Source organism: Stenella coeruleoalba (genome assembly GCF_951394435.1).
Source record: "Stenella coeruleoalba genome assembly, chromosome: 17".
NCBI lineage: Eukaryota > Metazoa > Chordata > Mammalia > Artiodactyla > Delphinidae > Stenella > Stenella coeruleoalba.
Genome location: NC_137163.1, coordinates 22,792,705 through 23,946,137, shown reverse-complemented (window position 1 = coordinate 23,946,137; position 1,153,433 = coordinate 22,792,705). Strand labels below are relative to the sequence as shown.

The window sequence follows — 1,153,433 nt, the reverse complement described above, 5'->3', positions numbered from 1 at the left end:
AAACATTAATCCATACTGTGGTATTTATATGTCAAAGTTTCAGGTTTTCAAAATGTTTTGCTGATATACATACATAGTTTTAAGAAAACCCTGGCTGTATGCCTAAGGAGTACTTTTGTAAAAAAGTACACTGCAGCAAGCATTAGGAGATCTTAATTTTCATCTTGAATTTTCAACAGACACAATGAGCCTCAAGATTCATTTCCCTCAAAGGGGAACACTGAGCAGTCGGATCCTTAAAATTCCTCTGGCTCTCATCATTTTATGACTACTCTGTTTGTCTAAAGAGAGGCAACCATGGATAAAGAAAATGTAGCATATACCTATAAAGAAATAATATTCAGCCTTAGAAAAGAAGGAAATCCTGCCATATTCAACAACATGGATGAACCTTGAGAACATTACGCTAAGTGAAATAAGCCAGCCACAGAAGGACAAATACTTCATGATTACACTTACATGAGATAGCTAAAACAGTTAAACTCATAGAAACAGAAAGCGTAATGGTATTTGCCAGTGGATGGACGAAGGGGAAATGGGGAGTTGCTATTTAAAGTTTCAGTTATACAAGATGGATAAGCTCTAGAGATCTGCTGTAACCATATTGTGCCTATAGCTAACAACAATGTATTGTACACTTAAAATTTTGTTAAGAAGGTAGATCTCATGTTAAGTGCTCTCATCACAACAACAAGAAGGTTAATTCAAAATTATGGAATCGTAATAGATATTTAACCAAATTACTGTTATGCATAAGCAATAATATGCATGAACCATAGCTTCATTGCATGTTTTAGTCTAATAACTGTCAGAAATAAGGTAGTAAACAGGAACACCTGTTTGATAGGATTAGTATCTACAATATTTACTTTGTAGAATGAATATTATAGCCAGTTACCTCTAATTAATTTATCTTATTTAGTTGGACAATTGTTGATTCACTAGCACAGTCTTTGTGCTATCCATTACATAAATCCATACCATATACATATGTGTATGCATCATAGAATTAGTTTAATTAGCTTGATATATCATGTTAATTAGACCTTCAGCTTTTTGAGTACTAAGAAATATTTCAGCTCTTGTGGGATAGCTTAGAGGACAGTTATATGACAGAGTTGCAATACTGATAAAACCAAACTTACTGCTTTATTTGCTATAGCAATGGACTGGAATCATCTAGTTTGCAGAGTTACTAATTTCATGCCTATAGAATGTAAATGAATACATTTGTGTGGGAGCTCAGAAATCCACACTTTAAGAAATGCTACAGGCAATTCTGATGTAGATATTACAAGAACACCATTTGAGAAATACTGCTAAATTTGGAACTATTAGCATATATAATAATATATATATTCCATATATATGAATGATAATATACCACATATATGTATATCTGATTTATGTATTTGTATATAACATATACGTACCTATCTGTATCAATACATATCAATACGGACCCACACATAGTTGTATTATATGTAAAATACTAATGAATATATATTTTCTCTGGAGGGACTGCATCAGTAAAAACAATGTGGAAGTTTTTTAGTTATATCCTAATATTTCTCCTTTTCTTTCATTAACAGGTTTTTAGCTGAGCAAAGGCCACCTAGAAGAAGAGTCATACTTCCTTGTGTCTCTTTCAGCCAAGTGGCCATGTAAGAAAATTTTGGCCAATGAGTACAAGCAGAAATAGTAGAAAATGCAGGGTAGCAACTAGAACCTTGTTTAAGAGACAGTTGAATGATGAATACCCTTTGGCCCTTCCCCTCCCCTTTCCTTCTTCCTACTGTCTAGACTGTAAACTAAATGGATGTAGTCTGGACATGATATGATCTTTGGAATGAAGGCCACCTACAAATAGAATAGTAATATAAAAGGATCCTGAGTATTTGATATCAGGGGTTTCCACAACTGTCTTGTACACCTACATCCAGACTTTAAATTTAAAAAACAAAACAAAAACTTGCATCTCATTCAAGCCTGTTGGTGTTTTTTTACTTTAATTTTCTTTTACAGTTGAACCTAATCCAAACTAATGCATATGGCTTTCTTAAATCAAGTGTAATCACTGGGTAAAAGAGGTAAAAACAGATGGTCAACTGATGTCCTTTTTATAAAGGGCAAAAATCATTTATTCATTTCACGAATATATTCGAAATACCTAAGGTGTACAATGTAAAGTTCTAGATATTATGTATAACTTGAGATCCAAGCTGTCCTTAAGATTCTGTTATTTTTGTAACAGTATGTATACAACTAGAAACAAAGTACGACAACCAATAATCATGAACATCAGGAGAACTGCAAGTTCTTAAGATCACTGAAGCCATGGAGATTTATGCAAATTACAAAGTAGAGTGAACAGAAAAAAAAAAAAAAAGAGAGAGAGAGAGAGAGAGAAACAGACAAACGTTGGACAAATGCGGGAACACACAGAAAGGATAAAGAAAGAAAATCCACTCAAAAAGATTCTGGAAGATACAGTCAGTAAGGAATAAGAAAGGGTAAAAGACAGGACTTCATAGTAACAAGGGAGATGGATGTTCTTGAAGAAATGATCATTCAAATGTTGCAAATAAATCAAGTAAGATAAGTATTAAAGTAGGAATTCAGATATCATTGGTCATTTTGGAAAAGGCAGTTCTAAAGAAATGATGGGACAAACCAAGTTACATCTAGTTAAAGAGTGATTAATCAGGGAGCAAAAATTGATGGTGTAGAAGAGAATTAAAATTGTGGGCATAACACTCCTCAGTGAGAAAGGATAGGTTCTAGTGTACACATGGAGGAACTAGCTTTCAATGGGAGTTAGCCTATGATGGAAAAATTTATCAGCTCAAATCTAAATATTAGGTAGTTAGCATTATTTAAACTACCTAATAAATATAAATAAATGTGCATATATAGTTTAAATAAAATACACTATATACTTTCTTTTATTCTTAATTTGAATACAATTAATTTAAACAGGTCTTCCTATGTTATATGATCTGAGTATGTTTTTGCTAATATTCTGATTTTGATAACTGTGTTAATTCCCTTGATTTTATCCAATACTCCATTTTTTTAGATACTGTAGAGATTTTTAACTATAGGAGAGTAGGAATAACTATGCCAAATAATTATTCCTACCTCAATCTCTGTCAGAATTATGTTACATATTACCAGTTTCTGGGGGGAACATGCTCTGTGGAAATTCTGCTGAAGCCTCAACCTTATACCTTACAAAATGAACTCATTTCCCTTCTGTTTAAAATATATTAATGGGTCTTCCTGATCTTTCTATTATTGTTCACATGTGTACTGTCATCCAACCTGAAAAATTACAATTATTATACAATTCTTTATTACTGTCTGTGATAATAACTCATTCCTTGTGGTCTTTGATTGCAAGCCTTTGGTCTTTTATTTCTATGTACAGGGCTTCCAAATTGGTTAAATTCCTTATAACCTCTGCCATGGAATCATCCCTCACTTGACCTTTTAATCTTCATTTTCATGGTCTACCTCACTCTCTAGTTACTGCTGCTTTTTCCTCCTTCCTTCCTTTCACAAACAGATTTTTAAAAGGAAAGATTAGTTTCACTATCTCCACTTCTTCACTTTATTACAGCAAGTCTCCCCACTCTCTCCATCACCAATTTTTTGCACTTTAGCAGATCATTCCCACCAGTGTGAACACAGGGTTTTACCTATCCTAGTTTAACAAACAAACCAAAAATTAAAAAAAAAAAAAAAAACCCTCTTGACTCTACTTCTTCCTTCAGCAATTGCCCTATTTCTTTGTTCACCTTTGGTTACAAATGTCCCTGAAAGGCTTATGTATACTAATGGCCTACAATTTTTACTTTCCAATTCTCTCTTAAAACCACTCCAGTAAGACTGTCACCGACAAAACTCCTTTCATCACAGTAATCAATAACCTCCATATTACTAAATCCAATGATCAATTTCAGAGTTCATCTTACTGGCTTATCATCAGTATTTGACATAGTTCATCAGTTCCTTCTCCTTGATATACTTTCATTTGGCTTTTAGGAAACCACACTCTTGGTTTTCCTCCTATCTTATTAATTATCCTTTTGAAACTCTTACCAGTTCCTCCTAGCTTTGTTGTGTTTTTAGTGTTGGAGTGTCCAGGATTCAGTTCTTAGTCTTTTTCTCTCTCTCTTTTTTTTAATTTAATAATCACTTCCCCTTCTAGACTTCCAAATTTAGATCTTTATCCCACAACTTTAATTCTGCACTAAGACTTGTATAGCCAACTGCCTCCTTGAAATCTTCATCAGAATGTTTATTAGCCATCTCAAACTGCACATGTCCAAAATTAAGCTCTGGAGCATCTCTCCAAAAATGTTTCATCAACAGCCTTCTCAATATTAATTAATGGCTATTTCATGTCCTCAGTTCTTCAGGCCAAAAGCCTTAGAGCTGTCCTTGCTCCTTCTTTTCCTTGAGCTTCACCATCAGTTAGGAAATTCTCTTAACTTTATCTTGAAAACCTAACAATTTCTCATCACCTCCACTGTTATTTCCTCATCCTAATAATTATAACATCTTACCTAGATTACTGCAAGTAATATCCATTTTTCTACCTTTCCTCTCTATAGTTTCTTCCACAGAGTGATTCTTTAAAAACTAAGACCAGGGCTTCCCTGGCCGCGCAGTGGTTGAGGGTCCGCCTGCCGATGCAGGGGACATGGGTTCGTGCCCCGGTCCGGGAAGATCCCACATGCCGCAGAGCGGCTGGGCCTGTGAGCCATGGCCACTGAGCCTGAGCGTCTGGAGCCTGTGCTCCGCAACGGGACAGGCCAAAACAGTGAGAGGCCCGTGTACCGCAAAAAATAATAATAATAATAATTAAAAATAAAATAAAATAAAAAAATACTAAGTCCAATCACTTTAATGACTTCATATTTCACCTAAAAGCCAAATATAGGTCTTTATCTGGGCTCCATTAATTCTCTTTTGCTTCTACTATTTTCACCCATGTCAATACTTTTGTAGTCACAATCACCTCCTAGATGTTCCTTAAACACAATGAGGCACACTCAAGATTATATATTTTGTTCTAGACATCATTTCTGCCTGGAATGCTCATTGTTTAGCTATCTTACTTGTGTCCAGACTTTGCTCAAATCTCAACTTATCAATTAAGTAACCTACACACCCATCACCCTACTACTGCTCTCCTGACCTCTCTTACCCTACTCCACCTGTTCTTTCTTATCACTCTCTGAACAGAGTGTGTTATTACTTTATTTATATTGATTGCTTTTTAGAGCCTTTTTCCCGTCATAGGGCATAAGTTCTACAGGAGCAAGCCTCTCTGCCACTTTGGTCACTGATGCATTTAGGACAATAGCTGCCATGTAGTAGGTATCTAATAACTAATTGCTGAATGAACACTGAATGAATAGAATTCTAGTAACAACCCGAAAAGATTAAGTTTGGAAACAATTTTAAAGGGTATCTAATCTAACTCTCCATCCAATGCTTTGTAAATAAGGCAGCACCTAGTTACTTTCTACCTCCTTGACCCTGCCATAGCACCTAAGCAGATAATGCCAAACAATATTAGAGTTGAGAGAAGCCTTAGATATTACAGACAAAGAACCTGAGATCTAGGGAGGTGACATAACTTACCCAGTTTCATCTATCCACAAAGAGTCAAAGCTAAAACTAGAACTCGAGCTTCTTTATGCTATGTTATTTTTCATTTCACTGCAATGGAATTAGCTAATATTCAACAGGCCTCATAAAATTCTGCCATCCAGTAATGACTGAGTAGATCTTCCATCCCTGTTGGATCATGCAACGGTGCTGCTGACTGTTGTTTAATAAACAAGAACTTAATGAGTTAGCATATATAGCTTATAAGAGAGGCATTGGCTAACTTAATATTCTCCGTGCAGCACAATTACTGGGCTGATTTATTCCCTGTTGCCAAAGTCAAAGGCAGGTTACAGTAAGCCCTGCTTCACTGCCTGAACTTCCAGAACAGAATAAAATGCATAGTGGCCAGTGGCAAGTTCCCAGTTCCTCAATGAAGGGCCTGTAATCAAGGAATCATCTGTAATTTTAATCAAAATAATGTAAATGGGTCCCCTGTTCTCATTTATCTTTTCAGTTCTATTAAGGATTGAAAATATTATATGAGCAATGCATACTCATAAGAAAGAACCAATGTAATGCCACCTGAAATAAAATGTCTCATTCTGATGACTATATGTTTAAAAAGATATGAGAACATTAAAAAATGTAAAGGGATTAGAGGGCCAGGATTAGATTTAAAGTTTTAATTATTCACAGATCATTTTATACATCAATTCTGTAACTAATACAATTAAAAGGAATGTTGTTTTATTACATTTAAGTGACTACAGACAATATTATTTACTGATACTGTATCTTTCAATTGCCATTTATAAAAATATAACATAGTTTTGGTATTTGTATCATTTTCTTGAAAAGTGCCAAATGACCTTGGTGTTTATATTTTACAACAAGGAATTTAACAAGTCTATCTAAATATTCATGGTAACATTAATTTAAAAGGACAGTAAAACAATTAATTTCTTGCTATTTTCTTCCTGAGGAAGGGGGAAATAAATAAAGTGGTCCAGTGTCATTTAATGAGAAAATGGAGAGAAAAGAAATTTGTAGATCTGATACTATTATTGAATAAGCTGTATTTATTCCAGAAACTTGGAAACATACGAAGGGTGTTCATTTAGATGATAAACAAATTATTACTAAGAATGCTTAATCTGAAAAGAGAAAGTAACTATTATGAACATAAATGGGTATGTTATGATCCCTAAAGTAAATGTGTTAGATTTGGTTTCTAGAATGCAGTGGTAACAAAGGAACAGGTGCCAAGAAACAGTGTTTTCTAATTTCCTTCTAGTAATCAAATATGTTGCAAGTTTAAAATTTTTCATTTTTAATGGGACCTCTTCTACACCAAGAGATAAAATTATTGGAAAATCCAAGGCATTATCATCTACCTTGATATGACTCAAATATGTAACACTGTAGAAGTAGCAATTTATGAAACAATAGTTTTTGAATTCTCTAACATTTTTAAACCAGGATTCTGCTGAGTTTCATTGTACCCAGGCACAAAATTATCATGGGAAGAGTTAAAGTTATATAAACTTGGGTATCGAGGGACTGAAAGATAGAGGAAAACACAAAGAAACAAAAAAACAAAGTTGGTAGAGCTAAGTGTGTTATTTTCATCTTACCTAAAAAGGTATGACTAAGCTGATAGAAACACGGTACTTTTGCTGACGTCTAGCCAACTATGAATGTATTAAAACACATACACACACACACACAAACACACACATTTACCTAATGTCCTTTCAACAGCAATCTGCAATGTTGTCTTATTCTTTCTTCTTCACATTTGTCTTGCCTGTGTGACAGCTTATTCCCCTAGATTTCCTCCTGTCTCTCTGTCTTAGTCTCCTTTGCTGGATCATCCTCCTAAGCCTGGGCCTTATATGCTGTTGATGCTCCAACTCAATCCTAGTGCCCTCTTATCTTCTCATTCCATCCTGTCTCTGTCTAGCCAATGTTATTGATGCCTTTTGGTTCTATTACCATCAATATCAACTACACTATCAGTGATGCTTCTCCTCACAGCTCCTGAATCATATAGATAGATATTATTGTCTATTAGATGGCTTTAACAGCATGTCTCAAAGAGACTTCAAACTAAATATATGTAAAACATCTCTCAATAACCATAGCATTCCCATCCCAAACGTGACCTTCCTTCAACATTTTCCAATTCAGTGAGTATCTCTCCTGCCTTTACCCATTTACGCAAGCCAGAAATGATGTTTTATTTGAACACCACCTTCTTTATCACTCTTCAATTCACTACAGAGGTCTTTATCATTATACCTCCTAAAAATCTCTCAACTCATTCTACTTCTTTATCTCCATCAGTACCATCTTAATACAAGCTACCATGATTTTTTTTCTTGGATTACAGCAGACATCTCTTAAGAAATTTTCTTACAGCTAATCGAGCCCCACTTCAAATCAATCTCTATACTTCAGCAAGAATCATCATTTGAAAACACAAACCTCTTCGTGTAATTGCTTTTGATAAAAATCCTTTAATAAGTTCCTGCTATTCTTATGAAATATTTTACCTGGTTTAAAAGGCCCTTTTACTCTAGAGTTTACCTATGTCTTCATTTCACTAATCCCACCATTCTTCAATTACTAAGTCTACATTACACTTCAATGATATCAGTGCATTTAAATTTTTAAAACAGCATAAAGAAATATTTTCTTTTTACAAATACTATATCCTAAAAGTATGTTCTGAAAACTCTAATTTTCATGAGACCATGCCTTGAGTCTCTAAAGAAACAGACCACATTCACCCAGATCACAGTGTTTAATTTTTGCCTTCAGATAACAGGATACATAAAAGAGCTATCTACAAAAACAAAGGCAAATTACTTCCAAGACTATTCAATTAATCTGAAAGGAACCAGATTATGAACCAGAGTATGAACTGGCACACTAAGGAACACAATTGTAGGAACAACTCTTATTTCCTTATACAAGTTTTGATAAAAATCACATTATTTTTCATTGATTGAGTGATAAAGAAATACTGATGGAAAGCTTCATCTTTCAAAATTCCATTCTATATATTAGTACCCAATCTCCAAAATCTTCCTCAGCTCTGACAGCTACGCCTTACAATTTTCCTGTAACTGTTAGTTCTTTTAAATATTTAATCCTTTAAAGGCCCACATACAGTTTTTCTCTGATTCCCAACTGGCCTCAGGCAATGACATCAAAGCTAGATTGATAGAAACTACTTACCATATTGTAGGTGGCTCAGAACCTTCTATTTCTAAGTAATCATACTTTTCTTCCATTTGGAAATCAGTAAATATGAGTGAAATTGTGTCCCCAGGCTCTGCTACAATGGTCCAAGTGCAATCAGCATTATTATGATACTCATTAGGAAAACTAGGGCTTGATATGACGCCACTAGATCCTCTCATTGTTCCTCCACATGCATCTTCAGCTGTTGAAAACAAAGATGAGATGTTCAGATATAAATCATTAAGAGAAATGCGATTAAATCAACTCTGTTAACATTATTGGATAAAAATAACAGGACAAATGTTGTGATACCAAGTGCATATTATAATAATAGAGATTAAATGAGAAGTCCATGAAAAATTTAAGCACATATATAAATACAAATGCTATCTTGACTATTTTATAACCATTGATTGAAACAGCAATGAAAGTAAGTAAAAATCTATACTCCAATTAGATCTCAGGATAACAGAATTAAGATTTCCTTTTCATTGATTAGGTGATGAAGCAAGTAAAACAAATGAAACATCATTCTTAAGGTCTATAATAGGAAATCTTTAGTCACTTTGTGCATGTTCATGGTAGGTCTGAGCTTTGTTTTTATTTCCTTAATGTAGGTATATACCAAATAAATGATGTAAGAGAGAATATAATATAGTTTCTGTCATTGGCATTTTTCAAAAGCTACTGAAAACATTTGTGGAAATGCAGTTTAAATAGAATACATCATCACATATCTACAAAACTTTAATTAGAAAGAAATAATATAGTAACTTCAATAATATATTCAGTAACATATCTTTAGTAACACATTCCTATGACTCTATCAAACAATGTAAACATATTTTGCTAGGTATTCATACGATTATGTATACACAACATTATAAATGCAATGGCATCAATGCTAGGTTAAATAGAAACTATCTACTTATGATATTGTAGGTGGCTCAGAACCTTCTATTTCTAAGTAATCATACTTTTCTTCCATTTGGAAAGTTTCTACTAATTTTACATTTGGACCTGTGGTTCTCATTTCCCAAATAAGGGTCATAGATTATCCATGAGTCTACTTTTGGCCAATGTTGTATGTAACCCCAACAGAGGGGTTACATGACCACCTGTGTTTAGTGTTAAAACATAAGATAAAGCTCCTTGCTTTATAAAGAAACTGAAGCTATAAAATTTGTCTTGTCATAACACTGTTTAGGCCAGTCAATAGGCTACTAGATTATTTGTGCAATCAAATTTCTCAAGATTTATGCTGTTATCTTGAGCTACTCAGGGAATTCCTTCCATTCAAATCAAATGTCTGAGGAAATATCTAGCTCTATAAAGACCAATTATTATTTGATGTAATAGTTAACAATCTGTAACTTTAATAAATAGAGATGGCAGCATCCTGTTTAACTCCACAATGGGCATGGAATGGCAACATGCTTTGGTACTGGGAACAACTTTCTTACCATATTGTATGCATTAAATAACATTAGCTTCTTTCTGTCCCACTCTTTACCCACCTAGCTCCATAATTCATAAATTGAAAGCATAAATAATATTGTTCTTAAAAGATACTTAATTTTCATCATACACTACTGTGTATATGATATTTATTTTCATGATGCCCTCTCTATTTTTTTAAGTCTGTTGAGTAATTAGAATGAACTAGTAGTGGTCCAGTCTAGACTATGAGATATATTACTACAATTTTCTCATCAGAACATACAATGCCTTCCCTCAATACCTTAACTTTAACCTCTGGTGAAAATGTCCTGCTGCCCCCAATCCCCAACCACAAATTATTTCTACTTTTTGTCTTCTCAGTACTAACACCAACGCTGAGTACTGCTTCAGAAATAAAACGTTACATTATTATATATTTGTAGTGTAGCTGGCATACAACATATTCAAACCAGCTCTGTGAGCTATTTACTTCCCTGTCTCTAGATAAAATCTCAGGCAGAAACATTTCAGTTCACACTCAGATTAAGAAAAAATTCCTCCACTTTTTTTAATTCAAAAATATCAATTTATCAATTAATTTGTCTAGTCCTGGATACTCACAAAAAATTGTGACTTCATTTAGGTTAAGGTTCTTTGCTCCCCTGGGCTTGTGGCAGATGGGGCAGAGGTGAGGCAGTGAAGTGGGCTCTTCTTCCCTGTTTCCCCTCCTAGAATTTCTTTTCATCCACCCCTGCTCACTGAGCTCTCTATGATTCATCCTAGATTTGGAAGTAGAAAGGATCAGGGGAGATGAATCTTATTTGCTTGGCACTGATTTGGTACTGGTTTCCAAGGGCTTTGGCAGATGATTAAAGAAAGATGGTTCATTTTGTTCATGAACCTTTTCATGGGACCCTCAGAAGTAACCCAATCAGTTCCCTTGTTGTGGGTGAATGTGTTTCTCTAGCTGGCTGCTTATTTTCTCCCTCATACCATGGGTATAGAATGGTATCCTTCCACCCTCTTTCCAACTATGTCTCCTTATCCTTCTAGGTGGGCCTCTTGGGCAGGATCTAGGACAATTCCAGGCCAGAACTCCCTCACAAAAGTCCTGCATATGGTTAAGAAAACATGCCCCATTTATTTATCCTCTGTGGACATGCAATTTCTTCCCAAATGTAGCCTTCTGGGTTTACAACAGCAGACATTTAAATATTTCAGCCATGGTCTTAATGATAATACACTGTGTCCCCCAAGCTCCAGGGCAAACAAATCAATTTCTCTGCATGGTCTCCTTTAAGAAGTAATCTAGGCTCACAAAAGAGAGAAATCACCCCAAACTCCTGACACATGAGATGGAGAGCAACTAACAGCATAGTTCACTCGAGGGAAAGTCTTCAACCCAAAAGCATGACTGACTTGCAGTTGAAAACAGGATGGGAACTGAGATCTTCCAGCATTCAAACCAATGCTCTTGCCAATTCCTGTATCAAGTTCTTTGTTCAGCACTCCTGTTTGATCTCTTTATTACTACAGAGACTATCATAGAATCAGTATCTGACAAAATTGTGAAATAAATAAAGTTTGCTTTTAGTACACGTTAGATATACAACATTTTGGCTAGGTAATCTACCTGAATGCTAGAACCTTTGTATTGCAATTCAGACTGGATTTACTATAATATTTATAAAAAAACAATACATTTTCTGTAATCATAGACTCTTATAGTAAAATGTATTATCTAAATTAAAATTTTTACTTTATACCAGAGTTAGAACAAGTGAAAGGCAGAATTAGGACAAACCATGAAACCCTTAAATCTAGTGCTGTGCTCTCTCTGCTAAGTAATATTGCCTGGTCTCTGGGCAAAGTGAGTTGGTACAAATCCTGTCAATGATAGAACTTTTATTCTTTCAGCATCACTCTGTCCTGGCCACCAGGCTTGCCCGTTTGATTAGTGTTGTCTGTAGTATCTTCTGTCCCACATGTCACAGAAAGGGCAGGGTTCACAGGCTATTAAATAGAACCATTTTTTAACATACTCAAGATACACATGGGGTCATGTTGGTTACTTGTATACACTTTCTGTGAATTTTAAAGTTTATTAATTTGGTTATCTATTCAAAAAAATATTCATTGAGATCTACTAAGTACCAGGAGGAACTGCGTTAGTCTCTCATGCTACAGTGGTATCAAAAGTCAGCACAATACCTGCCCTCATTAAGTATCCTGTCTAGAAGAGAGTAAGGCTCTAAACAAATGACAAGATAAACATATAAAATTACATTTCTGTCAGGTACTTTGCAGAAGGAGCATTTAGTACCGACATTGTATGTTTGGGGCTTTGCAGTAGTTAGAGAATTCAGAAACAAGGATTCTTTGAGGAAGCAATGATGGACTAGAAACCTGAAGGGTGAATAGTTAATGAGGAAAAGGAAAATTGTTCTGAGTAGGTACACTTATGCTTTCACCAGAGGAAATGGGCATTCTCCAAAATTTTCCAAACTGAAAGAAAATCTGTGTGCAACTGCCAAGTGGTACCAAATGAGGTGGAAAGGCAACTAGGTGCTAGACCTTGCAGGATCTTTCTGACAAAACTATTCAGAGCAGTGGAAAGTTACTGATGGGTTTTCAGCAAAGAGATGACATGATTAGTTTTGAGTTTTGAAAACATTCTGGCTGCTCTATGAAGAGGAGAGGGAAAGAAGATAATGGAGGATACAGATTAGGGGGCTGAATCAAGAATCCAAGCAATTTTTGGCATGCTTTATTGTTTCCTAAAGATAAACCACCTCTCGTTTATTCAGTAGTTTAGCATATTATTATCTCAATATCTTCAAAAGATTAATTTGGTCTTTGTAGGCACTTTGGAATAAATAGTATCACTGCACAATAAATCAGAATAATTCTCTTAGGCCCATTTTTAAGAACAGTATTTTTTCACCTAAAGAGTAAAGCAACGTGATTAAATATCTTACACTTCTCTTGAGGTTAACTAGAAGTTATGATTGCTTCAAAATGTAGTTATTTAACATACAGGGAATATAAAAAAGGTTGGTAGTTTCTCTACTCTTGTCCTAAAATCTGTATAGGTTGTAAGATTTTAGGTGTGCTTTTTTTTTTTTAATGCAATACATAGGCTGAATGATGGCAAGTTGCATGTTAAGAAGTTTGAAGACTCAGTCTGTTGTAAAACATGAAGGAAACAACCAGTTCAGCCAATAGAATCAATGAAGGCAATGTAGTCTTTTGAGAATAAGAATTTTTTAAAACGTGATCATTTGATTTGGGATTTATTCCAATCACCTGGAGGAAATACTAACAACTCCCTCTTAAATTCTTAGTGTACTCAAATCTACTGATAAAAAAATATAGCTATTAAATTTAAAATATTAAACCTAATTTTGTTTATAATATTATAAATCTATCATCGAATACTCCTATTTCTACACTTTAAAATAACTAAATTTATACAAACTTGATAAACAATGTCCTTTAATCTCTTACAACATATAGAGCAGGGAAAAAAGTGACAAAATAAAATCAAAATTATTTGTACTTGTTTATCCCATTTGTAAAATTTATCCCATTTGTTTATCTTTGTTTTTATTTCCATTACTCTGGAAGACAGATCAAAAAATATATTGCTTTGATTTATGTCAGAGAGTGTTCTGCCTATGCTTCCCTCTGAGAGTTTTATAGTGTCCAAGCTCACATTTAAGTCTTTAATCCATTTTGAGTTTTTCTGTACGGTGTTAAAGAATGTTCTAATTTCATTTTTTTTACATGCAGCTGTCCAGTTTTCCCAGCACTTTACTGAAGAGACTGTCTTTCCTCCATTGTATACTCTTGCCTCCGTTGTCATAGATCAATTGACCATAGGTGCATGGGTTTATTTCTGGGATTTCTATCTTGTTCCATTGCTCTGTATTTCTATTTTTGTGCCAGTACCATACTGTTTTGATGACTATAACTTTGTAGTATAGTCTGAAGTCAGGGATCTTGATTCCTCCAGCTTCGTTTTTCTTTCTCAAGACTGCTTTGGTATTCAGGGTCTTTTGTGTCTCCATACAAATTTTAAGGTATTTTGTTCTAGTTCTGCAAAAAATTCCATTGGTAATTTGATAGGGATTGCATTGAATCTGTTGATTGCCTTGGACAGTATAGTCATTTTGACAATATTGATTCTTCCAATCCAAGAACACAATATATCTTTCCATCTGTTTGTGCTGTCTTCGATTCCTTTCATCAGCATCTTATAGTTTACATAGTACAGGTCTTTTGTCTCCTTAGGCAGGTTTATTCTTAGGTATTTTATTCTTTTTGGTGCAATGGTAAATGGTATTGTGTCTTGAATTTCTCTTTCTGATATTTCATTGTTAGTGTATAGAAATGCAACAGATTTCTGTGTATTAATTTTGTTTCCTGCAATTTTACCGAACCTCATTAATGAGCTCTAGTAGTTCTCTGGTAGCGTCTTCAGGATTTTTTATGTATTGTATCATGTCACCTCCAAACAATGGCAGCTTAACTTCTTTTCCAATTTGTATTCCTTTTATTTCTTTTTCTTCTCTGACTGCCATAGCTAGGACTTCCAAAACTATGTTGAATAAAAGTGGCAAGAGTTGACATCCTTGTCTTAGAGGACATCCTGATCTTAGAGGAAATGCTTTCAGCTTTTCACCACTGAGTATGATGTTAGCTATAGGTCTGTCATATATGGCCTTTATTATATTGAGGTATGTTCCCTTTATGCCCACTTTGTGGAGAGTTTTTATTATAAATGGGTGTTGAATTTTGTCCAAAGCTTTTTCTGCATGTATTGAGATGATAATATGGTTTTTATTCTTCAATTTGTTGATGTGGTGTATCAATCTGTTGGTGTGTTGTTTGATCTGTGGATATTGAAAATTCTTTGCATCACTGGGATAAATCCCACTTGATTATGTTGTATGATCCTTTTAATATATTGTTGGATTCATATTGCTAGTATTTTGTTGAGGGTTTTTGTGTCTATATTCATCAGTGATATTGGCCTGTAATTTTCTTTTTTTGTGGTATCTTTGTCTGGTTTTGGTATCAGGGTGATGGTGGCCTCACAGAATGAGTTTGGGAGTGTTCCTCTCTCTGCTATATTTTGGAAAAGTTTGAGGAGGATAGGTGTTATCTCTTCTCTAAGTGTTTGATAGAATTCGCGTATAAAGCCATCTAGTCCTGGACTTCTGTCTGTTGGGATTTTTTAATAACAGTTCCAATTTCAGTACTTATGATTGGTCTGTTCGTATTTTCTGTTTCTTCCTGGTTCAGTCTTAGGAGGTTGCACCTTTCTAAGAATTTGTCAATTTCTTCCAGGTTGTCCATTTATTGCCATACAGTTGCTTGCAGTAGTTTCTTATGATCCTTTGTATTTCTGTGGTGTCAGTTGTAACTTCTCCTTTTTCATTTCTAATTTTATTGATTTGAGTCCTCTCCCTTTCTTTCTTGATGAGTCTGGCTAAAGGTTTCTCAATTTTGTTTATCTTTTCAAAGAACTTTTAGTTTTGTTGATCTTTGCTATTGTTTTCATCTCTATTTCACTTATTTCTTCATTTCTATTTCATTTATTTCTGCTCTAATCTTTATGATTTCTTTCCTTCCACTAACTTTAGGTTTTGCTTCTTTTTCTTTCTCTAGTTGCTTTAGGTGTAAAGCTAGGTTGTTTATTTGAGATTTTTCTTGTTTCCTGAGGTAATACTGTATTGCTATAAAATTCCCTCGTAGGATTGTTTTTGCTGCATCCCATAGGTTCTGGATCATTGTGCTTCCATTTTCATTTGTCTCTGTATTTTTTAATTTCCTCTTTGATTTCTTCAGTGATCCACTGGCTGTTTAGTAGCATATTGTTTAGCCTCCATATGTTTGTGTTTTATACAGTTTTCTCTTTCTTGTCATTTATTTCTAATCTCATAGTGTTGTGGTCAGAAAAAAGGCTTGATATGATTTCAGTCTTCTTAAATTTACTGACGCTCTCTTTGTGGCCCAGCATGTGGTCAGTCCTGGAGAATGATCCATGTGTATGAGGGAAAGATGTGTATTCTGTTGCTTTTGGATGAAATGCTCTATAAATATCAATTAAGTCTACCTGGTCTAATGTGTCATTTAAGGCCTGTGTTTCCTTATACATATCGATAATTACTTTAAATATAAATGGATTAAATGATCCCACCAAAAGACACAGACTGTCTGAATGGATACAAAAACAAAACCCACATATATGCTATCTACAAGAGACCCACTTCAGACCTAGGGACACATACAGACTGAAAGTGAGCAGATGGAAAAAGGTATTCCATGCAAATGGAAATCAAATGGAGTAGCAATACTCATATCAGACAAAATAGACTTTAAAATAAAGACTGTTACAAGAGACAAAGAAGGACACTACATAATGATCAAGGGATCAATCCAAGAAGAAGATATAACACTTGGAAACATACAGGCACCCAACATAGGAACACTGCAATATACAAGGCAAATACTAACAGTCATAAAAGGAGAAACCAACAGTAACACAATAATAGTGGGGGACCTTAACACCCCACTTTCAACAATGGACAGATCATGCATCTATTTTTGTTCACATCATATCTGTTTTATTAAAAGAAAGACTGACATATAGTAGAGGTTTATAGGAATTTACTGAATTAAATATGAAATAAACAAATGAGTAAATATAACCATTTAAGCTCATCATCAAATTAAATTCTGATGTCTGAGCCATCTATGGGGTAGAATAAAAAGAAAACACAAGTAATATGTCACTATTACAAAAGAGATTAATTGATAGTTGGAACAAAATGTCAAAACAAAATAGAAGAATGAGAAGGACTGCCAAATAAATTTTAAGAACAAAATGTATGTTGCAGGTCAAAAGCTGTATAATAAAAAGGTGAGCATAAACAGAAACTGATTATTGCTATTCAGTACCAAGCAAGTGGGAGTTAACTAATTTTTAGATTTTTCTCCATATTTAACTTCAATAAAGTACAACTTCTTTAATTACAGATAGCAGAATTATGTATGGGGAGTATTCAAGAGACTCACCAGATAAAATACATGACTTAATCTGTGAATTAAGCAAGGTTACTGAATACAAGGGCAATATACAAAAATATATCAGCACTGAACAATTACAAACTGAAATTTTTTTAAATATTATTGCTAATAGGATAAAATTTCAAAAATTTAGGAATAAAAATAGAGAAGGAAAGCCTGAGTAAAGCTCTAATTATATTTTTGAGAGAAAATATAGACCTATGTAACTAAATAGATCTATGTAAATAAATAGATATTCCACGTAATCTAAAAATGTCAGTTCTCCCCAGATTAATCTAGAGACAAGCCCAGAAATTTGCAATTTGAAACTATGGTTTCAGTAAAGATAGTAGCTACCAGCTCAGTTCTTTCTATTTTATAAAAGCCCTGTCCTTGTTTATACCTTATTTTTAACCTCCATTGCTCTCCTTGAGGCCCCACTCCATGTGCTGATTACTACTCTCAGAAGGCAAACTTTAATGCTACTTCATTTAAAAAAGAATGTTCAGGGTATGATTTCTCTCAGAATTTCCAAAGTCTTATCACTTCTGTTTCAACACAGACTGAACTATCAGAAATCTGTGTAGAGCATTTTAAAACACCTATACATCAACCCCAACCCCAAGATTCTTATTTACTTGCTTGATAGTGGGGTCAATAGTAGGGCAATCTTTTTTTACATTCCCTAGGTGATTCTACTGCATAGTTAGAATCAACAATCACTGTAGTAACTCATGTAAAATAGCTAATCCATTCATTTGGGTACTTGACCCTATCTTCTACCTAACTCCAGGTCTTTACTTGGGATCACTTAAGCTGATAAGTACCTCTCTAATACCATCCTAAAAGTCCATATAAGATGGAAGCCAACCCCATCCACCTCCAAATAGCAAGACAAACTAAATTTATCTTGGTCTATTAACCTCCTTTTCCTCTTCCCTTTCAAAATTCCTCTGAAAATGTACCTTTGCTTAATGTTTCTACTTATTTACCTCCTAGTGATCCCTCAATTAACTGCATTCTTGTTTCTCTTCATACTTTCTATTGAACCCCTTCTCCTAAGCTCAACATTGACTTCCTAACGGACACATACTTGTTAGTATTTTTTAAATGGGTCTCTCAGTGACAGCTGGCATTGTTATTAACTCATTACTCTCCTATTCTTCGGCTTCCATGTGAAATATTTTACTGGTTACCCTTGTAGCTGTCTAACGCTTCTTATCCATCTACCTCACTGCCTCCTCTTTCTCTACCAGTTACTTTAATATCAGAGCTCCCTAGGCTTCTACTCTTCTTTTAATATACTTTCTCCCAAGGTGATATTATCCACTCTCTTTAATTCAACTATCCTCCAGGTAAACTGACAATTCTGTTATCTATGTCATTTAGCTCAGTCTTTTTCACTGTCCATTCAATTGTCTAGGGGGAATCTTCAATGTTAATAAAACATATTAACCAGTTTGGGTAGCGATTAGCCTTTCCAAAATCTTTGTCCATTTCATAGTGATGGACTGCATAAATTTCAGTAGGAAGGGTTACTAATTCTCACCTGGAGACAGAACTCTCAAACACTGTAGGAGTTTGAAGCAGTAGCTGGGAATAAGTAAAAGAGAAGAAATAATTATCATTTAGACATGAGGAACTTTTGCTTCCAAGATTCTGATAGCAAATGTTGTGAAGCAGAAACAATATTATGTGTTTACTGCTCCATTTTCTCAGTAAGACTGCATATCACCACCACCCAGGAAGCTAGAATGGTGCCCTGAAGCTAAGGGCTGTCAGATGGGAATTGGGCAAAAGCGACTTAAGTCACATCCAAGCCTAGTTCTTAAGAATATTCTTTGACATCCTTTCTGCTTAGGAATGATACAGACCATGACTTCAATCCCATCTCCTTCTCTTGTACCTTTATAATTTATTTTCTAAAGGGGAGCCTAGAATATCTTTTGAAAGTGGAAATCAGATCATTTTATGCACACTCTCCTGTTTGTAACATTTTAATGGCTTTCCTTGAATTTAGAGTAAGACCACTGTCCTTACTTTGGCCTTAACTGATCTTAATTCACAGACTTCTCAAGATAACAGCTATCACAGATGGCAAAAACTACAAGATCAAGATGGGTCACCAAAGCTACATTAGATATTGCATGGGTGAGAAATAAATATTTGCTGAATTAGACAATTGTAATGTCAAGATCTGTTTACTTTTGCAACATGGACTATTAGTTATATAGACAATAAAAATCCATTCCACTGGAACTCATTTTGTCAAATAATTTACTTTAATTAAGGAATTCTCAAATTCATATTTAAATCTGATGTATTTTTGAGGATTCTTCTCCCTGTTCTACTTCATAGACCAGATCACTGAACAGTCATTTATGTCTTGTGTTTAGTTTTATAAATAACTTGGAGTACTTCACCATATCTAAAATTATAGAACTTGAGCCCCATTTACTTGAAAATGGAAATTTTAAAATTTGAGTGAATCTGTTAATTTAGTTTAAAAAAGACAAGGCTTATTTAAACAGCAAGAATTTAACCCTGCAGGGACAGAAACAATTTATGTCTTTTTCATCCCTGTATTTTCAGTGCTTAGAAATATGCCTGACACTTAATGGGGAACCAAAATATCTATCTTAAATGACATTGAATAGAACGGCTTTGGAGGATATATTACTGACTTTTATATGAACTTTGAATGATTTTTTTCATAAAATTAGAGTATTTCCCTCATCCAATTCAAGCTTGCTGAACTTAGGAGTATGTTTATTTCTCAAATCTTTCCAGATAGGTACTGAGTTCTTTGAAGATAGGAATCATGTTTAATACAACTAATAGTAGTTATATATTTGAGTATTAATTTTATGCCAGTCTCTGTGCTATCAATTTTAAATATATATAAATATTTATCTATTTCCCTATATATTTTTGGTTGATTTACTTATCCATGTTCTACCATTTCTCAGTGTGACCAAATTAATATCCTTCTAATGAGAGCCTACTGTATAGCACAGGGAACTCTACTCAGTGCTCTGTGGTGACCTAAGTGAGAAGGAAATCCAAAAAAGAGGGGATATTTTTACACGTATAGTTGATTCACTTTGCTGTACAGTATGAACTAACAGAATATCATAAAGCAACTATACTCCAACAAAATTTTTTTTAAATATCCTACCAACATCAATTCCTCTTTCCTCTCTTCTGCCATTAAAATTTATTTGCTACAAGGAAGTAAAGAGTGCCTTTTTAAAGTGGAAATGAAATGATGTCAATCATACTTTCCTATTTGTAACATTCTACTAGCTTTTCTTGAATTTAGAATAAAACCAGTGTCCTTACCATGACCTTAATGATTGCAACCACAGACTTCTCAGTAAACTCAATCCACAGTGCTCATTTTCCATTTCCTTAAATTTAACAAAGCTCCCTCCACCTTTAGGACCTTTGTTCTAAACTATTATCTAAGCTGGTGGCTTCTTCCTCAAGATCTTCCCAAGGCGTCTCAATGATGCCATTCAAACTAGTGAGGTCTTGCTTCACTAATGATTCTAGGTAAAACAGTCCCCCATCAGTCTCTGTCACAACATCTGCTACAGTCTCTTCATTCAACTTATCACTATCCAGTAGTTTTTGTTGTTTTCTTATTTATCTCTAGAATATAAATGTCGTGCAATCTTGACTGCATTACTAATACACTAGTCACAGAATTATCCCAAGTACTCAGAATGGGGCTGGCTTATAGTAGGTACCTAAATAATACTTTATCTGGTTAAATATATTTTTTGCTCCCCAGTATGTCCATGAAATTTCTTGGACAATTATTTGACAGTTTTATGGTGAGCTTAGAAATGGGGGCTCTAAAATCACAGAGACCCAGGCACAAATGCAACACTAATAAATTGGGTGACCTAAATCAATTTACTTAAATTTCTTCTAAGCTAGATTCTTATTTGTAAAATTATCATTATTTTGAGAGTGCACATTTATTGATTTAAATGTTGCCAACAATCTCTCAGTTACATATTTTCTATATTCCTTATCAGTGTCCTGGAAGCTTTATTTTTGTAGGTAGGAAGCTTCCTACAAGGTGATGGCACAATTGACTTGTTACTCCCTCTGGCAAAATTGCCACAGCAGGGAGACAAGAAGGCACTCTCAGTCCCATATAGTTCATTTCACTCTTGCCATCTCTACTGATTAAGTGAGTGCTGCTCCTTGTTTCTCATTTTCTGCTACAAAATAGAGTAGTAAGAAAAGAAAAGAAAAGAAAGTGAGAAAAAAAGTAGCAAATCCTTGTCCATGAGGAGCCCTGAAAAAACGCAATTAATTGAAGTATTTTACTGTAATTTGAAGAGTTCCACAGAACCTGATTGCTTAAAAACTGGCTCTCTCTCAATCTGCTCCTGAATTTACTATATTTTAAATATGTTTGCTTTGAAATCTATTTCTAACCAATGATATTCAGAAGAAAGTAGATATTTAATGAAACAGTTAATTTCAGTTAATAATGGCTAATATTCATTGTGTACATGAAGGTACTGTTCTAAGCTTTTAAAATAGTGTTTTTAATGGGATTAGGCAATATTGACATAACGCTCTTGTGCAAAGTCATGATTACAGTTGACCCCTGAACAACATGGGTTGGAACTGGGCAGGTCCACTTATACGTGGATTTTTTTCAATAAATATCTACTACAGTACTATATTACCTATGTTTGGTTGAATCCATGGTTGCAGAATTCAACTAAGCTATGGATGGCTCACTATAAAGTTATATGCAAATATCAACTGTGCTGGGGTCCATGCCCCTAACCCCCACATTGTTCAAGGGTCAGCTGTATATTATAGCAATGCTGACAAAATTTACAACACATTGAAATATTTCCACTTAATTAACAATCACAGGCCTTTTATGTGCATCAAGAAATTCATTCTTATTTAAATTAACTGAACAAATCTGATCCCTTAATGATATTTTTCTTTTTTTATTATTTATTCTAAACTAAATGAGTATTCATATTTTTTGTATCTCAAATGTACATTCTTAGCAATAATGCTCAGGATGTATTTTCAGGTTGGTTTAATATGATTGTTGCTTCCTTTTCTTTTTTATTCTTTTCCTTTTCTTTTTGGGAGGGGCGGAATGGTGTAGTCTACAACTATCTGGTGACATGAGATGGAATGAAATGGAAAATTATGCAGATCATTATTGTATATTTTTTTGTTGATGACTGTTCTTTAGCTGTAATACAACTTCCTATTTCAAAACAAAGTGTTTTTTATATACATGTGAATGTGTTGATCAAAATTAGATTTTCATCTGATCAATTTTAAAATTCAAAGTTAAGAATGAATAAAATGAAAACCTTAATACCTCTTAGTTAATAAGTATTTACAATAGTAGCATTTACTTTTACATGTAAAAGTAAACAGTGTTTTCATTTATTCAATTGATAATCTGAGCACCAATTTTGTGCAAGGCATTACTATAAGAAATATGTATCAGATTCTACTACAACAGAAGTTGCTACAGCAAACATGCACTGATCAAAAATTATAGGTGATCCACAGTTCAAGTGTAAATTTTTAGCTGTGTGCTGTTCATCCAAAATCTTGCCACCTACTACTTATCTGGGTCACCTTTTCGGGATGTCAGTTGCCATGTGGTTAGAAAAAACAAAATAATTTTTATAGAGTCCAAAACCAATTATAACTGGGAAGGTAAGTCCAAAGCCAAATGTAAATGAGTTTTGGATACTCTGCTCTTTTGAATAATTTATCTCTTGGCACAATAAATGAAAACTTGGCTGCACAGTCATACCAAGGGTGAACAGAGGTATAGAACATGCACATTTTCATGCAGGGCCCCAGGAACAGCAAAGCTTATCTGTTTCTAAATGGTTAATTTTACCATCCATCCAAAGTGTCAGTGAGCCAGTTAGTGAGGTGAAGCTGCACTTTAAATGATGTCCAAGTGTTTTTTTTATACAGTGTTATTTAATATTTGCATAAAACCAGCTTTTTTGTGCCTTATGTTTCCAAATCAATTTAGCTTTGTGTGCTAATATTTTACTACAGCCCTGGAGATAAAGAAGCATGCAGGTCAGCCATGTGTGTTGCTAAATCCCCAAAGGAAACCTTCACTAAAAACCAAAAGATTGACACCAGACAAGATTAGCAAAAGAATTAGTCATGCATAATCAACTGTGTTAAATACTTGGGGAAAAAACATCTGCTTCTCTTGTCCTTCAGGAAAAGGCCATCAGGGTAGAGTGTTAATGCTTCTGGCGTATATTTTTACGTGCTTCTGAGTGTGCCATTGTTTTACAAAGATGGATTTGTTAGAACCAACTACCACAGCTACTTTAAATGCTACTAATGAGGAAGGCAAGTAAAAGCTTCCATGCCCTGTACTATTTAATTCCCAGACCTAACTAGACCCAGAGACCTCCCTAAGGAATACAACAATTAAGTCTCTTTCTCAATCTGGAAATGAATAGGTTTGGGCTCTATCTTCAAAAATGCTGTACAATGGCTGAAATTTTCCAAACCAACAAACCAACAAACAAAAATATTCAAGCAAGTCCTTTCCCTAAAGGGCTTATTATCTAAAATTGCTGATTAAAACAAAGGAAGAAAATCCTACCAAATAGCTAAAAATCATTCAAGCTCAATTTCTGGGAAAACTGGGGATTTGTGCAGTTTTTCTTTGTTTTTTAATATGCTAAATTTTAAGATCTCAAAGAATTATAACTAAAATAGGATGATTTTTAAAAAAAATATTTATTCAAATACCTCTCATACCATCTAATAATATTTAAAATCTGGATTATTTGGGAGGATTATTTTATTGTTACTATTAAGAAATAAACCAGAGAATAGAAAAGTAAATGATGCATAAAAAGAGATATTCTATACTTTAGTTCTTATATGTTCAGTCCATCTCTTTCCCTTCTTAGGTCCACATCAAGAAAATAAATCATTTTAGCAGAAGTGCTTTAGCCAATTAGGTGGTTACTTCTTTTTTTTTTTTTTTTTCCAGTACGCGGGCCTCTCATTGTTGTGGCCTCTCCCGTTGCGGAGCACAGGCTCCGAATGCACAGGCTCAGCAGCCATGGCTCATGGGCCTAGCCGCTCCGCAGCATGTGGAATCTTCCCGGACTGGGGCACGAACCCGTATCCCCTGCATCGGCAGGCGGACTCTCAACCACTGCGCCACCAGGGAAGCCCGGTGGTTACTTCTTGAGACATCATCTTTCTTTCTACCTGAAATCTACAGGGACATAGCGAATTGTGAGGTACACTGGATTCGGTGGCTTCATTGATTAAGCATATATATTATGCAAATCCTCTGGTTTACACTTTACTTGTGTTGTTAATTAAGCCTTATTCACAGGCTTATTTTAAAGATGAGGAAATAAGCTCAGAGAGGGTAATGACTTTATCCTCCATTACACAGCTACTAAGCATGTGGATTTAGAAAAATTGTGTGAACACTGTGTGCTAGGCAAAGTAATACCTCCCCTCATAGATGTCATCCCTGGTAACCTATGACTATGTTACTTTACATGGCCAAAAATAATTAAATGTTGCAGATGCAATTAAGGTTGCTAATCCGCTGACTTTGAAATGATGGCAAGATCACCCTGAATTATCCCAGCAGGAGACAAATTGAAAGAATGATTAAATTCATACACACATACACACTATAAGTATATACATATGTGTGTGAAAATATAATAATGTGTGCAAAATTATACATTTGAAAATATGTAAAGTATAACTATATTTGAAAAAATATATTAATAAATATAAATATTATATAAGGTTAATACCAAAAAACTTTTAAAAATTAATAATTTGGTTGGAATTAATAAATGCAATTTTGATGAGAGTGAGATTTGAGACAGATTGTTAAGGGAATGGTAACACAGATTGGCAGAAGAATAAATAAGGAGGAAGAAGAGCAAAGGGAGGAGAATATACAACTCTTTTTACATAGTTGTTGACTGTTTGACAAATTTAGGCATTTTTATCTTTCATAAGAAACAGCAGAAGACTCCGTTTACTTTCCCGACTTCAGTTCTTTCCACACCTCCCCTCCACGCTTCCTCTCCTCCCAACTAACAAGCAAGCGCTCCCACCACCAGCATGAGTCCCACTTTTTTCCCTTCTCCTCTTAGATAATCCCTTCCCCTCGTCTCCTTCACTAACTAGATAACTCTTAACTTTTGCTTTCAGCATAATCTCAGTTATTATTTCTCTTAATCCTTTTCTGACTTTTCCAGGCCAGGCAATGGTTTCCATCTAAGTGTTTACATTAGCACCATATAGCACTACATTACAGTAATATGATTTATTTGTGTCTTCAGGATACCATAAACTCTTTGAGGTCAGGGCTGTGTCTTACCTCTCAATTCCCTTTTGTCTAGCAGAGTTCCTTGCTTCTGGGAAGTGTTTAACATTTGTGGCAAGGAGATTACTGAATGAACAATGATTCAGAAATTAGAAACTGGAGTTCTAAAATCGCATGTTAACAATCACCTGTCAGTGTCCACTTGGATATCTCGCAAGCATCTCAACGTTACATCAATAAAATGAGGTCACAATTGCTTTCATACTTACCACCTTTTCTTGTGTTTTCATATATTCAATCAGCCATTCAGGCATGATACAACATTTATTGATTACTGACTGTGTACCAGAATGTATTTAATGCTTTGGGGACCATCAGCATCACCACCTACTCTGTGGCTCGCACAGGAACTCTATGTATTTCCTCCTTTCCCTCATCCCAGTCCCCCATATCTAAGTCACCAGCAAGTCCTATTCATTCTATCTCCAATAAATACTGAATATACCAACTTCTCCATATCTCTAGGTTTAATCCTTTGATCCAAGCTGTCATCTGCGTCCTCCTCCTGACTTGTCTCCTCATTTAAAGTCTAATCTCCTTTAATTTCCTATGCAGCAGCACAACTGATATTCTGAGAATGTAAATCAGAACATGTTCCTCCCCTCCTACAATGCTTCAGTGGTTTTGATTACATTTAAACCAAAAGCGGAATTCTTTCCTGTAAGTCCCAAGGACCTGCATGACCTGGTCCCCCAATTTTGCCTTTCCTATTGTGTTGCCAGCTCCAAAGCAACCACTAAGGTCTTCTTTCATTCCACTGAATACTCCAACCAAGTTCTAACTTCAAGGCATTGTATGACCTTTCTTCTGCCTAGAATATTCTTTACTCCACTCCTCACTGGAAAATATCTCTATCAGCTTTTAGAGTTCAGATTAAATATCACCCACAGAGAGAGGTCTTTTCTGACCATTTTACCTTAAAAAGTTATCCATTATTCTTCATTTCTGCCCCCTGTTTCTTCATTTCAGCCTCTTGGTTTTTTTCTCTCATAACCTATTACTATATTTTACAATTTTGTAATTACTTTGGTTTGCTTTGTTTTGTTTTTCTGTCCTGTACCATGAAGGAACTAAGAATGCTGAGTTTCCTACTGAATATTTAGTTCCTAGCAGAGTGCTTGGCATTTACTACACGCTTCATAAAATTTGAAAATGATGAATGAAGAGAACAAGAAAAAAAAAGATAGGAAGGTAGGTAGACAAGAAGCAATACAGAATTATAACTTGTTGCTTATCTATTAAAACAAAATCCGTAAAAACAGTCTTTTCCCCCCATGGGTAAAATTCAATGACTAGCTCACTGTAGAAAAGATTTTACACTTAAAAAATAGAGTTAGGAAACAAAATTTGCATGTAGAATTTTTATTCTATTAATCAATGACTATGTCAATTTAAAGTTTTAAAAAATACTCCATTATATAAATCATATTAAGTAAAAATGTGTTAAAACTGTATTAAAGAGGAAGACCTAGATGCATTGATTTAAATAATAAATCATAAATATAATTAAAATGCATTTCCAAATATAAAAAATAAGTTAATTTGTTTAAAAACTATAAAAGATACAGTTAATACATGCACAGAGCCTTATTAAAATTCTAAACATAATTTAATATATAAATCAATTCCAATCACTTTTTCTCATTTCAAGAACAATTTCAAAATATTGCTCTTCATCGTCTATGCTTTCTTACTTTCAAATTAATCTATAGCTACAGATTGAATGCTTACAAGCAATGTGTGGTGCTAAGTGAATACAGTTCCTCAGGCATAGTGAAAATGTCAACTTTATGGTATAATTTTTTTATGTCAATGGATAATACAATATTTTATAAAACCTAAAAAATGCATTTCTGCTTAAATATTCTGTTTACTGATAAACTGTCTTCCATTGGAAGTAATCAGTACTTTCATATTTTCTTAGCAATGATGACTGCATATATGAACTGTTGCATACAGAAAATATTAAAATGCATAATGAAGACTGGATTTTCACATACACAGAGTTCAATTTTACACACATTTTTATATTTGTCTTTTCATAGTGTAAGCATAAACTTGGCCCACAGAAACTCAATGACTACAATTCACTGACACATATTTTCTCAGGGTACTCCCACCTTTTGAAGATATAGGCGGCAAAAGAGTGGGAAACAGGTCATAGAAGGCATGGAAAGGAAAGCTTCATCCATTTTTTTCCAGACCTCAGAGAAATATTCTCTATTTTCTTTCAGCATTCCAATGATAAGGAAGAGACCTAGCCAAAGGATTCAACAGCAGGCCACTCAGCGCCCCCAACTGATCAGAGTTAAGGATGAAAAAGGAAATCTATCCCATCTTATTAATATGGGCAACTAGATAGAGGCTTGTGATGAAATTCCCATTAACTGAACAAATATTTATTGACAACCTGTTAAGACCTACCACTGTGCCAAGCATTAAGGATAGAAAGATGAAGTATTATAGCCTCAAGAAACTTCACGTCCAGTAGGAAATTATAAATTACATGTAAAAAAGCATTTTGGAAATACTGAGGAGTAACAGCTACCCCAAAGAGGCTTCATGGTAAAGTATACACAATTGTATATTTTCTTGTATAGTCATTAAAACATGACTATGAAATTAGCCAAAAAAAAGAAGGAAGGGAGAGTGGAAGACATTTCATGCTAAGAAGGTAACCAGAACAAAGAAAAGGAAGTGAAAACAGAAGGATCTGAGTGGGGAAATCCAACCTATAGTTAGAAATAAAAATTTCACATTGGGCTTGCTTTTCCTACATGAAAAGATGTCTCAGGAGTGACTATGGCAACATGATGGATGGAGCCTGGAATCTTGTACTTGGCCATGAATTTGTTCTCTCAGAGACAGGAAGATGGATGCAGCCAGTAATTTTGCAGAGAACTTTTAGTTTATACATGTTTTGACTTTATGATATTTTGAAAATCTGACATATTAATAAATTTATAACAGTAATGTGGATATAATTAATACTATTATCATACTATCATTACCAGCATTATTAATCATTAAGGTTAAAAATAATAGCATCTTATATGTCATTGAGCACTTTGTGGCATGCACTGTACTAAATGCTTTGCATGCATTATAATTATAATCCTTTAAGGGAAGTAAAATAAGATTAATCTGCATAAGATATTGGGTTGGCCAAAAAGTTCGTTCGGTTTTTTCTGTACGACGGCTCTAGCAGGACTTAGTTGTCATTAACTTCTTTTGAAACAATTTTGTTAGCTTGTATTGTGACAGCTGTCGTATCAGCGTGCATTTTAAAAAAACTATCAAAATTGGTGAATTTTTGTGTAGCCATTTTAATATTGGAAATGGAAGAAAAAAAGAAACATTTTCAGCATATTATGCTTTATTATTTCAAGAAAGCTAAAAACGCAACCAAAACACAAGAGAAAGATTTGTGAAGTGTATGGAGAAGGTGCTGTGACTGATCAAACATGTCAAAAGTGGTTTGTGAAGCTTCGTGCTGGAAATTTCTCGCTGGACTATGCTCCACGGTTGGGTAGACCAGTTGAAGTTGATAGTTATAAAATTGAGACATTAATTGAGAACAATCAATGTTATACCACATGGCAGATAGCCGATATACTCAAAATATCCAAATCAAGCCTTGAAAATCATTTACACCAGCCTGGTTATGTTAAATCGCTTTAATGTTTGGATTCCACATAAGTTAAGTGAAAAAACCTTCTTGACCGTATTTCTGCATGTGATTCTCTACTGAAACATAATAAAAACGTTCCGTTTTTAAAACAAATTGTGATGGGTGATGAAAAGTGCATACTGTACAATAATGTGGAACAGAAGAGATTGTGGGACAAGCGAAATGAACCACCACGAACCACACAAAAGCCGATCTTCATCCAAACAAGGTGATGTGTATATGGTGGGATCAGAAGGGAATCCTCTATTTATGAGCTCCCTCTGGAAAATCAAACGATTAATTCCGATAAGTACTGCTCCCAATTAGACCAACTGAAAGCAGCACTCGACAAAAAGCTTCCGTAATTAGTCAACAGAAAACGCATACTCTTCTATCAGGATAACGCAAGACCGCATGTTTCTTTGATGACCAGGCAAAAACTTACAGCTTGGCTGGAAAGTTATGATTCATCTGCCGTAATCACCAGACATTGCACCTTCAGATTTCCATTTATTTCAGTCTTTACAAAATTCTCTTAATGGAAAAAAATTCAATTCCCTGGAAGGCACCTGGAACAGTTCTTTGTTCAAAAACATAAAACGTTTTGGGAAGAAGGAATTACCAAGATGCCTGAAAAATGGCAGAAGATAGTGGAACAAAACAGTGAATATGTTGTTCAATAAATTTCGTGGTGAAAATGAAAAATATGTCTTTTATTTTTACTTAAAAACCGAAAGAATGTTTTGGCCAACCCAATAGCAATCATCAGAGAGAGAAGTAGTTAGGAAAAAGAAGTGAAGTCACCACAGGATGAGTAAGAGTTTTCCAAATAGAAGGAGAAAGCATTTTCCAAAGAGACAACACATGAGAATTCACAAGAATATTCAAGACATATTCTGGAAACAGAAAGACCCTTGTGCGGCTGTGCATTGGGAGTAGGGAAGGGGACTTATGTGTAATGAAATTGAAAATTCATGCTGAGTCCAAATTAGCAAGTCATTTGCCTTAGTTAAGAAGTGTGAAGTTTATCTTGTAGCTTCCAGTTTTGTTTTGTTTTTTTCAGCTAGTGAGTAACAGGATTCCATAAAGAAAACATAAAGATCAGTCCAAGGTTTCTAGCTTAAGACAGCATCTTGATAGTAGATAACGTTTCCCCCAGTATGTTCTTGGAATAAACATAAAGCCAAGGACACAGGCTTGTAAAATAAAATAAAAGCAAAAAATAAATAGACAAAAACAGGACTACATCAAACTTAAAAACTTTTGTGCATCAAAGGACACAATCAACAGAGTGAAAAGGCATCCTACGGAATGGGAGGAAATATGTGCAACTCATATATCTGATAAGGGGTTAATGCCCAGAACATATAAAGAACTCCTACAACTCACTGACCAAAAGAATCAAATAACCCAAATAAAAATGGGCAAGAAGCTTGAATAAACATTTCTCCAAAGATGATATACAAATAATCTACATGCATATGAAAAGTTGTTCAACATCATTAATCAACAGAGAAATGAAAATCAAAACCACAAGGTATCACCTTGTGGGATCGTCACACCCATCAAGATGACTACCGTCAAAAAATAACAAGAAAATAGCAAGTGTTGGCAAGGATGTGGAGCAACTGAAACCCTTGTATACTGTTGGGAGAATTGTAGAATGATGCAACCTCTACAGAAATCAGTATGGAGGTTCCTCAAAAATTAATAATAGAACTACCATATGATCCAGGAATCCCACTCTGAGTATAAATCAAAAAGAACTGAAAGTAGGGTCTTAAACAGATATCTGCACATCCATGTTCATAGTAGCACTATTCACAATAATTACAGAGTGGATGAATGGATAATCAAAATATTGTACACACATACAAATGAACATTATCCAGCCTAAAAACAGAAGGAAATACTGTCACATGGTACGAGTCAAATAACCCAGTCACTAAAAGACGAATATTATATGGCTCCACTAAGCTATCTAAAATACAACTGACCCCCAAACAGCACAGGTTTGAACTGTGCACGTCCACTTATACACGGATTTCTTCCACTAAATATTCACTACAGTACTACATGATCTGTGATCTGTGGGTGCAGAACTGTCTATACAGAGGGCTGACTGCAAAGTTATATGCAGATTTTCAACTGCACAGGGTAGGCGCCCCTAACCTCCATGTTGTCCAAGAGTCAACTGTAGTCAAATTCATAGAAACAAAATAGAATGGTAGTTACCAGAGGCTGGGAGGAAGAAGAAAAAGGGGAGTAGTTGTTTAATAGGTATAGTTTTATAGTTTTGGATTTGCAACATGAAAACAATGTGAATATACTTCACTCTACTGAACTTCACACCACTTAGAAGTGGTGAAGATAATAAATTTTAAGTTTCATGGTTTTTACCACACACACACAAAAAAGCTAATGAGCAATACCAGCATTTAAGAATTACAGACTGCAGCAGTTTGCAGAGTTAAGCAATACCAGCATTTAAGAATTAAAGACTGCAGCAGTTTGCAGAGTTAATAAACTCATATATGATCAAATATCAAAATGCTTTTCTTGTTCTGGGCTAAATTGTAGAGTAGGTAAAGTCTTTCTATCTTATTGTCATTCTTCTACTTTACCTCCTTATACTACTTTTTTCATTACAACCTCAGCTCTTAGAAGGAATGCCTCATATAGGTTTAATCCTTTTTCTTCATCAGGATAAAAAAAAAAAATGAAGAATCTTCTTTGGTGTTCTATGTGCTATGTGTCCTAGGTACATTTATTTCAGTTTCAATAGCATGCTTTCAGTTGAGGTCAGTGCTCATTCCATTCTATCTCATAGTATTCATGAATACTATTCATATGAATAGTATTCATAGAATACTATTCTATCTCATAGTATTCAGTTGTTGACACAGACAGTCCACTTGTTACAGGACAACAGTCAAAGAAATCAAAGGGTTTGGTTTAGAAAGGGTGTTAGAACATGGCTAGCCATTTATAGGGTGTAAACTAAAAGTAACAACTGTAATCTTATTAGAGGGGTATTGTATCTACACTATACATATACATATACATATACCTACCTATGCATGACACATGCCTGTACACATGCACACATACATACATATACATTTGTGTCTACATATATTTATATATATTTTTTAGGCCTTTATAACTTTTTAAGATAATCTCAGTGCAGGGGATGTGTGTGCTGCCATGCCATTTATATTTACATATACATATACTCAAAGAGGGACTCCAGCTGTGTTTTTTAATGCGAATGTTGATGTATACCTGACACATATTAGGCTATAGATGATCACTTCCACACTAATTTGGCTATATGTAGACCGAAACCCAATATAAACACCATTTTCAAATTACTGATAAATATGAATAATTAAATGAGTGATAAAAATGATAATTCCAGCATATAGGCACATAGTAAAAATATAATTTAAATGACTACAAGCTCAGTCATACATCCAGTTCTTTGGCCCTTGTTATGTTTCTTTAGATTGAATAATTTTCTTGATTTTTGATATCAAGTAATATGTATTGTGTTCCTACTGGGGAGGTGACTCTGTATGAAAAATGGCTTTGTGAAACTCAAAAGAATACTTGAGTAGACTGTATTTCTAATCACTATATAATTTAGCTCAGTTTAAGGAGAGTTGGATTCTATATTCTAATCAGAATATGTGAGTTGCTTCTTATTGCATAAAGTCTGTATTATTTAAACATTAGGAATTCCCAAATGCTTAGAAAAAATATATTTAAGTCCTGAGGGCAATTAATTTCACTTTCATTTATGTATTTTGCAGGCAAGTCATTATTTTCTTAGAAGCCAATCATTGTTTTCTTGATTTGAAATGATCCAAATCAATGACTCTTAAAGAACCACCCAAGGAAACTGATCCTTTCCCCCACAGGCCACTACTGGGTTGACCTCTGCAGAAATATGTGCTAATAAATTTGAATTAAGCCCTAAAATATGAAGAAATTTTAAAATATGAAAAATGTATTTTATGTCTGAATTTAGCTGAAAAATGCTTAATATGTCTGATTAGTATTTCATTAATTGTTTCATGTAAAAATATTTTGAATGTCTATTATATATCAAGCACTGTGTTAGATACTGAGAATGCAAACATGCACAATGTAGCCCTTGAGAAACTTACAAGAAGTATGGGGGAAAGACCCATGACCATAATAAAATAAATTATCGTAAGTACTGTGAGAACAAATTAAGTATGAGAATAGCTAGAAAATGAAGGAGGGGATGGTCAAGTGTCTCTGGTATTGGGAAGCAGTGCTGATAACTGAATATTTAAAGATGTAGAAAAGTGTTCTGAGACACAGGAGACAAGTAAGTATTTGCTACTAACTGCTTTGCCCACTATGATAACCACTAGACATCTGAAGCTCCTGAGCATTTAAAATGAGACTACTATGACTGATGAAGAGAATTTTTAATTATAGCTAATTAATATTTAAATTTAAATAGTTATCTTCAGGAAGTGGCTACCATATTAGGCAGCAGATCTCTACAAAACTGTGAATAATTTGGTATGGCTGGGACATAAATCATATCGTTTAAAGATCATGGTAATAGATGGAGCTGAAGAGAAAAACAAAGGCAAGAACTAAGAAAGCCTTCTTTGCCACAGGTAAGTCAGATAAGTAGGATGACAACACAAAAGACCCTATCAAGTTTATTAAATGATCATAAGTGACAGAAGCAAAGGTAGTTTTTCTTGGAGTTTTGGAAGCAGAAGGCTGGTTTTAGTGGATTAAAGAAGTTAGTGAGAAGTGAGGAAGTGAAAACAGTAAGAATTTATTATTTTTCAGATATGTTGAGTATAAAAAGAAAGATCTACAGGAAGGTGGGGTTGAGAAAACATGGGTGTAAGGAAGGATTGTAAATTGGGAAACTAGAGCATGTTCACAGGTAGTGGAGGAAGTCAGAAATACGGATCATTTTATAGACAGTAGTTTGAACTAATAAATTCAGTAAAGCTGCAGGATACAAAGTCAATATACAAAAATTCGTTGGGTTTCTTTACACTAACAATGGATCATCAGAAATATAAATTAAGAAAACAATCCATTTATAATGTATCAAAAAATACCTAGGAATAAATTTAACCAAGGAGATAAAAGGCTTATATATTGAAAACTATACGACATCAATGAAAGAAATTGAAGAAGACACAAATAAATGGAAAGATATTCCATGCTCACAGACTGCAAGAACTAATATTGTTAAAATGTCCATATTACCCAAAGCAATATACAATTCAATGCAATCTATATCAAAATTCCAATGATATTTTTCACAGAAATAGAGTAAACAACCCCAAAATTTGTACAGGACCACACAAGACAATCAGAGAAGAAAAAGAAATAAAAGGAATCCAACTCGGAAGAAGTAAAACTCTCACTGCTTGCAGATGACATGATACTACATAGAGAATCCTAAAGATGCTACCAGAAAACTATAGCTAATCGATGAATATAGTGAAGTAACAGGATACAAAATTAATGCAAAGAAATATCTTGCATTCCTATACACTAACAAAAAAATATCTGTAAGAGAAATTAAGGAAACACTCCCATTTACCACTGCAACAAAAAGAATAATATATCTAGGAATAAAGCTACCTAAGGAGACAAAAGACCTGTATGCAGAAAACTATAAGACACTGATGAAAGAAATCAAAGATGATACAAACAGATGGAGAGATATACCATGTTCTTGGATTGGAAGAATCAACATTATGAAAATGACCCTACTTACCGAAGCAATCTACAGATTCAATGAAATTGCTATCAATCGACCAAGGACATTTTTCACAGAACTAGAACAAAAAATTTCACAATTTGTATGGAAAATCAAAAGACCCTGAGTAGCCAAAGCAATCTTGAGAAAGAAAAATGGAGCTGGAGGAATCAGGCTCCCTGACTTCAGACTATACTGCAAAGCTACAGTAATCAAGACAGTATGGTACTGCCACAAAAACAGAAATATAGATCAATGGAACAGGATAGAAAGCTCAGAGATAAACCCACCCACATATGGTCACCTTATCTCTGATAAACGATGCAAGAATATACAATGGAGAAAAGACAGCCTCTTCAATAAGTGGTGCTGGGAAAACTGGACAGCTACACGTAAAAGAATGAAATTAGAACACTCCATAACACCGTACACAATAATAAACTCAAAATGGATTAAAGACATAAATGTAAGGCCACACACTATCAAACTCTTAGAGGAACACATAGGCAGAACACTCTATGACATAAATCACAGCAAGATCCTTTTGGACCCACCTCCTAGAATAATGGAAATAAAAACAAAAATAAACAAATGGAACCTAATGAAACTTAAAAGCTTTTGCACAGCAAAGGAAACCATAAACAAGATGAAAGGACAACCCACAGAATGGGAGAAATCATTTGCAAATGAAGCAACTGACAAAGCATTAATCTCCAAAGTATAGAAGCAGCTCATGAAGCTCAATAACAAAAAAAACAAACAACCCAATCCAAAACTGGGCAGAAGATCTAAATAGACATTTCTCCAAAGAAGATATACAGACTACCAACAAACACATGAAAGAATGCTCAACATCACTAATCATTAGAGAAATGCAAATCAAAACCACAATGGTATGAGGTATCACCTCATACCAGTCAGAATGGCCATGATGAAAAAATCTGTAAACAATAAATGCTGGAGAGGGTGTGGAGAAAAGGGAACCCTCTTGTACTGTTGGTGGGAATGTCAATTGTCACAGACACTGTGAAGAACAGTATGGAGGTTCCTTAAAAACTAAAACTAGAACTATCATACGACCTAGCAATCCCACTACTGTGCATATACCCTGAGAAAACCATAATTCAAAAGGACTCATGTACCACAATGTTCATTGCAGCTCTATTTACAATAGCCAGGACATGGAAGCAACCCAAGTGTCCATCAACAGATGAATGGATAAAGAAGATGTGGCACATATATACAATGAAATATTACCCAGCCATAAAAAGAAACGAAATTGACTTATTTGTAGTGAGGTGGCTGGACCTAGAGTATGTCATACAGAGTGAAGTAAGTCAGAAAGAGAAAAACAAATACCATATGCTAACACATATATATGGAATCTAAAAAAAACCAACAACAACAAAATGGCCATGAAGAACCTAGGGGCACGACAGGAATAAAGATGCAGACCTACTAGAGAATGGACTTGAGGACATGGGGAGGGGGAAGGGTAAGCTGGGACAAAGTGAGAGAGTGTCATGGACACATATACACTACCAAATGTAAAACAGGTAGCTAGTGGGAAGCAGCTGCATAGCACAGGGAGATCAGCTTGGTGCTTTGTGACCACCTAGAGGGGTGGGATAGGGAGAGTGGGAGGGAGGGAGACACAAGAGGGAAGAGATATGGGGATATATGTATATGTATAACTGATTCACTTTGTTATATAGCAGAAACTAACACACCATTGTAAAGCAATTATACTCCAATAAAGATGTTAAAAATTTAAAAAAAAAGAATGGGTTGAAGACCTAAATAGACATTTCTCCAAAGAAGACATACAGAAGACCAACAGGCACACGAAAAGATGCTCAACATTGCTAATTATTAGAGAAATGCATATCAAAACTACCATGAGGTATCACCTCACATCAGTTAGAATGGTCATTGTTAAAAAGTCTACAAATAATAAATACTGGAGAGGATGTGGAGAAAAGGGAATCCTCTTACATTGTTGATAGGAGTGTAAATTAGTGCAGCCACTATGGATGACAGTATGGAGGTTCCTCAAAACACTAAAAATAGAGTTGCCATATGATCCAGCAGTCCTACTCCTGGGCATATATCTGGAGAAAACTCTTATTCAGAAAGATACATGCACCCAATGTTCATAGCAGCACTTGTTATAATAGCCAAGAAATGAAAGCAACCTAAATGTCCATTGGCAGATGAATGGATAAAGAAGATGTACTATATACATACAGTGGAATACAACTCAGCCATAAACAAAGAATGAAATAATACTATTTTCAGCAACTTGGATGGACCTAGAGATTATCATGCTAAGTGAAGTAAGTCAGACAAAGACAAATATCATATGATATCATTTATATGTGAAATCTAAAATATGATACAAATGAACTTATTTACAAAACAAACTCACAGACATAGAAAACAAATTTATGGTTACCAAAGAGGAAAGGGGGAAGGAGAGGGATAGTTTGGCAGTAGCAGATACAAAGCACTATATATAAAATAGATAAACAACAAGGTCCTACTGTATAGCACAGGGAACTATATTCAATATCCTGTAATGAACCATAATGGGAAAAAAAAAAAAAAGAGCCTAACTGATTAAGTCTTTGAAAAAAAGTATCAAAATACTTAGGTGTAAATCTAACAAAATATATTCAGGTACTGTATCTTGAAAATTATAAAATGTTGATGAAAGAACACCTAAAAAACAGAGACTCATTCTGTGTTCAATATAGTAAAAATTCAACATAGTATAGATGTTATTTTTTATTAATTTGATCTATATGTTTAATGTGATTCCTATCAAAATCTCAGCATACTTTTTGTAGACCCAGACAAAAATATTATAAAATTTATATGGAAAGGTAAGTGGACTATAAGAGCTAAAATGATTTGGGAAAAGTAGAATGAAAAGGAATGAACTGGTCTATCTATCTAATTTCAAGCCTTACATAGCTAGAGTAGTCATGACTGCATGCTTTTGTTGGGGAGAAGACACACAGATCAATGGAACAGAGTGAAGAACCCAAAAATAGACACACACAAATATGCCCAACTGATTTTTGACAAAGGTGCAAAAGCAGTTCAATGGAAAAAAGAGAGCCCTTTCAACAAATGATGCTGAAGCAACTGGAAACCTACAGAAAAGCAAGATGAAGTCGGAGAAAACCTTTAGGATCTAGGACTATGTAAAATTTTCTTAGACATGACACCACAGGCAGGATTTATAAAATGAAAATTTGATAAATCGGATTTAATGAATTTATTTTTAAAGAATGTTTTGCAAAAGACCAATTAGGAGGATGAAAGAAAAGTTACAAACTGGGAAATAACATTTGCATACCATATACCCAACAAAGACTGGTATCATAAATACATAAAAAACTCTAAAAAATCAGTTTAAACCATTTTGAAAAGGGGCAAAAGACATGAAGAGACATTTCACTGAATAGGATATATAAATGGCAAATGAATACCTGAAAAGATATATATTATTGTACAGTATTGAAGACCTAAACATGTTCTGAGTTCAGAGACTACAGTGAGTATATGTAACTTTGTCTGATCACTATTCTCCACCCATCCCATTCTTTCTGGTAGCAGCTTGCTTCCTTTGAGGATTTGCCCTTTCATCATTCTAGGCAGTTCCACTGGGACCAACCAATCACAGTATTCCCACTCTCATCCCCATTACACCTTGACCTTAGGGCAAGAGGCATTTCAGTTTTGTTCAATCAAATTATCTCTCTTGAGAACCTGTATTTTGACTAAAGATGCACAGATTTAAAGGCACTGAATATGAATTTGTCATTCACAAACTATCTTGTCTCTGACAGTCCCAGAGATAGTCTCACTCTTTCCAAGAGTTGAATGCTTAGCTCTTCCCTTAACATGACTGTGATCCAACATCCTTCAAATATTTTTTTTTCTTATTTGAATTATTCAGAATTGTTTTCTGTTGCTTATCTGCCCCTCCCATGGCTCCAAAAGCAACAAAAAATTCACTAAGACCAATTTACTTGGTTGTCTAAAAGACTATATTTTAGTCTTTAGGTACCTGTATTTCAAAATAATTTTAGCTACTCTAGTCCTCTTGCCTTTGCATATAAATTTTAGAATACTTTTGTCTATGTCCATAGAATAAAATACTTAGAAAATACCAACTGAGGTCTATTATGCGTAAGGCTCTGGTCTAGATGCTAGAACCAGGAGGACAATCAATAAAACAGACCAAGTCTCTTAATCTTAGAGGTTACATTCTAATGGGTGAGAAGGAAAAGAAACAAATGAAAGTATATTACTGTTATTAAAAATATAATAAAGACTATGAAAAACAATTAATTTGAATATTCAGAAAGAGAGTATGTGATAATGCTGGGTACTGTTTTATATAGGGTGGTCTGACAAGGCCTATCTGACGAAGTGATACTTAAAAGAGACCAGATGGGAATGGGGGAGTGAGCTATCATATGTCCGAGGAAGGGTCTTCCAGACAGACAGAATAGCAAGCACCCAGGTGCTGAAGTCAAGAGTATACTGGCAGGGTAGAAGAATCCCAAAACAGTGGTTGGGATGGCCTGGATGGAATGGGTGATGGGAAAGTGGTAGGAGATGGACCAGAGAAATAACAGGACCATGTGAAAATCTGAAGGTCAAATTTAAGACCCAAGGCAAAGACTTGGGCCTTAACCAAGTGTGGTGGAATATAATCGGAGGGTTTTAAGATCTGGTGGCCTTACAAAATTTACTATGGGAATTTACTATGGGAATATTGGACTTATGGTTGATTAATAAATCCTTTTGAAATGGATGAGGGAAGTCCAAAATATTGTATTTTGATTTATTAACTGCCAGTTTTTCTTCTGACTAGAATGTAAATCTCAGGAAAGCATCTACTTAGCTTGTTTTGTTCACTTTAGTTGTCCAGTTTCTAGACTAGTTCATGGCCCAGAGTAGGTATTTAAAAATTTGTTAAATGAGTAAATGAATATCCTAATTTTACTGATGATAAAGCTGAGTCCAAAAAATATAAAGTAAATTGCTTTTGGTCACACACGCACAGTTAGCAGGGCAGAATTCAGCTACACCAGATCTATAATATGCTGTCTTTCTACTACAATAATTAATTTAGTCATTCTTTCAACCAGCAATTATTGAGTACAAGGTAGGTGCTTAATACCATAACATTATTCTACAAGGAGACATGCTGCTTTTATTTCTCAGTGAAAGAATCTGAGAAATAGCATAGAATGTAAAGACATTATGGTATTCATACTTCGGTTCATTCAAAGTAAAATAAAAGTTGACTAACATAAATCAAAAATATATTAATGCATAGAAAATGAAGGGCCAAAAATCAATACCGTGAAAGTTGATTTTATTTTTACAGTCAAGTATTCAAGAATATAAAAATGAGTATACACAGTATTTACTAACTTCAATACAACTACTTGTTACATTGGCAATAGGAGGTAGTATAGTACTAGGACACCCTGTTCACATTATAATGTGAATTGTACCCTCTGGAGCCTTGCATCTCAGCAGTGCTGAAGAAGTAAGAGTATCAATACATACATTCTAATTTACCAGTAAGTCATCTGATTTACTTTACAACTCAATGTATCAGAAAGAAAATTTTAAAAAACCTAACGTGAGTACATAAACAGTGAAAGAATTAATGTCAGGATTAAGGACCTAATTTGAATAATTCCTAAGATCAGATACATTTTATTCAACATGTAGAAGGTGGCAAAGAATACAGATTAGCAAAGGGGAAAATAGAAGCTCTTACAGAGAAGGAATGCACGTCAGAATGAACAAATTAGGGTGGGCAAAATAATAATAATAATAGTAATAATAATTGTAGCTGTAAAAGAAGATCTAGACATTTTAAAAATGTTACAGCGGGACTTCCCTGGTGGTCCAGTGGTTAAGACTCTGTGCTTCCACTGCAGGTGGTGCGGGTTTGTTCCCTGGTCAGGGAAGACCCATATGCTGCAGGGTGCAGTCAAAAAATAAAAAATAAAAAATTTTACAAAGCATTAGTTATGATTATTCAAAAGGCTATTAAAATATAGTTTGCAATTCTTCAGAAGTACTGAGTTATAGGGAATCAAAAGTGTTCCCTGCTTGACGGCAAAAGAAATTCATGTATAATAAAAACCGGCCAGGGTCAGAATCACTATGAATTTAAGTGAGAACTAAACTGGGCTGACTGTATTTAAAAGATAATATGCATAATTGAGCACTTTCACTGTGTACTACTGGAGTGTTTAATTACATCATAGAATAGAAATGTAACATTAAACATTATAGATCTTATGGCCTGATTGTTAACTGTGAATATTTTAGCATGATTGACATCACTCGCTAATAAATAAATAAACTAAAAGGTAGCATATGCTAGTACTTTTCCTTACATAGAAATAAAAGAGAGATGATTTGAGGAGAAGCTTTCTGATTATAAACTGTTTTTACAGTTTAGTCTAATAACCATTTATCGAGCTCTAAAATAAGTGATGGGAATAAAGAAAAATAACACTTAGACTCTGCACTCAAAAACTGTATACTGCATGAAATTCTTCCTGGCCTCATTCTTCTAATTATAAAATTTAACCTTAACAATTGACAGTTGGCACAACTTTTTCTCAAAACATTCACTTCTTTTTATTTTCATGATATCACACTCCGCCAGTCTTTCTCTTACATCTCTGGGAGGTTTTTCTATTTCTCACTTCTTGGATCTCCCGACCATCGTAGGTCTTATACTCTTCAGTGCCTCTGGACATATTCTTGGACGTGCTTCTCTTCCCATTCCATACTTTCCAACATTTACATTCCAAAGATCTCCAAGATTATAACCCCAGCTCACACTTCTCTATTCTGAGCTCCAGATCCATATATCTTACTCTTTGTTTTGTTTTTGTTTTTAACTTTGTCACTTAGATATCTTTAAAGTACCTCAATATTAAAATATACAAAACTAATATTTCCTGGTTTAAATATATTTCTCTTCCATCATTCTTCATTTCAATGAATGGGGTGTTTTCCCTCACCTCTGTTCTCTTGACTGATAACTCTTCATCATTCAACCACACATCCACTGATTTAAAAATCTCTAAATTCTGTTAATTCTCCTCCCAAATATATATCAGATGCATCATGTCACTACCTCTCCTCTCTGACCACCCTTGGCTAAGTCACCAGTACCTCTTCCCTGGACCACTACAATAACTTCCTCTCAGTCACCACTCCCATGTATTCTTGGTCACTAGAATCTTTGAAAATGCAGGTTTGATTCTGTCACACAACACCAACACACTGTCTCTTTCTCAAACTATTTAGTTGCTTCCCATTGCTCATAGGACAAAGTTAAAAACTTTTAACATAACTTACAATGTCCCACAGCAAAGTCTTATTTCTAAATTGTTGCATATCCACATTTTTCACTCCACTTTCTCTCACTATTTTCCCAATGCACCAGAATTTTTTATTTAGTTCCTCAAAAGTACCAAATTCATCTTGTCTTCGACCACGTTGTTCCAACTGCTAAAAATACTCTCTTTATCACCGTTCTTATGCTTCTCACAGCCTTTTGCAATGCTGGCTTGCTTTATTCTTCACACTGAGCCTGATTGTCATTCCCTTGGGTTGCTTTCTCTAACCCTAAGCATCACTTATATCCTCTCATAGAACACAGAACACTACATCATTTCCTCATAGTCCTTACAACAATTGGAACTGTATCGTCTGTATAATTATTTTAATTTTATATTTATCTGCCTCTTTACCCCTCAGTAATGATGTGTAAAACAAACCAAAAGTCAGCGTTTTACTGGTTTCTTCATGTATGTTATAAAGTAACAAACTTTAACTTTATTAAAACAATCCAAATAGTAGCATTTTTTAAAAGAGAATTAAAGCTAAGTAGACACTAATTTCTCATATGATGCATTAGCTTTTACATTAATTACAGTTCTCTGAAGATTTATATAGGTATTATCAATGGCTTCATGTATATAATATTTAAAATAAATAAATCATGTCTGGCGATGCATGGTACAAATCTTGAATATGTGTATTTTGTGAAGTCAAAATCTTCTGAGGGGGAAAAAAAAATCTTCTGAGGAGCAGGTTGCCATTTCAGAGTTTGAGTGATGAAACTTAAAGTCTAAAATTTTAAGCTCAATATAATCTCTTACAGTTTCATTTACATTATGCCCAATATCTGGAACTTGAAAGATGCTTACCACAATTTTGTATCCTCTAACTGTTGCTTGCTTCTTCACTATCACATCAGCCAAATTCCTAATACAGGATACGTGGACTGCATCCTCATCTTTCAAGTTTCACTGCCTTCCCACACTGTTTCATTGCTATGTATTAAGACAGCTCTTTTATAATCAATTATTTTCCACTTCTAAAATCACACTGCTTGTAGAAAAATCCAAAAGTCACTGCTCAAGCTAGTGCTAATCAAATTCTATTCCTTTATTTAAGTTAAAGAGCACTTTTTGCTTCCTTGAATTCTATGCAATTCCTTATACCTCCAAAGTCTAAAAATATATTTTCCCAGAGAAAAGATTTAAATGTTTTCCAAAGTTTCATTGTGCAACATCAACCTAGCCCAAGTCCTGTGACTATTCATGGTGTAATCCTAGGCTCTACTTTTAGCTAAAGAATGGAAATGGTATATTTCCCTAAGATCTAATTAAACAATTTATGAAAGAGGAAACTCCTTTGAAAATAACATGAGCTTTCACATATGCTATTCCTCAAAGGGTCCTAGAGTCTCCAAAGTGTATCAGCTGTGGTGCCATCTGTGATCTGAATCAATAGCAAATGCCATCAATATAGAATTTAGGCCAAAAAGTTAGGATTCTGTCAGAACTTATTAATAGATTAGTAGAACACTGCTACCTCCTAACAAATTTAATACTCTGCATTTAATACTCTAAATGCACCGTGTGAAGATGAAAATTTTTTGAGCAACAAATACTTTCCTACGTAGTTGCAAAATTACCCAGGTTCTTTGATTCATTCACCTGGAAAATATTCAGTGATGGTATCATGATAGGCCATGATCCTATGGCTACAATAACAAACAAAATAGAAAAGTGTATCCCACTCTCTAAGAATATTCTACATGGGTTGTACACTTTCTGTATAATCTCCTCTGCTTGAGCAAAGGCTGAGCCGGTGAATATGAAAGTATATCACTTCTGTGATTATTCTGTGTTCTGTTGCAAAAAGAAAGGGCTTTGCAGATGTGATTACAGTTCCCAGGTAGTTGACTTTGAACTAATCACAAGGAAGCATATCCTTGGTGTGCCTTATCTAATTAGCTGAGCTCTTAGAAGAGATGAAGAGTGTAAGTGCAGCAAGTACTCTCCTACTGACCATGAAGAAGCAAGCTGCCATGTTAAGGAGAGTGCCACATGACAGAGAATGGTGAGAATCCCCTGGGATTTGAGAACCTCAGTCCTAAACTACAAGGAACTGAATAATAACAACAACCAGTGAGCTTGGAAGATGAAACTGCAGCCCTAAGCAGCAATTATTTCAGCATGATGTGACCCTGAGCAGAGGATACAGCTAAGCCATGTCCAGATTCCTGACCCACAGACATTGTGAGAAAAAAATTTTGTTGTTGTTTTAAGCCATTGTTTGTGGTGTTTTGTTATGCAGCAATAGAAAACTAATATGGAGGGGGAAAGTCTTGTACTTTTCACCTCTTTAACTATTGAAGGATCATATTTAGTTCCTCATGATCACTACTGGACTTAGATATATAGATACATGAAGCATCCTATGAAAGAGTCACAGTAATATATTAATAATATAAAATAACAGAATATATAATTTGAAATATACCACAAATTTCCTTGATTTTTATTAACAGAAATTTCTGATAAGTTCAGGGGAATTTAGTTAGTTTTATAACTGACATTTTATTTCAACAGAAGCTCAACGACAGAATCAAACCAAAAAAACTGTATTATTTTACAGATACTTTGATATGGTAAAAGAAAATCTGTGGTTTACAGTCAAGAATATTTAAACTCAAATTTTATTTCTGCCATTATCTTACTGTATGATCTTGGGAAATGCTTAGCTTCTCTGGAAAATATTAGAAATTTTGATTATGCCATAATTTGGCAAAATATAACAGTAATTTCAATACATTATTAGTGGGACTATAACAAGGTGTGTCTATTTTGGAGAACAGGTTAGAAATAATTGGTCAAACAAAGAATACATGTGTACCAATGACCCAGCATCACATTTCTGAGTACATGGAGACCTTAAAGTTACATGGGTGAAATGTTCATCACAGGGTTATTTGTGGTAGCAGGGTGTCAGAGACAATCCAGGTATCCTTCAGTGGTACTAGAATGGCTTAACACTATGTGAAACCATACAATACGGCATTAGAACCACCTGAAGAGCTTTCTAAAAAGAAATATTGATATTCTGGCCTTACCCTCAGAGTATCCAGTTGGTCTGCAATGGCCTGGGATACTAGATGTTTCATGGAAGGTTGTGCAGCCAAGGTTGAAAATTTTGGACAAAGCTTAAAATCAGGGTGCTGAGTAAAGGGTAAGGAATAGTAAGAAATCTACAGCACAATACGATTTATGTCAATACCACTTATGTAAAAGCATATAAACACAAAATATCACTCCATATTTTATAAGGACACAAAAATAAAAGATGTAACTGACACATTTGAGCAGTTCCTTACGTGGGAAGATGCATGGGAGTACAGAATGAGGATAAAAGGTAGTTCAATATACACATATTCACACATAACTACCTGCATCCAGACAGGAAAGAGGTCTGACAAAGAATTCTGATAACAGCATTCCAGGAATAAGAAATGTGATTAACTCATTACTCTGTAACTGAGCTATAAATAATAACAATGACAACATAAAATTGCAGGATGAGACAATCTTTAAAGACCTATTTTATACTGTGCATTTCTTTTTTTCCTCCAGAGAGTACTTTTTAATGTATATTTCCATCTAGTAAGATGAAAAGTTCTCTTTACTCACTCATTGCCTTTTCAGCTTGAGACACTTTTTCTTTGGCTGAGTCTCACCTACTGAGAATCCAACAGATACAAAGGAATATGCCAAGACTTATGATTATTTTAAGAGGAATAATTAAGAGAACAAACAATGATTGCTCTGCAGAAGGAAAGACTTGGTAATAGGCACTGAGACTATGAGAAATGTTTTCTAATATTTGAAAGGTCTTCATCTGTCATATGCAAAAAAGATGACACTGATTTTGTTTGGCATCAAATGGAACAATGGGAATCACTAGATGGAAGTTACAAGAACTTCACATTTCAACATAACGTGGCTTCTATTTAGAGTTGTCCAGATAGGGAAAGATATGCCATTGAAGATTGTGAGCTCACAATCATTAGAGCACTCAGTTACTTTATTAACCTTATAAGAAATCTAAGTGTATTGATAATCTCCACATTCAGGTTCCCAGAGTGCCAAATAGAAATATATTGTAAGTAAAACTGGATATAATTTCAATATATCTGAGTAAGCTATGATCATATGAAGCAACTTAAAATTTCCATTCCAAACAGCAGATAGTTTTTAATGGTACCTCACCTTTTTTATAGACTTTTCCCTTTACAGCACCCACCCACAGCACCCAGAATGTAATTATATAATTTGGTGGTGATTATTTGTAAATATCTATCTTCTTCACTAGGCTATTCTCTTCATGATGGTAGGACTATGATTTTGTTGTTGTTGTTGTTGTTTTTATACAGTAGTATCTCCAGTGTCTAGTGTATTTTTTAAAAATGAATAAATTGTCAGCTGCTCCAATCAATCATTTCTCTAATCCTTAGTTTCATAATATCTGGCCTTAAAAAAGGGTTACCATATTCTAAATAATGTTAGAAAGAGAATAGTGGTTTGATTATATTGAATTTTGGTCTTTTAAAAATAGGGTTGGGGGTCACCTCACACTCATTAGAATAGTTACTATTAAAAACAAAGCAAAACAAACAAACAAATAAAAAACAGAAAATAACAAGTGCTGGTGATGATGTAGAGATACTGGAACCCTTGTGTACTCGGTGGGAATGACAAATGGTACAGCTGCTGTGGAAGAGGGTATGGTGGCTCCTAAGAAAATTAAACATAGAATTACCAAATGATCCAACAATTCAACTTCTGGGTATATACCCAAAAGAACTGAAAACAGGGTCTCAAGACATATCTATACACCCATATTCACAGTAGCTAAAACATACAAGCAACCCACATGTCCATCCGTAGATGAATGGATAAACAAAATGTGTTATACAGACACAATGGGATATTATTCAACCATAAAAAAGAAGGAAATTCTGACATATGCTACAACATGGATGAATCTTGAGGACATTATGCTAAGTGAAATAAGCCTGTCAAAAAGAAACAAATCTTGTATGATTCTATTCACATGAGGTAGCTAAAGCAGTCAAAATCAAAGGGAGGAAGGAAGAATGGTGCTTGCCAGTAGCTTGGGTGGGAGGAAAGAATGTAGAGTTACTGTTTAATAGTTATAAAGTTTCAGTTTTGCAAGACGAAAGAGTTCTGAAGATGGAAGGTGGTAACGACTGCACAAAAAAATGAATGTACTTAAACTGAACTGCATGCTTAAAGTTGTTTAGCCAGTAAATTTTTTGCTTTGTGTATTTACTACAATAGGAAATAGGGCTAAGAGAAAAAAGATTTTGTTACTATAAAACAAGAAAATTCACTAAGAATGTTCAGCTCTGTCATGTCTACTGCTTACCTTTTAAAATAATTTAAAACTCAAAGGCATATACTTAACTCCCAAGTGTAAGGACGTCTTAGGCCACTATTAAAAGGGCTTTGGGAAAATATCAAACTGTATTACTGAGGCAAAAGAATGCTCATAATTCCTAAAGTACATCAAAAGGCTTAGTCCAGACTCTCTCAAAAGAGTGAGGTATTTGTGTCCCACTTATATTTTACCCACTAAAAGTACTGGAAACATCTGAGAACCATCTAAATCAGCTAGATTTTATCATATTTCTTAGAATCCCTGATATGAATTTTGATTTATAATGTGATATATCTAGAAAATGATCTTTTGGAAGTATTTTAAGATGTATTTTTCAGCATCATAAGCTTATTAAATATGACAAGTAACAGAATACACAATTACTGCATAAAACAGTATATTATATTTCTATGGGGACATACGTGATTATAGTATTTAGGCAAACACCAAAATATTTAACTTCAATATTGAAAAGAAAAAGAAAATAGTATACCTTGGGAAGAATGTATTTGGATCTTAGTACAAAGAAGCCTTTTGTACAGAATTTAACATTATCTGTTAGATGCATTTTGAAGCAAAAAAAACAGCAAGAAATTTAGTTTGTGCTTATTAGATGACAAGGCACTTCTGAATTTTATATCAGCATTAACAGGGCCAGAAGTAAAGTTAAGTGAGGCACTAATCTCAGGTGCAAAAAATTCAGTAATTAAGATAAATTATAATTAAAATTTTTATAAAAATTAATACAAAAATTCTATAATGAGCAAGTTATCAAAGTCTTAAATAAAGACAAGATCAATACTCTTTTTTTTTACCCCCCTTTTATCTCCTTTGACTCCAATATGACTGGGCACAATATCATAATAAGGATGTTTGTATAACAAAGAGTATTGGAAGACAAAGACAGTATCACCCTCTGGAGCAGAGGGGAAATTTTCTTACATAAATAATAAAAAAGAGTGTTTCCCTTTGGGGCAAATGTTGAACATGTTTGCTAGAAGTCTGCATTTGAAATACTGGGGTTTCCTAAGTTTGTGGCTCCTCAACTCTGACACAAACTCACTGCATATACAGTATCCACTAGTGGCATTTTACTTTGTCTTGTGGTATGTGGAGGGCAACTTCTGCAATAAGAACTGATTTAACTATGAAGCTCATGGTATTTACTGTGCTTTAATTAATAAAGTCCTTTGTCTCTGACCCAGGAGTCTCATGTCTTTGCTAATATATATGACACTGTGGCAAGTTAACTTCTTAGCTTCCGAGTAAGGCAAAATGTTACAACTTTCATAGCTGTAGCATTTTGTTTTGTTTTCCAATTTCTTCAAAGGCAAATAAAATCTTGGAACTTTCTGCATGCTACAATACTGGTGTTTTCATCTGATACAGTTTACTTAAGCCCCGCAAAATTTTAAATAGCTTTATATATAATTAATATTTAAAGGTCTTTAAATATATTTTCTTCAAAAAAATTTACATTAAATTAGATATTGATGGAGTTGAAGAAAACAGTGGTGCATTTCATATACTTTCTATGTTTGCATTCAGCATTTCAGAAATAGATGCTCAAAATGCAGAGGGAGTTGAATTTTCAGAGGATGCCATATGTATTATAAGCATAGCTCTCTGTGAATACATAACTGCCCTATGCTGAATTTAAATCTAATTTTGTGACAGCTGTAAAAATGGTTATCTCATAAAGAAAAGCAAAGAAATCAAATTTGTTATTCTCTGAAAAGTTACAATGCTAAATAAAGCATTGTTCTGAATTTTAAACCATAACATTTCCGCCTCTAGTGCAGTTCCTGGGAAAATGTAATCTTTAGAAAATATTTATAAATCACCTTTCATGATGAAGAATTTTGAAATAATTTCCAAACATAAGTAGAAGGAAAAGTAGAGTGGAACTTCTCACAGAAAGTATTTGTTCATAAACATCTGGGCAGAAAAAGAATACTGCAACCACAACCAAGGGTGCTGAAAATTATGATTGAATAAATCAGGTATGTACTAAACCTACAAGATGCCAACACTTCCTGACAAAAAAATGAAAAAGAGGAAAAAAAAAAAAGAGATGTCAACATAGAGAAAGGCTGACAACACTGATTCTACGAGCATAGGAGTAGGAACAAGAAAAATATTCGTGAATCACATGTATGGCAAGGAAGGTCCCCCCGTAGATTATTTTCAGCTTTTTAATTTTACTTTTATCAAATGATGAATGAGAACATAATAAAATAAAGTTGAATATCATCACTTGAGTTGACTCTAAGCTCATAGTTTTCAAGCGCAAGTTACCCAATTTCATCCTTGAAGCAAACTGAAACAGGTAGTGATATTTTCTTTTATCCTTTCAAAGGTCAAAGAGTCTATCCCTGAGTACAACTGCAAACCTAAGCTTAAAGTCATTATAACCATCCACTTGGGACACAGCATATAAAATATTATACTATGAAAAGATATATGATCAGAAAACATTTGGGTTATAAATATGTATAAACATATATAGATGTGTATGCATATGTATAAAATTTTTAATGGGCACACAATAAGAAACTAATGATAGGGAAAATGTTTCTTAAATTTGAAGTAATAATCTTTCTTTCACCACATTTAGGAGGGAAAAGAATGGTGGAAGAAAATAAAGATGGTGCCAGATGATATCTTAAAATCAGCAAAATCTTCTAAGGAGTCCCAGTACTCAAGTGTCTTTGAGATCCCTTAGCCCGTTAGCCACTATTGATGGTTTTTTACCTAAGAAAAGGGGGTGCCCTCGTTAGAAACTCCAGATGTAATATCTGTTCCTAAAAGCCATGTTGGAAGTATTATGAATATTTATAAATATTCTGCTACTTCTATGCTTGTGTAGGATGCAATTCTATACCATTTGGAGTCACGTGGCTTGTTTTAGCCAATGAAATAAAAAATAGATATATCCTGTCTCACCTCCTGACCAAAGTTTTAAGAAACACTATCTAGTTGCCATTTGTCCTTTTTTGCCCCTACATTAGAAGTTATGGGAAAATGTCCTGAGATGGGGCCTCTATAACCCTGAGTTAGCCAATGACTATGGTAAGCACAGCCCCTCTGCTGCTTGCATTCTATAGGTAGACTGAGAAAATATTTAACTTTCATTATATGAAGGTACTGAGATTATAGGGTTATTTGTTGTTGCCGCATGACCTAGCCTAATCTAACCGATACAAGCCACACATTAGTCAATTTTGATGTATTAAATAAAATGAAAAGACATTTTTTTCTTACTTTTTTTTCTTCCTGAACTGCAGTCACTTTATCTCAAACATCTCCACAGATGTTCATTATAATATCTCTCTTGAGCTGAATTACTCATGAGGGCAGAGGAATTAACCTAAATTTAATTAAGAAAAATTGATGAGGGCTTCCCTGGTGGCGCAGTGGTCGAGAGTCCGCCTGCTGATGCAGGGGACATGGGTTCGTGCCCCGGTCCCGGAAGATCCTACATGCCACGGAGCAGCTAGGCCCGTGAGCCACTGCCACTGAGCCTGAGCATCCGGAGCCTGTGCTCTGCAGCAGGAGAGGCCACAACAGTGAGAGGCCTGCGTACCACAAAAAAAAAAAAAAAAAAGAAGAAAAAAGAAAAATCGATGAAACTGACTGAGGTTCTCATTAAATGATTAAATTACTCCTCACTAATAATTTGTTCCTACAAAATAATAGAAAATACACTTAAAGTTCACTTGATTAACACTGTGGGATATAAATTGATTGCATTATTGTTCAAATGACGGAAAATAATGAAAGTGGCCTCTGCTCACTACTCCTGCTAACTGAAGTCAGAGTATTATAGAATGAAAGCTTCATCTCTTATAAGCTAATCAAAACACTGGTGCTCAGGAAAAACAACACTAAAAAAGCCATATACCAAAGAGTAGAGAAATGATGGTCATTGACCCTTTGGTAAATAACTGTAGGTGAGAATGATATCTTGATTTTACTGAAAACACAAGTTGATAGAATAAATGTTTTTTGAATTTATGGAGTCAAGTACTTTCAATTGCTTATCTATATAACTTGTTAACAAGTTTTACTGGGAAATAATTTGGAAAATCATAATTTATACTAATATGAGAAATAACCTTACTAAATTTTCCTTCTATAATCATCTGGGAAAGACTCTGCAAGGTTGTTTAACATATTCCTCAATAATAAATTACTTAAAATGGAAGGCTCATTGATGCATATTAGACTATTTCCACTGATTCAAGTGAATGTGTGGAAATGATGATAATATTTTTTTAATATTGAATCCACTAAATATCAATGGCTAAGGTACACAAAATATTTGGTCATATAGCAATATTTTAAACATTTTCACATTCTCTCTTTTCTACTTTTTCTTTATTCCTTTTCTATCTTTAATTTTATTTTTAACTCTGGATTATATGTTGAAAGTAACTCAAAATAGTAAGAATTCTAAATTTTGAGTGTCAGTTGTAAAAATGCTATGATATGAAACAAACTAATTTTCCCAAGACCTTGTGTATTCATAGCATATAAAGAAAAATGGACCATAACTTGTAATATTTACTTTGTTAATTTAAATTAAATTTAGTTAAACTTTAGAAGGTTTCACAGAGACAAATTATTCTCATACAACTAGACACTTTCCTGTTGAGATTACTGGGGATTGCTAAGGAAGAAAATCATTAAAATGCCCTCATTGAATAATCTACTTCCACATGCCACATAACATCCTTTAATCTCTGACCATTACCTAGAAATTCTCTCCTTATCCTCAAAGAAATCACCAGCAATATGATCCAGGAACAATATCTTTTGTTCAGGGGACAGATGTTAAATCAAAACAGATCATGCACTAAATATGCTAAAACATGTAGGAGAGATAGTCCTACAAGGAATTTAAATATGACCTTTCTGAAAATGTTACAGGGCTAACAGCAGCATGTTCCTAACTAAGCTTTAACTAGTTACACTAAGGTAGATATCAACAGCCACTCAAATTTTTCATTGCTAATGAAAATTTTAGTCTATCTTCTGTGCATTTACAGATGTCCTGGGGGATGAACCTTGATTTGTCTAAATCAGTTGATGGGGAATTCATCCCCCACTGACAAGTGATTGGGGTAGTCTTGCTTTCAATGAATTCAGAGTAATGCACATAGGAAGAATTATCATCATTGGAAAGTTACAGGTTCTAAAATCTTACTAAGATTTTACAGATAATGGTTTTTAGTTTACTTGGTTCTAACTCCTATTCCAGTGTGAACTTTGGCAGGGTTTTAACCTCTACCTGCCTCAGTGGATACTTGTAGTGAGAAAATCATAATACCTTATTGGTAAGTTTTTATAAAGGTAAAATGAGAATTCTTAGAACTATCCTTAGAACATGATAAGGACTTAAAAAATATTAGGTGTGTTATTATTATTGTTGAGATGGTGCTATAGACTAAATGTATGGGTTTCCACAAAATTCATGTTTGAAACTTACCAGTGCCTTAATCTTAGACTTCCCCACCACCAGAACTGTGAGAAATAAATTTCTGTTGTTTATAAGTCACCCAGTCTATGTTATTTTGTTACAGAAACCTGAATAGATAAGCTGGATGATAAATAGAAACATCCTTCGACTATCATCCAACTCTGTGCAAACTGTATGTGCGTGTGTGCACGCAAGTGCAAAATGGAGGACACAAACCTTCTGCCTATTGCCGATGCTCTCTCATTTACAATGGATACATTTACATAAATGCCATATTGCCAAAAAAACAAGCTTACCATCTCAAAAATGTTCAAATACACTTACTTAATGGCTTACACCCGCCTAGAGGATAAATCTGAGCTTTAAAACTCTCCTAAAGATGATTTCAAATGATCTTCTCAGTTGAAATTATAACCTTTCCTCTCTACATTTGTCTCCACCAGCAAAAGTCAATTCACTTTTAGTTTCCCCAGGTGATGTGTTACAGTACCACAGCTATAAACATTTACAACTGTACACATTATATATTACTAAATACATTTGTTCCCTAACCCTAGAAAGGTTGAAACATCTTGAGAGTTTGAAAAAGGGTTTGGTGAAGAGCAAAGAAACAACGAAAGACTAATAATTGATTATTAAAATTAAAATCTTTTAATTATTAAAAGATTAATAATTGATTATTAATCAATTTTGAGTTGAAATAAACTGGAAGAACAAGACAGTAACTCAAGACAGCAGGTTGTTATAATCTTAAAACCTTTTGTTTACAAGGTTGGTTGGATTTAATTTAAGAGAAAATGTTAAGCATTTTCAAAGACTAAGACTAAAGGAAAAATGGAAAGAGTAAGTTTTATAATCAAGACAATGGGAAAGAGAGTATAACACGAAGGTTAAGAATGTGGTATTGGAGCCAGACTGCTTAAATCCAAATCCTCACACTACCTTTCACTAGCTATGTGACCTTGGGAAATATTAACCTCATTGTGCTTCAGTTTCCCCATCTATAAAATGGGGATCGAGATATTATCTACTCCGTATAGCATGAGTATGAAGATTAAATGGGTAATTGCAAACTGTCTCTGACCCAAAGAAAATGCTCAATAAATGATATGAGATAAAAAGAAGGCAATACAATATGAACATCTGAGTTATTTTTCAAATCTCCATCAAGATTAATCTCCCTCTCACCAAGACAAGATTCACAGCTGCCTCTGATTTTCCATGACATTTTATTTGTACCTTTCTTGAGGGATGCAGTAGAAGGGGCTGTTTATACTTTACTACAGTATATATTTATGTATGTGTTTTCCATATGTCATAGGCTCCTTAAAATCAGCAACTGTTGTGCATCTCTTCTCCATCATTGTCAATCAACAGATATTTATTTATTTATTTATTTTTGCAGTACGCGGGCCTCTCACTGCTGTGGCCTCTCCCATTGTGGAGCACAGGCTCCGGACGCGCAGGCCCAGCGGCCATGGCTCACGGGCCCAGCCGCTCCGCGGCATGTGGGATCCTCCCAGATCGGGGCACGAACCCCTGTCCCCTGCATCGGCAGGCAGGCTCCCAACCACCGCACCACCAGGGAAGCCCTCAACAGATATTTAATTGAATATAAATACAAAAATATTATCCCTCCTTTATTTGAAAATATTTTTTGTAATTTTCACATATTTATTATTAGCACTTCAACCATCAAATTCTGTTTTTTGAATAAAAATTAGAGCAATAAAATGCCCGATATTTTTACTGACTCATTATACTTTGTACTGTGATGATTTTCTAAATATGCAGTGGCATTGACAATGACCTCATCTTAGTTGTTTAGAATCATTTTCTTCATTGTAGATATAAAGATTCAGGAACAACAGCCATTTAAGAAAGAGCTATGATAAATGCAATCATATAACATTTTCAAAAAATTTGGAATAATCATTAATATATTTACAATAAGCAGTTAAAGATTCATGCTAAATATAAAGTTTTGTTAACTATATTCACACTGAATTTCCTGTATAAGATGTCTAAATATAAAAAAACTAACTTATTTTTGAAATTAATTACACATCTTAAATGACAAAATGTAAAAGACAATTAAGATCATATTAATGCAGAAACATTATGCCCTTGGTTCTGTTCTCAGATGATGAATTTTCACATCGAATTTCACATGTACAAACTAACAAAGAGATTCATATTTCGAAAATATACAAAAATTGGGTCAGAACTAAATCTAGATAGTTGGGTTTGTATGTCACTGATAACAGCCAATGACATTAGGCATGTGTGGTTTGATTATATTGATTCTATGAATACGATCCTCCATCTTTTCAATAACAAGGCCTCATTTACACATCAGTAAGAAGATGTGATGCAACCCTGGGAAGCTCATTCTCTGAGTTCATATTTACTAATATAGGACATAGACATTAGAGTATACTGTGCCTTCTTCATGTTGTATTGCATAAGAAATTTTGCACTCTGCTTAGTAAGTGTGGTCTTCCCTCACAAATTGTTTGCTTTGTGAGACTATGAATAATGCTCTCCAGATTTGTTTAGGTTCCCAGGTGGATTAAAGCCAAATTTAATGTTGATTTTAACAAGTATATAAGAATACAGAACATGACTTTTGTATATTAACTTTGCTCTTGGTTTCAACTTGCTCTTCCATTATTTTCTCTTAACACAGTTATCCTTATTCTCATTTATTTTATTTACTGTGTAAATCATGTTTTTATGCTACATCATCTGCCTTTTTTACATTAGCTATAAGTCAAATACAAATATGTAATAAGTGACCTTAAAATTGTAACTTAGTTTGAATGCTATGGTAACCTCAAACATAAGGAGCAATAAATGAAGGGAAAACTGTCTTACTCAAAAGTACAAGGAATTAGTGACATAAATATGGAACCATTAAAAACTATAGATAAAATACTTATTTTTCAAGACTCCTTCAATATTTAAGATACTTAGCACCAGTTTTACATACATAACAATTATATAGTAAAAAAGCAAATTATTTGTTTTGTTGAGTCAGATCTGCACTTGGGAAAATCCTAAGAAAAGTGACTGTAGAAAGATTTTAGACTTCAAGCACACTGAGCAATAGACCAAAAAAGTAGAATTTCTGAAGGCATTCAAATTTCAACATTTAAATTTTGTCTTCTAGTATTAACTGCACGAAAGATCTTTCATCACTGAATGGCTCAAACACACACACACACTTAACATAACTTACTAAGATGACCAATAATACTGCATAGGAGAGAAAGAGCCCAAGCCAAAAATGTATGAAGTGTCTTTCTAGAATGATTCCTATAAAAATTTTGTTTACTGTGCTTTCTTAGCACACAAAAAAAGGACTTTTCACATGAAGCTAGTCCACATAGCTAGCCATGTGTCACATGACATTACTCAATGTCATTTTCCTAAATTATTTTGCCTTATCTTTGGAGTGATGGCTTTACAAAGAGCAATAGAATACCAGATGGTCATTGGTGTGGTTCACTGAGTTTATATCCTAGTAGGAAGTTAGGTGATTGCTCTTCAAGGTTCTTATCATGCATTAAACAATCTATTTCACCACAGGGAATTCTGAAGCTGTCAATATATTTTTGGCTAAGCATGTTCCATCATCTTTTCTGTAAGTCATGGTCCCAAATAATCATGTGAATTCTTTGTGAGCACTGAGACAGTATAATTTTTCTTTCTTTTTACAAGATTTGAAATGTAGGTAAGTGTTAGAAATGAGTATTGCTTAATATTTATAAAATTCTGTTTTTATTTTGGGTATAACATTATCAAACTATTTTGTTATTCTTCAAAAATATAAACTTTCCTCAAGCAATATGAATCTTTCATTTAGAACAAATACTTTAAATTCTTACACATCAAAACAAATAAACAAAAAACTCCAAATAAACAAAAGTCTCCACAGAAATACATGGCTTAAAGTTACACAGAATAGGCATAAACAATTGAAGACTCAGTTGCCTCAAAAAGAAACTGATTTTTGTGTTTGATTTTCAAAATACACATTTGTCAGCATCTTTCTAGGAATTGTAGAGAAAGAGAAAGAAGTGGAAATCATTCCATTAAGGAAAAAAAACACAAACATCTATAAATTAACAATACATTATAATAACATATAATACCAAAAAAATACAGACTTAATGACCATTTCTTTATTGTCAAACAAAATGGATTAATTCAAAATGAGAATGACATATGAAGGAACAAAAAACTTGGACAATAGAGTAAGGCAACAGAAACGTTTGAGTTTTTATATACAGGATGGAAAAGGAAAAAATAATAAACAGCTTCCTGAGCGGAGGAAGATGTAACTCACAAACACCTAGTGGGGAAAATAATGTGTGAGTTGAATGTTAAAGAGAATGCTGACTGCTAATTGCAGCAGCAGACAATTATATGGTAAAAATATAGAAATCCGACTTTCTTTTCTAAATATCAGAAATACACAGAAGGCCAGCACCTATTTCTTATACAAGAATGCCACTCTATCTTTTTGCATGGAATTAAAGTACACACATTTGGACAATAACCCAGGTCACCAAATAGATCATCTTCCAAATAAAAGTTCCCATATTCAGTAGACTATGAGTTTCATGAGGCCTGGGGCTGTTTCAATTACCATGGCTCTTAGCTGTATGGCATGTGCATAGTGACTTCTTAGTAGATACCAGTTTAATTACTGAATATATTTCAAATGTGAGAACTTCCAGAAATTAATGACTCAGAAATGCTGTTACCCATGGGAAACATATTTTCACCACTGATGTTTATTACTTGATGATCCCAACCTAATGTGTTAGGCTAATGTGGGGTTTAAAGTTCCCCTTAACTACTACAAGTCTGAGAAAAATTCATTCCTCTGCCTGTATGGTCATAGAATGGATATATCTAGACCAGTTTTCAAATACCTGTTTTGATGATGACTACCATCAAGTAAGAAGTAAGGCAGTAATCACTACTTGTTGAATATTATGGAGTCTGTATTTTATATATATTAACTAATATAATCCTCATTATAGTAACTATCAAGTAGTAAGGACTCCCCTATCATACAGATGAGAAAACTGAGACCTGAAACACTAAATATCCACATAAAGATTCTATATCTTCTGAGTGGCAGACATGTAAAGGAAACCAAAGCTTTTATTAGACCAAAGTCCACTCTTCGCAGACTTTTTTACTCTCTTGTTTTAAAGAAAATATCTTGGAGCTATAGGCATATGTTTAACTGGCAATGGATATTTTAAAATATTCTAAACACATATATAACACAAGTGATAGCTATTACTTCTATATTATTTTTTTAATTATTTTTTCATGTATTTGAAACTATTTGTAATTTTTGAGTACCTTCTATGTGCTAAGCATTATAGAAACATTTTTAAAATGTTATCTCATTTAATCCAGTCTCTCTAAATTTACAATCTCCTGAGATAAGTAAAAATATTCAATTTTTGACAAAAGAAACAACATTCCAGTAATATGTGGCAGGAAGGCAAATCAGCTCATGGATCTTATACCCTTAAAGACAAGTCTTGCAATCTTTGCTCCATCATACTGGACACTACTAAGACAACTTAATCAGGACATTTTCATCCTTTTAATCACACAAATGAACTTTTCAGAACAAGGTTAGGGTACATGAGAAGGTGGTTGAGTGTTGGCCTGATTGTTGATAGAACAGCCTACATTTTCCTGGGAGAGATGAAGAAACAGCAAGTGACCTGAGACACTTGTCAATTTTTCCTTGTAGCCTGACATCACTAGGATTTTGGTAGTCTTTGAGGTGATAAAATAACCCCATTATCAAATGATTTACGCTTCTCTTGCATGTTTATTAAAAGGCATGCAGAAAATGTTTTCCTCATTACTATTAAATACAGCCGTTCACATAAAGAGACCAGATCCCTTTATGTGAAACGATAAGGCTAATGAATGATTTTGTGCCCAGATAACGTTGTCAAGATAGTAATGGAAAGTGTGGTAGAAAAATTCAAAGTTACACTTAATTTATGTGTAACTTTCACATGCACTTTTATTAGTTTGCCCCAGGTTGTATATACCAAAATGCCATTCTGAATATAGAATATCATTATGAATTTTAGAATGGTTAATCTAGGACTAGCAAATCCATTTCACCTTGTCTGCCAACTGCTCTTAATTTGTAAGAAGTGTTGGGAGCACAGAGTTGAGGACTCTGAGGCCACATTAAAGCTCAGTGAAATAAATGGCATGGAATGTCTATCAAAGGGAGAAGTGCAGAACAGGTATGTATGCCAGGTATTTTCATTCCAGACTTAGTGCACAGGAATTTGGTTTCACTTTTTATGGAATATTGTTTAGCCCAGCATCAAGCAGTTAAATGCCTTTACAAATACTAGGAGATGGTGTTGATAAAATTCATCGTGCTTGTGAACACAAAAACCCTTGCACCATACTCTCTAGGTTGATGAGGCATTCATTTTTTCTTAAACTATCATGGTTAGGGATCACCAAAACAACTCTCTAAAAGCAAAGGTTTCATCAAGGAGAGAATATGTAAACTCCAGGGAAAGCAATAAGCAGATCATTACAATGTTATCAGCCCCCTGCAAAGTTATAAATTAAAGAATCAGTGTGCTATCAAGTGGCAAAGAGTAGAGGAGGGAAGCCATGGACTGAATAGTCTTTTTTTTTTTTTTTTTCAAAAATGGCAAACACAAAATCCAAACTCACTATCCCTCTACTCTTTTAAGTTTTAATTAAAAAAAAATGGCTAGTGGTAAATTGCTCCTTAGAAAACTAGATCATACACTCTATGAAGTATGACTTCATAGACTCCACCTTTAGCCAGTGAATATTAGTAATACATGAGAACTACTTTTGAGGCTAGAAAGGAAAATTATTGCCTCATTGAAAAAGTTCTTGCTCTATACAGTTTGTATTTTTAGCAAGTCCTCTGTGAAATTTTCTCTTAAAGCACTGTTCCAACCTCAACTCCCTTCCACTCAACTGGGAGAAATTAACGTCTTCCTTATCAAGGTGCCTAAAATTCCATACATTCTGTTATTAAAGCAATTATCACACATTACTGTAACTACTTGATTACATTACGATCAGTCCCACTAGAACTGGGTTCTTAAAGGCAAGATGTGTTTCTTAATCATATTTTGATCCTCATCACATGAAATAATGCTTTGCACAGAGCAGGCCCTTAATAAATATATTTGAATGAGTAAATGTATTCATCAGTATTATTGATAAAGAGAAAAAAAGGTGAGCTTGGAAAAATGAAATTGAGGAGACAGAATTTCAAAAAAAAATTGGGCGCCATTTTTTGATAGATAAAAGCCATAGAGGTTAGAATAGGAGTCAAAGAAAATATGCCTGAAGGGACTTGAAGACGACGAGTAGGGAAGTAGAGTATATGCCCTGGCAAAAACAAACAAAATGGCAACAAAATCTACAACAAAAACAGAAGTGCTGGTTGGAAGTTTAGACTTGGATATAAGTATAAATGATATTATCCATCAAGATTTTATTGACTGTAATTATTTTTTTTAAAGAGAAGATGGTAACAAGTGCTAAGGAAAAGTGGAAAGATAGAGCTACATAAATAACTTTGTATGTAACTGACACTTTACATATGCTATCATATTAAACTCCAACAGTACTGTGATTTTGGTATTTCTATCTATTAATTCTATTATAGCTAAAGAAATAGTTTCTAAAATAATGTAATTTTTGCTCAAAGGCCCTAGTAGGTAAGTGGAAGAATGAGTATTTAGATTCAGATCTTCCTGACCCCATAGGCTCTTAGCTGAAGGGAAAAAAGGAGCCCCACAAAGGAAATTAACTCTAGGATAGTGTTGGGAATACTCCACTGAAACCTCTTAAAACACTTCTTGGTTTTAAGTACCTTAAAAAGTCCTTTTGATTAAGGGAGTTTTATGCATTTAAAAAATTGACTAAACATTTTTGGACTGATTCACATATAAAACCCCATTTACTCTCTTGTTATTAAACATTTTTGAAGAGAGATGCAAATAATTTTGGTGAAGTATCAAAGGGATAACGAGCTAAGGCTCTGGAACCTGACAGAATGGGTTCAAATCTGGCATCCCCCCCACCACACCCCAAATCAGGAAAAATTTCTTCATCAGACTCTAATGTTTCTGTACATCTTGCAAGCAGAGATTCCAACTGTCCTTCTTCTCTTTGTACCAAACTATCTTTTCAAAGGTATTTGTCCTGAAGCTCATGATTCCTCTCCTGTAACAACACATACTACATATGCAGATATCTCATACTCTTCATACATTCTATGGGAACTGGGCTTGGAGAACTGGCACAAACGCTGATGCTCTGTCTCCTGACACTTCTGTGAATAATAAACTCTCCTTTGTTTCTGACCCAAGAGTCTTGTGTCTTCTATCACCATCCAAGAAACTATGGCAGAGAAATCATTAATTCCAAGTCAAGTAAAATCTCAAACTCTTCATGGTTCTTGACATTTATTGAGTAACCTTGAACAATTTTTTTCATTTCTTTAGTTTCAGTTTCATACTGTGAAATTTAAAAGTGAGCATGCTTATAAATTTCCTAATATGCTATAAATACTTAAGCAAACGATACTTAATTAGCAGTCATAGAAGTAGATAGGGGTGCCATCAGCATCACTGTGGAACGAGAGATGCTCTCTGTCTCTCCTCTTCAAACTACAACCAGTAAAAATCCGTAACTCAACAAATATGACTTGGCCCAGCACACCAGGGTGCTGGAGAATTCCACACATTTGTACATGTAAAGGTGGGTGGACTGGAATACATAGAGAAGGCAGAATCAGAAGAAAAGCAGAGACAGTGCCTGAGATCCTGAACCCCCAACCACAGCAGCTGAGCGCACAGTCCCAGAGAACCTGGTAGCAGCAGGGAAGGAGGCATACATAACTCCAGCCTCCCAGCCACAGTGGCTCACAGGGAACCAGGCAGCAGTGGCAGTTGAGCCTGCAACTGGTCTCTCCATCCATGAAGGTGCCTACCACTGCAGCCCTGCCCATCCACAGCAGTAGCACATGCAAACCTAATAACCCCAGATGCAGTAGAGGCAACCGAGACTCCAGCTGACTCCCTACTCTCCTACTCCCTCCACTGTAGCAGAGCCTGAGACTCAGGAGATCCTGGGCACAGAGTAGGTTCTTGCCATCCCAGTGCCCCAGGTAATGATGCCAGCTACAACAGCATCATTAGCAGCAGCGAGGCACAAGCAGCTACAATGATGGTACAAGGCAATACCTCTAGCAAAGGTGGTAGAGGATGGAAACTGCTGATTCTCAAATATAACTACAGGCAGCTCAAGTAAGAGAAACCAAAAACAGTGCTATAGCACAAGCTGCTGAAAAACAAAAGAAAGGCCACTGACTACTAATCTGTTAAATCATTAGAATCAAGGAAATAAAGAACATTTATCTAAAGAAGAAATGTATCCACTACTTCAAATGTGCCGGCATAAGAACAGCTCATCAAGCCCCATGAAAAACCATGGTAACACAGCATCACAAAAAAGAAAATTCTCCAGAAACCAAACTTAAAGTCACACTTATGGAGAATTATCCAGAATCCAACAGCACACTAAAAGGATCATACAACATGATCAAGTGGGATTTATCCCAGGGATGCAAGGAGTTTTCAATATCCACAAATCAATCAGTTTGATATACCTCATTAACAAACTGAATAAAAACCATATGATCATCTCAATAGATGCAGCAAAAACTTTTGATAAAATTCAACATACATTTATAAGAACTATCCAGAAAGTGAACATACAGGGAAAAACCCTCAACATAATAAAGGCCATATATGACAAACACACAGCTAACATCATACTCAATGGTGAAAAGCTGAATACATTCCCGCTAAGATCAGGAACAAGACAAGAATGCCCACTCTTGCCACTTTTATTCCACATAATTTTGGAAGTCCTAGCCACAGCAATCAGAGAAGAAAAGAAAGAAAAGGAATCCAAATTGGAAAGGAAGCTGTAAAACTGTCACTGTTTGCAAATAACATAATACTATACATAGAAAATCCTAAAGATGCTACCAGATAACTACTAGAGATCAATGAATTCAGTAAAGTTGCAGGATACAAAATCAATATACAGAAATCTGTTGCATTTCTATACGCTAACAACAAAATAGCAGAAAGAGAAATTAAGAAAAGAATCCCATTTACCATCACATCAAGAAGAATAAAACACCTACAAATAAACCTACATAAGGAGGCAAAAGACCTGTACTCCAAAAACCATAAGATGCTGATGAAAGAAACTGAAGACCACACAAGCAGATGGAAAGATATACCATGTTCTTGGATTGGAAGAATCAATATAGTTAAAATGATCATATTACCCAAGGCAATCTACAGATTAAATGCAATACCTATCAAATTACCAATGGCATGTGTCACAGAACTGGAACAAAATATTTTAAAATCTGTATGGAAACACGAAAGACCCCAAATAGCCAAAACAATCGTGAGAAAGAAGAATGGAGCTGTAGGAATCATGCTCCCTGACTTCAGACTATACTGCAAACCACAGTTATCAAAATAGTATGGCACATGCACAAAAACAGACACATAAAAATGACAGAAAGTCCAGAAATATTCCCACACATTTATAGTCAATCTACAACAAAGGAGGCAAGAATACACAATGGAGAAAAGACACTCTCTTCAGTAAGTGGTGCTGGGAAAACTGGACAGCTACATGTAAATGAATGAAATTAGAACATTCTCTAATACCACATAGAGAAATAAACTCAAAATTGATTAAAGACCCAAATGTAAGACTGGATACTATAAAACTCCTAGAGAAAAACATAGGCAAAACACTCTTTGACATAAAACACAGCAATATTTTATTGGATCTGTCCCCAAGGATAATGGAAACAAATGCAAAACTAAACAAATAGTATCTAGTTAAACTTAAAAGCCTTTACACAGCAAAGGAAACTATAAACAAAATAAAAAGACAACCTATGGACTGGGAGAGAATATTTGCAAACAATGCAACCAACAAGGGGTTAATTTCTAAAATATACAAACAGCTTATACAACTCAATATCAAAAAAACAAACAACCCAGTCAAAAAATGCACAGAAGACTTAAATAGACATTTCTCCAAAGAAGACATACAGATGGCCAACAGGCACATGAAAAGGTGCTCTACCTCACTAATTATTAGAGAAATACATGTCAAAACTACAATGAGGTACCACCTCACACCAGTCAAAATGGCCATCATCAAAAAGTCAACAAATAATAAACGCTGGAGAGGATGTGGAGAAAAGGGTATCCTCCCACACTGTTGGTGGGAATGTAAATTAGTGCAGCCACTGTGGAGAACAGTATGGAGGTTCCATAAGAAACTGAAAATGGATCTACCATATGATCCATCAATCCCACTCCTGGGCATATATCCAGAAAAGATTAAAACTCTAATTTGAAAAGATATATGCACCCTAATGTTCATAGCAGCACTATTTACAAGAGCCAAGACATGAAAGCAACCTTAATGTCCATCAACAGATGAATGGATAAAGCAGACACAGCACACATATATACATATATATACACACACACACATATATATATATATACATACACACACATATATTTATAAAATATTCCATTACACGTATAATGGAATGTTACTCAGCCATAAAAAGGAATGACATAATACCATTTCCAGAAACATGGATAGACCTAGAAATTATCATACTAAGTGAAGTAAGTCAGACAGAGAAAGACAAATATCATACGATATAACTTATACGTGGAATTTTTTAAAAATCATACAAATGAACTTATTTACAAAACAGAATTAGACTCAGAGACAGAATACAAACTTATGATTACCAAAGGGGAAGGGGGGGAGGGATAACTTGGGAAATTGTGAATAACAGGTATATAAAATAGATAAACACCAAGGACCTACCGTATAACACAGGGAACTACATTCACTATCTTGCAATAACATATAATGGAAAAGAATATGAAAAAGAATAGACAAGATATAACTGAATCACTTTGCTGTACACCTGAAACACTGTAAATCAACTATACTTCAATAAAAGAAGACTATTTTATTTATGAGATGTTTTATATAAACCTCATGGTAACCATAATACATAAATCTAGAGCAGAGACACAATAAGGAAAGAAAAAAGAAACTGAGAACTATATCATAGAAAATCACCGAAATAAAATGGCAGAAACAATAGAAAAAAAGAAATAACAGAGATATAAAGCAACCAGAAAAAAAAATGGAAGTACGAATGTAAATGGATTGAATTCACCAATTGAAACACAGAGTGGGTAGACAGAATACAACACAACAGCCAACTATATGCTCTCCAGGAGACTCAGCTCAGCTCTAAAGACAAGGACAGACTCAAAGGGAAGGGATGGAAGATGACACTCTAAGCAAATGGCAGCCAAACGAAAGTGGATGTAGCCATATTCATATGAGACAAAAGAGAATTCAAACCAAAAAATGATAAGGAGACAGATATGGAAATACTATAATGATAAAAGGTACAATTCATCAAGAAGACACAACAGTTATTAATACATATGCCCCTAAAATAGGAGCACCAACATATATAAAATAATTATTAACAGAACTAAGTGAGAAACTGAGAGCAACACAATAATAGTAGGGGATTTTAACATCCCACTTACATCAGTGAATGATGATCCATAGAGAAAGTCAACAAGGAAACAGTGGCCTTAAATGAAACACTAGATAAAATGGACTTAATAAATTTATAGAACATTACATCCAAATGTGGAACACACAACCTTTTCAAGTGCACATGGAACATCTCAAGGATAGAGCATTTCTTGGAACATACAAAAAAAAGTCTCAGTAATTTAAGAAGACTGAAATCATATCAAACAACTTTTCTGATCACAATAGTATGAAACTAGATATCAATTACAAGAAGAAAGCTAAAAAATTCACAAATATGTGAAACGTAAACAGCATGCTACTGAACAACTATTGGATCAATGATGAAATCAAAGGAAGATTAAAAAATACACCTGAAGACAAATGAAAATGAAAATACAACATACCAAAACTTATCAGATGCAGCAAACATGGTACCAAGAGGGCAGTTTATAGCCAAACAGCCCTACCTCAAGAAATAAGAAAAATATCAAATATACAATCTAACCTAAAAGAACTAGGGAAAAAAAGAACAAATCCCAAACTGAGTAGAAGAAGGGAAGTCATACAGATCAGAGTAGAAATAAATGAAAAGAGACTAAATAGACAATAGAAAAGATCAATGAAATTAAGAGCTGGTTCTTTGAAAAGATAAACCTTTAGCTACAATCACTAAGGAAAAAAAAAGAAGAAAGAAGGTGCATATAAATAAAATCTGAAAAGAAAGGGAAGAAGCAACAAAAGATATCACAGAAGTACAAAGGATTATAAAAGAATACTACAAACAGCTATACACTAACAAATTGGACAATCAAGAAGAAACGGATATTCTTCGAGTCATACAATGTTCCAAGACTAAATCATAAAGAAATAAAAAATTTGAATAGACAGACAACTGATAAGGTAATTAAAACAATGATCAAAAACCTCACAAAAGACAAAATTCCAGATCCAAAACAGCTTTTCAGGTGAATTCTACCAAATATTCAAAGAATATTTAACACCCATTCTTCTCAAATTTTTCCAAAAAATTGAAAAGGAGGAATGCTTCCTAACTCATTTTATGAGGCCAACATTACCTTGATACTAAAACCAGACAAGTACACACAAGAAAAGAAAATTACAGGCCAACATCTGATGAACATATATGCAAAAATTATGTTACTATTAATGTTACTATTTATGTTACTATTAAAATTATGTTACAACAAATATTACTAAACTGAATAACAACAATGCATTTTAAGAAAGCATACATCATGATCAAGTGGGATTTATTCCTAGAATTAAAGGATGGTTCAACATCTGCAAATCAAGCAATGTGAGATATATATATATATATATATACACACACACACACACACGTATCTGTGTGTGTATATATACGTACACACACACACATATATCACATTAACAAAATGAAAAATAAATATATGTTCCACTCAATAGATACAGACAAAGCATCTGACAAGATTCAACACACGTTTATGACAACTCTCAATAAAATAGGTATAGAAAAGAGTATTTCAATGTAATAAATGCCTAGAAGACACAAAGAAATGGAAAGATATTCCATGCTCAGCTCATGGATTAACACTGTTAAAATGTTAGAAGAATTAACATTGGAAGAATTAACACTGTTGAAGCATCCATACTACCTAGAGCAATCTACAGATTCAATGAAATCCCTATCAAAATTCCGGCAACATTTTTCACAGAAACTGAACAAAAAGCCCTAAAAATTATATGGAACCACAAAAGACACCAAGTGGCTGAAGCAATTCCAAGGAAAAAGGACAAAACTGGAGATATCACACTGATTTCAAATTACATTACAAAGCTATAATAATCAAAACAGCATGATATTGGCAGAAAAACATACATAGAGCTCAAATGGAGTAGAATTGAGAGCCCAGAAATAAAACTACATATATATGGAAAATTAATTTATGACAAAGCAGCAAAGAACACACAATTGACAAAGGATAGTCTCTGCGGTGAAAGGTACTGTGAAAACTGGACAGCCACGTGCAAAAGAATGAAATTAGACCGCTATTTTATGCCATATACAAAAATCAGCTCAAAATGGATTAAAGACTTGAATTTAAGACCCAAAACCATAAAACTCCTAGAAGAAAGCATAGACAGTACATTGTTTGTCATCGATCTTAGCAATATCTTTCTGGATATGTCTCCTAAGGAAAAGGAAACAAAAGCAAAAATAAACAAATGGGGCTACATCGAACTAAAAAGCTTCTGAACGGCAAAGCAAAGGACCAACAAAATGAAAACACAATCTAATGAATGGGAGAAAATATCTGCAAATCCTATAATAAATAAGGGGTTAATAACCAAAATAGAAAAAGAACTCATAAAACTCAACAACAACAACAAAACCTGATCAAAAAATGGGCAGATGACTTGAGATCATGATTTCTCCAGAGAATTTTTGTGGGCAAGATTCATGCATGAATTCAGCTAATGTTGAACATGTTCTGTCTTCCAGGCTATGTACTTTGTCTACATTAGTATATTACTATGTTTTCTCCATAATACAAGTGATCCTTATTAGTATCAATAATAAATTATACAGCATTCTTAATTTCACGAATTCCCATGCTAAACTCACAAACATCAAGACACATATATACACAATGTATGTATAAATATGTATAGAAATATAAAAATATAATCCATTGTCTCATTTCACAAGTAATGTTGTCCTAAGTATTTTTCTTAATCTTTCATGTACTGTATGTGCTTTTTCTAAGCTTCAGATTTTATAAAAGAAACAAGCACCAAATATGTTTTGCAAATATACTGTCTGATTATCACTCTTATTTTTAAAATATTTTCATTATGTCAAACCAATATTCAGTCAACATAAACATTATTTTTTTCTTTACCTCTACAGATGGGAACAGGAAAATCCCATGAGGCTGTATTAACTGAACTGGCTATACAGGTGAGTTGAGGGTGGCCGTCAAGGATATATCCAGTTACACAGCTGTAGCGGATCTTGTCCCCAACATCGAACCTTGTACCATATAGCACACCTTTGGGTGGAATTCCTGGGTTTCCACAAGAGCTACTCTGCAATTCTATAGAAGGGAGGGAAAAGAAGAGTTTACAGTTATTTTAATATATATTTTAACATTTTATATTTATAAAATTATATGTAGATACAGGTGTCTTTTTTTTTCCTTTTAAGAAGATTTACAGAGAAATGGAAATGTCTGCTATTTCAATTACATAAACAGAGAAGTATGGGAAAGGAATGAAATTTTACTGAATAGATATTAGGTGTCATTCTTCATGCCAGCAAAATTTAGATACTTTATATTGTTTAAGTTTGTGGCTATTTTTTAAATTAGTATTTATTACTCATATTTTACAGATGAAAAGATCAATACCATTTATGTGGCTTCTTCAAAGTTACATTCTACTAACATAATAATATGCAAATCAAGTTTCATCAGTATGCTCTCCATTACTCTGATGCTTCTACTTAACCCTCAACCATGAATATTTATCTGAAAAAAAATATAGTCTGGGTGGAAACTTTTTTTCACTTAAATAAGAAAAATATAGTGCAGCAAAAAATGGACATATTTTTGAAGCTGGAGAGATTGGAATAGAATTCCAGCTCTAATATGTGTTTAACCTGGAGAATACAATGAGAATTATCATAGTAAGTGCATACATTTGTGAAGTTTTAATTAGATCAATACGCAAAATATCTGGAAATTGTCTGATATTCACCTATTGCCCTGTTATTTTATTAGTTGATGCTTAAAAGTATACAAGTATACAAACATAAGAGATTTTTTAAATAATAGTCATCTCAGAGAAAAATACATTTTCACTTTAAGTGAAAAAAATAGAAAAAATATAAAGAAATAGCAGAAGTTGGGGAGAATTATTTTTTTCTTATAGTATATTCTAAATTTTCTGTTATATTACCTTTACATTATATTACTTTTATACTACAAATAATAATCAATAGAAATACAAACAGTAAGGAATGAATGGACTAAAAGGTATTCCAGTTTGAGTAAAGTCTATGGCTTACTTAATAGTATTATACAAATGTTAATTTCCTAGTTTTGATAACTGTGCTATGGTTACATAAGCAGTTAATATTAAGGAAAGCTGGATAAGAATATGTATATGGGAACTCTGTACTATTTTCACAATTTACCTAAAAGTCTGAAATTACTGCAAAATAAAAAGGTAAAAAAGACATCGCAATGCAAAAAAAAAGTATGTTTCCAATTAGTCTTGATATTCATCCTATTTCAGTTAGTATTCCATGCAATATCATTTTACATTAAATCAAATAATTATAAACTACTAATATTGAAAATATCAATAACAATAGTAAGTAAAAATACAATACCAAAATAAAACACACTTCATAAAATGTAGATATAACTGTACAAAAGCAATCATAATTTATTGATAATTGGTACAGTAAACAAAGCTGAAATTTTATATTTTTACCCATAATATGCTTATAGTACTTTTGAGAGTGTTTCTTACGTGAATTTTTTTTTCTGTTTAATTTTTCAAGAGTATTGAAAAGAAAAAAATCAATGATGAATTTCCAATGAGATCAGTGAGAAGTGTATTGAGGATTCATAGAACTTGCTCTATATACATTAGAAATGAAGTATATACTTTTAGTTTAAAGCAATTATTTTAGGTTCTCAATCCTAGAAAAGAACTTGACGAATATTAATTAAATATCAATGGTTTCTATAAATAACAGGCAATTTCCTTAAGCTTCCTCACCATTTAATTATACATTATAAACTGATATCTGTAAAATATTTTAAAATATCTGTAACCAAGATTAATGATTTCTAATATCTCACTTTACTATTTCTCAAAGGCATATTTTATAGATTCATTTTCAGTAAAATTTAAAACATATTTATTGTCTATAAATTTTCAGCCATTCTTTACAAAATACTTTTGAAATGAACAGTTTATTTTGAGATAGTTAATTTTTTAGAAAATTCAATTGATTAATAGATGAGATGTTTGCTGTAAGAGATGGTGATTAATAGATGAGATGTTTGCTGTAAGAGATGGTAAGGTTAATAAGTTTTGATGAAATGAGTAAGAATTCAATCCCTTGAATATAGTAATAAAAAAGGAAATACTTTTAATGAAACTACCACTTGTGTCCTTAGCTTCAATCCACTCCTTTCCCTCTCACCCCTAAGAAATAATTAAGGTCAGGACTTCAATTATCATGAAGTTATATATCTAGGGGAAAAAGCAGTTTCCAAATTATTTTACAAGAAGTGGTTAGGTGTAGGAATGAAAGGAAGAAAGAAGCAAGCTCTAAATAGTTGCTATACTCAAACTTAACTTTTATTTAAATGAACAAACATGCATTAGCCAGAAAAAAGTACCTAAAGCAAAAGGAAAACATGAAGTCAATCAGTGAATTAATAATAACACTGGTTGGAATTTTAATAGATTACCTAATCTAGCCCTTGCCTTGTGGCTGAATTATTTCTAAACCAGAAAACAGATAAGAATTTAGCCTGTTTTGAAATGAAACTCAAAGAAGATAATTCCAAAATATATCTGGTTCTCACCTTCAGAAATTCCTGCTTTCATTTGCCCTTGTTCTTTAACCTTCAAAAACAACCACCTACCCATCATTCTCTGTACATTGAGTAACCCAAGAAGACAATTATTAGGATGCTTCACATTCAGGTTTAATAGGTCCCAATTCTATAGTCATTGATCATGGATTCTATTTTTTGTGCCCTCCCAACTCTTTAATTTGGGACTTCTCTCTAAGCTGTTTATATCCATTTTAAAACGCAGAGCCAAGAAAGATGTTTTATTAACTGGAAGAATTATATAACCCACCATTAAAAAACCTGCTATATTCTGATTGAACATTCACTTTTTTTAATTTTTTTTTTTCTTTGCGGTACACGGGCCTCTCACCGTTGTGGCCTCTCCCGTTGCAGAGCATGGGCTCCGGACGCGCAGGCTCAGCGGCCATGGCTCACGGGCCCAGCCGCTCCGCTGCATGTGGGATCTTCCCGGACCAGGGCACGAACCCGTGTCCCCTGCATCGGCAGGCGGACTCTCAACCACTGCACCACCAGGGAAGCCCGAACATTCACTTTTTATTCTTGATTTTTTTAAATAAATAGTGCTGCACATTTGAACTTTTAAATAAAATTAGCTTTTTCATTACTATAAGAATTTTGGAACTAGCTTTAGATTAATTTTTTAAACACTGTTTCTACCAGCTATCAAGAGTTTGAATTTCGGAAAAAAATGAAGATATACGTGGTAGGTCACGTTCAGTAATACAGATTACAAACTAATCATTAATACACATGGTATTTACAAAGTAATATTGTTTATTATGAAATCATTCTTAAAGAAAATAGAGATTTAAGCATAAAATAAGAATTTTCATGTAATTCATTAAATGTACATGCAAGATAACCACATCGTGCTTGTCACTTCAATGTGTTTCTGAAGCAGATGATTACATCTAAAAGCAGAATTGCTGAACAGACTACAGCTATCTTTCTTCACCAACAGATGACACATATATCAATCAAAAGGTTTAGGTGATTAAAATAAAACTACAGAACCTGATAAATCTCATTTGATATTCCATAATGCAAAGTTTAAAATGGGACTGGAGTGTGTTGGTGGGGTACTATCAAGTTATAGTCACCATACTGTTGGTTGAGAATTGATCAAATTTTTTAATGCAAAGATTACTAAATAAAAGAAACTCCCAGGGCTTCCCTGGTGGCGCAGTGGCTGAGAGTCCGCCTGCCGATGCAGGGGACACAGGTTCGTGCCCCAGTCTGGAAAGATCCCACATGCCACGGAGCGGCTGGGCCCGTGAGCCATGGCCGCTGAGCCTGCGCGTCCGGAGCCTGTGCTCCGCAATGGGAGAGGCCACAAGAGTGAGAGGCCCGCGTACCGCAAAAAAAAAAAAAGAAACTCCCTATGTACTAAAGATTTATTTGAATTTACTCTTGGAATTATGCCACGAGATCATGTTTGTAAGACAAAACTGAAATACTTAGGGTGGACAGTTTAGTGAATTGAAAAGAAAACTGGAAAACATGTCTGAAGACTTTACACTCAAAATACGTCTCTAAAAATGTCAGAGACCCTTTATTTAAATTTACTGCTCTATCCACAATAAATTATTGTGCATTTGTTGGAAAGATGTATATTTTATTTATCTTCTCTCTTCTCACAGATATTGAAATTATCAGCAACATGAAGGAATTTGGTAACATAAACTATTCTAAAGTGTAAAGGATTGTTGATACAGCAAACAATTACTTGGGAGAGATCCAAGATAAACAAAAATCTAATTGAGTTATAGAGGTTAGAGTTTAGTGACATTCATCTATATTAGTTAAAAGGAAACAGAACAATAAATTACTTGGTAAATGACACAATTTATTCATCAGAGGCTCTTGAGGATTGCCATTAACATTGCTCTGTGATGTGTAACAGGTAGAGCAACACCACCTTCCTTGCTTTCTAAAAATTTACAATTTGAGAATGCTAATAGCCTTAATTGTTGAAATCAGCTCTGAGCCACACTTTGTTTTAAACATTCATTTTCCCACCTTACATCTCACAATATACCCAACACCATATATGATTTCCCTCATTGTACAGAAAGGGAAACTGGGAATCAGCTTAAGAAACTTTCCCATGGCCACCCAACTAATGAATTGTAGACTTGTGGTTCAAGCCTGTGTCTCTAACTTAAAAGTCTTAGATCATTTCAAAATTGCATGCTGTTACACATGAAAAGTAGATATTCATTCCACAAATGTTTATTAACAGCTATCATGGGCAATATTTTGGGGATATAGTTTTGCAACTGATAGACATGGCCCTTCCTTCATAGAGTTCATAACTTGATGTTAACCAAGGAAAGAAATGACTACAGAATATTAATTATAATGTAGTAATTGGGATAAAGGAAACATATAGGCTAAAATGAAAGTATATAATTGAGAAATCTTAGTCTACATTAAAAGGAGGTCTGGAAAGAATTTCCTGATGATGTAAGGTTTAAAAACAGGATAAAGAGTTAGTTAGAAGAACAACAAAAAAGGAGAATTATCAAGCATATTCACAATTTTAAAATATAAGACTCAAAGTACTATATTAGTTATTAGACTTGAAAATACAGTGAAGACAGGTCTTACGGATGTGGTAGGGTAGAAACTAAACTGGAAAAAAAGTATTCCAAAAGGGTTGACCAAAAATATATAGGTTCATGTAGTGAATATATATCCTATGCATAAGTCGTGAATAGAAAGGAGAGCTATTCTGTCATTAAATGTTACTTTGAGAGAGATACCTTATATAAACTCTTCAGAGGAGAAAAACTGAGAGCAAATAATTGGAATCCCTAAATGTATTGTGTTGGCCAAAAGTGCCTTCAGTTTTTAAGTAAAAATAAAAGACACATTTTTCATTTTCACCAAGAACTTTATCGAACAACGTTCACCCTTTTGTTCCACTACCTTCTGCCAGTTTTCAGGCAACTTCATAATTCCATTTCCCAAAATTTATCTTTTTAAGCAAAGAACTGTTCCAGGTGCCTTTTACAGTCTTCCAAGGAATTGAATTTTTTTCCATTAAGAGAATTTTGTAAAGACCAAAATAAATGGAAATCTGAAGTTGCAATGTCTGGTGAATGCGGCGGATGAATCATAACTTTCCAGCCAAGCTGTAACAGTTTTTGCCTGGTCATCAAAGAAACATGCAGTCTTGCATTATCCTGATGGAAGAGTATGCGTTTTCTGTTGACTAACTCTGGATGCTTTTCGTCGACTACTGCTTTCAGTTGGTCTACTTGAGAGCAGTATTTATTGGAATTAATCGTTTGTTTTTCTGGAAGGAGCTCATAATAGAGGACTCCCTTCCAATGCCACCATATACACATCACCTTCTCTGGATGAAGACTGGCCTTTGGTGTGCTTGGTGGTGGTTCCTTTTGCTTGCCCCATGATCTCTTCCATTCCACATTGTTGTACAGTATCCACTTTTCATCGCCCATCAGTTTGTTTTAGAAACGGAACATTTTCATTATGTTTCAGTAGAGAATCACATGAGGAAGTATGGTCAAGAAGGTTTTTTTGGCATAACTTATGTGGAACCCAAACATCAAAGTGATGAATATAACCAAGCTGGTACAAATGATTTTCAATGCTTGACTTGGCTACTTTGAGTATGCTGGCTATCTCCTGCATGGTAATGTTGATTGTTCTCAATTATGTCTCGATTTGATCGTTATCAACCTCAACTGGTCTACTCAACCGTGGAGATCATTCAGTGAAAAACCTCCAGCACAAAACTTCACAAACCACTTTTCACACGTTCGATTAGTCATAGCACCTTCTCCATACACTGCACAAACCTTTTATTTTGCGTTTCAGTTGTATTTTTACCTTTCTTGAAATAATATAGCATAATATGCTGAAAATGTTGCTTTTTTCCTTCCATCTTCAGTATTAGAATGGTTACACAAAAATTCACCAATTTTGAGGTCTTTTATAAATGCACACTGATATGATGGCTGTCACATACAATCTAACAAAATTATTTTGAATGAAGTTAAAGACAACTAAGTGCTACTAGAGCCATCTTACGGAAAAAAACAAAAAACACTTTTGGCCAACCCAATACATATAAGCAGAGATTTTCATAGTATGTATGATATGTACTATGTGAGTTTATTAATTGAATACGAATTCAATTTAATATGAATAAGTGCATTAAATAGGATCACCAAAATTAAATTTGAAAAAGGCAAACAGCCAAAATAATGTATGCATACTATTTGGATATGAGAATATCGACTTTACAAGGCTGTTGATATGATTATATAAAACAATATATATAAGTAATTTATATGCTGAGCAAACACTCACTACATGGCAGGCATTATTATTAGCTCAACAAATTGCAACTTTATTATTATTACAATCAACTTTCCATTTGAGACATCTAAATTAGGTGTGATTAAGTTATGATCTACTAAAGATTGGGTCATACCTTCACTGTGGACAAAAATGTCACCTGCTATATCAGGAAACAAAGGATGTTGCAGCCATCAAGCCATCAGCCACTGCAACCACCCCCAGCTGTGTACCCAGAAGGGACTGAGGATGGAGAAAACAGGAGATTGGCCCTAGATAGTTAAGGTGCAAATTAAAGGAATGATTTCAATGAGCCTAGATCCTTGCATCTTCCCATACACAAAAAAGTGCTAAATTCATTAACTTGAGATGTCTGTTTTTTCTTTAGTTAACAGTAATCTTTTGACGTTCTGACTACCTGTTGTTGTGGGGTTTTTATTTGTTTTTGTGGGTTTTTTCTTTTGCAAAAACTCCTATATATCCTGGCTCTTCCCTTACCTCGTCAGAACAGTCCCTCAGAACTATCTGAGAGGCTCTCTCCCAGGTTTAGGTCCTCAGTATGTCTGCCAAAAAAATATAATTCTCAACTTTCAGGTTATGCATTTTTTTAAGTCAACATCATTAAATGCTAATTATTCAAGGTGTAATCTCAACTCCTGGTAGAAGATTTGTATAACCAAATTCGCAAAGTGTCACTGATTCATTCATTCTTTCATCTCCTGGTTGGTATCATATCAAGCATCATACCAGGCACAGTGATTATAAAAAGATCTTTGATGTATTGCAGCCTAACAAAACCCCAATAAGTTAAAGAATAAAAAGTTAAAAATACAATTTAAATCCTGAAAGAGTATATATTATAAAGGACTCTAGGAGAAGAGTCATGTTTTCCTTGAAGAAATTCAATAAAACTCTACCAAGTAATTTAGAAAAAGATGAGTGATTTATACTAATAAACACATTAAAACAAACTTGGTTCTAAAAAAAATTCCAATTTCTTAGGAACACATGGATAATTATGAAAGGCAAGATACTTAACAAAATATCAAGAGGAAAACCTGATCTTGAACACTGGAATGAAAATCAAATGAAAGAATAATGGATACCATGACTATAGAATTGCATAATTATTCAGTCATATAGATGAAGCATGATCCTGCTGAGATCAATTAACAATGCTTTAAAACATTGTAAAATTATATCTACTATGGGAAGTAAAACCATGTTGTTTGTACTTCTTACAGAAAATTAATCTCAGGGTTTTATTTTTCCAGATGATTAAAAATAATTTAGGAGAGCATAACATCAAGTTGAACCACCTAGCACCTCTCATCCTGAGACTTCAAAGCACTTAACTAATACATTTTCCAACTCTTTTTGTGCTACGAAATGTTCTTTTATTACAGATGCTGAATCATTTCATTCACACAGGACATCAATGGTGTTTGAGAATTCATTTGGAGACTGTGGCTTGACTAAACATTTTGTGAATATTTTGAATCAGTTATTCTATCTATCATGTCCCCATTGACTTTAATTTCAGTATATATAGCCAAATGGAATTTATTTCTTTGAACATTTGCTTTCTCACTAGCCTATGAGCATCTTGAAACGGGCTCTAATTCATCTTTGTGTATCACGGACTTAGTATTGATACATTGTGTAGTATTTTGTTGGCAAGCAAAAAAGGATTGCTCAGTTAATTGAGTTATCTCTAATAGAAAAATATAAAAGATGATCATCACACAGACTTTGTAGGAGTAAATGTTCAGACACAAAATAGAAGAGTGTAACTGGTACATAGAAAAGAGTCATAGGCATATCATGTGTTAAATCTGCGTATAATAAGCACTGGAACACATTGGCAACATCTTGTATGGGTCAAATTACATAGTTGCATCATTCAAAATTGTTTTCTTATGAAAACGCATTAACTTCTATAAGCCAATTCCTAAACATGAGAATAATTCCTAAACTGCTGGTCATGCCACAGTCCTCACTGGGACGCTGAAGATGGAGCGAACATTAGGCCTCATTTGCGATTTTGAAAGACATCCTGAAGCTTCAAATAGGTTCAGATTTGGCAATCAAAAGGATAAATGCCCATTATTTTTTTTTTTATTTCTTTAACCTAATGAAAGGGAAGTCAAACAAACTACTGGCTGATAAAGAAGAAATGAAAGCAAACCAGCACTGTTCTAACTAATTTACCTAAGTGGAGAATAGATTACTAGATTGATGGTGTGGGTGTGAGGAGAAGTATGCACATAAATTACAATGTATTTCAAGCAGGAGAAGGAGAAAAGACTACTGTCCCTTTTTTTTTTTTTAATTAAGATAAATCTTCTGGTGGGCTGATAATATTTCCAAAGGAACTTAGTGTGAACTAGTGGAAGAGTTAGTGTAAAACCAAACATAAAAATGTGTAACATCATTCTGTTCTGATATTGGGGTGTAGGAAGGGCCCATAGGCAATAGAGGTAAGTTCTGAGAGTCAGATCAAGAGTAATGGTTAAATATAATATAGAAAACCCACTGCACAATATCCAGGCAGTCATTTACTGGATATGTACTTTTGATCTGTGAATAAGAGACACTTAACACCTTTCAATTTCACATAGCAGTGCCCCTTTTTTGGCAAAATAAATTTTACCACCTAAAATGAACTTATGAAGAACAATATTGTATTTGCTTTGTAAACTAACTACCACTGTATTAGAAGAGATGGGTGGAAAGCTAATGAAATATAAAAAATGTTACGATTATTTAAAGCTAACTATATCCTGTATGGTTACCAGAATATTAACAAAGCAAAAGAAAAATATAGAATGGAGGCATATTAGCAGCATCGTCACTATGAAGTTTCTATAAATGGAATAATGCTGCATCTGGCAGGGGTAGCATTTGATAGCGTGATTCAGAATAACAGAAAAATATGAATAGACTTTCCTCTCTGTATGACAGAATTGGGACAAGTATCGGTATTAAGACTTTTTGGATAAAAGTAAATTAATTCTTTAAAATGATGTGTTACACTGATTACAGATAATTTACTAGATTATATATTCATTGAATATGAGTGAGAGATACCACTATATTTCAACAATTAATCAATTATCAAATAATTATTGAATCCTGAGGTATAAATATCAATGGGGTATAAAAATCATTTTCTCTTCTTTTAGACCTTATAACTCAATTGGGAAAGTAAGACATGCGTAATACAATCTTCTGGCAATTAAATAATAAAACTAATTCCAAAACCTGAAAAATTTTTAAGTTATATATTTATATAAAAGGAATAGTAGTATATGAAATGAGATGAGTAGTATTTTAGCTGGGGAGGACTCAAGAGAAGTCAAATAAATCACATGAATAAAGGCCCAGAGACAGAAATGTATAAGATGTGGTCAGGGCAATATACAAAACCAATGGCTTAAGCAGAATACCATATGTATGAGAAAACACTTCAGAAAAGAATGGTCACACTTCGCAGAGCTTTTAAATTACCTCTCTTAGGGTCAATGCTATGCTAATGCTGCCAAAAGGCCCCCAAATGAAATGACTTAAATAGATAGTAGTTGTTCCCTCTATGTGACTCTCTGACCAGTCTAGGCTAGGATGCAACAAACGGCCCGCAGGGCAGGTAATCCGATTCCCAATTGTTTTCTAACCTGTTGCTCTGTCATCCCCTTAGGCACTGTTGTACACTTGCTGAAGCTGGATTGCCAAAAAGGTTAAATTCCAGGCTACTGGGAGTTTAATCAGAGGATGTTCAGAGAAATTCTCCCTTCCTTCCCTTTACTCTTGACACAACCCTTTGTCTTTTCTACACCCTTTGCAAATTCCAAGGTTACTGGGAGATGGACAGCCATTTTATGTTTGTTTTGTTTTTCCATTAAGGCCAACTCTAGTTCCTCATGGATCACTGACCTGTTAAGGGAAGAAAATGAATGGTCAAATTAAATCTCCCCATGTGGATAAGGGAAGAAAGAAGAATATTCCACAATCAATGGTCATGGAAATAAATAGATCCTGTTGAACAGGAATTATGAAGACCCTCATACCCTTGAAGACCCTGCTTCTGCTCTTGAGAAGGTGCTCCTTTGTCTTGTGTTCTCTGTTGTCTCTTGGTGTTTCCTGTTGAATAGTTCTTCCTCGTCCATATTCTCTGTGGCAAAATTTGAAGTGGGTGTGGGAGAGTAGACTATCCTTGGGGCACACAGTTCTTATGTCCTACAACTGTTAATGCAGGTTTGGTGCCTGAAAATTGCCTTAAGGACTGAACAACCAAAGAGTTTTGCAGATGAGTTCTAGGGTTTATTTGGCTAAAATTTCCTTTAAAAACTTAATAGGAACTGGTTTATTTGCTTCCAGTTATTTTCATGTGCCAGTGAACACTCTCCACCCACTCCAACTTGCTTTAACCACTTTTTTAAATTGAGACTACCTTGCATCGATCAGAAGCAATAAGCCTGGGCAGGAATGCAACATTCTTTATCCAATCCTTGCCCCAGGGCTGCCCTATAAGAAACTTAATAGGAGACTTTGATAAACCTTATCCCCTGCTGTACAGAAGCAGTTGGCTTTTCCAACCCATAAATCACCAGAATTTTAGACTCTACTTTCTTCAATCTCTTCTTGAAAACTGGCCAATATCAGGCTGAGCTCTTGTCTTTGTTGTAAACTCTTGTCAAAGGCAGCCAGGAACAGGCCACACACCTTAACAAAGTTTTTTTTTTTTTTAACTTCACCCTTTCAAGCTAAAGCTTCAGTGGTCTGTATTCCAGATTGTCATAACCATTACTTCACCACAGTTGCCATAACTCAGAAAAGCCACCAGCCTTCCAGCTCATAATACGTTTCCTCACTACTACTCCTGACCACAAAACAGTAACACATATTTTAGGGGTTTTTTTTGTTTTTTAATATTTTATCTTTGGCTGTGTTGGGTCTTCGTTGACGCAAGTGGGCTTTCTCTAGTTGCGGCGAGCAGGGGCTACTCTTCGTTGGGGTGCGTGGGCTTCTCATTGTGGTGGCTTCTCTTGCTGCGGAGCACAGGCTCTAGGCACACGGGCTTCAGTACTTGCAGCACGCAGGCTCAGTAGTTGCAGCACGTGGGCTCTAGGGCATGCAGGCTTCAGCAGCAGTTGTGGCTTGCGGGCTCTAGAGCGCAGGCTCAGTAGTCGTGGCGCACAGGCTTAGTTGCTCCGCGGCATGTGGGATCTTTCCTGACCAAGCCTCGAACCCGTGTTCCCTGCATTGGCAGGCAGATTCTCAACCACTGTGCCACGAGGGAAGTCCCTAGGTTTTTATTTTAATGCACCACTTCTAGTACAAATATTTCATCAATGCCAGAAATAAAAAACACTTTTTCAAGCAAAAGGGATTTAATACTGTTTCTAGGAACAAGTTCTAGGATGGACCTCTTGATTACTACAGAATCAGCCCAGTAAGGGAACTACTACCTTTAGGTCACTAATGGAATTAAGTTTACCTAGAATCATTGCCACCTCTCTACCAACCTCTGAACAGGAGAAGGAAACTGGAGAAGAGTCACTGCAATTATAATTCAAGGATCCACTATAAGAAAGTTTCAGAAATGTGGTTTTTCTTGTTTCTTTTCTAACATTTTCATATAGAAAAAGAGTGAAATGGAGATCAAAATGTGTATCTGATCATACCACCTAATATTTAGGTATCTCCCCCCTTCATCCTGTTTCAGAGTTTACAGGTTAATCCTTTCAAAGTACCCTCATACAATCCTTCCAACTCTGCTTACAGAAGCAAATCCAATCTCCCACTTGTTCAAGATCCTCCATAACCACACCCCTTTATACTTCTCCTAAATCTCCCTACGCTTGCCTAGTCACATGTTCTGTTTCAAATAATCAGTGCCCCTCAATATGATCTACTCACACTATTATGAAATATCTCCTTTCTTCTCTATCCAAATGTTTCTATCCTTCAAGACCATAATCAAGTCAGATATTATATTTTTCATGTGCATCATTAAAACTGCAAACTCTTTAATTTGGACATACTGGGCTCTCAATATTTTTTATGGTTAAAGAATTAGCTTAATTCAAAGATGAACTGGGAAGTTAGGAAAATATGAGAAATCCAAATTATTTCAAATCTCTTTGTGAATTTAACTTCCTTGAGGAAAAAAATTTTGAACCCTATACTGACAAAAAATACAAGACAATAATCTTTGTTGGAGGCAGGATTGGTGGGGAAGTGAAAACCAGGGCCTTCAGAGTTTCCTAGATGACAAGCAGTGAAATGAATCTTGACTATTTTACTATTCCAGAGTAATGTTCATCCTTTTCTCCCTATAGGAATAGCTCTGCAAGTGTGGAGGAAAACTAAAAACAAATAGGGAGCTTGTTCCAGTTGATTTGCGTTCTTGCAGTTGACCTTATCATTGGAAAAGGAAATACAGTAAAAGAAAGCTCCAATAATGAAATCAAATAAAACTGTCTTGGAATCCTATCTCTGCCATTCACTAGTGTGTGGCCAAGGAGGCTTTCAATACTTCAGTTTCTTCTTTAGTACCATAGGCATTACCAAAATTTATTTGGGCTACTTAAGCAAATTAATAGGAATTATGATTTTAACTATGTTGTGAGTTTCTTGATATCACCACATTCTAACGTTCATTTACTGGTCACTTGTTTCATACTGAAAAGATGGCTGTTTGTACATGAACTCATTTTCCTCAGAAAATATGTATTTATGACACTTGAGTTCATTGAATATGTCTGATCTCATTCCATTCAAACCACATCACATTTAACAAAGGCAATGGTTTCTCAACAATGCATTTACATTGCTATTCAGTTCATTTACCTTCACTGAGATCTTAATATTTAGAATGTATTTTACCTTTATAAGCATTGACACCTATTAATCATGCTAACTAGTTCTGTTACTGGTTATAGCTAATGGTATAATACAATAGAAACTGCTTCACCAGAGCTATGAAAAACTAATTGAAACCAATTATGACAATTATCTCTCTGTTCAGTTGCCTGCACTGGACTGTTCCTTCATTCCATACTGTCAGTCTGCAGAGAATTTTCCTTGATGTAACCTATCCAATTGCATTTCAGGCTTTATTCAGTGAGCATGCATACTTCTGATTCAAATTAATAGGAGCTATGCATGGATTGAGTGAGGACTGGAGTTATTAGAATTGCAATATGAATATAAGTGAGAATTAAGTATCATTGGACTTTCTTATTTTAATTAAGTACCCAAACACTCTTAATCAAGCATATAATTAAATTTAAGAGGAAGTGCATTGTGTGCTAATTGCCATTAATAATATACTTATTTATACATGCAAACTCTATAATGGAATATATCTCCAAACTATTTCTGAATGACAATAACTTACTTCTGCATAATGAAACTATTAATGAAATGAAACTATTAATGAAATGTATGAACTCACACAGGAGAACATCAATAATTATGCTTCTTTTTCCCAACCTTTTTTTTTTCTTATACAATGTATGTTTAGGGGATATTTGATTAAAACATAAGGAATTCATGTGCACTAAAGAATCTTTATTTTAGCTTTTTTTAAATTTTTCTTTTATTTTGCCATTATGTACATTCACAAATGACTTTTAAACATAGGTTATAAATTCTTTGTGCATTTATTAATTCATTAATATTTTCTAATTGTCGCTTGCTTATTAAGCACCTACTGCATGCCACACATTGGCCTAGGCACTGGGGATACAACAGTGAGCAACATATTACCCCTTCTCTCAGGGAGCTTGTGAGCTAAACTTGCCAGCAGATGATGGAGAGGGGACACAGGTCATAAATAAGGTAATATTTAGGGTACTATTAGATAATAAATGTTAAAGAGAAATACAAAGCAAAGAAGGAAAATAAAAAGTTTAATGGGGGAGATAGAAGCTTATTATGTTAGCTAGGGAAGGGCTCACTGACATGGTGACATGTAAGATCTGACTAAAGGAGGCAAAGGAGCTAGCCATAAGGACATCTTGGGGGAATGTATTCCAGGAAAGTGAACAGCAAATGCAAAGACCTTGAAGCACAGAATGCCTCGAGCATTCCTGGAATAGTAAGAATCCATATTAGTTCCAGTGGACTGACTGAGGGGGAGACTGGGAGAAAATTAGGTCAGAGAGTTAAAACAAGGTCAAATGGTATATGACTTTGAAGCCATTGTAAATATATCTTCAACTAATTCATTTGATATCTACCTCTGTCTCTCATATAACTATTTCCTGATTTTTGTTTTTTTAAGGCATATGAATTATTTCCTCATAATTTATTCTCTTTCACCACCCTAAACTAACCCCCTCCTAACACTGCTCCCATAAAATTGTGTTTGAAATATTCAGTGTTAACACTATAACTATGTAAATGCTATTCTTAGCATTCTTAGCAAAGCCATACATTATACATAAACTTTTGTTTTCTGCTTCAGTTTCTATTTTCTGTGAAGTTAATAATTTCCCTTTTTTATTTATTTCATGTTGAATAAAAACTCAACTTCAAACTCTCTGCCAGTTCTCTGAATCATTTCCCAATAAATTTAGATATATCAAGCCTTCAAATTCAATTGAAGAAAAATTTTCAGAACATTCTACTCCATCTGAACAAGTTAATGTCTATTTTATGTTTCTGTTACCAGGAATTATTCTATATATGCCATTAAACTATCTTCTTAGTTGGATCCTCTCTTTCTTACATCCCACAACGTTCACTTTCTTTGTTATAATGAAGCACCTGTAGCTTCTTAAGAATGTGTGCTTAAGAGATCAATAATGCCTCATACTATGCCTCAAACAACGTGATAGTTTGGATAGGTACAGAATTCTAGTAAGGAAGCCAGTTACATTAGGATTTGGAAAGCAAGGCTCTGTGACAGTGCTGATCTTGTGAAGGCCAAAGCCATTCTGAATATTAGCACTTTGAATTTGCTCTTACTTTTCCCTATTTCTCTTGCTAAAAAATATGTATATAATCTCACAGCTTATGCTTTTTTTTTTGACAAAGAAGAAATTATTTCCATCAGATGTTCTGGATAGTTGTTGGTCCTTTCAATATGGAACTTCATGTCCCCTGCTTTAGAAAAAAATTTCAGATAATCTTCTCCCCTTCATTTTATCAATGATCTTTTTAAGAATGATTATTATTTGAAGGCCCTATTGGACTGCTCCTGTAATTATTGATACTATTGCTACCAATATTACTTTGTCTTTTCTTTCTTACTTCCTATATCTGTCTTTTCCCCCTTTTTTCTGGAAATTTTCCTCAAATTTGCCTTTAAACTCTTCTAACGACTTTTTCATTTTTATTTCATTTTTTTATTTCTAAGAATATTTGGTTGTTCTTTCTCCATTGCATCATGTTTTATATCTTTTTGAGAACATTCATATTAGTCTTTTTGGCCATTTTTGAATTTTTCTTCTACGCATATACAACTTGTTTCCTCAAAATTGTTATATTCTGTTTGTTTTAGACCTTAGATTTTATGCTAGAGAACTTCTTCAGAAGTTAGGTTATTTTTGTTTGCTAATACTTACAAGTAGTTAAGTAAAAGCTGAATGGATGCTCTGAGTATAGAGTTGGTACTTGATACCTGTAGACTTCATTATAGTCTATTTTCCTTGATTGTTTCGTTGAGAGATCCATTATGTCAGTATCTTTAAATATTTCCTATTGGACTGCTTAGATTCTGCATAAAAGAGTCTTTAATCATTTGCTTGGAGAGTACTGAACTGGTTGACAGGTTTCTGTGATTTAAGAGGTGAATGATGTGTGGGTATGTGAAGAAGGGGGTGTCAAAATTTTGTATGGAAACATTAATCTGCTTGATTTTTGTACTGTACCTCTCTTTCCAATTGTATCTCAGACTCACCATCCAAAGACTCTTCTACCTCCTCCAGAGAATAAACTTCCAATATTCAGTTGGAGTAGGGAACGGGAAGTTGCCTAGTTGCATGTTTTTGCTCTCTCACCACTTCTTAATTGGATTTTCAACTAATCTTCCTCATTTAAGCATGACTTTCACTGCCTCTTTTATAGGTTTCTGGTGCCACCAATTCATGAGACCTTCTGGACATTCTGAGGTATAAACTGGATTGTCTCTTAGTTTTTCCCACTAGTGACTTAAGATTCAACCTTCCGGTGACTTCTAAGTCTGTTATCACTGGCTCATCTAATTACTACCTCTCAAATTTTGTTTGGTTTTAATCCTCCTCTACTATCTATATTCTTGTGAGTTTTTGTCATTTAAAAACTCTTTTACTTTAGATGGATTTCAGGAGAGAAAAATAATCAATGTGTTTAATTTTTCGTCTTCACACAGAACTCAATACCCAGCCTTTACATATCAAATGGAAAATGATGAATAAACTATATAGTGGACATCACTTGTTAAGCATAAGGTACATCAGGTTACAGGTGGATAAAATCCCTGTATAATCCTAAACCCAAGAGATCTAGTTCTAGTAAGATATTTCTAAATATACGTAATGATGTTTATGAATAAGGGTAAACATATTTGTAAATGAGTATGTAGTGTTCTAGAGGATCTGGAGTCATTAAATTAGCAAATATGTTGGATTTACCTGCATACAAGTCTCATTTTAATGCAAATTAACTTGAATGTACATACTGTTTTACCTTCTGAGTCTAGGAAAACAACATAAAACAACCTTAGAATTGTAGAACAGAATGCCTGTTAATTTCAATAAAGTGAAAAAACATGAAATTTCATTGGATCAAGTACCAACTGTCTTTGAAAAAAAACTACACCAAAATAGCACATTATTTTAAACTTACTCATAACTGCACATGAGAGTGTTTAATATGATGAAAAAGCAAAGGATACTGCCATACTGCCTTGAGTTATCATACTCAAAAGTTAATACTATAATCATGCATAAAGGTGCATGTTAAAATATGTAAAATATTTTACCATAATTTTAAACTAAATATAATTTTTAACAATGCCATATATTTCTGAAACTATAAGACCAATTATTTTTGTTCCAGTTGTTTGTAGAATACACTGTTATACACAAAATATGTACTCAAAAATATGTAAATTAAAAAAAAGAAAAAAAACATTGGCAGGGGAGTGATGAACAGGCAGAGAACAGAGGATTTTGAGGTCAGTGAACTACTCTGTATGATACTATAATGATGGGCACATGTCATTACACATTTATCAAAACCCATAGAATGTACAACACCAAGAGTGAACTATAATGTAAACTGTGGACTTTGGGTGATGATTTACTACTGTAAGTTCTTGGATTGTAACAGGTGTACCACTCTGGTGTGGTTCTTAGACAGATGCTCAAGAAAATACAGGTTATAAACATTTTAAATCTCGTTGTTTCCAATTAGCAATATCATACCTACTAAGCTGTTCACTGTAATAAAATTCAATCAAAAAAGACAGCTAGGTTAGAAGGAAACATTCCACTATTAGGGTTCATAATATTCACTATATGCTTGAGGAAAAACTTGCTCAAATTCCTCCTAAATTCTGTGCCTGAGAACCACTGATGCATATATATAATTTTGTATTGAACTGTTATTTGCAGTTTTAAAAGCATATATGAAATGTATAAATCTAAGATGTATAATTAGATTCACTGTTGAATCTCAGAAAAATAGGGCACGCTGTGAGTATGTGACATCAAAGGGTATATGGGGACTCTGTACCTTCAGCTCAATTTTGCTGTGAACCTAAAACTGCCCTAAAAATACAGTCTATTAAAAATAAAAATGATACAATTGATAATAGTTTACACTGACGCCATAAATTTCAGTGGGCATCCATAATCCAACACTTGCTATGGCTTATACATAGTGTGCAATCAAACAGATTTACTATATAAGATAGTGTTATTAAATTGTAAGTATAGGTTACAGAAATTTCCTCCATCTTCAACTGCCCCCACTCTCACTTCTCTACTGCTGTAGTCCCATTCACTTAATTACAGGTCATTGTGCCTCTACTTCATTGACATCAAGAGATTAAGAGCATTAAAATATTGTTTTTATATTGTCATATATTATCCCTGTAAAAGCAAGTCACTGATATATTGTTTTGTTCTGTTTTTCTTACTTATTAAGAAACCATCAGTACTGAAAACTATTTCCCATGACACTGACAGTTCTGCACATCACTACCCATTCCCCCACTCCAAGCATCCTTAATATCTTCTGTTTTTCAAGCTTCAGGTGCTTGTTAACAACTTTTATATTTTTTAAAAAATCATGAGATTGTCAAGTATCTGGAACAGAAGCAGACTATTGAGATGGCTTTACTCTAAACAACTTGCTCTTAGAAGTCAAAAAGAAAGAACTTTGGAACTGAGCCTTCAAATGGAATCTGTAGGTGAGAAAAAATAAGCATCTCAGTGATGATTGCAGTTTTCTTTTTTGAATAAGATTGCCAGATGAATTACAGGAAGTCTAGTTAAATTAGAATTTCATAAAAACAATGAATAATAAGTATAAACATGTCTTAAGTATTACACAGGTACGCTGTATTTTTTTGTTGTTGTTAAATTTAGCAACCCTATTTTTTTTTGCAGGGGGAAGAGGGAATCATTTAAGGACTCCTAGAGGTAAACGGAAGAGGAAGGCTCACTAAATCACAACAGACTGCATTTCCTACCACCATTGTGAGAAGAGACTTACAGCTAGATTTAACTGATTAAATGTTAAAGAATATAGTCTGTTGCACAATGGTAAGTATATTTTGGAATAAATCCATATCCACCAAAACTAATTTTTTTAAAAAAATTTAGCTTCTTTTCCTTCACTTCTATTCAAAGGAAGAGTTATATATCTCTCTTCTACAAATACTCAAGGAAAACGTATACCATGAGAAAATTTGTCTTTCTCTCCAAATCCTTTCAGTCCATGTATTAGGAAATGCCACCCTCTCATAAGTTTTGGGGAGAACTTTCAGTCCCTTTCTCACTCCATGGGAAACTTATCTAATTGTTGACCTGCAGGATAGCCTCTTCTGTCTCTTTTTCCCTTAAGCTATTTCTCTGCAAACTTTTTCCGTTTTCCTTTTTTTCCCCCTACAGATTAAACTCAATGGGGAGGCTCTGGGCCTAAAGGAGAGCCCTTCCATTTTTCCATCTGTTCATTTTGTGAATGAGTATAGGTATGTTTGTGAGGGACATATGGAAAGCTTTCACAAAAGTTAAATGGCACAATCAGTATTATATTTTTAAATATAACTATGGCAACAGAATCAAAGCTAAGTTGAAACAGCAAAAGGATACTAAAGACAACAGAATAAGCTTGCAAGTTTCCTCAACTATAGAAAAGAAGGTCTTACATCAATGGTAACATCAATGGTAAACTAATTTCCTATTAGTCAGTTAAAGTCACTCCTGTGCTCAGGGATCTATCCTTACTTCCCACTGTAGAAAGCCTTACATCTTCCTAGCATTAATAACACCCACAATTTAAGCTCACTATTCTTATATAACCATTTCCTACTCTACTTGTTTATTTACGAGTTCTCATAAAACGTATAGTAAAGTGATTTAAAGAAGATCTGAAATCTAGCTCTGGTCCTGCCACACTGTATGACCTCAGATAAATATTTTAACCCCTCTGTGGGACAATTTTCCTTACCCATAAATTCCATGAAGACATGAACCGTAGCTATCTTGTCCATTATTACATTTTTGTAATCGAACATCAGTTTGATTATTACTTGGCTATATATATGATCTGCTTACGAAATAATGCATACTTACTGTAGAAAAACTTTATAATAAATCATACCAAAAGTAACAACAAGCATTATGATGCTATGCAGACATAATGAGCAAGATGAGCTTACACCCAGGCTTTTTCTATGGAAATATACACCTCTTAAAAAACAAAAGACCATATTGCACTGAATATTTTATACTCTATTTTTCTATCAATAATAGATTGTAAAAATTATGAATATCATTAAATGTTTTTACAACATAGCCTTAATAGTTGTAAATTATTTATTATGTGCATATTCAATAATTTATTTAATTATCTGATTTATCAGATAATACCATTTCTGTTCTTTGTGGAAAGAATTAAGTGGAGAGATTGTTTTTATATAAAAATCAATTTACTGAACAAAAAGGCAGACTCAGCATTGGTGTTACATACCTATATTTCATAAGCATACAGAATCTTAGTAAATATAGTTGTTCCAATCATATTAAAATAGTATAAATGAATGAATTAATGCTTTAATAACCAATACATGAATACTTATTTACTATTAAATATGTCTAAGAAGATCAACACATCCTGCAGTCCATTACTGTGTAGTGATTACCATGTGGACCTGGAGTTGAGCCAACATGGATTCCCATTTTAGCTCTGCCGTGCATTAGCTGAGTGACCTTGAGCAAGTCCCAGTCTCCATGAGCCCCAATTTCCTTATATGTAAACTAAATATAATAATAATCACTACACATGGTCGTTATGAGAATTACATGGTATTGTGCTGATAAAATGCTTACCACATCACCTGACACATTATAAACTCTAAGTATAAGCTATTGCTACTTATTATCACAATTACTCTGCACATATGCCATCATTCTTTTAAATCCCAACACTCTGAAGAGAGATCTTCAAAATCATCTCTAACTCTTACCTCTCCCCAAAATAAATTGTATAAGTTATTATACATAAATCATTTCTGGTCAAATTTTACAATGGAATAAACTCATTAGGTGTAGAAAACATTTGGAATTTATTGTGCAGGGATATAGAGTTCTTACATTTATAAATGGAGAAACAATAAAATAGATTAGGTTTGTTTTGTATTTTGTTTTATATTCTATCATGACTATCCTGAGAAAATATACAAAAATCTAAATTTAAAATATTTATCATAATAAAACACACATTTTGTTATTCAAACTTAATTCCACCCTTCAGAAAACAGTACAAATTCTATTCCGAAATTGGTCTTAATTTCATAATAGAAGGAAAGATTGTATACATATAGCTTTTTCAGTGCTTCACTGCAAAAAAAGAAAAGAAAGTATTTATCTTGGGGAATATGTTGAATTTCCTACTTTATATTCCACATACAAAATTGGCAAAAAGGTCCCTGACCAATATTTAAAATATCCCTTTCTTTCCTTCCTTCCACTTCATACACTAATTCAGGACATGTTTTGTTTGTTTTTTTTTCCCCATGAATAAAGCACATTACTACATCTCAACTCAGTATTAAGCACCTTTTGGGGACAAACTAAATAGCTGTTTCAATTATTTTGCAATTTTGGTTATTACTATGTAATCATTACTCCCTTACAGAAGCTGAGGAAATGTAAACACAGTAGCCTTACTGAGGCTCTCTGCTGACCATTTCAGAAACTGCAGTATATTCCCTGATTCTGCACTCAACCTAGTTAATATCTTGTTTTCATTTGGAGAAATACACAGGATTATCAAAATCCCCACAATCATCAAATAGAGCCAATATTAAAGATATTGTAATATGAAGTTACTTAACTCTAAAGAGGTAAATCAACCATTTAATTTTCTGACTGTAATAAATATTTCTTTCTAATTTTCAAATTCCAATAGACGTTGAGTATCATTTATGACTCATCATGCTAATCAGAAATAAATGTACTTTCACAATAATATCAGTAATATAGTATAGTATATTTCTAGTACACAAATGTAATCTGAGTAGGATAACCTTTTAAATCATAGTCAGGTATTGGGACTTCCCTGGTGGTGCAGTGGTTAAGAATCCACCTGCCAATGCAGGGGACACAGGTTTGATTCCTGGTCCGGGAAGATCCCACATGCCGCAGAGCAACTAAGCCAGTGCACCACAACCACTGAGCCTGCGCTCTAGAGCCCGTGAGTCACAACTACTGAACCTGCACACTGCAACTACTGAGCCCACGTGCTGCAACTACTGAAGCCTGGGCGCCTAGAGCCCGTGCTCCGCAATAAGAGAAGCTACCACAATGAGAAGCCCGCACAGCACAACAAAGAGTAGCCCCTGCTTGCTGCAACTAGAGAAAGCCCACGCGCAGCAACAAAGACCCAACACAGCCAAAAAAAAAAAAATCATAGTCGGGTATTAATGACTTAGATCTCTTTAGTAACCCCTTAAGTTAAAAACTGCTTTAACATTTTTTTTTTTTTTACTGTGACATATTTTAGGTTAGATTCCCCAAGATAAAATATGTACCTACCTCCTCTATTGGTACAGAAGGTATTTTTAGTCCCCTATTTTCATGGAGAGTGAGTAAGCAGAGGCTCAAAGACATTAAGCAGCCCATCCAAAGCCACACCATTAATAAATGGTAAATGTAAGTTTTGATCTGAGGCAAATGATTGTTTTCCACTACACCATGTTGGATCTCATCACTATAGAAATTATAATAATTTCCATAACATTACAAAGCTCTGAGAAAATGCACAACACAATAAAATGACTTATTAGAGGTTAGAAAAACAGAAAGAAATTCTGGAGTTGAAAATGCTTCTTCCTATTGTGGGAACTGCTCTCTCAGGTCGAGGGTCTTGGTTATCAGAATATGAGTAATGAGAACAGTGCTGATTCCATGCTGACAACTCTCACAATTATCTCTAACCCAAACCTCGTATCTGTGCTTCTGATTTATATACCCAACTGCCTATTTAACATCTCCATTTAGATGCTTCATGAGCATCTCAAATTTAACATGTCCAAAATGGATTTCATGCTTTCTCTTCAGACTGCCATCTTTAGTGACCAGCATCCCCATTTCCCCAGTTGGAGGAAATCAGGAGTTGTCCTTATATCTGGCTCCCCTCACTCCTTTTCTTCATCTACAAATGTTACCATATTTACCCCCCCCCCAAAATATATCTCTTAGCTGCTCACTTCTTTCCATCTCCACTGCTATCACCTTATTTCAAACCACCAAATCTCTCTCCTGGATGCTGTGATATGCTCCTACTTGGGCTGCCTATTTCCACTTTTGCCTCTCTGCAATTTATTTCTCTATACAGCAAGAGTGATCAGCTTAAAAGATAAATCAGATCATGGCACTCCCAATTTAAACCTTTTAATGGCTCTCATTTCGTTTATAATACCACCGATGGCCTAAAATGCCTATGTGCTCCAGAATACACTGTACTACAGCTAAACAGGACTCCTTTCAGTTCTTCTGAAACAAAGCAAATCCATTCCTTCCAGTCTCACCTTAACTGTCGCTGACTCAAAAAGGGGTTTTGTTTATTTTAATCTCCAGTCTTTAACAGCATTACTTAAAAAATAATTACTGAACTTGATTTACTCATTTACTATTTATGGAGAACATAAATCTCTTCAGGGTAGAGGCTATACTTCTTTCGTTCATCAATGGCTCCCAGCGCATTGTACAATCCTTGGCATCTAGAAAGTCTTAACCGCCAGCTGAATTAATTAATTAGGTTAAAGTATAAATTTCACAAAGAAGCAAGATCTACTGTCAGGTTGAAGGGGGTCTTCCAAACCATTTTTCTCTCTCTCAGAACTCTTTCTACAAATAGCTACATATTAAAGATCTTCTTATATTATCTCTTTCTAGATGGCATTGCATGGGGCTTATTTATGGATTCAAATCATTTCCTATGGTCACAGTTCTGATAGAAGGATTCTGAACTGCTGATAAATGTCCTTATTTCAAAGCTGAGTTTTGCAGTTTTTTATTTTTTGAACCTCTGCTGGCATCATTTCAAGAATGCAGTGAAGTGCATTAAGAATACAGTCGCTTGCATTTTATAACAGTTGTCTTCCTGTATTGCACAATTTCAAAATCCTCCAGTAGCTGACTATCAAAGGTTAACTGAAAGTGGAAACAAGTTTCAAAATTGTGATCAGAGCTCTCTTCAATCTACCCTACTCATATGTATCCCAGAATGATCTAAATTAAACATTAACTATATCTTGAGCTAAAAAATAGTTTGACAGCCTGTTTCTGTTTTGTTTTGTTTTTGTTTGTTGTTTGCTTATTTGATAAGAATACTGTATACTACCAGGGAATGCATCATTAAAAAGACCTGTGCATTCCTCACACATTCTGTGCTTAAAATGGAGTTTCACCAGTTATATAATGTCATAATGTTTTCAAGGTGGCCCTTGCCTTTCAACTTTGGTTATTACTACAACCTGAGCTTTATGCAAAGAGACATGTGACTTTTTGAAACAAAAATTATGTTAATTAAAAAAAAATTTATAGTAGGAAGTTTAGTTTTTATTTTATCCCATGTAAATCAAATCATTCCATGATTAGTTCACTTTACAAATGCACTTAATTAATTGCATAAAAGAAAGGGGAAAAGTTAAATATGCAAATTTTTATGTACTTCCCCCCCCCCCCAGTTGAGTGGGATTGTTTTTATTTTATAACTGGAATTTCAACATAGATTTCTTGGTATTACACACTTTAGAGCTATAGCCCAAACTGCTACAACCAATATGCCACATGTTTTGCTGCTAAAACAGAGCCACAAAGCTGGAGAAAAGCAAAGTAAAGCAAAAACAATGCTCTATTGATGGCACTTTCACGAAATTGTAAATTTACTGGAATTGTGCCAAATTGTAACACTCGCCATCATACCCACTCTGCTACTATAAACCAGGGCTAGTATAAAGCAACTTTCCACAGCATAATAGCTGCAGTTTTTGCTTAAAATTAATTGCACATGTGTTTAATTATATAGCCGCTCTTAAAAGTAATTATATAAAATGTTATTTCTTCTTGGTCTTGCTTGGATCTCTCAAATTATAGTTCTCTAACTCTGAAAGCAACAATGAATTTTAAAGGGCAGGGTTTGCAAATTACTGTTGCTGGTTCCTGCGGGTAACTGAAAACCCTCTTTTAGAAACTGAATGAAATTCTATTGTCTTTGTTCACTTGCAAGTGAGCTCAAGCTCAAGCTCAAGCTAGTTGAGCAAGAATTGCTCAACTAGGCCACCAGAGGGTACTCTGATGATGACCAGAAGATACTCCTCTTGCAAGGCCACTACCTTGGAACTGCCTTTGTCATTCAATTGCTCTTAAAGACCTTCCTTGATGTAGCCTTTCATTCTGAAAGATTTCCATCTCTAAAACTCCAAAAGTAATATTATAAGTAATCCTCAAAGAACAATGAGCATAACTGGTTAGTACCTAAGTCAAGGTTGCCTGGTTTTCCATTATTCTCAGAACCGAGGTGATTCAGGCACGCTTTTACATAGACTGATTTAGACTGATTTATCTTTGGTTCAAGCTGCCAAATCTAGTTGTATTTAATTTGGAAGCAACAGGAGACAGTATAATGATTCAGTAACCCATTTATAGGTGTAGACTTTATATTAACAAGTAATATAGAGGCTAAATATGTAGCTCTACAATGAAGCTTGAAGAAGAAAGTGCACTTGGGATCGATATACTTTCACCAGAGCAATCATACAGATATTGCCATTTTGTTAGACCCAATCTAGTTTTGGACAATTTATGAAATTACAAATTGTCACTGGTGATCCAATTTATAAGGAAATCCATGTTTTTAACTGGTTTAATGTGCTTTTATAAGGCTCTCTACGCTAAATCCATGCTTTTTAATTTTATGTAACTTTCATTCAGTGCAAATAATTAAAATATCAAATACCACTGAAAAGGTTATAATGAAACTTTACAGTCTTTAATCTCAAACCTTTCTACCTCTTCATGCCCACACATCAGTCTTGCTCCCTGGTAGCAAAAGCTTTTAATATTTTTAGATTTTTTTATCCCAAAGGTAGTTAATTACAAACTTTAAATACTATGTATAAACTGCTCTTCCTTGTTTTACCTATTTTTAGACTTCAACTACTTTCTATTATATAAATGAGGGTTTCACTCTCTTATAGCTTACCACCTCCTCTCCCTCTATACTCTTAATATAGGTGCATGCCAATTTTTAGTTAAATCGGTGATAGGTATTTATTGATATGGCTAGGCTCGTAGGAATATTATTCACTGCAGATTCAATTAGCAAATTATATTTTCCATTCCTGAGTAAACATTTGTCCCTCAGAAGCCTGGACCAGACTTTCTGGATGAGTTTAGGCTCGACCAGTTACCAGCGGTATGGCCTGAGGCAAGTCCCTTCATCTCACTCCCTCTTCTATATAATATGGGAAAATATAATATCTACTTTGTAGATTTGAGGTACGAAGTAAATGAGATAAACCATGTGAAAGTCCTTTGTACAGTATCTGATACATAGTAATCAGCCAATAAGTGTTAGAAGTGTCTCCATAATAACAAACATATATTCCTACAATGTATATTTTTGTCCATATTATAAAATTATGATATGTAAAGGATATTATTATTTGCTTTGATCCACTTTCCATATGTAGTTTTAAAATCTGTCAGCACAATTTATAGAGTACTTATTAAGGTAAATAAAACATGAAGAAAAAAATGAAAAAACAGGAAGGAAAATTTCACTAATCTGACTTTTCCATATAGAAACATCAATTTGTATGCATATACATATTTTACATACACTTCATATATATACATATATGTAGTGTATAAATATATATATAGTATATATATATGTGTGTATATACCTATTTCTGTATTTATATGATTTCCCTCTCTTTTAATAAACTTAGATATTGAAAATATCAATGAAAACAAAATATTTTTTAACTTTCTAAATTGCAGCACGCCTTTTAAAACATCTTTCTAAAGATCAATTTTAATTTCTGTTCTTTTATAATGTTGTAATAGATCACGCAGTAAGCGTATACCTTAAAAGAAACCTTGTACTGATTCCTTATTAAGAAAAACAGCATTGTTTCAGAGAATCGACAAACAATAGTGGTTGATGTTATTTTAAAAAGCTTAAAAGAACAAAGGTTTAAAGGAATTTTCAGAAACTCATAATGTGTAACAGTGTTTTATTCACTCTTTCCATAAATGTGGCACCTACCCAGTAGCAGGTATGTGCTTGTCACATGGGATACAGTGTGAACACATACCAGTGGTCTCTAGATTCTCAAAGGTTATAACCTGCAGGGGGATATGTACAAGTAAGTTAGTAATTATACTACAATGCAATACTTATTTTAAAGGTATGAATTGTTCTGTTATATTCAAGGTGCAGGATTTTTCTATAATTCATCTACTATAACTTTGAGGAGAGGATAACAAGTGTTGCTATCACCATACTTAAGAAAAACACCTTACCCAGACTTGGGAATTCAAGGAAGCCTCACACTGTTAATGTGAGATTTACAAAAGAGGCATGAATTGTTCTGAAAGGTCGTTTTACAAAATAAATAGAACTTATATGAAAGTTATGCTAATCTAATCTAAGCTATAGGTAAAGAGGAGGAATGACAAACAGGAGGGATAAATGAGATTTCCAGAATTTCACATTTATGCCTCCTTGTTGATGAGACAGAAAACAAAAGGGAAATAAATGCTTAAGAGAAGTTAATTTTCTCTTATTTTATTTACTTATTATAAGAGCCAAACAAAGGTAATGTTATAAAGAACAACTTTTATCAAAATGATTGTATGTGTCCAGAACAATCATACTTTAGCTAATCTATACTATATACGTATTTTTCTTTGTTTACTTGCATTGATTTTTTTTAACATTAAAAATATTTTTTTATTTTCTCTCTTCCCCTTACTTTTGTAAAACAATTGACCCTGTTTATGAAACTAGCCACAATTTTACTTTCCACAAAAGAGGTGGTAAATACACACACACACACACACACACACACACACACACACACATTTTGTCCCATGTTGTTTTCCAGTTTTAAACAAGTTATTTACAATCTTGGATTTGCAAAGGTCCAGCTACTGGAAGTATCATGTTTTGCTTTTCACAGTTAATCACCATGTCAAAATCATAAATTATAACACTGATATCTATAAATAACCATCTCATTTTCACATCTGAGTTTCTTAATCAGAAATTTCAGCTTGACCTTTAATTCTTCAATGAAATTGCATGGATTCATAAAGTATGGATAAGAAATATTATGATTTCTATTACACAACTTCATATCAGAAGCTTCAAATCAGAAGAGTTAAAGGGATTGCTTCTGATTTTATTAAAATAATTCTCTTCACCAAATGAACAAAATATATATAATCTATTTCTCATTTCTAGAACATAACCAAATATGAAAAAATATCATAATAACCATAAAGACCATTTAAGCTAATAAAAATGTTAATATTTACATATTTTAATCAAATCATCAGAGCATCCAAAACAAAAATTACTATTTTTATTATATACAGGAGAAAATGTTGAATAACTTGAATAACATGCAAGGGGTCAAAGGCAGACACCAGATTTAAACTCATGTGTCTCTGCCTTCCAAGTTTATGTTCTCTCCCATCTGCCACCCTTCTGAACTAAAATATGGCAATACTAGAATACCCTAGTGATGCACTATGTTAACGCATAAATAGAATTTTACTTTTTTAAATAGAAGGAAAGATTATCTTCCTTGGTTAAAAAGAGTCTTTCCTTTAGGCTTTTTGAAAATAATATTAGAACTTCTTAGATATTATGCTACACTTTTTGCAAATTTAGTAAAACAGTTCTGAGTCCTAAGCCTCTTCTAGAAGTCCCTAACAATGACCAAAGTGGCTTAGTCATAGATTCTTAGTAATAGATTAGTAATAGTCTTAGTAAGAGATTCAAAATGAAAAAGGCATGAACTTATTTGTAAGTTCTTATCAAGAAAATCATTTAAATACAGAATAGAGGATATTTTTTCCCTTCTAAGAATGTTAGAATCTATAGTATGCTTCCCTTTTCTTCCACAATTTCTAACTAAATAATGCTCATTTCAATTTCCCTTTAAGCATCAGAGAGAACCAAGTTTAAATCTAGCAAAATACTAAAATTCACTAAATATTCTCTTTGTAAGATAAGTACAATAATGCTTAATTCATAGATCTTAGTGAGAAATAAATGAAATAAGTAATATAAAGCAGTTAACCTGTTCCTAGAAAGTATTTAATAAATGTTACATTATTTTTGCCCTTTATTTGCTTTTCAAGAGGAAATTTTATGTTAAAATATAAAAAATTATTCAGAATATGAAATATTTAGGTCAATAATGTATAGTTTCAGAATGGTATATCATATTATTTTGCTGATTTTTAGAAATACTGCCTGATATATGCCACTAAAATGTCTTACATGTGGCAGTAAAACTTTTACATCAGAAGCGACAAAATGAAGGCAATGTGATGATGTGGAAAACACATAAAAATATGGAGGTGGATTTGAAGGCAAAATATTCACAAATAACTTAAATGATTCCAGGTTTCATATATTAAATGCCTGGAGATTTTAAAATATTTGTGGTTACTGCAAGTATAGGAAATTCAAAAGATAGCATTCAAAGAATTTATAATGCTAGGTAGATGATAGTTATCTAAGATTACTAAGATAATAAAATACAAATAATTTTGCGAATTTTTTTAAATACTAATAAAGAATTTAGCCTTCAGTGAACTACATGCATCACAGGAGATTTAAATAGGAAAATGCACATTAACCTCTGTTATCTACTTTCAAGCTAAAATTTAAGATGTCTCAAAGGTAACCTACTGGCAAAAGTGAGATGACCTTCTAGCTCTTACATGTCTTATTTACTTTAAAAAAATTTTTTTCTAAAAAAAAGTAGGATGCAGAATCATTTAGAGGAAATGTAAGTGAACTTTAATATTGTTTCTGGGTATTTAATCCTAACTGCCTACTCATGCTCTCAAGACTTACATTTATCAAGAACATACCATGTTCAATACATTTTGGCTTGGGTTTATGGTGCTATATACTTGCCACTATATCCAATATCCATTCCAATAAAAACAGAGACTGAAATAGAAAAAGCTTACTATATGCAAAATCATTTGTTAAATGTTTTACCTGCATATTTACTTAATTTTTTCAACTATCAGAAAGTTACCTATTATTTGATAATTGTATGCATATTATGACACATAGATTTAAAAGCTTGTGAAGGTCTTAGGTTAAATGAACCAAAGCTCGAGTTGCTTGATCTCAGACTCAGCTCTGAACTGCCATGGTATGCTGTCTTAGTAGAGGATTACACACTTTACTTCTCCAAACTAAATAAAATCTGGGAAAACTTAATATTTTAGATTTGATACTACCAACTGATAACTCTTCTGTTTTCACAAAACAGTGTCATGTATACAAAAGGTGTTTGAATGTTGTCTATTAAAAAATTTTACTGGGCGAATATTCTAATTTATAGCAAGAATAAAGTAGGAATTGATTTGTCTTACCAAATGTCAAAAAAATCTAGGCATTACTACTTCAGATATTTTGAAGCTAGACGATTAGAGCTCAATATATTTGATATTATAAGACTACATCAAAGGAGATCCAATGTTTCAAGTTTATGGGGTGCTAAAATATGATGAATATCGTATATGCAGAATTCATTCTATTCATGACAAGAAGCAGAAAAGATCACTATAGACTGACTGGATCAAATCTAGTTATCAAAGACAACAGAATGATGAAATTTTTAATAAAGACAATAAGCAAATCTACCGTGATCAAAAAAAAAATAAGAAAACCAACTGACAGGAGACCTTCAAGACGGCGGAGGACCAAGACGTGAAGATCACCTTCCTCCCCACAAATACATCAGAAATACATCTACACGTGGAACAGCTCCTACAGAACACCTACTGAATGATGGCAGAAGACCTCAGACTTCCCAAAAGGCAAAAAACTCCCCACATACCTGGGAAAGGCACAAGAAAATACAGAGACAAAAGAATAGAAACGGGACCTGCACCTCTGGGAGGGAGCTGTGAAGGAGGAAAAGTTTCTACACACTAGGAAGCCCCTTCACTGGCGGATATGGGGGTGGCGGGGGGAAGCTTCACAGCCACAGAGGAGAGCACAGCAACAGTGGTGCAGAGGGCAAAGTGGAGAGATTCCCACACAGAGGATAGGTGGCAACCAGCACTCACCAAGCTGAGAGGCTTGTCTGTTCACCTGCCGGGGTGGGTTGGGGCTGGGAGATAAGGCTCCAGCTTTGGAGGTCAGATTCCACAGAGGGGACTGGGGTTGGCTGCGTGAACACAGCCTGAAGGGGGCTAGTGTGCCACAGCTAGCAGAGAGGGAGTCGGGCAAAACTCTGGACCTGGCTAAGAGGCAAGAGACCATTGTTTTGGGGTGTGCAAAGAGACAGGATTCAGAACACCGCCTAAATGAGCTCCAGAGATGGGTGTGAGCCGCGGCTATCAGCACGGACCCCAGAGACAGGCGTGAAACACTAAAACTGCTATTGCAGCCACCAAGAAGCCTATATGCAAGCACAGGTCACTATCCACACCTCCACTCCCAGGAGCCTGTGCAGCCCACCACTGCCAGGGTCCCGTGATCCAGGGACAACTTCCCCGGCAGAACATATGGCGCGCCTCTGCTGACGCAGGCTCACCCTGCATTCCGTACCCCTCCCTCCCCCCGGGCTGAGTGAGCCAGGAGCCTCCTAACCAGCTGCTACTTTAACCCCATTCTGTCTGGGTGAGAACAGATGCCATCAGGCAACCTACAAGCAAAGGCAGGGCCAGATCCAAAGCTGAACCCCAGGAGCTGTGCGAACAAAGAAGAGAAAGGGAAATCTCTCCGTACAGCCAGAGAAGCAGTGGATTATATCTCCCCGATCAAGTTGATGTACCCTGCATCTCTGGAATACGTGAATAGACAACAGATCAACCCAAAATTGAGGCGGTGGACTTTGGGAGCAAATGTAGACTTCAGGTTTGCTTTCTGCATCTAATTTGTTTCTGGTTTTATGTTTATCATAGTTTAGTATTTACAGGTTATTATCATTGGTAGATTTCTTTATTGATTTGGTTGCTCTCTTCTTTTTTTTATATATAATTTTTTTTTCGTTTTTCTCTTTTTGTCATTGTGTATGTGTATGCTTCTTTGTGTCATTTTTCTGTAGAATTCTGCTTTTACCATTTGCCCTAGGGTTCTGTCTTTCCATTTTTTTTGTTTCTTTCTTTGTTGTATATATATATTTTTTTTGTATAGTTTTTACCACTTGTTATCACTGGTGGATCTATTTATTGTTTGGTTGCTCTCATTTTTTTTTATAACTTTACAATGTTTTTATTTTTAATAATATCTTCTTTTTATTTTAATAACTTTCTTTTATTATTTATTTATTTCTGTTTTCACCCTTTTCTTCTGAGCCATGTAGCTGACAGGGTCTTGGTGCTCCGGCTGGGTGTCAGGACTGTGCCTCTGACGTGGGAAAAACGAGTTCTGGACATTGGTCCACAAGACACCTGCCGGCTCCACGTAATATCAAACAACGAAAGCTCTCCAAGAGATCTCCATCTCAACGCTAAGACCCAGCTCCACTCAACAAGCAGCAAGCTACAGTGCTGGCCACCCTATGCCAAACAACTAGCAAGACAGGAACACAACCCCACCCATTAGCAGAGAGGCTGCCTAAAATCAAAATAAGGTCAGAGACACCCTGAAACACACCACTGGACACCACATAATGATCAAGGGTCAATCAAAGAAGAAGAAATAACAACTGTAAATATTTATGCACTCAACATAGGAGCACCTCAATACACATGGCAAATGCTAACAACTATGAAAGAGAAAATCAACAGTAACACAATCATAGTAGGATAATTTAACACCACACTTTCATCAATGGACAGATCATCCAGAATGAAAGTAAATAAGGAAACACAAGCTTTAAATGATACATTAAACAATATGGACTTAACTGATATTTATAGGACATTCCATCCAAAAAAACACAATACACTTTCTTCTCAAGTGCTCATGGAACATTCTCAAGGACAGATTATATCTTGGGTCACAAATCAAGCCTTGGTAAATTTAAGAAAATTCAAACCGTATCAAGTACCTTTTCTGAACACAACACTATGTGATTACATATCAATTACACTAAAAATATCTGTAAAAAATACAAACACATGGAGGCTAAAAAAAACACTACTAAATAAACAAGAGATCACTGAAGGAATCAAAGAGGAAATAAAAAAATACCTAGAAACAAATTACAATGAAAACACGATGACCCAAAACCTATGGAATGAAGGAAAAGTATTTCTAAGACAGAAGTTTATAGCAATACAATCCTACCTCAAAAAACAAGAAACACCTGAAATAAACAACCAAAACTTACACCTAAAGCAATTAGAGAAAGAAGAACAAAAAAAACCCCAAGTTAGCAGAAGGAAAGAAATCATAAAGATCAGATCAGAAATAAATGAAAAAGAAAGGAAGGAAACAATACCAAAGATCAATAAAACTAAAAGCTGGTTCTTTGAGAAGATGAACAAATTGATAAACAATTAGGCAGACTCATCAAGAAGAAAAGGGAGAAGACTCAAATCAATAGAATTAGAAATGAAAAAGGAGAAGAAACAACTGACACTGCCGAAATACAAAGGACCATGAGCAATTACTACAAGCAACTCTATGCCAATAAAATGGACAACTTGGAAGAAATGGACAAACTCTTAGAAAAGCACAGTCTCCTGAGACTGAACCAGGGAGAAACGGAAAATATAAATGGACCAAAGACAAGCACTGAAATTGAGATGGTGATTAAAAATCTTCCAACAAACAAAAGCCCAGAACAGATGGCTTCACAGCCAAATTTTATCAAACATTTAGAGACGAGCTAACACCTATCCTTCGCAAACTCTTCCAAAATATAGCAGAGGGAGGAACACTCCCAAACTCATTCTATGAGTCCACCATCGCCCTGATACCAAAAGCAGACAAAGATGTCACAAAGAAAGAAAACCACAGGCCAGTATCACTGATGAACATAGATGCAAAAATCCTCAACAAAATATTAGCAAACAGAATCCAACAGCACACTGAAAGGACCATACACCATGATCAAGAGGGTTTTATCCCAGGAAGGCGAGGATTCCTCAATATACGCAAATCAGTCAATGTGATACACCATATTAACAAACTGAACAATAAAAAACATATGATCATCTCAATAGATGCAGAAAAAGCTTTTGACAAAATTCAACACCGATTTATGATAAAAATCCTCCAGAAAGTAGGCATAGAGGAAACTTACCTCAATATAATAAAGACCATATATGACAAAACCACAGCCAACATCATTCTCAATGGTGAAAAACTGAAACCATTTTCTCTAAGATGAGGAACAAGACAAGGTTGTCCACTCTCACAATTACGATTCAACATAGTTTTGGAAATTTTAGCCACAGCAATCAGAGAAGAAAAAGAAATAAAAGGGATCCAAAATGGAAAGGAGGAAAACTGTCATTGTTTGCAGATGACATGTTACTATACATAGAGAATCCTAAAGATGCTATCAGAAAACTACTAGAGCTAATCAATGAATTTGGTAAAGTAGCAGGACACAAAATTTATGCACAGAAATCTCTTGCATTCCTATACACTAATGATGAAAAATCTGAAAGAGAAATTAAGGAAACACTCCCATTTATCACTGCAACATAAAGAACAGAATACCTAGGAATAAACCTACCTAAGGAAACAAAAGAACTGTATGCAGAAAACTATAAGACACTGATGAAAGAAATTAAAGATGATACAAACAGATGGATAGACAGACCATGTTTTTTGATTGGAAGAATCAACACGGTGAAAATGAATATACTACCCAAAGCAATCTAAAGATTCAATGCAGTCCCTATCAAACTACCAATGGCACTTTTTGCAAAACTAGAGCAAAAAATTTCACAATATGTATGGAAACACAAAAGACCCCGAAGAGCCAAAGCAACCTGAAGAAAGAAAAACGCAGCTGGAGGAATCAGGCTCCTGGACTTTAGACTATACTACAAAGCTACAGTAATCAAGACAGTGTGATACTAGCTCAAAAACAGTAATACAGATCCATGGAACAGGACAGAAAGCTCAGAGATAAACTCCCACACATATGGTTACCTTATTTTTCATAAAGGAGGCAAGAATATACAACAGAGAAAAGACAGCCTCTTTAATAAGTAGTGCTGGGAAAACTGGAAAGCTTCATGTAGAAGAATGAACTTAGAACACTCCCTGACACCATACACAAAAATAAACTCAAAATGGATTAAAGACCTAAATGTAAGGCCAGACACTATAAAACTCTTACAGGAAAACACAGGCAGAACACTCTATGACATAAATCACAGCAAGATCCTTTTGGACCCACCTCCTAGAGAAATGGAAATAAAAACAAAAATAAACAAATGGGATCTAATGAAACTTAAAAGCTTTTGCACAGCAAAGGAAAACATAAGCAAGATGAAAAGACAACCCTCAGAATGGGAGAAAATATTTGAAAATGAAGCAACTGACAAAGGATTAATCTGCAAAATTTACAAGCAGCTCATGCAGCTCAATAACAAAAACAAACGAACAACCCAATCCAAACGTGGGCAGAAGACCTAAATAGACATTTCTTTGTATATCAAAGAAGATATACAGATTGCCAACAAACACATGAAAGGATGCTCAACATCACTAATCATTAGAGAAATGCAAATCAAAACTACAATGAGGACTTCCCTGGTGGCACAGTGGTTGAGAGTCTGCCTGCTGATGCAGGGGACACGGGTTCGTGCCCTGGTCTGGGAAGATCCCACATGCCACAGAGCGGCTGGGCCCATGAGCCATGGCCGCTGAGCCTGTGCATCCGGAGCCTGTGCTCCACAACAGGAGAGGCCGCAACAGTGAGAGGCCCGCGTACTGCAAAAAATAAAAATAAAAAATAAAAAAATACAATGAGGTATCACCTCACACCAGTCAGAACGGCCATCATGAAAAAAATCTGTAAACAATAAATGCTGAAGAGGGTGTGGAGAAAAGGGAACCCTCTTGCACTCTTGGTGGGAATGTAAATTGTTACAGCCACTATGGAGAACAGTATGGAGGTTCCTTAAAGAATTAAAAATAGAACTACCATAGCACCCAGCAATCCCACTACTGGGCATGTACCCTAAAAAATACATAATTCAAAAAGAGTCATGCACCACAATGTTCATTGCAGTGCTATTTACAATAGCCAGGACATGGAAACAACCTAAGTGTCCATCAGCAGATGAATGGATAAAGAAGATGTGGCACATATATACAGTGGAATATTACTTAGCCATAAGAAGAAATGGAACTGAGTTATTTGTAGTGAGGTGGATGGACCTAGAGTCTGTGATATAGAGTGAAGTAAGTCAGAAAGAGAAAAACAAATACTGTATGATAATACATATATATGCAATCTAAAAAAAAAATGGTTCTGAAGAACTTAGGGTCAGGACAGGAATAAAGACGCAGACATAGAGAATGGACTTGAGGACACAGTGAGTGGGAAGAGTAAGCTGGGACGAAGAGAGCAGCATGGACATATATACACTACCAAATGTAAAACAGATAGCTAGTGGGAAGCAGCCGCATAGCACAGGGAGATCAGCTCAGTGCTTCGTGATCACCTAGAGGGGTGCAATAGGGGGTGTGGGAAGGAGACGCAAGAGGGAGGAGATATGGGGATATATGTATATGTATAGCTGATTTACTTCGTTATAAAGCAGAAACAGACACACCATTGTAAGGCAATTATACTCCAATAAAGATGTTTAAAAAAAAAGTAAAAATAAATAATAGTGAGACTATAAAATTTGAGTAATTATGGTTATTGTTTTTGGTCCTGACTCAAGTGCCCCAGGTAGCATGACTTATCTAAAGAAGGGAATGGCAAGAGTATAATTCAAAAGAAAAAAAATTTGCCTTCAGAAAAAAAAAAATCAACTGTCATCAGAAGACAGTAAGATAATCTACTGCCACAAAGAGGAAAATGTATACTAATACCTGTTCAGTAGCAAACAAAAACACTAATAGAAGATATAGAAGAAATATAGTTAAAATTTGTAAATTACCCATCCCTTCCAATCTTCTGTTATTTCTATTGATATCTTATTGCCCAAATAAATTCTGTGAATTACTTTACTTTTGCCATGGACGAAACAGTAGACACACATTGAACTACAGTTTTCCTTCACAGTATATCAGTTACTGATCTAAATCAAACTAGACAAACCTAACTTGGAAAGAGACTATTAAAAATTTCTCAATACATTTGTTAACTACAGACTTTAGTACAACCTGCAGACTTTTAATCCGTAGAATGCTTTACAAACGGAATCTAAACTTTTACCTCTGCTTTTTAGAATATGGGACTTAACATGCATTTTCCCTCAAAAGACTTAAAAAATACCAGGTATTCTGGAGTTATGTCAAACTCATCCATGAATCAGCTGTAGGCATGGTATGAGAAATCCTTGAGAAGACCCTAAATTTGGATGTCATGGCAGCATGAAACAGTTTAATTTGCACCTCGATTCACGGAAAATTGGAAATGATGGGCATACCACACCAACGTGATCTTTGGCTTTGATCAGCAGATCAAAGTGAACTCTTATTATTGTTCCTTTGCCCTGTAAGACAACAATAGCAAAAATTTTTTTTTCATGTAAATATGTCTTGTCTTTTGTGTTATTTTTTACTGTCCAGATTGCAATGTTTAAGTTATCATATATAATCTAAATATGTCTTTAATTTATGATCAAATAAAAAGTTATTCTTTACACATTTAGATTCAATACAATCATTTTCTTTGACCATGATCTGAAGACTGACTTCAAGTAGAAACTTGTGATGTCAGTGTTGCACCCCTGGAGATAACATACAATGACTTTATAATAAAAAAGCCTTAGAAAGAGAAAACTTCTTTGAGTAAATGAAAGATAGTTTCCAAGATTTTAGGTTAAAAAACAAAGAAATCAACAAATAAGCATATAAAAACTTAAGAAACTGACTAGTTGCCTGATTGGCAGTTTAACTAGTTAAGCTAAACCCTTTATTTAGAGTTATTTCAATATGTCACCGGAGTGTTCGTACTGGAATCAATGATTGTATGGTCGGTCCATGTGCAATCTAATTTTGTTTTCCATAACTGTGAATCATTCAACAGCAATGGGGATTTTGCAGAGCAGATGTCTGAGATGACAGAAGACTGGAAAAAACAGTCCACTCAGGATGCAGAGGTGAGGTGATGGCAACCAGTTCCGTGATTAACCAAGTAAAATTTTTATTGATTGAGAACATCTGCTTTGAATTTTATTTTATTTTTTTATACAGCAGGTTCTTATTAGTTATCTACTTTATACCTATTAGTGTATATATGTCAATCCCAATCTCCCAATTCATACCACCACCACCACCACCCACCCCTTCGCTTTCCCCCCTTGGTGTCCATACGTTTGTTCTCTATATCTGTGTCTCTATTTCTGCCTTGCAAACCGGTTCATCTATACCATTTTTCTAGATTCCATATATATGCGTTAATATACGATATTTGTTTTTCTCTTTCTGACTTACTTCACTCTGTATGACAGTCTCTAGGTCCGTCCATGTCTTTACAGATGATCCGATTTCGTTCCTTTTTATGGCTGAGTAATATTCCATTGTATATATGTACCACATCTTTTTCCATTCATCTAGCGATGGGCATTTAGGTTGCTTCCATGACCTGGCTACTGTAAACAGTGCTGCAATGAACATTGGGGTGCATGTGTCTTTTTGAATTATGGTTTTCTCGGGGTATATGCCCAGTCGTGGGATTTCTAGGTCATATGTTAATTCTATTTTTAGTTTTTAAGGAACCTCCATACTGTTCTCCATAGTGTCTGTATCAATTTACATTCCCATCAACAGTGCAAGAGGGTTCCCTTTTCTCCACACCCTCTCCAGCATTTGTTATTTGTAGATTTTCTGATGATGCCCATTCTAACTGGTGTGAGGTGATACCTAATTGCAGTTTTGATTTGCATTTCTCTAATAATTAGTGATGCTGAGCAGCTTTTCATGTGCCTCTTGGCCATCCGTATGTCTTCTTTGGAGAAATGTTTATTTAGGCCTTCTGTCCATTTTTTGATTGGGTTGTTTGTTTTTTAATATTGACCTGTATGAGCTGTTTATATACTTTGGAGATTAATCCTTTGTCTGTTGATTTGTTTGCAAATATTTTCTCCCACTCTAAGAGTTGCCTTTTCGTCTTGTTTATAGTTCCCTTTGCTGTGCAAAAGCTTTTAAGTTTCATTAGGTCCCATTTGTTTATTTTTGTTTTTATTTCCATTACTCTAGGAGGTTGGTCAAAAAAGATCTTGCTGTGATTTATGTCAGAGTGAGAACATCTGTTTTAAGATCACTCATTCTGGTTTTGAGTTACGATATAAGCATGAACAAACTAATTTTTTCAAACCTCACTGCAATAACGTAGATTTTGTGTATCTCTTTTCTCTCTTTTTGGCGTTGGCTCTGTAGAGAGTTTTATCCAAATTAGGAATTACACAACATCGCATACATTGTAACTAGCAAAATACATATAACGTATAAATACAATAAATTATGTTTCTTAAAAAATAGAGAAAAATCCAGAGAATAATGTGACAAACATCTGGTTATCCACCAACCAAATCTTGTGATTTTTTTTTAAATAAAGGATAAAGAATCATTATATGCGTAGTTTAATCTAAATTCCTCTCCCAGGTACACACCTAACTCTTGCTCATCCCAAGGAAACAATCCCATTAATTTGGGCTGTAACCACTTATGTACATACTAAATGATATTGAGCATTTTATTTTTAACTTAAAGTACTGTCATATTCACATATATACACACATACACACACACACACACACACATATGTAATTTTGCAGTTTGCTTTTTTCACCTAGTTGTTTTCAGAACATACATGTATTTTTTTAATTGGAATATAATTGCTTTACAATGTTGTGTTAGTTTCTGCTGTACAATGACGTGAATAAGCTATATGTATATACAAATCTCCTCCCTCTTGGACCCCCCTGCCCCCATCCCACCCATCTAGGTCATTACAGAGCAACGAGCTGAGCTCCCTGTGATATACAGCAGATTCCCACTAGCTATCTATTTTATACATGGTAGTATTTATATCAAACCTCATCTCCCAATTCATCCCACCCTCCTCTTCCCCACCGGGTCCACACATCCACAGAACTTACAAATTTTTATACATTATGTCAGTCTACTCTATTCATCTTTGTCTCTTTATTCATATGTGCAAGACTTTTTTTTTCTACAAATTAAAAGTGAAATTACTGGACCTTAGAGTTTGTATATGTTTTTTAGATAGAACCAAATTGCTCTCCAAAGATTTTGGAATAAAATATATTTTCTAAACAGTTTGAGGGTTTCTATTCCCCTACTATTATTCCAAATATTTAGTATTTTTAAACTTTTCTAATCTGATGGGGGTGAAATAATTTTTTGAGGGTTTGAGGGTTTGTTTGAGGGTTTCTATTCCCCTACTATTATTCCAAATATTTAGTATTTTTAAACTTTTCTAATCTGATGGGGGTGAAATAATTTTTTGGATGTCACTTTAATCTTCAGTTCTCTTATGTTAAATGAGGCTGCATATAGTCACCTTCGTTTACGGGGCATTTAGTGTCCCTGTTTTATTAATTTTCTGCCTGTATCTATTCCTTCATTTTTAAATAGTTTGTTTTATCTTTTAATGATTTGGAGAAGCTATTTATACAATATGGATATGAATTCTTTGACTGCTGTATATTGCTATCTTCTCCCATAAACAAATCTTTATTCAGCATGTACTATGAATGAGACACTCACACAAATTATGGAAGTACAGTGACAATAAAAATCCCCGCCCTCAAAAGCATATACATAAAATCTACATAATGAACATAAATTAGTAATAAAAGTTATGAAGCTAAATGGTTATAGAGCATTGTGTTACACTATAGAAATGGCAACTTTAAAAGTCTTTGAGTGGCTTACACTTCAGCAGAAACCAGAATAAAGTGAGCCTTCTGCTCCTTACTATTCCTGTGGGGTTCTTTCAAGTTCTAGTTGATAGGAAAGTTTATTTTGTTTTCCACTGTATCTACGTTTCCTTTTATATTTACTTTTAATCTTAACTGTCTACTGCCATGTGTTTGCATACAGTAAGTTGTGTCTGTGGCATGTATAATGGGGAAGAAGATGTAGGTTATTTTGTATATTGATAGTAGCTCCCTGACCCAAACCCCTAGTAAATTGTTAATACATGTTTAGTGATTTTAGTATTGTACTGGCATCAACATCACACATTTATGGAGAATCTACAAGGGACATGATTTTTGTTCTGAGTACAGTGTATAAAAAAAGCAAAACTTCTGATCTTCTGCATCATCCACTTTCTAATCAAGAAAACATTTCCCAGGACCATTATTGTCTCTTTGCCTCATTATCTTCAAACTTTTATATTCAATAATTCTTTCTACCAAAATAAACTACAATATCATAATTTCACTTTTTAAGCCCTAGGATACAACTTGGTTTGAAAAATTTGTAGGAATGGCTTGGAAATTCTATGGTGAATGGATGGCTTAATAAAGATATCATCACACTAATTTTGTTGTTTTGTATATGATGTGGGTAGCACAAATAATTAACCAATTGTTATTCTTTAAAGCAAAATCTTAAGATATATCTCTAGTCTAAAATACAGAGTAGATTATATAGTTTTTCAGTCATATTAGACTGAAATAACAAATTTCTGAGTATCTGCAGCTTAAGTAAAATTGCAGAATTCTATGTTAACAAGGTAATTTAAACATGATAAGAAACTAAGAGGAAATTCCATGAATCAGATAGTTTAGACTACTATAGTATGAAAACATTCTTCAATCTTTCAAACATGCTATGGTATACAGAACCATAGGATAAATCAGATGCTCTTAATACAATATCATTGTTATGGTTTTAGAGAGGTGTGTGAGAAGTTCACTGATCTGCACTTGTTAACAGATTGTCTTTGCTTGTGATTTCAACAACAAAATTTAATGACCTCTGTTTTGAGCTTCAAGGAAAAGGCAAAACTCTGACATGGTTTGACTGATCAGCTTCAAAATTAAACCAAAGAAGTAGTCAACGTTGCTTTCAAAAGTTTCTATTTAATATTTTTGTCTTATATAGAAAGACAAAGGAAAGCTAAACATTAATAAAACAGACTCAAGTTGTTCCTCAGAACTTAACAGATTTGTAGATTTAACCTTTCTCAGGCTCATGGACCATTTGTTATTAATGATGTCAGTGAAACTGCTAATCAAAATGGAAGGGCCTTCAAATTAATTGCTACTGACCTTGGGAAAAATCATTATCTTCTAAATGGACATTCAACTGAAGGTAAAATAATTTCAGTCAGACTTTGGGTCATTAACTCATGACTGCAAATCTTCTTTTCTGAAAGTTGTTTGCTCTCAAGTAAATATGCTAATAAATTTCACACTAAAATTACATTTCCAACATTAAATAGGATAATGCAAGCACATGCAGAACAAAAAAGAAAGCCTTGATAAATCTTATTATGTTCACTTTCGTTTTCTGTATTACATGTTTTTATGATTTCAGTCTCTATTGACTAGTCTATGTAACTTTTCAAATGTTCTCATTCATCTCTGGGATTTTATATACATGTATCTTACTTTTAACAATTTACCATACTCAAAACAGCTTTTTATTCTACCTCAGTCAAGCTCAGTAGTTTTCTGTAGTTGTCAAAAGAAATTTGATAGGAAAGAGACATATTCAACTTCCAAATGTAGCTTGCCAAGGAGGCAGGGAAACTAGCATTCTCATACACTGCTGGTGGAAGACAATTGCTTAGATGTTTTCAGAAAGTAACCTCAAAGTATATTAAAATGTGTTTTAGCCTTTGACGCAGCAATCCCATGAAGGAATCTAGTATACAGAGAAAAGGTAACAAGAACAAGATGTTTACTGAATATATTTTGTAGTGACAATAACCTAAAATTCCTATCCACAAAGAAATAGCTGAATTAATTATGATTTGCTCATAGAATTATTGATAAATGGATCTATCATTACTAACCAAGAGTGATGCACATGATATACTGATTGGTGATAAAAAAAAAAAATACCTACTAACTTATATGTTCCTTAAGCTTACATATGAAAAAAATAAAATAAATTCTTATCTAATTGTTTTTATGTCTACAAGGGCAATGAGATATAGTAAGGAAAGTTTTATACCACGACATTAACATTGGTGAGCTCGAACAGCAGTGAATTAATGGGAGATGATAGCAAGAGTTCTAACAACTCTGTATTTTTTCAATTGTGACAATAAACACATACTTTTTTTTTTTAACTTCAAAGACTGAGCAAGTTCCAAAAAAATTAAGAACATAAAAGTGTAAACGTGGGCCTCCCTGCTGGCGCAGTGGTTGAGAGTCCGCCTGCCTGCCGATGCAGGGGACACGGGTTCGTGCCCTGGTCGGGAAGATCCCACATGCCGCGGAGCGGCTGGGCCCGTGAGCCATGGCCGCTGAGCCTGCGCGTTCGGAAACTGTGCTCCGCAACAGGAGAGGCCACGGCAGTGAGAGGCCCGCGTACCGCAAAAAAAAAAAAAAAAAAAAGTGTAAACGTTACCAGACTTGCCCTCCCACCATAAACAATTATAAAAGTGAACAAAATATATGTGGCAATGTTTTCAGGCACTGAATGACAAGATGTGAAAGACTACAATCCTTGAAGGAAGAAAAACATATGAGGTAAGACCTTTTGCCAGAACTTTCTTTAGCACATGGAGTTTGAGTCCTAGCAGAGCACCTGGCACTTGATGAACTGAAAAGCCGGAGATTGGAATATGGATTAGAGGGTATGGCTAGAATTGTGAACGGACTACTGAAAAGGAGAGAGATGCTGGAAAAGCAAGGTGGTTTGAGAAGGGAGTGCCAAATGTCTGTGTGGGGATTTCCCTGGGAAATTGGTCAAGGCCTAGGATTCACATGTGCAGGGCAAGAGTCCACAAAGCTTCACAGAGTATGGTTAATGAGGGACTAAGAAATGTACCAACAGATCAGAGACCATGAAATTGTTAAGAGTTTAAGTTCAACAACAGTGAAGAGACCACTGAGACCTTCAGGAAATTAGACCCAAGGAAGGCCAAGACTTAAAAATAAGAACCAGTTATAACATAAGGTGATTCCCTAGAAATAAGGAGAAAACAAAAATAGAAACACCCTGAAAACAAAACAAAACCTGAAAGAATCTAAATTTAGTCATTTGTTTGGCAGACCAAAACTTAATAATGTTTTTTAAAAGACAACATAATGTAGACCCATAATATTTATTATGGATAGTAAGTATATTAGCCATAAAACTTATGGTATTTTTTTAAGCTAGATGTACAAAGAAGTAGAAAAATGTAGCTCGTAATCGAACAAAATAACATTCAGCAGAAACAAACCAAAGAATGGTACAGTACTGGAATTAGCAGAATAAAAATTTCAAAATGTAACACATTTACAAATAATTAAATGACCTAAGAATTATATGAGGAGAAGTAACTATTACTTGTCATCACCACATAGATAAGAATTGCACATGGTTACTTCATATGCTTGAATTATTTTTACTGTAAAATATATATTATAAATTAAAATGCTAAATGTACCCTCTATATTAGCACTTCTAAATTAGTGTTGCTTTGATATCATTTTCCCTGAAACATTTCAAAGCAACTCACATTGAAATAATTCACTTGACCATTTTTTATTAATCAAACATATAACTTAGTTACAATTTCATTTTTAAAACTATTCCACGGTTTTACAATGTGACATGCTTTGAAAGAAATAGGAAGGATCACTTAATGTTATTGCTCTTGTGGCTTTGGATTTTCACGTAGTTTCTCTTTATTTTTTTTTGTAGGTATGTGCAATATTGCTTTAAGAGGAGCTTAATTTTGGGTAGTTATTACAGAAATGAACTGTTGTTTTTTTTTTTTAAAGACACTAATTGTACTTGAACATTTGTTACTTTGTTTTTTTTTTTAATTATTTATTTATTTTTGGCTGTGTTGGGTCTTCGTTTCTGTGCGAGGGCTTTCTCTAGTTGTGGCTCATGGGCCTAGTTGCTCCGCGGCATGTGGGATCTTCCCAGACCAGGGCTCAAACCCGTGTCCCGTGCATTAGCAGGCAGATTCTCAACCACTGTGCCACCAGGGAAGCCCTGAACTGTTTTTCAGATCATGCTCTTCCTGCTTACTACTTCCTGACATATACTTCAATTAAAAAGGGTTTTTAATATTAATCTTTTTAATTTTTCTAATAACTTCCTTTACTAAATAGGTCATTTTAATATATATTCAAGACTGCACTAAGTGCCAATTTTTTTAAAAAAAGCAGAAGATTTTATTGCTACCTTTATGAAGTTTATCATAACTTAATTTTAGTCTACCATAATTTTTAAGTCTTGAGCTCTGGAACCTAACAATGTCAACAAATGCAAGCTCCACAACTTCCTAGTTTTGTGACCCTGGAAAATTACAAAATTCCCTGTGTCCTAGTTTATTTATTTGTAAAATGGAGATGGCAGTAGTTTCTGCCTAATATGGGTGTAATGAATATTAAAAGGATTAATGATTATAAAACACTCGAAGAAAAAATGGCACATGGCAAAAATAAAATTAGCCTTTATTTTTACATTACTCATTTGGTTTTTATAACATATGCTAGTATGGAGATGTGTTAAAATATTTCAGTAGTATTAGAATTATAAAATGTATTTTTACATACTTATTTCAAAATTATTAAATATTTAATGTCTATTATTTTATTCTTTCATTCATTTATCAAATATATATTAGGCACTTTCTTAGATAAAACATTACTCTAAGCCATGTGGGTGAATAACCATGTGTAGTTTGTATGTTGGTATAAAACAGAAAATACAAAGGTAAACAAGACGTTTTTCTACCACTAAATAGTAGTAATACTACTAATAGGCAATATTATTGCCTGCTGTTAATTAGTGATGGCAGGCAAGTATACAAATAATCCCAAGGAAACTCAGGGAAAGAGTGAAAATCCTGAATATGGGCTGAAAATGAAAATAATCATCCCCATGTTCTCTAGCTGGTTATCACCATTTAACCTCTGATCAAGTCAAATGAGTGACACCATGCTTTCACAGACCTACCTGGAATTTTCACAGGAAATCCAGGAGCTTTTACTTTTGGACAAAATATGTTTTCTCTGGATTCTGTGGTTTATATTCTTGTAGCTTCTGCTTATTTTTAAACCTCAAATATTTAATGTAATTTTGAGTCACACTAATCCCGCTTTGACTTATTTTCTTATTTTGTACTAACCCATTGCTGAAACTGGTCATTCTATCTCTATTTTGTTTCAATAACCCACTCAGTCAACAAGCAAGAACCAGCTAACATTTCCACGTATTAACATCTACAATCAAGGCTTTATACTTCCTGACAACACATATATTTCTTTCTCTTCTCATATACATAGAGAAGTATTAAATTTGCTGTGTACAATGACAAAATTTTAGCTCCACTGTAGAGTTTGTTCCTTTAAATTCTGGTTTTCATTATTCAACTCATTTACTTTTGATTTTTTTACCTAAGAGGAATGGATTGCTTTGTGATATTAAGGTTTATTTGATTGTTGAAATGGAATCTCAATATCTACATGCAATTACGTAAAATCCAGCCTTACAGGTAAGGTTTTTCTATCTTAGAAATATGGAGCTTACTAGATATATTACTGTTTATTTTTTCTTTTTTTTTCTTATTATGAATCTGTTTAATATAAGGACTATGAAAGTGATAAGTTCAGATGAGCCTGGTCTTAGAAACCATGCTCCTTCCCAACACTGGGCTAAACCTGTATATTAATCCCAAAGAAGGCATAGAAAATCATTGCTGTTACCCCAAAATTACCTAAATGAATCACTGAAGCAGGTAAAAGGGATTGGAGAGAGTAAAGGGAAAACTGTTCATGATGTACTTACCTAAAAACATCTAGGAAGAACATTCAGAAAAAATTTCATTTTGTGGGTATGGGTGCTTCTCTTGTCCATAATATCTTAGCTCTTATTTTAATTCATTGTTTTTGCCCTCTTTTCCACTAGTCAGATTCCTAATCTCTTCTAACACATAGGTAAAGTTTAATCTAAATATGCTCTGGAGTCAGAGCAGTTTGCTTTTCAAGAGGCATCGTCTACTCATGTTTACTTCTGATATACTAAGCAAATGTGCTATATTAAAAATATACTATTAATTACAAAGAAACATTTCTTTGAGAGCATGCTACTGAAACCAGTTGGTAGAGTTGTCAGAAAAGTAAACACACAATTCAGAAAAATAAACTTAGAGAATGAAAGGCAATTCTGAGTTGGTGCCTGGGAATCTGCAAACAAAATTTACTTTATCGGTTAGTGTTACATTATTACAGTTTTCTTTTTATTTCAATTCTTAGCAGTAAATATGTAATATTATGCTCATTAGAGTGGAATATGGACCTAATGTAAATAAACTCTTACATTAAAAACACTTCATGGATACCAACTAATATCTCTGCCCCTATCAATGTTAAAATCCACAGGAATTAATAGCACCACAATATGATTTAAAATATAGTTTCTGACTTTAGATAAACATATATTACTTTACACTGCATATACACATTGTAATCTTATCCTTGCAATTCAAAAAGCAATTCCACAGATGGTGTTTATGAATCTGCCTGAAAGCAGATGTTTGACCTGGAGTCATTACCATCACACATGTGGTCCATCTGTAGGTTAGTTTCTCTGGCCATTGTTGGTTGGTTTTTCCAGATAGTGTTCTATAAAGCCTTACCTAAAATTAACTCATGAACTACTTATTGTTATAAAGGACAAAATGTTGTTTCCTTATTGTCAACACACAGTCCACAGCTTAAATTAAGAATTCTAGATTATCAGAAGAAAGCAGTGCATGGAAAGAAGAAAAGGACCACGCTGGGACTCAGAAGCCTATAAATTCTATTCCGGTCCCTAAAGCAGGCTTTTGTGATGCTCTTGGGAAGATTTACCTCTTTGAGACTGCTTCTTCATCTTTAAAATATTTGTAATAATTTTCTTCTATATTCCCTAGGGTACTATACAGATCAAATTAGATATGTTTAGGGAATGCATTGACTATTGTACCACTGTATAGAATATTAGTATTATTAACTTTATGGGATTGCTTCTGCATAATTTTATCAACATTTTTTCACTTAAGAAAATTAGATATTTTACCAAGATCATTCTGGTTTACATAGAAAGGGAAACAAAGAGTTTGGGTTTTAAAATAAGCAAAGTGACTTGCACTTGGTCTTTTATTTTTCTATATACTCCCCACATTAACTTTAATTTCTTTCCTTTCATTTGATTTCATCCACTTCTAAAAAGTGGAGGAAAGGGGGAGAAAGAGAGAGCAAAAAAAATTAGAATAATAACAGTCTTGTAGAAGAGGAGCAGGCACTGTGAAAGGGTTCTATAGTTATTACTCTAGTAACATGAAGCCAGCAGAAAATTCTAGTCATCTAGGAGAGGCCATGTGAGCTACCCATGCCAGGACATGTGCCTTATCTCATTAATGGACCAGAGCAGACTGTATTCACAGAGAACTGGTGGCACTAATCTAATTCACTAGAGACTAAGATATTTACCAGGATGCAAATTTACTAATTAAAAAGAAATAAAACTTTATGAGGATCAGGCATGAGTTATCACCCACACCTTCTCTAGCAACCCTCACAGAACACTAGTTTAATAATAGTGACAACAGAACAAAAACTTAAAGCAAATATCTCCAAAATTTGTCTACCAAAATGAAAAGATATTGAAGCTTCCTAGTCAAAATTACCTTTCACCTTGTCTACGTTCTTAGGTGATTTTCTAAATCTAGCCCTCTAATACTCATGAGTCTGTGTTATCACATTATCTTTTGCCTCTTTTTTTCTTTTGGTATATTTTTATTCTGGTTGTTAATTTCCTAAACTAAGCTACCGTTTCTGGTCTTCATGATATTTTTGGATAAAGAAGGAATTCCTACCTTCTTTAAAAACTTCTGGACTCTTTGATTTTGCCACTATATCTTTTTTTTTAAATTTAATTTAATTTTTTTAAAATTTCTGGTTGCGTTGGGTCTTTGTTGCTGCACTCAGGCTTTCTCTAGTTGCGGCGAGCAGGGGCCACTCCTCGTTGTAGTACACAGGCTTCTCACTGCAGTGGCTTCTCTTGTGCGGAGCATGGGTTCTCAGTATGCGGGCTTCAGTAGTTGTAGCACGCAAGCTCAGTAGTTGTGGCTCACAGGCTCTAGAGCGCAGGCTCAGCAGTTATGGTGCACGGGCTTAGTTGCTCTGTGGCATGTGGGATCTTCCCGGACCAGGGCTTGAACCCGTGTCCCCTGCATTGGCAGGCGGATTCTTAACCACTGCGCCACCAGAGAAGCTCACCATTATATCTTTAATTTTTTCACTCTCCAAATTCAATGTTCCCATTTCTCTACCCCATATGGCTAGTAATCACAGGGTAATTATATGGGAAGGATAATAATAAAAGTTACAAAAATAAACTTGAAATATTACATAGAGCGTTGTCCCAATCTCCATAGCAGAAACAATGCCATAACTCAAAGAATGTCATGAGAAGTGATTTGAAATTGACCTTTTAAGGCTTTTTTTTTTTTTTTTTTTTTTTTTTTTTGCGGTACGCGGGCCTCTCACTGCTGTGGCCTCTCCCGTTGCAGAGCACAGGCTCCGGACGCGCAGGCTCGGCGGCCATGGCTCACGGGCCCAGCTGCTCTGCAGCATGTGGGATCTTCCTGGACCAGGGCACGAACCCGTGTCCCCTGCATTGGCAGGTGGACTCTCAACCACTACGCCACCAGGGAAGCCCGAAATTGACCTTTTAAACATAACCATTTCATTTTGCTCTTTTGGAAAATAATGGTTCAACCATATGACTGGTTCCATATTCTTTCACATATGAGTTCTCCTTCTAGTCCTCCCACGTTTTCTGTTAGTAGGTATACTAAACTCTGCCTCCTGGTCTCCCAAGCATAGCTAAAGCGTGTGACAAAATTTAAGGAACTCACAGCTGATTACTTAGTACTTAATGATGTGCAAATGTTATTCTGGAAGAACTCCAGTCAAGCAACTTTACAGAGGGTAATGAAATTATTTGATACTTGCTCTAGTGAAGCTGTAGAAATAACTTAAATATATATTTTCCTGAAACATTTTCTTCCTACTCCATATACTGAGTACCCATCATGTAAAAAATAAGGAGATTCTCCACCACTTAAACATCCAAAGCTCACAATTCAGCAAATCAAAGATCTTAATCATTCCTACTCTCTACTTTTATAGTTATATTTGCATTATTAATGATACATCTCCTTCTTCTAGTGTTGTATAGTATCTTCTAAATGATGAATAAAGAGCAATAACAGAGAACCTAGAATTTGACGACATATCAGTTTTCTCCTGTCTCAGTAATGTATGTGAAGTTACACTCAGCATTAAAGTTACATTTGAAAAACCACTGGTACTCAGTGTAGTTATTTGCTAGCTGTGAATCTATCTTCTAGATGTTAATATCTCAGAGGTTGTTTCTAATAGAGGTTTTGTTTAAATATGTGCTGAAGGAAAATTTGTTTGCTACTTTCTTAAGGTGCACAAATACCATGGATCTTTCTGACCGATCTATCAAGTTGCCTTAAATGAGTAAGTTTGAAATGAGTGCCCCTCTGTCAGATAGGAAAGATTCAGTCTTTCCTCTGAGAGTGTCAAAACCCAACTGAATTTTTTTAAAATGAGTGTTTTTAGCCACACCTACAGGTATACAGTATTCTTACAACACATATTAATGATATCCATCTCAAGGTATAATTGAGATATATTTAACCTAACTCTTATCCTAAAAGCAAAAGGAATAAGAAGCAAAAGTCTTAACTAGGTTTTCTTCCCTCAAACTTACCTATCCCAAAATAGAGTGAGAAATTAGTACAGGAATATATAGTCAGATAAACTGTCTCATGGAATGGGAATAAAGAGACCCATGAGTCATGGGTAGAGTAAAACTGTGACATGATTATTGGGCAGAACCACAGATACAGTGGTGAGATCACAGATTGTGAATGCTGCATAAACCATAATGGCAAATGAGACCAAGGAATGAATGCACATGTCCAACACATGACTGAAGCAGCAATAAGCCACTGGATCTAAAGGGCCCTGTTAAACAGGTACATGGATTTTTCTATCAGCAACACGTATGTGCAGATGACTCAATGGTCTAAGGCAAACCTTGACGAATGGGAGGACCACACAATGGCTTATGTGAGAACGTCCACCACTATGGGCACTTGAAATAAAAATTAAGTTCAATTAAAGAAAAAATTTTTAAAGTGAATCTGTTACATACCTGTCAGCAGAAAATCATACTCACTACTTACTGTGTATTTACTCATTTATTAAGAGCCCAGTATATGTTAGACACTATCCTAGGAACATGGGCATATTGCCAAAGAGCATGGCAGACATAACCTGAGTTCATAGAATTTATAAAGGAGTGAATTAAGAAAATAGGTAATCAAAGTTTGGCAATCACAGAAGAGATACATTTAAATGCATAATTCCTACACAGATTTTCCCCTCTAAAATTTTTAAGACTGTGTAAACCTTAAATATGTCAGATATACCATTTGCCCACCTTGTTGCTGAATCTTTGCTCTTGAGTTTTGTCTCTCTAATGTTTTCTGCTTCTTCCTCACTTCCAATCCTAGATAGGGTGCATGCCTTTGCTACATACACTGTAGTGCCAAATAATTTGACTAGATAATACTCATCACACTTACACTTTCTACATCTATATTCCTGGCCATTTGCCTAGATTCCATATCACATGAAGATAAGGATTGTGACTGCAGTATTTACCACTGTGTCTACCATACCCAGCATGGAGCCTACACATAGAGAGGAAACTCATCATCAGATTCTTGAATTAACTATATCCATGAAAGCACGTCTGTGGAATGCTGAAATACTAGGTCGAGTCCTTTGTTTTCTGATGTTTTAAACTAACATAGGGATAGAAATTAAGGACTATAAGAATTGCTAGTAAAGATCTCCATTGAATAGTCTGTCTCAATTGCCAGATGTTTTAAAATTGCCATGAGCAGCTGCTAGATAAATAAGGATAACAACTGTTGACTTAATTAGAGTAAATTTAACATCTTTGAACCTCAGTTTCATCCATTGTAAAATTATGGGAGTAGCTGAAATGATCTCTAACCTTCCTTTCAGTTTTAGAATTCTTCACTAATTTTTGTGATGCCCAACTTCCTGTATGTGACTAATTCTGCTCGTACAATCTATAAGTCACTGTACAGCCCCAGAGATCTTTTGTTCAAAATTAAGGGCAGGTGCTATTAGAATCAAAGGATTAGAAGAGCTTAGATATTTTGAGCCTAACTTCCAGCAAATGCAATGCAAGAATCTCTTCAAAAACATTCTATACAAGGGTAATACAAAGACTACTGAATACTCCCATTCACCGAGTACCTAATACTTCTGTCCATTCCATTTTTAAAAAACTGATTTTATTTAAAAGCTTTACATTACACTAAGCATTACCATGTTACTAATGTCTTAATACTGACTCCCAGCAACTTTGGTTTTAATTCTGGTCTTTAGTTTTTTTCTTCTATTAGCCAATTTAGTCCCTTTTCCCTATGTTAGTTTTTTAAAAGTTTGAAAATGTCTATCAGGTTATCGTATTTTCTATAAAATACTCATCTCCTTCAGATTAAATTTTCTCAGTTCATTTTAATTTTTTAATATGGACATGATTTACAACAATCCTAATTTCACAATTAAGTATGCAAATCTGCCCTTTACACTTGCCACCTCTGTTCATTTTCATCACTATAAATGCAAGTCATTTAAAAAAATCAGAAACTAGCACATGTAGTTATCTCCTTAACTCTATTGCAACTTTGTATTTCTTTGAATATATGCATATGTACATACTTGTGTATGGATACATTCAGGATTCCTGACAAAATTTTGTATTCTTCTCTTTTACTTAGCATAAATATTATCATAATCATTCCCTAAACTCACCATAGTCATAATTTGTTAGTCTTTGCTTGTAAGCTATAAATTATGCAACCATTTTCCTATAGCTAGAGGTTTTTTTTTTTTTTTTTTTTTTTGCGGTACGTGGGCCTCTCACTGTTGTGGCCTCTCCCGTTGCGGAGCACAGGCTCCGGACGCGCAGGCCCAGCCGCTCCGCGGCATATGGGATCTTCTCTGATGCATTTCAAGAGTAATTTCAAGTCACTTTTTCCCAAAAAGATTAAGTGAAAATCAAGCACAATTTTAATAACTCTCTATAAAAGGTTTGATCTTAAGTGAATGAGATGATTACGTATATTACATTTAAAAATAAGCTTATAATTTTATCTCATTTGGCTTGAAAATTCAAGAAAGCTCTGAAGAAGACAAAATTATAACTGTATGTAATTAAAACATTAAAAGTATTGGTATGTAACTTCCATGTACTTTTCCTGACATTGGTTATTTACTAGTGGAAGAACGTATATTTTACATACTTGCGTTTTTTAAAAACTTAGTTTTTTTAAACTTATTGAAAAATATTAAAGAACTAAATTACTATCATCAATTTTAACCATGATAATTAGAGGAAAAAAACACGGTTCAAGTTATTTTTCAATTTGGTCAATTTTTAAAGACACATTACTCTTATTTTCTTCTATCTTTTTCACTGTTTGGAGATGACCTTAAGCTATCCAGACAGGATTTCTCATATTGTAATATACATTAATATCATTTGGTGATATATTAAAATGCACAATGTAATTCAGTAAGTCTGAGGTGAGGCCTAATATTTTCATTTCTAATATGCTGTCAGGTGATTATAGCTGCTGATTCTATGAACTACATTTTGAATAGCAAGGATCTGGGCAGACTAGCAGTAAAAGTGAAAGTGAAAAGCTGAATTTTTAAACTCTCATGTGGTTAAAAAAAAAGTAGTCATTATCAAATCAACTTTTTTTTTGTATCAACTTCTATTATAGGAGTAATGTCCAGTGTGTTAGAGAATAACTTTTCAGGTAATCAAATACCTTGCCTTCACTATGGTATTTGATCACCCATAAGTGACATCTGTTGGCTCATTGGCTCTTTTAGGAACATTACTCTCATAAAACCTCAACCTAAACTAAAAGAAAGAAACAGTCTGGGAAACTCTATTGTAAGTGTTCCACCCACAAATGTGTTTCCAACTGCAACAGATTTAGTGTTTCATAACATTATTTTTATGTAGGTGTAACATTTAGTTTTTATCCTTCTAATCATTTCCCTAGCAATATTTTAAAAAATCAGATTAAAGTTGAGTTAGACTTTGCAAGTACAAAAGTTAAGAAATAAATTTTAATAATTGATAACTATAAGTTCTTAACTTGTTGTTTCCACAATTTTTGTAGGCTTAATCATCTTATTTTCAAAAATGAAATTATTAGATACAATATCTAAAAATTAATACTAAACATTATGTCATTAAGTCAGTAATAACATTTGAAATTATACTGAATTGAAGTTATAATATCAATTAACTCATATTCAATTAAACTCATGCATAAATTGATGTCATATTCAATGAATAATTACTCATATATATGTGTCTATCTACCACTGATTTATTTCTAAACAATATCATGGTTGAAGCCATTGTGTCATTAAAGTAGTAATCCTTAGATTCCTTTTAATAAATTCTTGACTGTAAAGTGAAAAAGAATATCTTATAAAAATAGATTATGCCCAGAAACTAAAATTATATTCAGTATCCAGATTTTTTTAAACTTGCAATTATAAACAAAATAGAATATTAATTATGAATGGAATAAAAATTATAACTAAGGTGGAAGATCAAATTGGAATGGAAGGACAAAATAAAAAAATATTTATTGATCCAAAAAAAAAGAACAATGAAGAAGAAAATAAAAACACTGAATTGGTGGAGCAACTAGAATACAAATATTATGGTATAAGATTATGGTAGATATTTACTCTACTATGGAGAGAATTAAGTTAACTATAAACAGACTATAAACTCTAATTATAAGATAAATATAGTCAGAATGAAAAAAAGAAAATACCCAACCACAAGCTATTTACTATGCTAAATGAAAAAAGCTAGACAGAGGAATATAAATACTATATATTTACTAATATACATGAGACTTCAACTGAACACAAAATATTCTATTTAACATAAATAGACATATTCTGCATCAAATTTTAGCAAATCCAGACAACTATTTAGTTCAAATTTAGGAATGGGCAAACATTATATAAATATTAAATTTGTCACCTCTCAAGCTTTATCCTCAAGAGTTGATTAAGAAAAAAATTCCATTCAGAAAAAAAAGAAATCCTTAACACAAATGGAAGCTCAATTTATTTTTAAGTTTATTAAATTTAAATGTTTATATTTTATCTTTTCAAGTTGAGACAATTTTCACATCTATTTGCATAACACATATTGGTCTATGATTTTCTTTTCTTGTGAAGTGTTCGATTGTGGTACTGGGTAATATTGGCCTCATAGAATGTGTTGGGAAGTGTTCTTCCTAATTCTGTTTTTGGAAGAGTTGGGAAGGATTGATAATTTTTCCTCAAGTATTTAGTAGAATTCACCAATGAAGCCATTTGGTTCTGGGCTTTTCTTTGTGTGACTCTGTCTCTTAAATGTTAGGAAGTTTCAACTGTAATTCCTTTAATCCATGAGAAATTAGAGAGAGAAACAGAAGAAATGACCTGGCTATTGCTTTTGGTTGTTTAATAAAAATGTGATTTTGGGCTTCCCTGGTGGCGCAGTTGTTGAGAGTCCGCCTGCCGATGCAGGGGACGTGGGTTCGTGCCCCGGTCTGGGAAGATCCCACATGCCGCGGAGCGGCTGGGCCCGCGAGCCGTGGCCGCTGGGCCCGCGAGCCGTGGCCGCTGAGCCTGCGCGTCCGGAGCCTGTGCTCCGCAACGGGAGAGACCACAACAGTGAGAGGCCCGCGTACCGTAAAAATAAATAAATAAATAAAACATAAATAAAAATAAAAATGTGATTTTAAAAATTGGTAGTGTGTAATAAAAAATGAGGTAGTCAAAAAAGAAAATGAGGTAGTCTTTCTTTCATGGAAGCTATCCACTCACAACATACCCTTTTAAAATTTTAAGACTTGTGGGTTTTAGATACCTTAAATTATCTAATTTAATCCTAACAAGAACCATAGGAAGTTCAAGAACCTCATATGTCATCTCCATTTGACATATGAGGAAACAAAAGCTAAAATAAATTACAGAACTTGTCCAAGGTCACAGTTCCACATTTGGCAGCGTTTATGAGCAGGAATTTAAATGTCATAATCCTGCCTCAACTACTTAATAAACTGGCATAGTGGGTGAATTACTAACCTCTGGCCTCAGTTTTTCCATCTTTAAAATGAGATTAGCACTACCTACTTCTCAGGGTTATTGTATAAACAAAATGCATGTAAAGTGCTCATGACAGTGACTGGCTTACAGTATGTACTCAACATTAGCAGTGATTTTTTTACTATTACCAGGTATTGCCCAGTTACACCATCTTAGTGGTTCTAAAACTCTTGAGTTTTAAGGAAAATAAGAAACTGTAACTCTTAGATTGGAACATATCCACTTAAAAGGAACTGATTCTAGCCACAAATAAACCATTTTACTACTACTTTTTGTACCTGCTTATTTAACTACCTGTGCATCTAGTCAAAAACTAAAAACATTTAAAGGAAGAAAAAAGTACATAGAATATGAAGTGGTCTTATTGTAAATGCTCATCCATTTACAAATAGTTCATACTGCCTTGTTTACAGTTTTGAGTTTTGTTTTTTGTTGACAGGAATATTGGAATCAACTTTTCCATAACACTTTTTCTCTTAAGCTAAGTAGTTTTAAGATGTGAATACTCAAACCATATTGCTGCAGATTCCCTAAATCCTTTTTAAAAAATCTCCAAATAATGTTCAAAGGTCACAGTTAAACTTAAATTATATTTATTTATTTATTTTTTGGCCATGCCGCACAGCATGCGGGATCCCAGTTCCCCAACAAGGGATCAAACCCGCACCCCCCTCAGTGGAAGCATAAAGTCTTAACCACAGGACTGCCAGGGAAGTCCCAGTTAAACTTAATTTAAATGTACAGCTGTTGCAGTAACAAATCATTCAATCTGCACTTTCCTGACAAAATTCTACAGTAAGCTATATAGGTTGCAACTATGTTCAGGCACTTTTATTATTTCCTAGGAGTGTTATGAATTGTAGATTCTTCTATTTGCACAATTCATTACACTCTTCAAAACAGTTTCCTGTGCACCATCTTATTTGTCCTTCCCAAGAGGCCCCTAATGAATGGTAAAGTGTCCAGGAGACTTCTCATTCCCATTTTAAAGATGTGAAAACCAAAGTGGTTCATGTGCTAGTTACCATGCTGGGCCTGGATTTCAAGTCTCTTGAGCCTGTATTAATGCTTACCAACTGTCACTTCATGCCCTTAAGTTATCTTGCAGGGCAAAGTGAACTTTGTAACTGAAAGGATATTACAACATGGTTGCCAAAACTGCAGCAACAACTTCTATCAAAACATTTACCTTTGTGGTCCTTGGAAAATAATGTGCTAGTTGAACTGCAGAGTAGAGATAATAAGGTGTGGAACAATGCTGACACCCATTTTCAGACAGGTTAGAAAATCTGATTCTTGCACAACATTTACTCTAGTAACAGTTCATTCTAGCCTTCTCATGATCAAGTTACCTAGCTTGTTTGCTTGTGCACATGCACAGGCGACTTCCCACACAGCTCTTTATCTCTACTCCAAGTATAATTTCAGCAAATGTACAACATGGCCGTGATTCTATTCATAACCCTCAAACACTGCTGGCAAAATACTTAAATACAAAATGATTTCAAAGAACAATACAATTCTTCCCTTTAAAAAAATATACTTATTGAAAAATTAAACAAAAAGTTCTATTTCCTAAATTAGAGGTAAAGAGACTTAACTGTGGCCCAACTTTGTCCTCCCAAGCTTTTAATAGTTAGCTGAGTTTAACTTCCATCAACCAGCGTTCATTTGTGTCATGCCCAGAAGTTAACCCACAAGGTCCAGGTCCCTCCTTCCATCGCCATAAATTTGACTTCAGGTCCTGGGAAACATGACTTAACCAACTCAAAGACTAGGATGTCAGTGTAGTGGTCCAACACCATTCAGACTATAATAATTTATTGCAATCATAATTTATCCAGCAGTTAACATGTATCAGACCTCCTTGTCCTATTTTACACAAACCTTAATTTAATTCTAGCAACTCCATCAGGTATTATTATATCCATTACTTGGGAAGAACTGGGGCACAAAGAGTAAATAAACAGCAGAAAAGCAACAGCAACAAAAGGCAGATGGAGGTCTTAAATCAGGGCCTTAACTTTAACCACTACATCAAAAATGCCTCGCCCTCAAATACCAACATGAGCCTTAAACTAATCACATGACCTTGGGCCAGTCATTTCATAGCTCTGGGCCTCAGTTTCCTTCACTATAAAAGTACCCACCCTCAGGGAGCTTTGGGGTGTTTTCCAGCTTTTACCGTCCTGTGAATTTCTGACTGGATTATTCCCCATTCCAGATTAGGTGTAAATGTTAAAACTAAAGTTTCTCAACCACTGCGTGTTCTAGTACATTCTCCATACTGCTCAGGGTGCTAGGGTCCAGTCTTTTTTTTTTTTTTTTTTTTTTTTCGGTACGCAGGCCTCTCACTGTTGTGGCGCACAGGCTCCGGACGCGCAGGCTCAGCGGCCATGACTCACGGGCCCAGCCGCTCCGCGGCATGTGGGACCTTCTCGGACCGGGGCACGAACCCGTGTCCCCTGCATCAGCAGGCGGACTCTCAACCACGGCGCCACCAGGGAAGCCCGGGTCCAGTCTTTGCTTGCTGTTTTATTTTCAAATATTGAACCTGTAGCGCTAACCCTAAATATTCTCCCTCTGTCCGATGTCACCTTTTCCAATACCAGGGATGCCGACGAGGCCTGATCCCACTACAGACCTTTACCGGGTATCTCCAGCCCACCTCAGGGCTTCCCAGGCAGCCAGCAAAAGGCCTAAAGGAAGCCCTAGAAACAAAGCCATAGAAAGCAGTTCTCGTTCCCAGAAGTCAAGGGCGGCTCTAGGGCACCTGCCACACCTGCTAACTCCTCAGGTGAGGCCTGGGCCTGGCTCCCCAACCTAAGCGGCCCAGATTGGGGGCCCGCCCCTCACTGACAGCGCGACGCCGGAGGCCTGGGCCCTCGAAACCCAGTCCGACCCCTCGGCCCCCTGCACGGCCCTCAGTCTCTGGGTCCCTGGACCTCTGCGGCCCACACCCAGACCCCCAAGAGTCCTAACTGGGGTTCCCGAGGGCACGCGCAGGCCTCCCGTCTCACCTCCAGAATCTGGGGAACCGCGTGCGGCACGGGCGCCTCCTCGGGCCTCACAGCTGCTTCCGCGCTGCGCGGAAGAAACAGAAGCAGAGGCAAAGGTCCTCAGAGCCGCAGTACCGAAGGTCCTCAGAGCCGCAGTACCGAGAAACCTCCGCTAGAGCGTCTGCCGCCGGGCAGCCGAGTCCCACCGCTGAAAGCCCCTACCTCAGCTTTTTAACAGGTTTGGTTTTTGTGGTTACTTGCTGTTTATTCCTTTGTTGTGTGTTGTGTGTGTTGAGGTGGGGTCGAGGGGCAGTTGATAACTTATCTCTGTAGTTTATGGTGTCCGGAACCAGAGGAATGATTTTACTCAAGGAACTGTATCTGAGTAACCTCATCTTCAAGACCACTTGATACAAATGTCAAGATTGTGAACATCACAGCTGAGACTAATAATATAATAATGGAGACTCATGGCGTCCTTTAGGGAGTGAGTGCAATTTGCATGTTGGAGCAATGTAAATAATTCGGGGCCAGATTGTAGACTGAGAGAGTCTTAAATATGACAGCAAATTAGTAGGTGCCCCTCAATAAGAGGTAAAGTCAGTGTCCCCTACGCTTAAATCTGGGCAGGTTTGCGACTGGCTTGTAAACGATAGAATGAGGCAGAAAGGATGCTTAGTGATTTCTGAGGCTAGAACACAAAAGATAGTGTAACTTCTACTTTGTTGACTGACCATTTGGCTGCCTGGCTGCCATGTTAGAAGTCTAGTACCCTGAGCGGTCACGCTGGAGCGGCCATGTGCGGGCGCTCGCCCGGCTGAGCGCACAGTTGGCAGCTAGCGTCAACTCTCAGCCTTGTTCCCTGGGAGAACCCTGCCTGAGGTAGCAGGGTGCCCTTACAGAGAACTGAGACATCTTGGACTTAGAAAAAAAAAATGCTTTTTTTACACAACATTAGTAACTGGGACAAGATATAAAGATTGGAAAGGAAGAAGTAGAACATGTATTATTCATAGAAAACCTAGTGTACAATGAAGATGTCTAAGTTGTTCAAAAAACTCTACAGTGTCAGTGAGAAAAAATTTTAAATAATGGTGGGATATAACATGTTCTTGGATTGGAAAACTCATTTCAGTAAAACAGTTAGTTATCCTAAATTGATTTACCTATTTAATGAAATTCCAATCAAAATTCCACTTGGCAATCTTTTGGGGGGTAGGGGAGCTGATTCTGAAATGTTTTAAACAATGTAAATAACAAATATAAATTCCCTCTTTTAGCAAAAAAGAAAGAGCAGAGGACTGACAACAAATGGTAAGTGTTTCATTGATTTAATGATGGAAATTTGAGGATATTCCTATCTAAAGATATTTTATTGTTGTGCATGGGGAAGCATTAGATTTGGGAATCAGAATATGATGAAAGTGGAGACTTTTTGAAAGAGCCAGTATTTGTAAACCCAGTTGAGAATGATGACTAAAATATTTAATATTTAATATAAGCTTCAGGTTAAATCTTCTAAATTTGCCTTAGTCCCTAGAATGGTTTTCAGCTCTAATTCACCCAGTCATTCTGATACCTTAAACATTCCATTGTGAGTAAGAAATGGAGTTTTCGAATAAGGCATAAACCAATAAGCGTCTCTGAGTAGTTTTGGGGGTATAAAAGCAGTATTTATTTATATACCGGATAAATCTTCCTTATTAAAATTGTGACATTATGCAATTAGAGGAAACATTTTAATATTTTGCAGTTTGTAAAATAAGCTTATAGCCATAAATTTCAAATATTCCACCTTTAAAGAAGTAAAAGTTTTTATTATTACTGTATTATTATTAAGAAGAAAAGGTGTTGAAAGGGTGAGAAATGTATGTAACCCTGAAAAGGATAAAGGCCAAGTCTGGCTATAGTGTGGATTTTCTATGACAATTTCTAAGAGTATTCTGCATTAATAATTAACATAGTTTCACATCAATAATTAACATAGTTATTTCTCTTGTATCTTCTAATTAAATGTAAAATTATATGTCAAATAAGTGTATTATTAAACAAAATTCCTACATTCAAATATGTGTATCAAATGTAACCTCATTTATTTGTTCATATGTTGAAACATGAACAGATGATCTAATGAGCTACATTCTCCTAAATAGTATCTTCGTTTCAAAATTATTCTTCCAAGAAAAACTGATACGTGTGAATTACAAAATGTAGAGGCTTTGTAGTAAGATCAAATTTGTATCATTTATTTGTGATTAGTTTTTGCCTCTTTTCTTTTTGGTTTCAAGTGAGTTAATCTCTTCAAGTCTATTTCTTCACCTGGAAATTGTGGATAATAAAACATATCAAAGGGGTTGTTGAGAGGAACAAATCAGATAATATATATGATAGAATCATATTTTTAATATATTACCTATATTGTTTTTCTTTTTCTCCTTTTATTTCTTCTTTTTTCTTTCCTTCATTCAAGTAGTTTGTATTCTCTTTAAAGATTCTAGGAAGGGTGACCAAAATAGAAGCAGAAAATATTCTGAAATGCTGAGACTTTTCTAGTCTCAAATAAGAATAACTAGAAGAAAAGATATCAAGATTATCCCTATCCTCTGAAAAACCTGGTGAAAATGTCAATAAAGGAACTAAATTAAGTTTTTGCCCCATCAGTGGCAGCAGTAGCAAAACCCGAGCCTGTGGAATGAGCTCCATGCCTAGCACATATATAAGGCACCTAGCAGTGGGCCTCTGAAGAGATAAGAGCAAATAATAATAGTTGACCTATTTTATCACAAATATCTTCTCACAAAATGAATTTGTAGAATCTTAAATAAGAAAAACATTAGATTTTACACTAGATTATATATTTAATATGGAATTGTCCTGATTAATTGTTTGAATGCTCTTTGTAAATGTCAGGTATTTGGTTGCCTAGAGTCTTTGCTAAAAAAAGAATATATCAAGTACAAAAAAGGTAAGTTGCAAAATGGGAGTGAGGAAGTACAATTTTCAGAAGGAAAAACACTTTAAAATCTCTCAATAAAAGAGGTTGCTCCTAAGGCATTAAGTATTAGAAATTCCAAAGAATGGATGTCACTTCAAGAGGGAAAATAAAATTTGAGTGGGAAGATCCTATCCTGTCCTCTGACACACATCACTGACTTTTTCAGAAAAGCATCCATGCTGACACCAGAAAAGTGCTACTTTTTTTTTCTTTCTGATAGGTCCTGATGTGCACTGAATACTAGATTTGGTAAGCAGGATAACCATTTATGTGAACAATAACTAAGTATATATACACAATTTTAGATAGGTAAAATATGTATTATACTAAAAGTATTAATACCATTATATTTTGAAAGAAAATAGTTTGAACTTTTGCTTAAGGTTGAATAACTACATTATGAATTTAAAGTGAAAAAGATATTTAAAATTTAATACAAAAACAATTATGAAAACTAAATGATTAATGTAAATATATTAAGAAGCCATATGTTACTTTTATTAAAAGAAAATCAACATATTATAGTTAGCCTTGTTGTTTAGGGACATTTAAAATATTAGTATGATGGAGTTCTTTTTATTTGTTTCTCTAACTTATCAGATATTGTTTCAGAAGCTGAGGAGTCATTTACTGTTTTCAATTTACTGTTATCTGTTAGCTATGTATTACCTCTGTGCCTTGCAGCATGTAACTACTTACAATAAGTGACTGAAATTTCTGTGGACAGCTGCCAGAATGGCTGAAATTCACCAATCTGAAAGTCAGAAATCATAATAATACAATAGTAAAAACAAGTGATTAGATCTCTGTCACACTGTGGTCTGCTTCTACTATGTAACTAACAACACTTCTCTCTTGTGAGAACTCATCTTTAGGTAACGGAATGAAATTTGAGGTCCTTTTGAATGTTCTAAGGAAATTAATTGATTTTTTGATGCAGATTTGTGGTAACAAGGGAATACATTTCATATATGTAGTTTAAATATGAAATGTTTACATGCATACTTTCCTTATTCCAAGATGTAAAATTATACTATGTGTGAGGTGTGTTTCTCTCTATTAAATTGGAAATTTCTAGGAGTGCATAGATTATACCAAGAATGTAATGCAAATTCTCAGGATTCTCAAGCCTTTATTACCTAACCAGTTACAAAATGATTTTCAGGAGAAACAAATGAAAAGATTTCTCTCTTTCTGTAAACGTTGTTGAAATATCCCAGAGACTTTCACAGCCTATTTAAAAAGTTGTGATATTCAAACATAAATAAATAGAAGACAAATTTGCTGAAACCTATAATAGATTTGCATGAATTTAAAAGGTGATTAAAGTGATTTTTCATTTGTATATTTTTATTTTATTTCTCTGTTTTCAATTTTATTTTGCATATTTCTTTATCTCTATAAACCACAGACGTGATATATATTAACTTCTACCTAGGGCTGAAGGAGGAAAAAAATGTATTTGATATAAAATTACTTATCTGCTGCTTTTTTTTCTTTAATAACACTTTCATTGGGATATGATTCATATGACATACACACCATCCTGTTAAAATGTAAAATTCAGTGGTTTTTAATATAATCACAGTTATGCAAATATCACTACTGTCTAATTTCAGAATGTTAATTACCCCCAAAAGAAATCCCAGCTCATTAGTGATCAATTCCCATTCCCATCTTCTCTTATTCTCTGTCAACTACTTACCTACATCCTATTTCTATAGGATTGTCTATTCTGGATATTTTATAAAAGAAATAATACAGTATGTAGTCTTCTGTTTTCAGGTTTTCTAGGTTCATGCATGTTGTAGCAAGTATCAGTGTTTCACTTATTTTGATTGCTGAATAATATTTCATTGTATGGTTATACTACTTTTTAAAACATCCAGTCATCACTTGGTGATCATTTGGGTTGTTTCCACATTTTGGCTATTGCTGAATTGTACTGCGATGACCATTTGTGTTTCTGTTTAAATACCTGTCTTCTATTCTTTTGGATATATACCTACGAGTGAAATTCCTGGATTTGTAAGGTAACTCCATGTCAATCATTTTGAACAAGTGTCAAACAATTTGCCAAAGTGGCTGTTATATTTTACATAGCCATCAGCAATGTACAGGGTTCCAATTTCTCCATATCCTTGCCAACACTGACTATTGTTAGTCTTTTTTATTTAGCCATTCTACCGATGTGTTCTTGTGTGGTTTTGATTTACATTTCCCCATTGACTGTTGATGTTGAACATTTTTTAATGTGCTAGTCGGCCATTTTACTACCTGCTTTATAGACTGGCTATTGAAAACTTTGCCCATTTTAAAATTGAGTTATTTGTATTTTTATTGTTGAGTTGTAAGAATTTTTTTATATAATCTAGATATAAGTACTTATGCTTTTGGTATCATATGTAATAAGCTAATGCCTAACCCAAAGTCAAAGATATTTACCCCCACTTTCATCCAAGAGTTTTGTAGTTTTAGTCTTACATTTAGGTCTATAACCCATTTTGTTTTAATTTTCTGTATAGTGTGAGGTAGTAATCAAGGTTCATTTTATGGAATGTGGATATCCAGTTGTCCTAGCACCATTTTTGAAAAGACTGTTCTTTCTTCATTGAATTGTCTTGTCAGCCTTCTTGAATTGATCATAAATATAAAGGTTTATATCTGGAATGTTTTATATCTTCTGTCATTGGGTAGAGTGTTCCATACATACCTATCAAGTTTAACTGGTATATAGTGTTGTTCAAGTCTTCTATTTCCTTATTCATCTTTTGCCTAGTTGGTTTGTCCATTATTGAAAATGGGACATTAAAGTCACCAGCTATTGTTGAATGATCCATTATCCCCTTCACTTCTGTCAATTTTTGCTTCCTGTAGTTTTGGCCTCTGTTTCTAGGGGCATGTATATTTATAATTAAGTCTTTCTGATGCATTGGCCCTTTTATCATTATAAAATGTCCTTTATCTGTAGTAACATTTTTTTGTCTTAAAGTCCATTTTGTCTGATATTAGTGTAGCCATTCTAGCTCTCTCTTTGTTACTGTTTGCATAGCATGTATTTTTCTGTTCTTTTACATTCACCCTATTTTTCTCTTGTGGACAGCATAGAGTTGGATTAGTTTTTTAATTCATTCTGCCGGTCTTTGCCTTTTGGAGTGTTTAATCCATTTATATTTAATGGAACTACTGAGAAGTTACCATCTGTCTGCCACTTTGATGTTTGTTTTCTATATCCGTTATATCATCTCTCTAGTCTTCCATCACTGCTTTCTTTTGTGCTAAATATATATTTTCTAATGTACCACTTTAATTCCTTTGTTTTTTTTATTTTACTTTATATTTTGTGTTGTTTTCTTAGTGCTTTTTGCAGATTACATTAACATATTAATTTAAAATAATTTAATTAGGATTAATACCAATTTATTTTCAGTAGTATACAAAAGATGTCCTTCAGTAAAGTTCCACTCTCTCCACTCTCCTTTCTGCTGTCATTGTCATACAAATACATATTCATACATTATGAGCCCATCAACAGTTTTATAATTATTGCTTTATGCAGTTGTTTTTTTAAATTCAGATAGGAGAATAAAAGAATTACAAACAAAAATACATTTATACTGTATTTTATATTGTGTATGTAATGAACTTTAGTGACACTTTCTACTTCTTTGTGTGGATTTGAGTTACTTTCTAATGTCATTGTTTTTCAACCTGAAGGACTTCCTTTAGTATTCCTGTGAGACAGTACTGCTCATGACAAATTCTCTCAGTTTTGGTTTATCTAGGAATATAGTAATTTCTCCTTTATTTTCTTTAACATCTTTATTAGAGTATAATTGCTTTACAATGGTGTGTTACTTTCTGCTTTATAACAAAGTGAATCAGCTATACATATACATGTATCCCCATATCTTCTCCTTTATTTTTGAAAGATATAGAAGTCTTGGTTGACAGTATTACTTTCAACACTTTGAACATGTTTCACCCCTGCTTTTGACCTCCATGGTTTCTGATGTGAAGTCAACAGTTAACCTTGTTGACGATCTCTTGTGTATGATGAGTTTTCTCTTGTGCGTTCACGTTTCTCTCCTTCTTTTAGGCTTTTGACAATTTGACTGTGATGTGTCTAGGTGAATGTCTAGATTAATGTTTTTCATAAAATCCAGAAAAATATTTTTTCCCATTTATTTATTCAAATATTCTTTCTATCTCTCTCTCTCTTCTCCTTCCAGGATTCCCATTATGATTTATATTAATACATTTGATTTTGTGCTACAGATGTCTGAGGTGCTAGTCATTCATTTTTGTTTCTGGTTCTTGGACTGGAAAATCTCAGTTGATCTATCATTTAGTTCACTAATTCTGTCTCCTGCCAACTTAAATCTCCTGTTATGCCTCTCTAGTAAATTTTTCATTTCAGTTGTACTTTTCAACTCCAGAATTTCTATTTTGATTCTTTTTAATATTTCTATCTCTTTATTGCTACTTTCTATTTGGTAAGAAATCATTCTCATACTTCTCTTTAGTTCTTTAGATATTGTTTACTTCTTAAGCATTTGTATAATAATTGACTTAAAGTTTTTGGCTAGTACTTCAAGTATCTGGGGCTTTCTCAGATACTGTTTCTATTGACCACTTTTTTCCCCTGTTTATGTGCCATACATTCCTGGTTGGTTAGTTTAATTTTTAAAGTCTCTATCCCCTGTTGTGTGTGGCCACAGAAGTCTGCTCAGTTAGCTCAGCACTTGGCTAATGATTTGATGGCTGTTTTTTTTTTAATGCCTTGAACCAACATATCTTTGACATTTCCTGAGAGGCTCTGTTTGTGTGCTGGGGCACACATGCAAGGTTCCTGCAATTTGCAATTTTTCCTTCCCCTTCGCGTCCCGCTTAGAGAGGTCAGTAAGTAGAGTTTCATGTTTTCTCAGGTCTTTCCTGGGCATGAACACAGCCCTGCAAATGTACGTGGTCTTCCAAGTCTCTGGGAATATGTTAGATGTTTTTAAAGCCTTCTGTGGATGTCTCATTCCCTAGATGAGATGTTTTTTGGTCAGACTCTTGTCTGCACTAACTGATATCACTTCTTGCAGCAGCTCTTACGTTAAACAATTGCCTTTTCAAAAATATTTCCCCTTTGATAAAAGCTGTGGAGAATAGGCTGTTCTCACTTGAGAAGCTCTGGGTCAGGTCAAAGACAGTTTAAATAGTGACAGTTTTCCAGGAATGGAGCTTTCTGATGAACTCCACACCTGATCTGCCTTTTTCAGTGTCTGTTAGGTAGCTTGTTTTTATGGTTGCAAGTTTTTACAGTTGCTGTGGTAGTGGGGCTGCTAGTTTTCAAGGCTATTATACATCTGAAAAGTGGGGAAAGGAATAGGGGCAATGTAATCCATCACAAAACTATTATTCTTAATGACATTAAATCATTTTTCTTGAATAAACTCTCCTTGGATTGCTGCAAGCTTTTGGTAGAGTGCTGAAAGCAATTTTAACAAATTTTTCAGGGTTCTGGTTGCTTTTATGAGAAGAAAATTTCCATAAGCACCATTTATGATTTGGGGGTTATTCTTTATGGATTTAAAAATTACCCTATTGGATTGTTACCTCCCTGTTTTAGAAACAAGTTCTTAACTAACTTACTAGCAATGCATATTATTTTATACCTTCTGTTAATAATATAAAAGAGTTCAAACAATAGCAGCTACATTGGGAGAGTTGTACATTAACTTCTTATAATAATAGCCAGTGATCTAATTGAAATATAATAAAACCTACGGTAACATTTCTACTGCTTGCAAATGACAGGAATCTTCTTAAGATAGATCATATTATCTTTTGCACGTATCTGATAATGTGGGAGATTGAGGCAACAGTCAGAACCATGTTTTTAAAAACATTTAAAACAATATTTAAGTAGGGAACCACATTGCATCTGACTCTTGGGAGACATTCATAGAATAAAATTTCAGAAATCTAATTTATTCTAGTATTATTTGGACCTATGAATTAGCTGATTTATTAAAAATGTCATATATCTCATAAGTGGTGATGAAATAATGAAGCAATTGGTTGCTGTTTTGAACTGGGATCTTCAGGAAAAGTGCTGTACACAATGCTTAAAAATAATGACAAAGCATAATGTATCTACCTCATGTGTACCATATTACAAAGATAATAATCTGGAAAATAATTATAAGGAAAGTAATTTAGATTAAAATTAATGCTAATTTGTTTTAATGTTTAGAATTATTTTTGTTTATATAGCTCCATGTTGAAGAAATGAATTTTTAACCATAATTATTTTTAATATATGATGTTCAAAAAATTCTTTAATTGTTTAAACAGTAGGGGGTTTAAGGATAGTCTCCGTACCTTCCCCTTAATTTTGCTGTAAACCTTATACTTCTCTAAAAAAAAAAAGTCTTAATGTAAAAAAAAAACACTGAAAAATAATAAAATAAATGTAATTGCAATTGCTGAAAATGTCAGCTTAACTGACAGTGCTCTTTATTAAAAAATGAACAAATTATTTATATCATGTATTAAGGTATACTCTGTGAAAATGGTAAAATCTTAGACAGTCTAACTAAAGGACAGTGGGTGTTTGGCATGGAAACATTTGAGATCTATATGTCCTTCCAAGAAGGTCCCATTTAATATTTGGAAAGATGGTCTCTGAAGAAAGTCTTAGATGACAGCTATATGACTCCTCTTGAGTTTTAGATATTTATTGAAACAGGGACTACACTGGATGTAATCTGTTCTTCGTTGTGATTTTTTATATTTTTTAAATCAAATTACAGTAAGGTGAAAATATTTACACCAGCAGGCTATCAAAGCTTTTCAACAGTGAAAATCTCGTGGTAGATAGGCAGAGTTTGGCCTGAAGACTTTTGTTTGAAAGAGCATTTTCAAATTGAATTTGACTGCCTTTGCGTCATGCATGAATTCTCTCATTACCTAATGCTCTTTACTGTTGCCCAGTTACATTATTTTCCCGGGCTTTAAAGTATTTGATGTGACTACACTTACCTTAAGTATGGGTAGGTCTTTGTGGATCTTGTTCCTAGAAAAAGCAGAACTAATCTATGACAATAGTATTGAAGAAAGAAAGCAATAATTTAAAAACTAGTTTATAGGAAGGATGGGCTCGTGATCCACTAGAAAACAGGGCTATAATTTTATACACATATGCAGAAACAGACTAATTCAGGAAGAGGTGTGGACTTAGCTTAAAGACATAAAATAAATTAATTGATAAACATAAACACTTTTACTTATCTAACAAATAACTACATATTAGGCCCTATGCTATGTCCTGTTCTTAGGTACTAGGTATACAGAAGAAAGTAAAATAGACCAGAATAGCAGTTTTCTGGGCTAGTGTCAGGGAATGTCAGAGTAGTAAAGGATGATTAGATATAATTATATTCCTGAGAATTCCTTTCTGACATCTTCACCCAAACCCCCTGCAGCAGGTAGTGGAGATGGGATAAAAATTCCAAAGTTTCGATTCTGCCTGTCACTGAAAAGGAGGGTTTATACAGTTTTTAAATTTAATAGATTTCAAACAAAGAGAGATATACTGTTGCAGACCTGAGTTTGTGGTCACTATAGTGAGTACAGCACGTTCTGACATTGAAGGGAATGTTGTTCTTTCAAGAGAACTATAGAAAAAGAGCAGAACAGATATAATACAGGAAGCTGGAGAAGAAAATCAGCTCACAGTAATGAGATCTTATAGGGAGTTCCAGTCCCACTTAAGTATTTTTGGTTTTAATGCTGAAACTGATGGGAAATTATTGATAGTTTAGACTTGGAAGTGGCACAAACAGATTTGCATTTATAAGATATCCCATTTTATGCGTAGTAGAGTTTGGATTTAAAAGAAGAGAGGGTATATAAAAGTGGCAGGCTGGAGGAGAGGTGGTAGACATGGGTTCAAACACATCAGTCATTTGATGAAATAAATATAGAAAAAAATGCAGAGAATGCATTCAAAGCTTTTTAAGATATAGATGAATATTATGGATTGGATATGGCAGAAGAGGAACATGGAGGTTTCAAACAGGAACTACCAAATATCACAGAGTTTAATGCCCTTGTTTACTGGGATAAAAACCACTAGGTGAGAAAACATTGCTTATAACATCATAGCAAAAATGAAGAGATTGGCATCCAACCAACAGAGGAAATAACCATATTTAATATGGTCACAATTGAGTATTAAAAATAAATAAAATACAAATTATATAACTTTAGGAAAGTGTGAAAATTGTACCCTTGTAGAGGGGCTACCAGCTAGGAATTAAGCTAACAGAATTTTTTTTTTAAATACTGTTTACAGAAGAGTACATGAAGAATAAATAGAATCTTTCAATATCTACTACGTGCAAAATGTGATTGAGAATTAACAGTGAATTAGGCATGCTTCCTATCTTGTGGAACTTGCATTATTTTTAAGTCTCTAAATGGATAGTTCTTTTTCTTTAATAACTAGAGTCATTAATTCTGTGATTATCAGTGCCTTATGATAATGATAGTGTACTTATGATAGACTTATGATAATTGAGAGACAAACAGAAATAGTAGAAATCACAAATTATTCCATAAGTAAAAGTAAATTTGAGATCGCTTTAAAAAGAATAAAATACCTAGGAATAAACCTACCTAAGGATACAAAAGACCTGTACTCCAAAAACTGTAAGATGCTGGTGAAAGAAATCAAAGAAGACACAAACAGATGGAAAGATATACCATGTTCGTGGATTGGAGGAATCAATATTGTAAAAATGACTATACTACCCAAAGCAATCTACAGAATCAATGCAATCCCTATCAAATTACCAATGGTATTTTTCACAGAACTAGAACAAAAAGATCTTAAAATTTTCATGGAGGCACAAAAGACCCTGAATATCCAAAACAATCTTGAGAAAGAAAAACAGAGCTGGAGGAATCAGGCTCCCTGACTTCAGACTATACTACAAAGCTATAGTCATCAAAACAGTATGGTACTGGCACAAAAATAGAAATACAGATCAATGGAATGGGATAGAAAGCCCAGAAATAAACCCATACACTTATGGTCAGTTAATCTACAACAAAGGAGGCAAGGCTACACAATGGTGGAAAGGCAGCCTTTTCAACAAATGGTGCTGGGGAAATTGAACAGTTACAGGTAAAACAATGAAATCAGATCATTCTTTAACACCATACACAGAAATAAGCTCAAAATGGATTAAAGACCTAAATGTGAGACCTGACACTATAAAACTCCTAGAGGAAAACATAGGCAGAACATTCTCTGACATAAATCGCAGCAATATCTGTTTTGATCCATCTCCCAGAATAATGGAAATAAAAACAAAAATAAACAAATGGACTTAATTAAACTCAAAAGCTTTTGCACAGCAAAGGAAACCATAAACAAAACAAAAAGACAACCCACAGATTGAGAGAAAATATTTGCAAATGATGTTACCAACAAGGGATTAGTCTCCAAAATTTACAAACAGCTCATGAGGCAAACAACCCAATCAAAAAATGGGCAGAAGACCTAAATAGACATTTCTCCAAAGAAGAAATACAGATGGCCAAGAGGCACATGAAAAGATGTTCAATGTTGCTAATTATTAGAGAAATGAAAATCAAAACTGTAATGAGATATCACCTCACACCAGTCAAAATGGCTATCATCAAAAAATCAACAAACAATAAATGCTGGAGAAGGTATGGAGAGAAGGGAACCCTCCTATACTGTTGGTGGGAATGTAAATTGGTACAGCCACTATGGAGAACAGTATGGAGGTTCCTTAAAAAACTAAAAATAGAGCTACCATATGATCTTGCAATCCCACTCCTGGGCATATACCCAGAGAAAAACATGGTCTGAAAGGATACATGCACCCCAGTGTTCATTGCAGCACTGTTTACAATAGCCAAGACATGGAAGTAACATAAATGTCCATCAACAGAGGAATGGATAAAGAAGAAGTGGTACATATATACAATGGAATGTTACTCAGCCATTAAAGAGATTGAAATAATGCCATTTACAGCAACATGGATGGACCTAGAGATAGTCATACTGAGTAAAGTGAGTCAGACAGAGAGAGAGAAATATTGTATGATATCCCTTATATGCGGAATGTAAAAAGAAATGATACAAATGAACTTATTTACAAAACAGAAACAGACTCATAGACTTAGAGAACGAACTTATGGTTACCGGGGGGAAGCGTCAGGGGAAGGGATAGTTAGGGAGTTTGGGATCGACATGTACACACTGCTATATTTAAAATGGATAAGCAACAAGGACCTACTGTATAGCACCAGGGACTCTGTTCAATGTTATGTGGCAGCCTGGATGGGAGAGGAGTTTGGGAGAGAATGGATACATGTATGTGTATGGCTGAGTTGCCTTGCTGTGCACCTGAAACTATCACAACATTGTTAATCGGCTATACTCCAATATAAAATAAAAATTTAAAAAAATAAAATAAAAAATATATTTTTAGAACATCAAAAAATAAATAAATAAATTTGAGGATAAATTCAAACTGAATTGATTGAAATGTTCCAGGCCTTTACTCTAGACCTCAAACTGAGTACACAGAATTCTTAAGTCCAAAGAAGAGTGGTATGAGATACATAGATTTCTCTCTCCTTAACTTTCACTTGCTCCTTTTAAAGAAAGCACAGGAAAAAATAATAAAGTTAGTATTATGTTCTTCATTAGGAAAAAAAAAAAGTTCTTCTTATATGTAATGTCTTAAAGTTAGATAAATTCCTAAGTCGGTATTTGCTTTGGGATTTCCATCTTTTAGCCATGTTAAATAACCTATTATAAAAATACTAATTTAAATAACTTAAATAATCTAATATCCAAAAACACTTCCCTTATGGAAATTTCTAGGGTATTTGGAAATGTTTATTTAGATAAACTAATATGACATAGATTTTTGACCCCTGTGCTAGAGACTTGTCAGGGAATTAAGAGGTAAAAATGCATCGGTTTTAGTGGTCTCATTTCCCTATAATCTGACCATTGCCCTGATTCATTTAACAGAGTTTTGATGTCTTCATAAAAATTGAAAAATAAATTTTGTACTTTTCCCTCAGAACTCCCATGAATTTCATAAGTGTGTACATAAAATAATTCAGGCATGGTCTGACCAAATACTCCTTCAGAGAAATTTGGTACCTAATCAGCACTTACTATATTATGTTCAAATATTTTAGTTAAATTTCTCACAGATACCACAAAGTGCAATTTACTCTTTTTATCTTCTTTCATACTGCTGCTATTATATCTGAGACAAAACAAATCCTTAAAGATCTGATCAGCTATCCAAAGAACATTCATGAGTTCTTGAAAACTGTCTATCTAATTTCTACAAATTCCTTACCTCTTAGTTATCTTTTCTTCTCTGACTCTGTCCAATTTTCAAAATTGATAATCTCTAATTTCTCCCTGATGGAACCAATACCCATAAACTATAAACCAATATCTGGAACATTGGTTTTCACAGCATGTGTCACTCTTAATATATCACCAATAACAAAGAATGATCCACAAAATATTAACAATTCTTTCTCTCTGTTTTTTTCCCTAAGTGTACATGCACGTGAAGTTGTGATTCTATGGAAAAAATACTAAACAAATGTCAATTTAGACCTCTTTAATTTTTTATAATTTTATGAAAATCTTTTTCACCTTCTTTTCCTTTTCTTCAGTATTTCACATTCAGAAAACTTGCAAATATCTCTATTTCTTATACAGATGGGATGTTCTACCACAAACTCAAACTCAACAGAGCAAAGAAAAAAGAAACCACCATTTTCATCTCCAAATTTTGTCTACTCTCCATGACATTCTCTCCTATGACTAGCAAGATTTCATTTTTATATCAAACTCATAGATTTGGGGAGAGCCTCTAAGAGAAAATTATTACATTTCCAAGTATATCTTTTACTAAAATGTTAGGTTCTGTTCCTCAAAACCATAAATATCACATAGAGATATATTGCAGATTAAGAATTCCAAGCGTGGTGGGCAGACCAAACTAAAAAAGGCCAGTATCTGAATTTGACACTAGCTCCCTATACTGTATCAAAAGATTCTGGAAGCCCCAGTAGTAAAAATTCAAGCAGACAGGTAAACAGAGAATTGAAAAGGCATTCCATTTAACGAGAGGCATAAGAAACAAGTGTACTGCTTGACTCCCAATAGAATAGGAACTTAGTTCTCATAACAAGAACACAGATCAATAATATGGATGTTAAACTAAAAGTAAAGCACAGAGTGTAGGTCCACATATGAACTAAACCAATGCATAGGCCAGAACTATCATGTAACATTTCCCAAACCAGGATTTACATTGCTCCTAGGGTGATACACCTGATAGTTCAGTGGCCCTCTCAGTATGGATTGCTGAGGACATTAGAACAGATCAGTTGACAAAATCAATTGATTTTTTTCTTATCAATTCTATGTCAAGCTTTCCTTTCTGCTCTATCATCCCTCCACTTGTATAGATTGGACTGTGATTTTCTCATTAGCCAAGGACAATTTATATTCTTTTCATATTTTTCTGCCTTAAAATCAATTTTAAGGTTATTTTTTCTTTTGTACTTCACTACTGTGTAATTCTCTATTTTTTCCCTACCTCACTTTCTAACTTTAAAACAATTTCTCTTGAGAATATTTAATCATCTACTATTCGTATTTTTCTCCTACTCTAAATGGTCCATTTGCTCATCTTTATTCAACTCTTTCTTTTCTCTCTACCTCATCTCTTCCTTTCTGTGAGGGATTTTCACAGGTTATGATTCTTGCATCATGTTCTGAAAACACTATTTTTCAACTGAAGCAAACCAGGCCTTCCAGAACTTATCCCCATATACAAAGAAAGCTAGGAAGTGCATTTAGCTCCTGTGTGTGGACTGAAATTTATGTGTCCTTGCTTTGCCAGTTTATGTGCCACCCCTGTCTCTGATCCTAGGATCTAGTTACATGATTTTTCTTCTAGATATAATTCTTACAATTTTATTTGTCAATTATACCTCAATAAAGCTGAAATTAAAAAAAAAAAAACCTTCAATTCTTTCCTTATGCCTGAAGTGACCTGTTCCTCTACAGTTAGATATCATAACTTTCCATATACTTGACCCACTTTTGACCTACAGACGCCCTACTGACACAGCTATTCAGAAAACAAAATCCTTTTTAATATCCTGAATATGACACAGTTGTCCACGGCCTGGTTGACTTCATGTGTACATTTTCCAACCTGTTTGCTCAGTGATAACTTGATTCTTGCTTTGGGGCCCTCTCCTCCTTATCCTGATACTACCCACCATGATTAAGCACTTATAATTTCTTGAAATTGTCCATTATTCCTCTTAAAATGAACAATCTCCTCAATCCCATGACACTTAAACGCTTTTCTCCCATCTTTTACAAAAAGTTTGGCACATACAATAATTTACCTTTCCCTGATAGATATGTTAATTAGCTTGAATGTGGTAATCATTTCACAATGTATACAAATATCTAAATATCCGATTATACACCTTAAATATATATAATTTTTATTTGTCAATCAGACCTCAATAAAGCTGGAAAAACAATCTGCCTTTCTTCCCCTTACTATTAAAGTTCATAGGAATAAATATCTGGAGGATATTTTTGAAACTATTTAGTTAGGTCTCTTCTTTTTACATCTGAAGGTGAGAAACATTTAACTTTTTGAGGATCATGAAACTTGGTGGAGCAGGGCCTCTGCTATCCAGTCTGACTTAAATTTTTTTAAAAAATTTCTGACAAAAGTATATACATACCATTGACTATTTGTCCAGTGAACTTTTCAAATGTCTATGGAATTTCAGTGAGCTTTCTCCTTGATCTCACTGCTTAAGTGCTAAAATAAATTAAATTGAATCATAATTATTAATAAATTAAATATTGTTTTCTTAATTTTTAACTAGAAAACCAAGGAGCCTTACTAACTCTAGCCTGTGTTCCTATTTTCATCTAATGTGAAAATAAAATAACTAAAAGCTAACTCTAATAATTTCATCCTTCTTGAACTTTCTGAATGCTCTTTGTGCACAACTGGAGAATTAGTTAAAATATAGAAAATATTTCAGAATCTTTTAAAATTTTAGTCCTTTAAGGAAAAAGAATGAAACCTGAACTCAAAAGATGAAGCAAAATTGTAAGAACTCTAGATATACATTCACTGAAAATGTTCCCAGAGTACAGCTAGTCCCAGCAGTCCATAATTCACTCCAAATTTTATAAAGCTACCATAAATACAGCTTATAATATTCAAACATCACACCTAAATTCAAATCATTTGTGAAGACTGCTACTAGAACCTTCTGTTCACAGGAGACTAATGATCCATTAGTTTCAACAAAATACCCCATTAACATAAAAATGAATTTGGCTATGGGAAAGGCTATTATATTACAAGAGTTTTAAGTTTGGATTTAGATTTACCCTTACAACATTAAATACTAGTACTCAGCATCTGGTCAAAGATGGAGAGGCATAATTGAAGTTTTATATGTCAAAAATGGAGACAACTTCCTATTTTTTTAAAAAAATAAAAGAGGTAAAAATGCAAATAGAGAGGAAATCCTGAGAATTCTAGTTTACCTGAAACTTTTAGGCATCCTTTTAGATCCAACAGTTCAGATGATATTTATTTTCTAGCAACACACAATATTAAAGTCGTCATAGATCACAGCTGGCACTCATTTATTCACCTAGCCAAGTATTCATTCAATGATAATATTTTAAATGCCAGTTGAGTGAAGGCATTACACATTTGGAAAAGTATGAGTAGTTCAAGAAGGCTGGATTCTAGAATGCAAGTGGAAGACTAGGAAATGAAGATGAAAATGTAAGAAAGGGCTCAAACTTTTGATTTCTCGATTCATGTATGGCCAATTCCTGGGACTTCAATAAATCCCAGGAAGCTTTATTATATAAAAGACACTCTTACTTTTTTTGTAATAATGCTGAGCAGCAGTATTACCTTAGAATATGTAAATGTAAAATGTGGATATTTTAAGTCCTTCATTACATATGGGAAAGAGAATGGAACTAGAGATTAAGCCTACATTTTAGATTCCAACTCTGATATTATGTACAATAGAAGCTTCCCTCATTACCTGATTCTTTGTTTTTTATTTGTCTTAAAGTTAAAAAATGGAGAATGTTTACTATACTGGAAATTAAGAGGAGCATATATATGTGATGATATTTTTATGAACACACCTAAACAACCATGAAGAGGTATAAACGTAAGATTTTGTAGAAAAACAGTGATGAAACAACACTCTTTTCTGTTTTATATTTGAGTTTGTTTGGTTTACATTGAGCTTTAAATATTGCAGTTCTAAGAGTTGTTCTATCTGATTACCAATTGGAACAATTCTCCCCATTGTATATTACCTTTGAAATTATTACTTTGTGGAAATGAAAAATTATAAAATTACCATGTTTAGACCCACTAATGAGGGGAGACCATAAAATCAAAATCAGAATATATGCCGTGAAAACTACTTGAAACTATGGGGTTCTTAAAACTGAAAATACAAAGATTTTATCATTATAAAGAAAGGTTTATGTCAAACCTTAAAACCTTATAACACTTATAAATTGTTTCACTTTAAATGTCTTAATTATATATGTTTACCATTTGTTTTATAGTGTGCTAATAATAAATTAATTTAAAGGAGAAAACAAAATAATTAATTTATGCAGAGACTGTCATTAGGCCTCTGATTCTTTGTCTAAAATGAATATTTACTATAGTAAATAAATATATCAAAAGATACAATTATCCAGATGAGGAGAAATGTGCCACATGAGTGTCCTACATGCTGCTCGTGAATCCAGGGACAAGAAGGTTTCAGGAGAAGCAACTGAAGAAAGAAACTGGATGCAGAAGTAAAAACTTGAACTTTAGATTATGAAAGTATTAAATACTTTTATTATGGGTTTGTTGCTAAATACTGTATTTGTAAAATACATTCTTGCCCATGAAGAAGTTAGTAGAGAATATAATGCAAATCCAAGTTGTTTGTTTTCTTAAAGAATATGACACTTAAGATGTGTCCTAAAAATTCTTGTAACAAGATTTGGATTTGTAATAACTTAGATATAAAGAATTTCATGCTCAGCATCAACGTTATTCACTATTTCCCCAGATGTAGAGCTAATGACAAATGCAAAATTAACTAATGGCATCGTTATAATTAAAGCTGGCATAATAGGTTCATTCATCTTACAATCTGCTCACTAGAAAACTTTATAACTCATTGCTTTCAGAAGTTGACAACTGGAAATATGGAACTTTGTAATTTGTAGAATAAGACTGCTTCCTAATAACAAAATGTAGGACTAGCAAGGTAGAGTGCAGAAACGCCCTCTTCACCTGATTTTTATTTCTAACAATGAAAAGTGATTGACATCAATTTCGACCATATTACAGGAGGAAAAGTAGGATAGTTTAACTGCAACAAATTTCACCTCCTATTGAAACCACCGAAGTATGGCTAAATAATGATATTTTGAAATAACATGATGACCAAACTGACATTGAAAATTTTTTTGAAAAGTAAGAAAAATGTTGCATCATGTAATTTGTATTTTGTGGGTTAACAGGATTGGTATCAACAAGATTCTGTTAGAAATGTGGGATCCTGAGCCCCACCAAACGTTTGAAATAAGAATCAGCTGCTTAACAAGATCTCCCGGTGATTCTTATAAAGCCTGGAAAGCCGTGCTTTCAACAACATAAAAGCGATGTAAAGAATGAGGCCTTAGTTCCAGTAGTCTGCGTGCCAATTACTGCCTTGAGCTGGTAAATGTTAAACAACTAGTGTTCTGGAAAACAAAAAAGCCGTGCTTTTAAAAATTTGCTGATTTCCATTGTGTAAGTACTCCAAACATAGCCATTTTCAAGGTATCAACATGAAGTCACCAGATGCTGAGTTGGGAGGAGAATTCACACTGCACAATTTGCTCTCCTGATGCTCTCTGAGTGGGCTCCAGCATATTGCTATCTGTAAGGCAATCATGTTGTTTTTCTTTATCTGTAGATAAGAATGATAATATTTATCTGACCAAATTAGTTTGTGTCAATATAAAAGGATTTAAATACTTTTGTATATTAGTCGCTTTTATTTCTTTCTCTCCACCAAATCATAAGCATCCTGAGAGCCATATTAAATGTTTTCTAACACCTAATATAATGTCTAGAACATGATAGGTGCTTATAAGATGTGTTTTGGAAGGCATTAGTAAATAGATAAGACTGTGCCCCATGCCTTTTTTATTGGTAGAACCACAATATTTTTATCTTTATAAACGGATATTAAACAAGAATATGTGCTGTTTCAACAAACTTACAGAGAGAGTTCAGACTTGTGGTCACTAGAGGCAGGAGGTGTGGGGAGGAGGAATTGGATGAATAAAAAGTACAGACTTCCAGTATAAGATAAATAAGCACTAAGGATGTACTGTACAACATGATTGTTATAATTAACACAGCTGTATGTTATATATGAAAGTTGTTAAAAGAGTAAACCCTAGGAGTTCTCATGAAAAGGAAAAATTACTTTTTTCTATTTTTGAAATTTTATATCTATATGAGTTCACTAAACTTGTGGTAATCATTTCATGATGTATGTAAGTCAAATCATTATGCCTAAACCTATGCAGTACTGCATGTCAGTTATATCTCAATAAAACTGGAAGAACAAAAATACTAGTAGGAAAAAAAAACTAGAATAGACAAAACACCTGTGTGATATGTTGAATTAAACTATGCATAGTCCATCTATGGGGAAAAAAGAATATGTACTGTTTCTTATTCTGACACTGTGGCAGAAACTTCTAATTGTTCCTTATTAGCTTCTATCCCTTTCATTCATAGCAATACAATTTTTAGCTGGATATATTAACATCTTGAATAAAAGACTGCATTTCCCAGCCCCCAGTGCAGCCAAGTTTCATGTGACTATAATCTGACAATTGGATATAAGCAGGAGTGTCATAAAAAGGTTTTGTGCAAGGAAGTATTAAGGACTATTACTGAAGAATACATAGGTGTTCGGAAGGCAAGAGAGAAAGCTAGGAAAGCAGACAGGAGTCTAATGTAGTACTCTAGTTAAATCCAGAGAGAGATGATAGTTGTTAGGACTCTAGGGTAGTAGTAGTAAAGATGGTGAGAAATGGTAAGATTCAAGACATATTTTGGAAAAGAAGGAAGAAAAGAAAGAGGACTCATTATTTTCAGATATTTACAAAATTATCCAAAAGTATATATAGAATGTTGTAGCTTATTAAATGCTTTTTAAAATAATACTATATATAGCCAATAAAAATGTTGAAACTTTTAGATTAGCATCTACCCATATGAGGATCTTCATATAATAATTCTTAAAGGTATCTTTCATTTGGAATTTTTAAAAGTGATTGAAAATTGTCTAACATTTATTGAATCCAGATGCTGTGGTGGTAGAACACTCTATGCATGTGTTGGGAAACAATTCTCCAGATGCCTCTCATGTTTTCCACATCTTATAAGGAGAGGTAGTGACTCTCTTTGTTCAGCAGCACTATGGAAATACTATCTCCCTCCAGAGCAAAGGGCCTGTTTACTTACTGTCTATTATAAAAGATCCTGTTTCCCTAAGTTAAGAGTTCCTCTCCTGTATATGTGGGCATCACCTGGCCCTCTTCTCATTGCCCTGTTGAGAACTGAGGCTCTGGGCACCTGAATAATTGCTGATACTCTATTTCTATTGCTGTATGTAATATAGCCCTTTGTCCCTGACTCAGTAGTTTTCTGTCTTCTGCCAGCATCCCTGAAACTGTGGCAGGCTAACTCGTTAACTTTCAAATAGGGTAAAATGTCAGAATCATCACTGTTCTTAACAATATGTAGATACATAGAACTATAAGATTTTTTTAAAGATGGATCAGTAGTTTCTGTTATTTCTTTGTCACTAGGAAAAAATAATTATACTTAATCAAAATGACCAGAAGTTTGCAGTTTGAACATATTGTTACTTTCAGTACTGTGTATTATCTCTTCTAGCCACAATGTCTTTCAGAAGATGTTGTTCTTTGCTTCAGAGCCCTTATAATTATCCATAAGTTTTTTATGAGTTTTTGTTTATACACTTGCTTAAAGAACTATATTTAGGTAAAAAGTTTTATTCAATTAATTTCTATACTAAACTTGGCATTCTTCCATTTCACCCTCTTTCCAAGTCGATTGCAATGACTGCCTCATCATGCTCCAGTTCTGTCTCTAGCACTGACGTGTTAGCTCAGAGCTGCAACTCTTGAGTGGATTACCTCTCTTAGACTCTGTCAGGGTTTTGAGCTTTGTCCCTGGAAGAGCATTGCACATGTCTGTGCATATGTGAAAACTGTCATTTCTTCCCTTGTTTCAAGCTGAAAATGGATCACCCCATTGGCAGCACTATGATTCCTGGGAAACCCTATCTAAGGGTGCTTGCTACTCCCTAACTCATCTGGCTGAAATAACATATGGGTAAATTGTCACATCCATCTTCTTATTTGAACAACACTCTAAGAAAGACAAAACAAATAGCTAGATATATTGTTTCTTTTGAGAAAATGGAAATTCCGAGTTTATATGACATGACGAAACATTATAATATATATATAAATATATATCAATATTACCAATATATAATATCAAATATATATGGTAGAATAGCAAAGATACTAGCTAACATTTATTGAATGTTGCTTATATATCAGGTGCTGCGCTTTGAATGTTGCATCATTAACTTCCTTGATCTTCAAAACAACCTTGTAGAATCAGCATCGTATTCCTTGTATTATGAAGAACTGAGCCTCAGAGCATCTGAGTGATAGTCAGCCTTAAATATTAGGTCTTGTAAAATTTTTTTTACATTACCCTATATTTCTTACTAAGAAAAAATATGCTATATTAAAAATAAATTCATATTAAATTGTGATCATCTTAAAAAATAAGCATCTGAAGCACACTGATTATAATTGAACTTATACAATAGAATATAAAAATGTCCTACTTACTAACCTAAAAGAAACCAATTTACCAAATTAAGGAGAAAAAAATATAAAGAATATATTAACTATATCTCTTTTCAGGTAAAGATAGTTCTGCTTAGGGTGATAAATAATAAAACACATCTTCTAACCTTCTGTTCTTTCTCTTCCTGTATTTTCTATCCTGTTTTGAACTATCGCCTAAATGAGTCACTCAACGAGATATGCTAGGCAGAATTCTAAGATGGGCTCCAAGATTTCCACCCCCTTCCCATGAGTACAGGTGGGACCTATGGATATGATGGAATAGTTGCCTCCTTCATTAGGTTACACTATATGGCAGTGGTGATGGGACAGTCGGTCCTGTGATTATGTTATACTACATAGCCCTCCTTGTAAGCCAAGTAGAAAGTCTGAGAGAAGTGGTGTAGCTAAGCTGAAAGGTTTTGAACTGCCTTTGGGTGAGGAGAATGGTAAGGAACCACAAGCAGCCTATAAAAACTATGAAAAATCCCTGATCAATCATTGGCAAGAAAATAGGGACCTTAGTCATACCACTGGTAAGGAAATAAATTCTACCAGCAACCAGTAAGCTTGGAATAGGACCCTGGCCTTAGTCACAGTGCTAGCCAACACCCTGACAGCAGACTTGTGAGATCTGAGCTAAGAACCCAGCTGACCCCTGCCAAACTTTTAATCTATAGCACTATGAGATTATAATTTGTGTTGTGTTAGTCCACAAAATGGTGGTAATTTTGTTATACAGCAATACAAAACCGATACAGATGGGAAGGATCCTTTTGTGGAAAAATTCCTTTAAATATCATTATGAGAAGTAAATGCTATGCTATATCTACACAGAAAAGCACAATGAAATATTGTACGAAACATAACAAGTGATGGCTAGTGTTTGACAGTTATGACCAAAAGAGCATGCTGTAAAATGAGAAAGTCTTCAGTTGGAAGCATGGTGTAAGGACGAAAAGTATCGATAAGTGCCTTCAAAGATGGCAGGTAACCAGAATAATTATTATAAATGCAAATGAATATGAAGAAAATTATTTATAAATATTCAATAATTTTAACTACATAATTGGAAATATCATTGATTTAATAATTAGATAGGAGCAATAACAAAGGAACATTTAGTCCTCTGAATAATACTAAGAGTCCAACAACCAGTGCCTTGAGGTCAATTTATATTAAAGAGTATATAAAACCTAAAGAATATTCTAGACAATATATCACACTATATAGGAAAAGTATAATTTTTATTGGGATAAACTATGTTGTGTTATGTGGTATGGAGAAAATTATTAAAAATCCATCTTAAAGCTGAGACTTGTGTAACAAGTAGTGAAAATGGGATTTGATGACATAATTATTTCTCCATGCAGAAAAATAATTTTATCTAATACAGTACATATACCCATTGAATGAAAATGATTGATGCTGTTTATTATTCCCATTGAAATATTTGATTTGCACATTTTATTTTACCTATGTTTATTTCTTAATCATTAAATGGTGCTCTGTTAAAGAGCATAATTATTTTTATAAGGAAGAAACCATTTCAAATTTAATTTTCTGTGATATGCCATCATACTTATAGTCAAATAATAAACTTAAATTTATATTTTGCTAATCTACTACATTTTGTTAAGAAGGAATCAAGATAAATCCACAAATTCATTCCTTAACCAAACTCATAGTATAGTTCTCTTTTAAACCACGAGCTGTATGCTATCAATTATAACAATTTATCAAATGTATAGTCTTTGAGTGTATGAAACACAAAAAAACTTTGACATATAATTAGAACCTTATATTAATCACTGTCTCAATTAAACTTCATTCTAGCACTCCTATAAAAATGATAAATTATAGCGGTTGACAGATATGACACATTTAGCAACATATATAAAAGAAGGAAATTTCATGTGAAATGAGATTACATACTGTGTTTAATCATCCTACTTCTGGAGAATAAAATACGATCTTGAATTCCATCCCATCTTCTCCATATGAAGCACAAAGATTAAGTAGGTCATATGTCACTGGCTTTAACATTTTTTTATATTCAGCTTATTTTTCTCTGTGTGCCATATGGGCAATTTTGTATTTTTAAAGTGCTTCATAAAGAAACTATTTACTTCAGGAAACTAAAGATTTTAAAGTAAAGAAAATATCTATAAAAAGTAAAAATAATTTTAAGTATCATTTATGGCTTTTCTCAAATAAAAGACCAAAATTTTTCCTAAACCTTGTTCAGTTAATGTAAATATCTGTGGTTACTGCCTTTTAACATATTCACTGGAGTTTTAAATCTTTGTAAGTGGGAGATGTATTAAATCTTTCCTCATTCCTGATCAGAGTATTAGATATTCCTATTTATTACTTGAATGTAACAAGCATCTATTAAGTGCTTGCAATGTACCAGGAATGTGCTAAAATAGGGCGCAATTTACAAAACAAGTAAAACAGCTTCTATACCCTCAAGCTTCTCAGAGCCTAGCATGAGCAAAAAATATCAATACATTGTACAGGTGTACTCAGCAGGAGAACTGGAGATTTAAGGTAGAACAATTTAAATACCATAGTATATGTAGAAATTTAATATATGTTCGTGTGACCATTTCATGAATTGAGGCAAATGATGATAAATAAGGCTGGAGATCTGTTGTTGTACAGGTTGTATGTGCCACACTGTGCAGAAATGGGAAATGTTTAAAATGTTATTGCTTTTTTTAAAAAAAAAGTTATTGCTTAATGTCGAAAAGCATTCATAGTATTGAGAATACTATTCAAGTTTTGTTGTGAGTACAATGAAAATGTATATCTTCCTGGATAATAGATGTAAACTTGAGAATTAATAAATTTTTGCGTATACCCAACCAAATCCACATATTCATTATAACACTGTGACTTTTAACTCCATGCTGTAGATGATATTTAAGGAATAGTCTGATTTTTGTTAATTCTCTAGATTGGGATTTTGAACAATTTAAAAGGGAGAGAATATAGCCAGTGTAACTTTAAGTGGAATATATTCTATAAAAATATTGAATCACTATGTCATATACCTGAAACTAATATAATATTGTAAATCAACTATACTTCAATTAAATAAATAAATACAAGAGAGAGAAGGCACTCACGACTTAGGTAGATGGTCACTGGACACTACAGACAAAACCAGTGCTGGGGCCAAGTACAGGGTCCCATGAACAGCTGCCCACAGCATCAGATAACTAGACCATAGGAAAGAGGTGCACCAAAGAGCCAGACTGTGGTGAACAGACCTTTGGAGGGACCTGCGTGCAGCTGACAAAACTTCTGGAGGGCCAGACCCCCAAAGTCCTCAAACCTAGGGCTAATGTTCCAGAAAGGCCAGGACACAGCTACTCACACTCCGTGAGGACCTACACATTGAAGACAAGTCTCCCAGAGGGCCAGACCAAACAGAGCCTGATCGCCAAAGAGTTAGTTCACAAGAATGGGACATCTCAGAGGACCATGTCATCTGTGATGGGACTTGGGAAGCATATGGTGGCCTAGATCTCTGGAAGACTAAACCATCCAAGGGCCAGATTCCCAGTGATAAAAATTCCAAAAAAAAAAAAAAAAATTCCAGAGATAGAACCTCCAATGAACCTAGCCATGAAGGATGGAATGCCCAGAGGACTGTGCCATGGAGATCAAGGCCACCTGAGAAATTGTCTTCCATAGTGTCAGACCAAGCAGGCAAGGACCGCTGGAGGAGCAGGCCACGGAAAACAAGACCACCAGGCTAGACCCTGGGGAACAAGGGAGGACCAGATTCCAAAGGGGAATGCTACAAAGGGGCAATGACAGAGACAGGATCTCATCCTAGTTCCCTGGTACCAGCTCTACCTCCTGCTCCTGCCACTGGCCATTGGTGGCTAATGAAGCCAAGAAAAGCTGGAGCACAGGGACGGCACCAGTAGTGGCAGTGGAGGTAGGAGGATAATCTCATCCTCTGCCTGTGGCTCAGTCTGAATTTCAGGGCAGGAAGTTACCCAAAGTAAGTAAAGTTGGGGGGGGTCGGGGCAGGCCATGGATTAAGACGTTTCAGTACCTAAGTTAGCCAGACTCTGTGGAACCCTAAAGGCAAAATATTTGAATTTGATCGAGAGACGAAAAAAAAGTCTCTGCACGTATTACATTTCCTTGTATTATGTTTTAAAAATATGATATCTCTCATTTTTAAAAGTAAGTTAAAGATCCATTAACTTCTTTTATGAACCTAACCTACCTTCATTGTTAGAAAACTAATATATGTAATTTTAATACATAAATTTCTCTTGCTACAATTCAGCTGTCTTGCTAGAAGCATAACTGACTTCATTCTAAGTTGTAATCTCTCCATTAAAGTTCATGGTACTGCAGGTTAAATTTATAAAGCTTAGGAATAAAAAATAACACCTAAAATTAAAAATCACTAAAGTCATTTGACATTTTCAAGTGAAAACTTTTGATAAACATGTGTGATGGATAGCTAAAATAGAATAGTAAATAGTATAAATATTCTTCTGTACGTCAAGTGTTTAAAAAGGACACAGAATATATGTCACATGTAATATACGCAAAAATATATTTCAGCTTTTATATTTCATATTGTTTTATACACAGCATTATCAGTAATTCTTACTTTTGTAATGTTCTTTTGCACTAAATTTTATGTGGTCATATATATTTATAATGGAATTAGTTTGTAGTTAGGTATAGAATAAGTCTCTAAAATATATACAGTTTTTATCTCTAGGGTACTTAAACATATTTTTACATTAAGGTTAGCACTTTATTGAATCCTTGCTCATTACAATTTTTCATATAATTTTCTAGGGTGAGAAAAATCCATGTAAAATGTTTAGCTCTGTGATTGACACAAAGAAATCACTCAATAAATGTTACCTAGTAGTAATACTGTTATTAAACAAATTTTTATGTTTCTTAATTAATATGTGAAAATGATTGAACAGCAAATTTGCTAAAACTGAGATTGTTATCCCTGTAATATCTTAATTACTTAGTCATACACATCAAAAGGGCATAATAGCTACCTTGAGTTTGAAATGATTTTCAAGACTTTTTATTTTTATGTCTGTTTCTGATCATTGAAGGATCACTGATACATACTGAAATTATTCATTGAGATTCTCCTAGACATTAAACTAACCAATTCATATAATATATAATAATATTTAATGATTACATGTAATATGTATATAATCCACTATATGCTTGCATTATATTACTTTCTACAATAAACAATTCTAAAGTGATAAGATAGTCCATGGTATATCTTTATGATCTTGCACCTATAAAGAATGATTACGTAGCTTTGAAAGTAAAATGTGAAAGGAGTCCATTGTACAAAATAACTTTTAGCAGAAACTAGAATATATTTTGAATTCTGTTTGGCAGATCTGGAAAGACAAAAGAGAATTTCCATTGTGTGCTCCACAGAATACAGATGGTACCAGTTTTATCCTGATCAAATTTTGAAAGATGGTTATATGACTATTCAACTTAGTATACACTAGTGTTTTTCCAACTTGTTTCACAGAACGCTATTCTACTCATTTGTTTTTATAAATGTTAAGAAACATGAAAACAAAGTTCTATGAGATGAATTTTGAGAAACAGTGACAAGAAATTCAAGTGTATGATAGACAATAATGAGGAAAAATAAAAATATATTCAGCTAGATATTAATGGGGAAAATTTTCCACAGAAATTTAACACCTCGCAGCTTCAGCTTCGAGAAGTTTAAAAGCATTTCTGATAAATGGTTAAGAGCTCTGAAACTCAATCAAAATTTGTGAAACGGGGACATCACCCTCCACAGTTTTAAAGTGTATGGGCTGAAGTAAGACAGCAGAAGTTTGTAACAACAGAGAAGGTCTGTGACGATCACAGATGACGTACATTTATCAATTATTCTACATTGGATTTGCAATTGGAATTGCAAATATTCTACGGCTTCACTCCACAGTCTGATTCAGGATTGTAATTGGGGCCAAGAATTCTACATTTTAGCAAATTCTCCAGATGATTCTGATACATGTGGTCCACTATTGGCAGTTTGAGAAACACAGAAAAGTGCACAAATATCACTAATAAATAGAGATCTCATAAATTCTAGTATACAAGGACAAAGTCTCAGGAAACTTTAAAAAATAAAGAAAATAATTATTAGTAAGTGATTATATGGAGGGAGATGAAATGAAAATAAATGAGATTCAGACATTAGGTTCATCCTGCAAAAAAAACAAAACAAAACAAAAATACAGGTGTAAATTTAGAGGACAGGCTTTTAAATTTCAAACTAAGTTTTCTGAACTTCACAATACTTACCAGTTGGCCTTGACAGTGTTATTGGCTATGGTTAAATAAATAAATGCTTGTAGCTACTCCCTCTGTAAAATATTACATAGTGTTGCACATGGTGTGGTAGGACTAATGAAGCCTAACCCACATGCCCACACACACACCCCAGAGTCCCTGGAACCTGTGAATATATCATATTACCTTGCAAAAAGGACTTTGCACATGTAATTATGCTTAAGGACTTTAACTTGGGGAGATTGGGTCTACATGGATAATCAAGGCTAATCTAATGACATAGGCCCTTAGAAGCTAAGAAATTTCTCCAGCTGAAGTCAGAGATGTGTGGGAAAAGAAGGTAGTAGAGAGATGCACTAAGAAGGGAACATCAGAGAGATTTCAAGTATGAGAAGGATTCGTTTCACCAGTGGCTAGCTCACAAATGTAGGTCTTACATGCAAGGAAGAGAGAGGCCTCTAGAAATGGTGGGCAATAGATCTTTTCCAGAGCCTTCTGACAAAAGCCTAACCAGCTGACATTTTTATTTCAGCCTTATGAAACTCTGAGCAGAGGACTAGCAGAGACGACCAGGACTTTTCAGCTACAAAACTGTGAGATAATATATTTTTGTTGTTTTGCTGCTAAATTTCTGGTTGTTTGCTATGGTAGCCATAGGAAACTAATATACATGGTAGAAGATACCCATCACAAATCAATACCTGAAGATGTTCTGCAGGATGATGACCAATCCCTCAGTACTACCCAGCTGCCTAGTACCTTATATTTTAAGTCAGGATCTCCCAAACATACATTGAAATGTCATGAAGATATATGAATCCATTTTCACTGAAGCAGAAAAGACAGAAATTTAATGTTGTATATGTAGAAACAATGGAGAGCTATGAAAATATTTTTGGCAGTATTTCATGAAACTTGACAGTCAAACCAGAAAGTATGGCAATATTATAATACATCTTCCAAGTTCCTACAATTTCAGTATACTTAGTATTCACTGAAAGAATAAACTAACCTAAAATATCTTTATACTTTGATGAACAGAGTGCAAGTTTTCTATTATGGAGCCTTTAATAGAAAACTATTGTATTACTAACTCCTTCAATATTACCAAAATTACACTTAAAATTAAACCTTTGTGTTTGTAGTGTTTTAAACTATGAATTAAGTTGCCAAGATAAAAATATTCAACTATTGTGAAAGTACCTTCAAAAATAATGATTATTACTATCACAATGGAGGAAAATAAGTCTTGGAATGCATCCTCCCCTGCTAGAGAAAGACAGTTCAGAAATGTATTAGGTAGAAAATAGTGTTCAAAACTGCTGTGATATGGCATTATTAAGAATATTAAAAAAGAGAAAATATTTTTACTCAACAGTTTGCTAACAGGTATTTTTTTCCTAGGGAGAAAGCACTAGATGAAACTTTCAGTTTAAAACTTTCCCCACATGCAAACTGTTAATCTGTATACTAAAGCAATTCTATTTTATATATGATTGTTTTCTAGTGTGCTCTTTAAACATATTATATTTTGAATTATTATGTGCTTTAGAAAGTAACCACCCCTGCTACATATCTCTTATCATGATGTTACATCTGGTGTGGTGCATTTCAGTAATATGGACCTGGGGAGGCGAGTTGAATTCTGTTATGCTATTCCTATGGGTAAGGAAGGGACCCTTCCCTAAACTAGGTGACATTTTATTGTCAAGTCACATAGAGAAGAAATTACAACTACATGACCTCAATATGAAGCACTTGAGAACAGGTTATTTTTACCTTCAGATTTTTTTACACTTTAAAAAGGGAAAACAATACAGATTCTGTACATTTTTAACACCATCAGCAGAGCCTGTGGTGTCACCCAATTATGAAACAATAATTGTATAGTGAAACATGAGTACCCACACTATGTGGGATAAATAAAGATTATAAATGACCTCCAGTAAGTTCAGGTTTTGATACTAAGTGAGCTTGTAGCAAACTTCCAGATAAAAAACATCAGTTTCAAGTGCTTCTTTATTTTCCTCTTTGTGGTTAAGGGATTATGGATCTGTGGGACTGGAAATACTGGTTTAAAATGAAAAATGTCAACTCTTGTCTCTTAATAGAATTTTCTCTTTATTCTAACTTGCAGAGAACACAAATGACCAGTTTATTTTATGGCAGAGAGGCAAAGAACAGAGGAGAATAGGGTGGAGTCTGTGATGCCTGAATCTCAAATCAGGCCTAGTTTCCTTTTACTCTCAGATTCTGTTCCCTTTTATTAAGGTTTAAACCTATAGAGATGCCATGGTCTCATCTCTAAGAAGATTTAAGGGCAAGATTTTCCTCTGTCTAGGCACACTGCAATGAAACATTAAAGCCTACTAATTCTAGCTTTTTATTATATATTGATGATTATTGAGAAAGTGAATCTTGGTATAAGATTTGATGTAGCAGGATGAACTATAACTTCTGTCCTGGTGATTTTTCTTCTTTTTTTTACCCTGGAGAATTTTGGTTTTACTACATTGAACTGGGCAGTGGTCCTTTTATATTACCATCACTTACCTTCATAGTATACTTTAAATCCATGAGCACTAACTGCAAAATCACTGGTCAAACGTAGTGAGAACACAGATTTGGTACTTGTCACTGGTGGTGGCAGATGGAATCCTGTTAACCTGAAACATAAACAGAATTAATTATTAGCTATAGACATTTTTCCTAATAGAGTTAAAGAGTATTAAAAGTCATTTTATCAAATCCCTAAGCTTTGTATGTGTGGTGTGAATTAACTTATGACATGTTGATTAGAACATGTCACTCATCGGAAGCAATTGCTATAAGTATATATAAATATGTTTATGTGTGTGTGCTATTACTGTTTATCATGTCTATCCCATATATCATCTATATGAAAATATTGATCAATTCAAACTTTGGGAGGTAAGTTATGAGATTATGGGTCTGTGCATATTTTAGCTGTTGATTTTAATAACACTTAGAAGACATTTTTGTTGAATTTTCCTGACAGTTTAAAATATATATGAGTGGGAAATATTTCAGGAAATTTAATATTAAAGGAAGAGATGTGATCTAAATATGAAATCTTGAAAGTAAAATGTCTACATGTGAGAAGTGATTTTGTTTTATCAGATTCCAGGAAGTTCTATTAAAATTAATAGTTGCAAATTATTTTAGGTTAATAATGCATAAGTTTACATAACAAATATTTGATATTTTTGCCCATAATTTACTACTTATTTTTCTAATAAATTATTGCATATAATAAGCTCGATTATATAAAATATAATTTACAATTGACACTTAATAAAGCAGAAAAGAAAAATTAAGAAAAAGCACATTCATTGGATATAATTTTTATAAAACTAATGAAGATGAATAACTTTAAAAATTTTCTATGAATTGCCTTTATGTAACGTTCTCATTTTTTTATTCTTAATATGAGAGTAAGGATTGAGAATTTTATGCAATGGAATTATATTATTTTTTAATATACTTGCTATTTTTGCCCAACATTACATAGGTAGAATTAGTCTGTACTGAAATTATCAAATATTTTTATTTCTGAATAGCAGTAGTTCTCGTTTGTCTCAGGCCTACTTACTCTAAAAATGTATTAAGAACCCCAAAAAGATATTGCGGGCTAGATCTATCAATACTTACGCTATTTAAGTGTAAACTGAGAAACATTTTAAAATGTGCATTAGTAATATCATTTTAAAATATCTAGAATAAATCCATTATGTGTTGACATAAATAATATTTTAGTATTAAATAGCTATCTTTTCCAAAACAAAAAACGAGAAGAATACACTGTGCTTTATTTTTGCAAATCTCTTTAATGCCTGTCCCATTAGTAGAAAGTAGCTAGATTACCATATCTGCTTCTTTATTGAATATATTGCAATATGTTATTTTGTTTGATGGGTATGAAGAACCCTGATCTCACTTAGACATTTAGTTGTAAAAGGGAAGAGTATTCTAATAGCTTTTGCTTGTAAAAGTGGTTATTCTTCTTTGATACTACATAAAAACTTGACTAGTTACAATGTTGAATTCAAACCATATCAGCTAATTTTTTTGCACTCTGTAACATTAAAATCCTTTGGTTCACCTTGTCCTTGCAATAGATTGTATTTACTCATGCATTTTTCAACATTATGCATGCATTGGTCATTTGAAATACATTGGTTCACTGAGTCAGAGAGATCTTCCAAATATTAATACACTTCATTATAAAATATTTAAAACTCACATTTTTATTTCTATTGATCGCATCAGAAAAATCTTTAAACTTGGGGAAGCTCTAAAGCTTACAGTGGTGGATTGAAGTTTTCCAAAATTCTAATTTTTTACTTGAAAACTCAGACTTTATCGCTAACAGCAAATCCTGTCAGTTGTTTTCCTTGAAGTAACAAGTCAGGTTCATATTTTTCGGAGGGGCAGGGGGGAAATAGATACCAAATGCCTAAGTGTGACTAACCATAGTTTATCTGTTAATCATTCTTTCAAATAAAAAGTTTGTTCCATGAAAAAAGTGGCTAGTTCAGCTGATAACTCAAGCTATTTTTCCTTCAGACACCATCATATTTTAGTAGGCATAGAAAGGTTTTTGTTTGTTGTTTTTTCATTTTTTTCCACTTTGTCGCACAGGTCATTAAAAAGAGGAGTATTACAGGGTGGACATTTAATGACATAATTAGTTATAGCTTTAGCAGGAACATTCTTAAGTACAATTGGATTTTTTTTTTTTGGCACTGCAAGTGTGTGGCAGTAAAGAATACAATAACTAATGATTACTAGTACAGTTTGAAGTCACTGACTTGTGTTAATGCACCAGCAGTTTTATACCCAGCATTACTTTTGTGCATGAGGGCAAATGCCAATACAGAGAAAAAGGTGAATAATGCCTCAACAGTATTATGGAAATAATTTTGATTTCATGGACCCCCTGAAAATGTCTCAGAACTTTCAAGGATACATGGTTCACATTTTGAGAACCACTGTTGTATAGGAATCTACTGCAATAAATATACCACAATTCATTTATTCACTCACTGTTGATGAACATTTGGGTTATATATACTTTGTTCGTATGTTTTCATCAACATCCTTATCAAAGTCCACTCTTGGGACTTCCCTGGAAGTCCATTGGTTAAGACTCCACGCTTCCACTTCAAGGGGCGTGGGTTCGATCCCTGGTCAGGAACTAAGATTCCCACATACCGCACGGTGAGGCAAAAAAAAAAAAAAAAAAAAAAAAAAATATATATATATATATATATATACAGAAAATACAGAAAAGTCTATTCTTAAACACTTTCACAGCAATTTTCTCTAGAGTATATAAGCATTTACAGCTTTAAATTTTCCTCTTTTTGCTGCATAAGCTACACCCTGCAAGGGACCTAGTCAAACTTTTTCTATATTCCTTTGTGATTTCCTCTTTGTTCCATGGTTAGAAATACATCGCTTAAATTATAAACATATGGGTTACTTTAGTTATATTTTGTTACCAATGTGTATCTCATTTACATTATAGTCAGATAACATTTTCTCTATGAATTTAATCCTTTGAAATTCATTCAAATTTGCTTCATGGTCGGATATTGTAAATTTTTATTATGTGCCTAGTTTTCTTATAAAGAACAAGCATATTATTTTCCTATACTTAATCCAAGTTATCACAAACTTAAACAACACCCATTATTATCTCACAGTTACGTGGATCTAGGCAGAGCATAACTCAACTGATTCTCTGCTTAGAGTCTCGCAAGAATGGAATCATGGTGTCAGCTTGGCTGCATTGCTTTCTGGAAACTCTGCAGTTACATCTGCTTCACTTCCAAATTCAGCAGGCTATTGCCAGAATTCAGTTTCATGAAATTGTAAGATTAAGGTCCTCCTTTCCTTGCTGGCTGTTAGCTTGGGGTTATTCTCAGCTTTTAGAAATTGAAGGCATTCCTTGGTTTGTGGCCCCCATCCTCCATCTCCAGAGTCAGCAATGGCAGTCCAAGTTCTTCTTATTCTTCAGATATCTGTGGTTTCCCCTTCTATCTCATCCCTCTGCTGCTCAGGCTGGAAGAAGTTCTCTGCCTCTTCTGCCTCTGCTTTTAAATGCTCATGTAATTAGATTGTGCCCAAATGGATAATTCAAATATCTTCCTATTATAACATCTGTAATCTTAATTCCATTTGTAAAATTCCTTTTGCCATGTGATAGAACATATTTGCAGGTTCTGAGGGAACCATTATTCTGGAATCATTATTCTGCCTACCATAATGGGTATATATCAGAGGCTAGGTGCAGTCCCGGACTCCTAATGAAACAAATTAGTTTTCCATGTCTTAAAACTTTATATAAATAAAATCATATAATAAAATTATTCTGCCTCTGGCTTCTTTGACTCAACATTACCTTTGTATTATTATAGCAGTAGTATGGAACTTAATTTTCATTGCTCTATAGGATTCCATTTTATGAGTATACTTCAATTTATTTATCCATTCTATTGTTGGTGGACTTTTTTTTCCAGTTGGTTCTTTTATAAATAATACTGCTATGAACATGTGTTACATGTTTTGTAAGCATTTATACATATTTCTCTTGAGAATATACCTAGTACTAGAATTTCTGGGTAATTGGGGAACTAATGGGTTGTTAAATAATTTTCTAGATTTTTTCAACATTATTTCTTGATATAAAGATGTAAAAATAAAGTATTCCCCACTTTAAATGCTCAGAGTATTTTTTCAGAAAAATAAGAAACATTGTCAGGGAAAAAAAAGGACAAATGATTTTGCAACAAAAAAAGTCTGAGAACCTATTTACCTTATAACCAGACTATTATGATGTTATATATGATATTATACTATGAAAAGTGGCCTTCCAAAATTGCCTGGGCTCTAATCCCTGGAATATTTAAATATGTTACCTTGTATGACAAAAGGAACTTTACAGATGTGATTAAGTTAAAATCTTAAGAATAGTAAATTACCCTAGATTATCTGGATGGATCAGAGTATTCACAAGGGTCCTTATCAAAGGAAGGTAGGAGGATCAGAGAGAGAGTAGGAGATGTGACAATGAAAGCAGAGGTTTGAGTGATGCAGTTTCTGGCTATGAAGCTAGAAGAGGGACACAAGCCAAAGAAGGGCAAGCAGCCTCTATAAGCTGGAGAAGTCAAGGAACAGATTTTCTCCTAGACCCTCCGTAAGAGATGCAGTCCTGCTGACACCTTGAGTTCAGCCCACTTAAATACATTTTGGACTTCAGTTCTCCAGACTGCAAGATAATAAATTTATGTTGTTCAAACCACTAAGTTTGCAGTAATTTGTTGCATCAACAGTAGGAAACCAATGCATAGCTCTCTTTTGGGCTTTGAAATACACATTTTTAAAAAGTGTCTAAAATATTAATTTATTATACAAATGAAAATAGAGGTCCCATGGAACCTAGTGACCACTGTAATTCACTGAGACTCATGTTGATATCATACAAAACAAGTAGATTCAGAGCTTATCAGTGCAACATTTATTTGAAAATAATGTTTTGAAAACCTTTCTATATAGGTAAAACATGCAATTTCACCCTCAGATTAGAAGGCATAAGGGACTGGGAGATATTAAACAACTGGATCAAGTTCAAAATAGGGCCAGGTCTAAGACTACAACATACTGTTTTGTCCCATTTTCTAGTGAACACCCTGTTTATCCTCTCATTGTCTTTGGCACATTTATTAAATCAAAATATTAAATATTTGAACTACTGATATACATACAAATTATTTTACATGCAATCTCAGATTTTTATACTTGTTCAGATACATTAAATAATCCAATATTTTTAGGCAATACTTAGAACCTTTTACCATTAAATTTTCCAAAATGATAGAGGACAATGTGAAGAATTTTTCCCACTTATCAAAAGCAAGTTTTTTTCCAGTTATCCTTAAATACTCAGTATGTAGTGGCATGTTGTATAATGGAAGATTTAGTTTTCTTTTTCACTTCAGTAAATGATGGAAGATGTATGTTTTTAAACTTATTTTCATGATAGTTGTACCATTATGAGGATTTACAGTAACTTGTTTTACTCCCTCCCATGATACATTACTTGATTGATCTGAAAATAAACTTTAAGTTATGAATCCCATTAGTTACTTTTCTTTACAAGACTTCATTTTATAATTTAATATTTATGTGTGATTATTTATTAAGCTTCTCTCTTTCTCCTTTGGGCACTAAACTTCCTGAAGTCAATGCTTGGAACTCAATAGTTTATCACCAGTTCTTCATGCAATGCATTCCATGTAAGAGGCTCTCTTAACATGGTTAAATTAATGAACTGGAATGATAGAAAAATGTGAAAGCCATCATAATGCTTTCTTTTTCAAACCAAAAGTTTGTTCTTTGAACAGTGTTTTCAAGAATCATGAGAATGTAAAGAAATGCCAATTGTTAAGAAAATCCAAATAGTCTATTTAGAGACTCTTGTTCAGAGTTATTTTTTACCATGTTATTAATCTCAAGAGTTAAAGGGAGACCATATATTTTATGTATACCTATTTGAAATATCTTTTAGGATATAACTATATAATTTAAACATTTATTTTCCAGGTAAAACTAATATGATTTTTATCTTCAATGTGAGTTATAAATTACAGTAGTTAAATATACATGTATTTTACCTGAATTTAACACATTTTCTATGTACTGTAAAAGCATAATATTTTATGGATAAGCATAATATTTTTCATGGAATTCAGATATTTGTGAAATTTAGTTTTTTATATATTGTTTTATACCTTATCAATTATATTCCCTTCTTATTGACATATGATAAATTTGCATAGTGAATGACATTTTATGTTCCTTTTAAAGAATACCAGAGTGTAATTTTATTTTCACTGAATTACAATTGAAGAAATCACAGCTCAGAATTGATTAGTAAATTGTTTAAATCCATACAGCTGGTAGGCAGTGGAGCAAAGATATAAACCCATAACTTCCAACTCCAGTCTATCTCTCTCCTTATGATTTTCCCATAGGGGAAATGATTTTTCCATGAAGGGCAAAAATGCATATTTAGTCCATCTTTTTTTCTCCACAATGCCCATATAAATTTCTTAACAAATATGTGAAATAGATAAAAACTTGATCACATGATAGCTTTAAGTAGTTGAGGCTGGTAAAAAACTGTGTCATAATTATGAAGTCATTGAATTAAAGGCCTGGAAATTAATGGAGAACCACTGCCTGTACATGTTGATACCTTTATGGCAAAGGTTACCAGTGGTTAGCAAAGATATTTCCTGACTAGGAAAACTAAATAAGAGTAGCAAACAGAAATGTCAGGGGAAAGTCCTAGATGATGCAATGTTAATGTCCTTCAGATATTATTTTTTATAAAAGTTAAAATTTGAGGAGTAGCCAATAAAGTATTGAAATATATTAATTTTGCTATGTAGCTACTTTGTTTTATGACATCACAACAATCAACATTTTCTCTCACCATAAATTTGATGCTTAAAAATGCATGTAAACTCAGATTAAAGAACAATAATTTCCCTTTAATACATTTAGTTTCATTAAAAATTCAAAACATTTCCTCTATTTCACATTTGTATTGGTGAATGTTTCGTCATGAACTACTTTATGGCCATTGTTTCAGTAAGTTCTCTCTAGTGACAGGACGGCAGAGCATGTTGGTTGTTTTTTCATCTTACATTTAATAATTTCTAATGTATAACCGCTACTCTACCTTTCCCCTAATCCCGCATGCACCCCTAATCATATTTTAGCATTTTGTTACTTACTAGACAAAACATTCATCAGAAGCTGTGGAATGTGTTAAAATTCACACACTTAAAGCAAGTGGTCCTATCACTTCTCATGCCTGCTTTTAATAGATGAAAACATTCTTGAAGCATTTCCTCTTAAAAAGATTCAGAAACATTAATGATATCTCATACTGTAATGAGTAACTAGTTACAGAGAGAATTAAATGATTAACTTGTAACTTTATATAATGACTAATATGAAAAGTACTAAAATAATTATTTGGTAATTAATGCAAAAATGATAGAAATTTAAATTACCAGAAAGTCATTTAAAATGTCAATGCATATGCTTTTTAAATAACAGGCTGTTTGTTTAAGATCTTCTTAAATTAATGGCAATAAATGTGCCATTTTATAGCTTAATGTAACAGAAACCCCTAAAACATCAACACTGGTGGATAAAAATGATTCCTGTATCATTATCTAAATGTGTTTATCAACTTTTAACAGTGAGATGTTATTATTTCCATGAGACTTGAGCATGGAGAATGACTAGATCTATACTATCTTTAACAATGTAATCAAAGGGCTCTTTTAATATATACATTTTTAATGTACCTATCAACTGATTGCAATATTTCAAATGTTCTCTAGTTAAGAGAATTAACATAAAAGTCACAGTTTTAAATTAAATGGCTATTAGCATATTACTGCTTATAGTGAGACAGAGGGAAAACAGACATGAGGAATGCAGAAAGAGAGAGAGAGGGAACTTTATTTAAAAACTGGTAACATTACCAAAGTCCCAGGATTTTGTGATTGTTGAGTAAGACAATTCACGTGAATGGTCTGGTGTATTTTTTTTTTCATTGAAGTAGAGTTGATTTACAATGCTGGGCCAATCTCTGCTGTACAGCAAAGTGACTCAGTTCTACACATTCTTTTTTTAATATATTCTTATTTTTTGGAACCTAAGAAATAGCCATAAAACGTTAGTTTCATTAGTGCTATGACTCAAAATCCATTGCCCTTTTGTCTGCACTCAGTGGCATACTAAGACTAGGATAAATTCTATTATAACACCAGCATTTCCACGGTGGTTTCTCATTACTCACAGTAAGAGTTTTGGATTTGAATAATCTTACAATTTTACTTTGGTTATACAGTTCTTAAAAATGATCCAGGTAATATACAGTGAATTGTCAGCTGAAACAAACTGTTAACCTATTTAATTTCAAAATGAATGGGAAAACCACAGGAACAAATAGATCTTTAAAGTAATGACTGTTCTGTGAGAAAAAATCATGCATACCCTATTGATATTGGGGTACATGAAGTACAACAGCATAATTCATGGTTATGTCAAGATGACAGTAATTGTAATATTAAAGAAAAAGATGGCTGCAGCAATATTTGAATGATTATAGAATTTGTTGAGAGTAAATGAGCTGTAGCTTCTATCAAACATAAAATTCCCAAAAAGCCATCATGTGTGAGGATGGCAAATTCACAATGTTAGAAACATGTGCTAGGTATAGATTTAGATATGGAAATAGATATAGATAATGATATACATAGGGTATGGGTAGGGATAAGATAAATATGGATGTGACTATGAACATTGTAAAGATATAGATAGAAAAGTAGGCAATTAACATTCATTTCTACTCTTTTCTGTTCTTTCCATTGTACTGAAGTGCCTGTGAATCTTGGAACTACGCTTGCTAGACTACCTCTCTTTGCCAGCAAAGTTGTCTATTAGATTTTGCCAATGAAGGCAATTCCATAAGACTTAGAATGTGAATTGAGTATAAGCCATTATTATGTCTTGGTAGGTAAGTGCATTGGATTCAGCAGGTGTTAGAGGTGAAGATTTTTCATCAGCTTACCAGAATTCTTATTTAAAACAATTGTTTTGGTGCTGCAAAAAACTGAGCTCGCAATTAGTGTTTTCCGGCAATTTCTGCAAATTTCAGATTTCTTGAAAGCTAGTGAAGGTTCTCTCTGACCTTCATACCGCAGCCTTAAATTCAGAAATCTTGTTATTAAATGTGTTCCTACTTTAAGTATGTCAGTTTCTTTCCTTCTTGTCTGAACCCTGAGAGATGCACAAATACTATAAAACCACTATCCCGTGGAGAAAACATTTTCTTCCCTCAAAATATAGCTTGAGAATATCTTTAACTCTGTATGTTAATAATCATAATATCTGTAATCATAATATGTATGTTACATAGTTACATATTTATATATAAAATATATTTTTTAAAAGAGCATAAAGTGAACATAGGAAATTCATGTGGAAATATGAATTGACACATCAAACAATACCAGTATAACAATAGATCTTTTGTGGCAGTGGGTTGTATTAATATTATTTTTCTTTTTACTTGAATATTTTCCAGTGATCACATCTCACCCCAAAATATTTGACTTTGTAATTAGAAATCACTATTTTTTAAATGAATGAAATGAGGTTGCTCTGATTGGTTCATGCAGGTAAAAAAAAAAAAAAATACCACAAATATATTGGTAGCTTTCATGGCAAGTTTCCATATTCTATGCATTTTTTAGCCCTTCTATCCACCAAGAAAAGTGTCACATATATGGCAAGATTCTGAAATTTTATTTTTGAACAAATACCTCAAAGAAGCAAATCTTTAAAGAAATATACATATACTGTATTAATTTTTAATATATAGAAGTTTGAAGATAATATTTTATTACCAGATCTTGCCACTGATTTTGTAATGTCCTTACATTTGGTATATACGTATGTACAAATTTATGATTTTCTAATATTAGTGTTTTAAAATCTGCACTTAGTTAGGAAGATTATTTAGAAAATAATTGTTTCTTGAATCCTTTAAATTAATTTTTTGTCCTTCCAAACTTTGGTCCAAATAACTATTATAATCTTTATAAAATCAATGTAAGTTAAGGATTTGTTAAATACCATTTCTGAATGTACATAGAGTTAACTTGTGATGTTTTTCTAAAAATACCAGTTATAGATACAATAAAAATGTCTTCTAAAAAGTACATGACCATGCACTTAATTATATATTTTTTATTTGATAGATTCAATCCTTTTTCTATGAGGGCTCAATATCTTCTAGATATATTTAGAATATCAAATTGAAACATCTATGAAAGATTAGTTCTCTTTGACACAATCATTTTTTGACGCATATATGCCTTTGGATGTATGTTATGTCATAAAAGCAAAAGGGTAATTTTTTAAAAAGTGGTTCCTGATATAAATATGGGTCCTTATACCCTTTAATTCTCTTGACCTTTTAGTTTAGATTTAGTAAAATTACAGAATTAAAAAATGGTTAATAAAAGTTATCTGTTTCTATAGTTGTCTAGTTTAAAGTAAATCTTATCCATCATTCAAAAATGGTATAATTGAAAAATAAAAATAAATGTAACCAATGAGCTGTGCTCTAACCTATTTAGATTCAAACTTCAGTCTCTTGGAAACCTTTTTTTTTTTTTTTTTTTTTTTGCGGTACGCGGGTGTCTCACTGTTGTGGCCTCTCCCGTTGCGGAGCACAGGCTCCGGACGCGCAGGCTCAGCGGCCATGGCTCACAGGCCCAGCCACTCCTCAGCATGAGGGATCCTCCCGGACCGGGGCACGAACTCGCGTCCCCCGCATCGGCAGGTGGACCCCCAACCACTGCGCCACCAGGAAAGCCCTGGAAACCTAATTTTTTGATCTTGTGAAACTTATTGATATTTCTGAAATTTTTCTCATCTGTATAATAGGAGAATTGGGAAGAATATCTGAAATGATGCTATGAGAGTTGCATATAAATAGCCTGATATAGCCTGTGTATTCAGAAGATGTTAGTTTTTAACAGATACAGAATATCTATAGATCCCCTTAGAATACATATATTAACAAATCTAAAAGAATTCAAAAAGAGCTAATCTGGGATGCCTAATCTAAAAGTTTTATTTAGGGTTTTAGGATGCTAAATGAAATTTTTAGTTATGAAAAACATTTATATTTATTAGAACATCAAGTTGCTCTCTGTGAGATAAACAGGCCTTTTGATATGCCATTTTACAGATGAGAAATGAATGTTTATGAAGAATGAGTTACACAAGAAATATTGCTAGTTACTGACATAACACCATGTGTAGTTTACTTTTAAGATATCAGTGCTGTTTTACTGAAAACACGGTAACGGAAGTAAACTTTTCATAGTTTTGCTGTAAAAGATTGAATAAATATAATCCATAGAACAAAGTGGTTAAGCTCGATGAAGCCATCTTATGTTTTATGTTTTGACCCGTGTTTTAATGATTTAATTTAGTCTGTTTCTTTACTAAAAGCCACCTCAATTCTTTTTGGCAACATGCCTAGTATAAACAACAAATGATTGTGTATACTCTTGAATCCTTGCCTTACTCAGCTTTGAAAGAGTCTTTTATCTTGACAAAAAGTTCTAGAAACCCTGTCTGTCCTTGAGATCTATCCAGTCATTAATTTGAATGCTCCAAAGTGAAGAATGATATCTAAGGAGAAGAGTCATTAACTGCCTAAGGTGCATCAAAATTTTAATTGGCATTTTTTCTAATTTGCTTGTATGCCCTATGGCAATGAAATACATCTTAAGTTATCTAAAATTGGGGGGAGGAGAATACTAGCCACAGTATAACAATTTTTTCAAGCTCGTCCATAGAAAAACCCACTTCTATTCTCAATTTCTGTGTTTTGTGGAGTCTGTATTTTCTTTTTTCTTTTTTTTTATTTTTTTTTTTATACAGCAGGTTCTTATTAGTCATCAATTTTATGCACATCAGTGTATACATGTCAATTCTAATCGCCCAATTCATCACCCCCCCACCCCCCACTGCTTTCCCCCCTTGGTGTCCATAAGTTTGTTGTCTACATCTGTGTCTCAATTTCTGCCCTGCAAACGGGTTCATCTGTACCATTTTTCTAGGTTCCACATATATGTGTTAATATACGATATTTGTTTTTCTCTTTCTGACTTACTTCACTCTGTATGATAGTCTCTAGATCCATCCACTTCTCAACAAATGACCCAATTGCATTCCTTTTTATGGCTGAGTAATATTCCATTGTATACATGTACCACATCTTCTTATCCATTCGTCTGTCAATGGGCATTTAGGTTGCTTCCATGACCTGGCTCTTGTAAATAGTGCAGCAATGAACATTGGGGTGCGTGTGTCTTTTTGAATTATAGTTTCCTCTGGGTATATGTCCAGTAGTGGGATTGCTGGGTCATATGATAATTCTATTTTTAGTTTTTTATGGAACCTCCATACTGTTCTCCATAGTGGCTGTATCAATTTACATTCCCACCAACAGTGCAAGAGGGTTCCCTTTTCTCCACACCCTCTCCAGCACTTGTTGTTTGTAGACTTCCTGATGATGCCCATTCTAACTGGTGTGAGCTGATACCTCATTGTAGTATAGATTTGCATTTCTCTAATAATTAGTGATGTTGAGCATCTTTTCATGTGCTTCTTGGCCATCTGTATATCTTCTTTGGAGAAATGTCTATTTAGGTCTTCTGCCCATTTTTGGATTGGGTTGCTTGTTTTTTTAATGTTGAGCAGCATGAGCTTTTTATATATTTCAGAGGTTAATCCTTTGTCCGTTGATTCATTTGTATTTTCTATACAGTGCAATTACTAAGGTCATATTTGGATTAACAGTAAGCAAAATTCATGTTGCCATTTGGATCTCATTAATATAAGAGATAAATGAGAAAACCCTGGTGTTACTTCTCTTTATTTATTGAGTATACAGTTGTTAATATCACACATGCAATTACCACACAAACACACACACACTGTCTACGCCGGGAAGTCAGGCAGTAGCGTATCTGCATTTCCCAGACATTGTGTTATACGAGAGAGATAATCAGGATACAAGGACTGATTCTCACTCTGAAGGTGGAAATCTTCATAGACAGCAAACTGGATTGGGTTGTACCACTCTTAGTCAAACCTTTCTGATAGCCTGGAGACAGGGACTTGGAAGTACAGTTAAAACAGTGGAGTGCACTGCCATAGAGTATACCCTGTGGCCATTTGTTTCTATGGTCTAACAAGTCATTTATGAATTTTCTAATAATTTTTGTGGGAAAGTTGTTTTCTACCTCAACATTATATTATATTCTCAAACTATCGCATCGTTTTTTCAAGTAACACAAAATACATTAGGAGTTTTGGATAGTACTGTATTTTAATTTCAAAGAATGAAATAATATGTATTTCATATTGTTCATATTCATAAATAATATGTAGTAAATATAACCATGAATATAGTGAAGATCTCCATTTTCCAACATTATGCCTTACAGCACTATATTACAATTTTTTATCATTTAGATTCTGTATAATACTCATCAAATTTATATCAACAAATTACTACTTTTGTTACTATTTGCAATATAATATGCTTTCAATTTTTCTCATTCAGCTTTAAGGACATACATAGGCTCAAAGTGAAGGGATGGAGAAGGATATTCCATGGAAATTTTAAAATAAATTTGTAAATAAATATCAAATATAAATAATTGATTATTTTATTATTAATTGATTATTATCATAAAGTCATAATGTAGTACTGGTCAGAACATAAACTTTATATTCTTAAATTATGTACTTCATTTTTATTTCTTTTTTTTTCTTGAGAATTCTAAATTGTTTCTTTTTTTTTTAACATCTTTATTGGAGTATAATTGCTTTAAAATGGTGTGTTAGTTTCTGCTTTATAACAAAGTGAACCAGCTATACATATACATATATCCCCATTTCTCCTCCCTCTTGAATTTCTCTCCCACCCCCCCATCCCACCCCTCTAGGTGGTCACAAATCCCTGAGCTGATCTCCCTGTGCTATGCGGCTGCTTCCCACTAGCTGTCTATTTTAACATTTGGTAGTATCTGTAAGTCTGTGCCACTCTCTCGCTTACCCTTGCCCCTCCCCGTGTCCTCAAGTCCATTCTCTACGTCTGCATCTTTATTCCTGTCCTGCCCCTAGGTTCTTCATAAATTTTTTTTTTTTTAGATTCCATATATATGTGTTAGCATACGGTGTTTGTTTTTCTCTTTCTGACTTACTTCACTCTGTATGACAGATCCTAGGTCCATCCACCTCGCTACAAATAACTCAATTTCATTTCATTTTATGGCTGAGTAATGTTCCATTGTATATATTTGCCACATCTTCTTTATCCATTCATCTGTCGATGGACACTTAGGTTGCTTCCATGTCCTACCTGTTGTAAACAGAGCTGCAATGAACATTGTAGTACGTGACTCTTTTTGAATTATGGTTTTCTTAGGGTATATGCCCAGTAGTGGGATTGCTGGGTCATCTGGTAGTTGTATTTTTAGTTTTTTAAGGAACGTCCATACTGTTCTCCATAGTGGCTGTATCAATTTACATTCCCACCAGCAGTGCAAGAGGGGTCCCTTTTCTCCACACCCTCTCCAGCATTTATTGTTTGTAGATTTTTTGATGATGGCCATTCTGACTGGTGTGAGGTGATACCTCAGTGTGGTTTTGAATTGCATCACTGAGGTGATACCTCAGTGTGGTTTTGAATTGCATTTCTCTAATGATTAGTGATGTTGAGCATCCTTTCATATGTTTGTTGGCAATCTGTATATCTTCTTTGAAAAAATGTCTATTTGGGTCTTCTGCCTATTTTCAGATTGGGTGTTTGTTTATTGATATTGAGCTGCATGAGCTGCTTGTAAATTTTAGAGATTAATCCTTTGTCAGTTGCTTCATTGGCAAATATTTTCCCCAATTCTGAAGGTTGTCTTTTCATCTTGTTTATGGTTTCCTTTGCTGTGCAAAAGCTTTTAAGTTTCATTAGGTCCCATTTGTTTACTTTTGTTTTTATTTCCATTTCCCTAGGAGGTGGGTCATAAAGGATCTTGCTGTGATTTATGTCACAGAGTGTTCTGCCTATGTTTTCCTCTAAGAGTTTTTTAGTGTCTGGACTTACATTTAGGTCTTTAATCCATTTTGAGCTTATTTTTGTATATGGTGTTAGGGAGTGTTCTAACTTCATTCTTTTACATGTAGCTGTCCAGTTTTCCCAGCACCACTTATTGAAGACACTGTCTTTTCTCCATTGGATATCCTTGCCTCCTTTATCAAAGATAAGGTGACCATGTGTGTGTGGGTTTATCTCTGGGCTTTCTATCCTGTTCCATTCATCTATATTTCTGTTTTTGTGCCAGTACCATACTTCCTTGATTACTGTAGATTTGTAGTATAGTCTGAAGTCAGGGATTCTGATTTCTCCAGCTGTTTTTCTTTCTCAGCTTGCTTTGGCTATTCGGGGTCTTTTGTGTTTCCCTACAAATTGTGACATTTTTTGTTCTAGTCCTGTGAAAAATGCCATTGGTAGTTTGATAGGGATTGCATTGAATCTGTAGATTGCTTTGAGTAGTATATTCATTTTCACATTGTTGATTCTTCCAATCCAAGAACATGGTATATCTCTCCATCTGTTTGTATCATCTTTAATTTCTTTCAACAGTGTCTTATAGCTTTCTGTATAGAGGGCGTTTGTCTGTAGGTTTATTCCTAGGTATTTTATGCTTTTTTTTTGCAATGGTAAATGGGAGTGTTTCCTGAATTTCTCTTTCAGATTTTTCATCATTAGTGTATAGGAATGCAGGAGATTTCTGTTCATTAATTTGTTATCCTGCTACTTTACCAAATTCATTGATTAGCTCTAGTAGTTTTCTGATAGAGTCTATAGGATTCCCTATGTATAGTATCATGTCATCTGCAAACAGCAACAGCTTTAATTCTTCTTTACCTATTCTGATTCCTTTTATTTATCTTTCTTCTTCAATTGCTGTGGCTAAAACTTCCAAAACTATGTTGAATAATAGTGGTGAGAGTGGTCAACCTTGTCTTGTTCCTGATCTTCCTGGAAATGGTTTCAGTTTTTCACCACTGAGAATGATGTTGGCTCTGGGTTTGTCATATACAGAACTTATTATGTTGAAGTAAGTTCCCTCTATGCCTACTTTCTGGAGGCTTTTTATCATAAATGAGTGTTGAATTTTGTCGAAATCTTTCTCTGCATCTTTTGAGATGACCATATGGTTTTTCTCCTTCAGTTTGTTAATATGGTGTATCACATTGATTGATTCGCATATGTTGAAGAATCCTTGCATTCCTGGGATAAAACACTCTTGATCATGGTGTATCATCCTTTTAATGCGCTATTGGATTCTGTTTGCTAATATTTTGTTGAAGATTTTTGCATGTATGTTCATCAGTGATATTGGCCTGTAGTTTTCTTTCTTTGTGACATCCTTGTCTGGTTTTGGTATCAGGGTGATGGTGGTCTCATAGAATGAGTTTGGGAGTGTTCCTTCCTCTGCAATTTTTGGAACAGTTTGGGAAGGATAGGTATTAGCTCTTCTCTAAATGTTTGATAGAATTCGCCTGTGAAGCCATCTGGTCCTGGGCTTTTGTTTGTTGGAAGATTTTTAATCACAGTCTCAATTTCAGTTCTTGTGATTGGTCTGTTTGTATTTCTTCCTGGTTCAGTCTCGGAAGGTTGTACTTTTCTAAGAATGTGTCCATTTCTTCCAGGTTGTCCATTTTATTGGCGTATAGCTACTTGTAGTAATCTCTCATGATACTTTGTATTTCTGCAGTATCAGTTGTTACTTCTCCTTTTTCATTTATAATTCTATTGATTTGAGTGTTCTCTTGATGTGTCTGGCAAATGATTTATCAATTTTGTTTATCTTCTTAAAGAACCAGCTGTTAGTTTTACTGATCTTTGCTATTGTTTCCTTCATTTTTTTTCATTTATTTCTGATCTGATCTTTATGATTTCTTTTCTTCTGCTAACTTCGGGTTTTTTTTGTGTTTTTTTTTCTTCTTTCATTGCTTTAGGTTTAATGTTAGGTTGTTTATTTGAGATGTTTCCTGTTTCCTGAGGTAGGATTATATTGCTATAAACTTCTGTCTTAGAGCTGCTTTTGCTGTATCCCATAGGTTTTGGGTTGTTGTGTTTTCATTGTCATTTGTTTCTAGGTATTTTTTGATTTCCTCTTTGATTTCTTCAGTGATCTCTTGGTTATTAAGTAGTGTATTGTTTAGCCTCCATGTGTTTGTATTTTTTACAGATTTTTTTCCTATAATTGATATCTACTCTCATAGCCTTGTTGTCGGAAAGGATACTTGATATGATTTCAATTTTCCTAGATTTACCAAGGCTTGATTTGTGACCCAAGATATGATAAATCTTGGAGAATGTTCCATGAGCACTTGAGAGGAAAGTGTATTCTGTTGTTTTTGGATGGAATGTCCTATAAATATCAATTAAGTCCATCTTGTTTAATGTATCATTTTAAGCTTGTATTTCCTTATTTATTTTCATTTTGGATGATCTATCCATTTGTGAAAGTGAGGTGTTAAAGTCCCCTACTATGATTGAGTTACTGTCAATTTCCCCTTTTATGCCTGTTAGCATTTGCCTTATGTATTGAGGTGCTCCTATGTTGGATGTATAAATATTTACAATTGTTATATCTTCTTCTTCGATTGAGCCCTTGATCATTATGTACTGTCCTTCTTTGTCTCCTGTAATAGTTTTTATTGTAAAGTCTATTTTGTCTGATATGAGAATTGCTACTCCAGCTTTCTTTTGATTTCCATTTGCATGGAATATCTTTTTCCATCCCCTCACTTTCAGTCTGTATGTGTCCCTACGTCTGAAGTGAGTCTCTTGTAGACAGCATATATGTGGGTCTTGTTTTTGTATCCATTCAGCCATTCTGTGTCTTTTGATTGGAGCATTTAATCGATTTACATTTAACATAGTTATCTACATGTATGTTCCTATTACCATTTTCTTAATTGTTTTGGGTTTGCTATTGTTGGTCTCTTTCTTCTCTTGTGTTTCCTGCCTAGAGAAGTTCCTTTAGCATTTGTTGTAAAACTGATTTCGTGGTGCTGAATTCTCTTAGCTTTTGCTTGTCTATTAAACTTTTTATTTCTCTGTTGAATCTGAATGAGATCCTTGCTGTGTAGAGTAATGTTGATTGTAGTTTTTTCCCTTTCATCACTTTAAATATGTCCTGCCACTCCCTTCTGGCTTGCAAAGTTTCTGCTGAAAGATCAGCTGTTAACTTTATGGGGATTCCCTTGTATGTTATTTGTTGTTTTTCCCTTGCTCTTTTAATATTTTTTGTTTATATTTACTTTTTGATAGTTTGATTCATATGTGTCTTGGCATGTTTCTCCTTGGATTTATCCTGTGTGGGACTCTCTGTGCTTCCTGGACTTAACCATTTCCTTTCCCGTATTAGGGAAGTTTTCAACTATAATCTCTTCAAATACTTTCTCAGTCCCTTTCTTTTTCTCTTCTTCTTCTGGGACCCCTATAATTCAAATGTTGGTGCGTTTAATGTTGTACCAGAGGTCTCTGAGACTCTCTTCAATTCTTTTCATTCTTTTTTCTTTATTCTGCTCTGCAGTAGTTACTTCCACTATTTTATCTTCCAGGTCACTTATCCATTCTTCTGCCTCAGTTATTTCTGCTATTGATTGCTTCTAGAGAATTTTTAATTTCACTTATTGTGTTGTTCATCATTGGTTGTTTGCTCTTTAGTTTACTTAGGTCCTTATTAAACATTTCTTGTATTTTCTCCATTCTATTTTCAAGATTTTGGATCATCTTTACTATCATTACTCTGAATTCTCTTTTTCAGCTAGACTGCCTATTACCACTTCATTTGTTTGGTCTGGTGGGTTTTTACCTTGCTCCTTCATCTGCTGTGTGTTTCTCTGTCTTCTCATTTTGCTTAACTTACTGTGTTTGGGGTCTCCTTTTCACAGACTGCAGGTTTGTAGCTCCCTTTGTTTTTGGTGTCTGCCCCCAGTGCCTAAGGTTGGTTCAGTGGGTTGTGTAGGCTTCCTGGTGGAGGTGACTGGTGCCTGTGTTCTGGTGGATGAGGCTGGATCTTGTCTTTCTGGTGTTCAGGACCATGTCTGATGGTGTGTTTTGGGGTGTCTGTGAACTTATTATGATTTTAGGCAGCCTCTCTGCTAATGGGTGGGGTTGTGTTCCTGTCTTGCTAGTTGTTTGGCATAGTATGTCCAGCACTGTAGCTTTCAATCATTGAGTGGAGCTGGGTCTTAGCATTGAGATGGAGATCTCTGGGAGAGCTTTCGCTGTTTGATATTATGTGGAGTTGGGAGGTCTCTGATGGACCAGTGTCCTGAACTCGGCTCTCCCACTTCAGAGGCATAGGAGCACCAAGACCCTGTCAGCCACATGGAAAAAGAGAAAAAGGAGAAAAAAAAATATGCATATATATATATATATATATATATATACATATATATATATATATACACATATATATATATATATACATATATATATATATATATATATATATATATATATATATATCATTGCTCCCAAAGTCCACCGCTTCAATTTTGGGATGATTCGTTTTCTATTCAGGTATTCCACAGATGCAGGGTACCTCAAGTTGATTATGGATATTTCATCCGCTGCTCCTGAGGCTGCTGGGAGAGATTTCCCTTTCTCTTCTTTGATCGCACATCTCCTGGCGTTCAGCTTTGGATATGGCCCCGCCTCTGCATGTAGGTCGCCCTAGGGTGTCTGTTCCCAGCCTGACAGGATGGGTTTAAAGTAGCAGCTGGTTAGGGGGCTCTGTCTCACTCAGGCCAGGGGAGGAAGGTGGGGTACGGAATGCGGGCAAGCCTGCGGTGGCCGAGGCCAGCAAGACGTTGCAACAGCCTGAGGCCTGCCTTGTTCTCCTTGGGAAGTTGCCCCTGGATCCCGGGACCCTGGCAGTGGCGGGCTGCACAGGCTACTGGGAGGGGAGGTGTTGGTAGTGACCTATGCTTGCACACAGGCTTCTTGGTGGCTGTAGCAGCAGCCTTAGCATTTCATGCCCATCTCTGGGGTCTGCGCTGGTAGCCGCAGCTTGCACCCATCTTTGGAGCTTGTTTAGGCGGTGCTCTGAATCTCCTCTCCTCATGCACAGTGAAACAATGATCTCTTGCCTCTTAGGCACTTCCAGACATTTTTCCAGACTCCCTCCCGGCTAACTGTGGTGCACTAGCCCCTTTCAGGCTGTGTTCACGCAGCCAACCCCAGTCCTCTCCCTGGATCTGACCCCCGAAGCCAGAACCTCAGCTCCCAGCCCCACCCATCCTGGCGGGTGAACAGACAAGCCTCTCGGGCTGGTGAGTGCTGGTCGGCACCAATCCTCTGTGTGGGAATCTCTCCGCTTTGCCCACTGCACCCCTGTTGCTGTGCTCTCCTCCATGGCTCCGAAGCTTACCCCCTCCTCCCCACACAGTCTCCGCCAGTGAAGGGGCTTCCTAGTGTGTGGAAACCTTTCCTTCTTCACAGCTCCCTCCCACTGGTGCAGGTCCCATCCTTATTCTTTTGTCTCTGTTTTTTCTTTTTTCTTTTGCCCTACCCGGGTACTTGGGGAGTTTCTTGCCTTTTGGGAGGTCTGAGGTCTTCTACCAGAGTTCAGTGGGTGTTCTATAGGAGTTGTTCCACATGTAGATGTATTTCTGATGTATTTGTGGGAAGCAAGGTGATCTCCACGTCTTTTCCGCCATCTTGAACGTCTCTCTGTACTTCATTTTTAAATTACAAAGAAATAATTTATCTAGAAAATTAATTATTCTTAAAACTAACTTTGTTTTTAGTAGTAAAATATGTGAATAAAATATTTTGACGCTATGATATATTCTGTCATTTGACTGATACTCTGCCTTCTCCATGCCACTTTTCATGGTTGAGGTTAGAATGAAATGCACTTTTTCCAGAACACTTTTCACCTAGGAGTGGCAGTATGAAGCTGTTATCTGAATTAATGCTAATTCTGATATCTGCATTAATTATGAAAGAAAAAAACTATATTTTATAATAGGAGAATAATTAAATGAACAATGTTTATAGTAAGATAAGTATCCACTAAATTTGATACTTGCAATAATTCTAATCACATGTGAAATATGTATATATTATTGCAAGGAGATTAAATATGAACATAAAATAGCATGTGTAGTATTGTCCTAAATATACAAATATATGTGCCTCTGCTTCATGAGATTGAGTGATCTTTTTTCTTTTTACCTTTTGCTATAACTTTCCTGTTTAGAAAATACAATATTAGCATAAAAAAGTAAGCAAAGCTTACAATTCCTCTTTTTACATCAAGTAGACCAAATTTGTTTTAAGCTAAAGATATAACTCTAAAGGAGTTCTCTAATGGTGCATTGCTGTAAGTATCAAATTCACCCACCAGTATCAGTTTTTATTTAATAAATTAAAAAACTTAGAGGAAAACAAGCAGAATCTTCAATAATTGGAGTTATAGAAAATAGTTTAAAAATAGGAAATTGTGACTACCAAACTCAATATACCTCTTATACAAGCAAGTATAAGACCTAAAAATCATCTTTTCTGTGTTATTACAATTCAAGTATAGCAAGCTGATTTTTAAAAGTCTATTGGAGTTCACAGAAAGTAACAAAACATGATTATCAATTTCTGAAAGAGAATAGCAGACATACCATAAGGACATGTATTAAGTGAGAATGTGAGAGAAAGAAAACGGAAGAAAGCAGTGAGACAAAGAGACAAACACAAAAATAAATCAAACTGCCAGGAGCTCGTTAGACTTCTAATCAAACAGCAGACTGTCTACAAACACAGTCTGGAAGGAGCTGTAGGTTATACACTGGATTTTTTCCCCTAGTCTTGCTAATTAAAATCAGCTCTATAATATTAGCAACAGTATCTCTTTAGGCATAAAGACCAATAGATATATTGTACATCAACAGTGACCAACATGCTATAGAGAACATATTAGAACTGAGTTCATAAAACAAATACCAAGAATAAACTTGTAATTTATATTTCTGTTTATATCTTTATATGTTCTATACAGTTTAAAAATTTTGTTTTTATTTATCTCATTCATTAAATTTTACCTAATATTGCTAAGAAAAAATAGGCTTTAATCAATAAATAAACCATGGAGATATATATATATATATATTCTATATATAATTTGTTTTGTAATTAATTAATTGATTGATTGATTGATTACAAGCATAAGCTCAGAGCTCAGACAAATCTGGGTTGCAATAATGATCCTGCCTCTGGTTACTTTTAACAGTGTTAACCTTGGGCAAGTAATATAAGTCTCATTTTCCAAACTGTAAAATGATGATGATAATAGTAGGAATCTTTTCACATTGTTTGAACAGGGGAGAAGTTAAATATAACAACTACAATATACAGTGTGTAATGCTTATATACGCTCTGTAAATTAAATGTTGTTATTCCCTATTTATAGATTAGGAAAGAAAGAATGAGAACAATAAATTTATTTTCCCCATCTTACCATTTTTTAACTTCCCAGAGGCCACAATTGCTTAAAAAAAAAAGGGGGGGGTAAAATAAAAATATTTTCTCATTTTTAAGAGGATCTAGAGAGAATAGATCCTTGTACAAACAATACTATCAATGAATTGATAGAAACTACCAGATAACATTTGGAGAGCTTTATTTTTTTTCATATTTATACCAACTATATATCATACATTGCTGATGTAAAAGAAATATACAAAACTCTTTGTGCTTTTAGTTTTATATACATCAATTTAGCTGACTTGAAAGTCTAAGATGCACCTTCCATTTTCTTTCATGGCCTGATTGGATGTTTACAGGTGAAGGCAGACACCCATACCACACCTACATACACCCACTAGTGCAGGCAAGCACACACACACATGGCATGCAGTGCTGGATGTTTTCTATCTTGACTTAGTGCTGTATCATTAACAAAAGACATGGAACGTTTAATGATACTAGCAATGATGACAAAATAGCACCATTGACGTGTCTGTCATACTGTATATCTTTGAAATGAATCGATATTAATAATTTAACAGAATAAAAGGAAGTAGAAAATGAAGTTAGAAATCCTCAGTAAATAAATGTAGAGCAAAAAAAAAGAAGAAAAATAGAACCTCACCTGTAATCAATCTAGTGACCTTTTCTTTGTACAGACATGTGGTTGCAAACAACCCAGACATTTTTAAGTGTCGTTCTGACTGCAAACAGTTGAAATGTATACTAAAAGGATTTTATATTCATGCAGCAGTTTCATATACATTATCTCATGAGATATTCAGAAGAGCATAGTGAAATGGACGGTATTTTCTTTATTACTAATTCTTCCAGTTTAAACACAAACAGATGGTGTGGATTGCTCATACAGCCAATGAACAACAAACCTAACCCTATAATGCAGGTCTTATCTCCTGGTCCAACATCTTTCCCACTATATTATATGTTTTCTGACTAAAAGTGGAAGATAATATATATCAAATATTTATTTTAAATGGGAAAAATCAATGCAAAAGAATATGGAAGACTGGTGAATGTATAAAAACTTATTGTTGATAATCTGATTCCTGTAGATCAGGAAGGCAAGTACACAGTAACAACTACTAGAAAAAGTAACAGAATCACAGAATCATAACTCAAACATAGTCAAGTATGTAAGGGTCTTTAATTCTTACAAATTATCTGCTTAGAATATTTTGAATTAGAATTAAATAAACACTATACTACAGTTAAGGAAAAATATGCATACATTGGTAAAAATCTAGGACTAAATGAAATATGCAGTGTCTGGCATTTTAAATTTGTTGGTTGAATTAGAGTTCATTTATGTTTAAAAAGAGTTTTTGATAAGACAGCAAAAATTATCGTCATATGTCTAGATGTTCTATTTTCTAACAAGAAATTCTAAAGAAACACTTATAGACAATCAGTGTGCCGGCTAATTTTCATATCTGTTTTATCAACCAACTTAAAAATAAATAATTTCATTTGTGTGGACAGAAACATGAATGTCTCAGTTGATATGAAGGTCTACTCTTCAGATATTTAGACTTTATAAACCATACACATTATCTAAAATTAATGTATTCTGCTATCATATAAATATTGATTTTAAGTATTTTGCAGATTGTTGTATATTAAAATTGGGTACATACCGCTGAAAGACACATTACATGTTAATCTTTCACTTTACTTAGAGTTATGCCCATAAAGAATGAAGTCCTGAGGTAAGAATTTTAAAAATCAAAATACCTTTAAGCACTCTAAAGAGGTACAATTCAATTTAAATTCAGAGATAATATTAATATAGTAGTGTTATGAAGTCAGACATATGGAGTTAATTTGTTCAAGGAATGATATATTTCCAAATGAATAATAATTGGATGGCAAATATGACTTTATTATAATTGCACCACAAATGTTAAGCATCCTTTGTAAAATAAACTACTTTTACCCAATAAATATTTCCCTCCATTTTTCCATTCAAAATACACTAACCTTGTCCTAAAGTTTGTAGGATGAGGATGTCCATCATATAAGGATAAGTAGTCGTATTCTTCTTCTAGAGCAAACGACTGAAAAACAATTTGTATTCTATTTCGTTCTTCTGCTATTATTACCCATGTACAGTTTGCACCATTTGGATATCCATATGGAAAACCAGGGCTTTCTATAGTGCCATTAAGTCCTTTTAAAGTTCCACCACATGTATAAATAAATCCTGTAACAAAACACAAATAAACAGACATTAATATTACATAAAATAAGAACAATCTAGAAGACATATTATTTGGAAAAAGCCTTTTGTTTTTCCAAGACCTATGTTACAATAATTTTGTAAATGACAATTTAAGAGCTAGGTAAATTATCTATTTTTTTTAAATAGATAAAACATCAGTAGCAAAATACTAGAAGATGTGTCATTTATCATACATCTTGTGCTTAGTAATTATAAACCAGTTGATGAAATAAAATCCTCTACACTTCTGATTCATTATACGTTACATGATCCAACATGCAAACACAATCCTAGAAGTACTTCCAATCTAATTGGTATCTTCCCTGAAGTAGTTTCCAATCTAATTGTGGGCACTCATAAACAACATTTTGACTTTAATAATGTTAGTATGCATTTTGGGTCTTAAAAAATTAACTCCAGTTTTTCTTAGTATATCATGCTAACTGTTTTGTGTATGCAAATCTGTACCATGCAACCAATGTGCCTTAGGAAAATCTGTCCCACTCTGATTTTATCAGAGGGATAAAAGGCTCAGACCTAAAAAACAAAACAAAACAAAACCTATGTAATTGCTCTTTGACCAGAGCACAGTCTAAACTAACCATATCAGAGTGACATCTAAGGTTGGGGAGAAAAATTGAGCCCTGGACAACTGACAGCAGCCATCTTAAAAACATCCCTACTAGTTCTATGGGAGGTCTAAATTATTGAGAGCTTGACTCTTGGAGATACCTAGAAAACAGCATGTTTCTTGAAGAATTTTTTATAAGTATATAATATTCTGTAGTCATATTGGGTAATGCAAAACCCTAAGATTTATAAAATGGGCAGAGAAGATGGTCCCCGGCATGTACCTAGACAAGTAGGTACATGCAGTTAAAGCTTGGATCTAGAGGCAGGCAGCCATGGTTTTGATACCTGAAAAGGTTTATCAAAAGTCCAGGCTCTCGTTCAACTTGTCCAAAAGAATTTGGTCAAAGAACACAAAACACCAAGGAAAGAATAAACACACACACGCTGAGGCTGGGAAGAAAAGAGAGCAAAGAAGCCGTTTATTGAGGCAAAAGTGAAAGTTACACACTCTAAGGAGAAGAGTATGGGCATCCTCCTGAGTAAAGAGCTGCACTACAGGGTTGATGATCCCCCTTTTCATTTTATTTTTAGCGCTTTGAGTGCGTGGAGGGTCTTTTTGAGTATGGGTGGAATATTCATTGAGGGGAGGGTTGAGGTGTGGCCTGGATTACACCAGGTTGCATCAGCTTCTCATCCTGCACATGCATTTGTCTCCTGAAGCTACTGTACATGCACTCTAAGAGCTGTTTTCCCTTAAATTTTTCCTTACTAGTTGAGCACCACATGTGGAAAGTCATACAGGGTCATCAGCAACCTGTGTGTTTTTATTTGCATATGCTCCCCAGTTTTCACGATCAGAGTTTCTTGTTCAGATGCTACAAAGTTTCTGTTTTAGATGCCATTACTCCATGTGTCATAATCTTATTAAGTGCAAAACATGGAGGTCGCTTTGCGAACTGCCTAATGCCAATATGTGAGTAGGCTGTCCTTGGGCCTGGTCCTGTCTTTCCTGCCTCAATTTCAGAAGTTCTGATGAGAATTCTTCACCCAGATTTTATTTCCACATCTATGTGTCCTACATGACGCTTAAGTACCATGAAGCTGTCAGTGAGAGATACCAAGCTAATTTTCATAAGAGAAGGCCATACTACCCAAAGTATCTTTGAAACTGGATGTAGAGATGCAGGAAATTTGGGGCTTCTCTCTCTGAGAAGAAATGAGTACAGTATATGTAATAAAGGTATGGATATGTTTTAAAAGTGTAAGAAACTATGCATCAAAGATGGGAAGCCAGAGTTGTAGATCATGGCAGATGGAGGCTAATTTGGGATGTTGTCCATTCATTCCACAAGAGCACCTTGATTTTGCTAGGGGAGCCACTTCTCTACCAAACAGCTATATGCTTTGGAATAGCTGACCCTACTGACTAGTGGTGAGGTGGGTGGCTCAGGGCTGGATTAATCAGTATAACCCTATCCTCCTAGCTGTATTTACTTCAGTAATATACTCTGATTATCTTTATATATGGGAAAGTCGTAAGCCTGGGTTATTCAGTTTGTGATATGTGGCATAGTTCTTGTGATCGTTTTGCCCTTTCAAAAGCTTACCAAGAAGCTGGATAAGGTGTACGTTTTTTAAAAATCAATATTTGTGTGTATACTTATAGTTTTGCTCATGCACCAAAAATCAAATAGGGCACTTTCTGATTTTCAAAAAGAAAAAGGAGAGACAGAAAGGTCCCTTTTGAAATTGCTTCTTGCAGAGCAATTACTTTGAAGCCTTAGGTTAATTAGCTACCACCCATTTCTATTAGTTTTCTGCCTGAACAGCTTCCAATTTGAACTTCATAACTAAATGCAAGCATGAATCCCTTCAGCTACAGTCTGATCTATGGGCTGTTTTATATAGTCTCAAGACCCATAACCCTAATAGTTTTAGAAAAAGGACATATGTCCTAAAATAACAGGCTCAGCCTTGTCCACTAATTCTTCAAGGGCCTGCTGATTCATGCAGTTCAATTCCTTTCCTTTTTTTTCTCCAGGCAAATTGGGAATTACCCCTATTTTTAGCTTCTTATCTGTGTTCTTCATTTGATTTTCATTTTTGTTTATATATGTTTGATTAAACATCACAGTGTTAATAATAAAGTACATTTTTTCAACAGAAGGTTAATAATTTTCACACCCAAAAGATCAGAAGTAAATAGAAACTTTAAAAGCAAAACAAAATTTTCCTCATTTACTTATGCTTCACAAGGTTTGTCATTGTTATAAGCTTACTTTTCCAAGCCATTTCTAGGCATGCAGGTAATATGTGTATTTCTATGCATTAGATATATTTTTTATAAATAGAGTCAGTCATACTAAGCATATTTTCCTGAATTTTTTGTTTAACTTTGTAAAATATAACTGATATTTTTCTGGATCCACATATATATGTTTACTACATTCCTTTTTTAATGACTACATAGTTAAATGGCATATGGTATGTCTGCACTATAATTTATTTGACATATCTCCTTTTGATGGTTTCATTCTTTGTGGTTTCATGGGTGTAAAGAGCAACTTTGGATGTCTATCCTTGTGTACTTGTGTGATATATCCTGCAGATGGAATTCCAGAAATGAGAGTACTAAATTTTAAGAGACATATAGCCAAACTGTCCTCAATAAAGTAAAAATTATTGCTGCTTTCACAAGGTTATTAAGTGTTTCCGACCTCCAACCCTGATTTTGGCAACACTAGGTTTTTCATAAGGCAAATTTTGCAAGGCAAAAAAAAAATATTATCTTACTATTTTATTTTTGCATTTCTCTGATTAGTACTGGGATCAAATATTTTGTTATGTGCTTTTCATTTATTTATCATTCTTTTTTGTAAATTGCCTTGTCATATCCTTTACATATTTTTTTATTTTTTTTATTTTTTTTATTTTTTGCGGTACACGGGCCTCTCACTGTTGTGGCCTCTCCCGTTGCGGAGCACAGGCTCCGGATGCGCAAGCTCAGCGGCCATGGCTCACGGGCCCAGCCGCTCCATGGCATGTGGGATCTTCCCGGACCGTGGCATGAACCCGTGTCCCCTGCATTGGCAGGCAGACTCTCAACCACTGCGCCACCAGGGAAGCCCCTTCACATATATTTTAATGGATACTTTACCTTTTCTTACTTCTTTTTTTAGGATACAATTGCTTAGGTTTCTGGTTTTTCATTGGTAATCCATATTTGCCATTCATATACTGTACATTTCTAAATGAAACAACTTTGCTTATTCATTGCTGTCATAAATTCACAACTCTTTACTGCTCTTTATAGTGCATGTGAAGCTTCTTCTCCTTTGATGATCTTTCTTCAATATTTGTTCATCTATTCTTCACATACGTCATGCCTTAGGTATAAAATGACTAAAAGAACATTATCTTAGCCTGTCTTCATGACAAACTACAACATGAGACAGCAAGGAAATATAGATTATTTTATTATTACAGAATGATTTCTATGATCAGGGTAAACACACTGTGCTGTGTAAACAGGTGGAAGCAAAACTTAATCTCGATAGTTTGTTATGTGCTTATGGAAAACTGGTCTCAAAAACTGGTATTGCAAATTTTCATAGATTCAGTCTTTGTTTCTGAGTGCCTTATGTTGTATTTTTCACATCTTAACATTTAATGTCCACTTAGTCAATTTATTCTTCAAAAACAAAATTTCCATAATTCGGGTCATATTGTCAATAAGAATTTAGTTAACAATATAGATTTTTAGATTTTCTTTCTTTCTTCTCCCATGTCCATATTTTACCTTTCCTTCACAGTGAAGAACAATGCAATGACTATTTGTACAGCATTTTTTATGATATTTTAAAATTTCTTCTGTTTTCTTTTGTGGTAAGTTCCATGCTAGAACAACATTCACACTGGTGCTTAACTTTTACTTTTTTTCACATTCGTGTTTATCTACTGCAGCGGCTTTTGTGCCCAATCATATCAAGATTTCTTTTTTTTTTTCCCCACTATTAAGCTCACATTTTTCTGACACACAACATTGTGTGATAAAAACTTAAGAACTCAGCAGTAGCAATTACCCTTTTTATTGTGGTAAGCAACACACAATATGAAGTCTATCCTCTTACCAATTTTGGAGTGTACATTGTTAGATAGCAGATCTCTAGAGCTTTTTCATGTTGCTTGAATGAAATGTATACCCATTGAACAATAACTCCTAATTTCCCCTACCCCCCATCCTACTTTTAGCCTCTCTGAACTTGACTACTTTAGATATCTCATATAAGTAGAATCATGTAGTATTTGGTTTTCTATGATTTGCTTGCATCACTTAGCATAATGTCCTCAAGGTTCTTCCATGGTATAGCCTATGACAGCATTTCCTTCTTTTTTTAAAGCTGATTTCCATTGTATATACATACCTCATTTTCTTTATTCATTCATCCTTCAGTGGATGTATAGATTGTTTCCAATTCTTGGCTATCACGCATAATGTTGTAATGAACATGAACGTGGAAGCATCTCTTTGAGATCCTGATTTCAGTTCTTTTGTATAAATACCCAGGAGTAGAATTGCTGGATCACATGGTAGTTTATTTTTAATTCCTCAAAGAACTTCCATACTGTTTTCCATAGTGGCTGCACTACTTTACATTCTCATATCAGTTCACAACAGCTCCAGTTTCTCCACATACTTACATATATATGTATGTATTTTTTTTTTTGATAATGGCCATCCTAACAGCTATGAGAAGATCTCATTGTGGTTTGAATTTGCAGTTTTCTAATGATTAGTGATATTCACCATGTTTTATATAGCCGCAGGCCATTAGTTTCTCTTTTTTGCAGAAATGTCTATCCAAGTCCTTTGCCCATTTTAAAAATTATTGTTTATTAGTTATTGAGTTGTATAAGTTCTCTATAACTTTTGTCTACTAACACTATATCAGATATATGGTTTGCAGATATTTTATATCATTGCATCAGTTGCCTTTTCACTCTTTTGTTTCCTTGTTTCACAGAAGTTTTTAGTTTGGTATAGTCCAAACTGTGTTTTCTGTTTCACTCTTTTGTTTCCTTGTTTCACAGAAGTTTTTAGTTTGGTATAGTCCCACTTGTCTATTTTTATTTTCATTGCCTGTGCTTTTGGTGTCATATCCAAGAAATTATTGCCAAGACCAATGTCAAGAAGCTTTACCCCTAAGTTTTCTTCTAGGAGATTTATAGTCTGGGTCTTATGTTTAAGTGTTTAATCTACATTGAGTTGATTTTTATGTATAGTATACATTAAGGATCAAATTTTATTATTTTACATATGGGTATCCTGTTTTTCCCAACACCATTTGTTGAAGAAACTTCCTTTCCCCATTGTGTATTCTTTTTTTTTTTTTTTTTTTGTGGTACATGGGCCTCTCACTGTTGTGGCCTCTCCTGTTGCGGAGCACAGGCTCCGGACGTGCAGGCTCAGTGGCCATGGCCCACGGGCCCAGCCGCTCCGCGGCATGTGGGATCTTCCCGGACCCGGGCACGAACCCACGTCCCCTGCATCGGCAGGCGGACTCTCAACCACTGAGCCACCAGGGAAGCCCCCCCATTGTTTATTCTTGGCACCCTTTTTGAAGATCATTTGACCATAGATGTGTTGGTTTACTTCTGGGTCCTTGATCTGTTCCATTGGTTGATATTTCTATCTTCATGCTAGTACCATAATGTTTTGATTGCTGAGTTATGTAATATATTTTAAAATCAGGCACTGTGCGGCCTACTGCTTTGCTTTTCTTTCTCAAGATTGTTTTAGCTATTTGGATCCTTTGTAGTTCCATATGAATTTTGAAAATTTTTTACTGTTTCTTTTAAAAAATGCCATTGGAATTTTGATATGGTTTGCATTGAATCTGTATATCACTTTAGGTAATATGAAAAGCATATGATTTTTTATTTCATTATTTATTGAAAACTTTTAGGTCATAACTAAAATTTCTTCTCCCATACCACAAAATTTTTTCTATGTCATGGTCTTTTCACATATTGAATAGCTCTTCCTCTGATCTTGAAGGAGGAAATTTCTTCTTTCCAATTTATACTGATACATTCATTATTTGTAGAATGTTCTTTTAGACAACAATCACTATTTAAGGCAACATCATAGAAAATGCAAAAACAATTTCCATAAGACACAGTATTCAATGCTTGTTAATTAAATTAATTGCAAAACCTAACTATCAGAAATTTTGCAGGTAGTGGGTCACCTGAATATTTTATTCTATCCTTATTCAATCAGAGAAATGATCTGTAGTGAAATATACTTGCAATATTCCTTGAATTTGTGTTATATGTATCATTATATAACCTGAAATATTTTTGCTATCAAGATACTTCTAAAAAAAATCAGAATCCGTTACAGACTCTGCTTTCTGAGGAATACAGCCTGTGCCATTTTCCTCTTCAGTCACTTCTATGCCTAATCCTTTCTATACATTTTCAACAGAGCCATCCACCTAAAACAGAGCTAACCCTATGGAAAAATCTAAATAATGTCATTGGCATGCAATCTAAGCTATGATTTTTGTGTTATCTCTCAAATCATCCCCTGTAAGTGGCATTGAAATTTGTGCCTTTCCCACGTAATTTGCTCATCTTTTCTAGAATAAGCTTTAAATTATCTTACCTCCATTTCTTTTTTATATACTGTTTTCTTTAAATGAAGCTTATTCCCTTCATTTCTGCTTAGGCAAAATTTCAGGTCCTTCAATATCAAGCTCAAGCCACTATAAACAGTGATAATCCCTCCTGACATTTTTCTCTCATTTTTTCTAAATTCTACAATTATCACTTTAGTTTTCCACATGTATTTTATTGTTTTCTTTTATGGGGGGGGAGAGTGTATATGATATATGACATATCTTCAGATGGATTGAGAGGTATAAAGAAACATCTGTTTTCTATATAAAGCCAGGGAGAACGACAGATGTAACAAAAATCATCAGAAATGTATTTAGCCATAAAAAATAGTTTTATATATTTTATTTTAAATTGTATGATCACCAGCCATTAATACAGTGTTTTGATTTAGACCATGTCTATGTAATATTATTGCACTAGAGATAAGGATGTTTGAAATAGTTGTTGAAGAACTCATTAAAATTTTCACCTAGTTTCATTTTTTAAGAAATCACTATTTTTATTATGTATTCTCTAAAATATGAATTTATTGAGACCTTCTTGTCTACATGTGTCTCTTTAAATTTTAAAATGTAATTCATAGTTTCATTGAAAATACCAGTTTTTCAACGATCCACAGATTCTGAAGCTAGGCATCCTTATTTCACAATCTAACATGCCTTTTGTGCAAATTACCAACCTTATTAAGTCTGAGCTTCCTTATCTATTAAATGGGATAATAAGAGTACCTGTTTTAAAGATTAAACATGTTAACAACTGCAGATCTCTTTGAATAATATTTTAAGCATAGTGGGTATTATTGATGTTAACTCCTCTTTCTCCTTTTCTTCTTCCTCTTCTTTACTGCTATAATTATTATTTTAGGCCATGAAGCTCGATTACATAATTTAGCTATTCCGCTATCTTTGAATTAAAACATACAGATTTAAATAAACACCCTAAAAAATCCTATTACCAATTTGTCAGAGAATTAAAAATGGCTACTGCCCAAAATATCTAATATGCTAGCAGATGGATGCCTGTAAAATATAATTCCATAACTCTAGTTCAGGTTATCAATAAAAACACATTAAATTATTTTATTCTTTATAGAATAGGAGGACAATTTTCATCTCAGAACATCACACAAATGTTAATGCTGGAGAGCTTGCCTTTCTCAAGGGAGAAAATGTAACTTGATATTGGTACATGCATTTCCCATGTAGGTTTGTAGAGAATATGTAATCTTTATTTATTGGGTGAATGCATGCCAATTGGGTCAAAATTTTTAATTGTGTTGCTTAAATCTCTCTTACTCTTGCTAATATTTTTTCTGTATTTTTAATCTGCTACTAACTGTTGAAAATCTCTGTAATATTCATTTGTCACTTCTATTTCAGTTTTTGTTCCATACATTTGGACAGTAAATTATTAAGTAAATATAGTTAAAATTATTATATGGTCCTGGTGAATTTACTTGTGTATCATTATGTAATGATCTTTAGATCCATCAATTTTCACCACATAAAGTCTTCTTTATCTGCCATTAGTATAGGTACATTCAGTTATTTATGTTAGTGTCTATACTTATAATTATTATAAGATTATAGTCAGGGTGGATTTCTTATAAGCAGTGTTTAGGTTTTTTTTTTAGCTCATGTGACAGTCTTTACTTTTGGAGTATTTAATCTATTTAAACTTACTATATATGTATTTGTTTTCTGTTTGTTTTGCCTGACATTTGTTCTTTTACTTCCTCCTTTTGTTTTCTTTTATATTAATCAAGTGGGCCTTTTAATTGCATTTTTTCTCTCTATTAGCTTTCTAGTTGCATATTCTGTTAGCGGTAACCCTAGAGAGTAAAATGTGTATTCTGGATTATTAGGGTCAATTACAAATTAGTACTCATCATTTCCTGAACAAAGCAAGGATGTTAGAGAATTATAACTCTATCCCAGACCCTGATGTTTGTATTATTGTTTTTGTAGGCTTTAGTTATACATATAATTTAAGCAACCCAAAGACACTATTATCTTAATTACTCAGCATTCATTTAGATTTACCTACATATTTGCTTGTTTTATCATTTCAGACCTTTCATCTAGGTTTATTTTTCTTCTATCTGAAAAATTGTTTCCAGTATTTATTGTAATTTAGTTCTAGCAACAAATACTTTTTTTTTTTTTGCTTTTTTAAGGTTTTATCTATTTTTTATAATTGTTTTTGATGAAAGTTGTCCATTACAAGCTACTCCATCAGAGCCAGAGGTAGAAATTGCACTATGTTGCTTTATCTTTATTTCTTATCACTTATACTTTTTCATTTTCTGTCACACCAACCGGTCTCTCAGCCTTTTTTTTAACCAAAAAAATCTTTCATTCTAAAAATCTATGTCTGAACTGTATTTAAAAATCAACTAATATAATTATTCAGGCAAAAACAATTTACAGTGAATTCAATAGTTCAAGGCAATATTATTCACTGAGCATGGGCTAGGTACCAAACACTGTACTGAACATTAGGTTTTACAAAAAATTTATAACAGTGTTTCAACCCTTAGTTGGCAAAATCAAATGGTAGAGCAGACATAAACAAATACTTTATAGATATATAGGGTAAGTACTATAACATGAGTCCTTGAAAAGCTATCTAAAATATAGACTCGTGGGAAAATAAAGATGTATTCAAATTTGAGTTGATTCTTTAATGTATTAAAATTTTTGATGTTTCATTTTTATTCTAGTTTTGCTAGTATCAAGTAAAACATATCTTTTAGGTTTAAGGTAAAAGATGAGGTTGTCCAAGGCATATTTTCTAAAATGTATCAATCATACTGCTCCACTGGCATGTTGTAGACTGCCCTTACATTTCACACTTTGTCACTCGAACCATTCTGCATATCCAAAATATTCATTCTTTCCTTCTTGATGGTAAGAAAGAAATGTGTAATTTTGCTTTCCTGAATTCATTGGACTGTTTTATACTGTAGCATCCATGTGTTGATTTGTCCATGTAGTTGGGAATTACCTAGGATATTCACCATCTTCTATAATAATAGAATTGCCAGACAGACTTGAGGAATAGCCAAAACATTTCTGGTTGCATTTGAAAGTTTCTAAAGTAAAAAAAAAAGTCAAGAAGAAAAATGGGATAAATTAATCAGGATAGAAAGAACAGTTAGGGACAGATATGCCTCTTGAAAATAGAAATAAGTGAGAGGAAAGCCTGTCAATCTGGCAAATGAGATTATCTTAGACAAAAATTATCAGATTGCATGTAAGCACTAGCCTGTAATGTCAAAGGGAAGAAATCAGTGGTCTCCAGTTGCTTCCTAACTTCAATACATGATTCTCTAATATATTTTCAACAGTGTAGAATTACTACTATAAACGAATATTCCAGTTGAAAATTATGAAAGTTGAATTATTTCTACAGCATCACCTGCAGACTTATAAAGAGTTTCTCAGGACATTATTGCAAAGTTAAGGTCAAGAAAGAAACTACAATAAAATTGTAATATAAGTGACTTTTAACTTGATCTGATTCATACTAAATATTGAAGGAAGAGGATAACATTTAATTATCAAGCATTGTAGTCAAATAAGGTATCATGTTAAGATATATTAGTATTTCAAATTTAAACTTTCAGAAATTGTGGCTTTTATCAGACACTGACCACAGATTTCACATTCTACCTCTAATGATATATAATATCAGCTTGGTGCTTTGCTATGACCTGGAGGGGTGGGATAGGAGGATGGGAGGGAGGCTCAAAAGGGAGGAGATATGGGGACATACGTATGCATATGGCTGATTCACTCTGGTGTACAACAGAAACTAACACAGTATTGTGAAGCAATTATACTCCAATAAAGATCTATTAAAAAAAAAAACCTGAGGAATCAAAAAGCTCTTCTCATTCTTATGTCACAATTCAAAGGTGTGTTTCTGATTATGGAAAAGCTACCTGACAAGTACCAAGAAAACTAGATTTCTTTTTAAATAAATGAAGCTCTGTGTGTCTAACAACATGAAGTTACTATATGCAGGGCAAATACATTTTCAGAATATATTTGCGTTATTTACACAGCTATGATTTCTATATTTTTACCCTACCTTGTTAAAGTGAACTTCATACCATTCAGTCTAGAATTACTCTATTTCCTATCTCCAAACAAGTACTAAAGTAAGAAAATGACTATGAGGAATACACAAGATAATCACGACAAAGCAAAGAAATTATAAAATGATTTATAGTTATGTGATGATGAATATTGCTTTAATGAATCTCATGGTTTGCCATGGTTAAGAATACAAATAGGTATTCTTTTTTTTTTTAAACATCTTTATTGGAGTATAATTGCTTAACAATGTTGTGTTAGTTTCTGCTCTATAACAAAGTGAATCAGCTATACATATACATATATCCCCACATCCCCTCCCTCTTGCATCTTCCTCCCACCCTCCCTATCCCACCCCTCTAAGTGGTCACAAAGCACGGAGCTGATCTCCCTGTGCTATGTGATTGCTTCCCACTACCTATCTATCTTACATTGGGTAGTGTATATATGTCGATGCCACTCTCTCACTTCATCCCAGCTTACCCTTCCCCCTCCCCGTGTTCTTAAGTCCACTCTCTACGTCTGGGTCTTTATTCCTGTCCCACCGCTAGGTTCTTCAGAACCTTTTTTTTTTTTTTTTTTGATTCCATATACAGATTTTAGCATACGGTATTTGTTTTTCTCTTTCTGACTTACTTCACTCTGTATGACAGATTCTAGGTCCATCCACCTCACTACAAATAACTCAATTTTGCTTCTTTTTCTGGCTGAGAAATATTCCATTGTATATATGTGCCACATCTTCTTTATCCATTCATCTGTCGATGGACACGTAGGTTGCTTCTATGTCCTGACTATTGTAAATAGTGCTGCAATGAACATTGTGGTACATGTCACTTTTTGAATTACGGTTTTCTCAGGGTACATGCCCAGTAGTGGGATTGCTGGGTATTATGGTAGTTCTATTTTTAGTTTTTTAAGGAACCTCCATACTGTTCTCAGTAGTAGCTGTATCAATTGGCATTCCTGCCAACAGTGCAAGAGGGTTCCCTTTTCTCCACATCCTCTCCAGCATTTATTGTTTGTAGATTTTTTGTTGATGGCCATTCTGACCTGTGTGAGGTGATACCTCATTGTGGTTTTGATTTGCGTTTCTCTAATGATCAGTGATGCTGAGCATCCTTTCATGTGTTTGTTGGAAACCTGTATATCTTCTTTGGAGAAATATCTATTTAGATCTTCTGCCCATTTTTGGATTGGGTTGTTTGTTTTTTTGACATTGGGCTGCATGAGCTGCTTGTAAATTTTGCAGATTAATCCTTTGTCAGTTGCTTCATTTTCGAATATTTTCTCCCATTCTGAGGGTTGTCTTTTCGTCCTGTTTATGGTTTCCTTTGCTGTGCAAAAGCTTTTGATTTTCATTAGGTCCCACTTATTTATTTTTGTTTTTATTTCCATTTCTCTAGGAGGTGGGTAAAAAAAGGATCTTGCTGTGATTTATGTCAGAGTGTTCTTCCTATGTTTTCCTCTAAAGAGTTTTATAGTTTCTGGCCTTACATTTAGGTCTTTAATCCATTATGAGTTTATTTTTGTGTATGGTTTTAGGAAGTGTTCTAATTTCATTCTTTTACATGTAGTCGTCCAGTTTTCTCAGCACCACTTATTGAAGAGGCTGTCTTTTCCCCATTGTATATTCTTGCCTCCTTTATCAAAGATAGGTGACCATATGTGCATGGGTTTATCTCTGGGCTTTCTGTCCTTTTCCATTGATCTATATTTCTGTTTTTGTGGCAGTACCATACTGTCTTGATTACTGTAGGTTTGTAGTATAGTCTGAAGTCCGGGAGGCTGATTCCTCCAGCTCCGTTTTTCTTTCTCAAGATTGCTTTGGCTATTCGGGGTCTTTGCTATTGCCCTACAAATTGTGAAATGTTTTGTTCTAGTTCTGTGAAAAATGCCATTGGTAGTTTCATAGGGATTGCATTGAATCTGTAGATTGCTTTGGGTAGTATAGTCATTTTCACAATGTTGATTCTTCCAATCCAAGAACATGATATATCTCTCCATCTGTTTGTATCATCCTTGATTTCTTTCATCAGTGTCTTATAGTTTTCTGCATACAGGTCTTGTGTCTCCTTAGGTAGCTTTGTTCCTAGGTATTTTATTCTTTTTGTTTCAATGGTTAATGGGAATGTTTCCTTAATTTCTCTTTCAGATTTTTCATCATTAGTGTATAGGAATGTAAGAGTTTTCTGTGCATTAATTTTGTATCCAACTACTTTATCAAATTCATTGATTAGCTCTAGTAGTTTTCTGGTAGCATCTTTAGGATTCTCTATATATAATATCAGGTCATCTGCAAACAGTGACAGCTTTACTTATTCTTTTCCGATTTGGATTTCTTTTATTTCTTTTTCTTCTCTGATTGCTGTGGCCAAAACTTACAAAACTATGTTGAATAATAGTGGTGAGAGTGGGCATCCTTCTCTTGTTCCTGATTTCAGAGGAAATGGTTTCAGTTTTTCACCACTGAGAATGATGTTGGCTGTGGTTTTGTCATTTATGGCCTTCATTATGTTGAGGTAAGTTCCCTCTGTGCCTACTTTCTGCAGATTTGTTTTCATAAATGGGTGTTGAATTTTGTCGAAAGCTTTCTCTGCATCTATTGAGATGATCATATGGTTTTTCTCCTTCAGTTTGTTAATATGGTGTATCACGTTCATTGATTTGTATATATTGTGGAACCCTTGCATTCCTGGGATAAACCCCACTTGATCATGGTGTATGATCCTTTTAACATGCTGTTGGATTCTGGTTGCTAATATTTTGTTGAGGATTTTTGCATGTATGTTCATCGGTGATATTGGCCTGAAGTTTTCTTTCCTTGTGACATTTTTGTCTGGTTTTGGTATCAGGGTGAGGGTGGCCTTGTAGAATGAATTTGGGAGTGTTCTGCTCTCTGCTATATTTTGGAAGAGTTTGAGAAGGATAGGTGTTAGCTCTTCTCTAAATGTTTGATAGAATTCACCTGTGAATCCATCTTGTCCTGGGCTTTTGTTTGTTGGAAGATTTTTAATCACAGTTTCTATTTCAGTGCTTGTGAATGGTCTGTTTATATTTTCTGTTTCTTCCTGTTTCAGTCTCGGGAGGTTGTGCCTTTCTGAGAATTTGTTCATTTCTTCCAGGTTGTCCATTTTATTGTCATATAGTTGCTTGTAGTAATCTCTCGTGATCCTTTGTATATCTGCGGTGTCAGTTGCTACTTGTCCTTTTTCATTTCTAATTCTACTGATTTGAGTCTTCTCCCATTTTTTCTTCATGAGTCTGGATAATGGTTTATCAATTATGTTTATCTTCTTAAACAACCAGCTTTTATCTTTATTCATCTTTGCTATTGTTTCCTTCATTTCTTTTCCATTTATTTCTGATCTGATCTTTATGATTTCTTTCCTTCTGCTAACTTTGTGGTTTTTCTGTTCTTCTTTTTCTAATTGCTTTAGGTGTAAGGTTAGATTGTTTATTTTAGATTTTTCTTTTTTCTTGAGGAAGGATTGTATTGCTGTAAACTTCCCTCTCAGACCTGCTTTTGCTGCATCCCATAGGTTTTGGGTCATCGTGTTTTCATCGTCATTTGTTTCTAGGTATTTTTTGATTTCCCCTTTGATTTCTTCAGTGATCTCTTGGTTATTTAGTAGTGTATTGCTTACCTCCATGTGTTTGTATTTTTCACAGTTTTTTTCCTGTAACTGATATCTAGTCTCATAGCATTGTGGTCAGAAAACATACTTGATATGATTTCAAATTTTTAAAATTTACCAAGGCTGATTTGTGATCCAAGGTATGGTTTATCTGCGAGAATGTTCCATGAACACTTGAGAAGAAAGTGTATTCTGTTGTTTTTGGATGGAATGTCCTATAAATATCAATTTAGTCCATCTTGTTTAATGTGTCATTTAAAGGTTGTGTTTCTTTGTTTATTTTCATTTTGAATGATTTGTCCATTTGTGAAAGTGGGGTGTTAAAAGTCCCCTACTATTATTGTGTTAAATTTCCTCTTTTATGGCTGTTAGCATTTGCCTTATATATTGAGGTGCTCCTATGTTGGGTGCATAAATATTTACAATTGTTATTCTTCTTCTTGGATTGATCCCTTGATCATTATGTAGTGTCTTTCTTTGTCTCCTGTAATAGTCTTTGTCTTAAAGTCTATTTTGTCTGATATGAGAGTTGCTACTCCAGGATTCTTTTGATTTCCATTTGCATGGAATATCTTTATCCATCCCCTCACTTTCAGTCAGTATGTGTCGCTAGGTCTGAAATGGGACTTTGGAAGACAGCATATGTATGGTCTTGTTTTTGTATCCATTCAACCGATCTGTGTCTTTTGGTTGAATTATTTAATCCTTTTACTTTTAAGGTAATTATTGATATATATGTTCCTATTACCATTTTCTTAATTGTTTTGCATTTGTTTTTGTAGCTTGTTTCCTTCTCTTGTGTTTCCTGCCTAGAGATGTTCCTTTAGCACTTGTAAGCCTAGTTTGGTGGTGCTGAATTCTCTTCACTTTTGCTTATCTGTAAAGGTTTTAATTTATCTGATTGAATCTGAATGAAATCCTTGCTGGGTAGAGTAATCTTGGTTTTAATTTTTTCCCTTTCATCACTTTAAATATGTCCTGCCACTCCCTTCTGGCTTGCAGAGTTTCTGCTGAAAGATCAGCTGTTAACCTTATGGTGATTCCCTTATATGTTATTTGTTGCTTTTCCCTTGCTGCTTCTAATATTTTTTCCTTGTATTTAATTTTTGATAGTTTGATTAATATGTATCTTGCCATGTTTGCTTTTGGGTTTATCCTATATGGTACTCTCTGTGCTTCCTGGACTTGATTGACTATTTCCTTTCCCATGTTAGGGGATTTTTCAACTATAATCTCTTCAAATATTTTCTCAGACCATTTCTTTTTCTCTTCTTCTGAGACCCCTTTAATTCGAATGTTGGTGCATTTAATGTTGTCCCAGAGGTCTCTGAAACTGTCCTCAATTCTTTTCTTTCTTTTTTCTTTATTCTGCTCCATGTTATTTCCACCATTTTATCTTCCAGCTCACTTATCCGTTCTTCTGCCTCAGTTATTGTTATTGATTCCTTCTAGAGTATTTTTAATTTCAGTAATTGTGTTGTTCATCACTGTTTGTTTATTCTTTAGTTCTTCTAGATCCTTGTTAAATGTTTCTTGTATTCTCTGTATTCTGAGATTTTGGATCATCTTTACTATCATTACTCTGAATTCTTTTTCAGGTAGGTTGCCTATTTCATCTTCATTTATTTGGTGTTGTAGGTTTTTACCTTGCTCCTTTGTCTGTAACATATGTTTTCTCATTTCATTTTATTTTATTTATTTATTTTTTTGATGAGTGGTGCTGTATTCCTGTCTTACTGGTTGTTGGGCCTGAGACGTCCAGCACTAGAGTTTGCAGGCAGCTGGATAGAGCTGGGTCTTGGTGCTGAGATGAGAACCTCCCAGTGGCCTCACTCTGATTGATATTCCTTGGTCACTGGGGGTTCCTCTCGCCCCCTTAGGTGTCCGTGGTCCCCCACTGGTGCCCAGTAGGTGCCCTAGTTATGAGGAGATGCAAATTCCACGTCCTCCTAGTATGCCCTCTTGACCCTGCCCCCCCCAAATCGGTATTCTTTTCTCTATTGTTTATAGAGAATTTACAACTTTGGGGTACCAGTGGAGAAATACCAAGACTTTGTGGTGTCTGACATTTAACTTGTTTTTCCATCATTTCTCCTTTATGACAAAATTAAGATACTCCAGGTGATGAAATTCTTCCAAGTTACTATATTTGGGGGGTACCATGAATTCAGTCACCCTTCTCTTCATACTTTACAAAATTTAGAGGTGTCTTACAGTCCTCCAGACATGAGCTGCCTGTCATGTTTATTGCCTGAATACTTCTATTAAAAAAAAATTCTTGCAAGAAAGTGCTGAGCTAGAAAGAGCAGAAAAAATATTTCTGTATCAGTAAAGTAACTGAAAGGCTTTCATGGTTGTATTTTCCAACTTCCTTTTGACACTTATTTTTCTTCACTGCAGCAGCAATAATATGATTTTCCTTTTTTTTCTTCTTATTGTTACCCTACACATCTTAACCTAGTGCTAATCATAGGTGTTCTTGTTATTATCTCCTTCCACACCTCCATGGGTCTTCCTTTAAGCATGGAGTCACTATTTGCTTTAGAAGGAATAGTACATTGAAAGGCATATAAAAGTGAAAATCAGGCTTTATGTGATTCCAAAGAGAGTGGTTATACCCCTTAGCACTCAGCAAACAAATCACAAAGATTTCTGAATTCCCTTGCAGCATTTCTCTCTTATATGGTTTGGAAAGCAAGGCGTGAGTGACAGCTAAGATGATATTACCGTTTGGGGGACACAATTCTGCAGGTGACATAGTGTGGAGGAATAAAGGGAGGTGAAAGATAAGTTGTCTTGAACTGGTTTTCACACTATTCAAAGTTCATTTTAGTTTAACTCTAGTGACAGTCCAGCTCAAACCTGCTGACAGATGGCTGCTAGCAAGAAAACATATTTGAGACTTACAGTCAAGATACAAGCTTTTATGTTAACCAAAGACCATTTTTTTAAAAAACAGAGTATTTCAAAGAATGATGAAAATAAAGAGAAATAATATTTAGCACATATATTGTGCAAAGAATATCTGAGAGTTCAAAGCAGGGCTTCAGTTGGCAAAGGGCAGATAACTGAATTTCTTAGGTGTGAATACCTCCAAGAATAAAGTTAACCCTTAGGAAAAAGTGTTGCTGTTGGACTTGGGCATTGTATGGATAAGAAAGCCCACTGAAAATGGCAAAGGTGACCAGATAAGTATAACTGAGAAGGACAGTCACCTCTGATTCTGTAACCAGAAAACTAGAAAAGAAGGGTGAGAGTGATTTTAATATGCTATAACCACCGTATGCATTTAGTATACTATTGATATCTAGTCATTAGAGCTTCAAATGATCATTAATGAGATTAAAGGCCATTAGTTAATATGTGTACCTGATGGCTCTTTTAAAGGATTTAAAATGCATTATCTTTATCTGTAATTTTTATCATAGCACTTTGAGGTACCTACCACCGTTATCCTCATTTTACAGAAAAGACAGTAGAAGCACAGGGAATTTATATAATTTATCACTACTACACAGCTTTAATAAGTAGTGGACCATTGTATGAAACAGAGGCAGAGTGAACCCATGGCCCTTGCTCTTAAACATTTAGTGCAGCTTCCTAATTCAGCTGTGAAGTCATTCTGAATGCTAAGATATCTCTCTTTACCAGGACACACAGTTTTGAGAAGCAAAGGGTAAGGATGAAAAGAGATACCTTGATATCAGGAATAACAAAGTCAGCCCTGGAGATCAAGGGGACAGGTGTATGTGGCAGGGGGAGGAGTGGGAAGCTACATCCAGATTGTCCTCACATACAGTTAAAAAGGTTTTAGTCTTCTGACTACATAACATAACTGAGCCAAAAGAATTAGTCATGGAATGCTCAAGGGCACAGTTTATTTTGGGTTTTGCCTTGTTTCTTGTTTTTGCTTTGTTTTTGATGGTGGTGGTGGTGGTGGTGGTGGTGGTGGTGGTGGTGGTGGTGGTGGTGGTGGTGGTGGTGGTGTGTGTGTGTGTGTGTGTGTGTGTGTGTGTTTCAGGGTTAAGTTTATTAAAATCTGTCCTCTTCAATTTTAGGTTTACATGTATCAAAGAATTTTCAGTGTGTTTATAAATTAAAGTGCATTCATTTAAAGGCCCTTAAATAAATAATATGCAATAGATTCTGTATAATTCTGCCTTCCTCAAATAAATACTTTTCTGTGTAAGTGTAAAATATATTTATTAACTTCAGATCTTAAATAATGTTCCTAGTTTACTCGTATTTAATATAAAATATAGGAAGCCCAGTTGGAATGATCATCATGAAAGGGTCAGAGGGAGGGGAAGAACTCTAGACTTCTCCAGTCCTTCTAAAATAAAACAATTACCAAAAACAGGGCTCCTCTGAGCCTCACAATTAACATTTTTTGTCTGGAGTAGGAAGGATTCCTTAATGATCTCCCCAAATTAATGACTGTCCATCTTCCATCACTTATTTTATGTACTCCATCTATCAGCATCTAACATTGACCAGTGCTTGTACCAAAGGGACATATAAACCATTCCTTTCAGTGTTTCTAATTGGAAAATACTAGACTATAAGGAGATTTTTCTCTCTGTGTGGGATGGTTATAAAATGTATGACTTGTAGCAAAAGAATTGCTAGTGCATGAAATTTTGTCATCACTATTGGAACTGAAGAAAGTACAAGACATGGCCTAGATCCTTAATGCAGTTATAGTGATCCCTAAGCCATATGTCTCAGGAATATCTTATAGGCATATACAAAGAAAACATTTTATATACCTATATTACGTTATCATTCTGAAGAATAACCTGTATTACTATATGCACTTAAGTTGACATTATCTACTTCAAGGAAGATAATAGAGAAAAGAAAATATCTACTTTCAGAAGTGATCTACAAAATAGGTCAGTGCAAATGATGGAGTATGGTAGAAAGTCTACAAATAATTCCTCTCATCCCTTTATATTAATGGTACTCCAGCCATCAGGAAGTGAAATCTCTATCTCCTTCTTGATCAGCGTAGGCTATATGAATTGTTTTTTACAACTGAATGCAGCTGAAGTCTGTTACAGTTCTGGGCCTAGTTCTTGAGAAGCCTCAGGGCTTCCAATTTCAGTCTTGGAGTCCTGGGCCACCACATTAGAAGTCTGAGTTCTTTCTGAAAATAGACACAGCCTTTCCAGCCATCCCAGGAGAGATTCAGGACATGTGTGTAAAACCATTTTGGATGCTGCAGTCCCAGCTTGGGTCCTAGGTAAAGGGAGCCCAGACAACATCACATAGAAAAGGACCAAGAGGCGGAGCCCAGACAGCCCAGAAAATGGTGAAAGATAATACATCATTATTGTTTTAAGCTACTAAGATTTGAGTATAGTCTCTTTTCCAGCATTAGATAACTGAAACATAAAGGAAACTAAGAGACAATAATTGAACCTAAAGAATTAACTTCAAACTCTCCATAGGGATTCCAGACCCTAAAATAAAGAGATTTCTCCAAAGGCAACATGATATGATATTTTACTATAAATTTGGAAGAACTATATTTGGAGAGAGAATAATTACTCTTCAAGTCAACTTAAGGAAGTCACTTAAATTCATTGAGAAGTGACATCCAGTTGGATGCTAAGTATTAATCACTTTTTTAATGTAACTTAAAACTAGTCCCTTCTTTTCAACCTCACTTACAAGGTAAAGTCAGACCCTTCCAATTTCCCTTAAGGATTGCCAAAGAGCCCCTGTTCTCCCACCTTCTGTTTAACTCATTTCCAATTTATTTCTAATTCCTAATTTGCTGCTCTCTAAAATATAGATAAATTCATGTTACCTAATATTCTTCAATGACTTTCCATTATCTTAAGAATAAAGTCCATGTCTAGGGCATGACTTTCCAGCCCGCTAGGATCTGACTCTGTTTTTTTCCCCACCCTTGATTTATGCCAACCCTCTCCTCAAACCCAGACTCCAGTCATATTAAGCCTCTTTGCCTTTGCCTCTACTGCTCCTCCCTAAATTTTCCTTTTCCCCTTAGATTTAATACCTATTAGTATGTATTAAAAAAAATACCCTTGGGGGACTTCCCTGGTGGTCCAGTGGTAAAGAATCCACCTTCCAGTGAAGGGGACGCTGGTTCGATCCCTGCTTAGGGAACTAAGATCCCACATACTGCAGGGCAACTAAACCTGTGCACCACAACTGCTGAGCTCACGTGCCTCAATGAGAGAGCCCGTGTGCTACAAGCTACAGAACCCACGTGCCTGGGACCCCATGCACCACAACTACAGAGCCCACGCTCCCTGGAGCCCACGTGCCACAACTTAGAGAGAGAAATCCCACACACCACAACTAGAGAGAAGCCCACACGCCACAATGAAGAACCTGCGCCACAACAAAAAAGATACCACATGTCTCAACAAAGATCTTGCATGCTGCAACTAAGACCCGATGCAACCAAAAAATAAAGAAAGAAAAAGAAAAAAATATATACCCTTTGTCTGACAATGCCCTGCACTTAAGTCTGAACCATTTACCACACCTTTACCATAGCACTTGGCATGTATGCCCATCATAGCACTTACCATTAGTGTGCTTCCTAACTACTGGAGGATAGCTTTCAGATCTTTATCCCAGTACCCAGCTTAGTGCCAAGAATGCTAGCAAATATATTACTTCTTGGATGAATGGGTGAATGATATATGAAATGGATAATGCTTGTGAAAATACTTGACAAAGTTAGAAGTACTTTGCAAATATTATTTTGATGATTTCTCCATAATAGGTTGTAAAACTAGTCCCTAGAAAAATAAACTGAAACCCAGAAGAGTTAAATAAATAAAACTTGGGGTGTGGGGGAAGTGATTACACATACATACAGCAGAGGTAGGCCTGAGGGTTGCCTGTAAAAGAAATATAAAAATAAAATATATTTATTTTATATATATTTGCCTCTAAAATGAATATAAAAATAACTTTACACTGTTGTTTAAAGACACTAGGAAATAATGAAAAGAAAAATAAATGTTAGGACTGGGAAGTGGTCTTTCTCCTTACCTTGCATTTGTTAAAAAATTAACTTATTTACAACTTGGTCATGGTAGTTTTAAAAATGATTGGGAAAATGGAGATAGAGTAAAAATAGATATATTGGAAGAATAAGAATCATGTATTTAAATTAAACAATAGTTCATTTAGGCATAAAATTGAATTTACTTACCAACAGAATGAGAAAATGTTGTTATGTTTCTTAGGCACCGGCATTGTACTAAGTGCTTTGTAGACGTTATCTAGCTTAATTCTTAGAAAAACCTAGGAGACAAGAATTAGCATCTTCCTTTCAAATGTGGAAATTTGGAATGGAAATGTGGGATTTGCAGATTTAATTAAGGTAAAAATTTCAAGATGAGATCATCCTGCATTAGGTTGGGCCTTAAATCCAATGTCAGATATCCTTATAAGAGACAGAAAAGAAGAAAACCCACAGAGACACAAGGGAGAAGGCCATGTAAAGAGGGAGGCAGAGATTAGAGTTATGCTGTCATAAACAAAGCAACACCTGGCATCACTGGAAGCTGGAAGAGGTGAGGGAGGATTCTCCCCTGGAGCCTTTGGAGGGAGCACAGCCCTGCCAGTGCCTTATTCAAACTCTGGCCTTGAGAACTGTGCCAGAATATCTTTCTGTTGTTTTGAATTGCCAAGTGTGTGGTAATTTGTTACTGCAGCCCTAGGAAGCTAATTGAACACCTATTTCTCATCTCTGTACACCTGTCATGGGCAGTTCTGTGCCTCAGGCAAAGAAGCAGGTGACTGCCTTAGTTGTTTAGATTCAGCAGTTAGTGAAGGCTCTCTAACGTTATACCAGGACTATGTCCAGCAGGAGGGAACAGACAATACGAAGACTTGAAAGGACTTTAAAAAGAGCGTTTGCAACGCAGAAAGGAGACCAGTATGTCTGAAGTGCAATAGATGGTGGGGCACAGGAATCAGGTAGTTTGTGAAGAGGTAAAAAGTAGCCAGATCTTATAGGGCTTTGTACAACTTATCAAGGAATTTGGGTTCCATTCTTAGTTCAGTGAAGAGCCATAAACTGATTTCATATTTGGTGTGGAAGGATAAGGGAGACATGGGCAGAAGAATACTTGATCTCAATTTGCATTTTAAAGAGGTGATAATAAATACTGCCATATGGACGACAAACTGGAAGCTAAAAGGGTAGGAGGGAGGCGAGGAAATAGGCTTTTACAGTTGTCAAGTAGGGGTAACAGTGGGTTTTGACTAGTGACAATGAAAATGGAGCCATGTCTTCTTTGAGGAATTTTATGAAGGTACTTGACTTACTGAAGATATGAAGAAGGAAGGAAAGTTGAAAGATCAAATCTCTGCAATAATATACCACAGGACAAAGGAGGAGTACAAAAACGAGTAACTTGGAGAGGAGAGAATTAAGAAATGTTCCTCAGAGGAAGAGATTCTTGTATATATGAATGAGTGGCCTACTCCTAATTTTTTTTTTTTATAAAACTGCATATGAATGTGGGAAACAAGAGGCTGTAGGGAGAAGGGTAGATAAAAGATTTTTGTACTAAATGCTCCTCTAACAAGGCCAATTTGCAGTAGAGCTGTTCATATCCCTTTGACTATAAAGAACAGTAATTATATACAACACTGAAACACTAAATTATTCAATTGCCTTAAATTTGTTAACCTCACATTCTTTTACTGTGTGCCTGTTTTAGGTCCGTCCTCTACATCAAGACATTTTTAGATTTGTTTTAAATCTGGCATTATTTTACCCAAAGTGAGCTTATTCAGAACGATTTCTACTTGATTCCCAGAAATATTTTCGCTTTTCTCACCAGTTCTACACAATGACCTTATAAGGGTCCTGCTAAAGTGAATTCACTCTTTAAACAAAGGTTTCTTATCAGTTTTTCACACTTGCTAGAGAGGACTTTTTATTTTATTTTTCCAAATCAGGTAATGGTTCTCTCTATGAATAGTATTCTGTGATTTTGATTCTTAAGCTATTCTATTTAAAAAATCACTGGCTGGAGTATATTTTTAAAGAGTTATTTCATTTTTAAAAAGATACTGCATATTTTCTGCTTGTCTCAGTGACCTACTTTGCTTTTTCAAGCTCTCTAGTAACTTATGTCCCTTATCTCCCAGCTTTCTCATATTATCTGCTTTCTTTTTAGCAAAAGATTCTAGTTCGTTATTATCTTTAATAAAGGAATACAAAGTTATAAATAGCCATAGGTTGTTCTTTGCACATGTATTTAAATTAATGTAACACCACTGGATATATATGAAAGGACATGCCAAGTAAAATCAGAACACACCGTGTCAAAGAGAGATAAAATGTCTCCTGGACTTCTGCTATTTACATAATACTCTTATTCCTGGAGCATAAAATGATTTCAGTAGGGCCCTTTTAGTTTTACACTCCTGAATTTGAATGTCTGAATGAAGAACTGTAAAAAAAAAATTTTAAGTGAGTTAGAGGAAAGACATTGTTTCAGCAAGAGTTTATTTACTCTTATCTAGGGGAACCTCCTTGAAGTTTAAAGGAAGAATGCCTAAGGCTTATAAAAGAGAGGACAAATCATAGAATTATTTTCTGGAAAAAGAAGTATAGAATAAGAATGGAACTAAGTTATGAAGTGTATGTATAAATTAATGAATGATACAGAATGATCCTGTTAAACATGGATGTATTTTAAAAAAATCTCTTTTGGGGGGAGTGGTGGGGCTATTTACCACTGTAAATGGGCATCTTCAAGGTAATAGAGCACAGAAAAATCTTAATAGTCCCTATTTTACCCCCCAGTCCTAAGTACGTGCCTTCTCAAGTCCACTCCATCTCAATATATGTCAATACTATTCTCAAAGTTGCACAAGCAAAAACAACAAATTTCATGAAATGTGAGATTAGATGAAAAAAAGCAATATTTCAAAATTAATTAATATATCAAGTTATGTGTTATGTGGTTTTAAATACATATGTAACATACAAAAAATATTATATTTAATCACATTCCACAATTCCATTTATATTCCTAAAAGTGTATGTGGGTATATACAAATAAATTCACATTTCAAAAAAATACATATACAAAAAAAAAAAAAACTTCTAACTTTAAAGGAAAAGTCAGAAAGATCAGAGCAATTCTCATTTTCTCAATTCCCCTCCGAGATTTCTTGAGAGAAAGTAAGCACTCAGTAAAAATGTATTGAATGAGTGAAATAAATGAGTGCTTTAATCAACGAATAAACTGCATATGACACTTATTCTCACTAAGAATGTAATAGATATCAAAAAAGTGAAATGAAAATCAATGTAAATCTTTTGTGTAAAGAGTACTAAGTTTGACTCTATTAAACATGTATAACAGAACCACTGATAGTATACATTATAATGCATAATACTTCTAAATCTAAATCATATCTTGTGAGGGAAAAGTTAATAACATCTACTCTATAGTTACCTAAATGATACTATTGTTTATTTCTCTGAGCATTCTAAAATGCAACCACAAAGAAAATACTTATATGTTCCTTGAAGTAATATATGGGATCTATACCATAAAAATAATTTTTGAAATAAAATGTGAGTTATAAAGTCTCTACTGCTCATTTTTTAAAAGATTATTAATAAACACAGGCAAATATGAATCTAGACCAAAGAGATATAAAAACTAAACTGCTTGAAACTCCTAGAAATGAATATATATTCATATTTATTAATATATATATTTGCATATATATGTACGTATATGTATGTTCTTATATGTGTAAATGCATGGGAAAATGTCTCAATGAATGCATACTGAAAACAAAAAGCTGTGTTGTATTTATGTCAGTGCCAACAGTGACTATTAGGGTATCTTATGTCATTTATTTATTACCAGAAGTTATTTAACAGCAAATGTAGTTTCTTTAATAATGCCTAATGTCATTCATATTTTAAATCCTGTAATAAATACTTACTTTGCATAATACTGCTTAGCTTTTTCAAAAATTCTGTGAGATAGTTATATTTTTCACCCTTGTTTCCAGGTGCAGAAACTGAAGTTTAGAGAATTAAATAATGTTCCCCTGATTACATTAAGTGGTAGAACTGGACATAGAATCAGGACATGCTCTAGACCATGGCTGTTCAATATGGAAGCCAGTAGCCACTTGTCTTTATTCAGCACTTGACATGTGATTAGTGTGAAAGAGGAAATGAATTTTTAATTTTATTTAATTTGGATCAAATCAATTTATGTTTAAAAACCAAAGGACTGTAAAATAATTTTTTCATCAAACACAACTTTTTGTAGTGGTAGGAATGTACTTTAACTTGTAACATTGATTGCTTTTTATCTTCTTATTGGAGTTCAAATATCAAATGCCTGAGTTTTTTCTAGTACATCACATAAACTCCTCATGAGTCTAGTAAATGTCAATGGATGGGCAGTTGTATGATGTTTTTAAGTATCAGTGTAATACTTTAATGCATATATTTGAATACTTTATACAGACAGCATGAATTATAGTGATGCCTATGTAAATTGTAAGTGGTAGTTGAGATACTTCTTCTTAATTACAAAATAATGAAATTACTTTTCTAGTTTAAAAATAAGTGTAGGCAAATTTTTAAAATTTAAAACAAATTACGTAACAAACTACTTATGCAGAATCAAGTGGAAATGCAAAAGCTAGTACTGCAAACAGAATAGGTGGAGACAAAAAGAGAGGATTGGAAAGAGAAAAAGGAGAAGAGAGTGTGTGTATAAGACTGCTAGAAGGCATGTAGCAAATTTCCCAATGACTGGCAATGGCAATTTATTGCCACAGAGCAAAATAAGAGAAAAACTGTCTTAACAAATATGATAACAAAATTGATTACATTAAGAAACACTGTATTGTATACTTGAAGTTTGCTAAGAGGGTCGATATCTTAATTGTTCTCACACAGAAAAATAATGGTAACTATGTGAGGTGTAAGGTGACGAATATGTTAATTAGCTTGATTGTGGTAAACATTTCACAGTGCATCGGTATATCAGAACATCACATTGTTTGCCTTTATATACAATTTTTATTTGTCACTTATACATCAACAAAGCTGAAAAAGTATATATGATAAAGTAGATTATATAAGAAGTACATTTCAGCAAATACATAGTGGTTTTGATCAAAGTTTCCTCTCAATAGTCAAAAAATGGGCTTCCCTGGTGGCGCAGTGGTTGAGAATCTCCCTGCCAATGCAGGGGACACGGGTTCAAGCCGTGGTCTGGGAAGATCCCACATGCCACGGAGCAACTAGGCCCATGAGCAACTACTGAGCCTGCGCGCCTGGAGCCTGTGCTCCGCAACAAGAGAGGCCGCGATAGTGAGAGGCCCACGCACCACGATGAAGAGTGGACCCCGCTTGCCACAACTAGAGAAAGCTCTTGCATAGAAACGAAGACCCAACACAGCCAAAAAAAAAAAAAAAAGTCAAAAAATAATCTGTGAATTCAGTCAGCTGAAATCAGAATTAAATATCAAGAACTAGTTTTTTTCCAATGATTTTTAACAGGATCTAAGCTTGTAACTTTGGCCAGCTATGATTCTTGCACAAGATATTGATCAAGTAAATCAAATGTTGTGTTGCATTTTTAGTTCTCAGCATCTTAACTAAATATCACCTTTTCTTAACTGGGAAACACGTGTCATGAATTTGTGCCTTAGCTCTTAGAGGTAGTCATTGGGTCCCAAGCAGATTTCAAGCTCTTTATCTGTAAAATACTCAAGATTCTCTGAAAATATTTCCAAAGTTGTAAGACAGTAAGTGGTGGGAGGGTGGGGGGGGTGGGTTGCTTGTCTACTAAAACACGAATTAAATATAACTTTTCTATAGAGTGCCTGAGAACCTGCTAGATCTCTTGAAGAGTGGGTAAGTGGGGGAGGATGTGGGCCCAGATCCGAATGACTGGTTCCTCTGGGAGTATGAGGCAGTGAAAGCCCAGTTCAGGCAGAACCGGCCATCAAGAGAGAGGGGTAGGGGCTTCCCTGGTGGCGCAGTGGTTGGGAGTCTGCCTGCCGATGCAGGGGACACGGGTTTGTGCCCCGGTCTGGGAAGATCCCACATGCCACGGAGCGGCTGGGCCCGTGAACCATGGCCGCTGAGCCTGCACGTCCGGAGCCTGTGCTCCGCAACGGGAGAGGCCACAACAGTGAGAGGCCCACGTACCGCAAAAAAAAAAAAAAGAGAGAGAGGGTAGGAAGGAGATCATAGCAGATGGTCATCTAACCATTGGTAGTATCCAAATGAGAGAAAGCAGTGAGCCGTCTCTATGGGCTCTGCTTCTGATGCATAGTGGTTGTTGAAAGCAATGATTTGCCTTAAATTGTAAAGGTTATATGCTCGAAAAGAACTAAAAGTCTTTAGTCCCGTTTTCTGTATTCTGCATTATACTAGGGCTCACTAGATGCACCTTGAGTTGGGAAAAATTGGGGAAGGATACATCCTACTAACATATGGAAAAAGAATTGGGACTTAGGATTCTGAAATCCAAAAGATGTACCTTCAAAATGGCATGAGCTAGCTTAGTCATACTCACTACTCTCTCTATGGGAAATTCAGTTCCAAAGTCCAAACTAAAGGTACAAAGGTGATGTCTATGCAAAGGGTAAGTAGAGGGTTTTGTGACAACTTTTCTAGGTTTGCCTCAGGCCTAAAATCTGCTTCTAGGGATCAATTCTTTGTTGGCATTGTTTTTAAAAACTTTGATGTATATTTTGAATGTTTTATTTTTATAATATGGATAATGCTTCTCAAGAAGTGTTTTGGGGATTCTAGGATAGTGAAGATGATGGTGGGATGGGGCAGAAATAACTAAAAATTTACAGAGGCCATCTGCTGTCAGTCCTAAAGTACCAGCTCTGGATTCAGACAGACCAGGGTTTATATCTCGCTTTAGCGCCTTATAGCCACATGACTTTAAGCTTGTTCCTCGTCCTTTGTAATTCTATATTTTTTATATATAAAAATGGTGGTATAATAATAGTTTTTAATCTCATAATGATTTGTAGATAAATTAGGGCATCTGAAGGAATTTGTACAGTGCTTGCCCACATTGATTTATTTTGGTTATGACCACACGGTGGAATACTGTATGCATTTTGTGCTTGAAGTGATACATCAATAATCACTAGGACACATGTTAAATTGACTAACTTGTACACATTTATTGCCTAAATATCAAAGCACTGATAAGTGACTTTAGTCTAAATAAAATTTCCTTGTATAACCAGCAATGTGATGCTTCATGGACTCACAGAAACTAAAACTTATAAAATAAAATAAGGATATTTCAATATTATTTCATTAAAAATCATCTACTTTTTTTACAAGTAGTGGATGAATAATTTTAATTAAAACTGAGCATTTGTGGAATTTCTAAATTTCCTATATTTTGTTTTAGATGGCAGCCTTAACTAAAGATTGTATAGCAGTAACTGAAAAGCTCCATCAGCTGGCTTTTGATTTCACTGCAAATTCATTGTGATTCTGTCCTTTTCTAATTTGATTCCCCTCCCCACAAGAGTTACTGAACATATAATTGCTCCTTTATTCATAGATTTTACTCTATGTTTAGAGTAAAATTTACCCTATGTTTAGAGTAAAATTTATTCATAGATTTTACTCTATGTTTCAGTTATGTATTTAAAATGCACTGCTCATATATTAATAAACAAAATGACCGTACCATGATTTAAACCTACATTTTGAACCCATGGCACTTTTGTAACTAGGCAGTAAAGTAGTGGAATCAATTATGTCAAAGGAAGAAGACCTTATGATATATAAATATCCCTAAATATTTTCACAAGTGTATTTTCCTAAAGTGTCTACTAAATACTTTATTATATTTGAATAATTCAGTTCTTTTGGTAGAAATAAAACTAATTTTCTATATAAAACCCACTTCATTGAAATCTCATGTTTTCAATAAATTGTCATAAAAATTAGGTAAGACAATCTACTTCTCTTCTATCATGTGGCTTTAAAATAATTCAAAACTAATGTAGTCTTAGCATAGTGGTTATTTAAAATTTGTATGTGTGAAATTGTAATTTTAAGCAATTGAGCATTTATAACATTTATAGGTAATGTATTCATTTATAAGCTCTGAAGCACAATTTATAATATAAATCATATGGGCAGGAAACAGTGTCACTGATTTATTAGAAATAGGAAATACAGTTCTAATACAAGCTAATCATAATGCTTCATTGACCAATGTAAGCTATGCTCAGTGTTATTTCTAATTTGACATACATATGTGTATTAAAGATAAGACTGATCTCAAAGGGGAATTGAAATATATTTTATTATATATATTTGTAAGTTATGACTGGCCACAACCCATATACATATAAATATCCAGAAAATTCTCTATCTTGCTAAAACATCCAGGAAAACAGAATGTATAGCTAAAAATTGAAAAGGATGTATTTGATGGTAAACTAGAATTGAACATAGAATTCCAGTTGGTCAAATATTTTGATTCAGAAAAAATTCTTGAACAAAAACCGTGGGATAGGAACCCTGCTAGGTTTGGGACATACAAAGATAAATAAAACACAACTCAATTTGACATCCTTGTAGACCAGAGGGGCAAATATGATTTGATAATAGTAGCAATAGAAGTAGTTATTGAGTTATAACGGGCCACAGAGAAGAGGCAAAGAGGAAAATTGAAAATATTTCCCCTTCGGTAACCTCCATGATCAGAAGTAAGTATATTATATTTGCTCTTCAAATGATACTTTTAAGTATACTTTTTAGTAATAAATATTGTCTGTGTAGAAGTTGAGAACATTTCCCCTGCATTTAGAAAGTCACTATCCCTGGTGCTATGTGGGTAAGGAGCAATGACAGTGTGAAATATTACCACTTACTATTTTAATGAGAAATTGTAGCCCATGGCGAATTGTATAGGTAGGCAAAGCAGCTATCTCTCTTCACTCAATATTTTCACCCTTTTTCCCTTTCCCAAGTGTTGTGGGAGGGCACCTTTCGAGATTTTGCTCCATGTGACATCTGTTTGTTCCATTAGTGTACCTACCATACCAGCCCTCTCTCAGTGCCCCCCACTGTGCTTTCAAAGAGAAGTGACTTAACCTGACTGATGTATTTAGAAGGAGAAAGTGAACAAGGCACAACAGCTTATCCCTCTACATCTTCCTCTTGGGAGTTAGTTAGTCTACGCCTGTCTGCCACAAATTTAAAATGCAGTATTTGTCTCTGCAAGCCAGGAAGCCTGAAGTTTTGGTGGTGTTAACTTTGAATTCTAACCTTAAGGATATAGAGCTGTTGAATCCATTTTTCCTTGAAAACACTCCCCAAACCAGGCAGAATATTGACTTATTTCCACCATATTCTGTACAGATAGTTTATCTTGTGTTTAATCTTTTTTTCTAGTTTGTTTGCTTTTTGAAAAAATTTTATTGGAGTATAGTTGATTTACAATATTGGGTTAGTTTCAGGTGTACGGCAAAGTGATTCAGTTATACGTATACATATAGTCATTCTTCTTCAGATTCTTTTCCCATATAGGTTATTATAGAATATTGAGTAGAGTTCCCTGTGCTTTACAGTAGGTCCTTGTTGGTTATCTAGTTACCTATAGTAATGTGTGTATGTTAATCCCAAGCTCCTAGTTTATCCCTTCCTTTGTTATGATTTCTATTAATTTGTAAAGTATTACTTCTAAGGTGTTAATTATTTTACAACCTAACAGTTTGTTTTGCATATTTGAACCACATATTTAAAAGAATTAGTAATCTGTATGATTAAATGCATATTTAAATACATAATTAACTTGTGTATGTAAATGCAAAAATAAGTTTAAAGCTATTGGAAAACATACGTGAGATGTTTCATCATTACTATTTGAATGTGGGTGGACCATCCTCATTCAGGAGATTCAGTCAGTTTCAGGTTGACTTGAGTCTAAAGCTTGTCTTATCACTCACCACCTCTGTTACCATGCAAAAGGTCTTTCTAATTATGATTTCCCAACTGTGAATTGTGATTATTAATATAACCACCTCATATAATCACTAGGAAGATTAAATGAGGATTTAGTAAAGATCAAGTGAGAAAATAGAAGCAAAAGATTTAGTCTTGGCACTCTAATGTATTTAGGTGTGGAATATCAGAATATATTGTGCCCATTAGTCAAAGAAAAGAGATAATCCACATCATGTTGGTCCTTTTTTATTTTTATTTTTTACTTGTTTGCTTTTGTTGTTTTGTCACTTGACAAAAACCTTTGTAGAGGTTGTTGTTTTTCCTAAGTATTAAGTTTTACCTTATGTTCTATTATTAGATATAAACCTCTATTTTTTATTCTTAAATCATGTACCTGGTGTATACTGAAAAGTTGGAATTTTGTTAAAAGAGAAAATTCCATGTGTACAAAACAAGTATCAAAAATACTGTAAATTTACCTATTTAATACTTATAGCTTTATCTTTATTCAGAAAATCTAAATGACATGATAAAAAATTTCACCATGCAAAAATTTAAACTTTTTAATAGCAATGTATAACAGAATAACAGAAATGAAAGAAAGCAATGGAAAGAAAATATTTGTAATATATATTTCAAATGCAGGAATCCCTGATATGAAATTAAACTGTATAAACCAGTGAGAAATAAAAACAGCAAAAAAGTATAAAAATCTTAAAATTTTATAAAAAATATACATTAAAAATAAACAGTTGACAAGATTGATGGTTTTATTAATTATTAATAAGATGCAAAATAAAGTGAGATATAATTTTTAATATCAGGTAGGAAAACATAAGAATATATAGTCTAGGGACTTCCCTGGTGGTCCAGTGGTTAAGAATCCACCTTCCAATGCAGGGGGTGCAGGGTTAATCCCTGGTCGGGGAACTAAGATCCCACATGCTTCAGGGCAACTAAGACCATGCACAGCAGCTACTGAGACTGAGCACCACAACTAGAGGTCCTGCGTGCCACAACTACAGAGCCCACATGCTCTGGAGCCCACGCACCACAACAAAGACCTGACACAGCCAAAAAAGAAAAAGAATATATAGTCTAAACATATAGTGCCATTGAAGCTATGACAATATATACTATCATGCAGTGTGTTGGGATGTAATCAATAAGTATTTGAGAGTGACAGAGTAATGAATATTATCAGAAGTTCATTTTCTCTGTGCAATTCCACATCTAGGAATCTGAGGATAAAGCTATCATGATTACAGCACTTAATTGTATACAGCTATATTTTGCAGCATTAATTGTAATATCAATAATTTTAAAACAACTTATGTGTGACTTCATGGAGAAAGATAGTCAAACAAATTATAATGTAATCATATAGTAGAAAACAATACATCATTTTAAAATGATGAAATACTCATATGTCTGATCCAGAAATTGTTAAAGGGAAAAAAATCTATTTGCAGGAAAATTTGCAAAGCACAATTTCATATTTATAGAAAAATAATGTTAACAATAAAAATGATAAAAAGGAAAAGATTTTATAATACAGATGTATTTATCCATACGAAAGAAGAAATATGAAATGAGGAAATACTAGTTCTAATTGTAGGTGATGGCTGTATATTAAAGGTAAAGTTTGTGATGAAAGTGAAAGACAGGGACTATCGCTTTTTATTTTCTATCTTCTAAAATTAAAAATAATGGATAGAGGTTCCCTGCTGGCGTAGTGGTTGAGAGCCCGCCTGCCGATGCAGGGGACACGGGTTCGTGCCCCGGTCCGGGAGGGTTCCACATTGCTGCGGAGCAGCTGGGCCCGTGAGCCATGGCCACTGAGCCTGTGCGTCCAGAGCCTGTGCTCCGCACGGGAGAGTCCACAACAGTGAGAGGCCCGCGTACCGCAAAATAAATAAATAAATAAATAAAATAATAATAATAATGGATAATATTTATTTTGTGTGGTGTATGTATTTGAAAAAAAATTAAGGTGAAAACTTGTTTTATGAATGAATGCAAAAATAAGCAATAAAAAAGCAACAGAATAGTTAAAAACCAAAGAACTTCATAAAACCAATAGCCAAAGTTGCAGGCCATCTTTGGTAATGGGAAGAAGTAAAATCCCCTAAGTCACTAATCATGATATCCTAGGCAATCTTCTACCCCATCACACTTCCAGAAAAGAATGTCATTAACAATAACAACAAGAAAGGATGGGGGGTAGTGATTCCTGAAACATAAATTAGGTACTGTAGAAAATGATTTTTACCTGAGCCACATATACTATATAATTTTTCACAGCCTTACAAATGGAAGAAAGAGAGAATTTCTTCTCATTTCAAGGAACCCACTGCCATAATTTCCAAAGTGTTTGGCTAGAATTTTTAATTAAGGTAGTGTCTCCAGCACCCTTCCACGTATTCATTACTTTTTGTATATAACTGTGTCAGTATGAAAGGACTTTAGGTGGATCTTTTTCATGATGCTTTATAGATGACTTGAAGCTTGGACTCATTTACCAGGGTTCTATAGGACACAGATACTGGATTGCCTTAAATACGTCCCATCCCATTTGAGGAATGCCAGCTTCCAGAGGTTCCACTAGCCAAGACACCTGTAGTACTTTGGGGAACGTATACTTCAATTGCACCTGCAGAGCAATTTTTACGTGCTTATGACTGCCAAAAATAAGTCTACAAAAAGTGCAGGTGTAGTGGTGAACATCCATATCATTATGCTCTCTGATTCTAACTTCCCAACAGAAGGAGCCCACGTAATTTGAATCTGAACTGTTTTGCAGCTGTAATGCATAACCCCTCCACACAGAAATGACATTTTTGATTCATGAGATAGTAATTTTGTTCAATTGATCTTCATGCAGGGAAGCTAATTAAACTTTTATCTTATTCCAGTAGTACAGTATAAGAATAAATGTAATCGAAGTTTCTAAAATATTCACATATAAACTCCTCTCACCACTGAAGTCCTCTTCAGTGAACACCTTTAAGAGGCTAACAGAAAGATTTTGTTACTGTTACTACTGCTATTATTATTATTGCCCCAGCAGCTCATGCTACCACAAAATAAAATTCATAGAATAGTCAAGAATTTTTTTTCCAGTCACAGCAGACTATTCTGTCAGTTATCCCATTAAATGGAATTGTAGTGGAATTTACGTGTATAAATGTTTTCTGAATTGTGATTGACTTTTAAATATATATATATGAAAATTATAGCATCATTATCAGCTAATATCTGTCATTTTCAGATATAATAATACTAGTATTGAAAATTCAGTATGTGCCAGTACTGTGCTCAAACTCTTACGTACTGGATCTTATATATTGCTTAAAACAGTCTTCCGTTATAGATGCTGTTACAGTCTCTGCTTGCCAATTGTAAAACTGCAGTTCAGGAAAGTTTTGCAATCTGTAAAAGGAGTAGGTGGTATGTCAAGAATTTGAACCCAGATATGTCTAGATTTTGAGTCTGATTGCTTTACCATTAATTCACAGAGTCTTACAACATTAATTAACAATTGTGACTCAGTATGATCTGGGTCGCAATTCCTGCTTTACAGTCAAATTACACAAAATGATTTTTAGATGTAATAACACATCAAAATCTTCTTTTATTGCTGATTAATTGTTCACATGTGTCTTTGAGGATTTTGGATACCAGTCCTCTAACAAATATGTATTTTGCAGATATTTTCTCCTGGTCCATTGCTTGCCTTGTTATTGGTTTAACCATGTCTTTCACAGAGTGTATTAGTTTCTGGCAGCTGCTGTAAAAATTACCACAAAACTGATGGCTTAAAACATCAGAAATTTATTCTCTCCTATTTCTGGAGAGTGGAAGTCTGTAAATTTTACTGGGATACAGGAATCAGCAAGACCGTATTCCCTCTGGAAGCTCTGGAGGGGAAAGCTCTTCTAGCTTCCAATTTCTGGTGGGTGCCAGCATTCCTTTATGACTGGGCCACTCCAGTCTCTGCCTTCACCTTCATTCACTTCACCTTCTCCTGTGTCTAATCTCTCTCTGCCTCTTACTTATAATGATTGGATTTAGGGACCATCTGCATAATACAGCATGATCTCCCCATGTCAAGATTATTAACTTAATCTGATCTACAATGACCCATTTAAGAAGATAAATAATAAGGTAACATTTACAGGGTCCAAGGATTAGGACATGATATCTTTGGATGGACTTTATTCAGCTACTACACAGAGCAGAAGTTTTAATTTAATAATATCCAACCTGTCAATACTTTTCTTTCATGGATCATGCTTTTGGGGTTGTGTCAAAAAACTCACCCACAAACCCAAGTTTACATAGATTTTCTCCTATGTGTTTTGTTCTTCTAGAAGTTTTATAGTGTTTTATTTTATGTCTATTGAGATCTATAATCCATTTTGAGCTAATTTTTAAAAAAATCACTTCAGTAAGGTATGATTGACATGCTACAAAATGTACATATTTAGTGTTTACAAACTGATGAGTTTGGAGATAAGTGCATATCTATAAAAGTATCACCACAATCTAAACATTTCAGTCACCTTCAAAAGCTTTATCTTGCCCTCTTTATCTTTTATTATTATGTGTGCATGGGTGTGTGTGTGTAAGAACACTTGGCATAAGATCTACCATCTTAACAAATTTTTAAGTATATAAATACTGTATTAATAACCGTAGGCTCATTCTGTACACTGGATCTCTAGGATTTATTCATCTTGTATAGCTGAAACTGTAACCATTAACCACTACCTCCCCTTCCCCCCCGCCCCCCGCACTTCCCCTCTCCCCCAGCCCCTGGCGGCAACCACTCTTCTACTCTCTGCCTCTATGAGTTTGACTATTTTAGTTTCCTCATATAAGTGAGATAATAACAGTATTTGTCTTTCTATGTCTTGTTTATTTCACTAAATATAATGTCCTCTAGGTTCATCCATGTTGTTGCAAAAGGCAGAATTTCCTTCTTTTTAAGTCTCCTTCCCTTTTCTTTTTTCTTAGCTGCACCCAAATGATCTAGCCATCTGATTCTTTCAGTGTTTTGGATGAGATGCAACAGAGGTAAATTTCTCACGCAGTGCCCCCAAAAGCCGGGGAAGATGAAGGCTCCCTTCACTCTCTCTTTAACTTGAAGGCTGAGGGGTCCTTTCTCAGTGTTTCACTATGTCCCCTAAGGAGAGGGTGATGTGGGAAAAGCAAAATTGTTCTTCTTTCCCTTTTCACTGTGTCTTTTCTCAGTTCCCTGCTCCTCTAGCTTTAACCTTTCACCTGGAATCCAAGCTCTCCTCAAGTTATCTTCATCTGTAAATGGTTGTTAAAAAGGCATTTCTATGGGCTGGTGGGGGGGGGGCAAGGGATAGAACCTCCTATTCCACTACCTTGGTAAAATTAATTAATTTTTGTGAAAGGTGTAAAGTCTGTGTCTAGGTTCCTTTTCTCTCTTTCTTTTTTTTTCCCGCATGGGGACTCTCAATTGTCCCAGCTCTATTTGTTACAACATCCATATGTATTTTAGAAGACTTGTTCTGTACAATTTGACTTGCCTATTCTTATTAGATTCAGCCTTAAAAAGAGCTATTACAGGCAATGGATAAAGTATGAGGGCATGAATAGGAATGTACATAATTTCAATCTATGTATAGTTGAGGAAAGTCTTATCATCATAATATCTTAGCTTTGCATTTATATTCTACTAGTTGTTGCCTTCAATGGGAATACTTAAGAAACAAATATTTCTGAATGTGGAAATGTAATTCTAGCAGGGTATTAAACATATTCCACCAAAACATGTACTTCAAGTCCAGCAAGTTCTAGCCTTCTGACAGGACTTCCACAGATGCAGTTTTCATGATGGATGCATAAAGGAAGGAAATGGAATATTTCAATAATATTAGTTATATTTGAAGTTTTCTTGCTACAATAATTTAAAAGTTTGAATAATTTTTCCTTACTGTTCTAAGTTTTCTAACACACATACAAGGTCTTTTAAAATTGCTGGCTCTGGGAAATTTGGGAAATGAAAAAATAAAATGCAGAGCTTTGTCTGTGGCTGTGTTTCCTGTTCTGTGCTACAACTATATTCTGAAAAATAATGCATTAGCCTAGAAATATGCCATTACATGTTATACGGAAAAAGCTCCTAAGGTCAAATATTATTGAGAAACTTCAAAAAAAGTAAACAGGTTTTCTTACCAAAGATTTCTTAAAGCCTTTAATTGGTTACTCTGCTATGTGCATCTTAAAGTGAGAATTTATAGTATACCAGATTTCTCAAACTATCCTTGGAATCCTTTTTTTTCATGGAACACCTATCAATATCTCTCATGAAACCAGTGTTCTATAGAATAGATTTATGTGAAATATTGAACTACAACAGTGCCTAAGGCAAAGACCTGACGAGCTTTCCTTAAGGGAGTAAACAAGGGTTTATGACTTTTCACAGTAGTTATAGCGAATATAAGCAGAAGGAAATTTTAGATAACTTGTTTTAACATGGAAGAAAAGAGTCAGCCATAAGAGTTGAAAACTAAGCTGCTATTAAGAATTCAAGAGTTTTAGACTCTAGATCTTTAGCTTTTGAGAAAGTTACTTTAAACCTAATTCATAAAGTAGCTATACTAAAATAATATATTTTCATAATTCAGGTATAAAATTAAATTCATTGTAGTTACAATGAATTGAATTTGCAAATCAGTCAAAATAAGAAACACATAATCCTTTAGAGATAGAACTTTATATTGTTTCAATTTTACCTAATTCCAAGTAACTCCAGTGAGAATGTTTTGTAAGAAACTCACATAACTAAAACTAGTTTGTTGAAATTCAGTATCACAAAAATTGTCTTGTATTTTGAAATTAAAAGAAAACTTTCATGCAGATTTTTTCATTCAATATTCATAAACCATCACTGGTAGATTTGTTTTCATTAGGGTGATTTTATGCAAGAAATAATGTACTGCCAATAAACAAAAGTCACACTTTAACTTTGGTTTTCTATGTGCAATATATGTGCCTTTGCACTGCTGCATACCTGCCCCACTCTCTACAGGTGAAGTTTATCAATAAGACAATGAGAGTGTTTTTCTTGTATGTCACTTAGTTTCAATGTGTCAAAATCAAAATTCCATCAGTCTACCTAATCTGTAATGTTAATACACACCACTTTTATTTTTGTTATAATAAACGACTTTTTTTTTTTTTTTTTTTTTTTTTTTGTGCGGTACGTGGGCCTCTCACTGTTGTGGCCTCTCCCGTTGCGGAGCACAGGCTCCGGACGCGCAGGCTCAGCGGCCATGGCTCACGGGCCCAGCCGCTCCGTGGCATGTGGGATCTTCCCAGACCGGGGCACGAACCCGTGTCCCCTACATCAGCAGGCGGACTCTCAACCACTGCACCACCAGGAAAGCCCTAAACGACTTTTTTAAATAATTCAAAATCACCACACTATACATATTTTCTTTAGAACTTATAAAGTTTCCAGTTTAACCAATAGTTTTTTAATGTTAAGCCAAGAATACTTCTGCACATGCTGTACAATTTGTGTATTTACCATACCAGCTATTCCTAAGATCGCATCCATAATTTCTTCATAAAACAGGACAGAAGGAAGTATACTCTAGGATTTGATACCAAAACATATCAGTATCTCAGGCAATGGTGTCCTGCCTGTTGTCACTAATAAACCAGTTGTCCTAGCTCCTATTATTTTGTTTAGTATCATTTGCTTCTGTTTCGGTAGGTGACAGAATTGTGCAGCTTTGGCTTACTTTTCAGACCTCACCAAAGAGCTCTCAGACAAATTATATTCAGAGATATTCTTTATGAGACAGAAAAAGTCTGAAGGTGAGACATTGCTTGCTAAAATATAATATAAAACATAAAATTTCTAAATTGTGTCCCTATAAAGTACCTCAAGCCACCCCCCTAAATTTTCCTATTTCTGAAGAAAAATACCCTCAAATATTATGGGAAAAACAAAACCAAATACCTTACTAAGAATTATAGTTAGATTAAACTACTGTTTTATAAACTGTTTTTGGTCTATAGTGTATAATAGTATAATAAACAGTGATCTCCTGTCTCCTACCCCCCTTAATAATTTAAAATACAAGGTTTTTTTTTCCTTTTTGGCTCAGATCAAAATTGAAGAGTCAATGATTTCTATGCATATTTACATGTATTCCTTGCATCTTTTTGAATTACGGTTTTCTCCAGGTATATGCCCAGGAGTGGGATTGCTGGGTCATATTATATTTCTATTTTTAGTCTTTTAAGGAACCTCCATACTGTTCTCTATAGTGGCTGTATCAATTGACATTCCTACCAACAGTGCAAGAGGGTTCCCTTTTGTCCACACCCTCTCCAGCATTTATTGTTTGTAGATTTTTTGCTGATGGCCATTCTAACTGGTGTGAGGTGATACCTCATTGTAGTTTTGATTTACATTTCTCTGATGATTAGTGATGTTGAGCATCCTTTCATGTATTTATTGGCCATCTGTATATCTTCTTTGGAGAAATGTCTATTTAGGTCTTCTGCCCATTTTTGGATTGGGTTGTTTGTTTTTTTGATATTGAGCTGCATGAGCTGCTTGTAAATTTTGGAGATTAAGCCTTTGTCAGTTGCTTCATTTGCAAATATTTTCTCCCATTCTGAGGGTTGTCTTTTCGTCTTGTTTATGGTTTCCTTTGCTGTGCAAAAGCTTTTAAGTTTCATTAGGTCCCATTTATTTATTTTTGTTTTTATTTTCATTACTCTAGGAGGTGGGTCAAAAAAGATCTTGCTTCAATTTATGTCAAAGAGTGTTCTGTCTATGTTTTCCTCTAAGAATTTTATAGTGTCCGGCCTTACATTTAGGTCTTTAATCCATTATGAGTTTATTTTTGTGTATGGTGTTAGGGCAACCTAAATGTCCATCAACAGAGGGATGGATAAAGAAGATGTGGTACATATATATAATAGAATATTATTAAGACATAAAAAGGAACAAAATTGTGCCATTTGCAGAGACGTGGATGGACCTAGAGCCTGTCATAAAGAGTGAAGTCAGAAAGAGAAAAACAAATATAATATTGCTTATATGTGGAATCTAGAAAAATGATACAGATGAACTTATTTGCAAAGCAGAAATAGAGACACAGATGTAGAGAACAAACTTATAGATACCAAGGGGGGAAGGGGGAGTGGTGGGATGAACTGGGAGACTGGCATTGACGTATATACACTACTATGTATAAAATAGATAACTAATGAGAACCTACTATATAGCACAGGGAACTGTACTCAGGGCTCTGTGGTGACCTAAATGGGAAGGAAATCCAAAAAAGATAGATGTATGTATATATATAGCTGATTCACCCTGCTGTACAGCAGTAACTGACACAACATTGTAATTAATAAAAATTAATTTAAAAAATGTCTTCCTTATCTCCAAAATGATTTCTTGAGAAAACTAAACATTTGAGTGTCTAATATGTGTGTCTACACCTCTGGCAAAATTTGTTTGCTGATTTACAAGCTTTACAATATAGAAATAAAGTTAGAAGCTTTTAATAAACTCTCCTAAACATAATGTACTATATCTTAATATCTACTGTATCTTGGGATGATGTGTTAGCCATGGAAAATTATGCTTACACAATGATACTAGGAAGAACCAGAGTTATGTAAATCATTGGTGTTAAAGCAAAGAGGTTCTCTTTTCTCCACAGTATTTAAATATTCAACAAAACCTTATTTAGTGAAATTAGGTTATCCCCTTGAAGCGAAGGTTTTTTTCAAAAATAGTTTTCCAAATATGTTGATATGAGCACTTTCTAAGGCTGAAGCTAAAGTATTCAAGATTAATGTTTGACTCCTTTAAATCAGATTAACAATTCACTTCCAGGGAAGAATTAGTCTTGTTAGTGTTTCCCTAAATTGGATGAAAGCTTACTAACCAGATAATAATAATTATTATAAAATAAATCATCTGCATTATCATATCTCCAACACACATCCCTGTTTAGAAACAACAGCACATTATCTATGTTTTCTTTGTTATTATTATTTCATTCAACATGTGTTCTGGTATACTACATAATTTTTGCACATTTTTAAGTTTTTTTATGAAAATTTTGAGCCAACTATGAAGGTCATAAAATGAATCCCTATTATAATTTTGCCACTTTTACTTTATCTTCTAAATAATATTTTGGTTATTTATAAGTTTGAGATTTCATTTATATTCTGTCCAAACCCAGATATTGATTTACAAAGTCTTGCATATAAATTTACCTATTATAACTTAAAACACAATTATGATTTCTCCAAGATTTTGAACCTCTCTTATAGAAATTAAAATAAATCTGAACACTTCATCATGGTTTAAAAAGACATTCCATAATCTCCTTCCTACTTTTATCTTTGTAACCTTATTTTATACTCCACACCCCTTTGCTCTCTATGTTCCTTACCCCTGACCTCCTTTATATTTCTTAAGTAAACCAAAATCTTCCCATGCAGAACCTTTGCACTTGCTATTTCCTATGTCTGAGATACTCTATTTTCCTGACCATTGCATGACTTTCTTTTCATAATTCAAGTCTCAACCCAAACTAAATCTCCATAGAGTAGGCTTGCCTGGCCACCATATCGAAAGTGGTCACTGTATGAGCTCTATCACAGTCCCCTTTTATTTTTTCATGGTAATTACAGTCTAACTTATTTGTTATATCCATTTACATATTTATTGTCAGTTTCCACCAGTGAAATGGAAACACCATGGGTCTTAGTCCTTGTCACTACCTGTTGATTTGTTACTGCCTGGAAGTATCTGGTAGTGCTTAAATATAAGGTCAGTCTCAGGAAATGTCTCAGGTCCCAAAACAGGAGATTTCTGTTTACAAGAACAGAATAGGTATGCTAGATCTCATCTTGGATAAACTTGGATTACTAGACACACTATTGGCCTTAAACCCCAAAAGTTTCACATTTAGCAACATTAAGTGGTATTACAATGTGTATGTCTACATACATGTATGCCTTTTGTATATTAGCAGTTTCCTTTATAGTAAGTTTCCTTGTAGAAAGTGAATAGAGAGGTTCTTTAATATAAAAACCCTGATGTGTTACCTTTCCTTATACATCATAATATTTATCTGACTAAATGCAAAAATTTAAAACAAAATCCAATTTTTGAACATTTTAAAGTCTTTTATCTGCAGTTATAAGGCTGAAGAGGAATAACCCTGGCAAAGAAAATGATGACCTCACCACACACTGTCAGTATCCTTAGGCTTTGAAACTGTATTGTGAAGAACTGATTACATATTCTAATAATTGATTGATATTTAATTTAGTGTTTTAAAACTTTCTGTCAGTATACATCTTATCTAGATAGCATCTAGTCCTACTTTGTTTCTCCTTTAATCCTTATTTACCAGAGGTGTTCTTAAATGAGGGTAACATTTGATGGGGAAATGGACACAGATTACTGGGATTGATGGAGAATCTTAGAGAATCACCTATAGAGAATCATCAAGGAATGGGGGGTGGTTTGGCTGTCCTCTGGGACAAACACATTCAATGAAGTATAATTTAATGGAAAATGTCCCAGGAAAATTATTCATAAATAGAACTTAATATGCTCAGTGGTGGCAGATGAGGAAAACAAAAGGAAAATATTAATCATTTTCACTCTTGGGGCCAGTATTAGTATATTTATTATAGTTAATCTCCATTCATTACTATGTTTTACATGAGAATAACAATTCAGGTAGAAAATAATTTCAGTCTTATTTTAGTCCATCTATGTGTAGCAGTCCCAGAGAATCTGAGTGCTAGTAATAAATGGAGCTAAGACTAGGGTTTTTAAAAGAGTAAAATTAAATTTTGGGATCTAAATTCTCTGATGAATTCTTGCTATCCACATTTATTTTGAATCTGTTTTGAGTGCCTTCAGAAAGAAAGAAGTTTATCTCTGAAAAACATATCACTGGATTCTTGACAAGAGCGAAAGACATCCCTGGCCATAAGAAAAGTGTTTTCAAACATAGAATAGTATAACAAACTAGAGAGGCCAGTATTTGAACATGAGTGTAACATAATCTTTTGACTCACCTTCCAGCCTTTTCTTCAAAAGCTAGGGTATAAATGTTCTTGTCAAGTTGTACTTAGGTATTTGACTTTATCCTGTAGACAACTGTAGAATCAATGACGTGTTACTACAGCTTAAAAATGCATATTGTGAAAGATCATTATAGATCACTTATTAAATACATGTATGAACTTTCTAAAAACATGATTTTTTTCATATAAAAGGGAATTCAAACTCCAGTTATAGCATCCAAAGCCATTTATACAAATGCATTTGTCCTACTTTTCTACACGCATTTCCTATTCTCTCTCTAGGCTATTTGTCCTTTCCTAAACATATTATATAGATTCATTTCTCAGTGATTTTACTCTGCTTCTCTGACAAGAAGTCTCTTCTATAAGTTCCATCCCTATTGAACCTTCTCATTCTATGAGCCCAACCTACAATGTTTGACCTTGTCCCATTAATTCTACTCCAGTTCTCTCATTAAAATCATCCTTTTCCTTTTTTATAAATATATATGTATATACTAACATATATATTTATACAGCTTTAAGGGGTTTGGCTTTATCTTGAAGTCAGCTGATATAAAGTTATTCTAAGATTAATAATGGATTATCTTTATTTCTGGGATATGTATCAAAATAATTTATGGAAGGGGAAAAACAATTACAGGTATAAATAAAACAGCTTGGCTCCTTGACATTGGTCTTGGCAATGATTGTTTTTGGATTGGACACTAAGAGCAAAGGCAACAAAATGAAAGATAAACAAGTAAGGCTACATGAACTTAAAAGCTTTTGCACAACAAAGGAAACCATCAAGAAAATGAAAAGTCAACCTACAGAATGGGAAAAAAATATTTGCAAATTATATATCTAATAAGGAATATCCAAAATATATAAATAATTCATATAACTCAATAGAAAAAAAAACCAATCTGATTAAAATATGGGCAGAGGATCTAAATAGACATATTTCCATAGAAGACATGAAAGCGGCCAACAGGTACATGAAAATGTACTCAATATCAGTGATCATCAGGCAAATTCAAATCAAAACCACAGTGAGATATCACCTCACACCTGTCAGAATGGCTATTGTCAAAAGACAACAAATGAAAAATTTTGGCAAGGATGTGGATAAAAGGGAACTCTGGTATTCTTGGTGCAGCCACTATGGAAAACAGCATGGAAATTCCTCAAAAAATTAGAAATAGAACTACCATATGATCCAGCAGTTCCACTCCTGGTTATATACCCAAAGGAAATGAAATCACTATCTCGAAGAGATATCTGCAGTCTCATGTTCATTGTACCATTGTTTACTAGCCAAGACATGGAAACAACTTGTGTCTATCAACATATGAATGAATAAAGGAAATGTATACACACATACACACACACACGATGAAATACTATTCAGCCATAAAAATGAGGAAATTCTGCTATGTACAACAACATGGATGGGCCTTGAGTACATTATGCTAAGTGAAATAAGTCAGCTAGACAAAGACAAATATTGTATGATCTCACTTATGTATGGAATCTAGAAAAATAAAATTTATAGGAAACAGGTTGGTGGTTGCCAGAGGCAAGGGGTGGGGAAGGGCAATATGAGTGATGTTGGTCAAAATGTACAAACTTCTATTTACAACATAAATAAGTTCTGGGGATGTAATGTACAGCATGGTAACTATAATTAGCAATACAGTGTTGTATATTTGAAAGTTGCTAAGAGAGTAGATCTTAAAAGTTCTCTTTGTAGGAAAAAAATTTGTAACCATGTGATGTAATGACTATTAACTAAACTTACATTTCACAATACATACATAAATCATCATGTTGTACTTCTCAAATTTATATTCCATGTAATGCAAGTTTATTATAATTATTATTTGCTTTCACAATGCTTGGATGACAGGTGCCCTGAAACTCAGTGACAGTGTTCATAAGTTTAATGTGATTCAGTGGTATTAGAAGGTTGTCACATCGGAGAATAGGATGTAGGCAAAGAATCACAGATGAATTACATAAGAATGATGAAGTAAAGCTGTAAGGAGGGAATAATGTCACTACTCAATTTGGAAAGGGAAATAAACATACTCAAAAATTCCAAAGAAATCAACAAAATTATTAAAGGATTGTGAAGTAGGCTCTAGGAGAAATGGTTGAGTGATTTGTCATTATTAGCTTATGAAGTAAAAAACAAAGAAGGAACTTAATACTTTTCACAGAAAAGTGCCCATATGGGAGTATTCCAATGAGAACAAAATTACAGTGAGTAGTATTTAAAAACAATAGAAAGGATTTTAGATTCATATGAGTATTAGGCAAAGATCCATACTAGTTAAATAAAATTAAGGTGAGTTCAAGGTGGCTAAATCCATTGATTAGTTGTTCACTCAGGATTTGTGACTCTGCAAGGCCAAGTATAATTTTTTCCTGGTATTGCATGTATTTGGGAAGAGAATTTATTTTCTATGTAAGAGAATAGGATTGTTCCTCAAGGTATCTTGTAATTTTAATTCTATGGCGTACGTAAATGATATCATTTTAAATGTGTTCACATTAGCACACATGTTTACAGTTAACAACTTTGTTCTCTTAATATTCTTGGTAGTTACTGTGGTATTTTGGTAAACTTTTGCTTTGTTGGCCCCATGTAGTTTAGGTGTTTGAGGCTACAGGGAAGGAATACAAAGATTAATCTGTTAGTATCTTGGGCTTCAATATTCTAATACACGACATGGATGGCAGAATTGGATGATCTTAATTTAGCATTCTACTAAATTTTTAATTTTTCATGAGTGATTTAAACCATGATTTTGATGCAAATGAAGCAGGCATGTAGCCAGTAGGGGGAGTCCTGATCTTATCCCCAGAATAGAGAAACTCTTAAACTTTTGCATGCAATTGTAAGAAATCTGGCTGCTTTATTTTACACCATCCTAAAAGCATGGGAAGAGTATATTTATGCCCAGTTTTTAAAAAGCATAAAGTGTAGCAGCATATTATTCTGTAAAATTTCTCTGATTATATAATAGAATTTTTTAACAGTTTAAAATTAGCATTTTCATTTGACCTTCATCAGGATTAGCTACTAGTCCCAACAGCTAATCTGAAGCAGAATCAAATCCTCTAATCTTTCAATAACAGTGAAGGAAAAGAATTTGGCTGGAATTAGACACACATTGATGGTATTCATATATTCTATGCCTTTATACATGACACCTCCTACAAATCTTTACTTAAAACTATTCAGGAAAAAATATTTGCCTGTGTTGATGTATTTGAAAAATTAATTTTCCTATTAATTTTGTAAAATAAGTAACTTGTGATGCTATCTTTGATTATATGGACACACAAAGCCTTTTATTTGATAACTTTTTATTATCAATACTATACATACCTTCTCCCAATATTTTTCAATTTCATAAATGGATTTAAATTTGCTTAATATGTGTGTATGTGAATGCCCACAGCCCAGTGCTTTCAGCTTTGTTATACATATTAATTGAAGAAATACAGATGTTTGTTATTAACTTTACTATTAATTTTGAAATATCATCAACCTTTTTGTTTTCTAAGCTTCCCTTAATAGTAATGACATGGCAAAACTTAAAAGGAACTTAGAATTCATCACTTTTAATTGATTCATTAATAAGATAAGAAAGTCCAGAGTATGCATTACTGACCTAAGGTACTACGTGAAGTTCGAACTACAACCATGTCTAGAACACCTGAGTCACATACCAATGGAGGTCCACTATGACATATTGTTCTCATTAATCTATACCATCCCTTTTGGGAGAGTTGTCCACCTCAGGTTAATTAAATGCATAAAAAGGAAAAATGATATGATATTTCTGTAAATCCACAATGGCGTCAACAATTTAACATTTAACTGAATACTTCTCTAAAATTCATATGTAATTAAATATTTTTTCTATTAGGAGGACTACCCCCCAAATAGTTCTCTCTCTCTCTGTATATGTCTGTATCAATATCAGTATCAACCCATATTTATATTTATATAATTTATATAAAAAGTACTTATGTACTTTATATAACACAGAAGAGTAATTCAAACTTAGTATATTCATCTACAAACACACATATTTGAAAAAATTTACTGTCTGATAAATACACTATGAAAGGCACCAGGCAAAGAATATGTGGAAATGTAAATAAAATTTAAAATAGCATTTTATAGTCCATAAAATATATTGCCATATATTTCTTGCCCATTTTTTAAATATTATTTTGATGAGTGAAAGTTTGAATTTTTATTCAGACAATACTACCTCTACCCCCAGTCTCCCTGATGTTTTTCCTAGGTAATATTGGTGCTAAGAAATCCTAAGAAATAAAGCAGTTTGAATTTGCATCCTTCACCCACTACTCTGTTTGCCTTCTGTGGTTTTTCCTGCTTATTACCTTTTAAAATCCAAGTGTTTTTATTTTATTATCCTTGGACTTTTTCTAGTTAACTAGAAAAATGCTAGTTACTACTAACCTCTGTTAAGCAAATTAGCATTAAATGTTTTCAGATTAATATTATAGATCTCCTTCAAGATTTTATATTTTAAAAGAAAAAATGAAATTCCATGCAGTAATTCAAAGGGGTGGTCCTTCTTCCATACTAACATTCAATAAATGTGAATAAATTGGTCAAGGGTGGGAATTTCAGGCAAGTAGAAACTAGTAAAACATATATTTGGAACTGGACAACTTCACACTATTTTTCAAATTCAACAACTATAATACCCATTAATATATTAAGCCCAGCTGTGGAGGAATTGAGAGTATTTGAAAGTATTCTTAACAAAGCTCAGTAAGAGTTGGCGATGCTATCATTTAACTCTCATTCCAATACAACTACTTATTAAGTTCTTCTTTGTGCAGACTTCCATATGCTCTTTGTTGTTCAAGAGTGGGAAATGTTCAGTAAAAGAAACACCATAATACAAAAGGAATTTAACATGAAGGTAGGATTAATGCTCCTTACATCCTTATTCATTCCTGGACAGTACTGTAAATGATTTCACATTTGGAAGACAGTGTTCTACAATATTGACATTAAAGCAAATTTTTTTTTCCTGAAATTTGTGACTATCTATTTTAACATCTATAAGAAAAGAATGGGGCCTTATGATTTAAAGTTTATCATAATCTTTGTATGGCTTTGCCTGACTTATAAGATCAAAATCTATACAATGGTGCAAAAAAGATGTCACCCTAAGGGTGGAATACCACTGAATAATGGATATAGATAACAGGCATTTTCCCTAAGGAAATTCTTATGTGCCTCATGAATCATTGCTAATATAACCCACAAAATAAAAAGTTGTAAACCAGAGAAGAAGCTTAATAACATATAATGGTACCCATGTTGCTGTCAGTCAGTTAATCAATATATATTAACATCTATATGCTAGTAGTTGCCAAGAATATATTTGCAAGATGGGAAATTCACTTTAAGCTTAGATTATAATCTGGAAGTTATCTACCACCCCTCCCCATGAAGGGAACAGGTAGAGCTCAAAGGCAGCCAATAGAAAATACTCCAAGATAGATTAAAAGCCAAAGACCATCTCGCACATATATACCCACAAATGCCCAAGAACATTAGAAAACTATCAATAAATACTTTGCAAACAGTATCAAAAGAAATAAACCTCCTTAGCTATAAAGCTGAGAGAGCATTAAAAAAAAATGCTGTCCTGGGAACAACTACATAGAATATTTAGCAATTAGTATTAATGAGACTTAATTTAAAAAAATCTGCCAACATAAAATAAAAGTGCCTGATATAAGACTGTAATGTGATAGAAATGGCTTACAGAAGATTTAGAAGAATGTGAAAATGAAATAAGAGCAAGCTACATTAATCATAACTAGGATAAGGGTCTTCATGAATTACTTAGGTGAAAGAAACTTAAAATTAGAAGTCATATATAATTGTTTTGTTTATGTTATTTTTTAAGAAGTCCAAAATTTAGGAATAAGGCAAAGGATGATTGTGTGTCCTTTTAATGTCATATCAGAGCATTGTCTAAGAGGCACACCCAAGGAGAATTTAATTATCTATGTGAATGTAATTTTTATTGATTCAATTATCAAAGGACTAAAGAACAGATTCTCTGAAATTATCTGTTAAATTGTTGATCTTGTCTGATAGCGAAAAAAATATTTTCTGTCTATTAGAAAAGGTAATCTCAGAGGTGATAGTTTTATTGCCCTGTAATACATTAGCCAGTTCTATACCTAACCTTACAACCTTATTTCAACATTTTTTCTTTAACACCTGTAAATTCTCAGCATCTTAAATCCTTTCTGAACCAGCTTAACCATTGTGCTGGTTTCCTCATTAAAGATTTAAATAAAATTTTGACATGTGTGTATTCTATACTTGAATGGAAATGTATTTAACTTTTTGAAAATTTTACACTCAGTGTTTCATACATTATTATATAGTGGGTTTTATTTAAGGTATACTGTCCAGTCATGTTTATCCAATCATTTGGTTTTCTTCACACAGCCAAAACTTCAAAGACCCTTAGAAATGTGACTGTAATAATTGCTTTAGCTATGGTCCTAATTTACACTTTTTAAACATTTAAATTAATTTATATGGTATTATAGCCACATATTAATGTAAAAATGAGTACGCTTTTAAATTTATTGTACTGTACATAAACAAGCATTTAAATATTTAAAACTACTTTTAAAATCAAATGTATTTCCAAATATTAAAAAAAAACCTATTTGCACTTTTAACATGTTTTAACTTAAACTCATCATTTTAATAAGATTCAATGACTTTCATAATTATGGACATTTATAAGTGTGTACATTTGGACATAGAAGATGAAATTTAATTATTTTTAAAGGCATAATATGTATGCCCAAATGTAGGTTCCTGTAGAAATACAAAAATACTTTCAAATAGCCTTTGAAACATAACATTTACATGTTTGATTTGATAGAAAAATGTATAATGTGTAAATAAATATATTTTCTTTAATATTAAGTACTAAAGAAATACATTTAACATTTGAACATATTTTTCTTATGGTAAGGTGAGTATTTAAAGGTAAACATATGACTTAAATTATTTTCTTAGTAATTAATATTTTGATTAAAGTGATAATAACAAATAGATCCATTTTGTTCCAAATTTGTCACTCTAAGTACTCGCAAAGAGTGTGGGAAATATACAATATAATGGTACATGGCACATTCAGTTCTCCTATGATATTATATTTGTTTTTGCTATTTAAAGTAAATTATTATATAAGAAATCAAAATTTGAAACACCCATTGATATCAATTTTTTAAAATTCATATTAAATGAAAGTCTACCTTCATTAACATTGCTTGCTTTCTAAAATACAGAAATAATAAATTATCTCAGCATGTACACAAATAAGACATTCCAGCTATGAAGCAATATCTGAATAACTGATTTGTCTATTTCTTACTACTTTTTAGGATATGTTGATAAGTCAAAAGTAAGATCTACAAAACAAACATTACAATTTAAGCTGAGTTTTCCTATGACTTCTGTGTGGCAGGTGTCTGAGAGCTGAGTTTTTAGTTCATTTGGAGTATGTTTTTATTCCAAATAAAGTATATATTTCAAATTTTCTACTTGAGTTTGTGATATATGATTTTTATAAAACATACAAAATATATATTTTTACAAAGGATGGAAACTCTATTATTTGGGAAAGCACAAGACTTGGAGTGGAACCATCTGCACTTCAGCCAAATTCTGCTGACTAGCTTTGAGATGTATACTGGGATTAAATCATTTTATGCATAAAATAAAGCTTTCAACACAAAATTATTATAGAAAATTGTATTGAGTAATGATTTATCCACCAAAAGTTATTTATTCAATACTTTCCGTCTTCCTTAGATGAAAAAGATTTTAAAACAGATATTTTGTAAAGAATAAACATGAGCATGCATGAAACCAAAGTGTGCATGTTTTTCTGAAAGATTTTCAAAATCACTTCATCTTCAAAATAATCATCTAAATTGAGATTGAAGTGGATAAACTACTCAGGGAATAAAATAGACAAACAAATAAGTAAATAAGACTGATACAAAGACAGCATGCCTCTAAATTAATAACATAGAATTCTGTATGTTTTTCTGAAGAAGAAGATGACAAGATGATGATGATGATGGTGGCAGCAGCAGCAATAACTTGTATAGAAATGGTGTTCCCTACTTTTCTTCTTACAAAGGCTTTTATTCTTGCTATCACAAGTTTGCTAAGCCCAAAGAGTCATTTAAGAGCTTCCAAATATGTTGTAATGTGAAAATCCCAATTTATGAATTGGGAGATTAATTCCAGTTTTCATTCACATATTCAAAAATATGTATATATTGTCTTCTCCATGTCAGTCCTGTGCTGAGGTCAGTGAACAATCATGAACCAAACTGACATTTTTCCCGCTCTGTTTGGAGCTATAGTCTAGTTGTGGAGGCAGATGTTAAATAAATAAACATCTAATTATACATTGTGATAAGTTATATGAATAAAAGTATAGTGTTTAATCCTGAGAGTATAAGGGTGGATAATAGTTCTAGATTGAATGGGCAAAGGAGGTGTCCCAGAATAAGAGATGTTTTGTTGAGATTTGTAGAAGGAGAAGAAGCCAGCTGTGTGTAGAGTCTAAAGAAGAGTTTTGCTTGCAGAAGAAACTCATATGGGAGTGTCCAGGTGCAAGAAAGTTTGATGTTTGAAAGCAGTAGTAAACTAGGGGAAATACTGCCCTCCAAGGGGCATTTGGCAATGAATGGCTAGAAACATTTTTGGTTGTCACAACTGAGGGGTGTGTGTGTGTGTGAGGCTGATACTGGTATATAGTGAGTAGAGTCTAGAATGCTGCTAAAGGTCCTCCAAGGCCCGTGACAGCCCCTCAAAGGGGTTCAGCTTGAGAAACCCTGCTTTAAAAGAATTGAAAGAAAAAAATGTGCTCCAAGTCCCAGTGCTACAAGATGAAAGGAATTTTGGATTCCATTCTGTGCAAAACTGTGTATTATCATTAGGTTTTAAGTAATTCTATACCATTTACTTACATTTAAAAACTGTCACCTTGGGAAACACTGCGCCAATGAAAAAGGATCTGTTTTTTCTCCGTGGAAGGAACATTAGAATATAGTCATAAGGCGAAAGGGAGGAAGTAAACTATAATGAACATAAACCCATTTGAGCAAACTATGCTAATCTTTTCTTTTACCTAGAATGAAAAAATATCAACCCTCAAATCCCCTCTTGGTAATAAAGGGTTTTCTGAGAATCACAAATACACACACACACACACACACACACACACACTCTCATATATACTTTGAGTATTTTCTGGATAATAGAATAGCATGAGATAAAAGCAAATACAAGAGTGACAGTAAGGAAACCATTACAATAGTCCAGGAGAAGTATAAATGATAACAGCTTGATCTAGGAAGGAAGCAATAAAAATGGAGTGAACTGGTTGGATTTAAGATATGCAGTGGAAGTAAAACATGAGGACTAGTGGTAGGTTGGATGTATAGCATGAGGAAGAAGACGTGGTCAGGAATACTTGCCAAGTTTTTGGCTTCAGCACCTAAGCAAATCAGGTGCCAGCAATCAAGATTGAAGGAATGTAGTTATGATATGAAAGATCTTTGCAATAAATTCGATTCCTCAAATGCTCTACCCTTCTGTAATTTAATAATATTTTAACTTAGTTTATAATTCTAATAATATACCTTTGTGTATTTTATTATATTTGAACTAAGGTTATATTTATCTTATGGCTACAAAACCGAAAACAATGACGTTATACTTCAGTGGTCTTGTATCAATTGTAGGGGAAATTTGTGGATCAATGGAAAACTATGCATTATTTATACACTAGGGTACACCCCTCCAAATTTATCTGATTCTTGTTCTATGAAAGCTATTCTACAACTCTGGAAGATGTAGAAAACTGATAGCAATGCAATTAGGTCCTTTCCAGTAGATGTTCAATTGACTTCCCAGTTTTGCCTCTATTTGCATATTCATTTCAATATTCCTGTTCTGTAAGTATGTCTGTTTGAAGGATTCTCTTTTTAACTGGTTATAATATCTACCTGGTTCCCTCATTCATTAATGATTAAAATAAAATCTTTTACATGTGTTCATTTTGATACATCTATGAAAGCTGTGATTGCACCTTTTTTTTTTTTTGGAAAGCTATCTTTCTACATGTTTATTTTATTTCATTTTAGTATAACAACGTGTTTTTCCAGTTCAGTTCAAGTTATTTGCATTACATCCTTAGATTTCTCAAAGTGAGGCATAAATAAAATATGGTTAAAAAGAATAAGCTATCTCTGAACTATATTTTCCTAAATGTATCATTGAAATATTTACATATAAAAATGCTTGTATGTTCCCTCTCTTTTCTAATTTAGAAAGAGGAGAAATAATTAGAAAAAGAAGTAGCACTGTAAATGCCTTTCTTGAAACGGATCTTAATCCCAGACTAATGTTCCTACAACTTGCTGATAAGGAATAACTGCTGCCTGTCTCAGAGAGACTGGCAGTGAAAATCAACCACAATTCACTAACACATCCAATTTCAAAACCAAAGTGCCCAACAGTAACCTTCCATTATAACACACAAAAAATTATTGTAAGCTAATTCTGTCTTCTGTGAATCAAACAAATTGATACTTGGAGCAATTACTTTTAACATAAAAAGTCACCAAATGAAAGTTCCATCTTGCCCAAAGAATGCTTTATATTCATATGTTGTTTTGATTTGTGCTACTCAGAGGCAAAATGCTTTCCGAAGTACCTGATATAGCCAGAAAATGGTGTTTTGAAGTCCTGCAGTCTGTAGTAAAACAAATAAGCCAACAAGAAAAAGAAAAAAAAAAAGGCAATCTCATAAGATTGCTTCTCACTTCTTCCCTCAGGCCTTTTCCAGGCCGTCAGCTCTTTCAGCTAGGAATAAATCCAAGTTTTGTCTCCATATATAAATGCCAAGCTTGCACAATGTTTTTTGACTTCAAAAATGGATGTTTATCTTCAATAAAGTTGTCAAATTATTTTAGGAGATTTTATTTGACCCAACTGATAGGAATTCACCACTACAGGTAAACTAAAATGGTTTCCTAGATGCTAGTGGACAGAGATGCACAATTAAATAGTTTTCACAGATAATTAAGGTGTAAGTGGGAAAAATCCATTCATAGAGCATATTTGGGAATAACAGAGGGTTGTACAAAATGAAACATTAGCACATGAAAGATACATTTATGAGAATAAAGAGCATTCAAGGAGCAGAGACTGATCTAGGCATTTAAGGCCTGAAGTTTGTTCCTTTGGGGAATCTCACTTTTAGAAAAAGAATGCAAAATTACCAAAAGAAAATTACTAAGGTCTCTTCTGTGTTTTTGAGAGGCTTGAGCAAATGCAAGGCTATGAAGCTTAAATTTCATTAGAATAATTCCATCTCTATTAAAGAAGCAAAATTCTTTTTAAAGTACTCTCCAATTGTTAATTCATTTATTAAACAACATTTAAAATACCTGAAGCCCCTCACATGGTAGTTTCTGGGAGATACAATGAGGAATGAAAAAAGAAAAGTGCATATCCCCTTGCAGAATAAGGTCTGGGAGAGCAAAAAACACATTAATTAAATAATAAAATGGCCACTTTGGTAAAGGAAGTAAGACATAAGTTTATGAAAGAGACTATATCTGAAAAATTTAGGTAATATTCCAGCATAAACAAAAAAAACTTACCCATAGTCCCACCATACAGAGATAACCTATGCTACTGTTTAGCCTGTCCACAAGTAGGTAATTCTGATATTCTTACAACTATACCATATATTCAGATTTATATCTCTTTATTTTATTTGCATTAGTGTAGTTAAAAGTTACTTATTAATATATTTAAAATATGTAATTATAGTTATAACAAATATGTTTAAACAGCCCCCTATTTCTGGAGAAGTTTTGCTTTAAATTTTTACTCCTAAATATTACCATAGCAAACTAAATATCTTCTTAGAGTTCTACATGTGGAATTACTTGTGCAAAATATGATTATTTTAGTTTGTACATATTGCTGTTATTCTCAAGAAATATTTTACCAATTTAAACTTACGTGAATTTTGAATTAAGATAATTTTATACCACCCTCATTAGCACTGATTGTTATGAATTATAAACAATCAACACTTGATAGTCAAAAATGTATTACAGTTTTGCTTTACCTAACAGTTATTGAATTTGAGTTGATGGTGAGTAAATTTTATGATTGTTAGCCTTTTCTATTTCTTCAGTGACTTGTCCAAATTGAGTCCATCATTTTTTTTTCTTTTGGGTTTTTGTGTTTCTCTTTATTGTTTTTGTGATCACTTTTTGTAAAAAAAAAAAAAAAAAAAAAATTAAGTCGATCATAGTATAATTAAGGTATTTTAAATGAGTAAATTTTTTTTTTCCTGAACTGTAGTGCTCCATACTGAAATGCAGAAGAATTAGCACTAAATATTAGAGACAGTGATAATAAATGGGGAAAGTCCTGTGAATCTATATTGCAAGTCTCATAAAACTAGTGACTTTATTCAGCAAATATTTATTAGATACATCTACACAAGAATAATACATTTGCTAAACATTAGAATTTCACAAAGGATATGATAGTGAGATGAATCTTGAGAGAGAATAAGTGTGGGTTAGGATAAGAAAGAGGAACAGATACTTCAGCTATAGGGACCAGCATTTAGATAGGCATGGAGGGACAAAAGCAGGGATACAAGTGCTAAGAAATTCAAATAGCTGCTTATTGACAAAGAATAGAGAAATCAGGAAAGCTGATGCATAAAAGTCAAGAGATGGACAGGAATGACAATAGTTTTAAAGCAAAGTAATCACATGCTTAAATTTATGCTGTAGATAGATTAAATTTCAAGGACCTAAGGAGAGATGTAACAAAAAAGCAAGGAAAGCAATTATATGTCTCCTAAAATGGTCCATACTACAGCTGTGAAGAGGACTTGCCACAGAACCCCCAGCAGAAGTGGAAATAAAGGATGCACATTTGCAAGAGACAGTTGAGGAAACTAGATGAGTGCAATGAGGCAATGAGACGATATACTTGACCTTTAGAGATGGTAGCACAATTCAACAAGATGAGGTTCTAAGGAAAATACAAGGTTTGGAGAGACACTATGAGTTTCCTTTTGATCATGTTGATTTTCAGGTGCCTGCAGATCATCAAGTAATAATGTCCAGTCAGTAGTAATGTTAGGGTTTTGGGGAAATTGGCATTTGGTAATTGATGTTTGAATTATTTATTTAAGAAAGTTTCCAGAAACTTAAATGATTTGAACCAGGTGGCAAGTTTTTCTCAGGTTGATCGGTCTTGTCTTATATTGTTAATAATTCTGGGCAATACCTCCTCCCCATTCCAACGGTCATCTCCTCCATCCAGGTGCTCATTGGGTCTCACCAGCTGGGTTGCCAAACCTTCATAATTGGTCACTCTGGTTTCATTGTTGCCCCCTTTCTAACCATTCTCCAACTATTGCCAAAGGGACTTTTCTAATACATATGATTAAGATTCACCACCTTATTATTTCTTACAGTCTTTAGAAAATGGTCTGTAATATAAATGTTTACTTTTATCTCTCAACACTCATTTTTTACCCTAAACCGCCACCATAATTAGGAACATGTCCTATGCTTTATCTGGTGTATATTCCTTAAAGCTAAAATATGAATCTAGGATCATATTCTAATTATTGACTTCTCTTTCTCCTTTACTAGACCGTAATATTCTGGAGAAAATATTTTTACTTACCCTAGCACTTAAGTATCCCTAGCACTTAACTCTGTACCTGACATTTGGAGGGTGCTCAAAATATGTTTAATAAGTGAATTCTGTTTCCTCTGAGAGAATACAATATTCACTTCTGAAGAAGGTGTTATATGGGAACCTATGAATACAGTGTATCAGTCAGGATCCAGTCAGGAATACAAAAACCACACTACCTCTTTCAACAGGAAGAACATATAGAGCATTGGTTCAACAGATGTTGAAGGTCAACAGAAAAAGTGAAACACTGGATCCTCATTGAAATAACAGGATGTCCCATCCATTGAGCTGAAGAAACAAAGGAAAGGATTTGGGTTTTACAGAACTGAAAGCTCATTGAAGGGATCCCAAATATATGGGAATCAGATCTCAGAGGAGCAGGCATCACTCGGCTGGTTCTTGTATATCTGAGAAGGCATAATGAGGTTGCTTTGCGAAGTACTAAGAGATCTGGAGAATTAAACAAAGGGCAGCTGCTGAGGTGTAAGTCCACACTGGAGCTTCATTTCTAGAAAAACAAGGAAGATGCAAACACCTTCTCCTCTCCTCTGTCTTTCTGAAATTTGCTTTCCAGTACTCTTATTTGTGGAACCTAGTAGAAAGCCAGCTGAAAAGGGATAAATTGAGTTTGCATAATCCCAGTCCCAGGACCCAAAACAGGGTCTAGTTTTTCTTCTTTTTTTTAATACTCAAAGCAGATGGATAAATCAAGAGCTTAGAAAATAGTTTAATAACCAGTGTATGCAAAAACCAACTTGGCCTTAAAAATTTATTCTAGAATTCTGATAAGTAAAAGAAATAAAGGTTCTGATAAAAAATAATGAAAAGCATACCCATTCAGAAAAGAAGTAAGAAAAGATGACTTACCAATGTTCTAAAACATTAAGGGCATATTTTGCTTATACCCAGCTGTAATCATGTACTGTATAAAATAAAATGAGCTCACTGAATTCATGGATGCCCCCTGAAGGATGTGTCGGGTTTGAGTACTGATCAGGAGTACACTGTCAAGATAAGGTGCTCAGTAAACCTTGTGCTGACTTCACACCGTGCTTTGGCTAACACTTTTTGGCCTTGACTTTCATTTTATTATATATATATATATAAAATATAATTATATGTATTATATAATTTATATATATATATATATATATATATATAAAATTTTTGGCTGCGTTGGGTCTCCATTGCGCGGGCTTTCTCTAGTTGCTGCAAGCAGGGGTTACTCTTTGTTGCAGTGCGTGGGCTTCTCATTGCGGTGGCTTCTCTTGTGGAGCATGAGCTCTAGGCAGGCGGGCTTCAGTAGTTGCAGCAGGAGGGCTCAGTAGTTGTGGCATGTGGGCTCAGTAGTTGTGGCTCGCGGGCTCTAGAGCACAGGCTCAGTAGTTGTTGCACAGTGGCTTAGTTGCTCCCTGGCATGTGGGATCTTCCCAGACCAGGGATTGAACCTGTGTCCCCTGCATTGGCAGGTGTATTCTTAACCACTGCACCACCAGGGAAGTCCTGGCCTTGACTTTTCTTGGGGGAACAGAAGTGTTAAATGAATCTGCACCTCAGAGAAGATGCCAGGGCTGGGGATAAAATTTGTGGACTTGTTAACATTTACTTGAAACCTTGAGAGAGGATAAAATCTCCCAAGTGAGCTGTGTAGAAAAAGATAAAGTACCCAAGATTGTGCTTTGGTTGCAACAATATTTAAAGTTTATGGCAAGGGATGAGGAGAGAAAAGAAGAGATTGGAAAACACTAAAAGATGCAATTCAGTAAAAATGGGTGCAGCTATCCATTACTATTTTAATTTTCATTTTTATTAAAATCTAATTGAATGTTTTTCTCATTTTTAGTGGTAGTTTGTTTTTCATTTTTTGAAGATTATCTTTTTATTTCTCTTAAGTTTTATTTTGGAGATTTCATGTTTTTCTTTTAGCCATTTCTATGAACCTTTAAATATAAAGTTGTATCATCAGATAGTAGAAAATCTTGAATGACATCATTCTAACTGCTCCTCCGCAACAGCCTTGAATTTTAGTCGCAGTTTGAGAAATACTGTGCCAAAAATACAAAATGTTTTGAAAAAGCCCAAATATATGGAAATGCAGCAGAAGCTCTTCCAGTATTCTCTTCTCCTCTTCCCTCTCCTGCCTCTTTGTTGTGATAGGCAGAATTTAAACATAGCTGTTAAGGATGAGGAATGGATGTCTTTAAAGCAGACTTCTTGGATTTCAATCTTATTTTCACCATTAACAAGCATAAACTCCTGAGCAAATTATGTACCTTCTCAATGACTCACTTTCCTCTTCTGTAAAATGGGGATTAAAATATGTCACTCAGATGAATGGATAAAGAAGATGTGGCACATATATACAATGGAATATTACTCAGCCATAAAAAGAAATGAAATTGAGCTATTTGTAGTGAGGTGGATGGACCGAGAGTCTGTCATACAGAGTGAAGTAAGTCAGAAAGAGAAAAACAAATACCGTATGCTAACACATATATATGGAATCTAAAAAAAAAAAAAAAATGGCTCTGATAAACCTAGGGGCAGGACAGGAATAAAGATGCAGATATAGAGAATGGACTTGAGGACACAGGGAGGGGGAAGGGTAAGCTGGGACGAAGTGAGAGTAGCATTGACATATATACGCTACCAAATGTAAAATAGATAGTGGGAAGCAGCTGCATAGCACAGGGAGATCAGCTTGGTGCTTTGTGACCACCTAGAGGGTTGGGATAGGGAGGGTGGGAAGGAGATGCAAGAGGGAGGGGATATGGCCATATATGTATACATATAGCTGATTCACTTTGTTATACAGCAGAAACTAACACAACATTGTAAAGCAATTATACTCCCATAAAGATGTTAAATAAAAAAAAATATGTGTCACTAAGTAAGGTGATTGTGAACGTTAATTGAATTGATGCATGAAGGTAATTTAAATAAGTGCTTTCACATAAGAAACACCTAGTAAATAACAGTTTCACATTTTTTCATTTCTACTCCTTTTGACTAGCATACTTTGGCACGTACCATTAAGATCTCTTTCTCTCTCTCTCAATATGTATATGTATGTGTATAAAAAAAACCCGTATTTTATAAATGAGAACACTAAAGCCTAAAGATAATGATATATTGACCCAAAGAGCAGCAAATGAGCATTCAGTGAGAATCATGGCTGTTAGGCTACATTCACCAATCTTTCTCACCACTACATCAGAATAAGCTGCAGGGCTTGTTAAATAAGAGTATGAGCCCCTCTCAGTCCTACTAAGCAACAATCTATAAAGATTAAGCCCAGAAATTGCATTTCAGATACTACTTCAAGTGCTTCACAAGCACACTAAATTAGGAAATCTTTGTGCAGAAAAATTTGTGATTCAAAATGTTTATGAAGGGGCAGCATGAAGGAAGAGAGCTTCCAGTGATGGAATATATAGAACACATATATTATGAAACATTTCAGATCTTTTCTTGTAACCAAACCTCGGAAAAATTCTCTTTTTGATCCAGAAAGGCAAGGAATATTTTGAATTGGAAGGTTTTTTAATCATATCAGAAGACCATTCTGTTGGCTCTTAAAGAAGATTCAAAACAAATGCAGTGATGGTTTGGATGGAAAATTCAAGATATTTTTAATTCATTAATTGGAAACATACTTGCTGGTTTAGTTGTTAAGGATCCAGCAGTGGAAAGTTAAAAAAACAAAACCAAAAAAATTTTTCTCCTCTTATTCTGGCATAGTTACATTTTACCTTTACAGTAACTGACCTCACATCAATGAGACTGAAATGAGATAATGTCTGTAAAACTTTTTGTAAATTGTAAAATGTAATGGACTGATAAATGGTTTTTATTATTCTGCTTTAATGAATACAGGAGTACTTCTGCATTACTTGCCCACTTTATACGTGTCTTTAATCAACAGATACATTAGTAACCTACTGTGTTTCAAAGACTACATGGTAAGGCATTAAAGCAACAAAGATAAACAAGATAAAATTCATACCCACAAGTTGTTCATGGTCAGTTAAAGAGTTCCAAAGACAAATAGCATAATTATAATCATAGAGGTATTAGACATAGTGCATATAAAGCAGAGAGAAGAGGAATTTTACATCTTCTTGAGGGTGGTTAGGGAAGACAAAATTTGTGTGGGAAGGTGAAGTGGACCTCATAGTATGAATAGGATTGAAAGAGATAATAGAGCACAAGAGAGGTGACATATAGAAGAACCAGAGGCATCTGAGATCATGACATATTCATAAAGCCAGTAGCTCTGTTCAGCTAGATGTCCTGCTGTTTGGAGGAAAGTAAAAACTGAGCCTGGATAGGGTAGAGAATAAAATCATTCATTCATTTATTCACTCATTCAATCAGTGTTTGATTATCTTTATGTGCTCTGCTAAGGAGCGTAGGTAATATAGAGCTTAGGTAACAGGATTTTAAGCAGGGGACACCCCGTAATCAGTTTTACATTTTATGTGTAGGATCGAGATAGGGCCAGAGGCAAACATAATTGCCTCATGGACAATAATACCATCCTGAAGTAAAAAGTGCTATTGGGATATAGTGGAAAATAAAGGATATTAATGAATTTGAGGTGGAAAATGAGAGAGATAAACTAGAATTCTGTTTTTTTATGAATGAATAAATAAATCGTGGCATCATCCCTTGAAAATAACATTTTGAATGGAAGATTATTAATTTGCTTCTGTACCTTACAACCATCTATTGGGCATATTATCCTATGAAATTGTAGTTATCTGGTGCCTTTTTTGAACCATTTGGCTGAGTTTGAGTAGGAAACTGAGATCCTTAATTTTTTTGGTAATTTTAAATTCACAAGCACTTAAACCAATGTCTGGCACATAGTATAGGTACCCAGATGTGGTTGTTGTATTGAATTGAGTATGTGTATTATGGTCTTTAAAACAGACTACCAAATTAACAAAATTATCATCAAGGACATTCAATCCAAAGAGAAACATTTACATTATTATAGTCACTAAAGTTCTGAATTTACCAGCATACATTCCTTTCAGAAAAGGCATCTTCAGCTATCTGAATTGCTTCACTGACTTCCATTTCAGAGATATTTTTAGCACACAGATATTAGCTACTGAGACATATTTGGTAATAAAATAAGATACCTGTTTATCATGAGCTCTAAAGCACCATGGGAATAATTACAGCATGAATGCATGAGCCCTGGCAGTGTTTTGAGTTACAGCTGTCTTTGAGGACATAGTCACTCCTCTTCCTATTCTCTTTTTTGCTCTCTGCCTCATTACTGGGTGATAATTATGACAAATTAAGATGTAACAACAAGGTTGTTAAAATAGAAAAAGTCTACTGGGCTTAATGTTAAATTTACATTACTCAGGATTGCAAAGACCTGTCTACCTGCAGCTAATTCCTACTCTTAACAGGCTGGAATAGACCAAGTACCTATATGTAGGACAAAATTAATATACTTTTTATTTGAAATTCAGTATTTTAAGCATAAATTTTTATTATTTCTCACAAACATATTCCTCTTCAAGTTCTTCCTAAATTAGTGGAATTACTAATTTAGTCAGTCTCTAAAGCTAAAACAGCAACAATAACAACAAAAATGACTCCCCTCCCCAAAACTTGGGTCCTTAGTTGACTCCATCCATTCTCTGTCATCAATATCTTCATCATAAAGTATCCATATATAAATCTAGTACAGTTATGAATAAAGTGGCTAATGTGTATTGAGCTCTCTTGATGTGCCACACACTGGCCTAAGCATTTCTATGCATTACATCATTTTACTTTCATCATTAAAACACCTTATGGAGTTGAAATTGATGTTATCTTCACTCTACCCCGGAAGAAACTAAACCATAAAAAGATTAAGTAACTTCCCCAAGGATACACATGTTTCAAAGTAAGATTGCCTGAATTTAAATTCTGGCTTCAGTATGTGCTAGTCCTTGGATCCTGGGTGAATTACCTCATCAGTTCAAGACCTTGGTGACCAAAAATCTCAGTTTGCAGTAGACTGAGGGGCTTCCTGAAATACAGGATTTTTAGGGCTAAAATTGATACAAACCTGGAATAATTGATCGCCTTTCCATATTTGAAAAAAGAGAATAGTAAAAGTGCCTGCCTTTAACAATTTTGTTGAGTATTAAATAATATAGTCTGTAGAGTACTAGCATAACGATTGACTCATGATCAGCATTCAGTAACTGTTAATTCTTCTTGTCATTATTGCTATTATTTCTCCTTTATCTTTCTTGTTCTAGACTCTTGCTATTTTCTGTTGTGTATATTTCTTCCTAAATTATCTTATAAAATCTAGACTCACAATGCCATTCTCATGCTAAAAATATGTGTGACTCCACATTGCCTATTTGGTAAAGTGTCTATTATTTAATATAAAAGTCTTTGCAATCCATTCTTTTTTTGCTGTATAGTGAACTTCCTGATGCATTACTTGGGTTGGAAACAAGGCAAGCTCTGTGGGCAGATATTCCTGATTTGGATCCAAGTTCTACAGTCTCTTAGCTGGGTGGCCTTGGGAAATGCTAAACCTCTCTACATTTTTTATTTTTCATTTTTAAATGAAGGGCCATAATATCCATCTTGTTGAACCTTTGTGAACATTAGATAAGATTATTGTAAAGTATCTTGCCGATAATAGATCTCCAACAAAGTGTCATTTATTTCTATCCTCTGAGTTTTTACTTCTGCCTCCCTTCCAAATCTGTCTCTGCCCCCTCACCTATACACCCAACACAACAATGCCAAAATAGTCTCAATGCAGTATTTCACTCACCATGCTGTTTCCTTTCTATATAATTTCTCCTCCCAACTTCTTAATTTGGAGAATTCTTCTTATACTTTAGGACTCTGGTAAAAATGTCATCTGGGAATATTTCTCTGTGGAACATTTTCTAATAAGTTCCAAAATATTCTTACTGCACTTTCTATTTATCTCCATTACAGAGCTTTTCACATTTAATATTATTAATTTACTTATTCTGTTTCTTCCATTACCACCTTGTGAACTGCCTCAGAGGTTCACATGGTAATTCATAGTTATGGAAAGTAATACTCTTTTAAAGATCAGTAAAAGTAATGGATAAAATGATTTGTCTTACTATCTTTTATATATGAACTTGGGTTCAACCAAGAATCTGGCACTTAAAAAGGAGCTCATTATTCTCGATTAATGAATGATTAAATGAAAGAATAAATGATGTATTGAAATGGGCACTGTCCTTTGGTTGTTTCCTTATAAGTGTGTGTGTGTGTGTGTGTCTGTGTGTATATATATATATATATATATTCTAAAGATACTTTTATTTCTCAAATGTATTGCAGAACTTCTCTGAGACCCATTTATAAATCCTAAAGCTTGGGAATCTTAAGAGCAATCAGTCCTATGACTGCAAAAATCCTTTCTAATGAAAGCTCTACATTTGGAGAGATAAGGAAAAAATTTCTCATGTTGGCAACAAAACTGGGAAAGCATCTAGACTTTTCTGAAGTTGACAAGCCTTATGCATTAGAGAGATGGGAACTGCAAATGGATACAAAGAATGCTGGCAAAGAAATACTGGCAAACTCAGATATCCCATGAAAACTATATAGGTGAGTTTAGTATATACATACATAGAGATATTATATTCAACAAAAATATCTGGAAATATTAAGATTAAGAAACCAGGCAGGGGAAGATCCATAATAAAGTGACACAAAAGTTGACCTAGATATTGGGGCTAACAATAGGCACTACGTATGCACATTTTGAGTGTTCAAATATTCCAAGTGTCTCAAATTGGTTTGTTTTGATGAAACATTACAGTAATTAGGAAAGCAAATCAAATATGTATAAGTGCTCCTGTTGGTTTCCCATGGTGAAAACATGGGATAATTAGTTTGTATATGAAATTTTGTATAAATTCCTCACAGAGTTCCATGACTTTAGAAGTAATTATTTATATTAGAAGAGCAATGTCATAACTGTGACAATGCCTGACAGTAAGAAATTATGGGAAGTTATGACTAGTTTGGGGGATGTTCTAATTAGTAAATAGAACTCTTGATTAAATCTGATTTTTTTTATATGAAAATGTGAAAAAGTACACGATAATAGTACTGGAAGGGCCCAGTATGAATGCCAGCTGTGGGAATGAATGGAAAATAATATATATATGAGAAGATGCAATGAAAAAATTGACAGGACAGGATGTGAGATGTAAGCAGAAGAGAGATTTCAAAAAAAGGATCCAGGAAAAGGAAGAACATGACAATAACTGGCAGAAGAGGAGGATGAAGAATGAGAAGAAAAAGAAAGAGGATGTAAACAGGAAGAGAAAGGTAATGAAGAAAAGCAAAACCAGTCTGAGCAGCAACAGTATAGAAGCAATATTAACATACAGTGCTTACTAAGTGTGGGGAGCTAATCTAAGTACTCTTATTATGATCCCTAATATAATATACCTAATAATTGGTAGAGCCAATGCTCAAACTCTTGCTGGAAATCACTCTAAAAACAAGTTATCATTAGTTTTGATAGTGATGTAAAAAGAATCTTTTGTCTAAGGTATTGGTTGGTCTAGATTACAGCTGAGGTAGAGGATATTGACCAACAAATAATACAGAAGTACATAGTAAAGAGGTAAATATTTCTTATGCCAAATCAACAGAGAGTGCTGATGCATTTCTCCTTTGTTCAGGAGTTGACAAAAAAAAAATGGAGACAAGAAGGAAGAATAACCAGAACTTAGGTACCCTTGATGGGTTATAGCAAAGGGGCTACAATTCAGACACAATTTAATCCTCAAGCCAGTGCCTATGGTGATTAACTTTACTATGTGATTCTAGGAGGTTTACTTCCTTTGTCCCTCAGTTTTTTGATGTTAAAATAGCATCTAACCTTGGAACATCTTACTGACAAGATTAGCTAACAGATTTTGAGTGTATACCGTGTGACACGGACAGTTCTTAAGCACTTTACTTATATTAACTTATGTACTCTTCCCCCAAATCTTACAAGATATGCCATACTATTTTCTTCACTTCATAGATAAAGAAATGAGCACAGAGAGATTAAATAACTTAACCAAGGTCAAAGCTAGGATAGCAGGAAATCTGGCCTGGGATGTCACATCATTAATCTGAATAGTACACTAACATCTAGAATAATGTAGATTCTAAACTATTGGAAAATAAGTGTAAAATAAATTCAGGATCTTACCTCTATAATGATTTATTTGTCAACAAGTATTCAAGAAATGATTGATGGGCCTATAGGTGATGATACTTATATTTTAAATGTTTATAGAAGGTTGCAGTTTAGGAAGCACTTACACATATGTTATCTCAGATAATCCTCAAAAGAAATCTACAAAGTCACCAGCAAAGAGATAGCAACTCAGAAAGAAAATTGTTTGCAGTTTCATGAACTGATGATGACTTTCTAGTCTTTTCATTACACACTGAATATACTTTTCCTTCTTTTCTCCTCATTTTTATATGTGTTATCAGTATACTATATTTTCTAATTCATTGTACAATTAACTACTTTCTTGTAAGAATGTAAAATGCTATCATGTATCATAAAGACATGCCTTGAAAATATGCATCATACCTCTCCATCTAGGTTGGGAACAAGCCTTATGCCGCATACTTTATTTCTATATTCCATAGAATCTGAATGGCATGTTGTGCTTTGTAAATACTGTTGTTATCAACAGTATTGAAGGTTTTGTTAAGCAGCTTTTTGAAAGCTTAACAGACAGGACCCTTTGATCTCCCTTTCTATTGAACAACACTAAAGAAACTATTGAGGCTCACAGACTCTGCACTGAAAAATTCACAAGACATAAAAATGATTTATCAGGTGAAAACAAATAAACTTCTAAAAAATTTCACCTCAGCCTTTATACTGACAGAGGCATTTAACCTGAAAACTAAGATGAAGCTGGAGAAATTATGATGAATCTGTGTCATGATAAGATACCTACCATCCTCACTTGAATGTACTGAGAAGAAATTGAAATGCAGTGTCCCCAAGGTTAGAGTGGGCAAATGATGCTACTTATAGATTGCCAATTCTTATTGTTATTAGAGAAGGAAAATGAGACAGCTGCATGACAGTTTCACAGTTTGTGCAATTTCATTTAGCTCCAAGGGTAACAAACACAACTTGAAAGCACGAATACATTATAATAGACAACAAAAGCAGTTAGATTTTTCTGTTAGCTTTCCTACACATAGACAATGGAAAGAACTCATGGTTGGGACTCTTTGAAGGTTAAGAAAGTTATCATTCTGTTCCTCAACTTTATTTTTTTTAATAAATATTACCCAACATGAACATTTAACTTTTGAGATGCGTTTGTCTGAAGGCATTTCTCTGAAAAACAAAGCAGACCCCCAGACCCACATTTGTAGTATCGAATGAAATAATATATTCTTAAGTCTTTTGTAAAATACTTACATGCTTTATTTTATAAAGAAGGGTTTAGTATAATGACAAACCTTTGCACTTTTGAAGTATATTTAGAATATATGGAATATGTATCCTGGTAATGATTTTGTTCCCAGATAGTTTGCTGGCAATAGTAAATATACTCTAGCATTTTTATAAGTAGGTACTAAGGAACTCTATTGTTTGTGAAATCACAATAAAATGTTTCATGATCAAACATATTAGGGAAATTCTGAGTTAAACAAGATTATTATTTACAAAAATGTTCAGAATCCCTAAAATGCTAATATGCATTGTGAATTTCCAAAACTAAGAAGACTATTATATTTAGTGTTGTTAAAACAAATCCTTTTTCATTGAACACCTTAACTTTGTGTTCCCTGGAACAAAATTCAAGAAATACTAAATTCATCATTTAATCTATCCAACTTGAATTTTTATCTCTAAGTGGAAGTGTGAACTAGAGGGAAAATCTCCTTGAAATTCTAAATAATATAGGATTACAAAATATATTCCATAAAAATTCTAATGCTGTGTTTTTAAACTATTATGAACATCTTTGCCTCTTTAAAAAGCGTTTTCCACTTTACTGAATGAAAGGAAAATTGAAAATTAAATTTTATAACATTAATTAGTAGGCTATGATCTCAGATGCCTCTGTGCTTTTCAAGTTAACGAATGTTTGTTTGCCTACCATGTAAAAGAAATTTTGCTGGATGATATCAATATGTAGAGGAAAGGCATAAGCTCTGTCATTAAGAAATTGAGTATATTGGAAAAAAGCAACAGAAACAGGCATGGAGGCATGAAATAGCATGGTATATGTTCAAGGTATGGCAGAAATGACATAATGGCCATATGCATTTCTTTTGAATATATCTAATATTATACTATTTCAGGGACTAAATTTTTTTCTGAAATCAATATGGCCTTTGCGAGTACTCTAACAAAATTTGACATCAAAGACAAATATAATAAGTAGTTAATTTTAAGAAGCAATCCATTCGGTTTATTAACTTTTCTGTCCCCATAATCATAATTAATGACTTTAATGGGACAGTGATTGCTTATATCAATGCCTGATTTACTGCCTTATCTTAAAAATAAAAAAAATTGAATGAAATATAAAAGAAAGTATGTGATTGGTTAAACAGCTATTATTATGTGACTATTACAGACTTATTAATTTATTGGCATTTAACTTTCTCTACTTACTGAGTCTCACTCCATCATTATTGTTCCATGATCTTGTACCTTTACTAAATAAAGTTTCACTTTCTGTTATTTCATTCAAAACTACCTTTAATTAGTAATCCTTTCCTTTAACAATGTTCCTATACTACACAGGGCTTTTTTTCCTACTCAAATATCTATTCAGATTCAGTGGTAGCTGGGTCCTGAAAAAGAAGCCAGCTTGGGTATCAGTTCCTTCCTGCCAACAATAACAATTGATTTTCTTCTTCCTAAATTGAAATCAGTGAGGAGAGGAGCTCTAAATGACAATCTATGTCCACTCCACTAACCATGTCATAGTTAATTAAATTAAATATGCTACATTTCCTTCTTTTAATCAACTCTCTAAGGGATGACTTAGAAAAAGGATTTAATTATGCTTTAAATGCACCTGAGAGTGCTCAGACTTTGTAGTGAAACAGGATTCCTGTTGGGAATTATTTATTAAGTGATTACTATATGTGACTCTGTGGAGCTCTTAGATGAATTAGAAGACTTTTTATTCTATGTGAGAACTGTGGATTACACATGTAACTAAGAGCTGGACTGCGTGCCTGTTTAGCTACTTCAGGCACCATTATGAAGTGTTCGGGAACAATCTCAAAGTTTTAGTAAGGCATTGTACTAAAGAACAGCTGTTTTACCAGTCTTATCACAAGTAGATATGAGTTAAAAATCATTTGTAAATTTTTACTCCCACTAGTACACAGGAGGCTAATGTATATTCCACTTATTCAGCAAGTTTTCATCATTTGACATCTATAAACTGGACTGGTGGCTAAATTCTTTGATATTTTTTTCACATAGACTCCAAAATCTTCAAGGGCTAAGATCTTTTGTACCTTTGTATGCCTTATACCACAGTACCTTGCCAAATAAATATTTTAATCCGTGGGAAAATTTGTACCAAATTAAAATATTCAAAGGTATCGTCTTTCTTTAAAGGAGAATCACAGGAGTGTTCTATAACTGTAGCATAAATTGTCTAACACAAAAAGCATGAGTTCAGTTACCCTTTATCAAATCATACCTTTATTCCTTATCATTATCAGATAAATTATTTATTTATTTCATTATTTATTGCCTATCTCGTCAATCTAAAATATAAGATGCCTGTTTAAGGGATCTTATCTTTTTCACTATTTTATTCTCAGCATGCAGGACAGTGTCTGTCACATAAAAGACACCCAATAAATATTTTTTCAAAGATAAGAGAATGAATGTTGGATGGAAGACAATGCCTACTTTAAATCTTGATAGGGACTGGAAAAACTGACCTCTAGAAAGATTGTTTTGATTTACACCCCTGCCAACTGTGTATGATAGTGCTCTATGCCTTACACACTATCCCAGTTTTGTCCGTATGAATGGTGAAAAAATCTCCATCTTTTAACTTGCTTTTCCCTGATTACTGAAGTGGAGCAACGTTTCATATGTTTTGTAAATATTTACATTTCTTCTTTATTATCTTTTCCTAATCTTTACCCATTTCCCTATTGTTTGTCTCATTTTGTTGCCTTTATTTTATTAATTTGTATGAGCTCTTTCTAGACTGCTTGTCTGTTGTGTGTGTTTCAAGCGTTCTCTTTCAATTTGTCTTTTTTCTTATATTTTGAATCTCTAAGTCTTTTTTGAAGTAAAGTATTGTGGTGAAGGGCACATACTGTGGAGCTGGACTGCTGGGTTCCAACACCAGCTTTGCCTCTCACTATTCTGTGACCCTGAGTCAGTTACTGAACCATGTCTAAATTGTTTCATCTGCAAAACTAGGATAACTACAGAGCTTGAACTTATAGGATTGTGAAGATTCAGTGGGTTGATATTTGTCATATGCTTAGAACAGTGTTGGCCCATAGTAAATCCTATAAAAGTGATTGTTATATATGGACCTGGAATTTGAAATCTTGGGAGAATTTCTCCAACTCCCAAGTTTATAAAATATTCTTCTGTATTTTATTCTGGTAATTTCACAGTTTCATTCTTTACGTTTAGATTTTTAATCCATGTGGAATTAATTTGCTTAAGCTGTGAGATAGACATACTAACTTTTTTAACTCAAATGTTTCAAATCTGTTATTGAATACACCATTCTTTCTCTGTTGACTTGAAATGCTTTAACATGGTTCTGTATCTGGACTCTATTCTAGTTCACTGTTTTATTATTGTTATACCAATAACATTTTAATTACTGCAACTTTTTAGTAAGTGATCTGGTAAGTCAAGTCCCTTTTTTATTCTTATTTTTTGGAATTTTCCTGTCTGCACATGAAGGTTGATTCTTCTGGCTACATTTAGAATGACTGCCAAATCCACATCCCACAAAATCTCACTGCTATTTTGATTGATATGGCATTAAATTTATAGATGATTTGGGGGGAATTAGCATCTTTCTACTAATGGTTTTTCCGACCAGGACATCATGTATTTCTTCATTTATTCTGGACCACTTAACTATTCTTTAAGTTGTGTTTAGAATTATTATCTTTCAGCACAGTAGCTTTCATTTCATACAACTACCTTTCTGTCCCAGCAGCACTTCAGATATGTAGCAATAAAGATTTAATTATTTTCCAGTCATGACTGCTAAACAAGGGTTAAATTTGGATAAAAATGTTTTCTGAGCCTAAAAGAAATGCCTGATATAAATCTTTGAAGGACTGAAGAGTAAGTTTAAATGTGATGATAAAACTGAGGGGTGTTGAGGGGTGGCAGAAAGCTGATGAACAAACACTGGCTTTGAACCTTAAAGATCTCAGAAATGTTCTCGTAGTGCGTATTCCTTTTTTTTTTTTTTTCCTACAGTGTGAGTGAAATGTACCTCTTTTTTTCCTCTTTAAAAAATTTATTTATTTATTTATTTATTTATTTGGCTGCTTCGGGTCTTAGTTGCATCAGGTGGGCTCTTCATTGCAGTGTGTGGACTTCTCTCTAGTTGTGATGCATGGGCTCTACAGCACGCAGGCTCAGTAGTTGTGGCATGTGGGCTTAGTTGCCCCATGGCATGTGGGATCTCAGTCCCCCAACCAGGGATCGAACCTTAGTGCCCTGCATTGGAAGGTGGATTCTTAACCACTGGACTGCCAGGGAAGTCCTCATATTCCTTTTGTTTGCATGGAAAAGAGGAAGGAGTTCAGCATCATTAGTCATTAGGGAAATGAAAATCAAAACCACACCTGTTTAGTATGACTATGATCAAAAAGATAATAACAAGTGTTGGTGAGAATGTGGAGAAATTAGAACCCTCATACAGGGACTTCCCTTGTGGTCCAGTGGTAAAGAATCCACCTTCCAATGCAGAGGACACAGGTTCTATCCCTGGGTGGGGAGCTAAGACCCCACATGCCACAGGGCAGCTAAGCCCCCGCGCCACAAGTACTGAGCCCCCGCCTCAACGAGAGAGCCCACGTGCAGCAAACTACAGAGCCCATGCACCCTGGAGCCCGTGCACCACAACTAGAGAGAGAAAAGCCACATGCCAGAACTGGAGAGAAGCCTGCGCGCTGCAACGGAAGATCCCCCATGCAGCAACGAAAACCCGAAGCAGCCAAAAAAAAAAAAAAAAAGAACCCTCATACACTGCTGGTTAGAATGTAAAATGGTACAACTGCTTGGAAAACAGTCTGACAGTTCCTCAAAAAATTAATCATAAAGTTACTCTATGACCCGACAATTCCATTCCTAAGTATATATACAAGAGAAATGAAACATATTTACAGAAAAAGTTGTATACCAATGTTCAGAGCAGTAATATTAATAATAGCAAAAACGTAGAAGAAACTAATGTTTATTAACTAATGAATAGACAAATAAAATATGATACAATGGAATGCTATTTGGTACTAAAATTAAATAATTATTAGTATATGCTCCAACATATATGTATGCTAAGTTTATGCTAACATATGCTATGTTTATATGTATGCTAACGTATGCTAAGTTTAAAAAGCCAGTTATGAAGTATCACATATTTTATGATTACATTTATATGCAATGTCGAGAGTAGACGTTGTATAAGAGACAGAAGGAAGAAGATTAGTAACTGCCTAGGGCTGGCAGGGGCGCTTGGGAGAGGGATAGTGAGAGACTGCTAATAGGTACAGGATTTCATTTGGAGGCGGAGGCAAAATATTCTAAAATTAGACTGTGGTGAGGGCTGTACAACCACATCATTATACAAAAAGAAATTGAATTGCATTTTAATAAGGAGTGAACTGTATGGTTTGTGAGTTATATTTTAATTTAGCTATTTAAAAGAAAACATAAGGATTTCTTTTGTTGGACACAAGGAAAACTGGTTTATATACCTTTTGCAAGGTATATTATTATTTGGAATGGCTAAAATTATGTTTATCTCTATTCTGTAAAGTATCTTACTTTTGCTTAGTTTCTAAATAACTTTTGATAATATTCTAAAAGGAAATGATGACAGTTTTGACTCTGTTTAAAATTTGCAATGATATCTCTATTTTGATTAGCCAAGGTGTGTGCAACATTAACTTTGCAGATTTAAAAATGTTCATTAATAAATTGTCTCAAAATAAAAGTCTTAGCCAGTTTACAAAATATTTTTATGCTTCAGGAATGAATTTTCTGGTTTCAAAGTGCATCTAGCTAAAAGGCTGTGATTCAGCTCCTTCACAATAGAGTAATTGTAAAGCTCAGAAAAATGTAAAATTCACAAAAATAAATTCTGAGACTGATGATCAACATATTTTCCAGAATCTTACAGCTTTCCTCCTACTCCACTTATCCCTCCCTACCATGGCCAAATGCACAAAAATGGACACAAAATAAATTTGTGGTGCTGAAAGATTTTCCAACTCTCCCTCCATGTTTTTCTTCTTTTTTTTGACTTTCAGCTCAAAAATGGAATGATTATGTAAAAAAGTGTTGTGACGTGTTTTAAACCTTTTGGGCACTGCTTTTTTTTTTTTTTTTTTTTTTGCGGTACGCGGGCCTCTCACTGTTGTACCCTCTCCCGTTGCGGAGCACAGGCTCCGGACGCGCAGGCTCAGCGGCCATGGCTCACGGGCCCAGCTGCTCCGCGGCATGTGGGATCTTCCCGGACCGGGGCACGAACCCGTGTCCCCTGCATCGACAGGCGGACTCTCAACCACTGCGCCACCAGGGAAGCCCATTGGGCACTGCTTTTTGAAGCAGAGTGCTACAAATCTTCTTCAGTATTTCTAACATACACATTTAAAGATTTCAACTACAGGGGAAAAATAATTAAAATGGCCAAAGAGAAGAAAAAGGAAAGGATAGTAGAATCACATTGTGTTCATGGAGGTATTTTGTCTCTATAAGTTAAGCAATGATATTGAAACAAACATGGGAAGATATCAAGTAGAAAGAAACTTTGAGTGTTAGAGCTTCACTATATATTTAAGCATGACACCATATCAGGAATTAGAGGTTGAAAAACGTTTGAAAAAGGTTCAAAAAATCTCCACAAGATGTATGTTTGTTATATGCTGGTAATTTGGTTAAGTAGTATCCATAACATTTAAGTTTTTTTTATTTGTGGATTAGAAAGCATTTATAATTCCTAGCTAAGTTTGATTGGACCAACATTAATCTTCATGCTCTACAAGTTAACAGACAACAAATCTTGATAGATTTGATGTAGTTGAAAGACGAAGAACCCACCGTTAAGGCGGGCTTTGTGAAAACACTGTAAGACAATTGAAATAGAATGTTACCCTAAACATTCAGAAGAAAAGCACTATGAGGATAAGAAGAATAAAACATACAAACATCTTGATATCTTAAATGAGATAGAAGCTGAGGAACACTGTACATACTATTAAGAAGGCATCCCTGCATTAGATGAGACACTGAAATAAATATGTGTTTGAATCTTTTTCAATTCTCAGATCACATGATTCTATGAATGGTATGTGCCTTTACAATATGTGGTTAACAATTCTGGTTGAGCAGATTTATTTTATTTAAATTTTATAGTTAGTCATTAATGACAAAGTTTATGTAAAAGGGCATTTCACTTGTTCATGCTTTTAGGAAAAAAATATTTTGCTATCAATATACACATGTGGGTCACTCGCCTGTTTTTCATGTATTATCGCTATGGTAAGTGATTCAAATGCCAATGCTAACTTCTTTATAGTTTCTATATTTAAACACACAATTTCAATGTATGTATTTTTAATATATTTACTTTCGTATTTCCAAAGTTCTATTAGGTCCCTCATAGTCTGAAAGAAAAGATAATGGAATTGTTTCATGCTTGCTTTCCTTTCCAGTCCAAATGAGCAGGGATAAGGATTAAACTACAGGTGTTGATTCTCATGGTTTATTTATTTAAATTATTTTAAGATCTTATTTTATGATTTGCCAATGAACAAAAGGTAAAAAATAATAGACACTTACTGATCGTTGTTGGTTCTCAAGAGACAGTTTGCACTGCCAATGCCGTGCAAAATCTCTGCTTACAAAATTATAATTTCATGATTCTCTGTAATTTACTAGTTTTGGCAGATTTCCTCCTTAATAGTGAAGTTGAGCCAACACTTGGTAGCATTATTCTTTTATAAAACGAAATAGGAAAGTTAGGAAAATGCACATTATTAAACCATACAAAATCAGATGTTGTAGATATGCTTTGCCTGAAATGAATAAATAAAACATAGAACAAAAAATGTTCAGTTTTTAACCTTCATGGAGAAAGCATAAGAAAAATATATTCTAGTACTTATTTTTTATGGTCCAAAATACATTACTTCATGTGTTTTATGGTAAAATCTACAAGATATAAAAGAAATTGTGTAAGAATATTCAAAACTAAAATATATGATCTATATCCAGCTTTACAAACTAAATTGGCAAATTTATTAATGCTTGTGAGATTCTGACATTAAAGTGTTATAATAAAGTTTTGATGCTTCATTTTATATGAGCATTGTTTCATAGAGAATGTTCACATATTAGTAGATAATCTTTAAAAACATAATTTTAACATGTATCATCAAGGAAAAAATAACAGTACTAGCACTTACTGAGCAAATACTTTATACTAGGAATTTTACATAGTTAATCATATTTTGATCCTCACAACAACATTTTAATAGCTACTGTTATTGTCCACAATTTACAAATAAGAAATCTTAGACTGGGCTAGTAGGAGATAGAGCTTATATTTGCATATGACTTCAAGGACTACATTCTTAACCATTGAATTATACTGTTAGCCTAGTGTTAAGGAGCATCATCTTAAATATTACACAGTATTTCAATAAGCTGGTATGTCATAAATTATTTATTTTGTACTCTGGGCTTTTTTGACATTTTTCCAATTAAAGATAGATTCATTGGTACCATTCTTAAAAACATGAGAAAAGTGCAGATTTAGGAAAGAAAGATGAATTTTTATTTGCATACCTTGAGTTTGACAAAGGAGCTGAATCTCCAGAAATAGGCTTTGGAAATGTAAATCTAAAGCTAAGAAAAGAGAGTAAAAGGAGAGGCAGAAACAGAACATGAGAAAGAGGGAGAGAGAGACTGATTTGGAGCATAGTTGAAGCTGTAAAAAGAGTTATCTTAGTGTAGGGAGAGAGAAGAAAAAAGATAAGGATTGAACATTGGAGGATGTTTTGTTTATTTAGGCTAACAGAAGGAAGGACAGGAACCACCAAAGGCATCGGGATATGCAAAGGAATAAAGAATGTTAAAAATGAGGAGGTGCTCTATAATGTCCAATACTGCCAGCAAGCTGAGGAGGTTTAGGACCTTCACTATACGTTTCACCAAATTTGTGAGACAATAAGAAATGAGTGATAAACAAATTGAATATAATTGGTGTCAGACTTACAAGAAGGTTGAAGAAGAAGGAACAAAAATGATATATTAGCCATTTAACAGAGGGACAGAATCAAGGGCAGATATATTTGGCTGGAACTCCTGCTCGTATATATTCCAAAGGGGAGGAGTCATTTAAGAGAGTGAAAAAAAGAGGGTATTATGAAAAGGATTATATAAAATAGAACAAAGTAGTTGGAAATCTAAATACTACAAACAAAATGAAATTGAGTTTGTCCTGACTAAAAATAATATTTCTTTTTCAATGACCAAATTTAAAGTTAAAGAAGAACAACAAAGCTAAGGAGAAAATTTGGAGTGGAACAAGGATACTAAAGTAGTTTTATTTTGGATGTCTCTTTCTAAACAAGTAGAGGTGAAGTTATAGTGGTAATAGTGAATGTGGAGATGAAAATTCAGAGACAGTGACAGTATTTGGTGAGGCATATAAAATTAAATATAATTAACATTTAGTAGTCACTCAATACATATTAAAGAAATAGTGAATAAGAATGAAAATATCTTCAATGGAGAGAGGAATAATATGAAATAATATAAAATATGCTTGGAAAAGTTAAATTATATTGTTCTCTATCACAATCATTTGAAAATAATTCTCACAATCACTTGAACTAGCATTCCCTGTTATTTTCAACCCTTCCCCCGCATACCTCTGTCAGTTCTCTCTCTTTTGTTTTTTAATTCCACTCTATAAATTTTTGGTGCCTATATATGCTATATCCCCAGTTCAAGACCTCATACATCTCAACTAACAAATGTCAAGGCATTTGTTTTCCTTATCTGCTGTCCTTAACTATTTATTTTCAGTGCTCCTTCAGTTCACTATTCCTACTAGCATCATTTATATGCTTAAAACTGTAATTAGTTCATGTTCCCCTTCAAATTAAAAAAAAATGTCGTTCTCCTTCTTCCATGGTAATAAAATCAAAAGATCAAAAGGCAATATCATTGTACTACTCAAAACTCTCCATGTTCTGGCTACAATATGCAACATGCTTATCTTTCCAATCACAGTAGTATATTCCCCAGGTTATACATACACTGTACCTTCCCAGTGATAGCAGGATTTCTGCTTCCTAAGACCTGAATACCCTTCCTCCTGTCTCCATATACAATATACACTAACCCTCAGCATTATTCTCAAATAATATTTCCTCTAGGATATTTTTTTCAGATTCCCAGAAAGAATGCCACTCCCCCCTCTCCCTTGCCACCATTTCTCAAATTCCATTTTGTTTCAGTTACATGACTTTCTCCTACACTTCACTGTGAGCCTTCACCACAGGGTATAACTTATCTTGCACTCCTTATAGATTATAGTATATTCTAGATCCTTAATTTATTAAATTGTCACCTGAAAAACCAACACCCCACCTCCCCTGCCAAAGTTGGCTCTAGCTAAAGGTCATTCACTGAACCTAAATTCATCCTTCACCTTTGTAAAATGTAAGTGATGAAAGGAAGCAGATTTATAAAAGACACAAATTTGAAGAACGCTATCAGGATGCATTAGTCTTTCTTTAGTTTCAACTCAATATTAATATTTTACTTGTATAGTAGGGTCATAAGGTAAAGGCATGTAGTTCTTTGTTCTTCAGCTATTTTCATTCTTACATACAATCATGTGTAATTATATGTAGTAAGCTATTTGATTAAAGAAACTAAGTTTACAAAACCGGTACACTCCTTATATTGATATTTGCTTATATTCAAAACTTAGGGAAAAATTATAACATCTAATAATAAATATATACCTAACTTTAATATAGACTAAATTTTGCTGACATGCTAGAACTGCTAAAATAATCAGTACTCTCTTGTAATTTATGGTCATCAGTAATTTAATGCTAAAGAAATTAGAAGGTCATACAATTATAAATTCAGCTGAAGTAATCATTTTGTATTTCACAGCCTGCCCAAGATTTTATTCTTTACAGTCTCTGTTTTCAGATAGCAAAATGTTTTTATAGTTTTGATTTATTAGGCAATGCCTTAATTTTCTGTATGTCTTTAGCATCTATAAAAAAATTTTATTGGTAGACAAAGTGAACTCTTTATTATCTTTATTCAGCAGGCTCATTAACTTCCCAGATTAAATGAATAGAATTTAATTTTTTACATTTTGCCCAAATAAATTCATGAAAACATATTTTACATATTTTATATAAATTTAACTAAAAAGTATTCCTTTGTATAAATGTTACTTAACTTCAGAGTATAAATAGCACTTATAAAAATTTGAACAGTACCCAGCTTTATTGAAAATAATTATTGGGACTTCCCTGGCAGTCCAGTGGTTAAGACTCCACGCTCCCAATGAAGGGGGCATGGGCTCAATCTCTGGTCAGGGAATTAAGATCCCGCATGCTGCATGGAGCAGCCAAAAAACAACAACAAAAAAAAAGAAAAGAAAAGAAAAGATAATTATTAAGTAATTTTCATCCTTCCAAAGTACCTAATATGGTTGTTATTTTTTTATATATTTTATTTATTTTCTTTACAAATTTTTTTGGGGTGCATAGGGTCTTCATTGTGGTGTGCAAGCTTCTCTCCAGTTGTGGCATGCGGGTTTTCTCTCTCTAGTTGTGGTGCGTGGGCTCCAGAGTGCATGGGCTCTGTAGTTTGCAGCACATGGTCTCTCTCATTGAGGTGCGCCAGCTCAGTAGTTGTGGCATGGACTTAGCTGCCCCAGCGCATGTGGGATCTTAGTTCCCCAACCTGGGATCGAACCCACGTCCCCTGCATTGGAAGGCGGATTCTTTACTACTGGACCATGAGGGAGGTCCCAGGTGTTATTTTTAAACAAAACTAAAAGACTAAGGCAACAAAGTGCTATTTTTTTCAAAAATATAAAAATTAAAGATATGTAAAATTCTAGGTCTTTTAGCAAGTTAGATTAATAATGTGTTTTTTAAATTTTATCATTTTCAGCATTAAGAATAATTTGAGAACATGAAAACCTTTTTAAAGGAAATAAATATAACAATTAAAAATTGAAAAAAATTTTCCGTTGTCACCAATATGCAAAGACATGCGAATTAAACAAGATGCTATGATTAGCTCTACACATTTTAATTCTAATACCTAATGTTAATGAAATTGCAGAAAAATGTGCTTCATACTTTGCTGTTAAGAAGTGAATAACAAGAGCCTTAAAACTGGTCATTTCATGTATCTCAGTTATTTGACATTGAAGACTTTTTCTAAGCAAATGATCAGAAATGTGGCTGAAGAATTTATGTTTAAATTGTTATTTGAGGTAATATTTATAATAGCAAGAACAACCTAAATATCCAACAATAGGAAACTGTATAAAATAGAGGTACAGACACAGATATAGAAATAGACAGAGATATTATAGATATCCATAATATAACAGTGTTACAGTCCTTACAGTGGGATTGTCAAAGGGCATTTATTCCCAGTGAAAAATGCTTGGGGTACATTATCAAAGGATAAGATAGTTATTACAAAATTGTATATAGAGTCTTATACCAATTTTGTAGGAAAATATATATGTATGTGTATAGATTATAAAGAAATAATTAGAAAGAAATAATAATTGACGTTCTTGATATTCATTTCCATATATTTCCTGTAATTATTTCTACAGCATGAGGTTATTGATGCATTTTGTTTTCTTTTTTCCACTTGCATAAAATTAATAAATTTTCCAAAATGACTACATTTTATTTTCAGGTAGATGTGTTTGCGTATATATTGTATATGTGTGTGCATGCATTTCATCTTCTTGTAATGTCCTTTTGAAGAGCTCTTCGTTTAGATAACAACTCACCATCTATAATGCATAAGCTCAAATGCCCCTTTCTCAGTTTGCCCTTGCCAAATTACCTTGCTTCCCACAAATATTATTTTTCCCTTGTCACATTCTTATCCTTCATAACATTTATCAAGATTTTAGTAACAAATTTAGGTACTTGGAACTTATCTGTTTGATATCTGACTGCCTCTCTGAATTTTACATTTTATCACAGCAAGGATCGTAATTATTGTAGTATATCCATTGTCTAGGATTTAGTAAATGCTCACTTAGTATTTACAGAATGAAGGAATTCTGAATACATATCATCTTACATAGTTTTTTACTGGTTATATTTAGTGATTCTTCGAGAAGTTTTCTACTTGAGTTCATTAGTTCAAGAAGTAGTGAACCACTTTTTTTTTTTTAAGCATCTTTATTGGAGTATAATTGCTTTACAATAGTGTGTTAATTTCTGCTTTATAACAGTGAATCAGTTATACATATACATATATCCCCACATCTCTTCCTTCTTGCGCCTCCCTACCACCCTCCCTATTCCACCCCTCTAGGTGGTCACAAAGCACTGAGCTGATCTCCCTGTGCTATGCGGCTGCTTCCCACTAGCTATCTATTTTACATTTGGTAGTGTGTATATGTCCATGCCACTCTCTCACTTTGTCCCAGCTTACCCTTCCCCCTCCCTGTATTCTCAAGTCCATTCTCTAGTAGGTCTGCAACTTTATTCCCATCTTGCCCCTAAGGTGAACCGCTTATTTTAGGGGAAGTATTCTTCCATGTAAAGAGTCAAAATTATCTGCTTAATAGAAGTAAAATTTGTAGAAATTTAAAATCATGAACACACTGATGAATAATTTAGTCAACCTCCCTAATTTGAAATGAAAGTGTTAAGGTTAACTTCTTGTCTCTTTTTCTTTTACTTATATTTTGACATTTACTTGGTACCTTAAAAGGTTAATGAAGCTCCACTGCCAACACATCAACAAGCAAATCAAGAGTTTTTACTTTCTCTCTTCAATGAGTGACATATAATAATTAACATTAGTTGAGGAGTGGCTTATGTTTTCTTGCTTTTCAAATATTGATTTGAATATTTTTCATAATATTATGATAGTTAACATACACTATACTTCAGAAATGCTACAAGTTCAACAGTTAGAATTTAAATGCAAATCCATAAAAAATTATACAATATACACAGGTAAATTTTCTTAAAAAGTTAATTTTTGAAAATGTCACCAGCTTCAGTTACTGTAAAATGACTGAAAAAAGAACTTTGATACAATGAAGAATTTAAGGAGCTCAAGTTTCAAAAAAGTGATTGTCTACTTAATATAAACTGCAACATGGCAGTTGAAATAGAAAGATGTGACATTTTCAGTGACTGATGTAACTTAAAGGCAATGCACAAAAGATAAATTGCCAAAAATCAAGGAAAATATGCAGAATAAAGCATTAAAGTTTTTGACCATAAAGTCAGATTTTAAAAGTATGTAACTTTGAGAAAATTAGGGAACACTTAAGGAGTAGTATGAAGAAAATTGTCTATTATTTTATATAACGTTAAATTTCTCTACTAAGCTCAAAAATAATGACCATTTCCTATACACTTACAACGTGTACAATGTTAGATTAGTTGAATTGTTGAAAATTGCATTAATGCCTCCAGTTCTTCACCCCACCTTGTAGCCATGGCCTTTGCTACCCGACTTTACATTTTCTCTTCCTAAAAGGCCTGGGTGTATTCTCTTGCCTCTTCATTATGAATTTGCTTTGGCCAATTATGATTTGCTTTGGCATAATTTGCTTTGGCAAATTATGATTTGTTTTGGCCAATGGTATGTTAACACATGTGGCAAAGCTCTTGTACTTTCAACTTCAGCTCTTGTGCCTTAGCCATCACTGTGCATATATGCCCAGGTTTGCTTTGCTGGAAGTTGAGATGGGTAGATCAGAACCAAATCATTCCACTTGTGTCAACAATGATCAGACTAGTGCACTGACAGACAACTAATACCTGATCGTGTGAACAGGTCCAGCTAAGACCAGTAGAAAATTCCAACTAACTTTCAGACTTTGAGCTAAGTAAATGCTTTTTTATTGAAGCCACTGGTATTTGGAGTTGTTTGTTGCACACTGTTTTGACAATAGATACTATCACATACACACATGGCCTTTACTAAATTTCATACTGCTTGTTTGGATAGGTCAAAAATATAAATTAGAAGTTTCCTCACTAGGGACAAAGCAGATAGAATTCAGTAAATGGAATCTTCGTGGAATCTAGTTAATAGACATATATTCATCAGCTACTTATTCTATGCAAAGAATTGTGTCATTAAATATGAGTATGCTGATTAAAACTCCTGGATATTCTAGTATTGCCCAGGTTTTCTGTTTGAACAATAAAACAGTTGTATCCATGGGACACTTAAGAGATTAAAACTAAGGTAATGGTCAAATGATGAACACTTCACATGGAAAGAAAAACCATATTCATAAGATAACATGACTAGGGCACTGTCAAAATTCCTGCTTAACTCTTTTGAAGGTAATGTCATGTTTAAGTTTAGTTCAAATGTATTGAAAAGTCTTATAATTGAAGAAGAAGAAAGAGGAAGAGTAAAGGAGACAGCGGAGGAGGAAGAAGAGGAGGAGACAAGAAGGGAAGGGGGAGCAGGATGGGGAGGTGGAAGAGAAAGAAGAAAAAGAAGAGGAGAAAGAAGTTTCTGTCAACAAGAGGATAATTACTGAGATAAAAGCAAAAATCTTCAGAGCTATGGGTACCTTGTTATCTCAAAGGCAAATTTTGAGGAAAGAAAATGAAAAGAAATAAAAGACCTAGGAAACATTCTCCAGAAGGGGAGATACTCAACATTTATCTCATAGGCAAAATAATTGAGCAAGACTCTATGAAGTTATCCAGGGCAGGCTGATGTACCCACTTTAATTCAACATAGTATTGGAAATCCTCGCAAGAGCCAGGTAGGAAAAAGAAAAAGGCATCCAAATTAGAAAGGAAGAAATGAAACTGGCACTATTTGTGGACAACATGATTTTACATATAGAAAACCCTAAAGACTCCATAAAAATGTTAGAACTAATAAATGAATTCAGCAGAGTTGAAAGGTACAAAATCAATATACAAAAATCTGTTGCATTTTTATACACCAACAACAGACTATCAGAAATAGAAATTAAGAAAACAATCTCACTTACGACTGCATAAAAAGGAATAAAATACCTCAACATAAATTTAACAAAAAGTTAAAAGACTTGTGCACTGAAAACTACAAAGACATTGGTGACAAAAAAAATGAAGACACAAACAAATGGAAAGACATTTCATGCTCATGGATTGGAAGAATTAATATTGTTTAAATATTGTCCATATTTCCCAAAGCTATCTACATATTCAATGCAATCCTTGTCAAAATTCCCATGGCATTTTTCATGGAAATGCCACAGACAATCTTAAAATTTACATGGAACCACAAAAGATCCCTAATAGCAAAGCAATCTTGAGAAAGAACAAAGCTGGAGCTATCACGCTCCCTAATTGCAATCTGATTAAAAAATAGGCAGAAGATCTGAATCCAAAGAAGACATGCAGATGGCCAATAGGCACATGAAAAGATGCTTAACATCATTAATCATCAAGGAAATGCAAACCAGAACCACAATGAGATATCACCTCACACCTCCTGAGAATGGCAATTATCAAAACAAACAAACAAAAAAAACAAGAAATAACAAGCTTTGGTGAGACTGTGGAGATAAGGGAACACTTGTGCACTGTTGATTAGAATGTAAACTGGTGCAGCCACTAAGGAAAGCAGTATGGTGTTTCCTCAAAAATTTAAAAATAGAACTTCCATATGATCCAGCAACCCAAAGAAAACAAAAACACTAATTCAAAAAGATATATGCACCCCTATGTTCACTGCAGCACTATTTATAATGGCCAAGACATGGAAGCAACCTAAGTGTCCACAGATGAATGAATGGGTAAAAATGACATGAGATGCACACACTCACCCCCACACACACATGATGGAATACTACTCAGCCATAAAAAAGGAAATCTTGCCATTTGTGACATTGATTGACCTTGAGGGTATTAGGCTGAGTGAAATAAGTCAAAGAGACAAAGAAAAACAGGATGATTTCACTTAAATGTGGAATCTGAAAAATAAAACAGAGGATGAAACAAAACAAAACTCATAGATACAGAGAACAGATTGGTGGTTGCCAGAGGGGTTGGGGTTTGGAGAGTTGGAAAAATGGGTGAGGTGATCAAGAGGTACAAACTTCCAGTCATGAAATAAGTAATGAGGATTTATTGTACAACATGGGGGTTAAAGTCAATAATATTGTATTGTAAGTTTGAAAGTTGCTAAGAAATTAAACCTTAAAAGTTTAAATCACAAGAAAAAATGTTTTATAACTTTGTAAGGTGACAGATGATAAATAGACTTCTTGTGGTGATCATTTTGCAGTGCATACAAATGTCAATTGTTATGCTATACACTTGAAACTAATATAATATGCATCAATTATACTCCAGTAGAAAAATATCAGCATACTACAGCCCTCTCCTGGAGAGTCAAAATACATATTTATGTTCTATGGGTTGTAGAGAAATAATTGTCTGTAAACACCAGGAAAAGTTTCACATTCTAAACTTTAAAAAAATGGTAAGAAACCTAGGTCTCATTCTCTTATGGTGAGTAACTCAGTAAGAGTAATTGACCTAGAAATCTTGCCAGTTTGTGGGACGTAATCCAGAAAACGATTTGTCACAAAAGGAAAATAAACAATTTATTTGGTGTCTCATTTTGTGAACGGTTTGCACTTATATCTTCTCATTTAGTCCTCCCAGAAACCACTACAGTATTGATTCAAAAACATGGAAATTGGCTTTCAGGGAGGATAGAAAACTGACCCCAAATTACACAGCAGAAAAAGCGTGGCACCAATTTAGAAAATGTATTTTGTTTTGTCCCTAAACCCTTTAATCCACAAGTATACAAGTCCATAGCATTTCTACTTCCAGTAGGAAAAGAAAAATAAAATGGTTGATATATGAATCCTAGATTAAGGTATGTAATAGCTCTTGGAGGAAAGATAAGCACTATAGTATACAGGTGAGAAGGAAAATTTTTGGTATCAGATCCTCGTTGGAAAATGGCTTTGCTCTGCACCGACAGTACTTAGAAAAAGTAAGTTCGCTAATTCTCAATTTTGTCAAGTAAAGAAAGAAATATAATAACAATCTATTTCACAGGGGCATTTAGTACAGCACCTCACATATTGTTGGGATCCAGAGTCAGCTCTCATTTGTGGTTGTGGTGGTTGTTATAAAATATAGAACTTGAGTTCATTGTAACATGGAAGAAAGAATATATGCTTTGAAATCTGTAGAACTTGGTTTGTAATAGGCTTCAACATCAATTGCCTGGGACTCTTAGAATATGATGTAACCTCTAAGTTTCATTACTGCTTCTTTAAATGGCTCTAATATTTTCAAAATGGTGAGGGATGGGGCTTAAAGAAAATGAACTGTAAATTTCCTGATCCAGTGCCTGACACATAGGAGGGGTCAGGAATGGTATCCATTAGTGGCATTTCAGTGAATTATGTTTATTAGTATTTAACATGTATTCAATGACTTAGTAAAGTAACATTTAAAGTTAGTTGTATTAGTTTTAGCAAATGAAGAGAGAGCTTAGGTTGAGTGTTCTCCACTGCTTGCTCAAAGCTATAGGCATAAGTCCCTAAGACGTTAGGGAGGGATGTTTAGCATCAGGACATGCTGAATTTTAAGGTGGAAAAAACTCAGCGCTTATTTGAAATCTATTTTGCAGATAGTCAGAGATGCATTATTTTGCTGAGGTCATTTAAGTAGCAACGATAGGGCTTGGACAAGAAATTGGTTTTCTGATAGTTGTTTCACTGGGAAGAGGTCAATTCCAGAAGGCATCATCTAGCAAGTTGGAATATGAGAAACAACCTGAATACTTGATATGTATGAATGGGTAAATAAGAAGGGAGGGATTCTAGCATGGGCTAAGTGAACAAAGCAAAGTGCACAACTAATTGTCGGTGAGCTGCCCACTGTCTCTAAAAGTGAGTTTTCATATAGAGGAGTGAAATAGATTTGTGAAAATGTAGGTTCAAGGCCTTGCAGAGAGTTGTGAATGCCTGGATTATGTGAACATTATTTTATAGAGATGGAGAAGTCACTGGATACAATAATAAAATTGGCTTTCTGAAGCATCTAATAGCATTTGAGAGCATAGGGAAGGGGTCAGTGCAAAGAAGCAGCAGCACTGTTTTTTTTTTTTTTTTCTTAAATGTGTTTGGAAGTACTAATCAGTACACAGAAATACAAGATATAAGATAATGCATATACAGTTGACTCTTGAACAACAGGGGTTTGAACTGCATGGGTCCACTTACATTTGGGTTCTTTTCAATAAATACTATAGCACTAAATGATCCAGGTTGGTTGAATCACAGATGTGGAACTGCAGACAAGGCGAGCCCACTGTAAAGTTACATGTACATTTTTTTTTTTTTTTTTCGGTACGCGGGCCTCTCACTGTTGTGGCCTCTCCCGTTGCAGAGCACAGGCTCTGGACGCGCAGGCTCAGCGGCCATGGCTCACGGGCCTAGCCGCTCCGTGGCACGTGGGATTTTCCTTGACCGGGGCACGAACCCGTGTCCCCTGCATCAGCAGGCAGACTCTCAACCACTGCGCCACCAGGAAATCCCTACATTCAGATTTTTTGACTTAACCTGCAGGGAGGGGTTGGCACCGCTCGCCCTCACGTTGTTCAAGGATCAACCATAGTATCTAAGGAAAAAAGTCAAAAGCAAGAAGGTCCTACAAATAATCATTACCTTCAAATTATTTACACAGATTTAAAAAAGAAGAGAAAGAAAAAAAAGCTTTAAATAGATTTTTCAAATCTGGTTAAAGTTAGTTTAGGCAGCAGTAAGAAAAACTGTTATATATGTAAATACCATTAAAGTCAGGGTATTTCAGTATACATATCTTTGACCATTAGAAAAGATGATCATCTTTGCTTCAGACAGATTGCTCTTTGTGGCTTTGATTATCACTTCATAACATCTTTTGAGTGACAACTAGTCTTTTACCTTAATTTTCAGATTTGACAGTTTTTTCATGATACAGGATTATTAGTTCTTGTCACCAAAGTTAACACATAAAATTAACCATCAAAGTAAGATGACATTACTTCGCATTTAACTCTTGGAAATTGAGAGAACAGTCTCTAAAGCTAAAAGAAGCTCTTGCCAAAATATCAATAAATTATACTTCAAGGTAAAATGCATACATACATACAAGTACTTGATTTCTATTTTCTTTAAAACATGGATTCTTTTAAAGCCAGGAGAAATTGCTCAAAACTACTCAATAATATATCTGTACCTTCTGTAAATATTGCAATTTAGATAGTGAGGACATAATGTCCCTGGATCTAATACTCCAGTGAGCATATGCATTAATTTAAGTGTAAATTCCTGGCCTAATCTTATTCATTATTATCATCATCATCCTTTTTCTCTTTGATAGTGGATCTTGAAGGAAATGTGATGGTATTCTTCAAAGCCAGAGATTTTTCATCTTAACTCTAAAGAGCTTTGACATCTCCCAAATGCATACATCCATTACTGATACTGAAATATAAGTAGATAAGTTTAGAGAGGAACTGTGAGATATTAGTACAAAGAGTTAAACTTTTTATCTTGCTAGCAGATGATTTATTAAAAACAAATCAACAGTATGTGCCATAGTAAAGTATACCTTTTAAGCAGCTGATTCATTTTTTATAGCTTATTTTCAGGGAACACGTTTTGGTTCTGAACATTAAGTTATAAACCAGGTGCACTAATGACTTCAAGGCAGAATAGAATAACTATCCAAGCATTAAACACAGTTGCACCCTCTGAATATAAAGACCAATTTTTCAGTCCTTACTCAGGCAAAACTATCTTTAGAATCAGTGGGAGTTCTTACTAAATTAGGAATGAATTGGATTTAATAAACCCACAGCTGTGTCCACTTTAGCATTGCTTTTTCTCTAGGATTCATCGTATTTTTTTAAATTTTAACTAATGAAAAACTTTTTTGTATTACAAATATGATGAATAATGAAACAACCAGAGACTAATTTCGGTAGCTCTATTTCTGAAAATCTTCTCTTAAAGATATCACTAGAGTAACAAAGAACGCTCATGTAAAAAAAGCAAAATCTAATATTTTAAATTATATTTACTTTCTGTTTCTATGGTATCATCTTATGGGGGATCTTTTGGATCTAAATAAAAAGAGCCTTAGTTCTAAAAAAATATTTCAAATAAATAAAGAATCTGGGGGCAGGGGAAAGGAAACTATATATAGAGAATCTGGCAAAAGCACCAGGTTGAGGTTTGGAATATTCCCATTCTCCCCTCTTCCTCTTTTCAGAGGGCATAGAAAGGAAAAAGGTAATAATAAAACATGATTGCTTCCTATGATTATGAAATTCTAAAGGGAAAGCAATTTTTGCATTAATGTGAAAAATTCTTCTGAACTACCCAGTAACAGCTGTTTTAAATTTATCTGTAGCAACTGCAAAAGTAAATACTTCTTTTGAAATTATGATAAAAGGTTCATCTCACCAATCAAGCTATATTTCCCCTCTGCAAACATTTGTGTGTGGTTGAGATTGGAGAGATTTCTCATCTCTGAATGATAGAACCACGTTGGCTCTCATACAGAGATGTGAACCAGAGTAGTTACAGTTGTGGTTGATGTTTCATGCATGATCAAGTAATGCCTTATGATCTATTCACATGTAAAGTTTTAACTTCAAGCAAAATGGACTAGAAAAACTGAACCACCAAAATGATTCCCAAAGCCAACTTAATGAAATAATTATATGGATTGGAAACATTAATAACTACTTCCTTGAAATGTTACTTTAGAAAAATTTCTTAATGAAAAATGTACCTTGTAGAATTTCTAAAATGAATATAACATATTTCTCCCAAAATTTAAAAGCATAGGTTTAAGAAATATGCTCTATATTTAAAATCTACAGCCATATTTGTTCATACCATATGAATAATGATAAAAATGAAGGATCAATGCATATAAATAGTTTGTTTAAAATAAATGAATACATAATATAGTATAAAATAATGTGTTACTATTACCATGGCTTAATATATAGCAATCATGATAAACTAGGCATACTCTAAAACTGAATTTGTTTTAAAGTATGTCTAATACATAGTAAAAACTAAACTTGTTTAAAACATTGTAATAAACACACAATGGATAAACATGTTTATATGTTAAAGTTAATAAACTAAACATACATTAACATATGTAACAAACTTCCCTGGTGGCGCAATGCTTAAGAATCTGCCTGCCAGTGCAGGGGACATGGGTTTGAGCCCTGGTCTGGGAAGATCCCACATGCCGTGGAGCCACCAAGCTCGTGCGCCGCAACTACTGAGCCTGCGCTCTGGAGCCTGCGAGCCACAACTACTGAAGCCCACATGCCTAGAGCCTGTGCTCTGCAACAAGAGAAGCCACCACAATGAGAAGCCCATGAACCTCAACGAAGAGTAGCCCCCCCCTCACCTCAACTAGAGAAAGCCTGAACGCAGCAATGAAGACCCAGTGCAGCCAAAAAATAAATAAATAAACATTATGTTTTTGTTAACATAACAATGTTAACATTTATAAATTAAATGTTAACATAAGTTTATAAGTTAAACATATGTTTAACATGTTTATATTCCTTAAACTTATAAAAAACCATGAATAACCTAACCTTATTCATATTGATGAACTATAGACGTTTCATCTGTTCACATGAGAATTTAGCTTTACATTCCTTGAAGGGAAGATATGTCTTTCTCTCTCTCTGTCTATGACTTAATTCAGTGATTGGGATTTACCAAGCCTTAATATACATCTTCTGTTGTGTGTGGCATGATACTGGTTGTCAGAGCACAATAGAATTAAGAAAGTGTTTTCCTATTGCAGATTATAAGCCAAAGAGATAAGCTGACAACCTTTTGCTCCCTTAAAAAAAGAAGTTTTATATATATATATATACTTTATTATAAAATTAAAACAAAACAAGTTACTGCCCTAATGAAGTTTATGTTGCAGTGGTGAGCATAAATTGCCTAGACATGCTGGGATTTTCAATCTGAGTCAATGAAGATCACTTAATACATTGCTGAAAATGTACTTCCTTAGTGATCTCATAAAGCAATAAAAGAAGCTTTCTTTGTATTTCATCCCAACAACTATGAAAGGAATGCTGAGTATTGTTATATATATACACACATCTCTCTCTCCCTCTGTGTGTGTGTGTGTGTATATATATGTGTGTGTGTGTGTGTGTGTGTGTGTGTGTGTGTGTGTATCTATAGGTATGTAATATATAGTGTGTGTATATGTATATACACACACTAATAGAATAATTATTTACATAATATTAATGCTAGAAGATGATGTGCTTCCAAAACCTGAAACCAGAGTTAGAATTTCATAATAGAAAATTTATAGGTTATCACATAAGATGTGGAATTGAATTACACCTCTGTCATTTGAGAGCTACACAAACTGTGGCAAATTTCTTAACAATATGTCTTGTTTTTTCATGAATAAAATGTGAATCATAATGTCTATATAAATGATGACTAAATGATGTATGAAAGCACTGATAAACTACAAAACAATAAGTAATATATTCATTAATTGAAAAGACAAAATAGAGGTAAGCCGCCCAAAATTTTAAAAATCTGGAAATTGTAATAATAAATCATTGTAACAGGAAAAAGAAAACTAAATAATTTCAGAGGGAACTTTACTTTACTTTGCAAATGGGGGGATAAGAACATTTCAAGGATAAAGACAAAGGTGGTACAAGCTGTATGATCAGTACCATAGACTAAAATTTAGGATAATCCACAGATTTAAAAAATTGTTAAGGGCAACAACAACAAAAACCTTTTTAAAGTTTATCTTTAAAATTGATAAATGAGGAAGGAAAGTATCTGCTTAAGATCTAGCATTATATACAGTGAATGCATGCTTTATTTTTGCTTTTTTTTTTTAGAGACAGTGTAGAATAATGATGATTAATAGGGGTTTGAAGCTCAGTATTAGTGAGAGGATTACTTAGAGGATATCATGCTGTTTTAAATGAATTGTGTTGAATTATGTTTCTGATTAATATAACAGCTTGCAAGATATGATCTTACTAACTGTTGTAATCACCTGATAGGAGGTAGTGGTGGCAAGAACTGTATATGGTAAAAGTGTCAAACTTCAAAATAAGGGGAAAAGCAGATGCCAGAAATATAAGAAAAAAAGTGTTTGACGCATAACAGAAGCACAAATCTAGAAGAGACCTATTAACTCTAGTCTGCAAATATTTATTAGACACCTATCATTTTAAAGAATTGTGTCCAACTCTGATACTCAAAGATTAACATAACATAAAATGTACACTCTTGTCATTCACAGTATCATAGCAAAACAGACATGTGATAAGGTCTGTGATAGATTTGTGGACAGATGCTGTGAAGCATGAAGAAGTAACACTAATTTTATCTAGGGAATGACAGTAGACTTTATATAGGATGTAATTTTTAACTTGAATGTTAAGGAGGTAAGTAAGAATACTGAAGAGATATAAACCATTCAATGAATTTGAAAAAATGTAAAGTGCCAATAATAGTTTACTAAGAACAAATAATTTTCAAAAGCATAGCATAGTGGACAAAACAATGAACCAGGAGTCAGGCAATGTGGTTTTAGGTCTTGCTAAGCTACATAAGCTTACTGTGTGTGTGTGTATATATATATATATATATATATATACACACAGACACATATGTATAGAAACTAGGGTCTGAAAAGGTATATATAGCATATTTTTTCAGGGCCAAGTTTTCTTATATGTAAAATGAGAATGATGAAACAATTTTTTTCTTCTCACATATTGTAATCTACTGAAAAAGGAGAACTCCAAAAAATGTATATCTTGATTTAAACAACAAATGTGTTCAGTATGACAATTAGGAACAACAAAGCTGTCATTTTTTTTTTCTTTGCGGTACGCGGGCCTCTCACTGCCGTGGCCTCTCCCATTGCGGAGCACAGGCTCCGGACGCGCAGGCTCAGCGGCCATGGCTCCCGGGCCCAGCCGCTCCGCAGCATGTGGGATCTTCCCGGACCGGGGCACGAACCCTTGTCCCCTGCATCGGCAGGCGGACTCTCAACCACTGCGCCACCAGGGAAGCCCAAAGCTGTCAATTTTTAAGTGCTTATATAAGTTATATTTTACCAGTGATTCTACATGTATGGATAGTTTGTGGACATATGAACTGGACAGTAGTGAATTGTGATGCTTCAAAAACTGTATCTACAATGGTGTATTATTAAGTGTATGGTAAACTGAATAATGGTCTCTAAGGAAATACCACAATGCTGTATTTGGCCTGTAGTGATATTGAACACATTTAGCAACTTTGTATACAGCAGTTCACAAGTTGTGTTTACCAAATTAGTAGATTACAGAAGTTAGAAAAGATAGCTAAATTAGAATTTAATGAGACTTACACATGCTGGAAAAATGATGTGGGAGTAATAACTAAATTTGAAAAGCAAATTAAAACTTAACTGAAATTTAAATGAGCCGACATGTACAATAACTTTACAATGCTGCAATTAAACCTGCTTCAACTAAATTATAGTGTCCAGGATGAATATATATAAAGTCCCAATGTCTTTGCACTGCTTCGATCCAGTATATAGTATCAAGGTAAGATTCAAGGAGCTACTTTTAAGAGATACATTGACAATGCCTTTAATACTGGACATCTTAAGCTTTATTAAAACTAGATCATAAATATTTTTATCATAAATCATATTTTATATTATAAAATTTATCATAATTATTCATGTCCATATCTGTCTCATAGGCACACTTTAAATTCAGTGTGTAAAATTACTATGAATTAGGGCTTCCCTGGTGGCGCAGTGGTTGAGAGTTCGCCTGCCGATGCAGGGGACATGGGTTCGTGCCCCGGTCCGGGAAGATTCCACATACCACGGAGCGGCTGGGCCCGGGAGCCATGGCCGCTGAGCCTGTGCGTCCAGAGCCTGTGCTCCGCAACGGGAGAGGCCACAACAGTGAGAGGCCCGTGTACCGCAAAAAAAAAAATTAGTTAATTAAAAAAAAATAAAAAATAAAATAAAATACCATGAATTAGCATGTGGTATGATGGCACACAGTGCATACACAGTGTTTGCCAGTAAAATGACTATCAAAAAAAAAAAAAAAAACCCTGTGATTTGTAGTATTTTCCAATTTTAACAGTGTAAATAGTCCCAACAGGGCCAATGTCCAAATACCAATGGACTCTCCATTGTATAAAAAATCTGAGATTGTGAGAAACAATTGAAAATATACTGGTAGCTAGCCTAGAAAAGAAGTAACATCAGCAATTTCCAAATAGTTACAACATTCTCACATGAACAAGAATTCAATTTATTCGAAGTAGCTCTTTGAAGTATACCTCAGACTAAAGTTTAAAGTTATAGAAGAAAAGATCCATTTTTTAACAATTAGCTAGAGCTACTTTGTGTAAGGAAGCACTTTTAAACAGTTAATCAGAGCTACTTTTCAAAATAGTAAAAAAAAATTAAAGAACACTTAAAAAAATTATAAACAAACAGGGAATTAACCACTTGTCTTCAGGAATTCCATAGGGTCATTCTACATTGAGCAAAGGACTGAATTTTCTAACTCAGTGGTTTACAAATTTCAGTATGTCCGAATATGGGCAGCAGATTATTTTGATGGTTCCTCAGTTGATTTTAATGTATAGGAATGAGAAGTCATTAATGAAATTATTCTGTGATTCTTTGTGTGCCATTGTTATAATGTTACAATTACAAACTATTAAGCATAATAAAAAGCAATCCACAACCATGAAATTATTCTTAGTAGTTGAAGGGCATAGTAAGACCTTCCTCGTGAACTTAAAAATTAAAGAAATGAAGTTGCCAACATTCAGTGACAGAAGTTGGCTGACCCAACAGGGTTAGCAGAAGGCTAAAACAGTAAGAGTAGACTTAAGAATTTCTTTCAGTTAGGCAGCATGGGGATAATTCTGAACAACTAGAGCTGTATTCTATAGTTTTTGTATAAACAAGGACATTTCTGATCTAAAGAGAAAATAAAGGTATTGACCAATATAGAAATAATTTAAAAAGAAGCAAAGAAGCATTACCATGCTTGCATTTCCACTTGATGTAAAGAGAATATCTGCAACAAAATTTCTGGATCCGGAGCCAAATGAGATGCTATGTTATCTAAATTTCTTTAGTTCCTTTCTATTTTCACTAAAGCAAGTCTTGGTTTGCTGTGGAGCTTGACTACAAAGAGAGCTGCACTATAGCAACCTTCACACCATTCTATATTCATGCCTAGCATAGCTCCTGGCAAATAATAAAAACTCAAATATATATGTTAATGGATTACCACAGAGAAGCAGCAGTTCTTGATCTTCATGACACTCCTCATTTTCAGTGTGAATTAATAGATTGGAATTCTTTTGTCAGCCTTAATCTTGGTGGTATTTATTTACTCAAAGCCTTTTTGTCTCCTGTGCATAACGAAGAAAGAAAATCTCTAGACCTCCAAGTGGAGGGCCAGATGAAGCCTGCCTTATCCCCAGGCAAACACACCCAGGTCCTCTAGTTAAAATACCCATAATTGTTTCATTTTTACATAGACAAATAACTTTTACATTGCTATTTTCTTTATTTACTCATTCATTGCCTTATATCCATCGTCATAGATGCTTATATTTTCTCCATATTCTGTAGGTGGTAAATAAATTCTCACGTACAAATAGGTATTGTGGATTTGTTACTGTTTGCTTGTTCTTGTGTTCTATTTTGTAAGTAATATTATGTAAATATTTAAGATAAATTCTAACTATGAGGGCTCCAGCAAAGCTAGCTGTATTCACTCCTTCAATAACATCATGAGCTCATTAGGAAAAGTGTGTATGTGTGTCTGTTTTCTCATCACCTACTATCTCCTCAATTCCTTGTAAATTGATTTATGCCTCTACCACTCTACTGAGACAGCTCATTAAAAGGTTATTTATGAATAGCCAAATCCAATAATCCTTCTAAGAGCTCTTTTTCCTTTACCCTTTAATGTCTTCAGTGTTGTACATCGTCCCCTCCTGTTTGAGAACCCTTGTATTCCCTACCAGTCAACCCTCATGGCTCTCTTCCAAACTCTATCAATTGTTTGTCTCTGTCTCTTTCATTAGGTCATCACTTACTTTCTACTTTTAAAAAAGAATGATCTCAAGGTTCTATCATTGAAATTTTACCTCCCCCCACCTTTTTTTTTTCCTCTCTTTACGTTCTCTACTATTCAGGTATATTAAAAAATAATGGTTATACAGAAGCCTCCCAAATGCAGGGTTGCTGTGAGGATTAAAAGAACTAATATGTTTAAAGAGCTTTGAAGCATATAACATATTTGGTAGATGGTACTAATTACTGTATTTTTCTCAAAGTCTAAACATACTTTTTCTAATGTTTATTGGATGTCAACAAAAAATGTCTTACCAGCATCTCAAACCCAAGCTCTAAAAATCAAGTTCTCCCTTTTCCCAGTAACCAGCTGCTTCTTCTGATCATCCTATCTTTGTTATCATCACTATCCTTTTAACTTAACTTTCCATATGGAAAACACTTCCCCCTAAAAGTCTTAATCTGTGGAGAGCATATGGTTTAGTTCAGTCAGTTAGGTCAGTTTGTAGAATATATCCAATCACTATACATACATAATAATCTAGTTCAACTTCTTTATTTTATAGAGAAAGCAAATGAGGTCCAGAAAGTCTAAGTAATAGAGGTTAAGTGATCTGCTGATGTTTACATAGCTGATCCCAGACAGCATCAGATTTGTACCTACTATCCTATGTAGCTTAGAACTTTTTATGGAAAGAAACATTTTGAACGTATAAAGTATAAAGATAAAATGCTGTGAAGGAGAAAGTAAGTCATTTGTCAAATAACCTCTCACAGAAGGGCAGTGATATGTATAGCCATTTCATTATAAGAAATTACATCAGGAAAGATCATTTTAGTTTATGAGAGATTGCTGATGGTCAAGCATGGGATCATGCTCTCTGGCTGCCTCTCCACGTACTTGAAGTTAATTGATATCCTACTAAATCCTCAACCACCAGAGACACAGATGCCAAGTTAAATTTACAGTTAGGAAACTGTTAAGTTATGATTTCGGTGAAACCACCAAATCCTCTGTGTTGCTCATTCTTTTCTGACCTGTGACCTAGATCAAATAACTGCTCCTTCTTCTTTAAAACTGAAACACCCTTATTAGTAAAGAAAATATATTTCTTGAACTCAATGAATAAAAATATATATCATTACAATTATTAATTACGGGTTATGATGAGATTCTTGTAAAGCTGTATACTTCAGTAAGCGTTTAGTTTGTGAGACTGAATCAGCTAAGCTAGCTTTTCTCAAAATTAGGACTCAATGCTTCTGAAATACATAAAGCCTAAAGCTAATCTTTCATTCCTTGTGCTTATAGACTTTATAGCATTCTAGACCAAAAGAAATACTAGCCCCATATTTCCAAATTAACCATATTAATTTAATATGACAGATGACATGGAGTTGTTGAACTAATCGTTCATTGGCAACACATATATGGTACCAGAAGCTTCAGAGTAAGATCCTTTCAGTGTATTATGCCAGTCTTAGAATGGAAAAATCTTCTTAAAATTGTAACAACTGCAAAATTTTCTTAGCGGTAATAGTTAAGACTATGGACTTTAGAAGCTAGAATATATGGGCTGAAATCCTGTTTCTACCATTTACTAGCTGTGGACCCAGGTAACTTATTTAATCTCTGTGCTCCAGCTTCCTTATTTATAAAATGGCAAGATAATACATACATCACAATTTTGCTATTATGATTAAATAAGCTTATAGAAGTAAACCATGTATTTGGTGTTATTATTGCTATTATATATGAGAGGAGACATCATTTGGCACAAATTATTGTCAATCTCTACAATTTTCATTAGCCAGACCAGCTAAAGAAACACAACAGTTAGCCATATTGATCCTTATACTAGCATAAATTCAGGCATTAAAATATTATCACAGTATTCATAGATGAGATGGTTTTATTTCTCAGGGAATCTTGTGTCTGCAATTTTGCTTTGTTTTCACTAGATGGAACTACTAATAGTTGAACTGGGTAGATTTAGAGAGTCAAGAACTTGAGAAAGCTAAATTAATGGAATTTTTCCAAGAACAGGAACCCGTAGGCAGTTTCCTTTTTATAAAATAACATAAACCCTTTACTTGAAACTGTTAATCTGTGGTTCATCTGGACTTTCTTGCTATTTTATAAATTGAAACACTCAAGCTCAAGGTGAAACCAGTTAATGATGAAAGACCATATGTTAACCTCCATAATTAAAAGCATGTGCTAGGAGGGGAATCAGTCTTTCTAATAGAAATCAGTGCTTTCCTATTTGTATTTTTTCACCTGATTCTACTTAAAACTACACTATAAAAGTATTTCATAATAGCATCTCCTTACCCATCTGACCTTCTTTCCTCACATTGATGTACTGTCTTACCAAACATTTTTGCCTGACACAAATTATCGTATTTAATCCTCACCCCAACCTAGGAGATAACTTTACAGGTAAAAAATAAAAACATAGAGGTATTAATTATCTTGCAAATTCAGGGAATCTGAAGTAAAGCCTACATGCCTAGCCAGTTTATTTCTCACATATGCACATCATCACACACTTGGGGACCAGAGAAATCACAAATGGAAGGGAAGAAATAGCAAAACCTATTGGATTATATAAATTACAAGACATGATAAATTAACCACTTCTGTATAAATCATCCATATCTACCTTGATGTTATATTTATTCAATTACTATCAAATTTTGGTTTAATTACAAAATGGATCTTTGGCTGGCTTTAGATTTACAAATTAAGTTCTAATTCTACTGAATTATATAGCATTACATAGCAAGATCAGCAACTTAAAAATACAATTTGAAATATTGGTTTGAAAGGTATGTAACCCCCTTTTAACTGATGTCATTTCTTTTGTAAGATGAACAAAATCTAAAATGATTTTTTTTTTTTTTTTTTGCGGTACGTGGGCCTCTCACTGTTGTGACCTCTCCCGTTGCAGAGCACAGGCTCTGGACACGCAGGATCAGCGGCCATGGCTCACAGGCCTAGCCGCTCTGCGGCATGTGGGATTTCCCCAGACCGGGGCACGAACCCATGTCCCCTGCATCGGCAGGCGGACTCTCAACCACTGCGCCACCAGGGAAGCCCTGATTATATTTCTATTAGAGCCTATTTTAAAATTATTCCATTTAATGTTATACCTCAACAGAAATTGACAGCATTCTATACAAATTATTTTTAAAAGCACACTGGTTCTAAAGTCTCCTATGATGGAAAAATCTTCCATTGTACTATTCTTAATAGTGCAAATTGTTCTCATCTGCTGTGTAAAAGAAGTTTAAGTATTTAAAATCTGTAGTTGCATAGTCAATTAAGCTTTGCTGTGCATCTGCTCTGTTCTACGTCTGATGGGAAACTTTCAGAATAGTAAGATTAACACAGATGCCATGCTCCCAAAACTTATGAAATGGCAAATATTTAAATTAGCATAATTTAGATTTAAAAAGATTTAATTAAAAAGATTTAATTTCAGATTTAAAAAGGAGCTAAGTCTATCTATCACTCAAGGTTGAGGTGCTTGCATGAGAGACACTCACGGTCCATAGCAGTGGACAATGAAAACGTTTCTTTTTTGTGTGCTGAAGATGAGAAAAGAAATGAAGAATCAGAAAAAATAATAACATATCTAACTGAGGGAAGTGTTTTTACATGTACTTTAGAGAAAAATAACTATCATAAAAATTGAAGTAACAACATAGGAGGCAGAATTCATAAGTTGTGAATATTTGTGCTTAAATATACAATTCATAAAAATGCATATACTTCTTATTTTACTTGTGTTTATTCGCTGTCAACAAAATTTTATTGACTGCATTTGGGGTTTAAGAAATACTTGAAGTGTATGTAACAGTGTTGTTTCTTTGATCAAAACACCCTTCTCAGAACTTGCTGCATAGGCAAAGATCACTTGTTCCAAACCCTGAGCCAATCTAATTGTATCCATTTTCATGGTTTTCATGAAGTCTAGCTGTACATCTTACAGGTGGCTTCTCTGAGATTCTCTTGTGTACTAACAATAAACAAGCCAGCTTGAGAGCCTCTCCACTGCATTTTACGCAAAGTCTACTTTACAAGACTGTATACAGAATGTGAATTGTCAATAATAGTTTGAAAGAAACAGAATTGGAACCTGAGAAGGAAAAACCAAATGAATGGAAAGGCAGTGAAGATTTATTTGTTTGTTTGTATAATATAGTTCTGAGAAATGTAAAGGGACCATATCCTTCTTTGTTAAGATAAAGAAGGGAAGGATCTTAGAGGTGGGGTTTGAGATGTTGATGGAGCCAAGTCAGCAGATCCTGCAAATTATCTCCCATTTATTAGTTTGGGATTCCAATAAATGGAGCTAAATGGAGAGTGTATTGTGGAGAGTGTTGGTAATTTACTGTGGTGTACATAGAAATTCCTTCCTTTAGTTGTACCAAGTTGAGTAAAACAATTCATGTTACCCAAAGCTCTTTCATCTCAAGCTTCTAAATTTACTTTTTTTTTTTTTTTTTTTTTGCTAAAGTCATCAGAGAGGACAAGATAGCAATTTACATAGACAATGGACATGTTTGGTTTTATCTTACATTAATAGTTGAGATTTTAGAGCTTAGAAAAACTCGTTAATATTTTTTGTATTAATAAATATCAAATCTGGTTTCTTACACATTAAATCATTAGATCACAAAGAAGTGAGTTTCATAGAATGTGGAAAGGGATAGGGAGATGGCAATCATGAAGTAGCATGTTGGTGCAAACATTAAAATAATGTGAAACATCAAAGTAATCAACGTGAGGGGAATAAAGAAAATGTAAAATACAGGATAAAATTTGGTGAAGGTCTTAACCTTGTAAAGATAGATCATTCTACTTAACTCCTGTCTAGCAAAATTTGGTCCAAAATTGATCCAATGCCAGCATTTCATCAAATGCCAGGATTTCAGTATAATCATTCATCGATCCTTCTGTTGCTCTTTAAATCACAGATTAAAACAAAACAAAGAACAACAAAACATAATCTACTTACTGAAACACTGTTTTCCCAACATACATAAGTCTCCAATAAAGATGAAAAAATTAGAAATAAAAAAACTATGACAGAAGCAGTTATATTTAGTTATTTATTTTACCCTTTGCATGTGTTGACCTTGATAAGTTAGTTCAAGGTTTATTTCATGTGAATCACTAAATGAAGGGGTAGAGATTTAAATTTAAATTTAAAAGGTTTAGAAGCCAATGAGGAGTTCTGAGGCAGAAACAAACATGTAAAAAAGAATGGGTAAGAAGCACAATTTGCTGATTACAAACTATTATATAACTGTACAAACACTGTTATAGAAATACATGTGAGATCTTCATTAATACTGGCTAAACTAGTTAATATCAGTTCGCTGAACAGATGGGAGTCAATAAACATTTTAATTGAAAATTACAAGAGAAAATTACATTAGATTAAATCACAAAATGATGACTTTCACTGGAAAGTTTCAAACAATGTCTGTAGGATGTTAATACTTACCTGTGAGAGGATAAAGATTTAATATATAGAATATGTAAGTAAAGATGTAATAAACGATATTGATATTTCATGATAAAAGAATCACATCGAAGAACTAAACAATTTCACAATTTTCTTTGGTATTATGTTCACAGAAACCCTCCTTCAAAATGAAAACTCTCTTCTTTTAGGGTAGTGACTAGATTTTCATCTCTATATTGTCAAAGACTAGGCAAGGGCATGACAAGCACTGGCCCTCAATAAATGGTTGATGGCTGAAGGAATGTGTGGTTGAGTCTCAGAACTGATACATAAGCCACTGGTTCTTTCTGTGGAAATAAAACCTACTGACGACTGTATCTTTCACAACTTCTAACTTAAATTGTATCAATATAATAATATTCAATTAAAAATAATACTGTCCTAATAAAAGGTGTAATAAACCAAACTTGACTTAACAAAAAGAAAATGATAGAAACAAATATTTACATGAACTAGCACAAGATGTAACTTAATATGTCTAACATCTTCCAATTTCTCTTGAGGCCTTTGAGAATTTTACTTTTGAAAGAATGGCATAATTAGAATGTACTCTTTCTAAGATAGGTAGATTGCAATAATCTATGCAATGACAGGTAAAAAGTAGTAAGCTTCAAAATATTGAAAAATGGCTGATTCCTAAGGACTTACACATTGGTAATATTTAAAAATTAAGTTCAAAATGTCATTTCTGATTTTAATCTATTAATATATTAATGAACACTGACAGACTAACACAGATATTAAAGATTTCCTAGCACTTTGCTAGAAATGATTTTAAAACTTTCTGTTTGACCTCCTTTAAAAAGGTTTAACAGGTAAAAGAGCGCTCAAGTACTAGTAGAATTCAGGGATGAAATTTTTTCTTTTTAAGCCATGAAAAGAACATTGAACATGAATTCAGTGCAGGTAATCAGGGGCCTGTCAGCATTTCTATTGCAAACTTCATTTAAGAGGGTTTATCATCTCTAACATCTTATACACTATTAAGCCAGAAGTTGGCACACAAATTAGCAGCCTGGATGCAAATTTGTTAGCACAAAACATTTGAATCAGTTCAGCTGTTTTGATTTAGACATCAGCCAAGAAACCTTAACTTAGTGTTTCTCCATATATGTGAACACTGAGTAAATATTTTGTCTAGTTTACATAGTTCAGTCAGTTAGAGCACAGAGCCAATAAATTCAAGGTACTGTGTTTCATCTCCAGGAGATTCATTTGTGTTTATTCTGCGTGTTCTCCTAACTTTGATCTGTTGTCTCGTAAATGCAGCTTTTAGCAACACAGAGCTCAATATTAGAACATACAGATAGATTGGCATAAATTCATTACCAACATTTGGGAGAAATTCAAATTACACCTCCACTAACAGAATCAGAAAAGTCATATCTGTATATAAAAATATAGTTTAAACATTGAAACAAAACCATTCCTAAAAATTACAAATTATCTGATGTTAAAGTCTTTTAACAGTATCTTATTGTGCTTTAATAGAATAACAATGAAATAGACCAATTTTCACTTCTCTATATTAAAATACTCATAATAAAATCAGCTTAAAATTATATTTTTCATTGATTCAGTTGATAAACCCCAGGTACCATTATATGGTATTCTAAGAGAAAATGAAATTAAAAACATTTTTTCTTCTTAGATTTCATATATATGTGTTAGCATATGGTATTTGTTTTTCTCTTTCTAACTTACTTCACTCTGTATGACAGACTCTAGGTCCATCCACCTCACTACAAATAACTCAATTTTGTATATATATGGAATCTAAAAAAAAAAAAAAAAGGTCATGAAGAACCTAGGGGCAAGACGGGAATAAAGACGTAGACCTACTAGAGAATGGACTTGAGGACATGGGGAGGAGGAAGGGTAAGCTGTGACAAAGCGAGAGAGTGGCATGGACATATATACACTACCAAACGTAAAATAGATAGCTAGTGGGGAGCAGCCACATAGCACAGGGAGATCAGCTCGGTGCTTTGTGACCACCTAGAGGGGTGGGATAGGGAGGGTGAGAGGGAGACACAAGATAGCTGATTCACTTTGTTATAAAGCAGAAACTAACACACCACTGTAAAGCAATTATACTCCAATAAAGATGTTTAAAAAAACCCCATTTTTTCTTCTTATTTCTTTCAAATCAAACAACACGCAGAGTGTGAACAAACACACAAAAAATAGATATTTGAAAAATTACAATAATATCAAACAGTGAAACACAGCTGATAATTTTATTAAGTAGCTGTGAATGAATAAAGAGGCTAATGGGAACGTGAACAAGCTCGAGAAAAACGCATTTTAATTATCAATCTGTTTCCCCTTCCCTTCACCAAAATCATGCAAACAAAACATCAAGTCAGTTTATGATTTAAAATTTCAATAGACTAAAGTGAATTATTACAATTGGATCAATTTTAAAATGGAGAAGTGGGCTAACAGTCAATTTTCAACATTAAATAAAATTCTGGAATGTATAATTGTAGTAAATAGACTTGGAGACAGATTGCGGTTGTAACTTATCCCTAAATTTTGGCAACTTTGGAGAAATCTATACCTAACTGTTGTAAGATGCAAAACTATTCAAAATAACGGTGTCCCATAACAGTGTCCAATGTAATACGTATATTCTATGAATAATACATCTGAGGGCATTGTTAGGATATCCAAGATTTAACATTTAAAATATAGGTTAAAATGACATCTCTAAAAATATACCCACAAACAAAATTTTAATAATGTAAGTAGAAAAAAGGTAAGTACGTATTTATATTGAGACAGTCTAAAGTTCAGAAAGGACTTAGGTACAACAGTGCTTTTGTTGCATATGAAAATACATTTTATCACCTTCAAAGGAAAATGTGATGCTAATTTTGAGTGCTTAAGTATAATTTAATATGTGTATTTTTTCTTTTTTAGACAATGATGTATATTTCAATGCACCCATTTAACTTTTAGTTAATTTTTAGATTGCTTGTTAAGTTTCTCATTTACCAATATTATTACCCTCATGTATCTGTGTCTCTTGACACAATCGCTTCAGGAAGTATTGTTTTGAGCCTGGTCAGGATTTGGGCACAGGCACAGTAGTCTCTCCTCTCAAGGTGCTTTACTCCCATAAACCAGTTAGGACTAAATTAAAAAGCTCATAAGGCAGTACCCAGTAAAAAAAAACATGTACTGGACAGAGAATTGAAAGACTATTTCACACTCCCTTGTTTGGCAAGTCTCTTCACTTCTCTGAACTTTCTCCTCTGTATGTGAAAATGTACACCTATACCTGTGCTTTTAACTAGGATGCAGTTATGGGAAGAAGTAGAGCAAGTGGTTGAAGCTTGGGTATGAATGTTTTTTTCTAAAGCACTTTGCCTTGAACGCACAAATAAATCTAATGCACATTCCCTGTTAGACACTAGACAAATAAGTCATAAGAGTTTTCCCATCGTTAAAACTCTATAGAACTGAATGGAAGAGTAGGTACCAAATGGAATAAATTTATTTGCCATAGCTTATGACACAACTGGTAAATAGTTTTATGCCCACATATTATTTTATATGTGAAGTCCATAAGTCATTTACTTTCATAAATTTTTAAATTTTACTCAGGAGCACTGGGTTAGAATTTAAGGGTTATATGTTTTGATTTGTATTTTTCTTTTTTGTCCTTAATGCACTAAATAGTTTTATATCTTATATTGACATATTTAACTTTGTATTATTGTTCATTTACTTCACTTACTGTTGCTTATAAAACTGGAAAATAGCTTTCACATCCATCTTACAGAATAATTTAGAGAATAAAGTTAGGCAAGTTAAGTAAAAGATGTTGAAAATTACAAAACTGAGAAGTTATGTATTACTGTAACTGTGATATATATATATATAAAACATGATGTATTTATATATAATATGTGATATATATATATATATAACATGGATATTAATTTTAGGCTTTCTTTTAAATTCTCAAGATTTCAATTTTTCTCTTAAAAGTGAAGAGGTTTAATTAGTAACTTGGTCATTTTTAGTTTTTGTTTTGTTTTGTTTTTTGTTTTTTGTTTTTTTTTGCGGTACACGGGCCTCTCATTGTTGTGACCTCTCCCGTTGCGGAGCACAGGCTCCAGACGCGCAGGCTCAGTGGCCATGGCTCACGGGCCTAGCCGCTCCGTGGCATGTGGGATCTTCCCGGACCGGGGCAGGAACCCGTGTCCCCTGCATCGGCAGGTGAACTCTCAACCACTGCGCCACCAGGGAAACCCCGTCATTTTTAGTTTTAACTTTTAATGAGCCTATGAACTTAAAAATCTATTATCATTTCAGATTTCATTCAACCACTAGCTAACCAACGATCCTGGAAAGTCATTGCACCTCTCTGACCCCAGGAAATGTGGATGATTTATAAATGGAGATGATAATCTGTACATAGGAGATAACAGCTATCTCACAAGATGCTTGTTAGGATTCAAAACAGGAAAATGAGAGAGAGAACCACTTTTGAGATGTGGATGACACACTCTATATAAAGGGCTTAGCACAGAGCTTCCTGCTGCTCATATTTTATGCAGTAAATACACATGCCTACTTTGGTACCATTTCCCCAAACATAATAATGTCTTATATCCTATCTATATATGAAGCACCTCTGAGTATTCTGGAGTCAACCTGATGAACTTGTATAAGGGAAAACTATAGCATAGTTGTTGTTTTTTTCAGTTAAAGTTGAATAAACCCTCTTCTATGAGTCTATTTCCCTTTATAAATTTCCTTTCAAAATGGTATGCAACCCTATTTTTTAAGTTGTCATAGTTAAAAAAAACCCTTGCCATTACTTTAAATTATGTAATCATAAATATTCCTTTAAAACTTGCTAACATAAAGCAAAGGAAGGAAGAAGGACTTTATAATTTTGAATGTTACAAACTCAGCTTTTAAGAGAATCACTCATTACTTTTTATGTATTTCAATCCCTTTCTGAACATTTAGACACTTCAAATTTAGCAACATTCATTATTTTGGAAATTTTACTCCCATATCTTGAAGAGACTTTAGAAATACTTCACATGTCACTAAAATTGAAGATAACCCCTTCACATTATTGATTGTTCTTACACTATTAATATTTATAAAATATATTATTACTTCTATGGGAGTTTTGCATGATACCATCATTTATATAGATCATGTGAGAGAAATGTGCAAATGTAAATACAGATGAGAGAGAATGCATAAATCTCAATATAATGTGAATATATTAAAAACATGAATAAAATAGGAACAGATTTTCTAGATTTAAAAGCCTTTAAATAAACTGTGCCCAGATTATGAGAATAAATAAATAAGAATTTGATTAAGTAATAGCCCTCTAAGTTCTTTATGAGAGATTAAAAAACTCAGTACACTGATTTTATTTTTATAGGTTTGTAATGTCAAAAATAGACTTTATTGAATATATGATTAGTTATTTATTTGATGTGCATATTATAATAGTCTTAGAAAATATTTTCATTCCACAATTGTTTGTTTTTTTGTCTTTTACCAAATGGGTAGTTAACATTAAAATTTACCACAAAACATATAGTCACTAATATTTTTACATAGTACTAATTGGTATATGGTACTCAGATATTAACTTTTGTGATTATCTTCATTGATGCCATCTGAGAAAACTCTGTAGTAAAATTGATAAGGTACAGTAGAAAGAGAGTTGAACAGGAACTTGAAGACCCAATGATCTAGTCTCAGTTCTGGAGCTAATTATCTTTGTAACCTAGTAAAAAAATCTCTTATCCTTTCTAGGCATGTGCATTTTACTGTATAAAATATGAGCAGTGAACTAGCTGGTATGTAAGAATTCTTCCAGCCCTGGAAATACCATGGATTTGTGACAAGATGAATTAACAAATTCATGTAAGTACATTAATCGATCAATATTAAAATAAATCAATATTGGTATGCAATGGATAAAATTAGCCCAGGAGTAGGAGTAACATATTTAAGCTATGGGTCTGCTCCTGATTCATAGAGCCAGCACCCAAAGTAACTGTGTAAAGGTGATAAGAAGAAATTTCAAGAGTGTTTCTCTAATGTATAATAGCCTAGGAACTTAGCCAAAGTGAAATAATAGTGAGAAGATGCTACATTTTTAATTTACTGCTGTGGACAAGTTAGGACTGGTAGTGTTAGGGATGAAATGTGTGGGAGTTCATACTAGCTTTGTGCATGGAAGTGTATTTTAATAATACTGATGATAGCTACTAGTGTCAGGCACTATATATGTTACATATATAATCTTCCTACTGAAATTCTAGTTTGATAGTTTGATAGATAATGAAACTGAAGCTTAGGAAAATTGAGTTGCTAGTACAAAGATAGTTGTACTGAAATTCTAGTTTCCTTTTTAATAGATAATGAAACTGAAGCTTAGGAAAATTGAGTTGCTAGTACAAAGATAGTTGCTGGCAGAATCATTATTTGACTTCAGGTCTTGGTGGCTCCAGAGCCCTTGCTCTTTCTACTTTACTGTAGTGCTTCTCAAATTTTAGATCACATCAGAATTACCTGGATGACTTGTTAAAAACACCTATGTCAGTGCCAACTACCAGGGTATCTGTGTCAATAGGCCTGGGGTAGGGACCTGAGAATTCACATTTCTAACAAGTTTCCAAAGGATGCTGATGCTGCTTGTTTAGGAACACTTTGAAATCACTGCAGTGCAAACATTTATGAACAAATAGAATGATATTGTGATATCTAAAGGCACCTGATTACCACAGATATACTTGTGAATCAGGTACAAGGTATATGATGCATATGCTAATCTTATAAATTTTGACTTTTTAGAGATTTCAAAGTGGGTTGCAGGGCGACAGGCTGTGATTATATAAAAAGTATTAATCCTTAAGAATCCTCAACTAGCACCAAGCAATAGCATAGCAAAAGGTGTGATGGCATGAAATGCGTTTGATAGCTGCAAGATTGGAGGCTTGAGAAAAAGAAAGATGATCACCAGCCCTGAGACCATGAATACTGGAAGGTATTCAACAAATTGAATTTTCTCAGTGACATTCCTGTAAAAGTGATATTCCAGATGAGAATGAGAGCCTTACGAGGGGTCTAATTCAGAGAAATTCCTGTAGACATGGAGATTGATCTCCCTGGAAAGTACCATGAATCACCCCACCTGCTCACTTTGAGAAAGAAAAGATGAATTGGTAATGACAGTATCTGTTCTATCATCCTTACCAGACCTCATCCAAAATCCAAATTAGAACTGTCACTGTATCTATAAACTACACACCCCTTTGGATTATGAGTAAGGGGACTGGAAAAAAAGAGAAAGAGAAGCTATGTTTTAATGTATATATAGATAAAATAAAATGGCCTTAAGTTTTATTGGCATCTCAGGCATTTTCCCCTAATCTTTTTGTTAGCAGACATTTTACTTTTAATTTCTCCAACACTGGAATTCAAAGTGGCATATTTTGTCAAATAGTCATGTTACCTGAAGTAACAGGTTCCTCACCAGACATGTTGCTTGGTGCTTCAAAGTTATTTCTCAAACTGGACAAAACATTGCAAGTATTTAATATCCTGAAGCCCTTTCTGGAAACCCTGATATTAAGTAGAAGAAAGTAAAACTTTTGGAACACAAGGAGAAGTATATTTGCAGCCTTAGGGAACTTAAGTTTAGTTGCTTTTGCTTTTTTGTATTTGAGATTAGACAAGTATTTTAGCATTAGAGGTTTTTTTTCCTATATGCATACAAGGGCATTATTAATTGCTACCTTTCTTAATTTTTGTTTTATCAGATCTCACTTTTGATAAAGTTTTACTATATTTAGAGCCCTGTACGGATGCCATTTGCTACTGCTTTATTTTAATATTTCACTGTTTCCATAGACACCAAACTGTGTGTTCAGGGAAAAGGCATGTGTACCCCAAATCTATTCAGCTAGAGCATAAATAGTAATGCTAATTAACATCGTGAACAGTAATAACTACCGCAACTAAATCTATGCCCCTGGAGTACTTAATCTATGGAGTAATTCTACCCCTTTTCTCCTTGAAGGATCTCAAAGGCTCTGGCATCAGGTTTTCAAAACCTGAAACCTACTCCTTAATTATTTCTGCTCACACACTCACTCTTCCTACATGGACTTGATGTAGCCCTCACATCCTTCCCAAACCCCTCAACACCAAAAGATTCGGGAAATTTGATGCTGCACAGTGACATTTCCAAACGATTTCAACAGGGTAACTGTGCAGTGGAAGTTCAGCTCAGAGCTATTGAAGCCTTTTGAGGGCAGTAAATTGGGTTGGCTTACCAACTCGGTGGTGCAAAGCCTCCCCAAAGGCGCCGTGTTCAAAGAGAAGGGAATCCGCCTGCTGCCTGAGTCTATCTTTCTTTCTTTGGTCGTCCTGCTTCTTGTTCTTTCTGCATTGCGCTACCGTCCCCGTGCCTGTCCCTCTTTCAGCCCTCAGCTGGCCTCTCCAGCAGGTCTGGGAGAGGACCACTTGGCACCCGGGATGACCCTGTACTCTTTCATTTCTTCTGCCCTTTCCCCTAGGGTCCAACGAAGCCCTTGCGGCGCTCCAATATTTGGACTGCCCCCTGCTTGCTTTCCTCCCAGCGGCAGAGGAGGGCTGGGGATGAAGGGCATGGTAGAGGAGCATCAGTCTCCATGACTCATTCCCCAGTGAGTTTTTCGAACTCCCGGAGAGCCTGTTGTTTCAGTGAGGGCAGCGCTGAGGTCAGCATGGGGAAAGGGAGCTTTCTCGGCGCCTGCACCGGATCGCGCGACAGCAGTGGTTGCAGCACCACCGACAGTTCCGGGAACAGAAATATACTGTTTGCTACCCGCCGTCCGTTTCCGCCTCGGACACCCACCCACACCCACCCTCGAGGCCTCCCGAAGGATCCTCCGTGTTGATCCGCGTGTACCTCCTCCTCCCAGACACACACACACACACACACACACACACACACACACACACACACACACACACACACACACACACCCTCACAATCTCGGACACTCTCACAATCTCGGCAAAGGCCAAGTTAGGCATCCAGTTTCAACCTCAGGTGGTCCATGAATATTTCAGGTAGTCTGGCCTTCTAGAAGCAAATAAAGTATTCCCGGAGGAAACAGATGGAAGGGAGGGATTCCTGTCCATACTGCAGCAGGACAGGGACACCTGAGGTTACCTCTAAGCAGCTGACTCAGTCCTGTTAACCTCAAGGGAGGGTTTTGATGGTGGCCTTGGCAGTGGGTGGCTTTTTGTTTGCTGTTGTTACTGGTTTGTAAAGACGTTAACCCAACACACCCACCTTTCAAAAGGTCCCTCAAGACACGACAGAAATTTTCCTAACGTTACTGACAGGGCAGACTGTCGCCCTGAGGTCAGGGGAGTGAGGGTTATCAGCCCCTAGCACAAGCGCGGGGCTGAAACCTGCGGCGCGGTCACACTGAGGCGGGCAAAAGGTGCTAATGAGCGCTGCTGGCAGCTCTCCCCCTGCGTGGACACTGCGACCCTTTCCAGTGCTAATTAACTGCGGGAGAAGGTGCGAGCTCCGCTCTTCCAGAAGAGCTCTGTGGCAGGAGTAATACCTCCTTGGAGTCCCAGAGCACGCGGAAACGTGGATCCTTCTCGAAGTCCGGGGTCCAGAGAGAAGCCTTGAAATCACACTCTAGTACACGGTGGGGGACGCGGCCCACTAGTTCTCACCTGCTGTCCACCGAGGTTAGTGCTTTCTGTACCTTTCCTGCAAGATGTGTGTGCTCCCCCAGGAACTCCCTAGAAGGAGCGTGGGGAAGCACACAGCGGGTGTCTGTTTACGTGGGCGGGACGTTTAAGCACAACTTGGAGATTCACAGTTTCTATGTGATTGAAACCTAAAACAGACACGCTGCAGCTGCAGACTGCATTTCAGAAACCTCTGCTTTCGTGTGTGTGTGTGTGTGTGTGTGTGTGTGTGTGTGTGTGTGTGTGTGTGTGTGTGTTTCAGCCTGAAATAGGCATGCATCAAGTCCAAGGTGCCCCCGCCCCCCCCCTCCACAGCCCAATTTGGTGCCCTCCATGGCCTTTTATTTCAGATGGCGCCAGGAGAGAGAATGCCCAGAAAGGGTTGCCTCTCTCTTCAACCCCACTAGAGCAATTCAGGCCTACTACTGAAGGACACTTTGTCTTCTACTCTGAGGCGTTTTCTCGCACTGAGCCTCTTTGTCATTGCTGTTGCAGGCAGAGGTGAGATAGTGGAGGGATGAAAAGTGTGGACAGAAAGTGGAATTCTCTTGGCAGGAGCTGTTCACCTGGAAAAGCACGCGCCTGCGACTTGGACTTCCTGAACCCTAGCACTAGCCTAGATTAGGGCCTGCAAAGCTCTTAGAAGGATTCCCCATCCGGAGCTTCCCCGTGGGCCTGGAAGACCAGAAGAAAAACAGCGTGGAAGACAAAAGCAGCCGTAGACATTGGGGGAAAGAACATTTAAGCCATTGCTGCAATCTTGGTTTTCAGAAAAGCCTTGAGACTGAGGTAAAATTACAATAAAATAAGGAGAAGGGGAAGAAGGAGAAGAAACAACTGTAAAAATTGGCACCACTGGGCGACCGGGAGCAAGTCTAAAGCATACAGCCTCTGTAGGTTTGTGTCTCAGAATTTGAGAACAGTGTTCCAAGTTGTAAAATATAGGAGATGTACTTCAAGTGGAAGATAAGTGACAGTGAAGGATCTTATTACCATTAAAATTTTTTTAATAGTCCGTAGAAAAATGATTTTGGACGGGATCAAAGCAGGGTGTGAAATACTCCTTCTTCCCAATGTCCCCGAAACTGGAATATATTCAGTGGGCCGATTATCTCAGTCCAAATTACGGGAGCTGTGAGTAGAGGAGAGGGGTCTCATTCACAGTGCCATTTAAAGCAAACTAACGCGCTGTTCGTTTCTATCGGCGCGTCTTATCTAAACTATACGGTAGGTACGGGCAGCCGGGCTGTAATTGCGAGCAGCGCTGCTCAGTGTTTGTCAGGCTGGCGTGCTCGCCCAGCTTCGGAGACTCCCTCTCCCTATCTGCCCCTCGAATGTGTTTTGACTCAACAGGTATCACATGAAAACTCGCACTTAACCCCCGGTCATCTTCTAGCAGGAGCCACCTCAACATTTTTCCTGCCAGGAACTGTCGCTGGCTCCTTGCGCCTCCGTCACGCGGAGCGCGCGTCTAGCTGGCAGCCCCAGGGCCATCCATTAACCACCGACTCCCAGCGGCAGGCGAACTAAGCATAAATGCAAGGCTCCTCACACGTCGAGCCGGCGACGAAAACCCCTTCTAAGCACCCCGAGACGCATTTTGTGCGCTAGGCAGTGTAGTTACGCCGCTGAGGACAAGCGTTCTGGCTTAGAGCTGTGCTGAGGCTGGCTGGGGGGCGGGGTGTCAAGCTTTGAGGAGCAGTTTGGGATTACAAGGCAGTTGCTGCCACAGAGATCAGGGACAACTTCTTGGCATTTAAGGATGTAAATTAAAATTCGAGACATGACACCCATCCTTGGTCCTAACAGAGGGAGAGGTAACCCTTCCAGCTCCCTCCACCCAAAACATGAATTATCATTTCCACTGAATGCAAATGGACTGCCTTCTGTGGGGGGACAGCCAGCTGCAAGCTGTACAATAAACTGTTTCATAGAGACGCGGCCCGATTGCGGTTCAGAGAGGCACTCCTTTACAAAGGAAGAAGCGTCCAGTTTGTGTTGACAGCGGTGGCGCGCCTGGGCCAAAACAACCCCCCTCCCTCCCACCACCCACCCCCGACACACAGACACCCGGGATTTGAAACTAGCTTCACTAAAAACGACATCCCTCGCGTCTATGTGAGCTGCCATGACGGCATGAGTCATAAACACCGCCTGAGTATTTTTTGCAGCAATTAATGGGCAGCAGGGTGCAGGAGAAGTTTTAGAACGGAGCTGGGGATCTATTTTCTCCCGGAGGACAGCTCTCCTTCCAATGATCCTGACTGTCCCTTGCCCTCCTGCTTAGGAATAAATTTTACATCCTACCCACTCCCTCCCCTTGTCTGTTGTGCATGTGACACTCACTCTACCTGTCTGAACGCTGAGACTTGCTGGGGATTTTCTTTTTGGTCGTCAGCTAATGACTTTCCTCCTACCTTCATTCATCGCCAAAGGTAGCTCGTTAACATTTCGTGGCGTCTCAGACCGTTTAAAAGCCCCATTTTAAGCGAAACCTCTACCACAGAACCTATGGAAGCTCCTCTATCATTTATCAATGCAAAAGAGCCCACGTAGAAATAATTCACATATGCATGCACACCTTCATGTTGGTGTGAGGGATGCGTGAAAGACCCTTGTGCCCTAATGCATTTAAAATCAGCACATTCCTAACATGTCGGTAACTTTCCTACCTGAAAGGGTTAAAAAGCATTTACACGAGACTCTTTAATATAAATATTCCAGCCAAAGCATCAAACACCACTGGTTTGACTAGAAATCAAGGTAATCTTCACCACCAAGAAAAGTCTTGCAGAGGAATTCTGCCTGGATATCCACTAGTTAGAGGGTATACGAACCAACTCACGTATTCGTTTGAGCATACTGCAAGAATATTTATTGAGCACAAGCTCAATCACTGCATTGAACGCCAAATCTGGCAAGCAAAATGCATTTCCTATCTGAGGGGGAAAAGAGAGCTGTGAATCAACTCCTTCTTCTGTATTATCATGATTATTTTTATCTGTGCAAACTGCAAAGAAGCTACCCCTCTCCGGCGACAAGTCAGCTCACCTCCATCCAAAGCAGAGGGGACCCCCGAAAGCAAACCTACCTTTCACACAAGACACCGTCAATAAAAAGACGAGGTTCCAAAACGTAAATCCACTTTGAGTCCCCATTTTCTTCATCAGGATGAAGTCTAGGCGGCCACATTTAGCGCATTTTCTCGTGTCAGGCTCCCGGGGTTTGGATTCCTTCGCTCGGCTCTCCCCTTTGCGGATCCCTTTCATATTATTCGCGAGCTCCTAATTCCTGCTCCTAAGCCCGGCGCAGCGGAGTTGCTGCTGTTATTGGTGCGCGGTCACAGCTCGAAGTGAATGGTGTTTCTGGGATACCACAGCAACCTTGACGAGGACTCAACCATCTCTCTCCAACGGGGGCACAAAGTCTTTGCTACTCTGGATTCTGTCTTTTCTTGTGCGTTTTTACCCCTCCACCGAAATCTACCTCGATTCTAGCTCGTTATAGCAACCACCAGAAACCACTGGTGAGCCTCTTAAAGGCCAGCTCCTCTCTTTGACAAACTCCCCACAATATTTGAAATTAAGGGGTTTGATTTTTTTTCCCCCGAATAGATCAATTCTGCCTGTAAAACAGCCCAAGAAATATTATGTTACTGAGGTCTCTATTGCAGCCTATGAATATAGAAGCATGCTAAAGGAATATTTTAATCGGAGAATCTGTATTGCTTTTAGGGAAACCGTGATGATAAATGAATCGGGCTCCATCGATGGCCATGTCGTTATAATGGGACATGTGTTACTACTGTAGTTGCAGTATATTTCAGGCAGGCGTCTCACATTTATCATCCTGTGATTTAATTGAAAAAGGGAGATCACAGAGAAGAATTTATTTGTACACACGCATTTACATATTCAAGTGCCTAGATGTAAACCCACAACCGGGTTTTTTGATCTTTAGGCAAACCGATTTCATCCTTGACCAGGGCGGAGGTGAGAGGTGGGGAGGGAGTCAGTCATCTCCTCAAAGAGTTCGCCCTTTCGTTCTCCCTACCCCATTTTCAGCTGATGTGTGCTGCAGTTAAACTACTTTATCTGTGGTAGTTATCTGGAACAGACCCACTTGTTTTAATTCTGAATCGGTCCCAAATATGTAAATGGGAGGGTTCTTTCAAAACGGAAAACCTATGTATCTATACGTTTGGACCTGTCCGCGCCAACACACCACTCAAGGGTTAACATTGTACAGAGGAAGAGTTCTTGCGCCATCTACTGGCCCTTGCTAAGCCTCCCGCTTCTCTTTCACATCTAAAAGGTACCCTATTTCCCTCATGCCAAGGTGTGGGGGAGCTTTGTCCGGAGACCAGCGTGTTTTGCTCTTGTATGTCAATTTTCTAATCTTTTTTTGGTTGGTTCTGGCCCAGGTCTTATAACCCATATGTTCCTTAGACTAGGCGCCTTTTTGGAGATCTGACCTTTTCGGGAATCTGATACCGTCTCAGGAGGGGGAGGACTGCAGCAATGGCTCCGCAATAGATTGCAAAAGCTTCTGTCTCCATTTGCATGCCGAAGGCTATCAGGGGGATTAGTATCTATCTATAGGGCTTGGTTAAGAGGACTGCCCAATTTGAGTTTGCAGCTTTCCACATTGCCCACAAATGATGGCCCTGTCCCGTGTACCACAGGCCAGCTTTTGTCCCTGGGCTCGATGTGGAGCTGCCAACTCACAAGAGCAAACCTATTGCATCTGGAGGGAGTTTTACTCTGGGAAGTGGGCACACTGCGAGTGTCAATAGGCGTGCGTGGTGTGTGGGTTCAATCTGCAAGCATAGGAAGGATTCTGAGCTCTCCGGGTACGTGGCATTTTGTGTGAGTCTGTGATTCTCCCACGGAGTGTGTGTGTGTGTGTGTGTGTGTGTGTGTGTGTATACATGGGCACTATAGTGAAGGGTAAGAGTGTGTGTTTATGGAAATGTTGAGGAGTATGATTTTCTATGTGTGGGTGTTTTCCCAAGTGTGTCCGTGAAGTATATATGCGTGTGCCTGTGTGTATGTTTGTGGGGGGCGAGGGGAGAAGAGAAAGAAGAGAAAGAGAAATTTCTTTTCTGGGTAGGGAGCATTAGCAAGAGGCTAAAGCTGTAAATGCATAACCAACCTCGTTAAACTCGGAGAGGTACATTAAGGGCGGTGTGCAGGATACTGTTCCTTCCCACCAGTGCTTTCTCTTCTTGTCCGCATATGCAGATTCCAGGGAGGGGGCGACAAGCTTGGGACTAGACGGAGACTGGGAGGATCAACGGTGAAAACGTCATTAGCCTGCTCAGCCACCTTGGTGGAAGCGCTGGCAGTGATTTCAGTCAAGATGTCAGGATGTGTTGCTGCTGCTGTTGCCTTTGTTGGACCTGCAAACAGGTCCTTGGACTTGATGAGGACACTTGACAAAATCCTACTCACCACATGTGTAGAGCTTAGTCACCTCAACTGATTTCACTTTTCATTAAAAGAAAAAAATCTTGGGTGTATGTAATCTATTTGAACACATTGGTATATATCCAGACAGGAGGAATTTACACCCGAAAACTTTATTTCTCAAAAGTCAGGAATACTTTTAACAGTAATTATTGTGCAAAAATAAACTTTGACTATGGGACCATCATGACTACTACTAAGATACCAGTGTCTGAAATTTATTGTCAAACATGCTAATCCTATAATCCAATTATCTTCCCCTAAATGAATCCTGCCTATAATTTCAATAGGAAGTTGTTAAAAGATTTATCTGGTAGAACCTAATACTTTGAACAATACTATAGTTTCTAGTTTTTACAGCTCATAATAAATCACGAGCTATTTTTTACCTGCATCTTCCAGCTCCTGAGATAGGATGGGAAATCATATTTTAGAGATGTGAAAAGTTAAGGCATGGGGAAATGAAATGGTTTATCCAAGGTCGTCATCGTCGGGAACACTAACATTTAATCCAGTACAGTCAGTGCTGGATCACACTCTTGTCTTTCATGCTAAACAGCTTCCTCTTCAAGGGAGCATTCCCAGAGGTATTCCAGAAACATAATATTATCAGCCAAAATCCTGGATGAGAAATTCCTCAGTTTCTCCGGAAGGAAAACTACAGTGTCTAAATTTGGGTGGAAGAAATCATCTATCTCAGCTGATCTGTAGGAAAGCAGCACAGTTGTACATAGATTTGTTTAAGGCTGTTAGAAAAAGAAAATAAAAAATAGCTAACATAATAGCAAACATTAAATGCTTCCTGTATGCCTGACATTGTATTATATTCACAAGGCATATCGTATTCAGTCTCTGTACAACTTGCTGAGACAAGTATTACAATTATCCTCATTTTATAGGTGAAGAAATTGATACATAAAGAAGTTAACTATCTTGCCTTGCCCGAGGTAATATATTTAAGAGGAAATATGGATCTATGGTGTCCAATTTTTGAGTCAATGTGCTTGCCCACTGTTCTTTCCTATGCTAGCTCCCAAAGATGCTTGTTTTAAAATAGTCTAATAACAAAAAATATGATCTTTATAACAAATGTACCTGTATAACTATAGAAAAGCAAAGATATAAGATGATTTAAAGGTAATCAAATTATATATAATATATATATAATTTATATTTATAGGTAATGAAATTATGTATATATGTATATACACACACACACAGAAAAAACGTTTTTTTTCTTTTTATACTTGTCAGTTACTAAAATTCCCCCCTCTTTTGTTCTTTTTTTTTTTTTAAACTTCTTGCAGCCTATTGATCATCTCACATACAGGTCAAGGGAAATAGGGACTTGGTAAGGATCATCAAGCCAGTCACAATGACAAGTACCCTGGAGAGTTCTTAAAAAGAGTTTAGATCAGAAAGGGACAGGTTCTTTAAACTGGAAGTACCAGATTTCCATTCCCTTTCGGTGGCCCCCTCCCAAATACTATGGAATACAATGAAGTTTGATCTTAAAGTGAGACTTAGTTGGCACTTAAAAGGGAGAAAATAAGCACCTTTTCAAAAATTGCTCCATTTTAAACCAGGTCCTCGATATATATTTACTCTGTTTTAGCATCACAAGGGCAATATCACAGGAAAATGATCAAAACAGAATGAATACACTGAGAAAAAAAAACAACATAAAGACTTGGGAAGAGGTTACCTTTAACTTTGAAAAGAATTGCATGTACTTTTGACAGAGTCATGAACTTATAAGTGTTTTTTTCTTAATTCATGTCACAGATACACAGGTTTACATGAGGATTACTGTTCAAATGCCGTATTTATTTTGTTATAGAAATGTTCCTGCCTATTAGGGCTGAATGTCCACTGATTGTAGACATACACTTTTTTAATAAAAATGCTCAAATTTAAACCTCCGGGTCTGTGGGGGAAAAAAATAAAGTAAAAATGTTAATGATTTACAAATAATGAAGCAGGAATTTTACTGTTTGTTCACAGTTTTCATTTAGAATTTGTTGCCAGGAGAGTAGGATAAAAAGAACTACTTTTCTCTTTTTCTCTACTTAAGTATCCATTCTTGAGTCCATCATATCTGACCTCTCCAACTCCTGGGAAATAAAACATTTGAATTTAAATGTTGAATCTAGAATAATGCAAGAATTCTAACTCAAGTCTGTACATTTCGACTTGCAATAGTCCCTATTTGGTTGAGGAGAAAAAAAAGAGATCTAATATTCATGATAAAGTAAATTTTCTTTAAGCAATCATATTTAAGAAGATAAATTATCAGGTGGATAAAAGTATCTGTCTTGCTGCTAATCAGGAAGCATTGTTGAGAGGTGGAGATGAGCCTCTTGGAAGTGTTGCTAAGTGTGCTTCCTAGGCATCCATTCCTCTTATGTCCTGACTCCTCTTTCAGTTTTATTAATAGTGAGGCTTAACAGGCATTTCAGTCTTTTCCAGTTTTAACCACATTAAGAAAGTCAGAGACTGAATTTCTATGTCACATAAGGGTAATAATAGTGTGTTTTAAACAATGAGAGAACAGAAAAACCTTAAAACTGAAGGCAGTATCTATTGCTGTATCCAGACAAAAAAATCACACTTTGACTCCTAAAAAACTTATTTTTGACATGAGCCACATGTATAAGTTTAGTACATTAACATTCAAATTTTTAAACTGATACCTTCTTAAATATAGACAATATAAATATAATATATAAATAGTTTAATATAAACTATATGAGCACATTTCCCTAAAGGAAAAGAACCATGGTAAATAGTTGGGGAACATGTAAGTAATGATCCTAAAAGAAAAAAGATAAGAATTGAGAGAATCTTTAAAGACAGTTCTGTTTGTCTTGAGGATAATTTCACTCTCCTGCTAACCCTGGGCCTTAATATCACTTAACTTGTCTCTTTGTAAAGGAATAGAAATAAAAAGTTAAGCAAAAGGTGTCTTTGCTGAACAATCAGGATAATCCAGGTCTCTTCTTTTCATAAGTAATAAAGTTGTTTTGCTGACAAGCTCTGAATAAATCTGAGTTCCCAGTGTAGCAGATCTTTCTACCATCATTTCTTTAACCCTAATATAGTTATGTGGTATCAACCTCAAATGCACTTGAGAATGCATAAATATTTAGAGAATATAAATCAAATGGCTGGATTTCAAAAGATACCAAATCTATCATCATTACTATCAAAATGCAATGCATATTTGATTTCACGCCCTGAAGTTATCTGCCAATAAACTCATTATTATCTCCTAAAACGTTTGACTTTTTGATCATCTATATATTATTGGCTAATCTTCAAAATTGATTATAATTTCTTGATGTAAACGCATATGTTCAAATATTCAGAGTTCAGTAAAACCACTAATACATTTTATTTTGCATTTTGCTAGTCTATTGTGGATTAGGTAGCATGTATGAGACCTTCTTTATATTTTGTTTCACTTATCTACTTAAAAGTCAGTTTTATGAAATTTTGCTGAGAAATCTAAACTTAGAAGTAAACAATTCTAAAACAAAGTTAATTCTGGAAAGGTTCAAGCTTTAAATTATATTTGATCATAATCCTAGAAGCCCCAACCAAGCAAAACACAGCCCAGAGGTAAAAGGCAAGTACGTCACCTGTGCTTGAAATGTCCTTTCACGAGATAGTGAAGTGGTTTTGCTGGTGATAAAGCAGAATTTATTAACTTTTTATAAATATAATTGTGAGGTTATTTTTCCTAAATATTTATAAACTTGAATTAGAGGAACCATTAATAGTAGAACTGTTGGAGGTTTCACAAATTGGAAGTCCATAATCCATATATGTGGTTACATGTGCTAGTGTCTGAACCATATTAAAAGTATGAATATTCATTACTGCATAATTTGACCCAGTGTTTAAACTTCCCAAATGATCACCAACAACTCTGTTATTTCGTTGATTTTTCAAATTTATCTAAAATTAACAAATGTTTAAATATTTCCCAGAATAAGAGTACAGGAAGCCAAACAACATAGGCATTCTTTCTTCAGAGAAAGATAACTGTGACCTTAACTTAGAAGGATCATTTTGGCCACAGAAGGAAGGAAAATCAATGCAGCTGATTTTGGTTTGGCTACACATAATCCAATTTGGATTGTAAGTACAAATATCTGTCCCATCTGGACAGGGATCGATTTCATCTTTACTCTTTGTGTAGCAAGTATCATTTTCATCTCTGTGTTCATTCATTTATTTAAGAAATCATTTTGAGCTCCTACTACAAGGAAACAAAAACAAGATTCACACATTATTTTCAAGGAGCTTACAATGTAATAGAAGGGATAGAATATATTCTCAGGTAACAGTAGTGAATGTCAATATAGTTCAGCCATTTTAAGAGAGCTACTTATAAAACACCAAGATGGTGGGAGATTATTTATAGCTGAGGGAAATGGAGAAAACTTCAAGCAAAGTATATACCTTTGAGCTATTCTAGAATCATCTGGAGATGTTTGGCAGAAAAATATCTTGGTGGAGAGTTATTTTCCAGAAATATTTTAAGTTAGAAACTCCGTAAGCATATCTAGGATTTGGTCAATTTGGTTAAGTGATAAAGACATGGCAGGTGAGGCCAGAAAGGTAAAATGAGCCAGGGAGAGGTGGGAATTGGGAGACAATAAGGGTCCTTGCAAATATTTTCTACATTTCCTTTCTCTTTAGTAGGCTATAATATTTGGTCAGTTCAAGTAAACCTCCAGTGGCACATTTTTAAAACAACTCAGTCAGTGGATCGTTTCATTGAATAAGCAAATCAATTTGTTTTGGCATTTTGTATACAGAGGTTTATAGAAAGAATGAAGTTAGCCTTTCAAGTTGATTGAAGTCATCAGGCATTTATTAGAAACATACTAATAAGATTGATTAATTATTATATAATTTAATATTAATATAGCACATAGTAAATAAAATATGTAATATATACTGTTAATATTAATAAATATATAGTATAAATAAGTAGGTAGATCTGGAATATTTTTGTGTCTGGTTAAGTATATTAACACTATGAACAAATACTATATTTGCAAATGCATGGAGAATTTACCTCATTATCCAATATATGAATACCAATCTGAATTTTGGGAGATTTCACATGTCTAGAATGGGCAATGAATCTAATGCATGACATAAGATTCTAAATATATAAATACAATAGCAACAGCATCTCTAAGGAGGTTAAGCTATCCAACAATTACAATGTGATTATCACTCAGTTTGTCCATTTCAGTTTTTTAGAGTGTGCTTACCCTGGGACAAATAAAATCTTGATCCTTATTCTTCCCAATTACCTTTGCTCTTTTTCTAAATCAAACAAACAAGCAAAACATAGTCAAAGCAAACAATGATGACAAAGCAATAAAAAAGCAAACAAATAAAAAACTCTTCCTGGTTAGAAATCTTGTACATTCAGTGATCAGAAAAGAGTGGGGAAAAGGAATATGGTGTGTCAACACAAATTCTTCCTTTTCAAAGCAAAAACAGTAAGATAAATGCTATTCTGAATCTGAAGCAGTTACAGTCATGCCTATTAGATAAAAAAAACTGATATTGAAAATGCCTTTAGGGTAAGAAAGCTATCACTTGGTGATAACAGAATGAGCCTTAATTTTTCATCTGTGAAATGGGATAACTGTTTGCTTCACACATTTTTGATTAACATTCTCAAGAGGTATGTTGCTAGAAGAAGTTACCATATACGATGATCACTCCATACCATTTCATAATACCTCAAATGGGCTGAATAGTGCACCCCCAAAAATGATATTTCCAATTCCTGACCCCTGGAACCTGTGAATGTAAACTTATTTTTAAAAAAGAGTCTTTGCAGATGGATGTGACTAAGATAAAGATCTTGAGATGAGATCATCCTGGATTTAGGGTGGACCCTAAACCCAATGGCAAGTGTCCTTAACAAAAAACAAGAGAGAAAAGTCACAGAAGAAAAATTGATGCAAAAAAGAAGCAGAAATTGGAGTGATGAGTTTACAATCCACGTAAGGCCAAAGAGTGCTGGCAGTCACCAGGAGCTAGGAGAGAGGCATGGAATGAATTCTCCCTCAGAACCTCCTGAAGGAATCTATCCTCCTGACATCTTGATTTCAAACTCTAAACGTTGTTTTAAGGCAACAAGTTTCTAGTAATTTGTTTTCACAGCCCTAGGAAATTAATACTGTATCCAAGACAGCCAATGACATTGGTTTTAGGAACATGGTTAGTGGATTCCAATTTGATCTCTGATATCTGTCCCCCTGACCCCCGACAAAGGCTCTTCTTCCTATCCCCACCCTAAGTGAGAGCATTCTTTACTGAAACATTTTGAGACCTCCATAAATTTTCACTCATTAATATTCATTTATTTCAAAATACTGATGTATTCTTATGACTATCACCTCTTTTAGAATGAGTTTTACGTAAATATTTGTGTGTGATCTAGAACTCTCAAGCCCCAGCTTGAGCTCAAGTTATGTACATTTTGTTCTGTTCCTAACATCTCAGGCACAATGCAGCTCATATTGCACTCATCCTCTTCTGTATTCTCCTCCCTCCCCAAATTTGCTTCTTCTGATTGAACTTCTCTGTAATCGTTGCCATTTTCATCCCAACTACTCAGAGTCAAACCTCATTTTTTACATCTCTCTCTTCCTTATGTCTGTGATAGAGTCAAACACTAATATCTGAAAATGCCTCCTTTATATTAGACTCCACTAAGTTCCTTTCCATTTTACTGCCATCATGTGAGCTCGGGTACTAATTATCTCATGCATATGTTATTGCAAGGACCTACTAGTTACACTGGCTGCTTCATTCTGTCATGCACTGAGTATGATCATTTCATCATGGCTCTTACCTTTTCAAACAACCTTCATGTTGTTCCATTATCATTATCATTATCTTCAGGATAAATTGACGGTATTAAATCTCATAGTCAAGATCATTCAGGGATGTTTCCTCCTTCTAGTGAGTCAATTCTAATCAGCGCACACTCCAAATGTGTTTGAATTCTGCATCTGAGTCTTAGTTGATATTGCTCTCTTGGATTTTAATACTTACTTATTTTTTATTCACATATCCAAATTCCAAATTTCAATGCTGAGTTCAGGTCTTATTTTCTTTAAGCATATACGTATTTTCTATATGGATTATATTATGACATTTATACTACTTTACTTTGTTATTTATAGTTTATGTCTTTACACATGTATTGAAACATGTTAGGATTCGTTTCAAATGTATCTTTAAAAGGTCCACAATAAATGCTTTTATACTATACACTTTAATCACTTTAATACATATTTGATGAATGCCTAGATTACATTTTGACTATGTAACTCTGAGTTTATTCTTTATTTAATTGATGGAAACATTGGTGTGTGTATGTATATATGCGTGTAGGTGTATATATGCTTATGAAAGAGAGAGGAAGTAGAGGCAATGCACATAGAGCAAAGAAAGTAGGGAAGGGAAAGAAAGGTTGTGTCCACTAACATTAATTATAATAAAAGGTTTGATAACTCATGCCAGAAATTCTACTCTTGATTTCCTCCTTGGCTCTGAGACACTCCAATTTCCCATGCAAAAGCAGTTCTGTCTGTTTGGCAGATTGTTTGAGCTGGAATTAAATGTGCACAGCTGGTACCATCTGCTGCAAATTCTTTAATTCTTGTTATCTCTTAAACAGCTTTTGGTTTTGTTTTATTCATAATTCATTTATGGAGGATGAGGAAGACCTATGGGGTCTTAATATTGTTTAAGGGATGTATTGCTTGTTCTCAGTAAACTATAGTAGACTCTAGTTGATCAATATCACTAAGTATCTACCTAGCTTTACTGATGACTGGATTTGATTTAAAACCAAGGTTGGTTTTAGGTAGTCAAGTAGAATAATTTCTTTTTTTTTTTTTTTTTTTTTTTTTTCTGTACGCGGGCCTCTCACTGTTGTGGCCTCTCCCGTTGCGGAGCACAGGCTCCGGACGCGCAGGCTCAGCGGCCATGGCTCACGAGCCCAGCCGCTCCGCGGCATGTGGGATCCTCCCGGACCGGGGCACGAACCCGTGTCCCCTGCATCGGCAGGCAGACTTTCAACCACTGCGCCACCAGGGAAGCCCAGAATACTTTCTTAAGATTATATATCATGATGATAATGTTTCAAATATTTTTCCTATTTGTACCATTTTTTTTAAGTAAATTTATTTATTTTTGGCTGCGTTGGGTCTTCATTGCTGCATGCGGGCTTTCTCTAGTTGCAGCGAGCTGGGACTACTCTTGGTTGTGGTGCACAGGCTTCTAATTGCAATGGCTTCTCTTGTTGCAGAGCACGGGCTCTAGGCACACAGGCTTCAGTAGTTGTGGCACACAGGCCTTGTTGCTCCGCGGCATGTGGGATCTTCCAGGACCAGGGCTCAAACCCGTGTCTTCTGTATTGGCAGGCAGATTCTTAACCACTGCACCACCAAGGAAGCCCTGTACCATTTTTCTTTAATTTGTTTTCTCACTTATTTTACAATTGAACTCTAGGACTTTTGAATCATAATTTCCCAGCCAGTAGACAAAATCAGAAACGTAGAATTTGTGCCTGTTTCCTCTCTTTTCCTCACTTCTTTCTTGTTCTGTGTTCTTAATATCTCTAAAATCAGTGTCTTCCTATGAATTTCATCATCACTGATTTTCTGCAGGCCCTCAACACTTCACATCCCAGCCCAGTTCAATGCATTCTCTACTGAGGACTTAAATTGATCTTTCTGATACATAATTCAGTTCATTTTATACTCTCTTACTTAAAATTCCTCAATGTCTATGTATGTCCTTCAAATTACTTGAAAAATATGTGCATTTCTACCAGTTACTACTGCTCCCTTTTCCTGACATTTGCTCCCTCATTTTTGTTCCCATTTTGCATGGAAAACTCCAGGATAGGCTTCAAACTAAATCAGGTGATATTTTTTTTTTTCCTTTTTGCAGAATTAATTTATTTTTCTCCTTGGTTTGAGCAAAATGACCTTCTGTGTTCTGGTAGGAACTTGTGCATAATCCTGTTGGAATATTTATCATAACATATCACCATTTTTACCTATTTAGTCTTTGTATTCAAGTTTGTGGTCCTAATGAACAGTGTCTTTTTTTTTTCCTCCAAAACTTCAAATACTTGTCCAGTGCCCTTCAGTATTAGACATTTGATAAATTATTGATTGGATGAATGAATGATTGAAAAACAAGATCTGTAGTGAAATTCTCAGGGAAGAATTCAATTCATAGTGGGTAAGTAGAGGTCCCTTATATGAACGTGAGAAAGTAAATTTTATCTGGTAATATACACATGAACACATATTAAAAATACTTTTGTTCTTATTTTGTGTTGAAATTATTCTGAAGTAATTTGACCCTAATTAATTAAAGGTCTTTAGCACATTTAATCCGTGGAAATCAGGGCAGCCAAGGCAGATACTTGGGCTGCTTGGGTCTAAATTTAGTTTAGTATTGACAGGATTGATGCTGATTGGTTCTCTTTACTTGCTACTCTGCACAGAGGCAAGCAACTGGCTTTTCCTTTAGTCTGACATTTGTCCAATCTGGCATGGATAAGATACACTATGCTTAGGGCATCCTGTCCAAATGCAGAAAAAAAAAAAAATATGAGGAGGCTTGATCAGGGCACTAAATTGTACATGTGTCTATTCTAAGGATTTAAAAACGTAGAACCTGTAAGGAGAAAATATGCAGGGAAATACAGCAAGTTTTCTGGTATTGTGGAATTCATGTTGAAAACCTTCCTATTTATGGCTTTTTGAGATGCTTGCTGGTCTCTCTGCAAAATACTAGAGAAAGATATTATGACAGTATCACTGTTTCCTAGCAGATCATGATTTTGTGTCAATCAAATTCTGATAATGTTGAACAGTTTTCTCTCTGGAAGTAGCAATTGGACTTTTCTGTGCCATGAACAGGTGAATTTTTAAGATTTTAGTGTCCATCAAAATGACCTGACGTCCTACTGAATCAAAAGGGATATAGCAGGCCCCTCCATTTTCAACATGCTTCTTTATAGTAGAGGTTAAAAGAGGATAGTGAATTTCACATGGGTCAGTTTTCCCAGAAAAGAGAATAGGCACCCCACCTAAGTCTAGCCAAGCAAGCTTTTGGGTGCCATAGGCTGTTTAGTAAATGGGAAAACTGGTGAAAACAAATTAAACGCAAGAAAAACATACCTACTGTTATAATTACTTTAACTGTGCGATTTATATAAAAAAGGTAATTTTTCCTCAGTACAAATTATAAAATTGTATCCTTGAATGATGTTATAATATCTGGAAATCACACTAATCAGCTAACACAGAGAGACCCTGGGAGAGCTGAAGCAGGAAGGGGCAGGGGGAAAGAGCACGCTGTTAACTTGTTGATAAGTAAGTTAAGCTGCCGCTCAAATAAACAGTTTTGCATCAATTATTTGGTGATATTTATATAAATTGCATGCAGAAGAATCCTGAAGTTGACAGTCTTCATAAACATAGGAAAGGTGAATATTTAATACACCTGTAAGTGTTTTTTTTCTTTTCCCTTTGCAGAGCAAACCAATTTTTAATTCAGGAGTTTTAATTCAAAACCTATTCATATTTATATCATTTGGAAATATCTCAATGTATTAATTTATTAGAAAATTAATGCATATAGAATGCTAGAAGTACACTGACTTCTAAACATTGAATTTAAATGTTGTGTAGTTGCACAGCTCTATCAATTTCTAGTATTTTATAGATCACGTATACAATTTTGACATGATGACTTTTCAATATTGTACACATATCATGTCAATAATGCAATTATTTTTTCCAGGTATTCATAACTCTGGGAGAAAACTTTTTCTGAATCACAGAATTTTCCAATTATCTGAGGGTATCATTATTTATGTATTGTTGAGACCAATTATTTTGAATAGAAACTACTCCAAAATGTAGCACACAGTTTCTATATTTAAAAAATTGTGTTGATGACTGAAACAGCAGGTATTTACATCAATTTTTTTTCTGTTTTCTTTATATTAAATTTCAGGTGTAACATCCATTTCTATATGGTGGAAGATAGATCTCTGTTTGATGTGACTCATGCTTTGGTTGACGAAAAGATTGAATTCAAATTGCATCTCAGCTCTCATAACAGTTCAGGGGCTTCTGACTTGCTTATCTTTTACTCTCATTTTGTCCCTGGTTCTGATATGATGTTATTGGGGATTTTTCTTCTGTGCTCTGGACTGCTTATGACTCCTGTCCAACCAATGGGCACTTGATAGCTTTTGAGAGACTTAAATGATATTTTCATTCTTTGTTTTTACTTTCATTTTTCTGTTTGTACAGCATAATCTTAAACGTTTTTCTGGTTATCACACTGTGATTTCCTTTCTGGTTATTACCTCACTCTCCTTGTCCGCAGTCTTTATAGAGCTGTCTGTCAAGGTTCCTAAAGATTCCTAGCCATGTATGGGCACATGACCTAGCTTTGTTCATTGTGATTACTTTGGATCCTTTGAATCTTTAACAGTGTCACAAAGACTGAAAACTTATTTGAGCTGATTTAGCATAGTGGTGATAACAAAATACTGCTGTAAATTACTTCCAACTGTATTGAATTTCCAATTTGCCCTGGTTCCTCACTTTTCTAAGTTTATTTATTTTTTCATCTTTTTCAATGTTGAGTGACCCCAGGATCTCAAGATCTCTATAATGAATTCTTACTTTGCATCTGCTAGCCAGAATTAATTTCTATTACGTAGCCCCACAGATAGTAACAGTCTCATAATGCATATCAGGTTAAGATAGCAAGATATAAATAAATAAACAAATAAATAAATAAATGCCAAATGTTTGAGTTATCTGTTTGAGTTTGATTAAGACTCTTTCCACTTGCATTAAAACCCTTCCTTAAGTTAGGTATTCCCCAGAGGTCTTGAACAGATTAAGGGAAAATAACCTGGGCCTCAACAAAGCAGTCTTCCTTTTTCTACAAGTGTGTAGTATTTTCCTCAATATCATCTCCATTATCCAATAGCAGTCTCATGGTCACTAGTTATTACTGGAACATGCTATCACTAACACAACCCACAACTTATGCCCAGCTAGATCTGGTGATGAGGGAGGTGACCAGGTGGTCTGAGAACATGGTGCCATGAATGCCTGAAGATGTGGATGGGAAGAGACTCCCTCAGTTCTGACTCTACTGTGCAAGCCCCATCTCCCAATCATCACTACTTCTTACCCTCTGGTAAGAAGGTAAGTTGATTTACAATGTTGTGCTAGTTTCAGGTATATAGCAAAGTGAATCAGTTATACATATACATATATCCACTTTTTTTAGATTATTTTCCCATATAGGCCATTAAAGAGCATTGAGTAGAGTTCCCTGTGCTCTACAGTAGATCCTTATTAGTTATCTATTTTATATATAGTAGTGTGTATGTCAATCCCAATCTTCCAGTTTATCCCTCCCCCCGCCCTTACACCCTGGCAACCATAAGTTTGTTTTCTACATCTGTGACTCTATTTCTGTTTTGCATATAAGTTCATTTGTACCCTTTTTTAGATTCCACATGTAAGTGATATCATATGATATTTGTCTTTCTCTGACTTCACTCAGTATGACAATCTCTAGGTCCATCCATGTTGCCCCTTTATATTTTGCACCTGAGGATAGTGCCTTACTTGTCTCATCCTAAACAGACCTTGCGTTCCTGTCCTGCTTTCCCACTCCATTTTCTAGTTTCCAGTAGGAACACTTCCATTATAAATCATTTGGTTCCTATATCTGTGTTCTTTATTAATGGACATTGTTAGGATATGGAGACAAATTCTTGTCTCAGGGTCTGTTCTGGGAGAACCTGATCTAAACAAGTAAATGACTGCAACTTGGATTAAATCAGATTGTGGACTTTTAGCCAGTATTTTTTCAATGACACTAGAATATGCCCTGTTAAATAATACTTCTTCACAGTGTCTGTGAGGTTTGCTGTTCAGGCTTGTACCTGCAACCTTCTTGAGACGATTGTCCTTTGGCATCTCTGTGGAAAAACTGAAGTGCCTGGGAGTCTGTTCTACCTTCTCCTGGAGGTGGTTTATTGCCAGTGCTTTGCTGCTATGGGAGGATAAAATCCCAGACTCTTTGTCTCAAGATAGACAAACTTTAATTTGTACAGCCACCTCTCAGAATCCGCAAGGTATTGGTTCCAGGACTCCCCAGTGGACACCAGATTAAGAGGATGCTCAAGTCCCTGTAGTGCAGTTGGACCCTCTATACCCTCGGGGTCGAGTTTGATGGCGGTCGGTTGAATCTGTGAATGGGGTATGTGTGGATGCTGAGGGCCAACTGTAATTTATATTCCAGTTTTTCTCAAGGGATTAGGCTGAGTTTGAAACTTCACCTAAAGTCACCTTGCCTAGCTTCTTTTCTTTGCTTATTGTATCATGCTGACCCATATTGGAGCTGGCTGTAAAAGGAAAAATGTGTACCCATATGTATACTTACCAAAATAGTCTCCCATATTTCAAACCAAGTGGAATTAGTTACTATAAGTTTTATGATTTAAAAATGACAGTATAAAGTCCTGAGTTGTTCAATCTCTTCACACACTATTGTCACAAGCTTACTTGGCAGGAGAGCTGGGATCCCTGGGCTGATTGAAAATGTCTGTTCCTGTTGTACAAATAGCACAGGGTTACAAAACAAACAGAGAGCAGAACAGCAGCATGCCTTTGTTTAAAAATGGACATTTTGTTCATCATAGACTTTTTGTATTAATTTTGATTTATAAATAATATTTCATTAAAATATGACTTTTTTAAAAAATTATTGATTTACAATTTTTGCCACTAAATAAGAACAAACCAAAATGCTAACTCTAGAAGAACTTGAGATACTTTTCAAAACTATGTCTATTCATATAATGAGCTTGACAGAATAAAGTAAAACATGTAAGGCATTTTAGTTTTATAGTCATGACACCAGATAATCAGTGTAAGTTAATTTTAAATATTTTGCACAGATGAAATACAAGATTAAGTTATACACTTTAAACTCAAAAGACCCCATGAGCTTTCCATATCATTCACTCACGCACAAATGGGAGGATTGCGGTTTTCAGGTGTCCTAAAGGAAGCCAAAGGACATAGTTTGCAAAGCGCAGGGTGCTTCATCAAGCCCACTAGGGGGAGTTTCAGTATTTGAATGTGATACCATGGGACTTGCCATATGCAAAACCACACCAGCCAGTAAAACTTTACTGGAAATTGTCTGAATCTTCTAAAGCTTAATCTCTTACCATTTTTATACCATTAACTAAGGCTTTCAGTAATTTTTTACCTTGGCACACTTAACTGACTGACTCTCAAATTAGTTCAGTTGTCTTTTATTTATTAATCTAATACTGAGCGATTACTGATTAACCAATCTACTTATTTATACACTTATTTATTCTCTTAATAAAGATTTATTGCATGACTTATGTGTGTTAGACACTGTACTATTACCTGAGAGACTAACAAATAAAGTTAGGTAAAGTTTTTGCCTTCAGAGAATTTACAATTCTGTGGAAAAAACCAAAATGAAACAGAATCCAGAAGATTACAATCGACCATTATCATTGCTATGATAGGAGACTATAGGGTTCAATGCAGCATATTCAAGAGCATTTTATTAATTTCTCAAGGTCAGAAAGGTATCATTAATCTGACATTTAAAGTATGAATAGAATATAGCCATGTCAATTTGGGTGGGTGAATGGGGGGAGAGGTAACATTTGATGAAAATAAAAATTCTACATGTTTGGAGCATAGAAATATAATGAGGGGAAAATGGAGATCTCTGTGTATTTTATTTTTTTGACATAGTGGTATCACTCATAGCATTTATTCAAACAATCATTGAATTTTTCAGATTTTATCTTCAATTATAATTAGATTGTTGAAATAACTTCTTAATTACTCTCCTTAAATTTGGGACACACAATGGAATTGTGGGTATTGGCAAATACAGATTTGAGATGAAGGTCTACAATATTGGATGGGAAAGGAAAGTCAAGGGTAGAGAAGACAAGGAAGAGAGATAATGAGACTGAGAGCCTTAATTATATTAGATAAAAAGGTGTAATGTACTGGGATAAAATGGTTGGAGAACTAAGATGGTTAAAGATGCAGCAGTTCAGTGGATGATGATAATGTCCAACTTGTGGCCATGGATGCAGTCAGTGGAAGTGGAAGGAAAATAAAGGCTTTTCCTAGAGATGAAGTTACAAACAGAGTAACCAGATGTTGGAAGGATTGTCCACACAGACATTGAGTCATCCAGAAACATGGAAAACATGAAGCAGAGAAGATGGCTTTTATTTACAAAAAGAAAAAGTTGAGAATAGTTGAGAGCAATTTAACAAATGTGAATACTGAGGTGATATATGCCTATGGTGCCTACCATCCACAAAACAGCAAGGCTTTTTACAGGAGCTTGGAGAGGTAATGAATGTCATGGAAGATATGATGAAGTTAGAAGATATGATCATGGCTGTTTTCTGAAGTACTAGCTGATACTGAAGTACCATCTATGAGGAATCTGTAGTGGAGGAAGTGCTTTCAATCTCGGAAGGTTTCATAGACTTACCATGAGGTATTTTCATATTTTAATTGTGTGACTGTATTAAGCCTTTGAAATGTAATTTGATTTTAGTACATCCAAATCCAAATATTTGAGGGTTTTAAAGTATTGATTTATTCAGCAAATAGGATTTGATATATACCACTTGATAAGACTATTAGGAGTGGCTTAGTTGTTCATATGGAACAGAAATATCAAAATTCTTAACTCGTAAGTTTTTCATGAGGATTATTTTGAATAATGAAATTAAAGAGCATAGCATGATGGATAATACTGGACAGTATTGATCAGAAAAATGATTTGTTTTATTGAAGGAAAGAAACGTATCAGGATTGTTAATAGAAATAGAATGTATTAAGCCACTACATTGAGGAGAAAAATATAATGGGACGAAGATATTATGGGTGCTATAGACTGAATGTTTGTGTCCCCCTCCCCTAATTCATATGTTAAATCTTAATGTCCAATGTGATGATATTTGGAGGTTGGGTCTTTGAGAAATTATTAGGTCATGAAAACAACTAAATATTCATCATTATTGAAGGGTTAAATAAAACATGACAAATTTTTACAATAGCATAATATGTCATAATAAAAAAAAGTAGGTAGATGCCTATAAATGGGTATGAAGAGATTGCCAAGACACATTATTAGGTAAAATAAGAATATATACAGTATAATCCCTTTATGCAAATTAAATCTTTTCTAAGTGCATTTAGGAAAATGATGAAGGCATGTGCATCAAACTATTATGTGTTTGCCTCAATAGTAAGTTTTCACTTTTTATAGAATATAATTCTCTATTATATGAAAAATTTACAAGAACATATTCATATGTCAGATGTTACAAATATAAGGCTCTTAGATGCATAAACTTAATGTTAGAACAAATTTTTTTTAAAGTGTTTCCCTCTTGACCATATTAGTTCTGTTAAGAGTAATATACCTAATTAAACTGTGGTAAAGATGTGAGTATAGGCAAGGAAAAATCATCACTAAGATGAAATTCATGTCTGTAAATTCATTATTTAATTTAGGTTTCCCACTTTAGTTATTAGTATTCATTATTGATTATTACCACGTTATACATAAAAATGAATCATATCTTTCTGCATTTGTGGCTCTCCCTACACCATTTAATATGTGATAGAAAAGTAAGTAAACATAACATTTTAGCAAATAACACAGTTATTATTATAATAAGTCATTGATCTTCTATATTGTAGAATAGAGACCAACTATTTTCACTGGGATGTGGATAAAAAGCATACTATCTGAAACAGGATATGAATAGGAAAGGATATGAAACAGGAAGGATGTGTTTCTCTTCATGTTTAAAGATTCTAATTATGGCACATGCATCCTTTACAAAATAAATCAACATTATGATAGCAGTCAGTGATGGTGGTGTGCATTCATCGGTTATCTCAGTAGATATTGTCTTCCAGAGTGTGGTGCAAATACTAACGCAAAAATATAAGTTACTGTGATTCAACAACATAACCAAAGAAATTTGACAATATTTGTGAATAAATTGAAAAAAGAGTTTAGAGTTAAATTTTGTTTTCACTATTAAAACATTATTTCTCAAAAGTAAATTCTTTGTCTAAATTCATTTATTTTGACCACTTAAAAACTTAAGCTCATGTATTTCAATTCAGGCATTAGTCGGTAATGACCCCAATGCTGACAAATATCTAATTATTTGCCAACATTCAAATGGTCAATTATTTTATGTCAGATCTAGAACTCAGACCTTCTGACTTTCATCCCAGTATTTATTTTATTTCTATTGAATCACATATATTTCTGAACAAGTTTAAAGAATAATACTAGGATCTACTACATTAAAGAGTATAAAGATATAATTAATTAACCTTAGAAAAACAATAATTCATACTTTTTTTTTTACGTGGCCTTGTGAAATAGACCTGTGTGTGTATCTTACATGCCATGAGCAAGCCTAAGGATATTGAGCTGTTAATGCCTCATCCATTTACCTGAACTCAGAATTGGTGACACTAACACGTAGAAAAATGGAATGAAGGTAAAAAAAACAATTTATTCTTGTTTGGAAGAACAAAATATAGTACATAGAGAACTAAGTCCTCAATTATTTTTCCCTATTACTTTGATTAAATAGGCAAATCTGCTTTTATGTTTAAAGAAACATAAAATTACCTTGTGCTAATTAATCCAGTGTCCTTTTTATGTGCACACATTTTTACAGTCTACTAGATATCTGCAGTTTTAGTTACCACTTTTGTGGGTTGCTCCTATACTTATACCTTTCTTCTTAACTGCTCTCCCCACAGCTAAGTTGTTTTTTACCTTTCTGACTACTTGAATGTTTTCAGAAATCATAACTTTAGCATGCCTGAAATGATTCACCAGTTTCTGCTAAATACATTTTTCTGCATTCTCCATTTTGTTCATGGCATCACCATCTTTCCAATAATTCAGACTTGACTACCAGTGTGTTTGTTATTAGTACCTTCCTTCTTACTGATTCAGTCTTAGCCATTGACATAGTGAATAACTTTCATGTTCCCAGCACTGGCAGATGCCATGACTTATAAACCACATTCTGTCATTTTGTAATTTTCAATCTACCAGAGTGAGAGATAACCAGAAAGTGACAGTCCTGCAAAATAATACTATAGATATATCCACTTTCATAGCATATTCCAGAAACTCATAATGGATGTTGGAGGAAATGAGGAGAGTCAAGAAGAGATTTAGCAGAAGTCAGAGAAGGCTTCCCAGATAAAATAGTGCCAAGCACTGGCAGTTGCATGTCTGCAAGATTCCTTGCTTCTGTTATGCATTTCACCATTTAAATGAGACTATTCTAATTGAGGCTCTCATTACACTGTTGCAAAAGTGTTCATAAAAGACTTCTTTCCTCTCGTTTCTGTTTTATTCTCATCTACTCTTTCACAAGGCTGTCAGTTGTTGGTCAGTTTGGTATTTTCTATATTTGTGCTCTTGATATTCTCCTACTAGAAAACTTGAAATGTTTCCTATTGCTTACTAGTTTATTACTCAATCCACAAACGGGGCGCAACACCTTATTTGCCACAATTCACTCAAAGGTTGCTCTGTCCAATATGATATTCACCAGATATGTGTGGCCATTGAACTTTCAAGTTAAAATTATTAAAATTAAATATAATTATAAATTTAGTTCCTTAGTCACACTAGCTACGTTTCAAGTGCTCAATAACCATGTGGCTAGTTGCTGTTGTATTGGATAGCACACAGAGTGGATATTTTCACTCTCAGAAAGTTCTATTATACGGTGCTGCTCTAATTTCTCACAAAATTGAGGTACATTTTTTTGTTCTACATAACTCACTTTCTCACCTATATGATTTTGCTCCCTGTGACTTTTCTTCCTAGAAAGCCTTTTCTTCCATTTCTCTTTGCTTAAATGACATTCATCTTTCAAGATCCATTTTTGCCAGCTTTCCCCTGCATGAAATTTTCCCTGATCCCTGTGCCCAGAAGTGATGTTTTAATTACTTAATTTTCATAATTTATCAGTCTGCCTTTAACATTTATCACTTTATATCTTGCATTACAGATATTTGTTTACGTCTTGTTTATCCACTAGAGTATAAGCTCTCTAGCCACCGTATTGTACATATATACACATATACATATACTTGCATTTTCTGCAACACCTACCACATCCTTCATATACTATCAAGTGTTTATTAAATGATAGAATTTAGTTGCATTTAGTTCTGAGATTTATACCTCTGGTATTCATATATATGCATTTTTCAATCTTGAGAAAAAGATTTGGAAAGAGAATACTTGGAGGCTTAATATAAAATATCTTGAGGATTGTAATACTACTATTTTTATGTATTAGAAAAAAGACAAAATGCTTAAAATTAATTCATTATCTCTCAATTAAAGAACATGTAATTACTCCAGTCTATGAGAGGTTTAGGAAAATCCCTGTTGGCAGAAATTAGCAGCATTAAAATAATCAGTCAAGAAATAGTTTCAGTCAATTTTTAATTTCACCATGATATTTATTTTCAAAATATTGATAATCCAGGTGACTTCAATTCTGATATCCAGTTAAACCACATCTCTCCTCGTAGATGCTATTTATCACGTAGTTTTGTGTTTGCAGTACTTTGAACTTATTTTTAAACACGTCAGTGTTCCTTTTAGATAACTTCAAACAAATTCCTAAAAATAAAGATTTCAATATTCTAAATTGTTTTTAGAACATATGAATCTCAGTCCAGAAACTCAGGTGTGTAAGAAATGTAATTTAATTTTCTATAACTAATCCATATCAAGTATGAGTCCTTGTTCTAACACATATTATTTGTGTAATTGCTATCAGTTGAGGATTTTCTTGCTTTTCTGAGGGTTTGTGTAAGTTCTGGAGGATTTAGGAAGTGCAAAACCATGGCTGGAGAGAGAAGTGGTGGCTTTTCTTTCATGAGCATCATGATTCTTATTCACACCTTTGTTTCTACCTTCCTGTTTGACATCAGGATATATATTTCTGTTAATTGCCTCTGTGCCATTCTTGACCCTTAACCAAAAGTTTCTCCTTATTTGGTTCACTCTCGGCTTCATATATACCCCTCTAAGGGGCAGAGAAAACATTGTACTCTGTAAGTTTCCCTGTGTGACCATGGGAAACTTATGTTCAAAGCCCTTCACCATTATACGCCATTTTTATGAGAAAGTAAACGTTTTAATCATCCTGATCCTAGCTGCCTGGTGGGAATTCTGAGACCACATCAGGATTTTGCCTAGGGGAAAAAAAGTTCTTAACCACTTTTATCCTATTACTTCTGCCCTATGCTAGTTACAAACAACCCTGGCTTCTTGCCTCACGTGGTGTTTTCCTGGAAATAGGAGCATGGTGCATCTCTGCTCCTGAAGGCTGAAAATCTGGGTGGAGCTCTACAACCTTCTCTCACACAGAGCTGGGCATCCAAGTGATTTCACGTGGAAGGCATAGATAAGGACCACCTGTATTTCATCTAACTTCTTTTTCTCCTATCTGGAGACTAGCCTGGTTTTTCAACTATTTCACTTGTTCGTCTAAATTACTCCTCTGAGGAAACTGTTTTTAAACTTAAAAGAGAAGAACCGATTTCTCCTTTTTGCTGTATGTTTGTTTGCAAACTGACCTCTATACATGGAGGGCAAGGAGAGACCAAAGAAAGAAGCAGACCACTCCAAATTGTTAGCTGGCTGTTTTAATAAGCAAGGGAACTTACATACGAGGCTTGTGTCGGACGGCCGAATGACAAGTAGATCTCTGCATCTGCCAGAATCGTAAAAGTTTATATACAGGACTTAACTGCGTTCAGTCAAGTGTACTGTCCAGATGGTCTCTACAACAGGTTGCTCTCTCAAGGTCGCATCATTGAAAATTACTCTCACTGTGGATATGGTGGGAAAAATGTGCATTCCAAAGACAAAGGAGGGAGTGAGGAGCCGCCATTTGCCCGGGTCCAGCTCAGTGGTCACGTCCTCTCCGTGACCTCCTCCAGCACTGTATCATCTCTCTTCAAAGGTAATAAATGTTGAAGATTGAGCTACTTATAAAATGGGGAGGAGCAAAGTAGGATAGTGAGGAAGAGGGAAGGACAGAGCTAATATTTATTATATCTAACATCCTGGGAAAATAAATAATATAAGAAATATTTTACCTCTGGTACATATAGTGAAATCAACTCATGGGAAATAACATTAAAAGAAACATTAGAAGTAATGCAAAACCATTATAAGTTAAACATGTTTCTCTAAAAATGGCAAGTTGACATCTTAAAGAGCCTCAAGCTTCATCCTGCCAATGTTTGTCTTCTGCTTTTTCATTTGAAGATGCCTCTAAAAGATGGGCACTATCAAAAGTATTCCTAGCAATGCTAAATATAGCAAAATCATAAAGAGTTTTCTTCATTTCCAAATTTGGTTGGGTATAGAATGTCAATTTTTAAATTTATCCTTAAAGATTTACACATATTCATCTAAATACCTATGTCATTAGAAGGCATATTCTAATTTTATGAATATGTCACGACTTCTCAAAATGCCCTATTTAACATTGACATTATTGAACAAATTTATTTCTTTTGAGAGAGGAAAATCTTTCAACATAATGAGAATAACCATAAAACCAAGAAGTGCAATCTCTAAGATAAATTGAAATATATATATAAAATATGAAAATATATGTTCAGCTTATATATGGATTTATAAGCAATCATTTTTATTAAAAATACTAGTTCCCGTGAACTAATTATTAAGTTGAATTAAAATACTTAATAAATTGTACTAGCATATTATAGGTGCAGTACATATTTCCATACTTTTGGATAACCTGGAGAAAGCTTTTTTCCATTATAATATGAAGAGGCAGATGCTTTGTCCTTGACTATAAAGAGAAATTTTGACAATGAGAGAAACTTAGAAAAAATAAGTAATCTTATCGAATATATTTCTATTCTCCCTTTGATGCCTTGAAATGGATATTGCACAAAAGTGGAGTTATATATGCTTCTTCAAGTGAAATTTGCTTCTAAGTCTACAGTGTTGAATACTGAGCATAAAAATAAAAGTGTTACTAAAGACCCATCTTTTAAAATCTCATGGTGTAGAGAAGGAAACCGAAATGATAATGTACAATTATGATCAAGGGTAATCTTTGTAATTGTGGTATGAACACAGTCCTATAAAAACACAGATCACATTAGTGACTATGTTGCCTATGGAAGAGTCAGGTGAAGTGACATTGGAACTGCTTATAGAACAATGAGAATTAGATTTTTTGTTGTTGGAGTGAAGAAAGGTATCACAAGCAGGAGACAGTATGGAAATGAAAAATAGTGAAATGTCACTTTGAATTTTGTATTCTTTAGAAAAGAAATTTGTGTGAAAGAGGGATTGAATATTTTATTACTATAGTTTGTTTCTTTCCTTTAAAATCGTAAAAGTTTAAAATTCATGAATTTTTAAACAGATTTGTTGAGCTATAACTCACATACAATACAATCTACCCATTTAAATGTTACAGTGTATTTTAGTACATTAAAAATATGTGCAACCATCATCACCAGTCAATTTCAGAACATTTTCTTCACCTAAGAACTCCTGTATCCTTTAGCTATTGCCACCCTATTCCCCCTGCCCTGTCCTCCCAACCCTAAGCAACCATCAGTCTACTTTCCATCTATACGGATTTTCCTCTCCTAAGCTTTCATATGAATGGAATCATATTTTATGTGATCTTTTGTGACTGGCTTCTTTCACTTAGCATAATGTTTTCAAGCTTCATACACAAGTTGTAGCATGTGTTCATATTTTATTCCTTTTGTGACCAAATAATATTCCGTTGTATGTATATAACACATTTTATCATTTCATCCATTCCTGGACATTTGGGTTGTTTCTACATTCTGGCTAATATGAATAGCGATGCTATAAACATTTGTGTACAAACTTTTATTTGGATATATGTTTTCATTTCTCTTGAATATATACCGAGGAGTGGGATTGCTGAGTCATACTGTAATTCTGTTTAGACTTTTAAGGGACGGCCAAATTGTTTTCCAAGGTGGCTGAACCATTTTACAATCTCACCAGCAGTGAATGAAGGTTCCAATTTCTCCACATCCTTAGCAACTCATTGTATGTGATTTTTAGACATTCTAGTGAGTGTGAAATGGTATATCATTGTGGTTTTGATTTTCATTTAACTATTTTTTTTGTTTTAAAGTCTATTTTTCTAATATTAGTATAACCATTCTGGCTCCCCTGTGGTTGCTGTTTGAATGATATATCTTTTTCCATTCTTTTACTTTCAACCTGTTTGTGTCTTGATTCTAAACTGTCTCCTGTACGCAATATATAGTTGTCATTTTTTTCATCCAGTCTAACAATCTCTGCCTTTTGATTGGATTGTGTAATTCATTCACATTTAATGCTATTATTGATATATTTAGATTTATGTTTGCCAATTTATATTTTGTTTTCCACAGGTCTCTTGCCTTTTATGTTCCGCTATTTCTCCTTTATTGCTTTCTTTTGCATTAAGTGAATATTTTTAACATAGCATTTTAATTTCATAGATATTGTGATGGTTAATTTCTTATGTCAACTTGCCTGGGCCATGGGGTGCCCATAGATTTGTTTAAGCATTGTTGTGGGTGTATATTTGAAAGTGTTTCTCGATGTGATTAACGTTTGAATCAGTAGACTGAGTAAAGCAGTTTGCCATCCCCAGTGTCAGTGGGACTCATCCAATTGGTGGAAGATCTCAATAGAACAAAGAGGCTGAGTAAGAACCAATTTGCTCTCTCTCTGCTCTCTTCAGGCTGAGACATCAGTCTTCTGCCTTCTGCCTTCTGCCTTCTGACTCTGACTCTGACAGGAAGTTCCACTATTGGCTGTCCTGGTTCTCAGGCCTCTGACCTAGACTGGGTCTCCAGATTATGGCTGCAGATCTTCTCAGCCTCCATAATCATAAGAGCCAATTCTTTATCAATAGTTTCTAGACTATTTATCTCCAGAGAGATAGATAGATATAGATAGAACTGTAGATAGATGATAAATAAACCTTATATATCTTTTATGTATCTATCTATCTATCCATCCATCCATCCATCTAACAATCAAAGCTATCTTTCAGGATTAAAGGTGAAACTTAGACTTTCCCATATAAACAAAAAGAAAATTCATTGCTAGCAGACCCACCTTACAAGAAATATTAAAGGAATTTCTTCAGGCTGAAAGCAAGTGACCATGCAATACATGCAAACATGGAGCAAAAGTAATGGTAATTATGTAATTATAACAAACACTATTAATGCACAATTTCCTCATTTCTTCTCTTATCTGATAAAGAAAACAATTGTAATTGAGTGGGTGGACATATAACCCAGCAATATAGAAATTAATACAACAGAACAAAGGAAGTGGATGGGATCAAAGTGGGTGGGGTAATGAAATTATGACAGTTAAGTCATAATTATGTCAGTATATTATTGGGTATGTAAGATTAGTAAACATACTGTATATTATATAATGCCACAAAAATTGGGAAAAAAGAATAGAGTTATTTAGGACTAACATTTGTATATATTACTGGAATTAAGCTTGTATGAAGCTAAAGCTGATTCTGATAAGTTAATATGTACATGGTAAACCCTAAACATATGTCATATATCATATATATATGGCAAGGTTCTCCAAAGAAACAGAACCAATAAGAGATATTATATCTATATATCGATATCTATATAGATTGACATAGATATATCTGTCAATTTATCAGAACCAATAGGGGATAGTTCTATATATCTATCAATCATCTATCTCCTGTTGTATATAGTGTTACAGACATATTTATAAAATATTTAGACAATTGTTTATATTAATGATTTTTATTAATGCTTCTAATTTAACACATTAAAAAAAACACACTTGGTGTTGTTGCAGCTTCCTTTATTTTGTGTTTTGTATTTTTAGTAGGTATCCATTTGTCTTTTGCATATCAAAAAATACTACATGAAAATGCCAAATTTATTTTTTAAATGAGGTTAAATATTTTAAAATAATATAAATGAAACATAAGAGATTATACAAGGTACAAGAAAGTTAAGAAAAAGTAAATGACTTCATATGTGGGATGGTAAAAGACTAAAGAGATTGATTATTTTTAGTGATATTAGAGAAATATAAAGATTACAGTATGTTTAAGCCTAATGGTAGTTAGCCTGTAAAGTTAGAAAAAGGAACAAAAGAGGGAAGAAATGTAGTAAGTTAGCAAAACAAACAAAAAGAAAGTAAATTTCTACAAGGAAAAAGCATAAAAATATGACAAAGTTTAGATTAAAATGTTATGAAAATAAATATAAACAGCTTAAACTTACTTTTAAAATGCATACTGATACTGAGTGAAACACTTGCATACATGTGTGCATACACTACAGTCCATTTCTTTTTCTGTTAAGCAGACAATGCTAAAACGTTATTTAGAAATATTCATGATGACAGAAAATGAAGAAGTAATACCAGGAAAAATACTGCTGCAATAAGCTAAGATTTTAATGTGAATTTAAAAAATTCAAGGTAAAAACTATTTGAGCCAAGAAAACTTTTTTTTTTCCTTGAAAGTGTCACTTAAAATGTATATATAATAAACATGATCTCCCAACCTCTCTCCTCCAAATACAAACTGAAATGGCTGGAGAAATGTTAAATTAAAAACTGTCTCCCTCAAGTGAAAACTAGGAAGTGATACTGTCAGCCCTAACCTTGAAGGAATATGTACGAGATGCAGGGCAGAAAAGACAGGGCTGGTATTGAAGGCTGATACAAAACTCCCATTCTTACAAGAACAAAGTGATAGCAAAGTAAATAAACAAGATATGGTCAAAGTCTAAAAATAACATTGATTTGTTCAGTCATGTGCTGGAGGTGAGAGTGGATCAGGTTCAGATCAGTGGAGTACCCCTAGAAAAATCTTTTACCAGTGGAAAGCAATATTCTATTGTATGGTAAAACTTGCACTTGCTAGTTTTACCATATGATAGAATGGCTTTCCTAGGCTTTGCCCCTACCATGTGGGCATACAAGAGACCAAGGTTATTTTATGACTATTTGAATTTCTTTGTAAGTTTATGTGTTCTGAGTTTTTCTAGGTAGATGACATCATCTATAATAATTTAATGTTGAATTCTTCTTTCAACTATGTATTCATCATATTTCCTTCTTGAATTATTGTATTAGCTAGAACATCAAGGTAATAGAGTCCATCCATGTTTTGTTCACAACTTCAAGACATACACTTCTAATGTATCACTATTAACTTGAAATGTATTCATTATCATGTAAAGGAAATATCTTTTTTAAATTTAATAAGATATTTTATCATGTCCTCAAATGACATTGTATAATTTCCTCAGATGACATTGCAGCATTTAATAACAATCTATATATATTTTTCTTTTGATTCAATAAAATATTAAATTATATAGGAGAACAATCCCAGTATCAAAATATACTTACTTTCTCAAAATACATTTTAGTCATGCTTTTAATGTGTTTCTAGATGTCATAATGATATATTGACCTTTTAAATGCATGCTTACCTAAGGTTGTTATTTAGTGTTTGAAAAAAAGTTATTAAGCTAAAATATTTTTATATGGTCAAATGAGATTTGAAATATTAACTGGGGCACATTTGTATATTATACATGTATCATAATACATTTACCATGAGATTTTTATTTTTCTTTGTAAATTTGAAAACCAAATCTATAAAGTCATCTTGGTACATTTTGACTTTGAAAATTCATTCCTTAAACAATTTTTCTTAATTTTCTTAATCAGAATGACCATCATCAAAAAATCTACAAACAATAAATGCTGGAGAGGGTGTGGAGAAAAGGGAACCCTCTTGCACTGTTGGTGGGAATGTAAATTGATACAGCCACTATGGAGAACAGTATGGAGGTTCCTTAAAAAACTAAAAATAGAACTACCATACGACCCAGCAATCCCACTACTGGGCATATACCCAGAGAAAACCATAATTCAAAAAGAGTCATGTACCAAAATGTTCATTGCAGCTCTATTTACAATAGCCAGGACATGGAAGCAACCTAAGTGTCCATCGATAGATGAATGGATAAAGAAGATGTGGCACTGTATATATACATATATACAATGGAATATTACTCAGCCATAAAGAGAAACAAAATTGAGGTATTTGTAGTGAGGTGGATGGACCTAGAGTCTGTCATACAGAGTGAAGTAAGTCAGAAAGAGAAAGACAAATACTGTATGCTAACACATACATATGTAATCTAAGAAGGAGAAAAAAGGTCATGAGGAGCCTAGGGGCAAAATGGGAATAAAGACACAGACCTACTAGAGAATGGACTTGAGGATTTGGGAAGGGGGAAGGGTAAGCTGTGACAAAGTGAGAGAGTGGCATGGACATATATACACTACCAAAGATAAAATAGATAGCTAATGGGAAGCAGCCGCATAGCACAGGGAGATCAGCTCAGTGCTTTGTGACCACCTAGATGGGTGGGATAGGGAGGGTGATAGGGAGGGGGACACAAGAGGGAAGAGATATGGGAACATATGTATATGCACAACTGATTCACTTTGTTATAAAGCAGAAACTAACACACCATTGTAAAGCAATTATACTCCAATAGAGATGTTACAAAACAAAACAAAACAAACAAAAGAAGTTTTAAATTTTAATAAGGTACAACTTAATATATATATATATTTTTTTACTTAATATATTTTTAATTAATGGGTTGTGCTTTTGGTATTGGATCTAAGTCATCAAAGCCAAGGTAATTTAGATTTCCTCCTAGGTTATCTTCTAGAGGTTTTATCATTTTGTGTTTACATTCGGTCTGTGATCAATTTTAAATTGATTTTCGTGGAAAGTATAAGGTTTGTGAGTTAGTTTATATTTCTGCACAAGAAATCCAGTTGTTCCAGCACCATTTGTTGAAAGGACTATCTTTTCTTTATTGAGTTACCTTTTCTCCTTTGTAAAAGATCAATTTATGAAATTTGTGAGAATCTATTTCTGGTCTCTATATTCTGTTGCATTGCTCTGTGTTTCTCTTCTTTTTCTAATATATGCTGTCTTGACTACTGTTGCTTTATAGTAGGTATTGGAATTGAGTAATATGAGTTTTCCAGCTTTGTTCTTCTTATTTAGTATGTGTTGGCTATTCTAAATCTTCTGCTTCCATATAAACTTTAGAATAATTTTGTTGATATCTTCAAAAGAGCTTTCTGGAATTTTGATTGAGATTGTGTTGAATCTACATATTGAGTTTGTAAGAACTGATGTCTTAATAATTGAATTTTGCAATCTAAGATATGTATGCCATATATGTATGTGTGTATGTATTTCATATATATATATATGAAATTAAACAAATTACAAGCAGTATTAGCACAATAAGTGCTTGAACTACTCAGTTATGGTTATAAAAAAAAGAGCAGAGTGGCATAGAATAACAGGTCTTAAAGTGATGGAACAGAAAAATAACCTTTTTCAGAAGACTATGGATTCACATCAATGTAATCAATTTATTTAACATTTCTAAATACATAATATTTAGTATATAAATATTATGTATTATGTATCATTCTCAATTAGAATCACCTATAGTTAATAAGTACCAGCCAGGAAAAAGGGACAATACAGACAAATAAAAATCTTTAAAGCTGAGCCTAAAACTCTATCTCTTTTCTTCTTCATTTTTGCTTGTGTCATTATTCAATTTTTATCATGGATAACCTTAATACTGAACTCAAATTGCTAAGAACCTTTAACAATATATTTCCTGCCTTTGTCTAACCAAAAAAACTACAGAATGCTAGAAAGTACAATTAAATTAAGATCTATGGGGACTTCCCTGGTGGTTCAGTGGTTAAGACTCCATGCTCCCAATGTGGGGGGCCCAGGTTCGATCCCTGGTTAGGGAAATAGAACCCACATGCTGCAACTAAGACCCAGTGCAGCCAAATAAATAAATAGATAAACAGATAGATAAATAAATAAATAATATCTAGGAACATCATAGATTTTAAAAACAATACTCCAAAGTTTAAGTGGAATAATGTCTTAAGTCCACATTTTTACATTACTGTGATGTTTCATGAGATTTAATTCATACAGGGCCCTAATAAATTTTTCTCATATTTATGTTCATGTTCCATTTACATGTCTCTCAAAGTCTTTATATGTAAATTTATGTCACTTTAGACTCATCTCCAGAGATTTTAATATAGACATAGAAACAACATATTCAGTAAATTATTTTTATGAGAAGATCAATTGCATATGTTCAACATTTTGCATGAATTAAGGCATACCATCTCTGCATGCTTGATTTTGCATTTTGTGGGAGCCAGTTGCATGACTTCAACAGAGAAGGAACACACAGTCACTTCATCTGGGTAAATTGGTGGAGTAAAGGTAGTTATGGTTTTGCCAAATTTCAAAAGTCGTTGGTTATCTTATTTTGCTCCTGGTTTAGAAAGAGTAACTGCGTGGGGTTACAAGTGTACACTGGCAAAAACCTCTCATGAATTAGCTACTTCACATTCACTATCTTCTTGATGGCTTATAATACCGTAGTTTTTGTTTCGCTTATCAAATTAGTATCTGCACTCTCTCAGGAGACTTACTATACCAGAAAGCATTTGTGTTGTTGTAGCAGTGAAACTGGAGTCACTTCCATTAAATGCATGAACTTCTTGCATAGAAGGCACCCTTGAGCTGCATTAGGAATGAGACCCAGCTGAAGACCTCTTTCAAGCTCTCAGCATTTGTAGCAAGTCTGCATCTTCTCTCACGTCACTTGAATTCTTTTCACCTGGGTCTGCAGACAGACACTTTTGTCAGCTTGCATTCAGTTCATTTTTGAGACAGTTCACCTAAATTTGAACCATCCTGTATTGAAAGAAGGTATACACATTTACCCACATTGACCCCTCCCAGTATAGAAATAGTAGTTTTAAACCATAACTTTTAAAGTCTCTAAAAATAGGAAGAAAACTTTTAAAATTTAGACTTGGGAGCTGGGAAAGGGCTCGTATGCACTGTCAACCCTTCCTTCCCTACTCCCCACCACGCCCCCCTTATTTCTCAGTTAGCTTCAGCCCAGAGAAGTCATTTTTCCCCCTCAACAAAATTCTGTCAGAAATACATATCAGCATGATCACAAGATCATATTAATTCCATATACTAGGAATCTTGGACAGATCAAAATTTGTCAGTGTGTATTTATTAAATTCACGTTTAGGTGGCATGCCCCTAGCTATTTTCTTCTTTTTCAATTATGTGGAAGTGCTTTTGCTCAATGACTGAGGACTCTTAAGATAATGCCCTTTTTTCAGCGAGCAGCGGGCAGAGAGCCTAATCATCCTCTAATGTGTGGGATGCTTCTGAACAATAATGAATTGCTGTGCTCAGAATGGCAACAATGCCATAGTTGAAAAACACCTTATTCCTGGCCAGCTCCCATACATATTATGTACCATATTTTAAGTCAGAAGTTTCAGAAAGAAATTGCTTTTGCCTACTCTTACCAATTAAAGTTTTCTGTCTCAATTAAGTACTTTACATTTGTACTTGGAGGCCACCTGCTCTAATTAGAAAATTATTTCTAATACTCAGTCTTCTGAATACCATTATTTGTAACCCAATTAGCTTGCACAAATCACAGTGATCCAAGGTCACTGCTTTCATTTCGGCCTGTCTGTAAAAGCAGCAAGATTAACTCACATATCTTAAAACAGAGCTACTCACATTTAAAAGTGATACCAAAGCTTTAACTTATTTTGTCTCCTTTCTGTGATCTGACCCCCTCATCCTCTTTGCTTTTTCTGCAGTTAGAACTGCATCAGTACAAGGGAAAACACTTCTCAGCTCCTTTCTTACACTTTCCCATATCTAGTACCTCAGCGGTTTGCAAATGCATGCCCAAAAGTTGCTACATGCCAGGCTGGGGCTTGCAAGGCCCACAGGACCTCACCCATTCAGAGCAGTACCGTTAGAGCTGTCTCCTTTCCAGCCACATGGACCACAGTTTTACTATCTGCTTCCTTGCCAGCCAGACACCTAATCTTGTGGTTTCCTGTTTCCTTCTCTTTTGTAAAACCTCAGGTGCCTCTTCTACTGAGCCAACAGAAGCCACAGGGAAATTATACATTGTGCTTCCTTCATATTCTAGGTGTTTTTTGTTTGGTTTGGTTTGTTTTTTTTTTGTTTTGTTTTCTTAACCAGTTGGCCAAAGTGCCAAAGAGCCTAGAGTCAAAAGTGACGAGAACACACTTTTACAACTGTTCTTCCCAGTTTTTCAGCTATACTGCTTTTGTTGTCTGGTACAAGAATGGTTACAAATGTGATCATTTTTGTTTTTTCTGGGATCATATCCTTCCAGTTTTTTTATATCTCCACAAATCAGTAAACCAGAATGTGATGCTTTATATTAAATTTCTTTAGGCATCAGTCCCAGGTCTTCTGTTATGAGGATGGTGACAGAAAGATGGCCAGACTCAGTCAAATGACATAGGTCCTTTGATATACAGAAAATTGCTACTCAAAGCCAGAAAAACAATAGTAGTCTCAGTCAAAAGGACAAGCCTCTCTGATTTTCAAATTCCTACAACAGTGCCCAGTGCCACACCTGAGTAGAGTAAGTAGCCCACTACCCTTTCTGCAGAGCCATGCTCTGCCATTATTATGGGGGCAGGATATGTTCCTAGATTCAAGTGTTATCCCTGTTTGCCAATCAAAAGCACATAACTGCTAACAATATTCCTTGACATTTATTGTGGGAGTAGGTGAAACAAAGGTCGGTTTCCCAGGTATACCATCTCTTTGTTATTCCAGGCTTTAGGCTTCCTTGAAGTCTATTCCTGTAGATAATTGGCTCCAATTCCTAACTACCACTGAAAAGAAGTTTCAACAATAATTATATTCATAGAATCATTGATTGCTTTTAGAAGATCATTATCAAAATAAAAATGATTACTGCTAAGTAATAGAGCACATAGATGTTGCACTGGAGATTATGCTCCTTGAGATTGGATGTTCCACAGAAGCGTTTGTGAGGTTTCTCTCTAATCAAGTTAGAGAGAAATTGTTAATGCATTCTTTGAACAAGAGTCCAATCAAATAGATTTCTGGGAAAAACAGCATCTATAATATAATCTATAGTTTGAGACTCTAGATTTTCAAGTAACTACAACTCAAGTGCTAGATTGGATACAAATGGCCTTCTTAAGGAAAATTCTAGCTACATCTGCAGATGTCTTTGAAGGTACATCTTTTTTTGAAAGTTGAGGTGTTCTTTCTGGTTGAACAACAATGCTGCCAGCACTTTCTGACCTTCCTGTTAGAATGTCAGTGCTATCCCCTGTTGATATGACAATCTTAATCTTATCTTCCCTTCAGTCACTTATACAGAATAGCCCCATCCAAAACTATTGCTGCAAATGGTCCGTTATTCAGCTCCCCAGCTTAGAAGGTAAGACTTCTACTCTACCTTCTTATATAATGTTAGATCAGAAGGTTGTTCATTCAGGGTACATTACTTAGTTTCTTTAAGAGTTCTTCATTTTTTAAAATTTAATATTATACTCTTATATTGAGAATTATCATAGAAATAGTCAGATGTACATTACTACCACATCCCTTATAGGCACAAATGGAACTCAAAGTTATCCATTAAAGTTTTCCTACTTAATATTTCTTTGAACTTAGTAGTAGAAAAATAATTGTTGAGCTGATTCACCTTGCTGTACAGTAGAAACTAACAACATTGTAAAGCAGCTATACTCCAATAAAAATTTTTAAAAAATTGTTGAAAAACTTGCATGTTTGCATTAAAATTAATGATTTAATTTTCTTGATTTAATTTTCTATGTCCTTTTTATTATTCTAATTTTCAAGAAATATACCTTCCTTTTGGATAAGTAGACTCCTACTAAAGTGTTTGATGAACTTTTATTCTGGGATAGTACAAATATTTATTGCTACATAACAGTCATCCCAAAGAACAACCATTTTATTTTCTCTCAATTCTGTGGGTTGACTAGACGATTCTTCTATTGGCCTTGCCTAAGTTTGTCATGCCCATGTGTTTAGTTGGCGGTTACCCTAGGCTGAGAGGTCCACTGCAGCTGCCTTATTGATTATAGCTTTGGCCTCTGTTTAACCTTCCCTTCCCTTAGATAAATTGTATTAAAATGACCAGTCATAAAATTAACCCCACTTCCTGATTGCATCAAATATAGAGCAAATCCTTCCTTCCTTAGACCTGCCCCAAAGTTACCTAACACAGGATCAAATGCTATAATCAATTTTTTTGTAACACCCTCTTACTGAGATTCCCTGTTGCTCCTTATTAATGGGTGCTTTTCCTGGCTGCCATGAGTCATAAAACAACTTGTTTAACTATGGGTATGTTCCTGGTGGTCTTCAGCTAGAAGACACTGATACTTTATTCAACAGGAACAGAAGATCATGAATACTTATGTATTTGGGCAACATTAGGCATTAAAGATGCTGTGAAAAAAAGACACTCTATTCTCAAGAAACTTAATGTTGTATAGGAAGGAGAACAATAAGAAAATGAGCACTTTCACTACAGTATGATATAAGCCTTAATAAGAGCATTTAGGAAAAGTTTCTAATATTGTCTATCAAGTGTTATTAAGAATGTTACAAGGATAAACAAAAATACTGAAGTACTAAATTCAGCTTTTAAAATATGCAGTTGATTTCCTCTTCCCAACAGCATCCTCACAGATTCAACCTTGGGGCACCAAGGGAGTAGGCGGTGATTAGTGGTGTCAGGATATCTCATATTTCCCTTCATAAAGATACATCTGTTTGGTACACTGTGTCTGAGAACTTTCTCCTTTCATAATTAGGGTTTATATTACAAAGTGTTGTTTATTTTGTTCTCCTTGAGTATGTTTGATAATAGAATAGTTTGTCTTACTCAATGTTTGGGTCTAGCTTATTGTGTCAATAATATCTCCTGGATTATTTTTGGTTTTTAAATAATCAAGATTTAGAAAGCAAGAATAGATTTAAACTGTCAGTCCAAGGATTTTGTTGTTGTTGTTTCCTACTTAGGACCGTGTCTTGTAATTTTTCCTTTCAAAATAGATGCTGAATTGTACTGATTGATTTTTCTTGCTGATGTTAGCATTCAATATTTTTTAAAAATCCATCTTAACTAAATTTCCATTTCATTGCTCATCTCCAAATTTTAAGATGTGTGTGTATGTGCATGTCCCCAAACGTAAGTGATATGTGGCATTTACTTCTTTAAAACTTATACCTGGAGTAATTTAGACTTTTGAATTCTCTTAAGAAACGAAAATGGTGGGAAGAAAATTCAGTATAGTTTAAAATGCTTTATTCACATATATTGGAGTTTTAAAAGTTCTAGTAATCAGAGGTAACTATTCATTGGCATGCTAATTTGCATTAACAGTACAATTTTATATTTCCACATCCTTCTTATTTAATCCTTATTTCTCTTAATAAGAAAACTAAATATCCTGAACAGAAAGTCTATAGGCAGGTGTTCATGCATGCACACACCGTTCTCTGTAGAAACAATAAGAATGAATTCCCTCTTAGAATAATATATAAGATCCTGGAATATTTTTTCCTTTTTAAATAAAATAAGAAGTTTGATCATCGGAGAGTAACTTAGAAATAAAATTATGTACTGAAAACATATGTATGAGATAATAAACTGTTTTATGGTTTATTTATTAATTAGTTTCTACATTGATTTATTCAGTATTTGTCAGGACTTAACTATGTACCACTCATGGTTATAAGTGAATCAGACAAGACTTTTTTGTTCTCTAGGAGTTCAAAATTAAATAGCGAAGAAAAAGTGGATCACCTACTACACAGCATTGTGTTAAGAGTTCTATGAAGAGGTAAACATGGGTACTAAGAGTAATATTATCCAAGAGGAGTTTGGGAAAAGTGAAGGATGAGAAGGAATTAGTTATATTCACAAAGGGGTGTAGTCAGTTCTGGAAGAATAAACACCACATGTAATTTTATGGAGATGAGAAAAAGAGGATACATTTGGGAAATTCAGCATTTGTTTATGGCTGGAGCATAGGGAACATGAGGTAGGGAAGATATTTATGAACCAAATCATGAAGGAACTTTCATTTATGCTAAGTTTATCTTTATTAAAGGGGAGGTCACTGAATTATTTCAATCCAGGAGATGACAGCCTTATATCTGGATGTTTAAAATTTCATTTATGCTGTAGGATGAAAGCCCCAACATCAGGGATAGGGAATCCTAGTTAAGTAGGCATTATAATTATCAAAGAAACAAGGCAGATCTGAAACAAGGCAGGGCAAATATGGATGGATAGAAAGAACTTGTGACATATTTAGGAAGAAAATTGATATAATTTAGAAACCCCTTGGATAGAATAGATAAGGAAGAGGAAGGCTCTCTTATTTTTGGGGCATTAATGAGATGAATGATCACATGATTCATAAAAGAAGAAATCATGATGTAGAGAATAGGATGAGAAAATTAGTTTGGACACATTGAATTTATATTACTATGGAATGGACCCTAGTGAAGATCTAGTAGGCAGTTAGAAATGTTCGCCTGAACTTCAGCAAAAAAGTCTTGTGTTAGACTTATAACTTATCTAAATACACACTGTTGTGACAGAATCTACCATTACCTGTCCCAGCTCTGATTCCTTGATTCCTTTCCTAAACTGGATTATTGGCTCTCTTTTGTGTTTTTCTCCTTCATAGCAATAGCTATTCTACTCTTGAAATGTCCATTTACTTTCATTAAACTGGTAGGGTTTTTGTTGTTGTTATTTGTTTTCATCACAGAAACAGTTTATCTGATAGGGTTAGACAAACAGTAGACACTCAATAAAATATTTGTTAAATTCCCTCTGTCTCTCTTCTCTCCCTCTCTTCATTCTTTACCTTCCCTTTTCTCTTACTGTCTTTTCATCCTTCCTCTCTCCCTCTTTTCTTGCTTTCTTTTCTTCCCTTCCTTCTTTCTTCTCTCCTTCCTACCTTCCTTCCTTCATTATTATTTTTGTAGATATTTACCAAGCATCTATTACATGAGAGTGTTAGCTATATAGTGGTCAACATCACAGACATAGTCCTTGATTTTTAATATAAATTGTTATAAGTTCTATGAAGGAAATTAGAAGGATAAGGACTTTAGGCATAGTATTTACTGCCATATATTAAGGCTTCCATGCAAGGCTTTATGGCACTTAGTAAGCATTTAATAAATATGTATTGAATGAATGACAAATAAATTCATTAAGAGATGAATGAATAAAATAAGTAAATAACTATAACCTAGGTCTTCTGACTCTTAGTTCAGTGAAGTTCCAATTATAGCTGAGTTATGTAATAACAAAAACACATTACTTTTCTGTACTCTGAAGTCTAGGCTAACTTGAAAATTTATATCAATGCTGTGAGTGCAGTATTTCACTGAAATTGCTCTTAAAATTTCAGATCAAATTTTTTTTTGTATAGCATCTATATATTTCACACCATCCCTGCCATGTAAAGCACATTTAGATGATTTCTAAAGTAGCCTATGCAAGTAACTTCCTCTCATTTAATTTTATTTACTTTTTCATGTAACTTCTCACTAATTGGCATGTTCTTAATCATTAATTTTTTTTCTCTATTTTAATCTTATCCCAACTAGAATGCAAACTTCAGAACAGGAACTTTATACATCTTCCAGCTCTTGGATTGCTAGCTTATAGAATTCTAAATAAATTATAGTTGAATGAATAAATAAATTATTATGAGTCATAATTTAAAATTCTCTATAAATGTTTTAGAGGTTTTTAAATTAACAACAACAGCACAAAAAAACTTTATCTGTGCTGTATTGTTTTACTACCAGAAAATTTCTTGTGGTTTTCAAGTCATGATTCCTTTCAAGGACGTAAATTTATGCCATGTTGAAAACATTCTGGTGTTGTAGTGTTAGAGTGGCAGATTCAGGGATAAACTTTAAATTCCTTTATGGACATTTTTATTTGTATATAAATATTTTTTTCAAGGTCTAGTTTTGGTATCTGACTGAATAGTGTAGGCACATTTTTAGTTTGAAATCTAGAATTAATATTTAATGTTCCTCAGGCAATATTTCTTTACAATAAACATATATACATGATCCAGCTCTTTTTTTTCTTTGATTTATTCCTCTTAAAACAGAGCATCTAGATCTTGCAGTTTTATTTTCACAATATAATGTTTTCAAACAACATTTTTCTTTTCCCAAACTCTTTTCTTAGCAGAAAACTTTGATCTGAAGACCCTTACTCAGAACTCTCTAGGACCTCTTGTGGTCACAAATCATGTATTTAGCTCAATTCTGAGATCCTTGATTTGCTTTAAAAACAGGTTTAAAAATCTCATGGCCAGATATATATTTAGAATATATAAACACTTTCTGCTTTTGTGAGTTTTCAAACATTTTCCTAGCTCACAATAATATATTTAACTACTTTCCATATTGGTTTGCAACCTGTCTATAAGGATTAGTGATTATATTCTTTTGCAAGCCTTGAATGTTAAAAAATCATAGGAAGTTCTTAGTAGTATGATGAGTGTATGCCTGTTGTGCTTGGATCAGCTCTGAGAGCTTGGGGCTTTTGTGTAAATTAGAAAAGCCAGCCAAGGGTCTGGAAAAATTGCAAAGTTTATTTTATCATCATAGCTTTAATCATTTTTAATATATTGTTTTCTTCTTTAATAATTAATTCCAAATTCTCTCTTTTCCCAATTCACTAATAAAAATTTCCCAAATTACTTTGTGCTATTCATTTTAGGCCTTCTAACTAATGTAATTCGTCCATAGAATATCTTACAGAGAAACAGTTTCTAACAGCTACTAATGGTAGTTACAATCATTGGCATCCAATTTCATGCATTAATTCCAATAGCAAAATGAAAGCATGAAATCACAATTTCTTTTTTCTTTTTTGTGTTTTCTTATATCAGATTGCAGAATGTGTTGGGAAATGTCTCCATGGCCATCTTTTGATTTTACTAGAGTAAAATAAAGCTTTGTGATGAATTTAGCTATTGACTATGAAAAAATGGAAATTTATGTAATGTCCACTTATCATAGTTAGATGGCAAATTGTTGCAAGGGGAAGGAATTAATGAAACTGAGAGAGAGTGTGTGTGTGTATACACACACACACACACACACACACACACACACACACACACACACACACTTTTTCTCCTTCCAAGTTTGTAGGCAATAAGAATTCCACTCCTCTAGTAGATCTTCCACCAATTCGCTGGCAAGAAACAATCAGGCCATATTCAATTAATAAGGCAGCATCAACTAGTACAAGTTTAAAAGTTAGACTCAGGGGTAAAGTCTGGGTCATGCAGAGCTAAGTTGTTGGAACTTGAGTGACTTGTTCAACTTCTTTATTTAAGATGGCCCCTGAATGAGCTGGGGAATCTGGGGAAGGGAGTGGGGATTTTACCAGCATTTCCCATTTCCCTGGGACCCACCATTAAAAGCAAGCATTTTTGCTAGACTTTTGAGGAATAGGATATTTATTGGGGGTAAAGTGAAAAAAGAGCACATTGGCAAACTAACTGCCTATACCCCAATTATTTCATCCTGGCTCCCAAGGTATGGTGTTCCTGTTGGATGCCTGGCTGGTGACGAATGTAGTAGTGATGGAGGTGGTGCTTCTTAGACTAGGACTTGTGTGCTGCCAAGTTCCCACTTATTTCTTCCTGGAAACCAAGGAAATCAAATATGTTGTCACAGCATCATCTGATTAAGCAGGTTGAATATTTTGACCTGTGTAGATTTCATTGTTTTAATAGCATTTTTCCTTGACATAGTATTAAGAGTTGAGCCTTTATAATGCTTTATAATGGCACATGATCAGATCAGGTGTGTTTTCCTTGGAACTAACTTACTGCTAAGGTACCACACCAAAATTGAGAGTCTGCTTCTCATTGGTTGAACTGTTTCTATTGTTTAGTACATCATGTCAGGAAACATAGCTGTTATTTTTATCTATTGCTCCTTCCATCTCCTCTGTATTCCCATGATGTCCCTGCTGTGGGTAATGCTCACTGAATTTTTTTAAAGATAAGCAGCTTACACAATATCCCCTGGTAGAAACAGGCAACACATGCCGCCCCACTCAATTTTAACTAAAATGAATTTTTGAATGCATAAAGAGCTAAAAATTCAGCTACATTATCATATAGTCTTTAATCTAAATCTTCCAATGAAACAAAGAAGAAATATAGAAATTACTCATAGGCCCCTCAATATACTGAACCTAATAACTTTATTTTAGTTATTTATTTCAATTGCCTCATTGTGTAAAATTGTTGAAGAACAGATAATAATTTTAAGAAAAGTACTATTAAATTATTTGCTTAGAATGTGTATTAATATAGACTTTATTATTGAACAATCAGTTATTTTTCATAATAGGAGCTCATGCTTGACTCATTATAGCTGTTAAATGTGTTTATTTTAATAAGTGAATCCATGAAAAAACTGACCTTTCAGTTAAAGAACTAGAGGTTATCAGGAGAACATTATAATTTCTTAACAAACAGCTTCAAAAATAAGGAGATTTTAACACTCAGAAAACTACAGATTTGCTATGTGATATATCACTTAAAAATAGGAATGTGAAACAGGTTAAAATTTGAAGCATTCATGAAAATATTATCAGTTATGATATACTAGAGAGACAGTGATTTACATTTTAATGATGAGATTAAAGGCAATAAAACTATTTTAGCCCACTTAAACAGTAATGTCTCTAACAACTAAATGATGGAAATAATCTATATCTTATAATAAAGCAAGAGTTTTATATGTGAAATCATGTAATAATATATTAAATTATACAAAAATTCTATCACAATAAACAAAATTATCATTAAACTTTTGCCACTTTGATTTAAACTTTATGGAGAATAAGTAGTATGGTTAATCAAATCAATCAAAAAATAGTAAGGAAAGTACTATTATTTGAGGCCTCAATGAAGATACCAAAATGTGTAAGAATGATGATTTATATTATCAGTTTATTTTTAATTGTATAGTTTCCTCTATTCCAAATAAATTTGTAAATTCCTGAAGAAAGTGGCCATGCCTCTTCTATATCATAGTATCTAATTTATGGTTTAATTTATAATCTGTGTTTGAAATAGTTTTTGCTATGTGGTGTAATATATATAGCAAATAGTGTTCAAGCAATCTCATCCCCACTCCCCACTCCCCACCCCTCTTCCTCTGCTGTATCAATTTGCTTACCTGGGTAAAAATATATTTGGAGTTATTGCAATTTGATTGACCATAAATATTCTGTTTACTGTAAATTGCCTTTCTTAGGTCCTTTGTGGTTATAAGATTGCATGTTTTTCCCTATCACTCCTTCTCTTCAACTGGAATGTCCTATAATTAATTTTAGTTAAATGCTACTGCTTTACAAATAAAAGAGATCATGAGTTCCCATATGTTAAAAAATCATTAGAGAACAGATTTTAGGATGTATTTGTTTTCTGAATTCACCAACACATGAAGCCTGTTTAGATGACTGTCCTTCTTAGTTTTGTAAACTTTCTCTGGAGCTACTTGGCTTCTCCTGTGGCTAAGCTGTTTTTAAATGTGTAGGGGTAGACGGATGTGTTGTGGGTAGCTGCATTCCTTGATAATTTTGTATAGACAATAAACATTTAAGGGTAAAATAAATCATAAATATTGTTTCAACATGGTATTATTTTACCATGCTCATAATATTTTAGAATTTATACTGCCTGTCTTACCTGCGTGTGTCTTTATAAAAACATAAAATTTTAGTAGAACATTATTCTGTGTATGGATGCCTAAATACCCACAGCTTGTGAAAAAACTTAAATGTATCAATTATATTAGTAAAAGTTACTACGCTGAAAATCCAGTATTAGAAATCCAGTATTAGAAATCCAGTATTAGAAAATCCTGGGATTTTCTTGTATTGATATACATTGAGTGTAGAAAAAAATAGTTTCAACTTTGGTTATGGTCATGTAATAGAGAAAAGATCAAAACTATGTTCAGTAGAAAATGACAGTTTTATCTACAACATTTATGTCAGCTCAACAACAACTGGTAATTAAAGACTGTTCATCCAAAGCTTAATTCAAATGGAATCTTGCAAGATCTCATATCAGGGAGGTGAAAAAAATTTCTAGTGTGAGCAAAGGAAGAGGGCCATGAAAAAATGAATCTTTGTGACATGGGTGTATAAAAAGAATAAAGGATCATCTTTTAAACTGTCAAAAATGTAAAGCTTAAGGCAAAAAATGAGAATAAATTATTATATAAAGGAAAGGATTCTGAGGCATATTTAATTAAATATCATGAGGTCATTGAAAGCAAAGCAGCCCTCTTGGCATTACGTGAACATCTGCACAGTGAGCATTTGGACCATCCCATTTAGGCAAATTGTCTCTTATACCCTTCTCTGTCTCTCAGTGTTTCTCTTTCTCTTCTGTTCCTTGCTGTGTGTGCTCCTTTTAACCTACTGACATTGTCTGATACTTTGATATTTTCAAAATATTACTTGTAGAAAGTTCATTGTGGGAAATATGATTCAAAAAATTAAAATATGAGAAAGAGAAAACTGTGTATTTAAAATCTATTAATTGAATACATTCTAGGCTAGGAACTCTCTTAAGGCTGATGCAAGAAAGTCTATATTTGCTTTCATTTGGGATATTAGAGGTGAGCACAGAGTAATATGAGAACAGAGAAGAGGTACATACCTAAGACATCAAGAAGTTCCACAAGAGTTGTCACTTCAGGTGAGAATTGCAAAAATATGTTTTTCAAGTAATATAATTAAACACTATCATCATTTGTACAATACTTAGGTGTCATAAATGAATTTTGAATTTAACAAGTCTAAACTAGACCTTAATTTCTCTTTAAGAATGTGTTTATTCCCTCTACAGTTGCTTTGGCAACTGATACAACCATACTACTATTTTCCCCTTTCCTACCATGCCCTACCATCCTATCAAATCCCAAAGAAAATCTTATCTCTTCAGTCTCCAGAACATATCTCCGACTCAACCATTTCCATCATCTTGACAGATATCTGCTCAAAATGCCATGATCCTGACCTGAGCCATGACAATATTTCTGCTGAACGATCAGATTCTACTCCTCTTCTTTTCAATTTATTCTTTACTCAGCAGCCAGCTACAGTATTTTTAAAGCATAAATTAAAGTATACCATTTCTGTTATCACAATTAGAAAAAAATTCAAACTCTTCATCATGCATCTAAGTCTCTAAGGAGCTGGACCCACTCACCTCTCCAAGCTCATCTTCTACTTCTCTTCTCTTTGTTCACAGTACTATGGTCACTCTGACCTTTCTGTAGTTCAGACATACTAAAATTTATCCTCACTTGGGTTTTGATTTCTTATGCTGTGCCTCCAAATCTGCACATGGCTCTCTGTTGTTTTCATTCATGTGTCCACTGAGACATACGTGTCTACTGTTTAGAGAATTTGCGTGGGAACCCTAGTTAAAGTAGTCCTCAGAGGCTGAGCAGGGGCTGAGCAATTACTATTATTTATTTTAGTTTTGTAAAATCCCCTCCTTCCTAACTGATTATAATTGTGGATATATGAATCTACGTATTTGGCAAAACCCATACACTGTGCACATCAAGCAGTATATTTTACTGTATTTAAGTTATGCATACATATATACAGTAAAAAATACAATGGAAAGTCTTTGGAGTGTTTTCATGAGAGGGTGACCTATCTGTTTTTTATTTCAGAATGATTATTTGGAAATTAAATGGAGAATGAAGAAATGGTGGGCATGGTGGCAGAACTGAGGAGAGGAGACCAGTTGGGAGGCTATTTAAGCAGTGGAGGCAGAGATGTTCAAGGCTTGGATTGGTAGTAATCCATGAAAAGTAGAGGAATGAACTGATATAGGATATTCTTTGGAGGCTGAGTGCCTGGGCATACTGATGAATAAAACATGTGTGAGGGGTTATATAAAAAAAGGAATCAAGAAGGCCCATCTTTATTCTAACTTTTACATTTTTCTATATTGCATGTTATGTCTGTGCCCAAGAGCTGTAATCTGTTGGCAAGGAGAGAAAGGAAGAAGTAGTGAGCCCTTCCATAGTGGTTACATTGTTTTCCACTGAATGTGTCCAAGCCATATATATAATTTTTCTCCTCTCTTTCTGAGAAATTGTTCCCATGTGTTTCACTTTGAAGGCACTATGGCCAATTAATTGAACACTTAACAGCTGTCTTTCCTTTCATGGACCTCTCACTTCACTATTATATGGTTATTGATGATAAATGAATCTAAATTATCTCTAGCTTGAGGCTCATATCGACGTTGTTTGAATTAGAAAATTCTCCCTAGAGTTAAGTATTTTGAAACCATCCATATTCTCACTGTGCTTTTGCTTACTATCTCTTGATTTGGTAGGTGAAATGATGGCTACCATATGCAATTTAGAGTGTCTGTCTTCTCTTTGTTTGATTTCACTCCAAAAACATTTTTTGTGCTTGTGTGAATTTTAGTTGTATAACAGAAATTATAATTTACTTGTTCCAGGTAATGTTTTATATCTCCACAAAGGCAGATTTTTTTGAGGCAGCATATTGAAGGCATTTGACAGTTATTTTCTCCTAACTCTTTCATTTGAAAGTTGGGGAAAAATTTGAAAAAGGTTTATATCATAATGACATTTAGGGATAAGAATGGATGCATGAGGTTAGTGAATGATTCGTGCTTTTGACTCTTCACTCTTGGCAAGGACAGATTGCTTATACCTCAGCCTCGCAGCTCCTGTCCCGCTTAAGCAGATAGCAGATGTAGGAGGGAGCAGTGCAATGGTATAAGACAAAAAGAACTGAGGCTTTAAGTTTAGGGAAAGCTGGGTGTTCTGCACTCATATCCATGCCTTCCTTTCCTTGAATGCCAACTATTTCTTTATCTGAACCTTCAAGATGGGTATATTCCTCTTAGTCTTTGAGTATTGAAAAACTATGTTTGAAAAAACTATTCGATATCCCTTGGTACATTAATTACATCATTATTTCTGCTGATATGATATAAATTTGTACCATTGTATCCCAGATCTTTTAAAAGCTGGATTCATTTGAAATTTAGCGATATATATTAATACTGTACAAAAATAATTTTATTAAATGTTTTTTATAGAACGGGTCTGAAATTTTAAAAAGTAAGATGTAGATTCTTTGAGAGTAATACTTATTTAGAATTTCCTTCAAAAAGAAAGAAAAAGAGGATGTTTTTTAATCTTATGAGACTTGGAGCTTGATAAGCTCTCATAATAAAGCTTTTCCTTTTATCGCAATCATGAAAATGGTTCCCCAGCCTTACAACTATAATACCCTCCAACTCACTCCACATACACAAAAACTGACCTCAAAGTTTTATTTGTCCTATAGTAACACCAAAAGTAATTTCATAATGTTGTTCAGAAGAAATTATATCTAACACTTGGTGTTTTTATGGGTTGAAAATGTCTATTCATTGTCACTTTCAATATCTCAAGTTTCATTTTGCAAATATTTTCTTCTGTCCATTTCTAATTTAACTACTATTGATTCTGACTGACTGACATATGATGGCTTTATTATCTTTTTCCCACTCCAGAATTCTAGAGGAACAAAGAACTTATTCTTATGCTTATTCTTCTAAGGGAGTATATTTCTAATCACATTTGGTCCCAGAATACTTTATCTTGTTCATACTGTTTTGCCTTTCTACCGCTTATTCCCTCTGACTGAAATAACTTCTCCTCTCATTTTTGCACCTTCTTAAGCTCCACTCCCCCTTTTTTTCTAAAAAATCCTGCACAAGTATGACCTTCTGTGAAAACACTATTGTCTTTACACCACTAGTGTGCTTTGAGTTTGCTTCTCTTAAAGCTCCCATCCCAGTATATTGAGTAATGATTTGTTTACCCGTCTGAATCCTCTACTAGATTGAAGGCAGAGCTAAGATGATTTCAGCTCTCACAGTGCAATGCACTTAGCAGACATTCAAAAAATGTTTTGAAATATTATAAGAAAGAATAAGTAACTTGCTAAAAAAGAATTCATTTATTTTAAAGAATTAAGGATGAGAAGCAATCAACCACAGAAGCCAACAGTTTGTTGCTCTATTGCCTGTTTGAATTGAATGCCTGCACTTTTGGGGAGAAAAAAAAACCCAAAACCTGCATGGTAGTGAAACACAATCTAAAGGCTTACCAACATGAAAATATGATATATTCTGGGACTATTCTGTGATCATGTCCTCAAATGATATCAATGAGGACAGCCACACAGACTGGATAAAGTTCTCTCTGACCCTTTTCTATGGCTGAGACCATACAATACTTCCCAGGTGGATGGAAAAAGGAACCAAATCATTCCTAAAATCCTCTCCTAATATACAAGTTCATTAAACAAGGCATGAATAATTATCAACCTTTCAAAGGCTCCTGTGATCAATCTAAAACAGCATGCATAAGAAGGGACGCACTTAAAAAGAAAATTGTCATTATAGAGTTATTAGAAATGGATGCTCTGGGTCATCTAAAGTAGAAGCTTCCATTTCTTCAAACTTCTAACTTTCATGAAGTTTAAAAGTTTAATTAATCTTTTCTCATTATTACTTCTGATTTTTTCTTCCCTATTTCAGTTTTCACTATAAATGGAGGAAGAAAAATGATACCAAAGATTAGGTAGTATTTTGTTGTTTTGTTTTCTTTGAGCAATGGATAATTCACCTGGGGTTGTGAATCACATATGCTGGGAGAATTCAACTACCTATAAATTTATAGAGCCATTACTCTACTTAATATCACTTTTCCTCCATGAACTGAATCCTCCCACATTCTCCCATAATTCTACAAACATTTATTGAATATCTACTACATGATAATCACTGTGCTATGTCATGGATCACTGGCAATGTTTTAGACAGAAGTTGTAGAAAACCCAAATATCTCTTTTTATATCTCAACCCATACTGGTTTAGAGAAAAAACTATGTTGATAATAAGCCATTTTACTGATTGATGGGATTTGGAGAACCACAGAGAATAATCAGTTAAAGTATGAGGAGAGAGTTTTCATCTTTGACGGAGGGAGGTTAAATCAGAATAAAAATTCAAAGTGAAACCAAAGAGGGGGGAAAGCAAAAAAATATAGTGAAACATTTTGATATTGTTGAAGTATTACAAAAATAAATTTAAAAATATATTTCTACTAATGAAAGCATACTATAGCTCAAATGTTATAAAAGTAAAAATAGTTATGTTTCTACACACACATCGATATTTCGTATTTCTATACGTACCTATCTATAATTAGAGATAGACTTTTAGATAGATATACAGTCAGGTGTGCATTTGGCATTATTTTGATGAATCATCAGAATTATATGAAGGTTGATTTGTTTTATCCACTACTGGTTATGATTTCCCCTGAACTATCCAGAATTTCTTTTCTAATGCCTCTTAGGTATCTGTGATAAGTATTTACAAGAGAGATGACTTTTAATTAATATTAAATGATACATTATTGGATCCGAAAATAAACCTAATTACCTTTTGGTGTGATGTCACCCTTGACTTTGGCTTCATCATCCATGTGTGTCACCTGGAGCACAACTTTTGGGAAAGACACATGGATTAGTAATAAAATTTATTTCAAGGCTGAGTTTTGAAATTTACTAGCAGTATAATTTAAAGAATAATCTGAAGATTTCGATTTCTTTCTAAGTAAATGCATATGGTGACAATGAAATCTCACATAAATGATATGAGGATTATATAAAATAATATATACTCGAGCACTCTATAAATTGTATTATTAACTATATATTTTATCTTATGCCTGTAGGTTTTCCATTTAAACTCTTTCAGCAAAAGGAATGTTTCACTCATTGTTATGAATGTAGGTATCAGATGGAGACTTAGAAAAGGAGATTTCAAACATATTTTGAATTCAGATATATCAAATTCTATGAAAATGGAATATTCAAGTATAAATATTAGTACATTTTAAAACTCCTCAAATCTGTTTATTTTTTACCAACTTTGCAAATATTTGCCTCATTCCACATAAATGTAATATATTTTTGAATTCTCACACACAAGCAAAAGTACACATGGATCATGGTGTTTAACTGCTACCATAACCAGAAGTTGAAGGGGACCATCAAGCCTAGGAAACAGATCCAGTTCTTCTTAGGTCTGATAACTAACTGGAGTTAAGTATCATCGTCGATGTTGTTTTACCCCTAGGCATTAGAAATAATCTTGGTTTGTACTTTCTCAGCAGAGATGTTCATGAGAAAAGAGTTATTAATGCAAAAGTGTTACATTATTTTCTTTCACACACGAAAGGAATGAGTAAGACAGTTTGCTGGCAGGTATGCCCGGACTTGGAAAAGTTCATGCTGGTGAGATAATGGAGAATTCAGGTTTGAAACAAAGTGGATAGTAAAAAGGGTTCAAGCTTTCACATGTCATCAACAAAGCAGTTATTTTATATGTTCGCTTTCCACAATTCTTCTCCCCTATACTCCAGCTATTTTGGGTTGATAACAATTCACTGGAAAAACTCAGGGCTTTTGAAATTGTCTACAATACTCTTCTTTCTTTTATATTTCCATCTGGTCAATGTCTACTTTTGTTTGTTTTTATTTCAACATTTTATTTATATAACAGTAGGTATTGCATTTGCAATGGTATTTATGACACTAGATTTCCATGGTGTCTTACTTATAAATAATATCTAATATTTTAAATGCATGCTATATGTAAATTTAAACTGGAAATGACAATAGGTAATCTTTGTACCATTTCTGGTATTACAAAATTTATCCCACTTTAAAACTACCCACTAGGTTTTGACTTCTCATTTTTTAAATAAAAATATTGTATCTAAGTAATCATGAACTTTATTTCACCAAGTTTTCAGAAGGTCAGAATTGTAATAACTAGGTGAAATGACTTACCCTAATTGTGTCTGACTGTTGGATTGTGAAATTTTTATTTCATAAACATATTTTTATGCAAATTTTATCATTCAATATGTATGGATTCTTCAGACTATGAAATTCTTATTCACAACACTGTTTGCTTTAGTCTACCAAGTATTACCAGCCTTTGCTAGAGTGTTTCACTTGTTCTCTAGGTACTGATTTTTCCCTTTACTAGCACTCAATTTATGCCAAAAATTTAATGCTTTGAAATCAATGCATTAAGATATGCAGGTAAAATTTAAACTTTCTCAGCATTTTAAGTATCTCCTTACCATTTTTGCAATAAAATAATGTTTCACCTGAAAAAATTTACTGAAAGTTTAAAGGGAAGAAATACAATAGAAAGATACAGAAAGAAGAATAGTATGTCAATAAATTGCTCACAAAGAATACCACAAGCAGCAGTGATGAAAACAATAATAGTGCTAATTGCATAGTAAAAAGGAAAAGCACGGAGAAGGTCAAGAACACAGCTTGCTTTTACTCTTGGCTGGTAATTTTCCATTAGTCTCCCCTACACACCATTGCCTTCAGCATACTTAAGAGCTGGGTTATTCAAGGTATTGTAGTTGGTCATACATTCTGAACAAGACTGTTGTGCATTGAATACGGCATTAGATCGCCCTTTGACTGTGAGGGCAAACTTTCTGATTATGTTCACCCATTCATTTGACAAATATTTTTGTGCCTACTCTGTGCTGAGGACACAACTGTGAACCACAGTGTTTCTGTCCTCAAGGAAACTTCTGCATTGTGGTGATTGCTTTTATTGACTATTACTTGCTTTATCTTGCTCCTATGGCATTAATGAGATGGCTTTCTGGCCAGATGAAGGGATCCTCTGTTTCAGCCAAGCTAATCAGTCTAAAGAGACTTAGACCTTAGCATCACGACAGCTTTTCTTGTTGGAACAGGTTTTGTTTTGTTTGTTTGTTTTCATATCTGTAAAACTCCACAGGGGTACTTACAAATTTTAGTGGCTTGGGTAATCACATAGGAAATGTTAAAAATGCAAATATCCAAGACTCACCTTTGGAGATTTTGATTTAGTAAGTCAAGGCTTATGCTCAGAAACCTGGAGCTTTAACTAACTAGTACCTCAGGTATAATCCATATTTTAGAAAAAAATCTTAATTTCAGATTTTTGAGTTTGTGTAGTTCTTAAAAATATTTCTAAGTTTAATAGAGCTGGAGGAATCAGGCTCCCAGACTTCAGACTATACTACAAAGCTACAGTAATTAAGACAGTATGGTACTGGCACAAACACAGAAATATAGATCAATGGAACAGGAGAGAAAACCCAAAGATAAGCCCATGGACATATACTCACCTTATTTTTGATAAAGGAGGAAAGAATATACAATGGAGAAAAGAAAACCTCTTCAGTAAGTGGTGCTGGGAAAACTGGACAGCTACATGTAAAAGAATGAAATTAGAACACTACCTAACACCATACACAAAAATAAACTCAAAATGGAGTAAAGACCTAAATGTAAGACCAGACACTCTAAAACTCTTAGAGGAAAACATAGGCAGAACACTCTATGACATAAATCACAGCAAGATCCTTTTTGACCCACCTCCTAGAGAAATGGAAATAAAAACAAAAATAAACAAATGAGACCTAATGAAGCTTAAAAGCTTTTGCACAGCAAAGGAAACCATAAACAAGACGAAAAGACAACCCTCAGAATGGGAGAAAATACTTGCAAATGAAGCAACTGACAAAAGGTCAATCTCCAAAATTTACAAGCAGCTCGTGCAGCTCAATATCAAAAGTACAAACAACCCAATCCAAAATGGGCAGAAGACCTAAATAGACATTTCTCCAAAGAAGTTATACAGATTGCCAACAAACACATGAAAGGATGCTCAACATCATTAATCATTAGAGAAATGCAAATCAAAACTACAATGAGATATCATCTCACACCAGTCAGAATGGCCATCATCAAAAAATCTAGAAACAATAAATGCTGGAGAGGGTGTGGAGAAAAGGGAACCCTCTTGCACTGTTGGTGGGAATGTAAATTGATACAGCCACTATGGAGAACAGTATGGAGTTTCCTTAAAAAACTAAAACTAGAACTACCATATGACCCAGCAATCCCGCTACTGGGCATATACCCCGAGAAAACCATAATTTGAAAAGAGTCATGTACCACAATGTTCATTGCAGCTCTGTTTACAATAGACACGGCATGGAAGCAACCTAAGTGTCCATCGACAAATGAATGGATAAGGAAGGTGTGGCACATATATACAATGGAATATTAGCCATAAAAAGAAATGAAATTGAGTTATTTTTAGTGAGGTGGATGGACCTAGAGTCTGTCATACAGAGTGAAGCAAGTCAGAAAGAGAAAAACAAATACCATATGCTAACACATATATGTGGAATCTGAAAAAAAAAAAAAAAAGGTTCTGACGAACCTAGGGGGTAGGACAGGAATAAAGACTCAGATGTAGAGAATGGGCTTGAGAACATGGGGAGGGGGAAGTGTAAGCTGCGATGAAGTGAGAGAGTGGCATGAACATATATACACTACCAAATGTAAAATAGATAGCTAGTGGGAAACAACTGCATAGCACAGGGAGATCAGCTTGGTGCTTTGTGACCACCTAGAAGAGTGGGATAGGGAGGGTGGGAGGGAGTTGCAAGAGAGAAGATGTATGGAGATATATGTATATGTATAGCTGATTCACTTTGTTATACAGCAGAAACTAACAATTGTAAAGCAATTATACTCCAATAAAGATGTTAAAAAAATATATTTCTGAGTTTAAGCATTTTTAGTTGTTTCTTTTTCCCCTTTACAGGATTTGGAACATTTCTATCTTGTGGAAGTTTCTTGTCTGGGTATTTGAGATTTCTGTGCAAATTTTGTTTTCTCCCTTTCTCTCTCCACATGGCTTATTTTAAAGTTCAACAAAATTGTCTAAAAGAGAAGTTGAAAATATACTGTTTTGATTACATAAAATATACTGATGTGGTAGCTGGAAATGTGTGAAAGTAAGAAAAAAATTACAGAGAAAAATCTCTAAGTCTTACAGTTTCAAGTAAGGCTGTGGTAGAAGCCAAAAAATTTTTGTTTTTTTTTTTTTTTCAGCACTGAACCTGCAAAGTTGTGTCAAGTACAACAGATGTGGAATGTCGGCACCCTGATTAACCCAGGTTGTCTGAATTGTAATCTCTTAAATTACATTTCCTTTCTGTTGAAGTTCTGCTTTCTTTTTTATAGATTAAATTGTTCCAAGTTTGGTGTGACTTGGTTAATTTTTCTCTGTGGTTATACATAGATTCAGGTCAACTGCAGGTACTACAGGAATCTCTAGATTTATGCAGAGTATAAAGTATCATGTCTCTCAAAGACAGATCTCTGGGTCCATCTATGGGATTTCTTCCAAAGACAAGGCTTTCTCATAGTTTCTCTAACCTTGAAAGGATTGAAAGTCATAGGCATAGAACTACTGTTCAAACCATAGAGTGCTAATAATGTGAGGTATGTGAACTTGGTTTGAAAAATACCCAAGAATTCAGCATGCAAATTTCCATTTCATGCTGTGCTTCTGCCATCTTCTCTAAGTTGTTGTAATCACTTGGTGATGAAGTTTCATCAACTTAAACAGGAACTGTAATATTCATTTAAGAATAAGCTCAGGTAAATCAAAGAAATTTGAAATACATTTTTTTATTGAAGTATAGCTGACTTACAATATTGTATACATTGCCGGTGTACAGTACAGTGAATCACAGTTTTTAAAGGTTGTACTCCATTTATAGTTATTATAAAATATTGGCTATATTCCCCATGTTGTACATTATATCATTTTAAAAATAAAAAAATCAAAATATATAGAACTCTCTATATAGTAGAGTTCTACATATTCTGAAATTTCTGAATATATGCCAACACATTTTTCTGTTTCTGTTGTTCTTACGGTAATGAGAGCATTTACCTCTGTTTACCTAAGACATTGGCCGTATGAAACCACCTAAAAGTAAATTTACCACCAGTTCTACTACTTTTCAAGAAGTTTACAAATTATTTCAGTGAAATTTATTTGTTTTTGGTAATTCAGTATATTTAACTCTATTTAAGTTACCCAAATTGCTCTGTTTTTAGAATGTTCTCTTCTAAGAGATAGTAATCCAGGAAACAATTCAACCTGTTTCAATCTATAAATCAGCTCTATCTCAACAGTTCTCAATTTATACTGAGGAAAAAAAACAAGAAGTAATGGACTTAACTGAATCGTGAGTGACGTAGGTTAGATAAGAAGAAGAAAATCCTGACAATAGGATTTTCAAACCTTGGAATGAATTACAGAGGGAAGTTATACAATCCCTCTTCAACTGAGTTCTTAAAATATATATAATTTGCATGTTTCAGTGATGGATTTAGGGTTTTCTTTACTGAATGGAGATGTTCTTGAATATACCCTCCAAGAGCTATAGGATTCTAAAATTTTTATAAATTCATCTTTTGCATTTAAGAGAAATAAATTTGTCCTATTAGCTACTATAATTAACTCTTCTCATATAAGACTTGACAGAAATTACTGAGTTTGCAAGTTAACAGAATTTAAACTGTAAAACATTTAATGTTATTTTTGATATACTCTATTTGGGTAACTGATTTTCATTTTTCAAATGAACCACTTAAATGTCAGCATGAATTAATGGGTTTTATAACTGATCATGGGAAAAACCATACCATTTGTGTTCTTTTTCTTAAATGCAATTCACATGAGGGAGAAATGCTCTATTGTGATTCTTCCGAACTGTGAGAGGAATAAATATTTTACAGACTTCTCTTTAATAATTACTTTAATACACTAATTAGAATTTTAAACAACCATCGTATAAACATATAATCAAGATATCTCCTTTGCTAGAATATATTTGTTTAGAAAATTGGCACCCCTCTGAGATTCAAAAATTTACAAAATGAGGGTGCTAGACAAGATGATCTCTAAACCCCATTTAAGCTCCATGATGCTCTGATTATTTGAAAGTACTAGCAGAGTCAGGAGCTATGTGAAGAGAATTGAAATTTCTAATCCACCCTCTTTGTTCCCTCAGTGAATACACTTTGTTCCCCCTTTTGTTCCCTCTTTGTTCCCTCTTTGTTCATATTTGCATCTTAATGATATAAATAAAAAGGCTAATTTAAAAGTGAAAATTAATTTCCTCTTCTGTTCACTACAGAATGCCACATGCTTAGTTTATTATTTACATAATTTGGAAAGTATAGAACTTAACATTTCTAATCACATCATTGCTTTCTATTAATTCAATGTGATGCTTCTTTTTTTAAAAAAGGATATTCAGATACTTAGAATTTTCCCAAAATGTATTACTTAATGAGTAACTAAAATGCCCTAAAAGGAATAGTGAATTAAGTGATGCATCAATTAATAATAGAGAACCCAGAGACCGCATACCATCTTTATACATTTTTCTGTCTACAAGCGTAGCAGGTTTTTTTAATGTTAAGGAACATATCCATAGACTAAGTCTATATGGTTATATTATCATTATTATTTAGGCATGTGGGAGGATAGAAGGATGGACCAAACACACACACACACACAAACATTCATACCACAGTTAACAGAGGAGTACAAAATGCTGGTGATATCAGTTGACTTAGAATAACCATAAGCATTGTATTTTATTTTTTCATAAGCTTCCAACTTATGAATTATTTATGCTTCAAAGTTGTTTATAAATGAGTTATTATATTTTAGGAATATACTTTTTTAGCAAAGCAATGCAATAGTGCTAAGCTACCAGATCAACCCACAAAATCTAATTCAAGTTTGGATATAATTGTATTATTGGAACAAAAAGACAAAGCAGCAGAGATTTTTAATTGAAATGTACTACTTGTGAGAAGAATGGTAAATTAAGACAATGAAATTAATTCAGGTAATATTTAATGAGCAAGGCATTGTAGGAGTGATGCAAAAGTGGTTAAGAACCAGGGTCCCAAAAAGAGATGGTAGATAAACTGGCCCCTCCATGCTAGAAATCTGGGTGTTCAGAGGGAGAACATTGTAGAATGCTTATTGGATCAGCCATTCTGTGTAAGATAAGGCATGATGTACATTGCAGAACACTGTTGCCGTTATGTTTTCATCAGAAATGATGTTATTCTCCCACTGTATTTAGAGGTACCTCCCCTTGGTGTGTGTGTGCATATGTGTGTGTGTGTGTGTGTGTGTGTGTGTGTGTGTATATGTTTCCTTTTCACTAGATTGCCCTCTTATCAGGCAGATAAAACAACTTATTGGGAGTCGAGAGAATACATATTCATTGAGATTTGAGATCCTGAAGTATTTATGTTTTTATGATCTTGCTGTTCAGGGGAACAAGTAGAGGTTTGTTAAACTTGTTCAGAAAACTGGAATAGTCCTACATCTATAATAATTCAAATGGAGCGTTGAACAAATCACTAAACCTCTTTATCTTAGCCCACCTACCAGCCAGCAACAAGGGTAAACCGTTGCTTTTGGTAAACTTTGGACAACTTAAATCATTATGGCAGCTGGAGAGCATCCTTAGATGTAGGCAGAACTTTCCTTTTAACAGTGAGATTCCCCAGAAAGACTTCCTAAGGGAGAAAAAAAGAAACAAATCAAGTAAAAACGTTGTTCTCTTATTTATAATGCTACTTTAAATGTCAACATCTGAGCATTTGCTTTCAACCATAGAGGTATTACACAGATGCCTCAAAGACCTCTGAGAGATGATAAAATGCATGGCATTCAATGTTTCGTGTGAACTCTGTTAATATCTCATTCTATGTAGTGCTTAAGGGTTCCTATGATTATTAGAACTGCATATATAAATCAATATTTTGGAGTTTTTTATGTAACTTAAATATGAGTCCTTTATCAGACATGTGCTGGAAATATTATTCCCAGTCTGAGTCTTGCCTATTTATTTTCTTATCAATGTCTTTTGAAAAGCAGCAATTTTAAAATATGGTGAAGACAAGTTAATACATTTTTCTTTTCTGGTCAGTGAAATGCAAATTAGTCCACAATGATGTATCACCTCATACTTATTAGAATGGTTATTAACCAGAAAAGAAAAGATAACAATGAATATTTGAATATGTTGGTGAATATGTCAGAAACTGGAAACCTTGTACATGGTTGGTGGGAATGTAAAATTGTGCATTCCTTTTAGAAAAGAGTATGTACATTCCTCAAAATACTAAAAATAAAAATACAATATGATCCAGTAATCCCACTTCTGTGTGTATTTATCCAAAAAACTGAAATCTGGATCTTTCTTTTAGTCTTTCTTTCAAACCTTTTATTTATTTATTTTTTAATTTTTTTAACATCTTTATTGAAGTATAACTGCTTTACAATGCTGTGTTAGTTTCTGCTTTATAACAAAGTGAATCAGCTATACATATACATATATCACCAGATCACCTCCCTCTTGCATCTCCCTCCTACCCTCCCTATTCCACCTCTCTAGGTGGACACAAAGAACTGAGCTGATCTCCCTGTGCTATGTGCCTGCTTCCCACTAGCTATCTATTTTACATTTGGTAGTGTATATATGTCCATGCCACTCTCTCACTTCATCCCAGCTTACCCTTCTCCCACCCTGTGTCCTCAAGTCCGTTCTCTACATCTGTGTCTTTATTCCTGTCCTGACCCTAGGTTTTTCAGAGCCTTTTTTTTTTAGATTCCATATATATGTGTTAGCATACAGTATTTGTTTTTCTCTTTACTTCATTCTGTATGACAGACTCTAGGTCCATCCACCTCACTACAAATAACTCAATTTCGTTTATTTTTATGGCTGAGTAATATTCCATTGTATATATGTGCCACATCTTCCTTATCCATTCATCTGTTGATGGACACTTAGGTGGCTTCCATGTCCTGGCTATTATAAACAGAGCTGCAATGAACATTGTGGTACATGACTCTTTTTGAATTATGGTTTTCTCAGTGTATATGCCCAGTAGTGGGATTGCTGGGTCATATGGTAGTTCTATTTTTAGTTTTTTAAGGAACCTCCATACTGTTCTCCATAGTGGCTGTATCAATTTACATTCCCACCACCAGTGCAAAAGAGTTCCTTTTTCTTCATATCCTCTCCAGCATTTATTGTTTGTAGACTTTTTGATGATGGCCATTCTGACTGGTGTGAGGTGATACCTCATTGCAGTTTTGATTTGCACTTCTCTAATGATTAGTGATGTTGAGCATCCTTTCATGGGTTTGTTGGCAATCTGTATATCTTCTTTGGAGAAATGTCTATTTAGGTCTTCCGCCCATTTTTGGATAGGTTTGTTTGTTTTTTTTTTGATATTGAGCTGCATGAGCTGTTGTAAATTTTGGAGTTTAATCCTTTGTCAGTTGCTTCATTTGCAAATATTTTCTTCCCTTCTCAGAGCTGTCTTTTCATTTTGTTTATGGTTTCCTTTGCTGTGCAAAAGCTTTAAAGTTTCATTAAGTCCCATTTGTTTATTTTTGTTTTTATTTCCATTTCTCTAGGAGGTGGGTCAAAAAGGATCTTGCTGTGATTTATGTCATAGAGTGTTCTGCCTATGTCTTCGTCTAAGAGTGTTATAGTGTGTGGCCTTACATTTAGGTTTTTAATCCATTTTGAGTTATTTTGTTTATGGTGTTAGGGAGTGTTCTAATTTCATTCTTAAGCCAGCTTTACAACAAATGCAAAAGGAACTTCTCTAGGCAGAAAACACAAGGGAAGGAAAAGACCTACAATAACAAACCCCCCAAAATTAAGAAAATGGTAATAGGAACATACATATCGATAATTACCTTAAATGTAAATGAACTAAATGCTCCAACCAAAAGACATAGACTGGCTGAATGGATACAAAAACAAGACATGTATATATGCTGTCTATAAGAGACCCACTTCAGACCTAGGGACACATACAGACTAAAATTGAGAGGATGGAAAAAGATATTCCATGCAAATGGAAATAAAAAGAAAGCTGAAGTAGCAATTCTCATATAAGACAAAATAGACTTTAAAATAAAGTTATTACAGGAGTCAAAGAAGGACACTACAAAATGATCAAGGGATCAATCCAAGAAGAAGATATAACAATTGTAAATATTTATGCACTCAACATAAGAGCACCTCAATACATAAGGCAAATGCTAACAACCGTAAATGTAACACAATCATCATATGGGACTTTAACATTCCACTTTCACCAATGGACAGATCATCCAAAATGAAAATAAATAAGGAAACACAAGCTTTAAATGATACATTAAACAAGATGGACTTAACTGATATTTATAGGACATTCCATCCAAAAACAACAGAATACACTTTCTTCTCAAGTGCTCATGGAACATTCTCCAGGATAGATTATATCTTGGGTCACAAATCAAGCCTTGGTAAATTTAAGAAAATTGAAATCATACAAATATCTTTTCCGACCACAATGCTATGAGACTAGATACAATTACAGGAAAAAATCTGTAAAAAATACAAACACATGGAGGCTAAACAATACATTAATTAATAACCAAGATCACTGTAGAAATCAAAGAGGAAATCAAAAAATACCTAGAAACAAATGACAATGAAAACATGATGACCCAAAACCTATGGGATGCAGCAATAGCAGTTTTAAGAGGGAAGTTTATAGCAATACAATCCTACCTTTAGAAACAAGAAACATCTCAAATAAACAACCTAACCTTATCCCTAAAGCAATTAGAGGAAGAACAAAAAAACCCCAAAGTTAGCAGAAGGAAATAAATCATAAAAAATCAGATCAGAAATAAATGAAAAAGAAATGAAGGAAATGACAGCAAAGATCAATAAAACTAAAAGCTGATTCTTTGAGAAGATAAAGAAAATTGATAAACCATTAGCCAGTCTCATCAAGAAAAAAAGGAAGAAGACTCAAATCAATAGAATTAGAAATGAAAAAGGAGAAGTAACAACTGACACTGCAGAAATACAAAGCATCATGAGAGATTACTACAAGCAACTATATGCCAATAAAATGGACAACCTGGAAGAAATGGGCAAATTCTCAGAAGATCACAACCTTCCGAGACTGAACCAGGAGGAAATAGAAAATAGAAACAGACCGATCACAAGCACTGAAATTGAGACTGTGATTAAAAATCTTGCAACAAAAAGAAGCCCAGAACCAGATGGCTTCACACGTGAATTCTATCAAACATTTAGAGAAGAGCTAATATCTATCGTTCTCAAATTCTTCCAAAATATAGCAGAGGGAGGAACACTCCCAAACTCATTCTACGAGGCCACCATCACCCTGATACCAAAACAAGGCAAAGATGTCACAAAAAAGAAAACTACAGGCCAATATCACTGATGAACATAGATGCAAAAATCCTCAACAAAATACTAGCAAACAGAATCCAAAAACACATTAAAAGGATCATACACCATGATCAAGTGGGCTTTATCCCAGAAATGCAAGGATTCTTCAATACACTCATATTAATCAATGTAATAAACCATATTAATAAATTGAAGGAGCAAAACCACATGATCATGTCAATACATGCAGAAAAAGCTTTCGACAAATTCAACACCCATTTATAATAAAAACCCTCTAGAAAATGGGCACAGAGGGAAGTTACCTCAACATAGTAAAGGCCATATATGACAAACCCACAGCCAACATCATTCTCAGTTGTGAAAAACTGAAACCATTTCCACTAAGATCAGGAACAAGACAAGGTTGCCCACTCTCACCATTGTTATTCAAGGCTCCCCCACCATCCAGAATGGTCAGCCCGGTGAGGTGAGTTGGCCTGGCTTGCTGGGTGGGGCCTCCTGCCCTGTGGTCTTGGGCTAAGGCCAGTCCTGCAGCTGCCGCTGGTCGTACTCAGTGATGAGCCTCTTGATGTGGGCCAGCTTGCTGTGCAGGTACTCGCAGCGGTGCTTCTCCTGGCTGTAGTTGGTGTTGGTCTTCTTGATTTTTCGATATTCCTGTAAAATCTGCCCACAAGTAGTCTCGTACTCCTCGGAGCCCTGGGAGAGCTGCCGGAGCTGGGCATCAAGCTGCGTGAAGCGCCGCGTGATCTGCTCGATGCGGGCGTGCAGGTCTCGGTACTTGCTGTACTCAGCACTGAAGTCGTTTTTGTAGCTCTGGCACTGCTCCGAGGAGGAGATAGCGGCATATTTTAGCAGGTAGTCATTTTTGGAAGTTTTAGCCACAGCAATCAGAGAAGAAAAAGAAATAAAAGGAATCCAAATGTGAAAAGAAGAAGTAAAACTGTCACTGTTTACAGATGACATGATACTATACATAGAGAATCCTAAAGATGCTACCAGAAAATTACTAGAGCGAATCAATGAATTTGGGAAAGTAGCAGGATACAAAATTAATGCCCAGAAATCTCTTGCATTCCTATACACTAATTATGAAAAATTTGAAAGAGAAATTAAGGAAACACTCCCATTTACCATTGCAACAAAAAGAATGAAATACTTAGGAATAAACCTACCTAAGGAGACAATCTGTATGTAGAAAGCTGTAAGACACTGAAATCTGGATCTTGAAGAGGTATTTGCCTCTACAGTCATTGCAGCATTATTCACAATAGGCAAGTTGTAGAAACAATGTAAATGTTCATCAATAGGGGAATGGATAAAGAAAATGTGGTATATACATACAATGGAATAATGGAATGCTTAGTGAAATAAGCCCATCACAGACAGACAAATGCTGCATGATTCCACTTCTACAAGGTATCTAAAATAGTCAAACTCATACAAGCAGAGAGTAGAATGGTTTTTTCCAGGAGCTTGGGGGAGGCGAAAATGGGGGTTTGCTATTAAATAGGTATAAATTTTCAGTTATACAAGATAATTTCTAGATATCTGAAGTATAACATAGTGCTTATAGCTAACGATACTGTATTGTACACTTAAAGTTTTGTTAAGAGAGTAAATCTTGTTTAATATTTCTACAATAATTTTAAAAATTATGGTATAATTTGATAAATCTATTTTTACAAAAATAGTCATTAGATCAATTTTATGATACAAAATCAGAAAGAAATCTAAATGTATGTGAATAAGAGAATAGAATAGTAGTTGTTACATTCATATAATCAAATAATACATAGTCATTAAAAATGATCTATTTATTTGAAAAATATCCTCCCTAGTTATGAAATTATGTGGAAGAAAAATATAGATTATATTGTACCATTTATATAGGGGAAATATATATACATATATGTTTCATTTGTAACAGTTGAAAATTATGTGTCCATATATGTTTGGGTCTCTTTCTGGACTTTATATCAGTGTTATTGCTTTGTTTGTTTAGCTTTATACTAGTGCTACAAAGTCTCGATTATGCTTGTAATATTTCCCAAAAGAGGTTATACTAGCACTTGGAAACATGGAAACATGCTCAACATTGTTTTCATCAGAAAAAAATGTAAATTAAAGCCATAATGATATATCATGATACACCCAGTAGTACAGCTAGAATAAAGTCACTACCAATACCAAATGTTGCAGAGGGTGAGAAGACACGTGGAACTTTCATACAAGATTAGACATACAAGCGTCTAATCGTCAAATCATTGTGCAAAGCTATTTGTCAGTTTCTTATAATGTTAAATATACACCTACCTTTTTTTTTTTTGCGGTACGTGGGCCTCTCACTGTTGTGGCCTCTCCCGTTGTGGAGCACAGGCTCTGAATGCGCAGGCTCAACGGCCATGGCTCACGGGCCCAGCCGCTCCGCGGCATGTGGGATCTTCCCGGACCAGGGCACGAACCCATGTCCCCTGCATCGGCAGGCGGACTCTCAACCACTGTGCCACCAGGGAAGCCCCTACACCTACCTTTTGATTCAGTACTTCCAATCCTAAGTATTTGCAAAAAAGACACAGAAAAAACATATGTCCACAGGATACATTTTCACAATTGTTCATTTTAGCTTTATTCAATATAGCAAAGTATTGGAAGCAACAAAAATATCCATCATTAGAAGAATAGGTAAACAAATTTGTCAATTTATACAATGGAATTCTACTCAGAAATTAGATGGAACGAACTGGTAATAACTAGTAACATATGCCAAACTGAGGTGAATCTCAGAAACATTATAGTCAGCAAAGAAGCCGGACCTAAAAGTACAAACAATATGATCCTATTTTAATGAAGTTCAAGAACTTCTATTTGGAGGCCACTGGAGGAGGATGGACAGGAAAGGCATGAGGGGACTTTCTAGGATAATGGTTATACTCTATATTTTCATTGGGGTTTTGGTTACAAGGGTGTATATATTCATCAAAATACTTTGCACTATACCCTTAAGATTTGTGTTTCTACTTTATTATATCACAAGAAAAAATTTATGCATGTAGTGGTTTCCAGCCTAAGGACTATTTTATATACTCTTTAATATACAGCCTCTCAAGGGATATTCACACATTTTTGAAGATAGACTTAGTTATATTTTATAAATTAAACCCCCCTGAATTTTCTAAAAATTCGCGTGACCTGGTGGTAAAATTATACAGGATGCCTTGCTTCTTGTCCATTGCAGTCTTCACTACACCACAGTGTACTTCAGGTTAATTCCACAATCTGAAATATCAGAGAGCAGCTCTCTGCATACAGCAGAACAGGCAATAAGAGCATAGGCTCTGAAGTCACACTTCCTTAGTTTAAAGCCTGGCTACACCACTTATTAGCTGTGATCTTGGGCAGATTATTTAGCCTTTCAAATCCTTGGTATCTTCCCTTGTAAAAAAGGAATAGTTATTTTAAGTTTATCATTTAATTCCTGTAAGGATAAAAGATGTTACTGGTAAAAAGCACATGCAACACTACTTGCCATATAATAAGTGCTCATTAATGTTTCTGAATGCCATAATAATAATAATAAATCATGAAATTAATTATATATTAACAAAACAATAGCACCCACTATATTAGTGATATAAGTAATTATTTTTATAGAGGCAACGGGAGACATGGTGGCTAAATCACTTCCTAGGAAGTCCAAGTCAGATGGGAACTGAATGGAGTCCCCAGGACACTGAATTCAAGGAACTGTGAGAGAAGGTAAGGCCTGTACAAATAGACTTTATTGTTTATATGTGCATGTGGCCATCAGAGTACAATTCTTTCACCACCTAGGCAGACATGTCAGTACTTCTCGAGGAATGCATACTATCCTGTCATTGTCACAGAAAGCAGCACTTTACTGTCCTGATGATAGATGGCAATGGTAAGATTAGACAGCAGTGAAAGGAGTTGGATGATACAAAGGGCATGGAACCAGGGCATGGAAATGTTTACAATGATGAGGTTTTCTTTTTTAGTTTGGGTGACCTACTTTGACTCTATTGTATGCAAAGAATAATGGCATTCTGCCAGGGCTATATTACATCCAACTTTACAATTTATTTATTTTAAATAATAGATTTTATCTTTAGAACGATTTTAGATCTACAGAAAAATTGAGCAGATAGTACAGGGTTCCAATATATTCCCTTCCACCCCCACAGTTTCCCCTAATATTAACATTTTGCATTAGTGTGGTACATTTGTTATAATTAGTGAACTAATATTAATACATTATTATTAACAAAATCTGTAGTTACATTAAAGTTTACTCTTGTTGTACATTTCTATGGGTTTTGACAAATGCATAATGTAATGTATCCACCATTGTAGTATCATACAAAATAGTTTCACTTCTTCACCTATTCAAGCCAACCTGTTATTGCTAAAGCCTGCTAAGCACTTGTCTCTTTACTTTCTCTATAGTTTTGCCTTTTCCAGGAAGTCATATAGTTGGAATTTTATAGTAGCTAGTCTTTTCAGGATGGCTTCTTTCACTTAGAAGTATGCTTGTAAGTTTCCTTTGTGTCTTTTCATGCCTTCATAGCTCATTGCTTTTTATTGCTGAATAATATTCCATTGCATGGATTTACCATTGTTTGTTGGTACATTCACCTATTTATTGAAGGACATGGTGTCATCTTCCAGTGTTGGCACTTATGAATAAAGTTGCTATAAACATTTATGTATAGGTGTTTTGAGGCTGTAAGTTTTCAATTCAGTTGGGTAAATACCTAGTAGTGTAATTGGTGGATTTTATGCTAAGACTGTTTAGTTTTATAAGAAACTGCCAGATTATCTTCCAAAATGACTGTACCATTTTTCATTCCCATAAACATTGAATGAGAGGTCCTGTTGTTCCACATCCTTACCATAATTTGCTATTGTCTATTATTGAATTTTAACCATTCTAATAGGTATACAGTGGTATTTCTTTTCTTTTCCCCCAAATTTCAGCCATTTATTTTTTTTCACCTTTTAATTCCTATGGGGTTCATCAATTCTTTATCAGTTAACATTCTCATTGACAAAGACCAATTTATTAGAGAATGGACTTGAGCATACAGGGAGAGGGAAGGGTAAGCTGGGACAAAGTGAGAGAGTGGCATGGACATATATACACTACCAAATGTAAAACAGATAGCTAGTGGGAAGCGGTCCCATAGCACAGGGAGATCAGCTTGGTGCTTTGTGACCACCTAGAGCGGTGGGATAGGGAGGGTGGGAGAGAGGGAGATGCAAGAGAGAAGAGATATGGGGACATATGTATATGTATACCTGAATCACTTTGTTATAAAGCAGAAACTAACACACCATTGTAAAGCAATTATACTCCAATTAGATCCTTTTCATACTCTATTTGGAATTGCTGGATTGTCACTTTTAAAAGAAGAACAGATTAAACCTGTTAGCCCTGTTTTTTGCATGCCTGAAAAAATACTTCAGAGAGTGAATGTTCAGCCTGAACTAGTGATCTAGATTAGATCCCTTGATGCAAAAGTTGCTTAGGGGTATTTCTTTGTTGTAATTTATAATCCCTTATTGGTATCTGTTTTTGTTTTTGTTTTTGTTTTTTCTGCGGTACGCGGGCCTCTCACTGTTGTGGCCTCTCCCGTTGTGGAGCACAGGCTCTGGACGCGCAGGCTCAGCGGCCATGGCTCGCGGGCCCAGCCGATCCGCGGCATGTGGGATTTTCCCGGACCGGGGCACGAACCCATGTCCCCTGCATCGGCAGGCGTACTCTCAACCACTGCGCCACGAGGGAAGCCCTGGTATCTGTTTTTTAGCATCTTTTCATATGTGAGTTCTCTGCATATCTTTGATACAAGTCCTTTATCAGATATGTGATTTACAAATATTTTCTTTCATTCTATGTTTTTAAAAAATCCTCTTAATAGAGACTTCCCTGGTGGTCCAGTGATTAAGACTCCATGCTCCAAATGCTGGGGGCACAGGTTTGATCCCTGGTTGGGAACCAAGATCCTGCATGCTGCACAGTGTGGCCTAAAAAAAAAAAAATTCTCTTAATAGTGTCTTTTGCTTAACAGAAGTTTTTACTATTAATGAAGTGAAACTTACTAATTTTTTCCTTTCATGGATCATGCTTTTGGAGCTGTATTTAAAAACTCATTGTCAAGCCCATTGTCACCTAGATTTTCTTCTATATTATCTTTTATAAATTTTATAGGTTTGTGTTTTACATTTATGTCTTTGATCCACTTTGAGTTAATTATTGTGAAAGGTGCAAGACCTGTGTCTAGATTCATTATTTTTTCATTGCTTTTGCGTTTTGATGTCCAGTTAGTTGTTTCAGTACCATTTGTTCCAAAATCTATACTTTCTCCATTGAATTGCTTTTGCTCCTTTTTCAAATATCAGGTGACTATATTGTGTAGATCTTATTTCTATGTTCTCTGTTCTGTTTCATTGATCTATTTGTCTCTTATTAATATCATGGTGACTTGATTACTGTACCCTTTACAGTAAGTCTTGAAATTTTGTAGTGTTGGTCCTCTGAATTTGTTCTTCTGTTTCAGTGACATGTTGGCTATAATGAGTCTTTTGCTTTTGCACATAATCATTAGAATCAGTTTGTTGATGTTGTCAAAATTAGTTGCTGAGAGTTTATTGGAATTATATTGAATCTGTAGATCATGTGAGAAAGAATTGACATCTTACCAATATAGTCTTCTTAATATTGAATGTGGAACATTATTTACTTATATCTTCTTTGACTTATTTCTTCATGGTTGTATAGTTTTCTTCATAAAGACCATGTGCATATATTGTTAAATTTATTCTTTATTATTTCATTTTATGGGTGCTTGTCAAATCAGTCTCATAATCTGATCTTATACAATACTATAACTGACTAATTCAAATGACACCAAAAATAGGATATAGAAAACTGAAAGACACAGGTAAAACTTGGAGAAGTAATATCAACACATCTTTATGGGTGCTTTCTTCCTTCACTTAAGTAGTACTCTGGTCCATATTCTATGTATGAGTATCTAGGTGGATCATACAGGGCAGCACTTAGCCAATGGAAGCTATTTAGGTCATAAAAGATCAATTTTACACTCCAATGATTACATACATTATGAACATTTTCCAGAGTTCCATGCCTCATATATGCATAAATTCCAAGTTTGTTTACTATAAACAACCTTGACACCAGGTATATCATGCTAAAAATATTCCATAGGTAAGGATTTCCTTTTATCTTTCTGTTAGTAATTATTATCAGGAGGAGATTTGACCTTATTTTCTTTACCCTTCTCTCCCCAGGGGAGGGAATTTGGATTTTAAACCAGCTGCTTCCTTCACTGGGCTTTGTGTGTGGGGACTTTGGAGACTGGGAAAATGGGAAGAAAAAGGTAGTGAGAGCTTCTAAGAAATTTTTAAGGTTTCAATAAGTATGAGAATTACCTGGTGTTAGAAATTTGCATTGCTTACCTATATTTTCTTTGTATATTTTTTTTACTAGAAGAGATATTATTATTATTTTTCTATATTGTACAAGTTGATGCTACTAACCACTTTTAATAACACAGCAGACCCCTTTTATTTTCCAGGAATATTGATTGATCATGGTATAATGAATGAATTACAGGTTTTGGATGAATAGAAGTCTGTCCCTACTGCTTTCTAAAAACTATATGAATCTGGTACTTTCTCACTCTATGAACCTATCCTAGACAAATTTTTGTTACTTCACCTATGAAGCAGACAGTATAAAACCTTCCTTGCAGGTTTGTTTCAGGGATTAGAGATGATATAAAAAACAGAACAAGGCTGAAACATGTCAGGCATGACTATTATTATAATTATCCATATCACATTCTCCATTATCTGAATGGAATACAATAAATTTACAACAAATTTGAGTTCTTCTTGTTTAAAATTGTGTAATGGTACAGCCATTACTTTAAGAAGGAATTCCCTAAAAATGCCCCAAACTTATTCTGTCTTAAAAAAAAAAAGTCAATACCAAAAACTAGATCAGTATAACTATAGAACTGACAGATCAGAGAATAAAATATTAAATTAGGGACCCTATTCAATAACTTGTAATTGTAGAGGTTATACTAGTATTCTCAAATTTCAATAACAGTGGCTTACTATCCACATAATAGAAGTTAAGAATTATTTTGACCAGACAGAAAATAAACTGGGATAATATCTTTGCCCCTCTTGAGGATCAGATTGAGTGAACTCTGAGAAAGAAAAAAAAAGTCAATAGAAGATTTTGCTGTGCAATGGTTTAAATAGCCATTAATTAGAGAGATCAATATTAAGTTTTATCAATATTGAAATTAAAGCTTAGGATACCTGAGGTTCGCATTTCTTTCCATGGGTTGCATCTTTCATCAGTAATCATTAAGCTCTTTGGTGATGGTTCTCTGCCCTGGATGTACATTAGAATCACTTTGGGGAGCTTTTAAAAACATGATTTCTAGGTCTCCAATCAAACCAGTTAAATCAGAATCTCAGAGTGTAACCAAGCTTGAGAATTTTTAAATGCAACCCAGATGATTCTAATGAACAGTCAAGTCTGAGAACCCATGATCTAGTGGCAAGTTAACTGACAAATAACTTAGTGGTTCTGAAAATAACCAAACAATAGTGATAGTTTTCATTCATTAATATATGTGGGAGAAATGGACTTTCACACTACAACTCCAGTATTTGATTGAAAAACACCGATTTAAGAAATGTAGAAAACATAAGTTGGGCTGGGGCTCTACGGTTTGTAGATCTTATATTCTATTATATTCCTACTTCAAAGAGAATCTCTACCTCATGATCTTATTGGAATCTATGTGATTATTGTGTGGGAGAAATTTGAGCAAAGATATCATTTTCTAAAACATTTTTTCATTCCAAATCCTTCAAGCTTTTTAAGTTGTTAGGCTATGCTAGCTAAAATACAAAGATGCTTTCTAGTGGAAATACCCTTGAACTTCAGGTCCATGGTCCTCGGAGCTCTGACTTTGTATACACTGATAGCAACATCACATTAACCAAGGCACATGATTTGGGGAAGAACAATCACAATATTTGTTTTACGAGGTAAAAACAACAAGCCCCAGTGTGGATTGAAATCATGATTATGATACTGTAAACAACAGAAATAGCCAAAACTAAAGAAGGAAAAGACGAAATCATTAATAAGCTTTAAAGTTATAAGAGAAAAAAATCTGAGAGGTGACTGTGAAAATGGAGAATTTTCTTCAAAATATTGAGTGACCTTGAAAAGTACTTTTTTTGAAAGCAAATTATTTTTATCATTTGAATTACAAATGAAGTTTTGACAAAATTGGACTGATGGAGGCAATTATTATTATAGTCTCAAGGTTGAGAAAATTGCTTAATTTCATACTGAAGAGGGAAACTACCAGCTGGTAAATGCAACATAAATCAGAATCTTGCAACTATACCTGAATATGTATAGGTTAAAATATTAAAAGCTCTGTGTTGGGGTCTCCTGAGTCCTATTATTTTTGTATTACTAACAGTTGTCTTTAAGGAATTTATTTGTTGAATTTTATTTATTTATTTATCCAAATATTATTAAATATTTGGAAAACATTTAGAAACAAGTTGATGGAAATCCAATTTGTGTTACCATATATAATACACACAGCAATACATTAATTCACGAGCCAGTATTGGTGCAACTACTGTTGGAAGGAATTCAATAAATTGACATTTAGTGTTTTGCAAATCTGTGCCTTTTATGATGCAGATTTGCTTCTGAAAAACCATGTTCTAATTACATTTTCTAAAGGCTTATTTTTGGGTGAGCCTTTCATAGAATATTAACACTAGGACTTCCCTGGTGGTGCAGTAGTTACGAATCCACCTGCCAATGCAAGGGATACAGGTTTGAGAAGGGATACAGGTCTGGGAAGATCCCACATGCCACGGAGCAACTCAGCCCGTGTGCCACAACTACTGAGCCTGTGCTCTAGAGCCCGCGAGCCACAACTACTGAGGCCCACACACCTAGATCCCATGCTCTGCAACAAGAGAAGCCACCACAATGAGAAGCCCACACACTGCAATGAAGAGTAGCCCCTGATCGCCACAACTAGAGAAAGCCCGCATGCAGCAACGAAGACCCAATGCAGCCAAAAATAAATAAACAAATTTATTAAAAAAAAGAATATTAACACTAAACTGGTCATATGAGTTTCAAGTAAATATACAGGTACATTTTCAATTGATTGAGAGTAAGCAATAGCCCAAATTTAATTTAAACTAGCAGAAATCAATAAGAAAAAGACAAGCATTCCAGTACAAAAGTGGGAAAACACATAAATGATCAATTGATAAAAGGAAAGTATTGTGAATGGCCAAAAACACATAAAAATATACTCAACCATATCAATCTTTATGTTATATAAATATATATAATATATATATAAATATATAATATATGTTAAATAATTATCAATTGTTATATATATATAATGAAATAAATATATGTGTGTGTGTTTAAACACACAGACACAAAGAGACATAATAAAATAAATTGACAATTACTTTTATCACCTGTTAGATTAACAGGCACATTTGTTACCAAAGTGTGGAGAATTTGGGACTCCTTGTGTGTTACAATCTTTCCAATAGACAGTGGAAAATATATATTAGATGGAAATTAACATATTTTGACTAACAATTTTATTTTTAGAAATTTACCTATAGGATTACTTGTAAAATTACAAGTAATCTGTTTGTCAAGTCATAATACTAGGGGAATTAATGATGATACATTTATACAATTGAATTGTATTCAGTTATATATGGTAATGTATACTGAAATTAATTGATATGAAAATCCACGTTTTTCAAAAGTTCATTTGTCCATCAGTTACTGAGTATCAACTATGTTTGAGGCATTAATATTATACTTCATTCACATAAAATGATGTGTGTGTGTGCTTGCTTGGATATGGTCAATAAACCAATTTTATAGGAAGAATGTTAAAAAACTAAAAAAAAAACTTTATTTTTACTTTTAGCGTTTTAACAGGTTTATCCCCAAATATGACTACTGATTTATCTAAATGTTAAAAATTTGCATTAAGAAAGTATGATAATTTGACAATATGCTAACAAAATTACTTTAAAAGTTACTGTAGGAGGAGCATACTTTTATAATTCCTATAAGCAGGCAATATACAAATTTGGAGGGTAAAAGTAACAAAAATTAACCTTTATTTTCCTTTTCCAATGATTGTTCTAGAGACAGGCATATGACACAGTTCTTGTTAATGAGACACATGGAATATCTGTTTAAGTCTTATGGGCATCATTTCCTTCCCTGATAAAAGAGAAGGGATTAAGAACTCTGCCATTTTTTTGTGCGTGGATGGCATCCTGTAAGATTGTAATGCTTTAGCTTCTCCAATATGCTACACTATATGGAGGCCAAGGAAAAGCCAAGAGATACTCAGAGTAGTCCCTGCTGCTAGCCTTCTTGAAATGTGAAACAAATATCAGAGTAAGTTGTGTGTTCTGTTAGCTGCAGTCAAAAACAATTCTGATGCACAAGAGGTTAAAAAATGGTTTATTTTCCATTTAACAAGTGATAAACCCAGTTTATCTTAAATTACATAAGAAAAATACATTTTGTTGAAAAAATTCAAAATTATTTACATCATTTAAAAAATTTGGATTATATAAGAGTCTTTAAATAGATTGAAAAATATCTTGGAGTATCATATCAAAAATGAAACAAATACTAAAAAATTGTTAGTATATTATAATTTTTATTGAATTTGTTGAAGTAGAGGGTTTCTAGGCTGCTATTTACAAGAACTTATTCACAAAGTACATGTTTTGGGATGTATTTTATATCAAATACACTTAAAAAAATCTTATAGATTATCTTTACCATTTACCATCACATGTTTATAATTTTCTTTTTACCATTGGTTTTGCCTTACTAGAAACATTGCCATACTTGATATATTTCAAAATTATAACAATTAGAGAAAGAAAAAGCAAAACTAGCCATGTACACTAATGCTTAATGGTGTGTAAAAACTCTCAAAGCCTATTTCATAATACAAATAAGCAATATTAACACAAAGCAAGAACATTCAACTCTTGACAAATGCATTCATCTCTCCCCACCTCCAGAAATTTCACTAAACTCTTTTTCAGTGCAAAAAAAATCTTATGAGATTTAAGAAAATATTCTTTGGAAGCATGAGTGGTTTATTTTTTCTACCCTTCAATTAATTTACAACTACTAGGACATCCATATCAAAAATAAAACAAAGCAAAACAAAACAAAATACCTCCACACAGTATACCAGGACACCTGAAAGATCTATCCATCTGTGCATTTGAAAATCATTTGAAAATGCTGGCTTGGACCATGGAGAAGGGCACTAAACATGGAGTGTGGTGGTGAAACTGGCAGTGGCAGAGGTGGCAGCAGCAGAGAAAGCAGTGGCAGGTCTAGCATTGGGACAGTATGACCATTCTGGCAGAGGAGGTAGAGGGTCTGGCCACACATTCTGCAACAGGATAGAGTCATTGCTTTCTCTGAGGAGAAACCACAGTGACTGGGAGGAGGAAAAGGAAAAGGACCTATGTAGACCAAGAAAACTGAAGGAAAGTGTCATCTGCTGTCTGCCCCAGGAGTCTGGCATGAAGATTGCCCACAGACCTCTGGGACCCCCCACTTTGAGAGTCCATTTACAGAGCCCAGGGTATACCCATAGCCCCAAGTACTAAGTACACGCCTTTTTCTGGAGCTGACAAACTTCAAAAATAAGATGAAGAATGCATTAAAATGCATTGGAAATAGAGGAGATCAGATGGAAGAGAGAATTAGTGAGCTGGAAAATAAGAATCTAGAGATGATTCAGGTATAAGAGGAGAGAGAACTAAGATTTTTAAAAAGTGAAGAAACCCTAAGAGAGCTATCAAACTCTATTAGAAAAGCCAATGTTGGGACTTCCCTGGTGGCACAGTGGTTAAGAATCCGCCTGCCAATGCAGGGGACATGGGTTTGAGCCCTGCTCTGGGAAGATCCCACATGCTGCGGAGCAACTAAGCCCATGCACTACCGCTACTGAGCCTGCTCTCTAGAGCCTGAGAGCCACAACTACTGAGCCCACCCACTGCAACTGAAGCCTGCGGACCTAGAGCCTGTGCTCTGCAACAAGAGAAGCCACCGCAGTGAGAAGCCCATGTACCACAATGAAGAGTAGCCCCCACTCGCCACAACTAGAGAAAGCCCATGTGCAGCAATGAAGACCCAACACAGCCATAAATAAATTAATTAAAAAAAAACAGAAAAGCCAATGTTTTATGTAATTTTTGTGGTAAGCACAAAACAAAAAACTAGAGCAGAGACAAAAAGCTTAAAAAAAGAGGGGGAGACTGAGCAAATCACTGTGGAAAACCGCCAACTTACAAATGTAGACAGAAACAGAAAGAAAAAGAAACAATGGAGAAACAAAACAATTAGAAGGGAAGGAAAAAGATAAAATGGAGGTACATAGCAATAATCATCCTAAATGTAAATAGATTGAACACACTGATAAAAAGGCAAACAGTGACAGGAGAGATAAACAAACAAACAAACAAAAGAAGACCCAAGTATCTGCTGCCTATATGATGCCAGGACTCATCCCAGTTCTAAAGAGACAAATAAGCTCAAAGTGAAAATCAAATAGAAACCAATAGAAGACAGGCCGAGCCATACTTATATCAGACAAAATAGGCTTCAAACTAAGGGTAACAATAAACAAAGAAGGCATTATATAACGATAATGTAACAAGAAGACGTAATGGTAAATATATATGCCCCTAAAACCTGAACATTGAAATACATTAAGCAAATAATAACAGATCTTAAGGGAGAATTAGAAAGCAATACAATAATTGTAGGGAACTTCCATACCCCATTCTCCACAATGGATATATTGTCCAGACAGTAAATCAGCAAGTAAATGTTGCAATTGAAATGAACTTAATAGAAATATATAGAACATTCCATCCACCAGCAGCAGAATAATTCTTCTCAAGTGCCTACAGAATATTCTCCAGGATAGATCATATGATAGGACACACACACACACACACACACAAACACACACACACACACACAAATGTAGCAAGTTTAAGAAGATTAAAATCATACCAACTATCTTTTCTGATCATAATATTATAAAACTAGAAACCTACAACAAGAGGAAAGTGAAAAAATCTATACATATGTGGAAACTACACAATATACTTCTAAAAAATTATTGGGTAAAAGAAAAATCAAAAGGGAAATAAAAAATTATTTTGAAGCAAATTGAAGTGGAAATACAACATATCAAATATTGTGGGATGCAGCAAAAGCAGTTCTGAGAGGAAAGTATATAGCAATAAATGTGTATATTAAGAAATTAGAAAGATCTCAAATAAACAACCTAATGTTACACTTCAAGGAACTAGAAAAAGAAGAACAAATTAAGTCCAACATTAGCAGAAGGAAGGAAGCAATAAAGATCAGGTCAGAAGTAAATGAAATAGAAACAAAAAAGGAAAAACAATAGAAAGAATCAATGAAACTAAGAGCTGGTTCTTCAAAGAGATAAACAAAATTGATGAAACTTTAGCTAGACTAAGAAGAAGATTTAAACAAATAAAGTTAGAAATGAAAGAGGAGACATTACAACTGATTCTGCAGAAATGCATAGAACCATAAAAGACTACTATGAATACTTATATGGGAACAAATTACATAACTTAGAAGAAATGGATACATTTCTAGGAACGCACAACCTAGTAAGGCTGAATCAGGAAGAAATAGAAAATCTGAACAGACAAATAATAAGAGGTTGAATTGGTAATCAAAAAACTCCCAACACAGAGAACTCCAGGACCAGAGGCTTCACTGGAGAATTCTACCAAATATTTAAAGAAGAATTAACACCAATTCTTCTAAAACTCTTCCAAAATGTGGAGGAGGAAGCACTACCAAACTCAATCTATATACATCAATAAAATAAAAGATAAAAATCACATGATCATCTATATAGACACAGAAAAAGCATTTCACAAATGAAATGAGAGAGTAGCATGGACATATATACACTACCAAATGTAAAATAGATAGCTAGTGGGAAGCAGCCACACAGCACAGGGAGATCAACTCGGTGCTTTGTGACCACCTAGAGGGGTGGGGTAGGGAGGGTGGGAGGGAGACGCAAGAGGGAGGAGATATGGGGATATATGTATATGTATAGCTGATTCACTTTGTTATAAAGCAGAAACTAACACACCATTGTAAAGCAATTATACTCCAATAAAGACGTTAAAAAAAAGAAAGGCCATACTTCCTAAAGCCATCTATAGATTCAATGCAATCCCCATCAAAATACCAAAGGCATTCTTCACAGAAATAGAAGAAACAATCATAAGTTTGTGTGGAACCACAAAATACCACAAATAGCCAAAGCAATCCTGAGAAAAACAGAACAAAGCTGGTGGTATCAGTGCACTACAAAGCCATAGCAACCAAAATAATATGATACTGGCACAAAAATAGACCCATTGAACAGTGGAACAGAATAGTGAGCCTAGAATTAAATCCCAGTATTCACAGTCAACTAATATTTAACAAGGTATCCAAGAATACTCAATGAGGAAAGAATAGTTTCTTCAACAAATTATTCTAGGAAAACCCGAGAAACATATGCAGAACAGTGAAATTGGACCCCTATCTCACACCACTTACAAAAATTAGCTTGAGATGAATCAAAGACTTAAACACAAGACCTGATACCATCAAACTCCTAGAAGAGAAGGTAGGAGGGATACGCAAGAGGGAAATGTGTCATACTGGTCACATTTAAAATGTTCAGTCGTCACATGTGACAGTTGACTATTCTGTTGGATAAAATGGATATAGAATATTTTGCCAGCATAAAATTTCAATCGAAGTGTTCTGCAAGTATTAAAAAACAAAATTAAGGTGTGGAGTCAGGATAGAGGGCTAAAGAAATAAGATCACATTTTGTTAGGTGATGATCTTAGTGGGGCAGTTCAGGGACATCCTCTCTCAGGAACTAACATTTGAGAAAATAATTGATTCAACTGAGAGAGTTATGTGAGTATTCGGAAGAAGGGCTGTCCAGTCAAAAAGTTCTCTCTACATACTTCTCAGTAGTTCTGAAGTTTTATATTTGGAATTTTTCAAAAACAGTTATAATAGTTATTACCAACCATCTCAACCAATTCCTAAAAATTCCTTGGAGACATTATAATAATATTTTCGACTTAAAAAATGATTGAATTACATGTGAATATTTTGGTTTTTTTTAAAGTTAATTTCAGCCTTATTATTATTCCAGTTTGGAAATTTTAATACTCGTAAAAGATGTATCAGATCAAATCAAATCTATAAATCCAAAGGATGTAGTGAAACTAATCAGAATTACAAGTGGTTACAAATTTCTCATGTTTCATTCTGTGGTTTTATATTTATTATGATGCATTTCTTTACTTTTACTCATTTTAAGAGATGATAAATATGTTGGTTAATCTATGGCACGAAATTCAGATATATTGGGGACCATACCACATAACTTCATGAATTACTCTAGAAGAATTTTAACAGAAACAGAGGAAGAGCAGGTTAACTATCAAGGCATGTACCAGAAAAGAGTCAAGAATAATGACAAGTTAAAAGGAATCAACATAAGCCCTTAATTTCAAAGATGGTAGAAAAAGATACTAATGTTAATAACAATATTGTGGAACTTAGGAAGAAATGAGTGTGCAAAAGAATATGATGAACCAACAGACTTCCCCCATTGGTTTTATTTATTTATTTTTGCAGTACGTGGGCCTCTCACTGTTGTGGCCTCTCCCGTTGCGGAGCACAGGCTCCGGACGTGCAGGCTCAGCGGCCATGGCTCATGGGCCTAACTGTTCCGCGGCATGTGGGATCTTCACGGACTGGGGCACGAACCCGTGTCCCCTGCATTGGCAGGTAGACTCTCAACCACTGCGCCACCAGGGAAGCCCTATTTTGTTTTATTTTATTTTATTTCCTTTTAGCTGCTCCAGGTCTTAGTTGCGGCACGTGTGATCTTTTAGTTGCAGCATGCGGGCTTCTTAGTTGCAGCATATGGACTCTTAGTTGTGGCATGCAGACTTCTTAGTTGTGGCATGCATGCGGGATCTAGTTCCTCGACCAGGGATTGAACCTGGGCCCCCTGCATTGGGAGCGCAGAATCTTACCCACTGAACCGCCAGGGAAGTCCCTCCCCCATTGATTTTAAACAGTAGACTATATTTAAGTAGATTTATGTTTTAAAACTTTTTTTTTTTTTGCAAATCACCTAAAATATTCCCATGGGACTCCATTTACTAAACGAAAATGTTTGACAAGATTTTTTCTGAAGTGACTAGTCAGTATCTACATACTCTCTGATTACTTAAAATTTGTTTGCTGGAATTACTAACCTCAAGTTTTAATTCAGCAAGAATAATCAGTTTTGAAGTGTATTCATCCTGACAATTTAGAATTTAATTATATCAACATATTTGAAGTTTATTAAACTTAAATTTCACTTATATCATTTATTCATATATTTTTCTCACTGATATGATAAATAGAAATAGACTTTGGCAGAATCTTAACTCATTAGGGTAAGTCAGTGTCATTTTGAATCACTGATTATGACCATGCAGTCACATGCTCTCTCCTTTTAGATAGAATGTTACCTCCTTCCTCTTATATATGTATTTTATAAATTTATTTATACTTCTGTTATATTCTAATCAAATGACATAAAATAGCTTCTACTTCCATTATACTTGAAATGCCATCCAAGATTTGTTATTAAAATTTATTAAATTTATTTTTACATATTTTAAAGTCCACCTAAATATTTTGTACACATTGGGCTAGTTCATGAGAGTCTAAAGTAAGCATAGTGCCTTTATACATATGCTAGGAAATATATCTATTGCCTTTTGGGGAGTTACTTACTTAAACATTTTAATTCAGTATGTATTGTTGAGCATTTACTCAACTCAAAAAGGTGGTCTATTACAGAAATATAAGATATACATATTTTCTATTTTCATATCCCCAGGACTTAATAAGTAATTAGTCTTGCTGGGGAGGATAGACAAGATGGTAAATGGCCAAGGGATATGTTATCGCTGAGATGGGAGTTGACATGTCTTAAAGATGAGTAGATGATATAGGTGGAGTTTAGATGGGGAGTGGATCTCAGACAAGGTGATTACTTTTTTAAGTGAATTTCAGGATTTTATGAGGGACTACTGATTACATGTAACTCCCCAGCATTTTTTACTACATAATTGAGAGCTCTTAAAGGGAAAACTATTGCTGTCCCTCAACATCTAACAGAATAGTTAGCATGTACTGGATTTTGAATGAATTTGGATTGAATAATAAATTAATTAGTTAATAAATGAGTGGTTTAATAGGTAAATAAATAGATATCACTATCCAAGAATTATATGTCAAGTCCATATAGCAGTAGTATATTAATGTAAATTCATGCCTTTAGTACTGCAGTGCAAAGTCTTCCACTCTGGATGTTGGGTAAAGAAAAATGATTTATTTTTTTGTTTTGTTTGTTTGTTTTATTGAAGTATAATTGATTTACAATATTATGTTACTTTCAGATGTATAACATCTGAACATTCAATATTTTTATAGATCATAATCCATTTAAAGTTATTACAAAATAATGGCTATATTTCCCTGTATTGTACAATATATCCTTGTTGCTTATTTATTTTATACATAGTAGTCTGTGTTTCTTAATCCCATATCCCAATGTCCCTATTTTGCCCCTCCCCCATCTTCTCTCTCCACTGGTAACCAGTAGTTAGTACTCTATATCTGTGAGTCTGTTTCTATATGCACATTACTTTGTTTTATTTTTAAGATTCCACATTTAAGTAATAACAGAGTATTTGTTTTTCTCTATATGACATCTCACTAAGCATAATACTCTCTAGGTCCATCCATGTTTTTGCAAATGGTAGAATTTCATTCTTTTATCTAGCTGAGTAATATACTATATATACTATACTATACATTATATATTATATATAGATGTGTGTGTGTGTGTGTGTGTGTGTGTGTGTGTGTGTCTGTGTGTGTGTATATATATATATATATATATGTATGTGTGTGTATATATATACCGGTATATATATACTGGTCCCAGAGGGGACCAGTGCTGGAGCTAGAGGGGCTTGTGTGGGTATCTGGCAAGGGTTGGGGCATGGTGTGTCAGAGATCTGGTCTGCCTCTGATGTGACATCTGTGCAATCGCCAGTAATGGCTGCCCCTCCCTGTTCAGACATCGCTTAGGGTTTGAGTTCCCACAGCACCCCATGGCTGAGCTTTTTCCTTGGCTGTGGAAGCCCTCTCTCCAGTGCAGAGCTGCACAGTAAGGCAAATGGTGCCAGAGTATTTGCTCCACTCAGACTGGGACTTGTGCCAGGATAGTTTGGGAAACCAGTCAGCCAGCTGCACAGTCTCAATTACCCTTTCTGCCCTTCTGCGAGAGCAAGCAAGCTTCTGTGCACTACTCATAAGCAGAATCCAGGTTTCCCCAGCCCTGCTGTTAGCCCCACCAGCCCTCCCACCAGCCCTCCAACCAGCCAAAGGGGCTCATCTTCCCTTTGTTGGCCCCCTGGGCTGGGGCACCCAATATGTGCATCTAACTGCTCCTCCCCAGGGAGGGTCTCTGTCATGTAATATCATTTTTCCTCTGAGTCCCCTGCCAGGGGCGTGGGTCCTGACCTGACAATTCTCTTCCCTTCCTACCCAGTACCATGTGTATCTTTCTTATAGCCTTGGCTGTACAGAAGTGTTTCTGCTAGTCTTCAGTTAGTTTTCAGTGAGAATTTTTCCACATGTAGATGTATTTTTGATGTGTTCATGGGGGCAAATGAGTTCTGCATCCTTCTACTCTGTCAACTTGATTCAAGTCCCCAAAATTACTTGTTTTGGGCTTTTAAATTAGATTCTAAGTTTCAACAATTTCCTTGTATAAATTTTGTGAGCTCTGAACACCATGACTTATTGATAAGATGAGAATGATGGAAAACCAGGACACCAATGTGAGACACTGGTTGCTAACTTCACCTACAGCCATAGTTTCTGACTCTTTTGCTATATATCTGGTTACCTAATACTCTTTTTTTTTTCTTCCCTATCCTATCTTTATATATGACCACAAAGAATTTCCAGGTTAATTACCTGCTCACTCTCTTATTGCATTGAGTTTACTTACTGCTCTCTTCTGCAAACTTCCTTGGGATTGGCATGTACCCTAGCACAAAAGGGAGAAGTATTTTTTAATTATTCAGACTAATGAAGGTAAGCATTCTAAAGCCACAGCGATTATATTGGGTTAGAACCCAACTGGATTATTTGCATATATTATGGTTCATAATCCTCCTTTTACTACTTTGACTAAGATCCTCCATCACACTAGTTCATATTCCTTTAGGTACAGTGATCCATCAGGAGTGAGCATAGCATTTAGCCAGTGCGATCATAAGAAAACCTATGACTATTACTGAAGCTTCAGGAAGAGATGCTCTCTCTATGGCACCTGGAGTCCTTAAGAGAGAGACTGTTTATGCTCTTGGAACAGTGCCTCATAAGGAGGTGATATTAGATTTTGGAATGAATTTAGAGGAAGGTAGACTCAGAGAAGGAAAAGGAGAAGAGTCTAGGCCTTGTGAAATTGAGTCCCTGCAGAAAGCTGCATTTTAAGTTAACTTACTAGACCTATTCAGTTTGGTGAATGAATAAGTCTCCTACATTCTTAAGCCACTTTGGGGTCAGTTTTGTTTTGTCTGTAACAAGTCCGGAGCAAACTGATAAAAATATTAAATGTGGAAATCTTATCGCAGGTTATCTGACCACTAATTCCATTCTCTATCCACTGCCCCACCCTGCCAATTTCAGTCTCCTTATTGCTGATGCTCTATATCTGACTCCAAATTGCTTTCTTCCACTTCTAAATCCTGCTTTTCTTGTATGTGTCCCCACAAACAGCACCTTCCAAATGCCCTCCTATTTTTCCTATTCCTGCATTGTTTTGTGTGCAGAAATAGAAATTTTCTGCTCAATTTATGACTTAGAATTTATTTTTCACATTTAAATTTGAATATCTCAATGTCTTTTTTTTAATATGCTCCCTGGAATGACTTGCTGTCATGCTTCCAGACTCTTGACCACCTTCCTAGTGTTTCCCATTGCCATGTTTCAAATATTGACTCCTGTGTATTCCTATTGCTTGTCCTGTCTTTTAGTTTCCAAACTTTTGATTCAGTATTGGATCAAGTAAATGTCTCGTATGGTATACTAATATGTCAGTTTGATCACCATTCCTGTAAAATTCCATTTACCCTCAGCTTCATGATAATGCTGTAGCCTCAGCTACAATTTCCATCATTATAATCACTCTAAGTCGGTTCAAACAGGGTCCTTTGAGGCTGACACTTTGTTATCCAAAATATTGAGCTCAGATCAAGTGATCTGCTTTAAATCAACAATCCAATTGACCCTATAGTTCATCCTCCAGCTGGAGAAAAATAACATTAAATTCTGTGTTGACCTTCCTGGTATCAAGGTAGTCAATTAGGACAATAAGCCAAACTGAAAACAATAATCAAGTTTTTATTCACTTACTGTGACTGTACAAGGAAGAGGCCAAAGAGAGAGTCACCATCTCCCCAGTGTTCCTTTTCCCCCCATGGAATGGCACCAGGTGAGGATCAGATGAATACAGTATGGAAGGAAGGAATTACATCACTGCTAAGGATCCCAAACAAAAGTTCCTGCCTTTTTATGGACTCAGGGGACAGAGGAAAGGGACAGGGGAAAGAGCTAGGAGTTGAAAAATACAGAGTTAGAGTGGAAGTAAGTGCCTCAGCTTACCTGAGACTTCTGAATGGATATCTTTATGTATCAACCCTTATTGATATTAAAAGCATAAGATTATTATTTTTTAGAGGGGAAGTAGGAGATATATCTAATGCATGACAGTTGAGTTCATTATTTTAAAGCCATGGGACAGACACTTTTGAAAAGCTCATTATTCTAATTAGTCATCATGTATCTACGGAAACTATCATTTATTAGTACTCAAAATTAAAAATAAAGTCCACAATTATCTATTCAGAATCAGCCCAAAGGTAAGGCCTGAATCTACACATACACAATGACTTTTATACAGTGAATATGTAAATGGTGGTCAGTGCTCCCTTTTAAGGAAAAGAAGAGAATGTGAATTTCATTTGGACACTCCAAGGCCTAATTATAATTTTAGAAATGGGAAACATTATTTTTAAGTTCTCATATTTGCCACTCTCAGATTATTTGAAATTTTGGAATTTATATGTGTAATGTAGGATCCTAACAAGGTTTCTTATAAAATCTCACTTTGTATTATATCTTTCTGTTATTTAATATTTGATATAGGAACATATAAATAATAATAATTACAGTGGCAATAAAAAGTAATACCTACTATTTGTTGTCCACTTCATACAGATCAAGTCTCTATGGCTCAAAAATCAAAAACTTTGGGCTTCCCTGGTGGTGCAGTGGTTGAGAGTCCGCCTGCCGATGCAGGGGACACGGGTTCGTGCCCCGGTCCGGGAAGATCCCACGTGCCGCGGAGCGGCTGGGCCCGTGAGCCATGGCCGCTGAGCCTGCGCTCCGCAACGGGAGAGGCCACAGCAGTGAGAAGCCCACGTACCGCAAAAAAAAAATCAAAAACTTTATATTATTACAGATAAAAAAACATGAAAAGAAGTATATGAATTTCAGAATATTACAAAGCTGGTAATTGATACAATGGGGATTCACATTGGGTTTCTGTAACTCTAAATTATTTATTTTATACCATATCAAATAGATAGTTGTATACTGGATACGTTAGATTTTATCAGCAATCATAAAACCTGAAGATAGTTGCCCAAACATGAAGAAGATATATAAAACATCAAAATAGTAATGATACCATAGGATAAATCTTTTAAAAAAATTTTGGATAAACAAAAATCATGAAACTTTATTCAAATTAAATTTGGGTCCTAAATACCCTTAAATTTTCTTTAATAGAAATGCTTATTTGACTACTGAAGGAAAAAAATTGCTAGCCCTTAGAGGAGCTATAGAAGTAATATAAATTAAATTATTTAATTTGGCTGAGTATGGCAATAGTTATTGAAAAGAAAAAGTACACAAACATTTCAATTAACAGAAAAAAGAAATTTGATAAAACTTGACATAAATTCACATTAAAACTCTTAGTAAATTAGGAAAAGAAAGACTTCCTAAGCCACTTACAAACATCTATTAGGGAATTCCCTGGTGGTCCAGTGGTTAGGACTGGGCTGGGGTTCAGTCCCTGGTCGGGAAACTAAAAACCCACAAGCTGCATGCAGCGCGGCCAAAAAAAAAAAAAAAAAAAAAAGCTGAAATTATTTAAGAAAACAGGATCCTAAGTGAGAAATATTGAAAACACTTAAAAAAAAATTCAGAGACAATACAAGGATCCTGCCATTACTACTTTTATTTAACATCTATTTTAGGATGTAACAAGCACAGTATGATAAGAAAAGAAATTTGAGATTTAAGAATTTTAAAAAGGAAACATATTACTGTTTTATAGATAATGTGTTTTATGTAAACATTTACATATAAAACAAAATTATTAGACAATTTATCAGAAAATTATTAGACATTAGCAATTACTAGAAAAAATAATTGCTTTTTACTATACCAATTACAGATACATAGAAAAAATAATTGATATGAAATAATTTACAATAGAATTTAAGGCCTCATAATTAATATAACAAAAAATAGGTAAGATCTTTACAGGAAAAAGCTTAAAACATTTTTAAGTGGATTAAAGAAAATTAAATAAATGGATAGATAGAAAAGCTGAAATTCATAAAATTCTCTAGTCTTTCTACTTTAACATATATGTTCCCAAAACTTCCAATCAGAATCACAACTTGTACTTTATGAAATTTGTTAAATTGATTCTCAAGTTTATATGGGACAGTTAAGGGCCAAGAAAAGCAGCAACCAAAAAAAAAACAATCTGAAGAATTTGAGCACCATCTACAATTTAAATTTGTTTGTGTATTCTTTAAGACATCCTTCCCTATCCATAAGATTAAAATATATTTCTTAAGTAGTACCTGTTGGGCTTACTATTTAAAACTAATCATTATAATAATTTTAAAATTTAGGAGTTCTGTTCTTAAAAAATTAATTAGTAATCAGAGAAATGCAAATAAAGACGAGGAAAAGTTACCATTCTATACTCATTGGTTCATCATTTCATCATAAAGTTGAACATTCACTTATCCGATAACTTAGCAGTTACCAACATCGGTATATATGTAAGATAAATTCTTGCATCTACACCTTGGGAGATATATACCATAACTCATAAAAATGCTATAAAAATAGCATAGTGAAAAATGAGGAAACAATTCTAATGCCCTATGACAAGACAGTGAATGAATAAACTAGGATGCTAATACAATAATATAAATTAATGATGTGCAGTGCTGTTTACTAATGCATGAACCTCAAAATCACAATAAATGAAAATAAATTGCCCCAAATTATGCCCTTAATGATGTCATTCTTACATAGTTAAAAGAACCAAAAATTAAATATATGTCTATTTACCTGTATTCACTTATTATATATATACTTGAGATAGAAATATCTGAAAGGAAAGTGAGAAAATAACAAATAATAGAATGAGGGGCATAGTTAATTTGGATGGAGGGTGGCAGAAGCATGGGGTAGAGGAGTATCAAGTGGCTAGATGAAATTATTTTCAAGGTAATAGCCTCTGGAGAGGGTGGTGATTTCATGGAACATGTTGCTTTATTATGAAGAAGGAAAGATAGGAGGGAGGGAGAGATGAAGGAAATATGAACAAGCAAACAAACAAGCAATGTTATGTGTGTGCCAATGATAAAAATACATCATACTGCTGAGATCATGATTACTCTGTTTACTCGAAGGTAATAAAAATATATATACATATGTCCAACTATGTAAAAAACTTTTGTGAGTAGTTGACATGCTTACAAAAAAATGTTGAAATATTTGGGCATTTCCAAAGGAAGAGGGAGCATATTTTACTCATTCTCGGAATGAATATTTAATGAGGGTCTATGCTATAAGCCAGGCACCATGCTAGGTACTGGAGAAAGAGCCTTGAATAGTTTAACCATGATCCTTGCCTTTATAAAAATGTTCTCATGGTTTCCATATCTTTTAAAATATACTACAAAGAATTTGGAGATCATTTTCATTTTCTAGTTGAGACTCATGATATTCAAGTTACCTGAGGTGCTAGGGTGAGGAAATATTTATCTCCTGGGCTTCGATGAATTCCCCACATATGCTTAGCACCATTTAAATTCTCTTCCCCCAAATTTGAACAACTAGTTTTAGGAATATTATCTCTTTTGTAATAAAAATTACTTTTTAAAATATAATTCACCTTCTGCCAAATTAGGTAGACTGTAGCTATGATCTAGTGGAATTAGAACTTTGGGACATTTTACATTAAATTATTGTTAGTGAATAACTGATAAAATTCATAAGTGCTCTTGTTCAATAGAATATTACTGCTTTTTCATTTTCAGGTGGTATATAATTTATCATAATGAGCGGTAGGATTGTACAGTTGACTCTCATTTATATGTTACATGTATTGATTGCTATTTACTTTTTTATATTTGTATATAACACAGTTGAGAGACACTGTTCTGTGTGTGTGTTGGGGGGGGCATGGGTGGATGTGGTTGTGTGTAATGTAAGTGGATCAATAACCCAATTTCTCTCTTTTCCCAGGAGTATGTTGCAAAAAATAAGCAACATACCATGGGCAACACTACTGTAGATTTCGTGAATGTCAAATAGGGTTGGGATGTCTTATGTATTTTTCTTATACAAATCTTATAACTTTGAAGTATTTCAGGTATGAAAGAGACATTAAGTTGTTTAGCACATACACAATTTCAATAAAATGGCATGTAATTAAAAGGTAAATGGAGTCATCACATTTCCTCGATGCTAATTATGAAAGAATCTCTTCTATAGGTTCCCTAAAGGAAAACAGCCCAGAATCCTTTTCACTTTTTGCTACAAAAACAGCTGTTGGATGACTATTCAGCTTAGTTTAGAACATTTCGTAATTTTTTTTTTCAAGAGATTAACAGGAAACAGATGCTTCATTTAACTCTCTCTAGGGTAGATCTTTCATGAGGAAATAACTGTGTTAATCTCAGATGGTCTCAAAAATCTTGGCCTTTGATCTTTAGTCAGGTCCCAGGATTTGGTTATATCACATTAATTTAAAAATCACTTATACTGATTAGCATGGGATTTTTGTTGTGATGAACAGTTCCTTTTTTTTTCATTGATTCATATTTGTTTTTAACAAGAACATATTTTGGATAGTACATATTAAATTCATAAAAATTGTGGGTATTTATATTTGTATAGAGAAAGATGTAGATATATGTAGATACCTCATTTTTCATACGTAGCCAACAGTAAATATATTTTAAAAGAAAATGTCCTGGCAGATTTTTACTTTGCCTGGGGCTACCAACTTATCTGCAAGAATGTTTTTAAGTCACATTCATAACATCAGCAACTATCTTAAGGTCTCTATTTTTTTCATATGGGTTATCTTGTTTACAATTTATTTTAATTTTGTTTATAATTTCTCTCTCAGTAAATGTAGAAAATATGGAGAATTGGTTCCAGTGACAGGAACAAGAGCCTTTACCTTTGCCTGTCTTATCTTTTTGCAATGATAGCTACCCGAACATACCAAGTTTAAAATTTCTCAATATCAGTTAAATAAATGAATAAGTGAGGTTATCAGTGTGGCAGCATAATGTATCAATATATTCAATGTATTCTTATTAGTATAGCCCTACTGATATCTATTTATATCTCTATCTATCTATCTATCTACCTACATCTATGTATATCTATCTCTATATATGACATATCTGTCTATGAATAGATAGACAGATAACATTGTATTGATTGTTTGGGTTATTCTTTTCTTTGTTGTAAAAAGGCTTGTAATTTTTTCAACTGAGTCGGGCCTCCTCAATCTCGAAGAATGTTTTGTGTTGTAGAGGTTGTATTTTAACATGAAAAATACAACCCAGGTATTTGTTTCAAGAACATACTGGCAGAATAGATGTGTCTGGTGATGTGCCTGGAAGAGGTAGCTTTGCCCTACCCGAGAAGATTTTAAGAAGGATTACTTGGGAGTGGGCAACAGTGGCAGGATCTGCAAGTTCAGTGAACACTGTGACTTGCACTTCTGCAGGTGAACCTCTGCAGAGATAGGACCTCTGAAGGTATTGCAGTGCACCTTTGGAGACTGACAAGTAACAGCAGATGCTCTTTGACAATGTTTAGTGTGGAGGAACTAGAGCTGCTCCACTCAAATGACCATAGATTCTTGGGATAAAATTCCAGTAACTACCATTCTTGAGCTACAGACCAAAAGCCTTTTCTCTATTTCCTAGGTATCTCATAAAGTACCACACTCTCAGAATTCTTGTATAACCTTAGGAAGCAGGAAGGACCATCCCCAATCCACATGATCCACACGATGCACTTTCCCCAATCCACAGCCCCAATCCACATGATGCACATGATGCACTTTCCCACCCTCTCTTGTGGAGTGAAGCTGAGTCGACATTTATCAACTTTAGAGTCGATCGAACAAGTAAAGCTTCTTAAATCTAAGAGCTATTTAGCATACTCTCACTATTACACAAAAATCTGCCTGACATCCTGGCATTAGAGCAAGATTAGGAAGACCATATTTGAGCTGTCATCATACAGCAGCAATTATCTATATCTTAACAACTGATTAATCATTTATCTATAGCTGATTATATCTTAACAGCTGATTAATCAATAGGCTTGATTGATCATTTTCATGTGCATTCATTAGGAAGGATCGCAAAGCCTGCCTTAGCTTCCCTTAGTGTCTATTTTACTTCTAAAAGTCATTATTTTTTCCCTAGGTGATGAATCTCAGATCAGATTCTTTCTATAATTAAGATTCAATGTGAAGTAGAAAGATACATACAAAGACACATGTAGTAAAATAAGGAAAATATTCCTTATGATATTTAGAAATTATCCTTTCTTAGAACAGAAATATTAAGCATTTAAATATGTCTAAATTTTACATTTATTAAAGAAAATACAAATAATTATATAAGACAATATAAGTCAAATTAGTTTAGGGAGAACACTTTGAAAACTTAAGGTGATTGTCTGCCATTTTTCTAATCTAAATAGTTATATCTCCATTCATTCATTCATTTTCTGAGTGTTGATCATTAGGTGTACCTTTGATGAGCACTTTCTCCCTCAATTGAATGGCTGCTTAATGTCTCCTAGCAGAGAAATTCAAGATTCATTTATGTGATGATAAATTGTTTGAAATAAGATAAAAGGAATAAAGTACAGAGATTCTTTAGTCTTTTTGAGGCTTTTTTAAAAATAACTTACACTGATTTGGGCCATTTAATTTTCTATCTTGCTTTATTCACTTACATTTGGATTATGGCCACAGAATTGCTTCCTGGTGAAGACTGAGTTGGTGATGGGAAGAACCAGGTGAGTCTGGAACAACTTGGTCTGGTTGGTCAGAAATAAGTGAGCCTCTCTGGCTACAGAATGGCCTTTGGGATTTGGAGAGGAATAGAGAGATTATCATGCTTCCTTTTAGCACCTGGCTTTGGGGTAGGGAATTGGCAACTTCTCAAAATCTATGAGAGCCCATGGCATAGGAAGGGCTGTTTGAAAACTAGCACAGAAAGTGCCATGTTGACAAAGACAGTGATGGGTGAAAGAGAGTGTTGGCAGAAGTGTAGAAGGAAGCAAGGCCAGCTTTGTTCTGGACTCTGACATAGAAGGCCACCTGAGTGAGTTTGGCCCAGTACATAGCCCAGGACTGGCAGAAAAATTAACTTCCCCATAAAGTGCTAGGCAGGTGTAGCTGCAAAGACATTTTTGAGGGTGAGGCAGTGGCAAGACCATGTCAGGGCAGGACAAGCAACTCTAGCAGTATAAACCAATATAGTCAGTGCACTCAGGTGCAGAATCAGAGGTGCTATATGGAGATTACAAAAGTTGATGCTATTGATTGGGTAGAACGAGACTGATTTCTAAATGCTCTCTGGAACCATAGTAGAGACAAAAACAAGAAACAGAGAACTGGATTTCAGTAGTCAGAAAGGCGTCGCAACATAATGGTTTTTGCCACTTAAAAGTAACCCACAGTCCCCTTCCTCAGGCTGGTGTTTAAAGAAGATCCTATTACACATGGGAACAACCTGGGCCCCTCTCTTTGAGGCCTTAGACATTGTTCATCATTGTCAAGACCACAGTGGCTTTAGAGATGATGCTACTACCTTTAGAATCTCTAATTTTTTACACTCTGTGTACACATATTTGCCTTTGAGCCACATTCATTAGGGACGACCTCCACTTCCTCAAATTTGATTGAATCCTAATGGACTTTTACCAGATCTAGCAAATGTGGGGAGTTGTAAGCCTAACCATCTTCATGGTGTTACAAGTGAGGACATCGTTTTTATCCCGCCATTTGTACCAAGCTCTCTGGTCAACCTGATCCTCAAAGTAATCTTTGAGAAGGCACAATGTCAGGTTCTACACCGTGATGTATAAGGAAGGAAGAGCCGTTCCTATTCCCAAAGCATGTCAGGAAATATCAAATCTGCCACAAAAACAATGCATGTTTTTCTACTTAAAACCACTGACATTTAGATGAAGTATCATCTACTCTTCACTCAAAAGTAGACATATATATTTTCACAGAACTCTCAGAGAACAGCTGTCCCAAATACTTTCATGAGTCGAGTAAATTGCTTTTTGCCTTCCTTCTTTCCTTGTCTTTTCAATGTTTTAAGTTTCTCTGCATTTTCCAGCTCAAAGAAGAATCCTGACAAGTGCCTCAGCGGTATGATTATGACTTGCTACCTACTAGCTCCTTCTGATAGCCATTCTCTAACACACTGGCTCCATTCTTCTTCCTATTTTCAGTGAAAAATCTTGGAATATCCTTCTATGTCCAATATTCCTTTCTGTTTCTTTCCCGTATTTATGGACCTACACTACTCCATAAGACCCACATCCACTTTGTAAGAGCAGATTTTTATTTTCATTTGGCTTGGAAATAACTGAATGCTTTATGGTCTAGCTCAGAATTGGCTTTGGAATGTCAGTTCTTATTCACTAAGAAAAAGAAAGAAGACACGGTACAGCTTTATCCTCATTTCTCCATTATCCTATGAGATTTCTGATAATCCCCCTTCCCCCACTGCCTTGGCTTTCATTCTATGTGCCATGGAGGGAGGCATAACACAACTCACAGCTGGAGGGAGACCTTGACTATTGTAAAGCCCAGTGCTTTAGTATACAGCAGTATTATGAGGATCAAACAGCCCATTATGTCCAAACTTTCTATGTCCTATTTTCCACAGATCTGGTTGTTCTGTGCTGGAAACAGTTCTTTGGAATACAGTCTTTACTCAGGTTGAGTACTGTGCAGTACCTACACCAATGGAGAATTTCTTAAAGATGTGTAGGTTTGGTGTCTTTTTAAATCTCTTTTTCCAGCTTATAGTTGCCTATTTCAGTTCACCAAACAACAGGTGTTTGGATTCTCTGCTGCCATTTAGTCTCAGCACATGTTCTGCCCAGCTGAGTGGTTTTTCAGCAGGTGCTCCTAAGCATCAGTCAGAGCTTTTCTGGGTCAGCTATCAAATAACAAAGCCAACCATGAGCTCCCAGAGCCTTTTGTCACTGAGGTATCTTCAAGGACACATTTGTTATATGTCAGGTAGGAGAAAAGCAAGAGATGCACATTGAGACCTCAACCCCATGTTAATCCACCCTATAGATAACTTGATGTTACACTTTGTCAGTTATTGAACAAAGTAAATTTTAATGGAAATGATGCTGAAACTGTATGTTTTCATGTAGCTAATCAATCACCTGTCAGCAGGAAAATTCAAAACAAATGTAGCTTCATGTTCGCTAGCAGAAAGGAAGAAAAAACAATATAACAGTAAGGAAGATATTAAATTATATCAAATGTAAATTATATCAAAATGTGATCCACTATTTTAAGAGTTATTCTGATGAGAATTTACCATGAATAGAGACATCCCTAGGCAAGATTTTTCTGTAGCAGATGTGTGTTTGTATTAGAAAAACACAGCAGTGGGAATTAAGAAGAGAAAAGGGAGGTAAACTGGGGTAGTATAAAAGAAGAAATATTTCTCAAATTCAGCCTTAGGAGAAATATAACTGAGAGAAAACAAGAAAGCTGAGTCAAAAATTTCCAGAGCTTCAAATGTTTTCTTGTCTTTAGCCAAAGAACTACTATGAGTTGTAACATTTTTGAAGATTTAGGATTTCTACTCAGAAATCTTGGTGTATCAGTTGGCTATACCTACATTTATTTTAAAAGATTTCAGTCGAAACTTAAAGGACATGTGGAGGGTGTTATATTCAGTTTTCTCAGTCTAACTCTAGGGAGCAATACACAACTCAAATTAACTATACTTTTTCCTTAAAAGCATAAAATGAATAATTGTGATTCTCATTGGCATCTCACTTTTACCATTTCTTCTGTTCTCCCTATCCCACAAAATACCATGATGTATTTTGAGTTATTTAAAATATAACTATTAGAATTAACTTGTATACTTAAAAAACACTACCCCTAATATAAGCCCATATAAATATTATATAAATTAGGTTTTTATCTTATTATAAAAAATAGATTTTTCAATTTTCATGTTTATAACTTACCTGGGATCTTATGGTGTAGTGAGAATAAGAACAATCTTGGTATTTGAAAGCTTTGGTTCACATTACTGTGTGTGTCATTATTGAAGTTCTGTGTTGAAGTGTCAATTTCCTCTTTTATAAAACGAAGCTTATAAATGTTATTTCCCTCCTCCAGCTTTCCCTTCTTTGTGTGTTAAGAGTCAATGTCAGTAGACTGGCTGAATGGGTACACAAACAAGGCCTGTATATATGCGGTCTACAAGAGACCCACTTCAGACCTAGGGACAAATACAGACTAAAAGTGAGGAGATAGAAAAAGATATTCCATGCAAATGGAAATCAAAAGAAAGCTGGAGTAGCAATTCTCATATCAGACAAAATAGACTTTAAAATAAAGTCTATTACAAGAGTCAAAGAAGTGCACTACATAATCAAGGGATCAATCCAAAAAAAACATATAACAACTGTAAATAATTATGCACTCAATATAGGAGCACCTCAATACATAAGGCAAATGCTAACAGCCATAAAATGGGAAATCGACAGTAACACAATCATAGTAGGGGACTTTAACACCCCACTCTCACCAATGGGCAGATCATCCAAAATGAAAATAAATAAGGAAACACAAGCTTTAAATGATACATTAAACAAGATGGACTTAATTGATATTTATAGGACATTCCATCCAAAAACAACAGAATACACTTTCTTCTCAAGTGCTCATGGAACATTCTCCAGGATTTATCATATCTTGGGTCACAAATTAAGCCTTGGTAAATTTAAGAAAATTGGAATCATATCAAGTATCTTTTCCGACCAAAAATCTATGAGACTAGATATCAGTTACAGGAAATAATCTGTAAAAAAAATACAAACACATGGAGGCTAAACAATACACTACTTAATAACCAAGAGATCACTGAAGAAATCAAAGAGGAAATCAAAAAATACCTAGAAACAAATGACAATGAAAACGTGACGACCCAAAACCTATGGGATGCAGCAAAAGCAGTTCTAAGAGTGAAGCTTATAGCAATACAATCCTACCTCAATAAACAAGAAACAACTCAAATAAACAACCTAACCTTGCACCTAAAGCAATTAGAGAAAGAAAAACAAAAAAACTCCAAAGTTAGCAGAAGAAAAGAATCATAAAGATCAGATCAGAAATAAATGAAAAAGAAATGAAGGAAACGATAGCAAAGCTCAAAAGCTAAAAGCTGGTTCTTTGAGAAGATAAACAAATTTGATAAAACGTTAGACAGACTCATCAAGAAAAACAGGGAGAAGACTAAAATCAACAGAATTAGAAATGAAAAAGAAGTAACAACTGACACTTCAGAAATACAAAGGATCATGAGAGTTTACTACAAGCAACTATATGCCAATAAAATGGACAACCTGGAAGAAATGGACAAAGTCTTAGAAAAGCACAACCTTCCAAGACTGAACCAAGAAGAAACAGAAAATAGAAACAGACAAATCACAAGCACTGAAATTGAGACTGTGATTAAAAATCTTCCAACAAACAAAAGCCCAGGATCAGATGGCTTCACAGGCAAATTGTATCAAACATTTAGATAAGAGCTAACACCTATCCTTCTCAAACTCTTCCAAAATATAGCAGAGGGAGGAATACTCCCAAACTCATTCTACGAGGCCAACATCATCCTGATACCAAAAACAGACAAAGATGTCACAAAGAAAGAAAACTACAGGCCAATATCACTGATGAACATAGATGCAAAAATCCTCAACAAAATACTAGAAAACAGAATCCAACAGCATATTAAAAGGATCATACACCATGATCAAGTGGGGTTTATTCCAGGAATGCAAGGATTCTTCAATATATGCAAATCAATCAATGTGATACACCATATTAAAAAACTGAAGGAGAAAAACCATATAATCATCTCAATAAATACAGAAAAAGCTTTTGACAAAATTCAACACCCATTTATGATAAAAACTCTCCAGAAAGTAGGCATAGAGGGAACTTACCTCAACATAATGAAGGCCATATATGACAAACCCACAGCCAACATCGTTCTCAATGGTGAAAAGCTGAAACAATGTCCTCTAAGATCAGGGACAAGACAAGAGTGTCTACTCTCACCACTATCATTCAAAATAGTTTTGGAAGTTTCAGCTACAGCAATCAGAGAAGAAAGAGAAATAAAAGGAATCCAAATCAGAAAAGAAGAAGTAAAGCTGTCACTGTTTGCAGATGACATGATACTATACATAGAGAACCCTAAAGAGGCTACCAGAAAACTACTAGAGCTAATCAATGAATTTGGTAAAGTAGCAGGGTACAAAATTAATGCACAGAAATTGCTTACACTCCTATACACTAATGATGAAAAATCTGAAAGAGAAATTAAGGAAACACTCCCATTTACCTTTGCGACAAAAATAGTAAAATACCTAGGAATAAACCTACCTAAGGAGACAAAAGACCTGCATGCAGAAAACTATAAGACACTGATGAAAGAAACTAAACATGATACAAACAGATGGAAAGATATACCATGTTCTTGGATTGGAAGAATCAACATTGTGAAAATGACTCTACTACCCAAAGCAATCTACAGATTGAATGCAATCCCTATCTAACCAGCAATACCATTTTTCACAGAACTAGAATAAAAAATTTCACAATTTGTATGGAAACACAAAAGACCCCAAATAGCCAAAGCAATCTTGAGAAAGAAAAACGGAGCTGAAGGAATCAGCCTCTCGGACTTCAGAGTTTACTACAAATCTACAGTAATCAAGACAGTATGGTACTGGCACAAAAACAGAAATATAGATCAATGGAACAGGATAGAAGGCCCAGAGATAAACCCACGCACCTATGGTCACCTTATTTTTGATAAAGGAGTCAAGAATATACAATGGATAAAAGACAGCCTCTTCAGTAAGCAGTGCTGGGAAAACCAGACAGCTATGTGTAAAAGAATGAAATTAGAACACTCCCTAACAACATACAGAAAAATAAATTCAAAATGTATTAAAGACCTAAATGTAAGGCCAGACACTCTAAAACTCTTAGAGGAAAACATAGGCAGAACACTCTATGACATAAATCACAGCAAGATCCTTTTTGACCCACCTCCTAGAGAAATGGAAATAAAAACAAAAATAAACAAATGGGACCTAATGAAACTTAAAAGCTTTTGCACAGCAAAGGAAACCATAAACAAGACCAAGAGACAACCCTCAGAATGAGACAATACTTGCAAATGAAGCAACTGGCAAAGGATTAATCTCCAAAATTTACAAGCAGCTCATGCAGATCAATATAAAAAAATGAATAACCCAATCCAAAAATGGGCAGAAGACCTAAACAGACATTTCTCCAAAGAAGATATACAGATTGCCAACAAACACATGAAAGATGCTCAACATCACTAATCATTAGAGAAATGCAAATCAAAACTACAATGAGGTATCACCTCACACCAGTCAGAATGGCCATCATCAAAAATCTACAAACAGTAAATGCTGGAGAGGGTGTGGAGAAAAGGGAACCTTCTTGCACTGTTGGTGGGAATGTAAATTGATACAGCCACTATGGAGAACAGTATGGAGGTTCCTTAAAAAACTAAAAATAGAACTACCATATGACCCAGCAATCCCACTACTGGGCATATACCCTAAGAAAACCATAATTCCAAAAGAGTCATGTACCACAATATTCATTGCAGCTCTATTTACAATAGCCAGGATATGAAAGCAACCTAAGTGTTCATGGAGAGATGAATGGATAAAGAAGATGTGGCACATATACCCAATGGAATATTACTCAGCCACAAGAATAAATAAAATTGAGTCATGTGTAATGAGTTGGATGGACCTAGAGTCTGTCATACAGAGTGAAGTAAGTCAGAAAGAGAAAAATAAATACCATATGCTAACACATATATGTGGAATTAAAAAAATGGTTCTGTAGAACCTAGGGGCAGGACAGGAATAAAGACACAGATGTAGAGAATGAACTTGAGGACACAGGGAGGGGGAAGGGTAAGCTGGGACGAAGTGAGGGAGTGGCATGGACATACATACACTACCTAATGTAAAATAGATAGCTAGTGGGAAGCAGCTGTATAGCACAAGGAGATCAGCTCGGTGCTTTGTGACCACCTAGAGGGGTGGGATAGGGAGGGTGGGAGGGAGGCACAAGAGGGAGGAGATATGGGGATCCATGTATATGTATAGCTGATTCACTTTTTTATAAAGCAGAAACTGACACACCATTGTAAAGCAATTATACTCCAATAAAGATGTTAAAAAAAAAAAAAAAAGGTCAATGTCAGTAGAATTCTTCCTAACCCCAGAAGCCACTTTCCTATAGGCAGTCAACTAGGAACACTCTTCTTTCCACCTAAAGTGTTTGGAAGAAACCATCGAATCAAATGTAGCATAAAAATAGATTTAGCTGTACGTCACTAATGCACTGATTTAAAGTTTCTAGCAAAGACACCAGACACATTATTATATTCACAGCTATGCTTCTAAATCCACCTATTAGTCTAACAGTTGCAAAGAAACTTAGTATTTCACAGTTACATCTGCCTCAAGGACATCTTCTGTCGAAACCTGCCAGGTGGTCATACATCAGAGGTCTCTCTGTACCTGTAAAATGCCTATACATTTATAACATTCTATTTATTATGCAGGTAACTTTAAAACCTTTGATTTATTTATGGTGGTGTTTACTTGGTATGTGAATACTGTGCCTACATATTTTATATTGTTGATGTGACTTAACAAATACTGTCATTTCATATAGTTTGGAAAATACAATAATCAGGTCAAAAAGCATAGTTTTCCTCCTTGCATCAAAGTTCTCAAGTGAATATTTCATTTCATAACTCCTTTGGTTGAAATGATTAAAATTCAATAGGTTTATATTTAACAGGATATCATAAGTCAGAAGTTTCACCGTAAGGTCCAAGACATACATCCTTGGGTATAGCATTTTTCTCTTCTTGATTATTTAAAGTCATTATAGGTCCAAAGAGAACTTCTGTGTCTCCCATAAAAAACTCTGCAGACTTGAGCCCCATCCATTTCTAAGATCCGTGAAAAGGTCAAAGCAATCCTGGCATGAACTTTAGGGGTTTGTGTTCTCCTTTTTTGGTAGGCTAAGGATTTGGATCAAAACCAATCCACAGACGCAAAATAGACTGACAAGAAACATTTACAACATAGGTATAACTAGGGGTTAATATCACTAATATTGCAGTGGAAAAATAACTGCAAATAACAAACAAAATTATGTTTAAAACCATTATGTTGGAAAATATAAAGGATTCATCAGATTGCTGAAAATATGAGAGATAAAGTATTTCTTGGTATGTGATTGATGATGATGATAGTAAAATTTGTTCTAGTTTCTTTATAGAACAATTTTCCAAAAACTATCAAACATAAAATAACCCTACATCTGAGCTAGTATTATCTTCAAGTATTCTTTTTCCAGAAACAATGTCTATAAACATATACATAAATATATGAACATATATGTACATGTATGTTGCACAAATACTAATATGTATGCATACATGTAGATACAATTCTATTTAACTACCTTAAATACCCATCTTCCCACCCCTAAAGCAGGAATATTAATGAGTGGTGTGATGGAGTTGTGTTTATTAAGTGAGATAATCCATGTAAACAATTTAGTTAATGCAGGACACATAGAAAGTACTCAATTCATTTCTGTCATTATTATAAAAAATAGAAAATATTCTTTTATTCATTTTGGTCACAAAAATTAACCTGAAAAAGCATACTGTAAAAAATACCAGAAGAGTGGGAACTGGGAAAGGAGCGAGGTAGGAAAAGAATTTTCATGTTATATAATATGGACCCATGTTTAATAATTTTCAAAGAGGATTTGTGGCTTTGTAAATTAAGTAGCTATGATGATACTGATGGTGGTGGTTGGGTGGTGGTTATAATCTAGGAATTCAGGAATTCTTCACTCAGAAACTGGTAAATTTGACTTTAGATTAAAAAAGCATTTTTTTCACTTAAAATCTTACATTGGTCTATAAGAATTAAATAGTCACCGATATACACCTTCTCTAAGAATGAGAGCTTGTTGGAAATGTTTCAGAAAATATTTTGGTTACACATAAGCAGTGGAGAACATACCTTAGGAGAAATATGAAGTTTAATCAATTTAGTAAGCTTGATTTATCCCTGAAAAAATTCAACTGACTAGTTCTCCTTTTTAAGCCTGGAGGATGTTCAAAGAAAAAACTCTTGATGAAAAGTCTTTAGTTCTCTTAAACTTAAATCGGTAAGCTATTACCAGGAACTCATAATTGATCTTACCTATGCTGGAGGAAAGTACCGATTTTTCATGAATCATGCCCTTTATGTTTGAAGTTGATGCTTATTATGGTGTTGTTATTGAATGTGAATGAGCGCGACTAAAAAAACTGATGCAATTAGCAGTCTTTACAAGAAAACCTTCACATAACGATATTTCTCTTCGTGGGTATTTGTAATCACTATTTACCATGCTGCCCCTTAAACTCACAATGACTCATTTCATTTTGAATTTTACTTGAAAAAGTGTTTTCTATTAGTATTTCTTCAAGGCCCTAATTGAGGCTGTCTTTTTTTCAGTGTGTCTGTAAAACTTTTCACACTCCAGCTCTTCATGGTCCTAGTTTACCTAGTCTTTCAGTCTCCAAAGTCTCCACGTGTCCTGACTGTAAGCCCTGAAGATTTGTGTGGTGCCATCATCACTAGAATATTTATTAGTCTGACCTCTTGGGTGGAATCTTACTATTGATCCTGTAGTAACATCATTTAAACTTGCAGAACGTGTTGTGAAGAAAAGTATGCACATTTTCAGTTTCATGGATATTATAATTTAAACAAACTGGGGAGCATTCATTCCTTCATTTAATCATTTGGCAAATATGTTAAAATGACTTCCACATGCCAGGCATGATTCTAGGTACCCAGAGACAGATGTAAACACAATGGATAAAGTTTATTTTTGCCATAATCTAAAAACAAATAAAATCAGTAAATGAAATAATTTAAAACATGAACAGAAAATATAGTTAAATCTTTGTTGAAAATAAAGTAATTTGATGTGAGACCTTGTACCAACTTTGTAAGGGGCATATCATGATTCCTGAAGCCAGAAGATAATTAGCAAGAGATCCAAGAGCAAATAAATAATCAGTGGTAGAGCCTTAATTTGAACCCAGGCATCTTACTTGTTTATCTTTATTTATAATATGGCATATTGTATATTTCTCCCCATCTTTATTCTTAGAAATTCACTTTGGTCAAAAACTGAATGCTGCAAACATCTTCCATATCATCCTAATTCTCAAAATACTTGATTTTGTTACATGTTATTAGGTGAGCCTTAAAAAGTAATATTTTATTTTATTATTATAGGATAAACCATAGATGATTAAGAATTTATAATTACAATGGTTAATTAATATAACTTTGTCTTCTAATATACACCACAGCACTGTCTACTAAATATTGTACGTTCACTCACTCTCACCTTCAGTTCTCACAACAGCTCTAAATTACAATTGTTTTATTATTCTCTTTGAATAATAGATGGAGCTATGTCTGAGAGAGATTATATAAATTGTCTTCTTTCTGTTCCTTGTATGATCTAAAATCTTTCCTGCCTTTGAGCTTTAAAATTTGCAATCCTCTTTGCCTGGAAATTTCCTCTTCTCCCCCCACCCTCCAACCCCTATCCTTCCCCAATCTTCAATGACTGTCCTTCACATCTGTTTGAGCTCAACTCAAATATCATCACATAATATGTCTTCCCACTAAGTAGGTGGACCACTACTCTGCCTATGGTTATGCCCTATTGTTGTCTATTCTGTAATTATATTTTAATTTTATAGCAGTCTTTCACTAACAAAATTACTAGTACTTACATCTTTTTTTCTTTTTTATTGTATGTGTTTCCTACTAGCAGTCACCATCTGTCCTGCTTACCAAAATCTACACAGTACCTCAAACAATGCCTGGCATTTAGTAGGGTCTAGCATACTTTAGAAGATTAAAAAATATATTAACTAACCCCTATTATGATTATAAACTCTCAATCACCTACAGTCTAATACATGCATATAGTAGGCACTCAAAATTAGTGGAGTATAAGTAGTACTGTCAATGAAAACTAGAGATAGGGTACATATGTTATTGTGGTTACTCTTTAATAAGAATTTCATATGTAAGTAAAGATCTGAAATTAGCAATGAATCCCTACTATACTCTATCTATACATATCATATTAACAGTAAAATTAATATATTTGTGTATAGACATACATTCTAACAACATTAGTCTTGAATTCTTAAACAATTTTTCCCCTTCAGAAATTTGTCAATTTTCAGAATAAGGCATAGCAGAAAAAAAAAGAAAGCAGCATCCTAGAGCATAAGTATTCTTCATTATATATTTAAATATCTTTGTTTTCTCTAGGATCAATAATTATATCTGCACCTCTTGCTTCTCTCTCATGCCAGGGTTTTGCATTAACTGCCTGATGATCTGCCATGGATTTTATCTGCTTTTTATCTGCTGTACATGAAGTACAGCAATGGTTTGTAACAGTATCTGCCATGATCTCTCTCTTCCTGAGAGAGGGAGATAAAATGTTGCTTCTAAAGCAAACAAAGTATCTTTGGGAACAAAAGGAGAAGACCCAGGATCTGGGTTCTTATCCTTTAGAATATGAATAATTTTCTCTAGGGGGAAGATCTGCTGTGTGTCACTGAGTTCACAACCCAGGGTTTTATACTCCTTGAAATTTAAATATTTACCTCAAGGAGACTACATCTCTCCAGAGTTTTCACTATCTAGGCTTGTCTTTTAACACAGGTCCCATGTTTCAGTAAAATTTGCCCAGGCATATCCAACAGTTTAAATGTTATCTCTATATAACAGTAAATAGATATTTTAAAATATCTCAGCTTTGGTAGTGTATATATCAATGCTACTCTCTCACTTCATGGGGAGATCAGCTCGGTGCTTTGTGACCACCTAGAGGGGTGGGATAGGGAGTGCGGGAGGGAGACACAAGAGGGAGGGGATATGGGGATATATGTATATGTATAGCTGATTCACTTTGTTATACAACAGAAACTAACACAACATTGTAAAGCAATTATACTCCAATAAAGATGTTAAAAAAAATCTCAGCTTAATATAACGGTATAAAGAAGTTTACAGTCCCACGAAAGGATTGTTTCTTTTTGTTCTTTTGTTTTGTTTTTGCTTATTCTTAAGTAAGAAGATACTAGAACATTTTATGAAAATGCACAGCAAAAAGAGAGAAACTGGTAACTGGTTCAGTTGCCAGAACAAATTCCTTGAGGCGTCAAGAGTTAATAGACTACAGAACACAAGTGGAGGGATTGGACTAATTAAAGCAGTTGATGTTCTTCCATCCATCACACCAGAATAAAAGAAAAGAACATGGATACAAATACTAGCAACTTAGTAAATTCCATGATGAGAAAATGAGGAGTTTCTCTGTGATTGCTTTTTTATCTTAATGAAGTTTATTGCAAGTTTATCAGCTTGCAGTAAGAGTTGGGATGTTATTAGTGTATATTAGAGGTTTAAGATTAGAGGAAAGATCTAAAATATCTATCTTGGTGATTGGGATCATGACTTTACTGGGGAAATATAGTTGGCAAGTAATTAGAATAAGCTAGTAGTTGAATTTTTTCAGATAAATCATTTTAAAAAGCAACAGAAAAGAATTTAAGGGTGTGTGATACTTAATTTTCTTTGTCAACTCTGCTAGGTTATGGTACCCAGATTTTTTTTGCCAAATGCCAGTCTGGATATTGCTCTGAAGGTATTTTGTAGATGTGGTTATATTTACAATTGGTTTACTTTAAGTAAATATTACCCTCAATTATGTGGGTGGGCCTCATCAAACCAGTTGAAGGCATTAAAAGCAAAAACTAAGGTTTCCTAGAGAAGAAAGCATTCTGCTTCAAGATTGTAACACTGAAAATTCATCTGAGTTTCCAGACTGCCAGCCTGCCTTACAGATTTCAGATCTGCTATATCCAACAATTGATTTTGTGAGCCAGTTCCTGTATATAAGTTCTTCTATTGCTTCTGTTTTTCTGTAGAACCTTGACTAATACAGGGTGCTTTCATCTAAGTTATGTTGAACTTTCATATAAGTTATAGACTCTAAGTTGGGTAAAGAGAGCTATGACAAGATGGGGAAGGGATAGATTGTGATAGCATAGTAAGATCAGTGGGTTGCCCTCAACACAGCCACTGAAGAAGACCTGGGGTGGAATGAAAGTTTTGTAAGCTTTCCAAAGCATTTGCTGATGATAAACTGAGTTTTAAGAGGTTAAATTAAAAGTTTTTTTTAGACAAAAAAAGAAAACTGATTTGGATTGTGAGATATAAATTGTGATATAGAAATAATATTCCAGGTGATGATGCATGAATTGGAAGGCCTGGGTTTCTGGTACTGACTGAAGTAAACAGGCATATGGAGAATAATGGAATTAGCCATCATGGAATCGTAGAATAGTGTGAGTGATCAGTCTAAGCTGTTTTCTGTGTATTTCACTGGAAGTTATAGAGACCCTGGGCAACTCATGTCTCCTGTGGGATGGCTGTTCCCATTGGAATAATAACAACAATGATAATAACGACAGTAATAATAATGACAAGATGAACAAGAGAGGACAAAGAACAGCTAATATTCCTATATTATATACTATGTCTGAGGCACAGTTCAAAGCACTTGCCATATATCACCCACTTAATCTACTCATTGAAACTATTAGTTAGCTGAAATAATTATAGATAACTTTTTCAAGGACACAGGTAAGATGACTTTGAAAGAAAATCCCTATTTCTCTGTTTTATCACTTATATTATGGAGATAAATCAATGGCGTGATGGTGTAGATTCACTCCCCAGGGCTAAAGATGCTTACGTCGATTTATCAGAGTAACTGACCTGACCAGAGCTCATGTCTAGCATCAGAGAAATAGGAATCATCATGGACTGCTAAGGGATATATATCATATGTAATATAGCTAATAAATGGGATCCTGTTTAGATGTGGACAAGCTCCACCTTGTAACACACATATATTCCCCCTTTGCATCAGTCATGGTCCTTGGAAGAAACAGATGACACACATAAATGGGATAATTGAGAATAATTTAATTTAGGAAGAACAGAATTATTTACAAAGCTCTTGGCAGAGTTAAGAGCAACAAGTGAGACAGTGAAGCATTCTTCCAAGTAACAGCATGGAGCTATGATTAGCCCAAATCCTGAAGAAGAAAAGTGAGGGTCAGTGGTCAGAATACAGGGAGAGTAGCTCTCAGAGGGAGCCATCTTGCGGGAATTGGGCCTTGGTTAGTGGGAAACTGTGATCCTGTGGCTCTGACCATTCCCTTCTCCCACCTGGCCATCTTCCTACAGTTACTCCTATTGGTGGAATCAAATAGAAAGACAGAGCAAGGGAACCCATTGATGCAGCCCACAAAGATCAGCTTTCCAGGAGCACAGAACAGGGAGAAAATGAGAAGGTTTGGAGAAGCAAACAGGGTATCTCTTACATACAGAAACTCCAACCCAAATCCACACTGCAAGTATCTATGGACAAAGAAACTACTTGTAATGTAACTTTTAAGTCCCAAATTCATGTATATCAGAGAAAGCCCAGAATGTCTTGAAGGATAAAACATTCTTTGACAAAGCAATAGAACAGTATGTGACCTTGTTTCTCTTTTTTGACTATATTATAATAACTTTAATCTTCTACCTTAAGAGGTTTATCCACTACAAACCACTTTACACAGAAAAAATATGAAACCTAAGTATAAGAGAAGTTAGAGATACTTGCCCAGTTTGTAGTTGTAAAGTGACTGAGGCAAGCTGCGAGATATTTCTTTCTATAGGCAATGATCTTTCCATTACAATACATCTTCCACCAGAATATTGTTCAGTGACCCCTGCCCCTACTTATCTTTGGCTTTTCAAAGTGAGTTAATCTCACCAGGGCACTTGCATTTTCATTTCTACAAAAATATCTTCTAATCCCCTTTCTTTCCTACATCTTCAGTCTTTGCTGGTTATCTTTATTTTTTTTCCTGCTTTTTTCCTTTGTCTCTCTCTTGGACCTAATTGAATCTCATTTCTCTTTTATTGATAATTTCTTTCCACAAATAAAAATGCTCAGGTTCTACTTAACCACCCAAATATTTTTATTAGTATTATTACTTTCTAATCTGTTACATTTTTAAGTTTCTATCTTGAGCATTTCATCAACATCATAAACATTTTGAAAAATTAACAACTAAAATTACTTACCTCGTATTTCTCTAGCCCTTTTCAATCTGCAGAATTCAATCTGAATTCTGACTGCACCATTCCATTGAAACTGCTTTCTTTAAAATAACTAGACTTAGGAAAATTGATTCCCAAACTTTAGTTTCCTCCTTATTCATTCCCTGAAACCTTTATACAGAATTTGGTTTGTTATCAAGAGAATCATTCTTGAAATGTTTTCTTCGTTTTCTTTTAGTGATGCCATACTGTTCTAATTCCCTTAATTCTCATTTCAATTTAGCTGTCCTCTTTGATGTGTTCTATTCCCATTTTCCTCGTAAAAATGTAGGTTATTCATATCTGTTTTGCACTCTCTATTGTATCTGCACATTTTTCGTAACTAACTTCGGCACTCCCAACATTCAGTTCTCATCTACATAAATGTCTTGTCACTCTCTTTCTTCTAATCATAATTTTTCTATTTCAACAACCTATGGGATAATTCTGTTCCTGTGTTTTCTAAAGTATGTGCTTTTGATTATATATTACAGAAAATATGCTGGAAAAATTTGCTACAGCCAAGCATTTATTCTCCTCTTTGATAATCACAGTGCATATTGCAGTATTTAAGGTGCAAAGACATCCTGAAAAAGAAATGACTTTGATCAGGTCAGATGTTCCAATTGTTTCACTAGAGTCTCTCTCCCTTTTCTTTCTCATAAAAACCTACTAATTGCCACCAGAAATTTGGCTTCACAGAAAACACGCTGCAGGATGGCATTCCAAGTGAAGTCCCAAATTTAGTAAGTTCCAGACAGAATTCTCCTGGGAATGCCTACCAGTGGCTCTGTGAAGCTCCCATTAACTAACCCAGTTTCAAAATATTGGAGTTATCTTTTCTTCTTTTCCCAACAGTCTACATCTAACCACTCAATAAAATTGGTTAACTCTATTTTTAAAAGAATCATACAGTCACCCCTCTCCCTTCCCATTTCCATGAATATTAACTTATACTACAGACTCTCTTTGTCTCGCAAACAATATTTCAAAACAGAATTTCTATTTAGTTTTCTTATTTTCATAAGTTTAAACTATCATCTTTTAATTTTCCCGTTAAAAATCTTCACTGGTAAAGTGACTCCAATAGAAACAATTATATATGTCATTCTCACATTTAAAATAAATGCTCTAAGACATGACTTTAATCACCGTATCAAGAAGAATTTCATTCTTCATGGGAGTGTTATACTAGATTGCTCTTAGGACTCTTAAAACCATAAAATATTTTGATTATCTTCATTCATTAATTTGTTTATTCAATAAAACTTTGGGGGTATTCAGTATATGCCTTGCTTCATGACATGTATGGGAATACACAAAGATAAACACAACTATGTCAGGCCATTATGTGTATGTGTGTGTGTGTGTGTGTTCTTACCATGGCAAATGATTCTGATTACTCTGGGGGAAAATTTACTCAGTGAAAGCTACGTAAGAAGTAAAAAAAGATAAAAATACCATGTCACAAAGCCCTTCTATTAGGTAAAGCATGGCATATGTAGGTGACTATGATTATAAGCTACATAAGACCTGAATGAAGATATTTATTCGGGACATGTATGTTGTGTTTCCTGCTCCTGGTCTCAAGAATAATTCCCTCACCCCCCTATAATATATGCATGAATTCATTGTCCGGTTAGGTCTTTGTTCTTTGTTAACTCCCGTTTGTCTGTGTTTGGTAGTGAGGTGTTATATAGACCACAGTGGTTTAGACTTCATCATCTGAAATCACACGGGGATTCAAGCTCTGACTTTCCCATTTATTAAACTTACTTTAAGTAAAATAAGTTTAAAAAAAAACTTCCCACCACAGGAAATGGTAGAAGATATTTTTATCCTAAGAGTTGTAAAAATTAATGTGCATTGGCATATAATAATTGCTCAATCAGTGTTATCAGTTATTAGTATTTCATTATCATATCTCACGCTTTTATCTCTCAGAGAGATATTGACTCTTAGTTAACTTAAGTCTTTAGTGTGTAGTTCTTTTAGCCCACAAATTCCTGTAAGGTTGTGCACTAGTTTTCTATAGCTGCTGTAGCAAATTACCACAAACTTCTTGGCTTAAAACAACTTAACTTTTTAAAATTCTTTAAAAAATATAAGTTATTATTAAGTTAATAAAACAGTTCTGAAAGTCAGCAGTTCAAAATGGCTCTTACCATACAGTGTTGGCAAGCCTGCATTCCCTCTGGAGGCCATAGGGGAGAATCTGCCTTTTCCAGATTGTAGAGACTACCTGCATCCTTAGCTCATGGTCTCTTCCTCTTTTATCAGTGCCAGCAGAGTAATATTTTCAAATTTCTCTTTCTGCCTCTGACCTCTTTCTTCTAGAATGATCCTTGTGATTACATTGGATCAACTAGATAATCCAGGATAATCCTATCTCAAAATCTTATTTTAATCACATCTGCATAGTTCTTTTTACTTTGTAAAATATTCACAGGTTTCAGGGATTAGGAAGTGGACATCTTCGGGGGCCACTATTCTTTCTACCACATGCAGGATCAATAGATTTTGTTTTATTTTTAGTTTCTACAGTGCTCAGTGTATATCTTCGTCATGTGGGGGGTACAATGAATGTCTGTTGAGCAGATGAATCAATAATGGAAGAATGAATAGTGAATAATAGAAAATCTTAGAAATACCTGGATTTCCTTCTCCATTGCTGATACTCCTTAATTACTCAAACCAGAACTTCCTGCACTCTGCTAGAGTAACAACAAACTCATGAAAGATTTAGGCTTTTCTATATATTATAAAAAAGGCTTACCTACCTATTATAAGTCAGCTTGGGACAAAGCTCCAACAAGAAGTGTGCTTTCAGGATAAAAGTCTGTCGTCTTGTTAACTTGACTCTCATCCATGTATGTACTGTAATTACAATGGTAAGAACGTTTTGAATGAGTGACATGTGTCAGGTGTGTTTCTTTGAGGTGAATGAGTGTGGTACTGCTTAGAACATTCCAAGTTGTAATTTTAACTTGAACACCATTTTTTACTTTGCAGAATGTCGAAAGGTTCTCTGTATCAACTAAAGAGAGGCACTTATCTCTAAATTCATGAAGGCTTAATAGAATATGTTTGATAAACTTATCAACATAGATGCCAGTTATTTATATAGATTGTACTGCTCATTATATATCAACATCCTGCTTTAAGCTACAGTGAAAGAGCTTTGCATCTGAATGTTTTTATTTACTAACTGCTCAGAGCTGTTAGTCAATATTCAGTTTCTAAGGTTTCATAAAGCTCAATGGAATTTTTGCTCATCCATTTAAACTTTAACCATGGCAAAACAAAACATAGATAATGATTTATTGCTTCAAAATAGAACCATGAAATGACATGAAAAATGTTCATATCTTGATTGAAATATGAGCATTTACAAGGTTATTATATTTAATTCACTTCATGTCAGCAGAACCAATAGAGTTTTCAGTGCTATGTTCCTGTATTTATTTGCATTACAAACTCTCATACTGAAGGCTGTTGTCTCAATCAGTTCACGTGGCCATAGGCAGAAAACTCTGTACATGACATGCTTGTCATCTATGCTTCCTTTATAGATAAGTTTCAAATTTAAAAATTTTATAATCAGCTACAGTTATTTGTTTAAAAGAACACTCCTTATACCATAGTATTGACTTTAATATTTTCTAACGGAATTGAATTAAATAAGAAATATCCTCAGTGGAAGTCTTACTAAATTCCAACCTGTCTATAGGATGCTTTATTTGGAATGTAGACATTTTGGTAAACATCAAACTTATAATCGCACACACAAAAATACTGATAGATGTAGTTACCCAGCAGATTTTTTTTGTTTCTTTAGTTGATGCCTACCTAGAAGAGTAATAGAAGGACCAAGAGTATTGTTAATTAGGCCTAGGGGCTAATTCTCACTTAAATTCCAAAAAAACAAAAGTGAAAAAAACCAAAGCCTGTTGAAAAATTGTAGAAAGTACCCCAAGGTGAGACATTCTGAGGACTGACACTAATACAGGATAAGAAAAAACAACCTGAATATCTTAAGAAATGTATTTTATTCAGTCTAGTAGAAACTTAATGGAGTAACCAAATATCGCAGCTTTCTCCTCATAGTCCCAGTTTACACACTTTACCTCAAATAATTATTAGTAGCCCCACCAGATATTCTCAAAGAGCTCCTGATAGGGTGATAAATTATATATGATCACATAAAACTTAAAGGCCTAATGCTTTAGATCCTAAAAGACCTTCATTGTTGAGAAGAAAATGCTCCCTAAACTAAAAAGATTGCTAGAATTTGAGCAACTTTTGCTATTCTATTAGAAAAAGAGTCATGAAGTTTGAAGACCAGTCTTTGGGAACTGATCTATTTGATGTGTATATTGCTTGGTCTAGTCTGTGACAGTTTCATTAAACTAGTATAATTTTCTTTGGCAGAAAAGTGATTGTATCTAATTTCAGAGCCAAATCTCTTGAGCACCCTAAGCTAAAAGTTGCAGTATGAGAAGCTTATCCATTATTTAAATTTTATGTTAAGCATTCATTGCACTTAATGGAATTTTTTTTAAGATTTCAAAATTCTAGAGGAGGGTGAAATAGGAGACATTTGCTTATAAATTATTATTCTGAGGAAACATTACAAACCCCAACATTAAAAGGATGATATACCTGTGTTTGCTTACCATTAATGTTTCTGGCTCTATATGCTTATTATCATCTAGTAATGTGTAGAATTTTTTAATGAAATGACCTAGATGAATTAATATTAATAGCAATCAAATTAAAACAGAAGAATCCACTGGTTTTGTTTATATCTGCATTATATTTTAATAGTCTTGTGGACTTTGAGGAAAATAGTGGTCTAAGACATGATTTTTGCCCCTACAGAAATCATTGTGGCATCAAAAACAGCAATCACCATCATCATAATTAATAAAAGTCCTGACAGGAAACAGAAGTAGAGCTCAAACTGGGTATTTTCAGGAGAGTTTAATAAAGGAACTCTTTTCAAAAGGTGTAGAGGAAAGTGCAGTCACGTGTAGAGAAACCACAGGGATAATTCAAAACTTTGAGGCTAGTAACAGAAGGGCTGTTACGACCCATAAACCCCCAAGAGAGGGAGCCCAGGGAATAACCAATACTCACTTTTCCTTCTTTTCCCAGCTAACTTCTGGTGCTCTCTATTGGCCAAAGTCAACAGCGTTTGAGAGGTCAAGGGAGATCATTGATGTAGACCCTACAGACTTCAGCCTCCCAGGGCAGGGAGTGGGGTGGAAACTTTTGCAGAGAAGCTCTTTAGGAGAAAATATAGGACATACAGCAAAACTCTCATCTTCCTCATCAGAACTAACTTCTTTGAACACTTACCAGTTATATACCAAGTAACTTAATCTGTACAACAATGATATAAAATTGTGCATTTCCGCCTCATATTATAGATGAAACTCAAACAATTTAAGTAAATCTCTCAGGGTTGTAAATCTAAGTGGAAGAATTTTCATGAAACCCAAATCTGTTTAAAGACCCTAATCACATTCCTTTCTTTGAAGGTTTCTGCTGGCTGATTCAGGCTGGCACAAGTGGTGGAACTCTCTCTACTTCTTCAACATGTAGATTGGAAATTTTTAACCTGGTGCTTTGTGAAGGCTTATTTTCAGTTGGGCAGGAGTTTGCATTTGCTTTTAACTGTTGATGCCTAGGTAGGGGCTTTTAATCCTCCAAAAACCTGCCATTTTTTTATTCAAGGTTGAGTGTAGCTTTAGGGGCTTTGTCCAGAGAAGAGTTTCTCAACCTTGGCACTGTTGACTTTTAGGGCTGGATAATTCTTTGTTGTGTGTATGGGGGACTTTTCTGTGCATTGTAGTATCCCACTAGATGCCAGTAGTACCTTCCTTCTATGTGACAATCAAAAATGTCTCCAGATATTGACAACTATCCCCTGGGAACCAAAATTGCCCTCAATTGAGGACCATTGATCTACAGTTGATGGATGCTTCTCATAAACTCTGGGATGTATGTGCTTGGAAACCTTGGTGAAAGTTAAGGGTAGAGCTTAGGTGTGGGTTTGTAGGAATTTATCTTGCTTGATATCCTTTGATCTTCTTGGATCTATGGTTTGGTATCTGACATTAATTTGGGGAAATTCTTGGTCACTATTTCTTCAGATATTTCTTCTGTTCCTTTCTTTTCCTTCTAGTATTCCCATCAAACCTATGTTTCAACTTTTGTATTTATCCCACAGTTGCTAGATATCTTGTTCCATTTTTTTCAGTCTTTTTTTTTTTCAGTTTTGAAAGTTTCTGTCAACATATCCTCAAGCTCAGAAATTCTTTCCTCAGTTGTGTCCAGTCTACTAATGAAACCACCATAGGCACTCTTCATTTCTCTTACATAGTTTTTGTTCTCTAGCATTTCTTTTTATTCTTTCTTAGAATTTCCATCTCTCTGCTTACATTATCCATCTCTTCTTGCATGTTGTCTTCTTGCATGTTGTCTTCTTGCATCTCTCTTGCATGTTGTCTACTTTTTCCATTAGAACCCATAGCATATTAATCATAGTTGTTTTAAATTCCTGGTCTGATAGTTTCAACATCCCTGCCATATCTGGGGCTGGTTCTGATTCTTTCTCTCTCTCTTCAAACTATGTTTCTTTTTTTCTGTTTAGTATACCTTGTAATTTTTTATTGAAATCCAGACATGATGTGCTAGGTAAGAGGAACTCTGGTAAATAGGACTTTAATGATGTGGTGGTAAAGTGTGGGGGGAGGAGAATGTTCTATATTCCTATGAATAGTTCTCAGACTTTTACTGAAGCTGTGCCCCTGAGCTGTGAACTTTACAAGTGCCTTTAGTTCCCCATCCTCCCTACCTGTCTCTGCCTTAGGTAGAACAAGGATGGCTCGAGAGGGCTGGAGTTGGGTATTTCTTTTCTCCCAGGTCAGTTAGGCCCTGTAAAACCCCAACAGGTTAGGCTCTAATTTTAAAACATTTCTCTTAAGGGCAGGTCTTACTAAAAAGGATAGAATGCTTTGTTTAAAAATGTTATTTTCCCTGTCCCCCTACATGAGGCAGAAGTTTTACAATATTCCCTGTGAGAACCTGGTAGAGCTCCAGGAAGTAAAACTCACAAAAGTGTGGTGACCCCCTATGACTTGACCTCACTGAAGTTTTTAACTCTCAGACTTGTTCATGCTGAGCCTCCAGCAATCCAAGAATTACAGTTCAGGTTTTCCTACCCCAGCTCTAGTTCCTGTGGAGGTTTCTGCTCATGAGTCTCCTCTTGGTAAGTTGTGATTCTTTTTATGCACCTGTCTATCTCTCCAATTTTGGCAAAAGTGGTTTGCCCTTTGACCTCACTTCTCTGACAGATCAAAGAAGAGTTGTTGATTTTTTCAGTTTGTTCAGGTTTGTACTTGTTAGGAAAAATTGATGACTTTCTTACATGCTGGAGTGGAAACTGGAAGTCCGGGGATTGCCTTTTAACCAAGGGTAAAGTTTATGACCTTGTGGAGGTGAGGCTAGGCTTTGAAAATGGCCTGAGATAAATGGCAAGTGTATACAAAGGGCATTAAGCAAGGCCTACAGGCCACATCTTGATACTGAACTACACTTGGAGTGTGTGTGTGTGTGTGTGTGTGTGTGTGTGTGTGTGTGTGTGTGCTTGCTCCAGCCTTAGCTGATGTGTGGCTGGCAGAGGGGGCTTAGATAAAACTAAGGAAAGCATTAAAGCAGGGTTTCATATTGCTACAGAGTATTAATGAAGCCCTAACTCTTAGTTTTTAGTACTAGGAACACTTGGGCAGCTTTAGATAGGTTGGCCCAAATTTAATTCTACAGTCAGATTTAGAGGTAACTATGAAGGCACCAGAAAACTTTGGATTCATGTAGTTTATTCACAGGCTCTTAGACATCACTCTCCATTCCTTAAGATCTACTCTTAGCAAATTTCAAGTGTAAAACAAAGTATTATTAACTATAGTAAACATGCTATACATTATCCCTAGAACTTATTCATCTTATAACCCTTTGACTAGCATCTCCCCATTTACCCCACACTCAACTCCTGGTAACCACTATTCTGCTCTTCCTTTCTATGATTTTTTTTTTAGATTCCACATTATTTGTCTTTCTCTGTCTGGCTTAGCATAGTGTCCTCTAAGTTCATCTGTGTTGTCATGAAGAGAATGATTTCCTTCCTTCTAATGACTGAATTACATTGTGTCTGTCTTGTCTGTCTATCATCTACCTATCTATCTAACTATCTATCTCACATCTCCCTTACCCATTCATCCGTTGACAGACACTTAACGTTTCTATATCTTGGCTATCATTCCAAATGGTGCAATAAACATGGCAATGTAGATATGTCTTCAAAATAATGATTTTGTTTCATTCAGATATAAATGGGTATATATGCAGAAATGTGATTGCTGGAATGTCTGGTAGTTCTATTTTTAGTTTTATTTTTTTTTTTGAGCAATCTCCATAGTCTTTCAGGGCTGTACCAATTTACATTCCCACCAACAGTTTACAGGGGTCCCTCTTCTCCACATTCTCCACATTTGCCATCTGTTATCTTTTTGATAAATGATGTCCTAACAGGTGTAAGGTGATAGCTAATTGTGGTTTTGATTTGCATTTCCCTGATGATTAGTGGTGCTGAGCAACTTTTCATACACTTGTTGGCCATTTATATTTCTTCTTTGGAAAAATATCTATTCAGTACTTTGCCCATTTTAAAACCTTATTACTTTTGCTATTGTATTATCCGTGTTCCTTATATATTTTGGATATTAACCCCTTATAAGATATGTGGTTTGCACATATTTTCTCCCATTCTGTAAGTAGCCTTTCATTTTGTTGGTGGTTTTATTTGTTGTGCAGAAGATTTTTAGTCTGATGTAGATCCACTTACTTATTTTTGCTTTTGTTGCCTATGCTTTTGGTGTTATATCCAAAAAATCATTGCCAAGACCAATGTCAAGGAGTTTTTTCCCTAAGTTTTCATCTAGAGTTTTATGACTTCAGGTCTTAACACTTAAGTGTTTAATCCATTTTGAGTTAGTTTTTATGACTAGTGTAAGATAAAGATCCAGGTTTATTCTTTTGCATGTGCATATCCAGTTTTTCCAACACCATTTATTTAAGAGACTATCCTTTACTCAGTCTTGACATCCTTGTCTAAGATTACTTGACCATGTATGTATGGGTTTATTTCTGGTCTCTCTTTACTTCTGTTCCATTAGTCTATGTGTTTGTTTTTGCCAATACCATATTGTTTGGACTGCTTTGTACTGTAAGTTGAAATCAGGAAGTGTGGTGCCTCCAGCTTTTTTCTTTTTCAAGATTTCTTTGGTTATTCAGGGTCTTTTGTGGTTTTATACAAATTTTAGGATTTTTTTTTCTTTTTCTATGAAAGATGCCATTGGAATTTCAATAGGGATCACATTCAATCAGTATATTGCTTTGGGTAGACCTTTTAACAATATTATTTCTCACAATCCATGGTCATGGGATATCTTTTCATTTATCTGTGAATTCTTCAATTTCTTTCTTCAGTGTCTCATAGTTTTCAGTGTACCGATCTTTCACCTCCTTGGTTAAATTTATTCCTAAATATTTTATTGTGTTAATGCAATTATAAATGGATTGTTTTCTTAATTTATATTTTTGATAGTTCTTTGTTACTGTATAGAAATGCAACTGGTTTTTGTATTTTGGTGTTTTATCCTTCAAATTTACTGAATCCATTTATTAGTTCTAAAAAGTTTTGGTGGGATCTTTAGGGTTTTCTATATATAAGATCATGTCATTTGCAAACAGACCCAACTTTTACTTCTTCATTCCCAATTTGAATGCCTTTTATTTCTATTTCTTGCCTAATTTCTCTGGCTAAGACTTCCAGTACTATGTTAAATAGATATGGTGAGAATAGGCATCCTTGTCTTATTCCTCATCTTTGAGCTTTTCCTTTTGAGTATGATGTTAGCTGTGGGTTTGAGTTATACATGACTTTTCTTATTTTGATGTACATTCCTTCTATATCCAATATTGTTGAGAGTTTTATCATGAATATAGGATGAATGTTGTCATTCTGTTGAGATGATCATATGATTTTATCCATACCATTTTGTTAATGTGCTGTATCACACTGATTTATGTATATTGAAACATCCTTGCATCCTAGGGATAAATTCCACATGATTCTGGTGGTATATGATCCTTTTAATGCACTGTTGAACTCTGTTTGCTAGTATTTTGTTGAGACTTTTTGCATCTATTTTCATTAGGGATACGGGCCTGTAATTTTCTTTTCTTGTTATGTCCTTTTCTGGCTTTGGTATCAGGGTAATGCTGGCCTTGTAAAATAAGTTTGGAAGTACTTCTTACTTTTCAGTTTTTTGGAAGAGTTTGAGAAGTATTAGCATTAATTTTTTAATTTTAAAAATTAATTTAATTTTTTAAATGTTTGGTAGAATTCAGCAGGGAAACTATGTGGTCTTGAACTTTCTTTGTTGGGGATTTTTGATCACTGATTCAATCTCTGTACTGGTTTTTGCATTTTTCATTTCATTTATTCTGTTCTTCAGCTCCAAAATTTCTGGGTGGTTATATTTTATGATTTCATCTCTCTGTTTAAGTTCTCAACTGGTTTGTGTATTTTTTTCTGATTTAGTTTTATTGTCTTTATGTGTTTTCTTATAACTCATTATGTTTCCTTAAAACAATTATTTTGAATTCTTAATCAGACAAATTATAGATCTTTATTTCTTTGTGGTCAGTTACTGGAAAATTATTGTGTTCCTGTGGTGATGTCATGTTTTATTGATTTTTTTGTGTGTTCCTTTACATCTTGTGTTGCTATCTCTGCATTTATAGAAGCAGTGACTTCCTCCAGTCCTTACTGAGTGGCTTCTAAAGAGAAATATTCTCACCTGTCAGCCCTGCTAGGGATTCTGAGGTTTTCTCAGAACTTTTGTATGGATTTACCCCTCCCACACTTATTCTCTCTTGGGGAAGAGTGATAATTCTTAAAATGGTATGCTTTCTATTAATCTTACAAAGCCAGGCTTAATGCTGACAGCCTCCCATTTTCTTTCTCTAAGGTGGTGCTAAATGTTCCAGCTTGTGTGCTTTCTCTTAATCTTTGTAGTTGGGCTGGCTTTCTGCACATGCTCACTAACTGTCTTCAAAGTCTGGTACTTTCCACTCATGGGGCTCACTCAGGCAGCCCATCATAGGGGTTGGGAGTGTGTAGGTGAGGCACATGGAATATTGGGGGTGGCTGTGGGCCAGTCAGGGGGATCCACAGGTGAGGAATCTTCAGCATTCTCTGGACAGGCTTTAGATGGAATCCATGAAGTGATTAATAATCCAGTCGAGGCTGGATTAGATTGTTCAGTTCACCTGCCATATTCTCTCCAGGAGTGGGGTCCACGTGACCACTAGTCCTCTACCTCAGAGCCCTGAGTTATTTGTGACCTCCCTGTCCAGCTTTCCTCTCTCCTCTCCCTGAATGGAGTCCCTGCATGGAACTCAGACTGCTTGTGGGTTCACCACGACTCCCGGTTCATGTCTCACACTTGTATTGAACGGTATTGTGCTAATCTTATCTGTAGGCATGAAGTGGAGGAAAAGCCTTGGGACAGGGGAAAACCTTGATCTCCATCTAGGTTTCTTTTTAATCTGGAGAAAAAACCCTATTGAACTATGTAACGCTTAGGTCTGAGAGGCAAACTAACTCCCCAGGTGACAGTAGCATGAGCAAGTAAATGTAACGCTTCCATGACAGCCCCGCATGGAGCTTGCAGGTTGAGACTGAGAGAGAGCTCCTGAGACAAGCTTTCTTCCAGGACCTGGGACTGCTTCCCTCAGGACCAGGCTCAGGAGAACTGGGCTTGGGGCTGGTAAGACCAGCCCCTCCTAATCTGAAACACCAAAGCTCCCCAGCCCCATAGTTAGTAGGATCCACATCCTTTTGATAAGCTCTGAGCCCTGGCTGCTGCATTCCTACTTTCTCCCTGCCCCACAGTTGTGCAGGCAGCCTCAGTACTCTGGATGGACTGGGAAAGAAGTGGGCCTCTTTGGTAGCATCCCACACAGCTGGGGAAGAAGGTTCACTTTCCCTTGTGGGAGACATCATGGGCTAAGAGAGTCTCTCTTGGCATTGGGCTGTACTGCGTTGGGGGAGGGTGATGTGGGCAAAAGTGAAACTATTCCTTTTACCTTCCTCAGTACATCTAGTCTCAGAATTTTTGCTTCAGTAGTGTACTAGACTACCAAACTTCCACAAAGGTATTCTCTCTTGTTCATGGGTGATAGTCAAAATTGGTGTTCTTTGAGGGGAAAAAGGGAAAACTCCTATTCTACAATCTTGCTGACATCAATCTCCCCCATTATTAAATCTTACGTTTATAATTAGATTTTTCTGTATTGTGCTTAAGAATTAGTGGTATGCCTGCCATGACATCATTAGGTAATGTTCTTATAGTATGTTCTAATATAATATAGATAGGTTCTATATAGAAATGTTCATATATATATATATGAATTTCTGGAATCCCTAATCTGTCCTATTTCACTGATATATTTATTTATCTTTACACTAACACCTCACTGTCTTAACTATGGTAAACTTCATGATAAATTTTGATGTATTACAATGTAGTGGTACAACATTTAAGGTCAATTTAAGATTATCATATATCACTTTGTATTTTGAATTTTCATATAAATTTTAGAATCAGCATTTTCGTTTGGTAAGATAAAATACTGCTAATATTTTAAATAGCATTACATTGAAACTATTGAATGATTTAGAAGGAGTTGACCACTTTGCAATATTAAGACTCCTAATCCATGAACATTTACACCTTCCTCAATTGTTCCCCATAATGTTTACTATAAAGATTTTCATTCGTTTCTTCTTTAACTGTTCTCGATTGTGATAGGCAGTATGACAAAAAATCCACAAGCTAATCTCTGGAACCTGTAGATATGTTACCTTGCATAGTAAAAAGGAACTTCATAGGTGTGATCAAGTTAAACATTTATGGATGGAGATTATCCTGAATTGTCTGGATAGCAAAGCAAAAAGAAACTTCGTAGGTGTGATCAAGTTAAACATTTATGGATGGAGATTATCCTGAATTATCTGGGTGGACACAAAGATCTGTAAGAGGAAGACAGGAGGGTCTGAGTCAAAAGAGACGTGACAAAGGAAGTAAAGACTGCAAAACGTAGCCATAAGCCTACTAATATAGGCAACTTCTAGAAGCTGGAAAAGGCAAGGAAAAATTCTCCCCTAGAGCTTCCAGAAAGAATGTAGCTCTGCTGACCCACTTTGTAATTCTGATCTACAGAATTCTAAGATAATGAATATGTGTTCTAAGTTTGTGGATATTTACTATAGCAACAATAGGAAACCAATATGACCATAATATTTACTATAAAGATCCTGAACATCTTTCATTAGTGTATTTCTGAGTATTAATATTTTTGATGCAGTTGTAAATGATATTAATTACATTTTCTAAATACTCTTTGCTGTAAAATAGAAATGTAATTATTTTAGTACAGTATTTACTTTGTTTCTAGTGACCTAATTAAATTTATTTATAAATTTGGATATATTATTTGCAGTTTTTTGGGAGTTTCTGTTTATATAATTATGTTATTTACAAACAGCAGCATTTCATTTCTTCCTTCCCTATACTTCCTAATTCTTTGTCTTATGGCATAATTTAAGATCTGACCTAGTATGGGGTACTAGTAGGAGAGAATGTATATGCGAATATAATGTGTTAGACATTCGAAAGATATAAATAGTTGTTATAGATATTATGGAATTCGATTTTTTCTGAGTATAATTAATGCCTTAGAGAAATACAAAGAAAATCTAAAGGTGATTAGCCACCAATTAATTCCTAAGTGTGAAAGCTAGTCGGTCTTTTTGAAAACATATAAAGACTCCTATCTCCTATGATCAGAGGGTAGAAAAATCTGGAGACCAGGCCTAGTACAAAACTATAAGAGTAGAATACTTTTCAACAAATGGGGTGGGAAAATATGCAAAAATAATTAACCCTAAGCATACCTTGCACTTGGTTTAGGTAAAGAGTTCTTAATAGAATTCAAAATCATAAATCATAAAACAAAAGAAAAATCCTCTTTTAGTGATAGGGATAGACAAGAATATATTAATTGGCTCACTGGTCACCTTCCTTTTACTTGAGGCCTTGTTAATGCTCTAAGGAAGACACCAGATATAGCATAACTTCAGTTGCTGTTAGTACTTGCCCATTGTCATTTAACATAATCTATTTGGTTCTGTAACAGCCAGACTGGTAATTATATACAGATAGACAGTCACCTCCATCCTTATATTCTTTATGTCTACAAGATCACTATTAATTTCTGCCATTACTCTCTGGAAGCAATCTGTATGTGTGTGTGTGTATGTGTCAGTGGAGGGGGTGTTGTTGTATTTCTATTTTTATTTACTAACATGTCCAGATGTGGCAGATGGGTAAATTTAGAGAAATCATGCATTAATTATATTACAAACAAGGAAACCTTAATTGAGCAATAAATTTTCATTGACAAGACACATAAAGAAAATAACCAAAAAAAAAACACATTCTCTAAAAAAAATTAAAAAAATTAAAAAAATTAAAAAAATTAAAAAAATAAAAAAAAAACCACATTCTCCAAGTGATCCATGTTATGAATTAATGAATTGTATTGAGAGAAACATAAAGAAAAAAAATTCAAACTTCCCTTTTATTTTCAAAGAAAATGCTCATCAGAGTAGAAAAGTATAGAAAATGTTGGTATAAAAAAGTAAAGTACAGTTTAGGTAAGACTGTGTGAAAATAACTGTTAATACCAGTTTAGGTAAGACTGTGGGAGCACTAGATTTGTCCTTGCTCCATCACGCTATTAGTTATATTAACATATGTTTATTGAACACCTGCTACTTCTGTGGTATTTTATATTTATTTCCCTTATACTTGTTTACAACCCTTTGAAGTATAATTCCTAGGATAATGATTGCAAAAGTTGAGACAGAACATTGAAATAAGGTAAATAAGCAGCAGAACCAAGGAGCCAACCTAGAGTTCTGCCCCTGATTTCCTAGCTCTTGACTCTCTACCAATCATCACTGAAAACTGATGAATCACAGTGAGCATAACATAGTTGTTCTTGGGATAAGATGGGCTATTTTAACACATACTCTACCACTTATCTATGATATTTATCTCTTTAGACGCTCTCTAAGGTTAGAAATACTCAAAGACATAATTTTCTTAAAAGTAAATGAAATGGGTCTAAATGCCAGGACCATGAGCAAGTGAATTTCAGTCTAATGTCAAGAAAATTTTGGTAAAAAATTTCAAACAGATGATTTATAAACATTTAGAAAGGCAGTGGATGACCCATAAAAGCCAGTGAGGATTTTTAAAAATCCTCACTTAATTAAAGTTATTTTTTGATAGACTTGTAGAAGAAGAGGGTTCATTCCTCCATTCCATCATTTAGACTTTTATTCAGCAAACAGTTTTTGAGTGCAAGGAATTCTTCAAAAGACAAGGGATAAGCTAGTGAATAAAACAAAAAGGCCCTGCCCTCTTGGTGAAAAATGAAAAAAAGGATTAAAACATAATTGCCTAATATAAGTGTATATCTATATATGTATCTATACCTATGTATCTATATCTACATCTACATCTACACCTATACCTATCTCTAAATCTATCTATCATCTATTGATCTGTGCATGATACATATTATGTGATATGCAATGTCAAGTAATGACAAATACTATGCAAAAACATAAAACAGGGTAAGGAGATAAAAAGTGATGGAAAGGGCATGTTCTTTTTTTGTTTTTTTTTTGTTTTTTTTTTGCAGTACGTAGGCCTCTCACTGTTGTGGCCTCTCCCGCTGCGGAGCACAGGCTCTGGACGCGCAGGCTCAGCGGCCATGGCTCACGGGCCTAGTCGCTCCGTGGCATGTGGGATCTTCCCGGATCGGCGCACGAACTCGTGTCCCCTGCGTGAGCAGGCGGACTCTCAACCACTGCGCCACCAGGGAAGCCCAGGACATGTTCTTTGAAGCAGGATAATTAGGGAAGGTATCTGTTGGGATATTTTTGAGTAGAGTCTGTACACTGTGAAGGAGAAAGCCATGTCCCTATGTGAGGGAAGAACATTTCATGTAAGAATATCAGCAATTACAAAATTTCTGAAGAAAGACAATGTTTTACAAGAATGGTTGGAGGTAACTAGAGTTCAGATCATGTGGGGACTTATAGGAAAGACATTGATGCATTAGGATCAGGGCTGTAACCTAATCAGATTTGAAGGGTTATTTTGAATCCTGAGCAGAGAACAGTCAGAAGGAGGACAGTGAAAGCAGAGAGACGAGATATGAAATGCTAAAGCTACAGAGTAAGAGAATTTTAACGTGATTATTGACAATTTTTTTTCATATTTTTGAGGAATCGATGGATAATTCTGAACTTCCTGATAATATGGTTAGCCACACTTAATAACTTCTCAGTGAGAATCCCAAGGGAATGTTGATTAATGACTCAGTGTCAGCTTGGAATGAACAGAGGCACAGGACTTCGTTCTTAATATTATCCTGTTGAGCATCTTTATCTGTGGTTTAGCTGGGTACATGGAAAACATGCAAATGAAATTCACAGATGACCTGAAGCTGGCAGTAAGCCATTGAAGCACATAGACAGGCTATAAAATTACCACAACAGACTGGAAAATATAGTCATATTTTCCAGAGAAACTACTTTGCTTCAGAGAGGCAAGTTTAAGACACCAGACAAAAATTCCACACAAAGCTAAGATCACCAACCCTACAAACCCCCGAGTCCCATGGAAAGTTTAAGCACCATCATAGAGATAAGACTATAGCTACAATGGCAGAGAATAACAAGAAAGCATGCCATCAATATATCAAAAATTTTCAGAAATTTCTCTCAGTAAAGAAGAAGATTTCATTTTCAGATTCTACAGAGAAAGATAACCAGGGAAACCACAGTTCAAATCAATAACAAAAATACATTGTTGATGCAGTAGAAATATTTCAAGGGATATATAAACCAAACTTAATAGAATAATATTGAACCCTCTGGCATTCACTAGAGTTATTAAGCAGGAAGTCATAGTATAAGAGGGTTGGCTAACCACTGTTAGCACTGAAGAATGAGGGAGATGCTTTAGGGAAGTTATAAAGTCTACATAATCCTACCCCTTCCATGCACTCAATAGAATTATATACATAGAACAAACAATGTTGAACAAGAATTAGTCATTAAAAATACAGAAAAACAATCAGAAAGAAATCTAATTCCATGAAGGAAAGTTAACAAATTCAAAAAAATCTAACAGTACAAAATTTAGAAGTTTTTTGGGAAAAATTTTATGTAAATAATTAACACTAAAAAATATCCTATGAAGCTGATGGGCATCTAGTCAGAAAAGGAATTTGTATACTACTGGAAAATCATGTTGGCTTCAGATATTCTCAAAATAAAACAAAATTTTGAGTAAAGGAAATGTATCTCAGTAATTTTATATTCAGAGAAAATTCAACCAGCCATAAAGCAATGAATGTTCTTATATCTGCAAAACCATCCTTGAGCATTTACTATTGAGAAAACTACTAGAAGAGTATCATATCTGGACAACAAATAAATTTCTGAAAATAAAGAATGAAAGAATTTGGAAAGCTATAGTTTAAAAAAATAATTGATAAGGAACTTTGACTCCATTCAATCTCAAATCTGTGCAAACTAATTTTAAAAATTACATTTAGGTAAGAGGAAAGTAAATGTTGTATATCTTGACTATATAAAATGATAATTCACCTGACAAAATCAGGTTGTTGGAATGGAGATAAAAGGTGGGAAGAAGTATGCTAAATCTCTCATTTTTCAAAACAGAGTCAGCAGGTACAGTCAATAATATAAATGTTTAAAATTATTCTAATTCTTTTCATATAATTTATTATCAGTTAAATGTCATCATTCATAATTAATATTGTACATGAATATAGTGATTTTTTTCAGTATTGCAAAATGTCTTCACACAAAAACATCTGGGATATGAGAGCTTATATAAGGATGTATCCATTAAAAATACACCTCCTTAAAAAGACATCTCAGCAGCAATTGAGAAAACACCTATATTAACAGTGTTTTAATTACACACAAAGTTTTATTCCTTATTCAAATCTCTGGAGATTTGTCATTCAAGTTGGGATCATTGTTCCTCCAAGTTACCAGTAACAGGTTGCCTTCCCTATTTCCAGTGAAATCTTCCTAGAATATTTAGCTCATACTTATACTCAGATGTTTACATAAGCTCCATATATTTATAACCAAATTTCAAGCACATTTAAAAGAAACCAATGAAAGGAGGAAGTTAGAGGAAGGCAGAGAGGGACACATCTCTCCTTAAAGGCACTTCTGAATTTAGCACAGACTGCTTCCTTCTATATTTAATTTACTAGCACTTGGTCAGTTATCTCTACACAGCTGCATGGCAGGCAAGAATGCAGTCTTTCTTCTGGACCACCATAAAAAGGCAATATGAAAAATATTTGACAAAAATAAAATTTTTGCCCTGGAAAAAACAAGACATAGTGGACATGAAACTTTTGCTAATGTACTCCGTGTCTGACACATAGAAAAATGATGACCAAGAATTTTTGTGACTCTAGAGAGCTAAAGTGAGATCCATGTTTATAAGATTTTGGAGGGAGGTGGCAGAATAAACCATAGAGAACATAAACATTTGCACATTTGCTTGAAAATAGAATTGGATATTCTTTGTGTTCTGTGAAAACACAGAACACTAGTGATGTTCAAGCAGAGATAGTAGTGTGGTGTAATGAACTAACTAATCTCTACAATCCATTTTTTTAGATTTGATCCTATAATGATAAAATAGAAATTATTTTGTTAGTAAGATTTTAAATAACAAAATAAAGATTAAACATGTAGCAGTTCTGAAAATCTCTCAATTCTTTTTGGTATTATTTTTTACTTTTATAAGAGATAAAATATATCATTTTATTTCTTATGGTGGATAAACTCTTCCATTTTAATAAATAAATATGCCCAAGAAAAACGTACTTCTATAAAGTGAACATAGAAATATCACAGGAAGATAAAAAAGGAATAACCAAAACTAAAGAGGGAAACATATGAAATAATTTGCCTTAAATTCAAATCCCATAAGTAATAGATTTTAAATCCTAAAATCCCACAAATTAATTTACAGTAAACATTTTTTAGACATATTTGTTTTCTTAGGGTTCTTTTACAGGTCTTCTCTACCATGTAAGAATGTTCCAAATTCACTTATTAACACCCTACCTTTATCTATTCAGACTTTTATTTTATTCTGGTTTAGACATCCCACATAATTTTTATTATTAATCATTGAGGTAATAGTAAATAATAATGGTGAGAAGCACCTCACTCTTTTATCCATGGAATAAGCTCTTCACCTGACTTTGGTTCCTCCAAGTAAAAGCAGAACTACTCTCCTATAACTCCAGACCAGACAAGGGAAATTTCAGTAATTGGAGAGGTCCAAGGAAAAACTTTTAATATTCAGTGCTTCAGCGAAAATTTAGGGATTTTCAGAGTGGACCTATTCTTTACTAGTGAACTAAAATATTTAGAAAAAAAAAACCCAATTCTAATAAATATATTTGATCTTGAATATTTTTTGAAATCCTCCCCTTATTTTTCTACTTAAAAGCAATTCCACTGCAGAGTAAATAAGCCCGTGCACTACAACTACTGAGTCTGAGCACCCTAGAGCCTGCAAGCCACAACTACTGAGCCCACGCACCCTATAACCCATGTGCTGCAACTACTGAAGCCCGCATGCCTAGAGCCCATGCTCCACAACAAGAGAGGCCACCACAATGAGAAGCCTGTGCACCACAATGAAGAGTAGCCCCTGCTTGCTGCAACTAGAGAAAGCCCACAAGCAGCAATGAAGACCCAAAACAGACAAAAATAAAAATAAAAAAATTAATTAAAAAAAATTATTGAAAAGCAATTCCCCAGATGTTCTACATAGAGTGTTTTGCATGAGCAAAGATTTGCATGTCCTTAGAATGGCAGAAAGAGAATTTAGTTGGCCTTGTTGAGGATTTAATATATCCCAGACACTGCACACAGTGCAGTATATACATTATCTCTGAAACAGCATTTCTACTTAAACATATACTTCAAGTTCATTTAAATATTTTGCTTTGTTGTAACACTTTGAAGATATTCCCTTTAAATTTTCTATTGCCTTTATTGTTAAATTTTATAGTTTTTCCCCTTTAATTTCATATTACGTTGGGCTGCAAAAATGATACAGGATAATGTGTGGGCATTAAGTAAATTAACTTAGATGTGAACAATTCCATATACAATTTAAAGTAAGCATGTAATCCTTAGGTTTTTGAGAAAGTGGGACTAATTCATTAAGTTAGTTAATGACTGTCAATTTAATTATTTCCTTTTAATACTATCTTTACACATTTTTATTAAATATTGATATGAAAATAGCAGAGATACTAATTATTTTCAGTACCCATTCACTCCTTCTAAAGAAATTTAATACTTAGCTGGTCATACAGTCAACTCTAATAAAGACCATGGTTCCATCCTCCGCTGCATTGTGGAGGGGCTTTGAGACTGCCGTCAGCCAATGGGATGTAAATGGAATCTGTATGTAGGAGTTATGGGAATCTTCCTAAAGAGATACTATTATCATTTTTGATTCTTTATTATTTTTCCTATTGTTTTTGATTCTTTTTTCCATCTTATTACCTTGAGCACAGATGCTACTCTGCAACATGAGAATAAGTTCCAGACTCTGCACAAGGCTGAGTAATAAACTGAGTTCCTGGAGATACATTTTGCTATTATGCCAGTATAATTTCTGAGGGTTTTCTATTGCTCACAGGTAAATCTATGTCTAAGTTACATATATAGTATTTCCCTTATAGATAATACATTTTTAGCTTAGAACGATTCTTTCTTAATGTAGATGTACTAGCTTAGTATAAAAAAGAGCAAATCCTTATTTTATTTACAGTCAATTTCTTATTATCCAAGTCAGTAAGAAAATTGCTATTAATATCAGGAAATGATGAGATTCACTTTACTAAGAACCAAAGTGTCGATTTTCAAATATGAGGGATATATTTTCACCTCAGAGATTGGTACCGAAATCCTTTATCTTCTCTCTCTGAATTATTTTCCAAAGTGATCTTATTCAACATGATATACTTTAATAATATTGATATACTGACAAATCTTAGAGTTATGGACTCAGCTTCTTCCTCCCCTGAACTCCAGACATGTGTATCTATACTTTTCTACTTCATGTATCCACTTGGATTTCCAATAATTGTTGCAAACGTAGCAGAAAATAAAAGAATACTTGATTTCTACACCTACTCTCAACCTTCTGCTTAAGAATGTTCTTTTTCTTCTTTTTCTCACCCTTTTATTTCCAAACTATTGGCAAATTTTAATGACTTTATTTAAAGAACATATCAATATTCCCCTCTCTCCACTACTACCACTTTAAATAAATCCATTCGTTAGATCCATTCCAGGATTAACAAAGTAGTATTTTATCCTAACTTCTTTCTTCAAAATTCACTCCCTTTCCATTTATTCTCTATATATTAGTTTTTTCATTTCCTGTACTTCAACCAGAATGATCTTTCCTGATACTCAGATCCTGAAGATACCCTGTTTAAGCCCTCAATTGATTCCCATTAACTTAAGAATAAAATCCGAACTCCATATGATATTCTAAAAAGTTTGCCATTAACTAAGGCGCTATTTGTTGACTTCACTTCCTGATATCCTCCAGCATCCTCACTGAAGTCCAATCTCACTGGCCTACTTTCTGGTTCTGCAACTAGCAAATTTTATTCCCCTAGGCCTTTATATGACCTGCTTCTTCTTACTGGTCTATTTGTATCCCAGATTTTGGCATGTCTGGCTATCTCTTGTCATTTATGTATCATGCTTAATATTACTAGAGTAGTGCTTTTCCTGGAAATTTAACTGAATATACCCATCCATTTTTTATATCAATTAACCTATTTTATTTTTATTATATAATTTACCACTACTGATCAATCTCATTATATTTTTGTTTTCTATCTCCCTTTACCAGAGTGCAAAATTTATGAAATAGTGGTCTTATCTTCTTGTTTATCTGAATTTCTCCAGAACCTAGAACAGTACTTGACATGAATATTTAAAGTAAATTAAGGAGTAGATTACTTTGAAGCTTATTGTCCTGAAGTCTAGATTGTTGACTAATGATATTGCCTTCATTACACATCACTAATTTTTGCCTCTATAGTTACAATATAAGCAATGAAAAGGAATTTTTAGATTTCATTTTGCTCTTGATTGATGCAAATAAATACAGAAAATATTCTCAGTTATCTGTAGACATTGTCATTGGATTGATGAACAATCTGCATCTTTTTGAGATGTTTAAATATTTCTTTTTAAATGAAACAATTCTCTTGCTCAGATTTTAGGCTTACTCTTTGTGTGCGTGTGTGTACACGCATAATAGAATCATCCAGGGGTTACAGAGGATAAAACAAGTAGAAGATAGGGACCTACTTCCTCTTTATTGGTTAAAAGACAGAGCTTACTTTGCACTGAGCTACTGTGGGTGAGGATTACAATAAAACTCTCAGTTTCTGGTGGCTGCACTTCCACTTACTAAACCTGTCTTTTGCCTACTCATTTCTGATGAGTCCAGACCCAATGATTAGCTTTGTTCTTCACTTCCTAAAATAACTGGCATCTGTCAACAACCAACTCCTTTTGTAGATGTGAGCATTTTCTAGGACTCAAATCCTGGCTTTGAGTCCTCTACTATGCTTTTTTGAGGTTATTTCATTCTAGGACACCTAACACCAATCAGAATTTTAAGCTATCTTTAATGACATTCCTCTAGTCAGTTAAAAATTGATCAGTATACTAAAATAATAATAACATAATTGTTAATGTTTATTGGATACAGAGTAAGTATTCAACAGTGTACTCAAACCTTATTTTCACTACAAACACTCTGTTCTTTGAAGTGATTATTATTTTTTATTTTTCAAATGAGAAAACTGAGACTCTAAGATTTAGGAAACTCAAATTCAGATGCACAAATGCACATAATTTGATTTCAAATGTCTCACATATACCCACCATGTTATGGAGGAGCATTATTTTTCTCAGGAAAAATAAATTACTGATTTCCTTTGTGTTCCATGAGATCAAAAAGTGATAGTATCCCTTCGGTTTAGGCCATCAGAATCAGGGCGTTTCTCATAGCCTATACTTGTGGAAAAAATGCCAATATATTAATAAGTAAGAAAATTTAAAAGTTTCAAACAAGAGAGTAATACACTATATCAAACCATGAAAAAGTTTAATTAGAGAAGATACCTATTTCATTTGAAGATAAAGATACATTTCAGTCAAACTATATAGTTGCTATTGGGTCTGTTTTAGAACTGACCCACTGTACTTTAAATGCTGCACAGTAGGATGTAACTGGTAAAGCTTATCTGATACTTAGAATGTATCAGATCACAGTAATTTCAGTAATTCACAGTAATTCACAGTAATTCAGTAATTTCAGTAATTCTCAGTAATTAATTCACAGTAATTCACAAGAAATCACAGTAAGCAGGAGTAGCCTCTTCTTTTTATAATACAGTCTCTTGAAAAAGGAGGAGAAAGTCCAGTTTAGCTTACTGAGAGATAATTTTAACTCTTTAGATCTCCTAACTTCATTTTTTTCCCAGTGATAGAGCTTTAAAAGCGATAGATTTAAATTAATGTTACAATGTCTCATTTAAATGGTTAATTATTAACAAAATCATTCAGATTACTCATCACCAATTTGAAAGCCAAGAAAGGTAAAGCTATATAGGTCAAGGTCCGTATCTTCCACTCGTTTTATCCTGTAACCCTTTGATGATTCTAATGGGCATGCATACACAAGTACTCACACAATTAAAGGGTAAACCTAAAATCTGAGCAAGAGAATTGTTTTATTTAAAAATAAATATTTAAACATCTCAAAAACATGAAGAAATAAGGACCAGTGAAATTATAGAAAACAAAATATAGGAATGAAAGGCTATCTTTGTAATTATATATTATGTCTCTATAATCAGCGTTTGATTACTCGTCCTTATTAGCAAAACTGGCCATTTGAAATATACTCAGAGTTCTATTCATGAACCTTATGTAACTAATTCAAAAGATTGATTTATTTGCACAAAAACATTATAAAACACTTTTCTTTTAATTCAGTGTATTCTAATTATTTAGAACGAGAGACTTGAATTTAATTAGCATCTTAGAAATAAAATATTTGGCTTGACAGTAAAAGAGGAATCATAAGCTTGTATTATACCATGTTGCCTAGGCTGTATCACTTACAGTGTGGTTAGCAGCGGTGGTTTAAGTCCATTTAAAGAGCACAGAAATGATGTCCAGAATACTGAGAAATGACTTCTAATTATCTGCTGTCTCAAATACATCACGGTGTGGTTCAATTCAGAGGCTATTGTATCACAATTCAGCCTTGAAGTTAAGTGTAAGCTTTATTTATGGGGCAAAATCTTGGAGAAGTGGGTTATGACTATGAAATGCAGAGGAAAATCTGGCTCAGCATCAAGTATTTATTATATTCCCTTCCTTAAATAAATAATCCTCTTTATTAGGAAGAAAAAGTATTGGACATCAAGAACTATTTATGCTTGTACTTCTAGATAATTGTATAGATTTCCTTACAGAGTTAACTATAACTTTCATCTAACCAATACCAAATTAAATTCAATAAATTTTCCCATATATTATATATTGAAGTCCCACAAGGGCAACATTTTATTAAAAAGTTATTCATTCTTTCAAAATGATATGAAACAACCCACACTCTGTTAAAACATTCCGCTTAAGGACAGGCTGTCTGCATAGCACTATAAAACTGTTTAATTGAAGAAATATTCCTTTTGTTTAATTAAAGAAGAATAATTTAATATTGACCCTGGGATTGCAGATAATCCACAAGCTATGACTGCGGACACTTAAGGCAGTCATACTGAGCCTGAATTTTATGCCTGTAGTACTTTGAGCTGTATGACCTTGAGGATGATCTTTTACACATTCACAAAATGGGACAAAATTTATTGCCTTACCTATAGGCTAGTTGTGTGACTTAATATGAATTTCTCACCTCGGAAAATTGGGAAACAAACCAGTCTCTCTGGATGGCCTCCCTCTTTCCACTTTCCTAGTTAGGTGAAGCACCTTGCCGTAAAGGGTGGAACGGGGCTCCTTCACAACCGCAGCCGCTCTGAATATTACAACCTGGAGTGCAGAGGAGTTTGCTTACCGTGGTTGGAAACTTAACCAAAGAGAAATGTCAGACAGGAGATAACCAGACATATAAATTCCTTGCAGTCCTTCAAGAGAAGTCTTCTATGCTGAGTAAACACAACTGCTGAGAAATTTGCTTAGTTTGTTCTTAGACAGCAATGAGGCAGGTGCCAACAGGGTGAAAATCATGTTGCTTCAAATCTTTCCTTGTCTCATTTCCTTTTTTTCCCCTCCCCATCATCATCCTAAACTTGTACCTTCCAAATACACTTTCTAGAGGACACTGCTTAAAACGTATGATGTCTAGCAAGTCAATTATTTATATATCTTAGGAATTATTATTTGATACTTTTGAGGTGGAGAATGGTAGTATGAAATTATAAATTATAGAATATTTCCCCTTATTATAAAATTAGCATCATGACAAATTAGTGTATTATTAAGGTGAAGGTTTAGAAATTACTGTGACATGTGGGATAACTAAGCATTAATTTGAATCTTTTGTTTGTGTTTTATTGTGACAGTGAGGCAATAAAATTAAATGCTAGTTTGTATTTAGAAGTAGCAGGAAATAATGGAAACAATTTATTTAACTAGTTCTCTTTTTGTTTTCCCAATTGTGTTGAGAATAAAATTTTGCTTTAAGTCTTTGGCAGCAGTTTCCTTATGGATACAAATCATAGAATATACAACTGGGTGTAGGAAGAGAGACAGCTCCTGCATAGATTGTGGATTTTTTTTTTTTTTTTTTTTTTTTTTTTTTGCGGTACGCGGGCCTCTCACTGTTGTGGTCTCTCCCGTTGCGGAGCACAGGCTCCGGACGTGCAGGCTCAGCGGCCATGGCTCACGGGCCTACCCGCTCCGCGGCATGTGGGATCCTCCCGGACCGGGGCACGAACCCGCGTCCCCTGCATCGGTAGACAGACTTTCAACCACTGCGCCACCAGGGAAGCCCCCACTTCCTTTATTTCTTGTAGTTTCAACTTTAGAAATTTTGTTGCTGTGTTTTTCATAGGCTAGCTGTTTGGAGTTGTTGTACAACCACTGTGAATTCCAAACTTTAATACTATAGATCTATCTCATTTAATGGTTGGAGGTTAAATTCTGCCTTGCTTGATAAACCTCTGTTTTCTTTTTGTTTGCATTTGGCATATATTTTGTTGGTCATTTTATTTTAGCCTTTTTAATTCAACTTGCTTTAGGTTTATCTCTGGCATAAAGCATATAAATCTAATACAGAGAAAAAACTCAGTGTGTATAAAGTTAATATGGAAAAACAAACAACAATAACCAAAAAGATAATTAAAACATTTCAGCAGATTAAAACACTTCCCCCCCAAAATTTCAAAATGGAGGCAATTGAATATAATACTCATAATATAAATACAATATAAAAATATACTTAAGAAATTGTTTACATGAAAAGAAACCAAGAAATTCAAAACCAGAATATAACTGAAGAGAAAAATCAAGGATATGTTAGATTTGAGCTTCCTGAAATCAGAAAATAAATTGAAGAAATGACAAAGCAATCTCATAAATAAAGACAAATTACAAGATATCTAAAATATATATGACAAAAATCACAGTAAGCAACATAGAGATAGAAAAGAGCAAATAAAGACAGTGATTGATATAGGCAACAGACAGATATATTTCAAAATATTAAAACTTGAAACTCTGAAGGAGAAAACCAATATAATGCAATAAAACAACAACTGAAAACTGTAATTGAACAAAGACATGCTAGTTGAACATATTAAAAGGGTACTAGTAAAGATGACCCAGGATGGTCAGGCAGGTGCTAGGAAGTTAACAGAAAAAAATTTTTCTCTGTGTGGAGGAAAAAAAGGAAGTTTATCAAGGAAAAGAATAGTTTTAGGTGTCTGTCATCTTTTTTAATGAATCTGAAAACTATATATATGCTGATTTTCTCACATGAAGCTTATATTTTATATATAACATAAATATATATCAATGTATATGTGTACACATATAATATTAACATATATATTATATATGGCTATATATATATATATATTCATATATATGTATGCTGACCCATGAGCAACATGAATTTGAACTTCATGGGTCCACTTATGCATGGATTTTGTTCCATAGTAAATACTACAGTACTACAAGATACATGATTGGTTGAAACTGCGGATGCAGACCTGTGGACATATCCATGGACATGGATGAACTGCATATACTGAGGGCCAATTATAAGTTAAGTGAAGATTTTCAGGTGTATGGAGAGTTGGCACCCCTAGCCCCTGTGTTGTTCAAGGGTCAACTGTTTATTTATAAATATATATGTTACATATTTATATAGCATACAAATATATATGAATATATAGATATATGGATGCATATGTATGTACATATATATATATGAACTTTCTATATATATGTATATATATACACATGCATACATATATTCTAATACTCTAAAATTAATCAAGCAATTAATAAAAATGTAAATGGATGATGTGTTTCTGTTAATCACCCAAATGGTTATTCAAATGTAGAAATAGTGAAGTCATATTATTCACTCAAAATGTCTTTGACAATTTACCCTATAATGGTAGATACTGAGTACTAGTATTTTTTAGTTAAAAAATGATATATGAAATATGTTCTATGTTGTAGGCATTGAGTTAACATTGGGACTGAAGATGAATAAAATACCCTGAAAACCATTAGGATTTAATTCACTTAAATGTACCCAGTTATTTCTATCATTCAGTTCTATTGTATTAATTTCCTAATGTTACTCATAACTATTACATAATTTAATCTCTTTTAACCTCAAACTTCTTGTTTTAGCAGTACATATTTATGTAATTGTTTTTAGGAAAAAGTAAGTAAGCTAAATAATAGTTCACATATTAATAAAATATTAACTGCTTGTATTAAAACAACATTTTGGGAAAAATTTGCAAAGTTCTATTGCTCATCTGAAATGTCAAATGTTTCAAAGTCTCGTTTGAGAGAGGGAACACAACAAAAGCACTTAAGATTCTGAAGGAACACGGGTGGTAGGAAGAAGATAATACAAAGCATTTGTTTCTAAGGGCAAAAGAAGGACATTGGTGATATCAGAGAAAACCTTTCTAATTGTTTCTCAGGGAATTAGTGGCAAGTAATATTCTACTGATAAGTATGGTTTGTTCCAAGTTTGTAAATCAGACTTAAGCATTTGAAATGTAAGTAAATATAAAGGTAGAAAGAAACACCACTTTGCTTCTAGTTCAACTTCTCCAGTTAGTTCCACATACCTATTTGTATCTTGCCCACTGAGAAGTTAGAATAGGGGCAGAGAGGAAAGTTTGTTGGGGGAAACAGAGAGAAAATGTCTTTCCATTATTTTTTATAAGGCTCCCATTTTAATATCCCCCAAGTATATTTGTCTTTGTTTCTCTTTAGCATCATTATATCTTTAGCATCCCACAGAGGTGGGAGCTCTTGAAGTAATCTATGAACACTCTTGTAATTTTTATTATGATAAAAGAAACTACATATTTTGGAATATAGATATAGATATATAGATACAAAGATGTATGGAATGTGTATGCTGCTGAGTAATGTGAGTTTACAGATAAGCTAGTTATATATTGTAAATGCTCACATTTAGTCAGCCATCTGTTCTTTAAATATTAGGACTTATGCATAGTTTCAACATCTGTGCATGCACATATAGATTTGCACAGTGCTGGTAAAATGCTGACAAAAGTGTAAACAAAAAAGTAAAACAATGAAACTTCAAAGGACTTTGCTTTTATGAATTTATGTAGATTTATCTCCTGCTTCTAAAGTACATCTGTTGTTATCTTTATTGAAGTTCTAAAACTAATCAGAATCCTTTTGAGAAAAAAAATGCATTTAAATTAAATTTTAAATGCTTCATAAATTCATAAATTTATTTGTAAATGTACACAGGTGAACTAGATTTTGAGTATCAGTAAGATAATTTTCCATAAGCCATACATGGCCACCCAGTTACTTTAAAAAAATCACTACTGATTAACCTTAAAGAATTTAGGTAGCTATTTACTGGTCATTTTATTTTAGCCTTTATGTTAGTTGCTGACTACATTTCTTCCAATAAGGAAAAAAATTGCACACACACAACATCAATCTGATAAAGGAGAAAATATAATTTTTAAGGTCAGTATTTCTGAAGAGTCTACCAAAGACATACATATCTCTCCATATATAAACAAAGGGAAAAATAAAGGAAAAGGAAGAAAGAAAAATGGAAAAAAGGAAGGAAGGAAGGAAAGAAGAGAGTGGGAAAGAGAAGAAAAAGGGAGTAAGAAAAAGAGGAAGGGTTATAGAGAATGTTAGGAAAGAGATAATAAAGAAGAGAAGGGACAGAAAGAAAAAGAAGTTACAAGAATGAAATAATTAACTGAATAATTCATATCAGAGAAAAAGTATTTAGGATTTTAAAAAGTTGGCATTTGAAGTAAAAATACATATGCCTTAAAAAATCTTGGAAATGGCCTTATTGTATTAATTATTTTATGTATGGACACAACTTTTATCTTAGAGCATAGGAAAAAAATATTCTTTTTGAGAGAAATGTCACATTTAAATTTAAGCCATATGGAGAACAGATGAATATTATTTAAATCCTAGCCGGGTCAGATTACCATATGACCAATAGGGAGTGACAAAATAGATGCAATGAGGTTTTAATATGCTTTCAACTGAGAAAAAAAAAAAAAGAGAGAGAGAGAAATACATGTACCTGAGATTATTACAATCATTATTTTCATTTGCGTTTGCAATATACAACTACATGAAAGTAGATAAAGTCTCAAGTATTTTGAGAAATTTCCTGTACATTATGAATATTCATTCTTTAATTTTTGATAATTAGGGTACTAAGGGACTCTCAAGGTGGGCAGTGACATCGCACATTATAAATAGCAGTTAAGCAGCAGTCTTACTCTGAAAAATGCAAAGCCTTTTTGACTGTTGGAGTTCCGAGTTTGTTCTTAGTCATTTTCTGTAAGCAAATCGCCATTGCTATACTTTTGGGAAGTTTATCGTTAATCACTGATTTCCATATAACTGTACAGAGTTAGCCACCATTTTAACAGCATGACATTATAATAGGGTGCATTATTTGTTACTAGTGTTGGGGAAGGGGAAACTTCCCCTTCTACCCTTCTTGTGTTCTTGTGGCTGGACTAATAATGAAATCAACACAAAACAGATTAGCAGAAAAATAAAGAAACAACTTTTAATTTGTGGGCTTGGAAGTCTCCTAGAAAAAGAACCTAAGAAGTGGCCAAAGCAGTAGCTTTTATACTTTTTAGACAAAGAAACAATAAATGTGTGATAAATTGACAGGGTAAAGAAACTTAAGCTTTGGGTCCTTAATTAGTGAAGAATCTAAACAGAATTTGGACTTGGGGGTGGTAAATTAAAGAAATAACAGGATTTCTTTATATGGACTTCTCCTCCCAAATTCCCTATCTCTGGAGATAAGCGTGTTCTACCTCCAGTTAAAATGGTTACACCTTTCACATGGGAGATTTATTTCCTGCTTTTAGGGATACAGAGAGAAGGGTCAGAGTGTCCCTCTTGCATTGGCCATTTCTTAAGTAACTTTAATTCAAAGCAATCAATACAACATTGAGCCATATTTTGGGGTGACTGGCCCTGGGCCCCAACACTAGATAAAACCATCAGGGAATTCCAGAGACCCTGGAAACTTTCACTCAGGATTTAGGGAAAGTTGATTTACTTCTCGGGGAATCAGAGACGTTCTCAAATAGGAATCCCCAGCACATCATCAAAAGCCTGATTTTCTTTGGCTTGTATCCTTAGTTTAAAAAAACAAATACTAAAATACCACAACTCTCCTGGAGGTTTTGGAAATGTGTTTATTTCCTGCAGGACTGAATAAGAGTGCATCCACAGAGGTGGGGTATGGGAGATCTTTCATCCAGGCAGGTTCACAAGACCCAGCTTTAGGGTTCTAAAAGGAAGAGAGCCAGATTATGTTTTGCCCATTTCAGCGCCCTCTGCCTTTTATTCTTAGAATTAACTATTAGGTTATCACTGAGTCCTAGTTTATTCTGGTATTTTATGATTGTCTGAGCTTTCATATGTATAGCAGTATAATGTGAGATATTGCAGTAAAAATTGAAAATTTTATGTTAGTTACAATATCCCCATATAAACTTGTAAATGTCCTTGAGTATCCTTTCTAATGGGGCTGGTTAAATGAAGAGACCTGGAGATGGTCTTTCTTCATTTTTTAACTCCTCCTCAAACCCAACCTGTATCTTCTACTTTTCTCAAAGTTGTGAGTAGAAAATGCTCTCTTGGGCTTCCCTGGTGGCGCAGTGGTTGAGAGTCCACCTGCCAATGCAGGGGACGCGGGTTCGTGCCCCCGTCCGGGAAGATCCCACATACTGTGGAGCGACTGGGCCCGTGAGCCATGGCCGCTGAGCCTGCACTTCTGGAGCCTGTGCTCCGCAACGGGAGAGGCCACAACACTGAGAAGCCCGCATACCGCAAAAAAAAAAAAAAAGAAAGAAAGAAACTGCTTTCTTGGGCTTCCCTGGTGGCGCAGTGGTTAAGAATCCTCCTGCCAATGCAGGGGACACGGGTTAGAGCCCTGGCCTGGGAAGATCCCACATGCCACGGAACCACTAAGCCCGTGCGCCACAACTACTGAGCTTGTGCTCTAGAGCCTGCGAGCCACAACTACTGAAGCCCGCGCGCCTAGAGCCCGTGCTCCGCAACAAGAGAAGCCACTGCAATGAGAAGCCCGCGCACCGCAAGGAAGAGTAGCCCCTGCTCGCCGCAACTAGAGAAAGCCTGCATGCAGCAACGCAGCCAAAAATAAATAAAATAAATAATTTTTTTTAAAAAAGGAAGAAAATACTTCCTTCTTTGTAAATATTTCGGATTTTTTTCCTGGGCATCTCAATTTGGTTGCTGTTTGATTTTGAGACCTGATTTTTGTAGACAATCTATAAAAAATACAGCTTTTGCTTTCTGTTACATTTTTTTTTGTGTTTTTTTTTAAGATTTTTTTTATGTGGAGCATTTTCTTAAAAGTCTTCACTGAATTTGTTACAATATTGCTTCTGTTTTATGTTTTGGTTTTTTGGCCACGAGGCATGTGAGGTCTTAGCTCCCCAACTAGGGATCAAACATGCACCCACTGCATTAGAAGGCAAAGTCTTAACCACTGGACCACCAGGGAAGTCCCTTTTTTCTATATTTGTTAGTAATCATAGAGAACATGATTAGTTAACAAAAATGAATTATTTTTCTTTTCAAATAAAAGCTTGACTTGATTTTAAACATTTCCAAGGCTATAAGTGTTCATTAACTCTCAACAACGTATAGGAAATAAACTGATCAGAGCTTAATGTGAAATAGAATGTCTGAGATAAAACTGATATCAACTGGCAGAATTATCTTTACTATCATTATAACATAAAGGGGTCCTGGAGCAGGCTCTGCTTTTAAGCATAAATACCATTTTTGCTTTGTTGTAACTTATGTACTAATGTTTTAAACAAGATTTACATGACTATAGTTGAACAACAGCAAAAGATTGCAAATTAAAATCTCAATACATTATTGCATAGTTAAGCTTTTGAGATATTAAAATCAATTGATTTTCTTATGGTGATTATTTTAGAAAATAGATTTTCACCAGCAAAAGGAATTCTAATCTTAGAAAAGGAATTCACCTAACTTTATTTGTATCGTTCTGTAACTTCTTTACGACTGTTACAGCTGCTACGTTTTAGAGTAGCTACTACATCTTTCTATGAACCATGGAACAATATTAATGGTACTAACAGAGGAGGAGTTCAAATATTGAATGAATTTCAGAAATAATAACTATTTCAGAATTTAGGCATCTGACCTAATCTCAGTAGTAGGCACTGGAGGATTTAAAACAATACAAAGAAATTAAGCAAATAGACAAAAATATGGAGCATATACATGAAAGAAAATTTGGTGCTGTGCAAATAAAATGCTATATAAATGCTTCATAATAGTAAAATGTTGGCGAATAATTAATATAAAAGCTTTTTTTTTAATCTGTGTGATTTTTATCAACTTGACAAGCATGATGATAGTGATTTGTCTTCTCCTTATCTGATGTGAATTCATCTGCTTGAATACATTTAATTATACACATTCCAATCCTAGGAACACATAGATAAATGAAAACCAGGAGCTCACAGCAAAAACAATATGAGAGATTAAGAGAGTGAATAGATAGACTAATGAGAAGGGATTAAAATACCTCAAATTTTATGAGCTAGAGTGAACAAAGTCTGCTTGGGGACATAAAATCTATCTATAAATATCAAGTACATGTAAACATGGATTAAGGACATAATTTTTAATCCAAGAGTAAAGACAGGAACACTGGATTAAAAAAATAGGACAAATGAAATATACTGGATATTTGAGAAACAACTACATTGCTTCAGAAAGATGACGTGGGCATAAATTTTTGATTCTTTTGGAAATATCTTCATAGAGAACTAAGTGGTATAGAGGCAACATAGTTGCCTAGCTTAATTCCATTGAGAAGTCCTCAGTGAAAAAATATGGGAAGCATTAAAATTTAAAAAGTAACAGTGTGTTTCACTGTTTCTTTGGAAGACCATAGCCCTAGTTCCTTATATGTGGCACGCATAGTAAACTGAAAAATATTTTTCTTTAGTTATTTCTATGATTATGTGAACTCCATTGTAAGTAGAGTACTTAGATTTTAGTTTTTCTATAATAGAAAAGTTGAGGAATTTAAAGGCACAATTAATTGAATAAAATTAATCTGTAATGTCTACATTTAAAAATCCTAAGAACCCTGTATCAAACTATGCACTATGTTCACAACTATGAGAGAGCAAAGAGTATTTATTTAAGATGATTCTACGTGTCCTGATGTTGGACATCTTGCCCCAATGCCTTAATAGACTCTGATTATGGGCTTTTAGTATGACGTTCCAAGCTCCCATCTTCCCTCATTTTCACCTCTCTCATAAACCTGATTTTGGTGATTGGACCTTCATTTTGCATTTTTATCACCCCAGATTCAAACATAATCCTAAATTTCTATTATTTACACAAATTCTACCCTTTTACATTTTGCAGACATCATATTAATTGCCACTGTTTTCTTGAAACACTATGTTAAAAGACTTTTGTTGTAAAAAACCAAAAAGCATAGTCACTTAATGATGTATAACATGGGTATAGTAGAAGAAAGTACCAATTCTTGTACCATGGATGAGCCAGTCTTAATCATGTTATGTATGATTCTAAAGCCTGTGTTCATATCGTCTCTAAAAGATCCTTACCTGGGAGAATTCTATTTTCTACATAACCAGCTCTATCACAAATGCATATATGTCTTACTCCTTACTTTACATTGTCACTTGGATATTTCAAAAATGTCTTAAACATGAAATTTCCACCACAGATCTATTTTTTTCTATCTAGTCATGCTCCCTTTTTGTAATTGCAGCACCAAGCACAGTGCCTGACAGCAGTATTGATTTCAATAAATGTGAACTAAGTAAATGAATGAAGAAAATGAATAGGCTCTAGTTTTCTCACCATTGCAGTGAGAGAGTTGACCTGGATTACTGATTCTCAGTTTCAGATTGTATCTAAAATTAATGTGGATGAATAATTATTTTAATAAGTGTATACAATGCCATTGCCCTAGTAGAGTTGGGATGGAGCATAGTAGATTCATTTCTCATCTTAGTTCAAGCAGGAGGATCCAAGTAGATTATTTCCTAGGAAGAAGATGAAGTTTAGCTCAGAGATGACACAAAATAATATCCAGGAGTGGCTTGCAGTGGAACTTATGATATAGAAAAAGATTATTGAATTCTAAGATGGTGGAAAAATGAGGATAAAAAGCAGATAGGACTGGAGAAAAAAATATCTTATTTCTGAAACTCTAGATAAAGCATAAAGATAGTTCAAAATGTAGTATTAAAGAATAAAAAACTTAGGGATTGGGTAATCAGAAGAGTCTCCCTGCTTCCCATTCATCTACCTTGATTACATACATACACTCCAACTTAATTGAATTTGAAGCAAATGACAGATGGATCTAAATTTGGATGTGAGCATAGTTTTGGTACTCTGAAATTACTTCCAAAATTTTCAGCTCTACTGTAGTGGTAAAAGCTCTCTACAACTACAGTAATCAAGACAGTTTGGTAGTGGTGAAAAAGTAGACATTTTACATAGATGGGGAAATAAAGGGGTCCAGAAATAGACACACATCATATTGTCAGTTAATTCTGACAAAGTTGACAAGCTGTTTCAATGAGGAAACTATATTCAGTATAAATATAGACCCTTACCTCGTATTATAAACAGAAAATTAACTCAAAATGGATCATAGGCTTAAGTGTAAAACCTGAAAGTATAAAACTTTTAGAAAAAAAGTAGGAGACCATTTTTTCTACATTGGAGTAGATATAGCTTTCCCAGATGCAAAACAAAACACATGAATCATTTTTGATATATCAAATTTCATGACCAATATTCATTTAAAGTTTGGTGTTCAGAGTATATTATTTAATAAATGAAAGAGCCAGCCACAGATTAGCAGAATTAATTGCAACACATATATTAGACAATGGATTTGTGATCAGAATAAAGATTATAACACTTTACTAATGAGGCAAACAGTTCAATAAAAATGGGCAAAAGTGAACAGATACCGTGTAAGAGAAGACATATGCCAATAAGCATAGCAGAAGCTCAACATCATCAGTTACCAAGAAAAGCAAATGAAACCATCATATGACTAAACATACATTAAAGGGGCTAAAATAATAGTAATAGTGATGATAAACAGAAAACAACAAAAATAAAACCAACAAATAAAAAACTGGCTATGCCAAGTATTGGTGAGGGTGAAAAGCAAGTACTACACTTCTACATTGCTTGTAAAATTGTACAATTACTTTGGAAAACAGTTTGGCAGTTTCTTAAACAGTTAATTATTCATCTATATGTGACCTAACTTTCCACTGCTAGCTAATGATCTAAAAGAAAGGAAAGTGAATGTCCATACAAAGACATGTACATAAATGTTCATACATTTTTATTTTCAATAGCCAACATCTGGAATCAAACCAATTGTTCATAAAAAGTGAATGGGTAAATTGTTGTTTACACATATATTGTTATACTACTCAACAATAAAAAGGAAGCAACTATTGATACAGGCAAGTACAAAAATTTAGATTATTTTCAGAATCCATATGTTGAGTGAAAGCAACTAAGAAATGAAGAATAGGTACGGAATTTATATTTCTGAAATATGCAATTTAATGTGTAATAAGAGAAAGCAGATCACTGGTTGACTATGGATGATGTTGAGGGGGTAAATGGGTTTCAATAGTGGTACTGGGAACCTTTGAAGGTGGAGGAAATGTTCATTTTCTTGGTGTGGTGAAGGTTTCTCAAATCTATGAATTTGTCAAAATTCATAACGTACTCAAAACGGGTGCAAATTTTGCATATCTATTTTACCTTAAGAAAGTGTTTTTTAAAAAGTGTCTCCAAGCACTCATTCATCCTAATTTAAACTTTCTCTGGCCAAAGGAACAGAGAAGTAAGTGGCTTCATTTTTAAATCTCTTCCTTCCCACACCAAGTTTAGTTAAAAAAAAAAAGCAAGCAATAACATTAAAATATTAAAAGTTACTCACCCATCCCCTATAGAAATTATATTATGACTATAACCCAAGATGGTATTAACCAGGGGGTTTTAAAAATGGGGAGAGTAGAAAAACTTCTTGCTCAAATGTTTCATTATTAACCCATAGTATTCAATCTATTAAATAAAAAAAAAATACCCCCATATGTGAAAATATACAATTATTCTGTTTAAAAATATGCAACAAAAGCAAACAGGAAAAACACTGGTTTATTTAATTACTTGTCTTAAGTCCTTAGCCTTTCAAAGACTCATTGGAACTAAAAAGAGAAAAGGTTATCTATAGGGCATAAAAATAATCAAAAGTTATCATCACATCACATCACATGTTTTATAATAACCCAAGTACTGTGAGCTTTGATTGGGTTTCCAAATCCATGCTGTTGTTGTTTTTTTACTATAGTATATATTTTTTCTATCCCTTTAAGAGTGTATATAAAGCTTCCTGTTGTGCAGTCAATAGTTTTAGTCCCTATTGTTTGGAAATACTCTTACCTATTGTTTCTTTCAAAGAAGTATCCAGCTCTAGTAGCTTTTGTTCATATTGTAAGATCAAGCCATTGGTTTTGGTTCATTCACATTAGAGACTGTTCCCAAAGGGTGGGAGCATACATCTCCTCTGTCTACAATATAGTTTACCCTTAATTTGTTATATTTTGGAGGAAATGCTATCCCAGATGTGCTTTTTTTGTTTTCCTTATTTATACTTGGCCTAAGTAAGAAATCAAGGCCACAGATACAAATCAAATAGCATATAAAACTATTAATATGAAAAAGAGCTGTGTTCACTTTTACAATGTGCATTTTGTTATTTTTCCAACAAGTCAAAGTAAGAATGCATTTTATTCATATTTCAAACATTTTCCTAAATATATGACCTTAATATGCGTATCTATTATCTGAACTCAAATGTTTTCCTCCTTCGTTCTCTTGTGTCATTATTTTATGTAATCTTAATGTTCACATAGATAGAATCCTAGTATCTTTATATATTGTAATTGTCCCTTTGATAACATCTTAGACAGTCTTTAATCTTCCCCTTGTCTTTATTATGTTGCCAAATGTTTTTTAGAAAATCTTTTCATTCTTAACTTTGTACTGTTGTTTGATTTTTTTTCTTAATATTTTTCACCTCAACAATTAAAAAAAAAATTTCCTTGACAGTTTTAAACTTCTTTTACCAGTAACTCTTTTTACTTTCTTATTCCCTTAGAGATAATAATAATTTGTATTTTAAAAATAATATTTTGCACAATTAAATTTCTGTATTAGCTTTTCATATATTAAAATCTAATAACAATTATCCATTTTTTCTACAATTTTTTGACACACCCTTGCTCATGGGTTTTAATCACAAATAAGTTCATCTAAATAAACTCTTTAATATATGCCCCTGCAATAGTTTTTTTTTTTTTTTTTTTAATTGAGGTATAGTTGACATATTATATTAGTTTCAGGTATATAACATAATGATTCTAGAATGGAAAAACCTGATTTTAAAATTGCTTTTGTTTTGTTTTTGATTCTTTTCCTATAAGATTGACTTATATCAAGACCCATTATTTCTCAAATATAACAAAATATTCAGAGATATATTTGAGAAACTGTTAATTGTTGGGAAAATATACCAGCAATGCCATGGACTATATTTCAAAAATTGTAAAGATTTTTATTTTATACTCTACTTTTGTAAAACAATTAATTATTTTATTTCTAAAAAGTATTTTTAATAAAATATCACTTATATTCCTTTACTTTTTGTAAACTTTTAAATTATCATGACCTTATTTTATTTTTCTTAAAATATATAATTAAATTTCCTTAAAAATATACATTTGATGGGAAACCAAGATTTATGCTTATGCATGACTAATATTGGTATTTGAACATAAGCTCTCTTGATTCTAGGGATGTGTTTCTCAACCAATGAACTAACACAATAGTATAGAATAAACATTTTTTAATCAGATTTGATGTATATACAAAATTTATTTTGTCATAACCAGGAGAGCCAAGTACTACCACTGGATGTAATGTTAAGCTGAGTTTGGCATGATATATGACAGGGTAAAACTAATGGTAAATGCATGAGGCACAGGGTAAAAACAAGCATATAGCAAAGTTAATTATATACACTCTGAAATGTTAAAAGAACTTTGCTTCACAGTTATAAAAGAGAACACATCAGGTTGACAAACTGGCTTATTTAGTTAATTATATATGCTTAGGCAGTGAACAAGAAAAAATATGATAATAGATAATGTAAACTTTCCGGTGCACTACCAAAAGTTCTAGTATTCAGTAGCATTCCAGCAATACAAAAATTGTGTTAATAGTCTATGGGAGATTCAGAAATAGCTGATTGTGTGATTAAAGAATCACAAGATATGTATTAACTTGGTATTGGTATTAAGTTTGCAATAGGAACCAGGATACTTTTTCACAATCTCTTTCCAAAGCAGGTAAAGAAATGGCTCATAACAACATTCTTACAAACATAGGAAGTAATTCTGAACATGTTTTTCTTTTATTATTCTCTGGACCAAACTGTGAGACATTTAGGAATTTATACAAGTAAATAAGTGCAAAATAGTATAGGAATTTTTCTGTTTTCCTTTGTTGCTTGTTGAATAAAAAATGTTTCCATACTGTACTTTTGGAAAATCTAACTTATATAAGTAATATCATAATATATAAGGTACATTTACCTTCACTTTTAACCTTAGGTCACCAAGTGCACCGTTAACTGGAGATTTGTAACTATTATGTAGAAAACTGAGCCAGTTCCAGATAGAATAAGCAATAGACAATAAACTCTGTACCTGATAACTAGCGTTTTTAAAACTTACAGACACTTAAAAAAATTCTGTCTCCATTTAAATAATCATTGAATCATTCTTTCTCCATTTAAACAATCATAAATGTTTCAAAATCATGTTGTATGTATTCACTTGAATATGTATTCAGTATCATTTTATTTCTTCATTGTCCCTGCACTATGAACTGAAATTCACAGTCTTGAAATAATGTCACAACTTTTCCAGATCTGTAGATTTACTATTAAATAAGCAGTCAGGCAAAAACAATGTGAAAGGTTTCCCATGGCCCAGTTAAAAGTGAAATTTCTTAGTTTGATTAAACTGATTGATTCATTTAATTGATTAATAATATGTGTATGTAAATTTATATATTTATAAATCAGTGACATCTTCCTTCTTGGTAACAGGATTTTAAAATTTAAACATTAAACATAGGCCAAATAATTGATTCAATTATAATTCAATTGGTTACATTACATGTTAAGTTAAAACACTTGAGGGATCTGAATCTTAATATAATACAGTATTTTCCAAAGTAAATTTCAAGCTAATGCTGTTGTTGACAAGTACAACCCATAGCCAGTCTTTCTTGTTTTTTTTATTTGCTTGAGGAGTTCTGCCAAGCCTTTAAATTCCAAACATTAAATCATTAGTTTAATCATTAAGATAGTATGCAATTACCACAGTTCTACAATGATAAATAGCTTTCTTTGTTCTTGTTATTTCTGGATTCTCTTAAATAAAGATTTTGCCCAACATTCTTCTGTTTCTTGCACTTAAAAAATAATTCTATTAAAGGAAATGTTTTCATTTCAGAAAATTCTTTATTCAGAATTCCAGAAATAGGACAGAAACATGATTGCAGAAAAATTAATGAATGCTTTTATTACTTAAACAATAAAATTAGACACAAATGGAAATCACATTAAATTTTAATATATGAAAAGCTAATACAGAAATTTAATTGTGCAAAATATTATTTGTAAAATACAAAATTGGAGAATTCAAATGATATTTTTTGGCATTTTTAATGTTTAAATAGGCTTTGTTGACAAAGTGTATAGAAAATATCTTGTAAAATGAAGGTTCTAACAAGGCAGAGAAAGCATATAAACTGTGAAACATAGTATTTTTTGTTTTATAATTACATTTAAATTTTTCTCAAAATTACAAAATTGATGGAGTCATTAAAGAAAAACTGCAATGTACACAGAAAAAAGAAAAAAATAATCAGCCATGATCATACCATGAAGAGATACTCACTTTAAAAATTGTATTTGTTATTTATTGTTAGTCTATAACTTGACTTTGATGATTGTTACATGATAGTGAATATTTTTTAAAGCTCATCAAATTTGCATTTGCACTTCCAGATGTGATGGAATAACCTGTTTGTCCATTTGCCTTAAACAATCAATAATTCAGCCAAAATATAAGAAGCATAATTTTCAGACTTGAATCAAATATAGCATAAATTAGTGATTTCTGAGAAGACAAAATAAATAAGAACAGGAAACCAAATAGAGCCTGGTGGCCTCCCTAAGTTGATAATATAGAATTTAAGATTTGGGGTAGCCAAGGCATCTATAATCCATAGGACAGAACACTGGAGAGAAGTAGTCTACGTAAAGAGAGAGATCTGGATATCTACAGGGTATTTCCCTTGAGTCTTCATCTGAATAATGATCAAAGTTGGACACAGGGAAACCATCCAAGCCCAGAAAAAGAAGCACAAAAAAGAGAGCAAGCAGTAAAATCACTAGAAACATCAGAAGGCCAACTATAATTTATTTTCTCATTAGGCAGAGTGGAAATACCTCCTCAACATATGGAATAGCAAGTAGAGGACTCTAAAAGGAACGGCCTCAAAAATGGGGCCAAGTTTACTGTAGATTAAAGGCTGCTCTGGTCCTGCCTAACAGAGCTTAAACTCAATCCTGAGGAATAACTAATTGATTCCAGTTTACTTAAATGAATCCTGGAACCAAGCCCAAACATATTTAAAAAAATATAAAAACAGAACAAAACAAAATCAGGCTCTGACATAAAAATATCACAAACATAATGACTAGCATCCAATCAAAAATTTCCAAGCATGCTGATAAGCAGAAAAATATGATCCATAATAAGGAGAAAACCAATCAATAGTGATAGATCCAGAAATGACAGATAATGGAATTAGCAGATAAAAGAGCTATTACAAATATATTCCATACATTTAAGAAATTATGGTAGAGGAAAGCATGAGCCTAATAAGGAGAGTTATGGACAATATAAAAAGACCCAAAGCAAACTTCTAGAGATAAAAATACAATGCCTCAGAAGAAAAATACACTGGATGACATTAATAAAGTATTAAGTCTATAGAAGAAAATGTTAGTGAATTTGTAATTTTAGCAAAAATACTAGCTTCTATCAAAATACATTTTATCTTATTTACTTCTAAGGCTTTATAGATTCAGCTATTAAATTTAAGTCTATGATCTATTATGTGTTACTTTTGTATATGGTGTGAGGAAAGGGACAAAATTCATTTTGCATAGGGATATTTGTTTGTTCCTGCACAATTTGTTGATAAAATCATTCTTTTACAATAGAATTATCTTGGCAGCTTCATTAAGAATTGATTATTCATATAAGGTGGATTTATTTCTACACCCTCATTTTTTTCTATTGATCTATATGCCTATATTTTCTTATTGCTGAACTATCTTGTTTACTGTAGTTTTAGACTAAGCTTTGAAATCAGATAGTGTATGTTCTCCATCTTAATTCCTTTCTTTCAAAATTTGACCCTTCTGTGTCCTTTGTGTTTCCATATAAATTTAAGAATCAGTATGTATGTTTCTAAAATATATTATTCAATAGGATTACATTAAACCCATACATGAATTTGGGGAGAACTAACTGATATCATAAAAATACTGCATCTTCTACTCCATTAATATTGTACCTCTCTACATTTATTTAGTCTTGTTTTATTTTCTTCAGTAATATTTTGTAATTTTCAGGATACAGGTCTCCCAAATAATATGTTAAAATATTTATAAGTTTTGCTTGATCTTGATGTTATAGTAAATAGTTTTTCTTCTTTTTAAAATATTTAATAAACTTTAAAATTTTAGAACAGTTTTATATTTACAAAATTATTGCAAAGATTATACAGAGAATTCCTATATACTCCTCATTCAGTTTTCCTATTAGTAACATCTTCCATTGTTATAGTACATTTGTAACAATTAACAAACCATAAGTACTGATATATTATTACTTTATTTTGTTATTAATAACTACTTTAAAAGTATATACCTCATTCTGATTGCCCTAGTTTTTTCCCAATATCTTTCTCTGTTCAGGATCCCACCATGATACCGCATTACATTTAGTATACAATTGACCATTGAACAACATGAATTTGAACTGTGTGGGTCCCCTTATACATATATTTCTTTCACTAAATACATACTACAGTACTATATGATCCATCTTGGTTGAATCTGAGGATGCAGAACAGTGGATATGGAGGAATGGTGTATACGGAGGGCTGACTATAAATTATATGAGGATTTTCGAGTGTATGGAGTTGGCATCCCTAACCCCCATGTTGTTCAAGAGTGAGATGCAAGAGGGAGGGAATATGGGGATATATGTATACATATAGCTGATTCACTTTTTTATACAACTGAAACTAACACACCATTGTAAAGCAATTATACTCCAATAAAGATGTTAATAAATAAATAAATAAATAAAACCTTAAAAAAAAACACAGTCAACTAATATCTTCTTAGGTTGCTTTGATTGTTAAAGTTTCTTTGACTTTCTTTGTTTTTGATAAACTTGAAAGTTTTGAGGAACACTGGTAAGGGGTCTTGTAGAATGTCCCCCAATTGGGATTTGCCTAATGGTTTTCTCATGATTAGGTTGAGGGAATGTGTTTCAGAGAGGAAGACCAGAGGCATAAAGTGCTATGATCTTCACATTATATCAGGGGTATATACTATCAGTATGTCTCAATATGTCACATCACTCTTGATGTTAACCTTGATCACCTGGCTTGAGGTAATGTTTGTCAGTCTTCTTCACTGTGAAGTTACGCTTTTTTTCACTCTCATTTTATAGTTTTGGAAGATAGTCACTATTTACTGCCGTGATTAAGGAAGGGGAAGTAATACTCTTCCTCCTTAAGGGGAGAGTAAGTATATAAATTACTTGAAATTATTCTGAACATAGAATGTATTTATTCTCATATTTATTTATTTCATCAATCATTTTTATATCTATATGGACACATAGATATTTTATAATTTGGGTTATAATCTAATACTACTTTATAAATCATGTTGCTCAAATTTTTCCAACTTTGGCCATGGAGACCTCTTTCTATTGACCTCTATGTCCTTTTGAAATATCTCCATTATTGTGGATAGGGGTTTTGTTTTTGTTTTTTGAGATTTTTCTTATTTTATGACACCATAAGATACTCCAGGATCATCTTGTGTATTTCCTATCCAGTATTAGAATCAATCATTTCTCCAAGGAGCACTGGTTCCTTTTATTAGTAAGTGGTATTAGGAAACAAGATATGAATTGTAGGGGTACTAATTACCACCAGCCTATCATCACTTCCAGGCCTTCTCAGCTGAAAAAGCATAGAGATATATATGAATATATAATACTAACCTGTGTGTACATACATATCTATAAATATTTCGATGTGTAACAACCTGTATTTATATGAAGGTAAATATGAGTTCATACTGATGTTTCCAATTCTAATCCATTACCACATTTATTATTCTATCTTCCTCCCCTTGTATATCTGTAACTCTCCACTCAACAGAAAGAAACCTGGTTCCCAGGACTTCCCTGGTGGTCGTGGTCCATTTGCCTTCTAATGCAAGGGATGAGGGTTTGATCCCTGGTCGGGGAGCTAAGATCCCACATGCTTCGCGGCCAAAGAGCCAAAACATAAAACAGGGGGAATATTGTAACAAATTCAATAAAGACTTTAAAAATGGTCCACATCAAAAAAAAAAATCTTTAAAGGAGAAAAAAGAGAAAGAAACCTTGTTCCCACCATCCACTATCCATTTACTTATTTGTTCAACTCTAGTAGACATGTATAGTTGTTCCAGAATTGTTAACCTGTAAATCCATGGGAAAAAACTTTATCAACTAGGGTAAAAGTCTTATGTACAGCTCTTTTTGCCTTTAGTCTTACAAACTCCACTCATTTCCAAAGGTGCTTAGGTCAGCATCACACTCCCCCAGCCCCTTCAGTGAGGTTATGTCATACAGTTGTAATACATTTATAATATTTTGTTACATTCTATATTCCATCCTGAGATCACCTGAACTCCTAAATGATTTTTCAAAATTTGCATATCATAAGGTTTATTCTTTGTGCTGTAAAGTTCTAGAGACTTTGACAAATGCCCACCATCTTGTATCCATCATTATAGTATCATATAGAATATCATCATTTCTCTACCCTAAAAATAATCCCCTGGGAATCACCTATTCAACTCATATATATCAAGTGTTGGTCCAGTGAATTTGCTATGCTCACTGATTAGTTATAGAAGTTTTTTTGTCCATTCTTTGGGATTTTCTATGTAGACAATCTTGTCATTTGCAAATAGAGACAGGTTTATTTCTTCATTTCCAATCCATACACCTTTTATTTCCTTTTCTTTTCTTATTTCACTAGCAAAGACATCCAGCAAACAAACTGTAGTGTTGGAAGAGGACCTCCTTGTCCTGAACCTTGGTTACCCTTTCTAGAGAATTTTTTCCCTCAGTTTTGAGGTAAAGTGTCTACTTTCTTACTATTAAGTATGATGCTACTGGAAGGTTTTGGGGTAAGTGTTCCTTATCAAATTGAAGTTGTTTTCCTGTATTGCAGCTTTTCTGAGAGGTTTTGTTTTTAAATCGTGAATAGATATTAGATATTGTCCATTGTTTTTCTGTGCCAATTCTGTGATCATATAATTTTTCTTCTTTAGCCTGCTGACGTGGTAGATTACATTGATTGATTTTGATTTTGAATGTTGAGCCAGCCTTGAATACCTGAAATAATTTTTTTTCAAAGACTTAAGAGCAGTTTTATTTATTTTTAAAAAAAATTTACTGAAGTATAGTTGACTTACAATGTTGTGTTAATTTCTGCTGTACAGGAAAGTGATTCAGATACATATATATTTTCTTTTTCATATTCTTTTCCATTATGGTTTATCACAGGATATTGAATATAGTTCCCTGTGCTATATAGTAGGACCTTGTTATTTATCCATCCTATATACAATAGTTTGTATCTGCTAATCCCAAACTCCCAGTCCTTCCCTCCCCAACCCTCTCTCCCCCTTGGCAACCGCAATTCTGTTCTAAGAGCAGTTTTAGGTTCACAGAAAAATTAAGAGTAAAGCACAGAAGTTTCCCATATACCTCCTACTCCACACATGCACAGCCTCCCCCTTTATCAAAATCTACTACCAGAGTGGTACATTTATTACAATTGACAAACTTTATTTTTTAAAAATTTCCTACTATTTATGGCTAGTATATAGAAATATAAATTATTATGCATGCAATTCTTACTGTGCATGCTAGTATTGGGCCATAAACATGACTGCTCGAACTGGAACATTACAAATCAATCTTAATAATCAATGGTAAAAATTAAATTTGTTATATTCTCACAAAGAACACATTTTTCCTATACCAGAAATGACCTTTGGAATACAGCAGATGGATTCGTTTGGATCACCCTGAGGCTGGGGCACATATCTCTTGCATTGAATTTAGGCTACCTGGAGGGGCAGAGATCATGGTCAGCTGGACTACCTTGGATAGGGGAGACATACCCTGTGGGCATAAAAGTAGGTCACAGGTGCTGTTAGTGGTCATATTCCTGCCTGAGGGTCACCAGATCCACTGAGAGTCAAGACCCTAGGTCACAGAAAGGGCTAGTTGTCTAGTTGTTGCATTGTTTGCCTGCAAGCCCCAACTTACCATGAATAGATGCAGTGTCCACAGAAGGTAGATCCCCCAGGAAACCTTGTGATGTACATTGATCTTGAAATGAGAGACTGAAACAAAAATTTCTAGTAACCAGTAATTAGGTACATTTTCTATTGTTGTTTATAGGGATATAAACCTGCTTGTAATTCAGTCCATTGGCTCCCGCTCATGAATCTCTCACCCTTATGAGCTTTAAGGTTAATGAGAGAGAACAAAAGATAAAAGAGCCCACCATCCTATAATGGGGGTGCTAAAGCATCCTAATATTACAGAGAACACAAGGATCTTTGGGGAAAATTTCAGGACCAAAACATATTTAACAGTACCTGGAAAGATAACTAATCCCCCTCAAAAGCAAGAGCATCCAAGCCTGGAGAAATTGCTAGAAATTTAAATGTTGATTTCAACTTGTGAATGCTGGCAGACAGTAGGATGTGGTTTACATAGGAGACTCACTTCTAACTAAGGCACTAGACTGACCCATCAGAAGGGGAAAAGAGAACTGCTGAACTCAGGGAGCAAAAAATACTTCCTTAGACTCTGATTCCATTTGGGGACAGCCCATTGTATTAGGAAAGTTCCCCTCTTGAATTGCAGGAATGTCTAAGAGCTGAATGCTTTTGGTTCTGGGCCAGACTCCTGGGAAGTTTGCCAGCAACTGAAGCTCTGTGACTAATACAAAAACCAGAGTGACTCTGAAAGAACTGTCAGGGAGAAGATTGTCAGGAGTGGAAAAACTGGGTTAAGGACAGGAAGCTAAAATAATTCTAGGGGAAGAGATATCTGGAAATAAAGGAGGATGAGAGAATATTATTAAGAAGGCATTGTGGAACTTTGAAAGCTGGGAAGCATTAATAAGATGCAAATTAAAATAGTTGAGGGTGAGATTGGTTCAAGATGGCAGAGTAGAAGGACATGCTCTCACTCCCTCTTTCGAGAACACAGGAATCACAACTAACTGCTGAACAATCATCGACAGGAAGACGCTGGAGCTCACCAAAAAAGATACCCCAAGTGCAAAGACAAAGAAGAAGCCACAATGAGATGGTAGGAGGGGAACTATCACAATAAAATCAAATCCCAGAACTGCTGGGTGGGTGACTCACAAACTGGAGAACACTTATACCACAGAAATCCACCCACTGGAATGAAGGTTGTGAGACACATGTCAGGCTTCCCAACCTGGGGGTCCGGCAACGGGAGGAGGAATTCCTAGAGAATCAGACTTTGAAGGCTAGCGGGATTTGATTGCAGGACTTTGGCAGGACTGGGGGAAACAGAGACTCCACTCTTGGAGGGCACACACAAAGTAGTGTGCACATTGGGACCCAGGGGAAGGAGCAGTGACCCCATAGGAGACTGAACCAGACCTACCTACTAGTGTTGGAGGGTCTCCTGCAGAGGCCGGGGGCAGCTATGGCTCACCAAGGGACAACGACACTGGCAGTAGAAGTTCTGGGAAGTACTTCTTGGCATGAGCCCTCCAAGAGCCTGCCATTAGCCCCACCAAAGAGCCTGGGTAAGCTCCAGTGTTGGGAGGCCTAAGGCCAAAAAACCAACAGGAGGGAACCTAACCCCACCAATCAGCAGACAAGTGGATTAAGGTTTTCCTGAGCTCTGCCCACAAGAGCAACAGCCAGCTCTACCCACCACCAGTCCCTCCCATCAGGAAACTTGCACAAGCCTCTCTGATAGCCTCATCCACCACAGGACAGACAGCAGAAGCAAGAAGAACTACAATCCAGCAGCCTGTGGAACAAAAACCACATTCACAGAAAGATAGACAAGATGAAAAGGCAGAGGGCAATGTACCAGATGAAGGAATAAGATAAAATCCCAGAAAAACAACTAAATGAAATGGAGATAGGCAATCTTCCAGAAAAAGAATTCAGAATAATGATAGTGAAGATGATCCAGGACCTCGGAAAAAGAATGGAGGCAAAGATCGAGAAAATACAAGAAATGTTTAACAAAGATCTAGAAGAATTAAGGAACAAACAAACAGAGATGAACAATACAATAACTGAAATGAAAACTACACTAGAAGGAATCAATAGCAGAAAAACTGAGGCAGAAGAACGGAGAAGTGACCTGGAAAACAGAATGGTGGAATTCACTGATGCAGAACAGAATAAAGAAAAAAGAATGAAAAGAAATGAAGACAGCCTAAGAGATTTCTGGGACAACATTAAACACAACAACATTCACATTATGGGGGTCTCAGAAGGAGAAGAGAGAGAGAAAGGACCAGAGAAAATATTTCAAGATACTATAGTTGAAAACATCCCTAACATGGGAAAGGAAATAGCCACCCAAGTCCAGGAAGCACAGTGAGTCCCATACAGGATAAACCCAAGCAGAAACATGCTGAGACACATAGTAATCAAATTGGCAAAAATTAAAGACAAAGAGTGATTATTGAAAACAGCAAGGAAAAACTGACAAATGACATACAAGTGGACTCCCATAAGGTTAACAGGTGATTTCTCAGCAGAAACTCTACAAGCCAAAAGGGAGTGGCATGATATACTTAAAGTAATGAAAGGGAAGAAACTACAACCAAGATTACTCTACCCAGCAAGGTTCTCATTCAGATTTGACAGAGAAATCAAAAGCTTTACAGACAAGCAAAAGCTAAGAGAATTCAGCACCACAAAACCAGCTCTACAACAAATGCTAAAGGAAGTTCTCCAAGTGGGAAACACAAGAGAAGAAAAGGACCTACAAAAACAAACCCCAAACAATTAAGAAAATGGTAATAAGAACATACATATCAATTATTACCTTAAATGTGAATGGAATAAACGCTCCAAACAAAAGAAACAGGCTTGCTGAATGGATACAAAAACAAGACCCATATATATGCTGTCTACAAGAGACCCACTTCCGACCTAGGGACACATACAGACTGAAAGTGACGGGATGGAAAAAGATATTCCATGCAAAAAGAAATCAAAAGCAAGCTGGAGTGGCAATACTCATATCAGATAAAATAGACTTTAAAATAAAGAATGTTACAAGAGACAAGGATGGACACTACGTAATGATCAAGGGATCAATCCAAGAAGGAGAAGTAACAATTATAAATATTTATGCACCCAACATAGGAGCACCTCAATACATAAGGCAACTGCTAACAGCTCTAAAAGAGGAAATGGACAGTATCACAATAATAGTGGGGGACTTTAACACCTCACTTACACCAATGGACAGATCACCCAAAAAGAAATTAATAAGGAAACACAAGCTTTAAAAGACACAATAGACCAGATAGATTTAATTGATATTTATAGGACATTCCATCCCAAAACAGCAGATTACACTTTCTTCTCAAGTGCACACGGAAAATTCTACATGATACATCACATCTTGAGTCACAAATGAAGCCTCAGTAAATTTAAGAAAATTGAAATCATATCAAGCATCTTTTCTGACCACAATGCTATGAGATTAGAAATCAATTACAGGGAAGAAAATGTAAAAAACACAAACACATGGAGGCTAAACAGTACCTTACTAAATATCCAAGAGACCACTGAAGAAATCTAAGAGGAAATCAGAAAATACCTAGAGACAAATGACAATGAAAACATGATGATCCAAAACATATGGGATGCAGCAAAAGTAGTTCTAAGAGGGAAGTTTATAGCTATAATAGCCTACCTCAAGAAACAAGAAAAATCGCAAATATAAAATTTAACATTATGCCTAAAGGAACTAGAGAAAGAAGAACAAAAAAAACCCCAAAGTTAGCAGAAGGAAAGAAATCATAAAGATCAGAGCAGAAATAAATGAAATAGAAACAAAGGAAACAATAGCAAAGATCAATAAAACTAAAAGCTGGTTCTTTGAGAACAAAAAAAAATTCATAAACCATTAGCCAGACTCAACAAGAAAAAGAGGGAGAGTACTTAAATCAATAAAATTAGAAATGAAAAAGGAGAAGTTACAACAGACACTGCAGAAATACAAAACATCCTAAGAGACTACTACAAGCAACTCTATGCCAATAAAATGGACAACCTGGAAGAAATGGACAAATTCTTAGAAAGGTATAACCTTCAAACACTGAACCAGGAAGAAATAGAAAATATGAACAGACAAATCACAAGTAATGAAATGGAAACTGTGATTAAAAATCTTCCAACAAACAAAAGTCCAGGACCAGATGGCTTCACAGGTGAATTCTATCAAACATTTAGAGAAGAGCTAACACCCATCCTTTCCAAATTCTTCCAAAAAATTGCAGAGGAAGGAACACTCCCAAACTCATTCTATGAGGCCACCATCACCCTGATACCAAAACTAGACAAAGATACTACAAAAAAAGAAAATTACAGACCAATATCACTGATGAATACGATGCAGAAATCCTCAACAAAATACTAGCAAAGAGAATCTAACAACACATTAAAAGGATCAGACACCATGATCAAGTGAAATTTATCCCAGAGATGCAAGGATTTTTCAATATATGCAAATCAATCAATGTTATACACCATATTAACAAATTGAAGAAGAAAAACCATATGATCATCTTAACAGATGCAGAAAAAGGTTTTGACAAAATTCAACACCCGCTTATGATAAAAACTCTCCAGAGAGTGGGCATAGAGGGAACCTATCTCAACATAATAAAGGCCATATGTGACAGACCCACAGCAAACATCATTCTCAATGGTTAAAATATTTTCACAATATTGTGAAAATGACTATACTGCCCAAAGCAATCTACAGATTCAATGCAATCCCTATCAAATTACCAATGTCATTTTTTACAGAACTAGAACAAAAAATCTTAAAATTTGTATGGAGACACAAAAGACCCCAAATAGCCAAAGCAGTCTTGAGGGAAAAAAAACAGAGCTGGAGGAATCAGGCTCCCTGACTTCAGACTATACTACAAAGCTACAGTAATTAAGACAGTATGGTACTGGTACAAAAACAGAAACATAGATCAATGGAACAGGATAGAAAGTCCAGAGATAAACACACACACCTATGGTCAACTAATCTATGACAAAGGAGACAAGGATATACAATGGAGAAAAGACAGTCTCTTCAATAAGTGGTGCTGGGAAAACTGGACAACTACATGTAAAAGAATAACATTAGAACACTCCCTAATACCTTGCAGAAAAATGAACTCAAAATGAATTAGAGACCTAAATGTAAGACCGGATACCATAAAACTCTTAGAGGAAAACAGGAAGAACACTCTTTGACATAAATCACAGCAACATCTTTTTTGATCCACCTCCTTGAGTAATGGAAATAAAAACAAAAATAAACAAATGGGACCTAATGAAACTTTAAAGCTTTTGCACAGCAAAGGAAACCATAAACAAGATGAAAAGACAGCCTTCAGAATAGGAGAAAATATTTGCAAATGAATCATTGGACCAAGGATTAATCTCCAACATATATAAACAGCTCATGAAGCTCAATATTAAAATAACAAACAACCCAATCCAAAAATGGGCAGAAGACCTAAATAGACATTTCTCCAAAGAAGATATACAGATGGCCAAGAAGCACATGAAAAGCTGCTCAACATCACTAATTATTAGAGCAATGCAAATCAAAACTACAATGAGGTATCACCTCACACCAGTTAGAATGGGCATCATCAGAAAATCTACAAACAACAAATGATGGAGAGGGTGTAGAGAAAAGGGAACCCTCTTGCACTGTTGGTGGGAATGTAAATTGATACAGACACTATGGAGAACAGTATGGAGGTTCCTTAAAAATAGAATTACCATATGACCCAGCAATCCCACTACTGGGAATATACCCAGAGAAAACCATAATTCAAAAAGACACATGCACCCCAATGTTCATTGCAGCACTATTTACAATAGCCAGGTCATGGAAACAACCAAATGCCCATTGACAGACATATGGATAAAGAAGATGTGGTACATATATACAATGGAATATTACTCAGCCATAAAAAGGAATGAAATTGGGTCATTTGTAGAGATGTGGATGCATCTAGAGACTGTCATACAGAGTGAAGTAAGTCAGAAAGGGAAAAACAAATATCGTATATTAATGCATATATGTGAAACCTAGAAAATGGTATAGATGAACTGGTTTGCAGGTCAGAAATTGAGACACAGATGTAGAGAACAAAGGTATGGACACCAAGGGGGGAAAGTGGCGGGGGGTGGTGGTGGTGGTGTGATGTATTGGGCGATTGGGATTGATATGTATACACTGATGTGTATCAAATGGATGACTAATAAGAAAAAATAAATAATAAACAATTTTTAAAAAATTAAAAAAAAAAGAAGGCATTGTGGGAGGAATGCCTGTGTTAGACTACCATCCTCTAGATATCTGGCCTATTAATTCTCACTACCACAGCACACAGCCTCTGAGTTCTCAAATATACAGTAGAGGAGAATTGTCTGTCTTGCCTAAAAATTACTTAAAACAACAACAAAAAAACCTATCCACTATTTCGATTGCTCCCCTGCCATTGAGTTTCTCTGAATCTGCTCAGACAAGGGGAGAACAAAGCCTGGAAGGCAACAGTGCCTCCCTATACAGTTGCTTGCTGAAAGGAGAGAATATCCTTAGCATTTCTAAGTCAAGGGGACTCCAAAGCCCTGGAAACTGAGTTTTGGCTCACTTGATGGAACTGCCATTCCTTTAGCCTCAACCGAATAAAGCTAGCACTGTTCAGCTTGCTCACTAACGCTGGCTGATGGCTTTCATAGTGAGGGATGGATCAAATCAGAGTTTGTTGCAGGGTGGAATGCTGATATGGGAAAGATGTCTCTACACAATAATCATAGCTTTTAACAGGAACTCAAGACTTCCAGGAAGACAAGAGTGTAGAAATAGGAAGTGACAATGAACTTCTTCCCTTTTTCATTTTTTTTTAACAACTTTATTGGAGTATAATTGCTTTACATTGTTGTGTTAGTTTCTGCTGTATAACAAAGTGAATCAGCTATACGTATACATATATCTCCATATCCCCTCCCTCTTGCATCCCTCTCCCACCCTCCCTATGCCACCCTTCTAGGTGGTCACAAAGCACTGAGCTGATCTCCCTGTGCTATGTGGCTGCTTCCCACTAGCTATCTATTTTACATTTGGTAGTCACATGAAAGGATGCTCAACATCACTAATCATTAGAGAAATGCAAATCAAAACTACAGTGATGTATCACCTCATACTGGTCAGAATGGCCATCAGCAAAAAATCTACAAACAGTAAATGCTGGAGAGGGTGTGGAGAAAAGGGAACCCTCTTGCACTGTTACTGAGAATGTACATTTATACAGCCACTATGAAGAACAGTATGGAGGTTCCTTAAAAATCTAAAAATAAAACTACCATATGACCCAGCAATCCCACTACTGGGCATATACCCTGAGAAAACCATAATTCAAAAAGAGTCATATACCACAATGTTCATTCTTCCGTTTTTCTACTTCAGCTTCAGCAGATAGACATTTATACCTGGATGAAACAATTTCTGAGGCTCTGTGGAAAGATAATAGTAGTATAACAGCCTATCTATCTATTTCACTCCTGAGGGGAAATGACCCACCACAGTTGACTTGACATACATATAATATTCTCCAAAAAGCAAATAAGTATTTGGGGTCAGGTAGAATGATAAATAACTCCTCTTTTTATTCTTGTCTTGGATGTATGGTATGAGCACCTGAATCAGGGGGTTGAACCAAATTACAATGAGCAGAATTGTCTAAGGGGACTTCCAGAGTGTAAGGCCAACTGGCCCGAGGCAGGGGAACACAATCAGTTTCACAGGTTGCATCAGACCGAAATTCACCGGACCACGAAGTTGCAGAAACTGCCCTGGGGACATTCCGGACCACCCAGGTCCAGGAACTGACCTGGGGACTTTGAACCCAGCCCAGCCTTCCCGCCGTTCGAGGGGCGGGACTAACGGTCCCCCAAGATACCCGAAGAGACCACCAAATAAGGAATACCCTTCGCTCTCCCAGATTCACCACACCCCTTTCCCTTCTTCCCCTATAAAATCTTGCCCAACCCTCGCCCGGGTGCGACTTCTCTGGCCCCTTTCTCTCGGACCAGTGAACCTCCCCTGGGAGCGGTCCTTAATAAAGCTCACTTGAAGCTTTCCTCCGTTTCGCGGTGCCGTTTGTTAAGATCCGACCTTACATTTGGTGCCGAAACCCAGGAGGGGTACCAAGCCCCGCAGGTTACGGAACCTCTACTCATCTACCCGATCCGGCAGAAAACGGGGTAAGTCCCCCACCCTTGTTCCCTCCGACCCGCAGAGTCCCTGCCCACCGGACTCCCTGTCCTTAATCGCGGCTGCGTCAGGGATTCCTCCGTCCTCTCTCCGGGCCTCGGGCAACTGTGGAGACGTCCCAGTTGCCTGACCGCTCTCCGACCTGCCGAACCTCGGGTGATTGTGGAGACGTGCCAATCGCCTGACCGCCCTCCGACCTGCCGTGAATTGGAGACTGAGACCAGGGACGCCTCTCTCCCTCTCCATTCACTCAGGGACAGACTGGGGGTCATGGAAACCTCACAATCGAAACCAGATCCTAAGACGCCCCTGGGGTGCCTCCTAGCCAATTTTACAGCCCTCGGTTTCTCCCCAGATCTCCGTTGCCGACGGCTTATTTTTTATTCCACTGTGGCCTGGCCACAATATCCTCTAGACAATCAGTCCTGAAGGGACTTTCGATTTTAACATCCTCCGTGATCTAGATAATTACTGCCGCAGGACAGGCAAATGATCTGAGGTCCCCTACGTCCAGGTTTTCTGGTATTTGCGCTCCCGCCCCTCCCTTTGCGTCAATTGTTCTACCTCTCAGATCCTCCATCCAAAACCTCAGTCCCCTTGGATTCCTCCCCACTAGCCGACCCTCCCGAATCTCTTACCACTCCCCCCTTCAGAACTCCTCTCTAACCTCCACGCTACCCTGAAGCGGTCCCTCCTCCTCCTGAACCCGCTCCGGCCCCTCCAACCATTCCCCCGCCTCCCTCAACGGTTTCTCCTCCCACGCCCCTTGCTTCGCCAATTAGTGCACATACACGCTCTCACGACTCCCAAGATCCAAATCTCCACTGCCCTCTGAGGGAGGTAGCAGGAGCGGAAGGAGTGGTCAGAGTCCATGTCCCTTTTTGTCTCCAAGATATCTCTCAAATAGAAAAGCGATTAGGCTCCTTTTCTGCCGACTCTTCCCGCTACCTCAAAGAATTTCGCTCTCTCAAGCTTACGATCTAACCTGGCACAATACCTTTGTGATCCTATCTTCTACTCTGACCCCTGACGAAAGGGAAAGAATTCAAACTGCTGCCCGAAACCATGCAGATCAGGTTCACCTTACCGACAACTCCATGACTGTCGGAGCGACTGCCGTACCTGGCACCGATCCAGGCTGGACTTATCAGGATGGCCAAGATGGCCGTCGTAAACGCGACCTCATGATCCAATGCCTCCTGGCTGGCATGCAGGCTGCCGCTCATAAGGTAGTCAATTTTGAAAAACTAAAAGAGATAACCCAAAAACCTAACGAAAATCCAGCTATCTTTCTCAATCGCCTTACAGAGGCCTTAACTCTCTACACCCGGCTGGATCCCGACACCCCGGCAGGGGCAGCGGTCCTAGCCACCCATTTTATCACCCAATCAGCCCCGGACATCCGAAAGAAATTAAAACGGGCGAAAGACGGCCCTCAAACCCCTATTCGAGATCTGGTAAAGATGGCCTTTAGAGTCTACAATGGCCGTGAGGATTTGGCAGAATCCAGCCGACAGGCTCGGATGCACCAGAAGGTGGCCCTCCAAACCGAAGCTCTTGTAGCCGCCCTAAGGCCGGCCATCTCCCGTGGATCACAGCATCCACGGGGTCTGCAAAAGGCAACCCCGCCGGGGGCCTGCTTCAAATGCGGAAAAGAAGGCCACTGGGCTCGCCAATGTCCCAATCCCCGACCTCCTAAGCCCTGTCCCAGCTGCGGGCTAACGGGCCACTGGAAGAGTGACTGCCCTACGACTTGCCCTCCCTCAGCGTCTCCACGCGGGGGGCAGGCCGACCCAACGGCATTACCACTCGAACTGCTGGGATTGGCTGACGACTGACGGCGCCTGGACTCGAGGACCCCCATCACTCTTGCCGAGCCCAGGGTAACACTACAGGTAGCGGGTAAGTCCATCTCATTTCTGGTGGACATGGGGGCTACCTATTCGGTCCTGCCTACCTATTCCGGGCCAGTTTCTCCTTCCCAGATCTCGGTCATGGGTATTGATGGCTAACCATCCTTCCCACTCCAGACCGGTCCACTCCCATGTCATATCGAAGGACTCCCTTTTACTCATTCCTTCTTAGTTATACCATCCTGCCCAGTTCCCTTGCTAGGCCGAGATGTCCTTTTCCACTTAGGGGTAGATGTAGAATTAGTCAGTTGCCGTGTTACATCCTGTAAGTCACTTGCCAAATTTTCACTTTGTATCTCCTCACCCGTAGGCTTGGCAATATTAAAAGTCCTGGTCTGGAGTGAGGTGGTGGAGGTTTCTACCAGGGAATACAGAACATGAAGCTATGACTCGCATAGCTTCAATATGACTCTCACATGGTTTTACTGGGCTTATCATGCTGTTGGTTCAGTAGACAGTGAAAGGAGATTGTTGGAGATTGCTAGAGTTTTGGCAACACAATAGGTCAGAAAGGACTATATCTGGAATTCAGGAGATTCACTGGAGTAAATCTTGATGATCCAGACATAGTGATAACTATGTGTACAGTCGCAACAACCTTAACCTGACAAGTACAGCAACTGAAGGCTGTAATTCTTCAGGGATCAAGGTCTGGGTCTTCTCATCAGTCAAGAAACTGAGACCAGCTGAGGATAAGAGTAATCTAAGACTATACAGTAAAAGAGAGAGATGATGAATATCAGTTAAATCCTAGGGACAAGTTACAATTCTGGGTATGTTAAGTTATTCAATTAACACTCTTGTATTAAGCTTTGTGTAGAGTCTGAGGCGGGCCACTACAACTGTGATGTACTGGACTTAACGTAGGGCACAGGAGATCTTGAGCCGTGCAAGGAGAGGTGGTCCCTATCAGATATTTCTTATATTTACCTCAAACTTTACTGTAGGTTTTTGCTCTAGCATGACAGCACTTTAACATGAATACACAACACTTGTCTTGCTTTCTGAATGGTGTTTCTCTGCTACAGCTCCATTGGAAGGCTGTTGAAGCTGAATCGGCTAGGATGATGCATGCATGCACATATAACTGTGGGGCAGACTGGGTAAACAAATACCCCTATTCGCGTCTCAGGCTGATATGCATTTTATAGGATTCCTCATAGAGTCCCTAGTGGGATTGGGTCCCAATGGCCCATAGTGGAAACAGCCTAATAATGCTACTTAAGACAACTTTCCCTCTTTCGTTTTTCAGTTATTGCCTACATTTTGGTGCCTTAATGTCACTTCTAAAAATAAACACCTGCATAAGAGTCCTTGTCTAAAACCTATTTTACTGGGGGAACCCAAACAAGGACAGCAGGGTCCCTGAAATATCCTATATACAAAGTACCTAAAAAATGAAATATCCCCATCTTTACTATGGGCTGTTTGCCCAAGTTTCTACCCTGGTTATTCATCTCAGGAAAGCTGTAGTCCTGACCACCAGCAGAAACCAGAAAGAAAAACAAAAAACAAAGTCTGAGGGAAATCTTTTCAAACCCAAAGCTCTAATGGTTTCCTTGAAGCCTAATATATTTCAGGGTCAATATAAATGTTTAGCTAATTTACAAAAACCTGTTACTATCAGACTCAAGGTGTTTATAGTCCTTTCAATATGTAACTTTCTAGTTCAAACTGTAATTAATAATATCACATGTATGAAAAGTTATCTGAGTTATGCATTTGACTTCCTTTCTCTGGGTGCCAGGCTATTAGAGTCAGAACACTAGAGTAATAGTTTTATTGACATCAGAATTCTAGATAAACTGTTTTTATTATTTTTTGGCATAAAAAAATCTAAAGAACTTGATAGAGAAGGCACAGTCTAGGAGCCTGACCAATTTCTTTCCCACTTTCTCAATTGTCTCTTTTTCTGGACGTTCCAGGAGAAGACATGAAAAGAAGCAGCACAGAGACTCCAATAGCCACTCTATTAATAGGCTCTTGCTCCCTTTGGGGAAAAAAAAATAAAGGAAATATTTTAGGATGTCAAAACCATTGAGATTTGGGTAAAGTCTGACTATATGAGACTTTATGTGTATACACAGCTATCACAGCAATACATCTGCCAGTGACTTTTTTTTTTTTTTTTTTTTTTTCGGTACGCGGGCCTCTCACCGCTGTGGCCTCTCCCGTCGCAGAGCACAGGCTCCGGACGCGCAGGCTCAGCGGTCATGGCTCACAGGCGCAGCCGCTCCGCGGCATGTGGGATCTTCCCGGACCGGGGCACGAACCCGCGTCCCCTGCATTGGCAGGCGGACTCTCAACCACTGCGCCACCAGGGAAGCCCTGGCAGTGACTTTTAATGGTTGTTAATGCCTTGGAATATATGGAAACTAATATATTTCTAAGTTTGTAAAATAAATTTGTGGTTCTTTACCAGTTTCTTTTCAGACATAACTGAAGAATAAGAATTAAGGTATGATAAACATACATTTTAGAGGAAACTAGGTGTTAGTCTTAATGATAGCCTCAAAGCAACCCCAAATACCTTAATATTGATGTAATAATAACCATCTAGAATCTTTTGAATATGAAATCCATCAAAGAATTTACGTGAAGGTAGTAGTTCATGATATATAGTTTTCCCCTATTATATAGTTTTATGTGAATTTTTAATAATAGACGTTTATGCTGGTTATTTACTTCTATAGGGATTTTACTTAATTCTCTACTTTATCTTACATTTACAACATTTGTTAGAATGAATAGGAATATTTATATAATTACAATCCAGTCTCACCACCACAGCAAGTTTTTATTATGGGTAAATCTATATTAATATTTTGGTGTAATATCCCATTAGACCTTTGGATAGAAGTCACTTTAGCTGTACTCCGTGATATTCAGTGAAGCATAATTTTCATGGAAAATGCTATAAGCATATTTCATCCTCAGAAAGTTAATTAATACGTTAGAAGCCTTGCCACCAACTTACATTGATCATAAAAAGGATACGGATATCACTTAAAATAAAAACAAGTGAAACAATCTCATAATTTCCTCATATTTCCATGTCATTTTACCTATTTCAAATTTTCTTTAATGGTCCAATTCATAATTTTGTATATTTTATAAAATTTATAAGATGAATCAAAAGAATTTAATACTACATTTTAAACTTTCTTTTTTTCTCTAAAATAATATATTGTGTCTATTTGATCACATATTCAGACATAATAGTTATTCAAATTCTTAACTGTGGGCTTTATAATAAAAATTGTATATATTCATATTTATGCATTGCAAAAGAGAAGTGCTCAATGAGCTATGAATAAATTATGACTCATTAACTCATTGATCACAGATATGAAAGCGTGGCAGCCTGGCATACTTTCTAAGTGTCATGAAAAGGACAGTCCTATTTTGCAAAACTGTATATAGTGGTGTTGGAGGAGTTCACGGAAAGGGCATGACCACTGGATGACATGCAAGCTGCAACTTACCTGCCTCTGGTGTTTTCAGAATGTACATTCTGCGGTCCATTTCCTTACTAATTGCTACTTCAAGGATACAATCTTTAGAGTAAAGTGTTACTGAGACCATCTGGACAGTGCGTGACTGAACTTAAGGCTTCTATATAAACTCTTAAGATTCTGGTGGCAGGTGAGGAGATCTACTCATCTTGCTACTACGCATGACAAGCCTCCTACGTAAGGTCCCTTGATTGTTAACACAGCTGCCTACCAATCTGGAGTGGTCTTTCTTCCTTCAGTCTCTCTTTGACCTCTGCATAAAGAGGGCCAGTTTCAAATTTCACCCTGGGAACCCCTAAGGAACTGAGGTTTGAACCAGCAAGTGGTCAAGCACTTTACCTTTCACTGAAAGGAGAAGTGGGAGAATCCCTTCCCGAAAGGGTAAGGTCATTCTCTTTCTTTCAGCATTTGCACAGTGAAAGACACACCCAAGAAACTGGGGAATGTCTCCTACTTCAAAATGAAGAATCAGATTAAGCATTTTTGCATTGTTTTTCATATTATTTTCTGGAGATCAAATGTGGCACTGGTGAGATTTGAATCAAATACACATCATTATATTAAGCTGCTTTCAGTAGAAAATTTTTAACACAAATGTGAAAGATAGTATTTTTAAAATACAGTTGACCCTTGAACAACACGGGTTTGAACTGCATGGGTCCTCTTATAGGCAGATTTTTTTCAATAGTAAATAATATAGTACTATACAGACCGAGGTTGGTTGCATAAGAGGATGCAGGAATAGGGATACAGAGAAACCTAGGATAGGGAGGGCCAACTATAAGTTATATGCAGGTACCAGGGGAGTTGATACTGCTAATGCCAGCAGTGTTCAAGGGTCACCTGTAATCTGCTTAGTGTATATATATATATATAAAATACATTTAATTATTTTTCAGTATATTTAAGTTTCAATCATATTTCCTATCAAGAGAGGTAAAATTAACTTTTATTTTTAAATATTGTTACCGAATTAGACGCGAGGCTCCCTCTTCGGGACCAAGCCTAACTCCTGACTCGGTCAGGGAGTTCTTTCCCACTCAGGTTCGCGCTACCAATAATGAAACTGAGTTTGTTCAAGCAAGACAGGCTCTTATTCAATGGCCAGAGAATGGAGCAAGGGAACTCAGGCTCTAAAGGCACCTTCTCCCTGAAGGGATGGGAGTAAAGGAATTTAACGGTTAGAAGGCAGACAGGTCTTCTGGGCCTCTAGGAAAGGGGTGGAAATTTCCAGGTGCTGCCAGGGCATGCACAGTCTTCCATGCCCCTTTGCATGAGGCATAGATTATGCCTAGCTGAGTACAAATCCCTCCTTTGGGCGGAGATCTTAGTATGATAATGAAGCAAAGGTAACTCTCAGATTCCTCCAGGTGGGTTCCTGAGGTCAAGTCTGTGCTGGTTCGAGGTGGTTGACCACTGTATACCTCTCAAAGCATATATCTCTCAAAGTACAGCTGCAAAGCATCTCTGCCATATACCAGGTACTTTTGAAACAAACACAGAGATAATCAGGGCAAGTCTCCTTCAGCTCTCAGGGGTTGGTATAGAAACAGAGAGAAAAATCAAGGCAAGGAAAGTGGTGACCTTTGGCCTACTTTGCCCGTTATCTTAAGTTTCTGCGCCTGGGCCCTGGGTTGCATGGGTGACAATATTATTAATTTCTTATTAACAACCATCACAGTAATTATTTAATAAATTGTACTTATTGTTCCACTATCAACTATTAAGACTTCTAGTCACTACATTTAGCCAAAAGGTCTGAGACACTTTTCTGAAAAATGTAGGTTTCTCACTTGGGAAGTGAGGGTTGTAACTATGTACATGGTCTTACCCAGACAAAAGAGTGATGGTTAAAGGCTCTGGCTCTAAGTCACACATCTACTGATTCATTGAGTGCAAGGTGCTCCTCTTTGAGTTCCAATCTTTTCACTTGTAAAATGAAGACAATATTACTAATGCCTAATTCAAAAATTGCCAGGAATATTAAATGAGATATTCTACATGAAGCACTTTACATTGTATCTGGCTCATATTAGATGTCAGTAAATGTTATTTTTATTATTGTTACCCCTATGGATTTTTTTGGTGAATGCTGGATAATGTTCATAAAATCAATTTGTATATTATTAATATCTGTTCAATATTAATTTATCATTTTATTAGTATCAGACTGAAAACAACCCCTCAGTTAATTACTTTGGAGTAGTTGATCTCTATGTATTGTACCAGACAAAGATAATAGGGCAAGGTCATTATGTGGATCAGGAAACAAATAATTTCTTTTTTTTTAATTTAATTTTTTCCATAAATTTATTTATTTATTTATTTTTGGCTGTGTTGGGTCTTCACTGCTGCACACAGGCTTTCTCTAGTTGCAGTGAGCTGGGGCTATTCATTGTGGTGCGTGGGCTTCTCATTGCGATGGCTTCTCTTGTTGCAGAGCATGTGCTCTAGGCACACGGGCTTCAGTAGTTGTGTCACATGGGCTCAGTAGTTGAGGCTTGTGGGCTCTAGAGCGCAGGCTCAGTAATTGTGACACGTGGGCTCAGTTGCTCCGCGACATGTGGGATCTTCCCAGACCAGGGCTCGAACCCCTGTCCCCTGCATTGGCAGGAGGATTCTTAACCACTGTGCAAACAGGGAAGTCCCCAAATAATTTCTGATGTTTTAATATGAAGAGAAACTATCAGATAACTGTATAGTGTTACATTATTTATGAATTAATGACATGTTGAATATCCTATCTTCTACTCTGCCCCTAAATCTTAAGAGTGGACACACAATGGAATTTTCTTGCTAGAAGTGAGAGTAACATAGATAGCCCCATTGGAAGATTCTAAAATTTGTAACAAAGTAGGCAATCAAGAATAATATTTGCAAAGGGGGAGAGTCTAAGATTTAACTCAAGGGCAAAAAGTCCAACTAAAAGAACCCTACCCAGTTAGATGGCAAGATGTGGTAGACGTACAGGCACAGCCCAATTCCTGCTTCATAAAAGGGCTTGATGCCCACCAGCAGGGAGTGCAGGGGGCACATGGCCTCCAGGTGGCAGCTCCTTCATGCCAGCTTCAGCTCCCCCAAAGTCATGTCCTTCCTGTGGCAGCCCACAAACAGCTACTGAGTCAGGTGGTGATATAAAAGTCTTGTCATTTCAACAGGCAACACATACTCCAGAGCTCCCCACCATATTGGCTGAGGCTTTGTCAATCCTGAATTGCAGTTTGATTTCTTCTTTTGCCCAATCCAGCTTCTTCTTTTCACAGGTGTTGATTTCCAATAAAGAATTTACACCTTAAATTTCATCTCAGTGTCTGCTTCTGGAGAGAGAATTTGTGACACTAGAGCAGAATAAGAGAGGCTTTTTCCTAGCTTATGACTGAGTTAGCAAATCAATGTAAATTTTTTTTCCTCAAGTCATTATGAAATATGAGAATAGGTATAATGATTAAAACAATTTGTTTCCTTTGACAGTTTTTGGTAATAAAACTAAAGTAAATGATATGAGAAAATTAGGAACATGTTAGTATAGGAGCCCTAAACGTCAATATTATGGCACAGTCATAGAATATTATGCAGTCATTATTTATCATGCAATGATGTTTATAATGTAGTAGTATTAATGTCAAAATGTTTTCAATATTTTAGGAAATAAATGGAATTTAAAAATCCAATACATTTTTATTTAGGCTAAAGATACTGTGCATAAGATAAAATATCCAATGTGATTTTATTTATGTTAAAAGCATTATGCATAGAGGGAGATATGCCAAAATTTTAAAAATGTATACTATTATTTCTTTTTTTAAAAAATTTATTTATTTTTGGCTGTGTTGGGTCTTCGTTGCTGCATGCGGGCTTTCTTTAGTTGCGGCGAGCGGGGGCTCCTCTTCGTTGTGGTGCATGGGCTTCTCATTGTGGCGGCTTCTCTTGTCGCGGAGCACGGGCTCTAGGCGCGTGGGCTTCAGTTGTTGTGGTGCACGGGCTTCAGTAGTTGTGGCACGCGGGCTCAGTAATTGTGGCTCGCGGGCTCCAGAGCACAGGCTCAGTAGTTGCAGTGCACGGGCTTAGCTGCTCCACGGCATGTGGGATCTTCCCAGACCAGGGATTGAACCCGTGTCCCCTGCATTGACAGGAGGATTCTTAACCACTGCACCACCCAGGGAAGTCCCACTATTATTCCTTAATGGTAGCAATTTTTGTTTTCTTCATGGCATAGTTTTTTGTTTGTCTTTCAAAAAATGAGCATTTAAACATTAGGAGTTTACTATTAAGTGACTAGATTTCTGCTCTCATATTGCTTGTTTTCTAACCAGGAAGAAAGGGCATGTAATAAATTAATGCTATTGTCACACAAGTTACTCTAGGCATTCTATTTCTAGTATTCCATACAACTTCAGATCTCATTTGTTATTTTGGCTGCTACATTATTTCACATTAATTAAAAAGTCAATTTAAAGTTTATAGCTACAAAGCCACAGTTCTCTGTAGACAGTTTATTCGATGAGGTATTTGAAACTAAGGGCAGAATGTGTCATTTGTTCCTATTAAGGTTCATCATTTTAGATTCAGCACGAGTTTCCAGCCTGTTAAAATTTGTTTATATCTAGATTCTATCTTCCGTTCTTCAAAAGTATATGTCATCTGAAAATTAAATCACTTTCCATCAATACCTACTCTAAATTTTTGTCAAAAATTTCTTACTAAAATTCAGAATTTGCCGTAAATTTGCCTTAGGTTTACAGAGGCCAATTAGTTAGTACTTTCTGAGTTAGGCTATTCAACATGTTAGGTATCCATCCAAACGCAAAACTTTCTAGTTTATAGTTCTTAAACTTTTACCATAAATATAGTAGGAGACAATAGAACAAAAAAAGAAAAAGTTTATTGTGTGATGAAACAGTTTGTCAAGAGTTTAGACAGGATGAATGACAATATTGTACCTTGAAGTATGATATATGAGAGATTTACCAGTATTTGCAATACCTAAATTGTCAGATAAACCATGGACCATAAATAATAGATGAATATATGAAAGAATGAATGAATATATGAATGAATGAATGAACCTAGTATGTAGGTAGACTAATTGATCCATGACAAATAAATGTAAAGTTACCAAAAAAAAAAATTATCTAGAGGACTTTTCTTCCATTTTCCTACCTCTGGATTTTGAGTCAGGTTTTTAGGGTAAGAAAATACACCTATGCAGATGTTTCTGGTCTCCTTTTTGGTTATTTCAATTTTTGATTCCTAAGTGCTTCCATGCTTTCCAGTCTTTAAAATTATGATTACTAAGCTCATTTAAGTATTATCTTTCCTGAATTTAGAGACATGGCCAAATTACTGTTATTCTGTGAGATCTCCGAACAATGTCTGATTCATTTTAGAGGCAAATGCTTTCCTATTTTCAAACTTATTAATAGATATTATGCATGGATAAGCACCAAAGCAACATTATTTTATTGCTTTTATGTGAATTCCTTTTATTTTCTGCTACCTCCTAGGGCTCCACATGGTCTCTGCTTTTAACATAATCACGGAAGACAGTAGACCTTTTTTATCTGTTGTCTAAAATAGTCTTCCCACTGTTTCATGCTTATTGATTCTCGTACTTTTAAAATCTCTCTTAGAAATCAATATTTTGACCTTGACATAGTCTTAATTTGAGTATTAAAAATACATTCCTTACTTCAGTTTCATTTTCTTTGTCTTGATTTGCTTTGTTGAACTAAAAGTTATGAAAAGAAAAACTAGGACATTTTCTCTGAGACATTTTTCTTGATGAGTTTACATTATTCTATTCAAATCATGGCAAAAAGATTCCAACAAAACATGGGTTTTATGTCACATAGTGTTTAATTTATTTTGGATTGGAAGGACATCTTTTAAACTCTCAAATTTGTCAGTCTATATTCTTTTTTTTTTTTTTTTTTGTCTTTCTGCCCCACCATTCCCAGTTCACACATTCTTGGTCACTCATTCTTACCCCTCCTTATGATTCCCAGTCACATGGTTCTCTTTCCAACCATGACAACTTACCTTTAGAATGACAGTTCTGGGTGTACTATGATGCTTTTGCAAAAATGTTCTTATAAAAGGGTTTCATCTTCAAGGAATTCATGGAAAAGACTGACAAGTACAGGTTTCTGGTAACTGACTATACCGCTGAACTGAATGAATAAGCATTTTCAGAACTCTAATGGAAAACTGATGAATTCATAAAAGTGCTAACAAAAGATCAAGATAAAAAAATATTAGTTACATGAGACTGAGTGAACTGATGAGGATGATTATAATTTTTGTGACTTTCTGTTTGAATAAAAAAAAAATCCCACAAGGACTCAGAGGCAAAAAATATACAAATCAATTTTCACTGAAAAGTAAAGGAGCTGTTACAGTGGAGGATTACTGGACTGAATGTCAATATTATGACATAGTATGAGTGTGCTTCGTGTTTGGTAATTGCAGTCATTGTTGCTTTTGTTGTGGTCATCCATTTACAATGCTTGGTGTCAGTGTATTTATCTCTTGTAAAAATAAAATACAGTGTGTGTGTGTGAAAGATAAAAAAAAGAACACTGGCAATATTCTAACATTGTGTGCTTAGACACAGTGGTTGAAGTGGACATTATAAGAAAAGTCAGATTCTAGATATATCTCCTTATTGAAGTATAATTGACATATACATTATACTAGTTTTGGGTGTACAATATAATGATTCAACATTTGTATCCATTGGGAAATAATCACCACAATAATTCTAGTTACCATCTGTCACCACAGAGTTACAAAAAGTTTTTTTTGTTGTGATGAGAAAAAAAAAAGGAAAAAATAGATTATATATCAATATAAGAATAAAGAGACCCTTGGTAAGTGAGGAGGTATTAAGAGAACATGTAGTTACTACCATTACGTGAGACAGCTATTTTTAAATCCTTTGGTGAAAGATAAAAACAGTAATGGAATCCAAAAGCTAGCATTAAAGATATTTTGTCTGAATTCATTTTTTAAAAGAGGACATGGGTTAACCTTTAATTAAATACTGGGTAAAAAATTCTACATAAGCTTATCATGGATGTCTGTATTTAGTAAAGAAATATGTAACAAAAAAAGAGAGACCTGATAAATTCATAGAGAGTTTTTAACCCAGACTGAGGACAGTTCTGTTGAGATAGAGCAATACCATTTGTGAGCAAAAAAAAAAAAAAAAAAAAAGGCAAAATTCTTAGATGTGTAAATATATCTAAGTATAAATTGACTTATATTGAATAATTTAAGTATAAATTACTTAGTGACTTCCTAACCACTTGATAACCACACTCAAAAGCTGAGTAGTAAATTTGTATATTGTTATTTAGGTCTTAGCAAAGCCCTCACCTTCTTAGAGAGGCCTTCCATAACCACCCCATCTAAAATACCCTTCCTCATTAATGGACACATTACACTGTTTACATACTTTTTTTTCTTTTAAAAATCAGTTTTTCTGAGTTGTAATCCACATACCATACAATTTATCCATTTAAGCTCTAAGACTCTATGTTTTTTAGTATATTTACATATATGTGCTATCATCATCATCACAGCCAATTTTAGAATATTTTATCACCTCCAAAAGAAACCATGTGTCGTTCAGTTTTAACTCCCCTATCCCATCATCTTGGGGATGAAGAGACTTCTTTATTTTTTTAACATCTTTATTGGCGTATAATTGATTTAAAATGGTGTGTTAGTTTCTGCTTTACGACAAAGTAGATCAGTTATACATATACATATGTTCCCATATCTCTTCCCTCTTGCATCTCCCTCCCTCCCACCCTCCCCATCCCACCCCTCTAGGTGGTCACAAACCATCTAGCTGATCTCCCTGTGCTATGCAGCTGCTTCCCACTAGCTATCTATTTTACATTTGGTAGTGTATATATATCCATGCCACTCTCTCACTTTTTCACAGCTTCCCCTTCCCCCTCCCCATATCCTCAAGTCCATTCTCTAGCAGGTCTGCGTCCTTATTCCCATCTTACCCCCAGGTTCTTCATGACCGTTTTTTTTTTTTTCCTTAGATTCCATATATATGTTAGCATGCGGTATTTGTTTTTCTCTTTCTGACTTACTTCACTCTGTATGACAGACTAGAGGTCCATCCACCTCACTACAAATAACTCAATTTCGTTTATTTTTATGGCTGAGTAATATTCCATTGTATATATGTGCCACATCTTCTTTATCCATTCATCTGTTGATGGACACTTAGGTTGCTTCCATGGCCTGGCTATTGTAAATAGAGCTGCAATGAACATTTTGGTACATGACTTTTTTTGAATTATGGTTTTCTCAGGGTACATGCCAAGTAGTGGGATTGCTGGGTCGTATGGTAGTCCTATTTTTAATTTTTTAAGGAACCTCCATACTGTTCTCCATAGTGGCTTGTATCAATTTACATTCCCACCAACAGTGCAAGAGGGTTCCCTTTTCTCCACACCCTCTCCAGCATTTATTGTTTCTAGATTTTTTTGATGATGGCCATTCTGACCGGTGTGAGATGATATCTCATTGTAGTTTTGACTTGCATTTATCTAATGAATAATGATGTTGAGCATTCTTTCATGTGTTTGTTGGCAACCTGTATATCTTCTTTGGAGAAATGTCTATTTAGGTCTTCTGCCCATTTTTGGATTGGGTTGTTTGTTTTTTTGTTATTGAGCTGCATGAACTGCTTGTAAATTTTGGAGATTAATCCTTTGTCAGTTGCTTCATTTGCAAATATTTTCTCCCATTCTGAGGGTTGTCTTTTGGTCTTGTTTATGGTTTCCTTTTTAAGTTTCACTAGGTCCCATTTGTTTATTTTTGTTTTTATTTCCATTTCTCTAGAAGGTGGGTCAAAAAGGATCTTGCTGTGATTTATGTCATAGAGTGTTCTGCTTATGTTTTCCTCTAAGAGTTTGATAGTGTCTGGCCTTACATTTTGGTCTTTAATCCATTTTGAGCTTATTTTTGTGTATGGTGTTAGGGAGTGTTCTAATTTCATACTTTTACATGTAACTGTCCAGTTTTCCCAGCATCACTTATTGAAGAGGCTGTCTTTTCTCCACTGTATATTCTTGCCTCCTTTATCAAAGATAAGTTGACCATATGTGTGTGGGTTTATCTCTGGGCTTTCTATCCTGTTCCATTGATCTATATTTCTGTTTTTGTGCCAGTACCATACTGTCTTGATTACTGTAGCTTTGTAGTATAGTCTGAAGTCAGGGAGCCTGATTCCTCCAGCTACATTTTTCTTTTTCAATATTGCTTTGGCTATTTGGGTCTTTGTGTTTCCGTACAAATTGTGAAATTTTTTATTCTAGTTCTGTGAAAAATGCCAGTGGTAGTTTGATAGGGATTGCATTGAATCTGTAGATTGCTTTGGGTAGTAGAGTCATTTTCACAATGTTGATTCTTCCAATCCAAGAACATGGTATATCTCTCCATCTATTTGTATCATCTTTAATTTCTTTCATCAGTGTCTTATAATTTTCTTCATACAGGTCTTTCATCTCCTTAGGTAGGTTTATTCCTAAATATTTTATTCTTTTTGTTGCAATGGTAAGTGGGAATGTTTTCTTGATTTCACTTTCAGATTTTTCATCTTTAGTGTATAGGAATGCAAGAGATTTCTGTGCAGTAATTTTGTATCCTGCTACTTTACCAAATTCATTGATTAGCTCTAGTAGTTTTCTGGTAGCATCTTTAGGATTCTCTATGTATAGTATCATGTCATCTGCAAACAGTGACAGCTTTACTTCTTCTTTTCCGATTTGGATTCCTTTTATTTCTTTTTCTTCTCTTAATACTGTGGCTAAAACTTCCAAAACTATGTTGAATAATAATGGTGCGGGTGGGCAACCTTGTCTTGTTCCTGATCTTAGTGGAAATGGTTTCAGTTTTTCACCATTGAGGATAATGTTGGCTGTGGGTTTGTCATATATGGCCTTTATTATGTTGAGGAAAGTTCTTCCTTTCCCATCTGGATACCTTTTTTTCTTTTTCTTGCTAAATTTTCCTAGCTATAGCATTCAGTACAATATGAATAAAAGTGGCAAGAGTAGACATGCTTATCCTTTATTCATTTTTGGAAAAAGGGATCTATTCTTTCACCATTAAGTAAGATGTTAGCTATGAGTTTTTCATAGATGCTCTTTAACAAGTTGAGGAAGTTCCTTTCTGTTCCTAGTTTTTTTGAGTGTTTTGATCATGAAAGGATTTTGGTTTTTGTCAAATGCTTTTTCTGTGTCTATTGAGATGATCCTGTTATTTTTCTTTTTAGTTATATTGATATAATGTGTTACTTTAATTAATTTTCAATGATTAAACCAACCTAGCATTCCTGGGACTGATCACTTGATAATGATATATAGTTCCTTTGTATATCCATAAATTCACTTTGTTAGATTTTGGTTGTGGATTATTGTGTTCTTATTCATAAAATGTATTGTTCACTGATTTTCTTTCTTTTTAAATTGTGGTAAGAACAGTTAACATGAGATTTACTTCCTAACACAATTTTAAGTGCACAGTACATTATTGTTAACCAAAGACAATGTACAGTATATCTGTACAACTTAATCATCTTGCATAATGGAAACTTTATACCCTTTGAACAGCAACTCCTCATTTCCCCCTCCCAAGCCCCTGACAACCACCATTCTACTCTCTGTTTCTATGAGTTTGGCTAATTTAGATACCTCATATAAGTGAAATCATGCAACATTTGCCCTTTTATAACTGGCTTATATTGTTAGCATAATGTCCTCCACACATTCATGTTGTCGTATATGGCAGGATTTCCTTCTTTTTCAATGCTGGATAATATGTCATTGCATACATTTTTTTTTTCCACATTTTCATTATCCATTCATCTCTTGATGCACATTTAGGTTGTTTCCATATCTTGGCTATCGTGAATAGTACTGCAATTAACATTAGAGTGCAGATATCTCTTTGAGATGCTGATTTCAATTTTTAGAATAAATACCCAGAAGAGGGATTGTTTGATCATATGGTAGTTCTATTTTTTAAATTTTTTTGTGAGCTTCCAGATTGTTTTCCATAGGAGCTGCACCATTTTCCATTCCTGTTTTCATTGTACAGGTTCTAATTTCTCCCATATCTTCACCAACACATTTTTCTTTTTAAATTTATAATAGCTATCCTGACAGGTATGAGGTTAGATCTCATCGTGACTTTAATTAGCATTTCCTTGGTGATTAGTGATGTTGAACATCTTTTCATATACCTGTTGACAATTTGCAACAGGTGAAACGTCTATTGAAGTCCTTAGCCCATTTCTAAATTGGGTTATGTGGTTTTTGTTTTTTATTAAGTTGTTTGAGTTCCTTATATATTTTGAATATTAACCCCTTATCAAATATATGGTTTGCAAATATTTTCTCCCATTCCATAGATTGTCTTTTCATTATTTTGATTGTTTATTTTGCTGTGTAGAAGCTTTTTAGTTTGATGTAGTCTTACTTGGCTATTTTTGCTTTTGTTGCTTGTGCTTTTGGTGTTATTTCCAAGAAATCATTGCCAAGACAACTGTCCTTAAATTTTTCTCTTTGTTTTCTTCTAGGACTTTTACAATTTCAGGTCTTATAATTAAGTTTTTAATCCACTTTGAGTTGTTTTTGTGTACTGTGTAAGATAAGGGTCAAATTTCAATCTTTTGCATGTGGATATTCAGTTTTCCCTGCACTATTTGTTGAGAGACTATCCTTTCTCCATTGTGGATTCTTAATACTCTTGTTGAACATCATGTAACTGTATATGGTTGAGTATAATTCTGGGCTTTTGATTCTGTTACATTGGTCTCTATGTCTGTTTTTATGCCAGTACTATACTATTTTTTATTACTGTAGCTTTGTAATATTTTTTGAAATCAGAAAGCATGATGCTTCCCACTTTGTTGTTTTTTAAGATTGCTTTGGCTATTTGGTGTCTTTTGTGGTTCCACTTGAATTTTAGGATTATTTTCTCTATTTTGATAATGTTTATGTATTTATCTGGCCTTTTCCTCTGGGTAGTTAGCTACAATATTTAGTGATTTTGCTTGTTTTGTTTAACATTATGTTCTTAGTACCAAGTATGGTGCTAAGAAAATAGTAGGTTTCTCAAAAATACTTACTGAATAGTGTTGAATAGAAGGAAGGGAAACAAGAAAGGGAAGAAAGAAGGAAGAGAGAGAGAGGATCAATATACAGAAAGTCTCTGGTTAACCTAGCTGGTGAAGATGATGAAGATGACGATGAAGACAATGGTGACAAAGTCAACCAACAGTGGTGATTAAATCTTAAAAAGAACTAGAGATGGTCATAAATTCTAGAATGCCAAATGCCAGATGTATTAATCATATAACAAATGGTATTCTGATTCATTTGTACTGTTGGTTTAATTAATGTTTACTGAACACAGTGTATGTGCCAGGTGTAGGTGATAGAGAGATAAAAGCATATGTTAATTGTGCTTAAGGAGGCTTAGAAAATCAGACTCTTCCATTTGGGGGAAAGAAATTAGGAAGATTAGGACCCAGTAACTGAATAAAAATAAGTGTAAATACCAATGACATGTTTCTAAACCAAAGAAAACTGAATGATGTGACAATTGCTTTCCTACAGTGGGATTCAAAGCATAAGCCTTGTGTTTTCCTAAAGCATTTTGTTAAGCACTAAAATAAATTTTATTTTCTTTCTAATACTAAGGTGTAAGTGCCCTATAACATTATCATTTTCTTTAAAAGTAACATTTAATAAATTTGTCACTAAGCTAATTAGTCCATATTTCTGAATTAGTGTACTGCGTTTGTGGCTTACTATGCCTAAAGCAAAAATTATTTTCATCACTACTATGTTAATTTTTTGATTGGGGTATGGTATTAAAGTCAAAAAAATCCTTTACTATGTTTAAATTTGTTCTAATAATTAAATGTTTGGCTAATTTTCTTACTCAAAACATCTCATTATACTCTAATAGTAAAATGTGTGTTCTATGTATAATATTTGGTGTTTAATGCATTTTTACTTTTATTTAATTCAAAATAAAGGAAATGTCCCAGGGACCATTACTCTAATATAATAAAAAATTAGGCATTTCTCTATTTCAAATAATGAATGGTTATGTAAGGCAAAACAACTTCAGAGCTTGTTGATTGTATTTTAGAGCCAGATCTAAATGGAATAGCAAACACACATGCAAAAAAAAAAAGTCTAACAGTGAGTATAATCATAACCTATTTAGAATGAATAGTTCAATCCAAGACATAGATGTTTTATCAATGGCTTTAATTGGAAGAAAGGAGGTTTGCAACCACTCAAAATATTATGACTGTGTCAATGTTACAAAACATATTCTTCTTAAGAGCAGAGGGGGGAAAAGAATGAAAAACATGATGGACCTTGAATAACAGCTCAACAGTAATGCTGTATAATTGCTTTTCATCCTTTCTATCAGCAGTGAAGCTTTAAAACATTGATCAAAATGATGACTGTCACAAAGTGCTTAAAGTGTAGCACACTGTTACATTTCCTCAGCTTCTGAAATAATTATAGCATGAGCAAGCATAACGATGGTTCCCCCACCTTCACCTGCCTTCCTCAAATGGTTTTCCAGTCAAGGTAGATGGGATTAAAAGAACTCTGACATGAATGAGCTACATTAGAACATCAATGTCAAAAGATATATCACAGGCACTTGCCTCAAAAAGATGAAAATACTGTGAACGTTTCACATTAGTGCACACCAGAATTCAGACACCCTCCCTACTGACAAACACACTACTGAAATAAAGGGCACAAAGCACACCCAATGCATAAGAAAGCGCAACACAGATATGAGAAGTGTTCATTGATAATATAAGAAAGATAGCTCTTGTCTGCTAAGACTTTACAGCTAAAGAAATGATGGAGAAAGAAAAGCTTTTTACCCATTTATGGGAATAAGAAATAAAGGACTTTTTTCAAGAATTTAGTAGTTTATTCTAGATTAATATCTTAAAATCATGGTGTCATTAGAATTTAACTATATTAATTTATTCATTTAAAAATTTAAAAATAATTATTGAAATCCTAGTAAGTGCCAGGCATCGTGTAGAAACACAGGTGCTGTGCTGTTACAATAGTTGCATGTGGGGCTCCAAGCCAGGCTCTCAGCTCCTCTAATTTCAGCACAGGCATCTGGGATAGATAGTCACACATCTTTGCCAGTTTCCTATGTCAAGTGCTCACTCTGATGTCTCTCTGCTCTAGAATGCCACTCAGTTACAATTAGAGGAATTAGAAAGTAAAGGAAATTTAATGTCCTTCAAAGGGAGTCTTAACCAGTGGTGAGTGGATAAATGTTTCATCCCCCATGTTCTCTGGAAGGATAAAATAAGATACATTCAGAGTAGTTTCTCAAATGATTCCCTGAGAGTGGATTTAGCTCTTGTTCACAACAGTAACCAGATCATAAGTGCTCAATCACAGACTTTCTTTTTCACCTGTTCACCATTCTCTCCGTTTTTGTTACTCCATTCTTCCTCCCCCCACCCCCAAGCTTCCAAGTGCTTGTTTCAGGACCTGCTCTCAGGAAGGAACCTAAACCAAAACAGTTGATACTGGAAGTAGCAATAGTAAATAGCCTCTTTAGATGGGATTCTGAAATTGGTTCCCTCATAGGTCAAATGGCAAGAAAGACCCCTTACTGGTGATAAATGGGATGCTGAAAACTCCTCGTTTATGTGCTTTACCACCATGTTTTTAAAGACTCAATTGTGGAGAGTTGAATGAGAATCAGGTGGAGGGAGGCACACAGGTTTGTGTAATAGCTCTAACACGTGAAAGCTATCAGGGCAAACCCTTTATAAGCATTGTGGAGGCGGCTTACTTGTTTCAGTTGTTCCAGAAGTCTTGAGGTGGAAGGATGGCAGGCTCAGTTCAGCCAGCTATCAGCTCAGAACATGCTAGAAAATTAAGAAGGCCTTCTTGCACTGTTTATTACCTGCAACTGGAGGAGCGATAACACTGAAAAAGCAGGTCCAGGATTTAATTACAAGTGTTGAACAATTGCAAAATACATGTGGAACATTCAGCTTCTGGGGGTTTCCTGACATCAGTGCTGTGGTAGTGAGTAAGTGAGACTCTGAGAACTTGGATGGCTGGAAAGAATTGACCTGAGAATTTTGCACCTCCAGATTTTCCTGATATCTCTGGACTTTGGGAGCAGCGTCTTCCCTTCACAGAGGACAACGTAAAGAAATTACCTGAGGTGAGTCCCTTGAAATGTGTTTTTTTCCTCTGAAGGTCATTCACATCTTCAGTATTTCACTCAAATCTGTAAATATTCTCAACTCTCAGTATAGTCCAAGAAGGGAATTATAGTCTCTGCTACTAGTAAGATATCTCATCAGACAAGCTTCAGGACTGGGATAATAGGTAAATGTACACTAACAGAAACTCAGAAACCTATATAGGAGTGAATATTGATAATATTTCACTGGATAAGTACATAATATAAGGCTGAAGAAGTACAGCTTTATTTACCTGGAGGCATAATTTAGAGACATAAAGTACACTCTGTGTGAACACTTAGAGCTGGTTTTAATATGATGCTGAGAGGACTACTTAAAGCTTGAAGCAGTAGTGGTTTACAATAAATGATGTGGAGATGCCAGGATCTCTCTGGCAAAATTCTAAAGAAGAGGACAAAGTGGTGGGCCTGAGAAAATAGGCTTATTATTTGAGACTGGAGTTCTCTTAACCTTTGTCCTTTAGAAGGCCCAGAGAACACTAAAGTGATATGCAATTCAACAGAGAGGTATTTGAGAAAGTTAATGTTGGCTATTTTCCTTGGGCCAGAATTAACAGGGAGTGATACTTCCATATTTCTTGGTGTGATAGAAGCCTGGCCTCGCAGAACACAGGTGATGGCACTTAAAGGCAAGACACACATAATGGTAAAAGTAAAAATAAAGCAGAGTGGTAGGGTATCTTTACTCAGAGCAATCTGTGGCTATGGCTATTAGACCACGGTGGTCCAAGAGAGGAGAGAGATAGGCAGTAGAACAAGCCATTGCTTGACTTACTTATCCAGAATAAGTTGATATTAGTTGTTTCTATGGGAATTTGTGATACCTTGCTCAATTTCCAGATTTGAACCACTTAGAGCCAGAGCCCACTGATTAAAGGTAAGTCTAGATACTCTTGAGGATGGATCCTGAAATGTTACTACATGTATATGATATTAGTATTTTCCCAGTACTTGCATAAAGGGCTTGCAGCTATTTAAAAGAGTAATGGTACCTCCGGGAAAGGAGAATTCCTTTAGACTGTTAAATATAGGGTCTGAGCAAACACTGATATCAGTGAGACCTAAATGAAATCACGGCCCCTGTTTAAAGTTGGGTCTTATAGAGGCCAGGTGCTCTATAGAGTTCTAGTCCAAGTCCATAAAATACACAGACCCAACCTGTGGTTATTTTCTTGACTCTTACATATATATTTATGCTGGACATACTTAGCAACTGGCATTGCTTTTAGAATGATTACCTGGACTTAGAATAGAACCAAAATACAAGAAGGCCTTGAAATTACCCATTCCTGGCTAAAAAAGTAAATCAGAAACAATGTAAAACCCTAAGTAGCACTGCAGATATGAATGCTGTTCTCAAAAACTGAAAGAAGATGTGATAGACCCTATCCCTCTCAGTTGGCCTTTTTGACCCCTTCAAAATTCAGATGAATTCCGGCTAATGACACTGTGACTATGTAATCTTAGCAAGTGGTTGCCTCCATCACAGACACTGTGCTTAATGTGATAATTTTATCAGAAAAAATCAGTACAGTCCCTGGTATGTTGTATGCTTTATTGATTTAGGAAATACATAGGTAAGAGAATCAGATGTAGTTATTTGTTACGTGAGAAGGACAGCAGTAGCCTACAGATGTCTACCACTATAGGAGAATTGAAGTGTAGAATGCTAAAGTTGGGGAACATGTGAATGCCTTCTGGAAATCTACTCTCATCATTTCTATGTAACGTAACATTACATTGGAGACCCTAGTCAGCACAGATTGGAAAGGAGGTAATAAAACTGCCTTTATTCATAGAAAATAAAATTGTATACATGGAAGATCCTAAGGAATCTATAGAAAGATCTGTAATAACTAATAAGCAGATTTCGCAAAGTCAGTGGATATAGGGATATTTAGAAATCATCTGTATTTTTATAACTAGAAATACACTATTGGATAATGAAATAAAAAATACTAATGAATATAACATAAAAATATTGAATATATGTGAAGGACCAATACAAGGAACACTATCAAACATTGCAAAGAGAAATTAAAGAGAAATTAAATAGTGGAGTTTATTATGCACATGAATTGGATAACATAATTTTAAGTTATTCTCTGCAATTGATCTTTAGAATTCAAAATTCCAATTAAAATAATAGTTTTTTTCCCACCAAAATTGACAAGTTGATACAAAATTTATATGAAAATGCATTGGACCTGAAATAGCCAAAATAATTAGGAAAAATAAGAGCAAAGTTCGTACTTACACTACCTTAATTTATGTTCCAACTCAAATGTTTGTCAACAGGTAAACTGATAAACATTAAGGTATATCAGTAAAATGGAATATTACTCAACAACAACAAATACTGATACCCACGACAACAAAGATAAATCTCAAAAATATTCTGAGCTAAAGAGGCCAAATGTAAATTTGCACATACTGTATTATTTCATTTAAATTAAGTGGTTGATATGATTTCATATTAAATTTTAGAACAGACAAAACTAGAACGTAAGGACAGAAAGAAAAAGAATGGTTTCCTGGTGATTGACTGCAATGAGACACAAGAAATTTGGGGGGAATGGACATGCATACACAAGTATATATTTGTGATAATTCTTTGAGATATACACTTAAAATCACTGAATATTATTCTATGTAAATTATACCTCAGAGTTTATTTAAAATAAACGGTTAAACAAAATGAAATTTTTACTCCAGTCAAGTAAGAAACAGAAATATTGGTTGATTTTTGTGGAATAATGGAATTACTGAAAGTTGATGAATGGGTGCTATTGAAGTCACTTAATGATACTTGAAATCCATTTGTAACATTAACTATTGTTAACTTTCAACTGGAAATGTAATTTAGTGCTTTCAAATTTCGTTTTCCCACTATTGAAATCCCAAACCACCCAATCATGTTTTGTGTCTTTACACAAAACTATACCTTTTCCAGTGAATAATATTTTATAAAAATAGAAATACAGTGAAGTAGAAAAAAGGATACCTCAACTTTTAGTTGTATTTAAAAAATTTTTTGTTAGACATCTTAATGGCTACAGTAATGTCATACTTTAACATAACTTGAAAATAATGAAATCAAAATAAGCTTCTCCTAATTTACTCTTTATACAGTGTATGAGGTTAATCATTAGATGGTGCAAACCGCAGATTGTGTGCAAAGTATGTGTCTGAGAGTATGAGAACTTACAAAATTCTAAACCTTGCAAACTGGATGAAATATGATTAAAGTACCTATAATTTAAAAAGATAAAACGTAATGCATTATATTGTATCTTGCATAAAGAAAGGCTGTTGAAATAATAGCATAGGATTGTCAGATTGCAATATAGAACAAGTATTAACAATCAGATTTTCTCCTCTAGGACAACATGGAACTAGATAGAGGTCACTTTTATCTATGCCACAGCATTCAGGTGGACCAGACAAACCCTTTGCTGCTGTTCTTACTGTCTCCCATTTTAGCGCTTGCTTGGAACTTGCCTGTTTCCTAAATCTTAGTTCAATCTGATGTTCTGCCAATAAGTCCTTTTTTGGCTTAAACTTGTTAGATTAACTTTCTGGCAGGTGCACTTGCATACCTCTTTACTAGACTACAACGTCTTCAGGGAGCAGAAAACACGATTGTATTTATCATCTTATTCCCAGTGATACAGGATAGGCTTAGTGACTAATGCATGGCTTAAACTCAATAAATGTTTGAAGGATGTACACATGAATGAATATAAGAATGGTATGCATAGAACATTTTTTTGTGAAACTGTAAGTTGTACTGTATAGTTACAGTGTGAGTACGTTAAAAGGAATAATGGGATATAAAAATTGGAATTGTTGGTAATAATCACAATGTGGACAGATTTTAAAAAAACAGATTGAGATGTTTGTGTTTAATTTATTGGCAAGATAATACTAATGAATCAATTAGTGTTATTTTTAAAGTAATATATCAGAAGTAGTATATAGGATGAATTTGAGAGATTTTTCATGGGGAAAAATAACAGTTTTGGTTACTGTTTTTCCATCAGTTGTCTCAACATAACACACTGGTTAGGATGATACATTTGTTAAAAAGAAAAAAAGGCAAGGATTAAAACTAACACACTTGGAAATGTACACTCAAAATCTAAATTATTGTTTGGAATAAGCAACAACAAAATCATAGAATACCCATGGGTCTTCCATTATGTATAACAAGGGAAAAAAATCCATTGTTCTTGGTGAGAGGTAATTAAGATGAAACAACTAAGATGAGTGTGTTTCTGAACTGGGTGTTTGATCATATCACTCCCTTGATATGTAGCGATACATATTACTCCCAATAAATGCATAATTAAATTCAGTTGTCTTGACATTACAAATTCATATCCTTAACTTCCCACACACTCACCTATTTTCCAGTCCTACAAAACCCATGAGCTTCCAGCAATCAACTTTCTCAGTATTCTTGAACCATTTTGATAGATGGGAAAATTCAGAGTCATTGTTTCTTAAGTGACTTTCCTAGTCAATTCCATATAAAATGTCCAGTGTATGGAGAGATTTGTTCACAATATTTCCTTGCTATTCTTTTTTTTTTCTTTTTTCCTTTAACATCTTTACTGGAATATAATTGCTTTACAATCTTGTGTTAGTTTCTGCTGTATAACAAAGTGAATCAGCTATATGCATACATATATCCCCATATCCCCTCCTTCTTGCATCTCCCTGCCACCCTCCCTATCCCACCCCTCTAGGTGGTCGCAGAGCACCGAGCTGATCTCCCTGTGCTATGCAGCTGCTACCCACTAGCTATCCATTTTACATTTGGTAGTGTACATATGTCAGTGTTACTCTCTCACTTCGTCTCAGCTTACCCTTCCCCCTCCCCATGTCCTCAAGTCCATTCTCTACATCTGTCTTTTTTTTTTTTTTAGATTCCATATATATGTGTTAGCATACAGTATTTGTTTTTCTCTTTCTGACTTACTTCACTCGGTATGACAGACTCTAGGTCCATCCACCTCACTACAAATAACTCAATTTCGTTTCTTTTCATGGCTGAGTAATATTCCATTGTATATATGTGCCACATCTTCTTCATCCATTCATCTGTCGATGGACACTTAGGTTGCTTCCATGTCCTGGCTACTGTAAACAGAGCTGCAATGAATATTGTGGTACATGACTCTTTTTGAATTATGGTTTTTTCAGGGTGTATGCCCGGTAGTGGGATTGCTGGGTCATATGATACTACTATTTGTAGATTTTTAAGGAACCTCCATACTGTTCTCCATAGTGGCTGTATCAATTTACTTTCCCACCAACAGTGTATGAGGGTTCCCTTTTGTCCACACTCTCTCCAGCATTTATTGTTTGTAGATTTTTTGATGATGGCCATTCTGACTGGTGTGAGGTGATACACCATTGTAGTTTTGATTTGCATTTCTCTAATGATTAATGATGTTGAGCATTCTTTCATGTGTTTCTTGGCAATCTGTATATCTTCTTTGGAGAAATGTCTATTTAGGGCTTCTGCCCATTTTTGGATTGGGTTGTTTGTTTTTTTGTTATTGAGCTGCATGAGCTGCTTGTAAATTTTGGAGATTAAGCCTTTGTCAGTTGCTTCATTTGCAAATATTTTCTCCCATTCTGAGGGTTGTCTTTTCATCTTGTTTATGGTTTCCTTTGCTGTGCAAAAGCTTTTAAGTTTCATTAGGTCCGACTTGTTTCTTTTTGTTTTTATTTCCATTTCTGTAGGAGGTGGGTCAAAAAGGATCTTGCTGTGATTTATGTCATACAGTATTCTCCCTATGTTTTCCTCTAAGAGTTTTAGAGTGTCTGGCCTTACATTTAGGTCTTTAATCCATTTTGAGTCAATAAGTGGTGCTGGGAAAACTGGACAGCTACATGTAAAAGAATAAAACTAGAACACTCCCTAACACCATACACAGAAATGCCGAAATCTTGTTTTTCCCTTCAGTCACCTGTTTTTCTCTAGATTTGAGGTTAGTTCTTTGCCTTTTGCAATCACAGTTCCCTCATGTAAGTAGTTTTCAGCTGTGAGTGTAGAAATACTACTTTCCGGCTCTCAGTATCTCTGAGCTGAAACTAAAATTTCCCTATGGAACTATTTTGAACATAAAGTTTATAGGAAGCTGTGTATAGAGTTGAAATTTCTTATATTTTAGAATCCACATAGTTGGTTCAAGTACCATTTCTTCCCTTTACATATACATGTATCTATGTAGATAACTTGACTTCTGATCAACACCAAGGAAGCTGATACTAACCTTGTAGAGCTATCATGAGACTTAAATTACTACAAGGAATATAAAAATCTAGGGCAAAGAAAGCACCCATTAAATATTTTAAACATTTTTTAATTTTTAATTTTAAAATTGTAGTATAGTTGACTTACAGTATTGTTAGTTTCAAGTGTACGGCATAGTGATTCAATTATACATATGCATATATTCTTTCTCAGATTCTTTTCCCTGTGCTATACAGTAGGTCCTTGTTTGGTTATCTATTTTATATATAGTACTGTGTGTATGTCAACCAGAAATTGATCACACCCCCGCCACCATATTTCACCTTTGGTGACCACAAGTTTGTTTGCAAAATCTGTGAGTTTGTTTCTGTTTTGTAAATAAGCTCATTTATATCATTTAAAAAAAGATTCCACATATGAATGGTATCATATGATATTTGTCTTTCTCTGTCTGATTTACTTCACTTAGTATGATAATCTCTAGGTCCATCCATGTTGCTGCAAATGACATTATTTCATTCTTTTTTTATGGCTGAGTAACACTCCATTGTATATATGTACCACATCTTCTTTATCCATTCCTCTGTTGATGGACATTTAGGTTGCTTCCATGTCTGGCTATTGTACACAGAGCTGCAGTGAACATTGGGGTGCATGTATCTTTTCAAATTATGGCTTTCTCTGGATATATGGCCCAGGATTGGGATTGTTGGATCATATGATAGTTCTATTTGTTTCTTTCTCTTGCTATGGCAAAATTTTAACTTTAAATCATTTGTGTCTGTGTGCCCTAATAAAATACTGAATTTTCTGAGAGTAGGATCCCTGTCTTATTTAGATTAGATACATCAACTCCTTGCTTAGAGTTTGGAACATAATTTTTTTGCTGAAAAAATATTCTATTCATCCAGATATGTCTAAAGCTAAGTAGTCAGTGGTGCTTAGGAAAAGATTTATGAGATGTATTTTTGGTATTAAAAGCTCCTACAAAAGGACCATAACATTAAATCGTCAGGAAAATCACACCCAGAGCAGTGAACCATCTTTAAGATGTAAATTTTCCTATCTGCAGACCTTTAGGGAATGATGAGTAGACAACACAGATTTTGCTGTTAGATAACCTTGGTTTTGGTCTTGATTTCTCCAAGTCATACGAATGTAGGCATATAAGTTAACCTCTCTATGGTTTTGGTTTTTCTTGTCTGTACCTCACAGAAATTTTGAGAATTAGAAATAACTTATGTAAAGTTTCTGGCACACAGTAATGCTTAATACATATGTCATTCTTAGTTTTTACATAAAATCTCATCCTGAGGGAATCATGTTTTTTTAGTATAAAAGATTTTACATGGTTTAAAAAAAAAGTGCTCTATGTACAAAAGGAGCTCTATTTTCAGAATGTAGGAAAAGATACATGTATTGACTGATAGAAAATTGGTTCTGTGGAGAATGTGAATTCTTTAAAATCATGTTTCTTGTGCCGACAGTCAAGGTGCTAAAACAACTATGCTGAAAAATTTATAACAGCCAATTTTGAAAACATATCTAAATATGCCTGTGTTTCTATCTGTAAATTTTAAATGAAGATAAGTGTTAGACTTATATACAGTAGCTGGAAGTCTATCAAATGATCTCTCCAGATTTACTGTTAAGGTTCTGCTTCATGAAAGGTAAAAAAAATCACAAAATTCACTTTTTAAAAATGGGAGGGGGATAGGGAAGAAGAAATTTTCTGATATTGTGGAATATTTATAGCCACAGACTATGAAGGAGACTCCAGAGAATATTGGGCTGGTTTATTCCATGCCTTCAGACAGAAACAAATAATAGCATTTCTGAGACAAATGTATTTCTATTATGTAATAAAAGATACCAATTTTTCCAATATCTGTCAGTTAAGATATTTGTTATTAAAATTTTTATTGCTTTAGCTTGTTAATAAACTTCTTTTTGGTTTTTCCACAGTGTTTTCTTATCATTAAAATATTTCATTTTTTTAGATTTAATTTATTATATCATAAATTCCAAAAATTTCTTCTGGAGTTATGGTCAAATAATTTATTAAAAGCTTTTTTTTTTAAAAAAATTTTTTAGTCATGCTTTTTGAATTTCTAATTCCTAACCATTTTTTTATGTATGGTGAAACATTTACATTTGAAAAGGAAATAAAAACAGATTTATCTATCTAGACAAGAAGAAAAATAATCACTAAATGTTAATTGCTTAAATATTTATAGATGGCAGGTTACTTTCTCTTTTATTCTAGGTAATTCTCACAGCATTTCTGGAGGTAGAAAAATAACTTACACAATATCACTTAATTAAAAAATGGAAAAACAATGACTCATGCCAGGGATGTATTCAAATCCAAGATTTACCCACTAAATATATCTGCTATACCTCCCATAACCCCTTCGATTTTTCCATGTCATTTTAAGGTTTACAATTTAAAGTTTACAACTGTACTGATGACAAATATTTCACTTTGGGCTCAATTTTGACATTCAAAGTTTTGGTCACTATAGTTTTCATTTGCTGTTAATATTGCTACATATTCTTGCATAGTATTATTTTCTTTTCCAAATCATCAAGGTAATATAAATCAAAACTCTGACCTTCAAATATATGAACGGAATTTTTTTCATAAAGCTCTTGGTTTTTTATTAAACATGAATTCATATAGAACATGAATCATTATGTTACCAACTTTAACAGGGAACTGTTGCTATAGAAAATCCTTTAGCCAGTTTTCTATTCTCATACTTTGCTGCCCATAAACCTGGACATCCCCTCCCCTTCCCTCCCTTTAGCCCTTTACTTTTTTGTCAACACAATGTTCATGCTTTCATGCAATATAACTTGTCTAGAATAGGCACCTAACGCATAAATCACATGTCACATCAGTAGAGAATATGGAGTTTCAATCTGTAATGAGAAATAAATCTGTGGGAAGAAAATTGTAGTGTGTAAGTGGAAATTTTTACATCTTATACAAATATTCATTTTTGAAAAGTGTCTTACCATTTACTGTAAACATTGCTGAAATTCAAATTTGATTGGTTTCTGACTTCCTTGGAAAACAATGCAGTAGGGCTGACTTGATTTCTTTTACATAGCTTCAAACATAGGCACTTACTACACTTTAAGAACCAGCATAGAATGCAAGCAGACCTTAATGTCACTTATGTAACCCTAATCCCCTCTCCTTTTCTTCCCTTTTATAAGACTACAAGAAAATATGTGATTTTATTTTAATCAATAGTAATGATAACATGCATTTTGTTAGGTTTCTGTAAGATCTGTAATTTTACTTTGTATTATTATAAGTAACTCTATCATAGGTTTATCTCAAACGATATCTGCCATAGTTTCAGGGTGTTATTCGGAAATCTAATGGCCTTCTCTCATTTTACTCATGAGAGCATTGTTCTCATTCTCAAAAATGAATCTTAAAAAGAAGCATATGTTCAACATTTCTTTTAGTAAAGGATGACAGTTAAATGTCTAAAGGCGGAAAGAGTGGATCAAAGTAGAGAGGAAATAGAGATGGATGTACTTAGTTGTTGAATAAGAGCTTCAGCCATGAAAGTTATCTGGAAAGCTCCCAAGGATACAAAGTCTAAAGAGGAGCTAATTAGAATAAATGTCAGCATCACTGCCTAATTGTGATCATTTTCCTCCAGCACCTACTTGATCTCACTTTAATCCTCACAGTCTAAATATATAATAATGGTCAGTTTTAGCAATTACTTTGCTAAAGCTAATCCATCAACAACATTTAGAGAAACCAAGGGATCTAGAAGGGATTTTGTTTTTGTAAAATAGAGGTTGCTTCTTTACTTTTTAACCTTAAGCATAGATTGAGCATTGACCCAACTCATTTTCTAGTTGGGAGATGAGTTTTCATAACCTTGTGGTATTACCTAGGATACCAAGCCCTTGTGACATTTAGACACCTGCATAATTTTTCCATGTACATTATATCCAGTCACTTGTGAGACAAATCAAAGAAAATCATTTAACCAAATGAGATTCTGATGAAATGAAGATTGTAAAATAATATTTTGATGATTTTTAAGTATTTTCAAATTATTCTGAAAAACTGCCTTTCTCCAGCATAATTTTTGAAATCAGTTTTGTCCCACATAGTGTCAATCATTTATTGCTTCTAGTTTGTAACTTAATCCTATTATCAAAACACTACGGCTGACTTTTATGACTTTTTGATGTTGTTGACTATGATGTTGATGCTGATGAGAAAAAAATAATTCGTTCTAATTTATGTAATAAAGTCACTAGTAATTTTTTAATGAAAGCTTTCAAATAAGATTTTGATAGTTATATAATCAAGCAAGTGAACTAAATCCTAATAAAATTTTCTAATTATATAAAAATAATTTTTATGTCAGAAATAGTCATTGTATAAAACTATTTGTTTATTTTTCTAACCTGTTTGATCTCCAGAATTCATTTCAGTAAATGATACTGTGATTGAATTAGTGTCTTGTTACCATCTCCAAGCTGGAGTCCTGGGTGGATTTTCAGAAGTGTGTTCTTCCTCATTGAGCTCATGGTTGGAGAGTGTATGGGAGGTAATGGAGTAAGTGGACGTCATGATCATGTGCTCACTTATGCACATCTTCTGCTTGGTTCCATGTGGAGTAACAAGGGATCTTATGTTAGTGGATCACTATATAAATCTTTAGATAGTGATGTTGGCTAAGGTCCTATAAGAAAGAAAGGCAAATCCATATTCAGAATGGACATCAGTTCTAGTCATCATGAAAGGAGTCCACTGCTGAAAGGAGTCCCATGTAATCACCTTACTACCAAGTCGCTCACTAGTATCTTCTAGGCATGATCCATAACAGATCTTATGCACTGGATTCTGTTGGATATTCAGAGGCATCAGCAGCTAGATTAGCGTTGGTAAGTGGGTGTAGCTCTATTGCTCTCTTCATGGGCCCATTGTAACAGCACTGCTGTTGCTGAAGACAGGCTGACTGACCTGAATTTGTTGAATCAAAGCTTTACCAATAGGGAGATTTCACCTCACTGCTGGCTTTCAGGGTCATACCTGAGTGTGGCTGTAGTATAGAAGGAGTGTATCTTCAGTTTGCATTCATATGTGAGCTGACCCACATACAAACCAAGCTCATCCTTGCTCTTTCTCCTGTTTCTCCTGCTCATCATCTGTTTTAAGTGCTCCCCTGGCACCCATAGGTGTGACATGAGGGAGAAGTATTGGGACAACATTGGAGGACATGGGAGTCTGAATCCCTTGCTTGTGAAGTTAATTTCTGCTCTCTGGACCTACCTGTACCGTATGCTTCCTAGAACACTTCTGTCTTGTGATGAATTGCTGCTGGGCCTCCCCAATCTTTTGACCTGGTAACTTGTTAGGTCTGATAGAATGCCTATTCATGATGGGCATTCTTTTTTTTTAATTGAATTATAATTGGTATAGCATTTAGGTTACAATGTAATAATTTGAGATTTATATGCATTGCAAAATTATCACCACAATGTCTAGTTACTGTCTGTCACCATACAAAGTTAAAATATTTTTTCTTGTGATGAACATTTTTAAGATTTACTTTCTTAGAACTTTTAAATTTGCAAAACAATATTACTGACTATAGTCACCATGCTGTACATTATATCCCCATGACTTATTTTATAACTGGAAGTATGTACATTTTGATCCCTTTCACCCATTTTGCATACTCATGATTGGCATTCTTTTTTTTTTTTTTCTTTTTCTTTCGGTACGCGGGCCTCTCACTGTTGTGGCCTTTCTGGTTGTGGAGCACAGGCTCCGGACGCTCAGGCTCAGCGGCCATGGCTCACGGGCCCAGCCGCTCCGCGGCATGTGGGATCTTCCCGTACTGGGGCACGAACCCGTGTCCCTTGCATCGGCAGGCAGACTCTCAACCACTGCGCCACCAGGGAAGCCCTGACTGGCATTCTTAATTGAAATTCACTTGATATCTCTTAATCAACTGTTCCATCTTTACAAGTGCACAGTAGAATGCCAGGTGTTGTTTTCACATGATGGCGTGACTTTAGAAAATTGAAGCTTTACCAAGATGATGCTCTCACAGGATCTTGACATACATTCTAAGGGGTATTATTCCTTCAGAGTCATTTAACCCAAGTAGAAGGGCCCAAGTAGAAGAATCATAACCTATGTCTGCCGCTGATACTTTTTCTGGCTCTGGGTCCCACCAAAAGTTCTCAGCCTTCCAAATCACCTGGCAAATGAGGCAAAACAATAATTCCCAGTGTGAGATATGCTATATCCAGAATACAAAATGTCTCCCAGGTTATGTGCTTCCTTTGTAGTTGTGAGTAGTGCAAGATGCAATCTATCGTTCTTTACTTTTGAGAAAAGCATACCCCAGTCCATTCGACAACTAAGAACTTCACTGGTGTGACACATCCCATAGCTTTTTAGAGTTTTCCTCTGGGACACATGGACCTTACCAATCCTCAAACATACTTGCTCTTTTTGCTCAGTTGGTTTGATTATCATGCCATTGATATAGTGGACCAGTCTGATAGTTTGCAGAATATATTAACGGTCTAGAATTCTTGAGAGTATTTTATGAGGGAAGGAGAGAGAGTTAACATAGTCCTGTTCCATGTAAACTGATTCTGGTCCTTTTTCGCAGTAAGGCTTGAGAAGAATACATTGAGCAGATCAATTACTACATACCTCGTACCCAAGGCAATGTTACTAAGCTCTTGAAGAGATAACTCCTCTTGTACAGCCACAGTGTAGATACAACTCGCTTAAATTTGAGGGAATTGTCATTCACTAGGATCCATCTTGCTTTTGAAAGGGCTGACATGATGAATAACTGAGGATACAATAGAGACCACAGTCTTGGAATTCTTTAGTTAAAGGTGGCACTGACCTCTCCTGTTTCCTCTGGCTTGTGATATCATTTTAATATCTTGCCTGGTATGGGGGGGGATGGGTAGTTTTGCAGGCCTTACCTGCAAAAAGTTCTTACTACATAGACTAAGGATCCAATTTGGGTATTGGTTTACTGAGAAGAATGTTCAGTTAAACTTACACTTAGGGATTGGGGAAATGAGGATTCTGTGATAGTGAGTCTGTGAGGTTAGTGGAACCTGCTATAAGCCAGACCTGGGTCAGTTCTTTCCTTACTACTTAGTCCCCACATTCTGTCAGTCTAGCAGGAGTGATGATGCTGCAGGTACCATATATCAGTGTCATCTAGGGCTCTGTCCATCAATCCTCCAAATACTTATGTATTCCCAGTCCCTAGTATATCATTTCCAGAGTAAAGGGTCCTGGATCTTTTTTGGCAAGAGGCTAGGTGAATTATTAGTATTTACACATATTATTGCATTTCAGTGTCCTTCCTTCTGGGAACTTGGACCTTCCTTCAGGCAAATAGTTTGGGGCCTGAAAACTGGTCCAGGACCTGAAAGCAGGCAGAGCATCATGAATTTTTGAGTGACTGTCCTTAGCTTCCTGATCATGCCTCCTTAATTTACCTTGATTTTTAAGATTGATTATACAAATTGAGCCATCAGTCTTGCCCTACATATCTTTCCCCTAAGGATGCTGTATCCAATTAAAAACCTCTATGGCTTGATGTCAGCCTTCACCCCACTTTTACTATGACATTGTTGTTTATTGCAATAATTTATCACATGACCTTCTTTCTGTCAGGAAACACCCATTACCATCCACGTTGCTATCAGGGAACCCAGTTCTGTAACAGCTTTTCCAATGGTCAGACCTGAACTACAGTCTTACAGAGAAACTTGTGCTCAATTTCTCACCAGTGCCTGCCTTATTGACTGGGTAAATGAAGTGTTCTTTAGGTGTCCTTTAAAATATAGTTGACTAGTGGTTTCCAGCTTTACATAATAGATACCCACTTCAACATTCCATTTTGCCGAGATTCTCAATTCCTTTTTACACTGCCTGCTGTAGTAGTTATGGCTTTTATTTTTTACTTAGTGTGAGACATTGTCTTCTCTGGGCTTTCTACTCCATTCTACCAGGTTAAAACTATCTCTTGTATCTTAGACAGTGTTTGAAATAGAGTTTCATAAGAAATTGTTCCCAATTTTATAAAGTGTCTCTTACCTAACTTTATGTCATGATACCCTTGACATCAGATTTTCTGCATTAAATCCCTTACATAAGCTCTATATTGCTTTCACTCCCTTAGTACATCACGTGCCATCCAAGCTGAGTTATGTTGCCACTTAATACTGGTTATTGCTCTCATAGACAAAACTGGAGGAGAGGTAGACATTCTGTGGAGGACACATGTTATCTCTTAATGCAGCAACTGGTAGATTTTCTTCAGACAAGGTGCAAGCTTTTAACATGGAGGTATCCTGGAGGATTCTGGGGAGTACGGAGATTTAGGGGATGGGGATTTAGGAGATTCTGCGGTCTGAGAATGTTTAAGAGCACATGGAGATTTCAGATGTTCACGTGCATTGTCACAGATGTCTCCATCCCAAGTATAAGGGTCTCACTCCTTCCCAGTTAGAGCCCCATGATGGTGTAATGGAATTGTTATATATGAGGATTCAGTCTTCTCTGGAGCTGCATTTCCATTATAACTAAGAGACGACCTTAAGCTTCAGCTTCTGCCTTCCAGCTGCAGGAGATAAAAGTTTCCATTTCTGTTGCCAAGGAGGCTCTATGGCTTTTAAGCACATGGTCTTATATTAGTGATGAATTAACACAAGCTTTTGCTGTCTTTCTCCAGTTCATTGATCACCCCTAGCAACACCTCTGGCAATTATGTTTCTCATAAATACTACTTCCCCTGAACCTGTCAGATACCTAAGATGTTGATGGTTCAGTGCCTTCGTTTCACTGTATACCATTCAAGGTCACCATTGGTGAGAGTATTAACAATTACACAGCTGTCTCATTCCAGAGGCTATCAGCACTTCACCTGTCCCAGCAATGGGGTTCTAATTGCCAATAAACAGGCCAATGAATAATCCATCTTCAAAATCCCATTTTTATAAACTGCTTCCTCCTCCTAACACCATCAGTTATTAACCTGGTTCTGCAGAAAACTGAGTTTTAGGAATATTGGGAAATACTTTTGGGAACAATACCTTTTAAGAGGTTGAAAGAAACAGGATTGCGCAGAAGGAAAAATCAACCTGCAGTGCAGTAGCATCAAAATTCTCAGCCAGTCCTATGGATAGCTCTTCAGAGATATCCTGCACTGAATCTGAGGGATAGAAGGGAAGAGGAGGCCTTGTTCCCTTGTATTAAGCAGTCATTGGAAGCAGTCCACCCCTGGGGAGGAAGAAGAACTTTGGGCAAGCAACTCCCTTTGCCTAAGAATAACTTCTGCAGGAATTCACCTGTGATCAATTAACAGGTAACACCTTCAGTCCTGGAGGGAGTATCTGAGTGGTAAACCACAGTATTTGCTGCAGGACCCATGGTGAAATAGTTTGACTATAACTTTGTTCCATATACCCAGATCTAAAATCTTTCATTTCTTCTCCCCTTCTCCTACACATAAATCTCTTGCAGAGTAAGACCTGCCCTGGCAATTTTCACATAGAATACCAGAACTTTTGAATTCTTAAGACAGGTTATTCAAAAGATGAGAAAATGTCGCAGGAGCTGCATTAAGATTTCTCAATTGCCTCATTTTAGCTCCCCAATCATATAGGTTATACCTTTCCCATGAAGAGAGAGGAGTATGTTATTAGTGAGTAGCTAAAAATAATGGAAATAAACTGGGAAAAAAATGAAGAAAGGAATTCCAGTTTCCAGTTTTTTTTTTGTTTTTGTTTTCTTTTTTTTAACTCAGTGGTTCTTAAATGTGGCAGCACATTAGAATCATCTCAAGTGTATTTTAAAATATGCCAGTACCTGGGTCCACCACTGACCAGTTAGATCAGAATTTCTGAGAGTGGTTCTCAGAGACCTTTAGGTTATAAATGCTTACTAAGTAATTGTAGAGTGTGGTCAGTATTGCTTACCACATTGGGCTTATCAGTTAAGTTACAATCAACCAACCACTATTGTAGCTGCATTCCTGAGAAGAGACCAGTAGTCGAAATCCATGTTTATAACTCTACTCTGCCAGTATCGACCACTGCTCTTTTGTGTATCTTTCTGGAACCAAGAGAGGTAGTTTTTTTATTTTGTCCTTGGTAGGCTGTGACATGGATTGAGGATATACTGTTTCCCAAACAGAAAATATATTCTCTATTCTATCTACTATTTTGAATGAGTCCCAAACAGAAGTTATATGACAAGTGTAAATGGCAGCATAAAAATTCTACAAATATTTAAAACTTATCAGTGTTAAAGAATAATGAAATCATCGAGTCCTCTAAAAATATTAAGGTCTCTTGGAGAAATCAGAGTTCAAGGAATAAAATATCGTCTTTTTGTAAGTTAAAGAAATAAAAGTTCACACATGTAAACAAGCATTTAAATGAATTAAGATCTTAATTTTTTATCCTATTCAATTTCAGCCAAAAGAATCTCACTGAGATGCCTGGGTCGAATTGGAATTTCCTTAATCTCTTGTTGTAATATATATAATCTTGTAAGAGCTCTGAAGATGATCTTATCACCAAATCTCTAATGTGTAATTTTCAACCCTAAAGGATTTATTAGATAATTTAATGTTTTTATACACTAGCCTTCAAACAGAAAGTCTTGCAAATACAAAGTCCCGACTCCTTAACACAGCTAATAATCTTTCCAGGCTCACTTTATATTTCCAGTCAAAGACCATAGCAGTGAATTAGTCATCTCAGATGGAATGAGGTAGAGAGAGAGAGAAGAAACAATTCTTGATTTCAGCCTTGTCTGGAAGAGTACAAGTGTGCAAGTTGTCCAGAATCCACAATTCATAAATTTAAACTATGAGAGTTACCTATCAAGAGGTTCATTTAAATATCATATGTACAATCTAGAGGAAAAAAATTGTTCAAATTTCCTTGCTCTCTCAGTGCATGAGCCTTAAACATATTTTTTCTTACACAATTTAGAAAAATATTCTTTAGTGATGTGAATCCTATTTAAGGTATCATTTTCCCCATATGTGATATTTAATATTTCTTATATAAATGAAGTTTTTGATACAGGAGGTCTGGGCTCTAGTCTAAGATGATCATATCTAACAAGCTCCTAGGTGATGCTGAAGATGTCAGTCTGAGGATACCTTGACTAACCAGGACTTAAAGCAGTCTTACTGCTTAATTACACTGCAGTCTTAGTACCAGCAGCATGAACAGTGCCTGCGAGTGTGTCAGAAATCCAAATTCTCAGGCCCTATGCCAGACGTTTTATAACAGACTCTTTGAAGGTTAGGGCCCAGTAATCTTTTTTTTTTTTTTTTTTTTTTTTCGGTAAATGGGCCCCTCACCACTGTGGCCTCTCCTGCTGCGGAGCACAGGCTCTGGACGCAGAGGCCCAGCGGCCATGGCTCACGGGCCCAGCCGCTCTGCGGCATGTGGGATCTTCCCGGACCGGGGCACGAACCCGTGTCCCCTGCATCGGCAGGCAGACTCTCAACCACTGCGCCACCAGGGAAGCCCCCCAGTAATCTTTTGAAAAGTTATTTGATGATTTTGTTGGATATTAATTTGAAAATTATTACTTTAAAGTATTAGTTTCCTAATACTTTAGGAACAGTTGACTGTTCCTTTTAATTTTAGATATTCCTGTTACTTTTTGTAACAGCTATATTGAGGTTAATTGATATAAACTGCAGATATTTAAGAACACAGTTTGATAGCTTTTAAAGCTATCAGTAAAATCAAGATAGTAAACATATCCATAACCCCCAAAATTTCCTACTTTGCCTTTGCAATTCCTTCTCCCTCCTCTCCCCAACCTTCACTCCCACTCTTCCCAGAAATAAAGCCTGTCCCACTTTTGGTTACTTTACTTTTTGGTTACACTACTTTGCACATACAGAGTTTCATATAAATGGAACCAAAAACAGTATGTATTTTATCCTATTTTTTTCACTTCATAATTATTTTGAGATTTATTCATGTTATGATATGTATTAAGTAGTCTGTTTTTAAAAAAATTGTCCTGTGGAACATTCATCTAATAAATATGTAGGTTTTCAGCTTTTGGTTATTACAAGTACAGCCACTATACTGTATATGTGTAAGTCTTTCTATGGACATAAGCTTTCTTTTCTTTAGGGTGAAAAACTGCATGGAAAGGTTGAGTCATATGGCAGTTGTATGCTTAGGTTTTTAAGCAATAGACAAACTATTTCTCAAAATGGCCATATCATTTTACATTCCCACTAACAATTCCTCATCCTCTTCACCATTGGATGTAGTTATACCTTTTATTTTTTTTCCAGCTTTATTGAGGTGTGATTGACAAAAATTTAAGTATATTTAAACTGTACAATGTAATATTTCGATACATGTATATATTGTGAAATGATTACCACCACCAAAATAATTAACATATGCATCACCTCATATAATTATCTTTTTTTCCTTTGGTGATGAGAGCACTTAAGTTCTACTCTCTTAGCAGATTTCAGTTATACAATACAGTACTATTAACTATAGTCACCACTTGTACATTAGTTCTCCAGAACTTACTGATCTTATAACTGAAAGTTTACATCCTTTGACCAACAGCTCCCCATTTCTCCTACCCCCCTTGACCCTGGTAATCAGCATTCTACTCTGTTTATATGAGTTCAACTTTATTTGATTCCACATATAAATGAGATCATGCAGTGTTTGTCTTCATGTGTCTGGCTTATTTCACTTAGCATAATGTCCGCAAAATTCATCCACATTGTTGCAAATGGCAGAATTTTCTTCTTTTATTATGGCTGAACTATATTCCTTTGAGTGTGTGTGTATGATATCTTCTTTATCAATTCTTCTGTTGATGGACTCTTACTTGGCTATCACGCATAATGTTGCAATGAACATGAGTGCTTTGAGATAGTGAGTTTATTTCCTTTGGAGGTATACCCAAAAGTGGGACTGCTGGGTCATATATTTTACTGTTTATCCTAATGGCTGTAACAATTTACTTTCCTGCCAACATTGCACAAAGATTCCCTTTTCTCCAGATCCTTGCCAACACTTCTCTTTTGGCTTTTTGATAATAGTCTTCGTAACAGGTGTGAGTTGATATCTTACTGTGGTTTTGATTTGCATTTCCCTGATGACTAGTGATGTCGAACACTTTTTCATATACCTATTGGTCATTGTACGTCTTCTTTGTAAAAATGTCTATTGAGGTCGTTTGCCCATTTTTTATTTAGATTTTTTGTTATTAAGTTTTATGAGATCCTTATATATATTTGAACCCCTTAGCTGTTATACGGTTTGCAAATATTTTCTCCCATTCCATAGATTGCCTTTCCACTATGTTGTTTATTTTTCTTGATGTGCAGAAGCTTTTTAATTCTATGTAGGTCCACTTGTTTGTGTTTGCTTTTGTTCCCTGTTCTTTGGGTGTCATATCTAAGAAAATACTGCCAAGACCTATGTCATGGAGCTTTTCCCCTATGTTTACTTTTAGGAGTTTTGTGGTTTCAGGTCTTATATTTAAGCGTTTGATCCATTTTGAGTTGACTGTTCTTTTTAATTTTAGCTATTCCTACTTGTATTTTATTGTGGTTTTAATTTGGATTTGGCTAATGACTAATAAATTTGAATATTTTGATAACCTTACTTTTTATCCATAAATACATACATTTGGATGAAATATCTGTTTAAACTTTTGTGCATTTATTTGTTGAGTTGTATGCTTACTTATAACTGAGGTTTGAGATCAATACAAGTTCTTTATCAGATATATGCCTTGCAATTATTTGCTCACAGTCTATAGTTTCTTTTGTTTATTATTATTCCTAATAGTGCTTTTTGAAGAGTGAAAGTTTTAAATTTTGATGAAATACAATTGACCGATTTTTATAGATTATGAATTACAAGGAAGAAAAATTACATATCTTAAGTCTTTCAAAAATAAAGGTAAAATTTATGAATATATCCCATTATATATGCATATATGTTATTCGGAATAATGATACAAAGAAAAATATAGATAAATAAGAAATGAAAAGGTTTCAGATAATGTGTCATAAAAAAGTGGAGACTAATTCCAGAAGTGAGAGGTTTCAGTATTTTTTTCAAGATCCACTATTGTAAATCACCACGTTAAGAGTGTAGGGTGATTAAAGAGAACTCTATAATCTCAATCCATCTTTGAAAACTTCCTAGTTTTCCAGTTTTCCTAGTTCCAGTAGAGAATTTTCTACATTTCATCCTAGTATTTATTGAAAATTATCATCAAATATTACGCAGATGGTCTCATAGCACTACTTGTATTTGTTGTTGTACTAAAACCCCTAGAAGTACAAAAAAGAAAATAAAATAGAATACAGCTCATGTAGATTTAAAAGAGAAATAAAACTTTCATTATTCATGGACATTACAATTGTGAGCATCGAAAAGTCAAATCTAGTGAGAGACTCTTAGAATTTAAATGTTAATTAAGCACATTTCCTTTATTCTGTATCCTGTCTTCCAAGAAGCAAACACCAAGGCAGAATGAAATGTATGAGAATTATATGAGGGGAAATGCCTTTGTTACAGGAAATAGAGGATGAGATGTAAAAGGGTGGGTGAGAGGTCAGAAAGGGGGATAATGTTGGGTGAAAGTATCTTAGACTGCCCAGCAGTGTAAAGAAAATTCTGCAAAGCCGTCAGTGAGTCCTTGAACAAAAGGCAAAAGACAAAGTGATCCTTTCTTTCCCAAGAACTGGTCTGCCTTTGTATCTCTGATGTATTCCAATATGACACAGTTTGTGTGCAAACGGGTGATGGATTTCAAAGCTGGAATGGCCTTTGTCATTTATACTCCCTACAAAAGAAGGTCAGCAAGGCATATTCTCATGACTGCCACATCCTAGTGTAACAATACTGACACAGAATTTTAATTTATATGATAATACTGCCATAGTGACTTATATTTGCTAGCATGTATATGGTACATAGTTTTCATGCCTTTTATTTTAGATGTGTCTCTTATAAGAACACCATTTTAAAACAATTTTTATTTTCCTCTGAGAGTCAAACTCATTCTGATTTATATGGATTATTGATATACTTGGAATTACTCTTTCTGACTTTATATTTTTAGTCTTTACAATGGTTTCTTTCTCTTCTCTTTCCTCTTTTCTGCCTTAATCTCTTTCGACAGTTTCATTTCCTTGTTGTTTAAACCCCCATGTTGATTTCTATCGATAATTTTTTTTTCTAGTGGTATTTAATAGTTGAGCAGATATATTTACATTTAATCAGTAATGCCTCCAGAGTAGAACCAAATGACAGAATATTTGTAGATTTTTACATTCAATAATTGGGATGTAACAAGAAAATCATGAAATTCAGGACCCTGCCATAGGAATAGAATATTTCTATAATCTGTGGATGGTCTTTTATTTTGTTTTAATAAGAAGAGTTTAGAAAAACTCAGAATGTAGGTATACAATCCTATTTGGCTCAGAAACAATTACTTTACACTGTCATAACTTAAATAGATTGGGAAGAGGAGATTCATGACCTTCATCTTGTCTCTAAGTATATCTTCTGCCTAAAAAGAAAACTTTTCTCAAACTAGCATAATTTTCTAAATATTTGTAGAGTTAATGGTGTGTATATTACAAAAAATGATTAAAAATCTTAAAAATATACTTAAATACTCAAAACAATGAAGATACAGTAATCATTTACATCCAGCTAATGCATGACCCTTTGGTTCATATGACAAGGTTCAAAGAATGTACCTTTTTTCTCTGTTCTAAATACCTGGAAAATATAATAATGTCAAGTTGCAAACCTAAAAATTGCACCACGGAGAACAGCTACCACAATGCAATTAAAAAAGTTGTCATATATTCTTTCTGTGTGGGTGGTCTCTAAGCATCAAATCTGTTCTTGACATTTTGTGCCAGGTAAGAGCACTGTTTTTAAATGTCATCTTCTAATTATTGAGATAAATTGTCAGATTACTCCCTTTTGATACCCCCTTAATTTCTCCATTATGATTTTTTAACATTTTCTATTTACTTCCATTGTTCTTCTTGTGAATTATAAGGTGTACAACTCTATATATTCTGTAGATTCCTCAAATTTTATATTCAAAGAATTGGAGACTAGAATTGGCAAACAGACAATATCTAAGTATGGTCTTTAGGAGGGAGGATGCCTTTCATTCTAACACAATTATTACATCTTCTGAAAACCAGTATTATAACATCTAGAAAGCAACGCCAATACAAACAATACCAAACTAGCTTTCATATTACATACAAATTCTCTGTCCATTAACTCAACAGGATATATTGAGTAACTACTACATGCAATGTACTATGTAATCATTTGAGTTATAAAAACGACCTGTGATTCAAACTTTGAAATGCAAAAGTAGTTGCAAAATATGATTTTGACTATAGTTGCACAAAACCTGAAAAGTTTAAAACAGAAAAGAATCAGTATAGCACAAAGTGCTACATTAATAGAAAAGATTTCGTTAATTGGTAGAATGTATAACTACAGTGTACATATAATTACTAAGACTCCGTATGCATCAAGAGCCTAGTAGTAAGATGGTAAATTCTAGAAAAATATTTGGATGAAGTCAATTGACAGTTTAGCAGTTTCTTACTGAAAGAACATAATTTCGTATCTCTAAAGGAACATAATTTGAGACCTATTGATTAATCTTAAATATTTTCTCTTTTGAATAATTTTACATTTTTATAGAAAGTATAGTTATGTTGATGGTTTTCATTTCTAGGATTTTTTAAAATTATTTTTTCTGTTGTCATAATAGCTCTGATTATTAGAAATCTATTTTTCCCACTTGTAATATTTCAAGTTGTCATTAGGAGTAAGTGCAAAGAAAAAAAAGGAAACATATTGAATAGTATTGCTTTTCAGTGATTCTAAATATGAGTGTGAAATTTCCTTTTTTTGATCCATTGAATTTTGGCAAGGCAGTTTTACCTGTGTATATTTATTCAGTGGTAACTCCATGATATATTTAAAAAGAAGCATCTTAAAATCTTTTAGAGTCCCTAACCATTTTAAGACTTGTTTTAAAAAATAATAGTGAAACCTAACATTTTAGTTACAATAAATGGAAACACTAATACTTTGCTTATGATATCATGTTTTGTCTTTTTTTTTTTGATAATTTTATTACCTGTTTGAAAGAATGTGACATAGAATCTTTTTCTGAACGATTCTCTGCTCAGGGATCTGAAGCCATGTAATTTCACTGTAATTCTTATATTAGTCAGTCAGAAATCTTGCAACAAATTTAATCCATGACTACCAATGGGATGGGTCAGCTGCTGTCTGTATTTTTGTTTTGTTTTGTTTTTAACTTTTCAAATGTAACTTAAATTGATCTTTCAAGGAGACTTTGCTTTTTTTTAATCTCTCCTAAAATTAGAAAACAAAAAGCAAGTAGACATATACATGTTAAAGAATTGTTGCCAAGCCTTAATTCCATAGTTTATGTACTCTCCCTCAGTGACTTTTATAGAAAATATTATAATTTTCATCTTATTATATTCTCTTTAACATAAATTTTACTTTCATTTTATTTGGATATATGATTTATATTTGTAACAAGCTTTTGGTTAAACTCATAACTTTTGCTTTCACAATTTTTCTTCAGTAATTTATTTATTTGTAATTAAACAAAAGTATATTAAATATGAATTTGGTTCCTTAATTCATGCTTATTTACTTGTCTAGATGACATTTCATAAATAATTTATACATACTCTTCTTCATATAATTCTTTCATCATATATATTCATTAAACCAAGTTTTTATGTAATTTTGGGACAGTATCACAGATGGAAAAAGTGCTAGAGTCAGAAGACCTATGGTTAAATCTTTGGTATATCTTTTGAAGTTATTGTTGTTAATATTATCACTATGGTATCTAAATGATGTTGTTGATCCTTGTTTTGATGGATTACATTTTATTTTTATGTCCTTATATTTATTTGTCATATATTTATATGTCAGATATGTCATTTACCATTTCATTGGTAAATGTAACTAGTACACATTTGTTCTTCATGTTGTCATTATTACTATTATTGTTATCAAAGAGATAGTTATCAATATCACATATTCTGCAGTTGCAGAAATAAGGTCTATCTGTAAGGCCAGAGGAGTTTGGGAGTCAAATAAAAGTGACTATTTCAAGCAGTTATTAATGTAGAGTATTAAGTAACAGAGAGAGCATGAAGAATGGTTCACTCTAGTAAGGCAGGAATAAAGACGCAGACCTCCTAGAGAACGGACTTGAGGTTATGGGGAGGGGAAGGGTGAGCTGTGACAGGGCGAGAGAGAGTCATGGACATATACACACTAACAAACGTAGTAAGGTAGATAGCTAGTTGGAAGCAGCCGCATGGCACAGGGATATTGGCTTGGTGCTTTGTGACAGCCTGGAGGGGTGGGATAGGGAGGGTGGGAGGGAGGGAGACGCAAGAGGGAAGAGATATGGGAACATATGTATATGTATAACTGATTCACTTTGTTATAAAGCAGAAACTAACACACCATTGTAAAGCAATTATACCCCAATAAAGATGTTAAAAAAAAAAAAAAAAGAATGGTTCACTCTAGAATTGTAACTTGGAAGGCATAAGCAATATGTAGTAGAAGAGCAAATGGTTGAAGTAATAAAGAATAAATCTCCTTATGAACACATGCTTGGTTGACTTAAAATATCTGTACTGAAACCAGTCAACAAAATGTGATTGAAGGACAATTTCACAATGAAATATAATAAACATAATTCTTGATGTTCAATTCATGGTTTGATTGGATTAGATCATAGGAAATATGTCTTACGCTTGTAAATTATAAAGAGATCAGTGAAAAGAGGCAACGGCTGGACCAGATACCTTCCATTAAAGCAAATATTAAAGCAGGATGAACCAGACTATTAGTGAACAGAATTTCAAACAAATTAAGACCTGGCAATGTTAAGCAACATTATTTACTTGATTTTTAAAATTTCAAACATGCTGCTGCCTTAATCTATGATTTCTTAAAATATTAGTTATATACCATTAACTAGTTTACATACCTCATAGACCCTATTATCCTCCATTGCAGCACCCTTTTCATCTCTTTTACATTTGCACTTACTTATTTGTTCTGGCTAATTTTTGCATTTCAACCAGACTGTACAATTTAAGACCAGGGATTATGTCTATCATGTGAATACCTAATGTGGTGCTTGATACTTTACAGCTATTCGAATATTAATTGTGTGAATGAATTGAACAATTTACTATTGATAATCTGAATATTACTTGCCATATACGACACCCTACTAATATATTATTGCATACCTTATAGTCAAAATATATTTTATACAATGATAACTTTGGTTTTTGCTATTCTTTATACAAACTTATAAAGAAACAAACATGATGACAAAACTTTCTTTAGCTATATACCCCACAGGCATCTGAACAAAGATTTAAAAGCTGTAGATATTTAATGTTACTTATATACTATTTGGTGTGATATTTCAATTTTCCATTCGGCCAAATATTAGTACAGGGATTAATTATTGAAACCAACATCAACTATGATGCTCCAGGTGCTTTGGTACATTAAATACCAGATGCCTATAGGTGACTCCATTAGAAAGGATGGATACACTTTCACTACAGCATCAGCTAAATGAAATTTGCATCCTTACTACCTTTAATTAGCATAATGTCTATTCTTTTTTTTTTAAACATCTTTATTGGAGTATAATTGGTTTACAATGGTGTGTTAGTTTCTGCTGGATAACAAAGTGAATCAACTTTAATTACAATAAATTTAACAACCACTCTGAGCTTTTATTATTTTCAGAAGATTAAGTGAAGGAAGAAGCTACTCAGTGTTTAGTATTTAAAAATTGTGCTATACAGAAATAATCTGACTCATGTAAAAGAGTGATTTTAAAACTAAAACTGTTTTCTTAGAAATTTGAATTTTAAAAAGTTTTGATGCCAAAATTTAGTCAATTTAGTCAATCTGATCTTATATATTTTTTTTCTTCGACTTTCAATAAACTGGTATACAGTCAATATTTTGTTTTATTTGATCTGGATAAAATTGTATTCTCTTTGCATAGTCTGATCCTAAGCACAAATAAAGAGGAATCAAACTGAGTTTCACAGTCAGTATTCAGTAAGTATAATATCTATCAATTAAATCCACATTTTATGTCTTCAGAATCAGAGACTGCTCAGATAAATCAATCAGAATTGCTTTATTTGGCATTAAAAAATCTACATAAGTGTCTGAATTATCTTTTTTTACAATTCTATTGACCCTAACTTTGCCTTACAGTATTGTTTATAGCAGTTTCTCAAGCTATCAAATTTATACAGGTTGTCATTACCACATTTTTACTGATAGGCAAACTGAACATCAGTGTTTTATTTAAGTGATTTACTTAGATTTTGCACAGTGATTTATTCAAAGATATGAAGGGACTGGATAAGAACCGTATCATCCTCGTTCCCCTACCTCTAATGTTTTTCTAGTAAATAAATTTTGAAAGACCTTTAGAAAACTAACAACTAGATTTTGGTGGTTTGTTTAAAATACATCATAACTGGTATGTACAATAGTGATACTGTCAAATTGTCTAATTTGATTTAGGAGAACATATATGATAATGAGTCAAAAGTGAATAGATCAACTTTAATCTTGTAGCAGAAGAGAAAAGGCAAGCAAATTTGAATTTTTTCATGGCATTCTGGGGAATATACTCTCTGATCCTGAGAGCATCTTGCCAGACGACTGGACTAAGATCTAATACACTGGTTATAATTGCCAATACATTGTACAAAGCCAATATGAAAAAGATATTAGAAAATAAAAAGAATGCCTCCAAAACACTTGTCCCAGAACTTGAACTTATGACCTCAAAATCACAGAGAACTTAATGGGTAAACATATGTGAAACTTCTCCAAAATGAGCCATTAGTGACTCCAAGGCTTGAACAGTTAGATCCCTCCCTGCTTGCTAATCTAGCACACTTACAGTCCAAACTACCCTAACTGGCCTGCTGTCTTAGGATCAGGTTAGACTTCACCTCTTCCAAGAAGTCTTCCCTGACCTATAGAATGTTTCATTCTCTTTTGAGCTACCCTACCAAAGTGTTTCTCTCTAGCATGGCTTTTATCACATAACATTGGCCTTTTTTTCCTTAAGAGTAGTAGCTGAGACCCATAATAGTTCAGTTTCTGGCCTATGGTAGACACTCAGTACATGTTCCCTAAAAGAATGACTAAGCAATTAAATGAATTAATTTATTCAGAAGAAAAAAAATTTTAAGTGTGAGAATGAGTTAGTCTATATTTGGGGGATACATATGTCAACCAGTTCAGAATTAAGATAAGATCCAATTGCCTCAGATTCCAAATTAGAAAATAACTCAGAAGGTTCTGGAGATTCTTAAGACCCAGATGTGGACATAAAATCTGATAGAGTAGGAGAAAAAATCTTTGAAACTCACTTAGGGTATTGACATGACCAACTTCAAAGAATAAAGGGACTCCCAAAACTGGCTGTAGAGAAAATCTGGAATTCAGATGTAGAGATAGGTAAACCCAGGAGGACTTTTGTAAAGACAAATGATATATCAATATTTTAAATTGCTTCTTTAGGATTAGGATCAATTTCATACTTAACCTTTCAGAGAAAACTGTTGGAAACAGCCCAAGCAACTGAAAGTCACTATAGTTTCATGAGATTAAATACAGAAATATACTTAAATCTAATATAAAAATTTAAATATATATCCTCATGTATGTATATATTATGAATGCAATACTGGATTGATGTTTACTTGGTTTTTTTGGTTTTTTTTTTTAACTGTTCTGTCTGGTGTATCAACATACCATTAGAAAAGCAAAAGGAAAGAGTCAAACTGGTGCTCTCTCTCCTAGAATTAGGATTAAATGTCTAAGGGTTCCTCTAAACCAAATGAAATCATTGTTTACACATTAATCATAGCTGGTATGCCAAAGAATAACCAGGAATTACCACTGGTATTCTAAAATTTCACTGGAAAACTATTATAATAAAAAATATTTGTATAAATCATTAATTCAATTATGAAGCAAGTCTGAGGTTCATATCTATTGTGATGTATAATTTCATATAATTAAAGTTTATAAATTTTCACTTTTAGTACATTTTGAAACACTTTGGATACAATGGGTTTTGTCTATCAGACTTTTATTTTCCTCTGAAATGAGCACTAAATATTAAAAACATTGCTTTGTTTTTAAAATCATGTGCTATTTGGTTATGAAATTTAATATTTGAACTGTATTTTAGATCTCTCCAAATACAAGAATATGACACCATCACAATTATTTATGATAAAATGTATGCATTAAATGAAATGGAAAAACACTGAACTAGGTTAGCTAAAGTTATATAATTGAAATAAGTCACCAAGCTAGAAAAATGAGACAAAATAAATAAAACATATTTGGAAAATGGATCTTTGATCAACTGCTAAAAGCAGTCATTTTAATTTCTTCAGAGAAAACGAAACTGATTTTAGATGGTTCAGAATGTATTTACCTACAATTTACTTTATAATTTAAAAGCATTTGAGGGTGATTTATGATAGAATCTGTGATCCGTAGCAAAATTGAAAGTTTAAGATTTGACGTTTTCCTGCTTAAACTCTTTCATACCACTAACTCATTTATGTAGCACTTACTTATTGCCACATCCTATGGTAGGTTCATTACACTCATAATGATAACAGATAGGCATTTTTATCCCAATTGCATAGGGGAAAAAAGTGAGTTTCAGAGAAATTGGGTAACTTTCCCAAGGTAGCATGTTTAATACATGGGAGAGTTAGAATTTGAATGTAGGAAATTTTGGCTTCAAACTTAAGGCCCTTCTCTCTCTACCAAACTGCTTTTCTGTTCAGTATCATACCTTACTATTTTTCATTCCCAACTCACTTTCCACTAAAGCAGTATAAAAATAGACCAGTTTTCTGAAAATTCCATGGTGTTTCTTACCTACTCTCTCTTTATACCTTTCATACATTACTCATTTTCTCTCTTTTTTTTTTTTTTAGTTTTTATTGAAGTTCCTTCTACTTTTAAATACCTGGTAAACTATTTTTCTTAAAAAAGTATCATCATATTAAAGATTCCCCCCAAATCCCTTGCTGACCAACACCATTCTCCTCAAAGGGTCATTTGCTCTCTATTTAACCTTTGTACCTTCTGTGTTCTCTGTACTTAGTATGTATGCAACTTTTGTATATTTATATGTATATATAAATTTTCTAATGTGTTGGCTTCTTCAGAGATTATGCCATAGTATACTTGTATATGAATTCCTAGTGCCTAGAACATTGTCTGGTACATAATAGGTGCTGAATAAATATTGAACTAAAATAAAAGGCATTAGCTTTCTTCACAATCCTATTTATAAAGGCAAAGGCCAAATCTGGATGGATGATGAGAATATCATTGTTTTTGTCCTTAGATGACTGGAATTATGAGTAGAATATTTTAAATTTGGATATTTTATAAAAGGATACTAAACTTGAAATGAGAAGACCTAAATAAATTCTTTCTTTTTCATGTACAAGCAATGAGAAATTAGGTATTTCATTTCTCTTGAAGCTTTAATTATCCTCTAAAATGTGGCTTATACAACTCTTTTTATATGACATAGTTATTTTGAGGAATCAAATGAAAATGGAATAATGCATATGATAACACTTACAAACTGCAAAACATTAAATGTGATGTTCCTTTTATTATTTCAGAGAGAGAAAGTGACCTAAGGAAGATTAGCAAAATATAGTAGGTCTGGCAGTCTAGTGATTTAGTAGAGTTAGGTGCCATGGACTATTTTAACTGAATTTGTGGGTAAGTCTTCCAAACATTCAAAGAAGAAATTTGTCGTCAATGAACTGTAGTTAACCCAAGATGTAGTTGTGAGTGGCATGCTGTAGACTAAATTTAGTCTTCATCTGTTTAGGAATTACATTTGAAATTAAAATGAAATATAGAAATCATGAATGTTGAAGTTATTATCGCTCCACTTCCAAAATTGTTCCATCAAAAAGTAATGAAGTTTTTGAGAAAAGTAAAAAAAAAAAAAAAAATATAGTTAGTATAATTTAGGATTACTCTATACCATATCCTCTTGTGGCTATTCAGAATCACATATTTAATTTAAATATTTGTTCCTTTATAAGTTTAGTATTTTCAGAAATTATCAGCTTTATTTTCAGCAATTTCAACCCAAGTTACTATTTTACAAAAAGCTCTTTGGGAAAAATCTGTCCTAGATATTTTTAACAAATGAATAGGGAAGTAAAAGAAGAGGGACCCCAGATTTGAAGATCAAGAGTAACTGAAAATTTGTCTCCAGCTAGATATTCAAATTAAGAAGGAGGAAATAGTAAGATGTCTACTTAGAATTGTTCCACTGAGGATGATTCATTTTTTAGAGCAGTAATGAAAGTAGCCAAGTGTTCTGTCAATCAAGTGTATTCAGCAGAGTCATCTCAAGTTCTAGGCAAGCCAAGAGTCATACATTTTGTGAATATATTCTTCTTTTGATTACTGCTTTCCTAATGGATGAAAAGAAGCTGTATGCTGGTATACAATGGTACTTTAGGGGCTAAGAGAGAGCACATTGTTGCACAGCCAATATTTAATAAAGATATGTATCCTCAGGGAATAGCTTTGTTACATATTAATCCAAAAGTAAGCAAAGACTGTCAATACCTCTTTAAAAGCAGAATTAATTCATGACTAATTATGGAATTAATTCCAGATTATGGAATTCTTGTTTGTCATTTGCAAGAAAACCCATGAGCAAGCACTATTTGTAGATTTGAAAACAATGCAGTTGATATTAAAACAAGAGAATTCAGAAGTCTAATATTTAGGTAAAATATTCAGATTCTATGCCTACAATAAGCTTGAAAACTTATTAGACAAGGTGACATGACATTGAGTACTTCTGCAAAATCCAGTTTGAGAAATATTATAAACTACTATTTTGAGATTTATATTATTTATAATCAATTTTATAGGTGAAAAACATACTTTGATTTAGACTTTGTATGATTTTCTAAAGGAATTCAAAACCTGTTGAAGGATAAAAGAAAACATCTGGAAAAAAGAGAAAGACTGAGAATAGAAGCTTCAAAAAATTAAAATAATTCTAAGCTTTGAGGAAAGTTCTAGAAGGAATGATTAAAGAAATGCCATCTTGAAAAATAATGGTAATCATTAAATATAGACAAGATTTTATTTAAAATACATGGTAATATGACACAAGTTGAATAATAAATAAGAGTAATGCACATGTTCACTTATAAATAATTATTGGTGTCCATTATTCCAAGAACTTTCTTAGCTTCTGTGAACACAGGTATAAAACAAAAAACAAAGAAATTGAAATCTTTGTCCTCATGGGGTTTACATTCTAGCTAGGGGGAGTAATTGACAAATAACTAAAACATAAAAACAAAGAAAAATAGAAGGTCGTAAGGCATGCCTGGGGTGGTGGAAGTTATAATTTAAATAGGGTAACCGTGGAAACCCTACTGTAAAGAGGGTTTCAAAGAACTGAAGGAAGAGAAAGGAATTGAGGTAGATATCTAGGAGAAGACCATTAGAAAGGACTCATACATGTACTTTACCTTGATTTTAGTGCTGCTTTCAGTAAAGTCTCATATAAAGTTTAGATATTTAAGATGATTAAATGGTTATAATTATAAATGAAATATATACTCTCAAAGTGTTAATGAAATGATGTCAGCTTGTAGTACAGTGCATACCAAAGATTCTGCCCTCCAATCTGTACTCTTCAGTAGTCAATAATTGAAATCAGGATATTGAAAGCATACTTCTCAAATATGTAGACAAGTAGAAAATGGTAAGGTTAGTTAATCCTACATGGATAAATTTTACTTCTAAAGAAAATTTGTCTACTCCAACAGAAATGAACTTGGTAAACATGAATATTAGATCTTGTATTTGGTGAGAGTATCAGTTTTATAAGTGCAGGAGTATTGGGACCTGGCTAAACAGAAACTTTATTTAAAATACTAGAAATTTTTCGGCTTCCCTGGTGGCACAGTGGTTGAGAGTCCGCCTGCCGATGCAGGGGACACAGGTTCATGCCCCGGTCCGGGAAGATCCCACATGCTGCGGAGCGGCTGTGCCCGTGAGCCATGGCTGCTGAGCCTGCGCGTCCGGAGCCTCTGCTCCACAACGGGAGAGGCCACAACAGTGAGAGGCCCGCGTACCGCAAAAAATAAAAAATAATTAAAATAAAATAAAGTACTATAAATCTTTGACCACAAGCTCAATCTCCTACAGAGTTCATATTGGGATAAAAGATAGTTACATTAAATTAGGATTTGCTCTACTGAAGAAAATAATTCAGTCATTGTTTTTTGTAGTGTTTATTATGTCAGAAACAGTATGTTCAATGTTAAGAAAGGTATTGTAAGGGGGCACTAAAATATTGATGTTAATCTAGAAAGGAACAGTAACCCTAGAGGAAGATTTAAAACTTTACATACGGTCTCCCACATACATTTGATACAGATAATAGTCTTGATTTAGAATCTCAGAAGTGTCCATTTCCTCACTGGTCTTTTTAGGCTGGTCAAGAGAGAGGTATTTGTGCCATTCAGGTCTAGACATTGCTTTTAGTTAATAAATTGGGATTTGCTAGAAAAGCCCAGTAGGAAAAGTGTTGTGAAAGTTTATCTCCACACATAAGGCATTGCTTTGGGAAAAGGTGTGGAAGTAAGACAATGAAGATCACTAAGAGAGGACTTCGAGGTGATAATTCAAAGAAAAATAAAACAAGTAAATCTGGGCGGAAGATTGCGTAAGAGCACTTTGGAGACTATTTTTATTTATTTTTTTAAATTGTTTATCTATTTTTGGCTGTGTTGTGTCTTTGTTGCTGCATGCAGGTTTTCTTTAGTTGCAGGGGGCTGGGGCTACTCTTCCTTGTGGTGCACAGGCTTCTCATTGCAGTGGCTTCTCTTTGTTGTGGAGCACGGGCTCTAGGCGCACAGGCTTCAGTAGTTGTGGCACGCAGTTTCAGAAGTTGTGGTACACGGGCGTAGTTGCTCTGCGGCATGAGGGATCTTCCCAGACCAGGGCTCAAACCCGTGTCCCCTGCATTGGCAGGCGGATTCTTAACTACTGCACCACCAGGGAAGTCCCTATTTTTAATTTTTAAAGTAAAGATTTCAAATGAATTCATGGTAAAATGGAAAATTATTACAGAACTTTCAGGAATGGCATGAAGTCCAACAATGAGTAGCAAACTGAAGAAAAAAGTTGCAGATTTCCATGTCTAGAAAGGGCCCCATGGAAAGAAACTACAAGCAGTCTGTAGATGCCTGGCTGATGGTCATGAAGAAAGCAGAGACCTCAGTCCTACAATCACAAGAAATAAATTCAGCCAACAACCTGAGGGACCTTGAAGATCCTTGGTCTAGATTTCAGATGGTTGTGACTTTCTTAAATTAACTTTTGTTAGGTAGAGCCCTGGGGTGTTGACAATGAGCCATGGGTCAACAAAAGACTACAAGGGAAAGTGAAATAGAGAAGTTTATTATTTACAGGTTCTGGAGAAGGTACACAGCACACCTCCAGGGGCCATAAAGGGAGGTCAAGGCATGGTGCAGGCAGAGGGAGCACCTCAGGACCTGGGGCACACACTCTGTCAGGGTCCATGGGGTGGAGTGTTTTGGGGTTCCCCTGCTAAGGCTGGAATAGTCACCTCAAACCAAAAAGAGTGGGGTTTTGGTAAGCATTGATAGGGCTTTATCAAAGTAGTGGACAAGGGGAAGTCCTGGGAGATGGGGTAGAGTTCTTACCACAAAGAAGTCTGGAGAGTTTATCAGGAACTTACAATTACTTGGGACTCTGGGGGGCTGTTAGCTAAGGTATGTGCTCCAGGGAGGGGCTTATATCAGTTCAAGGTCCCTGCAGGCTACTTCGCCACAAAAATGGATGCCAAGGTAGCAATATCATGGAGTAGCTGAGCTAAACTCTCAACATAGATTATACTGCAGCCTGATGGAAGTCTTGATATCAGTCTTGGTCTAGCCTCTAGATTGCTGTGACTAAGCTGAGAAAAAGACAGCTGAACTATGCCTGTACTCCTGACCATGGAAACTATGAAAGAATAACCATGTGTTGTTTTAAGCTTCTAAGTCTGTGGTAAGTTTTTTATTTAGCAGTGGAAATACAAGCCATTCAAACAATTTTAATAGCAAGGTAGTGTGGTGTAGTTATATAACCTATGTCAAACCAAATAAAAGTACCTTAGCCAGAGAAGAAAAGATTTAGAGGTGGACATGTGAATCAAGCCGAGTTGATCAAAATTCTTTTTAAGATATTTTTACTAGAGCAGTTAGATGTTTTTCTGCTAAAGCTTTCTATGCCAGTCATCAAGCTACCTGCAAAGAGAGAAAATCTGAAAATATTATTTCGTCTATATAGCTATGTATAAAGAGCTTCTGATCAGTTGCACACCTTAGAATTCCATAGCTGCATAAGAAATATGATTTCTTATATGGCATATTATAATATGCCTAATACAAAGACTAAATATTGGGCCTCTTATCCTGTCCTAGTATATCCTTCCAAATCACTAAATTCTGGCTGACTGTATATCTATCTACCTATATATATGCTATTTACCAAACACATCTCTTATACTTGTGTATCTTTGCTCAGTTTGTTTCACTGAAATGTACTCCCCTTTTTATATCCAATCTTATCCATTCTCCAATGATCTGAGTTGAACTTGCCTGTCAAGAGAATTTCTTTGCTTCAAAATAAATTCTTAGAATAATTTTACCTTGGTCATGCAAATTAAATTCCTCTTTTGGAATTTAGTAAAAATGTCTCTCTGACTTAGTTGCATGATCATTTTTTTATAACTTCTCCAAGCTTATTTAAAATGAATGTATTTTCTGTTTATAGGCTTGCTTTCTTTTTAAAAAAAATCATTTCTAACTACTGTTTATGGGCTTTCAGGTCTAATGTAAAACATATCATCATTTACATTTAAAAAATATCATTTGTAATTAATGCTGATATTTTTAAAGGGATTACATTTGAAATACGTTTAAATATGTGATTATAAATAATAGTTTTAAACAAATGAAATGCTACCATCTTGGCTTTAGAGAATGAAGAATCTACCATCAACTATGCTACTGGAATGGAGTGTAGATACCTCTTCTCACTTTCACTACTCACTACACTCTGATACTGATCAGGATCCTGGGACACAGGTATTGAACTCATAATGTACTCTCAGAATTCTGAATAAAACACTGAATTTGACAAGTTTGATATGTAGCTAACAATCTATACATCTCATAGTTTCATACTTGTAGAAATTTCTGCTTCAGCCTCTAGACTGTAAATACCATTCTGGGGCAGGGGTATGATATATACCTTGGTATTCTCGTCCTCTCAGCTGTGACCCAGCAATAAGCACTTTGTTTTTACTCAGCACAACTTTGGTACTGAAAGTGAACTAAGGAAGCAGTCGGGACAGCTCAGAACTGAAGCTTGGTAAAAATGCTTCCTCTTGGCGGCAGCATATGGGGCTTGCCATGAAGTTAATAATAGCAGTGAACTAATCTGCTGAGGAACAGGACAGAAAAGAAAAAGTTATGTGATGACAGCTTTGTAATGCACATGCATACTGATATTTTAAAGTCAAAGTTGAAGACCTTACTTGACTGACATATATTTAACTTTACTATGAAGTATGCTCTGTAAAGGTAAGAACTTTGTAGATAGTGTTCACTCATCTATCCTCAGCATCTATTCTTGGCATGTATTAGTGATTAATATTGACTAAATGGATTAATGGATCAATTATTATGTCAATGATTTGAAATATGAATTTGAAGATAAGTTGCTAAATATGTATTCCTTGTTACCTGAACTTCTGGATGTCATGTAAAGCAACAAAACCCAATTTGAAGAGCATCTACTTATATTTATTTGAAAGAACTCTAGGTTTATATTAAGAAAGGTTCACTCTTTACCCCTGAATTCTGACGTTTTTATATGTACGTTCCACTTAGTCTTCAAACATAACATGTCCAATCTTAAGATCATCATATTTTGCTCAAAATAGTTTGTCCCTCTTGTCTTCCTCATACTATTGAGGCACTACAATTTTTCTAGCCATCAAAACCTGCAAACGTAAGGTAATTTTCAAATGTCTTCTTGCTCCATCATATCTGATTAATTGTCTTAGACTTTGAGTACCTTGTTGAACACATTTATTTTGATAACAACCCAATTACACATGGTAGAACTCAGTCTATAGATGGGAAGATGGTGAGTGACTTCCCCAAGAAATGTTTAAGTAACCATTGTTCAGGCCCAGATTTATTTCCACTTTCCTTATTAGCTCTTTCTATAGCATTCATTCTCATATTTTCCTTTTTTTCTGTTATCTAGTAGTGCACATGTCCTATATTTTACATCTGGTGTTGTAGTTGAATTGTTTCACTTGTGCTTACATTTCCTCAGAAATAGTAAGCTCTGTGATGTCTCAGACTAAGGGCTCTCTCTGGCCACCCCTGAAAAGTGAATAACTGCAGCATTTCCTTTTGCTACATTCTTGGGGGCAATTACCACTCTCATTTTGAAGCAGCCCATGATCATAGAGAAATCCCTAGTAGGTGTTTGTAAGGTTCTATTTTAAGTTTTTCCAGTGCAGTGAATATGTATTTCAAGAATAGTTCTAGCTATTAGACTGAGGTACATTATCACTAATCCCCATGAACTCACAGTTAAAGTGAAAAACATGCAAGGAAATAGCAATTTCAAGAGAATCTGATAGATGTACATCATGGGTCCTATGATATCTATAAGGAATACCAAACCTAATGTGGAAATGTCTTGAAAGCCTTTTGGCAGGGGGAAGGACTCATTTTTATTGAGATAAATTCATGTAACAAAAAATTCACCATTTTAACCATTTTAACTGTAGAATCCAATGGTGTGTAGTAAATTCACAAAGTTGTACAACTATCACTGTTATCTAATTCCAGAAAATTTTAATCAACCCAAGGAAACTCCATACCCATTAAGAAGCCATTGCTCACTTCCCCCTCCCCCTACCCCCTCGGAAACCAAAATCTATTTTTTGTCTCAATGGATTTGCTTAATCTGGACATTTCATATAAATAAAAACATACAAATACATTAATCTTTGTCTAGTAAGCTCAGTGTTTGAGCTTCCTTAGGGACAGTTTCTATCTGTTGCTTTTTTCTCTTCTGTATATGGGTCATACTTTCTTGTTTATTTGTATGCATCATATTTGTTGTAGAAAACTGATCATTTTTAATATGATAATGTGACAACTCTGGAAATCAGATAATGCCCCCATCCCACTATATTTTTATTTCTTAGGACCCCATTTATACCCAGAGTTTCTTTTATCACTTATATACACCTATATAATTTATATACAATTTATATATTGAATACATTGAATACAATTCTGAATAATTAATTTTGTAAAGTCTTTATTCTTTGTCATGTGTGGCTACTAATTTCTCTATTTGGGTGGTTTAGTGGTGAGATTTGCTTAAATACCTAGAAACAATAAACTCCCAGTCTGCTGATGGCCTCTGCATGTTGGGCATGCCTTTAACACTCAGCCAGGCAGTTTACAACTCTTCCTTAGTCTGTACTTCCTCCCCATGTAGAGCATAAAGGTCAGTCAGAGGTGACAGCTTAGAGCCTTCTTTCTTTCTTGAGCATGTGCCCTACTCTGGGAATTCACATTGCCTTCTAGATTCCCAAGAATAACTTGGAGCTTTAAAAACACCTATTACCTAAAGCATCTCATTCTCCAGGCTTTTCTCCCAAGCGTTTTGTTTAGTCAATGATTTGTTCCAAATGTTATTCATTGTCCCAGACGGCAATGGCTATTACATCTCCCTATAAAGTTTTTGACAAATACCCAGATAGCTTCAGCACTGGGAGAGTTTCTATTGGGCAAGACAAAGGCAAATCCTTTGGAACTGGTCATCTAGGGAGCCATTAAAAAGGTCAAACAAACCATAATTTTGTTCCATCTGGTACTGGTACCTGAACAAGGGTTTTGGGTTGTTATCTTCAAAGGCATTGCATAACTGGGGAATGTGAAGTAGAAACAGGGTAGATTAAAATGTCACAGGTTCTTTCCAAGTTTCTGATGGCTTTTATTACTTAAGTATTATCCTCATTGCTGCAAGCTTTTGGTAATTTTCCCAAGTTCCTTAAAGGTAGATTCTGACAGTTTTTACACATTTTTCATTGCCTTTATGGAAGGAAGAATTTCGGGATTTCTTTGCCATTTTTGCTCACAACACTAGAAAAAACTTTTATAATAATATTACAACTAAGCTGCATTTGAACCAGCAGGAATTAGGTAGGAAAGGTAAGAGAAACAAACCAGGTAGAGAGAGCGTTGTGTTAAAAGGCCCAGAAGCAAAGGAGAATGGTGTGTGCTGGGAAATGGCCCTAATTCTGCGAGACTAAATGATAGGGTGCAATTAAAAGTAAAAAGACATGCATTTTACAGGAGATAGGATGGAGACTGAGAGCTCCTTATGCCATAATACAATATTTGGACTTAATTTGGGCAATGTGGACTTAATCATTTAATGCAGATTTGTTAAATCATTTCTGTAAACATTGCAGAGGATGGATAGCTTGAGAATAAACTTAGGCAAGGAATCTAGTAAAGAGGCTAATATAAAAGTCAAAAGCATAAGAGATGATGAACCAAATTAAGGATGTGACTGTTGAAATGGAGAGAATGTTTACATATTTAGTACTTAGAGAGGAAGATACCTAGGAGCTAAAATATGTAAATATTCATCTCCAGTTGTTTCAATGAGTGGGGAGAGGGAAGGCATGACAATAAGAAGGAAGGGTGGGGAAAATGTCTAGGATGATTCCGATATTTTGGCTTTGGAAACATGAGAGGAAACTGATACCATTCACTGAAATTAAGAATACTGACCATGACTGATGAACCTAGTGGCAGGGCAGGAATAAAGACGTAGACATAGAAAATGGACTTGAGGACACAGAGGGGAGGGGGAAGCTGGGGCAAAGTAAGAGTATCATTGACATATATACACTACTGAATGTAAAATAGTTAGCTAGTGGGAAGAAGCAGCATAGCACAGGGAGATCAGCTCGGTGCTTTCCGATGACCTAGAGTGGTGGGATAGGAAGGGTGGGAGGGAGGCTCAAGAGGGAGGGGATATGGGGATATATGTATGCATATGGCTGATTCACTTTGTTGTACAACAGAAACTAACACAGGATTGTGAAGCAATTATACTCCAATAAAGATCTATTTAAAAAAAAAGAAAGAACTGACCATGAAGTGAACTTGGAGAAGGAAAACTATATACATTCAGTTTGGACATTATGAAATCAAGTTGTCCATGAAACATACAAGGCCATATTCAGCAGACATTTAGAGACACAGGTTTGGTTCTCAAGGGGAAATTCGGCACTGCTGATGCAGATTTGGGATAGCCAAAGATTTATGGAAGTGATAAAAGAAATTCTGGGTATAAATAGGGTCCTAAGAAATAAAAATATAGGGAAAAGGTAGACAATTTATTAATAGTATTTCTAGTGAAATTACATCATAAACTGAGTCAATGAAAAAGATTATTCACAGTAAAGAACTGAATGAAGTTTAAATCACTCTTTCTTAGGTGTGTACCTTAACTTTACTATTAGAGAAGTTTTCTTATAGTAGTTCCAAAAATTTTTCTGATGGAAGACTAAGTCTGGAGGGAAAACTTGGTTCTAATAGTATAGAATCCAAAGTTATCATTTATATTGTAGAACAGTAAGCGATCTCAGAATCAACGTTGTTTTTAATCTAGGTCTTCAGTGTGAGGTGGGTTTTTTATGTTTTGTTTTTGAATTTGTTTTTTAATATCATCAGCTGCAAGAAAATTAAACTCTTCTAAGAAAATAAGCCAAGAGAATCCCAAAATATAATCAGGGACAAAAATAAAATTGCTCTTGGGAAATCTGAGGTATAGTTATATCACCTGACATTAGCCTTATTCCCAAACTTAATCTATCCCAACATTAGAGATTTAAGAAACATAGCTACATCCAAAGAAACAGCCCATGTTTTGACAAATAAGTAATTAATGATTTCTTCCTATTTTAATATTAGTTATTTGTGGATAGGGGCTCCACTTTAGATTTTTTTAAAAAATTGACATAATTAAATAGAGTAATATCACATATATAATACCAAATATTCTATATTTGAAAACAAACATATTACTTGTGTTTTTAAAAGATTGCAATAATCAGTCACAATCACTGTTAAAAATGGGCAGCATCTGAATTTCTAATAAAGAGTTAACAGTTTTTCAGAAGAGGATTATTTCAGTGTGAGTAGCTCCATTCATACAATGAGAATTTTTCAGTAAACATTTCATATATGGGTGAGGGGCAACAAACATATCTAGAAAGGTACAGATAGCAAATATTTTAGACTTTGCTGTTCATATCGTCTTTCATAGCTACTCAAATCAGTCCTTGTAGTGCAAAAACAGCCATAGCCAATACATAAATGAAAGAGCATGGATGTGTTAGAAACAAACAAACAAACAAACTTATTTACAGACACTAAAATTTGATTTCCTATGATTTTTATGTGTCACACACTATCATAATTTTGATCGTTTTCAGTATTGGGGATGAAAAATACTTCCTTACCTCAACATGCAAAATGAACCGAAACAGACAGAAGGCCACATTAGTCATTTGGGCTGTCCTTTGCTGACCCCTGGTCTAGAACCTAAAATTGACATGATTATTTCCTCACACTCTATACATATAAGCAGTTTATATACAGACTAAGATCAACTTTTCTGGACTCTGAAAAACCTAAGGCTGGAACAGTGTGATTCTTTTCTTCATCATTCTATTCCTTGTATTTGACATAGAATAATAGATTTTTTTTGTTCTTATTGTGTTTCATAGGCTCAGAAAATGTTTTTTGGAATGACCGCATACATATATGACTGAATAAAAATATTAAGGACATTTCTATTCTGGCAGGGCACTAGAAAGAGCCAAAATGACTCAATTTTCTTTTCCCAGCATTTTTTATGTAGCCACATTATAAGCAGCCCAGTTTCTTCACTGGTATTGACTTAACCCACAGTGTGTAAGGATAAACAGTTTTTAAAATTCCATGCCCATTTCAGTGATCCACAAAAGAGCATTACAACAGAGTTTATCATAGAATAAATAAAGCACATTATTGGTTATATGCTTGCAAAGCTTAGGCATTTAAAGAGTTGAGTGTTTTATAACTATAAAGCAGAATTATTTTAAATGTCATTATTTAATAAATATAAAGTAAAATAACTATTAATTTTAATTTTGGATGATAATAGTGGTCTAAATATTTCAAAATTTGTTTTCCTTGCATCACATATTTAGTTGTGTTTTCCAGCTATTTAATTTTTCAGTTGGAAATAGTTTTTTAACAGAGCTTGATTTATTATAGCATAATGGTTGAGAGCATGGGGTCTGCAATTAAACTAATTAACTACAGTTTTTAGGTCCACTCCTTACTAAGCATGTGACCTTGCACAAGTTACTTATCTGTGATTTATTTTCCTCTTTTTGCCTGGAGATAAAAATTCCTAGCTCATAGGATATTGATATTTAAAAGATTTAATATGTGCAAATTGCTTATAACAGTTTCTGGTACAGTTTTTGAAACGTTTTAAGAACTTACTACATGTGAACTTTTAACATATATTTAAATTAGACAATAAAATATCATAAACACTTTTCTTAGTTATCTATTTCAACCTATCCAGCAAATATAATGTAGGAGAAAATAATTTGGAGACATTAAGGAAGATTTCAGACAAATTGGTTAATGCATTAAGAGTGTATATTTTTAAAATAAATTTATTTATTTATTTTTATTTATTTATGGCTGCAATGGGTCTTCATTGCTGCACGCAGGCTTTCTCTAGTTGCGGCGAGCGGGAGCTACTCTTGGTTGCGGTGCGCGGGCTTCTTATTGTGGTGGCTTCTCTTGTTGCAGAGCGTGGGCTCTAGGTGCTCAGGCTTCAGCAGTTGTGGCACACGGGCTCAGTAGTTGTGGCACATGGGCTTAGTTGCTTCGCAGCATGCGGGATCTTCCCAGACCAGGGCTTGAACCCGTGTTCCCTTCATTGGCAGGCAGATTCTTAACCACTGAACAACAAGGGAAGACCAAGAATATATATATTTTTTAATCATATAAGTAACTGGCATTGAAAATCAGAACTGAAGGAAACCTACCATCAGAAAGCAGCTAAAGGCACTGTGGAATTTTACCCCAGATCAGAGGAAAAACAGATTTCTTTTCCTTTTAGAAGGACATACTCCTATCCATCCATGGGCATGCATTTGTTTGTATCAAGTTTCTTTTACCTTCAGTTATTTTAAGTTAGAAGGAATATTTGTCTCCTTTTGTTGTGAAAAAAATTCCCCTTTGGGTTAAGACTGCCTCTTCCTTGGCTGCAGAAGCATATTAATGAGAAGAGTATTTATAAAAATGTAAATTATCTTATATCAATATCACTGTACTTAGCATGTGTAGTGATTTCAAAAGTGGATAGAATGAATACACTAAGATGTCAAAATGGAAATAAAAGGGGAAAAATGAATTTTCATTAGAAATTATGACATCTTCTCAATGTGTAGTAGTTGCCTATCCCAGCATCCTGCACATCACAGAAGATCAATAATTACTTATTAAATTAATGAATAAATAGTGCCACTGATCTCCTGCAGTCTTCACAACTACACCCAATAAATAAAACTTTGCCTCACTTTTCAGTGCCTGGTGTTAAAGAGTACTTTGATTGACAGATGTGGGTCAAAATGTGAGAAATTAAACAGGCTTTCTACCAATTAAGTTAGCCCAGGAACCATTTGCCATAAACAGATGAGGAGTTTGTACTGAATTTATCTCAAGTTGCCTGTTAAAAATCTTCGATAAAACCCTCCTCATCATCTCACACTTACAATAATTGAAACAAGACCTGCCAAATGAATAGGTTCCTCCTGTTGATTTTTTTCCCAATAAACCCATGTAGTCATAGAAATACCTACTCATTCATTTTCTCTGTAAATCTCTTATTCTGCAGTAACTATGTATAAAGTCCTAGAATTTAAAAAAAATCAAACCTTATCTCTGAACATGAAAAAGTTTTAACATTTCTGAGGCTCAGATTTATCACCTGTTTAAAGGGAATGATATTGTCTTGTTCTAATAGGTGTTATGAAGTTTACACAGTGATGCAAGTTAGAGCCTTGGGAATTCAAAGACTTTGGTTAGCATCCTGCCTCTTCTTCTTAACAACTGTAAGTCTTTGAGCAGTATTTTGACCTATAAACCTGAAATAGGAATAACATCTACGTTATATGCATCTAGAGTGAAAGGTGCACTTTCTGGCACACAGTAGGAACTAAATAAATAGTATCTATTAAAGAGCTTGGTGGAAAAGTTGGGCATATAAGGGAAAGTTGGACCTATAAATATGAGTGAAATAGCAAGGTTATATGCAGAATAATAAGAGCCTTATATTCATAGAGTTGTCACAAAAGAAGGGAGTAACCAGTACTTCTGAAAGAGGAATTATTTACAATATGAGACAATTTAACGGAATTTTGAAAAATCCATAGGTTTTCACCTGATGGATATGGGTCGAAATGTATTCTATGAACAGGAAGAATGGTAGAGAATAAGAAGCAATGAGAGTTGGTATAATGATCTTAGACTGAATAGCAGTTTATCAGCCTTAATTAAACATTGAGTGGAAGTGGAGAAGAGGAAGAGAGGAGGGAGGGGGTAAATGTGTTTTTAGATGCAGGTAGGGACAATACCTTATGAGACACAATAAGAAATATGACTTTATTTTTACTGAGACAGAAAACAGATGAAGGTTTTGAACAAGGGAATTATCTAATCTCTGGAAAACTGTTGTGATTTATAATAAGAAATATATTTTTGTTCTTTGTCCCCTTTTCTGGCACATAGCTCCTTAAACCACTGGAATTTCCTAAGTGTTAAGAGACATAAACTATGTCTTATGTCAGTGAGGTGATTTGGAGCCAATCTAAGTAGGGGAGCTGGTTGGTAGGAGAACAAACCATGTGATTAGAGGGCAGGAACTTTCAGTCCTATCCCCCTGATCTCCAGGGAGGGAGGGGAGAGGGACCAGAATTTGAATGAATAGCCAATGACCAATGGTTTAATCAACTATCCCTATCAAATAAAGCCTCTATATAAACCCAAAAGGACTGGGTTTAGAGAGCTTCCAGTTTGATGAACGTGTGGAGATTTGGAGAGAGTGGCTTTCCTGGAGGGGACATGAAGGCTAGGTGCCCTTTCACCATATCTTGTCCTATATGTTTCTTCCATCTGGCTGTTGTTGAGTTATATTTTTTTATAATACATAAATAATCTTTTATAATAATCTAGTAAGTAAAATGTTCCTCTGAGTTCTGAGCTACACTAGCAAATTAATCAAACCTGAGGAGAGGGTCACTGAAACTTCCAATCTATAACCTGTTGGTCAGAAACACCAGTAATAACCTGGGTTTTCAACTCATATCTAAAGTCAAGAGAGAGGAGCAGTCTCGTGGGGACTGAAGCCTTAACCTGTGGAATCTGAGCCTATCTCTGGAGAGATAGCCTCAGATTTGAGATGAATTGTAGGACACCCAGCTGGTGTCCGAGGATTGTTGCTGGCATAGGTAAACCTCCCCTCCCATGTAGAAAATTGAGTGATCAGAACTTTTAACTGTTAGCGGCCACGTGGTTCCCAACCAGCAGTGCAGGGGCAACTTATAGGTTCTAGGCAGACTCACTACAATTACATAGATTCAGCTGATGAGAAGACAATGAACCTAAGTAGATTACTCACAGAATACAGCAGGTAGTATGAGCTCCATGTTTTCATCATTACTTACCCTCCTGAGTCCCATGGGGGTGATGCAGAGGTGTGCCCAAATGGATGTTGTATATGTTGTGTCACAGCTGAGAAATGCTTAGGATAGTCCCAGTCTTAAAAAGCAACCTCTAGGAAACTTGTTCATCTTCCCTCCAGAAAGATACATTATTACCCTGAAATGTGAGCAAGTTTTCTCAGGATAGAGGATTGAGGTCTTTATCTGTGTAATCTTGGTGTATATGTTTAGGGAAAGAAACATTCTCTATCTTTGCTATCCTGGAATATAAAAAATAAACTTGAATAAATATGCTTTGAATACCTAGGCATGCAGAAATGTGAGAGATTCATTGAAAATATTTTCTCCCAACTAAGAGAACTCTTGAGCACACATATGAATGAAAGAGAGGAAGCATCAAAAAACCTAAGAGAAAAGTTCTCCAATATTTAAGGACAATAAATTGAAAGCTCTGGAGTCAACAAAGAACGGCACCTTTAAAGAGCAATGAGATGTTATGTTTGACAAAAGCAGAGTATATAAACTCATAGTGGTAGGAGATTAACTCAGGGAGGTAGGCTTGGGAAAATTATAAAGAATATTATCAGTTTTAATTTGGACCTCATGTTGAGATTCATGAGAAGCTACTTAAGAGTTTGAGAAATAGAATGGCAAGATTTAATTTAGAGTTTAGTAAGTTCACCCTGGATGCTATGTGGTTTTAAAATTTGAAGGAGTACCTTTTAAGGAAAATAAAGTATTATAAATCCAAAATAACTGTGGCATTTTATATATTGGTTAGATTTGGTATGTTTTGAAATCAGAAACAATAGAAGTTTCTAGCTGATAGAGTACAAGCAAACGAGTATTCGAGAATAAAACATTATTTTGGACGGAATGCTTAGGCGAATTGATTTGCCATTATTATGATGGCTAAAAGTAAATTGGTAAGGGGAATCAAGAGGGCTGTTTGGATAGAATGTCCATATTATCCATGTCAAGATCCCTTTGAGATTGAAGGGGAATATATTAGTAGTTGTACAAAGACAATAAGACTATAAGTGTAAATACAGATTGTCTTGGCTAAACTGGAACCCATGATCATCACGGTTTTAGGTATTTGAGGTGCTTATTAGCTATTCACTTGTAGAAGTCAAGTTGGGAGTTGGATAAGTGATTCCAGTGCTCTGTGAAGAGATCAAATGGAGGTATGATTTTGGAAGTAATCAGTGAATGGATGATATGTAAAGCCATGAGAGTAAATATCACCACCAAGAGAATTAATGTAGAAAGAATAAGAGATTGAAGAAAGAGCTCTGAATAAGTCTAATTTTTAGAGTTTAAGATGCAAAGGTAATAGCATAAAGGAGACTAACTGTACTTAGCAGAGAAAATGAAAGAATGTGAGCTCCACAGAAGCAGAGAATTTTGTCTGTTTGATTTATTAACATATCCTGGGCTCCTCAAAGCATGGTTAGCACATAGTAGGCACTCAATAAATATTTGTTCTATTAAATGATTTTTTAATTAAAAATTTTTTTTATTGAAATATAGTTGATTTATAATGTGTTTCAGGTGTACGGCAAGGTAATTCAGTTATGCATATATAATTGTTTTTTTACATTGTCTTCCATTATAGGTTATTACAAGATATTAAGTATCTTAATATCTTTATACTAACTATATTAATAGCTTAATATCTTAATACTGTGCTTGCTATACAGTAGGTCCTTATTGGTTATCTATTTTATATATAATAATGTATAAATTTTAATCCCAAACACCTCATTTACACTCCCCCGCCCCATCTTTGGTAACCATAAGTTTCTTTTCTTTTTTTTTTTTTTAATTAATTAATTTATTTTTGTCTGCGTTGGGTCTTTGTGGCTGCATGTGGGCTTTCTCTAGTTGCAGCGAGCAGGGGCTCCTCTTTGTTGTGGTGTGCAAGCTTCTCATTGTGGTGGCTTCTCTCGTTGCAGAGCAAGGGCTTTAGGCATATAGGCTTCAGTAGTTGTGGCTCGCCGGCTCTAGAGCACAGGTTCAGTAGTTGTGGCGCACAGGCTTAGCTGCTCCACAGCATGTGGGATCTTCCTGGACCAGAGCACGAACCCGTGTCCCCTGTATTGGCAGGCGGATTCTTAACCACTGCACCACCAGGGAAGCCCCCATAAGTTTGTTTTCTATCTGTGAGTCTATTTCTGTTTTGTAAATAAGTTCATTTGTAAATATAATTTTTTTTATAGATTCTACATATAAGTGATATCACATGATATTTGTCTATCTATCTATCTATCTATCTGGCTTGCTTCACTTAGTATGATAATCTTTTGGTCCATCCATGTTGCTGCAAGTGGCATTATTTCATTCTTTTTTATGGCTGAGTAGTATTCCATTGTGTATATATACCACATCTTCTTTATCCATTCATCTGTCAGTGGACACTTAGGTTGCTTCTATGACTTGGCTATTGTAAATAGTGCTGCTATGAACATTGGGGTGCATGTATTTTTTTGAATTATGGTTTTCTTCAGATATATGTCCAGGAGTGGGATTGCAGGATCATATGGTAGCTCTTATTTTCGTTTTTTAAGGAACCTCCATACTGTTCTCCATAGTGATATTCTCACCAACATTGTGCTAGGGTTTCTTTTTCTCCACACCCTCTCCAGCATTTACTACTTGTAGACTTTTTGATGTTGGCCATTCTGACCAGTGTGAGGTGATGCCTCACTGTTGTTTTGATTTGCATTGCTCTAATCAATAGTGATCTTGAACAACTTTTCATGTGCCTTTTGGCTATCTATATGTCTTCTTTGGAGAAATGTCTTTTTAGATCTTCTGCCCATTTTTTGCTTTTTGGTATATACAAACAGCTCATACAGCTCAATTTTAGAGATAAACCCTTGTCACTCACATAGTTTGCAAATATTTTCTCCCATTCTGTAGGTTTTCTTTTTGTTTTGTTTATAGCTTCCTTTGCTGTGCAAAAGATTTAAGTTTAATTAGGTCTTATTTTTTTATTTTTGTTTTTATTTTCATTACTAGACCTTTTGGCTGCAAATAGATCAATTTGTTGTGAAAACTCATGAAATGGATAAAACATAATAAATGGCCCTTTTACAGTTTGTCTGATAATGTGCTATTATCAAAGTTACTTAAATATGCATTGGGCACACTGCAAACAAGACAGTAAATCATTATCATGAGTCATGTTTGCACAAGGCCAGCAAAACCAAAACAAATAAGCCCATTTAATTGGCTATTTCAGAACTCAGCTGTAAAAATAAAATATTACAAGCATACCTAGTATTTTTCTTTAATATTAATGGTATAATTTACACATAATAAAGAGTTCCCACATTTTTACTTTGAGCTTTGAAACTCTGTTTACCTACTTACCACCATCGAAAATCAAACATAAAATAGTTCCATCATCAGGAAAGTTTCCAATTTTTTTTTCCAGTCCATTTCCTGTCTTTCTCTGTACATTGATGAAATCACTTTCTGATTTATATTACCATGGATTATTTTGCTTATTTTGGGACTTAATACAAATAAAGTAATGATTATGAGTAAAGACAGAATCTGATTTCTTTTGCTCAAACTAATGCATTTTTATATACTGATATTATTTTTGAAGATTCACATTATCAGATAGAAGTATGCTCTTATTTCTAAATTAATGAGTTTTTATTATAAATGCATGTTGGATATTATCAAACAGTTTATTTTGCTTTTATTAAGATGATCATATGCTTTTCTCCTTTCAATTGTTAATACCATAAATTGATTTTTAAGTGTAAAATCAGTTTTTCATTACTGAGAATTCTCACTTGATCATGAAGTACTACCCTTTTGGTATATCACTGGATACACTGTGCTAATATTTTGTTAAGGACTTTTGCATGTATCATGATGAGATTATTCTGTGATTTTATTTTGTATAATAGTCTTATCAGATTTTCAAATCCAATTATACTGGTCTCATAGAATGAATTGGGAATGTTCCATTCTGCTAGATTTTCTAAAAGATCTTATATACAATGTTTGTTTTTTTAAAAGGAAAATTCACCAGGAAAGCATTCTGAGCCTAGAGGGTTTTTTTTCCATAGTGTTTTTAAAAAATTATGTTTTCAATCCTGTTGATTGATATAAAGCTATTTTCATTTCCTATTTGGTTTTGGATGAGTTTAGGTAAATTTTCTTTTCTTACAAAAATTTTGTGGTTGATCTAAATTTTCAAATTCAGTGGCATAATATTCATTATGTTTCCCTCTTATCCATTTAATTGCTATAATACCTGTACTGTTGTCTCAGCTTTCATTGCTGGTATTTTTAGTTTGTTTTCTCTCCTCTTGTTTAGTCATGCAAGGGGTATATTTACTTTCTATCCCTGGAGCTATCACAAACCTGTTGCAGTGATGGCTCCTAGGACCATTTTTTTAAAGTAATAATCTATGCTTAGTGAGGTGGAGATGCCTGTAATGAGCGTGTCTAAGTGAAGGAATTCTCCAAAACCCACCAGATGGTCATGTTCCAGGGGAGGATTTAAAGGTCATTCTATTTACTAAAGTGATGAGGGATATACAGGTGAGTGCGGCAAACACCAGCATCTTGGCAGTTCACTGGTATATTTCCTCTGAAAACCAGAGCTCACTGTAGAAGATTCTGTTATAAAACTAGATCCACTGACAGCAGTAAGGATTCTAGGCTTGCAAAACTCTATTGACCAGGTGTTGATGCTTTGCTGTCAGAAGGCAAGTGTTCAATTATCATAATGAACAACAATGTTAAAATGACAGCCAAGACCAAAAGAGCATTGTGGGATATTTAGTAGAGCACAGTATCATGAGGGCAAAATATGTGGACAGTCAGTAAGGGTAATTCTAACTTTGTACCATCAGAAGAAATCAAGGATGGATGATCATGAATCTGAGGGCAGTTGTTCCATTAAAACATCATGATACTTTGTTCAATTTCTAGACCTACATTAGTTTTTAAACTCAGAGCAAACTGACTGAAATAATGGTTAGGTAACCAGAAGGAAGGACTACCTCAGTCCTTCACTAAAGGAACTGAAAAATGACTACTCTTATAACTCTGCACTGTTGGTGAGGGGAACGGAGGAGATACTTAAATACTTTGAGGACTGTCCACAAGGTATGGTTTCACATGTGTATCTGGAGACATGAAGTGGCTTCATAACTTTTGGTAGACAATTTCCCATGGTCCTCTCTGGTTTTGCATTTTTTTTGCATGTTTTTAAATCAACTTTTTTTCTGAGGAAGGTGAGCAAGCAACCTTAGAAGATAGTCATAATGTTCCCTTCCAGAGCAGAGGTCAGATTTGTTTATTAACTATGATAATAAAGATAATGTCTAGCTCTGGGGAGAAATTTAAGCAAGTTTTCTAACAGCTTCCTTATCACAGATTTGAGTTTTGTAAGCTTGTGGTCCCTCAGCTGAGGTTCAAACCCACTCTTTTGTGCAGTATCCACTTGTATCACCCCACATGGACCCCAATGGGACTTGTAGAGTAGGTGGAACTAATGCAAACATGAGATTCTTCCTGTGCCATGAGTAATAAAAGTCCTTTGTCTATGACCCAGGAGTCTCATGTCTTCTGCTACCATCCATGAACTTGTGGCAGGTTAACTTGTTAGCTTGCAAATAGAGGAAATTCCAGATACTTTGTAGTTCTTGACAATTACTCCACAACCCCTTAGAGATTCGGAACATAAAGTGAGCAGGTATTAAGTTGAGTTCAGACATAGACCTACCTGTTAGTCATCTCTCTAACCTCTAAATGTGTAATCAGAATCCATCTACTTGGCATAAGGCATAGACACTATATTTGGCAGTTAGCCCATGTGGTAGGCTATATTGTAGTTCAGAAGTCTATATGGCACCTCTGAAACTGCTCTTCCACAACCAGGATTTCAATTTTAAAAAGTCACATCTTTGAGGGAATAGCAGAAATTGATGTCACCTTAAAGAACTAATGGATGGAGAAGTGGTGGTCCCAACATTCATCAGTTTAATTCATAAATCTAGACCTTGCAAAAATCAGATAGAATATGGAGCATGAAAATTAAATACTGTTATCTCAAGCAAGTGGTAACTTTAATTTCAGACACTCTACCAGATGCAGTATCTGCACTAGAGAAAATTAACATTATCTCAGAAACATGCATGAGTCCATAGATTTATCAAATTCATTTGTTTATATCTCTATTAGGACAGAGAATCAGAATGAGCTCACATTCACTTGGAAGAGATAATGGTATATATTTACAGTTTACACAGGGCTATGTCAATTCCCTTGTTCTCTTTCCTGTCAACCAAAGAGATCTAGACTGTCTAGACATCAAGGACTCCAGAGGATGGGAACTAAAGATTCAGAGACCTGCAACATTGGTGAAATGGCTAAGGTCCAATGCTCTTAGCATTCTGGGAAATCCCTTCCAAAGTAAAACAAATTAGTTCCTCTGACTCTCCTACCATGAGGACTTCTTAGATTTATTTTTCCATCTTGCTTTCTAGTAGTTGTTCTAGAAATAACAATATCTATCTTCTCTTATTAGATTTTGTCTTTAAATAACCTTATACTGTTTCACAAATAATATAAGTGACTTACATAATTCCATTTACTTTTCTCTCATACTTTGCTTTCTTTTGGCTGTGTTTGGTCTTTGTTGTTGCGAGCAGGCTTTCTCTAGTTGGGGTGAGTGGAGGCTACTCTTCGTTGCGGTGCACAGCCTTCTAATTGTAGTGGCTTCTCTTGTTGCGGAGCATGGGCTCTAGGTACACGGGCTTCAGTAGTTGTAGCACACGGGCTTAGCTGTTCCGTGGCATGTGAGATCTTCCTGGACCAGGGATTAAACCTGTATCCCCTGCATTGGCAGGTGGATTCTTAACCACTGCCCCACCAGGGAAGTCCTTCATACTTTGTTTTCTTGATGCTATATATTTTATTTCTACATATACTGTAAATTTCATAAATGCATGCATTTTCTTTAAAATAGTCAGTTAATAGTATCCTTTGAATATACAGCAGAATTTTGGCCCCCCATAACCCTTGACTCCTGGTGTTATGCCGAAGAATAAGTTCCATTAAATGAAAAAAGGGGCTTTCTAGATGTTACTAAGGTTACTAATCACTTGACTAAGATTTCCTAGATTATTAAACTGGGTTCAGTGTAATCATGTGAGCCCATAAAACTAGAAGATGACTGTAGAAAAGGAAGTCAGATGAGAAACACAAAAAGAATTTGACCATCCATTGCTGGCTTGAGGATGGAGGGGCAATGTGCAAAGTATGAGAGAGAAATTAATTCTGGCAGCAATCAGTGAATTTAGAAGTGGATCACGAGCCTAGACGATACTTGTAGCCCAGGCTTATAACTTGATTTTAGCCTAGTGAGATTCTGAGCAGAAGATCTATCCATTACATGCCAGGCTTCCAACCTTCAGAAATTATGAGATAATAAATTTATATTGCTTAAAGGGCTGGTAATTTGTTATATAATGATAGAAAGCTAATTTTATATATATATAAAACTTATAATGTATATTACTATGTATATTATATACATTGTATATATATAATTAAGTATATGCATATATATGTAATACATACATAATAACTAACATATTCTTTTCTATTGTTTTGTACTCTTTCCACTCTGCTATAGTTTGAATGTGTCTCCCGCAAATTCATATGTTGAAACCTAATCCCAAAGGTGATGGTATTAGGAGGCGGGGCCTTTGTGAGGTTGTAAGGTCATGAGGGTGGAGCCCTTATGAATGGGATTAGTGCTCTAATAAAAGAGGCTCCAGAGAGCCCCCATCTTTGGAGTCAGTTGCCCTGTCTCCCTCCTTCCGCCCATCCCTTCCGCTCTCCCCTCCACTTGCCCTAACTGGCTTTCTATAAACCATTTGCTATAAAGCCTACAGGCACAAGGGAATGAATTATGCCAATGACTGGAGGGAGCTTGGAAGTAGATTCTTTCTCAGTCAGGCTTCTGATGAGATCCCAGAACTGGGGTAAACCTTAATTACAGTTTTATGTGGCCCTCTGCAGAGGGCCGAAGTGAGCCATTCCTGGATGCTAGCACCACAGAAACCATGAGATAATAAATATGTTGTTTTAAGCCACCACGTTTTAGGTAGTTTGTTATGCAGCATAAACACTCTGGGAAGTCCAATGTATCTTAAGAGTGACCTTCCTCAGTTCTCTTGCCCTATCCTCAGCCTTCTATGTATTACCTCCTTGCATTTTGATGAAGACCTGTAAAGAGTTGTAGGGCAGGTAAAGATTTGCTGTGTGTTTTGGGGTCCTCAAAACTTAAATTTAAGATTTTAGTAAATCATGCCAGCTGAAATATGACAGATAACTTACCCAATTTCTAAATATAGCTCATTTCTTCCCGTTCTCTTTGGCATATCCTTCCTCTTTCTGCCAATTCACCAAAGCTGAAAGCAGTATTAGTCTCTTCTCTACTAGGAAGGACTTGCTACATTCTGGAATTCATTTGGCATTGATACCATATCTGGTACAACAGCTACAATAAGGCTAACGCTAGAGTCATTGAGCTAGAGTCATTCTGTAGTAATTCTTCAGTGTTTATGATTAGGACCACCACCCTTGGATCATTTAGGTCTTTAATAGGATCACTAGTGTCTGACACCTCTCTTTGAAACACATTACTTTTGATTTACTGTGTTGGCCAAAGTAGAAGGACAGTTTCAAAGGCTTCAGTTTGGCTTTCCACACCATGATAACACTTAGTCTGTAAACCAAGATCCAAATGTGGGAGTTACTCCAACTGTCAAATACGTCAATCTCAATTATACCTTCAAGGACTGGGGAAATGAACACTGAGTGGATCCATGGCTCCATGGGCCCATTATGTGTTAAACTTCAGCCAGGTATCCATATATTACCTGGCCATTATGAGTCATTCTAACAGGATTGCCAACAGACATCAATGTCAAGCCAAACTCGGTGTCCAAGAGTCTTCAAAACATCTGGATAGTCTCCTTTCCTCTGTGTTCTGTCACTTGAGTAAAGGGTTGTATGTCTCTTTGGTGAAGGACTGGTAAAAATCATTATGGTCTATACTTTTCATAGCTTCTTCCTATTAAACTATTCCTATTGTCTGCATCTTCCTATTAAACGCCGGGCCACCTCCTCCATCATTGGGTTCCAGATGAGAAAATAGGCTTAAGTTTGGGTACTGAACAAGGCATGAAGACTTTTTCTTTGCATTCCTGCCATTAAGCTTCCTCCTTCTCTATTTTTGCTTTCTTTGGATTTACTTTCCCACAGAGCAGAACCCTTGTTGGTAACCTGTCTGCTGGGATGCCATGTTCTATTAAACATCTCCACAACTGCCTGCAGGTCAAGCCCTCTTACTCGTTCTCCTAACCTGGTCTGAAATTTTGGCATTTTTTTCACACTGGCATTTACACTTTGCTTCACCTGTGACATTACCTTCTCCAGGTTTTTAAGAGCCACCCTAGAAGAAGGTTTGCCCCATCCCTTGAAGTCTTTGACAAGCTATTATTTCCCCAAGAAAATGCCCTATGGCAATTAATTCTTACTTATTCAGTCTTATGTTTTAGTCCCCTTGACCCCTCCAGTAGAATCTCAGGGACATTCCCTGCCTCCTACTGTGATATGCTGGCAACATCTTGCAGTTACTTTTGGGTGTACTTATTTTCATCCTTATCAAGTTCGACATATTCCAGTGTGCTTATGTGACAGTATAGCAGTTGTTTGGGGCCTGGTATTTAGAAAAGTAGGCCTTGGGAGAATTACCTCTTATAGAGGAAAATCCTTAAGCATCTTCTTTTGTGTGGGGGAGTGCTACATCATACCACACAGAGATGGGTCACCTCTTCAATCTCTGAGTGGTCTGCACACCATACATTTTCAGGGGCCCAGGTTTTACAGATTATGCCTGACTTTAGCATGCCAACAAGCAGTGGCAGCATTTAAACATCTCCAGAGCTCTATGGCCATGATTATCAGATCCTGAGTTTTATACTCTTCTGAGTCTCTCTCCCACTGGAGGAGATAAAGGCCTTTTTTACATACTACTAAATAGGATCTTAAGTTTTTACTCTGACCTCTGTTTGTTAACTGCCTTCAGTTTCTTGTTAATCATCCCACTGCAGGACATCAGTGTAACTTAGTACATTGGTACTTAGTAAACAGGCAACTGTACTGCCCTTGTAGTCATTATTTCCCCTATAACTTTCAAATGCCTACATTATCTCACCAATCAGTCAAGGCACCTTCCACCACTGGGTTGTTTCCCAGGTTATCATCGATAAAATCTTCCAGAAATAGACCTGCAACCTTGTCAACAGTGTTCCATATTCCACTCAGGATGGAGTCTTCCCTGCTGGAGATAGCCTTCAAACTTCATCTTAGAAAACTTAATTTTCTCGGACCACTCCCATGATCACCTGTATTAGTTCAGATCCTCTGAGAGGCACGCTCCGAGAGGAGATTAGATATACACAATTTTTTTTAAGGAAACATTTGTGAAAGATAATAGATGAAAGAGAGAAAAGCAACCCGTAAATATCCTGGAGCTTGCCTCATAGTATCAGTCAGAACTTAGTGTTGCTATAAACTGGCCTGGCAGTCACGAATAGTTGGTTGTTCCCTTACTGAAATGAACATTTCACAGAACATCAATATCAGTCAAGTCTACTCTGGGACTATGATTGATTAACGTAAAAACAAGATCGCTCCATGTAATAGTCTGCTTGGGCTGCCATGACGAAATAGCACAGACTGGGCAAGCTTAAGCAACAGAAATTTATTTTCCACACTTGTGGAGGCCATAAGTCCCAGGTAGAGGTGCTGGCAGATTCGGTTTCTGGTGAGGTCTCTCCTCCTGGCTTGTAGACAGTGCCATTTCACTGTCCCCACTGCCCTTTACTGTGTGCACACTGTGGATAGCTCTCTGGAATTTCTTTTTGTGAGGGCACCAGTCCTATCAGATTAGAACCCAACCCTTATGACCTCATTTAACCTGAATTACCTCCCTAAAGGCCCTATCTCTAAAAACAGTAACATTAGAGTTGGGCTTCAACATATGATTTTTGGGGAAACACAGTGCAATCCATAACTTTCTATAGACCTACACATAAAAAACATGAAAATTGTCCAAGCCAAAAGTACCAAACATCTCTGTCTTAATAAGAAGTATATATTTGGTGTCCTGGGGATCTCTGAAGTGATAAGTATCTCTTTGTATGCTAATGAGATGGCTGTTTGGCAGTGGTTTCCTGGATGACCTAAGGATGCAGGGGTGGGGGGGGGGTGGGGGGTGGATGCCAGGGAACTAACCATGTGATTAGAGGGTGGGAAATTTACTACCACCAGCCCCCAACCCCCAGGTTGAGTTCATCACCAATAACCAATAATGTAATCGACCATGACTAATTCAGCTGCCATAACATGCCCTGTCTGAAGAGAATTAGGAGAACCTCCACACTGGTGAGCACATGAAGATTCTGGAAAGGTGGTACACCTAGAGAGGATATGGAAACTATGTGACCTTTCCCCATACCTCGTCCTATGCACCTCTTCCATCTGGCTGATCCTGAGTTGTATCATTTTATAATAAGCCAGTAATCTAGGAAGTAAACTATTGTCCTGAGTTCTGTGAGCTGTTCTAGCAAATTATCAAACCTGAGGAGAAGATTGTTGAAATCTATGTATAGCCAGTTGGTTTTAGAAACACAGGGGACCACCTGGACTTGCAATTGGTATCTGTTGTGGGGTAGAGCAGTCTTGTGGGATTGAGCCCTTATCCTGTGGAGTTAGCACTAATTCTGGGTAGGTAGTGTCAGAATTAAGTTAAATTATAGGACATCCAGTTGGTGTCAAGAGAGTTGGAGAATTAGATGGCATGGGTAAAACACCCACAAATCTGGTGCCAGAATTGCTGTGTAAGAATGTAGAAGAAACAGGTGTTTTTTGCTTTTTTTTGTTTCTTACAATCCCTCTCTTTCAGCTAACCTGAGTAGTCATTATTTCTTTACAAATTATAGCTTTATCCTTTCCCTTGTCTGCCCTCCCTGTAGATAAAATTTATTAAAATTCAATGATACTATTACCCCCACTTCCTGACAACATTCAATACAGATCTAAGCCATACTTACAACCTCTCTTGAATCACCTAACACAAGTCTAGATCCTATAACAAGTTCTTTCTAATACCTCATAATTGGGACACCCCTCAGTTTCCTGTGATACGTACTTTTTCTTGCTGGAATGAGTAAAAATCTGAATTTTCAACTACAGGTATGTTCTTGGTGGTTTTTGACTGTGGGGCATTGACTTGGGAAAGAGAACTGGGGCTGGCCAAGAGAGCCTTTGGCCCACAATACATATCTGATACTTGTAGGAAGAGAGGAAAGGAAGGAGGATTGCTAGCAAGAGACTGAGTATCCAGTGCAGTTCTGAGGAAATCCTATCTCGGCAAATGGTCTAAGCAAAAATGGCTCATTAGAGGTGTCTTTAGTTTGGCAGAAACCTCTCAGCCTTTGGTTGGGAGCAGCCTGGGTGAAGTGTGGCCATATTGTGAATGTTTGAATAAATCTAAATGTAAGACAGCTGATGGTCATCATTCAACTATGTTCTTCACAAAAGTTTCTGCTGAAGGCAGATCTCACTGGCACTTCTCCAGGGACAATACAAAAAGGAGAGAGAGGAAACTGAGATGAGTTTCCAGATCAAAGTTTTGTCACTGATGAAAGATAGTACAGTTTGGCAATATTAATACAAATAATGGATGCAAAAGCAATTTTAAAATATACGATTGTTACAACTTCACATCTGATTGGATATGAGGGTTTAAAAATAGGAATAATTAATAGATAACAAGAAGCTTGAAGTTTGAGTAACAGAATGGTAAAGTCAGAGCAATAATAAAGTTAGAATAAGAACAGTTTGTAGGAGGATATGATGAGTTGATTTTGAAATTCTGGAGGAATTTATAAATCAAAATTACAACAGAGTATTACAAATATGACTAGTGTTCACAAGAGGTGAGAAAATTTTTAAAGAAAAAAGGAAGAGTTGTTATGAATTTACTTTGATTTTATAGTTGAAATTATGGGAGGTTAAGTCACTAAGATAGCCAGGATAGGAAGAAAAATAGAAGAATCAGGGAAGAGTATAGAAAAACAGCAAAGGTAAAGATGAAGCAAGAGGAAGAGGTATTAATGGAAACTAAGGCACAGCCCTAAGGAGTTTAATGAAAAAGGGCTAGTTCAGGAATCCTACAATGATAAGAAAAGTATGTATAAATTAGGTGAAGGAAAAGAGTGTGAAATTGTTCGGGGAAATAAAAAACAAGAATTATTAATTTACTGATCAGAGGACCACTGGTATCCATTGATCAGTGTCAACAAGGAAATTAATACAGAGGATGATACATTCTAAGGATAGAAAGTGTTTTCTGAAGTTTGGTCAAGAGCTCACTTAGATTAGAAACAGATTCCTGGGTTTTCCCCAGAATAGCTAAATCGGAATCCATGGAGAATAAGTTGGATGGGGCAGTGAGTCATATAAATCAAAGTTTGAGCACCACTAGTAATACCACTTTCTAAAGAAATTTGTAAGTAAATAACGAGCTACAGAGAGGATAGGAAAATAAACAATAAAATATTTAATAACATGAATTAATAAAAAGACACTAGAAAAAAAAAGTGTTAAGCCACTCCATGGAGAGAAACATGAGATAAGAAGATTTGATAATTAACCAAAGAAGAACTTCAAGATGGCATTCCCTCCTAGGAATTGAAGAGTATATACTTATAACTACTCTTATTTACAATAGGGATGGGCTGAGCCTTCTTTTGAAGGGCACCACAGAAGGGAAAGAACAAAACTTGCAGAAGATAAACTCTTAAAAGGATAGTTTCTCCCTGCTCACTTCACCAATATATCACTGCCTAAAATGACAGAGGTACTTACTCTTTCTGGCTTTTTGAAATTTTCCTTCAGGCTAGGTAGGTAAGTATGTTAAGATATTGAAAACTCTGGATACTCCAGTAAAAAGCATTATTTACATGTGGTCAATACTGAAAAGTATGACAGACTTGTGCCTGTATCTCATATAAGAGAAGTGTGTGACAAGGTCAAACGTATCTGCAGGGAGGCTGTAAACTTGAGTATCTTTCACTTTCGAGGCTCTGTATTAGGGGAAAGGAAGAGAGAAAGTATCTGGAAACCAGTCTTGAGCATTTGTCATTTTGATATTTAAAATATGTCTTCAGTCACAGACTGATGTTTAAATATTATAAGAATTATCAACAAAGGCTACAATTTATAATTTTTAATGTAGTAAATGAATTTTATTGTATTCCCTTAATGTTATAAGCGGAAGAGTAATAGTGATTTATTATAGTGTTACATTTTGGATAAATGCTGTGCATGTGTATATAGATATGTACAAATGCTGTAGATATAGATATGTATTTAGCCACATTTTCCAATTCTGGTAGTTTAGCTTTATATTTAGAATATTTTGGGATACTGAAATCAGATTTTTCATTATGAGAGACCCTTGACAAAATTCAAAACAGAAATTTTTAGAACTAAAAAAATATTTTCAATGGGCTTGGTCCGTAGAATCTGTGTTATCTAATAAGGATCACCACTTAGTTAGATAAACGTGATGGCATATGAAGATGTAATAAGTCTGGGTATTAATTACAATGAATAAGTAAGCATATATTTGCTTTGTTTGGTTCTATTAACGTAAATAATGATATTACTTATGAAAGAAATTGATTTGAATTAGCATATATAATCTTATAATTACAAATTAATTTCATATTATCCTCATGTTAAAATCTTTCAGTAGTTTGTTAAAATATTAGAAAATATAATTTTTGAATAAAAATTCTTTGCTTGTATCTGAAACATGTTTCAGACTATTCTGTACTGAAGTGGAGATCAAATATGATTGACAAAGATTTTATTCAAATATTTTGTAAATGTTCAAGGAAATTATAACATCCAAGTTTAGATATTACATAGCCCAAATCTTCCTTCAGTCTTTCCTTATCTGTGGCAAAGGAATCATATAAAACGTTAATCACAGGGTTATCAGTCTTCCTGGCCTCCTAAAATATCATTTTTATTCTAAAAATTCTGAACCAGTAAAAATCAGAAAACGTCTGCTGGGTGGGTGGGGAATCTAATCTATGAGCAACTGGACAAGAACTAATACAAAATAATATTAAATGTAATGATGTTAATACTAAAAAAAACAAGAATATGCTATTTTTCAGATGGGGAAAACTTCATTTTTATGATAGAAGGAAACCCAACACCCAACTTACAAACTTTAAACTTTGAAAATGATAAATGTTCAGAGTTCAAGATATGCCCATCACAATATTTTAGATATACCTTCCATCTCAGGATAAATGTTAAGTATTAATTACTTACTGGCATGCTATATGAAATGTATCGAGAGCTAAAATCTATTGTACGTTGCTTTGTGAGAAAGTTTAATCTACCAAGAAAATAATGGTCTTCAGTGCATATTTAAAAGAGAGTTAAAAAAATTTGTTTTCCTGTGGACCTCTTCTTTTTATGTGGTAAAATTTTATTTCTAAATACATAGGCTTAAATACTGAAATTATTCAGCATCATCCTTCTTAGAAAGTAATAATTGTAGAATTACTGTTTACATTGTTATACCAGCATTTCTTATCATGACATATACAGAGGTCATTCATTACAATACTGATGGGTAAACTACAAATCTGATAGTTCTTCCTAGGGTTCTATCAATATTACATTCATTGCATACATATAAATTAAAAACTTCATACGAAAGAAGCGGAAGTAGGTAAAATACTTAAGATTGTGAAAACATGTACAGTGTGAGTGCTAAAATAATTTTCATGGCACAGTTAGTTTTAAAACATGTCTAAAGTGTTTAACAAAACTGCTAGCTCCTTGTCTACTGAAGATTTTAAAAGACTTTGAAATCCTAAATAATATTGTCTGGAAATACTTAGTATATTATAATTTGTGGTTATTAAAGTTATTAAAGTGATGTCTTCTTCCCCATGGCTGTGTATCTTCCTATTTCTATGTGTTATTCCTGAAAATAGTTTTTTCCGTTGGCTTAGGTAACTCCTCCCATTTATTTTCTGCAGTTTGTCAGGGTTTCTCAGGATCTCTGAGCATACATTCATTTCTGCTGGTTGGAAGCTTTCCAAGAAACTATATACATATACATATATATATGTATATGTATATATATATATGCACACACATACAAACATATATAATTTTAATTGAATATCAAAATTGTTTCTGCTTATATATTCGCCTAATAGTAGTAGTACTATCACATAGCAGGGAATTTAAAATGAAGCTTTTAGAAGGACCAACTCTATGTCTAGTTTCATGACAGATTTATACACAAAGATTTGTTCACTAAAATAACAAAGTGAGGAAGATAAGCCCTTCATGAATGAAGATGTAAAACTTTTAATGCTAAGTATTCAAACCATGTAAGATTTCTTATATAGAAAACATACTCAGTCTGTAAATAATGTGACTTGCTATACAGGTTCTAAAAGACTTTACTGATCATTACCCATTTAATAATCATGGGTTTGAAGGAAACAATGTGACCAGTAACCTTAAGTTGCAAAATATAGATAATTAGTAGATTAACAGGATTTTCCTTTTCATTTTTCTATAGCTTCATCTAAGTACAATTTTTGTTGATTTATAGAACATTTTATTTGCTTAAATTATTATGCAATAATTGATTAAACTATTCTCACATATTTATATAAAACTTAATAATTTAGCTATCTCCATGTAACTTGAATATTAAATACTTGAAATTCATGGATTTTTCCATAAAACTGTTTTAGCTTAGATAGGAAGTTACTTGCTGGAAATGTGGTATAAATGAAAACAATGGGCATTTTAAAAATAAACTCTGTTGCATTTTTAATCCTTTTACTAGTTTAAGAAAATGACAATATAAAATAAACACATCATCCAGAATATCAAAAAGAGTTCATAGTACCTTCTTGACAACATGAAACACATGTAGTTACTATTTTTAGCAGTACTAAGTAGCTGACTACACAATGAGATAAAATTACATGAAATGTCTCTTCCACTGATTTGTACAGGGCTTGAAATTGACTTATTCAAAATATATTTATAAACTCTTAGCTAATTTAGCTAAGAGGAAATCTAAGGAAAATGGAATCAAAGCTAATCAGGAAAAAAGAGCATCTTCCCACACTATACTCACATTATACTTTTGATTTGCATTTCTCTAATAGTGCTGCTATGAACATTGCGGTGCATGTATATTTTCAAATTATGGTGTTTTCCAGATATATGCCCAGAGGTGGAATTGCTGGATCACATGGAAACTCTATTTTAGTTTTTTGAGGAACCTCCATACTGTTTTCCATTGTGGATGCACCAATTTACCTTCCCACCAACAGTGTAGGAGGGTTCCCTTTTCTCCACACCCTCTCCAGAATTTGATATTTGTAGATTTTTCAATGATGGCCATTCTGACCAGTGTGAAGTGGTACCTCATTGAGCTTTTGATTTGCATTTCTCTAATAATTAGCGATGTTGAGCATCTTTTCATGTGCCTGTTGGCCATCTGTATGTCTTCTTTGGAGAAATGTCTATTGAGGTCTTCTGCCCATTTTTTGATTGAGTTTGTTGTTGTTGTTGTTGAGTTGTATGAGCTGTAAGTATATTTTGGAGATTAAGCCTTTGTCAGTCCCATCATTTGCAAATATTTTCTCCCATTCTGTAGGTTGTTTTTGTTTTGTTTTGTTTATGGTTTCCTTTGCTGTGCAAAACTTAAGATTTTGGTTGGGTCCCATTTGTTCATTTTTGTTTTTATTTCTATTGCCTTGGGAGACTGACCTAGGAAAATATCAGTAAGATTTACGTCAGAGAATGTTTTGCCTATGTTTTCTTCTAGGACTTTTATGGTGTTATATCTTATATTTAAGTTTTTAAGCCATTTTGAGTTTATTTTTGTATATAGTGTGAGGGTGTGTTCTAACTTCATTGATTTACATGTGGCTGTCCAGCATTCCCAACACCACTTGCTGAAGAGATTGTATTGTCTCCATTGTATATTCTTGCCTCCTTTGTCAAAGATTAATTGACCATTGGTTTATCGGTTTACTTCTGGGCTCTCTATTCTGTTCCATTGAACCATATGTCTGTTTTTGTGCCAGAACCATGCTATTTTGATTACTGTAGCTTCGCAGTATTGTCTGAAGTCTGGGAGGGTTACACCTCCAGCTTTGTTCTTTTTCCTCAGGATTGCTTTGACAATTCTGGGTCTTTTATGGTTCCATATACATTTTAGGATTATTTATTCTAGTTCTGTGAAAAATGTCATGGGTAATTTGATAGGGATCACATGAAATCTTTAGATTGCTTTGGGTAGTATGGCCATTTTCATAATATTAAGTCTATCAATCCACAAGAATGAGATATCTTTCTATTTCTTTGAATCATCTTCTTTTGATTGGAGCATTTACCCCGTTGACACTTAAGGTAATTATTGATAGATATGCATTTATTGCCATTTTAAACCTCGTCTTCCAGTTGATTTTGTATTTCTTCTTTGTTCCTTTCTTTTTCTTTTGTGGTTTGCTGGTTTTATTTTGTAGTATGCTTGTGTTCTTCTTGGTTTCTGTGAATCTTTTGTATGTTTCTGATTTTTGGTTACCTTGTTTTTCAAATATATTAACCCATTCCTATATCTACTTGCTTTAGACTGGTAGTCATATAGGCTCAAACACATTTTTTTCTTTTTTTAACATCTTTATTGGAGTATAATTGCTTTACAATGGTGTGTTAGTTTCTGCTTTATAACACAGTGAATCCGTTATACATATACATATGTTTCCATATCTCCTCTCATGCGTCTCCCTCCCTACCACCCTCCCTATTGCACCCCTCTAGGTGGTCACAAACCACCTAGCTGATCTCCCTGTGCTATGCAGCTGCTTCCCACTAGCTATCTATTTTATGTTTGGTAGTTTATATATGTCCATGCCACTCTCTCATTTTGTCACAGTTTACCCTTCCCCCTCCCCATATCCTCAAGTCCATGCTCTAGTAGGTCTGTGTCTTTATTCCCATGTTACCCTTAGTTTCCTCATGACTTTTTTTTTTTCTTAGATTCCATATATATGTGTTAGCATACGGTATTTGTTTTTCTTTTTCTGACTTACTTCACTCTGTATGACAGACTCTAGGTCCATCCACCTCACTACAAATAACTCAATTTTGTTTCTTTTTATGGCTGAGTAATATTCCATTGTATATATGTACCACATCTTCTTTATCCATTCATCTGTTGGTGGACACTGAGGTTGCTTCCATGTCCTGGCTATTGTAAATAGAGCTGCAATGAACATTGTGGTACATGACTCTTTTTGAATTATGGTTTTCTCAGGGTGTATGCCCAGTAGTGGGATTGCTGGATCGTATAGTAGTTCTATTTGTAGTTTTTTATGGAACCTCCATACTGTTCTCCATAGTGGCTGTATCAATTTACATTCCCACCAACAGTGCAAGAGTGTTCCCTTTTCTCCACACCCTCTCCAGCATTTATTGTTTCTAGATTTTTTGTTGATGGCCATTCTGACCGGTGTGAGATGATATCTCATTGCGGTTTTGATTTGCATTTCTCTAATGATTAATGATGTTGAGCATTCTTTCATGTGTTTGTTGGCCATCTGTATATCTTCTTTGGAGAAATGTCTATTTAGGTCTTCTGTCCATTTTTGGATTAGGTTGTTTGTTTTTTTGTTATTGAGCTGCATGAGCTGCTTGTAAATTTTGGAGATTAATCCTTTGTCAGTTGCTTCATTTGCAAATATTTTCTCCCATTCTGAGTGTTGTCTTTTGGTCTTGTTTATGGTTTCCTTTGCTGTGCAAGAGCTTTTAAGTTTCATTAGGTCCCATTTGTTTATTTTTGTTTTTGATTTCCATTTCTGTAGGAGGTGGGTCAAAAAGGATCTTGCTGTGATTTATGTCATAGAGTGTTCTGCCTATGTTTTCCTCTAAGAGTTTGATAGTGTCTGACCTTACATTTAGGTCTTTAATCCATTTTGAATTTATTTTTGTGTATGGTGTTAGGGACTGTTCTAATTTCATACTTTTGCATGTAGCTGTCCAGTTTTCCCAGCACCAGTTATTGAAGAAGCTGTCTTTTCTCCACTGTATATTCTTGCCTCCTTTATCAAAGATAAGGTGACCATATGTGCTTGGGTTTATCTCTGGGCTTTCTTTCCTGTTCCATTGATCTATATTTCTGTTTTTGTGCCAGTACCATACTGTCTTGATTACTGTAGCTTTGTAGTATAGTCTGAAGTCAGGGAGCCTGATTCCTCCAGCTCCATTTTTCGTTCTAAAGATTGTTTTGGGTATTCAGGGTCTTTTGTGTTTCCATACAAATCGTCAAACAATTTTTTTAAAACAATCTACATTTTCTTGCTCTCCTCCATCACATTTTATAATTTTTGATGTCCCTTTTACACCTTCAAGTTTATCCTTTTGCTGTTTATTGTAGTTATCATCACTTTCACCATAACATTTTTGATTTTTTTTTGAACTGCATACTGGCTTATTTAAGTCATTTACTTTTCAGTTGTGGTGCTGTATTCTTTTAATTTTTGCTTGTCTGCGAAATTGTTTCTCTCTCCTTCTATTTTAAATGATAATCTTGCTGGGTGGAGTATCCTAAATTTCAGGTTTTTCCCTTTCAGGACTTTGAATATATCTTGCCTCTTCCTGCTGGCCTGCAAGCTCTATTTGTGTAGAGAATCAGCTGATAGCCTTATGGAGTTTCCCTTGTAATTAACACTTTGTTTTTCTCTTGCTGCTTTTAGAATCCTCTCTTTAACTTTTGGCATTTTAATTATAATATGTCTAGGTATAGGTCTCTTTCGGTTCATCCAATTTGGGGCCCTCTGTGAATCCTGTACCCGGATATTTGTTTCCATTTTTAGGTTTGGTAAATTTTCATCCATAATTTTTTCAAATACCTTTTTGATACCCTTTTCTCTTTCTTCTTCTGGGATCCCTATTATGTGTCAGTTGGGATGCTTTATATTATCCCACAGGTCTCATATATTGCTTTCATTTTTTTTTTCACTTGCCTTTCTGTCTGCTGCCCTGATTGATTGATTTCCATTATTCTATCTTCCAGATCACTTATTCTTCCAAAACCCATATTTTAAAATATACTACTCTGTTAACTTTGATGAACAGCCTAGATTAGGAATAAATATAATAGTAGAAAATATCCTCAATAGCATTTATATAACATTAATATTAATTATAATATTACAAGAGAGTAAAAACTTACCTGACATGGTTACAACTTCAATGTCAGGGCATGTTGTAAAAACTGCTGAGTTTAGTCTTGCAACAATGTGTGCTGTCCCTTTCAAAACTAGATGTTTCCTGTAGAAGCCAAGTGTATGCAATACAATGCCAGTGTGTTAGGGAGTGTAACCCAGGAATTCTTCTGGAAATTAGGTGGCACGGAAAGGAATTGGAAGTTTATACTTAAACTAAATTAAAGGACATAGTTGTTTTATATTTCAGCATTTACTAGAAAGAGAAAAAGGAACCTATATACTCCTTATGCCAAGACAGGTTTCCTGGAAGAGTATAGTTTTTAGGGGCTGGCAGTCAGGAAAGCACTAAAAGTGCTGGGGGGATGGGGGCCACCTGCTACTAGAAATTATAAAGTTGGCCAGAGCGTAGAAACAACGGTAGTGATTAGAACATTTAGTTGACATTGGAACATTTACTTCAATGTCAATGAGTGAAGATAATTATTTGCAAAGTTCTTGGGTTGCAGTAGGAGCCACACATTCTCCAAACTAAGAATTTCTCAGGGTTGGAAGCAGCAGTTATTGGTTAAACACTATTTTATTGAATGAGACTGTTAAGTACATTGAAAAACATTCAGCATGTTTGGATCTTGCCCCACCTTTCAAGCACAGATTCTTAAGTCGGGGCTTAAATGTTAAGTGTTTGTGTAAAGCTTGTATTCTATGAATTCTGTTTTCCTTCCCTGCCCAAATCTCACCAGTTATAAACTATTCTATACTCCCCCAATATTTAATCTCTTTTCTCTTTACACTTCCTGTCAGTCAATCCCATTTCATCCTTGTGCACATTTGCAAAGCCTCAGCAAGCACGCACATGAAAGTGACACTCACATGTGCACGCGAAGTCCTGAATTCTCACAAAAAGAAATTAAAGAAGAAAACAGGGTTTTGTAAAACTCATTGGAAACATAAATGGGAAACAGTGAAACCCAGTTTGTATTCTCCAATCTTTATTTGCTATATACTCTTCTGAACTTGTTAAAAATATTATATTCTATTTTCCCATAGCAATTATGTTATCCCATAATCATCCCAGCATATTGAGAGTCTTGAGGAATATAACAATAAATTCCCCCAAATTATAAAATATTATATATGTGTCAGAGTTAATAATGTGTTTACAGCTAAAGATGCCCATATTTTAGCTATTTATTAGGTCACTATGCTTTTGATTTCATATCTCACTAGTAAATGATTTCTTGTGTCTACTTTATTGGTCCTGTCAGCCCAAACAGAATTTCTGCCTATGAATGATAAAGAAGAAATGAAGATTGTAGTTCTTATTCACTGCAGTTACTCTTACAGTATGCTTAATATAGTATTCAAATATGCAGCAAGCCTAGCGTCCCTCAGCTATTCTCAGGTTCAATTCCTTTGCTGAATCAAATGCTTTCTCCCAACCTTTCAACCTCTTTCCTCCTCTGCAGTAACAATCTCTGTTCCATTGGACAGTGATCTGTTGTTTATATGCCAGATTTTTTAAGCTATGGATTTATAGCTGGATGGTTCAGGGAACTTCAAGCAACAGCTTGATCAGTAAAACACGTAGTCATGCTTCAATTGTGCTTTGCTCTCTTGGTAACAGGCCAGATTTAAAAACAAAAAGGAATGGGAAAATATAAATGATTACCTAGGATAGGTTACATAGTACTTTAGGATATAGAGACTGCAGCAGTGTGCAATTTGAAATTCACAGTAATGAACATCTCACTTTGTGAGACTTTGCTATTATGGATAGACTATGCTATAACAGAGAATAGAGGAGGGGATCTAAAAATAGTTCATTGCATTGTGTTGCTATCTATGGGCAATTCTGCTGTATAAAACTTCTGCCACTCTGTCTGTGGAAACCAGTTAGACATAGGAAGCTTTTTGGATGGTACACACAAATCTAGCTAGCCTCATTTCTTTTTAAAAGGCATAAGAAGAAGAAAGGAGTGAAAAGACATTTGGAGTTTCTGCGTGTGGATGACAAGTAGCCCAGAAGCTAAGTGAAAAGACCCAGTTCCAGCAATTATTGTTGTTGAAATTTAATGCATATAAGTGCACTCTTAATACATTTATTTTCTTTTTTTGTATTTAATAACATTTTTTAAAGAAAATGAGTCAAAATTATTGTATCATACAAAAACAATCACTGAAGTTTCCTACTCTCTTGGAAAAACAAAAGGAAATATGTATCTTCTCTCTATTCAGACACCTGAGTTTTTTTAAATAATTAAATGTAAGCATTTTAAATGCAAACCCTATTTTCAAAAGGTTTATGATTGCCTGTTAAAAATCAGCACCAAGCTAGAATTTAGCACAATGAGTGTTTGTTGGAGGGCAGTGACATTTCAAATGCATTTTTCTTTAGTATATTATGGACTCAATTTCCAAGATATTGGCTATTTAATTTCAGAACAATTCAGTGCCTTCCAAGATCTCCATCCCTGCTGCCCTTCATAAGTATACTCTAGCCTGTGTAGAGTGTTCCAATACACAGATTTAGGGAATTCTGAGAAATTTTAGCAGAATGAAGAGAGAAGAAGAGCAACTTATTATGAAAAGCTGCTGGTTCAGTGAGCTAAATCATATTCTTGTATTGGAGAGTATAGGATTTTCGAAAAAAAATTGGAAAACTTTAGCAATTTCCATTTTATGATGTGGTCAAAATGTTACAGTTCATAATTTTCAGGTAAACTTATTTCAGATACACCCATGCAAAATAAACAGGGAAAATAGTGGTCAATGTATTGTGTTCAATGTCTTGTACCTCAGTTGAAGGACATAATTAAAGGCAGAAAGGAGAAAAGAATGGCCAAAGAGAGTAAAAAATGCACCACAGTTTTATGACAATAGGAGCACTGAATTGGGAGTCAGCACATGGGGATTTGAGTTATTAATCCATAACTTCCCTTCTTTAGGTCTTGGTGTCTTCAACTGTGAATTAAGGAATTTAGAACCCTTATTCCTACTAAGTTTTACCCAGAAATTTAGTTATTCAATCCTAAGGAATATCTATTTTTCTTTCCTTTTCCTTTATAAATTCTAAATTAAAACCCTCTAGCCTTATGACCAATTAAAAATTTTATATTTATGAAATAGAGCCATAGGAACTAAAAAGGACTGATCTCATCAATTAGCCTTCAATTTCCTGTTTTTCAAGCATATGAATTATAATTTACAAGATTAAGACGAATGGTGAGACTTCCATGATATTGAGGGATAACGAGGAAAATAAAAATGAAAAGTGCTATTTTTTAAATAATAGCAAAAGTGTGTAATTAAAATAATTTTTCCTCTGGCATTCTGAAAGATATATAAAAGGTTCAGAAAAGGTTATTTTCACATAAAATGAATGTGGTGGAATCATGGGCACTTGAGACTTTTAAACCCAGACAGCCTACAATCATGCCTACAGTCATTTTTGGCTGTTCTTTTTGATTTCATTCATAATGTTTCCCAGTTAATAATTATGGATTATGTTACTCTCATTAAATATATCTATAATCTTACTTGATTGTCTCAATTCTCTCTATTAAGTATACTGTGGTTTTTCTAGTAAGAATTTAATACAATTTTCCTGTCTGTATACAGCATTTGGTCAATTTGTTGAGAAGACCTAGCCTGTTAAATCTGTTTTCCTCACCATCGCCTCAAAATCGCCACATGTCTGCCTTTTGCAGATGGAATCACTGTAGCAAACAGAAAGGTGGAGTTTGGCCTTTTGCTGGGTTTGATGTGGTTCTTTCTTTCAGGACAAGACGTTTCCTATAAAGGGATTTTTTTTTTTTTTTACTGTTTTGCTAATGTTTATTTTCTGAGTCTCTCTTTGTTTATATTAAAATAAAGTTTGAGAGGAAACAAACCTTCTGAAGGCCAAAAAATTCTGTAAACATAATATAACAAAGCATATTTTTATTTTCCATGAGCACTAACTGGTTACTTAGTAGCAAATTGGTCAGTGTGCTGTTCCAAGTAGTTTCTGATTTTGCCAAAGTGATTAAAGTACCAGACCTATATCAGAGGTTATATTCTCTTCTTTCTGTGCTGGAAGTGGGTCTGCAGGTCAAAATGTAATAAAAATATATACTGCATCATCTAAAATTTGAGAAGGTGCTATGTTGCAGATGATAGAGGCTTATTTAAGGACTTATTAAATTGAGGTGCAAATTAGTTTAAAAAGTAGATGAATAGCTTTGGTGGACACCCCTCTGTCAATTTGGCACTACTCTTGAGTTATATTAATTTTGTGGCAAGTGGTAAATATGATGAAAGGAAGTTACAGGTAAGGGAATAACACACAGGTACTAAGGGCAAGAGAATGTGGCAAATACGGATTTGTTGATGAATTTAAAAGCTCAGAAATTATAACAGCTACAGCATTTAATAAAAGTTTAAAATATAAGTCAATATTTATTGAATACTCTTATATGAAATGATATTGATTATGGTGTTCTTGTGCCTTCATATCATATTTATAATGTGTAGCATTAAGCAAGTCAATAATTTCATGATACCTTTTATATTTTTTCACAGTCTCATTAATTAAAAATATGCAAGTAAGGTTTCAGTTCTGTGAAGTAAAGAGCTTGTATATTGCATGCAGAAGAACATGTTATAGGTTAGGTACTTGGATCTATATAAAGAAAGAAAGAAGGCCAGAGAAGGAATAAATCAAGGTAAAATAGAATCCTTTATTTTCTTAACGGATTTAAAAGATAACTGTCTAGTTAAAGTAATAATTGTAAAAATGCATTGCATTGCAATAGCATTTGTTCAGGTGAAATGAATGACAGCAATGCCACAATACATGGGCAAGAGGAATTGGGGATATTTTATTCTTAGTTTCCTGAAATTCAGGTGAAATGACAGTGTTATTTGTAGGTTGATTTACAGTAGTTATATAGTGAACTCTAGGGCATGTAGTAAAAATTTAATAATAATTGGTATGCTAAGAAAGAACATAAAAAGGGACCATTTAAAATGCTCAATTTACACCAAAAAAGGCAGAAATATTGGCAAACATAAGGGATATCAATGTATTAATAATCACTATAAATGTGAATGGTGCAAATATAATTAAAATTTATAATTTGTCAGATTGAATTAACAAAGAAGAACCAATTACCATTGGCCCTCCATATTCATGGATTCCTGCCACCACGGATTCAGTGAACCACAGGTGGATCCATGGTTACGGAGGGGCAACTGTATTAGGCCATTTTATGTAAGGGACTGGAGCATGGGTGGATTTTGATATCCACGGAGAGTCCTGGAGCCAATCCTCCCCACAGATGGGGAGGGGTGACTGTGTATTTTGTCTACAGAGATCTGTTTTAGATATATATACTCATATAAGTTAAAAGTAACCTATAAGTACATTAGAGGCTTTCTCTAATTTGGGAAGTAATTCCACCTTCCACCAAGTAGCCCTCTTTCTATCCCAAAAATTTGCCAAGTTCTGTCACACATCGAGGAATTTTAATATATTGGTTCTTCTCTCTGTAATCTAATCCCTTTGCCTTTCTCATTGGCCATATCCTTCTCATCCATCTTGTTTCCTCTACACTATTCAATTATATAATTTTAACTGTATTTTTTTTTAATTAATAATTTATTTTTGGCTGTGTTGTGTCGTTGTTTCTGTGCGAGGGCTTTCTCTACTTGCGGCAAGCGGGAGCCACTCTTCATCGCGGTGCATGGGCCTCTCACTATCGCGGCCTCTCTTGCTGCGGAGCACGGGCTCCAGACGCGCAGGCTCAGTAGTTGTGGCTCACGGGCCCAGTTGCTCCGCGGCATGTGGGATCCTCCCAGACTAGGGCTCGAACCCGTGTCCCCTGCATTGGCAGGCAGACTCTCAACCACTGCAACACCAGGGAAGCCCCTGTATTTTGTTTGTTGATTAAACTGGTGTGTCTTATCTCTTTCAGTAGACATAAGCTCCATGAGAGCAAGGAGTAGGTTTGTCTTTCTCACTGATGTAATTCCAGAAATTAGATTAAGTGCTTACCATTATTAGTTCAAGATAGATGTGAATTGAATAAATTACTTGCTAAATGAATTAAAAAAACAATTTTTAGTGCATTCATGACTAATATGGCTTAATATATTAATCCCTTTATTTTGCCTTAACAAAAACAATGACCAAAAAAACGACTGTGAACAGGCAGAATGGGGAAGAAGATTGGGGAGATACACGGAGATGGCTTTTCCCATAATCACACACACACAAAAGAGATTGCTTCATCCTCCTGCAACAGAAACCTCAAAGTCCAGGTGCGATGCTGGTATAAATTAGGCCTAAATTATGTAAAGAGAGAAAGTTCTCAGGTTCTTTGTTCTTAAAGGACCCTTAGCTGGGACATACATGAGAAGCCAGAGCCCACTGAATGGGAGTGCTATTAACCATGGAACTATTGACTCACACACAACAAAGGTATTTCATAAACAGAAGTGACATTAAATTTGGATTTCCATCTCTGTGGGACATAAAGGAATGAAGAAGAAATATTTCTCTTTGATTTCCCTTGCACACTACGGGAAATACAGTTGTGTTTGTCACGTGGTTATAACCATGAAGAGGAAGTCAGGTCTGCTCTCCCCCCTGCTGTTCACCACTTCAGGATCTAAGTAACCATGACAGCATTTATTCATCCTCAAAGCTTTGAAGAGAATTTGAGATGAAGGTTGAGGAGAAAACCCAAATGTTCTTTTAAAAGTTAGAATTCACAAGGAAGGAAAAAAGACCTATTCATAAGAGAGACTGTTTTGGGTGAAATGCAATAAATTCCATACTCATAAGAGTTAATGTTTTAGTTTTTTAAAATAATTGTCAACAAAAGCTCTTATGCTTAAAATCAATACTGTAGAAGTTACACAGAATTCATGTTTATTGACTATCAGGAATCAGGGCAAGGATATTCAAGCTAACATGAGTGCATGGGGGTGCCAAGGAAAACATGGTTTTGATGGTAAGGAAAATAATCACAGTGTTTAGGTAACAAGGATAATATATGTCTTTTGCATAGCCTGGACATACTAGAAATATAATAAGAGCTGTTTTTTGATAAAAGAATTTAATGGCTCAGAATCTAATGTTTTGCCTTGTATGCTGGCCATTTACTCAAGGTACGATTTTTTAATACTTAAATTCAAGGAGTAAAAATACTATATTTTCAACAAGAAACAATCAGTGTGTTGTGTACCACATTTTACTTCTTACACTCTAAAGTGTGTCTGTGATATCCAGGGATCAGCAATCATTTAAAAAACCTTTTGTGAATGCATAGAAGTTCACAGATACAGTGTCATAGATAATCTATTCTGGGCTACTGGCTTTACAGAATGAGTCATGATTATAATAGGAAAGTTGATGAAATTTGCATGTAAATTGATAATTCGTGAAACATTCATTTTTCACGTTTCATACATGATTCATTTTTCGGGGCAAAATATATATTAAAGGAGACTCCTATTTTAAGGCGATTCTTATATAATTTTGCACAACAACATTCACAAAATCTTTCTTTTGAAATCAATATAGTACAATCTCATACGAAATGAGAAACTTCCAACACCACTGAAATACAGATGAAAGATAAATGCTCACATTCACAACACCTATTACTGACATATATCTACTATGGATTTAATATGTATTGAGTCGAAATATCATACATACAAATGTAAAATTATTTGTGTACTTTCAAAGTTCTCAGATTTTTACCAGTTTTTGCAATATATATACATATATATATGTTGCAATATATATACATACATATATATACATATATTTTTTTTTACCAGTTGTTGCTATATATACATATATATATATATATATATATAAAACAAGTATCTTGCTTGCTTTAATATAGTAAGTTACACACTGTTTTATTGGCCATACACATAAAAATGTGTGGACTAAAAAATCAACTTTAGACAAGCCTTTTAGATAGCCTCATCCACCAGAGGGCAGACAGAAGAAAGAACAACTATAATCTTGCAGCCTGTGGAATGAAAACCACATTCACAGAAAGACAAAATGAAAAGGCAGAGGACTTAGTGCAAAATGAAGGAACAAGATAAAACCACTGAAAAACAACTAAATGAAGTGGAGATAGGCAACCTTCCAGAAAAAGAATTCAGAATAATGATAGTGAAGATGATCCGGGACTTCAGAAAAAGAATGGAGGCAAAGATCAAGAAGAAGCAAGAAATGTTTAACAAAGACATAGAAGAATTAAAGAAACAAACAAACAGATGAACAATACAATAACTGAAATGAAAACTACACTAGAAGGAATCAATAGCAGAATAACTGAGGCAGAAGAACGGAGAAGTGACCTGGAAGACAGAATGGTGGAATTCACTGCTGTGGAACAGAATAAAGACAAAAGAATGAAAAGAAATGAAGACAGCCTAAGAGACCTCTGGGACAACATTAAACGCAATAACATTCACATTATAGGGGTCCCAGAAGGAGAAGAGAGAGAGAAGGGACCCGAGAAAATATTTGAAGAAATTATAGTCGAAAACTTGCCTAACATGGGAAAGGAAATAGTCACCCAAGTCCAGGAAGCACAGAGAGTCCCATACAGGATAAACCCAAGGAGAAATATGCTGAGACACATAGTAATCAAACTGGCAAAAATTAAAGAAAAATTACTGAAAGCAACAAGGGAAAAATGACAACATACAAGGGGACTCCCATAAAGTTAACAGGTGATTTCTCAGCAGAAACTCTACAAGCCAGAAGAAAGTGCCATGATATATTTAAAGTGATGAAAGGGAAGAACCTATGACCATGAGTACTCTACCCAGCAAGGAGCTCATACAAATTCGATGGAGAAATCAAAAGCTTTACAGGCAAGCAAAAGCTAAGAGAATTCAGCACCACCAAACCAGTTCTACAACAAATGCTAAAGGAATTTCTCTAAGTGGGAAACACGAGAGAAGAAAAGGACCTACAAAAAAACCCCCATAACAATGAAGAAAATGGTAATAGGAACATACATATCGATAATTACCTTAAATGTGAATGGATTAAATGCTCCAACAAAAACACACAGGCTTGCTGAATGGATACAAAAACAAGACCCATCTATATGCTGTCCACAGGAGACCCAGTTCAGACCTATGGACATATACAGACTGAAAGTGATGGGATGGAAAAAGATATTCCATGCAAATGGAAATCAAAAGAAAGCTGGAGTAACAATACTCATATCAGATAAAATAGACTTTAAAACAAAGAATGTTACAAGAGACAAGGAAGGACACTACATACTGATCAAGAGATCAATCCAAGAAAAAGATATAACAATTATAAATATATATGCACCCAATATAGGAGCACCTCAATACATAAGGCAACTGGTAACAGCTATAAAAGAGGAAATCGACAGTAACACAATAATAGTGGGGGACTTCAACACCCTATTTACACCAAGGGACATATCATCCAAACAGAAAACTAATAACAAAACACAAGCTTTAAAAGACACAATAGACCAGATAGATTTAACTGATATTTACAGGACATTCCATCCCAAAACAGCAGATTACACTTTCTTCTCAAGTGCACATGGAAAATTCTACATGATAGATCACATCTTGGGTCACAAATCAAGCCTCAGTAAATTTAAGAAAATTGAAATCATATCAAGCATCTTTTCTGACTATAATGCTCTGAGATTAGAAATCAATTACAGGGGAAAAAACGTATGAAACACAAACACATGGAGGCTAAACAATATGTTACTAAATAACCAAGAGATCACTGTAGAAATCAAAAAGGAAATTAAAAAATACCTATTGACAAATTACAATGAAAACACGTAGATCCAAAACCTATGGGATGCAGCAAAAGCAGTTCTAAGAGGGAAGTTTATAGCAGTACAAGCCTACCTCAAGAAACAAGAAAAATCTCAAACAATCTAACCGTACACCTAAAGGAACTAGAGAAAGAAGAACAAACAAAACCCAAAGTTAGTAGAAGGAAAGAAATCATAAAGATCAGAGCAGAAATAAATGAAATAGAAACAAAGAAAACAATACAAAGATCAATAAAACTAAAAGCTGGTTCTTTGAGAAGATAAACAAAATTCATAAACCATTAGCCAGACTCATCAAGAAAAAGAGGGAGAGGATTCAAATCAATAAAATTAGAAATGAAAAAGGAGAAGTTACAAAAGTCACCACAGAAATACAAAGCATCCTAAGAGCTACTCCAAGCAACTCTATGCCAGTAAAATGAACAAACTGAAAGAAATGGACAAATTCTTAGAAAGGTATAACCTTCCAAGACTGAAGCAGGAAGAAATAGAAAATATGAACAGAGCAATTACAAGTAATGAAATTGAAGCTGTGATTAAAAATCTTCCAACGGGGCTTACTTGGTGGTGCAGTGGTTGAGAGTCTGCCTGCCGATGCAGGGGACACGGGTTCATGCCCCGGTCTGGGAAGATCCCACATGCCACGGAGCAGCTAAGCCCATGAGCCATGGCCACTGAGCCTGCATGTCCGGAGCCTATGCTCCACAACGGGAGAGGCCACAACAGTGAGAGGCCCGCGTACCGCAAAACAAACAAACAAACAAACAAACAAACAAAAAAACCACATTCTGGAGTTATTATTAGAAAACATAATATATCTTTTAGAGAGATTGATGATTTCCATCATTTACATATATTTGGAGCCAGATACCTTATTTTTCTTATGATTTGTGTGAGAAATCTCAACCTTACAGATCTTACAAGTTCAAAGCACCTTATGTTAGCATTTGAAGTCTCCCCTGAGCAAATAATGGCAACCTAACAGAAAGATGAACCTGCACATCAGTGCAATATATTTTAACATACCACATTTTTAAACCTACCGATATTCTCCCTGGAAAGTACCTGAGAGTATGCATGGAATTATGTTCCATGGAAACATATTAGGAAAGCCAGAAGTTTCTATCAGTGGAATATGATTCTCTGAACATCAATAACTAGACACAAGTTTGAAATCCTGCACATAGACACTGACTTTGGGATATAGAGTTTCTTCTTAGAAGATGCACCTTGTGTTTCAAGCTATTAGATATGCTAAGATTGGACTATATTACTTTGCCTAACTGCTTCCTATTATATCAAAAAGTATTCTTTTTTTCAGGTGTATTTTTAATTGAAGTTACAGTTCTCTCTAAGAACTGAGTGGAAAATGTTGTTTAGAACCATATTCAGCTATCATGGTATTTTCTAGGTAAAATGAATCATTTAAATAAGTTTCTCCCACTGGTCATTGTTCAGTTTCAGTTTTACATTTCAAAATAAAGAAAAACATTTCAAAATAAAGAAAAATAAAGAAAACATTTCAAAATAAAGAAAAAACAATGAAATGTAAAAACAATACCTTGTCTTTTTAAAAAAATTTGACATATTTAACATGTTACATTTTGTAAGTTGGTATATAACATGCTACTTTGATACATTTGTATATTGTAACATGGTTGCCATTGAAGCAACATTTATCATATTATTTGACTGTAGTATAATGTTACTCTATATATTTATTATTCTATAGTTTATTTACTACTTGTTACAAACAAAAGAAAGCTTCATGAATTTGCATGTCATCCTTGTTCAGGGACCATGCTAATCTGTATTCTAATTTTAGCATATGTGCTGTGCAAGTGAGCACTTGATATACTGCCTTGAGTTACTGCAAATAAGGTAAACTTACATTATTACAAACATCTGCTCTATGAGCAGCTAAAATATTAGAAATCAAGGTAGTGGACTGTGATAACTGGTACAAAAATATAATTTAATAAGTGTTCTTTAATTCAGAAACATATTCAGATAAGAGAAAGCCATAAGAATTTCAGTAGAATGCACGGAGGATATTTTATTGAAAGAAAACTAGTAATGATGTGGTTTTTGCACTATATTATTTTTGTAAATACTCACTCTGCCTACTACTTACATGGGTTAAGTAATATTTACTACTCTTTGATGCTGGACTTGGTCATATAACTTGCTTTGAATGATTGGATGTTGGCAGATGTGACAAAAGCTGAGAGTTGCTCTCACATCTCTTTCACAACCATGAGAAAATCATGTCCATGTTGACTACTGAGCCCAGGAGAAAGATATAAACTTTGGGGGCAGAAATCATTATTCCTATCTTTTCCTAGCCTAAATCTATTCTGAATAAATGGCAGTGGTTTTAACACAATGACCTTTAAGAATTTTGCTGCCTTTATATGGCAATAGCTAACTGATTGCACTGAATTCAAGACACACTGAAACATTCATCTTTTTTACAATGTCTTGACACATTAGATTTCCTTAGCCTAGCATCCTCATACCTTTTTAAAGCTTATCTTTCATGGTCCTCTTCAAATGACACATTTCTCTGAAAGCATCAATTATTTATCAACTTATATCTGTTTCCCCGAGCACAATTTTTGTGTTGTTTTACAACACTAATAAATCATACCTTGTATTATATCTGTGTATTTTTCATATATCTACTTCTGGATTCTACCTCTGAAGAGTGGTTTGTATCACATTTATGTCACTATTCTTAGTTTTTAGAATCTGGATATTGGTTATTTTTAATATTTCATAAATATTTTTGCAATGAATAAATATATATTAAGCAATGTATTGGGGAGTCCTAATCAAAAATAGAAGCCTATTATTGCTCTATTAGAGGGGTAAGATGGGGAAATATGTCAATTATTATACGAGCAAATATAAGCATAAATTAAATACATTACAGAGCAGTCTTGGGCTCTTTGACTTACAGAGCTGAGAGCTCCTTAGCTGGTTTTGACTTGCCATCAACATCAAGTTCCTTTACTGTGATTAGAAAACCTCTGCTCTAAACCGCTGATATTGAGGAGATGTTTTCCTAAATTTCTTTAAAATTAGTAGAAAAGCATTTGCTTGATGTACAGATGCTTTTACACTGGTGAATAAAGCAATATGTTTGAGCTACGTTATTAAAATACCTTTAAGTATTTCTCCTGCTACAACCTAGAAACCACAAGGAGTCTTGGTACATTCTAAATGTATCTAAATGGAGAATGGCATTTAGAATCCAACATCTGGGCTCTGGGTGTGCTCTGTACCACGTGGGTGCTATTGCTTCTAGGTCCTCTCAGTGTATAGTGTTAGGGAATATAAGTACATATACTAACCCATATAAATAAACATGTCTATATCTAATTATTTGTGTGTGGATATAAATATATATCCCCACAGTTGACCTTTCAGCACGTGGGTTGGGGAGCTAACCCTCAATGCAGTCAAAAATCCACGTATAGCTTACAGTTGGCCCTCTGCACTCAGCTCCTCCGTATCAGCAATTCCACATCCATGTATTCAACCAATGATAGATCATGTAGTACCATAATATTTACTGAAAGAAATCTGCATTTAAGTGGACCCATGCATTTCAAACTCGTGTTGTTCAAGGGTCAACTGTATACACACAATGCATTTTATGAGTCATAAGTTCACCATATATATAAAATATATATACATATGTGTGTGTATATATATATACATATATATATGTGTGTATATATATATAACTTTGTACTAGTTAAGTCGAATCCAAATCCAACATCACAGAGTTAATGTAGCCTGCCTCCTTCCTTTATTTGTGAATTATTTCTCCAACAGTGAGAAACCTGGTTCTTATTTGCTACAATATACTTGTTTGATTAACTACAGTGTACTTACAAAGCAATTTAAGAATTGCTACCCATATTTCCATGCTTCTGCTTGAAACATATTTATTCAGTTTTCAGTCAAGGTACTGTTTCCTGAAGTTACTTAAAATTGCTTTTTCTGTTGTACTGAACAGCATGGTAACAGTTAGGTTTATTATTGTTGGTATTTTATTTTTAGTTTTCCCACATCCAGGTTGATTTTAATTGTTCATTTATTTTGGGGGTATGTTAATGGCATGTGAAATATGGCTATGGTTCTAATACAAAAGATAATGAGAAATGTCACTTCCTCCTAATCTTGGCTATTATATTACCAATACCTGCTTTTTTCCATTCCATTCCTATCCACCTCTGATAGGAAACTAAACCCTTTAGTTTCTGGTTTATCCTTCCATCAATGCCAGAAAATACATTCTCAAAAAAAGATGCAGGCTTGTTGAAAACACAGGTGCCAAATTGAAGTAGCTATGACCAATTTGAGCAAAAAAAAAATATGATAGAAGTTGATTCTTACCCATAAAGCCAAAATAATAGTGGATCCGTAAATATAAAAATACCACTCTTAAAATAGATATTAACCAAAAAAGAAAGACAATAGCTTTAGAGTGAAACAAATAGGAGGGACGACATCAACAGTAATAACACATAACAGCAATATGAACCTTGTGAAGTGATGCTTTAAGAACTCAACATCAGCCCTGTGATATTCTTGACAAAAATACAGAGTAATGAAGAAGTCTCACACTCAACCAAATTGACTGACATTCGTTACAGTAATTTATCAATATTCTTTGAAAGTGTCGAGGTCATGAAAGACAAGGAAAGTCTGAACTTACAGACTAAAAGAAACTAAAGCGAAATAATAACTAAATGCAATGTGGGATCCTGGATTTGATATTGGAGCAAAAGGAAAATGTTAGTGCAAAAACTGGTGAAATTTGAATAAAACTTTTAGTTTAGTTCATAGTATTGTACCAGTGTTCATTTTCTGGTTCTGACAATAACACTGTGGCTATGTCAAATGGAAGTATTAGAGAAAGGAGAAGGAAGGATATATGAAAACTCTTTGTAGAATTTTTAAACTATTCTCCAAGTCTAAAGTTAGTTCTAAAAACTCTTTAAAAAGATCTCTACTTTTCTTTAGATTCAAATATTTTATTAATAATTATCAAAACTGGGGGTAGCTTTAAATACCTTTCATGCCAAAATTTGGAGTGAATCCAGCTCTCTTGATTCCAAGTTCAATAATCTTTCCATTATTCTTTATTCTTCCAAATGTTCTCGGGATATTTTACTCAAAGTACAATTGATTTGGTAATGCATTAAACCTGAATTCTATTGTTAGGCATTATAAACTATGAAGCTCATTCTTAAAAAAGCTCATAGATCCCTATTCTTGACTCCCCTTAAAATAATCCATAAACTCCTCCACTTAATTTTGTGGCTACTCAATTAGTTGCACTCTACAAAAGAGTGAGATATCCAAGATATATTTTTAATAAGGCAGTAGACTGCTTTTTAATATATATCTTAGAATTGGAGAGCAGTGAAAAATCATTTAGAATATTTTTATATTCCTTTCCTATCCTAAGTTTGTCCTTAAAATTGGTAGTTTCAAATTATCTCTGTGGTTTTATAATACCCTTTCTGCTTCTTTGGGTGACATTAAAAAAATCTTTAATAAGATAATATTTATTTTTAAAGACACTATCAATAGAGAACAAATACTTATTAATGCATACAGTAAATATATTTCTCCCTGACCTCCAAAATCAGCATTTTCATTCTTTAAGCCATAGTTGAAATCATACTACCAGTTGCTAAATTATCAAATAATACTATCAGGAATTATTGGATATTTTCATTTTGTGTTTTGATTTGGCTGCATTTTCCAGTGCTACATTTTTATGCGATTGGTAGATTGTTATTTAAATGACACCAGTGCCTGTTAAAACATGCAGAAAATTAAGCTCACGGAGTCACATGCTGAATTTTATAGATGGTTCTATAGTGATACTGTTATTAGTATTGATCTATTAAAGTTTATAGCAGCTAATGAAAATAGTATTATATAAATGTGGTATATAGAAATTAATCATTGGTTAAAATTATCATTTGGGGATTTATCAGTAAAATAAAGATTTTATTAATTTAAAATTCTAGATTTGGAATTATCAGGCTAAATTTTCCAAATTTATAGCATTTCCTTGAATCTTGCAGTATAGCATCTGTAATGTCATTCTTTAAGGAACTGATTTTGCATGAGCTTCATTCCCATTTTGATTAGCTAATTGAGATTATAATTGGCATTTTAACGTAAAACTTAAAGTGAAGTTACTTCTAAGAAAAATCCTGGGTGGAAACACACAGAGACAAATCTATTTAAACAGCACATTATTTTGAGGATCCCACAGAATTGAACTCAATAGGAGCCGTTGATAATGCCAACCCTGGGGACATCCTTATTAATCTGCCCACCAAGTGGACTGTGTGTGTGTTATGAACTCTGTGGGTTAGCAATAGCCACTAATTTAAAGCTGGTAGAAGAGTCACTCCAGATACTTAAAATGCAGTCACCTACACTTTTCTGGCATTTCACATAAAACTAAGTCAGTGTAAAGTTGGTGAAGTAGACTTGAGACACTCCAAGGTGATACATGAAGTTGTCTTGTGGTTTTGTAATGCCAAGTTGAATATGAATGTTTAGACTTTCAAGGATTTCCTCTTTTTGGCATGGTGGGAATGAGGGACATATCATCAAATGTTCAGTGAGTGTTTATAATTCTTGGTCTCCAGATATAAGAAAGTAAAGAAGGATATTCCGTCTAAACTAAAATGTGCTTCAATAGGATAGTTTCCAAATGACTGATGTATGTGATGATGATGATGATAGGGTGATGAAGACGATGATAATAAACTATTTTAAATTTAAATACAAAAAGAAATAAAATAACAGAAGGAGCATATTTAGGTAGGGTGTGGTTGTCAGAGCTCAGAAAACGACCACTGAAAACTTGTGCCCACATTCATGTCCTCAAATTTGTCTTCATTCTTTCTCTGGGTTAGGGAGTGTTTTATTGAAACCACTCCATTAACTTCAAATGTAGACTAAAGAGAGATGTAACCCAAGTTAAGCTTCCTTTCAATCTTTTCCTATATGTACTGTTGATAGCAGAATTTCTAAAGTAGTCACATGGAATTTGGAGTTTAAAGTGTTTCGGGGACCAATCCCAAGTTTGCTCATTATTTTTACTCTCTTAGTCATTACACTGTCAATCTTGGAAACCATAAGTAAACCTAAGTTTTTCAAGTTACTGTATTACTTGGAAACCTATACGTTAAATTTCCCCATCCTCCACCAGGGAAAGTTACTATAATATATTACATCTCATAAGATATAAATCTCATAGGATTTTCTAGTACAATTTACATAAAACCCACATGCTTCTGGATCAGAAACAGTTAACGAAAATCTAACAACAGTGCCATTAGAAGAGGCATAAGGCAGAAGCTCATTCACAGATTCATTTACAAGATGAAAACACTGCTAGAATCACATAAACTTTTTGTTCTATATTGTATAGTTGTAGAAATAAGATTAGTTACTGGTGAATTATGACATGTCTCTTTACCATCCCCCAAACAGGATAAGCATATTTTGAAGTATTAAAGTTCAAGTGAACTTTAATACTTTGGTGTTGATTTTACCTCCAGGTCTATGGTAGTCTTCATTCTTAAGCCATAGTATTTTTAAAAGTATGAAAAAAAATAGCATCGCCAAAAACTGGTTTTGCTTTAGCTTGGTATTATTAGAAATATAATTCAGTTTGTGTAGATTCTTGTGTTCTTCCTGTAGTGAGTCTGGTCACTAACAATATTTAACCTATAAATTTTAAAGTATCACATTTTTATGGGCAGTTCTGCTGATGTTTTTTCTTTCTAATTTTTATATAATTTTTAAAGTTTACTTTTCATTTGCAGTTATTACAAAATATTGGTTATATTCCCCATGTTGTACAATATATCCTTGTGCCTATCTTACACCCAATAGTTTGTGCTCCCACTCCCCCTGCCCCGTCCCCATTGGTAGCCACTAGTTTGCTCTCTACATCTGTGAGTCTGCTTCTTTATTGTTATATTTAGTTTGTTGTATTTTTTTAGATTCCACATATAAGTGACATACAGTGTTTGTCTTTCTCTGTCTGACTTATTTCACTTAGCATAACTCCCTCCAAGTCCATCCATGTTGCTGCAAATGGCAAAATTTCAATCTTTTTTATGGCTGAGTAGTATTCCATTGTATGTATATGTGTGTGTCTGTGTGTGTCTGTGTGTGTGTGTGTGTGTGTGTACATCTTCTTTATCCATTCATCTATTGATGAGCACTTAGGTTGCTTTCCTATCTTGGCAATTGCAAATAATGCTGCTATGAACATTAGGGTACATGTCTCTTTTCAAATTAGTGTGTTTGTTTTTTTCAGATGTATACCCTGGAGTGGAATTGCTGGGTCATATAGTCTTTCTATTTTTAGTGTTTTGAGAAACCTCCATACTGTTTTCCACAGTGGCTACACCAGTTTACATTCCCACCAACACTGTACAAGGGTTCCCTTTCCTCCACATCCTCACCAACATGTGTTATTTGTGTTCTTTTTGATGATGGCCATTCTGACAGGTATGAGGTGATATCTCATTATGGTTTTGATTTGCGTTTCCCTAATGATTAGTGGTGCTGAGCATCTTACGAGCCTGTTGGCCTCTGTGTTTCCTCTTTGGAAAGATACCTATTCAGTTCTTCTCATTTTTTTTTTTAATAAATTTATTTATTTATTCTTGGCTGTATTGGGTCTTCATCGCCGTGCATGGGCTTTCTCTAGTTGCGGCAAGTGGGGGCTACTCTATGTTGTGGTGTGTGGGCTTCTCACTGCAGTGGCTTCTCTTGTGGAGCACAGGCTCTAGGCACGCGGGTTTCAGTAGTTGTGGCTCGCGGGCTCTAGATCATAGGCTCAGTAGTTGTGGCACATGGGCTTAGTTGTTCCGCGGCATGTGGGATCTTCCTGGACCAGGGATCAAACTCGTGTCCCCTGCACGGGCAGGAGGATTCTTAACCACTGCGCCAACAGGGAAGTCCTTCTTCTGCCCATTTTTAAATTGGGTTTTTTTGTTTGTTTTGTTTTATTTCTTTTTATATTAAGAGACAGTTCCTACATTCTTTTCACACTGTAGTTTTGGCATGTTTATTAGAAAACTGATTTTCCCTGATTAGGAATAATGGTAAATATGGCCTAATTATATTTCACATTACTTTGCAAAAATTGTACTAATTTAAAATAATTTGTAATGGACTAGCACATAGAAAAATGCCTAACACCACATAGTAGAGTTGGTGCTTGGGGTGCAGGTTCTGGAAAGGTTGGTTTGCATATGAAAGTCACAATCACAGGCAAGTCTTTTGATCTAAGAAGTAGCTGATCCTGCAAGAGGCATTTCCTCCAGTGTCAGCTAGGCCCCAGATGTCAGAGCATGAAAATTACAGAAAATAAAAACATATGCTTAATATATACCTTTCACAATTCTTTTAAAAATCTACAAATTTTTATTCATTATTTTGATCCATTACAACATTATATATCAACTCAAATACTTGAGTGGTGTTAGGCAAGCTTTTCCTTTCATAAATCTTGTTAACTTCTTCCTATGAGATTATCCCAGTTTAAGGATTCAGTGAACCTGCCTTTTATTGATTCCATCTGGCTGCCAAGCATAGGCTTTCACATCTGTTTATGGCTCCCTGGGTACTTTCAGGACCCTACACAGTGACAAGTATGGCACTGAGGAAAAATCATCTAATTATAAGTTAGGAATTGCAAATTGTATATTTTGAATAAGGTAAAGTTTTTACTTTTGGATTGCTTTACATATAGTGGATGTCAGCTTATTTTAATGTTTTTTTCAAATTCAGCTGGGTTTTTTTTAGTGCTTGGTTAGTTTGCATGTCTTAAATTATGTTTGAGTTTTAGAATCTTTTCAAACAAACGTTTAACAATTTTGCTCTCTGTCAAGTTGTTTCCTGTTTTTTTTATATAAAACCGTTGTTATTTGAGGAAACAAGTACCTCATTTTTTTATTAATGGTACTACTCTGACAGTTTTACCAGTTTCTTCCAAGATATTTGACTGTTTAGGTTTCCTGTCACATAAGGACATTTTAAAAATTGCACTTTATGTTATATCTAATGCTTCAAATTATTTGCATGAGTTTTACAGAGCACTCATTGGCCCTTTCAAGTTACTTGGCATATGTTGTGATTTTTCTTATTCTTATTTCACTGCATTGTGTGGCTTCTCCATGTCTTAATTTTTTTTAGAATATATTCTTTTTAGATAGGATTATTTCTTGTATATTTTTATTCTACTTATTCTCCATTAAAAATTTTTTTTTGATTAGGTCAGATTTACTTGTATCTTTTTCTTTGATGGTCAGTGCTGTTTTTAAAAAATTAATTTATTGTTTGGTTGCACTGAGTGTTAGTTGCGGCACACGGGACCTTCATTGAGGCATGCGGGATATTTCGTTTTGGTGCGTGGGCTCTTCGTTGCAGTGTCCAGGCTTCTCGCTAGCTGTGGTGTGCAGGTTTTCTCTCTCTAGTTGTGGCATGTAGGCTCCAGGGTGCATGGGCTCTTTAGTTTGACGCACGTGGGCTCTCTCGTTGAGGTGCGCGAGCTCAATAGTTGTGGCTCACGGGCTTAATTGCCTTGCAGCGTGTGGGATCTTAGTTCCCCAACCAGGGATCGAACCCGTGTTCCCTGCATTGGATGGCAAACTCTTTTTCACTGGACCACCAGGGAAGTCCCCAGTCTCCATTTCTTAATCCACTATTTTTTCTTTAATATTATGTCTCAATTCTTAAAGTAGATGAGTAATTCAATTTTATTCTCTCATGTAGCCTTGAAACAGGTTAAAAGTGACTTTTTTTTTTTTAGGAAAAAATTTAAATATCTGTAAATTTAGCTATGTAATCTTTATATTAAAACATTTTTCTAGATAATTAGCAATTTTGGTGGTAATTTCCATTTTTGGCACCAACATTATTTTTGACTTTTTAATAGTTTTTGTATTTTTGTTTTGATATTCTTTTTATGCTTTTATAGTTGTACTACATTTATTTATATTGTTCAAAGTACATGGCCTATGTTATTTGATAATTTTTGAAATTGAGATTTCCTTTGCAGAATAATATATAGACAACATTTAAAAATGTTTAATGAGGATTTGATAGGGAGTTTTGTATTTCAGGGCATAGAATTCAATATATATTTTTAAACCTACATTATTGGTTAAATATCATTTAATTCTTCAATATCCTTTCTTTAAGGTATATATTCTCTAACATAATAGAGGCAAGTAAGTTTTTTTATTTCCATTGTGTTTCTTCAGAATTTGTTTTTATATTTCCTATATTTTATAACAGTAATTTAGTTTTTAAGGGTTCATGACATTTCAATCCTCAATGTGGATTTTATTTTTTTTATCATTTTATAATATCCTCTTTTGGTTTCATTTGATGAATCATGTACAAACTTTGATGTTAATATCTTAAACTAGATTTGTTTTATTTTCTAATGATTGTCCAGAAATTTTTAACCATCTTCTACTGGCCTTGGTATAGTTTTAGTCCTGAGTCAAAATATAGAGTGATGTGTATTTAAACAATTAAGTACACAGACCCTATAACCATTGAGGCCAACAAGTTCTGAAACTATCCTCTCAGTGTTCCAAGCAAGGCAGTTCTTATGGTAATTACATTAAAGAGACAAACAATTATGAGTCTCCCTGTGGTATTATTCTATAAGTGCAAGAACTTATGGGAATGGGAAGCATATTATAGTAGATCAGCATTATTTTAAGTCCTAAAGTGCAACTTACTGAGGCTAAATAATCCAAGTAATGGCATTCACAGAACATCCCTGGGTTTGAGGTTAGCAAATGTTATCAGTATCTTTGGCTAGATCACTTATTCTGTAGAATCAGAAATAGAAATGTATTACTGAAAAGAATATCTCAGAAGATAGAAGTTAATTCAATTTTAAACACTATAGACCTTGCATGATATTTTATTAGACTTCTGATTTTTGATGTAATCAAATACAAGAGACCCTAATCAAAGTAGTTGTTTCCTAAAAATATTAAAGACTGTAAATAGACTTTTCTTTTCCTCTCTCTCTACCTTTTATTCAAATTCTGTAGCAGCATAATGTTGCTTAGGTCATAGATGAACCTGAGGTAGAAACTGCTTTTATGATCAACAACTCATGGTGATTTAGTCTCTGCTATACTCATAGATCCATGAATGTAGTAACCACGCCTAAAGTAATTCTCTTCCCTGTATTCTCACTGTCAATCCTATGCTTGGTACATGATGTCTCCTGCTGTTGCTTAATAAGTATATTTCACCTTGACAATAAATATGAGTGAATGAAGTTGACTACTAAACTTTATCATCTTATCAAAGTCATATTAAAATACATATTTTTAAGTTTTTCTCAATTATCCTAGAGATAAGAGTATTAATAAAAAATGGATTATATGCATAGAAGGCTTAAAAATTTGTGCAAGTTAACAACAGTTGTTTCAGGGAAATTATTGGTCATTCTTTATCCACATATTGGGAAAAACTAATAACAGTAGTCAGTTATAATGATGGTTTAGATCATATTTGTTGAAGGTGAACCAGTCAAGTAAGTCTACAAGCAGTCAACAAGATCTGACTGTTCCATGAATAAGATATTGAGATTAAACAACTAGAGAAGGGCAGAAGAGAACATTTGTTGAAAGTGTGTTATGAATGGGTAACAGGGAAACAGTGATATAATCACTATCCATAGACTTTAAGATCACTTCTTTTACTCACATGTTTTAAACAAACAAGTAAATAAATGTTTTAATGAGGATAAAGCAAAGGTATATATCTCTACCAAATCATGTAACTCAGATGTTCCTGGTATTGTCCTTGTTTATACTTTTGCCTCAATTCTTTAGTTCAACCTAAAATTGATAAACTCTCTTAGAATAACAGTCTTAACTTTGATAAACATTGGCAAAATTAACTGATTTTATTTTAGTAAGAGTAATAGCAAAATTGGCTATTTCACCACACACACAATACTCCCCCTATTTATGTTTCTAAATATCCTAATCTTTGGATTCATTAGATATGAACACTGATTTTATTTTTATATTATATAATGTACTAGATTCTTTTTATTTATTTTTAAAAAATTTTTTAATGTTTATTTATTTTGGCCGAGCTGGGTCTTAGTTGTGGCACACGGGATCTTTAACTGTGGCATGTGGGATCTTTTAGTTGCAGCACAAAGACTTCTTAGTTGTGGCATGTGGACTTCTTAGTTGTGGCATTCATATAGGATCTAGTTCCCAACCAGGTATTGAACCTGGGCCCCCTGCATTGGGAGCACAGAGTTTTACCCACTGACCACCAGGGAAGTCCCTGTACTAGATTCTTTGTATACATTTATTATTGTGTCCCTGAAATAAATTACCAAATGTGAAATACATATTCAAAGTGAAAAAAAGTAAATAAATTACAGATATATACATATATAAGAATTGTCCTCTATCAATTTATAAAGCAAAACCAGTAAATAACTCTTTTTGCCCCACCATTGCCAACAGTATATTCGAGTATTTTACAATTTTGTATAATATTGCAGGTAAAAATTTTAATCACCTACATTAAGTTAAAATACACATAGAAACCTATACAATTGTAAATAGCAAGTTCATATTTTGTAAGAGTCCTCCTTCAAAAGACAAGTAAAAACTTGAAAGAAAAAATTTTTTGAAAAGCACTGAAATTATAATAGCAGTGAGGGATTACTGAATCCTAGAGGATGACAGGAATCCAGATCGTGAACCTGGGATCAGAGCCATTTTGCCCTGTTGGTGTCCGTATGTCAATCAAAAAGAGCCTGGAAATGTCCAAAGGAGAAATATAGTGTAAAAGTTATTACAGAGGTAAACCTGGCTGGCCTTGAGGATTTATTAAATACGTAATACATGAAAACAATAGATTAAGTACCTGCTTTCATGAAGTTTGAAATCTGAAATAAGAAATGCATTATAACTACTTGAAATAACATGTGATAGGGAATACTATGATATAAAGATCAAATTAGAATTCTGGAGGAAATAACATAACTATAGATAAATATGGTTTCCCTTTTTATATGAGCCATGTGGAAAGTGTTCAGACATCCAGAGATCCCTGAATGTGAATTGCATCAACAGCAATATAATGAATGGTCTTCTAAAATGTTTTATTTTAAAATTGTGTGACCCTTTACAGTTGCAGGCATAAGAAGTCTTACTAGAAGGTATTATTTATTACTATTGTTATTATTATTATCATCATTATTATTGAATCCTATGTAATTATGATGTATTACTCAGGAATAAAACCATAGAAAATTGACAGTTTAGACAAATAAGGTTGTGTATTCATATGGTGAAATTGAGCATTTTAATATCACAGCCAATGGGCAAGTCGATATCTTGTATTTTGAGCCTAGATTTTTTTTTCATTTTCACTCCTTTGAGGAAACTAAACCACCAAGTCATTTAAAAATGTATTACAAGCCTAAAGTAATGTATTATTCTTTTGACAGACTGAATGTCTTCTTACTGCTAATGTACTCATTTGTTTTTATATTACATTTGGAATTGAGTGATTCACAGTATCCACTACTTTAGACTCTTCCATCAAACCATGGTTATAAAAATAATGAACTGAAAGGGACTCTTTTTATTAGCAGGAAGTTAAAAAAAATTAAGTTCAATGAAACTCTGAATTCTTAGACCCTAATAAGAAACATTTTTATTTGTTCTTTAAGTTAACAGAATTACTTGAATGATATGGAAAATGAAAGACAATCAAACACACTCCTGGATCTAAATCAGTGATACTGTGAGCACGGTATTACTGAGCAACTATCATGACATTTATTGCTAAATAGAAATATTTATGGCTCAAAATTCTTCTAATCCATCCTAGTAGATTTACCTGTTTGTCTCTTCCACTATCCAAAGAAAAAATTGAGGATAAAGCCTAGGTCATTCACTCAGTATTACTAATAACAATAATCATAACAATACTTATAAACATATGCTATGTTGTGTGAATATCTTCAGGCGCTTCACAAACAGTGGCTTACTTAATGTTCATAACAACCACGTGAGGTAGGATCTCTTATGAAACCCACTTCAATTCTGGTATCTGGATTTAAAGTCCATGCTTTTAACCACAATGTTATGCAATACCCACTAGTACATTATTGTCAGTTAACGGCTGTCTCTTTTAAATAACTTATGAAAAAATATTTTTTATCAATCACTGACTGTATTAATATAGAAATATAAAAAAATACAAACTCTCTCTCTTCTCCAGGGTCTCAAAATTTAGAATTAGGAATCTATATGCATACATACTTGAGTATGTTCATAACTTTTTTGTGTTGTATTTTTTCTCCTTTTCTGTTTTCTGACCTAAATTTTGTGTTGATTTCTTTTTCTGTGTGCAATAAATAGTCTTAGAACTATGCTAACTAATTGTAAGAATCTTCTGAGGTTTTTTCCCCTATGGAGAGAAATTTCTTTTTTTTTTAAAGAAGATGTTGGGCGTAGGGGTTTATTAATTAATTAATTTATTTTTGGCTGTGTTGGGTCTTCGTTTCTATGCGAGGGCTTTCTTTAGTTGTGGCAAGCGGGGGACACTCTTCATCGCGGTGCGCGGGCCTCTCACTATGGCGGCCTCTCTTGTTACAGAGCACAGGCTCCAGATGCGCAGGCTCAGTAGTTGTGGCTCACGGGCCTAGTTGCTCTGTGGCATAAGGGATCCTCCCAGATCAGGGCTTGAACCCGTGTCCCCTGCATTAGCAGACAGATTCTCAACCACTGCACCACCAGGGAAGCCTGAGAGAAATGTATTTTATTCAAAGAGGCCTCAGTGGAGCTATAAGGCTACAGCAATACTATTTAAGCATAAGATTCCTCTTCAATTAGAAAAGGATACTTTTTACTGGATGTTACACAATAGTAGTACTTCTTTTTAGATAATGAAAGTGAGAAAATTTAACACTACCTCTATGAAAATATAGTACAATATTAAAATGTTTGTGATTTAATTTTTAAACTCATTAAATTACTATTAAATATAGCATTATATCCTTTACTGAGTTTTCATTTTCTTTCAAAGATTGTACAACCATGTAACAAGCATTTTGAATCTAAATATAATATATATCATACTTTTAAGATAATGATCTTTTAAACAACTTCATTATTCTGTCTATATTTTTAGTTTTCACTTGTGTAGCCTTTTGTTTTATTTCCCCTTCTTAAGAAAAATTTTATCAGTTTCATGCACTATGCCCATATAGCAAACACAGTGAAATTAGTTATTCCTGTACTTTATGACAAATGCTCTGTGCTTCTAGTTCCAAGTCTAATGTGATAGGGGACTACATAATTTTTGTACAAACTTGAGCCACTCTTGGGAATCAAAATGGTGCTTTTAATAATTAAACAAAGGTAACAAGTATAATTTAACAAGTCAGGGCTGTTTTGAATAAATTGGGATATACTTTTACCTTATATACAAGTTTTCCAGCCCTTATGTAAGATAATCTTTGATAGAGGAAAGAAGAGTCATTCCCAGCTGTCTCCCTTCCCTAATGCAGGGATTTTACCATATTTAACATCCTACCCTTTCTGGATATCCCATGAGGGCAATTGACAAAAACCCAAGTTTGGTACCTAGAACCATACTGACACAACTAGATGTGTATACTCAAGTAGTCAACAAATATTTACTAAATACATGCCAGGCACTATGCTATTATTTGGGAATTCACCACTCAATGAAATAGGATGCCTTTTGTATGGAACTCTTAGTCTAACAGAAAGGGGAAAACAAATGGGCAGATGCAATCTACTGTGATAGGCAACATGACGGAGTACGTAGCAGGTCTAAGAGACCAAAAGTGAGGTAAAACTATTTCAGTTTTTGTGAGAGACATCTCGGAGAGTAAACTGAAATCTTAAAATTTATAGATTCTTTTTAATTGGCCAGTTAAAAATGAAGATTATTTCATTCAGTAAGAATGGCAAAGGGACTTCCTTGGTGACACAGTGATTAAGAATCCACCTGCCAATGCAGGAGACACGGGTTCCAGCCCTGGTCTGGGAAGATCCCACATGCCGTGGAGCAACTAAGCCCGTGGGCCACAACTACTGAGCCTGTGCCCTGGAACCTGTGAGCCACAGCTATTGAGCCCGTGTGCCACAACTGCTGAAGCCCACATGCCTAGAGCCTGTGATCTGCAGCAAGAGAAGCCACCACCGCAATGAGAAGCCCGCACACCACAACGAACAGTAGCCCCCGCTCGCTGCAACTAGAGAACGATTGATTATATTCCCACAGAGGTATATGAATTCCAATTCCTAAATATTCTAACCAATAATGGTTACTATTAATTATTTAATTAAAGGTGTTCTGTTGGTTGTAAAATGACATTGAAAGATACTTATCAGAAAGCTTGAAGAAAGACAAATTATATTCCCTTGTCAAAGTTAGAAAATAAGTTCCAGATCATCGTCCTTGAATATGCCCTGATCATACCTTTTATTATAAAGTTTGAGATAGATTATTCTTTAGGGGGCTGAGCTGGGTATTGTAGACTGTTTAGTGGCTTGACAACCCCAAATCTCCAGATATTGCCAAATATTCTCTAGGAGGCAAAATTACCCAAGATTACAAAGCACTGGTATAAAGGAAAGATTCAATCAACTTTATGTTCAACGTCATGAAAAACAAATACTTCAAACTTTTACTTAGACACAGTATCGTGCTTCAGGCACATTATAGGAGGGGAAGAGTGGAATACTTACGAGAGTTTTGTACCTAATTTATCAGGAAAAGGGAGTATGTCTTAAAGATTTTAACCACGGCAAATATCTCAAATATAACTGATTTCACCAATGAGAATATGTTTCTAATACACATTTTGTAAATTAATATGCCATTAAATTTGACCAATGTGAAAATCTGTAAATGCAATTGTATATTTCTTGAAGGTGAAAGACACTGAATCAAACTGTAGTAAGTACTTCTAGGGTATAGTTTCTCTTATTTAATGCTAAATGACCATTCTTGGAATATGCATTAATTACTAATATGAATTAATTATTAGGAAAAATAACTGGCCCATAATGTAGCTTAAAACTAAGGCATATGTAATTTCCCATTGTTTATTTAAAAGTAAATCACAGATATCATAGTAATTGGTTATACCTCTTGATTGGATTATTATATCAATCAAAGTTCATCAAGAGAAGCAGAATCACTTGGAGATATGTACAAATACATGTGCATTGATTTCTTATAGAGTTTGACCGTATGAAGTTGTGGTAATGGTTAGGCAATCTCCGTCAATAAGGCTGTTGTTTCATGTCTGATGTTGGAGCCTGAAGTCCACAGGGTAGGAAGTCAGGATAAAAACATGAATGGAAGGTTGGAGAGATCAAGAGCAGACTGGAGCTCGTGAGGACAAACAGAAAGTACGTTAAGTGGTTGTGTGGGCATCCTAAGCAGCTTAAACCACCCATCACAGAGCTAAACATACACTCCTGACCCAGGAGTCAAAGATGCTGAAAGAGGATCCAGAGACAAGTAGAGCATCATAGGCCAGCTGTTGCCTCACACCAGTGAGGTGAGGCAGCAGATCTTTAACGATGTGTATGAGTTGCAAAATGGCTGCTGCTTCCCTTCCTCCACCCAGTTTTATCCCAAGTGTCTTTCTTTTGGCACACCCTAAATAGAAAATACACGAGAAAGAAAATTTTGGAAAATGTAGTTCAATCTAGTGAAATTTAACCTTACAAAACGATGACAGTTTATAAATATTATAGCATGATATATATTGACTTAAAACATTATTTATTCATTTTTCTATCTATTGATAAATAATTGGCTAGCTTATACCACCCCCTTTCTCTTCCCCCTCTCCAATTTGTTCTCTGTTGGTTATCTTTGAAACTGTAAATAATATGCTTAAAAGGTAGTTCATGTTTTATGAATTATAGCAATTATACCTTGAATCCCCACTGATCTGTTCATAAATTCTCCTTTACCTCCTTTTCCCTCTACCTCCTTATTTTATGTTCCATCATCTGTTATCTGTAAGTTGCCAAGTGCAAGTGACATGATGATCTTGATTTTCAGACACAAAGCTGTATCTGTTTGACTTGCTTTTTCTATGAGTAGTAACTCAGTTTAAGTTGTAATGAATATCTAAATATTCATTTCTAAATACTCAAAACCATGCTGTGGTTATATTTTCTTTCTTGACAATCATTTTGTAAATTTTTAAATGGTGTTTTCATCACCTTTATTATGTTTTCCCTGATTTGTCTGTTTATCATGTCTGTACATTCATCTGCTGTTTTCTGTTATCTGCTCTTATCCCAGCGACTTCCTTCCTAGAGCAATCTGGATCAGTTGCTTTTTAGGCCAGTTACAAGTCCTGGGTCATGTCAACAGTGTTCCATGTCTTCTGTCTTCCTCTTCCTCCTTTGTGCTTTGTGTATTCTTCAGTATTGGGAAGAGCATATTCTCAAATAACATCCTAAGAAGGGAGTTGCAGGATGTTAAACTTCTGAGACTTTAAATTTCACACACACAGACATATGCTGCTTTACATTTTCCTCAAATTTGGTTAATAATTTGTGCATAGAAGTCTAGGTTCAGTATTGCCTGTAAGAACTTTTTAAGTCTTTGCTGCATTGCATTCAGCACCTGATATCATTGATTAAAAACCTGAGGCCATCGTGATTCTTGTGACTTTGTATTGAATATATGTCATTTCTTTTTTTTTTTCCTCTTTACAATCTCTTATAAACTTCTCTTTATTCTGGCTGTTTTAAATTTCATAGGGTTGTATCTAGTTTTAAGTTTTGTTTGATTTTTTTTCACCCCTCAAATATCTTGATGAATACTTAAAGCTTGAAGAGTTGGGAAATGCTGTTCTACTATTCTTTTTCCTTAATTTCCTTCGTTTGTTTGTTTGTTTTTCCTTTCTGAAACTCTTGTTAGTAGGATGATTATGTATTGAATTGATTCTCTATGTATATTTTATGATTTGTTTTATTTTATATCTCAGGAGGCCATAATTTATGTCTTTAACGGTTCAGTTCCATTCTTCTTGGATAATGTTTCTTTTCTTCTCTTATCATTTTTGTTGTTGTCAGTTGGTTGTTGAAATTTATTATGTTGCTGACATTCTACACATGCATATGAATCCTTATTTGTCCATTTAAAATGTATAGTAGAGCTGCTGGAAACTCTTTGAGTAGGTCTGTGTTCATCAATGTCAGGCCTGTTATTAGGTAAGTGAGCAAAGAACTGGCCATTATTTTAAAAACCTCCAAATTCCTGAAGGCATGGGGTCTCTTTGGGTCTCTCTCATTTCCTCCATTACATGCTATACAGTTTATTCAAATCTCATGAGTAAAGAACAAAAAATCTTTCTCATTATATATTTTAGATTTGTTTTTTTATTTTCTAGAGAGTAAGTACATGGTAGCTGCATTCTACATGTTACCTTTTGAGAAAAGAAGGGGAAACATACCCATTGCCTCATACACGTAATTTGTATAGGTTTTTCTGATGTTCACCCATTGTTCACTCTTTTAGATACATATTTTGAGTTTCTTTTGGGTATCTTCATAAATTGTAAGACTTCTCATGAGGAATGGATTGCTGGATCCCCTGCTTTGATTCATCTACCAATGTACTTATTTATATTTATTGTACTTGTTTTTATTATATGTAATAATTTTATGTGCCAGCATGAAGGGTTTTTTGGATGGGATAAGCATTTAAATCAATGAACCTTGAGTAAGCAGATTGCTCGCCATATTGTGGGTGGGCCTTATCAAATCAGGTGAAGGCCTGACTAAACAAAATGTCTGGCTTCTGCAAGCAAGAGGGAATTCTCTGGCTGACTGCCTTTGGACTTCATCTGAACCATCAGTTTTCCTAGGTCTCCAGCTTGCCGTTCTTCAGACTAGAGCTGCATCATTAGCTCTCCTATGTCTCAAGCTTGCCAGCCCACACTGCAAAGTTTATACTCTCTGGCCTCTGTAATCATGTGAGCCAGTTCCTTACAGTAAATTTCTCTGTATATATTTACATATCCTACTGGCTCTTTTTCTCTGAGAACCGACAAATATACTGTGTTTTCAATTTTTTTTTTATTTTTAAAAATATCGTATCTCCTGAATGTCTTCCTTTTTAATGCAGAATTAAAAACTATTTTGCCATTATTTTAACACAGTTTTAGTAGAAATTAAATATAAGCATCTGTGTGCCCAGTCCATTATCTTGAATTGGAATCAATGTTTACTTTTTAAAAAAGGAATCTGTAATTAATATATGGAAATGGGTTGGATGGGGGCAGAATAGAAGGAAAGATTCCAAGTGGATTCATAGTTCATTAAATCAGGTAAGATAGTGATGACCTGTACAAATGAAATTCAGTGTATATTAAGAGGCTATGTCGGATCTAGAGCATATTTTGCATCAAATGTGATTGTCTGTTTTGTGATGGCTTCAGCTTGATGATTCCTCTAGGTCTGTGGGGATTTTCAGTCATTTAATTAATCTGTCTTCTGTTTTATCCTCCTGCACTTCAGGCTGCCATAACAGGCCCTAGACTGCATTTATTTTTTTCAATTTGATAACATTTCCAAATTGGTAACAAGCCCTGTTCTATCTTGTGCTTCTTCAGCTTTCTGAAACTCTAATAATCTGGTCTTTTGTAACATTTATCATTAATCGAGTCTCTTTTCTCTGCTTGTTTTCTAGCTTTCTTCCCTCCTTTGATTTGAAGGATGTTGGCTTTTTTCCTATTTTCTTGTAAAACTTAGTTACTTTGCTTATTGTTATAAGCTAATATAAATTCCATCTTTTTGCCAACTACTTTCAAAGGTAGGAACTATAAACTTTCTATTCATCCCAGATTTCCTTGCTAGGAAAGACTAAACGTGGGTCCTCTTTAATTTGACTAGATGGATATCTTCTCATTCAGCTGTAGATTCTGACTATATCCTGAATCTTGGATCTGCCTCTCATTTGTGTTGGTACTCTTGTCTTTTGGAAATTGTGCATAGATTTCATGTATTTGGCTTGAAACATGGCTCCCTAGAAAGACTGTGTGTCAACTGACCCCTCTGTCTCCTACCAATTAAGCTTTATGTTTACTTTATCTAATTTGGCCATCATGGAGACAATCAATATCCCTGTCTTAAAGGACACCTTCTTGGCGTGACTTCTCCTCACTCAATATGATAATATGTATAAAATATATAACTAATGAAAACATAATGTACAGCACAGGGAACTCTACTTAATGCACTGTGGTGACCTAAATGGGAAGGAAATCCAAAAAAGAGAGGATATATGTATATGTGTAGCTGATTCATTTTGTTGTACAGTAGAAACACAACATTGTAAAACAACTATACTCCAATAAAAATTAATTTTAAAAAGAGAAGCGGATTCAGGTAACTAAAACCATGATGAGCAGGATTCCAAATATATCTATTTCCTGAGTTCTGTTTATAGGAGTTTAGAGTCACTTTTAGGTCTTTGTCTTATACTCTATAATCCTTATTTTACTCAGTTACTTTTTTCAAACTCTGTCATCCAATTTCCCAGGCACTGAACTGTAACAAAACTGAGATATACGAGGCTGTTGCACCTATTATATATTAATAATAGTTAAAATTAATCTAATGCTTATAATGTCAGGAACCATGTTAAGTACTTTACATGACATATTTAGACAGTCAAAATACTATGATTTAAGTAATAATTTTAACATCATTTTATGTATAAGAAAACTTAGAGTTCGTGAAAATAAGTTATGCATTTAGCCAGGATGCTACATCAATGCTACCTATTTTAGAGTTAACAATAGGATCATACTTCCATTACTAATTTTTATATAGGCTAGTATAGATTAAACTTATATTGAGCTAACATACAGCCCCCAAACTGTCAATACCTTAAAACAACATTTTCTTCTTAACACATGGCTTCAAGATTCACCCCTGCAAGGAAAGAGGGAACATGGATAGCTTATATTTGCAGTTCTATATTTTGTTCCATAAGTGACATCTGCCATTTTCATCACAACCCATTGGCCAGAGTTAATCAAATAACCCCACCTAAGAGCACTAGAAAGTGTAGTCCTTTGTACGCATGGAAGAGAAGACAACTAGTTATTGGTGATGATTAATAATGTTACTGTAACAGCATTTCTAGAAACCACGCGTGTCTGACTCTAAAGACCATGATCATAAGCACTCAGTTATCCTTTCTTCTCTCAGTTTTAATAAACACATTTAACAAACTATATGCTAACTTAAAATAAAACTGTTTAAAATACAGAAAAAAGTGAAGAAAGAAAACTAATCACTAATGACTGCTGATATCAAAATATGAAAGTGTTTTCATAACAATTCCATACATAAATCCTAATAAATAGTTAAGAAAATTACCAATGTTGTATTCTGTAGTTTTCACCTATTATTTAGCATTTTTATGAATTCAAGTTTGGTGAGTAGATTATATTAAAAAGTTATTTTAACTATGCTAGAGATATTTTACTTAACCAATTGGCTAGGTTGGATATTAAAGTTGTTGACGTGCCTTAGTATTATTTAGTAGTACTCCATTAAACATCTCGGCCCCTCAACATTACCTGTAACATAAATTTACAAGTATAGCAATACTCAACTCTGTGATCTGATTTTATATTTTGATATAATTGTTTTGCATTTCCTTTCCTACTTTTCACTTCATTTGTGGCTTCACTCTTTTTTTTTTTTTTTTTTTTCTTTGTGGTACGCGGGCCTCTCACTGTTGTGGCCTCTCCCGTTGCGGAGCACAGGCTCCGGACGCGCAGACTCAGCGGCCATGGCTCATGGGCCCAGCCGCTCCGTGGCATGTGGGATCTTCCCGGACCGGAGCACGAACCCGTGTTGCCTGCATTGGCAGGCGGACTCTCAACCACTGCGCCACCAGGAAAGCCTGTGGCTTCACTCTTTTATGCCTGACTAAATTAATCAGAGATTTGTTTAAATTTTTAAAGGAATAAAGTACTTCTAAAAGAAGATATTTTCAGTATCAGTCTGTAATTGCCTAAAAATTAGATTTTAAGAAATAGCATGTTCATCAAAATATCTCCAGGGAATATTTGACTTTCACCAATTCAAAGAAAATTGTTTTCCACCAGTTATTGACTTGAATGACTTATTTTCCTATTAGTAGAATCCTATATGGTGTGTCTTTTTTAGTTCTTCCTCCTCTGAATGTTCCCTGGTGATTCTATGATGAGAGAATTATTTTTTCCCTCACTGATTTTAGAGAATGGCTTTTGCTAAAAACTGGCCTTGTATCTGATAGAACCATGGAAACCACAAAACTTTCTAAGAAACAAGTTAAATGAGCTCCTCTGCCTTAGCAGTTTGAATTTCAATACGATACAATCCTATCTCAACAATTCTATAAATTGTATAACTCTTCAGTAGCCCCTCACATATTAGGGAACTGTTTTGATACCAGTGGAGTTCATAGGTTAATTTTTAGTGACAATCTCATAAATTTATACCAAATATATTTTGAACAGTATTAGTGTTGAAATGATGGCACTCAAAGAACACTTTTTAAAAATATTGGATTTGCCATATTATGCTTATGATTATTTCTGAACAGCATTTGGCCTAGGAACCAAGTATATTCCTGCTATAAAATTTTTCAAGCTGGTTTATTTTTTACTACTATACTTCTTTTACTATATTTGGCATATATATTTGGTTTCTCCTTTCAATGTTGTTCTTGAAATTTTAAAATAAATGACATCCTCTTGCATCTACAGTGTTTCATTTAGAAGACTGTAATTACATAAACACAATAGTCAGAGGATGTTCTATTTAGCAGAAAATAATTGCTTTATCTTTAACATACCATGGATGCAGAATGGAGGTATAGAAAGAACATTTATACAGAAAAGAAAATGTGAAATGTTCCTTCAAATTAGATGTTGTGATAGCTTCATTTTCAACATGAAGATATTTTATACCTAAAAGTGGAGAAAACATGTTTAAAAGTGAAGACGCTTAAAATAATATCTCATATGTTGCCATAAAAAGGAATGATATTTTTATGGACTTAATAAAATCTCAACTTTCAAAAGACCTGTAAAATTTATTCTTAAGCAGGGTCTGTCCTGCAGTTAAACCAAGTATTTAAAAGGATTTTGATAACTTTTTCCTTTGGCTTACACTATAATCAGCTCAACTGAATCATTGTCTTTGTGCCATAAAAAATGAGAAACTTTGATTCTGTGCATAGCAGAACAAACATAAATAATTAAAGTGATACCCTCTTTTTTAAAAAAATTAATTTTTGTTGGCGGATAGCTGATTTACAATGTTACGTTAGTTTCTGCTGTACAGCAAAGTGAATCAGTTATACGTATATATATCCATTCTTTTTTAGATTCTATTCCCATATAGGTCATTATAGAGTATGATGTAGAGTTGCCTGTGCTATACAGTGGGTTCTTATTAGTTATCTATCTTAATCCTATATTATAAATTTTTACTTTTTAAAATTGGGTCAAACATATCTTTATACTCACATGATATCCATAAGTATCAGATAACAATCGCTAACCAAGCAAACACAGCAAAATATCTCATTTAGTCTTTCCAGCTACCTGACCAAGTGTTTACAACTGCCCATTACTTACCCACTTACTTGGTTTGAGCAGATTTTAGTCAAGCTTCTCATCTCCCCACAGAGCCTGAAACTTTGGCTTGCCGCTAAGCTTCAATAAGCACTAAGGTATATAGCAATGCACTCTTAACAACTCATTCCAAGAACTAGCTGACCAAAGAGAGAAACATCTGCTAATATACCCAGTCATATTTTCTGTTCATCCCCACTATTTACTACCTCCCTAACAAAATTCTGCTGGTCCTACTTACCTCTCACAATAATTAATACATAAATAAGATTTTTTCTTCTGTTTAATTTTGAGATGCTTGCAGGTCTTGTGGTCAGAGATCTCTTCCTATTACAAAAGTTTTTTTCCAAAAGACTCTCCTTACCTAAGTCCAGGTTTGTTTTTATTTGGTATACACAGTGCTGTTGTTATTATCCTTATTTATATCATCTAGGAAACAGCATATAAAAGAAATATAGTTATTTAGCAAAGACTACATATATAATGTTGATACTAGAATTTTAACATAAGTCTTATTGCATAGCTTCATTTTATACTGCCTCAAATGTGATGATATTTATTAGAAGCATTTGTACATTCTAAAACACTAGGCGGAATTTTCAGTTTCTGATCTGTTCACCATACTGCCTGCATTGTTGGAATGGGTCTTGCCAAGCCACTGCTAAGTAGAATTATTAAGCACATATACTCTTTTGGCACTTGGCCACGTGTTTTGTCCCCATGATCAAGCGATAGAGACTGCATGCCGCCAGCACATGGTGCAGCAATACTGTTTCCTGGCTGCCTGACAGACCCCTCTGTGATACCTCATCCTCAGTTGGTAGGGTGGTTTGGATCTAGCCCTTCATCTGGATACTCCTGCCATCTCATCCCTCGGAGTCCTGAAGCGTGATCTAATAATCACATGGCAGGAATTGACTAAAATTTAACAGGAGACAATGAGAGCTATAATTCTTAAATCCAAATGAGTGATCCTATGAATTCCATCCTTACTGGATGGAATTTCAGGAATTTGAACAAGTGAGATTTCTTAGAAATGGGGTCTTCAATTTGTTCTGTTCAAATCATACCAAAGAGAAAAACATATCAAATTATCCTTGGTCTTTGTTGAGGCATGTATCCCTAAATCCTATCACTTTGCACTTTCATTGTAGGATAAATAAATTAGCGCCGCTCCAATTTTTACCTGTATATAGAACCAACAAAGGTGAATTTCTTCACTTTCCACTTCCTTGTGTAATTTTAGGATAACTAATGAACACCATTCCAGTTTCTGATTGTTGTTTAATACATTTACATACAAAACAGACATAGAATAAGTCATAAAAAGTTTTTGTGGAACAGCTCAAAATGTGGTAGGTGATGAAATTGTTTATCAGGCCCATAGCATATGGTTCCCTATAGTGTTATTTCCATGATGTAACCCATATAATTTGTGGGCCTAGCTTTTATTTTAGAATAAATGGGAGGTTTGGGCACAAAAGCAGGTACTCTGTCAGTATTCTGACAACAAAATAAAAAAATTCTGGGATCCTAAGTTTAAGATGTTAACTACGATTATTGTGCCTTGCTACAAATAATAAGAGAGGTTCATATCTACGTTTTATCTGGGATAGAGAAGCAATCATTGATGCATGGCTATGTATAAAGATTAGCAACAGGAAATTACTTCTTCAGGTTATACAGAAAAGAATGTCAAGCATAAGTTTATATTCAAACTGCAATCTAAAAGTTGAATCATGTGCTCAGGAGCATGCCATTGTGTTGTGCTTTTTTCTTTTGAAATATTTTACTGTCGTCCTCCAGAAGTTGTGCGTGGCCAATAAACTATGGAATTATAAAGTATCTGCAGTAAGAGTGATGCCAAAATTAATGTAAAAAAACCAACTTAAATGAAGAGAAACGGAGAAAAAAAGAGGGAAATGAAGCATTTGGTGGTAGGATTCCAGCTAATTAATAACTTTTTAGACTCATTTAATTATCTATTTAAACAGGCATTTAACTTTACTAAATTTAAGGTAAATTTAGGATTTAAATTCTATGTTGAAAATTTTTAAAATATCAAATATATAAAAACAATTTATTGTGCCTCAAAGGAAGAACACGCACCTATTACAAATATGTAGATAAAGATATCTATCTATACCTCTATTTCTATATTTAGGTGTAGTATATATTATTTTATAAGTTAAAAGTAATTTGTGTGTTGTTGAGAATCCAGCTTTGATCATATTATTGTAGGAAATTACTTTTCATTTGTAAAAGTTGTGACTTTATGTTGAATATTGAAAAAATAATATATGGTAGTCCTTTGGTATCTGGAGTGGATTGATTCTAGGACCCGCTATGGACACCCAAATCCCTGGATTCTCAAGTCCCATAGATAGCCCTACGTATCCAAGGTTCCACATCTGTGGATTCAAACAACCGTGGCTCATACAGTACTGTATTTAATGAAAAAAATCTGCATGTAAGTGGACCCAAGCAGTTCAAACATGTGTTGTTCAAGGGTCAACTGTATATGTTTTATCATTTTATTTTTAATTTTCCTTCCCTATTTTTAGTAACTCTGCCTTCCATAGTTTCCACTTCTCCTTACCCAGCCAATTTGGAAACTATTATTTGACTGTAATTCCAGAATAGAACATATTTATAAAATCATCAGATCCAGCTCTCTAAGCAGAACTAGAATATGATTTTTTACAGTAACCATATAGGTAGTCTATCTTCAAGTTTTCTATGAAACTCCTACTTTGAGTGAGTGATAGTCATTTTAAACATTTTGGAACTAATGAAGGAAGCAGTATGTGATGACTTAGTTGTCCAAGGTCAAATATTTCATCGTATTTATAAAATTAGAAAAATTGGAAAACTCAGCATTTATGAAAAGAGAGGCTTTGTGTTAAGAGATTAAATATCTTTTTAATTTGCTATAGATTAGTCTGTGCTCCCTCCAACGCTGCCAATTCTGAGGCCATTAATTAAAGTGTAAGTAGAGGTGAGAGTGTTGGAATTATATACAATTACTTTTATTCTGACAGATTACATTTGAAGTGGGTGGAGAACACATAGGTAGATCTGCACAGGCAGCAGTTAAAAACATTGGCTTGCAGTTCAGGATAGAATTTTCTCTCGTAAATGTTAAATTTGGGAATTGCATATTTGGTCCTAAGGCTCTATTAAATTTCACTGCCATTCTATAGTCTAGGGATAAAACTGCATTGAGGTTTGACAAGGATTCTCCTCTGACTCTAGCGATTTGAAACTCATAAATATACAAATGAAAATATAAATACAGGAGAAATTTTGAAGTCATTAAAATTCTAAAAAGCAGATAATTTGTTAAAATAGTGACTGGGCAGGGAGGGGCTTTATTTAGAATGAATAGTGTGAGCTCATAAATGGGTATTGTTGAAAGCTGCTATGTGTGTTGTAGTTTGTTAGGCAGCATTAGGACACTGTCCCAGAGAGCTACTAGAAAAGCCCTTTGGTAGAACCTGATTCCAAGGCATTCCAGGGATGGAAACAGGGCCAGTTTGGCTGCGGCGTAGGAGTGTGGGTAAGAATAATAGGAGGAGAAATTGGAGTTATGAGCACAGTGTACAACATCAATAACTGTTAATGGATGAGATTTTCTTGGGAGGTCTGTAGAGTGAAAAAAGGAAAATAAAAGAACAAGAAATGGTAGAGAACAGCATTCTGTTAGGAACAGATAGAAGGGGAATAACCGATGAAGGAACATAAGGACATTTGTTAAAGAAATTTGAAAGGAAAACTTGTAAAGTATCTCAGAACCAAGGAATCCAAGGGAGGATGATTTCAAGAAAGCCAAAGTGGTCAGTGATATTGAACACCTCACAGACAACAAGTTTGACAATATTAGATTTAGCCATTTGAAGGCAGTTAATTATTAGTTTCAAGTAATTTCCTCTGCTTATCTGTTCCTTTTTGTACCCCAGTGGGGAAGCAGCAAGCAATATACTTCTTCACAAATTTGAAAGTCATGTTTAGAATGGTCTAACTTAAAATGAATGAGATATGCTATCTTCAAGTTTTATTTTTAGAGTTGTGTGTATAGGGAATGTGTGTGCACCTCTGTATGTGTATTTAGAAACATTTCAAAGAGGTAGAAAGAGACCTGCAACTCAGGTAAAACCAGAGGCCTTGAAAGGCATTCCGTTATTACCTACTATATTTTCACTTTTGTGACATTCTATAAAGAGCAAAATATCATGAAAAATATATAATCAGTTTTCTATGGAGAAACAGTACTTAAAACACATCACTGAGACCTGGAAACTTTACCTTTCACATAACATTAAGATAACTCCAGGGAGATTAACTAAATAAATTGTGTAGTTTATTCTCTTAGTATCTAATTGCAGGATGCTGTTAAATATTTGAAAGTAATAAATCAATCTTTTGACTTTACACAGAGGTTAGAGAAAACACTGTACTTGGGTTTTGCCCCTTATACACATAAAGAAACGTCAGGGAATGTATCATTATTTACAGTATCACACAATTGATTAATATACATTGTTGTTGCTTTGTAAAAATACATTGCAAAAAATCTAAAAATTAATTCATTGTTTATTAGTAGAATTTTCTGTCTTGTAATTTGCATAGATGTTCCACAAAGAGGAACAAAATGACAGGATTCGTTGAAGAATATAGATAATGAACTAGGAAAAGAAGTATATCTTGTGAAAAATACCACCAATTTGAAATCTTGGTAACCATTTAGAATCATTTTTCTTATCACTATTATCTGAGAATATCTGGAACAGTAGGTAATAATTCGAGGGAGGTCTTCTCTGTTTCTCCAGTTTTTCAAGGACATTATGATGTTAGAACTTCAATTCTTTAGTTCAAAAGGATTTTATTTGACTTTCCAGGAAGCTCTTGAATGGCAGGCTTATAAGGATTAAGACACAGAGTTGAATAGCTGAAGTCAAAATAACGACTTTGATATTTCTCTGTGCCTCTTCTATCAAAGCAAAGGGAGAGCTCCTCAACTGAAGGAGAATGAAGGTCAACAGACAGGAGGTGTTTGGCGGCCTTAATTTAACTAGTATGCAAATGATTTAAAACGTTCTTTTTATAGTACTTGGGTCAATTACTAAATCTGACATGAAAGGTCTACCTTTCAAGGAAACCAAGCTTAGGGTCCGTATGCAGCCTTACGGAACCAAAAGAGTAGCCAGCACTCAGCATGGAGCTGGATGTTACATAAGTAAGAAAACAGAATTACTCTCCAGCTCTATGGATTTATGGTCTGTGAGGAAATGACTTTCAATGTGGACATTTTCAAAGTTAAAGTACTGCCACTGCAAGGAATAGTGAAATTGGAGGAAAAAAGTTCTCTAAGAGTGTTATTTTTGAGGATAGAAAAGTATATTTTGTAATTATAGATGATTTTGTGTTCATACAGAGAACAGACTATTTTGAAAAGTCTCAAAAGAATTTAGAGATTGTCTGTTTGCAGGAAAGCAAATCATGGGCTCTTTATTTTATGAAATACAATAATTCGATTACTACCCAAGAAGCCAGGTGCTTTAGAGAGTCAGTAATATGTAAAATGAATGCAGAGTTTGTAGTCGTACAAACAACTTGGCAAATATAGCTTTGCCACTGGGGAAGAATTCTGGGGCAAGTGACTTCACTTTTCCAAATCTCAGGTTCCTTATTTTTATGGTGGTTTAGTGATACTTAGTTCATTGGATTGCTGTCATGATTTATTGACATAATATGTAAGTATCCTGGCACTTTGTAGACATTCAGTAATATTTGTTTTCTTTCCTTTTAAAAGAAGTACCTCAGTACGTTGAATTGTATGTATACTTTCCAATCAGAAAATTCTGCTGGATACCGCCATTTTAAACTGTCTTTTCTCTATCTAAAAAATAGGTAGTAAGAGTATCTGACTGACAGATCATGCTAAGATTTATGATGGTTAAATATGATAATGAATTTTAAAGTTTTCCAAAACCTATGTAGGATAAAAGCAATGTGAATTATTTTATTAAAAATAATGGCATATTTCAGATATAAAAATATGTAAGGCATACCAATTTATAAAATGTAAAGTACCTATGTGCCAATAATTCACCTTCAGAAATTAAAAATAATACTATAATGAGAACCAACCACATGGGTATCTTTCCTGTCCCCACACCAATTACTCACAACCCCCCTCACCCCTACACAAATAACTACTGGCCTAATTTGATATTCATTGTTATCATGAAATTCTCTATACTGCAGTACATATGCATTTTCCCATAGATGTTATCTCACATGTTTTTAATTTTTGTTAAATGGAATATATTATATTACATGTATTCTTCTATAACGTGATATGTTATATGACGTATTGTGAGCCCCATCCTGTTGATTTGCAGAATTCAAATTCATTTATGTTCAAAGCTTATTATTCCTTTTGGTACATAAGCTGACCTTTATTTTTGCTAAGATTGATGGTCATTTAGTTTATTTTAATTGTTTTATTATTATAAACAATGCTGCTATATATTTTTATGCATATCCAAGTGTACCTGTCAAAGAGGTTCTCTGGAAGATATATGTGGGAATAGATTGCTGGATAATAAATGCCCACATTTTCTACTTTTCTAGACCACACCAAAATGCTCTCTAATTTGTGTTAATTTGAATTTTTAGTCTTCTGCCTTGCAAATAATTAGTTCACATATCTGGCTTTTCCACTTTATAATTTTGTTCTTTATTGTTTATGCTTTACATATCTTAAGATATCTATTCATTCCCCAGGACATAAAACTATTCTTTCTATACTTCTAAAATTTTAAGGTTTGCTTTTCATACTTAAGTTGTTAATCCAGAATATTTATAGGTGTGATGTAAGAGAGGAATGCAGTACTTTTTTTTTCTTTTTTATTCAGATTACTGATTAGTTCAAAACCATTTACCGAATAAATCATTATTCTTCCACTGATCTTGCTTGCCACTTCAAACACCAAGTTTCCATATATGCACAGGTTTGCTTAGTGATCTTTATCTTGTTCCAGTAAAATCTTTTTATTTTCTGACACAAATTTCAATTTAACTTCAATAGATCTGTAATATGATACCTGGTAGAACAAAATCCTCTGTCTTGTCTTTATTGGTTTCCTATTGCTGTGTTTAAAAATATCCTCAAATTTAACGGTTTAAGCACCCATTTATTATCTCCAGAGTTTGATAGATTAGAAGTCTGGGCATTTTTGGATTGGGTTGTTTGTTTTTTTTCTTATTAAGCTGCATGAGCTGCTTATAAATTTTGGAGATTAATCCTTTGTCAGTTGCTTTATTTGCAAATATTTTCTCCCATTCTGAGGGTTGTCTTTTGGTCTTGTTTTTGGTTTCCTTTGCTGTGCAAAAGCTTTGAAGATTCATTAGGTCCCATTTGTTTATTTTTTATTTCCATTTCTCTAGAAGGTGGGTCAAAAACACACCATTGTATAGCAATTTTACTCCAATAAAACAAAGAAAAAACTTGGGGGAAAAAAAAAGGAAGGGCATGGCATTACTTGATTCTCTTTTCAAGGTCTTTCAAGCTAAAATCCAGATGTAGGCTGGGCTGCCTTCCCATCTGGAGCTTGATTCCTCCTCCACACTCATGGTGTTGTCAGGAATCAGTTCCTTGAATTTGTAGGACTCAGGTCCCTGATTCCTTGCTGGCTGTCACATGCCGTTCATTCTCAACTCTTGGAGGGCAGCTGCTTTTCTGTCATGTCTCTCTCCATCTTCAAAAACAGCAATGTATCTCTCTTGCATTAAATCCCTCTCATGCTTTAACTCTCTCCTTCAAGAACTTTACAGTCCATTTTAAGGGCTGGCTTGATTACGTTAAGCCCACTTCAGATGATCTCCCTTTCTCTGAGGCAACTGGGCCATATAACATTATAACATAGCCTAAATACAGGAATGACTAGATAATCACAATCACAAATTGCATGGAATATACATAGGACATGTACATCAGCATGAGGAGTCTTCAAGGACCATCTTAGGATTCTGCCTACCACATTTTCCTAATTCAAGTGTCCCTTGAGTGTCATCCATGTTTTTCATAGAAATTTCAGAATCATCTTATAAAATTTAACAATGATTATTTTCATTGGATTTATATTTAATATATCAATATAGGACAAATCAACCTTTTATGATCCATTACCCCACTTCTAAATGTGACATATGACTTTATGCATTTTAGTATTCATTCATATATTTAATTAGTTATATTATTTTTTCTCTCCTGGTCTTGAACATTTTTTGTTATACTTATTTCTGAGTAATTTATTTCTCTTTTTTTATTGAAATTGTGAATGACATTTTATAAAATCACATTTAAAATCATTTTAGTTGGGTTTGAGAATTCAACTACATTATTATGAATTTTATTGAAGTGCAAAATATATATGTGTGTGTATACACACACACACACACACACACACATATATATATATACATGCAAAATAAAAAGCATACAGCCCAACAATTTTGAAATAGTGAAGCACTTCTGAAATCAGTGCCAAATCAAGACGTGTAAACAGTAATGGTATCCAGAAAACACCACTAGTTATTATCCCTACCATCTGGCTCCCCACTCCCTATTTAGACACTACCCTGATATTTTTCTTCTTTTTTTATAATTGAGGTGAAATTCACATAACATACAATTAAGCAATTAACTCTTTAAAAATATACAAGTAAGTGGAATTTCGTGCATTCAAAATGTTGTGCAAATACTACCTCTCTCTAGTTTAAAATTTTTTCATCATCCCAGAAGAACACCAGGTACTCTTTAAGTAATTTTGTTTTCAGTAATGTTTTGTAGTTTTCCATGTACCAGTCTTTCACCTCCATGGTTAAATTTATTCCAAAATATTTTATTTTTTGGACGCTACTATACTTAGAATTCTTTTATTACTTTCCTTTTTGGATTTTCCCTGCAGCTGTATAACAACACAACTAATTTTGGTATGTTGATCTTGTACCAAATGATATCATTTGCAAATAAGAGATAATTTCCTTCTTCGTTTCCAATTTGAATGCATTTTATGTCTTTTTCTTTTCCAGTCACTCTGGCTAGGGCTTCCAAAACGGTAGTGGTGAAAAATGGTCATCATCCATGCATTATTTCTGTTCTTGGGGGAAAAGCTTTCTGCCTTTCATGACTAAGTATGATGTTAGCTTTAATTAATGCTGCTCTGGAAGTTCTATGCCTAGTTTATTTATTCTCATGATGCTATAGCATGTCTTTTAAAGAAAATAATTTCTTAATGTTAAGTGTAGTCCACTTTTCAATGTTTTTCTTTCCCTTTGTTGACATTAATTTCTGTGCCCTAAAATGTAAACCTTTGTATACAATAGGGTTGTGAAGATTGTATCCTGTTTTCTCCTAAAAAATTATATTGCTTTACTTTTCACATTTCAACCCACAATCACATAGAATAAATATATTTTATATATAAATATATAAAAAATAAATATATTTGATATATTAATAAATATATATAGGCATTATATATATAAATATATATATATAATGGCATTAGATTAAGGTTCTTATTTTTCCATATTTTATCCAATTGACCCAAAGTGATTATTGAAATACCCATCTTTTTTTTTTATTTTTTACTGCACTGCAGTTTTACTTTATAAATAAGAAGACTTTATATGTGTGTGTCTATGAAATTATTCTATTCAACTTAACTTTTCTTGTTTCTCTGTACCAATGTGACACTGTCTTACTAGAATATCAAAATATGACATGCTATTTGAAATTAAATCTTCCTATTTTTATTCTTTTTCAAAATATCCTTGGCTCTTACTTGCCTTCTGAATTTTCGCATGACTTTTAAAATCAACTTGTCTGTTTCACACACATAGAATAAAATTGCTGGGATTTTTATCTGAATTTAAGTGAATCATTAATTCATGATAAATTTAATTTACTCCTTATCAGTGTTTGCCTTATTGTTGTCATGTATTTCAATTATGTATCCATCTTAAACCCCAAAGACATTACTGTAATTATTTTGATCAGTCATTACCCAGTCAATAGTCATTTATGACTTATCCTTTTCTAAGATTCATTGTTAAATTTCCTTCCTCTAGAGTCAGTTTCACTGCTTGTAACAGTCATTTACGTATTGCTTTTACTACATAATTATCAGTTGAATTGAAAAGTTTCTGTGTGTCTGAAAACACCTTTAGTTTATTCACTTTTCAACAATATTTTTACTGGACATAAAATTTGGAATAGACAGTGCATTCCTTTCATAATTTTTAAGTTGTTATTCCCTTATATTCTGACTTCCTTTATTTCTGTTGAGAAGTAAATTGTTGTCTTGTATTGTTCCTTTCAAGAGATTATGTCTTATGTTTTTCCTCCAATCTAGTTTATAATTTTTTTCTTGATCTTTGGTTTTCATAAGTCTTATAATAATATTCCTCATGTGGTTTTCATTGCATGAATCTTGCTTAGGTTTCAACAGAGCTTCTTGAATGTGTGGGATTATCTTTCATCAGGGTTGCATAACCTCAACCAGTATCTCTTCAAGTATTGTTTCTGTCTCATTCTTTCTCTCTTCCTCTTGGATGCCAATTGTATGTATGTCAGTCCTATGCAATAGCATATGGGCTAAACCTGTTTACTGACTCCTATATTGGTCCAACTTTCTTTTACTCCATTTGTTATTTTCTGTCTCTGTACTCCAGTTTTCATGCCTTCTCTTGGAAACATCTTCCAGTACATTAATACTATTTTCTGGCATATCTGCTCTGCTGTAAAACCTATGACATGAGGTTTGATAGGTTATACTTTTCACTAATACTTACCACAATTCAGTTCTTAATACAATTTTCAATGTAAATTCAATTCACTGTGGAAAAATCTCCAACTTTTCAGCTGTTTTTGAACTTTTTTCTTTCTGTATTTTAGAACATACTTATCATAGTCAAAGTCCTAATCATCTAATTTAAATATTTGCAGCACTTATATGCCTGTTTCCATTGTCATTTTTTTCCTTGATGTTCAGCAGTATAATCTTGCTTTTTAGCCTACCTAATAATTTGTATTTAATGACTTACATTGTGTATACAACATATAGGAGCCTCAGATGAGGTTATCTTCCTCTAAAGAGGGTTCACACTTTACTAGACATAAATAGAGCTGACTGACAGATTTATTCTTGTCAAGAACTCTTATTTGAGGATACATTGTATCTCCCAGTAAGAGTCAGTTCACGTCTAGTTCATTGGTGTCTCTCCAGTGTTTTCATATCTTGAACCTATTATATTCTGCAAGTGTCTCTCCCCTCAGGACCATACTGACATCTGGCTATGCCAGAGGCTATGACACTTTGCACCAGATTCTCAGCCTCCTGCTGGCATTTCTGACTCTTTTTCAACAACTGCCTATTTTACTATTTCCTGTAATGCTGGGTTTGGCAAAATCCTCCCTACAGGCCAAATGGACCATCCTTCCTCACTTTCACAAAAGTTTTTGGTGGCTTAAAGGTTAGAATTTTTCTTATATATTATAATGTTGAAAAAAATCAAAGTGAGAAAATGTCTTAGGATATATGAAAATTAGAAGTTCAGAATCCATAAATATAATTTTATTGGAACTCAGACACATTTATTCATTTAAATCTTGCCTAAGGCTTCTTTCTCACTCTACCATCAAAATTGAGTAGTTGAGACAGAGACCATATATGGTGTTTTCTTTGCACTGCTGCTCATGGCATTACAAGTTGTAGCAAGGATGTTCTGACATCACAGCATTGTGAGTGCCATCTATGTTGCCTGACTGTGTGAAAAGACATTTTCAAAGATGAAATATGTAAAATCTCTTTACAGATCAGCATTAACAGGTGAATGTCTGCAATCAGTTTTGAAGATAAGGAAAACAGACTTTGAACCCCAGTTGGAAAAATGTCTTCCCCTTAAAAAAGAGTTTCATTCTGGTTTTTAATATATTTGTATTTTTAAAAACCTCTTATTATTACTATTATTATAGTTTAAATTTCATCAATACAATTTTTCATTATTATTTCTCATGTTATATAAGTCTCTATATAATATCCTCTGGTTTGCTCATTGGACTACAAAGACTAAAATAATTATTTTCTGACTCTTTACAGAAAAATTTGTCAAACTCTGCTCTAACAGGTCCTAAATACTAATTATGGTTTTTCAAGGATGCTAACAATTTCTGCACTGCTTTTCAAAATCTTTCCATGTAGGACTTCAGACTTCTTCTCATTACAGCCCCATTATTCAGAAAATTTCTTGAAGCTCTGAGGGCAAAAATGGAAACAACATACATGAAACAGGTGTCTGCTTCTGTGAGAACAAATTGATTCTAGGAGGGAAGGGTTCCCATGTAGTAAACTTTCCACCAAGTGGTCAAAGCATAGTTCAGAATTGGTGTCCATTGCTGGGAGGTTGTACATAAGTGTGCTTTATGCTGCTGGGCCCAGGAATAGTCTCTATGTCTATCACCTTGGCAATTCCTTTCTGACTCATCTTATCAGTTCTGTGATGGTCAATAAAAATGGCTGGCTGAGGGCAAATGGTCAGAGCATTTTTTTCTACTCAGTTGTTTACTTCATCTTCTATGAGATATTGTTTCTGGTGCGAATTAATATATGGTACAAAATCTTTATACTTTGTCCCTACAATCAAATGTTTGTGCACATGCCTTACCCCAGACCTCCAAGCCTCTGAGAAGCCAGCGAGGCTGTTTATCACTGACCACACCCATATAATTTTTTACTTTTGGCTATGTCTCCTTCTATTCAAAATAATTTAGGGATCTGACTGCATTTCACAACCTCCTCCACAGTAACCCTTGTATGAGCCATTTTCATTTCTTGCCTGTATTACTGCACTGGTCATATTGATTTTCCATATCCCTATTTCCACTCTGCAATCTCATACTCATTCAGAGTACTATAAAAGTACTAGTTTTAGTTCCAGACTTTTTAGTTAATTTACACGTCCTACTGCAAAGTAATGTAAAGTGGTGTTTTTGGAATTCTGCCAAAACAGAGTTTAGTGGGGAAAAACTCTTGGGCAATATTCTACACTAAAATTAGATAACTTTCAAAATATCTGAGTTGACATTTGCGTTAATAATATATAAATATATATTATATTTAAATATTTAATTGATCTGGAATTTATTTTGCTTTAAGTTATACATATGGATATAACAATGCTTCTAATTATTAGCTCTTAGTCATAATACCATTTACTTAATTATTAATAACTTTATCAATGGTCATTTCAGTGCTGAGATCTTACTATAATATTTTGAAGTGTGTTATACAATTGATCACCCATTTTACTAAGAATATGAATTACATAATTATGTCCTATAATAATTAGGTAACTGAATTATCTTAATATTCTCTATTTGATCATAGTTAATTGTTCTATTCTCCTATCATTTTATGTCCAATTGTTAATATTTTTTTTTTTTTTACTGAATTGAACTATAACCTTTGTCATGTTATATACCCTTATAAAAACCATTACTTCTTTCTGGTTTTTTGACTCACTCCATTATTCTAATTGCTAATATCTATACCAACGTCACTTGTGACTTGACTGCAGTGAACTTATATGTATTCAAGTATCTGGTAATTCAAGTCTGTACTTGCTGCTTGTATTTTTAATATTTTAAAAAGCTATTATAAAATCATTATATCCAAATAACATTGCAAAGTCTTTGAGAACTGAACTGTCATTGGAACTATAGCCCACAAAATGTCAGTGTAACTTAATTGCCTGAATATAGCCAGGTTAATTTTCTGATAAATATAAAAAAAATCAATATTCTCTACAGGCTTTATTTTTTAATTTTATTGAGGTATAGTTGATTTACAATGTGTTAATTTCTGCTGTACAGCAAAGTGACTCAGTTTACATATATATATATATATATATATATATATATGAAAAATCCTTTTTTGTATCTCTTCCATTATGATTTATCACAGGATATTCCACAGACTTTAAATGTCAACATTCTCAAGTCTCATAATATAATACTGAAAACTTCCAAAACACAATTCAAAACATTCAGCATATGTAGATATCCAGGAAAATCTTGATTCACATAAGAGTATACAATCAACAGATGCCCACAATGAGATGGCACACAGATATTACCTGACAAAGACTTTATTCCAATAACCAATTATGAAAACTCTTTAAACAAACAGAAAAATAGAGAGTATCTACAAAGAAACAGAAGATGTAAAAAAGAACCAGATGGAAATTTATAATTAAAAATTATAATAACCAAATTCTGCTGAAATAGGTGGCTATAGTGATGGTTCTAAGTTTATCCTAGCCACAGCAATCAGTCAAGAAAAATAAATTAAAGGTATCCAAATTGGAAAGTTAGAGGTAGAACTGTCACTATTTGCAGATGAAATGATAGAGAACCCTGAAGTCTCCACCAGCATCTGCTAGAACTAATAAATGAATTCAGCCAAGTTGTAGGATACAAGATTAATACACAGAAATCTGTTGTGTTTCTCTACACTAATAATAAAATATCAAAAGGGAAAATTAAAAAGAAAAAAAGCAATCCTGTTTAAAATTGCATCAAAAGAAATTAAATACCTAAGAATAAAACTTAACCAAGGAGGTGAAAACCTGTACTCTGAAAACTATAAACATTGATAAAGGAAACAGAAGATGATACAAAGAAATGGAAAGATAACCATTCTCTTGGATTGAAAGAATTAATATTGTTAAAATGGGCATGCTACTCATTTCAGCAATCTATAGATTTAATGCAATCCCTATCAAAATACCCAGGACATTTTTCACAGAATTAGAACAATAATCCTAAAATCCATATGAAACCACAAAAGACCCAAAATTGACAATCTTGAGGAAAAAAAACCAAAGCTGGAGGTATAACCCTCCCAGTATTCAGACTCTATTACAAAACTACAGTAATCAAAATAGCATGATATCAGCACAAAAACAGACACATAGATCATTGGAACAGAATAGAGGGCCCAGAAATAAATCCACACACCTATGGTCAATTAATTTATGACAAAGGAGGCAAGAGTATACAACGGAATAATGGCAGTCTTCAATAAGTGGTGATGGGAAAACTGGACAGCCACAGGCAAAACAATGAGATTAGAACAGCACCTCACACCATATAAACTCAAAATGGTTTAGAGACCTAAATGTCAGAACAGAAACCATAAAACTCCTAGAGGAGAACATAGACAAGACACTCTGATGTAAATTTTAGCCATATTTGATTGGATCAGTCCACTAAGGCAAAAGAAACAAGAGCCAAAATAAACAAATAGGACCTAATTAAACATAAACATTTTTGCACAGCAAAGAAAACCATTGACAAAGTGAGAAGACAACATATGCAATGGGAGAAAATATTTGCAAACAATACAACCAACAAGGGGTTAATATCCAAAATATACAAACAGCTCATGCAATTCGATATCAAATAAGCAAACAACTCAATACAGAATAAAAAAGAAATAGGCAGAAGACCTGATAGATGTTTTTCCATGAAGACAGACAGATGGCCAATAGGAACATGAAAAGATGCCCAACGTCACTAATTATTAGATAAATGCAAATCAAAATCACACCAGTCAGAATGGCTATCATCAAAAAAGTCTACAGATAATAAATGCTGGAAAGGGTGTGGAGAAAATAGAACCCTCCTATACTGTATGGGAATGTAAATTGGTGCAGCCACTATGGAAAACAGTATCGTGTTTCCTTAAAAAACTAAATATAGAACTACTATACAATCCAGCAATCCCATTCCTGGGTATATATTCAGAAAAAAACAAAAATTGTAATTTGAAAAGATGCCTGCATCCCAATGTTCATTGCGACACTGTTTACGTAGCCAAGACATGGAAACAACACAAGTGCCCATCAATAAACAATTGGCTTAAGAAGATGTGGTATATATACACAATGGAATATTACCCAGCCATAAAAGGAATGAAATGTTGCTGTTGCAGCAACATTGATGGACCTAGAGAATATTATACGTAGTGAAGTAAGTCAGACAGAAAAAGACAAATACTATATCATTTTATGTGGAATCTAAAAAATAATACAAATCTATATACAAAACAGAAACAGACTCAGATATAGAAACCAAATTTATGGTTACCAAAGGGGAGAGGGAGGGGAAGACATATTAGGAGTATGGGATTAACAGATACAAACTACTCTATATAAAATAGATAAGAAACAAGGATTGACTGTTAAGCATAGGGAAATATATTCAATAGCTTCTAATAACCTATAATAGAATATAATCAGAAAAAGATAACTGAATCACTGTGCTGTACACCTAAAGCTAATGCAGTGTTGTAAATCAACTATACTTCAATTAAAAAAAAAATCAAATGAGACCAAGATATTGAAGTTAGATTGAGAAGTATTTTTTTTTCTCACCATAAAACATGAATGCTCTGAATTAACATTAATAACTTCTCCAGTTTCTTGTTCTAAGTATAAATTCCTGTCCATACAGAAGATATTCTGATTTGGGGATCTAGAGTTGGCCATAAAAATTTGCTATTTAACAACCACGTAGGATGTTTCTTTGTAGGTTTCTAAGGACAACACTGCCCTAAATAATTCCCCATCTAAAGATCATTCATGTGTAAATTATATTTTATTGATTTATATTTTCCCTACCTAGTAATTACTCAGGTATTTCAACTCTTCTTCTTTAGAGAATTGTTTCACTCCACTCCCTATGTGTTTCCACACCTGTATTTGTTGTAATTATAAAATTTGGTTATGTGACTTGGAATTTTTTTTTTTTTCCGAAAAAGTGGTGTTACATTTGGAAAACTGCAGTGAGGATTTAAGGATGAAACTGAAGCAAATCACATTTGAGTCTCATAACTCATCTTAGTAAAAGAAATGTCCGCTGTATTCAGTATCTTATCTAATTTATTTTTATGTACTTCTTTTCAAAGTCTCTAAGCAAATACCTGTTGCATGTTAGACTGTGAATTAATGAGGAAAATAATGAATTAGGTTTTGAGATTTTTCTAATAAAAGTATTCAGGTCAGAGTCTAGTTTGTTTAAACATGCTTGCCATGCGATTATTATGGATATAAGCTCTATAAGTTTGTGTGCTGGAAAAAAAATGGGGAGTCTGTGGACTCATTTATGTATTTATGTTTGGCCGAATATACAGTTATTCTGCTTCCGAGTGTCTTGGCTATTGAATCATCAGTATAAGAACTAGCAGTATGTACTTAAAATGCATACGGCCAAGTAATAACCCTAGCTATATTTATTGTGTTTTTATTCTGTGCCACGATTCTGATTCACCATCTTTTTTAATTCTCAAAAATCCTGTAAGAATTTTATAGTGTAGGCAACAGGTGTTCAGGAAAGTTTTGCAATTTTCCTAAGATCACACAGCTTGTATGAGTTACCATTTAATCATTGATGAGTCTGACTACAAAATTTGTCCTCTTAATGTCGGTGTTATTCTGTTTCATGGATTAGGAGAACAGAATGACTAATCTAAAAAAAAGAAAAATACGTTTTTCCAAATTATCATGTCATGTTCATAATTACTGTATGTTCATAGGAACAGTATGTTAGCCTAATTTACTGAGATACTTAAACTTTGAGGGAATAATAAACTCCTGTACTCCAAATTCCAAACTCAAGAGCACAAAATAAGTTACTATACAACATGAAATTATATACATGTGTTGAATGAAAAGGCTTTCACTAACTCTTAATGTAGCCTACTTCAGTTTAAAATTTTTCCTTATATTTTCAAAATACATTGCTCTGTAATACTCATCTTTTAAGATCCCATCATCCAGTATTATAGACGAGAGTATCCCTTCTTGTTTGTGACAGATCTTCAACAACTGAAAACAGGTCCCATTCTATCCTTTCTAGTCCTCCTCTATCTTCCCTTTCCTTTTACATTAGACCTGACTCTGGTCACCTCACTATTTCCATCTGGTAAGCTTTGGCACACAACTCTAATCCATATCCCTCCAATAATAAGCTATTCAGACACAAATTCAATAATCCAAAAATGTTCCGGCTAGGATTGCAATTATGTAGGGGTCCAGGTTTTTTTGTAGGTTAGAGTGGAGCACAAACAATAAGTGCCTGTATCAGGCATAGATGCATGCCTTTTAGTATGGATGTGTCACTTGTGTTTAGATACCATTTTTTCTTTGTTGAGAATCAGGGAGACACACTGGAGTCAAGGAATAAGAAAGAAGAGAATTGATTTTATTTTGTTCTCCAGACTTTTACTAAACTTTAGGTTTGTATTTTAGAAAAACAGGTGATTTTTAGGGTCGTTCACCACTTGTCCTGCTAATTAACTAGAAGACCATTGAAACTAAATCAATCATTTTTTTCGTAAATATGATATAGCTATTGGCAAGTTTGTATATGCTTTGTAAAAAAAAAATAACCGTGGTTGTTTGGGTATAAGATGTCCCTAAATTCTAACTACATCTTTGAAATGGAAACAGGTATTATGATCAGATTTTGATCTGCATTTATATTTAACCTCTGTTCAGGTAATCAAGTGTGTACCCCTGACACCTATTTCTAGAATGCTTGAGTGAAAATAGAAAATCTCCTGTCATCCTTTCCTTCATTCTCTGTGTCCTACACACACACACACACACACACACACACACACACACACACACACACACACACACACACACACACACACACACACACACACACACACACACACACACACACACACCCCCTAGAGATGGAATGATTTTCAATATTGGTGCATCCTTTTGTTAGAAAACAAAAACATGGGATGGAAAGAATTACTCCCAAACATGTTCCACTGCCATGACTCTCACTGGTCTAGAATTATTTATTTGGCATAACGCTTGATGGATAGGATTATGTTTCAGCTGGCGATTCCTAAAACAGTAAGATTCTATCCATAGTCTCTCAGTGATCCAATATTAAGAGAGTAGAGGATCTCAGGGTAAATTGCTAGTTATGTTACAAATGCTTAAATTGATTACTTTCTGTTTTGCTTTTTTATTCTTCCCATTTTTCCAATAAAATCATCCTCTTTCTTTCACACTTGTTCATTGGCACCCTTGGAAATTTTTTTAAAATTTTAATATGTCCTTGCCTAAATAAGATCTCCTCATTCTCACTTTGCTTGGAAGACAGTAGAACTGAGTGTTAAGTGACTTTGGAGTTGAGCTGCTTGGGGTTGAATCTGAGACCTACCAGTGATCTGCTATTTAACTCTGTATACATTATATAATCTCCTTAGGTCTCAATTTATTCATGTGTAAAAGAGAAAAACAACATCAACTAGATTGTATGCTTAATAATTAAATATGATATTTCACATGTATAGTATTATCGTAGTACCTGGCACATAAAATGTCCTCAGTTTATAGACTGATAATTTTGTTTTTTTTTTTTAGTTTGGCTATTTGTCATTTATTTTAATGAAGGGAAAATTAAGGGTTTTTTTTTAGGGTGATAAATTTTAAATTACAAGTGTACAATGGTTGCTATCTATTTGACTAACAGGGCCTAATAAATCTTCACATTAAAAATATATGTAATTTTAAGTAATAGCATAAATCAGTAGAGAACAAAACTATATTTGCAGTAAGTCACTGGATAATAAGTGCTTCCTATGATAACGTTAATCTCTTTACACTCTGAGGTTTATTAAATATTTTGGAAAAGTATTAAAAGTAGTATATAGTACTTTGCGGCCACCAAAACAATGCATCCAGATATTGTTAGAAGAACTGCTGTCACATTTAATAATATTCTCTATTCAGTCTTACTGTAAGGAGAATAAATTCAGTTTGTATTTCTGATAAAGGATAAACTCTTAAATTCAATTCTCTAAGAAGGACTATCATCTTTCAAATCCTCCTTTCTTTCTGGGAAATTCAGCTAGAAACTCCCTGGTAATTAATTGTAAAAGCCAGAATAAATTTTTGGGGTTTCTTTATTTTTTACTTTTTGCTTTTTAATATTTTTAACTTGAAAATGCTTGAGTACAAAAGCATTTAAAACTCCACAGTACTTTAAAAAGTAGGTAATTAACTTGCATTAATAAAGTCTTCCTCCTATTATTCTTGGTAGGGATCAGCAGACCTTTTCTGCCAAGGGCCAGATAGTAAAACATCTCAGTTTTGTGGGCCATAAGGTCTCTGTAAATACTACTTAATTCTGCCTTGGTGGTGTGGAAGCAGTCTGCCTTGGTAGTACGTACACATGGAGGATATTCATATGGTTTGTTCCCAGCCATATCCTCAGTGCTTAGAACAGTCCATATTGTTGTCCATATTGGCAAATAAAATAATGAATATATAATTACACAATATTTTTCTAATCCAGTGACAGATCTAATATCTACATACCTGTGATCAAACAAACATCAGATGAAAGGCACTTATAAAATAAATTGCAAAGAATTAGAGGTCTGGAAGGGAACATTTTGGTTTAGCACCATCCTTTCATTTTACCACCAAGAAAACCTAGAGAGACCTGGAGAGATTTGACCAATGTACAAAAAAGTGAGCAGTAGACTATACCAATCTATACATTTTCTACTCGTATACAGTGGCCATCCTAGAATTTGGGATCACTGAAAATTTTCTTTTTGTCTCCCACTGAATTTCTTTTTTTTTAATGACTTAGTTGCCAATGTTTAACATTAGCATATTTCTCGTAAGAGTCTAAATATCAGCTTCTCTTGAAAAATTGGAACATTTTCAACACAAGATCCATGTTTCCATTTGGCAATAATTTCCACTGCTTAGATGGGACATGTGTTCTCAAATCTGCTTCCGTCTTTTTTTTAACCATATCTTCTCGGTCCTTTTGGATATCTGATTTGGTAACTTGGAATTCATCTTTATTTTGATATTTTGTTTTGTGTATGTATTCATAAAATTGTTGATTCTGGTAATTATGGCATAATAATGGACTGAGGAAAAAACAAACTAGCATTATGGAAAGGAAATTTAAATGGCACTATGATTCAAAATCACTGCCCCATGCATTTTACTAATTAAATATTCATACACTTCTACTTAAATGTACTTTTTAGAATTTCTATCTCCAACTGAAATTCTACCTCAAGAAGTCACTTAAAAATAAAAAAAGTCACTTAGGGAAATAATCCCTCAGTCATTGTTTTTATTTTAAATTACCTTAATAAAATCATATTTTTATTACCTGCAAGAGACAGGCTTAATTAATTAAAAGAAATCTTGATTGAGAAATAATAACAACTATTAACAAAATAATTATTATTATTTTGAGATATCATGAAGGAAGCTAAAGCTAGGTTAACTGTGTGAGTGTCGATTTGATAGTCAAAGAGAAGTCCATGTTTATGTACAGAGTTTCAGTATCGTTAAAAGAGGGGTATTAGGAAGTGAGGGAGATATTTATGTTAAATTTAACCTAACCGTGCTGAATTAATCTTGCCTGACACAGGACTGCATTTCTGTTACAAGTGCTATAAGTAGAATTCTAAGAAAAACAAGTCTCATATTTTCATGAGTATCTAAATTTCTTATATAAATCTTATCCACTATTTAATTTTTGGTAATATCAGCAATGTGCACAGGCTGTTTGATTCTTGTTTCTAACTTAGACCATTGTATGTATTTGTAGTGAAAATGTGAGTTGAAGACAATCCAAATCATTAGGTTATTTTCCTCTGTTTTAATGATATACTAAATAAATTTTTCTGGTTCTTTTACTTTTCTTTATTGCCTACACAGCCTCCCACATGGCCAAATTTCTTTGATTGCATGTTGGTGACTGAACATGTAGGTGCTTACTAAAATAAATGTGCTAATGGGACTTATGGGCGCAACTTTTTTCCAGCTAATTTAGCATTTTTCCTTTAATGTCTGCATAATATTCTGAGTTCCTAAATAGTATAGCTGGCATTGATAATTACCAGTTTTGTGGGACTATGTTCCCAGTTCTAATACTTGTGTTATCATCTGTCTTGCAGGATGATTTCTTTCCCCTTTGTGTTAGGATGATTCAGTAATGACATTCTTATTCAAGCCATTGCTGCTTAAAGTCTGAACTATTATTTTTCATATTCTTCTCTCTGTACCTTTCTTTTTTCTGAGAGGAAATCACCTACCTTAGGGCATAACAGACTTCTTTTAGAGGAAACATTTCTTTCAGCTGCAGGTGGCAGACATAGACATCATGATGGCATAATGCATTTCACCTGAAGAGAGATGGTAGTTTCCAGTTTTTCTAAAAATTGTTTACATCAACACAACATTATCATTGCAATACTACATTACATTGTCGTTTATGTTATTTCCAAAATCACGGGGGCTACATTTTGGAAAATATCAATAAATTTCAGTTATGAAAATTGTCCTGTGTTTCCCATATCCCATCTTCAGTGTGAAAATGTGGTTACTCACTCTGGGCTTGCTCCAGCACTGGAGAAAATGTACTGTGTTTTGTCCGGGAAAAGAATGCATTTATGTGAGATGGCTCAAATGATCATTACCTCCAGACTATTGTGCATAATATTTTTCTTGCTGCTCTGTTTTGTCCAATTTTTAAAAAGAATTTATATTATTTATTTATTTTTGGCTGCATTGGGTCTTCGTTGCTGTGTGCGGGCTTTCTCTAGTTGTAGCGAGCAGGGGCTACTCTTCGTTGTGGTGCGCGGGCTTCTCACTGCGGTGGCTTCTCTTGTTGCGGAGCATAGGCTCTAGGCGCGTGGGCTTCAGTAGTTCTGGCTCGCAGGCTCTAGAGCGCAGGCTCAGTAGCTGTGGCGCACGGGCTTAGTTGCTCCATGGCATGTGGGATCTTCCCGGACCAGCGCTTGAACCCGTGTCCCTTCACTGGCAGGTGGATTCTTAACCACTGCGCCACCAGCGAAGCCCTTTTCCAATTTTTTAAGTTTTTGAATTTGATATTAGATATTTGCATCAAAACTTAATAATTTGAGCTGGAAATACTAGGAACAAGTTGTTTCGCTGTGTAGCGGTATTGTGGAGCCCGCCTATACGATTGTTTGAAATGCAGAATGGGCTGGCAAGACAGAGATAAGACTTATGCTACATAAGGCCCTGGTTGCCTTTCTACTCTCACAGAATTCTCTTTTGTGCTCTCAGTTGATAGTTGAGCAAAAGGACTCTGACTTCAGATATATGTTTCTGATTTAATTATTATAAAACTATATTTACTAAAGACATAGGGAATTATATAGCAGAGAACAAATTTGGACTCACTGAAAAACCCTGATTGAGACTAAAAAGAAAAAGAAAACCTGAAGCATTTGTAAAAAACTTATGTTCTTATTCATTCACTCGTTTGCTCATTTGTCTATTACACAAATATATATTGACTGTTAAAGAGGCTGTAGAACCAGAATGCTAGGGTTCAAATCCCATGTTTGCCACTTTCTAGCCATTTAAACTTGGGAAAGTTAAATTCTTGTAGTGGGTGGGACTTCTAAATCATAGGTCTTCTTAAGAACTCTCAAATACGATGTAAGAATATATTTGTTATACATACAAAGAAGTACCAGTCAGTGAATATTTGTCACCATTAGTAATTTTATTACATGCCAGGCACTATGGATACACAAATGGAAATAACAAAATATTTGGTGTCAAGTAGAACTCGACAGAGATGCAAATTATGGAGTTAGAGGGTATAAGTGAAATCAATCTAAATATATTGTGATGGATATAAATAGGTATAGCTGATATACATCAAAGATATGCATAAAATGATAGGCACATAATATGCTAAAGAAGTTGGAAAATAAAAAACTTACTTTATTGCGAAGGCCTGAGAAAATTTCAGATAAAGCTTGAGCATTTAGAAATCACTAGTGAAGGAGAAGGGAAGGGTATTTGAGGTAGAAGGAGTAGCATATGTCAAGTCTCTTGAGGTAACAGCATAGAATCAAGGGCAGCTAGAGGATACGTCTGACTGGAAACAAAATGGGCTGAGATGGGACAGGAAAGAAATGAAGACATAAGGTTGCTGCAGGTATGCAAAGGATGGTTAATTGATAGCCTTAAAAGATTTTAAGCAGGCCAATGATATAATTTAGTTTCTTCTTAGGAAATAGTGGTGGTACCTCTACTGGATGTGGATGTGAAAAGACAAGTGGTAAATAGACCACCGGGATGGATTTTGCAGTGACATGTGAGAAAAGTTGCTGACCTGTACTAAAGAAAGTAGTGAGAAGAGGGAATAAATAGATGTGTTTTGGGGGGCTTCTCTGGTGGTGCAGTGGTTAAGAATCTGCCTGCCAGTGCAGGGGACACGGGTTCGAGCCTTGGACTGGGACGATCCCACATGCCGCAGAGCAACTAACCCCGTGTGCCACAACTACTGAGCCTGCACGCTAGAGCCCATGCTCCACAACAAGAGAAGCCACCGCAATGAGAAGCCCCTGCACTGCAACGAAGAGTAGCCCCTGCTCTCCGCAACTAGAGAATGCCTGCGCGCAGCAACGAAGACCCAACACAGCCAAAAATAAATAAATTTAAAAAATAGATGTATTTTTATGAAATAGAATCTAATGCAAATACCACCTAGTGAGATGAGGATGAACTGAGTTGGAAATGATAAACAGAGGTATGGTCTGACACTCCCAAGAAAACATTTTTTATGAGTAAAATGATAAATATGCTTTTTGTTGGATTGAATGTCAGTTGCTTGGTCTTTTAGATATTTAGATACATATTTAGATACACACAGGTACGCACACACACACACACACACACACACCATTGGTCAAAGAAACCTGGATCAGAGAATCATTCTGGGAGAATCATCTTAAAATGGTAATCATGGATGTGGATGAGATTATATAGGTATGCAGGAAGGACACAGAATAGCCAGGGAGGTATACAGAATCCAGAAGAGAGAGGTGATACAATAGCAAAGAGAAAGATTAGGAAATGAGTGATAAAAACTAGGCATTGATAGAAATTCTTAAAAGTGCCCCTTCTCCTAGGAAATTAGAAAAGCAGTGGTGACATTGCAAGAATAGTCTCATTGACAGGCTGCTGAGAGACCCAGACTGCAGTGCATACAGTGGAAATTTTCTGTTCTTGCCAAATAATATTTAATCTTATATGTTAACTGTTTCAAACAGCATGTGTGGTTTGGTCCTCTTTCTGTTAAAATATTTATTTACTTATGTACATACGTAGGAATATACGATTTTTATGTGTGAATGTTAAGAATTCCTATTTTTGGTGGTTCTATAATTATTCATCATTTTCTTCTTTGAGCTTTTCTGAGGTTTTTTTTTTTTTAAACAATGCACATAATTTTTTTTAAAGAAATTAGGCAGTATTATGTAAAGACTAGCTATTAAAAAGGAGAGGAAAAAGTAGAAGTAAAGGTACATCTAGAGTTCAAGGAGTTTTGCATATAAAAGATGATGGAAATATAATTATGTTTACATTCTGAAAACAAGGAGTCAGTGGGGAGAGAAGGCTGAATATGTAAGAAGAAGGGACTGTCATGGAGAGAGGATCCCTGGAGAAGAGAGAACAGGAGACACGGACAGGATGATAACATGGAAACAAGGCCTGCCATGGAGAGGAAGACATTTAATCCTTATAAGTAATAGGAAGAGATTCAGCATAGATGTGGGCTGAAGACACTGATGCTGATGGAGATATAGCCTATCTACCACTGTGAAAACTGATTAAGTTTACCTATATTAAGTGTTGGTAAAACTTATTTTAAATAGTTTTGGTTTAGTTATTATGTAAGGGCCAGGTGTATAGCTAATATTTGACTCAGGCTAGGTATAAAACAGTATGGAATAGTAGAGATTATTATTATAATTTATTTCAAAAATCAACTGTATATGAACCCAGGAAAAATTAAATTCACACAGATATGGGGTTGACTGCAGCTGAAAGGTCTCCACTTCCCAATCTATTAAAAAACTGCTAAATTAATGGAATATATTTAAATAAAACTTCAGGTAATGTTACTTATACCATGTATATAAACATCACTTAATAGAAATATGACTACTCCAGATTCCTTCACTTACATTCATGTGGATTAAGTTCCCTAATAGAAAAAATATATTGTCTTCTATTTTCTTAAATAGTTTCACTTTGACAGCTTTCTGAATAAAAATTCATGAATATAAATCCATTGATCCTTTTCAAATTATACATGATTTTTTGCATAGTGAGTTTTTTTTTTCTGTGCTGGCTTTCAGCTAAATAAGATTTCAGACAGGAAGAATGAGAAAACCAACACAAATTACAACAGAATTCATCCTGAACAAAATGAAGTGGGATGTAAAATATAAAACAAATATCTAAAAATGAGATTTGGGGAATTGCATGAGATTTTTACATTGTTCATATTACATTTTTATAATATTAGAATAAGTTTTTCTCTACCTTTATGTTTTGAAGCAAAGATTGTGCGTTATAATGTTTTACAGGGAGTATGATGTAAGCTTGCAGATATCAGAACATTGAAAGGAAGCGATTTTGCCAACTCTATTTATGTTATTACCTTCTAGAGGGAAAGAATTGGCCAAGTATTTTCTCAATTTTCCATCATATTAAGAAACTGTAAAACTTTTAAATTTGCTATCCAGTTCACAGGCACAGTGTGTAATTACCTACAATCATTCTTATCTGGGGGTTGGGTGGGAAACAAGATGAACCCATAAATAGGGTTAGATTAGTTTTAAACAGTTTGAGATTTCTGCCTGGGAAATTAGGAAAACAGTGCTTTAAAATAGTGTTTTGAATGTCTTATAAGAGACCATGGATAATGTTTATATATTTCACGAATGAATTTTTAATTAGCTATTATTTCAGTATTTTGCCTGAAAAGAGCATTTTTTCCCTTACATTTATTGTCTGAGATGAGATAGTCACAAACTTCCAAATAGTTTGTGATAATAACTGGCCATTTACTCTCCACTATATTAACACCAAATTCTGGAAATAGAAAGCATTTTATATGAAATCATTTTTCCTTATAGATTTCTTAATGAAATTGTATGCTATTAACAAGGCAGTATTTTCTTTTATATTCTCTAATAACAAAGAGGATGCCTGAAATAGCAAATAATAGCTTTGATCCAATTTGTAGGCAATTCTGTATACTATCTGTAAATCAAACACTTAGAATGATAGTAATTGACATACCAAAATGTTTATTTTGTATTTATGAATACTATTATTGTTATTACATCTTAGTTTGGTAAAGTACATGGAAGAACAATATTTTATTAAAGAATTTATCAAAAGTTTTGTAAGCTGTAAAACACTCAATATAGATTACTTTATTAATTTTACTTATTATAATTTTAACTAATATTAGTTTTACCTCTGCTACTACTATTACTATTTTTATTTGTGCATGTTTTAGTTGGTTCCAAATGTTCAAAATCCATTGGGTAACAAGTTACTATGTCAGCATTTTAATTATTAATTAAATTCAAACCGTTCTTTAGCACAGCTTACTTTGAGAATTAACATCAGAAGACTGCATAGTTATATGTTGCAGTTATAACTTACCTTCATTGCTAACAAATTGAATTGGAAAACATTTATTTATTTAACAGAGGTTTTTACATTGCAAGACAGAGTAGGATTAGGAAATGATTGATATATATGTGCAATTAGGAAAATACAATTACAGTTTGCTTGGAAAAAATCTCGGGAGCATTAATAAATACAGCCTCAAAGTATTATCCCTAATTTCAAGAAACATTCAAATAGCAAATGTAATGTTCATTACAAACAATACCCAAATTATTGATATTTACTATATTTTAAGTAGTTAGCTAAGTAAACAATTATGTTAATTATCTAATTGAACCTCCATCATGCCAGTAAGAAATAGGTAATATTCCCATCTTCCACATGAAAATACTGAGATGTTCTCAAGTTCACAGAGCCAGAAAGTGCTGGTTCTAGTATTTGAACTCTGCTGTCTTCTTACCCACTATGTTATACTATCAAAGAGTCATTCTTTTCTCTCATATGTTAAACATTATGTCCAGTTATTGGGTGAAGGTGAAATTTCTCCTCCATCTACTCCTTTGGGATTGTGTTTATACAATTATATTTGTTTCTACTAATCTCTTAGCAGTTGCTTCTTTTTAGACATCAGCATGTAGCTTTTGCATCTTTAATTCTAATTCATCACATTTTAACATAGTTGTCTTTCAGAAATAGCAGGTAAATTTGAAGCGAGGATAATACCTCATGATATGTGAATATATATATTGTATTATATATATAAATATTCACATAAAACTTCTGCATGGTTTTTTTGTCGTTATTGTTGTTCTCGAACTACCATTTGAGTTTGACAGCATTTCAATTGTTTTTAAGCTTCCCTGGAGGCAGGTCAAACATCAGCATCTAATTTATCTCTACGAGTGTGAAACTGTGAACTTTGGGATTTATGCCCTTAGTTTGTTTGCCTTTACAAAATGTAATTGTTCATTCATTGCATAATAAATGCTTAGCAGTGCCTGTAATGCTATAGAAAAAAACATGGCAAATGAATTGGGAAAATTTTATAAGTATAACAAAATTTATTTTTCCACTGAGTTCCAGATTAAGAGTTTACCAAGTTAAAATTTTAGAAATCAATGGAACAGACAAATAGAGTTGATTTGAAGAGCCTGCTGAATTAAATTCAGCATGGGGCATGGGATGTTAAAGGATGACATGAGAGAATCAACAAGATGTCTATGTTTCAAGAGTTGAGGCGTTGTGGGAGCCATCTAGATAGAGTATCAGCAGTGGGTTAGCAGAAAAATAGTCCAAGTTGTGCCAGGGAGAATGCAGTAATAAAGCTAAGAGTAGCAAATGAAGATCAGTATCACAGGAAACTTCTGAGGTATGGGGATAATAGTAACAAAGTAATTAGGACAATGCATTTTGCTAAATAATGTGTCTTTGTTTTGACTGAATCATTTAACAGTCCAGGTAAGCACTGCCTAGGAGGCATCTTTAATAAAGGCAATAAGTGACACTTCACAGACAGCCTGGTAAAGAAGCAGCACATTGTGAATATTTATGTACATTTTTTGCTCATCAATGAGGTTTTGTCATTTACAATCAGATAGTAAAATAATCCTATCTAGATTTTTTTGGTTTTAATTCATCATTTTAATAAAAATAATGTTTAATTTTAACTAGGAAGAAATGTTATATTAAAGTGTGTGGTTACATGAGAGCTCTCATCTAATTTATATATGAATACAAGTTCATAACTTATGTATATAGGTTGAATCATTTAAAATATGTTCTTATATTTTTTAAATCCAAAAACAAAAAGAAAGAACAATGTCAGAAGAAATAAACTTCCCTGAGTTTGTTAAGAACCTGACAAAGGTAATCTTACTTTTATTTGTGGAGTCCCCTACTAGAAAACAAATAGACGTTAATTAACACTTGGTATGTGTCCATTTACAGGTATATATTGTCATATATACTAAAAATATTCCTTATATAAAACTATATGTTCAAAAATACACCAAACTTCTTAATTCCACAAATACCCAATTTAGAATAAATGATTATAAGGCAGAAAATGGCTTTACTGTTCCTTTGGTCAAATCTCAATTCTAAAATTGAAAAATCTGTGTCCCCAAAATGTGAAGTAACTTGCTGTGAATTCTAATCCAAGGATCTTCTCACAGTATCCTTATCTCTATTTCAGAAGACTTTAGAATAGCTTTAATGATACCCTTGTGAGTGTCCCTCGTCTAAATATTTTAACTGCTTTAGTTAAGTAGTACACAATATTTTGGGGTGATAATTCTCTTCAGTGGCCATTGTTCTTTAGAGAATAAGCTTAGATATTTTCTACTGGAAAGAAGCAAATAATAAAAATCAACTAGGCTTCTGTTGTTTTAACTTTCTCATCTGGTCTGGGATCTGAGCTGCCTTTTTTTTTTTTGTCCAAACTGCCCTTCTCCTCCACCAGAAAAATGGATCTGTGGGAACTTTTAGGAAACAGAGATTAACGCTGGGACAGATAAAACTTGTCTTTTCAGTGGGATTCCGATATCTAAAGGATGGTTTAGTCTTGACTCTGCTTGAGGGCAGTTGATGCATGTGGAGAGAGTTTTCATGATGATAAAGAAAGATAGGGATAGGGATAGACAGTAAAACAGAGAGCTTTTGACAATTTTGAAACTCCTGATTCAGAATACCTGACACCATTTCTGCTCTTTGGACAACGTGGTTGGTCTATTAATAATACACCAAATGTTTGTGAGCACCTATCATGTGACAGGCGTAATCAAAACACTGGGGAAACAGCAATGAACCAAAAAAGTCTTATGGACTCACATTCTAAGTGGGAAAGCCATAAACACTACCATGGAAGATTACAACAGCACCATGTTGAATAAAGTATGGAAAGTGAATTGGAAATGCTGATAGTGGGACTGGGTAGAGTTTTGAACAGGGTCAGCAGGGAAGGCTGAATTGAATAGGTTATTATTTGACGTATAAGTCAAACATTTTGATGGGGCCAGACATGTGGAGAGTAAACATCAGTTAGTGTGTCTGCAGCACAATGAGATAGGTGGGTAGGAACTTTATCAATTGTTTGCCACTTATCATAATTACCTAAACTCCATGAGGCCATATGTTTTATTTCTGTGGTTCACTCCTATATTCCCAATCACCAGAATAATGCTTAGCACACGGTTAACACTCGATAAATCTTTATTAAGTGTATTAACCTAAAACAGTAAAACAGCCAGTTATTTTACCAGCAAAACTGGTTTATTCAGGAGCAGCAAAGTACCATCTGGGACATGCAACTATGGCAGACCAGAGTCCAGTAAAGCAAAGGAGAAAAACTCTTTTATAGAGAAGACGGGAAGTTGGGAGGGCTGCTATAAACAACACATCCATTGGAGGAAACCGAAAGTTTGAAGTATGGTGGCTTTTCATTGGCTGAGTTATGACAGTTGCTCCTTGGCTGAGCTGTTGCGAGGCAAGGAGAAAATCCTTTTTGCTCCTGCTGGAGATAGTATAAAGGAGGGTCACTTCCTGCCAGAGATGCAGCCTCTTTCTGTTGGGATCTGCATTGATGTTGAGTGGAACCTGCACGAGAGCATCCCCTTCTGGCCTCTTGACTCCACTTTAGTCAGGTTTTCTTCTATTTTCGCAAGTGAGTATGTGAATGATCACTGTGTTGAGATAGCCTGTTGCCAAATTGCTGTCACACACAACACCCACACACGACGATCTTATCTGACAATGAAGACCGGTAAAGGCAGGGAGAACTGAGAAATTGGAAAGTAGTTCTAGATCTAGGTATATTTTAGAACAACTTAATCTCTTGCACCTTCTTGTTATTATAAACACATGAATTACTTTTAGTTTTCTTCTCTAACCAACTCAGGTTAGATTTCTGTCGCATGCTGTTAAATGAGTCCTGAATAAAATGGGATATATTCGTTCTTGAAAATGTCACTTTCCTTTTAGTTGGGCATTAGCAGTTTACAAGGTATTTTAGAAACCTGGTAAGTCCTTAAATTCATAATTTCCCAACTGTATTTTTTCAGAGAAAAACTTTTTACAGACATAACTAGAGAGATAGAACTCACTTGCCTTAGCTAATAAAAACTGTTTCAATAAGTTAAAAAAATATATCTTTTTGATATCTAGAATTTCCATAAACATTATTGTTAAGAGGCAGATTGACAAATTTTCCTTGTTCTTTTTCTTTCTGGAAGTCACAGGTGTGACATGAATATAAGACTCCAGTGACAGAAGTTCTGCTATTATAACCATGATAGTTTTCAATGGGACCATTAGAGATTTTAAATTTTTGGCAGGAAAATTGGAAAAAAAAATACTTAGCAGAAAAAGACTTCCAGTTCTCTCAGTTATAGCAAATGTTTACATCAAGCTATATCAGGCATATAAAATTGATTATTTTTAATGTAGTGGAACATACCAATTTTTGAAATTTAAATTAGCTAATGCATATTTTTATTTTCGCAATAAAGTTCAAATTCCTTGATAACTCAGAATGCCCTTTATTTTCTTAGAAATGTAAATTGAATGTTTCAATCAACAATGAAAATTTTATGGAAATAATTTACAATAATTTTTTTCCAGATTATGACAGCCTTATATAATTTAGCAAAAAAAGACGTATTACTGCACACTTACCAGTATTTGAATACCAATAATGACAAGGTAGCTCTTTAAAACAGTAAAGATAGTGTAACTAAATGTTGCATCAAGTGTAAAGATAGTGACTCAAACATGATAGATTAGGTAGAATTGGAGAAAAACGTTTAGAGAGTCTATGGCAAAATATAGTAATGACCAAAGAAGGACACTGATTTAAAATAGAATAACAATAAACCAGCCTAAGAATTGATAAAAACGAAGCCTAAGAATTGAAAACGTGGAAGGCCAGCCAACTGTTGGTGTTAGAAAATCAAGACAGCTAATCATCTCACTAAGTATGAACACTTATAAATTATACTACCTAGGAAAATACACCGCCCTTGTAATATAACATTCACAACTTCAATATGCAGCTGTGCTCCTACCCAAAGGCTAGTTTTCCCCCCAGAGAGAGTGTAGTTATAGGTCTTTCAAGATTAAGTTCTTACTTCCAAATCTAGAGGCTCTAATTGTCTCAGACATGGGGAAAATCTTCCATTGTCCACTTCTCTTGATTTAAGTTCTAGGAAATTGTGACTCATTAAAAGTACATTGTTTCTCCTTTTATTTATCTTGTAACTTTGTGCCTTGCTGAAATACTTGCTATGTGGTATATACTATGCTTTACTCTTCTATTGTGTATTTTATTAATTTCCCTGAACAGCCAAATGTTGACAACAGGGAGAGTGTGACCTCTGAATTCTAGTGGCTTATGCTGTTATAAGACCAAATATACAGGATAGAGGAGAATGTTGTTCAGGTTTTTATTTAAATTCAGCCAGAGAATAAAGACACATTGGCCTAGGGTCTGTCCACTCCTCAAACACACCCATCTCCCTTCAAGGGATCGGACTGCAGTGAGTAGGTGCCTCTAGTAAGTAGCTTTTAGCTACTATACTTTCAGATCCACAATGCCATTTCCTCTAAGGCCATACTTCCTTTAGGATCCTCCCTTCTGCCTTTTTTGAGGCTTCTGTAACGGGGAAACTTTGCTCAGTGACTCCTTATCTGTCTGGTGAAGACTTTCTCAGAAATCTCCTGGGAACATTCTTCTTAACCAATTCTTCTTTCTCTCTTTTCACAGATGTCAAACCTGCATTATGGTCTGTAGCCTTTCTTCAGCTGTGATCTGCTCTCTCTCTCTCTCTCTCATTATCCTTTGTAGCCATTGTATTTCAAAGAATCTCTTAAAAGTCTATTTCCTTTTGGCATCTGCCTCTCTGGGAACCAAACTGTCACAGGGAAACAAGCTCAGTTCTCATCAGAAACAATAGAAAATCCAAGAAAATTAAATGATATCTGTGAAGTGCTAAAATCTAACAAATCAATTTAGAATACAACATCCAGTGAAATATTATTTAAAAATTAAAATGTATGGGCTTTTACAGATTAAAACCAAACATACTACCAGAAACTGAGAAACCAGCAGAATTACTCAAGAAGAAATCCTAAAGTAATAGCCCTTAGCTAGAAGGAAAATGATACTAAATGGAAGCTCAAATGTACAAGGGCTGAAAAGTATCATAAGCTATATATATGTTAAGTAGTACTAAAAATACTTTAAAATATTGTTTCATCTGAATTTCATTAAAAGAGTAAATATTTTTAAAAGCACAGAAATCAGTGAAATAAAAAACACACTAGAAATAGAAAATATTAAAAATACAAGTTCTTTGAAAAATTAATAAAATTGTTAAATCCCTAGCAAATCTAATCAAGAGAAAGCAAATACCAAATCTCAGCAATGACAAACGGATATTAATACAAATTATATGAATATTAAAATGATAAGGGTGCATTATTATCTAATGTATACTAATAAACTTGAAGATTCACATGAAATAGACAAATTATTTGAAAACAAAAGTTACAAAACTTGCAAAAGAAAATAGAAAATCTGAATAGCCATATATATATATATATATATATATATAAAATTGAACTATAGTTGATTTACAGTGTTGCATTAGTTTCTGGTGTGCAGCAAAGAGGTTCAGTTACACATGTATACATATATATTGTTTATCAGGTTCTTTTCCATTATAGTTTATTACAAGATATTGAATGTAGTTCCCTGTGCTATACAGTAGGACCTTGTTGTTTATCTGTTTTACATATAGCAGTTTGTATGTTCTAATCCCAAACTCCTAGCTTATCCTTCCCCCTCTTTCTCCTTCAGTAACTACAAGTTTGTTTTCTATGTCTGTGAGTCTGTTTCTGTTCTGTAAATAAGTTCATTTGTATCATTTTTTTAGATTCCTCATAAAAGTGATATCATATGATATTTTTCTTTCTCTGTCTGACTTACTTCACTTAGTATGATAATGTCTAGGTCCAACCATGTTGCTGCAAATGGCATTATTTCATTTTATTTATGACTGAATATAATATTCCACTGTATAAATGTATCACATCTTCTTTATCCTTTCATCTGTTAATGGACACTTCGGTTGCTTCCATATCTTGGCTATTGTGAATAGTGCTGCTATGAACATTGGGGTGTATGTATCTTTTCGAATTAGAGTTTTCATCTCTTCCAGATGTATGCCCAGGAATGGGATTGCTGGATCATGTAGTGACTCTATTTTTAGTTTTTTAAAGGACCTCCATACTGTTCTCCACGGTAGCTGTAATAATTTACATTCCTACCAACAGTGTAGGAGGGTTCTATTTTCTCCACACCCTCTCCAGCATTTATTGTTTGTAGACTTTTTGATGGTGGCCATTCTGACCAGTGTGAGGTGATACCTCATTGTAGTTTTGATTTTCATTTCTCTAATAATTTGCATTATTGAGCATCTTTTTCATGTGCCTATTGGCCATTTGTACGTCTTCTGTAGAGAAATGTCTGTTGAGGTCTTCTGCCTAATTTTTGATTGGGTTGCTTGCTTTTTTGTTACTGAGTTGTATGAGTTGTGTATTTTGGAAATTAAGCCCTTGTCGGTTGCATTATTTGCATATATTTTCTCCCAGTCTGTAGGTTGTCTTTTCACTTTGTTTATGGTTTCCTTTGCTGGGCAAAAGCTTATAAGTTTGATTAGGTCCCATTTGTTTATTTTTGCTTTTATTTCTATTGCCTTAGTAGACTGACCTAAGAAAACATTGGTATGATTTATGTCAGAGAATGTTTTGCCTATGTTCTTTTCTAGGAGTTTTTTGGTATCATGGCTTACATTTAAGGCTTAAACCATTTTGAGTTTATTTTTTTGTATGGTGTGAGGGTACGTTCTAACTCCATTGATTTACACGTGGCTGTCCAGCTTTCCCAGCAACACTTGCTGAAGAGGCTGTCTTTTCTCCATTGTATATTCTTGTCTCCTTTGTCAAAGGTTAATTGGCTGTAGGTGTGTGGGTTTATTTCTAGTCTCTCTTGAATAGCCTTATATCTATTGAATGAATTGGGTCTATAACCAAAACCCTTCTCAGAAAAATGTATGGCCAAATATTTTCATGGTTAATTTCTATGGAACAGTACTCATAAACATAGACATAAAAACCATAAAACAGTATTAGCCAGTTGAATCTAATATTATATAAAACAGATAATATATCTTAACTGAGGTTTATAGACATTGAAGGGGATTTCTTTAGTCTGATTTTAAAACTGATAAATCTTTTTAGCTATCATCATACATTTAGCTAGCATGTATGTAATGGTGAAATATTGAATTTATTTCTCCTAAGATTGAGGACAGACCAAGATGTACACTTTTCATTTGCATTCAGCTGTGTCCTCAAAGTCCTGGTGAGCGCAGGAAAAACAGTCAGTCAATCAATGCAAGACATAAGGCTGTAAGTGAAGAAGTAAAAATATATTTATTTAGCAGGCCCATAATTGATTATCTAGAATATTTAAATAAATATTAAAAATCTACTAAAACCAGTGCATACATTTAGCAACTTTGTAGTATACAAGGTCATTATACAGAAATAACAGTGTTTTTATATACTGACAGTGAAAACAGTGAAAAATTACATTTAAATACCATTTACAATTGCATAAAAACATTAAAAAAATTAGAAATAAAATTAACCAAATTGCAGTGAAAACGTTGCTTTTTGCTGAAAATTACGAGATTGCAGAGAGAATATAAAGGAAACATAAAATAAATAGGAAGCTATACCATAATCATATTTTGGAGCATATAATATTGTTACGATATCAGTTCTTCCCAGATTGTTCTGTAGTTTCAATGCAATAACAAAAGTTGTAAGACATTATTGTTTTAATACAAGTTGAAAAGTTGATTTCCTTATTATGGAAATACAAGGGGTCTGTGGTAGCAAACACAGTCTTGAAAATGAAAAACAAAATTTGAGGACATATACTACCTGATTTCAAGGTCAATATAAAGTCACAGTAATCAACAGCTTATGCTATTGCATTAGGATAGACAAATGAATAAATGAGAATTTGGCCAACAAAATAAACTGATCTTTCTCAGTGGAGAAGAAAAAAATCTCTTCATCAAATAAACTGAGAAAGTCAAATAAATATATAGAAAAATATGACCTTCAACTCCTGTATACACAATATGACCTTCAACTCCTATATACTAGAATTAAATTGAAATGGGTCATGGACATAAATATAAACACTAAAGCTGCAAAGCTTCTGAAAGAAAACATACAAGACAATGTTTGCACAAATAGTTTGCACAAAGATGACTTCAAAAGCATTTTCGGGGCTTCCCTGGTGGCGCAGTGGTTGAGGGTCCGCCTGCCGATGCAGGGGACACGTGTTTGTGTCCCGGTCCGGGAAGATCCCACATGCCGCGGAGCGGCTGAGCCTGTGAGCCATGGCCACTGAGCCTGCGTGTCCGGAGCCTGTGCTCCGCAACGGGAGAGGCCACAACAGTGAGAGGCCCGCGTACCATAAAAAAAAAAAACAAACATTTTCTATGAACAAAACCCAGAAAATGTTGCTATTCATCAAAGTTAAATGGCTTCTTATTAAAAGATACGGTTAAGTAAATGAAAAGATAAGCCACAAACTAGGTGAAAATGTTTGCAGTGCACGTATCTAACAAATAATTTATATCCAGAATATAAACTCATGCAATCAAAAAAACATAGTCAATAGAATTTTGCAAAAGACTTTAAAAGGTGTTTATTTATTTAAATGAGCATAGAAGTAATAAGTACAGGAAAAACTTCTCAATAGCCAGTAGTCAACAGGGAAATGCAAAGTGAAATCACAGCTCTATAAGCCGTTAAATGCACTCAAATGGCCAAATTAGAAGAGCAAATATTGGTAGTGGAGGTATAAAATGGCACAACCAATTTAAAAATCGTATGTATGGCAGTTTCTTATAAAGTTAAACCTGCAACTACCCTATGACACTGGATTTCTATTCCTAGCTGTTAATCCAAGCGAAATAACAATTTGCAGCTATGAAAACTCTTATGCAAGGATGTTTCTTTCATCTCTATTTATAAAAGCCTCAAACTAGAAATAATCCAAATCTCAACAAAAGAGTGATTTGTGTACATTTATATAATGGAAAATTAATAATCAGAAGTAAAATAATAAACTACTGAGGACACACAAGAACATGGAATAATCTCCAAAACATTTTGTAGAATATAAGCCACACACAAATAATATATAATGTATAATTTTACTTTTATGAATCTCTGGAGAAATAATTAATCTATGATAGCAGAAAGGTGGAAGAAGAGGTGGTTTCCTCCTAGTGGGGATAATTGATTGGAAAGGAGCAAGGGGTAAATTTCTGGGGTGATGAAATGAATTTCTAAATCTTGATTTATATGTTCATTCCAGGTGCATTTGCATTTGTCAAAGCAGATAAGATTGCACACTCAAGGCCTGTGCCTTTCATTGTATATAAATTTACCTTAATGCAAAACAAAATTAATGTATAGAATGAGAAACTGACATGGTTGACAGGTCCTAAACCACAAGTTTAATTAAAAATATTTTTCCTAAAATGCCCATTCCCCACCTCATATAAACATGTAACACACTGTATAGAATACACCTTGATGTTCTTATATAGGCAAAGTCATCTTCTAGGAGCCATAACCTCCATATTCTTTTGTTTATATCTGAATACACTTGTGTTTCTCCAGCTATAGGACACCATGAGGTGGTCCCTGTACAGATTAGGGTTAAGGATGAAACATGATACAGTTGATACTGTACTGCTATACTGATCCAGGCTCAGTGTACTCTGGGGTATACCTCACTTGGGTTACTGTAATAGACACTAACGTCCACTTTTCAATGAAAAATTTCATGGCAGCAGAGCTATATTAAGATACCAAGTACTTGCTGTATGTCAGGACCAATGCTAGATGCTTCACATACATCAATTACCTCACTCTTCACAACAGCCCAGTAATTTAAATAGTACAATCATCTTTATTTTCAGTAAATTGGAACTGAACTTAAAACTTCATTTTACATTCTCAAGCCATAAAGTGTCTATATTTGCTAGCGTTTCAATCAGTTTAGCAAATAAATTGAGCTCTTGAAATTGACAAGAATCTTAAACAATGTTCAATGTTTTCAATAGTAAAGACTGAAGTTTGTCTTCATTGACAGAGGGAGAGTCATTATTATTTACTGATGTTAGAATATAAATAACAAAAACAGTATTAGAAGCAGTTTTGAGTTTGTAGTGACAATAGATTTCTCTTGAATATAGCTAGCTAGACAATTTCTAGTAACAGTTTGTATTTTTTTTCTTTCTGACTGTGGTGGGTCTTAGTTGTGACGCATGGTCTCTTTGTTGCAGCATGAGGGTTTTCTCTCTCTAGTTGTGGTGTGTGGGCCCTCTCGTTGAGGCATGTGGGCTTAGTTGCCCCGCGGCATGTAGGATCTTAGTTCCCCAACCAGGGATCGAATCTGCATCCCCTGCATTGGAAGGTGGATTCTTTACCGCTGGACCACCAGGGAAGTCCTAACAGATCGTGTTTTTTATTCAGGAGTTAAAATATCAACAGCAGTTTTAAGTAAATGTCTAATAGTTTCCCATGGCATATTCTTATATATAAGACTGGATATTGCAATCACAGCCTCACAATAAATTACTCAACTATGGTAAACTTGGAAAAATGTATCATAATTTGCAGTGTATCCAATTTAAGAAGCTTAGAATACCTGAAGTTGAGAAATAGCCTGAGAATGATTGTTGGCAAATCTTATCCAGATTTGTCTGAATTTGCTATTGCTAAACACAAGAACTGAAAAATGAAAAATATTCCTTAGTTACAACAAGCATTATCTTTCTTGTAGATCAGATAAGAGCATAGGGAACCATAAGAAGGATTATGGTTTGTTTACTGGTCTAATGAATAAAAATGACTGTTGTGAAACTGCATTCTGGCAACTACTAGCTATGCAGTCTTAAAAAGTTACCAAAACTCTTATATTCTTTCACGATTTTATAGCAAGTGGTATATACTTTCTCTGACCTATTTCTTGTAAACTGAGTAGTAAGGTGGGACTACACATTAAATCTAGGTTTATTAATCCATGTTTCCCATATCTGCTTGGAATATAAATTTTATGAAAGTTAATGACAGGATATACCTCTGGGCTTTAATAATAGACACTTTTAATTCAAAATACCCAGCATCTAAATCACCTTCCTAGTTTTGAAAAATTCATATTTGTGTGATTCTTGGAAAGGGAAAAAGAGTTTTCTTCAGAAGTTGAGAGGAACATGTTGTATCCTTATCTTTTGGTGGCAAGGGTGAAAACATGTTATCTAGGTTTTGTTAATCCACCAAGGATTTTGAATCTTCAACACATGACTCAAGATCAAGGATAAGTGAAAGAATCTTGGTAGTGATGGTGTGGAGAGGATTATGCTGTCCTCATCAGCATGTGCTTGTCTAGATAGAGACAGGGGTATTGTTAGAAACAGCACTATCTGCAGTCCTAAGTTTAGCTCTCCAATTATCTTATGAAGCCTATAAATTAAATTTATTTTCCTGCTAAGGTTAGAACCTGTGTCTAACAAGTGCATTCAAGACTCTGGCTGAATGACTGGAACACCTATTGTATAACTGCTTTTGATACAATTTTAGGTCATTGAGACAGTCAGTCCTATAAAACCCTAAATGCTAATGACCATGTCCTTGAAGTGCGGAAAAAATAAGGCCTGGTCTTTCTGGCAAAACAAATACAGTCTGTGGTAAACTAATAGAACACCAAGAGAAAACCAACAATATGTCAACCAAAGACAGATAAAATTAAAAAATGGTTTCTAAAGCCTGACACTGAGGACGTGTCCCTAGTCAATGCATTGTCTAATGATGTTCTTTTCTGCCTACTGATGAAGGAAAAATGAGTAAATAAAGTCAATTTATTCCTGAAGAAGCTGACAAGAGTCAGATCATTGTCGTTTTTAAACATAACAAGAAAAGCACAAGGGGATGCAGTGAAATGATGTGACTTTCAGTGCACATCAGTCCTGGAACATATAAGTTAGATCAACTATCGTGAAATATCTAAGTACTGAGAATATCTCATCTTCTAAATGCATTAAGCTTTGAATGATCAGCCAACTTTAAATTTCAGAAGTTCTTTTCGTGCCTGAATATGTGCCCCAGGGGAAAGAGGGACTTGTATATGAAGCTCTTATCCCACTGCTTGACACATCAGTAAATGTTTATTAATTTGAATGAAAAGGATGTCTTTTTTTTTATTTCAAAGTATCTTTGCTTAGAAAGATGAATATATGAAGACAGTATTAGGAAATAAAAACATGCTGTGTAAGAGTTGAATTTTTGAGAGAAATAATGATAATGTTTTGAAGAAAACCACAATGAGCAATGAAGCTCATATTTTGAAGAAAATATAATTAGATTTGAAAGTATTTGTGGAAATCATATAAGCCAAATTTGGTAAATATGCTGAAGGAATGAGGAAAGTCACATCAAATTTAAATCTAATTGAGTAAAAAAAGAGTTTAGCATGTACATCTTTGAGAAACCCCAAGACATTTTCATAAATTTGACAGCATAATCCCCTAAAATATCAATCATTTAAACACTGAATTAAGATGTCTCTTATCATTTATGTTAATAATTTAATTGAGTTTGCCAAATAATATTTTATTGGAAGTGACACCAGCAAATCTCAGGACCACTGTTAAAAGATGTCAATATGTTTCAGAGATAATGAAAACTTTGATGACTGTCAAATGTGTCTCACTGCCATTCTTAAGCTTTTTGTATTATGATGAAATTCTCTAGCTAACTGTGCAACACCTGTGTGTTAATGCATGATACACAAATAAGGAGTACAGATATCCCCCCACCAGTATAACTAAATTATGTTTCTTGCCTTTACCTGAACTCTGCAAAAGCATTTATAATAAAAAGACTTTTTAATGTCAGCATTATAGAACTAATGTATCAGCCATTTGATAGGAGATGCTATACTTGAAATTATAATATTTCTATCAGAAGAAATATAATATTTCTATAATATTTCTATGTGCTATGGCACATAATATAAATGGCTATAGACATATTGATTTTATTGCATTTTGAAAGAAGTAAACAATTTAACAATATTCCTAAATTTTGAAGTCTATAACAAACACATTAGTAACTACTATTTTATAACATTATGTTCATGTACAAAACAAAAATCGGTTAATAACCATTCACACATTCGATTATGAGTTATTCACTACTGATGATTATTCTTTTTTGGTTAGTTGAACATGATTTTAGTTATTTATGTACTTGGATCAATTTGATTTGCTTGGAGAAAATGTGTCTACACATATTTTCACTCTTTACTATTCTGATAGTACTCTGAAAGTAATTTATGACATTTAAAAATGAAAATCTATAACTATTTTAAAATACTTGTCTCTGGAATCCTTTTAAGAATCCAAAGAATTAATTAAATTTGAAATTTTAATGATTTTAATATATTCAGGAATGAAAATCACTAAAGTCTTGATCTTTGCTCAGTTATTTAAAAATCCTGATTTACAAGATATTTTCAGAGGTCACCTTTTATATATAAGCTCATATGTTCACTAACTAGTAAATAGCCTATTCAAGGAATTCATTCTTTCTCTAGCTAGCCCATTCTTAACAAAACATCAGAAACAAAACCAAAAAACAAAGGAAGACTGATTTCAATCTCTCCTACTGAGGGAATTCATGGAAGTTTATACACATTATCATGAGAAAGTCACTAGATTCTTCCCTTAAATATCATTCTTGCTTCTTCATCAAACTTCTGGGCCTCCAGTATGTGTGTCACTTGGATGTAAAGTTGAATAGGAATAGTCCATATGCCCTTTGTTAATTAGCCAGTTGAAGAAACAGACATGTAATATAAGAAAAAATAGAATGAGTCAAATAAATAGAGTTCTAAGTAAAACAAATGGGATTACAAAGTAAAAGTTATTAATTATGCTCTGGGGATTAAATTAAAGCTTCACAGAGGAGGTTATTTGAACAAGACTTTGAAGGGTGAGTAGGATTTTACCAGACAGAAAATGGAAGGGTACTCTAGAATGGAGGAAGTCATGTTGCAAAAGTTTACACTTGTGAAACAGCAGGGATCACTGTAGTACATGATCACAGATCCAAACAATTCATGATACTGGATTATGTTTATTTAAGGGTTTTAGTATTTAGCATTTGTAAAATCTCCTTAATTTAGACAACTAACTCTAAAAGATTGATATTGTCTTAAGACATGTCTGAGAGAATATAATTTATAAACACATATATTAAATGTAGACAAATAACTGTCAGAAAACTAAAATTGTCTGATAAAACATTAAAAATATATATTAAATTTGATATAGCTTCCAGGCAAAAAATATAAAACTTGAACAGCTTACTAAGCAAAAGTTGAGAAAAGTAAGAAAAGGAAGAGTCCACTACTAGGAAGTTGTCTAATAAGTTTTGCTAGGAACTGCTCCCCCACCACTCTTTTCTTTGTTTCCTTTTTTTTTTTTAATACTAACACTGACATTGACATTTACATGGTTTCATGGAATGGGGAGGAGTAGTTTTGTTTATGTACACACACACACACACACACACACACACACACACACATTGGTGTAGAATTTGGCAGCCACTTACTAATAAGTTTCAGCACTGGTTTTTTCAAAAAGCCAAATTAGAGAGAAAGAGAAGAGGGAGAAGACAGAAGACGGAGAGAAGGACAAGAAAGGAAAATAAAGGAAAAGACAAAGACTGAATTTTGCAGAGAGGTACATTCTGGGTTGATAGAATATATATTTCTGACAACTTGAGTCATACTGAAATTGTGTTAATCATAAAACTGTCTGACTGAGTTGAAATTGTTGAATCAGGAGTACACATTTCTAGAGAAAAGACAGGGTGACCTCATACATTCTGTTTTTTGTTTTTTTTAAGGTTGTATTGTTCCAAAAGACCTGTTTCAAAACCAGAACACGTATGTGGCATACAAACTTTTGTTGATTATGATTCCCAAGAAAGTTTGAGAAAATGTGTCTCTAAAAGGAAAAAAAAAAAAGAGAGAAACTGGTCAGAGTGTTTGTTTTCACCCTTAAACACTTCATTCTTTGGAAATCTTAATTCTTTGCCTCTTTTGTCTGCTTTTGACTCAAGACTGAGTTCTCATGAGTGGTTTCTCTCACTGCCCAACTCCTATTAATAGTAACTGGGGGAAGAATTGTACTGTGTGTTGAATGGCGAGTTTTGTAAACTTGAGCACTCAAGTACTTCCTTAAGCCTCAAATTTCTTATCTCTAAATACAAGACGTCAATAGCTTTTACTTCATAGAATTGAGGATTAGATATGGTGATGCAAGTGCAAGTTAGGTGCATACAGCAAGGACTCAACAACAACATTAGCAAATATTGCCTTATTTATTGTATTATCATTTAGCATTACTCATCATCCCTTAATACACTTAGATTATAATTTCTATATATATACTTATGGGTGTTTTTGCACATGCCTTCATGTGCAACATCATCCATCTGTCCTCTGACCTTCTGTAAACACATCACATAGAAACGGATGGATGAGATGTTTAGGATGGATTCGCCTAAAATACAGCTCCTATGTACCATATCCAAAGCTAACATGGGTAGAGGAGGTTTCTCAACAAGATAGGCACTAGGATTAGAACTTGAACTGTTTAGTACCTATAATACTTAGAATTTAGTGCTATTAATACTAGTAATATTTAGTACTAATACTGTTACTAAATAACTAGCATTCCAACTCAGAACAGTGAGGAACTGTACAGAACCAATCAACTTAGTTATATCTCTGTCTGTATAGCTGCACATCTATTTATTTTCTTAGTCCTTCCTCATTGCAAACGTATTTTAAGGCACCACTAGTTGCTGACCATACTAGCATATGCACTAAAAACTATTGAAGGAAGAAAGAATTGGTGGTGAGCAAAGAGTGCAAAGGCACCCCAAGCTTGCATCTGTTTCCCATGATGGGATAGAGAAAAGGAATGATCATGAAAACTCAATTGGGTAGGAAAGATATATTCAAGCTGCATGCAGCAGATGTACAGGAGCAAAATACCATTGAACCCAATAACAGTTATGTGCGATTTTAGTGCCTTAATGATAAAGTTAACCCATATTTATACTAACTCAAAACAATAACATTAATGACGACTTCTGACACATTTCATAGCCAACCTCCAACTTTATTCTCTGTTCGCTCTAGTTATTCCAGCCTCAAAATATTTTTCCATTTCTTTTTGATGCTGGCTGCCAAATCTTCATCACTATTATGGGTTTCCAAAGCATTTTTGAGAGAATTATGTTTCTCAAAGCCTGTGAGAAAGGGGGAGTAGAATCATTTTGCAGGTGAATGAAATTAAGACATTGGCGCATTAAATAACAATGAGGCTTCACAGCTGTGACTTCTGATAAATTGTGTAAATTCTAAGTAACTTTTAAAGTCCCATATTGATATTGCTGCCTTGATAATTTTCTCTGCAGTATGCGTCTCCAAAGCATTGTGATGCACTTTTATTTCCTTTCTTCAGCCACTTGTGAAAGACTTGGCTAACTACACTGCTTGTGGATCGCTTTCAGCACTCGCACAGGGACATACCATTAACTCCTTTTTTAATCGGCTGTATTAAAGCCAACACCTGCACCTTGTTTAGCAAGTCATCTGCAGTGTAGAGCAAATTAAAGTGATTAAAAAGATGTGTGAGTTTCACTCCACATTGTCTTTGCATTTTCATCTTCCTAACCTCTTCGTCAATTTTTTTTCTTAGCATCATTGATACATGAGAGTAATACATGCAGGGAAGTTTACTGTTTTAATGATTTGTGCCTCTATTCAATTCAACAATATGTATTCAGTATCTGCTATGTGTCAAGCTCTCTGTTGCAAATCTTGGGAGGTAAGCAACAGGATTTTTTACAGATGCATAAACTGAAGTTGATAGACATAGAATGCTTTGACTGGGGCCACGCAGGCACAAAGTGGTGAAGTTCAGTTCTGTTTGAATTCCAATCTCATGCTCTTTCTCTTAGAAGTAAATTTAGTGATTGGAATAGCACGCTATGTTTCCATTTGCAGCAGTGCTTGAAGAGGTTGCTCGTCACAAATCCATTAATATTTCTGTTGCATGGAATTATTTTTATTTTGTGTCCTGAAGAAGGAAATTGAAATATGACTAAAGAGATTTGCGTCTGTGCCTATTACCTCTCTACTATCAAGTAACCTGAGCAAGTCACTTTGATTGACTTATATTTCAGTTATCTTATCTGTAAATAAGGAATCAGTTACAGTTAGATCATAATTTTGACGACTGAGTAAATAACATATATAAAAAGCATACCATGAAAGGTAAAATAATCTATAGTTTTAAGGTACTTAAGTGATATTCAGCCAACTCTCCTGTTTTTCAAATCAGAATTTCAAAAAAAAAGACGCAACAAAAATAAACACACAAATAATTTTGTTGTATTCTTCTTACCAGCCCATTACTCTTGATTAGAAGTGCTACTTTTCTTGCCTCCACCCAGTTAAGAGAGCAGAGTTGCGAAAAAAATGTGAATAATGTTAAACTCTCAATATACAAACTTTTTAATAAACTGCCACAATTCATGAGACTGTGTTCTATTCACTGCTTGTATTTCCATTACTGACATTCTCTTTCTAAACTTATCAATCCAACAACTGTCCCCACCTAGTTCCACTGAAACTGCAATCACTAACTTTGCTAATTCTTGCTATTTGTTTATCTCTATTTTCATTTTAGATTGGTGTCATTGTTGCCACTTTTACCCTTTGGAAACTATCCCCTCATTGGTTTTCCTGTTGGTCTTTCCTAGTTTTATTTTTCTGGTCATTCTTTCTCGATTTTCATTTCTGCATATCCTTATTGTTACCCCTTAATTATAGAGGTTCCCAGGTGCTCACCCTGAGTTCTCTTAAGTCTTTCTCAGCATGCTCTTTTCAGTGATTATATTTGTTCTTATTGGTATAGAGTATACACCCAACTCCTTAGAATCTCGACTTTGAAATCTGCTTTTCCCTCCCTTACAGCCATCAAGAAGAGCTGTGACCATGTGTACCCCTCTTCTGCCATATCTAATTACACCAAAACTGTATACCTATCTAAGTTGGAATAAACTCCTCTCTCACTACTTCTCCCTCCCTCCCTCCCTCCCTCCCTCCCTCCCTCTCTCTCTCTCTCTCTGTCTCTCTCTCTCTCAACAGAATTGTGACTGAAAGATGAGAGGCAATCATTTAATTTTGTTTTTAACCAGAACAGTAACAGGCAAATTTTGATAATGAAGGTTACCAAATCCTGACAGGAACATGGAGAGGTAGAAGGAGCTGGTGAACAGAGCGAGAAGTAGTTTAGCAGATGCCAAGAAAGAAATGAGTTATAGAAACACAGTGTTTCTTGGCTTTCTGATATTTCTTCAAGTCCTGATTTTTGTGATAAATACATTTTTTCTTATAATACATTCACTTCATTTTCTTAAACAACAGAATGTGTTTCTATTATTTACAGCTTGTCCCTCTTAACTAATATTCTAATGTGTTCAACTAAAATCGACATGCTTTTGGATCAGAAATGTGCACCTACAAACTGTACTGTAGGTTATTTCAAAGGGAAATACAAAAATCTCAAACTTAATATGTCCATTAATTTTGTCATCTTTAATTTATCCTTATTTCCTCTCTGTAACAACCACACCCCCAAAAGGAAAATTTCTGCCAAGTATTCTGTATTTTGCACTTCAAAAAATTAGAAAATGCAGATCGTGTTAGGTACAAAGAACCATTCATTGAGTAAACACTCAATAAAAATTAGCTATTATCATCTGTATAATTGTGGTAGCCTACATGCTATTATACACAAGGTTGTTAAACTTAAAGCCTAGGGATGCTGTCATAAGGTGAAATGCTTACTAGTTTTTCGTAAGTAGACTCATTGTTTTTACTGAATGGGAGAAATTTTATCTGAGTAAACTAACATAGAAAATTTTCTTCCATCCCATAGGAGAAAAAAAAATACAATTTTCATATTAAGATAGTGGTTAGATTGTGTTCAGAGAAGGTCAGAGAGAGATGGCAAAGCCGAAGAGCTGTGTCAGAAGAAAGAGAATCCATTACTGGGATTAATAGCAGTTTGATGCATGAATCTTGCAAATGATATTCGTGGAGACATACTGTCTCAAATATAAAGAACATACTTAAAGTGAACTTCCAGCAAGATCAAGCAAGAGCAGTAGAGTTTAGTATTTTCTGCAGTTTGTAGAAGAAAAACATCATCTATCTGTCCTTTGCCCTTCTGTAACCACATCACATAAAAATGGATGGATGAGATGTTAGGATGGATTTGCCTGAAATACGGCTTCTATGTACAGTATCCAAAGCTAATGTGGGTAGAGGAGGCTTCTCAACAAGATAGGCACTAATGTTAGTACTTGAACTATTATAAATACTTGAACTATTCGAACTATTACAAATACTTGAACTATTTAGTACCAATAATACTTGGAATTTAGTATGATGAATGCTAGTAATATATAGTACTAAATATTACTAAATAACTAGCATTCTAACTCAGAACAGTGAGGAGCTGTACAGAGCCAGTCTACTTAGTTATATCTCTGCCTATTTAGCTACACATGTATTTATTTTCTTAGTCCTTCCTTACTGCAAAAGTATTTTAAGGCACCTCTGACTAAACTAGGATAGAGACAGTTTAAAGGTTTTACAGATTTATTGGAATGAGAAACTCATTTTGCATCATGCAGTATTTATTGTGTGTGTTTTATCTGTAACTATCCCTTTACTGACTACTTGTATGTTAGTCTATTCTTTTTTTTATATATAAAATGCATTTCTCAGTGCTTTTTGGTTGATCTATATTATGATGCCCTCCAAATATTAACACTGATTGTAAAACTTATGACCAAAACTGAACTGTGTGGAACATGAGGGAATAGCCATACTATAGAAGAATTCTCTCTCCTCAGGATTATATTTAGGTTACATGTGTTTAGTCATACTACTCATTTTGAGTTATGATAATTTGTTTATAGGATGAGAGCTCATAGAACTTGTGAATTTTAGATATCAGCCAAAAATATTTGAAAGCAGAATTTGAAGCCAGTTTAAAACACAGTTACTTTAGAAAATTGGTTTAAACATTTTGAAGTGTTTTCAGCTAAAATCTTCTAAAACTTTGCTTTCCAATTAATATTTATCAACTACCTTTATCACATCGACTTCTAAAAGCTTTTCTGCTATTGTAATTTTAATTAACAATAATTCTCTAGAAAGCTCTCTATTATGAAGCTGGTTAGCTGCTTAGGAATCCAGAGATGGTAGATGAGGTCATTGAGAGGATGTGACTGCTGGTTGAACCAGGAGCTGGCCCAGGGCAATTGGAGTCTCCTCACCCCTATCCCTTGTCTTTGGAATGTATATTCCACCTACTAGTCCTATACTAGCAGCTGTTTCAAGGACAAAGTTTTGAGGGAATAATGTGTTGTTTAGACCATGTGGATTGAATACCTGACTGGACTGAGTTAAGCCCTCTATATAAGATTTTAAGATTCTGGAGGAAGGGTACAGAGACCTACTCACCTTGTGGTCACGCAAGACAAGCCTCCTATGTAAGTGACCTTGCTTACACCACCTACCAGTCTGGAGTGGTCTGCCGCTTTCTTAGGTCTCCCTTGCCCTCCTTGTATGGGGGCCAGTTTTGGATTTCACCCCAGGGAAATCCTGAGGTTGTAAATTAACAAATGAGTACTGTGGAGGATAATAAGAGGTATGGATACCTAATTCTAAGTTTCTGATTTTTTTCTATATTCTAAAAATCTTTCTATCTGTTTATCATTTCTTTCTTTATCTAAAATATCAGTAACAATTGATGATGAGATATACATGGCTACATTTATATTGAATCTTACTTCAGGAATATATTCTGTTTGGAAAGAATAATATTCTTAACCTACATTGGTAGTAAGAAAAATCTTTGTCTATATGCATACACATGGCTATTATTAGAAAAATACAAACATTAATATTTTTAAGAAATGTATAACTATATTTTCTAAATGTTGTTGGCCTTTCCAATCTCCTTTTTTAGTTATAGATAAGGCTTTAGCTATGTGATGTAATTTTAACCACACCATGCAGTTACCAGTAATGTAGATGAAATGAGAGTTCATTTTTTTCTTATGAAGTTTTTAAGCAATAATAATGATCTGGGCGGGGGGAATAATGCTTTCTCAAAGTGTTACCTTTGTTACTTATCTTTCTGGCTGATCATGGGTGTGAAATATATTGTTTTAACTTCCAAGATACCCATCCAGATTCTTCTTCAAATGATAAAATTTAGTGAGAACGCTGACTTCCATTAGAGTCAACGTTTGCCCCCATCCTTGTTTCAGAGATAGCTCTTTGTATATAAAGTGCTAATTGCCTAATTAAACATTGTGATGACAGAATTTGTTGGAGCAAAATTGCACAGGATTTAGAACATTAGAAGTACAGCTTAGTTTTGTGATTTTTCTTACAGATTCCAAGAATCCAACATCTACCTTACCTGTTTGCTTTGGATCTCTAATAAGATATAATCAACTAATAAATTCATTGATTTTAAATTATTTTATTCAATCCATATTTATTAAATACCTACACTGCACCAAGCTTTATATTAAGTATTGGGACAACTGAGATGAGATGACTCTTATTGAAAGCCAGAATTTTAATAAACATTATAATTTCTCAGTCACATTAGTCATATATCAAAAGACCTAGACCCTTATCACGCAGGATAGTAGAGAGAAAACCAGCCATCATTAGGTAGATAAGCATATAGTGCATATAATATGACCTATAATTTTGACCTAATGATATTTCACTGGCTTTAAAAAAATTTAACGGATAAAATCACCTGAATATTCCATGCAACACCTAATGCCCTTTTATAATGTGCCAAAGAGTTTAGTGAAAGATCTGGAATGCACTTGAGATTTTCTTAACCAAATTTCTAACAGTCAGGCAGCCATCCCACAAAAAGAAATTGGTATTAATATATAAAAATGATATTCATCCTTGTTACGGTTTTCAGGATGAGGTTTGCATATAATTCTTATTAAAACCTGGCAGCTACTCACTTCAAAGCCAATATTCTAAAAGGTTCTACTATATATTAGCAATAATGAGTATGGCATATTATAGCATCATAATGATGGAGATAGAAAATGTCTTATTTATTATGGTAATAAATCAAGTAATAAAATATCACCTATGTTAGAGCTAGAGGATTAAAATATATTTTAAATCGATTTAAAACAGTAAAACCCACACATTTAAAGTTTATGTTAAACTGGGATAGAGATTAAACCTGACTGAAATAAAATAAAACAGTCTGTCAGGAGCTCAGCTTAGCTGAGAGAGAGCTGACCTGCCAGGTTGGAAGCAGCCAATTAAAGCAAGCCAAACGAAGTAATAGTTGAGCCTTTAATCAATTACTGTGATACTGTAAGCAAGAGGCTAAACTCCCCTATTCCATTTCTTCTCATGGAATGGCATTCACAGCAATCCATGGGGGAACATGGAACAGGGGAGGAATTTAGGTCAAGGGTCAGGTGAATCCACACAGTGGAAAAGTACTGACTATATTGAGGGCACAGAAGAAAAGTGTCTTCAAGGTTTCCCTTTCCTCCCAATAATAAAGTCTCCATGGAGGCTCCAGAGGAAGGGTTGGCAGAAGGATCCAGATGAAAAGAAGTCTCTTAATGAAGGTGGTTGCACTAGGATTGTAGCTATTCCTAAGAGCATGACTGGCCTGGGGGGCCTGAGTCTAAGATGGCAACTGCCTTTAGAGACCCAAATGCACTGGCTGCACTTCAAGTCCAGTGTGGGAGTGGCGGCAGCTACCCCCATGAGGTGAGGTAAAGGCTGTAAAATTGCTTATATTTGGGTTTTAAAGATCAGAGAGAGATTTTTTTGACGAGGAGCTCAGCTCCTCAATTCTATTTTAATCACTGAAGTCCTGGAAATACATATATGTTGTTTAAACTATTTATCCATATGTATATTCACCTAATTACCCTGTCATCTTTCTTGCCTCTAGAATGCATTTGTTGTCCAAATGGGATGTATCTGCATGTTTTCCCACTGAGACCGCGATCTCTTTTTTGTGGCCTTGCATACTCCTGAGAAAAGGTAAGTTCTATGAGTTAAAATCACCTTCTCACAGCGGGGCTTTCCTTCTCATTTTATCCTACTGATTGTTTACAATTTATTTCTTCCTGTTATAACTGAAGAAGCAAGTCATTGAATTTAGTGTAAAATACTTAGTGAGGTGCCGTGAGCCTCGGATTGGCATATTTAGGTTATGATGTGGTCATCGACACAATTACAAGTTAGACAAAATTTAGTTGAAGCCTCTGTATTCCTCGTGCATTTCTTTAGTTCCTCTCATGGAAACAATTGAATACTTTCCTATTTGAAAAAGTCTGTCTTCTCATATAGACCTTAATATCTTATGACTCATCAGTGGCATTCCATTGTATTTAAATAGAATCCAATGAATAAATTATGGAGAGTTAATGTACAATGTGGTAACTATAGTTAATAAGGATGTATTGTATATGTGAAATTTTCTGAGAGTATGTCTCCAGTATTCTCCCCATACAAAAGGTAACTGTGAGGTTATGGATAAGAAACTGAAGAGACAAAAAATCACATCACATACTTTCAATATATACAATTTTAATTTGTCAATCATACCTCAAAACTGCTGGTAAAAAATGTAAGTGGTTTAAAAGGAGAGAGAAGAAACTTAAAAAAAAATAGAATCGAGAATCATTAATATGCCTTACAACATAAAATATAAGTAGATTCTTGTCAACCATCAAGTTGACCACTAATATGGTCTTCTATTTCTATAATTTGTTATTTTAAGAATGTTATATATATGGAACTATACAATATGTAAACTTCTGAGATTTTCTTTTTTCAGTCAGCATAATTCTATGGAGATTAACTCACATTGTTGTATACATCGATAGTTTGTTCCTTTTTATTGCTGGATATTGTTGCATTGCATGGATGTACTACAGTTTATTCACCCCTGAATGATATCTGGATTGTTTTAGTTTTGGGCTAGTATGAATAAAGCTGCTATAGACATTCACAAGCAGGTTTTTGTGCATATGTATTGAATAACTCTATTTCCCTGGAACAAATGCATAGGACTGCAATTGCTGGATGGCATGGTAGATGCATGTTTAGTTTTCTGTTTGTCTATTTGGTTTGGTTATTTATTTATTTATTTTTTGCTTTGTTTTGTCTTTAAGAAGCTTCCAAACTCTTTCTCCATAGTACCTATACCATTTTACCTTCCCACCAACAATGTATGAATGATCCAATTTCTCCATGCCATCTCCAGCATGCAATGTTGTCACTATTTTTTATTTTAGTAATTCTGATAGGTATAGAGTAATATCTCATATGTGTCTTTATGTACATTTCCCTCATGGCTACTGAAGTTGAATGTCTTTTCATGTGCTTACTTTCCATCATCTGTACATCTTCTTTGTTGAACTATTTCTTCATGTCTGTTGCTCTTGTTTAAACTGGTTTGTTTACTCTTACAGTTTAAAGAGTTCTTTCTGTATCCTAAATTCTAGTCCTATGTTGGGTATGTGAGTGACTGTCAACATTATTGTGTTTTTAATTTTAGGTTTCACGTGCTCATTGCTGATATATATAAATACAGTTTTTTGTATAATTATTTGGTATCCTGTGATCTTGCTGAATTCATTTATGCATGGTAGGAGAATCTTTTCTTTCTTCCTTTCCTCCCTCCCTCCCTTCCTTCCTTCTTTCCTTCCTTTTCTCTCCTCTATAGATTCCTATGCCATTTGCAAATAGGAATATAGTTTCATTGCTTCCTTCTGATCGGTGTGCCTTTTATTTTATTTTCTTGTCTCATTGAACTAGCTAGAAATTCTAACATTGTATTCAATTGAATGGTGCCAGTGGATATATTTATTGTGTTGATATAAAAGTATAAGCATTTATTTTTTTCACCATTAAATAAACTATCAGGTGTAGTATTCTATGGATGTTCTTCATGAAATTCGGGACGTTTCCTCTATTGCTGGTTTGCTGAGACTTTTTTAAAATCATAAATGAATGTTAAATTTTGTCAAATGCTTTTTCAGTATCAGTTAATATGATCATGTGACTTTTTTCTTCCTAAGCACATTAATATGATGGTTATGTTGATTCATTTTTGAATATTGATCTAATCTTGCATTATTCTTGGGAAATAAAGCTCACTTGGATATAGTGTATGACTTTATATATTGCTGAATTCTGCTTGCTAATATTTTGTTAAGGATGTCTGTTTATATTCATGAGGGATATTGGTCTGTAGTTTTATTCTTTTTTTTTGCATTGGTATTTTTTAGGTATCAGGGTAATACTAGATTAATAAAATGATTGGAGATGGTTCTCTATTCTTCTATTTTCTGGAAGAGATAATATAGAATTTATGTTAATTCTTCTTTAATTGTTTGGAAGAATTTTCCAGTGAACCATCTGGACCTGGAGGTTTATTTTCTAGGCTCTAGGGCTATTCATATTATATATTTAATCTTGGGTGAATTGCGGTACTTTGTGTTTTTCAATGGTTAGTCTATTTTGTTTAAGCTACCAAATTTATGTGTGTAGACTTTTTTTTGCTTTATTCCCTTATTATCCTTTTGATGTCTGTAGGGTCTATAGTGATTACTCCCTTTAAAAATTTCTACTGCTGGTAATTTGTGTCTTCTCTCTTTTTTTAAATCAATCTTTCTAAAAGTTTGTCAATATTATTGATCTTCTCAATAGACCATGTCTTTGTTTCACTGACTTTCCATTTATGTTTCTGTTTTCAATTTTATTGATTTCTTCCCTTTATCTTTATCATCATGATTTCATTTCTTCTTGATTTGGGTTTAGTTTGCTCTTCTAGTTTAGGCAATTGTCCCAAAGTTGTCCTTCTTACTAAGTTGTCCCATATCTGGTCCTTTTACCAGCTTTTTGGGGGGCTTTGTTTTTCTTTTTCTGTTAGAGTTTCCTGGTTTTCAACTTTATCCATTCCTAGTCTGGATCCTAGTCATTTGTTCCTGAGTTCCTTGACTGAATTATCTTCTATCCAGCTTTCAGTGTCTTCTTATATTTGTGTTATATGCATATAATGTCTAGGTTTTATATTTGTACTTAGCAGGAGGAATAAGGAAAAGTATATCTATGCTAACATATCTTCCCAAAAGCAGAAGTTTCTTTTTTTTTTTTAAGTTATGGAAGATCATGATCTTTGATACATTTTTTTCTAGAGAAAACATAACTGATTTAATTAATTTACTATGAAGATAAAGAAGTAAATGGGATTTTATTATCATTTATAAAACACAAAGTCAGAGTGAATTTAGCTTTCACCAGTAGCTGTTCTTTATATATTTAAAGAAAAATTTAAGCAGGATTGACTAGGGAAAAAAGAAAGCAAGCTATTACCCAGGGAAGCAAAACTACAATTAAGCCTACTAAAGCATTTCAAGAGAAATAAAATGGAAAAGTTCACTGAAATTGACAGTGTAGTAGTTGGACTGATGCACTTATTTTTCTGGACAATATGGGTGCTTATAAAACTATTTATCATTACAACTTTGTTTTCTTATAGACTTTAAATTTTTTCCTACTGCTAAGAAATACTTAACTATTCACTTAAGTTTTCATCCCATCTTGGTTGTTCTGTTTCAGTTTTGAAAGGAATAAGAATATGTTAGTATCTGCTGGTTTCCATTCAAAATGGCTTTATTTTGCATATATTCACATTTCTTTATATCTCTCTATATATCGTTCGACCAAGGCATCTGTACATTCTGGTAGTCTTGTTAGTACTAGCAAAATTCCCATAAAGTATCTGTTTTTAAAATTACTTGCCTTTATTCTCATATTATTCTTACTATTTTTTAAAACAAGATATAGAAAGTACATATAAATATTTATAATACTTGCTGAAAAGTAGCATAAGATGCATAGTGTACACATAGCGAAAGCAAATATACCAATCATAGATATATATGTGTGTCTATATCCATATGTAGATTTAAATATTTTACTGAAATCAGAGTAAGTTTTGTAGCTAATCTAGCTCAAAATTTTCTCAAGAGATTCTCAACTGTTTTTAGCTTCATCTCAGAAAAAAACGCATCTCAAGAATCATATTAAAATGGCCCAAATCCAGACCCTTCCCCGCTACACCCCTCACAAAAAAATAAATCAGCAATGTTGTGGGACTGCAGATAAAAATACAATTTAATCTTTAAAATAATGTCCTCCATTTAACTAAAATATTGCATGGATTTCGACTGTTTTTTTTTTAATTAAAATTCATATTGGAAAACATTTTGAAGGATCCTGTAATTGAAATCTCTCTCCTTATGTCTTTCCTTATTCTCTCGCAGGTAAAAATGTTTATGTAATACAATAGAAAGATGCTAAACACTTGTTTTTCTATCTAGGGAAGACAATAGACCAGGTAAATTTAAGAGTACAAAAGAATGCCTGCCATTATATGATTTCAACTGGCAATAGAATAACTGCATTTCTTAGGCAACAAGAAGTGGGCTGACAATGGCTAGGCAGACCCAGAACAAAAGTAGTATTGCACTGGAATTCACATATCTGCCCAGAGTTGTCCTTATTTATTTACTCTCTCATTGAATATGTATCAAATATTTGAGTAAACAGGGCATCTTAGATCCTTTAGATATAAAGAAAAACATAGTTTTTCTATTTGTGTGCCTTCAGATATCTTAGAAGATTTGAGGGCTTTGACTGTATGCCACTTATAAATATCTAGGGGAAGGTACCTAAGATTAAAAGAAAATATAGGAATGATATGGGCAAATAAAATTCTGAAAGGGAAACAAGAGATTATTAGAACCAGTTATATTTAAGACAAATGGCAAAGGACAGTGCATAGTAATCAGATGCATAGAAAGAAACTGGAAAATAGTCCAGATCATAGGGTTTTGCTACCTCTGCACTATTGATATTGTGGGCCAATTAATTCCTAGTGTGTGATTATTGTCATATGTCTCCAGATATTGACAAATGGCACCTGGAGGTAGGGTTGCCAGATTTAACAAATAAAGATAAATATTATAGCAAATAAAAATATAGGACACTAGTTATATTAGAATTTTGGACAAAAATGAATTTTTAAAATTTAAGTATGTTCTATATTATTTGTTGTTTATCTGAAATTCAAATTTAATTGACCATCTTGTATCTGGCAACCCTAACTGGGTTAGGGTTTCAGTAGTTGAAAACCTCTGAGTTACAGGAAATGTGTAACCAAATTTCATATGTGGGAGTTGTGTTTGAGGGACAATGAGTTGATGAGGCTTCAACATAACTTTAAATATGTCCAATGTGCCTTGCACTGTTCTAGGTAGAAGACATCTAGTAGGGAAGAGAAAAGCAAAGTTCCCTACCTCATGGAGTTTATGTTATGATGGTGTAGAGACAAATAGTAAGTACATAGCTAAGTAAATTATAAGCTCCATCAGTGAGCAGAGAATAGGTTTTGCTGCTGTGGTATCAAACAACCCCAAAAACTCTACAGCTAAGAACTATAAAGGATCTTTTTTGCTGTGTTACATATCCATCCTGGTTGGCTATAGTCGTGCTTCACATGGCCTTCATTCTAGACCCCAGACGGACAGAGCAGCCTTTTTCTGCCACATTTCTGCTTGTCTTGGGTGAAGAAAATGAGAGTGCAGTGAAACATATGCTGACTCTTGAAGCTTTCAATTGCATTTCTTTAGCCAAATCAACCATGTCATTCTAAGTTAAGTGGAAATGTATAAAACTCTCCTGATAGGTTGTAAAAACTATAAAAAATTAAAGAAGTTAATATAAAATTCAGGATAATTATATCTTAGATTTGTTTCCCACAAAAGCTGAACCTGAGATAAAGGCTTGGTTTCAGGTAGTTTAGAGAGTCAGCATAGTGGGGTTAATGGGTCAGGGAAGGAGGAAACGCTAATATGAAAGGTCTCTACAGAGATGGCTTCTCCAGGCAATGGGGATTTGCATTGCCTCTGCTGGCACCTCCTCAGAAGCATCCAGATTGCCTACTGAAATTGTCTACTTGAAATAACTGGATGCTGGAGCATTTATCCACTGGTTTTGTTTTACAGTGAGTGACCCCAGATGTAGGTGAACAGTAATATATTCTACCATACATGTGATGTCAGATGCTGATGAGTGCTATAGAGAAAAAGACAAAAAAAACAAAGAAAAAAGAAACATGGGAGAAAATAGGTCATGAAGTTAGTGGGGAGTTGATTTTTATAAATTATTGATAAAATGGTTGAGAAAGGAGATATTTGAGCAAAGTTCTGAAGGCAATGTAGAGATGCTCATATATATCTGGGGAAAAAGAATTCCTGGCAGAGAAATAGCAAGTACAAAAAACCTGTCACAGCATACCTGGCACATTCATGGATCTGGAGCTGTAATGCTGCAAGTAAGGATGGTTGTAAAATATAAGGTCAGAAATATAATAGAGATCAGGAGATCATGGAGATCCATGTAGGATGTTGTAAAGATTTAGGATTAACTTCAAGTGAGATTGGAAGGTACTGGAGAATTTAAAGCAGAAGAATGACATTGTCTGACTTCATATTTCAAGATCACTCTTGGACTTCCCTGATGGTGCGGTGGTTAAGAATCCAGCTGCCAATGCAGGAGACATGGGTTCGAGCCCTGGTCTGGGAAGATCCCACATGCTGCGGAGCAACTAAGCCCATGTGCCACAACTACTGAGCCTGCGCTCTAGAGCCTGCGAGCCACAACTACTGAAGTCCTTGCACCTAGAGCCCGTGCTCCACAACAAGAGAAGCCACCGCAATGGGAAGCCTGTGCACCGCAAGGAAGAGTAGCCCCTGCTCACTGCAACTAGAGAAAGCCCATGCACAGCAATGAAGACCCAATGCAGCCAAAAATAAATAAATTAATTAAAAAAAGAAAAAGATCACTCTTGTTGCTGTATTGAAATAGACTCTAATAAGGTGAGATCAAAATCAAAGAGACCAGTTCAAGGCCATTACAGTAACAGAGATGGGAAAATGCAAACATCTCAACAAGGCAGTAGCAGTAAAATTGTTCACAAACCGGATATATTATAAGAGATTATAAGAGTATTACATTTGGTTTTGCTAGTGGATCAATGTGTGGTGTGAGGAAGAGAATAACCAACTTAAGCAACCCACAAAATTACCATTAACTGAATGCAAGATGACAGAGGAAGTTTCAGGGGTTGTGAAGAGAGGTATTTACCTTGGTCTTGCTAAGTTTGAGGTGCTTACTAGGCATCTAAATGGAGATGTTCAACAAGCAGTTGGAAAGGAAGAGACACTTAGGGAATATAACATGAGAATTATCAGTATATAAATTAGGTTATAAAACATGAGTTTCAATGAAATGGTAAAGGGATAAAGGTAAACAAGGCTTAAATAATTATTTCTCCTTTGATTCCCATGGCGAATCAAACATACAATTCTGGAATGATGAATAACAGCTTAAGATTCTCTTTATCTTGACTACAGTGGGTGTCCAAAAAGGGCTAAAAATGACTATTTCTATAAACCTACAAAAAATAGGTCTATGCCTATGCTAGCATAATTCTTTATCATGATAGTTGCTTCAAGGAGGATAAAGAATGCTACCTGTGTTAATTATGCCAGAAATGAAAGTTTGTTCCCAGAAATCACATGATTGATATAAAAAAGTACTTATTTAGCTCAAATCCAGAATCTCCACTTGTACTGTGGAGAGACAATTCCCCATAGAGCTCTTGAAGTTTTGCACCTCTTTTGAACAGACTACCTTTGTTCTGGACCATCTTTTTTGAGTATGGCTGTATAACAAACAATCTTGGAATTTAGATATAGTAGCCCAGAGCAAGTGGTCGGCACGTTTTCTGCCCATTACAAAATTTGCAATTTCCCTAAACTCAGTTCCTCTCCTGTAATGCAACTTACTCTGAAGCCAGGTAACACGTGGCTCCTTTTGCACTACCCTGCATAATTTAGGGCTCAGGAAACTGGTACAAGAAAATGCTGCTACATTGGCTATTGCTATGCCTGAGTAAGGAAGTCCTCTGTCTCTGATCCAGGATACTCCTGTCTTTTACTAGCATTCATGCAACCAGGGCAAGCTACCTTGGTAGATTGTATTCTGAGTATATATCCAGGACATTTCACCATTCTTGACTGCTCAGCTCACTGATGGATGTCTATGAAGCTACAGCTAAATGTTACATCTTATTTACCTACTTTCAGAGATTCAGATGTTTTGCAGAGAGCTTCTTCCAAGAATACATACCCTTATTACATGATGTGAATCCGTGTACCAGCACCACTTATCTAGTCCACAAAGAGGCCCATCCATCATTGGACAACATAAGATATCAAGATAGAGGAGATCATTAGCATCATCACTTTCCTAGTCTGCCTGATGTTCTTTTATATTTGAGACCTGATCCCAAGTCATCTGTAGTGACCACTGGGGTCCCAGAGCAGACGCTCTCAATAAATATGAGGACTTTTCAGATCTCCCAAATACCAGCCCTAAGGCTTTCAGGTCAGGTCTTCTGACCATGACCTCTGCCACAATACAACAATATTATTCTGAAGTCCATCAATGCCTACCCACACACCCCCACACTGTGAAGTACTTTTTTTTTTTGAACTTCAAGTATAAATTTTAATTTTTAAAGAAAAGAGTTTTAAAAAATTCTAGCTATTATAGATAAGACTAGCTTCTTTTAATATTTCTCTTTTTATTACTATGTTTAAGTAACTATAATTATTACTATGTTTAAGTAACTATAATTTACATTTTGCTTTTATGATTTTAAACAGTTGAAATAAATGTTCTGGTTAATTTTATTTATATCTGGTATCTTTGCTCCTGTACCCTTGGTGGTCTTTGAGCATAAGTTTGGAAATTTTATTTTTGCCAAAATTAAAAATGGTATGGTTTTCATGATCACTTCACCAGAGCTTATTTTAAAGCTTTTTTGAACTTGAACCTTTTCCCTCATCCTACAACTACAATCCAGTACATGCTGAATCTCAGTCATTCAAAAAGGAAAAACTAGAGACTGAGAATCAAGGTTTGTATATTTAAGGAAGGCCTTCTCCTTTCTTTCTGTATGTTTCACTTGTTTGAAATAAATCTTTTTTTTAACATATTTATTGGAGTATATTGCTTCACAATGGTGTGTTAGTTTCCGCTTTATAACAAAGTGAATCAGTTATACATATACATATATCCCCATATCTCTTCCCTCTTGTATCTCCCTCCCTCCCACGCTCCCTATCCCACCCCTCTAGGTGGTCACAAAGCACCTAGCTTATCTCCCTGTGCTATGCGGCTACTTCCCACTAGCTATCTATTTTACGTTTGGTAGTGTACATATGTCCATGCCACTCTCTCGCTTTGTCCCAGCTTACCCTTCCCCCTGCCCGTATCCGCAAGTCCATTCTCTAGTAGGTCTGTGTGTTTATTCCCGTCTTGCCCCTAGGTTCTTCATGACCTTTTTTTTTTTTTTAGATTCCATATATATGTGTTAGCATACGGTATTTCTTTTTCTCTTTCTGACTTACTTCACTCTGTATGACAGACTCTAGATCCATCCACCTCACTACAAATAATTCAATTTCATTTCTTTTTATGGCTAATATTCCATTGTATATATGTGCCACATCTTCTTTATCCATTCATCTGTTAATGGACACTTAGGTTGCTTCCATGTCCTGGCTATTGTAAATAGAGCTGCAGTGAAAATTGGGGTGCATGTGTCTTTTTGAAGTATGGTTTTCTCAGGGTATATGCCCAGTAGTGGGATTGCTGGGTCATATGGTAGTTCTATTTTTAGTTTTGTAAGGAACCTCCATACTGTTCTCCATAGTAGCTGTATAAATTTACATTCCCAATAACAGTGCAAGAGGTTTCCCTTTTCTCCACACCCTCTCCAGCATTTACTGTTTGTAGATTTTTTGATGATGGCCATTCTGACTGGTGTGACATGATACTTGCATTTCTCTAATGATTAATGATGTTGAGCATTCTTTCATGTGTTTGTTGGCAATCTGTATATCTTCTTTGGAGAAATGTCTATTTAGGTCTTCTGCCCATTATTGGATTGGTTGTTTGTTGTTTTGATACTGAGCTGCCTGAGCTGCTTGTAAATTTTGGAGATTAATCCTTTGTCGGTTGCTTCATTTGCAAATATTTTCTCCCATTCTGAGGGCTGTCTTTTGGTCTTGTTTATGGTTTCCTTTGCTGTGCAAAAGCTTTTAAGTTTCATTAGGTCCCATTTGTTTATTTTTGTTTTTGCTTCCATTTCTCTAGGAAGTGGGTCAAAAAGGATCTTGCTGTGATTTATGTCATAGAGTGTTCTGCCTATGTTTTCCTCTAAGAGTTTGATGGTGTCCGGCCTTCCATTTAGGTCTTTAATCCATTTTGAGTTTATTTTTGTGTATGGTGTTAGGGAGTGTTCTAATTTCATTCTTTTACATGTAGCTGTCCAGTTTTCCCAGCACCACTTATTGAAGAGGCTGTCTTTTCTCTACTGTATATTCTTGCCTTCTTTATCAAAGATAAGGTGACCATATGTGTGTGGATACCATACTGTCTTAATTACTGTAGCTTTGTAGTATAGTGTGAAGTCAGGGAGCCTGATTTCTCCAGCTTCATTTTTCTTTCTCAAGATTGCTTTGAATATTCAGGGTCTTTTGTGTTTCCATACAAATTGTGAAATTTTTTATTCTAGTTCTGTGAAAAATGCCAGTGGTAGTTTGATAGGGATTGCGTTGAATCTGTAGATTGCTTTGGGTAGTAGAGTCATTTTCACAATGTTGATTCTTCCAATCCAAGAACATGGTATATCTCTCCATTTATTTGTATCATCTTTAATTTATTTCTTCAGTGTCTTATAATTTTCTTTATACAGGTCTTTCATCTCCTTATATGGGTTTATTCCTAAATATTTTATTCTTTTTGTTGCAATGGTAAGTGGGAATGTTTTCTTGATTTCACTTTCAGATTTTTCATCATTAGTGTATAGGAATGCAAGAGATTTCTGTGCAGTAATTTTGTATCCTGCTACTTTACCAAATTCTTTGATTAGCTCTAGTAATTTTCTGGTAGCATCTTTAGGATTCTCTGTGTATAGTAGCATATCATCTGCAAACAGTGACAGCTTAACTTCTTCTTTTCTGATTTGGATTCCTTTTATTTCTTTTTCTCCTCTGATTGCTGTGACTAAAACTTCCAAAGCTATGTTGAATAGTAGTGGTGAAAGTGGGCAACCTTGTCTTGTTCCTGATCTTAGTGGAAATGGTTTCAATTTTTCACCATTGAGGACGATGTTGGCTGTGGGTTTGTCATATATGGAAAGTTCCCTCTATTCCTACTTTCTGGAAGGTTTTTATCATAAATGGGTGTTGAATTTTGTCAAAAGCTTTCTCTGCATCTAATGAGATGATCATATGATTTTTCTCCTTCAATTTGTTAATATGGTGTATCACATAGATTGATTTGCATATATTGAAGAATCCTTGCATTCCTGGGATAAACCCCACTTGATCATATTGTATGATCCTTTTAATGTGCTGTTGGATTCTGTTTGCTAGTATTTTGTTGAGCATTTTTGCATCTATGTTCCTCAGTGATATTGGCCTGTAGTTTTCTTTCTTTGTGACACCTTTGTCTGTTTTTGCTATCAGGGTGATGGTGGCCTTGTAGAATGAGTTTGGGAGTGTTCCTCCCTCTGCTATATTTTGGAAGAGTTTGAGAAGGATAGGTGTTAGCTCTTCTCTAAATGTTTGATACAATTGGCCTGTGAAGCCATCTGGTCCTGAGCTTTTGTTTGTTGGAAGATTCTTTTTTTTTTTTTTTTTTTTTGCGGTACACGGGCCTCTCACTGTTGTGGCCTCTACCGTTGCGGAGCACAGGCTCCGGACGAGCAGGCTCAGCGGCCATGGCTTACGGGCCCAGCCACTCTGCGGCATGTGGGGTCTTCCCGGACTGGGGCACGAACCTGTGTCCCCTGCATCGGCAGGCGGACTCAACCACAGCACCACCACAGAAGCCCTGTTGGAAGATTTTTAATCACAGTTTCAAATTCAGTGCTTGTGATTGGTCTGTTCATATTTTCTATTTCTTCCTGGTTCAGTCTCGGAAGGTTGTGCATTTCTACTTATTTGTGCATTTCTTCCAGGTTGTCCATTTTATTGGCATATAGTTGTTTATCTCATGATCCTTTGTATTTCTGCTGTGTCAGTTGCTACTTCTCCTTTTTCATTTCTAATTCTACTGATTTGAGTCTTCTCCTTTTTTTCTTCATGAGTCTAGCTAATGGTTTATCAATTTTGTTCATCTTCTCAGAATACCAGCTTTTAGTTTTATTGATCTTTGCTATCATTTCATTCATTTCTTTTTTATTTATTTCTGATCTGATCTTTATGATTTCTTTCCTTCCGCTTACTTTGGGTTTTTTTCTGTTCTTTCTCTAATTGCTTTAGTTGTAAGGTTAGGTTGTTTATTTGAGATGTTTCTTGTTTCTTAAGGTAGGATTGCATTTCTATAAACTTCCCTTTTAGAACTGCTTTTGCTGCATCTCATATGTTTTGGGTCATCGTGTTTTTCATTGTCATTTGTTTCTAGGTATTTTTTGATTTCCTCTTTGATTTTTTCAGTGATCTCTTGGTTATTAAGTAGTGTGTTGTTTAGCCTCCATGTGTTTGTATTATTTACAGATTTTTTCCTACATTTGCTATCTAGTCTCATAGCGTTGTGGTTGGAAAAGATACTTGATATGATTTCAATTTTCTTAAATTTACCAAGGCTTGATTTGTGACCCAAGATATGATCTATCCTGGAGAATGTTCCATGAGCACTTGAGAAGAATGTGTATTCTGTTGTTGGATGGAATGTCCTATAAATATCAATTAAGTCCATCTTGTTTAATGTATCATTTAAAGCTTGTGTTTCCTTACTTATTTTCATTTTGGATGATCTGTCCATTGGAGAAAGTGGGGTTTTAAAGTCCCCTACTGTGATTGTGTTACTTTTTATTTCCTCTTTTATGGTTGTTAGTATTTGCCTTATGTATTGAGGTGCTCCTATGTTGAGTGCATAAATATTTACAATTGTTATATCTTCTTCTTGGATTGATCCCTTGATCATTATGTTATGTCCTTCTTCATCTCTTGTAATAGTCTTCATTTTAAAGTCTGTTTTGTCTGATATGAGAATTGCTACTCCAGCTTTCTTTTGATTTCCATTTGCATGGAATATCTTTTTCCATCCCCGCACTTTCAGTCTGTATGTGTCCCTATGTCTGAAGTGGGTCTCTTGTAGACAGCATATATAGGGGTCTTGTTTTTGTATCCATTCAGCAAGCCTGTTTCTTTTGGTTGGAGCATTTAATCTATTTACATTTAAGGTAATTATTGATATGTATGTTCCTATTACCATTTTCTTAATTCTTTTGGGTTTGTTATTGTAAGTCTTTTCCTTCACATGTGTTTCCTGCCTAGAGAAGTTTCTTTAGCATTTGTTGTAAAGCTAGTTTGGTGGTGCTGAACTCTTTCAGCTTTTGCTTTTCTGTAAAGGTTTTAATTTCTCTCTCATATCTGAATGAGATCCTTGCTGTTTAGAGTAATCTTGGTTGCAGGTTTTTCTCCTTCATCACTTTAAATATGTCCTGCCACTCCCTTCTGGCTTGCAGAGTTTTGCTGAAAGATCAGCTGTTAAACTTATGGGGATTCCCTTGTGTGTTATATGTTATTTTTCCCTTGCTGCTTTTAATATGTTTTCTTTGTATTTAATTTTTTGTAGTTTGATTAATATGTGTCTTGGCATGTTTCTCCTTGGATTTATCCTGTATGGGACTCTCTGTGCCTCCTGCACTTGATTAACCATATTAGGGAAGTTTTCAACTATAATCTCTTCAAATATTTTCTCAGTCCCTTTCTTTTTCTCTTCTTCTTCTGGGACCCCTATAATTCAAATGTTTGTGCATTTTATGTTGTCCCAGAGGTCTCTGAGACTGTCCTCAGTTCTTTTCATTCTTTTCTCTTTATTCTGCTCTGCAATAATTATTTCCATTATTTTATCTTCCAGGTCACTTATCTGTTCTTCTGCCTCAGTTATTCTGCTATTGATCCCTTCTAGAGAATTTTTAATTTCATTTATTTTGTTGTTCATCTCTGTTTGTTTGCTCTTTAGTTCTTCTAGGTCCCTTTTAAATGTTTCTTATATTTTCTCCATTCTATTTCCAAGATTTTGAATCATCTTTACTATCATTTTTCTGAATTCCTTTTCAGGTAGACTGCCTATTTCCTCTTCATTTGTTAGGTCTGGTGGGTTTTTACTTTGCTTCTTCATTTGCTGTGTGTTTCTCTGTCTTCTAATTTTCCTTAACTTACTGTGTTTGGGGTCTCCTTTTCCCAAGCTGCAGGTTCGTAGTTCCCGTCGTTTTTGGTGTCTGTCCCCAGTGGCTAAGGTTGGTTCAATGGGTTTTGTAAGCTTCCTTGTCAAGCAGAGTAGTGCCTGTGTTCTTGTGGATGAGGCTGGATCTTGTCTCTCTGGTGGGCTGGTCCACATCTGGTGGTGTATTTTCGGGTGTCTATGACCTTATTATGATTTTAGGCAGCCTCTCTGCTAATGGATGGCATTGTGTTCCTGTCTTGCTAGTTGTTTAGCATATGGTGTTCAGCATTGTAGCTTGCTGGTCATTGAGTGGAGCTGGGTCTTGGCGTTGAGATGGAGATCTCTGGGAGATTTTCACCATTTGATATTACGTGCAGCTGGGCGGTCTGTTGTGGACCAGTGTCCTGAACTTGGATCTCCCCCCTCAATGGCACAGCCTTGATGCCTGGCTGGAGCACCAAGAGCCTGTCATTCACACGGCTCAGAATAAAAGGGAGAAAAGAAAGAAAGAAAGGAAAAGATAAAATAAAATAATTTAAATTAAAATTAATTATTAAAAAAAATTTTTAAGTAATAAAAATAAAAAAGAAAGAGAGAGGAACCAAACCAAAAAACAAATCCACCAATGATAACAAGTGCTAAAAACTGTACTAAAAAACAAACAAACAAAAAACAGACAGACAGCACCTTAATACAAATGGTAAAAGCAGAGGTATACAGACAAAATCACACACAGAAGCATACACATACACCCTCAAAAAAAGAGAAAAAGTGGAAAAAAAATATATCGTTGTTCCCAAAGTCCACCTCCTCAATTTGGTATGATTCCTTGTCTATTCAGTTATTCCACAGATGCAGGCTATATCAAGCTGATTGTGGAGATTTAATCTGCTGCTCCTGAGGCTCCTTGGAGAGATTTCCCTTCCTCTTCTTTGTTCGCACAGCTCCTGGGGTTCAACTTTGGATTTGGATCCGTCTCTAAGTGTAGGTCACCTGAGGGCATCTGTTCTTCACTCACACAGGATGGGGTTAAAGGAGCAGCTGATTCGGGAGCTCTGGCTCAGTCAGGCCGTGGGGAGGAAGGGGTACAGAATGCAGGGCGAGCCTGCGGCAGCAGAGGCTGGCATGACATTGCACAGCCTGAGGTGTGCTGTGCGTTCTCCCGGGGACGTTGTCCCTGGATCACGGGACTGTGGTAGTGGCGGGATGCACAGGCTCCCAGGAGGGGATGTGTGCATACTAACCTGTGCTTGCACACAGACTTCTTGGTGGCGGCAGCAGCAGCCTTAGCATCTCATGCCCGTCTCTGGGGTTCACGCTGTTAGCCGCAGCTCGCGCCCATCTCTGGAGCTCCTTTAAGCAGCGCTCTTATTCCCCTCTCCTCACGCACCAGGAAACAAAGAGGCAAGAAAAAGTCTCTTGCCTCTTCATCAGTTCCAGACTTTTTCCCGGACTCCCTCCCGGCTAGCCTTGGTGCACTAACCCCCTGCAGGCTGTGTTCACGCTGCCAACCCCAGTCCTCTCCCTGCATCCGACCAAAGACCAAGCCTCAGCTCCCAGCCCCGCCCACCCCAGCTGGTGAGCAGACAAGCCTCTTGGGCTGGTGAGTGCTGGTCGGCACCGATCTTCTGTGTGGGAATCTCTCCGCTGTGCCCTGAGCACCCCTGTTGCTGCGCTCTCCTCCATGGCTCCGAAGCTTGCCCCCTCTGCCACCCGCAGTCTCCGCCTGCGAAGGGGCTTCTAGTGTGTGGAAACATTTCCTCCTTCACAGCTCCCTCCCACTGGTGCAGGTCCCGTTCCTATTACTTTGTCTCTGTTTTTTTTTAATCTTTTTCCCTTCCCAGGTACCTGGGGTGTTTCTTCCCTTTTGGGAGGTCTGAGGTCTTCTGCCAGCATTCAGTAGGTGTTCTGTAGGAGCTGTTGCACATGTAGATGCATTTCTGGTGTATTTGTGGGGAGGAAGGTGATCTCTGCCTCTTACTCTTCTGCCATCTTGAAGCTAACTATCTGAAGTACTTCTTATTGCAAACCCAAGAGCAAAGAAGACCTTGGGGTCCAGAGGAGCATCCGCCACTCAATCTTCTGAGAAATTTTCTGCAGTAGAACCCACCTTTAGCCACCTCATTCCTATTAATATCTGGATCAAGCTAGAAACTTCCTAAGGCAGTTGAAATGCTCCTGCCATCTGCCACATCTTTGAACAGTCTAGGCTTTAAATTATTTTAATCCCTTCCTGCTAAGGTCCTAGTTGCCTCTCTCATCCTTAAGGACTGAGCCGAGGATATAGTGACTATTTCCAAGGAGCATGCTGCTGGGAAGATACTGACAGTGAGGTTTTCTCTAAAATGGAATGTGCTATTCTGATGAGGTAGCAAGTGACCTCACTCCTACAGTTCATCAGCCAAATGACCATCCCCATGATATTGTGTAGAATACGGCTTTGGTGGGAGATCGGACTGGGAAGGTACCTGAGGCTTCTTCCATTGCTCCTGGTTCCTGATGGCCCTCATATATACTCTCTCCCACACACAGATGCATGCACATGAACATGTACAGTCACAAAATCCAAACTGATTGTTTTTACAAGTAATGTATATGCACACACGTGTCCTTGAACATAGGTGTGCACTGATTTTCTAAGCCCAGTAGTTTGAGATTTAGGTCTTAGAATATTCTGGCAATTTTTGAAAGTTACAGTCTTAATCACTAGTACTGGCATCACTTATCAGTTGTCATGGAATTGATATAAATGCTTCACTTTACCAAACAGTTCACCGAAACTGTTTTGTTGAACATAGTATTTATTTTGTTAGACATAGAAAATGGGGTCATTTTTCTTGTAAGGATCTTAAAAGCAATAAACTATATATAATTTATATTATGTTTCAGATCATCTAGAAATATCAATGGAATATAGTAGGCTTGTTCATGTCTACCAAATTAATAGAAAGTAGATTGACAAAAAGAAAAATTTGTGTTTAAAAATGGAAAATAAGACAAAGCAACAATAACAACAAACAATCAAAATAAAGAATATTCTTTCAGTTCTTTCATATATTAACTATAATATTAGTAAAATATAGTTATTATAGTTTAGAACATTGAGAGTTAATTATCTTTTTAAAATTATCTTTATCTTTAAAACAGTCATTAATAACTAGTTTCACCAAAAAGGAGACTTAAAGATCTAAAAGTCAATTATACCATATTGAATAGTGTCCCCTCAAAATTCATGTCCACCAGGAACCTCAGAATATGATTTTATTTTGAAATAGGGTCTTTGCAGGTATAATTAGCTAAGATTAGATCATATTGGATTTGGGTGGGCACAAAATCCAATGACTGGTGTTTTTATAAGAAAACTGTGGGAAGACACAGATATACACACAGGGCGAGTGCCATGGGGGGATGGAGGCAGAGATTGCAGTAATGAGTCTGCAATTCAAGGAAAGCCAAGATTGCTAGCCATCATCAGAAGCTAAAAGTGAGACATGAAACAAATTCTCTCTAGAACATGTAGAAAGAATCAACCCTGCTGATACCTTGATTTCAGAATTTTGGCCTCCTGAATTGTGAGAGAATAAATTTATTTTAAGCCATCCCATTTGTACTTTGTTTGAACAGCCCTAGGAAACGAATACACAAACTAAGGAAATCAGAATTGGCATTTTGGAAAAATTAGTCATTATATTTGACAAACTGACACAAACTCTAAATAGTAAGAAATCTACACATAGAATCTGGGTTTTCAAATCTAGACAGAACCATATAATATTGCTATGTTTTCTGTTAGTTATAAAGCTTATCATTGAGGAAAGAGTTCTCCCTCCTGTTTGAGTTTGCCATTTATCCTTGTTGTTGTCATCATCATCGTTATCATTGTTATTATCATTATATCCATTATGGTTATCTTCAACAACACTATAAACAAATATCAAACTGCTTAATCACTTCACTTAGTTTATCATAGTTTTAGATGTATGATCCCTGTCATAAAGGGCATCAGGAGCAACTAAGTATTGAACAAGCACATAAATAATTAAGAGTGCACTTCCTTTCTTAAACCCATTTGTAGCAAACATCATTACAAAGAAATGTTCTTTTTAACCATGTTATTTCTACCATGGGCAGATGGCCAGTACTGAGTAAACTCCACTAATGTGATTGAATTGAACCCTCAATGATGAATCAGATTACATTGTGGATGATTCCTATGGTCCTAACCCAGCAACAGCCATTTTCAAAACCAAATATAAGTGTAATTTGCATTACCAGAGTAAGTCCAGTGGGTCCAAGCTCAGAATATTTGAGACAAAAAAAGTTGAAGCAAAGATTACATTAACAATTTCTTAACTTTCCTTTACCCAAATTCACATTATATACCCTTGAAACTCAAATATTTCCAATTCATCACCCAAAGGCCTCCTACAAGCTTAAACCATCCACACACACTAAATGTTTAGGGTCCTTCCAGAAGAGAGAGGAAGAGAAAGTGGTAAGAGGAGAAAGGGGGAAATAGGAAAAGACGGAAGGGGCATGAGAAGGAAACACTGGCAAGAAGAGGGTTCTCTCCCCAGTTCACTGAATACGAATGGCAGTTAATATTTCTCTTTTTCCTCCCCTGAGTTCAAAGCTTTTTTGTTTTCTATGCTAATGAATTAGAGAGACTGGGCATCAATTCAAGTTTTACTGTAATTCTGCTGACTGGAAATTTGATACCAAATAAAAGATTTATTATAAGATAAGCTTATAACAGCAAAACAGTGTGGAAATACTGCATTTCATCATAATGGAATTTTACCTCTAAAAGCTTCCTCACACTAATGAATTGCAAAATAAAAGTACAAGTATTTGAAGTTCAGAGAAAATTTTGTTCAAAATGATGTGATGATTACACATTTGGATTAGACAGTGGGTACTTATTTTATTCATTATTATAAGTAGACTGCACTACCATGATATATAATGTAATTACCATGAATTATTTTTTAATGTGAAGCATACATTCACTAGTCTAATGTAAGATAATTAATGCATTGGTGTTAAAGGCAATGGGCATAGATTTAGTTTTTTCCAAGATAAGAAATGAGAAGTTTCAGAACACATAATGGTCTTTACCATTGAAAGGGCAATTTTATTGTCTTGTTGTGTTTTACACAAAACAATACTACACAAAATTTACATTTTATCAGAGTTCTCAAAATTCTTCTTATGAGATTTTTTTTTCTCCCTGGATGTCTGAGCAGGTCCAGATTGCTGACATATTTTTGGTGGCAGACCCAAAGGGTCTCCCTTGGTACCTTTTGGAGAAGTGGGTGGCATCCTAGACTTCCTACCAGCTCTGCTAGGGCACAGAAGGTTAGAAATAAAGTCCATCTAATATGATTAATTAATATGTATGTTTTTTTCTGGTTTTGTCGGAACAAAGATCTTTCACAGGAATTTTGAAAATTGTACTTGTCTTATTTCTTACAAAAATGTGCAGTTCACTTTTCTGAAATAGATGCAAAAGGATATTAATGTGACTTCATGAAAATAATTATAAAAAGTCATAGTTTCTTATTTCTATGTTTATCTGAAAAGAAGGGGGTGACATTAGATACAGAGCAAAAGGAAGCTTCGGGACTAACAATTTGAGCAACTGTCTCTTACACTATTTAATAACCTGTGTCTTAGCCTTGACCTAATACGACACCTTAATAATAATCATAACCATGCATAATTATGTAACCTTACAGTTCACAGTGACCTTTCAAATCTATCATTTTATCAATATAGCACTACTGCTGAAGTAGGCATTGTAACCTATTTTTTTACTTGCCAGAAAACTGACACTAGTTCTCCCGTGTAAGTAAATAAGACTCATCGTTTGGATTTAGGAATCCTCAGACCAAGTTCTGTGCTGTATAAAAAAGTGAAAAATAGTAAAGTCCACAGTAGTAACATCTGTCCTATTGCAGACTGTGGGAGGGCCACTGAATATTGAGCATTAAAAAAAAAAAAAAAATGACCTGCCATTGCAGTGGGATTTCAGAGAAAAACCCTTCTGTTGTTTTTCTTTCCCTCCCCATACTGAAAGAGATTCTCAGCCACTGATCGTGCAATTGCTTAGAGATTTAAAAGCAATGTCATTGTTGTGCTTCATGGACAGACGTTCCTCAAAATCCTATTTCCTCTTCTTTCATTCCCTAGTGTTACTTGTATACATACACCCTCTTCCAATCAGATAAGCCCTGATTTCAGAGTCTGTTTAATTTTTCTTATATACTTGCATCAGTGCCTAGGCTGATATAAATTTTAAGAGGTCTTCTGAGAACAGTATGGGTACTTTCTCTAAGGGATCGTTCCCTCTTTGTCATAATAAGCTCAGGCTGCTATAACAGAACATCATAGACTGGGTGAGTTAACTAACACCTAAAATCAAGGTACCAGCTGATTTGGTTCCCGATGAGGACACACTTGCTGGCCTGCAGATGGCTACCTTTTGGTTGTGTCCTCACATTGCAGATTTATATAAAGAGACCTCTGGCCTCTCTTCTCTTTTTATAAAGGAACTAATACCCTCATGTGGGCCTCACCTTATGACCTCATCTAAACCCGATTACCTCCTAAAGACCTCACCACTAAATACCACCACCTTGGGAATTTAGATTCAACATAAGAATTTTGGAGGGACACAAACGTTCATTCTATAATACTCTTTAACCTAAGTCTTCACATTTTGAGAAATAAAACATATAACTTTTTTTTTCCTACATGTTTCAGTACCAGATCCTTGGACAATGATCAGGTATTTCTAAAAGGAGATCTCTGTCTGGCGGGCATAGTGGTAGAAAAGGTTACTGACAATGAAGAAAGGTAATTTCTGTTTGCCAAGCATGTCCAGGAGGCAGAAATAAGATAGGCATATCCCATTCTTTATATGGTTTAATCCTTACAGCAATTCTATAAAGTATATTATCTTACCTCAGTTTTGTATATGAAGATATCACTGTTTATGAAGTTTGAGTAAATCTTCCAAATTACTCATCTTTTAAGTAGCACAGACCAGACTAGAAATATACATCTATATATATTTAAGTATCTGCTTTTATCATTTGTTGCATACTATATAAAGTGGGACTCAACTTAGGGTTTTGGCTTCTATGAGTATAGTTTATAGTTTTCAGGTCACAGCAATCTCTCTAATGCAGCCATGTCTTAGTAGCAGTAGGAATTTGTACAGGGTACAATGGACAGAGTGGAACTGATGAGTTATCAGAGTAGACTTTTTGGAGAAGGCTGACTCTGAGATGGAATTTAAGCAAAAAATGGAGGGACTCCATTCCACATTGTAAGTGGAAGTAATGTCGTGAGCAGAGGCATAGAACTTTCTAGCATATTTTCTAACAAAACAAGCACATTTTTCATAATGATGGGGGTAGTGCTGACAAAAGAAAAATTTCAGAAAGTTACCAAGTTCCAGTGATTATACTTCTATAGCAAAAGGGGGAATATATATCTGGGAGAAAAACAAAAAACAGAAAAAGAGATGAAACAAATCCTGGAAATGCAGTCATGACGTCCGTGTCAGGATAGTATCTTATTAGTGTTATCACAGGAAGAAGCAATAATCACAAATGGTTTTTCATATTTTTTAAAAATAAAATAAGATGAATAAAATATTAAGATTTAAACTAATTAAGCACAAAGTGTTAATAGGTTTTGTTAGCATTTTTTCTCAGATTTTTATAAATTTAAATACATGCAGAAATAGATTTTGCTTTTGTAATTTTAATATGTTTAGGAAATGAAGGTTTAAAATGCATAAAGAAATAGAAACTAATTTTCTTAACAGTTCATCATCTAGAATGGCCAAATATTCATTTGGTCGTTTTACTTGCGACTTCTTTTTCTTACTAAAAGAATAAATATGATGGGTAACTCTTTGTTCCTTTTTTCTACTCTTCTATACCATTTCTCCATGGCCCTTAAGGGCAGTTCTCAAACTGACACATATATGGGTTTTTTCAGTCTTTGTTTCTAAATTTTATAGTCTTACTACTTATATGTATTAATAAAAACATTTGATACAATATTGCTTGAAATGTAGATAGGTGATAAATACAGGAAATTTCCTTTCTTCCCTCCTTTCCATCTCTTTTCTTTTCTACCCAAAACCCTAAAACTAAAGCCTCTCCTTTGATTCTCTTTGGAGTAAAAAGAGAAATGAAAGACAGAGATTTTCTGACAGCAAAGAGACCTATCTAATAAAGGAGTAAGAGCAAAATATCTAAAAGAAAAAAAAAAATGGATGGAAACATCTTAAATTTACAATGGCCTGGTAAGAAATATTCAGATGACTATCCATCCATATGTAAGATAGTAAAGGCCAAATTATGAGACACTCAAGATGAGTCAGGATGAATAGGTCAAGGCGAAAATGAGGTAACTTTTTTTTTTTTAACATCTTTATTGGGGTATAATTGCTTTACAATGGTGTGTTAGTTTCTGCTTTATAACAAAGTGAATCAGTTATACATATACATATGTTCCCATATCTCTTCCCGAGGTAACTCTTTTTGAAGTCTAATTCAGGTAGTTAATTTATTCAAATGTATTATAAGGGACCTTATAAACACCAAATTCTTTTGAATTTAGAAAAGCCCATTTTTCAGTGAAGTGCCTGGGTCTTCCTGGCATATGTTGCAGTTAATAAAAGGCTACAAAATTGAGAAATACTTTTATAACTTGGCTGCGACCTACTGAAATCAATATTCCCTTGTCGAAAACATGGCATTTAATTTCTTCATTGTTTTGTAAAAAGAGTTCTATATTGTTGTTTAAATCCCATAATAAATACTGTTTAAGAAAATGAAGAGGGTACATAAAATACCTGGAACTCTAGATATCTGAGCCATAACAACTTAGAGACACAATTCAATAAAACTTGTGTGGATACACGTTTCTTCTGACTTATTGAAACAGCATTTGCAACTAATTAAGAAATTATTAACACTCATTAGTGTAGCCTATGATATGTCTTTTAGGGCTAATTCCTATGGAATTAATTTACTTCACAAATACTTATTGAGTGCTCTCTAGGTACTAGGCACCATTTAAGGTGTTGATCACACCACAGAAAATAATAATAACACAACAATGGTAATAAATATATTTCAATCCTTGTGCAAGTCTATTGTTGCATAATAGGTTTGCAAATTCAAATACTTTCATACTTCCATAAAGGTTAGTGCATTTGTACAGATTTCACCTAACTAAAATGTAATGTTGAATGATTGAAAGAGCAGTTCCTCTACCGTATGTCCAGTACTAAGATATATGAATATAGGAACAAATAAGTCATTGTTATTTGGGCATTATTAAAGTAAAATAAATTTATTGCAATATTTCCTAATATATTTTCTTAAACACTGTTTTTTTAATGCTCCTACAAAATTTTTTCTCAAGGAAATACTGCCACAATATCATTCTCTAAAGGTTACATTGCACAATAGTAGACTAAATCCTTAAAGGAAACATGCAGGAAAAAATGTACATTTTTTTTCTTTATACCAGTATTTCCCAAATATCTTACCCTGGGATCTTTTGCGTACGTATCAGCAATCTCAGGATATCACTAATCCACAAAAATTTTGAAGACTGTTTCTCCAAACTAAACCAAACTTTGGGATCCTTATAGCTTTAGTAACAAATGTCATTTGCATGGACCCTACTAATATCCACAATATGCATTCTTGCCATTAAAAAAAAAATTCCTTGACTTTTACCTAGAAGCTTGAATGCTCAGCCAGGATGCACATTTCTCAGCATTCCTTGCAGCATTTTATTGCCATATGCAGTAGCTAAATTTGGGCCATGTGACTGAGGTTGGGCCAATAGGATTTATTTTAAAAAGTAACGGGTACAGTTTCATGACATATGTTTAAAGACAACACTGCTTATCCTAGACTTTCTCCTTTTATTCCTGCTGGTTGTGAAGTGGTAGCGAGAATAGCCTCTAGCTGCAGAGAGGATGATAAAATTGTCTAACTAGACCGAGTCCATTGATGAACTTGTGGAAGAACTTGCTCTTGATGCACTGTGATGAAAGAAAGAAGTATATTAACATCAATGTTATGTGAGCCATTATATTTTTATGTATCATTGTTTTAGCAATTTTGTATTTAACCTAAATATTATAGTAATAATCTTTGATTCTTTATTTTCAACATTTTTTTTCACTTTGACATTAAGCCCAGTCTTTCATTCCCATGTGGGTTAGCTTGTTTAAAAAATTGGCTACTGGGCTTCCCTGGTGGTGCAGTGGTTGAGAGTCCGCCTGCCAATGCAGGGGACACGGGTTCGTGCCCCGGTCTGGGAAGATCCCACATGCCGCGGAGCGGCTGGGCCCGTGAGCCATGGCCGCTGAGCCTGCGCGTCCGGAGCCTGTGCTCCGCAACGGGAGAGGCCACAACAGTAAGAGGCCCGCGTACAGCAAAAAAAAAAAAAAAAAAATGTGAGTGGGAAAACATTAATTTGGATGAGTTTATTAGCAGTGGTAAAAGTTAGCTAAAGTTATAAAGAAAGAGAATATATAAATGATTAGAAACAATGAGAGTGCATCAGTGTACAATAGGAAAGGATTATTAGAGAGATGCCAGCAGACATGATAAGAGGATACTAATTCCTGTACTGGAGCAAAACTAGGTAAGAATTCAGCCACATGAAGATGGCTCTACATAACAGGAATTCTGACAGTATTGTCAGTCAGAGGCGATCTTTCTTGACTCCAGTCCCCATGGTATCCATCCTGCTGATAATGATGCCACCTAATTGGGTTAAGGATTTTGATTTTGTTAGGTTTTGTTGAGAAATTACATTTTCTATTTGCATAGAATAAGTCCCTCCTCACCCTTCAAAATGGTTCTGGAGATTTGGGTTAGGTTCCTACTTCCCATGATGTGCACTAATGTGGCCCAGAGTATGCTATGTTCTTACTTAGAGACTGGTCCATTTCCAATGTCACTAGCAATTGCAGAAGTTACGCCATTCTAAGTTTATTCCTAAAATAAGCCTTAGCATTATTGTAGATTCCATCCAGCAGGTTTAGAGCAAGATCCGTTTAGTAGGTTTAGGTTGTTTGTTTGTTCTTTAAAAATTAACTATAACAAATCAGGCACAAGTCAAACATCACTACTACAGTTACTTCTTGAATGGCTCAACTAAGAAAATGTAGCATACTGGACTTCCCTGGTGGTGCAGTGGTTAAGAATCCTCCTGCCAATGCAGGGGACACAGGTTTAAGCCCTGATCCAGGAAGATCCCACATGCTGCGGAGAAACTAAGCACGTGCGCCACAACTACTGAGGCTGTGTTCTAGAGCCCACAAGCCACAACTACTGAGCCTGTGCTCCACAACAAGAAGCCACCACAGTGAGAAGCCCGCACACTGCAACGAAGAGAAGCCCCACTCACTGCAACTAGAGAGAGCCTGCACGCAGCAATGAAGACCCAATGCAGCCAAAGATTAATTAATTAAAAAAAGAAAATGTAGCATATTAAGTAAACCAGTCTGTATATAATAAGTCCCTTTTTAATCCTTAGTTCAATAATATTGGGATGACTCCAAAATATACAGAGAGTAATAATACTGCTCAGCATCATATCAACATCAATTATCTACCTAGAAAACCAAAATTCTCAGTAAAGGAATGATATGCACTAGCAGGCATATACAATTAACAGAAAATAGCAGTGAAAGGGACAAGATATTAAAATACAAGCATTTGATATTTGCCTACATTCTCCTATTATATGTATTTATCTCTTTATTTTTAAACACGAGCAACAAGGGTTTTTTTTTTTTTAACAGTTTTTACTTTTATTTTTTAATTCTATTTATTTATCCTTTTTTTTTTTTTTTTTTTTTTGGCTGTGCCACGTGGCATGTGGGATCTTAGTTCCCAAACCAGTGATCAAACCCACACCCCCGCACTGGAAGCGCAGAGTCTTAACCATTGCACCACTGGGGAAATCCCCAAACTTTTTTTTTTTACAGTTTTTAAAAGCCTTTGGATAAATGTGATATTAATATCTATTATACCATTCCAAATTTCTAAAAGTTTATTGAGAAGACAGAAAAGTACAACATTACTGTCAGGAATCATCATAGATCTTTAAGACAATCCATAAATTTCAAGTGGAATATTTTCTATCTATATTTTAAAAAGATTTTCTGGGATTCTATAAGCACCAAGGCTCAAAGTCCAAGTTTCAGGTTGGATTATCACAAGTTCTAGGTGCACATTTTATTCCTCTTGCATTTATATAGTGCCCTCATACTTTAAAAATTAACATCTAGCTATATCATATCCATTTTCATAAGTTTTGTTCTAACACAAAACATAATTCAGCAAGTGATTACTATAAAGTGTTTCAGAGTAAATAACTCTTGAGGTCAATTAAAGGTAAGCTCTAGAGTCTTTATAGATTCTTGGACTTTTCTGTCATTGACATTTGGAGGATGGGGGTGCTAAATTCCCCTCTCTACCCCTTTTCTTTCCTATGTCAGAAACCATAGTTTTAAATCAACTTGCATTTATTCCTTAAGGCCTAGATGTGCTATTTTGGAGCAGCTAAACTGGACAGTTATTTCAATAATTTCTCTTATTATTTCACTTGGCTTTAGCTCAGGAAGGAATAAAGACAATCTCCATAAAAAAATAATGGTTGTTGTAGCAATCTTCACAGTTGTAAGGATGATAGTGAGGTGATGACAGATATGTTCAGTGCAAAGAACTCAACAGTAACAAAGGACACATGTTCCTTTACTGTAAGAAAATGATAAAAAATTACTTAATTGTATGAAAATGGTTCTGCATATTACTAAAAATTTACAAATTAGAAAGTAGTCTCTCTGATCTTTAAATTCTATTAACACACCCAGTTATGGAAGTATAATAGCAATCAAATACTTCAGGAACCTTCCTTTGCAATGTTTACCCTCTTGGTTCTATCAGACTATCCTGAGGGCTAAACAGAATATTGGCTCTAGAATACAGGCCCTGCAGACTCCTGTATTACTTTGCTTGTATTTGGAATGCCTTTGTCTGGATCTGTATAAATGTGTCAGTGCTCCAGGATAAATTTCAGTAAAAGTTTTGGACAACTGTGTGAACATATCTTAATCCCTTCTTTTCTTTTTTTAAGTAAAATGATCAAAAACTATAAAACAAGGAAAATCTTACATCAGTAATGAACTTGAGACACAAAATGTTGCTATCTGCCTCTCTGAAACAGTAAAAAAATTATCTTGATAAAATGCAGATGGAATCTGATAGAAGGGGATATTTAAAGCTGACACCAAGTTCTTCCTGCAGCTGAAAGATGAGTGTACCTCAGCAATAAATAGATGACACATCTGCCACATAGCACTAGTACTTCTAACACCAGAAGCTGATATGGCAGAGGACTTATTCCAGGAAAATCCTGTGAAAAGCAAGCAGACTCTTCCTGAAGTGACAGTCTCAATAATTGGACAAAATTGGCTCGAAATAGTATCTTAAGCTTTAAGTGGAAAAAAACTCAGTATCCCTTATCTGAACCATATAGTGTCTGACATAACATAGATGCACAAAAAATATATACTGACTATATGTATTGAATAAACTCTATTCAAAATGGTATGCCAAAAGTTTGAAATCCCATATTGTGGAACATTTTTTAACATCGTAATAGAAGGATGTAAACTAAATAAATTGTCATAATTTTAACAGAAAATAGTGTGGTTAGGAAAAATTTCACAGTATGAAATGAGAAACAGCATTTTTGTTTTGAATACTGAAATAAACAAGTTCCACTGTCCAAAACATATAATTTGATAGGAAATATCACTAAAAGTCTCATGGTAAATTTGAAAGTACTGCAGTCATCCACCATCTGGTGATTGTTTATAAGATTAGCTGTACAGGGAGCTAGGCATTTCTATTGGGATTCAATGAGTTAGTTAGAAGGAATAAGAAAGCACAGAATATTTTCTACAAATATTATAATGAGGTGGTGTACCAGTTTCACACAATAAATGTTACTTGCATGTGGATAAAATGATACAATACTATTCGACTTTGTTTCAGCTTTGTAATATGTATGGCTATTACATCATTCATGTTTCAGACCCCAATGCCTTTACAGAAGTTTGTGTTTGTGAAAGGGTTGAGTGGGTGGGATATTCAGAGAAATATTTAAGGACTGTGAAATTCCACTTTGAAAAATCCTGGTCAAGATTAAGTAACAATCATGCCATAAAATTAAATAATTTTGTTCTGGCAAAATGATAAAGATGGGTTTTCAATATTGAAAATTTTCAATGTTGAAACATTAATTTATTGAAATTTACATTTTGTCTATTTTTCCTTTTCTCTGCTAGAAAAGAATTCTCCATGTTCTCTAATTAAATCATTAAAAAAATAGCAGTAAATTTGACTGCTTCTATGAATAACTTGAGCCTCTTTAACTTTATGCTTTTCAGTTAATGTTAGAGTCAGAAATTATGTTTACCCAGAGGATAGCTGGAAAAATTAACATTGCTCTCTTTCACTACCATTGTGAATTTATCAGTGATTATAGAATGAAAAAAAATACATAAACATTTTGGCAAGTGTCTCCAGGCATCTGATGATAACTGACATAAGATGTATTAAGTTTTGTCTCCAATTTATCAGTCAAATCATGCCAACTTTAATATCCTTTATTAACTTCTCTGAGCAAACATAATGTAAGAATGGGGTTATACCTAAGGTAAAAATTATTCCGTTTAAAATTCTTTGCCTCTTTTACAAACTTAGCTATTTATACCAACATAGCTAATTTTACAGGAAAATGAGGGAACATGCATATAGGTTACAAGAAGAAAATGATTATTAAAAATAGTAGATACAGTAGAATCAAGACTTGTGTAGAGAAGGAATAAATCTATTATGAACTAATTAGCAATGTGAAAATATTAAATATCACTGTGTGTATGTATTCTGTCGACATCATGATTATTTATTAATTAAATCTTAATATTTGGCGTATGGCCTATTCTCTTCCCCTCAGGAATTTCTTCCATTTGAATGAATATGAATTAAAATGGAATTGCGTTGAGTAGCACTGAGACAAAATATTACATTGTGGGGCCTTGTGGGTCTGGAATGAAGCTCTACTTTGGGACCATGGGAGTGACAGTGCTAGGACTACTTGTCTGACAGTGGAAGATATTATCAACTGAGCTTTATCACCTCAGATGTTGCATAGTCTACATAAATGGGCCTAGTAGAGAATTTTCCTCTGTATTATTTTACAAGCCATTGTTGCTTCCTAAGTCTATGTCTAAGGATGTTGATAATGATATTATAACTATTTAAATATACCTAACAAATTTGTTTTATATTTAAACAGGGAATAAAGCTATTTCAATTTGTTCTTTTTTTGGAGACAAAATGTGATTATGCCTTCCCAATTTATTTCAGATAAATTTTACGCCTTGCTGAGCATCTATGTTTCCAGTAAGCTGCACATGTGCAAAACAAACAAATCTCTGTGTACTGTTACACTTGTCTGATTTTAGAATTACAGATAAACAGAGTCAGCCTAAGGCAAATTTGTGATGAAAGAGATGAAAGTCTACATCTACTGATCCATTTCCTTCTGTTTGCTTCCAGAATGAAACATCTCTCTTTCTAAGCTTTGACACCCCTCTTTCTCTTTTCTATGCTCCCTATCATGAGACGGATTGATATACTTGTGAATCCCACAGTTTAATATTTGAAATGAAAGAACATAAATAGAATAATTAATGGAGAACATCTGTTGCTTTGTTCTGTAGCCTTAGGTGTACTTACTATGCAATTAATAAAGTTAAGAAATATTACGTCAAAAATCTGTCTTGGGAATTAGAGGTCATGAGAGTGGTCTCACAGAGTCCTGGATTGTAGTAAAGTTTGTATGTGTACGTGAGAAGGACTTAATAGACCTGAACTTTACCTTCTCCTAGCCTCTTCAAAATTGCCCTATGTTATGAAGTACAATAACTTTATCACTATTAGTATATAACCTAAGTACATATTATAACACCTTTATTTACTAAAGAGTTTCTTAAAGTGGGATTTGCATAGGACTGGTGGGCCTAGAGATCTTTGTCAAGATGTCCACAAGCTCAAAGCTATTTTTATAGTAATACTAACAGGTTGTCTTTTCTACTCTGTTAACATCTCCACTGATGGTGCAAAAACAATGGTGCATAAAACTACCAGTGGCTTAGTACAAATCAAGGTAGTGGCCCCAAACCACTTGTAACATATTCTTCACTGTCAGGAACTTGCTGTAAAAGAAAAATAGTTCAGTTTAAGACTATCCTTGTTGAAAAAGAAAAATTACTAAGTGTATTTAACCACAATTTCCTTAATATAGGAAATTTGATTATTAATTAAAATAAAGTGGGTTTTTTCATAATATACACAGTGAAGATTTTATGGATTACTCAGTATTGCCAAGTAATAGAAGGGCAACCTAACAGAAGGCAATAAGATATTGCATCAAGTGTTTTTGAAAAAAGATATTTATAAGTTATACATGGATTAACCCCCAAGCTGTATGAATCTACTGTATATATTGTGAGTAGGAATTTGTATTCATCAATCAATGTGTTTTCGATTGTCTAAATAATTCACGTTATTTTTTAAGTAAATAGTACCATTAAAATAAAAAGAAGTTTAGTAGCCCTTGGTTCTTCAAGAGAGTAGAAGAAATAACACAAATATGGATAATATATGCACAAAAATGTGCAATGCATCCACCTTACATGGTGAAGAGATGAAGAGTTCTCATTGTAAATGCATTTTTCCCCCATTGGCTTCCCCTGCATAAAAGGTACAAAAGACCATTTTATGTCAAACTGAAATAAAGCAAAAAGTTTTTAATTTATAGTCATTTTTCTCATGTATCTCTGATTCTTTCTCCTTGTAAAGGACACAGAGTAACGCTTTGTATTGGGTCACATTATTGTAAAAATTTAAAAAGTGATGGTAACAGATAGGATATTTTGTGCCTGATTAATTCTGCTTCCATCATGTAGGTACAGGTTTACTGTGTCGATCAATTGTGCGGCAGACTAGGTGAGGTGCAACTTATTCTGCCCCCTACATCAGTCCCTCAAGTTAAACCAAACAGAGAACCTGGTACCCCCTTTTTAATCTGGGGTGCGATTATTTGTCTTTCCGTAATACAGTGTTTCTCAACTGGGAAGATTTTGCTTAAGTAATGCCTATAGACATTTTTGGATGTCTCAGTTGAAGGTAGGGGTGTTGCTACCAGCATCTAATGGGTAGAGGCCAGGAATGCGGCAGAGGACAGCCTATAGTGCACAGGACAGCCCTCCCAACAGAGAATGACATGCTCCACAATGTTAACAGTGACGAGGTTTGGGAAATGCTGCCCTAGTAGGCTGTGAGTTGTCTGTAGGAATTTGAGATGTTTCTTGTTGCATCTACAGAACCTAGTGCAATATCTGCCATGGCTAGTGCATCTAAAAACACCTGTTGATTTTTGATGTTTCTCTGCAGACAGTTTAGAAAGAGGCCTTCTGGTACATATGAAGCTAAAGGGATTATTCCCATTATACTCTAAAAGCTCTTCTTTAAATAGATTGCTTTATTCAAAATCTCAATCCCTATCAAACCATGATTAAAAGTGTTCAGCAGTTTCCTTTAGCCTCGGGATAAAAAATGTTCCAATATACTCCCTCTTTCACCTCATCTTTTACTACTGTCTGCTATTCTGTCTCCACTTCATGTATGCTAACGTTCTTTCAACTCCTCAAATGCTCAAACTGAATCTAGGACTGATATAAGCAGTCCATGCACAATTAATAATGTACGATTTTTCATTAGTCCCATGTGTTAAGTAGCACTTTAAACACACGCACACATTTGTGTGAAGTCATAGTTAATAACTGCAAAAATCGGATATGATGGTGCATTATTATCTCCATGCCTAGAATTAGTAAACAGCAGCATAGAAAATTTGAAAGTGACTTGCCTGAGGATACTCACAGAATGTAAACAAAGAAGCTCTTAAAGCACGGGAGGAGATTAATGCATTCCAGTTTGAGGGGAGACACAAGGAAAGACAGAATGACACAGGGAACATAGTCAATTTGAAAAACTGCATATAATGAATATGATTGAAGTAAAATAGGACCCACTGGAGCATGTATCACAAATAATTATAGAATGATACACATGCTCACTTCATTGTAGACTGTCCTGTCCAATACCTACTCCCTTGACTATCAAGACCCAAATAACCAAAGATAGACAATATAATATATCATATTATATACAGGCATCTTTCTTCATTTAGAAATACATGTCCTAAAATGTTTAAAGATTATAGAAAAAGATTTTCTGAAAATTTGCTCACATGCAACCAATGTTGAACTAACTGGAATTCTCAGCTATCACTATTATCCCTATATTTAGTAATGTCTATTTCAACTCTGAATAGCCATGCCAGTTTTTTGCTGTTGGGTCCAATTGTTTTATGAATGAGATAGTGTCAATAAATAAAACATCACTGATAGCCATTTTAGGCCTTTTGAGGAATGAGGTAATTTATATATATAATTGAATGCATTAAATGAAATCCAACAAGTATACGATTTTATAATTTAGTCATGATGATAACACATTCTGAGAACTGACCAAAAATGGTTAGTCTGAGAAAATGGATTGTTTATGGGTGAGAAATTTTATTAAGTTCCTAATGTAATGAAATTTATACTGTCTTTTAGTGTATGACTGTAATGATACTGTGTGAAAATTAATTGTGTAGATGAAATGAAGTGATTCCATGTAATTTATTAAATTAGAAATATATAAGTAAAATCTTAGAATAGCAACATAAATTTCTTTGAAGTTATTTTTCTGATTTTCACTGAATGGATGTTCAGCTTGAATATGATAACTTCCCAGTACAAATTAAATAAGATATCATAGAAATGAAAAATCAATCCGAGTAAGCTTTACAGCTGTTTCCTTTTGAACCATATTTACTGTTCACATACAGTAAGCTTGCACTTAATGTGATCAATTGATTAAAATATTTTGGACATAAACTTCACAATTGTGGGAACTTAAAAATTAGTAATATTCTTGGGAGAGGAAAACTAAAAATAGTTATTCAGAAAATACCAGACTACTCTGAAAACAATGTAGTTTCTCAGAGTTGTCTCTTTCATCTTATGTGTGATGAAAATTTGCTGAGTGCCTACCTAGCATCTATTTCCTCTTTCATATACACATAAGAGTATCCAGATATTTTCCTTGGGTTGCCTTCTCTTCCAGCACTGTCCTCATGCTGGCTGACCCCAGTTCTGGGGATGAGCCTTGATTAGCCTAAGCCAACTGGTAATTCAACCTTAAGTGTTACACTCAGTGTGATTTCAGATTCTTTTTTTTTTTAAATTAATTTTTATTGGAGTATAGTTGCTTTACAATGCCATGTTAGTTTCTGCTGTACAGCACAGTGAATCAGTTATATGTATACATATATTCCCTCTTTTTTAGATTTCCTTCCCATTTAGGTCACCACAGAGCACTGCGTAGAGTTCCCTGTGTTATACAGCAAGTTCTCATTAGTTATCTGTTTTATACATAGTAGAGTATATATGTCCATCCCAATCTCCCAATTCATTCCTCCCCTCCCCCCTTCGTATTCATAAATTTGTTCTCTCCATCTGTGTCTAAATTTCTGCTTCGCAAATAAGTTCATCTGTACCATTTTTCTAGATTCCACATATAAGCGATATTATATATTTGTTTTTTCTTTCTGACTTACTTCACTCTGTTATGATAGTCCTAAATAGACATTTCTCCAAAGAACACATACAGATAGCCAACAAACACATGAAAAAGATGCTCAACATCACTAATTATTAGAGAAATGCAAATCAAAACTACAATGAAGTATCACCTCACACCAGTCAGAATGGCTATCATCAAAAAATCTACAAACAATAAATTGCTGGAGAGGGTGTGGAGAAAAGGGAACCTCCTACACTGTTGGTGGGATAGCACTATGGAGAACAGCATGGAGGTTCCTCAAAAAACTAAAAATAGAGCTACCATATGACCCAGAAATCCCACTCCTGGGCATATACCTGGAGAAAACCATAAATCAAAAATATACATGCAAAAAAAAAAAAAAAGAAAAAGATACATGCACCTCAATGTTCATTGCAACACTATTTACAATAGCCAGGATATGGAAGCAAATAATGTCCATCAGTAGAGGAATGGATTAAGAAGATGTAGTACATATATACATGGAATATTACTCAGCCATAAAAAGGAACAAAATAGTGCCATTTGCAGAGGCATGCATAGACCTAGAGGCTGCCATATAGAGTGAAGTAAGTCAGAAAGAGATTTCAAGACTATTGCTTGGGTATTTCATTTTAGTTGTTTTGTATGTGTTGATAGGAAGCCTGAATGAAACTATTTTGCCAATATGAAGGAAAGGTAGCTTAAGACAAGCTAACACTGAGGAGGGCAGACATGGCAGATGAAAAGAAATTTGGTCCTTGAAGACACTGAGCTGCTGAAACAAAGCAAATTAATTTTCAGACTTTTTGGTTTTTCAGCCAATAGCAGCTCACCACCCCCCACCACCACCCTGTTTTCTGTTTCTTGACACAGATCTTCCTGACTGATATATAATATAATGATAAAATAATGCTTGTGGTATTGGGATTTTAGAAATGAATTTGTGCATGTACAAGTGATGAACTGTGAGAATAATTAATTATATGATCAAGAAATAGAAAAGGTAAATTTCACAAAGACAGAGTGGTTCTTGAACAATCTAGAAAGATAGCCCACCTCTATAGCATAATTTTACCCATCAGGTGGGCTGCAAATTATGCAAGAATCAAGATGATAAAATTAGGGAATCCAAATCGTGAGAGATAAATTCCACTTAGGCAATGAGAGATACTAACATGTAATGTAAAGGTAGAATAAGGTAAACAATAAATTATAATGAATTCCTTCTGTTGTCCTAGAATAATGACTAAGTGATACATACATGGTAGTACACACACAGATAAAGTAAGGTCACACGGATAGGAGGTTACCAAATAAGTCTGTTGTGCTTTGAATTGCTCCTATTCTATTTTCAATTAATCTGGGACACTCAGGTAAACAACCAGTACGTATTTGGTAAATCAGAGATGAGCACGTAGAGTACATGTTTACTAAAATCTTTAGTATTATTGTGTGTCAACAATGTGCACAACTGATTATGAGTACTCTGATTTTACTCTAGATAGAACATGTATAGAGCATTATAATGCTTTATTTTCCCATTATCATCATTATTATATATGTTTTCTGATTAAATGGCACTAAATAAATTGGGAATAGTTTGGTATTGGGGACAATAATGCTTGAATTCATACTGTCCTTAGGAAGTGGGAAATCTAATGGCAAGTTTAACAAGTTAAAATCTAGAGGTAAATCATGTGAGATTATTCTCTTAGGTAAGAAATACATTATCTACAAATAAATCAGATATTATCTATACTAGGATTTACTGTGATTTTCTCATTTCAAATACACGTAGCTTATGCTACTTGAAGAAAAGCCAGCACAGCCTTGCTTTTTTGTTTTCTTTCCCTGAATAGAGGGCAAATTAATTAAAGTGTTTACTTCTATTTTTTGTTATCAGATACAGGCGTGGAGAAGAATTCATACGCATAAATCAATATATTTGGAAATGTGAGCCATAAATATATATTTAATGGAAATTTTAATCATAGAATCATAAATTCAATTATTCAAAAATCTTGCAGCAGAGAGTTGAAGCTTTAGACCAAGGAAAGGCAACCGGGTCTGCTCTACTTGGTTAGGTACAGTCAAAAAAAAAAAGAAAAAAAATTCAGAAGCCCCAAAAAATAGTCTTGCAGCAAACAGAGGTGCAGAGAAATCTTCTGAATTCTGGTCATTGTGCATTTCTGCATGGGACCTTGTTGTATAGAAAGGTTTTCATATACACATATAAGGATTGTCTTCATCTGCATGAGATATTTCAGTATCTGTCTATATATATATGTCTTTCTGTAGCTGTTGCATTTAAAGACTTCTTCTATTGAAAGACCTGTAGCCAAGTTGTAATTCTCCTACTTACTGATAAAATGATTTTATCGTCAATCTCCCTTTAACAATGATCCAGTGGGATAGTAAATGTAACTCTAATTTTCCTGGACTTTTAACCACAAATGATAGCTTCAAGATCATTTGCATAAGACAATCTAAGAAATTACGAAACCTACTGTGTAGCTCTTAGTTTATCACCCATTTCTAAAGATTATAAAATAACTGAGAAGATTGATTAAGAAATAACAGTAGTGGGGATTCCTTACAGGGAATGCTCAAAATAACTAGGGTGAGCTTCAGAAAAATTTCAAGGCAGCTTGACATTTGTTTCCTTGAATTTGAGTGAATCATATGAACTGGCTCTTAGTCAAATTTTCAAAAGGCTAAAGATCAAGGGCTGGCTAAAGCTATCCATGATTTCAGTGAGAAGGAAGAAGACTAGAATGAAAGTACAGCCATCATAACAGCATGACAAAGACTTCTATTTCCTATAGGCAGTATATAGATACCAAGGATGAATGCTGAATTGAGTTGTTTTGAAAAGGACTTTCAACCAAGGGTATAAAGGAGATATAAGTGACAGTAAAAAGAAAGTTTGTGTGGTATGATTAGCCAGATTGTTGGGTGTTTGGGGGAGTGAGGTTGGGGGAGGGAGGAGTAGTAAATAGTCAGCAGTGAGAATAATCAACTGCACGACCAAGAAGTAGAATATGCAAGTTTCTCAAAGATGGGGTTTCTTTTTTTTTTTGCGGTACACGGGCCTCTCACTGTTGTGGCCTCTCCCGTTGCGGAGCACAGGCTCTGCAGCCTCCACGGCATGTGAGATCTTCCCGGACCAGGGCACGAACCCATGTCCCCTGCATCAGCAGGCAGACTCTCAACCACTGCGCCACCAGAGAAGCCCAAAGACTGGGTTTCTTAATAATCCACAAAAGCTTTTGGGGTGAGGAAAAAGATTGCACTTGAAGAGCTACCGTATCTGAGGGTGTTTGACTGCCAAGAGAGAACCATTGACATGTTGCAACATAGTGAATTGTTTTTTTTTTTTTGCTCTTTCCCCCTTTTTTGTACCTATCCATTCTTTGACAGCACAGAGAATGGGGGTAAACGGTAAAGTCAAAAAAAGAAAGAAAGGAAAAAGAAAGGGAGCACACCCATTTTCTGTCTATCCCCTGTAGCCTTTGGAGCCTGGTTAAGCCTGAACTTGAAGGGAGAAAATACTTAAAATAGATAAGAGGTAGATATTAGATTGTACTAGACTTTTAGGAAGTGAAAAAAAAACGCAAGTTGGTATTACTGTGAACTTATTCGAAAGTCTTGCTTAGATACAGCTATCAGCAGTGATAAGAAAGACTAATGTTGCTTTGTAGTTTATACATAATAAAATAGTACAGTATTTCTCCCACACATACTCTCCTCTTGAAAGATTTAGTCCGTTGGTTTTGATAATAATAACAAAACAGACCTTTATTAATTGTTTTCTGTTGCTTATTAACATAAATGCTTTATTATATGTATATTGATCTTTCAAAAATCATAAAGAGGTGAATATGATTAATATCGCATTTGACAGAAGTACAGACTGAGACTTGGAGTGATTAAGTAATACTTCTGAAGGTGTACAGCCAGCAACAGAGAGTGCCTGCATTTTAATCAAAGTCCATTTGACTCCAAAGTATCGATGACTATACTCCATTAGGTCATTTCTCAGTCTCACTTAATGTACTCTCTATCCAAATACACTACTAGCCAAACTTTACAAGTAGAATAATTTATACTATTCTAACCTGACTCCAGAGTAAAATTTTAAAAGGGGCACAATCTTACTGGCATCACTTTTATGCATTGCCTTTCTCCAGGGCTGACTTACAAGCTTATTATAGGGAAGAGATACGGGGTGGGACACGATAAATGTCAGCTGGGAACCTCCATATCAGTGCAACATAAAAATTCTACTGAGGAACTTCTTTTAGAAGCAGAGCCAAGAGGACAATGTGGAAATATTTATGTTAATAGATCATGGTTTAGGAAAAATATCAACCCATGCAGCAGGTTTGGAAAGTTGTATTAGTCTATATTTCTACTTGATCCAGTATTGCTGTAAATAAAATCTCAGACTTCATCACTGAAACTTAGTAAATGATAATTAGGTTTTGAAGCAATTTTCTCAGTTTACTCTCTTACCCATCATTGACATAAAACCAACATGGTGCAGTATTTCACCTTTCTAGTGTACTTTTGCCAAAGATGACTTCAAATGGAACTAAGTTCATTTCAATATTCAAGGGATATGTTAATTGAAGTAATCAGACAGTCTTTTCCAAACTTTTACAGCAGGTATCCTTCAGAGTATTGTGCAATCAAGACATATTGTTACAACATAAATTTCTGAAATAATACCACTAAAAGTCTAATTTACAAACCTGCACGATACTTTAAAAATTTTTCTTTTTAAGGATTTCAGGTGCACAGAATTGGCTTAATCAAAATCCTTTCTTCCTGAAAGATATACTCATTTTCCATGAACGGTGTTATTTCATTTCATTGTGTTTTATTTTATTTTTTTAGTTATAGAATGAATACCTATGTATCCCAAACCAGAACAGAACTGATAATTTGTATACACTTGTGTGCTCATTTTACCATCTCCTTGCATCTCTCTCATGCTAACCATTAGTCTAAAATTTGCTTTTATCATTTCCTTGCTTTGTTCCTTTTTCAGATTTATCTCACATGCATGCATGTTTATATGATATATGTAGTTATTGCTTTTTGTTGTTTTTAAACTATATATAAAGTCTCTAAAACTGAGTCCTGTCCACAGGACTCCTTTTCACTAAATATTATGCTATAAAATTTGATCACTGCTATCATGTGTCATTTAAAATCACTGATTTTCATGGCTGTGTAATAGTTCATTATATACATATAATGATTTTATAATTAAATTTTCTGATTTTTAAAAATATTTATTTTTGCCTGCATTGGGTCTTCGTTGCTGCATGTGGGCTTTCTCTAGTTGCAGTGCGTGAGGGCTACTCTTCTTTGTGGTGCATGGGCTTCTCAATGCAATGGCTTCTCTTGTAGCAGAGCATGGGCTTTAGGCACATGGTCTTCAGTAGTTATGGCATGTGGGCTCAGTAGTTGTGGCATGCGGGCTCTAGAGCGCAAGCTCAGTAGTTGTGGCACACGGGCTTAGTTGTTCCGCAGCATGTGGGATCTTCCCGGACAAAGGATTGAACCCATGTCACCTATGGTGATTCTTAACCACTGTGCCACCAGAGAAGTCTCTGATTTTTTTTTACTATTGCAAAAGTAATTATAAGAATGTTATCATATATATCCCCTGATGTATATGCACAAGGAGATATGTGCCTAAAAGTGGAATTGCTGAGTTGTATGGTAGGCAATATCCAATATTATTCAAAGATGATCTTAGCAACTTTCAAATATGCAGTGCAGTGTTGTTAACTATAGTCACCATGCTGTATATTACATCCTCAGAACTTACTTATAACTGGAAGTTTGTACCCTTTTTAGTTTAATTCTTTTGAAATATTTGATATAGTAAGATTTCTGAAATTTTTCCAGCTGACTAGATGTAGAATATTACATCATTGTGATCTTGATTTGCATTTTCCTGATCACGGTGAAGGCTTAGCATCTCTGTAAATTGATTTGCCGTGTATTTTATTTTTGGCAATTTTTATTCACTTCATGTAAAAATTCTAATATATACAGAATTATTCAAAACTTGTCAGAATCTGGTGATTCTCCAAACACATATTAAATGTTTGGATTAAGTAATGCAGAAAACAACTAAATATGAAATAGTCTTCAGGTAAAGTAAAGGAAAATTACTTTACTTTTTGGCTGCTCACTGGGCCAACAAAATACTTCCATTATTTTCTGTAAATGTACTTGTTATTTGAGGGAATATATACCATCATTATAAAGGCAGTTTATAATAATTCAAATATAGCTATATGAATCAGCAGAATAGATGAGAATGGAAAGTATCTTGTATGATAATGTTTAGATTTGAATAAAGAAAGCACTGCAAACACATGGTTAAGTGAAGCTGTATTAGTAGAGGATACTGAGAGGTCTTGCTTGAGATATGAAAAACTGAATTGGATTCCCTCTTTTTTCAGACCTAATGTTAACCTTAATTTAAAGAGATTAAATAGATAACTATTTGAAAATTAACAAAGCTATTAGTAAAAGAAGGAAATAATTTAATAGTATTAGATATGTGTGATTATTTTATTGTTTTTTTATATGTTACTGAAGTATAGTTGATTTAGAATGTTGTGTTAATTTATGCTATACAGCATATTGACTCATTTATACATATATGTATTCTTTTTCATATTATTTTCCATTATGGTTTATTACAGGATATTGAATATAGTTTCCTGTGCTATACAGTAGGACCTTGTTGTTTATCCATCCTATATATACTAGTTTGCATCTACTAATCCCACACTCCCAGTCCTTCCTTCCCCCACCACGCCTCCCCCCTGGCAACCGCAAGTCTTTTCTCTATGTCTGTGAGTCTGTTTGTGTTTCATAGATATGTTCATTTTTGTACTATTTTAGATTCCACATATAAGTGATATCTCGTGATATTTGTTATTCTTTTTCTGACTTACTTCACTTAGTATGATAACCTCTAGGTCTATCCTTCTTGCTGCAAATGACATTATTTAATTCTTTTCTATGGCTGAGTAGTATTGGATGGTATATATATATATATATATACATACCACATCATCTTAATCCATTCATCTGTCCATGGACATTTAGGTTGTTTGCATGTCTTGGCTCTTGTAAATAGCACTGCTATGAACATAAAAGGTTCATGTATCTTTTCCAATTATAGTTTTGTCTGGGTATATGCCCAGGGGTGGGATTGCTGGATCATATGGCAACTCTATTTTTAGTTTTTCGAGGAACCTCCATACTATTTTCCATAATGGCTGCACCGATTTATATTCCCACCAACAGTGTAAGAGGGTTCCTTTTTCTCCACACCTTCTCCAACATTTATTATTTGTAGATTTTTAATGGTGACCATTCTGACTCATGTGAGGTGGTAGTTTTGATATGCATTTCTCTTATAATTAGTGATGCTGAGCATCTTTTCAAGGTTCTACTGGTCATTTGTATGTCTTCTTTGGAGAAATGTCTATTTATGTCTTCTGCCCATTTATCGAGCGGGTTGTTTGTTTGTTGTTGTTGTTATTGAGTTGTATGAGCTGTTTGTATATTTTGGAAATTAAGCCCTTGTCAGTTACATCATTTGAAACTTTTTTATCCCAGCCTGTAGTTTGTCTTTTCGTTTTGTTTATGGTTTCCTTTGCTGTAAAGAAGCTTGTAAGTTAGATTAGGTCCAATTTGTTTATTTATGCTTTTATTTCTATTGCCCTGGGAGAGTCACCTAAGAAAATATTGGTACAATTTATGTTGGAGAATGTTTTGCCTTTGTTCTATTCTAGGCGTTTTATGGTGTCAGATCTTATATTTAACTCTTTAAGCCATTTTGAGTTTATTTTTTTGTGTGGTGTGAGGGAGTGTTCTAACTTCATTGATTTATATGCAGCTGCCCAACTTTTCCAACACCAATTGCTGAAGAGATGGTCTTTTCCCCATTGTATATTCTTGCCTCTTTTGTTGAAGATTAATTGTCCATAGGTGTGGGGGTTTAGTTATGGGCTCTCTATTCTGTTCCATTGATCCATACGTCTGTTGTGTCAATAGCATGCTGTTTTGATTACTGCAGCTTTGAAGTATTGTCTGAAGTCTGGGAGGGTTATGCCTTCCACTTTGTTCTTTTCCTTAAGTATTGCTTTGGCAATTCTGGGTCTTTTATGGTTCCATACAAATTTAGGATTATTTGTTCTGGTTCTGTGAAAAATGTCATGGGTAATTTGGTAGGGATCACATTAAATCTGTAGATTACTTTGATTAGTATGGCCACGTTAACATATTAATTCTTTCAATTCAAGAGCATGGAATAACTTTCCATCACTTTGAATCATTTTCAATTTCCTTTATTAATATTTTGTATTTCTCGTCATATAAATCTTTCATGTCCTTGGTGAGGTTTCTTCTCAAGTATTTTATTTTATTTTTTGCTGTGATTTTAGAAAGGATTGTTTTTTTACTTTCCTTTTCCAATATTTCATTGTTAGTGTAAAGAAATGCAACAGATTTCTCTCTGTTAATCTTGTATCCTGCTACCTTGCTGAATTTGTTTATCAGTTCTAGTAGTTTTTGTGTGGAGTCTTTTCTATATGTAGTATCACGTCATCTGCATATAATGGCAATTTTACCCCTTCCCTACCAATTTGAATACCTTCTACTTCTTTTTCTTGTCTGATTGCTGTGACTAGGAGTTCCAATACTATGTTGCATAGAAGTGGTGAGGGTGGGCATCCTTATCTTGTTCCAGAATTTAACAGGAAGGCTTTCAGCTTTTCACCATTGAGTACTATATTGGCTGTGGGTTTGTCATAAATGGATTTTATTATGTTTAGATATGTTCCCTTTATACCCACTTTTGTAAGAATTTTTATCCTGAATGTTGAATTTTATCTCGTGCTTTTTCTGCACCTATTGAGATGATCATCTGATTTTTGTCTTTTGTCTTGTTGATGTGGTGTATCACACTGATTGATTTACCTATGTTGAGCAATCCTTGTGACCCTGGGATGAATCCATCTTGGTCGTGGTGTATAATCTTTTTTATGTGTTGTTGAATTAGGTTTGCTAATGTTTTGCTGAGAATTTTTGCAACTATATTCATCAGATATATTGGCCTGTAGTTTTCTTTTTTGGTAGTGCCTTTGTCTGGTTTTGGTATCAGGGTGATTGTGGCTTCATAGAATATCTTTGGGAGTGTTCCTTCCTTGTCAGTCTTTTTGGAGGAATTTGAGAAAGATTGGTATAAGTTCTTCTTTGCATGTTCGGAAGAATTGGCCTGTGAAACTATCTGGCCCTGGACTTTTGTTTGTAGGGAGTTTTTGGTTTTTTTTTTAAGTACAAATTCTATTTCACTTCTAGTGATGCATCTGTTTAAATTATCTGTTTCTTCTTGATTCAGTTTTGGTAAGCTGTCTGTTTCAAGCAAGTTGTCTGTTTCTTCTAGGTTATCAAATTTGTTGGCATATAATTGTTCATAGTATTCTCTTAATTTTGTTGTTGTTGTTTTTCTGTTTTTTGTTTTGTTTTGTTTTGTTTTTGTATTTCTGCAGTATCACTTGTGATTTCTCCTCCTTCATTTCTCATTTTGTTTACTTGGGCTTCTCTCTTTTCTTCTTGGTGAGCCTGGCCAGAGGTTTGTCAATTTTGTTTACCATTTCAAAGAACCAGCTCTTGGTTTTTTTTTTTTTTTTTCTGTTTTTTTTTAAATCTCTATTTTACTGATTTCCTCTCTGATCTTTACTATCTCCTTCCTTCTGCTGACTTTAGGTTTTGTTATTTCTTCTTTTTCTAATTCCTTTAGGTGGTGAGTTAGGTTGTTTATTTGAGATTTTTTTTATTTCTTAAAGAAGGCCTGTATCAATATGAACTTCCCTCTAAGAACTGCTTTTGCTGCATCCAATGCATTTTGTATGGCTGTGTTTTCATTGTTATTTGCTTCCAGGTATTTTTTAATTTCTTCTTTGATTTTATCATTGACCCATTGGTTTTTTAGTAGCATGTTGTTTATTCTCCATGTAATCATTTTTTCTCATTTCTCTTTCTGTGGTTGATTTCTAGTTTCATGCTGTTGTGGTCAGAAAAGATGCTTGAAATAATGTCTATCCCCTTAAATTTGTTGAGGTTTGTTCTGTGTCATAGTAGGTTGTCTGTCCTAGAGAATGTTCCATGTGCACTTGAAAATAATGTGTTTTCTGATTTTTTTAATATAATTTCCTGAAAATATTAATTAAATCAGTCTAACTGTAAGGATCTTTTTTGCATTATTTTTTTTCTGTCTGGAAGATCTGTCCATGGATGTGAGTGGGTGTTAAAGTCTCCTACTATCATTATATTCCCATCAGTTTCTCCTTTTATGTCTGTTAATATTTCTTTTATGTATTTGGGTACTCCTGTATTTGGTGTATATATGTTGGTGAGTGTAATATCCTCTCCTTGTGTTGATCCTTTTATCACTACATAGTGTCCTTCTTTATCTTTCTTTATAGAGTTTGTTTTAAAGTCTGTTTTGTCTGATATTGAATGTGATTATTTTGAAGCATGAATTTATAAAGAATTACATTGAAATTATTAATATAAATTATTAGTAGTTATCTGCATTTAATAAAAATTTGTATATTTTTAAAGAACATAATAAGTGCCTAGTAGATGAGTAACAGAGGAGATAAATAGGCAATTTTCAAAGAGAAAATCAAAACAAAACTAACAAAAGGAGGTGAGTGATTAATGTTTATAGTCATCAAATAAAATGCAAACTAAGCACAAAGTATAATTTTATGCTTATTTAGAAAAATGGATCCTAAGACTCACTGTAAGCAGATATTAGTCAAGCAGGTATTTGTATATTGTTATTGCTGGCTCCTGGGTGCATAATATTGGAAGGAAAGCATGTTATTGATATAAATTAGGAACAGTAAATATTTCATAACCTTGGTATAGGAACTGATTCCTGGAGACTATCTTAAAAACATAATTTAAGGAAAGAGAAAAACTGTTTGCAGGGTAAAACATATCATGGTTTTAATTTAATTATGAACAACTATATATAAATAGCTTAGATATCAGAAAATATATGCAAAATTAAAAAGTTAAATTATCCCTTTAGGCAGAATCCTTCCCTTCATTCTTCAACTATGTAATTTCAGTTATGTCTAGCATCATTTAACTCAGGAGTGGTTTTCTGACATCCTCAACCCATTTCAATCCTTTGTCCCAAACCTGATTTACCTGTCTTTTCTATATGGCCTCATGGTAATCTGTAAATGACTTATGTTCTTTACAGTTCTCATGGGACTTTCTTGAAAATAATGCAGATGACAGCTGGGTCCTTCTTGTTCTTTTATATCTAGGTAGAATTATCATTTTTTTCAGTTTCTCTACTTGGAGATGCAAAACAGTTCTCAAAATTTAGGGAGAAACTTACTTTCTCATGGTTAGTTGTAGACTGCTGCCCCAGGTAAGCCATCTCTGGACAAAAACTAATATAAATCCTTGATTTCACAAATTTCCACTAATCATCTAGTATATTTTTCAGGAGTTGTGAGTTTACATTTCAGGGAAGAAAATATTTCAAATTGTTCACAAGAAATTCCTATTCTGCCTTCCTGCCATTCTGTCAAGGAATTTCCACAACCTCTTCCTTCAGTCAACCTAGTCATCTGACTGTTAATCTACCTAGCTTTCTCTTAATGTTTTTATCACTGCCTTTTTCTTCTCAGGATCAAAAACTACATTGCTCTTATTGTTCCATTTTACCAGGCCAAGTAACTTTGCCATCTCTTTTCTTACCTTAGATACTCATATATCCATATCCTGGGGTGGGGGGGGGGTGTCTCACGTTTTGTCCCAATTAGCTTATAAAGTTATTTTTCTAAACAGACAACTGTTAAAAAGTAATGTTTTTTACTCTATGCTTATAAATATATGTTTACCTGTCCATTTATCTTATTCATTATGAATTCCATGAAGTCAGGTAGCACTACTCTTTTGATATTCATGACAACTGCAAATATCTTTTTTGTATAATAGGTGCTGAATAATTATTCATAGATAATAAATAAATGAGCAATGTTTGGGGTGATTTTTTCATTTAATTTTAATTTTATTTATTTCATGTTTATTTTATTGATCTCCAGGCTGATTCCATGTGTGCTTTGTTATATAATATAAATTAATGATTAACATGTAATGATTAAATATACGTGTCATAGTAAATGCTATGGAGAATTCACAGAAAAGCAAGTTTCAGAGAAAATTACCATCCTCTGGTGGATGACATATACAGCATTGTGTAATGATTCACTACTTTTTTTCAAAAAACTGATTTCATAACTATTAAATAGTAAGTGTGGTATCATTGACATATATACCTGCTAAGTTCAACTGAAAAACTACCTAGAGTTTGAACCTATTAGCTGAAACCCATCTTTATTGAGATTTCATGTGATAGAAAATAACATTAACCTACAACTGAGAAGACCTTTATTTTATGTCTAATTAAAAGACATTATAAATTAGTATAGGTCAGTACTTTCTATTTTGGACTAAAATTCTCTATTTAAATAGCATAGAATTAGATAAGAGATTGAAACAGAAACTGGTTCAAGAAGGCGCTTAGAGAATGCCTGTGTGACACATGACTAAATTAGAGCACAGAGCTTCCATTTCTTCTAAAGAGATACATTTGTTGTAAGAATTAAGGGAAGAGAAGTTTATGTAAAAGCATTTTCCAAGATTATAAGGACATACAGGTTTAAAGGAAGAGGCATTAAAAAGAGCATGTAAGTAAGGACAAACATGGACTGGGAGCTTGGAATTGGTAGATGCAAACTATTACACTTAGAATGGATAAACAACAAGGTCCTAATGTATAGCACAGGGAACTATATTCAATATCCTGTGATAAGCCATAATGGAAAAGAATATAAAAAATGTCTGTATGTGTATAACTTTCACTTTTCTGTACAGCAGAGACTGTAAATCAACTATACTTCAATAAAAAAAAAGTTAAAAAAGGTAGTAGGGAGAAACAAATGACATCATGGCAGGAGAGTAATATAGGAGTCCTGGCAAGATGCAGAAGGAGGCTCATATGCACTTAGCATAAAGTCCTCCAGGTTCATCCATGTTGTTGTAAACGGCAAGATTTCCTTCTTTTTATGGTTGAATAATATTCCATTGTACAGAAAGACAAATGCTTTATGATCACACTTATGAATGGAATCTACAAAGGTCAAACTCATAGAACTAAAGAGTAGAATAGTAGTTGATCAGGGTTTAGAGGGTAGTGGAAATGGGAGGATGTTGGTGAAAGGTTACAAACCTTCAGTTATAAGATGAATAAGTTCTGGGATCTAGTATACAGAATAGTGATTATAGTTAATAATACTGCATTATATACTTGAAATTTTCTAAGGGAATAGATCATGTGTTCTTACCACACACATGCACACAAAAATGGTAAAGATGTGAGATGATGGATGTAATTAACTTGATTGTGGTATCATTTCACAATGTATACATGTTAAATAATCATATTACAAACCTTAATCATGTTGTTCAACCTAAATATATCCCATTTTTTAATTTGTGAATCATACCTCAGTAAAACTTAGGAAAAAAATAGCCTCATATTTCCCAAATCAGAGCACTCAATTGCCATGGAAGCAAAGGAAATATTTGCAGGGTTTCAACTTGCTGTATATCATGACACTAAAAGCAGGGAGTTTAGAAAAATTGATGAATTGCATTTTTGAGAATTTCATTTAATTTAAAACAATATATCTGTGAGATTGCTATTTTAGGTTTCTCATTAACAAAGATGAAAACTTCAGTGAGATTGAAAAATACCAGGGAGCTTTATTTCCAGGCTAGGTTCTAACATTAAATAATTGACCTTGATCAAGGGCATAAGCTTTTTGGGCCTACGTCTTTTCATCTTAAAATGAAAATGTTGGATTTTTACTATTTTAATGTTTTTTAGCTCTCTCATAATTCTTAGTAAATTATGCTTAATATGTATATGCATATTTCTTTGTTTTTCTCTCCCTTATTAAAACTTTGAAAAAGGGTGATATTTGGCAATTATGTGCCTGGTGAATAAAATTTTGTAGAATTAATAATAAAGAATAACAATTTAACTATTGAATTATTAGCACTTTGTAAACATAGGAATATCTGTATTATATAAAGAGTATTTTAAATTGGGAATTTTACCCACAGTTGCGTCGTTTTAATTTTATTTTTTCTGTTGAACTAGATCTAATTCATTTATTTACATGTCATTCACAAATATTTTAGATACTATGAATTCTATTTGAAGAAACATTCTAGCACATATTCTAGATTAAGGTTTCTGTTAGCTTTCTATTTTTTTTTCATATCCAAACGTATAAAGACATTACTCATATACAAATTTATATAGGGGACCTTGAATGACATAATGGAAAATGTCCTCAGCAACAGTTGTAAAATAGATGCTGAAATAGTTCCCATAGGGCTGTTCCTTATAAAATTCTTAATAAAAGCAGAGTGTATAATTTATTATTACTCAATAAAGGTGATTATGATGTGGAAGAAAATAGTATTTATTGGCCATTATGTGTCCGGCATTCTACATTCATTACCTTAACTTTCAATATCATTGAGACATGGGTGGGATATCCCAAGAGAGTAGTGGAGAGATGCTAGGGGTAACAGATAGAATGTTGGCCAATTTGGGGCTTGAATCCAGATCTATCTAACTCCAAAGTACCTTCTTTTTTCCATACAGTCAAAGTACATCCACTTCCCTGACCTAAAGCAATGTTCTCCTTCTGACATCCTAGTTAGTTAAAGATCATTAATTTCTGGAGGAGTGGATGACTTTATTCTACTAATAATGAATTTTGGATTCCATCAGGGCTTGTGGAAACACCGACTGCTGGACTGGACCTCACTTTCAGAGGTTCTGGTTCAGTAAGTGAATGGTGGGGTTCTTGAATTTTCATTTTTTACAAGTTCCCAAAGGTTGGTGCTGTTGCTGTTATGGGGACTATGCTTTTAGGACCACTGGTCTAAATTAATGCACTCCATTGTGTAGCAGGTGACTCCAAAGAAAGGAACTTAGAATTCTTAAAGGAATTGATAATCCTTTATGGAAATAGAGAACTCAAATCAATAAAATAATAGTAATAACAATAAAAACAGCAAGGAAATGATTACTCCCTTTATTGTAATACATAGAGTAAGGATTAGTTTCTCTTGAGCACTTACCAGGTAAAAGGTACTAAATGTTTTACATGAAAGATGAAGTCCTCAAGGTATATACAAAGTAAATAAGTGTAGAGAAAATGACAGTCACAGCATGAGTGTAATCTTTGCAAATGTGGAGTTTGTCAGCTAAAGGTCCATTTGCACAAAGGAATTGGCTGATGCTCTTTGCAGGAGCCAGAAGCACAGCTTCATCCAAGGCCTCACTATTTGGATGAGATGGCTTATTTTGATAGACACTTGACTGCAATATTCTGATTTGTCTTCTGGTCCAACATTAGTTTTGTTTCTTTTTTGTTTTTCTTCACTTCCTAGAAAAAGGAGTGAAAAAAAATTAAGTAGTTGTTCTTCCTAAAATATATATTCTTATTTTCCTCTTACACTTCTGTAACACTCTCCTCTCCTTATTCTCAAAAGCTTTTCATTTTTCTTGTCTCCCTAAACCTTAAATTAATCATGTTCTCTAGAGTTTTATGTTCAACCCTTTTCTATTTTCTCAATAAACCTCTCACACCTCTAACAGATCTAAAATATGATTCTTTCATGATCATTCACGTATTTATGCCTTTGAACTTTCTGAATAATGTTCCTGGGATGACCTTTTTTCTTTCTATTCATCCAGCATATTACTCTTCAGCTCAATTCTCACTCCTACAATGCCACTCCAAACTCCTTTAAAAATTTCCTCTGTAATTCCAACTACATTAGCATATATCTTGAATATTATCTACATTAATTTATATTATACTTATTTATTTATGTCTTTGTCTCTTCCAAATGACCCTGAAGAGTGATTCTCATGCCTTCTTAGTCTTTGTGTCCTTCCCTTCATGGCCTCTGAGAATATTTGTTCCACTCCAGTAATGAAATGAATAAACGATTGATATCGTTTGCAAATTGCAAATAATATATAAACATGCTCTCACTACGACATGAGTAAAGCCCTTAAATAGGAATAACTAGCATATTGAAGGTGGTCACTTATTTTACCACTCATTTGGTGATAGACTGACTGCTGTCCAGAATATTCCTCTACATGACTCTAAATCTCTCTATACTGTGTTTTCTCTTTCGTTGTCAGATTTGTTCTACTGGTGCAGGAGCCCTGGGAAAAACCCTGTTTGTGGTGAGGGGATGTATTTCTAACACTTAATGTCCATTTTTCAAAGGATTACGCTAGTAAGTCAAGTCACAACTGAGATGAAAGGAAATCTAGATATATAGGGAAACTATTAATGAAAACCCAACAAGTCTAATGTAGGACCAAATCCCTGAGTATGCACCAAGTATATACTCATACATAGATGAAGCAGGAGGTACAGCAGTGGGTAGCAGAGTTCCAGAAATGGTAGTAGGGATCTAGAACCAGATATTCTAGACCAAAGTTAAGAGTAGAGACTGCAGTAGAGGAACAAAAACATGGTGATCAAATGAAGCTGGTCTTGTTTTTTGGCTCACAAGTGAATCTCTCTTATCTAATATTATCACGTGTCCTGGATTTGTATGCAGAAGTTGAGTGAGATGAACCTTCTGAATAATGGCCAGAGGAGAGGAATGTCAGACAACCTCAGACATATCTTGGCATCTTTTCTTTAGTTGTTATGTGTACACCACAAGGGTTAAAGCTAGAAGGATCTATAACTTTTCATTTTTATGGTTTAGTATACAGCATATGGAAGATTCTCAACAAATATTGTATTAAAATAAATAAGTAATTGAATAATAAAAGTACTTGGCTTCTCACACTAATGCATTCACCTCAGTCTTTTCATATACAGGTCCAACAAGCCCCTCAACCGAGCATTTTGTTTGTTTTTAATTTTGTACTTTCATGCTGAAAGCAGTGCCTTAGGAAACATGCTATTTTCTGTGAATTATAGGCTTGAGATGACTTTGAGAGTTCCTTGGATCCATTATTGTGCCTCAAGGCAGCACTAGGACTAAATAGACTGAAAGAAAGTATGGGACATTCTTAGTCTTGTGTAAAAACTTAGTTGTTTTACCTGGAAAAATAGTGTACTTCACACTTTTCTTTTCTTTTTGATTGGTGTTAAAATCATTTTCAACATCACCAATCAATTGCCTATGTTCAGTGGCCCAAACCGTGTTACTATAAAATGAATGCTATTTTTTATCTGACTTTAGACATTGTTTTCTCATGGCTAAATTTCAAGTTTTATAATATTAAATACCTCATCTTGCAGAGACATAATTTCATTTCATATCAACATTTAATTTGATCTGCATTTCTCTTGACAACACAATATCAGTGATCCAGTGTGTTAAGTTACTGCAAAATAATTGTTTCTAAATGGCACTGATCACTTTAAAAAACTGTTTCTTCTCTATATGTTCTGAAATGACTATATGACATGCTCAGTTGCACAGGAACTAGCTAAAACTGCAAAAAAAATTTTGGCAATAATTTTAGAAGTAATTAAGAATTACATGAAGATTGAGAATTGATTATTTCAAGAAATTTTTATGGAGGTACATATATATATATATATATATATATATAGAGAGAGAGAGAGAGAGAGAGAGAGAGAGAGAGAGAAAGTGTATAAATTTTATATCCATAGAACTTATTTGTGATTATGTACACATTCAAAATATTAATTGCAACTATCATCAACTAAAATGTTTAAGCATTTTGGAAGAATATAATTTTTTTTTTTTTTAGTTTCTAAATTTTTACTCAGTTCCAAATACTGTGCTTGACCCCAGGGATACAGGTTCAGGTAAGACCAAATTCCTGATCTCAATGATCATAATGTATGAAAATATACACATAGGTAATTTTCATATAATATTATAAATAAATCACAACTATATGTATAAATTCCTAAGCCAGCACAGGAGTTCTTAAATTATCCTGGGTTAGGGTAGGTAGGTAGAGATAGATCAAGTAGATTTCAAGGAAAATGGTAATCCAGAGTGGAATGTTGAATGAGTATTAGGAGGTAACCAAAAATGACGAAACCCTTCTATCCACTTTTCCATGTTTGCATGTTTACTGCCACTATCCTAGCCCACATCCTCATGTACCTGTATTATTTTGAAAGGTTTTTGGTCTCTTGCCACCCTACACCTCATTAATTCTATGGCTGCCAAAAAATAAATGATATTGTTAAAATGTAAATAAGACAATGTTTCTACCCTATGTTTTCCAGTAACTTCCTGGAACTTCAAATAGAATCTGAATGCTTTATGGACTACTTAATGGCCTAAAATATTCTAAAAAATTATGGTCTCTGCCTACTACTCATTTCTCCCTATACTTAAGCAATTTGAATTTTTTTTCTCCTTCTCAAAGTTAACACGTGTTTCCTACTTTGAGACTCTAGACTTATTTCTTCCTCTGTGTTAATTTATGATTTCCTCAAGGCTGACTTTTGGAGGTTTTAAAATATGGCCCACTTTTTTTTTTTTTTTTTGGCATTCCTTCTATAAATAAGTCTATGTCTTGACCTCCCAAATCAAAGGGCTTGTTTGACCAACAGAGTGTGCCAGAAGTGAAGCTATGTAACACTCCAGTTTGGGTCTTGAGTTGTCATGTAAGAAGTCCAACTATTTAGAGACTGCCTTGCTGTGAGGAAGCCATTTAAAATTGGGCGCCATCACCAAATTTTATTAAACATAATAGTCATAACCATACTATCTGTAGCTCAAATCTGGAAATAACCCAAATGTTTATCTATAGTTGATATATTTACACAGTGGAAGATTATACGGTACTTAGAATGGAGGATCTATATTCACATGCAAAGTCATTAATGATTCTCCAAATAAAATTTTGAACAAAAAAAAATCAGATGCGAAAGAGTACTTTTCGTGTGAATTCTTTTATATAAAGTAAAAAAACAGGTGAAACACCCCCTGTACTCTTTTTAAAAATGACAAGAGGGCAGCTTCTGGGGTGCTGGTAATATTGTGACCTGAGTACTGGCTGCAATTTGTACACTGTATGCATAAAATACAAGTCTAAGTATTGGCCTTCAGTTATTTCCCACTTTTATAATACAGTTTTGTTTTTCTTTATAATTTAAATTATTGAGAATTATCTGGTATTATCAATATAATTATTCAGTTATAACTCTGTTGTCACCCTTCCAGAATGCATTGAGAACAGAACCTAGTCCTGTTTACTTTTTTATGTCTTTTGTCAGATGAAGTGAATTAGTGTCAACCTGTAGAATATTAATATTATATAATTATTTGTAAATTATATTATAAGATTCTGTTATATTATTTGATATTAATTTAGAAACATTTAAAGGAAAGAGCTTTTTGGAGTGAATCATAGTAGATTCTGGAATTGAATTCAAGAGTACTTACCTTTTAAAATCAGAAAAACATATAAGCTGGAAACTACTGTGTCCTATCATAATTAAACAAAGCTAAAGCACTCTTTTACACTGAAATTGCAGGTTTTAAGAGAAATATAACAAACTAGGGTATCTTCAGAGAAAAATAACTAGAGGATTAAAAAAGTTCCAGAACTTATACTGTGCAAAAAGATTGAAGGTCACCTGCTCTCACTTGAAAATCTGTCTCTTATTTTGTGCTTCTATGAATCCTACTTCTTTTAAAAACATAGCAGAGTTTTCTGTTTCTTCTTGTAAACAGAAAACCCATAGTGAGTTATTAATTCAATCATTCATTAAAGATAAAATCTCCAGACACTCAGCACGTGAAGTTTGATCTCTGTCTCCTCATCTCAGTGAGAGAGAGAATGCTGGACTCTGCTTGGTTTCCTCTCTTTCCTCTATATTCTCAAGACTACCACTGGGCTATAAGATGGAGCAAAATTGGACTCACTCTGTTTATTTCCCAACTCTCAGGGACCAAAATCCTGTGGTGCCTTTCCAATATGTGAAAACAGTTTTCTAGTTGTTTATAGTGGGAGGACAAGTTTAGTACCCATTATTATATCACAGTTGGATGCAGAATCATGGCCAAAATATTCAATTAAAGATGTATTTTTTGCATTTACTTAATATCTGCTTCCATCCTTAGATTGCAGTCTCCAGGAGACTAGATTCCTACCCATCTTTAGAAATCAAAACAAACAAACGAATAAAAATACTTCTTAGCCTGTGTCTAGTACACTGCCTACTGTGTAATTGGTGAAAAGTAAATATATGCTGAAATAACGAGTTAGTTGCTAAAATATATATATAAACCCAAAGAAAGACTCCTTTTACACCATTATTCCTTTGGTTATCACAGGCACAAATACTTTGAAGAGGATAAGTAATATATCTAGATATTTTATGTAATTATTAGTTACCAAGATTTACCTTCCTACAAAGCAAAAGAAATGAATATATATCCTTCCACATTAAAAATTTTATTTAGTTCCACAATAGCCCTATGTAGAATTACTATACTCCAAGAAAAGCGAGAGCCAGAGAATTTAAATTTGAATAATTAATGGATCAAAACTTTAACATGAACTTATTTCTTTTTGCTTCAGTACGCTACCAAACATATCTCTTACTGCAGTAACATGATTTGGTGTATCAACTATACCATTCACTGTTTTTATATTGAAGTTAATTTTTATACATCAGTTATTTCTTAGGAGTAGTACAGAGTATGAATGTGAACATATTGGATAAATTTATAATTATTTTTGCAACCATATTGTAACTCTTTCAATGGCAAGAATCATTCCTTAATAGCCATATACCTATATAAAATGTGTGTATGATATATAAGCAGTTACTAAGTATTTTGTTTAACTGATCATGTAACATTATATTAGAACTGTTATACTATTCTTCATTGATGCTATATATCTTTTGCAGTAAACTATGTATCTTTGGCTCTCACATTTACCCACAACTGATGAAATTCCATTCACCTCACCCCTCAGAAAAAGAAATTGAGGTGTCTGATGTGCTTAAACTAGGGAGACTGGGGGTATACCATGTGTGCATACTATATCTACTTTTCCAGCTTTAATGTAGCATCTGCCCTTTTCCATACTGATCTAGACTTCTTTCATGGTATATCTGCCAAGAGCTTTTTTACTAGCAGGAGCCCTTTTACCCTGATGACCACTGTCACTGCACACCATAAGCATGCTAATGTTTCAGATGAGAGATCCTGTCTCCTAATACCCAAATGCTACTTGTTTTGCCTTTCTTCTTTAACACTGATTATTACTGATGCAAAATTCATGCTGAACTAAGATATGTGCGATAATTCCTCTACCCATATGGTGGTTTTCTCCTAAATGTCTGTCCAGGCTCTTGTTCATTTAGACACTGGCTTTCTTACTATTGAATCAGACAAGTGGGAATTACAAAAGTATACAGTTTAGATTTAAACTGGGAATCTAAGTGCCTTTCATATAAACAGAGTGATAGCTGCCAATATGTCATTCTCCATCATGCCTTTGTCTAGATTCATTTTCTTGTACTCGTTTTTATAACAGACATAGTCAAAATAGAGCAGTGAGACAAAGGTAATTAAAAAGTGACAAAGATAGATGAGTAGGGTTCAGTGTGGCTTTCTTCTCTTATTTAAATATTTCTTTTTCTACAAAGCAAAATTGGAAATATCATCCATCAGATTATCTCAAACTTGTCATCTGACTTAATTAGTTAGTTAATATGGACTTCTAAATGGGCATACTTCTATTTTTACAGGAAGGGTTTATATAAAAGAAGCTCTCTATTTAAATTAACTAAAGTCTTTCATCAATCTCTGCCCAAATGTGCACAAGAGAACACTAAAACAAATAGCCTTTATGTGATAGTTCCATGAATTCTGGAGAGAATCAATAAATATTCATTGCAGTATTAATTGAGTCATTTGAGGTGAACACACATAGGGCACTTTCCTGGGTGTCACTTGCTTAAGCTATTCATTTATTGTCAACCCAGGATTTAAAAAAAAAAAGGTTGACAGGTCAGCTGCAAAACAGAAGCACAGTACATGACAAATACTTGAGCACTCTTCTAGGCAAAATTAAATAGGTTCTTGTGGATACCTAGGCATATGTGAACTGACTGCAAGAAGTCTGTGAACTCTCTAAAAATGCATGTAAATTTTTAGTTATAAGCAAGTGCTTACATGCATATTTCTTAAAAGAGCTTCCATTGCTTTTAACGCATTCTCAAAAGGGGTCATGAATCATTATTCTACTTTGATTCTGGTATAATCCCATCTAGAAGTGTTTCAACAACTCATATATGCTCCCTATATATAAGAATAAATCAAAAATAGGATATGTTTATTACTTTAATTGTAGTGATGATTTTGTGGCTATATGTATATATCCAAACTCACCAAATTGTACACATTAAATATGTGCTGTATTTTGTGTGTGTGTGTATATATATATATATATATATATCAATACAGCTGATAAAAGAATCATAAAAAAAATAGGATGCTTGCATTTTTTTAGAAATAGGAGAATGGAGAAAGTCCTAGTCCCATGCAATTTTTTGTTTCTCACATTTGTGTTTCTTGTCATTGGGAAGACCTCAAATAGAGATTGCTGATTTAGTGCATATACCATGACCAATAGAATAGGCTATATACTTTTTAATATACAGAACCCCAGCAATTCCATGGAGAGTAAAAGAAGAAATAAAAAGAATATCAAGGCCACTTTTGAAGTAAATAGATATAGATAAATAAAATCATTAGAGACGTTATGGATAGGCTTAAGTAGTGCTATAAAGCAAACAGATAAAATTGTTTTTGACAAAATGATATTTACTGGAAACAGAAGAAGATCTCATGAAAAGAATATCTCATTTAACAATAACTGGTAATTGAGTTGAAGAAATGGAACTGAAAACTATATAAACATGTAATAGTAATCTGAATAAATTCCTGAGTTACTAATATGAGGAAGGAATTCAATAGCACTGCTAAACAGAAGCCTTCTTTGAGAATACTGCAATGTTAGAACTTTGAAGGAGTGTTCTACCTTGATTTAGAAAGAGGGACTTTTATAGGACAGGAAAATTTCAGCTGGTATCAGGAAGAGTTGCTAAAAAATGGTTTGGGGAAGAGGGTAAATTTTTCTTGTGATTTAGCAGCCATTGTTTGTGCAATTTGATTTTAGCAGCATTGTTTGTGCAATTTGATTTCATTGACAGCTTTGAGGAAGAGTTAAGGTCATGTGCAAGAGGGTGGGGAGAAGCAGCTGCAGAGGCCAAGGGAACGTGAAGGCCTCTGTGGATACCTCTCTTGGTTAACAGGGAGATGAGTCCCATCAGTTTACTGTACTTTGGTTTGTTTAGAATTCCATATCTAGTGCTGATGGCAGTCTAGGACTCACTGGAGATGACTGCTGTTGTGGCTTCCTGTGACTTTTGTCTTTGCGTTTCAGTCATGTATCATGAGGGGCTAGAAACATTTAAAAATTTGGAGAAAACCTAACAACAGACAGTAGAGAAAACAAGTATTAACTGGAGAATTGCTAGCAAGTCTTGAACAGTACCTCTTAGCCAAAATCCTGCTATTGTTGGTATTAGGTAGGTTCTTGTCACCACCTTGATCAGTAGAGAAGGGCACTTTGATATTTATGGATTTGCAAAAACTTTGTTTACCTTCTTGAATTACTCAGAGAATTAAGATTAGTGGAAAAAATATTTAAAAACCACACTTCTGCATTGAAAATTTTTAAGGCAAATCAGTAGGAAACTAATATTCTCAGAAAGCAAGCAAAAAATGATAAAAAGAATGCAGAATCAGTGACAGAATCATGTGTGGGTCTTATTCCAAAGTCTTGGGCAGAGTTATGCTATCAGCAAGTCTGCTGCTTGATCTGAGGTTTTGGGAAAGCTTCTTCTTTCATGATGGTGACTTCTGGAAAAACTTGAGACAGTCTCAGTTTTAGATCTCCTATTGACATAGAAGTCCAGGATATCTTTTTGACTGGAAAATGTGAATACAAAGGTTGATTTTCAGTTTCACTGGATTGTTTGTGGCTAACAGCACATGATAATATATCTCCTAGTGAGGTTACTGAAACTCCTGCTATTCAGAGTTGATGTGGAGATCTTAAGATTTAGGTTGGCAGAAGTCTCCATTAACTTGGAGGTTGCTGCAATTGTGCAAAAATAGGAGGGTAGACTTCACTCCAGATTCAATAAACAGTGGTGTCTTATTTTTATTGTCCTGTTGAGATAGAACCCCAAATCTTATCATGATCTTTTTATGTACAAATAGAAAGAAAGATTCATGGCAATGGGTAAATACAGAATAAGGAAGTTTTCAAAGGGAGTCTTTCATGTTACAGATAGAGCTTTTATTAAGTCTGTCCAGGGCAAGGACTTAGGTGTTACTGTTTTTGTCAGATCAAATATAGGCCTAGCCTGCTCAGGAAAGTTAAGAATCCAATGTCAACAGTGTCCTATGAGACTAAGCAATCCTCTAAGGTGTCTTTTGGTAATTAGCCAAGAAAAGTCAAGAATAACTTGCGATCTTTGAGCACAAAGAAACACTCCAATATGTGTGGCAGAGGGTGGCAGTACAGTGGGCTTTAGTCCTTTAATTGTCTTGTTTTTAAATGAGTAATGGGCCAGTTTCAATAATGAATAGCCAGATTAGTTGAGATCTTTAAGGGTTTACTGTCCCTTATACATCCCATATCTGTTTTCTTTAGCTCCAGTGTTATTGTGGCAAGATTTAAAGTGTAAGATATTGGTAGGGGAGGCATCAGATAGTAAAAATCAGACTGTGACATTATTCAATTATAGTCTGGGGATTCTTTTCCTGGACATTCCAGAAAGAGGCCTTCTGGTCTATATTTAGTAGTAGTACATGTATGCAAAATAGGTCTACTCTTTAAAGATTTAGCAGATAGTGATAGTTGATAAACTAGTGAGAAAGCCCAGAGAGACAGGAAGTAGCTGAGACAAATACAGTCTGAGAGTCATTTGACATACCTACCTATAATACCTGTTTGTTACTCCAAGGGCAAATAGTGGAAAAGTAATAAGGTTTATGATGGAGAGGGTGGACACAGTATCAAGTAGAAACAGAACATGTTGTGTTTGCAATTGTACAGAAATGTTTGCCTTTTTTATGAAGGAAAATTGTGGGCTGACCAGAGCAGCTAATTCCTCAGAAGAAGGGTGTCATCCTGTCAGACAAGTCTGTTCCTTGTGTACTTAGATTCTGTCTTTCAAGTGCAGGCAGGATAATTGCTCTTTCAGTGAGTATGTTCTTTACAATAACTACAAGTATATATGTCTATAATGATTTAGACATGTACATGAGTTTATTTAGATGCTTAATCAGAAAAGCTACTAATTAGAGCTTACTATTTCTTTCTAAATCAAAGTATTTTCAAAGTGCTCAGCAATCTCTTGTCATTTCTGGATTAAGACCATCGACAAAGAAGGTAGATAGGCCAGTTGTAATATGTTCTCCCTCAATCAGAGTAGAATATTCTCTGAAGGTAGAAATGAGATGGCCTCTAAAATCCTGAAGCTACTTTTTCCCTGTTTACAGCATTGGGTATTGATCAATTAATACTGACAGTAAAGATCTCAGTGTTAGATACTAAGAGGTCTTCTCCTACTTTTATACTTGTCTTATAGCCCACCCATGGTCAAATTTTAATATATATATTTAGTGTCATTTTGGTTATCAATTCATCTTGCCTTCTCTAACCAGCTTTTTTTTTTTTTTTCCATATCTCTTGTGCCTGTAAGATTATGGATTCATTTTAAGACTTTCTCTAAACTGCTAGGACAATCCTGTATTCTTTTGTGAACTTCTATCCTTCCACGTGAGAGTTTGAGAAGTTCTTAACTAAATTACAGAAATCTAATTTAACCAAGATTTAATGTTGTAAGACAAGGAAGGTAGGTTATCATCTCTGACTACATTATAGGACATTGGGAGGAGATATTGTCTACTGAGAGGGTACAGTGGAGGAAGGGGGAAAAAGCCAGGTGAAAATGCTGAAGAAGTTGGAGTTACAAAGCAATGTATGTAAGAGGCAGAATTCTAGATGGCTCACATGAACTCCTGTTGTTACTTCTGTGATTATATTATGTTACATGGCAAAAGAAATTTTGAAGATGTAATTAAGGTGGCTAATCACTTGACTTTAGAATAGGGAGTGTATTAAGGTTGGCTTAATCTAATTACATGAGCCCTTGAAAAATAATTTTCTTTGGCTAGTGACAGAAGAGGAAATCAGAGACATTTGAAGCATGAGAGATATGGATGTGCCATTGCTGAGTTGGAGATGGAAGTCACCTTGAGAAAGGAAAGTAGGTGGCCATTAGAAGCTGAGAACAGCCCCCAGCTGATAGCCAGCAAGGAAATGGGGACTCATTCTTCCAATTGTAAAGAACTGAATTCTGCCATAGCCTCAATAAATTTGGGAATGGATCCTTCTCCAGACTTCCAAATAAAAGTGCAGCCTGGCAGACAACCTGACTTTGGCCTTGTGTGACTATAACAAGTGGAACCCACCTGGGTCTTACAGATCAGTGAAATTATAAATGAACGTTGTTTTAAATGGATGTACTTGTGGTAATTTGTTATGCAGTGATAGAAAATTAATATGAATAGGCAGAGAAAGTTGAGTTATAGAGGTATGGTGGGAGGCGAGTCTGGAGTTGAGTCAGAAGAGGGAAGGGAGAGTTTGAGTTTTGACTTTAGATCCTCCATATTTGTGTTAGCCTTTTGTCAGGAGTCCTTCAGGGAAGCAACTTGAGAATTTGCCCATCTTTTAGAGGCCTCTTCGTATCAAAAAGCAATTATGCTATCCATGGAATATTTGGAGTCTTTGTGTTACCAAACCAAACTTGGGTCTGCTCACCCACGTGCAGTAAAGCCAATAGTGACACTGAGTTTTGGTGAAGGAAAGTGCAGCGTTTATTGTAAGCACCAAAGAAAGAACACAAGAGGCTAATGCTCACAAGGCTCCAATTCCCTGTCAGTTATCAGGGAAAGGTTTTTAAAGACAGGGTGAGGAAGATGGTTGCAAGGTGCATGATCAGCTGGTGGACATTCTTCTGACTGGTTAGTGGTGAGGTACTCAGGAGTCAACATCTTCAACCTTCTGGTTCCAACCTGTCTGGGGTCTACATGCTGGTGGTCAGCATGCTTGTCATTTCTTCCACCTGGTAGGAGTTTCAGTATCTGCAGAAAAGTTTAAAGGATATGGTTCAGAAAATCACCTCTAGCCCCTGAGGAGGAACTAAAGGTTCTTGAATTTGTTTAATGGCTAAACTATTATTATTTTGCTTTGTTTGACTATTTTCCTTTGTTTCTGCATTTTCTCACTTTTCTGATTAAATTTGTTCTTTGGAACAATGGGAAGGCCTAGATAGCTAAAGTTTTTCTATAAATAAGAGGCAGGAGGAGGACATGGGGACAGGGGTCTGTCCAGGAAAGGCCTCTGCTCAGTTACATTTGAACTCTTTAAATCTGTGACTTATGTGAATTACTTTATTCATATCTGAAGTTCTCCAAAGTGGCCACTGTAATTCTAAATTGTTGGTAAAATCCTGTAAGAGCTTCAATATTTAGTGCTGTGGCACTAAAATGTTTGTACATGTAAGATGCTAGGCACTGAATGGGAGTTTCACTGAATGACTGTTGATCACCCATAATTAAATAAAGAAAAAAAGAGGGATAGATAAGAAGATCCCATTAATACCAATTCAACTTCTTACTTCATCTGTGGGAGTCCTGAGTAGTGAAAATGATTTAAACAAAGAGATCCATACCAAGAACTGTAAAGAGGAGGAGGAAAGGTTTAGGTGGTGCCCAACGGGAAGAGGTAGGGCACTGGTCAGAAGGTCTGAGAAAGGAAGATAACAAGGGTATATTGAAGAAGTGACCTGGCTTAGAAGCAGCAGATCTAGTCCCCTCCCAGTCACATCACAAGCTGTAAAAGCGTATTAACTAGAGCATATGCCTCTAGGCATAAGCTTTTGTTCAGAATGCCAGGACATCCTGACAATGCCTAGAAAGACTGATCTACCTTTGGGAAGAAAGGTAGATTTTAGCCAGAGGGGTAAGCTGAAGTTCAGCCAGTTTCTGTAACAGTTCTTCAAAAACAGTGCTCAGAAGAGGATCAATTGTTCTTTTAATTTAGCAGCCATTGTGTGGGCAGTTTGGATTTGGAAAGAAAGGTAGAAGTTGGGGAGGAATAGTTGTGAGGCCTGAGGTTACCCAGGGGTCATGCTGGAAATTTTTCAGTCTGTCAGGACCTTTCACAAATAAAAAGTCTGTAACATATCCCCAGAGAGAAAATTATATGGATAATTAACAAAGACTCTATATATATCACAGGAACTCTGACGAATACCAGAACTATCTTTTCTTCTCTTTTTATCTCTTTCTTAACATGTGAATAAACTGATATCTGGAATAAAGTTCACTAAATATTGAGGTTAGTTATTTTGGCTTAGGATGTCATTTGTTGTTTTTTTCTTAGTTTCTATGTGATTGAAGGGTCTATTTTTATTATTAAGTATGCATCACTATTAAAGCAATAATATTTTAATAAAATTATATTGATGGATATAGTATTTAATCATTTATAATGATTTAGCCAATAAATGATGCCTAATTACATTATTTTGATTTCAGTTTTTCTTTTGAATTTTGTCACTTTTGTGCATTTAAAATTTTTTTCTGTTTAAATTTTTTTGCTCTTTCTTTTCTACATTCTTTTAATGGAATACTTTTCCATCTATGCTGTTTACAACAATGGAAAGTTAGAATTTTAGTTATCCATAAAAAGGGATTACATAGAAACATGCACAGCTTCTAGAATTGGTATACATCTTTCATATATTAAAACAGCACACATAGCAGTATAATTCTATAATCCATTTCTGGGAGAAAATAGTAATATATTCATAGGCTTCCCTGTGGTAACAATGGAAATTCTTCTCTGATGTCCACAGTTGTGGGGAATTAAAATGCCTAAAAAGAAGCATCATTTTTACCCTTAAAGTTATATTTCCTCTAATGAATTCTGATCCAGTCTTAAGAATGCATTTCTTTCATTCTATCTCTACTCTCTCTTTCTCTCTCTCATATATATATATATATATATATATATATATATATGTTTAATGTGTATTTAATGAAAATGAATGACGAATAAGCACTTAATGCTTATTTATAGAAAGATATTTAAAAAGTTATATGTCAATGTTATTAGTAGTTGTTTCTAAAGAGTAAGATTATTGATTTTCAAACATCTTTTAATTTTATATAAAAAGAAGGTATTGTTTTTGCAAAAGTTATAAGATAAATAATAAATAAAAGAAAATGAGAAATTACATTTTTAAATAGTTTTTTTCTGAATACATGAAAATCCAAACGTGCTTTTTCACCATTTTTGTTAGAAATTAGTTCACTCCAAATAATTTTCTTTGTTGAACATTCAGAGTTTATAGATTTCTTTAATCACTCAGGGTTTTCAGAACATTTAGGATAATAAAGATGATAAACAGAAATATTTGGTTGAAAATAAATTAAAACCAAAGGAAATAAAAATAGTGTGAAATTTCCAAAATTATTAAAGTGAGCACAGTACATACAGATGAATGAAGAGTTATGAAACTGCTCCATGTTAGACACACACACACACACACACACACACACATTGAAATACAAAAAACAAATCATAATTTTTACCAAATTGCCCTATTTATCAATGTATTATTTTTATTCAATTTTTAAAATTTAAGCCAAAAAAAATATTAAGGCTATCTTTTAAAAGCAAACTGTAGCATGAAACTTTTAATGTGTAAATTATTTCTAGTGGTGTTATTTTCCTTACAAGCAGTCAATATTTAAGATCTGGTACCAGCCATCTTAGTAGCTGTATGAATGATATACCATTAATTGAATGTCATTATGCTCAAAACTGAGTAACTAGTATGTTAGCAACATTTTAATCCTATCATTTCTGCAATGACATACTACAAATAAAATTAAGGCAAGAAACATACTGAGAAGGGGAATTCATAATAAAGAAGTATCTGGATTTTGCTTTGATTTTATTTGCCCTTCATTTTCAGTATATTACCCAAACTACTTGTCCCCATACAGTGTGAAAATTGTGTTAGATTCTCCATTTGTGAATTCCCTGCTTATATAGTAAGATACTTACTGATTCTCTATTAATATCAATCAGATTTTTAAACATGTATTAGAAGTTACCTCTCCTGATTTTCTGTTTATTTTGACTTAAGAAGTTTCATTTTAAAAAAGCTTCTTTTCTTAAACTGATTAATGTCAAAATAAGAAAGGTTTTAATGAACGGCATGTAAAATTTTGGAAAACAAGAAACAATGAGATACTGGATCAGTTTTTTTTCCCATTATAAAAGAGCCTTTATCATCTCTGATAAGTGGGGCATAGACTACATTGAGTAATCAAAAACTTAACAAGAAATGACTGGGCTGCTTGTTTTCTAGGGAGCTGAAGATACATGATAACAATTGGCATGAGGGATACTTCACAGAATATTATAGTTTAAGGGGGCAACTGACATGTTATCAAAGCTAAAGAAAGAATATAAAAATTGGGATGTGTCATTTTAACTTGACTGAACCAACTTTCAGGAACGTGAACAATCCAAAAGCTTGTTCAGATACATTATTTCTAGCGTGTTTCCATCACTAATAGCTTTTTAGGTTTATAGAGTCCTTAGTGGAGCATCAAATATTTTCACATACATTATTATCATCACAAACATCTGCTTCTGATATAATCATAGGTGGCCCCAACTTAAAGCTGAGGGCATGGACCAGAGAGAAAGATTGACTGCTGCAATATCACTCTACCCACCTACCCACCCAAACAAACAAACAAAAAGCTTGATTTGAAGTAGATTTTTTGCTTCTAGGGCTAATCTTGAATTGACCTTATATGTCACTCAGTATTCCCCTAATTGTTTGAAAATGACCCAGGTCTCTTCATTTCTTTTAATCTGGCCCTGAGTCATACTGTGGCTGGCATCACCATCAGTAAGAAATTGCAAAATCCCTTCTTTTTTTCCTACTTTTTCCCCTTTCTTTCTTTTTGAAAGCACTGCTCATTAACAACTTATCCCTACTAAAGGACCTTAATTATAGATATTTATATAAAACAACTTATGCAAGTAGACACCATTATACAAACCATTCAAAAGCATTCTCATGAGCAAATTGATATGACATTCACACAAGCTTCAGTGTTATCTTTTGAATAACTAAAATCTTTGTAGGGGTATTTATATTTGCCTTAATAGTTCTGCCTAGGCAGTAAAAATATAAACTATGGATGGTTCATTTGCAGCAGAAATTACCCACCCATTCACCAATCCTTGCCATCCCCAGAAAAAAGTTTAATCATTTACTGGCCAGGCTAGGTTTCCCCTGGAGAAGTGCTTTTAAAGTGGTCTTCTGTTCTATACAACTGTACAGAAGTACCATGGGGACTTCTTTGGAATGGGACATTGGACAAAGTTCTGGGGACCCTTTATTTAAATCATAAGTTCTGAATGTGTTCTTGTTGGGAGGAGAGGAAGAATTCTACTGCTAAAATAAAATTTGGAAATAATGCCTTATAACATAGATTGAAAATAAAGACAAGATGATAAATCAAACTTTAATTTCCTAAAATATATGGATGGCATTTTAAAAAATTTTTCATTAGCCTTCATCAGTTTATTTCTATAATCAATATGGGTGCAATGTAAGAATGTATCAATTTAAGTGTTTTTTAAAAGCAATACAAATATAAAATACTTAATTTTTTTTTTTTTTGCGGTACGCGGGCCTCTCACTGCTGTGGCCTCTCCCGTTGCGGAGCACAGGCTCCGGACGCGCAGGCCCAGCGGCCATGGCTCACGGGCCCAGCCGCTCCACGTCACGTGGGATCCGCCCGGACCGGGGCACGAACCCACGTCCCCTACATCGGCCGGCGGACTCTCTACCACTGCGCCACTAGGGAAGCCCTAAAATACTTAATTTTCATTTGAGTCGAACAGACTCGAATATTTATTCCTCATTATAGTTCATTACTTTTCAGGAAAAGATTATATGTTTTTATGAAATGTTCTCCTCTGCATCACTGTCCACTTGAATCACATCTTGAAATAATAATTTGATCATTTTAAACAGGGGAGGTCCAGTGGGAATGTGTATGACACCTTACTCTCAGGTGTCAAATGGTCCTCTGAGAACACTGCCATCTTGTGGTTACTCTCTTAAAAAGCTTCCTGCCTGTCTGTATAGATTGCAAAACTACCAGTAAAGACCAACTTCAGTTAAAATGGCCAAGAGTACTAGAATTTTCAAGTGAATTAGCTCGTTACTCAGTAGGAATTTAAACAATATCAATGCTAAAGAGAGTGACAAAGGTCGACAAAATACATTTTTTTTCAAGACAAAGCTAGTTACTTAAATACAGTCTAAAAGTGTAAATGAGGAGAACGCAGCCAGAATATGTATCTAAATATGAAGACACTGGTAGATTTCTACTATCTGTATAATAACAATAATAGCTAATGTTTATTTAGTGCTTATTGTTTATGATGCTGAGTTCTAGGTTCTTTATAGCCAATAACACATGTAATCCTCAAGTCCCTTAGTAAGGTAGTTCTCGCTCTCTCGCTCTCTCTCTCTCTCTCTCTCTCTCTCACACACACACACACTATACGCTTTATATTAATATAGCATTAGATATTCTTAAGTATAATAGTTAATGTATATATTATCAAGAAACAATGTTATCAGAGTCTTATAATACACACACATATGTGAAAATAATTGGATATATTTGAATTTACTTGGTAGCAATTTTAATTAATACAAAAAGTGTATAATGTTTCTCTCATTCCTGCTCTTCAGTTTCCCTTATCATAAATGACCACTCTTACAATTTCTTGGTATGTTTATTGTGGATAATACATACTCATATGTGTGTCTGATTATATATAATACTCACATGTATATGTGTGAGTACACATGTATGCACTTGCATGTGTATAATACCTGGGAAAACACACTTATTTATTTTTTTATATGTTGAACTTTACTTTCTAGCTCTGGGCTATATACCTAATATTTCTATGCCTTATCTTCCTTTTCTGCAAGATGAAACTAAAAAAGTTACCTACCCCATGGAATTATTGAAAGAATTGAATAGTAAAATTCACATAATGGTAAGCTCTCAGCCTATCTCCTGGCATTTGAGTGAATTCTTATATTAATAGATACATTTTGCTGCTGCTGCTGTTGTTATTATTTTCTTAACTACTATTAAGGTAATAGAAAAGGACTTTCAAGTAATTTTCTCACATCAATCTGATTATAGGAAACACATCATAGAACTACCTATTTTATCAAAAGGACTTTTCTGTGTAGTTGCACAGGACAGTCTACCATTTCACATGTGATTTTCTTATTGTTCGGGGCTGTTGTTAACACGTTAACTCTAGAAACTTGGAACCACCAATGTTGAAACCCCTTATAAATATTTCCTTCCATTATATAGAGATAAAAACACTTGTGTGGATGATATGGCAAGGATTTTTTTCAAAATTATGTGTGTTTAAGTCATATAATAATATCAATTTAAAATTATTATTTTAAATAGTGTAACTTCTTTCTGATTATGACTGTAGCTTTTTAAAATTTATTTTTAATAAAGATAGGAAAAGATTTTGAAGTTACTATAATGCACATCTCTTCATAAACGTATAATGTGTTGATGGCAAATTACTGATTATACAAAATCATGAAAATATTTTCTGACCATCTCCTTAACCATGGTCTTAACTATCTCTAACTTTTATGAGGTATTTTTATTTCTGATGTTAGCAAATGTGTCATTGCATCATCTCTAAAGTCTCACCAGGGATGCCAGAACCTGCCAAGAGGGCACATTAATTTCCGGGAATAAAATCAAGGTCTTACTAAGGTTATCAGGAATTGCTAACAACTAGAAAATGGTGCAGTGTCTATATGTATACCTGTGGTTCTTATTTTAAATAGGTCTTATTAAATCTTGTCTGTCAGTCTTATTTAAACACCATGATAACCCTTGTGTACTTGACCAGTCACAAGCACACTTCCAATTCCATAAATTACAGTTTTTTTCACTACACAGGTTTCTGACATATGCATCATTTTGCCATTTTGGTATAAAACCGGGACATTTCAAAACATGAAATTTCAACATTCATTTAAATAATTAGCATTAAATGTTTAATAATATCAATTGGCATAGGAAAAGTAAAAACAAAACAAAGCAAAAAGGGATTATTCTTTTCACAAAATTGAAAAATGATTATAAAATTAATTCATTTCCCTGGAGTCTAGTTTTCCCAACTGTGTCCTGTGCAGCTATGTTACCTTAGCACAAGTATCAAAGCAATTCTGAAAAATAAAATATAAACAAAATACACCTTTCAAATACAGATTGTGATATATTATTTTTACTGTTCCAAAAGGCAGGGATCTCCATGGTCACACACAGTTGTATTTCTAGAAAAATATTTTGTGGGTGATTAATGCTGAACAAGCTTTAGATTCCAATTGTGAAAATTATCAAAATACTATGGAAGTTTGTCTCAATGACATAATTCCCCAGCCTATCCATTTGTAGATATTTTTAATCCAGTTAATATGAAATATATTATTTTTTTAGTTTGGACTGATATATATTCATATTATACATTATTTCAATAGACTTTATATTAAACTGGAAGTGGACTGTTGCTCAAAATATTTACAAAGATAATGAATGACCACGTAACACCACATATTGTTTAGAGTTGAAATAAACATCACACCTAATTCACACAGATCTCGTTGAAATCACTCAGCAGCTGTGTTAGAAAATTGTCTCTCCAGTGGCCCTGGCTGATTATGACTTTACACTGAACACTCTGCAGAGTGTACAGCATTCCATTTACTCTGAAAGAATTCAAGATGAAAAGCAAAATGTAAGATATGTCTCCTCATCTAGTTATGGGATTCTGAGATATCGTAAGAAAGTCAAACCAACATATGTGGAAAATGACTTCAAATATAGCAGAGATATTTGACCTGTTGTATATATATTTTTGTCTCCTTTTGTTTTCAAGTACAATATTTTATGGTTACTTAATTATCATGTTTCAAGTGACTGAAAGTCATAAATGCTGAAACTAAAATAACTTTCCTCAAACTATTAGACATCTTTGGAAATAACTTTTGACAGTGCTTTTCCAGGGGAATGTTTTGGGACACTAAAGTTACTTGTAAAGGGATTTATAAAAAGGTGGCATACTTAGAGATAAATATTTGGCATCTTAATTCTACTGGCCGTCTGATCTATTCATTCAACAAGTCCTATCACAGATTATTTCTTCTGCAGGGAATTTGATGACACAAAGTATTGGCATAAAGTTCAAATTATTAGAAAGAAGCTTTTTTTCTATCATTCATCTGTAAATTACAGATTATGTAACAAAGCCATTTCAATGACACCATCTATGTTCCACCTGTATCTGAAGGGGTTTGCCTTTTGATAACATTAGCAAAGGGATGATTGAACAGACAAAAGAGGAAAATAATGAGGAAGAAGAGTTTTGAAGGAAATACCTCAAGCCAAGATCCAAATAACCTACTCCAAACCATGTCCCTTAATATCTAGCCTTGTTTTGTCTGTTAAGAGTGTATTAGGATTTAGCTGTGACTTTCCAATCAAAATGAGAATACCACATTACTTAGGATAATTAAAGTCTTACTCTTACATACCCCTGTGAAGTAATGATCTAATTCTCACTTCTTTAGTGAAAAAAAAAAAAAAAGTCTGAAATATACATCAATGAGAGTGTGTTTTTATTTAAAGATAAACAAGATTAAACTTCAAATCCAACAGTTTTCAAATAATTGTTGAAACTTCTAAGGCCCTCCTCTCTTAATTTTCTCTTTCTCTGATCTCTGTTTCCCCTGTATCCTATCTGCCCACCCAAAATGACCGCACCCCTAGGGTTGTCATAACACAAGGCAGACTCACTGCCAGGAGTGCATTCTTAAAATTTAAATGATGCCTTGGTTATCAGAGAAGAAATAATTGGTCAATAATATGAAGTCGATTCACTCTTTGGAAGATTTTAACTTTTATTTGTTATTTACTAGCTCACAAAATGTACCATCTTTCCCCACGTCTACAACTAGCAGGATCCTAAAATGCAATGGTAGTCGGGCAATGTTGTTACATCTTTGTTGAAGTTTTCTGGCAGCTGGATTTCTTTTAACTGTAAAAGGAAGAGAATCCCGTTGATTCACCGCAAAGCAGAAATAACTCATATAAACACTAGTGTCAAATTGAATAATAGGTTTCAGGCTAAAATGTTCAAAAACACAATTTAAAATAATGAAATATTTAGTCAATTTACAACTCACATTATAAGTAGAAATTTATATTTTTTAGCTAATTCACTTACTTTTTATTATATGTATCTAATACTGTGCTTTTCAGAAGGAATTTTATCAAATAACATAAAATATTAATTTTTAAAATTTTGTATTTAGTTTAGGATTTTTTTCTGTTGTTGCTGTTAACAACTCACCATTTTGGTGAAAAGACAATAATAGTACTTATTTCTGGCAGTGTCTATAGTTCTCTCGATGTCAAAAATTCCAACTACTTCTAATTGGTAATTTAGGGATTAAAACATTGTACGTATTTTGTATCTCACTTCTTTGCTTTGATAACCAAGTTTTCAATTATCATACCCTCCAATTTAGAAATATCTGGTGATATGAAAATTAAGAGCAGTTGTTAAAATTATGTAGAAATATTTCATGCTTGGTAAACATATATTTGAAAGCAAAATTACACTGTTGAAGTACCTAAACAATTGAATTAATACAGAAGTAAATTATTTCCAGTAACAAGTAAATTTTTTATAAATATGTTGTTACCAGAATACTTCTATTAAACAAATAACTCTTTGAGAAGCACCAGGAAAGTGATTTGGTTTCTCTCTTTCAGGGTTTGTTTCACTGTATACTATGGGGCAGAAAACATTTATCTTAGGAAAATTAATGGCTTAGAAAAATATATATATAACACCTATCTGGCAGTTTTATTTAATATATTAATAATGGTGGGATTAGAAAATGAATACAATATTTTCAAACTTTTAGCCACTAATATAAAATATTTAACCCTCCTTTGTAGAAATGTAAATGCATTAACTAAAAGGGAAACCACTTTATTTAATTAAGTAATAAAATAAAGAACCTCAGGAATTTATGCTGTACTCTATGAATATCATTTGAAATATCCCATATTCCACTACTTTGTCATTATCTTTCTAAGTTTGTTTTAGTTATCGAGAAATGATTAATTTATGGCCAATATGTGCTTCTCTACAAAGTAGACTAATAGGCAAAAAATAGAAAATATATTTTACACACTATACAGATGGCACATTTTAATAACCTTTTGCTTATCTAATTTAAAATTTACACGAGAAAACTTTTTAAAATGAAGAGTGGAAAAATTTATAGATGGAGGTACTCATTTACACGCAGTTTGTCAGTATGGAGGGATATTACAGTAAAATCACTAGCAAATATCTCTGCAGTGCTTACTATGTGCCAGGCCCTGCTGTTCAGTGCTCCAAATCTTTTAGTTCATTCATTGTTCACAGCAAAACTATGAGTTAGGTATATTTTACTAATAAAAGAAATGCAGTTAAGTAACTTGCTCACTTGGCTAGTAAGTGGCAGAATTTATGTTTTCTACACTATATCATCAAACTTACAGCACATTTGGTCCTGGCTGAAACATCCATAAGACATCTGGTCCACGCCAAAAGGACCTCGAAATCTGGTTCTATCCAAGATGTCTATGAACGTGTTTGGTCCGTGCCATATGGTTTGGACAGGACCAAATACCCAGGGTCTTTTGGCATGAACCAAGTGTTTTCTGGAGGTTTTAGACAGGACCAAACATCTGCTAACCTTTCATAGCTAGTAAAACACAACTTCAAACAAAAGTAAAAATAAACAGTTCCCTTCACTTATGTGAATTTAATAACAATAGCAACAACAAAAAGGAGAGTGTAGTGAAGTACAATGATAGTTAGTGGGCATTAAAAATGTACAGAATTCAAACAAGAAAAAAACTCCATCACTGAAAATTAGAAATAAAAACAAAAATGAAACCAAAATGAAGAGAGACAGAGTTGAAATTACAATTTTGTCAATGTAAATGAATTTAACTTCATGTTTTGCTATTTGATTTAGATTAAAGTCATGTCATTACATCACATTATTGTAGCAGTATCTTTTGGACGCAGTGGATTTTAGAAAATCATTGAAATCACTACAAATTCAACAGTATATTTGGCTAATTAAATGCCATAGAATTTAAAAACAATAATGATATGGAGCACAATCTGTTTCTTACAAGAATCACATTAACAAAATACTCTTGGAAAATAATCATTATGGGTTTGTTTTTTTTTCCAGACTAGCGGCAAAAATTCAGAAAACAGTCAGTTAAATTGAAAGGACTATATTACTAAATGTATATAAGGCAACAACTTAAGAATCATCTACTTCAATTGTATTGACTCTTAAGCCCCTGGTTTATTGTCTAATGTGAAGGGAGCACATACTTTCTCAGTCCAGTTGAGAGTCATTAGTCTGTTTTTATTGTACCACCTCAAGCAGAAGTGGCCATTTGAATATGAACTTTGTGCAGAAGCATATCTACCCTTAGTCCACTAATATTAATATATTTTATAATATGTGCTCAGTAATCTTCTTAAGCCTTAGGATATAGCAATAAATGAAATAAATTCTATGTCTTCAAAGAACTTTCTCTCCTCTGGGAGAGAACGGCCATGCACACCATGAAGCAATGTGGGCTCTATAAGAGTTGTGTGAAGAGTGTTATGGAAGCAAAAGGATGAATAGGCTGAAGTTCTCTTGATAAGAGGAATGTGGAAATGTTAGGGCAAATATCTTCACTTGGTCATAAAGTAGACATAACAATAGTACTTCCTAACCAAGGAGATGGATGTTTTTTAGAAGCCACAGCATATTCAAAAGCAAAGGGAAGTAAAGGGGCATTATAGATTTGGAGAAGAGCAAGACATTTTGTGACAGTGTACAGTGAGTTTTATGACTCATTTCAAATTGTTTAAATCCTCTCAGCCTTAGTTTCCTCAGTTACACAAATTAGAGTAATTCCTGAACTCATATCTTATTTTTGATGAGTATAAATGAGGTATATACCTACAGCATACAACCTGGCTTAATAAGTGTCAGCTATCTTTATTACCACTATATAAGCACAGAGTAATAATCTTCTCTGAAGAGGAAAATTCAAAATGCGATATAATCCTTACACTTAATAAAATTAAAATTCTATCCTAGTTATCTTGATTATGTTTGCATTTATGTAGATTAAAACAGAAGTTTTGATGTAAGTTGATAAGTGGACCGAGGTGAACTTAATGATTCTCTCAGCCTGACTAAACTTCAGACAGGCTTCCTCCTGACTCTAGGCCATGACCTCCTGTTATATAGAGCATTTCTTTAGAAAACTTGTAATTGTGAATTCCTTCTCTGCACATTGAGATGTTGTAAACCTTCTTCAAAGCTCCTTGCCTGTTTCACAGCACAGGAATGCCTTTGCCAGGGACCTGGGAGCCATCTCTCTGAAATGCCATTGTCAGTGGAGATAGCATCCCCAGTTCACAGTCTCTATCCCCAGTTCACAGTGGAGATAGCATCCCCAGTTCACAGTTAGAAGCCTAACTTCTGCAGACGCTTTTCTCCAATTGTAAAACTAACCCTGTCATGAAGATAGGAGCTGCTTACTTTCCTTTGGATAAAACCAATTAGTAAACAAAGATGGCCTAGGGACCCCCAGCCCAGCTCTTAAAAATTCTCCAGCTCATTCTTTCAGAGAAGTTGAATTCAGAATGAGCTCTTGTCTCTCTGCCCTGTTGAAATAGTCTTGAATAGTCATCCTTGCCTGTTTAACTTTGTCTGGTGTAATTTTGGCTTTGACAAAGTGAATAGAGCGTCATTTATAGTCAAAATCAACAGATGATTTTTTTTTTAAATTAGAAAAAAGAAATAGGTGAAGATGCATATTACTGATTGTATAGAAATAAATGCTGGGAGAAACAGCTAGAAGTTGTAAAAGTAATTGTCTTTAGGGAACAGAATAAAAAATTGTGCAAATTTGGAGCAGGGGACAGGAATATAATAAGCCTTGTAGAACTATTTTTATTTATAAATTATGAACATGTATTACATGTTGAAATTTATTAAATTAAATTCTAAAGACACCAAAGCAAAAGATTTCAGTTAATTAAGCACGTGGGAAATTAGATTAAAATAATCTCATAAAATTTAACATATATTAAATCATAGTTAAATTTGCATAATACTTTTCTTGCTTACTAATACCTCCCTGTACATACATTCTAATTTATTCTTCTTTTTAAAAACATTCCCAATAATAACAATGCCATCAATTATAATGTGCATTTTCTAGTGCTTTTCATTTTACAATGTGCTTTTATATAAATTTTCATTATAATTATATTGGGTATCTCCTTCACCAAGCTAACAAAACAGAAATATGTTTTAAGAGAGAGAGGGAAAGAGAGACAGAGCAGATAGGTAAGCAGCATATACTGAGAAGGCTACCTTTCTTTCAGTGCATTGCAGGGTAAATGGTGAAATAACTCAAATGTGTGAGTCTGTTTTAGCCACTGTCTGCTTAACACTCCTGCCTCTTTCCTCTGTGGCTTAGTTTTTCAGTATGCTTGAAGTCATTTGGTAGTGTCTGCACAGTCTGAAAGTCCTTGCCTTTGTTTTCTGCCACATATTCACAACTCAGCTGTGGAGAACTCAAATAAATGATCATTGTTACTTGTCTGACATCTCTCTACTCACCCAACAAAAGAAATAAAAAGCAAATGAATGTGTTGCTTTTTAGAATGAAGGCAAAGTAAGTTACAACATGTGCAAATTATTTAGTTTGTTATTAGAAAAATAATTTGGAAGAATTTGATGCTTCTTTTTCAAATAGTAAGCTACAAAGTTTGTTTTATATAGCAAGTTCATACGATTGAATGGTGTGTATGTTCTGTATGCACTTGACTATGATATTATATTTCCCAAAGGCTCAATTTTCCTATATCTAAAGCTAGCACAAGGAAAGCAATTTATAAGACTTTCAGATAAGTAAAGCTATAACATATTAGGTTTTCTCAACTCTAAGTATACTACATTTAATAAAATCTATTTTTAATTTCCTCATTTGAAATACAATAAAAATATATATCTTACAGGGGTTATTTTGAAACTTGGATTAAATTATATTTTAAAAACCCATTTATAACCTGCCAACTACAAAAATTTTATTGTACTACTGGGTAGGATCCTTCAGTGGAATTCCTTTTGGTGCACCTCAACTGAATACTGCTGTAGAGGAAATAGTATTGTGGAAAATGATGAGGGTAAAAATAATAAATATAGCCTTTGGAAGAAAAAAGTCAACTTTTGTCCTTGAAGCCAATGAAATTAATACATTCATTTATTAGCTCAGAAGGAGTAAAGAGTGTGCTCCACAGTTTAAAACACTTGACATGAACCCATCCTCTTCTAAACTTCCTAATCCCCAATTCTGATATGATTCTTTTTCAACTCTGAAGCCCTATATCTGCAAATTCCTTAATCCTGCCTCAGGCCAAAGCCTTGACTTTTGGATTTAGTACCTCTAAAACTGCTTCAATAGATTTATAATTTATTATGTATTCCTGGACTCTTGGGTAATTAACAGAAAAAAATGGGGATTATTTGAAAGCTACCATGAGAGAAAGATACCATATCTATATATCTATCATCTATACCTATTTATCTATCCATCCATCCATATAGGTGTATATATTTTATATGCTATACATATTATTTTCTCTTAGAATTTGTATCTGCTTGTTTGTATGTCTGTGTACAGCAACTGAAATCAAAAGGCATTATATATAACAAGAAACTAATGCATATATTGTATATATTATATTCATATTCAGGTTCATATGTACACATGTAAGTTTTACATAGCTTAGACTTAGAGACTGTAAGTCAACATTCAAAGAAGGAAGGAATATATTACTGCATATTGTAGATTTAAATATTTGTTTGATGTTCCCATAAAATAATATAAAATAAAATATTCAATACTTTTGAATTTTATAACTGGGGAAAAAAACCCTTAATCTACTCTTTGATATCTGCTATCTTTGAACATAGAACTTTTATCACAATATTACTTTAGTATTTTAGAGTGATGTTTATGTACAAACTTTAGTATTTTAGAATGAGTTTATGTACAAACAGTGTAATTTACAAATAAAAATGGACCTCAGAGATGCATAGTTATATGTCCAAGGTCAATAGTTAATTAACAAACAAAGCTAAAATTGGAATATATTTTTCCTGACTTCATTCTTTTCTTTTTTTGAGACATGTGGAATATTACAGTAGAGTCTTAGTAACATTAGTACAATAATTTTTCTTCTTCTTGAATGAATGAACTGCAGGACTTAGAAAGCTCATAGACCAAATACAGGCTTAGACACTTACCTTGAAATCCACTCATAATAGATGTTATGAAAGTCTGTGATAGAAAATGTGTTTATAGCTGTCATGCACCTAGCAAGTAGTTACTAGAACTGGAGGCTGTATTTCCTTGTATAATGCATGAACTCTCAGGCTGTCGAACCCATGTATGTCAGAAATGCAGTTATACAAAGTTTTATGCTTTCAGAACATACTGCATAACTCACCTTCACCTTCAGGCATCCTTTAGATGGATTCAAAAAGCTGGAAGAGGAATTTGTTCATACTAATAGTCAACCATCCCACAAGTAATGTGCATCAGGAGATGAAGTTATATAGAAAGAGGTTATTCTCCTCTAGGCATATAACAAAATTGCTTTTCCTTTTTTTCAACCACTGTTAGGCTTAGAGATGATGACATAAGCTGTGTTGTAAACAGTCATAGAGAATATGTTAAGCATTCCATTTTCTCACAATATACAGAACAAATGAAAGTTTCCAAACAATACAATTGATGCTTATTCCCTGCCTAATGACAACATAGATTTTAAGAATTTACCAAAGCATTTGATATTTGGTTTAGCAAAATGGTTAAGTGCATGGACTCTGGAATCAGAGTCTCAGTTCTAAACTTGCCTCTGCAACTTAAATTTTACAACTTTGGGAAAGTTCCTTAAAACTACTCTATCATTTAGTTTTCTCTTCAGGAAAATGGGGCTGATAATATCTACCTCATAAGGTTGACGTAAGTATTGAGTTGTTACCTTTGCAATACTTAGAGGATGTCAGAAATAAAGTAAATGTTCAGAAAATTTTAGTTTTTCTTATGAATATTTAATGAGTCTCTTAACTCAAAAATGTAAGGTAATGTAAACTCAACCACAGCATTTATGCTCAAGGCAGAGCTGTCATTTCCTACTTTAGCACATTGTCTGCTAAAAACCAAAACAATATCAAAAGAAATATAAACACAGAAAATTAAAAAGATATTTATATGCTTAAAAGCAAGATTAACGTATCCATGAGCCAGAAATAAAGTAGAAACTACAGGAAGTGAATGGGTCTGAAAGCACTGCTCTGCAGGTTTCTGAGCTAGAGACCTCCTGGGGACCAGGAGATCATACAGACTAAACTGTACATAAATTACAGCATACTGCAGCCAGATTCACTGCTTTAGGCAAATGTATGTAGAAGGCCTCATGCTTGATGGTGAAAAAATAACATGACTACAAATATAGGGCTTTGATTTTATCAGAAACTGTGGATACAAGATAAGCTAAGGCCAGGAGGGAAAGGCAAAACACATACTTGAAAGACAAATTTAGCCAACTCCTACTAATTTCATGATGACTGATGATTTGTAATAACTATAAATATATAAGACTTCATTCTAGATTGGGAATTTATCAGATAGAAGAATGCAAAATGGCTATCAAGAAGGAAAGAGTAAATCAACTGTACTTCAATAAAATTTTTAAAAAGAAGGAAGAGAGAAAATAAATAATAATAACAATAGCAATACAGAATAAAGACATTTCCCACACAAAATTAATCTGCGAACCAAAACTACAAAACACATGAAAGAACAAAGTGCTACAAACATATCCTACAAAAATCAACACTTGAGACATGAATTTACTTAAGATGAATTTCATATGCAGGAAGCAATCTGAGAAAGATTTAAAATAAGTATAATTAGCAAACTCAGATTGACAAAGAAGACCATAAAAATAAATGGTGAAACTGACATAATTAGATATGAAGGAAGGACTGATAAGCATGAAAAATTTAATTCTTTTTTCCTGTGAAGAGGTAATTAGTGAATTGAAATATAATATTTAGTAATTAACTCAGAATTTATTACAGAGAACTAAAGATATAAAATATATTAAAGAAAAGGTAAGAGGAACAGAAGAGAGACTGGACTGTGCCTGCATTCTTAAATAAGAGTTCCAGAGAATGTAAGAAATGTCAGAGTTAACAATGTTTAAAGAGATAATTACCAAGAGTTTAGCAGAATTAAAAATCAGAGAAATGAATTTCAAGTGTGGGACAAATATAAATATATATTCACACCAACAACACTGTGGAAACACTGAAGGAAAAAACACATATAAAAGAAGAAAACCTTAAAAAACCTACTTTAGAGAAAACATTATTTTCAAAGGAATTACAAGTACACTGCAGCAGATGGATGAACAGCAATCGGTTTCATTTATCTAATATTCAAATATTTATCAATTTCCTACTGTTGGCCTGACACTGGTATTCATGCCCTGGAGAGAGCTATGAACAAGAGACAGAAATCCCTGCTGTCATGGAACATATTACATTCTAGTAGGAGAACAAGAAAGAATAGAATATATAAACATTCTAGGGCAAATAACTGTGAATCTACTGTGTAAAAAATAAGCCATTATAAAATGATAGGGACAATAAAGATACTTTCAGACATGTGAAAATGAAGATTACATTTTAAAAATAACCAATAAGGAATAACCACATTACAAGAATGATTGTACATTTATAAAATCTACTGAGCCACAGTACCAAGTGAGAAAGAAAAATATGTGGTCACTTCAGCAAACACAGAAAAAAAAATCATTAACATACAATCATTTTTCATGAATTTAAAAATTTTCTAAACTATGTGTTTATTGAAGACTGTAAAGTGATGAAATTGTGGCTGATATGACCAAACTCACAACTTTATAGTATTAAAATACATACAATATCTGACATTGATGTTAAGGTAATAAAACTGATTTTATGTGCCACAAACAAATTAGGCTTCTATTTGATAAAATATGCTTTCAGACTTCTAATATAATTAATACAATAAAGAAACTATGCAATGCCTTGAGGAGAAAAATGCGTGCAACAATCTTTTAAAAATTTTCTCTTCATTTTTATTTTTTGTATTGAAATATAGTTGATTTACAATATTACATTAGTTTCCAGTGTACAACTAGTTTTTGAAAGGTAATTGCGTGGAATTAATTACACATTATGGAAAAGGCTGAGAAGCTAATCAGGAGACACTGAAGCAACCTTAAAAAATGACCATAATAATCATAATAATAAAAAGCAGGAAGTCATGACTGTCCCTAGATATAGAGGTCAAATGGAGGAGATTGTGTTAACTGAGAAGAGGGACTGACATCAACTTACAGAAGTTAAGCATTCTGGAGCTGTCTAGCAGGAACTGGTCCTATAAAGAGATGCAGCTGCTGCCAGTGACATCTCCCAAGCACAGGAAGAAGGGAAAATATCAGTCCCTTCTCTTTCAATTTCCTCCTCATGTTTTCACCCAGCCAGAAATAGGCTGGCACTTAGGACTCACAAGAGTCAGACCCCATTTCAAACAGAAATGAGAACCAGAAGAGGTAAGAAATGTGTTTCAGAGCAAACAGTGTGAAAAGAAAAGGAAAGAAAAAATGATCCTTCTATTATATGCATAAAGCTGAGTTCACATTACTGAAAATCTAAATGTGAATGGTAAAACTTCAAAAGTATCAGATAAAACAGTATCATTTTAATCTTTCCTGGGAAAGTTTTCTTAAATAAAACAGAAGCATGCAAATTATAAATAACATACTGATGTACTTTGCTATATTACTATTAAAATTTACTTTTCAACATAAACAAAATTTAAATATATATATATCTATCTGTAAATTAGAAGAAACTTTTTCAATGCATCTAACTCCTATTGAATTACTATCCAGAATATAGAAAATCCTAAAAATTAATGAGAAGAGATAAATAGCCTAATATATAAATGGCCAAAAGATGAAAGGAAATCCAATGTGCTGATAAAATATAAAAACATAAATATACTATCAACACAATACACATTCATTCCCCACTCATCAGGTTGGCATCAATTAAAAAACCTGAAAACATGAATATTAATGAAAATATAGAGCAAAGAAAATGCTCATAAACTGCTGGTAAGAATGTCAGAATAACTATTATGAAAAGCTTGGTGTTAGTGAAGGGAAAATATATTGAATTGAGGCACAGCAAGATGATATAATTTGCTGACAGTTCACAGTCTGTAAGTGGGGAATGTGGATTTTTTGTTTCTTTACAGTTTTCTAAATGAGATGATGATAACTGTATTTACTGATTGCTTGCATATGCTAAAAACTCTATTAGGTGATGATATACATGTACTCCTATGAACAGCCTGTAAAATATTAAGATGTTTCTTTTTAAAAAATTTTTAATTTAATTTTATTTATTTTTCTATACAGCATGTTCTTGTGAGTCATCCATATTATACATATCAGTGTATACATGTCAATCCCAATCACCCAATTCATCACATCACAATCCCCACCCACTGCTGTTTTCCCCCCTTGGTGTCCATATGTTTGTTCTCTCATCTGTGTCTCAATTTCTGTCCTGCAAAACGGTTCATCTGTACCATTTTTCTAGGTTCCACATATATGCGTTAATATATGATATGTGTTTTTCACTTTCTGACTTACTTCACTCTGTATGACAGTCTCTAGATCCATCCACGTCTCTACAAATGACCCAATTTCATTCCTTTTTATGACTAAGTAATATTCCATTGTATATATGTACCACATCATCTTTATCCATTTGTCTGTTGATGGGCATTTAGGTTGCTTCCATGACCTGACTATTGTAAATAGTGCTGCAATGAACATTTGGGAGCATGTGTCTTTTTAAATAATGGTTTTCTCTAGGTATATGCCCAGTAGTGGGATTGCTGGATCGTATGAAAGTTCTATTTTTAGTTTCTTAAGGAACTTCCATACTGTTCTCCATGGTGGCTGTATCAATTTACATTCCCACCAACAGTACAAGAGGGTTCACTTTCCTCCACACCCTCTCCAGCATTTGTTGTTTGTAGATTTTCTGATGATGCCCATTGTGACTGGTGTGAGGTGATACCTCATTGTGGTTTTGATTTGCATTTCTCTAATAATTAGTGATGTTGAGCAGCTCTTCATGTGCTTCTTGGCCATCTGTATGTCTTCTTTGGAGAAATGTCTATTTGGGTCTTCTGCCCATTTTTGAATTGGGTTGTTTGTTTTTTTAATATTGAGCTGCATGAGCTGTTTATATATTTTGGAGATTAATCCTTTGTCCGTTGATTTGTTTGCAAATATTTTCTCCCATTCTTAGCATTGTTTTTTTTTTTGTCTTGTTTATAGTTTCCTTTGCTGTGAAAAAGTTTTCAAGTTTCATTAGGTCCCATTTGTTTATTTTGTTTTTATTTCCATTACTCTAGGAGGTGGATTAAAAAAGATCTTGTGATTTATGTCAAAGAGTGTTCTTCCTATGCTTTCCTCTAAGAGTTTTATAGTGTCCAGTCTTACATTTAGGTCTCTAATCTATTTTGAGTTTATTTTTGTGTATGGTGTTAGGGAGTGTTCTAATTTCATTCTTTTACGTGTAGCTGTCCAGTTTTCCCAGCACCACTTATTGAAGAGACTGTCTTTTCTCCATTGTATATCCTTGCTTCCTTTGTCATACATTAGTTGACCATAGGTGCGTGGGTTTATCTCTGGGCTTCCTATCTTGTTCCATTGATCTATATTTCTGTTTTTGTGCCAGTACCATATTGTCTTGATTTCTGTAGCTTTGTAGTATAGTCTGAAGTCAGGAAGTCTGATTTCGCCAGCTCCACTTTTTTCGCTCAATACTGCTTTGGCTATTCGGGGTCTTTTGTGTCTCCATACAAATTTTAAGATTTTTTGTTCTAGTTCTGTAAAAAATGCCATTGGTAATTTGATAGGGATTGCATTGAATCTGTAGCTTGCTTTGGGTAGTATACTCATTTTCACACTATTGATCCTTCCAATCCAAGAACATGGTATGTCTCTCCATCTGTTGGTATCATCTTTAATTTCTTTCATCAATGTCTTATAGTTTTCTGAATACAGGTCTTTTGTCTCCCTAGGTAGATTTATTCCTAGGTATTTTATTCTTTTTGTTGCAGTGGTAAATGGGAGTGATTCCTTAGTTTCTCTTTCAGATTTTTCATTAGTGTATAGGAATGCAGGGGATTTCTGTGCATTAATTTTGTATCCTGCAACTTTACCAAATTCATTGATTAACTCTAGTAGTTTTCTGGTGGCATCTATAGGATTCTCTGTGTTTAGTATCATGTCATCTGCAAACAGTAACAGTTTTACTTCTTCTTTTCCAATTTGTATTCCTTTTATTTCTTTTTCTTCTCTGATTGCCATGGCTAGGACTTCCAAAACTATGTTGAATAATAGTGGTGAGAGTGGACATCCTTGTCTTGTTCCTGATCTTAGAGGAAATGCTTTCAGTTTTTCACCATCGAGATTGATGTTTGCTGTGGTTTTGTCATATATGGCCTTTATTATGTTAAGGTAGGTTCCCTCTATGTCCACTTTCTGGAGAGTTTTTATCATAAAGGGTGTTGAATTTTGTCAAAAGCTTTTTCTGCATCTATTGAGATGATCATATGGTTTTTATTCTTCAATTTGTTAATATGGTGTATCACATTGATTGATTTGTGTATTTTGAAGAATCCTTGCATCCCTGGTATAAATTCCACTTGATCATGGTTTATGATCCTTTTAATGTGTTGTTGGATTCTGTTTGCTAGTATTTTGTGGAGGATTTTTGCATTTATATTCATCAGTGATATTGGTCTGTAATTTTCTTTTTTTGTAAGTATCTTTTTCTGGTTTTGGTATCACAGTGATGGTGGCCTCATAGAATGAGTTTGGGAGTGTTCCTTCCTCTGCAATTTTTTGGAAGAGTTTGAGAATGATGGGTTTTGGCTCTTCTCTAAATGTTTGATAGAATTCACCTGTGAAGCCATCTGGTCCTGGACTTTTGTTTGTTGGAATATTTTTAATCACAGTTTCAATTTCATTACTTGTGAACGTTCTGTTCATTTTTTCTATTTCTTCCTGGTTCAGTCTTGGAAGGTTATACCTTTCTAAGAATTTGTCCATTTCCTCAGGTTGTCCATTTTATTGGCATAGAGTTGCTTGGAGTAGTCTCTTAGGATGCTTTGTATTTCTGTGGTGTCTGTTATATCTTCTCCTTTTTCATTTCTAATTTTATTGATTTGAGTCCTCGCCCTCTTTTTCTTGATGAGTCTGGTTAATGGTTTATCATTTTTGTTTATCTTGTCAGAGAACCAGCTTTCAGTTTTATTGACCTTTGCTATTGTTTTTCTTGTTTCTGTTTCATTTATTTCTGATCTGATCTTTATGATTTCTTTCCTTCTGCTAACTTTGGGTTTTGTTTGTTATTCTTTCTCTAGTTTCTTTAGGTGTAAGTTATATTATTGATTTGAGATTTTTCTTGTTTCTTGAGGTAAACTTGTATAGCTATAAACTTCCCTCTTAGAACTGCTTTTTCTGCATCTCATAAGTTTTGGATCATCGTGTTTTCATTGTCATTTGTCTCTAGGTATTTTTTGATTTCCTCTTTGATTTCTTCAGTGATCTCTTGGTTATTTAGTAATGTATGGTTTAGCTTCCATGTGTTTGTGTTTTTTACATTTTTTCCCTGTAATTCATTTCTAATCTCATAGCATTGTGGTCAGAAAAGATGGTTGATATGATTTCAATTTTCTTAAATTTACTGAGGCTCGATATGTGACCCAAGATGTGATCTATCCTGGAGAATGTTCCGTGCACACTTGAGAAGAAGGTGTAATCTGTTGTTTATGCCTGGAATGTCCTATAAATATCAATTAAATCTATCTGGTCTATTGTGTCATTTAAAGCTTGTGTTTGCTTAGTAATTTTCTTTTTGGTTGATCTGTCCATTGGTGTAAGTGAGGTGTTAAAATCCCCCACTATTATTGTGTTACTGTCCATTTCCTATTTTATAGATTTTAGCAGTTGCCTTATGTATTGAGGTGCTCCTATGTTGGGTCCATATATATATATAATTGTTTTATCTTCTTCTTGGATTGATCCCTTGATCATTATGTAGTGTACTTCCTTGTCTCTTGGAAATTTCTTTATTTTAAAGTGTATTTTATCTGATATGAGTATTGCAACTCCAGCTTTCATTTGATTTCCATTTGCTTGGAATATATTTTTCCATCCCCTCACTTTCAGTCTGTATGTGTCCCTAGGTCTGAATTGGGTCTCTTGTAGACAGCATATGTATGGGTCTTGTTTTTGTATCCATTCAGCAAGCCTGTGTCTTTTGGTTGGAGCATTTAATTCATTCATATTCAAGGTAATTATCGATATGATGTTCCTCTTACCATTTCCTTAACATTTTGGGTTTGTTTTTGTAGGTCCTTTTCTTCTCTTGTGTTTCCCACTTAGAGAAGTTCCTTTAGCATTTGTTTTAATCTGGTTTGGTGGTGCTGAATTCTCTTACCTTTTGCTTGTCAGTAAAGCTTTTGATTTCTCCATCAAATCTGAACGAGATCCTTGCTGGTAGAGTAATCTTGGTGTCGGTTCTTCCCGTTCATCACTTTAAGTATATCATGCCACTCCCTTCTGGCTTGTAGAGTTTCTGCTGAGAAATCAGCTGTTAACCTTATGGGAGTTCCCTTGTATGTTATTTGCTCTTTTTCCCTTGCTGCTTTCAATATTTTTTCTTTGTCTTTAATTTTTATCAATTTGATTACTATGTGTCTCAGCATGTTTCTCCTTGGGTTTATCCTGTATTGGACTCTGTGCTTCCTGGACTTGGGTGGCTATTTCCTTCCCCATGTTAGGGAAGTTTTCAACTGTAATCTCTTCAAGTATTTTCTCTTGTCCTTTCTCTCTCTCTTCTCATTCTGAGACCCCTATGATGCGAATGTTGTTGCATTTAAGGTTGTCCCAGAGGTCTCTTAGGCTATCTTCATTTCTTTTCATTTTTTTTTTCTTTATTCTGTTCTGCAGCAGTGAATTCCACTATTCTGTCTTCCAGGTCACTTATCCGTTCTTCTGCCTCAGTTATTCTGCTATTGATTCCTTCTAGTGTAGTTTTCATTTCACTTACTGTATTGTTCATCTCTGTTTGTTTGTTCTTTAATTCTTCTAGGTGTTTGTTAAACATTTCTGCATCTTCTCGATCTTTGCCTCCATTCTTTTTCGGAGGTCCTGGATCATCTTCACTATCATTATTCTGAATTCTTTTTCTGGAAAGTTGCCAATCTGAACTTCATGTAGTTGTTTTTCTGGGGTTTTATCTTGTTCCTTCATCTGGTACATGTCCTCTGCCTTTTTCTCTTGTCTATCTTTCTGTGAATGGGAATGTGTATTTTCATTCCAGTTGTGATCTTAAATTTCCATAGCTATACTCTATGATGATAAATAAAAATATTTATTGTAGTGAGCAGTAAATTCCAAAATGATCAATGTTTGAATTGTTGGAAAAAGTTTTTTTACCAAGGTAAGAGACTGTGTAAGCATGGGTAAAACTATTTTGAAGATGGTGTAAATTGAGGCAACTCTGTTAATCGGAAAACATTCTGGTCTATGTGAGAGGGAAAAGTGTTTTCCATTCTTTTTATTTTCTTTGTTTGTCTTTTTAATAAAATTTTTAAAGATTACTTTCCATTTAGAGACATTACAAAATATTGGCTATACTCCCCATGTTGTACAATACCTCCTTGAGTCTGTTTTATGCCCAGTAGTTTGTATTTCCCATTCCCCTGTCCCTAAGTTGCCCCTTCCCTGCAATTGGAAACTACTGGTTTGTTCTCTGTATCTGTGAGTCTGCTTCTTTTTTGTTATATTCATTAGTTTGTTGTATTTTTTAGATTCCACATATAAGTGGTATCATACAGTATTTGTCTTTCTCTTCTTAACTTATTTTACTTACATAATGTCCTCCAAGTCGATCCATGTTGCTGCAACTGACAAAATTTCATTCTTTTTTATGCCGAATAGTATTACATTTTATACTTTTACATTTACATATATATACATACCACTTCTTCTTTGTCCATTCACCTGTTGACTGCACTTAGGTTCCTTCCATATCTTGACAATTGTAAATAACACTCCTGTGAGCTTTGGGATACCTGAATCTTTTTGAATTAGTGTGTTTGAGGGTTTTTTTGGATATATACCCAGGAGTGGAATTGCTGGGTCATATGGTAGTTCTATTTTTCATTTTTTGAGAAACCTCCATGATGTTTCCCACAGTGGCTGCACCAATATACATTCCCACTTACAGTGTTTGAGGGTTCCGTTTTCTCCACATCCTTGCCAAATTTTGTTATTTGTCTACTTTCTAATGATAGCCATTCTGAAACAGGTGTGAGGTGATACCTAATTGTGGTTTTTATTTTCATTTTCTCTATAATTAGTGATGTTGAGCATCTTTTCATGTGCTTGTTGGCCATCTGTATGTACCCTTTGGAAAAATGTCTAGTCAGGTCTTCTGACCATTTTTCATTGGGTTGTTTGTTTTTTAATGTTGAGTTGTACAGGTTGTTTATATATGTTCAATAATCCCTTATCAGTCATATCATTTGGGAATATCTTCTCCCATTCAGTAGGTTGTCTTTTTGTTATGTTGATGGTTTCCTTTGCTGTGCAAAAACTTTTAGGTTTAACTAGGTACCATTTGTTTCTTTTTGCTTTTATTTCCTTTACTTTAGGAGACAGATCCAAAAAAAGATTGCTGCAATTTATGTCAAAGAGTGTTCTGTCTATGCTTTCATCTAGAAATTTTATAGCATCTGGTCTTACATTTAAATCTTTAATCCATTTTGAGTTTATTTTTGTATATAGTGTTATAGAATGTTCTAGTTTCATTCTTTTACATGTAGTTGTCCAGTTTTCCCAGCACCACTTATTGAAGAGATTTCCCTTTTGCCATTTTATATTCAAGACTCCTTTGTCATAGATTAATTGACCATAAGTGCATGATTTTATTTCCGGGCTCCTTTATTCTGGTCCATTGACCTATGTGTCTGTTTTTGTGCCAGTACAATGTTGTTTTGATTCCTATACCTTTGTGAAATAGTCTGAAGTCAGGGAGTGTGATTCCTCCAGCTCTGTTCTTCTTTCTCAAGATTGTTTTGGTTGTTTGAGATCTTTTGTGTTTCAACAGAAAATTTAAAATTATTTGTTCTAGTTCTGTCTGAAATGTCATTGTTCTTTTGATAGGGATTGCACTGAATCTGTATATTGCCTTGGGAAATATGGTCATTTTAACAACATTAATTCTTCCAATGTAAGGACACAGTATTTCTTTCCATTTGTTTGTGTCATCTTCAGTTTCTTTCACCAGTGTCTTATAGTTTTTGGAGTACAGGTCTTTTGCCTTTTTAGGTAGGTTTATTCCAAAATTCTCAACAAAATACTAGCAAACCAAATCCAACAGTACATTAAAAGGATCATACACCATGACCAAGTGGGATTTATTCCAGGGATGCAAGGATTTTGTAATATCTACAAATCAATCAATGTGATACACCACATTAACAAACTGAAGAATAAAACCATATGATCATCTCAGTAGATGCAGAAAAAGCTTTTGATAAAATTTAACATCAATTTATGATAAAAACTCTACAGAAAGTAGGCATAGAGGGAACATTCCTCAACGTAATAAAGGCCATATATGACAAACCCACAATTAACATCATACTCAGTGGTGAAAAGGTGAAAGCATTTCCTCTAAGATCAGGAACAAAACAAGGATATCTACTCTTGCCACTTTTATTCAACATAGTATTGTAAGTCCTAGCCATGGCAATCAGAGAAGAAGAAGAAATAAAAGGAATCCAAATTGGAAAGGAAGGAGTAAAACTGTCAATGTTTGCAGATGACGTGTTACCCTACATAGTAAATCCTAAAGATACTACTGGAAAACTACTAGAGCTTATCAATGAACCCAGTAAAGTTAAAGGATAGAAAATTAATATAAAGAAACCTGTTACACCTCTATAAACTAACAATGAAATATCAGAAAGAGAAATTAAGGAAACAATAATCCCATTTACCATCACATCAAAAAGAGTGAAAATCCTAGGAACAAACCTACCTAAGGAAGGATTTTCCTTTCTTAATAAAATTCTCTTTAACAGAGCTCCTTGGAAGTCTCCCAAACCAGTTTCTGTGTGTATATTTTACATATCACACATTCTCTAATCAGATGTTATGGCTCCCTCCCCTCTTTACCCATTCTTCTCATGTCTGGGACTAGTTGTCTTAGAAGCTCTATGATTCTAATGGCTGTCAAGATTTTTTTTTCTCCCCTAACTGTAAGTCTCTGTTACATTGTTTTTTTTTATATTTTCAGTCACATAAATATTTTTTCCTTCACTAAGTGTTTGTTTCTGGTGGAAATACTTCTTTCCTAGCTAAAAATACTGACATAGTCTAACAGACTAAGAAAATAGGGACCCTTGCATGCTAAAGATAGTTTCTAAAGACAGTTTAAGTGTTTCTGTTTGTTTGTTTTGTTCTGAATATATTTATTATTGGCTGCATTGGGTCCTCGTTACTGTGCAAGAGCTTTCTTCAGTTGCGGCGAGCAGGAGCTGCTCTTCCTTGTGGTGCACAGGCTTCTCATTGCAGAGGCTTCTCTTGTTGCAGAGCACAGGCTCTAGGCATGCGGGCTTCAGTAGTTGCATCACGAGGGCTCAGTAGTTGTGGCTCGAGGAATCTAGAGCACAGGCTCAGTAGTTGTGGCACACAGGCTTAGTTGCTCTGCAGCAGACAGTTTTGGTTTTATAACATTATTTTTTCAGTGCATTATTTCCACCTTCTATCGTGTTGTATCCAGGGAAATTGTCTTAAAGTCAAAATTAAGCAGAAATAACTTCCACAAAAACTCTAACAAGTATTTTATATCAAGAAACTGAAAAAAATCTATATGTCATGAAGCACTTCCCCTATCATTAATTCACATGAACTGTATTTTTGTAACCAAACCTGGGTCTCCTAAATCCTATGGATTGCAATAAAATGTGTGTATGAAATCTTGTATAAGGATAAAAAACTTGACCAAATGTATTTGCTAAGGATTTTTTCAGCTCTGAGATCTGTCATTCTGTACTTCTCTCAACTATAGCCATTTGTTGCTACTAATTGTATTATATTAAGCAGTGGCTTTACAAAAATAATAACACTGACAGTAGACCACAGTCACTGCTCTGCTACAGTACAAATTTCCAGGTTACCTACATTCACAGCATTAATTCACTTGTTCAGGACATTTTATAGATTAATTTCCATGCTTAACAAAAATCTTAAAATTTAATAATATTTCATGTTAAATTGTTAAATATCTGCATGAATTATAACATTTGTTTCAGAAATATTTGAAAAAACACATTTCTACTTGTAAATATTCATACATGCTTCAGATAAAGTGGGAAAATATACAAAATTACTAATTATGATCTACTGACTTGCAATTAAGTCATTCAAGAATGTGTAATTCTATCTTAGCAAATGACCTAGAAGACAACTCATTTTTAATTCAAATGCTTTGCCGAAGAAAATGTACTAAGATAATTTGTATTTATATATTCCTTCATATAAAAGCAAAATATCCCTTTAATATTAAATACACCATTCTAAAAATAATTTGTTTTCAGGTTAAGGATTGCCACATTATATGTTTATTTAACCTTAAGGTGGAATATTCTGATAAGTGTTGTGTCATCTTATCTTCATGTCATGAATTTGAAGGTAAGCTGACCTCCTCTGATATGAGATTACTTCAGTGCCAGCAGGAATGAGTTCCCTGTGGTGAGCACTTGGCTCCTGACAGACTTGTTTTCTATGTATTCTGTGGATTCTTAGCAGGGTGGGAAGCAATTGGAACAGACAGAACCATCACAGTTGACAAGAAACTCACTTTGGTGTTCAGTACAAAGATGAACTTAAGTCATTTTTTCCTCAGAAAATATAATTACATCACATAACTAAAGAATGTCTACTTCATTCATCTCACTGATGAGTAGTAATATGCCTTTTGAGGTTGGTAAAAAGAAGGAGGAACACATGAATTATTGGCCTGTTTGGTCACCTTTTTAAGGAAAAAGTTCTGATTTAAATGTGCATCTCCATTACAAAGTTTCAGTACACTTTCAAAATGATGTCTATTTTACTGGAAAGCTACTGGGTATCTGTTAAATTTTATTTATGATATAATACTATGTGTTGTATTTTTTAAAGTGGTGTTCATTAATTAGAAGAAGGATAAAAGATCAATCTTTGGAATCAAATGGCATTAAGTTTAAATTTAACTCTGTCACTTCTATAAGCCAGACATTTCTTCATCTGAAAACATCAACATTGTTAATATTGGCAGGTTGTAATGTTATGAGATTTAAATGGGAGGACACAGATTCAGCGCTTAGCACAGTGAATGGTATCCAATAAACACAAGCTATTAGTGGCGTTATTATATTTCCTCTTAAATTATAACAAATTTAGAGAAAATGTGTATGCATATTTGTAGTGGACCTTTAACTTTTAGCTGACATTCAAAGCATATTTTAAATACAGAAGAATGAACACATGATTCCTTATATATATATGTATATATATTTAGTAGAGGTGGTGAGAATGACACAGGTTAATTTACTTGATAAAAAAGTTAAGCAAGGCCACATATATAACTAAAAATGTAATTGTAGACCTCTAGATTTATGAACAAATATTTTAATCATTAGGCCATTTGACCTTTATATCGCATTAAAAGCATTAGTTAGTATATGTTGTACTAAGGTTTTATTTAAATTAGTCTTCTTTGTTCTTGCCTGGTAAGGAGCTTTTTAAAATTTACTTGTAGCTTAATTTTAAAAAAGTATAGCCAGTCTTTAACTTGTAAGTGTACTTTCTTCTCTAATTGATTTTGTAGAATTTGTAATATTTTCCTATAGAAACAGCACTGTAAACATATCTTGCTGTTTTCCAGAACTAACCCTGACAAGCCCATGTATTCAATGGTATCACTGAATAATAGTAATAACAGTATTAATCTCAGTTCTGGTTTCTGTACAGATGTGATATAAAAGAGGGGGGGAAATAGAAGGTACCTGTGCTTTTTCCTCACCCTCTCTCATGGAGCAGCATGAACAGGAGGAAACTTCTCCTCCCCCCTCCCCCGTCCCCCTCCTTATTTTTCACTTCACCGTTGCTGTTATTATTTTCATATGACCCTAGTCTTTGACTCATTTTCCCCTCCCAGCGTAAACCCCTCCCACCTTTTGTGGTATCTTCTGCTAATTTGTCAATGAATCCATACCCTGGCAGTGCCCCCTCTACCACAATACCAAATCTACTCTGTACCCCAAAGCAACCCAGTCTCCAAAATTATGTTTTCTCATCTCCCTCTCAGATCAAAAATCCCATTTCCACTAGGCAGATCTGGAATTAGGAGACCATGTGCGTGGATTTAATTCATGAAAAAGGGGGAGGGATTTTAGCCCCTTAATCTTTCTAGGGGTATTTTGCATTTAAAAAGGAACTCATCCAGTCAATTGATTCTCTAAATATTAATATTTTAGGGACTCTAATATAAATGATGTGACTGTGGCCAAGGAGTCTTGGGAGAGTAATTTATTGGCATCAGTAGCATCAGAAGTCAGCCCAGGCTTTTGAACGTCTGTTCCTAGGGGGCCCTCCCTAAGCTCTTCCTGGCTTTCACAGATTTGTCTACTGTGCTTGGCATATGAAGCAAAAGATGTTGATTATACAGGGGAACAGGGATTCTTTTGGGAGCAAACAGATATTTAGGGCAGTCAATCAGGGAAAATAACTGCAGGGAACCAAGAGCAAGAGGTCGTGAGAGAACAAGAGGCAGATGGCATTAATTTGCATCCTGACTGGTGGTTTGAAGAAATACTATTTACATATATAAATAGAAGTTTCTTCAGAGAATTACGTTTCTTTCACAGTCAGTTATTAAATGTTTATTTCACTCATTCATTCAATCACTCATTCAACAATTATTTATCAAGCTCCTCTTGTGTGCTGTGTACTGAGGGTATAGAGGTGTTTAAAACAGACACAGTCTGACTTTCAGAAATCACAGAGTCTAACAGGGAAGAAAGAAAACTGAACAGTTTTTTTAAGGAATGTTTTTATTTTGAACAGTTTTAGATTTATAGGAAAAAATGCAATCACAGTGCAGGGAGTTCCCATATACTCCACACCCCATTTCTCCTATTATTAATACCTTATATTAGCATAGTGCACTTGTCACAATTATTGAACCAATACTGAAATATTGTTATCAACTTAGGCCCATAGTTTATTCATATATTCTTAGATTTTACTGAGTATTTTATTTCTGGTCCAGGATCCCATGCAGGTTACCACATCCATTTGCTGTCATGTTTTCTTGGGCTACTCTTGGCTAGGAGAATTTCTCAGACTTCTTGTTTTTGACAACCTTGATTGTTTTGAGGAATAATAGATATTTTGTAGGATTTTCTTTATTGGAATTCATCTTTTGGTTTTTTTCCATAATTATCCAGGGGATATGGGTTTTGAAAACAAGACCAAAGAGATAAAGTACCATTTTTATCACATCATATGAAAGGACCACACTATCAACATGATATTGCTGTTAATCTTGATCACTTGCTGAGGCAGTGTTTGTCAGATTTTTTCACTGAATTTTTTCACTGAATCTAAAGTGAATCTTTCTGTCACCTTTCCATAGTGTATTCTTTAGAAGAAATGACTATAAACAGGTTTTAAACTATAAAGTGGGAATAGTGATAACATAGGAAGGTACAGAGAGTTGTGGAAATGTGCATAAGGATGAAATAACATAACCAACGGCAACAAGGTTAAGAAATCTCCCTCCTTAAGAAATCATGCTTATATCGTATCTGGAGATGGAAATTAATTAGCCAATAGAAGTATGAGATAGAGGGGGCAGAATAGGTATGCAATTATATTTAGTGTTTTTAATATTTAACACCCTTGTATAGTCTAATGATCTCTTCAATTTATAAAATTTTATTATCTAAGGTCAACTTAAGCCCAAAATCTGTCTGAATAGATAATCTGCATGCTGAGTTTTCTATCTACATAGAATATTGTACCCAGTGGATGAAGATAAACTTATGAAATGTATATAGGTTTAGCTAAATATATTTTTCTAACTTTATTGTAGCTTTAGAAACTCAGTCAAGTTAATATAAACTATTGGCAAGTGTTTCTACTCAATTCTATCTATTCTTTGTAATCTTTTAGAGGCAGGTGTTAACCCTGGTGTTTTGAAAGAAAGGCTGATACTTACTAGGAAGGGAAAATGATTGATCCTGTACAAATGGGATGGGTGCTGAAGGTGAGGTGGCCTAAATCCATTATTTTAATTTATATGTATTTAACCCCAGAAATCATACAGAGATGAATACCCTGGAAAAATACAAACAGGAGAAATATGTAATTGTCAAAATATGCAATTGTTCAATCATTCAGCAGTTATTATCCAGAGTCTACTATGGAGCAGCGTAGTTTTTTCTTTATTGGAGTTCATATGATGAGCATAATCAACTCAAGTACTTTAATGTTATAAATACAAATATACCTCAAGGACTTGGTTTTCACATTGTGCTGTTTAACTACCTATGTAAACTTAAGACAATTAAGCTAAACAAGATCACTTCTCCCAAACCTTAGAAAGCTACATGTTTTGAGAGCGTACGGAGGGACTTGTGTAGAATAGAAATTGTAATAACATATAACAGGTTTTCTTAAAATATCATCCTCTAATACCTGCTTCAGAACTAATTGGTCTGGCATGGGTTATGGAAGATAAAAAGAGAGAGAGAACCCACAACAGACACAAAGAATAAGAATTTCTGATGGGCAGGGCTGAGAAAGAGGATTTTTGAATAAGTTCTCCAGGTGATCACAAAAGCACTAAATCTTGAGCCCCCCTTGACTGGATCCAAAAATATAGCAATAGCAAGAAAGAAGAAAGAAAACAGAGGAGAGTGGAACAGTAGAGAACAGGAGAAAAAATACTTTATTCATTATTCATAGGCATACTCAGAGCTCCCAAACATTTAAGAAGTAGCCAGAAAAGAACTTTTATATAATCATAAATGTGTTTATGTCTCCTGAGGTAGTTTTAGTGCATATGGAATCATGGCTTTTTTTCATCATCAGGAAATGGAGATATGTAAATTCAGTGGGCAAGGGCATAGGTGTGCTCTGGGAAATGGAGAGCACAGTTAGAAGATATTGAAATGTTAATAAAAATGCCACCTTTATTCTTGCTTTATGACAGAGTGGGTCTTGAAAATCAGAGCAAAAATTGTGGTAATCAATACATTTTGTACCAAATATTGGCTACTCATATAAATCCTTATGCTACACCATAAACAAAAATAAACCTCGAACAGAATAAGAACTCAGTTGGAAGGTAAGACCAACAAAGAAGAGGTACAAGACATTTTTTTTAAGGAACCAGATGAAGGGCACGGGTACTTAAACTGTATAGAATAAACTTACAAACTACACAGAGCAAAATTGATAAATTCAACAATATTAAAATCCTTTCTTTTTATTTATTTATTTTTTAACATCTTTATTGGAGTATAATTGCTTTACAATGGTGTGTTAGTTTCTGCTTTATAACAAAGTGAATCAGCTATACATATACATATACTTATATCCCCATATCTCTTCCCTCTTGAGTCTCCCTCCCTCCCACCCTCCCTATCCCACCCCTCTAGGTGGTCACAAAGCACGGAGTTGATCTCTTGTGCTATGCGGCTGCTTCCCACTAGCTATCGTTTTTACATTTGGTAGTGTATATATGTCCATTATTATTGAATTAGAGTTGGTGTACAATATTACGTTAGTTTCAGGCATACTACATAGTGACTTGACATTTGCATGCATTATGAAAAGATCACCACAGTAAGTCTAGTAACAACCTATCCACCTACAAAGGTATTGCAGTATTATTGACCATACTCCCTATGTTGTATATTACACCCTGTGGCTTACTTATTTTATAACTGGAGGTTTGCAACTCTTTTTTCATTGAGGTATAGTTGGTTTACAATATTATGCTAATTTCTGTTGTACAGCAAAGTGACTCAGTTTGTAGATTTGCGCCTCTTAATCCCCTTCACCTATTTCACTGAAACTCCTCATCTCCCACCCCTCTGGCAACCACCCCTATGTTCTTAGTATCTATGAGTCTGGTATGATACGGTATTTGTCTTTCTCTGACTTATTTCACTTAGCACATACCCTCTAGATCCTTCCATGTTATTGTAAATGGCAAGATTTCCATGTTTCATGGCTGAGTAAATTCCATTGTGTATATACACCACATATTTCTTATCCATTCATCTATCCATGGACACTTAGGTTGCTTCCATATCTTAGCTATTGTAAATAATGTTGCAATGAAGATTGGGTTCATAAATATTTTTGAATTATTGTATTTGTTTTCCTTGGTTTAATACCTAGCAGTGAAATTTCTGGATCACATGGCAAGAACTTTTATTTTTCAAATAATCATATAAAGGCATTGAAAAGAAAAACCACAGAGAAAAATATTTGTAATAAATACAAGCAACAAAATACAGTTGATTGTCATTACTTGCAGTACTGTGTTCTATAGTTATCCAAACACAGATTTAGCCATTACTGAAATTTGTTCCAAGGGAAGATATAGAGTTATGTTCCTATGAGCCTCTGGTCAAAAGGTTTTCATCAGGCCATCCATATACAACTTTGTTTAATGTGTGTTTCTGTTTAGTGACACCTTATTTAACACATATTATTGATTCATTAACGTTAGCTCATGGTTACCAGCACTGTAACTCTTGCCTGATCCAAGGTTATCTAGCATACTTCTTTGTAAAGCACATGACATCTTTCTTGCACTTAGGAGCAACACTACACTGAACTTCAGGACTATGCTTGAGAACCATTTAAAACAGTAAAATTACCAACAAACACACAAAAATGAATAAAAGGTGGCACTAAATAGACAGCAAAAATGACAGAGCAGACATAAGGAGCTAGAGTGTTATCTTACTCTACCCCAGCAGGGACCACGCATGTGTATCAAGCAACTCAATTTTTTGCTGCTCCATGAATGTCTTTGAATGATTGTGAAAGCACCACAACTGTTTATTTTAGGGTTATAGATTAATTTTAACAGTAGGAAAATTCAAAAATATGAAATCTGCAAATAATAAAAATCAACTGGATTAGTATTTGGAATATATAAATTATTCCCTACAAATTAATATAAAAAAGTAAAGCAGCCCTGTAGAAAATGGGCAGAACATACACAAAAATTTGACGAAAGGGGAAAGACAAACAAACATGAAATATGGCCAACATCATTCATGATCAGGGAAATGATAATTAAAAGCATTAAAGCATTATTAGATAACCCTTCACAATGATTACCCTAATAAAAACAATTACTGGTGAGAATATAGTACAATGGGAACGCAATAATATTGCTATTGGTAGTATACATTGTAACAACCACTTTCAAACAATTTAATATTTTAGATAGTAACATTGAATATTCATTTTCTATACTAAGCAACTCCAAGCCAAGGCATACGCCAGTGAGAAAGATTTTGAACATGTACACCAAGGGTCTGATGTAACAACATTTAGACCAGTATTTTCATAATACCAAAAATCTGGAAACATCCCAATTGTCCGTCAGCAATAGAACAGATGAATAAATTATGCCATCTTGATATAAGGGAATACAAGAGAATTTACAGCAGTAATAATGAATGAACTGACTCATCAACATGAGGGCATCAACCTGAGTAGATTTAAAAAATATAATGCAGGGAGACAGAAGCAAAGAACTGAAGAATACATATAATTTAATCCAGTTAAGCAAATTTATAAAATAGATAAATTTAAACAAATATTTGGGAATTAATAATACAAAAGTCAGTTTTGGATGATGGAATGAAAAGTGAAGAGTGCAAGATTGCTAAGGTGGGCTTTCATATGCTAATACCAGGCTATTTCTTGTCCAGTGAGTCAACAGGTATAAAAGTTTTTATTATTTTACTATGAATTTAAACTATAACATAAGCTTCATAGTTTCATGTGTTTGTACTACATAGATCATAATAAAAACAATAAAGATGAAATTACCTGAGGAAAAAAAGACTTGGTTCAATTCCTAAATTTGTGAAAAGCTCTAAGACTTGTGAATTATTTTACCTACCAAAACTAATATGAATCAGATTTAAAAATATATAAAATAAAAATTTGGATCTGATTTAGATAAGCTTTGTACAGTAGTCAGTTCCCCATGAGGTAGGAAACTGCTTTGTGTTGTTTTTTCAAACACAAGAAACAATATTCTCGGTCACGTCCCCCCAAAAGTTAAACTGTAAAAAGTGCTTCCATATTATTATTATCTGTTAAGATGAAATGAGGTGTATTAGATAAAACACCAAAGAAAGTTTAGCTGTATTTCAGTCTGGCACCTATTTCTCTTCTTCCATACTTCTCTACCAGCTTGCTCTGAATATCTTTGAAATGCCACTGTCTTTGCAAAATCAATTCTTGTTTAGTATTAAGTTAAAATACTTGCAGTCAGAGCAAGAAACAAAGGAGAGGACGTATGTAACTTCGGAAAAATCAATTCAGTTGCCTCTTTGCTAAATTTTTTTAATTGGTGTGTACTTAATTGGGTTAATGTAATAATTAAATATATCCTCATATCTAAAACCCAGTACAACTGCAGTCAAAGATGAGTGCTCAATAAATAGTAGGTATTATCTGTAGTAGTAGCAGCATCTGTAATGCAGAGAGTCAGTAATCAAGGATATTTCTCCAACTTTTGGTAACGATAAAATAGTAAATAAATGCAAGTAAAGGTCTATATCAGTTCCTTAGAGGAAAATTATGTGCATTTGTTTATATTATTGCCTGTTTTATGTAGAGCTTATTTTATTAATGAGCTTGTACATTTCCCAAGGGAAGTTACCATAACTCCTTAACTTTCCCTCCTAAGCTCTCGGCATGTTAGTGACCAGATGAAAAGGATGGAACAAATGGAATAACTTCCAACAAAACATAATTAATCCGGTTAGAAAGAATCAGAATATTTATACATGAAGTATATTTCTAAACCACTTATGTTACTAAAGAAAATTTAGAAATAACAATGTTTTCAATGTTTGTAAATCCATATTTATACATGGAAATTGTTTTAAAGCATGTATAAGCCTATAAAAGCCAATTCATTTTAGAACCTATTATTACATTATATTAGGAATGATATGAATGAGTTGATTGATAACATTGATTTTGGCTCCACAGAGCAGTATAAATAATTTTAAAATTTAAAGTTTAACCATGAATATGTATTCAATGAGGAGCAGCTCATTGTATAATGTCTTAATTTTTATTTGGTGAATAATAGCATGTAATGATTCAAAGGGAAACCTTAGATTATTTAGAGAGCAAAAATGTCCTTTATCATTGTAATAAGTATGATTCTTTGTCTTATAAATGTTCACTAACCTTGTATTCCATTTACTTTACTTAAACCCTTAAATTGTAGTGCTCCAATATAAGAAATAACGTTGACAACTTTACCCAGAGTGCCATCTAATGGCACTGATGTCTCAGTTTAAATCAATCCAATATGCTGCTTTGCTTAACTAATTTCAACTGAAAAGAAGTGTATCAAGCATTAGATATTATTTTGCTTTCCTAGTATTGGTTTTCCAGTTTCTCTTTACAGAAAGATGAAGTAGAGAAACTATTATAAGGATAAATAAAAAAGAAAATATAAAATGAAGACAGAATACAATATATAGCAGAAGGTTGCAAAGCTGTGTATTTCTGACAGTGCCAAAGTAAGCTTATTTGTGTGCACAAATCATTAATAAAAATTGCAAGTTGAGAAGCACAGAAGCAGAATTAGTGTTAGGCAAGCATTTTTGAAACAGTAATTTAAGAGAAAATATGAAAGAGCAAATACTTCACCAAATTCTGGCAGTCTTGATTATTATTTAGCCTTTATCATTAATTAGCTGTAAAACCTTTGGGAAATGCTCAACCCGGCTTATCTGCGTCCTGATGTGTACAATTACGATAGTGATATTTTCCCTAACCTATTTTTGTTACTATTATGATGAAAGAATAAAAGGGAAACCTCTTTGCAAAACTCAAAGTGTTATATAAATATAGAGATTATTGTCAGATCAAAACAAAGTTTATAAGAAGGAAATGTATAAAGTTCCGTAATTGGCCAATTATACAACAGCCTTTAAACAATCTATGTATATGAGAAAACACAGCAAATTATCTTTAAGTAAGTCATGTCTTAGGCTACAGATACCCTTTCTGCATTTTTTGTGTATTTATTTGTTTATCCAGCTTTACTATTCGTGTGGAGTACTTTCACAAGTACTCCATACGAAGTACCACTATTTTTTTTTTTTTTTTTTTTTTTTTTTTGCGGTACGCGGGCCTCTCACTGTTGTGGCCTCTCCCGTTGTGGAGCACAGGCTCCGGATGCACAGGCTCAGCGGCCATGGCTCACGGGCCGAGCCGCTCCGCGGCATGTGGGATCTTCCCAGACTGGGGCACGAACCCGTGTCCCCTGCATCGACAGGCGGACTCTCAACCACTGCACCACCAGGGAAGCCCCGAAGTACCACTATTAATTAATACCACTATTAGTTGCCATGTCTTTTAAATATATATGATTTGAGGAGAAATAAACTGTCCTTTGCTTCAACAACAAAACTTGCAATAACATCTCACACAGATATCAAACTTTTGCTTTCTCTCTTATCTCTTTTATTTTCCCTGAGGGTTTGTATAAGAAATCAAGCAATTATATAATTCAATATATCAATGACTTATAGACATGGCTTAGCATGGTTTGGTTTTAGTGCTTTTAAATTGAAACAGTTATGTATGAGCATCATTTCAGTAAGTACTTATCTTTTTCCTGGGCGCTCATTTATTTGTTTAAATTAGAGTCTGGAACTTTTCACAGGGAATCATCGCTTAAAACCACTAAATCTAATCAAGAAATATCTTCATCTTCCACCTTCTTAAATTATGACATAAGACTCAAGAGCTAGCCTGAGTTTTCTAAAATTTTATACTTGATTTCTCAAAGTATTGATTCTCTCTTATCTCCCTGAGTCTAAAAGGATCTCTGTCTAACTGGCTTGAAGGAATAGACAAGAATCTTTTCTTTACTGATACATAATTCAACTTTGATTATATTTTTAACAAATTTTAGATAAACTTTTAGGCATTATAACTTGTTAATTATTTAATTGGTTTTAGACTTTTTCTCTTAAGAGAAATGAAGAATTGAAAATAAATAATTATCCTCCAAGCATAATAAACTTTTGAATGGGTCTATAAAAATGTTATTTTAACTTGAAAAGGCTTATTTATATCTCTTAATATATGTCTAATTTTTTGAAACAATAATTTAAACACATATTCTGAGAGAGGATTTGTTTCTGATGAGGAAAAAATACAATATGAAGACCAATTCAATAATCCTATCTTGATTTTCCAGGGTAGATTATCACAATAAATAGTTTAATGATCATAAAAATGATGAAGTGAAAGATAAGTTTTAAAGAGTTTCTAAAAGATAACATTTAAAAGGAATAATCTCACTCTTAACCAGTTACATATCAATTGCTATTATAGATAATATGATACTAATTTAAAATAACTCCAAAGAGATATGATAGTGAAAGGAGATATTTATTTATACAGAGTTCATAATAGTAATAGAGTATCTATTTGCATATATAATGATACAAAATTTTAAAGTAAACTAATTTTTCATTATGCAAAAGCTATTCTCGGGCTTCCCTGGTGGCTCAGTGGTTGAGAGTCCGTCTGCCGATGCAGGGGACACGGGTTCGTGCCCCGGTCCGGGAAGATCCCACATGCTGCGGAGCGGCTGGGCCCGTGAGCCATGGCCACTGAGCCTGCGTGTCCGGAGCCTGTGCTCCGCAATGGGAGAGGCCACAACAGTGAGAGGCCCACGTACCACAAAAAAAAAAAAAAAAAAAAACTATTCTCAATAATATAGGAACATTTTTCTGAGATCGAAAGAGAATAACAGATGGTAGTCAGCATATAGAAATATGTCGCCGTTTTGAAAAGTATATCTGTAAGAAAGGAAATTACCTGGGTAATGGGAATTTCTATAGATATATATGTGTAGGGAAAATTTACAAGGACTAACTAAAAAAAGAGTCCAATATATAGGCAGAGATAGTTTTAAAGTGAGGCAGAATCAATTGAAATACAGGTAATGAATGAATGGATGGCAGATCGGGCCTCATTACATAAGGTAGGCAAGTCACAATGTTCAGCATACATAAATTTGGAGAAATCTACTTTTATGATGCTTGGTAATGAAAAGGCCACTGTTTTATGATGATTCATAGACCCTTTTACAGTGATAAAGTAGAAGAATGGCTTAGCAATTCACCAAACTTTTCACAAAGAAATCAAAAAAGGAGAAATGGCACAGAGAGGTCCATCTGTTCCCTCTCTCTCACCCTGGCAGAACCACACGTAAACTATTCTAGACAGGATTATTTGCTTCTGAAAATGGAAGTAAAAATATGTGGTTGGATAAATATGGGACAGTCTCATCTGACTTTTGGAAAGAAAACTTTAATTTTTTCCCTTTTACCCTTCTTCAAGTTTCAATGGCAGAAAAAAATTAACATAACCAGAAGTAGAATGGAATGTAGATAACTTTAAAATTCAAAAATGGAGAAAGATTAAATCCCCACCCACCTAATTTACATCAACTTTTTCTGTAAATAAATAAATGATATCAATATCTACAGGGTACAGTGAACAAGGTATTATTTGAAAAAAAGATCAGAGCACCATAGAATAATTGTTACATAACTCTTTCCAATTGCTTCTCAAAACTAAAACCTGTAACAGGAGACCAATAAATAAGCCAGATAAATTAATAATTCAACATATTAGCAAATTAAAGTTACCATGCAACTATTTAAAAACAAGAGTATAGTTGACAAAGTACTAGTCTCTGAGTCAAGAGGTCTGAAATAATGTAGTGGTTCTTCTAATAAGAAGATTGGCATTATATATATCAGTCCCTTTTTAAGGATCAGGCTTCTCAATAAATAAGTGGAATAGACTGGGTATTTTTTAAGACCAAATTCTAATACAATTTGTAGATATATCAAGGATTTGTAGACAGAGATTAGAATGATCAAAATTCTACTGAAATAATGAGAAAAAATTATTTTCTTTTCTGATTTTCTTTTCTGACAGGGTCATTCCAAGGGTTTTTTGACTTACTGGAGTCTTTGAGGTGGGCTAATAAATATTATACATTTTCTTAAACTTAGTTTTGAACCAAAATGTATCAGTAGGTGGATACTAAAAATATAACCTTTAACATTATAAAGTCTAGGTTGAAGGACGCATCTTAATGTCAGAACAAAACTGTGTTTTGTAATTTCCCATCCTCCCCGAATTTGAAATGCCCTATCTGAAGTAAAACTTGAGAATCGATGACAAATGCACTTGCACAGGCAGCAGACTGCCATTGGTCATTGTGAAGAGGGAGGAGAAAAATAGCAAATCCTCTGCACTAAGTTCTTTTAATGAGTGATTTACTCAATTGAGAAACCAAGATGAATGTCTGCTGTTGACCAATCAGATAAGTAGCTCTCTCAGTGTCAGGAGTAAGTGATGGGATAAAGAGACCAAGAGCATATCCTCAACTCATATAAGCAAAAGATATGGGAGTGAGGTAGTCCTTCCAGCTTAGCTTAAAGACCATACTTATTTGTCCTACTCTATCAAGTGTAATAAGTGCAGTATGAAGCAACATATAAAACATTTCTGGGCTTCCCTGGTGGCGCAGTGGTTGGGGGTCTGCCTGCTGATGCAGGGTACATGGGTTCGTGCCCCGGTCCGGGAGGATCTTGTGTGCCGCGGAGCGGCTGGGACTGTGGGCCATGGCCACTGGGCCTGCGCGTCCGGAGCCTGTGCTCCGCAGCGGGAGAGGCTGCAGTGGTGAGAGGCCCGCGTACCGCAAAAAGCAAAAACAAAAACAAAAACAAAACATTGCTGTAAGAAAGTATACTTGAAATAGCAAATAATTTTCATGACTTTTTTTGAAATTTCAGAGAACAATAGCAGATAACTGAATAATTAGAAAATAAAAACTAAAGGAAAAGTTAAAATATTGGGGATAAAACATTTTGGAAAACAGAAGACAAATATGATGGGTATGGAAGATTGGTAATATGAATATAAGTTATTTTATGATTTTAGATACTACTTAATACCAGTGATAATATTCATACTATTGAAAAAATGAAATTTAAATGAAATACTTGTATTCTTCTGGCTAAGATAAAGTAATAAGGATATGATTTATATTTCTGCCTGAAACAACTAAGAAGTTTTAAAAGTGTATATATCAGTATATAAATAAATATGCATGTATAATTATATATGTATATATAAATGTAATGTATGATACATAGACATATTTTCAAACTAAATGAAAAGAACCCAAACAACCCAGTAACAAAATTAGCAAAATACTTGAACAGAAACTGAACTAAAGAAAATATACATATAGAATATAGGCATATGAATCTCAACATCTTTATTCTTTAGGTAAATGCAAATTAAAAACATATGAGACAACACTACACACCTATGAGAATAGCTACAAGCAAAAAGCCTTTTCATATCAAATGTAAGTGAGAATGTAAAACAGTATAGTGATTTTGGCAGTTTCTTAAGCATACAGAAATACGTGTTAACAAGTATTTTTAGAAAATTAAAGACAATATAAAAATAGAATTCAGTCTTTATACTCCTAAGTATTTACTAAAGATAAAATCTATGTCCATAGTAGGATATGTATACAAATGGTCTTAGCAGCTTTATTTGGAATAGCCCTAAACTGAATATAACCCAAATATCCATCAACAAGTGAATGAATCAAATATTGTGGTATATCCACAAATGGATTAGTACCCTACATTAAACAAAATAAGTTAAAGAACTGTTACTGCATTAAAGATGTCTAGGTTTCCAAATAATTATGTTGAGTCAAAGAGACCAGACAAAAAATGTATAAGATTTCATTTATATAAAATCCCAGTAAATGCAAACTGATCTTTAGTGATGGAAAGCAAATCAGTGGTTTCCGGAGGAGCAAAAGGGAAGGACTACATAGGAAATTTAGGGGAAATTTAGGAAATTTATGTATATTTAAAGTGTACATGATGATTTAACATACATATACATTGTGGAATGATTACCAAGATCAAGATAATTAAAACATCCATGACCTGACCTAGTTAAGTCTTTTCCTTTTTGTGGTCTCAGCAACTTTTATGTAATACTGTATTATTAACTATCATCACCACGCTGTACATTTGAGCCTCATGATTTACTCTTATAACTAAAAGTTTGTATCCTTTAACCTACATCTCCGCATCCCCATCTCCTCAGCCCCTGGAAAACACCATTCTATTTTCTGGTTCTATGAAATGGGCCTTTTTATTTTTATTTTTTAAATTCCACAAATAAATGACACCATACAGTATTTGTCTTTCTCTATCTGGCTTAGCATAATTCCCTCCAGCTTCATTCATGTTATCCCCAAAGGCAAGATTTCCTTATTTTTATGGCTCAATAATATTCCATTCTGTGTGTGTGTGTATAAAATCATAATTTCATTATTCGTTCATCTTCTGAAGGACATGTAGGTTGTTTCCATATCTTGGCATGTTTGTCGTGAATTATGCTGCAGCAAACGTGAGGGTGCAAACATCTCTTTAAGATACTTTATTTCCTACATGTACATATTCAGGAGTGAGATTACTGATTTAAATGGTTGTTCCATTTTTAATTTTTGGAGGAACTGCTGCCATACGGTGTTCTATAATGGCTGTACTGATTTACATCCCTATCAACAGTTTACAAGGGTTTCGTTTTCTCCACATCCTCACCAACTTTTGTTATCTCTTGTCTTTTTGATAATAACCACCCTTACAGGTGTGAGGTAATACCTCCTTGTGGGTTTGATTTGCATTTCTTTGATGATTGGTGGTGTTGAGCACTTTTCCATGTACCTCTTGGCCATTTGTTTGTCTTCTTTGGAAAAATCTCTATTCAGCTCCTTTGCCACTTTTTAAATTGGGTTTTTGCTTTTTTGCTATTGTGTTATATGAGGTCTTTATGTATTTTAGAAATTAGACCCTTATCAGACACGTGGCTTGCAAATAGTTTCTCTTATTTCGGAGAGTGCCTTTTCAATTTATTGATTGTTTCCTTTGTTGTGCAGAACATCTTTAGTTTGATGTAGCCCCAGTTGTTTATTTTAGCTTCCGTTGCCTGTGCTTTTGATATCTTAACCAAGAAATTGCCAAGACCAATGTCCGGGAACTTTTCCCCTATGTTTTCTTCCAGGATTTTTTGGTTTTGGGTCTTACACTGAAGTCTTTAATCCATTTTAAGTTAATTCTTGTGAATGGTGTAAGATGGGGTCCAGTTTCATTCTCTGCATGTGGATATCCAGCTTTCCCAGAAACATTTATTGAAGAGGGTGTCATTTCCCCATTGTGTGTTCTTGGTGGCTTTACTAAAAATTAACCATATATGCATGGGGTTATTTTTGAGCTGTTTATTCTGTTCCACTGGTCTATGTGCCTATTTTATGTCACTGTGATAGTGTTTTGATAACTATGTCTTTGTAATATAGTTTGAAATCAGGAAGTATGATGCCTAGATCTTTGTTCTTTCTCAATATTGCTCTGGCTATTCATATTTTTTGTGGTTTCATACAGATTTTAGAATATATTTTTCTATTTCTGTGAAAAATGCCATTGGGATTTTGATAGAGTTTGCATTGAATCTGTTGATCATTATTGGACAGTATGGACATTTTACCTTTTCTTTGTGGAAGAATATTAATTCTTCCTCAAAAATAATAAACTGCTTAGGAATAAATTTAAACAAGGAGGTGAAAGTCCTGTATACTAAACTATAATTCATTGGTGGGAAAATTGGAGAATATATAAATAAATGGAAAGATAGCTCATGTTCTTGGATAACTTTGTTAGTGCATGGAGATCTGAAGTACACAGACCCACATATCAATTTACTGGAGATTTAGTGGACCTAATACTTTTTGAGGTTTCTAGGGTTGAAATTTTAACTCATATGTGAGTTATAATTTTATGAAGAAATAATCGACTCAACATTTACTACATCTAATAATAGGTGGCTCTAAGAGGTGGATTTGAATTATCTTATAAAAGAAGGAAAGTAAAAGAAAGGGTACTGAAGATTATGTTACCACATGTCAATGGAGAGACAGGGCTCCTATAACCCAAAGATAAAGAGTGAAAACAAACCTACTCCATAATGTTTTATAGCAATACAGTTGATGTAGTGCAGGCCCAGTGAAAGTTTTATTTTTTTTTCCTCAATTAAAAGCATATTTGAGCATACAACACAATTAGCCATGTGGATGAATCTGAATTCTGTGAACAGAGACAGATTTTCTAGATGATGTATTTCTAGATTTCTTTTAAACTTTACATTCTTTTGAGAAGCTCTTTTTAGAACAGTGAGTTTTGCAGAATTACTTAGAATAGTACTTTGAATAAAGGACAACAGAATACAGGATTTAAAATTCAGATGAATGGTGTTTTGTTATCATTTTATAATTAAATTCAATGACATATGAAGTAGTTATATTAGCATTCGAAGCTTAAATAGTATGAAAAAATAAAATTTACAGATCTATGGCTGTTAGTGGATTTACTTTATTTGTATTAACTTTGTGAAAAGTAAGAGACTTTACACTTTATGCCTCTCCATCATAAACAACATCCCAAGTAATATCAATTATGTTTCAGTTGAAATAATGGTATTAGTTATTACCTTTACTTTTAGTATTACTAATTATGGTCTTTTTGAAACAAAATACAAGGCATTAAAATGAGCATAAAAGTATAATCCAGGAACGACAGATCAGCAGTAACATATTAACGGGCTTCCCTGGTGGCACAGTGGTTAAGAATCCGGCTGCCAATGCAGGGAACCCAGGTTCGAGCTCTGGTCCAGAAAGATCCCACACGCCGCAGAGCAACTAAGCCCATGTGCCACAGCTACTGAGCCTGCGCTCTAGAGCCCACGAGCCACAAGTACTAAGCCTGCACGCCGCAACTACTGAAGCCCGCGTGCCTGAAACCAGTGCTCCGCAACAAAAGAAGCCACCACAGTGAGAAACCCGGGCACCACAACGAAGAGTAGCACCCACTCGATGCAAAGCCTGCGCGCAGCAACAAAGACCCAACGCAGCCAAAAATAAAATTACTTACTTAATTAAAAAAAAAACCATATTACCAAATAATATAGTTTTATTCCAAAGCTAGTCTAAAAGTTATGATGATCTCTAGAGTTAAATACGGAGATAATCATTACCTAAAACTTGTCTGAAATTTTGTCTGATGGACACTGAAATTTGAAAGCCTTGTTCTGAAAAACATGTCTGAAAATAGAAGGCAAACTGTGGTCCCAGGGTTATGGTTTTTGTAGTCTGCTTACACTAATCGTATCCAAAATATTACATATTACTATTTAGTACAGTTTGAGTCAATCATAAGCTAATTTAATAAAAATATGATTTCATTAGAAAGACTATTTCAAAGCATAACCTTTCTGTACAGGGCAATGAAGTTAACGGAGTTTGTAAAATGTATTTTGGTTATGCCCAAATTTGACTGAATCACAATCAAGTTAATTATTGTACATCTTCCATCCTTGCGGAAATGATGTTTTATTTTCAACACCTGAATTTTAAAGCATCTTTTCTTAGGGAGTGGGTGTGGGAGGGGATGAGGCCATTATAGAACTGGAAGCCTAACTAGCAAAACTAAACTGTTAAAAGCACATTGGAAGCTGTTTCAGGCTACTGATAGCTGTCATTATTTAGAAGTCATTGCAATATCTAATTAATGATGCTGTCAGAGCTGAACAGTAACTCCTTTCCCTATTAAAAGCAAGGAAGAAAGAGAAAGGTAGTGCATTTGTAAAGATGGTACCTCTTCACACTGGTGTGGAGCTCAAACTGAGCTTTAATTTTTATAGGATTGAGAATCTGATATTCTATATTTACAATAAAGCTAGTGTATCATTCATTTTCTAATTTTTGCCATCTGTTTCCTCTCATAATTACTGCTTAAAAAAGAAAAAAGTTGGGGTGGGCAGAGAATCATCAATAATGTGACAGTTTGCACCAGCATGTATACTGGCTCCCATCATAATATAAGAAGACTACACTACATAATAATAATACTTTGTGCTGTTTACATGCAGATAAAACAAAGTAATGCAACAGTATATCCCCAAACTTGATAAAGAACATTTTAACTCCAGCTCTATCAGCAGCCCCAGTTCTGTCTGTGGGCTATATGTGAGGCTAAATTTAGATGGCCTCCTATGATTTTGATTAAAGTTACCTTATTCCTGGATGCAAATGGAAAGTCAAAGTGGTAAAAAGTTTGCCAGAATTTCAGAAAGATTGTTCGTAAAATATAAGTATGGGCTCCTTTGGTGTGATGATAGTCCTCTACCACTCTTTTCTTCAAGATGTTTAAAGTCTGTAGGGATTAGTGATGTCCTAATAAAACAACATATGTTAGGCTCTTTTTTTTTTTTTTTTGGTACGTGGGCCTCTCACTGTTGTGGCCTCTCCCATTGCAGAGCGCAGGCTCAGCGGCCATGGCTCACGGGCCCAGCCGCTCCATGGCATGTGGGATCTTCCCGGACCGGGGCACGAACCCGTGTCCCCTGCATCGGCAGGCGGACTCTCAACCACTGCGCCACCAGGGAAGCCCTGTTAGGCTTTTTTATAGATGAAATATGCATACAATGTTCAAAGTTGATGATTCTTTTAATTTTTTCATAATAGCATTTATGACTAAAAATGTAATGATAAGACATTAAGAGCAAAAATTCAGTTTCTGGCTAATAAAATGGAACTTGGTTGAAACATGAAAATTACTAAATGAAAAGGTTTTAGTCAAATATATTTATTGCCCTTGGTTTAGTCACAATTGTTCCTTTTTTGTAATTGAATTATTTTTAAATATCATGGAACTTAATTTAGTCACACTTCGTATGTTTCATTCTCAACTGAGAAAGCTCACTCCTAAGAGGAAATAAAAATAAGTAAAAGAAATATCTAAATCAAAACTTCTCCAATCGCTGAAACTTGAAAATATTAAAAATTAGTGCTCTAGTTTTCATAGTAAGCTTTCCCCGTACATCTTAGCAATCATAATGTTTTACCTTGAAATATATTTTGAGGGAAAAAATTACAATAATGAGTGAAAGATCATTCCCTTTCTACAAAAGTGAAATGTAGAAAATACTTTAATTCCTTTGTGATTGAGAGCAAACTCCAGAAACAAAATTCTAATTTCATATCATATATATGTGTGTGCGTGTGTGTGTGTATATATATATATATATATATATATATATATATATATATGTATGTATATAGAGCTTTAATTTTTATAGGATTGAGAATCTGTTGTCAATGAATAAAAACTCAGTGACTAATTATCTGGCCCAAGAAATCAATACATTATTCTCTGTCTTCTTTCAACTTAGGCCTTTAAAAAAAAAGTGCTTTTTTTTTTTATACTCTAACTTTATCTCTAAAGGGAGAGATTTTTTTTATTAAAAAATAAGAAAACATTACCAAATAATTATGCTTGTCTATTAATCATTTATGTCATTTCTTTCCTGTGTTACTGGCATAATTTAGCTTTGGGTCTGTAAATATTCTGTTCTAGCATGTTTTTGAGGGTGCATACCCAGCAATTAATAGAACTTAAGAGCTGATTCTCTACATTTCTAACTTTTAGTTTTTCTTTAAAGTCATAGGGAGCCTAAAATGGGATATTATTTCCATTTAAAGGAATATTTAAATATCTCGAACACAGAGGTCCATATAAAAATTTCAACTTAATCAGATTAAACATTTTTTTAGAGAAAATCAGAATGAATTAAATGATTTTAATTTTTTTAAAAAAGAAATCCACTTTTTTATCACTAGCTCATTACATCTTGAGATGATTTATTTTTCCAGTTTGGGTACTTTTCAAAATAGAATTTTTATTCAGCATTTTTATTTGTGAAGCCAAATAAAAAGTTCTATCAAAATGTCCATATTTTTTAAGTGGGGATGAGGCAAACTTCAAATTTTGGATTTTATGAAATGCTTGATGTATCTTATTTAATAGAGACAGATTTTCATTGAAAATATTATTATTTAAAAAAGTTTAAAAAGTCAAGAGTAAGCTTCAGGATCCATTATCTAATTGTGGCTGGTGATGCACTTTTTTCAAAAGTATGTATGTGAGTGCATGTGTGTGTATACATATATACATAAATGTATGTATCTATGGATATATTAATATATATTATATATAAAACATTTAATTAAACTCAAATACAATAATCGTTAACATTATATAAACATATACATGCCAAATTTTAAAAAAATTATCAATTAAAGAAATTTGCCAAAGTTGAATTTATATAAAAAAAAGAAAATTATTTTCTTTTATATATTATCTTTCCTATGTAGCTATTCAGAATTTTTAAAAGCATGTTATATTTTAGAACCTGGGTAGGAAATATCTGAACTAAGATCATCTTTTAGTGTCAGAATGTAAAGAAGTACTCAAAAAAAAAAATCACAACAATGTAGGTATGTCAGAGACACAGAAGCCAATGTCCAAAGGTGTAAAAGCAAGAAAATAAAGTAGCATTGGATAATAATTTGAAGTATAAAATAAATATCTATGAGTCCACACTGATATGAATAAATAGATGGAGGAGAACAGGCAGATCTCCCATGCAGGAGAACTTATGTAAGTACTTCGTCCTCAAAAAGGTAGGGCTTAATTCCTCACGCCTTACGTGTGTGCTATACACAATCACTTCATTCCAAAAAGTACAATGTGGAAAGAAGAAAGAAAAGGGTAACTTTATAGTGGAAAAAATTGACAAATAATATCTCAGCCAGGTGATCAAGATCAACATCAACATTGATAAGTCATGTAGAAAGTATGTACCCTTGATGTGATGAGAATGACACTTTACCACTGTGGTCATCTGTCCCAAAACACATAACTTCATTATAATCTTGATAAAAATGCCTGACAAATCCCAATTGTCTGTTAATCCATAAAATTACTGACCAGTAATCCTCAAAATTGTCAAGGTCATCAAAAACATGTAAAGTACGAGCAAATGTCACAGCCAAGAGAAGCCTAATGGCACACATAGATAAACTAGGTAAAATACATCCCGGATAGTATCCTGGAACAAAAAAAGGACACTAGGTAAGAATTAATGAAATCTTTATAAGACATGGAATTTAGTTAATAATAATGTATCAATACTGGTTCATTAACTGTGAAAAATGTACCATAGTAATATGTAAGATGTTAATAATAGGGGACACTAGGGGTGGTATACATGAGACTTCTCTGTACTATCTTCATAATTTTTCTTCAAATTTTAAATATTATAACTAAACAACACTCCAAGTACTAAAATTAGAGGAGAAAAATATTAATCACACAATATTCATGACTTTCCTCATGAACAAAGATCACAAATAATTTAAGCCATATATTCTGCAGAAATAATTTTAAAGTTTATATTATGAGAATATCACTTTCCCATCTAATTCCAAAAAAAAAAAAAATAGTTGTTTTAGTTAGACATTTCAACTAGGGTAGGAGAAGACATTGTGTGCCATGAAATAGGAGCAGAACAAAATGTGGCAATCTATACTGTGAGTCACTCAAAATCAAAAAAAAAGTGTCTTATTCTATTTTGTTTGTCTTTGAGCTATATTATTTCCACTTTAAGACAGATAAATGAGGCACTTTATTCATATAGACATTATTAGAGATAGGACAGTATTTACTTCTGATCTGGTAGACTCTTGTAGAATATGAATGATTCCGAATGACAGAGACTATGAAGAATTTATTTTAGAAAGCATGTTGATATTCTCAAGATTTTTGCTTTCCTAAGTAACCCAACGTGAATGGAACAAAATGTTTCCATGGTGGCCCACTTCAAATGTAACCGTCTGTACTTTTTAAGATGTAAAGTCTAAACATGGTAGAAAGTGTGTCTACTATTTTAATCCAAACACAATTAAACCAGAGTTCATTCCTGTGGTTCTACAGCAGTAGTCCCAGAATTCTGCACATTTTTTTATCATCTTATGAAGTTATTTCTAGCCTGTGACACTTTTCCCTCCCACATTGACTACAAATTCTTTCTACTTTGCTCTTAATGTCTCCAAAACATGTGCCTTTGAGTATTTTGTTTTTATGTTTGTTTGGGGTGCTCTTATTAAATTACAGATATTCACATGTATCTTTTGCAATGCAGTGTTCAGAAAATACTCACTGGGAAAATTAAGAAGTGCTTTACTCCCACTCGCTGTGCAGCTATGTGCTGCAGGCCAAACATAATTAAAATTATTGCAGTCCTCTGAATCCTAGACTCTTTTCTAACGAATTAGCATTAAAATGCCAGAAAAAAACGAGCCAAGCTGACACTGCTAGATGAAAACCACTGGTAAGCTTTCTTTATTTCTGCCTTCGTAAGACCCTTTCAATTCTGAACTCCTAGCAGTTCGTTAAGGTCTTTACAAAAACGTTGACAAATTAGATTGGACCACAGAATTTGGATATTTTTGTTCTATTTTTTTTAGCTAATTTATGCACTTGTACTAATAGACCAGGACCCCAATATCTTTTTGTCCTATTCATAACACAGGTAATTTCTTATTTTGCAATCTCACTCTCTTTTTAATTTTATAGATTCTTTATTTCTTTTTGTAACTTTTTATTATGATGGTACTTTGGCTTATTTAATCATTCAGTATATTTTAGTAAATTCAGACTATATGTCAGGTGTACTATGAAGTGCTAAGAATATAAAAAAAAACACACAAAAAAATACAATCCTGTATGGCAGGGAGCTCACAGTCAAATGTGGCACAAGAACAAAGTAGATAATTAAAATAACTAATTGAAAATTAAGTAATATACTTGCAGTTCTTTGCATCTTTTCCCTGTCTACTGACAAATATATTTTTGACATCTCAAAGCTTTCCCTCACTTTAAGATTACAGACATGGTCTGGCTCAAACTAAAATTAGTAGTAACAATCAGAACAGGCAGACCAACAGAGATTTTCATGAAATGATGAGAGATCTTCATCAATCTTAATTTCAAAAATCAGGGCTGTCAGTATTGTTTACCTGGATCCTCAGTAGCACTCTATGAACAGTGCTTCTTAATCAGGGTAAATGTTCTCAAGGAATATTTCAGTCCTGTTCATTCCACTGGCTCCATTTTAATTGTACTTCCCTGGCCATTCTACCAGCAATAATAGGTTGCATTGAAAAATACATCACCTTTAGAGACAGATGAACTTGGGTTTTACTCCTAGCTTCATCATATTGCTAGTTGCACCTTGGTTGAGGAAAATTATGAAAATTTCCTGAGCGTCTGTGAGAGCTCTTAGTTTAGAAAACAGTGATTCTCAGTCAGGTGTCATTTTACATCCCAAAGACATTTGGTAAGATCTAGAGCCATTTTTGATTGTCACAACTGAAGGGTTACTACTGATATCTGGTTCATAGAGACCGAATGTGCTGCTTAACATTCCACAATGAACAGGATAGCCCCTGTCAGCAAAGAATTACCTGGCCCCAAATGCCAGTGGGCAAGAACCCGTGTCCCCTGCATCGGCAGGCGGACTGTCAACCACTGCGCCACCAGGGAAGCCCCACAAAGCCATCTTTTAAAAAATACAAATCATATCGTTTCACTCTTCATTCTGAAGGCTTCCGGTGACTTTCTGTGACACTGAGATTAAAAGCCAAAGTCTTGACCTTGACCTGCAAGGCTGGACAGGATTTGTTTCCTGCTTACTTTTCTTGTCTTCTCTCTTAAAATTATTTCTCTTGCTCACTAATCTTCCTAGGTTTGTCACACTAGAAACACTTTCTAGGTTTATTATATTTGGGGTTTTTGTTGTTCTTTTTTCTGAGCCCTAATGGCCACATGGCTGCTACCCTCTCATGGCTATTTCATCTGAAGCATTACCTCTGAAGAGAAACCTTTGCTAAGTGAACATCTAAAATAGTTTTCATATGATCATTCTCAGTCAGATCACTTATTCATGACATTTTTAGCCTGTTTATTGGTTTGTGTTATGTTCTGCCTCCCCCAATAAAATGTAAACTTCATGAAAAAAGACCCTACTTATCTGTTCTTCACTCTATAAACAGAGTGTATAAGAGTAGATGGCAATTTTTATATGGGGGTCACAGATTATTAGCGAATGATAACATTATTCATTGTAAAATATCTATCAAATTGGGTATTTCATAGATTTTTAAGAACAGTGGAAAAATAATTTGGGGGAGTCTCAATAAATTATCTTTTCAGAATATCCCTACAGTGTTTTAAAAGCTAGTTTTTATGCATTCACAAATGTTTAGTAATTGTAAGGACTGTATAAAAATTGAAGTTTTTAACCAAAGTGTGCAATTTTCTTTCTTGAAGGACTTAGGAATGTTGTAAATAAGATAAGCATTAGAGAGAAAAAAACAATGAAAATCTAATTGATTAAATCAAAGTTATAGAAAACATCTTAAAGGGACAAAAATAGCTAGTAGGCCTAAAAGGACTTAAATATTAGTGGAGAATGTGTAAATTTATATAAAGGTATACATAACAGAGAAATATCACTCAGTCAAATAAGCACAGGAGAGGAAATTCATAGAACAAGTATTAGCAATGACCATCCGTCCTGTCAGTGTCTGACAGGAGTGCGTACTAATTTAGTAGATCTGCAGTCAGGTGGGGTCCTAAACACTTCTAAAGAATATATAACAATTTCATTAATACTAACTGCTTTCATCCTTGAATCTGTGCTAACCAAGCAAAATTTTGTTATCTCCCTTCCATATTGGACAATTTAGAGGGAACAAATGGACTACTTATGCAGACTTAAACATTCCAGCATCTGTGACAATATATCTCATTGTAAATTAATATATTGGCATAAGACTTGTATGCTTATTTAATGTAAATCCACTCATGAGAGATGAATTTACTCTGTGTATGCAGACAAAATCAATTTCTAAGCTAGAGGGCAAGATCCAGGATTCTGGCAAATGTACCAAGGTAATGAAGGCCACTTGTGTTACCTTTGGGAGATAATCTTAAAGTCTTTACCTTGGGGACACACAGAGCATTGACTTCTGCTGAGTGTATTATAGCATTTTCTTATTTTAATTTCTAGTGTGTCTCTCCTTTAGAAAAACGTGAGACTACCTTTTAATGATAGAAAAAAAGGAACACTTTGAAGTGAGTTCTTAAAATTTGAGTGCATTCCTGTCATTTTGTAGTTCGTAATACCGAGTGACAAGAGTTTTATTTATCTATTTTACTCATTCTTTCATTCATTCGTTGAATAAACATACCCTTATTTAACCTCTAATACAAGACAGACATGATCCCTGCATTCACAGAGTTTATGTTTCAGTTGCATAAGTGGAAGTTATGCAAATAAACTACACAAATAAAACTTTATGAAAACTCTTATACAACAGAAGTATTGGGGAGATTAATAATATTTTAGGCCCCAGGAAGTGTAATTTCAAAACCTTTGCATAGAAAGAGCACAATCTATTTGAAGAACTGAGAGAGTTCTTCTAGGCTAGGGAGAGTGCACTTAAAATGGCTTTTATGATTAGAGGGATGAGACACTGTAAACTGAAAAATTTGGAAATGTGAAGTTATAGGAGTGAAAAGTGCTTTGAATTATGTGATTTCCCTCTTCTAACTTATATAGCGTGACAAAAGGAGTTTCGTGACCTGAATAAATTAAAGATCTTGAGATGGGGAGATTATCCAGCACTGTGCAGACGGACCCAATGTTGTCACAAGAGTACTTACAGCAGGAAAGTATGAAGGGCAATGTTAGAGAGAGAGGAGATGGACAAAAAAAGCAGGGACTGGAGTGATGCCCTTTGAAAATAGAAGAGTCCATGAGCCAGGGAATGCAGGCAGCTTCTAGAAACTGTAAAAGGCAAAGAAAAACATTTTTTTCCTAGAGCCTCCAGAAGAAGCAAGCTCTATGAACATGTTGAAGACTGATTTTGGACTTCTGTCTTCCAGAACAATAATATAATACATTTGTGTTATTTTATGCCACTAAATTTATGGTAATTTGTTACAACCGGGATAGAAAACTATAACAAATATTATGTGGTTTGAGGTCCGTTCTATATTGTTAAAGATGGAGTGTTTTATATTATTTACTATAGTTAACTAAAACTAGAATGTTAGCTCCCTGAAGGACGAGGCCATGTTTCTGACTTCCCTAGGGTCAAGCTATGTCCGTAATACATCACATAATTTACTTGTGTTGACCTGAAACAACTAGACTGCCAGTTATTGCTCCCGCAAAGATGGATTTATTTGGGATCAACAGAGAATTGCAGTTAGGGTTCTGCAACCATGGCGAGCCAGTGTAAGTCTCCGCATGGCAAGGAAAAGAGAATGCTTTTATAGAGAGGAAAAGGAAGTCGGGAGGGCTGTAGTAACTAAAGAGTCCATGGCTTTTCATTGGCTGAGTCCTTGCCAGGGAAGGAGTCTTTCTTCTTCCTGTGGGGCCCTGTTATCATCAGAGGGTGTGAAAACTCCCCTATTCTGGTCTCCACACTCTATTTAGTAGAGATTTCTGTTTATTACTTTTTTACCCTTTCCTTATTACTTTTTACATTGCTCATTGATTTAATGTCAACAAATTGAAAAAAAATTAAACTTAAAATATGTTTAAGCTATCAATCTGCCTCAAAACCAAATTTTAGTTTTTACTCCACTTCCGACTTTTATCATTTATATCGGTGCTGTCTAAGCTGATTAAGGAACTTCAAGCCAGGACCAGAATGTAAAGCTCTCTTTTCTTTTCTGTCCTTTTTTGGCAAATATTTTTCATGGAAGTTTCCTATAACTTTTCTTTTTTTTTTTTTTTTCCTGCAGTACGCGGGCCTCTCACTGTTGTGGCCTCTCCTTTGTATTACTTTACAGGAGTTGCGATAACAAAATAGCACAGACTGGGTGGCTTAAATAGCAGAAATGTATTTTCTCACAGCTCTGAAGGCTGGAAGTCGTGATCATGGTGGCAGCGGGTTTGGGTTCTTCTGAGGCCTCTCCCCATGGCTTGCAGATGGTCACCCTTTTGCTGTGTCTTCACATGGTCCTTCCTCTGTGTGAGTGCATCCCTGGTGTCTCGTCCCCTTCTTACAAGAACATCAGTCATATTGTATTAGGGCCCTACCATAATAGTCTTATTTTAACTTAATTACAGCTTTCAAGGCCTTTTCTCCAAATACAGTTATATTCTGAGCTACTGGGAGTTGTAACTTCAGTATATGGATTTTGAAGGAGCACCCTTTAGCCCATAATATCTTGTCTAAAACACTGACTCGTCTATACTCAACCTTCAGTTACTATCTCAGTAAACTGTAACTCCTTCCTTTCAGTTATTCAAGGCTAAGGCTTTGGAGTTATCCTTTGGATTTCTACCTCATGTATTTTCTTTTTCTTGTTAAGTTTTGAAAGTATATCCAACATCTGACCACAGGTTTTTCACTGTTGCCATCCTCGTCTGAGCCACCATATCAGTTAGCTATTGTTAATACACCACTAACCACACAACTTCAGTGGCATATATATAACAATAAACATTTATTCTTATAAATTTGCTGGTTGGTTGGTGAAATTCCGCTCTAGGCTGTGATGGCTGGACATTGATAAACAAGTAGGGCTCAGCTCAGTGGGCCAACACCCTATGTCCCTCATCTTCCTCCTGAGACCTGGGCTCCAACTGAGGCACACTGTTTTAATGGAGATGGCAGACGCATGAAAGAACAAAGGGGAGCTTACAAGATCTCTCAAGGCTTAGGATCAGAATTGGCTAAGCCCCACTTCAAGAGGTGGTACGGTACCTTCCACGCATGATGATGTTGCAGCAGCAAGAGTTTGATGTGGGAAGGAATGAAATGTTTTGGCCAAACATTTAATCTATCATAGTAATAGAAGGAGAGTCATGCCTCTGGTATCTATGAGCAAAACATCTACAGAAGAATTTATACTGGCTAGTTTGGAGTAACTTAACCAACTCAGAATAAATCATTATTACTAGCAGGATGGTATCAGCTCTTGGCCACAGACCCTACCCCATGGCTAAGAAAGGGTAGGCTTAGCTAAAACCCCCTAAAATGAAGTACGTTACATAGAGGAGGTAAGATTTCTTATATTATGAAGTGGAAGAAACTTAGTTTCCTTAGGAACCTTATTCTCAGAGTATACAAAGCAATGAGATGAGTATAATTCAAGTTAAAAAAAGAAAAAACAACTAATGAAGATGTTAATAGTTTACTTTGTTGTGTTCTCCAAATAAATCTAGAAAAAATAAAGCTTATAAATATTATATATAATATATGTGTATATTTATATTTAATATTTTAATCATATATCATTTCTCCAATCTCCTTCACTTAATTTATTCACTAGAAAATAATATGATCAGCTATAAATGAAAGATTTTTGTTTTCCATGGTTTTAAAAAATATTATATTTGGGCTTCCCTGGTGGCACAGTGGTTGAGAGTCCGCCTGCAGATGCAGGGGACGCGGGTTCGTGCCCCGGTCCGGGAAGATCCCACATGTCGCAGAGCGGCTGGGCCCGTGAGCCATGGCCGCTCAGCCTGCGCTTCCGGAGCCTGTGCTCCGCAATGGGAGAGGCCACAGCAGTGAGAGGCCCGCATACCACAAAAAAAGATGGCTTTGTCTGCTGTCTGGAGAATGGATCATAGAAAAGCAAGAGCTAAACTAATGAGTCTTTTTGGGAGGTTACTGCCACCATCCAGATGACAGAAGATGAGAACTAGAATTATGGTTGCAGTGGTAGAAGTGGTCAGGTTTGAAATATCTTTGCAGCTGGAAAGGACAGGACCACAGGTTAGCTTGTTGTGGAGCCTGAGAGCAAGCACAGGGACAGGAGTGGATCGTGGATGGTGTCATTACAATATCGCTCTCCTTTATGTCCCCAAGACTTAAGTGCAGAGTCCATCTGACATCTGAGGGATGGAACAATCTAAGTTACTAACAATCTAACATTACTTCTATTCACATGCCTCAAATTGAGATAATCGTTGTTCCGCCCAAATACTCTGCACTTTGGTATTTGTGCTTCTCTCTAACGCACTTCACTCTGCCTAGAAGGATCTTGCTATTCATCCCTTCTTCTCAAAACTCTATTCATTCTTTAAAAATTCAAACAAGTGCTAACTCTTTTTTTTTTTTTTTTGGCTGTGTTGGGTCTTCGTTACTGCATGCGGGCTTTCTCTAGATGCGGCGAGCGGGGGCTACTCTTCGTTGCAGTGCGTGGGCTTCCCATTACAGTGGCTTCTCTTGTTGTGAAGCACAGGCGCTAGGTGTACGGGCTTCAGTAGTTGCGGCTCGCAGGCTCTAGAGCACAGGCTCAGTAGTTGTGGTGCACGGGCTTAGTTGCTCCGCGGCATGTGCGATCTTCCCAGACCCGGGCACGAACCCATCTCCCCTTCAATGGTAGGCGGATTCTTAACCACTGCGCCACCAGGGAAGCCCCACGTGCTAACTCTTACCAAAACTTTTCTGAACCCTATAACTGGTATCTTTCTCTTTAGAATACCCAAGAACTTGACTTATAACAAATCTTAAATTATTAATAGGACAATGCATTGGAGTTATTTGAGCAATCATCACTTCTATTATCTACTCAGGAGAATGAGTATTGCTTTGCATTTTTATACTTTATATTTTTGTACATTATAATAACCATTCTTTTTATATCCTGGGTGTTCAGAAAAAGTAGGATAAGTAAAATAAAAGTCCACAATCAGTTCAGAGTTAGTCCCACTATTTTGGCAAAAATGAAAAATTTAAACTGGCTTAATAGCCCACTGTAATTCATTTTTGTATAATAAGACCAAATACAAAGAATTTTTGTTTTGTTTTTAATTCAGTTATAACTGAGGGAGCTGTCAGAAGAATTTGCCTCTCATCAGAGACAGCCCACGCCCAATTAAATTTAAATAGGAGGAACAGGGCCGGCCACAGTAGGGTAAGAAAGCATAGCCGTTTTACGTGAATTAGAGCCAACTCTGAAAGGTCTTTCCAGCTCCAGAGCTTTCTGTGGAGTTGGTGTTTAACACCTTAACCACTGTTCAATTTCTATCTGGACCGTCCTGTTTCTCATAGTCTCTTACAGGTATTGTTACTAAGTATGCTTCTAATAAATCTTCCGCGCATGAGTCTTTGCCTCAGAGTCTGTTTAACAGGGAGCATGACCTCAGATACAAATAAATCTAAGTAAAATGAAAGAAGCAAAACCTTTGAGGCAAAATAGTTATCACAAATTAAAACCTGCAGCTTCATAAACATTACATTTATGAACATTAAATTAAGTCCACTGAGAACAAATGACTTTAGAGCAGTGTTTTAGTCAGCTTTTGTGGGGTTATTTTTAGGTTTTCCAAAATTATATATACGTAATTTGTCCTTTATCCTGCTGAATTAGAAAATTCTAACTCATATTTATATGACGTTATGAACTGTAGCAAGCAAGCATATGTGGATATCGATATTCTGGTAAAATATAAATGAAGATTTACTTTTTTTTAAGTAAACAAGGTAACAAGCAAACAATCAAACCTGGAAATGTAGATGTTTCAGATATTAGTAGGGAAAAAATTACTAATTTGAACTTCAGTTGCATTAGCATTTTTCTTTTTAAGTTTGTCCAATCACATGCCATTAGTTTCTCTCTGTAGTGAATGAAGAGAACTCTGAAATGTTGGAAAATTGTCAAGCTCTTGAGTCATTTCCTAAAATACTTGATTTTATGCTTAAAATTAAATGAACTTTCAGCCATGAAGTGAAATGTTAAAAATTATTCAAGATCCTGAATCTTTTGTTAAAAAGCAACACTAAGCAAGGCTCTTTAAAATATAGAAATAGACTAGACTCTCACCAGTATTGCAAAATGATTTTTTTCATCTCATTCCACTTGTCAAAATTTCGTGTAAGTACATTTCCACACAACAGAGGACAAACTGAACATTGATAAAGCAGATTGAATTCCCTGTCCCTTTTTTCCCCTCATAAACCAGAGAAAATTCGCTTCAGTCTCAATGCTTTAATGGTAGTCACAATTTTCCCTAGATTCTTCAAAGTTGTCCCTCGCCTTCTATTCTCTCATAATAAATTATTATAAAGTGGTCTTTGCATTAGCTTTCAGGAAAATTCCTTTTCATCCCTAGTAAGTCTTTATAATGAGGGATATATAGTGGTGCTGTAAGCTCTTTAGTGAGTTAGTCAGACTGAAGTGACTAACAAAGTTCTCTGGTACATGTGCCAGTTTTAAGACAATGATGATTATTATTTAGAGTGACTTCTAAAACTATATGTTGTTATAGTAACTTTGTTTTTTTATATTTATATATACCAATATACTTATTTATATGTTATATATAATTATATAAATAAATTATGTTTATAAGGTATATTTATGTATACTTATCAATATATAAATATAACATTTTAATCTTTACATCTTATTCATATTACATAGAGTGACTTCTAAAGCTATGCATTATTGGTGGAAATGTAAAAAATTTAGTGTCTTTCAGAAAATTAACTTGAAAGTAATTTTTTAAACACTAAAAATATTTCTTCTACTTAACAATTTTATTGAAGAATTTAATCAAAGGAGATTTAAGACATGGAAAGAAAGATTTGTGAATAAACATTGATTTAATAATACTAGAATGGGGCTAAATAAAATATGTCAATGTGATAAAATATTCAACCGTTAGCTATTGTACAGGAATAATTATAATAACATGAGATAAAAATTCATGAAACATGAACACCAAGATACAAAATTATTCATACTCGTATGCAATCTAATGGAAATGGATATAAGAATGTTTGTGTATGTGTGTGTATTGGGGTGTGTGCTTAGTTGCTGGTTTTCTTTTTCTTTCCACTGTTATATAACATTTCATGATGAATGTGGTTTACATCTATTATGTAAAACAGTAACACTAAGAGTTCTGTTTTATCAAGAGAAAGACCTGCTGGTTTCAAAGCACATTAAAGATTAGCTGAAATTTTTTTGAAAACTGGGGAATGCCTAGTATAAGGGTAGAATAGAATAGGAGAAATAAACATTCTCCAAAAAGATGCACTAAGAGCAGTGATATGGACAGAGTTAGACTAAGAGGGTTATTGATTGTGCTTGTTTTCTTTTTGTTGTAGTTGTTATTTTCTAAAGGCATATACATACATATATATATATATATATATGTAACAAATGGATTCAAAAGCATTGTAATTTGGGTGTTTATTTTATATTTAAACTCAATTTAGCCAAATTATTTTTAGATTAGAGAAGTTATTTGAACAAAAAAACTAAACTGTAAATAACTAGTGAACAAAAGTGTGTGTGTGTATATGTATATATACATATAAATTGTGTTTCAAGGAATTGGCTTACACGATTGTGGGGGCTAGCTAGGTGAACTGGAAACTCTCAGGTAGAGGAGCTGAAGCTTCAGTCCACAGGCAGAATGTCTTCTTAATCAGGAAAACCTCGGTTCTGTTTTTGAAGCCTTTCAACTGCGTGGATCAGGCCCATCCAGATTATGGAGGACTCGAAGTCAACTGATTGTAGATGTTAATCAATTCTGCAAAACACCTTCATAGCAACACCTAGGTTAGTATTTGATTAAATAACTGGGAACTGAAATCTAGCCAAGTTGATGCATAAACCTGACCATCACAAGCACTGTGAAACATGAAATAGTGCACTTGAAAAGCAAGAATAGTAGGAAACGCTAATATTGATCTACCTTGCTTGATGAAAATACACAAACCAAAACATTTTGGTTATATGCAAACAGGTGGAAAATTCACATTTCAAGGCTATAATTAGAATTTTTATCTCTAATAAATTGGCAAATCTGTTTTGTCCAAAACTATAACTTCAAAATATCACGTTTTAAATGATCATATTTAGTTTGTTTTGTGGTAGAAAAGTCATTAGGCTTGGAGAGAAAAACAAAAAAAGCTGGAGTCAAATGAAAATATAATAACTTTTTAAGCTCTGTTATAAAAAAGAGTGATGAATTCAGCTGTGGTTAGGTGAAATTTTGTATATAGATGCATATATTTTTAAATTTTAAATTGAAGAAAACATGTGAAATGCTTTATGTTATTGACCCAAGCACAAAATCTTAAAAGACCAACCAATTTATTTATTAGTCCATATCACAGCATGTAACAGTGGATTTCTGATTTGGTTTAATATATCTTTATTTTGGTTAAATATATCTTTAATATATCTTTAAATAATTGTATTCTGTACTTAATAACTAGTAATTTGAACTCAGCTGACATTGATTTGGGGGGTAGTAAGCCTTGATTTGGGGGGTAGTAAGTCTTTTGTGGTTTTCTTCAATTTCAGTACTATAGAATCCTTTTGAGCATATATCATGTATATAAAGTTATTGCAATTAAAATTACTACTAATTCATCTCAAGAAATTATATACAAAATATATAAGAAGTGGTTGTTTTAACATGGTTATTTTTGCTAGGGAAGTTACTCCCCTGGGATCTCTATACTCAGTATGTATGTCTCATTTTCTTAAATCTCACAGAGGTGACAGCACACTGAAACACTGTCATGAATATAGTTCATTGATATTAACTATTTTGGTAGCAGTATCTTGAAGCTACATAATGTAACTTTTTTGTGTGGGGGTTTAGGAGTGAACTACATATTACAAATCTGAGATAAAATGTTCACATATAGCCATAAACAAATACTCATTTATGTCCCAGGATTCCAAATTTAAACTCTAAAAACATCAACTAGCAATTTCTGAAGTACAATAAAAAGGCTTGGGGGGCAAGTAGACACAAACACATGCGTCAATATTGTATTTAGGTAACATTTTACTCCTTGGGTGAGACTAAAGACAAACTTTTACATTAATCAAAATAAGTCTTAAAATGTAATCAATTCATAATTTTACTTCCTCTTAGACTATATAAGACATCAGGTCAAATAAATGTGAAAAAGAATGAGTAAGTAGGCTCTGAGCGGCTATCAGCATGGATCCCAGAGATGGGCATGAGGCACTAAGGCTGCTGCTGCCGCCACCAAGAAGCCTGTGTGCAAGCACAGGTCACTATCCACACCCCCCCTCCTGGGAGCCTGTGCAGCCTGCCAATGCCAGGGTCCCGTGACCCAGGGACAACTTCCCCGGGAGAACACATGGCGCACCTCAGACTGTTGAAATGTCACGCCAGCCTCTGCCACCACAGCCTCACCCCGCATTCCGTACCCCTCCCACCCCCCAGCCTGAGGGAGCCAGAGCCCCCCTGATCAGCCGCTACTTTCACCCCGTCCTGTCTGGGCCGGGAACAGACGCCCTCAGGCGAGCTGCATGCAGAGGTGGGGACAAATCCAAAGCTGAACCCCAGGAGCTGTGCAAACAAAAAAGAGAAAGGGAAATTTCTCCCAGCAGCCTCAGGAGCAGTGGATTAAATCTCCACAATCAGCTTGATGTACCCTGCACCTGTGGAATACATGAATAGACAACGAATCATCCCAAAATTGAGGTCGTGGATTTTGGGAGCAACTGTAGATTTGGGGTTTGCTTTCTGCATCTAATTTGTTTCTGGTTTTATGTTTATCTTACTTAGCTTAGTATTTAGAGCTTATTATCATTGGTAGATTTGTTTGTTAATTTGGTTGCTATCTTCATTTTTTTAAATATATATATATTTCCTTTTTCTCCTTTTGTGAGTATGTATGTGTCTGCTTCGTTTTGTGATTTTGTCTGTATAGCTTTGCTTTTACCATTTGTCCTAGGGTTCTGTCTGTCTGTCTGTTTTTGTTTTGTTTTGTTTGTTTTGTTTTGTTTTAAAGAAGATGTTGAGGGTAGGAGTTTATTAATTAATTTATTTAGTTTTGCTGTGTTGGGTCTTCATTTCTGTGTGAGGGCTTTCTCTGGTTGTTGCAAGCGGGGGCCACTCTTCATCGCGGTGCACGGGCCTCTCACTATCGCAGCCTCTCTGTTGCGGAGCACAGGCTCCAGATGTGCAGGCTCAGTAGTTGTGGCTCACGGGCCTAGTTGCTACGTGGCATGTAGGATCCTCCCAGACCAGGGCTTGAACCCATATCCCCTGCATTATCAGGCAGATTCTCAAACACTGTGTCACCAGGGAAGCCACTGTTTTCTTTTTTAGTATAGTTTTGAGCACTTGTTATCATTGGTGGATTTGTTTTTTGGTTTGGTTATTCTTTTCTTTCTTTCTTTCTTTCTTTTTAATTACTTTTTTATTTTTTTATTTTTAATAATATATTTTTATTTTTTTAAATAATTTTCTTTTCTTTTCTTTCTTTCTTTCTTTTTTTTTATCCCTTTTCTTCTGGGCCGTGTGGCTTACAGGGTCTTTGTGCTCCAGCCAGGTGTTAGGCCTGAGCCTCTGAGGTGGGAGAGCCGAATTAGGACATTGGCCCACCAGAGACCTCCCAGCCCCACATAATATCAAATGGCCAAAGCTCTCTCAGAGATCTCCATCTCAATGCAAAGACCCAGTTCCACTCAACGACCAGCAATCTACAGTGCTGGACACCTTATGCCAAACAACTAGCAAGACAGGAACACAACCCCACCCATTAGCAGAAAGGGTGCCTAAAATAAGTTCACAGACACCCCAAAACACACCACCAGACATGGTCCCACCCACCAGAAAGACAAGATCCAGCCTCATCAACCAGAACACAGGCACCAGTGCCCTCCACCAAGAAGCCTACACAACCCACTGAACCAGTCTTATCCACTGGGGGAAGACACCAAAAACAACAGGTAATACAAACCAGCAGCTTGCAAAAAGGAGACTCCAAACACAGTAAATTAAGCAAAATGAGAAGAAAGAGAAATACACAGCAGATGAAGGAGCAAGGTAAAAACGCACCAGACCAAACAAATGAAGAGGAAATAGGCAACCTACCTGAAAAAGAATTCAGAGTAATGATAGTAAACATGATCAAAAATCTTGGAAATAGAATAGAGAAAATACAAGAAACATTTAACCGGACCTAAAAGAACTAAAGAGCAAACAAACAATGATGAACAACACAACAAATGAAATTAAAAATTCTCTAGACAGAATCAATAGCAGAATAACTGAGGCAGAAGAATGGATAAGTGACCTGGAAGATAAAATAGTGGAAATAACGACCACAGAGCAGAATACAGAAAAAAATATGAAAAGAATTGAGGACAGTCTCAGAGACTTCTGGGACAACATTAAATGCACCAACATTCGAATTATAGGGGTCCCAGAAGAAGAAGAGAAAAAAAACAGGACTGAGAAAATATTTGAAGAGATTATAGTTGAAAACTTCCCTAACATGAGAAAGGAAATAGTCAATCAAGTCCAGGAAGCACAGAGAGTCCTATACAGGATAAATCCAAGGAGAAACACGCCAAGACACATAATAATTAAAGTATCAAAAACTAAATACAAAGAAAAATATTAAAAATAGCAAGGGGAAAGCAAAAAATAACATACACGGGAATCCCCATAAGGTTAAGAGCTGATCGTTCAGCAGAAACTCTGCAATCCAGAAGGGAGTGACAGGACATATTTAAAGTGATGAAAGAGAAAAACCTACAACCAAGATTACTCTACCCAGCCAGGATATCATTCAGATTCAACAGAGAAATTAAAACCTCTACAGACAAGCAAATGCTGAGAGAATTCAGCACCACCAAACCAGCTATACAACAAATGCTAAAGGAAATTCTCTAGGCAGGAAACACAAGAGAAGGAAAAGACCTACAATAACAAACCGAAAACAATTAAGAATATGATAATAGGAGCACACATATCGATAACTACCTTAAATTAAATGGATTAAATGTTCCAACTGAAAGACATAGACTGGCTAAGATCCTGTATATATGCTGTCTACAAGACACCCACTTCAGACCTAGGGACACATACAGACTGAAAGTGAGGGGATGGAAAAAGATATTCCATGCAAATGGAAATCAAAGGAAACTGGAATAGCAATTCTCATATCAGACAAAATAGACTTTAAAACAAAGACTATTACAAGAGAAAAAGAGGGACACTACATAACAATCAAGGGATCAATCCAAGAAGGTATAACAATTGTAAATATTTATGCACACAACATAGGAGCACCACAATACATAAGGCAAATGCTAACAGCCATAAAAGGGGAAATAAACAGTAAAACAGTCATAGTAGGGGACTTTAACTCTCCACTTTCACCAATGGATAGATCATCCAAAATGAAAATAAATAAGGAAACACAAGCTTTAAATGATACACTAAACAAGATGGACTTAATTGATATTTATAAGACATTCCCTCCAAAAACAGCAGAACAGAATACACTTTCTTCTCAAGTGCTCATGGAACATTCTCCAGGATAGATCATATCTTGGGTCACAGATCAAGCCTTGGTAAATTTAAGAAGATTGCAATCATATCAAGTATCTTTTCCGACCACAATGCTATGAGACTAGATATCAGTTACAGGAAAAAATTCTGTGAAAATTACAAACACATGGATTGTAAACAATAAACTACTTAATAACCAAGAGATCACTGAAGAAATCAAAGAGGAAATGAAAAAATACCGAGAAACAAATGGCAATGAAAACACGATGACCCAAAACCTATGGGATGCAGCAAAAGCAGTTCTAGGAGGGAAATTTATAGCAATACAATCCTACCTCAAGAAAAAAGCAAAATCTCAAATAAACCACCTAAACCAATTAAAGAAAGAAGAACAAAAAACCCCAAATTTAGCAGAAGGAAAGAAATCATAAAGATGAGATCAGAAATAAATGAAAAAGAAATGAAGGAAATAATAGCTAAGTTCAATAAAACTAAAAGCTTGTTGTTTGAAAAGATAAACAAAATTGATAAACCACTAGCCAGATTCATCAAGAAAAAAAGGGAGATGACTCAAATCCATAGAATTGAAATGAAAAAGGAGAAGTAACTGACACTGCAGAAATACAAAGGATCATGAGAGATTACTACAAGCAACTATATGTCAATAAAATGGAAAACCTGGAAGAAATGGACACATTCTTAGAAAAGCACAACCTTCCGAGACTGAACCAGGAAGAAATAGAAAATAGAAACAGACCAATCACAAGCACTGAAATTGAGACTGTGATTAAAAATCTTCCAACAAACAAAAGCCCAGGACCAGATGGCTTCACAGGCGAATTCTATCAAACATTTAGAGAACACCTAACACCTGTCCTTCTCAAACTCTTCCAAAATATAGCAGAAGGAGGAGCACTCCCAAACTCATTCTATGAGACCACCAACACCCTGATACCAAAACAAGACAAAGATGTCACAGAAAAAGAAAACTACAGGCCAATATCACTGATTAACATAGATGCAAAAATCCTCAACAAAATACTAGCAAACAGAATCAACAGCACATTAAAAGGATCATACACCATGATCAAGTGGGGTTTATCCCAGGAATACAAGCATTCTTCAATATATGGAAATCAATGTGATAAACCATATTAAAAAATTGAGGAGAAAAACCATATGATCATCTCAGTAGATGGAGAAAAGTCTTTTGACAAAATTCAACATTCATTTATGATAAAAACTCTCTAGAAAGTAGGCATAGAGGGAACTTACCCCAATATAATAAAGGCCATATATGACAAACCCACAGCCAGCATCGTTCTCAGTGGTGAAAAAGTGAAACTATTTCCTCTGTGATCAGGAACAAGACAAGGTTGTCCACTCTCACCACTATTATTCAACATAGATTTGGAAGTTTTAGCCACAGCAAACAGAGAAGTAAAAGGAATAAAAGGACTCCAAATCGGAAAATAAGTAAAAGTGTCACTGTTTGCAGATGACATGATACTATACATAGAGAATCCCAAAGATGCTACCAGAAAACTACTAGAACTAATCAATGAATTTGGTAAAGTAACAGGATATAAAATTAATACACAGAATTCTCTTGCATTCCTATACAGTAATGATTAAAAACCTGACAGAGAAATTAACCATTTACCGTTGCAACAAAACAAATAAAATACCTAGGAATAAACCTACCTAAGGAGACAAAAGACCTATATGCAGAAAAAGATATGACACTGATGAAAGAAATTAAAGATGATACAAACAGATGGAGAGATATACCATATTCTTGGATTAGAACAATCAATACTGTGAAAATGACTATACTACCCAAAGCCATCTACAGATTCAATGCAATACCTATCAAATTACCAATGGCATTTTTTACAGAACTAGAACATGAAATCTTAAAATTTGTATGTAGGCACTAAAACCCCCGAATAACCAAAGCAGTCTTGAGGGAAAAATTGGAGCTGGAGGAATCAGACACCCTGACTTCAGACTATACTACAAAGCTACAGTAATCAAGACAGTATGATACTGGCACAAAAACGGAAATATAGATCAGTGGAACAGGATAGAAAGCCCAGAGATAAACCCACACACATATGATCACCTTATCTTTGATAAAGGGGCAAGAATATACAATGGAGAAAAGACAGCCACTTCAATAAGTGGTGCTGGGAAAACTGGACAACTACATGTAAAATAATGAAGTTAGAACAGTCCCTAACACCATACACAAAAATAAACTCAAAATGGGTTAAAGACCTAAATGTAAGGCCAGACACTATCAAACTCTTAGAGGAAAATGTAGGCAGAACATTCTGTGACATAAATCACAGCAAGATCCTTTATGACCCACCTAGAGAAATAGAAATAAAAATGAAAGTAAACAAATGGGACCTAATGAAACTTAAAAGCTTTTCACTGCAAAGGAAACAATAAACAAGATGAAAAGACAACCCTCAGAATGGGAGAAAATATTTGCAAACAAAGCAACTGACAAACATTAAACTCCAAAATATACAGGCAGCTCATGCAGCTCAATATCAAAAAGACAACCCAATCCAAAAATGGACAGAAAGCTTATATAGACATTTCTCCAAAGAAGATATACAGATTGCCAACAACCACATGAAAGGATGCTCAACATCACTAATCATTAGAGAAATGCAAATCAAAACCACAATGAGGTAACTCCTCACACTGGTCAGAATGGCCATCATCAAAATATCTACAAACAATAAATGCTGGAGAGGGTGTGGAGAAAAGGGAACCCTCTTGCACTTCTGGTGGGAATGTAAATTGATACAGCCACTATGGAGGTTCCTTAAAAAACTAAAAATAGAACTACCATTTGACACATCAATCCCACTGCTGGGCATATACCCAGAGAAAACCATAATTCAAAAAGACACATGCACCCCAATGTTCATCGCAGCTGTATTTACAATAGCCAGGACATGGAAGCAACCTAAGTGTCCATCGACAGATGAATGGGTAAAGAAGATGTGGCACATATATACAATGGAATATTACTCAGCCATAAAAAGAAATGAAATTGAGTTATTTGTAGTGAGGTGGATGGACCTAGAGACTGTCATACAGAGTGAAGTAAGTCAGAAAGAGAAAAACAAATACCATATGCTAACACATATATATGGAATCAAAAAAAAAAAAAAATGGTTCTGAGGAACCTGGGGGCAGGACAGGAATAAAGACACAGATGTAGAGAATGAACTTGAGGACACCGGGGCAGGGAAGCATAAGCTGGGACGAAGTGAGGGAGTGGCATGGACATATATACACTTCCAAATGTAAAATCGATACCTAGTGGGGAGCAGCCACATAGCACAGGGAGATTAGCATGGTGCTTTGTTGCTTTGTGTTCACTTAGAGAGGTGGGATAAGGAGGGTGGGAGGGAGACGCAAGAGGGAGGAGATACGGGGATATATGTTTATGTATAGCTGATTCACTGAGTTACACAGCAGAAACTAACACACCTTTGTAAAGCAATTATACTCCAATAAAGATGTTAAAAAAATAGCAAAGAAGAAAACGAAAACAAAAACAATGAGTAGGCTCTTTTAACTGAAATTCTGCAAAGGAGATAGCATTTCTGAATTGGAATGTAGATGCAGCAGAGTAGCTAATTAGACAGCCATCTGGCACCATTTAGATCAGGGCAAGAAGGCCTCCACCTATTAATAGTCCTTTAAGGCATCATTTTCTTACTGCAGTGTGCTAATTGATAGTCATGTGAGGGCCCTGAGTTGGAAAAGAAGTGTTAAATTATGCTCTGCATATTGTGATTAAGATGATTAGCAAATTACATTATAGGGAGATGTCAAACACAATCGTTAATGTTTCCAAAAATGTCAATAATTATAACAGTGAGACCCTAAGTACAGAAATGCCTTGTGAAAAATTATTTTCATCAGAAATATTACCACCGTCTCCCTCTCTTCCATCGCACTTCTTTATTTGTCTTGAAAAGTTCAAAAACATAAGAAATGTCATGCCCTATCAAACTGTATTATTGGGGAGAATTGTGGAAGACACATAATTTTTCTTTTTTAATACCTAGCGTTGTAGATGAGCCACCAAGGTAAAAGAAAAGTGACAACATGACTGAAAATGCCCTTCATGTCTTGAACCAACTGGAATTTGGGCACAGCCTGCCAAGATCATGTGAGGGAGTGAGTCCTGCTTTCTTTCTCAAACACATGATTGCCCAGCAAATCCCAGTTATCTCACGAATTTTACTATTTTCTTCTATATTCATTTGTCAATCACTGCTGCATTAGTGATTTTTCCAGCTTCTCTGCCTTCTCTGCCGTAATTATCCATAAGTAGGAGAGACAAGGTACTTTTTTCTTTTAAGGGTCATCATTAGAATAGCTTTAAAAAAATGTTGGAAGAGTATCAGGAAGTAAAATATGTATTTTTAAAACACAAAATTTTTCGGGCAATTATAGATCCAATTATTAAATAGAACACTCTAAAGTGTCTAAAATATCCCGTTATTGTGAGGCAAAATGTGCTTCTCCCTATAAGATATAGACTGACTTTTCTGTTCCTCAAAGTCCTTTGGGGACTGTTTATCTATGGGCCATTGTCTGGCAGGCAGTTCTTTTGCTAGGGTTTGTGACTAACTTCCACATTCTCCCCTGAGGATTACACAGACTGGACATTCCTATCAGATTGGATTTAGGTGCTTTAAAATGACCTGTGACCAGTAAAGTATAGAGGTGTCCACTCAACAGGCTCTAAATCTTTGGAAGATTATTTTTAAAGCAAATCCTTTAAAACTGCTATAGAATGATCTCTTTTATTTAGAATGGTGGGAAAGAATAGTAGAGAAAACCAATAAGGATCACCTTTCTGATAAACTAATGGAATATGACTTATTCTCAAGCTGTGGATAATGCAACTAATTCTATTAAGGAAAAAGCTTTAATCTAAGAAATACAGTCCTAAAAGTATTCATTCACTACATCTGAAAAACACAACAAGACTTCACTCTCTAAAGTATGTATTAGTCAGATATAATGTAGGAATTACTAGGTTTTCACGTGATACCCCCTTAATGCTTAAAATGTGTCTTTAGGTTCATGTATCTCTGGTGCATATTTTCTTTGAAATAGAGAAAATTAACTAAGTACCTATATGACTAGCATAGGCAATTAACTATTCTTATACCAAGATCTAAATTATTTCTTATATTTGTAAAATAGAATATTTTAGCTCAAATTATTTTCATTTCAGAAAGCTAGTACACCATTTCCAACTATTAATGTAGGAGACACTGCTTACATCTTAATTCTGTTTATGACCAACTATTGGGGAAAAAATGAAATCCCTCCAGTTTATAATTGACCTATTTTAATATTTTAATAAAATGTATTTTTTTTTCTATTTTTTGGTAATAAAAGTGTTGCCACTTATATATTAACACAGAGTTTTTAACTTAGTTTTAATTTAGAGTTTTCACCCAGGGTACACAGACTAATTTTAAGTTATACAATGGCTTTTTCTGAATAGATGGCCAAGCTTCAATCACACATATTGAGAGCCCCTACCATATAGGCATGCCAGATAGGCATCCATGATCCATTCACTCTCTTTCAGTCACATGTATTATATAATACCCTTACACAGAAGAAAATAAGTTCCACTAGAGTTATCTATTCTAAGAATTCTAGAACAAAAAGGCAAGACAGTCTGTGTTATTTCAGTATTTTTGTTGGCATGTCGTCATGAACACTGTTACACTTTGCTGATATATAACAGTAAGTAGAAGAAAGCTTTTTATCCAGCCTGTGTTATGAGCTGAATTGTGCCTCCTGGAATTCATATTTTGACATCCCAATTGCCAGTCACTCAGAATGTGACTGTGTTTAGAGATAGGGCCTTTTCAGAGATGATTAAGGTAAAATGAGGTCCTATGGGTGGGTCAAATCCAATATGACTGGTGTCCTTATAAGAAGCAATTAGGATGCGTACATGTACAGAGGGAAGGCCATGTGAAGACACTGAAGGGAGATGGCTATCTACAAGCCAAGGAGAAAGATTTCTTAGAAGAAACCAACCCTGCTGACATCTTGATCTAGAACTTCTAGCCTTCAGAATGTCTGTTGTTATGGCATTCCTAGAAAATTAATGCAGCCTGCATTTATGAAATACTGTCTTCTAATATGTGCTCTGGAGAATAATCAGTCAACACTGAAACAGTACATTCAGCCCACCCACTAAATGTCAACCACTGTGCCACAGCATCCTGGCAATGCAATGATGAGCTAGAAACATAGGTCCCTGCCTTCATGGTGCTTAAATTTTAATATGGAATACTAATATGAAGCATTCTTTACCCTCCTGCAGCTTGGAATTTTGAGAGAGTTTGTATTCCTAGTTTGTATTCCTATAGGAAATAGTTATATTGGCAATGAAGTGAATCTATAACAGTGTACTAAAATAACAAGGAAGAGATTCTTAAAGCACCGGTGAATTCAAAGTCGCCCTAACAAAATTAGAAAGGATTCAAAGAGTAAAAAAGACAGCCTGAATGGTGGATAATATATGGATAAGTGACAACGAGGAGAGGACATTCAGGATAGGAAAAGCACATAAGCTGACTTGGAGAAAGTAAAAATGTTAAGGGAAAATTTGAAAGAGAGCCAAGAAGAATAAATTGTAAGTGACTTAAACTAGCCTTCTGGAGTTTTAAACTCACATATCTTCTAATCTTTTTAACTCACTAACGCCGCATAGAAATACTCTACTTGAGGCAATTCATACAACTGACAAAGAACATACTTTGAACTTCATCTTTGCCCTTGTTCACTTTTTCTACATCTCTCAAACTGCTCCCATTCTAAATATGAATTTATTACCATTATTTTTATGTTAATATGATCTCTCCTTGAAAGAAGAGGAAAGGGAAATAAATAACAAGTTTGTTTATGAAACAATTACTTTGATAAGAAAACAAAAATAACTAAATTATGTGGCACATGCAGAGCGTTTAAATAGTAGAATTAAAAACCTATGATCCTAAAGCATAGTAGCTCTTCAGAGCAACTACGCCATGAGAAATTAATCCCTACTTATTTCATCATGGAGCTGGGCAGAATCACTTTAGAACCCAGCCATAGTTAAATAAAGTGCCATTTGAACGTTTGTCTTAAAACAGGTCCTTTGTGTTGCAAGTAACAAAAAAACAATTCAAACTTAATTGAGTAAAAACAGTAGATTTATTATAAGGCTTGATGTGTGCTTCAAATATTACAGTAGGAGGAAAATTCCCAACCCTCAGAGAAAATCATTAGCCAGACCTTAGAAAGCTGATTAGACTTGCTGTAGCTCTTACATCCATTTCTCTCTGATGTACTCCTTCTTCTTCTCTTTACATAGACCAGGTTTCTGTGCTCCCTAGTCTACCTGGTAGAAAAATGTACCTGCTAACTGATATGGGAATATCTTAACTTTAACTCTCAGTTGCTTAAGAATAAGCTTTTATTGGGCCATGTTGGGTCACTAGTCACATCTGGAACAACAAAAGTAGCATGGAAGTAAGATGACGATTTCACAGATATAGTTGTGGGACATTCACCACATTCACCCATGTGCATTAGACTTGTGTAAGGGTAAGAGGGGGATGGGGGGAGGACAGTTGCTACAACAGAAGTGATGGAGTAAGAAAACAGCTCAGCAAGTGTCCAATAAAACATTTCTTATGTGTATCAAAACCAAATGGATTACTTACTCCTTGGAAATACTGAATTGTACTTTTGAGCCTGAAGATGTTCTGCCCCAAATTATTGACTTTTGCTTTTATGAGTTTATGCTTTATCTCTTTATCACTGCTGAGCGCTCTTGTGCTAAATACTGTCTTAAATATGGTATACTGCCTCCTTCACTACAGTTTCTTGGGCTCAGTATTTCACCAACACAGTCTTACAGAACATTTACTTTTCTACACACACACACACACACACACACACTAATATACACACACACCCTTTCATTATCTAATTCTTCCCATTTGTTTCTCTTTACATTTGGCTATTTCTGTTTCATTCTTTCTAGTTCTATAGCACATGTTTATGTTTGTTTGCTTTCTTGCATTCTTATTGTCTCTCCTACATGATGACTCAATTTTAATGGCTCTCATAAACTCTTAAACCTCATCAAGAGCTGGATGAGCATATCTGTTGAACGGCTTGATGGTCTCTTAATTTTCCTGAATGGAGACTACTTTTGTCATTAAGATTTAGGAAAAGTACAAAATACATAAAAACTCAATTCTCTTAGTAGGAAAGTTAACTGCCTTCTAAGGAAATTTTGCCAATTAATGTCTTTTCTAGAGTACTTTGCATTAATTTTTTTTTTCATAAATCATTCTCTAAGCAACAATTACTGCCCGACAGTAGAACATGCACAGATAAAATGGTGAGTAAATTCTGGGTTTTATGGCCTTTGGAAAACCTATTGTCCAATATAAAAAATGATAGTAACCAAATAATAAATAAATTAACAAATAAATAAGCTGATTTTAATAAAAGCTAAAACAAATAATAGAGTAATATATTCTACAGAGGAGGTAAAATTATTTTCTGAAGTTCAAGGGGCTTATAAAATATATATAAAAAAACCAAGTCTCAAAGAAAATTTAAAAATATCTAGTTTTCACAAATCATATTTTCTAAATATTATTTAATGGTTTCAAATTAGTTGACTTATTTTTTCTTTTCTCACTGGTTTCTATGTGTAAGACCTTAAACCAAGAACTTAACAGACATTTATATATCACCTATCCCCCTCTACCTTTTCTTTTCTTTTGTAATTTTTATAATGAAAACATTGAAACTTCATAGTAGCGAAAATAGTATTATAAATTTACATCTAAGTATCCATCAATTTATGGAAATCTATCCCACAAAGGTCTTTCCCAGATTTCTTTATTATATTGAAGTAAATTCCAGATATGTTATTTTATATGTAAATATTTTAGTACATATCTCCAAATGGTAAGTTTTTTTAAAACACAAGCAATAATATCACTATCACATTTTAAAAATCAATAATAACCCCTTAATATCATCGTATATCTAACATCATTTATATCATTTATCAAGTGTCAAATGATGAGTGTACCTAATCATCTCATACTTCCCTTCATACTTTGTTTGAATTCAGTTCCAAATTAGATGATATGTCTTGAGTCTCTTTAAATCAATAGATCCTTCTTTCTAAATGTGTTATCCTTTTTTTTTATTCTTAAAATGTAGCTGTTGAAAATTGATATATCATTTTCTAATGGAGTTTCCTATGATCTGGTTTCTGTTTATTGTATGCATTTGGTATCCTTTAATACCTTTTCACCCTTGTATTACTTATAATTAGGAAGATTCATCAAAATTGTACTTACTATTAGACAAGAGTAAATCATAGGTAGTGGCACGTACTTCCATCCAGAGCCCTATGATGTCAGGAAGTGTCTTTGTAATATTAGGAGACATTGATAATTATTGTCCAGATTCATTTAAAAGATTGTAAATCAAGGAAATATGAATTCTAAATTTTGTGTTTTAATTTTATTAGTTGGGATTGTCCTATAATGAGAAATTTTCTCTCATTAGTTGAATAGTGTGGTAATTTCCTCTAGGAAATGCAGAATAAATTCTTAATTCTATTTATTTACTGGCTTTACAAATAAATATTAGTTCTCAAATATTCTTCAAAGATAACCAATGAGGTTTATCTGTTTTCAAAATTAAACTTTTTTGTATGAGATATTAATTTACTATTTGATAAGTTAAATAATATTTAAACTCAATTCTTTCCATATTTTCATCAACTCAGTTTTTTCAACACTATCTTAAATAATTCCTTGATCAAATATAAAATTGAATACATAATAAACACAGTGCCTATGAGACCATCATAAGTAACAACCTCAGCTTTCAGTGAGGTGCGTTTCTCAAGAGAAATTCCTAACCTCATATACATTTATCTTTGGGAAACAAAAAGGTAAATAGCTATAGCTTAGTAAACTATATAACTAATAAAAATGAATATAAATAAAGTAATAAGAAATAAACGTTCAAAGTTCAATAAAAATAACGAATTGGAAAACAGAAAAAATTAACATGTCAAAAAGAGTATTTCAAAAATACTAAGATGGACAAATACCTGACAATATTAATAAGGATATAAAGATAGACAACAAAATACACATTGTAATTTAGAAGAGGCACATAATTCAATCCAGAATAAATTAATCATTAGAAATTAAATAGGGTATCACATTTGAAGGCTTCACCGCATAGAAAATTATTTATTTATTTATGCATCACAAAATATGATTAAAGTTGAATTAGAAAACTTGAATAAACATCGAGTCTTAAGAAAGTGTAAAATGTTTTAAAATTGTGACTGCTCATTTCTTGGAGATCATTGAGGGGACATGACCACTGGTTGACCCAAGAGCTGGCTCAGGGCAATCAGAGGCTCCAGCCACCTGCCTATCCTTGAAATGTATGCTCTGTCCACCATTCCCATAGTAGGAGCCATTACAAGATACAACGTTGAGAGAGTGTGGTGTTGAAACCATCTGGACTGAATGTGTAATTCCACCCAGTTAAAGCCTCTATATATAAACTATTAAGGTCTAGAGTGTGGGTGTGTATATCTACTCATATTGTGGTCACCCAAGACAAGCCTCCTCTGTAAATCTCCTTGCATATTGAAACTGCCACCTACCAATATGGTGTGGTCTGTCTGTTTCTGTGGTCTCTCCTTATCCTCCGTGTATGAGGGCCACTTTTGAATTTCACCTGAGGAGCTCCCAATGTTTCCAAACAACATCCTTTTTCATAAATTACTTCTTGGAAGCTTTTTACAAATTATCGAGAATTTATTCCATATCATACTACTTAATTACTAGAGATTATAAGAGTGGGTTTACTAACTCAAGTTATTTTTTAAGCCAAAAAGCCTCCTTAATTTAAATTTAAACCATTTTATTCTTTATATTAAAAAGTGGAAGCAATATAAAAATTTTAAACATCTGCAAATAATTCCAAATAACACCATCCCAAATTGCTGATTTTGCTATCCAGTGAAAATTTTTCTAGGTTTCACTTTAAAAGATGAGATAGGATAAATAAAGAACTAATGAGAAAATCTATTTTATTATAAGATTACAATAAAATTAGATTAGGCATGCTATTTTAATTTTTCCTGATTTCTTCTTTTTTTCTTCCTCTAGTTTTATTGATATTATGACATACAGCACTGTATAAGATTAAGGTGTACAGACTAATGATTTGACTTACATATATCATGAAGTGATTAACACAAGTTTAGTGATGTCATCTGATATAGCTACAAAATTAAATAAAATAAATTTTTCTTGTGATGAGAACTCATGGGATTTACTCTCTTAACAACTTTCATATGTAACATACGACAGTGTTACATCCCCAGTACTTGCTTATCTTATAACTGGTTGTGTATACCCTTTGAGTGCCTGCATCCAATTGCCCCTCCCCCAACTCCCTATCTCTGGTAACCACCAAACCAATCTCATTTTCTAAGAGTTTGTTTGTTTAGTTAATTGTTTTTGAAGTATAATTGACCTATAACACTATATTAGTTACTGAAACATAACATAGTGATTCAGTGTTTCTGTACATTTCAAATTGATCACCACAATAAGTCGAGTTATGATGTCACCCTACAAAGATTATATAGTTATTGACTGTGTTCCCCACACTGTACATTTCATACCTGTGACTCATTTGTTCTGCAGCTGGAAGTTTATACCTCTTAATCTCCCTCATCTATTTCTTTCTTCCCCCTGGCCCATGCCCTCTAGAACTAGTGTTTGTTTTCTGTGTCTATATCTCTATTTCTGTTTTGTTATGTTTGTTCATTTGTTTTTTTTAGCTTCCACATCTAAGTGAAATCATACAGTACTTGTCTTTCTCTGTCTGACTTATTTCACTTAGTATGATATCCTCTAGTTCCATCCATGTTTCACAAATGGCAAGATTTCATTCTTTTTTATGGCTGAGTAATATTTCATTATCCATTTACCTATTAATGAACTCTTAGGTTGCTTTCATATCTGGCTATTGTAAATTGTGCTTCAGTGAAGATAGGGATGCATATATCTTTTCTAATTAGCGTTTTGTTTTCTTCAGATAAATGCCCAGGAGTAGAATTGCTGGATCATATGGTAGTTCTATTTTTAATATTTTGAGGACTTTCCATGATGTTTGCCATAGTGGCTATACCAATTTATATTCCCACCAACAGTGTACAAGGGTTCCCTTTTTTCCACATTCTCGTCAGCACTTGTTATTTGTTGTCTTTTTGATAATAGCCATTCTGACCGATGTAAGCTGATTTCTCATTGCGGTTTTGATTTGCATTTCCCTGATGATTAGAGATATTGAGCATCATTTTATGTGTCTGTTGGTCATCTGTGTATCTTCTTTGGAAAAATGTCTGTTCAGATATTCTTCCCATTTTTTAAATTGTTGCTTATTTTTTGGATGTTGAATGATATGAGTTCTTTGTATATTTTGAATATTAACCCCTTACCAGATATATCCTTTGCAAATATCTTCTCCCATTCAGTAGGTGGCCTTTTCATTTTTTTGATCGTTTGCTTTGCTATGCAAAATCTTTTTAGTTTGATGTAGTCCATTTGTTTAATTTTGCTTTTGTTTCCTTGCCTGATGAGACATACCCCAAAATATATTATTAATACTGAAGTCAAAGTGTGTACTCCCTATGTTTTCTTCTAGAAGCTTTAAGGTTTCAGATCTTACATTTAAGTCTTTAATCCATTTTGGAATTTATTTTTGTGCATGGTATGAGAAAGTAGTCCAGTTTGATTCTTTTGCATGTAGCTGTCCAGTTTTTCCAGCACCGTTTATTGAAGAGCTGTCTTTTCCACATTGTGTATTCTTGCCTCCTTTGTCATAGATTGACTGGCCTTAACTATGTGGGTTTATTTCTGGACTCTATTCTGTTACATTGATCAACATATCTGTTTTTGTGCCAGTACCATAATGTTTTGATGACTGCAGTTTTGTAGTATACTTTGAAATCAGGGTGCATGTTACTTCCAGCTTTACTCTTCCTTCTCAAGATTGTTTTGGCTATTCAGTGTCTTTTCTGTTTCCACACAAATTTTTAAAATATTTGTGCTAGTTCTATAAAAAATGCCATTGGTATTTTGATATGGATTGTATTCAGTCTGTAGATTCCCTTGAGTTGTATCATCATTTTAACAATATTCTTGCAATCCATGAATATGGTATATCCCTCCATCTGTTTGAGTCTTTTTAAATTTCTTTCATCAGTGTCTTATGGTTTTCTAAGTACAGAATTTTTAACCCCTACTTAGATTCTCCCTAGGTTTTTTATTCTTTTTGATGTGATCATAAATGGGATTGTTCCTTAATTTCTGTTCCTGCTAGTGTATTGTTAGTGTATAGAAATGCAACATATTTCTGTACATTAATCTTCTATCCTTTAACTTTACTGAATTATTGATGAGCTCTACTAGATTTTTGGTACCTGCCCACTGATAGGTGAGGCTGGTCCCAGGTCTAGTGCCTTCCCACTGATGGGTGGAGCTGGATCCAGAGTCTCTGGCTGTAAGGCTGGGGCTCTTGGGACTAGTGCTGGCACAGTGGTATGTGGGGCCAGTACCTGGGCTCTCTGGTGGAGACAGCCAGGTCCTGAGGCAGCTGTGGGCTCAGGGAAACTTAAAGAAGTAGGCCTGCTGGTGTGTTGGGCAGTGTCTCTGCCCAGCTATTTTCTTGACCTGAGGAGGCTCTGTACTGGTATCAACAGGTGGTAGGTGAGGGCCAGATTTCAGGATTAATAAGCTAGAGGGATAATTTCAAACTGGTGCTTGCCAATGCCACTGTCTGAATGGTAGACTGAGCTTCCAAAAATGACTGTTGCCCATGTCTATATCCCCAGGGTGTGTTCAAGCTGCCTCTTGCCTCCCCAGGCAAGATCAGCAGGTGGGTTTGACCCAGGATTCTTTCAAATTCCTGCTTCTGCCCTGGGTCCTGGAGCATTTGAGATTTTGTGTGTGCCCTTTAAGAGTGGAGTCTCTATTTCCCATAGCTCTCTGGCTGTCTTGAAAGTAAGCCCCACTGGCTTTAAAGCCAAACATTCTGAGGGCTCATTTTCCCAGTGCAGGACTCCCACACTGGAAAGCCCAGTGTGGGTCTTGGACCCCTTACTCTGTGGGAAGAACCTCTGCAGTTATAATTATCCTCCCATTGGTGGGTTGCCCACTCAAGAATATAAGTCTTGAGAATACCACATCTCCACCTCTCTGACCTCTCTCCTTGTGATTCCTTCTTTATATCTTTAGTTGTAGAACTTTTGTGCTAGTCTTACAGTCTAATCAATAGTTGCTCTGTAAATAGTTGCAGTTTTGGTGTGTCCATGGGTAGATGTGAGCTCAGGGTCTTCTTACGATGCTGTCTTGGACACTTTCTTCTGATTTCTTCTTAAATTCTTAAAAATAGCGGGCCATATTAAGCTTGCCAAAACCATCACCCCTTGCACAAGACAGCACAGCTTAGAGCTAGCAGAGATCTTTCTCAGCCTGTGACTCCTACTGCCTCTCCAAGTCTTCATCTGAAAAACTGAGTGCATTGAACTGGATATGATTTTAAGTATCTTTCAAGTCACATTATTAAATAATTCCGTCTTTGATTTGTTCTTTTTGGGAATTAAAAGTAATATGGGGTAAAACTGCCCATATAGATACTGCGTTTTAAATAAAAATAATGAACTCTCTTTTTCTCAAACTAAGAAAAAAGAAAATGGAAATAAGACAGTTAACTGAAATTAAAAGTCTATCAATCAAAAAACATACTAGTCTTAAAAGATTTATTGAAAATTATGTGGAAGACTGGAATTACTGCATTGCTTAATTTTTGTACTAAATAGGTGTTCCTTTAAAAGAAACTCCAATTATTCAATTATAAATGAGATTATCTTCTTGTATGCATTCATACCTCTCTCACCTGAGTACAATTTCCCATATTTATGTCACATTTATTTTAAAATAGTCCACATTTATTTTAAAATTTGCCCAAATTGTTTGGTCAAATTCCAATATTTAGGTTAATTGTTTGCCTACCATAATTTACTGTGACATAATTTTACTATAGCTGTGGTGGTATTTGTTTTGTTTTTGTTTGTTTTAATTCATCCCTTGTTTAACTGGGTTTTAGGATTCAGTAATTTCTTCATACATGTGCTCAAAGCGGTTATATATTGGGATTGCTGTGATGTTTGAAAATATCTTGATTTTGCCTTTTACTTGAATGAAAATTTGACTAGGTGTAATTCCTGGGTTGCATTATTCTTTCAAAGTCTGACAGTTATTCCATTTTTTTCTAGGTTTCACTGCTGCCTTGAAGAAGTCAGAGTCAACAATATTTCCCTCCTTTCACTGGTAAGTTTCACATTAAACAATGTTTCCTTAAACTTTGATATTCAGTAATTTGTAAGAATGTGTTACTCAGGATCTTTTTATTTCTTTATCTATTATAACATATTATATATTTATTATATAGTCAATGTATGTTTATAAATGTATATTTTATATATATTGTTGCTAACACATAAGAAAAAATGTTCAATAGCTTACTTTCTTACATCTTGCACTAAATAAATGTCAGTGAAATAAGACTTGTATGTATTAGAAGACAATGAGGTACTAACCTTGGAAGGAAAATGTCCCAGTTCCCTAACTTATAACACATTTTTAACCCTTATAGACCTACTCCATTCCACATCTTGCCCCAGGATCCAAATTCATGTCCTTGAGAGTTACTTGAAACCTGGGCTCTAGAATCTGATCTAGATTAAGAAGTCTATGAAAATTTCTCACAAACAGATAGGAAAACATATATTTAACTGATTTTTTGTTACAAAAGGCATGGATAGTAATTAATCTCATATAGTAATGCATTTTTCTATAGCTTGACAGGTGTAAGTGATAAAGAATTAAAAAGATAAACTGAGAATTGAATAATTAAAGAAAGCCCACAGAAGTAGTTTCAAACTAAGAAGGCTTTGAAATTAATACCTTAATTCAAAGTTTTATATCTTTATAAAATTACATATATCCTAATCTTAAAATTGCTGAACATTAAATATTTCACTTCTAATTTTATTTAATGATATTCAAGTATAACTCCTATATTTAAAAATAAATTTCATTCCCATTATCTTTCCATGATATTGCAAGAGAAAAACATAGATATGTTTTGAATCAATTTAAAAGCAAAGCATGCTGTAGTTTGCTTTATGTTCTCACTGAGTTAGAATCTAATAAAATAGAACTAATATTTTCTTTCAACACATCGAAACACATGTCCTTTTGTCCTTTATATTAGAGCTATTACATGAATTGATTGCTTTCTTTAACTGAAAAGTTAAACTCAAGTTTGAAGTATTTCCAGAAATATAATCTTTAAAATATAATTTTCTTGAATATGGAGGAGATAGAGATATAATTAATTAAATAATAAATGAAAGAATAGTAGCTTTTGATATGAACAAAGAAAGTGAAATATTCATTGGAGGCCTGAAAGAACTAATGCTCTTTCCTAAGCAGCTAAAATATTATTGAGTATGACAATAGATTTGGAGTAGAGATGAAGTCAGTCAGTTGGCAAAAAATAAAATAACATAGCATCCAAAGCCTGGACAAGCTTTATAAATGTGCTACAATCCTAGGAGAGATTATTCACATCATAGTGGTGACTATTTCTTCTTGATTTTTTTCAGTCAATGATAAAACAGTAGTTTTAGTAATAGAATATGGGCTTAAGATGAAATATTCAGTGCAATGCATCTTTCTACTAAAATTGCTATAGTCTTGTGCTTCAACTTTACCACATGTATCAAATGCCAAACCTGATTTCTAACATACAAACCTTTAGCACCTATCTACTTAAGTAATTTCTTTCTTAACATCTAAAATCTATTTATTTTGAATGCAAAGGATCACTTTACAACGTAGGCACTTTTATAATTTCTGCTTAGGGAAAATTTGAGAAAGGGCACATTTACATAGTCTGAGTAGAGTGTGTGTCTGTAAGAAAGTCACACATTGCATTATATATTGCTTCACTATTTAGTTCAAAGGGAACTTTCCAGAAGCTTAAATATATGCACAATACTAATGAGGAGAGGGGAAAAAATGAAGTACAAATGATCACATATGTGGGAAAGTAAATTAGTCAATTCCTAGAGGGAGTGAGCTCCTTCACTTCGTGTTTCTAAGCTGTGCTTGAATCACCATCTGTCGGGTTTTGTGAATAGAATCCTTAACTGAATGGTTAGTCCTGTTATGAGTGGGAAAAAAACCCACTTCTTCTAAAAAAGAATAACAGACTTATTAACAGACTTTATTTCTTAGAGCAAGTTCAGATTTACAGACACACTGAATAGAAAATGCAGAGAGTTCTTATGTACAACCTCTCCCACACTCTTCACCGTTTTCCTTGTTATTGATGACTTGCATTGGTTTGGTACTTTTCTTACAAATGATGAAACAATATTAATATGTTATTTATAATTAAAGTCCAGAGTTTGCATTAGAATTCATTTGCTGTGTTGTATAGTTCTATGGGTTTTATCATTCATCTACCCTTATAGTAGCATATAAATAATTTCACTGCCATAAAAATTTCCTAAGCTCCACGTGTCCATCCGCTCTTCTGCCCCCGTCCCAATTCCTGGTAAACGCTACTTTTCTCACTCTTTCTAGAGTTTTGCCAAAAATGTCCCTTTTATGATTCAATGCTATTTTACTTTTAAGTTTAAATACTACCGAGATAATACATACTTAATACGTTTAAGCAAGAAAGCATACATGAAAATGGAACTGATATGTTTTCCAAACAAGACTCTACCCATAGTCTGAAAATTTTAGAAAAGGATTCATGTCTGTAATATACGGGGCAGAAATGGTGAAATTAAAATCTCCATAGCTGTAAAATTTTGAGATATCCAGAATTGAGGGTAAAGAGAGATTTCCTATAATTCCATGAAATTCTTATGAAATATAGCAGGTAGCTACCCAAATAAAGAGTAAGCCTTGTTGTAATAACTTTCTGAATTGCAGAGGAAGTTTACTAGTGCTTACAATTTTTTTCTACTCTAGACACTGCAATCTTTATCAAAAGATATTTTATTTAAAAATTTTTTCAAGGCATTCTTTAAATTTAAATGTTATGAAACAAATAAATGTCTCTATGAAAATGACTAAACCTATAATACTAAATAGAAACTATGCATTTACCTATATTGTCAATTTAAACATAATTATGTACAATGAATTATATTTTATAACTTATGGATTACATATATATATTTGTGATTCTACCCTCACAAGGATAATGTTGAAACAACTTCAAAATAGATGATAACTAAGATATCTATTACTGTATTGGTTAGGGCTAGATTCCAATATTTAGATTTTCCAAACCCAGATTCTTTTCTGTGTTTGCTCAGCAGTACTTTTACCCATCTTGGTCAGAGACAGGATGTTTCTTTCTTGTACCAGAATCTTAATACCAGAATATACATCATTTAGAGCAGTGGATGTGTGGTTGGAAATGGGAACCTGCACTGACTCTGTGGGTCATCATGCATGGTTCCCATGGAGATGATTTGGATTTTTCCCACCTCTTCAATGTTTCTGAAGTCACACTGAACTTCTGGCAATTGTTTCTTCCAGCTTCTCATCATACACATTTTAGGCATCTCAGGTAACTTTAGCATTTCTTAAGACCTTCAAATTACCAATGGAGTTCCATCAATTAATCTTTGATCACCAGCTGATGTTTACCGTCTGATTACTACACCTGTTCCCCATAGGCGTCTTGAGCAGCCAAAAACCTTGCACTTTATCTGACAGCATGATACTTTCCCTTGTTTCTGTGTGGAAGGTCCAGTGGTATCACATTTGCCCCTCTTTTTGTCATCGGTGCTCATACTATTCACTAGAGTACAAGTTAAATGGGAGATAGAGAAGCTGTAGTGAAATAAACAATACACAATCAACTCAGGATAGTGTATTGGCTGGGCACATTTGCATATGAAACATTCCAGCTCTTGCCGTGTCAACCTCTGTACATTCTGGCGTACTGAGTCTCATTGCCTCTAAGGGTACAATAATATAGAGAACATGAACAAAATACAAATACTAATACACTATAGTTATTTTTAGAAAAATATTTTTGGAAAAAAAGTAGCTGAAAAATGCTTCTGTGCCGTGTTGGGTGGCATTATGTGAGGTATATGTAAGTCTGATTTTGACCTTGCTCAAAAAAATCTGAGGATAGAAATTTCATAAGCCCTAACACTAAATTTGCTTTCCTCCAAAATACTCAGCAAAAGGTCTGCCACTTATGCTACTGCAATGAGCTTCTTTCTTTTTGGGTAGTGTTATAAATCACTCCTAATCCCCCTTGCTGTAGCATTCAGGAAATTACAGTTAAGCTGCAGTATGTATAAATGAATATAAATAACAAATCATTGAGAAATTATTGTTTTCATTTTATTTCTGATTAGGAAAATAGGAATTCTTCTCATCTAGGGGGCTAGATCTTTAAAGTTAATTGATTCATTTGGAAGACGAGGGGGGAAAAAATGAATCAACAGAGATCAGTATTCTTCTAAAAAAAGCAATGGTAATGATAGTATTAATAACAACAAAAATAAAATATAATACTTATACTTAAAAAAATAATAAACGTTATCTGAGTGCCAGGCTCTTCCTTGTAACTTCATTTTGTTCTCATTCCTTTGAAGAATGATATATTTTTCACTATTATAAAACAGAAGATGCTCAGAATTTGAAATATTAAATTGTTTGTTTAAGAACAACTGGCTACAAAATGGTAGAGCCAAACAGAAACCTAAGTCCATGTTTACTCCAGATCTCACACTGTAATATCTTTATTAAACTAGATACAATGATATTATTTTTAAATGCCAAATTAATAGAAGAAATTTACATAGATGACTTGGCATAGTCACTTAGCAATGAAATACGCTTTATGCCATTCCATGTACTTTTAACGATATTAAATATCTATTTGGAAATATAATTTATTGTATATAAATATTAATCTATAATTCTTGGATATTTCTATTATCACTATTCTACAATGAATATTAAAGAAAGCATTGCCTTCTCTCTTTTTATTATAAAATCATACATAGTAATTTCATAAATGTCAAAAGAACTGTACTAAGAATTTTAATCATTCTACCTAGTAGTTACCGGTAATATTTTGCTGAATTTTATTCCAAGTTTGTACTCATTCACAGGCGCACACTCCCATACAAGTATATAATCACACAAGAACATAAAATATATAATCATTCCACAATATTTTAATAGTGCTTAACCTTACTACTAATAATGAAAAATACAAATTTTTACCCACTGATTAAGAACTGTTAAAATGATTGATAGCATCAAATGTTGGTGAGGGTATGAAATTATAACCTCCCTCACATTTTGTAGACATATAAATTTGTGAAATATTTTGGGAAGGCAACACTGTCTGCCTTTTGACTCCTCATTTCTATTTCTGTGATCCTATTTTTCAAAAATACGTGCATACGAGCATAAAAATACATGAATACAATTGAGTTTTGCTTCATTCTTTTAAAAATCAAATAAGAAAACAAATAATCATTAATAGAGGAAAGGTTAAATAAATTTGATATAATCATTGTAAGTAGTACTATGCAGCTGTTAAGAAGAAATGAAATCAAGCCAAATTCATTAACATGGAAAAATCTTGAAGACATGTATTAAATATTAATAGTAATTGTAGTCCAATACATAATATGGTGCCATTCATTTTAAAAGACGTGCATGTATATCTGTCCTTAAAATCATAGGAAAGAGTGCTGTGAGTGGAAATTGTATAGGGTGTACTGCTGGCTGACTTTCTAGCACTCTGACAAATTTCCCAGTCCTATGTTTTAGTCTTGGTTTTGGTTTTGTTCCAAGGGTGAGCCTTTTACGATTTAAGTCAAATGTCCATGAATTTATGATCAAAACTTGAGCATGTTTCATAATGAGTGGGGCACTATTAATAGTTATGCATATTAAAATGTATAAACCATATCTCTCCCAGCAAACTTCACAACTGTCTCAGCAAATTGTGACACATGTTCTCTATACTTGATACCAGTTAGTGAATTTTACTCCCTCTTTACCATTTGTTTTGATACATGCACCTAATCTAAAGAATCATTTGGGAAACAAGACTTCTGCAGATACTAGAAACCAAAAAACAAAAATAAACAAAAAGAGTCCACTTTCTTCTCTGGACCTAGGAAAACCAGCTTCCCTTATGTATGAAAACAAGGAGTTTGGAGGTGAGGTCTGCAACTGCAACAGTTATTATGACTAAGGAAAAGCTTGAATCTGCTCAAGGACCCTGTGTGTTCCCTGGATTTTGCTGATACAGTAGAAGATCATAGAGACAGAGAGAAATTAAGTTACTGACATTTTTTGGAGGCACTTAATCAAACCTCACTTGAAGCTCCAGAATATCATCTGGAGTTTTTAGTTGCATTAGTCAGAAATTTCTCTTTTTTGTTTAGGTCAATTAGAGCCGGGTTTTCTACTTTCTATATACGTAGTACTAAAAAAATATTCACTCAGAATCATCCTTAATGATGGTTGCCTTTCATGCAGAGTCTGGGAGTGGGGTATTCATGGAGCCAAGGTTGGAAAGTTTCACATTTTGCTTGGGTTCTTTCAGTACTTTTTACCTTATTTACCATTTATAAAATAAATTTCAAGCAAAAACTTTTTATGTGATATTTAGATTGAAAAATAGCATTATATATTTTGATTTTATCCTCTGCAAGTTAGGAAAAAAATATACACTATGATTTCTCCCTGGAGAATCCCCTATTTTGAAATATCCTTAATAGGATCTACTTATTTTATTTCCTTGGCTTACAGTTAGTGAGTTGTTTTAGGTTGTATGATTATTTTAATAAACATTTCCATTGCTGGTGTAGCCAATTATGTTTAATAATGTTTAACAGATGTTAATGCTCATTATCCTTTATTAAACTTGTATCATATCGTACAGTATGATTCATTTCTCATTGGCTGCAGTACATCTTCAAATATTTTTTCAGTAGTAGCTCGTCTATTCTCTTGAAGCATATTCTATTTAAAACTCTCATCTTTACACCAAATAGAAAACTTGAGTTACTATAGTTTTTTTAGTTACTGTTTTTTATTAGATCTTATGCTGTTTATTATTAAATAAATAGGAGACTAGTTTTCTAAAGGTTAATTTGAAGCTTAAACTATCTTTTCTGTCTGTATGTTTGAATTATATTTTATCTTTCATTTATGATTTAAAATCCAGAATAAATCAAGGTAACAGTTATTGTATACTATATCCTGGAAAAGGACTATGCAAGCGAGAGTCATTATAAATTTCTCCAGGCATTTTCTGAATTAAGAATGATTATGAATGAATATATTTAAATTTATTTATTTTGGTAAACTTTTAAATGTAAGTACTCATACTTTATGTTCAGACAATGTTTCTGACCATTGTTTTGAATATTGTTAATATCCTAATTTTATAATGTATTTCTACAGAACAACTTGATTTTCACAGGCTAAGCATCCGTTCTTTGTCCTTCGTATCTCTCATCTTTTTCTGCATCCTTTGTGACTCCTCTATTCTACTCTACATGTTAGAACATCTTATTACATTTGCTCTACATATCACTGATTGGGTTTTCTTCCAAAAATTCTCTTTTTAAATTTCTTCATTATGTACTGGAAATATGCTGTTGCTTTATAAATTTCTTCAGCATATGTATCTCTCATGACACTTTATCCTGTGATATTTTCTATTCACTTTCTCCCTTTTATCTTTACCATTCCATTCCGCTGTGGTTTCTTTTTTTTAATTGAAGTATAATTGATTTACAATGTTGAGTTTGTTTCAGGTGTAAAACAAAGTGGTTCAGTTATATATATATTCTTTTTCAGATTCTTTTCCCTTATAGGTTATTAAAAAATACTGATTATAGTTTCCTGTGCTATTCAGTAGGTGCTTGTTGGTTATATATTTTATATATAGTAGTGTGTATATGTTAATCCCAAACTCCTAATTTATCCCTACCCTCCCTTCCCCTTTCCCCTTAAGTAACCATAAGTTTGTTCTCTATGTCTGTGAGCCTGTTTCTGTTTTGTATATAAGTTCATTTGTATCATTTTTTTTACATTCCACATATAAGCAATATCATATGATATTAGTCTTTCTCTGGCTTACTTCACTTATTATGATAAACTCTAGGTCGATCCATGTTACTGCAAATGGCATTATTTCATTCTTTTTATGGCTGAGTAATATTTCACCATATATACATATATATGTATATATGTGTGTATATATATGTATATACATGTGTATATGTATGTATGTATGTGTGTGTGTATATATATATATATATATATATATATATATATATATATATACACACACACACCACATCTTCTTTATCCATTTACCTGTCATTGGACATTTAGGTTGCTTCCAAGTTTTGGCTGTTGTAAATAGTGCTGCAGTGAACATTGGGGAGCATGTATCTTTTTGAATTATGGTTTTCTCTGGATATATGCCCAGGAATGCATACAGGATCTGTTTTTAGTTTTTTAAGGAACCTCCATACTGTTCTCCATAGTGGCTGCACCAATTTACATTCCCACCAACAGTGTAGGAGGGTTCCTTTTTCTCCACACCCTCTCCAGCATTCATTAATTGTAGACTTTTTGATGATGACCTGCTGCAGTTCCATAAAACAAAACAAAACATTTTTTCCTATTAGGATAATAAATAATTTCTTTAACTTTCTTCTATTTAATTTGAGAAAAAAAAACTTTAAGGATTCCCTCTCTAAATCTGAGGTTTTAGTATAAAATTTTCTTCCGTGTATTATATGGTATTTTGTTTGGCTCCCTTTGTTTTTGTTATGTCTTCACAAAATGAGTAGAATTCTAATGTGTTTTAATGACTGCTTATAGACAGGTGGGTAGTTTCCTTTGGCCCTGCTCTGTCCACTCTGTGCAGGTTGTACCCGTCCCTCTTGCTTGAATAGTGTTGTCTGTAGTTGTCAATCCAACATTCAATATTTAAATTTATTTACTTATTGATTATTATTATTTATTGATTCTGTTAAGTTTAGATGAGGATGTCTTTAACACTGTGGCTTGACTTTGGTATTTGAAAGGAAATCAAGAACATAAACCATTGCAATACCCACTTTTCTCTTAGAACTATTTTCCCAGGTTGTTTGTGCTTTAATTATGGGAGTTTTACTACCTGTGTTCAATACTTTATTGTTAGTTCCCTGCCTTCACTTTTCCAATATACCCCATATTAATTTTATACCAGATATTAATTATTAAGATATTCTATCCTCCAGCCTGTTATATCCAAAGTTCTGATGGCAAAGAGGATGCATATAGCTATGGCTACTTAAAAATGCAGCACCAATACTGGAAGAAGGACAGATCTAAGATTTTACTACAGGGCTATAGAAAATGCAGACTGACAAATGATTCTCCTAATCCACTTTGGTGCTAGGATGTTTTCTTTACGCCATGCCATATAGCACCATGAGTGATCAATTGCTTCTCTCAGTCAAGTGCCACTGTTCTTGTAATAAGTAAATTTCTTCCTTCCAGATAGATGCAAAAGTATATGTATCAACCAAAGATTGCATTATGTGTTTTTTTCTTTTTCTCTGACTTTATACATTCTATTGGAAGTTATACATTCTATTGAAAGTTAGAGGCTGTATCTGACCCTTTATTTAAAACAAATTATTACTTTCTAAGCATAAGTTTAACATTACTGGAAAAATAATGTTACATCTTTGAGATGTAAAGTAATCACATCTTTGAGGAAAGATGTAAGGGAAATATATGTTGTCAATCTATTTCTAAATTATGGGATTGTGATAGACATACATTTAAAATGCCACGATTTCTTTTTTTGGATTTAAAAATAAAAGCAAATTGTGGTCTTTCTAATTTTTGTGATTTTATGTCTATCTTAAAGAAAAGCATGAAATAAATATGAATTTAGTTTTGCTAATGGCATCTATGAAAGCTGAAATAAACACTATTATATGCCTTGTGTTTACTTTGCTTACATGACAGTCATTGACAGAGAAGGTAGTTCTACATTTATAGAATTTTAAATGATTCCTTTATGGCAGCTCCAAAGGCGTAATTTTGGTCTGCTCTTATGCCCTGATGTGTTCAAGGTTATAATCTCTGACGTGGAGGATGATGCCTACCATTGCTGTTGCTGTGGATTAATACATAAAGGTTTTAAAGGTACTTAAGTGAAGACAGTAGAAAAGAGAGGCATTCTTTACTGATCTCAAGAAGGCAGGCAAGTGGATTAGCAATGCCATCCAAATTTGAAGCAGTTTATGAATGTAACAATGTGAATGCATGAAAAAAATAAAATTGGCCTCTGTTTTTTAAGGATTTAGGAATACAAGGTTGTTTAACAATGGAACCATAATCTGTAGTGTTAGGGAACAAGACTTCATTTATAGTCAACTTCAACCACGTCTAGTCATAGAACTGATGATCCTAGTTAATTCACTTAGAAATGTTCCAGACCACATTTGTAGTTTTGATAACTGGAGGCCAAAGCTCTCCTCACATAATCTGAGGTTATTTAAAGCTGATTATATACAAGGAAAAAAGCCTGTACAGTTTACATCTTAAGTCTAAGAATATCACAAAATACCAATTTTCATCAGTTGTAAGAATATTGGCATTTCATTCACAGTCTGAGTTCTCCACATTTAAAATGGAAGGAACCAGGCTTCTTGAATGAAGATGGCACATTAGCCTGAGCTTCTCACTCATTAATAGAGACACAAATTATTGGACCATTAATCTGGGACAGGACCTGCTTGCTTCGGGTTGAGATAAAGTTTACCTAAATGTGGGTTCAGAAATCAGGACAAGATTAAAGAGTGAATGGAAGGTAAAGGTGTGTAAACATCACAAGTATAAAACAATTCAGAAGAGGAGAATGGAAAATTTAATATATAAATGTGTACTCTGTATATCTACAAAATATATAATAGTTGATAAAACAAATAAGAAATAAAGGAATTTTTAATGATATCAATACAAGATACGCTGTAAGATATTATACTCTGTTTATATGCTAACTGGCAGTATTCAGAAAATAAGACACTTGATAATGCAAGAGAAAGCCAGATTAACAAAAGGACCCCATTTCTTGAGAAAGATCTAAAGAGTGTAGAGTATGCTCTCGGACAGGAGAAAGGACTCTTCTTAGCTCGTATGCAAACAACAAAAAGAGGCTATAAAAGTATAGGCAGTTTTAGAGAACTCAGTAGAAATAGCTAACCTAGTCTGAAGATTCAGAGAGAACTAACTGTTCTGTTTTGAAATGAGATATATGAGAAAATTTTCAGGAATGAGGAGGCTTAGGAAAATAGAAGAGTTATAAGCATAGGGTTACTTATAACCACAATTATGATTACAGTTTTGGAAATGATAATAATGATAGATGTAAAAGAGTAAGGAAGAGTAAGACATTTGTATTACAAAAGCTAGAATTTATTGTCATTGACAAGTAACTCATTAGTAGATCTTTCTCAGAAGCTCTGAAAGATAACTCGAGTTAGGTAATCTTACATTAAGAAAATCTCTTCCCTTACATAGCTAGTTGAAAACCAGTACAGATTAACTGCAACCCTCCCCCAAACCAGGCCTCAGTACGAGCCAAGGGGCTTAGCTACTGTAGGTTTTGTACTGAATAAATAGAATTTTAAGCAAGTTGAACAAATATAAAAATTGGAGCAATAAATTCCCTTATTAAATGTGCCACCATTAATTGAAACAATTTTACCAGCAGTAGCCATATTCTATATGACCATACAAATATTTTCATTATTATTTAGTTATTCTCCTTAGTTGAAATATAATTTTTCTTTTATAAAGGAGATATAAATAAAACAAAATTACTAAGAATTTAGAAGCTAGACCTTGCAAAAACATGTACATTTCCTGGAAAAGGTGCCTGTATTGTTCATCACAGTTTCATTTTAACTGATAAAATATTTCAAACTTTCAGTCTCAGGAATATGAAATTGCTTCCCTCAGCCATGTAGTTTCTCCATACTTTTATTAGGAAAATTAATTCTACTTGGTTAATTTTCATTGCTTGATACAAAAGAATCAATAAGAAGCACGTTAGAAGTACTTCCAAATATTAGGACAAATTATCTGTAATTTCTGCTACTTTAACTTCTCTTGAAGTACATCTTCAAATTTAAATGGTCATTGGTATTTATTTTTCCAAGTGTTTTCAGAGTTAGTCACCTCTTAGGGACACATACACAGATACATACACGCACGCACGCACACATACTTATTACTAGCCAGATAAAAAACATACCAACATTTTAAGCTCAATTGACTAATGTATTACATACATAATATTTCTCCCCACTTTTGTTTTGCTTATCCAGGGTTATTTTTTTCTTAATTGTATTTCCTTCAACCTAATATGAAAGACATTTTAGACTTATTTCAACGATTTAAAAAACTATTGAACTCTTAATAATTCCCATCAAAATAGAGTACTTGCACAAGAATAAGAAATGACCAAACTATATCTTGTAATAATACATAAAAAGTAATGTGAAATAGTATATTATTATTCCATTTTTCATCAAAGGTTAAAATAAGCAATACAAAGAATAATATGAATTTAATATTTTAGTTCTATGTAAAAATAAATGATTTAGTTTAAAAACTCAAAATTTCATATTCCTGAGACTCTGAAAGTTTGAAATATGTCTCTTAAAAAAGAAATTCCAGTGGATTGTCACAAAGACTGTCAGATGCATTTACTGCATTGTTGCATTAAGATGAATGACTCGTAAAAATCAAATCTTGTACTCTTTGCTAAATATTGCTGGGAGGAAATATGGGGCAGTAAAAAGACAATGAATAATCTGATCCTCTAGTTTTGTATATTGATCCTGTATAAACCAACTTGTGACATAGGACAAAATAACTTAAACACTTTCTTTAATATTCTTATCTTTAAAATAAAGACAAAAACTTCTCCCTCAGTTTTTCATGAGAAAAAAAGATATAATAAATCCAAACAAAGTTATAAAATATTATTATAATAAACATTTTTATGTGACAGTTATATATTTATATTTGTTACCATTTTTGTTAGCTTCTTACATCCTTCCATCTTGTACACTATTAAAAATGACAGCCTCTAATGGTGAGGCTACCATAACATTTTTTTTTTTTTTACCATAACATTTTGAGAAGAAAAATATTATATTTATACTTGCCCAAATCATAATATTTAATGAGTGAGTAGAACTTAACCACTTAACTAATTAAATTAATCTGCCTTAAGTAAACCATTATAACTGCTGATTGTATTGTTTTCATGAATTGGGATGATGATTTTCTCCATAAAATTGTTATTTAAAATTTTTATTTGTAAACAATGGAAGAACTATGTACCTAAACATTACTCGTATTCTTTACTGTGATATATCACTTAAGATAATTATTGTTATGAAAATATAAAATTGAAGAAGCACAGAAAATTACAATTTTAGCTTAGAAACCAATTCTTAGCAATGAAAAACTACAAATTCTGTCAAGTATTAAATCTTGGACTCAAAAGATAAGAGAGAAAAATCTTATTCCTGTTATTTAAAATTCAATATTAGAGACATATGATTAATTTTTTCCCCATTGAGTTATAATCTTAAAGAAATAAGATGAGATTCATATACATTTGATATTATGGGAGGGTAAAAACACATTGCAGCCATTAAATTGTAGCATCATTCTTCTTGCCAATTAAAATATGAATAATTAAATTCCATATAAGATCATTCCACATAGAATTCTGCTTGGATAACCCATCTCTATCAAAATCTATTTTTTATATTTTTCTTTCATCAGCTGCTGAGGATTGAGTTAAAGATATTACCAGTGGGAGTGAAAACATGATTTGGAAGCTTATGTTAAAAAGTTTTAAAAGTTGCATCACTAACTCCAATCTAATTTAAATTGTAGTAACATCTTCAGGGCCTTCTCTGTGCCTCATGCAAATTTCTTCTCATGCTGTCACAGACATCCCTGATATTTTGAGTATATACTATATAGTGTACTTAATTCTCATGTGTCCTTGCCAAAATTTTCCATGTCACAATTGATTTTGGATTTTTATAAGAGCCACATTTCTACAGGATTAATTTTGTTCTTCAAAAAGAGCAGTAAATGTATTTGGCCGGTTAAGAAATGTTGACTAGTACCACTTGTAAAGTACTGTATACTGCCATTAAGGCATTTGTTTAGTGTAATAACTTACAAAATAGGATTATAGTAATATAAAATAGCTAATGTTATTTCTAAGTAGCTTGCCTAACCACTTCCACTCAGATCTATATCAGAAATATAGAAAATATGGTTCAGAAAAATCCTTAAATGTATTTCATATAGTAGTTATCTCAGAAGATGACATTCATAATGACCTTGACATAATAGGAAAATTGATTCATATTGTAAAAGTGTAGTATTCCTGTGATGCTTTGTTTTTTCTTCCCATGAGGAGATTATAGCTCAACCAACTTTGGAAATTGTGAAAATACTTTGTGGCTAGTCTATTGGCTTGAATAAATATCATCAGAGACCTCAGTATATCCTCCATTAGTGCCTATCAAGGGAAATTCAGAGTCAGGATTTCAACTACACCTAACTTGTGAACTTTCTCTAAAATTCTATGGTTTATACAGCCTTAATTCTTACAGATATCAATTGTTATCATGGCTTTTCATCATGGCATTCTTCAATACTAGAGATTTTGATGGATTTTTGACAGTAAAACTCTTCTGTTCACCACTTTTTTCCCTTCCAGATCGTCAAAGAATCATATATCATGAAATAATATCGAAGTAGGTAATTACAGTATTGCATGGCTGGGGGAGCATCTGACAACCCCAAAGACCTGAATTATCTGGTGGAATAGATTTGGAACTTGAGATTTAAGTTCAGAATTAAAGTGAGGTGACATGAAAGTGTGAGGGGCTCAGCATACCTGCTTAAACTGGGAAATATTTTTAAAACAAAACAAAAACAACCACTTAAAGTCTCTGGAAATGGTCCTAATTGTATATAGCCAATGAAGAAATATTTATTCAATAAAATATACTAAAACTTGGTAAGAACTATGAGAGTCTGGAGAATTTGCATGAATACCTGTATCCTCCATCCCTGTTCCAGTGAGCTGGAAATTCTACTCCAGAAAGGTTCAGCTAAGAACTCCTACAGGCTGTCTGGGTACAGCATGACTGAGAATACCAGGGGCCCACTTGCCTTTGTATTGGCTTGTGGATCGTGGGTTTCAAACCCAGAGAGAAAAGCAGGAGAGACCCGGGGCTGCTGCACCACCAATCTCTGAGCACTCAGCTCCTAAAGCAGGGGTTTCACTCAAATAGTAGTAAATCATTGCTCCTATCACCACATCAGAGATGTGTCTCCCAGCCTTTTCCCCAGGGAAGTAGCAGACTCTGTAACAGGGAAAGTAAATCTCTCCCCTAAGGAACAGACTTCATTCACAAACAGAATAAGCAAAGTTCAACCTAAAGGTGATCTCAAATACAGTAAAAGTTGTGGTGAAAGGTAATTAGGAGATGATTGATAGGTTCACTGGTTTTACAGGCTAAACTGCAGTTTTTTCACCAATTTAAAATTAAATGAATTCACCTTCTTATATGTCATCCCACTTTTTCAAAGGGCCAATTGGATGCATGATAATATCACAAACCCTGCCCTACACACAAAAAAATGTTCAACTCACTCTGACTTCTGTAGCAATATAATTTTTCAAAGTCTATGAGATACTTTCCATATTTCTGCTGCTAAAAATTGACCAAGAGAAAGCTAATCTCTAAAAATAATAAATGTTCAGTGTTTAAAATATCTTATAAACTATGCTCGGAGAATATATGTGCATATACTATATTTATATGCATATAAAATAAGTGTGCATGCTAATCCACTTCATAAGAAATTTAGGAGACAAGGACTTTTATTATATATGAGAAAACTGAGTCATGTAGAGGTTAACTAAATTATTTAGCTTCACATTACTAGCAAGTGGTATAGTTTAACTTTAATCCCAGTCTAGCTACAGAAAATTTCTTTAGCAAAATGTAAAAAGAAACTATAGCACTATGGTTAAGAGCTATCATTTGAAGGAAGAAATATAGTAGAGAACTATTCTGTACATAATCACAAATGGGTATAAGTACAAATGTAAGACTAGGTAGAGAAGTCCACTTGTATTCAACTTTAACTCAGTAATTCTATAGCTGCATCTCCAACTGAATGTTTCCCACATGCCTCAAATGCAATCAGCTGTTAACCTTATGGGAGTTCCCTTGTATGTTATTTGTCATTTTTCCCTTGCTGCTTTCAGTAATTTTTCTTTGTCTTTAATTTTTGCCAGTTTGGTTACTGTGTGTCTCAGCGTGTTTCTCCTTGGGTTTATCCTGTATGGGACTTGCTGCACTTCTTGGACTTGGGTGGCTATTTCCTTTCCTGTGTTAGGGAAATTTTTGACTATAATCTCTTCAAATATATTCTCTGGTCCTTTCTCTCTCTCTTCTCCTTCTGGGAGCCCTATAATGCAAATGTTGTTGTGCTTAATGTTGTCCTAGAGGTCTCTTAGGCTGTCTTCATTCCTTTTCATTCTTTTTTCTTTATTCTGTTCTGCAGCAGTGAATTCCACCATTCTGTCTTCCAGGTCGCTTATCTGTTCTTCTGCCTCAGTTATTCTGCTATTGATTCCTTCTAGTGTAGTTTTCATTTCAGTTATTGTATTATTCATCTCTGTTTGTTTTTTCTTTAATCCTTCTAGGTTTTTGTTAAATATTTCTTGCATCTTCTCAATCTTTGCCTCCATTCTTTTTCCGAGGTCCTGGATCATCTTCACTATCATTATTCTGAATTCTTTCTCTGGAAGGTTGCCTATCTCCACTTCATTTAATTGTTTTTCTGGGGTTTTATCTTGTTCCTTCATCTGGTATATAGCCCTCTGCCTTTTCATCTTGTTTATCATTCTGTGAATGTTGTTTTTGTTCCATAGGCTGCAGGATTGTAATTCTCTGTAAGTATAATTTTTATATGCACTGGGAAGACAATAATTCGTATGACTTGCTTTATTACAGTATTCACTTTAACGGTCTGGAACCAACAGTCAGTATCTCTGAGGTATGCCTATATTTGCTTGAGAACATTGTCTGCCTTACAGAATCTGTTACACTAGTGTGAAATATGGGCAAGAAGTGTGAGGGAGTTAACAGTCCTGAGCAGCAGCCTTCAACTAATTACTAAAGAAATTAGTATATTAAAAAAAAAAAAAGCTCCCTCAAGCCTCAGATGGAATACTGGCAACACATGTGTCCTTCATCATTTCCCAGAGTCACCCAACAAGATTATGTTCCTGTTGCCAACAGCAGCCACTTATTTAAAAATGTTCCCTCTTTTGCCTTCTTTTTGTCTCACTTCCCTCTTCGCTACCAATGTTTCCTGGGATTAACTTCAGAATTAACTACTTATACTTAAATCATTGTCCCCAGATATGCTTCTGGAATTCTTATAGTAAGAAAGGTAAAATAACCATTTCTTACCTTTGCTCACTGTTTTTTATTCAGAATATTTTTAACATACAAAACAGTAACTAACAATAGAAACACACTCTAATAATTTAGAAATAACTATTCATGCCTATTGTTTTAGTTAACACTTTAACAACTCTCTGAAATGGGAATTTCTCCATAGACCATTTTAAAGATAAAGAAATTAAAATTACAGAGGTTTGGTAACTGAGAAAATCAGAGATTATAAATTATGAAAATGATGTATCAGAATCCCCACTCAGATCAAGTGACATTAAATCTTGTGCTTTTCCTCATAATATATTGAGGTAAACACAGTAAATATTCTCTGTTTTATGAGATTGCATACATGAATATTTATTTACGGAGGGCTTATACAATTTGGCTAAGGTCAGAAGGCTAGAGGGGCTCATAATCAAGACTAGAATCAGGATCTGTGTGTTCTTATTCCTGATTGTGTTCTTTCCACTGTATTGCAAGACATTGATGTTTAAGCAGGCTGAAATCAACTCAATGAATTTTGGTCTAGAATTAACCAAAAAGTTTGGAAATAACCCTCATGGCAATTAAATTCCATGAGTGATTTTTGAAAAGTAAAATAATGAAAACATTATTTTATATCAAGACTTATTTTATTGCTTTTGGCCCAAAGTCTGGCAAATAGTGTTTTAAGAAAATTAACATGCCAAGGGTATACAGGATGATTTGGAGGAGGACAAGATTGAGGTCAGAAAATTTAAAGGGCGAGTCATTATAGTAATACAGGCATCAGGTGATAAGGACCTGAAATAAGGTAGTGAGCGGCAAGGAGGCTAGAAATGGATAAATATAAAAGACAATTATGGAAGAATTGCTCTAAGGGAGAGATTGATTACAAGAGAGATATGATACTATGTTATTATGTGATTATGACAATACAAGTGTATTTTTTCTCTTTCAAATATGGACAACTACTCTGTTTTCCTATGATTATATACATGAATGTGTGAATGTGTGTATTTCTAATCTATGTGTGTATATATATATATATACACACACACACACATATATACATGTATGTGTATATATATATTTCTAATCTAGAAATAGAAAGTTAAAATGAGATCTTACTCAAAGTGTTTGAGTATATACAAATCACCTACTACTCTGTTACCCCACAATCCCCCTTTCACACATATACTGGCCTAGAAATTCATTTTCCAAAAGAAAATAGGATTAAAAGTCATGTTTTCAAAAATATGTGTGTTTGGCTATTAACACACTTACTAAGCCTAGTTATTTATCTGAATTGAAAAGAAAATTCCAGGTAATATCTAATTTCCTAGTAAGGGCAGAAGATGAGACCATACAGTGACAGATTCTGGAGTCTATATAAAAGAAGCCAAGTTGGTAACCTTTGTTTTGTATACAGTTTACAACCATATCCTTTGTATAGTATATAACTTTGTATATAGTTATAACAGATTATAAATATAATTCACTATGCTTTCTCATAAATACTACCCTAATACTTAAATAGTGAAAGGAAGTAACCTGATACATTTACTTGCAATGCATTATTATATTTCTTCTGGGTGCTTATGACAGAATTCCACAGGGTATCCCAGCTTTTCCATTTTACCCATTTTTCTCCATTTCATAGTCTCTTCTCAATTTGTAGTAGCTGAAGAGAACCTAAAAGAAAAGTAAGCAAATATTTCATATTACTTCTCTATTTAAAACACTCCAATAGCTTCCTTACGCAATTGAAATACAATCTAAACTCTTTATCATGGTGAAGAAATTCCCTTCACACCCTAATACAAACCCACTTATCTGACTTCACCTATTTCTCTCCCTTTTATCAGGTTTTAGTCACTTTGACCTTTTGTCTCTCCCTTGAAGCTTATTTCACCAATTGCCATTATTTTTGTCCCTTGTCTGAAACACTATTCTGAAAGGACTTCACATAACTGCTTCTCCTAATAATTCACATCTAAAACCCAATATTACCTCCTCAGAGAGGGCATACCTGACCACTTGATCTAGAATAGATCCTGGAAAGCACTTATATCTATGAAAATTCATCTTTGATTGATTTCTGTTGTTTGCTTCTCACTACTAGAAGGTAGCTCCACATACAGTGGTTGTAATGTTGCCAAGCACATGGTGAGCACCCACTAAATAACTGCCAAATACATTAATTTATTGAATAATAGCAGGCACTAAACAATAAATTATTACATAATTATTTTAATTCTCACAATAAACTGCTAGGTAGATATTTTAATATATGGAGAGCTTAGGTATAGGTTGTGTCTAACTTTTATTAGATCATTGATAGAAGCTGATCTTCTGAATACTATGGAATAGTTACCTCCATATCATATTCTCTATTTTGACTATAAGCATGAGACCATGGACCTTGTGTAGTATTATGCACTTTTCTAATAGTTTATATTTAAATAGATATTTATAAAGTGGAATTACAGCTATGAGAAGATAGAATAAATTTTAATTAAACATGCTATTATTTATAATATATGATATATTTCTCAAATGACTCAATTTTGATAAAGAATGAAATGAAATAGAAAATGAAGAGGTAGAGGAAGAAGAGAGGGAAGAAAAAGAGCTGGAAAGAGAGGAACAGAAACAGGAGGGAGAATGAGATCAACAGATACTATTAAAAAAAATCAGCTACTGATGTAGCATTCTCACTTTTAAATAAATGTCCATTAATTTAAAGGCAACATTAATCAGTATAGTTTGATCAATTTCAGCACAAATTTATTATGATATAGCACTGTTAAGAACAGTTCAAACTATTAAAAAGATGAATGTGAAATAAAGAGGCTCTTGCTTTATTGGAACTGAGTGACTGAGATCAAGAGTGGTAGCAGTCACTTAGGTTACAGTGGCACATTAAGTGGATCTGTGAAAAGGTCAATTCAGTTGTCCAGCTAGTTAGCAGCATGATTTGCCAGGTTTTTCCAGGTCTGGTTTTGGCCATAGTGTATAATATACCTATTTTTTTCTAATTTTATTGAGGTATAGTTGACAAAGTTCTTATATAATTACATTGTACAACTTGATGGTGTGATAAACATTTACATTGTGAAATATTCACAAGGTTCATTCATGTCACCTTCATCTGCACACCACACACATGTACAATACCTTGGCAGACACACACCACAATAACCTTGTGACCTTCTTTTATTTTTTTCCAGATGTTCTAAAATATATTTTAACCCGTATGTATATACATGTATATGTTATATGCCAAAGAAAAATTTGGGTTAATCAGTGAAAGCACAGACTGAATGTTAAATTTGACAGTATCTTATCTCTTGAGTTAATATTCCAGAATATTTTTAGGTGTAATTACTTATTAGCAGATGCTACAATCTGATTATAGCCAATATCAAGATTCATATTGTTTCTGTTGACACTTCATTTCCTCATCAAATTGAAGGATAAGATTTTGTAAATGAGTATTATGAGTCCACTGTTGATATGTGTATTTAAATTTCATCTTTCTGAAAATTGTTTTTAGAAGATGATTATGGTTTATGTTTCTCTCCATTTTGTTTCAGTACTGTTTTTCAAAATATTACTTGAAAGCATGTGGTCATTAAAAACATTCATGTATTTATAATTCTATTACTATTCATGAAATATCTTGTTTCTGAAACTTTTTATATGAGTATCAAGCAAATGGGTTCCAAGTTCATTTCTAAATTAATAGTACACTACTTTAAAAATATTTTGGGACACTACACTGTGCAATACATTGTGTGAGGCATTAGGTTAACATGGTGAATTGTATGGATTTAGACTTTGCCATCATGCTGCTTTCACTCCACCTAGTAGGACCAAAAACCATGAGCAGTCAGTAAAACAAATCACAATATGTACTACAGAGACAGCCTGTGGGATACAAACATATATTCACTTTTTTGAATTGTATAAGAAAATAAAGCTTTTGTCAAGGTTGAATTCTTAGAAGTTCTAAAGTTGAACTGAAACCTACAATTATAGAGAAGCAGAGGGAACAGTACGTGAGACGATCTGAAAGGCAAGAAATAGCACAGTAGGATTTAGAAAAATAAGAGTTCAGAAGCGTATAGAATAAATTTTCAATGGTGGACAAGAAAGGGAAAACAGATAAAGCTATAGGAAAAGGTAAATGGATAGCTGAAATAGGGTTTTGTCACTATGTTAAATTGCCTGGATTTTTATTTTAAGCTCAGTGGCAAAGTCATTGCAAAGTTTATGCAAAGGCTTATGTGAGCAAAATGTCATGTGAATTTTACTTTTAGAAGGATCACTTGGAGTGGAGAAAACTGGAAACAAAGAGACATTTAGGAAGTTGTTGCACGTATCCAGTTGGGAGACGGTGTGGAGAGGTAGTTGATGACAATGATCATTCTCTTGACACAAAATAATAAACCACCAATCTTAGCTAGACTCTGAGAGGAAGTTTAATATAACATAAAACTCAGGTTATTTTGTTCCTTTATTAGAGCCAGAAATATTAGAGTATTAAAAGTAAGGCATATAAAATATGAGCTATTTTAATTATCTGTTCTAAGATAATTGCACTTTACACATGATGTTTGTTTTGCTTTTTAAACAGTCACTCATTTGCTTTTCTATATACATTTTGAAACAGCATGTCAAAATCTCCATATTCAAAATGAGGGATTTTCAAAATAATAAAGGAACAAGGACATTAAACAAATAATCTAACACACAAATAATCAGAAGCACAGGGACCTGATACTGTAATTCTGTGTAAATTAATTAAAATATCTTGTAATGAACAAAAGCTAAGGACTTGACTGGGATCAGTAATGTGAAAGTCTGGCAAGTTTGATATTTTGCAGGTTCACTTTTGAGTTGGCTATAAAGGGCAGTGTCCTCAGGCAGACTATTTCTATTTGTACTAATTTCCTAGGGCTTCCATTAAAAAGTTCCACAAAATGAGTGTCTTAAAACAAAAGAAATGTGTACTCTCAAGGTTCTTGAGGCTACAAGTCAACAAACTTGGTTCCTTCCAGAGGCTCTAGGGTGATAGTTGTAGGCAATCCTTTATCTCCTGTAACTTCAATAATATCCTGTGAAGTTAGCTATTATTAATACAACTTCTATTAGAAAATAAGGGTGTAATAGAAGAAAAGATATATTTTATAAATTTATTCATAACAAATACTGATACATACTCATAAAAAATAAGGAAGAACTACTTATAGAAATTAGGGTCACATGGTCATAACTAGTATTTATAACTATTTTTTTCCATTACGCAGTTGATATTCCCAGTGCTCTGAGCAAGCACCTCAGATGGTCACGGTTCTTTGCTTGGTGGATTGATCCATACCTTCAATCCTGTAAAGTCTGCACCTTTAGTAGTCCTGCCTGGACTGGGTTGTTGTAATTTTCCATTAATTTTACTCTTCATCTCTCCAGTACATGAGGAGGAATATCATTCAGTGCAGGAGTTAGGCTTGTTCACTATGGAAGTGGGCGCTACCCAATATTCAATCAATCGCTAAACAGTATGCATTGACTATAGCACTGACTTATCCTGTGATATATGACTTAATCTCACATCTACTTCAAATATTTATTTAAATTCGACTTCTCATTGAGGCGAGCCTTGCCACTATATGTAACATCACTGCTGCCGTATTTCTTCTCATCACACATCTCTTTATTTTCTCCATAATACTTATCATGTTCTTATGTACTTTTTAACAGAAATATAACATGATCTTATGTACTTTTTAACAGATCTTATTACAGATCTTACTACATATTACAGACCTTATGTACTTTTTAACAGAAATATAACGTGTCAACACAATTAGAGATTATCAGACAAGGCAGCAAGTAGCTGGTAGCTATTGTAGTATTAGCTCTCAGACATGGTAAGGCTGCCCATCAAAGAATGCTTTCTGTGTTCTAACAGATGCTATACCCCAGTGAACATATGACACTCTATTACTGCAAGATTGGGAGTTTCTTTGTTGGAGATTGAAGTTCATGTATCCCTCATTATTCACTGGATACATTCAGTCCTAGAAATCTTTTCTTTACATTCTGTTGTAACATTTGAACATGGTATCAAAGTATGCCCAATAACACTGTCATTATTTTCTTTATAAAAACAAGTAAACATCAGTGTTAGGTAACATTAAACTTTCATCAGTGAAGCTGTTTGCTGTAATCTTCATAGATTACTTTAAATTAAACAATCATGAAGTCAGAGGTTCAGTTTATTCAGGATTCTAATAATGCCATTTAGACATATTGCTTGGAAAAAAAACAATTATTAAAGTCTTTTCTGGCATTATCTGCATCTTAAATGCACACTTTTAATTTCTCATTGCAGCAACTCATGTGAGCACTCTTCTAGTTAACAATTAATATATTTCATTATGTTAAAGCAGGACCTTTAACTCAATTCTTATTTTTTTGAAAAATACGCTAAAAACTCAGTGATTGTGAAGTGCTCATATTATTTATTTTCATTATGTTTTTCAAATTGAATAAATAACAATAGAACATTGTTGCCAGCAGACTGTTTTTCTGTGACTAAAGCAAATATAGATTGCAAATATAGATTGCATTTTAGGATAGCCCATTCCTTGCTATGCATGGAGATCGTACTCTGTAAAGACTAATCATTTTATAGTCTAAATCATCGTTTGCAAAATAACGATTAAATAAATTAAAAAAAAAGAAAACTCTTATGACTAACGTTGAATGTAGGGAAAAGAAAAATATCTAAGAACATTCTTTTTTATATGAACTACTCATATGACAAAGGCTAATTTATACTCTCTAAACCACTGTTTTTGTCCAAATGTAAATTAAACAATCTTGTAGCGTGAATATATAATATAATTGCTTTTCCACATTAGAGGCATTAAGATTATATTAAGTCTAACTGTCATTTGATAGAGGAATCTTGCCGATAGCTTATTCTGCTTTCTGTGTGAGAATAATATTTTCATTATTAATATGTCTGATTTTACTAACTCCTCAGAAGTAGTTTGACTCAGGCATGTTTTTCTACAAGTGGGATGCTTTTGAATGATGTTTCTGTCCTGGGGTGTGCTCTTGCTTTTAGCAACAAAATTCATCAATTTTGTATGGAGGGACATTAGTTTGGTTTTCTTCCAGAAAACACAGTATTTGGTTTTGGGGTATTCTTTTTGCTGTCTTTGAAAAAAACAAAAACAGAAACACATTCTTGATGCTTCATGATGCTATTTGAAGATTCATAAAAGACAACCTACTGGCCAATATTTTAGTGGAAGTCCAATACATTTCATACTTCACATATCACATTTCTGATTCTCCATTTTCTGTTTTGTTTTAGTTACTTGTTCAAAACCATCATATTTACAGATTCACTTATATCATCACTCAAGATAAGTTTTATATTAAAGTTCAGTTTTCTCTTTAACTTAGTAACATCATCTTCAATGATATTTGATTTATTTTCTTCATTATCTTACCTTTTCATAACAATTTATGAAATATTGGCCTAATATTATTATAGCTTAGGAGTTTGAAAACTAAAAATATAGCAACTTAAACATAGCAAAAGTAGAAAAACGTGATCAAAAGTAAACCTAAAAATTATGGTAACTAAATGTTAGCAGGGACAATCTAATAATCTTTGTCCATATCATGCATAGATCGGTTTCACCTGTATGTTTAATAAGGGCATCATGATATTTTATTAAAAGTCATAATCCATCATATATTTAAAGTGTTTAAAATGTTAATAAAATATTTATATTGCTTTTCTGTTTTAAAACTACCAAATAACTTGAGAACCACACAACAGACAGAATAATCACAAATTATAGTCAAAATTATTGTGATCTTACTAAACTAAATCTAGGACAGTTTAATCAGCTCAATATTTATTGAGCCACATTTGTACTAGGTACTGCATCTGGATCTTGGGATACAAAGATAAATAAAACAGGGGTCTTCTAGTTAAGCATGATGAGGTGAGCACTTACGTTTACTTCCATGCCCTTTTAAAACTACAAGAATTGACATCAGCAAGATAGTGGCATGTGACGTCCCAGCCCTCATCCCTCTACAGAAACTTCAATTTAACAGTGGCAGATGAACCAAAATATGTTGATGAGAAATCCAGAATCTAGCTAAGAAGTAATAGTATCCAGATGCACGCAAAATTGAGGACAGCTGTGTTGAGATGGATAAAAGAACAATTTCCCTTTCCCGTATTAGCCCTTTAGCCAAGCCAGAACAACTCGGAACCTAGAGAGATTGCTTTGGCTAATGACTTCTCCCTCAGGGGAAAGAAAGAACGTGCATCCAAGATCCCTGGTTATTTGGGGTGCTGCCCCAGAACATGAAGTGTAGAGGGAATCAGCATAGTTGGATGTCTGACGGCATCCAAGAAGAAAAGAAAGGGGTAGGTAGTTTACTGCAGAGCCACATCTCTGCAAGATTGGGAGAAAGCACACAACCATGAGACATCTTCCCCAGGAGGATGGGAGAGGAGTGGAGAACACATCCAATAACACAGCCTTTCAGTGTACTGTGCTCCAGGACTAATGGACCGGTGGCTTATTGTGGGTAGCATGGCTATGCAAGATTGGGAGAAAGCACACAATCCTTACCTTTTCCCCCAGGAGGGAGGGAGAGGAATGGAGAGTACATCCAACATCCCAGACTTTCAGTGCACTGCTCCACAGAACAGAGCTGGGTTGCTTCCTGCAGCCAGCATGGCTATGCAAAATTAGTAAAGGTTCACAGTCAAGAAACTTCTTCTCTGGGAAGAAAAGAGAGGAGTGGAGAATACACATCTTTTTATTAAAAAAAAAAACAAACAAACCTGAAAGACTAATTATCTCTAGCTTGGCTGATTGATGAAGGTCTTTCCCTATCAAAGCCAGTTCATAAAGACTGGGAAAGGTGGCTATTTCTTTGATTGCACAGAGGGCAGACCTGGGCTAGGAGGTACAAGAATGAGAAATTTTCTTTCAAGAAAGCTAACTATCCAATGGAAAAAAAATCAAAAGATCAATCATAAAAGAAATAAAGATTTCCACAGTAAGGCAACTTCGATGAAACATACTAGCATAAATCCTTTGGTCCAGATTCTAAATACTGAAACGCTAGAACCTCAATTACCTTTCTATTATCTCAATAAATCTAGAGAACATTCAATGAACAGTAAACACTTGAATAAAAGAAGAATTACGGAGACAAACTGTGTCTAAAAATGTCAGACACTCTATGTTGTAGAATAAAACACTGTAATGGGGAAAGATTAACCCTAGTCTATTTGCCTCCCTGATCTCATCAAAAAAAAATCTTCAAATTACCAAACTATTTCCAAGTAACTTAACTGTATTCCAGATTAAAGCTCAAGTATATTTATGGAAGTTGTAAAATATTCAGAAATCAAGAAGGTAAAATTCCCAACACTGGGCATCCAATGAAAACTTCTCAGGCAAGCAATGAAGCTGGCAAATACATCCCATAATGGAAGGAGAAATCAATCAATAGAAAAACACTAAGATGTGATCCAAATGAGAGAATGTCAGCAAGGACATTGAAAAGGTTATTATAACTGTAATGTAACTATATTAGTATAACTTTATTGTAATTATACTGTTACATAACTCTTTTATGCAAGTAGAGGAAAGCTTAGTATGATTAGTAGAGAAGTTAAATGTATAAAAAGACACAAATTTAGTTTCTAGAGATAAAATTTACAATACCTGGGCCCCCCCCCGCAAAAGAGAAAAATCACTTACTGAGAGTAACAGCATACTATATACAGCAGAATAAAAAGTTATGAAATTGAGACAGAGCAACAGGAGCCATTCAAAGTAAAATACAGGTAGAAAAAAATATGAATGGATTATCATCAGCTGTGGGACATTAGTCAGTTACATTCATGTAACTGGAGTCTCTGAAGGAGGACTTAAAAATATTTGAAAAAATAATGGCTGAGGATTTTCAAATTTTAATCAAAATTACATCCAAGAAGACAAATAAATCTCACTCACAAGAAACGTAAAATTATACTGTCTCATTATAATTAAAGTATCAAAACAAGTCTTAAAATCACCAGAGAAGAACAGCACATTACATAAACAGATTCTAATATAAAGATGATAGCATACCTCTGGTCAGAAACAGTACAAGCTGAAAGACAGTGGAGGACCATCTTTAAATTACAGAAGAAAAAAAAATTCCACCCATCTAGAGTTAAATACTCAGAAAATCTCTAAAAGCAAAGATGAAATAAAGATATTCTCATACTACAAAAGCTGAAAAATAAGGATTCGTCAATAGCAGACCAGTACTACAAGAAACATTAAAGAAAGTCACTTAAAGCAGATGAAATTTATACCAGATAGGAATCTGCATCTACACAAAAGAATGAAGAGCACTGAAAATACTTATTTTTGTGTCAATTAAACCTGCATATGACTGAATTTATACAAAGTAAAGAAGTAAGCATAAATGTACTGGAAAATGTATAATAAAGTGTTTTTAAGACCAAAATTTGTCTTTAAAACTGGAAACAGTGCAAATGTTCATCAGCAGTATAATGTGTAAATAGATTGGGTTATATTGATATTAAAAAACTTTTATATAAAAAGATGAATATTAAAACAATATTAAATAAATGATGCTAGGGGCAAAATATGCATACACTTTCATTTGTATAAAGTTCAAAACTGTAAAAACTTCATGACTTTAGAAGTCAGAAATAATGTTTACCTTTGAAAGATCTTGACTGGAAAAGTTCATAATGAAACTTTGGGTTGTTGGGTGTTCTATTTTATTTTATTTTTATTTACTTATTTTTAAAAATTTATTTTATTTTTGGCTGTGCTGTGTGTTCGTTGCTGTGCACGGGCTTTTCTCTAGTTGTGGCAAGCGAGAGCTACTTTTGTTGCAGTGCACAGTCTTCTCATTGCGGTAGCGTCTCTTGTTGCGGAGCACGGGCTCTAGGTGTGAGGACTCAGTAGTTGTGGCTCACGGGCTCTAGAGCGCAGGCTCAATAGTTGTGACGCATGGGCTTTGTTGCTCCACGGCATGTGGAATCGTCCTGGAACAGGGCTCAAACCCGTGTCCCCTGCTCTGGCAGGTGGATTCTTAACCACTGTGCCGCCAGGGAAGCCCGGATGTTCTATTTTATAACTCAGGTGTAGGTTATATGATATATTCCCTGTGTGCTTATTATATGTGCATTTACTGTATTTATATTATTATTAAATATTTTAAAGGATTCAGTTATAATTCTCTTGGGGAATCAAGAAGGAGTAAATGTATATTGAGTTGGAAAGGGTAACAATATAAATCCTTATCTTCAACAGTAGAATTGAAATATATAATATTCATAACTAATATATTTTAAAGATACCAACATTCATGTATATAAATGTTTCTTTAAATCTGAAAAAATAGATAAATGATTGCAAACTTTTTAACTGTCTGAAGCAGCAATAGGGAAGGGCATGGTGGATCAGGGGAACTGATATTTTAAAATATAATTCAACTACTATGTTTTGACTTTCAAAATCTGTAATGACATACTTTAAAAGATAGTACATATTTAAAGACAAGTGTTTAGTTCTCATGGACCAAACAATGTATGGAGGGAAAATATGCTATATTTCTTTATTAGAATTTTTATTATACTATATTGTCATTTATTAATTTCTTATCTCTATATAGTAGAAATTACTATATTAGGTCAAGGAATTTTTTGTGTTCTTTTGTTACATCTGAACAACACAGAATAACTTCTGGTATATAGTAGCACTCTGTAAATACATGTGAAATGAATGTATAAATAAATGCATTGAAGATATCAGTGTAAATTCTGGAAAAATTCATGTTATGACAATATAGATAAAAATATGGCTCTAAACAATTGAGGGGAAAAGGTTAAGTTTAGAAATTTAGGTCCAGTCAGAATGTCAATGTGGGATATTCTGAATGAATCTTACAAAAGAATCAATGACTTTACAATTACGTGTTGTTTTTATCCTTTTTGTGCAGTCTTGACAACATGAAAAACTTGACCACATTGACTATCCTGGGCTTTTACTAATTGTTTCATCTCTTTATTTATTCCATTTTAAAGGACTCAATAATTCCTCAGACTTAAGCTGAATGATTGGCTTTCAGTGACACAAAATAACTTCTATTTAAAATACCATTGGTGCTGCTGGATCACTTACAGTAGATTATAATCCTTGATTTTTTAATTATTTTTATCATTTCAAACCCTCCACTACTTTCACATTTGCAGAACCAATTCATGAGTCAGATATAACTATTATTCAAAAATTGTGGCTTTATTAAGCTGCTGCTCTCTTTAGGAATTCATCTTCTTCATTACCACTACATGTGAACTACACTAACACTTGGGATTACATAAAATAATTATTAAATAAGTAACATAATAATTGATATTCATATTCATTAATAAATGCAAATTATAAATGATTAAAAGTTCCTCAGCAGTGTTTCTTAGATGATGTCCCCAAAGTCTATTAATTATACTTGGATTTAATTATAAAGTCAGCTGTAAGGCAACTAAACATCAGGAGAGCAGTTGTTTTGATATATTACATTTTTGATACTGAGCTTTGTGATCGGTTTATGCACCAAACTATGTAATTTGAAATTCTAATCCCACATTTAAATTGTGTTATGCCATCATATATGAGCAAGATCAATGGAAAACATGATTAAATTTAAAAATATGTTGTGAAAATTATATGCTACTTATACCAATATTTCCTAATTACAGGTTTATAATCTTACTATACTTTAGCATAATGTTTATTAGATTTAATAGAAAATAGCTGTCCATGAAAATTTTAGTAGAAGTAATATGGATTTCTAAGTTTGGATATTTCCATTATATTTTATATTTGTTCTTTCCTTAATCTATGTCCTTTTACTGCACTGAGACTGTGAAATCCCTCTTACAGGAAAAATTGGTTTTTTAAAAAATACTGCTTGCCTATATTTTAAAACTAAAATTAAAGGAAAACCTTAAATTATTACAAATGAATTGTTTTAAATATATATGCATATTTATATTTGGACAAGATTGTACTGGAGACAGAAAAAATAACTTGAAAATATCTAAATCCACAGTAAAGACAAATTAATGCTGAATAAGGACTCAACATGCATACTATATCTGAGTTTATTTCTCTATTTAGTCAGGTTAGCCTAACAATATATATTTATTAAGTACTCACAAGATTTATACTTTAAACTACTCAATATATATCAATCAATAGAAAATAAAAAACCAAACAGTAAAGACACAATATTTGTTTCCTGTATTTGATAGTAGCAGTCGTTGATAACTAATCCATTAGTATACAGTCAGTTTAATTGATTTTGTTTTTGTACTACTTTTTTGTCATCTATGATTATCACATTAAGTTTTCATAAAAGTGATAATTTCTTAGAAAATGACCTGTTTCATAACACTCTTCATAAACTTTAAAAATCTGATTTAAATATTTTTATGAAAATTAATGACAATTTTTTAAGAGTGATGGCCTGCTAGGTAATTTTCACTAAAATTTACAACTTGTATTATTAAGTTTAACGGTTAATTCTTATGTATTCATTAAGTTGTTTTCTAACTTTATTGTTAGGTTCAGTAATTATTTGCCTTACAAAAATTTTTCAATTTTATCTAAATGAATTATCAAGTAACATACCTTGTACATTTAGTGTGGTTTCCCATACCTTCTATATCTCATATTTATCTGAAACTAAAATGGGTCTGAAATTGATTTCTTCATAGACATAGATTTTACTAAAATTAATTTTAGCTCAATATTTAGCTTGTGCTTATAGATTCAGCAAAGTGCAATCTAACAAATACGGCTTCCATTTTCTAACAATTTCACATGAACTTCACTTTCCAATCTACCGTCCTACTGATCCCCTTCAAGTATCCTGAACTTTCACTGAATTTGATTTATTTATTTCAATTTCTGTCCTTGCTTATGTCATTTCCTTTCCTGAACATATTCTTGACCTGTTCAAAGTGTAGCTAATGTCATAAAATATTCCTTAACCACTCACATTAGAATTCAATTCTCCCTTTCTAAGGATCAATTTATATTTATTAGCACATTATCACTTTTATAAAATATATTTAATTCTACTTGAAATCATGGTATGTCCATACATTTTAGAATACTGATTCCTTGAAGCCAGTTCCTGGTTTCCTTCGTTGTTTAATAAAAATAAATATATTACATACCATTTTAGCACCTTGACCATTTTCCCAACTCTACCCTCAATTTCTCCACCATAAAATTAATCTCTCATGCTTTTTCTATATTAAGGAACACTGTATAATTTATAATTTCAATTTTTTGTATAACTTACATTTGCCCCTATGTTGATTACTGCTTCCCAGGTGATAGGTTTGGAGTCTTTTACATTCTTTCTCTTAGTGGGTTTCCCTAGGATATTTGTTCTTGACCTTCTTATCCTCTCACTTCACTCACATTCCTAGGTGAGGTCATCATCCTTTTCTTAGAGGTTTCCACTTCCACTCATAGACTGGTTACTAACCTATATCTCCTAAGTTTAGAGTGACATGTAAACTCCAATCACCTTCTGGAAATGAACGGATATCATACAGAAGGATAAATTGTGTCTAAAATGGAAACAGTGACCACTCTGTCTCCCAGTTGCCTCCCCTCCTCTATTCTATATCTTGCTAAGATAAGCATAGGTTGATTTACTCTGACCAAAGATTGGTTTTCAGTTGTCACTTCACCCTCTACATAATAATCAGATTCCTAGTGCTACAGAGGCAATATCATAGCTATCTCTCAGATCTTCTCATGTTTCTCTCTCCCACCCATGGCTTTAGTGCAACCTCATAACTTTTCTAACTGGCTACTAAGCTACCAGTCCATTTACTGTTTCCACAGGTTTGTTTGACTTATTAAAATATTTTTATGTTTTAATTCTAATTTTGAAATAATTTTTGATTTACACAACAGTTGCAAAGATAGTTCAGAGAGTACTCTTATACCTTCACTTAATTTCCCCAAATGTTAACGTCTTACATAATTATGGCACATAATTTCTGAGCTAAAATTAAGAAATTAGCCTGGCACATTACTATTAATTGAAGATTTTATTAAGAGTTTATAAATTTTTCCATTAATGTCATCTTTCTCTTCTAGAATCCCATTCAGGATATCACATTACATTTAACCATCAAGTTTCTTAGTCCCCACTTATTTGTAACAGTATCTCAGACTTTCCTTGATTATCATGACATGGACTGTTTTGAAAAATACTGGTGAGGTATTTTGTAGGATGACCACCAATTTTTAATGTTTTCTCATGATTAGACTTGATATTTTTTGAGGAACATAATGCTGAGGTGAAGTGACCTCATTGTAGCATGTCAGAAGGCAAATAACATTAACATAGTTATCACTGTTAATGTTGATCACTTGCTTAAAGTTATATCTGCTAGTTTTTTCTACTGTAAAGTTACTATTACTTTTCCTTTTCTATATTCTTTGTAAGTAGATCACTAAGTCCAGGCCACTCTCGAGAGGAGAGGAATTAAGCTCTATATCTGGAGAGGAGAGGATCTACATATATTATTTGGAATTCTGTAAGGAACTGTATCCTTTAGTATTTTAATGAAACATTGTTTCTGTATTTTTTATAGTCTGAAGTACAAGTGTTTTAGAAAGGTGTACAAAGTCTACTTTAATCAGATACTTCCTTTCCTGGCTAACTTCATTTATGGATTACTCCCTCTCTTGTAATTTGTGAAGACTAGTTATAGTTTAGTGTGATTGTACCATGATTTTCCAAACCATTCTTTTCTGGAATGACCTGTCCACTTTTTGGAATGACCTGTCCACCATATACACACTCATATATATCCTTTCCTAGTATATTTTCTCGACATTCTCAGAGGGAATTGACTGGTTATTTTTGTGTGTGTGTGCTACTGTGCAAGGACTGTATCCTAGAACCACATTTATCAGAGTGCTTAACAATTTTTTTAAAATAATTTACTCATTCAACACAACATTATAGACTAGACACTGAAGATATTTCTTTTAATACTTTCACTGCCAGATCTCACATTCTCTTCCAAAATTGCAGTCAATAAGTGTTTGTTTAATGAGCAAACTTATGTAAGACTCTTCTAGGTTCTCAAACATGTGATTTAACTGTATTGTTTCGTCCTCATGCACAAAGTTATGTAGCATTCATTACAAGATGAAGATGATAGGAGGAGGAAGAGGAAGAAGGAGAGGAAGAAAAGGTGAAATTGAAGGGGGGAAGGAAGGAAAGAAGGAAAGAAGTACAGATAGAGGGAGAAATGGATAGAGAGAAAATCTAATACAGAGAAAAAACCAATTCTATCTTTCTGGGAGATAAAACTCTAAAATCCTCAAACAACTTATTCCTTTCCTCTTAGGTTTCTGTGTTATTTTCTATCTACTTCTCTACTCTAAATAACAGTTACATGTATAAAAATTGCTTTTTCCAAAATGTCATTTACAGTTGATAAGTCAAGTGCAGAGGTTTGTGCCTAGAGCATTTTTCATTAGCATTTATGTTTGAGGATATTTGTGACTTTCACTTTCAAGACATTTATGGACCATACATTGTCTGTGTCAGCATTTTTCCTGATTTTTTCATAGCATGCAAATTGCTGGTTATTAACCTGAGACACACTTTTGATTGAGGTTTCCTTGTCTTCAAATAATTCACTTTTCTAAAATACCGTAGGAAATGTCACTGCCATTGACTCTTTATTTCATCTATTTTACATTTCTTAGATTGCATATAAATATATCCTTTCTCAATAATGTTTTAGTAATATTTGTAAGACTCTTGGGACAATGCATTTGCTTTTGAAAACAGAATTCATGTTTATTGCCCCAAAATCTTCTCTGTAGTTTTAAAATTTACTTTAAATTATTAAAGGATTATTAAAGATAAATCTTTCATAATACTTTCCTAATACATTGCCCTGGCTCACTATATATCATACTAATTGATCATTTTGTTTCAATGGCATTTTAATTGCTTTGAAAACCTATTGCTACATGGGTAGACGTATTTTATTTCTTCAGTTAAAAACTGAAACAACTGATTATTCATTTTGTAACAATTGGTTGTAAGAGAAAAATCTATATAAGAGTTTTTTTTGAGGAAAATGCATGTAACAAATACGAATCCAAATGTTCAAATGTGCTGTTTTCAATACAACCTCTCATTATAACCATTACTTTTCCTAAAATTTATGTGAAGCTACAGCTTGTTTTGTGTATTCCTCTAAGTAAATAGATGTCTTAAAATTATTCTATTGTTATGCAATTATGGTAAAATTGCAGTCTCATCCTTTTATAAAGTTATTTCTAATGATTATCTTCCATTTTTATTCACTAGAAGCAGAAAATAATATAAGAATTATAACATTATAATGGAGTGAGACATGTCTACATATGAAATTAATAGGTATGGTGTTGATTTAAATGATTACAAAGAGTAGAGACTTTAGACAGTGGTATGTAAGCATTCTTGATGAAATAAACATGTAAATAGAAAGCTATGGGTTTTTGCCTAAATTATATCTACCTGGTGAAATGTTTTTTATGAACCATTGGATTTATCATTTCTTTCTCTTTCTATCTATTAAAGAGCAAACAGCTTGAATTGAGCTATTTTGAAAGGTTATTTTACTTTTTTAAAATAGAGGTATAGTTGACGTACAGTATATATAAGTTTCACATGTGTAACATAGTGATTCACAATTTTTAAGGTTATTCTCCATTTATATTCCCTGTGTTGTATAATATATCCTTATGGCTTATTTATTTTATACATAGTAGTTTGTACCTCTTAATCTCCTACCCCATCTTGCCTCACCTCTTTCCCTCTTCCCACCGGTAACCACTAGTTCGTTCTCTCTACCTGTTTCTTTTTTTGTAATACTTACTAGTTTGTTTTAGTTTTTAGATTTCACATACAAGTTCAAAAGGCTATTTTACTTTCAATGGTACCAGGAAATTGTGTATTTGTATGAAATTCAATCAGAGGCATATGTTAGTGGCCCCATGAATGGTTTAATAGCATGTTTTTAAAAATTTTTATTGAAGTATAGTTGATTTACAATGTTGTGTTAGTTTCAGGTGTACAGCAAAGTGAATCACTTATACATATACATATATCCACTCTTTTTTAGATTCTTTTCCCATATAGGCCATTACAGAGTATTGAGTAGAGTTCCCTGTGCTATACAGCAGGTTCTAATTAGTTATCTATTTTATATATAGTAGTATGTATATGTCAATCCCAGTCTCCCAGGTTATCCCTTCCCCCATCCCCTAGTAACCATAAGTTTGTTTCCTACATCTGTGACTCTACTTCTGTTTTGTAAATAAGTTCATTTGTACCGCTTATTTTAGATTCCACATATAAGTGATATCATATGATATTTGTCTTTCTGTGTCTGACTTACTTCACTCAGTATGACAAGCTCTAGGTCCATCCATATTGCTGCAAATGGCATTATTTTGTTCTTTTTTGTGGATGAGTAATATTCCATTGTATATATGTACAATGCTTAATTTTTTAAATTTATAATTCCTAATAATTGTAAGTCACCAATGATGAATGTTAAAGAGAAATATGAGTTATTTCTCTCAATATTATATTGTGAGATATTCATATTGTTGCATGAGGTTTCTCCTTTCTGTATGGCATTTCCTTACATGAGTATACGTGAGTAACTTAGTCCAACTCTTGATAGAATTTTAGTTTATTTCAAGTTTAAGACAATTATAAATTGTGTTTTTCAATATTTTTGTTCAGGTCTTTGGTGAATATGTGTGTGTGTGTTTGTGTGTGTGTGTGTTGGATATATATGTATGTGCATTGATTACTTAATTGTAGTGTATGCATACTGTTTAGATTTGGTAGAAACTGTCCAGAATTTTAAAAAATAATAATATTGAGAGAAAAAATCCTATACTAAAGAATACGTACAAGATGATTTAATTTAATATATATATTAATAGTTGCAAAACAGGAAAACTAATCAAGGTGTTAGAAGTCAAAATATTATTTATCCTAAGGTAGGGAGGGTAGTTACTGGAAGTAAGCAGAAAAGGTGTTCCATGGGATCCTGCTAATTATCTGTCTCTCAATTTGAGTTCTGATTCATGGAGTACTCACTTTTTAAAATGTATCAATTTTGGTAAACAAAGTACACTTATGATTTTTGCACTTTTCTGTATGTATAACATAATTCAGTAACATTTCACATTAACAACAAATATGGAAAGTTATTCAGTATATAGCAAGAATGGTTCCTTAGACAACCGTAGGTTTCTAGCCAGTTGATATTCGAAAATTCTTGCTAGCATTTCTACAATATTAATAAATATATATGTGCATAAAAACAACTTATTGTGCATTGTATTTAATACAGAAGTTTCTATACTCATTCAAAAATACTTATTGAGATACAACTATGTTCTAAATACTCAGATACAAATTTTGATTAAAGACAAGACAATCACCGATTAATAGGAAAAGCAAGTCAACCAGGCAATTGTACTGCTGTGTGGTGTCTGCTAAAATCAGAGTGACCATACATCATGCTTTGCTCTGATTTAGACTAATTGTCATTATTCAGTTATTAACATCTAAATTTTAAGTTAAAAGAATCCACTTGCACAGTAATTTGTATGATCAGCCTAGCTGGTGTTGAATTTAAAATCAAAGTATTATGAAAATCTGGAAAAGAAATTAATAAACTCTGCTGCAAGTTGGAACAGTTTTGTTTCTTTTGATGCTGTTGTTTGTCTTGAATTGGTATAGTGGGAGTGAGGAAACAAACACTGGGCTGGATCTTTTAGGAATAATTTTTCCTCCTCACTCAAGTCATCATTAAGTTTCTTCTAGTTGCTAGCACATTTCTAATGCTTTTCACACTAAGTAGTTATTAGTATTCATTTAATCCTTGTCTTAAGCAGACTGTCTCTGAAGTACAGGACATTGATTCATCTCTGCGATCCCAGTCCTAACACAGTCACTATCAAAAATTAGCCCTTCCATAATTTGTGGTAAATTAGTTAATTAGCTTACAGATCATGTTGATCTTCAAGAGCTTATGACTCTACCCACTGAAACACTATAAGCAGGGGTCCCCAAACCCCCGGGCCACGGAGCTTCATCTGCACCCCCCTCATCATTCCCCATCCCTCGCGTTACTGCCTGAATCATCTCCTGCATTACTGCCTGAAACACTCCCCTCCCGTCCGTGGAAAAATTGTCTTCCACAAAAACGGTCCCTGGTGCCAAAAAGGTTGGGGACCGCTGCTATAGAGCCTAGAATTTAAAAAACAAAACAAAAAACAAACCAAAAAAACAATAAAGATTTATATCAGTACACCTCATAGATCAATGTAAATCTTGTATGCTAAATGTATAAAAATCATAACAGATAGATTAACTTTTTACAATGTTAGTGCAGTTGTGACATTACCACTTGTGACTGGTACCTTCATCTCTGAGTTTATATCTAATATGGAAATAATTTTTTTAAATTGCATTTAACATTAGATTTGTACAAGAAAACAATGACTTACTGGAGCAGATGGTGATACCCTTTGAAAGCAGCAGAGGAAGAGTTAAGAGCAGAAGCTCTGACTTCAAATTTACACACTGCTTCCTCCAAACTGGGTGATCTTGGCCAAGTTATCCTTGTCTCTCCATCTTGAGGTTTATTATCTTTAATCTGGAATCCTAGTAGTATATAGTTCTTAAGGAGAGTGAAATGTTTAAATTAGATACCTATAAAAGTTTAGAACACAAAGACTGGCACACAATAAAAGCTTGTTATCATCCCCAAATTTGAAAATTTACAGAAAGGAAGAGAGAAAATAGATGCTAAATCTTCTATCAAGTTATATTTCAACATGTATCTGGTTCTGATATTAGTTAAATGGTTACTTGGTATTAAATATGCTGAATTCCAAGAATTTCCTAAACTCATTCACTTTGAATCCGTTGCCTTTCAATGAAAAGAGCTTGTGATTGAAAATTCTAAAATCCCAAATTGATCAAATATTTACCAGTATTTAATTCTTCAGTGATTTATAAAAACTTTTTGATTACATGCATCCTTAAAATCAGTAAACTGCAGGCATAGACATATTTCATTAATAGGTACAAATAGATCAGCACCACATCGTTTGGAGAAAATTGAACTTATTAGGGAAGGTTATCTTGCTATAGAATTGCTGTCCATGCTACCTGTGTAGACTATCTGTGCCACTGAAAATCTAGTGGTGTACAGGGATGAAATATAATTATTTAGTGTTATTATCTATATTGCTCAGGAAGATTAGTATTTTAAATGGGAGATAAGTTCACAGTAGTTTATGAAGCCAAAGAACAGGAAACAACCTTTTTTGTCCACCATTGATTGGAGAGTTGCTATGAATCAGATTTGATTCTTAACATGGTCCTTCAGTACATATTTTTTGGTGCTTTTTTCCTTATAAAGACAGCTAAAATTATTTTGTTAATTTTTATTTATTTTTAAAAAATTATTTTCACTGACCAGGTTGTCTCTTGAAAAATAAAGTGAACATTATGGAGCATAGTAGATGAATTTTCTTTTCACGAAACATAGACGACTTAGTTTCCCCGAGCTTCTGTAACAATAGACTTTTTCTGGTACATACCAGGCAACTAAATGCAGTCAAACCTTTTTTGTTTGGGGGACATTGATTTGGAATTTATCATCATTTATATAGGGAATGAGTTAAAACATTTTTTTAGTACTCATATTGAAAGGGTAAACATGTGTCTACATCCCTAAACTTTGCTTAATATAGGGAAACAAACACTTTTCTAAGAAAATTAATGTTGTAAAACGTTATTGGAGAATATATTTTAGTGGTACAAGGATTTTAAAATACTTTTATTTTTTTCAGATGTTTTAATATAAAAATTAGAAATACTTCATAGTTTTATAAAGATAATGCTTTACATTGATTGAGCAGGTACCGTGTTAGATATTATACTTAGTGCTTTATGTGATTGCCTTATTGAATCCTCCCCCAAGTGGGCTATGTCTGATCTACTAGGTGGCAAGCTATATGTAGGACAGGACTGTATTTTTATTCATCACTGTAGTACCCTCCAAGCTAAGCACTTAATATTCTTCCTAATCTCTCTATGTAGTAAGGAACTGAGACTGAGAAATGATAAGAAAAAGATCATGCTGCTTATCAAAGCTCATGCTTCTAATAAAAGTTAGAATCTGGATTAGTCTAAAACAATCTGACCAGAGAGCCTAATTCTTAACTATTTAGATCTAACAAAATACTGGCACCTCTAAATGCTACTAATTTATTTCCCTAGTGCAGTTTCTCCTTGTTTTAATATGGAAATGTCCTTTAACTAAACTTTTAGGGAGAGGAGGTGAGGTAGCAGTGAGGAAATTTTTGCTATTCTTACTCCACCTAGGTTAGACTAGAATTTGTTACACTTGGAATACAAACAGATACATTAAAGAATATTCAGATTACGATCAGGCAAAATAGGCACGTGATGAGGCAGTTGCCTGCAAGCTACATTATATGTCTTGAGAGATAATTTTCCAAAATCTTAATATTTTCCCTCAACCATGTCTGGATAATCTACTATACATAGTTTATCCATCAATATTTCCATTTTTGCCTGTGGTAGCTATGAAGGCTGTAAGTTTTAGGAAGATATGCCTGTCAAGAAAAAACTGTCTAAAATGTGGAAATCGATAAAGAATACCACATGTCATTTCAGTGTTACCGAAGACAATATTTAGCAAGCTCACCAAAGAATTACTTCATATTCTAGAAAATTTTAAGTGTAATTGATTTTATGATTTAACATTTGCGTAAACTGTGAATTTATATGATAACTTGTAGATTTCTGTTCAGCAGAAAAGATACGACCAAAGTTGTTTATTTCTTCCCTTTTTTTAAACTCTCTATTGGGCCAGTTTTGTTTCTAACTATTGTTTTAACAATCACTTTTTTTTTCCTCAAAATGAGAATGAAGAGCCAGTTCCTCAAGACGTTTTCTTTTTAACCAGCTTTATCATCTACGATACTCTTATTAATTATGGGATTGAGTAAAATATGTGACTTTTTTTCTTCTATATTTGTATAAGAGTAATGTTTTTAACTCTGAATATTATATCTTGAATGACGTATGCAACGTATCAGTGACCTTTAGCCAAAGATTACCAGGGGTATCACTGTAGTTGAATAAGTTGGATTCATGATTCATTAAAATGAGGGAGAATATACACCTTGGGTACTTGTGGGGTGTTTCAGTGACAGTTAAAAAGGATTTATTATAGGATTTGGGCTTTTGTTAGGTGACATTGAAAGGGCTTAAGGGAGCAGGGCATTACCTGGATTGCTCCCTAGATTAGATGCTGTCAGGAAGCAGAGGTAAATGAATGATTGGGTATCTAAGTGGGTCTTATCTAGAAAAAGGACAAAATAGAATGAGGCTAAAATTATACTTGAAACAGAAGCAGCAGTCATTCACATTTCTCTTTCTCTAAAGAAAACAATAGCAATGATAACTAATAATAATAATTTTACAAGTAACAATAATAATCCACTTCTTTTCTGACTCAGAGGACTGTGGTAAAGAAAAGAAAGATACAACAGGGAGTGAAGACGTGTATTTCCCAACTTCTTACTAGTGGATTGGTTCATTCAAAGCAGGGGCCAGGCAGTTCTTAGTCTGTTATGCTCTTTGATATCGCTGATATTTGGCTAAAGATTTACTAGACCAGAGTCACTTTTACAGGGAAAGGATATCTCTGCACTGAGCCCTGGGGAACAAACCTTCTTTGAGCCACAGCTGTCTTTAGTCGAAGAAGAAGCGAAATACGTTCAGCCAGGGATTGCTAACCGGTTCTGAGCAAACCTAAACCATAAATCTTTTCAGCCACAGATTCATATTCCTTCCATTGCTGTTAGCAAGGAGAATGGTACACAATGCTGTGTTTATAAAAGGCAGGATTCTGGAAGCTAATTGAGGTAATCGATACCTTGCTCAAAAACACAATTCTTCCCTCCCATCTTGGAATTACATAATCCATCTCTCTCTCTCTCTCTCTCTCTCTCTCTCTCTCTCTCTCTCTCTCTCTCTCTCTCTCTCTCTCTCTCTCACACACACACACACACACACGCGCGCGCGCGCGCGCGCGCACGCACGCACGCACCACACATACACTCTGAGTGACGGAACCTAAGACACTGAGCGTTTGGTTCATAGGACACAAAGCTAACTACCTGAATGTACTGCTTACATTATCAGATTAGGCTATAATAAAAAGTCAAGTCAACATTGAGTTATCACTCTTTTTTACAAAAAGTTGAGGTTTAGAGAAACAGCAAGATAACTATAGAAAAAAATATATCAGTATACTCTGTGGATCTGAGATATAGTGTGAAGTAAAATTTTGACCCAGAAAATGGACTTATGGTATTCCATAAATATTAACTCTTAGTATATTTATTATATGTATAATTAGCCACTTATTAAATATATAATCAAAGTAAGAATCAGTGCCTATGTCGAAAATAATTTTATTGAATTAAGGTTAAAAAGAGAAATCCTGTTTTGCTATTTGTCTCTGTATCAAACTGGATATACAGAAAAACATTTTTTTTAATTTTCAGTAAATCATAATCACAGTTACACGACAGAACATTAAGAAGCATTTTTTAAGTCATTGGGTTTTCATCATAAATAGATTACAATATATAATCACATTTTATCATGTATTCTTTTCTACTGCAAATGATATCTTTGGCATTATATAAATTTTCAACACAAAAATGTGACAAGGTTAATATAAAAAATGCTTCTGAAGCCACCAATCAGCTTTGGAAGTAAAATAAAATAGAAATATTTAACACTATTGTGTGCAATTACTAGACCCTTACACTTTATTAAATATCTATCATCTATTAATCATTATTTCAGAACAATATTAAATATATAGATATTAATATATACTTGCCTTCATTGCTCAGCATTTCTTTGTTTTTTTATTTATACATGTTGATTTATAGATTTCTGGTTAATTCTTTTTAATTGAAATACAATATTCCTTTTCACAATATTGCAACTTTCTTACCCTTTCTCCTCTTGTTGACTATTTAGATTGTTTCTATATTTGGCTATTATAAATGAGTTGTGATAAGCTCTCCTAAATATTTCTGCTAGTACCCAAGTAAAAGACATTTTTCTAAGGATCTAGAATATATACATTGCATAGCCATGCATGTCTTCACATTTATAATAAATTGCCAAATTAGTCTCCAAAGTGCTTTTGCAATTTTGAATCCCATCAATGTTTATGTTTTTTACTACCAGACATTTAAATTTTCTGTTTCATTCTGATTATATCTTAAAGGTTTTCCCTCCTAAAGTCTTTGAAGAAAGTTCACTTTACCACACGTGGACTGCAAGAAGAAATATAGCAAAAGGATGCACCTCATCCACCTTTGTTTCATAATCTCCAAAACAGATACTTTCATGGGCTATCCTTTCTCGCCTTGAATTCAAGGCAAACTATTTTTCACCAAGATTATAAGCCAACAGCTGAACTCTGAAGCAGTCTTTGTCACTCAATACAAAGTAAACAAGAATTTTATTTTGATTTTTATTTTGAGTGGAGGTGGGACTAGTATTTTTCTTTGCCCCCAAGTGAATGTCCACCAAATAAAATGGATCTAAATCTTGTGGAAAAGTTAAAATGAAAAAAAATAAAGCCACTGGCAATACTTTAACCAAAGAAGAAACTGTTTAAAACACCTGTTATCAGATGTTTACCTAACTACCTATAATTTTTTATCTTTAGAATAATGAAAATTGTGATGTTAAATTCAGTTTCGTTTGTTTTGCCATGGTGTTTTTTAAATGTATCTTATCAAAAATTCTTTACACTAAAAAAACAAGATAAATTATTACTGGACATGAATGAAAGCAAAATATTCTTAGGAAGGATAATTAGAAAGATTGTCTTTTTTGCATTATTCATTTACTTCTCCTTTGACGCAAAGTTTTTTGAAAATGGAAGTAAACACTGAAAATGACATTCAGAGTTCTCTGATGTTTGGATTTTAAAAACTTTCAGGTTTTTTTTTTTTTTTCATATCACAGAAAGAAAAATCTAAACTCCTTAGCGTGGCCTTTAGGTCTAGACTTGATCTGGCCTCTGTCTGTTTCTCAGACCTCAAACTTACACATCACGACCCCTGTCATCGAAAGCTCCAATCACATTTCATGATTTCAAACTGTGTTTCATTCCTCAACTATGACACTATTCTAGTATAGGGCTTTCACAATTACTGTACAGTGCTCTCCCAATCAGCTTTTTGCATAACCAGCTCTTTCTTTTTATATAGATATTTAGAAAACTCTTATAATGCAATGATATCTTATTGCTTAGACATTTTATATCTTTTGAAAGAGATTCCTTAGAATTGGTTAAATATTTTTTTACATAAGATGTTTCTTTTCCCATTCATAGATATTGAAGTGAAATATGCATGTGCTTATCTGAAACCTGTACTAGAACTCTTTCCTGACTATACAGTTTCCCACATACAGATTAGAACCAGGCATTGAATATAGGACTATAATGGGTATCAAATAAATTTGAAATCTAGTATCATAACCGAGTAAAGTCAAATTACAAATATCTAAATGATTTCTAGCCACGTCTCTTCTCCCAGTTTTATTGAGAAATTATTGACAAATAAAAAGTATATATATTAAAGTTGTACAAAGTGATGCTTTGACATAAATTGAATTGTGAATTCAATGTGAATTGATTATCTCGATCAAGCTATTTAACATATCCATCACCTCATATACCGCTTTTTCTTCCATGTGGAGAGAACACTTGAAATCTACTCTTTTAATAAATTTCAAGTGTACAGTGTATTACTATTAAGTACAGTTAACATAGTTAACAAAGATGCATAGTCCACATCTAAAATAACATTATTTTAAGATTTTTCCCACATCTTGTTTTCAAGATGTGGGAAAAATCTTAAAATAATATTAAATACTAATATTAATTAATATTAAATATTAAAATAACCATGAAACTCCTACCAGGTTTCATGTACTTCACTGTCAAAGGAATGATTAAAAATACAATTTTTATAATTTTTAGGCAAAAATTATGTAATGGAGGACATTTACAAAAGAAATTTAAATGTATAGCCAAATTATATTTTTACATTTTATTAAAAAAATTTAAAAAACAAAATAAAATATTTACATCACAGCAGATTTACATCTGAGCTTTTGATTAGAATGTTTATATTACTATTCTGACTCCATAATTTATAGTAGACCCTACATGTGTTACTTGATGATGTTATCGTTTATCTCATATTTACTTGTGATGATTAATGAGAGAACACATTCAATGATTTTCACACAGTGGCAAATTAAGCACTTCATGAAAGGATAAGTTACTATATATTCTGTTTCATATTTTCAATAATTTTAGATAAGTATATAAAATAATTAAAACCTTTTTTAAAGTATACAGTAGTATGTTGTTATGTTTTGCAACAAAGATTTTAATGATAAAGGATTTTGTTCCTTAACTTTTCTTTTAATGTATCTGAAAATTATTCATTGACAGTAATGACAAGATTACCAACTAGTGGCAACCATCATTAATTACAGACACATGGTCCTTGCAAAACTGAAATATCAAGTTCAGTCACTGTATATACTAGGACTAGATTTGATATATGTATTTTAAATCTGAAAAATGACGATGTGTTAAAAGTGGACCTGATAGGCGTCATGAGTTACAAATTCAGTATAACACATTTCCATTCACAAAGGGGGCGATTCATATACATTTGTTAAAATTATTTTTTAAAGATGAACTCATACTGCAATATATTTTAGCAAGTAAATAGGAGGTAACCTTGATCAAAAAAGTCGGATGTAACATGGAGTATATATGTAAGTATTCATATATTTTAGAGTAGAGACAGGGTACATGGGCTCTGAATTTAGCCACATTCTTTGTAAATTTCAGCTTTGTCACTGTCTAATTTGGGGGCGTAGGCAAGTTATTTAATCTCAGGTTACTTAAGCTAATTGTCAGTTTCACGTATTTGTATACTACCACAATATTACAAGGATAATCTGATATTTATGCATGTACTACTTCTAGCAGGACAGAGCAACTACTCAGTAATGTTTTTCTCTGTTATTACCTCAATACTTTTAACAATTCTGAAAATAATACAATCACAATAATCACTAATATCTATTACCCTAATGATAATGAGTATATCTGATCTTTTACATACCACTTCTTAATACAGTGATCTAAGGAATGCGATCATTTGATTAAAAATCAGTATGTTATTTAGAATTTATATTAGCTAGGATGTTAAAATAAGAGTTATATCATCAATTACTTAAGATTTATTTATTCATTACTCTTTACTGTCAAATTAATTTATTCATTAATCTTTACTGTCAACATCAACATAAATGTTAGTACAATTATTTGTACATGGATAACAAATGTAGTATATTTTAATTCATTAAAACATTGTTATAGTATAATTTTATATCTACCAAGAAGATATATGTTTATATCATCAGAGTATATATTTTATTTAAAATTTTGGTTTATTCATAACTTGGAATTATTCTTTTAGAAAAGTAATGTTTTAATTTTTATCTTTCTTTTTTTGAGTTATTTTATTTTTATATTTTGAAACCAGCACTAACTGATGTATCCCAAAAAGCACTAGGAAGTTTGATACAAACATTGAAGCTAATTTTTGCAAATACAAAATTTATGTTTTAAGTAATAATATCTTGTGAATCTATTATAGTTGACTATTGCACATTACTGTGGACATGTGATAGGAATGAGTTTGGAATATGAAGATGGAACTAGCATATCTTCCCATGCATAGCTCTGCATTTTTGTTTAATTTTGCAGATCTGATTGAAATCATGATGCTTTTTTCAACACTAGACACTTTTTTCCTAAATTATATTCACTATGAACTACTTCAAGTAAACTATAAGTATGCCATTATATATCTTAGGTTCTCCCTAGGTTGCTGTTTTAAAATGTACTACAGGAGGTAGAAACAATAAACTCCTTTGATTTGAGAGAGAGAGAGGTAGAGAGAGAGGGGGAGAGACTACTTAGTATAATTATGGGGAAAGAAGCTCAAAGTTTGAAATCAGAATACATACCCAGGATTATCAGAAGAGTTATCAGAAGAGTTAAGAGTTATCAGAAGAGTTAAGAAAATCAGTAAATTTGAAAGCAATGATTTCTCAGGTTTTCTTTTTTTTTAAGCTATGTATTTGGAATATATATAACTTGTTGAGTTTGAAAATAAGTATACACTCATAAAACTATCAGCCACCACCATCAAGGACATAAACATATCCATCACCTCCCAAAGTTTCTTCCTGCACCTTTATTAGCATTATTATTATTTGTGGTAAGAACATTTAACATGAGATCTACCCTCTTAGTAAATTTTAACTACACAATATAGTATTATTAGCTATAGGCGCTATGTCTTATAGTAGATCTCCAGAATTCTTCCGAAACTGAAACTTTGTACCTTTTAACCATCATCTCCCCGTTTCTCCTTCTCCCCAGCTCCTGGTAACCACTATTCTATTCTCTGCTTCTATGAGAGGGCCTATCAGACTATTCTCAATTCCACATGTAAATGAGATCCTATAGTATTTGACTTTCTGTTTCTGCCTTGTTTCTGTTATACCTAGCATAATGCTCTCCAGGTCCATCCATGTTGTTACAAAAATAGAAAGATATTCTGTGTTGATGGATTGGAAGAATTAATATTGACAAAATGTCTATACTACCCAAAGTAATCTACAGACTCACTGCAAGTTCTATCAAAATCCCAATAACATTTTTCACAGAAATAGAAAAAGCAATCCTAAAATTCATATGGAATCACGAAACACCCCAAAGAGTCAATGCAATCTTGAAAAAGAAGAACAATGCTTGAGACATCTCACTTTCTGATTTCAAATTATATTACAAAGATATAGGAATTAAAACACTATGGTACTGACATAAACTTATAGACCAATGGAACAGAGTAGAGTGCTTAGAAATAAATTCATGCATCTATGGTCAACTTATCTTCAACAGGTTTTCTACAAATTTGACTTAATTTGACCTTTTGCAGTTAGGTTAATCTGAGTGTAGGGCACACTTAGATTAACCTAATCAGAAAATTTCATTTCAATCTAGTAGCCTGTGAACAGCTATCCTATTATATCACAATTTCACATATGAATATTTAGCTAGGAACAATTTAGTTTATAAAAGGAAGAAAAGAAGGAATAAAGAATGGAAAAAAAATTTTTTTAAGTCACAGCAAAGAATTTCTTTTCCTCTAGAAACTTAAAAAATCTGTCTCTGTATATCTTGGGTCAAGTAAAACCTTGTCTTGTCTTTTTAACACCCTGATCACATTGCTATATTTATTTTGACTTCATAATTTTGTGGTCATAGCTTTAAGAGATTCTCACAACCACAATATGTGAACTCTTTGGAAAGCAAAATCTTTATTCTCAGGAACCAAACCAGTATCTGAGGCACAACTGATATTAAATGCTAATTCTTTGACTAAATAAATTGATAGGTGAATAGATAAACTTATTAATACTATAGTATTAAACAATAATTGCAAATTTTTATAAATGTCTTCACTGATGCAACCTCTTGCATGGAGCTGACACATTAAGAATGATATGAATTTAAAGCACTAAAATATTACTATTTATTGATTGTGGATATTTATATAATTAATAAAGTAAAAAATATCTTTGAGCAATGCATATGAACTTCAGTATAATTCTTGGTTTTCTATAGAGATGAAGTAAATAAAACAAGATATGACATTAAATAATTAAATAATAAATAAATAATTTTGGCTAATTTCAAGAGCATGTTAGAAGAAATGTTAACTTCTGTCTGTCTTAATAACATACAAAAAAGTGTAGGGAAAAGGTTTGGATAATGTATATCTATTTTCAATGTTAGTTCGGAAAATTTGAATAGCCTACTTTTCTTGTGATAAAAGTTTGAAAGTGGTCAAAAGATACCAAAAAAAAAAAAAAAGTAAAGTTTTGTTGCAAGCAGAGGCATTCTGAATCATTCATTTCCAAAAATAGGCATTGATGCTTCTAAATTACTAAGGATTTGGGGTTGGGAGGGGAGGCGGGGCAAGCTTATTCTGAAACTGTTGCTTTAGTTCATTTTCTTTCTTCTCCTTGACTTGGTAACAATAAAGAAAAATTTAAGAAAGACAACAAATTGAAACTCAAGATATGTGGAATAAAGAAAAGAAGGACAACCAAAATGTTTTGCTTTATAGAATTTAAAAGATGTTTTTGTTTTATTTTTACTATGGACCATCAGTACTAGTAAATTCTTCAAAACTTAATCATAGAACAATTTACTGTAGCCCCTTCCCACTACTCTGAATGATTTGGAAGGTTCAGTAACGTGAGAAATTCTGCTCCTGAAACAATTAAGAGTGCAGATGTGATTGAAATAAGTAAATTGCAGGTGTTGTTAAGTTTTTTAAATGATATTTTTATTATGCTAAATTTTATATCATGGAGTTTCCCTAAAGGGAAAATAATTTTAGCTACTATAAAAGAAAAAAATATTGAGAGATTATTATATATTTTAGTTTGAATCTCATTTTTTGTGTGTGTTTGCTTACTAATTTCTTATAAAGATCAATCGTCTCTCTTATCCTACAGCCCTATTCCGTCAGAAAATCTGCATGATGCTCCACTGGACAAGGTAGAGAAAAAATTTTTTTTTAATTTTTTCTTTGTAGATTTAAATATTTATGTATCTATATCTCTTGAGAGATATATATAGATATATAAACACATATATATTTATATGTGTTTATATATATATATATATTTTTTTTTAATGTTTTGGGTACTGTCTACAAGCCTCTAATTTTCCTCTTGCCCCAGGTCCTCACAAATGTTATAAATTTGTACCAGGTAACCTCCTGCCTGTACTTTTCTAGTGTATGCACTGTACAAAGGCTCAGAGGACTGGGAGACTGATTTCTTGTCTGGGCTTAGTTTTCCAAAAGCTATGCCCTAGCCCTGACACAATTTAACCTGGAGAAGTGTATGAGGTTTGTAATTCAAGTTTCATTTTGCAATTTCCACAAAAGTGCCTTGGTATATTCAGGAATCAATAATTAGCTGAATCTGACAGCAATGGTGAGTTCTATCTGAGTGAATATTTAATTGTTGTTAAGCTTTAAAGACGAAAGTTCCACCAAGGGGCCAGGGCTCCAATACCCATGTGCCTAGCCTTTTAAATATTTACTCGATTTTTTACTTTAAGGATGATAAGTTCCATTAATTTTCAAATAAAATCAGAAATTTGTAGGTGAAAAATGTTCCAATACTCCAGAATGTATTTAATGGCTTTAATTTTAACATGCTTATGTGTAAGAGATAACTGTTACAAAATGAAATAAAATTCTCAGCCCGAGTTTGAGATAGCTTAGCAGTTAAAACTACAAAACTACCTATTAGAAAGGAACACAATAAAAATGGTTCCACTGACTTTAGAAATAATCTTGAAAATAGGATAAAAGAAATCACCTTTGAAAGCTGTAAGAAATGTGTCTTCTGCCTGACAAAGTGGTAACACTGGGTCATCTTGTGTTGGGTCAGTGGCAGCATGCTGATCTGTGATCATCGTTGAGTAATAAAAGACAGCATGGCTGAGTTTATCCACACTGGTTCCGATTTAGAGCTACCAGATGTTTGTTGGCACCTTTTACCACAAGATTTAGTTCATTTAGTCAAAACGATTAGTAGAAAAGCACATGCTAGAGTGAATCTACTGTCCTGTAAGCAAAGCTGAGACAATGATGGAGCAAAACAGCTTATCCACAGCAAGTCAGTGGGAAGTTTTATTCTGTCATCTCTCTTCATTAATCTGTACACATGACTGCTTGGAGAGACAGTGAGTTGATTAGGTCTGCAGTACCATCAGCATGCAGACACTCATCACTACTTCTCATTTTCATATGACCCAGATGGTGTAGCTGCTTGACTGCAATTTTCCTTTATATGTATTTTTAATAGGTTCTTTTTCTAGATATTGACTTTGCACCCTCTTATGGATATTTAAAGCCAAGCTGAATTAACTTCTCTTTTAGTTACAACTTGAAGTAACCACATATTGAGAAAAGAAAAACCTTGTATATAATAATTTTTAAAATGTATGTTTTCTAATTATCTCTGTGCCTAAAAAAAACCTCATGTGTCCAAATTATTAGTTAACTGGTTTCTGTGATATCCTAAGGGAATATAGTTGACATATATTCCCAGGATACAGTTGAAGAAATGGAGGCAAAAAGTCACTTCAAGGAGGAGTCAAAGAAACGAAATTAAACCATAGACAGGATCTTACTATTAATCTGATCAGATTAACTGTTTTTACAAGTGAGAAAAACTGAGGAGCATTGAAATTATTTGATTGAGTTTACACATGGAGTGAGTAAATTCCTAGAGTTACTTTTTGCCTCACCTTCTTGCTCAGAACTTAAGATGGTCTACCCACTTGGGGGACCCTGTGCCTTGAAACATAGTGTCTCAAACCCACTTTGTGTGGGAAGCCCATTGCCTTCTCCATAAAGTGTGCAAATTCCCAAAGGTAGGACCACCCTCTGGTGCGTGTGCGTCTCCAGGCAAATAGTTTTTGTGTGACCTCTGTTCATGTAGGCAGTTTGATTTAAAATAGATTACAAAATTCATGGGCCTATCTGAAGTATAGTGATTTATTGATGAAGGTTTGGAATAACTGAGTAGAGAAGAGAAACTTACATGGCTGTGTATTGTCGAATCAGTGCACATGAAGATTTTTTTATAATGTTCAGGCATCAGTTTCTATTCATATGAGTCCAAGAAACATGTTTTTATTGTTAAATGTACCCTTTCTGGTTAACTTAATTTATTCCAGTGTAAAAAAAAGCAATGATCTTACAACTCACAATGCCAAGACTCTTTAAAACCTATCTGTATGGAAACAAGGTAGATATTTTTGCTTCTGCAGTTCCCTAGTACCATTTATTTAAAGGCAGTTACATCATTACTTATAGTGCTGCATCAACCAGCATGCTGCCTATGAAGGCTGATTTCTACCGACTGACTCTCTCAAAGGTTGTGAACCATGCTTGACTGAAGATGACCGTAAGTGCAAAGGAATATGAATATTGTGTTCTGGTCATGTTAAAATACTATTCTAACGTTCATGCATAAACATAGGATGACACGTCATCTAGCCGTGATTTCTCTTAAAATCTTTAGGCTCTAATTGTTTTTTCTAGAACTTAACCTTTTTTAATGTTGATGGCATACTAACCTTCCGTATGCCATGACAAGAAGAAAGGTTAGGCAACCAGCAAATGGATAGAACAAGAATAGTTGTCAATTGTAGAAAAGAGAGAGCATTGATTGGAATAGTCCACTGACGTTGCAGAGCTCTCGTGGGAGGTAGGTGTGGGCACCCCTGGACTACAGCCTGAGATATGGTGTGGAGTACATAAACGGGGGAGGTGAGCATCCTGGGTACTGGCTGTGTGGGGTGAGGCTAAGGGATGCCTGCCACCACTCTTTCCACTTTGGAGTATGTAGACTGGAGTTGCCACTGTAATTAGAATACTGACACGTGCAGAGCTCCAACCCAAAGGTCACCATTGGACCACTGGTAGTCCCTGCTCTGAATTTTTTCATCTAATGAATAAGATATCACATAAGCACAATTCCGGTGGCCCACTCTTACACAATCTCATGAAAGAGATTTTCTACTGGCTAACAGGAAATCTCTACACTATTCTAATCTCACTAGACTATTCCCCAAAACTGGGTCCACACTCCTGAAATGGAGAGCTAGGACTCAAATACTACAGGACTTCGTAAGTTTTGACAAAGGTGTGGTAAAACATACTGGGCCCCTCTGAAGCATGGAGTCCAAGGTGAGGGTCCCACTTGCTAGGACAATTATCTAAGGACAGTACTACCCATGGGTTTACATTCATCCTAGCTACCTCTGTCTTTGGCTTAAAATGTCTTCTGTTGCTGAATGTTTGATCCCCATTCCTATTTTGTTTCTGGCTGTTGTTTGTTTGACTTAATTCCACTTTAGCATTGGCCCAAATACATTACTTCATGTGTTAAATATTTATTGCACACCTTATATTTTTCACTAATAACTATAGACCCTGGGGAAAGAGCAAATATCAAAACAAGAAAAACGCCCTCACCTTATAAAACAAAACTCCCTCCCACTTACATCCCAGTGGGAGAGGTATGTAACAAGATAAATAAATAAAATGCATAGTATACTAGCTATAAATAAAAGCTCTTTATAAGAGAAAAAATAGAGAATCGTGGGATGAGATGTTCTGGGAGTGAGGGAAATACAATTTAAGAAGGACAGCCAGAAAGGACCTGGCTGAGAAGGTGATACTGCAGTAAAGACTGAAGGGAAAGGGAGGAAACCATGCAGATGTCTGGAGGAAAAGCAAGTTCACAGGCCCTCAGGCAAAGATATGTTTGCCATATTTAGGGACAGTGAGGAAGCCAAGCTGATGGAACAGAGTATGAGGGGAGGAGTCATAGAGGGTGAAGCCTGAGCAGTCTGCTTCATGGGGGTGCAACCTGTGTAGTTACATAGGACCCCATGCTCCCAAGAGCCTCATACTGAGTTTGATGCTTTGCTGTTGCCATCTTGAAATGTTTACCAGTTTTGTTGTTGAACTTGTGTTTTTTAAGTGAAGACTGATGGGGAAATGGAACATGCATGTGGGCAGAAGGGATATAATATGCAAGTCCACAGTTTTTTGCAATCACATTCACGTAGTACAGGAGTCACAATACCTCATGAACACAGGATACCAGTGGACTAAGGAATGGGCATTCAGCAAGACTCAAAGCAAATGTAAGGTAGGAGTGACATATCTATGATTTAATACGTGGGGCACTGACAGTCTTGAAAAACCCAACTTTCTTCTTAAACTAGAACTTGCTTTGAATGCAGAAATAAGATGGCTGTGTAATAAAATACACAAGCAACCATACAACTCTATCATATCTTTCTTACTCATTTTATTTCCCTGTATTAGCCAACTACTTCCATGGCAATGATGACAGAAAGAAAAAATTGGGCAATCGATAGCTCTGTTTCTTTGTCTTTCCTTATTCATCAGTGAACTGAAGGTAGAGAATACTAGTAAAATGGGAACCTATCAAGTGAAATAAACCATTGAATTAGTTTTCTAAAGTGCTTCCACTGTTCTGGAAGAATAAAATATATACACATGTACAAGTTATAAAATATATATTGTTTAATTTCAGTGTTTCTGTATATGACTTAAATGCTCTTATGTTTGCATTAAAACTGGCATTCACAGTATTAAGATGGACAGTAAATCTTATGCAATAATAATTAAAAATTTAATTATTGTTTACTTGAATGACAATAACAAAAACATGACAAGTTGAGAGACTGGTGAAGGAAGAAAGAGAAAAGCTTTTTATTTAGCTATCTTTAATAACACCTGTTTCGGATTTAGAATAAGTGTGTATGTATATCTTTAGTTTGTACTGGGCCTCATAAATGAGTAGCTGACCTTGCTGAAAGTTAGAATTTTCAGGCCACGTGGAATTTTTTCTGTAATTGCATTAAACTTCACTTTTATTCTAAGATCGAAAATAAACATTAGAGTTTTGAGAGAAGAAACGACATAATCTGTCTTATGTTTTAAGAAGATCCTCTGGCTGCTGGGTTTTGACTATCCATTTTTCAGAGATAAGCAGTAGGTTTCTTCCACAAATAATGGCGTGATAAACATACTCGATTGCTGTTCACACCCTCCAGCAGTGCATGAGAAGTCCTTCAAATTCACATTCCTAACCCCGTCCATTACCCACCTTGTTGTGTTACATTTCTAATATGTAAAAAGAGACAACTCATTGTTTTTTGTTTCTACATTTGTATTTATCTAAATACTAATGGTTTTCAGCACCTTTTGGTATGTGTGTTAGCTTCCTGTGTTTTCTCTTCTATAAATTATCTGTCATAACGTTTGCGCATGTTCTTTTCTATCGGGATTATTTTGTCATTGCCATTTTTATGAATTTGTAGTTCTTCTATCTTCTAGACTAACACATTGGCAATGTTGAGATAGAAAATACCTTCCCCATTCTGTTTTCCATTGACTTTGTCCCAGGTGTCTATTGCATAGAAATTCATAACTTTGCTGTAACCAAGCACAGGTAGTGTCTTTGCCTTGATGTGTTCTTTTCAGGTTTTCATATGAAATCTTTCCCCATCCCCACATCACAAAAAGTATTATTCTATATTTTTCTTAGCTTTATAATATTTCCTTTAATGTTTGTTTATTTAATCTATGTAAAATTTAACTAGTCATCTCTTGGTAGCCATAGAGGATTAGTTCGAAGATACCCAAGCCCTTATATAAGATGATATTTTAGGGAAGAATTCATATTTATTTTTCTCCATATTGTATGTCATTTATTCTATACTATTCCTAAAGTTTTCCCTTTGTTTTGTGTTTTATTATATGTCAGGTTTCTGAAATTTTATGGATTTGCTTTTTAGCTCTGTAATCATTTTTCACAGTTCAACTGGGTTTTTTTGCTCTCATTCCATATTTATAATAATTTGTTCCGTATCTTAATATGTCATAGAGCATAATTTTCACCTTTATCCAATTTTTTTAGATCGACATGGCTATTTTAGAGCCTTAAATTCTCCATATAATCTTTAAAGTGAGTTTATAGAATTTCTTAAATTACAAAATTAATTACTCTCGCTTTGCTTATCTTTCATAATCTTAAGTCTTCAAAAAAATATTGATTAGTTATTTTGTAAAACGTACCTCAGTTGGGTTTGTCCAATGTTTTCTCATAATTGGCATTATGTTCTGCATTTTTGGCAAAAATACCAAATCGATGATGCTGTCTTTTCAGTGCATTGTACTAACAGGTTATGGTATTGAGTCTTCTTATTACTGGTGATGTATACCTTGATCATTTGGTTAAGTTATTGTCTGCCAAATTTCTCCACTGTAAATTCATTATCTTTCTCTTTGTAATTGATACTTAGTATCTTATGGGAGATACTTTTGTTACCAAACCAAACTGCGGTCCATTAGCCCACGTGCAGCAAAGCCAATCTACTGGAACCAGGTTGTGGTGAAGGAAAGTACAACACTTACTGCAGGATGCCAAGCAAGGAGTTCAGGATGGCTAGTACTCAAAAAGCCCCAACAGTCTGATGGGTTTCTGCAAAGCATCTTTAAAGGCAAAGTGAGGGAAGAGGAGTCCAAAGGTATATGATCAGATCATGCACAATTCTCTGATTGGTTGATGGTGAGGTAACAGTGCAGTGTCACAGGGGTTAACATTATCAATCCTTAGGCTCCAGTATGTCTGGGGCCTATGTGCTCATGATCATCAAGTAGTTAATTTCTTCCATTTGATGGTGGCTTTAGCATCTGTAAACCAACTCAGGGAATGTGCATCAGGTTATATTATCTAAGTACTTCAGAGAGGAGCTAAAGCAGAGGATATGGGGGAGGGGTCTGTTTCGGGAAAGTCCCAAGAGTCCAGCTCTACAGTGCAGTTACACTTTGAGACTATTCAATTGTTCTTTCTCCTCATACTTCCAGCCACTAATTTTAGCATCCAGTGATGGATCTTGTCAACATTTATTACTGTGAAGCTTGCTTAATCATGATAATTTTGTTCTTGCTGATTATTTCATTGTTACATAAGATGTTAACATATAGGAAAGCAGGGTAAGGAATATAAGAAAATTTTTGGTATTATTTTTGTAACTTTTCCATAAGCCTAAATATACTTAAAAGATAAAACAAATATAAAATAAAAGAAACTAAAATTTTACTTGGGTTTATATTTAGGTTAATTGTTAGTTAATTTGAGGAAAATTAACATTTTATAACTGTCAACTAACACCTTATACTTTTGGTTGTCCCATCCGATAGTATAATCCTACCATCTTTTATAAGTGAACAGTTTTGTGGACATGAAAATGATGAAATTTTTCAAATGCTATTTCTATGTCAAAACAGGTGCAAATTTAAGTTTGATAATTTAATTTAGCAATGTGGAGATTATTGGTGTCCTTCCTAAGGAAAGTTTCAGTGGAATAACAAGGTTGAAGCCTAATAAGAACATACATGTTCAATAGAGAATAGTGAGAAAGGAATCGGAAACAACACACACACACAATTATTTCAAGAAAGTTTTGTGTAAAGGAAAAGAGAGTTCAGATCAGTAGCTGGTAAGATAAATGGAATTAAGATGTTTCTTTCTCTGTATCTTTTTCTTTTTTTATATTACAAAAGAAATACAGCACAGTTCTATACCTGATAGTAATCATCCAGGAGGGAGGGAAAGTTTGATATGGATATAAAGGGCAGAAATAATTGGACCAATTTCTTCAATAGTATCCAATACAAAAGTGGGAACTTGGCTAACTATAGGAAGGAGAGAGTGGTCCGTATTGTTGAGGGTTTTATTTAAGCCATGTTCTATTATCCTAGTGCAGGCAACACTAAACAGAAAGCTGGATTTGGCAGTTTTGTGTTTGTTTGTTTGTTTAAAGAGCATAATAAATAAGGATCCAAATTCTTGAGGGTAAATACCAGTAAATAATTATAATGGTTTATTACAAAATTTAAGCTTGGAAGATGAGATGTGAGAACATAAGGTTGGGGACAGTAAAAAAAAAAACAAAAAGTGGTGAGATCAGTGTGTTATAAATTTCTTAAAGTCAAAGGTTTATGACAATTGGAGTATTAGAAGGAGGGAGATTTTCATGTCTTTGAGTTTTATTTATAGGGTTTTATTTCTCCAATTATATGAACTAAGCTTTTGCCTAGGAATGAAGAATCAATTATAATTAATTCTAGTTTAAAATAATTCTTTTCAAGGTGTAACACTCATATTTCTTCTACAAAATCAAGCTTTGTAGAAGGTATGCGATAGATAATAGAAAGATAGGTAGGTGGGAGGTACATAGATAGTTAGATACATGGAATTTTTAGATAATATGTATCACACAGGAGATCATCTGTGCCTAAAATATTATAGGAAAAATAAATATAAAAGTTTCTTATAACTTTCAACATATCTATCTCTGTTTATTGTGGTTTTCTATTATGGAAGTTAATGTGCTTTATGTCATTACAAACAATAACTTTTACTTGACCAAGTTTTTTTCTCATGTATTCTACAACAGAACTAATATTTGATGAACACACACACACACACACACACCCCTTGGAAGGTATAATTGTTCAGGTGTAAATGTATCTGGAAATCATTCTGAAATATCTGTTTTTACTGTTTGCTCACATAATATTTTCACATCTTGGGTATTGATATTACTGCCTTGCAGTCCATTTATATACTTAACTATCTCTCCAGGCCACTATCATTCTTATACACGGTATAGACAGTATCTTAATATTTATGGTTCCAACATTATGCCAGTGCTGGACACATGGGAGGTACTGAATATTTATTTGCTGGATAAATAAATACATGAATAACATGAATCAATAAAAAGAGTGAAGCCAAGAAAAATCCTGAAGAAATACCCTAAAAATAATATGAAGTATCTTATGCTTGTAAAGCACTAACGTATGATGAACTAATGAGTGGCTTTTACCTTATTAAATTAATTAGCTTTATTAAAGCTACAGGTAATACAGTTTTACTATAGTCTTCATGAACTCTGCCAGTTTTTTCATTATTTGGTGAAGTACCAAATTAGCAATTAGAGATCTCTGCTAACAACTTGAATAAAAACAAAGGGATTTGCTCTATAAAGTTTGTAACAATGACCAGTGATATTTAAACAGTGTATCAAACCCTGCTGTAATAATGGAGTCATTTTTGGTCTCTATTAGTTCATGCCCTACTTAAATTCTTTTTTTTTTAACATCTTTATTGGAGTATAATTGCTTTACAATGGTGTGCTGGTTTCTGCCTTATAAAAAAGTGAGTCAGCTATACATATACATTAATCCCCATATCTCCTCCCTCTTGCGTATCCCTCCCACCCTCCCTATCCCACCCCTCTAGGTGGTCACACCTACTTAAATTCTAATGTGAGATAGTTTGTTTTAAAGTTAACCCGGTTACTCTGAAATCCTAGGATCCTGTCTCATAATACTAAAGATTTGTTTTTCTAAAAATAGGCCAGAAAATCATTCAAAAGTGTATACCAAGAAAAAGTTAGGTGCCTATATGTGCCTAAATAGGATATATTATATATATATACCACATATATACAGTTTAGGGATAATTTTCTCAAAAATTTTTCTGCTTTTATTTTGAGCCCACATAACAATATTTACTGATCTTTATAGTTGTTATTACTGCTTGGAATTTTACCTACCCACTGATATTTCTCCCCCTGCCCTTCCCACACTTACTAATGGTATGGACTGCATCTTGTTACTTTTTTGTAACCACAACATTTAGACCTGTATTGGACATATGGTAGGAACTAAATATGTATTTGCTGGATGAATAAATTAATGTATGACATGCATGCATAGAAGAGGGACTCCCAGAAATAGCTTGTGCAAAAATTCTAAAAATAATATAAAGTGTCTTATATTTGTAAAATACTTTTTAGTATTTTAGGTATGATGAAAAGGTATGATGAAATGATGAACCCATGGCTTGTCTTTTCCCTATAGTTTGTTTTTCTCAGTGAAAGGAAAACAAACAACTTTAGGGTTTATTTTAAAAAGATCATTAGTATGGGAATTAAAAGGGGATAAAAGCTGATTTAATGGAAAGAGAAGAAAAAATGCAAAGCAGAACACTGAGGAGGAATTTTTTAAAAAATCTTTCTTCAATACTATGTTGAAGTGTAGGAAAACCAAATTCCATGATGAAGGATGGAATATGACATACAACATTTTCTTTTTCTTATGTTCAAGTGTTCCTATCATTAGACATAAAAATTAAAGGGCTTGGTGGATAGAGCAACCAACCAAAATAACTTCTTTGAACAAAGGATCATTTAGGAGTATGAAATTGGAAAAAGAAGCATAGAGGAAGATTTAAGAAACCTGGGGGAAGGAAAATAAGTGTTGTTTGTTTGGTTTTTTTTAAATAACCAAAAGCAGCTTCTGTTTAAAGTGACTGTCAAGGGAACTTTCTTCTTCCAACCACTCCTATGGAGCCACCTGCCACATGGCTCACTAAGGAACAGCTGTCCACATGGGAAAGGACTGCTTGATTAGGTATAGATTTTTTCTTATGTTAATTAAATCAATTTTCCTGTTCCCTAGCTCTCTTGTGAAATTCACTCCTGACAAAATAATAGAGGTGGAATTAAATGTAAGGTGTAGTTTTTATAGGTCTTTCTGAAATAATACTACAGATCAGTGAGCATTTCTATTTTGTGTACTGTCAAAGTGAGACATGATTCTCTTGTTTTCATTTGCTCATTCAAATGGGAATATGGAAAACGGATAGTTCACCTTTTCTAGAAGACCTTTCCTAGATGATATATTGATAGAAACTCCTACTATACAATAGAAAAATACTCACATTGAAATATTTTTTTAACCTGATAAGGAAAGATGACCTAGAAAAAATTGCATCAATTATATGAAAACCAAAGACAGTCAGATAAGTGATTTTTTAAAGTGTTAACCTAATTATAATATTCCATTTGTAAATCTTAGTTTCCTAAGCTTAAATTAATTATAGCTTTAAATTAGTTTCCTAAAGCTTGAATCTGGCCTGTGCACAGTAGTTTTCTGACTCCTGATTTAGGAGCATAAAATTGATTCTTAGACCAGTAAACAATGGAATTTTGCAGAATGTCTGACTAAACCAAACAGTAGCAGATCCCGGGAGTGTTCTGTCCACATCTGCTAAAGATCGAGCATTCTAATACATACTGCTGGATTTCTTACTGCCACCTGCACCTCTCCTTACCTGAGGCTTTTCCCTGGCCTCCAGGGCCAATTTTGCCCCTACACAGCAGGACGACAAATGAGCATTCTCATCCCCCAGAGCTGTCCTCACCCAATGACAGAGGAGATGACTTAATATTTTAGCTCCCTTGCCTCTGGCTATATATTCTGCACCATTCTCTATCATTCCCCACTGGGATAAAGTCCCAGTTCTGAGAGTAGACATTTATTTGAAATCATCCCCCACTGGCATCTTTATCTTTCTCGTTTTACCTCCCCACTCTCCAGGAATATTTTCTGAGATTACTTCTGAATTTTCACTTTAACCCTGCCTCAATGATCTGCTTTTGTTGGAATGCAAACAAACCTACAAGTTCTATTAAACAGTGCTTATGTATATAGAATTAAACAGAAAAAAGCAAAACAAAACAGACCTTTTCAACATGATCAATAGATAAATACAAATCGAGTTTATATTGAATGTCATGAATACTGATGTTCAATACCTTAATCCAGAGCTTCCCAGCAGGTTTCTGACAGTTTACAGGTGTATCACAATTGTGTCACAGTGTGCCAAGATATTGATGATCTCATCCCTTGCAGGCCAGAATCCCTGGTCAATGTGTCTCTACCTATAGGTCATCTCAGTTTGTCCTACTCTACTATATAAATATTACCATATTTATCCTGTATATGCCAATACTTTTTAAATGTTGGAAGAATGGCCTTAGACTATTGTCATCAGATTTTTCTGTAAGCTGTATAGTACACAAGTTTCTATGGATATAAATTTAATTAAAGTTAGAATTGATGTCATATAAAATAAGCTTCTACATGAATCATTAGTTATACTGAGCATGAAATATTTGAAAAATTCCCAAGAATTAAAGAAAACATAGATATACCCAAATATGGTATTCAAGCTTATATAAATATTTACCTGTGTTGAGTAACTCTCTGGATTTTGAGTATTATTTTTGAAGATGTAAGAATTCTCAATGAGAGAGATAGCCTAGTGAAAATATTAATAATCAATGATATGATTGTCTCTGTTGATAAATAGGAGAATGATAGCTGGTTGAGGCACTAGAGTCTTCAGACCTATTCTCAATCATCTTTACTAAAACAACAGACTACTAGGGGCTCTAAAATTTTGTAGCAGGGATGTTAAATGTTTGCTGCTACTGCTTTTCTGAAATAAATAAATGAATAAGAACACTAGTCTCATACAGAAAAAAGAGGTACTTAATACTTTTATCTTTAGTCATTGGGTCACTCAGAAAAAGTAAAAACAATTTCTATTACTGATAAAGGCAAATACAATTTATTCTCCCTCAAGAAATGTTTTATGGCATATAATTTCTAGAGAGTCAAAATATTTCAGAAAAGTAAAACTTAAATCTAACTTGTTTCAAGAATTTTATTATTGTTTGGAACTAACTATATACCACAGTTTATGGGTGTAACTTTATAATATTCATCATATTATAATCATTCAAACTAATACTTAGTCATTATTGAGTTATAAACTTTTAAACAAGTTATACCCTCTAATTTCAAAGAAACTTGGGAAGGTTTAATAATCTAAAGTTAAATGATTAAAGTTTAAAACAAGGCAGAACCACTCTAATAGAAATTGAGAAATTTAGTATCATTAGGCATTTTAGATGGGTTAATTAGCAATTTTAAAACCTAAATTGAACTCCATTTTTTTCTTGAGTGTTATTCTGAATTCACTGTACGACACATAAATTCAAAAAAAAAAAAGTGCATTGTTTTTTCTGTGAAGAATTTTTGACAGGAATTAATTTTAAAGGATGTTATTACATGTATGTTTATTTAAAACACATTGGGATAGAATAGCAGATAAGGACTACAAGTACATGTTACAGAAGACATAAAAACTCCCTGTATGCATAGAAAAGTAGTTTATCATTTTCAGTGCAAAGGCTGAAGAAAATGAAAGTACTGGGGATTTGTACATGAAAATACTAAGAGCACAATGTTTTAGATTTAATATGAGTTTGCATAAAACAAAAAGTATTAATGCATAGTTAATCACAAAGTGCTAGCATAGTGTGAAAATCTTTTTTTTTTTTTTTTTTTTGCGGTACGCGGGCCTCACTGTTGCGACCTCTCTCGTTGCGGAGCACTGGCTCCGGACGGACAGACTCAGCAGCCATGGCTCACGGGCCTAGCCGCTCCGCGGCATGTGGGATCCTCCCGGACCGCGGCACAAACCCGTGTCCCCTGCATCGGTAGGCGAACTCTCAACCACTGCGCCACCAGGGAAGCTCGTATGAAAATCTTTATGCAATATACTTTTAAAATTCCTATTTTATTTTAAAAATTGCTTTGCAGAACACTTGGTCCTGTCCAAAACGTTCATAAAACATTTGGATTACAACAGAAGATCCTTGAAATTTGGTCGTATCTAAAATGTCCATGAGCATATTTGGTCCATGCCACATGATTTTTGACAGGACCAAATATCAAGGAACTTTTGGTGTGGACCAAATGTCTATATGGACATTTTGGACAGGATTAAACATGGTCAAATATTAAGGACCTTTTGGAGTGCACTCAATGGATGTGGCAGATAGGACCAAGTGTCTGCTAATCTAAAAGTTCATTGTATCTACTTTTTTTTTTTCCTCCAACTGAAAGCAAATTATTATATACAGTGGATAGGAAAGGAATGTCTAAAGTCTATTTTGGATCTATTTCCATGTTGATTAGTTTCCACAAATTTCCCTTCTCTGAAGTCTTTCATACACATTTCGTGAATTTGCCTTTACCTCAGAATTTTTATTATTCAGTTCTATGACTCACAGTTTCAGTTTCTCTTTATCTGGATAGGTAAGCAGTATTCTAAATATTTGAAAATAAACCAATTTAATGTAATAATAATCCTGAACTTTTATCATACTAAGGAGAATATATTTAATGTTATGCATCTCCTTATAAAATAAATATTATTAATCCAAATGAAATAGCATAAGAAAGGGCAACATCAAACTGAGTCTGCATTGAAATCTGAAAATCAGTATGAAAATATGTGATTGGGCTGATCTTTATTGTAATCAACTATTTATTAATTGTGTAAAGCTAAAAACTAAAATATTGTCTATGAAATTGCCTAGAATAGTGCTTTGCTCATAGTAGGTATATAATAAGTTTTGGTTGACTCTGTAGAAAACTCTGCCTAGAAATTATGGATAGAAAGTAGATAGAACTTTTTTCCTTTCTATCAGGGAGAAAACAATTTCATTAATATAACAAAAAATAGGCTTAAATTTAAAATAATGACTTATAAATATAAGCTATTCTTTGTGATTACATAATATGATTCAGACTGAAGTAAATTCTATCTTTGAATGATTATAGCACTTTTTTGTACCCTATTTATATTTTTTGTATGTTAATTCATATCTGAAACACACACACACACACACACACACACACACACACATATATATATATATATACACACTATTATATTCTATTTTAGAACCTCCTCCCAAATACTTGGCATAATTTAATATTCTATATATTCTGTACAATTTTTTTTTTAACTATTCAGTGACAATGACAGTGATAGAAGAAATGTGGGAAGAAAGCACCATAAGTGGGCTTCCCTGGTGACGTGGTGGTTAAGAATCCTCCTGCCAAAGCAGGGGACACGGGTTCGAGCCCTGGTCCGGGAAGATCCCACATGCCACAGAGCAGCTAAGCCCGTGTGCCACAACTACTGAGCCTGAGCTCTAGAGCTTGCAAGCCACAACTACTGAAGCCCGCGTGCCTGGAGCCCGTGCTCTGCAACAAGAGAATCCACCACAATAAGCCTGTGCATTGCAATGAAGAGTAGCCCCCTCATCTCAACTAGAGAAAGCCCGTGCACAGCAAAGAAGACCCAATGCAAACAAAATTAAATAAATAAAATAAATACATTAAAAAAAAAAAACAGCACCATAAGTGCTTAGTAGAGGAGCACTGAGCTGGGCCATGGAGACTGGGAGCTACTGGAAAAAAATATTCAAAAAATAAGTATAAAAGTGTTCCAAAGAGTAAAACAGCATGACAAAATAAAGGAAGCAGGTATGCATGTGACATGCTTGGGAAACAGTGACCACACGTTTGGATGGAAATAAGAGTACTAAGAGATAAACTGGGAGAAATACTTCTGTTTATAACACTACAGTACAAAAAGATGTTCAAATGATCGTATGATAGATAAAATGTATATAGAAGTCTTATTTTCCTGACAAACAGATAAGGTAGGCACAGCCTAGACTTGGGAGAGCTGCTCACAACCAGAGAAACGGAATAATTGGATTCACTCATTAATTCCCAACTATTCTTTTATGGCATGCATTAGGAAATGCAATGATTATGTAACTGCAATGTTAAAATCTGACAGCTCTCCTAAAAGTCTTTCTGGTTCTGTGTTTTTAAATGGTTCTGGTTCACCAGCTGGCAAAGGACTCAGAAATCTCTCTAAAATATAACCATTCTCATCTTTTCAAGTCATTAGTTTTTTGGTGAAAGTCATAGCAAGCCCAGATCTCATGCTGAGGATATCTGCATCTGAACATCATGAAGCAGGCTTGAACCCTGCAAACCTTAGTTCAAAATTGGCTACTGCATTGATTTGAATGAGTGCACTGTACCCGTTTTCTTTTTCCTTACATTTTTTCTTAATCATCAAATAATTTGATCTGAGGCCTATTCCAAGCTGCATTGCAAAGTCTGTGAAACATAATGACGCATCGAGCAAAATGTAAAAACTAAATCTATAAATAAAATTAAGGATGAGATTGAGACAGTCTTCATATAATCTTCCCATGTTCATTATCTCATATATTGTACAAAAGCAAATTTTATCAAAAATGTTGATAGCATATGGAGGGATATGGGAAGCGGATACTGCAAAAAGCTTAAAATTACAATTTAACATCATAACTTGAGTCATAAATTATATACAGGAATGTCAAGCCCTTAGATACCTTTCCATTCTTGCTTGTAAGTATATGAATTACTGGAGAAATTTTACATCATAAAATTATTCTCCACTGTTTTTCCCTCTTTCCAAACTAGATAAGGTTCTCAATTTATAAGCCTGAATAAGACTCTGGACCTGTTACTACTTTTCAGAGAAAGTATAAGGAAAGTTAACTTTATCAGACACTAAACTTCATAAGTATAGGAACATTGTTTACCCGGATCACTGCTTTATCCCAGAGTAAGCTAGTGTCAATATACAGAGCACGGAAATAAATATTTATTAAAAAAATGAACCTATTAGGTAATTACAAATGTAAGAGCATATAAGAAGAAATATGGGAAATGGGAACAATTGGACCAATAAGAAATCACACTTAAATGGAACCTGAAATATGAATAGTGATTAGCAGTGAAGACTGAGGAGTTTATTGGACTGCAGAGAAGAGTATTCTAGACTGAGAAAATTATTATGTATTCAGCAATTTCTCAATTACTACAACATGTATATGGGTATAGCTATGTATATATGAGTCTAAACATATACGTATGAAATTAATGTATTATATAAAACAGATGATTTATATAATCTATAAACAAATCTTAGGAATATGAGAATCCCTTCCATTATTTCTTTGTCTTGCCTTGTCAAGAATCTTCAACCCACAGTTTGGGAACTACTAAAAATAAGAATTCTTAAAGATAAATCTAAAGACCTCAAGAATTAAATGGAGTCATAAAAGTTGATTTTACACCACTTAATTTTAGTGACTGTTTCCTTCTGAAACTTTTCTGCCCTGGATAGCATGACGATAGTGTTTTATCCTGCTTCTCTAACTATTTCTTCTATGTCTTTATCCTTAACATTTATTCTGCTTCTGATCTCCTAAACGGCACATCTCTGGACATACTTGGGATTATGTTTGCTATCTTTGTGTAGCTATGTCTGTCTCTTGTTCTGCACTTAGAAAAAAAATCTTTTGAATTTATTCTCATCTGTTTCTACTGTTTCAACTATCAATTCTGAGACATGAGTTTTTTTTAATCTAAATCTCTGATGTCATTTTAAAGCTTCAATCCTGAGTTTCAAAATTGTCAGTAGACATTTCTACCTCCCTGAAATGCGATTATGTTAAAATCAAATGGTAAAAAGTCAGAGATAATTAGGGAGAATATGTAGGACATAAATTGAAAAGGTCTGAAGCCAAAATTCTGGGGATTATCAAATTCCATGTAGGGAAAGTAAAGACAGTAAAGGAGTTTAAAATGAACTAATAGAGAATAATATGAAAAACTGAAGAGTCATATCACGGAAAGTACGGAAGAAGAAGGTCACCAGAAAAAGCAAAGCTATTTACCTGTTTAGCTAGCTATCTAGCTTTTTTTTTTTTTTTTTAATCAAGAAGGGTATCCATTAACCATTAACCTTAATAAGTAGAGCACTATATGTGACCTTGAGGAGGGCTCCTGAAGAGAACTGGTAAGTACGGAATCAGAATTTATCAAGCTGTGAAGTTAATGTTTGGGACGGTATGGAGACAGAGAATAGATTTACTCATTTAGGAAGTTTGCCTTTCAGGTTGTCTTTGATATAATTATAAGCAAACCGTCAAGGGGGAACATCAAACTCAGACTTGGACCTTGTTCTTGCTAAAGAGGTGCACGTGAACTAAGTCTTAAAGGACATATTATGTTTTCAAGATGATAAGGGTGATCGGAGTGGTATTCTAGAGCAGACGAAAGCACAAGATATTATTGAGAAATTATAGTAGAGCAGAGCAGGACCAATGCAGAGCAGGACCAGATAAAGATGAGGCTAGAGAGAAAACAGACGGCCTTATTTTCTTTTTAAAAAAGATCTTGGGCTTCCCTTTTGGCGCAGTGGTTGAGAGTCCGCCTGCCGATGCAGGGGACACGGGTTCGTGCCCCGGTCCGGGAAGATCACACATGCCGCGGAGCGGCTGAGCCCGTGCACGAGCCATGGCCGCTGAGCCTGCGCGTCCGGAGCCTGTGCTCCGCAACCGGAGAGGCCACAACAGTGAGAGGCCCGCGTACCGAAGATCTCATGTGCCTTGCTGAGAATCTTTAAATTTAATAATAAAATATAAATATCAGTCAACATATAGTTATTCTGTGTCAGATACTATTTTGTTTGTTACCCATGTTATTTATTCATTTCTTCAAAAATATTATAAAATGTAGGTTAAGAGTTTAGACTCTGAAAACCGAACTGCCTGGACAGTTTACTTAACCTCACTGTGCCTGGGTTACTTCATCTGTAAAACTAGAGTAATTTTACCTACTTCAAAAGGCTGATATAAGATTTAGCTGATAAAATGCATGTAAAGCACTTAGAAGGGCATCGAGATAATAGTGAACACTCAAATATTTACAGTTATAAGTACTTACAATTATAAGTATTTTTAAAAATTAATTCTTTATGTTAATTAATTGACTGATGAAATTTATTTAGAAAGTAGCTGACAGAGCATGGATTAGAATATGTGTAGTCCCAAAGACCATATTCTTAACATATGAAATTCTTATTAAAATAAGGAAATTAAGAAGCAGGTTTTCAAGGAAACACAAATTACTTACTTTTGGACATAGTAATTTTGTGGTACATCTGTGACTACAAAATATAGTCTGTTAGACAGCTAGATGTTCAGGTCTGTTATTCAAGACAGTGATCTGGGATATTAATTGAGATTTTGGACGTGTCAGCATATAGGTGGCATTGTTTTTACAGCTATACTCTAGGCAAGGTTGACAACAGACTTCATGTAGCATCAATGAGAAGTGAAACAGAGGTTCATGGGGCCTCAATATTATAAAAGAAATAAAAATATGTCGATAAAGAGTCCAAGAAGAAGTATCTCAAACCTTAGAAATAGTTTAGTTAAAGAATCTAATCTGAGTTTGACCATGTCTCTAGATTCAACCACCAATTTAGAGGAAATACCATGATAGAGAATGCTATCAGCAATATTCAGGCTGCAGGAAACTTTAAGGGTGAAGTCCCCAATTATTTTTCCAAATTAATTGGCAGAGTTGGAATGGTTAGAGATATGAAGCAGAAAGTCTATAGATTAAAACAACCACAAAGACACAGTAAGTCGTCATAAACTATGAAATTTATCTGGATCTAGCTTCAAGCAAATAGTTATAATTGTTTAAATGACATTTGTAAGGCAATTGGAAATTTGAATAGTGACTGAAAATACTACTGTTAAATAACTATTGTTAATTTTATAGATGTCTGAATGGTTTTGTCATTGAGTTTTACTTTTAAAGGATGTTTATATTTTAGAGAAACGTGCTGATGAAATGATACCTGATACATACTGTATTGGGATTTTCTCTAAAATAACATGGGCAAGGAATGTTGGGGATATAATGAAATAGCATTGGCTGTGAGTGGATGACTGTGGAAGCTGAGTGTTGGATACATGGCCGTCAGTTATACTACTGTCAATTGTATATATTTATATTTGCTTAATACAGTATTTGATATAATGAATGTGTATAATGTATATTTAATGTAATATGTTTTAAAGTAAAAATTAAACAAAAATCAAATAACCGTTTTTCGAGAAGTAAACATAACTAAAAATGTAAGCCTAGGGAGGAAAAGCTTTCATGAAGTTGAGCAAGGCTGCGTCAGGGTCAAGTTAAATATGGTAAAGCTGGAATTCAGTGAATTTGCCAATATTGAAATGATTGATGGTTTCCCTATTTATATTATTGTTAACACAATTCTGCAAATCACATAACCACACACTCTTATCATAGCCTTTAATTTCTAATTCTACCTCAAACCCCACATTCATTTGTCTCTCTCTCAAGTTCAAAACTACGTAGACAATAACTTTCCTTTCATACATCTCATATATTTCAGGATGTTCTTTTCTTTTATGTATCTTCTTTTCTTCCTGTAACAGTTGTCAGTATAGCTTGCTTTTAGTCTTATAAAAGCTTGGTAATTCATCTTTTCTTAAGCCTTTCCCTCCAATGTATACTGCAGCAACTTTATCTTCTAAACATTACATCAGTTATTTAACTGCTGGGACCCAAACCCCTTAATTTTTCTTACTAGTGTTTCCACTAAGAAAAATATTTAAGTCTTTCGTTCCACCTCCTTCTGTGACTTTTCAGGCATATTTTTAGACTTACTTAACCTCAAATGAATGTGAATAAAATAATTTTTTGATTACAGTTCTATTTTTTTATAGGAAATATCCCAGCTCATTAGTTTATGAAAGCCATCAATCTAAATACTAACATATTTTTAGGCTGTAGAGCTATTTCTATTCCCATGCTGGAAAAAATTAAATCCTCCCTAATATAAACTTATTGGCTTAATGCTAACACAGATAAAAATCTCTGCTGTGATATAATAAATGTAAGTCAAGAATATTATTATTTCTTTTAAGTTCAAAGACACTGTAAGTTTTGAAATGCTACAAAGGATAGCACTTTACTAGAAATTTCAATAAATTTAATTAAGACTCCTTGATCATTTAAATTTTTTAACATTGTATTTATACTTTGGTAATTTAATATGTATCACAAATAGACAAGTTGATAACAGAACATTCTGGATAGGTTTTTCATCAACTATGAGCCATGGAATTTTTACTGTTCAGGTAGATCATGTTTATTGTTGTGGCAATAACTAAAGCTTTTTTTTAAAAAAATGATAACAGATATTCTTTAATTAAATGAGTTATCACATTTCTGAGTTTCTCTTCTGGTAGTCCCATATCTTTCTTGCTGATATTTCTCAGTTTCGCCACCTACTCTCTGTCCCTTGAATATACATTTAAGTTCTTGAAACTATTCCATCTTATATAAAATGAAATTAATTCTGGTGCCCTCATCAATAAATTGACATTAGCATAACTGTCTTGCACATAGTATATGCTCAGTAAATTGTGGCTATTATTATTGCTCATTTGCCCCTAATGTTCATTCCTGCAAATGTTCAATATTCTTTCATGTTATAATCTTTACAGAGACTGATTTTGTTAGTTCTCCAATGATGTTATAATAATCACAATTCTAGTGTCTTAAGATAACATATATTTATTACCTCACAGTTCTGGAGGTCAGATGTCCAAAACTCGATTTACTGAGCTAACATCAATGTTTTAGCAGGGTTGCATTCCTTTCTGGAAGTCCTGGGGTTGGGAGGATCTACTTCCTTACGATTTCTGGCTTCTAAAGACCACTTATGTTCCTTGATTCATGGATCCAGTTCTCCATCTTCAGTCCTGAAGTGCAGCATCTTCAAATTTCTCTCTGACTCTGACCCTTTTAACTGCCTCTTTCTGTTGAAAGGACCCTTATGATTACATGGGGCCCAACTGGTTTATCCAGGATAATCTCCCTGTCTCAAAATTCTTAACTTCATCACATTTACAGTTACTCTTGCCTTGTAAGTAACATATTCACAGATTCCAGGGATTAGAAAGTCAACATCTTTGGGAAGGCATTATTCTGCATACCGCACTAGTTTTCCATTTAATACTTTGAAAAAACTGCTGACCACCTATTTACCTTGTTAATCAAATGCCTAGATTACTGCTTCTTAAAACTCTCTATCTGCATATTCTATGTAATCTGGGTTCTCTCAGCATGTTACAATCTCTGTCACTGTCATGCCTTTCTCAAATAGAGGCAATCTTGTGCCATTGTTACTTCTACTCAGTGATTTAATAGCTACTTGATATAATGCAAATGTCAACTATTCTAAAGCTCTTTTTACTCATATGTAAAACAGAAAAAATACTAGTGAGATAATACATGTAAAATGATTATAGCGCCTAGCATGAAAAATGCTTGATAAAAGTTAACTGTTAATATTATTGTTGTTATTATTAGAGTCTGGTAGGCAAACAGATTCCTCCATAGTTCAATTCCATTTCCTGAACTTTCCCAAAAAATAGCTCATTATTAAAGTTTAGGAATTTCTTCATCCCTTTTCATATATCCTACTAGATCAAAAAAAAAAAGTAATTAAACAGACACACACACAAGCACTTCTTTCTTTTCCATTTTGACTGCTAAGTTGTGTGAGCAATTGAAACTTTCACACAGCTCCCAAATGCACTCCTATTGTAACAAGCTCTCTCATTTTTTCAGTTTATGTTCATAAAAGTCAAAACACATGTTTGGCATGGATTGGGTTGTCTTTTACTATTATGTACTATGTTGATGGCAAAGCAGGGAGTGTAAGGAGGAAGAAGAACTTGATAGAGAATCTCCTAGGTTCTAGATCAGCACAATCCAATATGGTAGTTCCCAGCCACTGGAAGCTGTTATAGAAGGTTAGAAATGTAGCTAGTGCAAATGTTGCGCACTATATTGATGTGCTTTTTCTAGTTCCTTGAGCTATAAGTTTAGATTGTTTCAGATTTTTCTTCTTTCCTGAGGTAGACTTGTTTTGCTATGAACTTCTCTTTTAGATCTGGTTTGCTGCATCCCATAGATTTTGGATCATTGTGTTTCAATTTTCATTTGTCTCCAGGAATTTTTTTATTTCTCTTTTGATTTCTTCTTGATCTATTGGTTGTTTAATAGCATGTCATTTAATCTTGACATAGTGGTCAATTTTCTAGTCTTCTTAGTGTAATTAATTTCTAGTTACCATTGTAGTAGGAAAAGATGGTAGATATGATTTCAGTTCTCTTCAATTTATTAGGACTTGTCTTGAGGCCTAATATATGATCTATCTTGGAAAATGATCTACATACACTTGAGAAGAATGTGTATTCCATTGTTTTTAGATGGAATGTTCTGTAAATACGTTAACTCCATCTGGTCTAATGTGTCATTTAAGGCTGATGTTTCTGTCTAGATGATCTATCCATTGATGTAAGTGGTGTATTAAAGTCCTCTTCTATTACTGTATTGCTGTTTGTTTCTCCCGTGTGTCTGCTACTGTTTGATTCATATATTTAGGTGCTTCTATATTGGGTGCATAAATATTTATAAATGTTATATCTTCTTGTTGGATTGACCCCTTTATCATTATGTAACATCTTTGTCTCTTATTAGAAGCTTTATTTTAAAGTCTACTTTTATTCCTGGTATAGGTATAGCTACTCCAGCTTTCTTTTGGCTTCCATTTGCATGGAATATCTTTTTCCATCCTTTCACTTCCAGTCTGTGTGTGTCCTTACATATAAACTCAGTCTTTTGTAGGCAGCATATAGATAGGTCATGTTTTGTTTTGACTTTTATACATTCATCCATTCTATATGTTCTGATTGAATAATTTAGTCCATTTACTTTTAAAGTAATGATTGATAGGTATATGCTTATTGACATTTTGTTATTGTGTTCTGGTTGTTTTTATAGTTTCTCTCTTTTCCTTGCTTCTTCTCTTGCTCTCTTCCTTTGTAGTTTGATGACTTTCTTTAGTGATATGCTTATGTTTCTTTCTCTTCATCTTTTGTGTATTTACTCTATGGTTTTTGCTTTGTGGTTACCATGAGGCTTACTTATAACAACTTATATCTGTAATAGTCTATTTTAAGTTGATAACAGCTTACATTAGACCTCATTCTAAAGCTTAACATTTCTCTTCTTCTACCCACATTTTATGTTTTTGTTGTCACATTTTACATCTTTCAATCTTGTGTATCAGTTCAATTTTTAAAATTTTAATTATGTATTCTTTAGACTCATGGTTTATTGAGAAGTGTATTATTTAGTTTCACAATATTTATGTTTTGTGTAAATGTCTATTACCAATTTAATTTACTTTAATTTATTATTCATCTAATTTAATTCCATTTTGGTCTTTTAAAAAATACCTGGAGGGCTTCCCTGGTGGCGCAGTGGTTGAGAGTCCGCCTGCCGATGCAGGGGACACGGGTTCGTGCCCCAGTCTGGGAGGATCCCACATGCCGCGGAGCGGCTGGGCCCGTGAGACATGGCCATTGAGCCTGCGCGTCCGGAGCCTGTGCCCCGCAACGGGAGAAGCCACAACAGTGAGAGGCCCGCATACCGCAAAAAAAAAACAAAAAACAAAAAACCTGGATATCCTTAAGTTTACTGAGACTGAATTTAAATCTTGAATATGATCTCTTTTGCAACATAATCTCTGTGTACTTGAAAAAAAAGTGTATTCTGCTGTTGGTAAGTGGAGCATTCTACAAATGTCAGTTGAATAGAGGTTGTTGATGATGTGATTCAAGTCAAGTAATTTTTGATATGGTTGTGCTTGAATATAATGTACTGTCTTGCTGTATGTTGTTTTCTATTTTCTATTCTCTCTTCACTTTTTCCACTTTTTGTAGACAATTTTATTTTACTTTTATCCAGCTTTATTGAGAGAAGATTGATATTTAACATTGTGTAAGTTTAAAATGTACAGCATATTGATTTTATACACCAATATATTGCAAAATGATTACCACAATAGAGTTAGTTAACACCACCATCACTTTACATAATTACATTGTTTTCTGATGAGAACATATAAGATATAATAGAGTATCATTAACTATAGTCACCATGTTGCACATTAGATTCCCAATACTTACTTATAATTGGAAGTTTCATTCCTTATTTCCCCCACATTGCTCCTCAGCCCCTAGCAACCACCATTCTACTCTGTATTCTATTATTCCATTATTTTCCTTTTCTGTCTTATTTTAGATTGCATTGATCATTTTTAATGACTTTGTTGTCTGTCATATTAGCAATAACTGTAACTCCTTTCTTTTTTTTCACTGTTTGCTTTAAGGTTCAGTAAATGCACTTTAACTTATATAATATTTTACCACTTCATGATAGAATAAGAATCTCCCAACTGAATTCTCCTAAATTACCTTCTATCCTTTGTGCAATTGCTATCATAAATTTTACTTTCATATATATAATTAATTGCACAATATATTACAATTATTTATGCATCAGTCAGTTACCTTTAAACACTTTTAAGTAATAATATATTTTATAGTTGTACACATATTAACTCTTTCCACTGATATCCATTTCTTTGAATAGATAGAGATTTCCATATTGCATCATATTTTTCCTAAAGAATTTAATATAGTACTGGCCTACAATTTATTATTTCTTTCAGCATTTGTATATCTGAAAAAATTATTTCTGCTAGTTTTAAAAGATATATTCTTTTAAAAGATATATTCTTTAGAAATTGAAGTGTGTAACTTCACTGTCCTCTGTCTTGTATTCATTCTAAAAGAAATTTGCTATAATTCTTTTGTTTCTCTTTGCAATATTTCTTTTTCCTCTCATTGCTTTTAACATTCTCTATTTATCTCTGGCATTAAGGAATTTAACTCTATGTGACATGGTATAGTTTTCTTCATATTTCTTATACTTGAGTTTTGCTGAATTTGGCTCTGTTGGTTTCTGGTTTTAATAGAATATGAAGAGACTCCTACTCTTAATTCTTCAAATATTATTAACTCTTTTCTTGTTCTCCTTAAATTAAAATTATTCATATAGCTGATCATTTAATGTTGTCCCACGGCTCACTGGTAGTCTGCTTATTCATTTTCATCCTCTTTTCTCTATATATTTCATTTTAGATAGTATCTATTGCTTTGGCCTCAGTTAACTGACCTTGCTGTGTTTTTTATTTCCTGTGGTTTCTAATCTGTTTCATACAATGATGTTTCTTAGATCTTGCACTTTTCATCTCTAGAAAATTAATTTTATTGAGTTTATATGTTTTAAATATTTATTAACATGCTCAATCTTTCATCTGTCTAGTTGAACACATAAATTTTATTTTAAAGATTTTTTTTGATGTGAACCATTTTTTTTTTTTTTTTTTTTTGCGATATGCAGGCCTCTCACTGTTGTGGCCTCTCCCGTTGCGGAGCACAGGCTCCGGACGCACAGGCTCAGCAGCCATGGCTCACGGGCGCAGCCACTCCGCGGCATGTGGGATCTTCCCAGACCGGGGCATGAACCCGTGTCCCCTGCATCGGCAGGCGGACTCTCAACCACTGCGCCACCAGGGAAGCCCTGATGTGGACCATTTTTAAAGTCTTTATTGAATTTGTTACAATATTGCTTCTGTTTTTTGTTTGTTTGTTTGGTTTTTGGTTTTTGGGCTGCGAGGCATGTGGTGTCGTAGCTCCCTGACCAGGGATTAAACCCACACCCCCCCTGCATTGGAAGGCGAAGTCTTAACCACTAGACTGCCAGGAAGTCCCCTAAATTTTAATTATAATAAATATTTGAATGCTTTTGTCTACTAAGTCTATAATGTTCTTTCTAGGTATGAGTCTATTGCTTTTTCTCCTCGTTAGGATTTATGTTTCTCTGCTTTTTAAATACCTAGTTAATTTTGATTAGGGATCAGATATTGTGAATTTTTGAATTTTACCCTTTTAGCTGCTAGATATTTTTGTATTCCCAAAGTGTTATTAAGCTTTATTCTGAGACACACTAAATTTCTTGGAGACAGTTTGTTTCTTTCAAGGCTTGTTTGTAAGCTTTGCTTTATAGGACCCAAGTAGCTATGGTCTCTTCCTCATATTTTCCACTACTGAGTCAATATTCTTCTGAGTATTTTATCTGATGCCCTGTGATTTATAGTTTTACACGCCAAGTGATAGAAACAGGAAAAATCTTCACTTTTTGTGAGCATCTAGGATTGTTTCCTCTACTCCTTTTGGGCTATTTTTCTGGCTCTGTATTGTTTTTTCACTCTCAGGTGCTGATCATACCTTAGCTAAAATTTTGAGGGGGTTTCTCTCTTTGTTTTTCTGTAACTTTCTGTCTTCCAATATGTTTTCCTGCAAACTCTATGCGACTTGGATTTTCCAGACTCAGCTTTATCTCTTGCACTAGTAAATTCCCTGCTCCATTTTGATTAGTGCTAATCCTCTTTGCTTCCTCTTTCCCAGGGATCAGCCTCCTGCATTGTCTACTATTTAATGTACAAAAATTAACTAAAAGTATATTATTTTTAATACTTTGCCTGGATATTTAGTTGTCTCAAGTAGGAAGGTAAATCCAATTCCTCTTTCTCAATATTGGCTTGAAGTAGCGGTCCTCTTTTATTTACAATCTTAAAAACTAAATTTAGAGGTACCTAATTATTTCATATTTTTGTCTTTGTGAGTAATGTAATAGAGTAAAACTGTTGATAATGTCCCATGTTACCATATCAATAATGTACTAGTATTCCACATACAGTGTTATAGTGAATATTTTTACATATTACTGTTTAGCAAATGTCACTGAATTTTACAGATATATATATGTAAGATATAAAAAGCAAATCAAAATCTTATAATTTAAAAATATATCACAAATTCAGTAACCTGGTAAAGACTAATATAAAACCATTTTAAACTACCAAGCTATTTATTTGAAAATCTAAGCAATGTAGCAGATGCTGAAATTGGAAACAACTTTGTTAAAACTCACCAAAAGAAAATGGAAGGAAGAAAAGTTCACTTTAATTAAACTGGGTAACATAAAAATACATTTTCGCTGTCAGATTATTTGCAAGTTATATTTAAAGATACCATCTCTGTGAATATTTATGTACTGTGAACATGACTCCTCTTCTACTAGTTAGAAATTTGTTTTCAGCTATCACTAAGAGCAGCTAATTCAAGATATGCTGCTTTGAAAAAGCCGTTGAAAGTTTTAACATCTTTCTTCAAGTACATCCTTTTATAGGGTGCCAAAGGACACCTGGAAAAACACACAAAATACATCTTTATTTTCCCTCTTTTGAGAAAAGTAAACTAATAATTATCTATGCAAATTTCAATTACTATTTGCATGTTACATTTTCTGAGGGTAGTAGGGGCTTGAGCCTAGATAATATTTCAGAAAATTGAGTATCTTTTCACAGGAAGAACCTTCTATCATATTGCTGTTTAACAAAAAATAAAATATTTATAATCACAAAACTTAAATGAAATTTCTGGTGCTATCTTTTACTCGAGTTAAATGGAGTTGGTTAATATCTCCGAGGTTTAGATTTTCCATTTATCTACCACACATGTTTTTACTGACAATTTTTAAACATTTACAATTTTATTTTAGAATGGTTTTAGAATTACAGAGATAGATTTTTCCATATATTCCACACCATTGTTTCCCTGTTATTAGCATCTTAAATTACTATGGTATATAACAATTAAAGAACTAATATTGATGCCTAATTAGTAACTAAAGTCCACAAAATATTCATAGTTTCTCAATTTTTACCTAATCTCATTTTTATATTTCTATCATTTATTCTTCCTACCTGGGATACAATATATAGTTGTCATGTCTCCTTAGGCTCCTCTTGTCTGTAATACTTCTTTGGACATTTCTTTTTTTTTTTTTTTTTTTTTCTTTTTTATTTGCGATATGCGGGCCTCTCACTGTTGTGGAGCACAGGCTCCGGACATGCAGGCTCAGCGGCCATGGCTCACGGGCGCAGTCGCTCCGCGGCATGTGGGATCTTCCCAGACCCGAGCACGAACCCGCGTCCCCTGCATCGGCAGGCAGACTCTCAAACACTGCGCCACCAGGGAAGCCCTGGACATTTCTTATTTTTGATGACCTTGACAGTATTGGAAAAGACTGGTCATATATTTCTGGATACCCCACTTTTGGATTTTGCCTAATGTTTACTCATGATTATATTGATTATTATGGTTTTATCAGAGGAAGATATAGAGGCAAAGTCATTTTCATTACATCTTACTTGACATATACTATCAACGTGACTTATCACTCTTGATCTTGACCTTGATCAGCTGGCTGAGATAGTGTTTTTTAGGTTTCTCCATAGTGTTTTTTAGGTTTCTCCACCGGAAAGTTATTATTTTCCCACCTTATCATACTGGACTCTATGAAAGGAAGTCACTGTGTGCTGCCTAACTTAAGGAATAGGAGATATGAACTCATTATTCTTGTGAATGTGAGTGAGCATCAGCATAAATTGTTTGAGATTGTTCTACATGAGAGATCTTTTTCCAAATACATTTACTCAATTATTTATTTTTATTAGTATGGACCCTTGGATATTTATTTTATAATTTGGACTATAATCCATTGTTACATTATTTATTTTGTTCAAGTTGTTAGAGCTTTGACCATTGGAAGCTCTTTCGTTAGGGTCCTATGTACTTTAGATACACCCCCATCATTGCGTGTAGGTTTGTTTGTTTGTTGAGCACTTTTTAACTGTCTGGAACTACAAGTTTCTCTGGAGTTCTCATATATTTATTGCCTCCGTCCTTTAATCACATATTTCTGTTTGAACTTTTTATTGCTATTTTATTGGTATTAGTTGATGCTGATGTCTCCAACTCTATAGCTACATGAATCATCCTAGTGTCCTCATCAGGTAACCAGCCACTCTAACAGTGAAAATCCTGGATCCCACCATCCATACATTACTTAATTGTTTAATTAAAGTGAACATGTATAGTGGATCCAGAATTGTCACGCCATGCCCTGCGAGGATAATTTTTATTAACTTTTGTATAGTACTTATAGGCAGCTTATTTTGCCATTAGTCTTACAGGGGCTACTCATTTCCAAAGTTATTAAAGTCAGCACCATTTTCTCCACTCCTTTCAGGTAGGTTGTGCCATGCATTGATGAATACAGTTAGATTCTTTAGTCACACTCTGAATTCCATCCTGGAACCCTCCGACCTCCTTTTTTTAATTTTCATACATCAACCTTTTCACTTTATGTCGTAAAGTGCTACAGTTTTTGATAAATACTTACTGCCATGTATCCTCCATTACTGAATAGTTTCAGTACCCCAAAACCAATTTTTAAAATTCTCCATGCTTCAGATCATTCAACTCCTTCCCAAACCCCTGACCACCACTGCTCTATTTATAATCTTGATCATTTTGCCTTTTCCAGAATGTTCTATAATCGGGATCATGCAGTATATGGCTTTTATAGAATGCCTTCTTTCACTTAGCAATGTGCATTTAAGATTCATACATGACTTTGGATAGCTTCATAGCTTTTATTCCTGAATAATATTTCATTATGTGGCTATACCACAACGTATTTATTTTCCTATTGAAAGATATCTTGGTTGCTTCCAGTTTTTGTGGTAATAAATAAAATTGCTGTAAACACCCACATGGGAATGATGGTGTAGAGATAATTTTTCAACTCACAACATAAATATATAGGATAACAATTGCTGGATTATAAAGTAAGAATATGTGCAGCTTTGAAAAAATTCAACCTGTTTTTCAAGGTGGGTATACCAGTTTTCATTCCCACCATCAGTAAATGAGAATTCTGGTTCTTCTGGACCCTTGCAACAATTGGTATTGTCAGATTTGGGTTTTTTTAAGCCATTCTAACAGGTATATGGTGATATATTTTTTTTATTTGCATTTTCTAATGACAAATAATGATGACCATATTTTCGTATGCTTATCTTTCACTTATCTTCTTTACTGATGCAGCTGTTCAGATCTCTTGCCTACTTTCTAAACTGGGTTGTTTGTTTTCTTATTGTTGAGTTTTAGGTGTTCTATGTATATATTGGATACAAGTTCCTCTTCAAATATATTTTTCCTGTCTATGTCTAGTTGAAGAGTACAGATCCTGTTTAAAACCTATGTGTGATTATTTTGGGCCTGACCATAGGCAATTACAAAGGCTTCACTGGCAGACCTCATGGGGAAAGGCAGCCCTCCCCACATGAGACTCAGTACACAGCCAATGCAATACAGTCTCTGAATGGAGATGTACTCAAGACCTCAGACACCTCTTGTCTGTCATGTTCTTTACAAATTTACATTCCTAGTCTCTGCACCTGTATTCCTAGATCTCTTTATCTGAGACCTTGGGCTGAGCTCTCCTTAGTCACCTTTGCAGAGACCTCCCTATGTGGGAAGAAGGAGGAAACGTGGAAGACATATTTTCCAAGCTGACTCAGTACCTAGTAATTTTTCACTCCTAGACCTCCCCTCTTATGTTCCCCCTCATCCCAGAGTCCATAAAACTGTTTGAGCCATTTACTTACTGTTGGGTTCTCCCAACAGTAAGATGACCCCTTATCTGCACTGGTTGACCAGATCCTTTACTGGTGTGCAGTTCCATGGGCAAAAAGGAACAGGGAGAGCAAGCTGGTTCTTCCTCTGGTTTTAGATTATTGCTTATACCATCAGAGTAAGTGATTAAAGGCTTAACTCTTTTATTTTTGACTTGTTTTAATTGGCTACTTCAACACGTGGCAGCTCAGCTCAGCTGAACTCCTGACACTAGGCTGTTTGTTTTCTTCATAGTGTCTTTCAGAAGAAGTAGTTTTTAATTTTAATAAAGTCAACTTATCAATTTTTTTTTTCTCTCATGATTGTGCTTTGGGTGTTGTATCTAAAAACTCGTCACCAAAACCAAGGTCATAAAAATTTTCTCCTAAAAGTTTTATAGTTTTATGTTTCACATTATGTTCGTGATCCATTTCGTGACAATTAATTACATAGTGCATTAGTGCTGAGTCCAGGCTAATTATTTTGCATATAGATGTCCACTGATACAAATCTTTTAGTATAAAATCTCTCCTTTCTCCATTGAGTTGTGTTTTTGAATCATGTAAAAAAAATCAATTGACTATATTTGTATTGGTCTATTTATGGGAAGTCTATTTTGTTCAATTCATTGATGATTCTATTCTTTTGCCACAAATATTCTGTCTTAATTATTTTGAATGTATAGTAAAACTTGAAATCAGATAGTGTGAATTCTTTAACTTTTATCTTCTTCAGCTGTCTTGTGTTGGCTATTCTAGCTCTTTTGTCCTTCCATATAGACTTTTAAATCAGTTTACTGATATTGATATAATAGTTTGCTAGGATTTTGCCTGAGATTGCAACGAATGTAAAGATTAAATTGGAAAGAATTGACATTTTAGATATTCAGTCTTTCAATTCATGAATGTGGTGTATTTCTCCCTTTGTTTAGATCTTCCTTGATTTTTTCATCAATGTTTAATAGTTTTGTGCATACAGATCTTGGACGCATTCTATTTGACTGATGGAATAAGTTAAAATTTTTCCCTCTGCTTCTATTTTCTGGGAAAGATTTGGAAGATTCAGTATTATTTCTTCAATAAATGTTTGTTAGAATTCTCCAGTGAAACCAAATGTCTCTAGTGCTTTCTTTTTTAGAAAATATGTAATTATTTATTCAATTTCTTTAATAGATAATGGACTATTCAGGATACCCATTTCTCCCTGTGTCAGTTTTGGTAGTATATGCTTTACAAGGAATTGTTCCATATTACCTAAGACAGCAAATTTATGGTTTGGAGTTCTTTGTACTATCTTTGTTATAATTTTAATATCCATCAGATTGGCAGTAATGGCCCCACTTTAACTTCTAATAGTGGTAATTTCCCTTGCACCCTAATCCTTCCCTGGCTTTAGTGTCCTTAATATATTTTATCGAAGCACTGTTCTCTCTTGACTATGTTTGTGTGTGTGTGTGTGTGTGTGTGTGTGTATTTGTGTGTGTATGTTTGTGTTCCTCTTTTAAGGTGAGTCAGGAAGACTGGTGGGTGGGAAGTGGGGAAGGGGAGGAAGTGTCTTCCTCCAGCTGAGATAAGGCTCTGGCAAAGTCTTTTCCACTATAGAGGAGAACTTTGTTAATGGAGAGTTTGGGGATGTGTTCTACAATGATTATTCTTCTCTGCTTTGCCACAGCCAATAGTGTTTTTTTTTTTTTTCTTAACCTAGTAGGGTTCCTGGACATAAAGTTTATAAAAATCCAGGCCCCTTAAAACTGGGGTGCCCAGGAGTTTCTCACTTTCATATTTGTGCATACTCAGTCTCCAGCACTTCACCAAAATTACCACTTAAGTCTTCCTCCCAGTTTATGGCTGTAGTGGCATCACAGCTAAGAGTAGATCTTAGCTGTGACTCTGGATTCATCTGTCTCTCTGGATTTTGGGCTGACAGTTTGACCTGCAAATTCATTTCTCTGTTTGATCAAAGGAAATTTATTGATTTTAAGTTTCTCCAGCTTTGTCTTATTTTAAAAACAGAAACTATGACCACCCCCCCAAGCCCTTTAAATGTCAGAGCTGAAATCAGAAGTACACAATTGTACATTATAAGAACATAAAATATGTCCATCATTCCCATTACAAAATATATAATAAATAAATGTCATTTTCACTTCTTTCAATCAAACTAATTTGTGCACAACCACTAAATCCCAAGTCTTCAGCAAAGTGTCTAAGATACAATAGGGACACAACTTGACCTTTGTCTTTTAATCACCTTTCAAGCCATACCTAGGTTTATCTAGCTGCAGAGAATTCATCATCCTTCCACTTATGGGTGTTATATTCAAACTGTATTTGCAATCAGCGAGCAATTTAATCATTTCATTCAGCTATTTATGACAGTTACCATGGCTACCAGCTAATAGTAGAAATGACACCTAGGAGCAGCACAGATTAGAGAACACTTCAACAATCAAGGACTAGAACACAAATAACCAAACTAGAAGTGTCACAATTTCTTTTCATATCGTTCAATGTTACAGAAGAGTTTCCCTGGCTTGTTTACCTAAGCCCATTGTCTGAACCATATGTCAGAAGACATGATGATAGATATTTGTTTCATGTGCATCTGTAACTTGTTATCCTAAACATGAGACTCATCATCTGGTACCGTGATACTGACAGAAATTTAAGAAGAATTCTTCAAAGATCCATTGTGATATGTTCTGTGTAGAATGATCCTAAGTACTACATTTTGTGTAGTTGGTAGATTTTGTTTTCATAATTAACTGTTATTTCTCATTTAATATATAAAGATATATTAATAAGCAGAATATATAGTGAGAAAAGATAAGAATCTTTACTCAACTATGCTAACCTAAAGCATTCAGATGAAGAAAAAAAACTTTAAAATGATTTGGGAATTACATGGTCTGCAAGGCAGTTCATTCCACTGGCAAGTATGCTTGGTTGTTTTTTTCCCATGGTTTAATTATGAATGAAATAGCTCACTGACCTGTTATTTTTCAAAACCTCTGAAACTGCCTCACTTTCTACATTAATGCTTGTAATTAAAAAAGAAAAAAGTTTTTTGATCTGAAGCAGAAAACAAGACTCAGCTTCACGTCTAGTTTATTCTTTTATTTCTGAGATCCAGTAGGAACTTCAGTTAAACCTTATTGTCACACTCCCTTTATACCACAAATATAAGCTTCAAAGATAGTTTCTAATCCCTCCAATTTCTATTTTGCAACACTTCTAGCATTATCATTCATAATTTCATTTTTTTTTTAAACTATACTTCTCCTGGACTTGTGTCACCTTTACCTGTGTATCTATGGAAAGTTTTGGAGGGAAAAATGTATATTTTTAGAATAATTGTATTAAACTAAGGTAATTAAAGAGACACTTTAACCTCAGCTTGGGCACACATCCTTGACTTTCTCAGTTCTCACAATGGAAATGGTCGCTTTTCCCTCTGCTGTGAGCTGTTTTCCCTCTCTGTGTTCTGAAAACAAACACTCTCTCTCTTCCTTCTTCCCTCCCTCCCTGCATTTATTTATCTTACTTTCACTCTTTAACCAGCTATTATCTACTTTGAATCCCAAAATACAAATTAATGTGTGCACTCAGTGATTTCCACTGACTTTTCAGTCTTTACCTTATTTGAAATCTCTGCAGTATTTGACACCATTTGCCATTTGTTTCATTGTAATACTTTTTATAATGTAACAACAAACATAACTCATTGACTTTAGTCTCTTAACTTCCCCTTTAAGGATTATTCTTTTCTTGTCTTACCTTTAAATTAGTTGAGATAAACTTTATTAGTTCTTTTTTTCCTTTTCTAACAGCCCACTCTCCCTAAGTGCCACAATCCACACCTTTAGCTTCAAGGATTCCCAAGTCTATAACTCCATGACTTCTCTCTCTCAAGTTGGAAAGCTGTGTATCCAACTGACCTCCATGTTTTTCTAGCCTGAATGATTAACAGTCATATCATGCTCCAGCTTTCCAAAGCTAAAGTCCTCTCCTTCCACTCATCTACTTATCCTTATATTTTATGTTAACACATTCAGTGATAGCATCCAAATCAGCAAGTGAGAAGTCACCTTTGATTCTTTCATCCCTATCCCCATCCAAGTTTAATTAGTACATATGATTTTAAAACCACTTTAATATATATTGATTCTACTCATTTCTCTCTGTCACCACCGGTTATCCCTTAGCTATGAGCACAAATTACAACACCATATTCTCCTTTCTTGTTTTTAGCCTTCATTTTTTCTAAATTATTTCACACTTGGAAATCCAGGTACATTTTTTAAAATGAAAATTGGATCACATAACTTCCCTACTTAAAACCCTTCAATAACCTTCCATTGCTCTATTGCTAAAGTCTAAATTTCTTAATGTAGAACTTAAAATCTCAAGAGACCTCTCTTTTCCTAATGCTTTATTTCTTTACAGCTTTACTCCCTTAGAATGCATTATCCAGTCATACTGAACTTACAGTTCTCCAAATGAGTCATTTTCACGTGCCACTGCTTTTTCTTTTTGTCCCCATACTGCAATGAAGTTCTAATCTAGACATTGGCTGTCCATTAGTTTTCTTGGCCCTTTGAACACTAATGTCCAGGCATCTTATGTGATGCAGTATGAATATTGCTTCCTTTACTAACCTCATTTTTAGTCATAGAACTATATTGTGACCTTCTTATGTGATTCCATTGCAGTCCATACTTACTTCTGTCATACAATTACAAAATTCTTTTCTATTTAGGTTCTTATAACTCCTATTAGAATATAGAGAGTTAAATGGCAAAAGTATTGTATTTTCATCACTGTTCTATGCTTGATCTATAAGGGTGTTTATAGGTGTCAAAAGAATGGTTAGATTGGCAGCCTTTTGAAACCTCATTTAAAATGTACTGACAGTGCATTAATGATCTGCTTTTTTTTGGATAAACTTTCTATATTGGCTAATGAAACTGTCATCCATCCATCTACTGACTCACATGGTAGATGTGAAATAAACCTAACACCTCAAACAGTTCCTAGAATACAGTGGTTATTCCATACATATTTGTTGATATAATGAGTTACTGAAAATAAATTAATCCTAAATTACTCACACTAACCTTTGTCTCAGTATTCAATCTGACATCATTTTTTTACTCCATATCTCTTGAATCTTCCTTTTACATCACACTGCCATAATAAAGCCTCATCAAGTCTTGCCTTGACTAAAATATAATCCTGTTTTCTTTTAGCATCCCAATAGCCAGTTCATCCTTTATTTTCTGTTAGAGCAGTGACTTTCAACTAAGGATGAGTTTGAATTCCCCTACCCACTAGGTTTGGCCGTGTCTAGTGGAGTCTTGCTGTGACCACTGACACACACACAAAAACAAAAGCCAATGCCATAGATTTTGGTGTTACTTATACCTGATTTGAATCCTAGTTCTATTATTTATTAATTATATTGATTAGGTTATTCAACACTTCTTAACTTCATTTTTCCCATTAATAAAATAGGAAAAGTAATATTACAGGGCTAGTATAATTAAAGGACTTGCAGCATAGTAAATTTTCAGTAATTAAAAATTTCCTACATCTCTAATAATAAAAATATGTTAATCATGTTTTCTTAACCAAAATTTAGGACACATGTTCTGACATCTTTTACTCTGAGTTATGATTGTATTGATCTGAAAATCCTAAAAGAACATTGACATGTTAATTTGCTAGCAATTGTTACAACGTGATTATTCTTAATTATATACAACTATTAATTTTTTTAAGATATTGGTAAATGTTAATTATTAGAGGTACATGGGGGTTAGTCACTCCCAGCTAACCTCATTACCAGTCTAAAAGGAAAGAAACTGTAGACTCTATTCTGCCATATTACAGTCATTCATAAATAGTAGGCAGCGATTTTCTTATACTCACTTCTGTCTTTTGGAATAAAATCTCACCTGTTTTTTTCTTTGTGGTGCTCCAAAAGCACCATCCTTGAAATTTCAGCTGAGGTCTTTGATAAAAGGCTCTAGACATGAGATTAGTCTAGTCAACTCTGCAGATTCAGGTGATCCGTCTGTACAAGTAGCTGAGCTCGGAATATTTTAGAGGTCAAGTCCAGGGGACTATCCTTTAGTATTGTTAAAGAAAAAAGAAAGAAGTATTCTGAGCCTTGTTAAAATGGTAAAGAAGACTTCATTCAACATTATTGTGATAGGTGTAAAGACTACCATAGTGGGGGATCAAGATCAGGTTCAACTTCTAATACAAGAGCAAGTGGGATTTTATATCCAAGGAGCAGATTGGGGGTGAGAGGTGGGGTCGTTGGGTCAGTGGGTGGAAAATTTCTAAGAGGAGACATAAGGAAGGGGAATTTTTGCTAAATATACTTAACAGGATTCTTGCTATATGCAGGCCAGGGTGATCAGATATTATCTGGGGAATAGTAGAGGATGAGGAATTTGATCTCATACCAAGGGTGATTAGATATTAAGGGTGAAGATTTTTGCTCAACTAACCTAGCAGGATTCTTGGTACAACTGAACTACACAGGCCCAGCAAGGAAAGGGGACAAGGCTGAGGCCTTGTCAGAGAAATGGGACTTGGAGGAGCCTGAGTAAAGTTTGGTCAAGGAGAGAGTCTTCATCAGTGTAGAGAGTGAGGACTCACTTGATTTGTATGCCCCCATTATGCAAAAGCATCGAGATTCTAGAAACTATTTTAAACAAAACACATAGATTGAAAACTACTAGTCTTACCAATGCTGGTCCATTTTTAATTAGTAAACCTCCTGATGTTGAGTCAAGGTATAGATTGTAGAAATACTTGAGAAAGTCACTTCTGGAGTGTGGACTTTCTGCTGAAATCCTAGTTTACCATAACCATACTGGGGAAATAAATTCCTGTTTAGATTAACTGAATGCCCTGAGGTTGCAGGCTAACACAAATGCACATACATTTATTATTTACATGGTCAGTTCTGAAATGTTTTAATTTAGGCATAGATATTGTACAATTATACCTTTATTTAACTTTTTTTTTGAAAATAGTAAAATTGGATTATCAGAACTGGCTGAGGAAATCCACTGAATATCTGTTGTATGTATGTCCATATAAGCTACTATTTTATGGAAATTGTTTTGGAGATTTTCTATAGGAGTTGACCCACCAGTTACATTTTTCAAAACTAGATGTTTCATATAGAAGTAATAGTAGCTAATGTGGTTGAAGGCTTACTTATATCAGAGACTGTTCTTTGACCTTTTATATGCATTAATTTATTCATTTCTAAACACACACACACATGTGCACACACACGCACAAATTAGATGCCATTATTAGTGGTTGTGCAGAAAGAAACCACTAAGGTAGAGTGCTACTAAGTAACTTGTCCAAGGTCAGATAGCTAGAGAATTAATAACATATAATTAAAACCTAGACAGGTGGCCCCTCAGGCCATACTCTCAACTATGACATTGTATTGACTATCATATTGTAAGGCCTGCACCAGCTTCACAGACCTGTGATCTGTGCAGCCACACAGGGCACCATGCTTAGAAGGGCACTGCTCTTGGTTTAATTCTCTGCTGTTGTCATTTTGGAATTAGTAATAATTTATGAACAAGGGATCCCATATTTTCATTTAGCATTAGACCCCACAGATTATGTTGCCAACCCTGTGTGTGTCATTTTGAGCACTGAAAGAGTTACAATTGCTGCCTGATATGTAGAGATAACCTGAGGAAGCTTCTCTCAATTACAGTTATCAGAATGTGTAATTCAAACTGATGGGAAATGAAGCTCTCAAGAAACAAGAGATTAATAATCCTAGGTATGTAGCAAAGAATGAACTGTTATTAAAAACAAATAAATGTAAAGGAAACTAACTTATCTTATGCACTTCATGTGAAAATAAGCATGAGAATATGTTAGTCTTCATGATTATCATGAAAGGGAAGATTCAGAAATTCAAACACACTTCTGCAGCCAAAAATGTTACTAAAGGAGTGAGAGTCTCTCACTGAACATTTAAAAAATAAAGATCTGGTGCTTGAAAATAAAATTGCAAGTAGAATCTAATTAGTGACTATGCTAATTCTTTTCCCCACTTGTTAACATTAACAGGAAATGATATTAATGTTTTCAGTAGCTGAAAAGGGATGCAATTAACTTTACATTTTCATACCAAAAGAATTGCAGTAACATTATACCAATAAAACCTAGCTTTTCATATATGTATGAAGAAATGCACTTTTCACTGATTGGTGGCTTAAAAATTTTAGAAATAAGTTTTAGATATTTTAGAAATGAAGAACTGTTTGAAATTAGAGACAGTGTTATTGCAAATTCACAAATACTTCTTTGCTGAGTGAAAAATGAGCAAAATGCAATTCTTGGTAAAACAGTGATAGATTACAGAGAGAAATCTGGAGAGAAGGGAAAAGAATAACAAAGAAACATGAACACAACTTTCACACCCTCCATAGAGCTTTGCAAACAGCATCTTAGAACAATTCCTATATTTCATTTTCCTCATTTAACTCATGTAGCTTAGAAGTGTCATTTTGAATAAATATATTTCCTTTACAACAACCTCATTCAGACTTCATGCATAATTTATTTACATAAATTTCCTTTACATCAACGTTTGCTTATTAGAGTTTCATTTAGCTTATATGATACATTTACGTGTGATCAATTGGATTTTTATCTTTTAATGTAAGTCACCTTATATTATATAGGCATACCTCATTTTATCGAGCTTTTCTTTATTGCACTTCACAGATACTGTGCTTTTTACAGATTAAAGGTTTGAGGCAACCCTGGGTTGAGCAAGTCTATCCACGCCATTTTTCCAACAGCATTTGTTCATTTTGTGTTTCTTCACGTTTTGGTAATTCTTACAATATTTCAAACATTTTCATTATTATTATATTTGTCATGGCGATCTATGATCAGGGATTTTTGGTGTTACTATTGTAATTGTTCTGGGGTGCCACGAACCGCACCCATGTAAGATGACAAACTGTTGTGTGTTCTGATTGCTTCACCAATCAACCAATCTCCAGATTCTCTCCCTCTCCTCAGACCTCCCTGTTCCCTGAGACACAACAATACTGAAATTAGACTAACTAATCAAAAGCTAGAGATGATTAAGCTTAGTGAGGAAGGGATGTCAAAAGCCAAGATAGGCTAAGCTAGGCCTCTTGCACCAAACAGCCAAGTTGTGAATGCAAAGGAGAATTCCTTGAATGAAATTATAAGTGCTACTCCAGTGAACACAAGAATGATAAGAAAGGGAAACAGCCTTATTGCTGATATAGAAAAAGTTTGAGTGATCTGGATAGAACCAGCCACAACATTCGCTTAAGCCAAGGTTTAATCCAGAACAAGGCCCTAGATCTCTTCAATTCTATGAAGGCTCAGAGAAGTGAGGAGGCTGCATAAGGTCTAAAACTGAACCATCAGTATCACGGAGGTATGCATGTATTAAGTTACAAATTATCAAAACAACAGTAACTTTCAATGATCATATCCCTGGAATACTGAAAATCTATTTGGCACATGCAGTTACTCTAACTGAATAATCCCAGACATCCTTTTACAGTCAAATCCAAAATTCTTTTGCAAAATTTTATGGACTAGACCAGAATCCCCATAAATATTTGATATCACTTCCGTTTATTGAAATGTTAACAAGTGTCACTAATTTTCATCTGCTGATGTGGAAAAGGACTAAAGGATCAAATTTTTTTCAGGGTACTCAGTTTAGTCAAGCTAATTTCTGTTCATCAACAGCATGAAATATTAGTAGATATAAATCACTGAAATAATTCTTATTAATTTCTAAGAACTTCTCTTCTAATGATACATTATAATTTTTCTACCTAGCTCAAAAACATTAGAATAATTAAGTTGATGTATTATATAATGACGAATTCCTTAGATGTGTTCAAGTCACATTAATTTGGGCAGATTCCTCTAATCATTTTAAGACTGTGTTTGATGTTTTAGTATGAATTATTCTTAATGTAAATAATACTGTAATGGAGAAAAAATATCTTATTATTTAAGAAAATTTGAGATTAGTAGAAAATTAGTTCCTATTGCTAGATAATGAACAATATAACAATGTTTCTATTAAGCATCAATTACATGCATAGTACCCTGGGAAACTTTCAAAGATTGGAAGAAAAAAAGGAAGAAATGCCTGTATTGCTATAGAAATAATACTAAGCTTCATGAATACATTAGAGGGCTTCCCTGGTGGCACAGTGGTTAAGAATCCACCTGCCAATGCAGGGGCCATGGGTTCGAGCCCTGGTCTGGGAAGATCCCACATGCCGCAGAGCAACTAAGCCCGTGTGCCACAACTACTGAGCTTGTGTTCTAGAGCCCGCGAGCCGCAACTACTGAAGCCCGCGTGCCACAACTACTGAAGCCCGCACGCCTAGAGCCCATGCTCCACAACGAGAGGCCGCCGCAATGAGAAGCCCGTGCACCGCAACAAAGAGAAGCCCCCACTCGCCGCAACTAGAGAAAGCCCCCGTACGCAGCAGCAAAGACCCAATGCAGCCAAAAATAAATAAATAAATACAAGAAACAAGAAAACAAGGCAAAAACTTATGATAAACATTGAATAAAATATAGACTTTTTACAACAAAGGAGGAAAGCAGTGAATAACATAAGTGTTGTCATGGTGACTCAGAAAAACCTTCAAATATTGGTATCTCATTTTCTTCCCACATTTTATCTCTTATTGCTCATTGTGTATGACTGAGTTCTCCTTTTTCTCCCCAAACTAGTTGTCCTACTTGTACTCTTGCCCTAAGTGTATCATGCAGCTACTATGTCATGACTTCATTCTGGTCCAAACCCCACTCTACTAATGGTCAATTATCATCTTTTATTATTTTATTTTTGTCACAATTTATAATTGTCATAAAATTATTCATTTATTTTCATGTTTGTCTTTTTAATATTGCTAAAATACATTTGAGTATTTGAAAACCTAAATATATATATTTTTTTATTTAATATGTTACCCTTCTGATATAATTACTATACTATAATTCCCCCTTCCCATTGATTGTCAAAGTTCCTAGAAAAATTGTCTATATTTCACTAGCCTTGTTTCTACCAGTTCATTAAGGGCTCATGATATGATTGTCTTTTCTTGAGATTTGTTACACTAAATCAACCACAATGCAGTTACTAGAGATTGTGATGTTAGAAATTATGAGCTATACACATCAGATAGATATAGAAAAAATAAAATAATTTTTAATTTTAGACATCAAGTCACTTAAATATCTAGAGAGCGTCTTCAGACTTCCTTTATGGGAGAAGACAAATAATTATATAATATAAACCTAAGAATATGAGCAACTTAGGGTTGGAATTCCTATTATAGTGAATGTAAATAGAGGTCAGATTGTATCACCAATAATGGCCTACCTGTGAATCAGGTACCTGTGAATTTATTGGTCAAATATTTATTTGGGAAAGCAACTTTAAAGTGGCCAAGTTCTTCCTAAACCTAATAATATTTACAATTAAATACAGGTGAACTATTTCAAAACACAATATTAAGAAATGATCTCTGGACAATTAGTTTTTCATGTGTATTTCTAATCTTAAAGGAAATTTATCCATTGGATAATGTACTTGTTATTCCAAGTAAAATTTTAATTAAACAATTTAAAAAGAGCTGTAAATGTAAGTTTAAATTTCACCAATAAATAGATGTTATTGCAATATTTTAGAATACCCAGGACTTCTGTAGTTATAAATCTAACACTTGAATACTTCAGAAGATTTCACTAGTCAGACACTTGAAGCATATAAAAATTTAAAATATTATATTTATAAATTCAATTTAAATTGAATAGTGGAAATTGATTAACTAGGTTGTAAGGTTTCTTTAAGAGTCTTGGATAAAATTTGATAACAATAAATTAATCTGATTTATATGTTTATACTAATGTGTAGGGGGAAACATTCTTAATTTGTTATAAAATAATTTTTAAAGAAATTTCTGAAAAATTTATACCATGCAAAGAAATCCCGCTCTTAAGAACACCTGTAAGTTCACGTTTGAATACTAGACTGCTCATCATATGCAAAGGATGATATACAATTGATCTCTCTCTCCACTTATGTTTTTTCTCTTCCCCTTGCCAGGAATTCCTCGATCAATATAGCAAAATATTAACTAAGCTTCAAGGGCCAAGCATAATACCATTAACTCCATTAAGTATTTTCCAGATTCCTCCTTTAAAAATAAGAATTTTCTTTCTCTATGTTTTTCTGTTTTTGCTCAATGGTACTACTGACTTCATTATAATTGAAATGTTTGTACACATCTGCCTCTTCCTCTATGATGCCAGCTTCTTATATTAAAGGGACTGTTATACATTTGTTTTGAATAGAAAACCACTGAATTCTGATATCGAGAGCAGCACAATCATGCCCAGACAACTAATACTTACCTTTGGTCACAAAAGAATGTATGAAATTTTAGATGGATGAGTAGAAAGTCATCAATACTAGAAAAATAGAGTTTGAAGTTTATATTTATTACTTATTAATCAGTTTAGCATATTTTTAATGAAAAAAAGTACTCACTGATTGTTAGGGTTCCATTTGGGACAAAAGTTGATCCAGTAAACTTTATATATTGAGTTACGTTGAGGTGAGTAGGAAGGTAATGAATAACTGCAGAGCCCATAGACTATACAGTCAGTAAATTGAACCGTATATTTTTCACATGCTCTATTTTAAGGCATGTAGCAAATAAGAAAGAAGAGCCAAATATTTCTTCAGTTCATTGAATAAAATTTGGCTGCATGAATGACAAAGACTAAAGCTCATAATATAGTTTATGACATGACATTAACTTTGTTAAAATGTACATTTAAAAGGTGTCTTTATGTCCATAAAATCCTTAAAATGTAACCTACACGTTAGACTGTTTTATTTTTTTTATTATTTTTTTTTATTTTTTTGCGGTACGCGGACCTCTCACCCCTGTGGCCTCTCCCCTTGGGGAGCACAGGCTCCGGACGCGCAGGCTCAGTGGCCATGGCTCACGGGCCCAGCCGCTCTGCGGCATGTGGGATCCTCCCGAACCGGGGCACGAACCCGTGTCCCCTGCATCGGCAGGCGGACTCTCAACCACTGCGCCACCAATGAAGCCCTAGACTATTTTTTAAAGAGTAAATATTTTATATTAAAATGTGCCTCTGTGCTTTTGAAGAGCAACACTTTTAATGAAACTACATGATCAGAAGTACCCATATCCTATAGGATTTTCAGAATTTCAAAATCTGATATGATAAAAGCAATTGAAAACTACTGGTATATTTAATTTTCTTTATTGCATTTTTTTGCCATTAAAATTACTGCGTTGTACACCTGAAACTAATATTGTAAATCAACTATACTTCAATAAAAATAAATTAATTAATTAAATTGACTTTTTTTACCTCTCTGCAATTAAAGTAACTTTCTATCTTGCTTAAACTTTTTAAGATGCAGACCAGAAAAATTATATGAAATGAAAAGAAATGAGTGATCTAGTTTAATAATTCTATAATGGGAAAAGCAAGAAATAATGGTTTAGGAAAGACTTTATTGCAGACTTTGAGGAAGTTTTTCCAGGATTAGTAAATACAGTACTTTCAGATGGAGAAGAGGAAAAGTAAATTTTCAGAAATAATAATCACATGATCAATGTCAGAGAAGTACAACAGGGTACGGTACTACTTAGAGAACTATGGATAGGCCAGAATGATTATGGTGTATGATGGCTGTGCTGAGAACAGAGGTAGCATATACAATTATAAAGTAGCTTTTGCTATCTTTTAAAAATAATATTATGGGGCTTCCCTGGTGGCGCAGTGGTTGAGAGTCCGCCTGCCGATGCAGGGGACACGGGTTCGTGCCCCGGTCCGGCAAGATCCCACATGGCCGCGGAGCGGCTGGGCCCGTGAGCCATGGCCACTGAGCCTGCGTGTCCGGAGCCTGTGCTCCGCAACGGGAGAGACCGCAACAGTGAGAGGCCCGCGTACCGCAAAACAAAAACAAACAAACAAAAAAAAACAAACAAAAAAATAATATTATGTAGTGTGGGTCATAGTCTGTAGACAGTGAGGAATCTTCCAAAGTAATTAAGCAAGCAAATGTAATTTGGGTGAGAATTTTTAAAAAGTAGAATTAATTAGCTAATAACTTATTCTTAGAAGGCAAGTTCAAAGTGTACTTAAGGCCAAGAAATAAAAAGCAGAAATCTGTGGTTTCATTAAAGTGTTGTTTGCCAGTATTTTCTCAGAGTGAGTAATAAGGATCCTTCAGAGAAAAGGAATATAACAATTTATGCAAATTTTGGATAAAGTTTCAAAGTAAAGAGACCAGCACAGGTGACATTAGACATGAAAAGTTTTCATGATCTCATCCAACAAGGTAACAGATAAGTAAGAGAATTCCTCCTAAAATTTCCAAATGAGTTTCTTTTGAAGTGTCGCCACTTGGGGTGACTTTCTCAACTTTGTTTTATCTTCTTTGATTGGACATAGTATGATATGTGAAGTTATTAGCAGAAGGCTTTATTGATAGGTTAATGAATCCTCATCCAAGATAGGTGCCCTTTTTTCCCTTTATTTATCTATAGATATTCCTGATTCATCTTCTCTACCTGTGTCACATATGGATTCACCTATGTGATGTCACATGATTATCATTTCTTTTTTGTGATGAAAAAAATTAATATTTACTTTCATTGTAATTCAAGTATATAATACAACACTGTCGACTGTAATCAGTATGCTGTGCATTAGGTCTTCAGAACTTATTCATCTTCTAGTTGCAGGTTTGAACCCTTTGACCAACATCTTCTCAATTCACCTACCCTCTGTTAACCACCACTCTACATTCTCTTTCTATGCATTTGGCTTATTTAGATTCCACAAATAAGTCATATCGTACAATATTTGTCTTTCTCTGTCTGATTTATCTCATTCAGCATAAAGCCCTCAAGTTCTATGCATGTTGTCACAAATGGCAGAATGTTCTTCTTTCTCATGGGTGAATAATGCATCATTTTATATATGTATATATCCATATCTTCTTTATCCATTCATGCATTGATGGACACTTAGGTTGGCTATTGTAAATAATGCTGCAGTGAATATGGAGATGCAGTTATCTCTTTGATATCCTGTTTTTATTTCCTTTGTATACATACCTAGATTTAGGTTTGCTGGATCCCATGGTAGTACTATCTTTAGTTTTTGACGAACCACCCTACTGTTTTTCATAGTGGCTACACCAATTTACATTCCCCCTAGCAATGCACAAAATTTCCCTTTCCTCCACATTCTTACAAGCACTTGTTATCTCTTTGATGGCAGCAGTTGTAATGAGTATAAGGTGATATCTCACTGTGGTTTTGATTTGCTTTTTTTAAAAATTTTTTTTAAATTTTATTGTTTTGGCCGCGTTGGGTCTTTGTTGCGGCACGCAGGATCTTCGTTAAGGCATGCGGGATCTTTCGTTGTGGTACTTCTCTACTTGTAGAGAAGTGGGCTTCTCTACTTGTAGCATGTGGGTTTTCTTTTCTCTAGTTGTGGTGCACAGGCTCCAGGGCGTGTGGGCTCTGTAGTTTTAGGCACACAGGCTCTCTAGTTGAGATGTGAGGGCTTAGTTGCTCCGTGGAATGTAGGATCTTAGTTTCCCGACCAGGGATCAAACCCGCCTCCCCTGAATTGCAAGGCAGACTCTTTACCACTGGACCACCAAGGAAGTCCCTTGATTTGCTTTTCCATCACAATTAGTGATGTCTAGCATATTTTCATGTACTTGTTGTCCATCTGGATATCTTCTCCGAAAAAAATGTTTATTTAGTTTCCCTGTCCTTTTTTTTCAACTGGATTGTTTGTTGTTCTATTTGCTGCTGTTGTTATTGAGTTATATGAATTCTTTATTTATTTTTGGGAATTAGACCCTTATCTGATATATGATTTGCAAATATTTTTATTTATTATTCAGATGTGGAGACTGAGGAACATACTTGACTGGTTTGCCAACATATTTAATTTGATTTACAAATTCTCTTGTCTTCAATGAATATTTCTCCTTTCTCCTCTATTCTCAAAACTAAACTAATTTGTCTTCCATTCACATTCTCAATGACCTTACTTTTTACCTTTTTGATAAATAGAAATCATTCCTCACTCCTTCCACCTCTAATAATGTCTGAATCTGTGTTTATATACAGCACTTTCACTCTTATTTTACATTTGATAAACTCTTCTTGTTCCTGCTGTAAGACCAGCACTTTCACTTGTGTACTAAATCCTGTTTTCTCATTTAGTGAAACATGTGATCTAATTAATATTTTTTTGTCCCTTATGCCTTTAATTTGTGTTTTTTTCCACTGAATAATTCCTACAAGTAAAGTTATATGCACAATATCTACCATCTTAAAAATATAACACTTACATTTTATGTAAGAGTCATTCCGTTATGCTCCCTGTTTCAGTAAAACTTGTAGAAAAATAATTTCTCCACCATAGTTGACACTTGAATGACATGGGTTTGAACTGTAGAGGTCCACTTATAGACAGATATTTTTCAATTATAAATAATACCATACTACACCATCCTTTGTTGGTTGAACCCTCAGATGAAGAGGATCTGTCAATCCAGAGGGCAACTGTAAATTACACTTAGATTAATTCTCTTGTTGTTCAAGGATCAACTATACTTTATTTGTTATGTAATCAACTTTATCATTGCTAGTCTATTAGAATATAACTTGTTAATGTCATCAATAAATTCACATTGCTAGAATCAATTATAATTTCAGAATCTTCCTCTATGTTGCTCTTTTTGTACCAATGATATAGTTCATCCTTTCTCTTTTTGAAGACACTTCACTTGATTGTCATGACAATCAATATTTGGTTCCCTTCTTACTTATTAACTAATGCTTCTTAATCACCTTTGCTGCTTCTCATCACTTCCCAAAGCTCAATACTTGGACCTCTTCTAAATACAATCCCTTTATGATTACATAGAGTCTCATGAATTTAAATACCTGTCAAATGATGATAACCTCCAAATTTTTTATCTCCATCATAGACTTCTCCCTAGCATCCCTGCCCTATAAACTTGAATGCTAATGTTGCAGGTTGGAGCTTCAGTGTGTGAATTTTGGGAGTATACAGATATTCAGTCCGCAGTAGCTTCCCTTTTTTTAAAATTGTTTTTCAGGTTTTGTTCTTTATGAAGTTTTAGGAGTAGTTCATGACTTCTCCTAAACTATGTGATGTGCAGTTATCTCTTTCTGCTTTGTCAATATTTTTATCTTGTTCTACTTACTAGTATGTATCAATGCATTTTATATACATTTTTATTTTTAATGTTGGTATTGTTTTCTTTAATTGCTTCTTGAGTTTATTTCATAGTTAATATTTCCCTGATACCCAGATTATAATAAAAAATTCTTTAAGTACTTATAAAGTATTCTTCACTAAAAGAACTGGTGAATCCCTCTCACCAGTGATTGACAGTAGTGGCAACAGTAGTCATACACTTTTGCTACTGACATTAACAATAATTCCCTGATATCTCTCCATTTAAAGAGATTCTGGTTTTGGGACTATATGATATATACCATACGCATATACACATTCAAATGCATGTATGTTGTGTGTGCGTGTGTGTGTTCATGTGTGTATGTTGTAGTCACCTACAGAAACTCGATTAACCCCAACCAAAATGTGGTTTAGAAGTCCAGACTTATGACACCACACACACACTAAGGTGGTATGAAAAGATTATTACTGGTTTATTACTAACATAATGAGATGTTCTGGAGAGAACAGAGTGACTCACAAGTAAGTCTGAACATTATTTGAGAAAGAAAAGAGAAAGGAGACTGGCTAGAGTTTTTTGTTTTGATTAGGGGGTGGAGTAGGATGAAGGTTCCCTTGCATACTGGAAGGGGCTTGTGTGGTTTGAACCACCTGCCATGCCACAGGGATCCCCCAAACTTTCTTATCAGCATACCCAGATATGGAACAGAATGGGAAAGTGGTGGGTGGGGGAGGCTGTGAGGCTTAAAACTGTCAGCAAACATTAAAAAATGGAATCAGACAATTATTACAAGGCAAATGTGTTATTTTAGCTTTCCTGTTTCTACTAGAAATTAGTATTTTCTGAGAAAATTAATCATTTTCTCTGATCTTTATATTTACTTTAGTTCAAATTACTAATATATTTATTTACATAGTCATTTTTCATTCTCTCATATGATCTTTTAATTCCTTTTGTTTCTATGAGCATTTTGCATTTAGAATCCTCTATCTAGTGCATGTGCAAATTTGTCCTCCTAAACTTCATAGCTTTTGTTGTACAAATTATTTGTAAAGAATTAACTTTTTTGTTAGTTATACTATCCTTTTGTTGTAGTATATGTTTTTCTTTTATTTGTGTTGTTCATTGTTTTACTCTTTTACTAACATATTGAATTTTGTTTTTAATATATTTTCTGGTTGTTTATTAGTATTAGTATTTAAAGCTATGGATTTTCCTCTGGGAACAACTAAATTAGGTGATTTATTTTACAAGTCCATTACCAATACGATTTTTATTATGCTAATGATATTCTCTTATGTTACTGACTCCAAAATAGTATGGCTAGATTAGGAAGAGGCAATGTTATTATTTTAAATATCACTAAATGAAGTAAAAAAACTTCGCAATATAAGCAGCAACAGAGGATTGTAAAGCACATACCAATTTTATTTTAACTTCTTGGAACAGAATTGATAACATATAATATGAAGTAATATGTAAAAACCTAATGACTAAGTGAAATAAAGTGAATACTGACAATACCAAAACATGAAAATTGTTCATGTATAAAGAAGAAATAGGCTTAATTTGAATATCTGGTGAAATCAAGCAACAAAAAGTTGATTTCTAATTGTGAATAATCTACTTCCAACACTGGTTTTTGGCTGAAATTAGTACAACTTCTTTTGAGCTTAATACATACATATGAAAAACTATGTGAAATTAACTTGTGTTTATGATGAGCCACTTAAAGCAATGTGGTAGAATTGTATTAAAATTATTACTTGTAACCCTTTGTCTTGTATTCTCACAACTATATCACTGATAAAACATTGCTCAGGTTTTATATCCTTTTTTTTACTTTTATATAAAAAGTGTTTTCACATAAGAAGTACTTAGAAATAAGAAGTATTGTACAGTGGCTTGAGAACTGTCCTGTGTCATAGAAACAGGTTCATTTGCCTGTCTGTCCAATGGAAGTCATGTAAATGGTACCCACATGTGATCAGGCATGGTATCTTTTTATCTTCAAGTGAGTTGAAGAATGGCTTAAATTTAACATTATTTTACTTAAATCATATTCTTTTATTCTATTAAATAACATTTCACTTTTAATGGCATTTTTACTCACCCTCCGTCTCTCTTCCTCATACTCAAGTATAGTTAACTCACTAACATTTCCTTGTACAATTGACAAATAAGTCCTGAGTTCAGCCTTTGTATTCATCAGTGCCATTCCTTTCAACTTACTCTCTTGTGTCACCTCATGCAGGCTGTGTGTTTTTTGGTCACCTCCCTTGTTAGCCATAAGATTTATAAATTTTTGCTGCTTCTTTATATTTCATTGCAGTGCCTGATAGTTTATTTTCCTCCAGACTCCCAGTGTTTCTCAGGCGTATACTCATGCATCTGCATTCTAATTAAAGTTATACATTGATGTAGTCTTGGTTTCATTGGGTAGTACATCACTAAAGCGGAGACTAGTTGGATGGTGAATGTTCCTAAAGCATTTTACAAAATGTGTTGCTCCTTGAAATAACTTCATTTACAGCAATTTTGTTTGTGCCATTATTCTGTAATACAAACTGTAGAATACCGAGGCTTATGAAACAGAAATAATAGTAACAGATGAATTAATAAAATAAATCACAGTAATATTTTCCTATATTCAAACACACATAACTTTTTCCTAATATGTATTTATTTACAAAACTTTCCCTGGAATGAAGTTCTTCTTAAGTCTTTTTTTTTTTCCTTCATATTGATTAGTTTATGCATTAAAAGAGCCAGGGTTAGACATTTGTATGGATTAGATAAGTCTTGAATTATTTTGTTATTGTTGCTCTATGATATTTACTTCCAAATAGAAGATGCCAAAGGTCATCATTAAATCAAACAAAATACATTTAAAATAGCTTACCTTTTCCTTGAAAGATGTAAGTAATGGCAGGGCTTGCTCTGTGTGTGTGTGTGTGTGTGTGTGTGTGTGTGTGGTAAGGAGCGGGTGAGGGTGGTGATACGGACCAGACTATAAGGTTATAAGCCTTAAGCAAACAAAATTTGACTGGATTTTATACTTAACCTGTAATATTTGCACAATTATTCTGAAATCAACACTTGGTTATTGCTTTACTTTATATTAATTATAGTTTCAATATAAATGCATGAGATATAGCAAAATTGCATGTTAGAGACTCAAATACCAGAAGTCAAGTAGGCAGATAAACATTAATCTAATTAACAAAAAATTTCAGTAACAACTAAATGGACTAATTTTGTCTGTGAGTGTGTCTATGTCTGTCTGTGTGAATGGGGTAAGTTATTAGTTTGTTACTAAGCTAACCAAAAATGAGAACAAACAAATTAAGAGTAAAGAAGGAGTGACTTAGGCAGCATAAATGGCAAAAAGATTTGATGATTTGGGCTTTGGAGAGAGGCCCAAATTTGAGGGTTTGGAGGCAAGAATGAAATATTAAAAGGATGAATTGATAATCAGTACAGGTAAGTTGAAGTTGAAGAGATAAGTTCTATTGTATAAATGGCTTGAAAGTGGGGTGATATTATATGCAAGCAGCTGAAGTTACAATGTAATCAGTGACATTAAAGTATAAAATCTAGAATGTATTTCAAGGAATTCCAAATATGGCCTAAAACTACCCCCTTCACCTACTCTCCTATCCCGCAAACCTCACTTTTCATTCATTCAAATCAATATGTTTCCCAAAATACATCTTATTAATTCTCAACTCTGAAAAAGTACAGATGCTTTCCACTCCTCCCATCTCTTTTCCTCATACACAAATTCAATCCATATTTTAATTCCCAATTCTTTCACTAGCCTTCTTGAACCAGTCTTACCTATGCTGGTAAAATCCTCCTGTAAACTACTAGAATCTGTCTGCTCTAACGTTGGTCTATTACCAACAGGATAGTAAGATCTTCAAAGAAAAATTATTTGCATTCCTTACAGTATCCTTTGCTAAGATACACACAGAGTAAGTATTTAAGTAACATTACATTTACTGACTGATTGACTAGAGTGGAATGACAGTGATTAAGACTAGTGGATCAGTGTTTTCTTTTTTGTTTTTTCTTTATTCATTGCTGGATGGTTCAGGATTCAGGAAGGAGATTGTTCTGGCTATATATTTTTTTCATATTACAAATACAGTGTAAGTAATGACCTAGGTAAATCCTTAATATCACACAATAACATCTTCTGTGAGTCATGTACGGTTTTCATCCATCTTTTTCTATTTAAAAATACCCACAACAACATTTAATTTATCACAAAATGTCTCTTTACTCATTATGTTCAATAAACAGAATTTATTTGAAAATAACACCATTGTTACCTCTTTTGTATGTATGATTAACAGTGTTGATCATACATTACTTTGAGCACAATGAGCTTTTAAATGAAATTGACAATTTACAGTAATTCTGTAAAAAATTTTTTTCTGAGAAAATTTGAGTTTCAATTAAACATATATTGGGAGAAATATATCTTGTAGCTTTTTAGTAAGCAAAGAATATGATCGTCTATATCTAGTTCAGACTAAACGCATTCCTAGGCTTTCTGTTCTTAGCACTGTTCCCTTAAATAAATCCTAGGTTGCTGCTGCAGACCTTGTGTCTTTCACCTTTTTCTTTGACTTCAATTTTTTTCCCCATTTCTGCATTAAACGCCTTCTTCTGATCTAGTCATAAGGCTAAAAGCATTTTATCCTCTTTAAAAAGTTTTCATCAAAGCTCTGTTTTTTTGAACTTTCTCCTGTATCATCACCTCTTCTTATCAAAAAAACAAACAAAAACTGTATTCATCCCCATGTCCCGACATTTCTAGAATCTCCCTATTCCAATTCCCTTTTCCTGAAATAGATACTTACCATAACTTAAAGTTTTCCTATCATGGTTTTACATTTATTTTTATTATACTAGTAAATTTCTTTTCAGTATAAACCAACACAGGACCTATATGAACCCTGTAAAATATCTAAAGACATGGGTAGCACACTATGCAGAAAAGAATGATTTTCCATCTGGAAATAACATTGAATACAATGTATCTTGTTTTCTATTAGTTTGGTAAATTTTCTTGCTTACACTAGTTGATATCATGCTCTATTAAAGTTGTCAACATTTTCACACGTACTAAAAAAGGTATACATAAATATGACTTTTGAGTTTGAGGAAATTACAGTTTTTATGTGTGAGGTGAATTTAATAAAAGTAGATGAACTGCACATTTCTATGGTACTAAATTTTGTAACAGAAAATGAGACCTTCTTTCCACCTCAATGTCGAGCTCATTCTTCTCCACTGGATCATTCTCTTTAACATAAAACATGCTATTATTTAACCAATGTACAAAAAATCACATTTTTAATTTACTCCTCAAATTATAGTCCCAAATCTCCTTTCCCTTTCACAGTGAATTTTTTGACAGTTATCTAGATTCATTATCTAATTCCTCTCCCCCATCGCTTCTTGAATTATTCTAATCACATTTACAGACCCTTTACTCCATAGATATCACTCTTGCAAGACCATCAGTGAGGTTCATCTTCCTAAATTTATCCAGTTCTCCTTGCTTATCTTACTTTTCCCATCAGCCATATTTGACACAGTTGATCCCTCCCCCATCATTAAAACATTTCTTCATTTTGTTTTCAAGGTTCTATATGTTCCTGGCTTTTCTCCTGCTCGATTGATTTCCCTTTTGAGTCTTTCTTCCTAGGTCTTCATCATAACCCCAAAGATCTTGTCTCATTGTTGGAGTGACATATATCTCAGTCTTTGATCTTCCCCCGTCTCTATCAACTTGTACTTCCTTGATGATCTCATGTGGTCTTGGGATAGCATCTGTATTCTGACAACTTCCAAATTTACAGGTCTCTTTGAAATTTATATTCTGTATTCAAATGGGCACTCAACAGCACCATTTGTATAGCTAAAGGGAATCTCAAATTTTCATTTCTAAGACCACATTTCTAATCTCCTTCCAACATAATAATCCTGTAGTCTTCCTTGTCACAAGGAATAGTAACTCCACCTTTCCAGAGACTATAACTTTTGACAAATGGGCATTTTGAGTCAATTATGTACAATGTCATTTTTTTGAAGTTGAAGAGAGATAATATAGTTCCTTTTACATAAGAGGCACTCAGTGAAGATTGACTGGTTTATTATAACATAACTCTGACAAGTAAATTCTCCATTGATGAAAATAGGCTTCACAAAGAAAGTTTTATGTCTGTTTTGTTCACCTCAATATCACCCCCAGTTAGAAGACAGGTACTCTCCAATGTTGTATGAATGAGTGACGATGATGGTGATGACCTTCACTTTTTAATGGAAATATTTAAGAAAAATTTACTTACATGTAATTTATTTTCTGTCAGCACAACTCTCTTCTCTGTGACAACCTAGTGCAAGACAACTGCCTTTTCAACATTTCTAACCTTCAGATATTTGCATATATGTGTGTTTTTCCCCCACAGTCCCCTCCTTTTTAATCAACACTTTCTCATTGCCTTTAAGTATTCCTCCATGGCATTCTTAATTTTTAATTTACAGTGATGCATATGTATGTGCATAAATTAAAATGTTCATAGGTTTATGTATTCATGTGCAGTCTAGAGAATAGAAAAAACTAGGGGGACAAAGTATTCTTTAGGAGTGGGAATAAATGCCATTTGTAGCATCTTTTGAACAGGCCATAGGATTCCCCTTCCTTTTAATAAGGAAAACCAATGAAAACTGAATTTGGTGCCATAGGGGAGAAAAACTTGCCACCCCGCAATGTCTTTTTGGCATATGGATTATTTCAAACTGAAAACATTCAAGGCCCAAAAGACTCAGCAAGAACCTTTGATCTCTCTCAACTGCCTGAAAGAATGTAGAGAGAGAAACTGTTCCAGGAAAGGAGCTATTACCATAGATCACTATAGTAAGAATTAGTTGTGGGACACAGGGAAGGAACTAGCTAAGGCTGTTAAAATTCCTCTGTGTCACATTGTCTCTGGCCCAGCAAACATTCGTTTACCAAACATTTGCTACTTTGTCTCTTTGTAAATTGCCTTCCTCCACTTTGAGGTCCCAAATCACTACCCCCAACATCCTCTTTTTCCTTTTGGCATTAAAGGTGAGGTTTTCAGCCATTTTGCTGAGTTACTAAGTTTTTGGGGGTCTCTTGCATGTATACATGTTATTAAACTTTAGTTTTCATTTCTCCTGTTAATCTGTCTCATGTTGATTTAATCCTTAGCTCAGCCAGAAGAATCTAGAAGGGTAGAGAAAAATCTGTTCCTCCATGACAATGTCTTTTGAAATCTTCTGAGAGGGAACAAAATGAATTATGTGAAATGTTTATTCATAGTCTTATTTTTTCATAAAGAAGGCAAGATAAAGTACTCTAAAATACGTATTAATAATTTTTGTGTTGGATTAATGGACCTTTAAAATTCTCCATGCAATGTCTTCAAATACCTTATTTTTGTCATTCTAATTGCTGTTATTTTGGTTTTAATTTTATGTAGATTACTCATGACTTAATGTAGTCACATTTTCAGTATACATGGTTTCTAGTCTCTGTGTTGTGTGTCGTAAAGGCACAACAACCTCAGGTGACCATTCACCCACACTGTCTACTCGTACATTGATGTTATCATTATATTTTAATATTTTATCTTTGCTCTCACTTGAAATAAATAGTGTGGTATACTGGGAATCAAATTTAGCTTTGTTTCATATGGCTATTCATTGCTTCCAACTACAGTTGCTTAAGAAAACCTTTCCCTCCCACTGATTAATCATCATCTTTACCATGAATAAAATTGCCATATATAGCAGGACCGTGTGTATTAGTGTTCCATTTCTTTTTTTTAACATCTTTATTGGAGTTTCTTTTTGCAACTGTTTATATCTGTATTAGTTCCACACTATAGTTTTTTGATAGGCTTTGGATTGAGTTTGTAAATTTAGTTAAGAAAAACTGGCTCTTTATGTCTTTTTAATCTTCTATTTAAAAAACCCATTACAGCAGAAGTAATTATGGCTCCACCCATATAATCTCAAATCCTTTTGCCAAGGGCATGTTTTTACTTATTTGAGTCTGTCCCAGTTTCTCTTTGTTGAGGGGCTGTCCTCAGTCTGCCCGTATCCATTGTGTTTGTATGTCTTGTACAACTGAGCAGGAATTTATGTCACAACTGGCAGATTATAACTGAAGCCTAAGAGGTGAGGGAGTATTAATACTCAGGTCTCTGACTGCTGATTGGGACAATTCCAAGGTGAGACCTGCACTGTTTCCAAAGTCCTCTTGTATGATTGAATCATGGGTTACCTCTCAGGGACTTTAACTAATATTATTTCCTTGCTTGGCTGCTTCTCATCCTGTTCTGTTTTCTTTCTCCTCTACTTGTTTTCCTGGGAACTAATAAATTACTTCCACACAGATCTCCCTCTCTGGGTCGGCTTCCAGGAAGCCCAACCTAAGACATATTATTAAGGAATTTATTTGTGGTGATACTGATATCAGACAAAATATTAATCAAGGCAAGGAAAAGTTTTTTATTAATATATGTTACAATCAACCAATACATAACTTATCAACCATAGTTATTGTCAGACTACTGAGATTTTAGTCATGTTCTATAAACTTGGGATATAAGAGTGAAGACAATAGGTGAAGTTTCTGCTTTCATACATTTTCCATTCCATTTGGGAGAGGCATAAAAATAAGTGTATACATGCATGCATAATACATACTTGCATAAATTAATAAACAAAAGAGGCAGAAAAATACCGTAGTGATGAGTGCTATGTAGAAAATTAAAGTAGAATGTTGTAGAAAAGACATGGGACAATGCTTCTGATTTAGTAGTCAAAGAAGGACTCTCTAAGGTTTATATTGAAGTTGAGTTCTAAAATGAGAGGATGAGTCTAAACATTTGAAGATCAAGGATAAATATATTCCAGCCAGAGGGGACAGCTGGTGCAATGGCCCTAACACAGAAAAGAATTTTGCCAGAAAAATTTTAAAGTGGCCAGAATGTTTTGAATAGGATGAGTGAAAAAGGAAATTTTTACAAATGAATGAGAAATCATCTGTGTCATTATTGATCAGGACCCTAAAACTCATACCAAGTACCTTTTTGTGAGTATGGTAGAAATACATTAGATATTTGAACAGAGAAGTGACTTGATCTGATTTTAATGAAAAGATATTCTAAATATTCTGTGGATAAATGGTTCTAAAATGATGTATTAGGTTTGGTTCTTTAGGAAAAAAAAATAAGAGAAGCAGGATTGGGCAGAGGGAGGATTTAGACTGTGATAATGTTGCAGCAAAAGCTTCAGACAATCCCACATAGAACTTGGGAACTGGCCCTTCTCGGTTCTCCCAAAGTTAAAAAGGGGTGTTTGCACCTTTGCACTCTCAGAGCAGACAGCTGCAAAGACAAGGCAGTTGCCTTTGGCTAAAGACAGTGATAAAGCCACCCATAGCCCATGTTCCCAGCAGCTGGGGAAAATAAGTGCCATAGTTAAAAGGGGAATCCAGGCAGCACACCAGAGCATGTGCTATACTTGAAAATAATGGATATAGGGAGACTGTAGTGACCTAGGTAGAGGGTGATAGTTAACTGGCCAAGTGCAGTATCAGGGCTAGTGGAGACAACTATTACATTTGAGATATATTTTGAGCCAAATTCTAACTAATTTGCTGATAGATTTGGCAGAGTGGATAGAGAAGATAAAAGAGACAAGGGTGACTCTTAGTTTTTCCTCTTTTTTTTCATTCCTAAGCAATAGAATAAATGATGAGGTAGTGATATGGAAAAAAATGGCAGAAAACAAAAGTTGTTGGAGGAAACCAAAAGTTCACTCTAGGATATGTTGTAGTTTAGATGCCTATTGTATATCCAATATCAAGTATTCAGTGTATCATGCAAATCTTGAATTTAGGGAAGCTGTTAGAGATATAAATGTGGGAATCACCACATACAAATGGTATTTAAAATTATGGGACTGGATAAAATGACCTAAAGCAATGCCTGTCAAGCTTTTTTTTTTAATCCACAGTAAAAAGCATTTTTTGGCTTAACCCATATTCATGTATAAAAACTGAAATAAAATTTTCACAGAATTGCTTGCCCTGGTTATGCGGGGTTGAATATTTGAAAGGACTTACAAGGCTTCACAAGTTGAATACTTATTAAAGCTTTAGTAAAGTTAAAAAAAATGTAGTACAACTGGAGAAAGAATGCTCAGACAATTATTGGTGACCTGAGAGATTTCCAGCCATCGTTCCCCAGAGTCCTTTCTAAACTGCACAGGAGGTGTTTCATCTTTAGTTTATGAACCATCAAGATATGCACATAGAATCTGTTTTAGGGAAGCCCAGGAAATAGTTTCCATTCCCAGGCATCTCTTATAACTCACTGGTCACTTTCCCAAGGCAAATTGCATAAGCAGTGAAGCCAAGTGTAAGTTATCAATTTATATATTGGTAAATAATGTCAGTAAGCTTGTCCTGGGGGCTTTTGTTACCTAATCAAGCTTGGGTCCCCTTGCCTGCAAGCACTGCTGACATCTGTTGTGCTGAAGGAAAGTGTAGCATTTATTGCAGGACACCAAGCAAGGCGTCCAGGGCAACTAGTGCTCAAAATACACAAACTCTCATATGGGTTTCAGGAAAGCATTTTTAAAGGCTAGGTGAGGGAGGGGAGTCAGTATGTGATAAGCTAATGCACAGTTCTCTGATTGGTTGATGGTTAGGTAACAGGGTGGTATCACCTCATCAATCCTCAGGCTCTAATAGGTCTGGGGAGTAAGTGCTCAAGATCATCAAGTAGTTGATTTCTTCCATTTGGAAGTGGTTTTAGCATCTGTAAAACAACTCTAAGTACTTCAGAGAAGAGCTAAAGCAGATAATATGGGGGAGAGATCTGTCCCAGGAAGACCCCATAGGGCCCTGCTTGGTTACACTTTCAGGGAATTTTTCACCCTTAATTATAGCATGGTATATATTACTAGTTATTAAAAACTCATCCTAATCTTGACCAAGAGTTAATACAAGACGTCAGGCATCCTCAGAAATAAGCATGGAGTTGTCCCAGCCCAGTTGTAAAATAACTTTTTCTCATGCTCTTACTATGCGTGATGTTCACTGACATTTTCAATGCAATTCTTATTTTATTTCATTGCAAGCAAAATCTGGTCATGATCCATTAAATTGATTTCATGACTTTGATTTTAGACCTCAATTTGAAAAAAACCCACTGACCTAGGGAAAATGTAGAGGAAGAAGAGAAGAGAATGTGGGGTTGGGGTCATTGGAAATACCAACAACACCTAAAGTTTGGGAAGAAAAAGAGGAAATAGGGAAAATTTTTGAGAGAAAACTAAGGAAGAAATACAAGAAGACTGCGGTGTCCTGAAAAACAAAGAGAAGAAAAAAAATTCTGGAAGGAAAAATGATCAACTGAGTTGAATGTTATTGTGAGACATAGGAATTCATAGACTGAAAAATGAGCATTAACATAAGTGAGAAAAATGTCATTGATGATCTTGCCGATAATTGGGAATGGATGCCTGTTTGGAGTGGATTGAGGAGAGAATGGTAGGTGAGAAGTCAAAGACAGGGGCAAAAGACAACATCTTTAAAAGTGACTTGCCCTTAAAAAGATCAAGAAACAGAGAAATAATTCGACTGGGTCATGGGGATCAGAGAGTGTATTTTAATGGCCTAAATAACAGTGTGCCTATGTGATGAGGGAAAAAATCCAACTGAAGAAAAAATTTGGTGATTTAAGAGATAAAAGGGAATATTGCAGGAAAGAACTGGAGAAAGCAAAAGAGGGTGTTGTCCAGAGAACAAAGAGAGGGTTTTTACTCTGTGTGAGGGCAAGGATAGTTTATCCATTTCAGTAGGAAGCAGGCAGAGTATTATGGCAACAGATGTAAAACAGTACAAAGGATGGTATGAAAATGAGAAAATTCTCTGGTGACTTAATTTCACAGGTGTGTTTACTCCATCAGAAAGACATAGAGATAAGGAGTGTTAGATCTGGAGAGGTATGATACAAAATATTTATCTGAGAGAGTGGGAGAATAAAAATAAAATGAGTTTCTAAGAATCAGTGAGGGCCCACTTGAGATTTCTTAACGACAGACCAGATGATTGTATGTTTTTCTACAGCCATTTTCAACTTTTTAGCCATAGGTAGAGAGTTAGTCAAGGGCTGTTTGCATCTGGGGTTGACTGTCTCCTGGGGAAATGTGGTGGAAGGAGAGAAAAGTAAGAGTTAAGGACATATGTACAAACATGAATAGAACTTTCCAATCCACATTGAGTAAGGAGGCAAATGAAGACGTGAGGGTAGAGTGGAAAAGGAAAACTAATGGTGAGGTACAAATGTAGTGGAACAATATATAGAATGGGGATTTTAAAGCAAGTGAACTCTGAAGACAAGAGGTAGGCAGAGAGTAGAACCCCTGAAATAGAGATATGGGGTGATAGTACAGTTTTGATGCTGACAGCAACAATAGTATTACTATTGGGTAAGATAGGGTGAAGGAAAATATAGTTGGAATGAGGTAATAAAAACATGAGAGCTCAGAGTGCTAGAAAGATTATCTACATGGATTTTGACATCTCCAAGAATGAAGACTGAGATGAGAGGGTGGAGGACAAGCAGAAATGACACTACTCTTATAGCAGTGGTGACCCCTGACTTTTACGGATGGATGTAAGTTGTTGCCAGCCTCCAGCATATGAGCCTCCAGACTGATGCCTAAAAATCCTCTGCTTTTTTGAGGCTGGCAGCTGAGATACTCTTCAAAGTTTTCTTTAGTCATTTCACTTCCTGATTCCTGAAAGATAACAAGATTTCCATGATTTTTGCTATTCTGTCCTCCAGTATCAACTTTGTGCCTCTTCAGTAGTTAGGTGGTCCTTCTTTGCCACGTCCATATATAGATGGGCACCATTTTTCTAGTCCTCATTTCATGGAAGGAGTAGCATTTTATGATTGCTCTTTATACAGGTTTTTCAGTCCTGTTCCCTGAATTTCCAATGCAATGAGTTTCCTGTAGGGCATGATGAGAACACTTCTTGTCTTTCGCAACTGTCATGGAGCCCTGCTGACTACAACATAAAATCGAAACTCCTTAAATGGACATACATGTTACATGATCATAAATTTCCATCTACTTTTTCACCTGTCATTCTCTTATATCCTTTCTACTTCACTATTCTGATTCCCAGTGTGAGTGAGAATCTTCATTGATCTAATTACTTTCTAACCCACTAGCCTGACTTGTGCCTCCTTCCTTTTAGACATATTTTTCCCTCCTAAAATATACCATCACTTTTGTTACCTGACGAATTTCTATAATTCTTTAAACCCCATTCAAATGTAATCTCATCAATTAAGCTTACTCCAATTTCTCTATACTAATTTCTATATATATAGCTAAAAATGTATTATTATTCCTGCTTTTGAAATAACTGACTTTCATCATGATATATTGTTTTACAAATCTGTCTTGTTCTCTAGCTTGCAATTTTATCCATGAAAGACTTTTTTTTGTCGTTTTGTTTGTTTGTCTTTATATTGCTCAATAAAATTCCTAGAATATAGGAAGTCTTTAGTAAAAATGATTGCTGAATGCATAAATGAGTTAAAGGACCATTTATCTTCATGGCAAATGTCTTATATGATCAGCATAATATGACACTATGTATGACCCTGAAAGACTAAGGTTAACACATGTAAAATTGAAGTCATCTTAAACACATATGTTTTGTTTTTATTTTTCAACAATTGGTATCCAAATCAATAAACAAGTATATCAGCTCTCAAATACAGTCTTTCCAGGGACATAGGCAATTCAGCAGCCATTCTTTTTACTGGGGAGGATCATGTGAAACTGTCATTTTTGTGATCACAAATGGTGTTGAATATTAGCAATTTCATGTTTCAAACTAAATATCTTTCCGTACAGAAAAAAAAAATCTTCCTGTGCATTTACTCTTTACCAAGCTTAAACCTCTGTTTAAATTCTCTCACAAATTTTAAGTGTGCATATTTGATTTATGTCAGATATCCTTTTGATACGGTGATATAAATATCCTATTGCCTTTTTGATCAAATTTTGCATAGTAAGGATCTTGCATTTGAACAATGCTGAAACAGCATAATATTAGTGTAATTGCATTGACATCGTAACAGTTCCTTGGCAGCAATTGTGCTCTCAATAATGCAAATATAGTGCATAATTAATGTAGAGGATATCATCATGATCAGCAGAACGCCTCCTCTGGAGCCTATACGGTGTCCCTGTATTATTGCTATGAGAACAATGTTTGCATCCTGTGCCTTCTGAGGAAAGCATGTGATGGGCAATATGTGAGTATCATAAATGATGAAAACTGACATGTGCAGCAGCTGTACATCTTGGTTTCTTCAGATGTTCATCTGTAAAGTACATATTGCTCTTGTCGGTCTGCCCATATACTTTGAATACACAACACAGAAGAATAGATTAGAAAAATAAAATATCAATTTAACAATTTGCTGTGTTTGAAACCGTTTTAAAGTGCAAGCCATTCTTAGTCTTATGAACTATTTGCCAATTTATAGTGCATAAAATGGCAAAATATTTTATTAATGTTCTCTATGCCTTCTTTAATACTTTAATACCACAAAGCAAATTCTACCTCATATTCATTTATTGACAATCTCCTTTCAGAGAGACATAATCTAACTTAATTTTTTGTGTTTCTATTTTCTCATCTGTAAACCGAGAAAGGTGTGCTATATGTAAGTAATGTTTTTATTTCGATTTAAATGAGATAATGCAGTGCAGTGTTTATTTCGCTCAGTGTCTATCATAATGCAGATACTCAATGAATTTTAGTTATTATTACTATTACTATTAGTCAATCCTGACCTCCTCTTATAAACATTTACAATTAAATGATACCAGTTAATTTAACATGGATATCAGTATTCTAGAATGAGATGTCTGTAAAAGGCACGGCCTTTTTCTGCATTGTTCATCACTGAATCTCCAATATCTAAAAGAATTCCTGGCTTACAAACAGAATGTATTTGATATCTGTTGAATGGATTAATAAATTATCTGTAGCATGTGTAATTTTAAACAAAATCTCAAAAGACTGATTTCAAGCTTCTAATTATACCTAGATTCTCATCTAATTATACCTAGATTCTCATCTCATATGAGTACATATGACTCATAGGTACAGGGAGCTCTAAGAAGTAACTGATTATATCTTTGCGAGTGAGTGATAGAGAGAGAGAGAGAGAGAGAGAGAGAGAAAGAACCAAAAAGATCAACTTGTTAATTTTTCTGGTCAGCTGTTTACTAGTTACATTAATTGTGTTCAATGACTTAAACTTCATAGATCTTAACCATATTTAAAAACAGTAGAATTAAGTAAAAATCAAAAGGCTTTCTGTAACATACAGCCTAATAGATTACAAAGAATCTGGCTATCTTGTCAGATACAAGATTTCTGATAGTCTTTTCCTTACAAGAATTATCATTATTATTGTGGGTAATTTCTGTAAACATTGGCAAATTAAAGTGGACTAGTTAGAGCATATATTTGAATTATGATTGCCTGAGAGGCCTACTGACTCTTTTTCAAGGCTGAAATTCTCAGTTCTTTCCTGTTCTGATATTTTACTGGTTCTTTGAAATATTAATTACAAGGATTTTATTTACCTTCTATTTAAATCTTAGTCATTTTCATTTGATATTATAGCAGTATGATATCTTGATGATGCTTCCATTCATGTTTATGAAATTCCTTGTCCTGAGCAAGCAGTTGTTTCTGTCTTGCAGAAAATAGTGGCAAACATCAGGTGAATTGAAAAACCTAGAATCACTTTTAGATATTTTCAAGTCTAGCAAATTTAATAGGTTTCTATTATGGCCAAATGCTTTATATAGTATTCCTTGTTAACCTTATAAATAGTCATTCTCAAAAGATAAATAGTAGGTTGTGGCATACAGAATTGTCCATCTCTGATTTTTAGTATATACATAAATAAGAATTTAATAAGACACAACTGACTATATATTAATATTTAAAAGTGAGAAATTGGGCTCAATGAGAGTAAACACTTTCTATTGCCACATATTTGTAGTGGAGTAGTTATTTAAAGCCAGTTCTATCTGTCTCATTATTCCTTACATTATTTCATAGTTTACCAAACTTAACATTTTTTAATACCATATTTTTTTCTCCACCATCAAAGATCCATTCCTTTGGATTAGGATTTTCATTTTTTAGAACGCCTTTTTTAAGCAACAATTACAAAAATGGTAATTTAAGAACCCAGTATCAACAGATATATAACTATCTTTGGAATTTGTTCATGAAAATAATTTCCAAGAAGTAGCTAAATAAATTTTAAAGAAGAAGAGAATAATAGAATAAAAAGATACATGCAGAAAATATTTTTTAAAACTGTTTTTCTAAAGACAAGGAAAAATTGCTTATAACTAGTATTATCCACAGCCTTTAAGGGGAATCTTCAGGAAAGAGTGGATTACTTCTTATATATATATATAACCTTATATATTTATATAACCCATATTCTTTCCCTGTGGCTTTTATCTTACTGACATTTACAACAACTCTGCTGATTCTTCTGTGTCCCTACTGAAAATCATTTAGTATTAAAAACATTTTCCTGCACTGCCAACTCTCAAAAAATAATAATAATAATACGTTAACACTCCCAATCATTGATGTAAATAATTATGAAGTATAATAATGATGGAGTAGATAATGACTTAACCAGTTACTACTGGTTTGAAGGAGAAAAACAATCACATTTCCCAGTGAACAAATCAACGATAGCAGATATTCACTCAGCAGTAATCTTTCCTCCCCTTATTGGGAGGACTGAGAAGTTTTATACCTACAAGTCAGAACTAATGACTCTCCTTTTTGCTTTTATATTACAGGCATCCTAGAATTCCAAATATCAGAACAGATCATACTCAAAAGACATCCTTTTGCTCCCCAAAAGGTTGGCAGTCATAGAAATCTTGAAAATGTTGCAGAAGCATAGAGGGCATTTTTCAGTCTGATTTTGATTTTCTTTCAAGGAAAGTAGATACTAGCTTGTTAAGTATCAGAAAGCAAGACTATGACACAGTGCCATCTTAAAAAAGATCTATTCTCTTATATTAATCCATCTGATCTATATTTCCATGGAAACAGGGCCAAAAAGTCAGGCAACAACCAAGTAGGACAGATTTCAAATGTTGATTGTTCATGGAAAAGTTCAAGTTTTAATATACAGAAAAACATAAAATGTTTACAGACTTTTCTCAAAAGTCAGAGTGCTTTTATATCAGTTTATAGATAAAATAAAAGACTGAAAAGTAAGGATACATTCAAATTTACGTCTTTTGTGTATTTCTAAGTTTAGGCAGCTTTTAACAAAACATTTTGTAATTGTGTTTTTAATATATAGTTGAACCTAAAATAGGTGTATATTATATATTTTATAGTTATGTTAATGTATATAATTATATGCACTTGTATATTTATACTTAAAATCATTTGATTTGATTTTTCTCATAAATCAGGCATTTACTGAATTCTGTACATGCTGTATATGTTGCATACCCTTTTGGCACAGAATGTAGGTGATTTTCAAATTTCTACTTTTGTTCTCACATGGCATAAGTCCTTGTAACCTTTAAATGATCTTATATTGGCAAAATATATGACAAATACAAAAAGCAGCCCCTGACCATAGTCAGTAGAGCTGTCCTGACTTGAATAGCTAGATGATAGTATACTCCTGCTGACCATAAACAATTTCACAGAAAACCAAAGCATACAAGGTCATTCTGTGGCCCTGATGGAGTGAAAACAGAAAAAAAGGACCACTCCATAATAATGACTGAACACAAAGAAAAACTGAAACACTGTACAAATCACACAAATGATCTTATAGCCACTTCACTCTGATCCCTGCTAATATAACTGCTGCTTCTTTACCATATAAAGTTTAGCCTCACTTCATTTCTTCTGAATTTTAGATAAAAATCATTATGCTACTGTAGGTATGTTCCTAGTGGTCTCTGACTGGAGAGAATTGACAAAGAAAATTGTTAAAAGTTGTATGCAGTTGTTTTATCGCCATTAAATATGGGATAGCACTGTGCATTTTTCTCAGAAAAAGAATGTAAAACAAAGAAATATATTGAACATCTATTTTCTACCAGACTTCTTATTTGGCAGTTTCTATATTGACTTTTCTTAATCACCCTGTGAAATTCTGCAATTTAAGAAACTGGGTCAGTGTTAAATAATTAGAGTCAGAAAGGGAACTAGGGTCTTTCTGAAACTCTGTAGGAAGTTTCATACAGGACAAGACGGATGTATGACGTTTCTCTATTTTCATGTTTTTTTACATTTAATGGATACCCCAGAAAACCATCCACCACAAAAAGAAACCTCTTTTATCTAACAGTATCCTTTTTGGAATTTCTTTTCTACTCTACCTCCTTACTTTTCATAGACCATCCTACTTATTCTGTCTCAGTTTTTATTTTAAAATATTATTGAACCAAGGTGAAATTTCTGCATTTTGGGAGATACCTTTGACAGAGTTTGTTATGGCTAACGATAGTTCAGAGAAGGAATTGTGAACCATTCTTTCTCTTCCTATGATCTGAAACACTTTATAAAACATGGCAAGTTTATCGTTTAAAATTTGAAATAAGTGTTAATAATAAACAAATAAAGGTATTTCTCTTATCACCTTTTCTTTCGCTTCCAACAATGCCAATTCAATTACTTTGTTTGCCTGTCTTTTCCCAACTGAATTTATATTTGAAATTCATCATGTATCAAGTACCAATATATGTACACTAGGTTGCATTCTGGATTTTATGAGCTTCCATTAATTTATCAATATATTCTTTTCCTTATATTTCTTTATACTTTTATATTCCTAAAAATTTTGAATTTCAATTTTGAGGAAACTTTGTGCACATTTATTTTATTAATTTGTGCTATTTATTAATTTAAAGTGATTTTCACAACCCTACTATTTAAATTTTAATTAATCTTGTACCCTAATTTTTCTGTATTTAAATATTTGTATATATTTCAATGAACTTAATTTTTACATTGCAAAATGTTTAGATAATCTAATTTGAGATTTGTTTTGTTTTTTTTTGGTTTTTTTTTTTTTTTTTTGGGGGGGTTTTTTGAGAATTTTAAATTGTCTTTGCTCTTCAGATTTATTGTGATAGTCAATAGATTCATTCTTACAGTTGCTTTATCATCATCTTCATAAATTCATTGATCCATTTTAATCTTCTTAATTGATTCCTCCATAGTCTTTAATATAGCTTCCCTCTCACTCTAGAAATACTTTGTCTCCAGTACATCTTATTCTTGGCTTTCCATTATTATATCATTTATTATATCTGTCTCATTTGTGTCTTAATTTTTTCCTCATAAACTGTAAGTACCTGAACATTTTACGAATCAGACATTTTCTCCTTCTACTTAATCTGTATTTGCTCCTTCAGTGATAGCATCCAGGATTATAGCTTTAAAAATCAATGGCACTCTTTACTTTGAGTGACACTTTTGTACCCAATTCTCTTTCTTCAACTCTAAGTGTATCTCTAGTAGGTATCTCAAATTGAGCAAGTTCAAAGCATAACTAGACCTACTTTTCTTCTTATACTCTTCATGTTAGTAAATGGCAAAAAATTTTACAGTCCTCTAAAGAGCAAGTAGTGTTATCAAATGTAGAAATTATTGTCAAGTTTGGGAACTTGGTGTAAAAACCCACCAATTCAGGTGCTAAATGAAGATAATAACTTCAAAGTTCTGTGATGACACCTTCATGGATACAACTGGAGAGATGTTACAAAGAATGGTTTCACACTTCAGACTTGGGAAGAATACATTCATTTCCTATAGTATGATATGATGTGTGGATTCATTTTACATTTAGAACCCTTACATGCCAAGCAGTTGAGTAGAAAGTAGGCTCAGAGGAGGAGGGCAAATCCATCAGAGATTTCCACTTTTGCCTTGATGTTTATCTGTTACATAGAAGATTTACATTTTATGTCTATGCTTTTCAGAGTTTGGTAAACATGTAGGCTATGCTTATTTTTTTTAATGCATTACAAGTTTTTAAACAATGGTACCTTGTTCTTGTGTGCACTGAATTCAAAGACGTGTGTGTGTGTGTGTGTGTGTGTGTGTGCATAAAACTTTTGTTTTAAATGGGAATCTCATCTTTCCAGATTATAGCCCCTCAGGAATTACATAAATAGGCTGATAATCCTACCTCTCTTCCCAACTCAGAACTTAGAACTGAGTGTTAACATTTATTAGAGAATTTATGTTTCCTCCTCCTTCTCCCCCTCTTCTTCTACTCCTCCACTACTCCTTCTCCTTCTTACACTTCCTATTGCTCCAAACTCCATGATTTTATATTTGAAGATAAAAAAAAATTGATTCAGAAATTTAGAAGATGTACCTTAATGTAAAACTGGTAAAAAAAATTAAACAGTCAAGATTTTTAACGTATCTTTTGATCTAACATTTCATGTCTTATCTGTATAATGCTCCCCTTATAACCCTGTTAGCAGCTAGGCTCTATCTCCACTACATTGCAAAGATCCTGCCACATGGTATAAGCCTAATAAATACTTTAACTGATTAAGTGTATAAATAAACTCCATTCCAAGGCTGTAGTTTTAAAGTAGAAATTAAATAACAACATCAAACAAATACAAATGGAGACATAGCTTAGAGATTTAACCAGAAATGTCATTATAATAATGACAGAGTAAAATGGAGGAGTAGCATTTTAAGATGCATGAATACTATTTTCTTTTTAAGACTGTTATACAACACCTAAATTTTTTTACATTTCTTGTTGAATGGGGAATACTTCTGCTTTTACGGTGTGACGAGTTGAACAACTATAGTTTTCATCGTCATTGTTAAATTTACTAATATGATTTTGATGTTTTATGTATCAATATTGAACTAGGAATTGGAGCCAAGCAACCTCTATTTTACACTTTTATTGGCCTGGACAACAGTCGAATAACATGGATAACAGTTTGATTACGCATGAACTTTATGACTCTGTATACAAGGAGAAATACCTTCTTTAAAAAAAGCTTCCATAAATTATTGTCCCTTAGTAAAAATCATTTTATGAAATGCAAACTTGTGTAACAATAGTTATCATCCCAAATATTAATCTTATGGTATTGGCTACACAGGAACAATGATTGGTCTTGTGAACGTAAACTATATGTATGTATGCATTTAAGTATTTACATAGATGTATTTCAGTGGGAATATGGCCTTTATCATAAGGCTAATTTATTTTATCAGTCTGTCATCAAAATGCCCTGTAGGCATACTTTTTTTTTGAAGTTTAAATGTTTGGAAGTCTTCTCATGCTTCCCTAAATATTTCTTCCATCTTTCTGAAAATAAAATTAATAACTTTCAAAGGAATTGAAGAAATTGTCTAGTAGTTACCTTAAATTGATAAATCATAATAATATCATTCCATGGTAATTGTATAGAAGTTATAACACAGTGTCTTTACCATCCACTTGTCTTAATATCACTTCTGCTGCAGGAAATTAAAATTGCTTGGAATTAATCCTAACAGATTAAGCTAACAGTCTCAGCTTTCACTTTTGCTGTCACACAGCTTCACCTTCTGCAGTGGCAATCTTGTGATTTGAATAACATATCCATTAAGTATTTTAATCATCTTGTAAAATTGAACTTGGTGAAAATTGAAGCATATCTGTGGCTTTTCCAACACTCACATAAAAACGCACATGGAAGCAAAGGCACAAATATATATTCTTCTGTACACCATGCTCCTTTCATTAGACAATTTTGATTCTAATTGGCTGTGTATGGACCTTATTATCTAATTATAATGTTATTAAAAAAATAAAAACAGTTGCATAGGGTATCTCTAGTCTTAATCATGGACATTAATATACTGTTATTTGAAATTCAATCTGACAGCCTCTTCAAATTCAGAAATTGGCTTGCCAGAGACCTCCAAGGTCATGATCCTTCAAAGCAGTGTTTGTCAAATTGCCCTGACACACCTCCTGCTGGCAAAGCTACTCTTTGATTATTAATGTGCAGTGGAAAAGTGACATAACCTTGCATACTTATCTTATAGATCAAGAAAAAAAATTGACAAAGTGTGCAGAGAGAACTACCTTGAGTTAAACCTCATATATGTGATGAATACAAAAAAGAGTATGACTTGACATGTGAATTTAACTGAAAAAAGAATTCTGAGTTTCTAAAAGGCATCACAAATGTGCTGGAAGATAGTATGTAATATTCATATCCTCAATATGAAACATGTTAAATATCTGTATAGAGATTCTTGCCTTCACAACTGAAAATAGTAATCAGTAATATTGATTTACAACAGATTAAATTGTATAAGCTGCTGTGCAGTTTATAAAGAAGTAATTCTACTCCCTGATGCTACATTCTATCTCAAGTCAACAAAAAATACACTCAGTGTTTGTTATACATCAATAATTATTTTCAATACTGTAGAGAATATGGAGCAGAAACCCATAGAAGATGTACTGTGTAAGCATTGCATAAACATATATTACATATAATTAAGGGATATTATTTTCAGAAAAGGTATTTTTATAAATTATTACTTGATAAATTTTTCATGAAATTAAAACCTATGTAATGTAACTATCACCCACAATTTCTCATGTATGCGTTTATGTACCAAAAAAGTTCATTTGGGGTTTTCCATAACAGCTTACGGAAAATCCGAACGAACTTTTTGGCCAACCCTGCTACTAATAAAATCAATTAATTACAAAGAAGAACAAGCCACACATAGATCATAATTATGTATCAGAACTTCTGAGGATAAAGAGATATTTCCAGAAATTCTAGAAAAGGAATTAAAATTATCTAGCATCTGATTTCTTATCAGTAAAACTGTACCCCAGGGGCACTGAAAAATGGTTTCTGAGTTGTGAAGGGAGATAATTTTGATTCATCAATTTTATACCTTTAAAAACCTATCTTTCAAAGAGCTATGTGCAATAAAATACATTTCCTATATTTAAGAAATCAAACAAGGTTTCTCTCCCACGCATCATTTCTTAGGAAATCACCTCTACGAAAAGACAGTGAACATCTTAAAGAAGGACACTGTCAATATAAAATATTTCATAAAGTAAATGTAAATCAGAATGTCTATTAAATTAATCAATTAATCATAATATTTCTATATCAGGCCCATAAATCAATCAGCCTAAACTTGAAAAAGAAGAGAGTAGGCTCCAGAGGAATATCCCTAAAGGAGTGTGCCATATTTTAAAAAATAGGTGAGATGAGAAAAGAGATGGGAGAGGGATAATTTAATGATTAACTTGAATAGTGGATAAATACTTTCAGAATATATATACAGGTTAAAGGGGGAATAGAGCTAAATAAAGTTTACCTGGGTCATTTTTACCTGCATCTATGCTTCTGCCAATAACATTACTCCCTGGCTTTTAGGTTTTATTTTTTCATGAATGGCTGAGTCCTTTCTAAGCCATCTCTTTTCCAAATTATCATAATTTGGCTACATGAAAAACATTACTAAACGTGATTCTTGTCCTTTTCATGTAACATCAATTGATATTTTGTATATAAATGAAACGATAGGTACTCAATATGTATTTGTGGTACTAATGAATTAATCAGACCATGAGGACCTGGAAAAATGTTGTAACATGGGAAATTCAAATCTGAATGATTAGTCAACAGAAAATATAAGGGAGGAATAAGCAAGAATTTTTTTTAACTGACTTGATACAGGGAGTAGTGTGAAGAGAAAGAAAGAGACAAAGGTAACTCTTTTGTATCAAGTTTTGATAAAATTTGGTATTGATGATGGAAGTGGAGAAGTCTAGAGTTGGAAGAGCTGATTTGAATGTTTGGAGATAAACGACTCTGAGTTCATTGTAAGATATATTTAGAGAGACCAACAGTGTATTCAGATAGAGATATTAATGTCATTTTTTATTAACAGGATTGTTTTGTCTAACCTTTAGACATATTGGAGATTTTTGTAGATTTTCCTTTTTTATACATTGTCATAGCACCGTGGGATTGAAGTAGTGCTGCCTAGGCATTTAACACAAAGTATTGATTTTGTTATCCTGAATTCTAAGTTTCTTGATAGCAAGAAACTATTTTTATTCTTTTATTTATAAGAGCCTTGTATATTTCCTGACACAGAGACTTTCTACAGATGTATGTTAAACTGAAAAAACAGGTACAGAAAGAAATATAGGTTTTTAGCTTGGGAATTCTTCTAAAAACAGTTTAAATCAAGCGATAGGTATCCAAAAGTACTCAGTTGTAGGCAAAGCTGATACTAACAAAGTAGAAGAAAGTATTCACAATGGAGAATATTTGATAATAAATTAGGATATGTAAAGTAAATGCATTTGAAATAAAATACGTATCAAAATATTTTTACTGAATAGTTATTCTAAAAGTTTGATGTGATATTTTCCCAGAAAATGACACTAGAAAATATAGGAAATTAGTGTATTATTTTTATCCTTAATAAAATATTATCAAAACTCTCCCTATGTTTTAGAAATTATAGACAGGACAAATATCATAACTTGATATTTCCTTGAATAGTTTTTTTTGAAAAAATATGATAGCAAAATAAAAATTTGTTTTATCTTATATTGGATTCTTTCCTAAAATGAATATGAAGATCATTATGCAATAATATTCTAGAGTTTCTTTTTCTTCCAAGGATTCATTTATTTCTTTGATATTCAGAATAAATCCTATTGGAGTTCTTTATTTTTGCTCACTTTCTTATAGTTATTTACAGTACTAACTCTGTCAGAACCTCATTCATCTGGCTTTCTGTGAGACTGGAAAAATTCAAGTCACTTTCATAAACTTAATTATAGCAAGCATTATTGTGATTTTTATTTTTAAATTTATTTTTATGTGAAATATTCCAAATGCTGGACTTCCAGAAATAGAGAGACCTATGAAAAACTGGCAGGTTGAAGATGTAGATTGATTTTGGTTACAAAGCAGAGAGAGATTGGAGTGGGACAAATTATATAAGTAGATAGTTCCTTTCATGAACATTATGCTGTTAATATGATTGTTTCTTCCACAAGAAATTTATTAATAAATAGGCAGACCTAAATAAAATTTCTGGATATATGCCAATGTATTACCTCTTCCTTTGTGACTGCTGCAATTACTCAGAATATATACAAATGTAGAAGAGCAAGTTTCTACCCTCAAAGAGCTGGCAGCCATCTTTTTACTCCACTCCGCATTACCTCTGTGCATTCTCTCCCATAGTCCCCAGAACCTAGCAGCATTGCTAGCATTTACAAAAGGCTAATTCCCTACAATATCTTATAAAATCCCCATAATACTCCACCTTTTTCATGAACCTTTATTCAACAACTTAAAAGTTAATTTATTCTCTTTTTTTTTGAATTTTATTTTTTATCAGCAGGTTCTTATTAGTTATCTATTTTATACATATTAGTGTATATATGTCAATCCCAATCTCCCAATTCATCCTGCCACTTTCCCCCTTGATGTCCATACGTTTTGCTTATTTATTTTATATTATCTCTAGCAGTAGAAATAAATACAGTGGCATTCAGGCAAAAATGAGAAAAGTATGGGGTAAATATATTTATTGCTAACATGAAAAAAGCCTTTAATATATTCAAAATATTGCATGATTCATAGTATTTTTAGTTCAACTAATTATAAAGATGATTTTAAGAATCAAGAGAGTAAATCTGAAGTTTTGCTGTGGTCTGCATAGCGTTATGTGATGCTTATGTGGTTTTTATTACAGTATGTTTTGAACTTTTGCAGTAACTGCAGAAGTGCAGTGTAACATTTACTGTATTATAAGCCACTGCTTAAAATAGCACCTTATTGATCAAGGGGTTTGAAATGAAGGCTTAATATCCTAGACTGTCATTAAAAGAGGGGAGAAAATATAGAAAGTCAAATCAAAGTCCTAAAGTGAATGCTTTATGAAAGAGAACAGAAGCTTACAAACTGAATCATCAACTAAAACACGTACGATTGCTTGTGGGTATATTTCATTGTTCAACTGTAATCAATATGACAATCCAAGTCAGATACTGTAATAACAATAACTTTGAAAAGTCTTTGAACACTTATTGCTCATCTCTCTTGCATGTCATTTGATTCAGGGTGCTTCAAATTTGAAACAACCTGAGTAGAATGCAGTCATTGTGTTTGAAATTATTAGCAGAGGCAGTTGAACGAACTCTTCAGTTTTTTACTTGGTGTTACTGTAGTATTTTATGCCTTGTAATAAGACCGGAGGGAAATACACTTAGTAAAGGAAACACCATTAACAATATATATGCTTTACTCTAAAATAGGGTTATTTTCTGTTTGTAAAATATACTTTTGTAGGAAAATACACACAAACACACACGCGCGCGCACACACACACACACACACACACACACTTTACAGTTCCATAGAGAAAAGAGAACACAGTTCCTAATCTCCCATAATAATAAAGAGCAAGCAGATATGAGGCAAGTGCCATTGGAATCAAACCAAAAATTTTGTTTGTTTGTTTTTCTCTTGTCTTGTTTTGCCAAAATTACAAAGAGTATATTATACATGTCAAATTTCTAATCTGTTTCTTGAGATTTATCATATAACTTTATTTCTAAGATCTTAATGGAAACTGTATTGTTAATTGTAATAACTTGGAAATGCTGTACCTTTCTTCAAATTTTTGTAAAAGACAATAACGACCTCAAGGTGAGTGTCAAAATCAGACTTGAGGATGTCAGAGTTTTAAAGCACTTGTCATAAGTCCTGGAGACCTATAAGTATCCCTAATGATGTTAAGAAACCAGATTATCTAGGGACAAAATCTATTTTTCCTTACTCACCCTATTTGTTTCATCTTCTTTATTTCTTATCATCTCTGCTTTCTGCAGGGTAACCAGGGAAATTAGATGATTAAAACTAAAAACATTTAGGAGATTGGGTGGGAGTTCAAGACCTCAGGACAGTGAAGAATGAACAAAACCAAGGCCACTGAATTATCCATCTTAACAGCCCCAAATACCTGTAATATAAATATTGGAGACATATTTTCGACATGAGTGCTATTATAGATACTTAGTCAAAATGAGAAAGTAAACATTTTGTCTTTCTCTTTCATAATCTTCTCTGTCCCCAATCCAATGCCCTTCTTCCGCACCAAAGGAAAAAAACAAAAAATTCCAGAATCCTCTACAGGCTGATCTTAGAACAATTTTATAGTGATACCCAATGTGTTAATTTAGTCATTATTTTAAAAGCGTAATTTTAATGGGAGGATCAAATTTGTTTTAGATGTTATACTTATTCTCAGAAATATAGTTGGGATGATTGGAGATGACAAATTTAGTAGGATTAGGAGATAAATGTGAAAGAAAGAAAATCATCTAGAAGACGATAAAAAGGAGAATAAGATGATCTTTTAAATGAGTGAAGTATAAAATGGATAAAGTTCAAAAGCCAGAGGAATTAGTAGGTTGTAATAGTCATGAACATTGAAAGATACAGTTCAAGCCATTTAGTTTTCATATATTTTTGTACAGGACAAGACTAGATTTAAAAAGTTTAAAAACATAGTTATTGCCTTCAAAGAATTACAATATAATAGCTAAGAAATTTATCCATGACATTTAGTGCATGGCCAGGTTTTAGACACTGTCACAGAATGGGTTCCTCAGAAAGAAATACTGAGACCTATGCACATGAAGGAAGTTTGTTGGGGAACCTTCTCTGCGTAATCACACCTGTAGGAAGCCAAGCAAGGAAAGGGAAAAGTTGGTGTATTAGTGTTTTCCAAAGTTGTAGACCCCAATGGTTTAGTTCAAATTCAAGTCAAGAATTTTCAATAAAGGGAAACATTAGCTGCTTTCTATTTTTAAAGGATGATTTAAACCACTGTATATAGACTATGACTGTGGGACCAAAATGAATGGAAATAGAGGAGCTGGGAAACTATTGCCATAGTCAGAGTAAGAGATGATGTGATTTTACTGCTTTGGTCACAGAGAAGTTGGAAGATACATTCCAGACGTATTTGAAGATAGGGCCACCAACAGTTACTGGTGGATTGATGGAGTGACGAGTAAGAGAGGGGTCAAGAAAAATTAGTTTTAAGTCGTAAGCAACCAGAAGAATACAGTTGATATTTACCAAATAGGAAAAGATGGGGTCAAGAGTGTTTTATGAGGGAAGAATAGAATTTGAATGTAGGAAGGATTGAAATAGAGTTTTGTTTAGCACAATTTAAGTTTGAAATAGTTATTAGACATTGATGTAGAGACACTGAGTCAATAATTGCATAAATGAGTCTGGATTTCAGAGGTGTCAGTCTTGCAATTTGTTTTCATTGTTATTTCTTACATTTTGTTCTTTCTTACTGGGCCATTTTTTAAAAAAATATTTTCCAGATAGTAAACAATAGAAGTCTACTTGTCAATATATGAGTGAGTTGTAATATATATCATTAAAAATTATATGAAAAACATATGCATGCTTTAAAAACAAAAATGATATAAAATATTCACCCTTGACACAAGATATAGAGTATTGGTGTTGTGTCCAAAGCGTTCCATGAGCCTCTGCTAGTAGTACCCTTCCCTCTTTTCTCAGGGGTAACCACAACCCCTAATTTATATTAATTATATCCTTTCTTTTCTATATAGTTTTTGTTTGGGTTTTTTGTTTTTTTTTTTTTTGGCCACACCTCATGGCACGTGGGATCTTAGTTCCCCAACCAGTGATTCAACCCATGCCCTTGGCAGTGAAAGCGCAGATGCTTAACCACTGGACCGCCAGGGAAGTCCCTCTACATAGTTTTCAAATTACATATATATGTTGTATCAGTAAGGTTTCAAACAGGGAAGGAAAACCACTCTTAATATTATGGAATATGAATTTTATTATAAGAATTGGACTTTACCCAATCATGAGAGGAAGTAAGGAAGAAATCCAAACAGGATCAGAAAAAAATCACTAACCACGCTTGATATTACTAACATGTCAGAGTCTGTAGGAAGCTAGGCATATACAGCTTCTAGAGTTGAAGCACAAAGAGGCCTGGTATAATAGTCAAAGGAAGGCTATTGGCTCTTGGGGCTTGACCTCTGTGAGTTTGCAGCCAAGTGTCTGGAGTGAACCTGGGCTTGCTATTGTTCAGTAGGGCTGACAGTCCATAAAGAGTGCCCTGCCAGCACCTCTGCTTTTATCCCTCACTGCCCTCACCCAGGGTGTCCTTCAGAATTAATAACTCTGGTTGTATTTTTAAATCTCATGAAAGGTTCAATTGTAGCTCACCTGAACCAGGAACCACACAAGAGAAAGATATCTGGGAAATGTGATTTCATCTTAAACTTTTCCTGTTTTGAACTTTAAGTAAATGGAGTCATAACAAATTAAATCTGTGAATCTATTCTTTTGTTCAAACTCATATTGGAGATTCATTCACATTTTCACTGAGTATTCCACTGATTGAATATACCAAAAAAGTTCTTTATTTTTGTCACTCTAAACAGTGATATTATAAACATATACTTTTTTCCTGGTACACATGTGCAAGAAGTCATAGAGGTACATGTTGAGCTTCACCAGTAAACCTCAGCATGTTTGCCAAAATAAGTATATGACTCTATATCCCTTGTAGTGGATAATAATTCTATTTGCTCCAAGTTTACCCTCCAAAACTTGATTTGACCTACTTTTAATTATTGCCATTTGGTAATTGTGAAGTGGCATCTTAGTGTGATATTAGTTGCCATTTTCTAATGACTCCTAAAAGTTGAAAAACTTCACATATATTTAAAGATCAGCAGTGCTTCATCTTCTCTTAAATTCCTGTTTATATATTTGCCTAATTTGTATATTAATAATATTTGCCTGCTTTTCACTTTAAATATTCATATTTTACTTTTTGATTTGTAGAATTTCTTTATATATAATATTTTGAAAGAAACATCTTTCATATGTATGTGTGTATTTTCACTTTTATGGTGTTCTTAAATTTAATGTAGTAGAAGACAGGGTATGTAATTTTTGTGTCTAGTATGAGAAATAAATTCCTGGTCTCAGGTCATAAACTTAGTTTTCTAAATTGTCATCTGGAGTTTTTGTTTTGTTTTGTTTTAGTTTTTCTTTTATTTGTATTTCTTCTTGTATCAGTTCCTACGAATATGGCCATTCCATCTAAAGATTAAATTTTATTGCCATAAACATTTATTATTATATTCTGTATTATCAGTAGTTATGTACCTTTTCATTAACAGCATTGATGTGTTTTCTCTCTCTTTACCCTGAAAAATTTTACCATGAATCCATTGCTTCAATTTTTTGATGAACCAATTATTGGTATTGCCAAGTCTTTCTATGGCTTTTGTGTCTAGTTCATAAATTTCTGACTTTCCTTTTACTTTTTAGGTTATTTTTCTGTTTCTTCTAAATGCCCTGAGTTGGGTGTTTGGTCATTAATACATAGGTGCTTAAGTTTCCTAGCTTTTTCATGTTCCTTATTCATGTTTCCACAAAAACTTTAGAAATTATCTCATAAAAATATGTTTCTTTATGTTCTATCTAATTAAAAATATAAATTTTTAAAAAGGTAAATTATCAGTTGTGAATGATATGGTGGTCTTTCACTTAAGCAATATGCTAAAAATGTTCACTAAAGAAGTAAGTAAGGTAGCCAATTACAGAAACAATATTTAAAAAACAGAAGCTTCTGTATAATCCAACAATCATAAATAACAACTTTACTGGAAAAATACTATTCACTGATAGATAGCCTAGTCAATAGACTAGGCTAGCACCATCCAATATAAATATAATGTGGAACAAATATATAATCACAAATTTCTCAATTAGTCAATTTTAAAAAAAGGAATAGGCAAGATTAATTTTAATATAATATTTTGGCACAATATGATTTCACATATAATTATGTAAATATTTTTAATTAGAGATTTAAAATTCTTTCTTTATACCATTTTTATAATTTACTCTGTAGTTCACACTTAAAGTACATCTCAATTCCGACTCATTCCATTTTAAGTGCTTGATAGCAACATGTGGTTAGTGGCTTCTGTGTTGGACACATAGGTCTATATCTTGCTATTTAAAATATCATCTGAAACAACAGCAAGGGCACCTTGCTGGGATCTTATTTAAAACAGACAATCTTAGGTCATAGTTTTGACCTGCTGAGTCAGTATTTACAGTGTAACAAAATCTTCAGGTGATTCATATGCTCAGTAATATTCCAGAAAGCCTGAATTAGAATAATTACACCTTAACTGCTTGTAAGCATCAAAAAAAAATTATATAAACAGGAATAACTGGAAATCAACCTTTCTCCAAATCTAACTGGGAAAAAATTAAGTTTATCTGTAAATTATTCATTCCCAAAGGGTAAGATGAATACACAGATGTTAACAAAAATACTCTTAGGAAGAATTTATAGAAATATATTTAATTTTAATAATCATAGATTACTTTATTAATTAGGTGGTGATTTCAGTGTGTGTTATAAAATATTACCAGCCCTTCATACCGGTGCTATTATGACTGTTACAGCTTAGGATGAGGTAAAAGTAGATAGAAGTATATCGTTCTCTGCTTTAAGCAGACTCCTGGATTTCAGGTGCAGTTCTCAAGCATGTTCCTGAATGCTGCTTTTATTAAAGCAACATTTCTCATCACTGTGTGAATACTGCAACTGATAAGCACCAATAGTGGATTTACTTTATATTAAGCTTCCACAGGTATTATTGTGGTCACTTATGGAAATTGATAATCTTTTAGATTGCAAGATATGTATAAATATACCCAACTGTAAATTTAAGTTTGACTTTTCTATCATTTTTATTCAATAAACGTTTTACTCTAAATATAAGCATTATAATGGAAGCCATGAGAATTAGTATTAACTATGATGATAAAATCAACCTTAGAAATTTCAGTATGAGGACCACATTAACAATTTACCTTTTTATTTTGTAAATAGCATCAACTGCAAAAGAAAACAAAATATTTGGGGAAAAGAAAAAATTTAAAATTGGGTTCATGTGGAATGGTAATCAGAATAATCCACTACACTTCTGTGTCACTTCTTTGGAGTTGCACACAAACTTTGAAATAAAACCATTTAATCCCAAGTGTCGGATGTCATTTAAAGAACAATATGAGGAACCTATAATAGGACATTTTTTGTTTTGGTTTGTTTTTGGGGAAACAGGTATTCTCATGTGTTATTGGTAAGAGTCTAAATGGATGAAACAGATTCAGAGGACAGTCTTGCAATATATATCAAAACACTAAATGTACACAACCTTTGATCAGCCCCAAAACTATCAAAGCATTGAACCAAAGCAGCCACCTCTACACAGGTTTCTCGTTTGAGAAAAAGACCTGTTTGTTTAATCTCTTGTAGTCTAAGACACATGTAAAATTATAGTCAGATATTCTATTATTTGCAACCTAATACATTACTAAATTACAACTCCTTAAAAAAAGAAGACATCCTTATCTTTCCCTAACTTTAACGTGAATATTTCTAGTATTTCTTCATTAAACATGAAATTGGCTTTGGGGCTAAACTTCGAACTTCATTTTTTCTTTTTAACTGAACTATAGTTAACATACAATATTATGTTAGTTACAGGTGTAAAACATAGTAATTCAATACTGATATACATTACAAATTGATCATCACTGTAGGAAATTGTCATCATATGAAGTTATTAAAACATTATTGACTATATTCAATAATTCAATATGATGTACATTACATGCCCATGACTTTTTTTTTTTTTTTTTTTGCGGTACGCGGGCCTCTCACCGCTGTGGCTTCCCCCGCCGTGGAGCACATGCTCCGGACGCGCAGGCTCAGCGGCCATGGCTCACGGGCCCAGCAACTCCGTAGCACGTGGGATCTTCCCAGACCAGGGCATGAACCCGTGTCCCCTACATCAGCAGGTGGACTCAACCACTGCGCCACCAGGGAAGCCCTAAGTTGATGATCTTTTAAGTGTGAATACATTCTAACAATCCTGCATTTTTACTCCCCCCACAATATTTTTTGATGCCATATTTTATATTTTTACTTTGTGTATTTCTTAAGTGCTTATTGTAGTTATAGTTAATTTTAGGACTTTTTTTAAACCTTAAGAATAGCCTTTTTTGGCTGATCCACTGCCTTCATTATATATTAACCTCTACCAGAGAGAGCTTTTTCTTTCATATATTTTCTTGTTTCTAGTTATGATCTTTTCTTCTCCACTTAAATAAGGTCCTTTAACATATATTGTAAGCCCAGTTTACTGGTGATAAGCCCTTAGAATTTGCTTGTGTGGGACACTATCTCTCCTTTAATCCTAAGTGCTAACTTTGTTGGGTAAATTTTTCTTGGATGTAAGTTTTTTTTTCTTTTAGCACTTTCAATATATCATGCCAGTCCCTCTGACCTACTAAGTTACTGCTGAAATATCAGCTGAAAGCCTTTTGGGGGTTCCCTTGTATGTGACTAGTTGTTTTGCTGTGTTAAGAATTTTCTTTTTAACTTTCACCATTTTAATTGAGAAATGTCTTGGTGTGTACTTCTTTGGGTTCATCTTGTTTGGGACTCTGTGCATGCTGGCCCTGGATATCTGTTTCCCTCCTCAGGTTGTGAGAAGTTTTCAGCCATTATTTCTTCTAATAAGTGTTCTGCCTCTTTCTCTATTTCTCTTCTCCTTTTGGGATTCCTATAATGTAAATGTAAGTATTTTTTTTAATTGATGTTAGTTGATTTATAATATTATATGTTCCAGGTGTACACCATAGTGATTCAGTATTTTATAGATTATACTCTATTAAAAGTTATTACAAAATAATGGCTATAATTCCCTGGGCTGATATCCTTGTTGCCTGTTTTATACATAGTATGTTGTATCTCTTAATCTCATATCCCTGTCTTGCCCCTCCCCCTCCCTCTTCTGACTAATAACCACTAGTTTTTTCCTATATCTGTGAGTCTGCTTCCATTTTGCTATATAAATTTTTTGTTTTATTTTTTAGATTCCACATAAGTGATATCATACAGTATTTGTCTCTCACTCTGATTTGTTTCACTAAGCATAATATTCTCTAGGTCCATCCACATTGCTGCAAATGGCAGAAATTCATTCTTTTTTCTGACTGTATAGTATTCCATTGTGGTGTATGTATGTGTGTGTGTGTGTGTGTGTGTGTGTGTATATATATATAAAATGCTGTTTTGATTACTGTAGCTTTGTAGTATAGCGTGAAGTCAGGAAGGGTGATATCCCCAGCTTTATTTTTCTTTCTCAATTTGCTTTGGTAATTCAGGGTTTATTGTCGTTCCATATAAGTGTTAGGATTACTTGTTCTAGTTCTGTGAAAAATGTCACAGGTATTTTGATATGGATTGCATTAAATCTGTAGATTACTTTGAGTATTATGGCCATTTTAACAATATCAATTCTTCCAATGAAGAACACAGAATATCTTTCCATTTATTTGTATTATCTTCAATTTTCTTCATCAGTGTTTCATAGTTTTCAGAGTATAGGTCTTTCACCTCTTTAGTTAACTTTACTTCTAGGTTTTTTCTTCTCTTTGATATCATTGTAAATGAGATTTGTTTTTCTTTCTCTTTCAGATAATTCATTATTAGTGTATAGAAAAGCAACAGATTTCTATATATTAATCTTATATCCTGCAACTTTACTTAATTAGTTCTGGTTGTTTTTTGGTGGAGTTATCTATATATATATTGTATCATGTCATCTGCAAAGAGTGAGTTTTACTTTTTCCCTTATAATTTGGATGTCTTTTATTTCTTTTCTTACCTGATTGTTATGGCTAAGACTCCCAATACTAAGTTAAGCAGAAGTAGTGGGAGTGGGCATACTTATCTTGTTCCTGAATTTAAAGAAAAGGCTTTCAGCTTCTCATTGTTATGTATGAAGTTAGCTGTGGTTTTGTCATAAGTTGCCTTTATTACGTTATGTTCCCTCTGTACCAACTTTGATGAGAGTTTTTATCATGAATAGAAGTTGAATTTTGTCAAATGCTTTTTCTACATCTATTGAGATGATCATGTGATTTTTCTCTTGCCTTTTGTTAATGTGATATATCATATTGATTGATTTGCACAAATTGAACCATCCTTGAGTCACTGGAATAAATCCCACTTGATCATGTAGAATGATCCTTCTAATATATTGTATTCCATTTGCTAATATTTTGTTGAGGATTAAAATGTAAGTAAGTTCTGTGCCCAGTGGTCCATGAAACTATCCTCATCTTCTAACATTTTTTTCTTTCTTCTATTCTGCTTTGGTGATTTCACTACTCTGTCTTCCTGATTGTTGATGTGTTCTGTATCATCTAATCTGCCATTGATTCCCTCTAGTGTATATTTCATTTTAGTTATTGTATTCTTCAGCTCTGATTTTTTTTCTTGTTTATATTTTCTTTTTGTTGAAGTTCTCACTGTTTTCATCCAGTTTTTTCCTGAGTTCATTGAGCATCTTAATGAACTTTACCTTGAGCACTTCATTGGTTAGATTTCTTCTCTCTATTTTGCTTAGCACCTTTTCTAAGGTTTTGTCTTGTTCTTTTGTCTGAAACTTACGTCTTCATCTGCTCATTTTGTGTTATTTTCTGTGTTCATGTCTATGTATTAGGTAGGTACATTATGTCCTCTCATTTTGGAATAGTGACCTTATGTAAGAGAGTCCTATGGGGCCCAGCAGCATGTTCCCCTCTATCCAAGAGCCAGATGCTCCAGAGCTGTGCTCTATTTAGGTTGCTTGCATGCCTTTGTTGTGGTGAGGCCAACTGCTGTAGGCCTGCTGGTTGGTGGAGTGGGTCCCCAGCACTAATAGACTAAAGAGAGGATTCCAAAATGGCACCCACCAGTGCTGGTGTCAGCATGGTAGAACAAGATCACAAAATGACTACCAACAGCCTCTTATTCCTTGGAGGATGTCACAGCTGCCTCCTACCTCTCTGGGAGGTTCTCCAGGATCAGCACCCCAGATGCCTTTCAAATTGCTTCCTTTGTTCTGGAACTTGGAGTGAGTGAATTTTTGCATATATCATCTAAATACAGAATCTTGGTATTCTACTGTTCTCTGGCTCTTTTGAACATAAGACCTGATGGTTTTCAGAGTCACACGTTTTGGGTGCTTATCTTCCTGATGCAGGACCCATGGGCTAGAGGGCCCAATGTGGGGCCCAGACCCCTTAATCCTTGGGGAGGACCTCTGCAGTTGTGATATCCATATCACTTATGGGTCACTGCACCAGGAGTGTAGGTCCTGACTAGACTGAATCTTCACCCTTTCTACCTATCTGATTGTGGTTTCTTCTTTATATCTTTAGTTGTGGACATTTTCTGCCAGTTTTCAGGTTGTTCTCAGTGATAGTTGTTCTGTAAGAGGTTGTAATTTTGGTGTTCCCATGGGAAGAATTGAGCTCAGAATCTTCTTTCTCCACCATCTTGATCCTTCCACTTCTCACCTGTCATCTAGAACAGGCTTTAATAAGGGACGTAGACATATAACATCACAGAAATGAAATGTGCAAAGAAATGAAAATTAAAAAGTCATGCAAGGTCTTCCATTTAAAGAGTACAATTTAATTTTTCAAAAGATGATTTTTAGAGGAGTTTTAGGTTTACAATAAAATACAGATGAAGATACAGAATTTTCCCGTATACTCCCTGCTTCTACACATATATAACCTCCTGCATTATCAACATAACACACTACAATGTTAATTTTTTTTTAAATAATGAATGTACATTGACCTCTCATAATCACCCAAAGCCCATAGTTTACCTAACTATGGGCTTTGGGTGATTATACATTCTATTATATTGTGGTATTTTTGAAATTGGTATTATACATTCTATGGGTTTGAATAAATGTATAATGACATGCATGCATAATTATAGTATTATACAGAAATATTTTCATGGCCCTAAAAATCCTGTGTTCTGCCTATTCATTGCTCACACACCCTTACCCTGGCAATCTGATATTTTTACCATCTCCATAGTTTTGCCTTTTCCAGAATGTCATATTGCTGGAATCATACAGAGTGTAAGCTTTACAAATTTGTTTCTTTCACTTAATAGCAGGCATATAAGTTTCCTCCATGTCATTTCATGGCCTGATAACTCACTTATTTTTAGTACTGAATAATATTCCATTGCCTGTATGGATCATGGCTTATTTATTCATTCACCTACTGGAAGATGTCTTGGTTACTTACAATTTTGGGCAATTATAAATAAAGCTGCTAAAAACATCTATTTGAAGGTTTTTATGTAGAGCTAAGTTTTCAACTCCTTTGGGTAAATACCAAGGTGTGTGATTGCTGGGTTATGTGGTAATGGTATGTTGTGTTTTGTAAGAAACTGTCAAACTGTCTTCCAAAGTGGCTGTACCATTTTGCATTTCCACCAGCAATGGATGAGAGTCCTGTAGATACACATCCTCACCAGCATTTAGTATTGTCAGTATTTAAGATTTTGGTCATTTTAACGTGCATAGTGGTATCTCAGTCTTGTATTTGCATTCCCCTGATGACATATGTGGAGCATCTTTTCATAAGTGTATTTGCCATCTGTATATCTTTTTTGCTGAAATGTCTGTTAAAGTCTTTGGCCTATTTTTTGATCAGGTTATTTGTTTTCTAATTGTTGAGTTTTAATAGTTCTTTGTATATTTTGTATAACAGTCCTTTATCAGGACTTTTGCAAATATTTTCTCCCAGTCTATGGCCTGTCTTTTCATTCCCTTATATTAACTATCACAGAGCAGTTTTGTTTTTCTTTTTAATTTTAATGAGGTCCTTTAACCAATATTTTCTTTAATGGATTGTGTCATAAGGGTTGTATCTAAAAAGACATCATCATACCCAATGTCATATAGGTTTCCTCCTATGATATTCTAGGAGGTTTATAGTTTTACATTTTACATGTAGGTCTGTGATCTAATAAGATTTCCTTTTTGTGAAGACAGTAGGTTTGTATCTAGATTCATTTTTTTGCATAGATATCCAACTAGTCTAATACCATTTGTTGAAAAGATTATATTTCCTCCTCTGTATTTATTGCATTGATTTTGCTACTCTGTCAAAGATGAGTTGATTATATTTATGGTTGTCATTTTGGGGCTCTCTATTCTATTCAGTTGACCTATGTGTCTATTCTTTCACCAATACCACACTATCTTGATTATAGTAACTTTACAATAATTCTTGAAGTGGATTAGCATCAGTTTTCCAACTTCGTTCTTTCTCTTTGATATTGTTTTGGCTCTTCTGGGTCTTTTGCCTCTCCATGTAAACTTTAGAATCAGTTTGTCCATATCCATAACATAACTTGCTGAGATTTTGTTTGGGTTTGTATTGAATTTATAGATCAAGCTGGGAAAACTGACATCTTGACAATTTTGACTCCTCTATCCATAAATATGAAATATCTCTAGATTAATTAAATTATTATTTTATTTTGTCCATCAGAGTTTTGTAGTTTTTCTCATATAGATCTGGCATATTTTGTTAGATTTATATATAATTATTTTATTTTTGGTGGTGCTAATGTAAATGCTATTGTGTGTTTAAATTCAAATTCTACTTGTTCATTGTTGGTATATAGGAAAGCAATTGACTTTTGTGTATTTACCTTGTATCCTGAAACCTTGCTATAATTGCTTATTAATTCCAAGGAATTTTTTTTATTCTTTTTGATTTCCTCAGAGACAATCATGTCACCTTCAAACATTAAAAAAAAAAAGTCTTCCTTCATAATCAGTATACATTTTTTTTTTTTTGCCTTATTTATTAGTAAAGACATCCTGTATGATGTTGAAAAGGAGTGATGAGGGGGAACGTACTTTTCTTGTACACTGCTCAGATTGGGAAAGCTTTGAATCTTTTACCATTAAGTATTATGTTAGCTGTAGGTATTTTTGTTGATAGTCTTTATCAAGTTGAGCAAGTCCCCCTCTGTTTAGGGTTTACTGAGAGTTTTTTATCATAAACAGTTGTTAGATTTTGTCAAATGCTTTTTCTGCATTTATTGATATGATTCTGTGATTTTCTTCTTTTTCAGTCTGTTGATCTGATAAATTATATTTATTGATTTTGAATGTCGAATCAGCCTTGCACACCTGGGATAAATCCTAGTTAGTCATGGTGTATAATTCTTTTTATATATATTCTTTGGACTTGATTTACTAATATTTTGTTGAGGGTTTTTATACGAAGTCATGAGAGAGATTGGTGTGTAGTTTTCTTTTCTTTGACTGGTTTTGATATTAGGGTAATAGTGGCCTCATAGACTGAATTTTGAAGTACACCCTCTGCATCTATCCTCTGAGAGACTGTAAAGAATTGGTATAACTGGATCCCTCTGGAGTTTTTAACCCTGCAGAATTGTCCACATGGAGCCTCCAGCAATTTTTCAATTACAGTTCAGGTTTTACCTACATATTACCGGTTCCTGTGGTGGTCTCACCTTCTGAGTCTGTTCCAGCAAGCCACAACTCCCTGTATTTGCCTGTCTGCTTCTCCAGTTTTGGAGGTAGCAGCTTGCCTTGTATCCTTTCCTCTTATGAAACAAAGAAAAGTTGATTTTTCAGTCTGATCAGCTTTTTACTTGTTTTCTGGATGGAGGGGTATTTTTAAGCCCTTTACATACAGAATAAGAAACCAAAAGTCCAATACAATTTAATTTTAAACATCAAAAATATTGAAATGAGGGGGAAAATATTTACCGAGATTGAGGCCAAAGAAGTAGTGAAATAATAACCAGAATGAAGGAACAAAATGAATAATAAGGAATTTCTCTTACATAACAGATTATCAGAGCAGCATAAATATTTGCTGAAAGCATAGGCAAAAATTAACGAGAGTATGGCAAAATCAATAATTTTAAGCCAAATTGATGTATTTACAAATACTGCCAACTTTGCCAAACTTTTGCTATTGTCCAAGGAAACATTTCATTCAGTTCATTTTCCTACATCATTCGAGGTCACATATTTTTGAGATTCCAAATATAATATCATCTGGAATCAATAATTACAGAAATACTGGTTCAGTGAGAGTCCTTTCAATAAATTCAAGCTGTTGCACCAGCAGCAAACTCTACAAACTGCTGTAATCACAATACACTTTGCTATCGTAAATATGCAAAAGTATTTGAGAGGTCAGAGCGACCACTGGATTTTGAACAATTTTCTATCTTATGAAGGCATGACCTACAATTAACTATTTTAAAATCCAGGAAGTCTTTAGTTTTTATTAATTTAACTCATTCTTTTAATTGGACATGAGATGGACATTAGCGATTTCTGGAATGATACTTCAGTTTCTTAGATCATAAGCATGATTGGGACCGGCTTTGTAGATCAGTATATATTGCACTTCCTGCACAAATATAATTGTTTTTACAAGACCAGCACACATTTTAGAAGTGTTTTAAATAAATTATAGAAGGGGTTTATAAATATTTTCCAAGCCAAATGACAATGGGTAATAAATAAGAATTAGTTTTACATGTTTATCATATTGCATATATTACCAAATAAGCTAATACTTTCAGAAGAGTCTATCCTAGAGATTTCTTGCATAAAAGTCACTGAAATAACTTAGATTAGGGAATTAGGTTCACAGTCCAAAGTAATCAAAGAAAGAAAGTTTTAAAATATGTTCTGGATTTTATAAACATGTTCCCTAATATGCTGGAATAATTGAGGTTTTATAACATCAAATCCAAGAAATGAAATCATATTCTTAGCACTGACTTTGTCTTCGTTTAACATGATCACTATCAAGACAAATATCTTCATATTACTGACTGTAATAAAAATACTCCATTATTTCCATTGAGTTATCTGTCCTCAATTGCAAATTCTGAAAATTAATTAGATTTACTATTCACAATATTTGGTATTATTAATTTTTAAAAATCAAACTTTATCATTTTTCTTTTTTACCTTTATTATGATATATGATGCTGGTTTGTCTTTAAAACTGATAATATAGGGCTTCCCTGGTGGCACAGTGGTTGAGAGTCCGCCTGCCGATGCAGGGGACATGGGTTCTGATAATAAAACTGATAATATAAAATTTTTCATATCATTACATTTAAATAAAATATGTATTAAGTAGGAAAATAGTTTCCTAGATAAGTTAAGGTGAAGATATGGCCAAAGGACAAAAAAAGTTATGTAGGAAGCTACATTTCCAGTGCAAGATAGTTTAAAGTTTGGGAAATATGATTCAGAATGTTCAGGAGATAGCTGCATTTAAAAAAATCAGTTTGTCTATTCTCAGTACTTATTTTGTGATAACTCTTCTTCATCTCTAAAGCTCAATATTCCCCTTTTTTAGCTTATTGCCATGTGATTCATAGTGATTTAAATTAATTATTAATTATGTATTTTACATTGCTTTTCTTCTCCATTTCTTAAAGCATTCTAAGATTTTTCATTAAGTGACAATTAGCACAATAGGCTGTTTTAAGCTTTTCATTTATATGAAGAAGGCTTTGGAATATTACCCTTATCATCATGTATTTTGGTAAGATCCCAAATTTGAAAATGGAATTGCTACCTGCCACTTTAAATGTAAAGAATCCATTGATTGCACACTTATGTTCTGTCAGAATGCTTTTACAAAATAACTACCTTTTATAAAAATCGAACATCTTCTTGATACTTTCTTCAATTTCTAAGACATACAATTGAAAGGCTCTTTTTGGAAATGCAGAATGTTATTAAAATGGAGTGGGGGGGCTTCCCTGGTGGCGCAGTGGTTGAGAGTCCGCCTGCCGATGCAGGGGACACGGGTTCATGCCCCGGTCCGGAAAGATCCCACATGCCGCGGAGCGGCTGGGCCCGTGAGCCATGGCCGCTGAGCCTGCGCGTCCGGAAGCCTGTGCTCCGCAACGGGAATGGGCCACAACAGTGAGAGGCCCGCGTACCGCAAAAAAAAAAAAAAAAAAAAAAAAAAAAAAAATGTTTTTTTAAAGAAAAAATTTCCAAAATTGCGAGGAAGGCATGTCAAAAGCCAAGATAGGCTGAAAGGTAGGCATCTTGTGCCAAGCAGTTATCCAAGTTGTGAATGCAAAGGAAAAGCTCTTGAAGAAAATTTAAAATGCAACTCCAGTGAACACATGGATGATAGGAAAGCAAAACAGCCTTATAGCTGATATGGGAAAAGTTTTAGTGGTCTGGATGATGATCAAACCAGCCACAACATTCCCTTAAACCAAAGCCTACTTCAGAGCAAGACCCTAATTTCTTCAATTCTGTGAAAGCTGAGAGAGGTGAAGAAGCTGCAAAGAAAGGCGTGAAGCTAGCAGAGGTTGGTTCATGAGGTTTAACGAAAGAATCCATCTCCGTACTGTAAAGTGCAAGGTGAAGCAGCAAGTGCTGATGCTTTGATAGAAGCTGCAGCACATTATCCGGAAGATCTAGTGAAGATAATTAATGAAGGTGGCTGCACTAAATAACAGATTTTCAATGAGGACAAAACAGCCTTATATTGGAAGAAGATGCCATCTAGGACTTTCATAGCTAGAGGGAGGAAGCCAATGACTGGCTTTAAAGTTTCAAAGGACAGGCTGACTCTCTCCTTATGGGCTAATGCAGCTGATGACTTTAAATTGAAGCCAATGCTTATTTACCATCCCTCAAATCCTAGGGCCCTTAAGAATTACGCTTGGTCTGCTCTGCCTATGCTCTGTAAATGCTTTCTTGAGATATTTATTTTGTTGTGGTGGTCTGGAACCAAACCCACAATATCTTCAAGGTATGCCTGTGTGTGGTAAGATGAAAATCATATACACACAGGTAACAGCAGTTTCTATGATATTTTGGGGGTAGAAACAACCATTCAGTAGAAATCATCTTGACTCTTCACCCATCATTTACTCTTACATCCTGGTGCTCACCAATTCCCACTGGATTAATCTCGTAGATATATGTTTTATCTATCCTTTCCTTTCCATCTCTGCTACCAGTGCCTTTGTTCAGATTGTCATCAAACAGCATCAAGATTATTCTAGCACTTTCTCAACTGAATATCCTTGTTCCCTTCTTGGTTTCTTCTAACACTCTCCAGATAATTATCAGTGATCTTTCTAATACTAATACACAGATATAATCCAGTAGAATAAAAGTCATGCTCCCTAATGTCAAATTGATACCATCCATGCTCTGGCCTCTCACACTCTCCATCACCATAACTCTACATGCCTTTTCTGCCTGCCTTAAATCTTATTTTCAAGTCAACCATTGTATTTTTTTCACAACGTTTTTTTTTTTTTTTTTTTTTGCAGTACGCGGGCCTGTCACTGTTATGGCCTCTCCTGTTGCGGAGCGCAGGCTCAGCGTCCGTGGCTCACGGGCCCAGCCGCTCCGCGGCATGTGCGATCTTCCCAGACCGGGGCACGAACCCGTGTCCCCTGCACCGGCAGGCAGGCGGACTCTCAACCACTGTGCCACCAGGGAAGTCCCCACAACGTATTTTTTTATCCTTGATACGTCTTTGCTCGTGAGGGTCCTTTACATACACTATCTGCCCTCCTTCCTTTACTCACCATTTACCTTTTAAACTTGAACTAATGTTTAAAGAATTAGCTATTTGTTACTCATAAAAGTCAATCTTTCCTGAAATCACCACCTAAAGGATTGTTCTTTGATAACATTTTGTGTCAATCATACTGAAATTAACAAATGATATTGTTTAGTTTTTAGTTCGTGTGTTGCTTTTTTTTGATGGCTAATTTTGTGTCACCTGAGTCAAAGGATATCCAGATAGCTGATTAAACATTACTTCCAGGTGTGTTTGTGAGGATGTTTCAGGGAGACATTAGCATTTGAATTGGTGGACTAGGTAAAGCAGATGGCTCTCCCCTAAGTTGATGGGCATTATCCAATCTTTTGAAGTCTTGAAAACAAGCCAACAAAAGAAGGCAGAGGAAGGTTGACTTTGCCCGCTTCCTGACTGTTGACTAGAACACTTACCTTCTGCTGCCCTCAGTGTTCATGGTTCTCATGCCTTTAGACTCCGGATTGGAATCAGCACCAGTGGCTCTAGCTCTCAGGCCTTTGAACTGTCCTACTGGCTTTCCTAGGTCTCCACCTTGCACCCAGCAGGTCATGGAAATTCTCAGCTTCCATAATCACGAGTCAATCATTTATAATAAATCTCTTTATATATGTATATATTCTATTGGTTCTCTCTCTGCTTAACCCTAGTGTAGTCTGTCTTTCTTACTTTCTGAGTACATGGGCTAGTTATTTGTAGATCTTTCATCACTGGTATAGCACCAAACATATTAGACTGCAACAATTATTGAATAACAAATGGATGAGTAATATTTACCCCACTGTGGGTGGTGTATAATAAAGTCCTAAAGACATTATTTCAGACAGAATGCCGAATATTAGGGATTGAGGAAGAAAGAAAAGAAAACAAAACCAAAATAAACTTACCATGTCCCTAATACATTTCTGACATTTTTAATGTTAATGTAACTTCATTTTGATACTTACTAATTCTTTATAACATTTTCCAAATTCTCTGTCCTTTTAAGTGTTTTACAAACATCTGATTTTGAGCAAATATCCATAGTCTTAAATATTTTTAAAAAAGAGAATTAAAACTTTTGAATATCTATTATTTCAGACAAATATGAAACCAAAGTATGCATTTTATGCCTTTTGTATATAAAATAATATGACCTAACTTATTTGTATTCCAGTCAGTAAATTCAATTCTAGATTATAAACTAAGAGAATATGAATAGGTTTTCAATTGCTTTAATTTTATTTTATTTTATTTTATTATTATTTTATTTTTGCGGTACGCGGACCTCTCACCGCTGTGGCCTCGCCCGTTGCGGAGCACAGGCTCTGGACGCGCAGGCTCAGTGTCCATGGCTCACGGGCCCAGCCGCTCCGCGGCATGTGGGATCTTCCCAGACCGGGGCATGAACCCGTGTCTCCTGCATCGGCAGGTGGACCCTCAACTATTGCGCCACCAGGGAAGCCCTCAATTGCTTTAATTTTAGATCTGAGTTATAATGAAATAAATAAAAATTGTATTTTTCTTTGCCTACTTTGTGGTTTTCTATCATGAAATAGTTACTTGTACCCAGACATTCAGTTAAAGTTAATTACTTCTTTGATTATAGCAACCATTTGATGCAGTTTCTATTTCACTAAGACAATTTCAATAGAAGTAAAATAACAGTCTTGCCAAGCATGCATCTACCATATCATATAGGTAATTTCTATAAAGTCATTATTCAAAAGGAAATAAAAATTGCTCAGTTTATTCATGATATGTGTTTTCATTACAGTGTAAGCTAATCTTATCTCAAGTATTTGGAGGTTCATACTCCTGGGAGTACACATAGGAAGCAGTATTCTCATAGTTTCAGATGGCATGGAGCTGTTACTGCTTTGACAAGATAAACAATAAGAATACTGAAAATCAATGTTGTAGTTTAATTTTCATAACTTTCAATATGAAATCAGTTTTATTTTATCAAAATCACAGTGTGTCTAAATGGTTATTGCCAAAGTTTAGGTAACTTCTTAAATTAAAAATGTTTGTTATCAAGGCAAGAGTTATTTTCCAGCCATATTCTAATCTGTAAATATGTAAAGTTTATGATATCTTATTTTTCTAAGTAAATTAAGATGATTTAGCTTAATATATGTTATGTTTCACCTACATTCAAAATTGTTATTTAGATACATCAGAATTTCTCTTAAATGAAAGATAGTTTTAGAATCAATAGTTTGTGTATTTCTAGCTAAGAAATATATTTTAAGCTAAGGTTCAAGATCATACAGAAAGGATGGGAAGTTCAATTGTATCATTTTGTTCCTGCATGCTTTAGTTTCCTCAAATGGGAATATTCACATAAAATATTTTATGAAGATATATATCTTCATTTGGGGGGGAAAACAAAGAGGGAAATTATTGGGAGAAATAATAAGTAGATGTTTCATTTTATAAAAAACTAAAAAGTTTTTTTTTAAGTGGCTGCACTGTTACATTCCTATCATCAACACATGAACATCTCAGTTGCTTCCTATCTTTAACAACACATCATATTGTCCCATTTTTAAAAAATTGAGGTATTTCAGTGGGTTTGTAATGGTATTTCCTTGTAACTTTAATTTTCATTTATCTAATAATAATGCAAATGATGTGGGTCGTTTTTCATGTGCATAATGTCCTTTCAACCATCTCCTTCAGAAAATGTGCACATATATCATTTGTCTGTTATTATTGTTTCTCTGCTGATTATTGAATTATAAAGTTATTTATAACTCTGGAAACAAGAATTTAAGCAGATATTATATTTAAAATATGTTCCAGTCTACAGATTTTTTTTTTAATTTTCTTAAGAAGGTAATTCTATGATCTGTTATATCTAAAACAAGACAGATGCTAGATGGAGAGATGAATTATAAGCACAGGCTTACTTGGGAAAGATACAGGCAATAATGAAAAAGAATTCAGCAAACTTGTGGAGGCCAAAGCCCTGAAGCTTACAAATATAGGGGAAGTTCTCCCCCTCACTTTCCTTTTTTTGGTAAGGTTTTTTTTAATTTTAATTTTATTGGCATATAGTTGATTTACAATATTCTGTCAGTTTCAGGTATACATCAAAGTAATTCAGTTATACATATACATATATTCATACTTTTTTAGATTCTTTTCTCTTATAGGTTATCACAGAATATTGAGTGGAGTTCCCTGTGCTATACAGTGTATTCTTGTTGGTTAACTATCTTATATATCGTACTGTGTGTATGTTCTTCCCAAGCTCCTGATTTACCCCTCCCCCCCACGTTTCCCCATTGGTAACCATAAATTTGTTTTGGATATCTGTAAGACTGTTTCTGTTTTGTAAATAAGTTCATTTGTATCATCTTTTTAGATTCACATATAAATGATATCATATGATATTGTCTTTCTCTGTCTGAATTACCTCACTTGATATGATAATCTCTAGGTCCATCCATGTTGCTGTAAATGGCATTATATCATTCATTTTTATGGCTGAGTAATATTACATTGTATATATATGTACCACATCTTCTTTATCTCTTCATCTGTGGATGGACATTTAGGTTGCCTCCATGTCTTAACTACTGTAAATAGTGCTGCAGTGAACATTGGGGTGCATGTATTTTTTTCGAGTTATGGTTTTCTTTGGGTATATGCCCAGGAGTGGGATTGCTGGATCATATGGTGGCTCTATTTTTAAGTTTTTAAGGAACCTCCATACAGTTCTCCATAGTGGCTGTACCAATTTACATTCCCACCAAGAGTGTAGAAGGGTACCATTTTCTCCTCAGCCTCTCCAGCATTTATGGTTTGTAGACATTTTGATGATGGCCATTCTGACCAGTGTGACATGATATCTCATTGTAGTTTGGATTTGCATTTCTCTGATAATTAGTAATGTTGAGCAGATTTTCATGTGCATTTTGGCCATTTGTATGTTTTCTTTGGAGAAATATCTATTTAGATCTTCTGCCCATTTTTTGATTGGGTTGTTTATTTTTTAGATATTGAGCTCCATGAGCTGTTGGTATATTTTGGAGATTAATCCCTTGTCAGTTGCTTTGTTTGCAACTATTTTCTCCCATTCTGTGGGTTGTCTTTTCATTTTTTTATGGTTTCCTTTTCTGTGCAAAAGCTTTTAAGTTTAATTAGGTCCCATTTGGGTTTTTTGTTTTGTTTTTATTTTCATTACTCTAAGAGGTGGATCCAAAAAGATATTGCTACAATTTATGTCAGAGAGTGTTCTGCCTAGGTTTTCCTCTAAGTTTTATAGTATCAGTCTTATATTTAGGTCTTTAATCCATTTTGAGTTTATTTTTGTGTGTGGTGTTAAGGAGTGTTCTAATTTCATCCTTTTACATGTAGCTGTCCAAGTTTTCCAGCACCACATATTGAAGAGACACTCTTTTTTCCATTGAATATTCTTACCTCCTTTGTCATAGATTAATTGACTATAGGTGTGTGGGTTTATTTCTAGGCTTTCTATCCTGTTCCATTGATCTATATTTCTGTTTTTGTGCCAGTACCATACAGTTTTGATGACTGTAGCTTTGTAGTATAGTCTGAAGTCAGAGAGCCTGATTACTCCAGCTCTGTTTTTCTTTCTCAGGATTGCTTTTGGTATTAGGGATCTTTTGTATTTCCATACAAATTTAATTTTTTTTAGTTCTAGTTCTCTGAGAAATGCCACTGGTAATTTGATAGGGATTGCATTGAATCTGCAGACTGCCTTGGGTAGTATAGTCAATTTGACAGTATTGATTCTTCCAATCCAAGAACATGATATATCTTTCCATCTGTTTCTGTCATCTTTGATTTCTTTCATCAGCATCTTATAGTTCTTGAAGTAGAGGTCTTTTGCCTCTTTAGGTAGATTTATTCCTAGGTATTTTATTCTTTTTGATGTGATGTTAAATGGGATTGTTTTCTTAATTTCTCTTTCTGGTATTTTATAGTTAGTGTGTAGAAATGCAACAGATTTCTGTGTATTAATTTTGTATCCTGAAACTTTACCATCTGTTCTTTCACTTTTTATTTCTTATTTTTCTGCTTATGGTTTAATTTTTAAATTCCATTTTTTTGGCTTATTAGCTTTAAATATTTTTCTGCTATAATATTTCTAGTGATATCCTCTTACTAGTTTATTAGGATTAAATTTTCTTTTATATTTAGTGATGTCCTCTTATCTTGATATTGGCATTACATTTATTCTCTTTTATATTCTTGATCAGCCAGCAGAGATATTTATCAATTTTATTACATTTTTAACAGAATCAGTATTTTCTTTTTATTGATTTTCTGGGGGTTTTTTGGGAGGGGGTTTCATTTAACTGATTTCTACTCTTTAGCATTGCCATTATTTTCTTTAGGTTTAATTTACATATATTTTTCTAGGTTCTTAAGATAGAATTTTAAACATTGCTTTGCAATATCTTATATTCTAATATAAGCAGTTGTTGCTAGAAGTTTTCCTTGTGTAGTATTTTGTTGCATCCCATAATCCATAATAGTTTGATAATTTTTGTTCAGTTCAACATAATGTTCTTTTCTCTAGTGAATTCTTCCTTGGTGTGCATATTCCTCAGATTTACATTTATTTTTTAATAAAATTCTAAATATTTATAGATTTTCTAAATGTCAGTCTGAAAAAACATTCTAATTTTATTCCAGCTGGGCAGATAATATAGTTTGTAAGATATCGGTCCTTTTGAATTTATTGAGATTAATTTTATCAAAAATCATATAGTATAATTTGGTGAATGTTCTATTTGCATCTTGCAGTTTTGTGTGGCATGTTTTGTCAACTTGTCCAAGTCATATATTTTTACTGATTTTTTTTTTTGTCAAATTGCCCTATCACTTATTCTGACTATTTAAATCCTCAACTATGATGATAGATTTTTTTATTACTTTAACTCTTATGAATTCTCCTTGAAGTATTTAGAAACTGCGTTAGGTGTAATATACACATATTTATAAACTATGGATCATTTAGATCTGAATCAGCATTTTTAAGAAATATCTCTCTTTCATCCCTGATAATATTCATTGTTTTCATTCTACTTTGTCTGAAAGTATTAGAGTCAACTCAGAATAAGATTTCTTTTTCCAAATTTATTTTCAACATTTGCCTTTAGAATGGCTTTCTTGTAGAATTACATAGTTGGAAATTGCTTTTTTAATGCACTCTCAGTTTTTTTTTTAATTTATTTATACCACTTACATTTAATGTGAATAGGGTATGGTTAGGTTTAAGTCTACCACTTTATGATGTTTTATGTTTGTTCCATTTGTTCTTTATTTCTTTTTATTCTTCCCTTATCTTCTTTTGGATTAATTATTTGTAATAATTTCCTTTTTATCTTCACAGTGGGCTTAGTAGCTATATCTCTCTGTTTTGGTCTTTACTGTTTAGCCCAGGATTTACAATATATATTTTAACTGTCTACTATCTACTTTCAAATAATGGACAAATCACATGCAATGTAGAAAACCTGGAGTATATTTCTCTTCCTGTCTCTTGTGCTGTTTTTGTCATACATTTAACTTAGATATATTACAGACTTCACCTTGTAATTATGTTTGAATTAAACCATTATAAAGACATTTGTCAAGAAAACAAAAAGTCTTTTATTTGTACTCAAATATTTGCCATTACCAATAATCTCAATTCTTATGTGTAGGTAAAATTTCCACTTGCACTCATGTTCTTCTGTATCATTTGATTCCTCCCTGAAGAACTATTACTACCATTATTTTGTGATGAGTTTTGCTGAGAATTAAAAATCTTAGCTTTTTTTTTCTAAAAATGTTTCCATTACATCTTCATTTTTGAATGACATTTGACAAGTTATTGAATGCTAGCCAGTTAGGATTCTTCCCCCCAGTACTTCAAAGATATCTTTCAATTGACCTTTGGCTTGCACAGCTTTTGACTAGAAATCTATCACTTTTATATTTATTTATCTGTAAGTAATGTGCCATTTTCCTCTGGCTACTATTAACATTCTTCCTTTATTACTGATTATCTGTCTTATTTTAATGGAAAAATTATTTTTATAATTCTGTAGCTCTTATTAAATATTGTATTGGCTAATATTGAACTTTTTCATGCCATATATATATTTTTTGTTTGTTTCAACTTGTGAACATTTACAAAAAAAAAAAAACCTAAAACTTTTAATTGTTTTGCACTGCAATATGAGAAAAAATATGGGGATATTTGACATTAAAATGATGAGTCCTTTTTCCATAAACATAGCAAACATTTTTTTCTACATTATTTCTTGATTTTCTTATGGAAATGTTTTATAAGTTTTTATGTTACTCCTGCACCTCTTTCATTAGGTTTACTTCTAAGGACTAGATTTTTGATAGCATTAAAAAATCTATATTAAAAATCATTTCTGGGCTTCCCTGGTGGCACAGTGGTTGAGAGTCCATCTGCCACTGCAATGGACACGGGTTCGTGCCCCGGTCAGGGAAGATCCCACATGCCGCGGAGCGGCTGGGCCCGTGAGCCATGGCCGCTGAGCCTGCGCGTCCGGAGCCTGTGCTCCACAACGGGAGAGGCCACAACAGTGAGAGGCCCGCATAACGAAAAAAAAAAAAAAAAAAATCATTTCTATCTTCCGATATGTATATACAATCAATTTTTCACTAGGCACTCAATGTAAGAATTATCTTGTTGGACAGATACCATTTTGAATGGGTTGTATTTCTATGTACATGCTCCAAAATTTTAAATAACAACTTACTTGATAACCAAATTCTATGTATATATTATATATAAGTATATTTTATATATATGCCTGATGTGTTATTTACTACTGTTTGTATATGTATAGACATACTTCAATTTTATTAATAAATACAAGCAGTAATTGTTATGCAATTATTTAAAATGTCAAATCTTTGACACTCACCGCATAAGAGGAATTTCAGAGTATTTTCTATTTAAGTTAAGCATGTGCATACACTATTCAGAAATTCACTTTTAACTGGATATTCAACAGAAGTATACCTAAATATATAATAAAATTATGGGACTTGAATGAAAATATTCATGAGCTTTATGAATAGTAAACCCTAAACTGAAGTAATCCAAATGTCTGTCAACAGTAGAATGTTTCAATAAATCGAGGTTAATTCACATGAAAGGACAATATACAGCAACAAAAATAAACTATAATTCACCTGAAAAGTATTTGTCCATAGTAGCCAATACATAAGCATACCTACTATATTGGTTTCAACATATTATATCCTAAGTAGGGACATCTAAGATGTCACCCCATTGACCTTTGATTGGCAAACTTTTGACAAGGAATCTGTCACTTTTATCCTTATTTATCTGTGAGTACTCTGTCATTTTCCACTTTTTTTTTTTTAAAGTTAACTTGGTGATTTTCTTTCTAGAAAGAAACGTGAGGGTATTTATAAAGATGGGAATCTGTCACTTTTATCCTTATTTAGCTGTGAGTACTATGTCATTTTCCACTTTTTTTTTTTAAGTTAACTTTGTGATTTTCTTTCTGGAAATAAAGGTGAGGGTACTTATAAAGATGGGCATGGGGAGCTGCTTGGTTGTGATAATATCTACTTTGTGACATAAGTAAATGAGTGTAAAGGTGTCCATTTTGCAGCAATGTGTCAAGTTCTTCATGGTTTTAGTGCAATGCTCTGTATACATGTTATATGCAATTTAACACATTTCAAAATAACGAAAAGGTGTTTTACACAAATATAGAGGTATTTTACACATATACAGCTATGTATACATACTCTTCTTTGTTTCTTGCATGAAAATGTACTCTGTATCATATATACTATCTTTTTTTCGTTTTACATACAATGATATCTTTAAAAATTCTTCTATATTAGTTTATAACTGTGTACCAAGGTTATCCCATTAAAAACAACTTTTATATTTCTTTAAGGGTAATCAAGTGTCTTGAATTTGAATGCATAATTTGTTAGATAAGATATGTACTTGTTCTGCATAAAAATGAATCACACATTTTGTTCACAGGTTGTATCTAATTAGACAGTCATTCCTTTACGAAGGTACCATAATTTATTTTGCCAGTTCCCTTATGATGAGTCTTAGAATTTTTCAGATTTTTCCAACCTAAATAGTCTTGTATATATTGATCTGAAAGATAAATGACCAGAAATGAAATTTCTCATAAAAATGAGCATTACAGTAGACCCCTGCTTTGGCTGCAGGGGATAAATTCCACGACCTCCAATGGATATCTACCTGAAACCGTGGAAGTACCAAACTCAGTACATATTGTTTGTTCCTATGCATACATACCTATAATAAGATTTAATTTATAAATTAGGCACAGTAAGAGATCAACAACTAATAGTAAAATAGAATAATTATAAAAATATACTGTAATAAAAGTTACGTGAAGGCAGTCTCTCTCTCTCTCTCTCTCTCTCTCTCTCTCTCTCTCTCTGTCTCTAATATATACAAATTTAATAACTAAGCAATTATGACATATTGTGGCCTTTGCAGTTTGAGGTGTGACAGCAAAACTAACACAAATTTCTTTTTCCTTCTTCACAATTTCACAGTTAGAAGTTCATTCTTACTGTATATCTTAGCAACCTCAGCATAGGACTTTTTTCTTTCCTTATTAAGTCGAGAACGTTCAACTTTTCATTTAAAGGAAGCAACTTTATGGCTTCTCTTTGGCATATCCATATCGCCACATCATTACTCTTGCCCATTGGGGCCATTATTAAGTAAAATAAGGGTTACTTGAAAACAAGAACTGCAATACTGTGACAATCGATCTGATGACCCAGACAGCTACTTAGTTACTAACCAGGGGGATACACTGGATAAAGGGATGATTCACATCCCAGGCGAGACTGAGCATGAGGGTGCAAGATTACATCATGCTACACAACAGCGGCATACATATGAAACTCATAGATTGTCTATTTCTGAGATTTCTCATTTAATATATTTGGACCATGATTGAGCACAAGTGACTGAAACCCCAGTAAGCAAAACAGTGGATAAGGGAGGACTACAGTACAAATTTTGATAGATAATGCAAAATTCATCTCCTTATTTAATTAAACAAGCATTCATTCACATCAATAATACAATTGGGTGACTGTTTTCAAATAGTTTCTCTAAACTAGATAATTAGCAAAGTATATTTTTAAATATGATAGGTAAAAATTGGTATTGTAGGACTTACAGTCATTTTATTAAGGTAGAAATTAGACATACATTAACACATATAAGTAATGTATTTTGTGAGTAAACAGCCTGAACTCTTTTCATATTTGATTGCTGATCTACATAGTTATTTATCTTTTTCTTATTCATTTTGTATGCAATGTTGGAAACATAAGATCAAAAGTCATTATGGGAGACATTGTGCTATTGTGTTTTTAATATTAACATTTTTTTAGTGACATAAGCATAGTACTGATGCCAGATGTTGTATCAGGACTTTAATACTATAATTATTTTACAATGACTCTCTATTCACTGTTCAATGTGTGAAGAAACTATGCTGCATATTCATGCAGAACATAGTACCAAACTGACCAACACAAAAGAATTCTTAATTCAAGACACATGATTACTTGAGGTATTTTGTTATTGCATATCTTTGGATAATTAACCTAACTGAAATGCCTAATATTTACTATACCTAAATGTACAATTATTCTTAATATTCCTAATATATAATAGCATTGCTATTGTAAATACTAGTACCAATAACCAATAAAAATAATAACAAATACAACATCGGTTATCTTACAAGGATTTTGAGTCAGGTCTAATGAATGTTATTCAGAAATGGAGATAATGGAAGATGCTGCTGTTTAATTTCACAGCACACAACACATAAGTGTTGATAGAGTTATATGCTAAGGATAAAGATTAATAATAAGAATAAATATTTATGGACAAATATTAAGACATAATTTTAATATAGTTTAAATAGAAGGTCAAATAATATCCTTTTTGTTTTTACATAGCAAAACATTTTTGACCCTACTTGTTATTAGTGTTATACTTTATAATATTAAATACTAACTGGAATGCAATGAAGTTTTATCAGGAAAAAATCATATTGCTTATTATCACATAATTAAATACTTTGTTGTAATCTTTATGCACAAATAAAGCTGTAAAAATCATAAAACAGCAGGGATCAGAGCAGCATGTAGTTTAGTCTTCATGTAGCAGTGCTGGTTGATAAAAATTTTTGTTAGTAATATCTAGACTCTTGTGTAAACCAGGGTATTTACTACACTGTATTTCAGAATCAAATATAACAACAGCTAAATATGTAAAATGGAACTTATTTATAAGAGTAAAATGTTACGAGATAGAACTGTGTTGAAAACCTAATATATGTCACTAGTGTGCCTCTTATTCCACAGATGCAATTGTACGTTGACTAACAAAGAAGGCATTTCATGTGGCAGCATCTAAGTAAAACTTCCATTAGCAAACAACACATTTTTTGTTTCAGTGTTTGTTTGTTTTCGTAGGGTACTGTACTTGTTTAGAATCACTACCAAATAACCCATAAAAGGGAGTTCAAATCCTAATCTTTCAAGTTCCAACATCAATTACACTTTTTCCAGTAAACATCATCAAACATTATTAAGAGGCTAATGGTACTCTCCTCTGTGTTTGCAAAGAACTTGATCATGACTGTTACTCGATCACACCTCTGTCATGGCAACTACTGCACTGTGTAATAATTTATCTTTGTGACTGTTCTCTTTCCCATTAATATGGACCTCCTTGAACAAATCTTTCCATTTTTACTTCACCTATTTTGATGCTCAGTTGCTAGGTACATCCATGTTAATGACTGTTAGGAATTCTTGGAGACTTAACCATTTATCATTATTGACCACTTTATACTGAATATTCGTTTCTCTGTGTTTAATATACATATTCTAGGGGTTTTTTTGTTAATGTTAGCATGGTATTCATTTCTTTATACATTTTTTTAAAGATTTACTTTTTTTTTATTATTATTTTTAAATTTACTTTTGGCTGCATTGGGTCTTAGTTGCAGCAAGTGGGATCTTTCATTGAGGCACGTGGGCTTCTCTCTAGTTGTGGCATGCAGGTTTTCTCTTCTCTAGTTGTGGTGTGCAGGCTCCAGGGCATGTGGGCTCTGTGGTTTGCACCATGCGGGCTCCAGTTGAGGTGCATGAGCTCAGTAGTTGTGGCACATGGGCTTAGTTGCCCCGCAGCATTTGGGATCCTAGTTCCCTGACCAGGGATCAAACCCGTGTCCCCTGCATTGCAAGGTGGATTCTTTACCACTGGACCACCAGGAAAGTCCCTATACATTTATTTTTAAACTATCAGAATTTTTACATTTAAAGTGAGCTTCTTATAGATAACATATTGTTGGGTCTTTGTTTACCAAGTTTGGCAATTTCTGTCTTAATTGGCATATTTAGACCTCTCACATATAAAGTAATTACAAATCTGTTGGATTAATATCTACCATGTTTGTGACTTTTTTTTTTCATTAGACTTGTTATTTGTTTCTTTTCTTCTTTCCCTCTTTTTTGACCTTCTTTGGTTTTGACTGAGCATTTTATATGATTCTGTTTTATCTCCTCTGTTAGTATAAGAAGTGTGCTTCCTTTTTAGTTTTTTTTCAGTGGTTACCCTACAGTTTTCCATATACATCTACAACTAATCTAACTTCACCAAAATAATATTAGACCACTTCAGGGGTAGTGCAGGTCCATTACAACAAAGTATTCCTAGTTTCTCCTTTCCATCCCTTAGAGCACTGCTGTCATTCATTTCACTTATCCATAGACTCTAGTCAACCAATACATTGTTACCATTATTATGTTAAAGTTATCTTTCAGAGCCATAAGAATAGTAAGAGATTTTATTTTACCTCATTTTATTCCTTTTTCTGTGCTCTTCATTTTTAGCTAGAAGCTAGTTTCTGGCCTGTAGTATTTTACTTCTGAAGAATTACATATCCACTAATACCTTAATGGACAGTTGAACATTTCCCAGCTTTTGGTTATTTGCTATTATGTATAATAAAAGTTTTTAAAGAAAACAAAATTAACATGCTAGAAAAATCTAAGCATGTCACTTTTCTCTCTAAAATATTTTTAATACTCTTTTGTTCTCAAAATAACCCCACTTTGTTGACGGTGCCTTACAACATTTGGCTCAGGTTCATTGTTCCAATCTTAAGCCTCTTCCCTTCTTCACTATCACGATATATTTTTGCCATTTTTTTTTTATTATGCACACTCACGACCCTCATGTATGACCCTTATATATATTGTCTTATCTGCCTGGAACTCACTCCTCCATTGACTTTTTCACTGATTATTCTTTCTCTTTCTTCAACTTTTATTTATATGTTTCTTACAAAGATAACCAGCTTTTACCATTCTAAACTAGGTCTCTTGTTCTAAACTTATATAACAACCAACTTCTCTTTTTAAGGATATATAAGTATTATCATTACTTAATTTGTTCTCTAATTATGGTCCTTTGTTGCTGTGTATTCTGGTTCTATGGTTCTCTTCCATTATTGTATTTCTAGTGTTTATCTTAATATCTTAATATTCATTGGTTAAAGTGTACCCGTGAATATTCTTTGAGTAAATTCATTAATATGCAGTGAGAGAGTCATAGTTATTTTGACCTAGTGGTTTGTTTCATTGATAAGGCAAAACTAATAACCCATTTTTATTTCTATTCTCTTTATAGAGACACTGTCCTACAGTTCCCAAAATACATACAATATTTTAATTTTTATTTTCTTCAGTGAAGGTGGCTAGCTCTTTCCTTCCTATCATTTTAAGTTTATTCTCACAATTACTACAATACTTTTTGTTACTTTTGACAAATACTTTTAGATATAAATACATGTGACCATAAAGGTGACTAAATTTAGATAGTTTTGGATATTTCTGTGATTGTATTAAATGTCACATTACATTTATATCTATTTCTTGACCAAGTGAATACCTGCTGTTAACCTTGGAAATTTTACACACATGCAATTAAAAAGTATTTGAGTTTGCTAATGTTATTTGCACCAAAGTCTCAGCTTTTAGGGAGATTGCTGAATATTATTCTCAGAAGTAAACGTCTAATCAAGAAAGTGTTTTACAAATATACTATTGTTATAAGAAGAGGAGAAGGCACACAAAGAGAGATGTGTGACAGCAAGGCTTGACACCAGAGAGCATGCTATTGGGGGAGGGGAGAGGAAACAGTCCAGGTGAGACAAGGATATGCCTGGTTAACAGCTGATATGTTTACACCATCTGCTCTCTCAGGCTTCCACCGGCTCTGAGGCACAAGGAAGTAATGTAAAGTCGCACAAGGAAGTAATGCAATGTCACACAAGGTCACTTAGTTCTTTGGCAAAGTCATTTAAGGAAAAATTTTAAGGATGCAGTTATTTTCATTTAATAATACAGAAGTGTTTAATGTTAAGAAACTTTCAGATATAATGTTTTAATATTATTTAAGTGAAGTATTCCCCTAAAGAACTCCAGGCATTTAAAATAGTGTACTATCCACATACACAGGGGAATTTTAGTCACTCAGTTTGTGCAAATTCACTTACTTGCCATTTCATTATTTATGAGAATTGATGATCATTTCTTGGCCAAATTATTGCTATTATTACCACCGTGTATCATCTTTCTTGAAAGGTAATTAGTCACATCCTACAATGGATGCTTCAAAGTACATAAATCTTTCTTATTCATCTTTATATTTCCATTCTGTTATGAATTATATGCTTGTGTTCCCCCCAAGTTTATATTGAAACCCTAACCACCACTTCCCATCCTATAATCTTAAATTTTAATTTTTCTGCTAATAGCAACACTTTTGTTCTACTCCTGCATCACATGGGAAATTTTTTCCTACTGGTTAGAGTTGAACACTCAGATCCAGTTAATGCTTGTTTCAATCAGTTTCCAAACTTCTAATTGTTGATAAGAGAAATTTGGAAAAATTTGTCTCCTAATTAATATTTCTAATACATATCTTCTCATATTCATTAAGAAGATAAAGAGTAAAGAGACAATCACTGCTTCTTCCAATCATTGTGTGTTTCATGATCATTTGCTAAATGTCCCAAACAAATGCATTTAATAATATCTAACATGTATATAATATTTACTATGTTCAAACACTTCACAACCCATAAATTTGGTACTATTATTTTCTCCATTTATACATGAGGGATTAAGTCATGGAAAGGGCAAAACTGGGAAATTTCACATGTTAATTGAAAGATTTTGGGCTTCGTAGTTCTGCTTTTAACTGTTACTTTCTGTTGACTATATCCAATGTACTTCATGACAACTCACAAGGAGAACAGAAGGCACAAAAAACTCCTGAAGACGTTAGTTCCCTTACATCTTTCATAAGTAGAGGTTTACTTTCTTACAACCTACATGACAGGTGAGAGATTAGGTCAATGCCTTTTTAGTCTGATCCTTGTGCTATATGCACATTACTTGTTTACCTTCTTGTAAAACCCTTGCTAGTTGAGGTTGATATCACCTGGCCGCACTAGTCTCTTACCCTCTTGATTTCTGACATCTTCTTTACTTGCTATATGGCAGATATCACACCTGCTCTATCCTAGGTCATTTTAACAGCAAAATGTTCAGTTTAACCAAAATTCTAGCTTCCTTTCTTCCTCAGAATCCCACCTATTCTCTTTTACCCAAACAGTTCAAAACAGTATTTTTGCACATTCTATCTCCACACTGATTTACCATTTATTCCAGAGTATACTGAGTACCGTTAAAATAGGGCTTGCCACTCATGGAAGGTTCCTTATAACTAATTTCAAAAGCACATTTCAACGCTCAAGTTGTTTGATCCCAGTAGCATTTAAAACACACAACTGGAACTTCCACTTCTGGTGGGAGTTTTTCTATGGATACCTAGGAAATGTAGATAACTTTAAAATATATTTGAAAGCATAAGAAAAGACAGCGGCATTCTTTAGAAATGTTTTACTTCAGAGGTCTTGCCATTTCTTAATGGAAACAGGCATAAGTCCCAGGTAGAGAACACTTTTAAGGTCATGTATTATGGATAAAAACTAAAATAAAATTTAAAAATTACAGCTGGAGTTTAGAACTGCAAAAGCAGCCATAAATTTGGGAATACAAGTTCATTGTGAATAGATTCAAGCAGTTAAACTCACACCTGTGGTGGTTTTCTCCTAGAAAATAAATTTATTTATGTGAACTAGGCAAGCAAGTCAAGAAGATGTAGAAAGAGTGGTGTTTTTCAAAGTCTCTTGTTGATGAAAAGATAAAAATTACATTTTAGGACATGCCAAGTTTTGAGGGTGCGCTAATGATCTGGAAGTAAGGCAAGAGAAATATTTAAGCTAAAGCAAAGCAAAACAAAAACACATGTAATGTAAAAGAAAATGAAATAAATAAATAAATAGAAGTGATCTCAGGTGGCCTTGGCCTGCAGTGTCTTGAAGGAGGATTTCGGTTCCTGGCCAGAGATTGAGGTCGGGCAGCGGCACTGAGAGCACTGAATCCTAGCCACTAAACCACAAGGGACCAGTGGCCAGTGACAAGGCCTGGCCCATCAGCTGTGTAGAAATGAATTTCCACATAGAGACAGAAAGCAGTGAAACAAGTTAAGTGTTTATTAGGAGGCAAAAAGTATGGTATGTGCAGGTACACAGGTGGACTCAGAGAGTCTTGCCTTCGTGGTAGTTTGAATCACTTTTATGGGGCATTTCTTCCAGGCATCCTTTGACCAGTCATCCTGGCTTTGCCGGTTCTGAGTCTGTAATTGGTTTATCTCAGGGTCCTCCCATGTGTGCATGTGCATCTCTTAGCCAAGATGGATTCTAGAGAAGAGGTCTATGGGTAGTTGATATCACTTACTATGGGGTGGCGCCCCCTCCTTTTTCGACCTCCAAGGAGCCTTTCTATGCAAGTGTAGTCGGAAAGGTCTCCTTGACTTTGAGAATGAGGAATATGTGGTTTTTAATCTCTTATCTGGGCAGGGCCCAGCCTCCTCTCTCGCTCCTGCTGTTACGGAGTTCCTGTCCGCAGGGAAGAAACTTCAGCTGTTCAGCCTGGGGCCCATCTATCTCCTACCTCAGAAGGAATTTAAGAAACATTTTGATCTGCATGAGTAGTACTAACACATATTCACAGATTAAAATTATTAAAACACACTCCATGATATGTACAAGAAAGACATGATAATTATGTAGACTATGATAGATTATAAATTAAAAAATGGATAAATGTGTACCATACAAACCCTAAATTAAGGAAGATGGCATAGTTTTAGAAATATGAGAGAAAGGAGACAAATAGAGAAGTATTAGAATAAAGAAAAACATTAAAAAATGATTATATAATTATTCCACTAAATAATATAACAATTCTAAATTGGTATTTAAGTAAAACAGCTTCAAAGTATATAATACAAGTGGACAGAACTAAAAATTAAAACAGATAAACACTAAATCATATCAGGAAACTCACATACTTCTCCCAATAGCTGACAAAATAAGCAGAGAAAAATATCAGTAAATTCATAGACTATTTGACTAAAAATTAGTAACAACTTAACTATATAAATATGTAAACATATGGGTATAATGTGTAAAATACAAATTTTAAAGTGTACCTGTTTACCAAAGTGTTCATATTCAAAGCCATATTATAAGCTTTAGCAATTTTCAAAACTAAAAACTCGTTCAGTTGAATTAAGTCAAAACTAAATAACAATAATAATAAAATACTAGGAAATGCTGAGATCTTTGGAAATTAAGCTATACACTTTAAAATTACCACTGGGTCAAAGCAGAAATCACAATTGAAATTTGAAAACATTTGGAGCTTAGTACCAAAATATGACATATTAAAACATCTGGAATGTAGCTGAAGACTTACTTGGAGAGATTTTTAAAAATTAAATGCATCTTATTATAAAAAGAAAAGCTGAAATCAATTATTTAAGGATACATCTCAAAAAGATACAAAAATATCATCCTATGTAAGGGATAGCAAGGCAATGAAAAGATAAAGATAGAAATTAATAAATTAGAAACTTAACATACAATAAAGAAACAAAATGAAAAGTTATTACTTTGAAAGCTGAATAAAATGCATGGTCTTCCAGCATGATTGAGAAAAGCAAAATAAAAGTACACATTAATAGTACTGGGAATAAAATAAGTGTCATCACTATGAATCCCAGAGATATTATAAAAAGGTAATAATGGATATAATCATGGATATTTGAACAATATTATATTTAGATAAAATTGATAAATCCCTAGAATAATTTACCTTCCCATGCATTATACCAAATAATGAAAAGAGAACAATTCCCCACTCATTTTATAGCAAGATCGTACCCTTTATAGGATATTACAAAAAAAAGTATATTGAAGCCTAATTGTCTTCATGAAAACTCTTAAAATACTATTGACTCAAATGCAACCTACAGACAAGTGTAATACATCAGGATCAAATTAAGTCTACTGCAAGAAAGCAAGTCTGGTTTAACATTTAAATACTAATAAATGAAACTCACATCATTAACAGAATAAGAAGATAAAAATGCACATGATCTTCTCAAAGATGTTGAAAAAATGTTTGTTAGAACTCAGTACCTATTGATGATGATGATGATGATGATGATGATGATAGCAAACTAGGAAAAAAGAAAAGTCTTAGATACAGTGGAATTTGAACTGGGTTGTTAGCTGACTGGTATTAATTAACTAAATTGTGATACCTGAAATCCATATATACCACAACCATGCTAAGTAGGACTGTTTGTAGTATATTATGTGTGAAGTGTATGGTCTTTTTGCATGTAAGTTATGTTAAAATAGGAGACATTATGTCAAAGAAAAAAATTAGTGAAAAATATAATTTGTTTTAATCAGGAGTATATGTCATAATAACCCTTCATATATTTCATATCAACTCAGACATTTCTATTTTACCCTCTAATGTGTGAGGACAATAAGGGAAACGGTTATAGAATGAGAATAAGGAATATCCTTGTGGTTTAAGAATATACTATTATAAAAAAGTTTAGGGACTTCCCTGGTGGTCCAGTGGTTAAGACTCTGCCCTTCCACGGTAGCAGGCAGGGGTTCAGTCCCTGGTCAGGGGAACTAAGATCCCGCATGTCGAGGCAGCTCAGCAAAAAAAAAAAGAAAAGAAAAAAATTTTCTTACAATAAAAAAAAATGTTTAAAGGTTAAAACACTTCAGCAAAACTGAAAAGGGGATGTTCAAGATGCACGTAGGCATAGGCTTTGTGAGTGCCATCACGGAAGAAAAGCATTCATTGTGATGATTCAATATATTCAGCATATTCAGAAAAGAGAGTGTTTATCAATTCATAGTGTGTTTAAATCAAAAACTTATTGAGGTTGAAATCAGCAGACAACAGCAAGAAATGTGAAGGTTTTCTCATTAGACCATGAAATGAAACAAATTTGACATAAATATCTAAAGAATTCAAACCATAAGAAATGATTATTTGATAGATTGTTCTTAATTTTGTTCATGAGCATATTGTATTATTTCAGTTTACTGGGTATTTCTTTTTTTAATCTCAGTGTATATGAATATTCACGTTATATACTGTAGATGTAAATTTGCTTGCCTAAACTGAAAATAAAAAGAGCTATGACTCCATTGTTACTAGTCATTCAGTAGTGAGGAGAATACATTTAGTAAAAACAGATTAAAATTTCAGTATATAATTTAATACTTATTTGTGGTTTAACTAAATATGATTTATGATACTTTGTAAGTGCATTAATTTGATGATAATGTTTCCAAATAATGTAATTAAAAATATCTTGCAATTACAACTAACTTGATTTCTGCTATCCTAATCAGTGTCCTCAAAACTGGTTGTGTTGACAGATGGTGATGCTCTAATAAATGCCTTGGAATCGCCTTTCCCCACTGTAAGCCACTTCTACGTATAAATCACATCTACTTGCTCCAGATATATGCCAGCCACGGTGGAGAATTTTTATAAGATATTAAGAGATATTATTCACTATTATGGAGCTCACAGTCAATAGCAGACTACAGTGTCCTCAATTAACTGTAATATGGCTGAGACATAGCACATATAACAATGTACAGGGACTTTAATGACAAGGACTTCAGAGATTCTACTAACAATTGATTCAACCAATATGTATTCAGAATCTACTTCATGTGATATAATTACACTAGGTGCTAAAGGTATGAAAGCACAAAACAAAATGTCAACACCAAAATAATGAAAACCTTTGCTGTCCTTAAGTGTTTTATAATATAGCAGGAGATCACACAAGGATACAGATAGTTAAGACAGAATGTTGTATGCAGTATAGGAAGTATCCATACTTTCTCATTTACTTAAGCAAACAGTCTTGAAAATTCAGAATTGATTAATCAGTTTGATTCCTTAAGAACTGAGAAAAGAAGTATAGGTAAAGGCACAAGAAAAATTATAGGTTTTGGTCTTTTGCAGCTTTGACACTGAATTCTAGCTCTTAAAATATCTACTTTATATATTATTAGTTATAAATTATCATAATTCATGGTATTATGAAGTTTGTAAAATAATACATATTATATAATGGCACATGTGTGTTAAGGGTTCCTTTAGGGCAGTACAATATAATTGCTTAGAGAGATTATAAACTTCATGATATTTAAAATTATACACCACAGGAACTCAATTAGAATTTTTAGTGATAAGACCCCAGCATTAGTTCTCTTTTTTTTTCTTTTAAAGCTCCCCAGATTATACCAATGCTCACCCTAGTTTGATAACTACTGCTTAGTAGTTTATTTATGGATACAAGACTTTATGCAGGTCAGGGAAGATGATAAATTTGGCAAATGGTGAATGGTCAACTTAAACTTTCAGATTATTTTTATATTTGTCCTTTTTTTTTCTTTGAAGTTGTTAGTATACTCTGAATCTATTCTAAGTTTTAAGTTCATCTTACTTTAAACTTACTTTCTATACAGTTACTGGGATGCCTTGCATAAGGGATATTTATTATTACTGATTAGCAAAGGATGTAATGACATTAAAAATTAACTCACATTTGTAATACAAAGGATTTCACATTTCTGAAGACAACCTACCAAAAAGTCAAGTGACTTCTAGTAATTTTGCTCAGGTTGTACTACTAGACGTGGTTTAGACACATTTGATATTTCAACTGGGGTGAGATCCTTAAGTTTAGAAATATAATGATTTAATGATCTATGCATATACTGCATAATTTTTAGTACATAGCATGCATCTGCACCAAAGTATCCTTGAATAGCCACACCTCAGCAATAGTCTGAAATTACTGGCCATTTTCTATGTAACTTTTTTTTTTAATTTAGGAGAAAAAAGATGGAATTAAATTGTCACTCATAGAACATGATAACATGAAGTTGATTATTTCCTACCTGAAGTCACTTGTATCAGTTGTTATAAGTTAGATGATGAGATGAATGCATGTTTTTTAAAACTTTACTTATAGCTAAGGCAATAGTCAAGGATCATCATACTTTTATTCTAAAATATATTGTTCATTTTTGTTATATTTGTTACACCTGTTATTTTCCCCCCGAGGTGGTTAAATTCCTAAAACAAAACGCCATTGGAAATCAAAGAAAGACTAGCTGAAGATGCTGGGCTTCATCTGTTTTCCATGGACAATTGAATTTTCTCATTTACTTATACAAGCTTTTTTAGGACATTAGAAGCTAGGATGTATATATTTTTAATTTTTATACAATTTTTTAAAGGTTACTTTCCATTTATACTTATTATAGAATATTAGCTATATTCCGCATGTTGTATAATACATCCTTGAGCCTATCTTACACCAAATGGAGTTCATACCTCCACTTCCCCCACCCCTTTTTGCCCCCACCACTGCTAACAGCTAGTTTATTCTCCATACTTGTGTCTGCTTCTTTTATGTTATATTCACTAGTTTGTTGTATTTTTTAGATTCTACATATAAGCAATATCATACAGTATTTATCTTTTCCTTTCTGACCTATTTCACTTAGCATAATGCCCTCCAACTCCACCCATGTTGCTGCAAATGGTAAAATTTCATTCTGTTTTATGGCTGAGTAGTATTCCATAGTGTATATGTGTGTGTGCATGTGTATATACGTGTGTGTGTGTGTGTGTGTGTGTGTGTATATATATATATATATCTCAGATCTTTATCCATTCACCTACTGATGGATACTTAGATGTTTACATGTCTTGGCAACTGTAAATAACGCTATGAACATTAGGGTGCATGTATCTTTTTGAATTAATGTTTTTGTTTTCTTCTGATATATGCTCAGAAGTAGAACTGCTGGGTCATATGGTAGTTCTATATTTTGTCTTTTGAGAAACCTCCATACTGTTTTCCACAGTGGCTGTACCAATTTACATTCCCACAACAGTGTACAAGGGTTCCCTTTTCTCCACATCCTTGCCAACATTTGTTATTTGTAGACATTTTGATGATAGCCATTCTGTCAGGTGTGAGGTGATATTTCATTGTGGTTTTGATTTGCATTCCCCTGATGATTAGCAAGGTTGATCATCTTTTCATGTGCCTGTTGGCCATCTGCATCCACTCTTTGGAAAAGTGTCTATTCAGTTCTTCTGCCCATTTTTTAATCAGGTCATTTGCTTTTTTGATGTTGAATTGTATGGGCTGTTTATATATGTTGGATATTAATCCCTTATCAGTCATATTATTTGCAAATATTTTCTCCCATTCAGTAGGTTGTCTCTTTTTGTTTTGTTAATGGTTGCCTTTGCTGTGAGCTAGGATGTATTTTTACTTGCTTGAAATGAATTTCATTGTTAAGTAGATGAATTTTTTTCTCAATACTTCTTTGACTCATAAGGACACAGAGTATTTGTTGATTGCATTGTACATGAAGGCATCTTGAGTATGAGGGGTTCTTGAGACAGCTTGTACATCCTCAATTAAGTTCTCATTTCTAAATTAAATTAAATACTTCACTTATGATTAGAACAGGATACAATAGAGAATAGACATGCAACTTCACTAATTTTTGCTCCTGGCAGAAAAATCTATGCATTTTAAGCCAGATTTACCTTTGCCTGGATTTTGAACTATACTGAGAAAATGATGTATCAATAATATAGTTCAGCTCAGGTTAGAAATTATTTGTTGCATTTTTGTACTGTAAAACTGTGTAGTTATCCTCTATATCTGCAAATATAAATATATTTTTCTGCATTTTATAGCTACATGATAATCATCAAATTGTATATAAACTTGAATAAGAAGCTTTGCCCTACAAGTCTTCACTGTGTAGTAAACAGCCAGGTAAATACAGTAATTGTAATAATTATAGTTATAAATAATTATAATAAATGAACTCAGTGTTACAGTGGATATATGGATATAAAACCAAAACTTACATCTTTATCCAGTGCATACATTAAATAATACTAAAGCCATGCATATTATCATATTAAACAGTACTGGAGCAGAGCATACTATTCTGAATCTATGTTAAACAATACTGGGAAGAGACATTAAAAAAAATAATAATAAATTAGCTGCATGCTCCAGGAAATGCTTGCTTTCGGAAGATAAGATTATAAACCAAATAAAACAGTTTCCCTATCAAGACTCATTTCAAGACCCTCTTTCTAGCTATGCCAAGAAAAAAAAAGTGATTGTCGTAAAACCGGTCCATTCCCAACTAATTCTCCTCTTTGCAAGATAAGTTAAAAATAACACAACCAAAGACATAAAATCATATAAGCATTCTTATCTAATGTTTTTACCTGGAGATATGACGAGAGAAAAAAATAGTTTGATTCAAAGATTAAAAACTCTATTCAGCTGAGGTGCATCAGGAAGCAACTGAAGACCCAATCACTCCCTGGGCCAAGCAGTACTGTAGTTTTATAGGGTGAAGGGAGGGGAGAAATATGTGTTTTTGTGGTTTGGTTGAGGTAGAACTTTTCCTCATCTCTAACTGCTGTAAAACCTATGGTTGGAAAAGGAAATTTTTGTGATTCCATCCCTATTGCTAGGGATATGGGGTACAGTACGATTCAGGCAACTGTCATTACAATTCTTTTGAGAACTCTTTTTGCAAGCCTTGCAGTTTTTCAAGTTTCAGAGGAAGGGTTGTTATTCAGAGAAAAAGGCAGGGAGGGGAAAAGAGAATAAAAAAATATATATGTGTGTGTATATGTATATAAAAAGGCATAGCTTGAAGCCAGAGAATTGGAAACTGTTTTTAATGTTTTTACAGACACTAGTAACACGGTCAAGGTGGTATTCTCCCTTACCACAGTAAGTCTAATAAACTTAACTTTGCCTGAATAATGGATTTTTCTGATATTTCTCGGTGAGTTGAAATTTGACAATAAGAAATATTGGAAGACTACAGAATGGAGGGAGAAATCTGGAAAAGGAAAAGGAGGTCATATGAAAAATGATATTTTATCTACATCTTTAAGGTGTTTGGTGGGTTAAGAAAATTGAAGACAGCATATCACTGTTATGGCATGTGTGGTTTCCCACTGGGGAAAACATGACACATGTGTGGTTTCCCACTGGGGAAAACATGACACAGACTCACTTAATAAAAAATAAACAAAAAGGGATATCGTTATACACACTTCATCCATTGAAAGGATAATAAAATGATACTATGAACAACTTTATGTTCATACATTCAAAAACTTAGAAAATATGGATGAATTCCTTAAAAGCTGCAAAGGACCACACCTAGTCAAGATGAAACAGACAAACTGAATAGTCCTATAAGCAAAAAAGGAATTAAATTTGTAAATAAAAAGCTCCTGGGCTTCCCTGGTGGCGCAGTGGTTGAGAGTCCGCCTGCCGATGCAGGGGACACGGGTTCGTGCCCCGGTCCGGGAAAATCCCACATGCCGCGGAGCGGCTGGGCCCGTGAGCCATGGCCACTGAGACTGCGCGTCCGGAGCCTGTGCTCCGCAGCGGGAGAGGCCACAACAGTGAGAGGCCCGCGTATCGCAAAAAAAAAAAAAAAAAGCTCCTGACAAAGAAATCCCCAGGCCTACATTACTTCATTGGAGAATTCCACCAAAAATTTAAATAAGAATTAACATGGATATTAAACAATATCTTACAGAAAATAGAAGAAGGAATATTTTGCAACCCAGTTTATGAGACCAGTATTGTTCTGTTGCCAAAAGCAGACAAAGAAAGCACATACACACCCAAGGGTTATATAGACCTACATCTCTTGTAAACTTACATGCAAACATTCTCAACAAAATATTGGCAAAGTGGATCCAATAATGTATAAAAAGAATTATAAAGCATGATCAAGTGAGATTTTTCCAGGTATGCAGAGAGTAGGAGAAAAATATTTGCAAATCACATATGAAACCAATGACCATACTGAAAATATATAAAGAAACTCTCAAAACTCAAAAGTAAAAAAACACTTCAAGTAGAAAATGGACAAAAGATATGAATAGACATTTTACTGAGAATATATATATAGATGGCAAATAAGTACAGGAAAATTAAAAGTGCGGGATATTGTAACACAACTATCTAAGTGGCTAAAATTTTTTTTTAAATTAACAATGACAAATGTCAAATGCTTTCAAGAATGTGAGCAAACTGGATGATTCAGGAAAAGACAAAACTATGGAAATGGTAAAAATATCAGTGATTGCCAAGAGGAGCAGGGGCAAGGGAAGGAGGGATGAATAGGCAGAGCTCAGAGCATTTCTAGGGCAATGAAACTACTCTGTGTGATGCTATAATGATAGATACATATTATACACTTGTCGAAACCCGTAAAATATACACCAAGAGTGATTCAAGGGTAAACTATGGTCTTTGGATGTTTACGATGGATGTGTCATTGTATGTTCACCTTTGGTAAAACATGTACAATTATGTTGAGTGATGTTGATAATGAAAAAGGCTATGCATGTGTGAGAGCAGAGGGTAGCTGGGAAATCTCTGTACCTTCCTCTCAATTTTGCTATGAGCATAAAACTGCTCTAAAAAATTCTTAAAAAATATATGGGGTGGGGGCTTCCCTGGTGGCGCAGTGGTTGAGAATCTGCCTGCCAATGCAGCGGACACGGGTTCGAGCCCTGGTCTGGGAGGATCCCACATGCCGCGGAGCAACTGGGCCCGTGAGCCACAACTACTGAGCTTGCGCGTCTGGAGCCTGTGCTCCGCAACTAGAGAGGCCACGATAGTGAGAGGCCCGCGCACCGCGATGAAGAGTGGCCCCCGCTTGCCGCAACTAGAGAAAGCCCTCGCACAGAAACGAAGACCCAACACAGCCAAAAATAAATAAATAAATAAAGTAATTAAAAAAATATTATTAAAAAAAAAAAAAATATATGGGGTGGATGGACCTAGAGTCTGTCATACAGAGTGAAGTCAGTCAGAAAGAGAAAAACAAATACCATATGCTAACACATATATATGGAATCTAAAGGAAATAAAATGGTTCTGAAGAACCTAGGAGCAGATGTAGAAAATGGACTTGAGGACACCGGGAGGAGTAAGGGTAAACTGGGACGAAGTGAGAGAGTGGCATGGGCATATATACACTACCAAATGTAAAATAGATAGCTACTGGGAAGCAGCCACACAGCACAAGGACATCAGCTCGGTGCTTTGTGATCACCTAGAGGGGTGGGATAGGGAGGGTGGGAGGGAGGGAGACGCAAGAGGGCAGAGATGTGTGGATATATGTATATGTATAGCTGATTCACTTTGTTATAAAGCAGAAACTAACACACCATTGTAAAGCAATTATGCTCTAAAAAGGTGTTAAAAATATATATATATATATATTTTTTTTAAGGTCCATATAAAGGCAAATGGTCTAATGAGTACAATGCTTAGATAATTAAAAATGATGGTGGCAAATTAGTTTAGAATGCTAGAGTGGGTCTGTTGATTCAGGGACTGTGAAAAGTCTGAGCTCTTACCTTTCTTGCAAGACATAAGACTTCTAGACTAGAGACATAGCCAATTTATTACTTATGGCAAAAGAACAGCGGAATTCCTAGCCCCAGATCTCTCTGCTCCAATCTTCTTGGCTGTTATGGGAAGGGCCAAGTGTTACCTGTATATGCAGGTATAGGTACAAAAGAGGAATTGCCAAATTAGGATCTGATTTTGATCCATCCATCCCTACCCTCATCCATCCCATGCAACAATCATTATTGAGTACCTCTTACACTGCAGATGTTTTAGACATTTTAGATGCAACAAAAATGTTCATGGCTTTAAGAAACTAAGATTATAGCTGGTGATAGAGATAGCTAACAAATAATAACAGTATATACATAAGGGTTATTATAGATGCATATATGGACTACTAAAATCAGTAACCAAAAGAATATTTAATTTTTAAGAAGAATGAGAAGGAAAAGATTGATGGCAAGAACATCAACTATGAGACAATTACAACAGTCTAGTCCTGGATTGAAGGGTACCTGGAAAGTGATGTTCGTGGAGAGAAGAGGATGCATTTAAGGATTAAAAAAAAAAAGATTATTTGGAAAAGTTTCTGTGCAGCCTCCGCTGATAGATTGACAGACAGCTGTGGTTGCCTGGAAACTGAGAACATTTAATGAGTATCCATTGTTTGGTAACCAGACCTGATTGTATCCGTGATAGACTAGAGATGGTGTTGAGCTCTCAGGAATAGAAACCCATAATAACCAGAGGTACCAGGTACCCACAATTCATATTTCCTTCCTAAGATTTGGAAAGAAAAGTCTCTGAAAGAGAATTAGAACCATACTGGAGTGATAAGTGATGAGGAAATTTAGCCACTGAGTAGTATTAGCTTTACTGTTCTTACCAAAATCATTTCTGATAAATTACTACATCGTAAAGATGATTTGAAGACGCTTAGGGTATTAATATTTGCATGTTTCCTCCAGGTGAACATATAACAAAATAAGAATGCAATGCAATTAAACTATTAACACTGATTCTTTGCAAGAATAATAGGTAAAAACATGAAGATTTGATGTATATGTAGTCTAAACATAACTTAGTGTTTATTTACTAAGTTAAATAATATTGTTTTGTATATTATATATGCTCTGCTAGGCTGGGAATCTCTCTTATTCCTTTATTTTCACTTTATCATTTCAGTATGTAAGAAATATAATTACTTATAATCATACAGTATAGTATATATTATAATTATATACAATAATTCTTATTAGTAAGAATTAATAACAACAGAAATAGTTTTTTTTTAGGAAAAACATATAGGAAATGTAATTAAGAACTAATTTTTTTCCCTGAGCTTCAAAAACTCTGAGGCAAAAATATAAAGGTAAGCTGAGTCCAGATTGTTAAGACCATAAATAAATATATTGTAAAAGAGTTAACATTTTATTCTATATGCCATATGTCCACTTCCCATCTAAGCCACTATATTCACGAGAATAGTTTCAGAATCTGAATATCCTGTAAATATTATTCACCATGTATATTTTCATATAAGACATTGAGTAGCAGAGTAAAAACTTTCTTCTCTCTCCAAGCTGCCCCTGATCCCCATACCCTGAGTCGTGTTTATCAAAGCACTCTGTGCTAACAAATTTTTCAAGACATATTTGATTAGTACTGATTTTAGGCAGTTCATGGCAAAAGTCTTCTAGAATAATGAAGGATGATTTATATTTCTTAAAGTTCAGATATGTACCCTCAGAGAGAAGATACAATGTTATAAAATCTAAGAGTGGTTACCTGTTTGTCAAGTTAGACATTGTAACAATTTTATGCTGAATAATAAATCATAGGATTGCTTCCAGTAAAATCCAGGATTTTTCTCAAAATATAGCTTTCAATCCACTCTAGGAACTTCATTAGTGCATAGTAGAATATTCAGACATCTGTATCATGAGGCATGGGAAGTTCTGTCCTGCAAACAGAAACATAGGCAGATGTGTTTAAATTGTAGGAAATCTATATAAGAGTTCTAAAGTATGTTTTATTTTCAAAATTGTGGATTTTTCTTATTCAGAAAGATTTTCATGATCATGGAAAATGAAATAAAAATAAAATAGAGAAAGAAAAAAATAGTGGAGAGACCACTACTTGCACTTCAGCTCTTATTCTGTTTATTCTTATTCTGTTATTCTTAACTGTTTCTCTTATCATTGGGTACTCTTTAACCTGGTTATATTCATAATTAAGTATCAATTTAATAGCTCTATAATACAGAGTATCCTGAAGTATCTTAAAGAATTTCTATATTTTTGAGTACTTAAACTATTTCTAAATTTTCACTTTCTAAATAATGTTGAAACATGTATCTTTGTGCATAAAGATGTTGGAAATTGGGGCTTATTTCATGAAAGGAGAGCTACAATATGTAAAATTGTGTACATATGTTTGGAGGTATTATTTTGAAAATTATTTTCTTTTTGTGCTTTATTCTTTGTTTATCATATTGGTAATTTAGTGATTCTCTTATCAATCAACCATATTACAAAAATGAAGCCTCATATTGTCTAGTTTAGAGAAAAACTGTTAAAAAGTTATTTTCTTAATTTCATAATCCATATACTCTCACATCACCTTTGTGAGATGGGGCTTGGTCTATGCTTTCTACACTATTACTGGCAGTAGTATCAGAAAAAAAATCAATTTCTATATTCTCACTATTTCTGGTGCGATTTTTCTTTAATGGCTCCAGTGTATATAAGCTCTGTGATATTAGGTGAGTTACTAAACATTTTTGTGTCTCAGTCTCCTCACTTGTAAAATAAAGTGAGATATCTATCTGACCAGATTATTGAGATTAACAAATGAAATAATGCATGTCAAAACATGTAACACTGACACATTACACATTGAATAAATATTTCCTTCACACTTCTTCAAGAGAATACACTTTTAAGTGCACAATCACTGATCTTTCTGGCTTTGATCTTGGCTTTTTAACACACCTGAGTCTATGAAATGTATGGAGGAATGTGAATGCCCATTATCTATATCTCTGCTTCCCTAATCATTAATCTGGGAATATCTTGCTGTTGCCTCTCTCTACCTTGATAATGATGAACGTTGAAACTGAATCCCTAGAGAGTCTGCTAAGCTAAAAAAAACCCTGCCCAAGTGAAACACAGCCCTATCCTTCAAAAATTTTACATATAATGGTGGTTGATGACAAGCATGGTAACAAATACAAATAATATAAATAAATATATATAGCTGAATTGAGAGCTATAATAGGAATATAAGTATAGAATAATAAAATACAACCTTTGAGATGCAAACAAACTTTAGCTCTGGGAAAAATTTCTGCTACACTATATAACTTAAAAATAATGAGTTAAGTCAAAATAATTTTTTGGCTCTGGTGTCTGAGTTTCCCATATAAAGGAAACGTGTCCCAGCATCAAGGACTAGTCCCTGAGTATGTATTTCTTCTCAGATGTTGCCTGACTCTCTTTTTCCCTCTAGTGGTAATCTGTAGCATTACTTCAACCATATTTCAAGACTGAACCATCCTATGTTCAAAACAATTGTCCCAATTTCCATACACCAGGATTAAGAATGCAGAAAACATTCTGTAGACAAAAGAATTAAAAAGAAAATAATTTCATGTTCTATGAGAAGATCATAAAAAGTGACTTTTACTACAGATAGGTTCTTCTAAATTTATCCTGGGTTGTATGTTGGTTTGACCAGTTACTTGCCATGTTAAACTGGACGGAAGTAATAATAATATAATTTGAATAAAAAATAATAAAAGAGAGAAGCAAACTTTATTGAGCATTTGTCGTTTATCAAGGTCTGTGCTAAATGTTCCACACACATTCTTACAAGAAACTGTGAGGTAGACATGATATATAAATGACAGATAAGGAGCCTGAGTTTTAGGATGGTTAAGTGTCTTTTTCAAGATCTGGTCCAGCTGTCTAATTTCAAAGCCCTTACCCTAACACTATACATTCTTCTCTATCTGAAAAACGTCTAGTGAATAAAATTTCTCAGGTAGCAATGGATTACAGCAAGAGCCCAAATGTTATCATTCCTTTGCCCCATAGTTTCCTCTAATTGCCGTTGCATTTATTTTTAATTGGGGTATAGTTGCTTTATAATGTTGTGTTAGTTTCTGCTGTACAGCAAAGTGAATCAACTAAATATACATATATCCCCTTTATTTTGGATTTCCTTCCCATTTAGGTCACCATAGAGCGTTGAGCACAGTTCTCTGTGCTATACAGCAGGTTCTCATTTGTTATCTATTTTATACATAGTATATGTATATATTTCAATCCCAATCTCCCAATTCATCCCACGATCTTTTCCCCCCCTTGGTGTCCATACATTTGTTCTCTACATCTGTGTCTCTATTTCTGCTTTGCAAATAGGTTCATCTGTACCATTTTTCTAGATTTCACATATATGCATTAATATACGATATTTGTTTCTCTCTGACTTACTTCACTCTGTATGACAGTCTCTATGTCCATCCATGTCTCTACAAATGACTCGATTTAGTTCCTTTTAATGGCTAATACCCCATTGTATACATGTACCACATCTTCTTTATCCAGGTATCTGTCGATGGACATTTAGTTTGCTTCCATGTCCTGGCTATTGTAAATAGTGCTGCAATGAGTATTGGGGTACATGTGTCTTTTTGAATTATGGTTTTCTCAGGGTATATGCCCAGTAGTGGGATTGCTGGATCATATGGAAGTTCTATTTTTAGTTTTTTAAGGAAATTCCATGCTGTTCTCCATAGTGGCTGTATCAACTTATATTCCCACCAACAGTGCAAGAGTGTTCCCTTTTCTCCACACCCTCTCCAGCATGTATTGTTTGTATATTTTTTTGATGATGGCCATTCTGACTGGTGTGAAGTGATACTTCACTGTAATATTGATTTGTATTTCTCCAATAATTAGTGATGTTGAGCAACTTTTCATGTGCCTCTTGGCGAAGTATCTAAAGACAGTGCCACTTCTTCACTTCCCGTTCATAATTTAGTCTACCTCAGTCTACCTACAAACCAGTACCCTGAAAATGTTTTTGTTAAGGTTACCAATGACTTATGTCAGGTACCGTGAAGCAATGATCCATGTAGATTTCCAGTGATCCTTACTGAAACAGTTAAGAACATTAAACTGAAAAGACCACTTCCTCCTTTACAAAAATGTTCTTTTAACTTCCATTACATTATTACTTCAAATTCTTTTTCCTCCTCCTTCTTCCTCTTTTCCCCCTTCCTCCTTTTCCTTCTTTTCCTCTTGGTCTTCATCTTTATCTCAGTAAAGCTTTTTGGTTTCTTTTGTAGATTCAAATCCTCTACTTGAATTGAGGGTGAAGGAATTTTTCAGGCTCATTTTTGGTTCTCTGTTCATTCCCATAGATTAAAAAGTAAAAATACATTTATACATGTTACAACCAAATTTGTATCTCAATGGGATTTCTAATCTTGTATCCATCTAATTAATTGGCATTTCCATTTTAAAGTCTCAAATTCATCTACAACTAAATACATCTTAAATATATCTTGGTTTTCCATACCAAATCATATTCTTATCCCTATTATCCCACATTCTGTCTTATCTCAAAAATTGCCAGATTTATTTGCCCAGATTTTCAAACTGGAAAGCTTGGAGTTATGCTTTATTTCCACTTCCTTTTCCTTCATCTGCAACATCCCTCCTATCAGGAGTTTTTTTGGTCTCTTTGTTTTCCTTCCTATTGTGAAACAAAGAATGTTGTTCACTCTCCAGTTCTACAAGGATTAAGTCATTAGCCATTGCAATTGCTGACTGACAGTGTACCCCAAGAGGAATTCAGAATGAGACATGCTGTGCTTTGGACAAGCAGACTCCTTAGATAGTTAGATGCAGATCTCTTAAAGAATTTTAATAAATCCAGATCCTTTCATCTTCCCTTACATAGAAAATCACTAAAATCGTTAACTGGAGATATCTGTTCTTTGTGACTAGCAATAATCCTTTACCAAGATGTGTGCTCGACTGCAGGTATTTCCTAGCCGAAAATCGTATAAAAACTTGCTCCTCCCTTACCTCTTTAGAGCAGTTTCCTCACAGCCACTGAGAGGCTGTTTCCCAGGCTATAGTCCTCAATAAGGTCCCTGAATAAAACTGAAACTCACAACTCTTACTCTGTGTGTTTTTCTTTCAGTCAACCCTATATTTTTCATAAGCACTCAAGTCTAGCCCACACTCAAGGGAGGAGAATTAAACTGCACCTCCTGGAGGGAATAGTATCTAAATATATAACATTTGAATATATTATTTGAAATTCTTTTAAAAGACTTTTCTCTTCTCCCTATTTTTTATTTAATAATTTATTTATATCACTATTCTAGCCCTACAGTGTCCATTTACCTCCCTTACCCCCCTGCCCCCGCCGCACCTGCTTACTCATTACTCTGTGTGAAACCTGACTTACTGTCTATCATGAGTTTACTTCTTTGTTCAACTCTAGTTCATCAAGTAATTTCAGAATTTCTAAGCCGAGGCCCTTTCTGGAGTTTATTTTAGTCACCTTTCTTAGAGTCCTCAGTCCTCTGACAGGATGAAGTGTGCTTTATGGCTCTGTAGATTAACTGGCTCATTTTGGCTTTTAGAGTAAGAGTAGAATGATGATCTCCTGCAACATTTCTACATCTAAATTGAAAATCCTATTTTCTATTTCTTATCTGGATGATTAACATTTTTCAGCCACCTTCCTCCTATTATCTATATTTAAGGCTACTCTCAATTATCACTGTCACTCTCGTGGTCTTAATAGGCAGTAGTTTTGTAATTACTAAGATAAATGCTATTTATATTATGATTTCTCCTTTGACTATAGGCTATTTATAAATCTACATGTTTAAAAGCAGCCTTAGGTACATTTGCTGTTATCTTTTTTTTACTTTAGCGTATTTGCAGTGTGATGAGTGACTATATTCTGCATGATTTCACTCTTTTTATTTTCTTTTACTTTTTGATCCAGTTTATGCTTGCCATACTGGGATTTATAGTAAGAAATATATATTTGGTCTTCGTCCTGGATTTTGGAATAAAGCACCTAAAACCCTTGAAATTTCCTGTGATACTGGTAATAAAAGTTTCTTTCGTTATGTTAATGAATTTCGGATCCCATCTAAGGATGGGAACTGGTTGCCTAGAGAACCAACCATGTGATTAGAAGTTTGGAACTTCAAGTCCTACCTCCAACCCTACCTCTGGGGAGGGGAGAGGGGCTGAGAGTCAAATTGATGTCCAATGATTTCATCAACTATGACTGCATAATTAAGACTCCTTAAAACCCAAAAAAGGATGTGCTTCAGAAAGCTGTGTTGGTGAAAACATGGAGATGCTGGGAGAATGTAATGCCTGTAGAGGGCATGGAAGCTCCAGGCCACTTCCCCAAGCCTTGTCTTATGCTTCTCTTTCAACTGGCTGTTCCTGAGTTACATCCTTTTATAATAAACTGATGATCTAGTAAAATATTTCTCTGAGTTCTGTGAGCTACTCAAGGAAATTCATTAAACCTGAGGATGGGGTCTTGGGAATCTTTGATTTATAACCAGTCAGTCAGAAACACAGGTAACAACCTAGCCTTGTGACTGGTGTCTGAAGTGTGTGTATGTGTGTGCGGTGGGGGGGAAGGGGTGCGGTCTTGTAGGACTAAACCCTTAACCTGTGAAACCCTTAACTCTTAACCTGTGAAATCTGATACTGGCTCAAGTAGATGGATTGTGTCAGAATTAAGTTGAATTGTAAGACACCCAGCTACTGTCCAGAGAATTGCGTTTTCAGTGTGCGGAATCTCACACACACATACATATTGGGACTGGTACCACAATGTCAAGAATGCTGAATATTTTTAAGTGTTGTTTTACTTGCTTGAAAAAAGTTTTTACTGCATATTTGGGCAACAAAGCTATGTATAAGGTGCATTTTATTTATAATGTCAAATCTTTTATATTTTTACTGATATTTTGTCTGCATGTTCTGTGTATTTCTGATAGAAGTGTGTTGAAATCAATCTATTTGGTGGTTTCCTTTCTTACCTTTTTTTCCTCTTTCTTCCTATTTTTGTTGTTTCTTTCTTTATGTATTTTGAAACCATGCTATCAAGTGCCAAATGTTTAGAATAGATGGATTGAATCTTTCAACATTATAAACTCTCCTCTTGCTATAGTTTAAATCTTCTTGATATATCCTGTGTATTATCATAACATAGACACATTAGCTTTCCTTTGGATAGTGTATTTATAAACATCAATTTCAATTATTTTATATTCAAACTTTCTGCTTAACAAATCTTTAGATCTATTTATTATTCACAGCATACATGTATTTAGCAATATAATTATATTTAGAGCATTTAGTGCATTTACACTTAATATAATTTCTCATTTACAATGTGATTTTAATTCATTCCACCTGCTCTAGGTACCCACTTTCTCATGACTTGAACTTGTTTTTTGTTTTCTCAGGTATGACAGGTGTACTTTATTTGATACGTGGTGCTACAAGGTCATATAAATGAACACCACAATGAATGTAAAAGACCTAAGGACACAAATTATTATTCTTTTTTTAGTTTTTTTAATTGAGATATAGTTGATGTGCAATATTATATATAAGTTTCAGGTGTACAACATAGTGATTCATAATTTTTGAAAGTTATTCTCAATTTATAATTATTATAAAATATTGGCTATACTCCTTGTGTTGTACAATATATCCTTGTAGCTTATATATTTTATACATAGCAATTTGTACCTCTCAATTCCCTACCCCTATCTTGCCCCTCGTCCCTTCCCTCTCCACATTGGTAACCACTAGTTTGTTCTCTGTATCTGTGAGACTGTTTCTTTTTTTGTTATATTCACTAGTTTATTTTTTAGATTCCACATATAAGTGCCATTATGCAGTATTTGTCTTTCTCTGTCTTAACTTATTTCACTTAGCATAATACCCTCTAAATCCATCCATGTTGTTGTGAATGGCAAAATTTAATTATTTTTATGGCTGATTAGTATTGCATTGTATATATACCACATCTCCTTTATTCATCTGTTGATGGACCCTTAGGTTACTTCCATATTTTGGCAATTGTAAATAATGCTGTTATGAACATTTGGGTGCATGTATCTTTTTCAAATTAGTGTTTTTTGTTTTTTTCAGATATATACACAGGAGTGGAATTGTTGGGTCATATGGTAGTTCTATTTTTAGTTTTCTTGATAAATCTGTTTTCCACTATGGCTGCACCAATTTACAGTCCCACATACAGTGTACAAGGTTCCCCTTTTCTCCACGTTTTTGCCAACATTTGTTATTTGTATTCTTTTTTGATAATAGCTTCTAGGAGTTTTATGGTTTCCAGTCTTGCATTTAGGTCATTAATCCATTTCAAGTTAAATTTGTATATGGTGTTAAAAATGTTCAAGTTTTCAGCAGTTTTCTCAGAACCATTTATTGAAGAGATTTTCTTTTCTCTATTGTATATTCTTGCTTCCTTTCTCATAGAGTAATTGACCATAAGTGAGGGGGTTTATTTCTGGGCTCTCTATTTTAGTCCATTGTTCTATGAGTCTGTTTTGATGCCAGTACTATACTGTTTTGATTACTGTAGCTTTATAGTATAGTCTGAAGTCAAGGAGCATGATTCCTCCAGCTATGCTTTTCTTTCCAAGATTGCTTTGGCAATTCAGGGATCTTTTGTGTTTCCATACAAATTTTTAAGTCATTTGTTCTAGTTCTCTGAAAAATGTCCTTGATATTTTGATAGGGACTGCACTGAATCTGTAGATTGCCTTGGGTAGTACAATCATTTTAACAAATTTAATTCTTCCAATCCATGAACTTTCCATCAGTTGTGTCTTCTTTAATTTCTTTCATCAGTGTCATAGTCTTCTGTGTATAGGTCTTTTACCTCCTTAGGTAGGTCTATTTCTAGGTACTTTATTCTTTTTGATATGATTGTAAGTGGGATTGTTTACTTAATTTCTGTTTCTGATAGTGCATTGTTAGTGTATAAAAATGCAACAGATTTCTGTACATTAATTTTGTATTCTGCAATTCTACTGAATTCACTGATGAGCTCTAAGTTTTCTGGTGGCATCTTTAGGATTTTCTATGTATAGTATCATGTCATCTGCAAACCATTACATGCCTCAAAATTTTTGATTATTTTTAGCATTTTACTTTTCCCATTCTATGCTTAGTAATTTTCTAGAAATTAGAGCTTTCATCCTTGATTTAGTAAAGACTAATATTAATTCACAATTTTACACTTTTGTCATTCCAGAAAATACCAGAGACTTAAGACACTTTAACCACATTTACCTCTCATTTGATTCTGCCCCTTTCCAATGTTTCAGATTCCCCAATCCTTAGCCCACACCACCTGATTCCTTGAGAATGGTACACTCTTCAAGATGAATATTACTGTGTTTACCATATAAACATATGTTCAAGCTTCTTTAAACCAATTAATGCTTCATACTCTGGTAACATAAGACTTTATAAGTTATATCTTATTTTTATGAAAATAGCAAAAAAACAAAAAATATATCTTTCATGTATGAATCTAATTTTCAGAATTTCATATTCTACATTAGTATATTGAGTGACACACAAAATGAGAGATCATTTCTTAACACCACATTCTACCATAATTTTATTCTTTCCAGGAACACTCAGCTCCTATATTTTCTATTTTAAAATATGTCAGTACTATTCCTTCCAGTTCTCCCAGCATTCATATTTGATACCTCTAATTCTTAACACACCACATCCACGTCAGTGCTGAACTTCCACTGTGTTAACTCTCACTTACTTTTCAAACTTATTTCCTTCTTTTACTCTGTTCTATATCTTATGTTATTCAAAAATGGAATTAGTTTTTGTGTGGTATACTGCAAAATCTTCCTAACTTATTTCCTTGTTTTTGTTCTTCCTTTTTAATAGATAAGTATATCTACTGAAAAATGCTGACATAAGGTACTCTCACCTCGGTTCAACTGTGCCAACAAAGTGGTCCTCATTGCCATAAAATAATTCACAACAATGATATAACATTTAGAATCTTCCACAACCTGTCCCTTGCCCACTTCTCTAGCCTCATATTTTGCCACTCTTATCTTTTGCATTTTATTTTACAGCAATGCTATACCTGATCTGAGCCTTTGTTCAATCACTGATGGGTAAGGAAATAAAAGAAGAAGGAAAGAAAGGGAAACAAATTGCTTCTTAAACTATGTTTAGTATGGTATATTAAAGCAGATGTTTTGAGAAAATAAGAGTTTTGAAATTGAACACCTAGGAAAATACTCAATGCCAATGTTCATGTGGAAAATAAAATAGGACTATTTGAGATAAAAATATATTCAAATCCTAAAAACAGTCTTTGTGAATTTTAGTAATCAATTATTAAGATCATTAAATAATCAGTGTTATTATAGTAATTTTTACTGAACATTCATACAATTTATTTTCTATATAATTCCTTCTTTATGTAAAAGTTCATATAAATATCTAAAGTCCTCTTATGAGAATCTGATATCTGACCATTATTTGGGACATTTGTTGACTTATTATAAATTAACAAATATTTTTTGCCTGTGAGAGAAGAAATTTCTCCAAAAACATATTACTTTTGTTGTGGTATAAGAAATAGATTCAGTGGCACTCTACTGTAGCATAATACTTTGTCTTACTTTACTTAAGACACAATTTTTAGAGAGATCAGAATGATTTTGTTTAGCAATTGTTCCATTGTAGTATAACCCTGAGACGCAAATCTTACAAGTTTGTTTCATAGATGTGCTTGAAAAAAAAAAACTAATATTTTTGTCCAAAATTTAAATGACTTCATATTTTATAGTGTATTATTTTTCATTGTAAACAATTCAAATAGCACAAGTTTTAAGAAAAAAAGAGAAATTGCCTATGTTTCCATTTCTGGAAATTAATGCTCACTATTTTGTTACACATGCACACAACCATGTGTTCATGTAATTTTACAATTATGGGACATATTTCCACAGTGTTGGCAGGCTGGTTTAAGGCTTTTCTCAGTTCCCTCAGGTAAGGTATTTGCTTCTTCTTCATGAACATAAGCAGAGGTACCAGTGTTTTGTAACTGGCTTTGAGTGTGTTGGAAAAAACACACTCAAAGTTGGAAAAAGGATGACCATTTTGTTGGTACAGATTATAGCTGGACTGGTTTACCCCTGGTGCCAGAAAGAGTAGTTATGAATCTTTGATTATGATGGCTTCCTCGGTTTTTAATCATAGATAAATCTAAGAATCCTGGTCCACAGAGAGAAGCAGAGAAAGAAAATCAAGAGCCTAAAGAGAGTAACCGCAGTAGAGATACCTATCAAGATAATCTAATCAAAGAGGGAACATGAAACATACCCAGAGAGGGAAATTCAGGGACCTTTTAAAGAAAGATAAAACAACAAATATACAAGAATCTAGAAACAGTGTCTAAAATATTTAAGGATGTTAAAAATAGAAAATCAAAATTGCTTTGAGAAAAGGATGTGTAGCAATTAATTAAAAGTCTACTGTATTCTTTCTTTAAATAGAAGGTCACATGCTCTGCTCCAATATTAAGAATGTAGCTTGTGACCTCAAAGCTTCAAGAACTGTCAATGAGAATCAGAGGGAAGGGAAAAATGGATGCCAGGGAGGCAAATAAACAAAAGCAAACTACTCAAGAATTCCCCATTTTTTTGTAAGAAGACTCATATATTAAATCTAATGAAGCCCTTTACAATTATTGAAAGATCTTTCTAAATTATGTTCAATTGGTTTTGCAGAGAAAGTGTCTGGCTGTACTTTTCCTGATGCTGAATGTGAATCTCACTCAACTGTGAGTTCAAATGGCTGACTGAAATTTATTTTAGACATAACATAAAAAATAAAATAGAAGTATTCTATTCATTTATTTACTCACTTAATCCTTCATTCACTCAGAATTGTTTAAGTAAATACCAGATAATGTAGGGCTGTACAGATCATCTTAAGTATTTTACCTTTACCACTAAATGTGAATTTTGCTTGCTAAAGAGTTTGGGTTTATCTCGGTCCTTGTTGGGAAATTATGGAAATATTTTAGTCCAGTTAGTTATATGGTTACAGTAATTCACTCAGTAATATGTTACAGGAATATACTTAATCTGGTAGATGGTGATAAAGATTCTCTCCTTGACCAAATTCTACATGGACTCCTCTGAGCTCTTTTCAACTAGGCTTTGACTTTCAGACTTCTGTATTTATCTCTGCATTGTCCAGTTTTAGCAAGAACCCTGTTAAATCATTACAACCAGGATCCCCAGTCCTTAATATTTAATTATCTGCAATATCTAATCTTTTTCCTCATTCTCTACCTTTCCCCAGGTGATGTCTGTCCCACCCTCAGTAAAAGTTCTATTGGGTCAGTTTAGCCAGAATCCCCCCTAACCTCTGATATTTTCTCTCAGTAGTTTTCTGTCCACAATCTACTCCTTGGCTATAAATTCCCACTTGCTCCTGCTATATTTGGAATTGAGCCCTGTTCTATGTGGAGGTCTTTTCCTCTATTGGAATAATTTTTCCATATAAAATCTGTTTTTACCACTTTACTGTTCAGCTCTGTTTTTTCTTTGTTCAAGGACAGTGACAGTGAATACAGAACTAGCACAGAGGTTTTTGATAGCAGTTCCATAAATGATAATATATCCGTGATTGACAGAAAAGAGGTTTTTTTCAGTAAAGCATCGTGGTTAAAACCCAATTCTAGAAACAGATCATTTGGTTTAAATGTCAGTTCTCTCACTTAGTAGCTCTGAGATCTTGAACAGTTATTTAACTTCTCTGAGCCCGAATTTCCTGACCTCCAAAATTGGGTAGGAACAACACTTAATTTACTGAGCTGTTATGAAGTTTAAGTGGGTTATTACTTGTAAAAGATCTTGAAACCATTTAACATAATACTAAGCACTGTTGGTCTCAAGTAAACTTTAAATTCTAAAGAAAAAATAATTTGTAAGTGTTATGGTCTGAATGTTGTTGTCCCTGTCAGAATATAGAAGTTGAAATAATGATGGTATTAGTATGTGGGACTTTGGGAGGTGCTTAAGCCATGAAGGTAGAGCCTTCATAAATGAGATTAGTGCCTTTTAATATTTAAAAAAATTTTTTTTGATGTGGACCATTTTTAGTCTTTCGTTATTGAATTTGTTACAATATTGCTTGGTTTCTTGGCCCCAAGACATGTGGGATCCCAGCTCCCCAACCAGGGATTGAACCAGCCCCCCTACATTGGAAGGTAAAGTCTTAACCACTAGACCACCAGGGAAGTCCCAGATTTGTGCCTTTTAAAAGAGGCTTCAAAGAGAGCACTAGCCCCTTCTATCATGTGAGGACAACAGTGGGAAGGCACTAGCTATGAACAAGTCAGGGCCTTCACTACACTGGCACCTTGATCTTGGACTCCTCAGACTTCAGAACTGTGAGAAATAGGTTTCTATTTTTTGTAAGCCACCCAGTCTGTGGTACTTTGTTATAACAGCCTGAAGGACTAAGAGAGTAAGTATATGAGAGTGAATCTATTTGTGTAGCTTGGGAGTTTGTTTTGGGTCTGTTTTTTGAAGATGATTCCCTCTTTAAAAAAAAATTATATTTTATTGAAGTATAGTTGATTTAAAATGTTGTGTTGAGGCTTCCTCGGTGGCGCAGTGGTTGAGAGTCCGCCTGCCGACGCAGGGGACGCGGGTTCGTGCCCCAGTCTGGGAGGATCCCACATGCCGCAGAGCGGCTGGACCCGTGAGCCATGGCCGCTGAGCCTGCGTGTCCGGAGCCTGTGCTCCGCAACGGGAGAGGCCACAACAGTGAGAGGCCCACGTAGCACACACACACAAAAAAAAGTTGTGTTAATTTCTGCTGTACAGCATAGTGATTCAGTTATACATATATACATTCTTTTTCATATTCTTTTCCATTATGGTTTATCACAGGATATTGAATATAGTTCCCTGTGCTATACAGTAGGACCTTGTTGTTTATCCAGTCTCTATATACCAGTTTACATCTGCTAATCCCAAACTCCCAATCTTTCTCTCCCCCTCCCCCTTGGCAGCCACAAGTCTGTTCTCTGTGAGGCTGTTTCTGTTTCATAGGTAAGGTAATTTGTGTCATATTTTAGAGTCCACATATGAGTGATATCATATAGTATTTTTATTTTTCTGACTTCACTTAGTGTGATAATCTCTAGGTCAGTCCATGTTACTGCATATGGCATTATTTCATTTTTCATGGCCGAGTAGTATTCCATTGTATATATGTACCACATCTTCTTTATCCATTCATATGTTGATGGACAGTTAGGTTGTTTCCATGTCTTCGCTATCATGAGTAGTGCTGTTATGAACATAGGGGTGCATGTGCCTTTTTTTATCGGGGTATAGTTGCTTTACGATGTTGTGTTAGTTTCTGCTGTACAACAAAGTGAATCAGCTATACGTATACATATACCCCTCCCTCTTGGACCTCCCTCCCAACTCCCATCACATTCATCTAGGTCACCACGGAACACCGAGTTGAGTTCGCTGTGCTATACAGCAGGTTCCCACTAGCTAGTTATTTTACACATGGTAGTGTATATATGTCAATCCCAATCTCCCAATTCATCCCATCCTCCTTCCCCTTCCCTGTGTCCACACATCTGTTCTCTACATCTGTGTCTCTATTCCTGAACTGCAAATAAGTTCATCTGTACCATTTTTCTAGATTCCACATATATGTGTTAATATATATTTGTTTTTCTCTTTCTGATTTACTTCACTCTGTATGACACTCTCTAAGTCCATCCACATCTCTACAACAGTTTTGTCTGGATATATGCCCATGAGTGGGATTGCTGGATCACATGGAAACACTAGTTTTACTTTTTGAGGGAACTCCATACTATTTTCCATACTGGCTACACTAATTTCCATTTCCACCAACAATGTGGGAGGGTTCCCTTTCCTCCACACACTCTCCAGCATTCCTTATTTATAGATTTTTTAATGATGGCCATTCTGACTGGTGTGAGGTGGTACCTCATTGTAGTTTTGATTTGCATTTCTCTACTAATTAGTGATGTTGAGCAGCTTTTCATGTGCTTCTTGGCCATCTGTATGTCTTCTTTGGAGAAAAGTCTATTTAGGTCTTCTGCCCATTTTTGGATTGGGTTGTTTGTTTCTTTAATATTGAGCTGCATGAGCTGTTTATATATTTTGGCGATTAATCCATTTTCCATTGATTCATTTGCAAATATTTTCTCTCATTCTGAGGGTTGTCTTTTGGTCTTGTTTATGGTTTCCTTTGCTGTGCAAAAGCTTTGAAGTTTCATTTGGCCCCATTTGTTTATTTTTAGTTTTATTTCCATTACTCTAGGAGGTGGATCAAAAAAGATCTTGCTGTGATTTATGTCAAAGAGTGTTCTTCCTACATTTTCCTCTAAGAGTTTTATAGTGTCTGGTCTTACATTTAGGTCTCTAATCCATTTTGAGTTTATTTTTGTGTATGGTGTTAGGGAGTGTTCTAATTTCATTTTTTACATGTAGCTGTCCAGTTTCCCCAGCACCACTTACTAAAGAGACTGTCTTTTCTCCACTGTATATCCTTGCCTCCTTTGTCATAGATTAGTTGACCATAGGTGTATGGGTTTGACTCTGGGCTTTCTATCTTGTTCCATTGATCTATGTTTCTGTTAATGTGCCAGTACCATATTGTCTTAATTACTGTAGCTTTGTAGTATAGTCTGGAGTCAGGGAGTCTGATTCCCCCAGCTCCACTTTTTTCCCTCAAGACTGCTTTGGCTATTCAGGGTCTTTTGTGTCTCCATACAAATTTTAAGATTTTTTGTTCTAGTTCTGTAAAAAAATACCATTGGTAATTTGATAGGGATTGAACTGAATCTGTAGATTGCTATGGGTAGCATAGTCATTTTCACAATATTGATTCTTCCAATCCAAGAACATGGTATATTTCTCCATCTGTTGGTATCATCTTTAATTTCTTTCATCAGTGTCTTATAGTTTTCTGCATACAGGTCTTTTGTCTCCCTAGGTAGGTTTATTCCTAGGTATTTTATTCTTAATGTTGCAGTGGTAAATGGGAGTGTTTCCTTAATTTCTCTTTCAGATTTTTCATCATTAGTGTGTAGGAATGCAAGAGATTTCTGTGTATTAATTTTGTATCCTGCAACTTTACCAAATTCATTGATTTACTCTAGTAGTCTTCTGGTGGCATCTTTAGGATTCTCTGTGTATAGTATCATGTCATCTGAAAACAGTGACAGTTTTACTTCTTCTTTTCCAATTTGTATTCCTTTTATTTCTTTTTCTTCTCTGATTGCCATGGCTAGGACTTCCAAGACTATGTTGAATAATAGTGGTGAGAGTGGACATCCTTGTCTTGTTCCTGATCTTAGAGGAGATGCTTTCAGTTTTTCACCATTGAGAATGATGTTGGCTGTGGGTTTGTCATATATTGCCTTTATGATGTTGAGGTAAGTTCCCTCTATGCCCACTTTCTGGAGAGTTTTTATCATAAGTGCGTGTTTGAATTTTGTCAAAAGCTTTTTCTGCATCTATTGAGATGATCATATGATTTTTCTTCAATTTGTTAATATGGTGTGTCAGATTGATTTGCATATATTGAAGCAATTCCCTTCTGTGCTCCTATGTTGGGTGCATATATATTTATAATTTTTATATTTTCTTCTTGGATTGGTCCCTTGATCATTATGTAGTGTCCTTTGTTGTCTCTTATAACATTCTTTATTTTAAAGTCTATTTTATCTGATATGAATATTGCTACTCCAGCTTTCTTTTGATTTCCATTTGGAATATCTTTTTCTATCCCCTCACTTTCAGTCTGCATGTGTCCCTAGGTCTGAAGTGGGTCTCTTGTAGATAGCATATATATGGGTCTTGTTTTTGTGTCCATTCAGCAAGCCTGTGTCTTTTTGTTGGAGCATTTAATCCATTCACGTTTAAGGTAATTATCGATATTTATATTCCTATGACCATTTTCTTAATTGTTTTGGGTTTGTTTTTGTAGGTCCTTTTCTTGTGTTTCCCACTTAGAGAAGTTCCTTTAGCATTTGTTGTAGAACTGGTTTGCTGGTGCTGAATTCTCTTAGCTTTGGCTTGTCTGTAAAGCTTTTGATTTTTCCATTGAATCTGAATGAGATCCTTGCTGGGTAGAGTAATCTTGGTTGTAGGTTCTTCCCTTTCATCACTTTAAGTATATCATGCCACTTGCTTCTGGCTTGTAGAGTTTCTGCTGAGAAATTAGCTGTTAACCTTATGGGAGTTCCCTTGTATGTTATTTGTCATTTGTCCCTTGCTGCTTTCAATAATTTTTCTTTGTCTTTAATTTTTGCCAATTTGATGTGTCTCGGCGTGTTTCTCCTTGGGTTTACCCTGTATGGGACTCTCTGTGCTTCCTGGACTTGGGTGCCTATTTCCTTTCCCATGTTAGGGAAGTTTTTGACAATAATCTCTTCAAATATCTTCTCTGGTCCTTTCTCTCTCTCTTCTCCTTCTGGGACCCCTATAATGCGAATGTTGTTGCGTTTAATGTCGTCCCAGAGGTCTCTTAGGCTGTCTTCATTTCTTTTCATTCTTTTTTCTTTATTCTGTTCTGCAACAGTGAATTCCACCATTCTGTCTTCCAGGTCACTTATCCATTCCTCTTCCTCAGTTATTCTGCTATTGATTCCTTCTAGTGTAGTTTTCATTTCAGTTATTGTATTGTTCATCTTCTCTGTTTGTTCTTTAATTCTTCTAGGTCTTTGTTAAACATTTCTTGCATCTTCTTGATCTTTGCCTCCATTCTTTTTCCAAGGTCCTGGGTCATCTTCACTATCATTATTCTGAATTCCTTTTCTGGAAGGTTGCCTATCTCCACTTCATTTAGTTGTTTTCTTGGGGTTTTATCTTGTTCCTTCATCTGGTACATAGCCATCTACCTTTTCATCTTGTCTATCTTTCTGTGAATGTGTTTTTTGTTCCACAGGCTAAAGGACTGTAGTTCTTGTTTCTGCTGTCTGCCCTCTGGTGGATGAGGCTATCTAAGAGGTGTGGAAGTTTCCTGATGGGAGGGACTGGTGGTGGGTAGAGCTGACTCTCATTGTAGTTTTGATTTGCATTTCTCTAATAATTAGTGATGTTGAGCATCCTTTCATGTGTCTCTTGGCCATCTGTATGTCTTCTTTGGAAAAATGTCTCTTTAGGTATTCTGTCCATTTTTCAAATGGAATTTTTTGTTGTTGTTGTTGAGTTGTATGAGCCATTTGTATATTTTGGAAAATTTGCAAATATTTTCTCCCAGCCTGTAGAGTGTCTTTTTGTTTTGTTTATGGTTTCCATTGTGGTACAAAAGCTTGTACGTTTGATTAGGTCCAATTTGTTTATTTTGGCTTTTATTTATTTTGCTTTGGGAGCCCGACCAGAGAAAAACATTGGTATTATTTATGTCAGAGAATGCTTTGCCTATGTTGTCTTCTATGAGTTTTATGGTGTCATGTCTATATTTAAGTCTTTAAGCCATTTTGAATTCATTTTTGTGTATGGTGTGAGGATGTGTTCTAACTACATTGATTTACATGTGGCTGTCCAATTTTCCCAACACCACTTGCTAAAGAGACTGTCTTTTCCACATTATATATTCTTGCCTCCTTTGTCAAAGATTAATTGACTGGAGGTGTGTGGGTTTATTTCTGGACTCTCTATTCTGTTCCATCTATCATATGTCTGTTTTTGTGCCAATACCACACTGTTTTTATTACTGTCAGTCACTTTGTAGTATTGTCTGAAGTCTGGGAGGGTTATGCCTCCTGCTTTGTTCTTTTTCCTCAGTATTGCTTTGGCAGTTCTGGGTATTTATGGTTCCATATATATTTTAGGTTTATTTTTTCTCCCTCTGTGAAAAAAGTCATGGGTAATTTAATAGGGATCACATTACATCTGTAGATTTCTTTGGGTAGTGTGGCCATTTTAACAATATTAATTATTCCAATCCAAGCACATGAGATTGCTTTTCATTTCTTTGAATCATTGAAGACGATTCCTTTATATTCTGAACACTTTACTTGGTTCATAATTGTTTTATTAGAAAAATGAAGAAAAACTGGGATTTGTCAGCTGCCTCCCTATGATAGCAATAGCTTTCATAAACATAATCAGACAAAAAACTTTGATCATATTTTCCATTTATGTAACATGATTTCCTTATTTAAATATTTAAAATATGTTATATAGAATGATGCCAATGCATATGTTTGAGTGTAGAAAAAACAGTAAAAATATTTTTTTTAAGAAATCTTTGGATATAAAAATGATTCTGATTTATTCTTATATATAATAATGATAAAATATGGTATATGTAAAATACAAAATCATTACACAAACAATACATAAACTCAAAATACTACAGAATCAAACACTTTTTTTTTCTTGTCAAAAATCATAAGATGTTAAAGAGGTGATTGAGTTACTTCTTCTCAGGGAGCTAAACTATAGGCAGGAATATTATATTTTATGCTACTTTTTGGTAGACACTGTCTCTTTATTAAGGGCTTTATATTTCCTTATATAGCTCAGAGTAATCTCACCTTTTTTGAACTAATATTTATGAATTATATCAACTCTTTAACAGGTCAATTTCTTGATTATCTTTATAACCCAATGCAAGTTTGGTTAAAAATGTGTTCCAATATATTCTCTTTTTTTTTCATTGTTTTTGAAATTACCCACAGATAATCTGAGAGGTATTGTGACACTTTAAAAAATAAGTCATAGATATAGGAACAGTTGTTATGCCAATAAAGTTAAGGATTTGATAGAGTATATCTCGGAATCTGTATTTCCATGTGTTGGAATTTTCCTTAAAATAAATCTGATGATAATGTAAAGTCATTTATTTCTTAACAAAACTTTATGTGTATAGCTGGATTTTCTCTATGCACATTTATTTTCATTATATGAGTGCAGGTATATTGATATTCCTTATCCCCAGTGACACTCTCATTTACAGTTCTTTACTTATCTAGAAATTTAGTCAAAACTTATCTCAGAGAGCAGTGACATTCATAAAGTCTCTGGACTACCTTGAAATATGACCAGATTATCAACTAATTCTGCTAATGGGATCCCTGAGATCTAAAATGATATGGTTAATGTGCTCAATAATGAGATTTATATGAAAATCAGTGTATAGTGAGTAGAATAGTTTAACCTTTCAAGATCATTCTAGGATATCCAGTCCTGGAAATAAATTTCATTAGATAAAATATTGTTAACAAATAGCTTCTAAAGTATTTCAAATAAATATAGTGCTGTTTTTGTTATGGCTGAGTAACTTGTAAGAGACCTAGCCCACCAGCAAATGATAACTGGGTAATTTTGAAATTATGGATACTTTTTTTTTTTTTTTGCGGTACACGGGCCTCTCACTGCTGTGGCCTCTCCTATTGCGGAGCACAGGCTCTGGATGCGCAGGCTCAGCGGCCATGGCTCACGGGCCCAGCCGCTCTGCAGCATGTGGGATCTTCCCGGACCGGGGCACGAACCCGTGTCCCCTGCATCGGCAGGCAGACTCTCAACCACTGCGCCATCAGGGAAGCCCTGGATACTTTTTTAATAAAATAATAATCTGAAAGCTCTATGTTGTGAACAAGAGGAGGCAAATTTTGGAGGTGATGTCAATACTGTAAAAAGAGAATTTCATATGAGAAACACTAGCTCTGAAATAATTTAAACTTGGTGGAGAAAAAGACAAAATAAAAATGTGAAAGAGAAAAAGAGGTTGAGAGTGAAGGTAAGTAGAACTTCTGTTTCAGGATACATTGCAAATACATGGTGCTTCCACTATGAAAAAATTCTGGATAGATTAAAATTTAAGAGAAGGGAAGAAAAATAAATCCTTTCCTTGCTAGAGCCCTTTCTAGAACCTACAGTCTCTTGGAAGATACCATTAGGAGTCTCTGTGGTTCTTTTATATACCAAATGTCAGTTATACAGGGGAAAAAACCTAGCTAAATAAAAAACAGATAAGTGGAAAAAGTATAAACACAATGGAGAGTTGTTGAAGAAGCATATATTTCAGAAAATAGAGAGGTAGAGAGAACTTATGTAATGAGGCCAGTGTAACTAGAGGGAAAACAAAAAAATATATAATAAAAAATATGATATCCTTCATAAGCACAGACAGGAAACCCCTCAAATATTAATGTACTGAATCAATATATTAAAAGATATATTTGCAAACATTTTGAAGACATCTGAAAAATCCTATAACTGTCATTACACTTAATTGTAAAAGATTGAATTATGTTCCTCTGAGATCAGGAATGTGGCAAGGATAACTCTGAACATTGTACTGGATAGATAGAAAATAGATATGTGTACAAAAACATATAAATATTATGTAAATAAATAATTAAATATTAAAATTATATATATATACGACATGAGTTCATACTAATTTCTGCAACTGTCATCCAGTATCATATGCCTTATTTGAACCTTCCCTCTTATTTGTCTATAACCTCCTACTCCAATAATGAGAAACCAGCTCCCACCATCTGCCATTCTTTTGGTTATTTGTTCAGTGCTAATATAAACTTGTACTAGTTTCAGAATGCTACCCATAGCCCATTTAAACAACTGAAATGTAGTACTTATATACAGATACTTTGTCTTTAGTCTTTGTTCCCCACTTGTCAAGCTGATCTTAAAATGCATATTGAAATAAAAAGAACCCAGAAGAGCCAATGTGATGGTAAAAAAGAATAACAACATTAGAGGATTCACCACCTGATTTTAAATCTTAATATAAAATGAGAATAAAGCCAATGTGGAACTGTAGAAGGATAGATAGATGGATTACTAGAATACAGTATCCACAATAGACCTACAGAGATTTCTCACAAAGGTGCCAAGGCAATTAAAGGAGAAAAAGAAAATCTTTGCCACAAATGGTTGGAATAACTGATTATCTATACGTTAAAGAAAAAGCAAAGCAGAAACTCTTACCCTCAGACCTTATAAAAAATTAACTCAAAAACAAGATAATTGCTCAAATATAAAGTGAAAATGTAGAAGAAAATCTTTGTAACCTTGAGATAGTCTTTTTTGATAGAATGCCAAACACTCAAAAAAAAGAAACCTTGATGTATTAGAATTAAAAAAAAAATTATAATCTTTATGTTTTAAAAGATGTTATTAAGAAAAGTTTGAGAAATGAAAAGTCTAGCAAAAGGGCAAAACAATTGAATAGACATTTCAAAAAAGATGACAAATGACCAATAAGCACATGAAATACTTAATATTGTTAGTTTTCAGGAAAATGTAAACATTTAACTTAGAACCATATCAAGAAATAAACTAGATAATTTCCTACCTTGTTTATGGTGATATAAAGTTTAAACCTATTTTAGAAAAAACTGACAGCACATACTAATAATAGGTATAATTATATATTTTCCCCATGAGCCAAGTATTTCAACTCTTATGTATGCGATGAAAAGAAATGAATACAGCTGCTCACCAAAAAATAATTTATAACAGCTTTTATAGGGTATCCAAATACTGGAAACAACCCATATGTATGTCAACAGCTGAATAAACATATTGTGGTTTATTTATATAATGGGTTGTTACAAAATAATGACAATAAATCAACTCCTGCACCATGGGAAAAAAATGTTGAATAACATGGAAATAATGATGAGAAAGAAATCAAGCACAAAGGAAAATGGACTTATTACTGAATTTATATTAAGTTCAAGGACAGGTAAAATTGATTCATACTTTTAAGCTCTTAAAGCAATTTTCTCTTGGAGTGAAGCATTGCTATGGTTTGAATGTCTGTGTCCTCTCAAAATTCATATGTTGAAATCTTAACCCCCAAAGGTGATGATATTTAGTAGGTTTTTTGGGAATTGATTTGGTCATGAGGGTGGAGCCCTCATGAATGGGATTAGTGCTCGTATAAAAGAGATCTCACAGAGCTCCCTAGCTCCCTTCCACCATGTGAGGACAAAAGACAAGGAGAAGCCTTTGACCCAGAAGAGAGTCCTCATCCAATCATGCTGTCACCCTACTCTCAGACAAGCATTGTCTGGATAACAACAATAGAAGGATTTCCTCTGAGATCTTGGAAATTACATAAGTGTTTGCATATAGAAAATTCACTGAGGTGCACACTTGAGAATGATGTATATTAATCTTTGTGCACTATACTTCAAAAAACAGGCACAAAAAGAATAAAGTAAGAATTAAAATTTTACGGACAACTATTCAGAATTCCAAAATGAGAAATTGGAAGAATGAAGATGATCAATAGTATTTATTAATGCTAATAAGTTAATATTAGCATTAAGAAAGATATTAGGTAAGAATATTTCTTAATGAGAAATTTTAAATGCATTTATTCAGGAAACAGAAAAAATTCCCAAGCAAAATGAATAAAAACAAGTTTAGAAGTATTGGGTTGGCCAAAAAATTCGTTCGGGTTTTTCCGTACGATGTTATGGGAAAAGCCCGAACGAACTTTTTGGCCAACCCAATACCATAGGTAATCTTTAGAACAATGCAAAGTTAAGTTCTTAAAAGAAATCATATGTTTAAAATAAAAGATTATTTACAATGTACAGTTATATATTCTACTGACTTTTCAATAACAACAATGGAATAAAAATGGCATATGAATCAAATCTTTAACATACTGAGAGAAAATAACTATAAATTTGGAATTTTATATCCAGCAAAACTATTAATTAACATCAAAGGTAAAACCCATAAATAGATGAATAAGGTACAGGTAATCACTGAGAACATGTTCCAAAAGAAGGAGTTTACTTAAAGCATATATAAATGGTGGATTGCAGAGACAGGAAATATCCCTTGAAGGGAAACCTGAAAAGTAAGAAAGAATGGTGAACAAGGAAATGATAAATTGGCTGCTGTGACCAGCCTGCAGGAGGAATACCACAGGAGGTAGGATGGAACACCACCCAAAATTTGGTTTAGGTGTTACGCTTTACTGTTAATAACGCTTTACTGTTACACCCTAAAGCGTTGTCGTACACTCAATACTGGTAATACTGGTAAGATTGATGAACATACACATACACACACACTCCCCAAGAGGCTATGAAAATATTTACAGCAGTCTTCCCAAGCTGGTCCAAAAATTCCTTTAGAGAGCAAGGAATGGAGCCTGACTTGGCTTCTTGTTATGTTCAGGATGAGGGATGCCAGTGAGAGTTCCTGCATACAAGCAGGCACTTGCTTGGTTTCAATCTTGTTTGGCACCAAAGGAGGAAATACCTGAGCATTCTTATAATTTTACCCAGATGTGTGGCATAGAGGAAAAGGAAAGGACGGGTGATGCTTAAAGCTGTCAGCACTCAAACATTACTATATGGACTCAGACTCTTATTGAAGAAGTGAAGACATAAAATTACACAACTGAAGTATAAAATATCAATATCAAAATATGTCAGTTTAAGAATGAAATAGGCTCAAATATGAACATTAATCACAAGTAATTTTGGAGTCTAGTCAGCAGGATAAAAGCATGCCAAAGTCTATGTACCCTTAAAATGAGTCTTCGTTAAATATGTATAAAAGATGTCTAGTGTAACTTTTTAAGAAATAGAATGCATAACTTTAAAACTAGTTAAAGTAGGAAGAAGAGAGGGAGGAAATAAGCAAGCAAACAAATATCTATCAATTCAAAAGACTCTATGAATGTATTAAATGGTAAAATATATCAGAACAGGAAAGTAAAAAGTTCAAAATAGTTTGTTTGCCATAAAAATAAATACATGAAAACTCAACAAATGTAAATAGACTAAAATATATAGAAGGAGGTATTCAAATGAGATAAGCAGAAAATTGAATATATGTTTACAAGAAACAAATAAATGAATATGAATGAATAATGCATCTTCATATGAATAAATAAATGACTACTTTGAAAAAATTAAAGATCTAGTAGTCAAGTAGAAACACCAAAATATAGACTTAAGGTAAAAAAAAAAAAAAGATTCAAGTGCATGAGGGTCAACATAATGAGAAAAGTTTCAATTAAGTAGGAAATAATAATTTAATAATTATATATAGGTAATAACATAGCTTCAAAATATATAAAGTAAACCTTGGTAATAGTGCAAGAAAAAAATTTACAATGGGAGTTTTAAAAAAACCTGTATCTGAATAGCTCAAAGTGACAATAGTTCAGTAACCAAATATAAAAATTTGGACAATAAATACCTAATTCCTGTACATAGAGTGTGACCAACATCTGGAGAATTTACGTTGATTTCTAGCATATATAAGATGTTTACAAAATCGACCATGTATAAGACATCAAGCTAGATTCAGCAAATTTTCAAACATCATTATCATAACAGCATATTTTAATCATAGTTAAGAAATAAGTAACAAAAAGTTAACAAAAATGTCATAAACTTGTTAAATTAATATTTTGTTTCTAAATAACTCTGGATAAAAGAAGAAACTGCAATAGAAATTACAAATATTTAGAACTGCATAACAAAAACTATAACTCAAAATGGTGAAAGAGTAAAACAATGCTTATAGAAAAATTTATTACCCTAAAGACAATGTTAGAGAAGAAAAAAAGGCTGGAAAATACTGAGCTAAACATCTAATGTAAGGAGTCACTCAAGGAATAACAGGATGCATGCCTAAAAAAGAAGTATCACTTTGACAGTATTAAAGCTAAGAACACACATTAATGAAATGGGAAAGAAAAAATATAGAATCAACAGAGTCAAATATTCTGTTAGTTTCAAAAAGAAAAAAATAGGGCTTCCCTTGTGGCGCAGTGGTTGAGAGTCCACCTGCCAACGCAGGCAGGGGACATGGGTTCATGCCCCGGTCCGGGAGGATCCCACATTCCGCGGAGCGGCTGGGCCCGTGAGCCATGGCTGCTGAGCCTGCGCGTCCAGAGCCTCTGCTCCGCAACGGGAGAGGCCACAACAGTGAGAGGCCCACGTACCGCCAAAAAAAAGAAAGAAAAAAATAGCTTTTTCAAACTAATTCTGGAAAAAATAGAGAATCAATTATATTAAAATAGAAATGAAAATGGAAGGTGTTATAAATGCTGCTGTTAAAAAATCAAAAAGTACAAAAATTAAAAAATTTTTTAATTCTTAAAAAATTCTTTATCATTAATTATAATAAAGGGACTTGAAAGTAAAAATAATTGCTAATAACAAAACTTTTGAATCTGCCACTATTCTGCATTCACTTTAAAGCCGCCTGGAGAAGGATGTGTCTTAATGACCTGGAATTTTCAGTGGCCATCTTTTACCTTTTCTGTTTCTCAGTTAAGTACTATAAAACTGCTATCCACTGATTAGAACTAGCTTTTAATGATGATAATGCTCTTCTTCAAATAGCAATGTTGAATTTTTTGATGGACTAATAAATCTTAGAACCTTGGAATTATAAATTGAAAAGCTGTCTTCCTATAATTTTGTGGGATGACAAAGTGTCAGGAGGGGACTGCTATATGGGGAGACGAAACAAATATTATATGATTTTATGACCCTTACTATTTATAAAAATATGTTTCTTCTGACTGAAGCTTGATGGGGTACATAGTCTCATTGTCTGGGTAGGAAGAGTTTATGTGGCCAATAAAAGCTCTTTGGAGTCTGTCTTGGTCAGTTTGTGCTGGTAGAACAAAATGTCATAGACTGGTGCCTCAAGCAACAGACGTTTATTTCCCATAGTTCTGGAGGTTGAGAAGTTCAAGATCAAGGTGAGTGCAGATCCTGTGTCTGGTAAGAGCCCACACTTCCTGCTTTATAGTTGGCCATCTTCTCACTATATCCTTACGGCAGGACACAGCAAGCAAGCAAGCTCTTACGTCTTATATTAGAAGGTGGCTAACCCCATTTATGAGGGCTCCACCCTCATGAGCCTATTCACTTATCCACCTCCCAAAGGCCCAACCTCACAATACCATCATATTAGGGGTTGAGATTTCAAGGTATGAAAATTGTAGCGACACAAACATTCAGTCCAAAACAGAGTCTGAGCGAAGTTGACTCTACTACCCCCTAACCTTTTAGGTGGGGTTGGTGAGGAGAAGAATTCCCTGAGACTGATAAACCAAAAGTTCTAAAAAATGAGGATGGCTTAATATATACAAATACAGTCATTATCTAATCATGTATATAGATTATAATTATCTGTCATACATTTAACATTCCATACAGAAAAATCTAACATTTTTGACAACCCAGTTTAGGTTTTATTATGACTAACCTTTTTCTTATTGAAAGATTTTTTTTTCCTGATCATAAGAGCAACTTATGTTAATTATGAAAAATAGGAGATAAAAAAGCACAAAGGAAAACGTGTATGTATAATCCAAATCAGAAATAATTTCTATTACCACTTTGATGTGTTATCATTCTCTTTTTTTCTTGCGGGTGCATGTGTGTGTGTGTGTGTATGTGCAAGCAAACAACAAATAAATTTATGGCCACTTACTGATTGTAGAAAGTGATTAGCAAAGAATGAAACCAGTTTCTTTTTAAGATTTGTATAGGCTAAATCAGGTTTAAATGTATTGAGATCATAGTATGATAATATAGGAAACAATTAACTTTTATAATAGAAATGCCTAAAAGGCACAGATAATCCAGCCATTCTACTATTCAAACTGATAACTATTCATGCAATTTTTACCTCTACCTTTGTCTTCAAATCATTTTTCTACCTTGAAAAAGCAATGACATTCATAAATTATGTGTATACCTACAGGCCTGTAGGCAATGATTTTTTTAATAATATGTATCTTCATTTAAGTCTCATAAGATTTTGCTAAATTGTTCAAGTCTCTAGGCTGTAATTATCTTAAAACATGAGTCATGCTTCTGTCTTCATTGATTAATCCCTCCCTAAGTTGCAAAAAGGCCTCACGAACACTATTAAGCTAAGTTTATGATTTTCTTTCCTTCAAAAAGCAAGCAGAGTGTGGTTGTCCCTCCTCTGTGCTTCCATAGCACTTTACACAATCCTTCATTTTAGCACCTATCCCACTGTGCTGTAATTATTTCTTTGCATTTGCTTCTCCCATTAAATAATGATCCCATTAAAGCAGTGCTTATTTCTTATTCAACCCTAAATTCCTGTCATCTAGCAAAATTCTTGCTATACAGTAGATTTCAGGAAATAATTGTTCAATGAATGAAATCTTCAAACCTCCTATATCACTGTCACCAGCCTTAATGGCACAATTTGTACACCAATGTTGACAGAATGGCTTGCTTTCATTAAGTTATCTTTAGAGATTTCACAGCTGCTACACACACGTTCAGTCATCCTAAGGTTTAGCAATCTCCATATAAATTTACAAATTGTTAAACAATTTAATATGGCATATGTGAGTTGCCCAGGTAGATAATAAATTTACACTTACTAATTGATTTCTGGTTTGGTCTTTGTCAACATCAAATGAAATAGGACCAGTGATCATTTCACAATATATGTGTATCAAATCATCAGGTTGTACACCTTAAACTTATACAATGTTCCATGTCAATTATATTCTAATAAAATTGAAAAAAAAAGTGTTAACAAAAAAAAGAAATAGGACCAGAACATTTCTGTAGCATACTTAGAAAGTCACATTGGCCCTTCTGTACTGAGATTCAGAAAATCTCTACATTTAAAGAACTGTAATGGAATAGAATGGCCACTACTATTGGGAGAATCTCTATTCTGTAGAAAAGACATAACTTTATTTTAAAACATGGTAATTAATTGTTTTAAATAGCATAGTCTGCACAAGTCATCCTAATTAAGAACTAGAATTGTGGTATGCACAGACTTCTATTAGAATATGTTAGTATATTAATTAATTGTTGGCCACGTTTGATTCTGCATTTCTAAGCTTTCTACTGGAGCTACTGTATAAGACTGAGTCATATTCTATTGGTTACCTATACTGGTGGGAACTTAATTCTTATTGGTGGTTCAGAATTATAATATTGTATAATTTTCATCTTAAGGAACCTAGCTAAAATTAACAATAGTCTAAAAATAGGTTGCAGTATTTTAGGACTATTTATGGCAAAAGTGTGTGTGATTTTTCAAAATCTGGAAAGGCTTTGCCCTGAGGTATTTTATGATGACATTGTGTGAGAGGCTGTCCAGAGGTAACTTGGGTGCTTTCAGTTAGTGAAAGTGATTTAGCTCTAGAGTTAATGCTGGAAAGTGTAGCTGAATTAAATGTATAGAATGAAATTCTGTGAATCAAATTCAGGTTTAATTTAGAGTTACTAACATAAAATAAGACCTTGTTGATTTGAATAAAAACTAGGAGGCAAAAATAATACATAATGTTGCAAGTTAGATGGGTTTAGAGGTTTGACCATTTAAAGCCTAGGAAATAATTTAGTTTACTACTACCCACTACCTCTGTAACTTGGGATATATGAAAGAAAAAACCCAGCCTGACAGAATGTATTGGAAAGATCACAGAGCCTGCCAAAGTGAATTCTTCTAACAGCAGATAGGAGTGTAAAGCATTTCAACCAAGGTAGAGACCCTCCACAACTCCTGGGTGAGGCAAACTCATAAATTTAATTGCCAAATTGATATTCAGGATCTATATAAACATTCTGAACTTTAGGTTTGCCTTCAAGACCCTCAGTTTTCCCTATCCTAGTTCAAAGTACCAAAATCCACTATACCTCTCAAGCCAGTGTTTAGAAATCATCCTTGGTTCCTCTATCCTCCTCACTTCCACATACAATTACTGTCACTGCTACCTCCAAAACATGCCAAAATCATCCTTGGTTCCTCTGTCCTCCTCACTTCCACATACAATTACTGTCACTGCTACCTCCAAAACATGCCACAAACACATCATCTTCTCTTTGTTTCATACGCTTCCAGTCTAGACCCCTGTATCACCTCACCTGTATCACTCACAGACCAGTGGTCTCTCTGCTTCCATGTTGCTTCCCTCGCACTTTTCTCCAAAGGGAAGCCAGAATAATTTGCACAAGCATAAATCCACTAATCTCTCTCTTCTGCTTAAATCAGTTAGATATCTTCCAAATGAAATATGAATAATGCCCAAACTCATTAATATAGTTTATAACACCCTGTGTGACCCGGCTCTTTGTTATATATATAAAAAATTTATTTTGTGACATTTCTTCCTCATCACCAAATCTCCATTTACATTGGTCTATTTTGAAAATTCTCGAACATAATGATTTTATCTTACACAGTCTTTTTTTAGGTGTATTATGTATAAAATTCATTATTTTAAAAGGTATACTTCAGTAATTTTTAACATATTCACAAAGTTTTGCAACCACTATCACTAGCTTATTGCAGAATATTTTTATCACCTGGTAACAAATCTTATACCCATCAGCAGTCACCCTTTTCATAGTTCCAGTCCCTGGCAGCCACTGATCTATAGAGTTCCTATCTTTATAGATTTGCCAATCCTGGACTTTATTATAAATGAAATCATATAATATGTGGCTTATAGTGTTTGTTTTCTTTTACTTAGCTACTGTTTTCAATGTTCAGCCGTGTTAAATGTATCTGTATTTCTTTTTGGCTGAAAAATATTCTATTGTATGGATATACCACATTTTGTTTATCCATTCATTAGTTGATGGAAATTTGGGTTTCCACTCAGGGGCTATTATGAATAATGCTACTATAAACATTCATGCACATGTTTTCACGGGCATATGTTTTTAGTTCTCTTGGGTACAGGGTTGTTTCCACTTTTGGGCTATTGTGAATAATGCTACTGTGAACACTCATTTACATGTTTTGTGTAGACATATGTCTTCAATTCTCTTGGGCACATACCAAGGCTTGAAACTGCTATGGGAAACATATGATTAACCTTTTGAATTCCACATTAAACATTTCCACAGCAACAGTACCATTTTATATTTCACTAGTTATGAATGAAGGTTCCAATTTAATTGCAGGTAGTGTCAGATTTGAATTGTAGGATGCCCAGTTGATGTCCTCAAGAGAGTTGGAGCATTGGTTGGTGTGAAAAAGATCCCTACACATTTGATGTCAGAAATGCTCTGTAGGCAGAGTAACAGTTTTCTCTCTCACACACACACTCCTACCCCACCAATCTGGTTATAAAGCAGACCAAAAAGAAATGATAAAATAGGAGTTAAAGATAATTTTGAGCAGTGGAAAAAACCTTGGTCTTTCTATATTATGGCCAAGTTGATAATCTAAATGGTCAATTGGATGGAGTGGTAAAATCATTCATGTTTCTTTATTATAACAACTCATAGACTCCCACTGTTGTGCATCAGGATACAGGAAAAAGAAATTTCCCTTTGATTTATAAATAATTTATAAAATTAAGGCACTGTCAAAGGATCAAATTAATTCAAAGAAACTAGCAATATAGATTTGTTATTAAGTTTCCATTTATCAAGGAACCTAATAGGGGGCATTTTTATTGATTTATTTACTATATTGTGTACTGCATTGAAATCTCAGTGAATACATAGTATAGATTTGGCATAGCAGACAAAAAAAAAAAGTTTCAAATAAATAATCCAAATCAGAGATTTAAATATAAGCTGATGGGTAGAGTAAATGTCAAGAAACCATATAGAATATCTCTACCACTTTATTCCAAGCAATCATCAGTCTCCATATGATACCTTTTAGTGATTTTAAAAGGCACTTCTTTGTTTAAGCTTTCCCTCAGTGAACAGTGGATTTAGTAGGAATTCTTCTATATTCAACTTTACAGAGCAAGAAGTGTAGCTGCTTCTAGAAGGAGGCAATCCTATGGTCACATGTGAGGATTTGGGACAGGAGAGAAAGTATGTATCCAGTGTCTATAAGCAATAACAATTACTACAACACAATTGAGAATATATCAGTGTGTCTTGAAAATACTTCCTAAGAGAATTGTCTCATTAGGAGGTGAATGAATGGTTTGGCTATCAAAACTCTGGCTTTAAAAAAAAATCATTCTCTTTCCCCAAAGTGTCTGCTTCCTCCAAAGAGCAATCACCACATGGTCATATTATTGCCAAGTTGATGAATTATAAGAGTTTTCTTTCCTGACACAGCTGACACAATGTGAAGAGTGATATTCTAATACTAGGGAACAAGTTGCAAGTGAACCCATCCAGGGTTTAACATATTAGTAGGATAGATAGATAGGAAAGCAAATAATTTTAATTACAGTAATATAGCAAATATCTCTTAGTAAAGCATTTATCATGTGAACAAAGTGGAAATTTGCCTAATTGTGCCACAAAATCTAACTGATTAATGATTGTCTATTCTGCAGTTGATTCAATCAAGTCATGCTCACAATCTGAGTTTGTAAAAAAAAAAAATCTTTTCTTTTTCTGAAACTTAGTATATACAATCACCCTCCGTTTTTCACTTTTACTTTCACGTATACAATAGACATCACTAACTAAATTGCCAAGAGATATGTAACACTGATTTTCAGCACTGAGGAAAACTATATCAGTTGATAAGTCCTTAATTATATTAAAGAATAAAATAAACAAGTTTTAAAACTAATTAATTTAGTTTTTATGTTATAGAAAGTAGTTGTAAATTTGTTACAATTACTCTAATGCTCAGGGCACTTGGCACAGGTAAAAGTAAAGAATGCTTCATTGCTGATCAGACTGATAAACATGCTCTTACTTTTCACTGATTTTTAGAGAATGTTAATTAGATAACTTGTTGCAAAAGTAATGAGTTCTCACGTGAAGGGGTAATCCTAAGTATCTTCTTTTTGTGCCTTGATACAGACTTACTAGTAGGTCCAGGGTATTTATAAAATGCTAAACCAAGAATATTGGAAAGAAGTACATTTTAGATTGTAACTAGTAGGAGATTATGTAATAAATTATATATATATATATTAGGAATATTGCAATTTTGGAAAACTATACAAGTAGACTTGAAATATATTGATTCTAAATACATTTTTTTCTGATTCTGGAAATTATGAGATTAATAATATAAGTATTTAAGTGTACTAATCTTGTATGCAAAATGTCAATTTATTTGATAGGGAGTGGCCAAGATGCAGGAAGACCCTGAGCTTACCTCTTTCCACAAGCATGCCAAAATAACAACTATTTACAGAGCAACTATCAGTGAGAACAAACTGAAAACTAGCAGAAAAGATCTTCTACAACTAAAGATATAAAGAAACAAGTACAATGAGATGGGTACAGGGATGGAGCCTTGGTATAGACAAGATACACATCCCCAAACAGGTGACCCACAGAGAGGATAATCACAGTTGAAGAGATAGATTGTCTTCAAGGAGCTAGAGGTCTAGCACCATAACAGGCTCCCTAGCCTGGGGCTCCTGCACTGGGAAGATAAGCCCCCAGAACATCTGGTTATGAAGGCCAGCAGGGCTCGCATTTGGGAAATCCAGGTGGCTATAGGAAAGAAAGACTCTACTCTTAAAAGGAATACAAAATCTTACATGCTCTGAGACCCAGGGAAGAAGCAGTAATCTGAAAGGATCCTGTGTCAGACACACTTGCTGATCTGGAGGGCCTCCCAGAGAGGCAGGAATCAACTGGGATTCACCTTGGGGACATAAACACAGGTGGCAGCAGTTTGGATGCACTCATTCTACTACAAGGACACTGGCACTGGCAAGTGCCATTACAGAGTAGTCCCTCTAGCTTATTAGCACCAGAAACAGGCCCCAACCACCAGCCTGTCAGAATCAGTCCTGGAAAACCCAAGACCAGCCAAACATGCAAAGACACAGCCCCTCCTAACAGCAGGCCACAGCATCTGTGGGCCTCCCTGAGCCCTCCAGCCACCTTCAACACAGTCCCACACACAGAGGGCCTAGGACTCAGCTCTACACACCAGTAGGTTGGCACAAGCTCCAGTAAACCCTGAGCCCAGCAGCTAACCACACCAGGACCTGGCTCTACCCACTAATGGGCTGACAGTAACTGTAGGACCTAGCCCTGCCCACCAGCAGGCCAATACCAGCTCTGGGTCCCAGCAGCCCCTGAAACCAGACACCCCAGGATCTGTCCCCACCTAGCAGTGAGCTGGCACCAGCCCCAGGACCCACCGGCCCCTGAAGCCAACCACACCAATACCTGGCCCCCTACACCTGCAGGCCTGCACCAGGACTGGGACTCCCCTAGCATGCAGCCAACAATACTGTGACCCAGCTCCACCCATCAGGAGTCTACAGCCTCCACACTAGGCAGGGCCTGGCAACCAACCAGGCAAGGCCCAGACATGTCTACCAGCACAGCCAAGTAGTTGACTCGACCACAACAGAGGGGTCCACACAGCCCAAAAGAGGGTCCCCCTAGATCATACAGCTCTCATGAAGAGAGGGGAGTGTGCTGCTGGGCCCATAGGATGTCTCATACATAAGGCCGCTACTCCAAGATTGGGAAATGAAACCGACCTATTTACTACAAAGAAATTAAAATAGAGAATCAGGCAAAATAAGGCAACAGAGCAGTATTTTCTAATCAAAGACAATATAAAATCCCAGAAGAGCTACACAAGGTAGAGATAAGCCATTTAACCAATAAAGAGTTCAAGGTAATGGTAATAAAGATGCTCAGTGAACTTGGGAGAAGAATGGATGAGCACAGTGAGAATTTAACAGAGAGTCAGAAGCTATAAAGAACCAAAAATCTGAAGAATACAGTAATTGAAATCAATACACTAGAAGGAATCAATAGTAGATTAGATGATACAGAGGAACAGATCAGCAAACTGGAAGACAGAGTAGCAGAAATCACTCAAGCTGAACAGAAAAAAAAAGAATTAAATAAAATGAGAGCATTTTAAGAGACTCTCTGGGACAACATCAAGCATACTAACTTTCACATTATAGTGGTCGCAGAAGGAGAAGAGAGAAGGGGGAAGAGAACATATTTGAAGACATAGCTGAAAACTTACCTAACTTGGGAAAGGAAATAGACACACAGGTTCAGGAAGCACAGAAAGTCGCAAACAGGGTCAAACCAAAGAAGTCCACACCAAGATACATTGTAACTAAAATGGCAAATATTAAAGATGAAGAGAGAATATTAAAAGCAGCAAGGGAAAAGAAACTAGTTATGTACAAGGGAACTCCCATAAGAAAATCAATCAATGGACTTTGCATCAGAAACTCTGCAGGCCAGAGGGAGTGGCACAACATATTTAAAGTAATTAAAAGAAAAAAACCTGCAACCAAGAATACTCTACCCAGCAAGATTATCATTCAGATTTGAAGGAGAGATAGAGTTTTACAGAAAAGCAAAAGCTAAAAGAATTAAGCACACAAAACCAGATTGAAATCGTATCAAGCATCTTTTCAGACTGCAACAGTGTGAGACTACAAATAAACTTCAAAAATAAAGGTAAAAAACAGAAACACATGGAGGCTAAACAATATAACTACTAAACTACCAACGGCTCACTGAAGAAAACAAAGAAGAAATAAAAAGAAAATACTGGAGACAAATGAAAATGGAAAAACAATGATCAAAAATCTATGGGACACAGCAAAAGCAGTTCTAAAAGGGAAGTTTATAGCGATACAAGCCTACCTCAGGAAACAAGAAAACTCTCAAATAATCTAACCTAACCTTACACCTAAAGCAACTAGAAAAAGAAGAGCAAACAAAACCCAGTTAGTAGAAGTAAAGAAATAATATCAGAGCAGAAATAAATGAAGTAGGGACTAAAAAGCAATAGGAAAGCTCAACAAAACTCAAGCCTGGCTCTTTGAAAAGATAAACAAAATTGATAAGCATTTAGCCAGATTCATCAAGGAAATGAGAGGGCCCAAATAAATAAAGTCAGAAAATCAGAAATTAAATAGAAGTTACAACCAACACCACAGAAATACAAAGGATCACAAGATATTACTACAAGCAATTATACGCAAATAAAATGGACAACCTAAAAGAAGTAGACAAATTCCTGGAAATGAACAGTTTCCTAAGACTGAATCAGGAAGAAATAGAAAATATGAATAGACCAATTACCAGTAATGAAATTGAATCAGTCATAAAAATACTCCCAACAAACAAAAGTCCAGGACCAGACAGCTTCACAGATGAATTATATCAAACATTTAAAGAAGAGTTAACACATATCCTTCTCAAACTAAATATTTCCAAAAAACTGCAGAAAAGGAGCACTTTTGAACTCATTTTGCGGCAGGAGATAGATGGGTCCCAGGCTGAGCAGCTGGAGTTTGTCCCCTGTGGGGGGACAGGAGTGAGAGAGAAGCTGAGCCCTGCCCAGATAAGAGATAAAAGAGACCACACATTCCTCATTCTTAAGGTCAAAGGGACCTTCCCAACTACACTTGCACAGAAAGGCTCCTTGGAGGTCAAAAGGGGGGGGGGCACCACCCCACAGTAGGTGATGTCAACCTACCCATAGGCCTCTTCTCTAGAATCCATCTTGGGTAAGAGATACACACATACACATGGGAGGACCCTGAGATAAACCAAATATGGACTCAGGGCCAGGAAAAGCAAGATGATTAGCCAGAGGAAACCTGGAAGAAATGCCCCATGTAAGTGATTTGAACTACCACAAGGGCACGAGTCTCTCTCTGAGTCCACCCATGTGTCTATCCACATGTACCCTTTTTCCTCCGAATAAACTCTTTACTTGTTTTGCTACTTGCCATCTCTTTGTGGGAGTTCATTTCTACAAAGCTGCTGGGCCAGGGCCTTGTCACTGGCTACTGGTCTAGTGGCTAGGATTCAGCGCTCTCACAGCCAAAGCATGACTTCAGTCTCTGTCTGGAGAACAGAAATCCTGCTTCAAGCTGCTGCACACAGAGTGAATTACACCGGGCCAGCAATACCCTAATACCAAAACCATACAAGAACACTGCAAAAAAAGAATATTATAGGCCAATATTACAGATGAACATAGATGTATAAATTTTTAAACTAAATATTAGCAAACTGAAATAATACACTGAAAGGATCATACACTATGATCAAGTGTATGATCAAGTGTATGATCAAGTGGTATGATCCCAGGGATGCAAGAATGGTTCAGTATCTGCAAATCAATTCAATGCAATAAACTACATTAATAAATTAAGAGATAAATTAATATGAACATCTCAATAGATGTAGAAAAAGCTTTTGACAAGGGAACATACCTCACATAATAGTGGCCATATATGACAAGACCACAGCTAACATCATACTCAACAGTGAAGAGCTGAAAGCATCTCCTCTAAATTCAGGAACAAAGCCAAGGATTCCCACTCTCACCACTTTTAATCAACATAGTATTGGATGTCCTAAACACAGCAATCAAACAAGAAAAAGAAATAAAAGAACACAAATTGTAAAGGAAGAAGTAAAACTGTTACTGTTTGCATATGACATGATACTCTATACAGAAAATTCAAAGATGCCACCAAAAAACTACTGAAACTCATCAGTGAATTCAGTAGTGTTGCAGGATACAAAATTAATGTACAGAAATCTGTTGCATTTCTATACACTAGCAATGAACTATCAGAAAGAGAAATTAAGGAAACAATTCAATTTATAATTGCATCAAAAAGAAACAAATACATAGGATTAAATCTAACAAAGGAGACAAAGACATACTTGGCAAACAAGACACCGATGAAAGAAACTCAAGACAATACAAATAAATGGTAAGATATACTATGCTCAGGGACTGGAAGAATTAATATTTTTAAAATATCATACTACCCATGGCAGTATACAGATTCAGTGCAATCCCTATCAAATCACCAACAGCATTTTTCACAAAACTGGAAGAAATATTTCTAAAATTTGTATGGAAATGCAAAATACCCTGAGTAGCCAAAACAATCTTGAGAAAGTACAATGAAGCTGGAGGTATCATACTGATTTCAAACTATGCTACAAATATATATTACTGCAGTAATTAAAGCAATACAGTACTGGCACAAAAACAGGCATATAGATCAACAGAACAAAATAGAGATAACAGAAATTAACCCTCACTTATATGGTCAATTAATCTATAACAAAAGATGCAAGAATATACAAGGGGGAAAACACAGTCTTTTAAATAAATGGTGTTGAGAAACTGGACAGCTACATGCATAAGAATCAAACTGGACTAATTTCTCACACCATATACAAAAATAAACACAAAATGGATTAAAGACTTAAATGTCAGACCTGAAACCATTAAATTCCTAGAAGAAAACATAGACAGCACACTCTTTAACAGAGGTCTTAATTTTTTTTGGCTATGTCTCCTCAGGGAAGGGAAACAAAAGCAAAAATAAATAAATAGGACTACTCAAACTAAGAAGCTTTTGCACAGAGAATGAAACTATCAACAAAATGTAAAAGTCATGTAATGACTGGGAGAAGATACAAAAAACTCATACAAGTCAACATCAGAAAAACAACCAACCAGATAAGAACCTGGTCAGAGGACTTGAATAAATTATTTTCCAGAGAAGACATATATAAATAGCCAACAGTCACATGAAAAGGTGCTCATCATTAGTCATCAGGGACATACAAATAAAAACCACAGTGATGCATCACCTCACACCTGTCACAATGCATATTAGGAGAAAGTCAACAAATAACAAAAGTTGGCAAGGATGAGGAGAAAAGGGAACCCTCTTGCACTGTGGATAGGAATGTAGATTGGTGCAGCCACTATGGAAAACAGTATGGAGTTTCCTCAAAAGATTAAAAATAGAACTACCTACCATGTGATCCAGCCATTCCACTTCTGGGTATTTATTTGAAGAAAATGAAAATGCTAATTTGAAAAGATACATGCACCTCTATGTTCAATGCAGCATTATTCACAATAACCAACATATGGAAGCAACCTAAGTGCCCAGGGATAGATAAATTGATGAAGAAGATGTGGTATATACACCACAGCCATAAAAAGAATGAAATCTTGTCTTTCAAGACAGTTTGGATGGAAATAGATGGTATTATGCTAAGTGAAATAAATCAGAGAAAGACAAATACCATATGACTTCACATATATGTTGAATCTAAAAACAAAACGAATGAACAAACAAAACAAACACAGTCATAGATACAGAGAAGAAACAGGTGGTTTTCAGAGATAATGGGGGTTAGGGGGATAAGAGAAATAGGTGAAGGAGATTAAGTGTTAAACTTCCAAGTATTAAGAAATGAGTCACAGGTATGAAATGTACAGTGTGGGTAACACAGTCAATAATAATGTAGTATCTTTGAATGGTGACAGATGATGTCTAGACTTATTGTGGTAATCATTCTGTAATGTATAGAAATACCAAATCACTATGCTGTGTAACAGGAACTAACATAGTGTTGAAGGTAAATTATACTTACAAAAACAAATAATCAGACGAACAGAAATCGGATTTGTGATTACCAGAGACAAGGTATGGGGGGAAGATAAATTGGATGATGGTGGTCAAAAGGTACAAACTTCCAATTATAACATAAATAAGTACGAGGGATGTAAAAAACAACATAATTAATATAATCACAGCTGTATGTTATATATGAAAGATGTTAAGAGTGTAAATCCTGAGTTCTCATCACAAGGAAAAAAGTTTTCCTTTTTCATTTTTTATTCATGAGATGACAGATGTTCGCTTAACTTATTGTGGTAATCATTTCACGATGTATATAAGTCAAATCATTATGCTGTACACCTTAAATTTATACAGGGATATTTGTTAATTATACCTCAATAAAACTTGAAGAAAAAAATACATTTGATGCAATCCATAAATAGATATAAACTTACAATACAACCTACTAACTGAAAGGCACTTTCCCCCTTTATACATGGCAAGCATTATTTACTCTTCAAGATTTAATTCATCAAGAGCCTGCCATGACAATGAATGCTCATCTCCAATTTTCAGACTTCTCCAACACCCCTAGTTAAAACCAATAGTTCCATTTTATATATACTGCTGCATTGTCATGAGTTTAGAACACATAACCCCCTAAATTATATTCAAAATGTTGGGTATAAGAAGCATGCATTTTTTTTCTGCCAGGATGATATATATTCTCAAAATTATGGTGAAAAAAATTATAAAGTTTAAGAACCTGTATCCAAATTGTGTTACTTACTAGAGGGAAAGGATCTTAAATTTTAATTATTAGTTTTAACTATTGTATAGCTACATACATGCATAAGTGAAATACACATTTTAAAAATTAACAAAGATGAATACCATGTGCATAACATCCAGCTGAATAAATAAGCCATAATAGTATTTTTCTCTTTACTTTCTTTTGGAACTTCATTTAGATAAATATTAGACCCTCTCTCTGTATTTTTGATATCTCATGCCTTTCAGATTTTCCTTCTCTATTTTTCCCTTATGCTGTGTTCCACTTTTTTTTTTTCACATCTATCACTATTCCTAGCTTCACCTCTAATATGCTATAAAAACAGTAGCAGCACAATCCTAGCTTGAGGTTTGTACTGCCATCAGACACAATTTTGTTTTGATCTAATACTACATTTACATAGCTTTATGGATGGACACAAGGCAAGATTTATAGCAGGTACAGAATCTTCATTTCACCAGGAAACCCAAAACCTAAACAGTACACTTCTTTTATGTCCTTATCCACAGAGGCAGTATATGCAACAAATGAAGCAGGCATAATATCCACATGATGTTCTGTTTTTCCAGAAAGAATTCACTTTTGTATATGTCTATCACCTAGGCTATGTGCAGTAGTGATCTTAGAGAACTTTAATCCAGTCAAAGGTTGAACAGATTTGAACCAGGTATTCAGCTCCCTGAGAGGACTGATCTATTTAGGGTTTACTGTTATTCTGAGGATTTATTCCCTCAGGGTTCTTCTATCCTTAGTGGGCCCTACACCCCATGATAATTATATTTATGGACCTCAATAGGATGTATGTTGTTCCTGATGTTCTTAATAGGTATATTTTTATTTATTAGAATGTTATTTATGGAAATTCTTGGGTCCTGAATTTAAGCTGTTTTATTCACAAAACATTTATATTCACTTTTTGCGTGTTGTCTGTGAGCACTAAAAACTTATGATCACTCAAGAAAAGATTTTTAAGAGCCTATCCAAACTGGATAGTATTTTTCTGTGAAATGGGCTTTTGACACTGAATTCTCAGGGGTAAATTTTGGTTTTTTATTTTGTTTTGTTTTGTTTTACTCTATCTTCAGCATCAAGCATCTATAGACTGACTAGTAGTTTATGAGTTCTAATGAATTTTCCCAAGATAGATATACAATACTTAAACAAATCAGATGCTTGAACATAGGAATTTGAACTGAAGAGACTCAATTTTGTATATGAACAGAATCATAAAGTCATATGGACGGAAGTGGACCCAGAGAGAATTACCTGGGTACCCTAACTAATGGAGTGGTAAAGTAAGAATTAATTAGTTTCTGTTCCTTAGAGGAGAATAAAACAGGACGGTGCCCGTTTCTCGTTGGTCTTCTTGCCTTGTGCTAGCATTCATTTTACAATTCAATTTGGCTTGGCTACTATTGTTTCTCCTGCATTCAGTATAGAGCAAATTGCCTTATTAAACTTTAATATGTGAAAAAAAAAGGTAAAATGTCAGCCATTTGAAAATGTAGAAATATAAAATTTAAGGAGTATTTGTTGTGAGTCAACTTGGGTAATTATCATTAGGATTATGATACTAATTTTTCTGATTAAGGTGTTTATTTTTACATATAAATGATTAAGATAATCAAACTTCTTAGAACTATAAGCAACACCTATAAGTAGTACCTACTACCACTCAGTGATTGATTCTTTTTGTCACACCAAAAATGTAACTTTCTGACAGAGTCTTTTCTTATCTATCATTGCAGAAGGTAAATATTAATATATACTATCTTTTAAACAATATATGTCTTTATGTGTTTACGTACTAGGAGCATAAAACATGGAAACAGTCTTAGAAGTCTGTCAATTATAGGTACCATATCTATAAGGTTAATACAATGTTTTTCCTTTCATTGTTTTCATGCTCTTTCTTTATTCTCTTCTACTAATTTACCTCATTTTCCATAGTAGGTGCTGCATATATGAAACAAAACCATTTGTTCCTCAGTTATTTGTAGCCTCAAGCAAATTTTCGTCCCTTGTTAAACTATTAAGTAACCAGAAACATCATATGGAAAATTATTTGGTTTTCTTTTTTATTGTTTTTTCCTTTTATTATTTTGTTTTTGTTTTTACATTATAGTAGTTTTGTCAGCAAAATTATTAATAAGCTAATTTGCCCAGCCTCAAGTTACCAGCTGTCCATTCCCCAAAACGGCTCCAGAAAAACCTGTTGAACAATCAAAACTGAATCTACTAAACCTATGGATGTAACAAAGAGTACCACCTTGGGAATGCCTAAGACTGCATGATATTTATGGTGAAATTTGCAAAAGAGAGAGCTTGTTGAGACTGGGCATAGTCTAAGGCATAATAATTTTACATTGGTATACACAGTGAGGTATAGGTCTTGAAGAAATCTTGGTGAGCAATCTGTTAATTTTGATAAATAACTAGTTTAGCTGTTGCACTGTCTTATGTTACAGGAGCAACTATCTCCTAATGCAAGAATCTAAGACATATTTGCCTGTTCTCAGTACTTTTTTAGTAATGGGATAAGGAAATCACACCAGTTTCTAGCATTGTTTAACATGAGGAAAAGAAATTATATTTGATAGTATATAGCTTAAAATTGTTATGATGGTTTCAGCACTAAGGACCTTCCACTTCTTTGCCCTTGCTTCAAGGAACTGACAGAAATAACCCACTTTAGTTTTTAATCCTCTGATTTTTTTTTTCCATTCTACTATAAAATTGTTCTAGAAACCCATTCACCCTCAGAATTCTCACCTAATTAACCCAGCTAAAATCATATTTCTCCTGAGTTTCCCCTTAGCATTTACTAATGTAATTCATATGGCATTATTTTGTTCATGTTTCACTCTGCTCAAGTAATTTATGTGAACTCTGAAACACAGGCCAGACTTCTCACTGGGGCATAATTTCATTCAGCTCCATTGTCCCAATAGTCTCTTATTATGCCCTCATTCAGTTTCCATTCAACAACTATTCACATCATTTTTTATCACATTTCTGTTAAAATTCTGCATATATTTAGCTCCCCTCAGAGAGAAAAATAATGAATTTACCTACAAATGCCAGAATTATCCATGTTTTATCCTTTCAGACTGAAACAGAGATTAGATTCATGCCCACAGCTATCAATATAGAAACTGCTTCTAGTTATAATACTAAAAAGGAATATAAGAAATATTCCATTATACTTTATAATGGAATAATTCCATTATACTTTTTCCTAAAAATAAGGCGGATACTTTCTGAAATCAAATGTTTTTATTTTCTATTTTGCTTAAAATAAAATATTTAAATTGATTAGATTTTCAAAACTTAGGAGAAACATTTCTAATTTTAAAAATATTTTTAAAGAGAAGTAATACAAATTTAATCCTGTTTTTTTATATCTAGAATTTTAGAAAACAAGTATATCTGTCCTGCATTTTCCTTTTTTTCATCCCCCTCCACACTTGTATAACTACTGTAGAAATTTGATAAAAGTTTTTGCATTTTCTATTGAGATCTTCACGCACTTGGATGTTAATTTTAAAAGTAGATGCATGATATGTTTACTTTCTCTTTATTAAAAATCTAAATTGAATTCAACTTGACTCCTTGGACTTCACCTGGTTTTTCTTCTTCCTGTGAAATAGTGACCACCAATGGAAAAAGAAAATCTGCCATTATGTTTTATGACTTATTATGAATTAATCCAAATTAATTTATTTTTTTAGTAGGTTTAAGTGTTATTTTGTAAAAATTTAATTTGTAATAAAAGTAATAGTATTATGCACGTGGTCAAGACAGCATAAATATAAGTACTTATAAATATTTACTAAACAAAAATATAAAATTGTATTGAAATGTATCTGTTCTAGAGATTGAGGTGATTTTAAAACATGAATTTAAATGTCTATTGGTGAATATAATTTAAAGGTAGAAGTACACAATTTTTATCATAAAGTTACATAACAATATTTTATTTTTATAAAGGTAATTTTTCAGAAAACCTTTTTAAGTAAATAATAAAATTTTGTTAAGGATTATCGCATCTATGTTCATCAGTGATATTGGACTGTAATTTTCTTTTTTTGTGGTATCCTTGTCTGGTTGTGGTATCAGGGTGATGGTGGCCTTAGAGAATGAGTTCAGAAATTATACCTTCCTCTGAAACTTTTTGAAATAGTTTCAGAAGGATAGATGTTAACTCTTCTCTAAATGTTTGGTAGAATTCGCCTGTGAAGCCATCTGGTCCTGGACTTTTGTTTATTGGGAGTTTATTAACCACAGATTCAACTTTAGTACTTGTAACTGGTCTGTTCATATTTTCTATTTCTTCCTGGTTCAGTCTTGGAAAATTGTACCTTTCCAAGAACTTGTCCATTTCTTCGTGGTTGTCCATTTTATTGGCATATTGTTGCTTATAGTAGTCTCTTATTGTCCTGTGTATTTCTGTGGTGTCAATTGTAACTTCTCATTTTTCATTTCTAAATGTATTAATTTGGGCCTTCTCCCATTTTTTTCTTGATGATGAACATAGATGCAAAAATTCTCAACAAAATGCTAGCAAGCCAAATCCAACAATACATTAAAAGGGTCATACACCATGATCAAGTGGGATTTATCCAAGGGATGCAAGTATTTTTCAATATCTGCCAATCATTCAGTGTGATACACCACATTAACAAATTGAAGAATAAAAACCATATGATCATCTCAATAGGTGCAGAAAAAGCTTTTGATAAAATTCAACACCATCTATGATAAAAACTCTCTAGAAAGTGGGTAAAGAGGGAACATACATCAACACAATAAAGGCCATATATGACAAACCCACTATTAACGTCTACTCAATAGTGAAAAGCTGAAAGCATTTCCTCTAAGGATGTCTATTCTTGCCACTTTTAGCCAACATAGTTTTGGAAGTCCTAGCCACAGCAATCAGAAAAGAAAAATAAATAAAAAGAATCAAAATTGGAAAGGAAGAAGTAAAACTGTCACTGTTTTCAGATGACATAATACTATACATAGAAAATCCTAAAAGTGCTACCAGAAAATTTCTAGAACTCATCAATGTATTCAGTAAAATCTCAGGATACAAAATTAATACACATAAATCCGTTGCATTTCTATACACTAACAGTGAAAGATCAGAAAGAGAAATTAAGGAAACGATCCCACTTAGCATCGCATCAAAAAGAATAAAATACCTAGGAATAAACCCACCTAAGGAGGCAAAAGACCTGTACTATGAAAACTATAAGACACTGATGAAAGAAATTGAAGATGACACAGACAGATGAAAGATATATCGTGTTCTTGGATTGGAAGAATCACTATTGTCAAAATGACAATACTACCCAAGGCAATCTGCAGAATCAATGCAATTCCTATCAAATTACCAAAGGCATTTTTCACAGAACTAGAACAGATTTTTTTTAATTTGTATGGAAACACAGAAGACCCCAAATATGCAAAACCATCTTGAGAAAGAAAAACAAAGCTGGAGGAATCACACTTCCTGACTTTATACTACAAAGTTACAGTAATCAAAACAGTATGGTACTGGCACAAAAACAGACATATAGATCAATGGAACAGGATAGAAACCCCAGAGGTAAACCCACACACCTATGGCCAATTAATCTATGACAAAGGAGGCAAGAATGTACAATGAAGAAAAGACAGTCTCTTCAATAATTGGTGCTGGGAAAACTGGAGGGCTACATGTAAAAGAGTGAAATTAGAACACTCCCTAACAGAAAAATACAGATGGCCAAGAGGCACATGAAAAGATGCTCGACATCACTAATTATTAGAGAAATGCAAATCAAAACTACAATAAGGAATCACCTCACACCAGTCAGAATGGCCATCATCAAAATGTCTACAAGTAATAAGTGCTGGAGAGGGTGTAGAGGAAGAGTAAACCTCCTACACTGTTGGTGGGATCATAAATTGGTACAGCCAGGGACTTCCCTGGTGGTGCAGTGGTTAAGAATTCGCCTGCCAATGCAGGGGACACGGGTTCCAGTCCTGGTCCAGGAAGATCCCACATGCCATGGAGCGACTAAGCCCATGCGCCACAACTACTGAGCCTGCGCTCTAGAGCCCACAAGCCACAACTACTTAGCCCACGTGCCACAACTACTGAAGCCCGTGTGCCACAACTACTGAAGGCCACGTGCCACAACTACTGAAGCCCACGTGCCTAGAGCCTGTGCTCTGCAACGAGAAGCCATTGCAATGAGAAGCCTGCTCATCACAACGAAGAGTAGCCCCCACCCACCACAAATAGAGAAAGCCTGCATGCAGCAACAAATACCCAATGCAGCCAAAAATAAAAATAAATTTATTTAAAAAAAAGAAGGTACAGCCACTATGGAGAACAGTATGGAGGTTCCTTAAAAAACAAAAATAGAGCTACCCTATGATCCAGCAATCCCACTCCTGGGCATATATCCAGAGAAAACCATAATTAGAAAACATACATATACCCCAATGTTCATTGTAGCACTATTACGATAGCCAAGACATGGAAGCAACCTAAATGTGCATCAGCAGAGGAATGGATAAAGAAGATATGGTATATTTATACAATGGAACATTTCTCAGCCATAAAAAAGAATGAAATAATGCCACTTGCAGGAACATGGATAGACCTAGAGATTATCATACTAAGTCAAGTAAGCCAGACAGAGAAAGATAAATATATGATATCACTTACGTGTGGAATGTTAAAAAAAAGCAAGATGATGCAAATTAACTTATATACAAAGCTATGACCCACCCACATAGAAAACAAACTTATGCCAAAGGGAAAAGCAGGGGGAAGGGAGATAAATTAGGAATTTGGGATTAAGAGATACACACTACTATATATAAAATAACCAACAAGGACCTACTGTATAGCACAGGGAGCTATACTCAATATTTTGTAATAACCTGTAAAGGGAAAGAATCTGAAAAAAATAGATATATGTATGTATAACTGAATCACTTTGTTGTACACCTGAAATTAACACATTATAAATCAACTATACTTCAATTTAAAAAAATAATAGATATCAGTGAAATTTTGTTATGCAACATGCTTTAAATATATTTTTAAATAAAATTTTGATAGTACAGATCTAGCTCCTACAATTTATGGGAACATTTTTCTCATCATCAAATCAATCACCAAAATCAAACTTACTTTCTTTTAGAAGTATCCTGGCTCTATTTTTTAATTCAAACAAACATGTTAATTTTGATTCCTGTGACAAACATCACAATTCTGAATTAAAATTTTAACAGAGATATTTAGATAGAAATTAGATCCTCCCAAAACACTATGAGACAGAGGTTGTAGAGGTAGAAATTTATTTAGAGATTAATACCTCCAAAAGGAAGGGGGATCAAGACAGAACAGAGGGAGAAGTCAAAGTGCAATGAAAGTCTAACAAAGCCTCACACAACCTAGTGAGCTGCCCTGGATTAAAAAAATATATGCCTTTTCACAGTGGCCTAACTTGGTCTAAAATGCCAGACATTTGTAACCTCCTTGCTCAAAGAATGCGAACTACTCCACCTCTGCCTTGAAGCAGTCCTGAAGGAGGCTTCCTATAGCTAGACAGCAAATGACTCTTTGAACTGGGAATTTAGCAAACCTCTGTGTCTACCAAATGTCAATTTGCTTGAATATCTACCTCTCCAAACTTGGGGCTATCTCCTCCAAGATTCTGGTATCTCTTTTATTCTGAGAAGAAAATGAAAAGAGGAATGTTAGTGAGAAAAACTGTACTCTTCACCCCTGTAATAGTTCCAGGGCCACAATTAGTCTTCATCATTCAACTCCTCCAGTATTCATTCTAAATTCTATTACCCCCAGCTACCACTGGCCCAAGTGGCTTTTCTAATGGCCTACCTCTGACATACCTGAGGAGCTGAGTTCTATGTTACTATGCACTTCTATGATTGTGTTTGCTAAATGTCTTCATTTACAGTCACAAGTAGTCAAGGGAGTACTCAGATGCATCCAAGTAAAACATCAGGAATCCACACACATTCCTGTCTGTTTCTGCTGTGTAACAGCAGCCTCCTGATGGCTGGTCGGTCCCTGAATATAAAGAGCCCAAAGTGCCCAGGTAGCAGCCATACCTTATAAATTAATGGAATTCTTGCTATGCACCCTGGCAAAAGTATGACTCCTTTGGGGACCAGAAGCTCTAATTCTTCAGAGTCCAGGGTTGTGGGAAGGGTAGCAAAATGATGATTCATTAAGAGTGATGGCAAATAGTGCCACTCCTACTTCTACCCCTTAGTACTTGGACCTATGTTTTATTCATACTTCGGACAGAACATAATATAAATGTATTTGATTCAATTATACACTGCTTCCTGGAGGATGGTTTTCTGCCCTTGAAGAATACTGCCTCGATGGTAATAGTTCAGCTGTGCTTTTGGCAGGCAGTTCCAACTCTCTGTTAATAGAGCAGCTACTGAATGGTATGGTAAGGGATATGATCAGCCCATCTCATGGTCATGGGTCCACTCCCACACCTCATTTGAGTTAAGTGCATCTCTTGGTCTGATGCAAGGTTATGTAGGAGTTCACACTGGTGGATCAAACACATATTCCTATGAGAACAGCTCACTAGATTTGTGAAAACTTTCTTACTCAATCCATATGAATTTGTATAACTATTATGTTTAACAGCTGGATGACACTGATGGTATATAAACTTATGCTGAGTAGCTACAGCTTAAAAGAGACCCAAATTATGTGCTCTGCAATTAATTCTGCCATCTCGTTGACAGAAGTTAAAGGTAATGGCCTTCCAGTATGAAAAGAGTCTATAAAAGTCATCACCAATTGGGAAGTTGGTATCCTAGAAATGGTGCCATAATGGGGAGACAGAGTTAGTCTCTGTTGCTGGCAAGAGGGACATTAAATGTCGCCAGTAACTAGATCACCCTAAGGTCAGCCAGCCTTACTAATCTGCAACTCTAGTGCTGGCATAGTGGGCGTAAGAATCAAGTGGTCTTGTGACAGAAGTGGAGGTCATGCATGAGCCCAACAACATGGAATGTCACTAACCAAGGGTTTTATAGGTATTTCATCCTTGCAAAATATTGCCTCTATGGTAGGCCTTCAGCTGTGCCCTCATATTTGTTGAATAAATCAATGAAGATTAAGATATATAATTGATATTACCAGTTCTGAAAAAGAATGAAGATACCTATAGAGAAAAAAGTTATTGAAATATGAATAGTGTATTCAAGCATTAAACTGGCTCAAGAAGGCTTTAACCATGTGATGATTGAGTGATCTTGGTTTTGTAATTACCACTTTTCTAATGTTTATGAATTTGTTGTATTTTAAGACTTGAGGATGGACTGTAGCATACATGATATATTTCTCAGTTCTTTAATTCCAAACTATAGAGTATATTTCTCAAAAATTTCACATGCATAAAACTACATGAATGAGGGTGATTCAATGGTTTTTGTCTTTTCAGGAAAAAGGGATAGATCTAATTGGTCTAAAGCAGATTCCAAAATATCTCAATTTTCAGTGTCACTTTGAATTAAAGAATATCAAGATATTGATATAGAATATATTATTGAATATATTATAGAATATATTATTATTATATAAAGAATATCAATATTTAGACTAGTTCCTAAATTTGTCATTTCTTCTTACAAAAACAACATATTCTTCTTCTAGAGACATTAGAACATGTTGAAAAACAATACAAATAACACAGGCATTAGTAACAGCTAATATTTAAAGAGTATTTACTACATGCCAGGTATTGTACATGTATCATTACAATCAATCCTTGGAAGAAATTTATGATACATGAACTATTATTTTTCTCACACATGATAAATAAGGCAGGAAGATATTAAGAACCCTGCCTAAGGTCAAACACCTCTATCCAGTCTAAACTTCTATATTTTTACTAAATATTTAAAGAGCTAATTATTTACAGAATGTTCTTTAAAGTTTTCCCCTTTTAGATACTAAAAAATAGTTTGCGGACATAATGATTTAATATTTCTAATAAAACATCTCTTAAAACTATTAAGTTCATGGACCTAGAAATTTATTTTTTAATATATAGAATATGTTTTTTTCTGTGTCTTTGAAATACATACACATTTGAGTCCACAGATAATTTATTTAGATGACACATGGAAATTAAACTAGAAAATTATTTGAGCAGCAAGGAAACCTCAAAGCACCAAATTATGAAAGGTTATTTGAGAGTTATGAAAAACTAAATTTCTTCCTGATACTAATACTGATATGAAATAGCTAGTGGATAAATATAATAATAAAATAAATTGGCCATTCAAATAATACTCCAGTGAGTGACTCTGATTAACCCCCTAGGTAGTTCTTGTTTATCTTGAATAATTTGTAGATTCAGTACGGCTAATCATTTGACAAGTTTTGCTCCTAGTCTTGCTTCTGCCTTACTATTTTGGGAATTAATTAATGATGAGAAGAGAGCTTTCATTATTTTTATTTTTTATAAACTAGTATTGGAACCCAATTTTTCTCTGGTTTATATCTATGTGTTCCTGAGTTGGTTGACACCTTCTGTACCTCTTGAGTTAGAAAGTACTCATCACAAGAATCAAAGAGAATTCTGAGCAGGAAGTGTCTTCAGACTACCTAAACTAAGTTTTGTACTTACTAGATGAGAAAACTGAGGTTCGGTAACATACTTAAGATCTTTCAGGAAATAAATGATACACACAAATTGGTTAACTTGAAGTGGTTCAGTAAAGGGTTTATTTTCAAAGATAAAGGTAAAAATTACAAGGGATAGCATAGATGCTTAGGGTTCACTACAGAAGGAGTTTCTATCCTAGACCCAGGAAATCAAAGGAGAATCAGAGATCATCAGAATCTGGAAAAGGTGGCTCTGTGGAATAAGCCACCTGAAAGAAATAGTGGTCATTGACTGAGGGATGAAGCCAAACCCCAACAATATGACCAAAAGGGAGTTCACAGGATTAAAACACTGACTCCACCCTTTATACAACTTCAAATTGCTTGTGAAGCCTCCCACTGGCTGAACCCACTCAGAAGCCAGGTAACCAAAGAATCTGTTGATGTATCCATATTGGTAAAATCCTTGTGGATAGAGCATTCTGGAGAAGGGTAGCCAGTAGACATAGAATGGCAAAAGGAAAACAACGAGAACAAGCACTTGGATGAAATATCCATAGAAGATATACATTCCTCTCACTTTTAAGATCACATCTATGAGGGAAAAAAGTACTATTCTTGCATTGCAAAACTACTTCTGATCACTTTCCTAGGCATTTTCTTAGACACGGGGGTCACAGTAATGAAGAAGACAAATTAACTTCCTACCCTCATGAAACTCAGACTGGAGTGGGAAGAATACAAAGCGTGGTAGAAAAATATGTAAAATGATTATAGTTTTAATAAATACTCTGTAGGGAAGAAGTGCCTTAGAAAAAAGAGAATAATAAATATGTAAGATGGACAGAGCAAAGAAACGATTATGTTTATTTCAGAGATGAAGAAATTTAATGATTATCATTTTGCAAGTTTGCATATTTTAATGGTATAGAAGATCTACACTTTCTGTGTTCACACCCAGTGTTTTCTGTTTTTGCTTTTCCCTATTCCCTGTCAGGAAAGATAGTATTTTAAAATAGTAAACATATTTCTCTTTCAAATTCATATTTCTTTGTACAATTGATACTTCCAGTATTCAGTGAACAAAGATTCCTATGCTTGTTGCCTTAGGAAAGTGGTGATAAAGTAGAAGCAAAGAACGTTTATGAGTCTAAAATGGTTTGGCATTATGAAGACTCAGTATACAAAACAATCCCTGTGAGTAATGGCAAGTTTCTTACCGAGACTAGAAAATTTGCCAGTTGTAAAGAGATGGAGGGGTGGGAAAGCTGAGACTTGAGCATGAAAAGGGAAAGCAAAAACTAATAAACTAACAAAAATAAATTTCAGATCAAATCAGATAAATTTGGAGGATCAAAGAACATAAGAAACATGTGCCCCCATTCCATGAAGGCTCAGAATATTGGTTTAAAAAAAAAAACAGGGCAGAAATTACTGCATAGTATGTCTGGAAAGAAGTTTTGGGAATGATCTTACAAAATTCTATTGAACCACAGGAGATAAAAGAGAAGTAATTTCCACTTACCCAAGTAGAGAAAGGCCTTACACAGAAACACAGGGTTGTATCATAGAATTTCTGTTGGTTCTAGAGTAGCTAAGGCTGGTTGAGGTGGAGCCAAAAGGAATAGTTAAACCCAAAAGATGAAATTCAGACAAGACAACGTACATCTCAATCACTACCAGTGCATTTGAATGATGTCAGCAGCATATGAAACCTCTCACTTGACTCAACATTAATCTTCCTGTAATTTTGATGCAATCAAGGGGAAGTTTCTGATACATGGGCAGGATAGGGTTTTTAAGAGAAATTAGGATATTTTATGGAAAAATAATAACAAAATACTCATTTTGCATACCTGGTTTCACAGTATGCAAACTATGGCAACTGCAACTTCGGGATATTTAGATGTTTGGATTATAGAATTTTTTCCTGTATGCATTCATCCATATTAAAGTGATTCATTAGGTTTTAAACATTGTAGTCGCTGCTTTATTTTAGAAAAGTGTAAACCATCAATTCTTCTAATCTGAGCTTGTCATGAGGAAAATATTTGCATTTTTGTGTTATACAGACCTGGATTTGTATATAGTCTCTGTTTTGCAGTCAGACTAACTAAACCTTGTTTTTCTTATCTGTATGAGGAAGAGAATATCATCTATCCTTTAGGTATGTTCTCTGGTATTGAAATTATATAGAAAATATATTAAATAACAAATATTTAATAAAAAGCTACTTACTTTTCTTTTTAAAATTGGTAGATGTGTCTATAATAGTTTAGGAACGTGATAGATCTGATGTCCAGATGTGACCTGATTATGTTTTTCAAAATAACTTGTTTCTTTGCTACTTTCTGTAGGTAGTAAGCAGCCACTTGGTAATAAAACATCACTATCTTGCAAATTATAGTGTTTTTAGACTCAGGGAACATGTAGTTGCTTTTTCTAACTCAAGTCACATATATTGTGAGTGTGGGAGGAATTCTATAATCACAGAGTAAGCATCCATTACATGAAAGACAGAGCTTATAGTTTTCAAAGGAAAAAAAACCCCACCACATTAGAATCAAAGAAAATAACTTTCATAATTAGAATGAGGATGAGGGCCGATGTTATTTCTCAGTTTATCCCATTTTTTTATGTTTCCCTTAATCATTGATAATGATATTCAAGTGGTTTAATTCTATCCAGTAGTAGAAATGATAAGTAAACCAGTGACCTACCCTATGCATTCACAAATGCAAATCAAAACTACAATGAGATATCACCTCACACTGCTCAGAATAGCTATTATCAAAAAATCTAGAAACAATAAATTCTGGAAAGGGTGTGGTGAAAAGGGAACACTCCTACACTGTGGGTGGGAATGTAAATTGATACAGCCACTATAGAGAACAGTATGGAGGTTCCTTTAAAAACTAAAAACAGAACTACCATACGACCCAGCAATCCCACTACTGGGCATATACCCTGAGAAAACCATAATTCAAAAGGAGACATGTACCACAATGTTCACTGCAGCTCTATTTACAATAGCCAGGACATGAAAGCAACCTAAGTGTCCATCGACAGATGAATAGATAAAGAAGAGGTGGCACACATATTCAATGAAATATTAGCCTTAAAAAGAAACGAAATTGAGTTATTTGTAGTGAGGTAGATGGACCTAGAGTCTGTCATACAGTGAAGTAAGTCAGAAAGAGAAAAACAAATACTGTATGCTAACACATATATATGGAATCTAAAAAAAAAAAAAGAAAAAGGTCATGAAGAACCTAGGGGCAGGACGGGAATAAAGACACAACCCTACTAGAGAATGGACTTGAGGACACGGGGAGGGGGAAGGGTCAGCTGGGATAAAGTGAGAGAGTGGCATGGACATATATACACTACCAAATGTAAAATAGATAGCTGGTGGGAAGCAGCTGCATTGCACAGGGAGATCAGCTCAGTGCTTTGTGACCACCTAGAGGGGTGGGATAGGGAGGGTGGGAGGGAGATGCAAGAGGGAGGAAATATGGGGATATATGTATATGTATAGCTGATACACTTTGTTATAAAGCAGAAATTAACACACCATTGTAAAGCAATTATACTCCAATAAAGATGTTTAAAAGAAAAAGAAAAAGGTTGGGGGGGGAGTCAAGATAGCAGTGTGGGAAGATGCCGAGTTATTGTCTCACTACAACTAGGGTGCCTGCCTGCTGCTGGTGGAGGACTCTGACACCCAAGGAGATGGGAGGAGCCCCCAAGTGAACCTGCAGGATGTGGGGGGACTGAAGGGGGAGGAGAAGTGGAGGCCAGACAGGATGAGTGCCCCTGAGGCTGGGGAGATCAGGAAAGGCAGGTGGGAGGGGCCTTCTGGGAAGAGCCAGAGAGGATCAGAGGGCGATCGCCCCACCCACTTGGGCCTGGGGAGCCTGCTGAGGTTCCAGGCCAGTACCCCACATCCAAAGCCCCACCAGGCCATGTGGATCCCTGGGGCATAGGCGGGAGGCCAGGGAGATCAGGAGAGGCAGGGGGGATGGGCCCTCTGGGAGGAGCAGAGAGAAGCAGAGGGCAATTGTCCCACCCACTCAAGCCCAGGAAGCCTGCTGGGCTCCCAAGTGAGGTCCCTTGCCTTCTGAGACAAGGGGTGGGGGGCACGCCTGGGCCCTTCTGTTCCACTGAGCCTAAGCCCCACCCTCCACAGGCCCCAGGGCCTTTTCCAGCCCTATGGGCCCTAAGCATAGGCCCTGCCCACCACCCTAAACTCACCCTTGCTTAGGCCCCACCCTCCACAGCCAAGGCCTTCCCCCCCCTTTTTTTTTCCTTTCCCTCCTCCTAATTTTTACTATTGTGGTACTGTTGTGCCTTCTGGTTGTTGATTCATCTATATTTTTATTTTTATATTCTTTCTAACATATCTGTTAGTTTCCTAGTCTAATTTTATTTTTTTTACTTTGTTATTGTTCTTTTTTTTTTTTTAAACCATCCCATGTGGCTTGTGGGATCTTAGTTCATGAGCTAGGGATCAGGCTGAAGCATCTGCTGTGGGAGCTCTGAGCCCAAACCACTGGACTAATAGAGAACCTCAGACCCAAGGGAATATTCATTGGAGTAAGGTCTCATGGAGGTCCTCATCTCAGCCCCAAGACCCAGCTCTACCCAACTGCCTACAAACTGCAGTGTTGGAAGTCTCAGGCCAAACAACCAGTAAGACAGGAACACAATGCCACTAAAAAAAAAAAAAAAAAAAAAATGAGACAGCAAAAAAATATGTCACAGATGAAGGAGCAAGGTAAAAAACCTACAAGACCAAATAAATGAAGAGGAAATAGGCAATCTACCTAAAAAAGAATTCAGAGTAATGATAGTAAAGATGATCCAGAATCTCAGAAATAGAATGGAGGCATGGATTGACAAAATACAAGAAATGTTTAACAAAGATCTAGAAGAACTAAAGAACAAACAGATGAAAAACACAATAACTGAAATGAAAAATACACTAGAAGGAATCAATAACAGAATAACTAAGGCAGAAGAACAAATAAGTGAGCTGGAAGACAAATAGATGGAAATAACTGCTGAGGAGCAGAATAAAGAAAAAAGAATGAAAAGAATTGAAGACAATCTTAGAGACCTCTGGGACAACACTAAATGCACCAACATTCGAATTATAGGGCTCCCAGAAGAAGAAGAGAAAAAGAAAAGGGTCTGAGAAAATATTTGAAGAGATTATAGTCAAAAACTTCCCTAACATGGGAAAGGAAATAGTCATCCAAGTCCAGGAAGCACAGAGTCCCATAGAGGATAATCCCTAGGAGAAGCACACAAAGACACATATTAATCAAAATAACAAAAATTAAATTGAAAGAAAAAATATTAAAAGCAACAGGGGAAAAACAAAAAATAACATACAAAGGAATCCCCATAAGGTTATCAGCTGATTTTTCAGCAGAAACTCTGCAGGCCAGAAAGGTATAGCAGGATATACTTAAAGTGATGAAAGAGAAAAACCTACAACCAAGATTACCCAGCAAAGATCTCATTCAGATTCAGTGGAGAAATAAAAATGTTTTCAGACAAGCAGGAGCTAAGCTAAAGAAAGTTATCTAGGCGAGAAACCCAAAAGAAGAAAAAGACCCACAAAAACAAACCCAAAATTATTAAGAAAATGGTAAAAGGAACATAATTAAGAAAATGGTAATAGGAACATACATATCAATAATAACCTTGAATGTAAATGGATTAAATGCCATAACCAAAAGACACAGACTGGCTGAATGGATACAAAAACAAGACTCATATATATGCTGTCTACAAGAGACCCACTTCAGACCTAGGTACACATATAGACTGAAGGTGAAGGGATGGAAAAAGATATTCCATGAATATGGAAATCAAAAGAAAGGTGGAGTAGCAATACTTGTACCCGATAGAATAGACTTTAAGATAAAGAATGTTACAAGAGATAAGGAGGGACACTACATAATGATCAAAGGATCAATCCAAGAAGAAGATATAACAGTTATAAATGTTTATGCACCCAACATAGGAGCACCTCAATACATAAGGCAAATACTAATAACCATGAAAGGAGAAATTGACAGTAACATAATAGGGGACTTTAACATGCCACTTACACCAATGAACAGATCATCCACACAGAAAATAAATAAGGAAACAAAGCTTTAAATAACACAATAGACCAAATAGATCTAATTGATATTTATAGAACATTCCACCCAAAAGTGGCAGAATACACTTTCTTCTCAAGTGCACATGGAACATTTTCCAGGGTGGGTCACATCATGGGTCACAAGTCAAGCCTTGGAAAATTTAAGAAAATTGAAATCATATCAAGCATCTTTTCTGACCAGAAAGCTATGAGACTGGAAATCAATTACAAGAAAAAACTGTAAAAAACACAACTACATGGAGGCTAAACAGTGTGCTACTAAATAACCAAGAGATCACTCAAGAAATCAAGAAGAAATTAAAAAAAAAATACATAGAAGCAAATGACAATGAAAACACAACAACCCAAAACATATGGGACACAGCAAAAGCAGTTCTAAGAGGGAAGTTTATAGCAATTCAGTCTCACCTCAAGAAACAAGAAAAATCTCAAATAAACAATCTAACCCTATACTTTAAACAACTAGAGAAAGAAGAACAAAGAAAACCTAAAGTCAGTAGAGGAAACCATAAAGATCAGAGCAGAAATAAATGATACAGAAACGAAGGAAAAAATAACAAAGATCAATAAAACTAAAAGCTGGTTGTTTGAGAAGATAAACAAAACAGATAAACCTTTAGCCAGATTCATTAAAAAAAAAGAGAGAGAGAGGATGCAAATCAATAAAATTAGAAACAAAAAAGAAGAAATCACAACTGACACAGCAGAAATACAAAGGATTATAAGAGAATACTACAAACAACTATATGCCAATAAAATGGATAACCATGAAGAAATGGACAAATTCTTGGAAAGGTACAATTTTCCAAGACTGAACCAGGAAAAATTAGAAAATATAAACACACCTATCACAAGTAATGAAATTGAAACTGTAATTAAAAATCTTCCAACAAACAAAAGTCCAGGAACAGATGGCTTCACAGGCGAATTCTATCGAACATTTAGAGAAGAGCTAGGACTGATCCTTCTCAAACTCTTCCAAAAAATTGCAGAGGGAGAAACACTCCCAAATTCATTCTACGAAGACACTATCACCCTGATACTGAAACCAGAAAAAGATATCACCAAAAAAGAAAATTATAGACCAATATCACTGATGAACATAGATGCAAAAATCCTGAACAAAATACTAGCAAACAGAATCCAATGACACATTAAAAGGATCATACACCATGATCAAGTGGGATTTATCCCAGGGATGCAAAGATTCTTTGGTATATACAAATCAATCAATGTGATACACCACATTAACAAATTAAGGAATAAAAACCAAATGGTCATCTCAATAGGTGCAGAAAAACTTTTGACAGAGAATTCAACACCCACTTATGATAAAAACTCTCCAGAAAATGTACATAGAGGGAACCTACCTCAACATAATAAAGGCCATATATGACAAACCCACAGCAAGCATCATACTGAATCATGAAAAACTGAAAGCATTTCCACTGAGATCAGGAACAAGACAGGATGTCCACTCTCACCACTCTTATTGAACATAGTTTTGGAAGTCCTAGCCATGGCAATCAGAGAAGAAAAAGAAATAAAAGGAATCCAAATCAGAAAAGGACAAGTAAACTGTCACTGTTTGCAGCTGGCATGATACTATACACAGAAAATCCTAAAGATGCCACCAGAAAATTACTAGAACTAATCAATGAATTTGGTAAGTTTGCAGGACACATAATTAATGCACAGAAATCTCTGACTTTCCTATATACCAACAACGAAAAATCAGAAAGAGAAATGAAGGAAACAATCCCATTTAGCATCACAACAAAAAGAATAAAATATCTAGGAATAAACCTACCTAAGGCGGCAAAATACTTGTACTCATAAAACTATAAAACACTGATGAAAGAAATCAAAGATGACATAAACAGATGAAGAAATATACCATGTTCTTGGATTAGAAAAATCAATATTGTGAAAATGACTATACTACCCAAAGCAACCTACAGATTCAACGCAATCCCTATCAGACTACCAATGGCACTCTTCACAGAATTAGAGCAAAGAATTTTACAATTCGTATGGAAACACAAAAGACCCCAAATAGACAAAGCAATCTTGAGAAAGAAAAACGGAGTTGGAGGAATCAGGCTCCTCAACTTCAAACTATACCACAAAGCTACAGTAATCAAGACAGTGTTGTACTGGCACAAAAACAGAAATACAGATCAATGGTACAGGATAGAATGCCCAGAGATAAGCCCACACACATATGGTCACCTAATTTATGATAAAGGAGGCAAGAACATACAGTGGAGAAAAGACAGCCTCTTCAATAAGTGGTGCTGGGAAAACTGGACAGCTACCTGTAAAAGAATGGAATTAGAACACTATCTAACATCATATACAAAAATAAACTCAAAATGGATTAAAGACCTAAATGTAAGACCAGACAATATAAAACTCTTAGAGGAAAACATAGGAAAAACACTCTTTGACATAATGCACAGCAAGATCTTTTTTGACCCACCTCCTAGAGTAACGGAAATAAAAGCAAAAATAAACAAATGGGACTTAATTAAACTTAAAGGCTTTTGCACAGCAAAGGAAACCATAAACAAGACAAAAAGACAACCCTCAGAATGGGAGAATATATTTGCAAATGAAACAACAGACAAAGGATTAATCTCCAAAATATGCAAACAGCCCATGGAGCTCAATATCAAAACATCAAACAATCCAATTAAAAAATGGGCAGTAGACCTAAATAGACATTTCACCAAGGAAGACACACAGATGGCCAAGAGGCACATGAAAAGATGCGCAACATCATTAATTATTAGAGAAATGCAAATCAAAACTACAATGAGGTACCACCTCACGCCTGTTAGAATGGCTGTTATCAAAAAATCTAGAAACAATAAATGCTGGAAAGGGTGTGGTGAAAAGGGAACCCCCCCTGCACTGTGGGTGAGAATGTAAATTGATATAACCACTATGGAAAACAGTATGGAGGTTCCTTAAAAATCTAAAAATAGAACTACCATATGACCCAGCAATCCCACTACGGGCCATATACCCTGAGAAAACCATAATTCAAAAAGAGACATATTCCACAATGTTCATTGCAGCTCTATTTACAATAGCCAGGACATGGAACCAACCTAAATTTCCATCAACAGATGAATGGATAAAGAAGACGTGGCACATATATACAATGGAATATTACTCATCCATAAAAAGAAATGTAATTGAGTTATTTGTAGTGAGGTGGATGGACCTAGAGAGTCTGTCATATGGAGTGAAGTAGGTCAGAAAGTGAAAAACAAATACTGTATGCTAACGCATATATATGGAATCTAAAATAATACTGATGAACCTAGTTGCAGGGCAGAAAGAAAGCTGTAGACATAGAGAACGGACTTGAGGACACGGGGTGGGGAGGGGGAAGCTGGGGCCAAGTCAGAGTAGCATCAACATATATACACTACCGAATGTAAAATAGATAGCTAGTGTGAAGCAGTAGCATACGCCAGGGAGATCAGCCAGGTGCTTTGCGATGACCTAGAGGGGTGGGATAAGGAGGATGCGAGCGAGGCTCAAGAGGAAGAAGATATGGGGATATATGTATGCATATGGCTGATTCACTTTGTTGTAAAACAGAAACTAACACAGTATTGTGAAGCAATTATACTCTAATAAAGATCTATTTAAAAAAAAGAAAATGTTTTGAGTAAGAAATTCATTGCTAAATATTTTAATTTAATTTCTTTTTCTCAAAAAATAGTGCTGGGAATGCCTTTGAAATCCTGTAAAATATGCTCAAAATTATTACCATGCCCCTATCAGAGCATAGCTACAATCCCAGGTCCTGTTTGTGTTGAAAAGAGAGAAAGGAGAACTCAGGAAATACATGACAGAAGGCAAGAGAATACGTTGACAAGGCCAAGAGTAAATCTGAGTTTTGTCCCCATAGATATTAAGTTATAAACGATAATTCGGTATTTTTCACTGATTTCAACAATAGAAGGCCTACAGTAACCCTGGGCTGTGGGGAGGGTGCCAGGAATGGAACTGCTCAGAGAATAGGGAAACTAAATGAATATTTATTTTTTCACAAATTAAAAATATAAGTTGCACTGCTAAAAATCATTTTGAAAAACACTGGCATTGTTGAGTTAAATTAACAGGACAAATTTTCTTTTACATTACAGACTGTATATACCTTTATGGACCGGCCTTAATACCAAAACCACTAGTTATTATTTGCATTTTAAGCAATGCTTGAAAAACAACACTTGGAATATCATCTGACTCTAAGCAGAGGACCTATGTCTTTTCCTTTGCTGGAAATCTAAGCTTTAGTTTCTGAAATTCAATGCCCAGTTCGTGATCTAATACATTTAACAATATCCTTGGCATTTTTCTATCTCTCACTTCTCAGGGACATAATGAAATACAGTGAAACACCAGTTTAGCTGATGACAAAGCTGTGTAGTCGGACAGGATATTTAACCTCTGGGAGCCTCAGTTCCTTTATCTGTTAGTCATGCCTATCTCACAAAAGCAGTTTGAGGATTAAACGTAAATATCATATAGAGTCCCTTGATCCTCTCTTAATAGTAGTCATAATTACTATCATCACATTTATTGTTGCTATTTCTGTTAATTAATAGGGTGGGTTCTGAACTTGCTGTAGCCTGTTTCCCTAAAACTCCCTAAATTATGTCTTGAAGAGCCTGCAGGTCAGGGCCCTGTTCTCTAGGCTGGGCTTTCCTGATACTTCCTGCCTAACTAGTTTCTGATGCTTTGCCTTTCTTCCTCTGGCATTTTGTCTCCTTTCCCTTCATTGTGTAGAGTTACAGGCACCAAATGAGCCCTGCGCACCCTCACCTATCACCTTCTCATCACATTGAGCTTCTCTAGCGCTCTGTTGTACAAGCAGTGAAGTTGGGGTTCTGGATCCAGCCAGTCATTTAGGTGAACAAGGCCCCAACTCAGGCATTAACTGTGATATGGTCCCATGTAAAATGAAGATTTTAATTCTGGCTGTATATACATATGTGTGTGTGTGTGTGTGTGTGTGTGTGTGTGTGTGTAGATATATACACACATATAAGTTATTTTAAAATCATACTTTTATTACTTTAAAATCAAACTTTTAAGCACAGTATTCAACTAAATGAGATGAGAATAATCTAGTCTCACTTCTGGGCATAAAAAGTTTTAAATTCCATAATAAGTATTCAATTGTATATTTCTCTTTTCTTCTAACTTGAAAGATTAACCACCACCACCACCACCCTACTGTGTGCATGTGGTCGTAGCAACATCACTTTGAAAAATAGAGAGAGAGAGAGAGAAAAAAGTGAAGTCCTTTAAAAAATATATTGTTTTTCTAGCATGTTCCAGTGAATTTGCTTTTATCGGGCTAAAATCCTAAGGAAACTGACTCTGAACACCTGATTACAATTTCGAATCATTACAGCCCTTTGAAATATTTGATTCCAGAAAGGTAATATGTCATAATGCAGCATGTAAAACCACATTAAAATACTGCTCAGGCTGCCAATATTTTTCTTGCTTTTTAGTGCTTGGGGAAAAAATAAAATAAAAGTAGCGTTATGAAGATTTTTCTTCCTGTTTTTAAGTTGTTCTATGTTTATTTGGTAAGAAACCTCACCAAAGCAAACAATTTCTTTCATCCATATTCAAACCATCCTCCAACTTTTTCATCAAATGGAGGTCTTGACCAGCATCTCACACAGCCTCTCTTTTTTGCTAAAGTGGTTCCACGTGGCAGCACAAAATACAGAGTTTAATTTAAAAGGAGGTAATAGAATATTGGCATCAGCCAATTGTTGATGTCAAGAAAGAAAAGGCAATAAAGTTTTGCCTATTACTGAAGGAACCTAAAGGTGATTTGTGAACCCCATCTGCTGTCCAAAAAAACATATAAATCCCGATGCCATTATCAATAACAGTAAACAAGTTTCAAAGATTAGGTAAAGTCGGCACTTGAGCCCTCAAGGCTTGAAAAGACTTTCTAGGATGGACTGAAAATAAGGGCAGAAAACCTGCTTTAAAAAAGCAGCACACGATCATTTATATTAAGCTTAAAATGAGGTTAAAACTACTAAATGCATCACCAAATATAATTTTGTTTACTAAGTAAGAAAATTCAGAATCCATTTGGAAAGATTTCACAAGAAAATGATTGCTATTATATGAAAGAATGAAGAAATTATATATATATTATGTTGATAATTCAATAATATAAACAAAGACCCTAATAGCCTGGTACATAGCTTCTGTGATGCTTTAGCAAAAAGTCCTGTACAAAAGTCGCTTCTGAGGTGTTCTTACACATAGGTGAATAGAACTGTTAAAGCATTATGACCACAGAAGACTGGACCTGCTATTAGCTTTTGTCCCAATGCAGCCATCTTTAACCTAGTCAACAGCATATGATACAGCCTGTTGAAATAGTTCTATACAACATGACTGCTTTAAATGGTGATAGTTGTAAAGGAGGGATATCTCCATTTAAAATAAAAATTCCCAGATGATTTCAATGAACATTCAAATTAAGAATCACTGAAATATTGCTAATTTATCACAAGTCATACAAGAGCTAAAATACTGTGCCTTCATTTTAAACTCCTACGTTGACTCTTTACTTCTGGAGTATTTTTAGCAGATTGGAGTAAATAAAAGAAAACTAGTATAAAGGCATTGTTCTCAAGAAATGTCCTTTCCAGTAGAGAAGAAAAGTTGCAAACAAACTTTGTATTAAATATTTTAAAGTGCTCATTATAAATGAGTGTAATTTTTGTGGGAAAGTCAATGAAGGAGGGAAAAAATTACTTTTGCCATATTAAATGAAGGAAGGTTTTATAAAGATGTAACATTTGAAATAAATTTTGAGGAATAAATAGGTTTTTACCAGATGGAGAAGAGAGAAAATGAGTATACCACCAAGCTCATCTAAATGCAAATTCTTAAATAGGTATAAAACATTTCTCTGTTTGATTCAGAAGTTCTGAATGACGGAAGGGAAGGGAAGAGAAGGGAGGGGAAAAACAAAGTTAGCAAATACTATATATCCTGACAGCTGAACTGGAATTAACTTTTCCAATTCTCAATTTTTTCATCTATGAAATAGATTATAATCCTTGCAGAAAAAGAAAAAAATTTTGTAGAATTCAGCTCCAAAGCATAGTACCTCTCATATAGTATCAATAATTACCCAATAGTCTCATTTCCCTTCCCCCATCAAAGAAAGATAAGAGAATACAGGAAAAAAAATACGACATGAAATTGCACTTTATTGGAGTTTAGAGGACTTGTGAAAGACATGATTGAATAGAATGTTTGACTAAATCTAGTGCTACAAATGTATTGTTATTACTTTACTACAAGCATGGTTCATGGTATTAATGTGTGAATCAGAAAAAAATTCTAAGATGTCAGAATTAGATACCTTTTAACATATAGGTGGTTTGTTTAATGTTTTCTAAAAGATACAATTTTCTATTAAGTAAATTCAATTTTCTACTGAATTTTGACTTTGATTATGAAATCAGAGATATGCTCTGATAAGACAAAACTCTTTATATGTAACATAAATACATTTTAAAAGGCAGCAATCTTCCAAAATCATGAATTTTGAAGGAGATGGTAACTTTCTTCTATATTTACATTAATTTGCATATCGTCACTGGTCTTTTAGAAGAGATTTATTCAACCATATTCAGTGTATGTCTATTGATTTCCTATTATGTGCTAGGCACTTTAATAGCTGCTATACTTTAACATCCATATATAGTTATTATTAAGAAATAGATATAATCTCAAGAAAGTCATGAATATTAAGGGAAAAGCTAAAGATCCCATGAATTACATTAATGTCGGAAAGACATAAATGCTATAAACTTTCTACATACCATATATATACATACTATGTGATATTGCATGATTGAATCCAAGAAGAAATTGAACATTATACAAATCATGAGATTAAACAAGACTAATTTCAGTCAACTTATAATTGTTTGAAACTAAAGAGCTTGAAACACATTTTCTCATTTGCTATGCTACTTAAATAACACATGGGGAAGCTTGCATAATATTTTTAAGGTGAATTTAAATTTTACAAAATTTAATAATATTTTACTATGCATTAAAGTCTAGATTTTTAGTTCAATGTGTAAAAACAAGAAAATAAAAGAGACAGAAGAGAGACAGAGATATACAAAAATTCTGTGGAACTATAGAGCTAAGCATGTTTTGCTTTGCTGTCTTGGATAGTAACAGAATGCATTGAAGAGGAAATGCCATTTGAACTGAATTTTAAATGATGAAGGAGAAAAGAAGGGAGAATATATCTTAGAGAAAATAAGTGCATTGAAATAGAGGCATGGACTTTTGTAACATCATAAAAGATTGGTGAAAAATTCATCATTATTAGGACAGGGTGGAGAAGTGACAAAATATAAAGGTTAACGTATAGTTAGGCCAAACATTAGGAAGGCTTAAATACCAGATCAAGAAGCTTAGGCATTATTTCTATGTAACAGAGATTATACATGAACATCAAACTTAGATTTCTGTTTGAGAAATAAAATGATGACAACAGTGAGAAGGGTGGATTCAGCTTGGGCAAGAACAGTCAAGATGCTTATAGCAACATTCCAAGTGAGAAATTAGGAGGGATTAATCTAAAGGGTGGCAGTAGCAAATGGAAAAAGTTACCTGCTAGGGATTGAGTGAGAGGGACCTCCTGAAAAACAATTCTCTAATAATGCTTAAAAACAATCTAATTAATAGCAATTGATATCTTTCATGGTTTCTTAGATTATTTTAGGAAGGAATGTAGAATAAATTTTGCTCAACTATCTACCCAATACAGAATCTTCTCTAAAATGGCAAGACAACCACACTTAAAAAAAAAAAATTCCTATCCACCTGTACCTGTCTATTGCTTGAGACATTCAGCAATAGTTTCTTCTGCTGGTTTATCTTCCGTGATAAGCAACATATTATTTTCCACATGTCTACTGTTTCCTTAATTTTCATGCACTATGTTCCACACATGTACAATGTCTCTGTGTCTCCTAGCTGTATTCAAATTTCATTTCACTATACTAATTACAGTGGGACTGATATAAGTATCACTTGGTGTTATTTTTCAGTAAAATCCAAGTATCAAAGAAAAACAAAGGAATGACAGATTTAACATTTTAGTACAATTAGCCAATAGAGTAATTATACACATAAAAAATAATTTAAATGTAAAGTTTTTAGGGAAGAATAATATAATGAGTTTAACTCTATGCATTCTTTTAGATTGGATCAACATATGAAATTCCTTTCACAGTAATAAGGAATTAGTTCAGAAAGGGAAATTTTCTGAGCTGAATTAGTTTAATGAAGATGGACAGGGTAGATCTCAGCTCTGAACTTACAGTCAGATAGATTGTCTCTGACAGTAAATTATCACTTTATTAATTGCATTATAAATAAGATGTTAAAATCATCCACAGCTGCATAGATTCTTTAGCCATGATACATTAAAATAGTTTTATAATTAACTGGATTTTTATTGTGGCAAGCCTGTAATAAACCCTGTAAACAGTGGAAATGAGGATATTCTGTAATTTATTCTATAAGCATACTCATATATGCAAATCAAAATGTAAATTCTTAATCTTTAATGTCTTGTGCTTTTCCCCACACTTTGCAGTGATTCTCAATCACTGTATCCTATTACCATAACCTGAAGATAGTCACTTGTATGGAATGGGGGAGGAGATTCAGGTGAAATCACATTTTGTTCATTATATCAACTTTTTGACAGCAGTTATTACAGAGATGATTTGGGCAGCTTAAGCCAAAAAATGTAAAAAGAAAGATATATTATTTTGTTGTTGTTTGTCCTCTAAATAATGAGAAGATATGGGATGGTTTTAAGTCTTGGTAAAATCATATTTGTAATTTTGAAAGATCACAATGGTGACAAATCTGAATTAGAAGGAGTAGGGTAAAAATATAGGGATAATTTAAGAGGCTATTTGAATTAAGGAAGCATGAAAAGATAAAGGACCGAGCGATGTAGCATTAATGGGAATTAAGAAAATAGGAAAATAATTAAAATTATTTGAAAGATATTATCAACATAATTTGATTATATGGGCTACTTGAGTGAAAGACTAACTTACATGACAATACTATTAATAAGGTTTACAGGAGATGGTGCAGGTTTGGTGAAAACATAGTCCCTTGCCTTAAAAAATTCCACAATGAATTGTAAAAGTAAGACTGGAGATAATATTGAGCTTTACTCCTCAAAGTATGATCTGTGGAGCAGCAGCACTGGCATCCCTTGGGAATTGGAAAATGTGAAAGACAATGAGGATAGAATAAAAAAATATAAAATTTGTCTAGTAGGAAGATCACAGAAGAGAAAGAGAATGAATGCCATACACTATTCAAGATAAAATGAGAACAATGATTCCAGAATTTATCCAGGCAAGTTATGAATAGGTAGCAGAACAATATGAATACATTCACATGGGACATAGTTCGGTGATACTTCTAAACAACAAAGAAAATAACTTAAAAAGACTGCCAATCAGATAAAAATATTTAAAGTGATAAGAAACTTCTCAGGGGAGATACATATATTTCAACAGAATTGTGTCAAAAGAACTACTACAAAATGTTCCAAAAAAGAAGGAAAATCAGATACAGGGTCTTATTAATAAAACAAGGAAATAATTATAATCTTTAATACATAAATATGTGAATACCAACATTCTTCATTGTAAACAAAAAATTACTGAGAAATAATAAACAGTAAAAAATTTCCAATAGCTTTCCATTTTTTCCATTATTACATTTGTTATTTAAACAGTCTCCAATGAACATGTATTAATTATATAATAAAAATGATTATTCAAAAACAAATATCAATTATTCACATTTACTGAACACCTTTTAAACCTAAACCAGAGTTTCAATTAATTTTCATGATGGTTGTGTAAGGAAAATAAATTTATCAATATTTTCCATTCTTATCTTCCACTTTCATGAGGATGATCAATATTTTCCACAAACAAGTACCAGTTGGAGCCTGAAGTGTTAGACATGCTATAGCTCTCAAATGATTGGTCAGAAATTTATTTTTTTATACATTTCCAAACATGTATAGTATTTATAATTTCTATATTTTTTAATATAAAATATCTTCATTATGTTATAACTGTTCATATTATGAAATACAATCCACATGCATCCTTATAATTGAGATCATCTATATGAGCAACAATCTCTGTATGCTTAATGAGAAATGAGTGTGTAACTATGCCTGATGATAGGGGGTCAATTATTTTTTACTAAAGTACTATTTTTATAATTAATTTTGCCCAGGAAAGCATAATGATGCTTTTCACTGAAAAGTAGTTCATTTCACTTATATGACCACTTCAGATTTTCTTTTCTTTTTTCCTTTGCAATTCGCAACAAGAAAAATACAAGATACATCAGAAATGTCAAGTCTGCTGCTGTCAATCTGCTATGATTATTATCTTTCATTTTGTTAATGTGGTTTATCACTTTGATTGATGTGTAGATATTGAACCATCCTTGCATCCCTGAAATAAATCCCATTTGATCAGGGTGTATGATCCTTTAATTTCTTTTTTTAAAATGCCTATGAATATTTGTCCTATGCTATTCACATGGGATTTCAGTAATCAATTTAAAATAAATAATTGTTACTAAAGTATATTGATAATTTATTTCTTATACACACAAATTAATGACTACATTGAATCAGACATGGTAGTCTTTGTTAAAGCCAATAACTGTTTTTAGTATATGTGTACATTCTCACATTTCCCCCCACACAAGTATGATATAACTAAAGGAACAAGATGAAACATGTTAGACAAAAGGGAGGAATATAATCTTAATATGCTTCCAAGTATTAGAAAATAAAATAATGATAGTTAACTGTTGTTGAATATTTTCTATGTGACCCTAAGTTACATAATCAATATGCATTACATGATAAAGTCCTTAAAGCGATCCTACAAGGAAGATACCATAATCTTTATTTTTTATATGAGGAAACAATCTCATTGAGGGTTAGAAATTTTCTCAAAGGGACACATAAGTAGTAGAGCCAGAACTGAATGCAGCACTGGGTAAATTTAATTAGTGTCACGTCTATACATCTAGTCTGTTCACTATTATACTCAATGTGCCTAGCCCTGTACCTAGCCCAGGAAGCCATAAATCCATTCACACTTTATCAATGAACACTGTATAGTTTTCTGAATACTGTATAGTGTAATTCCCTTAATCATTATCTAATACATTTACTGACAGATCATTCTTATTAATTTATAGCTTTCCATGGAGGTCATTATATTCCCCATAGTAAAAAGAATAAGTATATAAGCTGCTACGTGTTCAAAGATGATATTCCAATAGCCTTTCTTTCTTATGAAACTGCAAGTCTCATATTTACTAATAAAGTTTGCTAAGTTGAACACTTTGCCTCTATATAATCTATTGTTTAAAAACACACACACACACACAAAAGAAAAACCAAATGGAGGTTGAGACAGGGGATAGAAAGAATCCTCAACACTAGTTATCATTTTGGAAAACAGAAAGCAGACTCCCAAGAGTTTTAATTCTGGTAACAATCCAGAAAGTGTGGAGGAATCTAGGGATAGCAAAAGTAGAACATGAGATGCACTCCTATGTGGGAAATCCCAAATAAGGAACTAGAAATGTGGAAATATATGCCCAAGATAATGGGGACATAAATGAGAGCGGTGGAATAATTGCTAAATCAAAGGGAATAATGATAATAATAATAACAATGTTTTCTACCTCATAAATTTGACCAAGGCTGGCCTTATTACAGAATTAATACCAGGAAGTCCTCTGAGAATTTATGTTCATTGATTTAATGTCATAATTCATACTAAGAATCACTAGGAAAAATAAGGTAGATTATCATCATCAATTATGTCTGAAAACTATGGTTATTCACTGTATGCTGATTTCCTAATCTTCCTTTTAACCTTAGTTGTTTCAGGAGTTGTCTTTCTTACTTACTCTCATAATGAGATAATCATGTAACAATGGAAGATGAAAGCAATTCAGAGGTGAAGGAACAGGGTTCCATCTTTCCATCTCCACTTATCCACAATGTGTCCTTAAAAAATCATTTAATATATCTGAATGTTTGACAGAATATTATAAATAGAACACCCTACTGTATGTGCTTATAAAAGAAAAAAAACAATTTTGATTGAGAAAATGCTCATTGTAAAACATCACACACACACACACACACATACACACACACACACATATACACACACACAAACTGGTAGATTACCACTGATCATTGTATTTGAATTATTTTGAATCTTACACTTGATATGCTTAATTCAGACTATTTATATCAATTTGACAAGCTGCATAACAGATTTCACTCCTCTCAATACCTGTATTTCTGTCATTCCTAAATTCAACAAGGAAAATTTGCCCCACCTTGGTTGGAAACTATTAGTTCAAGCCCACTTATGGGATGTATAATCAGTAGATTAGATCAAAATCAGACACACTGACTTCCTTGAAACTTATCATACATACAATGCTGTATTTAAAGCAAATACAAAAAACAAACTTAAACCATCACACTGCTAAATGCACATACTCTTCAAAATAGTAAAAGCAGACACTATTATTATTTCTTAAAAATGCTTAGTTGATTCAAGTTTACCTAGGTACAGAGAAAGTCTAAGAAAGAATAACCTGGTTAATACCAATATAAATAAAATGTCCTCCAGCGGGAAACAGAAGAATCCGGGAGCAAAAAACCCAGACATAAAAAATGTGCTGTATTCCAGCGCTTGTTGATGTGTCGATATTCCTGATATAGCTCTATTAAATGCAATGCCCAGGGCACCTCTACTAGTTAAAACAGACAACAAACAAACAAATCAGATTTCTCTAGAGCCTCTGTCACTCTTTTCAGCCCCTACTGTGCTCCAGCTAATGTAAAATATGCTTTGGAATACATTTGTTATGAAATAGTTTCTCAGTGAAATAGTATAGAGGCATCTTAATGAGATCTTCAAAACAGGGATATTTTAGCTGCCCTCATCCCTTTTGCTTGAACAATATACTTTGTAATTAGTGGTGTGGTAAAACATTATTTTTAAATGGATAGGAAATGAATACATTTTCAGGCTCTCATGGGAAAACCCATGAAACACAAGAGATCCATGAAACAAGGTTTTCTGATTTTGGTTTTGTGGGTTTTTTTAAACAAATTTGCTTTGCAAGGGGCATTTTTAAAAGCCACAAGTAGTTTCCTACATTTCATCCTGTTATTTACCTCTGTGTGGTTTTAAGAATCTATTTTAGTTAACAATTTAATAATTACAAATTAAATGGAGAGGATGTTCTTTTTTGTTAATTTCCTTTTATGTCTGACTGATTTTCTTTCATCATCAAACAGTTCTTTTCATTCTTTTTTGTTTGTTTGCCCTTATGTGTTGTTTCCTTGTTAATGTTCAGTGTTTTTTCTCTTATATTTATCTTTTTCAACTCTTATTTTCTAGTCAAAATGTACAGAGCAATGTAACTCTTACAGCAGAAATCTCTTTCTCTGCTTAGATGAACAGATGATATGCTCTGCAAAAAGTAGTAGCAAAAGGTAAGAGGGAAATTTTTAAATATTCTATTTTCCATACAACTGTCAGGAATGTAGTCTTCCTGACACAGGTCTAAATATTTTAATATATTCTAAATAAAGTGACATATCACAATTTTAGTCCATAAGAAAATGTTTCCCTCTGTTGCTTAGGAAATATATTTTACAGGAATTTACTATTTTTAGACTTTCCATAATATGAATCAAAAATTGACTGAAAACAAAAGTAACTGCTTTATGTTTTTGTTTGTTTGTCTTGTATATTGCATTTGATTATTGACAATCTCCCTATGTTTCACTGGATTCGCTCTCCAATTTGTTTCTGTATTTTTTTTTTCAGATGTATTGACTTAAGTAGTTCCCCTGGTTTATTTAGCCAGTCCTAAAACAAATTAAGACATTATTATGCTGTTCATTTTCCTATGACCTCTGACTCTGGCAGTCCAACCTTCAGTCATGGCCTGAGCTTTCCAAATGCAGTCTTTGCTCAGTTCTCATTGATCTTCTACAAGCTCCTTTCTTAGTTAGAGAACCTCTTCGCATGCTCTAAGATTCCACTTCAGCATATATTTTCACAGGATTTCTCCAACCCTCCCAGCACCAGCTCTGCCAAATCCGTATGTTTGGACATTGGGGTCCTAAAGACTTTATTTTCTTTTAGGAATTTTCTCCACATCTTTGTTGTTTGTTCATCTTTCTTTATCAAAGTGAGGCTAGAGAATGCCTGAACATCAGTCAATAAAATATGTCAAAGACCCAACAGGATAGAGTGGATGGAAAAGCTCTTCCTTACCAAGGGTAGGGTAGGATAAAAAAATCTGAAACTGGATCAACAGTACAAAGCAGAACCAAAGTGGTTAAGAAACTGTGTATGGTTTCTACAGCCACTATTTCAAAAGCAAAGAGGCACTATGTCAAGTAATCAATGTGTTTAATTACTTAGTCTTCTTCACCACTGGCTGTGATTTTCTTGAAATAATTGTTCCATAATCTATCTAAATGTCCCCCAGAAAACAGTGCTTATGATATAGAAGATGCTCAATAACTCTTTGTTGAATAATTTAATTTTAAAAATAGAGACACAGCCAGTCACTGAATCGCAGTTAAGTAACCTACTAAAGAGAAGATTCTTCAGAAAATCCCGATTTTTAAATATCTGCATGTATTTGAATTAGATCTACTTCATTGAACTTTCCTTCCCAATTGATGGGAAATTTCCAACAGAGTCCTCTATAGTGCATTACAGTGTTGAGGCTTATGTGATGCTTTCATTATGGGTTCATGGGTTCATGGGTTTCATTAGGGTTCAGTGATTCTAATAATATCCCAAATAATTTGTTTTTCAACCACATATATGTTTCCACTTCATAATAGGTTTAATTAATATTTAATCACTTTAAAATTTTACTCAGTCAGTTTAACTACTCTTGACAGCTTCCACTAAGGAAATGTTTTGTTTCTCTTCCAGGAAAGATTTTAAGAATTTTCACCTGAAATGTCTTATGGATCCTATAAATGCATAGCCCTGGAAGCAATATTTTCTTCAATTTTCTTCAAAGCTAGTAACATATAAATTCACTAAAATATTGTGTTACAAGGATGCTTGGAAACTCTCCTAATGATAGCTGTCATGTTAATGGGCTGAGGATTTTTGGGTAGATAGACCAGATGCAGTGAGCTATTTTAGAAAAATAGCCCCAAGTTTTTGGATACTAAAACATTGACATCTGCTTGAAGTAAAAACAGGAATTATTCTAAAAATTAAAGTGATTGGATCAGTTTTTTTAAAAAGCATGTTTTATTGCCGTTGGTAAGAATGAAATTCATAGAAAGAAAGCTGTTATCAAATATAGGTAAAAGCTATGCAGTAGCAAGATTTTTTAATGCCAATTAATTCTTCTTTCATGTATTAAAAATTCTTCCTTTACATGTATTATTTTTAAAAGTTTGTATAAAGGAAGGAAAAAGAAAACAGCCATCTGCTTAAGGAAAGAATATATGAAGTTATATGAGAAAAAAAATCCAACCTAATATCTTTCTATATATGAGATGTTCTTGCAGTTCGGTTTTTTTGTTTTGTTTTTTTTTCTTTAGGTTTTCACCTAAAAAGTACATGTTTGTTTACTTCTCCATCTTTGCTTGGGAATCAGTCTCTTTCTTCTACTATTACTGCAGAATGTTATTTCAGAATTTATAAAATTTATGTAAGCCAAAATTTAGAGAAAGGAAATATGATTGTGTTTCCAAAAGCCTTGTAGTTGAATATTTTACAAGAAATAGGACATTTGTCTGTTAATCTGGAATAATGTTACTTAATATTTGTAGAGGACAAACACAGTGTCAAAACTTTAAACTTTATAGGTTACATATTACAAATAGGCTATAAGTTGTGTTTGATTAGTGTTCTTATTTTACACATGAGGAAATTGCTATAGCAAAGATTTAAGTATTGCTCACGGTTTCGTGAGTCACGGAAAGACGGAGCCCTGATTTGAACACAATATTTAGAATTTGCCTACTCTCTCTCACTCTTTTTCTTTATTTGGAATCTATTTTAAAGGATCCAGCAGGAAAAAGTGAAACCACATTATCAGATTTTCAAGTACTCAGAAAAATATTGCACATTCACTTTGGCTATCTAATCAGAATTTGTCTATACGTAATCAGTTACTCTGAATGGAGTCATTTTTCATTTAGAAATGCTTTCATTTAGAAAAATTATAAATGCTTTCCTAAATTAGGACCACAATATTTTACACTGGCAAGCATACAGACGATTTGAAGCCTTACTAAGCACTTACGATCTATGACACTTGGTAAGTCATTTGAAACAGTTAAGTTACTACTTTATCACCTGTACAGTTGACTAACAGTTCTGATCATGCATACATATATATAGTACTAATGTGATGATCTGAGAATTATAACCTCCATAAGGTCCCTAGTGTGGTGCTTTTTAGTTCCTTTTTATTCCTGAATCCCAACCTAATTTTCTTTCTGTTTGACATCGCTACTATCAATTTCATGTTTTGAGCCTCCTGAACACCAGCTATTTCTCACACACAGCGTGTGAGATATTATTCCTATTAATATTGCCCACTAAAAACCTCATCCATTTTTCCTCTTTTATTTTTCTACTGCCATTTGTGGTCTAGGACCACATAATATCTCACCCACCACTTCCCTAGGGTCCTGTTTCTAGACTTTATCCTCATCAATCATATATGCTGCTGTCAGAGATATTCCATGGTGATATTATATAATCCCAGTGCTTTAATCCCCATGGTGATTCCCCATTGTCTTCAAAATAAAGTGAAATTTACTTAATATGGTCTATAAGAACATTCATAAAATAGGTCCCCCTTATGTCACTGCAGCCCTCCAAATTTTCTCAGAAATTTTCTTTTCTCCCATTCTTTATGTTTTCCTATTACTTTTGCCAAGAGAAAACTTTCCCCTCCTTTTCAGAGTTCAAATTAAGTAACTCCTCTTTTTGGTCTTCTCTGTATTCTACAGAGAATGGACTACTACTTGACTTTTATGCATCATTGTACCCATTATAAATTTCCACCAGAGTATTTGGTTATTAAGGTCTCTCAATTCATTTAGATATGCACACAAATGGTTTATTTTTCCAAACAACTGCACCCCCAGTTAAGCCATATCAAAATTTACTCCTAAATAATGTCTCTCTTAAAAATATTTTAACCTTTTACCATAATTGGCAGATACTGTGGTTAAAGAAAAAATCTCATTATTGTTTTCAATCTCAGGTTTATATTAAAACTCTAATTTTAAATTTTTAATTGAAGTACAGTTGGTGTACAGTATATGTTACAGGTGTAAAACATAGTGATTCACAATTGTTAAAGGTTCTACTCCATTTATAATTATTATAAAATATTGGCTATATTCTGTGTTGTAAAATATATCCTTGTAACTTATTTTATATCTAATAGTTTGTACCTCTTAGTCCCCTATGTCTATATTGCCCCTCCCCACTTCCGTCTCCCCATTGGTAACCACTAGTTTGTTCTCTGTATCTGTGAGTCTGCTTTTTTTTTTTGTTATATTCACTAGCTTGTTGTGCTTTTTAGATTCCACATATAAGTGATATCATACAGTATCTGTGTTTCTCTATCTTATCCATGTTGCTGCAAATGGCAAAATTTCATTCTTTTTTATGGTTGAGTAGTATTCCATTATATATATATGTGTGTGTGTGTGTGTATCCACATCATCTTTATCCATTCATCTGTTTACCCATTCATGGGTACTTAGTTTGCTTCCATATCCTGGAAATTGTACATAATGCTGCTATGAACATTGGGGTGCACATATCTTTTCAAATTAGGGTTTTTTTGTTTGTTTCTTTCTTTTCAGATATATACAAAAGAGTGGAATCGCTGGGTCATATGGTAGTTCTATTTTTAGTCTTTTGAGAAACCTCCATACAGTTTTCCACAGTGGCTGCACCACTTTACATTCCCACCAACCATGTATGAGCCTTCCCTTTTCTCCATATCCGTGCTAACATTTGTCATTCATCTCACTGAAGTTTTGACTTGCATTTCCCTGATGGTTAGTGATGTTGAGCACATTTTCATGTGCCTAACTAGAAAAATACATAGTCAAAATACTCTTTAACATAAATCACAGAAATATTTGTTTGGAGTCATCTCCTAAAGCAAAGGAAATAAAAGCAAAAATAAACAAATGGGACCTCATTAGATTTGAAAGCTTTTGCACAGCAAAGGAAACCATTGACAAAACAAAAAGGCAAACTACTGAATGGGAGAAAATATTTGCAAATGATATGACTGATAAGGGGTTATGGCTAATTAGTTCATTGTTAGTGTATAAAAATATAACAGATTTCTGTATATTGATTTTGTATCTTGCAACTGTACTGAATTCATTGATGAACTCAGTTTTCTGGTGACATCTTTGGGATTTTCTATGTACAGTATCATGTCATCTGCAAACAGTGACAGTTTTATTTCTTCCTTTCCAATTTGGATTTCTTTTATTTCTTTTTCTTGTCTGATTGTTGTGGCTAGGACTTCCAATACCATGTTGAATAAAAGTGGTGAGAGTGAGCATCATTGTCTTGTTCCTGATCTTAGAGGAAATGCTTGCAGCTTTTCACTGTTGAGTATGATGTTAGCTGTGGGTTTGTCATATATAGGCTTTATTGTGTTGAGGTATGTTCCCTCTTTGCCCACTTTCTGGAGAGTTTTTATCATAAATGGATGTTGAATTTTGTCAAAAGCTTTATTTGCATCTATAACTTATGGTTTAACTGTATTATTTATAATTTTTATTTAAATACTTTTGATACATAACATTGTTTAAATTTAAGGGGTACACATACTGATTTGATATTCATATATTACAATATATTTCAATATTGCAATATTATTGCCATTGTAGTGGTAATTAGCACCTCTATCATAGCACATAATTATTTCTTTTTAGGCTTTAGAATAATTAAGATTGAGTGTCTTAGCAAGTTTGAATATTATAATAAAATAACATTGTCTATATTCATTCTACTGTGCATTAGATCTCTAGGAAATATTTACTACTAATTTCAAGTCTGTAACCTTAAATAATTTCTGTCCTATCCCCTCCCTGTCAGCCCCTGTTAACCACCATTTTACTCTGTTTTTGCAAGTTTGATTTTTTTAGATTCCACTTATAAGGAATATCATACAGTAATTGTCTATGTTTGACTTATTTCACTTGACATAATGTCCTCACGGTACATCCCTGTTGTCTCAAATGGCAGGGTGTTCTTCTTTCTCATGGCTGAATTATATATATAATTATTTATCCATTCGTCTTTTGATGGACACTTAGGTTGTCTCCATATCTTGGCTATTGTGAATAATGCTACAGTAAACATGAGAGTGCAGATATCTATTTGATATCCTGATTTCATTTCCTTTGGGTATACACCTAGAAGTGGAATTGCTGGATCATATAATTGTTCTATTTTTTTTAATTTTTTGATAAAAATACTGTTTCTATGGTGGCTGCACTAATTTACATTCTCAACAACAATGTACAAGTGTTCTCTTTTCTCCTCATCCTCTCCAACATTTCTTATCTTTTTAACTTTGGATAATAGGCATTCTAAGAGGTGTGCAGTAATATCTCATTGTGGTTTTGATTTGCATTTCCCTGATGATTAGTCATGTTGAGCATCTTTTTATGTACCTTTTGGCCATTTGGATATCTTCTTTGGAAAAATGTCTATTTAGTTCTTCTGCCCACTTTTTAATTGGATTATTTAGTTACTGAGTTGTATGAGTGCTTTATAAATTTGGAAGAATATTAACCCCTTATCAGATATATGTTTTATAAAAAATTTCCCCATTCTCTAGGTTGTTTTTGCATTGTTCATTGTTTCTTTTGGTGTGAAAAAGCTTCTACGTTTGACATAGTCCCACTTGATTTTTGCTTTTGTTTGTGTTTTTGGTGTCATATCCAAAAAATCTTTGCCAAGACCAATGTCGAGGAGGTTCTTCCCTACGTTTTCTTCTAGGAGTTTTATGGTATCAAGTTTTATGTTTAAGTCTCTAATTCATTTCAAGTTAGTATGTGTGAGTGGTATAAAGTAGGGGTCCAATTTCATTTTTCTACGTGTGTTTATCCAGTTTTCCCAGCACAATTTGTTGAAAATACTTTCCTTTCCCCATTGAGTGTTCCTGTCTCCTTTGTCAAATATTAGTTGACCATATTTGTGGGGGATTAATTCTGGGCTCCCAATTCTGTTCCATTGGTCTATATGTCTATTTTTATGCCAGTACCACACTGTTTTTGTTTTGTTTTGTTTTTGCGGTACGTGGGGCTCTCACTGTTGTGGCCTATCCCGTTGCAGAGCACAGGCTCTGGACGTGCAGGCTCAGCAACCATGGCTCATGGGCCCAGCCGCTCCGCAGCATGTGGGATCTTCCCAGACCGGGGCACGAACCCGCGTCCCCTGCATTGGCAGGTGGACTCTCAACCACTGTGGGAAGACCCCAGACTGTTTTAATTACTATAGATTTGTAGTACAGTGTAAAATAAAGAAGCATGATGTTTTTAGCTTTGTTTTCCTTTCTCAGGATTGCTTTGGCTATTTGAAGTCTTTTGTAGCTCCATACAAACTTTAGGATTTTTCTTTTTCTATTTCTGTGAGAATGCCATTGTAATTTTGATAGGAATTTAGATGCCTAAATTCTATAGGCTTTGGGTAATATGGAGATTTTTTTTTTTTTTAATTTCCCCCAATGCTTTACTTCTGCATTATGGATAGCTTAAACAGACCAGATGGTCTGGGGCTGGCTTTCACATAAATTTTCTCTCCCCCTCTCTTGATCTGTATATGTTTCCTCAAGATTGGTTAAAATGTGGATAGGAAAAAATAGGAAAATGGCTTCATGCATCGGAATCTAGAGGTGTTGCTCTCCCACTTCCTTGGGAATACTTTACTATATCATCTCTTCAAAATGCCCCCCTTCCTTGCTCCAGTAATACAGGGACAGCTCCACAGGCCAATGAACAAGCAGATGACCAAGTTTGGAAGAAAAAATAAAAACAAGAGGCTTTATTTTTTTCAGAGATATTCCCAAAATGTATTAGTATTTCTCTTTGGGCTCAATTTTCACTCAGTAAAAAAGGTGAAGCAACCCTCTTCTCTCTTACAGGTAGGAAAGAAAAGAAAATAGATGTCCTTTGGTCAGTCAATGCTAGTCATCGAGGAGGACCCAAGACCAACATGCTTTAATACAATTGAGGGACTCTCCCATCAAAATGTTAGTTTTGTCATTATTTAATCACCACAAATAGAGGATTCAGTGTCAATTGAGACATGGCTGCCTTCTGGCAAATTTAACAAATTGGAAGTGTTAGTATCCCTCAATTACCAGATCTTATTTGAGGTGCCCTTCTTTTTCATATGGCTTATTGAAATCAGTTAATTTGAATATTAATTTCTCCTCTAGTCTCCATATTTCTGAAATTCCAGAGCTGAATTGATTATAAGTCAGTCTATTAACAAAGCATCCACTCTCTTTTGAATAGCTCTTTTCATACATTCTTTCTTCCGGTATGGGATTGCTTAGGCCTGTGAAACCTGCCTTTTAGATTAGATTTGTTCCTTATACACTGGAGAATGCATCAAATGGAGAATATTGTTCAGTAGATTTCTGAGATGAAGTTGCCATTAATACTTTTGCAATGGGTCCCTTAGTGTATAGTGAAGACCAGTTTTCCCACATGCTTTCAAAGACTGTCTAATTTAGGTCTCAAATTCAGTAGCTATGGTCAGGTGTCCAAACGTATGCAACTAAACAATCCAAGGCCAACTTGACCATATGATGAGAGGATGGATGTCTCTTGTGCCTATGGATAAGCTACTTAAATACAAGGATAGCCCCTTAAATTGCCCCTCTATGATCACAAATAATGAATGGCATTTCACTTAGCTGCTCTAGCACTGTCTACAACTAAAATTCAGAACCTCACAAACTAGTGCTCTGGGACACACAAATCATTTACTCTACCTGCCTTCATTTGGGCTTAAAAGCACAATAAAAATAGCAAATAGTTGTTGCATTTCTTGATGTCTAAAGATTGTAAATATGGAAAGTCTTTTTTTCATAGTATTCTAAGTATTTCCTCAGAATTACCTGCTTGCTAAAAAACATCTCAGCACACACACACGCAAACACACACACATACACACACACACACACACACACACATATATCACCCACATATATATATTTTAATACTGTACTTAAACAGTTCAAAGTCAAGTTGCAGCAAGTCACAAACTAACACTTTTGATGAAGTTCATGTATTTCCATTAAACCTGATGCTTTATAAACTAGCCATTGACAAGTAAAAAAATAACCTCTCTGCCAACAAACACATGAAAGAATGCTCAACATCACTAATCATGAGAGAAATGCAAATCAAAACTACAATGAGATATCATCTCACACCAGTCAGAATGGCCATCATCAAAAAATCTAGAAACAATAAATGCTGGAGAGGGTGTGGAGAAAAGGGAACCCTCTTACACTGTTGGTGGGAATGTAAATTGATACAGCCACTGTGGAGAACAGTATGGAGGTTCCTTAAAAAGCTACAAATAGAACTACCATATGACCCAGCAATCCCACTACTGGGCATATACCCTGAGAAAACCATAATTCAAAAAGAGTCATGTACCAAAATGTTCATTGCAGCTCTATTTACAATAGCCCAGAGATGGAAACAACCTAAGTGTCCATCATCGGATGAATGGATAAAGAAGATGTGGCACATATATACAATGGAATATTACTCAGCCATAAAAAGAGACGAAATTGAGCTATTTGTAATGAGGTGGATAGACCTAGAGTCTGTCATACAGAGTGAAGTAAGTCAGAAAGAGAGAGACAAATACCGTATGCTAACACATATATATGGAATTTAAAAAAAAAAATGTCATGAAAAACCTAGGGGTGAAACAGGAATAAAGACACAGACTTACTAGAGAATGGACTTGAGGCTATGGGGAGGGGGAAGTGTAAACGGTGACAAAGCGATAAAGAGGCATGGACATATATACACTACCAAACGTAAGGTAGATAGCTAGTGGGAAGCAGCCGCATAGCACAGGGAGATCAGCTCGGTGCTTTGTGACCGCCTGGAGGGGTGGGATAGGGAGGGTGGGAGGGAGGGAGACGCAAGCGGGAAGAGATATGGGAATATATGTATATATATAACTGATTCATTTTGTTGTGAAGCTGAAACTAACATACCATTGTAAAGCAATTATACTCCAATAAAGATGTTAAAAAAAAAAAAAATAACCTCTCACTTGTAGGCAAGGTCTCATTTGTTAGAGTTACCTGTTAAGTCTGTAACAGTTAAGACAACAGCTCAACTCTAAAAAGGGGCAGTACAGCTTTGCATACCACCGAAATGAGGAATCTACATTGTCTTTTTTACTAAACCAACACTAAAACTTAAACTCACTGGATTAAGACTCCACCAGAAGTTTCCATTCTTATTCTACCATCAAATCCCTTTCCTTAGAGGTTTTTCAAAGTCTTAAATTCAATGCACCAGATGCTAAAATTTCCCCTGAATTAAACTTATTCCCTTCTACCACAGAACTATAGACCTTGCACAGAGCAATTGGGAACTCAGGTTTTCTGCAGAGAGAAGTGTAATAGGTCCCAAAGACAAAGAAGCAAGTAAGTCCCTCCTTCTGCTGCAGGAGAATGAAAAAAAAAAGAACAAGTGAGTGGTGAGGATGTGTTTTTAACCTAAGATCACCTACTTAAAAAGGCTGTCATTAATATCACTTATAACAGGTGTCAAAAGTGTTTGTCTCATGGTAGTCACCCAATAAATAGGAGCCTATGTTTTTAATATTACCGTGAGCCTTTTGTGACTTATTCCTTGGTATGTATGTTGTATTTTCCACACATTTTTTTTCGTGTAATCCACTTTGGTTCTTCCAAAGCCTTGCACACTGAGGTAAAGGGAAGAATGTCTACGAAACCAACTTCGTGCAGAAAAGTAGCATAAGCCAATCTAAAGAAGATCTAGAACAATTTACCCCTTTGCTCCTTAATGTAGAATACGATGAGCAATATATCCTTTCTTTTATGCTCAGGACAGCATATTTTAAGATAATACAATCTAATGTCCTTAATAAGCTAGTAATATTGTGGAAACAGCACGTACACTAATAATTATAATAAATGAAGTAGGTGTAATGCAATGTATAATTGAAACACACAGGTATGTTACTTAATAGAGAGAAACAGCGTGAGCGTGGTTAGGGAAAGCTGCTTGGAGAAAGGAACCTAGAACATTTGGTTTCTTTGTAATTCTACCTCATATCCTGCATTTCTCTGAACCAAACGTGATTTTTAAGTAACATAGTTAATAGAGAAATACTGATTTTTTTGTTTCTTTCATATATCTTTTTGTTTTAGTCACAAAAAGAGCAACATGTTTGACAAAGTAAAATCAATAACTCTAAAAATTAACTTACTTTTTCCAATAACAGAATTAAACATACACATAAATAATATATTTTGTAGTATGAAAGAGAGAAATGTACGTTGTAGGAAAAAACAATTTACTGAAGGCAGCTAACACTGCTGTGAGAAATGCCCAGTGGCATTGAGCATAACGTATAGTGGATTTGTTGGTATCCATACTTCATTTTGATACAGAAAGTGTGTAAATACAAGCCCTATTTCAGGGATGATGGGCATCACCTTTCTTTTATTCATTTTTAAATAAAATCTGGATGATTTGCACTCACCTACCAAATATAACTCTTTTGTTCATGGATAAGTAGTATTTGAATTGGATATTTTGTGTCTTCCATTTTTATGGGAACAAAGTGTCAATCAAAGAAATTTAGGAAGAATTTACAAAAATGTGCACTGTGTATACTACTTCAGAACTTAAGAAAATGTGTCAGTGTTTCTAACTTAAGTATAAATTCCTTAAGTATGAATTCCCTTAACTGTAAATTTCGAGTTGAGTGAAACTACTTACATACCTCATTAGAGAAATGTTTAAATCCCAAGTAAACTGTCACCCAAGCAAACTGTCAGTTTGGATATCTTTAACTGATTACAGACAGAATCATGTTTCATTGCACTCTCCTTCTGGCCAAGGAACATTTGCAAGGTTTTAGTAAAATGTGAGTATAGTAAACTACCTAATAAATAACACTGAGTAAATATAGACATTATTCTGCTTGAGTGAAAACACCAGAAACTGAACCAACAAGGCCCAACAATTTGTTTTAAAATCAGTGTCTCTTTTGTGTTCAATAAATGGGAATACATTCACTATCTTTCTCATTCTATATAATTACAGCAGATGGTAATGTTTTTCCTTAGATTGAGAACTTGGCATTTTACATGTTTAATTTGGCTCAAGATACAACATTTATAGAACTGCATTCCAAGCAGTGATTTTCTAAAAGATTCCCTATTGAATATGAATGTAATTACTTTAAATATTCCACCCAGAAATTACAACCCTAACCCTAAAGGTTATTCCTTGGGTGTAAAACAAAAACATAGGCCTTTTTTTTTTTTTTTTTTTTGCTATATTTTCTAGGCCACAGAGAATTCTATAAATTGCTACTCCAGGGTAATAACTGACTTAAAATTTGTATATAAATACAATTAGCTTTAACACCCAAAATGATATATTAAGCTTACTAATTATGGTTTTTCCCTTTGCGTACTGATTAATGTCAAGGCTGTTTCTGTATGACTGGAGGCTAAAGGCCTATAGTAGGTGCAGGAAAAGGGGGAGGAAACAATTTGGAATATCTCAGTTAAGGATTTCTCTGCTTTTGCTCTTTTTCAATTGTTCTGCTTAATGAAGGGGACTGGTCCACTTTCACAACTAGCACAAATCATTAAATCATTGCTTATTTTTAGAAGAATCATCAAGGCTTATGGTGAGAGAAGAATCCAGGCCAACTTAACTTAAAAGACCACCCCCCTTCCCTCAGGTAGCTGGGAAACCTGTAACAAATGAACAGCTTGCTGTAGCAGGTTTGGAGTCATTACTTAACCTATAAGAAATTACAAATCTTACTCAGTGCAACTTGATATGCAGGAGAGGAGGTTATCATGAGAACTAGGCCTATTGAGTTTGGCTAATATTTGTCACTCTTTGTGAGGAACATGTTGTGACTATAGGAGAAAGAAAAAAGAGGACAGAAGCAATTTCAAGAAAGAATAAATAAAAAGTGTAGAGTTTGGGATCAAGTTTGGGATCAAGCTGTGCAACATGAAGTAAAAAAAACACAAAACACTTGAGTGTTTATTGAAAGTAGTACTCCACCTCAGATAAAAAAGTGAAAGGGATAAAAGAAGACGTTTATTAAGACTAGTTAACTGTGTATTATATAAAGATCTTAAAAAGGATGAAAATAACCTGCACAAAAATTAAGTGTATGAAGGAAAGCAAGGATCGTAAATGAGGTAAAGGTTTTGGTGAAGATAAAGAGCAGAAAACAAAGAGCAGAAAGAGCAGAATCTCTCTTAAATCACAATTTATGGAATGCTTTTCTATACAGAATGGTTTAAAAAATTATTACAGTAAATACTTTCTTTCATATAGAAGCCCACCACCATAAGATAGTTCCCACATAAACTTGACCACTGGCAGCTAAGTACAATTCAAAAACCTCTGATTAGAAGGGGAGCATAGCGCTTGCTCTGCTCTTATTAACAATGGCTAAGAGAAGTTTAAATATGCAAGACATATAGCCCTATGAAAATGGCAAAAAAAACAGAACAAAACAACCACCACAACAACAAAAACCCTGGCAGTATCAATTTCTGGCAAGGAGCAAAAGGACATCTCTTTCATCTCTGGTAGGAATGTAAAACTGTAAAACTACCTTGGAAGGTAGTTTGGCAGTACCTTACAAAGCTAAACACAGTCACACCACACGATCAAGCAGTTGTGCTCCTAGGTAGTTACCCAGTTGACTCAAAAATGTATGTCCACATAAAAACCTGCCTACTATGTTTATTTCATCTTTATTCATAATCATTGAAAAGTGGAAACCAGCAAAATATTCTTCAATAAATAAATGTGTACAAAACTGTGGTGCATCCATACGATGGAATGTTATTCAGTGATAAAATGAAATGATTAATCCAATCAGACAAAAACATGGATAAATATTGAATGCATGCTACGAAATGAAAGTAGTCATTCTAAAAGTGCTTTATAGCATTTGATCACATTTATAGGACATTCAGGAAAAGGCAAAACTACGTAGACAGTAAATGAATCTCTAGTTTTCCATTAGGTGCTAGTTGTTTTGGTAGAACATCAATGGCACAAGCAACAAAAGAAAAAAATAGATAAATTGGACAACATCAAAATTGAAAACTCTTGTTCTCCAAAGGATACCAACAAGAAATCTTGTTCTTCAAAGGACACCATCAAGGGAAAAGACAGCCCACCGAATGGAAGAAAATATTTGCAAATTATGTATTTAGCTAAATAAGTGTTGGGAAAGGCAGTCTCATGTGTGCAGTCTTCAGATCCCAACTGAGACACATAAGAATGGGCCTTGGGCTTAGAACACTTCCTTACCAAGAGATAATTAGCCACACAGCTTGTGCCAGACTTATCATCTTGTGTGGGAATATATTTCCCTATTTAATGATCAGTAAATGTTCTTTTGTATCTTCTCAAAACATGTGCACATTATGGGAAAGCCCAATGCTGCTGTTATATCTGTCCTTTGAGGAGCGTTAACAGGGTCCTTTCACTGCAGTGTGAGAGGGGTGTATGTAGGCAAATTGCACTGCATTAGCTGCAAGGAGAGACCTGCTGGCCATGGGGGCCCAAAGTGATCTACCGAAGTTGATCTTACTTGGTCTCTTCTCTATGTAGGTAAAGCATTGTTCCCTCCAGTGACCAACTGTGTTGTGTTTCCCTTGGGACTCTGACACCAAGATGCAATGGGCCGAAGGGTTTAAAGTCCTCCACTGGGATTGGTAACCAGTGCACAGTACTCTGCTTGACATAAGGAATGTGTATATAGATATATTAAAAATTATTACAACTCAATATTAAAAAGAGGAACAACCATGTTTTAAAAAAAAACAGGCAAAAGATATGAATAGACATTTCTCCAAAAAAGATATATAAATGGATATTAAGCACAGGTAAAGGGGCTCAACATTATTAGCCATCAGAAAATAAATGCAAATCAAAATCACAGTGATATACCTCTACACACATTCTGTGATGCCTATCATCCAAAAAAAAATTTTAAGGGAAAATAACAAGTGTTGGCAATAACGTGAGTAAATTGGAGCATTTATGCCCTGCTAGTGGCAATGTAAAATGGCGCAGCCATTTTGGAAATAGGAAGTTCCTCAAAAACATAAACATAGGGCTTCCCTGGTGGTGCCGCGGTTGGGAGTCCGCCTGCCAATGCAGGGGACACGGGTTCGTGCCCCGGTCCGGGAGGATCCCACATGCCGCGGAGCGGCTGGGCCCGTGAGCCATGGCCGCTGAGCTTGCGCGTCCGGAGCCTGTGCTCCGCTGCAAGGGGAGAGGCCACAATAGTGAGAGGCCCGCGTACCGCAAAAAAAAAAAAAAAAAAACATAAACATAGAGTTACCATATTACTAAGGCATGTCTACTCTTAGAGAAATGAAAACATATGCCACACATACAAAATGTACACAAATTTTCCTAGCACCATTACATATAATAGCCAAAATGTGGAAACAATCCAAATGTTCATTAACAGATTAATACTTAGTGTGATATATTCATACAGTGGAATATTATTCAACCATAAAAAGGAATGAAATGAAAAATTAAATTGTAGTTTCCAGTCTGGCATGTAAGAAACTTGGAAGTTGCCACTCCATTTAACAATAAATAAAAAGCTGAACAAACAGAAAAATCAACAACTCTTCACAGATCAGTAAGTGAATTGAGGTCACAGGGAAAACTGCTGCCCCTAAGTTAGAGAAAACTGCAAGGAATACAGAGCATCACAGCTTACCAGAGCAGAAACAGCCATAGGAACCAGTGCCAGGGTGGAGAAATCTGACCTGGAATTGATGAAATGTTGGAGACTCAATGTGGACAAGTATGAGAGATTAAAAACTCTAAGGGGATCTACTCATTGACGGCCCCCCCATCAACTTTTATGAATTATACCTCCTGGAACTCTACAAGATTCTTGCAGTGAACATCACAGAAAAATCCCCTCACGCTTCCAGCTGGGGGACAGGAAAAAAGGAACCAGTGTGAAATACACCTGAGCACACAGTTCTTAATAAGATCTGTCCTCAGGAGAAACTATTTAAACAGAGTCTGGGGTTTTATCATAGCCTAAGTGACCTACAGGAAAGGAAATGCCTAATTCTGTCCCACCCTAGCCATCCTGTCTCAACTAAGTGGAGGTTAAAAAAAACAAACAAACAACTGAGAAGTACTTGTGAAGTTTATAATGCAGAGGTTCAGGCTTACTAAAAACCTGAGACCTAATAATAGGACTACAGAATGCTTCCTGGCCCCCCACCATGCACACTACCAACTTACTAAATATCTATTTACAGCAGTCCTCTTATCAAGTATATCAAGCTAAGATATAAAGAAAAGAATTACAAGGCACACCAAAAGGCAAAAAGCACAGTTTGAAGAGAGAGAGTAGCATCAAAACCAGACTCAGATATGTCAGGGTTGTTGGAATTATCAAACCAGGAACTTAAAACAACTATGACTAATATGTCAAGGTTGCTTACCTATGAAGTAGAAAGCATTCAAAAACATATGGGCAAGGGAAGTGCATATGAAAATTTTAAGAGACAAAAAGTAATGATAGTAATTTAAAAACATTGTAATAGAAATGAAGAATGTCTTTGATGGGCTTATTAGTAGATTGGACACAGGAGAGGAATGAATCTTTGAGCTTGAGCATATAACAATAGAAACCTCCAAAACTGAAAAGATAAAAGCAGAGAAGACAGAAAAAAGCACAGATATCAAGAACTGTGGTACAAGTACAAAATGTGCAAAATACACGTAATGGAAATACCAAAAGAGAAGAAAGAGAAAAATGAAAAAAAGAAATATTTGAAACAATAATGACTGAGAAATTCTCTCAAACTAATGTCAGACATCAATCCACAGATTCAGGAAGCTTAGAAAACATTAAATAGTATAAATGCCCCAAACACACACACACACACACACACACACACACACACACACACACACACACCCCCACCCAACACACCCATGCATATCATTTCATTTTCAAACTACAGAAACTAAAATATGAAGAAAAAGTCCTGAAAAAGCCAGTAGAAAGGAACGTTTTACTTTTCAAAGATAAAAATTATATTTGATTTCTCAGAAACATGCAAACAAGATGACAGTGGACTAAAATATTTAAAGTGTTGAGAGGAAAAAAAACTACACACCTAAAATTCTGTACCATGTGAAATTATTTTTCAAAAGTGAAGGAGAAATAGACTTTCTTAGACCAAAAAAAATTAAGGAAATTTGTGGCCAGTAGACCTGCCTTGCAGAAAATATTAGAGTTCTTTAGTGAGAATAGAAATGATATAGGTCAGAAACTCAGATCTACATAAAAAAAGGAAAAGCATTGTCAAAGCACTGTCAATAAGTGAAGGTAAAATAAAAACTTTAATTTTTCTTATTCATAACAGATAACATTTTTTTCAAAATAATAGCAACAATGTATTCATTTATGCTTATAAATTTATTTATGAATTCTTATGTATAAGTGAAATGAGTAACAGCAATGACACAAAGGATGAAAGGGAGGAATTAAGATGATTTTTTATTATAAATTACTTGCACTACCAATGAAGATGTATAGTGTTATTTGAAAGTGGACTTAGATTAGTTGTAAATTTATATTGCAAACTCTAGGGCAACTGCTAATAAAAAGTTAAAAAGTACATCAAATATGCTAAGAAATGAGAGAAAGTGGAATAATATAAAGCTCAATTAAAACCACAAAAAGTGTAAAAAGAGTAGAAGTCAAAAATATCATCAAAGAAAAAAGGCAACAAATTGAAAACAGTAACAATATGGTGGGTATTAATCCAACTGTATCAATAATTACTTTACATGTCAATGGTCTAAATGCAACAATTAAAAGACAGATTATTAGAGTGGATCATAAAGAAAGACCCAACTATATGTTGTCTACAAGAAGCCCACTTTAAATATAAAAACATACGGATTTAAAGTAAAAGGATGGAGAAAGATATATTATGCTAACAGTGATTAAAAGAAAACAGGAGTACCTATGGTAGTGTCAGACAAAAGACCTTAAAGCAAGAAAAGTTAGCAAAGATAAAGAGGAGCATTACATAAAGGAGACAATTCTCAGAAGAAAATATAACATTCCTTAATGCATATGTGCCTAACAACAGAGTATCAAACTACATAAGGCAAAAGCTGATAGAACTGCAAAGAGAAACAGATAAACACACTATTATAGTTGGAGATTTCAGAAAGTCTAACAGAAACTAACAGATCAATTGACTCATAACTTATATGTACTACTTCATCCAACAACAAAAGAATACACATTTTTCTCAAACTACAATGGAACATTCAGCAAAGTAGACCACATTCTGGACCATAAGACACACCTTCTGAAGTTTACAAGGATAGAAGTCATACAATGTCTGTTCTTAGACTACAGTGGAATTAAACTAGAAATCAATAACAGAAAGATAGCTGGAAAATCCCAAAATAATTGGAGTAAACAATGCACATCTAAATAAGTCAAAAAAGTGATCTCAAGAGACACTAAAAAATATTGTGAACTCAGGGAAAATGAAAATACAACTTATCAAAACTTGCAGAATGAGGTGAAAGCAGTACTTAGAGGGAAATTTATAACACTGAATGCATATATTAGAAAAGAAACAAGATCTAAAATCAAGATCTATATGAGGAAAACTACAAAATTCTGTTAAGTGGAATCAAAGAATTAGTAAATAAATGGAGAGATATTCCATGTTCATGGATAGAAAGACTCAAGATTGTCAAGATGTAAATCCTTCCTAACTTGAACTATAAATTCAATGAAATCCCAATCAAAATTCCAGAAAGTAATTTTGTAGATATTGACAAACTGATTCTAAAGTTTATTTGGAGAGGCAAAAAATCCAGAATAAGTAACATAATATTGAAGGAGAAGTACAAAGTTGGATAACTGACACTACTGACTTCAAGATTTAATATAAAGCTACAATAATCAAGACAGTGTGAAACTGACAAAAGGATAAACAAATGAATTAATGGAACAGAATAGGGAGCACAGAAATAGACCCCCATAAATAGATTCAACATCACACTTGTTCTGAATCACATTACCAGATGACATGAAGATTCACAGGAAATTTGCCATGAAAACTTCTAAATGGCTAATAAACATTGGCCACAATGTTTTAACAAAAAGGAAAGCCCTTTCCTCAAACTAGCTAAAAATAAAGGGTGAGCACTGTAACAATAGGAGTGTAAGAAGTAGAGAGTAAAAGAAACAAGGGAGTGTTTTCAGCCTTGTGATCTGTCAAAAAAGGAAAACAGATGCCTTAAAAATAACAGCATCAATACAACACTGCAAGTCAACTAGAGAACATAACTTGCAAACTACTTATAATTGGTTGGTATAAAAATCTTACCTTACCACCAAGTTTTGAATAAATATAGAGAAAAAATAGTATATCTATATATCTGTCTATATTTATATCTATTTAGATATATATATATTATAAACATATAAAGTATGTATTTCACTTATCTTATGTTAAAGTAATAACACATATTATTTAAATTCTAACTGACATTTAATTTGTAACTGAAATTCTAACTGAATTCCCGAAGATAGGGAGAGACTTTTAAAAAATATTTTCTTTAATGTTTGACTTTTCTAAAAATATGCATGTATTGCTTTATTAAAAAAAAATCTACCCAGTAATCTATAAATACAGGAATTCATATTGTAATCAAGGAGTTCATGAAATATTGCTACAAAAGTTGCAATAATATGTCATTTCAAATGGAAAATAATACTTTTTCTATGCCTTGTGAATCCTATAATTTTAGGATGCTGGAGCATTAACCAGGAGCAATTTCAGGTGTTTAAGGGTGTGTCCAGAACACATCATTAATCCAATAATCAGTTATAACAAAAACATGGGAGGCCATTAAATGTTACAAAATTTTTTCATGATTTTTATACTGTTACCTTATAATACCTTTTATACTGTTACCTCCTCTTTTTAGATTAACTTGTTTAAAATAAATTTTTGGAACAGTTTTAACTCAGAGAAGCAGAATTGGAAAAGCATCTTTCCCACTCTTATACCAAGAAAAAGCTGGACAAAAGGCAAATTAATGACCTTTTGTAAATCCATCAGAGCACTGACATCAATGGACAAACCTGTGGGAAGGAGCAGGAATGTGTGCTAGACCAACCGCTGTACCTGGAAGAGGCCCAGGATCTCTTGTGATGATCACAGGACTGAGAAGTAGGCTCACAGTGCCGTCACAAAACAGGTTTAATCTGAATATCAGGAAAGGCCCTTCCCTCCCAGTCCCGGATCCCATCACCGTGCTTACACCATCAAGTGAAAATAAGTTTGAAATGCAGCTATAACAGTCGCAAGAGACAGATTTTACTGGTGCAGGAGTGAGTGGAGCAGGTTTCAGAAATCAGAAAAATCCTCTAGCCAACTCGCCTTTTTTTTTTTTTTTTTTTGCGGTACGCGGGCCTCTCACTGTTGTGGTCTCTCCCATTGCGGAGCACGGGCTCCGGACGCGCAGGCTCAGCGGCCATGGCTCACGGGTGCAGCCGCTCCGCAGCATGTGGGATCTTACCGGACCGGGGCACGAACCCGTGTCCCCTGCGTCGGCAGGCGGACTCTCAACCACTGCGCCACCAGGGAAGTGTAAAACAAATTTTTCTTGCAGAATAATTTTAGTTAACAAAGTTAGAAGGAAGGAAAATTTAAAATTATCACTAAAACAGTGTAATAATCCCTGCATTCTTTAATACATTGAAGAATGCTAAAATTAATAGAGAAACCATAAAATGAAGGATATTTACATATATGCAGTGTATGCTTCACAAAATATTTATTAATCACTGTGGTGATTTTAATTTATGTCCACAAATTATTTGATACTCCTCCGTCCAGAAGGTGGAATTTAACACCCTCCTCTTGAGTATGGGCTAGATTTAGTGATTTACTTCACATTGCAACCTTACCGTGAAGAAGCCTTGTAGACACAGAGTTAATCAGTGATTAACATTAAACTCACCACTGTTATCTCATGTTGATATCATGTACTCCTCTAACAAGATATAATTAGGAAGGCACATTACCTCTATATTTCTCTTCCCACAAAATTCATAACCCCAGTTCAATTATGAGATAACACCAGAAAACACAAAACTGACTGACATTCTATAAAATATCTGACCAGTGCTCTTCAGAAGTGTCAAGGTCATAAAAGACCAGGCATGATCTAGAAACTGTCACATATTGAAGGGTATCGGGAGATGTGACTAATAAATGCAACATGGGCTTTTGGGTATGGTCATGGAACAGAGGAAGCCCAGCAGTGGAGAAATTGGGGAAATCCAAATAAAATATCTAGTTTAGGTCATGAAATTGTATCATTGTTTTTATATCAATGTTAATTTATCAGTTTTGATCTATTAGCCATGGATATATGTCAACCATAGTTGATTGTGTTAAGGGTACACAGGAAATCTGTACTACCACTGCAATTCTTTTATACATCTAAAATTATTTCTAAATAAATTCTATATAAGCTCTTTAATAAAATTAATTAATGGTTCTTTTGATAATGTGGCTGCCCTGAAAATTCTTAACAGTGATTACTCTAATAAATATAAACAGAAGTCTTAATTCACAGTAGCAGATTCTTGTGCTCAATGAGGTAGAAACTTAGGAGGGGTGAAAGCCTGGAAAGTGTAGGAAAATATCACTGAGGTTGAAATTGTAAGCTCAAGATAAGCAATGCATCACTTTCATACTAATTACTAAACATTAGAATTTATTACCTATTAGAAAATGATCAATATTTTGATGTAGCTATTTTTTCCATGCAAAGGTATGCTCTAAAACCAGTTACCTTCAAATATTTTTTTAAAGCCAGGGAAACTTCTTTAGATTAAACATTATACAAAAAGAAAAAATTAATGTACAAATGTACTTATAATTTAATTTCTCTTAGTTAAAAAACACATTGTGATAGGCAGAATTCTAAAATCAGCCATAAGATTCTCTACGCTCTGGAAAATATACACCTTTTCCTCGTTGTTCAATGAAACACTAATCTGGGTGATGTGTGAGGGGATTTTGTAGATATAATTAATGTCCCAAATTATTTGCCTTTAAATTAGGGAGATTATCTTCACTGGGTCTTACCTAATGGGTGATCCTTTAAGAGACTGGAATATCTCTGGAGGAGACTGTACCAACTGTACCATGTGGCGATTCAAAGCAAAAATGGGATTTGACTCAAGAGAGGTTATCTATTGCTAGCTTGGAAGATGGAGGAGGCAAAAACTGCTGGCACCCCACAATGAAACAGGATTATTAGATCTACAACCACAGGGAAATGAGTTCTACAAATAACAAGAATGACTTTGGAAGTGGATTTTCCCCCAGAGACTCTGCATGGAACTCAGCCTTCAGCTGAGAAACCAGGCATTCCACACTGTGCTTCTGACCTACAGAACTGTAAGCAAATATATAGGTATTGTATACAACCACAAAGTCTGTGGCAATTTGTTACACAGCAAAAGGAAACAAACACAATAAATCAATGAGAATGAAACTGTATAGGAGCAAACATTTGATACACAGGCTTCTTAATGAAATTTCCAATCTTTTATTAACTTAAATATCATTTTCTATTTTGTTTCAGTGGTATCATTTTGAAAAAACATCCTGATTCACATACATAAGAAGTTGCAAATTCTTACTATTTTTTTTTAACAGTTCACATTGTAACTTCATGATGCTCTTCAATTAAATTGATTGAAAGCTTGGGGTAAAAAGCAGCAGCAGAATATTTCAAGTTTAGACCACTAAAAATAATCTAACATACTTATATCATTTAAGCAGATACACATTTTACAGCTATCTACCAATATGTATCATTCAAAACTTACAATAAGCAGTAAACCTATATAGTGTAATATCATGTTCAATTATGCTGAAGCTTATTTTGCAAAGCTTACTTTTATGTCATTATAAACTGAAATGTTGTATCTAAATCTGACATCATCACTCAAGATGTTAAAAAATCAGTCAAGGGACTTCCCTGGTGGTGCAGTGGTTAAGAATCCACCTGCCAATGCAGGGGACACGGGTTCAAGCCCTGGTCTGGGAAGATCTCACATGCCACGGAGCAACTAAGCCCGTGCACCACAACTACTGAGCTCGTGTGCCACAACTACTGAAGCCTGCGTGCCTAGAGCCTGTGCTCCACAACAAGAGAAGCCACTGCAATGAGAAGCCCGCGCACCGCAACGAAGAATAGCCCCCGCTCGCTGCAACTAGAGAAAGCCTGCACACAGCAACGAAGACCCAACACAGCCAAAAATAAATAAATGAAATTATAAAAAAAAAATCAGTCAAATGATCTGAAAAGTCTGGAGTCATTTTGAAGAAATATAGCTTATGACAATATGTATCATGTTGTACTGTCATACACTTTTACATGGAAAGTTTTGCATGTCTGAATTTTTAAAAAGTCAGTACAGAAATACCAGCTCCATAGTCAATTACTTATTTATGAAAGTGAAAGGCATAAATATATGCACAGTGTTGGCAGAGGAATGTTTATTTCCAATGTAAGCACACAAATGCATTGAACTAAATGCATAAGTAAAAAAATATTGTTAATAATTCATGTCCTAAAATTTGGTATCTATAGTACAATTAAGTGTACTTGTTTTTAATTATAGTTTTTAACAAGTAAAATATTTAAATCAAATTTGAATCAAGTATTGTGGACCCCCAGAATCTTTTCCATGCAAATACGTTTTTAAAAATCATTGACTTAAACCATGTAGAGTACAAACCCAGACACATTTGTTCAGGAGCCCTGGAATGAATTATTGACTATGCATGGATCACTGAACCAGAGCTGAAAAACCTCAGGAGACCAACAAAAACCCTTGTAGGTGGAAGATGAATATCTAAACAACAAAACAGATGGTTGCGCTCTTGCTGATGATTTCTAGAGACAATACCTCTATATTCTACATATACCTGAAATTCACAAAGCTCTGCATTATATTTGAATTTAATCTCCCCTATTTAAATGTGTACCATTTCTTGTCATTCAAAAAAATTTTTAATGCCTTTTCAAGTTTCTTCCAATAAAAACTTCATTTTTTGAATTAGGGCTTTCATATTCTTCAGATAAATACCCAGAAGTGTGACAGTTGTAGCCAAGATATGGAAACAACCTAAATGCTCATCAATGGATGAATGGATAAAGAACATGTGATAGATATATATATATATATATATATATACACACACACACACACACACATACACACATACATAATGGAATATTACTCACCCATTTAAAAAATGAAGTTTTGACATTTGCAACATGGATAGACCTTGAGATAAACTGTTTATAGAGAAATAGATGCAGAATTTGACCACTTTCACACCCCCACCGCTACCACTCTGGTTCAAGCCATCATCATCTCATACCTGGAGCCTGATAATTCTCTCTTAAATTTTCTCCCTGCTTCTGCATTTATACAACATAGAGTGTCTTCAACACAGAAGGCAGAGTAAACGTTCCAAAAGTAAGTCACATCCCATTATCATTCTGCTCAAAACTCGACATTCCTCCGTTTTATTTAGCGTAAAAGCTGAAATCTTTGCAATGGCTACAAAACCCTATATGACCTGTTCCACTGCACATTAACTCTCCGATATTCCTTCTTCACTCACTCCCCTCTAGTTAGGCCAGCGTTATTACCATTATTACCAGTTCTCGAACACCAGAAATTCTTCTGCCTTAGGTCCTTTGCACCATCTCCCCTTAGAGCACACTTCCTCTAAATTTCAGCATTCTTAACCCCCTCATTTTTTTAGGTCTTGGTTTAACTTTAACATTCTCAATGAGCCCTCTCCTAATTTCCCTTTTTAAAGTTGCAAAATGCTCATCACATACTCTGGCATCTTAAATCCCTATTTCTTTTCCTATATTTTTTCTTTCCCTTTTTCTTTCTTCCTTCTATCCTTCCTTACTTCCTGTCTCTCTCTTTTTTTTCCTTTCTCTTTCTCTTTTTTTCCTGTAAAAGTAGAACTTCTTGTGTCCTAATATACTATGTTAGTTAATTATTATGTTTCTTGTTCATTGTTTACCTCCCTTTACTAGAATTTAATTTCTACAAGAGTAGAGATGAGGTTCAAGTAGCTACTAAAATAGTCCCTGGAAGATAGTAGTTGCACAGTAATAATTTGTGAATGAATGAATAAATATTGGGGAGAATTTATGAGAAGAAGTCCACCTTTTTCTTTTCCTTGTCTGGGACAAGAGGACAATCACTGTTTGGGATAAGAAGCTCTAAAAGCTACTGGAAATTTTATGGAGTCAACAGGAAAACAAAGTCAACTTAGGTGAAATTTCCAAGCTCCAGGATAAGAGCTGCACAGTGAGGCTGACAGATTGAGTAAGAATAGATTCTACAACCAGCACTGAACACACTGGGTAATGAAAATACCTGAGAATAGCTAAGGCAATCCCACAACAATCCATGAAGTAGGCAATGTGCTATCTCAGACCACCCTGAGACATCAGGCTTTCCATCTGAAACAGAACTTTCTTGGAGGCAGAAAGCAAGTATTGAAATTTTAAGAAACACAGAAGACCAAGAAACCCTATCACAGTCTTTCTTATTCCTGTTAGCCAATCACTTATGCTGACAATGAAGACAGAGAATGAAAAGCAAAGATAGATCAACCCACAGTCCATTTTCCTTTCAGTCATTCCTTACTCATCAACAAGCTAAAAGAAGAGAATGTTGGTATAAAGTGTGCATTATCAGGAAGTAAGTTAACAACAGTTGTTTGTTCCCATTAGCATTTCTACCCTATTGGTAGGCATAGAATACACAGTCAGGTACACACTAAGAAATACAAACTGTGTAATTTGGGTGATTCTCCATGAGTTAAATGCTCTTATACTTGCATTTAAAACTGGCATTATACAACATAAAGATGAAAGATATAATTCATTAATTTAAAATTGTATTTTTAAAAATTGTGTTTTTTTACTTAGAACTATATTAAATAACAAATAAAAAGCACCATAAAAAGTCAAGAAAGACCATGGAAGAGAGGAAAAGTTTTATATTTTAGTAAGATTAATGGCACTTTTTATCTTGCTTTTTAGAACAAAGGCCTTCATATTTTCATTTGGCGTTGGGCTCTACAAACTATGTAGTTAGCCCTGGTTGTAGAAGAAAGGAGTGGAGACATGATAGGGCTCACCAGAAAAAGCACAGTAAATAATGAATTCGCTGTAAGAAGGTATTTGACTCTAATCCCACTGAGTGAACCAGGGAAAATGTCCTCAGGGTATGTATAAATGTGCTCCTCTCTTTTCCTGCACATGAAGGCTTTCAAAATTCACCATTTTTGTTCATTATCCTCCAGTGATAGGGTCTCACAAAATATCTACCTCAGCTGTTATAGCTAGATATCTTTTAGTTAAAACTGGAAAAAAAAAAAACTAGCCTAAGAAAAAGATCAATCGTTTTAAAATTATTTTTCACATATCTGGACAATCTAGATTCAAACATTATTTTCTGAAGTCAAACTGATTTTTCTCAAACTCTTGGCTGGACCTTCTATTTTGACATCTTTATCAGGATGCCCGTGGAAAAACTTAGCTATGGAAACTCTTATCCCACATACTTTTAGGTTCAAACAGAAAGATAAAGCTTGATTTTCAATACTTCCTCAAAAAGTTCTGAGGTTCATAAAATCAAACTTTCTTAATTTGCATGCTCATCTCTGAGCCAATCATTGTGAGCAGGATAGCAAAATGGACAGAAAGGCTTACATTGGAGCAATGTCTTTCCATCCTGGGGGAGTAATGGGACCCCATGTAGAGTACTTGCAGTGTGCATAATGGCCATATAATCTCAAAAACTATAGGGTATGCCAATTTTTTACCTATTGTTTCTCAAGTCCATGCCTGCCCTTCTATGTTATGCTCCATATTGCAAGGGCTGAGACCGTAAAAACTATAATTCTAAGGCTCAGTTGCCAACTGACTTCCAGTTAAGATGATTAATGGATGGCGTCAAGAAGGGATTAGTAGTCGGGAGATGGGATCCAAACGCTGCTTTTTATCTCTTCACCACTTAAAGACTCTCTGACGAAAACAAGTTGCTAAGTCTCCAGAGGTTTTTGGTGATTCCTTCCAAGAGAGCAAATGGTGCGTGGTGGTGGATGTAGGCCCCCAAACATCAGCATTTCAAGCATGGATTAAACAGTAGCAGCTATCTCCAGTATATAATAAGTGCAGTTATATGCTAGGAAAACATGACCTCATTGTTTTTCGTTTAAAGTTGAAAATGACTTCCTGCAGTTTCTAATATTTGAGTTACCATCTTTCTGTTTCCACTCCCTCAGCCTTCAAACACCCTTGTACCCAGCCTCTCTTTCTAAAATGCATAGCGTGTTTTCTCTCTTCGCACCGGATTGGCATAGTGGCTGTTCCTAGCTATCAGCATAATGAAGATCAAGAGACCAACAATAAAAGTTCTTCCCTTTGCTTTGAAGAAGAATTGATATTAAAAGCATTTCATTTGGCTTCTCGGATTTTATAAATAAAAGCATGAGAATTTTGCATTGCAAAAACTACTGGTATCTGTATCATCATCTGTGTAATTCGGGGCATGATGGGACAGATCTCATACTGTCTTATTTCATGATATGTTTAATTGCAGGTTTTTAAGTACTACATTAGTGATAGTGCCAGCACATAATTTTATATTGCAAACAGCTACTTTTTTATGTTGATGGAATATCAGAAAGACCATGTTTGTGCATCTTTTCAGTTACATGCTTTCACTTCATGAGACCTGAAAATAAAAGTAAACTTCTAGAGAGTCAGTTTGAATTAGTTATAGATGCTGAAGGTAAGGAGATAGGCTTATCAAGCTATAATAAGAGAGTCCATGTTATCATTTAGCTGTGGTTAACATTTAGTTCTGACAGTAATATATGATTTTAAATATCATGGTATTTAAAATCTTTGAAACTTAGCTTAGATGTTTTGACAGATATATGAGACTAGTGACACTTTTTTGTAATTATAAGAATAATGTGACTAATAAGATATAAATTTTAATATTTTATAAAATATTTTGGATATATGGGTCTTTTATTACTTTTAATAAATATAATAATTATTATTAATAGTAACACTAAGTTAACTAATTAGTAAGCAACGACAAAGTTGTTCTATAAGGTTGGCAGTTAACCAGTAAAGAAACACTGCTTCCTTGTTGGGTCCAGTTTGCTACTTGCATTGACAAGAAGAGCAAGATGGGCTCAGGGGATAACTCCCTGCTATATCCCTTGTACCACAGGATGACACAAAAACAAAAAGTATACCTTAAAAATTAAAATAAATTTTTATACACTTGCAAAAATAAGAAATAAATAAACCAAAAGGGGCCAGATAACACGGCAATGAAACACACAGTTGGGCTTGTATTGTTGAGGAATTAATTCTGTGCTGCACCTAAGCGGTTTTATAGCCTGCAGCTTTGCCGTAATGTGGGCAAGGCAGAAGGTCTCATACCTCATCAGAACTCTGGAGGTGATAAGAAACTGTCATGACAGCTGTCTGGGAACAGAGGGAAGTGAGTGAGAAATGGCCTTGCAGCAGCTTCTCACTAATCTCCTGTTCTCATGTTCTGGAAGAATTACTGGGTGTTCTGCTAAGACTCATGTCAGCTTTGATTAAACATTGCCTAAATGGTCTATGTGGAGACATGAAACATCAATAGGGTGACACAGCAAAGCCATTCCCCTACAAAAACTACAAATAACACCAAATGAAATAACGTGTTCTACGATTAGAACTAATTACACACATGGAAAGATATAACAACATATCTATCAATATGTAACTTAGATTTGTTTGGTATAAGACATACCCCATCCTAATTTTTCCTTACCTTTTTTATCTGGTTATGGGATGACTAGCATCAGTTACAACTTGCTGGGATAAATTCTTTCCCTTGCTTTTGAGGGGGCACTATTAGGTTCTTGAAAGAGATTTTGGTTATGAGATGGTCAGAACTAACTGCTAGGCTCCTCTTATGCTCAGTTCCTACTCTGACCATCCCTAGCCTCAAAGAAAGGTTGTGTAATCTATGGTGATCTGAATTTTTAAAACTAATCTATGGTGATCTGAATTTTTAAAACTCAAGAAAAATTATGGGTCAAGGTAAAACTATATGTTTCAAAGAGACTGAATGCTAAGTAGAGATGAATTTTTTTCTCTAATCTGATTACTCTACAATGAAATGAAACAGGCAACTTATAAGGGTATGAGTAACATTGTTCTCTGTCACAGACACACACACACAAATATGTTCCCACATGGTTCTAACCTATACAAGATCCCATTTGCTTCCAGAAAGTGAAAGTGGACCCCCCTCTTACTGAATTTCTGTGAGTCAGGTGTTTGTTTGGGAGTGAAGGTAGACAGAGTGAACCTTTTTTGTTCACTTTGATTTGGGGCCATTATATCCACTTAATCATGCAAACTCATTCAATATTACCTCCCTTGAGTGTGCTACTGAGATGAAGTTGAAGACCCAAGTGATCTTACTATTTTACTCTTTAAAGAAACGTACGTACATATTATCAAGGAAAAAATGATCAAGGGTAATGTATATCATTATTGATACAAAATCATCTTTTTAGTGATATTTTGTTTTGACACCACCTACAACTACTATTTCCAAAATACAGCATTATATTGGCCACTTTATCTGGTATATAGTAAACAGATTAGCAATTGGAAAATAAAGTTCACTATAAGAGCTTTCAAGCTTTCTGCTCTGAGAAAATTCTTTAGTCTTTAAATATCAACATAAAGGCAGCCCCATAACAAGGTTTTCAAGGATAAAAATAAATCTGGGGAGTTCAAAGAAAATAAACTGGTTTTAAGCCTAAAAATTCTACATTTAAACTTCTTGTGGGAAAAGACTTTCAACTAGAATGATGCTCATTGGTTATGGAAAGATTTAATTGATGGAGCATATTCTTTAGAATAGGAGTTTTATACTGGGAATGGATAGAGAAGTTCATAGAATTCTCAAAATCTGGGATCAGCCATTCTACACATGGCTGATGTTCTACATGGAGAGTGCAAAGATGAATATCTTTGTTGCTTCTGTTGCTTCATGAGTTGTTATGGCTGAGATTAATTTCTCTGATTTATACAGGCATGTAAGAATTTAAGAAGTATATTCATAGCCTTTTCAGATTTATTGAATATATTAATATACGAAAAACTGAAGATACTTAATGTATACATTTTGATGACTTTGATATATGGATGTACCCATGACAGCATCACCACAATCAAGGTAATAAAATAGTCCAGCACTTCCAGAAAATTAATTTTGTCCTCTTGCTCTTATTTGTAGTAAGAATACTATACTTGGCATGAGACCTACCCTCTTAACGATTTTCTGACTTGAAATATAGTTAATTTAAAATGTCATATTAATTTCAGATGTACAACATAGTGATTTGATATTTTTATAGGTTATATACTCAATTTAAAGTTATTATAAAATATTGGCTATATTCTCTGTCTGTACATTACATCCTTGTATCTTATTTTATACCTAGTAGTTTAAACCCCTTAATTCCCTTCATATATCTTGCCCCTCCCTTGACCTTGCTCCCACTGGTAACCACTAATTTGTTCTCTATATCTATGACACTGTTTCTGTTTTGCCATGATCATTCATGGTTTTTTTGGATTCCATATATAAGTAAAAACATACAGTATTTGTCTTTCTCTGACTGACTTACTTCGTTAAGCATCCATGTTGTTGCAAATGGCAAAATTTCATTCTTTTTATAGCTGAGTAATATTTCATTGTGTATATACATATACCACATCTTCTTTATCTATTCATCTGTTGATGAACACTTAAGTTGCTTCCATATCTTGACAACTGTAAATAATGCTGCTATAAACATAGGAATGGATATATCTTTTCAAATTAGTGTTTTGATTTCTTTGGCCATATGCCTGGGAATGGAATTGCTGGATCGTATGGTTGTTCTATTTTTGATTTTTTGAGGAAACTTTATACTGTTTCCTATAGTAACTGTGCCACTTTACATTCCCACCAACAGTGCATTAGGGTTCTCTTTACTCCACAACCTTGCCAACATTTATTATTGTTGACTTTTTGATGGTAGCAATTCTGAAAACTGTGAGATATTTTATTTCATTTCATGATTTCCTTTTGCCTGATGATTAGTTACATTGAACATCTTTTTATGTGCATCTTTTTATATTTTCTAGTTCTTTGTTAAAATCTTCATTGAGTTCATCTATTCTTTTCCCTAGTTTAGTTAGCATTCTTATTTTTATTGCTTTGAACACTTTATCAGGTAAATTATCTCTGTTTCATTGAGGAATTTTTCTCAGGGCTTTTTTTTTTCTTGTTCTTTCATCTGAAACATATTTCTCTGTCTTCTCATTTTAACTTTCTTCATCTCCATGAAATTAGGTGAAAGAGTTACCTATTCTGTTCTTGAATGTGTTTTCTACTGTGAGAGCATCTGTATGCAGCCACCCGTGACCAGTAGCTTTGGTGGGAGAGACAGAACTGAAGTAAGCATGGGATGTGTCTTACTCCAGGGTTATTGGCAGTCATCCCCTTGGTGGGAGGTAGGGCTGGGTTGGGACAGTGTAGAGCTAGCTGCAAGCTCGTGCTTCTCGTATTCTCAATTATTACAATGGCCCTATCAGCAGCAGTGACAGGAGCAAAGGGGCTATAGCAGAAGTCCTGAGAGATTTGTGTTTCTCTGGGGTGTGATGGCAGTCTTGGACTTGAAGTGTGTCCAGTGCATGAGGGCTTGGGCTGCCCTTCTGTGCTGGTTTCACCTTTTCCCAGTGTTTGTGCCATGGTTAGAAGCTAGGTTCAGGCTGCAGTGGTTGGTGCCACACTACTGAGCTGGCTGTGCTCCACCCCAAGCGTGCACAGGGACACATGCTCTGGCAATGGTTATCTCTGCCCTGGAGCCAGCCTCGCTCCTTCTTGAGTGTGCACAAGGACGTGTGCCCTGGCAATGGAGGTCTCCTCCCTGGAGCTAGTTTCGCTTCCTCCTGAATGTGTGCAGTGATGTGCACTCTGCTAATGGCTGTCTCTGCCCTGGTCAGAGTCAAGACCTGGGTCCAAGCCAGCTCCATTCCTTCCAATTGTGCATACTCTCATTGGCAATGGCAGCCTCTACCTTATTGTGGAACATCCCAGAGCAAGAGGAGCTGAAGCTGGAGCCTGATGCAGGCTAGGGGCATGCTGGGGTTGTCGTTACAAGCTGGCCAGAGCCCCAGGCAGTTTTCAACCTGCTGCCTCAGCACCGTGACTGAGAGTAAGCAAGTCTGCATACGGAATCTTCAAGGGAGGAGTCCTAAGTTTCTTACAGTCTTTGGATAAACCCCACTGGTTTTCAAACCAGTTAATGGGGCTCATCTTTCCAGTGTCAGACTGCAGGGCTAGGATACTTAATATGTGGCTCTAACCCCTCACTTCCCAGGGTGGATCCCCAAGCCTATGATATCCCCCTTCAGTTCTCTGTCCCCGACTAGGGATGCAGGTCCTGACCAGACCTTCTCCTCCCTTTCTACCAAACTTCTTTTGGATATTTCTTTACAGACTTGGTTGTAGAAATGCCATTTTGTCCAGGTCAACTGCAGTGAGAGTTCCTCTATATGTAGCTGTTGTTCTGATGTGTTTGTGAAGTGAATTGAGCCCTCAGTCCTACTCTGTCATCCTGATCTCTTCTCCCCCTGTGAATGAGTTTCTAAGTGCATACAATATGTTGTTAACTATGGAAACTAAGTTGTGCAGCAAACATCTAGAACTTATTCATCTAGTATAACAGTAACTGTATATTCATTGAACAGCAGCTCCCTATTTTCCCATTCTGTCCTTCTCTGACAACCACCATTTTAGACTCTGCTTCTATGAGTTTGACCATTTTAGATGTCTATAGGAGTGAAATCATGAAGTAGCTGTTCTGTGAGTAGCTTATTTCACTTAGCTTAATGTCTTCCAGACCCATCTACATTGTTGCAAACGTAGGATTTCCTTCTTTTTTGAGGCTGAATAACATTCTGTTGTATGTATATACCACATTTTTTAATCCATTAATCTATCAATGGACAGTTGGGTTGTTCTATATCTTTGCTATTGTGAGTAATGGTGTAGTAAACATGACAGTACCAATCTTTCTGAGATTATAATTTCAATTATTTTGGATAGATTTCAAGAGAAGGATTGCTGAATTACATGGCAGTTCTACTTTTAATTTTTCCAAGAACATCCATGTTGTTTTCTATAGTAACTACATCATTTTGCATTCCTACCAACAGGGTTACAATTTCTCCACAGGCATGCCAACAGTTGTTGTCTTGTGTGTGTGTGTGTGTATGTGTGTGTGTGTGTGTGTGTGTATGCTATGCTAACAGGTGTGAGGTGATATCTTAATGTACTTTTGATTTTATTTTCCTCATGATTGGGGATGATGACCACATTTTCACATATCTGTTGTTCTTTTGTATATTTTCTTTCAATAAATGTATATTCAAGTTCTTTGCTAATTTTTAAGTCACCTTATTTTTGTTTTGTTTATTTGCTATTGAGTTGAAAGAGTTATGTTTTCTGGAAATTAACCCTTTATGAGATATATGGTTTGCAAATATTTTCTCCTATAACATAGGTTGCATTTCCACTCTTTGATTGCTTCCTTTGCTATGAGAAGCTTTGTAGTTTGATGTAGTCCTCTTTGTCTATTTTAGCTTCTGTTGCCTGTGCTTTTGATATCAAGTTTATAACTTTATTGCCAACATCATGAAGCTTTTCCCCTATGCTTTCCACTAGGATTATTATTATTTTATTTTTTATTTTATTTTTTTTTTTTACAGTTTCAGGCCTTCTGTTTAAGTCCTTAATCTACTTCAAGTTGATTTTTGTGTATGGTAGAAGATTGAGGTCCAATTAACCAAATGAGATTTATTCCTAAGATGCAAGAATGGTTCAACATATACAAATCAATAAACATTATACACTGTATTAACAGAATGAAGGATAAAAATCATAATCATCCTAACAAATGCAGAAAAAAATTGGCAAAATTTGATATTGTTTGTGATAAAAACAATCAACAAATTAATTTTTAGAAGGAATACACCTCAACATAATAAGGTCATATATGATAAACCCACAGCTAACATCAGGCTCAATGGTGAAAAACTAAAGTTTTTCCTCTATGATCAAGAACAAAACAGGGATGCCCATCTTGCCACTTCCCTTCATAATAGCACTGGAAGTTCTAGCCAGAGCACTTAGGTGAGAAATAAAAGGCATCCAAATAAAAAAGGGCAAAGTAAAACTGTTTGCTGATGACATGATCCTATATATAGAAAATCCTGAAGACTCCACAGAAAAACTTGTGAGAAACAATAAACAAATTCAGTAAAATTTCAGGATACAAAGTTAATAGAAAAAAGTTAGTTGCATTACTATGCTCTAACAATGAACTATATAAAAAAGGGACTTTTTTAAAAAGCCCGTTTATAATAGCATCAAAAAGAATAAAATTCTTAGGAATAAACTTAACTAAGGAGAATAAAAATTTGTTCATTCAAAATTGTAATACATTGATGAAAGAAATTAAGACACAAATAAATGGAAACACGTACCATGCTCACAGATTAGAAGATTTAACACTGTTAAAATGTCCATACTGCACAAAGTGATCTACAGATTCAATGCTATTTCCATTAAATTTCAATGGCATTTTTTTTAAACAGAGGTAGAACAATCCTAAAATTCATGTGGAACAAGAAAAAACCAAAAATAGTCAAAGCAATCTTAGGAAAGTGGAACAAAGCTTGAGGCATTACTTCCTCATTTCAAAATATGTTACAAAGTTATAGTAATATAAACAGGGTGCTACTGGCATAAAGACAGACGTATAGCCGAACAGAACAGAATAGAGCCAGAAATAAACCCACACATATATGAGCAACTGATCTTTGACAAGGGCCAGAAGAACCCACAATGGAAATGATAGTCTCTTCAACAAATGATATTGGGAATACGGGATATCCATACTTTTTTTTTAATTTGCACATTCAACTTTGAGAGGCTGAACCCTATTTGTTAACTCAGTTTGTTGTTTAGCCTTTAATAGAGATAATTAACAGTTTGATGTGCGATTTCTTCTAGTTAAGTTTTGGTTTCCAAAGAGATAAAATCAAAACAGTGGATATTAATTGATTAAGACACAGGAAAATAAAAACCAACCTTTTTTTTGTAATTTCTATCATTTCTCACCATCTATTTAAATTCCCTAGATAACACTAATATTCTATTATGGCTTGTAACTGGTGACACATGTATTCTGATTATTTATTCATAGCTATAGATTAAGTTAATTTACTAAGCATTCAGTACATTCCAAGCAGATCCTGAACAGGGTACTACACTAGCTACCCAACCCTACAACCAGCTGGGTCAGAATTCAAAGAACGTGGAGCAGTCCTGAGGTCCATAGGCTCACATAAGAATATGATTCCCTCTGTAATAAACATTATAGTTACTACCACTGAATTAAGCACCTACTATCTGAGTCCTCTATCAGACCATGGACATGCATTTTCATTTGCTCAGGAAGACCATGGGAGGATAAAGTTACTCAAAGTCGCACAACCCAGCTTGGCTTCTAGAACCCATGTTCTTTCTATGGCACAACTTATGAATAAGGATCTGTCCACCTGGGTCTCCAGGTTAATGTGGCAGTTTCTTCCTTTTGGGGCTGTAGCCCTATTCTGAATGTAGGCAGTCTTGACTGAGGCTCTGACACTCTATAGATGACTTATTAGCCCCTTCCCTGCAAAAGCTAGACCTGACTTGTGGACTCAGTTACTGGCTGGAGTCCTGCTCCTTCAGGGATGGGTTTCTGGCAACAAGCACATCAACTGGTCACTGTCCAGACCAGTACTGCCGGCCCCACCCACCACAGAAGCTCTGGGGTGGAGTTAGTTCACCCAGCCTGATCTACTCTCAACACTTTCTCCATAATAAATGCTGATGAGAGATGTCTGGATGGTCACCTACTGTGGGCCAGCATTACATTAAACGCCTAAAATTTATTGTTGAACTTGAGTGGTACTCATCCACCCTGAACCGTCAGGCTGCCTGTCATCCAACCCCACATCAGATCATGGCCAGAAGCATGAAGAAATATTCCTTTGGTATGTTGACATAGTTGAAAAGGCCTTGTGCAAGAGATATCCCAGGAAACAACAAATGTGAGATGTACACATAGAGACGCTGGGTTCCTACAGAATCATGGGCTGTTGATCAGAGTTCACACTGTCAGCGGGAAACTCACCAAACACAGGTTTGTAAAATTACATCAGTGGCAATAAGAAAGTTCGAAAAAGTAGATTGGTAAGGTTGAATCAGTCTCAGGTGGGAACAGTTCATCCCATAGGTGTTATACCATACATCAGTTCTTTACAATGTGCATTAAAATCACCTGGGGTTCTTCGCGTCCGGAGCCTGCGCTCCGCAACGGGAGAGGCCACAATGGTGAGAGGCCCGCGTACCGCAAAAAAAAAAAAAAAAAAAATCACCTGGGGCTCGTTACAACGTGGATTCTAACTCAATATATCAGAGGTGGGGGCCTGAGGCTCTGCATTTCTACCGAGCTCCCCTAACATGCTGAAGCTACTGATCCTTAGATTACACTTCACATAGCAAGGCCATAGACCTGCTTGACATAGGTTTAAAATGGAGAAAAATATAGTTGACTTACTGAGACCTGAGTTATACACATAGGTGGCATTAAACCCTTCCAGACAAGTTGCATGCTCTTACCAGGAAAGTAATCATTCATAGAGGAAAGAGACCAAGCCAGCACAGAGTCTCAGAGCATGAGGGAGTTGGAGCCTGGGGTTGTCGGGTCTGGAAACACATATTGAAATCAAGACAGGGAAAGAGGGCTTCCCTGGTGGCGCAGTGGTTGGGAGTCCGTCTGCAGATGCGGGGGGCGCGGGTCCGTGCCCTGGTCGGGGGGGATCCCGCGTGCTGCGGAGCGGCTGGGCCTGTGGGCCATGGCTGCTGGGCCTGCGCGTCCGGAGCCTGTGCTCCGCAACAGGAGACGCCACAACAGTGAGAGGCCCGCGTCCCACAAAAAAAAAAAAAAAAAGAGGGAAAGAATAGGCAGCAGTCACAGAAATAGCAACAACATTGTTCAACTAAATAAATAATCTATGTTTGAAAAGCAGAGAAGAAGGTAGCCTGGGGTATTTGATGTTAGGCCCGGGAACGCTAGACCCAGGACACTGCACTTACTGGCACAGAAAAGGCAAACTTCAAGTCTTAACAATAAGCAACAGAAAGAAATCAGCGTAGGCAAACCAAAAACGCCAGAGTGAGCACAGGGTCACAAATGTACAGAAGGCAACCAGGTAGATTCCCAGATCTGGGAAGTGAACTTACCTGCTCGTCTTCAGCTTCCAGAAGGAAATGAGCAAGGGAAATCAGTGTCCTAGTCCCAGAGGAAAGAGCGCGCCCAGCAAGGAATCCGGGAAGGGATGAAGTACGGGAGCCGGGAAATTCAGCAGAGGCTCAGCTCTGCTACCCACAACAAAATCTGATAAAGTTACGTCGTACTGAACCAATGAAAGGCCTGTATTCCTTCCTACGTGCGTGGCGCAGAATCAATACGTGTGAGTTAAGTGGCTCTAGCTGTGAAAATAGGCAAACGGTATGAGGCAGGAGGCACGCTGGGAGAGCCCTGAATCTCAGAGTGAGGTCCCAGATCAGCAGTATGAGCGTCACCTGGGAACCTGTTAGAAAATGTAAATTCTCAGCCCTGCTCCGAACCTACTAATCAGAAACTGTGTGGGTGGATCCAGCAGCCTGTGTTTCTACAAGCCCTCCAGGTGATTCTGATGCACCTCACGGTAGTAGAGTCTATCGAAAACATTGTGGCGAGACAAGGCCAGGTACGGCAAAGCTCAGTCATTGTAAGTGGGCTTGCTAATGGCGCTTTTTAAAGAGCTAGTGAGACTAAAACCTGTTTACAGGGAGAAGAAAACCCAGTAGAGATAATGTAAAATTATAATGAATAAAACATGCTCAGTGATCAACAAAACTGGGCAATGATATTCTGTCGTAGAATTTTATCAATGTTGAGGAATTATCCAGCCATGAGTAGGACAATAAAGTTTTGATGCTGATAATGACATCATGAATGTCGAGGGGTCAACTCACAATACGTGTTTGAAAATTCTCGATGTATTTTTAAGAAACTCACCAGAAAGAAGTACTATTTGGTGTCCATGCTTGTGAAGAGATCTTGCTGCTTTGACCCCTTTTACACCTCAGAAAACTTTAGAATTACCAGTCTTAGGTGGTGAGCCAGGGTGGTTCAATTGGGAGCCTTTCTTACAACCTTGATTGTGGGTTGGCGGGAGTTTTAAAAAACAAAAGTTTCCTTCTCTCCAAGTGAAATCCCACACCAATATTTGGATTTATAATGTGGCCTAGACCAATGTGTGGTTTTTTTGGTTCTGTTTCTTTTAGCATCCCTTGAGACAATAAATGATAATGGAGAACAATTTCACAAAGTCCTGGCTTCTCTTGCAACACCGTAGCTTTACTTATCTGCTTTTATGTGCACTTTGGTACTGTCAGCTCAACAGACCATGTCCTTACGGCAAGATTGGTGCTTGCAGAGAAAAGACATCTTGCTCTTCTTGCATCAGTCCTAGGTTAGACACTGTCCAGCCGTGCAGGGGTGTTGGCTTATGAGTGCTGCAGCAGTGAGCATAATGAATCATTTACCCAGGGGACATAAAAGACATACCAAGTGAAGTAACTTTAAATAATTGGCTTGGAGTGGCTAGTAGCGAGGAAGTGGCTTTTCGAGATAACCAAGGTTGAGAGGGTACTTTTTTAAAACCATTTGCTATAGATGATGAAAACATAGGGTTTGCCCTCTTCATGTCTGCTCCTTTCAGATAGATGTGTCCAAAAAAGGTGTTTTTTCCCCCATTCCTCTACCCTGCCATCCTATTAAAATAAACAGGGATTTATGACACGCTTCTCAGTACATGTGAAATTTGTACAAAAATATCTTCTATGAAAATGATTTGTAATCTGTAGACTTAATACCTGGGAGATATCTTGAGATGTAAAATCCCATCCTTTAGGTTGCGGGGTTTTTTGTTTTCTCCAAATAAATCTGATCTTTAAAGTTAAGAAAAAAAAAGAGATCTTCTCAGCAAGGAAAAACAAACTTGAGGAAAACAAACATGGTCTTATGGGATCTGTTTGACAAAAACATAGGGGAAGCATTTTGTTTTAAATATGAACACAAGTGTAAGACACAAAACCCAAGAAAACACATAGGGGTTTTAATTACAGGCACACTTTGTTTTATTGCGTTTGGCTTTAATGGCACTTCACAGACACTGCGTTTTTTAACAAATTGAACATTTGTGGCAACCCTGCATCAAGCAAGTCTATTGGCGCCATTTTCCAACAGCATTTGCTAATTTGGTGTCTCTGTGTCACATTTTGGTAATTCTCACGATATTTCAAGCTTTTTCATTAGGATGATATTTGTTATGGTGATCAGTGGTCTTTAATGTTACTACTGCAAAAAGATTGCACCTTGCTAAAGGCTCAGATGTTGGTGATCACTTTTCAACCATAAAGTAAATTTTAATTAAAAAAATATATGCTCCATATTTTTCAAAGTATATAAGCGTTCAAAAGGTAGAGTAACTATTTTGCTCAGAAATATTTGGTCAGAATTGAGAAATGGCAAAAGAGCTACCTGTTTAATAGTGATTCTCTATTCTGTTAGCTTCTAGCCATATTGACCATATTAATTTAATTAAATATTAAAAATTGTTTCTTAGTCATACTGATCATATTTTAAGTGTTCAATAGTTCATGTGGCTAGTGGCTGCTGTACTAGACAGTACAGATATAGAATATTTCTATTGCTGCACTGGACAACACAGCTGTATATTAATTACCTACACATATATTTCAATAAAGAAACGTACTATTCTTAAATTATTTGCTTTTCTCTATACTCTGTTTCTATTATATTTAATTAAAAACAATTTTATTCTCTTTGAAATGAATATAAAAATTGAATTCATAAATTATCTTTTTATTTTATTTTTCTGATAATTTCTCTCTTTTTCTGTGTTTTAAAATAGTATCAGTTGCAGTGAATTGGAAATTAAAAAGAGGGGAAGGAAGGAGGTGGGAATGAAGAAGGGAGGAAGGAAGGAAGGGAGGAAGAAAGGGAGAAAATCCAAACCTTGTCTCTTGCCACAGACTGTAAGAAAATAGAAACACTAGTGTACAATATTCTGAGCTCAAAATGAAAGACCATGCATAGAGATCCATTCATAAATCTGTACCAGGAAAGAAATATTATGAGCTCCTAGGGTAGAAACTAGGTGTTAGCACTCACATACAGTTGAAAATAATAGATGCTTGATTGTGTTAAATTGTATTACCAGTTTTTCTTTCTACACTTTCAGGTCCACTTGTGGTCACCAAATTGCCATTAATAAGCATCATTATAATTGCTTTTTATTAATCGACAAACTATTTTGTATTATATAGAGAAAAACAAATTATGTTTGTTTTGTCAAATGTTGTTTTGTCGAATTATGGTCAAACCATATTCTCTAGAGCATAAAACTGATATATACAGCCCTACTTATAATGAAACTATTAATATACCAGCATCAACTGACATTTTATAGTTTACTATATTTGTCTCCTTGGAGTGAAGATATTCATTGATGTTGCACACACGTTTATTGCTCTATCTGGAGGAAAACCAAAACTCTTGTTTGGGATCTGAGAGTTACTCAGACACAGGGAAAGGCAGGGTTTACTCTTACTAGCCGGATGATGGGAAGTCAATGCTTGCTGCTATACTGGTACAGGGCACCTTAGTCATTAGACTAGCATACCATCTGTTATACCTAACATTAATAAATTTCAGAGGAAATAAATTACAGAGCAATTATAATAAACATATGTATTATAAATTGTGAATACAGAAGTTTGATACTGTACTGAATCTCAACTTCCAAATCCTTATGCTACAGGGAAGTCACAAATGTGAAAGTGTGCAATTGTGAAAAGATGTTCTCTGTTTTTCTATAGTTTCCTAAATAATACATGTGCATTTTGTTCAGATATGCCAATTTATTTTCCTGTTTGATTTATATGAAAATATTATGGAAACATGTTGATTATTTCACCAGCCAGACCACAGAGCATTCTAAACAACTTAGGGGGAAGGGAATAAAGCATAATGAGTAAATATTTAGACTACCTAATGGGAGCAATGAGGATGATAAAATTAGAATGTATATTTTACTTTTTGAGCATGATAAATACACATTGAGGGTGTACTATTGCAAGTTGTTTACATATTTTTAAAAATACATAAGAAGGGTTCCCATATCGCTGAAAATTAGTTACTAGAATGAGATAATACATACATTACCACAATTACAGAATGTACCTCGTGCATCACTTGTGAATGATAAATATTGATACATTGTGTTCTATCAAAGGGACAGTGGTTATTTGGCAGAGTATGATTAGAGTAAAATAGAATGACTAGAGTTTATCCTGGATTTTAGCTTTATGAACAGAATTTTGATACATGGATAAAGAGTCTAGAGAGATCTATATTCTTTTGAAGATATTTGGCAGGTTAGAGTATTGTTAAATCACCAGCCTACCCTTCTTTTTCCCACACAAACACATACCACATCCCTTTGATTCCATTCCCATGAAAGAGATACATTTTTCTACACTGATCAGATTCCAGTACATGAAAAAAATATATATATATATGATGTATATGGGTGAGACTTATTTGATATACTGCTGATTTCCCCTAGAGGGGCACTGATACATCCTTGATAGATAGATAGATAGATATTAAATAACAATGAAGACTTCTTTCTTTTTTTTAAGACTTCTTTCTTACTTACCTCTATTTGAGGTATGCCTGCCTACGTATACATGATCTATCTTTATCTTTACTTATCTTTTAATCTATTATTTTAGTCATTATTTGCTACAGTAACAGGTAACCCTAATACCTCACAGATTACAACAAGACATATTTATCTCTTGCTCTTGTTACTTGAAGGCTGCTTGTTGGCTGAATGTCTGGTGACTTGATCTGTCTTGTCTGAGGTGAGCTCACCTTCTTCTCCTTCCAGAACACAGAGATAAGGAATAGACCCTATTTGGAGCGTGATGTTCTCTTATGAAAGTGATGAAACGAGGCAGAGCCAAACCGTGAAGGCACAATTTAAGGTGTCTGCTGAGAAGTGGAATATGTCACATCTGCTTATATTTTCCTGGTCAAAGCAAGTCATTGACAGGGCCATGTCAGCGAGGTGAGGAAGTATGATGTCCTAAAGGCAATTGTGTTAAAGGCAGGAAGAAAGTGAATAATTATGAATAAATAATGATACATGCCATATCTATTTACAAATATTTTAAAGTGACTCTTTATAGACTCTGACTTGAAAAACTGACATTGCTTTATACCTGTTTTTGAAAATAGCTTTTATTTAATGTGTCATGTACATTATTTCCTATATATGATTTTTTTACTTTAATTTACTTATTTTCTATACAGCAGGTTCTTATTAGTTATCTATTTTATACATATTAGTGTATACATGTCAACCCCAATCCCCCAATTCATCCCATCACCACCAACCCCCTGTCACTTTTCTCCCATGGTGTCCATACGTTTGTTCTCTAGTTCTGTGTCTCTATTTCTGCCTTGAAAACCATTCATCTGTACCATTTTTCTAGATTCCACATATATGCATTAATATATGATATTTGTTTTTCATTTTCTGACTTACTTCACTCTGTATGACAGTCTCTAGGTCCATTCATGTCTCTACAAATGACCCAATTTCATTCCTTTTTATGGCTAATTAATACTCCATTGTATATATGCACCACATCTTCTTTATCCATTTGTCTGTCAGTGGGCATTTAGGTTGCTTCCATGACATGGCTATTGTAAATAGTGCTGCAAGGAACATTGGGGTGCATGTGTCTTTTTTTTTTTTTTACAGAGCTAACAAAATATGTTGATTTTTTATTCAGGCCTGAAGTTTCCACAAATAAGACACACTCATTTCTAATTTCATGTGTCTTTTTGAATTATGGTTTTCTCTGGGTATATGCCCAGTAGTAGGATTGCTGGGTCATATGGTGATTCTATTTTTAGTTTTTTAAGGAAACTCCATACTGTTCTCCATAGTGGCTGTATCAATTTACATTCCTACCAACAGTGCAAGAGGGTTCCCTTTTTCTACACCCTCTCCAGCATTTGTTGTTTGTAGATTGTCTGATGTCCATTCCAACTGGTATGAGGTGATACCTCATTGTAGTTTTGATTTGCATTTCTATAATAACTAGTAATGTTGAACAGCTTTTAATGTGCCTCTTGGCCATCTGTATGTCTTCTTTGGAGAGATGTCTATTTAGGTCTTCTGCCCATTTTTTGATTGGGTTGTTTGTTTTTTTAATATTGAGCTTCATGAGCTGTTTATATATTTTGGAGATTAATTCTTTGTCCAGTAATTCATTTGCAAATATTTTCTCCCATTCTGAGGGTTGTCTTTTCGTCTTGTTTATGGTTTCCTTTGCTGTGCAAAAGCTTTTAAGTTTCATTAGGTCCCATTTGTTTTTTTTTGTTTTTATTTCCATTACTCTAGGAGGTGGGTTAAAAAAGATCTTGCTGTTATTTATGTCAAAGAGTGTTCTTCCTATGTTTTCCTCTAAGAGTTTTATAGCAAACAGTCTTAAATTTAGGTCTCTAATCCATTTTGAGTTTATTTTTGCGTATGGTGTTAGGGAGTGTTCTAATTTCATTCTTTTACATGTAGCTGTCCAGTTTTCCCAGCACCACTTATTGAAGAGACTGTCTTTTCTTCATTGTATATCCTTGCCTCCTTTGTCATAGATTAGGTGACCATAGCTGTGTAGGTTTAACTCTGGGCTTTCTATCCTGTTCCATTGATCTATATTTTTGGTTTTGTGCCAGTACCATATTGTCCTGATTACTGTAGCTTTGTAGTATAGTCTGGAGTCAGGGCGTCTCATTCCTCCAGCTCTGTTTTTTTTCCCTCAAGACTGCTTTGGCTATTCAGGGTCTTTTGTGTCTCCATACAGAATTTAAGATTTTTTGTTCTAGTTCTGTAAAAAATGGCATTGGTAATTTAATAGGGATTGCATTGAATCTGTAGATTGCTTTGGGTAATATAGTCATTTACACAATATTGATTCTTCCAATCCACGACCATGTTATATCTCTCCATCTGTTTTTGTCATCTTTGATTTCTTTCATCAGTGTCTTATAGTTTTCTGCATACAGGTCTTTTGTCTCCCTAGGTAGGTTTATTCCTAGGTATTTTATTCTTGTTGTTGCAATGGTGAATGAGATTCTTTCCTTAATTTCTCTTACTGATCTTTCATTGTTAGTGTATAGGAATGCCAGAGATTACTGTGCATTAATTTTTCATCCTGCAACTTCACCAGATTCATTGATTAGCTCTAGTAGTTTTCTGGTAGCATCTTTAGGATTCTGTATGTATAGTATCATGTCATCTACAAACAGTGAGAGTTTTACTTCTTCTTTTCCAATTTGTATTCCTTTTATTTCTTTTTCTTCTCTGATTGCCATGGCTAGGACTTCCAAAACTATGTTGAATAATAGTGGTGAGAGTGGATATCCTTGCCTTGTTCCTGATCTTAGAGGAAATGCTTTCAGTTTTCTGAAAAAAACTGTTTGTTTTCCATTAGACTATGCAGTATAATTAAAATATTCTTTTAATCTTTGAATACTTATATCATTAAGCAGGAATAAAACTCATTAATGAAGCATATAATGCCACACCCTGCTGGTCTATGAGTTTCTGCTGAAAAATCTGCTGATAGTCCTATGGGGATTCCCAGGTACCTAACAATTTGTTTATATTAACAATTATGTTATAATTACGTTGATTATGTTAATTATATTATGTTTATTATATTATGTTAATTATGTTATAATTAATCTTTTAATATTCTCTCCTTGTCTTTATCTTTTGACATTTTAATGATAATGTGTTGATGTGGGTCTCTTTGGGTTCTCCTTACTTTTTCATATATATACAAAAAAAAAACCACACTGGATACAATGAATATTTTTATCTTTAGTCTCATAAAATATATCTCATTTAAAAAATTTAGTTCATATCACATCCTGAATATGATGCTTGAGCATATTTTCCATATTTTGGAACAATCCCTTTCTTTTATTTATTACCTTCTCATAACCTCTCATTTTTCTATTGGCTTCTATTGTCTCTTTTCATATTCAGTTTTGTGTGCAATTCACATATTATGAAGCTATTTAATAAAGGTTTAATATTGGTAAAATACAAAATGTGTACTGTTTAAAATATAAAGAAATAGCACTGATATAGCTGTATCTCATTTAGCAAATACAATGGCTTCTATAGAGATACAACTTGGTAAGGTGATGAGGCTTACCCTTCCTCACATAAAATGGCCAAGTATAAAGCACACCATCACTTCAAAACTATGCAAGGCTGCCCCCTCCTATATAGCAGATTGCAATATATCCTGGGAATCAATGTATCATGAGTCTTCAGATAGATTTTTCAAATGTAATTGGCCAGACAATTGACTCCGTAGCAACTCAGAGGAGCAAAATACATTAGTCTAAAATGAACAGTTGATAGGTAATGATTAACTGCTGGTTAAAAATATGTATTCTTGTTCCATGTTCCAGCTGGGATTTTCCCTAACTCTCTCTAACACTCTCTCTAACACTCTTTCCTTTTTGCTTGATTTCTCATCTTCCTGTCTTGTTCTGTCTTAGTACATGTTATTATTTATGTAATTCAGGGGAGTACAAGTGAAAGCACTTGAAGGACATATATAAGGAGAGAAACACAGAGACATGTCATCCATGTATATTACATAATGTTTTTCTTTAAATAATTTTAAAATTGCTTTTTAATACAATGTGACTTAGAAATCTGTATATTTATCCCTGTAGCAGAACATTTTTGTTTTAATTATTGGAGGTTTATATTACATTTTTGTGTGTCTATTATGCATTGAAAAATTCTTCATATATTCAAAACAGAATTTATTTTCCCCAAAAGTAATTTGACTTTGGGAAATATGTTCTCATATACTATCTTGAAATACACTTTGTTTTCCATTAGACTATGCAGTATAATTAAAATATTCTTTTAATCTTTGAATACTTATATCATTAAGCAGCAATAAAAGTCATTAATGAAGCATTTGAAATTATTGTAAACCTATACACATAGTTTATCAGTTAGGATTCAGTGAGAGAAGTAGAACCACTATGAATGATATAAAATAAAGAGCTCTTTATAGGCATTAAACATTATGCAACTATGGTAGCTGGTTTAACATCTTTGTATGACTATCTTGACTCTATCTCTGGGACTGAGCTTGAAGGTAAGAGGTAGAAAAGTTGTCAAGGAAGATGAGCATGAAATAATAGTGACCAGGAGCAAACTGGAAATCATGAAAGCAAACTGTATCTCTATTACCCTCAACATCTCTACTCTTGATAGTGCAGAAGATTTACAGGTTAAATATGCACTCTTCACAGATCTGCAGGGTCATCTGGCTCAAGACTTGGAGAAGTTGAAGTAGGAGATCTGGGGACCTGGAGAAACCTCTGCTCTAAGCAGAAGGTGAGGTAGTAGATCAGCATTGTGCTGCACCAGCAGCTGGCCTTACACTGATATTCAAAAAATAAATAAATAACAGGTAGTTGTTCACTCTAGCCTATCAAATCCATACAAATTTCTCTTGTAACCAGCTCTAATTTAGAAATATACAGGGCAAGAAACTCTGGGAAATGCAATTATACCTTAACTAAATTGCCACAATTCAAAGCTACCCTGGTTCAACCATTAACAACTTGGCAGCCATACACATCTCTTATAACCATACTTATGTTCTAAAGAAAGACAACAGCAAAATAATCTTCTTCCTAAAATGTTGTGTTTAGTCCATGTACAGCCAAGAGCACTCTAATTCTGTCTCTGAAAGAGAACGCAAAGGTTTTCTTTTGAAAGATGTCCATTTCCCTTCTACCTAAATCACATTCCTCTTTTGATGTCTTTAAAACTTAAATATTGAGATATAAAGTTAGCTATTATTAAGAGTTTTTATATTAGATGGTAAGAGAATAAAAGTGTTATAGAACAAAATTAATTAATGTTGTAGTGTTTAATTATTAATTTACTCTTTGACTTTGTATGATTACACCAAAGAAAAATACTCATAACTATTTTAGTCCTCATATTTATGGTTGGTTGCCTGGTTGTTGCCAGTGTGTATAGCTTCCATATTCTAGTCCCTATGTCCTCTTTCCTGTGCCCTCAGCAAATATCCCAGCAATGTGTGACTATTTCATGGTGGGATGACCCAAACCTCTACTCTAAAAGTAGAAAACAAAGCCCACTAAGTAAATCATAGAAAGAAAAAAAAAAATCGCTAGTGATTGTTTAAGTTATTGATATATATTTTGAGACTGATAAGAAACCAAATATACATAACTTCCAAATAAGTTTTTAAAAATAGTTTTCATATGTGTCCTGCTTGGAAATTTTCTAAAAGTTTTCTCATCAAGAATTATTCTTATAATCATTTCTATCTCCACAAGAAAGACGCATGGTAGGTAAAATTTAAAAAGAAACAAAGAATAATAAACACAGATCTTTGGAAATACATATATATGATATGAATACTAGTTCTATTATTTGTTAATTATATTATCCTGGCTAGGATACTAAACATCTCTCAACTCCATTTTCCTCATTAATAAAACAAGAAAATAACACTTATAGAGCTCATGTAAAAATAAAACGAGATTGTATAATTAAAGAACCTGGAGTATAGTCAATTTATTAATTTTATTCCCTTTAGTAGGTAGTCATGCAAACATGACAATGATATTTTCTTAATTAAAGCTTAGGACATGTTCTGACAGGTTTTTCTCTTAATTATGAGTGTATTGATATGAAAATCCTAGGAGAAAAGTTGAACTGTTAATTATATTTAGTAATTAATGCAAAGTGACCTATTCCAAGTTAATCATACACAGCTGTCTTTTTTGATGTATCAGTAGCTGTCAATTACTAGAGGTAGGTGAGTGTTTGCCACTCCCACTAACTTCATTATCAGTCCAAAAGGAGAGAAACTTCAGACCCTATTCTGTTTCATTACAGACATTCATAAGTAGATAGGTAGAAACTGTCTGGTATCTGCTTCTGTAATTTAGAATGAAGTCTCAGCCCTTGTTCTTTGTGGTATTCCAAGAGCACCCTCTTTGAAATATTCAGTTGATGTATATTATAAAAGATTCTGTATGTAAGATTGGGCTAGAGCACTAGGAAGGTACAGGGGATCAAAAATTGCCTGAGTCAGTAACTGAGCTCAAAACCTTTTAGGGACTAAGTCCAGGGTACTCTCCTTTAGCACAAGGGTTAGGGTTCACTTAACTTTTATGCCTTGACCATGTAAGAATGTAGAGTTTCTAGGAACTATTAAAAAAATAAAAAACACATAGTTTGAAAAGTACTAGTCTTACCAATGGGATTCAGTTTCTCACACCCATTATGCTAATTTGCAAATCTCTTAGTGTTGAGTCAAGATATAGATTGTGGAAATTCTTGCAGTACTATCTCTGTAATGTGGCCTTTCTGTTTAAATGCTAGCTGACCATCCTAGGAGAATAAATTCAAAATTAGGGCAAATGAATGCCTTAACAGTACAAACAAAGGCACACATTTATTTCACATCATCAATTCTGAAATATAAAATGTCAATTAGTGATATCATAAAATTTGAATCATTTTTATTTAAATAATCAATTTATATAATCAGAACTGCCTTAGGAAATACAGATTGGATTTCCATTGGGTATATATCCATCGGCTATCCATTGGATATACAGAATTTGCAAATGGCAGATTGATTGACCTTAATGTTGTCACCTAAATTAAATGCCAAACTACTATAAACCTGGCAACGAGTTGCCTGCTCTGATTTTCCCTCATGTCAGTGGTTCTCAAAAACACGGTAAAAATGGTTAGTGCCAAGTAAAAGGTGCTATTTTATGGAAATGCTGTGATAAGGTATTATTTATAGGAGTTGGCTCATCAATTATGCCTTTCAAAAATAGGTGCTTTATGTAAAAATAGTAGTTAAATTTTTTGAGGACTCACTTATGTCGGAAATGATTCTATAGGTTTTTTCATGTGTTTATTTATTCTTCAAAATAACTCTGTAAATTAGATACTATTATCATTGTATTGTGCAGATAAAAGCACTGAGGCAGAGAGATATTAAATAATTTGCCTAAGGTCAAACAGCTAGAAAATTGTGATAAAATGGAAACAAACTTAGGCATGTGGCTCCTGTGGCCATACTCTCAACTAGGCAATATACTGACTCTGTTATAGTGTGTAGTCAAGGCTGGCTTCAGGGCATATGACCTATGCAGTTGAACAGGGTCCTATATCTGTACTAGGTTCAATGCTCACATTGCTTAGTTCATAAACTTCATCCCTTCCACTATGGATACATTGTTCTTGAGTCCATTGTGCAAGAACAAGGGAGACTGTCAAAGGAAGCTGGCTGACATCAACAGAATAGTGAACATGTCCATCGGCTTCATGTGACCGTCCTCTGAAACTAAATCTTTGCCAGTTACTAATGCTGCATTAACAAACGGTCCCAAAACTCGGTGGCAAGAACAACTTTAAGTTCACTAATTCTTTAACTGGTCTCATCTCCCTGATATCTGAGACTCAGCTTGTTATACTTGATCCACGAGGATTACTTTATAAGCAGGGGCTGATGTAGTCCAAGGTCTCTTTACTCATATATCTGGTTGTTGATGCTAGAGGTTGTCTGGAACTTCAGCTGAGGTTGTTGAAAAGAGAATTTTCACATGGTCTCGTCCTGTGTCCTGGAATTCCTCACAGCATATTGACTTCAGAGTATTCAGACTTCTAACACCAAAGACTTCTTTAAAAATGGTTAGTGCCAAGTAACCAGATAAGCTGCTGGCCTTTTCTCACCTAGCCTCAGAAATTATCTGGTAACACTTCTACTGCACTTCGCTGGTTAAAGCAGTGGCAGATTCTAGGGGAGAGTACTCAACCTCTTAGTACGAGAAGCATGAAAATATTACATCATAGTGAACATCTTAAATAATTTCTTATGAATGCAGAAAAGCAAGACCCTCTAACCACAATACATTTGAAAAACCTCCTATATATTTGCTATGAATCTATTTTCTATAAATGGATCTGTACAAAGCTTATGATGTAAAACACTGACTTCACATAGTCTCACAACTGACATTCAATACTTAGCATAGAGTTTGACATATAATTGGTGCTGAATAAATATTTGCTGCTGTTGAACTAACATCTTCACTGTCATTATTGTGTTGAACATTCATAAAGGAATAACATGAGAAGAGTAATACCTTGCACACAGGTTACAAGCTTAACTAGACGATCAGAAAATATAAGGTTGATTAGCAGAGATTTTTCCAGGAATAATAAATTTTAATAAAATCAAGGAAATAGATAGCAATAGAGGAAATCGGCTCCTGAAAATATTATAGTGGAAATTGGAGTCACAGGATGAGAGAATTATGGATTTATTAAACAATGATTTGACTTCTTTACAAAAGGCTAAGTGAATTAACTTTTATTGGATGCAATTTAAGTTAATTCTGTTTTTAAATGCAGGCAGATATAAACCATTTATAAGATCTGAAAGTATCATAATATGAGAAATGTTTAGCATGGGCATGAGAAAATTTGGATTTTCCATCTGTTGTTTTAAATATAATAATTAAGACTTTCACAAAAGTTAATTTAAAACTCAGTTTTATCAGGAAACATCATTGCTATGCATAGTTTGTAAAGTATTTCAAATCTTGTTTATTTATGTCAAATTGACAAACTCAGCAAACTTCCCAGCCATGTTTATGAAAGCAAAGGGAAGAATTGAGACAAGTTTCTCCATTACACATGCAATCCGATTGACCCCACAGTGATATTTATTCCAGGAGCTACTACTGAGACACAGTATTAGAGTAATATTTCTAGACATTTTTATAATATAGAAAATAACTAACAAATAGTCTCTATATGACCCAATTCTCATTTTTTACTTTCCATGAGATTTTTTCTTATTCTAAGGAATGAAGGGCAGCTCAACTTTGTTTCCAAAAATATGTGTAAAATTCAAAGATAAAAACTAAGATATTCTTCAAGCATAATTGTTTTTTAAGAAGTTAGATGCAGAAACTCCTTAATATATAATCGAATTAGAGAACTCAGAAAACATTCACTCCCTTCTTAGGGATTAAATACTTATGGATTGTTTGTCATTTATTTTGGACACAGATCTAGGTATTGTGGACACCACCGTATATAAGACCCAGCCCACATTTGTAATATTCTGGGGAAGCAAGACAACAACAACAACAAAGAAACAACCTGAATATAATGAGAGGTGGATGATACAGTTTGGTAAAAACTCTAGAACACATAAGAAGGGCATTATAACCAGACAGAGGAATTCAAAGAAAGCTTCCCAGAGGAGGGCAGCTTTGAGCTGAGACATGGAGAGTGTACAAAAGGACTTTCTTCCTAAAAGACTTATGTTTCTTGAGTGAGAATATTTTTTGATGATTCATAAATGACTGTAGAAAGTTTCCTTATGGAAATACTACAGATAACGCATGTGGTCACTGAAGTAAGAACTCTGAAAAACAAGTATATAACACAAAACTTAACATATAACTTCTGCTTCCTCTATTTAAATCAGAACTTTTTAACAAAGGCTTTCAAATGAATAGTTCATTTGATCCCAAATCTTTGCTTCTCTTGATCCTATATGTCAAAAAGCTCATAGAATATTGGATCAAAAGGATTGCATAAGTTTTACACAAATTTTGTTCTGATTTTAATGATGATATATATTCATTACACAAAATTTGAAGCATGCTAATACAACAGAAACAGCAAAGAGGAAAATTTCCACATAAACTTCTCCTATCTATAAAAATATTTGGCTAAACATATAGGCTGTGTAATCAGGGGAAGAGAAAAGTTCAAATCCCTGTATTCCCAATATTTAAGAGTCATTTTATTTCATCAACCAGTGAAGAAAAAGGCCTAGTGCCTTGAGACCATATAAGCCTGTGAGCACAAATAATTTTCTTTTCACCTTAATACCCAAATTCTTCTGCCAGGTTAGTCCTTCCATGGTGACCTAAGGGCATCCTCAGAGTGTCTCCAAATCATCTTGGCTTTAGCTGCTCAGAGTGTCACACACACTTATCTGGTCCAGCTTCCTTATGTGAAGACATCCTGCACACTTTATGCCTCAGTCTCTGTGGTAGGTACCTCTGTAGACACTGCCCTTCTGCCATGGTGACAGTCTTTGCTTTCCTTCTAGTTTACACATCTAGCATGAGATGACATTGTGTTCTATAGAGAAATGAGGTTACTATACTTTTCTAAGTCAGTGTTGAATCTCGTCATCTTGACCTTGATAAAACACAGTATATATAACGTTCTTCAGTAAATAAGGACCCTTTGCTTCAGGATGTATATTTATTATCTATGTATATTTATCTATGTATATATTATATATATATATTTATATATTTTATTTATGTATATTATGTATATTTATGCATATTATTATTTATGTATATTTATTATTATTTCCATATGCGTGGAAAGAAGAAACACATTTTTCTATCTCCTCTTTCATCTGAGTCCAAAGTTCCTCTGCATAAATCTTTCTTTCCCTCTGTCAGCCCCAAATGATACCAAGCAACACGTTTCGCAAATGCAATTAAAAATCATATGCATGCACATGTGGAGAAAAAGGATAATTTTTCCTCTTCCAATCTAATTATTGTTAGACTCAGCTTCAACATTCTTCTAAGCATATAAAGAAAATTTTAAAATAATGCAAATATGTGATAATAGATGTACCAGTATAGAAAGCTACAGAAAAAAACTAAACAAAAATCTTCCTAATGTTTTAAATTTTGAAACTGTCAGAAGCACGTTCATTAAACATCAAAAAGAGGAGATGACAAAGTAGGCTGCTCAAAAACCAGAAATTACACTGAGATTTTTACAGCATATGTGAAAAGCAAACATAGCTCTAGGACTGAGAACTCAGGGAGTTCACTGTAAGTTCAGATGCAAGTAAAGAGATTAACAATAAGTACAATTTCTGAATTATTACTAGTTGTTACATGTTAGTAGTTGTTACATGTTACATACTCATGTTTCATGAATCCTACAATTATCTAAGGTATGCTTCACCAATTCATCTACATTTGAAAGCTTACAATGAATTTGAATAAAAACCCCAGAAATAAAAATAATTTCACAGAAAAAAAGAGTTATTATTTTATATTAAATGACATAAAAAGCACAACAATTATAATGGAGATCAAAGCATAATCAAAACTTTAATTTTGCTTAAGACCAAACTGATTAATCCAAGATTATTTAAACAACAAAGTTATAAATTCAGCTTGGTTTAGGGTAAAATACGTTATTTTACAGTACTGCATCTAGATGACTGAAGTAGTTTATCACACAGTTTTTATCTCTTTAGTTTTGTCCTGTGTTTGCTACAGGATGCTCAGGTCAGTGACTATGATGCTAATTCTTCAGGCTCAGGCGAATAACTCTTTTCAGCATATCTGCGATTGAAATGAGAGTGGCTTCTCTCATTATTACACCTAACGAATTCCTAGCAAACACTGTTCTTTCTGTCCTCATAGTTCTGGGTTCTGCTGGGTTCAAGGTCTCAGTACTAAAAGGAGGAATGTTTCCAGCAAGGGAACAAAGACTGTTACCATTATATTAGAAAGTGAGATCACGTCTCATTATTTTATGCTTATCGGGCCAGTGGAAGAACAGCAAAAGAAAAAAAAAGGAGAGGAGCTAGAATATTGGTAGGTGTAAATCCTGAAATTCATGAGGAAATAGCGTGGATGCTGCAAAATAGAGCTAGAAGTTGGTAAGGAATCAATGGGACTAAAATACCACATTGGTAAGATCTATAAAGACCTGGATCCCTCAAGAAAGTTATGGTCAATTCACATGTATAAGTACAAACGTACATACATACATACATACATACATGAATGGTAACTAAGATGGAACAAGGGAACAAGGGAACAAGGAAGATAGTGGAGAACACAAGTACTAAGTATAAATCGGAAAATCAACTGCAAAAACGAGGAATGTAGTATTTACTCATTTTCTTCTCTGCTGTGCTATACATATACTTGTATATACTAACTACTTTTGCAATTTAGCCCATATATTACAGAACATTAAGGCAGAATTAAGAGATAATTCTAGAAAGAAGTGGTGGTATACAGAGACTGTAGATTTTGAGCTCAATAAGAGATTTCATGAAACTGTGGTTCTCATTTGGGGACAGAATAAAGATATTTTTAGTTGCAGAAGAGATTTTTATATGGCATAGGCAGAGGCACCACTGCTGCTATTACTGTTTTTGTGGCTTGGATATTTGAGTACGGAATAAAGGTGTATATTGACGTTAAGCAGTCAAAATGGTGGACCATTGCATATATTTTTCATAGTTTTTGGGTTTCCGGAATCTTGAAACACCCTGTGCCAGTGTGAGAAATGTCTAGATCTTTTTACTGTGCCTTCCTTTGTTTGAAATCAGAAAAGTACTTCCCCTGCCTTTCTTGTAGGCACTTGATGTGAACTCCATCAATCTAAATTGTAATAAAGAGATACAAGTCAAAGAAGTAGGCTTCTAGTTGAATCTCCTCTGGCAAATTAATGTCAAATCCAGCTGCCCATTCTAAAAATGTCAGAGGTTTTAGAAAGAGTGTCCAGTAGAAAGACTTGACTGTATTAACTGTGGTATCTGTGCCTCTTCATCCAGTGATGAAGGTACAAGTGTCATGTACTCTAGACTGGACCATTCTCCTACCTGTATAACTTCCAACTTGGTTGTTAGGCTTCTGGAAGATTCTAAGAGGTATCAAATAGTCTTTTATTATTTTGATAAAACTCGTTATAGGGGGGCTTTCTTTTTTAAAAATTCTGTAGTTTTTTTAATTATAAATTTATTTATTTTATTTATTTATTTTTGACTGTATTGGGTCTTCGTTGCTGCACATGGGCTTTCTCTAGTTGCAGCCAGTGGGGGCTACTCTTCATTGTGGTGCGCGAGCTTCGCATTGCGGTGGCTTCTCCTGTTGTGGAGCACGGGCTCTAGGTGCTCAGGCTTCAGGAGTTGTGGCACGTGGGCTCAGTAGTTGTGGCTCACGGGCTTAGTTGCTCCAGGGCATGTGGGATCTTCCTGGACCAGGGCTCGAACCCATGTCCCCTACATTGGCAGAAGGATTCTTAACCACTGTGCCACCAGGGAAGCCCAGTGGGGCTTTCTTGTTTTCAATTATGAACTCTCTGCAAATGCCCCTAAAGTGACAGTGGCTAAGCACAATGATATATTTCATTCCTGCGTAAGAAAGGGATAAAAGCTATGAACAAAACAACACAACACAACACAACACACAGAAAAGATTTCATTATCTCTTACTCTTCTATAGCAGTGAATACAAAACATACATTAATATCTCAAAAAGGTATAACCTTGCCTATGCATGTAAGTTTTCATGTAATCAGGCAGAAGGTCTCATTGAAACCTAATCCCAAATCCCCCCACTTAATTTTTGAGTAAAATGTGTAAGTATCTACATGTTCAGAAAAAAGGCTGGAAATACATGAAAGAAAAATAATGCATAAAAGTAGTCTTTTCAAGACATGAAGTAGATTTGAATGGCTGTTTCAAGACAAAGCAGCTAAGAAAACAACTTAAGGGCAAAAAATTCCCTTCTTGTTTAAAAAAAAAAAGGTACCTGAGGCAGTTTAATATAATTAGGTCTAAGGCAGAATCTGAAAGAAAGAACAAGATGCTGGCAAGGGAATAAGGAAAAAGAGGGAGTGGACTTCAATGGTTTTGGGTTGGGACTCAGTGTGTCAATTTGTGGGGTTTCCTCTCTGGGAAATTGCTATGGCAAGAGGGATGTTTAGGTAAGGATGCTACCGTTTTCCTGCTCTTTGGGGGGCACAGTATGGACATTCTTCCAGTTGCTGGGAAACTGGCAGAGAGAAGGAGTTCCCAGATATTAAGATGTAGGTACTGGGCTTCCCTGGTGGCACAGTGGTTAAGAATTCACCTGCCAATGCAAGGGACACAGGTTCGAGCCCTGGTCCAGGAATATCCCACATGCTGCGGAGCAACTAAGCCTGTGCGCCACAACTACTGAGCCCACATGCCACAACTACTGAAGCCTGTGCACCTAGAGCCCGTGCTCCACAACAAGAGAAGCCACCCGGTCCGAAGCCTGTGCACTGCAACAAAGAGTAGCCCCCGCTCACCGCAACTAGAGAAAGCCCGCGCACAGCAGTGAAGACCCAACACAGCCAAAAATTTTTTAAAAATAAATTAATTAATTAAAAAAAAAAGATGTAGGTACTGAGCAAATTTTGACATACAGAAATTTCCTATAGGATTTCAGAAGCTGAGAGATTCACAGATCCTGAGATTTAGAGATAACTGGGGAGAATTAACAAATGGCACTGTGGGCTACAATTGCCTTGCATATTGGGTTTGGATCACATTGTAGTGTCGTGCTAGGATGTAAGATTTCTCTGAGAAGATTCTTCCGCAGGTTCCTAAAGGACCAGAGACAAGGACGTCTCCCTAACAAGAATCCAACTATCTCAAGGCATTTGTTTCCCTAAAGAACACTAGGGTTTCAACATACAGATCTAGGTTGCTGTATCTAACAATGCTTTTTTTTTTTTTTTTGAAGTCTCACCAGACCAGCTCCAACGGTAGAGGGAGACATAATAGAGGATGAGGTGTTTGATTTTTTTTTTTTTTTTTTTTTCCGGTACGCGGGCCTCTCACTGTTGTGGCCTCTCCCGCTTCGGAGCACAGGCTCCGGACGCGCAGGCTCAGCGGCCATAGCTCACGGGCTCAGCCGCTCCGCGGCACGTGGGATCTTCCCGGACCGGGGCACGAACCCGTGTCCCCCGCATCGGCAGCGGACTCTCAACCACTGCGCCACCAGGGAAGCCCGAGGTGTTTGATTTTTAAAGATAAGTCACCTCTCACATCTAGTAAAAAAATAAGTTAGAATAATTTCTTAAAGAAAATTATACTCTTTATGATTTTATGTGACATTTCAGGGAGATTTTAATTTTCTTTTAAAGCATTTAAGTATGTGACTCCTTAAAACCTCTCCAAAGCTGCAAAATTGTATATTAGCATAGAGAAACATTTAAAGCAGTTTCATTTCAGATTTATATTCATATATGCAAGAATGTCTTAAAGTAAATCTTTCTGCAGGATTTTGAGCTGTTCTAGCAGAGTGGAGAAAAATCACTTTCTGGGTTAGTGAAGTTTCTTATTACTCAGAAAGTAGAAAATTATTTTGGTATCGTGAATTAGTAAAGAGCCGACACCTCTCCAAAATTATTCCCTTTAAGTGAAATCTAGAATCATCTGCCTTCAAGATAGAATCAGTAACCTAGGTATCGGCAATGGGTAATTTCAAGATAATTTTAAGACTTTGTATAAAATGTACATTTGATGGAGTCTATAATAGAAAATAACTCATTTAAAAAATCTCTCTCGGTTATTTACGTCTTCATTAAGAACTCATTTAATAAACTCTTGATGTGTGTGAGGCTTTATCCTAGCTACCAAAGAGGACATAAAATGTTATTAGTTCAATATTTCCCCCCTCCCGAAGGAATGCAAAATAAAATATATACACAGATATTAATGCATGCTTTAGTGCATGGTAGAAGTTTTAAACTTCTACCGTGATAAAAATAATAAAATTTCTCCTCTGGAAAATGTGAGTTCTGTTAAGAAGGAAAGGGGAATAGAATTCAGGGACAAGAATAAAAAAGATCACTTAAAGGGAATTTTGTTTGCTTTCTATAACCAATTCTGTATAACTATCTCAGCTTTCATATGAGGACGTATTGTAACCCAGTATTAGGCCTGGCACAGATGTAGAACAAATAATCCAGCCTAAGGCAGCCAATCATTCCATTTTTCAGTCTACATTGTTTGGTTCAAGGTTAGCTTGTGATCTAATGATTAAAGTTTCAGAGGATGAGGCTATGAGTTGTAAAAGAAGAATTAATTGTGAAAAAGAGTTGTAAGAAATATATGCAGAGAAAGTAGTTTGGGGGGATGTAAATAGATTAAATCCTGCATCAAGCCATATGTAAAACCAAACTTGCCCCTGCTCAGCTGTATGAGCCAATAAAGTCTCCTTAGTGCTATAGCTAATTTTAGTTGAGATTTTATTAACTGCAAAGAAAAGCAGAGGAAGAAGGTTCCTAACTGCTACAATCCATGACATTTTAAAATATAAAACCATTTTTATTACCTAGGGTGAAGAAGAGGGACTCTTGGACTCAGGTGATATTTCCTGACATTGTGATTTTGGGCACATTACTTATTCCCTCCACCTCAATTTCTTTGCTTTAAATTTAAATAAAATAATGTCTTGCCTATAGAGTCATTTCAAGTTTGGAACGATACAGTATATATGCAATGCCTATTATATACTAAGAAAATTTTAAAAGCTGTCAGTATAATAACTTAAGAATTACAGATTATCTAATTGAAAGATAACCAGATTTCAGTCAAGTCATGCCCCACATTTCGCAAAAAAAGATGATCTGGGTCAAATAATTTACATGATATGATTTTCCCATATGGACTTTTGTGGTTGGTAGTACAGGTTGAATTTGAATCCAGGTCTTTTGAGTGCAAATTCAGTAGCATCTCATTATTCAGGCACTATTTTTCTTTATTTACTTGTTTATTTAATATCCACGGTTTTCTATTTTCAGTTATCTATGTGAATACTTTTTCACAAAGTCAGATTGCCTTGAAAATTTCTAAATAAAGACCACCTGGAAATTCTCAAGGTGGTATTTATTACCATTCAGATATACTGCCTTAACATGAAAAAAGCCTCTTCTTTTTCTTCTCTCAACATTCTCTGAACATTATGAAAGAGAAGTGGAAAAAAGTGTAAGGAAGAGAAATGCAAAGATATGAAAAATATTTTTCATAGAAAATCACTTATATGCAATCAATATTAGCATAAATAATTCAAATAAAAGTAATTTTGAAAAACATATGGACATTATAATCGAGAAGGCAATTCTGCAGTGTGAGTTATTTGTCAACATTCACAAAGCATAGGGGAAAAGATGAACATTCTCTCTTAATTGAGGCAGAGAAGGAGAGTGACAATGTTATGGCCTGCAGCCCTTTGTTTATGCATGCTTCCTTTGGTGATTTATGTTTTTCACAGTAAAAGTCGGGAGTCACTGCTAATATATCAATATATTATAGGTGTCAAAAGTGAAATACATTCTTGCTGAAGAATAAAATAGGAAGCCATTAATAAGGAAAGGTAAAGAGTGTTCAAAGCAGGCTGTTCATGTCTCACTCATAAAATCATCTCAAACAGAATATGATCACTTGTAAACTTTTTTAAATATCTGCAAGCTATTGTGCAATTGTAATTTAGCAGGTTCAGAACCTATAACTATTCATTTCCCCTCTTAAATTTAAACACAAAGAAATTAGAGAGAAATATATTTAGATTGTATGTATTTATCCATTACCATATATACACACACATACATATATCTCAAAAAAGGTTTAAAATTATGTTTTAAACAGCAAACAATTAAAATTTTATATAAAATTGTTATATAAGTTTTGGTCTCAACTAAAGGGGCAAGAAATCAGACAGGAGGCTATTCTTCAAAACTCAGGAGATAATAGATAAAGAAAATGAATTGTGAGATAGAGAAAAGGGACAGATTCAAAATGTAATTAAGAAATTCACTTATTCAATGTCATGTTTCCAGAAAGGTCAGAGGAATGAAATAACACTAAGGTTTACAAACATGAAATATAATGTGGACAATAATTCAATCAATTAGAAATACCAGTGAAGAAGTCCAGTAAGGGAGTAGAGATTCAGATGGTAGGAGTCATTAGCATCTATGCAATATTTAAAATCAAAAGTGTAAATGAGATCAACTTAGCAGAATGTATCTTCTTAAAAGAAAAGAGGATGGATTTTTTGGGAAGCTACTTGCCAATATTCTGCATTTTCATTTTGACATGTCTAGCTCCTATCATGATGCCTCACACAAATTTGGGATCCATATATCTACAAATGTTCATAGAACAAATAATTACCAAATTTGGAAAATAGGCAGGAATAAAGGAGCTAAATTAATACTGAAAAAGAATGGTATGGGAGATAGAAAAAAAAAAAGTATAGTTTCTTGGTAATCAACTGGATTTGAGATTTTTAATAGAATAGAGTTTAAGACTTCGGAAAATTCACCAGGAAAGTATGATAAAATAAGGAATAAAAATAAGCTATTTGGGGAGAAAACATTTGCAAAAGATGCATCTGATAAAGGAGTATTGACCAAATATACAAAGAACTCTTAAAACTCAATTTTAAGAAAACAAACAACCTCATTAACAAGTGGGCATAAGACCTGAACAGACACCTTGTCAAAGAAGAGATACAAATGGCAAGTAAACATATGAAAAGATGTTAAACTCCTATGTCAATAGGGAATTGCAAATTAAAACAATGAGGTTGTACTACACACCTATTAAAATGACCAAAATCCAGAACACTGAAAAAACCAAGTACGTGCAAAGATATGGAACAACAGGAGCTCTTATTCGTGGCTGACGGGAATGCAAAACGTCACAGCCACGTTGAAATACAGTTCAACGGCTTCCTACAAAATAAAACATGTTTTTACCATATGATCCAACAATTGTGCTTCTTGGGATTTACCCAGAGGAATTAAAAACTTATGTCCACATAAAAACCTGAACACAAATGTTTATAGCAGCTTTATTCATAATTGCCAAAATTTGGAAGATGCCCTTTGGTAGGTAAGTGGATAAAATGTGGTACAGTTGATAAACTGATATTCTGTTCTGCTGATAGAATATTATTCAGCACTAAAAAGAAATGAGCTATGGAGCCATGAAAGGACAAGGAGGAACCTTAAATGTATATCACTAAGTGAAAGAAGCCAATCTGAAAAGGCTACATACTGTATGATTGCAACTTTATACATTCAGGAGAAAGCAAACTATGGACACAGCATAAAGATTAGTGGTTGTCAGGGTTTGGAAGACAGAAAGGAATGCCTGCTTGAGGACAGTGAAATTACCGTGTATGATGCTGTAATGATGAACACATGCCATATATTTGTCCAAACCCATGGACTGTACACTAAGAATGAACCATAATGTAATTTATAGACTTTAGGTGATGATAATGTATCCTAATATAGGTGTATCAATTGTAACAAATGTACCACTGTGGTGAAGAATGTAGGTAGTGAGGGAGGTTGTACATATGTAGGAACAGGGAGTATATGGGAACTCTCTGTACTTTCTGCTCGATTTTGCTGTGAATCTAAAACTCCTCTTACAAAATAATGTTTAGGTAAAGAAAATGAGCCCGGTATTTTGGCAATTGGGACTTCCTTAAGGAACGTTGTGATATATAGGGAAGGTGTAGGGAGCAGAATACAATGAACTAAAGATCAAATGTAAAATATTGGTGACTTTTTTCTATGAAAGTCTATTGCTTTTTCAACTCAGTATTTTACTAATATTCACAATGTCCCTTGAACATTGCCTCGGGTTTGTTGTTATGATGGTTCTTCTTAAAGTTTTGTTTTGAACACCAAAGGCAAGGATATGAAGTAACTGAATCACTCACATATTGCTGGTGGGAATGTTAATGACTCAACCACTCCAGAAAAGAGTATTTCAATTTCTTACAAAAACTAAACATACACTTATATCACCTTGCAAATTCTTGAGTATTTAACCCAGAGAAATAAAAACTTATGTTCACACAAAAACCTGTGCATAAATATTCATAGCAACTTAATTAATTATTCCCTCAAGCCAGAAAAAAGTCTTTCAATTTGTAAATATTCATACTAACTCTGGTATATCCATACCCTGGAATACTACTCAGCAATGAAAGAAATGAAATCTTGATACAAGCAACAACTTTAATAAATCTCAAAGGAATTATACTGAATGAAAAAAAGCCAATTTCAAAAGATTGTATTCCATATGATTTCATTTATATAACATTATCCAAATGACAAAATTACATGCATGAAGAACAGATTAGTAGTTGTCAGGCATGGGGGCAGGAGGAGGGAGAAGGGTATATCTATAAAAGGGTAGCACAAGGAATCCTTGTGACAAAAGTGTTCTGTGTCTTGATTGTGGTGGTGGTGACACAAATCTACACATGCAATAAAAGCACATAGATCTAAACAAACACATAAATGAGTGTATGAAAAGAGGAGAAATCTGCACAAGATCAATGGAATGTATCAATGTAAATTAACTAGTTTTGATATTGCACTACAGATAGACAAGATGATGCCATTGGGGAAAATTGGATGAAGGAAATATAAAATCCCTCTGTATTAATTTTTGCAACTGTTTATGAACCTCCAGGTATCTCAAATAAAAATTATATTTTAATTTCCATGGCTTCTTAGAACATTTATATATTTGTCATCAGAGAATCATAGGTTGGTTGTAGTATTTAGAATATTTCAGTTGTTACATTTATTTTCCCCTCTGCACACACCCCTGTTGGTTTTTCACTTTTCAAGAAGCTTTGAGATCAGAAAATATTTTCTCCATAAACAAATCAATCATTAATTTTATTTTTTAATATTTTATTTTATAATTATTTAAAAATTATTTTCCATATTAATTTTAAAATATTTATTTATTTATTATTATTTATTTATTTTGACTGTGCCTGGTCTTAGTTGCAGCACACAGGATCTTCATTGTGGCATGCAAATCTTTAGTTGCAGCATGTGGACTCTCAGTTACGGCATGCGTATGGGATCTAGTTCCCTGACCAGGGATCAAACCTGGGTCCCCTGCACTGGGAGCAATGAGTCTTACCCATTGGACCACCAGGAAAGTCCTAATTAATTTTAAATACACAAAACATTTCAATTGTTTTTGTTCTTCATCTCTTCCTCTATCTCTCACCTTCCATCTGACATTAGTTTCCTATGCATGAAGGACAATGTTTTAGAATTTCCTCTTGTAGGGGTCTGCTAGTGGTGAATTAGCGAAGTTTTGACTTTATTCCTGAATGATAATTTTAATATATATGACTTCTACATTGGGAGATGTTTTTTCAACATTTCTATGACATCGTTTAATTTTTATCTACCTTCCAATTTTCTGTTGACAAGTTAGCTGTCAGTCTCAGTTCATTTTTTGTTCCCTTAGGGTAAACATTTTGGTCCCCATTGTGGTTATTTTGTAGATTTGCTCTTTGTGTTTTTTTTTTTAAATCAGATTTACTATAATGTGCTTAGGAGTGTTCTTTTAATTTATGCTTATTTGATTTTGTTAGAATAGAATTAAAATATTGATATCTTTCATCAATTTTAGAAAGTTCTGAGTCTTTGTATCTTAAAAATATTTTTGCTATATTATTTTTCTTGTCTTTTAGCTTCTTGAATTCAACCTTACAGACCTTGTTTATGTAAGCTTTTGTTAGGCTATAGAGTAGTTACAAATCTCCCCAAATCTCAGTTGTTTATTTTCTTTTTTTAACTTGTTAATGTCAGCCTTTAGCTAAGGCACTGCTCCATGTATAATCTCTTTTTCATTCTGGTACCCAGACTAGTGGAGCAGCCCCTGTCACTGCAGAATGCTTTTATTATGTCAGAGGGAAAAATTGTACAGCCATGTCCAATCTCTTAAAACTTCTTCCAGAAATGAGAAATGTTCATTCTGATCACCTTCAATTGTACAAAGCCAGTTACTTAACCAAATTTACAACAACAGAATAATAATCTAATCAAAATGAAACCTGTAGAAGAACTGTAAAAAATAATACAATCTGCCATATACTTTCTCACAATATTCTCTATATCTTTTACCATTTGCTACCTATTTTAATTCTTTTGTTTCTCCATGCTTTTTTATGAATATTTTGACAGTTAATCTACTAATTCTGTCTTTAGTGGTGTCTGGTTTGCTGTTAACACATATTTTGAAATAATAATATGATTCCCATATTTCCTAGATCTAGAATTTCATTTCTATTTAACTGATTTTCTCATCATCACTCATTCTTTTCAGTTCTCAGCCAAAATTTTCAAGCTTGATTTTATCTCTTTGAATATGTTAAGCATAGTTTTCACCATCTGTCTCTGATAATTCCACTGTCTGTGGTTCTATGCATCTGTTTCTGTTGTTTGTTATTTCTATGTGTTTTCAACTCTTATTGTCTTATCTTCTTATGGGACTGATTATCTTTAATTATGTGATGGACTTTGGATTTAAAAGCTATTTATAAAAGTATATTCAAACCAAGAATAATGTTATTTTTCTCAAAATGTTTGCTTCTGCCAGATGCATGACAGCTTACACTCCATCATCATTTAAATCCAGTTTTCATGGTATGAGATTCTGTGGTGGGAGGGCTCTGAGTTGTTTTGATGCTGGACAGCAGTTCACATGGGGGTTGGTTGACTTCCTGATTGTTTTACTCTGAGGGCAAATCCTCATAGTCTTCACTCTCAGTGTACCCTGGACTCCAATTTTTTTCTCTCTTTTTCTCTCTTCTCCTAGTGCTTATAATCCCTGGTCCTTATTCAGAATTGGCAAAGTCCCAGGACAAGTGAACTTCCAAGGCCAAACTTATATTTATGCATTTTAGTTTTATCTAGTCTAGTGAGATAAAACCTAGTGAGGCCTAGTGAGTCTTATCTTTGTTTTTAGCTTTCAAATGTTTTAAGAAGTGTTTCTTAAATATTATTGTGCATTTTTAATTGTCTCCAATGAGAGAATTGATCTGAATTACCTATCCTGACATTCTAGATTGTCAGCTTTGATCCACTGAATTGACTCATGCAAAACATTTGCTTGAAACATTTTCTTGGTAAAATAGTTTCTTTATTTAAATGCGTTGCCTAAAATTATACAAAACATTATTCAAAAAATTAGCATCTTCTTCATGTGGATGAACTCTACTCTTACAACTTACAGCCATCTCAGCCTGTGGAAATTCAGTCTGAGTGTTCACATCAGGGGGTTCACTGGTGTCTATTAGGTTCCTTCTCCTGCACCTGGAGTCCAGACATTCCTTCCAGGCAAAAGCCAACATGATTATAGGGTTCGTTTTGTTCTCATTTTTTTCAGAGTTCATAGCCTGTGCTACCTTTAATCCAATGTCTGAAAACAGATCTTTCATGTATTTAGTCAAATACTCTAGTTATTTCTGGCTTAAGGTTAAATTCAGTCTTATTTAGTCCATCATGGATTTTTTTTCATTAAAAACATTACTTTGTTATTTTATTATTGACTTGTAGGAGATTTTTATCTATTTTGGATATAAATTTTGTTACAAATATACACCAGAAGATTTTTCAGCCAATTTGCCGCTTGCCATTAATTATCTTAATGTTGAACAGATCAAGAAATTAGTAGATTTTTATGACATTAATAAAATTCAATGATAAATTGCCTATTTATAGCTAAACTTTTAGTATTGTAATATGTTACATGCTTCCCCCTCTCCCTCTAGATTACTAAAGCCAAACACGTTAATTTACCATTTTGGATAATAGGGGAATGGATGTAGAAGAAACAACAACAAAAACAAATGACAATAACTCATGTGATTACACTAATTACACCAGCTGCTGACATCCACTGCTAAATAAACATATAATATTCCATTTCTGGCAAAAAAAAACAGTGTTTAAGTAAAGCATCCACCCCAATACCAGATCAAACTTGAATTTAAGTGTGTGTATATATATAATATAATGTAAGTACTAATACAGTTTTATATTGCTAGCTTTATGACTGGGCAAGATTACTTCCTGGTTTTCATTTTCTTCAGCTGTAAAATGGTAATAATAATCCTTACCTTTCAGATTTTTTTAAACTGTAAGTTACAAATATGTAGTGTGTAGTAGATTATCAACATTGGATCTTAAACTGAGTTTCCTAGGTAGCAAAGGCAGTGCTAACTTTTTTTTACTTCACTCACTCAAATTTTATCTGAATTGACAGAGACCATAAAACAGAACACACAAATACAAAAACTAAACAAATCTGCAAAAAAAATTTTTTAAAAAAGAGAGAGAACAAAACAGGGTTTAATTTAAATCCTTCATTTGATAATCTCTACAGTTTACCATGTTACTGATCCAGTTCTAGAATTTTGCACGTGTCAAGCTATCAAAAAGTGCTTGAAGCTTACCCTTCCAACTCACCCTTTTACTATATTTTTACTGATGTAATCAATATATTTTATATTCTAATGTGATTGGTTTCAACGCTTGAAATACAAAATTTTCTGAATTTTTCTATGGATCCTTCTACCTAGATGTGCCTTTCTGAGATCCTGTCATTTAATAGTTACTGCCAGAAAGCTGGACCCATATTCCATTTATACTGGAATGCACAAATGCTTCTCTCTGTCTACATTTGTCTCTCTCTACTTTGCTCTTAGTATTACAAGCCTGGGCGGTGGGGGGGTGGTGGTGGTGGTGAAAGACTGTCTATTCTTTGAGCACTTCCCTGATTATTTTTATACATTATCATTATTTTTTAAAAGGCTTTTTTATTAGTAGAACTGTTGAGTATACACGTATGGAAAACAAAAGCTAAATAAATAAAACATATATTCTGCCAAACTATCTTCCAAAAAGTTGCATCTATTTTCACTTGCAATGTATAAGCCTACAATGAATATATCATTAAAGTACACTTAATTAATTTGTGATATAATCCTTTATGTTTATAATTATTTAAGTAATATCACAAGCTATTTTGTTTATTTTGAGTAATACAAAGGTATATAAAATAAAATATGAAGTACCAATGACTGCACCATTTTCAATGCTAAGGCTGCTAATATTTTGGTGTATTTCTTTCCAATCTTGCATTATGTGTGAGTATATATGTTTGTGTGTAGGTATATAAAATATAACTAAATATAAATTATTTATGTTATATTTCCTATTTTGCCTTAAAAATTAATATTATACTATATATGCATATTTCCATTGTGCTTTAAAAAATAAAGGATGCTTTAATCAGTATAAATTTATCAAAAAGATTTTGTAGATCTACTGAGAATTTTGCCCTCTATTCCAAAGATAATTAATTTCTTTGGATATTAATATCACTAAAGAGCTACTTAAATAAATTCAACTTTTTTGTTTTTTTAATTATAAACATCACTGATGTAACCCATTATAGGTATATTTATCTTCAATTAAAAATGCCTTAGTCAGCCAAACATAAGCAAGAAAAGAAAATGTCTGTTTATGAGTCCCTCACAAAGGGAGCTACAGATTAATCTCAGACCTTTTTAAAGTTCACAAATAAAGATGTTTTACATCTTTGCAGTATGCTCTAATAAAAATCAAAATGTCTAAACTATAACAGAAAAGAGATGACGATAGGGGAGGCAAACTTCTCCAGATAAAATAGTTTCCACCTTTGAAACTTTGAAGCAAACTCAAAGCAAATATTTTTATGATTAATAAAGTTTGATTTTAAATTAAAAACGACGTTCTTGGTAAAAGCATAAAGCTAGATTTCAGGAGCTCTGGCTTCTTTGCTTAGATCTGCTAGTTGTTTTTTCCAGGTTTGGAGGAGATTTTTGGTTTCAAAAGCTTTCAGGGTTGCATCTCAGTTTCTACTACTTTCAAAACTCTAAAATACTGCGGAAAAATAATATTGAGACTAAATTGTCTACAATTTAAAAAAAGGAACTTGTGTTTCATGCAAGGCCAATAGAAGTGGAGAAAAATAGCAAGGTTTTACTTAAGAAAAGTTACTTTATCTGACTGTAATCCAGAGGTAGTCACTATGTTTCCTTGTGTCTTAGTTTTGAAAAATCTTAGTTTATCCCCTGTTGCAGATGTTATGAGGGTCCTGGTCTTGATCTCTCCACACTCAGCACTCAGCACTCTGCAAATTAAAGACATTGTACTGGAAACACCTAGAAAGCTTGTTGCAGCATGTGGCCTGAGCAAGTTAAAGCTCCCCAAGGTCACCTTTAACCCAGGATGAACTGGACTTGGTGAACCAGTACGCTAGCTTTCTATCCCCATGGCTGGAGAAATTCAGCAACATCATTTACACTGTTTCTTGGATGTTTGCAAAGGTGACTTGCTTGATTGCACGACCTACCTTCACTTCTCTGTCTCACTCTTCCAACTCCCTTCCCAGTGTTTCTGGGATCACTTCCTCCCAAAATTACTTTCATTTGAATTCTTGTTCCAAAGTTAGCTTCTGAGGGAACCCAACCTAAGCTGCTCCTAATGTATTTTCCAAAACGTTTAAACATCCTGTTTTCTATGCAGACTTTGAACACCCACATTTGACCTAATAAAATGATGAATATGAAAATTTTAATCAACCTTCTTATAATTTCATCAGATGAGAGTATCTCAAAATTTTATCAGGTTTATAATTTTAACATGATATCAATAAATAATTTTTAAAATATTAGAAATATATATATACATATATATATATATTTCAAATGTAACGCTTTACTTTTGGATTGAGTTCCAAAACAGCTGTAGTTTGAATGATGACCCTTTCTTAAAAATTCTGTCATCAGAATATGTATCACTTCATTGTTGCCATATGACCATTTTCCTGAAATGTTAAATAAAGCAAGTAATAATTTGAAATAATGGAGCACTTCTACTGTGTAATTTTTACCTCTGCCCCAAATACTGTTTGGGACTCAAGAAAAGTCATTTGAGTTTTTCCTTTGTTAATCAGTCATTTTAATGTGAATATTGAATAAAGCAGATAATCCAAACAATTTTACTCTGAACCCCACTCTCATGATATTTGATTATCATATTTGTTGAGCTGGTTTGAAGATATTAATCAAAGGCCATATTTAGATGCTTTCTTAATAGTGCTTTGCTGGCTTTCGGTTTTAATTTGTTCAGTAATGATTTGATAACAGAAACAAATCCCCCTGTAACATATTTTCTTCTGTTTGTATTAGTTGTAACTTAAATATTCCCAAGGGTTTGACTAGGTTGCTAATAAGCAAACCTGGAAAAGATCTAACATTGACTGCATCGATTTCATACCATTTCATTCTGTCCCTTATTGAAAAAGTCAATGGAGGAGTCTAAGAAACCGCCAGGGTCTTAACTTAGGTACTGTCAACTCAACCAACTTGATGATGCCACAGGTGGGAATAGGTCTTTAGATTCTTTGCTGATTAAGTTACAACAAAGCTCCATGAAAGGAAAGACCTTGTTTGTATCACTCAACACTGTCGCCCTATCAGCTGAATGAATAAATGAGCATCTCAATGAACTAATGGATAACTTACTTATGTGGCTCACATGACCACAAAATAGTTTTGATTTTATTTTGTTTTCTCTAAGCTGTATAATTCTACTTAAATATTGCATTCTCCTATTCTTTGGACATATAACTAGTGAACTGTTATCTTCTTTCCAGTTATGTATGGCCACATGACAAAGTTCTCTTCAATGGAATATTAGTAAGGATATGTATGGTCACTTCCACTCTGGCCTATGAAATTCTCCAACATGACCTTCTTCAAGATAGGTTCAGGAGAGCTGCCCTCCCGATCAGGCATCCTGAGTAGGAAAATTTTTGTTCCATAAACCACTGAATTTTAGGGTGTATATCTTAATTCAGCTTAGCCTACTTTAATGAATATATAAATGTAAAATAAATTTAAATACAGTCCCATTGAGGTAAAAGCATGGGCTACATAAATCAATCTGACATATATACATATATATGTGCATGTATGTATGTGTGTGTATATATATATATACACATATGTACATTATACATATGTATATATAATGTATATTTCTTTTGAAAGATATCTCTAAGGCCAAAGTTTTATTTTAAACTGACTTGTTATTTGTGGCTTATGTCTGATTCAGCTTCATTTCTATTTTTGTATTTTATCAGTTTTATAGGGGTTTTAACTTCACACTTTCTTCCTTCTGTGATGTGAACTTCCTTTAAGTCAGATACATGTTGTGAACAAGTGGGTTTCATGTTAAGATCTTTTTTCTTTTTACTGCTTATCTACATTGCTCTTTAATAGACTATACAAAGCAAAAGGATGGCAATTTGAAATTGTCCCACAGATAATTTTTGGGTAAAGATCTCGAAACTACTTATGAATGATGACATGCAGAATAATGATGAACTTAAAAAATAGAGAAAGCTTAAGCCTTGAGGAAATTTATTGCTCTATCTCATTATTAGCTCCAAAATATTTTACTGTCTAAAGTTTTCATGGATTTATAAAATAGTTCTTTTCTGTAGAAAAGTTGCTTTTTTAAAGAACTTGCAGTCTAACATATTTTAGCCATTTATTTTATTTACAGAGCCATTGACTAACTTCCAGATACAGTAAATTTCATCAAACTATGTGCATGTTACATGTGATTTTAAAATAATATCTATTCCTCTGACTGAAGAATTGCTTTGTGAATTTCATTTTGATTAATATCTTTAAATGCAATATGACACTTCAATTAAAAGTTACAGTAAATGGTGAAACATTCAATTTCTGAAACTCATCCTGTATCTTCTAGATGACATTTAAAAAAAATACTATGAATGAATAACCCTGTATACCTACATGTCTAGGCAACAGTAGAAATCTGCTGTTCTGACTGTCTTAAGGGTCTCAGTTACTGAGTGTGTTCCAGCGTGGCAGATCTTTTGTCAGAATAGGCCAGTTTAACAGACTAAATCAAATAAGCTTTAGCTCTTGCTCTTGGGATTAATTGTAGGTTTGGGTAAGCAACATCAAGACGGCAGTTCTCAAGCATATTGGATCATACAGAAGTCATTCCCTGATATCTTAGTTTCTCTGAAAAGCTGTCCATTGCCAACTTAGGAAACTTAATAGTCAAAATCTTATATTCATATTCCTCATCATGAAAGTCTTTGACGGGCAAGATTTTGGCTTACATTTCAGATTATAAGAAAAAAGGTAAGGGGCAATATGAAAAAAATATTTTAAGGAGTTTGTGAAACCATAAAACTCTAATAATTGATATCTATAAAGTATCTATATGTGTACTAGTACTATTTACTGTTATAATTAATAAATGTACATTTATCAAAATGTCGAAATTGAGACTAAGATTTGTCACTTTGAATTTCCTTCAATCACCAGAAACTAAAAATGAAGCTAATGTCATTTGTCAAAAGAATTAAAGGGTCTTCATTTACTCTTTTTAATTGAAAACCAATTTTCCTTTCATAAAAGACGAAAGATTTTAACTCCTTATTATAAGTTCATAATAGCAAAAAAGAAAGATTTTCACAATAAAATACATAATGTGTCTGGAGTGAGGACTACTGAAAAACTTTGAATGGAAAACTGAGATTTAGAAATCCTTTCATTTATATAATCTATGTAAAATATTAACAAAACATTCAACCTACCTACAAATTAAGGAATTTTTTTATAAAACGTTCCTTTCAAACTTCCTTGGTTCATTTCATCAAATCCCACTTCAATAGCAAGGACGTGAACGCCACATGTTCTTCAAACCTCCTTGCATTTTACGTATGAGTGTGTGTATATATGTACGTGTGAATAACCAGCCCCAGATTTTTCTAGATAAGAAGCTACACATTTTAATGCATTCACAGCAGGTTACTAATTGTAGAAAGCTGAATGATTGCCTTTCAATTTATACAAACTCAAAGGTATCTAAAGTAGGTAGATTTCATGCCTTAATCCTCTGGATTGTAAAAAAGATAAAATACCATGCCCAGGAGTAGGTTAATTTACATAGCTAAAGATATGTGCAGGTATATGCAGGTATATATATATATTGAGTTGACCTCAAGATAGATTATCTTTGATTATCTGGGTGGGCCCAGTGTAATCACATAAGCCCTTAAAAGCAGAAGAGATAATCAGAGGATGAAGTGAAAAAGAGCAGAAAAGAAGTTAGAGACTCAAACTGTGACAGGGAATCTTTGTTGCAAACCTGAAGTTGGAGGGGGCCATATGGAAAGCTTGAAGGAATGCAGGTAACCTCTAGGAGGAAAACTGGGCCCCACCAACAGCCGGCAAAGAAACAGAGACCTCCGTCCTACATTGCATGGAAATAAATTCTGCCAACTAGATGAGCTTAGGAGCAAAACCTTTCCTAGAGCCTTCAGTGAGTAACTCAGCTGTGACAAAACCTTGATTTTGGTCTTGTGATTAGTAATTTTGGTCTACTGATTAGTAATTTTGGTCCTGTGATTAATTTTTCACAAACGTAAGGATGGAAATTGCTCTGTGAAGCTAATTTTTTTCTTGATAATGAGAAGGGATAAACAGTCTCAATATTTGGTTATATTTAGACACAATTTATATCTTTTAAAATATCCTAGACAAAAATTGCTTAATTAAAGAACTGAATTGGATTAATGAGGTCTACCATATGCTTATTTAATTGGTAATGATAAACATTCTTTGATTTTGAGGTGATAAGTTACATTGAATTAGTAATGTGAAGTCTGCTGATAAAGAATTTAGCAGTTCAGGAAAACAATCAGGAAATGATTTTTTAAGTTCAGGTGGGACAATATAACCTCCCTTCACAACATCTACATGTCTTTAATAGTGGCACGCTGTGGTAAGCCACAGGTTGGATTCCTGAAGTCTTGTACACACTATAAAAATTGCTTTTCCTTAACCATAAAGTAGCTCCTGTTCATTCCAGGGGTTATGTTAAGGGCAGCTGATGTGAAGCGCACAGTTTTTCTGATAGAGGCTGCATAGGAGCGTAAACTTCAGATTCACTCATATAAGGAGGTGGGGTGACAGAGAAGAACCACTTATTCACCTGTATACTTAACTGTGTAGTTATTCTTTTAGCAGTAGTTCTAATTAGTTGGGTAGTAAGTCAAATTGAAAATAATATATGTCAAAGTCTAGCTATTTTTCTCAAATTCTTTGAATCTGAATCTTTTTAATTTTTTTAAACATCTTTATTGGAGTACAACTGCATTACAATGGTGTGTTAGTTTCTTCTTTATAACAAAGTGCATCAGCTAAACATATACATATATCCCCATATCTCTTCCCTCTTGCATCTCCCTCCCACCTTCCCTATCCCACCCCTCTAGGTGGTCACAAAGCACGGAGCTGATCTCCCTCTGCTATGTGGCTGCTTCCCACTAGCTATCTATTTTACATTTGGTAGTGTATATATGTCCATGCCACTCTCTCACTTCATCTTACCCTTCCCCCTCACCATATCCTCAAGTCCATTCTCTACATCTGCGTCTTTATTCCTGTCTTGCCCCTAAGTTCTTCATAACCATTTGAAACAATTTTTTTTAATTTTTAGATTCCATATACACGTGTTAGCATACAGTATTTGTTTTTCTCTTTCTGACTTACTTCACTCTGTATGACAGACTGTAGGTCCATCCACCTCACTACAAATGTCTCAATTTCAGTTTTTTTATGGCTGAGTAATATTCCACTGTATATATGTGCCACATCTTCTTTATCCATTCATCTGTCAATGGATACTTAGGTTGCTTCCATGTCCTGGATATCGTAAATAGAGCTGTAATGAACATTGTGGTACGTGACTCTTTTTGAATTATGTTCTTTTCAGGGTATATGCCAAGTAGTGGGATTTCTGGGTCGTATGGTAGTTCTAATTTTAGTTTTTTAAGGAACCTCCATACTGTTCTCCATAGTGGCTGTATCAATTTACATTCCCACCAACAGTGCAAGAGGGTTCCCTTTTCTCCACACCCTCTCCAGCATTTATTGTTTGCAGATTTTTTGATGATGGCCATTCTGACTGGTGTGAAATGATACCTCATTGTAGTTTTGATTTACATTTCTCTAATGATTAGTGGTGTTGAGCATTCTTTCATGTGTTTGTTGGCTATCTGTATATCTTCTTTGGAGAAATGTCTATTTAGGTCCTCTGCCCATTTATGGATTGCGTTGTTTGTTTTCTGGATATTTAGCTGCATAGGCTGCTTGCAAATTTTGGAGATTAATCCTTTGTCAGTTGCTTCATTTGCAAATATTTTCTCCCATGCCGAGGGTTGTCTTTTCGTCTTGTTTATGGTTTTGTTTGCTGTGCAAAAGCTTTTAAGTTTCATTCGGTTGTGCTTGTTTATTTTTGGTTTTATTTCCATTTCTCTAGGAGGTGGATCAAAAAGGATCTTGCTGTTATTTATGTCATAGAGTGTTCTGCCTATGTTTTCCTCTAAGAGTTTTATAGTGTCTGGCCTTACATTTAGGTCTTTAATTCATTTTAAGTTTATTTTTGTGTATGGTATTAGGAAGTGTTGCTAATTTCATTCTTTTACATGTAGCTGTCCAGTTTTCCCAGCACCACTTACTGAAGAGGCTGCCTTTTCTCCATTGTATATTCTTGCCTCCTTTATCAAAAATAAGATGACCATATGTGTGTGGGTTTGTCTCTGGGCTTTCTATCCTGTTCCATTGATCTATATTTCTGTTTTTGTGCCAGTAACATACTGTCTTGATTACTGTAGCTTTGCAGTATAGTCTGAAGTCCGGGAGCCTGATTCCTCCAGCTCTGTTATTCTTTCTCAAGATTGCTTTGGCTATTTGGGGTCTTTTGTGTTTCCATACGAATCTAGTTCTGTGAAAAATGCCATTGGTAGTTTGATAGTGATTGCATTGAATCTGTAGATTGCTTTGAGTAGTATAGTTATTTACACAATGTTGATTATCAGATCAGATATAAATGAAAAAGAAATGAAGGAAACAATAGCAAAGATCAATAAAACTAAAACCTGGTTCTTTGAGAAGATAAACAAAATTGATAAACCATTAGCCAGACTCATCAAGAAAAAAGGGAGAAGACTCAAATCAATAGAATTAGAAATGAAAAGGGAGAAGTAATAACTGACACTGCAGAAATACAAAGGATCATAGAGATTACTACAAGCAACTATATGCCAATAAAATGGACAACCTGGAAGAAACAGACACATTCTTAGATAAGCACAACCTTCTGAGACTGAACCAGGAAGAAATAGAAAATATAAACAGACCAATCACAAGCACTGAAATTGAAACTGCAATTAAAAATCTTCCACCAAAAAAAGCCCAGGACCAGATGGCTTCACAGGCGAATTCTATCAAACATTTAGAGAAGAGCTAACACCTATCCTTCTCAAACGCTTCCAAAATATAGCAGGAGGAACCCTCCCAAACTCATTCTACGAGGCCACCATCATCCTGATACCAAAACCAGTCAAAGATGTCACAAAGAAAGAAAACTACAGGCCAATATCACTGATGAACATAGATGCAAAAATCCTCCACAAAATACTAGCAAACAGAATCCAACAACACATTAAAAGGATCATACACCATGATCAAGTGGGGTTTATCCCAGGAATGCAAGGATTCTTCAATATACACAAATCAATCAATGTGATACACCATATTAACAAACTGAAGGATCAAAACCACATGATCATCTCAATAGATGCAGAAAAAGCTTTTGACAATATTCAACACCCATTTATGATAAAAACTCTCCAGAAAGTAGGCATAGAGGGAACTTACCTCAACATAATAAAGGCTATATATGACAAACCCACAGCCAACACCGTTCTCAATGGTGAAAAACTGAAACCATTTCCTCTAAGATAAGGAACAAGACAAGGTTGCCCACTCTCACCACTATTATTCAACATAGTTTTGGAAGTTTTAGCCACAGCAATCAGAGAAGACAAAGAAATAAAAGGAATCCAAATCGGAAAAGAAGTAAAGCTGTCACTCTTTGCATATGACATGATACTATACATAGAGAAGCCTAAAGATGCTATCAGAAAACTACTAGAGCTAATCAATGAATTTGGTAAAGTAGCAGGATACAAAATTAATGCACAGAAATCTCTTGCATTCCTGTACAGTAATGATGAAAAATCTGAAAGAGAAATTAAGGAAAACCTACCTAAGGAGACAAAAGACCTGCAGGCAGAAAACTATAAGACACTGATGAAAGAAATTAAAGATGATACGAACAGATGGAGAGATATACCATGTTTTTTTGTTTTTTGGGTTTTTTTTTGATCCAGCCTAGTTCATGCTCATGGAAACAATACTTAAACAAAATTGCAGGATACGATGTGACAAATGCCAAATGTCTCCTGGCATTCATGGTAATGGTCAAAACATCTATTGTCTAATGTGCACAAGTTTGAGAAAACTTAGGTAACTGGGTTTCAACATTACCAACACATTGGAAATACAAAAAAACTTTTAAAAAAATATAGGGCTTAGGATCAATTCCAGGCAGATTGAATCAGAATTGGGGGGGAAGGGGTGATACTTTGGATCAGTATTTCTTTTAAAGTTCCTCTGATAATTCTAATGAACAGCTATGAATAATGCATAGTGACGTTATCCCTGTTCTATTATAATAATGTGTTGCCATGATAGCTACTAATTGACAGAACTATAGGCATTTATTTATGAGAAGCTAAAATGATGTGGTTTTATTGATGAGGTAAAGAAGCATAAAAGCGAACGTAAGATACTCCTATGCAAACCCAGCCAGACAACCTGAATTATCACTAAGAGACAGTCAGTCCTTTTGGTTAAGGCACTATGAATTCATTGTCCCCTGCTAAAGACATATATCCCTTATGAAATATAACATATTTGTTTAACATTCACATTCATTTATCCACTCATATATTCAATATACTTCACCTTATATTCAATATGAATACATATATTCAGACGTCCTACTATGTGTCAAACATGGTATTAGGTAGTGGGTATTCAATGGTGAATAAGAAGTGGATATAGCCCTCAAGATGATCAGGTGTATTAAAAACTAATTATTAGTAAAACACTATACATTCTTAAAAGACACAGATGTGAGTGATCAGTTCTCTTTTAAAATATAATTTTAACTAGGAATTTGTCCTTGAATAGAACAGATTCAATGGGCTTTCCAGGAAAAAAGAAGAGTGTCTGCCAAAGCATGAAGACTCAAAAATAAATTTTATATTTGAGGAAATCCATGTAGTTAAAATGTAAGGTGATCCTAAGAGAATGGGTAGTAGAGATACGTTTGTACAAACTAGGTTAAGTTTTTTATTTATATATATATATATATACACATAAATCATAGGTATATTTATATATCTATATAAATTTTTATTCACAAATTTGAAGTTGTTTTTATTCTGTAGACAATGGGATAGGCCCATAAAATGTTTACAGGTAAGAAAATTATGGTATATAGTGACATAAATGTGAGTTAAAAAAATTCTACCAGTAAGATGGAGGCTAGAATATGACAGATAATGTAATAAGTTTTTGCAGGAATCTGAGTAAAAGGTAATAAAAATCTGAACAAGGAGAGGGATTGTAGATGTGGTAAGATGGAGTGAAATCTACAATTCTTTGGAAGATATATTTATAGGAGTTAAATATAGATGAACACAAAGATGTGTGAAAGAAGGAGTTAGAAATGCATTTCATTATTCTCAGTGGATGAGTAGTAAAATGGGGCTATCATTGAGATTAAGATATGCAAAAGAAATAGATTTGAAGAAAGACAATGAGTTGTTTGCAATATTCTGAATTAGAGAAAAATTTTATGGCATATAGGTAAATGGTAGATGGTGACCAATTAAAAATGTTGTGAAACAGTGATATCAGCAATAGCTTTAAGAGAAAAATTAAATGTGTAACCTTTTCTCAGTAATGGAGTGAGAAACTGTTGACGGTGGAGTCAAGTGAGAAGAAATCCACACTAGCTATTTCATGGTGATTAAGGGTTTACTTATGATTGTAATGATGAGGACTATAGTCCTAGAAGAAAAAATAAACTAAACTAAATCTCAGGTAAATTTACTCAGACTGCCTGTTCAAACTCAATATATTTTAAACTAAATTCCTCATCTTCTATTCCAAACCTCTTTTGTATGCTTAGGTTTCCAATTTCAGTTGATGGCAGGCAGCTCTTTCCTTCTTATTTCTCACACCTAAATCTTGGAATCATTTTTGATTCCCATTTTCCTTCCTCAATCAATATCCAATCCATAAGGAAATCTCCTTGGCTCCACATTCAGTATATCTACAATCACTCTACTTCTCAGCACCCTCCCCATTAGCACCTTATGCTGAGGCACCATCGTCTTGTCTGGACTATTGGAATCACCTCTGATTTTCCAGCTTCTCAGTGAAACAAAGTGATCCCTTTAAGATATGTCAGATCATCTCACTTATATGCTCAAAACCTTTCAGGGAATTATCACTATGGTAAGCGCCAAAATCCTTACAATGGTCCACAAAGTTCTACCAATATGACCCCTTCCTCTCTCTCATATCACCTCTTTCCCTCTGTTTTAGTCACACTTGGTTCTTTGCTTTCCTTTGTCATTCAAGGCATGCTCGCACTGCAGGATATTTGCACAGGCTCCTTTGCTTGTCTGGAACACTTTTCCCCAAATATCTACACAGTTAACTCATTTCCTTACTCTTTGCTCACAGGCCACCTTTCCAGTGGGGACTGCCTTGTCTACCCTTTAGCACTACAAACTGACTCTACCCTGCTCTCTCCAGTTTCAGTCCTGCTTCCTCTCCTTTATTTTCTCCATAACATCACTATCTATATCACATTATTTATGTTGCTTATCACTCTCACCAGAAAGTAAATAGGTTCTCAATAAGTATTTGTTAATAAATGCATACTTATAATGCCCATGTTTTGTCTTATTAATATACATAACAGCAATATATCAATGGGTAAAATCTGTATTATACAGTTATTAAACTATTTTCCTAATTGTTAGTTCACATTTATTCCACTTCAAGAATTGTATTCATAGAGCCACTAGGTGGACCAGAATTTGTCTTTCCCTAAGGCTTGAATTCTGAAATTATTTTATCTCAGACAAGTTTTATCTTTTATGGAAGTATTCTCTGTGTTTCAGCAAATATTTCCCTGGTGTCTTCCACTTCTTGGTTCACGTTAAAATTTCACTGCCCTTCCCCATTGACCATGTGACTTGCTTTGGTCAGTGAAGTATGAAAAAAATATTGCATGTCACTTATGAGTAGAAACTTTATGAACAGTGATTGATTTGCTACACTGTCTCATTTTGTTTTCCACAGCAACAAGAAACATCCCAGACAGTAGCTGCTCTGTCAGCTTGGGTCTAAAAGAGAAAACAATGTGAAACAGAATCCTAGCCAATTCACCATCAATATATAGCACGAGTGGGAAAATGGGAAAAATGTTAACGTTTTAACTAAGATGTTCCAATTAATTACTATTTCAACATAAGTTATCATTGTGATCGATATATGCTTTCATCTCACCAATGAGCTCATTCCCACTTAACTTCCTCTTCAGCTTTTTGGCTACATATCTTTCTCCATTGAGTCTGGAACCTGCAACTGATGTTTAAACTCTGTTTCTTAAGTGATAATTTATTTACCCAACAGTTATTAACTTGGTGTGGATAGAATGGGCAAAACATCTCATGTGACACAGTCAAGCAAGGATACAAACAAAACCTAAATGTTACTCTTTTAAATGTATGAAGAATAAGTATGAAACATATAAGAACTATAATAAAAGAGTGGTTTGCCTTTGCCAAGGAGATCAGAGAATATTTTCTGGAAAAATTAAAGATGGATTTGAGAAATTAATGAATAATAAGTATTAACAAAAGAAAAGGGAAGAAAGAACATTAGAACAGAGTTAACAGTGAATGTGAGAGACTCAAAGGCCAGTGTAACTACAGGACAAGAAAAACAGCTGAGCATGATACAAAATGAGGTTAGGGGAAATCCAGTTTATAGAGCCTTAGAGTCCCTGATAAGGAGTTTTAGTTTCATTTCAGAAGAATGAAAAACTCCTGCAGGATTATAAACTGGGAGGAAACACAAATATTGATGGATCTGAAATTTCAAAGATTCACTCTGGCTCCATCAAAGAAAAGAGATTATAATTCAGCAAAAGTGTGAGTAGTCCTGTCAAGAGCTACTAGATTAACCCAGGTGAGATACGAGAAAGGTTTGCATCAGGTGTATAGTGTAGACTTAAAGAGCAGAAAATGAATTTGATGGGTATTAGAGAGGTAGACTTAGTGATAGGCTATTCATGGGAGTGAAGGACTAACCAAAATAGTTTTGGTTAATTTCCAGGTTTGTAAATTGCATAAGTGAATACATTGTATGGCACTTCATTGAAGTAGGGAACACTGAAGGATCACCTTAGAAAAGAAAGATAATGAGCTCACAGGAATATCACACATTTCTAAATTTATATAATTATTTTTAAATATGTAAGATATTCTCCAATTAGATGTGAAATCTTTATGTTTGGCATTATATCACTTATTTATTTACCCTAAAATACATAGTAGTTTGATACATTCCTTGGTAGTTTGCTATAATGTGAAAGGGAGAAACAAGAACATAAAGGAATGAATGCTGCCAAACTTTTAAATCAAATGAGTAGCAAATACTTTAAAACTTGCATAAGGGAATAGAGCTAGGCAGGAACACTTTACCTGGATGAGATCATTAGCGTTTAGCATTGGGTAAAGAATAAAGAAATAACTGGAGGGAAATCTAAACTTGCCACTATCATTTTTGCATGCTCTTTCTGCTAAACTGATGTTTGCCATTCAAATTAATAATGTTCATAATTATTATAACAATTTCTTGATATATTTGTTCTGATCATCATGGGAGGAAAACAATCACTATTTAGTCACCTGAGCCACACTGTGCCCTGGCTCTTGAGTTGAAAGTTTACACTCAACCAAGAGTTCTATTTGTTGCTGGTGGTGGTGGTGGGTTGTTTGTTGGGGTTTTTAAAAGAAATCATTATTAATCATGTGATGTCTCCCTTAAAACACTTATTTTAGCTGCTGTTTTTCTCCTATTTGATAAAATATCATGCATTTCATTGAAACATATGGCAATAGAATACTTGAGTCTAAACATGGGCATCTGACAGATCTTGTTCCTTGCTGAGAAATAATTATTTCAATATAGTTTGACAATATGGCTTTTTCCTCAGATATTCTATGCTTCATTTTTCCCCTGAAGTAAGCATGCTGTTAAGAAAATTATTCACACAGGATCCTTTACTCAATCTACAGCCACAATAATCAACATTCTTTCTCCTAAATCCTTCCCAGATTTCCCTCTAGTGACAATAAGGATACACTGCATCTATAGCTTTAATATGGTTGTTTTAAATTTTAAATGTTTAAAATTTTAAATGTTTAATGGGTAAGTTAACCTTATCCATTTTTTATGTGCCAATGTTTTTGATTGTAGAGTGATTTTGATATAGATTTTTTTTCTTAGCTTTCCTTGAGATTTCTATCAAATGACATGCCATGTGTTTCCTAAAAATGGGTTTAATAATATTTTCATTGTACTTCTATTCAATCAAGAAAACTACATTTAAAAATTTAATTCAGCTTTAATTTTCTAATTGACCAGGAAACGATTTATTAAAATATGTCCCTTGTTCACATACCATAAATGACATACAAAAATCAAAGTTCTCTTGATTCTTCTGAATTTTTCCTTATGCAGCCTTGGGTCTCACATATAATCCTGATACATGTGTTCTGCTTTCCTTGTGCTTTAATTAATGTATCCTTTTTATCAATATATAATGCTTTACTCACTTTGAATAAATACAGAGGCATTCCTAAATTTATGCCCAAACCTCAATTTATCAGATCTCAATATTCACTTCTACTGCATCTCATCCATATAATAGGTCTGGTAGAAAGCATCCACTTTTCCTAATGTATTGAAACCCTATTCTATCCTATCACATTTGTCTGCCTTCCTTATTAGAGTGTTTACGCCACTACTGCAAAGGTCTTAAGTATAATAGAACAGTGAATATGGTAGGTGTTCAATGAACAACTGTGAAACAGAACTGACCTATACAGGAGGTGTCTGCAAGTTCCTTATGATGAGGAAAATGGGCCAAAAATAAATTAAATATTTATGTATTTTTAATGTAAATGGAATATGGGTTATGGGAGCAAAGAAACAAGTGGATTGTATTATCTGTCATCCATCATCATTTAGTATCTCCATTATGACTACTCAAAACATTTAATGTTATAAAAGAATACAGAGGTATTTCTAAGATATGGTCAAAGGTAACCGTTTATTCTCTTAGTGGTATTTTGGATAAAGACATGTTCTTAATTTTAATGAGGACTCTTTACAGATATTTTCTTTATGGTTAATGTGGTTTTTGTTCTGTTTAAGAAATCTTTCCTATGTCAAAATCATAAACAAGACCCCTGTTTTCTTCTAAAACATTTACCTTTACAATTAGCTCTGTAATATATCCAAAATTACATTTTCTATTATTTGGGAAATCATGTAAAGGTGGATGTTTTCCTATATAGACATCTAGTTTAACCAGCATCATTTAATGAAAATATCATCCATTCTCTACCATACAGCAAGGTCACCATTGTAATAACAGGTAAACAAATAAGTATTAGGTAATATACAAATATGGAAGAGCTGATTGCATTTCTGATTAGTTTAATTGAAGAAAAAATTTTAAAGTCTTATAAAAGCAACTAGATTATAAGAGAAGGACTAGTAAAAGATGAGTCCAAATAGATAAAATCGAGAAACATGGACACACATTTTTTCCTTCTCTAGAAATTGCTTCCCCTCATGGCTTTTGTTAAAAGAGTGAAATGTGTACCATCATTATTCTTGGATTCTAAGGCATAATTTATTACATTTATTATTTCTGAAATTGGGATTCACCATACAGTCATTGGCATCTTATAAGTAAATAGTATTTTTTTTTCTTTCTTAGAGGTACCTGAAATAGTGCTGAAGCTTAAAAATTTAACAGTTGTTATATATTTGATGACATATAGTATATGATTCTATCTCCCTGGCCAGAGATTACTAACTTGTACACCTGACCTAAGACCATTCAGAAACCAGAGATGGTCTCTCTCTGGAATCTGTGCTAATACACACTAGACATTAGTAATGTTGGTGGCTTGTAATATTGTAATTGCAATATTAGGTAGTCTCAGGGATCAGTCTCAGGGCATGAACACAAAGTCATTTGAGAGAATGCGAGAGAAAACTAGAAGGGTTGAGGAAACAGATCATGAGTCATACAAAGGAATAGAGTGTGGCTTTTCCTTTTCTTCCTAAGGCTACCTGACTCCAGTTCTCACTATGCATGCATGTATTTCAGTGCTTATATTTACAATATTGCCTGCTATACATAGAAAACAACTTCATATTTGATTTAGTTTAATTATTATTAAAATTTTTTTCTTTTAATTATTATAAAGTACATTGACTTTTATTTAAAGCTCAGTCTCACTTTTACTTAAAGAAACGTGAACGAAATCAATGAGATATCATTTTTCATATACCAAGCAAAGATTTGAAAGAATGGTGTTAAATATGTGTGGTTCATTGTCTGTCAATTATACCTCAAAAAGATGTAAAAAATAAAATGACAAAAAGTGTTGTTTGGGATTGCTGCAAAATGAAACATCTCTAGCACATCCAGAGTGTATAAGAATGTTTTTGGTTTATTGAGCTATAAGTGACCATTAAAATTGTATTATACTTAAATTGTACAATGTGATGATTTGATAAACATTGTGAAAGGATTTCCACATAGGGTTAAATAACCATCCATCCATCACCTCACATATTTATTCTTTTTTTTTTTGGTGAGCACATAAGAGCTACTCTCTTGGCAAATTTCAGTTATATAATACTGTACATCAACTATAGCCATCATGCTGTTCATTAGATCCTCAGACCTTATTCATCTTATAACTGAAAGTTTGTACCCTTTTATCAACCTGTCTCTATTTCTCTTACCCCCAACATCTACAACCACCATTCTACTCTGTTTCTAACAGTTCAACTTTAAAAAAAAAAATTTTAGATTCCATATATAAGTAGTATCATACAGTATTTGTCTATCTCTGTCAGGCTTATTTCATTTAGCATAATGTTTTCCAGTTTCTTCCATGTTGTTGCAAATAGTGGGATTTCCTTCTCTTTTAAGGCTGAAAAATATTTCACTATATGTATATATGCATATATGTATATATATTCCATTGGTTATATATTCAGATGTAAGATTGCTGGATTATATGGTATAGTTCTATTTTTAATTTCTTCCATAGTAAATGTGCCAATTTACATTCCTACCAAAAGTACATAATGGTTCCTTTTCCCACATCCTCACCAGCACTTGATATTTCTTGTCTTTTGGATAATAATCATCCTAACAGGTGTGAGGAGGTGATATTGCATTGTGGTTTTGATTTGTATTTCCCTTATGATTAGTGATTCAGTTCCTTTGCCCATTTTTAATTGGGTTATATTTCATTTATTTACTATTGGGTTGTATGTGTTCTTTGTATATTTTGAATATTAACTCCTTCCCACATATATGTTTTGCAAACATTTTCTGCCATTCCATAGGTTGCCTTTTTGTTCTCTTGATGGCTTCCTTTGCCATGCAGAAGCTTTTTGGTTTAATATAGTTCCACTTGTTTATTTTTGCTTTTGTTATCTTTGCTTTTGATATCAAATCCTTCCCAAAAATTATTGCCAAGACCAATGTCAAAGAAATTACCACCTATGTCTTCTACGAGAAGTTTTACAAATAACCCAAATGAAAAATGGGGAAAGGACCTGAACAGACATTTTCCCAAAGAAGATATATAAATGGCCAACATGTCCATGAAAAGGTAATCGGCATCACTAGTCATGAGGGAAATGCAATATTAACCACCCCCAACCACATACACACATATGGGGTTTGAGGCATAAAAATTTGTATTTTTTATAAAGCATTGCAGGTTATTTGTATAGTGACGGTTTGGGAAACATTGGAATAGATCAATAACTTTCCACATTTCAAGAACCAGAATAATCTTGTGAAACTTCTTTTTTAAGAAGAATCTCAGAGTCCACATCCCAAAAATTTTGACTTAATAGGTCTGATGTGAAGCCTAGATGCCTTTTTTGTTTTTGTTTTTTAAGAGCACTGTATTCTCATGTGTATTTGGGCTTGCAAACTACCAGAGTTAAAGCCTGTAGGAAAGACAATTGCAGCAGAACTCTGAACTTGGAAGTACAGTGTTCAGAAACAGCGGCCTCCATCCCTGTGGTAACAGAACACATTTTGGGAAGGAATAATGTGGTCAACACAGTTTCTGGAATCCATGAGGCTATGTAGGTACACATTTGGAGGAAGAAAGTTTAGAAAGTTTCCTCTAAGCTTGGTCAGAGATCTGTAGGATTTGTTGTTGTTGTTTGTTTTTTCTCCTAGTCCCCAGGAAATTTCTTGCCCTTAATACTGAGTCAAGATCCTCAGAAAATCAAATAAATTTTCTTAGTGTCTTACTGGGCTCAGAATCCCTCTCCTCAGTCTCTAAGAAAAGCAGTTCTGAAGGGACTCCAAAATTTATCAGAGGTTTGAAAATGCATACCTCTTTCAACCCCATCAATGCACTGCACAGAAAAGTTAATAGAGTCCAAAGATAGAAGGGAAACTTCTATTCCTGGAAATATGAAAGGTTAGACCACATGAAAAAACCACACAGTTTAATAAAAATCCAAAAATGCTGAACAGGATAAGACAAAAATTCTTTCTCTTAAAATATTATTTTCCAAAGTCAAAAGTAGAACTGTCATAAATATATAAAATGAACATGCATCAACAATTTATTAACTAACAGACACAGTAATATGCTAGTGGTTCAAAGAACATTTGAGGAAGAAAGATTTATATATTCAAACAGGAAAGATTTTTTTTTAACATTAGAACAGCATTACTAGCATCACATATAAAATTAATTAAAGTACTCTACGGTAATAAATTATAGCTTTGAGGGTATCTATTTTACTGAACAGAAATCATTTTTATTGCTATCTGAAAAGAATTCTTTTTATTGCTTTTGATTTTCTGTAAGTTAACCTCTATGCTTACAGAGTTGTAAAATATTTTAATCAATAATGAATAGAATGCCAATCAGATATATATACCCCTGGAGTGTCAATTCCTGCTAGACAATGCCCAGCACTATAATGAAAAACACTCCACCAGCCCATTTTGCCAATTTCAAAGTTTTCCATATTTTTCTTAACCGTGTTCACCCTTGTAATCATAAATAATTCTCAAAAATTATTATTCACCATAATAAAAAGTAAAATAAAAGGCATGGTCTTATTATATGTTGGCCTGATTCATTTATATAGGCACAGGAAGGGTTAATTAACATGTATAAATCTCCTTATATTGGTCAGCAAATGTAGAACTATTTGTGTTAATCCACTATTAAAGCAGAAAATTAGTGTCTGTCTGGAGGGTTTTTTTTTTTTTTTTTTTTTGCGGTACACGGGCCTCTCACTGCTGTGGCCTCTCCCGTTGCGGAGCACAGGCTCCGGGCGCGCAGGCTCAGCGGCCATGGCTCACAGGCCTAGCCGCTCTGCAGCATGTGGGATCTTCCCGGACCGGGGCATGAACCCATGTCCCCTGCATCGGCAGGCTGACTCTCAACCACTGCACCACCAGGGAAGCCCCAGCACTTGATCCTTAATGGTGGACTTATCATACCTGATTACGATTATGTACGTGGCATTCCCAAATATGACACTCATGGCTTTGGTTACACAATTTATTGTCCAATTATATCCTATTAAAAAGGAGGACATAGTCTAATGTGGGATCTTCCCGGACTGGGGCACGAACCCGTGTCCCTTGCATCAGCAGGCGGACTCTCAACCACTTGCACCACCAGGGAAGCCCTGAAGCATCAATTATTAATAATTCTTTCACTATTTTTTTCCAGAAAATCTAATTTCTAGCTTGTAGTGCATAGCAGAGTTTTCAGGGAATAATCAGGGGAAAGAAAAAAACCACCAGTTTGATGATAAGATGGTCCAGTTCCAAAGGTCTGTTCTTTTCAATGGTCTTGACCTATTTTCTTAATTAATTAGAGCTAACAAATAGAAAAACAAACAATATATATGGTAACCACAACAAAGAAAAAACATTTAAAACCCTATTTCCTTTCTTCTCTCACTCAACAGAGAATAGAACCCCCTTTCTATTAACAGAGATCACCAAATAGATCACAAAACTCAATTTCTAATCCTTGTGGCCGCTAATAGAGAAAAGGTCAAAAACAAACCGAAACCAGAATACAACTTAACAAAGAACCACAAGAAAACAAAGCCATAAAATCAGAAACTATCAATCTCTCTCAGGAATCACTCAGGAGCCAAGAATTACTGCGATTAACAGCACATGAGGTGTTCTTGTTCTTCTTGGGCAGCATCCTAATCGCCATTGGCTAGTTAGTCATCATGAGCATCCTGGTGGAAAAGCCCCAAAACATTTAAAGTATAATGTTCAAAAATCTAAAAACATGATACTCTAAAACATGTAAAATTACTGCATGTCAAGGATTTATTAAATAATTTATGAACAGGGAACCAGAAAATTGGCAAAGCTGGTTCAAAGGCATTTGTGAGCAAAGTTTCAATAGAAACTTTTTTATAAATGGCAGATTAAGATTGCCAAATAAGATACAAAAGAGTAAATGTTTTCGAGAGGCAATAAAGGGTAACCTTTGAGATTTATCTTTTTAACAGGACAACAATCATTTACACTGATTGTAAATGGTTTACAATTGGTCTCAGACAAGAGTGATTTGCACTGTAATAAGTCTTCCACAAGTTAACCTCTACCCTTAGAAAGTTGTAAAATATCGTAATCAATAGTAAATAAAAAGTCAAATAAACTCCACGTCCCTATAAAATCAGACATCCTCAGCACCACGCTCATCAAGCATTCAGTAAACCCTTTTGACTATTTCCAAGTTTTTGATATTTTTTCTCAATATTTCAAATACATATTTACACTCCCACAGGATTAGTGTCCACCTCCTCCTCCTCAAAAAAAAAAGACAGATGGTGTATTAATTTGCTGGTGCTGCAGTAACAAAAGACTGGGTGGCTTAAACTGCAAAGATCTATTTTCTCACATTTCTGGAGGGTGGAAGTCCAAAATCTAGGTGCCAGCAGGTTTGGTTTTTTCCTGAAACCTCTCTCCTTGGCTTACAGATGGCCATTTTCTCCTGTGTACTCACATGGTCTTTTCTTTTTGTGTACACAACATTAGTGTCTCTTCCTCTTCTCATAATAAGGACAACAGTCCAACTGGATAAGGACCCCACCCTTATGATGTCATTTAATCCCAATTATTTCCTTAAAGGCTCTATCTCTAAATATAGTCACTTTGAGTGTTAGGGCTTTAACATATGAATTTCAAAGGGAAATTCAGTCATTAACAGATGGAGTTAAAAGCAATAAGGCACAACTGAAGCTTTATCTGATTTGTTGTCATTTGACTGGCACATTATCAAAGAGGTTTGCATTTTAATTTCCCTGAGAAAGGATTCAGGTCATGAGTCCAAACAAGATGTAAAGTTGTAACTGAGAATGCTACAGATAACTAATGCACTCAATATTTTTACTGTAAGAAAAAAAAACAACTAAAAAAAAAATTGCTGGTGACAGAAAGAGACAAGCAAAGTCTGTTTGAGAATAGGTTCTGTGTTTAAAAAAAAAAAAAATCCACTCAAAGACTAACACTTTCTCAAGGGTTTCAGATTTAGATTTCTACCACCAGGGTAGCTCAGAAAAGCTCTAGTAAACTTGTATAAAGTGATCCCAGTCTGGGAACATCATTGGATATAAGGTCAAAACAAATACAAATTCTCACTGGATTTGTTTCTTAAACTAGATATATCATTAAGCACATAAACATAAACTCACATCCATGAATTATAAAACACAATAGCAAACAACTGGTAACAAAACAAACAACAAAAAACAAGAAAATTCTGCAAGATTTCCAAAGAATATAATTATCAGATGTAGACTATAATGAAAGCACGTTTAACACATTTAAGGAGGAAGTACTCAAAAAAGTTAAAAGGAAATAAGATGCTACTTATAAAAAATCCTCAACATAAAAAGATACATAAATGAATGAACTCCTAGAAATAAGAGTATAATACTGAAATTAGAAATGCATTAGATGGTTAAGAAGTATTATAGATAGGGTTTAAGGAGAATTAATATTTGTAAGAGAGATCTGAATAAATTAGTTCTCTGAAGCCTAGAGAATAAAAACAGCAAGATGCAAAAGTATTAAGTAGAGGTAAAGGAATCTGGAGGAGAGACTACAACTAATATTCATTCCACTAGAGTTCTGGAGAAAAAGAATAAGCAGAAATATTTGAAGATATAATGACTAAGAATTCTCTAGAAATATTGAAAGAGATATACTTATATTCAAATCTGATAAGCACAATGAATCTCAAACAAAATACACAAAAATATATCCAGGCATAGACACATGATTCTAAAACAGGATAACACCAAAGACAACTAAATGAAAGCAGCTGGGGTGAACAGACAGCTTACTTATGAAGCAATTATAATTAGACTGTCAGTAGGCTTTCACAATGTAAGAGTATACGCCAGAATACCAAGATATAATATCATCAAAGTTGAGGGGAAATGACTGCCAACCTCAATTTCTGTATGCTAGAAAAACTTTTATTCAAGCATGGGCTACAGTAAGACTGTTTCTGCAAATGTGCCTCAAGAACATAATACTTAGAAACCTTATTCTTTGAAATGAAACAGGATATTTTATAATACAAAACAACATTACTGAGAAAACTTACTCTTTAAAACCTTAAGATTAAGGAAACTTTGCTCTTTGAAAACATACCAGGGACTAGAAGACCAGAATAAGCCAGCTTTGAACTGGAAAAGAATAAAATAGTGAAATGATTGAAGCAGCCATAATTCTGTATAGCAGCCAAGGAACATCTTTCCGTGCTTCTGTTAGAAATAATCATATCTGCTCTAACTGCTTGAGCGCTGTTCAAGGAAACTCCATCCTAATGCAGGAGTCCTTTACCTGGAACATTTCATAAATTCAGCTCTGTCACTAACAATTAGTGATCCTTTTGTCCTACCAACACTCACTGTATCAAATTAAATATGTATCCAAATAAATAAAACCAAGCATTGATAATACTAACAGATCTAGTAGGGTTGTTCCATAAAACTTTCTGTGTGATGAAAATATTCTATATTTGCACAGTCCAATACAGTAACTGCTAGCCACATGTCTCTATGTTGAGTCCTTGTCACTCCCTAATGTGAAAGGGTAGCAGAATTTTAAAGTTTCTTTAATTTTAATTTAAAAATTTTTTAAATCAAGACACTTGATTTTAAATCTAATTCTAAACTGAGAGCCACTGTTAATTATTTTCAATGCCTAGATAGGAAAGACAAAAGTAAACAGAATAATTTAAAATAGTCTTAAACATATATAATACATGGCTGTGAAATGTATATCAATTAGTTCACATATATTAGGAACGTTGGATTAAAGTTTAAAAAACAAAAAAGATGGAAAAGGCAGGTAGGGAAGACACCAAGGGTGACCTATATTCTCAAACTGAAAATTCTATAGGATATCAGAATTGTTTAGAAAAGCTATGATGTTTTGACAAAATCTTATTGAAGTCTTTACTTGAAATTAGACCAGGCCATAATCCAGTTCCATAAGAAAAGAAAAGATAAATCCATTGTAGACTTCGGAGAGAAATTTTCAACACCTTTACACATGATTCAGAGTTCCTGACTCTGATGTGACACTAACTCTCTTCTTACTTTGTGTGAATTGCCTTAACCAGACCATTAGAGGATTTGATATATCAGCAAAGACTACAATGGGAGGAGCCCATTGCTGGATACATAACACTTTGCTAAAAATGTTGAATAAGTCTTAAAACAGTAGTAGAATAAGACCCAGAATAAACGAACGGCTTTACAGGTTAAACAAGTATATGCTCCCATCCAGGTGAAAGCTGTCAATGGAGAAACCCTTTTAATAAAGACACCTGTAGATGTTGTAAGGGGAAAAGAAATTGAAAAAGTAACACACTGCATTAGCCAAGAAAATAAAGGTTAAAAAAAAGGGAGGGGGGGCAGTGAACAATGAAAGTCTCCAGTGAAAAAAGAATCAAGTACTTAATCTTTCCATTTAACTCTTAAACTCACAAGAAGAAATACCACCGCTGGGCTGCACCACGCGGGCCTACAATCCTGTGCTTGCCCAGCTTCAAGACCAAAGAAAGAGCCCGGAGTCAGCAACAGAGACATCGATGGTTTAATGGATAGAGGAGCTTACCCGTCTGAAGCAAGGTCCTGGAGAGACACCCCACCTTGTGCAGCGGTATGCGGGCAGGACATGGCGTCAGTCTTTACTGGTAGGTGGGGGGAGATTGCCAGTTATAGGGGGAATTACGTAAGGTTGGCTCACTACTTACCAGTGAAACCAGCAGAAGTGCACGCCCCTCACAGCCCCTTTGATAAGAACAATCCATAGCTGGGGCCTGGGGCAGTCATGTGAGCAGGGTATAGGTGAAGCAGTCACTGGTCTAGCTAGGGGTGTACAGAGAGCAAGAGAACAACCATCTTGAATGGCCTGACCATACAACCACAAAATATTAAAGAATAATTTTGAAAAATTTTAACTAAAATTTATTTTACAATGTTTACTTTAAGTTCTTGAACCATCTCACAATTTTCCCCAAAATTCCCATGCAGCAGATAACTTGCTACATGGAAGTGGTAAGTTGTCTGCTACATGGGATAACATAGCAGATAACTTGGCAATAATCTATATAACTATAATCTTGGCAATCCCTAGGTTTCATCCTATAACTCTCACACTTAATTTTTATAAAAGGATTGTTCCTCCTTTGTGATATCCACCAACTTAGCAGAGAGGGTATGCTAGAATTAACTTGCACTGTCTTATGGGAGCTGACTGTGCTCACTTCTCCCCCAGTCTGAATCCAGTGACATCATGTTGCTAAAATGAAATTGAGTAGTATTGCATTATAGAAATCAGAACTTTTTTTTAATGTAAGCTAGTTGTTAAACATAAATCACTATGCAAATAAAATACCAGATTATGTAGTTTCCTGAAGGCATCTTCCTGTTAATTCTCTATTTTTGTCTTAACATATAAACCATCAACAAACCATAATAAATGTAGAATTTCCACAAAGGTCTTTAAAGTCTGATTGTATCATGAGCAACTCTAGAACAGAGGATAGGCAGGAAAGAGTTTTTCCCTCTTCTAATAATGGAAAGATAACAGCAGTTTTTTTTAAGTTTTATAGTGTTATATACAAAGGTGTTTGGAATAAAGTAACTGAATTTCTTTTTTTTTTAATTGCCTAGTAAACGTTTTGTATATTCAACATGCAACAAATTCTGCATGGTTGAAGAGATCATCAGTTAAAAACCAAGTTTGTGTTAGGTCTCCACTTGTTAAAATGCAGCTGTTATTGCCCATTTATTCATAATCCAGTCATAGATAATTTGGACATTGATTTACCAGTATCCTTGGGTCCAAATCTAACCTAAATTGAAGATCTCCAGGAGGTACTGAGTATTAATAATGTATACTTAATACGTGTAGAATTTGTGGGATTGTTATCAAAGCTCTCAGCAAGGCCCTGATTAACCCATTCAAAACTAGACTCAATCTATGCATTATCCTCTGAAACTAGAAGTAAAACTAAACCTAGTACTTAAGAGCCTAATAGAAAAAACACTAATCATACCTTGTCCTGGTCCTTGTAACAAACGAATCCTCCCAGTGAAGAAAACAAATGGACAAGAATGTAGATTTATTCATAACTTCAGGACCACACACAAAAATAATAATTCCCTTCCTTCTATACTTCTAAACACAAGTACTATTTTATCTTCTGTACCCTTGGGGCGATATCTTTAATAATCACTAATTTGTGACTATAAAAGTTCAGCTTTCCTTAATGTCCTTGTAGATGGAGGTTGTCAATACCCAGGTACCTTTCCCAGGAAAATCAACGACGTGCCTGGACAACAGCAACAATTTACCTCAGAATTTTACTGAGGCACCCTCCAAATTGTCACAAGCCCTTAAATAGGACTTAGGAGTCTCAAAACTCCTTATAATGCTTCTCCTTTCCAATACATTGAATCCAATTACTTTTTGCATTGTTATAAAATGAGATCAGCTCTAAAACAAATTCCATCTACTTGCTGATTTGGCCCAGTCTGAAAAAAAAAAATCCAAAGTTAATTTTCCATAACAAAGTGCCTAAGACTTTATTTATCCCAATGACATAAATCCCTCACTTTTGACAGCCTATAAGCCGTTCAAAAATTTCTCATATCAGTTACTAAGAAAAAATTAAAAGTATTCCTCTATCTCCCTGTCTACCGCCATGAAAGGATATCCAAAATTTCTGAAATTATCACACTGCTATATGACTTAAGCCCCTGGTAAGCAAATCACTTCCTTGGAACCAAAATGTGAGCAGCCACTGTGGACAGCAATCACCGTCCAGTAACCACTCACACTTATTATCATAAACTTTGTTACCTATTTATACATGAGAAATACGGACAACTGATATTTTGATTAAATGCCAAAGGCATGATCAGAGATTATGAGTTAATTAGTCATTCTCTTCACCGAAGGCCAATTTTCCCCACTTTCTATCAAGGCAATAACAGCTGCATTTTAACTAGTGGAGACCTAATACGAACTTTTAGTTCAATGACCTCTTAAACTGTGCAAACTTGGCTGCACTTTGAATACACAAAAAGTTTACTAGGCAAGTAGGCCTACCACTTATCAAACTCTATTACGTTTACCCAAAAACATTTTCACATAACGTTAAAAAAAATACCTAAAAATCTGCTGTTGTCCTTTCATTACTAGAAGAGGGAGAAAATCATTCCTGCCTAGCTTCTGTTCTAGAATTGTCCATAACACAGTCAGACTTTTAAAGTCTGATTTCCTTGTGGAAATCCCACATTTATTATTGTTTGTTGATGGTTTATATTTTAAGACAAAAATAGAGAATTAACAGGCTGCAACCACCTTTACAGATCTTAACTTCCTTGGTAGAGTAATACCCTTTGCTAGAAGCAAAATCAACTTGGAAGATAATACTCATTGCACTTACCAGAGCCTGCCAATTAGCAAGAGATAAATGAGTTAATACGTATAATGATAACATGTCCATGATTTTGGAAGACTTAAAAAGGTTGAGTGTTCTTGACCTCAACAGGCACTCCAGTTTAAAAAGTTAAAGAGATTAAAGAACTCTTAATGTTTTCTGAGGATTTGACGATAATGGTACAAACGATACAAAAAGAGATGACAAAGAGGCTAAAGTACCCTAAATGATAATTATGCCATACAGATAGATTTTACTAAGATCCTTGAATCTATAATAGCACTCAAAGACTAAATCTTTGGAAATGTGCAAAGACATGATTATGGAATGACAGTGATTGGCTCCAGAAACAGAAAAAAGAAAAAAATTTGCGGAAAAATCTGATTGCAAATCACGAGAAGATGACATCAAATGGAAATTTATAAAAATAAAGTTGTATGAAATTATCCATTACAGCAAGGAAAAATTGGTATGTACTTAATATTTGAGAGGAGAATTTTTAAAATTGTTGAGTTTCTGGTGCATGGTTTACTTGTCACCAATATAGTCCTGCTAAAAGTAACAATATTGGATATGGACAAGATCCCAAGCTTCAGGATTCCTGATCATCTCCAAACAAACTTAATACTCTACTCCCATCTCCATAATGGATTTTAAAAATGAACCACTCACTGCTTGCTTATTCACAGAATTGTCTAAAGCTCTGCCTTGCCAGAGAGTTACAGCTCTGAAGGTTAAACAGGAAGAGAAATATTTGATTTGGTGTTCCCAGTCTTGAGAATTTCAACCCACCCAGTGATGAGGATGCACATTTTGTTGATACTCTCATTAAATAGCTTTGAAAACTTTGCAGCTTACTCAGAAACTTCACTATCATATCACCTCTAACCTTTGGGAAAGGTGCAAAAAACAAACAGACCACTAAAACTAAAATTAGTGAAGTTCTCTTAAGACACTTGAACTTCCATTACTTAGGTTATGCTACTGGTTTTAAGGACAGGATTGACCCCCGCTGGTGTTCATCAACTCTCTCTTTGTTGAAATAGTTAGTCAAAACCATATAACTACTAATTTCACTTCCTTCTTAGATATTGCCTGTTGCGAATAGATGTGACAAATATTGCAAAGGGCTTATCTAAAATAAACCCAGTCTTATCACCCAAGGTACAAACTATGAACAAACAGCTTTTCCTCAATATCCTCCTAACGAACACTTTTAAGCTGTAAAACCCAAGAAGTAAATTCTGCTCTTCTGGAAGAGATGTCAGGAAAAGACAGCCTTCAAACTTTAACCAAAAAAAAAAAATTTAAGGTATTATTCACAGATGGCGCATCAATAAAATTTCAAATGGTCGAACCTTGGATCCACATCTTTTTAAGAGACACAATTATCACATTTCATTTCTTTGCCACACTTTTATCTTTTATCTGTGGCAAATTTTGGAAGTAAAATCCAAATAATTGTAAATAAAGTTATAGGAGAAATAGCTGTCCATGGGAATGTTGACATTGTTTCCTTTTGAGAGATTCTAGAAATACATCTAGAGGAATTTAGTGAACATAAACTTATTAAAATAAACAAGGAAAATGGTTGTGAATGAAGAGGCCATAGAGGAAGTGACATCAGCAAGAATATTTGTGTTAAAAAATTGTTATAGATGTTTCACACACTGAAAGCACAAAGGATAAATGTTGGAAGCTGACTGAAACTTAGAAGTATGACAATTTCAAAGACAGTAAAGATGCTCAACCTGTATCATAAGCCATATGATGAGAAGAAGGCAAATGCTGTTCCAAACTCGTTTTTGCAAAGAAATAAAGCACTTTAATTACCAATGTTTCTGATATTTTATTACAGGGTACTAAATAAGTATTAGTTTTACTAGCTATTTTTCATTTCTGTATACATTTGTCACTGGCAGTAAGAAAGATTTTAATATTTTGACAATGTTTTGAAGATCTTGGAAAATTGTAACTTTCCATTGATATTCTAAGTTCCCTTGTCTCAGTTTCAGTCTGTAGAGTCATTATTATGGTCCCACACTATCATGCAAAGAAAAGACTGCAAGTATGCATACATATATGCATGTATACATATATCATATATGTGCATGTATCACATATATGCATGCCATATATATATGTATATATACAATATACATAAAAGTTTTAAAATATCATAGGAAACATCAAGTTCAGAATAACAGATGCATGCAAGTTAGTTTATGTGCACAGAAACAGTAATTTGCATTGAGGAGAGAAACATATATCTTCTATTGCATTTTTCATTTATTTTTCTTATTTATATTTATTTTTGGCTGCATTGGGTCTTCATTGCTGCATGCAGGCTTTCTCTAGTTGTGGTAAGCGGGGGCTACTCTTCATTGCGGTGTGAGGGCTTCTCATTGCAGTGGCTTCTCTTGTTGTGGAGCATGGGCTCTAGAGCACAGGCTCGGTAGTTGTGGCGCACGGGCTTAGTTGCTCCGCGGCATGTGGGATCTTCCCAGACCAGGACTCGAACCTGTGTCCCCTGCATTGGCAGGCGGATTCTTAACCACTGCACCACCAGGGAAGTCCCTATTTTTCTTTTACTAGGTTGTGATTACACACATGTTCATTATACTATTCTTTATGAACTTTTGGATGTCTGAACTACTTTGTAATTTTTGTTAAGAAAATAAAATTAATATAAAGAAGTAGAGTTATCTTCTTTTAGCCATTTTACTCCCTACATACAAACCATTAATAGAAGGACCTAATTACTTTGTTCTACATTTTCAATGGTGGTCTCAGCTCAAAATCACTAATAATAAGTGCTTCTTACACAAAATCTGTAAATATATTTCTGTAAGTAAAAAAGTGTGCTAGTTTGATGTCATGAATTGAATCCTACTTAGTTCATGAACATTATTTAGCACCTGAAAAATAATAGTGTTTAAAATAAAGGAGCAAAATAAAAAGATAAAAGAAATAGGGAAACTTAGTATTACGAGGATTTTTTAATTTCTCGGGCTATAATAAAGAACACACCAGTGGCATTATCACACCACCACAGACTAATTAAACATCGAACCAATCTACACTGTTAACTCTAAAACTCTAGGGTCATGTTCGGTCAAAGGCAGAGGAAAAACCACATCAGTGGGAAAATGTTTTCAGTTATCTGAATGTATTATGGATTTGGCTTTGGAAAGAGTACATCAGAAATTGTAAAATATATATTTTTTGATTATGTGATGTTCTTGGTTAGGACAAAACTGAGAGAGAAAAATTCAAGGAAGACAGTCGAATCTAATAAAAAGGCAATTCATACACATGGTGGAGAAGAACAAGAACCCACCTAACAAGCTGTTAAAAAATCAGGTCATCCCATCATTAAAGTTACAGACAACTTCTAGAGAGATAAACACAGAGTATGAGAGTGACGTGCAAATCACAGGACAGTGACATGGAACAGCAGAACAAGTACTGACAGGAATAAAAAGGAGCTAATAAAAAAGCTTTTTAGTTTTCTTGTCACTATGGTAAAGTTTGCTCAAATCTTAAGAGAAATTCCAAATCTAGCAAAGGAAAAGTATTCAGGAGGGATTACTAAGTAGTGGATATATCCATTTTTGGGGGGGGCCCGGAATAGTAGCTTCAATAGCACAAAAAGCAACAGCTGAGATTCAGAACTATCAAAAGACTCTTCACCTTGGTAACTATATGATGGGATGGGAAAATCTGTCTGGGTGTCAGGGCTTAGGGAAGGATTTCTGAGGAGTAGATGGAGAGAGAAGACGTGATGGCAAGAAAGACAAGTCAGATGCAGAAGGTTTGGGGATCCTTTTAGGGCTAAAAATATATGAAGAGAAAATTAGGTATGACAATCATAGAGTAAATGCTATTTTATATATATACTATGACATATATGCAAGTACTATACTATATATATGCATATACCGTATGTGTATACTATATATATCTTGTCTTAAATATATTTGCCACTGTTAGAGAAAATATAGACTGAGCTTCTAAGCGTGTCTAGAATTCAACCCTGCAATTGGGATGCCCAGAGCAAGTGACTTACCCAAAATAAATTTACATAATAAATATACTGAGTAGATAACAAAAAAGAAAGGGCCCTCCAGAAAAGTCTAAGGCTTGGAGATCCCATCTTTTTTTTTAAAGTTGAGATATAATTGTTAAAATCAAATATAAAATGGTGACTGGTCTTGAAAAGTCCCTGAGCAGATAAAACCAATCAAGCCATACAAGTGAAACTTAATTTCGATTTTTCTGCAGAACAAATAAAATTCAACTTGGGCTGCTTCTTGTATATACCTCTGAAAATCACAAACAAAACATAAACTGTTCCCCAAAATTGACATGAAATAACCACTTTTAACCAATCCTCTATCACTAGGGAGAGCTCTAATGTTTAAGCAATCACTTTAAATTATCAACAGCCTGTGTGTTCTCACTATGCAAGCTGTCTTATAAACAATATACCTCTAAGCATCATTCCACTGTCAGTTTAAGAGCTCCCAGTTTGCAAACTGTTTTTATGTGTACAATAAATTCCTACTATTACTGTTGGGTAATCCAGTGGTTTTACTTCTACTATTTCTGAATTTTTGACTTTGCTGACATATATCATTGCGTAAGTTTAAAGTGAACAATGTGTTGGTTTGATACATTTATATATTGCACATGATTACCATTATAGCTTTAGCTAACACGTCTATCACGTCACATAATTATTATTTATTTTCTGGTGACAACAGTTAAGATCTAGTCTCTTAGCAATTTTGAAATATATATACAAGCATATCTGAGAAGTATTGCGGGGGTTTGGTTCCAGACCACTGAAAAGAAGCTGACAGAGCAAAAAAGCTAGTCACACGAATGTTTTGTTTTTCCAGTGCGTATGAAAATTAGGTTTGGGGTGATGTCAACAACATGGCAGAGCGAAAAGCTACCTTTCTCTCTCCCCTTCATTCTACAACCAGTAAAGCATCCACAGCTCAACAAAGATGCCTCTGCCCGACACAAGAGTATGCTGGAGAATTCCACACCTCCGTACAGCGGGAGGTGAGAGGTGGAACCTAGGGAACAGTAGAGTCAGTACCAGTAATCCTGGCCTGCTGACAGCAGCAGCTAAGACCGCAGCTTCAGAGACTCCAGCAGCAGAGGAGGCAGTGCACACAACTCCAGCCCCTGACCACAGTGGTCCTCGTGGCTACAGGTAACTGGGCAGCAGTGGCAGTGGGGCCTGGGACGCCATGCACCGTCTGCTGAAGCACCCACCACCCCAGCGCCAGGTCCTCCATCCGCAGTGGTAGAAGCGCGTGAACCTTATAACATTGTAGAGGCACCTGCACGACCGACCCCGGTTCCACACACACCCCTCGTGCCCCTCCCTGAGTCTATGACTCAGGGGATCCTGGACACAAGGGAAGATCCCACAATCCCAGTGACAACAGGAGCTCTGGCAAAAGCAAGGCAACAATGACCCTGGAGGCACAAGAAGTGACAAGGAAGACACAGAACTATACCTCTTACAGAGGCAGGGAGGCCGGAAAGTGCCAACTCTCAAATAGAACCAGAGGCAGCGCAAGTAAAAGAAATGAAAAACTTGTGTTAGAGTGCCACCTACCAGAGAACAAAAGAAAGGACTCTAACTACTAACCTGTCATTTAACTTCAAATGTGCCAGCAGAGGAATAATTGATCAGGTCATCTGCAAACAATGACAGTTTTATTTCTTCTTTTCTGATTTGGATTCCTTTTATTTTTTTTTCTCTGATTGCTGTGGCTAAAACTTCCAAAACTATGTTGAATAAGAGTGGTGAGAGTGGGCAACCTTGTCTTGTTCCTGATCTTAGTGGAAATGGTTTGTTTTTCCCCATTGAGAACGATGTTGGCTGTGGGTTTTTCATATATGGCCTTTATTATGTTGAGGTAACTTCCCTCTGTGCCCATTTTCTAGAGGGTTTTTATCAGAAATGGGTGTTGAATTTTGTCAAAAGCTTTTTCTGCATCTATTGAGATGATCGTATGGTTTTTCTCCTTCAATTTGTTCATGTGGTGCATCACATTGATTGATTTGCAAGCATCATGGAGATCCACAGCAGCACTGTACCATAAAAAGGAAATGACAGTTCTCCAGAAACCAAACTTAAAGTGATGGAATAGTGTGGCCTAACAGATAAAGGACTCAAAATAGCTGTCATGAAAAAACTCAGAAAGGCAAGTTAATGAACTCAGGAATAAAATTAATGAATAGAAGGAATACTTTACCAAAGAGATTGGAACTCTTTAAAAGAACCCAACTGAAATTCTGGAGCTGAAGAACTCAGGAAACAAGATGAAGAATGCATAAGAAAGCATCAGAAATAGAGCAGACCATGAGGAAGAGAGAATTAGCAAGCTCAAAGATAGAAAGCTAGAAATGAAACAAGAGAGACAAAAGATATTTTAAAAATGAGGAAATTCTATGAGAGCTTTTTGACTCAAAAAGGACATCATTAGGGTAATGGGTATCGCAGAAAAAGAAGAGAGGAAGAAGGGAACAGAGAGATTATTTAAAGAATTATAGTCAAGAAATTCCCAAACCTGGGGAAGAAACTGGATATATAAGTCCATGAAGCTAAGAGACCACCTAATTACCTCAACACAAAAAACTTTCTCCAAGATACATAATATTAAAACTGCCAAGAGTCAATGACAAGGAAAGAATTTTAAGGGTCTCCAGGGAAAAAAAGGATGATAACCTACAAAGGAATCCCAATTAATCTATCAACAGATTTCTCAGAAGAAACCCTATGGGCCAGGAGGGAGTGGAATGGCATTCTCAAAATACTGAAAGGTAAAAACTGTCATCCAAGAATACTCTTTCCAGCAAAGTTGTCATTCAGATATGCAGGAGAAGTAAAGAATTTCCCAAACAAAAGCTGAGGGAGTTCATCAAAACTGGAACTGCTTTGAGAGGTATTCTTCTACCAGAGACAAATCAGCAAAAATACACAAAACTTTAAGCAAGATAATAAGCAGACATAATCAGAAAATTTCAATTATTTATCAGAATAGGTTTTTAAACATTTTATTAAAGCATAACGATTAAAGGGAGAAAATAAAAGAAAGCAGAAAAATAACAATAGCTATTTCAGTTTGGTAACAAACTCAAAACATAAAAAGAAATAATTTGAGACAATAAAAGAATAAAAAGGGCAAAGAAAAAGGATGGAACTCACATAAGTAACTTAAGATGCTATCAGCAGAAAAAGAGATATTTTATCTATGGGACTTTTTATACAATCCTCAGAGTAATATCAAAACATAAACATAGAGCAGAAACATGAAACAAAAACAGAAGAAACTGAAAAAAATATCACAGAAAATCACTGAACCAAGTGAGACAGAAACACAAGGAAAAAGAAACAATGGATATAAAGCAACAAGAAAACAAAAGGTAAAATGGCAGTACTAAGTTCTCATCTCTCAATAATCACCCTAAAAATAAATGGACTGGATTCACCAATCAAAAGACACAGAGTAGCTGGATGGATTAAAAATCAAGACCCAACTATATGCTCTCTCCAGGAGACACACCTCAGCTCTAAAGACAAACATAAGCTAAAGTGGAGAAATGGAAGATGACAGTCCAATTTCCAAAAGGGAAGTGTGGCAATTTCTTAAAACAAGACAACAATGAATTTTGCCACATCGATTGACTCTTCCTTTCAAGAATGATTCCTCTGTGGCATGCAATGCTGTTTGATAGCAATTTACCCACACTAGAACTTCTTTTCAAAATTGGAGTCAGTCCTCTCTGACCCTGCCACTGCTTTACCAACTAAGTTGATGACACATTCTAAATCCTGTATTGTCATTTCCACAATCTTCACAGCATCATTACCAGGAGTAGATTTTATTTCAAGAAACAACTTTCTCTGCTCATCCACAAGAAGCAACTCTTCATCCATGAAATTTTTATCATGAAATTGCAGCAATTCAGTCTCATTTAGACTCCACTTCTAATTCTAGTGTTCTTGCTATTTCCACCACATCTGCAGTGACTTCCTCCACTCAAGTCTTGACCCACTCAAAGTCATCTATAAGGTTCAGATAAACTTCTTCCAAATTTCTGTTAATGTTTATATTCTGACCTCTTCCAATGCATCACAGAGGTTCTTAATGGCATTGAGAATGGTGAATCCTCTCCAGAAGGTTTTCATTTACTTTGCCCAGATCCAACAGAGAATTCACAGTCCACGATAGCTATAGCCTTACAAAATGTATTTCTTAAATAATAAGGCTTGAAAGTCAAAATGACTCTTTGATCTGCAGAATGGCTGCAGAATGGATGTTATGTTAGCAAGCATTAGAACAACATTCAACTCCTTGTACGTCTCCATCAGAGATTTTGGGTGAGCAGGTGCATTGTCTGTGAGCAGTAATATTTTGAAAGGAATCTTTTTTTCTTATTGGTAGTTCTCAAAAACAGGTTTAAAATATTCAGGAAACCATGTTGTAAACAGATGTTCTGTCCTCCAGGCTTTGTTTTCCCACTTATAGAGCAAAGGCAGAGTAGATTGAGCATAATTCTTAAGGGGCCTAGGATTTGGGGAATGGTAAATGAGCATTTCCTTCAACTTAAAGTCACCAGCTGCATTCACCCCTAACAAGAGTCAGCCTGTCCTTTGAAGCTTTGAAACCAGTCATTCTAACTATGAAAGTTCTAGATGGCATCTTTCACCAGCATAAAGCTGCTTCATATACACTGAAAATGTGTTGTTTAGTGAAGCCACCTTCACTAATCATCTCAGCTAGATCTTCTGGATAACTTGCTACAGTTTATACATCAGCACTTGCTGCTTCCCCTTGCACTTTTACGTTACAGAGATGGATTCTTTCCTTAAACCTCATGAACCAACCTCTGCTAGCTTCAAACTTTTCTTCTGCAGCTTCTTCACCTCTCTCAGCCTTCTCAGACTTGAAGGGAATTAGTGTGTTGCACTAAGTAACCTCTAAGAGTAAGGCTTTTGGCTTAAGGCTCTTCTATCCATGAAAACTTTCTCCATAACAGCAATAAGGCTGTTTAACTTTCTTATCATTTGTGTGTTGACTAAAGTTCCACTATGAATTTTCTTCAAGAACCTTTCCTTTGCATTCTCAACTTGGCTAACTGGTGCAAGAAGCCTAGTTTTCAGCCTATCTCAGCTTTCAACATGCCTTCCTCACTAAGCTTAGTCATTTCTAGATTTCGATTTAAAGTGAGAGGCATGGTACTTTTCCTTTCACTTGAACACTTAGAGGCTATTATAAGGTTTTTAACTGGCCTAATTTCAATATTGTTTTGTTTCAGGGAATAGGGAGGCCTGAGGAGAGAAAGAAAGAGAGGGGAACTTCAGGTTGGTAGAGCAGTCAGAAAACAAACAACATTTATTAAGTTCACTGTCTAAAATGGGCGTCGTTCGTGGTGCCCCCAAACAATTACAGGAGTAACATCAAAGCTCACTGATCACAGATCATCATAACAAATATAATAATAATGAAAATGTCTGAAATACTGGGGGACTTACCAAAATGTGACACAGAGACACAAAGTGAGAAAATGCTGTTGGAAAAATAGTGTCAATAGACTTGCTCTAGTAAGGGTTGCCACAGACCTTGACTTTGTAAAAATCACAATATCTGCAAAGCACAGTAAAAACAAGATATGCTTGTAATAAAGTATTGTTGCCTGTAATCACAAGGCTGTGCATTAGACCTCCTGAACTTATTATTTATCCACTAGTTGCAAGTTTATAATTTAAAAAAATATTACAGGGTAAGATTGTTTCATATTTGCCTTTAAGGAGAAGACTTAAATTGTGTGTGGGTGTTTTGTTGCCCAAGGTATGGCAATTTCAGAGAGATAATGATCCTCTTGACAGGGAATTTCTTCCCTAATGACCTTAAAGATACATAGAGTAGACTGAGGCTGGGACATTTCATTTTTGCTCTTTTCTCTCTCTTTCTCTTTGTCATATATCTTATAAATTTTATTCTCTTTTCTCCATTTCTCCATATGGATGTTTACTCCAGTCTTTTTAACAGCAATTTGGTCTAGAATATAATTAATGCATTTAATTTTGAGAGCATCTCTTTTGTTAGTGAAATACAGCTATAAAAGACAATTGATGAAATGATTGTGCAGTTCCTATGTTTGGTTTGAGAACTTGGTTCTGATTTCTGAATTTGGTGAAAATAGTTGTTTACATTGTTTTGTGTGCTCTTTGTTTTCTGAAAAATTTTATATAAAGGACACATGAGATAGAGGTACCCCAGTTAAAAAGTGCTTAAATTATGGTTCTAGGAAAAATACTGCAGACTACCTCTGATGATGATGAAACCTATTCTGAAAAAAATGCTCCTGAATAAGCCACCTTTGTCTGGAATAGAGAAGAAAAAGAAAGTCGGGAAATGCAGATCGTGGTTTTATTTTTTAATATTAAGTCCTCTGTGTGATGATAGGTGAGGTTAATTTTATCATTTTTGAGGGGATACAGAATTTGTTAATGGAAGGATATTTGCAGTGATCAAATTTGTCCTATCCTATAAAATCTGAGAATTTTATATCACTGGGATTTTATTATTTAGATTATATTGATATTAATTATATACTTTATCATGTAAATTTTTTCTAGTTAGTTGGGTGGAACCATTCATCTGAACAGTATACAAGATGGAAAATGGACTAAGAAGTGATTTTTAGCTGAGTGTGTTTTGTGTCCTTAGATAAGAGATTTTCCCAGAGGAAACTGAGGGGTTGATTTGAGGCTAAGAGGGTAAAAATATATGAATAGCAGTAAACATGACCTATGGATAGATTGACTATGCTGCTATCCACATGGATGACCCTGTACTCCATGCCAAGATGGACACAGAGCTGAGCACTTATTCAGTGTGCCCAGTGGTTTCAATGGATCTAAAGGACTACAAGGCATGTATACTTTACTGTATATGTTAGAAAAGAGGTGATGGAGTTTCTAGCATTAGGTATGTTTGTTTTCTATAGTCCGGGCCACCCTCTCTGTTGTCCATGGACTTTTTTAAAAGTCCTTTTCATCCAACTTCACAAGCTCCAACTTATTTTTCAGAAAATGAGCTGATCCTCTCTAGTTTCTGCATCCATATTTACATACCAACTTCTTCACCGAGAGCCATTTAATTACTAGTATCTAACCTTCCAGGCAGAAGGTGTTAATAAAAAATTTTTAAAAAATCTTTCACAAGCATTAGAAAAGCAGATCTGTAATTATTGTGGTAAATGGGACTTTCTTTGCTTATTTTCCTCCGTGAGTAAAACAGCGTAGTCCCTTCCTTGAAAAAAACAGTGATGTCCTTCTGCACACCTGCTTGTCTTTTGAATCACTTCTTTTTTAAATCCAGAAGAATAAAAGGCTAAACTCATAAGGCAAGCTCAAGTTAGCCTTCTTTTCACTGTGCAGTTCCCCCTCTGATGGGGATGGAATTCAAAGGGATATTTATTGTGCCCAAGTAACAAAAAAATGGACAGTAAACTTTGTCCATAGACCATGGTTAGTCTTAAGCAGAACCTCTGTTGATATATTTTTTTCAAACACTGCAGTTCACATGCCGTTACATACAAGCTCTTTAATGGGTGCCCATGTGCCCAGCATCACCTGCCAGGACTGTGCATCATCACAAAGCTGGGCTTCTTGGCCCCAGCATCCCTCACCCAGATGTGATAGATGTTCTGGCCACACGTGCGGGAGAGAAATTGGAAGGGACCGAGGAGCAACATGAATGTGGTATAAGCTTGGGGCAGAGTTAAATCCCTCTACTCAACAGAGCCCAGGAAGAGCCATGAGTGAAGGAAGAAGATCATTATTACTGGTAGGGAAGGGAGAGGGAGCTAGAGAGAACAGATATGCTGAATGAAGATTTAAGAAGTCGCATATTCTGTGGGCTGTGACATAAACCTCCATATATATTCCATTATAAAATCTTAACTAGAGCCTAAAAGAAGAAGTCACAAATAGCTAGATGCTGTTAGAATGTGGTTGGAAATTCTGGAAAAAAATTGTAAGAATCAAAGGTCGGTGTATTTTTTATCACTCATATGGAACAGAATCAGGCCATTAGAATACAGTTCTGGCAGACCTCTAGGTTAAATACCACACTAGAGTTCCAGTAGAGAGCTGGTAGCGTGCATTATTTTAACAGCAAATTTTTGATTTCCAAGAATTCAACCAAAAGCAGGTTTTATTTTATCTTATTAACTATTGGGCTTTGCACAGTGAACCCAGTGTCACATAAATAAGTAAAATACAGGACAGCTTTAATGTTGCATGCTTCCCTTCTCTGACCTTGTGAAGGGAAAAATGATAGTACTCCAGCCCAAATGGCAGAAAGAATTTTAGCATCTCACGTCCACAAGCAAGGGTGGCCCACATGCTGAGGATAGGGAAGAGAGTTGGGCTTAATATTGAAAGCCTATAGATCTCCCAGGATCTGAAACTTGCCCCACCTATTCAAAGGAAGAACAATAATTCTACCCAAAATTTGTATTAAAACAAAAAAGATCTCGTGGCAAAAACTAGATGAATTTCCTGTTATCTAAAGCAACCATATAAAGATGATCAACGGATGTAAATTTCAATAGCTTGGCTAAGTATTGTCTAGATATTCACTGAGCAGACATGATTCAGAAGCCATGATGCTTCCTTGTAAAATTCAGCTTTCTATTTAAAATGTATTGCTAAAAGCCAATTGGGTTCTTACATTTCAAATATGGCAACTGTACGTAATTCAAACTTCTACAGTATAAACAAGTTGCAAACACTTGTTTTATCCTGAAGTCCTAAAGCCTTAAGACAACATAGTAGACAATTTAGTGACAACATAAAATACCTCACTACTTAGCAGCAAATAAAAGAAGAGCCTGGATTCTCGAGTTTTTCCAAGAAAAATCCAGCACATTCAAAATCTGGGACTTTTCACCTGATTAAATATTTGTAACAAGCACTTGAGAATTGAGATCACCCCATCCATCTTAACTATGAAGACTGAGAGTTGAGACCAATTGCCAACATTTCTTAAATATCTGCTACAAAAAAATCTTGCCCAAGATGATAAGCCTGGAATAAATGACATAAGTATTTACTTCAGGACTGTCTATAAAAACAATTCTTGGGGCAAAGAGTTTACTTATTTGGGCAAACAGTTTATTTTCATGGCAATTGATTGGTAACTTGGGCAAAAAGCTTGCTTTTCAAAGAAATGTTTTACTCGTCAAAATTTACTTCGAGGTCCTCACCAGTACTCAAGTCTTATATCATGAACTTTACCCAATTCTAATCAGTTCCCCATATTTAATAATATGCCTTAAACCACTTACTGCCAGACTCCAAAACCAAAAAATATGCTACTAATCTCCATCTTTTATTTTATACACTACTGAGATTCTATCAAGCTGGTGTTCTTCCTTGCTGTACTAGGTTTAATAACCTCACCTTTGCTTGAACAACAGGTAAATTCCAGTGGTTTTATTTTGGGGAAGACGGGGAGCAGGCAGCTGACACACTAAATTATAATAATACTACATCCAATTTATTTGAAAAACAACCAGTAACGCTGTTAGTGTATGCAGAGAGAAATGAAAATGATGAATACATTGTTTCATTCACTAACAATGCCTTTTCTGTTTCGTTCTGATTTATTAAAAATATTCCTCCTGAGGTTCATGGTAACCAATAAAGCTTAATTTTATTTATTTTTAATTTGACTATTTTCTGTAATTCTAAAAAGCAAATGCCCATGTTTCTGCATTTAACCTTATTTTTAGTATATGAAAACCAAACTAATATTGATATATTAAATATATTAATAACAAAGGTGAATTTTAAAACTTAAGTTCAATAACTTTAAAGCAGATCAAAAAAGAGCACCCAGTGGACTTAATTTGTAAAAGGAAGGATTTAGGCTGGAAAAAAAATCAACAATTTTCTGATTCAGAAGAACAAAGTATAAAGAGTTGCTGCAGAATCTCCCTTTCTAGCAATACCAGTTATCCTGGATGTTCTGAATGTACTAACGAGCTTTCCTGAGGGGTGAAAAATATTCTCTAAGGTTTTTCAAATTTAGAATTTCTATTGTTTGCAATAAAACTTAATTTTCATGTAAGGAATTCTACAATTCTTGGACAAAACATGCATACTTGGAAAACGAAGTCATATATTTCACAACATTGAAACTCATGTTTCTTTCTGAAATAATTTTCCCCAAATGAACCAGATTTTTGTATTTCTTTTATAAATGTAAAATTATTTTTACTTTTCTTTTTCATTAATTCAAAATAAAAGCAAAGAAGGAAGGTGTCTTAGTTGGCTCAGGTTACTATAACAGAATACCATAGACTGGATGCTTAAACAATAGACACTGATTTCTCACAGTTCTGGAGGATGAGAAGTTCAAGGCCTAGGTGCTGGCAGATTTCAGTTTCCGGTGAGAGACCTCTTCCTGGCTTGAGGAGAGCTGCCTTCTTGCTATGTCCTAAAATGGGGGGAGGGAGGGAGGAAGAGAGAGGGCGAGAGAGAAAGAGAGAGAGAGAGAGAGAGAGAGAGAGAGAGAGAGAAGGAGAGAGAGAGAGGGAGAGACAGTGCTCTGGTTTCTCTTCCTCTCCTTACAATAATCCCATCATGGGAGCCAAATCCTCACGACCTCATCAGAGTCTAATTACTTCCCAAGGTCTCTACCTCCAAAACCATGACATTGGGGATTAGGGCTTCAACATATGACTTGTGGGGGAGGGCACAAATATTCAGTCTGTAGTAGATAGGTTACCTGGGTATCATTTCAACAACTTTCAGGAACTGCTGCTTTTATAATTGTAACCATGATTACACATCACCTCAGGATATTTGGTCCATAGATCACACCCTCATCCTTATCTTTGTCTCTACATCTTCAATGTTTCCTCCTCTAAAGATCTTGTCTCAGTGTGAGATAATGTTTGTTGTTTTATCATCTTACAAAAGATATGTTCTTTTCTAACTGCTGTCTAAATGATATTTTCTTTTTAGACCAAATTTTAAAGTGTAAGTTCACTGAAAAACTACATTATAATCTTCTCTAACGTAAAGACCTCAACATTTTTTTTTTTTTGGTATTTCCAGTACCTAAAAAAATACCAAGCCTTTAGAAAATATTGAATATACACAGTAAATATTGAATACATAACATAAATATACAGTGAATAAATGAGTGAATAAATGGAGAGATGTCTCATTCTTTTTTAACTTCTTAATGCAAGTTTTACCTACAATACTATCTATCTACTGAATCTGATCTCATCTAGTTTACAAATTACTTCAAAAAAAAAAAAAAGAGTTTAAGAAAATAGGTTCTGGAGTACCCCAAACAATGAGTCATTGAAGAAATCAAAGAGTAAATTAAAAAAAAAAAATCTGGAGACAAGTGGAAATGGAAACACAACAATTCAAAATCTATGGAGCACAGCAGAAGCAGTTCTAAGAGGGAAGTTTATAGTGATACAAGCCTATCTCAGAAAACTAGAAAAATCTCCAATAAACAACATATCCTTACACCTAAAGTAACTAGAAAAAGAAGAACAAACAAGATCAGAGCAAAAATACCTAAAATAGAGACACACACACACACACACACACACACACACACACACACAGAAAATATCAATGAAAGTAAGAGCTGTTTTTTTAAAAAGATAAATAAAATTGATGAAACTTTAGCCAGAGTCATTAAAAAAAAGGGGGGGGACAAATAAATAAAATGAAAATGGAGAAGTTACGATCAACACCACAGAAATACAAAGGATCATGAGCCATTACTATGGACAATTATATGCCAATAAAATGGACAAGCTACAAGAAATGAAGAAATTCCTAGAAATGTACAATCTCTCAAGATTGAATCAGGAAGAAATAGAAAATATGAACAGACCCATAACCTGTAATAAAAGAGAATCAGTAATTAAAAAAAAACAGACTCCCAGAGAGGAGATCAAAATGGCAGAGTAGGAGGATGCTGAGCTGACAACCCCCAATGAACACATCAGAAATACATCTACCTGTGGAGCAATTCTGACTGAAAACAAACTGGAAGCTGGCCGACTCTTCTACAACCAAGGCTATAAGGAAAGATACACATAGTCAGGTAGGAAGGGAAGAGAACTGATTAGGTCTGGACCCGCACCCCTAAAAGGAAATACAGAAGAGGAGGGGAATTATACAGGCTCTGATATCTTCCCTGGACAGTTAGCAGTTTGAGCCACACATTAACAAGTGTTGACAAGGATGTGGAGAAAAGGGAACCCTCATCCACTGTTGGTGGGAAAGTAAATTGGTACAACCACTGTATGGAGTTACTCAAAAATTAAAAGTAGAGCTGCCATAGCAATTCAGCAATTCCACTCCTGGCTATTTATTCCAAGAAAATGAAAACACTAAGTTGAATATATATAGGTACCCTTAAGTTCATTGCAACATTATTTACAATATCCAAGATATGGAAGCAACCTAAGAGCCCATCCACAGATGAATGGATAAAGAAGATGTGGTACATATACACAATGGAATATTACTTAGCCAAAAATAAGAATGAAATCTTTACATCTGCAACAACCTTGGTGGACCTAGAGTGTATTATGCTAAGTGAAATAAGTCAGACAGAGAAAGACAAATACCATATGATTTCACTTGTATGTGGAATCTAAAAAACAAATAAGCATAACAAAACAGAAACAGAATCACAGATACAGAGAACAAACAGGTGGTTGCCAGAGGGAAGGAGAGTGAGGAGATGAGAGAAATAGGTGAGGGAGATTAAGAGGTATAAACGTTCAGTAGCAAAATCAGTAAGTCATGGGTATGAAATGTCCAGCATGGGGAATATAGTCAATAATAATGCAAAATCTTTGTTTGTCGACAGATGGTAGTTAGATTTCAAAGAAAAAATAATAATAAAAGAAAGAAAATAGGTTCTGGAGTCAACCTACCTAGCTTAGGTATTCTATCACCTAAGAGCTGCCTGACTTTGAGCAACTTCCATATATGTTCTGAGCCTTAGTTTCCTGACACTTGGAGTTAATTGGGAGATTTAAAGGATAAAATGCAAGTAACAATAATAATAATAATAGATAAAAGCATTTGCAAGGTAGAAATGGTAGTTGCTTCATAGAAAGTTCTATAGTGTCTTTTACATTTTTCAATAATGGATAACTTGAGATCTCTGTCATTACAACTCCTTGTAAGATTTGATATTATTGACCACTTCTAATTTCTTTTTTTTTTTTTGATGTTGGGGGTAGGGGTTTATTAATTAATTAATTTATTTTTGCTGTGTTGGGTCTTTGTTTCTGTGCGAGGGCTTTCTCTAGTTGTGGCAAGCAGGGGCCACTCTTCATCGCAGTTCACAGGCCTCTCACTATTGCGGCCTCTCTTGTTGCAGAGCACAGGCTCCAGATGCACAGGCTCAGTAGTTGTGGCTTACGGGCCTAGTTGCTCCGTGGCATGTGGGATCCTCGGTCCCGCTTGAACCCGTATCCCCTGCACTAGCAGGCAGATTCTCAACCACTGCACCACCAGGGAAGCCCCGACCACTTCTAATTTCTGAAACCCTTTTCTCCAGTGTCTATAGTGACAATCCTTAATTCACAGGTAATGCCTAGGTTTCCTTTGCAGGCTTCTAATATTGTCTGCTTAAATACCAGAAAGATAATTTTCTATCCTCAGAGTTCACCCTTTTCACTTCTTTTGGATGATTACAACCACACTCTGTACTTTTAATTATCATTGAAATGCTGATAGGTCAATAAACTTAAAACAAAACAAAACAAAACAAAATACCTTTTCTCCTTCAACAGCCAAAACCATGAATTAAATGACATGGTAACCTTTTCCACTTAGATGTTCCACATATATTTATCTTCAAAGAAAACAAAATCACCATTTCTCTTATATCTGTACTTCCTATTTTCCTTAACTGGAAAAATAATTGTCTTCTCTTATGTGGCAGGGTTTTTTTGTTTTGTTTTGTTTTTTTCTCTTTGATTTATGCCACATATTTCGGAGAGATACATAGAAGTCCTCTTGTCTACCTTTAATCTTCCTTCTGGTAAATTGTGCCACAAATCCCTGGCTTATTAACACACTTTCTTCCCCTTTGTCTCTGATATACAATGAGTCTGCTAAGTGAGAATCATTATAATTTTCTTAAACAATTTTTGTTCTCTCTTTTCCAGTTTCTGTTTCCATACAGAGGGTGCTACTTCATGTCTTACCAATTTTATCTTACTGCATCTTTATAACAGGTCTTGGAATGAGTACTGTGCTTCCTCTAAATATATCTTTTTTTTTTTTAGGTTGATTTGGCTATCTAGGTCCTTCAAATTTTCATGTAGATATTAGAACAGCTTGTTAATTTCTTCCCAAAGGAAAGCTTACTGAGATTTTTATTGAAATTGAATTTAATTTATAGAACAACTTAGAAACCATTGACATCTTAACAATATCGAGAATTAAGATCCATGACCAAGATATATATTTCCATTTTTCAAAAGTCTTCTTTATTTTTCTAATCAATGTTATAGTTTTCAGAGTTGAAATCTCAAGTATCTTCTGCCAGATTTATTTCTAAGTACAACACATTGGATGTTATTGTCATTGACATTATTTTATTGTGACTTGTGATTTTTTGATCCTAATATTTAGATATACAATTAATTTTTGTATAGTGAAGTTTTATCCAGACACCTTGCTAAATTCACTTTACAGTTATAGAAGCCTTTTACTTTTTCTTAGGACTTCCTACATAGGTGACAATGATGTCTAAAAATAGAGTTTTTACTTCCTTTTCAATCTGTTGGCCTGTAAATTCTTTATCTCACCTTATAGCACTGTCAGCAGCTCCAATACAATGTTTACAATATATTGTGAGAGGATCTTCCTTGCCTTGTTCTAAAATGGAGGGAAAACTATTCAGTCTTTTACTATTAAGAATGATGTTAGTTTAAGTTTATCATAAACAGCTTTATTGGGTTTAGGAAGTTTCCATATATTTCTAGTTTTACTGAGAGTTTTTATCATGTATGGATGTTGAATTTTGTCAAAGGTTTTTTCTGCATACCTTGAGATGGTCACAGGTGTTTTGTTTGTTTGTAAATATAGTGAAATATATTGATCGAGTTTAAATGTAATTTATAAGTTACTCTTATATAACTGGGATAAATCAAGTTGGTCATGATGTATTATTCTTTTTATATATTCAGATATAATTCACTAAAATCTTAAGTAATACTTATCTCTGTTAATGAGGAATATGGGTCTATGGTTTCTGGTTTTCTTATCGGTGAAATGCTGGTCTCATAAAATGAGTTAGGAAGTGTTCCTTTACCTTCAATTTTCCTTTAATTTTCCTGAGGGTTTTGTGTAGAATTGGTATTATCTCTTTCTTTAGTGTGTCATAGAACTCACCAGTGAAGACATCTGAACCTGGAGCATTCTGTGTGAATAGGTATTTAACAAAAAATTAAGTTTCTTTAATAGATAGTGGGCTATTCAGGTTATTTTTTTTTTCTTCAGTGAGCACTGGTAGTTTGAAAATTGTCAGAGAATATTTTCTATTTCATCTGCGTTTTCAAAATAATGGACATAAAGTTGTTGACTCTCTTGTTAATCTTCTAATTTCTACATCTGTGGTCATCTTTCTCCTGATATTGGTAATTTGTTTGTTTTTTTATTCATTCTGGTTAGAGGTTTATCAGTTTCATTGATCCTCTCAAGTGTCCAGATTCTGCTTTTATCCATGTAATTTTTAAAATTATTTTTCTGTTCTCTACTTTGATTTCTGATTTTTATCTCTATTATTATATTAATCTCTATTATTAAAACTCAAACTTTTAGGGAAAAAAAAACAACATACAAAACATAGGATCTAAGGCTTGTTGAAGAGTTCTTAGACCTGACACACCACAAGTATGATCCTCAGAAGAAAAAAATTGATAAATTGAACTCATTGAAATTAAATATTTTTCTCCTGAGAATTCCCTGTTAAGAAGATGAAGAGTCAAATTAAAGAGTAAGAAGGGATATTTTAAACCACAGATCTTACAAAAGACTTTTATTTATAATACTTAAAGAACTCGCAAAATTCAATAGTTAAAAAAAAAAGAATCCAATTAGAAAATGGACTAGATATATGGAACAGATACCAGACAATATACAGATGGAAAATAAACACATTAAAAGATGTTCAACAGCACTAGCCATCAGAAAATTCAAATAAAAACCATGATGAAATATTTCTACACATACCTTAGAACATGTAAATTTTTTTTAAAAGACAATAGAAAATGCTGGTGAGGATTCAAAGAAACTGGATCACTCACACACATTTACTGGTAAGAATGCAAAATGATACATCCAGTCTGGAAAATTCAGGTTTGCCAGTTTCTTTAAAAACAAGAAAACAAAATCAAAACCAGTGTACACTTAACCTATGCCCCATCAATTGCAGTCCTGTGTATTTTCCTGCAGAAATAAAAACTTTTGTCCACATAAACCCTATATATAATTGTTTGTAGCATTGTGGCGCAACCATACCATAGAATACTACTCAACAGTATCATAATGAACTATCGATACATGTGGCAACTTAGATGGATATCAAGAGAAATATGCTAGTAAGAAAAAAAAGCCAGTATCGAGATCATATACTATATGATTTCAATTATATAGTATTTTTGAAATGATAAAATTGTAGGAATGAAAACAGATTAGTGATTGGCAAGAGTGAGGCATGGTGAAGGGCAAGAAATTGATGTGGCGATAAAGGGACAGCACAAGAGAGATCTCTGTGGTGATAGAATAGTCCTATATCTCGATTGTGGTTGTGGCTGCATAATTTTACACATGTGATAAAATGACATATACACACACATTGTACCAAAATCACTTTCTAGGTCTTGATATTGTGCTAGCATTACATAAGATGTAGCCATTCTGAGAAACTGGGTGAAGAGTACTGGGGATCTTTACTATCTTTGTAACTTGGTGTGAATTTATGATTACTTCAAAATAAAAATTTTAAAAATTAAAAAGTTGATGAACTTTAAAGAGATTTAAATAATATGGATTACATGGAAGCATGAAGAAACTCTTGGGGTGGCGTATATGTTCATCATGTTGATTGTGGTGTTGGTTTCATAGGTGTATAGACATATCAAACCTGAACTAAAAAAATGTACACTTAAAATACGTGTTTATTGTACATATATTCAATAAAGCTATATTTTTGTCTTATTAAAATAATAACTAGTATGCTCAAAGTAGATTAAGCATATTCTCTGAGATTTATGCTACTATCACATCTATACTGAAGTTTAGAAAGTTTTCATAGTTATCCAAGGTCATAGGTTTGGCATATAAAGGGCCTGGAATCTTAAAAGTCTGACTCCAATTTCTATTTTTTGAACAAATGAAGTTCTCCTCCTTCATCACTTCTTACCTGCATTACAGTAAAATTCTCCTTATCTCCTTATTCCATATTGTGGTCCTTTCAAATCAATTCTGAGAGATTTACCACAAAGTTCTCTAAAACATACATCTCATATTATTACTTTTTTTTTTCCAGTCTCTTTGGTAACTTCCATAACATTCCAGTTAAAAATCCTTAGAATGCCATAAAAACATCAAAAACATTCTCTAACTCCTTTCTAGTTTAGCACACATGCACACTCAGACACATGTATACAGAATTTAATAATTTGTTCTATAAAATATAGTTGTATCATAATATATATAACTTAACATATATATCCTATATTTTATAACTTATATACTTAAAATATGTATATAACTTTTATAAATATATAAAACATACAGGGGCTTCCCTGGTGGCGCAGTGGTTGAGAGTCCGCCTGCCGATGCAGGGGACACGGGTTCGTGCCCCGGTCCGGGAAGATCCCACATGCCGCGGAGCGGCTGGGCCCGTGAGCCATGGCCGCTGAGCCTGCGCGTCCGGAGCCTGTGCTCCACGACGGGAGAGGCCACGGCAGTGAGAGGCCTGCATACGGCAAAAAAACAAAAAACAAAACAAACAAAAAAAACCCAACTATACACAATTTCCTCTCTTACAGTAATGAGCAATCAACAAATCTCAGCACTTTTCCCCCTATGACAAGAACTTGCTCTCTTCTATTCGTCTCTTGGCTCTTACTCTTCCTCCTTTTCCATTTCATGCATCATGTCACATTATCCAGCAAACCTCCTTGTGCTTGCAAAGCATCCTTTATCACCATATTCACAAGAAGAATTCTAAACTTTCAATTTACTTTTCTTTCTTTCCATAGCCTCCTAAGCACAGGTATTGTGGCTTTCCTCTCTCCCCTCCCGCCCCCCACTCCTACAGACATCCAAAATGCCTGTAGATATTCACTTAATTTGCTTATGGAGTACCTGCTTTTATCTCATTTACAAATAAAAAGCAAAACAAAGTTCTGTTACTTCTATGGCATCTTCTTACCTATTTCAAAAACAAAAACTGTATAAAATATACATAAACAAGAACCAGTTCAGCCTTAAGAGATAGAGGTAATCTATCCCACAGGTCACTTGGAGTTCCACCCTCTGGGTTTCAATGCTACTCTCAGGGTAAAGAACACAATTGCTCAGCATGACCTGAGGTAAAAAGACCTTTTGTACTTAACTTCATTGACTGCAATCATTGGGCTCCTTGGAAACACAGCATTAGACTAATGACTTTTTTTTCATTTAGTCACTGAATGATTTTCTTCTTTCCTTGGGTTTCTGGTGTTCCCTTTTAGATTTTTGCTATGTATATAACTCTTCAAATATTCCAGGGATTTTCTAAGGGTGATTATGCTAAAGGCCCAAAATACTTAATCAGAGTGATTAAGGGAAATCAATTCATACTTCTTACGCTTTTTTTCTTTTTTCTTAAAATTGAATTAAATTTCAGCGTTCCTTTTGATCATTCATCATTACATGTTAGGGTTTAATCTTTTTCTTATGTGAACAATTTCTTTCATAAATAGTATATCTTCCCTTAACCAGGCTTTACTTTTCCAAATCAACATTCTACAAAAGTAATGTTTTTAATCAGATGCAATATTAAAGATAAGACTAACATTAATTTTTTAAAGATTTTTTAAAGATTTTTCAAGTTACAGAAAAAAGTTTCACGTGGGTTAAAATTCCATTTTAAATAAAATGAATTCCAGAAATGGTGAATCACTTTGTACATCTAGAAGTTAAAGTGAAATGCAGATTAGAGCAATCAGAAGCACAATTGCAAGTACAAAATGAAAGGTTTTTTTTTTTGTTGTTGTTGTTGTTTTCTTTTCCCAGGTTACTGCTATATAAGAGCAAACAAAATACTTAAAAGAATAACTAGGAAACATTTTCATATGATTCATATCATATTAATAATTTTCATATTATAGGAATTCATTGTTTCATATGGTTAGGACTGAAATATTTGCTATAAGCAACAGAGCAAGGTGGTTTAAAAGCAATGGTCCCCATGATCTGTTAATTGCTTTTATCTAGTTTTATCTTTCAATCTTTTGGGCATTATATAGAGAAATAATATAATAAAAAATAGCCTCTGAAGAGGGTTTGGCGTGAAAGAATGTAGTCTGTTTTAGTAAGGATTTATCACACTATCAGCTTACTGAATCTTTGATAAATTTCAGTAGAATGTGTTGAATAATGTTGAAAAAAGACTAAGAATGTTTAATTTATTATTCTAAAGATGTGTTATGTGAGTTATCACATTAAAATTAGAATTCTGAATTTGCTTTCTTTTGCTCTATAGGGTCCTATTAGAAATTGTGCCAACAGTATGAAATGAAGATCATTTCATGTATTCCAAGTTTCGTTTTTTATGTTATTTTGCTTTCAATCTTATGTTACATTGCTTTTACCTTCTAAACTTTCCTGAGATTCTCTTTTGTTTATTTCTCCAATATGCATGATATTAATATTACATTCATGACTTTTTAAAATATTTTAAATAGAATATATAAAACAATATTATGCATATGAAAATGTTTTGCTATTTTTCTAATAAATGTAATTTGCAGATAACTATACTGTAATATAATGGGCTTTTTAAAATTTTATTTTATTTTATTTTTTTACAGAGGTTCTTATTAGTCATCAATTTTATACACATCAGTGTATACATGTCAATCCCAATCGTCCAATTCAGCACACCACCATCACCACCCACCGATTTCTCCCCTTGGTGTCCATACGTTTGTTCTCTACATCTGTGTCTCTGTTTCTGCCCTGCAAACCTGTTCACCTGTACCATTTCTCTAGGTTCCACATATATGCATTAATATACGATATTTGTTTTTCTTTCTGACTTACTTCACTCTGTATGACAGTCTCTAGATCCATCCACGTCTCAACAAATGACCCAATTTTGTTCCTTTTTATGGCTGAGTAATATTCCATTGTATATATGTACCACATCTTCTTTATCCATTTGTCTCTCGACAGGCATTTAGGTTGCTTTCATGACCTGGCTATTGTAAATAGTGCTGCAATGAACATTGGGATGCATGTGTCTTTTTGAATTATGGTTTCCTCTGGGTATACGCCCAGTAGTGGGATTGCTGGATCATATGGTAATTCGATTTTTAGTTTTTTAAGGAACCTACATACTGTTCTCCATAGTGGCTGTATCAATCTACATTCCCACCAACAGTGCAAGAGAGTTCCCTTTTCTCCACACCCTCTCCAGCATTTGTTGTTTGTTCTGATGATGCCCATTCTAACTGGTGTGAGGTGATACCTCATTGTAGTTTTGATTTGCATTTCTCTAATAATTAGTGATGTTGAGAAGCTTTTCGTGCACTTCTTGGCCATCTGTATGTCTTCCTTGGAGAAATGTCTATTTAGGACTTCTGCCCATTTTTGGATTGGGTTTTTTTTTTAATATTGAGCTGCATAAGATGTTTATATATTTTGGAGATTAATCCTTTGTCCGTTGATTCGTTTGTAAATATTTTCTCCCATTCTGAGCACGTCTTTAGTCTTGTTTATGGTTTCCTTTGCTGTGCAAAAGCTTTGAAGTTTCATTAGGTCCCATTTGTTTATTTTTGTTTTTATTTCCATTTCTCCAGGAGGTGGATCAAAAAAGATCATGCTGTGATTTTTGTCAAAGAGTGTTCTTCCTATGTTTTCCTCTAAGGGTTTTATAGTGTCCAGTCTTACATTCAGGTCTGTAATCCATTTTGAGTTTATTTTTGTGTATGGTGTTAGGAAGTGTTCTAATTTCATTCTTTTACATGTAGCTGTCCAGTTTTCCCAGCACCACTTATTGAAGAGACTGTCTTTTCTCCAATGTATATCCTTGCCTCCTTTGTCATAGATTAGTTGACCATAGGTACGTGGGTTTATCTCTGGGCTTTCTATCTTGTTCCATTGATCTATGTTTCTGTTTTTGTGCCAGTACCATATTGTCTTGATTACTGTAGCTTTGTAGTATAGTCTGAAGTCAGGGAGTCTGAATCATCCAGCTCCATTTTATTCCCTCAAGACTGCTTTGGCTATTCAGCGTCTTCTGTGTCTCCATAAAAATCTTAAGATTTTTTGTTCTAGCTCTGTAAAAAATGCTATTGGTAATTTGATAGGGATTGCACTGAATCTGTAGATTACTTTGGGAAATACAGTCATTTTCACAATACTGATTCTTCTAATCCAAGAACATGGTATATCTCTCCATCTGTTGGTATCATCTTTAATTTCTTTCATCAGTGTCTTATAGTTTTCTGCATACAGGTCTTTTGTCTCCCTTGGTAGGTTTATTCCTAGATATTTTATTCTTAATGTTGCAGTGGTAAATGGAAGTGTTTCCTTAATTTCTCTTTCAGATTTTTCATCATTAGTGTATAGGAATGCAAGAGATTTCTGTGCATTAATTTTGTATCCTGCAACTTTACCAAGTTCATTGTTTAGCTCTAGTAGATCTCTGGTGGTATCTTTAGGATTCTCTGTGTATAGTATCATGTCATGTGCAAACCGTGACAGTTTTACTGCTTCTTTTCCAATTTGTATTCCTCTTATTTTTCTTCTCTGATTGCTGTGGCCAGGACTTCCAAAACTATGTTGAATAATAGTGGTGAGAATGGACATCCTTGTCTTGTTCCTGATCTTAGAGGAAATGCTATAAGTTTTTCACCATTGAGAATGATGTTTGCAGTGGGTTTCTTATATATGGCCTTTATTATGTTGAGATAGGTTCCCTCTATGCCCAGTTTCTGGAGAGTTTTTATCATAAATCGGTGTTGAATTTTGTCAAAAGCTTTTTCTGCACCTATTGAGATGATCATATGGTTTTTCTTCTTCAGTTTGTTAATCTGGTGTATCACATTGATTAATTTGTGTATATTGAAGAATCCTTGCATCCCTGGAATAAATCCCACTTGATCATGGTGTATGATACTTTTCATGTGCTGTTGGATTCTGTTTGCTAGTATTTGGTTGAGGATTTTTGCATCTATATTCATCAGTCATATTGGCCTGTAATTGTCTTTTTTTGTAGTATCTTTGTCTGGTTTTGGTGTCAGGGTGATGGTGGCCTCATAGAATGAGTTTGGGAATGTTCCTCCCTCTTCTATATTTTGGAAGAGTTTGAGAAGGATAGGTGTTAGCTCTTCTCTAAATGTTTGATAGAAATCGCCTGTGAAGCCATCTCGTCCTGGGCTTTTGTTTGTTGGAACATTTTTAATCACAGTCTCAATTTCAGTGCTTGTGATTGGTCTGTTCATATTTTCTGTTTCTTCCTGGTTCAGTCTTGGAAGGTTTTACCTTTCTAAGAATTTGTCCATTTCTTGCAGGTTGTCCATTTTATTGGCATAGAGTTACGTGTAGTAGTCTCTTAGGATGCTTTGTATTTCTGTGGTTTCTCTTGTAACTTGTTTTTCATTTCTAATTTTATTGATTTGAGTCCTCTCCCTCTTTTTCTTGATGAGTCTGGTTAATGGTTTATCAATGTTGCTTATCTTCTCAAAGAACCAACTTTTAGTTTTATTGGTCTTTACTATTGTTTTCTTTGTTTCTATTTCATTTATTTCTGCTCTGATCTTTATGATTTCCTTCCTTCTGCTAACTTTGGGTTTTTTTTGTTCTTCTTTCTCTAGTTCCTTTAGGTGTAAGGTTAGATTGTTTATTTGAGATTTTTTTGTTTCTTGAGGTAGGCTTGTATAGCTCTAAACTTCCCTCTTAGAACTGCTTTTGCTGCATCCCATAGGTTTTGGATTGTTGTGTTTACATTGTCATTTTTTTCTAGGTATTTTTTGATTTCCTCTTTGATTTATTCAGTGATCTCTCGGTTATTTAGTAATGTATTGTTTAGCCTCCATGCGTTTGTGTTTTTTTTTTTACGTTTTTTTCCCTGTTATTCATTTCTAATCTCATAGCATTGGGTCAGAAAAGATGCTTGATATGATTTCAGTTTTCTTAAATTTACTGATGCTTGACTTGTGACCCAAGATGTGATCTATTCTGAAGAATGTTCCATGGGCACTTGAGAAGAAAGTGTAATCTGCTGTTTTTTGATGGAATGTCATATAAATATCAGTTAAATCTACCTGGTCTATTGTGTCATTTAAAGCTTCTGTTTCCTTATTTATTTTCATTTTGGATGATCAGTCCATTGGTGTAAGTGAGGTGTTAATGTCCCCCACTATTATTGTGTTACTGTCAATTTTCTCTTTTATAGCTGTTAGCAGTTGCCTTATGTAATGAGGTGCTCCTATGTTGGGTGCATATATATTTATAATTGTTATATCTTCTTCTTTGGTTGATCCCTTCATCATTATGTAATGTCCTCCTTCTCTCTTGTAACATTCTTTATTTTAAGGTCTATTTGATCTGATATGAGTATTGCTACTCCAGCTTTCTTTTGATTTCCATTTGCATGGAATATCTTTTTCCATCCCCTCACTTTCAGTCTGTGTCCCTAGGTCTGAAGTGGGTCTCTTGTAGACAGCATAATATGGGTCTTGTTTTTGTATCCATTCATCAAGCCTGTGTCTTTTGTTTGGAGGATTTAATCCATTCACGTTTAAGGTAATTATCGATATGTATGTTCCTATGACCATTTTCTTAATTGCTTTGGGTTTGTTTTTTTAGGTCCTTTTCTTCTCTTGTGTTTCCCACTTAGGGAAGTTCCTTTAGTGTTTGTTGTAGAGCTGCTTTGCTGGTGCTGAATTCTCTTATCTTTTGCTTCTCTGTAAAGCTTTTGATTTCTCCATCGAATCTGAATAAGATCCTTGCCGGGTAGAGTAATCTTGCTTGTAGGTTCTTCCCTTTCATCACTTTAAGTATATCATGCCACTCCCTTCTGGCTTATAGAGTTTCTGCTGCAAAATAAGCTGTTAACCTTATGGGAGTTCCTTTATATGTTATTTGTCCTTTTTCCCTTACTGCTTTCAATAATTTTTCTTTGTCTTTAATTTTTGCCAATTTGATTACTATGTGTCTCGGCATGTTTCTCTTTGGGTTTATCCTGTATGGGACTCTGTGCTTCCTGGACTTGGGTGCCTATTTCCTTTCCCATGTTAGGGAATTTTTCGGGTATAATCTCTTCAAATATTTTCTCGGGTCCTTTCTCTCTCTTCTCCTTCTGGGACCCCTATAATGCGAATGTTGTTGCGTTTAATGTTGTCCCAGAGGTCTCTTAGGCTGTCTTCATTTCTTTTCATTCTTTTGTCTTTATTCTGTTCTGCAGCAGTGAATTCCATCATTCTGTCTTCCAGGTCATTTATCCATTCTTCTGCCTCAGTTATTCTGCTATTGATTCCTTCTAGTGTAGTTTTCATTTTAGTCATTGTATTGTTTATCTCTGTTTATTTGTTCTTTAGTTCTTCGAGATCTTTGTTAAAAATTTCTTGCATCTTCTCAATCTTTGCCTCCATTCTTTTTCCAAGGTCATGGATCATCTTCACTATCATTATTCTGAATTCTTTTTCTGGAAGGTTGCCTATCTCCACTTCAGTTAGTTGTTTTTCTGGGGTTTTATCTTGTTCCTTCATCTGGTACATAGCCCTCTGCCATTTCATTTTGTCTATCTTTCTGTGAATGTGATTTTTATCCCACAGGTTGCAGGATTGTAGTTCTTCTTGCTTCTGCTTTCTGCCTTCTGGTGGATGACGCTATCTAAGAGGCTTGTGCAAGTTTCCCGATGGGAGGGACTGCTGGTGGGTAGAGCTGGCTGTTGCTTTGGTGGGCAGAGCTAAGTAAGTCTTTATTCCCCTTGACTGCTGATGGGTGGGGCTGGGTTCCCTCCCTGTTGGTTGTTTGGCCTGAGGCAAACCAACACTGGAGCGTCCCTGGGCTCTTTGGTGGGGCTAATGGCAGACTCTGGGAGGGCTCACACCAAGGAGCTCTTCCCAAAACCTCTGCTGCAAGTTTCCTTGTCCTCAAGGTGAGCCACAGCCACCCCCTGCCTCTGTAGGAGATCCTGTAACACTAGCAGGTAGATCTCGTTCAGTCTCCCCTGGGGTCACTGCTCCTTCCTCTAAGTCCCAATGCACACACTACTTTGTGTGTGCCCTCCAAGAGTGGAGTTTCTGTTTCCCCCAGTCCTGTCAAAGTCCTGCAATCAAATCCCACTAGCCTTCAAAGTCTGATTTTCTAGGAATTCCTCCTCCCGTTGCCAGATCCCCAGGTTCGGAAGCCTGACATGGGGCTCAGATCCTTCACTCCAGTGGGTGGACTTCTTTGGTATAAGTGTTCTCCAGTCTGTGAGTCACCCACCCAGCAGTTATAGGATTTGATTTTACTGTGATTGTGCCCCTGCTACCATTTCATTGTGGCTTCTCCTTTGTCTTTGGATGTGGGGTACCATTTTCGGCGAGTTCCAGTGTCTTCCTGTTGATGACTGTCCAGCAGCTAGTGATTGTTGTGTTCTCACCAGAAGGAGTGAGAGCATGTCCTTCTACTCTGCCATCTTGGTTCTTAGCCCAGATCATCTTTTCTTAAGGCTATTCTCTCATATAATGTTTATAAAGCTAAATAATTTGTTAGTTGTCAAAGCAAACATTTATAATATGTTAAACATTTCAACTACCTCTTTTTAAATCCATTTTTATTACTATGCAATCTACTATGAATGATGAGAGTGTGATACCCAGAGTTAGGTAGACTTGGGTTCAAATTCATTTCTTCAATTAACATTTCAACGTCTATTATGTCCCAAACACTAGGGATCTAGCTACAAACTAAAATCCATGCCCTTTAGGGAGTTTATATTCTAGTCTATGCTAAAAGCAAATGTTAGGATAAGTATACTATTTGATATTATCCTCTGCTATAATTTTTATGACATGTGAGATCTTGGGTAAGTCAATTAACTGCTCTGAATTTCAGTCTCCATTATCTGAAAACTATGGATAATGATAGTAGTAATTCATAGAGTCTTTGTGAGAATACTTGAGGTAATGCATATAATATAATTATCAAAACGTCTAGGAAAAATAGGCAAAACATCAAATAATATTACAGTGATTATTAACAAAACGTTAGCTGTTCTCCCTGCTATATATACATTGTGTTTTGCCTAATGGTTTCACAGAAACCATATCAGTATTAGAAGAAAAAACACTTTGTATTCTTTTTTTCCTCATTTTTGTATATTTCACAATGTGCAGTTCCTGGTAATGTTTTTAGTGCTGAAATGAAGTCCTTAGGAAATGCTACTGTGTTTTAAAAATATTTTAAAAATAGCAATGATCTATCTCATTTTCTAGAGCTCATTTCCTGGATATTAATAAATTAGTGATTAGTGGATCATTCCTTCAGAAGCATTGTATGCTCCAGGCATTTTCAGTTATGATGCTGTTCAAAAAGCTGTTATGGTTCCTGACTATTAAACCTATCCTCATCTCCACAGCATGACCCAAAGAACAACACATTATATTCTTGCCACAGTTAAATCTAGTGGCCATATTACTCAAACATATAAGAGTTTTGGGGTTTTCATTTTGGTTTTAACATAAATAGGCAATTTATTAGAGAAACGTTAAGGCTAAAATCAATTTTTGATAATATGAATAGTAAACTAAATGTAACCAACAATGTATGCTTTCTGAATTAACACAGTTTTTGATCCTTGAAAAATAATATTCAGATTAGTGTTCTATGATTGATTACTTTTAAGATACTATGACTATTTATGTTCACATACATGCTTTAATGAGTTAGTTTTAATTTTTCATGACTTGCATGCCATTTATGATAATAGAGATATATTAATTTTACAATGATTACCATGATAGTGTTCCACTATGAGAAATCAGAATAAGAAAAGAACTACAGGGACTTCCCTGGCAGTCCAGTTGGTTAAGACTCTGTGCTTCCACTGCAGGGGGCATGGGTTCAATCCCTGGTTCGGGAACTAAGATCTCACATGCCATGTGGCACAGCCAAAAAAAAAAAGAAAAGAAGAAAAAATCAGAAAATAACTACCGAAACCATCTAAAATATAATAAGATCTAATAAATAAATAGTTGTGGATAATGATTAATTTATGAGCTCCACTATTAATACTGGAAGCAAACATAAACTGATTTTATTTTGTGTATTTTTTTAACTTTTTATTTTATATTGGAGTATAGTTGATGAACAATGTTGTGTTAGTTTCAGTTGTACAACGAAGTGATTCAGTTATACACATACAGGTATCTACACTTTTTCGAATTCTTTTCCCAATTTGGCTGTTACAGAATGTTGAGCAGAGTTCCCTGTGCTATGCAGTAGGTCCTTGTTGGTTACCCATTTTAAATATAGCAGAGTGTACATGTCGATCCCAAACTCCCTAAATATTCCTCCCCCACAACCCTTCCCCCCGATAACCATAAGTTCATTGTCTAAGTCTGTGAATCTGTTTCTGTTTTGTAAATAAGTTCACCTGTATCATTTTTTTAGATCCCACATCTAATATATACATATATTAGATATAATATGATATTTCTCTTTCTCTGACTGACTTACTTCACTCAGTATGACAATCTCTAGGTCCATCCATGTTGCTGCAAGTGGCATTATTTCATTCTTTTAATGTCTGAGTAACATTCCATTGTATATATGTACCACACCTTCTTTATCCATTATTCTGTCAATGGAAATTTAGGTTGCTTCCATGTCTTGGCTATTGTAAACAGTGCTGCAATGAACAATGGGGTGCAGTATCCTTTCGGACCATGTTTATCTCTGTGTATATACCCAGGAGTAGGATTGCAGGATCATATGATAGCTCTATTTTTAGTTTCTTAAGGAACCTCCATATTGTTTTCCGTAGTGGCTGTACCAATTTACATTCCCACCAACAGTGTAGGAGGGTTCCATTCTCTCCATACCCTCTCCAGCATTTACTGTTTGTGGATTTTTTGATGATAGCCATTCTGACTGGTGTAAGGTGATATCTCATTGTAGTTTGTATGGCAACACAAAAGACCCTGAATAGCCAAAGCAATCCTGAGAAAGAAAAATGGAACTGGAGGAATCAGGCTCCCTGACTTCAGACCATACTACAAAGCTACAGTCATCAAAACAGTACGGTACTGGGACAAAAACAGAAATATAGATCAATGGAACAGGATAGAGAGCCCAGAAATAAATCCATGCACCTATGGTCAATTAATCTATGATGAAGGAGGTGAGACTATAAAATGGAGAAAAGACAGTCTCTTCAATAAGTGGTGCTGGGAAAACTGGACAGCTACATGTAAAAAAATGAAATTAGAATATTCTTTAAAACCATACACAAAAATAAACTCAAAATGGATTAAAGATCTAAATGTGCGACCAGACACTATAAAAGTCTTAGAAGAAAAGATAGGCAGAACACACTCTGACATAAATCACAGCAATATCTTTTTTTGATCCATCTCCCAGAGTAATGGAAATAAAAACAAAAATAAACAAATGGGACCTAATTAAACTCAAAAGCTTTTGCACAGCAAAGGAAACCATAAACAAAATGAAAAGACAACCCACAGAATGGGAGAAAATATTTGCCAATGATCGTGACCGACAAGGGATTAGTCTCCAAAATTTACAAACAGCTCATGTGGCTTAAAATCATCAAAATAAACAACCCAATCAAAAAGTGGGGAGAAGACCTAGATAGACATTTCTCCAAAGAAGATATACAGATGGCCAAGAGGCACATAAAAAGATGTTCAACATCACTAATTATTAGAGAAATGCAAATCATACAAGTTTCTGATTCTCCATTTGCCATCACCATGGCTCCTCCTCCAGATCCTTTCTCTGCACTTCTCAGCCTTGTTATGGACTGAACCTGTGGGCTAAGTCAACCAGGCCCTCTCTACCTCTGGTTTTCAGTTGTGTTCAGAGGGTGAGATGCACTGGCAGGAGACTGACGAGCAGAAGAGAGAGGTCAGTGTATTTCTATCCCTATTCCCTGCCTGTCTTGTTGCCACAGTATTGCAAGGTGCTGAGTCCCTCTAGGATAAAGGCGCCAACTCTGACTCCAGCTTCCTTACCCCAGTTCCCTATTTTTGCTACTCCACACAGTAGTGGTGTTGGCTTCCTGCTTCTGGTTAGTTTCCAATTGTCTCAACATCCCTTTTATGGTTCCTTTAACCCTACCCATACCTCTGTAACTATCTTCATTAACTTTTCTTCAGTTAGGCTTCTGGAGTAGAATTCCATTTGTTTTCTTTTCTTTTTTTGAATTTTATTTATTTTTTTATACAGCAGGTTCTTATTAGTTATCTATTTTATACATATTAGTGTATATATGTCAATCCCAATCTCCCAATTCATCCCACAACCACCACCTTCCTGCCACTTTCCCCCGTTGGTGTCTATACGTTTGTTCTCTACATCTGTGTCTCTATTTCTGCCCTGCAAACCGGTTCATCTGTACCATTTTTCTAGGTTCCACATGTATGCGTTAATATACAATATTTGTTTTTCTCTTTCTGACTTAGAAGTCCACTTTTTGATGGGCTTTTTATTTCTAAACACTGCAAGGTGATGTTGGTATTGTTATTTTGGAAAATCATGCAGCATTGGGTTAATGGCATAGTTTAGAGCCATACTGCCTGGGTTTGAATCTCAGTTCTATCACCGGCAAATTGCTTAATCTCACTGTGACTCAGTTACCTTACTTGTAAAATGGACACAATAACTTTGTACCTCTCTCAGAGGATTGCTTTGCAATTATTAAATGTGTGATTTTACGTAAATCACTTTAATCCATGAGTTATAGTGAATGCACACTAAATGTTACTTATTCTTATTTTATTTGTAATAAAAATGTTATTTAATGAGGTAAAAGGACAATGAATCCATTCATTTTTTTTTGAATCCATTCTTGACAAGGTATAAAATGTTTTCTGGGAATGTGAAGTAGTACTACTAAAATGTTAGTGCAAATAATTGCTTTTCCTACAGGGTGGTTCACATACCTGTATCAGATCAGGTTATAGTTTGTTAAATAAAAGCTTTTCCAGTACATTTTTAATGCCATATAAAACATATTATTTTCTTTCTCTGATCGTTTTTTGTTCACATAGAACGATTCTGTACAGGCATACCTCGTTTTATTGTGCTTTGTTTTACTGCACTTCGCAGATATTGCAATTTTTTATAAATTGAAGGACTGTGGCAACCCTACATCGAGCAAGTCTATTAGTGACATTTTCCAACAGCATTTGCTCACTTTATGTCTCTGTGTCACGTTTTGGTAATTATCATAATATTTTAAACTTTTTCATTATTATTATTATGTCTATTATGGTGATCTGTGATCAGTGGTCTTCAGTGTTACTATTGTAATTTTTTGGGGGCACCACAAACTGCACCTGTAAGACTGAACTTACTAGAGAGATGTTGTGTGTGTTCTGACTGTTCTACTGACTTTCCAACCATATCCCTCCCTCTCCTTGGTCTTCCCTATTCCTTGAGATGCAACAATAATAAAATTAGGCCAATTAATAACCCTACAATGGCCTCTAAGTGTGCAAGGGAAAGGAAGAGCCATGTCTCTCACTTTAAATCAAAAGCTATAAATAATTAAGCTTAGTGAGGAAGGCATGCCAAGAAGCTGAAATAGGCTGAAAGCAGGGCCTCTTGCACCAAACAGTTAGCTTAGTTGGGAACGCAAAGGAAAAGCTTTTCAAGGAAAGTAGAAGTGCTAGTCCACTTTACTTGAATGTTTAATTATTGA

The 1,153,433-nt window shown here is 34.4% G+C and overlaps 2 protein-coding genes and 2 long non-coding RNA genes across 6 annotated transcripts in view; 3 read left to right on the top strand and 1 right to left on the bottom strand.

Moving 5' to 3' along the window:
- CSMD3 (CUB and Sushi multiple domains 3) overlaps positions 1-302,013 on the bottom strand; it is a gene marked incomplete at its 5' end in the record, with an annotated part of 1,071,061 nt that extends 769,048 nt beyond the window's left edge. For all 3 annotated transcript variants that reach the window (XM_079901374.1, XM_079901375.1, XM_079901376.1), the window contains 5 exons: positions 8,869-9,076; positions 69,238-69,432; positions 161,851-161,963; positions 186,542-186,764; positions 301,836-302,013. In XM_079901374.1, the coding sequence (XP_079757500.1) occupies positions 8,869-9,076; positions 69,238-69,432; positions 161,851-161,963; positions 186,542-186,764; positions 301,836-302,013 (917 nt within the window). The remainder of the gene's footprint in view (positions 1-8,868; positions 9,077-69,237; positions 69,433-161,850; positions 161,964-186,541; positions 186,765-301,835) is intronic.
- Positions 129,281-159,891, top strand: LOC307175823. The gene is made up of 3 exons (XR_013824498.1): positions 129,281-130,079; positions 131,122-131,155; positions 159,830-159,891. It is a non-coding gene; the product is annotated as an uncharacterized lncRNA (long non-coding RNA).
- Positions 294,842-366,671, top strand: LOC307175822. The gene is made up of 4 exons (XR_013824497.1): positions 294,842-294,904; positions 316,361-316,514; positions 355,686-355,750; positions 366,566-366,671. It is a non-coding gene; the product is annotated as an uncharacterized lncRNA (long non-coding RNA).
- A 96,207-nt stretch (positions 366,672-462,878) lies between these two features.
- LOC307176065 (uncharacterized protein) lies at positions 462,879-985,094 on the top strand (the record flags this gene model as incomplete). The annotated part of the gene is made up of 8 exons (XM_079901820.1): positions 462,879-462,922; positions 463,501-464,510; positions 483,239-483,312; positions 637,744-637,835; positions 781,996-782,050; positions 831,343-831,385; positions 983,771-983,843; positions 985,064-985,094. 2 exons carry the CDS (start codon positions 462,879-462,881, stop codon positions 464,444-464,446), a joined length of 990 nt encoding a protein of 329 aa, XP_079757946.1. The 3' UTR covers positions 464,447-464,510; positions 483,239-483,312; positions 637,744-637,835; positions 781,996-782,050; positions 831,343-831,385; positions 983,771-983,843; positions 985,064-985,094.
- Positions 985,095-1,153,433: the final 168,339 nt, after the last annotated feature.